The sequence below is a fragment of the Lissotriton vulgaris genome, chromosome 1_1, assembly GCF_964263255.1.
Source record: "Lissotriton vulgaris chromosome 1_1, aLisVul1.2, whole genome shotgun sequence".
Taxonomy (NCBI): Eukaryota; Metazoa; Chordata; class Amphibia; order Caudata; family Salamandridae; genus Lissotriton; species Lissotriton vulgaris.
This window is the reverse complement of record NC_141685.1, coordinates 1,985,345,351-1,986,498,783: the sequence shown is the minus strand read 5'-3', so window position 1 is coordinate 1,986,498,783 and position 1,153,433 is coordinate 1,985,345,351. Positions and strand designations below refer to the sequence as shown.

General features: G+C 44.3%; 1 protein-coding gene across 1 annotated transcript; it reads right to left on the bottom strand.

Annotated features, from left to right (window-relative positions):
- Positions 1–191,330: 191,330 nt before the first annotated feature.
- On the bottom strand, positions 191,331–1,057,753 carry LOC147751482 (cadherin-related family member 4-like). The gene is made up of 24 exons (XM_086938604.1): positions 1,057,634–1,057,753; positions 992,574–992,747; positions 991,111–991,293; positions 926,049–926,137; positions 858,589–858,711; positions 813,642–813,745; positions 791,335–791,477; positions 757,815–757,988; positions 680,219–680,307; positions 654,553–654,663; positions 640,086–640,198; positions 609,535–609,680; positions 548,579–548,759; positions 523,636–523,792; positions 484,142–484,247; positions 470,453–470,668; positions 459,547–459,692; positions 435,400–435,541; positions 379,436–379,689; positions 326,157–326,287; positions 297,989–298,072; positions 283,726–283,795; positions 242,232–242,268; positions 191,331–191,769 (listed from the first exon to the last, which is right to left on the bottom strand). The coding sequence occupies exons 1-24, from the start codon at positions 1,057,677–1,057,679 to the stop codon at positions 191,711–191,713; spliced, it is 3,078 nt and encodes a 1,025-aa protein (XP_086794730.1). The 5' UTR covers positions 1,057,680–1,057,753; the 3' UTR covers positions 191,331–191,710.
- Positions 1,057,754–1,153,433: the final 95,680 nt, after the last annotated feature.

Here is a 1,153,433-nt window from a genome sequence, read left to right as displayed (position 1 = left end):
TTCGGGCCACTTATTTCGACAACAGGATCGATGAAGCGGAGTGCACCTTCCCTCGGAGATTTCACACGAAGTTCCTCACGATCGTCGGGCTTGGACCGGTACCACTGATGCAGCCCCACGTTGGGCGCCAACTGAAGGACTGGGTTCTTTAAGACCCAGCGGTGCCAGGGCACAACACCTGAAACCTTCGTGGGTAACCTGCTCCGGCGTACGAATCACAGAGACACGGGACACTTCCTTCGACGTCAAAGATTCAAGGTTTATTTGCTGCAGGGAACACAGAAGTCACGACAAGTACACCACGTGCAACTTGGGGAGACTGCTTCAAATTGGTTCTGTGGATCGCTCCTTTTATACAGTTTTTACCCATAAGACAACATGGTACACAAAGGTTTACAACCCAGTTCCCACCATCATCCCCCAGAGGGGTCGCTTTGGTCACTTTGAAACACATGAGGTCCGGAACATAAGTGCGGAAACATTTGGCGGTTCCCAACTGTAAAACCCATCTTCCCACCATTAGCAAATTCCAATCAGCAGTAAAACAGATCGAAATAGGAACAAGGACAGGTGTAGAGGAAGACGGAGACAGTGAGGAGATCGGAAAGGGTGAAAAAGGGGAGGTATCGGGAAACACGAGATACAGGCATCAAAGGGACGTGCCTAATGAGATGCACGGCTGAGACAATAAGTCCGTGCGGCAAGATGAGCCTTGAGCGGCGCCATCTGCCTTACAGTAACATCCCCCTCGTCATAAAGACACTTACAAAGAACATGTGTCTTCCGCAAATATCTTGGGAGTCCCAGGGTCGCGAAGCGGACAGCGTCCGTTCGCTGGCTACTTGAGGGCAAGAGACAAAATGGATGCCGTATCTAAGATGGAACCCGTGGGTACAGATAAAAAACCCACATAACAAACGAACGGTTTAAGTTAGCACAGCGAAACTGCGCACACTTACTAGTCTCGTCATTTGCGGTTCATAGATACCAGACTCGACCATATTCGTGCGAGTCGAAAACACCACTTACAATTGTCACGGAACCTCAGACACGAGGCCCACAAATGGTTCAATTCTGAACTTAAGGTTCTTAAATTGGAACTCAGACGCTCTGAGCGTCTTTGGCGCCGTAATTACTGCCCCAACCTCAGGGCTAAATACAAACGCTTGTTGAATGACTATAAGAAAGCCATCCTTGCGTCCAAGACCAAGTATTTTTCTGAGCAAGTCGCCTTGTCCGCGAACAAATCTAAAGAGATTTTCTCTCTGGTTAACAACTTGGCCACCTCTGACCGTGTATGCCCCAAGCTCATTCCTTCCCAGGCCCTCTGCTCCTCTTTAAACGACTTCTTTATCGAGAAGATCGTTAAAATAAAAGCTAATATCCCTACCACACCCTTCCCCTCCCATCACCCTGCTCCCCCTGTTCCCAATTCCTCCTTCGATTCCTTCCCATCCATTTCCTTGGACTCTTTTCTTGCCTTGCTTATTAAAATCAAGTCCGGCTCTCCAGCTGATTGTGCTCCTGCTCGCGTGTTGAGAACTCTCTTTACCTCTTGTCCTACCATTCCTCTTTCTCTTCTTAATACTTCTCTTTCTACTGGTTTGGTCCCCTCCTCATTTAAATCTGCGATTGTTTTTCCTATTCTCAAAAAACCTGGTCTGGACTCCTCTCTCCTCTCTAACTTCAGACACATCTCTCTCCTACCTTATCTTGCTAAAATTCTTGAAAGTTATGTTACCTCTTGTCTTTCCTCTTACGTTGAGCAGAACCATCTCCTCGCTTCCCATCAAGCGGGCTTCCGCTCGGGCCACTCTACAGAGTCAGTGGTGCTTGCGGTTCTTGACGAGCTAAAAGCCAAGGCCGACACCAACTCCCCTCAAGCCCTGGTTCTTCTCGATTTGTCCTCTGCGTTCGACACGGTGGATCATACCATCTTACTTGACCGTGTCGGCGCAGCGGGCATTCGGGGCTCTGCTCTATCCTGGATCACGTCCTTTCTTACAGGTCGCTCACAAGCTGTCCACCTCTCTGGTTTCTCTGCTTCTCCCCTCCCGGTGTCTTGTGGGGTCCCTCAAGGTTCTTCCATTTCCCCTCTTCTTTTTAATCTTTATATTCGCCCCCTCATTGTTTCTCTTCTTGATCTGGGGGTCTCTGTGTATAATTACGCAGATGACCTCCAGCTCGTCTTTGATCTTTCCTCTTCTTCTCACTCCCTGTCATTTTTCCGTTCCACTCTGGTTTTTATTTCTGGATGGATGAGCGCCAATCATCTCAAGCTCAACCCAGACAAAACTGAGCTTGTCCTGACTGGAGGCTCATCCAGTCCTTGGTCTTCTGCCTTCTGGCCCCCCATCTTTGGTCCCCCTCCTACTCCGGTCCCCTCTGTTAAAACATTGGGCATCAAGGTCAGCCAGGACCTGTCAATGCATGGCCAGGGCAGTTCTGTAGTGTCCTCCTGCTTTCTTTCCCTCCGTTTGATTTGAAAAATTTCCCGTTTTTTCTCCCTGGATTCCCTTAAAATTATCATTTCAGCCCTTATCATCTCCTGTCTTGATTATGGGAACAGCTTGTTCGTGGGCATTCCGGCCTACGAAACTCGCCGTCTCCAAGCAATCCAAAATCAGGCTGCCCGTCTAATTTTTCATTTTCCCAAAACTCACCACATCACTCCTGTCCTCAAGTCACTTCACTGGCTACCTGTTTTGCAGAGATCCTTATTTAAACTAGGGTGCTTAGTCTTCCGGGCTGTTGATCGCTCTGCTCCGGCGTTCATTAATACCCTGATCTCTACCCACACCCCGGCCAGTACCCTCCGTTCTTCTACTTCTGCCCTCCTCACTATTCCCCGTTTCCTGCACTGGTGGCACCAGATTCTCTGTTCTTGCCCCCCGGTTCTGGAATTCCCTCCCTTTATCCATGCGTTCAATTCCTATCTTCTCACACTTTCGTAAAGCGCTCAAGACCTTCTTGTTTGCCCAGGCATACCCCTGTTAAAACTCCTAGGCCCTGTTTTGTTCAGTAGAGCTATCAGCGCCAGGAAGCCGCTTGGCCACCGTGCGCTCAATAAATACCTTATTCATTCATTCATTCGTTCATTCATTCATTCATTCAATGTCATGTCTTTTGACCCCAAATAACCCAATTAGGCGAAAACAACACCACAGCTAGTTTTTTTCAGCCTAAGAGCACATTGGCTCATCAAAATGTACAGCAATGAGATAAGTGCTTAGATTCAGATATTTTTATGAGAAGAACCTTGGACATCATAACTCTTAATATAGACGTGCACACCAATAATGGTTTGATATTTTTATTTTTAATGTCTTTTGGAGATTCTATTATTTTTTGGTAATATCATATGATGTATGAATGAGAAACAAATTATAAAGACACTATCAAATATCTTACAAAACAAAATAAAGGAAAAACTGTATTATTTAACATCTAAATTAAAAAACCTTATCATGGGTGGTTTTATCTCAAAAGTAAAAAAACGCGATTTTTACTAGATTCTATTCTGGATTTGTATTATTAATGGTAATATTCCTGGGGAGAAAATACTACGATGTGCACACGCATACTCATGCATGTGCGCACACACACACCCACACATATATTAGTAATTACGGTTATTCCGTTCTGACTCACAGACTTCATTTAGCTTCAAGGTCTCTCCAGTCAGCCTTAAACAGCAGGTGCTTTTATAGAAGACTAAACAACTCCTGTTAATTAGGGATGGACACCCCATGTATCTTATTGGTTCGGTTCCAAGTACAAAGATCTCACCTTCAGATCTAGGCAAATCAGAAATAAAATGACATGAAATCAAGTTCAAGTTTTAAGGTTATCTGGGGCGCTTGCCCATAAAACACATCGCATATCAGAAAAATACATTACATGAATAAAAAGATCATTTGTAAAAGAGTGTTCCAATACAAATGTGCAACAGTACAAAATAAATTCCGAGAATCAAATGACAGAAAGATTAAAAACATAAAATATATCAGCAATAGTATTTTCATAAAAAGATTTACAATTTTCGAGACTAACACCCTTCATTTTTCTTGAATTATGGTGGTGTGTGACAACCTAGATGGAGCACATAAAATGGTGCATACATTGTTTAAAATAGCACTTCCGCCTTTTTACTAAGTTACCATACTTTATACAGTTATCGACAAATTACAAAAACTAAAACCTGGCTTGTGTCTAATTGCAGGATTCGATAGGCCACCAGATAGTTTCTGACCCCAGTGGAGGAACATAAAGATGTATTTCAGTTACGCCTAGGCATGTCATACTTGAGGGTAAAAGAATAGCACATGTTCAATATCCTCACGTACATGGTTACAGAACACACATGCTGCCGATGTAGGTTGGTGAGATTTTCAGCTGCTTATCAATTTATTTACTAATAGTGTTTTCAACCTAAATGTTATAAATAGTGTGCGAGATACAGGTGTTTGGATCTGGTCTAGGAACAGTTCTTTTGCAGAGGTGGATTTACAAGCTGAAAACTTGTTCTACCAGACCTCCAGTTTTGGCCTTGCGGTTTTGTTCAATACTGCTTCTCTTCCAGAAGGCTGCTTTAACTCTTCCCATTGGTGTCAGCTCCTATTGTAGATGGATTACTCCAATCTCCACCCAGACCTATGTCATTAAGATGAAGTTTAACAAACTCAGGCTCATAACTTCATCTGCTGCCTGACTATAGAGGTGAAGCTCTGGGATGGACCACAGTCTGACACAGTATAAAAGGAGTTTCAGCCCCATCGGATCTCCCCCCCCTTTTAGGACCTGTGCTAAAAATATTGATAACTTAAGGATGCTCTTCGGTAAGCTAAACTGGAATCTCAAGAAATGTTCTTTTATGATCAGATCTTTAATGTTTGCGATCCCCCAAACTTCTGCCCCATAGAGCGCAGCAGTGTGGGCTTATAAACCTCTATAGCAGGGGATGTGAATTTGGAAGAGGTTGCCTTGAACCTCGGAGTCTTTACTAAGGCAGAGTATAGAAACACCAGTTCACTGTTCTCAATTTATAATTTCCTTATTCTGCTCTTGTCAATTCTGATCCCCAGATAATCAAGCTTTCCTACTGTTTGCAGGGGATCCCCTTTCATTAACAATACTGCCTCTGCAAGCTTTGTGCAGATTAAAAATCACTAACTGCAGTAAATGAGAAGTACGCACACTGTAACGGTGACAAGATAGAGGCTTTGTCAATCCACTCCTGTGATCTAGGGAGGATGTGGCAGCAGAAAATCTTATAAAGTTATCAATCAATCAATCAATCAAACAAGCTTTATTCGGTTAATAAAAGTACAACCATAAAAGCATCCAAAAACAAAAACATTTTCACATTTCACCTCAAGAGAATACAGTAAAATGCATTTGAGTACCAGCAGCAAGCCCAATAAAGACATTATACCTAAAGTGTCATGTGCGGTGTATACAATCGGGGACAGGGCTCATGCCCTGACCATCAGTTTTCAATATGCAAAACAAAAACATTTTCACATTTCATCGCAATAGGATAAAGTAAAGTGCATTTCAGTTCCAGTAGCAAGCCCAATAAAGACATTATGCATGAAGTGTTGTGTACAGAGTATTCAATCGGAAACAGAACTCGTGCCCTAATCATCAACTATCAGTATGCAACCTATCTTCTTATTAAAGGGCCTCAAGATGGGAATTCTTTTTCCTTATTCTAATTTCCTTCTGGATATAGACCGCCACTGCATTACCAACTCTATTGTTTGCTAGGTTAAGCAATTTTGTATGTAAAGTCTCTCCTTTAAAAAAAAAAGGCCCTAAATGCTCTTCGTTAAATCTCTATAAAAACCACAAAATAAGATAAAATGCAAACTTTTCTGATCTGACTTTCCATCGCAAGGACACTTTGGAAGATTTGGTTCCACTTCCCCATCGATGGAAAAGCTATTAAAAAGTGGGCTATTCTCATTCTTAATCTAGTAAAATAAAATCTTTGTCTTGTGTTTGTAACCTGAAGTAAATGGAGCTGAATCCCTACACCCAATGTCCTGTCGCTATATACCTTAGTCATCTGTTTTGAAATTGCCTCAACTTCCCTTAACCAACTCCAAGATTTTATGGTGGCTGTTTTCTTGTCCTTTTTATTATACTCAAGTATTTGGGGAGGATTGTTAAAAACGACATTATCAATACATTCATTTGAGAGACTGTTAATATACATCAGCCATGTGATCTTTTTCCCATGTTCTAATGTGAGCCAATCCTTAATAATCTCCTGAGTACATTTTGTGCCCTCCTTTCTCCATATTCCATACCAGGTATGTCAACTGGCCATGCTCATATACACCTTAATATATGGTGCACCTAGCTCTTTGTGTACACTATATGTGGGGATAGAATTTGGGAAGGCCAACAATCTCCGTAGAAAAATATTTTCTTCAATCTGGAGGTTGGAGTGCTTGGTCGCTCCCCATAGCGCAGCACCATAGCATGTTCCTGTTAAGCACTTGCTTTTATACAATCCCAAAATTTCTCTAATGAGTTTATTGTGTAAATCTAGTATTGTGGATAACCCTAATGAAGTAACAGAGCTGTCCAAATTAGAAATAAAGAATACATTTCTGTTACAAAGAAAGGTGTTACGCAAGAGAAACGTAGGGCAGTAAACAACTTGTCAGTTCTAGTATTCTTATTTAGACTTTGAGGGTTTCCAAACGTATTTGAGCCAGGTAACTAGATCTTCACATCGTTTTGTTCTTACAAGAATGAGACTGGGCCTTGTTCACCACTTGGTAGCATTTCCTAGTGTGAAACAGCACCCTTTCTCCCCCTGTCCCTGTGATGGACGTACAAAACAAAGTACTTTGCACTTTCTTCTCATATGTGATTTGTATCTGAACCTCCGAATTGCTTATTTAAAACCTTTCTTCAAAATATACTGCATTATAGCCACTGAAGCTGCTATGAGTTTATTGTTTAAAATGCGAGAGCCTGAAATTTGATTTTACACTGGAAAATTCATTTTGAAATCAATTCATGTAAGAAAAAAATGTTGTTTTAAGCTTTATAAGAATTGTGACTGTATTGCATTTATTTAATAAATTGCAAACTGATTTTAATAATTGTATTTGTATTGTGCTTTTATGGTTGTTTTATCTTAACCGAATAAAGCTTATTGAATCGAATCGAGTTTATTACACATTTTCTTAGAAAATCAAAAAATTGCATCTATTATCCGGGTAAATTTGCAGTGTTCAATGTGGGCTCCCCAATGTCCATTTGCTGTAAATGTTAGTCCTAAATAAACAAAAGAGTTTGTTACTGCAATAGGGACACTATTTGTGTGATGGGTCCTACTCTTGGTTTCTCCCTTCTCACACACCATTGTAAAGGTCTGTTTCAAATTCATTATCAGGTCCTTATCCTGCTTATAATCAGCAAATTTCTCAATTAGAGATTGCAGCCCATTTGCAATTCTTGATAAAAGAGCTGCATCGTCCGATTGGAGCAAAGTGGGGATAGCACGTTTACCAGCTCTATGGACATCCGCATTAGGTTTTCGCAGAGTTTCATCCACTCCATTAATGTAAATGGAAAAAGGAAGTGGGACAAGTACATAACCCTGCCTGATTCCCTGTGTTACCAGGAAGCTAGTTGTGCATTCTACTTCAGTTCCATAGCGAGCTCTAGTGCTCAATCAGCTGTAAATTTGTGAAAGATATACAATAATATCATTTGGTGCACTATGTGAGGCAATTGCCATAGCTTTGCATGGTTTACTAGGTCAAAGGCACTAGTAAGATCGACAAAGCAAAGATGTAAGTGGCCCTTTTTTACAAATGTATATTTGCTGACTATGAGGTGGATGTTTACACACGGTTTGATTGTCCCTATCTCTCTTCTAAAGCCATACTGGGATTCAGTAAGAATTTTATTTTCATCTGCCCATATTTCCAACCTCTCCAGAAGAATTCTGGCCATCAATTTTGAAGTTGTGTCGAGGAGGGAAATAGGGCGATAACATTTGGCTTTACTTCTGTCTCCCTTTTTAAAAATTGGGACAATAATGCTCTCCATCCACGTTCTTGCTACCAGGCCACCCGATATGATGTTAAATACTTTTTGTAAAAGTGGGGTCCAAAGATCTGTATCAGTGTAAAAAAATATCTATCGGTACCCCATCGGAGCCTGATGCCTTTCCGTTTGTACATGTATCCAGGGCGAGTACAACTTCATCCAAGGTAATGAGATCTGGATTTGGAAATTCAAAAATAATAAAATCGGTACTTTCTGACGGGGTTGGGACACCATTAGGGTTGCTCTTTTTCGCCAATGTAGGATTTTCATTCAGAGGTTTGAAGACCTGCCCAAAATAGCTTACCCACTCCGACTTCTGCACCAGGTTCTCATTTTTAACTGCAGCATGATTTTTAAAAGAAGGATGGTTAATCGTCTTCCAGAATAAGGAAGCATCCTTTGTGTTTGCAGCCTGGGTACGTTTTTCCCATGCATGATCTTGAATCTCCCTTTTCCTTTTTAAAATGGTCTCTTTATATATACTCCTCTGTGTACTAAAAAGTACACTATCTCTAGGGCCAGTCTTCAAAGCTTTTTTTAGGGACTGGTTAGCCTTTGTGCATTGGCAATCAAACCAGCCGACTTTTTTTCTGAGTGTTCTTTTTACTCTTGCTTTTCAATCCCCCAGATTTCGCAGAAGTCATATTGCAAAAAGCCCCAATAATCTGGTGGTCAGTGGATTCTCCTTTATTAAAAATCAGAATTTTGTTTTTGAAATTGTGCATTAATTTATTTACAATTTCATTTGGATTCACTCCAGACCACTTGATAATGGTACCATTCTCTCCTTGTGTTGAGATAAAGGGTGCTAAACAAGGCCCTTTCTCTGAAGTCTTGTTTAATTTAACAGTTAGAAATAGGGTATGGTGGTCACTGAAGCTGGTTTTAATACCTCCATTTTCACTTTTTGATCACCGCCCAGAAGTAGAAATTAATATATGGTCAATAACTGACCCCTGACCATGACCTTCTTAGGTAAGTAACCAAGATTGTCCCTCCCGAATAACTTCATCCAATAGTTCTAGGTTATATTTATACATTGCCCCATTCACAGTTTCAGCATAAAGGGTATGTAGGAAATGTGAATAACTTTTGCCCAACTCCTTCTCATATCTGCCATATTTTCCATCTAGAATTCCTCATTTCCTGCTATTAAAATCACCAGCCCAGATAAAAAAGGAATCGCTTCTAATGTTTTTAAGACTAAATCAAGCTCCTGCTCAAGTATAACTTGGTTTCTAGTATTGTCAAATACTTTATTATAAAAATTGATTATTAAAAAACACTGGTTATCAGTAGATAAGAACCACAAAAATTGAAAATGAGGTGAATCAGTGAAAACGTTTTAAGAATCAATGGGCATATGACAGAGACTAGGATTGCCAGACTCCCCTTTTCGCTTTCATTGCTTGCGAATCAATTGTTGTAAAGCCATCAATTTGGAAGGGTTTTGTGTGCCAGGTTTCTTGCATACAGATGATTTAGCAGTTATTTAATACATCCAACCAGGCTTCATCATGCAGTCTATTGTTAATACCTGCAATGTCCCATGTTACCAACCTCAGGTTCTTAGATTTTAAATGTGTGGTTGGTATTAATGCTCGATTGGTTTTAATATGGGAAAAATTATGTTTAGGAACATGCTTTAGTCAATCATCGTCTAAGGGGTAGGAATCTGTTAGACAATATAAATGATAAGGACCATGCCACTGTTCTTAGTCTATTTACAGGGTAGCTGAAGTGTTCCATGCCTGGTTTGTCAAAGAACTCCAGGGTGGCTGGAGTAATCATATCGTTCTGAAGCTTTGATGATATTGTCCCTTTACTGTGTAACTCTTCAAACAATGCTCTAACCATATCTGGATTTTGAAAAGGAGCTACAACACAGTCTCCTTGGTAATCTTTTAGCAATTTTCCCACCCAGGATACTCTTTCTACCATACTGATGTTTTGGGCCAAGATATTTGAGTTATAGTAGGAGTGTTTGGTAAACCAATGTACTGCCTTATTTTTCAGGTCTTCCCGACTCTCTTTGACCACATCCATCAGCTCTGGCACATTTTTAAGGACAATGGTATATGGTGTAGCTTCAGGTGGTAGGTGAAGGGCTCTCTGATGGGTTCTTAAAAGTTGAGAGGTAGATTGAATTTTATCCATGTTTTTGTTGTTTGTTGTAATCATTTTCATATTACTGGAATTTGACGACCCATAATGCTGCGCAGTTTGCCTAGTTTTTGTAGTCATATGGTCCATAATGTTATCCCTGCCTTCCAATGTTTGTATTCCCAAAGTGCCTGTCAAAATGTAATTTGAGGGGGATCTTTCACTGGGTTCAGTCGTTTTCCTGACAGATTTGGCATTTGAACTGGTTATACATGAACGATTTTGTAAGAGTATTGGTTCTGTAATTAATTTTGAGATCTGGGCTACATCACTCTTAATTTTTATTACTTCAGAAATCAAGTTCCTTTAAATTAAGTCAATTTTCCCAAGTAGTTTTTGAAATAATTATTCCATGGTTAGGGTGATGTTCAGAGCTCGGGGTATCCCCTATGCAATTACTCTGTCTCATTTGTGTTGCTGTTTAAGAGGAACTTTTGTTTTTACTTTCGAAGGCTGTCTCCCTTTATTCGCCGAGGTGGTCATGTGGTCGGTGCTCTCTGTTAGGACTGTTATTTCAAATGGTATTGTAGATACACAAGGTGCTATACTGGTATTTTGTATTACAGCTATTGTCTCCTTTATTTGAAAATGTGTATTTGTGTCAGACTCTGGTATCACTTCACTCAGTATAGTTCCTTCAGTTACTGTATTCAGTGCGGTTTTGGTGGCTGCTAGGCGCTCCTCGACATTAACAATCTCGCTATTGATTGGACACATGGCGTTGTTTAAGTAGTTTGTTTTGAGTGCGTTCAATTTAGCATTTTTGTTTTTACTGCCTTATGAGATAGCTGCAAGTTTACGCTTTCCCATAGTTATGGTGAATGAGGTCCTCAATAGGTGACTAAATAAGAGAATATATTCACTCTTCCCAGAATTCTGAAGGTCCTGTTTGGTGATTTAGGGGGGCGACCCAGCCCAGCTTCTGTTGGCTGCTGACGGGCGCAGACGGGCACCCCGGACTGCGCACTAGCGCTTCCTGGGCACACCCGAGCACGTCACGCACTGCGGGAGCCCTCATCGGTTTTTGAAGCACCTCCTGGCGCTGTGGAGGACGTCAGCGGAAGGCACGCCGCAGGCAGTGCTGGTGCAGGTAATCCTGTGCTGATGGACCCCTGCCCCCAGCAAGGAGCAGATGCGGCAAATGAAACGAGCATCCCCTTTAAAGTTATCATTGAGGCTGATAGTCTGGTAGTTGTTTGGTATTCCTCTATCTCCCTATTTATACACTGGAGTGAACATTATTCTTGGATACTGGGACTCCCCCACCTGCCAGTATCTCATTCGAAAGTGCGTTTATGTAAAGGCCCCAGACAAGGGGCCTCATTTAGGAGAAATGACGCATCGCTGCGTGAAAGCAGCGATGCGTCACTTCTCAGTGCGCCCTCCTTGCGACATTCCTGATGCGTCATATTTAATGTATGACGCATCATGTCGCAAGGAGTTATAGATACGTCAGTATTTCTGACGTATCTGTGAGCGCAAAAGTGACGCATTGCTAGAGTGTGTCACAAAAGTGACGCAACTCCAGCAATGCGTCCTTTCACATGGGGCAAGCACCATCTGAAAGGGCCTGCGTCTGACGCAACGGCATCCTAAAAGTGACGCAGTGAAATCTCATAGATTTCACTACGTCACTTCTACGACCCTTCCTTGCGTCACTACGCCCCCCTTGCATACATTATACCTGGCGCAGGTATTATGTGGTGAAGGGGTTTACAAAGTGACGCATCTACCTAGATGCGTCACTTTGTAAATATGGCGCAACAAGGCGCATTTTTTATGCCACTGGTGCGTTACAAAAGGTGACTCACCGGCGGCGTAAAAGTGACGCACATCCTCATAAATGAGGCCCAATGTGTTCAGAATAAAACAAATTGCCTGCACCTCTATCAGGACCCTGGGCCTTCCCAGGGGGCATGGCCTGAATAGCTCGAATGGTTTCTTGAGGACTGAAACAAAGTGGTGTAGTTGCAGTAAAATTCTCCCTATCTAACGTTTGTGTCACTGAAACATCCAACTCTGTGCTAGTTTGAGCATAAATTGCTGAATAGTGTCAGTTCCACAGGACTGTGAGATCTGGGTCAACCATGTGCAAAAATATGGCAGAATGTCTGAGAGTCATTGTTATTGGATGCCTCTACTATAGTTAGACAATTAGAGCCTACCCAGCTTTGTTTTGTGCTTGTAGTTATTCATTTATAGTTTGTTCAGGCAGCATGGATTTCCTTGTGAACTCACTTTTTAACAGCTTCAATGAGTTGGTCCTTCGCACGGCACTTCTTAGTGTACAATGTAGGTCACTGCAAGAAAAGGGCTTTTTTATCCATTTTGGGCCTTAGTACAACGTAGCTTCAGGGCAGCAAATATAGCATGGTGATAATCCAGTAGTAAGGAAATGTCACAGGGATATTGAATAAGAGGTTTAAAAGTCATCATAAATACTAGTTGAAGTTCCCATATCAAGGTTCAGTTTGGACCATTTGATGATTTCCTATTATTGTTCAAGGTTATGATTGTTTCTCATTTTTGCTCGAGCACCGCAGATTTCCTCATAAGGTGGCCATCCAATGTAAACCTCAGTGCGTTGTGGTCACTATCGGTCCATGTCCTCTGTCATATGACATAGATCAAGATCCGGAAAGACATAATCGATTCTACTTTATATAGGGCCACGGGCAAATGTGTGGACACACTTTATATCAAGAGCTGTATGGCTTCTGCTGTCCATGATAATAAAGGGGTCATTCTCTAATAGGGGTATACCTCTGGCTTCAACTTCTAAACCAAAAACAGAGGCTAAACCATCCAGTGACCCAAAGGCGGTATTGAAATCACCAGCATTAATGAGCGGGGAACTATCTACTCTATCTCTTGGCAAGGTGGTGAGCGGGGAAATGTAGTGTGGGGGATTCTTTGTTGCTTGATACTGAATGAGTATAGACATTATGCAGATAGACCTTACAGTCATTTCCACCCTTGAGGGACTGCCCCAGGATGTCATTGATGTCAATATCCAAAGTTTTACAGCTAGATCTGGTGTATTCCTAACCCATACTATGTGGCTTTTGAATGAGCTCCCAGCTTTAGAGGGTGTTCCTTCAATGCTGAAGTTTGAATAGCGCAGCCTAGGTAAAAAATTCCAAGGCCCATGTTTCTTGCAGAATAATTATGTTCTGTGAACTGATGAAGATTCCCTACTGTGAATTCAAAATGTTCCCCTTCAGACCCACATGTTCCATGACAATAACAGGAAAGGAATCTCAGGTGCATTTGAGGATGTGCCGAGCTCTTTAGGAAGGATTGTAGGAAGTTGATGCACGAAAGTAGGATTAACAGGATACACATGGTCAGGGAGGTTGGTGCACATAGCGGGTCAGAGTGTGGCATACTGGATCGCGATCAGTAAAGATTGGATTTTTCTCTAATTTAACGCCCACACAATCCTTCCCGTCATTGTCACACACACATGTTTATTGATGGAAATTTTGATGGGCTGGCTCTAGATAATGGTATCACTGACAAAGTGCCAATCTAAACATTCAAGGTCTGAGAGTGGCTGAAACTGGAACAGTAATTTTGCACAACTCTGCTGCCCGATCTTGTATATTACCTCTTCATGCAATACCTTTTGGAGTGTGAGATGTTTGTAGATTGCCCTAAAGGAACATTTCTTATGTGAGTGCTGGCACCCTCACAGTGCAGCCTGGTACCACAGTCGATTAGTCGCTCAGTGAAGCCTGGATCTCTACAGTTCACCACAATGCAATTCCCACTCGTGTGGTTGGCTGACAGGCCAACCCACCTGACCCTTCTGACAAACAGAATCTCCTTGAATTCATTAATCCTAAAGTCTGTATTTCTGGAGAGCCAGTGGCAGACTTTATTTTCAGCTGAAAGAAATGAAATCATCTTGTGCATCAATCACAGGTCTATGCTTGTTTCAATTTGTTCTTTGCAGATAGAGACTTGTGTGTGAATAGGCCCAATTCAAATAAAAAAATTTAACCAGTTGTTACCTTCTCTGATCCAGTGTTTAAACTGTGGTTGTAAAAAAAATGAAATTCATGCATGCCCATGCGTAGTGATGTATGTGTTCAAATGCAGCTGGCAATAAAACAAGCATTGGCAAGCCTACATTGTTCATCTCTTTAACCCCTTTACTGCGGTGCTAATTCCCCCGCGGTGCTGGTGGGAGGGAGGCCGCGTGCAGCGCCTCGGTGTTGTGATGAGCTCAGCTCGTCACGCTGCACAGTGACACTGTGCTCAAGACGAGCTGAGCTTGTCGTGACCACACCCATTTCTATAGAACGCTCAGCACAGCAGGGGAATTATCCCCACGTGGGAGCGCCGCGGCAGTCATGACGAGCTCAGTCCATCATGAGCACAGCGCCACCGTGCCTCATGACGAGCTCAGCTCGTCATGAGCACGCAAGGTGTTAAAACCGAGATCAGTAGGGTTTGTCTGTGCTTGTTATTGTTCATGTGGGGGGTTAGCCTAGTCAATTTGAATATTGCTGCTTTTCTATTCATTCATTCTCTAAAAGCTTATCATACTCGAGACATCCAATTTAACAAATTAAATTGAAGAGCATGTATATTATTCATCAGTTTAGTTAAATACAACTTGTCAATTAATTGACCTCAATCTTCTTCAGGCACATTCCTTACTCATGAGGTGTATGGACCCTTTAGACATGAACCGTACTGCTAATAATCTAAACTGATCCTGTTCATCCTGCCACGGAGAAATACCTGTGCTTTGTGAGAGCCAGTACATAAATTAACTCCTTCCAGTTCCCTAATTTCCCTTTTCAATTACTCGCATTTGTCCCACATGTCTTTATTAAGCCCAGACGACATGTCACTAACCAATGTCGGAATAAGCTTAATCCCCCATTGAAATCAAAACTTGTAACTGGAAAGCTAGAAAATAATAGCCACTATATGACAGGTATAAGGTGGTTCAAAATAATGGGGCCAATAAACCTGCTAGGGTGTACACAATGCTCAGTGTCCTAAGGGAATCCAAGGAGTCCTGATAGCAACAGAACAGGTATGTGCATACGTATAAAATGAAAAAAAGGGTGGAAGAAAAAACAAGAAGAAGCTGCCCAGTTCTCTGTAGCTCTGAAAGCCTATTCTTGCCCAATGTATTGTGGTACAGTCCAGGGTAATAATGAGAGAAGGCTGTAAGTCCCAGGATGCCTGCTGCACTGCCTCTGCTAGAATGCACACAACACTAGCTCCTCCTGTCTAATATGCGCCTCCAAAGGAATGTGGCCTGATGCCTGGGCCCATAAAAAGTCTGTATCTTGGAATGTAAAAACCAGTCCAGATGAGGCTGTTATTGCCTATGCCCTGGCAAGAGCCAATCACCCAGTGGCCATGCAACATTTGGCTGAAGGTTTTCCATTCTGCAAGAAAGCTGATTGATCACGAATACTGATGAAGCCTAACCAACCTTACAAGTACAATATTCTGGATTCCCTTTGGAGCAAGGGCTGAGCTGTGTGCCAGTAAAATTAGGAGGGACTACATTCCAGGACACAGCATGCTGCAAATGCTGCATGCATATGGGCTAGGCCTCAGTCAGGGCCATGAATTCTTGTTCACTACTTCTGGCAGTACTGCTGGATGGTTTTACAAGGATAAAGGCATTGCCTGCTATGAAACTGAACAGTGTACGCAACCCACAGAAGAGTGCGTAATGTAAAAGATGCTCCTGTAAAGCACTTCAATACCTTTGGGTCATGTTCGCGCTATATAAAACTGAAAAAAATATATTACAACATTTTGTGAGCACTCTCGTTTCCAGCCACTGCTCAAGACTAGAAGTGGACCACAACCTAAGGATGGCAGAAGCAAGAATCCATCCACACATTGTCTCTGTGGAGAAAAACATGCACTCCCACACCTGTGTTTTGGGAGTGTTTTTGCTAATCTATCCTAAATGTTGTGTTTTCTGTGAAAAATAAAGCACCAATGACATTTTTTGTGCTAATTGTTTTCTTTTCATTTGAACTTTAGAATAAGCACATGCACTACAAAAAACATCAGTTTACTAAACACTCTTACTTTATTTAATACATTATTTGCCCTATACAACATGGGCTCTGCAGAAGAAAATGGCCATCAATGATGCAGAGTACCAGATTCCAGAACTTTTTTTATCAGGTGGTGGTGGCGGTGGTGGGGGGGGCTCAACGTGTAAAAAGTTTTAGATGGGGGGCTCGGCTGACAAAAGTTTGAAGACCTCTGCTCTAACGTGATGTAGCAAGTGGATAGCTTTATTAGTCAGAGAATCTGCGCTTTCATTACTTCTCGCTGATGCTAGCTTAGGGACATTCGATTTATAGATTATATTAGTGTTTTGTATTTTACCTGAATTCATGCCCCCCCTTCTTCTTGAAACTTATGTTGGTGATTTACCGCTGGACATGTATTCCATCTCACACCGGGTAGCCACACCATTTTCTTATAAGGGTGGCTTAAACAAGTGTCAAAGTACTTTATTCGGTTATAGATATAACCATAAAAAAATATCATAAAATTTCATATACATAAAAAATTTTACAAAAAATTTCTTAAATGAGACATGTTTTCCTTCTGAACAAACTGTTACAAAACATCCAAGGTAATTGACTTGCGCAATATAAAATCATAAAAGATGCTAAAAACTGCTACAACAGATACAATTGTATCTAAACTCTTTGGGTCTAAGAGGCTGGGTGACATAGATTATAGTTATAGTTCATTACATATTAGGCGCAAATTAAAGGAGTTCCTATGGGGTAATGTCCATATCCATTCGATCCCACTAATCTAAACCAGAAAATACATCAAATCGGTTGGAAGTGGGAATGTTATAGCCACTCAATGCAAGGTCTCTACTGCCCATCAGGTAGTTACTCTCTGCATTTGATCTTAATGGTGGGAGGTATGATGTATTAGGGTAAAAGTCACACAGTTCCCAAGTTACAATAGGGCCGTCTCCTATTTGTGGCTGCCAGGCTTGGAGGTATGGGACGACATGTTCATCCCTGAAAATTACTAATGCCAAGTCTCCGGTTATATCCTTTGGGAGGGGTCCTAGCCAACCCACCCTTCTAACATTTAATATTCTTCCATTGATGTTAGGTGGCAGGGGTCTATTTTTAGTTAACCAGAACGATACCTTGTTTTTTTAGTTCCTGTTGCCGTTCGGTTTTTCCTTTTGTAAGTACAGGAACTCCCGAGAGGACGCACACAAATGGAGCGGCCTCCGGTGGTTAATTTTTCTTGGTATATTGCCTTGGTTAGCAACTGTCCCCTCATGAAATGTGGGTTCTTTATTCTGCCCTTCTCTGGGAACAGGACTCGGTACTATTACAGATTTTGTGGTTGCTTTCTGAGTATTTGAAGATGACATATGTAGGACTAGTGGTTGATTTTGGACAGTATTAGTATGTGTATGTGCAGTAGCTTTGGACGCTTCGGTGGCAGATAGCAACTGTGATTGCTTAGATCCTACCATGCTTTTTATGAGTAGCGAATTTGCCATAGTTGTTTCCTCTATACCCATGAGCCTTTCCCCTAGGCTGTTCATTCTTTCTATCAGCGGGGATATTATAGATTTAACCAGGAGTTCGATCTGGACCAATAGAGTTACCTGTGGAGAAAGTGCAGGAGTTTCCGGTATTGAATATACCTTGGGTGCCTTAAGGGTGGTGGTAATAGCCAATGGGGGGCTTGAGTACAAATTTTGATGTTTTGCCCGGCCAGACCTCCTCTGACCCCTGATGACCACAGATGGTCCTGCCCTTGTCCAGGGCTTCTCCCGTCTCCGTGGTCTTATGGAGGCAGCAGGCGCAGCGGGAGCGTCACAGGGCTGCTAATGGCTGCTGGGGGATGTAGTCCCCGGATTACGCGGTGGCCGTTTCCCTCACGGCGGGACAATGACACTGGCCATTTCCCTCACGGCTCGATAGAACCCACTGGCGCTAGTCCGAAATTGCCTCCACTGGCTGCTCCACCCTCCGTGGTCTTATGGAGGCAGCAGGCGCAGCGGAAGCGTCACAGGTCTGCTGGGCCTGCTGGGGGATGTAGTCCCCGGATTATGCGGTGGCCGTTTCCCTCACGGCGGGACAATGACGCTGGCCGTTTCCCTCACGGCTCGATAGAACCCACTGGCGCTAGTCCAAAATTGCTTAAACAATTTTTTGTGGGGAGTGGTGCTCTGTTTCTACTGGGTGACAGGGCTAAGGGTTTTCTATGTTTAGCCGCCTCACTATAGATATTGATGATTTTACGCTGGCCACCAATTATTTCGGCTCCCAAAGATTTTACCATAGCACTGCCACAATTTGCTGGGGAAGAGATGGTGTCACTCGGGGTTGAATTTGCCCGAAAACGCGCCCGCCATTAGGCACGGACCCAACCATAGAAGTTAAGTTTGCAATCAAAACCCTCATAGACCCTCTCTCATCCCATAATAGATGTACCATCTTCACTAGATCTTGGAGTGCTAGTGTATTGTTTCCATCCATACCAATGATTTGGGAGGCTAATGGGTGATTTAAGGCAACATCCATTGCTATTCCTGATGATTGGCTGGATGGTTGCATAACACTCTCCCTATGTATGTTTTGCAAGATGGAGAACCTATTTGTGCAGGGAAGTAGGGGTACAGAGGTATGGGGGTCACTACTATCAACTGGTGAGAGATTATTGGTACTACCAGCTATAAAACTCTCCTTTGCTCGGACCACTCCTCTCTCAACACCGCTGCCCTTTGAGCCTTTCTGTTTTAAAAGAAACATGGCAGGAATAGCTGGAGTGGCAGGACCCTTACGTGAACCCCCAACCCCAACTCAGCTACATTCTGGTGAACCAAATATCCCCATCAGGTTGCAAGCTTGGCTCACATACTAAGATGGCCTCGCACTCCTCCACTAGACTATCAATTCGGTCAAGTACACAATTGCTAGCAGCATGCTTGGCCATCCTTCTGCCTTTTTTCCCTTTGCGAGTTCTGTTGGTGTTACCAGTCTCAGCCCTCCTCCTCCCGCTTCCATAGTCTTTCTTTTACCCATTCCGTTATGCCCCCACAGTGTAAATAGGATCTTAACAGGCAACTGCACTAGTCCACAGAAAGCGTCAAAAGGTCCTTCAGGTTGGTAATCACAGCTTGCACATCAATAGACAGTTCCATCAGGGTCCAGGATGAGTCCGCACTTCTCTTCCAAACCTACTGGTAGACTGGACACCTAAGGGGGGGTGGCCCTGTCCTAGCTCTTACTGCCGCTGATGGGTGCAGGATGGGCCTGCCCTTGGCCCGGGCTTTGCCCCGGGTGCGTCCGACACCGCGGAGGGAGAGGCTGCTCTTTATAGAGCGATCGTGTCTCCTCACCCTCTCACCTGCGGCACCAGTGGGACTGGGGCTGGGCTTCCTCACAATATGCCCTGGGACTTGTGGTCCCAGCAGGGCAAGTGGCAGACTGAACAGATGTAGCAAAGAGTTAAATGGGCAAAGCAGCACAACCTGGGCTTAGGCTCCGACCAGGATCGAAGATAGGCAGCAGCAAGTATTTCAGCAAACCCCCCTTCTTTGTAAGCGCCCCGCGCCGCGGAGGGAGAGGCTGCTCTTTATAAAGTGATCGTGACTCCTCCCCCTCTCACCTGCGGCAACTGTGGGACTGGGGCTGGGCTTCCTCGCAGTGTGCCCTGGGACTTGTGATCCCACAAGGGCAAGCGGCAGACTGAACAGATGTTGTAGCAAATAGTTAAATGGGGAAAGCAGCACAACCTGGGCTTAGGTTCCCGCCAGGATCGAAGATAGGCATCAGCAGGTATTCCAGCAAACACCCCTTCTTTGTCAGCACGTACAAGTGGTAATCAGACCCAACCGGACCGCTTCTCCCTGGTGAATAGCTTTTAGGAGTCATAAGTTGTCTATGGTTTGCGACCAAAACGGTGCTTCCAAAACGTTGATAAATAGCATTCTGAATTGAAATTTGGAAAAGGAACCCTACATTTTCACTTTTAATTGGGATTCTGTACGTATTTCTAAATCTGTTTTGTGATTCAAAGGAGTACTTACGGGATCACAAAATGGTTTTAGTACATACTTTAAAGCCATAGGAACCCGATCAATATTGTGACCTTATGCCCCTATACGGCTATAATCAATAAATATCCATATAATGGCATAATAATCAGAGCCATATTTCAGTAACTCGCCTCTGCAGCCCATGACACAGCAGAAGCCACTTCCTTAGATTCCTAGATAGCACACCGAGTTCCTTCGACATACCAAACCCCCAGCAACCTGGGAAAGCCCCACTTGCTTTGTTTTGATTAGTAATAGAACTCCTGCGAGCACTGTAAGAATGACCAGTTCTTAGTGACATCTTTATTGACGTCTTATGCCCAAAAACGTACGTCAAACTCGGCACCTTTCAGGTATAAATATACCAACCTTGCCTTAAGCAAACATACGGTGGTGGTGAATACTGGAGCAGAACAGCTGTCCCCTTGCAGAGAGCCCAGCAGATGCGAGAAGCCCACGGACGCTGCCTCTCCTCTTTGACGCGCTGAGAAAGGCGCTGTCTTTTCTCCTGCTGAGAAAACCCAGCTCCAGCGTTTCCAGCCTACCCTTGCAGGTGACTGGGATATCAGGTCCTGAAAGGGAGATGCCAGACCTCCTACATTCTATTCCAGAGGTACGGTGCTGACTAAACCCTTAGAGAGAATTCTTGAATCAAACTCTTGGCAAAACCAACTTAACTTAAACTGCTACTTACTTACTCCTTCCCACGTATTAGGCTTAGATCAGGTACACCGGGGTAGGCGTAGTTAGATGCACCAGTTGAGGTTGTTAGCCAATGTATATATGAATGTATATATTTTATTCATTTTAACTATCTTATGGCTTAGAAACCATATCAATGCTTTTACAGTATTATTTCGTAATACTCCTTTTACTGTATGCACTTTTCGTTATAACAAGTCTTGCAATTGTGGCAATTCATTTCTCTTGCATGAGAAGGAAGATTGCTCAATAAATAATACCTTTTATTGAAAACGCCCGTCTCTCTATTCTCTGCACCCTGGTGAAATTAAATATGCACAACTGACTGAGTGAAATAGCTGTCTATTGTTTCACACGACTCAAGAGATTGACTCTTATTCTGGGGAGCAAAGTTGTCATGTTTATGCGGTTGTCGGAAGCTGAATCCCTTCTTGTCTGAGCCAGGGAAGCTGATCACTTCCTATTCAGTCAAGAAAGTTTCCAGTGACCCCTGAGCTAGCTGGCGCAAACCTAAATTAAGTCTAACACAGTCAGTAGAGACCTAGAAGACCTCAGTCCTACGTCTACACTGCTGTTTATGTTATTCCAATGCGCAGGGCCTATAGGGAAAATAGGAACTACACTACATGGCGCCCAACGTTTGGTAAGGCGATAAAACTAACGCAAGACGTTAGAGTAACTCAGTCGTGCTTTTTCACACAGACCCTTTCTCCCGTAAATACTCCAATAGACGTCTGGAGTGGGTGAAAGGTTAAAATCCGCCGGAACTTAGTAGGAAGAGATTCCTATGTAGGGTTTCTGGTTTATTCAACGTTGAAGGATACAGTGTTCCAAAATATTGTGCACCTAATCTTTTGTTTCCTTGAAACCTGATCTGCAACAAAAAAACCTTTCTGACAGTAAAAGGCCAGATAGTGATGAGGAAAGGGATGCTGCTATATTGGCAAATCAACTAATGGAGGACGACACGAGTCTCCTACAGAATGACCGGAATGAAATCCTCATTCCGGTCAACATAAGAAAAACTATAACTTTAAAACTTATAGCAAACGGACTGACAGCACGAGGTGGTACAGTCATTTTCGTGATAGAGGCACACGAATATCGGCAGACAGAGGTATTCTATTCAAGGATAAACTTTCCAGCGGCAAACGCTACAACACACGAGTTCCACTATTACAAAATAGAGGAAACACCGGAAGAATACGCTCCTTTCGAGGAGATTGAAATCCCATTAAAATACCAAGAGCACCTGCTCTGGTTTAAAGGTGCCCTAAAACATAATGATCACATTACCGGGCTCGGTCCTCTAGGTAGACCAGGAGCAACGTGGCCGGTTCTAGCCAGCTACACACCATATCCAGACATTGATAAAATGTCAAGAGAAGAACTTTTAACTCAGCTAAAATTATTAACTAAAATACACAGACAGTTAGTCCAATATGTAATGCGGACTGCAACAGTCCGAACAGCTGTTAATATTCCACAGCTAACCCCTCATCAGGGGAACACAAATAAAGTCACACCACAGAACATACAATCATGTCTTGGAAAAACACCCGCAAAACGGGAACAAATTCCATTCTGGCTAGCACAAAAAATAACTCAAATAGAGGCAGTATTTCCGAATACTAGCACTATTGAGAAACACAGAATTCTGACTATCTCCTTCCAATGGGGGTCCCACCACATGTGGAGGACTGTGACACTTGGGGTACAGTGTTTGCTTCCATTTACACAAAAACACATGGTGTTCCGTCCATGGCGGTAATACCAGATGTGCTAAAACAAATTCAGAATGAATACGGTCCAGAACCTGCTTTAACTCTTGGTATGAAATTACTGAAAGACTTCAAGCAGGTCTCGGCTATATTACTAGCCAACATAAAAGGAGAAGCAGCATCTGTGGCGATCTACCAGAAATTGAAAGAAACAGATATAACAGAACAACCAATTGAACTTGCCAGAATCATAGAAAAATGCTATGAAGAATTAGGTAGAGATAGTTTGGGTGGGAAACCCGTAAAACCCCAACTACTTGAAAATCCTGAAAAATTATTTATTAAAAATAATCTAAACACTCCTAAAAAGAGCTGGGATGGAAATAAACAATCCACTCCCAAAGAAAAAGTTTTCCAGTCCAGAGGAAGGTCTCCTCGACGGAGAGAAAGAACTTCGAATCGAGAACACCAGTCTCCCCAGAGGGAGCACTCTGAGAAAAGATATAACCTTAGAAATAGGGATAACTTGAAAAAACCTGATAGATATCAAAGTATTGATACACGTCCCTCTCGATCTTTTTCACAGAAATCGGAAAGAAGAGGACGGTCAGATCCAAGGGAAGAGCACACCAAGTCCAAAGACAAGGAACCTGCTCAAAGTAAAAAATTACAATTTCCAAGAAAGAAGGTAGCCAGTATTAGAGTAATCGAACATGCAGAGAATACTGAGGACACAGCTGAAAAACGGAGAGTGGGCACAGACAATGCTAGACAGTGCAGCAGAAATCAGCATAGCTCGCACGATCCTGATGAGTCATCTGGAGACAGTGGACACGAATGAATACATTCAAGTAGAAACTGCAGATACCAGAGTTAGCGAACCTCATAAGATATACGAAATAACACTGCGTATAGAGGGAGATAAGACTAGGAAAATAAGGGGTCTATTTTGGGATAACCTCTCAAAAGGCTATGACATCCTGTTAGCCGAGAAAGATTGGCTCCCAGAGTTTGTCAGGGAGTGCCCTCATGGCGAAGAAATGATTATGCCTGCCTTCTCAAATCATATTCCAATTCACACTAAATATATATATGCAAGGAAATGGGCAGTAGCTCAAGCACCTGCACTATATAAGAATCATGTAGGATGGGATGAGGACTCTCCTCCTCCCAAAATCGAGTTAAAATGTCAACCAACTGCACAAAGGCAGTACCCAATTAAGCAAGAAGCTAAAAAACAGGTCAGGGCGACTTTAGATCAACTTGAATACCAAGGGGTGATTGAAACATGCACCTCTCAAATGAATAATCCTTTGTTTCCTGTCTCCAAACCAGACGATTCGTATCGTCTAGTCTTGGATTACAGACACCTTAACTCATGTTGCAAAACATTTGCGGTACAAAATTCGCACAGTGCGGCACTAATGAATAACATAGTTCACAAAAAATACAAAACAACAATAGACATATCTAATGGTTTCTTTTGTCAAAATATTGCACCAGAAAGCAGGTACTTGACCGCTTTCTCAATAATGGGGTCACAGAAGAATTTCTGTAGGCTCCCACAGGGATTCAAGTACAGCCCAGGACTATTCTCATCCAGAGTAACAGAGTTACTACAAATGTATGATGACGAGGCATTATCTTATGTCGATGATATCTATCTCACAGAAGACGACTTGGATACTCACTTGAAAAGAGTGAACACCATAATACTTGGGTTCGCAGCAGAGGGTTACAAATTCAACTTTAAAAAATCATGAATTGCACATCTAACTGTCCTATTTTTAGGATACGAATTATCAAGTGAAGGGAAAAGCCTAGCAGACAACTTCTTAGAGAAGTGCGCTGTACTCCAAGCACCAAAAACGCTGAAGAACTTACAATCAATTCTAGGCTTCCTGAATTTCGGAAGAACTTACATTCTAAATTATGCAGAGAGGATTAAACCTCTCTACGAATTAATAAATCCTGATTTTAAACCAATCGACTGGACTCAAAAACACACAGAAATTTTGAGATCACTGCAAACAGACATGTTAGCTAAAACAAAATTAGAAACACTTGACAATACACGCAAACTTATAATCCGGGTCATCCCAGGAAGATGCAGATTCACGTACCTGACTTCTAATGAGGGAGAAACTGTACCAATAGCTTACAAATCACATTTGTACACACAAACAGAAAAAACATTCAGTCTTACAGAAAATACTGTAAAGGCAGTTCGAACTGCTGTAACAAGAGAACGAGCCCTAACCCAAGGCAAAAGAATAACTGTTTTCCCAGCAGAATCAGCCTTCGAGGCACTTTTCAGCCCAGTAAATCTAAAAACAGTGGCACTTGATCCGAAATGGATACAGTGGGAACATTCTCTTGATGCAGAAGACGTGACATACTATTTTGTCCCGAACATGAAAAAACTGAATTATTTAAAATATGAAAAGGAATATCCTCTGCCAATCGTTATTCTGCCTCTAGAACCGTACTCTTGTATAATCTATACAGACAGATTTGTACAGCATTACAATGTAGATGATAAATCCTACAATGCAGCCTGCACGATTGTTAAAGGTCGCTGGCTCTGCGGTAAATTCAGACCGAAAATAACAAAAACTGAATCACTGAGAGAATGTTCGGCTCAGCGAGCTGAAATCAGATCTTAAAAGATGGTGCTTGAAAATGCCGAACGTGAATTCCCGACACTAATCGTGTGCGATTCGCATTTTTGCCACACAGGTGCCACAATCAAGCATAAAATGCTTTGGAAACAAGTAGTTCTTTTACAGAAAGAGCTACAAAAGACTCACGTGATACACACTCTGAGTCATCAACGTGATGGCGTTCACGTTGCAGGGAATTCATTGGCTAATACAGCCACAGCGGAAGCAACTAAACCGGCTTCCATAGCTACAAAAAAGCGTTCAGGAAAATACATAGACGGGGAAACCATGCTGGCGGTAAAAACGTCTTCAAAAGACAACTGTACAGCACTACCTGTGAACTATCCACTCAATTATACATACGTAATTGATGCAAACTCCGTTCCTTTTGCTCGAATCCCTGGAGTGGGGGATAGGGTAATTCCAAACACGAATCGGAGAATATTTTTAATAGCAGGCGCACACATGGGATTGGGTCCAAGGCACAAACAGATGAAGGAATCTCTGACAGAATTACAATCAGAATACTGGTGGCCGGGGATGAGCCTGCAACATTATAAATTTGTAAAGAGCTGTCCAGACTGCAACAGAAACCGCAGTAACGAGCCAACCGGAGTAATGCCATGGCCATGAAATCCAGCGCCCTATTAATTTCTTTTTGAGACTATATTCACTTAAAAATGTGGCCCCAGCGCTCGGCTGACGCCAGAACTGTTATAAAAGATTTGCGAGTCTTTATCGGCACATAAGCAATTGCCATGCTTCATTCTGACCAGGGTCCTGCTTTTAGCTCTTGAGCTTATAAGGAGGCCATGACCAGCATGGGCATTGGGTTGCGGTTCTCTTGTCCCTTCCATCCTGAGGGAAACGGGGTAGTGGAAAGAAAAAAATGAGACATAAAGCAATCTATAACGGCAAAGGTATTAGGTTCGGGTGATGGGTGGGTCCAACATTTAACAAGTGTCCAACGTAGTCTTAACAACTTGCCAAGAAATTCTCTAAAAGGTTTCAGCCCGTACGAACTATTGTTCGGAACTAGAATGTATGTTCAGGACTTAGATAGTTATGCTTCAGTGGTAGAAGATAAGAAAAAAGACTTTGACATCAAAGATCGTTTGGCTATTTTACAGGACTTAAATGAAACATGAAAAGCCCTGAGCAACATAACGTTAAAGCAACAGCCAACAACCACTGAAGACACACCACCTGTCCCAGTAAGACCTGTCTGGATTCCAAAGATTGGGGATCTGGTCAGAGAGAAAATAGCGGTGAAGAAGGAATTTGGGCCTTCTTACAGAAAAGCAGTACCTGTCTTAGCAATCAACGGAACAAGGTCACTAGTATTACTGCCCCTTGCTGGTAAAAAAGGAGAACCGAGTTGTATCCATCGACTTGGTAAAACCACAATCATGTGGCCTATAATAAATAGTAGGCCCAGTGGACTCCCAAGAAGTAACAGAATACCCAAATTTGCTAGTATCCAAGAGGTTCAAACTGAAAGACTATTCACCTTTGATAAACCTGCAGTGAATAAAAAAAGGACTATGCAGAAATGCCATGGAGCTTGTGCCTCTTGAAACCCAAATTGAAACAGTTCATCATGAAACACCAGTCTACAACGATGTAGCATCAGAATGTGCTAATGAAAGCCAAAAGGAGAAAACACTTCCTACTATCGACAGAACTGCATCTGGCTACTTCATCAATTTCGATAATTTCTCTGAAGATCAAAGCGATCCTGAAGTGACGCCAGCAACAAAGACTTTTAAAGAAAAAGCAACAGAACTCTTTAATCAACTCAAAGAAACCTATCTTATTTCTCCATGGTTAGAATTTTGGATTGGGCTAGGTGTATTTTTCCTCCTGCTTTGGTTCATCATGGTACTTTGCTTGGGAAAATTCATTGAGGGAAAATACAGTACAATGGACACAGCAAGTCAGAACATCAACTTAGTTCTGAAGCCTCACAAGGCATCTCACATCGAGAAAAGAGAACTATCATCAGTGAATGTCACAGCCATTCCGATACCCGGCGGGGTAGTTTGGGACAAAACAGACTACAAAATATATGGCCGGTCGAACTCTTGAAATATCCTCATCAGTTTAAGGTTTCATTAAATGACTTTGTAAAACCAAGTACATTCTCTGATGATTGGGACTTTGAAAGCATAAATAATATGATGTCGGATTTAGTTTTGTCAGCAAAATTTACAGAACATGATTATTTGCAAGGTTCATCGAATTATGAACAGATGTACTGTTTTACTCATTATGCAGACCACTATTTACATAAATCTGCTCAACCTAGAAATGTTTTTAAATATAACCAATGGGAACATTGTGCTACTCCACCTAAAAGCAGTTCAAAAACATTCTATGATAAATTCCAATACTTCTCAGGGTTTAACACAAGTGATGCAGAAACATTTTATTATAAACTGTTAGATAAAACAGGGACAAAAACCATGCTGACAAATACTAAATTGATATATTCAGAAGCATTTTATGAAAAAACGATTACATTTGGTTTTGATTTCTGGAAAAACAACATTGAAACAAAAACAATCTGGGGTACAAAAGATTAGCAGGTACAAGGCCTAGAAGCATTATTTCGAGCCTGCATGATCCCAGAAGAAATAATGTTCTTAAATGACACAATTCACCAAACAACCTGTCTTGGCCTAGCTAAGATTAAGGACCTAAACAAACCGTCTATTCCAAAGCCAATACCTGATAATGCTACCACAGATATTGAAATAGACGTATACCAAATTTTACATCAAAACAGAACACATCCTGATTGGGAAAAGTGGTTAATCTGGCCTACAGACACGAATAACTCTCAAGACAGATTTCTGAACAAAATACAGGGGTTAAAAATGACCAGACCAGACCCTAGATACTCCCAGAGACAACATCCAGGGATAGTAACAACATACAGTGTAGGGAAACTATGCCTTGAATGGCTACAAACATCCACACTGGCACAAATTAAGCAACACTTGTCTTTACTTAAAGATGGTGCTGACTTGCGCGATTTCATAATGGGACCACGCAAACAGCATCAAAAACATTTCATAGCGGCCAGTATATATGCTGCTTACAACGAGGCATGGAAAGTGACTCAAATTGAGACAGCAGAGAAAATACGAGAAATTGATAGTATTAATTGGGAAAAATCACTTTCCATTGTGGAAAACGGGTTAATGACTCTGTCCTCCAGAATATATTCACTGGACAGTATTGTATCATCTGCTATTGATATAATAGACCAGGACTTGCTAATGTTACAACATGGCCAGTCCCAATTACGTTCTATAGTACAGCTAGGCTGGACGTTGCAAAACCTCTGTTCAGGCTATGTGCCATGGCGTTTAATCAACACAACGTCATTGTTTTCTATCATTAACCTTACTGATAAACACATCAGTTTGGCACAGAAAGGAGCAGACTATACATCCTGAGCATTGAAACACATGAGAGATTACCATTGACAATGTCAGAAAGACCTGTCATTGAATGCATAATACACGGGATTATCACAATTCCGATAACAACTTTCCAATTTAAAAATTGCCTAAAGTATATACCAGCAGGCCAGTATGAAAAGTTGGGTAAAGGATACATTAAGTCATCATGGAAATTACCTTATACATTACACACACATGTTATAGTGACAACAACACAAATGTATTTCTTAGTGGTAATGAGTGTAAACAATCACTAAGCGGTATACTTTTGTGCCAAGGTATTAACTTGCATTGGGCCTGTGATGGGACTTCAAATAACCTTTCATCCACCAGCACGGCACACCTGCAAAACAGATAGAGCTATTCTTTAGACAACTTTCTAACTGGAGTTACGTTCTAATAACGGATCACAGCTGTTGTGGCTTGGTGCCAGGGAAAGCATATCTCTTAAGCGTGAGTTCCATGGTCACTTGCTGTATGCAAGCATTGTATCCAAATGGCCCTGGAGACTCAGTGGCTCCAATTTGGTCTCCGTTAAATATCTCTTCTATACGAATTGATACTTTAAGCAGAATGAAGTCTGTGCTTTTACAGACAACAGTGCCCATCACGTCATCAAAAGAGACGTATGATCTCCAAGTTGCAAGGACAACTGCAGAGATACATACACTTTTATCAACAAATTGCCCCGTGCATTTCACAGAAATGCTCAGCCAAATCCTAAATGTGTTGAATGCCAGTGGTATCTCGAATGTATTTAAGACAATTTTTTCGGGACTGTTAACACCCTTCGAAGCAGTCCTGGGCATCTTTCCCAATTTTGTCCATTCGGTCTTTGGCGGCCTACCACTACTTTTGGGACTCGTAGCAGGTATTTTATTTTTGACCCTCCTGCTCTGATATGGCAAGCCAAAACGCAGACATGACTCCGGCAAGGATGGAAGAAACGATCCTAGCAATACGCTACAGCGACAGCATAACTAAAGTCCTTGGACTAGCCCGGCTAAGAGATCTGAATGACTTGGTTTCTTTCATTCAGACCTATATGGCAGACCTGCATCTTACCTGTGCTTCGATGTATGCTATGCGGAGAGGAATGCGTGTTAGACACCTGTCTTGCACTACAATCAGCAGTACCAATGGATATCGATACTTTGCTAAGTCCAGAAACGGCTCATGCATTGTGTTGTCCCCAGCGGTTACCAATCCTGATGACAGCATTCGTTGAGACTCCTGCGCTACGATTAGGTGGTGGCAGTGACACATGAATTGAAAGCAACATCACCTAGGTACGACCTTCTGTGAGCATTGCTGATCCTAAAATCGATGATAGCAATCCTTCTCACAACTGCCAAGTTACTGCATTATCGAACTTGGTCGAACTGTCACCTGAATATGTAGACCAATTCTTTGCGAGCCTGTCTGAAATGATGTTATCCCCTGAACAGAAACAATAACTTTTTGGAAAACAATCCGGCACACAGCATTCCCATGAACTCTGAGTTCGGCTTTCGGCTTTGATAAACAAAAGCTACTGAAAAGTGTTTGGAACTATTTTTGCCCCGCTCACCATGAAATAATTTTTTCCAAAAAATTCCTAAATATTTACCTTTTTTCTGGCACACGTACTTTGCTTAAAGTAGAACTATTCATAAAGAACATAGCTTCTATTTTTAGTAGATCTAGAGACAAAATATTACCTCAGCCTCTAGCACATTTTACAGCAATTGTATTTATATGTGATGAAATAGTCTCGCCCTTCTTTTCTGTATTGAGAGACATTTCATGTGTAATTTTTCGCAAAATCGTTCAACTGAATATATATGCAAATTTTTTTGAATGATTATTCTGCTTAAAACGTACAGTACCTATTCTCATTTTCATGTATTTTGTATACACCATTTCATATGCAAAATGTATTTTGGGGTGGGTAGGAATACACGTGCATCCTTATTGCTTAAGTTTTTAGTAATTGATGGACATAAAATCGTGGAGTGGGTGATGTGTTTTATCTAGGAACCCGATCAATATTGTGACCTTATGCCCCTATACGGCTATAATCAATAAATATGCCTATAATGGCATAATATTCAGAGCCATATTTCAGTAACTCGCCTCTGCAGCCCATGACACAGCAGAAGCCACTTCCTTAGATTCCTAGATAGCACACCGAGTTCTTTCGACATACCAAACCCCCAGCAACCTGGGAAAGCCCCGCTTGCTTTGTTTTGATTAGTAATAGAACTCCTGCGAGCACTGTAAGAACGACCAGTTCTTAGTGACATCTTTATTGACGTCTTATGTCCATAAACTTACGTCAAACTCGGCACCTTTCAGGTATAAATATACCAACGTTGCCTTAAGCAAACACATGGTGGTGGTGAATACTGGAGCAGAACAGCTCTCCCCTTGCAGAGAGCCCAGCAGATGCGAGAAGCCCACGGACGCTGCCCCTCCTCTTTGACGTGCTGAGAAAGACTCTGTCTTTTCTCTTGCCGAGAAAACCCAGCTCCGGCGTTTCCAGCCTACCTTTGCGGGTGACTGGGATATCGGGTCCTGAGAGGGAGATACCAGACCTCCTACATTCTATTCCAGAGGTACGGTGCTGACTAAACCCTTAGGGCCTCATTTATGAGGACTTGCGTCAGTTTTGCGCTGCGGATGCGTCACTTTTTGTGACGCATCGGCAGCGTAAAACATGCGCCTTGTTGCGCCATATTTAAAAAGTGACGCATCTAGGTAGATGCGTCACTTTTTAAACCCCTGCGCCACATTATGCCTGCGTCAGGTATAATGTATGCAAAGGGGGCGTTCCCCCGCAAAAAGCCTCGTAATAGTGACGCAGTGAAATCTATGAGATTTCACTGCGTCACTTTTAGGATGCGGTTGCGTCAAAATCTTGCGCCTGCCTCACAGCAGGCGTAAGACTGACGCAAGCCCTTTCACATGGGGCTTTCCCCATGTGAAAGGACGCATTGCTGGAGTTGCGTCACTTTTGTGACACACTCCAGCAATGCGTCACTTTTGCGCTTACAGATGCGTCAGAAATACTGACGTATCTGTAAGTCCTTGCGACATGATGCGTCATACATTAAATATGATGCATCATTGGTGTCGCAAGGAGTGCGCAGTGAAAAGTGACGCATCGCTGTTTTCACGCAGTGATGCGTCACTTTTCATAAATGAGGCCCTTAGAGAGAATCCTTGAATCAAACTCTTGGCAAAACCAACTTAACTTAAACTGCTACTTACTTACTCCCTCCCACGTATTAGGCTTAGGTCAGGTACACCGGGGTAGGCGTAGTTAGAAGCACCAGTTGAGGTCATTAGCCAATGTATATATGAATGTATATATTTTATTCATTTTAACTATCTTATGGCTAAGAAACCATATCAATGCTTTTACAGTACTATTTCGTAATACTCCTTTTACTGTACACACTTTTCGTTATAACAAGTCTTGATTTCTCTTGCATGAGAAGGAAGACTGCTCAATAAATAATACCTTTTATTGAAAACGCCCGTCTCTCTATTCTCTGCACCCTGGTGAAATTAAATATGCACAACTGACTGAGTGAAATAGCTGTCTATTGTTTCACACGACTCTAGAGATTGACTCTTATTCTGGGGAGCAAAGTTGTCATGTTTATGCGGTTGTCGGAAGCTGATCCCTTCTTGTCTGAGCCAGGGAAGCTGATCACTTCCTATTCAGTCAAGAAAGTTTCCAGTGACCTCTGAGCTAGCTGGCGCAAACCTAAATTAAGTCTAACATAGTCAGTAGAGACCTAGAAGACCTCAGTCCTACGTCTACACTGCTGTTTATGTTATTCCAATGCGCAGGGCCTATAGGGAAAATAGGAACTACACTACAGTGGTAGCATATCAAGGGCTTCGTACTTATGGCCTCTCGTGTTTGTTAGTAGGGTTTAGTATTTTTTTTTGTTTAACTATTGTGTATTTGTCTATGCCTTGGACAAAGTATTTAGAAAGTTTTACTTTGTGTTTTCCAATTATGCTAATGTCATTATTTTATGTAGTAGGTGTATGTATATCGGTATTATTTCTTTTGTATTACTTGTTTTTTTGTTGATGAGAATGTATGTTTTTCCATTTCAAAAGAAGTAAATTGTGTAAAAATGGTTCAACATATTTAATAGCTACACATGTTTTAGCAATATCATTTACATTTTCAGTTTTGTAGGAGAATTTCTTTTTTTAAGAAAATATGTTTTAGATTTTGAAGGAATTCTGGGACTTGATATGGCTTTATAAGGTTTCTTTTTCTAATTCTTGTGATATTTTGAACAGATTTCCATATATGGATTAGGATTGTGTTTCAGTGATGTTTTTTCTTTTATGATATGGTTCTGTAGTGTGATATTTTGAAGCAAAAAATTGTATTTTGTGTTTGTGATGTTTAAGATATGGAAGTATTATCCATGCATAATTTTGTATTAGGAAAGATTTACCATATGTATATGTTATGCCTTGTTGTTTCCTAGTATCCATTTGTTTATGGTTATTTCTAGATCAAGTATATGTTTTCAATTGGGCAAATAATAATTTTTAAAATGTAATTCTGGTAATTTAACTAAAAACGTATGTTTACATTTTTTATTTCAGGAATGGAATAAAATAAACTGTGTTCCATTTAAATTGAAAACAAATTGTTAAGTATGCTGGTTTTATTTTTGGCTTATTTGGTTATGATTTGGTAGTTTTCGGGGTTACTGTGAAGAATTTACCATAATATAGTAAGGGAATACATTTTTTAAATATGCTGTTAAATTTCAATTAGGAGGACCATGTGTGGTTTGTGACTTTAGATGTAACAGCTTTATACATTGGTGTAAAACAAGGTTAGTGCTTATGTAATTTTTTACATAAACGGTCGGTCAACATCTCAGTAGGTTCCAAGGAGAAGGAGATCTTTGTGGTGCCTTGTGGAATTTCTCCTCTGTATGTTTGACAGGAGCTAGTAACTCCAGAATACCAACACCCGGTATGTATCATCTCTCTGTCTGGAGCATGGGTGATGGATACTACAGTTGGTGTTTTCTTAGAGTCCACTCTGATCAAAACTACTCTATTGATCATCCCATCTGATCTGATCTACCTATATGAAACCTTTACTCAAGGAGTGACCCCAGCCTCCCCTGAGGCTGATGGTCAGCTTGTGCTGTAGTTTCACAGCTCATATTGTTCAAGCCATGCTGATCTTAGGTCTTGGTACTAGTACAGGTGAAACCGGGTCATTGTGAAGTGGGCACTCAGCACCATGCTTCTCTTGTGACCCTGCATCATCCCCATAAATGTTGTTGTTGACCTCTACCTCAACTCTGTCAAGGTGGCAATCTGTGGTGTCCCCTTTGGCCTCAGGCACTTTTCAATGATACCAGGACACGTTTCCTCTGGTGTGACATACTATTTCTCGGCTATAGCCCAGTAAACATCAGTATTTCACAGAACAGCAAACCTTCCTTCCATTTATTACCATCGAACTTTTATGACCCATGTTTGTGGGTGAATGTGCTAACCTTGCAACCGGATCACAGGTGTCCATTGGGCCTGGAGACACAGCCAAAGTGCTAATAAGTCCTGACCCTCCGGCGGAAGTCCAGGGAGTTTTGTCCTCTGTAGACAGGAGTGCAAACTGAGAGGAAATACCTCTTACATATATCAGCACCTTAGCGCATGCTTCACATACAGGGCACTGATAATCACATAGATCCCTGTAACACTCCCACACATAGGTCCTGAAGAAAGCCAGTTTAATAAAAAGGCCTGGCTGAAACTAGTCGACCACACTGGACATGGGAGACCATAAGTCAACCCCTACACGTCCCATGCCTTTGTTTTTAACCTCTGCCTGGGGCCCACCAATAAAGTAACCGTTAGCGACCCCAAGGACAGAATTTTAAAATCTCACGCAACACACCTGTACAGCACACTCACCTTCCAAAAAACCCGCTCCGCAGTAATCTGGCGTTGCAGCACACCTGAGGTGCACTCGGTGCCTCCGGTGGGGCCCAATGATGAAGCATGCCACCAACTAGGTTGGTGGGTGTGGGCCTTCATACTAAACCAAATGGTTTCTCATGCAGACACATAGCATACAGACATAGCTATTTCTCTTTGATTAACCACTGAATGTGCTAATGACCATCTAGACCCCTTTCTCAGATATTGATGGCAACTTAGCCCTCAGTGTTTTTCATCCTTACTGATAGCATGCTACCCATCAGAGATGCAACTGGCACAGAAACCTGGAATATTCTTCTTGTAATCCCATTCCAAGTGACACCTAAAACAGACACACTTCACCATATGGCTGTTGGATAAAAGATCTCCGACAAAGTGCCCCTTTTTAGGTGAGCCTGTTGGGTATTGCACCGCCGACCCAACGAGGAGCAGCCCATATGATGAAGCATGACACCTGAAAGGGTGTGTGAGGGCATTGAAATCCAACAAATGGATTTTCAACTGTAGATCACATTGGGACTCAGTTGTTTCCAGCCTCCGGTTGACTCTATAACTCCCCCTTCTTGAGGAACAGCATAACATCACTTCATGGATACTTTGACAGTGGCTCCTGTTTATGCTGGACCTCCCCCTCCTCTGCAAGTGGAAAAAGCCCCACCATCCCCCTACATACAACAACCTAAAACAGGTTACCAACCTGTGTCGTTCCTTTCCATATCATCTACATTGGAATCTTGCTAATAATCCAGTTCATTTTGGGTTGCCATCCAAGTCAGGGACTTTAAAGCCCGTCCGACCCTTCTCTTCAAGCTTGGAACCATTCTGTTCTCGGCTTGTCTCCCCCTTTGGGTTGTAACCATGCTTCTCCAGTCCCTTGATCATCCATTTGGATAACCACTTGACGGCCAACACAGCAAACATTTGTGAATGCCTCTCTTTGAATGCAGACAAGGACTCCCAAAGTGGGTTATAGCGCTCTTCCCTGAGTCACTCTGTAGACATTAATTAATTGATGTAGGAACTGGTAATCCTTTGCTTCCATCTCTTTCATCCATTAATTCCAATCAATCAATCAATCAGGTCACTTGTTTGGCGCACTACACACCCGTGAGGGTCTCAAAGCACGGGGGTGCTGCTACTGATCGAAGAGCCAGGTCTTGAGGAGTTTTCTGAGGGCCAGTAGGTCTTGGGTTTGCCGTAAGTTGGTGTGGAGAGTGTTCCAGGTCTTGGCGGCGAGGTGGGAGAGGGATTTGCCACCAGCGTCGTTCTTCGGATGCGAGGGAGTGTTGCGAGGGCGAGGCCGGCGGAGCGGAGCTGGCGGGTGGGGGCGTTGAAGCCGAGTCGTCTGTTGAGGTATGCAGGGCCGATGTTGTGCAGAGCTTTGTGCCTGTGGAGGAGGAGTTTAAAGGTTACCCTCTTGTTGATGGGGAGCAAGTGCAGGTCTCTCAGGTTGATTGTGATGTGGCTACGGCAGGGGATGTTGAGGATCAGGCGTGTTGAGGCATTCTGAATGCGTTGCAGCATTCTCAGGAGCTTGGATGATATCCCTGCATATAGGGCGTTTCCGTAGTCCAGCCTGCTGGTGACGAGGGCCTGGGTGACAGTTTTTATCGCTTCGGTGGGGATCTACTTGAAGATCTTGCTGAGCATTCGGAGGGTGTTGAAGCAGGAAAAGGAGACGGTGTTGACCTGTTTAGTCATGGAGAGTGAGGAGTCGAGGATGATCCCTAGGTTGCGTGTGTGGTCGGTCGGTATTGGAGCTGTTTCCAGGGTCGTCGGCCACCATGAGTCATCCCAGGTTGAGGGGGTGGGGCTAAGGATGAGGACCTCCATCTTGTGTGAGTTTAGCTTCAGTCAGCTGTTCCTCATCCATTCGGCGACGTCCTTCATTCCTTCGTGGAGGTTGGTTTTGGCGGTGAGAGGGTCTTTAGTGAGGGAGACGATCAGATGGGTGTCGTCGGCGTAGGAGATGATGTTGAGGTTGTGTTGTCAGACGACGTGGGCGAGGGGTGCCATGTAGATGTTGAACAACGTCAGGCTGATGGATGAGCCCTGGGGTACGCCGCAGATGATCTCGATGTCCTTGGAGTGGAAGGGGAGGGAGGCGGACGCTCTGAGTTCTGCCAGAGAGGACGGGCGTGGTCCAGTCCAGGGCCTTCTCTTGTATTCTGGCATCATAGAGGCATGTTCATAGTGTGCGGTGGCAGACCGTGTCGAAGGCGGCTGACAGGTCCAAGAGGATGAGGGCCGCTGTTTCTCTGTTGTCAAGCAGGGTCCTGATATCATCGGTGGCGGCGATGACGGTGGTTTCGGTGCTGTGGTTGCTGTGGAAACTGGACTGGGATGGGTCCAGGATGTTGTTATCCTCGAGGTAGCGGGTGAGTTGTTTGTTGACGATTTCCTCAGTGACCTTCACCGGGAACGGAAGCAGGGAGATGGGTCGGAAGTACTTGAGGTCCTTCGGGTCCGCCTTGGGTTTCTTGAGAAGGGCGTTGATCTCGGCATGCTTCCAGATTTTCGGGTAGGTTGCTGTCTCGAAGGAGATGTTGATTACTCTCCGGAGATGGGATGCGATGGCTGTGCTGGCTTTCTTGAAGATGTGGTGAGGGCAAGGGTCTACTGGTGATCCGGAGTGGATGGTGTTCATGGTCTCGCTGGCGCTTGGTGCGGGGGGTGGTCATGGGGTGCTGGTTGTTGGGATGGTTGTGGCGCTGAAGCTGTCATGGATGTCGGCGATCTTGCAGTGGAAGAAGGTGGCCAGTGAGTCGCACAGGTCTTGCGAAGGCGGGATGTCGTTGGTTTTAGAGCTGGGGTTGGAGAGTTCCTTCACGATGTTGAAGAGCTCTTTGCTGTTGTATGCATTGTTATCTAGGCGGTCCTTGAAGGAGGCCCTCTTGGCGGCTCTGATGAGTAGATGGTGTTTGCGGGTGGCGTTCTGTGGGCTGTGTAGCTGTCTGGTGATCATTCGCGGAGCCAGTTCTTCTCCAATTTCCGGCATGTTCGTTTGGGGGCCTGGAGGTCTTTGGTGAACCAGGTGGCTTTTTTGCTGGTGTGGCTGTTGGAGGGTGACTTGAGCAGGGCGAGGGTGTTGGCGCAGTTGTCGACCCATTATCTGAGGTTGTGGGCGGCGGTGTCGGGATCGGTGGAGCCAGCGGGTGGGTACTGGGTGAGGGTGGTGATTAGGTGGTCTTCGGTGACTTTGCCCCAGCAGCGTTGAGGCATCTGATGAGTGCGGCGGTGCGTGGTGGGCTTCCTGAAGGTGAAGTGGATGCAGTGGTGGTCGGTCCAGTGGGGTTCAGTGGTGTGGTTGAAGCAGACGTGGGGGCTTGCGGTGAAGATGGGGTCGAGCTTGTGGCCGGCGGCATGGGTGGGTGTTGTCACAAGCTGTCTGAGTCCGAAGTTGGCGAGGTTGTCGATCAGGGTAGCGGAGTTGGAATTGTTGTTTTATAACACCCTATGTTATGGACCCAGGTCTGAAACTGAACTCCAACCTCTTATTTTCTTCCACAGTGTTGCTGCATGTAGTTTGCTGACTTTAACCAATAATGCCCAAATAAAACACGTTTCATGCACTCAAGTTCTGGCATCCTTCAAATGATCTCAGTCTCTTCCACAGTGAGATGACTCAGTAGTCAATGCCTTGGACTGTTCTTTAGAATCTGTGCTTTACATGCAGTCTACAAATAGTGCAACCACTACAAAATGTCAGTCAGTCCCCAGCTCATGCATATGAATAAACAATTTTGATACCTTTGAGGGGATTCCTGGGGTGGTCTGGGAGAGCATTCACCATCCCCAGAGCTAACCCTTTTCTCTTCTGCATACCTCAGCCTCTTTTTACTTAGGGCTATGCACTCCTCCAATTCCCTATCTCTCTCTCCTTTTCCTGCCTCTCTTGTTTCTTCTTCCTCTCTTCTTGGCCACATTAATATTTTCTATCCCTTTGACTCTCCCTTTTATCCTAATGGGCAAAACTGAGTATCTCCCTCCTAAAACTCTCACTTCATCAACTTGTCCTTCCTTAGATTTCTAGAGTACTAGTTAAAGTTCTCACCGAAATCTAACCTACCTAACAGTGCGATCCCTTGGATGGGTGACATGGGTACTTTAAAGAAGGGCGGAAGAGAATGTTTCATGTATAATCTGGAAAGTAATGTTCAAGGCTGTGACTGAAGTCTAAAGAAAGCCAGCACTCTAAGACACTAGGGGTCATATTATCAAGAAAGGGCGATAGATTATCGCCGCTTTTCTCAGTAGGAAACTGCCGCTAAAGCGTCAATAATGGGATTGATAATATGCCCTTGTGAATTCCCATAGAAGCCCAGGTTCTTGTGTACTTGTAAACTTACTCATTTCTAATATCTAATGTCTAGCAGTTAGGTGACATCTCCTTTCTTCTCCAGTACGGTGTAGAGCCCAGTCCATTTGTCCTGGAGGGCCCTGGGAGTCACAGGCTACAAAAACCGCACCTTCTAACCTGGCTGCTATTCTACCCCGGCAGTCTTTTGATAATGTAAATATCAACAGAACCTCAGTAATGTAATGAAGATCATACTACACAGCGTACCTCATACTTTTCTATTGTATGTTAATTTTGGAAAGATGAACTGAAAAATGTTTTTTTTAAACAGAGAAATGTTTATTGAAGATAGTAAGTGAAATACAGCTAAAAGACTAAATACACCTTAATTATGTAGGTGATACTGTAAAATATTAGAAAATGTGCTTTGATATGTTTGTCAATAAACTAATACTGTGTGTTAAAGGGATAAGTTGTTCTCTACAATGTGCAGCTTACAGTGGGCATTAATGGAGTTTAAACTAATCAGGTTTTTTGTACCATTCATGAACATAACTTTTATTAGAACATTGGAATGTTTGGAGCTCCATTGAAGACAATGGAGTGCTCCTTGCATCTACGGCCCGGTAAAGGCCCGCAGAGCAACATTCCAATGTTTTACCGTGGGAGCGGGCCTTTAATAGCTGGGATAGCCCACTACGGCAGGCTATAAGGCTATATTAATCAATGGGCAAATGAAAAGCTGTGCGAGTGGTTTGGGCTTTCCTTAAGATGGAACCCATCTTTCACCGGGACATTTGAAAATTTTTCTGTAAGAAATAGTTTCTGTATTTCATTATAAGCACTGTGGAGAACATATTTATAGATAAGATACTGAAAATGACCCTGACCATGACATGAACTGGTCAAAAGATTAGTGTCTGTTAATTAAAGTGGCATAAATATAATGACCTGTATGCTTACGATTTTTGAACGTGGATTTGAAATAAGTGTTGCCTCTGTTATTTGACACACATTGTTTTATGTAACATTTCCTGTAGATTGATTTTACACGTGTGTGATTCATTGTCTCTGTATGACAAATGCGGGTAATGTAAAGGGCTCTGGCAGGCTACATTGTGTGTAAAAGAAATTAAATAAAGCAGATATCACTGTGTATTTTAATATCATTATCAGTATATTTATTCATACATACAAATACATCTGACATTCTTAGAGAGCATGCACAACTCTTATAAATAGGGTTTCAACAAAGTCAAAAACCTGCCACCAAATCATAATTTTTCTTAGACAAGTGAGGACAAGCTGAGTGCTCTTGTTTCCCTCCATTGCACTGGCATCTGGATGCTAAGCTCGAGATAGCTCTCAGCCAGGATGCGACTCCATCAAATGGCCCGGTTTAGTGATCACTCTGTATTCAGTCCTGCTAGAAGTGAAAAGTAACCCCACCTTCTCCGCCCTCAGTCCCTCTGGCTGCCGCCGCTGCTAAAAGTGTCCCTGTGTTAACAAATTACACAGACAAGTACAGCCTGTTTCATTGAGGCAGGCCCGGATCCGGGTCCAGTAAATAATAGCTATCCGAACAGGGATCCAGCTGGACCCCCCTCATATCCTGCACTGACAATGAGTGTAACAATACCTTCATGGAAAGGGTTAGAAGAAGCATTACTGGATTGATGATTGTATCAACATTTCACGCATATTTTTTTGCAAACCTAATACTGGCCTAGTAATTTTAATGGCTCCCATAACTAGCAGCAGCTATGGAAGGAATCAACCTCCAGCCAATTACAGCTTTCCTTAGTTTTGTATTTCATGAGTTTAGTATTGTGGTAGGCTAAAGCCAGGAGCCAAGAGCCACAGTTATGTAATGGTACCCTCTGGTGCGAGTTAAAGACATGAGACGGTTTACTTCTGCATATTATGTCACAAGTAATGAAAGGGAACGCAATGCAGACTTGCTTTTTGAGGTGTTCCTCGTTCTGGCTCCTGCCTTGGGCCTTGAACCTATTCTCCTACAAACATCTGTTTTTGCGCCCTGCAGTGCTTCGTGACTCGTTTTTCATTGCCCACTTTGGGCACAGCATACCCTCTCGGCTAATTTACGGGCAAACCGGGAGCTAATGCAAACAGTGGATTGCAAGAAAAGAAAAGCATTTTTGCAAGAAACACTAGATGTTGTATTATTCTTTGTTCCTCTTACACTTTTTTGAGCTAGTGGTTTAAGGTGTAAACCAGTCACCCAGGAATTCAAAAGATCTCCCCCAGTGCCACCTCCGTGACCAGCAAAGCAATTATTGGGTGTTACCCATTAGACGGAATTGAGACCGAGGCTGTTAACAGTCTCAAACACCAGGCCTTTCATTTTTTAGCATCATAAAGCAGACCCGGCTATCACAAAGCGTCATTCACCCAAGTCTGATAGTTTGCACATGTGCCCGTTTATTTTACAAGCCAAATCAGCATGTAAGCTGTAAAGTGATTGAACGCATGGATTTAGAGAATGAAAAATAAACTCTGCAACTGCAGGATCAAACACGGCCCAGTGCAGCCCTCGCTGCACAATGGCGCTTTATTTTCTAAGAAGCGTGCGGGCTGCATTCTTGACAAACTGACCCGGCGGTGCTGCTCGGAATGACAGCTGCTCGTCTTGCGTCTGAGTAACACCAGTGTCGACTCGCTGATTGCTCTTGGTAATTCCGTTCAGGATTTTCAGAAATGCGTAATGATGGATAGGTCAGCAGATCGCCCCCATTAGTTAAAAGCTTTCCTTACTCTCGCGCCTTGCTTTTAAACAATATTATCCTGCGCTGCTATCCTCATTTCCGCAAAGTGTAGCCCAAAACGACTGAAGTGAAAACAGGTTTTCTCGATCTTCAGAAACGAAACTTTTCAAAGACCCTATGCAGCTAAGCAGAACAATTTCGTTGTAGTGCATCGCTTTCAAACTATTGATGTAAACAATATAAGCACATTTATGACTGTTAGAAATGGGATCGCTGGTTGGCTAAGGCTTGCGCCAAAGCCAGGCATAGACCACCACTTTAGTCAGGGCAAGGGAGTTACACGCCAAGATAACCCCTGCTCACCCCCTTGGTAGCATGGCACGAGCAGTAAGGCTTATCCCAGAGGCAATGTATAAAGCGTTCGCGCAACACACACACACACACACACACAGCAACACACTAGGCACACCACAAAAATGAACTCCACACAAGGTTATATATAAAAATAACCTTTGTATTATCATAAACACTTTAGATCATAATCACACAGATACACTGTGCCAACTGGCACTGGGCAATATTCACAGGGGATTATATACACATGACAGGGCCACGTGGGCCACTGTCAGAATCAGCATTTAGTAGAAATAGCACTTAGTAGAACTGTAGCACAAAATAATAATTATAGAACACAACCAGTAACCACTGGTAAAAGGTAGGTACACACTACGCAATTCTAATCACCATAGGCATAGATCACGCATGAAAACATAAACTCACTAGCATAAACTATACTAGGCAAAACAACCTCCTAATCATAAAAAACACAGTTAGAGGTATCACAGGCCTAAAGGCATTTCACATTACGCATAACTCACATTAGGCAATTATCATCATAAACACAGTAGGATAACACCTTGTGCAAAAAGCAGAGAAGTTACTGACCCCAGGCCCACTGGCCTTCCATGGGGCTAAAAATGCCCTTTGTTCAAATAGTCAAGGCACGCTGCGCAGGCAGCAAAAGCAAAGGTGCGCAAGAGTTTAACCTAAACGTGGCAGCTGCCCATTAATTACTGGGAAGCTGGTAGTTCATCAAGAGGGTCACGGGCATTGACCGTGCCCCCTGTAGAAGAACTGCGCAAGGTTGCAGCTACCCTCTGCCAGGCGGGGCAGCTGTAGAAATATAGCACTGGCCCCAATGAATACTGGCACTCCTCGTGCCTGATGAGCCCCCCTCTGGGGACTCTGTCAAAAAAATGGCCCCCAAGCAAATCAGTGCAGGCACTACTGTGGGAGCGAAGCCCCTCCAGGATTTTTAATACAATATAGCCCCCCAAAGAAAATATGCACTGGCACTGTGTGGGCTTTAGGAGTCCAACCTGGGACCCTCAAACTGATTCAACCCCCAAGTACCCCCTGGGACTTCTAAAAACAAGGTGCCCCACAATACGTTAGTGACAGCAGGCGGTAATGTGCCCCTAAGCCCCCTCTAACAATGAACAACGGAGCCCTACTCGCCAGGCTGGACTGCCGGGTTTTCGCTCTCTCAGGCTCTGCCCGGTCCCTCTTCGCCATCGGGGTTCTCCACATCGTGCCGGCGGGGCTCTCCTCCCCACACAGGAGCCCTGCCAGCCACTGTAGCACTCCTCCGCTCTCCCTGGCAGACGCTGTGCACAGCCGCAAGTGAGCACGCACGGCGCCAACTACCTCTGTGGCTGTGGGGCACTCCTTTCCAAACACTAGCCCCGCGCAGGTTCTGACAGGCTCCTGGTCCCGGGTGACACGGGCCACTGTCTCCTCTGCCGGTTGCTGCCTGTGGGATTCTCTCTTCCCTATGGGGGTCCCGCCTGGAGAATCTCGTGGTCGCGTTGCTGCCTCCCTGCTCTGGCTGGTCCGGCCGGGCTTAGCTTCTGTTTTCCAGCTCGCTGACCGGAACTTCCTTCTCTCTTGGCCAGGCCCCGACCACATCTTGGGCATGGGTTGCCTGGCTTCCTGTTTGGCCCGGGCTGTGGCGGTGATCTCAATACGGGGTAGGCTCTCATTTAAATGCAAAGACCCTGGCGGGGTGGGCACCCGCTAGGGTTTTAACAGCACGGCAAAGTCCCTGGCAGAGGTGGGAACCCACTAGGGATAAAAATCAGCAGGGATACCTAAAAACTGGCAAATATGAGGGGTGGGCACCCGCGCCGAGAATAGAGATACAGGGGGAGCTCCACGGTGCAGTTCCTCGCTGCAGTTGAAAATAGAAGCGCTGCTCCTCCTGGCAGCGCAACAAAATCTTCCTATGGAAGTACAAATGAAGTGCTTCCAAGGAGCTTCAGTCCAAAAACAAGTCTTTTAGAAGGTAAGGGGGCAAAGGCTGGACCCAGGGGCCAGCTCACAGGGCCCTCCAGCAGGAAGGCAGTCCCAGTGGCGGTTCCTCCTGGCGGCCAGCAGCAGCAGCAGGCCCCCCTCAAGTCAGGATCTGGAGAATATTTTACATGGGGTCACAGCCCCTTTTTATACACATTTTACTTTGTCTCGTAGCACAGGGTTAAGGGAACACCAGATACAACTGGTTTGGGAGCACTTGAGCACTTTCTTTTGCTCAGCTCCTCTTCTTCCATTCACAGGATGGGCCAGGGACATCAGACGTACCACAGGGGGTGGAGCCAGCATTGTGAAGGGAAGGCACAGCGCTATTCACTCCCAGGAGTAACTCCTCCCTCCCATCTACATGCAGATCTCCCTATTCACCACCGGGCAGACCCATCCTGACTCCTGGAGCCAGGGACACCACCCAGCTCCTGTCAATCACAAGCCAGACAGTCAATATCACATTCACAAGACACAGAAATGCCAACTTCTAAAAGTGGCACTTCTACACTAGTCACATTAAATCTGCGCACACTGTTGTGCAGCATTTAATCTCACGAGTTTGCACATACCAAACTCGCCCCTGCACTCCTCTCACATCAGGAACTACCATGGACACTCATCTCCCCCATGCATTCCTATGGGAGGGCAGGCCAATCTCACCACATGCACTCAGGCTGCGCACACACTTTACACTGGGACACAGTGATAAAGTGCGCAGAAGCCTAAAACAACTGATATCAGGTCACATTTAAAAGCAAAAAATTTAGGGGTGAACATACCAAAAGGGCCAAGTCCAACAATGGCCGAAGGCATTTGTGCAAAGGATGTTTGCACTATTGAAAGTCAATCTGTAGAATGGGACGTTGCAGGGTCGGACTGGGACAGAAAATAGGCCTGGGCACCAATTTAAACGTTTCCCAATTTACGAATGAAGTGGCATATGCACAAGGAAGTGGCTGAGAGAGGCGGTAGCCTTCTTGGCTTAACGCCTCTCTCCGCCACTTCAGAAATGCAAGACTCCACCATATTCACAAGGAGATGGTGCAGCTTTGCGTTTACGCCTGCTATGGCACTAAGTTTAACCAGAGTGCAAATGTGTCTGTGTGCAGGAGAGATTTGTATGTTTAGGAATGTTTCCCTTACTGCACATAAACCATCCTAAATGCAATTCTCTCACTTTCATGTGCTGCCTTAAGCAGTACACATGAATGTGACAGGATGACATTTTAAATAAAGGTTTGTTTATGTACAGGAACGGACACCTTCCTGTACATACACAAGCCATGGCAATTTTCTTTTTCCTTTTGTGCTGCACAAGGCAGCACGCATGGAAAGAGTAAAAACGAGGAGAAATAAAGCATTTCTCCTCGTTTTGAATTTTGGCGCTGCCTCCTATTTACGCTGCCCTTCTGAATATGGGGCAGCGCCAAAATCGATGGATGTTGCGGTGGAACGCCCACCGCAACACCCATTACCCTCCCCTTTCACGCTAAATGCAGCCTGAAAGAGTGCCTTATTCACAAGGCAGCAGTAAGCCACGTCAAGTGGCTTAACGCTGCCTTGTGAATACGGCAAGGCCCATATCGCCATCACAATGCACTCAAAGTGCGGTGTGCGGTGCCCTCAGGTCGCGGTGCGACCAGCGGCTCCGTGGTGGCGTCAGATGGCGTAGTTGGTGAGACCATGGTCATGGTGCAAAGCGAATGCGGTGCTTGTCGCGGTGCTGACAGGTCGTGGTGCAAGCAGCAGCGCCGTCATTGCTGAAGCACTGTCATCGCTGACAAACTGGAGTCGATGGCACCAGCGTTGGTAGGCCAAGGATGTGGTGCAGGATGAGCACGGTGCATCGTGTAACTTTACGAACTGTGCCCTTGAACCACGGTGCAAGCAGCGGCGTCGATTCTGGCATGGAGCGGCATCGTCTGGATACTAAGGTGTCATTGTGAAGCGAGGCCTTGATGAGTGTGGTGCCCACAGGTTGCGGTGCAAGCAGCGGCTGGGTGGTGGCGTCAGCAGAGGTCATTGGTGAGACCAGAGAATTGGTGCGTCGTTGTGGTGGTGCTCTCTGCAGTGCCGTCAGGACAAGGAGTCGGCAGCAGCGTTGTATACATAGTTGAGTTGCTTTTCTTCTGTTGCAGCACAAAACACACAGTCCACAGTGCTGAGAGCAGAATAACTTGAAGTCTTTGCTGTTCCTAAGACTTCAAGAACAGGGGACAAGCTCTACCTCAAGCCCTTGGAGAAACTCACAAAAGTAGATTGCAGAACGTTCAGTCCAGTCCTTTCACTGCCCAAGACAGAAGCAGCCACTGCAGGCCAACACAGCAAAGTACACAGCAAAATGGTAGTTCCTCCCCACAGCTTCTCCAGCTCTTCTTCTTGGCAGTCTTCTTGATCCAAAAGAGTTCTAAAGTTCTGGAGTTTGGGCCCCAATATTTATACCACCAAATGCTTTGTTCTCTGAAGGTAGAGAGTGTCTGTACCTAGACCAAACCAGTTCTGGGTGCATTCTGCCAGTGTACAACTTCTTCCTTTGTCAGTGTGGGCCAGGGTCATCAGACGCACGCACTATATATATTTGGTTTCACCAAAGTCTAGTTGAATGAAGTGCTTACATAAATCACAGAATGGAAATAGAAACAATGGTAAGAACTGCCCAAATCTATCGATTCAGAGTAGCTGCTGCCGACTTGAAGCTCCCCTTAACATCACCAAAATTTACAAAGAATATCTCAAAGGCTCACACTCAGCTCTGCACTTCAAGTAAGTCAGAATTGCACACCTGCCATCCAGCCCATGCAGCCTCCTTCTCAAAGACAGGTAAACACATCCTGCTCCTGATGTAATGCAGACTGGATCTGCGGCAGACATTATAGAACAGGATATAAAAGCACACATCTATGAAGAAATACAAGTAAGGCTCAGAAGAGACCAGAGACCTCTGAATACCCTAAATGCCACAAAGATGCCACAGAGATAAAGGACCCCAATTTATTTGAAGATGACACAAAGGAGTCTGATTCAGAGACTTAAAGTTCCACATTTTCAAGGGTAAATATCACATAGGAACAACCACCTTCCTGGGAAGATCTAAGGGTAAAAGAGCTTTCAAGACAGATGGAAGCAGAAAGGTGACAACCTCCAGAACTCTTTCTCTGACAGACAGAACCCCTAAATAACTACCCAATGGACCATCATTGCTGCCAGAGCCTGAGCACTGTCAATGGCAGCAAGTGGGTATTCGAGTAGGAAGGATACTGTATCCTGGACAGGACAGATAATGCACTCCAGACGTCAAACACCAGAACTGGAAAGACAACCGATGGCAGGTGTAAGAATATCTTGTAGGAAGGATTCTGGTTTGCTGAACAGCCAAAGTTGACACATTGGAATGCCCCAAATGAAGCAGCTATGAAGTTTGAGTCTCCATATCTTAAATCTCAGAGTGATAGAGCTAAAGGCTGAACAGCACATGTACAGCAGAAGACTCAGAAATACCTGGAAGATCCACATTGGTCTGTGGCCAGAGCCAACACTTGAACAGAGCATAAAAGGACAGCATCTCTGCCCTTGCTGTATCTTGACGAACACTTGAGCTATGAGGAGACACAGCATAAAAATATAGAGCAAACCCACTACCTAAGGTATCACCAGAACATACAGCCCCTATGTCAGATGACTGTTGAACCAAACACAGAGTAGGTTCCACCAACAAAGCCACCAATCTGGCAAAAACATTCCAGTACAGTGTTACCATACTGTGTGATAAGCAATAATTCTGATAATATTCTAGGAGAAATTTTACATTTCAGGTATAAATCAGTCATTTAAATTAAAATTGTCCACTATGTGTTTGATTCAATTTGGTTCATTGTTCCTTATGTAGAGTCAAAAAAGTCCTTGAAAACAGCATGGTGACAAATCCAATGGATTTGAGAATCAGAAACTGTTAAAGTCTTGTAAATTGGTACAGGCCAGCAACCAAGGTGGCTGCTTGACGTAAAGTTCCGGCGCCGTTCCCACATATTTAGTGACAGGCGGGGAGCCAGAAAGTGAGTTTGGCATGCAATGAGGAGGTGGGGTGGGGAATTGGTAATGCGCCTGGGCCCAGGGGACACAGAAAACAGAATGAGTGGACGTCATTCCTCGCTAAGCGGCTGAATACAAATTGTAGCAGCAACAGGCCTCAGAGTCCCAACAGCCTCAGGGTCTACTGATGATCCTGAGGTTGTGATCGTTGGTTGCACACCGAGGAAGGTGGCAGCAGCAGATCCCTCGGCCTATTGTGACCCAATTCCCATGGGTAGTAGTGGAGGGGGTCCCGGTGAGGCCCAAGTCTCCAAGACACACTGATGTAACCAATAGTGCCAGCCAAAAAGTAGGGACAGCAGATTCGCACTACAAAACACAGGCTAATCACATGAAGTCACTTGTGGAATGATGTAAGAGAGCATGGCTACTGATGACCAGGAAGGCGGGTGAATACTTCACTGGTATATGGGAGTATTGCTCATGAATTATGCATGTATGGACCCTTGCTGCAATTAATATCTGTGTTATGGCTAGATTGAGTGACAGTAGAAGCTACCACTGATTGGAACCCACCCTAGGGCGCCCCCTATGGAGTGCACCTGGATAGCTAATAGCCCACCATCCTCTAGACTACACAGCTGTATGCACTCATATGATAGTATGGCCTCTTGGAGGCCATATGCAGGAATAACTATTATAGGGGATGGAGGATCTAAACAAAGGAAGCTACTATCTGGCCTGAGAAAACTGACCTGTTGGAGACATTCTGCTTCTTGCAGCAAAAATGGATGACAAAGTAGGATGTGTCCAAGACTCATTGATATGCTGGGACACCCTCCTGCTGGACCCAAAGGCTAGGTTTCAATCTATTGATGCCAAGATAGACTCTATGTCCTCCTGATGGGACCAGATAATTGAACACCTTGATAGGTATAACGCATGGTTTTACAGCCCGGAAAGACGAATATCTGATTTAGAAGATGACACAATTGCCCAGACTCACTGACTGAACAAAATAGAAAAATTGCTTGCCTCAGCCACTGCCAAAAGGAGTATTAGAGGTGAGATCACGCTGCAACTATATTAGGATTCTGGGAGTGGCTGAATCTATAAAAATGGGCCACCCAATTATTTATGTTGAAGGACAGCTATCTGTCCTCTTTGTCAGGTCTAGGTTCAAAAACATGTTCTTAGTTGAGCGAGCCCACAGATCCTTGAGAACACATCCATCCTCTGGAGCCCTTCAAAGGCCAATATTTGGCAGGCTCCTGTATTTTCAATGACCGGGATATGGTTCTACACATGGCTAGGGAGCCAGGCCCTTTGCAACATTAGGATGCAGTGCTCCCCATTTTCCCTGATTTTACGAATCATTCCAAGATGCATAAAAGAAATCCAATGATTTAACAAACACTGCATGACAGGGGTGCCAATTATGGGATGTTGTTTCCGACAAGATTGAAGATTGACCTTGATGGAAAATCCCATGTATTCACCACTGCACTAAGGTTTCATCTTTCTGCAACAATCTAAATACTAGAAAGTTACTTGCTCACTTTGCCTTCTGTAGATCTTATGCCAGAGGGTTGAAAGGAAGGTTATATTGATACACAAAAGAGAAAGCCTAAAGTGATGTAACCAACAGGAAGACCATGATGGGAGGTATATTGTACTGGATAGAGTGCCTGAAGATCAGAAAGTGGTGATTGTCATTACATATCCTCCCAATATAGATACACCAGAATTATTTCATTCAGGTCTACTACTGTTAATGTACACACAAGCTAATACATTACTCTAGGGTGATGACCTGAATATGGTCTTTAATTTGTCTGTGGGCTGTTCAGGACCTATGAGTACTGGCAAACCTTCCTCTCTTTGAACAATATTAGAAATAAAGGCCCACTACTGTATAGATGCATGGTGACGGAGGCATGGGAACAGAGTCATGATGTAGAAGTGTCTGATCTATCAGGCCATGCTCACCTTTTGCTATAGTACAGAGTACTGGAAGAGAAAAGTGTCAATCTATCAACAACTGAATAACTAACATATTGTGAAAACAATGTTAGAAATATGTATGACAAAATAGCTACACATAAAGCACATGGCCTGCCATGTATCAGTAACAGTTCTCTAAAGTATTGACAGTTGTCCTTTAACTTCACTTTCAGCTGCCCATGGATTTGGCATCTAGCCGGGGGTCATGACACCCCTATGCAAACCCCCAGACTGAGCCAGAGAAGGCCTATCACCAGGATCTCTGTGCATTCTGTGTCCTGTCCCTAAATTGTCATATTTGTCTTGTTTTTGTATTTCGCATTGCTTTGTAGTGTATTGTGGAATGACTGTCTAAATAGGGCTTATTAGTCACAGTTGTAGGCGGAAAGGTAGTGGTTTATTTAGGGCTAGGGGGACTCGTGGGTGTAGGGAGATATTGGGCAGGGGCAGGGCCAGAAACCTGACCAAAGAGCAGTTTGGGGGCCTGCTGTGGCTGATTGTCAAATACCTGCTGAACATGATAGGAAGTGGAGGCAGGGTGCTACTGGGGTACCCAACCCAGGAGAGGCAGCACCAGTGGGAGATGGTGCATTTTTAAATGCAAAGACTGTTTGGTGTGGACCGAACTTCAGGCAATACAAGCACCATTGGGCTGACATTTTGAACCAGGAGCAGGATCTCCATGACCACCAGGGCCTAGAAGTTGGAGAAAATGTCAGATATTTTCCATATACCATGAGCTTGTGGTTGTTTGCCTGTAGCTAAATACTCTTAACACTTACGTCATTGAAAGGGTCAATAATGTATATAGGTGACTACGGCATGATACTTGCTAAATAAATTACAAACACTAAGGGGCTTATTTACAAGCGCATTGCTCCGCCAGTGCGTCACTTTTTTTAATGCACCAGTGGCGTAGTGCCCCTGCCCATATTTACCAGGCCTCGTAAAGCAACCCTGCATGACTTTTCATGGCCTTGTAATTATGGCAAAAACAACACAGAAATCCTTGGTTCTGGTATAGTAAAGCAATCAGCCAGAGACACTCAAAAATCACACAGAGAAAACTGTGGGATAATCCCTTTCAGGATTGATTCCCTCACCCACCGAAGGTGGCATGCTTCGTCATCTGGGATTCTCCTCCTTGCGGGAATCCCTAGTCCCACTCGGGCTACAACTCCCTCTTTGAGAGGGAGGAGCTCAGGCATGTTTTATAAACCTACTCTAATTAGGATATTCTAAGTCAAGCAGATGAGAGGAGCGGGTTACGGTGAGGGCGCAGCGCAACAAAAATATAACTGCGTAGGGACAAGTAGGGACCCTCTCCTCTAGTCAGGACAAGGGGATTACGCTCCTAAAATAAACCCTGCTCACCCTCTAGGTTGCGTGGCACGAGCAGTCAAGGCTTATTTCAGAGGCGTTGTAAGTTAAGCAATTGTGACAACCTACAGTAACCCAGTGACAACACTACCAATGGACACCACACAGGTTTTATAACAAAAATAAGTAGACTTTATATAGAATTACCACAAGACCATAAACGACAAAAATACACACTATGATTACTTTAAAATGGTAGATTTAAGCTTAGTTCAGTTCAGTTCTTAGATGCGACAATCTGCGTCAATGTACCTTAAGTTGCGTTGCGCTTCCACGACAAGCAATGTCGCAGTGATGGGAAATGCGGCAAAGTTCAAATACAAAGAAATAAAGACGTGAAGATCTTCCAGATGCGGCGTGCTTCTCGGGGATGGGAGAAACTCTCGGCTCGATGCGTGGACTGCAGCGGCGACACCCTTATGATGCAACGGCAACAACTCCAGCGGCGACGCTCTTTTCCATGATGCGTGAATCTTCCGCTCGATGCGACAACTACAGCGGCCACATCCAAGATGCGACGGCAGCAGCTCCGACGGCGGCGGGCTTCTCGGGGATATGAGGTGCTCTTGGTCAATGAGGTGCAATGCGACAGTTCCAGCAACAAGACCCTCCTTCTTCGGAGCTGCGACGGTAGGCACAGCAACGGCGACACCCTTCGACCTCGTTGCGGGATTCTTCTCCTGATGCAGTGCAGTGCGACAACCACAGCAGCGACACCCTTCTCCTTCGGAGTCGCGATGGCAGCAGCAGCAACGGCGACACGCTTCCTCTATGTTGCGGCACGCTTCTCTCCAATGCGGTGCAGTGCGACAGTTCCAGCGGCGACACCCTCCTTTCTCTGAAGTTGCGACGGCAGGTACAGCGACGGCGACGCGCTTCTTCTCGTTGAGTCGCTCTTCCAGCTCCTTGAGACACGCAGTTCCTCAGAAGGCCCAAAACAGCAGCAGGCACTTCCACAAGAACTCTGGGGAGCTGGGGGTGAAGTCTGTTATCCCTGAGACTTCAGCAGGAGGTAAGCTCTTTTCCAAGCCCTTGGAGATCCTTCACAAGTTGAAAGCAACGTTACAAAGTTCCTTTCTCCTTCCTTTGGCAGTAAGGCAACCACTGCAGGCCAATCCCCCAAGCAGCACATCAGCTTGGGAATAGTCTCTCCTCAGTTATTTCAGCTTCCTCTCCTCAGTAAAGGTTTGTTCCTGTAGTCCAAAGTGATATAATTTCATGGGATTAGGGTCCCAATATTTATACCCAGAAATCCTTTGTTCTCTGAGGTGAGAGGGGTCTTTGCTCAGTCCAAACCAATTCTGAAGCACTCTGTTTACCAGACTTCTCCTTTCATTTCACAGTGCAGGGCATGCACATCAGATACCCCACAGGAGGTGGAACCAGGATTGTGGAAGGCAAGTACAGTCCAGGAGCACTTTGTTTACAGGACTCCTTCTCTGCTTTCAGTGTACAGGGCAGAGACATCAGCCGCACCCCAGGTGGTGGAGCCAGCATTGTGGAAGGCAGGCACAGCCCTATTCAAGGTTCAGGTGAACTCCACCCTCCCATCTAGATGCAGATCTCTCTATTCACCACTGATTGACTCAGCCTGTCTTACGGAATTCCCCAGCCCTGTCACTCACAAAACCAGACATAGGAATACACAAACTAGCAGAGGCAGGTTTGAATGGTTAGACACACAAATACCTACTTTCTAAAAGTGGTATTTGCAAACACAGAATATCAAAATAAACTTTACTAAAAGATGTATTTTATTAATCTGAGTTCAGACATACTAAACTCGAATTTCTACCATGTTCTCTGAGCCTGTTAGGATTATAAACTGTAACAATCACAACAGCCCATTCTGGCCCATGGAGAACAGGTAGCCTTGCAATAGTGAAAAACGAAAATGGCTGCAATTCACTATTAGGACATGCCACACACATCAGGGCGTGTCCTACCTTATACTTACAATGCACCCTGCCCTTAGGTCCACCATAGGGGTGACTAATATGAAGAAAAGGGAAGGTTTAGGGACTGGGAAGTGGGTGCATTTGCCCAGCCAGCATGACAGTAGCAGACTGCATGCAGGCTCTGCAATGGCAGACCTTAGACACATTTTACAAGGCTGCTTCTGTGGGTGGCACAGCCAGTGCTGCAGGCCCACCAGCAGCATTTGGATTACACGCCCTAGCACACTCAGTGCACTAGACTAAGGTCTGACAAGTAAACCAAATAGCCAAACATGGAACCACTGATTAGTACATCAATTTACAGTAGGGAGCACTTGCACTGTGGCACTGGATAGCACAGTGGATAGTGGCACAGTGCCCAAAGCATCTAACACCAGCAAAAAAACACATGAGCAACAGCAAAAATGGAAGGGAGACCCACGCCAATGGTGCCAGGTCTAACAGCGATATTAAAACTAACTAACATGAACAAAATGTCAACTATATTAGCTTGTTCGTGCTGCCAGGGTTAAAAACAGTGCACTTGCAGTTTGGATCTATAACGGTATGTGTGGGACGAAAAAAAACAGGTCTACACGTTTCAGCCAGGGTGACCCAAACGGTGTTAAGGCTTTTTTCAGGACCTAGGAGGATGCTGCTGCACAACAAATCAGTGAATGGCGAAGAACAAATAATTTTGATACTGAAAAACAAAACCAGTGGTCGAGCTGTTTTGAGTTCAAGGTAAATTGATTGTACCTGTTAGAGAAAGATACAAAAACATAGAATACCAATAGATAAGTGATTCTGAACATGTTTGTCAAAAGCTGTGATAATTATGTGGGATGCTATTCTCACCACATTTCCAATGCCACTAGCATGTGTAAGTAATGTAAAATTTGCTTACCTGTAGTGCACGGATAAGGAGCCTCACCTCTACCTGGCGACAGGGGGCACCGCTCTGAAAGGAAGGTGAATGTATAAGTGTCAAAACAAATCACACCAAATTCAATTGACACTTCTCCTAAACATTTTTTATTGAGAAACAGACAGATCACAGGGAAACCCAGTACACTTGGTGATGGATTCAGACTGTGAGACCAGTGATGAAGCAGTCTCCCCATCCATGTCCTCTATATTGTCAGTAGGAAGACATATAGATGTTGCCTGCTGATCATAATGAATTTTCAATGTTAACATGTCCTCTGCAGTGGAATAATATGGCTGTAGACTTAGTGTTCCCTACTCTGCCTTTGAAATAGTCAAAGTATCATGTTACCCTACTTTTATTTGTGCTCCCAGATGTGAAAAAGGAACTTGTCTTAAACAGCATACCATATGGTGCTGGGTGACGAGGTGTGGGCATTGTTAAACATTTCCCCGAAAACAGGTGGTTCATTACCCTTTAACAAAGCAATCACCTCTAGGCAGAATTAAATACTAAAAGAACTCAGTGAGGCCCCATAACACTGGTAAAAAGATGGAGTGTCCACACTGCAGGAGCGCTAATGAACACTAGAGCACTGTCAATGGGCTGTGTCTAACAAATATCCATCTTAACAATACTCTCCTTGGCAAATTAGAAAGACAAGATTACTCCTAGTCAGTTACATTGGGTGCAAGCCTTATCGGTATTCATTCCCCAAGCAAATCAAGGTTTAAGGAAAATGAATCCTAGGATAAGCATGCATTATACGGAAAACACCCGGTTATCGCGTCGCCTGGCTCCCCACTCACCCCTCCGTCGGTACCATTGGCAATACGTAAGTTGCAACTGGAGGTGAGTATAGAAGCCAGACTACACTCCTTAAGTACCGGGAAGGAAATACGGATTGTGGGAGGTTGACGCTACTCTATGTATTTGCGTCCTAAGGCATGTAGGGAGTTGTAGTTCATGCAGCTCGATAGCACCCTCAACTGCGCATGCCCCGAAGGGGGACAGGCATTGCTATAGACACCGCTGCCTTGATAACTTTATATGTTCATACAACGGTTCTCGCGTACACTCGTGTGTTATGAGAATCATTATGTCCTCATGAGATGTACACGAACACCTGGACAGTCCCCCATGCTTTGGGCCCAATCAGAAAGGGGGTCAATCATACACACTTTGTATGGGATCTTTTATTATACATAAAGGGATTCTCACGAACCACATATGTACCTTGAGAATCTCTCTGTCTCAAGGTGATGGAGTATATACCAGGAAAACTGGCTTATCTAATAAGGCTCCCATTATAATGAATCACTCATTTATTGGGTTATAGAGTTATTATCGTATATATAGTGGTGACCACAAATAAGCTCTGTGTTATTATCGTGCACCATATACAGCAGGCTTAGCCATACATGCCCAGGTCACCCAGGTGCAGCAACTAGTTGGTACTGCATGGAAAAATTGTGCGTTATTGTTTGTTCAGCCACCCATGTACGGTGCTGCAGAAGTCTAAATCTGCACGCCTCTCCTGCCGCCTCATACGTGTGTGACCTACTTTCTTGTCTGTGACTGGTAACGTAAAGCTGCAAGTTGTTTAATGCCCAACATTTTTTTATCCCCGAACCTCATTGTATGCGTCAAGTTCTACCACTAGTTCACACAAGTCTTTACAGAGCTACCCATGGGATATCATTGTTCAGACCTATAGTATCACTCTGTAGTCTATGGACCCATCTTTGTTCATGTCTAAACAGCTACCAAGAGATATCTGTGACATGAGGAGGGATATAGAGTTGCCCTAGAACAGTCCAGTTCAGATGATCTGGCGAATGGTTAATGTCGAGGAAATGATTTGTACGCTTGGTCGATTGTTTCCTGCAGCAAATGGTGCTCTTATGCTCTATAATTCTCGCCTTAATCTTGCGTGTACATGGTTTGTTGGAGCCGATGTCTATCGTAAGAGTATGTTTGGTTTGTGGACATGCAGCACATGGTTCACAGGGGTAGAGTCCTTCTATGGCTGGGAAACCCCAAAGGGCTTCTTGGTTCCGGGGTTTCCTCTCTCTTGGACGTGGGTGAACGAGCAGATCATAGATGTTCGTATTCCTCTTGCAGGCAAAAAATCGTTGAGGGATTGAAGGGTTCCCAATATTCAGGAAATTCCAGTTAATTTTGGCCCCCTTTCATGCATTACTCTGCGTAAAAGGGGTGTTCCATGCATGTTTCTTTGGTGTTACCATGCACCACCTATGAAACCTGCCGTATTCTGATATTTACAAGGTTTTTTAAACCTGGTTATGAATCAGATTCCTCCACCTCCCCAGGTAAGGCATAAAGGAGGCACAATGAAGAGAAATACCTTTATTTTTCCTTTTTCTATGTGTGCTTCATTCTGCAGCACACATAGAAAGAAGAAAACACCTCTTGTGATTTTTTTTTGCAGGGTGGTGTCGTTTCCTGCACCAAAAATAATCACCCCTATAACTTAGACCACCTTGCACCATGGCACAAGGGTGCCTGCATTGGCGCATGGCAACCCATTGTGCACCAGCGCAGGGGAAAAGGACAGGAATGCACCATTTTTTGTAGATACAGTGCATTCCTACATTCCTACCCGTATCTGTCGACTGCAGTGCTAAAGGAAGGCTTGCAGCCCTGGGTCAACATATTGTAAATGAGGTGCTGAACATTTATTTATTTATTTTAATCCTTTTTAAGGGTTTTATATAGCGCTGGCTAGACCCGGAGGTATCAGAGCGCTTTACATGAGTATCAGACCATAGTTGCAGATTACATTGTTACAAAGGTTATGCAGTTGTTAGAGCATGGCAACATAGTAACATGTAAGGTTGAGATAAATAAAAAAGGACCTATACGTAAGGGAAAAAGCAGGCAAGGGGAGAGATTCAGGGGAAGGGGTAGGAGCAGGGGAAGTAGACAGAGAATGAATGAGGGAAAGAGGACTGGAGGGGGAGAGACAGAGCATGGAAAGAGGAGGGGGAGGGTGACAGGGACACAAACCGGTAGGCGAGTCAAAGCTGCGTCCAAAGTCGAGTAAGCTGTGATCCCAGGGAAAGTGGTATCATTTCTCCATCTTTGTTGCGAGAGGCTCCCTATAAGCAGTGGACTCTCTCAGAGGCTCCAAGGCCTACATACTGGATCCTTCCCCAAAAAGGGGAGAGGGAGTGGTTTGGCAAGGGTTGCCATACCATACCTCAACCGTGAGTGGCTCCCTTGGCGTTGTGGACTCTCTCAGCGGGTTCGCTGAGGCTCCAGAGTATAAATATTGGATATTTCCCCAACAAGGGGAGGAGTGCTTTGTCAAAGGGCACAAAAGGACAGGGGGTTAGGCGGTGTAGCAGGCAAGGGGAGAGATTCAGGGGAGAGGGGATAGGAGCAAAGGAAGTAGACAAAGAAAGAAAGTGTACTAAATGGGAACAAACAGCATCAGTTTGGGGACAGACTGTTTTCTCTCTGTGGCCATGCGTTTTTCCCATCTCTGAGGTAAAAGCCTAGCACAGGCCATTCCAGAAGCTTTGCCATCCAGGACATGAAGCACACAGTTAGTAATTTGAATTATTTTTTTCACAATTCACAGAAGTTTATAGTACGCTGCACATCAGCAAACCAGATGTTTTCATACTAAGTTCTTGGGTGCAGAGGATGATGCTCAGAACTAACAGTGTTAAACCAGTCATCTTCCAGGGGAGATAGTTCGGAATCATGAGACTGAGGGAGAATATCATGAACTCAATGAAGGCCAACTCGTGGACCGCAAGGTTCCCTGTAGAGGACACGTATGTCAGATGGAGCAGGCATAGGCTCTCCAGAAGGTTCAGGATGAAGTTAAAGAGGCACACAATGCGGGTGGAACATGATGTGGCGCGATAATGGATCTAGTAGGCCACAGCCATCATCAAGGCATGCCACTAGGTCTAATGGTTGGGTGAGGGTTACCGGATACGTAGGGGGATCTGGTAGAGGGGTAAATCCACGAGGGGAGCCTGAGAGGTGTAAGGTGGTGCTACTTAGATTAGGGAGTGGTGACTGGGACCATCTTGTTCAATGTCGACGAAAGCCTCTCATTGTTCAACTCTACTCTATTGACTGGAAGTCGATGGCAGATGAGGGAATGGGTGGCCCATCCAGGTTGGGGCAGATGGGGAGCAGAAGGAAGCCAATTCTGCTACCTGGGCCCAATGCTGCACTCCTAAGATTGAAAGTCCCAGATCGATGACATCGTGTAGACAGGCTTTGGGTCCCAGAGTTCCTGCATCTGTTGTGGGTTTGGAAAAGGCTTGCCATTGTGATGGAATAGGTAATTGTGTAATGATGCGCTCTTCGACCGCTGTATAAAAATAAGGATATGCCAGAAAGCACCCGACCAACTGCAGATTAAAGTCAGACAGTCGGGAACTAGCGGGCACATGCATCAACGATAATTGCATTCGCAAACGGTGCGAATTGCAATTTTAGGCCATTTGCGAATACAATTATCAAAATTGGAATGCATCATGTATTTCGCAATTTTAGGAATCGCAACCATGTTGCGATTTCTAAAATTGCGATTGCATTTAAGAAATCGCAATTTCAGATTTCTTAAATGCAATGCATGATCATTTTTAAATTGCGAATTATCAATTTGGAAGCGGTAAATTAGCATGAGGTTGGACCTCATGCTAATTTACTGAAAACCTTCAAACCTGCACAAAAATGCATTTTTGAATGTTGCATTTTACACACACACATGTCCTTGGGAAATGTGTGTGTGTAAGTTGCACTTAAGTTTAATTTCAGGGGTGCAGGGAGGGGTTCTTAGGACCCCCCCCCGCACCCTTGAAATTGCATTTTCAATTTGCGATTCGCAAATTGAAAATCGCAAATTGTAAATGCCTTCCGATTGATTCCTATGTGCTTATTGGCCCATAGGAATCAATGGGAAGGGTTTTCCTTAATTGCGATTCACAAATTGTGAATCGCAATTAAGGAAAATTACAGAATCGCAAAAAAAATTGCGATTTTTTCATGCATTGCCGTTTGCGATTTCTAAATTGCAATTCCTTAATTTTCGCTATTTAGGAATCGCAAACGGAACCGTTGATGCATGTGCCCGTAGGGCTTTAGCAAGTTTTGTGGGCATGAATGAGGACAACCAAAGCAAAAAAACAAAACAAAACAAAAAAAAATAATAATACATGGGCCTGTTCACAAGGGCATCATAGTGGGCAAAGCAGACCATACAGTGTAGGGATGGCCGATGGGTGAGGGAGAACTCATCCTGCACTGTGCAGGCTGTGGTGTCACCGGGGCTGGCAGGCCATTACTCATTCTGAACTGTATGGCCAACCACATATTTGATGCATGGGAGCACACTCATATGTCATCAGGTCACAGGTTGGACAGGTGTCTGCACCCCCTAAAATAGTCATACATATGACTCTGTTAAATAACTACATCCTCCTGCATATATGAACCTGGATGTGCCGAAATTGAACAATGTTCATTTATAGTATACTGGTCACATGTAAGGAGCTAAGTGAAGGAGAAAAACAAGCATGGCTATAGTTTGATTTGTGTAGCCTGGAAAAGATTACGTATGAACTTGAGAAGGCTCCACCACTGTCATACTATGCAGGATGCAGACAATCAATTTCGACTGTTTATATAGGCATCAAAGCCAGGCATCCTACCACCATATTACAATCTAGGCTGGCTGTGCTCCTTGTCTGCACTCTCTGCACCTCATATACAATGTGCCTGCTATCATCTGACTACAGTGCAACATGGCATACATATGTCCATCATGAGGGTATTCCAATGCGTGCCTTGTGCTACAAGTCCAATGTGCAGAAAATACCAGGCATTTGTAAAGACAATGTACTGTGCATCGTATACACAGAGTGTAAACATACAGCATTCACAGAGGTATGTACCATGATTTTGTCTTGAAGGTGGACCAGGCCCATTCACCCATGAAGAGGTTGTGACATTCAGAGATGCCAGTGCCACTGGTGAGTGTCACCTTATTGTTACTATGATCGGTAACACTTGTGTGTGTTTGCTGAAATGGTTTGCTGTGATATATGCAAGGGGTGAAAATTGCAAAAAACACAGTTGATGGACAGAATGTAGAACAATGTCAAACATTCACCCCAGTACAAGGATCTGGGCCTAAATCCATCGTTTTTTTGCACTCCACACCACCCTGGGTTAGACACTGGCTATATGCAAATCAGCTCTGACCCTGTGCCTCATGGGAACAGTCCAGTCCGAACTACCAAGCCATGTCTTTCCCAGACCGGAATCAAGCATCCAAGGACTGGTTTCTGGCTATCAGCCTTCATCAGCCTGGATAGCTTGACTCCAGTGGTGTGGAGAGCCTGGGACTCACGTCTGAGTATACCCAGCACAATCGGGATGAAAATTGCAAAAAACACAGTTGATGGACAGAATGTAGAACAATGTCATACATTCACCCCAGTACAAGGATCTGGGCCTAAATCCATCGTTTTTTGCACTCCACACCACCCCGGGTTAGACAGTGGCTATATGCAAATCAGCTCTGACCCTGTGCCTGATGGTAACAGTCCAGTCCGAACTACCAAGCCATGTCTTTCCCAGACCGGAATCAAGCATCCAAGGACCGGTTTCTGGCTATCAGCCTTCATCAGCCTGGATAGCTTGACTACAGTGGTGTGGTCCTTGGATGCTTGATTCCTGTCTGGGAAAGACATGCTTGGTAGTTCGGACTGGACTGTTCCCATGAGGCACAGGGTCAGAGCTGATTTGCATATAGCCAGTGTCTAACCCAGGGTGGTGTGGAGTTGCAAAGAAATGATGGATTTAGGCCCAGCTCCTTGTACTGGGGTGAATTTATGACATTGTTCTACATTCTGTCCATCAACTGTGTTTTTTGCAATTTTCCCCCGAGTGTGCTGGGTATACTCAGACGTGAGTCCCAGGCTCTCCACACCACTGGAGTCAAGCTATCCAGGCTGATGAAGGCTGATAGCCAGAAACCGGTCCTTGGATGCTTGATTCCGGTCTGGGAAAGACATGGCTTGGCAGTTCGGACTGGACTGTTCCCATGAGGCACAGGGTCAGAGCTGATTTGCATATATCCAGTGTCTAACCCAGGGTGGTATGGAGTGCAAAAAAACGATGGATTTAGGCCCAGATCCTTGTACTGGGGTGAATGTATGACATTGTTCTACATTCCATCCATAAACTGTGTTTTTTGTGATATTTGCAAGGGGCATCATCAGTCTGCAGATATGAGCTGTACTGTAAATGTAGATTCATGACAGGAGTAGGGTAACATTTCATGTGCTAATGACAGGCCCAAATTGCCATCCGAAATGATTAGCAATGTGTTCATGCCCACATGATGTATGCCTCTTAATATGCTGTGCTACTGTTGTGTCAACTATTGTGTAGAAACTTATTGCACATGTACCATCACTTGCCCCAAACCCAATGACGGTAAATTATTATAATGTCTGTCACACACACTATGGTCCACAATTACCAATATGTTACCCCAAGTATCTGACACAAATATTGTATGGTCTAGGATGGTAACTCCTTGACACAGTATATGTGCCCAAGTTATATCTTGCCAGGACACAGGTGTGGTTGGGGTGTAACACATATCCCACACCAAACTTCCAATACTCCACAGAACATCGGATATTGACGTTTGCAGAATGGTCATCATGTATCCAATATATGTGTTCACATATTGTGCATTCACATCATACCAAGCACATGGCTGCCATGAATCCTTCCTCCACCCTACCAACATTGGTACAGGCTAAATGATTCTGATCATGTCAGACATTCATGCCACTCAAACAGCATATTTCTTGGCTTCCTTACTAAACGCGTGAATGCCTAAGGCAGGGTTGATATCTACAAATTTCAAGAAAAATCTTCGGCAACTATTCAGAGACAGAACCAGGTTGGGGGCACAAGCAAAAAAACAATTATTTTTTAATACAAAAGGGAAACATATTTATTTATTTATTATTATTTATCATCATAGTTTTCAGTTTGTAATAAACATTTTCAAAAAAATATACATAAAGTCACTACAATTCATCAACATGACATTCTACTGCTCATATATATCCAAAGGTACGTTCACTTCACGCACCCAACATACACAATTGTCAATATATAAAAATAGGTGGTTATGTTTTGCTATACAGATGTATCATATTATATTAAATAGAGCATTTCTCTCTAATACAGCAAGTATCAGTTCACATATATGGCCAAATAATATTTGTGTCTATATTTGTCTACCAGCATTTCGGCGAACCGCCTTCTTCAAGAAGCCACAAACTAAATCTATCAGTGCTGTTTCCGTGGACAACAAAAAATCCATAATTCACATGTGGGTGCCCTCAGACTCATTCTAAATCAAAAATATAAGGAAATGCTAGTATACAATATAATAAAAACGCTTAGTGTGCCAGGGTGCAAAGACACCTACCACCATGCCAATAATGTATTATTTCACCTGCTGCTCAATAGACTGTTGGCAGATGATAGGCTAGAGGTACACCCATGCAGAGACATGCGCAATGTGCCACAGTTTATTACATGCTCAGACTGTGTAGTAGTCGTCATGCATATTAGGCTAATAGACCAATCCCATTGGTGAAATTGTGTATAGTGTATCATTTGGACCAGCTCTGGATTTATCAGGTCCTTTGTTAATCTATAGTTCCTGCCTTCGCAATAACTGAATGGCTTCTCACAAAGCCGTTATGTTCTGTAGTAAAGAAGGTGTTGACAATTGTAGGGGTATCTTTTAGTGGAAGATGAAAAGGTCACCATCTTCTAATTACACTTCTAATAAATAATATACTGCTTACCAATTTGTAAATAGTAGTGTGGGTGTTATGATTTATAGGGTTGTCGGGGAACCTTCCTGAAGTATTTCCACTTAGAGTGACATATAAAGGTGGGTAGCAAAACAATATTAATTGGTGATTGTGTCACTAAAAATTGAGACTTATATAAGAATATAGACATATGGGCTCACCTGTATATAAATTGGGAGGTGAAATTCTGACTTAACTTTCTATGTTCCACAACCTACTGAAGGAACAGAGTTTTCTTGTTCTATATAATAAAATGCATGAGATTAAAATGTATACATACAGCCTTATTGCCTTGAACAATGTAATGAAAAGAGTACATAATCTATGGCCTTACCTTGATATGGTATAGTCATGCCATACATAGCGCAGGATAGCAGACATGCTGCACGACCAACGTGAATGCGCGTCAATGCCTGCAGTGGTTTCAGCCCACATGTGGAAGGGGAAGACCAAGGTCAACGTGGAAGTAGTGTGACGGCGTGACGAGGCCTCTGGAAATGACACAATGACTAGGAGTGGACGCATGGGCTGCAGTTGCAACATAATGGGCTATGAGGAGCTCCATCTTGGAGTGGAATATGTGCCCATAATGCTGCATGGATTGTACATGTATGGTTATTTTGCAACAGAGCATGGCCTCGAAGGACCAAAGTGTGTAAGGCTGCTATAAGTGCTTATTTGAACCAAAAATGAATGTAGCAATCGTATAGAGTAATATTCATAAAAATTCTGAAACTGCCATGCTGGCAGTGTGAAGAATAGAGGGAATAATATAGAAGGGTGGTCATCAATATATCTAAAGGGCAGCTACTCTATCTATGGAGTATCTACTGTTTATCATTCCATATACCCAAGGCTTCCAGGAACTTAATGGTACCAGGATGTGATAGAGTATTTTAACCTGGTGGGAAGGGACCAAACATATATCATTGCAAACTAGTCTGAGAGCTAAGCCGATGCTGAAACGTGTCCTGTTGTAATGCAGTTCCTATATTCCCAATAGGCTCTGTGCATTGGATTAATATATCCTATAGATGTGACGTAGAACTTATGTCTACTAGGTCTCTATCGGATATATTAAACTTAATTGTGTGTGCCAGCTAGCTCAGAGGTCACTAGAAACTTTCTCGAATGAACAAGAAGGGATTAGTTTCTGACAACCGCATGAACATGACAACTTTGTTTCCCCAAGATAAAACGTATCTTCAGAGTTGTGGAAACAATAGATAGATATTTTACTCAGTCAATCGTGCATGCTTCGTTTCACCAGAGGTGCAGAGAAATAGAGAGATGGGCGTTTTCAATAAAAGTATTTTTTGAACAGTCTTCTTTCTCATGCAGAAGAAATGAACTGCTACAATCGTAATACTGGCTGCAAAGTATAATGCGTACAGCAAGAAGAGTATTATAAAATAATACTGTAAAAGCATGGTATGGTTTCTAAGCCATAAAATACATACATGAATAAATAAAGACTAAAAGTACTCAACTGGTGCTTCTAAAATACGCCTACCCCGATGTACCAAACCTAGGTCTAGTACGAGGGAAGAAGTAAGTGTGGTGTAGCATAAGTTTAGTATTCTGTTTGCCAAGAACCTATCCGAGATTTCTCTTTGGGTCTAATAAGCTCTGTACCTTGGTTTAGAATGAAGGAGGTCTGGTATCTCTCTGTCTAAGGACTCGATTTCCCAACACCCTGCAAGGGGAGCTGGGAAACACTGGAGCTGGATTTCTCGGCAAGAGAAAAGACAGCTTCTCTCTCAGTGCGTCTGCTGGAGGGTCGGCTTCCTTTGGCACTTGCTGCAGCAGGATGCGTCAGGCAAGTAGATAGTCAAACTTCTCCAAACCACCTTGTGTTTGTTAGGGCAATTGTGGGCATATTTATACCTTGAAGGTGCCGAGTTTGACGTAAGGTTGGACATAATAAGGTCATCAAGGAGTCTCAGTTCTTTGAAAACTCCATGAGTTCTTGGAAAAATCAATATTCTAGCAAGGGGTAGTCCCTAACTGCGGAAGCCGAGTTGTCCAAGAAATCATGGTGGATTTTCGAAAGTAGTGAACGTAGCCATGCCGTATTTGGACTGCATGAGCTATGTCTAAATATAGTTATGATTTCTATGCCTTTACAAGGTTATGGTGATTTATACCTATATAAGGGCATGAATCGGGAAAATTACACTAGGGTCCTAAAATGCTATACAACACCCACTCCACTTTATTATGTTCAACATTACTAAATTTGTAAGCACTAAAACATATGTAAAGCATGTGTGTATAATCCCACCCAAAAATACATAAAATGCATTTTGAAAACTGGTCGTACACATAAAATGAGCATTTGTACAGTACGCATTTAAAAAGCAACAAATTCATTGTAAGCATATAATATGATATTGGCAATGCTAAAGGAATAAATCATGAAATTACATTTATAAAATGGCTCTTAGTTACAGAATTTTTTTTTGCGACCATCCCATAGCAGAATATATAAACTGTTTTGGCTTGTGGATAAGGTCAATATTGTTTCTAGGAAATATTCATGGAATTTGTTGTTCTCTAAGAATAATTCTACTTTAAGCAGATTACCTTGAGCCAATAAAAAAAAGTAGAATTTTGGAAAAAAGTCAAATCAAATCGTAGAAAAAATAGAGTTCCAAAGTTAGAAGTTTTGTTTTGAAAAAGCGAAGGTCGAATTCAGAGTTCATAGAACGCGGTGTGCTAATTTCAAAAGTTATTCTCAGTGTCAGGAGAAAACATTACGAGGCAGATTTACGTTGCCTGAAGCATCTCTGCAAATCGGCAGAGATGCGCCAGGAAAGATAGGGCACGCAAGTTCATCCTTGCGCCACCCATGATGCCCCGAATTTACAATGCGGCGCAGCATGGCGCAGGAATGAACAGATGCGTATCGCATCTTGGGCGTAAAGTTGGTGCAGTGCTGAAGTTGTGTTGCGTGCTGCACGCAACTCCAGCACTTTTCCAACTTGCCCTATCTTTAACGTGGTGCGTCAAGCCTCCTGCCTGCTTCAAGCAGGCGCAGTGTTTTGAAGCATCAGCGTTGGGAAAGTGACTTTTCAGGGGCGTTCCTGCGACGGAATGCCCCCCTCTGCACCGGAACGCCTGCATAAAACCTGACGCAGGTTTCATGTGGCGCTGGGCCTTACACCGTGACACATCTCTATAGATGCGTCACGTTGTAAATGCCTCGTAGGGATGCACCACGTTTACGCCGCCTTGCGTGACACAACAGCGGGGTAAACATGGCGCAAGGGGCTTGTAAATCTGCCCCTACATCTTCTAGGCTGGCAAAGAAGTTGTCTACCACAGTAGGTGAGAGTTGAACCACTTCATTAAGTAGATCAATCGTACACAGATGAGAAGCATCGCCGTCAGCATCAGTCGCATTAGCAATGTTCGCAGAAGATGATACATGTGTGCCTGTTGGTCCACGTATCTCACCTTCAGCTGGAATTGCCGGTGAGACCTCAATGAATGCCGACATCAGGATCGGTAGCTGTTGGGGGCAACACAATGCATGAGCTGTTACCGAACCAAGCAAAGCGTCAACATCCGTTGGCAGTGCTGATGGAAGTGTCAGACAAATATCCAACACGCACTCCTCTCCACAAAGCAGGCATCGTAGAACAGGTAAGATGCAATCTTGCCAAATTGGTCTGAATGATAGGAACCAGGTGGTATTCAGATCTCTCAAACGAGCCAAGCAAAGAATCTGTGTTATGCGTTCACAATACTGCATTGCCAGAAGAGGGTTCTGCATGGTAATCTGGGTATTGCTGGTGACTGGACTTGCCATATCGGAGCAGAAGGAACAAGAATAGCATCCCTGCTACGAGTCCCAAAATGAGAGGCAGGCCGCCGAACACAGAGTGCACGAAGTTTGGAAAAATGCCTAGAACTGCTTCAAAGGGTGCTAACAGTCCCAAAAAAATCATCCTAAATACATGTACAATACACTGGTATCAGACATGTTTAAGATACGACCTAACATTTCTGCGAAATGTATTGGGAGTTTGTTGATAATAGGGCATGTATATCTGCAGAGGACCTTGCAACTTGCAAATCATACATCTCTGTGGACGAGGTCAGTGGCACAGTTTTTGTAAAAGAATGGCTTTTATTCTGCTCAAAGTATCAATTCGTGTAGAAGAGATGTTCAGTGAAGGCCATAACGGCGACTCCCCGTCTGTCTTAGTTTTAGGAAACAATACTTGCATACAATAAGTGACCCTGGCTGACACACTAACGAGATAGGCTATTCCTGACATTATTCCACAACAGCTGTGATCATTCAACATTATGTAGCTTCCATTGGAAAGCTGTCTAGAAATTGGATCTATCACTGCTGCCGTGGAACCCTGCAGGTGTCATGATAAGTTTTTGGAACGCAGGCTCTGTGTAAATTATTACCCTGACATAAAAGAGTTTTACTTAGTGCGTTTTTGCAATTTTTACCACTAAGAAACACCTCCTTTCCCCCACTCCAACATTTGAGTATGTATGGTAAATCCCAGGTCGACTTTATGTATTCTTTACCCAACCTTTCATACAGGCCTGCTGGTATGTGTTTTAAGCAATACTGAAACTGGAAAATCGTCCCTGGTATCGTGATGGTGCCATGTATTATCCATTCAATGGCTGGCTTCTCAGAAACGGTTAATGGTAATCTCTCCAGTTTTTCTATGCTCAGCACCATATAGTCTGCTCCCCTCTGTGCCAAAGAGATTTTTTTATCTGTGAGGTTAAATCCAGTAAACAATGACGTAGCCTGATGAAGATTTTGGAACATCCAGCCTAGCAGCATTATAGAACGCAATTGAGACTGTCCATGTTGCAAGTCCTGTTCCATTATGCCTATGGCAGAGGATACAATGCTGTCCAAAGAATAAATTCTGGATGACAGAGTTGTTAAACCATTGTCAACTACAGAGAGAGCTTTCTCTAAATTACTACAATCAATTTCTCGTATTCGTTCTGCAGTTTCCATTTGCGTGACTTTCCATGCTTAATTATAAGCAGCGTATATATCGGCGTATATGAAACGTTTATGACGTGGTTTACGAGGTTATTGTAAGAAGTCTCTCAAATCAACGCCATCTTTAAGTAAAGTTAAGTGTTGTTTTATATCTGGGAGTGCAGATTTTTGTAGCCACTCAAAGCACAGTTTTCCTACATTGTAAGTTGTTATTATCCCTGGATGTTGTCTCTCGACATATCTTGGATCTGGCCTAGTTACTGTAAACCCTTGTGTCTTGTTCAGGAATCATGTTTTCCAATCAGGATTAGTTCTGTTTTGTTGTAAAATGTATTTTACGTCTACCTCCTCATCTGTAGTTCCATTACTATCAGGTGTGGGTTTAAGTATGGACGGTTTGTTTAAATCTTTTATCTTAGACAGGCCAAGAAAAGATGTCTGTTGACTAGTTTCATTTAAAAACATTATTTGTTCTGGGATGATGCAGGCTCTGAATAAGGCATCTAAACCTTGCACTTGCCAGTCTTTTTTGCCCTAGACAGTTTTTGTCTCAAAAGTCAAAACCTAATGTGGACAATTGAGCATAAAAGGCTGCAGAATAAATTTGCTTAGTATTAGTCAACATACCTTTCAATCCTGTCTTGTTAACATTTTTAAAGTAAAATGTTTCTGGATTTGTAACTTTAAAACCTGAGAAGTATGGACATTTTTCATAAAATGTTTTAGAGCTACCCTTTGGTGGCGTTGGACAATGTTCCCATTGATTATAAGTTAAAACATTTCTAGGATTTGCAGATTTGTGCAAATAATGATGACCAAAATGATTAAAACAATACATTTCTTCATAATTAGATGAACCTTCTAAGTATTCATATTTTGTAAATTTTTCTGACATTTCTAAGTCTGCCATCATGTTATTAACAGTCTCAAAGTCCCAATCATCAGAAAATGGAAATCTTAAATTGGTGTGGAATCAGCTTTACCGGACCATAACTGTCATAATCAGTTCTGTCCCATGCTATACCACCAGGTAGAGGAACGGCTGTGATGTTCACTGATGACAGGTCTCTTTGTTCACGATGAGATGATTTGTGTGGCTTCAGTAGCAAGTTGATGTTTTAACTTGCTGTGTCCATTTTACTATATTTTCCATCTATTAGCTTTCCCAAACTTAAAACAAGAATGAGCCAAAGTAGGAGAAAGAGTACACCTAACACAATCCAAAACTCAACCCATGGTGAAACGAGATATCTGTTTGCAAGCTGGTGAAAAATTTCTGTTACTTGTTCCTTGAAAGCTTTATTTGCTGGCGTTGTTTCGGGCACACTGGGATCCTCAGAAAACGTATCAAAGTTGATGAAATAGCCAGAGGCAGTTCTGTCAATTGTTGGTATTGCATCCGGATTATTTGAAATCTCTGGAGCAGCTTGTTCCCTCGACATATAGGTATAGTCAGATGCTACATCATTGTAGACAGGAGTGTCTTGATGAACTGTTATTTGGGTTTCAAGAGGCACAAGTTCCATGGCTTTGTTGCATAGTCCTTCTTTTCTCACTGCAGATTCTTCAAAGATGATGAGTCTTTCAGTTTGAACCTCTTGGATAGTAGCGAGATTTGGTCTTCTGCTACATCTTCGGAATCCACTGGGCCTACTACTTATTATCGGCCACATGATGTGGTTTTACCAGGTCAATTGATATGGACCGGTTCTTCTTTCTTCCAGCAAGGCGCGCTGGAACAATGTTCTTGATCTGTGGTTAGCTAATACAGGACCGGGTTTTCTGTAAGAAGGCCCAAATTCCTTCTAATCCACTATTTTTTCTCTGACCAGATCCCCAATCTTTGGAATCAAGACAGGTCTTGCTGGGACAGGTGGTTTTTCTTCAGTGGTCGTTTGCTGCTTAGACTTCTTTTTGTTTCATTTAAGTCCTGCAAAAGGATTTTTGTTCCACCACTGAAGTATGACGATCGAGGTCTTCAACTATCATTTTAGTACCAAAAAGGATTTCATATGGAGTGATTCCACCCAGAGAATTTCTTGGCAGATTGTAAAGACTAAGTTGGACACTTATTAGGTGTTTGACCCACCCGTCACCCGAGCCTAATACCCTAGTTGTTATAGATTGCTTTATGTCCCGGTTTTTACTTCCCACTACAGAATTGTCCTCAGGATGGAATGGACTTGAGTACCGCAATGCAATGCCCAGATTGGCCATGGCCTCCTTGTACACGTAGGACCCTGGTGAGAATGTAGCGTGCCGATTGCTTATGTGCCGATAAAGACTTGCAAATCATTTATAACAGTTCGGGCGTCAGCCGAGCGCTGAGGCCACATCCAAATGAATCTTGTCCTAATAGTTGTGGGACCGCTTTTGTCCATAGGGACGTCTGAACGTGGATAGTCTAATGCTATCTAACAGTGGTGTCTGTCCTGGGCTGGCTACACTGTAGTCCGGAATCTGGTGGCGCTCTAAGCTGTGATCTCTGCAGCAGACATCGCAATTAATTCCGAATTCGTAAATGTGGGCGCTCATCCCTGGTCACCAGTACATCTCTTTTAATTCTAGTAGAGATTTTGAGATCCCTTGATGTATCAGACCATCTCCCATAGGTGTTTCTAGAATCAAAGCACCTCTCCGATTCCTGTTTGGAATTACCCTATCCTCCACTCCATGAATTCGAACAAAAAGGAACGAGTTGGCATCAATTATGTATGTATATACGAGTGGATAGTTTAGAGGTAACGCTGCACCGCTGCCTTTGCTTGTGGCATTGACAGCTAGCATTGTTTCACTGTCTATTTTTTGTTTTTGAATGAGTGATTGCAGCTACGGAAGCCGTTTGCACAGCTGCCTTTGCTGCTTCATCATCCAATAAATTCCCTGCAACATGAACGCCATCACGCTGATGACTCAGTGTAAGGATCACGTAAGTCTTTTGTAGTTCTATCTGTAATAGAACTACTTGTTGCCAAAGCAATGTATGCTTGATTGTGCCACCTTTTGCATCTTTGAAACCGTTTTGAACCCAGCTCTGCAAGTATTCATTGTAAGACTGGACGCAGTAATATGAATCCCACACTACGAGTGTGGGGAATTCGCGATCAATATTTTCCAGCGCCATCTTGAAAGCCTGTAGTTCAGCTCGCTGAGCTGTACAGTCTCCGAGAGATTGAGTTTTTGTGACCATAGGTTTGAATTTATCATCGCACCAGCGACCTTTAACAATCGCGCACGCAGCACTATAGGCTTGTTTACCCCCAATTGCGGGCTGTGCTGATCTGTCTGTATAGATTATACATCCGTAATGTTTTAGAGGCAGAATCTCAGTGGGCAGAGGACATTCTTGTTCATATTGGAGACATTCTTGAGTTTTCAAGTAGGGGTGAAAAACGTATTTCAACGTCTGTTGCAGCAAGAGAATTAACCCATTGTATCCATCTTGGATGTTAAGCTTTTCATTCAGAATGCTCGATTTTTCACTGCCTCTAAGGCAGGTACCCAAGTAACGACCTTTATGGGTTTTCCCCGCGCGGGGGCTCTCTCATTTGCTACTGCAGTTTGAACCGCTGTCAGAATTTTTTCTGTTGAACTGAATTTCATTTCAGCTTGTGTGTACAAGTGTGATCTATAAGCTACTGGTACCTTTCCACCTTCGTTAAAGGTTAGGTACGTGAATCCGCATCTCCCTGGGATGATTCGGATTACCAGATTGTGTACGTTTTCGCGTGTCTGTAAATGTGTTGTTGCTAACATGTCTGTTTGCACTGAACACAACATTTCTGTGTGTTTCTGAGTCTAATTAGTTAATTTGAAATCAGGTTTGAGTAATGCTTAGAGAGGTTTAACCCTTTTTGCGTAATTTAGAATGTAAGTTCTTCCGAAATTCAGGAATCCTAGAACTGACTGTAGGTTTTTCAGCATTTTTGGAGGTTGGAGCAGCGCACATTTCTCTAAAAAGTTTGCTGCCAGGCTTTTGCCTTCACTTGAAAGTTCGTATCCTAAGAGTAGGACATTGAGGTGGGCAATTCTTGATTTCTTAAAGTTGAATTTGTACCCTTCAGATGTGAAACCAAGTATTATGGTATTCACTCTGTTCAAGTGCCTGTCCAAATCATCGTCTGTAAGATAGATGTCATCAACATAAGATAATGCCTCATGATCATATGTTTGTAGTAACTCTGTTACTCTGGCTGAAAATAACACTGGACTATTCTTGAATCCCTGGGGGAGACGACAGAAGTGTCATGTGTCCCCATTATTGAGAAAGCGGTCAGGTACCTGCTTTCAGGTACAATGTTTTGACAGAATAAACCATTTGAAATATCTAATGTGGTTTTATATTTTTTGCGCACAATGTTATTCATCAGTGCTGCACTGTGTTAATTTTGTACGGCAAAGGTTTTGCAACAAGAGTTTAAATGTCTGTAGTCCAAAACTAGACGATGTGTATTGTCTGGTTTGGAGACAGGAAACAAAGGATTGTTCAGGGGCGAGGTGCATGTTTCAATCACCCCTTGGTATTCAAGTTAATCTAGGATCTCCCTGACCTGTTTTTAGCTTCTTGCTTAACTGGATACTGCCTCTGAGCAGTAGGTTGATTTTTTAACTGGCTCTTATGGTGAGGAGAGTCCTCATCCCATCCCACATGATTTGTATATAAAGCCTGAGCCTGGGCCACAGCCCATTTTCTGGCATAAGTGTATTTTTTATGATAGGAATATGATTTGAGAAGGCTGGTATAATGATCTCTTTGCCATGTGGGCACTCCCTGACAAATTCAGGTGGCCAGCCTTTTTTAGCCAGAAGAATGTCATAACCTTTAGAGAGTTTCTCCCAAAAGAGTGCTCTTATTTTCCTAGTTATGTCCCCCTCTATCTGGAGTGTTACTTCATATAACTTATGGGGTACCCTAACCCTGGTATCGGCAGTTTCAACTTGAATGAATTCATTCAGGTCCACTGTCTCCAGATGATCCTTCAGGATCCTGCGAGCTATGGTAACTTCTGCTGCGCTGTCCAGCATTGTCTGAGCCCACTTCCAGTTCTTGAGTTGTGTCCTCAAGATCCTCGGCATGTCTGATTTTTAAACTTGCTACCTTCTTTTTGGTGAATCGAGTTTTCTTATTTTTTGGAACCTGTTGATCGTCTTTGGACTTCATGTGTTCTTCCTTGTGTTCTGATTGTCCTCTTCTTTCAGATTTCTGCAAGGAAGTCTGAAAGGTACGAAAAGAATGTGTATCAGTATCTTGATATCTATCAGGTTTTCTCAAATTATCCCTATTTCTGAGGTTATATCTCTTTTCAGAGTGCTCCTTTTGAGGAGACCTACTTCTGGATTGGGAACGCTTCTCTTTAGGAAGTGTCTGTCTAGTATTTTCCCATTTCTTTCAAGGAGTAGTGAGTGTGTTTTTGATAAAAACTTTTTCAGGATTTTCTGTTAGTTTGGGTTTTACTGGTTTAACTCCCAAACTATCTCTACCTAGTTCTTTATAGGATTTTTCTATTATTCTGGCCAGTCATATGGTTGCTCAGTTACATCAGGTTCTTTTAGGTTTTGGCGGATTGCCACTGATGCTGCTTCGCCTTTAATATTAGCTAATATTATAGCTGAGACCTGCTTGAAATCCATCAGTAATTTCATACCAAGATTTAAAGCAGGCTCTTCCCCGTATTCATTTTGACTCTGTTTCAGGATGTCTGGTATCACCGCCATGGACAGAACACCATGGGGCTGATTCCGATCCTGGAAAAACGCTGTACAAACCGTGGTATGGAGCGTTTTCTCCATACAACTCGTACTTGTAAGGAGGCCCCTACAACCTAGGAAGTACGATCCGTACAAATAGACGCACTCCATACAAATTGTAAAAAAGACCATACAACTCGTATATACAAGCAATTCCGATTCCGATTGCTCTGTACGCAACGTTCCCATGTATTCCCGGCAGCAGTTTACAACCCGGCAAGTACGATTCGTACAAACGGCATTCGGTACGGCTCTTTTTTTACAAGAGCCAAAAAGTGTGGGAAAAGCCTTGTACGCCCCTAAAACAGTACGAGACAGACCCCCCCATGTATGCGTCGTATACCCCATGAATACAGTGGTATGGTGCGAATGCACAGTGCGTACGGATGACACGGAAAGTGGGGTACGGTGCATACATACGCTATGAAAGGGTACCTGTCATGTACGCACCGTACAAGCACTGTATCCCAAATTCACCTGTGTACGAACCGTACCCTAAAATCGCGTATGTACGCACCGCACCCCAAAATCGGCCGTGTACGCACCGTACCCCAAAATCGCCCGTGTACGCACCGTACCCCAAAATCGCGTATGTACGGTGTGGAAATGCGCGATGTTGGGGTACAGTGCGTACACAGGCGATTTTGGGGTACGGTGTGTACATACGTGATTTTGGGGTACGGTGCATACATGGGCAATTTTGGGGTATGGTGCGTACATGGGCGATTTTGGGGTACGGTGCGTACATACGCGATTTTGGTGTACGCACCATACACATGCCTCGCATGTGGGGGGACCCCTGTACGCTTCATATCTCTATACGACCCATACCCCGGTATGAGTCATACCCCCAGAACGAGTCATACCAGGGTATGAGGCATATAGGGGTACACTTTGTTGCCCGGTACGAGCCATTCCCCGTATATAGGCCATTTTCCATACAAATCCTATGCTGACAAACTGGTACGAATCGTACTTGACGGGTTGGACAGCCTTTTTACAATTTGTATGGTCTTTTTTACAAGTCCCTGTCGTTCAGCTTTTCCCGATCCGATTTGTAAGGATTGGGCCGATCTGTATGTATTTTTCCCGTACGAATCGTACTACACGGTTTGGAAGGGACTTGTACAATTTGTATGGAAAAAAACTACAAAGTAGATTGCAGCAAAGACTGTAGCCCAAGTGTCACAGTTTTCCAGATGTGGTGCGATCCCCATTGGTAAACAGATTGTTAGAATCCTGTGTTTCTCATTAGGTGTACTATCGGGAAATACTGCCTCGACCTGAGTAATTTTTTGAGCTAACCAGAATGGAATTTGTTCCCTTTTTGTGGGTATTTTACCAATGACTGATTGTATAGTCTGTTGTCTAATTTTATTTGTGTTCCCCTGGTGTGAGGTTTGCTTTTGAATTCTTATAGCAGGTTGGACTGTTAGAGTCCGCATGACATATTGTACCAATTGTCTATGTATTTTAATTAATTATTTTAGCTGAGCTAACAATTCTGGACCTGTCATTTGTTCAATGGCAGGATGTGGTGTATAGCTGGCTAGTACAGGCCATGTTGCTCCTGGGCTACCTAATGGACCGAGCCTGGTAATGTGATTTTGATGTTGTGGGGCACCTTTAAACCAGAGCTGATGCTCTTGGTATGTTAATGGAATTTCAACGTCCTCGAAAGGAGCGTATTCCGCAGTAGGCTCTTCTATCTTTTAGAAGTGGAACACTTGTGTTGTTGGATTTGATTCTGGGAAGATAATCCATGAATAGAATACCTCTGTCTGCCGATATTCATGTGCCTCTATGACAAATATGGTCATCGAAATTTTTATAATATCGAATTATTTATAGTGTATTTTATGTGTTAAAAGTGTTTATTTATGTTATAATGTAATTTATTTAATGAATTTAATGTTATTTAAATTTAGCGTAATTTAATTCTGTAGCGGGTTGTGGGTTTCTAGGGGAATAGGGTGGGAAGTAATTTAATTATAATTAATTAAATATGTAAATTTATTTATTGGTATTTGTTTATAATTAAATGTTAATTAATTTTTAATTTGTAAATAATTACATTTTAATTGCCAATTAATTGTATTTAATTGATTAATTGATAATTATGTTAATTTAACTAATTTAATTTCTGTAGCAAGTTGTGGGTTTATAGGGGAGTAGGTTGGGAAGTAATTTAATTATAATTAATTAAATATGTTAATTTATGTAGTGTAATTTTATATTAAATAATTCAATATGTAAATTTATTTATTGGTATTTATTTATAATTAATTGTTAAATTATTTTTATTTGGTAATTAATTCAATTTTAATTGCCAATTAATTTTATTTAATTGATTAATTGATAATTAGGTTAATTTAAGTAATTTAATTTCTGTAGTGGGTTGTGGGTTCATAGGGGAATAGGGTGGGAAGTAATTTAATTATAACTAATTACATATGTTAATTTTTTTGTGTGTATTTATTAGATTGTAATTGTTAAGTTACTAATTAATTAATTGTTAATTAGAAATTAATTAGTATTAACAGATAACTAATTGTAATGATTACATTAAATTAGTATTTGTAAATAATTAATTATTATCTTATATTAAAGTGGTAATTACTTTTAATGAATTTTTTATAGATATTAATATATACATATTTTCAATTAATATAGGAAGTATCTACTTTCCCTACTGTTGCACTCACTGGAGTGGGAATAGTAATTTTTACCCCTACGCTATCCAACGCTTTCCCTACTGTTGCACTCTCTGGAGTGGGAATAGTAATTTTTACCCCTACGCTATCCAACGCTTTCCCTACTGTTGCACTCTCTGGAGTGAGAATAGTAAGTTTTACCTCTACGCTATCCAACGCTTTCCTACTGTTGCACTCTCTGGAGTGGGAATAGTAATTTTTACCCCTACGCTATCCAACGCTTTCCCTACTGTTGCACTCTCTGGAGTGGGAATAGTAATTTTTACACCTACGCTATCCAACGCTTTCCCTACTGTTGCACTTTCTGGAGTGGGAATATTAATTTTTACCCCTACGCTATCCAACGCTTTCCCTACTGTTGCACTCTCTGGAGTGGGAATAGTAATTTTTACCCCTACGCTATCCAACTAATTTAAGTATATTTTTGTAAATAATTTTTAATATTAATTTAATTTAACATTGTTTTTAATAAAGTCAATATTTTACAAACTATATTTTTGTAAACGATATTTTTTTACTCGATATTTTTGTACTTACCTGTTTGTAGATACAAAGTCGATATTCTGTCTGTCGCTATTTTGTCGCCGATATTTTTGGTAGTCGATATTATGTCCCTCGATATTATGTCAGTGATCCGACAAATATAACTCTACCACCTCTTGGTGATAGGCCATTTTCTGTAAGCTTTAAAGCTACTGTTTTCCCTAAGTTTTCCGGGATGATTATAGAATCCAGGTCAATTTGTTGGAGACCTGTAATGTCTAAACACGGTCGGGTTTTATTGCCTGCGGGTCCACTGTTCTCGATGTCGGTATCCGACATTTTGTTGAAAGTCTTGCGGACCAAGTTTCAAGGAAACAAAGATAAGGTGCACAATATTTTGGAACACTGTATCCTTCAACGTTGAAACAAACCAAAAACTAATACATAGGATTTTTTGTCCTACTTAGTTATGCCAGATATTTTATCCTTTAACCCACTCCAGACGTCTATTGGAGTATTTTACAGGAAATAAGGGGTCTCTGTGAAAAGCACATCTGAGTTACTCTAGTATCTAGCGGTAAATTAGTGCCTTGCCCCGTGTTGGGCGCCATGTAGTGTAGTTCCTATATTCCCAATAGGCTCTGCGCATTCGAATAATATATTCTATAGATGTGACGTAGGACTTATGTCTACTAGGTCTCTATCGAATATAGTAAACTTAATTGTGAATGCTAGCTAGCTCAGAGGCCACTAGAAACTTTCTCGAATGAACAAGAAGAGATTAGTTTCTGACAACTGCATAAACATGACAACTTTGTTTCCCCAAGATAAAACGTATCTTCAGAGTTGTGGAAACAATAGATAGATGCTTTACTCAGTCAATCGTGCATGCTTCGTTTCACCAGAGGTGCAGAGAAATAGAGAGATGGGCGTTTTCAATAAAAGTATTTTTTGAACAGTCTTCTTTATCATACAGAAGAAATGAACTGCTACAGTCGTAATTCTGGCTGCAAAGTATAATGTGCACAACAAGAAGATTATTATAAAATAATACTGTAAAAGAATTGTATGGTTTCTAAGCCATAAAATACATACATGAAAAAATAAAGACTAAAAGTATTCAACTGGTGCTTCTAAAATACGCCTACCCCGATGTACCTAACCTAAGTCTAGTATGAGGGAAGACGTAAGTGTGGTATAGCATAAGTTTAGTATTCTTTTTGCCAAGAATCTATCCAAGATTTCTCTTAGGGTCTAATCAGCTCTGTACCTTGGTTTAGAATGAAGGAGGTCTGGTATCTCTCTGTCTCAGGACTCAATTTCCCAACACCCCGCAATGGGAGCTTGGAAACACTAGAGCTGGATTTCTTGGCAAGAAAAAAGACAGAGTCTCTCTCAGTGCGTCTGCTGGAGGGTCGACTTCTTTTGGCACTTGCTGCAGCAGGATGCGTCGAGCAAGTAGATAGTCGAACTGCTCCAAACCACTGTGTGTTTTCTAGGGCAAGTGTGGGCATATTTATACCTTGAAGGTGCAGAGTTTGACGTAAGGTTGGACATAATAACATCATCAAAGAGTCTCAGTTCTATGAAACCTCTATGAGTTCTTGGACAAATCAATATTCAAGCAAGGGGAAGTCCCTAACTGCTGGAGCCGAGTTTTCAAAGAAATCGTTGTGGATTTTCAGAAGTAGTGGAAGTAGCCATGCCGTATTTGGACTGCATGAGCTATGTCTAAATATGGTTATGGTTTCTATGCCTATATAAGGATATGGTAATTTATACCTATATAAGGGCATGAATCAGGAAAATTACACTTGGGTCCTAAAATGCAATACAACACACTCAATTACATCAACGTGTGCAATGTGGCCTGTCACTGGCCTTTCCGGTACCCACACAACCACAATCTGGGTGATATACAATTGTTATCTAAAGAGAAAGACTTGCTTCTCACGATGGTTGGTCATTCTACATTGCATAGATGTGACTGTGGTAGGAAGCCAATGTTGCTTGTGCTGCTAATAGTGAATGATGCATGTAAATGTGACAAATAAACTCTCTGTGATTCATCTTTCCTTCCTCTCCAACAGCAAACATGACCTCAACAGAGTAAAAGGCATTTCGGCCCTGGATGTAAAGTTATTGGCACGTCCGGAAGGTGGGAAAGGTCTACAGGTAATAGTGGATACCTATTAGAGAGCCAGAGCTGAAGGGAGGTGGATCTCACCAGCTTGGGGACGTGAAGTCCCGAACAGGGCAAGAACAGCCCGCCCTGCAGGAAATGGACATGGTGGCATTCCACGGCCTGCTGCAGGACCCTCGTCTGGCCCACTACTGGGACACTCTTCTGCCCCACTACCCGGAACCTTCTCTGCCCCACTATCCAGTCTCTCCTCTGACCCCCCACCTGAAACCTTCACTGCTCCATTACTTGGAACTTGCTCTACCCCAACTGGCAGTGGCAGTACAAAAGGGGGTGGTAATGGACGGAGCATCTGAACGAATCAAACACTCATACCCAGTCAAAAGATCTGGGTTTAATCCATCACCGTTCTTTAGCCCACTCTGCCACCCCAGTTCAGACATAGCTATATGTAAATCAGTCTGACCCTGTGCCTCATGGGAACAGTCCAGCCCGAACTGCCAAGCCATGCCTTCCCTGGACCGGAAACAAGCTTCCGAGGACCGGTTTCTGGCATTCCAGCCGTCTTCAGCCCGGCTTGCTTAAATCCAGTGGCAAAGTGAGCAAGGGACTCACGTCTGAGCATACCCTGCCACACATATAATACATATAATATCACTGGTGAACTTTCCCCCCCTACCCTCCCCTCAAGTACTCCCCACCCCTCCCCAACTAACCGCCCCCTAGAGCCCCCCCAACTTCGACCAAAAGGAGACAAGATCAATCAATATATAGATATAAGTTCAAAGTCCGAAAGTCCTCTCGCCAAGCGAGTCCATGTCTCTGGAACGTTAGCAATTATTCAATTCAGATCTGCAATCTTCCCATCCCATCCACCACCCTCATGCAGCCTTAACATGCATCCACTGGGTATACAGCAACAATCCCTGCACCCTCTCACACCTACAACTCCCCACAGCTACCTCCGCACTTTCATCAACCGTATGCTGACTCAATAAATAAGATGTCAGGGGCCCCCAGACATCCTTTGGGCGAGATTTCAGAGGCAATTGGTCTGCGTATTCATGAAGGTGTTCCTGCCAAGTGGACATGTCATTTATCCAAGTCGTGAATTTAGGCCCCCTGCCTCTACCCCATCTGCAGGCCACCTGTCATCGTGCCAGAAGCACACCCATTGCTTAGAATTTTCGATGTGGTGTCTTTATGTTGCCAGTCAATCCCAGCAGAGCTTTAAGGGGGGGTTGGTTCAATCTGAATACCCAGCATACTAGTCAGTCCATTAAATACCCCCTCCCAATAAGAGGCCACTCGGGGGCCCCCCCATGCCAAATGCATAAAGTCTGCCCCACCTTGACCGCATCGCAAACATTTATCATCATCCCTGAGATGGAACTTATGTAACTTCGCCAGAGTATGGTACAGTCGATGTAAAAATGTATTGTGCAGTAATCGCAGCCTACTGTTGCTGGATATTGCGTCTGAATGGAGGCAGGCCGCCTCCCACGATTGTCTTGATCCTCATCCCATTCCCGTATGGCCCTTACCGGGTGATGTAGAGGTTCATTACGCACTGCTTATATAACAGTAAGATAACATGTATGGGGGCATCAGTATGTAACATTAAGTGAAGCGACATGAAGGTGTCCGTTTTTTTAAAAAAATTCGGGGTTGTGGCCCTAACACTCTGCGTAAATCTTGTATAAAGGAACACATCCATGAAGGAGTGCTCATATTCCCCAAAGAATTGATCTTTCTTACGAATTTCTCCATATATACAAATCCCCCCAATTCCTATACTGCATTTTCTCTAGCAAGTTTTGGCATATCTTTTCGCACATAACCGGCAGCAAAGGGCAGTGTCGTAAGGGCACCCTAGGTGAATACATCAGGTGCATCCCCTCAGCGCGGGCCAGCCAGTTCCATATCCAAACTGTGCAGTCAACCGTGGATGGGTCTCCTTCCCTTTCCTTGGATGGTGTAAACACATACCCAGATGGTGGGAGCGGGGCCATATACCCATCCTCCACCGCAAGATGGGGCATATAAGGGGGCGAATGGAACCAGTACACCACGAAGTGTGCATGCGCGCTATAATAATATCGTTCAAAATTAGGAACATCAAACCCACTAAATCGGTTTGGCAGCATAAGTGTGGCCAACTTCAAACGAGCTTGCTTACCTCCCCATATAAGACGTACCAGTTTCGTTTTAAGCATATTAAAAAAGAAGGCACCTGGATGGTAAGGAATATTTATGAATAAATATAAAAATTTTGGCAGTATATTCATCTTATTCAATGATATCCTCCCAGCCATCGAGAGGGGTAGTTTAATCCATTTGGAAATGTTATCCGTCATCCTATCCATGGCGAGCCCATAATTTGTCCTCAGCAGTGCGTCTTTATCTCTAGTGACAATAATGCCCAAATATTTGAAGTCCCCTGTCTCCCACGTTAAAAGGTAATCTAATGGGTGAGGCAGAGTTTGGTCCGTCAAGGGGAAGACAGCGGATTTGGTCCAATTTATTTGCACTCCACCTATAGCCACAAACTTATTAATCTCCTGTAAGACTGGATTAAGGTTGTCTTGCGGTTTACGTATATACAGCGTAATGTTGTCTGCTTAGAGGGACAATAGTAACTGCCTGTATGGGTATATGAGGGACCTATGACCTATGATCAGTTTTGCAGCTAGGGGCTCTATTCCCAGGGCAAACAGCACAGGGGAAAGCGGGCACCCCTGCCTCGTTCCCCCGGCAATCGGGAAGGCCTCAGAATGGGAGACATTAAGAAGGACTCTGGCACATGGCTGTGTATATAGCAGTTGAATCCATTTGACAAAGGAGACCGGCATTGCCATATAGTTCAGCACCCCCATCACATGGTCCCATTCTACGGTGTCAAACGCTTTGGTGGTGTCCAAAAAGACGGCCACCGCGGCACTATGTGGGTTAATATCCTGTAGTACAGCCAGGAGAGTCCGTAGATTATGGGCCGCAGCACGATTCGGTACAAAACCTGCTTGGTCAGGCAAAACCAGCCGTTCTAGGAGGAGATTGAGCCTTGTCGCTAGTACTTTTGCTAAAATGTTTGTGTCATTGTTGAGGAGTGGCAGAGGTCGATACGAATCGCAATAGATTGGGGACTTGCCGGGTTTTAACAGTGTCATTATTTGAGCTTCCCTCATTGTTGCAGGCAGGCGACCCTCCTCCATTGCTTCATAGAATACTGCTTTCAATATAGGTGCCAAGATGGACACGTAATTTTTATACAAGTCTATGGGGAGACCATCGGATCCTGGAGCCTTCCCGGACGACATGGTCATAATGGCCTCCGTTATCTCATCGACTTCTAAGTCAAGGGCCAGAAATTTACGATGCGTGTCCCCTAGCCATACTAATGCGGTATCCTCAAAGTACCCCCGAAGTTATAAAGCTTGGTATAAAATTCCACTAGGGTAGACATTTGGTCTGGGAGATTCCTATGCAGTCGTCCCTGCTCGTCCTGCAATTCAGTAACATAATTATTAAATCTAGGGGGGCGCACCGCATTGGCCAAGGCGCTCTCAGGCCTATCAGCCTCTCCATACACCCGAGCCACACAATGTTTTCCCTGGAATTTACATTCTCTGTCTGCCGCCTCCTTGTAGTCTGTCATTTTCCCTCTCAGCCGGCCTCTTAATGGCCCGGTCTCTCCGCCCACCTCTATTTTCCTCTTTAACGCTTTCAGCTCTTCTTCCAGTGTATGTAGCTCTCGACTGAGGTCCCTCAGTATACCCCCTCCCTTGGAAATGCACCAGCCCCGTACCGTCACTTTGAACGCTTCCCACACCGTCGGTAAACTGGCCACCGAGTAGGCGTGGGCGGAAAATCCGTTCCGCTCGCGGATTTTGCGGATTTTCGGGAAATCCGCAATCCGCGAGATTTGCGAATTTCCCGCAAAATCCGCAAATCCGCGAGCAGCGGATTTTGCTCGCACTGCTCGCACTGTTCGCGTGAGTTCGCGCCCCGCGAATAAGTGCAAAATTGCAGAAATACGATCTTGGCAAAACTGAAAGTAACTACTTACCAGGTTCAAAAGTTCAGGCACATCATTAGTAGCCATTTCCTGTAGTGCTTCCTGAGGGGCCCCTCCAGAGTTCAGTTGCCAGTTGAAACTATTATGTGACCCTGCTCTGAACCTCAGAATAGTTACACATATGCCACAAAGGTCCTGAATTACAGCTAAGGGAGACAAGCAGGAGCCAGGCTGGAAGTTAAAATCCATTAATCAGCCCCTAATTCATTATTGTCAGTTGGGGCAGGGCAGGTGTTGTAACTAATTTTGCAACAATGAAAGCACTTAGCAAGTGCAAAAGATCACTAATCAGGGCGCACTAAGGAAGCAGGTGCCAGCTAAAAAAATATTCTGTGACACATTAATCAGCCCCAAATTAATTCAGGTCACTTGAGGCAGGGAAGGTGTGCTTTGCTTTGCCGAAAATAATGTACACTGGACAACCAGAGGGTGTAGTGATGAAACAGAGGGTGGCATGGGTGGGCCAGAGGGTGGCATGAGTAGTCAGAGAGTGGCAGTGGTGACAGAGAGTGGCAGTGATGAAGAAGAGTGTCCCAAACAGGCTGGACACGTAGAAACAACAAGTTCGCAAAACTTGCGACCCGACAGGTAAGTTCGCAAATTGCGAAATTGTAAAAACCCTCGCGAACTGGCAGAAACACGGGCGAACACAAAAAAAAAAAAAATCCGCAAATTCGCGGGAATTCGCGGATTTTGCGGATTGCGAATCCGCAAATCCGCAAAATTCGCGGATTGCCAATCCGCAAAATCCGCTCATGCTTACCACCGAGTCAATATTTCTAGTGAAGAAGTCTTTACTATCCTGTTCCATCTCAGTTCTAAATACAGCATCAGGCAAGTGTAATGGGTTCAGTCCCCTGTTAAGATAGGAGGATAGATCTATCGGGGGATGTAGAGTCACCAGCACGGAAGAGTGATCAGAATACTTATGGGCCAGATGTGTCGCCCTATTGACCCAATGCGTCATTCCCACTGTTACCAATACATAATCTAATCTGGCCCATGTGTTGTGCTCAGCAGAATAATGCGTCCCTTCCTTCCGTGAGGGGTGCATGTGACGCCACGTGTCCAATAAATAATCGGATTCTATTATATCATGCAGGGTGCGCTAGGCAGTGGTGTAATGTGATGCAGCAGTATGAGAGCGATCATGACCGGGGTCAACGACAGTATTAAATTCCCCTCCCCATAGAACATATGTGGACCCGAGCGTGTGAAGCTTGCCTCTCAGCATAAGCAAGAGATGTACATTATCCTTATTGGGGCCATAGTAATTTGCTATAGCCACATCATGTGAGTTTAACCTCCCCCAAATCAGACAATACCTCCCTTCAGGATCCATTTCCATCCCACGTAGTGCAAACTGGACTCCTTGTCTAATAAGTATAGCCACCCCTCTGGAATAGCTTGAATACGATACGAAGCATCTGTGGGAGGCCCATCGTGTAGCAAATTGGGGCGTACCTCCGTTTCAAAGGTGGGTCTCTTGTAACAGAGCTACATGGACGTGATTGCGATCTAAATATCCCAGCACCTGCCTTCGGTTCCTCGAATCATTCAATCCTCTAACGTTCCAGGAAATGATATGAATATAATTCCTGTTACTTATATCATCAGTCATGTCTGCTATTAATGTCAGTCTGTCATCTGCTATGGATGCATCCGCCTTACTCAATCACCCAGTGCAATCTTGCTTCCCCAGCCCTCCCTTCCCTACCTCCACCCCTGCCCACACTGGCCTCCCCAACTTGCCAGGAACTACCCTCCCTCCCCAACATTCGTCCTAAAAAACAACATCCGTGCCCCAACAAACGAAACACAACACATGGTAAGGGGAATGCCCACAGATGGCGGACCACTAGGGGCCCTCGCCGTTCCCACTCAGCCTCTCTATTTCACCCGTCCGCTCCCCCATTGAAGAGGAGAGTTGCTATAACGGGACGGAGGCGAGTGTTCGGGCGGCAAAAATTATCAAAACAGTCAATAAGCAAGAATAATACATACATACATGGTGTAGTGCACAAGCGTCCCTTTGCCTTGGTACTGCTACTGTCTGCATCACTCGGGAGTATAATGTCAGTCAGGATCCGACAATGGCGATTGGGACCAGGAGTGTCTGCGGGTAGCCTCTTCCTGGGATGCGATGCTTCGTTCGCGTTTAAGGAACTCCTCCACCTGCTCAGGAGAATTGAAGAGATGTTGTTTTCCTCAGTGGTGAACCTTTAATCTTGCAGGGTAAAGCATGGCGTACGTGATTTCTTGTGCTTGCAGCTTTTTCTTCACAGCAGCAAACTTGCGGCGGGCTTCCTGCATGGCTTGGGTGAAGTCAGGGTAAAAGAATAAGGTGGTATTTTCATAACGCACTTCACCCTTCTCAGGTGCTAGGCGTAGGACAGTGTCCCTGTCGCGATAATTCAAGAAGCGCACTATCACAGGGCGCAGCGGAGCACCTGGGAGCTGATGCACTGACAAGGATCTGAGGGCCCGTTCAATGGTCATATGCGCAGAAACAGATTCTTTACCAAATAGCTCCACCTGTAAGCATTCCATGAAGTCCTCCATCCTGCCGGCGTTTGTTGTCTCCGCGAGGCCCAGTACTCAAACATTATTCCTCCAGGAGCGGGCTTCCAACTCCTAATTTTTGTCTGCGATGACCTTCAACAGTTTGTCCATCTGAAGTGTATGCTGTTTGTTGACCACGGCATCTTACGCGCATCAAAGGAGAGCTTCGCCTGTTTGGCCTCCGTTCTCCTCATGCTGACCAGCCACAAGTTGTTTGCAGGCTCCGCCCGGGGCTGATATATGTGCCTCAAGAGAGCAGGTACTCTTCTTCCCGCCGCTCGCTCCACCACAACGCGCAATCCCTTCCGACCCCTCCGGCCTGTAGTGTGTCCCAGTGGAAGGCCACCACACGGCCTGTATAGTATCACAGTGTATACCGGAGCTCCCGGGGGGCACGCGGAGCCATATGTCACAAGGAATGAATGCCAGCAACCCGGGGTGAAAAGGGGAAGGTGACCTCTAAAGCATCAAGTTGGGTGTCCTCTGTACTTCGAGCCACTCACTGAGAGCAAGTCTCTGTTGCCCCCAGATGTTGTATACAAAATGGCGGTATGGGGCCTACTTCGCACTGTGGTCTTCTCTCCAGCCAGGTGCAGCTTCTACGAGCACCTTCTTGCCCCCACACGTGAGTCTGGAGTCGGCCTCAGGGCTGGAATGCAGGAACCGGCTCCTCCGATGTCTCCAGCTACCCCCGCTCCTCAGTGGTATTGCTGCCAGGCCTCGGGTCTCTCCACCGATGTTTCCCTGCCTCGTGCGGGCCCGGGGCTGCACCCGCAGCAGTCTTTCAGGTCCACAGCACAGTAGCACCTCTCGGGCCCCATGGGGCTCCTCCGCAAGACACCTGGCTCAGGGTGTGACTCCGCCGGGCTCCGCAGTGTCTGACGGCAGTCCAGTGCCGCAGGCGGCGTCGCGACTGGGCCTACACAGCCTCAGCCTCTCGTGGCAACCGCAGCCGCCCAAGACCTCTGGACCGCTCACTCCTTGCTCCGTTTCCGGGTCCCGCAGCCCGGCGCTCCGCAATGGAGCGATCTTCAGGCAACAAACAAGGATGCCTTTACCAGCACTCTTTCCGCTGCCCAGTGGTGATGATTAAGTAACAGCCTGATAAGAAGGATGGAAGGAGGAGCCGAGACGGGAAGGACGTGGACCGTCTCGGCTCCCGGCCAGCGCGCTGCTCCGGCCCGGAGCCCAGCGTCCTTGGGAGGCCCCCCGCGACGTACACGCTCCATAATTGTGGCGGAGGGTGTGGGGCACCTGCAGGGCTACCCAGATCGCTGCTTGTGCCGGTGGAGCGGCGATTGCGGAGCGCTCCTGATCCCCGCCGAGGACCCAACATGGCGGCCGCCCGGTGCCAGCTCGGGCTGTAGAGCAGCTGGGAGGAGGAGCGGAGACCGGGGGCGAGTCGGATGGGCGCCGTGCACCCGAGCCGTGTGTGGGGCTCCTGCCGCTTCCCACGCTGCCACCTCGTTGCTGGTGTCTGTGGAGCGGCGGTGGCTGGCTGCTATCGGTCCCTGCCGGGGACCAAACATGGCGGACGCCCGATGCCAGCCCGGGCTGAAAAACGGCAGGGAGGAGAGCGGAGACCGGGGGCGAGTCGGACAAGAGCTGAACACCTGAGCGGTATGTAGGCCCTCGCTGCCACCCGCTGTCGCCCGTCGAGACTCTTGCCCCCCCTTCCCCCTTGCTGACCACGCTGTGTAGCCGGTGCCTGACTTTAAGATGGCGCCCTGGGAGACACACTTTCTCTGACCGGCAGACACAGGCTCCGGGAACACTAACACGAACGCAGAGGATAGTGCCCTGGTGGACTCTGGAGGACTTTTCTCGTGGACTAGACCCTCCCTCCATACCCTGCATCCTACCCACCCTTCATCTATGCTGTGAATGCTGCTGTTTGTTCGGACAGTTTTCGCTGGACTCTAGCCCTTCCCTCCAGACCCTTGCATCCCACCCACCCCTCCTCTATGCTGATACTAGTGTAGTGTTTGCAGTGGTCCTTTGTACTCTCTACCACCCCTAAATATTACCCTTAGAGTGTTTCTAGTCACATCCCTCCTGTCAGGATAGAAGACCACTCTAACGACTAGCATCCTATGTGATTATCAGATTGTATCAATGTGTATCCCCTCCCTGTGTTTAGAACTATAGCTTTAACGTCTAATCGCCTGTGGAACTGTTGGAATACAGCCAGGTGTTCCCCTTCCCCCGTGTGAAGAGATAACCCTACTCACTAGAGCAAAAGTAATGTGTTCCTAAAATGTGTAACGTAACTGATACTATGTAAAGTGCCCTGTAAAGGGGCAGCTGACATTCCAGGAGCCTAGTCCCGACAGCTCGACGACTTCGGAGGGTTGGAAGAGGTCCCCCGCTATACGGCGGAGGAGGGCACTGGACATCGAATGCTGTCTTATGTAAAGCGCACTGATAACCTAATCGGTTCAAGATCCTAAAATGTGCAACGTAACTGATTCTATGTAAACTGCTGTGATAACATGTAACGCAACTGGTGCTATGTAAAGCGCTCTGATAACCTAATCGGTTCAAGTTCGCGCTATAGAAAACTCTAAAAATAAAAAAATAAAATAAAATGATGTTGAATTATCCGCCCGGATCGCTGGGAGACTCACAGCAGCGCAGCCATTACGGTTAAGCGCCATCTAGCGCCCCCTTGTTTTGGATGTATGATGAAGTAAAACGATTGTGACTAATCTAGGATGTGTTCGGTGCCACGATGATGACATTCACTTACACACTCGCCCTAGCACCAAATTGTGGTAGCATCAATGTTGTTTCCTGGCTAGTATGCATGTGTGTATCAGCCACATGGCCAGAACCAACATTTAGAGCCTCATTATGAGTTTGGCAGTGTGGGAACGGGACTGCCCAGCTCCTGCACCGCCAAACCTGTGTTTTCTCCTGGTCTGGAAGGCAGTTCTTTGGCGTTCCCTGGCAGGTGCCTATGAAAGGCAAAACCTGCATGGCATGGGCTGGTGCAGACAATGCCGTGCAGGTACTGGGGTACATGCACACAGGGTGGGCACTTGTTGTGTCCCCGTGTGCATCCACATGGCATGAGGCGCCTAGGGGTCCTGTAGGCCCCCCTCCGTTTTGGTTTTCATGGTGGCCTTACTGCCATGAGAAGCTTGGCAGAGAGGAAACTCGTAGTATGCTTGGCGAGACTGAAGCATTCTCTTCAAGCATATTGCGGCTTCAGGGGGGCAGTGCATCCATCAGTTTATGATTGTTGTCCTAGTCGCAATAGGGCTGTCAGGAGACCATCACCATGAGTCTGGCAGTCCTTGAACGGACTCATAATAAGGCCCTTAGGGCTAGAGGTAGGTAATTTATATTTACCGACTCTTAAATACCGAATTTTACCGATTCGGTATTTAAGAGTCGGTAAATATGAAGGGGGGAGATGTAGGTAATTCCAAATTGAGAATTACCGAATCGGTAGGATTCGGTATTTACCGATTCGGTAAATACCGAATCGGTATTGCCCATTGATTCCTATGGGCCATGAAGCCCATAGGAATCAATGGGCAATACCGATTCAGTATTTACCGAATCAGTAAATACCGAATCCTGCAAGGGTGCAGGGTGTGTCACTTTGAAACCCTCTAGCACCCCAATTCTGGACTTATGTGCTATGTGGCACACAGACATGCCCAAAGGGCATGTCTGTGTGTCACATTGCACAGGTGTGCATGCACAGATGTGCATGCACACCTGAATTCGGTATTTTACCACCCAATTGGATTGGGTGGTAAAATACCGAATCTGAAAGGCCTTTGGGACTCAGAAGAGTCACACTTACATCTGGGTTTTACCGAATCGGTAAAATTACCGATTCAGTATTTTACAGAATCGGTAAATTTACTGATTCGGTAAATTTACCGAATCTGTAAAATGATGCCCCTACATCCCAATCACCAAATACCGGTCGGTAACGGCCGAATTTGGCCGTTACCGACCGGTATTTGGGCTCCTACATCTGGCCCTTAGTCTTAACATAGACTGATTGACTATTGTTGCACTTCACACATTTGATCTTGGATTACGACTTGATCATTTTGGAATAGTAAGGGATCAAGGGGCACAAATCGCTATTAAGGACTCGCACTTCCTTCGGCATGTAGGGATCTCAAAATAATTTGCGATTCTTACACATTTCTTAATAACGAATTGCAAATGCGATTCGCTATTAAGTAATGCCTTCCCATTCATTCCTATGGGCCTGGAGGCCCATAAGACTGAATAGAACAGCACTCGCGATTTGCGATTACCAAATGGGTGTTCGCAAATTGCACATGCAATTTCAAAGGTGCAAGGTGGCCAAAAGACCACCCTGATGCACCCCCAAAAAAGGTAAGTATGCACATGTGCTGCACACACATGCCCTAAGGGCATGTATATTCAACACAATGCACTTTGAAAAATGCTTTTATTAGCATTTTTTTTAAATCGCAAATTACCATCAACTTGAAGTTGATGGCAATTTGCAATTTCAAATTGTGAAAAAGCAATTTGCGAATAAATAATTCATCTAATTTAGGGAACCACAATTTGTGATTCCCTAACTGCATTTGCAAAATAGGTAATCGCAAACATTGCTGTAACCTGTTTTGCGAATGCCTTTGGGCTTGTTGCATCCCAAATGGCTATTTACCGGTTTCAAAGGGGTCGATTCTGTGAATCGACCATTTGCAACCAGTAAATAGGTTGATGCATGTGCCCCAAATGAATTATTGTGCATGCACTGTGCATATTTACCACTGAATCTCAGACCCACATTATATTTTAGATGTCATTTAGTCGCTTGAGTGTCAGCACATCCACCATGGACTACTTACTCCACTTATTACCAGAAATCCAACATTCTGATAAGTTAACCTAGATTTGTGCATCAACCAAGGAGCGAGGAGCAAATAGAAGTCCTTGAGGCAATAACACCAACATAGTCCATGGGGGATACATGTCATGGGACATGTTGACGAAAGGAATGTTCCTGTGAGGAGGAAGATACAAGTGCCATTATGAAAGAAAGGCCCATGGATGAGATCAACAGGATCAAGGGGGGCACAAGCAAATTGAGTATAGTACCTGTTGAGAGGTACAAAGACATTGTCATAAGCACTGGCCCTGGGGAAACTGGCCATGTGGCACAGAGATATACTACTAGTTTTCTTTGTAAAGAACTGAATGCTACATCTTCTTCCCCTGATGTCTGAGAGGCCTCACGTGAGGGTGGTATTGAAGGTCCCATATCTGACAGAGGCATACACACATCAGGAGCTGAATATGTGAATCTCTTGTTCCCAGAAGCATTTCCCTTCACCAACAAGTAAGGCAGCAAAGGACTGAGAAGAACCTGCTGATTTGCCTGCACAGCAGTAACATTGCAGTGGTAGGCATCCATTGTTGCGATGTTGGAGTTCTGCTTCTGCTCCAGGATGTTCTGGATTACGCCCAGCTTGTTGGCAGCGTTGCTGGTGCCACACAGGCTCATGCCTCTGCCTCATGACATCAGTGATGCCAGCCAGGGACAGGTCCAAGCCATGAAGTAGAAAGTAGGTGCCTCTTACAGCCCCTGGGGTGTCCTTATTGGAGCTGAGGCACCACAGTTGCCATCCCTGTGCACATCACATCTACCAGCTCATGCTGCACTCCTATCACATGATATTGGAAAGCTGTTTGAGGGTCCTCAGATTCCTATGCTAGGGGTGGGCTGGCAAGTTGTGCAGCAGAATGCAGCACACATAGAAAAAATGAGGAGAAAAACATTTATTTCTCCTTGTTGCCACTCCTTTACACCTACCTTGGGGAGGCACAGGAATCTGACACATTCCCAGATTAATGAGACCTTGTAAATCTGGGAGTGAATCAGATTTCATTAATGTTGCATGGGAAAATCCACAGCAACACACAAGGAATGTCCCTTGCACCCAGAGTAATGCGTGGTATGAGGGCCATATTTACCAGGCCATACAAAAGCCATGCAGGCTGGCTTTACGTGGCCTGGTAAATAGGGGCAGGCCCAATTTTGCCACTGGTGCATCACCAAAAATAACGTACCTTGTCAATAAGCCCCACTATGTTTCGCTTCAACACACATGGCCCTCTGGTGTGCATTACTTACAATCGCCCCCACGCCCAAGTGCTTATTACAAACCTAGTGTGCCCCCATAATGTCATTTTTCTTGATGCCCCAGAGGATCACAGTGCAGACCCATCACTTGGAGGCAAGTCTGAGCCATCTGGGCATAGAGTAAGGCACGGCAGTGCTTTGCATTGCTTTGCCTTAATCCCTACCTATGAGCGTATTTAAAGCCTTAGTGTTGCAACACAAATGTGACTGAGAGACCAGCACCACCAGACAGTCATGAAAAGTGAGGCTCACTGCAGCACAGTCCGCTGATGACTGAGGTCCCATGTATTTTTGTTTGTTATTATGAGAGTAGTTCTGGTGACTTATGTTGTACATACGACTTCAAGTGGGGGTTAACAGAGGTGACTGTGCACTGGTGCTGCACTTCACACATGCAAGTGAATACCAAGGCGGAGCTTGAGTGAGCTGTGCAAAATGTAACTGGCCAGTGTGACTGACATATTTATATGATGCTTAAAGGTACATGATGGCCCACATACCTGCCCTTTGTCCTGCACAGTGGCACGCTGGTACTTAGCTAGCTGGACTTCACGACATGACCTTTTTCCCCCACATTGCCCCTTTCTGCGACTCATCCTGTAGGTCGTGAAGTTCCTCATGGGCTGCCCTGTGTTGTCCTGGAAGTCCTGCCACCAACTCCTCTGGAATGACAGCTGCCACCTGCTCTTCCAGGGCATCCAGCTCCTCCTGAGGCACTAGGCTCCCTCCTCCAGTCTGCATTGCTGACTTCAGGCTGTGTGCAATTTTATCCTTCTTCCTGCACTTTATGTCATGCCAGCGTTTCTTCTTAGGCATGTCACTGTCCTCTTAGCTTGTCCCACGCTGTTGGCGTTGGCCAGTATAAACTGCCTAATGGCTTCTTTCTCTGATAATGGCTATTTTGAGGTGACAAACAACTGGTGTTGGTGGTCTGTCACTCAGTGATCTGGATCTCATTCTCCTCCTCACCGAAGTTGCACTTCCGCTTCCTCTTTCCCAGGAAGTCTGCGTGGCAATCCTGGCTGGTGGTTATGGTTTTGAGGTTGGTGTCCTGGCTGCTGATCTCTTCTCCCTGCTCCATGGCTGCCTTCAGTGAAATCTGGTTTATTTTTTTTTGAATGTGTGTCGTTTTTAATCAATTTTTCAAGTTTCATGCATTAAAAAGTGGAGCTAAAGTTGTTTGGCTCCTGGTACGTGATGCTATTCTGCCATACAACACTTGTTTGGCAGATGCGTCAGTTTTTGCAGTGCCACAACTTCGGTGCCAGTGCATTTTTTTTAACGTAACTCACAACTTTTGTCATGGTTCACCATATCGTAAATAGGGTGCATCCATGTCACAGAAAAAATTGAGTTGCATTCCGTAAGTGATTTTGATACAACGCTGCAGCTGCGCAGCGATGCGTCATTTCTCGTAAATGCGGCTCCATGACTTTACACTCCACTTTTTGCTGCATAGCCACAAGACAAGCACACTTACCTCATGGTGTAAGGGGCCTGCATTGTCACAGTCAGGTTGTACAGATTTCCAAGGATCATGAATGATAAGTTACACCAGTGCAGTTTTTGTACTTTGTATTGTGGGACATGTAGTGCTTGTCACTCATGTCATACATTACACAACAAATCACAGTTGTCAAAGGCCAACCTGGCCTGGGGCAGCACATCAGTCATGAACCTGACAAACTTTGGCCGAGCAAGGCAGGGCTGAGCAATTTGTCACAATGCAAAACAAATTATATTAATTTGATGTATGAATTAACATGTGAGACATTCCTGCCCTTTAAGTATGTTGCTGTGCTGCATGACGGTTTTAACAACATTGTCCCGTGTTGACACCTACCTTGTAGATCTTTCAGGTCCTCAGCCGCAGTAGTCTCCTGTCTTTCCACTCTTTCCACCAACTCTGCTGACATGACTGATGCCACCTTCTCCTCCAATGGGTCCAACCTCTCCTGGTTCTCAGGTCGTCCTCAAGCCCTCTGTGCTGCCCACAGGTTCTTTGCCAGTGGCTCTTTCTTTCTGCGCCTATAATCATGCCAGCACTACTTGCACACTGGAACTGTCTTTTTTATTTGGCCTACACTGTAAATCTTATCCACTACGGACGGCCAAATGGCTTCCTTCTTCTCTCATGGCAATTTGGAGGTGACAAAGAGAAGGTGCTCATTTATTGTCACGTCGGATATTAATATTTGGTTCTCTTCCTCAAAGAAATTGTTCATCCTCTGGAATTTTGTCTGGACATCTTGGCCTGTGTTGGGGTTGTTGCCCTCACTCCTTGTGCTTGCAGCTCCCTACCTTTCTTGCATTTGGTGAATTGCAAAAGTTATTTTTTTGCAATGCACCATGTGGACAACAACGCACACGACAGCAAAGAGCTCTTAAGCAACATAAAGGAACTCTCCAACCCCAGCGCGAACGCCAACGACATCCCGCCCTCACAAGAACTGTGCGACTCATTAGCCACCTTCTTCCACCACAAGATCGCTGACATCCACGACAGCTTCAACACCACAACCGCCACGACTACGCCAAATTCCACCTCCCATGGGAACACCACCAGCGCCATCCGCCTGACCTCCTGGTCCAACGGCAATGATGACGAGACACGCAAGGTCATGAACTCCATTCACTCAGGATCTCCGTCAGACCTGTGCCCACACCTCATATTCAACATAGCAGACGCAGCCATCGCACCCCAACTACGGAAGGTCATTAACATCTCCTTCGAAACAGCGACATTCACAGAAAGCTGGAAGCACTCCGAAATCAACGCCCTCCTCAAGAAGCCCAAGGCGGACCCCAATGACCTCAAGAACTTCCGGCCCATCTCCCTGCTCCCATTCCCGGCAAAGGTCATCGAGAAAATCGTCAACAGGCAATTGGCCCACCACCTGGAAGACAACAACATCTTGGACCCGTCCCAGTCCGGATTCAGACGAAATCACAGCACAGAGACAGCCCTCATCGCCGCCACAGACGACATCAGGTGCCAACTAGACAACGACGAAACATCAGCCCTCATCCTCCTGGACCTGTCGGCTGCCTTCAACAGGGTCTGCCATCGCACTCTACAGACACGCCTCCTAGAAGCTGGAATCCAAGAAAAGGCCCTTGACTGGAGCTTCCTCACCGGCAGAACCCAGAGCGCCTCCTCCCACCCTTCCGATCTGAAGCCACCGACATCATCTGCGGCCTCCCCCAGGGCTCATCCCTCAGCCCGACGCTGTTCAACATCTACATCGCCCCCCTCGCACAAGTGGCCCGCTAGCATGACCTCAACATCATCTCCTATGCCGACGACACCCAGCTCACCCTCTCCCTCACCAAGGACCCACACACCGCCAAAACCAACCTCCACGAGGGAATGAAGGCCGTCGCCGACTGGATGAGGAGCAACTGTCTGAAGCTGAATTCGGACAAGACGGAGGTACTCATCCTCGGACCCACCACCTCAGCCTTGGACGACGCCTGGTGGCCGACCACACTGAGAACAGCACCAACACACACCGACCATGCACGCAACTTTGGATTCATCCTTGACTCCTCCCTCTCCATGGCTAAGCAGGTTAACGCTGTCTCCTCCTCATGCTACAACACCCTCCGCATGCTCCCCAGGATCTACAAATGGATCCCGACCGAAACAAAAAGAACAGTGACACAAGGCCCTCGTCAGCAGCAGACTGGACTATGGCAACGCACTCTATGCAGGAATCCCAGCCAAACACATACGATGACTACAACCCATCCAAAACGCCTCCGCCCGACTGATCGTCATGGTCCCCCGCAGCAGCCACATCACCCCCCACCTAAGAGACCTACACTGGCTCCCCGTCGACAAAAGGATCACCTTCAAGCTCCTCACCCACGCACAGAAAGCACTCCACAACGCCGGACCAGCCTACCTTAACAGCAGACTCAGCTTCTACACCCCCACCCGCCAGCTCCGCTCCGCCAACCTCGCTCTGACCGCTGTTCCTCGCATCCAACGAACGAGCTCCGGTGGCAGATCCTTCTACTACCTCGCCACCAAGACCTGGAACACCCTCTCTACCCACGTACGGCAGACCCAAGACCTACTTGCCTTCAGAAGACTCCTCAAGACCTGGCTTTTCGAGCAGTAGCAGCACCCCCTCCCCTCAGCGCCTTGAGATCCTCACGGGTAAGTAGCGCGCTCTACAAGTACTTTGACTGATTGATTTGCCATGCACAATACACTCTGGTGTGACACAAAGCTGATTTGTGGCACATAAATATAACTTTACAACCTTCAAATCAGCAGTTCATAATATTGGGAGCTGATGTGTCACGACATGTTTTACCATTCTTCCAACCGATGCGTTAACATTTTTAACGCACCTTGGGACCTTACAACATGGGATTCGGTACCCTTGTTGAGTCAGAGTGTCGTACCACAGCAATGCGTCAGTTTTCATAAATTTGCCCTTGTGTGCTTTACATGGGAATGGGAAGCATATGAGCTGCCTATGTGGAGCTCAGGCATAACAGATTCATTCATGAAGTGTGATTTGGTGTGTGAAGATGGATTGCCGAGAGTAACCCTGAACCCTTGTACAAGAAAGTTTTACTGTCTTGTAGTTTTACGCCTTTTAACTTACGCATTTCATTTTATTAGTGTGAATGGTGAAAGGAGTAGACTTTCTGCGTTGCTGTGTTTTTTCTGAGAAATAAGTCCTTTACTTGTCAGTCATGGGATCCCTCTTTCTGATAGTCACTTATTTTCCATCCTTAAAAGTATACCTAAGTATCCTCTAGGGCTAGGAGCTGTATGTAGGCTACTAAAGCCAAACCTGTATTTGCCTGGTTTTTAATCCTCCTGGGCAACAGGAAGATTTGTTTATATGAAGAACAGTGTAGCAATTATGATTTTAAAGTTTGTTATAATCAATTAATGATCCATTGTTTTTTTTAGCAATTAAAAGCCTTTCCTGATGCATACGCCCAGATTTATAATGCACTTGTGTTGGACTTGGCCCCTTTTCCCCAACATTTTTTACTTTTCAGCCCCCTATTGTAGGATGTCTCCCCCATGGTAAAGGTTACTGTATAGGCCATGTGTGGTACGGGTTGCCCTGTTTAATGTGATAATGTGATGCAATGGTGTGCACTTATTTCCCCCCATTGTGTAAATGTACCCTGGTGAAATGTTGTATTTAAAATGGATGCCATGGCTATGTGTTGTGCCACCTGACTGCAGTAGGTTAGCGGTCTAGATGTTAGGTTCGCAGCCATCTCTACTCCTCCCCCTTAGCGGGTTTGAGTCAGTTTGCCAGAGAATTCCATAAGCTTCTGGCATTGTATGGTAGGTGGGGTGAGGGGCATATAAATAAGCGGGCTGTGCCACCAGGTGCTGAGACAGAGCAGGGACAGGAACGTTAGGGGACCTGCTACCGGGGGATACCGCCACTTGGGCCTGTGTGCTGGACCCTGCACCCATCTAGAACCCCTCTACTGTCCCCAGGGCTAGTGGAAGCCCCACTGCAGGAGTTCAGGCTGCTGTGTAGGAGGAGAGCCACGCTACAGTGGAGGATGGTGAAAGCCTACCGCCCTGTTTTGATGAGTTCCCACTAACTGTTGACCTGGCCCAGTAGTGCCTGCGGCTCTGTTCCCTAGCCCACTGAAGAAGGAGGTCCCCCCTAGGTCCCTGAGGCTGGTGGGACCTAGCGCCACGCAAGCACGGCAACTAAAAGCGCCGGGAAGGGAAGGAGTGCCCTGGACTGGAACTCCCAGGAGGTGAGGAGTGTTACCCTGGGGTCCCTGGGGCTTGCTGCTGGGACAGTCTGCCCCCTAAGCGCCACAATCCTAAAGCGCTGTGCCTAGAAGAAGCGCTGTGTGCCTGGAAGCACTATCCAGCCTAGAACTGTGCCCTTAAAGTGCTGACCCAGAGGAGACTGCTCCGTGTCCCCAGAGCGCCGTGACCAAGACTGCCCTGCTGTGTGTGTTGAAGCGCTGGCGCCCCCTTCATGGCGCTGTGTCTGCTAAGCTCTGTGGGGCCAGGTAACACTGTGGGCTTAAAAGCGCCGCGGGTGCCTACCCCGCGTTTTGGCACCCTTATGCAAGTTTAAATCAAAGCGAGTGCCCACCCCGCATTTGCCTGCATCATCGAGAGAGTGCCTACCTCGCGTGGCGTCATTCCGATTGGAGGGAGCCTACCCCTCATTGCTGCAGTCATCACTGCCGCGGCCCGGGGATTGCTGGCGCTGCCTTGCCCCAGACAGAAGCCTTCTGGGCCCCCGCCGACACCACCGCAGACCGTCGCCTGCTGGTAGAGGACCCCGCTGCTGTTGGCATCGTTGCGGGGCCCCCGAAGCCAAGAGAGGGCCTCCGTAGTATTGAGGAAGGCAGCGCAATCCAGCATCACGTGGTTGGGGTGCCAGGCTACGTCACCGACTGCGCCCCCAGACTGCTGCACACCGATTGGCCGCAGCGGCCGTGCCCCCAAAAGCTGCACACCGATTGGCTGCCCATCCGGGCAGCAGACAGAGAACGATGAAATCCGAGGGTCCCAGGAGGGAACCCGGGTGAAGCCGGAGGGGCTGAGGAGGGCCCCACCTTGCCTCGATCGTCTGGTGAGGGCGGTGAAGGCAGAGCAATCCAGCATTACGTGGTTGGGGCGCCAGGCTACGTCACTGGCCGCGCCGCCAGCCCACCGCACACCGATTGGCCGCAGCGGCCGCACCCCCAAAAGCTACGCACCGATTGGCTGCCCAGCCGGGCAGCAGACAAAGGCTGGCAAAAGCTGCAGGTCCCAGGAGGGAACCCGGGTGAAGCCGGAGGGGCTGAGGAGGGCCCCACAGTGCCGTGATTGTCTGGTGAAGGCGGAGTTGGGCCTTGGGGCACTCTGTGGGTGCCTGCCCCCTCCGCTGTGAGGATCCCTGCTGCCTGTTACAGTCCCGGGTCCCAAGGGGTGGGACCCGGGTGGAAAGACAAGTAGAGGCGGCGGCCTGAAGCCACAAGAAAGTGCTGACTGTGACCCGCAGGGCTCCGGGTTGGAAAGGGAAGTCCCGTGCCTGCCGCCAGCCCGCAGGAGACGAGGAGACATCGCAAGGAGCCCGGTGAGTGGGGGCTCAATCAGGCTGTGTTGGGAGGTGTATCGGGGCATACTGTTAGTGCCCATCCCCCAGTGACAGTGTCAGGCCAGGACTGGACTGTTCCTACATGTCTGCCCCGCTGGACAGAGGGCAGTCGCCATCGTTGGGGGCCTGGTTAACTTGAGGGCCTCACTACCCGGGATGCCAGACATGTTAGGAACGAGGCTATGAGGGAACTGCCTTAATGCTTTACGCCTCCGAGCCAGGTTTGTTGTCTGCAGGCCCACAGGGATGTTCTAGGGGTTTATGTTGATGAAAGAGGTACCCCTGATGCCCACATGTTAATGTAGGAGGTAAAGCCTGCTCAAGAGGTTGTGGCCCCTGCCAGACGTTAAGTTCAGGCCCCATGTTAAATGTGATTTAGGCCTGATATATTTTAGACGTACCTCCTGTTGCCGCCCTGCTGCTGATTTTGAGCCCGGGTGAAATGTGGTCATGCTGATGGTCTATGCCATTTCTCTTTTTGGGATGAGCACTGTGACTCCTGCCCCATGATTTAGGCCTATGCCTGATGCTAAGGCTAGGTGCTTAATGTTTCTTTTCGCAGGAGACGCTGATGCAGGCCATACTGTGTGTTATGCCTAATGTTGACGCCTAAGGTTAATGCTTTGTTTCTATTTCAGCATTGCAACTAATGGACTCACTTTGCTTTTCCCATTTTCCCTGTAAATAATCCCCCTGTTATACAATGCCCTGGCGCCCCACTGTGATTACTGTGATTTCTGTTGCAGGTTGGAGACAATACAAGAGTTATTCTTTTTCATCCAAACCGGTGTTGTGTCTCTTTCTGTGCTGTGCCTGGTGTGTCGTCTGTGGGTACTGCGAGGATGCTTCACACATGTCCTCAGGAGTTTGGCCTGCCCGCTCGGCTCCATGCTACCCCCCCCCCCCCCTAGAATTGTTTACCCCATTTCTAACACGTGTTGTTTTGTTCAGTTGTCTTTTGATTTATATATAAACCAGCAATAAAGAATACTTCTTTTTACGTTTTCAATAGCAATTTTTGTGTCAAAGACAACTCTCCAGTATTTGGCCAACAGTTTGTGAGTTGCAGAGTCTTGCTTGGACAGATAAAGGTTAGTTTGGGGCACCTCAGTCAAGATTTTCCAAACGGCTATAAATTCAGTGGTACGTGGTTAGAGAAGCTGTTTGTGGAAAGCACAGAGAAAACATACAAACTGGAAATATTTGTTCCAAATAATCTAAATAGAATGGAATGTGTGCTTGTTTTAAAAGCTAGCCTGCTTTCAAAAAAAAGATTCTCCAGTGGAATTGGAATATTTGCATTAAGCATCAGACAGATATTTTTAATATGTTTTTGTAAATATTAAATATGAATGTAGGTGACTTGAAATATATACTGCCTTAGCGAAAAACACTATTTCTTTTATTTTTACAGCGTGCCAGTTACATAAATGTGTCAAAATATAGCCATCTGCTGTTTTTGCTGAAGTACTAAAACGAGTAAAGGTCAATGCCTGTAAATACAGCCATATTGAAATTCTGGGTCTGTGACATTTTTCTAAATTAGTGGGATTATCGTTGAGTCACCCATTCTTGGTGTTATTTTTTTGGGATACGTGCCTAATTGTGAAGATTTTTATGGATCAATATGGATGTGTTTTTTTCCATTTATTCCAATCCTAGGTGCCAAGATGCAGATTACACGGACTAAGAATGTAGTAGTGCAATGGGAATTACATCAATTCAAAGGGAAGGCACATTCATGGCAAGGATTACAATGCCAAATTAAATGCAGATGAGGACATCTGTTAGAATAGATTGTTTTTTAATACTTAAAAGTGCGTTGATACATTATTTGCAATCGTGAATGTTTTGACTGTAGGCTGATGATTAATGGTTTATATCTTCACAGTTATAAATACAATTTAAAAAATCACGTGCGTTTGGGCGTTACTTCACTCACCTTCCAACTTGTTTATTTTTCGTCTTCTGTTTTTTCCTTGCTGAGAATAGTTCCCCTGATAAAAGGTGGAGTCTGTTGCATTCCGTTAGCTTGCTTTGCACAGTGAGACCCAACTGGGCGAGGTGAAGCAACACATACGTATTTCTGAATATTTCCTTCAGTGCAAGAAGGGATATCTCTATACCCATTATTACTGTAATTCCCAATTATTTATAAAATATAAATTGATGACAGTAGGAATGGTAAAGGAATAGAGCGGATGGTATGCTTTATTTGTGGTTATGTGTTCTAAAGAATACAACATTTCCTAGCAAGTGTTAAGGTAAGTTTCAATTCTATTAAGAATACATAGGCAATGATCATGCATACTTTCTTCTTTATTGTGTCAAGCAGCCTAATAAACAGCAATAAACAGAACTGCATTTCCAATGAACCTAGGAAAACTAGGAAGCAGTAGACTGTCCAATCCTGCAACAGTTATCTCCTGAAGAGAGAGCTGAATGCTTCCTGTACCTTCTCTTTCATCGCAGGATAGCCTCCGTGGGTACAACTGAATTCCTATTGATCTGTTTTGTGTTAATTTCCTGTGAAATAAAAGTAAGTAACCCAGAATTAAGATGGTCAAACTTGCCAACATTCTTAAGCAGATGTGATATAGCCACCAATACCAACATGGTGAGCAAAATTACATAACCCCTAACAGAGAATTTCTGTCTGAGGATACTAGTATGATATAACATGAGAAAGAGGGTCGGTGATTGTTAGGAAATGGGGTGCATTATATGGTATGGTTGTGCAAGCTCACCGGGTAATACAATTACCTACACCTTTAAGGTCCTTAGGTTTCATCTGTCATATCCTCGTGTCAACCCTCTGTAGCTGTGGCGCTGAGCAGTTAGACTTACACAGAGGAATAAGTGTAAAGCATTTAAACAAAATAATTGAAGAATAAATTGACATGATACTCAAGCAATTCAACGCCAATTTATAAAAGTAGACTGTATTTTGTATACGAATTCAGACACTAGAATGCAAAAAATCCACTGAAGGGTTCCGGAGACACAGGTTTTAGAAAGCACTAACTAATCAAAGCAGTGGTACCCAAACGCGAACAAGCCTTGTTAAAGTCAACAAATTGGACACTTAGATACTTTTTCCCAGAAAAAGTGGGTAAGTGTCAATGCTGTCAGTTAGGTGTACTATGGTCATACAATGCCATTAGGGAGCTAGTCAGGGGGACCAGCAAGGTCCTCAAGAACAGTTACCAGCACACAAGAAGAAGTCCTCCAGAAATTCCCGGCACTTTATACGCATTGCAATGGATTCCGATGGAGTGGTCCTGATGCAAGGGTTGAAGGATGCTGAAGAGGCTCCAATGATGTTGTGGATGCGATGCGGTCGATTGGGATGTTTCTGGGGAGATTCATTGGTTCACAAAGATGGTGAGGGGGTCCTGGATGGGGGGTCATTGTTTGACAAGTTCCTCTCAGAGCACCGGAGTCAACTGGTGTCGCGGTCACAGGCCAATCCTTCCTGGGTTGATGACTTGCCAACTGAGGGCCCCAGCAACTCTCTGACAGCACTCTTGGGTTCCGAAAACTTGGGTGCAACTCCATGCATCGGGTCTTGGCCATTAATGCTGCACGGCGGAGGCAGTGGTAGCGGCTTGAAGACTTTGGGCTACCAACTTGCCCCAGCAGGCTTCTTGAGCTGTTGTGTTCCTGTGCTGTGAACAGGAGGCCAGTTGAATGGCCTTTGGAGTCTCTTGGTTTGACTGGGCTCTAGAGACAACTTTTCCCTGAGCAGGACACAGCAGGAAAAGTCCCTCCCTTCACTGGCCGCGAGGTGCCGCAGGTGTAGTCTTTGGATGTGCAGCCTCTCTTCACTGGACTCTTCATGCCCAGAAAGTGCCCTCAGGGATGGATGTGGTTGGAAGGCAATGAGATACCAGGTTCCCTCCCACCTGGGGACAACTTCCTGTGGAGCATGGTATCTGGCTATCCCAGGATGCATCATTCTGTGGCTACCTCAGGGCTACACTCCCCTAGGGAAACCGGATTGGCAACTGGTTTTCCCTCCCTACTACCCATGCCAACCTGTCTGCCTAAACAACGGGGCAGCCCTCCCCTGGCATTCAAAGGTGGCTTCTCCTTTGAAGCATAACTTTTGAGGCTACCACCCAGACAGATTCCTGTAGGAGGGAGGTGACAACTCCTTGGCCTGCAATCCTTCATTGTTCTCCTTCCTGAGAGTCGGTGGCACCTCTCTTCAGAATGGCAGAAAGCTGTCTGGTGAAACAGGATCCATGTGTGCACGGGAAGGCACAGGAGTTTTAAAGGCAACAACGTAACCGCTTTGTCAAAGCTGCACACTGCAAATAGTTACATTAATTTCAATTTGAGATACAAGTTGGGCTTAATGTAATGAGTTGGAGTGTCCACTTTGGTTGCACCATTCTGAAGTTAACACAGCAGAGGAGTTAGTGTTTAAACTGTACTTGCCAGATGAAGGACCGGGTTTTAGAACCCAGCGGCGTCAGGGAAAACGCCTGATGCCTTCGAGTTCCCCTGCCTTGGCAAGCAGAGACACGGGACACTTCTTGATGACGTCAAAGACCAAAGTTTATTGGCTGCAACCAGGAACAGAGGTCTACGAAGCACAACACGGGTGGTTCGCTAGAGACTGCTCAAATTCAATGAGCGGAGCATGGTCTTTTATGCCAAAAATCAAGCCTCAAGCAACATTCCAAATTAGCATTGGGTTCATACAAACTGACCAATAGAAATGTGACATTTTGAAAGTAGCGTATGACGACAATCCCACTTTCCGTTGTCCAGCCCACCAGAAATGACCAAGCACATTCCAATATTCTTGTTCGCTCAGGCCGGACAAACCCATCATAAAACCCTCAACCCAAATCAGTGATTATGTCGTAAAGGAAGGAACAGAGGCAGATTGGAAACAAGATAGAAAGGTGGGTGCAGTGTACTGTAAACGCTGGCATGTCCTGCTCTTTTATCTTTATCTGACCAGCTGTTTAACAAGGAACTGGCTCAGCGAGGTCAGCCTCGGGCAAGGGAGTCAGTTCGGCCAGGTCATTCAGAAGTCAGCTAAGGTGTACGTGTCTCAAGGACTCATTCGGCCGCAGTCATCAGCCTATGTGAGGGCAACCACACAAAATGGCTGCCGCACACAAAATGGAACCCGAATAATCAAACGAAATACCTAAATACGTAGTGTTCTCATTGATCGATTAATGCGAAAACACTCGTACACACTACACTCGTGATTTGCGGTCTGCTGACACCAAAATCGTCTATTTCCGACGATCTTTATTGAACAGGTTCGGAACCACCGAACCAGACCCTCAAACTACGAAACTACACAAATGGGCAATCACAACTTTCCACACCAAAAATGGTAATTTTACGTGATTACTGTCAGAGCATGTAAAGTAATGTCCTACCTGTGTCATATGACAGAGAGGTGACTTCCACAGATGTAAAGGAGAAGTGGTTGCTTTGTCATTACATTCAATGGGAAAGTCGGGCTAGCTGTACATGGTTGCTCTACCAGTCTGCAGTGGCAAACTGGAGGACTCAGTTTAGTTGGGTGACCTCCAGGATGGCACAACCAGTGCTGCAAGCCCTCGGGTATCCCTCTAACCTATTATGGTTCTAGGAGGGGTGAGCAGCTACGTTTCAGGCAAAACCAGACAGGACCCAAATTCGCTTTTTTGAGGTTGGCACACCTGTCAGGAGGTTACACCCTAAATGTCCACCAGAGAATAGTTGAGAAGACTGGTAGTGTGGGGTGCTAATGTTAACAAACCTTGGAATAAATGTCCCAATGTAAATTATAGGTTTGTATTTTTTTTGTGGTTCTGTATTTATTCAAATCAAAGGAAGAACAGAAACAGCCTTTCTCTGTTCTGTATTTATTCAAATCAAAAGAGGAACAGAAACAGCTGACACATGTTTCGCCTATGTGTTTGGCACAGTTTAGGCTTTTTCAAGACATGAGAAAATCGGTTGTAAGAGAGCTTATTCGTAAGGAAGTCCCTGCGGTCCCAGTTCATAGACCCCAAGTTTGGACTTGTTTCTGTCTAGTACTCTCACATCAGATACTCTTCTGCATGATACAAAACACATAAACATTGCCAATTTCCAAGACAGTTCTTCCTGAATAGTCATTCGTTCTGTGCCCAGGATAGCAAAAGATTCAGTACAATTTTCATGTCTCAATGTGCAGAGTATCTTGGTTCTTTTGAAAGAGAGAGTCTGATCTCCCTAAAGAGTTACTGGAATAACAGATACTCTCACACATGCGTGCCCTCATTGGTAGATGACCTGCCAAGGTCATCAACCTAAAGGCATTTACCAACATGTAAGCCATGCCCTAGAGGGCTAAATCAGCTAAACAATTCAGGATGTGAAGGATACCTGACCCCCAGGGATCCACGTGTCTGTGCATACACCTGTCCAGTCATCATTTCCAAGCTGATCGATACCTCTTGGTGGCACTGACAGAACACGCCTTGTGGATAGATTTTTGGGTTCAGAAAGTTCTAGGGTTTTTCATCTACTCATGTAAACTGCCATTCTGTCAAGCGCTAGTTGCCCTCCAGTATCAAGTGATGTGGTAACCCTTCTGGATTCTTCAGAAGTTGATAGAAGTGGCGTAGGCAAATCGGGGAATCCCAGTAAAGTTCCAGAAGATCTGGAAATCATACTTGAGATCTCCATATTGGGGTGATTAACACCACCTCTGCTTTCTAGCACCTCTTGAACATGGCAAAGGGAGGGAAGGTGATCTCCTTCTCCTGTTGCCAACGCTTAAGAAAAGCATCCGTTGCTGCTGACCCCAAGTCTGGCCTCCAGCTGAAATATCTGTGAATTTGGGAATCCATTGAGACATAAAGAGATCCACTGTGAATGCCTGCCACAATCTGCTAATTATATTGAACACTGCTGGGTCAAGCTTTCAAATTCTCAAGTCCTTTAGCTACTTTAACTTCCAGTACATGATCCTGTTGGTACTCCACCATTACAGAGAATTGATTGTATCTTGCTATATCTGTGAGGGCTTTTGAACGGGTACCCCCAGTATGATTGACATGTATCATTGCAGAGACATTGTCCATCCTCAAAAGACACAACATTAGACCCTGTCCTTAGACCAGCACTTGATTGTTAAATAACCAGCCAGGCGCTCTAGACAATTGATGTGTAGCTGGTACTCTGATTCGGACCAACTTCCAATTGTAGTAGCAGCTCCACATCTTGTGCCCCATTCTTAATGACTGGCATCCGACTCCATAACACCCTATGCATATATTCTAATATATGATAAAAATATTATTACAATCTACTCTATTATTCTGAATTGGATTGGGATTTTTCTTGTTTTGGATTTTTATTTTATTACTGCTTGTGTGCTGCATAAATATTTACACATTGGCTGTACGTTAAGCCTGTTCGGTTTATGGTAAGCTACATGACGGTTGAGTACACGTTAATTTAGTGACTTTCTGTGGTTCACCCTGACAAGGATGTGGATTCCATTGCCCCAGCCAATGAACCAATTTTTGACAGAAGATATTGTGTGGAACAGAGTATATAATATATATATTCTAATATCTGCTATTTTGTAGTGTGCATATAATGCAGCAAATCTTGTCAAGAGACTTAATAGCATGTAAAATTCCTATTACACATTCTGAAGTGCTGGAAAGTTGGGCCTGTTTATTGGAAGGCAGATCCTGCATAGAGAACCCACCAAAGCACGTTGGCTGCTAAAATTAGATGTAAAGGGAGTTCTCAATGTATTATATTTGGATTAAAAGCTTTAATAATGCATTACACACACTGAATTTCCTCCTTTGTGTGTAAGAAACTGTTGCAAGCCATTCATGCCTCAAGCAGACATATATTCTCTAAGGATAATAAAAGGACTGCTATAATGTTGAATAGCAACAGTCTTAAACACAAAGAGACGTTGTGAATATCTGGCTTTCTCCTGACATAGATGTGACTTATGCTTACATTTGGAAGTGTAAGCAGAACCTATTCACAAAACAATAGCTTTTATGATTCAGACCCAGTAATTTCAGATTTTAGACATACCACTGGCAGCACCATGCACAAGGTAATTTACCGGGGGCCTGGCCGGGTGGGGGGCAGTTTTATTGCTGATGGTGGCTGGGTTTGTTGCTGCATGTCTTACCTGCAATTTTTCAGTGTTTTGCAACCAATGCAAAACAAATGTTTTTAAAACATACTGTCAGACCACGCTCAATTTAAAACCACTTAATGAGTTTCAGACACTCTCTTCAGGGCAGATCCATTCTTTTGAAGATAGACAACGTATCTGCAGTCTCTTATATCAACCGCCTCGGTGGAACAAGATCTGCAGACCTCCGATTTGGCAAGGAAACTTTGGATGTTCTGTTTGGAAAACAAGATTTCGCTGAGGGCAGAATATCTCCCCGGGAAATTGAATCTCTCAGCGGATTGGAACTCGATATTCCTTCAAGATTTCAGCGATTGGAAACTCAACGTGAACGTTTTCAATGTTTTGTCTCTTTTTTGGGGCCCATTCGATGTGGACCTTTTTGCCAGCCGGTTGACTTTCCAACTCCCTCAGTATTTCAGCTGGATACCAGACCCGGGCGCTCTGGCAGTGAACGCCTTTCTCCAACCATGGGCTCCTCATCGACCTTACGCCTTTCCCCCGTTCGCAATGATTCAAAGGGTTTTCCAGAAAGTGAGACAGGACCAGTGCTCACTGGTCCTGGTAACTCCTTTCTGGCCCTCTCAAGCGTGGTTCCCCACAGCTCTGGAACTTTCTTGCGACATCCCTTTCCTGATTCCTGCAACCAAAGGTCTGGTTCTAAACGCAAACGGAGAAGATCACCACCTAATTCCTTCAGGGAGTTTGAACCGTCTTGCCTGGAAAGTGTCAGGCAATCTAACGAATTGTCTGGACTTTCGTCATCTGCTCCCACTCTCCTCAGAGAATCGTGGGCACCAGGAACTCACTACAGATATAATAACATCTGGAGAAAATGGTCTCGTTGGTGCATGGAGAGGAACTTGGATCTCGTGGAGGCTCCTATTGTCACTATAGTTAATTTTCTTGTGGAACTTTTCGTCAACGGTCTCTCCTATAGATCAATTAATTGTTTTAGGTCTGCCATTTCAACGGTAAGACGGTAGGCAAGAACGTTATCATTTGTAGAGTTCTTAAAAATATTAGGCTAAAAAGACCTCCTAGGCCTATATACCAATCTGTGTGGGATGTTAAACTTCTGCTTGACCATTTTTGCTCTTGGCCTGACAATTCTCTTCTTAACAGGAAATGTCTTTCCATTAAACTTGCCTCTCTTTTGTGCCTAGTTTCTTGTTGCAGAGTTTTCGATGTCAAAGCTCTAGATATCTCTAATAGATGCTATGACATGTTTGGTGTAAATTTGAAATCTTTAGGAGAACTAAAACCATGTCTGACTCTATTTTGTATCCTCGTTTTGATTTTTGCAAAAAACTTTGTGTCGTTGATTGCATGAAGGAATACGATTCCAGAATGAAAGACCTTCGTCCTCCTGATGCCAATCAACTTCTCGTTTCTTTTGTCAAACCCTTTAAACCCATCTCATCCTGTTCTATTGCCAGGTGGGTTAAAATGGCTCTGAACTTTGCTGGTATTGACCTTTCCAAATTTCAAGCTCATTCACTCAGAAGTGCTACGGCCAGCAAATCCTTCTGGTCTGGTGGTAAATTGGATGCTATCCTTAAGGCTGCTGATTGGCCTAATGCCTCTACATTATCTCATCATTATTGTAAACCTATTGAACATGTTTCTGACGTTGATATTCAAGGCTACCAACTTGCATAATGTAGCCTCCTTGTCTTGTAATGAAATTGTGATTCTCCTACTAACATGACCAGAGAATCTGGATTTCATTAAAGACACAGAGGCTAACATTATCCCTCCCGTCCCTCCCTTGGACGGAGAATCTATTCTTTAGATTGTTTTCATATGATATTGTTTACTTTTGCTCTACATTTGATGATGTTGTTAACTATTTGCATATCATATAATATTTTCTCTTCATGTTCAAGGTTTTTGGCAAGTTTGTTCCAATCTTTGACCTTCTTCACTTTATTTTCAGATCATTCGAACTGAAGGATCTCCATGGATTTACCTTCGCTTCCTTCCTTAGTTTTCAGCTTTTGCAGCACCCTTGCTCCAAGTTGCAGCTTGATTCTACTGACTTTCTCCTTGTTTCATTGCATTTAAAAGAGGCAGCTCTACTCTTGCTCATGCCTTATATTGTTGCTATGCTGTCATCACATTCTTGTTCTTGTCTTTATGATGTAAGCGGCTGTTTGTGAGTTGCATTAAAAGATTAATGCATAATGTTAGCCTCTGTGTCTTTAATGAAATCCAGATTCTCTGGTCATGTTAATAGGAGAATCGCAATTGGTTCCCATCCACACACTCCTCAACAATTCAACTATTCTGTCATTCATTCTTTGAACCATGTATCCATCAATCCATCCATCTATCCGTCCATCCATCCATGGAGCCAGTCAGCTGTCCATCCATTCAATGATTGGGTATGGTTCTATAATGAAACATGCTGTAAAAACACATTTGCAATTTTATTCAAAACTTTCTTTCGGATAGAACCCTGCAAACCCCATTTCAGTGATCAGGCTCACTCACCTGCTATATGTATTATAATGTCTGGTCTGAAAAGATTTGCCTCAGCTGCTTTTGGTTCCCAGTCTGGACCTGCATTTGAGATCCTCTGTAAGCCCTATGGGAATGGAGCTGGCCCCTGGGGATGTACTTGCCTGATCCTTTTGCCCCCTGAGTTCAACAAAATGGGTATCACTGATTTCACAATAATATAATGGGGTATAGTGATGATAGTGGCAAAACGGTGTGTGCACCTCAGAAAAGAGTGACATTGGAATTATATCTTGCTCAAACAAATGCCATGTTGATAAAGAAATTTAAGATTCATTAAAATACTAATAAAAAATTAGTCATATTTTGGATATTTAATTTATTTACATGTGACAGTTTTATTAAATGATGTACAGCCACATACGTGCTTGCATCCGTTTTAATCATTTATTTAATTTAGAAAAATACAAGTGTTAGAAATAGGGTCTGTAGTTGGCAGAGGTTTGCACCCTGTCCAAGTAGAGTTAGTCAGATCCACAACCTAAATTAACCTGTGCTCATCCTCCCGTAGCTTGGCAAAGAGAAGTCAGGTTTAACTTAAGAGGCAATGTGTAAAGTATTTGTGCACCACGTAAAGTACAGTAACAGAGCGAAAATATCACAAAAAGACTACCCACCAGTTTGGAAACATACAGAATATTTATCTAAGTAAATCAAGAACAAAATAACAAAAATCCAGTTAATAGAAGTCAAGATATGATTTTTTAAAGATTACATCTAAAAACGGTGCTTAGAAGTCAATAGAGCCAAAAGGTTACTTGATGTCATGCTGGAACACGGTAAATCCAAAACTTCAGGCCATCGGTGATGGAGGGCAGGCCAATTACAGGACCCATGCAGGGCCTGCTTAAAAAGAGGGTTCGAACAGTCAATGCGTTTGTTCAAGTTCATGCAGTTGGGTAGGAGCGTCGAAGTCTAGCCTCACACAGCATCTTTGGATCAGCACTGCATTGTCGTGGAACATGCCAATCAGGACCTCAGGTTGGTGCTGCATTGTTGTCGAACCTCGTAGTCAGGTTGATGTGCTGTTGTCGACCCTGGCAGGGATGTACTTGGATCGACACTGCGTCAGCGTTGAAGGGCACAGCATCAGTTCCGATCGGTGCAGTGGTCACGATGCGTCTATTTTTGCAGAAAGAGCAGCAGAATTCACTTCTGAAGCCCAGGACTGGAGGTTGCACCTCAGGCAAGGGTAGAACTCATGGATGGCAGAGTCCAGCAGCACCAGCAGAATTGCAAGAAATCTGTTATTACTCCGAGACTTCAGAGAACAAGAGACAATACAGTAAGCCCTTTGGGAAAATTTGGTTCAAGGATGTAGAGAGCAGGCCCAGTCCCTTTCACTACCAGGCATGAATCAGTAAGCAGGAGGCCGACACAGCAGAGCAGGTACCGAAGTGGCAGTCCCTCCCTCTGCACAGCAGGCAGCAGTCCAACACAGCAAAGGAGTTAGCAAAGTGGCAGTCTCGCCTGCAGCACATCAGCTCTTCTTCCTGGCAGAATATCCTTGGTTCCTGAAAAGAACTGATATGGGGGTGTCAGGGGTTCAGTACTTACACTCAAATGTGCCTTTGAAGTGGGAGAGACTTCAGAGGCCTTTGTAGATCACAGGGTCACTGCCTTTCCTACCCTGGGCCAGACTCACTACAAGGCGGTATGCAGTTATTTGTGTGGGGACAGGCACAGCCCTAGTCAGGTACAAGTGCCAGCTCCTCCGTCCCACTCTACCTCAGGAAGGGCCATCAGCCTGTTGATGGGCCATCAGGATGCTAATGTAACACCCCTTCTCCCTTTGTGTGACTGCCTAGACACAATGCAAAATGCCTAGCTGTCACCCAGCCCAGACATGCATTCAGAGATAGGCAGAGGCAAAAAATAATTAAAGTAAGAAAATGCCATCTCTCTGAAAGTAAGAGAAAAGGTATCCTAACCCTCACATTCAAATGCTGCTAAACTAATTTAACAGACGAAGGACCATCAAGCCAATTGATAAAGGCTTGACGCATGTATTTGCTACTTCATTCTATGCACTTTACTCCACAAAAAATAATCATAGATCAGGTAAGGGTGGATACATTTTAGTCAAGAACAAATTATACATATTAAGGCAAAAAATAAAACAAAAACATACAGATTTTGTGATGAGGTAATGTGATGTAACAAACAATACATGAAGAGCGATACATAACAACAATTAGCTAAACATTATATCACCAGTCTTAGTTCACAAAGGAGCAGCTACAAGGACATCCTTTACCATCCACATTGTGTAACCAAGAAGCTGCTACCCACGGGGAAAAGAAACATTAGACCGGGTAGTGAGACCATTCAAAAACATTTCTACTGGGGGAAACTTAGTTAAATGTGAAAGTCTCCGTGTTGTGTAATGCCGACGTGTTTCGATTCTCACAGTGGTTTTGGGATTCTCTTCAGGGCGTGTACTGGTTTATTGTGGATTAAAGGAATACATTTGCACGTTGCAGGTGAGAAGAGGCAAGTTAAAATGTAGATGGCACGATTTGCGCCAGTCAGGCGGTGCTTTTACTAAAGATATCGGAAATCTTGCTGCTAGTTAATTGGAAGACTAGTTGGGCTTCAGAAGGGCGATTTTCGCCATGCCAGTGATTTTTTCATTAATGCTTCCTTTTAGATCTCAGTTAGTTTAATAATTGGCAATATCCGGACAGGGGCGCTTCGCTGCTTAATTCATGATGAGGTAAAGAAGGTTGCTACCTTTAAAGTTCACACAGAAACAGACTGCATTGCATCTTTTTGTAACCGTCTGTGCCAGTCATCTAATGGTGTCTCCTTCTGAGACTGTCCAGCCGCCTGGGGCCAAACCCCTTGTTTCTATTAAACTTACTGAAAGTGTCATTTTCTAACTTAAAATTTAAAATACGACGTCACCATAAGTTTGGGTTTTAAATTGTCCAGAGACACCAAATTCCAAATATCTATCTTTTCCTAAATGGAAATTACACTTAAAAATGTTTTAAGCCAATCCCAATGTTTACCTATGGGAGAGATAGGCCTTGCAGTAGTGAAAAATGAATTTTTATGTTTTTCTCATCCAGAACATATAAAATGTAAAACTACATGTTGTTACTTTTAAATACACTGCGCACCCTACCCATAAAACTGCCTAGGGCCTACCTTAGGGGTGATTTATATGTAATAAAAGAGAAGGTTTGGGCCTGGCAGGTAGGTTAACTTGCAAGGCAGAATGGCAGTTTAAACCTGCACACACAGGCTCTGCAGTGGCAGGCATGGGCCATGTTTAAAAGCTACTGAAGTGAGTGGCACACTAGTAGCATTTTATTTACAGGCCCTGGGCAAATACAGTACATTTTACTAGGGACTTACAAGTAAATTAAATATGCCAGTTGTGGATAGGCCAAGGTTACCATGCTTTAGGGAGAGAGTGCGTGCACTTTAGCACTGGTTAGCAGTGGTAAAGTGCCCGGAGTCCTAAAGTCAACGAAAATGAATTCAACAAAAAGGGGTGGAGGAAGGCAAACTATTTGGGGGTGACCCTGCAGAAAGAGCCATTTCCAACAACAATGATAAGAGCAAAAAATAATGGGGCATATTATCAAAGGGGTTTATCTCCGCTTTTTTGGATGTAAAAGCCAAGAAAGCGGAGATAAAATTATCTCCCTATTACCTAGCTGTCGCTAACACCAGTTAGCGACAGCTAGTAGGAGATAGCGACCATCTTGGGCCCCACTTTGCATGTCAGTGATATTTATCACTAATGACATGCAAAGTGGGCGTGCCAAGATGTTAGCGACTGAAAACAGTCGCTAACATCGCTATCTCCTATTACCAACTTTTGGAGATATTCGCGCTAAGCGCGAATATCTCCAAAAGCTAACACGTGCCCTGAGCAGTTCATAGCCATGTTATCCAATGGGAGGTGGATAACATGGCTAAGAGCATTAGCTCGGTAATGCATGAATATCGCTGACTTTTCAGAAATATTCATGCATTGTGGCGATTTTTATCGCATTTGTGATAAACCTTGGTAATACCAAGGTTTATTTGCGGTAAAAATCGCCGCAGTTCAGCGGTAATTTATTGTCTCTAACCAAGCAATAGCGATAATTATCGCTAATGCTTGGTAATGTGCCCCAATGTTTTTAATTGTGCAAAAATGCTTTCTTTGTATAAGGTACAATGTGCTTCCATATGTTTTGTAGAATTTACATAGGCAAATAGACTTTAGTTTAAGGGGAAAAACACGTTTTTTGTTTTACAGAAAATCAGTTCAGTACACGTAAATGTATTTATTTTTATGTTTTTGTCTTAGTAAAAATGTATTTCTCTGAGTGGAGAATAGGCATTGTAGTGCATGGATGCCCTGAACGTTTATGCATCAAAACTTTTATATTGGTAGGCATTCACTAAACAATTCTCTGATCCCTATCCCCAGGGTCAGAAATCTACTCCTGCCAAGGGCAGGAGCAAATCATTGTCAGGTTATAAAGGTGAAGGAAAAATGCCTAAAACTATCAGGGATATAGGGGATGGGTTCATCCGTGGGGAAATACTTTCCAAGCAGAAAAAAATTAGACACATTAGAAAAGTAATGTATATTTGCATTTGCCGTGCATTTTTTCACAAAGAAAATTATAGAGGTGGATACTTTCGCATGTTCCAATGAAAATAATGAAACAAAAAGTGTGCCGTTAAAATGCTGCAGCTACAATAATTTCTAAGTACATCATGGTAATGTTTTGTGAATTCACCTGTGTTAAAAATCTGCTCCCAGATAAGAAAATAAATCAGATGTAGCATAAATAGGTTCCTTTGCTCAGTTGCTTGTGATACGTTGGCATTCAGCAAAGATCAATAGAAAACAGGTTTTAAGTTACCTTATCTATATAAATAAATTCCACAAAAATAAAACGGCATGTTTATTTAATGCAATTCTCTGTTAATTTAACAGATGTACTGTAGGAAAGTGATGCGTCTAATTCACACAATTAATTTTGAGTAACTATGCAAGATTCGGTAAAAAGTATACAAAACTATGTAAAATGTTTCATAATACAATTTTATCACTTCACATCTGAAATTTTATGCAAGGATGCAGTTAAAGCAGGTAAATATAGCGGGATCACCGGTGATGTGAACAGTGCAAATGCTTATTTTGGACTTGGGTGTGGCACAATTCAATGTCTGCCTATTCTCAACTCCATACAACCAATCTAACTTTAGTTTTACCCTTTTCCATGTCATCTGTCCTTCATCAGTCCAGTTTTTTTCTCCTGCTGCTATAGTTTAAATGTTCATTTTCTAGGTGTCATTTTCTTTCGCATCAGTTCGCCTTCGAATCATGGCAGGCAAGGCAACCCCATTTCCTTCTATGCCACTTGGGTGTCACACCGTGCAGTATTTTCTTGGAGGAGGGAGAGTCACTAATTTTCTACATGTTGGGCTACATCCTCCTGTTATATCTACCACTGACCATAACTGGTGTCATAGCAGTTCTTGTGTTCACTTTAAAATGGCTGAATGTGTCATACCCATGGGCACAACTCGCTACCTCTTGTTGAGGATTTCTCAAGATGTAAATTCCATAGAAACACAAGTTTGATCCATATATATTTATTCGATGTAGTTATTCATGTGACGAATAAACATTCACTCAGGATGACTGTACTGGAGTGTCCAATGCATTTCGGGTTTTTCACCCTTCGTCAGGGACCAATCCTATGAACAAGCAATAATGTCATGAGGAACAATAGCCTATGTTTGTATTTACATAGCTATAATCTATGTACATATATAATACAGATTGATCAACGTCAGTTACTGATGATACTCAACAATAATGTTCTGTCAACCGTTGAAAAATAACCTTGAGCTACTTTGTAACATGCTCCATTTTAGTTACCACTTCGAGGATTAGGAATTTTAGTTGGCTAATGTTATGATGGTTCTCGTGGAAGTGATATGCCACGACTGATTTCATGTTCTGCGTGCGAATATTCCTCAACAAGAGGTAGCGAGTTGTGCCCAGGGGACACACCCTTTGTAGGAGGTGCTATTATCAAATTGACCGACGCCGTGAATGGAACCCGCCACCCCAGGAGAACTTACAACATTGAAAATTTCACTACAACTTGTCAGAATACTAGCTGTGCGTGTATAAGCTATTCGTGAATGTGTCATACTACATTGGAGTGTTAATTTTTATTGTGGAGTCAGTTTGATTCGGGAAACCGCCTTTACAACAAGGTTTTTACCTCGTTGTGCCTTTACCAGATGTATGTGTGTAAATGTATTGGCATTTATATAGCGCACTACTTACCCGTAGGGTCCCAAGGCGCTTCGACCGCTGCGAAACCCTTCCTGGCTTCCCTGAGAGATGGTCCCTTAATGGGTATCTCCAGGGTGAGACCAGGCATCCCCGGCGGTCTGGTGGGGCCGTTAGTGAAGATGAGGCAAGCTAATGCCCAGAGTTGCCGAGTGTGATCACTGATCAGAGTGGGCACCGAGGCGAGAGAATTATCGAGTCCGCTGACCCTGGTCCAGAAACCTGCTGCGCCAGGAATCGAACCCTGGTCCCGGGCCGTCCTCTGCTCTCGGGTCTGCTGCCTCTAACCAGTGAGCCACACTACTTCACTACCAGACATTTTTTAGGACGCCTATTTTTACTGCGAATATGCATTTACAACGCATGCCAATACCACGCATTAAAAGTAAGTTGCGGGGTGGGGGTTACAACGCATGCCAATACCACGCATTAAAAGTAAGTTGCGGGGTGGGGGTCTCCCCTCACAAATACATTGTTTTTAAATCTAAAAACAATGCGAGGTATTGGCATGCGTTGTAAATGCATATTCGCTGTAAAAAAAATGCAAAAAAATGCGTGGCAAAGGCACACAATGTACTTACATGCGTTGCCCCATTGTACAACTATTTGATTGTGGTGCCTGGGTTTGGGCTGCCAAAACTCCTTACTCGGAGGAATACACTTCTGTCAACACATTGTAGATATCTTCTTGATGCATTGTCACTGCACCCCTCTTATGTTGGCAAGTAGTATCAAGCCTGCTAAAGGCTACTTAATTCATGTGGCACTTAGTCACGTCCTGAATAGTTGCCAAGATGGGCTGCTCCCATGATGAACGTGTGACGCCGGGTAAAAACCTGACAATGACTTCCTTTGGTGCCAAAAGGGTCCCGGTGATGCTATACCCGAAGAGAATTTCAAGTCCTAAATTAGGTGGCAGCATAAAAAGTTGCGGTATCAGTACACAATATGATTGTACGTATGACATGAACGAGTTGCATCAATCTATAGGCACATGAATGAAGGCAATAGGTATCATCAACTATTGCGGGACATGGATATTCCTGACAAAAGCTGGTAGACCTTTTTGGCTATTAAAAAATCAGTTGAAACATGTTTAACTGTGGATAGGGAAGCCATTAAGTTCTCCATATGTGCCCCTTTTCTGTTTCTAGCAGCGCCAATGGTGATCTTCATATTAAAAAATCTAATTAACTTGACTTTTGGCATTTTACATTCCATTTATTTTCGGTCTCCTTGTCTGAAGTTGTAGGCAACAAAAATGCTCCCCCCACAAGAAGGATTGAGCCCGGCTGTTATGAAAACATACCAGGTGAGGACTCGATGATGAAGCACGCCACATAGAAATATCTGGGTGAGAGTATGCCAAAAAACAGGAGTTCTACCTCCAGATAGCGAGATCCCTTTCTTTGTTTTTAGGTTACCTCTCCTATGATATTATGAGTTTTTCTCTGGGGGGACTGAGATAACTCTCCCCTTTTCCTTTCCCCCTCTTGTGATTTGCTGTAATTTAAAAGTAGTAGGTGCCCCCATATGCTGCACTGTCATAAATATTTGCTGGTGTCAAGAAATAAGTGCCAATGAAAACACTGGCATAACTTTAGTAGTGTGCAACGTACTGGATTCAATTCAGGACATCTTTCTTGCACAGATACCAAGGTTTCAGATTGCAATATGTGACATTTTCATAATTTCAGTGTAATTCACTCACTCTTAGTTAATAATAGTCAATCCATTGGGCACTGTGACATCGTATGTGTCAGGCTCGGGAGTGATCTTAAATACATTGTAGCAGAGAACTTAAGCTGTGAGCAGATATTGAGCCAGGCCTAGCCTTGCCCCTTATCCTGCTGGGAGCAGTCAAAGCGCATTACCGGCTGTGCTTCAGCTTGACATCTGAGGAGGAGCTATAATGCATGATTTTGCATTTCAGTGCGGTGATGCGGACCACCTCACTGAAATACGTTAGTGTAACACCTGATGCTTGGAACTTGGCAGGGCTGTTAGCACCTTTTAGATGCAAGGGCATGGTAGTAAACGTAGGTAGCAAAAAAACTGTCCAAAGATGTAGAAAGTGGTTCTAAAACTGAACCAATTCTGGAACTATCACAGAAAATTAACCCTGGCTCTTGTTTTTGATTTTTAAATGCTAAGCCCTTCGTTTGCTATTTCATTTGTGTAATAGAGCCCCGCTTGTCTAGTGTTCGGAGTTTGTTATAACATTACAACATACACAGGTTTGGTAAACTCTTGAGAGCGGTGTGGTGGGCCTAAATGTGCTCGCGCTCGTACATGCAGCGCCCCCGCATAAATAATGACTAGGACACTGCACTTTGACTCCGCGTGGTCCCGACTAACTCCGTCGGCCACGCCCACCTTCATTTATACCAGACGTGTTACGTCACGCGTCAATGCTGACGTACCCCTGATGGCGCGGGTAGACCGGAACGCTACCCTGCACCTCGGGACGCAACATTCCTTTTAACCTTTATTAAACAGAAAAACCCATATCAATACACAAAGGAAAACGTAGATCTGTTACCACTCTCTGGTTCATTGTCTTTGGATCATCATACCAGAAAGTCTGCCAGTTAGGAGGAGGGCGCCGGATTGTTTCGCAGCCCATATCTGGAGTGTCCTCCGCGGGGCAGGGGCACTGGTGGGGATGCCCTTGTGGGTGTGCCACTCCCCCGGCTGGTATCTGGAGAGCTTGACAGGCTTGTTCCCGGGGTTTCTGGTAGGTGTTGATTTCCTGAGTCCATCAGGTCCTCTTCTTCCGGGCTGTACTGCTCCACCGGTTCTGACTCACTATTGTCTCCGTGTTGATTCTGGTTTGCTCCCCACGGGTCACACCCCTGAAGAACGGGTGTGCCTGGGTGTATCTTCTTGAAGAAAGAGATTTTGCGGGTGACAGTTTCGGTTCACCTCTGAGCTGTCACCATGGTGCCGGTTCGGCGGAGGACAGTCCACGGCCGGTGTTCAAATGGGAGTCGGAACTTACTTCCAGGAGATCGATCCTTAACATAGACTTGGTCTCTTGCCTGAATGTCAGATTCTTTGGCTCCTCTCCGATGACTGGCCTGGTCGTTGGAGTGGGTACGATTGGCTAGGGTCCTTGCCGCATCGACTTGGGCTGGGGTCCATGTCCGGTGATGCGGGATGGTGTCTGTGACCACTCTGCCCATGGACACTGTGCCTGGCGCCGCCTCAGTCGTGAGGTGTGAGGTCAAACGGTACTCCCGCAGAAAACTACAAATTGCTCTCTCCAGCGGTGATCCATCTGCATATGCAATGCGTATTGCCTTGTTGAGCGTGCGCATAAATCTTTCCACTTCCCCATTGGCTTGGGGCCAGCGTGGAGTCACTTTTCGGTGATGGAAACCCCAGCTCTTTAGTTAGTCTGCAAATTCCCGCCCCTGAAAGGGGGGACCATTGTCCGTCTTGACCACTTCGAAGATTCCGTGCGTGGCTATGGTCTTCTCAAATTTAGTGATGACCTCTGTGGCTGTCTGGCTTTCGATGATTTCTACCTCAGGATACTTTGTGAAGTCGTCAATAATTACTAGTGCGTAGCGTCCATCAGGAAGGAGCCCGCAATCCGCACTTACGCACTCCCACGGTCTCCGCGGGTGTCTTCCGTGATGACTGGGTGAGGGCGATCTGGTTGCCCCGGTGCTTGGCACCAGGTGCACATTTTGACGGTCTGCTCCACCATCGTGTCCATGCCGGGAAACCACACCTTAGCTCTTAATTGGCTTTTGGTCTTCACCATGCCTTGGTGTCCTCTGTGTGCCAACTCTACCTCCTGCTGTGTTAGGATGGCAGGCATGACTAGCCTCGGCCCTCGTAGTAGGCATCCTTGGTTGTCGAGGGACAGCTCTCCTTTCAGTCTCATGATGGACTCCAGCGTTGCCCTGGCCTGTGGTGTCCTCTTGCTCAAGGTGGCTTGAATGGGGCGCCAGTCATTAGATCGGACAGCCTCCACTGCTAGTTGCAGGCACTCGTCGCTCTGGGTGGCTTCCACGATCGTCTCTAGACTAGAGGCCTTGACCTTTCTGTCACCATCCGAACATATTCTTTGGTGTCCTCTGCCTCTTCTCTCTCTGCCTTGAGGGCCATACGGGGGTGCCTTGAAAGATAGTCCCCTGGATTCGTCGATCCGGGTTTGTACTCTACCCTGTAATCGTACCCTTGCAGTTGGAGTATCCACTTCTCGATCCTTGGTGGCGGCTTCGATGCTGAACCATGAAACAGGGGTATGAGAGGCTTGTCATCTGTAGACACCGTAAAAGGATGGCCATAGACGTAGACATGGAAATACCGGCAGGCCCAGTGAATTGCGATCGCCTCCCACTCTGCTCCGTGTCTTTTAGGAAGCGGCGGACATAGGCGATGGGGGCCCACTCTCCATTGCTCTGAAGCTGAGTTAGCACTGCCCCTAATCCATAGGGGCTGGCGTCAACGGCCACGTTGGTGAACTTGGATGTGTCAAAATAGGATAGTGTTGTATTTGCTGACAGGGCGGCCTTTGTGGCTTTGAAAGCGTGTTCCTGCTCTTGGCCCCATTGCCATGTTGCGGTGGACTTCGTCAGTTCACGAAGAGGCTTTGTGAGGTTGGACAGGTCGGGTACGAAACGCCCGCAGAAGTTTACCATGCCCAGGAAGCTTCTCATCTCCGAGATGTTGGATGGGGCTGGTGCTTCTAGAACGTCCTTCACTTTATCTGGGTCTTGTGCTATGCCTTGATCTGAGAAGGTGTAGCCAAAGAAACTGATTTTGTTTTGTAAGAATTGGCACTTCTCGCGGTGTAGGGTCAGGCCAGATTCATTGATCCTTTGAAGGACTCCCCTCAACCTCTGATGATGCTCTTCTATGGACGATGCATAGAATAACCAGTCGTCGCTCACATTTAGGACTCCTGGTAGTCCACTGAGGACTTCTCGAATGGTATTTTGAAATACCGCCGCAGCACTAGAAATTCCGAAATTTAGGCGCCGGTACCACCTGAGACCTACGTGCATGGAAAAGGTAGTTATGTAGCGAGAGTCTGGATGGAGTGGTAGTTGATGATACCCGGAGCGATGGTCCATCTTCGAGAACCATCTTACGCCGTTCAACTCTCCCAGGATGTCGTATATGGTGGGGGTTAGGTGTCGTTCCCTCTTCACAGCTGCATTTGGGAGGTGCATGTCCACATAGATGCGGACTTGCCCTGGTTGCTTCGGCTTGCGGGCTACCACGATCGGGGACACCCACGGAGGGGGTCCGCTGACCTTTTGAATGATACTTTGCTTTTCCAATATCTCCAGCTCCTCTTCAACCTTTTTCCTCAGGTGGAATGCAATCCTCAGCTTCCTGCTTGGCTTGACGGAAGATGAACCTTTCATAGTCTTTGCTCGCCATAGGCTCAAAGTGGGCGTTCAAAGCATTGAGGAGGGTGTGGTATGTCTTTGGTGTGGCTTCCACTAGCGTTTTGTATATTCTGTGGATGTCTTTACTTCTGAGATGGATAAGTAGAGTTCTGCGTCTTTCTCTGGCGGTGCCTGCCCCCTCAAAGTAGATTTGGAGGCAATCTGTCCAGCCTTTCCATCTTTGAGCTAGGGATGACGGGGCCCTGTCTACTACAAATGGTTCAATGGCGGGGATTGGCGCCATTTTGATGCGTGCATAGACCTTCCTCGCTGCACGTGCACCGTCACCTCTTTGATGTTCGGTTCTGGGTTGATCTGGGCACCAACGGTGATGTTGGGATACCCCCTATGGCGCCCTTCTTTCCTGCTCTTTCCCCAATTGACTCCTGTCTGGCTGCACCGACCTGTGCACTGCTGCAGGTTCTCGTGGTTCTGGGGTGTGGGTCAGCTCACCCTTCTTCCCCCTGGACGACAGTCTGGCCACTCTGACCTGTGTTTTGACGTAGGGTCACTTGGCGCAGGGACACTGGCTCTGTCCTCTGCGTGGTGGGGCTTGCTCTTCTTCTAGGGCATTGGCAGAGGCCCTGGGGATCCTCCTTGTCTGGCACCATCGACTGGAGACACTCCCTTCTCTGGCCCACTGCCAGTGCAAAAATCGCGGGTCTCCCGAGGGCTGACACGCCGGGGGTGCATGATGAGGTGAGAGAGGGATTATGGACACAGCATGGGTTCTTTGACCCTCGTGGCCAGTGTGGTGTGGTGGGCCTAAAGGCGCTCACGCTCGTACACGCGGCGCCGCCGCATAAATAATGACTAGGGCACCGTACTTAGGGGCCCGATGTAGGTAGGGCGTTACCGATCGGTAACGGCCGAAAATACCGATTTTTGGCCCTTACCGATCGGTAAACAGCCATCGAGATGTAGGGAACAAAAAACATAAAGAATCGGAGTGAAAACCGAATCGGAATGAGTACCGAATGGGAAAGAATCCGATACGTACATACCAAAAATCGGATATGTAACGAATCGGAAAAACACCGAATCGGATGCAAAGACCGATTCGGTCCATGTACCGCTTCGTTAGTGACACCGAATCGGAAAATCACCGAATCGGTCCATGTACCGAATCGGTAGCGACACCGAATCGGAAAATCACCGAATCGGTCCATGTACCGATTCGTTAGTGACACCGATTCGGAAAATCACCGATTCGGTCCATGTACCGAATCGGTAGAAAGACCGATTCGGACATGAGCCGAATCGGAAAACATGCCGATTCGTATGAATCGCCGATCGGGAAATTCCCCGATTCCGACAGTTGGGGAGATGTAGGGAGGCACAGAAACACCGAAATCGGCTCAAAATCGGTAGAATTCACTCGGTATTTACCATGGATTGCAATCAGGTGGTAACCAACTCCAACCCATATAAACAGTCCCAAAATGCATTGCAACTTGCAGGATGGCAGCTTTCTATGTCATTGCGAGGCGGCTACGGCTACAGCAGGAAGGACAGAGGGAATGGCTAAGAAATGAACAGGTCTACAGACAGAGGATAACCCTGTTCATGCTCACAGAGGCAGAGATACTACAGAGATACAGGCTGGACTCTGACACCATACTTGAGCTCATCAGGGATCTCAATCCATTCTTGGACCACCACACCCCAAGGGCACACGCCATCCGTGCGCACATCCAGGTGCTATGCAGCCTACACCTGCTAGCGTCTGGCAGCTATCAAAGTGGTGTAGCAGCAGCAGGAGGGGTGAGCCAGAGCAGCCTGTCAAGGTTCTTCCACACATTCCTTGACGCCATGATACACAGGATGGACCAATACATCTCTTTCCCTGCAACCCACGCAGAACTGCTACAAACCAAAGCTGACTTCTACCAGATGGCACAATTTCCCCAAATCATCGGTTGCATAGATGGCACGCACATTCCGATTTGCCCACCAGCGGACACCGAATACATATACCGCAATCGCAAGTCTACACACACCATCAACGTGCAGGTGATCTGCAATGCAAAGTGCACCATCAGAGACCTGGTTGCAAAATTTCCAGGGAGTACCCATGACTCCTATATTTTCCAACAGAGCGGCATATATGCACGGCTGATGGCTGGCGAATTTGGAGAAGGATACCTCCTAGGTGAGACACATCATCAGACCCCCATAACACATAGTAGGTAGGTGGAATACATGTATGCATGTGTCTAATGTGACCCCTTTCTCTTCCAGGCGACAGTGCATATGCCCTCCGCTCATTCATACTCACCCCCTACCTCAACCCCTCCACACCCAGCCAAAGGAGGTATAACCGGGCCCACATACGCACAAGGAATGTTGTCGAATGGACCTTTGGCATCTGGAAAAGTAGATTCAGATGCCTGCACAAGAGTGGAGGTGCAAGGCAGTATACCCCCATCACCTGCTGCAAGATCATAGCTGTATGTGCAATGTTACACAACCTTGCGGTGAAGAAGGGCACTGAGGTGGAGTTGTCTGACTACGAGGACCAAGACGACGACGAAGCTGTGCCACTGACACAGCCAGCTGGGGTGTGTACGCCAAGTGATGGCAGATACAGACGTGAGGAGATTACTGAGAACTATTTCTGACTGAGTACAGATGCAAAGACAGCAAAATGTTGGTTGGAAAACACAAATTTTAATACTGTTGCAACACAGTTGCAGCACTGATGTGCAACAAAAAATGGTGAATAGGAAATGAAATAAAGTCCAAGGTTCAGGTTGCCTCACCCGCCCTTGTAAGGCTACTTCTTTGCCCGCTTGCCAGACCCACTGGGGTGTCCCTCAGCCCCCTCTGAATGCCCAGCAGCATCAGCGGAGCGCCTGGTGCTCCTACGTGGCTCAGACGCAGCGCTGGCCGGGCTGCTGCGGCTGCTGCTGTCCCCAGCATCACCCAGGTCCAGGGCAGGATTGGAGGCGGTGTTCGAAATAATCATGGCCTCCATAGCAGTGGTGATCCGGGCCATCCCCCTTGTGAGCTCAGCCGTATGCTGACTAAGGACAGATTCCTGGTTGGCGCTGCGATGGCACAGTTGTGCCGTCGCCGCAGCAAGGCGGCCCATGGCGCGGTTCAGCACCCGGGCATCCCGCCTGCGCACCAGCTCATGCTCCTCCTGTCTGCTAGATGATTGGGTGATGGCAGTGGTTAGCCTGCCTAACCCTGCTGCCACCTCCTTGTTCGATTCCACGACGGCCTGGAATCCCTTGACCAACTCTCCCATCTGCAGGTTGTGCTGCAGGAGCTGGCGTTGGCAGGCCATAGTGGATCTTGCCTGTTGCCTCTGAATCTTCACCATCTGTCCCTCGAGGCCCAGGAATACACTGCCCTCCCGTGCTGGTGCAGCAGTGGTGGTGATGGTACGGCGCCGCCACTGCTGCTTCCGGCCTGCTGAGTGGGCTGGGGTGCCACTGGTGGGGGTGTGGAGCTGGCCGGTCCCTGAGCCCCTGCTCCCAGGACAGGTTGTACAGGTGGCAAGGCCATGGTTGTGGCAGGAGCTGGTGTAGGCGGAATGGTGTCCCTTGTAGGGGAGTTCTCTGGGGAGAACTGCAAGGGGGGTGTGCTGGCCATTTGTGGGGAGTGCAGTGCATCGAAGTCTATGACCAGGTCTCCCTCCATACCTAGCCCTAGGGTGTTTCCGTCCTCCTCCTCCTCCTGGCCAGCCTGGCTGGTGCTCGGCCCTGCGACTGCAGTGTCAGACGGTGCTGCTCCCTCTGATGTCAATGTTGTTCCGCCTGATGGGGCCCCTAGGTACAAAGAAGCATTTGTAAACTGAGTGCCGATGTATTACAGTCAGTACAATTACAGCATTCCACATGTCCTTGCATCTCCTTACACTGTGTCACACTGTTTCCTGTCTTGTGATTCTGCACTGCCATATTTAGCTAACTTCTGCTGACTACATGTACCATGATGCTTGTCTCTTGTATGTTGGTGACAGTACTGTGCTGGGGTTTGCCTATGCATTGTGTCTAATGGGGAGGTGTCTGGTAGGGTGTGTCATGATGCGCATGCTTCTTACCTGTAGCTGTAGCTCTCGCAGAGCTGTCCAGGGTCCCGATTCCACTGACACTCTCCCTCTCAATGGTGCTGGAGACCAGTTCCTCCAGCTCGGTGAGGGGTGGCGCCGGGTTCCTGCCTCCTCCAGTGCCTCCAGCCTGCCTCTGTATCTCAGCCATCTTCCTTTTTGTGAGGCTGCGGATGTCATAGAATCTCTTTTTGAGTTCTTCTACGGACCTGGGGGTGACACCCGCAGCATTCACCTTCTGGGCGATTTCGGCCCAGATCCTCCTCTTGGTGCTGTCTGGCACATTGAGGGACAGCTTGCCAAACAGCTGGCGGTGCACCCTCACCACCTCCTCGACCAGCACCTGAATTTCGGTGGTGGTGAACTTCGGCTTCCTCTTCTGGGAGGACTTCTGGCTTTCAGACTGCTCTGCCATGTTCTTCAGTTCAGTTGGCAACCTCCTATTCCCACTGCTGCTAACTGTGAGTGTTGAGCTCAGGCTGGCTCTCCAGAAACTTCTAAATTAGCTGCACCTGCCAGGGTTGCCACTCCCTGTTTGGGTGGGGGAGGGGGAGCCACCTCATTGGCTGAATCGGCTTTTGCCGAATCGGCTTTTACCGAATCGGTATTATCCGATTCGGTAAAATCCGATTCGGTATTATCCGATTCGGTAAAAGCCGATTCGGTTCCTTCAATGCATTCCTATGGGCTTTTTCGCCATGGGTGTGTTTTCATGGCTACGAATCTATGATTGCCGAATCGGATTTTACCGAATCGGCTTTTACCGATTCGGTGTTCGCCGATTCGGGACTATCCGATTCGGTGGTAGCCGAATCGGTAATTTCCGAATCGTTGTTAGCCGATTCGGTACTTTCCGATTCGGACCGTGCCGAATCGGAACGTACCGATTCTCATTACCGATGCCGACCGATTCGGTATTCATTCGCTTTTTTTTCCCTACATCTCGTTTTCCGATTTCAGAATACCGATTCGGCCCGCCTCGGTATTTTGAATTCGGAAAATCGCGTTTACCTACATCGGGCCCTTAGACTCCGCGTGGCTCCGACTAACTCCATCGGCCACGCCCACCTTTATTTATACCAGACGTGTTACATCACGCATCAATGCTGACGTACCCCTGACGGCGCAGGTAGACTGGAACGCTACCCTGCGTCTCGGGACACTACAAGCGGGTGTGAAACTATGATGATAATTGAGTTGAGTGATATTGCTTCTAGCTGCATTTCACGAAGACACTTATTTTCACTTGTCTCAATTGTTAGCGTCCCCAAAAAACACATTTACTACTGATAAGAAAAAAACACATTTAGGCATCATCGATCTGTAAAGGTGAAAATCCTCTTAATTGAATTTTCCATTTCAGATCTAAAAATATGAGATCTGAATGACCACACAAAAATAGTAACTTTTAGCGGGACATTATGTTGTGGATACTTTCCATCCCATTCATTTACTACCCATAGCTCTGCAAGTATGACATCTATTCACCAGCCACATTTCTGGATCTGGACTTTATAAAATGTCTTTGTTTTAAAAATAACTTTCTCTAAAAGATACAATCCCATCTTCCTGAGAAGCTGCGGTACACGTGTCAATGTTTTTGACCTATTTTAACAGAAACAGCAGCAGACTGGAGTTTTCATAATCGGAAAGATCAAAGAAAAAAAATCTTACTTTTAACCCGTCATGGATTGTCCACTTGCTCCACCTGCTGTTTAAAATGCGGCATTACAGTCACATTTTGTTCACCTCAAAATCGGAGCACAAAATACGTTTTCGATTGTGGTTAAACTGAATAAAACATGCAACGATTTGAGCATCCTGTTAATAGTGACAGTGACAATCATAGCTAATGAATGTTGCACATACTTTTAATAAAATAATTTTAAATAAGAGAACAATAATGTTAAGACTACATACAATGCAATGGCTATCTCACACGAAATATCAAACCACTCATTACCCACACGGCATCGATTTCCATCACCAACAATAAATACCAGGCAGGTATGGTAACTGCTGGAGACCGCTGAAAAATGTCACTCTAAATCAGACTTCATATTATAACAGATCAGATGTTTGTTTGGAAGGCTGCACACTATTTACCTGTATTCATAATACTTAGAATGATTAAAACATGAGCATTTTATGTAATAGGATTGTGAGACCCAACCATTCTATTCTAAATATAGTGTGCTATCTCATCGTTCTGATTATAAACATATTTTGAAGTTTTGCATCACTGGTGTCTCTGGTACTGTGCGGGAATGGGGAGCTAAGCTATCCAGTAACAACATGAACATTAGGCACTGAAGAAAGGCAAATTATGGGGCATATTTTAAATGTCAGAGTGAGGTGCTTCGTATGCCAAATTTGGCAACACCACGCTCTGACATTTCTTAAACTCAGGGAAGCGCTGTATTCACAAGAATACGGCACACTCCTGTGTGTTTCTAGTGCTGGGGCAAAAAAAGCTGCCTATCACACGCACATGTGCCCTATCGCCATGTTGCAAGAGTGCCTGCGCTGCAGGGGCGATTATTTATGTGCAGGAAGGGACACCTGGCGATTTGGTCTTTCCATATTTGATGTCGAATGCATCACACGTAGAAAGTGCAAAAAAATGAGGAGAAATTAATATGTTTTCCTCGTATCGCCTTTCTAAGATCAGGTATTCCTAGGCATTATTTTTTGGCACTGCCTCAGCCCTATAAATGTGGGGCAGCGTCAAAAAGCAATGGGTGTTGTAGTTGAACGCCCACTGCAACACCCATTGCATGCCCTTTTGTGGTAGAGGACTTCGTCAGAAAGGGTCATATTTACAAAGTGGTGTTAAACCTTGTGCTTAGTGCCACCTTGTAAATTTGGGAAATGGAGTTTGGACAGCGGAGCGTCAAAAACAGTAACGCTCCAATGGCGATAGGGGGCCTGTATACATGTTCACCAGGTGTGATAGTATGTGATTAAAGGCAAATGGTCAAGTTATTTATGTCAACAAATAACACCACTGGGTTTGGGCTCTCAACAGTAAGGTCAAGCCACTGAACAATATAGAACTAAACAACTGCCAGTACTGTTACCTCAGATACTTCTATATTCAAACCAGCACATTGGAGTTCAACACAACATGGGTCCAAGACTTATAATTCAGTCTGAATTAATCTTTTTGTTTTATTTATATTTCTCAACACATTAATTTGTTCAATTTCACCAAAATTTTCATTTTGAACATCTACATCACAAAAACATTTTTTTTTTACATTTGATAAAACAATCAGCTTACATATTCAAAATCATTCCATACAAACTGTCACTCACCCTTGTCAAACATTCAGACACATCACTCTCACATTCTCAACACCAGATATTTATTTACAATTCATTTTTAGTTTGGCTTTTTACAATTTTTACAAAAACCATAGCAACCAATTATACAACAATATTTTCTACTTTTATACATTTTGGAGCAATATTTTTTAATTTAATGTTCTTATGGCTCAACAAAAATTGGTCTACGCGTTTCGAACTCCTACTTGCTGTGGAGTTCTCATCAGGACCCAAAGGCTTTTTCAATGTAAGCCTGACTTTATATACCCGACGCTGAACAATCAAACACACCCATACAAGCACTTCGGTGTCTCTAAATGATGTAGGTAACTTGTTTCATTTTGGAAGTCCCCTTTAGACAATTAGTAGATGCGGGCGCTCTTCGGGGCAGACCTCTGTGGGCCGCTTTCAAGACGAACCGATTTGAACGGCGTCTCCTTCGATTTTCATTAAAAGATTGAGATATGCAGTTGGTTTGAGTTCTGTAAGAAATGCACAGGTTTCTTAAGAAAATAATCTATTCAGCAAATCATATTCAAAGCGTTATTCACCAATAATTTCTGTTGACATACATGGAAAAAAAACAGTATATAAATGTTCTCTTCACTTCCCAGCTGCAAACAAAAGCTCTTCCTCCACACCAGTAGCTGGGGATGTTTACAATATGCAAATATGCAAATAAATAGTATCACTTCTTGAAATGATTGAATACAGCAGTCAAAAGCTAAACAGCAAGTAGAAGAGTCAGGTTGAGAGTTTTCGCGAAATGATAAGCTGAGTATCACACAGTAATCACATAAATATGTATTTCTTATCAACTAAAGGTAACAGATCAGATCTAATTAATCATGAATCTGATAGAGAAATAGGATCCATAACATTCTTTCATGCACCGTCGCATTAGTGGAACTATAGAACTGAATGGTTAGACAATGTAGGGGCCAGAGTAGAGAGTGAAAGGGGGGGTTAATGTAAATACTGTAATAAATCAACGATTATCAAATACATACACGAAGCAGTATGCGAGAGTGTTTCCTGAGACAATGATGGCATGAACTTAAAAGGAACTCGCCAGAAATTTTGGATTGAAAAGAATATTCTACAACCCTAAACAGACGACGCATACACATTATGACACATCAATACCGTGACCTAGCAGACAGGATAAGGCACTAAAGTAATACAGTGGTACATTTGCAATCCATGGTCAGGATCAATAACCTGGTCCCAAAAAGTCACCCCAGATGAGTTGAAAGTTTGTGGGCGGATCTCCAGCGGCGGGGGTCTCGAGAACATCTTAGCCATTGGCAGTGAGGGGGCTGTACCGTTATGGCAGTCCTGTGTCATCATCTATCATGTAAGTGGGTCAACATTGCTGAGGACTTAAGAAAAACCTTTGTTTGACTTCGGGGATGATAATGATGCCCAAAGAGGTCTCAACAAGGACTGGACCAAAGAACGCACACCTGGTCACAGTTCAACGCCTTACAACACCAGCAGGACAGATCTGTAAGGAAGCCAGGACGATGCAGGCATGGGCAGAGCCCAGAAATAGCTGTGTCCTGTCTTACGACATGGCGATCTTGCCTCCAGGGTGCCTCGCTTGTGTGAGAGCAGATACAAGGGCCAGGATACCTGCTAACCCTCATTCGCCAGGTGGGGTTGCCAAAGCCATGGCACTGTCTATCGATGGCTGAACGTACAGTTCAGTAACCAAGACCTCGAAGAGCCCAGATTTCTCGTGTCTGTTATGTCACCAGTTCCTGAGAGGGGTGCAATGGTGATGTTCTTAGGGTCGTGCGAGGCTGGTCTACCATACTTCGTGATTAGTGAAAAACTACTGGGTTAAAATACTCAGACCAGTTTCCTTTACCAGATCAAAGGATGAATTATGCCGACTTTCACTTAGCATGTTTGTCCTCCTGTAAGCACTCCCCTGCCACAAGAATTGCCTCTCTCAAACTCAGTCGACTCCTGCTCCTTTATGCACCAGCCTGCACCTTTCAGTGGCCCAAGCCTGCCATGTAGAAAGTATAATGGGGGTCCATGTTCTCATTTGTATTCCCATGGTGGCCAAAGCAAGGGGCTGTCAAGCAGTATCACAGTTGGACATCCAGCTGGAAAAAAGCATATCCCTATTTGCGGCAACCACTTAAGGGTTTGAAGCTTTAATGCTTAGCTTGCTGCCAAACAGGCTGGATGTCTTCTTTTCTTTTAGTAGTGAATTAGGCATTGGAAGAGGGAGCATCCTGAAAATGCAATTGAAATGTTGGGCCTCTATCATCTTTATTACTTGTTGCCTTAACTAAAGCTCTCACTTGATCCTTCAAAGTTAATTTTCTAAATGATTTGCGCATATTATGCTCCATTGTTGTCAAGACCCTATTAATCAGCATGTTTAATAAAGAAACAATATTCAAGACCAGGCTAATTTATCCATCTCCTACTGCAGCCCTTTTTCGTATGACAGTGTTTCACGTTTCCCCATTAATCATATTGCCAGAGAAATCTATCTATACCTTTGTGGTATTCAATAAATGAGCAATCAATTGTTTCACCTATGATAATGTCATTAGTATAGTATACCATATTACCTATTTTTCCCTGATTCTATTGTAATGCTCCACATCAGAATTGAGGGCCTGGTGGCAAGAGTCAGAGTTTCCAAAGCTACAAGAAACAAGCATTTGCAATGAAATAGGTCTCACATTCACATGAGTTTGAACTATTGGCATTGTAATGACATGCCTGTTATTTATGTTTTGGGTTCAAAAACATAAATAAAAGGGATTGCCATTTACAATACGGTAGCCACCACTGGCCTGGCGGGGGCGATCCGTCCGCCATCCATACCCGAAAGACCCCTGACATGTTAGTATGTCTGGGGAGTCCGCGGTGGACGGAAAGACCGGCCACCGCTTTTCCGCTGGTCGAATTATTGACTGGGTGGAAAAGGGGCATGATATGGTGGCGGTGTCTGCAAGACACCGCCATCCATAATACAATGCAGGCTGAGAGCAGCCTTTCCTTGGCGGCGTTGCCACCATGGAAAGACATGCAGTTTTTGCTGTTGGGGGCCCGTTGCAGGCCCCCAGGGTGTTGGGGGGTTCACATGGGGGGGTACCTATGGTACCCCCTCTCATTGCCATGCACTACATGGCAGGCACCACGTGATGCCTGCCATGTAATGCATGGCAATGCTGTGCACATTACGTTTACATTGTGAGTGGGTCTGCAGCCAGCAGATCCACCCACACGGTAAAAGGCCCGGGGTGCACCCGCCAGTGTGGCGGGCACATCCTAATGTCTATGGCGGGACCGCCGCACTTCGTCGGTCGGTCCCTGGCTCCCTTGCGATGGCGGGTGAACTTTGTCGTAATGGACCCCTAAATGTAACACTTCAATGTTAATTAAGAAATCTATTATTCTGAAATCTGAAAAGCGAATATTTCAAGATTTAGATTATCTTTTTCAATCGACTATTTCACATTCTTTCGATATGTTTTTATGATATAATCCTAAATTAAAACTATCTTGAACAGTAACATTTTGTCATTCCTGAATTAAAGCTGGTATTTTTTTATTTAAAAGATAATAATAATAACAATACTTTTTTAACATTTGATGACATTTTGCTTACCTGCTTCTGATTTTTTTAAATATAAGCTTATATGTCATTCTATTCTAGATTTCTTTCCTAATAATTTTCCCTCTAATATCAATACAGATTCAACAATTTATATTCATGCAGTATCTTCTTCATCTCACGCTGTTTCATTAATTTATAAAAAATTATATAATTTTCAAGGAAACAATATTGATAGGATTTCAACATTTTGGAATAATGAACTCTCAACATCTTTCTCATATTATACATGGAAGAAAATATGCCTAAATAATCTTTCAGGATGGTTACCTGTATCACTATATCAAACAAATTCCTTTATTCTTTTTTAACTGCTCATGGACTCCATAAAAGTTATTTCAAGCTGAGCTTCTATCTACTTCGAATTGTTGGCACTGTAATTTACCTCCAGGTTTGTTTGAAAATATGCTTTCTGAATGTTATTTTGTTCTTAAAATTTGGATTGAAGTTTGAGATGTTATAAAAAAAATATAACATTTTTCTGAATTACTTTCATTTAATATTTTGATTTGCAAATCCATTGCTCTTTCTATGAATCTGTCTGACTTAAACTGCAAACTATTACATTTTTTATTGTCGGCTGCTTTAAAGTCTATTACTGCATGTTGGAAAGATGTGTCCCTATTATCTTTTCATGCTTGGCGGTTATTGATTATTTTTAATATAAGAGTTGCTAATTTATTCTTTTTTTTTTGTCCTCATTCTGCCAAATTTCTTGCTTGTATAGCTCTCACCCCTCAATAGACAGGAGGGGTAGACAAGCATGTCCCTGCAAAGAATGCAGATGTTTCCACATTCATCTCCTTCCCGTAAAGACAAGAAAGGAGGGGAACCGGGACATCCAGCGTACATGGCTTAATCATTGGACCCACTTAGCTGTTGTCTCCAAACTACATACGATGCCCAGACCTTCTCCTGACTTATATCGTCACAAGCAATATCAGACTGACTCGTATACTTGATACTTCTGAGGCAATTGACAGTGAATGGGGGATATTCCGTTTTCCAAAGTCAGCATATCTTGTGCATTGCCAACAAGATCACATAAAATTACATTTTGTTATGACAGGATTTAATCATAGCAAGAAACACAGTTGATGGACAGAATGCAGAACAATGTCTTACATTCACCCCAGTACAAAGATCTGGGGCTAAATCCATCGGTTTTTTTGCACTCCACACCACCCTAGGTCAGACACTGGCTATATGCAAATCAGCCTTGACCCTGTGCCTCATGGGATCAGTCCAGCCCGAACCACCAAGCCATGTCTTTCCTAGACCGGAATCAAGCATCCAAGGGCCGGTTTCTGGCTATCAGCCTTCTTCAGCCTGGATAGCTTGACTCCAGTGATGTGGAGAGCCTGGGACTCACGTCTGAGCATACCCAGCCCACTCGGGGTGAAAATTGCAAAAAACACAGTTGATGAACAGAATGCAGAACAATGTCTTGCATTCACCCCAGTACAAAGATCTGGGCCTAAATCCATCGTGTTTTATTGCACTCCACACCACCCTAGGTCAGATACTGGCTATATGCAAATCAGCCTTGACCCTGTGCCTCATGCGAACAGTCCAGCCCGAACTACCAAGCCATGTCATTCCTAGACCGGAATCAAGCATCCAAGGACCGGTTTCTGGCTATCAGCTTTCTAATGCCAGAAACCGGTCCTCAGAAGCTTGTTTCCGGTCCAGGGAAGACATGGCTTGGCAGTTCGGGCTGGACTGTTCCCATGATGCACAGGGTCAGACTGATTTGCATATAGCCATGTCTGAACTGGGGTGGCATAGTGGGCTAAAGAACGGTGATGGATTAAACCTAGATCTTTTGACTGGGTGTGAGTGTTTGATTGATTCAGATGCTCCGTCCATCACCACCCCCTTTTGTACTGCTTTTGCCCGCCATAAGTGTGGCAGGGTATGCTCAGACGTGAGTCCCTTGCTCACTTTGCAACTGGATTCAAGCAAACCGGGCTGAAGATGGCTGGAATGCCAGAAACCGGTCCTCGGAAGCTTGTTTCCGGTCCAGGGAAGACATGGCTTGGCAATTCGGCTGGACTGTTCCCATGAGGCACAGGGTCAGACTGATTTGTATATAGCCATGTCTGAACTGGGGTGGCAGAGTGGGCTAAAGAACGGTGATGGATTAAACCCAGATCTTTTGACTGGGTGTGAGTGTTTGATTGATTCAGATGCTCCGTCCATCACCACCCCCTTTTGTACTGCTTTTGGAGGCCAAAAGTGTGGCAGGGTATGCTCAGACGTGAGTCCCTTGCTCACTTTGCCACTGGATTCAAGCAAACCGGGCAGAAGACGGCTGGAATGCCAGAAACCGGTCCTCGGAAGCTTGTTTCCGGTCCAGGGAAGACATGGCTTGGCAGTTCGGCTGGACTGTTCCCATGAGGCACAGTGTCAAGGCTATTTGCATATAGCCATGTCTGAACTGGGGTGGCAGAGTGGGCTACAGAACGGTGATGGATTAAACCCAAATCTTTTGACTGGGTTTGAGTGTTTGATTGATTCAGATGCTCCGTCCATCACCACCCCCTTTTGTACTGCTTTTGGCCGCCATAAGTGTGGCAGGGTATGCTTAGACGTGAGTCCCTTGCTCACTTTGCCACTGGATTCAAGCAAACCGGACTGAAGACGGCTGGAATGCCAGAAACCTGTCCTCGTAAGCTTGTTTCCGGTCCAGGGAAGACATGGCTTGGCAGTTCGGGCTGAACTGTTCCCATTATTATTATTAAAAATTTTTATAGAGCGCGTAGTCACCCTGAGGTATCCCAGCGCTAAGAATCCTTGCACCTGAGGGGTCGGGGGTGAGAGAAAGGGTGAGACTGATTTGCATATAGCCATGTCTGAACTTGGGTGGCAGAGTGGGCTATTTATTTTATTTATTTATTTTATAAACTTGTGTGGCGCAACAGCTACCCAAGAAGGGTTTCCCGGCGCCTCAGAACACAGCATCATTGATTGGAGAGTAAAGCTGGGTCATTCAGGTTACTGATCGAACAACAGGTTTTTATCGCTTTACGGAACTTGGAGAGACTTCCATCTTTTCGTATGTGAAATGGAAGTGAGTTCCATATAGTGGGACCAAGGTGGGAAAAGGATCTTCCTCCCATCCTAAAAAGCTTGAATTTCGGCATGCAGATTTTTCCAGCTGATTGGGACCGTAAGTTTCTTGTAGGGATATAGGGATGTGCTAATGTCTGAAGATATTTCGGGGCAGTACCTGATTTAATTTTAAACATGTAGTTAAAGGCCTTAAATCTGATGCGATTTTCCACCTTCAGCCAATGCAGTTTGCGTAGGTAAGGGGACACACTGGAATTTTTAGGGATATGCCAGAGAAGTCGAGCAGCCGTATTTTGTACTAGCTGTAATCTTTTTATGACTGCTTTATTTGCCCCCAGATACAAGATGTTCCCGTAGTTAAGCCGAGATGTAATTAAGGCATTGACTACTGTTTTTTGCATGGGGACCGGCAGCATCCACAGAATCTTCCTGAGCCATTTAATAATGGTGAAGCAGAGACCCACTACTTTGCTTGCCTGTTGCTTCATGGACAAAGTATTGTCTAGAATTACTCCCAGATTTCTTGCATGGGGCACTGGTGTTGGAAGATCACCCATCTGTGTAGGCCAGTGTGATATATTCCAGAGCTCTGGATGTTTGCCCAGAAGAAGGATCTCCGTCTTGTCTCCATTTAATTGCAACTGGTTAGTTGACATCCAGTTGAAGATGTTCAGGAGACCATTTTTGAGAGAAGACGATGATGAAGATTGGGGTTCAGATAGTGAAAAGACAATTTGTGAGTCGTCTGCGTAAGTCATAAAAGTGAGTCCAGCTTTCTCCACTAAATCTGCCAGGGGTCTCAGATATAAATTGAAAAAGAGCGGGCTAAGAATGGAGCCCTGTGGAACCCCGTAGGGGAGTTAAAATGTCCAGAGCTTGCTGTAGCAGAAGCTATTTGATAGGTATGTTGGCTCAGGAAGGATCTGATCCATTGCAGTGCTATTCCACTGATTCCATTTCATCAAGCGTAGTGAGTAATCTATTGTGCAACACGGTATCAAAGGCTGCGCTTAAGTCGAGTAAAATAAGCGCAACCGTTTGACCGTCGTCGAGGAGTTTCTTGATGTTTTCAGAGATTCCTAACAGGGCAGTCTCTGTGGAGAAACCCGCTCGCAAACCAGATTGAGTGGGGCGAAGGAGGGCATTATCATCAGAAAAAAGGGTGAGGGCTGTGTTTATATGTCTTTCCAGACATTTGGAAAACGCTGGGAGGAGTGTTATAGGTCTATAATTGGCTAATTGTTCCGGGTCAGCTGTAGGTTTTTTCAATAGTGGGGTCACTATGGCATGTTTCCATAGGGGAGGAACTGTGGCCAGCTCGAGTGATGAATTTAAAGTGTTTGCAATGATTTTAAGGGCAGGTGTTTCAAGAAGTTTTATTATATTGACAGGAATAGGGTCATGTGGAGAACCTGATTTGATCGATTTCAAGAGGGAAGTAAGGGTATCGGTTGTAATGGGCGGCCACTTTTGTAGTGTTTGATTTATAGTGAGATTGTATTCCCAATTTTCCGTAGGGATGGTGTTATAGTTGTTCTTATCAATCTCAACGATTAATTTATCCACTTTATCTGAGAAAAACTGGGCTAAGTCTTGACATTGCTTCCCACTAAGAGGGCGTGGTGGGGCTGTGATCTGCCCACCCGTGAGGTCTTTGACCGTGTTAAACAAAGTTTTAGCTTTGTTTGCAGCTCCTGTTATGGTTTCAGCTACATATGTGGCACGCGCTTTTTTACATGCGGTGTGATAAAGATTTCTAGAAGTATTATACCTGTTTGTTTTTTTATCAGGGTCAAAATCTTTGCGCCATGCTCTTTCAAGAGCCTTACACTTGGTTTTTTCCCCTTTTAGTGAGTCGTTGAACCATGGGGCAGGAGGGCGATGTACCTTGCCCTTATGTTTAAGAGTGGGTAAACAAGATTCTACTGCATTGAACGGTGATGGATTAAACCGAGATCTTTTGACTGGGTGTAAGTGTTTGATTGATTCAGATGCTCCGTCCATCACCACCCCCTTTTGTACTGCTTTTGGCTGCCATAAGTGTGGCAGGGTATGCTCAGATGTGAGTCCTTTGCTCACTTTGCCACTGGATTCAAGCAAACCGGGCAGAAGACGGCTGGAATGCCAGAAACCGGTCCTCGGAAGCTTGTTTCCGGTCCAGGGAAGACATGGCTTGGCAGTTCGGCTGGACTGTTCCCATGAGGCACAGGGTCAGACTGATTTGCATATAGCCATGTCTGAACTGGGGTGGCAGAGTGGGCTAAAGAACGGTGATGGATTAAACCCAGATCTTTTGACTGGGTGTGAGTGTTTGATTGATTCAGATGCTCCGTCCATCACCACCCCCTTTTGTACTGCTTAACGATTTATTCATAAACATGCTTCTAGATACAGCCCAGAGAATAAAAGTCGAGGGCTTGCCTCTGTCTGTCGACCATTCAATTCCTGTATAAAGTTACATACCGACATCCAGAAGGAGGTGATTTTCGGTCACTGCATGAACATATGCATGTCATCTGACGGTGAGAGCATACCTTTTGGACATGCATATACATTCTCAGTCACTCTTGAGAGCCTGCCCGGAGAACAATAAACCCTATAGGTGGTAAACAGGTGATTTCTCTTAAGTGAGGTGGGTTTCACCACTGCATGCAGTATGGTGAAGGAAACCTGCCATGCTTGCAATAAGTCTCCCTCCCCATATCCATCTTCCCACAGATTGGAGATGTCTGACAAGCTCTTATCTATCAGTACTAGATTAAAACTTCTTTTTTCAGCGGGCCACTTCTCATTGCCTCTTCTAACTATGGCTCATCTTCCTCTTCAACCCACTCTTGGGTGGCTCACCAAGAGTGAAGCACGAAATATTTAAACCTTGTTATTTGCCCCCTAGGACAGTTGCTTAAGACATCCCAACCCACTAAACTGGATCCCATTCTGAGATCTGCCCTGTAGCTTAGACCCACGGTCTTTGAGTGTTGGCTAAGCTGGTCTATCAAACCCTTCAGGGGTGCCCGGGGAATCCCAAATCGGTGCCAAGGATGAATAATATGGTATACCTAATCCTCTTCAAAAACATACCCATGTTTTTATGGCCGTTTTCAAGATCTTTTGAAATATTTTAGATTCCCATATTTAAACAACAAGTGTCACTGCCCCTGACTTAGATCTCCAAGCACTGCCTCAAAGAGTCTCCCCATTGGTGAGCAGTCATGTTTTTTCACTAACATATGAAAGTTCTTTAAATGGAAAGCATAACAATATGTAAACAAATCAGGGAGAACCAGTGCACCCACCTCCAGCCACCTCCTCAGTTTCTTCCATGCTATCCTGTGTCCTTTTTATGCTCAAATAAAACTACCTATTTTTGCCTGGAGCTTGGCTATGTCTACTCTTTGAAATGTCAATGGTTTGGAGTTAAAACTAAAAGTAATTTTCGAATTATGATTATCTTAATCAGGTTAACTTTACCGTATGTATATATATATATAAATATATATATATATATATATATATATATATATATATATATATATATATATATATATATATATATATATATATATATATATATATATATATATATATATATATATATATATATATATATATATATATATATATATATATATATATATGGTAGGTTAGCCCATCTTGCTAGCAGTCTCTAAATCTTCAGGCTTACCTTCTTCCAGTTAACTCTAGGGATTTCTTCGAGCATCTGTGTTATTAAAATACTGAGGTATCTCATTTGGATATTTGCCCCCAGCTACTTTTTCCCTAGTTCCAATCCATAACTTCAGTTTTATTGCAGTCTGCGGGTTGATGGTGTAAAGGATCAGATCATCTGTACACAAAGCTAATTTTGCCACTAACCCTGATGTCTGAAAAGGAATTATACTGGGATCTGCTCTGATCTGTTGTGCAAAGGGCTCGATATATAGATCAAAAAGAAGTGGAGACAAGGGACATCCCTATCTCACACCTCTAGTGATGTGAAACCAATCAGAAAGCTCTCCATTACCAACACTCTAGCTTCAGGGAGGCGATATAGGTCCTGCACAGCCGTCACTATATTATGTGGAAATCCAAAACTCCTGAGAGTTTCCCAGAGATATACACAATGCATGTGATCGAAGGCCTTTGCAGCATCTACAGACACTACAGTTAAAGGCAATTTCTGAGCCTCCGCCATATTGACTGCTCCCATCATTAAGGATGTGAGCTCGTTTAGCTGCCTCCCTGGAATGAAACCTCTCTGATTGGAATGTACAAAGCACTTAATAACCTGTGCTACTCTTGAGGCTACTATCCCTGAAAAGATCTTATAGTCCATATTCAAGAGTGATATTGGTCTCTAGGAATCTGCTCTTGTTGGGTCTTTATTTGGTTTCAAAATTAAAACCACCATTGGCTCTGACCAAGATAAGGGTGCACCCTCCCCCCTTATGAACATTGTGTTGAATATATCTTTCAGGCATGGAAGTAGTTTATCTATAATTTGGGTATAGAGCTCTACTGGGAGGCCATCAGGCCCTTCCACTTTCCAAGCGGTCATTTTCCAGCGTTGTGCCCTGATTTCCTCCTCAGTGGTCTCTTCCTCTAAAAACACCTTCTGCTCACTCATTAGTTGCGGTAGCTCCACCCCCCTTAAGCAGTCCTCTATGCATTCTTTCCTTAGTTGTATATCTTCTTTATATATGCTGCACATATACCTCCAGACTTTTCCCCTGATATCCGCACTGGTATTTAAGAGCACTCCAGTCTCTAGATTCATCAAGTTCGGTATTCGGTTCCTGGCCCTATCCATCTTAGACTTCCTTGTCAATAATGAGCTACACTTTTCACCAAATGAAAAGTGCTGGAGCTTACTAACTTTCCAACGATCCTGTATTCTTTATCTAACTGAGCTTCATATTGCGCCTGCAAGTCTTCCAGTTCCCTTCGGAGAGCTGATACCCTGGTGGTTCCCTCAAGTGAGGCCTTCTGGAGTTTGCATTCTTTGGTCTTGATTTCTGTAATTATCTCTTCATCTTTCTGCCGCTCTTGCCTGTCATAGTGGAGCTTATTACTGCCCGTATATATGCTTTTAATGCATCCCAGACTATTTATAATCTAGCAGAGCCCCCATTATGATAGTAGAAGTCCGCTGTCTTATCCGCCAGATCTAATACCACCCCCTCCTCCAACAAAATAGTCCTATCCAAAGTCCACCTTCTTTGCTCCAGTTGTTGATGATGATTATAACACAGGACTACCGGCGAATGATCAGAGAGAACCGTGGGGGCATGGGTAACAGCCTCAACCTCGCCGTACAGTTCCTGGTCCACCAAAAAGTAATCAATGTGAGAGTGATGGCCATATTCTTTGCGGTAGAATGTATACCCCCTATCTGCCACTGCTCTCCTGACCCATATATCTACTGAATTAAATTCCGTCGTCATGTTTTTTAAACTGGTAAATGTCTTGGGGGAGATAACATATTTTGCTTTAGATGTTCTATCCAGCACCTTATTTAGAACTATGTTAAAGTCCCCACTAAGTGTGATCGGCGCTGTGGTCTCCAGAAGGCAAGATTCCAGCTTTAATAAAGCATCTGGAGTGTCATTATTAGGACCATAATACGTTGCACATGCTACCGACTCTCCCTGGATCCCTATGTTAGCCACCAGCCACCTACCAGAAGTATCAGACTCCTACTTTAATAACCTTATTCCTGAATTTTTTCTGATGACTAAGGCTACTCCTCTAGTGGAACCTCTCTGATCTGAGGACACTACATCCTTTACCCATCTTAGCTTACTGAAACCAGACTCACACTCCTTTCATTTAAAGTGAGTTTCCTGAAGCATTATAATGTGCGCCTCACTATTCTTAAGATATTCTGCCACCAGAGCTAACTTCTTCCTAGACCTCAAACCATTGACATTCCATGAAATCAACTGAATTGTGTTAATCTTGTTCACGTTCAGCTCTCCATCCTATATAGCTATTATGCCTTCTCTGCAGGCACTCCTGTCCAGACATCCTACCCTGATAGAACCCTGGAATAGTCTTAAACTGATTACACCACTCTGTGCACCCCTTCCCCCACCCCGGGAACCCCCTTTCCTATCCCTAGGCGAAAGAGTCCACCCTTCTCGATCCCCCCTCGAAGAGAGATATTCAAAAGTGCACTAAACCAAAATAAAAACACAATTGGACTGGCTATTTCTATATAATCTTCAAATAGTATTTTATATTGCTAAATTACCTCAATTAGGGCCAGATGTAGGTAGCTTAATACCGGTCTGTAACGGCTGAAAATCGGTAAATTAGCCGTTATCGACCAGTATTTAGCTTTTTCTAATGTAGGTGGCTGGATTTAAATATCCTTAAAATACTGAATCGGTAAATTACTGAATCCTTAAATCCTATGTAGGGAGCACTCAAGTGAGTTTAAGGATTTGTTATTTACCACCAACTACAAGTTGGTGGTAAATATCAAAAACCTTTAAAAAAGCAATTTTGTGCTTTTTAAAAGAACCATGTGGCAGACATACATGCCCTTAGGGCATGTATGTGCCACATGTGCACACATGCACGATTCAGGGGTGCAACAGGTTGTCAATGTGACACTCTGCCACCCTTGAATATGTTCCCCCTATTACCGATTCGGCATTTACCGAATCTGTAATATTGAATGGCTTCCCATTCATTCCTATGGGCCTCCAGGCCCATAGGAATGAATAGGAATTACCGAATCAGTAAATACTGAATCGGTAAAGCGAATATTACCGAATCGGTAAAATTTACAGAATTTTTATCTACATACTATTTACCGATTCTTAAATACCGAATCAGTAAAATTTGGTATTTAAGAATCGGTAAATAGAGATTACCTACATATGGCCCTTAGTGATAGACCATTACAAGCTAAAACTAGATGTAGCGTCTGAGGCTCCCTCCATCTGCACTAAAAGGGAATCCACCTCCTCTGGGTTTCTGATGTTATGCATCTTATTTCTCCACATCATTTTTAACATGGCCGAAAATGTCATCTGGACCTGAGCTCCTCTACCATGCAGTTCATTCATCCTGGAGCCTAACTTCTATTGCCTCTGTGCAGTCCTCTTGCATATGCCCGATCTCACGTAATAGTTAAAGTCCTCAAACTTCAAGGCTCACTCCTTCAGTGCACTCCCCAGAACCAGTTCTTTAACTGCATATGTGAGGAAGTTGATGAGAATTTTCCTGGGAGTCTTCCTGTTGGAGTTTGATTTAAAATGATCTCCATTCACTCTTTGAATTTCATTCTCAATGTCTATATCTGGCATGTCTTGTAATAGCCCTTTATATATCCTTTTTCTGTGCCTTCTGCAATATTAAAAACCCTCAAATTATTGTGCCTAAACTGCATTTCTAGTCTTTCCATGTCATCTTATAGGGTTTCATTTTGTAACTTCAAGACCTCTATGTCCCAGGAATTCTGAGTCATTCCTGCTGACAGGATTTTCACCTCACCTTCGAGGGTTGCAGTTCATTGTGCAATACTGTCCACCACACACTTTTCCTGGATCCCTCTTTGGTTGACCTCTGAAATCCCAAATTTCTTAAGAATGTCTTGCCTCAGATTCAGTATAATATTTTCCAACTGATTCTCAGCCTTCTCATCACCCCAGGGACTAACCTCCAACAGACTCGGACTCCCCTCAATGGGTATTTGTGTAGTATCCCGAATTTATCCTGGGATGACACCCTCCTGACCTCCATCCACCAAGTTATCTAATGGAGAAAATGTATTGCTGAGGGGGACTGCCGGTGGTCTTTCCACCAACAATCTAGCCTGTGTTTGACTTACTCTGCCACCCCCTCCTGAGCAGGAACCCCCCTTATCTGCTCCATGATTTTAAAGTAGGAATTGAGAGAGGGTGAGGGTTTTTGGAAATGAGTGCACCTCTTTCGGCCCAGACCGTCTTGGTTTCCCCACTGCTTTCCCCAATTTTCTGGTTGATAACACAGTAATCGCCTCTCAGACCGCCTGCTCCCTCCCTCTCACTCCCTTGGCTTTCTTCTCAAGATCTGATCTTAGCTGATACGTGTTCCTTACTTATGGGACTCGTGGTGTATCAGCTTGAATATCGCTCTTACCAGTACCCCTTCCTGCTCCAGTATCTTGTACTTCCAAATTCTGCCTCCTGAAGAAGCCCCTTAGAAGTGAAAAGTACATGTGCATGTGGGTCCCTTTCCATCAGTACCTGCTGCATTTGCAAAGGTTGTATGTTCTTTTCCCTCACTTTCTTCAGACTCCAAGCTCCAGAGTCCTCCAGCTGCAGGAAGCCATTGTTAACCTCCTGTGCCTCCTGTGTCTCCTACTCGAGGTGCTGCTGTTTGCCAGTGGGTCACCGCACAGTGCTGACTCTGCCTGCCTGTTCCTGCCCAGGAACGCTGCCAGAGTCCCACGCCCAGTCCCATACAACCCGATGCTGTCATGCATTGGGTACCATCCACCACGAGGCACCCGTGCGAGGAACAAAAAGGAAGGCTTCCCCCCGTGCCTCAACCCTCAAAGCACAGAAACGAAAGCACAAAAGCAGAGAATCTCCTCAGCAACTACTACACACCGCCCGGTCTGGTAAAATCATGTCATTCATCCCACGTCTCTCTCTGTCTCTTCACTTTGGGAGCTCCCGCAACCGGCGTCAGCCCGCCGCCATGTTCACCCCCTTAACCTGTGCTAATTTATCCTTGTCAGGTATTGTTCCTAATAGACCTTCTTATCATTCATTTTGGAAACTGATTGATGATTATATTACTTCATACTTATAATTCTTATTTTATCTCTTAATTATAATTAGTATATGGTAATTATAAGTAGCTCTGTTAAAAAAAGAAATGTTATGCATAAAAATAAGATTTTGTTTTACTTCCCTTCCCTTTTAAATGTATTATTCTTCGCAGTATATTGTAGCTGATGAAAATATTTATATATATTGTTCTTGATAGAAAGGTTTTTCAGGGCCCTACTATGGTACTATTTTTTGTATTGTCTTTGATTATCATAAAATTCAATAAAATATTTAGAACACATAACACAATTGCCACAAACAGCAGCCACACTCTGGTCATTTGCATTGTTCTCGAGCTCCTGCACTATAATTTTGCCATGAACAGCAGCGTAATTATGTTACATTGAATAATGATATATTTGCATTTTTCTCAGAACTATCATACCATGGAATTCCAAAAAGTACTCAAATTTCACTAGCATAATTTATATTTCACCTGGGCCTACTTGTGAGGCCATCTTTTGGATCAATTATTGCAAACTTTTTATCCGGATCAGCCACTGCCAACTTGTTATATTATGTTATGTTATGTTAAGTTAAAAATAATTTATTGAGCGCACTGCCACCGATTGGTTTCCTGGCACTGATAAGAGACCGAGTGAAGCCTCAGGTCATGGAATATGCTGGGGTTAGTGATATGCTTGTCTGAAGAGCCATGTTTTCAGTGCTTTCCTGAATAACAAGAGATCGGGACAAGGTCGGATCTCAAGGGGAAAGGTGTTGAACAGACGGGGTGCCAGGACCGCAAATCTGCAACCTCCAGCTCGCTTGCGTTTAAAAACAGGTATCTGGAGGAGAGCCAAATGGGCTGAGCGCAGATTGCGGGAAGGAATGTATTTCGTGATCAGTTTGTCAATAAATTTAGGACTTTTGCAATGAAGAGATTTAAAAATCATGCAACCAGTTTTGAAGGCGCAGCGTTGGGCTATAGGGAGCCAATGAAGGTTTTTGAGCAATGGCGTGGCTGCTTGCCATCTTGGTTGCGCCGTAATCAGTCTGGTCACATAGTTCTGCACCATTTGAAGGCGCCTCAAAAAATAAAGGGGCAGGCCTAGATAATTAGCATTTGCATAATCCAGGTGGGAGAGCACTGTGGTGATCACCACCTGGATGATGGCCTCTGGAGTAAAAAAGCGACGTGCCTTCCGGATTTTTCTAAGCTAAAAAAAGCACTTGGAGACCACCTGTCCCACTTGCGCTTTTAGTGAGAGATCGCTATTCAAGGTGACTCCCAGTGTCTTTGCTGAGGGGGAAGGAGATGAGGCTTGGCCCATATCAGAAGGCCAATAATGCGGGCCCCAATGTTCAACACTGTCTCCAGTGAGCACTAGCTCTGTTTTTCCAGGATTTAATTTTAGATGATTTTTGTTCATCCAATCTTGGATGAACCTCATCGTGGACTGAAAATAAGAAATGGAAGAATCAGAATTGTCGATGGTAAAAAGTAATTGCAGGTCATCTGCATAGTTGTAGACCGTCACCTGTTTATCTCTTAGTGCCTGGATTAAGGGAAAAATATAGAGATTAAACAGGTGGGGTGACAGCGAGGAGCCCTGTGGAACTCCACAAGTGATGGTCTGTTTAATTCCAGTCAGGTCACCCAGGCGAACTGCCTGGACACGGTTCTCTAAAAAGGACTTCAGCCAACTGATACCGGCTTGCTTGACACGGTCCATCAGGATGTTATGGTCGACCGTGTCAAACGCAGCCGACAGATCGAGCAGTCCAAGGCCTGGGGGGAGCGTCTGTCGGCGCAGTCCCGAAGAGTGTCTAAAACCGTGACAGCCACTGCCTCTGTTGAGTGGGCAGGGCGAAACCCCGCCTGATGGGGTTCCAGGTAGTTTGATGTCTCCCAAAAATTAGATAGGCGTCTCGCTACGTGTGCCTCCATTTTGCTAAAAAAGGGAGCAAAGAGATAGGACGGTAATTTGCCATATAGGTTGAATCGGCCCCAGCTTTCTTCAAGAGCGGTATGACTGTCGCTTCCTTAAAAGCCAAGGGCACTATACCCGAAGTGAGGGAATCATTCAGCAGGGTATAGGCCGGGGTCGGCAGAATAGAAAAACACTCTTTGAGAATGTAAGGAGGACACCTGTCCGAGGGAGCACCAGATTTAACTCCTACTAGCAGCTCCTGAAATAATTTGGGGGTAATAATGGGAAAACTATTGAGTGAGATGGTGTTGGTAATGATATGGATTTCAGAGGGAGTATTGGTGAGGGATTTTGGGATACTGTCTTTGATGACCACAATTTTGTCAATAAAATAGGCGTTCAATGCATCACAGAAGGTTTGGGTTGGAGTCACACTAGGACGAACACTGTCCAAATTAGTCAGCTCATTCCGGATGGAAAAAATGTCCTTGTGTCTGTCTGACGAGTTGAGGATACGAGAGGAAAAGAAAGCAGCTTTAGTGGAAAGGATGGCTTTCATGTAGTCTTTCCTAGCCAAGATAAATTTGGATTTTAAATCAGGGGAGTAACTGCGACACCATTGTCGCTCCAATTGGCGTAAGGAGAGTTTCCTAGTTTTTAATTCTTGTGAAAACCAGCTTTGGGCGTCTGCACGTCGGGCCAACTTGATATATTTATAAGGTGCATGAATATCGCTTGCTGCTTGGAGCCAGGCTGCTAGGTTAGATTCAGATAAATTAATATCAAGGTGGGGCGATGGAACAGTATTAGCTAACGTATATAGGAACTCTGATCTGTCTAATTTGTTCCATTTCCTTGCTTTACCACCAGCTGGCGTGGCCGATATCTTTATAGGAAAGCAAGTGAGCTTAAATTTAAGAAGAAAGTAGTCCGACCAGAGGCAAGGAAAGGTTGCCGGGGTTGTAGTTAAGGGAAAGTTGGACCAAATCTGGTCCAAGATATGTCCTTTACTATGGGTTGGCGAAGGTACTTGTTGTAAAAAGTTCAAGTTCTTAAGGAGCTCTGTGAGCTCACTTGAGTGGGGGCCTTCCGAAGGATCATTAAACCAATAATTAAAATCACCAACCACAAAAATCCTGGCTTGTTCCATGGCTAAGTTAGCAATCTGCTCACTTAACTTAATAGGGAAGGATGGCATGGAGGTTGGAGGTCTGTGCAGAAGTACACAGGAAATGGTGGTATGGTGGGTATAAAGTTTTTATACAAGGTTTTCGGTGTCCGGTAAATTGAGGCAAGTGAGAGAGGTGACTTTTAGGGAGGAGTGGATAATAGCTGCAACCCCCCGCCATATTTACCTGACTCACGATCCGCGTGTATGATATAATATTTCGAGGGAAGGGCTGCAATTATATCAGGGGCGGAGTCTGGGGTAAGCCAGGTCTCCGTTAATAAAAGAATATCAGGATTATCGGTAACCACCAATAAGAAGATGTCCTGCTGATGTTTCACTAGGGAACGAGTGTTTAAATAAAAAATAGTCAGGGATTGGGGGAAGGGGGCATGCTCTACCTGATTATAAGGGTCAGTACATGGTACAATAGGGAATTCTCCGTGAGAAGTGCAGTCCGCCCGGATCCCTTGTTTGCTGACCCGGCAGCATGTCTCCTTTGAAATGTGACTGTGACCTTCGTTGTACATCAGGAGGTCGTTACGGGAGTATGTAATCGACGGGGCAGCATGGCCGCCCCGGGTCCCAAATGGTCGCGGACGGGCGCAGACGGGCTCGCCTTTGGCGAGCCTTCAACGCCCGCTGCGCCCGTCCGCTGCGCCTCCGACACGGGGGAACCATTTTATGCCTTAGAGGGCGGGAGGGGCCGAGCACTAGACCGCTCGCCTTCACCTCACCTCACCCAAGATGGCGCCTGAAGTGTTAGACCCCAGCAGCACCTAATCGGCTGCAAAGGGGAAGAGCAGGCTGACAAGGAGGTCAGTGTACAGTTTAAAGCAGGTAAATGCCAGCGCTGGAAGCACAGTAAACAATTTTAAAATTTTGGCAATATAGTGCTAAAACGATCGCAAGTGCAGTAAGTGATAGTTAAAATATCAAGGCTCAGCATACGCTCGCATACAGGTCCCGGCTTCCGCCTCAGGACAGGACAACCACGATTCACACTGTCAATCGGAGAACGCGGTGAAAGTCAAGGTATTTATGCCTTAGAGGGCGGCAGGGGCCGAGCACTAGACCGCTCGCCTGCACCTCACCTCACCCAAGATGGCGCCTGAAGTGTTAGACCCCAGCAGCACCTAATCAGCTGCAAAGGGGAAGAGCACGCTGACAAGGAGGTCAGTATACAGTTTAAAGCAGGTAAATGCCAGCGCAGGAAGTACAGTAAACAATTTTAAAATTTTGGCAATATAGTGCTAAAACGATCGCGCAGTAAATGATAGTTAAAATATCAAGGCTCAGCATACGCTCGCATACAGGTCCCGGATTCCGCCTCAGGACAGGACAACCACAATTCACACTGTCAAGGTATTCATGCCTTAGAGAGCGGGAGGGGCCGAGCACTAGACCGCTCACCTCACCCAAGATGGCGCCTGAAGTGTTAGACCCCAGCAGCACCTAATCGGCTGCAAAGGGGAAGAGCACGCTGTCAAGGAGGTCAGTTTACAGGTAAAGCAGGTAAATGCCAGCGCATAAAGCACAGTGAACAATTTTAACATTTCGGCAATATAGTGTTAAAACTTACTACAGATAGAAGTTTTCTGCTAGGATAGCCACATGTCTGTGGCAATTTAATCATTATCACAGACTTGAAGAAGATTACACTAAACACAGGCGCCTGCTTCTTGCTTAGGATATAGGAGTTGCATTCATAGTTCAGATTTTGCCAGGGCTGTAAAAACCAAGGGGCAGATTTATGAAAAAGTCATGCAACGCAGCAAAACAACGTACTTTGCTACATTGCATGACAGAAGATTGCAGAACGTTGCTGGATCTGTCTGACTCCTGCTCTCTCCTTGCGCTGGCACAATGAGTGCTGCCTACCACCATGCAGGCACCTTTGTGCCATGGTACTAGGGTGCCTGCATTAATGCAGGGTTGTTTTTATGCAGTAATTACACATTCCTCCACAAAAGCAATCCATGGGGACTTTGTACCCATTCTATACGTGCTGAACAATGTAGGCAGTCGAAAAAGGAGGAGAAATAAATATATTTCTACTTGTTATGCCTCATTTGTGAAGGTGTAACATTTTGATGCATTCCCAAGTACACACGTCTTTGTAAATCTGGGAATGCACCACAATCCATGGGTAGATGCATGGGAACACCCATGCTTAATGTATGGAACGCCTACTGAATGCAGAGTGATGCAAGGCTGCCTTGCATTGATTAGGATTTACTAAGCCAAACAGATCCACGCAAGATGTTTTTGCACGGCTTACTAACCCCCACTCAAGCCCTTGCTTCGCCATGCACATACCAACAGGCCTAGGCTGGCTTTTTCAGTGGTCTGGCATGTGGGGGGGGGGGGCAGTTTTATTTTTTTATTTCAGATAGGGGTGGGATTTATTGCACCGTTTCCTGCTTACAGTTCTTCTGCTCTTTCAAGCAATGCAAAACCAGTTGTTTATAAAGCATGCTGTCAGAACATGCTCACTTGAAAACCACTTATTTTTGATTTTGAGTGGTGCCTGACTCCTGTATGGTAGCCAAGAGCAGCACTGACCTCTGGGGTGAAGAGGGGAGAGAGGGTTGCTGTTGCTTGGCTTGGAGAGTCTGATTCAGACTCAAAATAGTGCACTTCTTTATTATATGACTGTTGAATGACATTACAGTTTATTATGTTAAATGAAACAATTGCATTGAGTGAGAAGGCGGTCATCTGAAAGCTGTGATTCATGCAAGGTCGCCTGTTTTCATGTTGTGAAATGTCACTATTACATGGTTATGTCTTTCTTCCTTTTTAGACCAAGGTTTAATTGTTTGCATTTAATTTGTTTAGGCACTTTGTTAAATATATTCAGACTGTGCATGTTTCACAAGTATTGGTGGCGGCAGTGTTTGGAGAGGGTAATATTTTAATGCACAAGATAAAATGAGAAACACAGCACCCTCCCTTGTTCAGGGCATTGAGACCATATGCCCCATGTAGTTAGATGTCTTTATTTATTGCCATCCATTCTAAATTAATTCATCCACCCACCCACTTCTTACCAATCCAACTATTAAGTCATTCATTCTTTACGCCATGCAGCCATGTCTCCATCCACCTGTCCTTCCTTCGGCATGCGCGCCCATCCATCTGTTCATCCATACATCCATCCAAGAAGCCAGTTATCCTTCCATCCATTCAATGCTTGGACATCATACTATAATGAAACATTTGTAATTTTATTCAAAGATTGCTTGAAGGGAGATCCCCCAAAACACCTTTTCTGTGGTCATGCTAGCTCAATACGTGTGTTATGAGGCCTGGTCTAAGAAAGTTTGTCTGGGCTCCTTCGATTCCAAGTCCAGCCCTGCATGCCAGTGCCTCTGCAAGCGCTCTGGGAATGGAGATGTCCCTTGAGGATGTACTTGATTGATCCTTTTGTTCCCTTGAGTCAATCAAAATGGCTCTCAGTGATTTCACAATAATATAATAGGGTACAGTGATGATAGTAGCAAGATGGTGTAGTGCTCCTCAGGAAAGCCTAGAATGGAATTATTTATTTTACAAACAAATACAACGTTGATAAAGAATTTTTAAATTGATTTAAATACAAATCAAAAATTAGTCACTGTCTAGATATTTAATTTATTTACAGGGCACAGTTCCATTAAATGATGTACAGCCACATAATTGCTAGCATAAGTTATATTAATTTCTTTAATTCAGAAAAATACAAGGAGATGGGAAAAATATGTTTTTACAATTGTGCAAAAAACGTATATCTATAAAGTACAAAGTGCTTCCATACATTATGTAGAATTATATACGCAAATAGACTTTTTGAGTTGCAAAACAAGTTCTTTGTTCTACAGAAATCAGTGCACACTCTTAAATGTATTCATTTTTATGTTTTTAGGTCAGTAAATCAACTCATCTGGGTGGGTAATAGGCGTTCTAGGGCATGGATGACCTGGACATTGAAATATCCACAACTTTTATATTGGTAGGTATTCATCAAACACTTCTATGACCCCTATCCCCAGGATCAGAAATGTACTCCTATAAAAGGCAGGAGCAAATACTTTTCAAGTTGGCATGGTAAAGAAAAAATCACTAAAAATGGCAGGTATATAGAGGAGGGGTTCCCCCAAGGGGGAATACTTTACACACAGATAAAAGTGTTTGTAAGTGCTCTGCTTTTTTCACATTAAAAACTTAAGAGACATATGTTTTCGCAAACTCAAATGGAATTCACAAAATATCAGGAATGCATTAAAATGCTGCAGCTACAATGGTTCTTGAGTACATCATGGAAATGTTTTGTGAACTCTGTGTTAAGAATTTGCACCCAGGTAAGATAGTAAGCGCCTGATTTAGATCTTGGTGTCCGGGTTACTCCGGCACAAAGGTGACAGATATCCCATCCACCGAAAAATAAATCCCATTGGATTTAATGGGATTTATATTTTGGCAGACTGGATGTCTGTCACCTTTGTGACAAATTAACCCATCTGCCGAGATCTAAATCAGGCCCTAAGTCAGGAAAAGCATAAATATTTTTGGTTGCTCAGCTACTTTTGATGCTTTGCCATTCAGTAAAGAAGATCAAAGGAAAACTAGTTTATATAGTTACCCTATCAATAGAACTAAGGGGCTCATTATGATGGCGGAGGGCATGAGCCCGCCCGCCATCATCATAGTGATGGGACTGACCACCAGACGTGCGGCGGTCCCACTGGCCCAAGTAGGATGCGCCCGCCACGTATGGTGGGCGCATCTTAGCCTTTTACCATTGTGGATGGTATTGCTAGCAGCAGCACCGTCCGCAATGGTGAAAGGGCATGCACATCATTTCCCTGCACCACGTGGCAGGTACCACGCGGTGCCTGCCACTTGGTGCAGGAAACTGCAGTGCACAGCCCAAGGGGCCCGCAACGGGCCCCCAAAGCCAATCCCTGCCAGGCTTTCCATCGCAACGTCACCGCCATAGAAAGGCCCATCAATCACCCACATCCTAGGCACCGCCACCCTATTAGTGGGCCAGCTCAGCCGGCTAGCAATCGTAACCATTGCCGACCTGCAGAAAAGCGGCAGATGGACTTTGCATCCACTGCGATACCCACCGCCAACATAATATAGCGGGGGTATTTCTCAATGCAATGGTGTAATGATCCCCACGCCGGCCCGGCGGTGACAATCATTACCCCATCGTACTGAGCCCCTTAATTTCACAAGTATAAAAAGAAAAAAGAAAATGCCGCAGATTATTTCTGGGTAGTAAGGTGTCTCTTCCTGCACAAATCCTGCCTGTAATTCGATCAACCTTGCACCAAAGTGCAAGGGTGCTTGCATTGATGCTAGGTGGGACTCAGTGCACCAGCATGGAAGGAGAACAGAAATATGCCATATCTTAGTAGGTATGGCCTATGGCTGCCCTCTCCATATAACACCGCACAGCAAGTTGTCTTGCTGCGTTGCCTTGGATCAAATCTTTGTAAATATTCCCCTAAGCTTGCTTTTGGCATGTACAAAACCATATGTGATGCAAAACCAGGGTTGCGTGTTCTTAGAGTCAGGACCTGCACTGCAGGACTATTGTAAGGATCATGTTTTCCAGCTCAGAGACTCTTTTTTTGTTTCAGTTTGAAGACATGCTATGGAACATGCAACAAGTGATGAATTGCCCCGTCATCAAAGGCACTTTTCTGGCATGTGCTTTTATTCAATAAATGTATAATTAATCTTTTTGATAAGTAAGATGAAACAAAAACACATTCAGTGATAATTTACTAAGCTTAGAAATTATTCTAGGAATGTCATAAATCTTCTGACTATTTCCCTCCATAATTCTATTATTTTAATCACCTGCTTTAGGCTTCTTTCTTTTAGCTTTGGGTTCCTAAACACATACACATACACAACATGTTCCATTTTAGCTATTTAGTTAGCTGCTCAGCTTGTTTAAAATTGCCCCTTAATTCATCCTAGGTAATTGAGGTCACCATCTTAAAACATGGACACTGTTATTTTTGATCAAGGAACATGCCTTTTTTTTATCAAATAATATAAAACCATTACAATGTGTGTATTTGATGCAGATGTTGTCTGTGCCTAGCTTTCCAAGGCTTGCGAAAGTGTCAAGTCATTCGGCTATAGACATCAACAAAACCCCCCATTGCGACATCAGTCTGAGGGCCTTATTATGAGTTTGGCAGTCCACTGGACTGCCGAAACTGTGGTGGCGCTCTGCGGATCACCAGACTGGCGGTCCCCCCACTCTATCAGGACGTTGGCAGGTGGATTGCGAATAGACCACTGCGGCCGCTAGGGCTCCTGGATCCCACGGCAGTAGTAAAGTTAGGAGTCCTAACTTTAGAACTCCTAAACTGAGAAAAATCCTAATTTTTAAACTTTCGGGATTCACAGAAGGTTAGGAGTCCTAAAGTTAGGAGTCCTAACTTTACTGCTACTAAATTGAGAAAAATTCTAATTTTAAGACTTTCGGTATTCACAGAAGGCATTTAGGAGTCCTAAAGTTAGGAGTCCTAACTTCTGTGAATACCGAAACGAGTAAGTGCCTTCTGTGAATACCAAAATGGTAGTAAGTTTAGGATTTCGTCTTAAGTTAGTTCTGTGAATCGGGCCCTTAGTTCTTGGGGATTTTAATTATCATTGGGACCGGACACCAAGAGATTGTACGACCAACAGGTTCGAGGAAGCCATGACTTTGCTGGGGTTGCACCAAATTGTAGAACTCCCCACACAAAAAAGGGCCATATTCTAGACCTTATCTGAGCCATATCATCAGCTATCCTACATACTGATTACAGACCATGTAGTTGGTCTGATCATTATTTGATCAGTCTTATACTCCCCATAGACAGCCCCCCCAAATACATACCGGCAGGATGGAGGGTGGAACGGAACTGGCGTAATATTGAAGATGCCAAGTTGAGGGAGATGTTAAACCAGACAATACGTTCTGGGTCCCAGTCTGGGGATCTGGATTTGAAGTATGAGTAATTGCTAGATCAGCTGAGGTCAGTCTTTGACGAGATTGCCCCCACCCGTAGGATAAGAATAATGAATAGCACGAAGGGAGTCTCATGGTACACACATGAACTGAGAGGGGAAAAACAAGTTCTCCGTCAGTGTGAGCGACTCTGGCAGAAATGTTCTGATCTTGCGTCGCAGGACGTGTATAAAGAAAAACTTGCCCTGTATAAGGTCTCAATTATTAGAACAAAGTCTAACTATTATGTAGCCAGGATTAGCAAAGCGACAGGAACCCAGAAAAAGATATTTAAGGTACTTCTGAAAGAGCCAAAGATAGTCACCAGTCAGGCTGAGTGCGATAAGATGCAGGATGTCTTTTTAACTAAGGTTGAAGACATTATAACCAATATAGGCAAAACACATTTCATCTCCTGGTCTCTGGTAGTGGAAGACCAACCTGTCTTTCAGGGTACTGCCCTCTTGGCATTCCCTTCACTCGAACCACATGACTTAGCTCACTTTATGGCTAAAGTAAAGTCAGTATCACCTGAAGACCCTTGTCCTCCGAAGGTGTTCAAAACCATCATTCCAGTGATTGAGGCTAAGGTGTTTTTTCTACTAAATCTATCTTGAGCAACAGGAAGAGTACCACAGAAATTTAAGGAAGCCTTGGTGATCCTGTTACTGAAGAAGGCAGGAGCGGACACCAAGATCCTTAAAAAAATGAAATCTATTTCTAGACTCCTCTTCCTGGCTAAAGTTCTTGAACAACATGTTCTTCGAGTACTTTCGGCCTTTGTAGAACAACATCAGCTGTTACACACTAGGCAAGCCAGCTTCAGGGTGCACAACAGCACTGAGTTAGTGATGCTCTCAGTGCTGATGACCTGCAGCTTGCAGCCGACAAGAAGAACCCCACAGCCTTAATCCTCTTGTAACTCCCAGACACATTCAATACGGTGAACCACATACAGTTGTTAGCCCGTGTCCGGCAGCTGGGAGTCTCTGGGATGGCCCTCCAATGGATTACCTCCTTCCTGTAGGATCGGTTCCAGAGAGTCCAAGTGGGAGATTGTAAATCTGGGCAGGGCAGCCTACAATTGGGGGATCCTTCAGGGCACTACATTGTCCCCTTTACTTGTTAATATCTTCCTGCAGCCTTTGATAGATGCACTAGCTAAAACAAACTGTCAGGTGTTTAATTACGCTGACGACATCAAGGCAATCGTAACGTCCAGAATATCCTCCGTTTCACCATGAACTGGATGACCTCTATCTCCCTAAAGGTAAATCCAGACAAAACAGAAGTACTGGCTGTGACCACAGGGGTCTCGCCCTCGTCCAGTCTTTATTGGCCTCACGAGCTAGGCACCACTCCAATCCCGTTGCCAGCAGTAAAGAGCCTCGGCATAAAGCTGGACGCTGGACTAAACCTAAAAAAACAGGTATCTGCTGTCATAGGAAGTTGTATTGGCCTGATGCAGCAACTCTGGAACTGGTGACCTTGTTGTCTTTCTTCACTATGCAGACTGTTATAACGGCACTAATCTTGTCACACTTAGATTATGGCAATGCAGTCTACATTGGGCTTCCCGATATACTTCTGGGCAAGCTACAGGTGGTCATGAACGATGCAGCCAGGCTGATTTTTAGTATGCCAAGAAGAGCCCATGCTGCTCACCTGCTGCAGCAGCTCAACTGGCTTCCCATTAAGTAAAGGGTTAAATTCAAGGGGCTGTGCATTGCTCACAAGTCCCAGTTTGGAGAGGCACCCAAATACATCAAAGATCGCCTCAGACCCTATGTTCCTGGTCGCACCCTTCGGTCATCAGATTCTTGTCTGTTAGCCTGCCCACGTTTTAACAGAACAACCCTAGGGGGCCGGGCATTCTCTGTCACTGTTCCACAGGTTTGGGATAAACTGCCTGACGGTATGCACAAGGAAAGCAGGCTACTACCATCTAGGAGGAGACTTAAAACCCTTATGTTTACAGAGGCGTTTAGTTAAGCCCACTCTGATGCAGGTCGTGGATAGTTGCGCATGGGGAGACTGGACCTCTGTTTAATGTTGTAGCGCTTAGAGACCTTCTGGTGATAGGGGCTCTATAAATGAACTCTAACATAACATAACAGCAGCTCTCCTCACACCTTTTCAGGGATTTGTTTCAGTCAGGGCTCCCCAATAGACTTCGCTCTCTCGCTCTCTCCAATGCTTTCCTCACAGGGCACACCGGTCTTGGAAAGCAGGCAGGCGATGATGCCCCAGGTTCCAGGGCAGGGGGTCTTGGTGTCTCTGGATAATGTCCCCTCACCCAGCATGGAGACTAGAAGTCCTGGACACAGGTAGAAGTCTCACAAAGTCTGTCTGGCTACTTGTCAGATTAAAAAAATTTGGGGAATCAACCTCCCCTTCTTAGGTCGAGTCCTGAGCCAGCCCGTAAGCTCTGCTCTAGGGGTTGATCTGGGGTATTTGAATACGGGAGAGAAGCCACACCCACTCCCCCACCCATCTTTTTCATGGCCTTATGTCTTTGTCCTTTCTAAATGCTGCCTTCTGATTGGCGTATAGGCTTGTTAGTACCTCTTATGCCAGCTATGTTGTCATTTGCATCCTTCCGTGGCTACTGGCCCCTTTACTTAGAGTGTTGCACGGATTGTGTGATTTAGATTGTGAGCATTATTTTCTTTAAAAAGGTGTTCTTGCCTTCTCAACCCCCCAACCCCCTAAGTCCATGCATTCTTGTCCTCCAGAGAGTATTGGAGATAAGGTGTGTTAGGTCCCCCTTCCCTTTGTTACAATTCCAGCAGAGTGCGTGCTCCCTGAGTCCTAATGAGTATAGTTGCGCTTGATCAGCGCTCAGACAGGCATTGGGAGACTGTGCATGTTCCCCACCAGGCTGTGCATTACAGCCTGGTGGGAACATGCTAAGTACGCATGGCGGTTGGCCGCCAAAGATGGCCGGCTAAACCATCATGCGCTCTTAAGTGTATATATTTCCTCCTTCTGCTGGCTGTGTTGACAGCCAAGCCCCGCCCTGCCTCAAAACCTGCTTGAGCGTGAAAAAATAAATGTGAACAACATCATGTTGTTATAATTTTATTTTTCCTTCTTTGCACGGCTAAAAGCAGTGGGGTGACGCTTCTCCACCTTAGTAGAGGAGCCGCAACTGGTTTTAACACTACAACATAAAAGTTGTTGTTTAACACTGCAAAACTCTTGTGAAGGAGTGTAATGAAATTTAATTTGAGAGATGTTGCCTTTGGTTGCATTTCACGAAGTCAATGATGCCATATGTTTACTCTTCTCAGTTTTTACCGTCATCAAAAAACAAATTCACCGCTAAAAAGAAAAACCCACATTTAGGCATTATGAATATGAAAGTACTATGATCCGTGGATTAACTGGTATATCTAACCCACGAGATACTTCCAGTAAACCTACCGCCTGTATGGCCTAAACGTCCTATAAGAGCTGAAAATTCTCTTCATTGAATTTCACTTTTCAAATCTTGAAATATATGATCTGAATAAACTCCCAAAAGTAGTACCTTTCAGCAGGACATAATGCTATGAATGCTTTCCAACACATTAATTTTCTCCCCATAACCATCCAAGTATGAAATCTATGTACCAGCCACATTTCTGGATCTGGACTTTATAAAATGTCTTTATTTTAAAAATACATTTCTTTTTAAGAAGCAATCCCAACTTCATTTGAAGCTGTGGTACATGTGTCAGTGTTTCGACCAAATGTTAAAAAACAGCTGCAGAATGGAGTTTTCTTAAAGAGAATGATCAAAGAAAGCATCTTACTTTTAACCCAGTCATGGATTATCCACTCGCTCCACCTACCGTCTTAAGTACGATATGACATTCACATGTTGCTCAGATCAAAATCGGGGCACAAATAAGTTTCCTTTGTGATTTTTAAACTGAATCAAACATGCAATAGTGACAGATAATTGTTTTAACATACTTGCAATAAAATTATGTTGTTTGATCGAACAATACATGTACTACTACATACAAAAAAGTTGTTATCTCGTACTAAATATCAAACAAAACACTCATCAAAAAAACATCGATTTTCATTATTACCAATGGGTACCAGACAGTTGAAAAACTTTCAAAAATGTCACCCTCAATAAGACTGCATATTATCACATAACAGATGTTTGTTCGGAAGGCTTCATACTATAAGCCTTATATATATAATTATCAGAATGATTAAAACATGAGCAGGTTGGTGAGACCCAACCATTCTATTCTAAACATATTGCGCTATCTCATCGTTCTCCTTATTAACATGTTATGACGTTTTGAAATGCTCTTCTTTTTTTAGTAGTGATTTAGGCATTCAAAGAAGGAGCATTCTGTACTCCCTGTACCCTAGTTAAAGCTGCAATGTGACCCTTTAATAGTGGTGGCTGTAAGAACAACTGGGGCGGGGGAAGGGCACACATGCACAACCCCTTACACCCGAGCATTCACATGCAGGCATGCACCCACACACACCCATTCGCAACACTCCCTTACATCTACATGTACATTCATAAGTACACATATGTATCAAACAGTTACTAAAAATAGCAAGACTTACCTGCTGCAGCTCCCAGGGAGGGAAGCATAGGCGGTGCAAGGAGGGTTGGAACTGTTGCCTTCCCTCATTGGTTGACCTCAGTCCCTACCTCGTCACAGAGCAGGATAGGGTCAGAAAATCTGCTGACCCCTCCCACTCTGTGACGAAGTGTCAATGATAGACACTCGCTCTGGGCACTTGAGGGTTTAAAACTGAGGCAACCAGGTACGAAGCTATCACTGACGCTCTCCCTCTTCACAAAATGCTTAAGGAGGTAACATCATAAGGCCGGCAAAGTTCAGCTCAGGCAGCCAGGAACCTTTGCATTTAGCACATATCTAGCTCCTGGACGGCTGACCTGAAACTAAAGAGTGTCTATCACGCTGACATTTGCTCAGCCTGACAGACACTCTATGGGGCATATTTACAAGCCCCTTGCGCCTCTTATATGCCACCGTTACGTCACTTTTGTGGCGCAGCGGTGGCACAATAACTGGCGTATTCCTGCTAATACGCAGGGATGCGCCAGTTATTGTAAATCTGCCCCTTTATGTCTAAAAGGTGCAAGAGCGTGGTCCCTCTGTCCTGAAGGAAGGACCGCTGCTCCCCTTTAGCAAAATAAAACTTAATTTTCTCAATTAATGGGTGCATGTTAAGATCTATGTTGTCAAGACGCCTATTAATCAGCATGATTAATTAAGTAACCTTACTCAAGACCCAGGTAATTTGACCATCTCCTACTGCAGCCTTTTTTCGTATGTCAATGCTTCATTTTTCCACATTAATCATATTGCCATTGTAATATGACTATATAATAATGGTATTCAACAAATGAGCAATCAATTGTTTCACATGCCATAATGTCATCAGTACACACGATTACTTATTTTTCTTATGATAATATTGTAACACTACATATGTGAATTGACTGATGGGTGGCAAGAGCCAGAGTTTCCACAGCTACAAGAAAAAACAACGACGACTGAGAATATCTCTGTTGCCTCATTTGATGGCAAAGGTTTTGAACACAAATATTTAACAATGCATCTAAATATGGCATAGAGACACCTAATCTAAGTCCAGAATAATAACCCCCATTTGCACGGCAAATGCTTTCTTAGCATTGAGTGAAGAGCCACAATTTCTTTACAACTATTTCTAACAAGCCAAAAAAAGAGTGCGGACAGTGGGGCATATTATTAAGGACAGGCGAAACATTATCGCCGCTTTTATCGGCAGGAAACTGCCGATAAAGTGGCGATAATGGCCTTGATAATATGCTCTATGAATTCCAATCGAAGCCCATGTTAGATGTGCCATTGTTAGAAATAGTTGTAAAGAAATTATGGCTCTTCACAGTGTCCTGCCGATAAAAGCCGCGATAATGTATCGCCTGTCCTTGATAATATGCCCCATTGTCCCTAGACTTCCTACCTGGGCCTAAGGGAAATTGACAAATATCTAAATTGCTGCATTGGGTTGTGTCTGGCGTTAAAATCAAGAAAATCAAAACTTAGTTGATGTTCGTTGGATCTATATTTCAGTTAGGAAGCTGTCATCGCCAGAAGCATTTCCAAAGTTCCATACTTTTCCTGATAATGGGCTACATCTACATTACAGTCACTCCCTGTGACTGCAACAGTGGATTACAACGTTAATTGAATAGGATTCAGGGGCCAGAGAGAAATTGCAATTCATTACCATTAGTTTACATCGAACAAACAGTGAGTGTTGAGGGCATAGAAGGGATTTTGATAGATACACAGGGCTCCACTCACAAAATTAATTTGTACTTCGTCTATAGTACTTTGTGGCACGAAAAATGCAAAGCACAGACATCCTTAACCGCATCGCTGCAGCGGCTTTTCATGCTGTGTGCGGCAATTTTGAAATTACTGCGTTACATGACGAGCTCAGCTCGTCATCAGCACACGGCAGGTAAGCTTGATGACGAGCTGAACTGAGCTCGTCATCAGCATCGAAGTGGTTAAGGGACATCTTTTCCTATCCTATCTTTTCTATGAGGAGATAAGTAAAATTTTATTGTGTATGATTAGTTAAAACCTTTACAAAAAGAGTAAATTTCAAAAGAGCTTATTCCATTAAATAAATAATTAAAAATGCATCTACGGACTGTTTTTCTTTTTGGAGAAATAAAGTCTAACTTTCATTGTCTATCTTCAAAGTCATTTATTTCACTAAGACTTTAGGTTTTGACCCATTGATCACCTCTTTTTCGTTTTTCAGCAGTAGGAGGCTCGCGTTCTGAAAAAATCTGGTGGCCCTGCAGGCTGTCTGCAACTGTTGGCTATTCAGTACTAACATAACTGCCGACCGACATGTTCTAATTTGGAAAAGGTGGAATATTTGAAGGAAATAATACCGTCTCAAGTTACTCAGAGAGGGACAGATGCACAGGACGTGAATCAAAGTTTCTTCGGAGAGACCACAAAGTCTGCACAGTGCTGTTGACCATGTTTGCTGCCATGCCGATCTTTTGAGGTATAGGTTCCCAGCCGTAGTCGTAGTAGCATTTGTTGCGTGGATGGTGTTATGTAGTTAACTAGATATGGTTGCGGGTTGCATCTCTCATATGTGGCCAGTACCATCCAGCCGTGTTTTTTCTTAGCCAATGCTGCTTTGTCAGCAATCCAGGATTTGTGTTTTGCCGCACCATTGGCTGCTTTTTTGAAGGCCGCGAAGGTGTGTTTGGTGTTCCACGTCTCTTGCATATCTAAGTTTTTCAATGCTTCTTCCAGTGTTGTTTTCCATGCCTTTTTTCCTTTTGTTTGATTGTTAATTTCAGACCAACAGTGACCCTTAAGTGTGTCCTCTTGTGCTGCTCTTAGTTTCCAGCACGTTTTTATTATGGCGGCTTGTCTGGCTTGGTGCTGGTTTAGGAACCCGAATTAAAGGCGTACCTGCGCCTGAGATGCAAACTGCGGGATTTGGTAAAGATGTTTAAACAACGCTGACTGTTGGAGGTTCAGGAAATTAGCGTCTTTTCCTCTATATAGGTCGGAGCCATACGTGAGGGAGGGTAAGAATTTGGCAGCAATCACTTTCAGCAGGTATTCATTGGATGGACATTTTAATTTTGTTTTTAGTATGTTTAAGGCAAACCACAATTTGTTTGCCTGGGCTTTTCTGTGCAGGGTGTGTTCTCTTAATGACCATCTTGAGTTAACCAGTACTCCCAGATACTTATAGGTGGTACTTTGCTCTATGTTGTTTCCAACGATGTACCATCTGAATGTTTGCTGCCCTGGCCGAGACGCAAAGCAGACCACTTTCGTTTTTTTGTAGTTGATAAATTTATGCTTTGGGCTACTTGGGACCACAAATGGGCCTGTTCACATTGGAACCATGCCGCACACACCGAAAATCAGCTTGAATCAGCGCAAGCCCATTTTTTTGCACAGTAGCATCAACAGCCCACCGGGGACCGCCAGAGCAAAGCTCCATGCCGCCCATTCACAATGCCTGGTCTGATCTTCAAATCAGTCTTGACCCTGCTCCTTACGAGAACAGTCCAACCCGAAATCTCATGCCGGGTCCTCCCTGGACTGGAACAAGCATCCTTGGACCAGTTGCAGGGCATTACCCTTCCTCAGCCAGGCTAGCTTGAATCCAGTGTCACCTTCCTAAAACAAAAGAATCACAAGAGGTGTTTTCCTCTTTCTATGTGTGCTGCAGATTGCGGCACGCATAGAAAGATGAAAAAACAAGGAGTAATAAAAGTATTTCTTCTCATTGCGCATCCTTATGCCTCTCCTGGGGAGGCGTAGGATTCTGGCGCGTTCCCAGGTTTACGAAATGTTGTGAATCTGTGAATGAGGCAGAATCCATTGGTGTTGCATGTGAACACCCACGGAAGCACCCATGGAACCCCCTTTCACACAAAGTGCTGTGTGAAAAGGGGTCACATTTACAAAGATAAGAAAAGCCATGCAGGGAGCCTTTACGAGGCCTTGAAAATATGGAGCACTACACTGCATCACCAGTGCATCAAAAAAAGTGATGCACCAACGGCGCAAAGAGCTTGTGACTATGCCCCTAGGAACTTAGTCATTAATTTTGTCACTTGTGAAGCCCTTCTAGAATCTAGAATCTATGCGATAAGTAGTGTTTTTTGACATTAAACTGTATGGTGGCAAAAAATTGATTATTCATATTCCCAGTGCTTCCTTTGTTCTCATTAAGACACATCCTTAGCTTCTGCTTAGATTTGTCAATGTGCATCAAATACTGCTCTTAGAATTAGAGATGGAATGCTTATTGATCTTGTCCTGAAAGTTTGACAGGCATGTGTGGACTGGTTGTTGTCAAACTTCATCATATCATAAACAAATGTGCATAACTGAGAGCAACAGAATCAGCAAAAGAAATTCCAACAGTTTGCAAGTAATGTTTATCATCACAAGCAAAATTACTGTCTTTTAGGATGAAATCTAGCAGTTGGAATAGAAGAACATAGTTTGCTCCTGTTGGGAGATTTTTGGTTTTAGTCTAGAGATTTATGTTTTACAGTAATGATGTCCTTAAAATTGTGGCTGCATTAATAATAACCAAGAGTTTTTTTAAACCCCATTGAATTCCATCTCTTTTTTGTGCACAGGCCAATGTTTATAAATAATTTTGCAATGTGATGGTGCTGAATATAGAATTCGGAGATGATAGGCATGCATTCTGTTGGGGATTTAACTTTATGTTCTAGCAGTTTCAACTTTGTTTTTTAGGCTGCTTTCATGTTAGCATATTGTAGAACACAATCGCAGTATTTTGGTACATATTTTCATTTCTTAACTGATGTATTCGTAATTTTGTGAAACTGTACTATTATCTCTTAAGAGTTGTGAAAAAAAGCAAGTTAGATTTGAGATAATTGTTGTGGAAATGGTTGTAACACATTGCACTATCCCACTTGGCAGCTTTAGAATATTTGCTTGTGGAAATGCTTTTATCAATCAATCTTATTTCCACTTCCAGGAGAATGATGCTCGCCAATGGTATCTTTTCCTTGACTTATATTTGATGATGCTGGATATTTAATACATCTTTGTGCTTTAGTTCATTAAGAGCTCCCCTCCACATGAGGAAGATGTCCTCTTTACAACAGTGAAATATTAGTAAGTTTCTTTTACATGATACATTGTTAAAGATATGGTTGTCCTTGAACTTCATCTTAAAAATATGTGCATACCTGAAAGCAAAACAAGGACCACAAGAAATGCCATTAGCTTACAAGTAATGTCTATTATCAGAAGCAAAAATGCTGTGGTTTAGGATGAAACTTAGCAGCTGAAATAAAAGTACATAGTTTGTTCTTATTGCAATGATATTAACTAAATTCCTTTCAAATGCGTCAATGCCATCAGAATGAGGTAAGCAAGAGAGATGTGATTCCAAATCCAAAGAGCATACTGCTTGTTGTTCTGTACTTCAATGTCTCTAATTTGTGTATGAAACTATTGTTATTTTTGATGTATAATTTGCCTTGAACTAAATTTGCGCTGAATTGAAGGGTTTGCGCACATTAATCAAGGCATTTACCTGCAGGCTGGTGATTGTATTTAATACTGGATATGATGGATTCAGTAGATCTTTCTGGGATCTTTGTGGATCTTTAGCAGCAGGTATATATGGGACATCCAGGATGGGCCTAAATAAAAAACGTGTTTTATTTTATCCCACAAATTTTGGTACGGACTTGGAACCCTCCTTAAAAGGCTTTATTGGTCATTATAGATTTTATTGAACTAAAGTTACATTCTTAACTTGCAGTGACAATCTCTGATTCCTGCGAAAGACCTTAAAGCACATATTTGATTTGCTTTCTGAAGGTTTTGCGAACTGAGTTCAATAATATTCAAGGTTGTTGAAGGATTAGTAGAACTTAGATTAATATTTCCTGTGATAAGGTGCAAGTGAATCTTTTGTATTCCCAAGAAAATGTGGCTGTAGAAAACTAATTCTAAAAGGTATCTCTTATACAGTATGGTAGATAATTCAGTTCAGGAGCACAAATTTTGTTATGCTTGTTTATTTTCTTCATGACTCGAATGCATCAGATGAAGCCATACCAGGTTCAAGAGAGAGTGCTAAACGGTGATGTTTTCTTTTTTTCTCAATTCCACTTGTTTCCTATGTTTTCAGGAGTTGCTTTTAGTCTTCTTGGAGGTACAAGCTGGGCAAGAACGAGAAGCATTGAAGTCCAGAAATTTTCTGAGTGGACGCATGTGTCTGACACCTGGTCTCATATTTCCTACCTAATATTTGTGGGTTAGGTGAAGTAAAGCTCATAATCTAACATTAGACATATTGTTCCAGGTTCTTTTTTTTCTGGGCTGTTTCTGGGCCTGCTGAAGCTGTATACCTCAGGATTTAGGTGCAAATTTATCATGGCTTTGCATCTCCCTTGCACCAATCATGGGGGGCAAGGGCTATGCAAAACCTAAATGATATTTATCAAACCATGCAAGGTTACCTTTTATTATTACCTATATCTTTATTTCCTCTTTTTGTTTTCTCAAGTTTTTATTTATTTATAATAATCCATCAAACACAGTACAGCAAGATTTAAAAAAGCATAACAACAATTCTGCAGCACACTTGTAAACTATAAAATGCCTCTGAGGTTTGTTTCTGTGCAGGAAAGTGCCCCTACCTGCACAAAAATAAACCTACATGCATCACAGGCCCCCTTGCACCCTCGTGCAAAGGTGGCCTACGCAGGGTCAAAGCAGCAACAATTAAGAGAGTAACCCCTTTATTAAAGTACTAGCAGCCCGTCCCGACATTGTCCGGGTATGAATTGCTGCCGGCCAGTAGTATATAGTTTTGTAGGATTTCGTTTTGATAGCATTTCTTATATGTGACAGGCCTGTGAAATGCTCCGATTCACAGTGCACTGCTGATGCATTTAAGAGTGCGCGTTCAGTAGTGTGTGAACTCGAGTTTCCCTACTTTATTTTTCCTTGCAATATTATATAGCGCGAACTCGACAACAGGGCATGAGCACAATTTACATTACAGAAGAACACTTTCATTTGTGGTAGGCACGGGGAGACAAAGCGATTTGGAATCACAGGATGTTGAGCTGATGCCGAGATTCGAACGTAGCTCCCCAGCTCTAAAGTTCGCAATTCTAGAACTTGTGGCGGGAGGTGTGTCTAAAAGTGTATGTCGGTGCTGGCCATCAATGAGAGAGACCTGTGCATTTTTCAAATGGGTGGTGAAAAAATATGAGTATGTTGCTGGAGATGTGGGCCGCCATGCCACCAATGTACTTACCAGGGGAGGGTAAACACCCATTATTCCGCAACTTTCTTTCCGAATACCAACACTCCGCATACTTTCATTACGAAATTACCATGACTCCGCAATGCCATTATAACACATGGCATTACATTTAATATGCTTTTACCACGAATACATTTGCAATGAAATTCGTTGTAAATGCATGAATGGTAAAAGCATGTTTTTTTTAAATGTTTGGTTAAGGTAAGTATGGGTATAGGTGTATATGTTTTGGGGTACTGAGGTATATGTTTTGGGGTGTTTGGGTATTTTAAGGGTTCAGATATAGTTTTGGGTTATGGGGTACAGGGGTAGTTTTAGGGTTTAGTGATAGGTAAGGGTTTTGGGGTACAGGGGTATTTTTAGGATTCGGGGCTAGGTTTGGGTTTTGGGATATAGGGGTATTTTTAGGGTTCAGGGGTAGGTTTGGGTTTTGGGGCACAGGGGTAATTTATGGGTTCAGTGTTAGGTTTGGGTTTTGGGGTACAGGGGTATTTTTAGGGTTCAGGGCTAGGTTTAGGTTTTGGGGTACAGGGGTATTTTAGGGTTCTGGTGTAGGTTTGGGTTTTGGGGTACAGGGGTATTTTTAGGGTTCAGGGGTAGGTTTGGTTTTTAGGGTACAGGGGTATTTTAAGGGTTCAGGGCTATGTTTGTGTTTTGGGGTACAGGTGTAGTTTAGGGTTCAGGGCTAGGTTTGGGTTTTGGGGTACAGTGGTATTTTTAGGGTTCATGGCTAGGTTTGTGTTTTGGGGTACAGGGGTATTTTTAGGGATAGGGGTAGGTTTGGGTTTTGAGGTTCAGGGGTATTTATAGGGTTCAGGGATAGGTTTGGGTTTTGGGGTACTGGGGTATTTTTAGGGTTTAGGCATAGGTTTGGGTTTTGGGGTACAGGGTATATTTATAGGGTTAAGATGGGTTAGTGTTTAAGGGTGTTGGGGTATTTTAAGGAGTAAGGGTGGGTTATGATTATGGGGTGCAGGGGTTTTTAAAGGGATCAGGGTGGGATTAGCACACAATATGAGACATGGCATGAAGGGCGGAACGTACGACACGCCCCCTGTTTTTGTCACGCCCCCAGCACACACCCACAGCATAACGCAGACACGCCCACAGGGGACTACTTTGCTGGCTGCTGGGACCTTTAAAATGTATATGGTGGGCGTCTGCATAGCCTATGTCCTTCTGCTGCAACTGCCCTTTCCAATGTTGTATTGGGTGTTGTGATTGGTGCTGTGGTTCCTGAGATTTCCCACCTCAAAGGTTTGGACTCTCTCTTTATTATATTAGTATAGAAGACAGGGAAAAGGGTACAGCCAAACCAATACAACTGTTTTTATCCTGGACTATTGTTCAAATCCAAACTTTAGCTATGCTTTTGGCTTTATGTCACCCTGCACGGAGCATAAGCCCATCCCTGCCTCCCTTGGATGGTGTGAGGAGCTTTCATCATTTTTTATCAATATAATTTAATTAATTCAAGAAAGCCTGGTCTCATCAGTGACACTGCAGAGCCCTCCCCTAGCACCCCCTCTTTGTACCCCTCCCAACTCATTATTCTCTCAGTTTGCCCTGGCGGAGAAGTCTGACATTCTTACTATTCTTAAATCGCTCAAGTCAGGCTCTCCCTCGGATCCGTGCCCGGCCAGAGTCCTGGTTGGGGTAGCCGATACTGTGTGTACTGAAGTTAAGTCCATTGTCAACTGGTCGCTTCAGTCGGCGACGGTACCAGGACAATGGAAGCAAGCTAAGCTTCTTCCGCTTCTAAAAAAACCGACAGCGGACCCTTTTGCACCAACCAACTATCGCCCCACATCCTTACTACCAGCATTAGCCAAAGTTTGCGAAAAGGTGGCCTTTCGCCAACTGGATGCCTTTGTGGAAACCTCTGGGGCTGTGCATCCGGCCCAATCAGGCTTCAGAACATCTTACAGCACAGAGACTGTGCTGGTGGAAATGACAGAGGCAATCAGGGAATGCCTGGATGGGGGCGGCAGAGCGGCTCTGATTTTATTGGACCTCTCTGCCACCTTTGACACGGTACCTCACCAGCTTCTTCTCTCCTGCCTTTCTGCCATCGGCCTCTCTGGTGCAGTGTGGGCCTGACTGGAATATTTTTTGGTTACCCGTACCCAGCAGGTCTGGCTGCCTCCCTTTTCATCCTCGGCCAGGGAGGTCTTGACTGGAGTTCCTCAGGGCTCGACTCTGAGCCCTCTGCTTTTTAACATGCTTTATGCTGACGACACCCAGCTTTTATTCACTTGGAATGACCCTGACTTGTTCACTGGGACAGCACAGAGGTGCCTGGCTGCCGTGTTTACATGGCTTGCACAGGCCAAACTCAAGTGCAACAAGGGGAAATCTGAAATACTGTTCTACGGCCAATTTCCACCACTCTTCACAGAAGCCTTGTGGCCCCCTGATTTCCCCCGCCCACTCTCTGAGGGTGGTCTAGCTAAGAACCCGGGAATCTGGTTTGGGGAGGATCTCAGGTTCTCGGAACACATCAAGAGCCTAACAGGTGTCTGCTTTGGTACTCTTAAGTCTCTGAGCAGATTCATCCCTTTGCTCCCCCAGCCGGCAAAGAAAATGGTGGCTCGGGAACTTATCCTGTCCCGGGTGGATTATGCCAAAGCGCTTTTCCTTGGCATTCCTGGATACCTGGTGAACAAACTGCAATTGATCCAGAACGCGGTGGCCAGACTCTTATTTAACATCTCTAAGAGATCAAGTATCAGATCACACTTGTGTGACCTTCACTGGCTGGTCATGGTCCAGCGGGTGCAGTTTAAGGCTCTTACTTTAGCTCATAGAGCTCTGCATGATTGAGGACCCTCCTACATTAGGAAACGGATGGCCTTTTACACCCCTCGTCGATCCTTACCATCTGCTTCCCAACGTCTGATGGCCACCCCACACTTTCATCGCTCTAGGATGGGGGTCAGTCACTTTCAGTCAAAGTAGCCATTCTATGGAATGGCCTTCCTGTCTCGCTGCGCCACATCCAGGACTTCCGCTGTTTTAAGAAACTTCTCAAAACGTATCTTTTCAAACAGGCTTTTTAAATCTTTTTCCAATCGCACGTCTGTAGTCGATATCGCATCAAGCTACTCATGAATAATTGTGCGCGCTACAAATCCCATATAACATAACATATAACAAAACAGAACAAAGAAATGACGGTTTGGGTTCCTGCTGGACCCTGATCTTAACAAGAAGCATCAGGCACCGTATGGGCAGACAGCAAGACCTGTGTCAGTTAGTAAACTGGCAGATACAGCAAAGTGTGTAAACTGCACCTAACAGGCAGGTAATTGAAAATGCTACTTTTAGGAGGAATTCATTTACTGCTGAGATCTGCATTATCATTTCTGCGGTCTTGCTTGGGAAATGAAAGGAACAGTAGACGTGTCCTACTTGGTTTATCCACGTAACATTTGAGCTGCAAAGTCTTACATATTAGTTTCTTATCTCATTTGGAAAGAGAAGGTCTGTTCGTGCTATTTATGGGTGAAGAACAATAAAAGCAATGTCATACAATATACATGATATAAAATCCTGATAAATACCAATGGTTTTAATTAAGTTATTGGTCCTGAAGAAGGTGGTATAAAGGTCAAAGAGCCACTGAAAGGCTGTGTCGACACAATAACTATTTAGTATTTTAATTGTAAATGTTTTCTATGTTATTTTTGGACCAAATAGTTTTGATGATATATCTGGTCCCATTGATGATAAACTATATTAAAAAAAATGGCACTGGTATTTTATGTGTATTTTATTAAATATTTATGAATTTCTAAATTTTGGGGTAGGAGCATAATTAGTTATTAATTTACATCAAAGTTATATATGTTGATAATTAAGCATCAGCATAGTGAAAGTTCTGATTTTAAGAATACATCTAAGGGAATAACTTTTGTAGTGGTTTGGCTCAAGGCAGCACATAGAGCACCAGCACAAGGAAAGGAAAGGAATGCGCCATATCATGTTAATCATGGCTCATTCCTGCCCATTCCCTTTCTTAGTTTTCAGCGTGGTGCTGTGTTCCTATTGATACCTACACAGCTCCATGTAAACACTCTCCTCTACACGACTGTTTTATTGCTTAGTGACACGCAAGCTGAAAAGTAAAGGTACAATTACTCTGGAGCCTCCAAAGAGCATGCAATAGAATAATGCAAACATTTCTGATGGAGCATTGTACTTAAAATTCTATGGGATTGTTTGGAAAATAAACAAATATTAAAGATCCTTTTTTTATTATAATTTAGCAATATTTCAGGTCTAATGCAATAGCCTAATAATCTGGAAACATTTCTGAAACAACAATTTGAATGTATGTACCATTTCCATGTAAAGTTCCCTCAATTTAGGAAGAACAATACATATTTATAATGAGTAGATTATGGTAATTCATGAAAAAGCGGTGTAATTCCAAGCAGCAATGTTGTCTCTTATTTTAAGTTAATGTTTATTTATATATTTTATTGACTTTACCCACTCGTAATAATTTCATATGTACAATTTGTAATGTTCACGGATTTCAGTATAATTCAATGTAGTCTTCCTACTGTGCTTCTAAGATTCTGATATAAACTGTTTCCAGAATGAACACTAACACATACCATAAACATAAACAAAGCAAAAATATAAGGAAATGAAAACCAATGACTGTTTGGTTATGAAAATATGATGGTTTTTAGTGTGGCGCATTACTATAATTGACTGTATGCTCAGCACAATGACTGCTCCTCGAGGCAGGTGACTAATATCTGAAAAACTCAGGTCATTTGCGAGCACAGTTTGCCTACACAGCTTGAAGACTTCATGTCACAACTTTGTAGCATGGTGCGACATAAGGCAGTGCTTGATAGGAATATGTAATTTATGGTCTATTGAATAGGGCTGTTAGATCTATAATGACTAGTCAAGTCAGTCAAAATGTTTGTTTATTAAGACCATAGTCTTTAAACAATAGCAATAGGCAATATCACAAGTTTAAAATATTCTCATAAAACCCATAAAACCATGTAAAATTGATCCAATATCAGATAAAAACTCTTATATGCCTTTTGACTAGAAATGCAAGTTTGTATCAAATGTGAGCGTTGTCAACGTAGCTCATAGTCATTACCTCTTACTGAAAGAGTTGGTATGTTCCACTGCCAGGCATGCTCTCCAGTATCGGTCTCACAGGCGGTGTTCTATAGAAGTTTCGCGTATCTGAAAACGGGTGGGTCAGCGATTGTGTAAAGCCCCCGAGCACATGTTTCTAGGGTCTCATTTATGAAGCTGTACGTCACTTTTACGCTGCTGGTGTGTCACTTTTTGTGAAGCACAGCAGCGTAAAAAATTTGCCTTGTTGCACCATATTTACAAAGTGACGCATCTACCTAGATGCGTCACTTTGTAAACCCATGCGCTACATTATAACTATGCCAAGTGTAATGTATGCAGGGGGGGGCGTTCTGACGCAAGAAAGGGTCATAGAAGTGACGCAGTGAAAGCTATAAGATTTCACTGCGCCACTTCTAGGATACAAATGCGTCAATTTCTTGCGCCTGCCTCACAGCAGGCATGAGACTGACGCAGGGCCTTTCACATGGGGCTTGCACCATGTGAAAGGACACATTGCTGGAGTTGCGCCACTTTTGTGACACACTCTAGCAATGCGTCACTTTTGCGCCATACAGATACGTCAGAAATACTGACGTATCTGTAACTCCTTGCGCCATGATGCATCATACATTAAATATGACGCATCATTGGTGTCGCAAGGAGTGCGCAGTGAAAAGTGAGGCATCACTGTTTTCACGCAGCGATGCGTCAATTTTCATAAATGAGGGCCATAGTGTTTATTTTGTTACGCACATTCATTTCAGTGCCCAAGACAGGTTCACCTGAAAGCGCTTGCAATTAAAAAAAAAAATATAACACCAGAAAGTGATACCGCTGATTTCAAGGGGTCAGTGCTTAATTTGTAAAGTAATAAGTGCCAGGGCACTGACACGGAGGCCACTGCAGCTTGCACCACCCAAGCCCCATCACTGATACCAAAGACCGTACCAAAACAACTCCTAACCATGTCTCTCGCCTGCAAGTGTGACAATTCAGATTATTCCAGGTCCCCAGAGCTAAAGGAATGGGTGGGGAGGCACGTATTAGTAATTTTAAATGTATATTGGATTCATGAACAACCGTTGTTCTGCTCATGTCTAAATGATATTGTTATAATTAACTCCACAAATAATTCTTCACACGCAGTGATCGTGGAAATAACTTTAATTCCAGTCACAATCTCAAATCGCTTCAGCTGACTGAGAATAGCTGTCCCACACCAAACATTCCAAATAGGCACATTCCATAATAACGCAAGGTGGGGAACAACGGGTCAAACCAAAATAACAATAAATATAAATTACAGGTTAAAAGAATATTGAAAATACATCTTGTGTGAAAGAGAGCATAGTCATTAATAAATAGCAGAAAGGACAATATAAATACAACATATATGAGCAGCACCACCATGTGACAGATTGTCATAAGTGTGGTGATGACCATTACGTGCTGGTGCCAAACACCGGAAGCCACCGGCTCAATTAAAGCACTGGGTACCAAGTTCTAAATATTCTCATGCACCTAATGTTCTGTTTAGCTTTTCACATGCACAAAATCCCCAAAATGTTCCAACAAAATGTAGGCGGCCCGGTCACAATGGCTCCTCCGAGGCTGCTGAAGCACAGAACAAATGGAAAGGGGCGACCAACTCGGTCCCCCCGAACTTATCGCAGAGTGCCTCGATCCCCCCGGGAAGCCATTTTTGGGCGGGGGGCGCGTCTCGGCTGGTATGCCCGAAGCGGCGTAGCTGGGGCGCGCCCGTTCCCGCCCTAGAGTGGGCTGGCCTAGACACTGACGCAGCCAGCCACGCCCTCGGGGCAGGCAGGGGCGGGTATATGCCCGCCCTGAAGACGGATAAAAAGGGACGCAAGACCAGAAGACATCCTCTTGTTCTTGTGCCCTGAAGCTGCACCTCCTCGCTGCACGTGAGCTCGGGACAGAACGAAGAGCCAATTTTGAGCGTTTTAATCTTTCCTTTTGTCTTCTAGATACTTCGTTTGAAAGATGCCCAAGAAAGGCGCGAAGAGAATGACGACTGACCAGATGGTTCGGGTCCTCATGAAGGAGATGTCCGAAATAAAGAAGCGGTTGGCGGAGCGAGACGGGGAGGAGGGATCGGGGCGTCCACCGGCTGGAGGGAAGCCAAAGAGGCCGAGAAGGGGGCCAGCCGGGGGAGACGTCCCGGTCCCCTGTTCCCCGCTCGAGGCGCCAGCCCCGGTACCGGCCCCGGTACCGAAGGAAGGGAATCCGATTCCCGTCATAGTCACCCCGACATCCACTGAGGATATGCCTCCTGAGTTGGCGGCACAGTTAGCAGCGTGGTTGGGGGACAGTAGCGAGGGCGCCACGGCTGCCGAAGCGCAAGCACTGATGAAACAGTTGCGCGAGAAACGTGATACAGCCAAGGTACCCACGCCGGCTGCGGTGATAGACAAGCCACGAGTGGCGGAAGCAGCGTTCGGTGCAGGTAAGCGGCCATTGCCGATCGCGAGGGATGAGTCAGCACCCTCTCGTAGAGAAAAATTGGGGCAACATGTTCCTTTGGCAATAAAGGAGAAGATTTGGGCGGGGGAATATGTAAACATTTTCTCCTTGCTTGTTGATCATTATGAGGTGGAAACTGTTAAGAGTCAAAAGGATCTGATGCATCCAAGTGTTTGGCGCGCAAAAATGGCCGCCTTTAAAGTAAATGAGAATATTGGCAACTGGGGCAATGCATGGGGAATTTTTACGTCAATTTTGGGGGAACGTAGGCCTGAATTGCTCCCTGAGTTTCCAGTATATCAGTCACGAATTATGGGGTACTCGATATCGCACCAAGGTAACCAATGGTTCTGTTATGACAACCTTTTCAGGAAAGCGATGGAGCATAACAAAAGTTTAACCTGGGACTGTTATGATTCTTTGACATGGGATAAAATGAAAGAGTCAGGGATGTTGAAAATGCCGTTGGTGGGGAGTACTGTTGGTGAATCCTCCCGCCAATATGGGGGGACGCCCTTTCGGCCGGGTACGGGTACCGACGATTATCCGAGACCCGCCGGCAATGCAGGGAAGAAGGGTTTCTGTTTCAATTTCAACAAGGGTAAATGTACTAGGCCCCCGGGATCGTGTAAGTTCAAGCACGAATGTAGTGGTTGCGGGGCACCCCATCCTGAGTCATCGTGCAGAGCCAGGACGGGTGAGAATGGGGGTAGAGGAGGCGCCAAACAGGTCTAATGTAGTCCGAGGGGCGCCTTTACCAACCCCGATTGATACCTTGGCGATGATTCCCTGGCTCAGCGAATACCCAGATCGTACTTCTGCTGGGGTGCTGCGGAACGGTTTTTCATATGGTTTCCGCATCCCGGTGGGGGACTTTCAGGGTGTCGGGACGTGCAAAAATCAACTTTCCGTCTTGCAGCATATGACTGTAGTGCAGGATAAGATCCGGAAAGAGGTTATCCGAGGTCGGGTTGCCGGCCCGTTTAGTGTTCCCCCGGTACAGAATTTTGTCTGTTCTCCTTTAGGGGTGGTCCCCAAGAAGGACCCAGGTGAGTTTAGATTGATCCACAATTTATCAGCTCCTCATGGCCTGTCTGTGAACGATGCAATTGATCCAGAGGTATGTTCGGTGCGGTACGCATCATTCGATGAGGCCGTAGCCATTTTAAATCGCTTGGGGCCCGGGACGCTGATGGCGAAAGCAGATATCGAGTCAGCGTTCCGTTTGCTCCCGGTACACCCGGACGACCAACGTCTTCTGGGATTCATGTTTCAAGGTTCGTATTACATGGATAGGTGTATGCCGATGGGGTGCTCTATATCTTGTGCATATTTCGAGAAATTCAGTAGTTTTCTACAATGGGTTTACACGAAGGAAACGGGTTTTCGAAATGTGATGCATTACCTTGATGACTTTCTGTTCCTTGGGGCCGCTGGGGATGACGAATGTGCCCGGGCCTTGACTGAATTTTGTGTATTAATGGATCGATTTGGCGTGCCATTGGCACCAGGTAAAACTGTGGGTCCCTCGACTTGCCTCGAGTTTCTGGGGATCGAGTTGGACTCTAGTGAGGGTTGTTTTCGTTTACCAGCTGCCAAAGTGTCGAAATTCAGGGCAGCCCTGCAAATGTGTATAAATGCATCTAAAGTTACTCTGCATCAATTGCAGCAATTAGTGGGGAAGTTGAATTTTGCCCTGAGGGTGATCCCAATGGCCCGCCCCTTTTCCCGTTCAATTGCCCAGGCGATGGTCGGCCTAAACGAGGGTCATCATCGCACGAGACTATCGGCTGAGGTCCGCCAAGACATGCGTATTTGGTTAGCATTTTTGGCGGATTTCAATGGTCGAGTCGTCTGGAACAAACCAGCCTTGTCCTCTGAAGAGCTTGGTCTATGGACGGATTCAGCGGGAAGCATGGGCTTTGGCGCCATCTTCGGCACAAAATGGTCGGCACAAAGGTGGCCAACATGGTGGCATGAAGAGGGGCTGACGAGTAATATTGCTTTCCTTGAACTGTTTCCCATTTTGGTGGCCCTCAGAACCTGGCCCGATGGATTCAAAAATCACTCTGTCATATTTTGGTCTGACAATATGACCGTTGTAGAATGCATCAATAGTCAGGCAGCACGTTGTAAAATGATTTTAAGGCTGCTTAAAGAAATTGTCTTACTGTGTATGCAACTGAACGTGGTATTCAGAGCGAAGCATGTCCCAGGGGTGATGAATCAGGCAGCTGATGCACTGTCTCGTTTTCAAATGCAGGCTTTCTCGGGTTTCCTTCCCTCAGCGGACCCAGAGCCGGCACCCTTTCCCGAAGCTCTCTGGTCTCTCGGTGCCCCGAACTTCGTTACCTCGTGGGAGAGAGTCTAGCACCAAGGACGAGGAAGGCATACGAAGGGGCGTTTCGGGCCTATTTAGCCTTTTTGGGGACTGAGAGAGGGGGGTTTTGGGGGCATGAGGATTGGGTAGTGCATTTTCTGATGTCCTTGCATAGGGCTGGGAAGTCGGTGGCTACAGCCCAGAGGCATCGTGCTGCCATTTCCTTTGTTGCCAGGGCTCATAATATCCAGGACCCGACAGCGTCTTTTGTGGTACAGAAAGCGCTGCGTGGGTGGCAACGCCTTGAGGGTCGCAGAGTAGATGAGAGGCGCCCGATAGGTCTGGATAGGTTGTCCCAGTTGCTGGCCACACTCCCCGCCACATGCTCGTCTCAGTTCGAGGCCTGTTTGTTCCGAGCTGCTTTTACGCTTGCATTTCATGGGGCGATGAGGATAAGTGAGCTGGTGGCAAGGAACAAACAGGATGTGGTGGGGGGTTTGTGCCGGGAACACGTTCAGATCTGGGGTGAGACGATGACTGTATCCTTTGTCAAGTCCAAAACCGATCAAGGTGGGGTAGGGGACTGCATAGTCATTCGCAGGATTCCAGGGTCCTCCATGTGTCCGGTAAAGTGTTTAGAAGACTACCTAGCACGAAGGGTGGCATCATGGGGAGGGACATTGTTGAGACACGCGGACGCCACCCCACTGACAAAATTTCAGTTTCAGCGGGTGCTCGCGATGTCAATTACCGCAGCGGGCTTGGACCCGGGCGAGTTTGGGACCCATTCCTTTCGGATAGGGGCTGCCACTGAAGCTACAGCCAGGGGTCTCAATGTGGAACAAGTGAAACGTGTGGGGCGCTGGTCCTCCAATTGTTATAAGAGGTATGTGCGGTTGCACATGTTGTGAAGCCATGATAATGTACTCACGCTTCTTGTCTTTTGTTTGGTTTTCAGTTACGCAAGCCTTCGAGGCGGGGCGGACTATGCAGTCGACCCAACACCAGGCCAGCGGTCAGACATCACCGGCTGTGAGGAAAGAGGTGTGGGTCGTGGGCCACTCATACGTGAGGCGTGCCGCTGACGTATTCAAAGCAGGTGACATGATTCACGTAGCTGGGGAATACGGGTACAGGGTGTCCTTCTACGGAAGGGGCGGTCTCTGTATTGACCAGTTTCAGGCATTCTTTGAGGGTTTGTTAGGGCGGACGAGGTCACCGCCGTCTATAGTCATAGTACATTTAGGGGGCAATGATTTGGTCACCACCGGTAGACGACTTCTCCTGGAGGCAATGCTTTCCACTGTAAGTTGGTTGGCGAGGAAAGTTCCGGGGTGCATAATTGCGTGGTCTCATATGATCCCACGAAAAGTGTGGCGGGGGGCTGTTTCGATTCCTGCTTTGAACCATTCTGTTAGAAAACTTAATAACAAAGTGAGTAGGTTGTTCCGTTCCAGGACATTGCATTCTATCTCGCATGGTTGTATTAATGATGACAGTATGTATCTAGGGGATGGTGTGCATTTGTCTCGGGTGGGAAATGAGTTACTCATAGGAGACTTCTTAGCATGGCTAAAAAACGTTGAAACATGACCTTTAGGTAGGAGTTTTGTGGGGGTCCGGATAGCCGGTCAACTATCCGGCCTGTGGCGGTAAGGTCATGATCGGTGAGCACTAATTGGTAGATCCCTATGAGTGGGCGTCACCCAATACGGATGGGAGCGCTCGGGAGAGGTGGCCATTGGCCCCTCAATGGGGAGGCGGCCCCTTCTAAGGATGGGTCGCCGGAAGTAAAGGAAAAGGCGGTCAAGGCCCCTTCCTTTGTAGGAGGGGTTACAGCCCCCTCCTGGGGAATTTCCCGGGGCCAGTGACATCTGCGACGGCAGATGCGGTAAGTTGTGTGGGGTTGGGATAAGGTCTACGATACCTTCTAGATACCTCACACGAGTATTCGAACGACCTTTAACTGGCGTCGAGTCTTTAGGTGCCCCCGTCAAGTCAAGGGAAATTGGTAGTAGTTGCACTTGAGGTACGCCTCCGTGCTGTCGCCCCTCCCAAGTGGGAGGGGTAAGTCGGGTTAGGGATCTTGACACCGGTTATGACCTGGCCGTTGGCCCTTAAACGTTAGGATGTACAATTTCAATATGTCAAGAAAATGTTTGTAGGATGCTAGTTCGGCTAGGAGAACCTCTGTATTAGAGAATCTGTTAAGGATAGCCAAACATCGTAATGTGGTAATGAAATTGTACATAACATGAAACGTTTAATGTTTTAATTTTGTTTTAATAAATACGGCCGGGATGGTCACTCCATCCCACTTCCAAAAACTTCAAGAACTGTTTCCGGTTTCCCTCCTTTTGGGGATTGTGTTGAGAGGGGGTGGCGGGTATCTCGGCCATATGGAAAGGGGCGACCAACTCGGTCCCCCCGAACTTATGGCAGAGTGCCTCGATCCCCCCGGGAAGCCATTTTTGGGCGGGGGGCGCGTCTCGGCTGGTATGCCCGAAGCGGCGTAGCTGGGGCGCGCCCGTTCCCGCCCTAGAGTGGGCTGGCCTAGACACTGACGCAGCCAGCCACGCCCTCGGGGCAGGCAGGGGCGGGTATACGCCCGCCCTGAAGACGGATAAAAAGGGACGCAAGACCAGAAGACATCCTCTTGTTCTTGTGCCCTGAAGCTGCACCTCCTCGCTGCACGTGAGCTCGGGACAGAACGAAGAGCCAATTTTGACCCACCCACCAGCCCCTGAAGACAGCCAGTTGTTTGTAATAAAGTTGATTAATTTGCTTCCATTTCGTTTACAGGTTGTGGAGTCATGTTGATGCTGAGTATAATAAAGAATAGTCGGTTTGAGTACTTTTTGCCATTAAAGAGATTCAGATATAGTGTTGAATTTTAAGCATGCTCTTTCGGTCATAGTGGCCAATGGATTCTTAGGTTTTGTTAGCACTGTCTTTGTTAGCACTGTCGTATTTATTTTGGTAGGCGGTAAGGTCATGATCGGTGAGCACTAATTGGTAGATCCCTATGAGTGGGCGTCACCCAATACGGATGGGAGCGCTTGGGAGAGGTGGCCATTGGCCCCTCAATGGGGAGGCGGCCCCTTCTAAGGATGGGTCGCCGGAAGTAAAGGAAAAGGCGGTCAAGGCCCCTTCCTTTGTAGGAGGGGTTACAGCCCCCTCCTGGGGAATTTCCCGGGGCCAGTGACATCTGCGACGGCAGATGCGGTAAGTTGTGTGGGGTTGGGATAAGGTCTACGATACCTTCTAGATACCTCACACGAGTATTCGAACGACCTTTAACTGGCGTCGAGTCTTTAGGTGCCCCCGTCAAGTCAAGGGAAATTGGTAGTAGTTGCACTTGAGGTACGCCTCCGTGCTGTCGCCCCTCCCAAGTGGGAGGGGTAAGTCGGGTTAGGGATCTTGACACCGGTTATGACCTGGCCGTTGGCCCTTAAACGTTAGGATGTACAATTTCAATATGTCAAGAAAATGTTTGTAGGATGCTAGTTCGGCTAGGAGAACCTCTGTATTAGAGAATCTGTTAAGGATAGCCAAACATCGTAATGTGGTAATGAAATTGTACATAACATGAAACGTTTAATGTTTTAATTTTGTTTTAATAAATACGGCCGGGATGGTCACTCCATCCCACTTCCAAAAACTTCAAGAACTGTTTCCGGTTTCCCTCCTTTTGGGGATTGTGTTGAGAGGGGGTGGCGGGTATCTCGGCCATATGCCTATGGCACGTGCAGCATCGCAGTGGGTTGCGCTTGCCTCCTCCAAAGCTCCCGATATCTTGGCGGGCCAATGCCTGCAGCATATGAGGTGTTCTTCTAACCGCAGTACTACACATCTTACCTGTGAAACATCAGGAGACTCCTGGATGTAACTCTGCACTGCAGGCATATTGGCGACCCTACCTACATACTCCTTGACCGCGCGGCCCGGTGAATGGCGATAGCATTTCTCCAGATAGAATCACCTGGTGCTGTGGGTATATCATTCTGACAGCATGTAACGGGATGTTAGTTTGTACAGTTGATCAGCGGAAGTTGAACTGTGGCTACGGCACTACGATAACATTTAAAAAAAATATTGCCTTGATTAATATATCTGATCCTTACTTGTCATCTTCACAAATATCTACTCCAGTTTTCATCCCGTCTCCTATCTGGTACATTTTAGAGCAGAACTCCTCACTTTGTAGTTCTTTACTCCTTTTTCTAATTCTTGTATTTAATATGATTTCCTATTCTGGCTCCTGCACCGGAATGGTGATGCTTTACTTCCTATTTAACCTTTCTTTGAGTTTGGTTCATCCATTAAAGTGGTAGAAAAAGGGCCTGAGCTTGGACATTCTATTAGGCGTCTCCTCCCGAAGCCTCCATTAGCTCAGTGCTTGAGCTGGAAGACCTCGAGAACTAACTGCCTATCAGTCTCCATCAGTCCTCTCTTACTTCAGCATGCTGCTTGCTTTGCAGCAGTTCGATGCCTGCCTTGATCCATCCTGCCTAACATCAGTCTGCTGCCTCCCAATACATTTAATTCACAGCATTCATGCCACCTGTCCAGAGGGATTATACTCCTGTTTCCAAAATATTCATCTAGAAAGGCAAATCCTCGCCAGGTCCTTGTTTTGTCTCTCACGCTGAAAGCTCTGGTGGGTTTTTCCTGAATTTTAAGGTGGCAGAAGAAAGGGGCAGGTCATATCGACATCTGGCGGCCAGCCTGTGACGAGAGCATCCTACTTTCACCTGCGTATTTCTTTAGCCATGTGTGGACAGGCTGGAGATATGAAATTAATGTAGCTTGGATAGAAGGTTGCCTTTATACGATGCTCATCCTTAAAAAAATTGACCCATTCGGTCACCCATGGGAGGCGGAATTCAGGTGATACGCGTGTGCATTGACCACTGTCTTCCCTGTCAACAGAGGCTATCTGCAGACCCAATTCTAATAGGGGATTGCACACGCACACCATGCTGCCAGCAACTCCCATGAAGTCACCGTTAGCACGGCGCTGGCACTCTGTGCTTGCACTGAGTGGAGAGAGAGCATGGCTTCACATGGCGAGGAGCAGGGCGCCACAGAGGATGGTTGTTCAGTGGAACATTTCAGTGGAGGGTGTGAATGGAGGCCGGCGGTGTGGATGTCACAGTGCCAGGAAATACATTTTAAACTATTTTAGCAATAGGTTTTAACCAAGTTGGCATTCTTTTTTCTACGATTATTTTCAGTATGGAGGAATGGCCTGTGATTGCTATGAGGATGGGATTTGAAGGAAGTTCAAACCATGTGGCTCATCGCCCATCAAGATTCGGAGGCGCAGATCTGGGGGCCGGTCATTCAGGTATCTTGGCCCAAAACTCTGGAATTCCATTCCCTTAAGCATGCGCTATATTTCGAACCATCTTCTCTTTCGAAAACACATTAAAACCTGGTTGTTTTCTTCTGCTTAGGATTCCATGGTGACTTAGCACTTACACCTCCACTTCGGCCGCTCTATAATTAGATATGTCCATAAGCGCTGGGACGCCCTGTTGCTGGGGTAGCCATGAGCGATATAAATAAACATAACATAACATCCCATGTCTACTTTACTACTTACTGTGCTGCAGAACAGTGGCCTCATCTATGCGGATGGAGTGGACTCAAAGGGGCAAGGAATTAACGCCATATTAGCGGCACTTTTCAGACTGTTTTGCTGCAAGATTTTTATCGCATTATGCCGCTAACCTCTGTTAGTGGCAGTTTTCCGGGGCAAACGTCTATTATAAAGATCGCCTCTCCTGTTAGCGATAATGACATGCAAGGGAGGCGTTCCCATGCAAAAACGGCCAATAACCCCACTTAGCGATATTTACAAGGGGAATCCTTAAGCTTGGAGGACCAAAACAACTGCCTCTAACTGCAGTTAATGGCAGTGTTTAAAATCAGAAAATAGCTGTTCTTAAAAATGGTGATAACCAATGGGGCCTTATCTCAGCTGGTTTTGTTGCTGGACCAAGCTGCAAGCAATGTTGCTGCGCTGCCTTGCAACAAACCTACAGGGCAGGACTGTGCACCATCTAAAAGATAGTGCACATTCCTGGGCCTCACTCATGAAAAGTGTTGCAGCACTGCGACAAGACGTTGCAACACTTTTCACTACCCCCTTCTTGCGACACCACGGATGTGATAAATTTCCTGGACAGCTCTCCATGATGCAAGTAATGACCGATACATCTAGAATTCTGACATATCTGTCAGCTCTAAAGTCACCAATTGCTGCAGTCGTGTCACAACCATAATGCAACTCCAGCAATGCATTGGGCCAGCCGATCCTTGTGGCACTGCGTCACCCTTACGCCCGCCATCATGCAGGCATAAGGTATTGACACAGTGCCGTTCTTGGGGAGTGGCTGGGTATTGGCACAGTTGGAGATACATCGTGGCAGTTTTGTGCTGCGGTGTCGTCTATAAGCGTTGGCAGAATGGTGTTGCTGAGGGAGTTGACAAGACGTACTTTGGTGGCCTTTATCCAGCTGCGAGGGGGGCAATGATGGCAGTTGTGTATGGTGGGCATGGTGAAGACGAGATGTATACAATGATGGTCGGTCCAGGAGAGTCCAGTGGTGTGGCTGTAGTTGAAGCTCCCGATGGCGGAGAAGACGTGCTCAGCTTTGTGTCCTGCTATGGGGCTTGCTGCAGTGACTAGCTGCTTGAATCTGATGTTGGTGAGCTACCCCAGGAAGGGGTAGTGTTCTGGTCACTGGTGTAGTCCAGGTGGAACTTGAGTTCGCCGAGTAAGATGTTGTCGGTGGATGGGAGAACCTGGTTTGCAATGAGGTCTACAATGGTATCGAAGAATAGGTGTCCATGGCTCGGGGGGCCTGCAGATGAGGGTGCCGCAGAGGATGGGGTTGGGGTGGGTCCGGATCTGGAAGTTGAGGTGTTCCATGGTCACCGTTGGGTCATTGGAGTGCGTGGTCACTCAGGGTGTGCTTCTGTAGGTGATGGCAGTGCCTCCTTCTGGACGGTTGGGGTGGTCCTTGCGGGTTATTAAGTAGCCGTCAGTGACAGAGATGGGGATGTCCGGTCTGGAGCAGATGTTGGCCCTGGCAGGAGATGTGGCATCCAGGGTTAATGGCTAAAAAGGTGCTGACGCAGAAGGGGTGGATTGTCCGAGAGGAAGGGTCCTTGGTGATGAGTGCAGTCCAGGGGCAGACGGATGTAGACAGGCTTGCCTATGGCTTGCCTTTGGCATGGGAGACCTCCATTACAACACAGGCATTACATCGTAATGCCTTTAGAACGCAAATCCAACAATGTAGGTGCCTTTACTTCACATTCCATTACAACGCATTGTGAGGTCAGTAATGGGGTATTTTTAGTTTTTAGGGTGGGTATGGGTATCAGGGGTCGGAGACGAAATGTGGGGTGTTTTATGGGGTCAATAATGAAAATTGGGGTGTGTATTTGGGTCAAATATGATTTTTAGGGTATGTTTTGGGGACTCAAAGATGAATTTTAGGGTTCAGGGTTTGCTTTGGGGTGCAAGGGTTAGTTTTAGGGTTGCAACCGTTGCACTCATTGAAGTGGGAATAGTAATGTTAATATCTCCTCAATCCAACACCTTCCCTACTGTTGCAATATGGCTAGTATTAGCATGCATTGTAATGGAATGCAATATAATGGTATGCGTCGTAACTCCATATATGGATTTACAAAAGGGGGTGGTGATGAACAGAGTGTCTGAATTGAGCAGACCACTCTTACCCAGTCCAAAGATCAGGGCTTGATCCATCACCGTTATTTATCTCACTGCCCCATCCCAGCTCAGAACCTGGCTATATGCAAATCAGTCTGTCCCTGGCCCAGTGCATCATGGGAACAGGGCAGACTAAACTACCAAGCCAATTCTTTACCAGAAAGGAGACAAGCTACCGGGGACCGGTTTCCGGCATTTCAGCCGTCTTCGGCCCGGCTTGCTTGAATCCTGATGGAGCAGTGAGAAAGGGACTCATGTCTGAGTATACCCTGCCACACCTATAGTGGCCAAAATCGATTTACAAAAGGGGGTGGTGATGAACAGAGTGTCTGAATTGAGCAGACCACTCTTACCCAGTCCAAAGATCAGGGCTTGATCCATCACCGTTATTTATCTCACTGCCCCATCCCAGCTCAGAACCTGGCTATATGCAAATCAGTCTGTCCCTGGCCCAGTGCATCATGGGAACAGGGCAGACTAAACTACCAAGCCAATTCTTTACCAGAAAGGAGACAAGCTACCGGGGACCGGTTTCTGGCATTTCAGCCGTCTTCGGCCCGGCTTGCTTGAATCCTGATGGAGCAGTGAGAAAGGGACTCATGTCTGAGTATACCCTGCCACACCTATAGTGGCCAAAATCGATTTACAAAAGGGGGTGGTGATGAACAGAGTGTCTGAATTGAGCAGACCACTCTTACCCAGTCCAAAGATCAGGGCTTGATCCATCACCGTTATTTATCTCGCTGCCCCATCCCAGCTCAGAACCTGGCTATATGCAAATCAGTCTGTCCCTGGCCCAGTGCATCATGGGAACAGGGCAGACTAAACTACCAAGCCAATTCTTTACCAGATAGGAGACAAGCTACCGGGGACCGGTTTCTGGCATTTCAGCCGTCTTCGGCCCGGCTTGCTTGAATCCTGATGGAGCAGTGAGAAAGGGACTCATGTCTGAGTATACCCTGCCACACCTATAGTGGCCAAAATCGATTTACAAAAGGGGGTGGTGATGAACAGAGTGTCTGAATTGAGCAGACCACTCTTACCCAGTCCAAAGATCAGGGCTTGATCCATCACCGTTATTTATCTCACTGCCCCATCCCAGCTCAGAACCTGGCTATATGCAAATCAGTCTGTCCCTGGCCCAGTGCATCATGGGAACAGGGCAGACTAAACTACCAAGCCAATTCTTTACCAGAAAGGAGACAAGCTACCGGGGACCGGTTTCTGGCATTTCAGCCGTCTTCGGCCCGGCTTGCTTGAATCCTGATGGAGCAGTGAGAAAGGGACTCATGTCTGAGTATACCCTGCCACACCTATAGTGGCCAAAATCGATTTACAAAAGGGGGTGGTGATGAACAGAGTGTCTGAATTGAGCAGGCCACTCTTACCCAGTCCAAAGATCAGGGCTTGATCCATCACCGTTATTTATCTCACTGCCCCATCCCAGCTCAGAACCTGGCTATATGCAAATCAGTCTGTCCCTGGCCCAGTGCATCATGGGAACAGGGCAGACTAAACTACCAAGCCAATTCTTTACCAGAAAGGAGACAAGCTACCGGTTTCTGGCATTTCAGCCGTCTTCGGCCCGGCTTGCTTGAATCCTGATGGAGCAGTGAGAAAGGGAAGCGTGGAAGGGTATACTCAGATGTGAGTCCCTTGCTCATTGCACCATCAGGATTCAAGCAAACCGGGCCGAAGACGGCTGTAATGCCAGAAACCGGTCCCCGGGAGCTTGTTTCCTTCCCAGTGTAAGAATTGGCTTTTGTAGTTTGGTTTGCCCTGTTCCCATCATGCACTGGGACAGGAACAGACTAATTTGCATACAGCCGGGTTCTGAAACTGGGATGGTGCAGTGAGCTAAAAAACGGTGTTGGATCTAGCCCTGATCTCTTGACTGGGTGAGAGTTTTCTGCCTAATTCAGAGACTCTGTCCCTCACCACCCCTTGTTGTAAATATTTTTGTCCACCCTAAGCGTGGAAGGGTATACTCAGATGTGAGTCCCTTGCTCATTGCACCATCAGGATTCAAGCAAACCGGGCCGAAGACGGCTGTAATGCCAGAAACCGGTCCCCGGGAGCTTGTTTCCTTCCCAGTGTAAGAATTGGCTTTTGTAGTTTGGTTTGCCCTGTTCCCATCATGCACTGGGACAGGAACAGACTAATTTGCATACAGCCGGGTTCTGAAACTGGGATGGTGCAGTGAGCTAAAAAACGGTGTTGGATCTAGCCCTGATCTCTTGACTGGGTGAGAGTTTTCTGCCTAATTCAGAGACTATGTCCCTCACCACCCCTTGTTGTAAATATTTTTGTCCACCCTAAGCGTGGAAGGGTATACTCAGATGTGAGTCCCTTGCTCATTGCACCATCAGGATTCAAGCAAACCGGGCCGAAGACGGCTGTAATGCCAGAAACCGGTCCCCGGGAGCTTGTTTCCTTCCCAGTGTAAGAATTGGCTTTTGTAGTTTGGTTTGCCCTGTTCCCATCATGCACTGGGACAGGAACAGACTAATTTGCATACAGCCGGGTTCTGAAACTGGGATGGTGCAGTGAGCTAAAAAACGGTGTTGGATCTAGCCCTGATCTCTTGACTGGGTGAGAGTTTTCTGCCTAATTCAGAGACTATGTCCCTCACCACCCCTTGTTGTAAATATTTTTGTCCACCCTAAGCGTGGAAGGGTATACTCAGATGTGAGTCCCTTGCTCATTGCACCATCAGGATTCAAGCAAACCGGGCCGAAGACGGCTGTAATGCCAGAAACCGGTCCCCGGGAGCTTGTTTCCTTCCCAGTGTAAGAATTGGCTTTTGTAGTTTGGTTTGCCCTGTTCCCATCATGCACTGGGACAGGAACAGACTAATTTGCATACAGCCGGGTTCTGAAACTGGGATGGTGCAGTGAGCTAAAAAACGGTGTTGGATCTAGCCCTGATCTCTTGACTGGGTGAGAGTTTTCTGCCTAATTCAGAGACTCTGTCCCTCACCACCCCTTGTTGTAAATATTTTTGTCCACCCTAAGCGTGGAAGGGTATACTCAGATGTGAGTCCCTTGCTCATTGCACCATCAGGATTCAAGCAAACCGGGCCGAAGACGGCTGTAATGCCAGAAACCGGTCCCCGGGAGCTTGTTTCCTTCCCAGTGTAAGAATTGGCTTTTGTAGTTTGGTTTGCCCTGTTCCCATCATGCACTGGGACAGGAACAGACTAATTTGCATACAGCCGGGTTCTGAAACTGGGATGGTGCAGTGAGCTAAAAAACGGTGTTGGATCTAGCCCTGATCTCTTGACTGGGTGAGAGTTTTCTGCCTAATTCAGAGACTCTGTCCCTCACCACCCCTTGTTGTAAATATTTTTGTCCACCCTAAGCATGGAAGGGTATACTCAGATGTGAGTCCCTTGCTCATTGCACCATCAGGATTCAAGCAAACCGGGCCGAAGACGGCTGTAATGCCAGAAACCGGTCCCCGGGAGCTTGTTTCCTTCCCAGTGTAAGAATTGGCTTTTGTAGTTTGGTTTGCCCTGTTCCCATCATGCACTGGGACAGGAACAGACTAATTTGCATACAGCCGGGTTCTGAAACTGGGATGGTGCAGTGAGCTAAAAAACGGTGTTGGATCTAGCCCTGATCTCTTGACTGGGTGAGAGTTTTCTGCCTAATTCAGAGACTCTGTCCCTCACCACCCCTTGTTGTAAATAGTAACTCCATATATAGCTTTGGCACACCAGTGGTACGCCTGCTGCAAATAACCTCACAGCAGCCGCCATTGAGAAGTGCTGCCGGGAAAGGGGGGGGGGGGTATTGGACAGCTGGGAGGTGGGAAACGTCAGAGAGAACACTGGATGGGGAGTGGATGCAGGGGTGTGTGTGTGAGCGGGTGTTGTAAATATTTAAATGAGGGAAATCTTACCTCGAGGCCGGGTTCCATGTCTTCATTGCTCATACTCAACTGAGTCTGCTTCCAGGAACAGAAAGTAGGCAGCCGGACTCCTTCCCCTAAGCCAATCATAATGCTGCAATGCAGTATTGGGATTGGTCATTGGCGCCAGTAGGAGGCATTCAGCCAGGGGCTGGAGATGTGGGCATGCTATCCATGCAGGCTGTAATGCAACCTGCATTGTGAACAGGACAGTGCCCATGACTGCTTTATGCAGCCTGAGTGGGCCGACCAAAAAGTCACCGTACACTTCAATGGGCATGCCACTCGACCTCTGCCTGCTCTGTGAGTGAACAGCCCTACCCACCCTCCTGCCAGCAAAGGAAACATGGCACAATAACATCGGTAAGGTATCATCATGTGATAATTGTTCCTCTTCTTGCACTGCTTGGAAGCATTGGGGCGATGATCTACCACCATAGCACATGAGCCGACACTGGGGGTGCATCATCTACAGGTGCTAAGCCTTGGCGACTCGACCCCCGGGCCTTTTCCATTACATGTCCCACCTTCTCCATAACTGGACATTGACACTGTGGCGCAATCTGCTAAACTCTCTACAAATCTGTGACTCAGCCAGCTGAAGCCTCAGCTAGGTGGGATTTCATCAGCATGGGTACAGCAGTCGCTGCAAAGTCCAAAGGTGAACCTTCGTATGCAGTTGATGCAGCAGGGCCCCATAAGTTGTGAACTTTCAGTGCTCCCGCAACACAAGTTTTGCGTAGCTCAGGGGCCTCACCCTCCACAGCATCTAGCCATGTCAACCTCATCCTGCCTGTGATGCAGAGAGGTGCCGCCCACCGTTGGTAATCCTCTCTGTGCACCCCGGTGTAGTGGTGGATCGTAGTATGCGATGCAGACCTCCCTACATTATTGCGTTGGAGTGCTTCTACCATTCGCAGGTCCAAGGGGCCCAAGGCGGTCTTCTCACACGTCAGCAATGTTTTTTCATGCGACCGGCCGGACTTCACCACCAGGTATGGTCGATCACTAATCCTCAATTTCTCCCGCAATGGCTCATCGACTCCACAGCTCCTCCGCATTCCACTCAAGGCTCCAGACGCAGGTCCAGCAAGGCATCCAGGCCCCAGACACAGGTCCAGTGATGCATCAAGGCTCCAGACACAGGTCCAGCGAGACATCCAGGCTCCAGACGCAGGTCCAGTGATGCATCCAGGCTGCAGGCGCAGGTTCAGCGATGCATCCAGGCTCCAGGAGCAGGTCCAGCGAGGCATCCATGCTCCAGACGCAGGTCCAGCGATGCATTCAGACTTCAGACGCAGGTCCATCGAGGCATCCAGACTCCAGGTGCAGGTCCAGTGAGGCATTCAGGCTCCAGACGCAGGTCCAGCGAGGCATCCAGGCTCCAGATGCAGGTCCAGCAAGGGATCCAGGCTCCAGATGCAGGTCCAGCGGGGCATCCAGGCTCCAGACGCAGGTCCAGTGAGGCATCCAGGCTCCAGGCGCAGGTCCTGCGAGGAATCCAGGCTCTTATTCTGGTCATCCTGGATGTTGGGTAGTTTGAGGGGGTTGTTGATATGTGCTGCCCTTGGCCCTGGCTGCTCCATCCCTCATTTCATTGTTTTTTTGCCCATTTTCTTATGGAGGTCATCTGATAGGCAATTTTTTCCAATCGAGGCAAAAAAACTCATATTCGGCTGACTTAATATGCGTTATTTGCACCTCATGGGCCTTTCGTTGGTTTTCGCACTCTAACGCCAGAATTCTTATCGCCATCACACTAATGTTAGCAGCAGTTTCACCGCTGACCCCTGAGGCTATCGCCATGTAGCAACGTCTTGTACATACGTAGCTAGCAGGGCTCCAGAAGCAGGTCCAGTGACGCATCCAGGCTGCAGGCGCAGGTCCAGCGATGCATCCAGGCTCCAGACGCAGGTCCAGTGAGGCATCCAGGCTCCAGACGCAGGTCCAGTGAGGCATCCAGGCTCCAGACGCAGGTCCAGCGAGGCATCCAGGCTCCAGGTGCAGGTCTAGTGAGGCATTCATTCTCCAGACGCAGGTCCAGGAAGGACTCCAGGCTCTAGATGCAGGTCCAACGATGCATCCAGGCTCCGGACGCAGGTCCAGCGAGGCATCCAGGCTCCAGATGAAGGTCCAGTGAGGCATCCAGGCTCCAGGCGCAGGTCCTGCGAGGCATCCAGGCTCTTATCCTGGTCATCCAGGATGTTGGGTAGCTTGAGGGGCTTGTTGATGTGTGCTGCCCTTGGCCCTGGCTGCTCCATTCTGCATTATATTGTTTTTTTACCCATTTTCTATTGGAGGTCAACTGATTGGCTATTTTTACCAATAGAGGCAAAAACCGCTGGAATTCCTATTGCCATCACGCTAATGTTCACAGCAGTTTTCACCGCTGACCCCTGAGGCTATTGCCATGTAGCAACGTCTTGAGCATACATCACTAGCAGGGCAAGAGTTTTCAGCAGTACACAGTGGTAAGAAAACTGCCACTAACTAGCGTTAGCTGTAGTTTTCGCCAGTCTTTGTACATATGCATTACAGGGTCATACATAGAATACGTTTGTACATTCCCATGTCATTGATGTAGTGTTTTCCAACTCGTGGCTCTAAATTACATAATAGATAATGTGGACTTGGCCCTTCGTGTTTACTTCATTTATTGGCAGCTATCATTTTCAATTTTATAAACAATTTTTTATATTCGGCCTACATTTAAGTTTCTTCCCTTTCCATTTTCGTGCATTGAATCTTCTCACACTTGTTTAGGTGGTGTACTAATTTATATTTTGAAGTGGTTATACCATATATGTAGGCTGTTTTTACATTATTTGGACTGAATGAATAATTTGCAGCTTTGAACTAAAATAGTAAAGAAAATGTAAATCAACAGTATTGAAGGCAACACTTTAAAAAGTGCTGTAAGTTAGAACAAGATTTTTTAGTTGCTCAAATAGCGATTTCGAGTTGTTTGTGTGTTTGCAGGTAGGACAAAACTAGAATAAACACATGATCACATCCCAAAAATATTTAAAACCCATCAGATCATTGGTACAATAATAAAATTGAGACAAAAAAGATATAGCCATTCATATGTCAAGCATTTTAATGACACAGTCCTAACATTTAACCAAATAACACATTATGTGCTGTTTACTACTGGACTCAAAGTGAAGAAGCCAAAATAGAGGTTAGGTAACAAGAGGTACATTTTTAAAACTTTTAGGAAATTCGTTTCTTATAAATCCTGAAAAATTGAAATAAGAGATTGTCAAAATGTCATAAGCTAAACAGAAAATTAACAGTTAGATACTGGAATTAATGCAATTAATAACGATCATTCTAACTATTTATAGGCAGACACTACCATGATGTATTACTATTGCGAAATAAAAAACTAAATTGTTTCTCCATCTTAGTTTTAGTTTGATAAAGGAGAGGTTGACCCCATACTGTGAAGATTATCTTTGCCTAATTTAGCCACTGGACTTTGCCGGTTTGACTGTTGAACAGGTAGTGTCTTCCTGACGCTGTAAAGAGAAATTAGGACATTATTTATTGGCGATCCTGACCTTCAAGACTAGCAAGAACATAATTCATCTTAAATTAATACAATGAGGCCCCTTTCAGAAGTGGCACACTCTTCATTTAATCATTATACAGGATACACTATTTGTAATTGATATACCAGTGGAAATACCTGTGGCAGCATTTAGCCGCCTTTTTGACTTACCTAAGCACGGGTAAACATATGGATATGTTATTTGTATGCAAACGCCAGTGGCCAGAATAAGCCTCAGTCTGAAAAGTCATGGAAAGATAAAACCTAGACTGATCACACTTCACTGGCTTTCAGTGAGGACTAAATACATTGAATATCGTCTTCACCTTGCACGGTGCTTGCTACAGTAAATATATATCCATCTAGATAACCAACTCTATGCTAGGTAGCATGGATCTCAGTTGGATAACTCACTAGCTCCAGTGCAGGTTACAAATCCATGAGGTGGGTTTCCCTCAGCATCAAGACCAAGATTATAGAAGATTATCAAACCATAAATACAAACCAACCCTAATACATGATCTATTCAGAACTCCTAAAAACTAGGGGAGTTACTGAGTCCCTTGCGGGCTGCACTCTGTTCTGCCAGGACAGCTGATGAATATACTCCACTGTCCTGGCGGGCTACAGCTCACCATATTTTGAGATTGATTATGCATGCATCGCAGAAATCTCCATGCTTCAGAGGACTCTCTGCCATAGTGACTAACCTGAAGGCAGTGAAAATGTACTGAACAACCGCCATGTTTCATCGCCTGGGAGACAAGCTTTTTTGTTTTACTAAAACAAACTCCCAACGTGGGTGTTTTTGTCAAACAAATAAAATAATGACACGGACACCAGGGCCGTTTTCCTAGCAGTCCTGAACAGTACAAATGTAAATCACAATGGCAGGAAGTTGAGTTATATTTATACAAAAGGCTCCAAGTCCATTTCTGCAAGGTTTCTGCCAGAGGAGATTGCAAGGGCACTGCCTGTGGAAAATAATGTGGGTGGCTTTTCAGTTTGACAGACAAGATACTCCACCTTATCTGGCGCAGAGTACCCTGTCTGCCAAACCTAAAATAAGCCCCTACATTGGTCTAACAAGTTTTGCCTATTTTAGCTCACTCTGGGACAAAGAACCACAGACAGTGGCTGTGAATTATGATTGTGCGTGCCCAAGGTGGGACCAGAATGACCAGATATAAACACACTTGAAACTGAAAGTAATACCATCTGAATTTTGTATTTAAGAAGTAGAAATTATGTGACATAAAGCAGAAATTTGCATTTTCTTACCATTCTTTTCAGCTTGGAACAACTTGACATAGAAAAGTGAAACAGGCTGCCTACAATTTAATGGCCAATGTGGCTCTTTTAAATTGTAACAAAAAGAATGTGATCGAGGGAATGCTTGAATTAGTCTCATCCACTGGCAATCACTGGGTGAATCACTCCATACCCGTCTGATGTGCCAAATAAGGCGAAACCAGTCCTTTTTGTTTGTGTTACAGTTCAAGGAGAACCTGACTTGGCAGTTCGGGCTTAACTATTCCCTTAAGAGCAGGGTCAAGACTGATTTGCAAATAGCTGTGTCCAAATTGAAGTGGCCTGGTTTGCAAAATAACCAGAGTTATTGATGAGGTGTGATTCCCCGAAACTGGTCCCAGAATGCTTGTTTTCAGGTCCAGAGAGGACCTGACCTGGCATTTCGGGCTGAAATGCTCACATGGGGATCAGGTTCAAGACAGATTTGTATATGACTGGTTCCAAACTGGCATGATGAGCAAAAAATGATGGATTTCACCCAGATCTGTGACTGAGCGTGAATGTTTGACAATGTTTAGCATTCCCTCTATCATCCTTTTGTGTTGCTATAGTCACCCTAAGTAGCAAGGGTATGCCCAGACGTGGGTCCCGTGCTCGCTATGCAACTGGATTCAAATTATGCTGGCTGATGAGGGGTGATACCCAAAATCCGGTTCCAGAAGGCTTGTTTTCCGGTCCGGGGAGCACCTGGCTTGGCAATTCGGGCTGGGCTGTTCCCATGGGAAGCAAGGACAAAGACTGATTTGCATATGCTTGGGTCCAAACTGGGGTGGCATTGTGAGCAAAAGAACAATGGATTTAATCCAGATCTGTGACTGGGGGTGAATGTTTGACAATCTTCTTTTTGTGTAACTTTAGGAAAGTGTGCAATTCTCTGCTCTTCCTGCTCGGTGTGCCTTGTAGCCTGTCTCCAATACCCGTCTGGGCTGGGTGACAGCAACACTTTGTGCATTCCCTCCAGAAAGCCACAAACACAGAAAGGGTGGATTTGACAAAGGAGCCATCTGCATTTACCTGCATTCTGATAACCTTCCTCGGCAGGAAGTGGGAGCGGGAGCTGACATTTGCATCTGAATAGGCAGTGTTATGTGTCCCACACAAATGGCAGATAGCCCACAACAGACAGGGCTGGTATGAAAGGGGACCTGTACACTTCTAGGAATTGCTTTGAAGTCACCCCCACCTCAAAGGCACAATTGGTAATAAGTACTAGGGCTCTGACCCTACCAATACAGTGCACTACTGGACCTGTGAAAAACTCTGCCAGGAGGAAGGACTGCTGTGCTACAAGAATTGCCACTCTGCTTGACTGACCCTTCTAAGTAACTGCTTCTTTGTTTTGATGAGCAGTCCTGCTGCCTGCTGAACTCTGCACTATTGAGGATAAGGAATGGACCATCTTACTTGTACCCAGAGTGATTCCAAGCATTTGCTGGCTTGTTTCCTGTCTCAGGGTCATAAAAGACTTCTTGGAAATTCTGCTGGTGCGGCTGGACTCTGCCATCCGGGAGTACGACCCTTGCCGGAGCAACTTTGCATTGACCAGAACCAATGCATTGACCTTCAACGTCAATGCAATGGCTGCTCGATGATAGTGGCAATAGAGCAGGCATGGCTTGATGGCGATTGTCTGCATGGCCTGTAGTACCTGAATCTCAACAGGGTTTGACAATGACAAGGAAACCCTGTGTGAGACCATGCATCGGGCTGTCAACAGTGACACTTGCTCCATCCAAGGGGGCATATTAACAAGCTCCTTGCGCCGACCGTGCGTCACTTTTAATATGGGAAAAAGTGATGTACAGGCGGCGCAAGGCGCTTGTAAATAAGCCTCAAGGTACTTTGTTAGCTGCGTCTACGTGGGTCTTGAAGTCTGCGTCCCCTCCATCATAGTTGGTCTGAACCTTGGATTTACCATGGTCTACGTTGAACTCAAGTAACATTTTAGCACCATTGACTTCTAAGCACTATTTTTGGATTTAATATTTAAAAATCCATATCTCGAATTCTACTTATTGGATTTTTGTTGTTTTGGTCTTGTTCTTCTCAGATAAATATTTTCTATTCTTCTAGAATAGTGTGGGGATCGTTTGTGGTGTTTTCATTGTGTTACTGGGATTTAAGTGTTACACAAATACTTTACACATTGTTCCTTAAATTAAGCATGCCAAGCTACCAGAGTGTGAGCACAGGTTAATTTAGAGTGTGTATTTAACTTACTAATACTGGGACCGTGGTCCCTACTGGGACAGGGTGCCGAGCACTGCCAACTAGAGGCCCAGGAGTATATTTATTAACAAGGGGATAGCACCACCAGTACATCACTTTAAGCAAGGTTCTGTTGGCCTTATGCCCTTCTTCATATTGACATAGCAATGCTAAGCCACTTGGAGCGGCTTAGCGCCTCTTGTAAATACGGCCCCTTTACATGCATCACTTTGCGTGAAAGGCACGTGCAATGGGCATTCCACCCTGGCATCCATTGCTTTTTAATGCTGCCCCAGAATTACAACGATGTGTAAATCTGAGAGAGATAAGCATTGTCTTTGCATTTCTCCGCCCTCACCATCGGTAACTCGATACTATTTGTGGCTCCTGAGGAAGGCGGTTTTCATAACGCTGAAACGCACGTCGAATAATATTGTTTGCCACTGTTATAGAATCCGTCTTTTTATATGTAATTTTTATGTATTGTATGAAAACTGTATATCTTGTTTTTTGTAGAATTGATTTATATTTTTGCTTTTTATTAACTGTTTTTAATATGAACATTTATATACTTATTAAATGAAATATAGTTTTTTATAATCATTTGGTTGTGTTTCCTTTTTGCAATTTCTCCCTCCCACTGTGTTAATATTATGCCATATTTTTGACACTGTTTATTTCCCTGTACCACGAATTGATTCTCCTAACAGGGGGTCCTTGTTATTTACATTATAAATCTGAGGCAGTGCCATGCAATAGCTGGCATGTGCAGGATGGTGTCCCTTTCTGCAAAAAAACTATCATTTAATAATGACGATTTGCACACTTAGAAGTAACAAATCACTATTATTGATTGTTTATGTGGCAGAAGGGGGAAACAACACTTACAACGCAACTACCTTTACAACAAAACTTTTACAACGCAACATCCATTACAACGCATGCCATTACAACGCAACCATTACAATGCATGTCACTACAACGCATACCGCTACAGCGAATGTCATTACAGCGCAGTCAATACAATGCATACCATTACAACGCATACCTACACTATCCAACACTTACCCTACTGTTGCACCCCCTGGAGTTAGAATAGTAATTTTTACCCATACACTATCCAATACTTACCCTACTGTTGCACCCCCTGGAGTTAGAATAGTAATTTTTACCCCCACACTATCCAACTCTTACCCTACTGTTGCACCCCCCTGTAGTTAGAATAGTAATTTTTACCCCTACACTATCCAATACTTACCATGCATGCAATGTAATGGTATGCGTTGTAATGGTATGCATTGTAAATGTAGTATGCGTTGAAGTGGAATGCGTTGTAAAGGTAGTTTCAAAGAATTCGTTGTAATGGCATGCGATGTAATGGAATGCATTGTAATGGATGTTGCCGTGTAAAAACTGCGTTGTAAAGGTATGCATTGTAAAAGTATGCATTGTAACGACATACATTCGGCAGAAGGGACACCTTCCTGCACACAAACAATCATTCATTGCAATGCAAGCACCTGCAATGGGACTAGGCAGCTATTTTTAGCACCAGCACTAGGAAAAACACAGGGGTGCACCATATTGCTCTAATACAGCGCATCCCAGCATTTTGGAAATGGCAGAGTGCAGTGCTGCCAAATTTTGAACAGGCCACGCTACACCATTTCCTGGTACATATGCCCCCAATATCTAACAGTGACAATGAGAAATGAGTTATCAAATGCTGCTGAAGAAGGCGCTGCTTTTGGGGTGGCAGACACAAAATTATGTATGCAGATGAGGTGCTCCAGGGGAAGAGAGCACCCACCAGTGATCACAGCAGGAAACAATAGGTTTGCTCTCCAGTTTGAGTAAAAAAACAGGTCAACATTTTAGCTTGCTGCTGAACAAATGTCAAACAAAGAAAATTATGCACCTGCCTATCTTTGAGAAAAGCACACAATCATTCAAAACAATGCATTTGTTGTTGCATCTGTCATTGTCACTCTTGCTGTGGACACTGGCTCAGATAAATTATATGACAAAATGATAGTGTCACTAAATAAAAAATGAAAGAAATTGTTTCATTCTGCCACTCACCCTAGTCTTTGGTAGCCATAGTAACACAGTCTCTAGATTAGTAAACCTATTGACTTACTGTGCAGCTTAGTAATTATTCACTGGGGAGCAAGCAACATGACTGTATGATCTTATCCAGCCCTGGAGAATGTAACTGAACCACGCCACACATGGAGCTGATTCACAGATATCTTTATTCTCCAACATACAGTCACACTCTGCACAATAACGTAATACTTCAGTTAACCACACCTTAACTCCTCCCAGCATACTACATAGTACATGTTCAGAGTTCGCCTAAAACTGCAAGGGTCCTAGTTCGTACATCTTTATTACACTACATCTCCCCCTTTCTTAGATTAATAGTGGCACATATCATTAAGAAATCACATTTCCTCAACAAAAGTCTGCGAGGGGCTCGAACCTGTCTCGCACCGGCTCAGGTGACCTGAGATGAACAAAGTCCTCCCTGATCGGGTAACGGTGGCACAGGCGATTGAATGAGACTTGTGAGTGGTGTCCCCTCTTATTTAGTCTCATGAGCTGACAACTGTTGAGGTAGATGTTCAAATTGTGATGTGTCCAGTGTGATGTACTTTCCAGGACGATGTTCTATTACCATATGTCATTTAAATGCTATATCCCACAAAGGGTCAGTGTCAAATGGAGCATCTGTTTTCCGTCTCTGTCACTGTTTAACCTAAACCCAGTCTCCTTTGTCAAAGACTTTTCGTGGGCACTCCGGAGTTTCTCAACATATGTTTTAATTTTGTATCTCCGAATAGCGTTGTGATATGAACGTTGTCTACATTGACTGATCAATCTGATATCCATTGAGGTCGCTTTGTTCTGATGGCTCTCACACCCAGCAAAGTGGCTGGACTCTCACTTGTCGTGGAGTGAGGAGTTGATTGATAGAGCCGTAGAGCCTGACACAGGACTTGGTTCAGATCGATTCCTTCCATCAAGGCTCATTAAATCGCCCTCTTGAGTGTGCCCATGAAGTGCTCAATGACTTCACTGGCTTGGGGCCAGGGAGGTGTACTCTTTTGATGTTTCACATTGAGTCAGCTAAGAAATTCTTTGAATACTTTACTATTGAATGTCAGGCCATTGTCAGACTTGCGGACTTCAGGAATCCCCTATGCTGCAAAGATGCCATCAAGCTGTTCTATGACTTTGTCATGAGTTGTCGAAGGTAGATCTTCTACCAGAGGAAAACGTGAATATTCATCAATGACTACCATGAGATGATGTCCATTACCTAGAGGCCCAAGGAAGTCAAGATCAACTCTCTCCCAGATATGGACAGGAAGGTCAAAAAATTGTCACTGGGTCCTGTGTCACCTTGGGAGACAAGCAATGTGACACATTTTCAGCTCTTTCTCGAGTCGCTCATCAAGCATAGGAAACCTCTTGGTGGCTACAATATCACGGTGTCCTTCATGGGCCAGTTCAAATAAATGCTGTCTTAGGCTGTCCCTTAAGATGATTCTTGAGCCTTTCAGTACTATGCCTTCAGTGACTGCTAGCTCATCTTGCACATTCTTGAACTTTTGAAATTCAACATCATCTGCAAGGGGCTGAATATGCTTTCTCCAGGACTGCGTTGTAATGAGGTCTTTGATGATAACCATGTTTTTGTCTGCATTGGTGGCAGCAATGATTTGTTCCACAGACAAGCTGCTGAAGTGCTAGACCTCATGATAAAATTGAGATACTCTTACGCCACCTTGGATATTGAACTGTGTAGCTGCACTCGTGAAACATAGTTTGCAGGTGTTTGATCCTTCTCCAGCTTGTGTATGATCTCATAGTCATACTCTTGCAATGTCAGCCCCCTTCCTCTCGATGCGAGGAGGGTTCCTGGCTTTTGGATTTGCAAAAATTGTAAGCAATGCCTGGTAGTCTATTATGACAGTAAATCGTTTTCCATAAATGAGTTCATGAAAATGTTCGCAAGCTCACACTACAGCCAGACTTTCCTTTACCACCTGAGAATATGCATGTTCTCTTTTAGATAAGCGTCAACTGACATAAGCCACAATCCAGATGGCCATTGTTTTGAGCAAGGATTGGCCCTAGCCCCAACGCACTCGCATCTACTGTGATTTCAATATCTAACTTGGCGTCAAAATAGGTATTTCCAGTTGCAGTCTCAATAGCATGCTTTATGGCTTTGAAATTTTGGATGCATTCATCAGACCACTGGAATGGGACATTTTGCTCTGTCAAGTCTCTCAAAGGAACACTCACTGTAGTAAAGTTGTGAATATATTTCGAACAATAACTGGCCATGCCTAAAAATGCCCGCAGCATGGTAAAATCTTGCCTGCATCTGGAAGGAATCATTCCCCTATCAAAGAATATGTGCCCTTTAAACTTTATCTTGGTTTTATGAAATTCACACTTTGCTGCATTCAGAGGGAGTCCTGTATCAACAAGTAACAGGCACACTTGGGCAAGGGCCTTGTGTTCATTCTGTGTTCTCCCAAAAACCTGTAACCGAAACTAAAAGCATGTGTGACAGGTTGAATTACTCATCAAATAACATCCTGTAATATATCAGCAGATGAAGACCCTCCAAATCCCAATCTCTTCTATATGAACAAACCAACATGAGTTGAAAAAATAGTAATGTACTAAGTTGTTGTTATCCTTCATTCAAGCCAAGACAGGAAAATACTTTTTTCTCCATTCCATTGCATGATCATGTCTGCTAAATGTTATGTTATGTTATAAGCACTTATTGTAGCCCAACAACTCACTTCCAAAGGAGTATCTTGGTGCCTGCTACTCAGGAACATTCCAGTACAATTAAAAACACCCATGACTTTAGAGGGAGTTTGTTCCAATGAAGAGGGGGAAGGTAGGAGAAGTAACTTCCTCTAAATCTATACGTGCGAATCTGAGGGATACTTAATAACGCTTTATTTGTGGATCTAAGCAGTCTGGTGGGTTGGTAGTTGCACTGTCCGGAGTGCAGGTAGGTAGATAATGACTAATTAAGTGCCTTTTGGGTCAGGCAACCATAGCTTCAAAATCAGCCTATAATCGAATGGGCAGCCAGAACCTAGCTTTCAGAATGTGTGTGGAAGAGGAAGCTTAGGGGAGGTTGCAGATCAGCCGAGCCGCCATATTCTGCACCACTTGCAGTTTGGACAGCAGTGTGTTGTTAGCTACCACTAGCAGTGCATTCACATATTTCAGGCGACTCATGATTTGTTTCTGGACTAGGGTATTTCTTGAAGTGGAAGGAAGCTAGGGAAATATTTTACGTAGGGTGGGCATTGTGGCAAAGCAGGTGCCACAAGTAGCACTGACCAGCTCTTTCATGGATAAAGTTTGGTCAAGTTTAATGCTAAGATTCTTTACCACATGTGGGCATGGAGCTAGACCAAATTCAGCGGGCCATCAGTCTTCCTACATATCTCCTTCACCTTACCGAATAGTACAATCTTTGTTTTCTTGCCATTCAATTAGAGGCTGTTTTTAGTCATCAAATCAGCAATTTCTCTCATGCAGCTTGCAAACCGTGATTTAACTTTTTCCCGATCCTGCCCAGAGGAAATGAGAAGTTCGGTGATCTTACAATTGGTGCCAGGGGGGCTACATAGATATTAAACAGTGTTGGGCCCAGGGAGCAACCCTATGGGACTCCTTTGTTTACCAACAGTGTTTGAGACACGAAGGAATGGATAGAGATGGTTTGGGTTTGATTCTCAAGAAAGTCCATGAGCTAGTGTAGCGCTCTGCCATATATCCCTGAACCATGCAGTCTGGGAATTAAGACTGAATGAGAGACCATATCGAAGGCTGCAGATAGGTCTAGTAACACCAGCATAACCTGAATGCCTGAGACAAGTGATAATCTGATGGTGTTGGTCACTGCCACTAGTGCTGTCTCTGTGATTTGCATCGCTCTGAAACACAATTGTTAGGGGTCCAGCATATTGTGAAAGCTGCAAGTTGTTTATTTATGTAGCTTTCTAGAGTATTTATAGGCTAAGGAAGCAGCGAGATTGATTGGTAGTTGGAAAGAACATCTGGATTGGTGGAGGGCCTATTTTATAATAGAAAGACACTTTGGCAGACTTCCATTTGACCAGAAGTTTAGCTGAAACTGGAGAAAGGTCATAAAGAGCCATTGCTGATAGCGCAATGGAATGGGCTAGGTAGGAGATGATCCTGGGTAGGAGCGTATACGACAAAGGGAGAGCCAGGTTTAGCAAGGACTAGCACCTTCTGCACTTGCTCCAAGGACAGCAGTGACATTCAGGGGAGGATGACAAATAGATTTCCTCCTCCGGCTGACCAGGGTCAAATAGTATTGATCTTTTCTTCTAAAAAGTCAGCCAAAATGTTGCATAGGACCATAGAGTCCTATGAGTCGCATAGGTCCCTGTAAGGATCAGGGTGTCTTTCCCACTCAATGGCCTTGTATGCCTGGCATATATCAACACAAACGCGCACTGCTCCATTACTGTCCTTTTTTGGTACAACAACTACGGACGAAACCCATGGCATAGGTCCTGTGGAGCGTTGAAGGATGTCATGTTTTAGCAGTGATTTTAACTCTTTCTCTACAGCTTCTTGAAAATGGAAAGAAATTCTGCAATGCTACTGGGCAACAGAACACATTTCCTAGTTAATGTATAACTGCACTTTCATGTTCTATGGTTGTCCCAACTCATGAAACCACAAAGGGAACTGGTGAACAATTTCAGACTGAACTCACATGTTGTAATTGAGGGATATCAACCCCAAATCAGCAGCAGTGGCAAAGCCAAGCAAACATGCACTCAACACAGTTCCTTGTAAAACATGAATGGTGGTTGGCATTGACATTGTTTTATGCTGCATTGTCGATGTGAATGACCCTTGACTTTGTAATGGTTTGGAAGTGACCTCAGTATATACTTTCTTGCCTAATGGGGTGAGTCAGCACTGGGGACAGGCTGTTAAATTATTCAGCTGGCATGATATTAATCAATGCACCACTTTCTATAAATCAATCAAGCAGCATTTGTAAAGCGCTACTCTGTCACCGCTATGGGTATCTGGGTTCTGTGTTTCCATTGAAGAGCCAGGACTTGAGTCTCTTTCTGAAGTCTGGCAGCAAGTGGGTTGTGTGGAACTGGAAGGGAAGGTTGTTTCAGGTCTTGTCAGCAAGGTAGTAGAAGAAGCGGCCATCAGTGTGGTTGGGAAAGATAAGGGTGGGGGTGTGAGGGCGATTGAAGAGGCATGCAGGTATCTAGAGGGTTGGTGGAAGTTGAGTCGATGCTTGATCTAGGCAGCTACTAGGTTAGACTGGGCGAAGTGCAGGAAGTTGCACTACATGGAATTCCGCGGAGTGGCATAAAAACTCTGTGGCATTCCAGGGAGTTCGGCTCTACACTACTATTGAACAAAAAAGCAGTCAAGCCCACATTATCTGGTATGGGAGGCCTGACATACCCCCCCCCCTTCTTCCTTCACATCAATGTGCTATTCGAGGGAAAAGGAGGGAAGACCAACATGTCAGGTTCAGGAATGAGTCGGGGCAGTGGAGTGGCTTGAAGACCTTCTCCCTGGGCTGCAGCTCTTCGAGGTTGCCTCATACAGCCACATTTTGGATTACCTCAACCTGCCTGTATATCCATAGCGGGTCAGAATCCAGCAGGGCTCGTAGGGCTCACAGGTCCAGGATCCATCCGCACTGCGGCCCTGGGAGCCCTATGGGGCAAAAACAGCATCCAAGCCTCTCTGGCGTACAGCGAGGGACTTCCAGAAGGAAAGGAGGGAGGAGACTCATGTTGCATTTCAGGGACGACCTAGTCTGGCAGTACCGGTTGGACTGTTCCTATTGGAGCAGGGTCAAGACTGATTTGCATATGGCTGGGTCCAAACTGAGGTGCACACCCTAAAAGATAGCGATGAACATTTGAAAAAAAGGAATGATGTAAAACTTGTCACCTTGGAAGTAAAAGCAAACTATATTTAAGTGTGTATGCACATGCGATCAGGTAACATTTATGTCATTCATAGTGCAAGAGGGACAATTACTGAATTAGCATGATCCGTTGTCATGTGTGACAGCTAAAACTGTCTCAAACCCAGACCCAACAGGCAGCTCACTGTAATCTTATTTGCCTCATTCCTAAACTGTAGTCAAACTGAACTGCATCTGTTATCTAAGCCCACTTACAATGTATAACTGGTTTCTCTATTCAGAGAAATTGAGGGTGCACGAGAGACGCTCAATTATTCAGAAAATACTGATCAATGAAATATTAATTTCTAACTGTGCTCTTGTAAAGCCACACTGAAACAGCAATGACACAGAACATAAATATGTAATAAATGTGTCAAGTGGAGAATCTAACGGTTTGAATACAAGACATACAGTTGTTTATTTTGTTTTGACTCACACATAGCAGAACGCAGCGCATTGCCAGAAGAAGGAAGAGTCAAATCAACAGAAGATAGCCAGCATTTTTCTCAAAGCAGTCAATGATTGTTGATCTCAGCCAAAAAAAGCGAGTGGTAACAGGAGTAAACAGATTGGGAGTAGGAATGTGTTTATGTCAGTTAGACAGGCACTTCCTTCCAGAAATACACCAGAATGTTCTCATATCACCAGAGCCTCCTATACTATTGCTTTAATGAGTGTACTACTGGATATCAACGCCAACAATATTATGGCATACTACAAACTATGGCAGACTATGGAGGAAGAAAATATTGAAAGGTATGTGCATATAAAGAAGTATAGATTTACTCTTCCTATGTCGATATCTACATACCATGAAGATTTATGTACCACGTAGGTACATATATGAGGAGTTAAGTATAGAAATTCTACACTTACTCACCTGTCAATATTGTATTTTTGATATTCTGGTCTTGATATTCTGTCCCATCAAAATTGTATCGATTTTAAGGGGTCACAACTGCTCAAGCATGTTAGATTTACACGTCTTTTTTGGTAATGACAATTTGCTTCAGTCAACATCCCCCTGAAGGCAGAGGCCGTCTATGAATTGAGTCAAATCACAATTTTTTCAGATTTAATTGCTCAGCCTTTTAAAGTTCTGTATTAAACAACAACGGGTCCCCTCCTCAAAGATTTTTAAGTGGGGAAGTGGAAAGTAATTAATTAGTTATATGAAGGAATGCATGATTACTTAAAAAAACAGCATTCACAAAGCCAAGTGGTCTGGAATGAATGACCTAACACATGAAACCAGCATTTGTGGAAACCCAGTATTTCAATGTGTTAGAGCACTAAGGGGTCTATTACGATGGTGGGCGGACAAAGTCCATCCGACACTGCAATGGCAAAAGGGTCTGCCCACCATAGGTGGGGCGGTCCCGCCATTCAAATGTGGATGTGCCCGCCACACTGGTGGGCGCATCCCGCATTTTTTACATTTTGGCGGGCGGTGCTGTAAGCAGCACCCGCCGAAATGTAAAAAATGCATGTTGTGCATTTACATGCACAACGTGACAGGCTCCGCACGGTGCCTGCTACCTTTTGCATGCAAAGGCAGGGGGGTACGATGGGTACCCCCATTTACACCCCACAACCCCCTCAACACCCTGAGGGCCGGCAACGGGCCCCCAAAAGCAGAAACCGCATGCCTTGGATGGATGGTGGTGTCTTGCAGACACCGCCACCATATTATATACGTTTTATGCCAGGTCGATGAGTCAACCAGCGGAAAAGTGGCAGACGGTCTTTCCGTCCGTCGCGGACCCCCGAGCCATACTACTATGGCAGGGCGTCAATCAGGCATTGATGGCAACAGATCGCTATCGCCGCCAGCCATCATAATAGACCCCTAAGATTGGAATATTGCCTTTAGTCAATCTGCTTTGATGTGAAGACAGAGGAGGAAGTACAATGGTTAAAAGGCAAAAGGAAAAAACAATGGGAAAATTCGTACAGGAAGAATAATGTAAAATAAACTTAAATGGAAAGTCAATAGGAAACACACACAGCAGAAAGAACAGTAGTGAAGACAGACAGGAAAAACAGGCAAAATTCAACTTTGAGGCCATTGGTCTCACTCCCCCAAGCAGACAATCAAAGGCCATCTAGTTTGTAGTTTAGACACCCATTAAGGATGGGTTACAGCGAATGGCTAGAGGTTGCACACTGCAACCAATACTCCGCTGCATGTAGTCAAATGGCACCTTTTGATGCTGATCCTCAGATTCTGGCCTGCAAAGCTCCTTGGACTACCCTTACTATGGGCAGTGGAAAGAAGCAAACAGTTGGATAAACTGTTGGCTTAGGTTTGGGAGCGTCTTCTCCATACACAATTCCTGGCACAGTTAGGGTGCAGAGGATTAACACAAAAACAGGATATTCAGTGAACCGATGCGTCATCGGTCTACAAGTCATGACCTACTATGGCTAAGTTGTCTACAAAAGTGTGCTTCAGAGACTGCATCTATTCCCTACTATTTACAGCAAAAAATGTACACAGCAATTGTATCAATTTAACTTAGGTTGAAATGCAAAAATCCACATTTTATATGATTAAAAGAACACAGAATTTCACGACACAACAAAGGTTAAAGTAAAATTATGAGTCAGTTTTCTCATAATACCGTAATGCGCATTAAAAAAAACCACCTCTCCAATTAACTGAAAATTAGCCACAGTTAAAGCCACAGTTAAAGTGCAGTTATGGGTACGAAACAGGCTCTAAGAAACACCCAAATTTGCCACTTATTGCAAACCATAACTTGCACTCCTTCATGCATTATTTATGACCTCAAATACTACACAAATCATGATATCTTAAATGACATCATTGATGAGATTACTGATGACATCATACAATTCTCCCAATACTCTGCTATCGACCATATGCACTGGGAGAACTGTGCCCAGTCATTGTGAGCAACCAACCGACAAATCTCATCACATTTGGTGACGCACCGCAAAGATTGGCCACTGAGTTTGTGCCTTTATCTGGGGCCTATGTACAATCCTCCACAGTTGCTTAATATACTACACACAGTTCTAAACTGTACACAATGGAATGTAGCCCTGGTCAACATTTACAACTGGACCCCTAAGCGAAACCATCTCTGAGTGGCTCATGCTTACAGTGGAGTTCTAAGAGTAGTGAATCATAATCCTTAGGAAAGTCGTGCACCCATCTGTCCACAACTAAAACAAAAAACTTTATTCAGTCTTTGCCCATAGCACTGGTTTTGACTGTATAACACAGCCAGGCACCTAGCCCGCCACTTAGGGGTAATCCCTGATGAGCATAAACTTTGTCTTTGCTTAGAGGTGGTTGACAAGAGGCTTTGGTCTTATGCCAGAACCTACATTGAAATGTCTCTCACAAACCAACACCTGACGCACACTTGCAAATCCGGTTGTATAAGGCTCCACCACGGGTTCAAAATTAGGTGTAAATCTACACTTGAAAATGATGAACAGCAAAAAAGTGCAGATTTATGCCCGAAAATGATGAATAGCAAAGAAGTATAGTTGTACACCTAGGTACACTTGATTTACACGTGAATACATCTACCTGGGTAAATTTACCTTCATGAATCATGCTCAGAATGTCCATAAATCATTCTTCCACTTTGCCTTTAATGTGGTTAAATATAAAGCATCGTAAACATCAGATTAATAAACGTTTTCCTTATCTTAAGACATTGTTAAAGCAGGAATGATTGGCCCTGCTTTATGAAGTGTTTCTGTTCTTGATAAACAAGTATTAAAACAGCCTTAAGAATGCCCTTTTTAGATTATTACATTTGTAAGACTGTATTTTCAGTCTTAAAACAGACATAAACAGTCAGTTACATCACATACAATAAAGAACACCGTAAGCACATTTTTGCTCAACACACAGTCGCAGTCGATTTCCATCCACCTTTATGTGGTATATTGCCCTTTTAGCCACATATCTCTCAAATGGGGGTCTTGCCCAGTAATAAGTCTCTACTCCCCACCATCTGATACTGCTCCTATGGCCCTAAACCCTAATGTGTTTCTTCAGACATCCTTGGGCCTAAAACACTTGCTTTTCCTGTTAGAACAGAGGTCCCCAGCATGGTCCCTATTTGCGACGCAAAAGGGCAGGAGAACCTCACAGACCCACACAGTGTGCACAAAGTCATTCCCTGCTTCTCAGCAGTTAAGCCATCAGGGGATGGAGGCGCTGCGCATGTGCCATAAAAGCCGGAGGGACAAGTATATGCACTGCAGGTAATTGAATTGTATAAGGCAAACCATACACTCACTGCAGCTCCCATTGCTCCCATCAGAAACCGCACCCATTTTACATCCTCTAGTGTGCCCAAGCCCTCCTCCCATTGCTCTCGAAGCCTCGGGATGGATTCAGGCATATGTTGTACTAGGGACTTATACATTACAGACATTCAGATTCTGGGTGGATGAAGTTCATTAAAAATCTTCCCTCAAAAGGGTTCAATAATGATAGCCCGGCAAGTGTGGTGCCGTTGGGTCTAATGACACGTCTAAGTTATAAATATTGATAGAATTGTGTTCCTGCCCAATGTTGTCTTTTTTGTGTACGATTTGATATCTGTGCCTCTCACAACATGTCCCAGTGATGACCGGGGAATCCCATCCCCGGAAATCCTCCTATGATGTAACCTCAAGCAGGAGAGTTCCATGCACAGGAGCATTCCCGTTTCAGTCTCCTTGTTGTATATTGATTCTTCATGTAATATGGTTGTCTTTTGTCTTAGTCCTTTCTTTGTGTTTTCTTGTTCCCTGTCTACCACAATGCCTATGTATGTTCTGACATCTACCTGGAGAATTCCACTAGTGTCAGTTGGTGGTCTGGTCAGCTGGCGAGGTTTGTACTCGGCTGTGTCCTGGATTAAATCTATTTGTAACCACCACAAAGTATCCTGTCATCTGTTTACATAATCTTACAACATTTTGGCGACGTTTTCTGCTGACCAGACCAGAGAAGAAACCGTCTAACACAGCCTGAGCTACACCTCGCAAAAGAACCCACAACGGTCCATTTATCTGCTGCCAGTAACATCATCAAAGAAAGATTGAAACCCGATGAATGTTGGAAAAGTCTAAGGAAATTTAAGCAAGTAAAGAACCGTGAGTTCATTTTTCATCCCTGGCAGCACTGCGCAACAATAAGCAAAGACTCATTATCACCCGTCTTAAGTTAGAAGTAAGGGGTAAAGAAAATAGCTGCCCAGTAACTATGAATTTTTGAAGCGCAGTGAGAACAAAGGAAAATGACTGGAGATATTTAATTGTGAATTGAGAAAAATGTCTTAATTAGTAGCAGAAGTTAAACTGAACTTTGATGGGCAACTCCTCCACAAATATCAGATTAAAGCTCTGTCTGTTTAGAAATGACGCTAGTGTTTCCACAATTGCTACAGATGAAGTGTCAGACATATCAAACAGCTTGGAGATCAAGTTAGTACTTTTTAAGCACTAGTCACAGCTGCTGTGAAAAACGAGTGAATTGGATGAAATAATAGACTCATTTTAAATCAATACTGTCTAGAGAACGAGTTTATAAGTGACACCAACGCAGTAAGGAAATGGAGAAATGAATTCAAGTTCTACCGTGAGTTTTGTTTTGGACTATGAAATCTAAGCTTGCCTTTGAATATCGTTTGCCTGCAACCGGTTTTCTGCCTTTGTGCCGACCTGCTCTCCTTCATGCCACTTTCATAATTGATGACGTGGTGTAATCCAGAGAAACAGCCTGCTCCAAGGCGTCATTGCGTGTCAAGCCTCATTCCAGTGTTTTGAAGAAGCCTGTGTGCCTTCTGTCTGTCATCGCGCAAGGGGAGACGTCACGATGCGGCGTGAGCATCCATTTTGCATTCATTTTGTTCTTTTGTTTCTATAGCAACGAGGCAACGGGAGCACAATGCAATGGAGGATACTTGCGTATCATTGAAGGGATGATTAGTGTTTCCTTGCGTGTGTGTGGCGCAGAATGGGAGCGTTTGAAACAAGGGTGATGTGCTACCAGTTTCATGTCAGAAGTTTAGGTAAGCGAGCATATCCATTCTTCCTTCTAAAACGTCACCATTCTGCATCAAGTTTTTATACTTCAGTCATTATTCGAGTCATCCAATAACTTTCAACACGGCAGTACTCTTCAATCTTATCAGCATTGTTTTAAGACTGTTTAACTTGTTTTCTTCACAACAGTGCCATCTAGTGGTTATTTTCGGAATTCATTCATATTTTGGCAGAATATATGTAACGTGTCTTTGAGCTAGCATAAGAAAATGTACTGTGTTTCGTGAAGCCACTAGTATTCTGATCATTTTGCCTATGCTGTTTACTACCAACTGGAAATTATAATTACTTAAACTTCAAGGTGCAGATCATTACCAGAGTACATAACTGGGGCAAAGAAAACAAGTGTGACAGAAGTAAATTCAAGGAAAAAAAGTACAGTGCGTCCAGGAACAACAAAAAGAAGCACAAATTAGTTAAGGAGCAGAGGCTGTTCAGAGGATCTAGAACGGTAATAAAGTCCCACACAATTAGAAGCTGGTCAAAAAGCCTTAAAAAAAAAAAACAGAGCATGGACAGTGGTCTTGCAAGTAGAGCCAAGTTTGCAAGATGAACAAAGTGTTCACAACCGGGACAAAGGTCCCAGGTGAGAGTCTCGACGGAAGGTCTATATTAATTACTAACAGTGCACAGAGTCCTCAGAAAGTCGAATTTGATTCTTAAACTTTTGGAGCTTGGGGTCTTCTGATAGCCGAAGGGCAGGGGAAAAGTGTGCGAGAGGACAGAAGTAATGCTGGACTGGACTAAGGCCGTACCTAAGCTAAATATGAGCAATGATGTTGCAACGAGGCAAAGTTGTCCACGAAGTTGGTGCGGATTGTCCCTGTACCTTGGAGAGAGTATGGATGTAAAATCTAAAAGAGGGACGAAGGTTCCAGGCGGGACTCTGGACGGTAGGTCCACAGTGGAGACAAAGGTCTCTGGTGAGACTCTGGTCTGTAAGTCAAAGGAGAGTCTCTGGATGGTAGGACTTCAACAGGGGATAATGGTCCCAGGTCAGTCTCTGGACAGAAAGTTCCTGGTGAGTCTTTGGACAGTAAGTCCACAACGGGGGGGCTAAGGTCTCTGGAGAGGCTCAGGATTGTAGGTCCCAGGTGAGCCTCTGGACAGTGAGTCCTCAATGGTGGTCAAAAGGCAAAGGTGTGTCTCTGGACTGTAAGTCCAAGGTGAGTCTCTGGACAGTAAGTCCGCAACGGGGAATAGTTCCTGCGGTGACTCGGGATGGTAAGTCCTAAGCGAGTCTCTGGTTGATAAGTTCATAACGGGGACTAAGGTTCCAAATGAGAGACTCTGGTCAGCAAGTTGTAAGTGAGTCTCTGGACTGTAGGTCCACAATGTTGACGAAGAAGAGACTCTGGTCTGCAAGTTGTAAGTGAGTCTCTGGACTGTAGACTGTACGTTGATGAAGAATCCAAGTTACTTACAAGGAAAGGTCGATGTGTGCCTCGGGACCGGAAAGAAACATGGATTTCAGTGTCTAGCTGGGAGAGGACAAAGTTTACCGTCAAGTGGCTGGGACTGATATTGTACTGATGGTGACTTTAAAACTTATTAAAATCTGAATTGGGACTGTGAGTCCTGAAGCATGTCTCTGAAGCAAGCAAGGTGAGGATTCTGTGTCGGAACGAGTCCAAGAAGTACATTTGAGGCTGAAGGGTTTCAAGATCTTCCAGGTCTAAGGATTTGCGACAGCGAGTTTTTACAGAGAGGCTCTGAGAGGAACCAGGACTACGAGCTGTTGTGTCTTGTTGTTAGGCAGCTCATTAACTTGTATTTTGGGGGTCAATGTGGAAAGTGTGTGGCTGTTCTTTCTCATGGCGGTGTCTTTTACCAAATGGTGTATCCTCCTTTGGGGAAGGGGTGGGGCCGGTCGGTTCCCATGGTGTACTCTATGTAGGTCGGGTTGGAGTATAAATGATGTGTCTTGTTGTTAAGCAGCTCATTAGCTTGTATTTTGGGGGTCAATGTGGAAAGTGTGTGGCTGTTCTTTTCCATGGCGGTGTCTTTTACCCAATGGTATACCCTTCTTTGGGGAGGGGGTGGGGCCAGTCAGTACCCATGGTATACTCTATGTAGGGCGTGTTGGAGTATAAATCCCAAGGTGTGAACCTTGTGCTATGTTTGTTGTCACCCTGTTTTGTTGTGTTGTTGGTAGTTAGGTCACCGAGTTTGTTAGTAAATGTTGCATGATTGTGTTATGAGAATGCTTGAACTTGATCAACACCAGGTATGTGATGACGGTTTCATGGGTCTGTTCTCCTTTTGTATTCTTTATTATGAGGTTGCACTGACATCTGGTGTCTCATTCTAGTCTGCAGGGCCATTTCCCCCGATGTACTCTATCTAGGAGGGCTTATGTGTTTTTCCTGGTGTGTTTAACCTTTTGAGCGTTTTGGGGGTCAGTGTGGAAAGTGTTTTGAGAGCTGTTGTGGCTCTACTTTCCTATGGCGGTGTCTTTTACCCAATGGTGTACCCTTCTTTGGGGAGGGTATGGGGCCAGTTGGTACCCATGGTATACCCTATGTAGGGCATATTGGTGTTCCAGTGTGGTTCCAGGGTGTGAACTCTGTGCAACCTGTTGTGTGTTATTGGGATTAGTGAGGAAATTGTATGGAGGGTTGTTGTTGTACTTTCCTATGGCAATGTTTTTACCCATTGGTGTACCCTTCTTTGGGGAGGGGGTGGGGCCTGTTGGTACCCATGGTATACCCTTTGTAGGGCATGTTGTAGGTTTGGTTTCAGGGTTGGAACTATGTGTTGTACCCTTCTTTGGAGAAATAGTGTTGGAAGTTAGTCAATCTCCAAGTTAACCATCCTGTGCTGTCGTTTGGTGTAGCATACTTTTGAGGGTGTGGAGTTGGTGAGTAATCTATACCTATATTAGTTCTCAGGTTGTCTGGTTTAGTTTTTCTGAAATGGGTGGTAGTGTTAGTGCTGTTCTTATTAGTCATTGCCCATGTCAGTTCCCAGGTTGTCTATCTTGATGTGTACCCTGTTTTAGGAAAGTTGTGTTTTTTTTTACCAGGCTTAGTACTTTGTGTTGTTCCTTATTTTGAGGAGTCATGTTTACAGTGTCAGTGTGTCCGTAAAAAAAAAGAACTTTTGGTTTCTTTAACTTTCTTGAGGTATGTTGTGTTTCTCCCAAGGGTCTATGTTTATACCTACCTTTGGTTAATAGGGTTTCTACCCGGTTCCTCTAAGGGAGGAGGATGGAGTGTAATGGTATTTCGGATACCTGGTGTGGTACTTAATTGGTGTTGTGTATCTTGTTATTGTACAACACGGGATAGGTGTTGTTTAGTTGTTTGAGTGTTTTGTTTCACCTCACTCTTCACTCTTCATCTTGTGTCTCTGAATACTCTTTTGTCTTTGGGGTTGTCGTTGCAGTCTCTTGTATTGTAATCTTTGTTTTCCTTTATTTCTTTTCTATAAAGGAGGGAGATGTGTTGTATATTGATTCTTCATGTAATATGGTTGTCTTTTGTCTTAGTCCTTTCTTTGTGTTTTCTTGTTCTCTGTCTACCACAATGCCTATGTATGTTCTGACATCTACTTGGAGAATTCCACTAGTGTCAGTTGGTGGTCTGGTCAGCTGGCGAGGTTTGTACTCGGCTGTGTCCTGGATTAAATCTATTTGTAACCACCACAAAGTATCCTGTCATCTGTTTACATCATCTTACAACACTCCTCTCCCGCCCCAGATCTCTCAATGCCACCCTCCAAGCCCATAGGGCCACTTTTCTCAGTGGGGGGGGCCAGTGAGGACAGTCAGCTGTCGTATAAATGGTGAGGAGGAGAGTGGGTGCGGTGCCCATGGACCAGCTGTCAACTCTGTAGGCTGAGTTGACTTCCACAGCAAAGATCCAGCCATTCAGCACAAGCAGGTGCGGGCGATAATAGGATGGCCATTGCCAAGCCGTCATAACAATTGGACTTACAGCACTTACTGGATGCAACGCGTTGAGACCATGCTCCCTACATAAATGAGTTGAAGTCTGATTGGAAGGGAGCTAAGGTCGTTTTGGAGATGTAAAATGGGTGATTTTGTTTTGTGTTCAGTAATTTAGGAAAGATCATTATTTTCACTAGTGCAACTCGCCTAATAACAAAAGCAACAGCGAGGGCCAACTCTGGAGGTTGCCCCACATATCCATGATCAGGGATGTGACATTATCCATTTTCATCTGTGCCTCCATGGTCTGGATATCAGAAGCCAGTGTTCATGGCCATCCACCCACCTGTGTGAGCCCACACCACCAAGCACTCTTGTGGTTCTACAGGAAACAGACTTGTTTTTCCCCACTTGACTATAAGTCTGGAATAGCATTCAAATGTGTCTAGGGTGGTCATAACTATTGGGCTACATGTGTGAGGGTCTCCTAGTTACATCAGTGTAGAGGGACACAGTTTTCGCAGGTGTCAGTCCGCCTGGAGAGCCTGTGCTAGGGGATTCAACTGCAAGGATGAATAGTAGGGGTGACCAAGAGCAACCATATTGTATCCCTTGATCCAGGCCAAATGGCATTCGTTGGGCATCCTCGACTCTTGCTTGGGCATGCGTCGCAGGATACAGGAGCTGAACATAGGATAGAAACTCAGTCAAAGGCCTTCTTGGAATCTACAAGCATCAAAGCAGAGGACTTACGTAGGAGGCAGGTGGCTGTGTAGATGGCAATGTTGAGACGTGTTGATCTGGATGGCATGAAGCTTTAGGTCTTTGTGAACGAGGTTGGAGATAACCATCAGGAGGTTCATCACCAGTATTTGAGTGAGCATTTTGGTTTCGGAGTTGATCAAGAAGATGTGCCTGCTCAAGGGTCAAAGGTAGGGAGACACTATCTGTCTTATGGACTATAAGATCAATGACTTCTCCGAGTCATGAGAGAGAACACCCACTCTTTGGACCTCAGAATATAAATTTAGTAAGGACAGTGTAAGAATGTCTGATTGTTAGCAAACAAAATCCCCATGGAGGCATTTAGGGATGGTTCCCTTCCCCCCTGTGGAGTTGGAAGATGGCAACAGCTTTCTCATCAGCTGTGAGCGGGTCGTCAAGAGTGAGTTGTTAGTCAGCCGATATCTGCGCAGCTGGAGGTCGGAGAAGCACATGTCAATCTTTTGTGTGGGGCTGTGTGGGGCAACCCTGAACTCGCCCATAAAATGTGGCACAATGCAATTGTGTCACGTGGTGGCGTTTGTTGGGTGCTAAGCTCAGCCAGTGCAATAGCTTGCCAGTCTTGTAGCCATGGTTGGACAGCCAGCTTTCGGAGGACTACCAGAGATTTCTAGCCTAATCTGTTTGTGGTTGCTTAACCTCCAGAGTTGCTTTCTTGAGCTAGAGAAGTGCCTCAGCAGTGAACATAAAACAGTTTTAACTAGTAGACAACTATAATAAAATTAGGCCTGGGTAAAATTTGTGTAAATTCAGTTTCAGAATTATGCCAAAGGCCCCCCAAAACATTTTGAAAGGAAACATTATCTCACAAAATGCCAGCTTGTCATTTTTGCATCATGTGTCCTCACGTCCATTTTCAGTGCAGTTTGAGCGCTAATAAAAATAAGGCAAAATGGCACATGACACAAACAGCAGTGGTTTACATTTCATTATTTTGCATTGTTTCTGTGCTCTGGTAATAGGATTTCTCCCTCAAAAAAGTCTTACTTACACAATGTGGCATAACAGCGCAATCTCAGGCTTATCTTGTAACAATGGTAGAGTGTAATGCAGGAAATTACAGAAGATTACATCAGCGTAATTTTTAAATCCCAGGACTAGTAGATGTGGCCTTTATTTCTTTTTTGATGCTTAAGCCTGGTTTAAGACCTTTAAGACTGTCTTAAGCAAAGAAACAACTTTGGCAATTCAGGCCCTAACTGCTGCAGCTCATCCCCAGACCTCTGAAATTGTTCATTCTTTGAATTCACACCTGCTCTGAGGTACAAAGCAGGAATGCAAGGTAGTCCTTCTGAAAGCCCTTCACAGGTCACAAAGTGAATTGAAGAATTGGTCTGATAGTCCAAAATGTATACCTGGTGCCAGCCTTTGAAGTGGGAGAAACTTCGAGTCCACCACCACGTATGGTTCTGGAAATTCCCTTCATTCCCCTGCAAGGCTCCAAGTGGTATAAAGTGACCAACGCCTGGTGTCAAGTTTCTGTGTGAGTGTGCTGGAGGCAGCTATTTGAAATGTAAGTGGGACAGGGGATAGGGCAGCCCTCCCCAATCTGGCAAAATGGTCCATCCTGACAAACCAAGTCCCCCTTTGGTCATACTGTCTGGGAGAAATACCAAAAAGCCATCAGATCTATCACTGCACCTCACCTTGCCCAACAGTAAACTCTGTATTCTTTAAAGTGTCAAGAAGCTGCAAAATATATACTTTATTGAGGCTCTTTAAGCAGGGCTCATTTAGTTCTCTCACCCTTGTTACACAGAGATCTTGATACCTACTGTGCTGGCACATGCTTCTCCAAGAGTGATGGTCTATATTAAGTCAGTAAGATATCCCATGGAAACTAACAATGCAAGGAATAGATTTAAAAAGCACATCCAACCTGTTCTGCAATGACGTCCAAGTATTAAAATGTTTAGGATCTTGAAGACCTGTGATAAATATTGTACCTTTAGATTGTGGGTGCAAATGAAAACAGTTTGAGCAGCAAACCTACAAAAATATTTAGAGTGCTAAGGTACTTAAAATAAGTCTTGTTCCAAAATGAACCTACTAATAATTTCTGTGATCTAAATATTTTTCCCAGGCAAATAGACTTTGTTTCCCAGAAGAATGGTTTCCACCACTAATTGTTGGCTCTATCCCACTTTCTGGTGCTGCTGTGGCTACTTCAAAGAAGTTTAGAGACCACACTTACTTTCTGAATTCTCACTACCTCTCCAAGTGAAGAAAATGTAATACTATCTTTCTAGGGGGGATGCAATCACACTTCAAAAAATAGCAATCATTCCCCATTTTCCCACTGTGCACTCAGTAGTCCACACTCTCAGTAAGTAGTTGTTAAAAATATTTGAGGGGCATTGCTTGTCTGTGAAAACAGTTGAAGAACTTTGTTTCTGCAGAACAAGGCAAAATAATCTCATATGGAGGTCTCATGTTAGCAAGTCCTTACCTACCGCAGCACAAGCTACATGAAAGCACCCCTGTCTGTGTTTCACTAACTATAGGCCCACTTGTATTAGAGTTAAGAAGTTATAGATCAGGCTCCTCCAACGAAGTAGTTCTCTTTTGTGCATGACCAGCCTACTAAATCTGAAGCTTTTGCCTGGCTGAATAAATATATGTATAAAAAAATGGAAAAGTGTGCAATTGAGACAAAAAGGTGTGTATTTACAGAGCTCATAAGATGATGTTTGTAGAAAAATGGTTACATTTCCAAAATATATTTAAAGTGGATTTTAGAGTAATAAATCATGAGGCATTGGGGAGACTTATTACTAATACTGTTACCAGGGTCATAGAGCTATGGCTCATATGTATTACCCATGTAGAGGCATTCCACAATAACAGAGTCTTTTCTACATTAATACTGGCACCCGTGCCAGATGCACTGAGGCAAATACTGTTGGTAATCTTGCGTAGGGTATAGCAAGTACTGGGCACACGTGAGATATAAATAACTTCAAGTAATATAGTCTTCCGAGCCAAAAACAAAGGACACCGGTTGTATAGTGAAAACAATATATTGAAATTCATATAAGTCTTCTTTTCTTTTTTTTGTGTTTTACAAACGCCGGCCGACACGTGTTTCGTCAACAGGACAATGCCTGTGACTCATCAGGGCTGCGAGCGCCGAGTGTTCAAATCGGGGTAACGTTGAAGTTGTAGCAATCACAAAGGGAATGAGCAGCAAGGGTCAAAGGATGGATGGCTTGCGCGGGAACAATCGGGTACGACTGTGGCCGGGTCTCCTGTGGAAAGCTAGTTTCTCTGGCCCGTAGTGGGGTTGAGTGATCAGGAGAGCTAGGTGACCACAAATAAAGTCATGTCTGAGGTGATTACTGTTACAACACTAATAATGTTAGCAGCTCAATAAGATTTTCATTGAACATAAGAAGCTCCTGCTACAGAAACGGGTGGATATCTCTATAATGATGTTTAGTTACTTGCTTGCTTAACTTTAGTAACTGCTCCACTTGGAATTCAATATACCAATGGCTACTGATCTAGAACAGCCTCTATGTTTTCATCCAAGTATTCTCATACATTCTTTGCTGCTAGCTTTCTTGATATCAGATGATTGATGATCAGGATGTTGCCAATTGGTCACTCCTAAGAGTTCAAATATTAATGAAATATTGGAGGTGGCAGTGGGGTCACTGTTTATGGATGAGCAAAGTTGCAACGTACGGAGACTTGAGGCACCACCAGAAGCAGTGGGTGGACTGTCGTTTCTTTGTCTTTCTCAGACACTCTCCCTCAGCATATTTATTCTGACCATCCGATGCCTGGTAGGGTCCCTGGCAACAAAGACACTCCCTTGCAGTCGAGGTCCCTATGGGCCATTTCACTCCTAACTCCATATATGGCTTGAAGTTTCAGCTCCACATCCCCATCATCAACATCAAACCTGTTCCCCAGCTAGACCTTTGATAATACAACGGTTTTCAGATGAAAGATATCCCACTCTACATGGACACAACATCTTGCAGGTGGAAAACATGCCTTTTGTGTGGTCGGTCTGTGGAAAAGTTTCTTTGCAATGTCCGACCACTTTTGATGCTTAACAGAAAGAAAATGTACCAAAATGCACCCAAATAAAATCATTGTCCATTGCTACCACAGATCAACGAGAAGATAAATACAATTAATGATGAGCTGGTGTACAAAGGGAGAAAGACTAATGGCTGGTCATGTGTCGAAGTGTGATGCTAAAGCCACCACTAACAGTGACCCTGTGGCATTCAAAGAAGTTGCCATTTCTTTTACAATACGAATTCAGAATCAATGGGAAATCATTGATCTTAACAGCACTGTGACTGTTCACTGCTCAGTTGGAAAATTTATGAATGTGAACATGTGCTTGATATGCTTGGTTAGATCCATATTCACAAGTTGTTCATAACAAAATAATTATTGGCTATCTTCAGCATCACTTGCAAATGTTTTTATATGATGCCCATTAGAATATTGTAATTGGTGTGTGTTTTCACCATGATTAACTTTAATGTGATTGATGGCTGGTAAATATTTTGCATGGCAGCTAACCAAATAGGCAGTGATACATATCTAGTCTGTAGCTTTCACACTGCTCCACGTGTGCATTGTCAAGTGAAAATTGTGCCCTACTTCCTCAGTGCAGTTGCAGTCAAGACTACCACTGTCCACAGCATCTCTGGAACAGTGACAGGGGAAATATATGTCCAGCTAGGGGTTACTTGGTGCATTCCGATTTAGACAAATAGCTTCCATAAATTCCAGAAACAGCTCTTCTTTTACAAAAGTCATGAGAATCAAGCTTAATAATATTTTACCCCATTGTATAACGTGGCCACTTGGTTGTTTTGGTGGTTCTTTGCTAAACAATATCTTGACATCATTAGGTCTCGAAGAGGCAATGCATGTGCTGTCTCATCAAGCGGTGCTGCATACAGCATAGTAGGGAAGCTCTGCCACTTTCCATCCTTATTTTTGATTGGCATGAATCATAATTTCTGCATTCTAATTGGTGTTTCACTTGTTAATCCCGCCTCCTGACAGCCATGTCGTCATTTTTATCCTCACAAGGCTATCGGCCCCTTTACTACAAAAACAGTTTGGTTCTCCTGCCTCTCCCCCTTGCCTCCAATAGTCTATAACTTCTTACACCACAACCACTAACCCCCTCCTGTTCGAGCTTTCTTTTACACCCACATTTCTGTATAAAATGCAATAGATCTCGTGTAAATACGAGCCCCTTTGCATTTTCAATGCTTTTTTGCTGTGTCATTGGTGGGTGAATTTACATTCTTTGTCTATCATACATGCGATGCCTTACATCGTGCACATTCTAGACAAAGGGAGGCAGAGACAGTGCAAGCAGCAAAGCAGGATGAGGTGAAGCGCAGTCTGATTCCTCTCCATCCTCCCAAACCACAGATCACCCGCCTGACTACACAATACTTCTTTCTACAAAGGCCTGCAGGGGTCGGTCAGGAGGAAGCACTCCTGCGGTCCACTTGTGTCTTCTGCTCTCACCCTCAGCTCTTGTCTCAGGAGCTCCTCTCCAGCTCCACGGACGGCCCAGACCTGCACACGGCACCACTTCCTCGGGCCGCCAGGCTGCCGAAATCACAGTGCTCGGGAAAGCTGGTGTGTGCGGGTACTACTGCCCTCTGTAGAATCCGGCATCACCGCTGCTCACTGGGGCACAGGGTGCCACCCGGTAAACAAGTACAACAGTGCCAGTTCCCTCTCACGTGTCCAGTCGGGAACACTGCTCCAACAACTAGAAAACTTCTGGTTCAATAATAATTTGTAAGCTACCCACAATGCAATTCAGTGTTGTAGAGAGAGCATATTTGAGTCTATATGTGGCCCTGGTGAAGGACAAAAAAAAAACAAATAGGGATGTTTGCGATCTGACTTTGCTTCTTTGAGGTGCCAGTAGAGTTGTGGAGTTGTGTGGCTCACTGGTTATAGGTGGCAGACCCGGAAGCAGAGGTCGGCCTGGGACAGGGTTTGATTCTCAACGCGGCAGGGTCTTGGGCCATGGTCAGCGGACTCGATATTTCTCGCCTCGGTGCCTATTCCAACCATGGGTCCCACTCTGAAACTCTGGGCAATAGCTTGCTTAATCTCTACTAACCGCCCCATCAGCGCTGGGGATGCTTGTCTTCACCTTGGAGATGCCCAGGAGGGACCATCTCACAGGGAAAGCCAGGATGGGTTCCCCAGCGGTATACAGCGCCGGGACGCCCCTTTGCTGGGGCAGCTGTGCGCTTTACAAGTATACGACATTAACATTGAAGCTATGTATTTTTGTATTTCCGAGGCAGCTCTCCTTATCTGTGCAGGGGTACTTATCTACAACCCCCCGAACACCCCCCCACTCATATTACGGAATTAATATCAAGGTTAGCTGACCTCTCACTAAAACACTCGCACTTTACTGTCTTGGGGGATTTTAATCTACATGCAGATGACAGTAACTGCACTAAGGCATGTTCTTTGGTTGAGACCTTGGAGGGTTTCAACCTTCTGCAGAAAGTCGTCGGCCCCACACACTCGGCAGGGCACACGTTAGATCTGATCTTCACTAACCTCCCCGGTCTCTCCACCGGTACCCCTCTCCCTGTGACTTGGTCAGACCATTTTACGATCCCTTTTAATCTAAAACTCGCCACGACTCTGACCTCAGTTTGTAGGCCAGAGAGGACGGGTAGAAAGTGGTTTAAAGTAACACTCGAGGAGCTCGAACCCGCCTTAGCCAAACTGGAATGGCAACCCTCCGCTGATATCAATGAGGATGTGGCTAACCTAAACCAATATATCATCACGGCCATTGAAAATATCGCCCCCCTCACTACCCTTTCCTCAGCCAGAACCAAGCCCTCTGCTCCCTGGTTCTCTCAGCTGCTTTAGGAAGAAAAAAGCAAATGCAAAAAGCTTGAACGCCTCTGGCGGCGTGCCTATGATCCAGGTGCCAAAATAACGTACAGAGGGGCACTAAAAAATTTCCATAAACTTAAGCAAACCGCCATGAGGGAATACTTTGCTAATAAAATCAAAGCAGCAGATAGCAGCGCCAAGGCACTCTTCCAAGTTGTAAAAAACTTCACTAATCCCCCTGCCCTTCTACAAAAGACAGAGCCCTGTCAAGAACTCTGCGACAATCTATCCAATTTCTTTCATGAGAAAATTTCTCTCATCTATGCTACTTTTAATACAGGACTCAACCTCGATACAGATGTCACCCCCCTTACTGACGTCAGCCTCGAGGACAAGAGGTTTACAGCGTTCAAACCCATCACCTTAGATTCTGCACTATGCAAACTCCATCTATGTAAATCAGGCTCTCCCCTAGATCCGATGCCTGCCCACGTTTACTTCACAGTTGCTCCTGTGATCGTGCAACCCCTACTATCAATATGGAATTCCTCCCTTAGATCAGGACAATTTCCGGACATCTGGAAGCAGGCAATTCTCATCCCCCTGTTAAAGAAACCCGACGCGGACCCGGCTGTCCTCAGTAACTACCGTCTGATATCCCTGCTACCAAAACCGGCCACAATTTTGGAAAAAATAGTAAAGGAACAACTAGCGGACTATATTGAAAACCAGAACCTGCTGCATGACTCGCAATCCGGTTTTAGGACCGGCTACACTACGGAGACGGCATTACTAGAGGTGGCGGAGACGGTGCGGGAAACCGTGGACAGGGGAGAGGTGGCTATGTTAGTGCTCCTCGACCTGTCTGCGGCCTTCGACACGGTCTCCCATGCCATCCTCCTGGGGAGACTCCGTGAGATGGGGATTCACGGCACCCCTCTGGCGTGGATCTCCTCCTTCCTCATAGGCCGCACACAACAAGTCTGGTGCCGCCCTTTCTGGTCCAGGGATAGGAAACCACTCGACTGCGGGGTGCCCCAGGGCTCTACTCTTAGCCCCCTCTTTTTCAACATTTACGTTGCACCCTTAGCAAAGGTAATCGAGTCTTTAGGGGTAAAAGTGATATCGTATGCTGACGACACTCAGCTTATCTTCTCTTTTAAAGATCACTCACCCTTAGGTTTCGACAATTTCAGAAGCTGTCTTTCCAATATCGTGGCCTGGATGACCTCTAACACGCTAAAATTAAATACGGATAAGACTGAGGTGTTATTTTTTAATCAGACACTCCCCCTACCCCCCTCTACTTGGTGGCCTGCGGAACTCAACCCTCCACCTGCCCCGGTGAGGGTGGCCCGCAATCTCGGAGTTCAATTTGATAACGACCTATCTTTTAAGACTCAGATTCAGAAAGTCACCTCAGTATGCTTTGGGAAACTCCATATGATAAAAAAAATGTCCCCCTTTCTTCCCAAGGAAGCTCTGAAAACAGTGACACATGCTCTAATTACGTCACACTTGGACTATGCGAATAGCCTGTACGTGGGACTTGTCGCCTACCTGCTGCACAGACTGCAAATTGTGCAGAATGCTGCTGCCAGGCTGATTTGCAAAGTCCCCTATCGTCACTCAATCTCCACACACTTGAAGAAATTGCACTGGCTACCGATCACTGCCCGCGTTAAATTCGAGGCCCTGATACTAGCCTTTAGAGCTCTTAAGGGGAAAGGCCCTAAATACCTGAGTCACAGACTAAAACCAGTGCATTCCACTCTTAACCTCAGATCGAAACACCTTCACCTGCTGTCAACTCCTCGATTCCGTTTTGCGAGAAAGGGTGGTAGAGCCTTCACAGTGGCAGTATCCAAACTGTGGAATTCTCTGCCCACCAGCCTTAGGATGACCGACACTGAATCTCAGTTTAGGGGCAAACTGAAAACCTTTTTATTTTCAGCCCACTAAGTCATCAATATAAACAAGCTACTGCCACTCCCTCCTGCATTCCTCAGCGCCGGTACACCCCCGTTGGGGGTAGCTGTGCGCTCAACAAATGTCAAATAATAATAATAATAACATGACATTAACAGTAGGCAAAGAAGCCAGACCCCATTAGTTGATTGCATCGTGTTAGTAGGTACACGTGTTGTTGTCCAATGTTTCTTTTCTGTTGCAAAGACCGGGCTAAGAGGGATGGCTTCCTCAGTCTCACTAAGCAGACATACAGCGCTAGGAGAATTGTAACTACTAATGTTTACATAGATTTCCTTTTTGCCACATCTTCATAAGTGCATGCGGGTCCAGTCCTTTGTCACTACCTATGAAAGCTGACAAAAACAAAGCTGGGGAATTCTACTGTTAGGATCTGGGAGGAAAACAGAGGACAAGGATGGATGATCATTTCATGAATATCCTGGTCACAGGCAAGCTCTTCATCTAGCCTTGTCTGGCTCTTAATAGTATTCATTTTTGAGCCCTCCAACATGACAGTCACCAATGGATAGCTGCAAATACTTGACTCTCAGAAGATAGCCATTTTGGTAAATTCACTAGTTTTATAATTCTGCCTATTTCCCTCACACTATGAAGAGCCTGTGATCCCATCCTGCATAATAATGGTAGTTCTCTTAATGGCACTGCCCACTATTGTGGTAGCTCCTTTTCATTATAGGTACCATTACCCATGGTCAGAAGCTCTCTGGGGAAGATAACTTCATTGCCCAGCTGCAAACTCATGTGGCCCACAGTTTAAAATACCTATTTCAACAGGATGCAAGACTAATAGATCTAAAGGTACAAAATGTCCAGAACATCTCAAATGAATATTGGAGCATCTCCTGACCTTGTCCAGGTCTTCAGACTCACAAACAAATGGCAGCAAAATTGAGGACAGATCGTGCAGCATCATACACACTTCCACAAGCCCTAAGAGATAGTTCTGGGCAGAATGATACATGATAAAAGGAAATCCTTTGAAAATACAAATCAAGTTTGAAACATTTATCCAAATGTACTCAATGTATTACCATATCTGACCCAAACACAAAATAGGATTCTAATTGCCTGTTTGGAAGCAATCACAGTGCTCCTAACACAGACCCTTTCAACCATTCAGAGTAAAGCTGTGCATTAGGAACATTCTAATGTACCTGTCTCAGCCATTCAAAACAGCCCGTCCTTAAACTATCCGCAAATAACCCAAGATAGCTACTTGCCAAGTAATTTACTTCTTCTTCTTCATACTTGAATCACATGAAAAAGAAAGATTTGTGCCATGATCAACTTAAATGATTCATCAAACAAATCACCTAGCTCTACAAACAAGACCCAGACTCATAGACGAAAACACTCCAAAAACATATATGCATCAATATAGGAGCATCTCCACTTGTACACATGACCCCAGCTCCCAAGTTCTGACTTTAAAAATGCCAAATAGATCAAGGAACATTTTTGGAACATTCTGCAGCACTTCTCAGCCTTTTGGGCCATGTGTTATAGTACATACACCAATAATTTCCCTAAAATCAAAGGTAAAATTAGAAGCATTGACAACTCTTCCACAGTATCACATATTCATAGCTCCTGCAGAAAAAATGCTTATAAAATGAAGGTTGAATATGAAAGGTTGAAAATGAAAGTATGTTGGCAAGACTGCCTGGCCTAACCTCAGACTCATACTTCTCATAGCACTGAATGCCTACATGTAGACAGTAGGCCTAGAAGCATCCCACACCTTTGCACGTGTTCTTTGTAATCCATACTTTTAGTGTCAACAGAAAAAATTAATTCACAGAAATCTGAGAATCAATGATCCTGTGGACACACCATGGAACTGAAACATGCAAAACATGCCTGTGGAGAAATGTCAGTTATGGAACATATTTGTCATGTTTTTATAAACAATTTTAGCTTCACAAAATTCAGCAATGCTTTACATTTTTGGGATTCTGGATAGATTTCAGGATTATATGTGGACTGACAGCACTGACAGCACAATGTTCCATTTCACTGCAAATTGCGCTAGTGGTTTGCTTCAGTAATACATGAAAAAATAGGCATGTCTACTGAATAAGGCCCTGATATATAGTACTGACAAATGATACATTTAAGAGCATTCTACCTAATGCTAAATGTCCCCAGACTCAAGAGTAGAAATGCCCACAAATTACAATAATTTGGAAGCATATCATGTGGAGAGTGAGGAGAGTGAGGGGTAAAAGGTCCCAATCTCTTACTGGCCGTATATTGAGCCAAAGTCCTACATTCATGGGTTGATTGCCCTTTACAGGGGAAACCCCCAACCCCCTAATGTAGATAGGTTTGAGAGAGATATGTCAGGGCAAGGTTTGTTTCCGTTTGATTGTGACTGCGACCACTGCTACAGGCATTACGCAAAAACTTCTTAGAATTCGACTACTCTTGAAAAGGACGACCCTGACTAACGTTCTCAACCTCATATAAATGCTCGAGGAAGCTCCAGGCCAAACGGCCATGTAAAGGGGTGATACAAGTGTTGGCTGTTCTTCTACTCACTTATTTAAAAAAAACAAAGGTCCTAAGCCCAGAACAGTATACAAAATGTAATATAGACCACAATCGGATCCACTGGTGCCCGCAGCCTGAGTTGCTTCACCTCAAGCAACTCAGTGAAGCAACTCAGGCTGCGGGCACCAGTGGATCGGCACCACGCCTAAGGACCTAACCAACACGGATCGAGTATCCTACCGACCGCCACACGGACAGCATCCACCACAGCTGCAGATTGAATAAATTATCGATCGCAGACGCAAAGCAACCGGACGGGACCTCTAACCGAGACCTGCCTAGACTCTCCTTTCGGCTAAACTAAATTGTAATACCAGGCAATACAAACTCTAAGTCCTGATGATGATCCCATTTTAATCTGAGCACGGGATTGAAACGCCGTTGACTCTGTTTAGTAGACATACAGCGTAACTTGTGATTTTTTATGTATGGACTACTCTGGGTATTACTGTCAATTCTAATGCACAACAGTACCCAGTTCTGCTCAACCACTTTGCCTGAAGCAAACTGCTCTTTCTTTCTTCTATATTCTTTTCTTTAACTTCCAGTACAGCACAGGCTTGTGCTTTACTTCACACAGAAATGTTTTATTGTGAAGCTGTATTTTAAAATTAAAAATCTGTTACATTCAACAAATAAATTCCTTACCCGGCTGGGTTTAGGTAAAGAAGATATAGTTTCCGATTGTGGTCTATATCACATTTTGCATACTGTTCTGGGCTTAGGACCTTTGTTTTTTGAAAATACTTGATACCCATGGTCCATAGCCACCCAGTGGGTTCCCCTTGTTTTTTGTCAAAAAAGTGTTTCTACTCACTATCACGATTATCGTGACATCATTATAAAACCACAAAATGAACCAATGTGTGATTGGAATTCTTCCATAAAAAAACTATCGGAAACAAACCTTACCCTGACACTGGAAGCATATCACACCTTTCAGGATGCTAAGATGCCCAGAGCTCATATGCAAAAAAAGTCACAGAAAATCATCAATCCATATGGGAGCATCCTACAGCCTTCTGCAGGAAACCAAACCAAGGAATCCATAATATATCTAGGAGTATCCACCTCCCTCCCACAGGCTGCCAGGTTATACCCATAACAACAACACCAAACTTATGATTGTTAGGGCTTACTTTTCAAAAGATGTTCCCAGCTGAAGAATGAATAACTATCATAAAGAAATCCTCAATATATTAGAACAATTGCTCCCACATGTAAATATGCCCCGGAACTTTAAGTGCATTCAGCAATATTTCACATGATATCAGAGGCATCACACACATTAAAACCAAACAGAAATTGTTGGCAAGAATTTAAGGAAGGGTTTTGACGCATGCCACCCCCACTCTCAATCTTCCAGACTCATTGATTAAATATATTTGTTAGAATGTGGTTCATTAGTAAGCATAAGTAGGTAACTACCATGAGTAATAAGGCCATAATTACAATCTAATGTCCAGTCAAGTTCTCAATAAATTATTCCCTTGCTCAACACTTGGCAGCTGGCTGCGAACAGACAGGCTTAACATAGTAGACAAATGTGTAAAGCATTTAAAAACACTAATGCATTAGATAAGTACGACACAACACACAATAAAAATCCAACACCAATTCATAAAAATAGGAAATATTTTGATGATTACTACTACCAGTCAAATCAGTGAAAAATTAGGGAAAATGTTGGATTCTGGAGGGGTAAAATTTACTCTTTCCACAACAATTAATGCAACAGTAGGTAATGTGTTGAATATCAGAGGGGTCAAATTTACTAATCCCACTCCAGTCAGTTTAACATTAAAAACAAACAAAATATATTAATCAAAATTAAATTATTTAAAAAAACTAAGTAAATAAAAAAATACAAATATGTTGAAAAATAAAATACAAAAACATTGAATATTAAAATAAAGAAATAAAAACAAATAACAATGTTAAATATGTATCACAAATGCCTACAAACCTTATTAAAAAAATATACATATTCGTAGTTACAAATTAGTTATTAACAAAAACATTATTTACTACATACTTTATGTAATTACTTCTCACCCTAAAACACAACAAAACTCACAACCTGCATCTAAAAGGTAATTTAAAAAAGAATTGTTTACATTACTATAATAAATAATTTACCAGCTAATTAACAGTAATTAAATATTAACTACTCATTAACTATAATTAATGTACTTATAACAAAATAACCCACAAACCCTCATAAAATGTTATTGTAATTTACACAATTAACATAATTAACTATGAATTAACAAATAATATTAACTAAAAACTAAATATTAATTCAGTAAAACTAATGAACTTCACACAATTTACCCCGAGAAACCCCACATACTGCATCTAAAATGAAACACATTAATAACACAACTAATTATTATTTAATTAAAATGAATTTACTCCCCATCCTTTACCCCTCTAAACCTCACAACTTGCACCTAAAAAATGTTTTATGAAACAATCAACATAATTAATTAGAAATTAATTTAATTACTTCATAATAATTAACAACTAAGTATTAATTGATTAAAAATAAATTACTTTCCACACTTTACCCCTATAAACCCCAAAACTCACACCCTAAAAAATCATTACACAATTAATGATCAATTATTTAATTAAGATTACATATAACTATTATTAATTAAGAAAAAATAAATTGGTTTCCACCATTTAATCCCACAACACGCCCAAAACAAATACACAATTAACATACTATATATGACTTTATTATAATTAAACTACTTCCCACCCTATACCCTTATAAACCAACAACCAGCTACGGAGCTAACAAACACAGAATTGAATTACATTAAATTTAATAACTACTAAAAATGTAACACATATATTAAGAAACATAAAAATGATTATACAATAAAATTTCATCATATACTTTTCAAATATATAGTAAAATATGACAATTCAAAGAACTATATTTTTATGTTGAAATTATTTTATTGAAAACATTATAACCAAACAGTGCCATTGATAAAGGAGCAGGATTAGCAATAAGAGATTGTATGGCATTGAAGAAAATACATTTTACAAGTTTCCCAACTCCCTCACGCCTACCCTCCCCCTTGACAAATGAGATAGAAAATCGATAGAAAAGGAAAAGAAGAAAATTCTCCTGGGTCCCATTCTAATATGTGTTGCCACTTCCTTCCTTTCAATCTATCACACTAGCCCGCCTAAACTGGTAGCTCAGCTAGCAATTCGCGTCTTCTCCGCCTCTATGTCCGAAGTGGCCGGTAGGGTTAGGCTTTTTGTGGTTTCTAAGGGTCGGAGTAGGTGCAGGTACTTGGGGCAAGTTAGTTCCCTCATCTAAGTACAGCTAAGAACGGGTGCCAGTATTTTGCAAATTAGGCTCGTCACCCTGTAGTGTAAGCGTAATGGGCTCCATACCTAGCACGGTCCATAATCTACCCAGCCAGCCTTGGTGTGTTTGGAATGCTACCTGTGCCCCAGTTAGACAGTATGTTCTGAAATGCCACTCCCAGGGCCAGTCTCATTTACCTGCCTCTACGAGATTTGAGAGGGAAAGTGAGTTTGTTGGGTAGGCCTAAAACAATGTATGCTGGGAAGCTTGGAATTTGCGTATCAAAATGATTATCAATGTCAGATAAAACTTGTTCCTAGAATGCAGAAAGACATGGACATTCCCACAATAAGTGAGTCAAAGTGCCATCTGCTCCGCCTCATCTTCATCAATGTGAGGGGCGGTTGGGGTTGTATCTGTGCATTCTTGGTGGAGTAAGATACCAGTAGGTAGCTATTTTAGTCACAGTTTCAATACTCGAGACGTTCCGTGCTGTGTGACGTGCACGATAAAAAAATGTCCCCCAATTCTTTCTGTGAGAGTGTTTGGCCCAATTATGTTTCCCACCTTCATTTCCCTGGTGTAGAGGCCTTGTGTTCTGGTGGCTGCAGCACATGGTGTGCATTTGTTGTCTTTGTATGAAGCCACTTCTCATATGGTGTAAGGCTGTCTCTGGGCCCCTGGACAAACTAGAGGGTGCAGAACCCAGTGTCTCACATTGTGAAAACATTATCTTTCAGACTCAGGCAAAGCAAATGAGGATCAAAGGTCCTCAAATGTCAGGGGGCCCACTGCATCAAACAAATGTCCAATGGGCCGACACCCCTGGGTTTCCCAGTGACTGAACTCCTCCTGATGTAGTCAGGGGGAGAATCCCACATTTCCAACTATGGGAGTTAGCAGTGATGGAAATGAGGTTAGCTCATGCTTAGCCACTGTGGAATCCCATGTTTCAGAGCTGCTGCGTTTTATGTAAAAAGGGGACCGACCATAAGGCCGTTCCTTCAGCTGTTTAAGAACTCCAGGGGGAGGCTCCATAGGGAGGGTTTGAAAAATGTATAGGATTCTAGGCAATATGTTCATTTTAATTGCCCCCACTCTCCCCAACCAGGAGAAACTGAACTGTCCCCATCTGCCCAGCTCTCCGCGCATCTGGGACAGGAGCTGTTTGCAGTTTAGTGCTGCTGTGTTATGAGTAGAATTCGCTGGTTGGATCCTGAGATATGGGATGGATTCCGTTTCCCATTGGAGCGGAATTGAGCTTGCCAGGGTCTCTATCGTGGATGGTCAGAGTGAATGCCCCATGGCCTGTGACTTTGCTACATTAATTTTGAAGCCAGAGGCTATTGCAAATTTCTCCAGCTCGACAGAGAAAGCAAGAACAGGGATCCGTGGTTCTTCCAACGTGGCTACCACATTGTAGGCGTTCAAGCCAATGGCATGAGAGTCCCTCCCAAACCGTACCCCAAGGATCCGCAGGTCTCCCTGCGCTCTCTGTGCCATCGGCTTCATATTAAGTGTGAAAAGCAACGGGGAGAGAGAGAATCTCTGTCTTATGCCCGGCGAAATCTGTAAAGGCGCAGTGCCTGTTGACTCACACTGCAGCCTTTGGCTGACTGTAGCCAGTCAATACCTATCCAGAGAAGCGATCTCCGATCCCAAACCACCCCAGAATAATCTCCAGGTATCCCCTATCCACCCGATCAAAAGCCTTTTCGGCATTCATCGATATCATAACCCATTTTGTCATTGTGCTTTATCAAGATGATGAAGTAGCCTTCTTGTATTGTCGCTATATTGTCTGGTGGCTACCAAGCCAGACTGGTCAGGGTCTATCAACCCTGTCAGCACGGGCCCCAGCATGCTGCTAATATACCAGTGAAGAGCTTCAGATCAATGTTCAGGAGGGATATTAATCTATAGGAGGCACAGAACCTAGCATCCTTACCTGGTTTTGGAATCACTAGAATCGAAGCTTCAAGCATTGAGAGAGTAGATTTCCTATCGAGTTAAATAATCTAGTGAGGATAGGGGCCATTAATGCAGAGAAGAGAGACATGTGTGATACAACTATGTTTTTGCAAACAATATTAAGGACTTTGATATTTATAAACCTATCTTATTAACCTTAAAATCGATATTCTTGACATTGATAATCTTGCTGACGATATTTCCATATCACAATATTTTACACTCAATATTTTGATAAGGGGATATTTTTTTAAATATTTTGTCTGAATACCGATACAGCAATATCAAAAAAACACATATTATGTGGCAAACTCAACAACAACCAAACAACAGTATATGAATCCAAAACAACACAACACTTTCAGTTCTGTATTGTAACTCCCAACAGGAGCGCTAATGTCTTTATATATATTCCAAAGTTTCCTGCCTACTGGGCCATAGCCATACAGTGCAAGAATTATTTTTCACCCAATGACGATGACCAGGGAAGATCTATGAAAATATAGTTTTGACTTCTTTCCTGTACATCAGAATAGTCACCCCAAAGGACCCGTTGTTCAAGGCCAATGCGTTTTGAACCCTACACCACTTAAGTGGTTCTCCTCAGGGCTTAGACCTGTGTAACACCACAAACAAATAAACAGACTATTTGTCGCACATAACTCCAATGGGTGTAGAATAATCACAAAGCTACTCTAAAATACTCCCTCTTCAAAAACTAACTCGATGGTTGTTCAAAAAAATTGTAAAATTAACTTTGTTTTATGTGGAGAATTTCCAATGTGATTTAAGTCTGCAAATTCCAAAATTAACTTTTGTTTTATGTGGAGAATTTCCACTGTGATTTTAATCTGCAAAGAATCAAAAAGAACAATTCAAAGTGAGGCTCAAGAGTTGCTTAGAAAGCTAATATGACCTAAAAAACTACCAGGATAACACATAAAACTCACTTGTGTTAAGCAACCAAAATCATATTGCAAACGTGGACCATCATTCTTCTTGCAGTGCCAATTTAATAGTGAAAAATATCCATAGCGATGATCCCACGTCAAATAGAAATGAAGACTGCCAACAATGGGGGTCATTAGGATGGCGGACCCCGAGGAAGAGGGACCGCCCGCACTGGCAGTGGCGGTCCCTCCATGCAAATTAGGATGTGACCGCCACCCTGGCGGTCACATCCTATTCCTTTAACCTTGCGGCGGGTGCTGCTTGAATCAGCACCCGCCGCAAGGTTAAAAATGCATGTTTAACATTTACATGCACAAAGCGGCAGGCACTGCACAGTGACTGCCGCTTTGTGCATGTAAATGCTGGGGGGTACCATAGGTACCACCCATGTGCACCCCCCACCCCTGACACCAAAGATCACATGCTTTTCCACAGCTGAAAACCCGCCGTGGAAAAGCATACTTCCGCATGAATCCTAATATGGATGGCGGTGTCTGTTAGACACCGCCACCATATTAGAGATTTTCTGCCGCGGGACCGTGGCGGAAAAGCAGTGGACGGTCTTCACGTCCACTGATGACCCCCCTGCCATCCTAATCTGGCGGGGGTCTTTGCAATCACCGCAGCGGTGAATCCGCATCCTCCCGGCCGGCGATGGCTTCCGCCGGCCCGGTGGATGCGGATTCACCACAATCCTAATGGGCCCCAATGTTTGTCTTTGACGTTTAAAAAGAGGACAAGGTGGCCTTGACAACTAACTTCTTTGGAAAGACGAGACACGTTGTACAACAAGTAAATGGGAAATGTATCTCCCAGAAGTTTAGTTGCGGTGTCCGGTTCCATTTACTTGTTGTACAACCTGTCTCGTCTTTCCAAAGACAAACACTGATAACATGTTGCACGTGTCTCAAACAGGGTAAACCCTTAAGAAGTCCCAAGAGAGACGAAACGCGTCAGCTGTCAATGTATGCTGTGATTTTAAGGAATTTCTATTGAATAAAGAATAAAAGAATAAAAGGAACTTATTTCTACAGCAAAGACATCTAACAACGTGTTTCATTTGGGAAGATACTATTCAATTTTTATGTGAAGGACTTTGGACACTGACACCATTTATAAAGTGCCTACTTGTCCAATTGAGTTCAGAGCCTTTCTTACCTAAATTTGTGTGGGGAAGGTTCTTTTCCAAACTTTTGGGGACGCACCACGTTTGAATTTTATTGCTACAGTACAATATGCTAAATAACTGGTGCAGTGTTCTGTTGCCCTGACCTTTTTCTGTGCCTTAACTAACTTCTGAACCAATTTTAAATCTTAGACACGACAATACTCTGTCAAGAGTGATCATGTCAGAGGCATGAATAAAAATAAGATGTCAAAACTGAACAAAATTCAAATGACAAACTAAACACATGGAATTGACTGGAAGTCCTACTTGTGCATCTTACTTTCCCAGTTTATAATTCTGTGGAATGCCATCAGATTTCCATGCAGCTAGAAAATGGTGAACAACATTGGAAGGTGGGGTCACTGAACTAATGAGAACTCGTAGGTGGCCCAAGGTTTTATGGGACATGTAGGATTGGTACCTGTACTTCGAAAACAAGTCCATTACGTAGTTGAGATAAATCAAATATACCAGTTTCCTTGAGAACCTAAATAATCTGTCTCAAGTAATCGTGCCAATTCTGTGAAGTACGAGGGAGTGGCCTCAACTGACTTAAAAAGCAGACTTATTCAGACATAAATTTTCCCAGCTAATCAAATTGTTGAACAATATTTGCTCGTAACCAAGTCTCCGAAGGAGGAGCCACATTGTGGATATATACTCATTGATGACTCTAAGCATTATGGTACTTAACAAATAGCCTTTGCGCTCATGAAGGAAAAATATATATCTGTGAATCTATCGCATATATTAGGACTTGCCAAATTTACTCAGAGGAGATGTCTGGGAGTTACACTTGGTTCTCAACCTCATGGTGGATGTGAATATAGTTAGTTCATGTATACAGACTTCTCAAACAAAACCTCCAGTATGGGATTCTGCAATTACAGTATTGAACAGAATTATAAAATACTCCTCTTTCTGCATGAGACATGTTTCAAGATTACCTCCTTTAGGGTCTGGTAATATGATGGCCAAAACTGTCCAACAGCAGTCACTTTCAGTATGATGATGCTCAATCCAGTGATTCACTAAAGAAGCACTGGCCACCGTATGTCGTGTTCTGGATTTATTTTGGGTAATCCTCTTCTTCATTTTTTGGTTGCTCTTTCAAATATATAACTTATGGCAGGGACAACATATCCCATACACAAAAGTCTTAGTTTTGGAGTTTGAAAACTAAGTGTGTTTCCATTTTATATCTCTAAGTATAAACTTACTACCTTCTATTGTTTGCTCACAACAAATACAGGTGTCACTTTTGTGGTGACCTTTCAATGGAGTGAGATCCCAGATCAAATTACTTTTCGGAGTGACGGGAGGTATATAATCCCGGACCACTTGACTCCCAATACTACGATCTTTTTTCAAAGCGAACAAGGGATTTTCAAAAGGTTTGTCCAATTTTGCACTTAGATGTCAATTCTGTTGCACAATTTTCTTACATGTGTTGGTTTACAGACAAAAAGTAGACACTCAAACCAAGGGACTGGATGCCTCTTTTTCTTGTTTGGGTAAAAGGGAGTCCCTCTTGCCCGCTACTAATGTGATGCAGAAAAGGATTGTTTTCATAAATGCACAATTCCTTAAATATTGCCATGAACAACACAGCCAGTTCTGGAGCGAATGGACAACATATAGCAGTCCCTTTGACCTGCACAAAAAAAACATCATCAAATTTTAAATAGTTATTTTTTAAGATCTGACCATGCAAGATTGAGGATAAATTTAGATGCAACTTGATGGATCATTGGTTGCGTGTCTAAAAAGATCTCTATTGCTTCTTATGGTATCTGGGTATAAAGAGACACAATATCTAAAGTTAGCACTGTGTTATTGGATGAAACTCAATGTAATTTATTTTGTTGATGAAATCCATGTTTTCTTATGGATACAATGGAACTTGGGACAAAAATGGCTTAAGAAAAAATAATTGTACTTTGCAATTAGTACCAACACTTAGGGGGTTATTAGAAGTCCGCCCACCATCCTAGCAGTGCTGGGACCGGCCACAAGACGTGCGGCGGTCTCGCACTGCTAATTAGGATGTGACCGCCACACTTGCGGTCGCATTCTACAATTTGACATTGCGACGGGGGCTGCGGCAAGCAGCCACCACCGCAATACCAAATTGCTCTGTTGTGCATTGCCATGCACAAGGTGGCAGGCACCGTGCGGTGCCTGCCACCTTGTGCATGGCAATGTAGGGGGGATACCATAGGTACCCCCAAGTGCAGCATCCACCCCCCCACCCACCGCCACCGGGGGTCCACAATGGGCCCCCAAAGCAATTTCACGTCAGGCTTTCCATGGCTGCATCGCCACCATGGAAATGCCTTAGAAGTCACACATCATAATATGGATGCAGTGCCTACTAGGAACCGCCATCCATATTGTGAGCCAGCTCCACCCAGCCAGCAATTGTAATGATTCCCAACTGGCCAAAAAGTGGCAGACACACTTTGCGTCCACCGTGAAATCCCTGCCATAATAATAGTGCGGGGGTAAATCAGGTCACGATAACGGGCATATCACCACTGCCGGGCCGGCGATGGCGATCCGCCCGTCATTGTAATAAGCCCATGAGTCGCAGCCCAAAACTATGGGATACCCTGGAGGTTTGACATCATTCTTATGTAATTTAGAAATTAGATGAAGTTCAGATATCCTAGTATTAACTTTTTAAGAAACTCATAATCCGTGGGCCCAATAAATGCCTTGTTGAATGCCTGTTTCAACAGGCTGGCACTCTCACCTTCTATTTGTTTAGTGGGATCTCCTGGAAGTTTGCGATACCGTTCTTAGTTCATCACTTGTCGTAATCCTTCACTCTTATATACATCTGATGACCAAATCACTATAGCTCCACCTTTGTCAGCTTGTTTAATTACAATCAACTTATCATTTTGTAAATCGACCAAGGCTGCTTTCTACTCTTTTGTCGCATTGTAATTTTCAAATTCTTTTTATTTTTAAGTTCATTAACCGCTGAAAGAGTTGTCTGGTCAAATAAAAGGAAGTCTTTTGGAATTGTATGAGGTGGTTGACTAAAATTGGACATACTATTTAATCCAGATGGCTCATGGTATAAAGGAGGATCATGATCCAAAAAGAAAGTTTCAAACTAATTTTTCTACAAATCTCAAGCAATTCTATTTTAAGCCATGCAACACTGGTAGGTTTGGTAGAGACAAAGGACAAACCTTTCCTGAGAATGCTCTCTTCACTTTAGCTGTTTAGCTGAGGTACTAAAAAATACTGAGGTAAACTGGGAGGAAGTGGTGACTAACTTCTGGATGTGTCCCTCAGTATATGAGAATGTGTCTTGTTCAGACATTGTATGATAGGGCTAGAAGTTGAAAAACAACCAAAGTTCCACACTGGTCATCTATTAAACACAAGGGGATAACTTGAGACAGATAATTTCAGTACTCAAGGAAGCTGGTATATTTGATTTATCTCAATTAAGAAATGGAAAAGCAGCAGTTGTTCTTTTAGTTTGTTTTTGAAGTGCAGGGTCTTATACTACATGTCTCAAAATATCTTGGGTACCTATGAGATCTCATTATTGCCGTAACCCCTCCTTCCAAGTTTGTTCACCATTTTCTAGCTGCATGGGCTTTCAATGGCCTTCAAAAGGATTATGAGCAAGGAAAACTAAGATGCACAAGTAAGACTTACAGCCAATTCCATCTATGTAGTTTGCTTTACGAAGTTCCTTCAGTTTGGACATCTTATTTTACTTCGTGCCTCTGACATGACCATTCTTGGTAGAGTTTTTTATGTCTGAGATTTAAAATCCGTTCAGAAGTTAGTTGTTAACGCCACTCTGTTACCCCCTTTTTAATATCATGGACACATGTTGTTTGTAGTCTGGCTAAAATAAAGCGTTCAATTTTTTTTGACCTGGGGTCACTTCTATGCCTGTTTTTCACTTTTAGATTGGCTTTGAAAGAAGAATGATGGTACCCGCTTTTAACAGGGTTTTGGTTACTTAATACAAGTGAGTTCTTATGTGTTTTCCTAGGAGTTGTATAAATAACATAAGCTTTCTAAGCTACTCTTGCGCCTTCCTTTGAATTGTTCTTTTTTATTTTTCGCAGATTAAAATGACGTTTGGAAATTATCCACATAAATTGAAAGTTTGTTTTGGAATTATATTTTAAAAGCCATTGAGGTAGTTTTTAAAGAGGGAGCATTTTAGAGTAGTATTATATTTATTCTTGGCTTTGAACCATAACCAAGGAGTGCTTTGGAGAGGCAATTCTGATATACAGTGACAAAGTCAAAACAATATTTTCATAGATCTATCCCCAGTCATCGTCATTGGGTGAAAAAAGACTTCGCGCACCGTATAGGTAAGGCCCAGTAGGCAGGAACCTTTGCAATTATAAAAAGACATTAGAGCTACTGTTGGGAGTTACATTTCAGAACTGAAAGATTGATCATGTCAGAGGCATGAATTAAAATAGGATGTCAAAACAGAACGAAATTCAAATGGCAAACTAAACATATGGAATTGACTGGAAGTCCTTCTTGTGCATCTTACTTTCCCAGTGCTTAAATCTGTGGAACGCAATCTGATTTCCATGCAGCTAGAAAATGGTGAACGTCATTGAAAGGTGGGGTCACTGCACTAATGAGAACTCGTAGGTGGCCCAAGGTATTATGTGATATATAGGATTAGTCCCTGCACTTCGAAAACAAACTAAAACATCAACTGTTGTTTGGCCATTACGTAGTCGAGATAAATCAAATATACCAGCTTCCTTGAGAACTGAAATAATATGTCTCAAGTAATCGTGCCAATTCGGTGAAGTACAAGGAAGTATGTAAAAATTCACCAGCGATGCCACTTTGTGTTTCTCTTGCTTCTTAACTTTTTTAAAGTGGCATTTGCTAAAGTGGAATTTAAAATCCAATTTTACCATACATTGTGATTTTAAATTGTGAGTTCAGTGACACGAAACCTGACGTGTCCATCTCTTTACAAATGGGAATTATACATAAAAGATACAATCCTCTGGGAGAGCTAAGCCTTTCAGTAGTGAAAAACGAAGGGGCCTATTACAATCTCGGTCGTAAACCCTCTGACCTTAGGGCGAGGCTTTACAACTGAGACCATCAGTTTCAGTTACGACCGGCTGATTACAATACAGCCAGTTAACATTGAAACCAGACGGTCATTCCAGCTGGCTTCTGACGGGTCCAGGATCGGGCCGGCCTGTCAGAGACCGGGCCATAATCCCATAGGAATGCGTTTCTGCCTTTGGGAATATGATGCTCATTTTCTGACAGGCTTTCCATATCTGGCTTTCCGACATTGAAAGTTTGAAGGAAAGCAATTTTGGTGACCCCTAGCAGAGGATCATGCCTAGTTGGTGAGGGAGAGAATTCTTCAGGGGTGATTTACATGTATAAAAAGAAAGGTTTAGGCCTGTCAAGAGGGTTTCCTTGCCACGTAGAAGTGGCAGTTTAAAACTGTACATATTGCTCTGCAATGCCAGGCCTGAGCCATGGTTAGAGGGCTACCTAAGTCGGTTGCATAATGAGTGCTACAGGTCCACTAGTAGCATTTAATTTAAAGATTCAAGGCACATTCAGTGCACTTAACTAGGGGCCAATTGGGGTTAAGCCAATGCTATCATGTTTAGAGACGAGAGCACAAGCACATTAGCACTGGTCAGCAGTGGTAAGGTGTGCAGAGTCCTAAAACCAACAAAGATTAGTTTAGACAAAATGGAGGGAGGCAGGGAAAATGTTGGGGAAAGACAACCCTAAGGCTAACAGGTCTCACAATGACACACTAAGCTAATTCACTGGTCAATGACAGACTGCCTTAAGCAGTTTCCTTGGTGACAGACTGCATTAAGCAGTTTCCTTGGTGACAGACTGCATTAAGCTGTTCACTGGTCAATGATTGACTGAATTAAGGTGTTTAACTACAGAGATGAATAGTACATTAAGCCAGATAATACAGTGGTAAAATAGTCGTATTCCTCGAAGGGCTGTTGGTGGAAAGTGGGTTATTAGTAGTAGTAAATATCAAGCTACCACTGGCAATTAGCCCACTAACACAACCTAAGGCTCAGTACATGTCTTAATAAATTATTCCCATGCTCAACCCTTTATAGCTTGGGTGTGAGCAGGCAAGCTTAAGTTAAGAGACTGGTATGTAAAGCATTTAAAAACACCAATTCAGTAAACATTTAGACACAAGGCACAATAAAAATCCCACACCAATTTTCAAAAATAGTAAATATTTGTATCTTTAAAATGACACCACAATGACAAAAATCCAATGTAGGAAACCCGAGATGTGAATTTTAAAGACATATCATTATATAGCACTTAGAAACCTATATCGCCACTCTGGGACATCTGGTCACACTTGACCAGGACAAAATCAAAGTTTCAGGCCAACCAGGATGGAGCCCTGATCACAAACCTCTTGCGCTCGGCCCCAAAATGAGATTTTACCTTCAGACTTAGAAACAGCGACGGCTCGTGGAGGGAGTTACGGTGGGGCAGGAGGGCAGGGAGGGGGACGGGCAGGGCGGAGGTTGCTAAAAACCGGCATATGGATAATTGCAGGTAAGTAAACAATTTAATTAATAAAACGAATTTCGTAGTGCGCCTTGCATCGCAAAATGCAATGCAGTGCGAGCTACGAAATTCGTTTTATTAATTAAATTGTTTACTTACCTGCAATTATCCATATGCCGGTTTTTAGCAACCTCCGCCCTGCCCCTCCCCCTCCCCGCCCTCCTGCCCCACCGTAACTCCCTCCACGAGCCGTCGCTGCTTAGAAACTTTTTCTGCCTGGGTCTCTCAATGCTCTTCAGCACTCCGGGTTCGGTGAGGGTTTGCTGGCTTGCTTTCCAGGGAGCTATCACCCAAACTCTGGAAGTTTGACATCTGGAAGTTTCAGTGGAACAAACCAGCAGGGCAGGCCAGCTGGCTCACGGTTAAAGGTCGCAGGCGTGGCTCTTGTGGCTGAGTCAGTCCCTTTATAGAGTTTTCCTCCAATGTTGCTTGTAACTTCTTTGTGACGTTCCTCTTGGGGGTACAAATTGTCCAAAACCCAATTCAAGGGTCTGGAATCTCCAAGATGGTCCTTGAAAGTTTGGGACTTCAGTTCCCACAATTCACTTGGACAAAACCTTTACAAATCCACTGGATGCACTCCAGGCTAGGGAATCCTGCTGGTGATGGTCCAGGTGAGCTCTGTTAACCTGTAGCTTGCAGAGACTTCACTCTTTATTTCTCTGGAAGCAAGGTACATCCAAAAGTTTGTATTCCCAGATATTGCAGTCAGGAAGAATGCAGGGCCTGATGGTGCATATCCAGTTTCCAGCTTGGCAAGCCTTCTTCTTCTCTTAGTTTTAAGCAGCAGATCTGAAAGGCTCCGTACCTCTCACATATGTTCTGCATTCTGTCCATCAACTATGGTTTTTGCAACTCTCACATATTTATTCAGTCAATAGGATATAAGGGAGCTTGTATTATGGTGGTCAGGATATCCGTCACATTTGTGCTCTAGTATATTATCCGCCAAGAAGGTAATAAGGTCCATAGGGCCAGATGTTTCAAGCAAAACTGTGATCACAAAGGTGACATTTGCAGAATGTCACCGTTTGAGATTGCAAAAATCATAGTGTGCAATGTAGGGAAGAGAAGACCCAGTTGCAAAAAAAGGAATTGCAAAATTTGCGATTCCCTATTTTGTGCACACATTTAGAGGATCGCAATTTGCAATTCCCTAAATGCTCTTCTAGTAGCTATCACAAATAGCGATACTGCTTTAAGGAATCGCAAATTACCACCAACTTCAAATCGGTGGTAATTTGCGATTTCCTAGAAATATACACATTTAGCATTTTTTAAAGTGCCATATGGATCACATACATGCCTTTAGGGCATGTATGTGCGTCACATGTGCACACATGCACATTTCATGGGTGCAACAGGTTGTCCTTTTGAAACCCTTGCATCATTGAAATTACATGGGTAATTTGCGAGTACCTATTGGGTACTCGCAATCTGCGCATGCAATTCCTATTCATTCATATGGGCCTCTTGGCCCATAGAAATAAAAGGGAAGCCATTCCTTATTTGCGACTCGCAAATAAGGAATGCGTAGGAATCCCAAAATATTTGCAGATTCCTGCATACATTGCATTTTGCAAGTCTATAATAGCGAATCGGTAAAATTCGCTATTATAGACTCGCAAAATGTAATGTTGACACATCTGGCCCTTGGTGTCTTAAATGATACTACATCAGAGAAATTCTTTAGCAAATCAGGTTAATAATCATTGTAAAACATTTTCTTTAAATAAAATACATGATATGATTTGCGAACAGTCCTTTCTACAGTTAATTTGTATCAAATGTTCAGCAAGCAAAGTTTGCAATAAAATCCACAAGAAAAGGTTCCTACACATCAATTAACTTTTAGTAAAGTCACAAGGAAAATGCTTGATTTGACCATTTTTTCTAGAAAACAGTTTCTCCTATAGTACAATTGAGAGAAAATGTGTTTGTGCATTCGGTTTCAGTGGAATACAGTTCATGGCACTTTTGTGCACTGTGTGTGATTATTTATTTTCTTTAGGTTATTGTATAGTCGCCGTAAATTGGACCCAGAAACCTCATCCACTAAAGCAGTAGTACTCCTTGCAAAGGACAGCACTCAGTTTTTTGCAAAACGTTCTAGGCGCTGGATAGTAGGCCAACCATAGATACAGTAAGCATAGCTAATGAGATTCAGTAATGTATTAATTTGTTTCACTTTCTTGAGATAATTTACAACAATATTTTACAGTATTTTTAATTTACTCAGTAAAACTAAGAGTAATTCCACAGTTCTCATACTTCTTGTGTCAGTGAGATTTTCAACCTGATGGCCTAGAACAGAAAAATTGCCCATTATTTTAAAAGAGTTAGCCAACAATAGGTAGACATTGTTCAGTTGTGTTACTAATACAAGAGGATGTTAGTCAGAGACACTTTAGAAACTGCTGCATGATACACCTCGGCTGTGGCTTGTTTAAACCACAGCTGTGTGTACTTCTAAACACATATGTATTTAGAAACAAGCACTCAAACACACACCTATGCCTCCCACTCTTTCTGGTGGAAACTGTTGACTGAAATAACACACATATTGCTTCAAACTACCTGTGAAATATCTAAGTGTGTTCATATATTACATTGTGGTACTGAAAAAAACAGTTTTTCTTTTATGAATACATAACGAAGTGTCAAAACTTTTGTCATACCTATGTCAATAGCACGGCCATCAAAACGTGTTGAATGCTGAAAAACAAGAGAAAATAAAGACAGAATTATTGTAAAATTGTCTAACCTCAGGTTTCCAAACATACTTCACAGGTACTCTCAAACCTTGCAGGAATACACCATTATTGCCTGCAGGGTAAATAACATATGCATTAAAAAGATATTCTCTACTGCAAGCTCAGCATGAAGGCATGTCACTACATCTCATCCAATGCAAAAGCCACACTCTTGTATTTGGACATTGTGGGCCCGAATCAAAAAGTTTTTACAACGCGTACATTTATGAGTGATAAGTCTCCGTGCACCGGGTGGAATCTCCACACTGAGCCGTTTGTCTCTTTTGACAGGGTCCTACAGTGAGCGTGTGGGCATGGTCTGACACAGTGGAAGTTGGCACTTTATTCTTAAAAAGAGGTAATTTGCTTTCTCACAATCATGCCCCCATTCATGTGAATCTGCTTTTGCTACCAGCTTCTACCTCAGGGAAACATGTCAAAGCAAATATCATGTGTTTTACCTCTTGGCTGCGGCGGTAATTCCGCCGCAGCGCTAGGGGGGAGTGAGGGGCACGTGGCGCACCATACTCGTGACGGAAACACTCCGTCACGAGCTACGGGCGCGCTGTGCTTGTAACGGAGTGGTTCCGTCACGGCCCCACCCCTTCAATAGAACGCTCAGCGCAGGCGCGAAATCGCTGCCACGCAGGCGTGGCGGCCGGGCCGTGATGGAACCACTCCGTCATTAGCACAGCGCGTCCGTGGCTGGTGACGGAGTGGTTCCGTCACCAGCACACAAAGGGTTAACACTGACCCAGTTGTCAATATCAATCTACACACACGTTCACTAAAAGTCGAGAACATATTTCCTTTTAAACCTTTAAAATGGGTTTCAACACATTTCTATTTTTTAAAATCATATTCAGATATATATGGGACTACCTCGCACCAGAAGAACTCCATACTTACACCAGATAGTTTGTTGCAAACCAATAATTATGGAGATGCCTGAAGTTTATATGTTTAGTTTCTGGTTATGAGCCAGATGTACAAAGCCATTTTGTGATTGCAAACCCCTACGATTCGCAAAATCAAATGGTTTGAAACCGTAAATTGGCTTTTTAGGTACATTAGAACCTTTTTTTCGAGCCTGAAAAACCTTTCTGGCTCACAAAAGATGAGTTTAACAAGTCAAACCGCATCGTAATTGGGAAGGGGCTTGTAATGTGCGCCCCTCCTAATTCAACCCATTGGAACACTTTCCCCTCATTTAATGGTGTGATCTCAGGGGAAATATGAGGTGGTTTTCTGGTTTACATTGGACCTCTCACTATGGGGCCCATTAGGATGGCGGGCGGATCGCCCCCGCCAGGCTGGCGGTAGCCACCGCTGGCCTGGCAGGGGCAATCCGCCCGCCATCCTACCCGTAATCACCCCCTGCCATATTAGCATGGCGGGGGTGATCGCGGCGGGCGGAAAGACCGTCCGCCGCTTGTCGGCGGGGCGGAAAAGGTTTAATATGGTGGCGGTGTCTATTAGACATCGCCAGCCATATTAGCATTGCCCAAAAAGCATGCCTTTCCGTGGCGGTGATGCCGCCATGGAAAGGCATGCGGTCTTCACTTCAGGGACCCCCTGCGGGCCCCCGGAGTGAAGGACAGGTGGGGGTGCACACGGGGGGTACCTGTGGTACCCCCACTGCATTTACATTAACAAAGCGGCACATACCGCGCGGTGCTTGCCGCTTTGTTAATGTAAATGCAAATGTGCATTTTTATCATGGTGGCGGGCGGTGCTGAGAGCACCGCCCTTCACACGCTGGGGCCAGAGCAGGGAGGCAGGAAATTACAGACACCTCTTTCGGGGGAGGACTGTAGAAATTTTCTCACTTAAAGTGGGAACCAGGTATAAATAGAGCACCAAAGTAACAAAAGGGGTATGCAGTTCCTTGAGAAAACTATTCGAATAGAAAGGACATGTCAATTTAAGAATGGAGGATTTAGATAGGGGCATCTGATTGCTCAGGAGCAACAGCCCTCACACACCCAGATGGGGGCCATGCTTCATCATAGGGCATGCCACTGATTGAGCCAGCAGTGCAATGCTCAAAGGGCACAATCAAGGGGACTCTTTGCCGGAGATCTTTTGTTTTAGGCCGAACATTAAATGTGGGCATAAGTGTATGGGCTCTGAGTGTAGATTGATGTGAGTGTAGGAGTTAAAATAGGCTAAGATGTGCACTATCAGTTTTATTATCTTGTCTAGATAAAAAAATTAATAATAGGGGCTGAAAATATTGATCTGTGTCAGCTCATTAAATTGTGCATAAGTGGATCAACATGCTTCTTGCTGTATTTAGTCATTACCGATCAATGGCTAATGTACACAGTGATTGGGATTGTTTTAGTAATGTTAGTGAATAGTACCCAATCCCTACTGTTAATTTGAAACGAGAAGAAGTGTTTATATTAATACCTTCAATAATGGTAGGAAAACAACCCAATGAGGGGTGATGGTTAGCCCCCCCACCCATGGTGGATGCAGAGGCCACGCTGATTTTAGTTGGCTGGAACTACAATGTGTACTGATGCAAAGTGCGTTGACTAACCTACCCCGTCTCTGCAACCTTGGAGATGCATTCTCAGACCCAACTCTTCATTACAGTTCCGGGCCTGTGGAAGACTTAGAAAAAGGACTGCTGTGCTGCTCTGCTGCAAGAAGGACTCCCCTGCTGCCCTGCTACTTTTCTGCCCTGCTGCTCTGCTGACTGAGGGAGAAGGCATTGTACTGCACCTTCAACACAGGACCACCAGAGTGACTCCAAAGGAGAGCTGGCTGGCCTCCTGATCAGAGCTTCAGAGTCAAAAAGGCTACAACCATCCTGAACCTTGATCCTGCTGTGAGTCATAACCCCACTAATTGGTGTCCCTACAGTCCTGGACCTTTGGAAGTAGGGCTAAAGGTGCTCTGCCAGCCCAGCTGTGGTCTCTACCAGAACCAATGTAGTGTTACACAACCCCGATGCAGCTTTGACTTGCCTCATCAGAACTGATGCAGCATGACGCAGTCCCAGCGCAAGCCCACATCGCAATCCTCATGTCTCATCGGTCAGCTATAGCATGATGCATCCTCAACACATTCTTGCAGCTCCTCATCGGAACCAACACAGCCTTCACGCAGCTCATCGTAACTGCTGCTGTGTGACTCATCCTCAACGAGGACCTTGCATCGCTCCTTTGGACCTCCGCTGCATGGCACAATACTCCAGAACCAGAATTTAAGGTACATTTTCTCATTTGGAATCACATGACCCCTGTACTGGGCCTACAGTCCATCGTACTCGGCCTGAACTTGTGACTTTACTCTGGCCTAGTGTGATCAGATGATCAAACAGATATTCACCGTTGGCGCTTATAAGCATTATTTTTTCTTAAACCATTGAATTGCTGATCTGTGGTTTTACTGATTAGATTTTTTGACATCAAATAATGTATTACATTTCACTCAATTTTTCTAAATTGGTGTGGGATATTTCTTGTGTTGTGTTTTAACTTTAATAGTGTTTGAATTGCTGCATAAATACTTTCCACATTGCCTCTCACTTAAGTCTGACTGTTTTTTGCCAAGACACCAGAGGCTCAAGCATAGGATAATTTGGGGTTTGGTGAAGTGATGGCTAGGGATACATTGACATTGACTGTGGTAGTGGTGTGAAGTCCCATTCCCATTCAGTGTATCATGTACAATAATGAGAGCTAGAAATACCCTTTTCCTACAGTAACTAAGCCAAGCAACCCTCCAAACTCTTTCAGATAGCCATAGTTTTACTCAAGCTCACGGTATACCAGAGTTTGTTGGTGAATTATTACTGTTAATAGAGATATCCTCCTGGAAGTTCTATCTTTAGGATATTTCCATAATAATATCTCTGTGTAAGTGGGTACTGAAGTTTTTCAAATGAAGAGTTTGTGGAGGAGATGTCTGGCAAAGAATTCCAAAGTTGTTTGAGATGTGGACATTTAAGTTGCCAGAATCTCCGTTTTCCATTAAGCGAGATAGACACATTTTATCAACAATTTTGAGGGGTCAGGACCCCACTGATCAAGGATCTCAAGCACAGGTACGGGAAGGAAAGAGAACACACAAATCACCACAGAGTAGGTGGTGGGGTCCCTGAAAGTCTAATAGAGTGGAGCCATATATATATTGAATCTGGTGTTGCATACTAATGGGTGGGGATTGCATTAAGCAAATGGGAATACGAATTACATGAATGACAAGCAGCAGAAGGGGAAATTAAACAGCAGGATTTTGCAGCATTGCATTAGTTCAGACATACACACATACAAGCACAAACAAACCTAGCCACACACAATCACACAAATACAGATCATACACAATATACTGCAAGTACAACCAAAAATTGCTGGTAGTATGGTGAGAAAGACTGGTGTTATATAATTTCTGAAAAAATTACACAATCACTTGTGGAAAATGGAACTGTGGGCCATGTAACTTATTTGTAAGCATGTAGAAATATCCTATCTTTTTACTTCTGTATTTACAAGCATTGTGCACACTTTGCTCTTGCACAACCTCTGGGACATTAATCTCTCTATATGCCATAGACCATTATGTAGAACCCTGTAATTTGGTGGTGCCATGGCCACTGCAAAATGCCCTTCCAACTACCCTTTGCATGTGCTTTCTATGGTGCTTGTATAAACAAACAACAATGTTTCAACTGGTTTTATTGAGAAAATTAGTTATCAAGCATGCACAAAACATTGCAAAAAAGAAAAGTAGGGATACTCATAGTTTAAATGTGCCCAAGGCATCATTTTTATGGAGGAGTGCAAGAAATTGTGAAGAATCAAGGCAACAAGAGTTTTTAGAAAAATTGGGAACAGTTGCATCAGCACTGCAAGCAATTAATATATAGGTAACCCGAAAACTTTGTGCACACAAATGCTCGTGAAACTTAAAGGCGGGCGGCTGAGGTGACAAGTGAAAAAACAGCGGTGGCGCGAGTTGAAGAAGTGACAAATATATATAGAGGGGCTTTAGTTTCATAGTCAGTTATTCACATGAATTTTTGACACATATTTTTAAGCTTTTTTATGAATCACAGTAACAGGCACCATAAGTTGCGCTAGTATGTCGACGGCCTTTCAATCCTAAGGATTTAGGATCATCATCAGGTACTACTGAATGAAGGTGCTGGAAGCTTAGGTGGGAAGAGGGGGTGGAGGAGGAGGTTCACGGCTGGTCAGTAAGGCTTGCCCAATGTCAAGTATGGAGCGAGAAATTGGTATGAACGGGTGAAATGTGTAGCAGAGGTCGGGACTGGATGGACCCCGGAAGTACTGGAGGTGGAGTACTACCGAGCAAGCGTCCACAGTGAGGAGCTGTCTATCAATGAATGTGAACCACGTAACAGTGAAGTGGTGAAAGGTTGGCAGTGCGTCCGGTTCTGGTTGGAATCTGGAGGCGATTCCGGAGCGTAATTGTCAGAGGTCTGCAGAATCGTCTGCAACTTGGGTCGGAGCCCTCATCCTCAGGTGTCTGTCCAATGGAGCAGCTCGCAAGGGACGACCAGATTGTGGTAGAAGTAACGAGGGCCCAGGATGGGGCTAGAATCCTGGTGTGTGAAGCCTGGGTCAGAGCCCTGATGCACAGGCAGCCATCACTTTGTAACACTGCCGTTCACTGTGTGACTGCTGCCTGTGAATCGGTACTCCGACCTATTCTAGCCACATCATGGGCCCTGGCTGCTTCTAACACAATCCAATTGTCAAACAATCTGTGAGTCTCCCTACTTTTCTTTTTGGATGTATGACGTTACAACGCAGGCTATTACAACGCCTGCCTTTACAACGTGGTTTTTACATCGCAATCCATTAAAACGCATAGCGCTTTGGGGTGCTGGATAGTGAAAAGTTTAATTTACTATTCCAACACCAGTCCCCGTGGACACTAGGGAAGGTTTTGGATAGTAAATTAAACTTATTCCCTATCCTAGAGCACCCCCCAGCGCAATGCGTTGTAATGGTTTGCGTTGTAATGACCGCGTTGTAATGGTAGTGCGTTGTAAAAGTTTTGTTGTAAAGGTTGCTCACCTTTATACTTTCTCACCCAGGTCTCAATCTGGTCTGTGGGTTTACTCCTGTTGTTTATACCTCTACTACAGTGCTTGAGCATTGTGACATAGATGTGTTTTGAAGAGTATATTTCGATACATCAGTTGTAGCTAAGAGATTCCTGAGATCATGTTGCTTCTATAAATATATAGAGGTGCATGGCCAGTCTTTAATTGAATATATGTCAGCAATGCCTACCTTGGGCTCCTTCAACCCTCCTATGCTTGCCAAATGTTCTTAGAAAATGATAATGTGCCTTAAGATAAGATAGGTACAGATTTCTTATTTTAGATGTATATGCAAGTATTTACACATAGTTGTGGTGTAATTGAGAATTATAATCTCAAATGTAATTCATGACCGTTTTTTAAGGTGAGATACCAATAGAGGTTTATATTGTGTGGGGAAGTAGTACTATGTAGTAGGGTACGGGCCTTTGGGATGCTCATGAATATGTTGTTCTAGATCTAGGTTAATAGATGTAGAAAGCCTGCTTTCTATATTTTCTTCCTGTATTTCTTCATATCAAGTCTATGGCGTTTCGCTCCCGGTAAGACCCCCACTGTCTAGAACGGCTTTTTTCCCTACCAAGTCTGCAGATGTGTTGTTTCTTATTATCTTTAGCTAGTTCTAAAGGAGATACAGGCTTACTAGCTGGGCCAATGAAGTCCCTTTAGAGTTGGTGTCATATACTTGAACTTCTACAGGCCTTTGACATAGCATACAGCAGCATTTGGGAAGCATGGTAAAGGTCTCATGAGTAGAGAGTTCCCTCTATCAAGGTGTAGAGGAAACTGTTTTACATTTTTGACTTTGAGTTATTTTCCAGTAGAACGTATGTCACTTATTTTAGGAGAGAACTCACTTAATGGGGATCTGGCTATCTTGATGATATGCTACTTGAAAGCTACGTCTCCATAGAGGGTAAATTCAAGTGGAGCAGCATAATTTAGGCTCCATCCTTTCTACATCATGAATCTTTATTGACATACTCATATACAGTATTTATATTCAATTTGTGGTTTGGTTTAATTTAATTAACGTGTGTTATATTTAAACTAATCAACTGAGTATATCTTTTGCAATTATCAAAGTGATATATATATATATACACGAGGGGGTAACTGGAAGCACTAGTCTTTTTCCGGTGAACGCGGAGAGTGGGGCACTAAAAATGTACAGTGAAACAGATCGACAGGAAGCGGCCCAAAATGCCTTTAAGAAAAGAACAAACGGCAGTACCAAGAAGGTGGGTGAAACGACAACAGTAACCACTTTAGCGAAACAATTTAACAGCCTTGAAAGATTGTTTTAGGGGGGAGGTCTTAAGTTTTGGTTTAGCCCAACAAAGAAAACAAAAAATGAAGATGGAAAGGTTATATTGGGAACTACAAGAGGCAGAAGAGAACTTAACAAGGGGGATAGCTACTAAGGGGGATGTGAAAACGTTAGAACTAGAGGTCGTAAAGAAAAGGGCACAAATACTGGGTATATGGGATAGTGAGAAGGCAAGAAAATATTTAGCCCAACGCAAGATTTGTCATGAATATGGTGAAGCCATAGAACGACCCATAGCTCTAGGATTACGTATGAAGGATTCCAGTCGCCATATACCTTTTCTGAAAGACAAAACAGGTAATTTAAGAACTGGATCCCAAGACATACTGAACATCTTTCATGACTTTTATTCAACACTATACAAGACAGAACAAACTAATTTACAAGAATTGGATATTAACACTTTAGGCATAGTAGCTAAATTAGACCCACTTGCGGTGGCGTTATTAGAGGCACCCTTATCAGAGGAAGAGGTAGTTAGGGCAATTAAAACGGTACCAATGGGTAAAGCAGCAGGCCCTGACCAATTACCGGGAGAAATATACAAACTTTTTTTTTAGGAACTTAAGGAGATACTATTTGAAACATTTAGGGCTGCTCAAAATGGAGAAATATCAACAACATGAAAGGAGGCCATTATAGTTGTATTTAGTAAGAAAGGAAAAGCGGCTGACATACCGGGTTCATATCGCCCAATATCATTATTAAATTGCGATGGCAAGATCTATTCAAAAATATTAGAAAATCGAATGACGAAAGTAATAACAGCATTAGTGTCCAAGACCCAACACAGCTTTATTCCAGGGAGAGGAACAGTGGCACATATCAATAAAGTCATTACGTTGCTGGATATAGCAGAAGTAGAAAAACGCAGTTTAGGGCTAATATTACTCGATGCTGAAAAAGCGTTCGATCGCGTGGAATGGAACTATTTATGGAAGGTAATGGAGACTATGGGATTCCCTAGAAAATTTATGATAGCACTACAAAGTTTATATGTGGCACCAACGGCTAAGATAGCATCTATGGGAGCGATCTCTGATTCAGTGCAGATAACTAGGGGGACAAGGCAGGGTTGCCCCTGTTCTCCGCTTCGTTTTGCTTTATACATAAATCCTTTCATCGATTTGCTTATTAACAGTGAAGCTATTAAACCCTTTTTTGTACGTAATCTTCCCCATATTGTTTTTGCCCTTGCGGACGACATAGCAGTGACTTCAGATGACCCGGCTTCAGCACTGGTAGAAATTGAACGATTAGCCAAGATATTTGGTCAACTATCGGGCTATAAGTTGAATACTGCAAAAACGCAGCTGGTGTGTTCACATTCGGTCTACATTAACGACCCTAGAGTAGTAGTAGAAGCAACCTACCTGGGGGTCAAGATAAGAGCAGCTATGTCAGTAGTGGTAACCGCTAATTGGGCCCCGCTCTATAGAAATATAGTGGAGTCTTTAGAAAAGTGGGGGCGGTTACATTTCACTTTAATTGGTCGAAGCAACATAATAAAAATGATTATATTACCAAGGGTTTTATATTTATTCAGATCCTTACCATTAGAAATTCAACCGGCTCAAATTCAACAGCTGCAGGCACTGTGTGCTAGATTTATTTGGACTCCGGGCAAACCACTGAGAGCCATGCGGCTCATGACACTACCAAAAGATAGAGGGGGACTTTCGCTCCCTGATTTTTTATTATATTATTATGTTTGTTTTCTGCAAAAGATGTACTGTTTACTGATAGGAGGTGAAGTTGAAATTAATTCAACTATATCGAGTTTCAATATATCTATATATCATTTAACTTTGGGAATGGCTGCAAACCGGAGCTTGTTCAGGGAAATAGAATGGAGCTATTACATAAGAACTAAGTTCAAGACGATAGAAGCAGTTATTAAAAGTTGGAAAAAAGTACGCAAATTAATTAACTTAGGATCCATAACCTATTATACCCCATTAAATGCAACCAAATTGCTTCCAGCTATATGTAGAGATAGTGTCATGAGGTTTTGGCAAAGTAAAGGGATTAACACTCTAGGAGATCTCTACGACCAATCTGGTGCTCCTAAACAATTTGTTTCGATATCACAAGATTGTGGTATACCACAAACACAGTTTTTTAAATATATTCAAATTAGGGATTTCTTAGTTAAAAAAAACCTAAAATTGATATCTAACCCTTTGATGGAGGCTGTAAAGAGTCATAGTAGGATAGGGGGATTATATAAAATTCTAAATTCAAGAAAGGATGACGATTTGGAAAAACATATGATTTATTGGACTGAAACTCTGGGGGAGAATGAAATAGATATATCAATAGAAGATGCTATTGTTAGAGCTAAGGAAATTTTAATGTCTGCAAATCTACAAGTACAATTCTTTAAAACTGTGTTTAGGTTGTACTATACGCCTGCGAGAATGAAAAAGTGGGGCACCAGATACGATGGGAAATGCTTTCGATGTGCTGCATCAGATGCGGATATAGACCATATTTTTTATACGTGTGTTAAACTACTTCCTTTTATACAAGCTATAGAGAGATTCCTATCTCAAATAATAGAGATACCTGTTAAGATAACCCCTGCGTTAATGATGTTAGGGATGGGTCATGAGGTTTCAAAGGAGGGTAGTTTGTATAAATTTAGATACTTTTTATTTGTTGCAATGACCATAGCTCGTTTAAGTATAGCAGGGGAATGGTTGTCTCAAGAGCCTCCGAGATTTGAGGTGTGGAGGGCTAAGTTATTTAGAATATCAAGCTTGGAATTTAGTCTATATTCGTTAAAAGGAGCAAGGAAACGGAAAATGGGACTAATGATTTGGGAGCAATTTATGGGCTATATGAACAATTGAAAAGCATATTGTGACTAATTATGGTGTAGGAGTGTTTGCTTTGTTTATTTACAATTTTTAATATACACTTTTTTTCTATTTTGAAGAATTCTAAAAGAAGACTTAGTTTGTTAAAATATGTATTGTAATGAAAACTATGTATTCATGGTGATGAAAAATGTATATTTTCAAATGTTAAACTTGTTATGGAAGTGTGGAAAGAATAAAATATAAAAAAAAAAGAAAGATTGTTCGAACGAGAAGTGAGGAAGTGGTGGGAAGCCACTTTGTTACAAAAATATGTGGGAGTGAATAGAGTTCCAAGGGGATTGCGTATATATACGATCCCAGCATATGAGAACCCGGACCCCTTATTGCTGGAGGAATGGTCAGAGTTCACAGCAGTCTCATGCCACGGAATGCTAAAAATCTTAATCAAATTCGCATGGAGCGATCATGAAAAGGCACGTAAAGATATTGCCGAATTGGAAAAAGAAATCTCAGCAAATGATGACAAAAGTAAACAAGAGGAATACCGACAGGCTATGAGCAAAAGACTAAAATTGTATGAGGACAAAATCAGACAAAGGAAACAGGAAAAGTATGAGCGGGGCGAGCGTGATTATGAATTGGGGAGAGTCCTAACGTTTGCGAAAAGATATGAGGCCCCAATTCAGGCCTTGGCGAAGAAAAGTGGAAAAACCCAGGGCAGTGAACAAGAGGATACGACAGAATCAGAAATGTTGGAAAATGAACAAGCAAAAAGCAGAACGAGCATTGCTGGGGCGCAACAAATGCACAAACTTCCTTTTCACGAGGAGTTCGAGATTCTCAGACAAACGAGACAAAAGGGGGGAAGAGGCAAACCCCCGGACCAACAGAGAAATGACCAACGCAGAGGGGGGGTGAGTGGCGCAAAAAGCAACTTTTCGCCACCACTAACCAGAAGCCGAATCAAGAGATACAACAAACGGCGCTGAAAAATGTGACATGCTCTGAGGACAATCTAACAATAATTAATTTGACTCCGAAGATATTAACAAAGGAAGAGGAACATGTGCTTAAGTTGGGACTGTCCTTTTGTCCAGATAAGAAATTGGAATACACACAGACAAAAATAGACTTATTCAAATTCTCACGGAAATTGAAATTGCACAAATTTTATAAACTACGTCCCAAAAAAACGACATGAAACACACGAACTCCAAATGTATTGGATGTGGTACAAGTTAAGGACCTGTCGGCCCTCAAAGATTTAAACATGCTGGAAGCAGAGTGCGCGAGCCAGGAGAGAGGCAACATCCCTGGGCACACCGGAATAGAACAAGAAGGAGGAGACAGTCCTTTTAGACCTGCATCAACCTTAATTCCACAAATGCCAAAAGACAATATCGATGTGTTTATGGACACGGTAACACAAGAATTGTTGAAATGGAGGAAGAATGATGAATACAGGATTAACAACAAGAAGAACAATTTGTCGATAAAACACTGGGAGGCAATTAAAAATATTCAACAGGATGCAAGCATAATAGTAAAACCGTCCGACAAGGGTGGGAACGTTGTTCTACAAACCTACAAAGCGTACAATGATGAAGCAAAGAGACAATTAGCAGACATAAACTGCTATAAAAAAATCAGCAAGGAGATATATTTGAACAGTATTACGGATTGCCAACAATTGCTTCGCAAGTGGTATGACAAAGGGCTACTGGATACAGAGGAATACTTATATCTGAGGTGTATGAACCCTGTAACGCCAAGCTTTTATCACTTGCCCAAAGTACACAAGAACAGCAAGGAGCCACCAGGACGTCCAATCGTGAGTGCACAAGGAAGTCTATTAGAACATTTGTCTGTTTACATTGACTATTTCCTAACTGACTTTGTGAAAACATTACGCAGCTATATAAAAGATACCAAGGACTTTTTACACACATAGAAAAAGTGGTGTGGAGAGAAGGGGATTGTATGCTAGTAATGGACATAGCTAGCCTTTATACTAACATAGGCCATGTGGAAGGTTTAACAGCTATAGAAAGTTTCTTGGAAACAAGATCTGCGAAATTTTTAGAACATAATGATATGCTGCTAGAGCTATTGTCTTTTAGCTTAAAAAATAACATTTTCCTATATGAGGATCAGTACTACCAGCAATTAACTGGGGTGGCCATGGGCACATGTTACTCCCCGAGTTTTGCGAATCTCTTCGTAGGATGGTGGGAGGAACGGGTGGCATGGGCCAAAAATAATGGTGAATGGACACAGAAAAACGTAGCCTGGTACAGGTATATTGATGATCTCTTCCTGATTTGGAGGGGGATCAATGGACTCAGCAACCAAGTACGTAGAAAAACTAAATGAAAACGAATACAATTTAAGATTTACTGCAGAAATAAGTTGTACCAATATGAATTTTTTGGATTTGGAGGTGATGGTGAGAAATGGGAAAATAAATACCAGCTTGTACCGTAAATCTACGGCTGGGAACTCTATTTTACATTCGACAAGCAGTCATCCCCCGAGATTAATCCAAAGTATCCCCTATGGGGAATTGTTTAGGATAAAAAGAAACTGCACTAGTGAGGAAGACTTTGAGAGTAATGCACAAGCTAGCATAGCTAGATTTAAAGCAAGAGGCTATGGGAATAAAACCTTGAATATTGCTTTGCACAAAGTACAGAATGTATCCCGAAAGAATTTGTTGAAGGAAAAAGACACAGGCAAGGTAGGGAAGGCCAATGTACTTAGAATGATAACAACCTACTCTAGAGGAGCGGATAGACTCCAGATGATCCTGAGAAAAAATTGGAATCTATTGAAAACGGATCCAGTCATTGGAACCGATTTACCCCCACGCCCGAAGATAACATTCAGATGGGCACGAGCCTTAAAGGATACACTCACTAAGAGTCACATAGCAAGATCAGTGGCCAAACCTTTTGGAGAACCCCCCCCGGGCTTTTACCCGTGTGGGAGATGCAAAACGTGCAGGAATAGCAAAAAGACAATAAACTTACAAAGTGGGGGAGAACTTGATGAGAATTAGTAAGTTCCTGACATGTACAACACCCTACACAGTATATTGTTTAGTCTGCCCTTGCGGACTTAGATACATTGGCAGCACCATCCACCAAACCAAAATTCGCATATTAGAACACTTACGGGCCATAAATAAAGGGGATGTGAACTATCCAGTGGCAAGACACTTTCAGAGATATCACGATAGCAACAATGATGTTTTATCATATTTTGCTTTAGATCAGGTTCCCATGAGCGTAAGAGGAGGGAATAGATTAATGAAGTTATGCAGACTAGAATCCAGGTACATCATAGACCTCTGTACAAAGACACCGGACGGTCTAAATAGTCATGAGGAATTAGCAGTTCATTTGGGATGAAGGGCTCTTCATCCTTTACTAAGATACATTCTGTAAAGTGACCGTATATGTAACTGTGAAAAGTATTTGGGCAACAATAATTGATATAAAGGCTGAGAACTGAGAATTATTGCTGAGTATAATCATTTTTGTGCTAAAGTGTAATATAGATGAAATATGTATCATTGATAGATCTGTAAGTGAGTTAACTTATCATTTTGGGAGGCACGTTTTGTAAAATAGTTTAAGGACAAATGCACAGACTAGCCCATACAGGGAGTGATAAAGCAGGAGAAGTTAGCCCATTCAGGGCTTAATAAAAGTTTGTACAGTATCGATATGGGATCCACAGTACAAATGTCGTTGATGTGGTGTAATATAAAATGTGCATTATACACCGTTACAAGATGGCGCTCATGAAAAGGGTGTTGTATAATGATGTAATTTGTCCTTCGTTAATGTCTATTATAATTTTGAATGTGATCACATGCTTAACATATAAAATTGGCCGCGTCCGACATACCCTTGTACCACAGAGGAAGGCGTATGCCGAAACGCGTCTGGTGCGTTTGAAAGTCGAATAAAAACCAAATGACTTTCCCCCCGCGAGTGCTGTGTCTCTTTTGGTAAAGGAAGGGGACGAGGAGCGTAATACATTGCGGCAGCACTTCCCGCAAGTACAGCACCCGTGCACGAGTGCGTTAACAAGGTGCAACAGGAGCGAGGATATATTTATATATATTCAATAATGTAACCATATTATTTACATTCAAATTTAACATTGATTATTTTCACTCTGTGCATAATCCATATTGCAATTGACATTCATTTTGATTCTGAAAGGTTTAAATTGACATAAGGAGGCATTTGAAACAGCTTTCTTTAATTTGCAGTTGTGTTATCATGTGTGTTATATTTCTCCTTAGCTAAAGTCTTATTGGTAGTATTAGATGACTGATTGTGAAGCCTGTGGGGAGGAAGATGGCAATGAACTCAGAGAAACAATGGTCTAAAAAGGCCCTATTTTTATGGCGTACCAGGAGGGTGAGCTGCTCAAGATTGCAGTCCCCATTTTGATGAGATTGAACTTAGTGCATGCGTTGATTTCCCTCACATTCAACTGCTTGGCTGGTCCTTTGTGGAGAGAAGGCGATATGAAAATTTTTAAACCCAAATCAGTTGACTGGGGGTGAGTGCTTGCAATGTTCAACACTCCGTCCATCATCCCCTTTGGTTTTGCATTGTTCGCCCTAAGTTGGTAGGGTACGCCTAGACTTGGGGCACTTGCTCACTTTGCCACTGGATTCAAGGTAGCCTGACTGATGACGACTGATTAGCCAGACACCGGTCCTAGGACGCTTGTTTCCAGTCTAGGGAATACTTGGCTTGGCAGTTCAGGCTGGACTGTTTCCATGAGGCACAGGGTCAGACTGATTTGCATATGGCCATGTCTGAACTGGGGTGGCGGAGTGAGCTAAAGAATGATGATGGGTTAAACTCAGATCAGTTGACTGTGGGTGAGTGCTTGCTATGTTCAACACTCCGTCCATCATCCCCTTTGGCTTTGCTCCATTGCTAGTTAGGCAGTCTTTCCCTTGTCTCTGAGAGGGAACAAATCTCTCCCTGCAGGACTTTCCCCTGAATGTTAGGCTTCATCCTGAGCACCTCTGTTATTTTCTTGAACTTCTACAGAAGTACTATTCCATGCTGACACACATCTTCTATGGTCCCTGGATAGTAATCTGTTAGTTAATCCATCCTTAACCTATGTTTAGATTAGAAAAGGGAAGTCTATTTATAGAACCCCTTATTGTGACTATTTGCTGTATTTATGTTGTGGCAGTTACAATTCTGTTTCTCAATTTATTATGATTGACTTTATTGGCACATTTCAGGCTGCAAACTATATTGCTGTATCTTGTAAACTTATTTTTACTTTGTACATATACTGGATGGATTAACGTCCTAAAATAAATGTATTTAATCCAAATGATTGATTCTTGGAACTTATTGTGTAGTCACATTGGTTTCACACATCTCATATGTATTTCTGATGTTTACTCCTTTACAGCACTTCAAGTTGATTAACAAAGGTCTAAACGACTGATGGGGAAATATATTTGATGATTTCACCAAAATATTGAGGTATATATACCACTGGGCCATCACAAGTAACTCTGTTTCGTTACTCACCTAAAAAGTGATCACATGAAGATTTTTTGTCAGAAATCGTATTATAAAACATATGCTTTTAGCCATCTCCTGCACTTATGGGAAAATGGTTGTATCGGCACAAGGACAATTTTGCATTATCTCATTTGAAGCAGAAGTTTTTTTGACAATTGGGGAAGAATTTAGGATTAATGAGAAAATGTTAATTAATGTTGAAAACTAATGAGACTTAAAACAAAAAATGTCATGCAAAATTGCATCAGGCAATCATGTTTAAATATGATAGGCCTCAAATGCTGACATACTGCCATATTAAAGTTAACAGAGCTGTGAAGCTGTGAATTCAGCATTCAATTTAAGCTTGACTTTTTCAACTAACTCTTTTTCCAATGAATAGTTGCTGTGCAAAATGTTTTCTTTTTGTTTATATGAATTTTTGAACTCCCAAAAAGACCATTGTTAACTATTGAAAAAATACTCGTTATTCAGAAGGTTAGGAAGTTTCAAATGAGGGAATGAATATAGGCTTGAATGGGGAATGAATCATGGGAAACTTTAGAAATGATATAGCTTAGTTGCTGTCTAAAGAATGTTGTGTTTGTGTTAGAAGTTGGAGAGTGAAAGCGTTCCTATGGGCACCTGGTTAGGTGATTGGTCGACAGAAGAAAGAAGTAACATGAAGATTGAAACTGAATACTTTGTTTTTTCTTTAATAGTGTGCGTTCCTAGAGTAGGACACCAGATCGTTTACATCACTTCTATACATTCCCATTAGCCACCCATTCCACATTGCTCCGAGACTCTACTGAGTTTTTTGAACCTCTCTTTATGAGAAGCTCTGCTTTCATTGATTATTGATTTATTGAGCTGGCTTTTTATGTTGAAGCTTTATGCTTTATGATTTCTCTCCATTTCAGGACTCTTTATGGGTCTTTCAGACTGGCACCTTTTCCTACTCATTGTTAGAATAGGAACATTTCCTTAATGAAATGCACTTAATGCATTTAATTATATTTATTGGTTTACTAATATTGTTTATCGATTTCTGTTCATATTTGATGATCGAGATTAATACATATTAACTTGTGACTTTGAATAAACGTGATGTACTAAAAATGCTAACAATAAAACCATGTAACCCATAGACAAGCTCTCTTTATTGACTGAACTAGAAAGAGCTGTAATAATTTAATGTGATGTACAGCTCTCGATCTCCTCTAAAACAATGAAAAGATCCAACATTCTGAGACAGCAGGGATTGGCCCTGGTGATTGTAAACCGAGATTTTGATTGAAACAAATTCCTTGTCCGACACTTTCATCTTGTGTTTGTGAATGATGAATTGTCATCTACCTGTTTTATTGGACCTGGGTGGATATGAAATGCCATATCTTTCAGAGGTGAATATATTTGGACCACATTTAGCCAGTCTTTACATTTAACACATTTTGCAGGCCTCAGTCTATAACAATGTCATGAATCACATGGCTGTAATTAACAAAGAATTTGCCAGTGATAAAAAGGCAGGACAATATAGCAGGGTTGTTGCTATGAGTGATTTATTTTATGCTGTTAACATAGCAAGCTGTTATTGGTCATTTATTTATTTAAACCAATTTCTGACTATGATGTATGATACTATAAAAGGGTTTTAAACGATTTTCTATGAACTGGCACTGTGGAAATGGTATTATGTTTGGAGGACTAGATAGAATATGCCATGTGTGGTGTGTTACATATTGAAGGATAGTTGGCATTTTGTAGTTATCTGAGAGGTGGAAGAAAATCGTGGCTGCCTCTACAGCATTGCTCAGGTCATTATTGCATGTCTATCTCACAAAACACTAACCCTCCATTTCAAAATTCACAATTATCTAGCACAAAAGCTAGAATTATCCGGAGGGAGTAGACTTTCTCGGAGTGCTTAATCTCTCCTCCTGAAACCTCAGATCTTTGGAAAAAGAGAACGTATCACCGAGCTTTCTCCGGCTCTGCGCCAAAGATCTGGTACTCTATCATACCGGAAATAAGTAGAATCTCCTCCAAGGTTGCCTTCAAATTGGAAGTAAAAAGATTCCTCATGAACAAGTTCCTACCTTAAAAGGGTCTCGGATCTTCTGCTCTAATGCTTTGGACCAACACCCTAAGGCCTGCGTTTCGTGTTATTCTGCTTTACTAGTCCTTGCTCCCCTCTCAGTTTGCTATGTTCCAGTTTTAATCTTACCCTTTATTGTCCCTTTCAATTGTAACCTTTTGTTTGATATGCATATGTGATTTGTTTAAGTTGGTACCCCCCTGACGATTGTACTGCTACGATTACCTTCCTTTCCCTCAAATTGTAAAGCGCTCTGATATCCTTCGGGACCATGTTCGCGCTATATAAATCTTAATAAATAAATACATTTGTCTGTGTGTGCATGTGTGTGTGTGTGTCGATATTGCAGTGTGAACGTGTGAATTGAGGCAACATTTGAATCAACAGTAAAACAGATAATGAAGGGGAAAAACAGCGCCCATATTTATTTATTTATTTATTAATTAAATTTCTATGAGCGCAACAGCTATCCAACAAGGGTTTCCCGGCGCTATCAAAGGCGCAGCAGAGTAAAAAACAACCTACTGGCCAAATAGCCACGTTTTTAGTGACCTTCGAAACAAGAGACGGTTCAGAGTGCATGCGCAGAGAAAAAGGGAGAGCGTTCCATAACACGGGCCCAAATATGAAAAAGACCGCTCCCCCATACGGGAAAGTCTTATCTTCGGGACCTGGAATTTAGCTTGCGTGGCAGACCGAAGAGTGCGGGCCGGAGCACATAGAAGGGCTAGGTGTTTGAGATAGCAGGGGGCTCTGTTGTGCTTAATACGGAACATATAGGTTAAAGCCTTGAACCTGGTCCGTTTTTCGATTGGGAGCCAATGTAGCTTATTGAGCAGGCTAGAGGCCGAGGAAAATCTGGAGGCCTGACACAGTAATCTTGCGGCCGTGTTTTGCACACGCTGCAACTTTCACATGACATCTTTATTAGCTCCCAGATAAAGAATATTACCGTAGTCCAGCCTTGAAGTGACAAGGGCCTGGACTACGGTTTTCTGGGTGGGGACAGGCAACATCCAAACATTCTTCCTCAGCCATCTCAAGATGGTAAAGCAGGTGCCCGCAACCTTGGTGACCTGTTGACGCATAGATAGAGATTTGTCTATGATGAAGCCAAGGTTGCGGACCTGCGAGGAGGGATGAGGAAGAGGACCCATTTCTGTCGGCCAATGTAGAGGGCCCCAGAGTCCTTTCTCCTTGCCCAGGACCAACACCTCTGTTTTTTCCCCATTCAATTTTAGAAAGTTTGCATTCATCCAGGACGCCACCCTGTTAAGCCCTATCCTAAGGGCTGAGGGCTCTGCTGAAAGAGACAATCTGGGTGTCATCAGCATAGGAAAAAATCATCGACAACCCAGATTCCTCAACAATAGTAGCTAGGGGTCTACCATAAATATTAAATAACAAGGGACTAAGGATGGAGCCCTGTGGGACCCCATAGGGTAATGAGAGGACCTTGGAATTGGCAGTAGAAGAAAAAACCTGAAATGTACTGTTCGTGAGAAATGAAGTCAGCCAGTTTTGAGCGGCGCCCTTGACTCCTATGGATTGGAGGGATTGTATTAATACGGCATGGGAAACCATATCAAAGGCCGCACTCAGGTCCAATAGCACCAAGGCCACCGTCTCTCCCGGCTCTATGTTTCTGCGGAGCAGTTCTGTAACTCCCAAAAGTGTTGTCTCAGTCGAATAGCCGGTCCTAAAACCGGATTGGGAGGGATGGAGAAGCTCGTTAGTTTCGACGTACTGAGATAACTGGATATTGATATGCCTCTCTAAGACTTTAGAAAGGGCGGGGAGCAAAGAGATCAGTCGATAGTTGGAGGGAAGAGCCGGGTCTGTATTGGCTTTTTTCAATAAAGGAACCACCATAGCGTGCTTCCAGTCAGCAGGGACGGAAGACTCCAAAAGGGATGCGTTAAGAAGATCCAGAATACGTTGAAGGGCTGGCTGTTCAAGCTGTTAAAGTACAGAAATGGGAAGGGTATCGAGCGGAGATCCAGAGTGGGTTTTATTAAGAAGTGATTTGAGCATGTTAATGTCAAGGAGTGATTAACGTAAACTAGTTGAGGCAAGTGTACTGCTCTTGTGTGAGATAATCCTGCTTGTACGAACTTTGTCAAAGTTTTTGGGTGCTCCACAGGTGGCGTCTGACGTCCTGAGGCGCTTTATACTTTATACTTAAATGTCAAGGAGTGGCCAGGTGTTGAGTAAATTTCCCTGGTCAGAAGCAGGGGTGGTAGGACAGTCAGACAGTGGGCAAGATTGATCCGAGATCAAGGCGGACAGAGGATTAGGTGAAGGGGTATTACCTGCCAGTGCAGAATATATAGTTTCCATTTTATTAAGAAAAAACAGAGCAAGGTCCTCGCATTGCATTGTATTTAGACTAGGGGGAGCATGCGCAGTGTATGAACCTGCAAGCTCTTTGACCACCTTGAAAAGGGTTTTAGGGCAGTTGTTAGCCCCTGTAATGGTAAAGGAGACAAAATTGACACGTGCAGATCTGCAATGGGAATGATACGCCCTTTTTGCTAACAAAAAGATAGATTTGGCATCAGGTGCATAGTTCTTGCGCCATCGTCTTTCCATGTTTTTACATTTAGTTTTTTGCCGTTTTAGTTCTTCAGAGAACCAGCGGGCGGGAGGACGGTGGTTCGTTTCCTAGATGAAACCGGAAGGCAAGTATCCAGTGTTGATTGAATCCAGCATTGAAAGGCCGCCAGATCGAGGGTGAGGATATTTTTAAAGACAGGAGCATTAACAGAAAGAAAATGATTAAATTTAACCATGTCTAGATCTTTCCAGTTTCTAATTGGTTTATTTGCGCTGTCGCTCCATTTATGTGCAGGGCGAGGGACCGCAAGCGACAAGCTCACTAAAAGGTGGTCGGACCAACACAGTGGAGTGGCAGCGGGGCAGAGACGGCAGGGTATGTTAGAAAAAATAGGGTCAAGCAGATGACCTGCTTTATGGATAGGGCTCGAATTATGAAGAAGTATATTCATAGCGGCCAGGTCAGAGATAAAGGTGCTACTAACCTTGCAGTCAGGGTCTTCCAGATGGAGATTAAAATCTCCTAACATTGTGAAATTGGCTAAGCTAAAAAGAAAAGGAATAGGCCCACGGGCCAGGTGGCCCAGGCGGGCGATATAGAAGTGTCCCATAGAAAGAGAAAGAAGGTGTCAGGCATAATTTAAACACTGCTGCCTCACAACCGGGAATGAGCAACTCATCGAACTTCCAGCTCAAAATATTTTTTTAAATTATAGCAATTCCACCACCAATTCTATCTTCTCTATCTTTGCGGACTATGGCATAGTTGGATGGCATAGCTCGAGCAACGTCCGGGCCACAGCTAGCATTCAACCATGTCTCAGTGAGAAAGATCGCGTCCGGCTGGGAGTCGACAAGTAAGTCAAATACATCAGCCTGGTGTTTTTGGAGGGAGCAGCAATTAATATTGTAAAATAAAAAGTTATGGGTGGGAGATTGCTCCAAATTCAGCTTATCCTAAGTGGGCTGACTCGGTGCAATATGAGTTGGAATAACACCGTCAGATGCATGAGTGGCAGTATTAATAAAGAAGTTGCACCCAGAGCAGGGAAACATAGTCCCACACGTGTTTAAGCAGGTACAACCAGGCCTAGAAGGCATGCGAAGATTGTGAAGCCGAGAAGAGGAATACCTTAAGATATCTGTCAGGGAATCTAAGTCTTTTCGCCAAGCATGCAGACGTCAACAGAACACTAAGGGAGGTTAAAAGTTCCATCGGAAAGGTTTCCACAGAAAATGTCAAAAGAAATACCATCAAGATCCGAGGAATGTCAAACAGCATTCCTGACTGTGCCGCCAAAGACACCATTGAGGAGACTCTGTTACTTTCTGAAGAACTGGCATCTCACAGCAAAAATAGGTTTTGAACAAAATGACCAAGGACCATATAGTTCTTGTCTCTTCCACCATCATCATGGACAGTGCAGACACCACTGCCAAGGGATCCACGCTAGTAGAAGGCATTAGAAGGGGAATTCATTATCTTTTCCTGAAGAAGGTGATTGTTCTGTTTCCCCTGAGACAGCAGGCACACAGGGTCTATTCCATCATACTCCAGGTCCAGAAGGTGACTGAGGGTTTCCGGAATGTGATCAACCTCAAGTCATTGAACAAATTTGCTCTGCAAATACCACTCAAAATGGAAACTTTGCAATGCATCATTTCATTGATCCAGGTGGGATATGTAATGACAACACTGAATCTCAGAGATGCATATATTCATGTTTCCATGGCACCAGAGTTTCAACAATACCTGAGGTTCTCTGTACAGAGTCAATATTGGCAGTATTGTTTCCTGCCATTCAACCTACCAATCCCACCCAGGGTATTCACAAATTGGTGGCTCCCTTGGTGGCTCATCTACATCTTCAGAGATTTTTAGTCTTCCCACACATGGCTGATTCAGGCTCCGTCTATCCAAAAAATTTAGCACCATCTGGCACAGACCATTCTTATCCTAGAAAGTCATTGATTCTACTCAACTTCCCGAAGTGCAATCTCCAGCTGTAACTCAGAGGACTTTCATTGGGGCATGCTGCAACACTGTTCTGAGCAGGGTCTTTCTTCCACAGTTCAGGATCCTGCACCTTCAATCTCTTCTGGCAATGCTCTTTTCCCAAAAACCTGCCACACTGTCTCAGTGAATGGTAGTACCGGCTCATATGGCAGCCTATGGTCTTCACCATGCAATGGGCCAGGCTACATCTGTGGCCATTACTGTGGCATCTCCAAAAATATGTGACATTTCTGAAGTAATCAGGTAAACAGGAATAATGTGGAAAAGTAGTTTATTCCTGACAAACAGCTTAGACAACCACAGATCTCAAAGTCTCTCTTAAAGTGCCCAAGTCCCAGATACAGAATGTTCAGTCACAGAAGAAACATAACAATTCTAAAAGAATGCTAACATGGAATACTACACATCTTCCCCCCTAAAATAAATCAATAAATAAATAAATAAATCAATGAACAAAATCCCGTAATTTGACAGGAGTGTGTTTGATACGAGAACTTTTCCTCAATTCAATCACATTACTAGGTTCCAGAATAACATTACCCACATGTTTATCATTGTCATCAAACAAACAGGGAACAGGTTTAAAAGAACTGGAAGAACTCATACAATTAGAAGGTGCCGAATTAGAAACTGATGTGTCACCTTCAAACGTGTCAAGCATGGCAGAATAACTGTCATCATTGTAGCGAGGTTTGGGGAGAGAAAGTTCTTGCAAATTTTCCATTTTACACAATGAAATCCACCTAAAATTCCAAACCTTGCCTCCTTCAACTCTAACAGCCTTGCTAAAGACCTCCAAAACGTTACATGGATCAGACCATTTAGCCCACTTGTTGCCTTAAGGCCACCAAATTTGACACGTACAAAATCGCCTATTTTAATTCTAGAACTACAAGTAGACGTTCGCAACAAACTACCTCTCATCTTTTCCTGATATTTCAAAACTTTATTTCTAACTTGAGTAAAATCAGAAGCTGAATTGCAAGGAATTTTCGTTTTCATCCACCAGGGTAAAAGCTTGGAACCAGGTTTTCTACCTCGTAACATTTCAAAGGGGGAAAGACCAGTAACATAATTCGGAGAAGTACGATATGACAACAAAGTCGCACGTAAAGCTTTTCTCCATTCAAGACCACTTTTGACTGCTAATTGAATCGACTCTTTAATAACTCTATTGAAGCGTTCTATTTGACCATTGGCCTGAAGGTTGTAATTGGAAACTCTTTTATGTACAATCCCACATCTATCAAGAAACAACTCGAAATCTTTGCTGATAAATTGAGGACCATTGTCCGAAATGATTTCTGCAGGAATACCTTCCCTACAAAACACTTCATCCAAAAATTCAATCACTTGCGCTGAACCAATTTTATCAACAATCTTCATCTCTGGCCATTTAGAGAAATAATCAATTAACACTAACGCAAAAACATCCTTGCTGACAAATAGGTTCATAGGTCCAATAATATCAATCCCAAGCTTTTTCCACGGACTTGTGACAAATTCAACAGGAGTAAAATCAACAGTTACAGGTTTAACAGATTTGTCACTCATAGCACATGGAGAACAAGATCTAACCCATTTATCAACCATACCATCAACTCCTGGCCACCAATAAAATTCCCTTATACACCTTTTAGTGCTGGACATGCCCATATGGCCTTCATAAGCCATTGAAACTATCTTTTCTCTTACAGTTTCTGGAGGAACAATTTTGTCACCGCGAATTATAAAACCATGATCAAACATACGTTCATCTTTTATTTTGTGAAAAGATGAAAGGGCACCAGATAATTTACGTTCCTCAGGCCAACCTACCTGCATAAACTTTACAACTGCAGACAAATCATTATCCTGGCACATGGCAGCTTTCCATTCACTTTCTGAAATAACGTCAGACAACACTTTCGAGTTCTCACCATTAACATCTTCCATAGAAAATGCTACATCAAAATCTGTACAAATATTGGCAATATCCAGAGTGTCAGATAAGGGTAACCGTGACATACAGTCAGCATGTACATTAAGACGACCAGGAACATATTCAACCACACACTGTAATTTAGCAGCTAGACTTGCCAAACGTGCAGTTAGAGTCCTACCACCACCAGCTGCTAGCATATTAATTAATGGCTTGTGATCAGTTCGCAAACGAAACTTGGTACCTCACAAAAATTGTCTGAAGTTTTGCACAGCACAGGTGCAAGCCAATAATTATTTTTCTATTGTGGATTAGTTAAACTCAGCACCACGAAGAGTTCTTGAAGTGTAGGAGACTATATATTCTTCACCATTATTTCTTTGCATTAGTACAGAACCTAACCCAACATTACTAGCTTCAACTGATACGATACAATCTTTACCAATTTCAAATGGTCGTAAAAAAGGAGCATTCACAATTTCCTTTTTAAGCAGATCAAATGAACACTGTTGTTCGTTGTTCCAAACAAATTTTACATTTTTCTTTAGTAAAGATCCCAAAGGATGAACTTTGGAAGAATAGTCTTGTACAAATTTACTGTAAAATTCTGTGGGACCAAGAAATGATACAAGCTGTTCTTTAGTTGATGGAGCTGGAGCATTGGAAATACTCTGGATGTGATTAAATTTGGGCTTGATACCTTGAGAAGAAATTTCATGACCAAGATACTCCACCTTACTCTGTCTAAATTTACACTTAGAGAATTTTAAGGTCAAACCTTTTTCCTGTACACATTGTAATACGTTGTCTAAATTCTTGTAATGGTCTTCATAGTCTTTACCAAAAATTAGAATGTCATCTTGGAAGGCGACAGCGCCATCACATCCTTCCGGAACCTCCTTCATGAGTCTTTGAAAAACCGATGCCACGCTGGCTAGACCAAATGGCATGCGGCGATACTGAAACATACCTTCCGGAGTGATAAAGGTATTTAAAAATGTTGATTCTTCATGCAAAACCACCTGGTGATATGCGCTGGCAAGATCTATTGTGGAAAATACACAAGCACCAGACAGTGTGGAAATTAATTCATGAATATGGGGTAAAGGATGCCGATCAATCCAAATTTCTTTATTTAAGCTACGAAGGTCCACACCTAGATGAAGTTCGCCATTGCTTTTAAGGGACAAAACCACTGGAGAAACCCAGGGAGAAGATTCTGTGGATTCAATTATTTTAGATACTAAATCAGATAGAATTACTTTCAGTTTGTCCCTGTAAGCCAGTGGTACATTCCTAACCCCGTGTCGGACAGGAATAGCACCATCCTAGAGAATAATTTTATGTTGGAATTTAACACATTCTCCTAAATTGTCAGTGAAAATAGAAGGAAACTTATTTTTTACTTTACTTAAGAATTCATCTTTCTCAGGAGGCACAACATACACAGGTGGAGATGCATTAGGATTGAGCGTGATGCCCATTTCAAACTGATGCGGCCAACCAAGGATAGATACTCCTTTGGTAGCCACATAGACTTTCCCTCTGGTTGTTCTGTCTTTAAATTTAAGATCAGTCCACATAAACCCATCTAGGTCAATTTTACGACCAGTATAACCACCAGGTTGTACATCTGGAGGTAACAATTTAGTAGCATTCCAAAATTTGTTAAAAATATTCCTACCTATAATAGGGTACCAAGCACATGAGTCAAACAACAAAGGTATGTATTTACCATCTACTAAAATATTGTCACTTGGAAAGCTTTTACACTCAGTGTCCCCAACACACAATAAACTATTGATTTCTGACACTTGTTCAGAATCTTCGCTTTCTTCACATGCTACCAAATTAACTTTTTGTGAAGATTTACACATTTTATTGAAATGTCCTGATTTCTTGCATTAAATGCAAATTTTATTCCAGGCAGGACATCCTCTATAGCTTCCTACATGGTCAGTACCACCACATCTATAACAAACTATTGGAGATTTTTTCCCAATGACTTATTATCCTTTCCAAAATACTCTTTCTTATTAAAAAAGAAAGGAGGTTTTTTAAAAGTTGAATTATCTTTTACTACTGCCACTTCGGGAATTATTTCCTTACTTTTAGCTGCTTGACCTCTGATTTCGCTAACAAAGATTTCTGACTGTTCAATACCTTTAGCTATATTAAGTACAGCACTTAGGGAAGATTCTGTTCCCATCCATAAGCGCTCTTGAATTTTCTTACTCTTTGTCTTCATCATAATTTGATCTCTTAACACTTGTTCAAAATTGATAGTTTCAAAAGCACATGAACAAGCTAACGTTCGCAATGCAGCTACGTAATCTTCAATGGATTTGTCTACTTTCTGTGCTTGGGAGTAAAATTTGAACCTCTCCATAACTGTGTTGATCTTCCTACCAAACCTTAAACTCATTTGTATAACAGTCACTTCAAACACATTGATGTCACCAGCACTCTCTATAGCAGGAGGATTAGCTAATTCCTTTAAACCTGCTCCTCCTAAACAGTTTCTTAGAAGAGCAAGTTTTCTCTTAGGAGAACATCCATCTTCTTCTAATACATCTACATAAGCCAAAAACATTGAATACCATAAATTCCATTCCATTTTTGGTTCACCTGCTATTGGTAAGAAATGTGGAGGAGCAATGATATTGGACATGTTGAGTGACCAGAAATACTTAAGCTTAAACAAATAATAAATTAGACAATAGTATATAACAGAGAGATTGAATATTTGAACAATACATTAAAATAATGAATGTAGTCACCGATGTCCTTATAGATGAACTTTGACATGTACCATGTAGAAAGTTGAGTAAAGAAAATCAAAAATACTCTTACTTGAATACAATCAAGGAAGTAAATATGAATGTTGAATATTACTGCCAAGAAACTGCGCAATGTACTATAAATTCTTTTTGAAAATGGTGTTGAAATGCCAAAATGCTGAAATAATGAAGTTGTCGTCTTGCTTCCTGATCAGCGTTACTATGCGTAACTAGGAAACGAAAGGAAAACAAACTGGCAACCAAGGAGTGACGTAGTACGTGAAAAATGCGTGTTGAAGTCACAACGTTAGTAAGTTCCCTGCGCTGCAACCAAGTTCGTGACGAAGACGCTCAGAGAATTCTAAGAAGACAGACAGGCAACACGTCGCTTGAAGAGAATGAGTAAGCGCTGCACTTTCTATTTCAAAAAATGCTTCAAGAATGTTAGCGCTAAAATATTGGTGGTATAGAGAAAGGGAATCGTGAAAAACGAACGATTGCAAAATGCTTAAAATCTACACTTTAGATGTCACTTAAACAACTCCGCTGCCCAAAAATGACAGCTGAAAAACAAAGCGCAATAATCAAAAATAGAAAGAAGAATTCAACGGAAAGGACCAAATGACTGATAAAACTCAAACAAGCATTGGTCAAAACGTTCAAAATGCTGAAAAAACAAATAGTTGAATTCTCATCCAAACATGACATCATATATCCAGAGGATTTTTAGTTCAAAAGCACAAAGGGACTTCAAGTAAAGTGCAAAAATGTGACAGTCATGAAATTCGAAATGATGAAAAGTAGATAATCAGCCGCTGGTGTAATCAAAACACATATTTCATAAACAGCCGCAGGTGCAATCAACACACAAGTTTAGTAAAATAAATACCTTATGAGAACAGTGAACGCTGTTTGCCAAGGTGAAGAAAAAAAAATCTACTTGAAAGGTTCTTCTTCTATTTGTAAATCCCAAAACGTCGCCAAAATTGTGAAGTAATCAGGTAAACAGGAATAATGTGGAAAAGTTATTTCTGACAAACAGCTTAGACAACCACAGATCTCAAAGTCTCTCTGAAAGTGCCCAACTCTCAGATACAGAATGTTCAGTCACAGAAGAAACATAACAATTCTAAAAGAATGCTAACATGGAATACTACAATTTCCCATTCAGAAGATGACTTTGAAGATTCCAGTGTCTCAAGATGCTATATTCAATCTACAGTTGTGGTTGGACTTGTCCAGTCTCAACAAGGCGATGGTGATGCATCCTTCTCCTCCAATAGCGATGACAACTAATGCAAGTGCCCTAGGATGGGGGGCATAGTAACTCAAGTTTCAGTCCAGGCTCATTGGCTTCCATTAGAAACCATACAATCATCGAATTGGAGGCAAATGTCAGCAGTGGACAAATCCCTTTGGAATTTGGAGTCCTATTTGTTGAATTGCAATGTGCTGATACGCTCGGACAATAAAATATGGTGGCTTACATCAAAATTCAAGGCAGCACTCATAGTCAATCTCTTAGTCAGATAGCTTGTTCAATAATCTATTGGGCAGAACTCCATCTTCAGTCCATCTCCGGTCACCACATCAGGGGAATGTACAATGTAGTGGCAGATGCTCAGAGCCACACGTTTGCCTCCTCTCAGGATCTGAGAATCCCCAGACAGATGTTTCATTTGATTTGTAGGAAGTTCGCCTTATAAGAGGTGGATCTCTTTGCTTCTCAAGCTAATGCGCTTCTATCACTGTTTGAGGACTTCAGAAGTAGGGGCCTGGGGAGTGGATGAATTGTCAATTCCTTGGCCTCCAGTTCTCCTTTATGCGCTCACTCTCTTTCCCCTCATTCGGTCACTTCTGATGAGGGTCCAGCAAGAAAAAGCCCAAGTGGTAGCAGTACTTCCATTTTGGCCACAGAGGTCATGGTTCTCATTGTTGAAGAGTAAGGCCATTCTTTCAACATGGGTCCTTCCTCAGATTCCATCTCCCTTCCAGTCTCTCAGTCCTCAATTTCCAGTACCTCTAACTCTTGCGGTAAGGAGGTTGAACAGAAGACTGTAGACAAGCAACGTTTGACCCCTTACCTTATTTTTGTGGTGCAGGATTCTCGAAGAAATTCTACCCTTTCTTATTCTAAACTGTTAGAAGTATGTTGTGTACTGAAGAAACAGGACGCAGTTCTGTCAAGTACAACTCATTTATTGGTCATCCACTCTCCTCACTGGAGAACACCTCAACATTCCATAGTGAGCTTCACAGTGGGAGAATCCAACAGGGGACAAAGGGAAGGGGTGGATGGAACGTACCAACCCAGGTTCTAACACATCTCCCTTCCTTACAAAGAGTTCCCTCCTGGCGTGCCTGGAGGTTACAGGTTACATAAACAAAACTGGAGGCTACCTAAAGGGGGAAAACAGTAAATCCTGAGGGAAAAAAAAGTTATGGCAGTATTTTCACAATGTTGTCGAAACTCCGCCAATGACATTTTCAAATAGAACAACTTATTATATTTTCTTATATTTTTTCTCTACTTGGCAATCTTGCTGGGAGAATAGGACCACTGATGTCAGTTCACAAATATGTGTTCCTTCGGCTTGCGCCATGTCTCCCCTTACCCACCTATGAGACCTCACCCCAAGTCTCTTGTAATACCATAGTTTGTATACAGTTTGGTGTTGTTTGACCTTCACCTGGTAACTCCCTGTCCACATTTCTGACTTCTCCTCCATTTGAGGGAAGACCCCAGTTACTATAGAGGGTGGCATATGGTAGGCCCACAACATTCCCTCAGACAGATCCTCAATTAGTCCCACCAATGGGTCCTGACTATTGGGGCAACCCGCAGGGGGTAACAAAGAACAGCAACAATAGGGGGAGAGGGTGAACCTCCCGCCCACAGCCCAGGAAGGGAGTCCCCACGGGGTGGAATGGGATGGAGGGAACTTTGGAGGAAAACTTTGACCCACCATTGACCTCTAAAAGGAGCTAAAAGGTCCCACCCCATAACTGGCTGTAGTCGAAAAGGGATACATAGATTGGAGTAGCAGGATCTTCCCAATTCTAGGACACTTCCTATGCCACCCCGCAATGCTCTACTACAGTCTCAATAACGAAAAGTCTCGCACTATCCTGCTAGTATTTCCATCCTCCTCTAGAGGGACGGTACTGGAGGAGATGTTCATATTCACTACATGAGCAGTAACTTGGGCCAGGACACTGCTCGGCAACTCCGTCTGGCACACTATGTCTCTCTTACCGTGTCATCAAAGGTGACTGGTCTAGGCCATCTTTTGTCATTCCTCCCTTGGCCCTTACCCGACTCCAAACCTTTATCGAATTCCTTGTCACACAGCTCCCGATCTGCATTGGCCTCTTCAACCCTGAGTCCGTCCCCTTGTTTCTTCACGCGTCTTCCATAAGCGAACTCAGTAGAGATTTCTGGGTCATGAAGCTTGTGCTCACTCCTATAATCGTAGAGTGAACCCTTCTGACTAGATTGGACCAACTGAGGAAAATTTTTTAGTATTTTCTGCATTTCCTTGCTCTCTCTCTCCAACTTTCCACTGTAGGATCTTTGAATGTATTTACCCTTCCTCTCACTCTTTGGTTCATTACAACTTGAGTCCATTTCTCTTCCTTGTTCACACTTGACCACATACTCCTCCCTCGTCTTTGTCTTGAACTCAAACGACGTGGTTCTTAGACCTGTCTCTTTGCAATTGGATATGTTATTCTTACATTTTATCCTTTTCCACTCTTTTGCTGTGGAACTGATGCTTTCTCCTTTCCTTCCGAATTCTACTTCTTCTCCAACTATACCATCACTGTTTTTTTTCTCGTGTTTCTTACGTATTCCTCTCTCATCCACCAAATTGTGGTAAGATTCTTGTTTTCCTTTCAGTTTGCCCTTGGCTGTATTTTCCACACGTTCTCCAATACTTGCTGCTCCTTCGCAAACACCTGCCATCTTGGAAGGTGGCTTGAGGGCCATCAATGCGCAACCCTTGCTTACCACCATGCTTTGTTTCGGTGCCTTCTCCTTCATTTGTTCTCTTCTTCTTCCATTGAGGGATATTCCCAATTTCTTTTGATCCTTCCACCCTAGCATGGTGGGTCCACTTTCTGTTACATATATGGTACTCCTAGTATACTTTCCCTTGTACATTAACTCCATGACGTGGTATCCTATTACGTTGATGTCCTCCCCTGTAAATGTCTCCAGGGATATGTTAGCCTCTTTCAATTCGTTTCCATATTTTTCAACTAATTTTTTATTCCAGTCACTCGTGCTTACCAAACTGTGCGGCGATCCTGAATCTACTAACATATCTGTCATAACTCCTCCAATGCAGACAGTACACCCCAGGTTTATTTTACTTAAATTTAGCTTCTCGTTGCTACCCATTTCTTCCTTGGAAACTTCTTCCCTTTGTGCTTTTACCAACGAAGCATGTGCAAAATTTTCATCCAACACCCTTAGAATGTCCTCATATATATTGCTGACTGTTCCTTTCATGAATGTTTTTTTCATCTTGTGGTACATTTTCCGCCCTCCAGTTCCTAAACTGTAAAGCAATACTTCAGCCTTTTCCTTAGGTACAAGGGATACTGCCTCTTCCTCGAAAGCTGAAATGTAATTCTCAAAATATTCTTTCCATTCACTCCATTCTGCAACGTTCTCTTCATCCCTCTCCATAAACGGCACTGGTGGCAGAAAATTATACTTCTGGCCCCACTCCATGTTGAAAGTGCAGCTATACTTTGGAAATCACTTGGAATGTTTTACCCCACTAATCAGAAAGATGGCGATAAGGATGGGCTCAGTAGGACAGCTAGCGTCCCCGGGATGGTCAAAAGAGATACGCCAAGAACAGCCACTGGGATTATACCTTGAAGGTCGCTCTCCCCTCACGCTTACTGTTGCCTAACTTGACTCTCTTTACTCTCTAACCATGCTTTGCTCGCGCCGTCTGTGGGTTTGGGACCCTGAAAAACCTCAGTCACTACGCAACGAGATTCTTGTCCCTTTCACGTCGAGCTGCCTCACAGCTGTATAGATTCTGCCACGAGGATTCCTTGCACTGTCAGCCTCTATTGGCTTTTCTCACGCTGCCACACCTGAAAGTTTGCTACTCGGAACCCTGTGGGTTGTCACGCACCTGCTGTTCCTCTGGAATACTACACCAACTTCCACGCGCTACCACCGATAAGACTCCAAGTGGCTGCAGAGGGGGGGGGGGGGGGGGGATCCCCACTAGATCGTCTTCAGTAGATATTTATATATTTATTTATTTATTTCCGTTCTCTTCACACAGCTACCCTGCACTGCCTCCGTTCAGTATCATAAGACTTCAGCACCATATGTTAAGCTTCCCGCACCTCACAGTGCTTCAAAGGCTCACGCAACAATGCAGTCCAGCTTGCCTTCCCCAATAGAATATATGAATCTTTGGATTATGCGAGACTTTCACTTACTCGCAAAACATCTTCCCAACGCTGACACTCACTCATGCCTCGAACATTTGTCGCTCACCTCAAATCGGTTCCTTCACCGTTGCTTCAAATTCGACTTTATTTCTGGCTCCGCACCCTTCTCCTCACTCAGCTTCAAGGTCACACCACATAGGCTTGTACGGCTCTGTGACCAAATGGAGAACTTATGCCTTACTTCATTTTCTCCAAACTCACACAAGAAGTAGATTGTGCCATCTAACCGGAACTTCCTTCGGACAACTCTGCGGTTCCTTGGGGCCAGACCAGCTCCGTCTTGTCACCACTTGAATTCCCTGCTTTACGCAGACAGCCTGACAACCCTCCACTCATGGAGGAGATCTAGCACAGTGCCAAGAGACGCCCCTTCAGATCACCACTCGAACTTTACACAGGACAGCTGGACAAAGTTAGACCCTTTGAAAGCAGGGCGGAAGCTCAGTCAAGGCAAATTCAGGCAGTGTAGGTCACACTGAACTCCCTTTCCACAGCCTCCTCCTGAGTAACGTTGCAGGCTAAATTGGCCAATCAGAAAAAAATTTCCTCGGTATGTACTGGCAAAACCACACAGGAATGGGCGCTTCGCTTCCTGACTCTTTCAAACCCGGCCCTCAACGCAGGGTACACGGGATGGCACACTGACGGACACTGCCTCATAAAACGCTGCTTGGCCCTGGATGTGTTCCGTCTGGAGGTTTATGACAGGAAAGGCGGCTGTAGTGGCCTGAGATGACGCTGACGTGAGACACTGCTCACGATGCTTCCCGTTACCTCACCCAAGGCGCAGGCGCTGGACGGAACACTGCTAGGCCCCGGATGCACTCGGTGACGCCGACTCACACAAGGTAGGCGGCTGGTACTCTTCTGAGGCGTCGCAGGGCTGAGACACCGCTCGCGGATACAAATCCCCCACACAGCGTCTGACGCACTCTGTCGGAGGAGTGAACGCTTCCGAAGCGCTGCCAATGTCCAGATATACACAACCTCGCAGGTTCACGGTAAGGCTTCAAAACGCTGTATGGGGTGGGAACACCTTGGTAGGGATCACAGCGCTGCAGTGGATCAAGGGATTAGTGTGCCACGCGGACAAACTGCTCACAGCCTTCTTCAACACAGGTACGCACTTAAAACGGGGTGATAACAGGGCTGCGCATGGACACCACACCATCTGCTGTAAAACGGTACAGAGGGGGACTCACCCTCGCGATCACCTCTGGCTCAAACACCCAGGAAACACAGGAAGAGTCAAGGCTATTCGCAGCTTCTTCTCGATCTAGTACAGGGAAGGACAGTTTCCTCGTTATTTCCTTGCTTACTTCGATCTCTTCGTTTCTTCCGTGTGGAGAGAGCACTCAAGGGGGAGATGACCACCACTGTCCCCCGCACAGTTTCCGTCGCCAGTGTTAGAAGTATGTTGTGTACTGAAGAAACAGGACGCAGTTCTGTCAAGTACAACTCATTTATTGGTCATCCACTCTCCTCACTGGAGAACACCTCAACATTCCATAGTGAGCTTCACAGTGGGAGAATCCAACAGGGGACAAAGGGAAGGGGTGGATGGAACGTACCAACCCAGGTTCTAACATAAACACTAGTCTAATTTTGACACATCGTGTTCTCTTCAGTATCTTTCTCCTATTACCTGTACAATCTCATCTAATTTACATTTTTTTCTGGGTACATTTGAGAAAGGATATGCAGTGTCTGCATTTGAGGGGCTGTGGGCAGCTATCTGAGCATTTAGGGACTCAGTTTCTTTTTCCACAAATTCTGAGCCTCTAGTGTCCATTGAGCTGTTTTTCTTTAACTCCGCATTTGGTGAAACCTTATGTTCCTTCTTAGGATCTGTCAATGGTTCCTCACACTCTTCAGTTTCCTCCTTTTTAGCCTTAATCTTTGGTGGATTCGAAATTTCTTTCCTTTAAAATTGCGTTTATAGTGGCTATCACATCAGCTAGACGCTTGGGAAAATTGACTGACGTAAGGTGTTCAACCTTATTGTTAAGCTTCATGGAGGAGGTAGTGGTGTTGCAATTAGATGCTGGGTTTATTCCTAACATTCATTCTAAGTTTCATTCTTCATAATAATTTATCTTACACTGTCTCTCTCCTTCATCTTCTTCATCTTTGTTACATACATTAGAAGTTAAATGCGTATTAACAGTATATGTAGACAGATCAGAGGCTTCAGATCTTCTGACAGTCTCTTTGTGAATTTTGGTGTTTCAGAACATGGGAAAGCAACATCTAACGTGATTCTCAGTCGCTTAATTAAAGACACCATCTCCAGGCCTCTGGTTTGCCTTGTCTGTCCAATATCCAGGCGAAGTCCACTAAGGAGCTTTCCACTTCATGGGCTGCTTTCAAACAAGTCTCCTTGGATGAGATTTACTGAGCTGGCACATGGGCATTGGAACATACTTTTATTGAGCACTATTGGTTAAACTTTACAAGAGGGAGGGTTTAACCCAAGCAGTCACGGGGACCTGGGCGGTATCTAGTACATGTAAAGGGGGTCCCCGTAAGGGAATTAAGTTGTGTTACAAAACCAACAAGTGATAATTCAAACACTTTAAAAAGGAAAACTAAGAAACATTCATAACTTTCAGAAGTGTGTATTGTAATTTATTAACAATACCTTGTAGTGATGCTTCAAAGGAAAGTTATACAATTATTGCAAAATGTGCCCCGACAGAGAGGGGGGAGAGGTGAAGAGGAGTGCTCGGGGGAGGGGTTAGTGAGAAATGAATGAACACAGCTGTGGGTGTTAAGTACAAACAATACCGACAACATCAAAACAATTACAAATGCATGAGCCAATTAGTGTATAAAGGCATGAAATAATAAAAGATTTTTCACAAAAACTTTCAACGGACACCGAGTCAGTACTAGACTGTAGAGGGCAAGTGCCGGAAGTTAAGTGGAAGACACCGTCGACGTTTCGACCCCTATATGTAGGCTCAGTTCAGTCCTTAAGTGGGGTCTTCATCAGGACGAGAAAAGGTGGGGGGAGTGTGGGGCAGTCCTGTTGGATAAATTGATAACAGTAGATCAATGAGTAATGCAACATAGTCAGTACATTCAGACTATGATGAGAGTAGAGATGCTAATGAAAGAGGGTTACCATGGAATCGTGGCCTGCTATGGCTCGCGATGTGGAACAGCAAAGGACTGTGGTTTGGTCACAGGTCACTCGCCGAGAGAATGAATCTCAACATAAACTATAGAGGAGAAAAAGGAAAAAGGAAAAACCAGTCAGGTAGGACTTGGTCCTATACTTCTATCAAGCAATTAAAAGGACCCAACTTAAATAGGATCCACTGGTAATTTATGTAAAGGATGATAGCTTAGGGTGGCTCCACTGCGTGAGTATGAGATAGGAAGCCTCATACACACATCGGGGTGGAGGTGGGCACAAGCCCTTTGCAATTAAACTCAGATAGTAAGAGCACTGGGGGTGGAGAAATAAATCACATGTGTCTATGAGGGTTGACAAGCCCAAACGTGAAGTCTCGGTAAACATCATACACTTTCTGAGGAAGTTACAACATACCTGGGCATCGAGAAATGGAGCAGATGAGTAATGGCCCACAATTACGAACATTGGTCGTCAGCAGCTCAATACGCTGTGTTTTAGATCGAGGTTGGGTAAGTAACCCGGATCATGAGTCTTAAAAGAGAGAAATAAAGAATCGTTGTGGGCGTGTCCGGCACATTGAAATGGGACTTACACAGTAAGACAATTTAGCCACTAAGAAAACAAATGACGCATCGGCTACATTTCATACCTATTTTATGAAAGGCGAGGCGAATCCGTTTCAGGCACACGGCACACACAATCTGTGTCAGACGCCTGTTATGCTCATTGGCTGTGTTGACAAACTCGAGCAAAGTTCTAAAAGAGAGTTAAGTAGACAAGACCTGGTCAGGGGCTGGAAGGGGCGATTAGATGACCCAAATACTTAAACGGGGTGCCGCATTGAAGGCACGTACCATTTCGCTGCTGTCAGGTCCAAAACTCCGCAAGCACTGCTACGCGGATTTTGGGTGGGCGGGGCCTCACTACATAACGTCAGCCCGGTCATAGAAACGGGAGAGTTACTACAAGACAAAGCTTACAAACGGAGCGGATCATGATTAGGACTCGGATATTAAGTTTGCAATTGCAATATGGATGGTAAATGGATAGATTCAAAGCCGTGGGCATCTTAGTAGAACATTTTTTTAAATGATGTAAAGAAAAGTGCATTAATCTATTAGTACCTTCCGCGCAACTCTCCCATATGAGGTTGAAGGCGGATCACTGGGCAAGTTAAATAACAGCATAGGTCCTAAAAATTAAGGCTTACCGCGCAACTCTCATCCAAGAGGTTGAAGGCGGGTCCATTAATGCATTTGACTGATAAGCACACATTGGTTCTGGATGGAAAATAACATTACAATTATGCTCATGTACTGCAAACAGAGGAAGGCTCTTTTGATACAGTAAATAATAATAGCCCTGCAACTCTCAAGCATGAGGTTGAAGAGGGAGTGGCATTGAAAAGCGCTCTACAAATGCACAGTTTGAATAACCCAAAACTATTCCAAAATGAGACAATAATCTGTTGTTAATCAAGTCATTCTCAGTCAGTTAGGTTAACCCAGGGCTGCCAACTGTGCTAGACTACTATCTTGCTCGTTTAAGCCATGTTTAATGGAATCTAAGAGGGACATCCATTTGGATTCACGAGTGTTAAGTACTGACGGCAGATTACCTCCTCTTCTTCCCAAGGAGACCTTTTCTATTACAAACCATCTCAGATCGGAGATAATATGTCCTTTCTTTTGCCAGTGGTCAACCAAAGGGGCACCAACCACATTGCAGCGTAGCCTGCTGGAGTGGGAGGAGATGCGTGACTTGTAAGAGTAGGCTGGGTTACTGGTTCCAGGTATGAGTGGACCTAAGCAAAAAACCTTAGGGACATGGTGGTCCACTCATACCTGGAACCAGTAACCCAGCCTACTCTTACAAGCCTTTGGAATTTACCACCACTACTGGGACACCACAGATGTGGTAACTGTACCGCATGTGAAACCACCATCCAGTTGAAGACCTTTGACTATGGTGAACGGTCCTACAAACTAAAACATTACACCAACTGCAATTCGAGTTGTGTGATTTACATCATCCTTTGCCCTTGCAGACAAGTATACGTGGGCCAAACACAACAGAAGATTAAGTCACGCATCTCCTCCCACTCCAGCAGGCTACGCTGCAATGTGGTTGGTGCCCCTTTGGTTGACCACTGGCAAAAGAAAGGACATGTTGTCTCCGATCTGAGATGGTTTGTAATAGAAAAGGTCTCCTTGGGAAGAAGAGGAGGTAATCTGCCGTCAGTACTTAACACTCGTGAATCCAAATGGATGTCCCTCTTAGATTCCATTAAACATGGCTTAAACGAGCAAGATAGTAGTCTAGCACAGTTGGCAGCCCTGGGTTAACCTAACTGACTGAGAATGACTTGATTAACAACAGATTATTGTCTCATTTTGGAATAGTTTTGGGCTATTCAAACTGTGCATTTGTAGAGCGCTTTTCAATGCCACTCCCTCTTCAACCTCATGCTTGAGAGTTGCAGGGCTATTATTATTTACTGTATCAAAAGAGCCTTCCTCTGTTTCCAGTACATGAGCATAATTGTAATGTTATTTTCCATCCAGAACCAATGTGTGCTTATCAGTCAAATGCATTAATGGACCCGCCTTCAACCTCTTGGATGAGAGTTGCGCGGTAAGCCTTAATTTTTAGGACCTATGCTGTTATTTAACTTGCCCAGTGATCCGCCTTCAACCTCATATGGGAGAGTTGCGCGGAAGGTACTAATAGATTAATGCACTTTTCTTTACATCATTTTAAAAAATTTTCTACTAAGATGCCCACGGCTTTGAATCTATCCATTTACCATCCATATTGCAATTGCAAACTTAATATCCGAGTCCTAATCATGATCCGCTCTGTTTGTAAGCTTTGTCTTGTAGTAACTCTCCCGTTTCTATGACCGGGCTGACGTTATGTAGTGAGGCCCCGCCCACCCAAACTCCGCGTAGCATTGCTTGCGGAGTTTTGGACCTGACAGCAGCGAAATGGTACGTGACCACAATGCGGCAACCCGTTTAAGTATTTGGGTCATCTAATCGCCCCTTCCAGCCCCTGACCAGGTCTTGTCTACGTAACTCTCTTTTAGAACTTTGCTCGAGTTTGTCAACACAGCCAACGAGCATAACAGGCGTCTGACACAGAACGTGTGTGCCGTGTGCCTGAAACGGATTCGCCTCGCCTTTCATAAAATAGGTATGAAATGTAGCCGATGCGTCATTTGTTTTCTTAGTGGCTAAATTGTCTTACTGTGTAAGTCCCATTTCAATGCGCCGGACGCGCCCACAACGATTCTTTATTTCTCTCTTTTAAGACTCATGATCCGGGTTACTTACCCAACCTCGATCTAAAACACAGCGTTTTGAGCTGCTGACGACCAATGTTCGTAATTGTGGGCCATTACTCATCTGCTCCATTTCTCGATGCCCAGGTATGTTGTAACTTCCTCAGAAAGTGTATGATGTTTACCAAGACTTCACGTTTGGGCTTGTCAACCCTCATAGACACATGTGATTTATTTCTCCACCCCCAGTGCTCTTACTATCTGAGTTTAATTGCAAAGGGCTTGTGCCCACCTCCACCCCGATGTGTGTATGAGGCTTCCTATCTCATACTCACGCAGTGGAGCCACCCTAAGCTATCATCCTTTACATAAATTACCAGTGGATCCTATTTAAGTTGGGTCCTTTTAATTGCTTGATAGAAGTATAGGACCAAGTCCTACCTGACTGGTTTTTCCTTTTTCCTTTTTCTCCTCTATAGTTTATGTTGAGATTCATTCTCTCGGCGAGTGACCTGTGACCAAACCACAGTCCTTTGCTGTTCCACATCGCGAGCGATAGCAGGCCACGATTCCATGGTAACCCTCTTTCATTAGCATCTCTACTCTCATCATAGTCTGAATGTACTGACTATGTTGCATTACTCATTAATCTACTTTTATCAATTTATCCAACAGGACTGCCCCACACTCCCCCCACCTTTTCTAGTCCTGATGAAGACCCCACTTAAGGACTGAACTGAGCCTACATATAGGGGTCGAAACGTCGACGGTGTCTTCCACTTAACTTCCGGCACTTGCCCTCTACAGTCTAGTACTGACTCGGTGTCCGTTGAAAGTTTTTGTGAAAAATCATTTATTATTTCATGCCTTTATACACTAATTGGCTCATGCATTTGTAATTGTTTTGATGTTGTCGGTATTGTTTGTACTTATCACCCACAACTGTGTTCATTCATTTCTCACTAACCCCTCCCCCGAGCACTCCTCTTCACCTCTCCCTCCTCTCGGTCGGGGCACATTTTGCAATAATTGTATAACTTTCCTTTGAAGCATCACTACAAGGTATTGTTAATAAATTACAATACACACTTCTGAAAGTTATGAATGTTTCTTAGTTTTCCTTTTTAAAGTGTTTGAATTATCACTTGTTGGTTTTGTAACACAACTTAATTCCCTTACGGGGACCCCCTTTACATGTACTATTGGTTAAACTTGGCTCAGTCAAGTCACAAGAATTTTGGAAGTGGTGTATTACAGGCCTTGGAAGGCTCTGACTGTGAAATCTGCTAATTTAAATTGGATATAGCATTAAATAACTTGAATGTGCTTTTATTCTTGCTGTTGTGTTCTTTCATGCTCTTTCATGTTCTGGAATAGACAAAGGCCCTTATCTGTGGGGATATGCTTTAGTATGCCTCAGTAGTAAGGACTGGGTCAAGGACAAGGGATGTAGAGGTAATGCCCTTATTACTTACTAGTAATACTCATTACTCTTAGTACTTCTCATCCTCAACCCAGTCATACTTCCCAGCCACCCTCCCGAAATCAAGCCTTTGTGATGCTTGGTATTTTCGGAAGTGCTAAGTTAAGGTTGAGATCATTATAATACAGAAAAACAATTACTCTTGGAAATTGTCAAACCGATATATATGTGCACTACTGCTACCTACATTCAAACCATAATACTTTACCAGTCATGAAAAGGAAGAAACCAAGGGATGTGTATATATACAAAATTATCTTTAATTATTTAAAACTGTGCTTTACAAGATTATCAATACTAAAACAGTACATAAGGCAGTGTACAAAAATATTAAAACCAATCAAAGAGAGATAAAAATAGACATACAAATTAGTCATTGACAGTGGGTATTCCATCAGAATCAAATAATAGTATTGTTAACATTTAACTTTTTAAGATAATTATAGACCTTAGCTGGAGTGTTGTTGGGGTCAGCAAGCAATTACTGTTTTGTTTCCTGTCCCTGATTGGGCAATAATTCATTAGAAAGGACTGGGTCGAGGACAAAAAGGACTTAGAGTAATGAGGATTACCGGTGAGTAATGAGGAGAGTACTTCTTGGCACTAGGCCCACCCCACCAAATCCTCACACTGTGAATATCATATTGGAGTTGGCAGGTCTGCTCTCCTAATCATAGACTTCTCTACAAATTCAATTGCTATCCCTAGTTATTTAGAGATTGAGTAAGGTGTTCTGGGGGGTCCATGTTTTCACTTCGACCCTGATTGAAAAGCTCCTGTGAAGGATAACATAGGTTTTTGTGACAGTGTCAAGAATATTACAAATTAGGTATCACTTCTCAAATACTTACAAAGACATTTTCAGGCAAGGTGGTTGATTTTTCGTATTTATTGAGATTTTTCTCAATTGTCTCTGGGTTACTGAAATTGAAAGAAAATACAAAAAACGTTCAGTTATATTCGATTTTTAGGGTCATTTTGGTACTATTTGTAAATATCTATACTACTATTATAAAGAGAGAACTTGCACCTTTTGGCTATGTAAACTCGGGAACCACAGCGCCAATCTACACACCCGATACATCTATGAAAATGTCAGGGTGTGTAGATGGACATAGGCTATATAAATAAAAAAAAAAAGTAAATTAAAAAAATTAAGTTTGTAAACAAAGTAGTCCCCTGAAAGTAGCGCCAGCCAGGACCTAGCGCAGGCCGCGGCGCGACATGCGTGATGACGACGAAGGAGGAGGGCGGTGCAGTGACGAGCGGCTGTGCAGTGAGGAGCGGCGGCACAGGTAAGGAAAGGGAAAGTGAGGCTGTGTGATGCAGGGGGAGGCAAGAAGGAGGCAGCAGTAAATGAAAATGTCAGAGCACGAGTGAGTCTGGTGGGAGCGGGGCGTAAGTGAGTCGGGGCGGGAGAAGGGCGCGAGTGAGTCGGGGCGGAAGGGAGTCGGTGCGGGAGGGAGTCGGGGCGGGAGCGGGTGTACTGCCCCCAGCCCCTTACTGCCCCAGGCAACGCTGGGGCGGGCTGCTAGTCTAATATAAAAGAATCTCACTAGTTATTTTATATCATAAACCACTTATGTACAGATTTTATATGTTTGTTATTCGAAATTCAGGCCTTATCGGGTATCATAGCACTGTCAAAACTGTGACATCAATATTGGATCACAATCTTTGGGGAGGGACTCATAGAAGGGAATGGAGGAGTGCTTATGTTGTAAAATAATGAGCGCTGTTACCTAAAGCACTGCTCAGAAGCCCCAGGCCAGCGCACTTAAATTTTGGCGCGCCTAATACCAAGGTTCTGTCAGGAATACCCTCAGACCTCTTTAATCCACTGCTAGTCACCCCCCTAGGTGCCTGCTTTCTCTTTTGGTGACAGTTTTGCAGTCTTTCTCTTTCTTCTTGTTTCAGGCTTGTGCGTTTCCCTCTCTTGCTTTTGGAAAATGTTCAGTGAGGAAAAATAAGTGCTAATCCCCAAAAATGAGTGCTGGCTCCTTCCACCGGCAACCCCGGGCTCACATTAAGCCCTGGGATAGTGTGCAAGGCTATGAGAACATTTTCCTGCTTGTGCAAAGATCTGGCGATTCTGGCCCTGTATTATGTTAAATAAATGGTAGCTGAACGCTTTGCACGTGGCAGTTACTTCTGCTTTTTAAGCGGCTGTGATACTGTGTCTACTTGCAACAAGGCATTGATAGCTTTGTGGGTTGGTCTTCCTATGAGAGGTTGAAATGTAATGAGGATGGTTATAGGGCGAATGTGGTCCAGAGAACCAGGCTTGAAGCTAGACAGGGTGACACTATGCTTCAGCTCATCAACTGGGTTTCTGAGATAGAGATCAGAGGAGGGGCAGAGTGAACGGTACATATGGAAATGATTGGTGCCCATGTGGCGCTCTACAATCTTGTGAATGTTAATACATTTGGAGAAGAAAAAGTCTGAAAGGTTGTCATGCCACGGCTAAGACAAAGGAACCCCAGGGTGAGTTACTGAAGGATGACAGAAATACTTCAGTATCTTGGCCATTTATTTGTAAATGATAGGTGAATACAGCAGTTGCAAGGTAACACAGTTGACCTTAGCCATGCTTTCTAATATTTTAAGGTCATTTCATACTGTAACAGCCAGGCCAAGTTGGCATCCTATTTCTACCACTGCCTCTCTCTTTGTCATGCCTCTTATCTTTCCACTATTAGCTTTGCACAGAACTATTTGATCTGTGGGTTGATATCCTTTCCTGAAATTTACAATAATGGGGCGACCAATTCTGCCAGTAGCCTCATGATTGAACGACGGCATTAAGTTGAGTGGAGAGGCATATAAATGTTTTTTTTAAAGCTTCATGTACTAACTCTAAAAAATATATATCAAAAGCCCCCCTTTCCCAAGACTGAGCCCATCGTGGTTTTTAAGGTACCAGGATAAGCTCTGATGATGAAGCATGTCAATAATAGAGTGGATGGGGTTCTTAAAAAGAACAGTGCGTGCTAATTATTAATCCCTGCGGTCAGAAATAATTAATCTGAGATATCTTTGTGATAAAACGATGTTTCACTTGCCAATTAAGAGCCCCTAGAATAATGAAAGTAGGTTGAATGAGGGAGATCAGTCCACACAAATAACGCCTGGTCCTGGAGGGCGGTGGGTTCACATAAAAGTTAGAGGCATTCAGGCACCAACTACACACCACTGGCTCAGGGAGGCCTTGTAAGATTTTATTTAATTACATTATTCCTGCGACTTTTACTGAAAATCAACGCCGCCTCCTTGTTTACCCTCCTTACCCTAACAAAGTATTTTAAAGCCTGAATGGGTGGTGCTCACATTAGAGTTTAATGTCATCCCCAACCATCTTTTCCAAAGAAACAAGATGACCAGGAGAATCATGTAGGGATGCTGGTGGTCTATTAATGAATCTCCCTCCATCACAATAGCCAGATGGTCAGCCTTGAATGACTGGTCTACGGCACTCTGAAGGGGTTTGCCGCTTCACGATATTGAGAGATTTGAAAACAAATACTGCAACCCTGCTTCACATGGAGTCATTTAGAAGTTGTCAGTTCTGTTTTGTGTGAAAAATTGCAAGAATCTAGAAACTAAAAACCAGAGCTTGAGTTTGAACTGAGTTGTCTTCACAGTCAAAACAGTTTAAAATCAATGTAGCCGCTTAGCTTAGGTAAGGGATTGAGTATCAGTGGTAATATATGCAACAAATGACCAAGGGGCATATTAGCAAGGGCCATATCACTGCTTTAGCGGGACTTTTTCCCACTAAAGTGGCGATAATTTTATCGCCCTATTAGCAAGCTGTCGCTAACAGCAGTTAGCAACAGATTATAGGAGATAGCTACAGATTTGGGGCCCGCTTTGCATGTCAGCGATATTTATCGCTAATGACATGCAAAGTGGGCGTACCCATACTGTTAGCGACTGAAAACAGTCGCTAACACAGCTATCGCCTATTAACAAGCCAGGCAAAGCAAAAAAAAGAATCGCGCTAAGCACGATTATCGCTAGACTCTAACGCTTGCTAAAAAGTTGACTTACCTGTATAGTAAATCAGGGGAGGATTATTACATTAAGCCCACATTGGCGTTAATGCGAGAATCTCGCTGGATTTCCAGCGATATTCTTGCATTGAGCCGCTATCGCCGGATATTTTATCGCATTGGAGATAAACGTTGCTAATAGCACGTTATCTCTGCAATAATATCCGGCGATAGACAGCGATAAAAAAAAGTGCACTAAGCGCATTTAGCGATACATATCGCTACTCCTTGCTAATATGCCCCCAGATGCCTTCATATGTGTCATGCACGTCTGCATCACCACATTACCCATCACCATTGTGCATTCTCCTAACAAATCGCAGAGCCAGGGGAGTCACTTTGTACAAAAATATAACATGCTTCCCAAGGTCTTTCAAATAAGCATATGGCTGTAACAATGAGATTCACAACACATTATTTCAGATACGTCATTGCTAATTTATCAATGGCCAAAGTATGTAAACATTATAATCTCCCTGGGCGTCTGAATTCACCGTTTCTTAAGAATATTTCATTATCAATATTTGAAAATAATTTTTCAATGCTATCGATGCCAGGTTGAGTAGACGTTTCCAGCTAGTGCATATAATGCTGCAAATATATGTTGTAATCGGCTGAGTGGATGTTTTCCGCCAGTGCACGCAGTGCTATCTATATTGTAATAACGTCCCCAAGTGGTAATCCAATAGTTATCATCAAATGAAATCTAAAAAAAAATATATCAGTTAGTAAACATTTCAATCTCAATATTAATCTTTACTAGTTTCAAACCCCACTTAAATCTTTCGTCTTATATTTTTCGCGATATATAATACAGTATAATTAAAGATATTGTTACCAATTACGGTGTTACTCTTGTGATAAATACTTCATTTCCTGCAATTATTGAAGACATTATCATTTAAGTCCCTCACTGGTGCGAATAACGTGTTTACGCCTTCCTGTCCAGTAAGGATAATATATGACTCGATACTACAGGTACACTTAATTGTATTCCAGGGCTTTTCTTTTCAAAATCATTATTTTCAGTTGTGACCGTGCGATAGGGTCAAACTACCAAACCAAAGACTACAAGTCCCGAAGAGCACTCTTCCGGTACAAAAAAGGAAAAAATTGCCTAAAAGTCAAAGACCGAAATATCGCGCTGCTGTGAGTGCAAATGGGGAGTTTCCAATGGACCTTCTCGACAATGTTTTAATCCTATTATAAGCAAAACAGCGATCATTTACTATTTTACACATTTAACATATAATAGTTCAACTCTTTTAAATGGTGGTTAAAAATTACGAATGAGAAAATATATGAATGAACGTTGAACATTACTGGTCCTTTAACTACCAACAGGCCCGGCTCCAGGAATTCTTATTTGGGTGGGTCAAAGGAGCATTCGGGTGGGCCACTGAGGACCCAATTTGTCGCTTCTGGAGGTAGCCTACACGCCCTGATTACATCATATGTACTTGCAAACAGGCAGCATGATACAACGGATTGGTTCTATGTGTACGCGGAGCATGTGGAGAGTTATTTGAAAGTAACACCAAGGTTTGGACCTAACTGCAAACCCTCAAATTCCGGCTGGCCAGGCAGTAAGAGCAATGTCTGGACCTAGCTGCAAACCCTGGAATTCCAGCAGGCCAGGCTTCAACACAAGTACATGAATGCTAAGCATAATATAAAGCGTTCAAGATTAAGGAAGTCCCTGTTACTAAACGAAAGTCTTGACACCAGTGCCCCTCATCACATTCAAAATACCTCCCCCTCATGACCTCCTCCTCGGATTCCCTCATTGCCATCCTCCAACACTGCCTTTCATCTCTCCGAAGCCTCGTCCCCTCATGACCTCAGACTCCCTCCCTACCTCCCTCCACCAGTGCCCCTCATCACTCCATAGCCCTTCCCCATGACCTCCTCCTCCGACTCCCTCCCTACCACCCTCCACCAGTGCCCCTCATCTCTCCTTAGTGCCTCCCCATGACTTCCCCCTCATACTTCCTCCCTACCACCCTCCACAAGGGCACCTCATCGCTCCAAAGCCCCTCCCCCACATGACCTCCTCTTTGTATTTCCTCACCGCCACCCTCCACCGGAGCCCCTCATCACTCCATAGCCCCTCCCCAAGACCTCCTCCTCAGACTCCCTCACAAACAACCTCCACCAGTTCACCTCATCTCTCCGTAGCTGCACCCCCATGACCTCCTCCTCAGATTCCCTCATTGCCACCCTTCACCAGTTCCCCTCATATCTTTGTAGCTCCACCCCATGACCTCCTTCTCAGATTCCTTCATTGCCACCCTCCACCAGTGCCCCTCAGCGCTCGATAACCCCTCCCCCCATGATGTCACCCTCAGATTCCCTCATAGCCACCCTCCAACAGTGGCCATCATCTCTCTGTAGCCCCTCTCTCGTATGCATTTTATTTGTTGTCTAGAGCTACTCGTATTGTAGGGTGTCACAGTACTTTACATCACACACACATTATGCAGAGACAATGAAGCATACAAGTATGTAAATTAGCCTATAGGGAATGTCACATAAGCTAATGAGGATTACCAGGTGTAGGAATCACTTGTCATCCATACAGCTGTGCAATATGTTTTAAGAGGGTTAGGTCTGGAGAAGCACAAACACAGGATTTAAAGCATACCCCAGTGGTTGGGGGTTGGTTTTACTGATTAGAATGTATAATGCCCAAACATACTCTTTATTGCAACATAAGAATTATGAAAGACTAGGAAAATGCGAACTAACTAGCAATACGAAAACAAAATATCTAATAATTCCATTCTGGTTTGGATGGAGGTCTTTGATGACAGTCCATGGGTCACTGTCCTATGTTAGGATTGTAACCTCGGAACTGCAAGTAATCAAAGGATCTCTGCAAAGACAGTAACCCACTGAGCTATCCACGTTAACTACACTTTTTCTGCAGCCAAAAACTACAAACAGACAAAAGATTGCTCTCCAGAAGGATCATTAAGCCCGAGAGTAATCTGGATATTTTCATAGTTGTCCTGCCTCCTTGGCAGAACAAGTCATGATAATGATACTAACGATTTAAACAAACGATTTAAATAAAATATACACAGCACACAAAGTATGTCTTGCTCACAGAGGAAAAAAAACGCAACAATAGCCACACATTCTCTTACATCCTCCTTACAAACTCTGTCAGAGCCCGATCTGATAAGCAGCTCAAGGGGTCAAGAAAATGAACCCGCATAAACAAACTCCTCTTCACTAGCGCTGAAAAGAATGAAATATCCATGCAGCAGGACAGTACACAAATCCAGTGCCAATAAAAGGATTTGTCACCTTTGCCATGCCCCTTTTGTACCTGCACGAGTAGGCGGAGACACAGCCCACCTTTCTAATAGGAGATGCAGATACGTAAATGGGGAGTGCGCCCAGGCCCAATTACGCAACTCCTAAAGAAAGAAGGAAAATAACGTTCAGAGAACGTTTTAAATTGCAGTGGCATTTTCTGTTGGCCTTGCTAATGTCACTGCCAGGGCCAAGGTTCATGTTTGGGTGGACCAGACTCATGTTTGGGTGGGACTGGCCCACCCAGCCCAAGCTCTAGAACCGGGCCTGACTACCAATGACCATTTGAAAAGCCGTCAGGCTACGTTATAAATAGGAGCATCTGACTTACGTATCTAAGAGTATCACAACCATGCAGACAGGGCTTTAAGTGAAAAAAAAAATTGGTGGTGCTCTAAAAGGGGCGTGGGACATTTCTTAAAGGGGTATGGCCCATCCGAGTGGGGGTGTGGTCTAAATAAAGATAACTAGCCTTGTGTGCTTAGGAAAATCATGAAGACGCATCCAGCAAAGGGTAATAAAATAGGCAACAAAGTATATTATTTAAGTATAAGCCCCTGTCACTCACAAACCAGACAGTCAATACACAACCAGGCAGAGGCACACAGAAAGGTTGCACAGGAAAATAGCCACTTTCTAAAATTGCTATTTCAAACTTAGAATTTAGAAACCATCTTCACTAAAGGATGTGTTATTAAATTCTGAGTTCAGGGATACCAGATTCCATAAGTCTATCCTGCCATTATGGGAAGATAAGATATTCAGGTAAACATGTTTCACAGCATTCCCCATGTTATCATATCGGCAAGATAGCCTTTCAATAGTGAAAAACGAAATTGGCAGTATTTCACTATCAAGACATGTTACCCACACTAGTAACACCAAACAAAAACCGGGACGTCTGGTCACCCTACCTTTGACCTTTGAGGCCCGAAAATAGAGCCCCCTAGAGCCCCCTTTTGAGGCCCCCCCAAAAGATTGGGGGGGCTCAGACGCCCACAGATCCCCCACTTATAGCCCTGCATGCAGATCAATACCTGAAGTAAAACACGCATTTGTTATGCAGAGGGTTATATTTTTTCATGTTCTGGAATACAGTTTTTAACAAGTTTTTAAAAACTCCTCTACCTTGTGTCCGGTTGTTTCTTTCGAAGGGAAGTAGTTTGAAGTGACAAATTGTGAGCTTTGAAAATGTCATGTTCCTCTCCAAAGTTATTTTTAGTCAAAGTAGAGAGTGGAGGGCTGAAAACTAGGGGGAGGGAATAATCTTGGGTGTTTGTAGTATTCCGTAAGGAAATCTTTTATGTTTTCGTTTTTGTTTAATGTTTGCGTTTTTCTGTTTTTAAAAAACATGCCAATCAGTAATGTGACAATACGGCTGAGTATAGTATAAAACAGTTTCTAACTAAATTGTGTTCGAATAAATCACATGTATTTTGTAAAATGGAAATCACACATTGTTTTAGCAACTAAACCTTGATCGCTGACATTTAATGGTGATTTTCTGCCCTCCATATTTTATTGTATTAAACAAAAAATGAACTGTGGATTGTCTTGCATTCTGCAAAAACTGAATTCCGCGTGTTCGTCTACGGGGCCAGCACGCTGTTTTACATTGAGGCGCTTGTAGTATAAAGGCGAGCAAACATATGTTGCCGTTTGCGTGGCATCCTTCTCCGTTCCTTGGAACCATTGTTTTACAAAAATGTAAGGACCACTGATGTCTTTCACCTCACACGTAGAGCCTTATAAATGGTTTCTCTTGCATTATATTGCAACCTACTCTATCTAGTATAGATAGAGTCCACCTAAAACATTGAAGTGTAGGCATATTTCTTTTGGAAAACGTAAACCCAAACAAATTCATAAAACAAATCGAAATCAATCAAGCAAAAGACGGTACTGAGCAATAAGCCGAGAAATACAGGGCCATATAATCAAGAAAGGACGATACATTATCGTCGCAATGCGGCGATATTGGGCTTGATATTATGCCCTTGTGAATTCCCATAGAAGCCCAAGTTATGGTGTTAACCTGGCCTTCTATGGGAATTCACAAGGGCATATTATCAAGCCCATTATCGCCGCGTTATCAGCAGTTTCCTGCCGATAAAAGTGGTGATAATGTATCTCCCTTTCTTGATATTATGGCCCACAGTTACTTTCCTGGAGGTCAGAGGTTGAAGGGGTCTCCTGAATCTAACCAGCCAGCATGCAGAAATATGGCCACTGTTATTATTGGTAGTATTATTATCCTGGAGATCAGTCAGTCAACCAGTTCTGAAATGCAGCACTATTGACCCCCAGGGGTATCTGGGCCCTGAGGTTGCTGCACCTGTGAGGAAAAGCCAGGTTTTGAGTTGATTTCTGAAAACTACCAGGGAAGGTGCGTTCAAAGGTGTAGGGGGTGGTCATTCCGGGCTCCAGGCTTTGGTGGCAATGTAAGAAAATGCGCTGCCCCTGCTGTGGGTGCATTGGATGCAGGGGACGAGGGCGAGTGAAGAGAAGCGCAGGTGTCTAAAGGAAAGATGGAAGTTCAGCCAGTGGTTGATATAGGACGGTCCTTGTGTGTGGAGAACATTGTAGGCGTTTGTGAGCGTCTAGAACTGGCATATTTTCTGGACAGGGTGCACGGTGGAGGTATCTGATGTGAGGTCCAGGATGAGTCTGGCTACTGTGTTCTGTATTGTTTGGCGTGTTCTGAAGATCTGGGTGGAAATACCAGTGTAGAGTGCATTGCCATAGTCAAGGCGTCTTGTGACGAGGGCTTGTGAAATGATGAGGTTTGGGGCACTGGCACCTAAACATGAATCAAGACCACAGCATCCCTGGTTGGTGGGCCCTGTTGGTCCCACACCATCGGAGCAGTTCTGCTTCCAATGACAGCAGCACCCACAGGTGGAAGGATCTTCATGAAATCTGTAATGGGATGGCAAAGGTAGTGTGGCATTGCTCTTCACGGTCAAAATTAAAGTGATTAGCAGCTCATCCCCATCTCAGCGGACTCTAACCAGTTCCCGAATATCAGGATGGACCAGTCTAAAACGTTCCAATTTTCCTCCCAGGCAAGCAGGAGCACAAGCTGTCTGAAAACACTGTGCAATGCTAACATAGCTTGTTATTATTATTTGCACTTAGCGATAGCCCCAAACCACCTATGATGGGATCCAAATTACCTTGCATGTTGAGGGTAGAGGTGCCCAAGATGGAAATCTGGGGGATGTTTCTATGTGATACCAACTCAAACATACCAATGGAAGGTGTAAGGTGCCTGTACTTCTGCTGCAATCCTGAAACTATTGTACCACAAGGGGATGTAGCACACACAACAAGACCTAAATCATAGTGACAATACCTTGAAAGAGGAGACAAGACATTCTTACTCTTAACTACCATCCAGGAGGATAATCACACCATCTTGTTGCTGTTATTATGTTTACATTATTGCTCCACTGGTTTCGGTTATTGTCTCATTTGACCCTGCTCCTCGCCCCCACAACAATGCACCAGGGAGTGACACTTAGGGTATTAACAGTCTTTTTGCCTTGAGTGGCGCCCTGGTGGAATCAGCTATCAGTGGAAAACATTACTCATAGTAAATTGGTCAAAGTCCCCACATTACATTACTGGCACTAGGGTTTTGCCACCGCTAATGCACACAAAGCTAACCCACAGGTTACAGTTTCCACCGCACCAAATGAAGACTGTCAAGCCTTTAGAAGCAAATGCTTCACCCAACAAAATAATTTGGGCTCCTGCATGACTCTGGAGTGTGAACCCCAGCTTTGAGCTCACCATAGCAAATTGTACAGTTTTTTCAACCTCACCTCAGCTTTCACAATGATCTTGCACGTATGTTGTTCCCTTTCTGTGATATGGAGTGAGACTCAGAGTGGGGGTCTGTGGTTGGAAGTTCACATTATGTGTACAATCCTTTTTCAAAAGAGTGACTATTGTAATTTCACCAGACTGACATTGTAGCAAACTGATTATAGTTGAAATACAGTTTTTCACCATTGTCAGACTGGGAAATCAGTCTACCAACATTTCCTGCATTTTTCTAATTGTTCTGCCAGTAACATAAAAACCAGCTCCTTTGATTATCCATGCAGACCCTAGGTGTTGTTTGTGCATGTGTTACTTGTTTATAGAGGATGGATGCAGAATGAGAATGGTACATGTGGGTGTGGTCATAGTGGGTTTCAATTTGTATCAGTCTTACTTTGGTGAAACATAAAGAAATCCCAAGCAGCAGTAGTGTAGTGTTAGGCTCCTTCTGGAATATTCTATGGTTTCTTTTCAGTGGGACAGACTGGGGAATGTTGTTGGAATTAAGGAAGTTGACAATAAGTCCTGACACTTCCTGGCCCTCGGTTGTATGAGTGAAGCCTTCCCCCACAGGAAGTTGGTGGTTAATTTGGACATCCACACTTGCTTTCGTGCTTTTTATTTTGGTTTTCTCCTGGGAGAACTCCTCTAGCTTCAACCTGCCCCCCTGCTCCCACTTGTAACAAAGGCCATGGCTGAACAAGTCTGCATTGAAATTGAAAAAGTGTAGATCAGCCTAGAACAGGTCAAAGACCTGAACTGCTGGAATAGATAAGGACTGTCTCCAACTAGATGGGATAGAAATGTTCAGTCACTGGGCCAAGATTTCCTGACCAGAATCATAGGGTCCCACAGAAGTGGCAACCATGAGGTTCCTTTGACCTCCAAGGCTGTGGTCCTGCCTGCAAACTCCCTTTGCCGGGTTCAAGGATAGCAACCTTAGGAATATTCGACTAGCCTGACAGAAGTGACTGTCAACATTCTTCTTTGAGGTAGAAACCAGACTGACTGCTCATGAAGGGCACTAGAGATGCTCTTGCATGACGAGGACACTGCTCAGAAGATTTGGAGGCTGCAAGGGTCTAAGGCAAAGGGAAAGCCATGTTATTGCTTCACAATTGTGTGCAATTTGCACCAGGATGCAGTGAATAAGGTCTGAGGCTCAGATATGTCTCTCCAGTACGGAGGTTTGGACACCTGTGCATGAGAGTATTCCTGAATTCAATAGGGTGTAAATTCCTATCTTTGTTCAAATACAGTGAAGAGCTGTAGTGTTAGAACAACAATGGTTTCGAGGCACAGTCAGATTCATAAGATGGTTATAGTGCCAACAGAATGCCAGGATCAACAGAGGATTTTTAACACTGAAATCTAGGGTGAGCACCTGTTTATTTAAGATGGGGTTTTGTGCTTGAGGCCCAGGAAGACCCAAAAGGCAAGATCTCCATGACCCCCAGCTTTGCGAATCACAGTATGCCTCTGATCGACTAGCACTGATGATGCCCTGGCTTACCTGAGGTTGGGGGTACTGGCACCTAAACGTGAATCAAGACCACAGCTTTCCTGGTTGGTGGGCCCTGTTGGATGCACATTACCAGAGCAGTTCTGCTTCCAATGACAGCAGCACCCACAGGTGCCTGCAATGGGATGGCAAAGGTAGTGTGGCATTACTTCCCAAGGTGGGGGAGGAGGGGAAACTGCACGCTAGAGTGAGGACTGAATTAAGCAATATGTTGGGGTTATGAGTTATTCGAATAGGAAGAGCTGCTCAACCAAGGCAAAGTGAGGCTTTCCTCACAGAGCTAAAGGACAATGCACTTTACCAGTAAAGATTGCCCACTTAGTATGTCATGGGCAATGCTCCCATTAGTGTCCCGTAATGACTGCCCTGTTTTAAATCTGTACAGTATTATTAATTTTGCTGTTAAAATGAAACCACTGGCTGGACAGTGATGTACTGGTTGTCACCTGAAGTTTGTTGATTGCTGAGTCTCTAACTCCATAGGGGTTTACTTGGTGATCAGTTCTGTGTTCATAGAATGTGTGCCGAAAACGCTTACACTTCATCAACTTTATGTTTTTAGGTGTAGGTCCCCAGTGCGAAATGCTAAACACGAGGTAGAGAAGAAATATTTCAACATGCTTGAATTGATTGCTGGTAGAGAGGATATTTAGGTGCTATTTAAAAGGTTTTGTTTAGCGCAAATAAGACCCTGAAGGGTATCGGGCGCTTCACAAAAATGGAAGGGAAGAACATTGCAGAGGGTGTAAGAGTGGATAACATAATGAACTAATAAGAATTTACAAATATGAAAACAAACATTGCTTAGTAGGGTAAGGCAGACAATCCTGGACATTACAGTTGTCAGGCCAAAAAGAAAAAAAAAGAATTGTTCTTGCACCCGATAAGAAGCTACTATGATACACCTTAGCCAGAAGTAAAGAGAATTGAGGCAGAGTCTCGGTGTCCATGAACATCATATTTACACTTATAAAAGTCATGTTGGCAGTTTAAAGAATTTCCTTAACTGTTTTCAGTTCTGCAGGGGTGGAGGGTGCACGAGGGCTGCCTCAGCTATGGCAAATGCAGGGTAACGTAAGTCAACGCAATGGGCCTTGAATCTCTGAAATAATAGCCTCACTTTCTTTAATCTCCAGGTGCAATTGTAGTCAAATCTACGCTTTTCCATTGGTTAGGCGAGGTGACTTTGCCAAGGTGAATGTGTCATGCCTTATGCAGCATCAACTTATGGCATTTGGTCAATTTTCAAGACGCGACTCGTTTAGCAGATAAGGTAATTGAAGGACATGGAGATACTTTGACTTGCAAGGATCACACAAATCTGGTCAAATTAGTACACCTCATTTCTTCTGTTACCATAGCCTCCAATCTGCACACCAAACCATGCCTCGAAATGACTGCACCAGGATGACTGACATATTTTAGTACTTCATAGAAAATCATTGTATTTTATATATTACTTTTTTTCCTGCCATGTCTTCTCAAGCTACGATTTCAGTTGTGACCAGCATTATTTGGCTCTCACACATTTGCTGCCACTCCTCACACACAAAACCATTTCTATGAACAGTAACTTTAACACGTTCGATGCTGATGACAGAACCCCTCCGTCATCAGCTGCGGTTGGGCTGTGATGATGACGGGGCGGTTCCGTCATGGTCCGGCCGCCACGCCTGCACAGCGCGAAATCGGCCGTTTCCGACCGGTATTTGGTACCTACATCGGGCCCTTTATGTGCAGATTTCCCCTAAATACGCTCCTTGCGCAAACCTTTAGTTGTACACATCACATCAGCCATTGGTCACTAAGGAATCAGATTTCCCCTAAATCCGCACCTTGTACAAACCCTTAGTCATACTCATCTTTTCAGCCATTGGTCACTCGGGAATAGTACTACCCTAGACTGTCTGGATGATTTATATTCATTTCCCGTTCAAATCGAAGTAAACTGGGTCCTAAACAGCTAGAGGCAGCGGAGCTCTATCTAGAAATAATAGAGTTCATAATTATGATCACCTGCCCTAAAGGACATGTCCTGATGATTCCTTTCAACTCTGAAATTTATTTTTTCCCTTAATATAGAAGAAGTGAAAATACATTTGGAGCTCAACTAATGTGTACAACTCAACAATAGCTTGCAACGCCGACAGTGTGACACCTGAACTATATTGTATTTAGTTATATTGGAAACCTTTAAATCAAGCTCACGCAATGCGACAGGGACTGAAATAAATGTGGTTCTTTATGACAATACCAAAAGTGAAATCCCTTGCATGACGTACGGTATGTGTATCTTTACAACCTACAGCACTAAAATGCTAAATTGTAACAAAAATCTAAATCTTAAAATACACCGATGTCATATTAATTTATTTCTGCATGCCTTACCTCATGCCAGGGTTTCCTTTCCTATATTGCGGTCCCTTTCTGCATCCATGACACCGAGGAAAGAATTTTGCATATTTTGGAACACTGAAAGAAAAAAAGGGTCATGTTATGGTTGTAGTGTTAGACAAGCCTTTGATATATAGACGACAGTGAGTATTTCAGTCACATTTATAATGTAATCTTTGAAAAATATCCTTGATCGCGTTATAGTTTTGTCTAATAGAGGTTCTAAAGGGGTGGCAGCCAAAGAACGGCTCCAATAGAAAATGATTGTATCACTAAGCGGTAATTTTCACTATCCTGAGCCCTAGTCTCATCCATAGCAACCCTAACCATATGAGGAGGCCTCACTCCCTGAGACAGTGAAACTAGCACTTTTAGAGTATGTTCTTTTTATTTCTACTGCTATACCCTATGTCCTTCCACCTCCTTCTGTCAACATCCTGCAATAAACCAGCTAATTCAGGTACCGAAGAATATGACGTGGACGGTATGGACTGTGGAGGGGAAGACTGGAGCTCAGGGTAAAGAAGATTACTGGTAAGAACAGAATCATTATCCTTTCACCTGACTTCCGTGTCCCATCATAAACTCATGAGGGCATAAGCAAGTTTACATTTTCTGCAGACACCCAAAATATAGACATACTACACTTTTCTTTTAATATACTAGTGTTTATTAAAATAAATATTCCTTTTTTAAATCAACCAGCAACAGTCTTCAAAACACCAGAACCAAAAAATATACTATTTTTACAGACATCCAAATGATAATATGTTTGAAAAAAATTATAGGTTGCAAGGAGGACCTGGCCTGGCAGTTCGGACTGGACTGTTCCTATGTGGAGCAGGGTCCAGACTGATTTGCGTATGGCTCTGTCCAATATGGAGTAGCATGGTGAGCAAAAGCACTATGGATTGAACCAACATCACTTGATTTGCGGTGAGTGATTGAAACGTTTCAGCACTTCGTCCATCATCTTGTTGTGTTTGCTAATTTCAGTCACTGTACATAAAATGAAAAGTTCAACGTCGGAGTGTTGCGGGGAGACTGCATAGATAGAAAGGCTGGTATTCTGTGGGTTGTATACTATACAAATTTAACTGCAATAGTAATTATTGTGCACAAATGGAAATTACCTGACGCTTAATCAAGAAGTTCATAAACAATATGACAACTGTGATTTTCAAAGCAACTTTCGGTGAGGTGCCATTAAAGTACAAATAAATAAATAATTGCCTAAGCCCACATTTTTGTCAAGAAACCTGAGCAGTCAAAGAGGCCGACTCCGAAGGCTGCATAGTCTTGATTACACCGTATGCCACTTTTATCACCAGACACTCTGGGGTCGATGAAGATGCGGCAAGGCTCCGACCTACAGTTGGAGCCTTTACGAGCCGCTTCGTAATGGGCCATTTGCTTTCCTTTCTGCCCACCTCATAAAGATGGAGGCGATCAGAAAGAAAAACGGGCGGTCATTCCGGTTGGCTTTGGACTGGCTCGGAGAGACCATCCGCTGGTCAGAATACAGGAAGTCATCTCAAGGGCGGGTTTTTCCCTTGAGTTTACAATGAGGCTTTCTGACATGGAATCCATGATGACCTGTCCGACATGGAAACCATGTGTCTTCGGGCCCCCTTGGGTGTACGGCCTCCTGTTGGAGGCCCAGTTGATCCCTGCACCTTGTGGCAGGCACCTTGAGGTGCTTTCCACGAGGTGCAAGGATGATCCGCACCTCCCATTTTACTATGGGAGCATGCATTGCAGTCAGTTTATGGCTGGAATGCATGCAACCATAGTAAAATATAGGAATGTGACCGAACAGTGTTCGGTCGCATCGTTTTGGGGCAGGCGGCACAGCGGACTGGGTGTCAGCCGGTCCCATGACCGATGCGGGGTCGGGCGAATGTGATTCCGCCCAACATCGTAATGACCCACTCTGGGTTTTTATCTCAGTCTTGCAGGTTCTTTGTCAACCTTGCTTTCTTCCTTTGTCACTGTTCTTCCGTGTTTCTCTTCGTCCTCCTTTCCACCTTTTGTGTTTTTCTCTCTGCTGATCTTGGTCAATGTTTGCTGAGGAAAAATAAGTGACAGTCCCCAATAAGGATTTGCAGTGCAATAGGTCTCGCAATTGTAAAAGTCAGAGCTGTTGGTGTTTAAAATTACAATGTTTTTTACTTTTTTATTTGCAGTGGAGTAATTTGCAAAGCGGTATTGCCATTGGTATTTTTAACGTCAACATCTCTACCTTTAACAAATGAGAAATTGTTATAAGCTGAATACATGTTATGAACTAAAACAACAGCCATACTGATTCGAATGCACAACTGCAAAGTAATACTGGCATTCCTTACAGAGTACATATTAGAATGTAAATAACAGAGCGGGCCATGGCACGGCTGGTGTTATACTGACTACTGAAACTAGGCAAGCACAATCGGGCAACCAACAGTGGTCTACCTCATTGCAAATGCAGGACGCAAATTCCCCAGTTGCCAGGAAAGAGGGAGCACTAAACCGGCAACATTTAATTTTGGTTGGGGCTGTTAAAAATGAGGCACCAGGCATGTCCAGATCTGAGAGAGCCTTAAAGGTATATCTGTGACTATACCTTGGTAGAAAGTAGATTTTGGTGTCTCTGTGCTCCCCTTTCCGTCTTGTACTTTCAGATTGCTCTTTAATTTCTCCATCTACCCACAGCGCCATTCCAGAAGGCAGGGAAAGAGAGAGAGGAAAGGTCGAGAATAGAGTGAAGAGTGTAGAGAAAAGAAGGACAGGGAGAAGAGAAAAAAGGGGTTGTCACTATGGTACACATGTTCCTTTAAACATGGTAATTTACACAGCGCTGTTGCATAAGTCAGGGAAAGAGAGACAGAGGAAGGATGGAGAATAAAGGGACAGGAAGAGGAGAAAGAGGGGGATGTCGCTGTTGAAAATGTGCTACTTGAAAGCTATTTTTATTTAGAGGGCTGTGGGTGGCTGATGTGACTTCTACATTTGTCACTGATGTGACACAAATACTTTACGTTTTACTGTATTCAGAGCCAGAAAGGTGTTAGGGAGTGTAGACAAAAAGAGCACAGGGAAGCTTTTTATTTATTGAGATCACCTGAAACTAGAACATGTGTCTTAAAGACAAAAGGTAATCAAATTCCCACAGCAGCACTGATGTGAAACGGAGCAGGAAATTGTAAAAGAACCCGGCTGCATGCCTTTAACCTCCTGGCCGTGGTGCAAATTCCACCCAGGTGCTGGGGGTTGGGGGCTTGCACGGCGCTACCATTCTCATTACGGAACTGCGCTGTCATGAGCCACAGGCGGCGTGTGCTCATGACGGTGAGGTTCTGTCAAGGTCCCGCCCGCTCATTAAATCACCTGCACAGGCATGGAACTAATGCCAAGTGGGCGGAGCGGCCGCAGTATGATAGAACCACGCCGTCATGAGCACACGCCGCCCGTGGCTCATGACGGCGTGGTTCCATCATAAGCAGGCAAGGGGTTAATCTTACTGAAGGAAGACCTGCACATTTGCGACGGCCGCTGCAAGTAAACAAGAAAGACGAAAGAGAAAGTAGAAAAGGAGATGGTAAAAAACAAGGATGAAGAGTAGAAAGGAGGTGGAGAGAATGTTGTGGGGAAGGAGGAACTGACGACAGAAGCCATGAAAAGCTATGAAGAGGGAAAAGAAAAGAAAACGTGCAGACTGTGGCGCAGTACAGTAGGAGCCAAGGAGAATTATAGCAGGAGAAATGGGAACAACGGGATATTATTCACCGACAGCTTTTGCATGACATCTGATGGCTGCGAGTGAAACTCGTGCTTCCAATGACGTCCCTTAGAATCATGAGATGAATAGAACCCCCATTATTCACAGATGCCAATCCGCCATTTTAAGTTGTATAGCAACCACCCCCCCACCCACAATAAACAATTAATTCCTGCTTCTAACATACAAGCAGCGCCAGAGGGGCCATACAAATTGTTGTAAAAAATGGGTATACAAGTCTCACCTTGAGTTAGCAACTGGCGACTGCCGGCCTCTGGGCACTGCGAGTCCGGCACCAGGCACAGCTGACTGGTCCTGTCCGGTCACATTACGTGGAATGGTAACCTACAGTGCACCATGGGAAAGCAACGCTTATCACAGAGTTGCTCTACACACGGACGAGGCGGGACAATAAATATAGCTTGTATGTTCACCCTGGTGGGCCGGAGACCTATCAGCACTATAATTTTAATACTGCTGCATACACCGTCATTGACTGTAATGAAAGTTACATCAATGTGTGTTTGAGAAAGGCTGTATCTGGAGACAAATATGCCAGGGCCACATAGAGAAAGAAAAATTAGTCAGTTGTACACTGGAGTGCAGGCAAAAGTGCTTTTGAATGGCATTGCTGCTTTGCATTTTTCCTCTTTACAGCTGTTAGTGGCACGCAATAGTCAATGGCAGTCGGATCAGCGTCTGATCACCAAAGCAGATGAAGCGGGCACTATGGGTAATCACTAGCAGGAAAAAACGCAAGTAGTCCCTAAAGGAAGTCATAACCAGCTACAGCACTAGTAAACAGTACTTGGTCGGTGCTGCTTAGCAAAAACCGGAAATGACGTGACAATCAATCAATCATAGGCATTTATAGAGCGCTCAACTTACCCGGAGGGTCTCAAGGCGCTGGGGGGAATGCTGCTGCTACCCGAACAGCCAGGTCTTGAGCTTCTTCCTGAAGGCGAGGTGGTCTTGGGTCAGGCGCAGGTCGGTCGGGAGGGAGTTCCAGGCCTTGGCGGCCAGGTAGGAGAAGGACCTTCCTCCTGTTGTCGTTCTTCGGATGCGGGGGACGGCGGCGAGGGCGTGACTGGCTGATCGGAGGTGTCGTTTGGGAGCGTAGAAGTTGATGCGGTTGTTGAGGTAGCTCGGGCCTTGGTTGTGAAGAGCTTTGTGTGCGTGGGTAAGGAGACGGAAGGTGATTCTCTTGTTGACCGGGAGCCAGTGCAGGTCTTTTAGGTGTCCGGAGATGTGGCTGTGTCGTGGGATGTCGAGGATGAGTCTGGCTGAGGCGTTCTGGATCCGTTGGAGTCTCTTCTGGAGCTTGGCAGTGGTTCCGGCGTAGAGGGCATTGCCGTAGTCCAGTCGGCTGGTGACGAGTGCCTGGGTGACAGTCTTCCTGGTCTCGGTGGGGATCCACCGGAAGATCTTCCGTGTCTGGAGCACTAACCATTAAGGAGCCGGCAAAGCTGAGTAATGGGTGTCTGTCCCCATGGCCTGCAGCAGGAGGGAGTACACTCATTACAGTGCTTACTTTAGATCTTGTGACAGCGCATGCGCGCTGCTTATGCTTGACCTAAAATGGAATGCTGGTGGACCCACCCTGCTACCACTGGCTCAAATTAAGAACTGACCATTGCCACAATCTAATTTATATGCTGTCTCACGTTGGTTTACAGTACCATTTTGTACTGTCGTTACTGGTACATTTTGAATTTGAGTGAGGTAGAAGTTCAAACTTTCATCACCAGAAACAGGATATCCCGTTTGTTAGTGCAACTGAAATGCTTTTGAACATCTATGACTAAAAAGCACATACATTAAACTATGGATTTGTTTCACTTTAATAACTTATAATATTACTTAAAATCATGGGGCTAGATAAAAACTCGATAAATTATGTTTAGACATATGATTGCTTTTACACAGTTATAGTGATATTATAGATGTTAATTTAAAGTATTAATAATCTTAATCTATATAATATAAGTGAAAAAAAAACATTTGCATTGTTCATAATTTTGGTACATTGTGGGAAAAACAAAATATCCTCACTTAACATTGATCTAGAAAGGGTTCATGAACATTGGCCAAAGGAGGAGACACTGACAGGGGAGACCCTGTTCCTATGAATTGCCTATAGGTATTTAGTAGTAAGTGGGAATGCAAGTATTTGCCAGAGGGCCGAGCCCCTCTGTACTGGAGGTATTTATTTATTTATTTTAGTGTTTTATAGAGCGTGAACTTGACCCATTAGGGTATCAGAGCAGAGTCATACAATAGGCAGGATATCACAAGAGTGTACTGTAAATTACGGAGGAGGGCGTGAGATAAAAGAGTATACAAGGATAGTCAATATTACAGTTGAGGACAGACCCCTGGTTTCTTGGTGGGGCGAGGTCGAAGGATGAAGGCAGTAGTCTCTGAGGTGATTGTGGAACGGGTTTAACCAAGGAATTTACCCATGAGGAAGGATTTGGCCTCCTTTTTGAAGCGTGCCAGAGAGGGGATTTTTCTGATGGCGGGTGGGAGGGAGTTCCATATTCTTGGTGCAGCCCCAGCGAATGCCCGATTATAGGTTTTTTTTCGGAAAGCGTGCAGGCTGGAGTAGGAGGGCAATGGCTGATCGTGATTTTCTGCTTCCTCCGGATATCACAAGTTTCTGTGCAAGATACGCAGGGGAGTTAGAGTGTAGGGCCTTGTGCGTGATGCATGCCAGCTTGAGATTAATTCTGGCCTCGAGAGGAAGCCAGTTCAACGCTTTCAGATGACGAGTGATGTGATCAAATTACCTTGTGCCGGTAAGTAGTCTGGCGGCTGCATTGAGGCATACTTTTAAGGGTGCTAGAGAGATCTTGGGCAAACCAGAGAGGGTGGAGCAGCCATATTCCAGCCTAGAAATAACCAGTGATTGGACTGCAAGTTTTAGGTCGGGAGCGTCAAGAAAGGGTTTCAGTTTCCATAGGAAGCTCAGGTGGAATCTGGCAGATTTGGCCATTGAGTTGATGTGGTCTCGCATGTTTAGGTTGTAACTAAAACATAAGGGAACTGCACACATTTCATAACCCATAATCCTACTCTGAAGGATCTGACAAATGGGTACTAGTGTGTGGTACAGTGCATAGAGTAGTTAAAGTGAGGCCTTAGACCACATTTTTTACTCAGTACTCATGTACTCATTAAGCACAAACATGCATCATGCACAGTGAGCACTTATTGTTAAATGATGGCACTCAAGGATGTTGGTTTGGCCATGCTCTAGGCCCGATTCACAAAGGGTATCAGCACTCGTGGCTGGGGTAACGCTCTCCTGGCGTACTGTAGTTGCCTATTTTGGAGGGACCGAACCAAGTGTTAGGCCCGCCATGACTGCGGGGCCTCTACCATGAGTGTGGTGGCCCTTTGTAAATTGGCCCCTCTGTATCCAATACAGACTATGGCGGAAATTTTCTGATCTAGAGTCGAAAGAGGCATAAAAATTAAAATTGGCCCTATCAGAACCAAATCTGCGCATTATGAAGCAAGGACGGTCGCCAGTCAAGCTGACTGTGACACGATACAGGATTTCTTTTTAACTAAGGCTGAAGACATTATCATAGATATAGGTAACACGTGCATCACCCCTTGCCCCCTGTTAGTGGGGGACCCGTCTGACTTTCAGGGCATTGCTCTCTCTGTGTTCCCTGTGCTCGCACCAACTGATTTACCTCACATTGTGGCCAAAGTAAAATCGGGGTCACCTGAGGACCCTTGTCCACTGAAGTTGTTCAAAACAAACATTCCAGTGATAGAGGCTGAGGTGTTGTCCCTACTAAATCTTTCTTTGGCAACAAGAAAGGTACCACAGAAATTTAAGGAAGCCTTGGTGATCCTGTTGCTGAAAAAGTCAGGGGCAGACACCAGGATTCTTAAAAGCTTCCGCCCCATTTCCAGACTCTCCTTCCTGGCTAAAGTTCTCGAACAACATGTACTCAGAGTCCTCTCATCGGATGTATGATGTTACAACGCAGACAATCACAACGACCTACCATTACAACGAAACTATTACAACGCTACATCCATTACAATGCATGCTATTACAACACATGCCATTACATCCCAGATGCTATTACAACGCATACCATTACAACGTAAGTATGGGTAAGTATTTAATTTAATTTTATTTATATTAATTAAATACTAATATTATTTTTTAAATAATTTATTTACTTTTTATTAATAATGTTAATTTTAATTAAGGGGTTAAAATTACAATTCTAACTCCAGGGGGGTGTAATAGTAGGGGTAAGTGTTGTATAGAGTAGGGGTTAAAATACTATTCTAACTCCAGGGGGATGTAATAGTAGGGTAAGTGTTGGATAGTGTAGGGGTTAAAATTACTATTCTAACTCCAGGGGGGTGTAATAGTAGGGTAAGTGTTGGATAGTGTAGGGGTTACAATTACTATTCTAACTCCAGGGGGGTGTAATTGTAGGGTAAGTGTTGGATAGTGTAGGGGTTAAAATTACTAAAGTAAAATAATTTTAATTAATATTTTTATTTTTTTAATAATTATTCATCATTCATTGATAACTTTATTTCGGTCAGATGACCATAAAAGTGCACATAAAATACATCAGCATGATCAATAAAACAATCAATAGTCATAAAATGTTAAAACTGAATTAAACTACAATTTATCAGAATACAAGAGTAAAAGCAATAGGTACAACAATTAGATTAAAAAGGTTGTCTCCTACGCCACATGCTGAAGAGATAACGTGAAACCGCAAACACAATGGGAGGATGGGTGTCATGATCAATATCCTGCAGGCCTGTGTAAAATGCAAGAATCCCAAATTCTTACAAATAGGGATCAGCCAACATTTCCTAATTGCAGAATAGGCAGGGCAGAAAAACAATACATGGGTTACATTCTCATTTTTATAATTACATGCAGGGCAAACTTCGTTATTAGGTTTTAGCCATTTCGAGCAAGGGGGGGTTCAATTAAGTCCAAGAATTCCTCAATTTTAGATTCAGATTTAACTGGGAGGAATTCAGATGTAAACCTACCCAGTGAAGCAGAGCTCAATAGCATCTGAACGTTCTGCGTACGTATATGAGAAAGAAGTTCCTTCTTAGATATCCCTAGGCAATAAGTCTCAGGGTTTTCCCACAGTTCCAAAAGACCTAACCGGGTACTAACATCACGAATGTGCTGAAGCCAAGGGATCTTTTTGTATATAAGAAGAGACAAAATCTCAGAAAATTCCTCTCTATAAGCGGCCAGTTCGGGGACTGACCACAACCTCTTCCAGTACATAATTTGCCTTGCACTGATGATCTCCTCTATTGGGACCATGTCAAGATCAAGTCTAAGATGGATCAAAGGTGTACTAGGCGGTAACCCAACTAGATTTCTCACAAAAGACTGCTCTACCTTTTTGAGGTTCATTATCTGCTTGTGTCCCCAAAGTTCAGCCCCATAGATTGCTGCCATTCTAGCCTGGCGGCAATATATTTCCAGAGCTGGGGACACCGGCCTAAAAGTTGACTCCCTAAAAACTTTGCTTATAACCCCTTCAATCTGGGATAGCTTAAGTGTGGACTTAGCAGTCTGCGTATTCCAATCAAAATTCTCAGTTAAAGTAACACCCAGATAAACAAATGTTTTAACCCTTTCAAGGGGGTACCATGTAAGACCGGATTGGGGCGTACCCGCTTAGGGGGATTAAAAATCATAAACGTAGTTTTTCCCAGATTGATTTCCAATCCCCGTAGCTCACAGAACTCCACAAATCCATCAAGTGTTTTTTGAATGCCCAATGATGTTCTAGACAACAACAGAGTGTCGTCTGAGAACATCAGAGCGGGCACTCTACCCGTGGCCAATTTAGGGGCATCATTGTTAACCACACCATTCAGATTTTCCACAAGGCCATTAATGTAGAGGCAGAATAGTGTGGGTGCCAGCACGCACCCTTGGCAAACTCCTTTTTGGACAGGGAATTGGTCTGTGAGTTTGCCATGCCTATCACACCTGACCTGGGCAAAGTTGTTTATGTGGAGCCTAGATAAAACGTTTAATAAGTATGGCGGGAGTCCCAGGTCTGCTAACACCTTCCACAATTTATCACGAGGAACCAGATCAAATGCCGCCCGCAGGTCCACAAACACAAGGTAGAGGCTGCCACGCTCTACCTTTGCTGTTTTCCAGTACAGGACCTGCAGGCGAAATATCTGGTCTAAGGTAGATGTGCCAGACCTAAAGCCAGCCTGGAGTATAGAAAGGATCCCATTCTCTTCGATCCACCCGAGAATCCTGTCAAGGATGACCCTCCCCATCAGCTTTTGTGATGTATCAATTAAGCTGATGGGTCTATAATTGGAGGGGGTTAGCGGGCAGCCCTTTTTTAGAATAGGGACAATTTCTGCTCCTAGCCAAGTAGGGGGCAGGTCGTCTCCCTGCAAAATGCCATTAAATAGAACGACCAAATAAGGGGCCCTGATTTTAGGTTGTGCCCTAAAAAATATCCCCCAGCAGTTTATCCAATCCTGGAGCCTTGTTAGGGAGCAATCTACCTATGGCTGTCTCGACCTCAGTCAGAGTGAAGGGTTCAACTGGAGCGAGGAGAGTAAGGGCTACAGTCAACCATCCAAGCTCTTCAGCCCCGTTGACGCCTTGTAATTGCTGGGGTTCAAGAGTAGGAGCAGGCGAGGGATCGAACTCCGAGATACCATATAGAGCAGCAAAGTGGCTTTCCCAGATTGAAGGGGCAATATTGGGAGCAAGCGCCTGGGTATGCCCACTAAGTCCAGTTGCAACAATGGACCAGAATAATTTGGAATCCTTACACCTAAGTGCAGTCCCAACTCCTCCTACATCGTGGCTTCCCATTCCCTCTTAGCATCACAGATTGCCTTTTTATATATAGTGCGATGCACCCTGATGGCCTCACTATCATTGGTTTTTAGTACTGTAAGCAAGGCCTTTTTGGCATTCCGACAGGGGATGTTAAACCATCGAGAAATCGTGGTCCGAGGGTGGTCTGCCCTTCTTACATGGTACAGACTATCTTTTAGTATGGCAACCAGTTGGTTGTGTATTTCAGTTGCCCTGCCCAAATGGCCGGAAATCCCCATCTCTTCAATGAGGGGAATAATGGTCTCATAGAATTCAGCGAGTTTACTGGTGGACGCTTGTAAGTCTGGCCATTTAACCCTTCGCCTACAGTTTGTTATTATTAGTGGCACAGTGACGCAGTGCTCAACCAAAGTTGAGCCTTTCAACCCAAAGCTCCCCGGTTTAAGGGACAAAACTAGGGCATTATGGTCGCTGTCAAACCTTTCAATGACCCTAAATTCATACAGCCTATCCCAATGCCTAGCCTCAATGAAAATATAATCAATTATTGAGGTCTGGTTTAATCGATTAAACATGGCTCTCCCTGGTCTGTCAGGCTCCACCCTCCCATTGCATGCTCGTAATGATGTTACTAGCGCAAATTACTGCAATTGCAAGACAAGAGGGGTCCATACCTTGACCTGAGGAGTCAATGGTTCTGGGATAGCCCAAAGCAAATCCACATCATCCAGATCACCAATGTTCAGGTCCATAAGGGGCTCAAAGTGACAATTAAAGTCTCCACCCAAAGTTAATACAGTGGTGGAGTCAATCGACTGTCTGAGGGTTAACAACATTTCGATAGCTTCTGACTCAAGACCCCGCCTAACTGGCCTTGAATATACATTGATCAAAGCAATATTTGGCCCATTAGGCAAGATCAGCAAAACACACTGGACATCCAATGAATTAGTTAGAATTGGTGTTGCCTTCACTACCAGGTGCGTGCCAACCCATATAGAAAACCCGCCCGAGGGCCTGCCCCTGTTACCAAGATTTTTTCTAAGGGGTTTAATTTTGCATTTACAACTAGGTTATCAGTAGTGGGTAGCATATTGGTAGGGGACCCCGTCTGTCAATCGCAGTCATCAAAGCCAGAAAAGGCATCAAATCTATTTGCGACTTCCAGCGGGGTAAACGGTAACAGGTGGTCCATCCTCCTATTTCTATTTCTATAACTCCTAAATGGTACAGTGTCCCACCCAGGTAAGTTTTCAATATTCATAGGATTAGATGCATGCGTCCTATACCGATTATTAAGAGGTATTGAGGGGTTGGTCTGCAGGCAAGATGGAGCCCAAGGGTATGTTATAGGGGTCACTAGAGGTCTTGGATAGAAATAGGTCAATTCACACGGAACAATGGAGTTTCCGGCATTCCCTGGAGACCAATTTAGAATATATCTAACAGCTTCAGGATCTCTGAAGTTAAGAACAATTAGGTCCCCCTTTATATCTTTTACTCTGCTTCCCAACCATTGGAGTCGCCGGACATGCAGGATCTCAACATTACTATTATAAGGGAGCGGTCGATTTTGGCTAAGCCAATGCATAGTTTTATTTTTTAACTGAGAAAACCCTTCCCTCTTACCATCCGCTAATATGGGGACTCCCGTAAGGACAACCACAAAAGGTACCGCTTCTGGGGGTAATTCAACTTGACGGCCCCTATGATTCACTGCCTTAACGGGGCTAGTACTTCCCCTCTCGTCTCAATTATCTCCTGTATAAGATTTTTTATCTACCTTCTGAACTTCACTTTCGCGTTCAGCCAGTGCACTCTCCCTTTCTATATCTGGAGTAACCTTAGTGAAGTAGCTGTCCAGTATACCTTTACTAGTACCTCCTGGCTTCATGGGTGGAAGTTTTTCAGGGTTCAAATCCATGGTTACACAAGCAAAGAGTACAAACAGATAGTCCTTGGAATAGTGTTAGAGTATAGGCCCAGCCCAGCCTCCTCTGGCCTCTGAGGGCCTAAGAGGGCCCGCCCTTTGCCCGGGCTTCGCCCGGCGTCCCGCGCAGCGGTAAAGTAAGTTAGTTAAATAGAGTACGTGACGGCCTGGAGGCGGGGCTCTCAGGGTGCGCAGACCAGCTGTCTCGGGTCACGCAGGGACTCCTGGACAAGCGAGTCCCTGCAGCGCTCTCACCTGAGGCAGATTTCTTCCTTCCCCACTCGAGCTGGCAGACCAGGAAACAGCTCCCAAACAAAGCGCCACGAAGCGGCACCCGCGAAGCGGCACCCGTGAAGCGGCACTCGCGAAGTGGGTGCGGCAAGGCGCTGCAGCAAGTCCCGGTGCAAAAGGAACAATGCGGGCAGAACAGGAAAAAAACAGGGCGTCCCATACGAGGTCAATCCTTTTTGACAAGCAATAATTATTAATAATTTTAAATATTAGTTAAATTAATTAAAATAAATAAAATAATTAATATTAATTTAAATAAAATAAAATAATTAATAATAATTAATTAAAATACTTACCCATACTTACGTTGTAATGGTATGCGTTGTAATAGCATCTGGGATGTAATGACATGCCTTGTAATAGCATGCGTTGTAATGGATGTAGCGTTGTAATAGTTTTGTTGTAATGGTAGGTCGTTGTAATAGTTGCGTTGTCATGGGTGTTTACCCTCTCATCCTTAATTGAACAACATCAGCTGCTACACACTCGGCAAGCCGGGTTCAGAGCTCACAACAGCCTCAGCTCTAATTTTATTAGATCTCTCAGCCGCATTTGACACAGTGAACCACATACAGTTGTAAGCCTGTGCACGGCGGCTGGGAGTCACTGGGAAGGTCCTCCAATGGATTACTTCTTTCCTGGAGTGTCGGTCTCAAAGAGTCCAACTAGGAGATTGCACATCTAGGCAGGGCAACCTACGATGGAGGGTCCCCCAGGGCTCCGCACAGTCACCTCTGCTTTATAATATTTACCTTCAGTCTTTGATATATGCACTGGCAAAAACAGCTTGCCAGGTGTTTAACTAAGCTGAAGACACCCAGTTAATTGTGCGAATTGACAACTCCCCTGACTCACACTGTAATGTCCAGAATATTCTCTGGTTCACTATGAATTGGATGACCTCTAATCCATTGAAGGTAATCCAGATAAAACAGAAGTGCTTGCTCTTACCTCCGGGGTCTCACCCTGGTCCAGTAATTTTTGGCCTCAAGAGCTGGGCACCACCCCGATACCGGTGCCAGCAGTGAAGAGCCTGGGTATTGAGTTGGACACTGGATTGACCCTAAATAGCCAGGTATCTGGAGTTGTGGGGAGCTGTATTGGCTTGATGCAGCAACTTTGGAAATTGGTAACCTTGCTGTCTTTCTCCACCATGCAGACGGTTGTGAGGGCATTAATCTTCTCATGCTTAGACTATGGTAGCCTTCAGTCTACGCTGGGCTTCCCGAAAAACTCCTGGGGAAGCGCCAAGTGGTTATGAATGATGCAGCAAGGTTGATTTATAAATTGCCAAGAAGAGCCCATGCCACCCCTCTGCCACAACAGTTACACTGGCTTCCCATTAAGCAAAGGGTCATATTTAAGGGGTTGTGCATTGCACACAAGTCTCATTATGGAGAGGCACCCAAATTCATCAAAGACTGCCTGAGGCCTTATGCGCCTGGAAGCTGTCTCCGGTCGCCAGAGTCTAGCTTGTTAGTCTGCCCACGTTTCAATAGAACGACTCTAGGAGGCCGGGCAATTTCAGTTACTATCCCCCAGATCTGGAACAAGCTACATGACAGTATGCGTAAGGAAGCCAGGTTACTAACGTTCTGGAGGAAACTTAAGACCCCTCTATTCACAGATGCGTTTGGATAAATTTACTCAGCTTTGTGTTGAGTATAGCTGCGCGTAAGGATTCTGGATCTTCTGATTTATAATACAGCGCTTAGAGATCTTCTGGTGATTGGTGCTCTATAAATACAATTTAACATAACATAACATAACATGACATAACATAACATACTTACTAGAATCATGGCACTTGGCACAGGGTGTTTCCAAAGGACAAGGCCTCTACCCTTTTTCTTATTTTTATGGCCAAAGGCAAATGACCATTGGGTACAGCGTATGGAACAAATATCCTTAGATTGAAGCTAAAGGCTGTGCACCTGGCACTCTGAGAACAATGATAAACAGCCATGACCTGCAGGCATGTAGACTGGGTGTAGGGCTTTGTTGAAGGTCACATGCAAAGCACTACGGGTATGATCAGATTTCTCCCTGCTCCAGCGAAGATCATGGAGAAGTTCATAAATGTTGAGCTGATAAAATACATTGAATCCCAGGAAATCCTTGAAAGTTCTCAGAACGGTTTTCATGAAGTTCATAGAACAGAAACCTACCTAACAGCAACCACTGACTGTATCTGCAAGCAGGTAGACCAAGGGGGTTCTGCGGTGCTGATTATGCTCGACATTTCAGCGGCATTCAATACCATCTCCCTAGTGCGCATGATCCAGCGATTACGGGAAGCAGAAGTTGCTAGAAGGGCCCTGCTGCTTCTCCACTCTTTCATAACTGGCAGAACTCACATAGTCAGCTGTGGAGGCTTTAGACCAAAGGCCTTCGGCCTTCCCTGTGGGGTCCCCCAGGGATCCTCCCTTACCCCAGCTATCTTTAACCTTTATGTGACTCCTCTTGCGGAGTTGGTGAGAAATCGTTCGGTTTCCAGGTGCTTTCCTACGCGGCTGACACACAAATCATTATTTCCACAACAAATAATTTGCAATCAGTTGCCCTTAAAATGTAAGCAATGTATGTCAAGCATTATATGCTTGATGAAGGACAAGTCATTAAAGATCAATGTCGACAAAACCGAGGTGCTAGTCTTCGGATCAAAGAATTCCTTCTGGTCTAAAGCCTGGTGGCCTACGGATTGCGGTTCCCTTCCAGTACCAGTCAAAACTGAAACCAATCTTGGGGTCACATTTGACAAGGGTTTGACTTTTGATGCCCAGGATAGCCGGACAGTCAGCACCTGTTTCTACATCTTAAAAACCCTGAGGAAAGTACTGCTGTATATTCCATCTGAACTGGATAGGCCTAATATCATCGCACTAGTCACCCCCTGGATGGACTACTGCAACGCTCTGTACCTTAACATCAGCACAGGATCCCTGAACAAGCTTCATGCAGTACAGAATGCTGCAGCAAGGTTGATTCTTAACATCCGGAAATGTTGAGGTAATTTGAATTTTTATAGTCAAGAAATGTCCCCTAACGTGTACCCCACCGTCTCCATGTACGAGCTTAAAGTGCATGTAACTTCCCTCCTCGATCAGTTATGAAAACGCAAATACATTTGCGTCTAACGTTAACATGTCCTCTTTCAGATCCACCATGAATGGATCGATAATTCAGTTCCTAAGTATACCTTGCCAACGTCTTTTCATGGTGCACTTTCACGTTTTCCTAGCCCTGCAGAGCTAGGCCCTGATTTCTGCCATCGAGCCCTTTCTGCTCTCTGCCTCTTGAAAGCTACAACGTGGGATACATCCCTGACCTCTGTCCTACTCCCTGCGTGGCGAGCGGTGCCCGGCTCGGCCTGCTTGCCTGCCAAAGACAGTATTTTGCCTTCAAGTTATCAGTATAGCCGAACTCAGCTCCTCGAAAACACATTCCAGTCTAGCAGAATAGATAAACAATCCCCGGCTGCAGAGTAAAGGGCCCGGCCTTTCTGTCTCCATGCAAGTAATTCATTGCTCCCGTTACCATGGTAGGCCCATGGCCCCTCGCATTACACGCAGACACGTAGTCACCTATGCACGCATTAATAGTCAGTATAGAGTAGCCTCTGCCCAAGAGACCTTTCCTTCTAGATAATATAGTTCCCCAAACACAAGATATCAGATATGATTTAGGAACGAGTCGATCTGACATGCCAGACTTCTGTCTCTTTCCTTTAGTGCTAAATGTCAAGTCCCCTGCACCCTCCAGCCTCACGTCAGTCACACGTCATGCTGCTGCGCGCGCATCCTTGCTACAGATTTCTGCTGACACTGCAAGATTCCTCTATGCATCCACCCACTTGTGACACTTTCATGTGACGTTTCTAGCACACACCTCTGTGTACGCCCTCGTGCACGCCTTTCTGTTACGCACATGTGTTCTTATCTTGTTTCTCTCAGCTGTTACGCCTTCTGTATCCATCACCATTATATGCATTGACTATATATATTGTGTTCTGTTAATAAAGTATTGTCTATCCCTTCCTGAACCTTAATGGTGAAAGGAACATGATACCATGGTTCGAACCATTCCATTTTATGGAATAAAACTCTTATAACTCAGATACCACGGACTCTGCCTCTCATTTCCGATTGAGTTATTTTATTGAACTTTACCGCATAGAAATTCCGACGGTAAATATTTATTTACCACATTAATTTGGCGCCCGAACAGGAACCCCTCCCCCACCTTACACGCCGGCGGTGCGTTGCAGGCCTAGCCCCCTGCCACAGCCGTGACGGACAATTACGCGTACCCGCAGGATTTCCTGTATCTCCCTCAGGTCAACGGAGGTGACTGAGACTGCGATCGACACCCAGACAAGGCGGTGAGGAGTGCGGAGGATCCCGACCAGAGCACAGCCGAGAGAGCAAGGTCCGAGGTGTCTAGAGGCCCACCAGTTCCGACGTGCCTGTGACGTCACGAGTCGAGTCGAGTCGAGTCCAGTCCGGTCCAGTCCAGACGAGTTTCCGAGGCCTTCCGTTCCGTGCTTCCCGGTGAGTACCGTTGCTGGGGACGCATCTAGACGGGTGCATTACTATGTATCCGGTCAAGACGGGTTTGGGTACACAGACCCGGTCTGCACTGTTTTAGCAGTGTATCTGTACTGTTTAGCAGTATATCAAGTAATTCGTGTCTTAAACGGTTCGATTTTGTTTTCGTTTTAGAATTCAAGCATAGTCAATATGTGGTCAAATGTTTCTATGTGATTAATATCGTGGTATGAGTGACTGTTTGATATACATTTCCGTGTTTTCTGTGTAAAAAATTGTGTTCAAGCTCGAGTAAGTGTCAAGTAAGTGTCAAGTGCCAAAATATCAAGATGCCATTGTTCTCAAAGTTAAGACAGTTAGGAACTAGGAAAGGGATACTAGAGGAAGCGATTCCTATCCCACCTAGGGACATTCCAGGAAATTTTATGTATCATAAACACGGCTTAGATGCCATATTATATCTAGATTTATGGGTCGATTATACTAAGAACCTAGACGAGAAATATAGATGGCCCGTTACAGGGACATGGGATGCAGACTGCATCATGAGAGTAGAAGAAGCGCTATGGAAAAAGAAAGCCAGACAATCTCAGAAAGACGCCATAGAATTGTGGCGTAAAGAATCGCATAGACGTACAGAAAAAGAATTCAGGAAAGCAGAAAAACATAGAGAAGACTCAGATAAAGCCCGAGAAAACGTACTAGTCGAAGAAGGAATACGAGTTAAAGCAGAACAAGTAGACCGACAACGAAACACTCTTGTGAATGGTATGTATCCTCTTTTGGCCGAGGGTTTACCTAAGGCCACTCCGGAAATACCAAAAGATCTGCCCCCTCCATTGGTTCCGACTAAATTACGTCACAAGACCGCAGCAGACATTTTTATTTTGTCCTATTTGGATGATGTAGCTCCTACTTATACTACTGCACCTGCCCATGTACCCGCACCACCTGCACCTGCTGACGTCCACCTACCCCCTGAACGTCAGCCCTCTGGTCCGCAACAGCAGATCCCTCCAGGTCCGCTACCCGCACCCGTTCCCGTTGTTCCCCCCGGTGTTCAACAACTGCATCCATTAAATCCTTTTGGGACTGGCGTGGTCCAGGACCCAACCCAGCTACAGCAGGTACCGACCCTACAGCCAGGTTATGCTCAAGCCTCCGCTTCAGGAGGTGCTACAGGAGGTTATCAAACACCCCACAGTTACACCGAGTGACAATGAGATATTTAGCAAAGGCTCGGACACCGAAAGGCGCACCGGCCGAACAACTTAGAAGAGAACTTACAGACTGTAGATATGACCCAGTGCCTGGTACGTCAGGACCCATGTTGTTAGCGTCCATACGTTTGAGACGCGTTACAGAGTATTTGATACTACTACCAGGAATGCCAGAACATCTAGATAAATTGTATTATTTTATTAGAACAGGAGAAGGACCGGAGTCTGTTGCTGTCACGCCAAAAAGTTGAGACTAAGGGTTTAATAATGCGATTTTTGGTAAATTGTTTAATAAGAGAACAAGATCAGGCAGGTTTTCCGCAAAGTGAGATGAATAGACTGACTAGATGGAGCCAGAATATGTCGGAGGGTAAACATGATAAGGAGAACAGTGTACATCATATGGTTAGAAAGATCCGTAAAGAAATAATAGAAATACATGCCCAGCGAGCACCTGAAGAACTACTTGAATTAGACGATCCAACTTCCTCGCAAGAGGAGGATGATATAGAGGATCTAGCAGAAACATCGCAACAGTCAGACAAAGAGATAATAGCATATGTAGGTAAGGGAAGATACCTTAAGAAAACAATACGTCCAGAAAGCAAAAGACTTTTTCTCTCTGCTATATCAAATCCGAGATCTCCTGAACATACGTTTCAGGCTACCGATAAAATACTTCAAGATCGAATGGGGTACCATGTACTCAATTCCATGGATGAACAAGAACTAGCCCGGTCCGCAGTACAATGGGCTAACAATTCTAGTACCTATAATGATGATACAGTAGCACAGACGTTTTTGAACCTTTCCCCAGATGAACAGAAATTAGCTGGTGTATACATGATTCAGCATCTCATTACGTTGTTCAAAAGCCAACATTCTGATCCAGGTCCCTTACCAGATATATTAATAGAACTACTCTCGAATAGATGGAGAGGCCTAGGTACTGATGTAATTAAAGAAATTCTAGAACATAGACACAAATATAGTGCCTTCCTGAAACCACAGTTTATTTCAGCTCCACCACTCTCAGAAAGAAAAACGTTTTACTTTGACAGACAGAATCCCTTACGGGAAGTACATCCGGTCAGAAAAGACGATAACACACTAGAACGTGTATTCGTATACACACCCATCACTAAAATGGAATTATTGGAAATGAAGAAAATAGTGCCCAGTCATGATAAAGACCCTGCAGGTTTTCACCGAGAAATTAAAGATATGTTACTCATGGGCGATTACGCGTATTCAGATATTATGAAAATGTTAAAAGTACTGTTGCCTGCAGGAATTTACGAGAAACTAAAGGAGAAAGAATGGGAGGTGGGAGACAAAAAGATTGATTGGGCTGCATTAGAAGTCGAAGAAAATGGTTGTACCCCGGGGTTAGGCCTTGGGGATAAAGCTAAAGCATTACCAGGTTTATTAGTACAGGTTTTGCCTAGACTGTTAACAACTAAAAAGGAAGACTGGGACGCAATCTCAGCCTGTAAGCAGAAACACGATGAGAACACTAGTGATTTTTATTCTAGATTCGAGAAATGTTTTATTATTAACAGTGGCCTGAAAACAAGTAGTGAGTCATACCCACACCTCTTTGTATCAAAATTAGTCGAGAATTCCCTGCCTCAAGTTAAGAACCTTGTTTTAAAAGTAGAAAGTACATGACAGGCAAATACGCCTTCCCAAATGTTACAAATGTTACAGTACCACCAGAATAGAATTAGGGAAGAACAAGATCACGAACAGAGACGTATGAAAGATACGAAAATGAAAATGTTAGTTGCTCAGTCAGTTCCAGCTGACGGTCAGAAGAGGGGTATGACACAGTCTCTCAGATTTCATAGGTTCAGACGGGTTGGTCGCTCCTTCTCTGTGGCAGCCACTAGACTATGGAAGTCCTTGCCCCATCCATTTCCAAGGCGGACTCTCTTCCAGTCTTCAGGAAACTTCTGAAAACCTGCTTATTTGCTTCTTAGCCTGATATTGGCACTTTTTCCTCCTCCCTTGTTCACTTAGCACCTTGACACCCGTGGGTAAAGCACGCTTTATAAATATAATTCTGTTCTATCCCATGCACAGTAGGCTACTGATGCTAGAGGGCAGGGATCTGGTCGTGATTGAACAGCCAAACCCTTCAGAGTCCATTAGCATGTTCAAAGGCTGTCCTCCTGTGCTCTGGGGGAAAGCAGACTAGCTACAGGTCTTGCTCCATCAAGAGCCTAGGGCATGACCAAAGCGGAAATACAGTGAGCTGTGTGTGCTGAGGGAGTGGCAGCAAAGCATATCGAAAGGCCATGTTCTACACAATACAAGCTCTGGATGGCATGGTCTGGGAAATTTCCTAGCTGAAGGTCAAGTACAGTGCCTAGAACAAGGTGTAATACACACTGAGCGTGGCTGAATGCCAAAGCCTGTATCTAATGCACATAGAGTGGGACTTGTTGCTACAACTATAGCTAGTGCACACTAGTTGAAACTTGAAGAGCTGTTCTTAATCAGGAGTTTAAAAAAAATTCAATGTGCCATAACAAAACTAAAGAGAATGTATTCAAATTTGTGTTCAAATGAACTTATTGTTGTTAGGTATATGATAAAATAATGCGTTATAAAACAGTTTTACACATTTCTAGTTTAGTCTACAGAATGTATTGAACAGCACCCAAAAACCGATAACCATATACATTTGCCATTAATGGTGAACTACTCATCCATACCACCACCATTGTACTGCCAGTGATCTGACACATGATATCACTTCATAAATACATCATTGATGACATCACTGGTGTAAACACATATAACATTTGCTTCATTTATATAAAAGTAATGGCATTGCTATTCAAATTGAAGGAGTTTAAATCTGTTTTTTGTTCTTTTTATGCACAGTTATGCTGGAAATGTGGCAATCACTATAATACTCATGCAGGGTAGGATACTGCACAAGAGGAAGATGCTGTGGCTATTTCTTACTTATAACACACATGCTCACCCCAGGGAAAAACTCAACCCTACAAATAAACATGCCAGCCTACCCTAACTAACAAAACAACTAGCAAATGATCCAGCAGACATAATGCCAAAATTGAGGATTTTCTAAATGAGAGATGATTTTGAATCCTTCCCAGTTAAAGCAATGTAATTTTAGCTACACCCTTACATGTTTAATTAGGACACACATATGTGTACATATGGCTTTATGTACTAATTTGATATAATAATATTAATGTAATGTAGTGCACTTTAACAGTTAAAGAAAAGTACATCTACTGCATTATCTCAACATTTAAATTAAGTGTACATTAATGTTTTCTTTACAGTGACAACAAATTGCAGATCTCACTTATATTTACATTTCTGTGGTTTGAATAGCATTGTATTTCTTAAATGTTCACACATTTCTTTACATAATGCTCTTAATTTATTTTCTAACTGAAAATGTATCCATTTGAATAGTGCTCTACACCTATGTGTAACTGTGAATGTATCTGTAATCATGCATTTAAATGTGTATTGAAATGCTTCCCATACTGAAATTGATCACAGGCCTTAAGCTTTTGGATTTCCTAATGTTTAATTTGAACATAAATGCTTGCTTCGGATGCAATGCTTTACTCTCTTCTGCAGGTACAGTTGCATTAGCTCATGGTGAAAGAAAGGCACATTGTGTGAAAGAGATATTGAGGTTTGAAGGAGTATCTCTTGGCAAGGATAAGACGATTTAAAGAAGGAATGGGAGGACTACTGTCCGAGCGGAATAAGGAGTCAAGAGAAATCCGAGGACTTTCTAATATGTAGACCAAAGGAAAGAAATTGTGAGTGTAGTTGCCAAGTTGTTTGAAGATGGGAATTAATTAGACATGTGACCTTAGATTCTCGAAGGTTATTTTGTTGGGCATTGCACTTTGGCGTTGATCAGATTCCCTTTAGACTCTACCAGGTACAGACCTCTTTGCAACATCTCTATTGTGTGGCTTTATGCTATAGAATGTACTTTACCTTTGAAAACTTCTACAGGAGTTGTGCTATGCTGACACCTTTCTCTGCTTCGTCGGTTTAAAAGGGGTTTTCAAATTTCTAGTTAGAATAGGGTTTAGTAGGTCTTCTTAGAGACCCTAATGTTTAGACAAGAGGATTGAAACTTTCAGTCTACTCACCAGACCTTGTTTCTTATCCTTTAACAGCTACTGAATTTCACATCTGCTTTCTGGTATTGAGGATACATTTTAGTTCAGTGGCTTTGGATATCCTTTAGTGATTCTGTATTTTTATACTATATTTCTGCAACTGATTCATATCAGCTTGGCTTTGAATTCATAATAAATCTATATTTAATTCCATCAATCAACTCTGAGGTTTACTGTGTGACTAATTGGGTTACACTGTACTTGGTACATTGTATTTGATACTAACGCCTTTTACTTCTCTGTCAACTAGAAGCTTCCATTGCAGGGGGCAGAAAGGAGTACACATTCAGTTGAATATGCTTATCATTCCATAATTTGATTCAGGATAACTGAGGTACCAACCTTCTGCCTCTGACAGCTTAGTCTGCATGAAGTGAAACAGGTAAGGATTGTAGAATAGAGTTATACTAGGAATATATCTCGTAAGTAAATCTATATAACAGTATGTTAAAGTATCGCTTTCACGGTGGTCAATCCTATCTTTTGTGAACTGATGCTGCTAGTTGTTTAACTTTGCACACTGAGGCACTGCAGCCCAGGCCCACATGCATGAGCTTTTAACCTTAAAATATGACAGGATTGTCTAACCCCTAATTGGCATATTTAAATACTTTCCAGTAAGAAAATATCATATGGTGCATGAAAATATGCCAATGGTATGAAAAGTTAAATGTTACTTGTGGACTGCAGCATGTGTTGTGTCATCCATTAGGATGATCAAGAAAGCCTGGCTTTAGCCCTACATGTGTAGCTTCACTGCTTCTTATGTTACTGTTCAGCCATCAAAATAACCTTTTACAACAGGAAATAAATCTACTTTTAAATAATAAATTAGTCACCCTGATGTTGGACCTGTAGCCCACAGGGCTCGGTGACTAGTATTTAAATGTGCTAATGAAAGAATATGTGCCCACATGCATCAAGCTATTTAGGAATCGCAAATGGTGCGATTCGGTAAAATCGTCCGTTTGCGATTCCTAAATACCTTTTTACTATGCATCAAGCATTTTTGGAAAAACGCTATTTTTAGCGATTTCCAAAAATGTGATTGCTTTTAAGGAATCGCAAATTTACGATTCCTTAAAAGCAATGCATGATTGTTTTTAAAAATGCGAATTCGCAATTATGGGGGGCAAATTACCACGAGGGTGAACCTCGTGGTAATTTGCGAAAAATGTTTAAAATGCTCAAATTAGCATTTTAAACACTGTCATGTTACAGACACACATGTCCTTAGGGAATGGGAATTGCAAAATCGCAAATTGGAATTCGCATAATATTTGCGATTCGGTAAAAATAGCGATTTTTACCGAATCGCAAATTTTATGCAATTTAATTCATGCATCCTGTTTTGCGATTCCTTATTTGCGATTCGGTAAAAATCGCAAATTAGGAATCGCAAAATCGGACTTGGATGCATGTGGCCAATAGTGCTGTATGTTACTATAGTGACTAGCCCCCAAAAAATAGTTTTACTGTAAAGGGCAGTATCTGTTCCTGTGAAAAAAACATATGTTCAGATAAATTACTGTTTATGATAACCCAAGTTTTATATAAGCTATAGAAAATATTTACCCACTGTTTTTATATCTATTGAAATCAAATTCGTTGGTGAAATATTTAGTTTGTGAGCCTGAACCTCCAGTTGGGTGGTTAGCAATAGCCTGTCAGCAACTGGACCCTATAAGTGCTTCCCATTAACAAGGTGTGTAAAATGCTCCCAGACCAGAAACAGTGGCTAGGGACATTTGTCAGGAAGATCTGGGTGTGAGGCAGGTGACTCCTTGCAGTTCAGGAAAGGCAGATGGGCATGGTTCAAGAACCTCATCAACTTGAAAGGGACAAGAGTAAGCCCTGCCCATTCATAGTAAATTGTACTGGGATATCAGGGAAAGAATAAATTGTTCCCTGGACCAATTGTAGCCAGCTTGACACTAACCTAGTGGACAAGGGAGTTGGTCCTAGAACCATTTAAGAGTTGTTGAGGAGAATGTGACTGTTATCCTAAACACACTTATGTCTGGGACACCAGCCAACTCTAAAGGCAAGAGAGCGCTGCAATGTTGAATTATACTCATATTAGTGCCCTGTGGGATGTTAGCTGTAAGATAACTTGAATGTGCTGCAAACGTGTAAAGATTTGGCCCTGAGATTTCATTGATTAGAGTGTGTCCAGGAGGCATCCCCATCGCACTGCAAAAGTGAAACCTCACCCACAGTTAACTAGAACATTACTGAGGCTATGAAAGGATGTCTGTGACATGTGTGGAGATCCAAAGGGCTAAACCTGCTCCCACTTGTACCAAGTCAGACTCCAGGGGGAAAATTGGCTGACCTATTTGGCTATAAGGACACATTTAAGGACACAACACGCAGCAAGATGCACTCTTCCTGGAGAGATGGGTTAACCAGTAGGGCCTTGGAAAAAACCCTGTATATATGGCCTTGGCTGGAGAGTGAGTCTTGACCCTTAAATGCTGTCCGTGAGGTCCTGGAAGCCTTAGAAGAGACCAAGAGGAACTACTCCAGAAAGTCTGAAAAGTTGGGACTTAGAAAATGTTTTGACCTCTGGAGAGTCAGCAGGACCTTCATAAGTTATCTGACTTCAAAAGTACTTCATCAGATGCATATTTCAGGTAAGACTTAGCAGTGAACCCATAAGTAGCATGAAGAAGCAGCACCCTCTTGCTCTGCACATGATACCATTTGCACAGATGTTCCTGTACAGGACAAACCCCGCCGCTAAAAATCATTGTGAACGGGAAGACCTAATACTTTCTGCCGATTGGGGAACACCACTTAGTGAGGTGTAGTTTTTGGCTCCAAGAACTCAGCCCAGGTCGAATTTCAGGCTAACCCTGTTGCAGGATTTTGAACTCCAAAAAAAAGAGAGAAACTGACTGATTTAGGGTTCGATGAATGTGTATTCTCATCCTGTCCAGTTTTTGCAAGTGACATTTGATATAATGCCCTTGTAATAAGGCAAGAGGCTAAATGGCACATTTGTAATGGAGTAATGCAGCTGCTAAACTTTAAATCAGACCCTGTGTCTACTCAGTTGAACCACTCACTCCGTCGATTCCGGACTTATTTCCTAGACCACCACTGGTTATATCAGTATCACAATAAGCAAGAACGTTCCGTTTGTTTATTTACCAGTTAACAAATGTACCGGCACAATTACACAACCTCACATTAATACCGAATTCTCCATAGATTAACTCTGGCCATATTGTAATTTAATAAACCGTAGTGATTCTTTTAGCCAACAGGTTTCCACGCTACCGATACTTACAATTTGTATAATCGTAATTACTTTAAGATTTTGAAAACAGACACTCCATTATGCTACATATGAGGCTAGCTCAAGTTTCCCATTTCTTTCCCATTATAGACCCCTGAGGAAGGGTCTCACTAAAGACCCGAAATGCATTGGGTAAAATTGGAATTATGAAGTAACAATGAAATTGATGATATCAGTGAAAATGAATAATGATATTAAAGGAAATATGAAATAAAATGTTATTCCTGGTGAAAAAATGGATTGGAATTGATCATTATAAAGAATAAATTGAGAAGACTTGAACGTTATGTAATATGTGCACACACCCACCAGGGCGGAACATTCCAACCCTCCTCGTTATAACAGAAGTATTAGCACCAGATCAGAATTATGAGCCATGTACAAGTCTATGTCAGGTTACATTATGGGAACCTGGTCCATCACAGGAAGGGCACAGAGAGCCATTACTACGCCTACTGATCAAATATACTCTCACTTAATTGGGACTGATTTTAATGGGTTTTCATCTATATATATCTTGTGTAACTTGAACGTTTTATTATTATTTTTGTATATTTTGGCATACATTTGCTGATAAAGAGTGATGATGAAGATGACTTCAGCGTGAGACAATTCTGGATACAAAGTCCACATTTTACATTGAAGAGGTACCATATGATAAGTCATGAAGGCATACCAATACGTTTTGCCACCAGAAAAATGTCATGATCCAGCAATGCACCAAGACATTTAACTTTGACAGTTGGCAACTGCAGAGAGCCCAGTATTTTGGGCCAGGCAGAATCTTGCCAGTGATATTTTCTGGTGATTAATTGTTCTCTTTTGCCCTAATTCAGTTTTTAAAAGTTACCATTCATCTAGTGCACAATAAGAGAGAGTATTTTAAAACTAATTGCAGTGTATTTTGGCCAAGATAAACAATTAATTATCATCTGCAGTGCGTTTACATACACCTTAAAAAGACCTAGGGACCGCGAGGAGGCTTGGAGAACTCGCACTACACAGTTTCTTTTCATGTCCACATGCAAGAAAGCCAAGCATCCACTGTGTCTAATATTTACACCTCCCTGAGCCTGGTCTCAAGAATGTAATGATCCACCATATTGAACACAGGGAACAGATTCAATAAGATCACACCCACTGTGTCCCAATCATCCACACCAGTTTCCCATTACTGTTATTATTTTCTGTTTCCCTTCCTAGAGAAAAGTAATTTCCATTGGTTAAAAAAGTGGAAAGCTTCCAAAGAGATGGGAAACTGTTTGGTCACAATTCTTTCAAGAATATTCACAATAAAGAGAAGTTTAGTAAAGGTACTTCACTGCACCAATTAAGTGCTTATTGAGACGATGGGTAATTTAACCTTCATTTCATTGTACTGAAATGACACCGAAGGATAAGAAGAGATTCAGAATTACCATCAGATGAGAAAGCGTAAAGGATCCAGCAAGGCTCACTTGACTTGATACCTTATTTTCGCATTTCTAACTCATCATAGATCCTTCTAAGGCAATATGTCTGTGGGTGTGAAAGTCTTTTTGAAAACATGTTTTTAAGAATTGAAATAGCTCCCATAAGGAGTCCTTGAAGAAGTAATACACATTTCTGAATATTCAGACCTACCAGATAAGGGTTCAACCTGGAGATATTTGATAAAACATTAACCAATAAACTTAGCAAAGTAAGAGGTGAGCCTTTTACAGGTAGTTTAGGAAGAGATTATGTATGCACCCTCCCACTAAACATATTAGTCATGCACATTGTTCAGTACATGTTAAATCCAGGGGGAAAGTATACAACAATTTGGATGCTGAGTTAATTTTAACATAATGAATTGGCCAATGGCCAAGCATATGAAAAGACTTCTGTCTATAGCTTCAGGCACAAGGTTAAAGTTATGATGTACATTGTTAATGTTGTAGCTGTTTCCCTTGCATATTTGGACTTTATTTTCCAGTTGTCTTAGTGTGACACAATTTTAAAGTAGGTAATTTGGACCACATCAGGCACCTATGAACAGCACATTATTTTTATAAAACGTTCAATTACATGTTTTTTACTAAAAGTGAAACTTACTCTTTTAAGATACCCCATGCCAGTGCATACAGGCACAATAATAGAAGAACTCCTGTTACTGCTAAAAGTGCAGGGAACCAGCTATCAGGATTCCAAACATATGCATATTTGAACACAACTGATGTAGTCACCTGTCAATAAGAGAAACAGATTTTAATAAATAATGAATGTTGGCACGTAACTTCTCTGTTTCAGTAAACCATATGAAGATTGCAAACTCTCTGGTATTTGTAAAAAAATCAGAAAGTATTTTAATATTTACTATTAATGGGTTGGTCTAAAAACATTAAGCATTTATATTGCAAACAAACAAATCCCATGCAAGCAATAGTAGCAATTTTTTGTTTCACTTCTCAATGGAAAACAATTTTCAAAGTTACTCATGTACAGAAGAAAGTCACATTAACCCCTCTTTCTTATCATGGACAATTATTACATGTATTAATTTCGAGCAACTCTTCTGTAACCTCAGACTACAAACATAGTTACACAAATCGTCCAGATGGAGACGAAGGCAAATAAAGGGTGAGTATGTCACTTTGGTAAGGAAGGTGCACATAGCTGACAATCTGAAATTAGGACCCTTGGTCTCCTCAATGGCTCTTCTACAAAGTGAATCTGAATATTTCAGTTTTCAATGGAAATGATTTTATTCAGCTCTCAGGGAGGTGCCCAGGACATTCAACTGTATTGGACCTTGTACTCCCAGGGATATCCCTCCATGCACTTAAAAGACTATTAGTGGATCAAGTTAGGAGCAGACGAGTGAAGGTTGCTAGCTGGGGTTTAGCATGTATTTATCTTCTGAAGATATTTTGGAACTTTATCTCCAGAAGACTGTGTGAATGGAACAAACAATCTTGCATTTAATCCTCTTTAAAAGGTAGCCAGCAAAGAGCTTTCAGAGCAGTCTTTAAGTGGTCACACTTGCATACATTGATGTACATTTCAGAAATATGTTTTTGCAGCTTTCCAATCAGTGTTTTGAAAAAGCCACTATAATTGATATTGCAGGTGCCCAGGTGGTATTTGAGGAGGGTCTTGGTTAGTTCCACCTGATAGGCGGTTCGGAGTTATGGGATTTTGCACAGGAGAGAGTGGTAGAGATTTATCCCAATGACCACGTCATGGCGTCTATAATAATTTAGAATTAGAGAGAATTCACATTTTACTAGCTTGTATGGTGTTTCATGGTGGGTTTCAAGACTCTGAGATAAATAGAAAGGAGATGTGCTTGCTTTCACCATTATTGACAATATTAGTCTTGGATCCATTTATGCACAGCAAAGTCATATTTATCCACTGAATTTTATTGTTTAAGCACAGGGTAATTTTTCAAGTCTTAGGGGGTCATTAGGATGGCGGACGGACCTGGGTCCGTCCACCACCCCCGAGGTAGAGGGACTGTCCGCATGGGCGGCGGCGGTACCTCCATGCAAATTAGGATGTGACCGCCACCCTGGCGGTCACATCCCGTATCTTTAACCTTGCGGCGGTTGCTGCTTGAAGCAGCACCCGCCTCAAGGTTAAAAATGCATGTATTGCATTTACATGCACAAAGCGGCAGGCACCGCACGGTGCCTGCCGCTTTGTTCATGTAAATGCTGGGGGGTACCATAAGTAAACCCCATGTGCACCCCCCACCCCCGACACCCCGGGGGCCCGCAACGGGCCCCCAAACACCAGAGACCACATGATTTTCCACGGCGGAAAACCCGCCGTAGAAAACCATGTTTCCGCATGCATCCTAATATGGCTGGCGGTGTCTGATAGACACCGCCACCATATTAGAGCTTTTCCGCTGCGGAAAAGCTGTGGACAGTCTTCCCGACCCACTTGCCATCCTAATCTGGCGGGGGTCTTTTCAATCACCGCAGTGGTGAATCCGCATCCTCCGGGCCGGCGGTGGCTTCCGCCGGCCCGGAGGATGCGGATTCACCGCGTTCCTAATCTGCCCCTTAATTAGGTTGTTGCGTATATGGAGATGTATTTGTTTGTCTTCTGTGTGCATGTGGAAGTTTATTTAATATGTTTGAGAAGCTGAGCTATGGAGCATAAATACATGCTGAACAAGAGGCAGGCCAGAGAGGCTCATCGGAGAATATCACAATATTCTGGGTATGCGGATGATTCCATTGTTCTGTTTCTGTTCTACCTTCATGCCGCCACTGATAAAGAAAGCTGTATGCAGTGCGTCTCTTCTCCCTAAGACACTTTTCAGGCTTTCATAGTATAGCGTATAGAAGTAGGCATTAGGGTGTTAAGTTCTAGATAATATTTTAAATTACATTTTAACAATACTGGGAATGTCCATATTGTCTTGTTGCTGTTTTTATAGTAATCGGTGTCGTTGTTTTAGACATACTAAGAAACAGATTGTCCCTGTAGTAATAAATACCTTTAACTGAAAGGTGTTCATTCTTCTTAGTACGCAGTGTGTGATAATGTGAATAACAAAATAAGGATTGTTGCTGTTTCTATGATGCCCCTGATTCCTTTATGGGGTTGTTAGTAACATGAAAGTAGTACTTCCAGGTCAATTAGACATTGACTAATGTTTTGTGGGGTTAAATCTCTTGTCTTTCACATTAGTGCAAGTTCACCGATGTCACTCATGTGTGGGAAAGCACACATTGTATAGTCACACCAACATCATAACTTATGCAACAACAGTAGTGTCCTTCTATAAGAGAGCAGTGGTGGTTGATTGATGTAAGGGCGGAAGTGTTTCTATGATGAATGATCTAAGGGAGCCCCTCATACTTTCTAGCCCTCTCTCTTCTCGTTAGATGAATATTGTGGCCCAGAGGAGGGGTTGTCAACGGAAACTTTGGAGCTCTCTCAAACCATATCTTGGTTAGGCCAGCTGCATGGAGTTGTAGTCAGATAAGAGGCTATTGATAGCACTGCATTATTCAAGGCTTTGCTGGAATTAATGAAACTGATCTTTACAGATAGGCTCAAAGTGTGAAGCTTGTTGAGTGTTCGGAGGCATCAAGGAATTGATGTGGGTAGAAGAGGCAATATTGAGTGGTTGTTGGTTGGGAGTCCACCTAGGTTGAGGGTTGTGTTATGCTACGTTAAGAGATATTTTTGTAGTCACCAATAGATTGCTAGGCCATAACCACACATTGGAAAGAACAGCTGACACCCAAGTTCAGGCTGAAGGAATAAAGAAAACTTGATTGAGCAGTCAGGTTTTCAATTAGTGTCTGAATGTTTGCAGAGCATTCCAAAGTTTAGGGGTACATGTTGAAAACTAAATTGAAGCATTTTGGATTTGCAAGACTTAGTCCAAAGATACCTGCCAGAGAAGCACAGAAGCCTTATAAGAAGTTAATTGTAAAAAACATTTATTTAAGAATTTTTTTTCAAATTCCCCAGTGTGTGGATTATTCGCAAACATTTATACAGAACTCTTTGTTAAGAAGGTAGCCAGTGATGTTCTTTCAATATTAGTTTAGTATGAGCAAGAGTGAGGCTCCTGTGGTCAGTCTAGCAGCTGTGCTTCTGAACACTTGGAGTGTGTATAAATATTGTGGTAACGTGAGAAATTGTGCTACCACAATCCTTGTTAGCGTAAGGCACAAGTAAACCCCAAATTAACCTGTGCTCAACCCCTTGGCAGCTTAGCACAGAGCAGCCAGGATGAACTTATAGGCAATGTGTAAAGTAGTTGTGTAACACTTCAAACAATGATAAAGTGAACACAGTACAATAAAAGGGTCCCACATGACGTTGTAAAATAGAGCTTTCTTTAAAAAAAAATAGACAAGATCAAAAGGATGAAAATCCAGTTGGTAGACCCTGAGATATAAATTCTAAATATTTTTGTGAAAATAAAGCCACAAAGCGTGAACTGTGGATATCTGTTTGCGCTAGACCAGGACAAAGTCACAAGTTCAGGTAAACGGTGCTGAATCACGGGTCGGCTACATGGTCCCAGTTAGGCCCCAATGGCGGCTGGTGACATTTGAAAGTGGTGAGGCGTAAAGTTATTGTCATACTGCACCGCAGCAAGCTTCCATAGTGAGCGAGCCTGAACAACCTAAGGAGGGTTTGAGGGGTTTCTCCCTGAGAGAATATTGAAAAAAGAGTGGACAAATGGTGCCTTTTCAAGCAAATTTGAAAAAGCAAGGTTAATAAAGCAATTGTGAAAGTGCTTTTATTGCATTAATAAAGAGATGTCATATAACATAGGTAGCTGCTTATTCAGCATAACCAAAAACCGTAAAGTTAAGGACTACTGCTTAAAAATAATGAAAAGTTTAAAGTTTATAAACACAATAACATGTAAAAATAAACGCAGTCTTTTAAGCCTACTGTGTGGTAAAACTGCACAAGGCAACCTAATAATTGCATAGCATTATCACAAATAACGTTTATCCACGACTCCAAATACTGAATGCAATGCTGACTGAAAGAGCTACTTGACTTGTAAAATGTGCACCTTCCTTCATCAGTTAACAACGAAGACCCATGCTTTCAAACGTTGCTAAGGTTATTTTTCGTGATTTGAGAGGGGATACACTTTGTCAACAGCCCAAGCCCCAAGAAGCAACAGAAATAAAGGAGGAGCCCTTAACCTCAGCTTCCTGTCTGTGTTCAGTCAGCAAGACTCCAAGGATCGATCTGTGGCTAACTGCTTTTCGACACAGGCCCCACTCTTTTTCAGCAGCCTCCGCTTCTGCTGCTATTTAAACCATCTGTCGGATGCCTCAAGGGATGACTGTACGTCTTTTCTCTGCCTCAGTTGGTAGTGTGGACTTGTGAATGCGTATGAGGAAAGAGAAAACTGCAAGCCCCTGAATGGCAATTAAAACGTGGGCTTGACAATTTTCTTGTCTTGTGCAGAGACATGATGAACTGGGTTCCACGTACTACATTATTCACCACAAGCCAAATGGTGGTGGAGAGCTGCAGAGCCACAAATATCATTCTTTTGTTGTTTTATTTTAAAGAACTACTCCCAGAGATTCTTTTGGAGATATCAAGAGCACCAGCATGGTGCTTGCTCCGTCATAACAATAAATAATAACTATGCTTCTCTCCTTAAAACATCCTTAAAACAATACTGTCTTCCGAACTATCAATCAATGTGAGTGGATGTCAGCTAGCCAAGTCGCAGCTTGCAATACCGCCGGGGGGGGGGTCACGCAGGAGTGAGGTGTCGCGCGAAGGTGGGGGGTTTAAAAATAAAGAAAGAAAAAAAACCTTACCTGACCGCCAGGTCGGTCCGGGCTGGTCCGGGCTCTGCTGTGTGCTCCTGGGCCGAGGTCCGCATTGGCGCCTTAGTGAGTGGCTGGTGGCAACCCCTCTCAGCCAATCCAGACACTGCTCCAGCAGCGCCAGGATTGGCTTAAGCAGGGGCTGTCCCTGCCCATAGGAGACCGGGGGATGCAGCCACTGGCAACCCTCGCCCTCACTCGCTCTCCTAATGTTCGGGCTGATCAGAAAAATTATCAGCCCAAACCCGAACATGCGCACTGGGCCTGCCCTGCTGCTGCTGTCAGTCAACAACACAAGTACAAACCCAACCCTTGGTGCTACCCCGGGCCTGTCCCCATACCGACCCCCTTCAGCGATGCGTTTAACTCCTGATTGACTCCGGCTGCCTGCGTGAAGTAAGTAAATCTTCCTCGTTAAGTTAACGCCTTGCATCTGCAAGACCAACATGTGAACTGTAGACCCAGCATCCAAAGGTTGTGTAACAGCCTGGGGATGTCTGGCACAGGCCCCCAGCCACAAAAGGAGCGCTGAATGAGCCTGCTCCCAGCAATCCTGGAGATGCTTTCACTGCATGAGAGCAGCTCCAGGAATGGTTGGATTTTCATACCATGAGCAGGAAGGAAGTCCTTCCTTTTCCTATTCGCGAACTGCAGACAGAAGTGCTGCACCTGTGGAGCTTCCACATTAATGCTGAATTGTACAACATTGCTCTCCACTATTCCTTTTCAAGCCAGCCACCACTGCGGTGGAGGAGATGCATTGGTTCTGTTTAGGTGTGCTTGGTGCAGCAGAGGAGATGCCTCAGATCCACTCATTCCACAGAGGCTGTCAAAGCACCTTAATCCAACTTCTAAGGGTCCAGCACAGGGGTGTTATCACTTTGCAGGGTAGACTCACAAATGGTAGAGTCCAGGTGCAGAAGCAAGGTTGTTGGAAGTCTATTATGTCCCTGAGGTTTCAGATGAGGAGGCCAGCAAAATAGCATTTAGAATCACTCTGGGTTGAAGAGGTGCAGGTCCAGATGTTCTCACTCGGGCAAGAGGGCAGCAGACCCACACGGCAGGGCTGCAGTTCCTTCAGAGCAGCAAGCTTGCAGAGTGGCGGTCCTCTGAGGAGCCCAACAGTCTGAAGGACTGGGTTTTCTAAGACCCAGCGGTGCCAGGGGACAACACCTGAAACCTTTGTGGGTTACCTGTTCCGGCGTACAAATGACAGAGACACGGGACACTTCCTTCGGCGTCAAAGATCAGGGTTTATTTACTGCAGAGAATACAGAAGTCACAAGAAGTACAACGTATGTAGGTTCTAGGAGACTGCTTCAAATTGTATCTGTGGATCGCTCCTTTTATACAGATTTTCGTCATAGAACAACATGGCAAACAAAAGGTTACAACCCAGTTCCCACAGTAAATTTCATAGGGGGTCGCTTTCATGTATTCAGGGTCCGGGAACATAATTACAGTGGCATCGCCGGTTCCCAACTGTAAAAGTACATCTTCCCACCATTAGTGCATTCCATTCCGGCTGTAAACGAGTTAAAGAAGAGTCAGACAACAGGAGCAGAGGAAAACAAAGATAATCAACAGATTGAGAAGAGCGTAAGGGGGTGATATCGGAAACACGATGGCAGGATCAAAGGAGACATGCCTAATGAATGCACGGCTGAAACAATAGACCGGCACGGCAAGATGAGCCTTGAGCGGGGCCATCTGCCTTTGCAGTGTCATCCCCCTCGTCATAAAGACACCCTTAAAGGAACACGTGTCTTCCGCAAGAGTTTGAGAATCCCAGGGTCACGAAGCGGACAGTGTCCGTTCGCTGGCTACTTGAGGGCAAGAGACAAAATGGATGCCGTATCTAAAATGGAACCCGTGGGTTCAGATGGAGAAACCCACGAAACAGACGAACGGCTTAGGGCAGCATAGCGAAAATGCGTACACCCACTAAACTCGTCATTTGCGGTTCATAGATACCAAACTCGTTCATATTCGAACGAGTCGAAAACACCACTTACAATCGTCACGGAACCTCAGACGCTCCTTTTGCCCTCATGTAGGCAAGCACTAGTCGCTATCAAAATCGATCTCGATATTCATCAGATCATCCAGATGTTGCTGCAACATTATTCTGTTCATCAATGCTTCCTTGGTAACAGGTGGCCGTCTTATATACGTTGTAGCACAGAGGCCACATAAGGCAGGACCACACTGTACACAAAGACAAGAGGTGAACAGAAACGCTACAACAACCCCAATGATCATCAGAATCTTCCAACCCCACGTCGACATCAAGCCCCAAAACCATCCTAGTAGCGTCCAATCACCTACGTCCATGTGTATGGACTCGGAGATCTTATGCAACTTCGAGATGGCTTGATAGACAGTTGGAGCGTTATCAGGAATGAAAATGCAGCAACTCAAATGGATCACCTTACATACTCCACCTCTATCTGCAAGAACAACGTCTAAAACCATACGGTTTTGTAACGTCATAAGCCTATCCGCCTGAAGCTCTGCTGTAAGATTACCAAGGGCACTTGCAGTGATATTAGCGGTCGATTCCACCACTCGAGTCAACTGTCTCAGGTTCCTACTATTGATCATAGGTCCCCTAAACGAACGGCAAGAAACCCTTAAAGAAGTCTCCTGCTTCTTGACCGGCAGTGTCCTCTTCGCTAATCACGCCTCTCACAACTCTGGTCTTGTGATAATCCGACCCAACAGTAAAGGTCGGCAGCAACAGATTTGCAATATATCAGGTGCCTGAAAAGTCACGAGGCAACCATGTATATGCGCGGTCGTAACAGACAAAGTATGTACCCTTGGCAGTCAAAAGAACAGGGGAAGAGGCCGTCGGTAAAACATACGTTTCAGTACAGGCACTCCTCCCGAGCTGAGCTCGCGGACTTCGGCCAAGACCTTTCAGACAGAAATTACCGAGATGGGGTACGATCCAGATCGGAGATGAGCTTTTAAGCTGTCGATCACCCACTGACATGCTATACTCAGCCTCACTCAGATCTCTGTATGCTCGCACCTCTTCCTCTGGGATAAGCGATGCGTCGAAGATATCCCTATCTAAATCGGCAATCGCTCTTGCCAAAGGCTTGTGGTACGGGCCAGGACCATGATCTGCAGTGCGTGGCTCTCGATGGGGGTAGGAATCTAGTGCGCTACGAAACATAGTTTGAAATGCTCGAGCTGAACCCTGGGAACTGTAAGGAAGGACCAAGTACGGGATTCCCTTATCCGTGGTATGTGGCATTAACCCACACACCCAACAGTTGGTAGTATTCATCACCAACTGATGTTGATGAAGAAGCTGGACAAAGGAGTTATTCATGAATTCCGCACGTCTAACCTGCTCGTGTTGAGGTAAAAGGTGAAAGGAATGAGGAGAAACAGTGGGAGTTGGTTTTGGTTCAGAGGAAAGGGTAGGTGAAGCGGAAGGCAATAATGTTTGTATTCCAAAATATACTCCACCCACCAATAACATGGAAACAGTTAGGAACAGCAGGAACACCTGAAACGGAAAGCATTTAGTATTAACAATCCTGTGCAGTACTGATCTTTGCGCAAGAGTCTTCTCAACTTCCGACAACTTTGAGAATTCCATCCTCTAAATACCTTCCGCAACGTTCTTGACGCACTTCGTTCTGAGTAGCGATTATCAATCCCCAGGAGTTCCTAGGAATCGATGGCCTCCGACCCAGTGTCAGTAACCTGCTAAACAGAAGGAAGTACCCGCACGGCCCTACGGTCAACCCGGATGTAAGGTTCTTTTAATCAAACAATATAATACAAAATCTCGTAGCTGTAGGAAAAACACACACGTGGGAAAGAACTCAGGAATTAAATAGGGAACACAATTGTTCAGAAATGTTCAAGATGATAATGGGGGTAACGTGGATTTTCAAAAAGGGGAAAAAAAGGCAAAAATTGGGAACAAAGAAAATATCTGGTTCTTCCAGGACGAGTCTGCTCTTCAAATGATTGTTCAGGTTGCGGAACAGAGTCCTGTCGGTCAGTCGATAGTTCAAGTCTTGAGTTCTCCAATGGCAAAGGTTCAACAAAGTTGTCTGATTGCACTGAAGTATCTCCCACAGGCTGAGCGTCGCTGAATGGCACAAATTTCACCGGAGTTTCTGTTTCCGATGCAGCAATACCGGTCCTCACCCACGAGTCCGCTGGTAAAGGTATTGGTACCTTCTTTGTATGGGTGGCATGAACCCAGTTTTTGCGGCCCTCCAACCGAACTGCAGTTCTCGTGGCGAGTAGAACCTGGAAGGGTCCCACAAACCTTGGCTCCAGGTTTCGCTTCCGACCAAAGTTTCTGGTCACCACCCAGTCTCCTGGTTGGAGCCGATGGCCAGGACCCTCTGTCTGTGCCGGCAGTGCTTCAAAGACCTGTTGATGAATTAACCTCAGTTTAGCAGTCAGATCATGAAGATAATCAATTAACATTGGGTACTCAAGACTGTCGAAAGACCTGGGTCTAGGAACCCCCCAAATATTTTCAGGACGACCGAACACAATCTCATATGGGCTAAGCCCTACTCGAGAGTGTACAGTTGCCCTGGTCGACAAAAGGGCAAGAGGCAAAGCATCAGGCCATGACAATCCAGTCGTAGCTTGAATCTTTGCGAGTTTCAACTTTAGAGTACCATTGTACCCTTCAACCAAACCTGCTGACTGGGGATGATTGGCGCTGTGGAATTTTTGTGTTATTCCAAGGCCCTTACACACATTCTTCATCACACTCCCCACAAACTCACTTCCGTTATCAGACCATACAATTCATGGCATTCCATACCGAGGAAAGTATTCTTTCAGTAGGACTTTCGCTGTGGACAGGGCAGTATTGCCTTTGAGAGGGTAAGCTTCGATCCATCGGGAGAATGCGCAAACCACAACTAAAATGTACTTCAGGTTATTACATCTCTCCATATGGATGAAGTCTAGCTGGATAACTTCAAAGGGACATGTAGGAGGAGCAAAGTGGCCAGGTGGGGTAGGGGTGCCCTTGCCAGGATTGTACATCATACATACCATGCAATTCTTAACCAATCTCTCAGCACACTTAGCGATACCATCATTCTTCCATACAGGGGACAACAACTTGCAAATACCTTTCACGCTAATATGTGACAAGCCATGCGCCATAGTCACAACAGCTAGCACATATGCATCCGGCAACATCCACCTCCGATTCTCCGACAAATCAATCCAACATCCATTCGCATCCAACTTTCCTGTGCTCTCCTTCCACTTAGTCTTTTCAGCTTCGGTGGCCTCATTCTGAATTACTCTCACACTTTCAACAGTATCCTCACACATACCAGTTTCTGCAGGCCACCTTACCGAACTCGTCACATACATTCTGGTTGCAAGGTTTCTAGCAGTTTCTTTAGCAATCTCGTCCGCAAACGCATTACCACGACCAACATCATCCGTCACCTTACGGTGGGCACTGCATTTAAAAATCGCCACCTGCTTGGGCAATGTAAGTGCGTCCAAAAGTTCATTCACAAGCTGTCCGTGCTGGTTCTTCGTGCCATGGGATGTCATAAAGCCTCTCTCTCGCCACAATCGACCAAAACTATGCGCAACACCAAAAGCATACTGACTGTCAGTAAACACATTCACTCGCTTTCCCTTTGACAAAACACACGCTCTCGTCAACGCAATCAACTCTGCCGCCTGCGCAGAATTCTGATTCAATCTCGCAGTTTTCACAACCGTACTCAATGTTACCACAGCATATGCAGTCCTCACATCACCATTCAGTAATTTAAAACATGAACCATCAATATACAGGGTACCATCGGGGTCTGCCAATGGAGTGTTTTTTAGGTCAACACGACCCTTCGTTTCTTCCTCAGTTCGCAAGTAACAATCATGTGGTGGTACGTTGTCTGATTCCATATTGGTTGGCAACAACGTCGCCGGGTTCAGGACATTACAGCGCTTTATTTGAATCTGACTTGCCAAAAGCGTCAACTCATAACCGGACAACCTTGCGCTCGTCAAGTGTTGAGTTTTCGTACGATTTAAGAGAGTGTCAACTGCATGCGGAACCATCACCGTAAGCATATTATCCATGACCAATCCTGCAGATTGTCGGATGGACACCGCAGCCGCCGCTGTCGGCTACTGGGTCCAAAGTCGAGGAAAAATATGCACGTGGACGCTGCTTACCGGCAAATTGCTGCGTCAAAACACTCAACGCACAACCCTCTCTCTCGTGAACGTATAGTGTAAACGGCTTGCTGTAGTCAGGAGTACCTAACACAGGAGCCGAACACAACGCATCACGCAATTCAGAAAAACTTTTCTGACACTCTTCCGTCCATGGCAAAGGAGTTGGAACATCCTTGCACATGAGGGCTACCAATGGTTTCGCTAGCAATGAAAAATTTGGAATCCATTGCCTGCAGTATGACGTGATACCTAGAAAGGCACGCACACCTCTCTGAGTTGTTGGCACAGTCATTCGAGCAATCGCTGCAATTCTCTCTGGGGTCAACCTTCTTCCCTCCTTTGATAATAAGTGACCTAAATAGGTTACTTCTTGGCAACAATATTGCAGTTTGGAAGGTGACACCTTGTGATGTAAGTCACAGAGATGCTGTAACAGAGACACCGTAGCAGTTTTGCAGATGTCTTTTGTGTCTGCAGCCACCAACAAGTCATCGACATATTGAATCAAGGCCGCACCAGCTGGTAACACAAACGCGTCGAGTTGACTCTTCAGGGCTTGGCTGTATATCGATGGACTCTCACAGTAGCCCTGAGGAGCGCGTTTAAATCTAAAGCTGCGACCACCTAATGAAAAACCGAATAGGTCTCTGCTTTCCTCAGCAATCGGAATGCTAAAGAAAGCATTCTTCAGATCGATCACTGAGAACCAAGAAGCAGATGCTGGAATCAGAGTCAGTAAAGCTGTAATGTCAGGCACCACAGGGAACTGAGGAATCACAATTTTGTTCACCTCCCGTAAATCAATAACAAAACGATAAACAGGAGGCTTGGATGGATCAGTGCGTTTCAAAATAGGTAACACAGGACTGTTACACACGTTTCCCCGAGTCTCCTCGATAACATCTTTCTCGATCAGATCATAGATGATCGCTAACAACGCTCGCTCACCATCAAGGGAGATACGATACTGGGGAATACGTGGCAATCGCACATTTGATTTCAATCGAACAACATAAGGGGAGATGTCAAGCAGGCCCACGTCATTGGGACCTGTTGCCCACAAAGATGCAGGAAGAGAACTCAATTCCGGTGGGAGCTTATCAGTTGACAGGTACATGGGAGAGATCACTCTCTGGCCCAACGTAAGCTCCACCCCCGCAGGAGAACAATACAAAGTCGCATACAAACGTTTCAGCAAATCCAGGCCCAAAAGATTCTCACCACAACCAGTAGTCAAAATCAAGGGAGCTTTCTGCTCACAAGGTCCAATTGTAAGGGGCAAAGGACTAGAGACTGGATTGCTAACGGGGGCACCAGAGAATCCAACGGAAACATTTGTTAAGCCAGACAAAGGTGCGCCAGGGAGTTTCGAATGCATGATAGAACTTTTCGCTGCACCAGTGTCCAACAGAAAAGGCTCAACTACGCCCGATGTGGCAACTGCGACGTAAGGCCCTCTCTGATCAACCGGAACTGATACTACTCCCTCTCTTTGTCTGTGGCTGTCCTAGTAGTTACCGTCATCAATACCCTGCTCGATATAAAAATCATCCACATGATACTGTGCAGATCTACCTGACGATGAAGCACGCTGATCAAAACAATTATTGGTATCAGATGAAGTGTTAGAACGCTCATTTTGATTCTGAGTAACACCACGACCTCTACCTCGTGAAGCCTGTTGAGGACCACTACGACCTCCTCTAGATGAATTGCTATTATTGCGATCGCGCAAAACCGGACAATCAAACTTTAAATGACCCTCACCTCTACAATAGGCACATTGATTGTATCCAAGCATAGATCTCTGCGAGGAAGAGTCATTCCGCGATTGTGACCTAGCGGATTGCGATTGTGATCTATTCCGCTGCTGAGAGTCATTCCGATTTGAGCGCGGAGGATACGCTTGCTGCAACAGAACTTTCGTTTTGAGATCTTTCGTCTTTTTCTCCGCACGATCATTTTCCTCCTTCTCTCTATTTTCATAATACTGAGCCGTGGCTAATATCTGAGCGGAGGTAGAAACAGCCCATGCACTTTCTGAATTTTTCAATTTGTTGCTAAGTTCAGGCAAAAAATTCGATACAAATTTGTCTACAAACAACCTCTGACCTCCCTCAGTGCTCATGTCTTGACCACTGTGATCGATGAATGCCTCCTCAAATCTCGTAAAGAAATCGGAGACACCCTCGTCAACAAGCAGATGGCCGCCTTCCTCGAGACGAACGGATCCCTCGACCCCTCACAGTCCGGCTTCCGAGCCAATCACAGCACCGAGACCGCCCTCATCGCCGCCACCGATGACATCCGGGCCCTGATGGACAATGGAGAAACAGCGGCCCTCATCCTCCTAGACCTCTCCGCGGCTTTCGACACGGTCTGCCACCGCACCCTAGTACGGCGCCTCAGCAACGTCGGAATCCAGGACAAGGCGCTAGAATAGATCACCTCCTTCCTCGGCGGAAGAACACAGAGAGTCCGCCTACCACCATACAAGTCAGAGGCCTCCGAAGTCATCTGCGGCGTCCCCCAAGGATCTTCTCTGAGCCCCACCCTCTTCAACGTCTACATGAGCCCCCTCGCGGCCATCGTACGCAAACACAACCTCAGCATAATCTCCTACGCCGACGACACCCAGCTGATCCTCTCCCTGACCAACGACCCCGCCGCCGCCAAAGCCAACCTACACGAAGGGATGAAAGAGGTAGCCGAGTGGATGACGACCAGCCGCCTGAAGCTGAACTCGGACAAGACGGAGGTCCTCATCCTGGGCTCCTCACCCTCCGCCTGGGACGACTCCTGGTGGCCTCCCGCCCTGGGCACCGCACCCAAACCGACAGACCATGCACGCAACCTGGGCTTCATCCTGGACTCCTCCCTCTCCATGACCAGGCAAGTCAACGCCGTCTCCTCGTCGTGCTTCAACATCCTACGCATGCTACGGAAGATCTTCTGGTGGATCCCCACAGAGACCAGGAAGACCGTCACCCAGGCCCTCGTCACCAGCCGACTGGACTACGGCAACGCCCTCTACGCCGGCACCACCGCCAAGCTCCAGAAGAGACTCCAGCGGATCCAAAACGCCTCAGCCAGACTCATCCTCGACATCCCACGAACCAGCCACATCTCCGGACATCTGAGAGACCTCCACTGGCTCCCCGTCAGCAAGAGAGTCACCTTCCGCCTCCTCACCCACGCACACAAAGCCCTACACGACCAAGGCCCGAGCTACCTCAACAGCCGAGTCAACTTCTACGCTCCCAAACGCCACCTCCGATCAGCCAACCACGCCCTCGCCGCCGTCCCCCGCATCCGAAGAACAACTACAGGAGGAAGGTCCTTCTCCTACCAGGCCGCCAAGACCTGGAACTCCCTCCCGACCGACCTGCGCCTGACCCAAGACCACCTCTCCTTCAGGAAGAAGCTGAAGACCTGGCTGTTCGAGCAGTAGCGGCACCCCCCCCCCCCAGCGCCTTGAGACCCTACGGGTATGTAGCGCGCTTTACAAGTGTCAGTGATTGATTGATTGATTGATTCTTTTGTTTACAGGCAGACAGTTTATCCCAATTAACTCTCATTGATGGCATAAGTGTTTTCATTAGAGTAATGATTCTCTGAGGCAGAGCCGTAATTAACTGCTCGGGCTTAGCCCCACCAACCTGTAATGCATCGGCCGCTGTAAGCGCAGCCCAATCACCACCTAACTCGGCTGCGTGATCTTCACGACGAATTTTCGCCCAAACCGGTTGAGGTACGACGTTGCCGAACAACATGTCGATGTCGGCAAGGTTCATGATCGTAGCATCTACTAATTGGGACAACTCTTTATAGTATCCTGCAGGATTTTTGCGAGGGTCGGGCAAAGATTGTTTAACCTGCAAGACTTCCGATCGCTTCCACGGGAGGTGTATCCAAACTCTCTGGAAGTGTGGCGGAATAATAGGAACGGCAGTAGCATCACCTGGCATCCACACTGGGGGAACTTCTCGCATGGGATACTGACCAGGCGTTGCCATCCACGCCTCAGATTCATTTTTAAACAATGCTCGAGGTATTACAGTGGAACGAAAAGATAGAAGATGTTCTATAGCACGTCGAACATTGCTACCCACAAGTATACCACTCGAAAACTGAAGCTGAAGTCCAGTTATGTCAACTGGTACCTCATTTACCTCATCATTTGATATCGCTTCGCGTAGGAATTTGCACATTTCATCAAACACGAATCTCTGTGTTGGCTCATTGAATTGAGAGAAGGTCTCAACAATTATGCGAGGGGGATTTTTAAGGGGATACCTAATCCAATTACGCGCCATTTTGATTAATGTATCACGTTCCCTACCACCAGGAAGTTGACTTCGGCGTTGAGGAACATCAGAATCATCAGACCCAAGAAGCGGTCCAAGAGGAGAATAAAGGTTGGCGACAGCGTTAGGAATGCGTCTTCGAACAGACGGAGAAGAGGAAAAAAGTACAGGAGCAACAATATGAGGGCTAAACACAGGAGCAGTGGGAGCGGTAGGAGTAGCCACAAGAGCAGAAGTGGCAGGAACAACAGCTTGAGGGGACATAGGCAGTGGAGCAGTAGGAACAGGAGCAGGTAAAGGAATAGGAACAAAAGGATTCGCAGGAACAGAACCAACGACAGGCTGACCAGCAGCCGCCGGTACAACAGGTTGGGGAACAGGGGGAACCACAGGTACTATAGTATCCTGAGCGTATGGAGGTGGTGACTTCAGTAGGTATGATAACAAGGGATCCTCTACTGCTTCCTCTCCCTTCTTATCAGTACCCGTCAGTAAAGCGGGATAACACTTATCCACTGTCATACGTTGCAATCTATCAAAAACTTCCTTCTCCTTCTCTTCTTTGTCTCGCTGGAACTGCTCTGCATTTCTCATCGTCGTAACGATACCTTCTCTCTTATTACGTTTAAGCTGTTTGATTTCTTTCTGCTTGGCTTCTTTACGCCATAACCGAAAGGAATCGAACATGGCCGGCCTTGCTTTCTTTTTAAACAATTTCACTTCTAAATTATCTAAAACCGCTATTTCAAAACTACCATGAGGTGGCCAACTAAGGACACCGTCATCCTTAGTATATCGGACCCAACAATCATTAAATGTGATAGGACCCACACCATGGCGACTATATAATTCATAGACTGGAGTTCCAACTGGGGGTATCGGACATGAGTCCTCCAATCGGGAATCCGCACCACAACCTCTAAAGCAGCTAAACAGTACTACGGCCAGGCATCGTGCACACTAACCAAGTTTCACAAACGTCAAGGGTTATTGGATTACAATATCCTTGCAAAAATGCCAAACCCTCGGTTTTGGCAACTGCAATCGTCAAAATAGAACAACTGAGAACAAAGTACGAAGAACCACAAATGCAATGGAACCATGCAACAACTAAGCACCCACAACAACTAAGGATTCTGGGAGCGACCCACAAATACTTAACTCAAAGAACAATGGTGTCACCAGGAAGGCCCGTCAATTGTCTCGCTGTACCAAGGTCTACGCCAGGCGCCAAAACAGGTCGACAGTCAGGGCATCAGTCCGTCGCAGCCGTCAGGAGGCGGGGATCTTCGCGGGAAAAGTCGTCGGGCCACTTGTTTCGACAACAGGATCGATGAAGCGGGGTGCACCTTCCCTCAGAGATTTCACACGAAGTTCCTCACGATCGTCGGGCTTTGGACCGGTACCACTGATGCCGCCCTACGTTGGGCGCCAACTGAAGGACTGGGTTTTCTAAGACCCAGCGGTGCCAGGGGACAACACCTGAAACCTTCGTGGGTTACCTGTTCCGGCGTACAAATGACAGAGACAGGGGACACTTCCTTCGGCGTCAAACATCAGGGTTTATTTACTGCAGGGAATACAGAAGTCACAAGAAGTACAACGTATGTAGGTTCTAGGAGACTGCTTCAAATTGTATCTGTGGATCGCTCCTATTATACAGTTTTTCGTCATAGAACAACATGGCAAACAAAGGGTTACAACCCAGTTCCCACAGTAAATTTCATAGGGGGTCGCTTTCATGTATTCAGGGTCCGGGAACATAATTACAGTGGCAACGCTGGTTCCCAACTGTAAAAGTACATCTTCCCACCATTAGTGCATTCCATTCCGGCTGTAAACGAGTTAAAGAAGAGTCAGAAAACAGGTGCAGAGGAAAACAAAGATAATCAACAGATTGAGAAGAGCGTAAGGGGGTGATATCGTAACCACGATGGCAGGATCAAAGGAGACATGCCTAATGAATGCACGGCTGAAACAATAGCCCGGCACGGCAAGATGAGCCTTGAGCGGGGCCATCTGCCTTTGCAGTGTCATCCCCCTCGTCATAAAGACACCCTTAAAGGAACACGTGTCTTCCGCAAGAGGTTGAGAATCCCAGGGTCACGAAGCGGACAGTGTCCGTTCGCTGGCTACTTGAGGGCAAGAGACAAAATGGATGCCGTATCTAAAATGGAACCCGTGGGTTCAGATGGAGAAACCTACGAAACAGACGAACGGCTTAGGGCAGCATAGCGAAAATGCGTACACCCACTAAACTCATCATTTGCGGTTCATAGATACCAAACTCGGCCATATTCGAACGAGTCGAAAACACCACTTACAATCGTCACGGAACCTCAGTCCTTCTTCCTGCAGAGCATCAGCAGGTCCAGAAGTGTACTAAAGTGATGGTGTCTGAGGCCCAGTATTTATACCCAGTTGTGCCTTTGAAGTGGGGAGAAGCTTGTATAGGCATGCCTTTGAGGTACACATGTCCCCTGCCTTCCTGGCCCTAGACTAACTACTGGGGTATGCAGCCCTTTTTCTAGAGACAGGACACAGCCCATTCAGGTAACAGTGGGGCTGGTCCAGCTCCTGCTTCCTATCCTGCCATCCAGCCACACCTATGCTCTCCATTGTGTGTGACTGTCTAAGAGGAACACACAAAGCCCAATTGTCCCTCACACCAAGACATGTGACTCAGAGACAAGCTGCAGGCATCAAATGGCTAAGGCACATGGCATTTTCTAAATTGTAACTTAAAATCCAACATAACACTATGTTAGGAGTTAAAATTCCAGTTCCAGAGACGCCAAACATGAAGGGGTTTTTCTGTTTCCATTTGGAAATTTCACTTATAAAAATGCAATAAAGTAATTCCAGTGGTATCCTATGGGAGAGCTAGGCCTTGCAGTGGTGAAAAAACAAAATTAAGAGTCTTTTCACTGTCAGTACATGTAAAACTTAAATGTAAATGCCCAACTCTTTAAATTCACTGCACCTTGCCTCTAGGGCTCACTAGGGTCTATCTTAGGGGTGAGGTATATGTAATAAAAAAGAAGGTTTGAGACTGGAATTTTTATTTATTTTGCTAAGTCAAAATGGCTGTTTAAAACTGATACACACAGGCTGCACCCGCAGGTCTGAGATATGTTTAAAGTACTACTTAAGTGGGTGGCACCCTCAATGCTGCAGGTCAACAAGTAGCACTTAATTTGCAGGCCTTTGGCACAGGTAGTGCCACTTTAATAAGGGCTTACAAGTAAATTAAATATGCCAATTGGGTATAAGTCAATTCAACATGTTTTAAGGAGAGAGCACATGCTCTTTAGCAGCGGTAAAGTGTGCAGAGCCTAAGGCCAGCAAATCCAAAGTCAGCTAACACGGGAGGTCTGAAGGCAACAGTTAGGGGAAAACCATGCCAAGGATGCCAGATCTAACAGGCAGTTTCTGGTGTAAAGAACTGCAGTAACCCAGTTGCAATTCAATGATAGTGAAAAAAGCCCATATGCTTCCCATCTTTTGAAAGGAAAAGCAAATATTTTCTCTAAACCTTAAGGTGGTAGGTACAGGAGGATACCATTGATGAGATTTGTGGAGCCATGGAATGCTGACTGTCAAGTTTAACTCCCAAACCATTTGCAAAGTTGGTGACAGAAGCACTAGGACTGAGTTCTTGTGGCCAATAAAGATCCAACCTCAAATCACTAGGTCACTATAAAGACCTCCATCTTAACTGCATGAGGTTAAGGTTGTTGCTTCCCATTTATTTCTAGACCAAGTGAATAGTTTGTTGAAATTTGCTGTGAGATGTAGGGATTAGGTCAATCAGGTGGGAATCTGAGTGTCATTAACATACATATATGCATTCACCCCTGGTTGCAGTTTGTTCCAGAAGAGGTTTGGGTAACCCTGGGCGTAGTTCGCATAGTAGCGCTACGCTTAGCTACACTTCACACTACGCGTACTGCGTAGTGCACTGTGCGAAATGCTGTTCGCACTGGTTGCACAGGGCTGGATGCTTGTTCGCACTGTGCAATCAGTGCAAACCGCATCTTGTTCTTGAGCTGCAACTTTCTCAACGCGGACTGGTAGTTTCTCATCACGAGCGGTCGTGAGCATACGTGACCGCTCGCAATGAGAAACCTGACCTCCCCGCATTGAGAATCTCGCCAGGAGGTTTCTTTTCCACGCTCGCGATTGGCAACTTGATGTTGCTGATCACGAACAAGGAAAAAGTCTTGCCAGGATGTAATTTTGCTCGCTCGCGGTCGCCAACTTGACTTTGAGGACAGCGAGCAAGCAAAAAATTACCGCTACGCTATTTATGTTTGCACTTTGCTACATGCAATTTGCGTAGAGAGAAGTAGCGCAAACTTCGACAACTAAGCGAGCGTGGCGTATGACTTCGCCCAAGGTTAGGTTAGGTTTGGGCAAGGGATGAAAATATATATATATCTGACCTTTGGCTTAATAAATTAAGGCCTGCTTAAAACCACAACAATTGGTGTCCGTCTCCCGTTTCTCAAAGCATTTCCGGCTGGAGTGCGCGAGACTGTCGAGTAAACTACTATTTGGATATATATATATATATCCAACGTAGTTTTGGCAAAAAAACAAGCCACAGTTCACGGCGGGCAACACGGCTGGGAATGCCACTCCCACAGATACCAACGTAATCCAGATTAAGGATAAATAAATGAATCCACTGGAGCCATGGCCACAAGTAATAAACGGTCTCTTTATTTTTGGCTTCGGGTAGACCCGACGCGTTTCGCAGTTACCTCACTGCTTTGTCAAAGGTGGTTCAATAAAGTGCAGTACACACATTTAAAGGTGCAGGGTTCCACTTAATAAACATAGTAAAAATACTTCCGTTTTTTCAGCAGAGTAAACACAAATAATTTTCACATTGCCCTTAAACGCATTTGAGCCATTCATAATTCATACATTACTTTTTGAATACAGCCCCAGTGGGCTAGGCATTAATTAAATCACCATCTCATATATTCTTATTTTTTAACAATTAGGCTTGACAAATTTCATCACAAAGAAATTTGTCAAGCCTAATTGTTAAAAAATAAGAATATATGAGATGGTGATTTAATTAATGGAACCCTGCACCTTTAAATGTGTGTACTGCACTTTATTGAACCACCTTTGACAAAGCAGTGAGGTAACTGCGAAACGCGTCGGGTCTACCCGAAGCCAAAAATAAAGAGACCGTTTACTACTTGTGGCCATGGCTCCAGTGGATTCATTTATTTATCCTTAATCTGGATTACGTTGGTATATATATATATATATATATATATATATATATATAAGCTCCAAATTCCCCCAGAAACGAAGGAAGTGGCCGCACTCTCGTGGTAAGTTTCAGCAATTTAGGTAATTTATTTGCACACAAACAGGACGCGTTTCGGCATACGTGCCTTATTCCACTGTGTATATATATATATACACACACACACACACACACACACTGGCGTTCGTGAGTAGGTAGTTATAGTTAGGACCTAGTTTCCATGGGAAAGGGCTTTTTGTTTTCTCAATATCTTTGGCGCCGGTTGACAGATCTTAGTGAAATTCTCAGAACTAGTGGCCCACTCTGGTCAGCTCCTGTCTTAAAGGTTTTGGGGTGATTCGACAAGGGGGTTGAGAAAAATAGGGGGTCCCAAAACGTGTTTTCCCTCTGTAAGTTACTTTAGACACAGCTACAGCCCGGACTGCTGAACGGAAATACACCAAATTTGGCAAAAAGGTAGCCCTTGGTTCAGAAAGAGCCCTTTTTTTGTTAAATGGTGTAAATCTGTTCAGTAGAATCTGTGAAATTAGAAAATAAAAAAAGTTTCGATATCCTGAGTTCCAGCTTCACTCTGATTGGCTGCCAACACTCCAAACCAGGAAGTGTTGGCAGCCATCTTGTGACAAACAAGAAAAGGGGGCAGGGTACAGACTCCCTGATCCCAGGACTAAAAAAAGTGGGCTCCAGCGCATCCTTATCTTTAAGCCCCCAGGTGGGCCAGGTCCCGGGGGCTATGCCAAATTATATAGCGGGCCGCAGGGGCCCCCTCAGCCCCAGGGACCGCCACCTCCCCGGGGTTTGTTTTTAAAAGATGCCTGCTATAAATACTAGTTACATCGCACTAAAATAAAGGCGGAGAGCGGAGGTACTTTAAAGGGACAATGACTTAAAGGTGCTCAGGATTGGGAAACAAGCAAGGCCCCCCCTGGCAGTGAATGATCAAAGGCATCGGCGTTCATCTTCACGGGCATGTGAAGGGGCTGGCTCGGGTCAGGGTAGGTACTGCGTGAAACACGCGCTCACACTGGCACCAACACTGGCAAGGGGGGCTGAGGGTACCCTATCTGTCACAGCCTGTGGGTAGCAAGTTTACAATCCCAGGGAGGGTTTGCGATGTAAGTTAAACTTGCATCACGGTTTTACCTGGGAACGCAAGGGTTTCGATTCCTACCTATCAAGGGCCCAGTGACTGTCCATTAGCATGCCACTGATTGGGGAGGAACACTCGAAGCCCAGCGAGTGTGCAGGGGGTGCCATTCAGTACAGCACTGTAGAGCTGCATACACCGGAAATGGTTGGAACGCCCTGATCAGAGAGTTATTAAATAACGTTGCATTACAGTTTTCCTTCCCCTAAAAAGTTGCTATATAATGTTGCGTTACAGCTGCCTCTGCCTAGGAGTTAAGGTTCGAATGTGGGCAAGGTCAAGCCACTGGCCCCTGATATGACTTCGCAGCGCCCACTACACAGAGGGGGCTGCCCTGACTCGAATCTCGGGAAGTCCACTTACGCTTCCTGTCTGCACTTCCGCGCTCAGAAGCGCATCTTTGAAGGACATAGCAGCCTGTAATACCTACACCTCCTACTCCCTTCACAGTTGAAATAGAGATTAACCCTAGGCACTTTTCTTTGGTACAGAAACTAGTTGGCATTGAAAGGAACGTATCTCCGCCCCTCCACAGCCTTCTGTGTTTATGGCTGGTCTATTAGTAGATGTATTCTTCCATGAAGTCGTACTCTTACGCAGCGGCGTCTCTGTGGATGTGGTGATAGGTAATCAAGGGTGTTATTATTTCAGATTGAAGTGTCACTTGTGAGCAGTATACAAATACATGCTCCTTATTTTTGCACCCTGGCACTTGCAGTCTTGGACTTTCAGAGGTAAGAAAGAACTGCATTAAAGGTACGTGAAGAGAGGGAGCAGGAAATACACTGTAGTGGCGCTGGCTTGGGACAGCTTGACATAGGTACAGGGGTGAATAGCACCTCTGTCCGGTCTTCCCTATGCGCCCTGATACTTCCCGGCCCCAGTGTAACAATAAAAATGTAATCTATCAGCGCAGGCTTGGATGGACTGCACAAGAGATAATAGGAGGTCTGTGATTAAACGTCATGACCCACCTATCCCATGTCGTCTTAACCTCTGGCCTCTACTTCCCGGATATGCCCACTTAACCAATCCCTATCCAGCCAACCTACGATTAATGCTCTATTCGACCTTATAAATACCCACAAAGTTGAAAAGAGGACTAGCGCATTTTAGAACCAGGTTCCAACCCAACACAGGTATGTTTGGATACATATTTTTTACAGTTACACAGATCTGGGTAAATGTAAATGTAAATGTAATGTAAATGTATTGGCATTTATATAGCGCACTACTTACCCTTAGGGTCCCAAGGCGCTTCGACCGCTGCGAAACCCTTCCTGGCTTCCCTGAGAGATGGTCCCTTAATGGGTATCTCCAGGGTGAGACCAGGCATCCCCGGCAGTCTGGTGGGGCCGTTAGTGAAGATGAGGCAAGCTAATGCCCAGAGTTGCCGAGTGTGATCGCTGATCAGAGTGGGCACCGAGGCGAGAGAATTATCGAGTCCGCTGACCCTGGTCCAGAAACCTGCCGCACCGGGAATCGAACCCTGGTGTCGGGCCGTCCTCTGCTCTCGGGTCTGCCGCCTCTAACCAGTGAGCCACACTACTGGGGAATTGCACTTTGAACAGCTGCGCCAGGGGTGCTCTGGGTTAAAGTTTGAACAGACAGGGGCATCTATCAGTGCCACCCTCCTACTCGGGTAACCACCCACCTTCCTGGGTCGAGTGCTTCTTTCAGCCTTGGTAGTTTGAAGATGCTCAGCCTCCCATGTCTTTTCCTGGGAGTGAGCAAGGTTCTTGCACCCCCAGTCAGTAGGACACTCCACAAACCCCAGCCCTCAACGAAAAAGGTGGGGTGTGTGGCTTCTATTGCCCCATCACTAGCGTCCGATGCTATCTTAAGCTATCATCACGTAAATATACGCATTTTTGCCTAGCGGAAACATTCCCAACGGAAATGGGATACCTGTATCTTAATCCCGGCTTCACCTCTTCTCCACCGTTTATCATCCTGACCAATCATCATGTCACGTCCCAGTGTCTTATAAACGGAAGCAGCCTTGAAACGGACAATGGCCTTATTTGTCATGCAAAAGGACATTTTGACCGGTTAAATATACCCTATTTAGCTGGCTTGGATGCCAATCCTAACGCCATCTCTTTTCCTCATTGTGCTCTCATCTCCAATGATTTCACGTCTCAGAATTTCATGAACAGCAAGAGTCCCTCAAGGTCAAGTGTCATTTGTCATGTAAATCACTGTTCATATCAATTAGTAAAACATAGTTTATTATTTTGCTTCCACAAAATAAAGCCTTAACTACAAAATCATGTCATTGTCAAGAACTTTTAGGTGCTGAACACTGGAGCGGTTGCCATTAAATAAAAAGACAGATGTTATTTATTTAGAATCCAGGACATTATTTTACATTTAAAAGGCACATTAAGAGTTTTTGCAAAAGTTTCTCAAAAGAGATCGTTATTTCACCGTGGGTTCACAAACAATCCATTTTCAGTTGTGTCACAATCTTTAACATATGGCGAACATTTCTGAGGGAAACAAACATAGATGGTCCGAAAAGCATCACCGCAGGAATGTATGATTATTGTCACGACCTGATCGTTGCACTTAAATAGAATGCGCATTAATGTTCGTATACCTCATGGAACGATTGATTATTTGTAAACATCAATTAAGAGGTTTTGCATGTGTTTTGCCATACACCTATTTGCAGCTGAAGGCAATCTTTCGGAGGAGACTGGACGGTCCCCTTGGACATGTGACTGCGGTGCGGCATCCTAGGCCGCGTGCGTCCCAGAGACTGCAGCCCGTGAGTAGCGCTTAAATAGGGTATATATTTTACTTTGGTGTGCCTCGTACTCCCGAACCGAGTACGAAAACTGACTTTGATGCATTGCTGTCCAATTAGAGGCTATAATTGGTATTCTGTGGGAGAGAAGGACTAGGACGGGTAGTACCAGCAGGCGTGTTCTGCACTTTCCGTGGTGAGGCCGGGCCCCTGTGCTGCCTTAGAGCTGGTCCGTGACTGTAGGCTGAGTCATGAGCCTTTACTGTGCGCACCCTATGTAGGGCGCTTATGTATGTCTCCTGTACACACTATGTGGGGCAGCTGCATATGTCCTCTGCACACACCCTTTGTGGGGCACCTGTGTATGTCTCCGTTACACACCATGTGGGGCACTTGTGTATGTGTGGAGAAGTGTGGCTCACTGGTTAGAGGAGGCAGACCTGGAAGCAGAGGTCAGCCCGGGACCAGGGTTCAATTCCCGGCTCGGCGGGGTCTTGAGTCCTAAAATGTCCATGGACGCGACAATTCTAGCTCCGGTGCCTACTCGATTCACGGGTTCAAACTCTGCGACTCTGGGCAATAGCTTGCTTAATCTCCACAATGGCCCCTCGCGGCGGGATGCCTGGCTTTCACCTTGCGGATACCCTGCTGGGGTATCTCACAGGGGAATACCAGGACGGGCTCCCTAAGCAAGCGCCTTGATGCCTTCGGGTGATACGTGCGCTATATCGCAATACATTTACATTTATGTCTCCTGTGCACACCCTATGTGGGGCACCTATGTATGTCTCCTGTTCCATAGGTGGGGGGGCACCTGTGTATGCCTCCTGTTCCATATGTGGGGCACATATTTATGCCTCCTGTTCCATATGTGGGGGCACCTGTGTATGTTTCCTGTTCGATATGTGGTGCACCTCTGTGTGTCTCTTCTTTACCCGTCTCCATGCATTACTCGGCCGGGTACCAGTCCATGAACTGCAAAAGTACCAGTGTATGCCTCACGCACTACCCTCTCCTCTCATTACCTGGCCCTATTACCAACAAGCCGCCACCGAGCCCTGCATTTAAGACCAGTGTCTCTGCATGTCTCCTGTGCACGTCTATCCGTGCATTACCCCGTCCGGGCACCAGCAGGCTGTGTCAGAGCCCTCTATGCACAGCTCGCTCCTGCACAGCTCTCGCTTTTAAAGCAGTTAACTCTCAGCAGAGAGCATGGCGACATCGCCGCCCTTTCCAACACGGCCGTCACTGGGCAGGAGACAGAGTTGTATAGCATACTTCCTGTCCAGTGAGGAGCATTTAGAGAGCAGCTTGCGCTACACCTGTCAAACTCTACAGATATCTGTTGAATGCATTAAGTGAACACGGAAACAATACACAAAGAATGACCTCAGGGTGCACGCTTTATAGGTTTCCTGCAGTGTGGCTCGCACACACAGCTCGCACGCGTGCACGCAAGAACTCAAAGACATTCACATGCACACCCATTTACAAACACACGTATATTTATATACAGTCCCATGTACATATGCACAGATGCGCATCTATTCACTCATACATTTATATAAACAAACCCATACATGTATATAAATGTAGACAGGCGGCGTGTTTGCACAGTGGTGAATGGAGGGGATGGGGCCCTGACATAACAAGTGTGCAAAGGCCCCCCCCGGCACGTGGTAAGTTGGGGGATTAAGCCCCCTTCAATCCTGAGGGTTCCTGAGGGTACCTGGGTGCCAACTAGCCCACCAGGTGCCTCCAGTAAGTGCCACAGAGCTGCCTTGCAGAGAGGTGTTCCGAGGCCATGCCCCTTTTTACACCACTTTGCAAACGCAGCTTCTGGTGCACTGCTGGTGGGGCGATGAGGTCCTCTTGTGTCCTGAGGACCTCAAGACACAAGTGGATTTCATCCTCTGAGCAGCAGTGTGACAGAAGCTGCTTTTGCAGCATGGTGTAAAAAGGGACGTGGCCTCGGAACACCTCTCTGCAACGCAGCTCTGTGGCACTTACTGGAGGTACCTGGTGGGTAGTTGGCCCCAAGGGACCCTCAGGATTCAAAGGGACTTAATCCCCAATTTACAACGTGCCAGGGGGTGCGTTTGCACAGTGGTGCAGGGAGGGGGGGGGGCTGATATAACAAGTTAGCTATCCTGCTGTGTGGGACTTACTGGAGGCAATAAAAGGGGAATTTGGCCCACAAGGTTGATGTTAGGGGCTAACTACCCCTCCTGTTACCTCCAATAAATCCCACACAGTGGGATTGCTAAAAGGTGTTTAGAGGCCACACTCACTTTTTTCCATCGCTCTGCAAACGCTACTGCTATTTTATAGTTACACCTTTGAAATTCACTGTAAAAACATAGGTTTCAGGGACGCTATTGTTAGAAATTAGCACTTAAAAAAACATAGAAATTAACTGAAGGAAACATAGGTTTCAGGGACGTTATAGTTAGACATTTCACTCGTACAAAACCAGAGAAATTATAGATATATATATATCCACAATCCTGTTCCACCTTCTGCACTGACACTGAGGGGGGATTCGAAGCATGTACGGACCACAATGAAATCTCCACAGAGTCCAGAAAAAGGTTTCACAGTTCTTTTATTGTATTTATCACTACAAAGTGAAACAGACGAGTGTCCACCCCAGATGCGTTTTGATCGCACAGGTGAAACAGGGAAGAAATAAAGTCTCCTACTATTACTGCATGTACATACCCAGGCAAACCAATATGATCAACTTTGTCGCTGTGCCAGCAATACGTATGGCCTTGACATTGTCGAGAAAGGTTGCATGGTCAACCATGTCAAAAGCAGCAGAGAGATTAATATTAAGATGCCCAGAGTCCAAATCCTTTCTGAGATTGATAAAATAGATTATAGTAAAAGTTCTCTGCTATGATAACGGCAGAACCCTGACCATAGCACACCATTATGTAAGCACTCAGAAAGGTTAGAAAGTTGCTTTGACACATGAACTTTCAGTATCTTCATAGCAGAAGGAGGGAGGGAGGAAGGGATATAGGGTGGACGAGTTTTACATCTGCTGGATCTGCATTAGCTTTTTATATTGAATGAACAACTGCATCATTAAAGGATGATGGTACTTCTCCTTCTGTTAGGTAGGCATATCAGAGAGACTAAAAAAAAAGACTAATAGCTTTACTGGGCTTCTTAAAGTTTTCCACAGGGAACGGGTGCGATGGTGATCCCAATTTGGTGGTGTTGACGGCATTTTCAAGTTCAGTGACTTATAGTGACACGAAAGAAGAAAGAGAGTGCACATATTGGTTTAGTAACTGCTTACAAGTAGTTTCTATCTCCAGTCACCTCTTAATCTTTTAGCCTTATCCAAGAAGAAATTGTTTAAATGATCACATAACTCCTAAGAAGACTCAATAAGTAGACTGACTACAGCAGGATTAGACAGCTTATAGAACTTCAGAGGAGCAGATTGCAGAATATTTGTGAGGATAACAATACAATTAAAAAAATACTCCAGTTTCATGAGAAAGATTAACTGTTGGATGTGCGAATAGTTTGAGGGGTATATGGGTTTCTGGATATGTTGATTTGGACTTTTTGAGGTTCTGGAAGATGTGTTAGAATGCTAAGCGATTCCATACTTTGACCTTGACCAAGATTGATCCATTGTTCTAGATGTCTATAGAGAATTCTATCAAAGTATGCATCATGATTAAAAGTGCCCCATTAGCTCTTACAATTAGAAATATTTGGTGGTATGTGTTGATGTTGTGTGAGACGAAGAAGTTGTCCATCTTTTTGATTATCATGTTGAGGCTACTGCAAGTATGCAAGTATCCTCAAACAGAGTTTCTGGGTCTGCTCAGTTTATGACATGTTCTAGATTCCAGGGATTGTAACAATCAGGGGAGAAACTCTGATTCACAGGGCCCTGGGTGCTCACCCCTCTTTTTGGCATTCTTCATGATAGAGCCTTCTCCGTGTCCTGTTTAATTGTTAGATAGGGAAGGCTTCTTTATGGTAGTGAGCTCCTATTGGAGATTTGCTGAATGTTGTATCTCCACACATAGTTTACCTGTAGCCTGACAATCCACTGATATGATATTCATGTATCGCCCTAACAGTGACAGCAATCAGGGGCCACTATTTCTATTTAAAATTACCTTATATTAGACAATGGTATTTAATTTTTGTCTCCATGAGTTATGGTTGAAATACAATATCAAGGGTGAAACCTCTCCCTTTTATTTCTAGGTCAACATCTTTCAGCTATTTCACAAAACCCCAAAATGATATCTGGCTTTCCTTAACATCAGCCCCCCCCCCCCAGTCATACAGCTTAATTACTACTTAGGAATGCAAGTTGTCAAGGTTCAGTGTTGTGTGTTCAAGAGAATGTAAAAACGGAGAACTTTTATGAACACAAAAACAATGGCTGGTTAATTAATCTGGTTCCCCGCTTTTTTGCACATGACAGCATTTTGGGAGTACAGGACCTTGTTGATTCAGAGGTCCAGAGACAGGGTCCTCAAGGAGTTGCAAAAGACTAAAGTGAATGGGTGTGTGAAATGTTCATAATAGTTGTAGCACAATTACCCGAAATTATGTGAAATTATAGAAAATATAAATCTGTAATTTCGTGCTGTGTTCTAGTGAGAAAGGAGTCCTCACATCAGTTTTTCACGAGAACGCATTTAAAAAAAAGCACCAAAAACAACCACTTGTGTGTTGTTTTTTTCAGTGTGTATGTGATAAATGTTTTCTGTGAGGTGCACGTATATACGTAAAGTGACATAATACTATAATTTCAGGTGTTTCGTGAAATTTCTAAATGTATGCAAATTTTGTTGACATAATTTAAGTTTTACCCAGGCCTACTTGAGATATGTTGGTTGCAACTGAAGCCAGCACTCTGAAATAGCAGATTTCTCCAGATAAAAAGTTAATGACAAGTTAATGCTTTTGGCCTGTAGGGAAGAGTGCTCTGCTATTAATAGAGAGTTGAGCTCAAGTGGGAGACAAGCAAGATGGAGGTTATGTGGTTATGACCGAAATAGGGTGAAACTTTGATCACTATAGATAATGAAGAAATACAATCTGAGACTTTTGAAACAATTTCAGTTTCTAATACAAACTGCCTAACTGATAGGGATAGTGCAACCAGAAGAGTGCTTACCTCATGTTCTTCCTCAAAAAGTCAAGTGGGAAAAGTACAGGGAGAAAATAAAAGGTTTATGAATAGAAATAGGAAAAGCGGAAGGAAGCTGGCAGAGGATCCCAAAGGGGTGACAGCATGTCTTGAATTCTGCATCAAATAGTAATTGCAGTTCACAAGGACAACAACCCTCGGAAGAGAAAAAGACAGTAAGTATCTCATATAGGGAAGAACACAGCAGACTGTAATTCAGGGGATGAGGTAAAGGTAGAAGATATGGGGAGCAATTGTAGATCTTGACACATGTTGAGCGTGAGAGTGTATTGAAGACGTTTATGCATAAGAATGAAAAATTCCCAAAATCCATAATTTTGACATGTTGAAATACCCTCATTATCAAAGTCTCCACAAGCATGATCTATTTAGAGAAAAATGTGATGCACACGTACATAATCAAGTAACATTAGGACAAGTCACACTTCAATAAATAAAAGAGCTCATTGGGTCTCCTTTCATAAGTCTGGAGTAGATGAGGCCCCATGGAGAAATTTCGAGGAGTTTCGAATTGAGGAAGAAAATTTAGACTGAGCGTGAAAAGCATGAGAAGTAAAGTCATGCAAGTCCGCAGCATGGTTCACCTATCGCATACTTCTTGAGTTATCCTTTGACATTATACATCATTATAAAAAATATATGTACACTATTTGTACATTTTAAGTCTCAGCAAGAGCTGAGTGTTCAAAAGTCTTGTTTTGAATTCCTATGGAAGGGTGAGTTGAACATTTTGCTTGAGGCAGAAAAGGTAACATCCGTTTTACCAAAAAGTAAGAGTGTAGAAATAGCCCTGCGATGATTCAAAATAAAGCAATAGATGCAGAAATGTGACATTTGCCAAATGTATTCATACATGTTGAGAACAAGTGATATTCAGATTTTATGGCAAGGCATGGAGGCCATTGTTAAACACTACTCCTTTATTGCCCTCATACACAGCAGCAACAAAGAATTTAGAATTAAAATAAAACATTCTTAAAATTGTAGAACTCTTTGGACATGCATATTAACATAGAATACACAGCCATCTTCCTTCTTTTGTTTCTGCACATACACAGATAAGTACTAATTCAAGTTACTTCTGGGATGTTTGAGGAGTCGTGTTTTAAATGGCTGAATAAGGGAAAGCATTTGGTTGGAGAGTTAGATCTTATTATGTTGTTGATGTACTCAGGTGGAGCATGCAGTATGGGTTTATAGTTTATTCATGTAACATGGGGTAACAGAGAGGAGTGTTTTAACAGAGTAAACATAGGACTGTTTTTATCAGAGTTTAGCAAGTGAGTAAAAGGAAATACGGTTATAAGTCTGTGGGTGGTGGGGGCTTTGAGGGAATGTCAAGCGCATCAGGGATTGTAGTTCCGGGTGCCTCACACTTAGTTATGGTGATGAAATTAGTTATGGGAAGGCGAGGCTTAGGAAGGATTTTTAGATTTTCCCCAAGAAGAGCATGTGTGTGAATGCAGGTTTTGAAAGGATTTTTTTGGTGAGTAACAATTTTATGGTAAAAGGTGGCAGAGTCAGACCTTGGGATACGAATAAGGGCTTATCAAGTTTTTGGTGGAGCAGGGAGAATGCAGGGTTGATTCCTTGGCCTGGGTCAATGGATCACTCGTGGTTCATTCACATGAGGTTTCAGACCCTGTGAATGTGGGTGTGGGTAGGGGTGTGAATTTGGATGTGACTGTGGGTGTGGGTATGGGTATAGATCTGAGGAACTTTTTACCCTCAGAGACAGAGAGCCAAGATGCATTGATCATGGGGTGAGATAAAAGCAAGAAGTGGAGTTCAAGAGAGCAAGAGAGGGTTGAGTTTAATAGATGATCTTTCATCTACCCTTGTAGAACTAGGTGGTACACTAGCTCAGTTTGTTATGAGATGGAGAAATATTACACAGCATCCTTGGTTGATGAGGACTGTTTAAGGGTGTCATGTATATTTTGTAGGGATATCAGTACAGGAAAGCTGCCCAAAGCTTCTGTGTTTCTCAAAGGAGCAAGAGAGGTTTGTAAAACAGGTTGTGGACTCACTTTACAAGCAATATCTTTTAGTGGAGAAAAAGGACAAAAGGATAAAGCTGGTAATAAATCTGTGAGATCGAAATGATTAGGTATGTTACAATCACTTCAAGATGGAAGGGATACAAATGTTGAGAGACTTGTTACGGAAAGGGGGTTGTTAACATGGCTGCACTTAAATGTTGTTTATCTTACAATCCCGGTGTTTGTAGAGCACATAGATTACCTACAGTTCAGGTGGGAAGGGAAACAATGGAGATTCAAAAGTTTACCATTCAAATTTTACATAGGTCATGAAACCTAAAATGGCTTGGTTGAGATTAAGAGGGTTACGGTTGATTGTTTATTTGGAGGATGTGCTAATAATGGCAGAAAAAAGGGAGTTGGCACTGCAGTGGATCAGATGGAGTTGACTATGAGGATGTTAGAGGATCTGGGAGTTGTGGAGAACAAGGAAAAATCTTGCTTGGTATCAGTGCAAGAGATAAGATTTTTAGATTTCCATATACAGACTTTGGAGGGTGTGTCGAAGATACCAATGGAAAAGTGAAGAAGATACATGAGGAGTTTTAGTGGAGAAAAAGGACAAAAGGATAAAGCTGGTAATAAATCTGTGAGATCGAAATGATTAGGTATGTTACAATCACTTCAAGATGGAAGGGATACAAATGTTGAGAGACTTGTTACGGAAAGGGGGTTGTTAACATGGCTGCACTTAAATGTTGTTTATCTTACAATCCCGGTGTTTGTAGAGCACATAGATTACCTACAGTTCAGGTGGGAAGGGAAACAATGGAGATTCAAAAGTTTACCATTCAAATTTTACATAGGTCATGAAACCTAAAATGGCTTGGTTGAGATTAAGAGGGGTACGGTTGATTATTTATTTGGAGGATGTGCTAATAATGGCAGAAAAAAGGGAGTTGGCACTGCAGTGGATCAGATGGAGTTGACTATGAGGATGTTAGAGGATCTGGGAGTTGTGGAGAACAAGGACATATCTTGTTTGGTATCAGTGCAAGAGATAAGATTTTTAGATTTCCATATACAGACTTTGGAGGGTGTGTCGAAGATACCAACTGGAAAAGTGAAGAAGATACATGAGGAGTTAAGTAGAGTGAGGCAGTCAGTTCAAATATCCATGTGTCAGATGACAAGGTTGCTGGGTCTCTTATCTGTGTCCATTCAGGAGATTTTTCCGGCACACCTGCATTATTGGACTTCTCAAAGATTGAAAGGTGATCGTTTACACATGGAAGCAAAGTATTCACAGAAGATAGAGATGAGCCAGGAGGGATTACATGAGGTTTATTGGTGGTTAATGAGCACGGAGGCATGGAATGGAAGGTCTTTTTTTTGGTGAAGTCCCGGGGGTCATGCTAGAGCCAGATGCAAGTCTGTATGGTTGTGGGGCAAGGTGCAGAACAGTGATAACGGGAGCCTGTTGGTCAGAGAAAGAGAAGGAGATGCTTATCAATTATTTGGGAGTTGCCAGCAGGTTTGTTAACTGTGTGTAGATTTGTGAAGAATCAGGTAAGGTGTTCTGTGCTGCTGAAAATGGACAATGTTTCAGTGGTTCACTATGTAAACAAGTTGGGAGGCCCATGATCAAGGGGTTTAGCACAATTGGAACAGGAGTTTACGAGTTAATGCATGGACAGGAATATTATGGATCAGACTCCACATATTCCTGAAAAGAGCAATGTAAAGGCAGATTGGTATTCAAGGAATCTTCAGGATGCAAGCAATTTGAGGATGAACCAGGGAGGAATTTTTAAGTTTGGATCAGAAATGGAGTCCACTAGAGATGGGCTTATTTGTGGAGGCCGAATATACAACTTCATAAGTTTTACAGTTGAAGACCAGATCCAGAGGCGTACGGAGTGGATGCTTTTGGGGGAAAGGAAGGCTGTGTGCATTCCCACCTTTCCCATTGATTCAGAGGGTTTTCATGAAGGTCAGGAGAGAGAGCTCGGAGTTAGTGTTAATGACTATATTTTGGCAGTTTTGGGTGTGGTTTCTAAATGTGATGAGTCTGTTGAATGATGATCCAGTGCTGTTACCTTGTTTCCACAGCTTTTGGTGGATACCCAAGGGAATTATCACGAGTTGGGAACAGGAAATCAGCTGGTTACGAAGGGATGGTTGATTTCAGGAGAGTATGGCAAATATCTGGGTTATCGCAGGAGGCTTCAGAGCCTATTGTGGAGTCATGGGCACCAGGAACTTCAATGGCGTACAGGTTGGTTTGGAAAAGAGGATCATGTTGGTGTGCTGCAAGGAATTTGGATCCCGTACCAGCAGCTGTGGTAGAGGTGGCGAATCATTTATCAGAATAGTTTAGGAAGGATTTAGCGTACAATTCATTGAATTTGAGTGGATAAGCTATTTCAACAGGGCACGAGTTAGTGGATGGAATTCCAATAGAGTAGCACACTTTGGTTAAAAGAATAGTATATGGGGTAAGAATGGAGTTTCCGCCATAGGTGAAGTATTCATCTTTATGGGATGTGTCGTAGATGTTGAAAGGAGTCGAAGGATGGGGAAATAATGAGGTGATATCATTGAAGATAGCGATATTGTTGTGTTTGGTGTCTTTTAGGAGGGTATCAGATATAAGAGCATTGGAGGTGACTGATAGAGGGCGTGTGTTTTGAGTTACGAAAGCGCACCAAAACTATGTCAAGGATGATTATCCAAGCATGGAAGGGCATGATTTGCTTTGTGGTATGATGCCTTAACAGATGTGAGGAAAGAACGATGAGGTTGAGAGAGCAAGGATGTTCACAGTTGTTAATGTCTTATAGGCAATATTTCAGAGTGGTATCTGTGCCCACATTGGCAAGGTGGGTGAAGGAGTTTATGAAGTTGGCAGTAGTAGATGTGAGTGTGTTTGGAGCACATTCGGTGAGGGGTGCAATGGAAAGTAAAGCTTATGTGATAGGTGGAAATTTCAGTTCTGATATGAAGGCAGTAGATTGGTCAAGTGAATCAATGTTTAAGCATTTTTACATTAAAACTGTGGAAAATATTGTTCAGAGAGTTATGGATGAGCTTTAAACATGCATAATGTTGGCTGCTATGCCTTGCTATAAAATGCAGATTTTCTACAGTTTTATTCGGAAGAAAACCAGGATTTTCTTGACGATATGGAGGCTGATATTATTCCTCATTGTGAGTACCCTACCCTTTTGAAGTGTTTGATTTCTATTGTTTTTTCCAGGACAGAACTAAGGGGAAAACAGCGGAGAAGAGTTTGGGCATCGGAAGAGATATGCTTGGATGGCAATGGATGAAGTTTGAAGGAATATGGCTGTGTGTTCTATGTTATTATGCATGACTAAAGAGTTCCTGAATTTTAAGGATGTTTTATTCTAATTCTAAATTCCTTGTTGCTGCTGTGTATGAGTGCAATAAAAGGGTCGTCAATAATATTAGCCTCCATGTCTTTAATAAAATCATGATTTTCTTTCCATTAAAATGGTGGAAAATCGACATTGTTGGATCCTAATCCCTAGGTTTAAGGTCAGCTGTTGCAGATCAGGAACTATATTTGATGTTTTTCAACATGATTTATGCTTAGCCATCAAATTAGTTGGAGGGAAAGTGTGTAGCATTGGACTCTCACTAGCAGAAACAGCATATCTTCATGTTTGATGCCAAAGAGCACATTTCTTTTGTTAAGGAGGAAGGTCAGAGGACTAAAGTGGAAGGGAGGTCACAGGTAGTGTGTGCCATATCAATCAAAACCAAAAAGTAACGAGAAAATAGTAGAAATGTAAATTGGTGGCCCATGGAACTGGGGTCAATTCCCTACTCCGAAAAAGGTAGTCAGAAACCTGGGAGTTTTGACTGAAATGAATCTCGCTATGAAAGAACATGTAAATTCGATCTTTGGATCCTGCTTTGGCCTGCTGAGCCTCCTTTGGAAAGCCTTTCAATGGCTACCTATGCAGGCCAGGAAATCACTTACCCAGGTACTCATTGTTAGTCACCGAGATTATGGTAATGCCTTAATTGTAGCAATGAATGAAGGTCTTTTCGCCAAACTACAGGTTGTACAGAATCTGGCTGCCCACCTGGTCTGTAATCTGCCACCCTGAGCCTCTTCAGAACTCAAGCTCAAATCCTTGCACTTTCTACCCATAAAAAAGCATGCCGTCTTTAGGTTTCTTGATTTGGTACACAAAGAGGTTCACAGAAGTTGTCCACGCTATCTGAAAAAAAAGCGACAGCTTTACGTTGCAATACACAACCTTAGGTCTAGCGATCAAGTTGCATTTGCTCCCTTGATGTATACGCACAGCTAGATACACTGGGTCATTTTTGACCCCCCCCCCCCCAATATTGGAACCAGCTACCCATACTTCTTCACTCATGTTCTGATCTAGTGCCTTTAAAAAAATTCCCTGAAAACCTGGATTTTCTAGATTTTAATCTTTGTTAATTTTAATTCAGGTCTCTGTCTGTTTGGTTAGAAACAGCACAAAGGATGATTCATTGGCACTTAACAAATAACAATAATAATAATAATAATAATAATAATAATAAATAACTAATAATCAAAATCCTTTTGAGCAATGTTCATATTCTAAGCTGGAATATACAAAATTTGAAGAGGTGCACTAAACAGTGGGTGATAAGAGAAGAACTCTGTGACAATGGGGCGAGTTTAATCAGCTGACTAATTGACTCATATGCTTAAAGAGATATATGGTGCTTGGGACAGAATAACTATGAAGTAGTGGGATGTTCTACTTAGTTAGTATCTACAGGGGAAGTGACAATTAAGATTTTACCTCACAGAGAAATTGTTACCAAGACAGCTGCAGAATACAATTGGTCCGTGGGTGATGCTTCAGGACAAGAGTGGCTAGAATCCCACGATATGTTCAATGTATGGTCCAAACTCTGATTACCCCATTATGCTCAATGGATTTGTTTTTGAACTTTCATTGAGTGCAGGGCACATTATCCATAGTGGGGATTTTCTGTTTCTTATTTAGTCCAAATTAAATACCAACAACTCTCAGCTCCAAACGAAAGCCAACTGTTCGCATGGCTCTTGGAGGCTTATAAAACATTTCGTTTGGAGGTCCAGTAGAGACAAAGATTTAGGATGTATCTGCTACTCTTGTGCCTATCAACATAAGTAACACATCAGTTTTTTAGTTTTGGCAGAGATCATATATAGATATTTTTCAAAGAATTTCCCGTAGATATTATTCAAGATTTCCTTCAACCATAATCCATTAAGTTTTTCTATTCAACTATCTTACGTTCAAAATATAATGCATCAGTGGACAATGATTAAAGCACTGCTAAAAGATCAGGAGTAGTATGCTGCAACATATAAACACTATTTATAGATGCAAACACTGGCTGACATGCATACTATTGGTCTGTGATTCACTTAAGTCTTGTATTGAGGGGCAACAGTACAGTGTAGAGTGAGCAGGAATAAATAATTTGGGGAGGAAGATGCCACTACTATGAAATCCTGCACTTGAGGAAGATCATGTTAATGCAATATGTTTGTAAATGACTAGGCAGAATAAGACCTATCTCCTAACACCTGGTGAGAAGAAACATTTGTTCTAATGTATGTGGGAGAGGTTCGCAATTTCATACTGCACACATAGTCCATAGGTCAGAGATACGTTTAAATCATAGGAAAAAAATGCTTTTGGTAGGCCTTTATCTATCAAAGGTGACACTGGGCATCTGGCCTCTGATCTACTGCCAATACTGGAATAGTTCCTTCATTTTTAAGTCTCAGCTAGGCAGCGCATGCGCCGACTCATCGAGAGATGCTGTACAAAGTATAGCGGGGAAGCTACGCCCACTTTTCAGCCACAAATTTGATTCGCTTTAATAATAAATTCTGCATTCTGATTCGTTTTGGGCTTCTTAGTCCCGCCTCTTGACTGCCATAACGTCATTTGTGGTCTTCCGAGGCTCTCAGCCCCTTTACTTCTAAAACCGTTTTGTGTCCCTGACTCTACCCGTTCCCTCCCGCAGTCTCTAACCTATAGTACCATAAGCACCCCTCCACCCACTCCCGTTAATGCCTTCTTTAATACCAGCCCTTCCATTTAAAATGCAACAGGTCTCGGTTGAGTCGGAGTCCTATTACATTTTCAGTGCTTGTTTACATTGTGATTGGTGGGTTAATTCACACTCTTTGTGTCCCATGCACGCGATCCCTTGCATTGTAGCATGCGCAACAAAACAGTGGCATTTGTATTTCACGGAGGGAGGCAGAGTCAGCACAAGCAGCACCCATCTGACTACACAATGCTTGTTTTATATCATGAGTGCCTGAAGCAACCGTTCAGAATCATGTATTGCTTCAAATGGAGAAAAGAGCTAAACTTACCAAAGGTATTTCTAACATTTGTTTTCAATTTTGCCTGCCACAAATTCCGGACTCTGCTCTATTTTCCCAAACAGTTGGGCCAAATTCAGAAATCGGAGGGTTACTCGCTGGACGGGCCCTGGCGCACATCAGTGGGTGGGCAGCCGTCATACCATGTGGGGCTCAGATTTCACACAGAGGTAAATGCGTGTTGTAGGAGGCCTTGGGTTCAATAGGCCAATAGTTATTCCTGGATTCGCCACATTCAGGTGCCAGAGTACTAAGGCTGACGTCATCACTCCCACAGCTGTCTAGTTGTGTGTGTGCTAGGGACGATTTCTCAGGACATTCCTTAAAGAGTTCTCCTTCTGGAATCCTGTGTTTGCATTTCCAACCTATTAAAAGTGTAGCAATAGCAAAACCTGTGTTGACAAACGTCAGAAAACTCCTCTTATTTGTTGGATCAGGTTTCACCCGGTGTTAGACCTGGCATCTTTGGCGTGGTTTCCCCTGTCTTTTTGCATCTGCCTCTTGTCTTTTTATCGCTGTGCTGGATTTTGTTTTTGCTGGTTTAGATGCTTTGGGCACTTTGCCACTGCTGATCAGTGTCAAAGTGCAAGTGCTCCCTGTGTACATTGTTATTGTAATCGGTTATCCATGATTGGCATATTTGTCTCACCAAGAAGACCCTAGGAAAGTGCACTGAGTGTGCCAGGGCTGGTGATACACATGCTTCTAGTGGGCCTGCAGCACTGATTGTGCCACCCACATGAGTAGCCCTCAAATGATGTCTCAGGCCTGCCACCACAGTGCCTGTGTGCAGTCTGTGAACTGCCATGTCCTCCTGGTCAGTGTCCCCACTAACCAGGCCTAACCATTTCTTTTCTGTGCACATTTGTCACCCCTATGGAAGGACCAAGGTACCCCCTTGGGCAGGGTGCAGTGTAAGTGAAAGGTAGAGCATGTACTAGTGCAGGTGACATGCTCTGGTAGTGAATGACAGCCATTTTAGTTTTTCACTATTGTAAGGCTACCTTGCCCATAGGCTATCATGGGGGATGCTGGCTACAGTGGCTACCAGCATATCTTCCCATAGAAGCAAGGTAGGACATAAAAGTCTGGTATCCCTGAACTCAGAATTTAATAACACATCTTTTAGGAAAGGTGTTTTTTAAATCCTGTTTTTGAGAACAGCACTTTTAGAAAGTTACTGTTCTCTTGTCTGACCTTTCTGTGTGCCTTGGCCTGTTTGTGAATTGACTGTCTGGTTTGAGAGTGACATGGGCTGGGGAGTCCCCAGGAGTCTGGCTGGGTCAGCCCTAGGCTGAATGACTGCATCTGCATCTTGAGTGGTGGGAGGGGATAGCAACTGGGCCTGCATAGGGCTGTGCCTGCCTTCCACAATGCTGGCTTCACCCCCTGCTGGGTAGCTGACAACCCTGCCCCTCTCTCTGAACGGAAAGGAGAAGCCAGGAAAACAAAGTGCTCAAGGAACACCCAGAACGGGTTCAGACCGGGCTCAGAACCCTCCTGCACAACGGGAACAAAGACTTTTAGGGGTATAAGTACAGGACCCCTGACTACAGAAAATTAGATCATCCTGGAATCAAGATGGAACATCTGCCAAGGAGAAAGCTGGAAGACTGAAGAGGAAGGCTGTCCTGCTGTTGCTTTACTGGACTGACCTGCGGTTGCTTTGCTGCCAAGGAGAGTGGAAGGACTTTGCTTTGTGCTGTGTTCCTTGCTTGAAGGAATCTCCAAGGGCCTGAGAGGAGCTGGCTCCCTGTTAAGAAGTCCCAGGAACAAAAGGACTTCACCCCCAGCTTTTCTGAACTCTGCTGAGAGAGTTCTGTCCTACCTAGAGTGCTTGGGCCAGTTGTGGTGCCCCTGGAAGTTGTACCTGTGTTGGGAAGCTGGAAGTCAAGATTTTAAAGACTTCCTACAAATTTTATCGCATTGCTCGCTTGCGGAGCGCATCCCCAACAGTGCTAGAAATTTCCCGCTGCTACGAAGGCTGAGATTGTCAGGAGCGCCTGTTGCCGCTGCCAGAGTCATCACATCCTTCGCTTGCGGGACGCCCCAGACCGGTGTGGGATGATTACCATTGCTGCGTGTATCGTCGCAGAGCCTGTCGTCATTGCTTGTTTGCTGACCGCATCACATTGCTGCGAGAGACATTGCAGAGCCATCGCATCGAGGTGCCGTGAGAGGAGAAGATCGGCGCAGACCCACGCATCCTTGCCGCACCGGAGATCGTCACCACCCTGAAGATCGTCGCATCGGACCTTTTGCAAGCCGCTACCACCGAAACCTGTGCACTAGAATCCATGCAAGGTATCTCATCCTTCCCCATACAAACCCGAGTCACTGCAACACGCCCGCTACGTCCAGCGGGGTTGTCGCATCGCCTCCCCAGGGTCTCAGGAGTGACACATCGCTTGCTTTTCAATGCTACAGCTTTCACTTGGAACTTTTGTCGCAACTAAAGGTACTGTTGTCTAAAACGTGACACTACTGTGGATTATTTTAAAGCAACCATAAGAACTCCTTTGAAACCATGTTCTTGAACTGTGTATGGTGGATTTTTGTCATTTTGGTCTTATGTAGTTTAGATTAAATACCTTTTTTTCTAAACTGTTGTGTTGTTAGTTTGTGGTGTTTTCACTGTGTTACTGTGAGTGTCGTACAAATACTTTACACATTGCCTTTGATAAACCTGACTGCTTGTGCAACACTACCCTGACTAGAGGCAAGGGTCCCTATTTGGATAATGGTACCTACCCCTGACAACTAGAGACCCCCAGTTCTAACACCCAGTATACCAAAGGACAAGGCTCGAGTGTGCACATCTGTAAATGCATCCCTCTGTAAATACAGGATGTGCATACGTTTGCAATGGCCCTGCCAATGACCTTGACTTTGAAAGCACAAGTTGTGCATGCTTTACAAGTGGGGCACAGTGCACTCTGTGCACATACAGAATTCTTTACCCAAGCACTTCCTAGGGCATGAGTAATTCAACTTTTAACTTTTTTAACTTGTGTGGCAAAAAATTGCTCTCAAAGAGAATTTCTTCTCCTTCAAGAACAAGTCATTCCTGCAATGCTCAGGTACATCTATGGGCAGTACTTTTGCCCCTAGTGTAGCTAGACTCTATGTGGCTGATTTTGAAGCAAAATACATCTTACCACCATCCGCGATCTTTTCGCCTTCCATGCTTTTATGGAAGCGCTACATTGACGATATTTTGCTCCTATGGACAGGCAGTGACAGTGACCTCGAGTCATTCTTGGTATGGATCAACACTCTTGACCATAACCTTAGGTTCACTCACACTACCAGCAAAACTGACATTGTCTTCCTCGATGTAGTGATCTCTGTCTCTGGCACATGTCTAACCACGAAAAATCATCAAAAACCAACAGCCAAGAACAATCTACTAGAGTTCGGCAGTTTCCATCCCCGCCCTCTGAAGGAAAATCTCCCCTATGGGCAATATCTTAGACTGAGAAGAAATTGCAGTACTCTGACGGATTTCAAAGAACAGTCCTCTGGTTTAACTGAGAAATTGAGAGACAGAGGTTACCCAACGGCAAACCTAAACAAGGGTTTCAAGAGAGCAAGAAACCAGCCGAGAGAGGCCTTATTGGAACAAAAAAACAGTAACCAAGCAACAATACCACTCACTTGTGTAACTACCTTCAATAGCCTGTCTAACCTTATGAAGAAGACAATAAACAAACATTGGAGTATCATAAGCCTCTCTTCTCTTTCAAGAAGGGTCAAAGTCTGAAGGATGCCTTAGTTCATACCCGTCCAAAAGGAAAGACACCCCCCAAAATCCCTACAGTGACGGCGGCATGGGGTTTACCTCAAATCACAGGGCACTACCCCTGCTCGGATAGCAGCGTGTGCCACCTAACGGAGGCTTCAAAAACACTCTTGTTGGAGCGAGGAAAAATCTGGACCCAGGTCGCACACACAAACTGCAACTCGACTAATGTGGTGCATTTAATCACATGTCCCTGTGCCCTACGCTATGTTGGTATGAATACACGCAAATTGAAGCAGCGTATCTGTGAGCACCGTAGTAATATCAGGTGCAAAAAAGCAACGACGAAACTGAGTCGTCACTTTCTGGACTGCAATCACACCACCAATGACATGAAATGGACAATTATAGAAGCAATCACTGGCACCACTAACATGTCGAGCAGGCTGTTTGAAAAAGAACAGCGCTGGGTGTACCGTTTGGGTACCAACACCGTGGGGTTGAATGATGACATCCCGTGGAATACCGTCCTGGGGTAACAAGGTGGTCCATGACACATGTCACAGCAGCTGTCACCACCATCAACCCTTGATTCTTTGGTGGGCTCATGTATAATTGTTTTTGCACATCAAAAACAGTGGTTTCCTTCTCCACAGTCTCACTCTAGAGGTTTTCCTCCTCTGATATTGTCTATCCATTACTAGCAATTCTGTGACACCACAACCTATGTATAGCTTTGAATCCACAGTGTTTGAATTATCATGACCCATGTCACACTGCCTGCATACTTGTTTGCAGTATATACTGAGCAGCTTATGGATCGAGTAAAGTTTTTATTACAAACATTGAGGCAGCAGGGCTGCCATGGTAACATGCACGGTCCGATTGGCTATGGAATACAAGCCTCGATCAGACACGCGCCACGCCCACCTAACCCAGGCCAGCGCGTTTCAAGCCTCGCTTTGGTGCGGGACATGCCCACCCAGAAGAGCGAGGAACAACGAGCAAACGTTTTTTAAACTCAGAAACTGGCCCCGCTCCCCATCGTCGGGGTCCGGTCCTGAGGTCATGCTAGGTGCAAAAGCGGGCTGAGAGCGTTGAGGGCGTGAGTTGCTGAACCACCATGATCTGCCTTCAGCGACGCGATCGAGCTAAGTCAAACTCGATCCAATGTATTTCAATCCTTTACTTTCTATTTTCAGGATGTGCCAGGTACGCTCCAACCCCCTCCCGAGACCCATGGTGCAGTTAGCGCCATATTCTAAAGTGAGATATCTATTGAATCCTTGAATTATTCGGTGGGGTCACAGACCTTTGGTCCATTGATCCCTCCTATAGAGTGCTTTTATCGTGTTTTTAACCCTTTCTAGTCACTCTGTGTGTTTTAAGCACTTATTTTCACTTCACTTACCCAGAGTTAGTGATATCATCCCTATAGGGCTATATGGATGGTGTTAACTTTAGTGTTTATTTGGGAACACTACCTATGCCACAACTATGGAGCTCCCTGGGCAAACGCAATGACCTATACCAACAACTAATTGTGTGTATGTCTTCTTTGTTTGTCTGTGTTATTCATTTTACAGGTGCAGAAACACTCCTAAACCAGGAGTATTTTTGGAATGAGCAACCTGCTCTTCCCCCTTTTTTCATGCACTTTATCACATTTTTGAATTTTTCACTTTTACGCCCCCAGGTTAGGGTGGACGATTAGAGAGTCCATACCGCCGGGGTATAAACTAGTCCTGATGAATGCCTAGGTAAATTTAAACCACTGTAAAGGCAGAAACATGTTGACTGACGAACTTTAATTCTGAATTAACCAATCCATTACCTTTGTCAAAAAATTCAGACACATAACCCCTTTTAACCGTGTCCTAGGGATCAATCATTAAAATATTTTTTGCAGATACCCTTTAGGCACTTTTACTTTTATACCTCACTGCATGCCCTTTTCACACAACCAGCTCCGCAGTCTTCTGGCGTCGTAGCACACCAAAGAGGCACTCGGCCTCTTTTGGTGGGCCCCTATGATGAAGCATGACACTGACTAGGTCGGTGTGTGAGGGCTTTCTTATCCACCCAAAGTGGGTGTGTGATTCACCAGTTGCATCGCTCCGTCTCTGTGGCTTTTTGAGACCTATTTAACCTCTCTTTTTTTGTTTATACGCAAAAAATTGCTAACCAGGATGCAAAAAATGGCTGTCAGGCTCAGCCGGTACTTCCATGGCAACAGAGTGGAACGAACTGAAGGCAGACCCACAAACAACTTGACTTGACTTGACTTGAACTCTCTCCCAAGTGTCTGTGGGAACCTGCGGGGTCCGTGGAGACATGGCTGCTCATTGAGCCACGAGCGACCAGGGCTGGGGAACCTCATGCATTGTGCGTAGGGCCCGAGGAAACCCTGTAGACCTGCAGCACGCCTCTGTGTGCTGTAGACAGCATAGGAGCTGGTCTCTTTCCGGCCTACAGTGCATTGGTCCTGGCTGTTAGGAATATCTGACGGTGGCACAAGAGGGGCCAGGGCTCCATCAGGTGCTACAGTCCTTCCTCACACATAGCTCGGGCAGACAGGCAGTCACGATGTCCTTCTATGCACTGCAGATGGCTGATGCGGACCACATATGGTGCAGCAAGCCCTAGTGGGACTCGAGGAATGTCTAGGGGCAGCCCTGATGGTCACACAGTGGGGGTGGCACTGGAACCGGGGAAGCGTATTTCGCGTCATGCCCATGAGACACTTACGCAGTCAGTTAACTATATCAAACCTATCTTACACCGCTCATCCGTCCTAGTTGGATGGCTGTGACTGAACCCTGCAAAAGTCTCTGGGGAGGAAAACAACATCACGTAAATATCCTTGGGGAGGCAGTAATGGTTCATACCCCACGCAAGATTCCCTCTTCCGAGCATCCCCTGATTTGATGCGCGCAAGCTGCACTGTTTTTTGCAGCACCCGCAAAAGCAAGGCCCACCCCGCCCTCGAGATGCGGCCTCACACCATAGACCTCCACCCTGCCGCTCGCCCCTCACTGCCACGACCGGTAAGCTGGGCAGGAGAGCTACGCCCCTTTGGTCCCACTGACTGGGACCCTCTGGTTGTACCCCCATTAAACAAGACACAGGGCAGGAAGAACCGGTCCATACCCTCGCCCTACAGGCGTCTACAAGCTGAACAAGCATTGAAAATGCTATAGGTCTCACCTTTGATTAAGTTAAAGTCATTTGCTTTGCTAATGGTATTGTATAGCAAATCAAATAGATTTAACTTAATAAAAAGCGAGGCCTATGCATTTTAATGCTTGTGTATTTAAAGTCTTGGCTCTTGAAATTTAATATGCTCGGGCATTATTTAGGCAATGTTGGGCTTTTTTCCTTTACAGAAAAGCGAAACTGCGACTAAATAGCTCATAATTGCGCTATTAAGTTGTGGCGCTGGAGAGCAGGGGTGTATAGATGCTGGAAAGGGACAACCATGCATTAGTTCTCCTTTGAGACACTCGTGGAGCTGAGGAGGACGTAGCGGAGAGGACCCCTATATCGAAAGTTACTGCTCGCATTGTCCTACCTCTGTCTTAGGGTACCTGTGCCCAGGTAGAAGTCATCTGAAGTCCACCGGACCTTCAGTAGGTCACTGGTAACACTCCTGGTGAGTGCCAGTCTTACACCAGACTACCCTTTAACGTGCTAATGACCCCCTATTCCCCAGAGCTCTTTCCCGTGTATTTGTACACTAGAGAGTGCTTTATATGGCAGGTACCGTCCGGTATGGAGTATTTGCAATTCTATATTTCCTATAAAAGCACTGACTCTAGGGTTCTCCTTGATTCGTTTTCTCTCTTCTGCTTACAGTTTAAGTATTTACTTGCTTTTCCGGGATCCCCTTCTTGGCTCGCTGCTAGTGCTTCTTTACAGACCTCGCTGCATATATTGTTTCATGTGTCTCTGGTTTGTCTGTGTGAGTGCCCTGCTTATTTCCCTGGAACATCTCTGGACGGGCCTACGCCTAGGAACACCGGACAAGGTGGCAATGACATTATGTCATGAGGAACACCATGTTCTTGTAATGCGCTCTTTCCTTGCATGACATTTATTTTAGCTGTTAGCCTTATTGTTATCTTCAAATACACTCAAACTACAACTCCCAGAATGCAGTTTGCATAAAAAATGGTGCGCCTGATGGCATAGCCTCCTTAGCTCACGATGCCTATGGCTGGTGGGCAGATGGTTCATTTGGTCCTATTAGCTCCCACTTTTGCATTATAAACGAGTCTACTTACAGCAGCTGGCAGTGGGACAGAGCAGTCAGGGAGAGCAGGGGCATGTTAAGGGTGACAGTAGCTGGCATTGGGACAGTGAGTGACAGAGAGTATGGGCAGGATAAGGGTCTCTGGTGGTGCTTACTGTAGATAGCATCACAAAGTGGACAGTGACTGCCAGTGAGATAGGACAGTAATGGCGAGCAGAAATAGAGGCAGGATGGGGGTCCTACTTGGTGGTTACAGTGGTGGGCAGCGAGATTGGAAAGTGGAGCAGGGTCAGACGAAGGTGGCCCCCGTTGCTCTTACTGTGTCTGGCAGAGAAGCAGGGAAGTGAGAACTACCAAAGACAGGCCACAAGAGATCCCAATGTACCTCTAGTGACAGGCTGTGGTACTGTACCCTTTTACTGCCTAGTGCACAGTACAAGAGTTAATGTTGCTGTTCCTTTAATAATGTGCTGCATAGCTAAATACTTATAAGGTTCCAAAGGTGAGACTGATTGCATTGCAAATGCTTGTTCTAAGGAGGGTTAATGTTGGGCCATTAGCGGTGAGATGCTTCCATCTGCATTTGAAAGGTTATCTCTACCCTCTAACCCTTTTATCTGTTTAACACCTAATTGCCTACAAGAAAAACAAGCATTGGAAATGCAACAGGTCTCGCATTTGCTTGAGTTAGAGCTATTGACGTTCTAAATGACAATGTCTTTTTTCACTGTGTTATGGGGTGGCATGATGTGCAGTGGAATTATGTGGATAGTAAATATGTGGTATTGAGTGCATTGGAATTATGTGGAGTGGCATTGTGTGTTATGGAGTGTAATTATGTGGAATGGTATTTTGTGTTGTGGAGTGGTATGTAGTGGAATTTAATTATGTGGTGTACTGTTGAATTTTGTAGCATGATGTGGAATTTTGTGTTGTGTATTGGATGTTTGTGTTGTATAATTGTGTTGTTGATTTGAATTATGTGGTTTGTGTCGAATTATGTGGTGTTGATTGGAAATGTGTTGACTCGAATCATGTGGCGTGGAACCTGTGAGGATAGCTTTGCCTATATGTTTTTCTTTTGTTGTATATTTGTGTATTTGCTATGTGTTATGTTTATAACTATTTGTTGCAAAGTGGGGTAAAGTGTACTTTTGTAAATGTGAGCAGAGTGTAGTGTTATGGAGTGCTGTGTATGATAGTGGTGTTGATTTGAGGCGAGTGGTATGGTGTGTTATGGATGTGCACATTGTGTTTTGTAACATATGGAGTATACTGTTGTGTAGTTGAAGGGTGAAGTGTTATGTTGACATTAGTTACACTAGCTCCTGACTATGCAAGCATAAGTAGTTCACTTGAAGCTGAAAAACACGTCATGAAAAGTACACATCTTTCAATTGTACAGGTTCTTCTACACTTACCCACACGGAAAAGTATCAGGGCTTCCGATTTCCTTATATTATACAAAGACCACGAAACACTTATTAAGACAAGGAACATGGCTGACATTTAACAAGCATTGAAAATGCAATAGGTCTCGCCTTTTATTAAGTTAAAGCCATTTGCTTTGCTATACAATACCAATTAGCAAAGCAAATGGCTTTAACTTAATCAAAGACGAGACCTATTGAATTTTCAATGCTTGTTATTAAAGTATGCACTGAGTTCATTTTGGATGCAGCCACTAGATGCAGAGGGATGGATTATGATGACGGATTTGGCTTCAGCCCCTGATCAGATCTCCAGAAAGACACGTCAGGGGTGCTCTGTCTCTCACTTATTGCTCCTATATTTGGTGTGCCTTGTTAACATTGAATTATGTGGAATAAAAACATAATATCTATTGAACTAGTGGGTATTGGGGCAAAGATTATGGGAACAATGTTATTTATACTTTATCAGCTAAAGAGGCTTTATGCGCCAGTGATCATGAGGCCGAAACCCTTGGCAGAATATGAGAGTATCACTTAAATATCGCCAACGCTAGCGCCATCTTCGGAATCCATAGGCGAGCTAGAGTATCCGGGTTGGTGCAGTCGCTTCACTGGCTGCCCATCCGGAAGCGGATTATGTTTAAAGCTTTGACCCTGGCTCACAAAGCACTTTCTGGCTCGGGAGCAAGGTACTTACAGCGCAGGCTCGTCTTTTATCACCCGGTTCGATCTCTTCGGTCGGAATCTCTGTTCTTGGCCGTGGTTCCCCGAGTGAGGAAGGCCCGTACCGGGGGTCGCTCCTTTGGTTTTAGGGCCCCTCAGTTGTGGAACACCTTACCTCTGGCCTTGCGGCGCACTCCTAATCTGTTTTTGTTTAGGAAGAGCCTCAGGACCTGGCTTTTTAACCTTTAGGACGTCTTTCTTTCCCTTATCTGTCTTTGTCTTATGGTGTTATGTTTTTCACACTGAGCTGCCTATATAAAGCGCCGGGACACTCTTACTGAGTAGCCGTGCGCAAAAGTATTAAAATATAACATAACATAACATAAAATAACACTCAGAAAATCACATATTTAGAAGTAAGGCTAATTAGTGAGGTCAAATGAAATGCTTTGAAGGGATTTTGTTACATCGATGAGTTACTGGCATCATCTTCCTAACAGTCTTAGTTGGGCCGATTGGAGCTATTGTTCTTATTTCATTCTATCATGTTACTAGTGAAATTCTTCTTTCATAAACTAAAGACAACTATTAGTAAATTGTATTTGGAATATAATAGAGCTAGGTTAGTCAACAGCGTTATGAAATTGCCTCTGCCTGGAGAGGTGTCCATTGTCAATTCCCCTCTCATCTCTTCTCCGATGCCTGTCTTCCTCCTCCCAGCCTCTTTCTGGGTTCCCTGGTGACGGGCGTTCGGCGGGTCCTGTCGCAATTTGCTGATGCCTCTGTGCTTTCTCTGGATGGCTGCGGATGAGCCGGGCTGGGTCTCTCTCCTCCTGACCCTCCTGATTCTATGGCCGCGCTACTGCTGGCCCGCCTGCCTCGCTGGAGGCTTCGGCGGGGGTGGAAACTGCGGCGCTTCTTTCCGGGATTTGCTGAGCCTGTCTGTTTCCATCCCTGCCAGTGAGGCGCCCCCTCTGGCTCGGACTCTGCGGCGTCCCGTTCTCTAGACTGCTGCCCTGGAGCCTGTGTCAATCTCCCTCCAACCTGGCAAAATGGATTGGACACTGTTGCCACCACTGCCCGGGACCTGTGTACATGGACCGTACGGCTATGCTTCGGAGACCACCTGCCCCTCTTTTGTCTGTCTGGCTCCTTTTCCCTTCTTGTTCTTTCCCCGTTGGTTCGACTCCCTAGTTTTCTTTGGACTTGGCCCTTGTAACTTTTGGACCGGAAACACGTGTGCGCCCCGCCATTTTGGGACCATCTCCTGTTGTCGCTCTTGTCCTTGTTCCACCATCTTGCGGAACAGCAGACATTCCACTGCCCTCCCCTGGTGCTGTGACTGCATCCCTTCTCCAACCCCACTTAATGGAACTCTGCTCCCCTGGTTTTTTGGGTCTTGACCTGAGAAAATCTACTATTTGTATATATATGTATATAGAGATAACTCTAACCACTAGTAGACCTTTATACTCTCTACCATTCCCATGTGACTCTTAGAGTTTATCCATTTGTATCTCTTCCTTGAGTGACTTTACAACTTGTACGTTTGCACATTTTTTCTGTTTGTATCTCTTCCTTGTGTGACTCTACAACTTGTACATTTGCAATTTTTTCTTTTTCTATCTCTTCCTTGTGTGACTTTACAACTTGTACATTTGCAATTTTTTCTGTTTGTATCTTTTTTGTAATCCTAAATCCTTATGTATCTCAACTGGTTCTTATGTAAAGCGCTCTGACACCTTCGGGTAATGTTCGCACTGTATAAAATAAGCATTAAATAAAATAAATAAATAAATAAATCTCTAAGCTGTCAAAGTAAAAAGGATGTTGATGACACCAAATACCTGTTTAGGCAGCAAAATGCCTGCCATATTTCACATTTGTTTTTTTGTCAGTACGTATTTTGCAAGAGCCCACTCTTGTCTATTCAGGACTATATACTTCTGGCTACTGTCTCCGATTGGGAGAAAACCTTCCTTTTCAGTTTGGAAAGATTTGTCTTCAGCCAGGTGCAGTGGAGTGCCCTTTATCCAATCCTCTGCAGGCAGCCAAATGCCTGATGTGCACAGCCTTTGGCCAAACGAAGCGGATGTTGGCAGCAGGGCAAGATCCCGCGCCCATCCCCCATGGACAGCAAGCCTGCCTCCCCCACAGGCAGTGCACACAGCCTTCAGGCCATGCACAGCTGTGGGATTGCCCTGATCCCCATCTGCCCATGGCTATAGACTGCATAACAGCTCTCTAACTTGTTTGTTTGTTGGTACCTTGTTAACAACACTGGCTTTTCTGAGTACAGTGTGTTCAGAAGCTGGAACTATGGTGCCCATGACCATACATAATATTACATTTTTTTTATTTAACTTAAGGTATGGTCCCATTGGGATCCTCCCACATGGCCCCTGGGGTCAAGGTATGCTGGCCCTGCTCCCTTATGTCCTCTGTCTACTTTTTTTCCAAGACTAAGGGGACAAACCTCTGAGCCCTGTAATGGAGGCCGCAACATTTTCTCAGCTGTTGTGGCCAGCGAAAGAGATCATTTTAGTACTGAGGTACCAGTACCACAGTACCTTAATGCCCAAATGAAGAAAAAGCTCCAAAGGCCATTCACAAGCACTTTTTTTTTAATGTTTTAGTTCCACTGCACTCGTGTAGCAGTAACCATCCAGATATCTCTAACTTTTTTCAGAGGGTGTACATCTTCATGCCTCACTGAACTCTCTTTAAACACTACCAAATCAAAAAAAATCTGTGTGAGTAGCCTTCTAACTTTGTGCCAAACTTGGTGTCATTCTGTCTGCCATTTTTCTTGTAGCTGAGACTAAACTTTCCTCTGGAAATCACAGTGGGAAATCGCACTTTTGTGACCACCCCCCCCTTTTTTTTCTTCTGCTTTATGGATCAGTGTAAACATTTCCAAGAAGCAGCAAAAGTGGATGAACATTTTGTTTTGATAAGTTTTGCGTAGATTTGTTAAACTGCACCAACGTTAATAAACAACTGAAACATGCCTTTCCCATAGAAATTCTGACCTAACTATTACTCTATACCTACACATTGGTGACCAGAGGCTGAATTAATCAAACTTGCCATACTGATGGCTTCAAGACTATGCCACTTTAATGGACTCATGAGCAAAACAGTGTATCTCTAAATATTTCGATTATGATATTCTATGTAGAGCACAACTTCAATAATATTAAGCCTTGAGCTTAGAGGCTTACTTACTAATTATTGATTTTGTTCATGGTTTGTTGTAGACTAACACGAATCCTTTGTTAATCTAGCTTCTGCTTAATCTTTCAAACCCAGAAAAAATATTCAGGCTACAAAGCAAAAATCATTTTTCCATCGAAGGAATCTAACACTCAGTTTAGTGATGGTCTCAAAAGTCAACTGAAACTATTGATCTTTTCCCTAACCTGTGAAGCTGCATCAAATAACCAAAGTATACATGTCACTGTGGTAGGTCATGAGCAATGTGCTTAGTGTGTCGCCACATTTAGTGCGGCCAATGCTTCTGCTGTGCTGGGAACATATATTAGATCATATCAAACTCTGTTTAGTATATAGCAGAGCTCATGTGTACATACAACTACGATTTGTTGAATTTCTTATAAAAGGATTGCTTGGCTCCATTCTGATTGCTAGTGCGTCAGATGATTTCACAAACCTGTAAATATGTTGCTATTGTCACTGATTGACATTTTGTAGAACATACTGGCTGAAGGTTTTTTATGCTTGTAGGTACATGAACAGCAAACAATTCTGAATTTACCTTTTTCCATTTTGATAAGGTCAAACATCCATGCAGATATTGAGATACAGGATATAACCCCTTTATTAGTATCGCCAATGTTAGTCAAACTTGGGGAGAATGTATGTAGGCACGTATGTGGATAGTATTTCTATAGCTCGAGCAAAAGGCAGCAGAGCCCTGTACATGGACAAAGGCAACCCTTTGGTCCATGATAGATAGGAGAGGAGGCTGAATTGTGCACAATTAATGTGTGGTGATGCTAATGGTTTTGAAGATGGTGCGGGCTGGCAAGGGGAGTCAACGGAGTTCCTTCAGGGTGGGGGATGATGTGACCATACTTCTTCAGGCCTTGGATGAGATGTGCTGCAGCATGTAGGATGCACTTAAGGGGTTGCCAGTGTGGATTCTGAGAGGCCATGGAGTAGGACATTACCACCATCCAGCTGCAGGAGTTTAGGGCATTGAACAGCAGTGGCAATCAAGTATTTAGGGGCTACCAGCCGCGGCCGGTAGTGGGATTACCTGCCGGGCGGTGATGTGGGGAGGGGAAGGGGCAGGGTGGGGGGTAATAATGTATGGATTATGGACCTTAACAGGTAAGTAAACATATAAATAAATAAAATGTGTTGCGCACACTGCATCGCATTTGGTGATATAGTGCACGCAACGAAATTTGTTTAATTTATTTATATGTTTACTTACCTGTTAAGGTCCATAATCCATACATTACTACCCCTCACCCAGACCCTCCCCCTTCCCATGTCACCGCTCGGCAGGTACTCCCACTACCGCCCGCTGCGGGGGGCTACATAGGTTTTATTTGTCTATTTACTGTAAAAAATAATTGCAATATTAGCTCTCATAACAACTCATTGAAAGCATACCTCCCTTAGGCACTTACCGGGGTTATAGCTGTTGCAGAGGGTTTAGTTGGCACTGTTGTTGTCCAGGGAGTTACATGTACTATGACGGTTGCTGTAGTGGTCAGCTGTGAAGCTGTATTTCCTCCCTGCTCATCAGTTACTTCTATCAGGAGCTGGAACACTGTGGGATCTTGAATTCCCTCAAAATCATTGTACTGGAAATTTTGTCTTGTTGCCAACAAAGGGGGGTCATTGTCTGTTCGCAGCAGCATAAACCGATGGATGCCATTCCCTGGAAAATTATTAATAGTGATGAAGAGCAATTTTCCAAATATCATTTATAAGCTCTCAGTGAACTACATGTGAAGAATAATATATTTTGGAGAATCCTTGACCTTCCAAATTTGTATATTTGCCTGATCACAGGAGACAGTACCCTTGCAGCATACTGAGATTCACTGCATCACATTGCAACAAAATGAATGAAAAGTAAAAAACTATGTCCTGTAGACAGACTCAGACAAGGACTCGCCATCCTCAGATGAAACTGTGTTGCGGCTTGCGGCGGTATTGTGTTGTAAAGCTCAACTGCTAAATCTACTTGATACAAAGACAGTCATTACAAAAATCTTCTTATTTCCAAAGTACCTGCCCTCTTGGAATTATCACATAAGTGGGAACAACATGAAGATCTCTGTTAGAAGATATATTGGCTTTTAATGAGGGCCATAGTAGAGGGGAAAAGGTAATAATAAGAAGGTGATAAGGAAAAATAAGAGCATTCTCATGTTTCCAGAGTAGAGGTAAAATGCTCTTTACAGTTCCAACACCCCAAGAGGGGCAGCTGGAGCCGCCATGCAAACATATAGCAGACCCATAGACGTTTGGGGTGGTTGAGTGGTGCTTTCTCGTATCTTGGCTAAAAGCATACACTTTCTAGTAAAGCTCTACTTATACTGATATGGAGAAGCAGCAGGGCACATCACGGGAGGTGCTGGAGCATTAAGAAGCGGTATGCAAAGTTATGTGCCTACAGATTAATTCTGTATTTGTAATAGTTCAGCCAATTAGGGTTTCTACTCACGCCTGCTATTAATCAAGAGCTTTCCTGTCCTGCGAATTTCCCTGTCACAGCTTGTCATTTCAGCTTTCAAATCAAACTTTTAGTTTTCAAAGGTTTTTGAGAGCTGTTGCTTTTTGTTGAACTGTTGTATACAGTCAACTGCTGCACCTCATGGCACCAATTGGCCAGTATTTATTCCCACTCACTCTTTTTCACCCTTACCTGCTGGTGACGGGAAACCCCTTGGGGTAGCTGTGCGACTCATAAATTCAAAATAACATAACATAACATAACATACCTTTGCCATTAAAGAGGGTTTTAAATTACAGTTCCTCAGATACCAAAAATGACTTTCGCACTATAGACTTTTTTGAGGCCTACGCTAGGAATGACATATGTGGATTGGAAAGGATAGGTTAAAACTGGCAACAGGTTTAGTTTGCCACGTCGAAGTGGCAATTTACAACCACACAGACAGTCTGCAATATCAGGCCTGATACAAGCTTAACAGGCTAGTTAAGTGGATGGCACAGTCAGTGCTCCAGGCCCACTAGAAGCATTAAATGAACAGGTCCTGAGTATATCCAGTGCCACTCTATTAGGTACTTATACGTAAATTAAATATGCCAATTGACTGTAAGCCAACTTTGCTATGTTTAAGTGAGTGAGGACAACACTTTAGCATGGGTTAGCAGTGGTAAAGTGCACACAGTTCAAAACCAACAAAAACAGGTTCAGAAACAAGATGTGAAGGTAGGAAGTTTGGGAATGAAACTGCAGAGAGTGCCAAGTCCAACAGGTGCCCATTGATGTGTTACTTGAAAAACAAATATCGATCAGTGGTCCTATTGCAGGACAGTTATCAGCAACATGACAAGGATTTTAGATAACAGAAAGGTTGGGCTGAGGTAGCTTATTTTTTGTCAGTGAAGGACATTTCTTTTTTAGCAAGATCTCAATAAAAGTTTAATTTTGTGATTGTGGAGTTTCTGCCATGTTTTGACTTTGGGAACTAGGAACGCGTTTTTCAGCCTCCCAGAACATATATGGTGACCCTGAAAGATGGTGAAAGACTGAGCTGAATACATTTTAGTTAAGGCCATAATGCAAAGGTGTGGTGATAGCACCACTGGCATAAAGTTAAATACCACTTGTGGGTTGCACTGTTCAGTTACCACACCCGCATGAGTGCTTTAAAAATATGACTTCAGTCCTTCCAAGGTGACAATGGACTGCTGTGAACAAGGCTGCACACTATGCTCAAATTAATCTCAGCCACTGGTAATTACTCGGGCCCCAGCCGAGTCAATCATTATTTTGCAACCTTGCCACCTCTTTGTGGATCCAGCTAGATGCAAATCAGTCTTGAACCTGTTGCAATAGGAACAGTAGACCAAACTGTCAAGCCAGGTCCTGCCTGAACTGGGACCCAAGCAATCCAGGAACCAGGCGCTACCTGGCTGATGAGTTCTAACTAGGGTGAAGCCAGTCCTGTGTTGCTTGTGTTACAGTTTACAGAGTACCTGGCCTGGCAGTTTCGGCTGGAGTATTCCTATTAAATCAGGGTCAAGACTGGTTTGCATATCTATGAGTCCAAACCGAGGTGGTATTGTGTGGAAAATAACAATGGATGGGGATGCGGCCCAGAGTAATTACCAGTGGCTGAAATTATTTCAAGAATTCCATTCATCACTTTTTTGTATACTTTAATGTGTCTCTCTAAGTGGTTTGAGCACGCCCAGTTGTGGGTTCTGTGCACACTGTGTCACTGGAAGCCAGCTATACCTGGGTGATGGGCTCTAACTAGGGTGAAACCTGTTCTAAGGTGCTTGCAAACTGCCAGGTCAGGGATGACCTGACCTGGCAGTTTGTGCTGGACTCTGTCCATTGGAGCAGGGTCAAGACTGATTTGCATATGGCTGGATCAAAACTAAGTTGCATGGTAAGCAAAATAATGTGGATGAAATTAATTCAAGCATTCCATCCATCACTTTTGTGTATATTTTTTGGATACTTCAGTGAACAAGGCTGCAGCAGACATGTGTTGGAAGGTGGCTTGTTAGTAAGCGTAGGTAGGTATCTGCAGCTAATAATAACACCACAACCAAAAATAAGGGCCAGTCAAGTCTCAATAAATGAATCCTTGCTCAACCCTTGGTAGCTTGGCTGATGAGCAGTCACGCTTGATTTAGGAGACAGGTTTGTAAAGCATTTAACCCTTTGCATGCTGATGACGGAACCGCTCCGTCATCAGCTGCGGGTGCGCTGTGCTGATGACGGAGCGGTTCCGTCATGGCCCAGCCGACGCACCTGCGCGGCGCTGATTTCGCGCCTGCGCGGGCGTTCTAAAGAGCGGGGCGGTCATGACGGAACCGCTCCGTCACCAGCATAGCTCAACCGCGGCTGGTGACGGAGCGGTTCTGTCACCAGCATGCGGCCGCCGCGCGGCCGCCCCGCCCCTTTAGCGCTGCGGCGGAATAGCCGCCGCAGCGAAGGGGTTAATATCAGCAAACCAATAAATAAATAAGACACAAAACACGATAAAAACTCAACACCAATTTATAAAAAATGAGAATATGTTTATCTTTCCAATGACACCCGAATGACAAAACTTCATGAAGGGAACCGGAGATATGAATATTCACATTTTTATTGCAAAATTGTGCTTTCTAACACCAAAAAGTGAAGTGTGTCAACTGTGGCTATCTGGTCACCCTGGACTGGGACCAACCCAGATTTTCAGGCTGACCTTGATGGAGCACAGGTCAGATACATTGAGTGGTGTTACGCTTCTCCTGTCCCTACTCTATCAAGACCCCTTTATGTGCCACCTGCATGCTGTGCTTTGTGGCGCGCTATGGTGCCATGACTGATGTTCCTCAAGATCCATAATTCCATTGCGCTTGAATCCCTGCAAGTGTTCCCCCGAAACCCATGCACCAATAGACTATTTGCTCTTGCTGTTACTAGGACCTTGGTGTAGTTTTCCGTTAAATCTCTGCAAGCTACCACCCAGAATCCCATGAGCCAATGGCAATCCTTGCTCCTGCTGTTACTGATGTCTTGGTGTTATTTTCCATCATGCATATTCAAATGAAACAATACATTTGCTTTCTGATATTTGGTTCCAAACACCAAGTTCTACTTGCCATTTCTCTTAGGATAAAGCAAGTGTGCTAACACATGTTTTCTTCAAGGTTCTGGAACCTTTCCGATGGCCATGTTCCACATGTGATCTAGCTACCTCTGTATAGCCTTTGAGAGGGTATATAAACCCCACCCAACCCGAGTTGTTGCTTGGTCTAACTTTCTGGGGAACGAGCAGCACACTTCCCACTCACCTGAAGAATTCAACCGGAACCGAGAGGCACTCCAGTCTCCTTCAAATCCATTTCGACCAGTGGTTCTCATGGCTGCCGCTCACTTAATGTCTTCATCCACTCTCCCGCCTGCACAGTTACTCCGGACCCACGACGACTCCATGAGTCAAAGCCTCGAGATCTTTTTCGAACTTCAGTCAAGTGGAACAACTAGGCTATGTACTTGATTTCAGGTAAGTGCATATTAATCCTCCTATAGTAATAAGCAGGACTGAGTTTCAGCGTCTTCGGAGACTGTAGACTTTTCCTCCATGCTCTCTCTGTGATTTACTCCAGCGTGATTTGTGTATTTATAGTCCAGACCCTTCCTGCAACCTTGGCACTAGGACTGTTACTGCACAAGTATTAAAGACTTTATCTCTGTGTTTTTCTGATGTACAGTAGTGCCAAAAGATAGCACTTCAGAGTCTATACGACCCTTGTGCGCCAACCTATATTCTGAGGGTATCCTTGGGAGTGCAAGTAACTTCAACCTTTGTACCAAGTTTATCCTTGGGAGTGCAAGTAACTCCAGCCTGTGTACCAAGTGTATCCTTGGGAGTGCAAGTAACTTTAACCTGTGTACTAAGTTTATCGTTGGATTGTAATTAAGTCCAACCTGTGTTCAGAGTGTATCGCTGGTAGTGCAAGTAACTCCAATCTGTGTTCTGAGTTTAACCCCTGGGAGTGTGAGGGATAAAAAATAGAATTTGCATACAAGGGGAGTATCGGACATATATATTGTGTTAGCCTGATGTAGCTACATATCCACTCTGCTTAATATGTACACAACATATTGCATATATGCTTTAGCCGGTAGGAAAGGTTTATTCTTAGCGCTATGTTCCATACTAATAAAGCAGGCCAAGAACCATACAGACGCCATATTCTCTCCTCCGTGTTAGAACATAAGCTGTGGTTACAAAAGGGGGTGGTAATGGATGGAGCATCTGAACCAATCAAACACTCACACCCAGTCAAAAGATCCGGGTTTAATCCATCACCGTTCTTTAGCCCACTCTGCCACCCCAGTTCAGACATGGCTATATGCAAATCAGTCTGACCCTGTGCCTCATGGGAACAGTCCAGCCCGAACTGCCAAGCCATGCCTTTCCTGGACCAGAAACAAGCTTCCGAGGACCGGTTTCTGGCATTCCAGCTGTCTTCAGCCCGGCTTGCTTGAATCCAGTGGCAAAGTGAGCAAGGGACTCATGTCTGAGCATACCCTGCCACACTTATGGCAGCCAAAAGCGGTACAAAAGCGGGTGGTAATGGACGGAGTATCTGAACCAATCAAACACTCACACCCAGTCAAAAGATCTGGGTTTAATCCATCACCGTTCTTTAGCCCACTCTGCCATCCCAATTCAGACATGGCTATATTCAAATCAGTCTGACCCTGTGGCTCATGGAAACAGTCCAGCCCGAACTGCCAAGCCAAGCTGTAATTACATGTAACTCTTGAGTTACTGAGAGCAGCTGAAGGTAAACTGTTTTCCCTCTGTCCTGGACTCAAGGTCGCATCTGGCTTTGGGTGCGATAAGTGGATTCCTGGAGGCACCGTGCCTACACTCCCGGGCACCAGGACGAAAGGGAGTCACATCCTTACCTTCCCAGTAATAAATAGTAAAGCTTTGAACCAATCATGTGTGCCTTATATGGTCCTTCTTTGGGGCCCAAGGGCCGAGTGGTGTTTTTCCATTTACGGTGACTTCATGAGTTCAACTGAAAGTATGTTTGGTTTTGACTGTAAGCCAGCCGTCTTCTCCGCGCACCTGATGGATGAGGGTTGGAGAGGCTCCTCTATAGAGTATTTTGCTTAATAAACGATTGACCCTTCTTCACTGCCAACTGACTGGTTATTTGGTAATGGTATTGGGGCTACGAGGTAGGTATAGCCTTTTATGTTATTTTTACTGTACATCAAGTGACCCACTCCAATCTGGGATTTTGGTTATTCTGCTCTCATGCTATGCTGCCGATGAAACCTGTAAGTGTATGTCACTAATGATAATACATCATCTTCATATGAAGAGACCTATTAATGTATAATGGTAACTGCCTCCTTTTGTTATTTCCAGTGCATTGCACCATCACAGAAACTAGAGATTCTGGTCCAGTGCACATCTAACTCACAAATGCAGATGGTCTCAGTAGTGACAAATCCTGTTACGCAGTATTGAACATTCACATCCACTGAGCCCATCCAATACCAAGGACTCAACACCCACCATACACATCAACCCCCGGCTCTCCTGGAACCACGTCAATGATGGAGACACCATCAAAATCATGAACACCATTCACTCCAGCTCACCGTCCGACCCCTGCCCGCACCACATCTTCAACAAAGCGAGCTCCATCATCGCACCTCATCTCCGGAAAATCATCAACAGCTCCTTCAAGACGGCCACTTTCCCGGAGAGCTTGAAACATGTCGAGCTCACCGCCCTACTCAAGAAACCCTAGGCGGACCCAAAGGAACTCAGAAACTTCTGACCCATCTCCCTGCTCCTGTTCCCAGCGAAAGTCATTGAGAAGACCGCCAACAGACAACTGACCCACTTCCTGGAGGAGAACAAAATCCTGGACCCCTCCCAATCCGGGTTCCGCAGCAATCACAGCATTGAACCCACCCTTATCGCCACCACAGATGACATCAGGACCGTCCTGGACAACGGCAACACCGCGGCCTTCATCCTCCCGGACCACTCGGCCACCTTCGACATCATCTGCCACCACACCAGACCACCTCTCCCCTTTCCGATTCAAAGCCACCATGATCACCTGCAGCGTACCGCAAGGATTATTCCTCAGCCCGACCCTCTTCAACATCTGCTTGGCACCGCTCACCAACATTATCCGAGCACACAACCTCACCATCATATCGTATACAGACAACACCCAGCTCATCCTCTCCCTCACCAAGAACCAAACACCACCAAATCCAACCTCCATGAGGGAATGAAGGCCATCGGAAAGTGGATGAAGACCAGCCGACTGAAACTTAACTCTGACAAAACAGATGTCCTCATTCTTGACTACACCCCCCCTGCATGGGACAACTCCTGGTGGCTGACCACGTAGGGAGCTGCCCCGACACCCACCCACCATGCATGCATGCGCGCAACCTAGGGTTCATCCTGGACTCAACGCTCTCTATGACCCAGCAAGTCAACGCTGTCTCCTCCTCCTGCTTAAATACCCTTCGCATGCACTGCAAGATCTACAGATGGATCCCCACCGAAACAAGGAGGACGTTCACCCAAGCCCTCGTCAGCAGCAGGCTGGACTACGGCAACGCCGTCTAGGGGGGAATCATGGCAAAACTCAAGAAAAGACTGCAACGCATACAAAACGCCTTTGCACGCCTCATCCTTGGAAACCCTCGCCATAGCCACATCACCGCGCACCTGAGAGACCTGCACTGGCTTCCTTTCAACTTAAGGATTACCTTCAAGATCCTCACCCACACAAACACAAAGCATTCTACAACACCAGACCAGCATACCTCAACGAACGACTCACCTTCTATACCCTGTACTGCAGCTTCATTCAGCTGACCTCGCACTCGCCACCGTCCCACGCATCCGCCGAACAACCTCCGTTGGCAGACCTTTTTCCCACCTTGCTGCCAAGAAATGGAACACCCTCCCCACCCAGCAGCGACACACCCGGACCTGCTAACTTTCAGGGGACTCCTAAAGAACTACCTGTTCGATCAGTACCTGCTCCCTAACCCCCAGTGCCTAGAGACCCTCAAAGGTGAGTAGTGCGCTCTACAAATATTAGACTGATTGATTGATTGATTGAAGTCTCTCTTTTCTTATTTTGTCACATAATCTCTTCCCCTCAGAGGCCATGCATGATCTAAGGAGTTTGGTCCCTTGATATTGTGCAGCTCTTAGAGAGATAAGAGGTCCAACATCTGCTCCAGTGTTGTCTCCACAGTTGGAACCAGGTGAGTGCATGACATGGTTGGGGCTGGTCAAGTTTTTACCTTTTTTTAGCATTTTCTCCCAACATCGATCGATTGGCTTTGTCAATCTGGATTTCAGTTTGACAATTGCAGCCTGCTGATGCGCAATGCCTCAGTCAATCCTGGAGGTTGTTGTCTTTGTCGTTGAAGTGCCCCGGAGCTTTCAGCATGGCAAAACTGCATGGTCAGGCCAAGTCGCTGTTTAACATCCCCGGCTTAACTCTTGTCATCGAGGTCGGTCACCTTACAGAGCTTTTTCCCAAAAGTTGTCTAAAAGTTAAGAAGTATCCTTTGAGGGTCTTGAAGAGTACACAACACCGGTCTATGAGTACCATTCCCACAATGCACCTAGTCAATCCAAGTAAATTCTACGTAAAGCTGGGCAGCTGAGCTTTTCCTGTGGTAGTTGATCTAGGTAACGTCTTCCGATACTTATCTTCCTGTTGCGGATCAGGGAATCCACTCCTTGATCTTTAAAGACAGGCAAGGGGTGCGTGGCTTAACCGGCAACAATGGCGGTCGTGTAGAGCGAGAGCTCCGGACAAACAATCTGTATCCTGGCCCTAGGCATCCAGAAGGACGCTGCCTCTCCTGCTGAGGTTGCCTGGTCCTGGAGGATCATCTGGTGGTGCCAGAGGCGAGATACCGGCATTGGAGAGGCAAGTTGCGACCCTGCGAGGCAGAACGGCCTGCAGGGAGCCAGCGAGGCACAAGCCGGTACCTGGATTTCTGTGCGGACCCGGCGAAGCGCTCTCGGCAATGGGCGTGCACAGAGAACTGAGGCCGACACGGAGGGGTGCGGTTGATCCAGCGCCCACAGGACTGACTGAGCCCGGGAGCCCGGCGGGCCGCAGATAGACGCTGCATCGGGAGCATGAGCGCGGGCACAGCGGTGCCCGAGAAAGCTGGGCAGCGCTATATCCTGAGGCGGTCCGGCGGGAGCGGGCGCCATTTTGGGGCATATTAACTATACTGAGGAGGAGCTGGAGGAGGAGGCCGGCTGCACCCTTGCCCAGAGGAGAGTGCCCCTTGGCTGTAGCGGGGTGCCAGAGACCCCCTGGTTGCCGTTGGATGTGGCTGATCGGGCGGACTAACTGAATCGGCCCGCCGAACTCTGTGGCGGTCTTGCAGTGTGGTGAGCAGACCAGGCCTGTGGGTGGTGGTGGGGCGCTGTGACCTGCGATCCCCCCCTTGCAGTGAACCTCCTGGGCGGCTGCTGTTTGCTGCAGTGGGGAGGCTCGGGCCTCGGTGGGGTCGGCTGAGAACGGAGGAGCTCTGAGGGCCGGTGGTGCGGTGTCTGGGCGGAGGTGAATCAAAGCTGCGCCCTGGGCTGGTTTGCCGCGTTCCTCTTGCAGGGGACTCCTGCGGCTGGGGTCATAGCCTTCTCTGATTGCCCGCCACTGTGGAGACCAGGAGTCCGCTCCTGTGATTAGGGGCGATTAGAGTTCGGTTTGTCCGGAGACTGTTCTGCCTGTCGCTCGGCCTGACTCCAGAATTGCTGGTGGTGACGGCCCTTGGGGTAGAGAGTACTATCACCTGGAAGACTCAACCCTGCTACCATGATGCGGGATCGCACTGGTGGAGGTCACACAAAACAAGGGACCCTGGATAAATTCACGGAGGCGAGCCACGAGGTCGGGGCCGAGGGGTCGCAGAACCAGGCGCCTGACAATGCGCCGCTATTGGCGGCAATAACCCAGTCTAGGGACATGCTGGACGCCAAGATCAGGGCTGTGGGGTCGGACGTCATGCCGTGAGCACATCACTGGCATGGAGACCCGCATATCGGAGGTGGAGGACGAGGTGTCCGTTCTTAAGAAGAAAGTTGTGGCCATGGAGAAAATACAAAAGGGCCTGGCCTTGCGACTCGAGGACGCCGAAGGGCGGGCTCAGCGGAACAACCTACGCTTTGTGGGATTTCCGGAGGGTTGCGAAGGTGATAACCTGGACCGATTCCTTGCCCAGTGGTTGGAGGGCTGGCAAGTGCAACCCCGGACGTGCTCTCTCGCTGCTTTGTAGTGGAGCTGGCTTATAGAGCTCTGATGCAGAAGCCCCCTGCTGGGGCACGCCCGCGGCCGATCATCGCCAAATTCATAAATGACTCAGATCGTGACAATATCCTGCGACAGGCGAGGGTGAAGGCCTCTCTCACGTGTGGCAATGCGACCATCCTCATATTCCCGGACTATACACGCTTGGTGCAGCAGCAGCGACAATACTTTCTCACGGCAAAGGCCCGCCTTCGAGGCCTCAAGCTTCAATATGCCCTGCTCTACCCGGCGCGGTTGAGAGTGATTTTCAAGTCCCGTCCTCTGTTTTTCGATTCCCCAGAGGAGGTGTTCAAATAGACGGATGAAATGTTGAAAATTCGTGTCAACACGCCACAGGGTGAAGAATCGAACTCCTCATCGAGTGGCATGGCCAGCAAGGGCCTCAGGAGTCAGCAGCGACGCCGCAGGAGATCGAGGTCTGGACGCAGTTCGCGCTCTGGCTCCGCGCTTCGACAGCACGATCCGACACCGGAGCAGCAATCTGGAGTGAAATGATGGCTGGGACTCCTGCACAGGTCTAAATGTATGGTTCTTAAGCATGTCTAGGTGGGCCGGTTTCATTAGGGCTGGGAGCCTGGCCCAGTAGGAGTGGGCGGGTGGGAGTGAAGTCCTATAGTTGTGGTTTGTCAATTGGGGATCCGTTGGAGGGGGTGGTTCTTGTTCCCCCGTTGGGGACTAGACTACGATCCGACTGCATAGGGAATACCCCTACTTTTCCACTGTGCACGACTCATTCTCCAGGTTAGACTACATTTTCGTTCCCAGGGGGCTGGCACATAGGATACTATCGGCGGCTATTCTGCCGAGAGCCCTGTCTGACCACTCGCCGGTGGCCCTCACGTTCAGCATAGGCCCGGCCAGGCAGTCGTTTCGGTGGCGCATGTTGGGATGGCTCCTGCTGCAGGACGAATGAAGGGAACATATGGTTGAAGAAATTGATCACTACCTGGTCTCCAAAGTAGGCTCCATAGTCTCCCCAACTACCCTCTGGGAAGCGTTAAAGCCCACATTGCAGGGTGTTGACATTTCCTGGTGTGTGGCGGCCAGTATGGAGCAGCGGAGAGACTTAGTGCAACGAGAGGTGGAACTGGAAGCGCTGGAACGCAGGGGTCGGGAGGTGGGCGGAGGGCCTGCCAGACGACAGCTCGTGCTGGCCCAGCAGCAGTATACAGCGGTATTGATGGAGGAGGCAGGGCAGGCCTGGTTGGCCACTCGCAGTCGGGTGTATCAGTGGGGGGACAAATCCTGCAAGATGCTGCACCACTTGTGTCAAGGCACACTCCATGCCCTGCCGCTGCCCCAGATCTTGGACCCAGAAGGGGTGCCCATACTAGAACCCCTAGCCATTGCGTAGAGCTTTGCGGCATACTATACGCACCTCGGGTATGCCTGACAGCCGATGTCATCCAGCGGTTTATAGATGATCTCCTCCCACGGTAAACTTCGGATGACCAAGGGGAGGAAATGGATAGGCCCCTGTCTGATGATGAATTGGGCACCGCTCTGGGCGAGCTGAACCCCGGTAATGCCCCGGGCCCCAATGGCTTTCCGTGTGAATTTTTCAGGCGGTGCTATGTACAGCTGGATCCACACCTTCGTCCGGTCATGGAGGAGGTGTGTGAGGGCGGCAGGCTCCCCCCAGATTGGCGACACACAGAGGTGGTGGTCTTTTAGAAGCCGGGTAGACCCCTGAGGAGCCACACGTCCTACCGCCCTATTTCACTGCTCAATACTGAGGCCAAGGTCCTGGCTAAGGACCTAGCTAAAAGGCTCAAGCCTCACATAGCAGATTTGGTCCCCCCAGATCAGGCGGGTTTTATGTCTCGGAGGGCGACTCAACATAACATTAGGCGTGCCGATGTCACAGTGTCTGCTCGGGGGAGCTTGGGGGAAAAGGCAGCGCTGTTTTTGGTGGACATGGACTGAGCTTTTGATTCCCTTAACTGGGTATATTTGTTCACCATGCTGCGACGTCTCAATCTAGGCCCGCGCTTCATGGCTTACTTACAGTTGCTGTACACTGATCTCACGGCATCAGTACGAGTGGGGGGCGCTGTCTCTAGATCCTTTCGGGTCTAGCAAGGTACCCAACAGGGCTGTTCCCTCTCCCCCTACCTATTTGCGCTCGCCATGGAGCCCCTAGTGGCGTGGGTGTGTATAGATGCCCAGCTCAAAGGTTTTTGGTGGTCGCCGGGCCTCGCTGATAAAATAGCACTCTATGCTGATGATGTCTTGTTCTTTCTCACTGATCTGGATCGGTCGGGCCGAGGCTGCTTCGTATTCTGCAGATCTTTTGAGAAACCTCTGGCCTCTATATGAATCCGGGTAAGTCGACGTTGTGGATACTGGGTGGTCAGCGGCAGGTGGGAGCATGGGAGTCGGGCATTCATTTGGCGTCTGGAGGGGTGAAGTACCTGGTGGTGTATCTGTCGGAGGAGGCGGCCGCCTCCCTGGATCACAATCTCACTCCAGTGTGGGACTGCACGCGCGAAGACATGAAGGTTTGGTCCTGAGCTATGGCAGAGCGGCCATCTTTCAAATGATGGTGCTCTCGCATCTATTGTATCAACTACAAAATCATCCACACCAGATTCCGCCCCGTTGGTTTCAGCAGGTCAACTGGGCGCTGGGTGGGTTTCTGTGGGAAGGGAGACCGCGCGTGTGGCACTGCGAACGTGTTTTTTATCCTCCTATGCTGGGGGGGCTGGCCACATCAGATGTTCTCTCCGACTATTAAGCAGCAAACTTGTTGGTTCTTAACGAATGATAGTATGGCGATAGGGACGATCTGGCCTACGCGGTCGAGCAACGCCTAATGGGCTCCGTGTCCGTGCACACGCTGTTGTACTCCGCCTCGTTTCGGAGGTGCCTTCTCTCTACCACGCAGGTGGTATTTCACGTCTGGAGGCAAACACTAGGCAGAATGGGGTGGTGGAACGTGCTTACACGAGAGACCCCTCTTTGGCGTAATGGTCATCTGCCCCGCATGGACGCTCTGCAGGGTTTCCGGGGATGGGACGCGATTGGAATCTCCTCCCTGGGGATGTGATGTCGGGCTGCTCCCTGAAGTCCTTTCAGAATTTACAGGATGAATTTGGGATGCCTCGCTCCCAGTTCTTTAAATACCTACAGTTCCGACAAGCACTGACGCCATACTTGACAGACCTAGGACATCTCCCAGAGTTTAGTCCGCTGGAGGCCAAATTGTTCATGGGGGAATTACCTGATAAGAAAGCCTCACGTATCTTGCAGCCATTGGTCCACCACTGTTCCTCCAACTTACACAGACTTAGGACCGCATGAGACAGGGATGAGGGGGACTTAGAGGAAGAGGACTGGGCGGAGGCCTGGATCGAGGCCTGGGCCAGCCCGATGGAGGCAGCAATTTCCACTCGCCTGCGACTGATACAATTTAAATATTTATATCACACCTATTTTACCCGAGAGCGCTTGTGGAGGGCGGGCATGATTGGCGCTCCCGATTGTCTCCGATGTGGCACAAAGGAGGGTACACTTCTACACACTGTCTGGGGGTGCTCGGCACTGCATAGATTTTGGAATGGGGTGTTCACGTACTTATCTGAAGTATTGGCATAGGAGCTCTCGCGCACTCCGACACTGGCCTTCTAGCATGTGATGGAGGTGATTGGGGGTAACAGGCACAAGCACCTTTTGCTATTGCTAGGCCTTACACTGGCTAAAAGAGACATTGCCAAAGCTTGGAAGGCCCCTCAAGCTCCGCCATTGGCCGCCTGGAGGAATGGCATGGACTTTTGCATGGGACTTGAGCAACCTATATTCCTGGCTAGGCGGTGCCCCCGTAAGCATTTTAAGATCTGGAAGAGGTGGGCCGACTACTGTGGGCTGAGCTTGGACCCTCCGCCAGAGAGGGCCGCCCTCATGACGATATGACCGATGGATCATTGGTGAAGACAGCAGAGTGTTTTGATGGACTTGACATGTTTCGTTCAGATATTATACTGCAAATCTGTGGGAGTAGCAGCGCAAACGGGGGGAGGGGTGGGGGTGGCTGGAGTTTGTTTTTCTGTAAAAGTCTAAGATGCTATTGTTGCTCCATTAATGTTTGCAGAAGATTCCGGAGCTATGCATTATATGTGAACTATGACAAATAAAATCTGTAAAAAAAAAAAATAATGGACAGGCAAAGTCCTCTTTTGTGAATCATTGAGAGTGCAGCAGGTGAAGTCCTTCTGAGTGCAGCTGTCTCTTTCTGCAGTCCAAGGATCCAGCACAGCAGTCCTTTTTCTCCAGATGTTTCCAAGCACTGATCTGAGGTGCAGTGCAGCTCTCCCATATTTATTAAATTTTCTGGGCTGGCAAGAGGGGAGGCACCCCCAACCAATTGGGTTTGAGTGCCACCCTCTGTGATGACCACTTCCTAAGAAGTGTAGCATATTTCTGTCCCAAAATTAACATCTCAATAAAAACAAGAATGGATACATTCTTAACTGGCTTACCCAAACCCACAGGTGTGGCTAACCTTTCCTTACACTTCCCTTCCAGCCCCTCTCCTAATTAAATTTGAAGGGCTCCCATCTGACTGGGGGTGCAGGAAGTGAGTGGGGGTGGTTCCTGTGCTAACTGTGCTTCTCCATTTGAAGACCAATTTGGCTCCCCAGCCCCCTTTAGTCCTGGCATCTGCAGGCAGCAGATCTCCTGCCACCTGTCCAGACCACTTCACACCTAATCAGGAGTAGCTTGGCTTAGGCTGTCATAAGGCGGGCCAATTAGAAGAGGCTGCTTCAGGGATGCTGTAGGTAGCTTCAGGAAAGCAAGTACTAAAACTACTTTCCTTCAATAGCTGTACGAAATCTGACTTTGGCAAGGTATTTTGAAACTTGTAGTTATTTCTCTGGCTCACTCCGGCTAAAAGTTAGACTTTATAGTTTAATGAAGCCTTCCCGAGGCAGGGCTGGCCTTAAAATGACAGCAGCACCACAGCAGTGCCATCAACTGTGGTCTCTAAACCACCATGCCCCCTCACATAGCAGGGGCTTACAGGTAAGTTGTGTCATTCAAGCACTGGCCCTGGACCTGGTTAGCAGGGACCATGGCACATTCAGAGTCAGTAACCACCAGTATCAGACAAAACCTTGGGGTGATCATGGCAAAAAGGATGACTTGCTCACAACAGGTGTCAAAGTAAAATATTTGTGACCTTGAGAAAATTATACATGTGACATTGGCAAAACAACCCATAAGAACTGCCTTGAAGCCTGCTATGACTGTGTTCATAGTGTGTAAAAGTAGAATATAACTAATATTTAGATAGCTGTTTTCCTGCGGATGGATAAAAAAAATGCCTATTCACTGGACTGGCTGTGATTGCTCTTTACCAAAGTAAAAGCTTACTTTTGGGCAAAAGTTATAAATTCATCAAGCCAAGTTTGAAAATAGTTACAGCTAGATTGTTGTTACACATACTACAAAGGTGAATGTATAAATGCGTGTTTTTCCCTGTCTGAAAGCCTTGACAGGCTTTAATTCAGCTATGATCAGTGGCAATGATTAGGTATTGGATAGTGTATGAAATACCTTTACTTGGAGTGAACATAGGTTCAGCCTTTCGGCAGGAAGTAAGCAAATCGTAGGCTACCCAACGCTACTTATTTTTCAATGTGTATGAAACAAACAGTGGCGGGCCCAAACAAAGAACTGCCTTAAACCATCCAGAGTAGTAAGTTTGTGATAAACATTGATATAATGTCTCGGGTGTCCATAAAGTGACTCTGTTCCCATCCAATATGTTTCCAGCTACAACAGAAGGAATTTGGCCTCAGAACAAACCAGGGTTGCTTTTAGAATAGGTGCTGCATTACCAAAGGACAGCCCCTGGATAGAAAATATAGAGCTCTGCATAATGCTAGAGAAAACATGAATGACAACATAACTTGGCTAATTGGATTGTTGATTCTAGTCAGATGGATTTGAACTTATCACCAATCACTAGCTTGTGACAACTATTAACAAGTGTCCAGCTATCAGCTCATTTGGAACAAATGAAGAGTTAGAACCTGTTGTTGTGTCTGCCTGAAAGAGGACAGAGGTACACATAATCTCCCTCACAATCAGGCATGTACAGTATTTTCAAAGGTCAGACAAGCTGGAGTACTGTAGCCCATTGATGATGAAAACAATAAAATGGGGAAGAATGAGCTGACCACTTTGGACATTATGATGCCCTTGCTGGAGTGAGTAGTTGAGATTGACTCCAGCCATCCAACCTCTTGGAATCCATTCCTAGCAATCTGCAAACTTTAGAAGGACCCCAGATGAATAGGACAATGTTCTGAGGCTACTAGAAAGGAAATATCTTGGTAAGGAATATTTCCTGGTTTTTCCAATTTGAGCAAATGTGTTGGTGGTAAAAGGCTACATCTTCTTTTGCAGAGAAGGTCATTTCCCCTTTTGAGCATTGCCTGTTTATAGTTTCTAGGTTTTAATGGTGCAGTATTTAACCTCCAAAAACTTGACTAAGTCTGAAGGTTGAACTGGAAAATGGGAAAAGGTGAGAAAGTTCAAGTTCAAGTTCAAGTTCTGACATTTGTATAGCGCACTACTCACCCAGAAGGTCTCAAGGCGCTTGGGGGGGGGGGGGGGGGGGGGGTGTGTTACTTATCGAATAGCCAGGTTTTAAGTGGCTTTCTGAAGGAAAGGCGGTTCTGTGTAAGGCGAAGGTGGGTGGGGAGAGAATTCCAGGTTTTGGCCGCTAAGTAGGAGAAGGATCTTCCTCCCATGGTGGATCTATGGATGCGCGGAACTGCGGCGAGTGCTTGATTGGTTGATCGCAGTTGGCGGGTGGGTGTGTAGAATGATAGTCGTGTGTTGAGGCATTCGGGTCCTAAGTCGTAGAGGGCCTTGTGTGCGTGGGTGAGGAGACGGAACGTTATTCTTTTGTTGACTGGGAGCAAGTGGAGGTCTTTTAGGTGACCGCTTATGTGAGCTTGGCGAGGAATGTCTAATATGAGTCTGGCTAAGGCGTTTTGGATGCGTTGGAGTTTTTTCTGTAGTTTGGCTGTGGTTCCGGCGTAGAGGGTGTTTCCGTAGTGCAGTCGGCTAGTGACCTGTGCGTGAGTGACAGTCTTTCTTGTTTCGGTGGGGATCCAACGGAAGATTTTTTTGAGCATGCGAAGGACGTTGAAGCATGAAGATGAGACGGCGCTGACTTGTTTGGTCATCGGGAGGGAGGAGTCTAGGATGAAGCCCAGGTTACGTGCATGGCCTGTAGGTGTGGGTGCAGTGCCCAGGGCTGGTGGCCACCACGAGTCATCCCAGGCAGAGGGAGATGATCCTAGGATGAGGACTTCCGTTTTGTCCGAGTTAAGTTTTAACCGGCTGTTCTTCATCCATTCAGCTACTTCTTTCATTCCTTCGTGTAGATTGGTTTTGGCTGTGTTTGGGTCTTTGGTGAGGGAGAGGATCAGCTGGGTGTCGTCTGCGTAGGAGATGATGTTGAGGTTGTGTTGTCGCACGATGGATGCGAGGGGACTCATGTAAACGTTGAAGAGGGTGGGACTGAGTGATGATCCTTGTGGAACTCTGCAGATGACTTCGGTGGCCTTTGAAATGAATGGGGGGAGGCGGACTCTCTGGGTTCTCCCGGCAAGGAACGAGATGATCCAGTCCAAAGCTTTTCCTTGTATTCCGACGTTACTGAGGCGTTGTATGAGTGTGCTATGACAGACTGTGTCGAAGGCGGCGGAGAGGTCAAGTAGGATGAGGGCAACTGTTTCTCCGTTGTCCAGTAGTGTTCGGATGTTGTCTGTAGCTGCGATGAGGGCGGTTTCAGTGCTGTGTTTGGCTCGGAATCCGGACTGTGAGGAGTCGAGGGAATTGTTCGATTCAAGGAAGGCGGCAAGCTGACTATTGACGGCTTTCTCAATGACTTTGGCAGGGAATGGGAGGAGTGAGATGGGGCGGTAGTTTTTAAGTTCAGAGGGGTCTGCTGTGGGTTTCTTCAGAAGGGCGCTGAGTTCGGCATGTTTCCAGCTTTCTGGGAAGGTGGCAGAGTTGAAGGAACAGTTGATGACATCGCGGAGATGGGGTGCGATGATGGAGTCTGCTTTGTTGAAGATGTGGTGGGGACAAGGGTCGGTTGGCGATCCTGAGTGGATGGAGTTCATCAGGTGGATGGTGTCTTCAGTGGTGATTGGGTTCCAGATGTGCAGGTTGTGAGAGTTCTGTATTGGTTCTGAGGTGGGTGGAGTGGACTGTTCTTCGAACTGGATTTCAAAGCTGTTATGTATATCGGCAATTTTGTTGTGGAAGAAGGAGGATAAAGAGTAGCAGAGGTCTTGGAAGGGAGTGATGTCGTTTGTGCCGGCGGTGGGGTTGGTAAATTCTTTGACGGTGTTGAATAGTTCCTTGCTGTTGTGGGCGTTGTTGTCGAGTCGATCCTTGAATGCTGATTTCTTGGTGGATCGGATCAATTGGTGGTGTTTGCGGGTGGCGTCCTTGAAGGTGGTCAGGTTGTCAGTGGTTGGGTTTTTTCTCCAGGTTTTTTCGAGAGTACGACGTAACTTCTTGGATTTCTTAAGGTCCTCGTTGAACCAGGGGGCCATTTTGCTACCTTGTTTAATTTGGTGGTTTTTCAGTGGTGCTAATTCGTTGGCGCTGTGGGTGATCCATTGTGTGAGGTTGGTGACAGCTTGGTTTGGGTCCAATGATGCGGCAGGTGGGTTTTGGTTAAGTGATGTGAAGAGTTGGTTGGCTGTGATTTTGTTCCAGTTTCTACGAGGAACAGGTTGTGGGGGGTTGTCTGTAGAGATCTTATTATAGTTGAAGTGCACGCAACTGTGGTCCGTCCAGTGGAGAGATGTGGTGTGATCGAAGGAGACGTGTTTGCTGGAGGTGAAGATAGGGTCAAGCATGTGTCCGGCAACGTGGGTGAGGGTGTCAACAAGTTGTTTGAGTCCGAGATTGGCCAGGTTGTCCAGGAGGGTTGTGGTGTTGTTGTCGTTTATCTTTTCCAGGTGGAAGTTGAGGTCTCCCAGTAGGATGTAGTTCTCGGAGGTGAGTGCATGTTGGCTGATGAAGTCAGTGATGTCTTCGATGAATTGTGTGCGGGTTCCTGGTGGTCTGTAGATGAGGGTGCCTCTAAGGGTGGTCCTGGGGTCGGTGTGGATCTGGAAGTGGAGGTGTTCGGCGGTCGCGAGGTTATTATCGGAGCTGGTCGTGATTCGGATGGTGTTCTTATGGACGATGGCAATGTCTCCTCCTGTTTGGTTGGTGCGGTTTTTCCGGATGATCTTGTAGGCGTCCGGGATGGCAATGGCGATGTCGGGCGCTGATGAGGTGTTCATCCATGTTTCTGTGAGGAAGGCGACATCCGGTGATGTAGTGTCGAGTAGGTCCCAGAGTTCGGTGGAGTGTCTGTGGACCGAGCGGATGTTCAGCAGGATGCACTTCAGGTGGTTAGAGTCGGGGCTGTGTTTAGAGTTAGTGGATTTGCTGTGGGTCCTGATGCAGGTGAACTTGCAGGAGTGGCAGGCGAATGGTCCATGGGTGTGTCCCGGGGCGAAAGTGATTTATGCAACAACAGGAATATGCTTGGCTACATTTTTCAAAGGTTGTTCCATTTGGAGCTGTAGACACCTACATTCAAGAGTTAAGCCGGGCCCTTAAGATTGATGGGCTACTTTTATTAAATCTTTCCTGGCCAAAAGATTCTTCATTTCCTTGCTTGAGGATTTAGGCTTCAGTTAAATGATTGACTAGGGCATCATTTTAAGATAAGGTATTGTCTAGCCAATCTTTCAGGATGGTGGTCCTCTGTGTTTCGCCCTGAAGGAAAATAAGCTGTATTTGGTAATCCCAACTTCGTATGATCTCTGTGATTAATGTTCTATCCCCTAGAGTGGTGTACTGAACAGAGGATTGTGCCTGCTATTTTTATTCTCTCATGCACATTAATGGTTCTATTTTCTCCTCCTTGTTTTCATTAGCAGAAGAGAGCTCTCCATTACATAGTTCTGAAATACATAGAGAAGCTATTGGGTGATGTGTTTTATGCAGTATTTCTTTATGAAAATCTTAATTGACTGCAAGGGACCCTCTGGCGGGAATCAAATACCACCATTTTCCATTACTTACTAACTTCAGTAAAACAACTTTACAAATTTCTTCTCATTGTAAGGTTTTCTACAATGGACAGTTACAGTTACAATATCTTCAAGTGTATTTTTAGTATATACAATTTTTGGTAATATAACAAAGATATCTTATTCTTGCTCTGTCATAATTTATTATTTGCTCAATTGCAAATAATTTTTTTTTTTACTCAAGGATTTTGCTGAGGGGTTTTCTTTATCTGTACATGCCGGTAATTCCATGTATGGGAAAAACAAGGCATCCCAAACTGCATGCCCCAGGCCATCGGTTGTCAAGTCCATTGCCAAAGAAGATACCTTTAATTCCTTTTCTGTATTGGAGAATATAAAGGAGAATGTGGGTAACAGTCATGAACTTTCATCATCTTCCTCTAACATGGGAGTAAAACCTCTACACCACTCTTTTTTGCTAACGTTCTTAAGAAGTCAAGCAACTTCCCCACAAAAGGGAATAATCCACCTACAAAGGAATCCCCTCAACCGTCTACTACCTCGACACAAGGTGACACAATCAATAGGATCATACAGGAAATTTTAACAGTTAGTCGACGTCTGAAAGATATGGATGCTTATATATCATCCCTGGCAGCAGAGGCCAAGTCAATTAGGCAGAAATTGTGGGATTTCAAACCAAAACTGAGGGATTGGATCTACGAGTAACAGCGATGGAGAGCTGTCTTGATTCAGTGCAAAGCAGAGATCAAGAACTTCTATTCCTTCGTAGAAAGTTAATTGACTTGGAAGACTGTGGTAAAAGAGGTAACAATCGCTTTTTTGGATTTCCGGAGAACATCAAAGGTCAAAATGCTAGAATGTTTTTATGTGATATTCTTCCAAAATTAGGCAGCATTACTTTTGATCCTTCATTAGAAATACAGAGAGCACATCATATCGGCCCTCCATGAAAAGATCACACAGCCCGGCCGAGGCCACTCATTGCTTGTTTCCTGAGGTATGAGCAAGCAAGACAGATCCCAACAGCTGCACGCTCGCAAGGTTCATTCTCACATGATGGGCATGTCATCCATTTGGCAGCCTACTTCTCTAAAGAGACTAATGAACGATGAAAAGCATTCCTCTGAATCATACCTCAACTACGACAAATGGACATTAAATATGGCTTATTTGAACCAGCTTTCTATCGCATTATCAAGAATGGAAAGATTTCTATGATCTGGTAGACCTACAATAATGCCTGGATCCCATGAAAATACAGGATATGGACACACAATATACTTTAATTGATCAAGCTTATGCAAGTCTAAGTCTCTCACAATAAGCACCAGACAACAAATGACGTAACATTAGCAATCCACAACACCGAGGAAGAGACCAAGGAAGATCTTTTCATACCCAGAAAGGCAAATCTTTGTTGCTACATATTTCTCTGCCTTTGCACAAGAGCAGCATAGAGACAAGTCCTGCTTTCCTTTTAGGTCTGCCTCGGATGTGGATTGACAACAGTAGTCTACCAAGATACAGTTGATAATCACAATTTATGCTACTCCTATAAGTTAAGATAACTATTGTGTCAATAACTTACACTCTTAACATTGGAATCTGAAACATTATGTAGAGATTGGGTGGGCAAGGTGATCCATAGCAGTGTACAGAAGGGGTAATCTACAGATACAGGTCTATTCGCAAATGTGGAGTAGCAATCCTCATTCGCAAGTCGCTTCAAGTCATAATATCAAAGCCATGGACATACCCTGATGGTCGTTATGCATTTGTCAAGTTGCATACAGGGGACACTTATATTTGTGCAGGATCAATCTATGCTCCAACAGGAACAAAAAAATCATTCTTCCTCCATCTGAATCGCTACCTAACAGAAATAGGGGCCTCACAATATCTCATAGGTGGTGTGAGACATGACTGCTTCTGGGGGTCCTCTCACGACTATGATTTATTTTGTCCCCTTTGGTCTCCGAGTGTTATTATCTTTTTTTTTATGTCCACCTAGATTTTTGGTTGTCAGCATTGACTGTGGGGTTAGGTGTTCCTTGAGTAGGACGTTGTGCCTTATCCTTGAGGCCTAGTCATCTACCTGAAAATTTAGTGAGATCCCTGAAACCTAAAATGGAGTCCATCAACTGACATAACGGTCATCCCAACCAAGCTGACCCATTGAGTTGCCTGAGGAAGGTTCTGGAACCAACTGCCAAGTTCCAACGGACTAGGGTCAGCCTATAAAAGGACCGTACTCAGGTGGCCATTTTGTGTAAGCCTGTGACCAGAGAGGTAGCAGTGACCAGTGAGGAGAGAGGCGAATTACAGAGGAGAGAGTTGCATCAGAAGGGGCCCATTTGTCCTGTGGTCGACTGTGTTCTACTTGGATGTGACCCCCCTTGGATCCGACCGAACCCCACTGAGTCCGAGTGTCATCTACGCACCTGGACTTTCACCTCAAAGGCACCGGAAATTCCCTTGGTGTACTTTGATCATATCGGGGTTTCATAAACCCCTGGGTCGCTCCGGTCAACATTCAACTTAATTGTCCCTTTTGAAACGGCATTAACGTGAAGAAGGAAGAGGAGCTGAAATTACAACCGCGGTGTCTGCCCACACAGCAGACGAGGCACACTTACCGAGTCAAAGGAAGAGTAGCCTGTAGCAGCGGTCGAGGAAGAGATCATCCGTCCCACTCGGAAACACCTGAAGCAGCATTGGTGTATCTGAGGGCCGGAACTTCAGCGGAACTGTAGTGGTGGAAGACGGACCAACGCCAGCGAAGGCGGGGCCAAGGAAGAGCTTCTGAAGGCGAGCCGAGCGACATCGGTGAGGGCGGTCCCAGTGATGACGCGCGCTGTCAATACCACCGGGGGACGTCCCACCCTTGACCTGTTCGCTGTGGAGAAGTATTGCATGCCGACCCCCTGACCTCTGAGGTGAGGTGGTTCCCGAGACTGTTTCACCCAAGCTGACGAACACCGGCAGTGACGAAAGTAAGCTGGGGCATTGCTGGGGAGAAGGGTGTGATGGGTTCTTGGAGGAGCAGTGCTTGAAAGGGGTGACGGGCGATTCCCGTGTGAACTAGAAGCCGGCCAGAGTATTTCCCTGAACTTGACTTTCACAATACGAGTAAGCCAGTAGAGGACCAAGCCTGATAAATACGAGGAGAGTGAGAGGAGCGAGTGGAACTCGTAAGGGGCTGTGGGTTAGAAGACCAGGAGTTGTGGGGAGATAGGCACAATCTCCATCATAGGGAAGTGTGTAGATACCATCCTCCAATCTGAGGTGACAGTGTAATCAGAACCTACTAAGCTGCCTAAATGTCAGCGGGGGTGATGTTACTGGGGCCGAAGTGAAATGTGATGTTAATTTGCCTATTCTTTCCTAGTGTAACAGCCGTGCCAACCCTTGTGAAGTATTGTGTACAGTGAATGTTAAAAGTGATCTGAACCTGAAGCAGCGGGGGTGAAGTATACTCTGGTTCCTTCTTGGGAATCATTTATTAATCTTTCTGGAAGCAACTGAATTGTATTGATTTCTCTATAAAGTAGAAGGAGGGTCATGTAAATTGTAATTGCAACATGTAATGTAACGAAACGTAAGAAGTGATAAGAATTGCATTCATTTGAAAGGTATTGTACTAATGTATTAAGAAAGCTATCAAACCAAAGAGAACAGAGTCTATTTTTATAAAGTACGAACCTTATTTTCCTAACCTGGTGTAGTGTAATTTTTTTTGGAATGGATGGGCGCTGAGTTCCTGAGAGGTTTTAGGCAAGCTTACACATTTAGCCTTTGGAATTAGTCTTCCCCTCTGTGCCATACTACCCACGTGTTGGCTAGGAGACCCCTAGGTCTAACATATTGGTGTTTCAGCGGTGGGATCCTACTTGTGCTTGCGTATACCTTGCAGTAATTCAGGGTGCACCATAAACCTACACCTGGAGTTTTCTCCAAGCGGTCTCCCAAATTTATATTTTGATTTTCCAAATTTACTCCTGGTGGTGGGTGGAGGTTATCCTCAGATTACGCTTCTTAGTTCTCTCCTGAGTGCCCATTTGATCCCATATTTGAAAAATGGAATTAAACCTTGAAGAGATAGAGACCTACACTGTGACCCAACTTAAAGAGTGGTGTCAACGACAGGGGGTGTTCTTCAAAAATGGTGCCAAGAAAAGCGAGTTACAGACAAGCATGAGGGCATGGGTGGAAGCTCTTATAGAGGAGGAACGGGACACAGAAGAGAGTGATAGAGACACTGTCCTTGAGACAGCAATGCTGTACCAAACTGAAGGGGGGAATCTGCTGACAGGTCCCAGGACACTTTCAAGGGAGGGCAGCAGTGTCTCAGTGAGGAGTTGTACTGACGCCGAGCTGGAAGACAGGAGGGAAGAGAGGAGACTGAAATTGGAGTTAGCTAAATTAGAAATGGAGCGGGAGGACAGGAGGTTGGCCCACGAACGAACAATAAAGGAGCTAGACCTTCAAGCCTTAACATTAAGGTCCCCTAATCCAAACAATGGTGGCAGCGAAAACAAAGAAAACACCAGAAAACCCAGACCCTATCCACCCAAGGATGTTATTGCTAGTTACACCCCAGGTGATGACATTGCCAAATGGTTAGCCGCATATGAGGTCTCTTTAAGGGCTCATGGGATCTTAGAAACCCACTGGGGGGGTGGGCTGTATAAGTATATGCCACCTGCTGGCAGGGATACCTTGTTGGCTCTGGAGCGGGATGAGCAAACCCACTACCCTACAATGAAAGTGGCGCTGGTGAAAAAGTTTGGACTTACCCCCGAAAAATACAGACAAAAATTTTGGGGAAGTCCTAAATTAAGTACCCAGAATTGGGTAGATTTCTTAGATTATGCAAAGAAAGCCTTGGAGGGTTAAAGGCAGCGAGGTAGAGGACTATGAAGGTTTATATAACCTCATACTCAAGGAACACCTACTCGAGAAATGTTTTCCCGAGCTGCGACAACACCTGGTGGACAGCAAGCTGACCAGACCCAGAAAGCTTGCTGAGGAGGCGGACATCTGGGCTAGTACCCGGGTGTCCACGAAGGGGACTGGAGGGGATTCCCATAAGACTGGACAGGGCGCCCCCCAGAAGAAAGAGGGGGGAGATAACAAAAGGGAGTTCTCAAAAGGTCCACAAAATACTTCACAAGGAAGGGGCAGAGGATTCATCCCTAAGGTTAACCAACCCCGCAACCCTAATCCTGGCCAAAGCCAGCAGCCTAGGGTTGTACATTGCTTCGAGTGTGGTGGTGTGGGACACTATAAAGGAGATGTGAAATGCCCAAAAAGACCACCCTTCCCACTGGAGGAAAAGCCCCGGGAATAACTAGTATAGTGCTCGGGGAGGAGATGCCTTTGGATAAGGGAGGGGAGCGGGCGGGTGTCACTTTAGTGTCCCTGTGGGATAAGGAGATGGTGCCAAAGACCCAATTGCCCTCAAATACTACCAAGTATGAGCAGTGGGTCACCATCAATGGCCATAGAGGGGAGGCTCTGAGAGACACAGGAGCCAGTATGACTATGGTGAGGAGTCAACTGGTGTCTCCGGAGCAGGTCATCCCAAATGTACTCCATCCCGCTGTGATGGCTGACAGCAGATTGGGCCACTATCCCGTGGCCGAAGTACCCTTTGAGTGGGGAGGGGTTGCAGGTTCACTTCGAGTTGCCGTAAGCCCTGCCGTGCCTGTTGATTGCCTGTTAGGAAATGATATGGAGCACAATGCTTGGAGGGAGGTGGAATATCGGACTCATTCTGAGATGCTGGGTACACCTGACTGGGCCTGTGTCAGCACAAGGTCCGCGACTACCCGAAGGGGGAGTTTGCTTACGCTGGAGCCTGGAATAATGGCCCAGCCAGCTGCCAGAGAAGAGAAGGACAGTAGGCAGGAGGAACCTGCCTCAACATCTCTACCCCGTGAGATAGATAGGCCACCTGCGGATCTGGATCTGGATCTGGAGTCCACAGAGGAGAATGTCACTTCCCTGGAGAACCTACCCATCCCTGCTGAGTGGCATGTGGAGGGACGACCATCCAGGGAGGAATTCTGCAAAGCTCAAAAGGAGTGTCCTACTCTTGAGGGGCTGCGGCAACAGGCCAAAGCCCAGGCAGCAGGGAACATTGTGGGGAACTACCAGATTTAATGGGAGGATGGACTCCTCTACAGTGAGGCCATGGCACCAAGGCATGGTTCCTCCTGGGCCTTGGTGGTCCCTCAATGTTTTAGAGCCTTTCTACTAGAACTGGCTCATGAGATACCCTTGGCGGGACACCTAGGACAGGACAAGACCTTTGCCCGGCTTGTCCCCCACTTTTACTGGCCTCGGATGAGAGTGGCGTCTGATACCTACTGTCGGACGTGTGTGTCTTGCCAAGCCAGTGGGAAAACAGGGGTGAAGCTGAAAGCTCCCCTGGAACCACTACCGGTCGTTAGCACCCCCTTTGAAAGGGTGGGCATCGACATTGTAGGGCCATTGGATCCACCGACTTCAGCTGGTCACAGGTTCATCCTGGTTCTAGTGGATCATGCCACACGGTACCCAGAGGCAAATCCTCTGAGGACCATTACTGCACCTGCAGTGGCAAGGGCCCTGATGGGGATCTTCACCCGAGTGGGTTTCCCCAAGGAGGTTGTGTCCGACAGGGGGGCCAACTTCCTGTCAGCTTATATGCGGGCTATGTGGAAGGAGTGTGGTGTTACCTATCGGTTTACCACTCCTTACCACCCACAGACCAATGGTCTTGTGGAAAGGTTTAATAAAACCTTGAAAGGCATGATAAGAAGTCTGCCTGAGAGCCTGCGGAGGAAATGGGACATCCTCCTCCCCTGTCTCTTGTTTTCCTACAGGGAAGTGCCACAGAAGGGAGTGGGCTTTAGCCCCTTCGAACTTCTGTATGGGCACCCTGTACGGGGTCCTCTCAGCCTGGTGAAGGACGGATGGGAAAAGACTCCCAGGAAGCTTCCCCAGGACGTGGTGAGCTACATGCTGGCCTTCCAGAGCCAAATGGCCAAGTTGTGGAAGCAAGCTTCTGACAACTTGGAAGCCAGCCAAGCAGTAATGAAGGAGTGGTATGACCACAATGCTCACCCGGTGGAACTGGAGCCTGGACAAAAAGTGTGGGTGATGGAGCCTGGAGAGCTAAATGCCCTCCAGGATCGTTGGAAAGGCCCCTTTGAGGTATTGGAGAAAAAGGGTAAGGCCACTTACTTGGTGGACCTTAAGACCCCGAGACAGCCCCACCGGGTGCTGCATGCCAATCGCCTCAAGCCACACCATGAGAGGCCCGAGGTTGTCTTAATGATGGTGACCGATGGAGCAGAGGAAGAGGAAAGCGAACCTCTCCCTGATCTTTTCTCGTCTCAAGAGAAGGATGGGTCGGTGGAGGGAGTGATTCTCTCACCATCCCTGACTCCTGAACAGCAGAGAGATTGCCGCCAAATCCTGGAGCAATTTTCTTCACTGTTCTCCCTTGTCCCGGGTAGAACCCACCTGTGTACCCATGATGTGGACACAGGAGACAGCCCACCAGTGAAGTCTAAGATCTACCGGCTGTCGGACAAGGTGAAGGCCAGCATCAAGGGTGAAGTCGCTAAGATGCTGGAGCTGGGAGTGATAGAACCTTCCAATAGCCCTTGGTCCAGTCCGGTCGTTTTGGTACCAAAAGCTGCCCCACCGGGCACCACACCGGAATTAAGATTCTGTGTGGATTACCGAGGACTAAATTCGGTAACAAAGACTGATGCCCATCCGATCCCCAGGGCGGATGAACTCATTGACCGGCTGGGAGCTGCCCAATATTTAAGTACCCTTGAACTTACTTCAGGGTACTGGCAGATCTCTCTTACTGATGGAGCAAAGGAAAGGTCAGCCTTCTCCATGCCTCAGGGACACTACCAGTTCTGTGTGATGCCCTTTGGGCTCAAGAACGCCCCTGCTACTTTCCAGCGGCTGGTGAACAAGGTCCTTTCTGGTATGGAAGCTTTTTCTGCTGCTTATCTGGACGACATTGCTGTCTTCAGTAGCAGAAATGAAATGAAATGAATGAAATGAAATGAAATTATATTTGTGAAGCGCATGGCTGCCCGAAAGCGTCCCAGCTTTGGGAGGGGATTTGCACTTGCAAGCTGTTGTTCAGGCCCTGCAACAGGCTGGCTTGACAATCAAGGCCAGCAAGTGTCAGATCGGGCAGGGGTCGGTGGTGTACCTAGGCCACTTGGTGGGCAGAGGGACGGTGCAGCCCCTCCAGGCGAAGATCGAGGCTATCATGGCCTGGGCCCCCCCCAAGACTCAAACTGAGGTCCGAGCCTTCCTGGGCCTCACTGGATACTACCGTCGCTTTGTGAAGGGGTATGGCACCATAGTGGCCCCCCTCACTGAACTTACTTCTAAGAAACAACCCCGATGGGTAGACTGGACGGAGGCTTGCCAGCGAGCCTTCGTGACTTTAAAACAAGCATGTGTACTGCTCCAATACTCAGGGCCCCTGATTTTTCAAGAGAGTTCATTGTCCAAACAGATGCATCAGAACATGGCATTGGGGCAGTGTTATCCCAACTGAATGATGAGTGCTTGGATCAACCCGTGGTCTTCCTATCCCGGAGACTACTCCCCAGGGAACAGAGGTGGAGTACTATAGAGCATTGCGGTGGTTTGGGCTCTGAAGAAGCTGTGACCATACTTATTTGGCTCGCACTTCCTGGTTCAGACCGAACACCGGCCCCTTCGTTGGCTGATGCAAATGAAGGGGGAGAATCCCAAGTTGTTGAGGTGGTCCATTTCCCTACAGGGGATGGGCTTCCGGGTGGAACATCAGCCTGGAGAGAACCACGCCAACGCAGATGGTCTCTCTAGGTATTTCCGCCTTAGTGATGAGAACTCCCAAGGGATTGGGTAGTTCTCCCCACTTTCAGCTGGGGAGACGCGTGTGAGACCTGACTGCTTCTGGGGGTCCTCTCACGACTATGATTTATTTTGTCCCCTTTGGTCTCCGAGTGTTATTATCTTTTTTTTATGTCCACCCAGATTTTTGGTTGTCAGCATTGACTGTGGGGCTAGGTGTTCCTTGAGTAGGACGTTGTGCCTTATCCTTGAGGCCTAGTCATCTACCTGAAAATTTAGTGAGATCCCTGAAACCTAAAATGGAGTCCATCAACTGACATAACGGTCATCCCAACCAAGCTGACCCATTGAGTTGCCTGTGGAAGGTTCTGGAACCAACTGCCAAGTTCCAACGGACTAGGGTTAGCCTATAAAAGGACCGTACTCAGGTGGCCATTTTGTTTAAGCCTGTGACCAGAGAGGTAGCAGTGACCAGTGAGGAGAGAGGCGAATTACAGAGGAGAGAGTTGCACCAGTAGGGGCCCATTTGTCCTGTGGTCGACTGTGTTCTACTTGGATGTGACCCCCCTTGGATCCGACGAACCCCACTGAGTCCGAGTGTCATCTACGCACCTGGACTTTCACCTCAAAGGCACCGGAAATTCCCTTGGTGTACTTTGATCATATCGGGGGTTCATAAACCCCTGGGTCGCTCCTGTCAACATTCAACTTAATTGCCCCTTTTGAAACGGCATTAACGTGAAGAAGGAAGAGGAGCTGAAATTACGAGGCATACTTACCGAGTCAAAGGAAGAGTAGCCTGTAGCAGCGGTCGAGGAAGAGATCATCCGTCCCACTCGGAAACACCTGAAGCAGCATTGGTGTATCTGAGGGCCGGAACTTCCGCGGAACTGTAGTGGTGGAAGACGGACCAACGCCAGCGAAGGCGGGTCCGAGGAAGAGCTTCTGAAGGCGAGCCGAGCGACATCGGTGAGGGCAGTCCCACGCAGAGGAAGGTACAGCGCTCGCACTGGTGAGGAGATCGGGAGGAGTGGTGACGCGCGCTGTCAATACCGCCGGGGGACGTCCCGCCCTTGACCTATTCGCTGTGGAGAAGTATTGCATGCGGACCCCCTGACCTCTGAGGTGAGGTGGTTCCCGAGACTGTTTCACACAAGCTGACGCACACCGGCAGTGACGAAAGTAAGCTGGGGCATTGCTGGGGAGAAGGGTGTGATCGGTTCTTGGAGGAGCAGTGCTTGAAAGGGGTGACGGGCGATTCCCGTGTGAACTAGAAGCCGGCCAGAGTATTTCCCTGAACTTGACTTTCACAATACGAGTAAGCCAGTAGAGGACCAAGCCTGATAAATATGAGGAGAGTGAGAGGAGCGAGTGGAACTCGTAAGGGGCTGTGGGTTAGAAGACCAGGAGTTGTAAATGTAAATGTAAATGTAAATGTAGGTATACTTATATAGCGCAACCTGTCACCACAAGGGTATCCTGGCGCTTGCCTAGGGAACCCGTCCTGATATTCCCCTGTGAGAAGCCCCGACAGGGTGTCCACAGGGTGAAAGTCAGGCATCCCGCCGCGAGGGGCCGTTGTGGAGATTAAGCAAGCTATTGCCCAGAGTCGCAGAGTGTGAACCCGAGAGTTGAGGAGGCACCGGGACGAGAATTATCGAGTCCGTGGAATTTTAGCCCAAGACCCGCCGGGGCGGGGAATTGAACCCTGGTCCAGGACCGATCTCAGATTCCGGGTCTGCCGCCTCTAACCCCTGAGCCACACTTCTCCACAGTTGTGGGGAGATAGGCACAATCTCCATCATAGGGAAGTGTGTAGATACCATCCTCCAATCTGAGGTGACAGTGTAATCAGAACCTACTAAGCTGCCTAAATGTCAGCGGGGGTGATGTTACTGGGGCCGAAGTGAAATGTGATGTTAATTTGCCTATTCTTTCCTAGTGTAACAGCCGTGCCAACCCTTGTGAAGTATTGTGTACAGTGAATGTTAAAAGTGATCTGAACCTGAAGCAGCGGGGTGAAGTATACTCTGGTTCCTTCTTGGGAATCATTTATTAATCTTTCTGGAAGCAACTGAATTGTATTGATTTCTCTATAAAGTAGAAGGAGGGTCATGTAAATTGTAATTGCAACATGTAATGTAACGAAACGTAAGAAGTGATAAGAATTGCATTCATTTGAAAGGTATTGTACTAATGTATTAAGAAAGCTATCAAACCAAAGAGAACAGAGTCTATTTTTATAAAGTACGAACCTTATTTTCCTAACCTGGTGTAGTGTAATTTTTTTTGGAATGGATGGGCGCTGAGTTCCTGAGAGGTTTTAGGCAAGCTTACACATTTAGCCTTTGGAATTAGTCTTCCCCTCTGTGCCATACTACCCACGTGTTGGCTAGGAGACCCCTAGGTCTAACATATTGGTGTTTCAGCGGTGGGATCCTACTTGTGCTTGCGTATACCTTGCAGTAATTCAGGGTGCACCATAAACCTACACCTGGAGTTTTCTCCAAGCGGTCTCCCAAATTTATATTTTGATTTTCCAAATTTACTCCTGGTGGTGGGTGGAGGTTATCCTCAGATTACGCTTCTTAGTTCTCTCCTGAGTGCCCATTTGATCCCATATTTGAAAAATGGAATTAAACCTTGAAGAGATAGAGACCTACACTGTGACCCAACTTAAAGAGTGGTGTCAACGACAGGGGGTGTTCTTCAAAAAAGGTGCCAAGAAAAGCGAGTTACAGACAAGCATGAGGGCATGGGTGGAAGCTCATATAGAGGAGGAACGGGACACAGAAGAGAGTGATAGAGACACTGTCCTTGAGACAGCAATGCTGTACCAAACTGAAGGGGGGAATCTGCTGACAGGTCCCAGGACACTTTCAAGGGAGGGCAGCAGTGTCTCAGTGAGGAGTTGTACTGACGCCGAGCTGGAAGACAGGAGGGAAGAGAGGAGACTGAAATTGGAGTTAGCTAAATTAGAAATGGAGCGGGAGGACAGGAGGTTGGCCCAGGAACGAACAATAAAGGAGCTAGACCTTCAAGCCTTAACATTAAGGTCCCCTAATCCAAACAATGGTGGCAGCGAAAACAAAGAAAACACCAGAGAACCCAGACCCTATCCACCCAAGGATGTTATTGCTAGTTACACCCCAGGTGATGACATTGCCAAATGGTTAGCCGCATATGAGGTCTCTTTAAGGGCTCATGGGATCTTAGAAACCCACTGGGGGGGTGGGCTGTATAAGTATATGCCACCTGCTGGCAGGGATACCTTGTTGGCTCTGGAGCGGGATGAGCAAACCCACTACCCTACAATGAAAGTGGCGCTGGTGAAAAAGTTTGGACTTACCCCCGAAAAATACAGACAAAAATTTTGGGGAAGTCATAAATTAAGTACCCAGAATTGGGTAGATTTCTTAGATTATGCAAAGAAAGCCTTGGAGGGTTAAAGGCAGCGAGGTAGAGGACTATGAAGGTGTATATAACCTCATACTCAAGGAACACCTACTCGAGAAATGTTTTCCCGAGCTGCGACAACACCTGGTGGACAGCAAGCTGACCAGACCCAGAAAGCTTGCTGAGGAGGCGGACATCTGGGCTAGTACCCGGGTGTCCACGAAGGGGACTGGAGGGGATTCCCATAAGACTGGACAGGGCGCCCCCCAGAAGAAAGAGGGGGGAGATAACAAAAGGGAGTTCTCAAAAGGTCCACAAAATACTTCACAAGGAAGGGGCAGAGGATTCATCCCTAAGGTTAACCAACCCCGCAACCCTAATCCTGGCCAAAGCCAGCAGCCTAGGGTTGTACATTGCTTCGAGTGTGGTGGTGTGGGACACTATAAAGGAGATGTGAAATGCCCAAAAAGACCACCCTTCCCACTGGAGGAAAAGCCCCGGGAATAACTAGTATAGTGCTCGGGGAGGAGATGCCTTTGGATAAGGGAGGGGAGCAGGCGGGTGTCACTTTAGTGTCCCTGTGGGATAAGGAGATGGTGCCAAAGACCCAATTGCCCTCAAATACTACCAAGTATGAGCAGTGGGTCACCATCAATGGCCATAGAGGGGAGGCTCTGAGAGACACAGGAGCCAGTATGACTATGGTGAGGAGTCAACTGGTGTCTCCGGAGCAGGTCATCCCAAATGTACTCCATCCCGCTGTGATGGCTGACAGCAGATTGGGCCACTATCCCGTGGCCGAAGTACCCTTTGAGTGGGGAGGGGTTGCAGGTTCACTTCGAGTTGCCGTAAGCCCTGCCGTGCCTGTTGATTGCCTGTTAGGAAATGATATGGAGCACAATGCTTGGAGGGAGGTGGAATATCGGACTCATTCTGAGATGCTGGGTACACCTGACTGGGCCTGTGTCAGCACAAGGTCCGCGACTACCCGAAGGGGGAGTTTGCTTACGCTGGAGCCTGGAATAATGGCCCAGCCAGCTGCCAGAGAAGAGAAGGACAGTAGGCAGGAGGAACCTGCCTCAACATCTCTACCCCGTGAGATAGATAGGCCACCTGCGGATCTGGATCTGGATCTGGAGTCCACAGAGGAGAATGTCACTTCCCTGGAGAACCTACCCATCCCTGCTGAGTGGCATGTGGAGGGAGGACCATCCAGGGAGGAATTCTGCAAAGCTCAAAAGGAGTGTCCTACTCTTGAGGGGCTGCGGCAACAGGCCAAAGCCCAGGCAGCAGGGAACATTGTGGGGAACTACCAGATTTAATGGGAGGATGGACTCCTCTACAGTGAGGCCATGGCACCCGGACATGGTCCCTCCAGGGCCTTGGTGGTCCTTCAATGTTTTAGAGCCTTTCTACTAGAACTGGCTCATGAGATACACTTGGCGGGACACCTAGGACAGGACAAGACCTTTGCCCGGCTTGTCCCCCACTTTTACTGGCCTCGGATGAGAGTGGCGTCTGATACCTACTGTCGGACGTGTGTGTCTTGCCAAGCCAGTGGGAAAACAGGGGTGAAGCTGAAAGCTCCCCTGGAACCACTACCAGTCGTTAGCACCCCCTTTGAAAGGGTGGGCATCGACATTGTAGGGCCATTGGATCCACCGACTTCAGCTGGTCACAGGTTCATCCTGGTTCTAGTGGATCATGCCACACGGTACCCAGAGGCAAATCCTCTGAGGACCATTACTGCACCTGCAGTGGCAAGGGCCCTGATGGGGATCTTCACCCGAGTGGGTTTCCCCAAGGAGGTTGTGTCCGACAGGGGGGCCAACTTCCTGTCAGCTTATATGCGGGCTATGTGGAAGGAGTGTGGTGTTACCTATCGGTTTACCACTCCTTACCACCCACAGACCAATGGTCTTGTGGAAAGGTTTAATAAAACCTTGAAAGGCATGATAAGAAGTCTGCCTGAGAGCCTGCGGAGGAAATGGGACATCCTCCTCCCCTGTCTCTTGTTTTCCTACAGGGAAGTGCCACAGAAGGGAGTGGGCTTTAGCCCCTTCGAACTTCTGTATGGGCACCCTGTACGGGGTCCTCTCAGCCTGGTGAAGGACGGATGGGAAAAGACTCCCAGGAAGCTTCCCCAGGACGTGGTGAGCTACATGCTGGCCTTCCGGAGCCAAATGGCCAAGTTGTGGAAGCAAGCTTCTGACAACTTGGAAGCCAGCCAAGCAGTAATGAAGGAGTGGTATGACCACAATGCTCACCCGGTGGAACTGGAGCCTGGACAAAAAGTGTGGGTGATGGAGCCTAGAGAGCTAAATGCCCTCCAGGATCGTTGGACAGGCCCCTTTGAGGTATTGGAGAAAAAGGGTAAGGCCACTTACTTGGTGGACCTTAAGACCCCGAGACAGCCCCACCGGGTGCTGCATGCCAATCGCCTCAAGCCACACCATGAGAGGCCCGAGGTTGTCTTAATGATGGTGACCGATGGAGCAGAGGAAGAGGAAAGCGAACCTCTCCCTGATCTTTTCTCGTCTCAAGAGAAGGATGGGTCGGTGGAGGGAGTGATTCTCTCACCATCCCTGACTCCTGAACAGCAGAGAGATTGCCGCCAAATCCTGGAGCAATTTTCTTCACTGTTCTCCCTTGTCCCGGGTAGAACCCACCTGTGTACCCATGATGTGGACACAGGAGACAGCCCACCAGTGAAGTCTAAGATCTACCGGCTGTCGGACAAGGTGAAGGCCAGCATCAAGGGTGAAGTCGCTAAGATGCTGGAGCTGGGAGTGATAGAACCTTCCAATAGCCCTTGGTCCAGTCCGGTCGTTTTGGTACCAAAAGCTGCCCCACCGGGCACCACACCGGAATTAAGATTCTGTGTGGATTACCGAGGACTAAATTCGGTAACAGAGACTGATGCCCATCCGATCCCCAGGGCGGATGAACTCATTGACCGGCTGGGAGCTGCCCAATATTTAAGTACCCTTGACCTTACTTCAGGGTACTGGCAGATCTCTCTTACTGATGGAGCAAAGGAAAGGTCAGCCTTCTCCATGCCTCAGGGACACTACCAGTTCTGTGTGATGCCCTTTGGGCTCCAGAACGCCCCTGCTACTTTCCAGCGGCTGGTGAACAAGGTCCTTTCTGGTATGGAAGCTTTTTCTGCTGCTTATCTGGACGACATTGCTGTCTTCAGTAGCAGCTGGGAGGACCATTTACAACACTTGCAAGCTGTTCTTCAGGCCCTGCAACAGGCTGGCTTGACAATCACGGCCAGCAAGTGTCAGATCGGGCAGGGGTCGGTGGTGTACCTAGGCCACTTGGTGGGCAGAGGGACGGTGCAGCCCCTCCAGGCGAAGATCGAGGCTATCATGGCCTGGGCCCCCCCCAAGACTCAAACTGAGGTCCGAGCCTTCCTGGGCCTCACTGGATACTACCGTCGCTTTTTGAAGGGGTATGGCACCATAGTGGCCCCCCTCACTGAACTTACTTCTAAGAAACAACCCCGACGGGTAGTCTGGACGGAGGCTTGCCAGCGAGCCTTCGTGACTTTAAAACAAGCATGTGTACTGCTCCAATACTCAGGGCCCCTGATTTTTCAAGAGAGTTCATTGTCCAAACAGATGCATCAGAACATGGCATAGGGGCAGTGTTATCCCAACTGAATGATGAGTGCTTGGATCAACCCGTGGTCTTCCTATCCCGGATACTACTCCCCAGGGAACAGAGGTGGAGTACTATAGAGCAGGAAGCCTTTGCGGTGGTTTGGGCTCTGAAGAAGCTGTGACCATACTTATCTGGCTCGCACTTCCTGGTTCAGACCGACCACCGGCCCCTTCGTTGGCTGATGCAAATGAAGGGGGAGAATCCCAAGTTGTTGAGGTGGTCCATTTCCCTACAGGGGATGGACTTCCGGGTGGAACATCGGCCTGGAGAGAACCACGCCAACGCAGATGGTCTCTCTAGGTATTTCCGCCTTAGTGATGAGAACTCCCAAGGGATTGGGTAGTTCTCCCCACTTTCAGCTGGGGGGACGCGTGTGAGACCTGACTGCTTCTGGGGGTCCTCTCACGACTATGATTTATTTTGTCCCCTTTGGTCTCCGAGTGTTATTATCTTTTTTTTTATGTCCACCCAGATTTTTGGTTGTCAGCATTGACTGTGGGGCTAGGTGTTCCTTGAGTAGGACGTTGTGCCTTATCCTTGAGGCCTAGTCATCTACCTGAAAATTTAGTGAGATCCCTGAAACCTAAAATGGAGTCCATCAACTGACATAACGGTCATCCCAACCAAGCTGACCCATTGAGTTGCCTGAGGAAGGTTCTGGAACCAACTGCCAAGTTCCAACGGACTAGGGTTAGCCTATAAAAGGACCGTACTCAGGTGGCCATTTTGTTTAAGCCTGTGACCAGAGAGGTAGCAGTGACCAGTGAGGAGAGAGGCGAATTACAGAGGAGAGAGTTGCACCAGTAGGGGCCCATTTGTCCTGTGGTCGACTGTGTTCTACTTGGATGTGACCCCCCTTGGATCCGACCGAACCCCACTGAGTCCGAGTGTCATCTACGCACCTGGACTTTCACCTCAAAGGCACCGGAAATTCCCTTGGTGTACTTTGATCATATCGGGGGTTCATAAACCCCTGGGTCGCTCCTGTCAACATTCAACTTAATTGCCCCTTTTGAAACGGCATTAACGTGAAGAAGGAAGAGGAGCTGAAATTACGAGGCACACTTACCGAGTCAAAGGAAGAGTAGCCTGTAGCAGCGGTCGAGGAAGAGATCATCCGTCCCACTCGGAAACACCTGAAGCAGCATTGGTGTATCTGAGGGCCGGAACTTCCGCGGAACTGTAGTGGTGGAAGACGGACCAACGCCAGCGAAGGCGGGGCCGAGGAAGAGCTTCTGAAGGCGAGCGGAGCGACATCGGTGAGGGCAGTCCCACGCAGAGGAAGGTACAGCGCTCGCACTGGTGAGGAGATCGGGAGGAGTGGTGACGCGCGCTGTCAATACCGCCGGCGGACGTCCCGCCCATGACCTATTCGCTGTGGAGAAGTATTGCATGCGGACCCCCTGACCTCTGAGGTGAGGTGGTTCCCGAGACTGTTTCACCCAAGCTGACGCACACCGGCAGTGACGAAAGTAAGCTGGGGCATTGCTGGGGAGAAGGGTGTGATCGGTTCTTGGAGGAGCAGTGCTTGAAAGGGGTGACGGGCGATTCCCGTGTGAACTAGAAGCCGGCCAGAGTATTTCCCTGAACTTGACTTTCACAATACGAGTAAGCCAGTAGAGGACCAAGCCTGATAAATATGAGGAGAGTGAGAGGAGCGAGTGGAACTCGTAAGGGGCTGTGGGTTAGAAGACCAGGAGTTGTGGGGAGATAGGCACAATCTCCATCATAGGGAAGTGTGTAGATACCATCCTCCAATCTGAGGTGACAGTGTAATCAGAACCTACTAAGCTGCCTAAATGTCAGCGGGGGTGATGTTACTGGGGCCGAAGTGAAATGTGATGTTAATTTGCCTATTCTTTCCTAGTGTAACAGCCGTGCCAACCCTTGTGAAGTATTGTGTACAGTGAATGTTAAAAGTGATCTGAACCTGAAGCAGCGGGGGTGAAGTATACTCTGGTTCCTTCTTGGGAATCATTTATTAATCTTTCTGGAAGCAACTGAATTGTATTGATTTCTCTATAAAGTAGAAGGAGGGTCATGTAAATTGTAATTGCAACATGTAATGTAACGAAACGTAAGAAGTGATAAGAATTGCATTCATTTGAAAGGTGTTGTACTAATGTATTAAGAAAGCTATCAAACCAAAGAGAACAGAGTCTATTTTTATAAAGTACGAACCTTATTTTCCTAACAAGGTGTAGTGTCATTTTTTTTGGAATGGATGGGCGCTGGGTTCCTGAGAGTTTTTAGGCAAGCTTACACATTTAGCCTTTGGAATTAGTCTTCCCCTCTGTGCCATACTACCCACGTGTTGGCTAGGAGACCCCTAGGTCTAACAGGTAGTGATTATAGTATAGTGAGAGGCCCAATTTTAGATAAAACAGGCCCTCTAGACTAAAATAATGCTGCAGACAGAGCACTAATGGATGATATATTGGCAGATAACGGATTAATAGACCACTGGCATCTTTCTCATCCATCTGATATTGAATATACATTTCTATACCAGGGTACAAAAGTTACCCACTTATCTGAGTGAAAATAGTCACCCATGCATTAAAAACATGGAATAATGGGGGAAAGTAATCCTAGGTAAAAAGTACCCTAATGGGAGAGGGAAAGACATTATACATCCTCTGCTGCCCGGAGGATGTCATGCTTCATCATCGGGCAATTTTGCTCCTCTTAGGGCCGGCGCTGCAATTCCCTACGGGTCCTAGAAGGGTCACTTTGTCGGAGATCTTTTAGAGGATTAGCCGGATGTTGCATGCAGGTGTGTGGGGAAGGGTAAGGGAGGGTAAATCAATTACGTGCGAACATGATAGTGTAATAAAATCAAGGGAATGGAAGCAGCGACAAGATTGTCTAGGTAACCTTTGGCAGTTAAAAGTACTGCTTAAAAATGACTGACCCCACAAGGCCCACTATGCCTGGGTGTCACTAGTCGAGGCCAACATGTTTCGCGCCTCTATCGCCCGTAGGTCATTGGCGCTTCGTCAGGACCAAAAACAAAGTGAAGTGCACGTGAATAAAATGCATAAAAGTTAAAATGAGAACCCTCTTATCTCATCCAGGATGGATCGGGGAACCTGTGTCCTCGCTATGTGGTTGTAGCTGTTACATAGAAGCTGCTCCTGGATGATACCTAGAAAAAGAAAAAGCAAAGTAAGCCGCATGTGAGCGCCAGTGACAACTTGATACTTCACAAAGTGTCACTTATGTGTACACAGCGCTTCAAATAGAAAGATTACGCAGGCAAACAAGACTAGTCCATAGTAGATCGGGGGCTGCTAGTTCAGGGAGCCCTTTGGCTCAAATAACGCATTTAATGTTGTTAAAAGGCAACTAACCTTAGCTGTATAAGGTTGCTTAAATATATAACAACTATGGGGCAGAAATCTGCCCATGTTGAAAATTGGTGTAAAGTACCAAACCTTGAGGTGGGTAGTTCACATCACAGTGCTTACCAAATATTAATTGGAGCGCTCCTCCAGTGGTCAAGGGGATGGACGGCCGCAAAAAGTCGGGCTGTGGAAGCAATAGACACAAACCAGGTGCATAAGCACAACGGAAAAAGTGCCGGTGAAGTAAGATAGAATTGTTTGAAATGGCACTTACTAAGTAATGCGGGTGTAGCCTCTAGTACACCTACCCCTGTCCAAATGCTCGCCGTGAATGAAATAAGGCGGCGAAATGCAGAGTTTTAAATAAATGGATCGGGTGGGAGTTGGAAAAGAGGGGAGGCGGTAAATCCCCCGGGGGATTAATTATTTGCATTAAAATACGTTAGGACTTACTTTACTGCCCTTGGTGTTAGGCAATCTGGCTGTATTCTCTTAGCTCCCATTTTATGGCCTAAGCAATAACTATGTGTTGATGGTTGTTAATTTGGAAACATCCTCATAGATTCAAGTTAATTTTCAGGGGGTGGTCCAGTCACGATAACAGGACATGTTACAAACGGGATTTTCCTACATAGATTGAAGTTAATTTTCGAGGTGTGGTCCAATCACGATATTAGGACCTGTCTCATACGGGAAGGCCAGAACTAGTGAGGAGTAACTTAAAATGGATTAATTTTGTAGATTTATGTGAACTGTTACTCTTAACCGGCTTTGTTATTCTCCTTGACTATGAAGCCAGTGCGCAGAAGCGAGGGAACAGTGTGCACGGCTAACACGCATGAGCAGCTGCTTCGTTACTTCGCACATGCGCAGTCTAATACTTCCTTGTGAGGCTTCACCGTAATGAGTTACAGCCTTCCCTCTTTTCCAACTCCCACCCGATCCATTTATTTAAAACTCTTCATTTCGCCGCCTTATTTCATTCACGGCGAGCGTTTGGACAGGGGTAGGTGTACTAGAGGCTCCACCCGCATTACTTAGTAAGTGCCATTTCAAACAATTCTATCTTACTTCACCGGCACTTTTTCCGTTGTGCTTATGCACCTGGTTTGTGTCTATTGCTTCCACAGCCCGACTTTTCGCGGGCGTCCATCCACTTGACCACTGGAGGAGTGCTCTAATTAATATTTGGTAAGCACTGTGATGTAAACTACCCACCTCACGGTTTGGTACTTTACACCAATTTTCAACATTGGCAGATTTCTGCCCCATAGTTGTTATATCTTTAAGCAACCTTATACAGCTAAGGTTAGTTGCCTTTTAACACCATTAAATGCGTTATTTGAGCCAAAGGGCTCCCTGAACTAGCAGCCCCCGATCTACTATGGTCTAGTCTTGTGTGCCTGCGTAATCTTTCTATTTGAAGCGCTGTGTACACATAAGTGACACTTTGTGAAGTATCAAGTTGTCACTGACGCTCACATGCGGCTTACTTTGCTTTTTCTTTTTCTAGGTATCATCCAGGAGCAGCTTCTATGTAACAGCTACAACCACATAGCGGGGACACAGGTTCCCTGATCCGCCCTGGATGAGATAAGAGGGTTCTCATTTTAACTTTTATGTATTTTATTCACGTGCACTTCACTTTGTTTTTGGTCCTGACAAAGCGCCAATGACCTACGGGCTATAGAGGCGCGAAACATGTTGACCTCGACTAGTGACACCCAGGCATAGTGGGCCTTGTGGGGTCAGTCATTTTTAAGCAGTACTTTTAACTGCCAAGGGTTACCGAGACAATCTTGTCGCTGCTTCCATACCCTTGATTTTATTACACTATCATGTTCGCACGTAATTGATTTACCCTCCCTTACCCTTCCCCATACACCCGCATGCAACATCCGGCTAATCCTCTAAAAGATCTCCGACAAAGTGACCCTTCGAGGACCCGTAGGGAATTGCAGCGCCGGCCCTACGAGGAGCAAAATTGCCCGATGATGAAGCATGAGATCCTCCGGGGTGTGTGAGGGCAGCAGAGGATGTATAATGTCTTTCCCTCTCCCATTAGGGTACTTTTTACCTAGGATTACTTTCCCCCATTCTTCCCTGTTTTTAATGCATGGGTGACTATTTGCACTCAGATACGTGGGTAACTTTTGTACCCTGGTATAGGAACTTTGTCCTCTTATTGTGAACAGATTTGTTTTAGGAGCATGGACACTGGACCTTTGTTGGCTCCTTGGTCCCCCCCACTCTCTTTTGTTTAATTGAATATACATTCTCTTCTCCTATTCACAAAACATTATCTCACCTAGATTATTTTTTGGTGCCTCAAAAAATGGTCCAATTGGTTCAAGAATCCTGCATTCTAGAGGCAGCACTGTCTGATCACGCCCCGGTCTCCTTATCCCTAGAAGTTAGAATACCTAGACCAGGACGCAATCCTTGGCGCATGATTATCTAGCAACATAAATCTCCTGAGGGTAAATCTCAACTAAAAACATACTTTCAAGATTACCTTTCCACAAATCGGGGTTCTGTGGGTTCAGACAGAATAATGTGGGTTGCGGCTAAAGCTACTATTAGAGGTCAGCAATAAATCATCTCAAGATAGTATACTTACCTGGCCACAAGACATTGTAAATGAATTTGCCTCTTTTTACCAATCTCTCTACACACCCGGGGCACAAATAGATTCAGAAAGGATGACTAATTTTTTCTCGAAGTTGGATCTCCCCGTCTTTCTGACGAGGGTAGAGCTTTTCTTGAGGAAGAGATCAATAGAGAAGAGATTTCACAAGCAACATCCAGCTTACCATATCATACGGCAACCTGGGGAAGATGGATTCCCAGCTGAATTCTATCACTAGACCGGGCATATTATTATCGATTCTCTACATACTGCATTCCAAGAGGCAGATTGTGAGAACTTCTTGGGTCTCTTCTCTAAAAAAGCATTAGTTGCCGTACTCCCTAAACCCGAGAAAGACCCCTTGATCTGTGCTAATAACTGCCTTATCTCACTTTTGAAATGTGATATTACAATATTTGCCAGTATTCTAGCTCCCCGTCTCAGAAAAGTATTACCTTCTCTAATACACCCAACTCAAGTAGGGTTTGTTCCAGGACGTTCCTCAAGGAATCATTTACGTACTTTGGCCCATACACTATGGTCTGCTAAAAGACTTTCACACAATGCATTAGCTTTATCACTAGATGCCGAAAAGGCATTTGATCTCATTGAGTGGGAATACCTTTTCAAAGTACTGGAATGTTTTGGACTAGGGGAACTGTTTTTAGCTAAAGTGTGACTACTATAGGATAACCCCTCCGCCCAAGTAAACTGTGGAGATTTTCTATTTGACCCATTCCAAATCTGAAGAGGAACTCACTAAGGATGCCCTTTATCCCCACTCCTCTTCCTTTTAGCTATGGAACCTCTGGTGGCCACAATTCACCAATAACATGAAGTAATGGGTATACACCTCCCTACGGGTGAATCCAAACTCTACTTGTATGCATATGACATACTGCTTACTCTTACTAATCTCTCTCGCTCCCTACCATCTTTACTTCAAATCATAGATACCTTTTCCTCCTTCTCAGGTTATAACATAGACTGGGACAAAAGTAAGGCACTTACAAGTTCTCTAACTTCATCTAGAGAACTTTTCAAAATCGCTAACTCCCTTTACTCTCTCCAACTTCCAGATCCAGTGGTGAGATCACAAGATCTCTGCAACAACATCTCGGATTTCTTTTATAGTAAAATTGCGGATATCTACATCTCCTTAGAAGCTCAACGTAATTCCCTGGATGATGATGTCCCTCTCACCATTTCCAATCTTGAAACTGTGGTTGGAGGCCCTCCCAAATCCTTTACCCATTTTCCAGCACTCTCATTGGAAGGTCTCAATCTCCTGCTAGACAGGACCAAATCCTCCTCCCCATTGGATCCTATACCGCTGAAAAAGCTAAAGGAATGTAGAATTAGCATTCTTCCGCCTCTGCTTGAAATTATGAACGGGGCTATTGACCAGGGTTCTTTTCCGCCGGTCTGGAAGAAGGCTATAGTGAAACCTCTCCTCAAAAAACCGTCTCTGGACCTGGGCCTTCTGAAGAATTTCAGACCGATTTCTCTACTTCCAGCCCCGGCAAAGATGTTAGAAGCGCACCTGAATACACATCTCTCCACCTTTCTGGATTCTAGTGAGTATCTTGATAGCTCGCAGCACGGACTCAGAAAACACCATAGCACTGAATCCGCACTCACTGTCGTGGTGGATAATATTCGCCGCAAGGTTGACCTCGGCCAAACTATAGTGCTGGTCCTATTAGACCTCACAGCTGCGTTCAATACTCTGTCTCCCGCCACTTTAACATCTCGGCTTAGGGAGGCAGGGGTTACTGGACCAGCCCTGAGTCTTCTCAACTCCTTTCTCCATGACAGAGAACAGAGAGTCATGCTCGGAGATTTCCTCTCCCCTGCCAAGTCATTGCAATGTGGGGTGCCGCAGGGGTCGGCCCTTAGCCCGACCCTATTCAACATCTACGTGGCCCCGCTTGCTAGATTAGTAAGATCGCAGGGGATGGAGGTGGTGTCTTACGCCGACGACACCCAGATCATGGTGTTGCTGGCCCACTCTGTCAATACATCCGCATTCAGCTTTAGGTCATGCATGCAACACGTGGCAGAGTGGATGATCCTAAACTCCCTAAAGCTGAATGGCGACAAGACAGAGGTCTTGGTCTTCGGTAAAGACCAACACGCTTGGTCGAGTGATTGGTGGCCTTCATCTCTTGGCACCTGCCACACTCCCTCCCAATCGACCGGAAATCTCGGCGTCATCTTTGACACCTCACTCGCCATGACTCTCCAAGTGAATAGGACCGTGGCCACATGCTGGGGTGTTATCAAGATCTTAAAAAGAATACTCCACTATCTCACCTTCCAGGCGCGCAAGCAGATTGCGATTGCTCTTGGTGGCTCCAGGCTTGATTATTGTAACTCTCTCTATGTGGAGTCCAACAAGGGACTCATTTATCGACTGCAGACAGTACAGAACGCCGCAGCGCGCTTTGTTCTGGCCCTTCCCATAGCATCTTCTGCCACCTCTGCTAGGAGAAATCTCCACTGGCTCCCCATTCAAGTCAGAATCTCCTTTAAGCTCCTATGTCTTACATATAGAGCACTTGCGGTTGGTCCGGCGGATGCCCTTGGTGCTCTGCTTACCCGCTATGCACCTACTAGATGCCTACGATCGGCCGGGCTACACCAATTGGTAGTGCCTCGTGCTAGGAGGTCCAGATGGGGAGCGAGAGCTTTTTCTGTTGCCCCCCCTCAGCTCTGGAACTCCCTCCCGGTGGAGATCAAAACTCTACCCTCCATCGATCTGTTTAAAAAGGCCCTCAAAACCTGGTGCTTCATCAGAGCTTATCAATGAGATACTGTTGTTTGACCTGGCTAGTTCCTTTTTGGTATAGGCGCCTTGACGCCCACTGGGCTAGGTTTGCGCGTTACAAGATCCAATTAATTAATTCATTCATTCATTCATTCATTCATACCTATCTCTGATGGAACCACAAAAGCAGCTATATACGGATTTCCTTTCCATTGGCAGCTCTCCCGCCTTACGTATCTGGGGATTCTGGTAAACAAAGGTATGGAAGTTATAGTTTCAGATACCCTGAATCCTCTGATCACCCAAAAGCAATGTGACTTTGAAAAATGGAAAATGTTAAATCTCTCCATGTGGGGTAGAGTTCAAGCTGTTAAAATGGTTACTCTCACACACTTCTTCTATACCCTAGGTATGCTTCTTCTTCACATTCCCTTGTCCACGTTGCGACTTATAGACTCTAGGATAAAAGCCTTTATATGGTGTTCGGCAAAACCTTGCATAGCTGTGGCAAAACTAAAAGATCTACACTCTTATGGAGGAATGAGTCTTCCGTCAATTGGACACTTATCTCAATTGAGAGATTGAAAATCTCTCAATTATCATATATGCTACCAGGGATTTCAGATGTTCCACAATGGGTTAATATAGAACGACACCTCTTATCCTCCAATCCAGGTCTTTCAGCTTTATATGGAATAGAAAATAGCCGCTAGAATCCCAAAATTCAAATTTTATCAGCTATGCACAAATCCTGGCAACGGGCACATCGTTTATTAGACATAAGTCTAAATATTCATGAATAAGCGCCTACATGGGATAACACTGGCATTCATTTCAATTGAAAAACACTATCTTGGCCCTTGTGAAAGTCAGCAGGCATTCAAACCATTGATTCAATTTTTTCATAACGGTAATTTTAAACCGTTTACACAACTAAGCGAGGAATTTGATCTTCCAATGCATCAATCCGTGAAATATATCCAGCTTCAACACTGCTTGAAAAAGCAACCAGGTCCGTCCCCTTGGGTACTTCAAAACTCACTAATAGTATCATATTTAAATACGTGGGGAAATATAAAGGAGTAATATGTGGTCTTTATAAAACTCTTACACTGCACCTTTATCCTCAACCTCTCTCCCAGAATCTCCACTACAAATGGCAGACTCGGCTATCAATATCCTACACTAAAGGGGAATGGAAGGAGGTGGTGGAAGAATTAGACAAGGGAACTCATGAAGCTAGATTAAAATTCTGACTGTTCAAAATCCTATATGACTGGCATTGGTCTCTGGTGTAACCGCAGAAAGACTGATTACTTTTCCATGCTAATTGCTGGAGATGCTCTAATACCAGTTGCAACACAACCCATATAGTATGTGAATGTCTAATGATACAGTCTTTATGGATTTATGTGGGTAAGGTCTTATACTCCACAATGCCTTCCACTCACAACTGCTAATATTCTCCTCCATGATTTACGACTTTCTCCATAGATCTCTAAACCACAACACCGTCTTTCTCATACGGCACTGGCCACAGCAGAAATATGCATATTAAGACACTGGAAATCTTTTTCCCCCCTCCAGAAGAAGAACGGTTGACAACAATGATACACACAGCATCACATGAGAGGGAAATGTATAATCTTTAAAATCATATCGACATGTTTCTTCAGGTTTGGTCAATCTTCCTAAATATGAATAGTGATGTTAAAAATAATAATATTTCCACAACAAATACTCCTATTCCTTAGTCTGACATTATTTTCTCTAGTATTATTCAATTATCCCCATCCTCCCCACGCTTTGGCTCCATTCCGTTCCATCTCACTCTACTTTATAGTATCTCACCATTTTGTATTCAATTCTATCTTACTTTATTCTACTATTTATACAAGCTATTTTATTCAAATGTTTTAATTCTATAATTCTGATTCACTTTATTTAATTTCATCACTACAATGTATTTATCCAAGAATTATAAACTGACTTACAATATTAATGTTTGAGTATAGTTGTAATTGTTTATTTAAGTTATTTATTAAATCATGTTGTGATTTGCTTTTCACCTTTATGCACTTGTTCTTGCCTTTCCTCTTCTTCTCAACTATTTAACTATTTAATTATTCAACTATTTATTTATATATTTTATTTATTAACAAGTATTACTTGTTGCATGCATTTCTCTTCTTCCTCTTAATGTACTAATTCATCTGTTATGAAATATTAGAAGTTATTGCTATTATTGTTCTTGTGATGACATTTTGAAAGATATTAATAAAGAAATTACAACACAAAAAAATAACATGTCTGGTGAACCCACATCTTACACTAAGGTATTCTCTGAGCTCACTTCAACATCTACTGTTTACACAAACAAGAGTCAAAAAAGGTCCTCCTTCCCCCATTAAAACTAGAACAACAAAGTTAATGGAACTGCTTCTTCGGGAGATTATGGCACTTAATCCCTCTATATGGAAGACACTATTAAAAAGCTTTGACTTTTGGATAATACATGCTTTATGTAAAAAATAGTCAGTCAAAGGAAACAGAGTGTTGAAACTCTCAAGGATTCAATGCAGACTGTATTGCAGACTGAAGTGACGTATTTAAAAAAGCATGCTGAAGAAATAGAAAACAGTGACAGAAGAAATATTTTACACATTTATGGTCTGGTTAAAGGAAAGGAAGGTTCGGACCCCATCTCTTTCTTTAAAACATTTCTGCCTCGGATTTTGGATCTCTCTCTCTCTCAACTTTTTTAAACATACAGAGTGAACATAGACTTGGTCATCCATCTTATATTGCATCAACTGCACACAAACCTAGAGGAGTTATCATATACTTCTCTGAATATCTTGAGCTTCGTACATTCATCAAGGCAGCCAAAGCTGAAAGCGGCATTTCATGGTTTGTTTCTAAGCATTTTTTTTTGTCCAAGATTTTGCAAAGGCGACATCGGACAGAAGGAAAACGTTCCTTGATATGCTACAAGCCTTTGGTTAACTAGAGGCTAGAATGTGTCTTTTCCACCCTTGTTTATTCAAAGTAGCTTATAACAATAAGACTACCACGTTTGAGGATCTTTCTCTACTCCAGAACTTTATTGATACATGCAGAGGAGCGACAATTAATATTTCTAACTTATAATGTTACCTGATGTTTCTGAGTACAAATAATTTTCTTATTATATATGAATGATATTTCAAGATGTTATTTTTCCAGTTCCTGATGGCTTTGTATTTTAAGTGTTTATTTTATGTATGTATTTTCTAACTTGTTTTTATTATGTTTCCCTTCCCCTTTTTCCTCAATATGTTCTGTGTATCTGGAAGAAGTCATTGAAGTCCTTTATGTGGTCTGATCCTCTCCCATGTGTCGACTTCTTTGGGTTTCAGTTGTGTTGTTCCACTCATGTGGTCTCATCACCCTCAATTATATGTTTGTGATATAGGCAAGTTATTTTTGTTGTTCTTTGTATCCTATTTGTCTACCCTCTTTTTTGTTTTTTCTCTTCTCAACTCTATTTTCTCTCACTTGCATTCCCCGAATAAACACCTTTTCTATTATACATCCTTCACACAATCTTTTCTTCTAAATGCTAGCTATTTTTTCTCACGTATTCTCTTTCTTTCTTTATTCATTGCTTCTATATTGAAATCATTCATGTCAATTCAAAGATTATTAACGTTCAATTATTTTTATGATGGTCAACATGTTTTAAAATGCTTACTATAGTATAAATGGCTTTAAGAGTTGTTCCTTGAAAAATTAAGGGTTCCAGGTCTCATATAAAGCATCAGAGGGTACTAACTCCTCTTCATAAATTTAAAAGTGATATTGTTTTATTATAAGAAATGTATGTGGTAGAATCAACAATTGTTAAACTTAGAAAGCAATCTCTTGAACAGTTTGCAACAGATTTTTTTGTTGATAATGAAACACCTGATATTTCTTTCTGGACGGTTTGGGATGCTTATAAATCTGAATCTAGAGATTTTATTATTTCTTTTGCGTCCCAAAGGAGAAAATTATGTTCCTCTAAACAATTATTTCAACATATGAATTATATAAAATTATTGGAACATAAATATTATATCTCTAAATCAAAGGAATATATAGATGAATTTATTCAGGCAAAACTTTCCTTTAATAGGAACTTGACAGAATTTGCTAATTCAGATCTCATCAAATCCAGTGCTAAATATTCTGGAGGACAAAATTAATTTGGCAAAAAAATCAAAAAGCAACGTACACAAAAGAGACTCTATTTTATCTTCGACTAATACTCTGGTGCATACAAATTAGGACATCTTAACTCAATTTGCTAACTATTTCAATACTCTATATATCCCTGAAGCCCACATTTCTCAAGATGATATTTTACGATATTTGAATTCAATCAAACCTCCTCAGTCTTCAGAAATTCCTTTTTCTTCTGTAGATAAAGATATTTATACTGAAGATGTTCTTTTTGCCATGCGATCGCTCTAAAAAAGAGATAGCCCCACATCTGGATGGCTTTACCATAGAATTTCATTTGCATATTCCCAAACTTTTGATGCCTTCATTATTTAATATTTATACTCATTTTATATCATCCAAATCTGCTGTAGGTTCGTTATAAGATATACCCCGAAAAAATAAAAATCTTACTTTGTGCAAAGTTTGTTGGTGAATTTCCCTTGTTAATTTAGATTATAAAATTGTTTTTAGAATCCTTGAGATTCATCTTGAACATTTACTTCTCCAGTTAATAGGAAGGGAACAATCTATCTTTATTAAAGGAGGGTATCAATCCAATAACAACAGACTATTTTTGAATGTGTAAGTAAAAATCATAAAACGATCTTTAGCTGCCATTGTGTTAGATGCAGGAAAGGCATGTGATTGAGTTGGTTGGTCTTTTGTTTTCTCCACTTTTAATTGGTATTGGCTTTATTTATTTTTAAAAAATATTTTTATTGTTTATCAACATCAAGATTACATTTTCATTATATATTTCACCAAGATAAAAAAATATGCAAAAAAATTCATTTTAGCAGATTAATCCTTATAATAAGCTCATCATGCAAATTCTAACTTATTAATTCTTACTGACTCAAAGTAATTCAAATTGTTAAATTTCTTACTACTTAACCCTCCCCCAATCTTAGCTTCCATTCTATTATTGGAGCCCATATCCTTCTCGCAGCTTCTCTTCTCACCCTTCCCTTTTTTTCAAATAGGGCCTGTTCCAACGTACATATCGCCAAAACCCTAGAGACCCATTGTTGTAGTGTCGGTGGTCTGGGATCTTTCCATAGCGACGCTATACATAATCTACTTAATACCATAGCTATATACAAAAACTCGTAGTGAGGTACATCCAAGCCATCCTTTGTTACTCCTAAGATCATTACTTCATCAAGCAATGCTATATTCATTCCCAACGAATTCTTGAAAAACTGCTCCAATTCTTGTTTATACTTATCTAAAGCAGGGCATGAAGCAAACATGTAGATAGTATCGGCTTGAGTAGATTGACATCTTGGACAGATTATGCCTCTAGTTCCACCCCACTCTGCCACCCTGTGGGGAGTGTGGTATAATTCAAACAATGTTTTATATTGCTGGGTTTGCACATTTGCTGCTCTCAGCACAGTATTTGACAATTTTAACGATTTCTCAGCTCATTCCCTGTCAGCTCCAATTTTGTTCCCCATTTCTCATACATTTTTTCAGAGTCATCCTCCTTATATTTACATATTTCACCATATAATTGCTCCATATCACAATTATATGGTGAAATATGGTATTGGCTTTAACTCTACATTTATAAATGTTTCTTCTCTTTTATACTCCACTTCCATCATGGTCAGAGGTCAGATATCCCCACAATTGTCTCTCCATCCAGGTGTATGACAAGGCTGTCATTTATACCCCATTTTATTTGTTCTTGCTCTAGAGCCCTTTCCAACAAAACCTTGTCTATACTGGCAAATTGATGGCTTGATATATTGAGATCAGCAATTAAACCTATCTGCATTTGATGATGATATTCTCCTCTATCCTGTATCCCTCCTTTTATTTGTTCTCCTGCTAGAGCCCTTTCTAACAAAACTTTGTCTAAACCACCATATTCATGGTTTTAAATATGGTGATCAGCAATTACAACTATCTGCATATGCTGATGATGACAGTCTCTTTTTTATGTCGAATCATCAAAGTACTTTACCAGCTTTTTTGACAAAAGTCATACATTTTGCATCTATTTTAGGATATAAATTAAATAAAGCTAAAGTTGAAATTCTTACTTTATATGAATGTTGTTGGCTTGCTGATTTTGTTGACTCTAACTTTCACTGGAATCAGGATAAAATCAAATATTGAGGTCTTTGATTTCCCTCCACCTCCACAATTAAAGAAACAGTTTATAATAATATGAAACAAATTGTTACTCCTATCACCTCTTTTACATCTAGATCGAACCCTTTATTTCTGTCTTGGTGGTGAAGATTAGACTCTTAAAAAATTATGTTAGTTCCAATAATACTTTTTACTTTATCTACTACTCCTGTGAATATTCTGTGTTCCTACTTTCAAATAATATACTTATGCTGCTTTCTTTCACAAACAAGCTGCTTTTTCACTCAACAAGTTAGTACTATTCAGTCTCCCCTTTGGGTTGACATTGAATGTTTTTTCTTTCATCTCTATTCTATCTGTGAATTTCTGTGTTTTTCTCAAAAAAACTTTTCAATGACTCTTCCTATTTTGAAGAACACTTGCAAACTTTTACACCCAACTTTTAGTTTACATCCCTTTAGAGATCAATTTTCACACTCCTTAATATGGCATAATAAATATGTTAAAATAAATAATACAACTTTTTTGGGGATATTTAGCATAGGAAGGGTTTAAAATGGACACATCAACTTTTTCAGAATGATTTTTGTCTCTCATTTACTGCAGCTCAATTACATTTTTCCCACACGTCTTCATTGCCAATCACGTTCCCTGCTTTAATATCAACCATTTACTCTGCATATGTTCATTTGCTCAAAAATACCTCTCCTACCAATCCCTGTCCTCTTTTATCTTCCTCTATATTATCATTCCTTCTGTGTCGCATATTTATAATAAATGTGTTACTCCTCCAAATATTAGCGAGAAGTCAGATGTGGAGTTACAGCCGGAACGTGACATTGGTGCTTTTTTCCAATCCCCTCACAGAATAAAATTTGCCTCAAAATACAAAAGTCCACAACAGCAGCTACAACCTTTCAACCTTTATTTTTTATTTATAATCAACTACTGATTACATCATCAATGTCACATAAGTTATGCCAAACTTCCTCGCTCTCCTGTTGGTCTTGTATGCATCTCCCTCAGACCTCAAACATATGCTTTTTGTATGTCCCTTTTCTAAATTTTGGCTGAAGGTTTAGAAACAAATAAATACTATCTTTAATACACATATCCCTATTTTAACACATTTATTTTAGGTAACCTTTCAGAGGATTGATCTTTTTACAGTGATAGAATTATCATATTAGACATACTCCCTTCAAGAGCATTTCAACTAATAACATTTTGGAAAGATTCCTCTAGTATATTTTTTCAAGCATAGTGTCACAGTATTTTGCTAGAGCATATGTGTCTCCATATCACTTTCTATTAAAAAATAAATACTTTGACTTCCTTTGACTACTTTTTTGGATTCCTTAGCACAATTCATTACCACACATGACCCCAAAACTGAAAAAGTTCCCAAACCCCCATGATTATTTAATACTTATTTTTAATATTAACTATTTTTCATAATGCTCTTACGGTGTTTCTTTTATTGATGCTCTTTTTTAGCATGATGTTGTATATAATATTAATAATAGGATTGTTTTGGTTTTAATATTTTTCTCTTTCTATTGTTACAGGTTGTAATATTTTTTCCGTCTATGCATTCTTTTATTTGAAGTACTACGCCGATTATATTATATTAAGTGCTCATAAACTTTCCTTTTAAACTGAAAAAGAAGGATGAAACTGAATGGACCCACCGGGATTTGAGCATGTGACCTAGAGGTTGAACACAGGCCCCTACAGTCATTAGTCCACTAGCCCAAAAGAATACAAGGATAAACTCACTAACAAAAAAACACTAAATTAATTACTAACCTTGGGTCCAATGTAACGTGCTACTTGCCATATAATGCTTTAATGCCTCGCAAGGAAAAGTAAGCGTTACGTAAATACACTTACAATCCAATACAATACATCTAGCATTGAGACACTACAAATATTACTCTTTATGCTATTCTCCAGCTTCACATCTATATTGTTCCCTAAAATCCCATACCATTATGGCACAATTATTTCCCAGTTTGCTTCTCTGATGGTGCTACAGTGGGTTTAGGGGTAAAACCTTTCATAAGACCAAATTTTTGAAGTGTTTTATTAGGTTACTTTTAGTTAATGAGAAATTCTTATCTTGGATTTGGGTATATATTGATATTTATTATGAAATACCTCGTCTCTACAGGTCTACATAATTTGTCAGTCACTTAAGACTGTGATTTGTGGTTCAGATAATTCATAGACAGCTGAGAAGATTTAAAAGCTCAAACTTCAAAAAGAGTTTTGTCACAGAGAGATGTCTTTTTACATTTCAGACTTACCCTCTTAACAGTGGGAAGTCCCAGATATTACATAAGTATTTTCTCTTACATTATGAACTACTCGGTCCTATGGTAATGTGCATTGAATCTATGAGACGGAAACAGATAAAAAGGTTTCTGTTTTTTGTCGCTCCAGAGAAATCAGCCAAAAATGTCATTGAGTCACTTTTTGATCCCAAGTTTGGCAAGAATACTCTTGATTCCATAGGTATTAATACTATACCAATTGCAGTGAAATATATCAAGCAGATTCTACCCCACCAGTGTCAAAGATGAGTCCGATATAATCCGCACAAATGTTGCTCCCCATATGGAGATGGAAGTTGTGGAAGTAAAACAGAGTTTTGAAAATTGTAAAGCCACAGAGAATGATGCTAATTGATCTAAGTGACATGAAAAGTTTTTGAACAATATCTGCCCATATTATACTCTATAGAAGAAAAAACTAAGCTTTCATTTAGAATCAGAGCTTTGATTAGCTTTCTTATACCGAATAAACCTTCAGACAGCCCACTGCACTGGTATACTCTGTCAATGAAAAGCTTGTAAAGGTTTGTTGGAACCTGCATGCTAATCAACTGTGACTCTAATTCATGAGGACCAAAGAGGCTTTAACCCATGGTGGTACTTTACATGTTTTTGAGAATTCCTCAAACTTAAAATCTGTTAATTTCAAGATTTTGATTTACGCACTCACCATGCTTAGCTTTTTCACTGTTTTAAATTACAGCTATTTATGCTGAATTATTGCTTACACCAGGGGCCAAATGCATCTTGCATTTTTCTCCCTGCAAATGGGCCGATTCTCTAATCACTTGTTTAGTTAAAAAAAATGTGCTTTATTAGAATTAGAAATGTAGTCATGCTCATTGGAAAATACGGTCTGAAAATGAAAGGCCATACTTGTAGTCACAATTCCAAATTGTTTCACACCTCACAAAAACTGCAATCCATTGTGCAAGAAATGGTAAGGAAGAGGAGAGCTTGTCGCAGGAAAATCCTAAGAGCTGATTGGATGAGAGGAGAAGACGATACACTTGGACAGCAACATTTCATTTTGTCTCTTTATATTACTGCATCTTCCTAGAATAGGGTAACAGTTTTATTTCTAGACCCTTACCCCAAATGCTTTTTACACACAGAAGCTGAATGCCAATGGCTTAATGCTTAAGTAGGAATGCTGATTTGCCATCCTTCTCCAAACCTGTTGCTAATTGTATTTTTCTAATGCATGATTATTCGGTCTCAACTACTGAGAATATTGAGTTTCTTGAACCTCTCTTTATGGGAAGTTCTGCTGACATAGATTGATTGATTTTGCGTTTCATGCGCTATCTCACTCATTCCTCCCAAACCTGAACTCTTTATGGGTTCCTGCTAACACCAATTTTCGCCCCATTCTTAGAATAGGAATGCTTTCCTTTATTGAATGCGCTTGATGCATTGTTGATTATGATTGACCTAACTATATTTTTTGTCATCAATAATGTTATATGACTGAAAAATTGTACTAACTGAATGAAATATATATACAAAACCTTTAATGAACATAAAACCCTTTAAAACTAATTCAATCTCTATTTATTGACTACAGTTGAACATTAAGAAACATAGTTGTGTATTATGTGATTGTTAACTCCTTATTTTCATATATTGCAGCCAAGTTCCGGTGCACATTTGAGAGAATATAGATCGAGGATCAGCTCTGTATATGAGACGATAAAGCATAAATAATTTGAAACTGATTATCACTCTTGCAGTTTCCATTATCACAGCCATTTAGAGAAGGAAGATTCTCCCATGTGTTATTTTTTGGTTTTATTATAGTTGCGGGCTTTTGATGTATAGCAAACCTTTAAGTTGGCAGTAGTAAGGTCTGTATCTGTTCTTTTTTTCAAAGACCAATTATTTTATTTTAACAAAATTATTTTTTGTTAATTGTGGAAACAGGATGTCAATAATTATTTGCTTATTATAATCGTCATTTCTAAGTAACTATGGAATATGCATGTAACAATAAAAAAGAAACCAAAATAATTAAATCAGAAAGATCTATAAGCCTTCCAAACACTACTACATGTTTTATGTGGCGCATGAGGTGATGTATACATTATACATTAAAGAATCACACTTACCACCGGTAATAGCATAGTTGAGTTGGTCATTTGGCGAATCTCTGTCCCAGCACTGCAGCTTAAGGAAGGGTGCCTTATTTGTAGAAAGTATAACCTCCTCATAATATGCAGGATTGCAGACAGGTGGCTCATCATTAACATTCTGGAAAGTGAGCAAAGGTTTATCTATTCAGATAATATTCAGGGGATTATCATCAGGTATGTGTTTCTTCCTCAAAGGGACACCACAGAGAAGTGTCTGTGCTAGGGCTGTAGCATCATCACAACATAGGATGATCATGTGATATGTACAGTGCTTTGCAATAGTTAATGAAGACAGTAACATCCTAATTAACTTTAACAACAATAGTCTGCTCTTATTGCATATAAAGCATTCATGAATATAGATAATATGTAGCCTGCGTAGCAGGAGGGGAAAGGTTTCCTTCCTATAGACCAACATTAAAATCTAAAAATTGGACAGCTACAACGCAACATGTCCTGGTCTCATGTCTACTGCAATAAATTCGTGTTCTCAGCATTGAATGGTGAAGTCTCATCTTTTTAAAGATACAGTGACAACCAACTGTTTCAGAACACCCATTAGCAACAATGTAATCCACAGATTTCTATAGTCCACCATATCAAAGGCTATAAAGTAATCCGTGGATGCATAGCACAGAGATAGAGGCCCCAAGACCAGGCTTTGCCTACTGATGGTCAGCACCACTATGGAAACCAATTTTGATAGATGGTAGTGGATCCACAGCAGATACAATTCTACTACTCTGTTTAAGTATAACCCAGCAAGAATGTTATCCATTGGATTTAAAATGGCCAGGATCCTGCCAGTCCTGGTGGACCACCTATTGCCTTTTTTATACATAATCTCTAAGAGTGCACCACAGCATGTGTAAGGATAGGTAACAGTGGCAATAGCTTGTTGAAAGAGAGACAGTATACATTACAGTGATTGATCAGTCCAGCAGGGGGGCCTACAGCATTGGATTGTTTATGGGACTTGATGATATTCAGAATTTAACTATTCAGTAATTTCAACTCTATGTTATAGCCCGGGACTCTAGATTGCAAGGAATTTGCTGGTTGGTGGGTAAACATGAGAGTTGATAGGAATAAAGTTCAGTTTTTACCTATTATTGTTATGGATGGACCGCTGTCAGCAACCATGTATGATTGCATTTTTAACTAATCTCCAGAACTCTTGAGCGCTGGAAGGCATCTTTAAACTGCTGTAAAGTGCAGTTAGTAATTTGCGGTGAATTAGTTAACTGTGACTATCAAGTTTTTTATTGTTTTCTGGAGACTCTTTGCATAGAGGAAAGAGAAGATCTTAGCTACCTGGTGAAAGAAGTATGCACTCAACAGGAAACAGTTTTTATTTTCCTTTAGCTGGTAGCAGTGTTTCAGGAATCAGATGGCCTGCTCAATGATTCTCAAGTGGACATTCATGTGAACGATTAACCAACTGTGTTAAACACTAGCAAAACATTTTGGTTGTTCAGGCACTGCTACTGATTGGGTAGACAGACTGTATATAGTTGGTGAAAGCATTTTAAATTGCAAAGGTTTGGCTAGTCAGATATACCTTTTGAAGCTAAATTGGCTTACCAGTTGTATATATTATTTAGTGCCCAACTACCATAGAAAACAATCCTAGCTCTGTGTAATTCCAATGAATATCTCATATTATATTATAATGTTGGCACTTCCAGCTATGGTATATATTTTTATTAAATGTTCATAGTCTGTTGTTATGCATATCATTTTTAACCAGATAAGGTCTCTGACTATAAAGGTTTGTGCAACAAGTTACAAAAGCTAAAGGGGCCTTTCTTGAAATGAAAAAGATATATCAAAGGGTAAGACATGCCCTGTAGTATACAACCATATGCCCATTATTGTTCCACGTAGAGAGGGATAATCAAAATAAAAATCCAATTCTTCTTCTTCTATCGGTTTTGCGGAAAATCTACATTATATGACATGTTTATGAGGCTAACAACATACATACAGAAAGCTTCATGATAACTTTGACAGCAACCCATTCAATAGGCCTAAAGTGGTGTCTTAAAGATAGATGCACCAGACCAATCTGGCAATCTCATCAGTCTTCAGTCCAGCTTCTAAATCATTGGAGACGAAATCAAATTCAAGGAAAGGAGCACCAACTGCATTCAGGCCATTGCTTTCTCCCCCTCGAAGCCCTGCCAGGTGAGTTGTGCGCTCTACAAATACACTTACTGTAACATTGTCTGACATTAGCATCACAATATGCTCTAACTGGACAGAGAACAGCCTGGAAAAAGAAACCATAAGCAAAAAGCAGGTGTAAATTCTTTGAGGCCCAAAGTTTATTTCCAGTAGATCTGACTACACAAGAAAAATATTAAAAAGTAGTGGCAAATCCCATAGGTCTGGTATTAATTTGTTAGGACCTATAGGCAGAGGCTTACACAACTACACTACTTACACATCTAATAATGCTGTACTTATAACCAATAAGTACCTAGGTAGTAGGTGCAAGGTGTTTTCTTCATTGGTCGCTGAGACTTGGTGGATGGGGCAGGGATGCACAATGCCCCAAGCATCCATATATCTTTAGTAAAAATGTGTGCAGCTGTACTGGGCTATTGGTAAGACCACGTCTACATAGAGAAACTTGGGGACAAAGAGTAGTCTGAGGGTGGTCTTATCCCCCGGGCACAACAATGTATGTGTCTTTGCCATGTACCCGTTGAATAAAGTAATTAAAGTGCAGGTCGTAGTAGGCTCTCATGTTAAAAGCATGGCTTGTAAAATATAATAAAAGGATTTTGCAAAGCAGTCCCTCAACTGGTGAAGAAAAGGAGATAGGGGGCATCCTGTGCAGAACCAATGGGTCCAATGCCTATTGCCCCAGATATGAATTCCAGTTGCAGGCACAATGGCTGTTAGATCTGGCAACTTTTGCTGGTTTAGTGTCTCTGAGCACTTTTCACCTCTATTTAGTGCTAAAGTGCAAGTGCCCCTACTATAAATGTGTTATGATTGGTTTTCCATGAGTGGCATATTTGATTTGCTAGTATGTCCCTAGTACTGTGCACTGTGTACGCCCAGGGCCTGTAAATCAAATGCTACTAATGGGCATTTAGCATTGTTGTGCCGCCCATACATTTAGCCTCTCAAATGGGTCTCAGTGTCTGCGTGCAGTTTTTACTGCCATGTCAACCTGGCAAATGCACCCACTTGCCAGATCCTAACCTTTCCTGTTCTTACATATAGGCCACCCCTACGGTAGTCCCAAATTAGCCCCATGGGCAGGGTACATTGTATGTAAAAGGTAGGACATGTAGTATTGGGTTTTACATTTCCTGACCGTGAACTATTCTGCACTTAGTTTCTCACTATTGAAAGTCTGTCTGTCCCATGGGTTAACATGGGAGCTGCCTTGCAACATCTTACACGTGAAACTTTCCATTGGGAAAAGATAGAGAAACAGAGTTTAGGATCTCTGAACTCAAAATATATTAACACAACTTTTAGTAAAGGTGGTGTTTAAATTGTATGTTTGAAAGGACCACTTTCAGAAAGGGGGCATTTTCTTATTTAAGTATCCGGCATGCCTCTGCTAGTTTGTGTTTTTACCGTCTGGTTTTGGAGAGACAGCAGCTGGAGATATGCATTCACACTCAACAGTCAAAAGAGGGTTGATTGTGTCCTAGCTTACCTGGGTGACTCATACCCAGACTTAATAGACAGTTCTGCATTTAGAGAGGTGGGAGGAGTTTTCATTTGCTTCTGAATAGGCTGTGTCTACTCTGCACAATGCTGTCTATCCCCCTGGAGTGAAGCTGGAAAAGGGAGAACCGAACTGGCTTTTACTGAACTCAGAGACTTCCTGCCTAAAACTTCAAAGGGAGAGTAGTATAAATATCGGGCCCTTACCCCACAAATTTAGAACTTATTTGGACTAAGGAACCTTCCAAGCAGAAGAGCTGGAGAAGCTGGAGGAACTACCACTTTGCTGTGTTTTGCTGAGTTGGCCTGCAGTTGCTGCTTCTGTCTTGGGCACTGAAAGGACAGGACTGGACTGGACGAGACTTTCTAAAACTTATTTTCCTAAGTTTCTCCAAGGCCATGAGGTAGAGCTTGCCCCCTGGTCAAGAAGTCTTGGGAACAGCAAAAACATCAAGATCATATGCTACCAGCACTGGGAACTGTGTGTTTGTGCAACAACAGAGGAAAAAGAAACCCAACACCGTTAATGACGCCGCTGCCAGCTCCGGGACCTGTTTTCACCGCAGAGAGCACTGACCATATAACAGCGCAAACTTGGTCTCACTGACAATGACACCTGATGCAGCCACCAAGCTGCTGCTTGCACTGTTACCTGAGGGCATTGCACTTGGCACCGCCTCACTTCACATCGCTGCCCTGGTATCTTCGATGGCGATGATCCACGTCAACATTGACACCACTGCCTCACTCTGGCTCAGTGGTACTGCTCGTAAGTAACTCGATGCACCGGCCTGTCTCACACGATGGTACCATCGACTCCGGATCCTCTACTGACTTCACAGATTGAGCACCGATGACATCACTGCTTGCATGCGACCTGCCAGCACTACAATGAGCACCATCTCACTTCGCACCGCAGCCCTGGTCTCACCGATGCTGCTGGACGCCATCACCTAGCCACTGCCTGCACCATGACCTCAGGGCACAGCACGTCGTACTACTCCACTTGGCACTACAGCCTCGATGCGTGCTGATGCTAGAGATCCTGATTTCAACCTCCTAAAGATCGAACTGCAAAGTGGGTGTGATTTCAAGGGACCTAAGACTCCTACACCATCCTCTGGCACCGAAGCCTGCCAATTCCGCCTCTTCAGAGCTCATCGTAAAGTCCACAATGCCCTACATTTCCAAGCTACTGTTTGTGGGCCATCCTGACACTGTAACTGGCCCGCAAGTCTGCGGTCAGCCTGAGCTGTTGAACTTGTTTGTTCATGACACTGTGATGGACATGGACATGCTATTGACTTCAAGGAACTTTTAACGAAAGTCTATTTTGCATTATTCATTTTTTGACAACTGTAAGTTGGATTTTCAAAGTGTTACACCACCCTGCAGTTAACATCCCTCCAAAATGTATGCATTCAATAATATATCAAACTGATATGTGGTCCAATGGGAGCACAGGGTGTTGCCCAATGCCCCCACTGTATGACCACGACCCCAAAAACTTACAGTTAGATGTAGGTGAAGGTATTTGCAATCCAAGTGGTGTGACCAAAATAAAAGATATGCATTTTGTGTTGTGAGACACTGTCAATCAATCAATCAAGAATTTTTAGAGTGCACAACCTACTCATGAGGGTCTGAAGGTGCTGGGGGAAAAAGAGGGGTGCTACTGGTCGAACAGCCAGGTCTTGAGTAGCCTCCTGAAGGTCAGCAGGTCTTGGGTCTACTGTAGGCTCAGTGGGAGGGTGTTCCAGGTCTTGGCAGCGAGGTGGGAGAAGGATCTTCTGCTGGTGGTTGTTCTTCCGATGCGAGGGATGGTGGTGAGGGCGTGGTCGGTGGAGCAGAGCAGGCGGTTGGGGATGTAGAAGAAGAGTCGTCTGTTGAGGTAGGCTGGGCCGGTCTTGTGGAGTGCCTTGTGTGCCTGAATGAGGAGCTTGAAGGAAATCCTCTTGTTGAAGGGGAGCCAGTGCGGGTTTCTCAGGTGGGGGGGGGGTGATGTGGCGTGGTACGTCAAGGATCAGGTGTGCAGAGGCGTTTTCAATGTGTTGCAGTCGTTTGTTGAGCTTTGCCGGGGCCCCCGCGTGAACGAAGTGTCCATAGTCGAGTCTGCTACTAACGAGGGCCTGGGTGACTATTCTTCTTGTATCTATCAGGATCCACCTGTAGATCTTGCGGAGCATGAGGAGGGTGTTGAAGTAGGAGGAGGAGACTGCGTTGACTTGCTTGGTCCTGGAGAGTGTTGAGTCGAGGATGACTCCCAGGTTGCGTGCGTGGTCGGTGGGTGTCGAGGCTGCTCCCAGTGCCATAGGCCACCAGGAGTCGTCCCAGGATGAATGGTTGGAGCCGAGGATGAGGACCTCCATCTTGTCCGGGTTCAGCTTCAGTTGGCTGATCTTCATCCAGTCGGCAAAGGCCTTCATTCCTGCATGGAGGTTGGATTTGGCGATGAGGGGGTCCTTGGTGAAGGAGAGGACCAGTTGAGTGTCGTTGAGGTAGTAGATTATGTTGAGGTTGTGCTGTTGGGGCGACTTGTGTTAATGGGGTCATGTAGATGTTGAACAATGTCAGGCTGAAGGATGATCCCTTGGGTATGCCGCAGATGTTCTTGGAGGCTTCGGATCGAAATGGGGAGAGGCAGACGCTCTTGGTTCTGAGGGAGAGGAAGGAGGTGGTCCATTCCAGGGCCTTGTTTCGGATCCCTGCGTCGTGGAGGTGTGCGCATAGTGTGTGGTTGCAGACAGTGTCGAAGGCGGCGGAGAGGTCCAGGAGGATGAGGTGCCGCGGTCTCACCGCTGTCCAGCAGGGTCTTGATGTCGTCGGTGGCGGCGATGAGGGCAGTCTCGGTTCTATGGTTGCTGCGGAACCCTGACTGGGATGGGTCCAGGATGCTGTTTTCTTCTAGGTATCGGGTTAGCTATCTGTTGACGATCTTCTCGATGACCTTGGCTAGGAACCGAACCAGGGAGAAGGGCTAGAAGTTCTTGATGTCTCTCAGAGCCGCCTTGGGTTTTTTGAGTAGGGCGTTGATCTCAGCGTGTTTCCAGTTTTCTGGGAAGGTCGCGGTCTCGAAGGAGAGATTGATGACGCTGTGCAGGTGGGGTGCGATGGAGCTGCTGGCTTCTTTGAAGATGTGGTGCGGAAGTGGGTCTGACGAGGAGCCGGAGTGGATTGTGCTCATGGTCTTGATGTTGTTATTGATGTTCACGTTGGCCCAGGCTGGCAGGGGGTCATGGTCGATGGTGTGCGGAGAGTCTGGAGTGTCGATGTCTGTTGGGGCTGTCTGGGCGTTGAAGCTGTTGTGGATGTCAGCGATCTTGCGTTGGAGGAAGGTGGCGAAGGAGTCACACAGGGCTAGCAACGGCAGAATGTTGTTGGTGTTGGAGCTGGGGTTGAAGATTTCCTTTACAATGTTGAAGAGCTCCTTGCTTTTATGTGCATTGTTGTTGAGGCGGTCTTTGAAGGAGGTCATCTTGGCTGACCTGATGAGGTGATGGTGTTTGCGGATGGCGTCTTTGTGGGCTGCGAGGATATCCGGTGTCTTTTCATTGTGCCGTTTCTTCTCTAGTTTCCGGCAGGTTCGCTTGGAGGCGGTTCGCTTGGAGGCTAGGAGTTCTGAGGTGAACCAGGTAGTTCTCTTGCTGGTGTCTCTGTGGGTTGGTTTCTTCAGTGGGGCGAGGGTGTTGGCGCAGTCGTTGATCCAGCATCTGAGGTTGCGGGCATCGTCGATGTTGGAGGTGTAGGTGGGTGGGCTGAGAGAGAGGTTTGCGTGTAGTTGGTCTTCGGTGCTTTTGCTCCAGCAGCGCGGGGAATCTGTTGGGTGCGGAAGTGTATGGTGGGTTTCTGGAAGGTGAAGTGGATGCAGCGGTGGTCAGTCCAGAGGAGTTCCGTGGTATGGCTGAAGGAGACGGGGGAGCTTGAGGAGGAGAAGGGGTCAAGCGTGTGGCCGGCAGAATGGGTAGGCGTTGTGACGAGCTGCCTCAGTCTGAGGTTGGCGAGGTTGTCGATCAGGGTGATGGAGTTGCTTTCGTCGGTGTTCTTATGGTGAAAGTTCAAGTCTCTGAGGGGGATGTAGTCGGTGAAGGTAAGGGCGTTCATGCTGATGAAGTCAGCATTGGAGTAGCAGAACTGGGATCGGGGCCTGGGGGGTCTGTAGGCAAGGGTGCCTCTGAGGGTAGTTTTGGAGTCTGTGTGGATCTGGCAGTGCATGTGTTCAGCAGTGTTGAGATTGTCATTGGTGCTGGTCGAGACCCTGATGCTGTTCTTGTGGACGATGGCTATTCCTCCTTTGACTCCGTTGGTGCGGTGTCTGCGGGTGATCTTGTAGCCACCTGGGATGGCTATGGCAAAGCCTGGTGCGGAGGAGACATTCATTCAGGTCTCCCAGAGCTCAACAGCGTGCTTGCGTGCGGAGCGGGTTTTTAGTAGGATGCATCGGAGGTGGTTGAGGTCTTTCTTTGCGGGAGGTTCGGTATACACCTGATTGGCACATTTAATTCACTGGTAAGTCTCTAGTATATGGTACTGCAAGTACAGAGTGTCTAACAAATGTAATACTACAGTGGGCTTCATCTTTCATTGTGCCACCTGATAAACTATCACTATAAAAGCTGTCTCTAGGGCTGGGTAGGCAGTTTTATGCCACTTCGATATGTCAAAATGACCCCTTTAACAAGCCTTAACCTGTCATTGTAATACTCACAAAGCACCTCTTAGGTAGGCCTTATGTTCCCATTGGGCAGGATGCATGGTATTTAAAAGTAGGAAATGTATATTTAATGTTTTTCTGGTCTTGGCAGGGGGAAATCTCTGAAGTCATTTTTACTGTGGCAAGTTTGGCTCTTCCATAGGCTAGCATTGGTTTACAATATTATGCTTAACAAATGTTAAATTCAATTTGAGAACAGCCAGAAAAAAAAATCCAAGGACTCATTTTAATAGTAATGTAAAGTACAATTTAATCATAAGGTCAAGTTTTACATTTTTATTTTTAAAAAATCCTTTAGAAGTTGTCTTGCCTGACTAAAACCAATAGGCCTTTCTGCTGATGTCGTACTGTCACCTGACCCCTGATAAAACTGTGTATAATATTAGCACCCCAGAACAATCCAGAACAATCCTTAGATCACTCCTGGACTTCAGAGAATCAGAAGAAGGACTGCTCTGCTGTCTGAAGAACATAAAGAAAGATTGGACCTGCTTTCCTTGAATTCAAGACTCCAGGGTCATTCGTCTGACCCCCTGTTTCTGCTACGAGGCGACAATAAGCTGACAGAGGGTGGGCAATATTGTTGTATACAATTATTGAATTAGATACGTTTTGATGTTTTTATTTAACAAATGAGTTTGACAATCAAAATAAATATAATAATGGAAAGACTGTTTTGTTTGTATAAAATAAATAAAAGTTGGTACTTTACATACAATTTGGGCTCAGTATTATGCTATTTGATATATATTTCTGTAGACCTACGAGCAACTTTGAAATATGATGGGGAAGGCAGAATTAATTTTGTTTGTATAGCATACTACTCCTCTGGTTTGCACTTTGTATTTATTTGTCAAGAGTCCTCTTCTTTTCCTAGATCAAAACTAACCAGCAACTAAAGTAAACCATTGTGTTGCTTGAATAAACAAAGATAAATGTATAGAGATACAAATAAACACATTTACTGCAGGAACAGTGTTCAAGTGCACAGAAATATTTGAGGCTGTATAAGCGTGCTTCTTAGCCACTTCAACTTTTTATCTACTGGATCAGAATGTGATTAATCCACTGAGATGATGGACTTCTGTGAGGACAATCCATCCATTGAGTCCTCCTTCTGGTCGGTATTTTATATTGAAACCTTGCGCGTTAGCGTTAGGAAACATAGCTTGGAATGTTTGGTTCTTCAACCTCTTTCACTCCTCTTGCAAGGAGTTTCTGAACACCATAAGGAAGAACATAGCTTGGAATGTTTGGTTCTTCAACCTCTTTCACTCCTCTTGCAAGGAGTTTCTGAACACCATAAGTAAGAGGGAAATTTTCAGGCCATTTTCTTTGGAATTACTGAAATGATTCTTCTTCTTCTTGTGGTATGGCCTCAGGGAAGGTTAGGTTCTTGCTGATGTGCTAAAGAACTTCTTCCATGTCCGCCCCTTCTACATGCACCCTTTGATGTTTTTGCTGATGTCTTGCTACTCATCAGGGTTTGCATCTTGGTTGTTTGGCTACTGGACCTTTCTTACCTGATAAGGCATGTTCAACTACCTTTTCTATCATAGCTTTTATTATTGCAATGTTTGAAGCTCTTGAGAAGCAACAGCAGTGCTTTCTCCCACTTTTTCCCCTGAAGAGCAAGACTCAGCAACAGGCTAGTTTTGAACTTTGAATCTACTCTTCTTTGGCTCTATTAGGAATTGTGGCACACCCAACACCTCTTAAGGGTTTATGAACGGGTGCGGCTTTCTGCTTGGACCTCCTTTCTATGGAATCAAGTATCTATGGTGCAACCCAGTATTGCAAAACCGCACCTCTAGAAAATCAAGTAGATAGGAACTAAAGCTTACTGGGAGCACGATTCAGCCAATGGAACTGTCTCCTCAGTTGGATTGGGTAAGCTAAATGGGTCTTTTTTACGTGCTGTATGGATATTCTTTTATGGACCAAAAGTGACAAGTAAACATTCTGCATTCACCAATATAAAACAATGTAGATAGGTTAATGGTATTTCCTTCTTCTGTGCTCACAACGGTTGGTAAGAGAATTATTAGCATTAGCCATATGACATTTTTTCAGGAAAGCCAGTGTACTCCTTTCTCCTTCTGTATAGAGGTTTGAAATCTCCCAGGATAATTAACATGTCATTTAGCGGCTTACTGCTTCATAGGTTCAACATCATCATAATATAGAAGCAAACCCACCCTTTAACCAATGCTCTTTCTTGCACTCTACAAAAGACCCACTCTTGGCTAAAACTTTCATAGGTTCTTCATAAGACTTTAATCACTGAATTCTTATATTGACTGACAAATGACCTCCAAAAAACTTAGAATAATGTCCCGGGGTCCTTTCTCTTTTCCTTCATCCCTCTTGTAATCTGTGTCAAATCAATAGTGCTAACTCAAAAAGTTCAGAAAAGAAGTAGGATACTGTGATTGAATCATTTCAACCTTAATTGCTTCAGGACTCCCTAAAATAATGTTTTCTGAGCTTTTTAATTTCAAATTTGTTTTATTGGTTTTGAGAGCGAAAATAGGCAATACAAAACAGTAGGTATGCAGCAGGCATATATAGCGAGCAAGACAGACAGGCACGTCTTCTCTAAAGGTCATCAAGTAAGCAAGAAAAATATGCCAACACAGATATGCAATGCCTATGCTATGATTAAGGTGCCATGCAATAAAGTCAACTGACCAGAACAAGAAGAAGAACCAAACCCCCCACCCCCTTCCCAACATCCCCTCCCTCCCCCCACCCCAACCAGTATGCCGTTTGTCTGGACCTCTGTTATGACATGTTCAGAGCTGTATGCTTCAGGGCATTCGAGTTTATGGAGGATCTTGTGGTGGTCCTGTAAGCCGTAGAATGCGAAGATATTTTGGACAAGTGATTTCGTGAAATTCTTTGGACATGAGGGACAAAAGCGGCTGCCAAACCTTCTGAAATGAGTCTGCAGTGTGTGTAAGCGTGGCATGAATACGTTCCATGCCCAACGTGAACCATAGTTTATGCAGCCATCCAGTGTGAGTGGGTGTGGTGGTTGATCCCCCGAGTGATAGGATATGTTGTGACGCTGCTTGCATGGCAATGCCCATCTGTTTACCGCGAGGGGACCTCAGAGGAAATGTAAGCGCGTTGGGTAGTCCCAAGATTGTGTATGCAGGGAAGCGTGGAATTTCAGTTTCAAAGGTGGAATCGATATCATCTAGAACCGCCTTCCAGTATTCCTGAAGTGCGCGGCAGTCCCACAGGAGATGGGTCAAAGTGCCCCTTTCACCGCAGCCCCTCCAACACAACGCACTTCGAAGTGGATTGCTTTGATTGAGTCTGACCGGGGTAAGGTGCCAGTATATGGCCAATTTCACCGCCGCTTCTCTGGCATTCGTATTACGAGTGGTGTGTGCAGCTCTGTAGTATACAAACCCCCATTCCTTGGGTGACAATGCCCTGCCGAGTTCCGTTTCCCAGCGTTTCTGTCCCGCTGTCTTGCCTGGCCCGGCCGCGGGCGATAGCATCTTGTAAAGGTCTGAGATAAGGTGCCGATCCGAATCTTTTGTTACCAGCCACTTCTCGAATGGCGTCAATCGCTGACTAACTAGGGGAGCGCATTCCGGGCTCAAAAGCCAGTGGCGGAGTTGGAAGTACTGGAACATGTGAGGCTCGGTCACTCCATAGTCTTGTACAATATCGGTGAGGGGGAGAAAGCCCTCTAAGTCAAAGAAATGGCCGGCAGAATGGCACTCCGTACCACGCCATTGTGGAAAGGCACGAGGGTCAGTGCTCGGTGGGAATTCCGGATTGTCTAGGATCGGAGTGAGTGGGGAGGGGAAAGTTGTTAGGCCTCTCTTGACCACCACCATGTCCCAAGTCCTCATAATGGTGCGCGTGATGGGGGATCGAAGAAGATATCGTGGTCGGTGTTGGCGAGCAAGGAATGGGATCTTCCATAGTGACGTCTGGGCCATTGCTCTATCCTGAAATAGCCACCTCTTCTCGGACTCTGGCCCATACCATTCCACCAAGTAGCGGAGTTGTGAGGCTTGAAAATATTGCAAGAGGTTGGGGATTCCGAGACCACCTTCGTCTACGCCTCTGTGCGCCACTTGTTTATGCAGCCGTGCGCGTTTCTTTTCCCAAATGAACTGATGGAAAGCGGTTTGCAGGTCAGGAAGTGCGCCAGGCGGTGGCAGGGCCGGGAGAGTCTGGAAGACATACAAAATCTTAGGTAAGGCTGACATCTTCACTGCCGCTGTGCGGCCCAGCAAGGAGAGGGGTTGTTTCGACCAACGTGCAAGATCAACTCGAATCTGAGAGGCGAGCGTTTTATAGTTAAGGGTCACTGTCGAGTCCGTGGAGAAGGTGAGAGTAATTCCCAAGTATGGGAGCTGTGCGGATGTTTGTAAATCGCAGCCAAAGTCAGGCGCCAGAGTGCGAAGGTGGGCATTGCTACCCAGAGGCAAAATCAAGGATTTCCCCCGGTTGATTTTGAAGCCAGACACTGTTCCAAAGCTCTCCAGTTCCTCCAGGAAAGCAGGTATAGAGTGGGATGGTCGGTCGAGAGCAGCGATGATATCGTCGGCATAAAGCCCACCACGTGAGGTTCATGGCCGAAGGTGATACCGCAGATGCGAGGGTTGTCTCTGAGTTTCTGCGCAAGTGGCTCCACGTATAAGGCGAATAGGAGGGGCGAAAGCGGGCACCCCTGACGTGTGCCTCGCTGTATCTCAAAGGGGTCCGATTTAAGGCCTCCTAGCCGGACCCGAGCTTGAGGGTGGTTGTAGCAGCTTGCGATCCAGGCTTGAAAGCGATAGCCTAACTGTTAACGCTGTAGGACCTTCTGCAAGTAGGTCCAGTCGACTCAGTCGAACGCTTTCTCTGCGTCGATAGCCAACAGCGCCGAGTCTGAGTTTTGGAAGAGAGTCTTATCCACTAGATGCAGTAGCCTTTTAGTATTATCGCTGCATTGGCGGTTCGGGACAAAGCCCGATTGATCCGATTCAATTATTCCTGGTAGGCAAGGGCCCAGACGGGCCGCTAGTAACCCGGTGAACAGTTTCGAATCTAAATTAAGTAACGAGATGGGGCGTAACGCAGAGCAATGTGTTGGGCTTTTGCCCAGCTTAGGCAGCACTACTATCTCTGCCGCAAGCATATTCGGGGGTATGGAGCTCGGGCCCTCGAACGAATTAAATAATCTTGTGAGTACCGGTGCTAGCATCTGGCCAAAGAGTTTATGAAAGCCTGAGGAAAAGCCATCAGGTCCCGGCGATTTAAGCGGGCGCAGGCGGGAGATAGCGGCCAGGACTTCGTCCAGGCGGATAGGAGCATTTAAGGCCTCCGCGTTCGTTTGAGACAGCGGTGTGACTTCCGCTGACTGCAAATATGCGTCTATGTTGGTAGGCGATACTTTATCCTCGCTGTATTGGGAAGCGTAAAACGAGCGAAAGGCGTCTGCAACCTGTGTCTCTTCGGTAAGGGCCGCTCCGGAGTCGTCCAGGAGGGTGGTGATTTTTGAGAGTTGAGTCTTGGCTTTTAGGGCACTGGCTAGAAGGCGCCCGGTGTGGTTGCCTCCTACATAATATGTATGGCGGAGTCAGAGGGCGGCGAATTCCGCTCTGTCAGTGTCAAGGCTGGCCAGTTGGGCCCTAGCGGCCTTCAGCTGTCGCCAGATTCTCGGAGCGCAGGTGCGGCTGTGAACCCTTTCTAATTCAGCTACCTGTGCTGTGAGGTTGTCTCTCTTTTCTTTGCGGATTTTGGCATCTGCAGCTGCAATTGCGATCAATTCCCCCCTGACTACAGCTTTCAGGGCTCCCCAAAGGGCCGATACCGAAGTTGTGGAGTTATCCTTAGTGGCGAGGGAATCCGAGATGCATTTATGGATTTGTTTTAGTAACAGCCGGTCTCTGCAAAAGCCGCCACGAACCCGGGGTGCGCAAGGTTTTGAGCATGTTGAGCATCAGTTCTACCGCGTCGTGGTCAGAGAGGGCCGCCCGGACAATGGAAACATCAGTGACGCGTGTGATTAATTCTGAGGAACCTAAGAAGTGATCTAAACACGCGTATGTGCGGTGCACATGTGAGTAGAAGGTGAAGTGTGCCGTGTTGGGGTGTACCGCCCTCCAGAGATCCAGTAGACCCCTCTCCCGCAGCCACGACCCGCCCACTTCAGATAGCGCTCCCATCTCCCCATAACGGTGCCCAGATCTGTCTTTGTTCATGTCCATGACTAAGTTGAGGCTCCCCCAATGAGCAGCTGAGAGTTAGGTGGCTGTAATGCTTCTGAGAGAGCATTTTTCAAAAAAGGTTCCTGGCCTGTATTTGGAGCATAGATGGAGCCGATCGTCATTGTTCCATTCCCTACGAGGAAGGTATAGGCTAGGAGGCGTCCTTTAATTTCTCCTACCTTGACCCCACCCGGCCCCGGAAACGCCGGGACACGAGAATGGCCACCCCTGCTTTTTTAGTTGGAAGTGAAGAAAAAATTGCTGAGGGAAGGCCCGGGAGTGCATCCTGTGCCAGTCTTTAGGTAAGAGGTGAGTCTCCTGCAATAAGTAGACGTCTGCCCCTGAGTGCTCTAGGTATGAAATGACAACCCTTCTTTTTATCGGATTGTTGAGGCCTTTTACATTGAGAGACAATACCTTAAGTGTATCAGTCATCATGGAGTAACACAAATTTGACAAAGCGTGGCAACACAACCCGTTATTGCGTATAGTAAGCAATGATCAGCACATGAGATATGTTGATGTCCCTTGGCATACTGGTCCCCTCCCTCACTCTCACCCCTGTCCCCCGCGATACTGCTCCCCACCCCGGTCCCTGACAACTTCTCAGGTGATCCCCTGTCCCCCCTCCCGCCTACCCAGAACAGCCCCTACCCCCCCGGCCCAACAACACCTCCCTCCCTCTCCCACCCTAACCCCAACCTGTGGTTCCCAAACAAAAGTCATAGTCCCAGGCCTATCCAAAGTCAGTTCAGGCCTGTAGGTTTAGAAGGTAAAAGAGACTGTGGCAGTGGCGACCCATATGGCCCCCCTCCCCCCCCCCACACTTTGAAAAAATGCATCAAGTATGGCTTCCTGGCTGAAAAAGGTTCAGGACCTTGTAGCGGTGTCTTTAACTACTTCTTCGATGGCTGTGGCATGTTCTTTGGCGGTCGTCCCTGGGTCCGGGCGGAGGTGAGTTTTAGGTATGCGGGGTCTCCGTACCTGTTGCCAACCATCTCTAGAGGGTTGCGTCCAATTAGCTTGGGAGGACCCGGGGTAGAGTCTCCCTCTGATGCGTCATCTGGCAGCTCAAGGCCCAGTAGGGCACAGGTATCCTGAAGCGAGCGGAGCTGATGCAGGGTTCCCTCCCATTTCAAGATCAGGCGGAACGGGTGGCCCCAGGAGTTAGGGCACCCCTTTTTCCCTCACAAACGTGGTGACTGATTTGAAATCCTTGCGCTTCTGAAGCGTTATAGCTGAGAGGTCCTGGAAAAGTTCAACAGGGCAGTCTCGGAAGCGAAGGGGTTGTGCTTGACGTGCTTCCCTTAGTATTCTTTCTGTCAAGGGAAAGTCCGGGAGGAACGCTAAGATGTCCGGAGGAGGGGCAGGAGCACGGCAGGGCAATCCCACTCGGTGCGCCCCCGGTCGATGCGGATAGGAAAGTCAGCAGGTTCATTAAGGATCTCTCGGAATAGGTCTTGGAGATACACCGTGACGCTACTTCCCTCTGCCTTCGATGGTACCCCTCTATTCCGTATGTTGTTCTGCCGAGAGCGGTTTTCCAGGTCCTCCGTGTGAGCTTGGAGGTCCACCTGCTGCTCCCAAAGACGGAGGACTTCTTGTTGAAGGTGCACCAGATCTTCACAGCGTGCATGGTTAGAATCTTCCACCGCCATCACTCTTTCCCCCAATCCATCTAGGTCCCGGTGCAGTTCCCTCTGCTCACTCACCAGTTCCTGCTTTAAAGTCTGGAAGTCATCACGTAGCGTGTTGAAGACGGTTTCCAGAAACAACTTCGTGATAGGGGCTTCCTCAGTGTTCTTGTTTGGAGTAGCCATTAATCTGTCGACCCCCCCTGCGATTAGCGTTGGACATTGTGTCGTGGTCGGTCCGTCTAGGTGGTGCAGTCCTATTTACACCCCCGTTCGCTGTCAGGAAGGTCTATCAGCTGGCACTCCCGTCACCCCTCCGATCCCTTGGCTGCAAGTGTTCCTAGTGATACCCTGCTAGGTCGCCAAGGTAGTTCAATTGACGGGCGTAGTGTCCCCAGTTCCTGTCGAGATAGTTGTGGTTTCGTGCCCTACGTTGTTGATAGGGCCCAATGTCGTTGGTCAAGGTGGTATCGGGTCGGGTTCGCGGGTTTTCTGCAGCTCACCTTTGCTTTCAGCAGATTAGGTGTATGACATCGAGTACGGGCCTCAGAACCTTGACCTCCCTTTTCTCTCCTCCTCCTCAACTTTTTCCAAGCGAGTCTGGTAGATTTATAATTCCAGATAAAGGAGTTGATTTCTCGCTGGCACTTATCTATCATTTTGGCATCAAACGCCAGGGGAATGGCATTGAAAATAAATGTAAACTTGGGGAGGATGCACATTTTTACCAGATTCACCCTACCCGTTATAGAAAGTGGCAGGTGAGTCCAAGATTTCAAAAGCCTTTTACTCTCATTAAATAATCGATCCAGGTTGGTTTTTCCAATACTACCCATTTCTTGAGTGATTCCTATCCCGAGGTACCGCATAGAGGTGGAGATATTTACACCCACCCGTACATCAGGTATGTTCCATGACATAATTTCGGTTTTACTTGAGTTGATGTTGAACCCCGAGATATGCCAAAACTGCTCTGCCCTCTGGATGACAACGGGAAATAACAGTACCGGGTCAGACGTAAAAACCAAAATGTCGTCAGCATAGAGTGCCACCCGCCTTTCCCACTCCCCAAACTTGAAAGATGGAATATTGGCCTCCACCCGCAAGACCTGCGCGAACGGTTCGATATACAAGTTGAAAAGGAGGGGAGAAAGCGGGCAGCCCTGCCTCGTACCTCTAGTAATCTTAAAGGCTTCTGTCAAGACCCCATTAATTAGCAGCCTAGCCGAAGGAGTCCCATACAGTTGGGCGATGGTTCTACAGAAGCCCTCCCCAAAGTTAAACTTTTTTAGTACATCATTCAGATAGGGCCAATTAACCCTATCAAAGGCCTTTGTTGCTTGTAAGGTGAGGGTGGCCAGTGGAAGGGAAAATGCCGAGGCGATGTCTATTGCCCCGACCAAGTCGTATGTTAGGTCTGATAATTGTCGCCCTTTTATAAAACCTTTCTTGTCTTGGTTGGCTATGGTGCCAATTACACTGCCCAATCTTGCTGAAATGATAGTAGTGAAGATTTTAAAGTCACTGTTCAGCAACGATATTGGTCGATAAGACCCACATTCCGAGAGAGGTATCCCTGGTTTAGGGATAAGAACAATTGTGGCCTCACCCCATTATTTTGGCGGTGAATCTCCTTCTCTTAGAATGCCATTGAAAAGGGCCGTCAACACTGGGACGATAGCATCCTCCGATGTTCTATAAATCTCTCCCGGAAGACCATCTGGGCCTGAAAACTTTTCCCTTTCTTATTTGGCCAATTGCTTTCCTCACCTCGACCTCCGTTATTTCTATCTCTAGGCTATTACTCTGTACTGTAGAGAGGGTGGAAGTGTAATTCCCTCCAACCATCTATCCCTTGCCTCCTGGTCATTGGGAAGATCTTCCCTGTACATCGCCTCAAAAAATTCAAAAAAGGCATGACCGATCTCCAAATTAGAAGATCTTAACGTAGCCTACCCGTCTACCCTAATTTCTCTAATGTATTTCAGGGCTTGGTCGGACTTTATTTTCCATGCTAATACCCTACCTGCAGCTTCCCCAAATTTAAACTGGGAAATCTTGCTTGCCTCCCACCTTTTATTTACCCTCTCTTGCAGGATGTTTTCCAATTGTAGTTTTAACTCAGCCAGTTTCGTCTGCTCCTCTGATGGTCCTAGGGACGAGTCGATTTTCAACTCTATTAGTTTCATTTCCTGCTCCAAGCTGGCTGTCGTTTCCCTGTATTTTTTCCACCGATAGGAGGCTCTACTAGTGATACGACCTCTTAAAAAGGACTTGAATGCCTCCCAGACTATATCTAGGGCTGAGGATTCAATATTTAATTTAAAAAATGAGATTGTCTCTGCTACCAAAAAGTTAACTTCTTCGTCCTCAAGCAAGAGTGTCCGGTCAAACGACCAAGATGGAAAATTAATCTTACTGTCAGATCTAAGAGTGAATACCAAAGCAGAATGGTCCGACAGATGAGTGGGGAGATAATCTATTACTATCAGAGTGTCCTTCAAACAATAGCTAAAAATGGCATAATCGATTCTAGATTTATGCTTGAAACGGCTGTTCCGGAAGGACACCCCCATTTTGTTACCTTCTCTTTCCCTCCATAAGTCTGCCAAGCTAAGCTGGGTCATATTCGAAATGAGGGTTTGCCTAGACTTAGCAGAGCTACAGGCTCCAGAGTTAACCGATTTGTCTAGTCTAGGATTAAGCACAGTATTAAAATCCCCCATCCAGATCGCCGGAGATTGCGATGGGTCATCTGAGTTAGGATACAAATCTGACCGTCCAGTGAGACTCTCAGTATCAACCATCTCCCTGTGTGGTCTTCTTTGTGATCCAGAATTTGGGCTATTACGGATTTTTTAAAAATAATTAATACCCCCCTGATGTTAGCATTATGGTCTGTGCAACAGAATTTGTCAATCCATCTCTGTTTTTTAAGTATAGCAGTGGCCTCTGCTTTAAGAAGATGAGACTCCTGGAGGACTATAAGCTGCACGGGGGAGTCTCTCAAGTTTTTTAAGATACGATCCCCACCTACTTCTCTCACGAAGACCATTGACGTTTCAGGACATATATTGAACGGAGGTCATGGTGTTGCGCCTAGCCATTGCTCCTTCGAAGTTTTTAGCTCCCACTGGCGAGATCCCAGTTATGTTATGTTAATTTCGATTTATATAGCGCCAAGTCACCAACAGGTCTCTTAGCGCTTGCTTTGGGAACCCGTCCTGGCTTTCCCTGCGAGATAACCCCTACTCGGCATCCCCAAGGTGAAGACCAGGCATCCCATTGCAGTGGGGCCATAGTGGAGATTATGCAAGCTATTGCCCAGAGTTGCAGAGTGTGAACCCATGATTCGAGTAGGCACTGAGGCGAGAATTACTGAGTCCGTGGACATTTTGAGCTCAAGACCCAGCCACGTCGGGAATTGAACCCTGGTCCCGGGTCTGATCTCTGCATCAGGGTCTGCATCCTCTAACCAGTGAGCCACACTTCTCCACTTAATTAGTCTTAACATTTTAGGATTCTGGTGTTGGACAAGTGTCAAAGAAGGACAAGCTAAGATACAACAAAAGGCAGACTCATGAAGAATTTTTACTGTTTTTAGTCACCCTCCCCTCCCCTCCCCTGGAAAACCCACCCCTACTTGCTCTGGCCTGATGTCTAGCTAGATTTACGCCCACCAACAGCCTTGCACCTCGACCCCGCACTACTGCTATATTCAAAAGGAACAAGCTACAGTTACCTGCCAAAATGAATGCAGAGGAAAATCTTAGGGTATATCCCAGGAATACCATTACAGTGTAGTGCAAAAAAAAAAACATTTCTTTTTTTCTTTCCCTACTATTTTTTCCCCAATTCTTTTCTTCTATTTTCCCCCCTCCTCAATCGTTTATTTATGTATTTTGGGGGAGGGGGGGGGGTTTAAATCTTTGCTACACCACTTAGTGATTTATATATATATATATATATATTTTTTTTTTTTTCTTTAAACCTTTGATTTATTTATTATTTCCTTTTTTTTATTTTTAAATTTGATTATTTCAATCTTGATCCTTACATAACCCTTATACCCTTTTAGACTTAGTGATTTTCATTTGGTTATTTCGAAAGTTAGGAGATCTTACACATAGAAATAGCTGTGGTACTCCAACTGGACCTGAGTTAACTTCCACTCTCGGCCCGGGCATGATCTCTAATGGTCTCTAATAGTTCATCAGCATCCATTGGGGAACGAATGTTGTGCATTTTATTATTGTACATAATGCGCAAGAATGCCGGAAATATCATCTGGACTGTGGCGCCTAATGATCTAAACTTGTCCATGCCCTGCCCCAACTCCCACTGTCTATCCAGAGTGGTTTTGGATAAATCGGACCGTACCTCAAAAGAGAAGTCCGGGCCCTGTAGTGTTCTGGCTTTCAGTGCGAGGTTCAAGATCTTATCTTTGAGTGAGTGTGTCAGGAAGTTTATTAAAACCTTTCTAGGTTTGTTTCTTGCTGGGTTCAGGCGGAAGGGATCCCGATGTATTCGCTGGATGTCCTTATCTAGGTCCTCGGTCGTTCCCTCGAGGTTATGGGAATCCTTTAATAACTTAGTTATGAAGCTTTTGAGATTTCTTTTCTTCCAGGATCTTCAGAAGTCGAATGTTATTCCGTCTGGAATAATTTTCCAATACTTCGATCCGCTCCCGCATCTCTCCCGGTCTCTTTGCAGTCTTTGTATTCTAGATCCCGCTGTCGAAAACGCAGGAGTGATTCATTTTCCAAGTCCCAGCAGAAGCAATTAACCGCTCTCTGGCGTGGACGTCTCTGCAGCCATTAAGACAGACGCCGCATAATGTGAGCCGTCGCCTACCCAGTCCGTGCGCCGCACTGCGGGCACCACACCCCCAGCCTTATCCCTGGGTGAAGCACAGAAATTGTGCCCTGTTGAGAGTTACCGACTACACGGCCTTTCTTTTGCCACTGTGCAGAATCACGACCCCCAGTCCCTGTCCTGAAGAGAACCTGTAATCAAGCCGGTTCGAAACGCGTCGACACTTCCACCCTGTGGCAAACACCAGGGGTGCCCCTAGGATAGAACTTTTCCAAACATTTTGGATCCTAGTAGAGCAACCCGGTTATAAACATTGAACCACAGGATTGGTTGACAGGCAGGCTCTTTATTCCACCACCTCCGCCTGTCCCATGGTCCCATAGTCCGATGGACTGGTCTCATATTTGCTTTAAATCCTGAAGTTTTTGCACTGTATCACAATTCACATTGGTCACTGAATTTTGTACTGTTTTGGTGTGTCTTGCCTAACTGTGTTGTTTGATTCATGCTTGCTAATGCTGTAAATTTGTAAAAATTGTACATTTGTAGATACTGTTTCCGTGAAACCACTGTCGTAACAGTTGTTTTGTTTGTGCTCGTGTCCCTAAATCTTTAAAAACTTGAGTTAAAAAAGAAAAATAAATTTGCTTTGGGATTCTTGCCCGTTGTTCACGTGGTATATATTGACTACGTGGCATTAAGTTGTTTTGCTAAATCTTCCTGTCCAGCCACCTTGTTCTGTTTTTCCTGTTGTTGAGATCCAGGCTGGGCAGACGTTGGATCCAATACCTTCACTGTTCTACAGTGTATTTTAGATCTGGCAGTCTCTAAGTTCGATGTCAGAAGAACCACGAAGCTTTCCAATATCTCAGTCCTTTCACACAGGCCGTCTACCTTTTGTTCGAGCACCTCGCAGGATGCTCTTATATCATTTTGATTGGCCTTAGAGACTGCGAAATTACATTTGATCTCCTCCCTCATTGCAGTTATTGATCTGACCAGAGCCTCAAGTGTATTGCCTACTCCCAGATCATCTTGACTCCGTTCCGCACCATCTACCCATTGTCTCCTTTCCTAATGATTTTACCACTTGTCCCCATTCATCTGCCTGCTCATCTTGTAAGGTAAGTGCATCCCCCACATTAGTAAGCTCTGAGAACGCCATTAGGCCAGCTGGTACATCAGGTAAAACAACAGGTGAAGGATTAACTGTGGGAATGGGAATGGAGGTATCTAAAGGAGCTAAGGGCGCTACCGGTTCAGAAGACACGCTAGAAGTGGAGACAGAAACAGAGACAGGGATAGACAAGTCCGCCTGCAGGCCCTCTCCCCTGGAGGTTGCCATACCTTGTGAAATATCTAGTACTTGGGGGAGGACTTTGAAAAAGGAACGCAAAGATGGTGTTATGCCACCAGAAATCTTCCAGTCTTTATTTTTTTTCTTTCTTTGCTTTGTGCCTTTACCTTTACTTTCCTCCTTTGTGACTGCGCCCTTATCCTCGCTTAACTTTAATTCGTGCTCCTGACCTGCACTTTGAACCAGCCCTGTGGTGCACCCTGGGACCTGAAGTTTTTTATCCTCCGACCTGTACCCTTTGCCTCGCTTCCTAGTTTTACTCCTTGTATCCCTTACGAACAGATCTTTGCCCTTGCCGCCCGTATTTAATCCACCCTTGACCCGCCCAGTCACCTTACTTCTAGGAGCAAAGGAATCCTCGGAGTCGTCCGAGTCAGCTGCTTCACTGTCCGCTCCAGGGGCAGCCTGCACCGATGTTACAGCAGCGGGAGAAGAAAGAGATCCTGGCAGGACAGTGCCCTTCGTTCTTGGCCCTCCTCCACTCCCGCCACCAGCAGCAATTGCGCCGAGGAGCCCACGAGTAGCGGCCGCGCCTAAGCTCCACGGCTGCTTGCCTCCAGCACGGCAGGTAGGCGGAGGCGGGGAGAGGAGGCACAGCAGGCAGGCACATCCACTGAATACATCGAGGTTCAGTCTAGGGAAATCACAGTCGCACAACCCCCGTTTTCAGTGAAAAATAAGGACCAAAAGTCAAGGTAGTCCAGAAGACTGCGACCTACGGCATACTCTTGTTACCAGCAGCGCAGGGTCTCAAAAAGCTGCTCAGAGCGTGCGGACCGCTCTAGCCGACGGCCGCCATGTTTTCCACCAGAACATTGACAGTTGTTGCTTATTAAAGGAGTTACTCAGGCCCATTCTGATACTGGAAAGAGACCTAATCAGGTAACCTATCATAGCCTTAACTTAATTAAACTATGGAAAGTCGAAAGCAAAATGCACCATTGGAGAATCGAAACATTATCTTAGTTTTACTGGATCAGAAGAGGTATGAATGGCAAGAAACCAGTAGGATGTCTGTAGACTGTGACACAAAGTTTTGTCTAAGCACACCATTCTCAAGGCACAGCTGTTGTAACTCTAGTGCTCAACCTGGGAAGGATCCATGTAGTTACTGAACATAAGGAGTCAATGGCACTACAGGCTGCCAAGGACTGCAGAGATGGAATGTTGAGTAACCTTCTCGATTTCCCGAGAAAAGAGGGACTCATATCCGTAGCTACTGAATAAAATAGGTGAAATGTGCCAACTACCCCCTTAAGAGGGTTTAACTTAGGGGCTCAAATTACCAAAGGTAAAGAAACGCCTCGAAACTCAATATAACACTGTAGTAAAACAATTCAAACTGCTAGAAGCATGTCAGTTACAAAATTGTTGAATGCGGTGAAGATTGCGACAAACATTCAGGGACAAAATTAGTTGCGTCATATCTTCGTCTCATAATGCTTCAAACAAACCATGACATCACATGAAAAAAACTCTCTATTTGTGGTAATGATCCATCATTTTTCCTTAAATGAATCTTTCCCACTTGTCGTACTGTAATATCCTACTCTATCATCTTGCTTATTTACATTGTGCACTCTGTCATATGAAATTTCACATTCATTTACTTTGTAAACATTTTGACCTAGTGACCAGTGGAGTAAATGCATAATGCATGTCATGACTTATTTGTTCACAAGTGATATTTACCTCAATGTTGACTGTGATCAAAGCAATGTTTTTCAGCTGCTTCAATGGATCAGGCTCAATATCGTTGTTGAGATCTGTTGCTTGAATGCTTGCAGTGTACCGTGCTTGAGTCTCTCTGTCTAAGGCGTTTAATACCACAAGGTTACCTACAATATTCAAGAAAGTGTGGTATGAGTTTTTAATAGTTAAATGGCCACAATAGCTTCTCTGTGTGTTTTCCCAGTGATTTCATCTCATGATTTGTGTCTGCTTGTATGAAAATACATCAAAATGGTCAGAACCTTTAGATGATTAATGAATTATATTTGTTACTGTGAAATCATTGACCTGCTCTGGAGGTTAGTAAGTAACAACTCTCCTTTGCAGTAGACCAATAGGGCACATTTAAATGTAAACCAGCATTTCCAACGCTGTATGAAGGAGCTCTCTGACCTATTGACTTTGGCAATCATCTTTTGCACTGTCCCTTGTGTCTTTGATATGCATTATGATGAACACATGCTCATGCGTAATGAAACATACACATGCATGTGAGCACATGTAAGCTATTATTTAACGCATTCTAAGATTGCTGCTGTATAAACACATGCATGAAGATTCACCACGATGAATGCAGGCATCTGTACTGTAGCATGCTGGTGACTATTTTTATAATTACCAAACCAACATTCCAACCACTTTTTTCTGTACTTAATCTTTCATTATTATGAAAAAATATGAAGATTGCACTTATACTAAAGCTCAATAATCATATTGACCACCACAATCTGTTGTAGCCCTGCACTGTTGGTGCTGCTGCTTGGTCTCTCTGTGGTTTTGGGTTTGATTCACCAGGGTACTAAATTCATTCCTGCCAGCATAGCCGGGTTTTGGTGTGAGAGTTCTTTCCTGACATTCACCCCTGTCAGTGTCATGCAGTTTGCTCAAAGAAGCAATATTATCACAGCACATCATCACGTTGTGTCTCTAGCCACTTTGGGATCTGTTGGCTGGATTTGAGACTTCTGTTTATTAGTATGGTGACTACAGACAATAATATCTACTAGACTCTGCAGAACCTGATCGCCACCACCGGATGCATTTCCACTTAAGGCTGGAGACTGGATGCAGTCTGTGAATTGCAATCGCCATTTTTAACTGTACCATTTAACATTTCTCAAATCATTTCTGTCTCTTGATTTGGATGGAATAACCTGATTGGGTTTGAATGGACTGTAGCTCACACTTTGGTCCTATTCTATGCAATTCAAGGAATGAAGCATGCCATTGCCTCCAGAAGCATGTCATTACCACCATAAGAGGTCTTTAATATTGAAAAAAACAAAAATGAAAGCATTAGAAGATCAAAGAGGGTCATACTCATGCATAAATTATGACATTACCTACTTTTTGAATTTCAGGCGGAATTCAAATGTGGAGTGGGTGGTCAACAATTTACAGTATACAACCCAGAAACTTCAGTACTATATTAATACGAGGAAAACAAGGTTGGGCTACCTCTGTAAGACTCCACTCCATTCCCAACCTTTGTAGGGCCAACACCCATCAGGACACTTCTTTCAGTACTACCAGCTGCATGTGGGCTCTTGTTCTCCATATTCTTTCTTTTTGGACTTTTGTCCTGTGTTCTCTTCCATAAAGTGTTCATTATAATAATTTTTTAATTGATTTAAATATGTTGGTGAGTTTAAGCATTTCCAAATTCCCAAAATTCTGGTCAAATATTTTCTTTTCACTAAATATGAGTTGATTCCACCACATGATAGATTGGTATAACACTCCTAGGTCATAAGACAGGTTTCCATAAAAGTGTATCAGCCTCAAAGTTCAGTGGATTCAGTCAGAGTCACGGACTATTCAACTGGATGTCCCTGCAACACTGAAAAGTATTGCTGTCCGCTTCTGAAATATGTTTTCAGCTCTTTGAAGACAAACCTGAATATTGCACATAAAGGTTCTCTAAAGAAAAACCCACATTTTAATGAGATCGCTAACATTGAAACTAAAACAATGGAAAGAATTGCATTTTTGACTTGACTTGTAGTAGGCTAAGTTTCTCAGAATGAGAGAGAGGGACCCACCATCCAAAGGGAGGTGTACCACAATGACCAAGGTCACAAAAGAACCCCTTTGGACAAGTACACACTTTGCACAACATTCGTACATACACTGCCTCTCAGCCGTGGAATAGCTATGGACACCAGGGATGCAGCAAAAAAAGAAGAAATCTAAAAAAAAATCTAGAAAGTCTTGAAAATTACACAAATGTATTAATAGTTAAAAATACATTCTACAATTCACAGTACATATCAAATAGATAACTCCTCCAGTTATCAACTTAAAGACAAATTACGTTTTTTTGGACCATGAAGTTTGTCAAATGGTGTAGTCTCTGTTAAAAACACACATATATCTACACATAAAATACATGAATATACAGAAAAAATTATACAGAAAAAATTAGGAACATAAAAGGAAGAACTAATTCCTATTAAAAAGGAAAACCAGTGAATCATATACGGATCAATTGTAGCAGCTATAGTTGATTTGTGAAAATGGTGTAATTTGAAACATTTGTCACCACAGATTTACCACGGTTTTCCTCTTAAAAGCATCGACACGTTTCGGTGGGCGCTAATTCTTGGCCAACTCCTTCTTCAGGAAAATTTTAATAAAAAGTCTGAATCAAAGACAAATCTGTCTCTTCTGGGCACACACGGTCTCCAGAATACCAATCCAAAATGCAAATCTTTAGAGGTATTGCCAATATGTACTCTCTATCATCAATTCCTTAGGATGAGCTCTAGGCTGAGACTTTCCAGATTTTTTTAGATTTCTTCTTTTTTGTGCATCCCTGGTGTCCATAGCGATTCCACGGCTGAGAGGCAGTGTATGTATGAATGTTGTGCAAAGTATGTACTTGTCCAAAGGGGTTCTTTTGTGACCTTGGTCTTTGTAGGCTAAGTTTCAACACTTAAGTGTAGGAAAAATTATTGGTCACTTCAGGCCCGGCCCGTGCAGGGTGTTATACCGGGGCAGTGATGTCAGGCGGGGGAGGGGCAGGGTGGGGGTTTTAAAATGCGGAATATGGACCATTACAGTTAAGTAACGAAAAAAATGAATAAAACGAATTTCGTTGCCCGCGCTGCATCGCCAAATGTGATTCAGCGTAGGCAACAAAATTTGTTTTATTTATTTTTTTCGTTACCAAAAAAGCACATGTCTGACTAAAGGTTGTGATTACATTAGGCATGACTGATGGAAGGTTGTGAAAACAAAATGCATGATTTATTGAAAGCCGTGGGAGAGTTTGTTGATGCCTCACAGAACATTGCGCATGACTGACTAAAAGCTGTGACAGTGAAGTGGCGCAAACTGAAACTCCAGTGGAACTGCCAAATAGCCTGAACTACTAAGGTTCAATTTCTCTGCATACCTAAGGATTTAGAAGGAGTGCTAATCCGAACTCCTTAAAAGCTACTGCCATCACGCTTTATAGCCAGCAACTAACCCTGTGTGCTGGTTTCTCAAAATATGAAGTCACTACTTGGAGAATGGCACCTTTAGAAAGTTTAAAACAAGCAAAGCAGTTCAATGAAGTGATAAATTGGATCAAAAAGTACCAGTACCACAATAAGACAAGAGAATAGTTCTGAATAAAATACGCTTTTTTACTCAATGAAAATGAAGATTCTATTGGGGATATGGATTTTACACTAGTATTACTATGTTTTTTCTGTGCAGCTACATGTACATTTTCCTTACATTCTTTATTTTATCACCCAACCCTTTTGAGAGCTTCATCCCAAGACATCCAAATGCTTTATTCATTAGAAACAGCTTATCTGTGACTTTGCAGGGACAAAGTCTAAATGAAAAAGACCTCAGAAATGTTGTGTGAAGGCTTTGGGTGTGTGATAATCATAGCAACAAAAGGAGCAGTGACACAGTGTACAATGCACTGTGAACTGAGCAAATTGTTATACAACAGAGCACGGGAGCATGTGGTCGATGGGTGCAGTGCAACTGATCCCCATACAGTGAAGGTACAACGATTGGGTGTTGTGGAAGAAAACAAGGGGCTGGACCAAAACACTTTGGCCCTCGTACCTCGACAAAAGCTGTCACGAGGACTTATCTCTGACAGCGGAACAAAGAGATTAATTTTAATGCTCCTTTCATAGACATACAGGATATTTGAGTGATCTGACTCTCAAGGACATCCCCAGGACCCTTTTGATAAGTTGCTGTCTCCAATCTTGATCTCTCTTGTAGAGTCTGTCAATTCAGAAGCCAAGAGCAACCAAGTAAGCACCATTGCCCGACTTTTAGTTCCAAGATTATCAATGTCAAAAAGATGTAAGAGGGACAAAGGGGCATATTTCAATCAAAGCAAAAATGATGTAATCAGAGCTTGTAGCCCGGTGCAGTGGCACTGGTCGATCTACTCAAAAGCTGACACAGGATGTAATATCCACTCAATTAACTAAGAGAACAAACACGTGTATAGAAACCAAAGAGATGGACCTTGTTTCTAATTCTAAAAAGTCAGAAGCTCATCCTATGAACGGCTATACTCTAGTTGAAGAAATAAGAAAATCTGCTTCCATGCTTAGAGTATCAGGGCCCACCAAGAATACTAACTATATAGAAATATGCTAAAAACGACATTCATGATGATGATAATTGAGCATTGCTTCTTATGCATGGAAAGAGTTCCTAAGCAGAACAGTGAGATTTTCTGAAGAATGTTTGTCTTTCATAATGGAGACTAACATCGCAGAAATACAATGTGAAAAGCGCAAGACAACTTGGCTATGTGATGATTTAGATTTAGTAAAATATATGGTTTACTCTTTTAATTAATACAATTAAATAGGAGCTATGAAAGAAGAGGGTTAGCTATATCACTGAGATTGGGATTTAATTAGGAGACAGTCCTTCTCTCCTCTCATTGTAAACACTAATTGGTGATTAAATTAACTACGTCTTGGCGTCAGTGAATAGTTTCTGTTGTAGTGTTTATTTCCATCTGGGAGTGGGATGAATTACAGTTCTGTATCCTGTACCTAATTTGATACTGGAATTCCAATTCCAATCCTGGCTATGATTTGTAGGACTTTAATGCTAGAATTACTAGTAGATCATATTTAACTTCCAAATAGAAAAATTAATGAATACATCGGAGAAAGGGATTTTGCAAATCGTGTGGTTTGCAAGAGCAAAAATCCTTTGTAAATACAGCTCATACACATCTGCAAGAATTATTTACGAATTACTTGTTCAAACAAACATTTCAGAATCCCTATTGATAGCAGGGCCGGACTCGCTACCGGGCAGTTTGGAATGCTGCTGAGCTGGGGGCTGATTTCGTTCATGGAGACCTGCGTGTGCTAAACAAAAATAGTTTTGCTTTAATTTTTTCGAAGCTTCTGATCTAAGGGGAAGATGGGTGATTGCGCAAATTCAACTCAAAACTAAGAAATTTGTTTTGTGTCTGGTATACGGGCCTAATATTGATGATCCGGGATTGTTTGAGCAGCTAAATATCGAGTTATTGGAGTGGGAGGGGGAAGTTTTGGTAATGGTAGATTTTAATTGCGCTATGGATAATAGAATGGATACTACTGGTTTAGGCAGTGCAAAGAGGATGCGTAAGGTTAGGGCTGCAATCAGTGATTTGGGTAGAATTCACAATTTGAAAGATGTATGGCGCTCAAAACACCCTAACGTAGCTGGTTTTACTTATTATTCTGCGCCCCATCAATCTTGTTCTCGAATCGATATGGTATGGGCTTCAGATCATACAATAGAAAACTGTACAATAGAGTTATGCCCGAAAGTGACTTCTGATCACAATCCAATATTAATGGAACTTAAAATTACTGAGCAAAGTCCAGCTGCATGACTTTTTACATTTCCTAGGTATCTGTTTAGCGACTCACACTTTGTCTTACTTCTAAAAGAACATATCAAGGAGTATATAGAGTTTAATACCGACACGGCTTCGATAAGTGCAGTCTGGGATGCCTGTAAGTGCAGCATCAGGGGCTTTGCCCAGCAGTATATCTTTATGAAAAATGCTGAAAGGTGCAGAGAAACCAAGTCAATCACTTCTAATATCTTGCTGGTCGAACAACAATTAGCTGAAGCTGCCACTCTAAAAACACCAAATATTGAACTACTAAGGATGGAATTGTTAAAACTACAATCTTCCATTAAAAAGTCACTAAGAGAAGGATACAGTGCTAAAATCCATAAATATAAATTGGCTCAGTATGAGGGCGGAGATAGAATTGGCAAAGTACTTGCATACAAAGTTGCCGATAAGAAAGCCAGAACTAGGATTAAACAAATTTGAGGCCCAGACTTATGTAAATATGAACAAACAGATCAAATTCTTGACCAATTTACCAAATACTATTGTCATTTATACACACCTGACAATGCCCCTACTACAGCTAAAATACTTCAGTATCTGGATGAGTATATGCCTACACCTATAGGTACTGAAGCTGTTCAGCAGCTTAACGCTACAATAACAATGTCCGAAATAAATGAGGCAACTCTCGCCCTACCCTCAGGCAAAGTGGGAGGAGAAGATAGCTTGCCAATAGAACTATATAAGGTATGTGCACAAGAGCTATTTCCTCTTTTGAAAACAGTGATGGACTCTATAACGGAATCTAGAAAGGCCCCTAGGTCTTGGAAAATCACTAAAATAGCTTTCTTTTTAAAGAAAAATAAACCCCCAGAAGAATGCGACTCGTATCGGCCGATCTCTTTGATCAACTCGGATGTGAAAATTAGCCCCTATCATGCCAGTGTTAGTTAACTCCCAGCAACATGGTTTTGTGACAGGGAGAGATACTACAGCCCATGTAAATATGGCAATCACTGCTTTTAATGTTGCCTCAACTACTCTCACCCCACTCGGTATGGTAATGTTAGATGCAGAAAAAGCATTTGACTGAGTGGGGTGGGAGTATTAGTGGGAGGTTATGAAAAAGATTGGCATTAGGGCCCTATCTTGATTGGGTATGTTCGCTTTACGATTCACCAGGGGCGAAGATTAGTTATGGTGGAACTGAGTCAGCTACGTTTTTGATAGAGAGGGGAAGAAGGCAAGGCTGCCCTCTGTCCCCTCTACTTTTTGCGTTATCTTTGGAGCCTTTTTTAAATGCTTTGACAGCTCAGGATAGTATTATACCTGCACAACATGGTGGTAAAAGTCTAAAGATAACTGCGTTTGCAGATGACATAGCGATATACACTACTGATTTTGTTACAGCAATTCCGGCAATAATACACGAGGCTGGAAATTTTGGAGCTGTGTCTGGGTACAAGCTCAATGTAAGCAAGACACAAGTTATTGCTAACTATAAACCAAAGCGCAACCTATCTTTGAATTAAGTTGGCAGCTTTGAATTAAGTTGGCAGCTAACATAGATAAGGTGATAACTATGAACTATGACTCCATGTTAAAGGAAATCACGTCAATTCTAAAGAAGTGGCACATGATAACGCTCAGCCTAGTAGGGCGAATTAATTTAATCAAAATGAAGATACTGCCCAAATTACTATATTTATTTAGATCAATACCTTTGCAAACTAATAAAAAAAAATTAAGAAACTAGAAGGCATTTGCAGTAGCTTTGTGTGGGGCTATAAAAAAGCACGTAGATCCATCAAATTATTGGAGTTACCAATTGAAAAGGGAGGCTTGATGTTTCCTGATTTCAGACTATATTATTTTGCTATTTTCTTTCAATGTATACGAAGCTTGCTGAAAAAATGAGAGTTCTTTATTCTACCATCAGTACATGCTGGGACTTGATTGTAATCAATTTTTGCTTCGCGTACATGATCCTAATTACTTCAAAAGAGTAAAATTTAAGACTGCTAGGCATATCAAGAAAATCTGGAACCAAATTATGACTCTAGATAAAATCTCTTTCTACAATGCTGAGCTTAGACTATGGGGTAATCCTGGACTACCGGGTGTTTTTTCAGACGATTTAGGGAAGGTATGGGCTAGGCACGGAATCACTGTTCTGGGAGACCTCTATGGCCCTAATGGCTTTTTAGATTTTGGCATTATTAAACTTATCTTTGAATTAAACGACGATATGTATTTTAAATACATCCAAATCAGAGGATTGTAGAAGCATCACATTCAGAAGTGTTAACATGTCTTTACTCAGACAAAGTTAAATCACTTATAAGTTTAAGTTATGGCCATTTGATTGTAAGTAAAAGGGACGATCGTGGGAAACTAGCGGCTAAATGGTCAGCTAGACTAGGAGTTAACATTAACCCCAAACAGATCTCAGCTTCACTATGCCAAATAAACAGCGTAGTCCAGTCTTCTCATCTGAGGCTCCAGCTATATCGCACAGTTACTCAGCTATACTACACCCCACAATGAATATCTAGCTGGACACGTGGCAATCAGACTAACGACCGAACTAAGTGTCCGAAATGCAATATGGAAGCCGCAGGTATCGAGCATATGTTGGTTCTATGCCCAAAGTTATCAATATTTCGGAACGGGATAACTGACGTTCTTACGAGGAAACAAATTAACACTCCGCCGATATCGCCAAAATTGACATTACTTGACTTTATAGATAATTTCAGTTAGCATAGGGATCTATTAACTATAGTATATGCTTGTGCTAGGTTAGTTATAGCTAGGTCCTGGATTCTAAAAGACCCTCCTAGCATGATGGAATGGTGGTACTTGATAAATGAAATTAATGTTATGGAACTCTCTTTAGCAAGACTTAGAGGCCCTAAAACCTTGAAAAAGAAGGAAAAAATTTGGGGAACTTTTTTGAACTGTAAATATGTTTAGAGACCAATGCTAAATTTGTTGTTTCAACTATGATTTGCTACAAAGTTCTTGTGGATTTATATATGTCTATTCTTTGCTCTAGCTGTCAAAGGAGAAACTGAATTTTTCTTTCATTTTGTATGTAATTTTGATTAAGATGGTCTTCTTGCAATAATAAAAAAAAAATAATAATAATTTCGAAGCACACGCAGGTCTCCATTCATGAAATCAGCCCCCACCGCTGTGAAAGCAGCCCCCAGCTTGGCAGCATTCCAAACTGCCCGGTAGTCAGTCCAGCCCAGATTGATAGATATAGGTATATATCATAATTTTAGGTTATGGGCAAAAGAAACATACCAGCACTCTTCTAAGGGCTCGATTCCGATCTCATTAGGAATGCATTGCGACCGAATCTGTTCCAGGAATGCTTTCCAGACAAATCAGTTATGGGGACATCAGAACGAGTGATCACAATGCATCCGGATACGATTCGGTTTGGCTTCTATTGACTTCAAAGGGAGCCTGTGTTCTGAATGCGAACACAGGCTCCCATTGAAAAAAGGGGTTGTTGGGAAAAAACATGCACCCTGTGGCGGGCTCCCCATGGTACCTGCCACACTGTGCATGGGTGGGAAGAGGGTACCCCCACGGGCCTGATTCAGAGGGCCCTGGGTGAAGGGGGCCTGCTGCAGGCCCCCAAAAGACTGATTCTGGCAGCCGATTTGTTCCGGTCAAAATGAAAGAAAGGCTGTCCGAATTGTTCATCGTACTTGCTCGTTCTGAAAACCAAGTCCAAAGAGCTACATGAATCGGAACCAAAAGACTTGTCCTATCCGGATGCCTTCCAGAACCGATTCTTTCAGCGCTTACGTATTCCAGGCATTGTACTTGCTCTTTCGGAACTGGGAACTAGTCGGTCACATACAAGGGCTTTGGGTCAGAGTGTCCAAACTCAAATCCGATTCGAAGCCATTCTGACCGACATTGGAGTCGAGCCCTTTGTCTGCAGTTCTATGTATAAATCATTCAGTATTAGTATGAAATATCACAAATTCCTTCTGGTACTTTAAATATATCTTTGATCTAGAACTTACTGTAACTAGAGCAGAAGATTATAAATTAGTGTATGGTTTAAGGTGGACTTTTCTATTATTGACACTCAATAAACGACATCACAAGCACAGTTAAAAATATGTTCGATAAAATAAGTGAGTAAAAGGGCTTTACATCTATTATCGTTCTTATAGTTAGAGGATTCAAACAGTTTGTTATGTTGCCAAGTAAGAGTAGATACAGTTTTATCTTTGTGCCAATTTGAACCTCAAAGTTTGTTGTTTTATTTTAATTTTAAAATGTGTGGTCTATCTACTAAGAAAATGTATTGGAATGTTGGGGTTTACACTTTCGAGACAGAAACTGCCTCATGTTCTTCTTGATTCATTTATTGTTTTGTTTGCCTTTTTTACTTAATGTAACAATTTCAGAGGCTAATATTTTATTGTATAATGCTGATATAGTTAACGTATGCTATAGAATTTCTAAATATTTTACTATTGTTCCTCTAAAATGAAATGCATGAATAATTGAGTATTGGTTTGTAAAACAATAATTATTAGTGCATACAAAATAAAGTAAATATAGTTGTCTTATAGCTCTTGCCATCTAAAATAATCAGCATTAAAGACACGTTAATCAAGGTTTCTTTTTTTGGAGTCACATAGGATATTAAGAACAATTCTTTGTTTTTGTGGCTGTGCATGATAAGATCAGATCTGTAATTTTAAAAAGAAATATTACTGTAGGGTTCTACATGTATTCACATTCCACCTTTCAGAGGTTAAGACTCCAGTGATCAGGGAAGCACTTTCTCTACATGTGAGGTCGAAAGTGGTTGAGGTGGAAGCACAGATGGTTATTAAGTCATCCATACTCTTCACATCTTGTGTAACATTAGGAATTATGCAAACTCTGAAAACATTAAAGAGTATAAACAACGTCGTTATCTGCACAAACCTGCAGAGACTTCATGAAATTCCATTTTCACCAGATAATTGGCACATAAGTGAGTACCTGTGTTTGGTTCGATGTAAAACTTTGGAGGTGTTCCAAAGTCTCCTGCTACAACGGTATACTTCAGATTGTTAAAAGGCCAGTCGTCATCTGTGAATTTGACCGTCCCCACCAGAGTCCCCAATTCACTATTTTCCACCACGGTGAATACATTGTTCCCTGGCACCGGTTTAAATTCATTGACACGAGTTACTCTCACAATCACTGTTACTGTGCCTGTACAAAAACACAAGGATGGGCGTAAGCAAGGATTGTTTTTGTGTATGGAAATCATGCGTGTGGATAAATAGCTTACATGTTTAATAAAAAACGTGGTGCAAACACAAAGACATCAGCATGACTACTCTGGTATTTGAATAAATTTCCACAGTACAGCATTCAGTGTTTCAAATTTGTAGTAAGGTGTACGCTTGCTCAATTAGTTTAATTAACGTTTTACACGATTGACGCTATTTGTCTTTTAAGTCTATACTTCTTTCGTGTAAAGTATTTTATAAAAAAATGTTGTATACACCGTTATGCATTCATTGATTGTTTGGAAAACAGTTCCCTCTAATCATCTCAAGCTCATTGATTCCCAAGAATCGGCATGTTACAGGCAATTATGTTTGGCCAGATTCTTATTGGTGTGTAAACAGCTATTAGGCATTCAAGGCCTGATTTACTAAAATAAACGTAGACTTTTGTGTAAGTTTATGTTTGTCATGAAAGCGTCAAAATTGTATTTTAAAAGTTTACAAGTGCGGAGACTCCACAGTCGGGACAGAGAACTCAGCACATAAAAACATAGGCATGTTGTATCTTTTTATGTGTAGAGTTCTCAGCCCCAACTGCGGAGTCTCCTCACTCGTAAACATAATATTAAAATACACTTTTGTCAGTTTCAATACAAACAAAAATTAAACAAAAGTGTAAGTTTACATTTGTGAATCAGGCCCTTTGACTTCGGGTCCAAACTTAGACTTAAGGTCTAAGGTTACCAAAAGGAAGTTCCCCACTGTAAGTGTCAGATTTTTCCCACAATCTTTACTCTTGGATTGGAAACCTGGCAATGACAATGGAGAGACTCAGCATCGGCTACTCCACTAAAGCAGAGGAGACTCGCCTCACAACTTCTGAGCAGTGCAACACAGGAAAAATAAAATGATAATAACAGGATGTTATTATCATTTTATTTTTGTCTATGGAGCCAGGTTCAGCAGGGCGGGCTGGGATTCTGTCACAGTGCAGGAGAAGAAGTGGTATATGCACCTTAAGTGCGCATGATAGTTTGGCTAGCTATCTTGTGCCGGCCAAACAGTTATGCACACTTAGCTTGTTCTCCACCAGGCTGTAATTCACAGCCGGGGTGGAGATCATGCATAGGATCGCAGTTCCCATCTGAGAGCTGAACCAGGTCGCTCAGACCAATCACAACGTTGTTGTCATGGTGACAGCAATGTCCTGATTGACCTAGGGGAGCCTGAGTGCTTCCTGCTTCTGGGAATAAGGAAGAACAGAGGATGACAAGAAGCGTGTGACATGAACAGGTAAGTGACCTTTATTTTCATTTTTTCATCTCCCACCACCACCTTTTCATAGTAGCTGCCAATGGTGAGGCTGCTGGTGTTCTTCACCAACAAGGGCCCTGGTCCACTGTCTGCAATGGAATGTTGTCCTCCCAATCCTTTTTGACTTACCAGTGAGCTTAGTCTGACCTCTAATAAAAAGTTGTGCAAAATCCTGCAGGACAACAATAAGTAATTACTGTTAGGATTCCAATGCATTTAAAATATTAGCTTACATCAATAGTTCACCAATTGGAGTGATGCCGCAACATATTTCTGCTCTTAATTCATTTACAGTTTCCACTTTTTGGTCTAGGATGCATGTGACAAAACTTCAATAGCATTGGTCACCACTGGAATGTCACCAGCCATCTGTGTATTGGGTTTTGTTTGGAAAATACTTGAGGGTCTGATTTAGATGTTGGCAGCAAGGGTACTCCATCACTGTTTCGTTTCCAAATGCAAGAGATATATGCGGAAGCAGTAGACATTTCTTAATACAGTTGGTGGAATAACCTCACCATGGCAGGATGAAAGAACCCCGCCATGGTGATGATATTTATTCCGCCCACCAGATATAAACCAGCCCTTAATGTACATACTTTGGATAGTTGATTCTCTTCACTTGCATGCTAATATTTTTTAGCACTGACATATGTTTTCTTTTATTTTATTTATATATGTTAGTTCACTTCTTTGGATAGAGAAAAAAATAGCATATACAGTTTAAAAGATGTACTTTTTACGAAATACTTCTGTGAATATATTTTGGATTTGGCCCACTTCTTTCATGATATATCTGACTTCCATGAAAGTTACATATAACATAAAAAGTCAGGCACGCTGTGTTTCTCTGCCTACAATGATATTGTGCAGTTTGAGGCAGTACATTGCTCTGGGTAGTGAGTAGGTTTTTGCAAAAGTTATTTAATTGTCATAGAGTGCTGTTAGTATACATATGATTTCTATCTTAGTGGTACACTGTAGAAGCTCCTTGTTGCCCTGCTGTCTAAGGTGGCAATTAGGACAAACCTTCCCATATTCTTTTGCCAAAAATGAAGTCAACACCTAAATTCCCTTTTTCATATAAACCTCTTGAGCAGACAAAGAGTTTGCGGTATAAAAGTTTATTGAACCAACACTAAGAAGGATACATTTCAATCTTAGGACTTGAATCATTCTTCTAATGCTATAAAGCAACAATGCATCTGGTGTCGGGCCTGCATTCATGATCATATGCTGGGTTGGGTGTTGCATCCAGTATTCAGGTTTTTAATTCTCGCTCAACTCTTGAATATTTTGTAGGAGGCATGTCCAAAATATTCACAGCATATCAACCTAATATTTCAGCCATATTGTTTGAAAGTTAGAGCCATTTGGCGTTCTATGTTTCTACCTCCGTTTAATGACCCAACTCCTGATTCTGCAAGCCCCGAAGTGTTCCTTAATACACAGTGTTACAGTAATCAGGACTTCAAAGTATCAAAGGCCTTGTTAAGTTTAAGTTTAAAAGTTTAAAATATTTATTAAGCGCAACATACACCTGAGCGGTTTCTTGGCGCTGAGATCGCAAACAGCCAGCTGGCAGAGTCAGTCGCTAAGACATAGACTGAAAAGGGGAACAGAGTTTAAGACAGAAAAGCCTGAGTGAATAAAAATGTTTTCAAAGCTTTACGGAAAATGGAATATTGAGTGAGAGACCTAAGGTGGAAGGGGGGAGAATTCCAGAACATGGGGGCAAGAGTGGAAAATTTCGAGCCACCCTGTTTTTTTTTCCGGTAGCGAGGGACTGCTAAAAGATGTTGTGCCGAGGAGCGAAGGTCTCTGCCAGGGACATAAGCTTTGACGGCTGAAGATATGAAAAGAGGGGCCAGGCCCGTCCTGGCCTGAAACGCCATGCAGCCTAATTTAAACAAGGCGCGTTCCCGAACGGGAAGGCAGTGAAGGGTCTTCAGGAGGGGAGAGGTGTGATGAAATTTGGGGAGACCGAAGGCAAGGCGGGCCGCCTGGTTCTGCACCAGTTGCAGTTTGCGCAGGCTGTACTGAGGGATGCCATTGAACAGGATGTTCCCGTAGTCCAGGCGGGACAGGACCAGTGCGGACATAATTAGTTTAAGTGCAGAGAAGGAAAAAAAGCGAGAAATAGAGCGGATAGTGCGGAGAGTAAGAAAACAGGAAGAAACCACCGAACCTATCTGGGAGTGCATAGTGAGTTTGTCATTTAGCTTGATGCCAAGAGTCTTAACAGAGGAAACTGGGGTAGGTGGAGAACCAAAGGAGGGGGCCAAAATAGAGAATTCCAGGGACTGGAACAACCACCCGTAACCACAAATTCCGTCTTATCGGGATTGAGCTTCAGGTGGTTGAAGTTCATCCAGTCCCTGATGAAAGATAGAATAGATTGGAAGTTAGAGATGGAGTCGGAGTCGGAGGAAGAAGATAGGTTAAAGATGAGCTGGAGGTCATCGGCATAGTTATAAACCGTGACCTCCAGCTGCTGTAGAGCAAAGATGAGAGGCGAGATGTAAAGGTTGAACAGTAAAGGAGACAGAGAAGAGCCCTGGGGAACACCGCACTGGACCTGGCAGGGGGTAGCTGAAAACTCCCCAAGATGAACCGCCTGGGTCCGGTCCCTCAAAAAGGACGAGAGCCAAATAAGGGCTGAGCCTCCTATGCCCGCCGCCCTGACACGGGAAAGTGAGATGGAATGATCCACTGTGTCAAAAGCGGCGGACAAGTCAAGGAGGACCAGCGTCTGAGATTTGCCTACGTCCATACCCTCTCTGAGGGTGTCTAGTACTGACACCACCACTGACTCTGTCGAGTGCTTGGGTCGAAACCCAGCCTGACACGGGGCCAGCCTCCCATTCTCCTCGACAAAGGAGCTGAGCGCAGATGTAACATGTCGCTCAAGCACCTTCCCCAAAAAGGGAAGAAGGGAGATGGGACGATAGTTGGCCATCACGGAGGGGTCGGCTCCTGGCTTTTTTAAAATAGGAACAATGGAGGCGGATTTTAGTGATGGAGTGACAACCCCTTGGGCAAGTGAATCGTTAAGGAAGCCAAGAGGAGGCAAAGTACAGACAGAATAGACCTGCCGTAAGATGTGTGCCGGGCAGATGTCAGAAGGGGAACCGGATTTGATTTTGGGAAGGAGGGACAGGAAAAGTTCCTCAGAAAGAGGGGGAAAAGAATTGAAAAAGGCTAAGACGGGGGTTGGCAGAGGATCAACAAAGAGAGGGGAGGGAGGGGGGATGTTGGATTTAATTGTCGCGATTTTTCCTACGAAGTAGGAATTCAGCGAATCGCAGAGTTTCTGGGAGGGAGGGGGTTTGAGTGAGGTCCTGTCGGAAAAAGCAGGTTGTGAGTGATGGCGAAGATCTCCTTCGGTTGATTCTCGGCCGCCAAGATTTTGGCTGAGAAATAGGCTTTCTTGGCCTCAGTGATGTTTTTTTTGTAAGTCCCTAGGAGAAGGACATAACAGGTCTTGGAGATGGGGAAATAGTCCAGTCTCCATTTGCGTTCTGCCCGTCGAACTGTAAGCTTCAGTTCTTTCAGATCATTACTGAACCACCGATTGGCGTCTTTAGGGCGCCTAATCGAGGTGCGCCGAAGAGGAGCCAAGCAGTCGCTTCCATTCATAAGCCATGAATCGATGGCTTTGGCTTGAGCTGCGGAGTCCAGGCCCAGTAAAGAGGGAGAGGAGGCCAGAAGTGAAGTCGTAAGGTCGGACAAATTGACCTTGCCCCAATTGCGAGCCCATGAGTTTTTAGCGTGGATAGGTGTCTTGGTCTGACGGAGGCTAAGGGAAAACGAAATTAAAAAGTGATCGGACCAAGTGCAAGGGATAACAGACAGTGCAGACAGGGGACAGTTGAGAGACCAGACTTGGTCTAGGATGTGGCCATGAGTGTGGGTGGGAGTGTGGACAAGGGAGGTGAAATTAAGAGAAAGGAGGGTTTCCGAAAATTCCTTCGATGAGGCGCATTCCTTAGGGTCCGTCGGCCAATAATTGAAGTCCCCGAGGACTAGAACCGAGGCATAGTTGACGGCCAGGGTGCCGAGTAAATCTTGAAAGGCCGGAACAAAAGATGGGGTTGGTTGAGGTGGGCGGTAGACCAGCACGATGGCTAGGTGGGGGGAGAAAGAGGTGGAACGGGCCACCAAGTAGTCAATTCCTCCCAAGGGGGGTGAGGGGAGAATCTGGAACTGGAAGTCAGTACGGGCGATGAGGGCAACGCCTCCACCCGTTTTCCCGCCCGGGCGATCGGCACGAATAGTGTAGTAGGTCGAGGGGAGGGCAGCCAGTAGAGACGGAAGAGAAGATTCAGAGAACCATGTCTCCGTTAATAGCAAAAGATCGGGTTTGTCCGTGTCTAAGAGAATGAAAAGTTCCTGGTGGTGTTTAATGGCTGATCTGGTATTTAATAGAATAATAGATAATAGGGGAGAGCGGAGGTCAGAGATGGTTGATGAAAGGGGAGCCGACGGGGAAGCCAAAGGAAGAGGACAGCCTAGTGGGCAGGCATGACAGGGAGAATAACAGCCCATAGAGATGGTCCGTTGAATAGTGCGAGGGTCGAGGGGCCAATGACCTTGTAGTAGGGTCAGGTCCGTAGAAGAGTATCGGAGAAGAGGACCAGGAGTAGCGGCCCTTAGCCCCGGCCGGCCGCGGACGGGCGCAGACGGGCTTAACTCTGGCGCGACTCCGGCGCGCCTACGTCGCGCCCGCTGCGCTCGTCCGCTGCCCTGACACATAGTGGTCGTTTTAGTAGCCGTGTGGCGAGGGGGGTGTGGTCAAGGAGAGGCCGACCAACAACCCGACCCAAGATGGCGCCCGCAGTCGAAGGCGACCGGCTTCAGGCGGACCAGGAAGTAAGTGTGGCAGGCTTGTGATCAGCGAGCCACAGGGGTTCGATTTTTAAAAACTAGCTTGTTAGTTCAATGTGAGGAGTTACTTGGAGCAGAGGGATTTTACTTCTTAGAAACAATAGGTAAAAAATCATGTTCTTGAACACCATAGTAATTTGCTTGCCTTCAGACAGGGTTTCATCCAACCATTTTCCAAGATTCTGAATTGCATATTCTTTAATGGAATGACTGATAGTTCTACAGTCAAAGTCAGCACATGATGTTGTCAAATGGATGAAATGTACTAGGATTAAGTGGTCCTAAGTATGCATCAGCAATAAAAAAAAAAGCCTAAAGTAATCAGATATTACAGTGTCGCAATTATTAGTATGAAATCGAAGACTTTTTGTCTCCTGGGGAAAATCGCTGTTGTGGAATCTGTGAGAGGTATATACTTTATTTTTATAATAGCGTCTATTTGAACCAGCAGGTAGAGGTACATCATAAGCAGATAATGATGGAATGACGTGGCTTTGAAGAGTTTGATAAATGAAGTATGGTCTGACAAAGCGACCAAAATTTCCACCTGCTGGATAACTATATCACATTTCTAAATGTAGCTTGCAAAGCACAGCAAGTTCTATTTATTCAGAAAAGGGGAAATCAGGATAATTTCTGAATTGTGTAACAAAAAAGTGGGCCACATTTGTAAATGAAACGTATATGAACTTTTGCCTGTTGAGAAAATACCCCAATCTGTGGGGTGGGACACTGCAGACATTTGGGTTTATAATGGACAATGAGTTTAGTAATGGTATGGAAATGCAGCAGTGAAATTCACTATATTTCTCACCTGTCAATAAAATCAAAATGTTCACATTTATGCTCTTGTACCCAAACAATGCTATCGGCCTAATTGCAGTAGCCTCCATGACATAATAGCATTCACAATTACCTTCCACATTCTTTCAATCTTGTCCCCAGTGCTTAATTTGTGAAAGAACATGGCATACATTAGTGCAAAGTGGAACAATCTGTGAAACTGAAATGGTCTGTTTATTCTGCTCTACATTCATCATCCACCAACATCAAACGCTGGTCTGACTCTACCACACCAAACCATGGTGGATCTTAAGGAAAAGACTTTAGATTCATGCTTCCCAAATGCATCATTGAATGCCATGCTTCTTTAGCAACATGAACTTTGTGAGTCTCATATATTGCAGCTGTTGCACACTTATATTCCATTTTCCATCCCGGGTTGGTAGTGGTACTGTGTTTTGATGTTCATGGGTTTCCCACTAAAAATCAATATCTTTAGCCAATTTAGCCACTTAAAGGGCCCTGCTGTCTCCTGCTAGAGAGGTACAAAGTGCGCTGGAGGCACAGTGGAACCCTAAAGTATAGTTGCCATAGTAATTGTATTAGACTGAGGAGGCGCAAAGGTATGAAGTCATCAGTAGAGGATATGGGTCATAGCAGGGAGCATGTATGTCTTCAATTGAGCACCTGGGATATTGAGAGGGGTAGCCATGTGCATTGCAAGGATGTAGAGCCTTTTTGATACTCCTAAAGACCATATGTATAGTCAACCAAGCATTCTGCCATCCCTCGAGAATCATCTGTCTATTCAAGGCAGCACTTCAAGTAGACATAAATGGGCAACTCAGCGACATTGGGAGTTACATCGGTGTGGTACCCTCCCAAAGTTAAATCGTCCCTCTAGCCTTTCACACAGGCTAAGGCCCTCAGGCCCACCCAGTATCTCAGATTTCACAAAGTTTGCTTAAAATCTAATTTGGACAAATAGTTCCTCAACATGGTCAGTACCAGTTTGATAGATTCGTTCAGCCTGACCAATGTTAGCAGAATATGATTCTCAAATAAACTAATTTTATGTTGAGGCCTCCCACAGGCGAAGCTTTCAATCTCCCTTGTCTGACTAATTGTTTGTGCCTATTGCTTAATAGAGATGGCAAATACAATTGGTAACAAGGGGCATCACTGTCTTGCGCTTCTGCCTAGCCACAGGGGCCCCATTTGTTATACATTGGGTATACTTCTTACCCTAAGTTCTTCGAAGCTCGACACATCAATGCCTGCATGACCAGTGTGACTTCCATCCTATCAAAGAAGTATTTTTAAAAGTCCAGTTAATTTGGTCAAAGGCCTAATCTGTGGCCAGAATAAGCATCAGCAGCAAAACTGTCTTCATGTTCACTTCCAATTAACTGCAATGCTCTACTAATGCTATTCAAGGTTTGCCTATTTTTTATGAATAACAATTAATCCAGGTCAATCAAATAATGAATCAGTAACTCCAACTGTCATACTAATACCGTTGTATACATTTCTGAATCAGTATTTAACAATGACAATGGCCTATAAATGGTACATGAGTCTCTAAGCTTTCTCCAATGCTTTACCAGCTTCCAGCATAAACTCTGTGATCAATTTAGAATCCCAAATGCATTATATAATTTGGCCATTTGGTTGCCAACTTCAAGAGATATTTCTTGTAGAACCTGTTTGTCAGCTCATCTAGACCCAGTGCTTTTTGCGCTGAGAGGCCTTTAATTAATCTTTCAACCTTCTCTGGTGCAATTTCCTGTTCCAGGGAGTCTCTTTCACTGTGACCTAGCTTCTGCAAATTAATATCAAGAAACAAACAACCCAAGATCTCTAGTTTTGAATCGGTCATCTCTGTACAACCGCCCAATCCCTTCTTTTTCCTCTTCTCTGATGTTGATGATTTTGCTTTGCTAGATAAATACATTGGGAGTCCTGGCTTTCTCCCATGCTGTTATGCGCCTCAACACCAAGGTTTTGATAATTTTATTAGCATTTTCATTAAAGTGCTATTTGAGCATTTTATGCTCTATGGCAAAACGTTGATGTGTCCCCTCAGAGTTCTCAACTCTTTAAGAATCCTAGCAGACCCCCTCTGTTGATATTTCTTCTCAGCCTCCACTAGATCAACCCAGGGTATCTCCACAGTGAGGCACCAAAGTAGACTTCCAGTTGACCTGCAATGAAAGCCACTTCCCCCTAATCACCATCTTAAATGCATTCCATAACTCTGCCTGAAAGAACCCATCCACTTTATTCAGCTTAAAATCCTTGTCTATCCCACACTAAATTCTGATTAGTTCAGCCTTTTGTTTATTTAGCAATGAGGACTTTAACCATATATAATTCTTATGCTTGAGCCCCAGATTTCCATCCCAGCACACAGGGTCATGATCTGAGTTGGTAATCAGACCTATCAGCCAAGAACAGCAATTCACTACTTCCCTAAATCAAATCAATTCTGTAAAAAGTGTAATGCCTATGAGAGTTGTAGGAACACTCCATCTCAAATGGAAACATCCTCCTCCATACATCGATTAACCCACTTCAGAGTACAACTTAAGCGTTGAGTGGGCTGTGCTCACATTGGTGTACCTGCCATGTGGGTGCCTATCCATACCTATCTCCCATCTAATAATTAAATTACCAACCCACATCAGTTTCCCTGAATGGACATCCTGAATACAGGAAAAGTAATCGGAAATCTCTCTTGTTAGATATTAGGGACATAGGAGGTGAGAAACACTTTCTAACTTTTGAACTCTTAAAGTTGGTTATTCATCAGCATTTGTCCCAAGATAAATAGATTGGTCAAAAGTTGCGGAGCATCCAAAAATCAGTAATAGGGTTCTTTAAAAAAAGGAATATTAACTGCTGTTGTCCAATCTTCTGCCACTACTGCCATCTTGAAATATGCATCTTTGTTAGCAGAGAGGTTATTGACTCCATAGCTACATGAAAAATTTAACATGACAGGGATCCAGTAGAGAGCGATACGTTACTCTTAACACTCGTTGTTCCACCTCCTTTACTGAAACTGTGTCACATTCTGTCAGCAAAGCCTTTGGATGGTCTGATGTCAGGTGGGATTTGCAATCAGGTAACTGATTAAAGATGACTTGGTACTGACTAAGAAAGTAACATATTGTTTTGATCTAACTGGAAAATACTAAGTTAATTACTTACATAATTATGAACATTGATGTAGCCAGGAGCCTACAGCAGCTAGGGTTAGAAAGTTCTTTGTTAGTATTAAAAAACCTCTTTTACTCTGGTATTTGCTGTGTTCATTCCCATTGAGTGCAGGGTCAAGACTGATTTGCATATGGCTGGGTCGAAACTCGAATGGCATGGTGAGCAAAAAACCAATGGGTTTAGGCCCAGATCTCTGTACTGGGGTGAATGTATGACATTGTTCTATGTTCTGTCCATCAATTGTTCTTTATGCAGTGTTCATTCTATTAGCACGAAATGCTGCTTTTGTTTCCTTAACCATTTATGATATTTCTCAATATAAATAGCTCTGCATCCTACATTGATATTCTAGTGTCATGCCCTCTCTAGACTCTTGCATTCACGTTTAAGTGCTTTAAGGTTTTCATTCTATAAGCAAGCTGAAGATATCCTGTAAAATGAATTAACCTAATTAAGAGGAGCTAATTGAGTCATAGCTTTACCAATCCAGTGATTGGTTATGGTACTATTCCCGTTCGTAGAATAAGAGATATGTTTAAAGATGGGAAACTACTTTTTTCCCATACAAAAGGATAACTGATTGGGAGATGAAAAGCATTGCTGTTTAAAAGTAGGGTGCACATTCATTTTGTGTAAAAGCATCTTTGTAATTGGTTAAGAAAAATCAGTTTAAATGTGGTGTACATATCATAGAATAAAATTTGCTCAACTCAACCACACCTGCTATTTGCATTTGGAAGGCTCTGTTTGAACTTAAAACAATTGTGAACTTTTAACTTGCACGTGGCATTAAAAGTTGGAGAAAATGTTGCAAAAAAATATCGTTAGGTTTAAAAAAACTTGATGAACTTTTAACCTGCCCTAGTTGTAGAATGTTCTAGAAAGTGTGTTGAACTGCTTATAGAGAGATAAAAAAAACAATAGGGACAGGTTTTGCAATCTAAAAGAATCAAGGAACTATTGTAATTTGTTCTTTTCATGTATTAATTTGTGGAGCAACAAAATAACAAACACAACAGCACCAGGAAGGGGAACAAGCAAGAGCTATGGGACGGGGGAGATTGGCACAATGGCACACATACATAATTAAGTACAACACAACTACAGACAAACCATGGTCAAAATGAAACAGACCAACAAGGAGCACACGTCACACAACCTGCCAACATCACACCACAGAACAAGCACAGAAGTGAAAAGCACACTGCATGAAAGGGAGAAGGGTGAACAAAACTTCACATGAAGGGACATCTCACACACATAGGAAGCAGAGCACACCAACATACAACAAAATGTTGTCCAAACACAAACATTCACACAAACATTCACACAGGACACAAATGCACTTGCCTGTGGCGGATATACATCCAAAAGCATCAGTACAAAACAGGCACATGAGAACGCATAAGTACAAACCCACAGTCCGGATGGGGCAGCAATTTACGTATGGCAGGCAACCAGAGAATACGTGACACACACAATGGCATACGAATGAAGACACAACACATTTGGAGACAAGTGAAAATGTGGAAACTTTATCAAAAAAAGTTGTGCCAGTACAGCCAAGAGTAGTTTCAGACAGTTATTTGGACATTTCACTCGTACAAAACCATAGAAATTCCCCTTTTATAGTTAGTTCAGCTAACGATAACTCACGCACCCTCAATGCTCTGCTGAGGACGCCACATATTACAACATTCATGACATGGTCAGTGACATCACTGATGACATCACTGATGACATCACCCAGTGATTGTGTGTTTCTGTAAAGTTTATATTTGTTTTATATATATGCCAAGCTGTATTGAAGAATGAGTGGTTGTATAAGTTGTACTATATATTCTCTATTATTATCTCTTCTGTTCATGGTTGTTTCTTGACTCACTAATGAATAGGCCATTCTTCCCTCACAAACCTATCTGAGTGCGTAGTTGTGCTCCCATGTTAGGAGACGCTGAGACTCAGCACGGTGACCTCAACTGACAAATAATATGTACTCATCTGGCAGGTGGTAGCCCATCTCCCTGTGCCTTCTTTGTTCATGTTTGGCCCAGGCCGGTAAATGTCCATTGTGGGTGTGATTGGAGGCTACTTCAGAATAATCATTACTCCCTGCTGACTGTTGAGTGGTCAGTCCCTTGGCAGACATCTTATGGCGCAGCTCTGATTGGACTCCTCTGCAGAGTTTTGCTAGTAAAATGTAAGTTTCTATTCTCAACTGTCTGAGCTACTCTTCATTCTTGGGAAGGCTTAGCAGGTGGTTTTGAGAACACCCGAGTGGCCATTGAGGCCACTTCCTTCAGAGTGGGCAAGATGTTTGAGGTAAGGCATACAGCTGTTTTCTTGACTAAGACCTGAATCTCTGCTGAGCATTTTAAGAGCAGCAAAAGAAGCAGCAAATGTATTTTTCACTTGGGAGGATGCAGAGAGGTCCCTATCAAGGATGATGTCTAGAATTCCACAAGACTCTGAAGGGTAAGAAATGATCCTAAAGAAATACAAGTTAAAAATACATTTAAAAATAATGAAAAATAAATCAATCATTATTTGCAATGTCGGGATCAAGCAGTAGGTTAGTTCCTCTGGTAAAAGGTATCTTAGATGGTCATGACCATAATTTCACGAAATAGTATTCATTAAACTTCAAAGAATGTCCTAACAGTTACAATTGCAGTTTAATTGCATTTAGCATAAACTAGACATCATTAGGAATGCAGTTGCAGTCTTACTTTTATGTAAAAAAAAGACTTACTCTAAATTAGACCAACAAGTCTTGCAATAAGCACATCAATATCACCTTTTTCTTGGGGAATAAAATAGAATGTGTTATTATGTTCAGTTTTAGACAGTTAGAGGACATGCAGGTACCAATGTCTTACATACATTAACGAAACTTAGACTCCAGAAGGTTATTAAAGATGGCAACTATGTTTAGAGTATTAGCTGAATAGGAGAAGATCTCAAAAACAGGGTCCACAATTTCCAATAAGGCAGCATTTGCACACAAAATATGTTGAGATGTATTGATGCCACTTCGGGGATAGGGGTGTAAGTGGAGATTTTGAGATATGCCTGATAGAAACAACACTGCATGGAGGCAAATGCCCTTATTGCATAGATGATTGAGCAAGATTGAATGAGACACCAGCTCAACAGTCATTGAGAGATCAAGTATGAACAAGGTGGCATAGTCGGTATGTAAAGTCACATGAATACACACAGCGTATGATAATAAAATATCACTTACTTGTCAGTGATGGTTCTCCTTTATCAGACACTCTTATAATTAATGTATGCTTAAACTGCATTCCAGAGAAGGTTAAATTATCATAATCCAACCCTTTAGGGCCAATCTGGAAGAAAGGAGTGCAAAGTATTAACATTGTAATCAACCTTTGTACCATTCCCATGTAGTTGAAATACTGAAAAATAACTGGCATAACCATTTGAATATTTGTTGATGATGGTTAGAATTAATGCAAAACAACAATGAGGACCGGCCCTGAAAGGAAATATAATATAACTGCATCGACTGGCAATTGCATAGGGGAAAACCCATTAGGTTTTTAGAAGAACCCTCACCTACCAACTCAGTTGGTGGCATGCTTCATCATCGGGTTCCCACCTAGGGTGCCGAGTGTATCCTAGCTGTGCTTCTGCACCTGATTACAGCAGAGCGGGTATTTTTGTGGCGAGAGTGGAATAAGTGAAAAGTTCAAATTGTCTCAAGGATCCCCCTCCAAACCTGAAGAAAAATATTTTAATACTGGGGATCTGGGACAATTTTAAAAACTGAGAAGCGGATATTTTTATGACCCAATTGATCATAGATATCCTGGCAATGGTCTACATGTTTCAGCCTCGGTGAAGTAATTTAGCAGGCTTTCTTCAGGACCAGAAATAGTTTAGGCCAAAAGGCCTTGTGAAATGGAAGTACACATAGTAAGGTGTATTAACCATAAGGGGGTGAACCAGCTACTTATGGTTTTAACCGGGATTCCGTTGATTCATTCTGAGTTAGGCGGGAAAGGGTGGTAATCAGGGTGCGGTAAATCTGATACCTGGTGGTCATTTTATTTGTGTTGCATTTTTTCAGGGTCCTTTAGTATTTTATTCTCCACACCCAGATTTACAACCTGAAAAACACAGTAGTAATACTGGGTGTAGTAAAATAACACCCAATGATTATGCGAGAAATTGGTTTGCGCATGCATTGTTTCATCTGAAAACATTACTCACAAATTCACTGCACACAGAATTACTGCGCATGAATAAAATAGGAGCAAGGAAACTAAATACATCACTTTTATGTGTCAAACATGTGACTTCCTGTATAAAGATCCTGTTCTTAGCAATTGTGCTGAATGATAATAGGAGAGCTCTGTGTAGAAACCATTTTGCTGCATGAATCTGTTTAAAATGTATGTATTTCAATCCATCTCAGTAAGAATAATATAGGTGGCATATGAGGCATACGCCTACATTTAGTTGTTTATATCATTAAGATGGCATCTGGCAGGGTGAAGAAACTCTAATTGTTTGAGAGAGTGAGCTGCAGGTTCTGATGACAGAGGTCATAAAAGAGGGTCCTGGACTCATGGGCCACCTCATGATGAAGACCAGTGGAAAGGTGATGGCCCATGCATAGAAGAACGTCAACGATAAAGTGAATGCAGTCTCTATGTTTCCACGCCCAGAGTAGAAAAAAAACAATTCAGTCACCTGAAGACAGGAGTGTGGGAATTGCTAGTCAAGCACAGGAGAGACACCAATGCCACTCACTGGTGGCAGCCCTGCACCTCAAATGAAACTGGAGTCCTGGGAAAGTTAAGCAAGCATCATAATAAATCCTGATAGCCTGAGGGGAATTGCTGGGGGGCTTGAGACCAAAGGGGACATCAAACCTGATAAATGCTCTTATATTATGTGTAGGCTATCTGGTTTTAGGTTTTAACCTATAATAACTGATAAAACCCCACAGATAGGAAAATAGCCATCACCGGCGTATACATATAAACACTGAAAAAACACCTTTGCAACCACAAACTAAGTGCCATTCAAAGGAAGGAAAAGATGATTGAAAGAATCATTTCTATGTGTTCCTGAAGGGGGTAATACAATGTAACTTTGTTTATACAAGGTAGCATCAAGAAAGACTGGGCTAACATTATTTTGCTTGAGTTTTTTGTTTAGGCATGTCACTAAAACATTGTCTCTTCTTCATTCTGCTACTTTCAGGTTTGTGGTCTTTGGTCTAAAGATGCAGTGTTTAGAAGCATGTTTTAGTTCTAATTTAGTTATTTTATTAACTGCAGAGAATCTTGAAATATTGCAACCATATTTGATATTTTGGCTACATTTGGTTTCACTGATAGGTAAAAAGGCTGGTTTCATAAGAATCTATCCTAATATATACCATCACATTTACCCACAGACAGAGAATGGGTGAAATCCTTTGATATATCAGCCCCCTTTTCTATTGAGTCAGTGTTGATTGCAAGTGATATGCCAAACACCCCATGCTTTAAACATTCAATGCAAGATGTATTGACAGGTATATGTGAAAAGAATGTTGTCACCAAGCATCTGAGATAGTGGTGAAAACATGACACCAAACATTTGGTAAAAATGGAACGCAGTGCCGCTTAGAATACTGATGAAAAAAGTTCCTACCAAGTTCAATAAAGATTGAAGTGATATTGTTTGTATTTGCAGTAATTCAGCTTTGCATGTGAAAAAGCTGTATGGTGGTCTGTCTAAATCAATACCTGAGCTGAAGTGCTTCCCTGTAAGAGATCCTTGTCACTTGCTAGACGGTATGCTGGAAGCGTCTTTACAATCTTCAGAGTTAATGAAGAATGCTATTGACTTTGTAGTCCATTCTGGTCCAGTAAAAATGTATTTGGATCTCATGTACCTCATCAGTGCAGAAAGCAAATAATAATTCAAATTAAATTGAAATTCCATAAACACCGGAAAAACACTTTCTGTTTTTTTTAATGGCACGAAAATATGTAACCACTGATAACCACTGTTTTTTGAGGTATTGAAAAAACTGAAAAACCCCCACCAGAATTTACCAAAAATAGAAACTGAAAACAGGAAAGCCTAATTATGTGATATTAACATTGTTATAAGTAATCTACACATCAATCGGCTTCATCACTTCACGTAGCACACATCAATTACCTTACAATAAACATGTGAAACAAATGCAATAAATGCTTTTGTTTCAAGTAGTAATTACCACGTTTTAAAAGCAGACAGTTACATATAAATATATAGACATGCAACAAATGGCAAACAGATCTTCAAAATATGTGTCTACTTAAGTGTGTGGTTTTAATGAATATAGGTGTTAGCTGGTATTAGGCTAGGAAAGGAATACAGACGAACGTTAAGGCATGGGTTATCATAGCATTTACTTAATAATCTTTGAAGATAAAAGATATATCATAGCACTTGTATAAGTTGAAATGTTAGGTAAACATAAAACAATAACCTACATCACAAGTTTACCATTTATAGACATATGCATTGCTAATTATAAGGCCTATACATTAATTGCGCAGGAGATATTGTGCAAGAGGAACATGTAGAAGGTGAGCCTTAAACAACCCATGCCCAGCCAGCAAAGACGTTGTAAGTAAATGCCTCTTTTTGCATGATCACTTCGAAAGGTTTGGACTGATGCTGCTGGTTTTTCAACTATGAGAGTGCACTGAGGCCTGCTAACTAGACCTTAGAGCAAGTTCTAATATTTTTCAAAATGTATGTTGAATTGGCTACCCCCAATTGGCACAAGGAAACCTACTTATAAGCCCCTAGTATTTGGTCTCTAAGGTTACACAGGGCCTGTAAGGTATATGCTCACCCTGGGCTACACCACTGATAGCGCTACCATGAGTGTGATATAGCAAAACATTGCTCCCAGCCTGCCACTGGGGACTGGGAGGGCAGTTTTAAACTGCCAGTTCAACTATCCATTTAAACCTAAGTAAAACATCCATATCCCTTAGCAATGCAGGTCCTCCCTAAGGAAGGCCTATTAAACCCTAAGGCAGGCAACTGTGTATTAGTAAGTAGCATATATAGTCTTAAGCATATGCCCTAGCAGTAAAAATCCTACAATTTCGTTTTAACTGTGGGCAGCCATATTGGCTAGTACAGAATTACACACTGAAATATCAACTATGCTAACCTCTCAATGGGGCCAACAAAATAGGCACTTCAAGGTATCAAATTAATCGTGGCATTAAACCTGACTTGATGCCCAAGTCAAATCTAGTATCAGTTTTATGAAACAGCAACGTTTATAAATGTCTTTTGCCTAGGACACTAGAGGTTTGCCACAGAGGGAGGTGTTACCTCCACCTCGCAGGAAGCCACACAGGATCTTGGCACAAAAGGCAAGCTTCAAAGGAGAAACCACCTTTAGTAGGCAAATCGCAACTCAACTCAATGGGGCTGGCTGGAAGGAACAGAAAGGGGAAAACAGTTGGCCAATCGTTCTTCCTTGACCATGTAGCCCACAGGTTGGCACACCTCTGGAGTGGGCTACTAAGCACCTCACAACAGAGAAAGGGTTCAGACATCATAAGAGTGGGCAGAATAGTGCACACTGGGATGGCTAGATGCCACACATAGCTAGAAGTCATCATAGGGTGGAAAGGATCTTATCACCTCATTGGCTAGTAACCACATCACCCCCTTAGGGCACTTTATGGGCATAAATATAGTACCCTTGACACTCTAAACCTCGCATCAATTCTGAACTGTAAAAGGGAACAAAAAGGACTGACCTGTTGGTCCCTGGACCTTGCAAGAGAGGACCGTCCTTGCTGATCATTGGGCTAGCAAAGAAAGTGACTGAGGCCCCTGGTTTCTAGAAAAGGTGCTCTAGAGCCCTAGCCCACGAAGGTGAACTCCAGTTCCAGCACAAGGGCCACTGAAGAGGATTTTGCCCACACTAGCTGGTTGGTAGCCACCTCGAGGGTGCAGCCAAGAAGATCCACACTCACTGCTCAAAGGTTGCACCCAAGTCTGTTGGACCTGGAAGAGTCATCAGAGTGCAGATTTGTCGCCAACAAGGAAAACTAGCCCTCAACATAGCACACCACTGGACCTGATGTGACTGGAGACCAGTAGCCTCACTGTTGCCAGGCTTTTGCTAGCTCAAAAAGGACTTTGTGGTAACCAACTCCCATGGCCCAAGTCTTCACACTTGTACTGAGGAACAATCCCAAGAAGGCAACCATTGACCATACAGGATCTAAAGCATCATTTCAGGAACCTCAGCATCCTGCATCCTTCATTGAAGTCTACAGTGATCTTTGTATAAAGTGTGAAACAGGATTTGAGGCAGCTTTGGTGAAAAGGTGAGTCAAAAACTCCTTATTGACCACCCCCTGACCATCTCCCTGTCGGAATTTGTTGCCCAGTCTAGGCTGGAGTAGTCAAACACAACTCTTTTAAACTTTTTAAACGTTTCTAAACTTCACGTTTACTAATCCTTGTTTGGGCTTTGGATTAAAAAGCTGAGAATTACATTTTACTTAAAAATCTTCAACTCTGGAAGCCTCTGGTGGCATTTGTTTATTTTGGTGCCTAAAGATTCATACACATATAATCTATTTTTATAAATTGCTGTTTTTTTGTGTTGTGTGACTTTCTTGTTCTGTTTTGTGGTGCATCTGAATGCTTTACACATAATTCCTTTTCTTAAGAATTGCTGCTTGAAGCCACAGCTACACAGGGTTGAGCAAGCAATTTTACAAATGAGCCTGACTGGACCCAAGACAGTATTGGTGAATGTATTACACAGTGAAGTCGCAGAACCATATCATATAATACACCAGAATGCTCACGGAGGCTGACTATCATATCAGAGTATACTTCAGGGATAACAGTTACAATACCAGCCGCGCCACCCACAGATATGTCACCCACAGATATGTCAACAAGAGCTGGGGGTCCAGTGTAAATATAATTACCACAGTCAGTGTTACTACCTCTTTTGTCACTATTGCAACTCCTATTGCAACAGCATCTACAGCAATGAAAGAGAGCCAGGATGTTGGCTAATTGTTTGAGCATGATTTCCCACAGTGGGAGCCACCTGACACAGAGTATGGGTTTGGACACGACACTTGTCATGAGGATCAACCCTCTATTAGTAGCTTGGGCAGGGAGTTGTAGGGAAAAGTTGAAATATCTTGATGTTTTTTAGCGCGATAGGAAAAGCCTTTTGCAAACTCTCAAGCTGTAGAAGTGAGAAAAAGCATTAATCAAATCAGTGAGGATAAGTAGCAATTATCAATATGCTACTACAACTGGGCCAGGATCAACTAGCTCTTTCCACTGTTCCCTAATCCCACAGCCATCTGATTGGATGGCTGGAATCGCATCAGCTACCTTTCATCCTAAGGACCCAGAGCAAAGCAGCACTATTCTAATGTCTTTCTTCACAGCTTTCATAGCCTTCCAAATCACTTTCTCCACCCAGGACTAGGTGGTGCAGATCTCCACATAGTGCACAATTACCTAAAGGAAACAAACCATCATTAAATTTCTTTTTAAAAAGAACATTTTTTTTTATTGATGATTTTATTAATTGATTATACATTTATATTTTCTATCTTTGTGCCATAAATGATCATTTAAAAATATATATTTTCACAAAAACTGATAAGGTTTAGAAAATAATGAATTAAACATATATATTTAGAAAATTCTTTCTTTTTCAACAATTAAAAACGTTTTCAAGTACATATTGCAAAGCACCACCATTCTTATTCAAAGTGCCTTTAAGAGGTGAAAGTTACGCTCCACAGTGTTTTTATCTTTTTATATGCTTCTGTTTGAATGTAGTTTATTACTAGGTGTTGGTTGGAACCTACCACTAGCAATAGGGCCATAATCACAATGTAAGGTCCAGTCAAGGTCTCAATAACTTATTCCCTTGCTTAACCTTTGGTAGCTGGATGCAAACAGGCAGGCTTTACTTTAGGAGGCAGGTGTGTAAACCATTTAAAAACACCATCACAATAAATAAGTAAGACATAACATGTACTAAAAAAACAACACCAATTTATAAAAATATGAAATAATTTCATGATTAAAATGACCCCAAAACAATACAAATCCAATGTAGGGAACCAGTGATCTGAATTTTTAAATGATAAACACTTTTTAGTGCCTAAAAAAAGGCACAACTTTGGGACATCTGGTCGCACTTGACTGGGATCGAGTCATAGTTTCAGGCCAACTGTGGTCGAGCGCAGGCCGGATATACTTAGTGGTAGGGCCTGGTCAGGTTTTTGATTTCTGACTTAGTCACTTTTTTGGAGCTTTTCACTTGACTTTGAGTGAGGCTACTCATTAGGCTGGCTGTGGGTTCAACAATGGCAGCTTGGCTCAGTGTAATGCCTTGGTCAACTCCTGGAAGTCTTGTTGACTTCAGAGGGGCAAACCTGAATTTCAGGCTGGGTCATGGTTCCGCCTCATCGGCTTGACTCTTGTCAAGGGTTCAGTCATGTAATGGAGCTTTTTGACAAAAATTCTTCTCAGACTTCTGGATCTTTTTTAAGAAGGTCATTTTGGGGGTTCCAAAGTGTCCACAACACCATCAAAGGTTCCTCAAGCTCTGAGTTGCTACTTTGGATGTGGGACTACGTCTCCTACAATGCAACTGGCCAAATCTTTTAAAGTCCAGCTGAATATGATAGCTAGGTTACTATTGCAGGAGTTGATGCAGGTTGAGCTCATTTAACATGGTGCTTACAGGGAGTCCGCTACTTCACTTTGCAAAGCAAGGCAAAGTCCTTAGGGCTGTAGTTCCAAAGTGTGCAGCAGGTGCAGTTATTTAGAGTGAAATCCTCTTGGTGTAGGCCTGGGTTCCAGCAGGGCTGTACTTCTTCTTCTTGTAGATTTAGACAGGGATCAGAGTTGCTGGGCAGCTCTACCATATTTATCCATGCTCCTGGGGTGACGAGCTGGTGTCACCCTTGACCAATGGGGTGTAGGGCTCCAGTCTCAGGTATGACAACTTCATCCAAAGTGTAGCACATTCACTTACCGAAAGCAAAATTCTTTTAAAATCCAAAATGGAGAAACTCTTCTGGAGGTTAAGATCTGGCTAAGCCAACCCACTGGCATGCCTATTTTTCCCTTACACTCCCCTTCCAGCCCCTCTGCTTATTCAATTACTGGGACTCCTGTCTGGCTGGGGGTGTAGGATTAGAGGGTGAGCCTGTGTCCTGTCCTGTCATTCCCTCTTTGAAGACCAGTTTGGCTACTCCACACCATCCTGCCTTTTGCTTTCCAGCTGAGGATCTCCTCCCACCAGATAACCTTTGTCTCTATGTAGGCAACTTCACACCTCATCAGAGCAGTTTGGCTCTATCTATCAAAGGATGGCTAATCAGGAGAGAATCCAAAAAGGCTGGGGTTTGTTTCATTACAAAAAAAAGTTCTATAACTTATTTTCAAATAGTTATAATAAATCTAACCCTGGCAAGTTGTTGGGTTTATTCTATAATTTTAAGTCTTTCAATTATATGTTTAGCTCACTCCTATCAATAGTTATACTTTAGTGTACGCGCTAGAGGATATTAGTCCTTGCACTCAGACTGGACAGAGCACCTGGCAAAGGGCTCCCAACTATTCTATTTGCACTGAATTTTTATTTTGACTGAATGTTGATATAAAACACCTGTAATATTCATTGATCAAATCCATTTTTAAACTCGCTCCATTTTAAAATTGCCTTGTTTTAAAACTACCTCGTTTTAAGGTGTAAATATTGTTAGAACTTACTTGAGCACTCTTGCACATTTGCACATTGATCCGCTCTCGCACAAGGTCAACTCGACGTCTTCCCCGGTCCACCACGGATTATTCCAGTTGAGTGGAGGGAAGTGTGACGCAGACCTTAAGTGCTGGTATTTCAACAATAGGCACAGCGGCGGTTCGCAGTCTAGCTGCTTAACCGGCAGCATAAATATAGATGCCTGCCTCGATGCGCAGTGGACGCGCTAGAGGATAATAGTCCTTTCACTTAGACTAAGTGGGCAAAGCACCTGGCAAAGGGCTCCCAACTATTCTATTTGCACTGTATTTTTACTTAGACTGAATGTTGGTATAAAACACCGGTGATATTCAATATTCAAATCAGTTTTTAAACTCGCTTCATTTTAAAATTTCATCGTTTTAAAACTGCCTCATTTTAAGCTGTAAATATTGTTAGAACTTACTTGAGCACTCTTGCACATTTGCACATTGTACTCCGCACTCGCACCAGGTCAACTCAGCATTTTCCTCAGTCCATGAAAGATTATTCCGGCTGAGTGGAGGGAAGTGTGGCTTAGACCGGAAGTGCTGTTATTGCAACAATAGGCACAGCAGCAGTTACCAGTTAATGTTAATGTCAATATGCATTTATTAAGCGCTCGTAAGCCCAGGGACTTCATGGCGCTATAGGAGGTAACACAGCACAGCAGTTAAAAATAGAGAAATTCGGCTCAGCAGTAGGCCTGGGAGAATAGCCAGGTTTTGAGGGAGTGTCTGAAGCTCAGAATATTACCGCTCAATTTTAGTTGTAGAGGAAGGGAAATCCAGAAGGTGGCTGCAAGATGATCAAAGCAGCAACCGCCTAGACGCTTCCTTTTATAAGAAGGGACACTCAAGAGGGATTTGTGAGCGGACCGAAGATTGCGGGAAGGATCGTATCTGATGAACAGATCTTTTATGAACTTTGGGCCAGAATCATGTAAGGACTTAAATAATATACACCCTGTTTTGAAAGCAACTCGCTGCGCAACAGGCAGCCAGTGTAGATGTTTCAACCCTGGTCTAATGGACTGCCTTTTAGGAAGGTTCAGAATAAGTCTGGCAGCCTGGTTTTGGACTAGCTGGAGGCGTTTTAACTCTCCAATTTGGAGCCCGAAATAGAGACTATTGGAGAAGTCTAGTCGCGACAGGACCAAGGCAATTACAATCTGGGTAAGGGCAACCTGTGAAAAGAAGCAGGCAATTTTCCTAATTTTCTTTAATTGAAAGAAGCTGGATGACACCACCGCGCCTACCTGTCTTTTCAGGGACAGATCCTCACTAATAAGTACTCCCAGACTTTTAACAGAAGATGACCTGGAAGGAGGAGTCCCCATGCCAGATGGCCAGAAGCATGGGTTCCAGCTTAACCCCTTCGACGCTGATGACGAGCTGGGCTCGTCATGGCGTAGCCCGCTCGCACGCTGATGACGAGCCCAGCTCGTCACGTAACATGCGTTTTCGCAAAACCCAGCGTGCGAGCGGAATTCCGCTAGCGCGCATGCGGTTAATACGCTCTGCCCAGGCAAGACCAATTCAGTCTTGCCTGGGTTGAGTTTCAGATGATTGCAACTCATCCAACCCTGGATGTGTGACATGGTGTTTTTAAATGCCTCCACTGAGTCCTTGGTGTTCAAAGGGAAGATGAGTTGCAAATCATCTGCGTAATTAAAGATGGTAACTTTCGCTTTTCTTAAGGAGTACAATAGGGGGCGTAGGTACAAATTGAAAAGTAAAGGTGACAATGATGAACCCTGAGGTACTCCACATGTGGTGGAAATAGTGGGAGCTGTAAAAGGGCCCAATCTTACAGATTGAGTACGGCCGGAGATGAATGAACGGATCCAACTCAGCGCAGGTCCCCTAAGACCAGCTTGTTCGACACGGTTGACCAAGATGGTATAGTCAACCGTGTCGAACGCTGCCGAGAGGTCCAATAACACCAGGGCCTGGTGGATCCCGTTGTCCGCGTTCCGCCTCAGGGTATTTTGTACCGCCAGGATGACTGCCTCAGTCGATTGACATGGGCGAAAACCAGCTTGATTAGGTTCTAAAGCTAGCTGCTTAACCGCTGGCATAAATACTGATGCCTGTATTTTTACTTAGACTGGATGTTGGTATAAAACACCTGTGATATTCACTGATCAAATCAGTTTTTAAACTCGCTCCATTTTAAAACTGCCTTGTTTTAAGGTGTAAATAGTGCGGCATATTATCAAGAAAGTTCGTTACATAATCGCCGCTTTTATCGGCAGGAAACTGCAGATAAAGCAGTGATAATGGGCTTGATAATATGCTCAATGAATTCCAATCGAAGCCCATGTTAGATGTGAAGACATTTAACATGGGCATCGATAGGAATTGCATAGAGCATATTACAAGCCCATTATCGCCGCTTTATCCGCAGTTTCCAGTCTATAAAAGCGGCGATAATGTAACGACCTTTCTTGATAATATGCCCCATTGTTAGAACGTACTTGAGCACTCTTGCACTTAAATTGTACTCTGCATTCGCACCAGGTCAACTTGGCGTCTTTCTCTGTCCACCACGGATTATTCTGGTTGAGTGAAGGGAAGTGTGACGCAGACCGGAAGTGCTGTTATTTCAACAATAGGCACAGCGGCGGTTTGCAGTCTAGCTGCTTAACTGGCGGCATAAATACTGATGCCTGCCTCGATTGCGTAGCGGATGCGCTAGAGGATAATAGTCCTTGCACTTAGACTAAGTGGACGGAGCACCTGGCAAAGGGCTCCCAACTACTCTATTTGCATGTAATTTTTACTTAGACTGAATGTTGTTATAAAACACCTGTGATATTCAATGATCAAATCCGTTTTTAAATTTGCTCTATTTTAAATTTGCCTTGTTTTAAAACTGCCTTGTTTTAAGCTGTAAATATTGTTAGAACTTACTTGAGCACTCTTGCACATTGTACTCCGCACTCCCACCAGGCCAACTCAGCATTTTCCCCGTTTCACCACAGATTATTCCGGTTGAGTCGAGGGAAGTGTGATGCAGACCGGAAGTGCTGTTATTTCAACAATAGGCACAGCGGTGGTTAGCAGTCTAGCTGCTTACCCGGAGCATAAATACCGATGCCTGGCACGATGCGCAGCGGATGCTCGCCGTGGGCGCGCTGCTGGCGCACCATCGGCGCGCCTAAGGCAAGCCCATATGCGCCCATCTGAGCCAGACCGGGCCCAGGGCTCAGAACCCTGCCTCACTACCTTCAGCCCCTCTCCGATATACTAGGGAAGAATTAATACACCTAAAGAAAGCCACAAAGTCAATATGTACCCATTCTATCTTCCTTGAGAGGTTGCAGGACAGATGCTTACACTGCTCAAACAAACTGTCCCCACTCACTACACACCCCCGCCTCGGCAGGGAATTGGTTCAATATGGCTCTGCTTAACTGCAGATCACTGCCAAAACACACCCCAGAAATTTCTGTACTTTTACAAGACACAGATGTTCTGTTTCTTACGGAGACCTGGTTATCTCCAAGTTCAGACCCAGACATTGTTCAGGCGCTCCCCCCTGGCTACCTGATTCAGCGTCTAGACAGAACAAGTGGGAAGGGTGGCGGAATCACAATCATTTATAAAGACCATTTAATCTGCCGTATTTTGGACAGCCCTCTCCTAGAATGCCAAAATGGTCATTTTTCTAGTGAATTCACTTCCTCCCTCACTTTTGTTGGCATTCTCTTATACCGCGCCGCAGGAGTACAGGGACCATTTTGCAGCTTGCTACTGGAAACTGTCCTAAGTCTTGCTTCGCCCAATTGTAACCTTCTAGGAGATTTTAATTTTATTTTTGACAACCCCTTGGACAGGGTGGCTGACAACCTAGGGGCCCATTACGATGTCGGGCGGATTGCCCCCGCCTGGCTGGCGGATTGCCACCGCCAGCCAGGCGGGGGCAATCCGCCCGACATCCACACTTGTTTTCCCCGCGCCATATTAGTATGGCGGGTGGACCTCGACGGACCGAAAGTCCGTCCGCCGCTTTTTCGCCTTAGTCGCCTTGCAGTCGGGGCAGAAAAGGAATATTATGGTGGTGGTGTCCATCAGACACCGCCAGCCATATTAGGATGGGCAATTGTGGATGCCTTTCTGTGGAGGCAATGCCGCCATGGAAAGGCATGCGGAGAATCCCGGCGGGGGCCCGTTGAGGGCCCCCAGGGACTCCGGGGGGTGGGGGCTTTACATGGGAGGTACTTATGGTAACCCCCAGCAGTTCCATGAACAGCATGCTTTCCTGCCATTTGGCGGGCGTTGCTGAGTGCACCGCCCACCACAATGGTTGGATGCAGGATGCACCCGTCACAGTGGCGGGCGCATCCTAATGCTGGAGACGGGACCCCCGCCCTTAAGGCTAGCGGTCCCTATTACCACGAGGATGGTGGGCGGGCAAAGTCCGCCCGCCATCCTAATGAGGCCCCTAGTCCATAGTCTTGCAGCTTACCAATTATACCTAAAAGCCCACCAAGCAGCATATTTTAATGGTCATCTCCTTGACCCCATTCTCTCAAGTATAGCTGAATTAAAGGAGAATGACCTCATTCCCTTTCCTTGGTCAGACCACTTTCTTGTCCCTTTCTCTTGGCACTCACCCACCTAGGGCTCACACTCGAGCATCACGCACCCAAATCCACCCCTGGTCCAAATTGATCGTAGAGAACTGGACCCGCGCATTGAAATTAACCATACCCAACCATGACTCCGATCCTTCAGTAGCTATTAAAATGTTCCCCTCATGGAGTGAGAACTCCCTTGATGTAGTACTTCCAAGAAAAACTATATTGATAAAAAAGTGGACCTAATAAACAGGGTCGGATTGGGATCACAATTCGGCCCGGGCACTGACGAAAAAAGTGGCCCACATTCAAGGGGCGTGGCCCATATTTAAGGGGCGTGGCCCACATTCAAGGGGCGTGCCCTTTCATGAAACACCATTCGCACAGACAAGGAATGAAAGTGGGAGGATACTGTTCTTGCACAGGACACAGGGCCAAGGTGACAATGGCCTACATGCTGAGCAACTAAAAAAAATAGCAAGGCCCCTTTTTGTCACAAAATTGTTCGAGCCCTCCAGGGAAGGAGCACCTGAAAAGCAGCAAAGCCCCTGCTATTACTAACCTACTCAGCCCTCCCCAGACCTTCAGCTTTGGAGCACATGAACAGAGGTAAGGCCCCTGCCATTAGTAACTTAATCAACCCTCCAGGCCTTGGGAAAATGTCCTGGCAGGGGAGCACAAAACACAGCTTTCTGGGTCATCCAAGGTAGCCAGGTAGCCAGGGGGAGGCTGAGGTGAAGGTGGTGCATGGGAAGTGCCTTCCCAGTGTGTTATGGCAGTTTGAGTATTTACCATTTACTGTAGTATTACCCTTGTACCTGGGTATGGTACCCTTTTGTAACTTGCACACGTCACTTTTCTCTTGTAACACGCTGTTTGCTACCTCTCACTTTTGTTTGCTTTAGATACTTGCACAAGTGCCACCATTACCTACGTAACGTTTGTTCTTGTGCTGGAGTGTCTGCTATTAATTGCAGTATTATACCTCTACTTGTATTTTGTGCGCTTTTGTAACCTGCACACATATCACTTTTTCCTCCTGTAATGTATCGTTTGCTCCTCTTGTATTTTGGTTGCTCACTATTGTCACTTTTGATTCATGTAACTTAACGTTTGCTTTTGTAATTTGTCCACTTATAATTTTCTCCTCATGTATTATTGCTGTTCCTAGTGTGAAGCGCTCTGACACCTTTGGGTAAAGTCTGCACTATATAAAATCGCATAAATAAATAAAACAAAAAAATTACAAACATCACCAGACCCCCACAGCAAGACCCATTCTTCCTCGCCCACTATGCCCTGAATGTGAAGGGCTGTGGGCGAGGTGTTAAGACTAACACCGTTTCTGGGCTGCATGGGCGCCAGGGGGCCAAGGTGCAAATGGCTCAAAGGCCTGAGAAACACCTGGCCCCCAGGGAGGCCGATTATTGCAAACAATCACCCCTCCCCAGCCCAGCCTCAGCTTGATTGCTTGGCAGGGTAGGGGTGAAGGAGAGCCCACAGCTGACAATCGCTGTCTGGCCCCACAGCGAGGCTGCTTTCATTTTCTCTGTCTCCGTGCACTCTGTGGCCCGTTTTTTTCTCCCCTTTTCTAGTCCACTCTCTGTGGACTGGGACAGGGGAGAAAAAAAACGGCCCACTGAGGCACCGGCCCTTCGGCCCATTCCCGAATGCCCGCCTTGCCAATCCGCCCCTGCTAATAAATCCCCTTGGTTCACTCCTGAACTTCGCAAATTCGAGTTTTTGTAATCTCTTTTCGCGATCAACGCCCCTTACACTCAGAGGGACAGCATCAATTACAAAATAGAAAAGACCTTCATCATTTTTAGTGTGGTACTGCTCAAAATGCTGCGTCACAGGGTAGGATTTATTCCCATTTTTAATGGCTCGTAGGCGTTTATGGATGGGAAGGATAGTGCTGCCCACGTACTTCAACCCACAAGGGCATTGAAGCACGTAGACAGCATAGTCCGTTTTGCACGAGAACTGCCCCTTGATTTTTTGTTGAACATCCTTTTAGAATCATTTCTACTCAAAATGTTACCAAGTAAAACAGGGAATAAATTGATTGCATCATGGTTTCGTGGAAAGGATGGTTTTGTCAGATGCATGAAGTGCAAGGCTTATACGTTTGGAAAAAATACTGTTAGTTTCCCACTGGGTTTTGCACAAAATGTTCAACAAAAAATCAAGGGGCAGTTCTCGTTCAAAACGGACTATGCTGTCTACGTGCTTCAGTGCCCTAGTCATACTGTTTTTATGGATGGAAATATATTTTATACAGGAAGCAACTGGAGTTGTTGTAATAGTGTCCTCCATTTTAGAGACTAGATTCTAAATACGGTAGCCAGCTCTCACAGTTGTTTCAAGTTACAATGGGTTTGTTTTGAATATTGATGAATACATTTGCTAATATGTTGAAGATTACTTTTGCTCTGTTGATTGTCCTCGTGATTCTTTTAGTAAGGTAAGCCTTCCTTGGCTATCTTGATGTCCCTATGGTAAACTCTACTGTGAATTCTGCACTGGACTTTAATGATTTTGGAACAAGATAAAATCCATTGTTGCTTAAGATTTCAGTGAGTTAATGGAGTGATTAAGGAGTCACTTGTTTATGTCTGTGGTAAATATTTTTTTTAGTATGACAAAGGTCATTTATCTACTATAGAAATTAAGGGGCATATTTACAAGCCCCTAGTACCACTGGTGCATCACTTTTTTTGACTCTCCGTTGTCACTCTGTACTAGCCCATATTTACAATGCTGCGCTAAGCCACTTTGCGTGGCTTAACACAGCCTTTTAAATATGTCCCTCTGCATTGCAGTTTTTTGTGGCAAAGGGGTGTGCAATTTGTGTTTCTCTGTGCAACACAGCAACACCCATGGCATTTTGACAGTGCTCCAGGTTTACAAGGATCTGTAAATCTGAGGCAGCACCGGAAATTAATGCCTTTTAAATGGTGTTGTTAATGTGGTGCACCGAGGAGAAACACTTTGATTTCTCCTAGTTTTATGCTCTTTCTATGTGAAACACACATAGAAGGAGCAAAATGACAATAATGATTGTTTTCGTGCAGGAAGGTGTTCCTTCCTGTACATTCACAATTATTCCTCGAATGAAGACAACCTCTGCCTTGACACTCAGCAGCTTTTTTAGCACTCGCACAGAGGTGAGCATAGGGTTGTGCCGTTTCCTTGTAAATATGGAAAATCTGAAAATGATGTAGCTAGGAGCAGCAAAATGGCTTGCAGCACTGCAGTGAGCCATTTTCATGTAATATTTCCCTAGTTGTGATGGAGGTTCTTTCTGAAGGCTTCTGGAGAGCTTGAGATGAAGGTGCACGCTCTACTTTATCTAAATTATTCAGGTAGATGTGTGTCAATTACTAGTTGAAATTGAATAGCTAAAAAGTAGATATTGCATGATCTGACAAAATATCTGGTTACAACATGAAGTTCTTGGCCTTCAAATTGGGATACAATGCCAGAACAAGAATATGTTTGGTTGCCTGAGTTGGGCCGTTTACTCAATGAACAATCCAAAATACATGAACTTGTTCTAATAGTTTTTTTGTTCGTGTAGATGTGACATTATGGCACACATACTGCCAACTCAAATTGTGCATATTACTTAAGAACTATGGGCCTGATTATGATTGCGGTGTATCCGTCAGCGAAAGGCTGCCGCTGGAGGGTTTACTGTGATCTTGATGCCTTTTTCGCCCACCATATTTTGATGGCATATTTGTAAAAAAATAGATAATATGAACACCTTATTTGTTTCCTGGCAGTTTTGTGGTGGTCAGGAATCCAACCACTACAAATCAGACTTGCTTGAGCCCACCAGGGGGGTGGAGGCCCTCAGCACACAATACATGCCAGTGGTGCAAAGCATTGTCCGGCTGTTGTGATTATGATGCTGGATCCCTTCCAGCCTTTCCATGTTAGTTCACATGTCATGGAAATGCAGGCGGGGATGGACTTTGGGGGCCCGTTGCAGGTCCCACCTGACCAGGGGCAGTTTGTTTTTGCACTTGGGATGCACTTTGTCCCTGCCCCATGTGGCAGGCACCACATGCATTTTTTCCAATGCGGTGGGTGCTGCAGCTAGCAGCACTCACCGCAATGAAAAACAAGGCACTTGCTGCTGCCGTGGTGGTGGCTGCATTGTAATGCCATATGTGGTACTGCTGCCTAATAGGCAGGCGGTCCACATCCCCAGGACGATGGCAGAGAGAAATCCGTTCAACATCATAATCAGGCCCAATGTCATAAAAGCTTAAATTGAGTTGGCAAAGGACAGAGTCTCAAGTATTTTTTGAAAAGGAAATCAGACTGGCCTGTAAACTATTTGGGAACCAAACATAGTTGATAGAATGGTGTTAGAAGTGCAATGCCAGAATCTGGTGGTAGGAATATGATGCTATTCAACTGAAGCATTGAGTTGAAATGGAGCAAGAACTCAAGCCAAGACAACAATGTGTGTGAGTTGACAGGCAAACCGCCCTGAACTTCCAATATGATGCTTTATTTTATTTTCACTCTGTATAGTGACACTGACTTATTTTAGCAATGGCAAAACTAATTTCCTGATCACACCTAACATTAAAAGCAGTCTGCCTATATCTCACTATACTACACCAAATCCCACAGTGGCTGTTGCTGGTAGATCTTATATTTCTGAGTTGAGAGTACCCATCGGGTGTCACATCCATGCCAATTCTGTTTGCATGAGATGTTAAAGACCTGACTGTGGAAGCCAGTATTTGGACAAAATATCAAAGGCCTCATTTATGAAAAGTGACGCATCGCTGCGTGAAAACAGCGTTGCGTCACTTTTCACTGTGCACTCCTTGCGACACCAATGATGCGTCATATTTAATGTATGACGCATCATGTCGCAAGGACTTACAGATACGTCAGTATTTCTGACGCATCTGTAAGCGCAAAAGTGACGCATTGCTGGAGTGTGTCACAAAAGTGACGCAACTCCAGCAATGCGTCCTTTCACATGGGGAAAGCCCCATGTGAAAGGGCTTGCGTCAGTCTTACGCCTGCTGTGAGGCAGGCGCAAGATTTTGACGCAACAGCATCCTAAAAGTGACGCAGTGAAATCTCATAGATTTCACTGCGTCACTATTAGGAGGCTTTTTGCGGGGGAACGCCCCCCCTGCATACATTATATCTGACGCAGGTATAATGTGGCGCAGGGGTTTAAAAAGTGACGCATCTACCTAGATGCGTCACTTTTTAAATAAGGCGCAACAAGGCGCATTTTGTACCCCGCTGGTGCATCACAAAAAGTGACGCACCAGCGGCGAAAAACTGACGCAAGGCCTCATAAATAAGGGCCCAAGTTTTTAATGTTGGGAAACAAAAATCAGGGAAAAAAATTGCAATACAAAAATATTGTGATGCAGAGTTTTCATTGTCAAGAATATTGTTTTTTAGATGAGTAATATCGTTGTTGAGAATATCATTTTGTTCAATATCATTTTCAATAATATAGTTGTTAAAATATATATTTTTAATTATTTTACTGTGTTTAATGTAAATATACATTTTATGTGCATAATTCTATGGGTTATTATTGTCTGTGTAATTGTTATGGAATTTTTATAATATAGTTTGCAATTTTAAGTGAATTAGATATTTTTATGTATTTGATAATCATTTATAGTGTTGCAGTGTGTTGTTGCATTTGTAGGGAGATAGGGTGGGAAGTTAATGAATGAATAATTATTAATTAATACATTTTAAGTAAGTATTTCCTTGATAATAATTCTGTACATCATTATACTGACTTATTTTAGTTTTGGTTTTAGGTGTGGTTTGCTAGGTTTGTAGGGAATAGGGTGGGAAGCTAATTGAGTAATATTTAAACATAATTAGTGAATAATTTTATTAATATGTTAATTGATTAATTATGTATATTGTGTACTATATATATATATATATATATATATATATATATATATATATATATATATATATATATATATATATATATATATATATATATATATATTCACTGAAAAAACCATAGGTTACAGGCCTTATTTAGTTAGGAATTAGCTTTAAAAAAAACTTTGAAATTCACTCAAAAAACGTTTTAGGGGTGTTATAGTTTGCTGGACATTTCACTCATACAAAACCATTGAAATTGCTCCTATATAGTTAGTTGGACTAACTATATTTCACGCACCCGCAATGCACTGCTGATGATGTCACATATTAGATCATTCATTACATGGTCAGTGACATCACTGATGACATCTCAAATGACATCACTGATTACATAATCCAGTGAATTTGGTTTGCTTCTTTATTTAAATATGCATTATATATATAGCAATGAGTAGATATATATAAATAAATATTTGGATGGAGGATGTAGTAGCAGTGTAATTGACTGTTTACTTGACCAATTTATAGTGTCTCACTAAATATAGTGGATAGGGACTAAACTGTGCGAATATCTGTATCACTTTGTCAATTGTTGTGTAAACTGGTTCTCCAGTTGGTTACTAGCTATGTGAAAGTCTATATTAGTTATTGACTAGATAACTGAGTATTTTTATGGGAGAGTGAAAGTGTGTGTGGTTCGTTGGGGAGTGTGTGATTGTCCAAAGATGTGTGAATAGTTGATTCAGTAGATATATGAAGTTAAAATTACATGTTCTAACAGTTTAGGTGAGTGAATCTCTTTATGGGTGTGGTGATGAGCAAATATATTTCTCAATGGTACATGTCCAACAAACTAGAAAAATAAAAGGCAGTGTATGTGTCAGTTGTTGTATATAAATAAGTATCCATAAGACTCAATGATTGTGTGAGTGACTATTTTACAAAGAGTGATGAAATATTTTGCTTGTGTATGAAAAGGTGTATGTGATTGTCATGTGGATGATGTCATCAGTGATTTCATCAGTGATGTCATTTGAGATGTCATCAGTGATGTCACTGGCCATGTCATGAATGATCTAATATGTGACATCATCAGCAGTGCATTGCGGGTGCGCAAAATATAGTTAGTCCAACTAACTATATAGGAGCAATTTCAATGGTTTTGTAGGAGTGAAATGTCCAGCAAACTATAACACCCCTAAAACTTTTTTTGAGTGAATTTCAAAGTTTTTTTTTAAGCTAATTCCTAACTATATACGGCCTGAACCCTATAGTTTTTTCAGTGAATTTCAAAGGTTTTTTAAAGACTAATTCCTAACTATATAAGGCCTGAAACCTATGGTTTTTTAAGTGAATTTGCAAGGTTTATTAAATGCTAAATCCTAACTATATAAGGCCTGAAACCTGTGGTTTTTTAAGTGAATTTGCAAGGTTTTTTAAATGCTAATTCCTAACTATATAAGGCCTGAAACCTATGGTTTTTAAGTGAATTTGCAAGGTTTTTTTAAATGCTAATTCTTAACTATATATGGCCTGAAACCTAAGGTTTTTTCAGTGAATTTGCAAGGTTTTTTAAATGCTAATTCCTAACTATATCTGGCGTGAAACCTATATTTTTTTCAAAAAACTTCAAATTTTTGTAAATGCAAATTCTATTAGTGAATAAAGTTTTTATAAGTTAATATCCTTCTGGTACCACCTGAGCAGCCATCTCATTTCTCATTAGAACTGAGGCACAAGAGAGCACAAAACAAGAGTGGAAAACGCAAAAAGGGGGCAGGGTAGAGACTCCCTGACCCGCTAGCCCTTCTCAGGTTGTCCCAGAAGGACCCCCAAAGGCAAAATTATTATTAATATTTTTTTATAAAATCGCGGGGTACGTACGCGCACCTATACGCGTACAGTGCGCGTACCCCGTGATTTTTCGATTTATTCTTTTTTTTTTTGCCCTTGTGGGTCCTTCTGAGACCCCCTGAGAAGGGCTAGGGGGTTGGGAGGTCTCCACCCTGCCCCCTTTTTGTGTTTTCCGCTCTTTTTTTTCGCTCTCTTGTGCCAACTCTTCCTGGTTTGGACAGTTTGGAATGTTGTCAGTCGACTGCCAGCCAATCAGGATCGCGCTCGCGCACGTAAGGGTACGTGCAAGTACGTGTACGGTACGCGTACGTACGCGTACTGTGCGCGGACCCGAAAGCTCATGTAGATATATATGTGATTTTGAACCTAATTTTCTTAAAAACCACTGGAGCAATTTTCACCAAACATAGCAAAGGCACATCTGTGTACCAGTCCCTACAACTTTGCAAAGTTTGGCGTTATTCCGTTCAGCGGTTCGGGCTGTAGACTTGTCAGACCGTCCTATGGAAATTAACATGGGGAAAACACGTTTTGGGACCCCCCCTTTTTTTCTCAGCCCCCACTTCACGAATCCCCCCGAGACTTTCAGGGAAGGAGCGGAGCGGAGCTGGCCAAAATTTTGGAAAATTAAACGCAAATTTCTCAACCAGCGCCAAAGTTAATCCCAAATGTTGCAGATATCCTATGGTAGCCAATCCTAACTATATATACTGACTGGCTATCGCCAGTAGGTAATATATATATATATATATATATATATATATATATATATATATATATATCACCTACTGGCGATCGCCAGTAGGTAGTTATAGTTAGGATTATTTTCAATACAAAATCTCAACATTCTATTGTGAATAACTTTGGCGCCGGTTGAGGAATCTGCCTGAAAAGTTCCTCAAATTTGCCTCGCGGCACCCCGGTCCTTCCCTGAAAGTTTGGGGGGGATTTGTCAAGCGGGGACTGAGATAAAAGGGGGGTACCAAAACGTGTTTTCCCCATGTTAATTTCTATAGGGCGGTCGACCTCACTTTTAGCCCGAACGGCTGAATGGATTTCCACAAAACTTGGCAAAATTGTAGGGACTGGTAGCCCGATGTGCCTTTGCTATGTCTCAAGATATGTGCTCCAGTGGATTATTAGGTTCAAAAAAATATATATATCTATAAGCGCTCCCCGGTTACCGCACCGGGGCGCTAAACAGCGAGTTCGCGCGCCGAAAGCTGATTGGCTCTCGGGTGTCTGTCAACATTCCAAACAGTCCGGAGCGGCCGCCATCTTGTGTCTCGGTAGGATCGAGACACAAGAGGACGCAAAAACAAAGGGGGAAGTGACCATAAGGGGGCAGAGTAGACCCCCCCTGACCCCCTAGGTTTGATGTGGGGGCTATAAAAGGTCCCCGCGGGGCAAAAAAAAAATTTTGATTTGCGCGGGGGGAGCGCCCGGTACGCGCACCGCAGAGCAAGTTTTTAAAAAATGTAGCCTTTTTTTTATAATTTGGAGGTAGTTCTAAAAAGAACTGTTTTTTCTTCTTTTTGTTGTTTTATATTTTTTTAATGTTTTTTGAACATTTTGTACTTTTTTTGGCTTTTATGAACTATTTTATATTTTTTTGTTATTTTTATGGGAAGAAACAAAAAACAGGGAATTGAAAATGGCTCAACTGGAGCAAAAAAAATCAGGAAAAAATTAGGGTTTGTTGGGGCAATTGTGGTTGTCGCCAGCAAGGAGGATGAGCTTTATGCTCTGCTCACCATAGGAGATGGTCTTACCACAAAAAATGCATGTGATCCTGAATTCTCCAAACCGTGGTTGTATGCAAGGGATCGTCTCCCTTGTCTCTGGTCCCGATGGAGTGGGTTGCTTTCTTTTGGAGGTGCTGGTTGAAGATTGGGGAGGGTTACTGGCCAGTTCTCTCACCTCTGCGGCAGCATAGTTGTTGGAATGCTTGCGCTGCATGTGCCTAATCATGGTGTTATTACCAAATGAATATTTTTTGTTAGGGTTCCCCCTTGAAAGTTCAATGCCATAGATTTGGCAAGTCACCTTTGGCGCATTGACTTTCTTCTTGCCCTCTGGGATAGAAAAAACCTCCCATACAATGTGCTGCCTTGGCATGTATGGGGTATTGTCCTCTGGCAGCCTCCTTCTCCCCTCCTCCTCCTCCTCCTCTTCTTCTTGACCACCAAAGTGATGTTGTGGTGGTTCTCTAGGTGGTGGTGGTGGTGGTGGTGTAGATGCTCCAGCTGCTGCTGTAGCCATTTTAAAGTACAAAATATGTCTCTTATATCTCCAAACAGGTCTTCCTCAGTCAAAGGACAAAGTCAGAATAAGGAAAAAAGGTGGGGGCTTTCATCATTTGGAAAAAAAACTGTCCTGAACCAATGAAAAGGGTTATTTTCAGGTCACATGACCCGGGCTTTTATCATTTGAAAACCAAAACTGTTCTGCACCAATAAAAAGTGTTATTTTCAGGTCACATGTCCCCGACGCGCTTACGCGACGCACCCCCGGGCGCGCCCGGGGGTGTGCCACGGGGCGCGTCGCGTAATCGCGTCAGATGCTTAAGTTGTGCGATCGTATTCGCTCGAGTACTTCCGGGTGCGCTTACACCGTGCGTATCACGTGGACGCGACTACGCGATACGTCACGATGATGTTTTCGTTCGCGGCAAAAGCGCTAACGGGATGCTCACCGGTACGCGCCCTGGGGCACGCAGCAAGACTGCGCTTTCCGGTGCGCTCACAAGGACGCGCACCGGGAGCGCTCCAGGGTGAAAAAAAAAAACATGAACAATATACATAAAAAAATAGTATTACATAAATATACAATATAGGATTCATTATAAAAAAAATTACATTTCATACTTATAGAAATTATACCTATAGAAATTTGCTATTAAAAAACCTTTGAAATTCACTGAAAAAAACATAGGTTTGAGGCCCTATATATAGTTAAGAATTAGCATTTAAAAAACCAATGAAATTCACTGAAAAAATCATAGGTTTCACACCAGTTATAGTTAGGAATTAGCATTTAAAAAACCTATTAAATTCACAGAAAAAACCATAGGTTTCACACCAGTTATAGTTAGCTGGAAATTTTACTGACATAAAACCATTGAAATTCCCACGTTATAGTTAGTTGGAATCACTATAACTTGCGTGCCTGCAATGCACTGCTGATGACGTCACATATTACATCACTCATGACATGGTCAGTGACATCAATCATGAGCACTTGCACTTTCTGATTATGTCTTGCCTTACTGTTTATTATCAATGGGAGGACCTAGAACAGTCGTTATGAGATTTAAGGGCGTGGTGTTTTCTGACATGTCATGTGATCAAGGCTGGTGTAACCTAGCCGAAACGCGTCATGTTGTGATTTATGGAATAAACTGCACTTTATAAACTACCTTTGCTGTGGTCCGTTCCTGGTGGTGTGGCAGCACGGAGGTTGGCGTATGTACACGGAAGGATTTGGTTTCCATATATATATAATCTTGGAATGTGTGCCTTGTGCTTTACAATGAAATTTTATAGAAAGAATATAGGACATTTTGTCCTTTATTGTAAATAATGTACATATAGCAATGATGATGAATTGTTTTTATGCATATTTATACATATATTTAACAGATATATATATATATATATATATATTCATATATATCTTTTCTAGTATTTTATATTGTACAGTTTTGTATAGATTGAGACAAGTATAATTTGCGTGATTTTGCACAAATATTCTATTCTTTGCACATCATGGCGACCATTAATTGTCTTTTTGAACCAGGGCACTTGCCCTCAATTGTTCCAACTAACCATTATGGTTCCTAAGTCTAAATGTAAATATATGAAAAGTGATGATCACTATGGGGTTAATTGGAAAGGGCCGGTTGGAAATTAATAGCACCGCCCTCCTTGTACATTTACTCCTTAAATACCCTCATCTATGTCAAGCAATGTATCGTGTGATCAAGCCTCTGGCTAGAGGCGAAACGTGTGATGCGGGCTTGCTGGGTTTCATTTACTAAACTGAATTAAAACCACTGCACCTTACTTTTGGGACTGCCTTATTCGTTTTTTGGACAGTCTGGATTCGACTGTGGATGCTGCGAGTGTGGTGTCGAGCGAAGTGAAAGCATATATATATATATTTATTTATTTATTTATTTAGACCCGCCATCAAAACTCAAAAACGCCAGACGTGGTGAAAGTGATTTGTCTTCTGGAGTAAAATGCCTGACTTTTCAGCGTTCTTACACTATGTCCACTGCCTAAATTACAAAGCCAGAGAAGAAAATCAGCAAAAAAGGATCCTGACACTGCATCAGGAACATTTCCATTTAGTGTTGGGCCATAGGCCCAATGAACAGTAGTGGCTTATCAATCATTCTTTTGCAATGGCAAAACTCTTTTTCCTATCCCCATTGTCAGGAGCCCAAGAACTTCCTGCTGCTGAAAAGGTTGATAGCACATGGCTGAGTGTTGGCTGTGGGTCACAAACTCCATGCAGACAGATGTCTCCTCCATGCTGGGTGGGACCTTTGCTGCAAAAAATCTGAACATTTTGAAGTAAGTTACATCAGCATTGGTCAAATTCAGGACACTTCTTAGAAAAACATGACATTCCTTGCCTCACCCTAGTGAAAGCTTTGCCCAACAGTACTAGCCAATTGACTTTCCTGATAAGTTAAATAAATGTTGTTGGAACCTGGGATGTCAGGTCACCTAGGGTAGCCTGGCCTAGGGCAAGACATGCATTTCAGAGGCACAAGTGTGAAGGTTGCAAACCACCCAATAGTAAATCCACGCAATGACACACAAAAATAACGCTACACCAAAATATGGAAAAATAAGTACTGCTTTATAAAAATATATCTTTGCACTTTTGTCTTAAAAAATTACAGTTCAATACATTTCAGCACTCTTAATCTTATTACTTTATCACATTTAGCAAGTAACCCCTTTTTGTCTTTCAATTGATAAAGTGCAACAATTCAGCTTCTCAAAGATTCCTTCACTCCCTTCACAGGAATTATTCTCTTGCTACAGGTTAAGTTTATAATACCATAAGTTTCAATTACAGTACAGCGGAGGGCACCATTAACTCACAAGAGGCTTAGGGTTGCAATCTCCTAACTGGACCCACCAGGCGTTAAACCCTTACTTAGTTTGCAAGGACAGAAGGTCTCACCCCAACTAAGCCTGGTACAGCACACGTGAGCATAACCAGTATTACTATCCCGAGCCCCTCCTTTACATTAGCTTGAGCTCACACACTTGACCAGGATCACTCGTTTCTGTTGAATCCCCACAGGACTCTTCCCGTTACTCCCAGGACGTGAGGGGGTCACTGGAGAAACTAAAACACAATATGGTACCAAACCCTAATATCTGTAGGTTTTATAGTCTTATACTGAACCCGATGAAGGTGTGGTCTCTTTTCCAAGTTGGATTCTGTTCTACTTTCACAATCAGTGAAGTCCGCCTCGCCGGACTAATTCCCCGCCTTCCCCACCTTCCCGGCTTACTTAATTCAGTCAGACGTCGGAGTCAGACTCCTCCCCGACCTTCTGGTTGGAAAGCCACCGGGCCGGCAGCTCTCGCAAAGATTCCCCACTCTTCCCACGCTGTCTGGGAAAGCAGGCGCGCTGCTGGCTCGCTTGGCCGCCCCTGGCGCTTTGTCAACAAAGGTGCGAGGTACGTTACCTCACGGCGCACTCTGGTGCTGGCAAACCTCCTCACGTCCCTCGGCGACTCTCTCAGCGGCTCCTCCCCCAGGGGGGCCGCCTTCCGCCGAGCTTCGATACTGGGCCCCGCCTCCTGCCGACCTCTTCCGGGGTATTCTCCAGCTCCCAGCAGGCAGCTGATCTTCCGATGTCAGAACTTCCCCAGCGCTGCAACCCTCTCCACGCGTCACGGCAGCCTTCCTGACTGGCGCTCCAAATCGCGAAGTAAGCTCTCTCCCACCTTGCTAACAGTTAGGGTTAGTGCCACGCTGCTGTGAGGGGGGCCGGGGGTCCAATTCGGCACCCAGATGGAGAGCTCCTCTTCACACGAAGGGGGAAGCTGTTTTCTCACGAAGGCGGGGACACGCCATAGCCCAATTCAGCACCCCTTTTCTCACTGTGTTGAGGACTTAAAGCAATCAGGATTCAGTCCTTTGGTCAAGCGCTTCCTCTATAGGTACAGGGCTAGGAAGGCAAGCAAGAGGGCCCGTCGATCTGCAGGGGAAAGCTGCCCTTTTGACCAGTCTCTCCCTACTCCAGCACGCGCTCCTTCTCACTAGTCACCTTGCTCCTGTCCAGGCTCACTGCAAGACAAAATGGCTGACCAGCATTCCGCCTTTTAAAGGCTGACCCTCAGTGGTCCAGAAGGGACCAGAAGGTTCTGGAACGCCCTATACTAGTCTATGAGCAAGTTCTAGGTTTGACAGTTAGGGCAGTTGCTAGCCAACATTTTGTGGTCCCAACTTTTCCTGTCAGAACAGGCCTCTGGGCCTGAGGTGAAAAACTATGAGGGGAAAAAGAACACCTATCCCCTTGGCCAACACCTAGAAAAAGTCAGTGGACAAAAATTATTAATGGTATGAGGGACAAAAAGGGGACAAAATAAATAATAAATTGGAGGGACAACGCAAAAAGCCAGACAGGTCTAACACGCGCCCCCCCCAGCTGAAAGTGGGGAGAACTACCCAACCCCTTGGGAGTCCTCATCACTAAGGCGGAAATACCTGGAGAGACCGTCTGCATTGGTGGCGTGGTCCACTCCAGGCCGATGTTCCACCCGGAAGTCCATTCCCTGTAGGGAGATGGACCACCTCAACAGCTTGGGATTTTCCCCCTTCATTTGCAACAGCCAACGAAGGGGTCGGTGGTCAGTCTGAACCAGGAAGTGCGAGCCAAAGAGGTATGGCCGCAGCTTCTTCAGAGCCCACACCACCGCAAAAGCTTCCCTCTCAATCGCACTCCACTTCTGTTCCCGGGGAAGCAGTCTCCTGGATAAGAAGACTACAGGTTGATCCAGGCCCTCTTCATTTAGTTGCGATAACACTGCCCCAATGCCATGTTCTGATGCATCTGTTTGGACAATGAACTCCTTGGAGAAGTCTGGGGCCTTCAGGACCGGTGCCGCACACATCGCCTGCTTCAATTTCTCAAAAGCTTGCTGACAAGCTCCCGTCCAAACTACCCGTCGAGGTTGTTTCTTTGAGGTGAGGTCTGTGAGGGGCGCTACAATAGTGCAATACCCCTTCACAAAGCGACGGTAGTAACCTGTGAGGCCCAGGAAAGCTCGGACCTCAGTCTGTGTCTTGGGGGGTTCCCAGGCCATGATTGCCTCAATCTTCGCCTGCAGGGGCTGCACAGTCCCCCTACCCACCAAGTGTCCAAGGTACACAACCGACCCCTGCCCAATCTGGCATTTGCTGGCCTTGATTGTCAATCCAGCCTGTTTCAGGGCCTGGAGAACTGCTTGCAAATGCTGCAAATGGTCCTCCCAACTGCTACTGAAGACAGCAATGTCATCCAGGTAAGCAGCAGAGAAACTCTCCATTCCAGAGAGGACCTGGTTCACCAGCCGCTGAAATGTGGCAGGGGCATTCTTGAGCCCGAAGGGCATCACACAGAACTGGAAGTGTCCCTCAGGCGTGGAGAAGGCTGACCTTTCCCTTGCTCCATCTGTCAAGGAGATCTGCCAGTACCCCGAAGTGAGGTCAAAGGTACTCAGATATTGGGCAGCTCCTAGCCGGTCAATTAATTCATCCGCACTAGGGATCAGATGAGCATCAGTCTTTGTCACTGAGTTCAGTCCTCGGTAATCCACACAGAACCTCAGTTCGGGTGTGGTGCCTGGTGGTGCGGCTTTTGGCACGAGCACCACCGGACTGGACCAAGGGCTGTTGGAAGGTTCAATAACTCCCAGCTCTAGCATCTTGGCAACCTCTCCATGGATGCTAGCCTTCACCTTGTCGGACAGCCGGTAGGTCTTCGACTTCACTGGTGGGCTGTCCCCTGTGTCCACGTCATGGGTACACAGGTGAGTCCTTCCCGGGACAAGGGAGAACAACGTAGAGTACTGCTCCAGGATCTGGCGGCAGTCCTCCCGTTGCTCAGGAGTTAGAGTGGGAGAGAGAATCACTCCCTCCACTGACCCATCCTTCTCTTGAGACGAAAATAGATCTGGGAGAGGTTCGCTTTCCGCTTCCTCTTCCCCGTCAGTCACCATCATCAACATGACTTCGGGCGTCTCATGGTGGGGTTTGAGACGGTTGGCATGCAGCACCCGTAGGGGCTGTCGAGGGGTCTTAAGGTCCACCAGGTATGTGGCCTTACCTTCTTCTCCAACACTTCAAAGGGGCCTGTCCAGCGATCCTGGAGGGCACTAAGCTCTCCAGGCTCCATCACCCACACCATCTGGCCAGGCTCCAATTCCACCTGGTGAGCATTGTGGTCATACCACTCCTTCATGACTGCCTGGCTGGCCTCCGAGTTGTCAGAAGCTTGCTTCCACAACTTTGCCATTTGGCTCCGGAATGCCAGCATATAGCTCACCACATCCTGGGGGGGTTTCCTGGGAGACTTCTCCCAACCATCCTTCACCAGGCTGAGAGGACCGCGTACAGGGTGCCCATACAGAAGTTCAAAGGGGCTGAAGCCCACTCCCTTCTGTGGCACTTCCCTGTAGGAAAAGAGCAAACAGGGTAGGAGGACGTCCCATTTCCTCCGCAGGCTTTCGGGCAGACTTCTGATCATGCCCTTCAAGGTCTTATTAAACCTCTCAACCAGTCCATTTGACTGGGGGTGATAAGGAGTGGTGAACCGGTAGGTCACTCCACACTCCTTCCACATTGCCCGCATGTAAGCTGACATGAAGGTGGTCCCCCTGTCGGACACAACTTCCTTGGGAAATCCCACTCGGGTAAAGATCCCCATTAGGGCTCTAGCCACTACAGGTGCAGTGACTGTCCTCAGAGGAATTGCCTCTGGGTACCGTGTGGCATGATCCACCAGAACCAGGATAAACCTGTGACCAGCTGTTGTTGGTGGATCCAAAGGCCCTACAATGTCGATGCCCACCCTCTCAAAGGGTGTGCTAATGACTGGAAGTGGTTCCAGGGGAGCCTTTAGCTTCACCCCTGTTTTCCCACTGGCCTGGCAGGTTACACATGTCCGACAGTAAGTGTTGGACGCCACTTTCATCTGAGGCCAGTAAAAGTGGAGGACAAGCTGTGCAAAGGTCTTGTCCTGGCCTAAGTGTCCTGCCAGGGGTATGGCATGAGCCAATTCCAAAAGAAAGGCTCGGTATTGTTGCGGGACTACCAAGGCCCTTGATGAACCAGGCAAGGGTACCTTGGGTTCACTGTAGAGGAGTCCATCCTCCCAGTAAATATGGTAGTGTCCCGTAACATCACCTGCTGCTTGGGCTTCAGCCTGTCGCCTCAGTCCCTCAAGGGTGGGGCACTCCCTCTGCCCCTTACAGAATTCCTCTCTGGTAGGACCTCCCTCCACATGCCACTCAGCAGGGATGGGTAAATCCTCCAGAGAGTCTACTTCCCCCTCCATGGACTCCTGGTCCACCACCGCAGGTGGCCGATCTGTCACATGGGGTGTGGAAGCCGGAGCAGGCTCTCCCTGTCTCCGGGTCTGTCCCTTTTTAGCAGCAGGTTGGGCCATTGTTCCAGGCTCCAACCCAGGCGAACTCCCTCTCCGGGCAGTCGCAGACTGTGTGCTTGCACAGGCCCAGTCAGGTGTACCCAGCATCGCAGAATGCGTCCGGTATTCCACCTCTCTCCAAGTGTTGTGTTCCATGTCATTCCCCAACAGACAATCGACTGGCACGGCAGGGCTTACGGCAACTCGAAGTGAACCTGCAACCCCCTCCCACTCAAAGGGAACCTCAGACACTGGATAGTGGCCGATTCTGCCGTCAGCCATCGCGGCGGGGTGGAGTACATTAGGAACTACCTGCTCTGGAGACACCAGTTGACTTCTCACCATAGTCATACTGGCTCCTGTATCTCTCAGAGCCTCCCCTCTCTGCCCATTGATGGTGACCCATTGCCCATACTTTGTAGTATTTGGGGGCACCTGGATCTTTGGAACCATCTCCCGCTCTCCCAAGGACACTAAGGTGACACCCGCCCACTCACCCCCCTTATCTAAGGGCAACTCCTCCCCGAGCGCTACACTAGCTACTCCCGGTGACTTTCCTCCGGTGGGAGGGGGTGGGCTCTTTGGGCATCTGACATCACCCTTATAATGTCCAACACCACCACATTCAAAACAGTGGAGAACCCTTGGCTGCTGGCTTTGGCCAGGATTAGGGTTTCTGGGCGGGTTTGCCCTAGGGGTGAAACCTGCTCCCTTTCCTTGGAAATTATTTTGGGGACCTTTAGAGAACTCCTTCTTTTTCTCTCCCCCCTCCTTCTTCTGGGGGGCGCCCTGTCCGGCTTTTTGAGAATCCCCTCCAGTCCCCTTTGAGGACGCCCGGGTACTTGCCCAGATGTCCGCCTCCTCTGCAAGCTTCCGGGGATCGGTCAGCTTGCTGTCCACCAGGTGTTGGCGCAGCTCGGGAAAACATTTCTCGAGGAGGTGTTCTTTCAAAAATAGATTGTACAACCCCTCATAATCTTTCACCTCACTGCCCTTGACCCAACCCTCTAAGGCCTTTTTGGCGTAGTCAAGGAAGTCCACCCAGTTCTGGGTGCTTAATTTGTGGCTCCCGCTGAACTTCTGACGGTACCTTTCTGGGGTAAGCCCAAACTTCCTTAACAACGCCAGCTTCATGGTGGGGTAGTTGGTTTGTTCCTCTGGTTCCAGGGCCAGCAAGGTGTCCCGACCAGCAGGAGGCATGTATTTGTACAAACCACCCCCCCAGTGCTTTTCCTGCACCCCATGGGCTCTTAGGGAGACCTCATAAGCAGCCAGCCACTTAGCTATGTCATCCCCCTGACTGAAGCTAGCTGTAAGGTCTTTCGGCAAATAGGGTCTGGTCTCCCTGGCTGTCTCTTTGGTCTCGCTGCCACCATTCATTTCAGGAGAGGACCCCCGTTGCAGGCTTCTGAGTTCTAATTCCTTCAGCCTGAACTCATGGGCCATCCTCCTCTCCACCTTCTTCTGCTCCAACTTAGCCAACTCCCATCTCAACTGTCTTTTCTCCCTCCTATCAGTGAGCTCGGCTTCAGTTAAGCTTCCCCCAGAGGCGCTACTGCCCCTTCTGGAGTAGGACACTGGTCCTGGGAGTAAGTTTTCCCCCTCAGAATGGAATAACCCATCTATCTCCCCCACCGTGTCCTGGTCTACCCCTTCATCCTCCTCCTTCCTTTCTTGGTGTGCCTCCACCCAAGCCCTAAGACTGGTCTGGAGCTCCCCCTTCCTGGCACCATGCTTGAAAAATACCCCCATTTGCTGGCAGAACACTTTCAGCTGAGCCACAGAATAGACCTCTAGGTTTTCCAAGGCAAACTCCATTTTGAGATAGGCCAACCTAGATTACACACACCAGAAATTGTAGAGTTGCAGGGGCAACCTAAAGCTACCTCCACCCACCACCAGGAACAAATTTGGAAAAATAAAAAGACAAATTAGGAGGGCCGCAAGGAGAAAACTCCTGGTGTAGGTTTAGTGTATTACGTTGAATTACTATTGAGTAGCTGCAACCAAGTCAGGATCCCACCGCTAGGCACCAATCTGTTGGAACCTGGGATGTCAGGTCACCTACGGTAGCCTGGCCTAGGGCAAGACATGCATTTCAGAGGCACAAGTGTGAAGGTTGCAAACCACCCAATAGTAAATCCACGCAATGACAAACAAAAATAACGCTACACCAAAATATGGAAAAATAAGTACTGCTTTATAAAAATATATCTTTGCACTTTTGTCTTCAAAAATTACAGTTCAATACATTTCAGCACTCTTAATCTTATTACTTTATCACATTTAGCATGTAACCCCTTTTTGACTTTCAATTGATAAAGTGCAACAATTCAGCTTCTCAAAGGCTCCTTCACTCCCTTCACAGGAATTATTCTCTTGCTACAGGTTAAGTTTATAATATCATATGTTTCAATTACAGTACAGCGGAGGGCACCATTAACTCACAAGAGGCTTAGGGTTGCAATCTCCTAACTGGACCCACCAGGCGTTAAACCCTTACTTAGTTTGCAAGGACAGAAGGTCTCACCCCAACTAAGCCTGGTACAGAACACGTGAGCATAACCAGTATTACTATCCCGAGCCCCTCCTTTACATTAGCTTGAGCTCACACACTTGACCAGGATCACTCGTTTCTGTTGAATCCCCACAGGACTCTTCCCGTTACTCCCAGGACGTGAGGGGGTCACTGGAGAAACTAAAACACAATATGGTACCAAACCCTAATATCTGTAGGTTTTATAGTCTTATACTGAACCCGATGAAGGTGTGGTCTCTTTTCCAAGTTGGATTCTGTTCTACTTTCACAATCAGTGAAGTCCGCCTCACCGGACTAATTCCCCGCCTTCCCCACCTTCCCGGCTTACTTAATTCAGTCAGACGTCAGAGTCAGACTCCTCCCCGACCTTCTGGTTGGAAAGCCACCAGACCGGCAGCTCTCGCGAAGATTCCCCACTCTTTCCACGCTGTCTGGGAAAGCAGGCGCGCTGCTGGCTCGCTTGGCCGCCCCTGGCGCTTCGTCACCAAAGGGGCGAGGTACCGTTACCTCACGGCGCACTCTGGTGCCGGCAAACCTCCTCACGTCCCTCGGCGACTCTCTCAGCGGCTCCTCCCCCAGGGGGGCCGCCTTCCGCCGAGCTTCGATACTGGGCCCCGCCTCCTGCCGACCTCTTCCGGGGTATTCTCCAGCTCCCAGCTGGCAGCTGATCTTCCGATGTCAGAACTTCCCCAGCGCTGCAACCCTCTCCACGCGTCACAGCAGCCTTCCTGACTGGCGCTCCAAATCGCGAAGTAAGCTCTCTCCCACCTTGTTAACAGTTAGGGTTAGCGCCACGCTGCTGTGAGGGGAGGGCGGGGGTCCAATTCGGTACCCAGATGGAGAGCTTCTCTTCACACGAAGGGGGAAGCTGTTTTCTCACGAAGGCGGTGACACGCCAGAGCCCAATTCAGCACCCCTTTTCTCACTGTGTTGAGGACTTAAAGCAATCAGGATTCAGTCCTTTGGTCAAGCGCTTCCTCTATAGGTACAGGGCTAGGAAGGCAAGCAAGAGGGCCCGTCGATCTGCAGGGGAAAGCTGCCCTTTTGACCAGTCTCTCCCTACTCCAGCACACGCTCCTTCTCACTAGTCACCTTGCTCCTGTCCAGGCTCACTGCAAGACAAAATGGCTGACCAGCATTCCACCTTTTAAAGGCTGACCCTCAGTGGTCCAGAAGGGACCAGAAGGTTCTGGAACGCCCTATACTAGTCTATGGGCAAGTTCTAGGTTTGACAGTTAGGGCAGTTGGTAGCCACCATTTTGTGGTTCCAACTTTTCCTGTCAGAACAGGCCTCTGGGCCTGAGGTGAAAAACTATGAGGGGAAAAAGAACACCTATCCCCTTGGCCAACACCTAGAAAAAGTCAGTGGACAAAAATTATTAAGGGTATGAGGGGCAAAAAGGGGACAAAATAAATAATAAATTGGAGGGACTACGCAAAAAGCCAGACAGGTCTAACAAATGTGTACATGGATTTGTTGTGACCCCTGAATGGGCCCTTAATGATGCTAATTCTATCCGGGGCTTTGATCCAGTACAACAGGTTACATTCCTCCTTAAATTCCATTGTTGAATTATGAACCATTTGACGCCCCACATTGACCAAGATGGTCAAAGATCGAGAAAAAGAGGAGAAAACTGGATCTCTCCCAGACCTCCTATTCCACAATTCTAAGGATAGTTCAGCAGAGTGAGTAGTACTCTACCCTACATTGACAGAATAGCAGCAGAGAGACTGTTACTAATTATTAGGTCAATTTGCTGGACTGTTTTCATTGACACCTGGACTGACCCAGTGGTGTGTCATGAAATTCACATTGATGACGGGTTGCTTGTTATAAATTAGATATACAGGTTGCCAGACAAAGTAAAGGACAACATACAGAAAATGGCTTCAGAAATGTTGTCCCAGGGGTAGTTGATTCTTCTAGTAGTCCCTGGTACAGCCTAGTGGTGCTTGAACAAAAGACCAACCCAAAAAGGTATACCACAGAACTAATTTTCAGATTAGTAAGGACTCAGTGCAGTACCCAAGACTGGTAGACACCTCTTTCCCAGAGCAGATAAGCTCATTGATTGGTTAGTGGCTTCCAAGAATCTAAGTACATTTGATTCGACCTCCAGAAACTTGCAATTGCCCTAACTGAGGGAAGAAAGACCCGATCAGCAATCTCAACTGCTGAGAGCCATTTCCAATTTAAGGCAATGCTCTTTGGGTTGAGGAATGGCCCCACCACCTTCAAGAGGTTAGTCAACAGTGTATGGAGACCTTTGGTGCAGGATGATATTGCTGTCTTTCACCCCACCTCAGGGACATTTTTCAGGCCGTAGACCTGGCGAGACTGACTAACAAGTCCAGCAAGTGCCTGATGGGTCAGGGGTCTGTGTGTATCTGGTCACCCTAGTTTAAGGAGACATGTGCAGCCTCTCCAGCCCATAATCACATCCATAGTTGCTAGCCTCATAAAATTCAGACTCTAGTCAGGGCTTTCCAAAGTCTGACAGGATACTATAGGATGTTTGTTGAGGGTATGTCACCATTGGAAGTGCCCTGTAATAGCTGGCTTCTAAGAAGCAGCTCACAAAAGTCACATAGGCCAAAGACTGTCAGAAGACCTTGACACCCTGAAAGAGATGTGTGTTTTGCACCTGTCCTCACATCTGATTTCAGGAAAATGTTTGTTGTCCAAAGGGACCATAGTATTGGGGCAGTGTTATCATGTTTGATTGTTGAAAAACCAGTTGCCTTTACCAGTAGTTGACAACTTCCTGAAGAACAGCATTGGAGTGCCATAGAGAATTTTTTTTTTGCTGTGGTTTGGTCACTGAAGAAGCTGAGACCCTACCTGTTTGATACTCACTTCCAAGTTCATATTGACTACAGGCCTCTCAGGTGGCTCATGCGGAGGAGAGGAGAAAACCTCAAACCATTGAGGTGGTCTATTTCCTATATGGAATGAACTTTAGTGTGGAGCATGGACCTAGAGGGTTCCTTCACGTAAAGGATAAGAACTGCCATAGGAATGGCTAAGTTAGTCCTTACATTTTACCTGGAGGGTTGGGAGGAACCATATGAGACAGTGTCTCTTTTTGTATGGTCACCCCTATGTTTTGTGGACTGAAGCCTGCTGGTCTTGTGTACAAGGACACTGCTAACTATGTCACAGGGCATGTGCTCTGGCCCCTAAAACATGTTAAAATTACCCAAAATCCTAATTGGCATGTTTAACTTTCCTACAAGGCCACAGTATATGGGTCCTAAAGTACACCAATGATGTGGAAAGTTAAAAGTCACTTAAGGACTACAGCACTAGTGTTCCTTGATTGCAGGCCGACCACTGTAGCCTGGCTGCTGCAATTTTCAAACGGCTACCTGACCTGCGTAATAAAGCCTCCCTTTGAAATATTAATAAGTCACCCCTGTGTAGGCTTTGTAGGCCACAAGACAGGGTGCATGACATTTAATAGTAAGACATGTAGAAATGTAAAGTTAACATGCCCATACAGTGACTAGCCACCAAAAGCAATTTTAAGTGTAGAAGGCTGGCTGCCCCATCGAGAAATAGTAGGAAGGATTATTAAATATGAATTATGTGTCCTCAGGCTAGGGACCAGCTACAAAAATAATTCGGGGACTGTTTTTAATATTCATTAAAATTCCAACTATATGGTGAATTCAGACACTTAATAAAAATTAGAACATTGGAATGTTGGGAGCTCCATTGAAAACATTTGCGTGCTCTGAGCTTATAATGGCTGGTATAAGCCTGGAGCTCCAACATTCCAATATTTCTTTGTTCACAGCTCTGGCTGTGAACAAAGGCTTCAGGGAGCCGGAGGGGATTCCAATTCCCTCACACTCCCAAAAGGCTTTGTTTTTTTTGTTAGAACATTCTGTACTCTAGAGACAGAATGTTCTAATGACCTTATAGCCCTTCGTAGATGGGCTATACCGCTATTAAAGTCCCTCTCCCTTTTTAAAGGCCCTCACCTTCGGCTCGGGGCCTTTAACACTGGAGAGGGCCTTTAATAGCCGGTATAGACCTCTACGGCGGGCTATAAGGCTATAGTAAGGGAGAGGAACCTTCAGAAATGTACCTTTTTCTTGCCTGAAGCACCTGGAGGCTAATTTGCCTTTAACTGTCTCCCAGCTGATGAATGGCCCAATGATTTGCAAAAACAGCAAAATTGCTTTAAGAGCAAAGACAAAGGATTGTGTGTAGGCTGGAGTTTTGGGCTGCTGGGAGGAAGGCAGGTTGACAGTGCCTTGGAATTTAGATTACTTCAAAGGGGCCTTCTCTGTCACAAGCACACATCAGTTGATACCTGCACATGGAGGAGGGCATTGCTCATTACCCATGCCTCAGCCCTGGGTGGGCACACAGGCTCTGCAAAGGGGGAAAATTGTTTATCTGCCTTGAATTTAGTGAGTGAGGGGCACTGTGGGATTGTTTTGGAGTAGAATGAAGGACTGAGCCTACTATTTGAGTCCTGTGAAGAGACCTGGAGGGCTAGACCTGTTTCCACTTGCACTCAGGGTTAACAGGTGGATTCTAATGATCAGCTGGATGACCTTCTGTGTAATCTACAGATCCACAACGAGCAACAAGAGTTCTCTTTTTCTGAAGAGCTGAACTGATCAGTACCAACTGGACCTTGCCTTGACCCAGCTGGTGACCTCTGCAGGAGGGACTCATGACCTCCAATTGATGTGCATGAGGTCCTGGGACTCTTGGCCGCATCTAAATGGACGTATCCTAACATCCCTCAAAACCTGGGAAATTTTCACCTTCAAGTCTTCTGGTGGAGCAGAGCAAAAAACACAGTTGATGGACAGAATGTAGAACAATGTCATACATTCACCCCAGTACAAGTATCTGGGCCTAAATCCATCGTTTTTTTGCACTCCACACCACCCTGGGTTAGACACTGGCTATATGCAAATCAGCTCTGACCCTGTGCCTCATGGGAACAGTCCAGTCCGAACTACCAAGCCATGTCTTTCCCAGACCGGAATCAAGCATCCAAGGACCGGTTTCTGGCTATCAGCCTTCATCAGCCTGGATAGCTTGACTCTAGTGGTGTGGAGAGCCTGGGACTCACGTCTGAGTATACCCAGCACACAAGCAGAGCAAACCTGCCAAGTTGATCCAGCCAATGTATGTTGCTTTTGGCCTGGAGGAACACTTTTCCCTGCTTGTAGCTTGTCTGCGGCATCAGGATCTTTCCAGGAAGTTATCTAGACATGTTTCAGCCCGATTCCATGTTTCAAAAAAGACAAAGGGCCTGGTTAGAGTAATAAGACAGATATCCAATCTGCCTATTACAAGTGCCATTGAATATTTATTGCGCTAGTAATACAGTGGACAGGATATCTGCCATTACCAATGGCTTTCATGAGACATTATCTAACACCTGTGCAATATTGTGTAGCCCTCCTTGGATACACCCTGATGCCTTAGGCTGCTGAATGATTTTGACTTACGGAAAAAAGACCAAGTCCCCCAATAAAACCTCTACCAGGTTGATATATCTGACCTGTGCTCCCTTTTAATAAACCTGAACTCACCAGTTAATCCACATCGGAGCTTTCCTATTTTTCCAGCTCTTTTGACCTAAAGCTTTAGAAATCCACATCTCTGGTTCTCCTTATTGGTGTCAATATGCCCATTGTTCTCTATTTTTATAAATTGGAGTGGGATTTTATTTGTTGAGTTTTGACTTTTCTTTACAGTTTTGGTACTTCTACATGCTTTACTCATTTTCTTGGGTTAAGACTGTTTGCACTGTGCCATAACTACCAGGGGTTGAATTAAGTAACTGAAACTCTATCTGGACCTAACAGCATATTGACCATATTACTTGTGGTAAACTATTATCTACTCCAATTTTTATTTCTCAAAAGGCTCACTCACCCTTCTATGATATATTGCTTGATATGTTCAGGTGACGAAACTTTAAAAATGAAATGATTATTTGCCTACCTTTTTTAGTTTTCTTTGTCATATAACTTTGTTTATGTTAATATTTCAATCAAAATATTGAAAAATGAGTTAAGATGTACGTTTTGTAATTTGGAATCCAGCTGTGATTGCAATTCAAAAAGTAAGCAGCCTTTTGAAAAACTATTTTCTTAAACGTATATAAGGGCAACTTGATGAAAGAAAAATTATATACTATATACTGTGCGATTGAGATGTGTCAAAAGGAAAGTCTGTATTTCTCTTATACCATGATCTTATAAAACAACTGTTTTCCAGGCCATTTATATTATATGGAATAACATCATTTACAAAATAAGATTTAATTTCTGAATGACATATACATCTCAAACCACTAATCAGTGAAACTACAAACATGAGTACTTACAATGATCTCATTGTGGACCAGTTTAAATTTGTTGAAGGAATATGCATCAAGATCCATTGAATATTCAAGAACATTATTCGGTGGTGAAATGTCATTATCTGTACATGTTAGCTGTAGCAGAGAGGTATCAATTGGAGTTGTTTCTGGAAGTTGAATACTGCATGACCACCACCAGGGAAGAATAGACAGTTTGCATTAACACACTGTTGAATCAGATTCAGGACACCTTCAATTGCCATTCTTGAAAGCTAGCACTAGTCATATATTATAGGTATTTCATCAGATTAAAACATGGAAATTCCATTTTCATAAATAATACAATAAAATACATATCAGCAGATCTAGTTGAATATTACCATAATATGACAGACACCCTCAAAAAATACCAGAGCCAGCTTTACACAGTTTACACCTTGCAGTTTACACCATGCAGATGTGAGCGTTGTGAGTGCTGCTCATCCTCCCTAAGAACACCCCAATATAAATACTAAAGCACATCTACTTTATATATATATTGACATCCTGTTACCCCCTCTATAAAAAGTAAATTTGCCTATATAAAGAGCAGACTAAACGCAATATAATTTCAAAGTTCCTGCACATTAAGAGATGAGAGTACAGGTTCAATCAATTAATAACGTTAGTCAATTAATTTCAAATAGTCCTGAACGCAAACATTAAAACATTCATTATAATCACAATATACAGGTAAAAAAACATTTGTTGTGCAAGTGGTAAATCAAGGTACTATTCAAACAGCATTCAAAATGCTGAGGGCCTCATTTATGAAAAGTGACACATCGCTGTGTGAAATCCGTCTTGCGTCACTTTTCATTGTGCCCTCCTTGCGACATGCAGGATGCGTCATATTTACAGTATGACGCATCATGTCGAAAGGAGTTACAGATACGTCAGTATTTCTGACGAATCTGTAGGCGCAATGATGAAGCATTGCTGGAGAGTGTCACAAAAGTGACGCATCCCCATAATTGGGCAAATCCCATTTCAAAATGTGCCTGCATCAGTCTTACGCTTGCTGTGAGGCAGGCATAAAATATTGACGCATTTGCATCCTAGAAGTGACGCAGTGAAATGTCATAGATTTCACTGCGTCACTTCTACGAGGCTTACTTGCAGCAGAATGCCCACCCTGCATACATTATACCTGGCGCAGGTATAATTTGGAGCTGGGGTTTACATAGTGAAGCATGTATATAGATGCGTCACTTTGTAAATATGACGCAACATGGTGTATTTTTTACTCTGCTGGTGCGTCACGAAAAGCGACGCACCAGCAGTGCAAAAGTATATGCAAACAAAGAATTTTATCGAATTTTCACTGAATTTCGTAAACATAAATCTACAAAAGGAACTCATCTCATTTCTCAAGAATTTAATGACAAACTTAGAAATCTTTATACAACTAAAGCAGACACTGGACTCTTATTTAAAACCAAGGAAAACCACCAGGCCTTTTGCTACAATCTACTCCAAGGGTAGGCTAACCCAGCCTCTGCAATCCTTCAACCAACTGTCAAAAACTGAATATATAGATCTTGTCAAAACAAGCAGGCCAGCCAGCTACCCTTCTGACCCATGTACACCAAAAACATTAAAGAACATTCTTTCAACTACTTCTGCTGCCAAACCAGTCAGAACAATCATCAATAATACTTTACCAACCACAACAGGAGTTTTTCCAGAAGCCTTAAAAAAAGGCATACATACGTCCATTACTAAAGAAAACAAACCTGGAACCACACAACCCAAACAACCACAGACCACTTACAAAAGGACATATCCTGGGCAAACTGATCAAAACAACAGCATTCACCCTGATGTCGCAATTCACTGAAAAAACTTCATACTTTCTGACTTCCGAATAGGAATCAGTCCAGGAAGAGGTGCAGAATCTACCCTCTTCTGTCATCTGGGATCACCTTAAAAACACGTCAAACCAGAGCGGGGTCACTGCACTTCTCTTGGACCTTTCAGCTGTCTTCAACGCAGGTCATCATGCCATTTTAATCCGAAGACTGTGCGAAGGCAGTATAGAGGGGACTGTTCTTGAAAGGATCACATCCTACATTCAAAACAGATCAAATATCATCCATACTCGCCCTTTCTCATCCACCCCGTACATCCCAAAAGCATGGGTCCTGCAAAGATCTAACATCTCACCCATGTGCTTCAACATATACATGAAGTAATTTCCAACAATGATCAATTAATTTCAACTCACATGCTCTAAACTAACTATGCAGATGACACGCAAATACTTCTCACACTCAAAAGCACTAAAGACATTGGAAACTCAAAAATCTTCAGATGCCTCTGAGCCGTTGATCAGTGGATGACATGAAGCCATCCTAAATTGAATCCCGCCAAAACTGAAATACTGACATTTGGCAACTTGAAAATGTATTAGCCATTTTGAGTCTGGCCTTTACAATCTTGGGATGGAAGAAGTAGTGAAGGCTAGATGAGGATAAACCTGATAAACATCTACAAAAGCAATTCTCTTCCCACTGTAGCTTTGAACTCTCACAATACATCCAAATAGCAGCTCCCTAGGTTATAACTGGCAAATATTTGTGCTTGTAAACTTTTAATACGGACAAAATTAGTGTGCTTCCAGTATCTCTTACACAGTCAAACTTGGCACGAAGTAGCTATTAAAACGAAGATATCTATTAGAGACACAAGATGAACATTTGCTATGTGATCAAATACAACCCCCAAATACAAGAGCTCTTTGACCATCAATGTAATCGTTCCTTTATAGCTATGGGTATTATTCTACTAGTTTGAGAGCCACATGCCATGTAATTGGGTTTAGAATGTTGGTCTCAAGATTTAAATTCTTCGTAAACCAAATTAAATTATCAATAGATCCTGTAAGGCCATTTTGTGCATGCAAAATTAAAACTGTGTCATCAGCACAACGATGGGATGGGATAGAGCCAATCTTGAGCATATCCTTACCTTTTGAAATTAAAAAGTCATGCAAACCATTTAGACACAAAAGAAACCAAACAGGGGCATGGACACATCTCTCACTGTCTGAGCCAAAGGGGCTGATACATCCCCCCCCCAGTCTCATACCTAACAGTTGCTATTACTCCACAGTGAAAAGTACATTAAACATTTACCAAAGCATCAAGCAATCCTATCTCCTCAAGTATAGGCCAGAACTAAGATCGGTAAACCCCATCAAAGCAGTTGCTTGAATCCATAAAGGAGAGGGCTAAAGACAAGAGTGCAAGAGTGTCTGAGGCGATCTATGGATAGGTGAAGTGTGGCTCAATGGCTCAATGGTTAGAGCGGCAGACCCTGATGCAGAGGTCTAGCCCACGACCAGGGGTCGGCGGGTCTTGGGCTCAAAATTCCGCGGACCTGATAATTCTCGCCTCGGTGCCTATTCCAATCATGGAGTCCCACTCTGCAACTCTGGGCAATAGCTTGCTTAATCTCCACAACGGCCCCCACAATGCTAAGGATGCCTGGCCTCCACCTTGGGGGTGCCAAGGAGTGGACGCCTCACAGGGAAAGCCAGAATGGGTTCCACAGCGGTATTCGTACAAGCGCCTTGAGACACTTGAGGGTGAGTAGTGCTCTATACAAGTATCAATTTACATTTACATTTAAAGACAGCCTCTTGGCATACAAGTTTAAGAATAGTTCTTGTGTTTGGAGTCCGTCCCTGAACCTGTATTAAATAACACTGATGACATTAGTTTTATCTACCCATAGTCTCAATTCTATGGAGACTAATGTGGCCTGCAACAATAACACTAGATACTAGTAAAGAGATTGGTCAGTGGCAGCACAGATCTGCTATATTACCCTTTGTATAGACAGAAACAGTAGCTGCAGAATGATGTGACTTAGGTATTCCAATAGCAACCTCTGCGTTCAAAACATTTGTGATAACAAGTGCCCCATTATCTAGATTTTCCCATATAAGTCTATGGACACTCCATCTAGGTGGGAGGCTTTATGGGAGGAGCAAGCAATAATGACAGAAATAACTTCTTGAAGCTCAAAACTGATAGCTCAGAAAGATGATGGGGGCATCTCTCGCAATAAAGTCCCACATACAGATTTTAACAAATAAAGGATTTTAAAATGCTCAGCCCAACAATCAGGATTAATATTCCTACCGAGCCCATCTGAATTGTGTTTTTTGGAGCTGACAATCTTCCTAAAACCTCAGGGATTTTTGGTTCTACACGCTTTGTCTAGTTCCTTCCTGATCAACAGGTTTCCTTCCCTTAATGGCTGTTTTCTAAGCATGTCTATTTCTTGATAAATCAGTCTGGATTTTGGGATGACTAATGAGAGCAAAACATAGCAGACAATTGGCTTCCCTACATCTACTATAGAAGCAACCTGGGTGTAGGTCAGTATTGCTCTTAACAGGCCTTAATAGAATGGATTTAACATAATAGTTAAACTGTGGGAAAGCATCAGTAATCAGAATTGGAGACTGGTGGACAACAAACAAATAATCAATGAACAATTCTAGGTTATCTTTAATAGGGAAAGTATTGTTGTAATATGTGTGAATTGCCAACTTAACTTAGACCCTTTCTTCCACATCCAGATATTCATTTTTAAGGTTGATGTTTAATCTCCATTGGCAATCTAAGCAAAAGCTCATTTGGATTATTGCCACAAAAGCCATTTTTATTTGTGACCCCCGAATGAATAGAATTATTCATAGATTTTTAAACAAAGATGTAATTGGTGATGATACCCTGACTCCAACCAATAAAGGTTTCAACTGTAGTAGATAAGCCACATTTTAACAAAAAAATAGACAATTTCACTCCCTAAATATAATTTCTGACAGAAAGAGGGACCTCCTCTGGAATTTTGGAATGGATCACTGTTAGACCTGGCACCTTGGCATGGGTCTCCCTTCCATTGCTGTTGCCTTGTGTTTTTGCTGGTTATAGATGCTTGTGGGCACTGTGCCACTGCTGTCCAGTGCCACAGTGCAAGTGCTCCCTATGGTAAATTGATGTATGGATTAGTGACTCCATGATTAGCTGGTTTGGTATACTTTTCAGACCCTAGTTCAGTGCACTGAGTGGGCCCAGGGCTTGTAAACCAAATGCTGCTGGTGGCTTGCAGCACTGTTTGTGCCACCCACAGAAGCAGCCTGTAAAAGTGTGTCTCCGGTCTGCCATTGTAGAGCCTGTGTGCAGTCTGGGACTGCCATGTTGACTGGGCTAGTGCACCCACTTTCCGTTCCCTAAACCTTCCCTTTTCTACATATTAGTCACCCCCTAAGGTAGGCCCAAGGGCAGGGTGCATTGTAGGTAAAAGGTAGGACATGCCCTGATGTGTGTGGCATGTCCTAATAGTGAATTACAGTAATTTTCGTTTTTCACTATTGCAAGGCTACCTATTCCCCATAGGCCAGAATGGGCAGTTTGATTATTACATGTTATAATCCTAACTGACTCAGGGAAGTAGGTAGAAATTCGAGTTTAGTATGCCTGAACTCAGAATGATAAAATGCATCTTTTAGTGTAGTTGGCTTTAACATTCTGTGTTTGAAAATACCACTTTTAGAAAGCAGGTATTTTCTTGTCCAACCATCCAAGCCTGCCTCTGCTAGGTTGTGTATTCCTTGTCTGGAGTTTGAGTGACAGGGGCTGGGGGAATTCCAGGAGACAGGGTGAGTCAGCACAGGGCTGAATAGAGAGATCTGAATGCAGATGGAAGGGAGGAGTTGTACCTTGGACCTGAATAGGGCTGTGCCTTCCCTCCACAATGCTGTCTCTACCTCCTGTGGTGTGTCTGATGTCCCTGGCCTGCAATGTGAAAGGAAAGAAGGAGTCTTGTCAGCAAAGTGCTCCAGGACTGACCAGAACTGGCTTGGACTAGGCAAAGGCCTCTCTGCCTTCAGAAAACAAAGAGAGAATTTAGTTTAAAAGTGGGTACCCAGACCCCAGAACTTCAGATCACTTTTGAGAAACAAGAAGAAACCTTTGCCGAGGAGAGGAAGCAGAGAGACTGAGGAGAGACTATCCCTTAGTGTGAGGGATTGGCCTGCAGTGGTTGCTTGACTGCCAAAGAGAGGAGAAAGGACTTTTGTGCTACTTTCATTCAACTTGTGAAGTATCTCCAAGGGCTTGATATAGAGCTTGCCTCCTGCTGAATTCTCAGAGACAACAGACTTCCCCCACCAGCTCCCCAAGAGTTCTTTGCCTGCAGCTGTGCTGGGTTTTCTGAGGGACTGCGTTTCGCAAGAAGCTGGAAGGGGGACTCACGAAGGAGAAGCATGTCACCGAACTGCTGCAGTTGCTTCACAAGGCAAAAACGCCTCGCATCGCCAGAGAAGAGGATCGACGTCGCATCAGATGCCGCCACATCATCAGAGAAGCTTGTCACAGCTGCAGCCACAGCGGCTGTCGTTGCATCGCTGGGTAAGTGTGTTGTCGCTGCAAGCTGTCGAATCATTGCCGAAACACCTCACATCGCTGGAGAAGAGGATCAACGTCACATCAGGCGCTGCCGCATCACCAGGAAGCGTGTTGCAGGGCCTGTTGTCGCTCAGAAGAATCGTTGAAATGTCCCACGGCCATCGCCCGTGCACGCATCGTGTCGCATCAAAGAGAAGACGCCATTGTGTTTATTGCACCGGATCTTCATTGCATCACGGCGTTGCAAGCCGCATCGCCATGGAAGTGCAGTAAGAAACTGACACATCACCTCCCCACACCAAGAAGAACCAACGTATCCCCTACGCATCAGTAGGGACCCGACGCATCACCATTCTTGCATGTAAGGAACTGACGCATCACCTTCCCTGCAACACTTTTGTTGTATAGCGTTATGCATCCAAAGGTACATTGAACTTAAAGTGTTGCATTTTACATCTTAACAGAACTGAGCTAAGTCTACCATTGTTAAAGTACAGTATTTTTGTGGTATTGTGTTAAGTCTATATAAAAAGACTTATTTTTATACTACAACTTCGGTGGTGTTTATCTGTAGTGTTGTCACTGGGTTACTGTATGTGTTCACAAATGCTTTACACTCTGCCTCTGACATAAGCCTGCCTGCTTGTGCCAAACTTCCAAGGGAGTGAGCAAGGGTTATTTATTTTAGGAGTGCACCCCCTTACCCTGCTAGACGCAAGGGTCCCTAATTGGTCAAAGGTACCTACCTCTGCAACTAGAGAGCCCATTAGGGCATGTATGTGCACCATATGCGCACACATGTGAATTTCAGGGGTGCTTCAGGGTGTCCTTATGACACCCTTGCACCCTTGAAAATGTTCTCAATTTGCGATTCTCAAATTGCGAATCACAAATTGAGAATAACTTCCCCATCATTCCTATGTGCCTCCTGGCCCATAGAAATGAAAGGGGGATTATTCCTTAATTGCGATTCGCAATTTGCTCATCGCAATTAAGGAATTTTAAGAAATCACAAAAAAAACGATTTTCTACATACATCCCTATTTGCAAATCTCAAATAGCGGTTTCTAAAAAATCGCTATTTTAGATTCGCATATCAGGATGTTGATACATCTGCCCCTTAATGTGAGTGTAGGAGTATATAAATGAGTATATGTGAGACTAACTTATTTGAAGAGTGGGTGTATAAATAAGTATCTGCTACTCTCAGTGATTGTATCAGACAGTAAATATGTGTTAGTATCTGTATAAATAAGTGATGTGTTATGTCTATAAATAACGAGTTGGTGTGTATAACTGTATACATGAGTAAATGGGTATGTGATTGATTCTTTGCATTACTGACTAGGTGTGTCAGTAACTATATGGATGACTGGCAGAGTGTGACTGCATGTGTTGATGTATGAGTGCATTAAAGAGATTAAAGTTAATGGATGTGTGTGCAGACCTAGGAAATAGTGAGTGGTATGTAGTATATGGCATTCTTGTGTGTATGGTTTTAAAAATAGTAGTCTGCATTTTAGAATGGGTGTATAAAAGTTTATATTGGGGCATCAGCATGTGCATCAGAATATCACGTGGATGATGTCATAAATTATGTAATTAGTGATGTCATTTGAGATGTCATCAGTGATGTCATCAGTGATGTCACTGACCATGTCATGAGTGATGTAATATGTAACATCATTAGCAGTGCATTGAGGGCGCGTGAGTTATAGTGAGCTCAATTAACTATAACAGGAACATTTCTCTGGCTTTATATGATTCAAATGTCCAACTATAACGTCCCTGAAACCTATTTTTTTTTGTGAATTTCAAAGGTTTTTTAAAAGTTAATTTCATATTTGAATGTTTATGAAACTTATATTGTTTCTATTTTTTGGGGAAAGTTTTTGAAACCCTATTATCCTTCTTTTTTTTTACTTTAAAAATTATGTAATGTTTCATATCTTCCCCCAAAAAAATGTATATCTTTCTCTTTATTTTAGGAAACTGCAGTCCCATACCAGTAGTAAACCAAGCTCCATCAACACGCGAATCCTATCCGCCATATTGCTAAACTCATAAATGATGCGCAATTCGTATCCGACAGGTTCGTGGCACCCCGTCCCGCGTAACATCATATACGTATGAAGTCGCGCCAGCTGCTACTTTGGTATCCGACGGGTACACAGTACCAAGCCATGCGTTATGTCATGTACGTATGGGGTTGCACCCTTTGCGTGTTGCGTATGCGACAAGCACATGCTGCCAGGCCCTGTGTTACGTTGTAGACGTATGGTGTTGCGTCGGGTACGCCGTTGCCTCATTTTTTTATGTCTCAAAACTATATCTAAATAACTTTAAAGTGTATATGAGAGCAAGCGGTAGTGAAAAATATTTTAAACATTTATATATTTCTAACTGATATTATGATAAATATATTTTCACAAAATCGTGTTGGGTGCATCCTCCACGCACCCTCGACACACGATTGCCATGTGACCTTAAAAAAAAGCATTTGGTTGTTTCATAACATTTCCCATTGTAAAAGTTGGAGGACCCCACCCATTTTAGTCATTTTCTGTACAGCGTTTGATGAGACACACCCATTCTGCTTAGAGAGCTTTTTTGAAACATTTTTTAGCTGTGTACACATATCTTATACTACACACAACATGCAATGATCATCTTGATCAGTATTCATGGTCTGTACATTAGCCTTTCATGTGTGATGGCCATGCATCTTGCATCTGAAACATTACATCAAAAAAACAAATGTGTGTTACACGATGACCCTAGTGTGTGTGTGTGTACATTATGGTATTGCCTTCGGCCTGGGTATTGGTGGCTCGGAGGAGTATCATCAGCCATGGGCAAAGTGCACATCCTAGATCACATGTGACAAACAGTAAAGAGTAATGTGTACATTTGTGTTGCTGTATGCTCTGTTGTCCGGCTTTACCAATATAGTAGTGTGTCATATGTGAGACTTTCAGATTCATGTTTCACATGCACTGCTTGACAGTAATGAACGTTATCACTATGTATGACGTAGCCTCACTGCTGATCCTCCCTCCATCCGAGCACATTCACATGTGTGCGCTTTGCGAAAGCAACACTTTCAATAATACCGCACACCAATTACATGCGTGTCTGCGCATATCCACAAGCTTGACAACGAAATGCAATGTTGGCCATTCAATGTTTTTGACCAGCAAATCATAAGCGATAGTTGCCGCCCTCCCAGTACATGCTACATTAATGTAAATTGTGCATTATGCGAAGTCAAAACTGCAACAGTGGACACACACATAAGTACACTTTCTGGCCAGGCAGGAACTGAACAACGCCCAGGTCCCTGGAACAATTATTCACACACCTACGCTGGCCTGGCATATGCAAGCCCAGCCCACTTTGCGTATGCATTGATAGGATAACGATGACGCCACATGTCCCAGTTCTTCCATGCTGCCTCAGGTGATATGGCCGCATCCACCTTGCATATCACAATGCGCTGTAAAAAAAAGGGTTCCATAAGGTTTACATCATCCTGCCAATCAACACTGGATATGAATTGTGAACCTACTAGACATCGTGTTTTGAAAGGGATCCATGAGGTGTACACCATCCTGCAACCAACACTGCATCTAAATTGTGAACACTGCTGCCCATCGTGTTTGGACACACAACAATGACAGCAGGTGAGCAGTGGGGCCTGGGTGCCCAGGGGCTGTAGTTGAGGGGGTGCTGAGGGAGGGGTGGGTGCATCAGCCTGGCTGCGCAGGAGCAAACAGGCGATGTTGCCATGCGTAATGATGTGATCTCTGTCCTCATTCAGTCACTTGTCTGTCTCATTTTAAGGACCTGATGGAGCGTACCGTAGGCCTGAGCCAGTGGGGAGCGCAGCTCTACAGACATGTGGCATTGACTTTTGGAACCCTGTAGTGAGCTAAATACTAAAGGTACATGCACACAGGCTTGCGTCACTGCGTTACATGCGCCCATTTTGCTTCTAGCATACGCTCTGTTCCCTTGTATGTGAACGTTGCCATAACATATTAATTTTTAACCTTATGTATTCTCATGCACTTCATCTCCTCTTTGAACCACGATTATCACTAACAGTTGGTAGATCGTACTTCAAGAAGGAAGAATGCACTCAACTGGTGTTCTCCATTAAGCTTCAAATAAACCTTCATTTACCTCCAGACATTTCCACCATTATATTATTTCTCCCCTTTCAGACACTGAATTGGCTGCGCCAAAATAGGCGGAGCAGGTGCTTATCCCGTGATGATGCCCTGGGCATTCTGACGCCTTCCATCATGGTATCAAGACACTGTACCCGACCGGAGACCTGCTGAGCCACCCTAGAGAGGCACCCCAGAGTCAGAGCTTGCACCGGCACGTCATTGGACACACCAGTGGTGGCAGGTGAGCAGTGAAGCCTCGGTGCGCAGGAGCTGCAATTGAGCACAGTGCGGGGGAAGGGGCTGGGGTGCAGAAGCCTGGGTCCTGGGCGCGTTTGCAGAGTCGTGCAATAAGGGGGCGTGGCCTCTGGCCTGATCTCGTTTAAAAAAATATACTTATTTTGCTAAGGGGGCCTGTGTAGCCCCCCCTTCCTTTTTCTTTAATGGGGCCCCGGGTACCCGATCCCCCAGGGCCTCACCCCCCAATTACAATTTTAAAGAAATATTTACGAAAGGGGGCCGCGTGGCCCCCCTCCATTGGCCCATTCCGGGCCCCGGGGACCCCATCCCTGGGGCATGGCCACATTTTTTAGATATTTTTATGGAGGGGGGCTGCATACCCCCCTTCTCAGGCCACTTAAGGCCCCGGGGACCCAATCCCCCGGGGCTGGCCATTCTTTTATTTTTTTAAACTTTTTTATGGGGTTAGGGGGCCGCGTGGCCCCCCTCCCGGGCCTCTAGTAGCCCCAAGGACCCCATCCCCCAGGGCTGTCCCACTCCGTTGAGGACCATGTGGGGGGTCCCCAATGGGCGGTCCCGCTGGCTTCCCACCTCCAGCGGGAGCCGGCATGGCTTTTCCACATGGGGAGCAGCTAACATGCAGCTCCCCATGTGGATAAGCAATCTGCTTTGCTTCATTGAAGCGAGAGGAGGTTTCCCTGCTCTTGCTTCAATGAAGCAAAGCAGTTTGCAATGGCAGGGTGGTGTCAAGACTCAGTATCTGGAATTCCTGAATTCCGTAGGAGCGTCTGGCTGAAGGTGCGAAACTAATCTCCCAACTCCCCTACTCCGCTGAACCAGATGTCTCTGGTCTCAGAGGCGAGGGGTAAAGGGGAAGTGGAAGAAAAAACAGAGAGACTGCCACACTGGTGTCTTCACTTCTTATTCTTCAAAGATGAATGCTTCACCTGAAACAGTAAACAAACAATTACTAAGCTCTTGCAACACCTGGCTAGAGATTAATATTACTTCTACTCCATCTAACCTTTACCTGACAGTGTGTGGGCATTAGCCTCTCTCTAAATTATTGACCAGAGATTCAGTCTTTTCTCCTGAACTGGACCACTAGAGGATTTGAAGAAATGAGTCTTTATGGAAGTTCACTGTAGCAGTACATTAAAGGTGGTAAGCAAAATATATATATTTGTATCTACATTCAGGAACCTGCTAACAAGTGCAGTCAGCCGACTGCTGACTGAATTCCACTGAACACTGTAGGAGAATGTAGCTGGAATCAAATCCTGAGATAGCGCTCAAGTAAAATGTCTGGCTGGAGTGCGCAAGCTAGAAAGAAAGTCTGTCCAAGAAGAGAACTCAAAACACTCCAATTGTCTCTAAGCAGAAAGAGTTCTCTCAAAGGCTTTTGGAAGTCTTCAAAAGACACAGGCAAAACGAACTTGGAAGCACTGAATACACTGGTAGTCTGAAGAGATGTGCTCAACACTCTGCTGCACAAACGGAAGACAAGGAAAGTTCTTACCGAATATGCAGCGTGAACAGGTACACTCGGAAATATATACAGGCCTCTGAACACCACTGCTACCGGTCGCTGCAATAAGGACTTCTACTGAAGATGCGGGAATATACTGGACTCTGTAGAAATTCAAACCCCTCTGCTCCGCTGAAGCACGGAAGCCGCTGGGTTACTCTATGAAGGTGTATGACGGGAGTCCGCAGATTAAACAAGAATAAACAACCGCAAAAGAAAGCGGTTCTAAGAGAGCACGATAACACTACCGTCTCTCTGAGGTAAACGGTTGAAGTGCAAAGCGGCTAAATTGCACGTGCACCAAATAGCACCTGGAACGCGAACTGGTCAGAAAGCTAAAGCGCTAACTGACATAGCGTTCAATGGCACCAGGAAAGGTTTCCACCATCTTGGACCTGAACCTAGCTACCAACTGTCTCCAGCAGGTTGTGTGGCAAAGATTCTTTGTGCTCTTAGACGCCTTGCATTGAGGGGTTGAAAGCGGTGTGAGGCTGTGATCTGACCATTCCTGACAGGTGGGAGCCGCGAGGCTCCTGCCCTGCCATTGCAAACAGAAGTGTCCTGTGGTGGGCACCCCGGGACACTGCAGTAGCCAGCCCTGGGGAGTGGGGGCCACGGGCCCCCCTCCCACATTCTTTAGAAGCCCTGGGCGGTGGCGGTCCCCGGGGCTGGGGGGCCTGAGAGTCCCCCTACCCATTTGTTTCAAGCCCCGGGGGTGGCGGTCCGCGGGGCTTGGGGGGCCGGAGAGCCCCCCCACCCAATTCAAAATAGCCCTGGGATGGGGGTCCCCGGTGCTGCGGGGGGCCCAGTGAGCCCCCCGCATATATTAAATTTGAGCCCCAGGGGTGGCGGTCCCCGGGGCAGTGTGGGGGGGATTGAGTCCCCCACACAATTTTTTCAACAATGCCCCCGGGATTTGGCCCCCGGGGCAAATTAACATATTTCCCACAAGAGACCGCATTTAATTTTTTTTTATCGCGTACAATCCGTGCTTCCAGTGATTTAAAAAAAAAAACACTTTTTTTGGGTCCTGGGGGTCCTACTGGGACCCCCTGAGCAGGCCTAGGGGGTCAGGGTGTGTCTACCCTGCCCCCTTTTCGCATTTTGCGGCGTTTGTTTTGATTTTTTGTGCCTCGGTTGATGGCTGCCAACACTTTTTGATTTTGACTGTTGACAGTCAATCAGCATGTAGCTCCTGCACGGCAGGGAGCTTGTAGGCTGCGCGAAGGGTACGCAGATAGTACTCAGGATCCACCACGCCCATAGATAAATAAATGAGTTTAACTGTCATTTTCTCAAGAACTACTGAACAGATTTACACCAAATAGGCAAAAGGCACAAGTTGGAACTAAGAACTACCTCTCTGTCAAATTTTGTGTAATTCCGTTCAGCAGTTCAGGCTGTAGACATGTCTAAAGGTCCTATGGAAAATTGCATGGGGAAAACAAGTTTTGGGACCCCCCCTTTTTTATCTGCCCCCGCTTGACCAATCACCCCCAAATTTTCAGGGAAGGAGCGGAACTGAGCTGGCCAAAGGTTCGGAAAATGTCCAGAAGATTCATCAATCAACGTCAAAGTTATTCCAAATAGTATGTTGCGGATTTCCTAATAGTTCCTAACTATAACTATCTACTGGGTCCACAAATTATAAAAAGGCAAGTTGAAATTAATGTGTAAAGCATTAAACTTAATATATGCAGTGCTGGTCTCTGTCATTGGTACTTGCTCTTTCCTTTTAACCACTTGGATGCTAATGACAAGGGTAACTCGTCATGCCCCTCCCATTCATTTCAATGGAAATCTCATTATATAGCCTAAGTGGCCTTAGCAGCTAAGTGGTTAAATATGTACATTTCTTCATTAATATTTAACTCAATAGGAGTCTTGCTCTTGAATCTTAATATGACTAGATTCCAATTTTCTTAGTGTCTTTTCTCGATCACCCCATCAGATGGATTTGAGTACACTGTCTATCACATAGTATTTCATATGTCTGTCTTCATTGTTATGGGTGATTGCTAAATGGCGTGCAACTGGGCATGAGGAGCCTCGGCTCTTAATTGCTCTCGTATGATGCAATATATATATATATCTATATTATTATATAACGAGGAAGTGGCGATTCCGCCGGGAGCCCGCCGTTGCAAGCGGCTTAAGCTAGCCAAATTCTGTGTGTTGTTATATCTATATATATATATATATTACCTACTGGTGGTCGCCAGTAGGTAGTTATAGGTAGGATTTTTTTCAATGCAAAATCTCAACATTCTATTTTGAATAACTTTGGCGCCGGTTGACGAATCTGCCTGAAATTTCCTCAAATTTGCCTCGCGGCGCTCCGCTCCTTCCTTGAAAGTTTGGGGGGGGATTTGTCAAGCGGGGGCCGAGATAAAAGGGGGGTCCCAAAACGTGTTTTCCCATGTTAATTTCCATAGGGCGGTCAAACTCACTTTTAGCCCGAACGGCTGAATGGATTTCCACCAAACTTGGCAAAATTGTAGGGACTGGTAGCCCGATGTGCCTTTGCTATGTCTCAAGATATGTGCTCCAGTGGTTTTTGAGTAATTTAGGTTCAAAAGAATATATATATCTATGTCCGCGCCCCGGTACACGCACCGGGGAGCGCTCCGGGCGCGCCACGCGACTTGCGCATGCAATGCTGATTGGCTCTCGGGTGTCTGTAAACATTCGAAACAGTCCGGAGCAGCCGCCATTTTGTGTCTCGGTAAAATCGAGACATAAGAGGTGGAAAAATCAAAGAGGGAAATGACCATAAGGGGGCAGAGTAGACCCCCCTGACCCCCTAAGTTTGAGGTGAGGGCTATAAAAGAGCCCCGCGAGGCAGTAAACCACATTTTTTTTTCGATTTGCACGGGGGGGGGGCACCCGGTAAGCGCACTGGGGAGCGTACCATGGGGAAAAAAGACAGACTTTTCCAAAAATGAAGCCTTTTTTTATAAATTGGAGGTAGTTCTAAAAATAACCGTTTTTTTTCTTCTTTTTGTTGTTTTATATTTTTTAAATGTTTTTTTGAATATTTTGTACTTTTTTTGGCTTTTATGAACTATTTTGTATTTTTTTTGGTATTTTTATGGGGAGAAACGAAAAAACAGGGAATTGAAAATGGCTCAACTGGAGCAAAAAAAAAATATGAAAAAATTAGGGTTTCTTGGGGCATTTGTGGTTGTCCCCAGCAAGGACGATGAGCTTTATGCTCAGTTCACCATAGGATATGGTCTTCCCACAATAAATACATTTTATACGGAAATCCGCAAACCGTGGCTGAATGGAAGGGATCGTCTCACTTGCCTCTGGTCCCGACGGAGTGGGTTGCTTTCTTCTTAAGGTGGTGCTTGTGGATTGGGGAGGGTTACTGGCCATTTCCCTCATCTCTGCAGCAGAATAGTTGATTGGATGCTTGCGCTGCATGTGGCGAATCATCGTGTTGTTTCCGAATGAATATTTTTTATTAGGGTTCCCCCTAGAAAGTTCCATGCCACAGATAAGGCAAGTCACCTTGGCTGCATTTACTTTTTTCTTCCCCTCTGGGATGGAAAAAAACTCCCATATAATGTGTGGTCTTGGCTGGTATGGGGTATTGTGTTCTTCAAGCCATCTTCTCCTCCCCTCCTCCTCCTCCTCCTCCTCTTCCTCCTCTTGTTGACCACCAATGTAATCTTGTGGTGGTCCTCTTGGTGGCTGTGGTGGTGGTGGTGATGCAGATGCACCAGCTGCTGCTGCTACTGAAGCCATTATATAGATCAAAAAGGTACAGAGAGGTACAAACAGGTCTTCCTAAGTCAAAGGACAAAGTCAGAATAAGGAAAAAATGTGGGGTCTTTCATCCTTTTGAAAAAAACATTTATTGAACCAATGAAAAGTGTTATTTTCAGGTCACAAGACCAGGGACTTCATCATTATGAAACTAAACTGTTATGAACCAATGAAAAGTGTTATTTTCAGGTCACATGACCCGACGCGCTTACGCTACGCGCCCCGGGGCGCTCCATGGGGCGCGTCGCATAAGCGCGTCAGATGCTTACGTTGTGTGATCGCATTCGCTCGAGTGCTTCCGGGTGCGCTTACGCCTTGCGTATCACGCGGACGCGGCTACGCGATACGTCACGATCATGTTTTTGTTCGCGATATTGGCGCGAACGGGACGCTCCCTGGTACGCGCCCTGGGGCGCTTCATAATACTATGCTTTCCGGGGCGCGCACCGGGAGCGCTCCGAGGCAAAAAAATAAAACAATATACAAAAGAAATATTGGCAACATTGTAGGGACTAGTAGCCCGATGTGCCTTTGCTATTTCTCAAGATATATGCTCAAGTGGTTTTTACGAAAATTAACTTTGAAAAAATATATAATGGGCTACATTGGGCTATATATATATTAGAGCCCAAATGTAGCCCAATGTAGCCCAAAGATGGCCACCAGAGACAAAAAAAAACAAATGTAGTCCAAATATCAGCAGATGTAGCCCAACTATAGCCCAATGACAGAATGTCCCTGAGTGTTCTAAAGAACAACTAGAGCGCTAACAGTCTTACTTATAAACTGAGACTTATAGTTAGGAATTAGCATTTAAAAAACCTTTGAAATTCACTGAAAAATCCATAGGTTTCACACCAGTTATAGTTAGGAATTAGCATTTAAAAAACCTATTAAATTCACTGAAAAAACCATAAGTTTCACACCGGTTATAGTTAGCTTGAAATTTTACTGGCATAAAACCATTGAAATTCCCACGTTATAGTTAGTTGGACTCACTATAACTTGCGCGTCTGCAATGCACTGCTGATGACGTCACATATTACATCACTCATGACATGGTCAGTGACATCACTCATGACATCACTGATGACACCATCCTTGTGAGAAAGTGACAGATATCCTTTCAGTGTAATGTAACCCTTGAAACACATATTCAAAAATAGAAACTAACATTTTCAAAAAAATGGAGATACCCATACCAGTTACAACAACCAATTCAGTAATTCCACCATCTATATACACATCCACTCATTCACCAACAGTTCTATATAGTCACTCATACATATACTCACTCATCATATGTAGTGATACACCTATACATCCTGTTACACACCGACAGTCATCCAAAAGTTACTCACACATCCAAATAAACTATTGAACATCCATTTATTTGCATATACAACTATACACACACTACCACCTTGCTTCTAAGGAAACTTACACATACTTACTCACTTAAACAATCACTTATAGAAACACATACTTATTTAAACAGGAACTCTTACAATCTCACACTCTTTCATATACTCTCTTATATACATCAATACTCACATATACTAGATTAAAACATATCTTGTTACTGATAAAGACACTAGTGAGACAGTCATTCACTCACTAACACACACATATATACACACTCATCCACCCATACAGTCCTGCACATATGCCTTCTTCAAAACACATACAAACAGTGGATCAGTCACCAACCCATGCAGCCACTTATACACAAAGTGAAACACTGATACATATATTACAATATTTAAAAGTTACTCGCTAATATATGTATTCACTAAGATACACTTAATAAGGCAGTTAACCAATCAATTATTTTAAAAAAAACATCCATTTACTTATTTAACCATTTATTCTTCCATCGTCCTTTACAAATACATATATAAAACATATTTATTTCTCGGAAAGACACACATTCACTGGATGGTGTCATCAGTGATGTCATGAGTGATGTCACTGACCATGTCATGAGTGATGTAATATGTGACGTCATCAGCAGTGCATTGCAGGTGCGCAAGTTATAGTGAGTCCAACTAACTATAACGTGGGAATTTCAATGGTTTTATGTGAGTAAAATTTCAAGCTAACTATAACTGGTGTGAAACCTATGGTTTTTCAGTGAATTTAATAGGTTTTTTTAAATGCTAATTCCTAACTATAACTGGTGTGAAACCTATGGTTTTGCAGTGAATATATATAAAAAATTCCTCAAAAATCAGCAAAACTACGAATTCCGATTTACTCACCTGTTAGCAGGAGAGACCTCAGTGCTGCATCTTTCAGCCAACTATTGATCCTGGAAAGTAATTCTAATCTTAGGTACAGTAACTTGAATTTCCTTCTTAGGCCAACATTGACTGGTTTCACTTGGAAATATTTCTAAGTGTGGTGTTTTGGAACTTTAAAAAATTCTTCAAAAATCAGTCGAACTACGAATTCTGATTTACTCACTTGTTATCAGGAGAGACCTCAGTGCTGCATCTTTCAGCCCACTACTGATCCTGAAAAGAAATTCTAACCATAGTTACAGTAACTTGAATTTCCTTCTTAGGCTAACATTGACTGGTTTCACTTGGAAATATTTCTAAGTGTGGAGTTTTGGAACTTTGAAAAATTCCTCAAAGTTCAGCCGAACTACGAATTCTGGTTTACTCACCTGTTATCAGGAGAGACCTCAGTGCTTCATCTTTCAGCCCACTACTGATCCTGGAAAGTAATTCTAATCGTAGTTACATTAACTTGAATTTCCTTCCATAGGATATCATTGCCTGCGATATAAAATATATATAAATTAAAAAATATATAAAATAAAATAAAAAAATTGCAATTTCAATATTTTTATAAACATTTATTTTTCAATGTATATTAAAATATGTAATGTGATTTAAAAAATAAAATATCTAAAAATAAATAGTTTAAAAAATGTAGTAAATCAGTATATAAAAACAAACAATTAATATATTTACCCCCTTAAGTGCTGCGTCGGTGCGTTGGCCGACGGCAGCACTACCTCCCCAGTGCTGCGCACGACCATTGGACGTCCATTCAGCACTGGTTCCAATGGACAGCGCAGCACTGGGGAGGGATGTTTACTAGCATCTATGAGGTTAAAAATTGTCATTTACAAAACCTTCGCAATTCACTGAAAAAAACCATGGGTTTTAGGCCTGAAATAGTTAGGAATTAGCATTTAAAAAACCTTTGAAATTCACTGAAAAAACCATAGGTTTCAGGCCTGTTATAGTTAGGAATTAATATTTAAAAAACCTTTGAAATTCACTGAAAAAACCATAAGTTTCACGCCTGATATAGTTAGGAATTATCATTTAAAAAACCTTAGAAATTCACTGAAAAAAACTATAGGTTTTAGGGGTGTACTAGTTAGCTGGAAATTTCACTCATACAAAACCATTGAAATTCCTCAGATATAGTTAGTTGTACTAAATATATCTCACGCACCCGCAATCCACTGCTGATGATGTCACAAATTACATCATTCATGGCATGGTCAGTGACATCACTGATGACATCTCAAATGACATAACTGATGACATCACTGATAACATCATCCATGTGACAATCACATACACCTCTTCATGCACCAGTAAAATCTTTCATCACTCATTGTAAAATACAGAGTATCATATTTGAATCCATTGACACAGCAATGGAGGTATCTAAAAACCCACTCAGTGATTCCTAGATATATACACACATCTAATCACTTACCTGTAGATTCACTCATACATGCTGTCAATGAACAATAGAACACTATCAAAAATATGTATACACCCATATTGACATTACACATCAGCACACATCCTATTCACTTATGAAGTCATTCTACTCACTTATGCAAACAATGGATCATACTTACATACTTACTTAGCTTAGCACACTTTTACAAACACCACTTCATCTATTCATTTAGATAGTAACTCATACTTAGTGTATTATAAAATCACTATTACAAGTATACAGTTATCCATACAGTCACTTATACAATCATTGAGTCTTATGTATACTTATTTATATACAACAACTGACACATACACTGCCTTTTATTTTTCTAGTTTGTTGTACATGTCCAACACTTACCATGTCATGAATGATGTAATATGTGACACCATCAGCAGTGGATTGTGGGTGCGAGAGATATAGTTAGTACAACTAACTATATTGGAGGAATTTCAATGGTTTTGTATCAGTGAAATGTCCAGCTAACTATAACACCCCAAAAAACCTATAGTTTTTTTCAGTGAATTTCTAAGGTTTTTTAAATGCTATTTCCTAACTATATCAGGCCTGAAACGTATGGTTATTTTCAGTGAATATATATATACATAACACATTACAGCGTGGCAGTAGCCACTCTGTAGTTACAGTTAGGATTCCCAGAGATAGAAATTCTTTGGATTTTTTGTTGCTTATAACTTTGCAGCTGTTTGACGAATCTCCATGAAATATTGCAGACCTATTCCTTTTTCTACATTCTTGGAGGTAAGTATTTTAAAAGTTATACTGTAAATATTAAAGTGGTAATAGCTAGGGAAATTCTATTGATTTTTTTTAAATGTACGGAGTACAGCAGTAAAATAATAATAATGAAATTAACATACGCTGTATTACACTATGTTTTACAAATATAGTATGCTACATTTTATTTTCAATGTTTCACATATTTCATTCTTTAAAAAAATAAGTCTACGGTGTAATACCCAAAAATGACTGCAACTTACATTTATTTTATTTTTTAAATATCCGGTTTTACATACAGAGTGGCAAAAATATATAAAAAATTGAAATAGAGTTCTCTATTACCACTTTACTAAACCAGTAATAGGTAGGGAACAACAATAAAATCCACTACTTACCGATATCGAAGGCCCTAACTCACAATACAGTGAAACTGTGTTAAAAACAACATGGCTGCCCTTTACGTTTTGTAAAGAGAGCCATTAACCAATCACATAGTGCCTTCTTATTGGCATTTGCATGATATACCTCAAAGTTACCTCAGTGTACCTCATCAGAATATATATCTAAGTATATTAATACTTAGAACTTTAACACTCTAATTGGACCTACTACCAAAAATTACAATGTACACCTCATAATCTATAGTCTTGCCATACTATATCACTCAACTCCACTGAAGAACACTTTTTGCTCTTCCAGTCAGTACCATTCTACTCTATGCCACTACAGTCAAACCTACCACATTATACTTTGGTCCAGCCTACAGCAGTCTAGTCTACAGTGTTCCTCTCCACACTACTCCTCTCTCTGCTACTCCACTTTATGCCACACTACTGTATGCTTTTCCACTCTTCACCACTCCACTGTATGCCATGACACTCTACCCAATCAAATCTTACCTATTCCACTGTATTCCGCTACACAAACCTCTCTCCGCTCAATGACACTCCAATGTACGTCACTTATCTGTATGATATTCTACTGTATGCCACTTGAGTTTACCTCACTGCACACCACTGCACTCTACACCGCTCCACTGCACTATATGCCACTGTATGCCACTCTACTATGTAGCACTTTAATCTCCACTATTCCAGTGTACGCATGTTCACTATACGCCTCTCAATCAATCAATCAGCACGACTACTCACCCGTAAGGGTCTCAAGACGCTAAGGGTAAGGAGTGGCAGGTTCCAGTTCATCAAAGGGGGTCTGTCGAAGAGTCAGGTTTTGAGGTTTCTTGCGAAGATGGGAAGCGATATTGTCTGTCGGAGGAGTAGTGAAGGGCATTCCAGGCTCTGATCACGAGGATGGAGAAGGAGCTTCACCCCGATCTGGCCTTTCTGGTGCGGGGGACCACAGAGTAGGAGAGCTGGGCTGATCATAGAATCCTTTGGCGTGCGTGGAAATTGAGTTGGCTGTTCAGGTATGCTGGTCCGGTGTTGTGGAAGGCCTTGTGTGCGTGGGTGAGCATCTTGGAGGTGACATTTGCCTCAATGGGGAGCCAGTGGAGTATGCGCAGGTGCTGGGAAATGTGACAGTGTCTTGGCAGGTTTAGGACCAGTCTTTTGTTGGCTTTCTGGATGTTCTGTAGCTTGCGGTGAGGTTTTTGTTTATTTCACTTTATACTATTCCACTGTATGTCACTCCACTCTACGCCACTCCACTCTATGCCACTCCATTGTATGTCACTCCACTTAATGGCACTTCACTCTATGCTATTCCACTCTACACCACTCTAGTCTACCACACTCCACTATACAGTACTGCACTCTAAAGCACTCCACTCTAAAGCTACTCCACTGTGCACAACTCCACTCTGTGCCACTCCACTATATGCTAATTCACTTTTTATTTCTTCACTCTACAACACTCTACTCTACATTATTCCACTATATGCCAGTAATAATACACTCTGTCACCCCACTGTACGCTACTCCACTGTACACCACTCCACTCTATTGTAAATAAAGAGAGAGATGGCTCACTCTGTACCAGGGGTCTGAGCCTAGTCTAAGGAAAGCAAGAAGGTTCCCTTGGACTTCTGTAATGACCATCCAATACCAGTCTTCACTCGCCACTGATTCTACTGCACACACTCACTTCAAATCTGAGAATCTTGCCCCTTGTGCCATTAATCTCTATCCAAACTGAAAGGTAGTGCTAATATATGTTTTTATTTTCTTCTGCATAAAAAATGAAAGTATCTGCAACAAATACTTAATTCTTACAATACAATGTTAAAAGAGATTAAATCTTAGACAGTTTAAACATAGAAACAAATAGTTCATTAAAAATAAAAAATAAAAACAACAGCAATATCACAGCAAATTATAAAATAATTAATTGAATCAAAATAACAAGACCCTAAGGCCAACCAACAACCCGATAGTAACCTAAAATTGTGGGCAAAATATTGATCCCAAGCTGAGGTAGTTTCGGCAAACAATTTATTCTTATTTTCGTCCTGAAAACAACCCTTCAGCAGTGGATTCTTTACATGTGCGTCGACGCGTTCCGACGGTATTACTACTTATTGTTCAACCGCCTTCTTCAGGAATACCATTAATGTGTACAGGGTCTAATTTTCCAATGTTTGAATTCATTAATCTAAATAAGAGTAAATAAATGTCAGACTTATCTCCATGTGTTATACATCATACATCGTATTATATAAAATAGGTCCATATTGTTCCATTCTCTCTCCTATAATTCAATTACCATCATTTTTATAGCTGTCATTTCATCTTAAAATTACCATCTCCAATCTAAAAAACATTTTCTATTTATTTAGCACTGCCTTCCATTCTGGGGTTTTAAAAAAAACATTTATTAATCCCAAATTTATGTCTCTGTCCCTGTCGTAATTCACCAGTATATAGAGAGGATGCAGGAGAACACCAACAGACTTTCCATGGTGATAAGGCGAAAGGGAATCACAGATGTGGCAATTGCAGCATCTGTGATCTCTGCATCACCACTAAAAGTATAACCCTGAACTCAGTTGAACATGATATGAGAACTCTTAACAACTGCAGGAGCAAAAACATTATTTATTTGATCCTCTGCCCATGTGGTCTAGGCTACATAGGGGAAACGGGGAGAGAATTGAGGCAAAGGGTCTGTGAACACAGATCTGCGATCAATACCGGAAAAGAAAATGCACCCCTCGTTAATCATTGGAGAGAAAAAGGTCACACAGTGAATGAAATACGATGGGTAATCATAGAGAAACTGAAAGAACAGAGAAGGCTAGGCAACAGTGTACAACGCAGAAAACAGAAGGAACAATGGTATACGGTAAGGTATACAGGTTTTTCAGGTGCCCAATTTGATGGTGATATACTTGCTGTCTCCTTTTTATGGCCTGGCTTGACAGCACCGCTGTTGCCAGATAATTATGTGAGCTAGAAAGGGGCCCTGGCTCTACCCATATGTTGGTCGCCAAGAGTATGTGCTTTTATTTGACAGAAGATGTGTGCTTTCACAAAACTAGGGCTCCCCCTTCACATAGTTGTGATCATTGTGTTAATTAATCCACCTGTCTGAACTTGAATTTTCAACTGCACATACATGGCATTGTAATGCAATCAAAGTGCCTTCGGTAACTAGATAATATAAGGTGTTTTTCTCTGGTAGCAGCTCAGATGCCTGAAGGGCAGTCTTTAAACCAGCTGGATGTTTAGTTCTGGCGTAACAGTGCAACCGTCACTTCACCTTTTAGCCTAAATTAATAATATTGAATTCTTTTTTGTTTCCATACAAATACATATCAATTCCCATGCTATTTATTGGCAATGATTTACATGTCCATACAACATTCTTTCAAAGCCAGGCCTTATGCCTTTGCCAATGCTTGTTAAAGTTGTTGTTATAAAGTGTTTCTGTGACATTGCAGCTGTCTAAAATTTGAGTGCTTGTTTGGGTGATGATTTCTTCTTGTCACCTTCACAAAAAAATAATGGAAAATGCATAATACAACCGAAAGGTTTTTTTTTCTTTTAACATGTCACAAGTAAAAAAGGCCACGTGTAAGGCTGTTTTTATATTTATGATTGCAAGCACATGGTTTCCAGCCCGTATTCTTTTATTTCTTTTTTTCTCTTTTGTGGAATAAGTTTGCAATAAAAGTTTCAAAAAATGTTAAACATTGGACCAGCATGCATAGGCAAGACATATTGGCTTCCCGAATTCTTATTTTAATATGTGTTCAGAACTCTTTTGGAGAAAAACATATGAATGCTATGTGCATTGAAAATATTTGAATGTTACTGTGAACAGTCCTAGTGTATACTCACATAATAAGATATTCCTCACACCGGGGAGAATTATCATTCACGTCCAGCAGAGATACCGATAGCCCTGCTGTTGAAGAGTGCACTCTGTCAGTGTCATATGCTCTTACGTAGACCACTTGAACAGGAGGGTGTCTGTGATCTTCGGCGTCTATTCGAGAGGACAATGTAATGTCTCCTGTGTCTTAATTGCCAAGAGAAAAAATACAAATTGTTAATTTATCCATAATATATCAATCCTAAATATTATCAAAACATTTTTGCCAACCATAATATACGCCATAATAAATGGACAACTCTAAAATGATTATTCAAGCAGATACGGCTGTATTGGAGAAAATTCCTATGTATATTGATTGTCTTTATTTATCAATGGGAATTTCTGTAATCAGCATACTACTGAAAAACATAAGTGAGTATAATAGGGGATTCTTGTGGGTTGGCATAAAGTTCTCAACGGGTAATGTATATGTAAATTAGACCAAACTCAAGTTAAATGAGACCTATCTGGGTATGAAGGATGAGGAAGAAAAGTAGACCATGCGGAAGACCCTTCCAACCCCCGCAGAGAGTGTGTAACATATTATTGGAATTAGCGTGCATTCATCCTAGTGCACATGGCAACACAATGGGGTAACTCCAAAGACAAAGTAATGCTTTAATGTACCCTTTTTGTAAAATGGCAAACTTCATTACTGTGCCCCAAAAACATCATCAATGTCTGACAATATAGAAAGTGAACATGAGGTTGATTATATAGCAATAGTTAGGTCTTGCTGTAGCCGGAAAAGTCATGAAAACATGAAATAAATAACCAAATGCTATCCTTTTTGTTTACAAAATACACTATTATGCATTAGAAGTAGGCCTAGACTAAAATGCTCCAAACTCACCCGTGAGTGTTCGCATGCTTTCATGAGAAAATTCATATAACCCATAAATATCTGAGTCAATTTGGGCTCTGGAATCTCACAACAACTCACACTCGGTTGTGGAAGCTCCAACTAAATATATCAGAGAGTAGAACATAGCAGTAGCAATCTAGCTTTTTATAGTACTACAAGGCAAGACGTATCCTTCCTGGTAGGAAACTTTTAATTTAAAAAATGGTAAGTGTATCTGTCTTATGAGTTCCTATTGACTGCTCAACAATCACAGTAATCTATTTCTATGTAAACAGACCAACATGCACACCTAGCTAAATAGCAGCAGAGTGCTCAATATAAACCCGTGTTTTCTAGTGCTATGTAACTTTCAAAACCAGCACTTATGAATATCCACTGCATGTTGGCACCGTTTGTCTATTTTTAAGATCAACACATCAATATGTGTTTAATACTTCGATATTGATTAAAAACTGGTCCAGGCCAGCCTTCCATGTCATTTTGTATAGATTTGAGGGGCTTAGCATAGTCTGAATTGTCAAACTTGCAGTGGTGCAAACTGCAGTGGCCTTCTGAGAAGGGCCCTGGCACTTATATCTTTTTAGTAAGCACTAGTGGTATGTGACCTGCTTAATTTGCCAGCAGGAAGCAATCCGTATACCAGGACTGTTGGATGCAAATAGGAACCAGAGAGGTGAAGAGTGATAATGTTTTGAGCACACTGTTTTTTTACATTAAGTGAAGTTTCAAGGAGTCTAAAAATGGAAAGGATCAAAAGCTACAATTATTCAAACCCATTCAAATTGTGTGCCACTTAAACATACAGAGACATCCAGCAGGACCAGCTTTGGCTTTGATGGCACTTTGTGTGAGAACCATTATTGGCATCACACAATGACCTACTGCTCAATTTGTACTCACCACCACCCTCGAACGATGCCCCTCAGCTCTCCATAGCCCTTCATAACATGTATTTAATTTCTTTTTTATAGTGCTACTTATCCCAATGTAAAGTGTTAGAGTCGGGTCCAGGTCAGGATTTTCTACCTTGAGACCCCATCCTGGGCCTTTTCTGATAGGACTGGATCCCCGCCGTAATGGAACAGGCCTCTGCGCCTGCTGGAGCTCTGTCCTGAGTTCCGGTCAGAGTTTTTCACCAAGCAAAATAGGGGGAACAAAAGGGGCCTGAGGGACCCAATCCTGAGAACTTTGCAGTATGGATGCCTAGACAGAGGGACCACATCCCAGGTCCTGCTGGAGCTCTGATTTGGGATCTTGTCAGGGTCAGGAAGACCCTCCAGGGACCCTGTGAGGAGGTCAGAGATATCCACCCTGTCGAAGCAGGGAGGCTTGCAGAACTCAGTCCTGGTTACTTTGTGACCTGAAGACCCTGCAAATGGAGCTTGGATTGCATGCCCTGGGCCTGCTGGAGCTGTGACCCGGGTGCTGGTCAGAGCTTTCCACACATCAAATCAAGGGACCCCTCCCAGGACCGCAGCCACAAGCCCTCTGTACTTTATGACATAACGACCCTGCAAAAAGAGGCCAGGGTATTGGGCCAGGCCTTGTAGACCTCTGTTCTGAGTCTCAGTCAGAGTTTTTCACTCCACCAGAATCATAGACTGGCCATCTGGTTAATTTTCCAGGATTACCAAACCATCCATGAAGCGCAAGGAGATGAACAGCAGTTCACTCATACTTGGTCCCCACTAAAACAAAGGAATGCCACAGTACCAACCAAATTGGGCTGGTGACATTTATACCACATGTTAAGTGTTTGCATCATTTTAGAGTAGAATATCTAAATTCAAAAGTTCCATTATGTATTTGCCAATTACTCACCACACCATATTCAAAGTAAAAGGTACATGATTAATTTTTCCAAAATGCCTGGTATGTACGGTTATAAAAAGCAAATATTTAGGGCGACTACGAAAACAAGGATAATTCCTTAATATGCGGACTCAACAGCGTTAGTTTTGGAAAAGACGGGTCTTGGTCCATTTTTTGATCTGGTGTAAGCCATGACCTTTACTGATTTAACTAAAATTACACATATAATATCAAAAAAAGAACCGCATGCCCCAACTCATCTGTACAAATAATATCCTCATCTGTTTTGCCGGTTTCATATTAAATCTTCATTCTAACTTAATGCACTGACTCCATTTAATTTTTCTTTAAAATGTTCTTTTATTCAAATCTTCTCATTCTTTTGTAATAAAAACGCTTCTTCAGACGTACCCAAAAATAGCCAAGATGTTTTGTTTCCCTCATGAGACTTCTTCAGGGCTTTTTGATTAGACTTTCTGGTATGGATCGACACACCCAATAACTGGACTGGTCTGTTGGTATATCCTAAGTCTGTAACTTAGTTCAGGAGTTCAATAGTGACTGGTGAAATATGCGCTTGTTTGTGAAATATTCTTGAGATCAATTTTCCTATTACTGATTACATTGTAAACTCTCTGTGATGAAGTCTGTATGAATACATTTTTGTAAATGCATACCACATTACTTGCTGTAGGCATATTTGGTGGTTTTGTAATTTTAGAGGTTTGAACCTGATGTAGTGAAATTCATTAAAGAAGCCTTGCATCTATGGGTTATAGTATGCATCTGGGGTTTATTTAATTTCTGTGTGCTTTCCTTAGTGTGCACCTCCTTTAGTTTGAGGGGTCCTTTTGAGTTTTTTCCAATTGGTTTTTCCACATGCCCTTTTGTATATATCTGCAATTATATATGCAGTAAATTGTTTTGTGACGTGCACACACAGAGTGGACATTGATTCATTGACTGTTATTTGTGTTGTAGTCCATAGCACCTCTCTGAGTAATCCTTGGGATTCTTGGCCCCACTACCATGAAAGTGTAGTGCTAAAATGGATGATTTTTTTTTCCAGTTTATTGGTACACATTATTGGGTTTCCAGAACACCAGAAGCACAAAGAAAGTGTTTGTCACAATTGGTGCCTAGAAACTTCATATTGCCTGGAGCACTTTGGTCAACATGGCTTGGATTTGGGCTTCTGAGCACCTTATTCAGGTCTCTATAAAAGAGTGGTGGCACAGTGCAGTATACATTTACCAGAAAATCGAAAATTATTGGCTGTCGTGCAACCTTGTACAAAGGTTGACACAAAAATCGACTACACAATGACAACCTTCATTATAATGATTTTCCAACTTCCAACTCTGCGTAGTATTCATCAAAGACTGCTGCAGGAAGGGCACACAGAACAGATATTGCAACAAATCACTTTGAAGCTAAGCGCAAGTCATATGTGTTAGAAATTGGGTTGCTGGTTGACTGGGGTGTCAGCCCTGGTCAAGCAGCAACCACAAGCCCATTCAGGATAAGACACAAGCAAACCCCAAACTAACCTGTGCTCACCCCCTAGTAGCTTGGCACAGAACAGTCAGGCTTAATTTAGAGGCACTGTGTAAAGTATTTGTGCAACACTTCAAAAAGTAAAACTGTGAAAAAACCACACAAACAGATCCCACACCGGTTAGACAAATAGAGCTCAATTTGATAAATAAAGCAAGCCTGAGACAACCAAAATCCAATCAATAGAACCAGAGTTATTAATTTCTAAAGAATATGTTATGTTATGTTAAAAATGCTCTTTTCTAGCCCACGGCTACTCCTGGGAGTGTCCCGGCGCTTTGGCAAAGAGCCCTAGGAAGAAGAAAAACATAACACGGCAGAATGGAAGAAAGCAAGAGAGCAGTTACTGAGCAAAAAGCCAGGTTTTAAGTCCTTTTCTAAAGGAGAGCAGGTCATCAGCTTTCCTAAGCTGGACATGCAGATCATTCCAGCCTTGAGGCGCTAGAAAACGAAAGGAGCGTCCTCCGATTCTAGCAAGGCAAATGGAGGGAATCAAAGCTTTAGACAAAGAAGCAGAACGTAGCGTCCTGCGGGGCACATAAAAAGCCAGGCGCTTCTGAAGATATTTGGGGCCTACCTGATGAAGGACCTTGAAGGCAAAAGTAAGCGCCTTAAAAGCAATCCTTTTGGCGACTGGGAGCCAGTGCAATTTTTTTAGCAACTCTGTGGCTCCAGCTCTGCGCTGGAGACCAAAAATGGCTCTGGGCGCAGAATTTTGCACAATCTGCAGTCAAGCCAAAAGATATTTCGGCAGGCCAAGATAGAGGACATTCGCATAGTCCAGACGCAAACCTATCAAGACCTGCACGATGATCTTTCTATGCTTCAGCGACAGCAGCAGAAGAAATTTCCGCAGCATCTTCAGGAGGCCGAAGCAGTGAAACCTACTTGGAGGTCTGCAAAGCCCTGACAACCCATTTGAAACTCACACAGAGCACTTGAACCCAGCATTTGTCTGTGGATCCTAGGGTCCAAAGCTGAATTCAGTATATGAAAAAACATCCAGAAAATAACTGAAAAACTATGATTGGTTTTGGTTATAAAAGCTTAATGTATATCATCACGGAAGTTCACGAACAATCCACAGCTACAGTATAGCTTTTATTATGAGTCAAAAGTGAAGAACCACTGAAATATACAACTTATAGGTATTTCTGCAACGCATACTCACACACTAGTCATATAAACCATAACTAGCACAAAAAATACAATGCTTATGAGTTCAGAACAGTTATATGCTTATGAGCTCACAATAGTTATGCCAATTAGTAACACCGAAAAGCACAGCACAACTTAATTAAATGACATCACATTAAAAGTAAATAATACTCCATATGTAGTTGTCTCCTTCATAGTGTTAAGTTTAATATGAAAGCTCATTGGCAATATTATTTACAATATTTGTGTTTGCATCTGTCACTAGAATGGTGAGGTTATACATGTTGGATTTAGTGTGTGAGATATGGATGGTAAGGCTGTGTTATGTGTGCATGTCACACAGCCAGTGTATTGTTATGGTTAGGTCAGAGTATCCACCGAAAAGGGAATTATCTGTAGCTAAATACTTTGGGACCGCTTGATAAATCTGTATAAAAAAAGTCCAAAAAAAAGTGTATCCCATTTATGATCAAAAAACAACACAAGGGCTTTGACTCACCCTCAGTAAAGCAGAGTCTATATACTAAATAAACACCAACAAAAAGCAAGTACTGAGTTCTACTCTGAACAGCAGCTATTTCAGCAGGCTAATAACCAATGAATTATTAACCATGTGATTGGATTTAATCCATCATTGTTTATTTCTTTTTCTTCAAAAGTTCCAACAAACACACAATACAAAATCTATTTATAAATATGTGAAACACCTAAAAGTTTTTAAAGACAGACGTGCACAAGGCAATAGACAAAAAATGTGAAGCATTCACACAATCTCTTGCATAACCAGACTCAAATATTCATCATGTCAAACAATCACCCCTTCAGACTTCCCAACACAACAAACGTGAAACAAAGAACAGAAAAAGACATCAAATTAGGGCCTATGTCGTGGCATGAATCAGTACATCTGGAACCAATTCCTCCCTAGTTAAGTGTATACATTTCTATTCAAAAGCATAACAACATGCAAACATTTTTAGACATAGGACCCCAAGAAAAAAGGTCGACGCGCTTCGAACCGGACCCTTTGTCCGATTCTCATCAGGACCAAACAGAAAATCTGAAAGAAGAAAGACACGTATCCTTACAATCTAGATAATTCAGTGTGTAGGAAAGGCACAAAAGCGGTCACCGGCATAGAGCGCTCCCTACCTGAGTAGTTCAAAGTAAAGCTTCAAGTGACTTAATCGGAAGCGTGAAGGTCTGTGGGAGAAGATAGACCCCGGTTAGTTGTTTAAAAAGTTAGTGCCTATTGTCAACACAGGGTGGGTGGTGGGCGACTAAGTACCTGTAAGTCGGCTGCTAGCAGGGGTGTGTGGGGCGATACACTGGAAGAACAGAAGTCCTTCAGCTGTTTTTTTGAAGCGGGTTGGTATGGAGCTGTGGAAAATCGGAAAGAGTTCAATCAGGATGGCAAGGGGGACAAGTCATGACAAGAACGGGAAGGGCGAGGTGCAGGCATTACCTTTTAGAGTGAAGCCGACCCAGAGTTTCTTCGAGGGTGTTCAAGTGGCGTGCAGCGTAGGTTCAATTACGCCATTACTGGCCGTCTCCTGCAAAACAGGGGAGTTTTTTAATAAAGGCTTTACAAAGCTCTAGCGTGCTACGGCTAGGTCTCGTAACGGGAGAACAATCCAAATCAATCCCGACATAACTTTTGCACGGCGCAAGTTCCTCAAATTCGTGCCGTATGGGAAGCATTCATTGCGGTGCACGTCGCCGGATGTCCGTGTGTGCCTCCGTGAATCAATAGAAGACATGATGTCGGTGGGCGTTCCGTGCAAGTCACATGAACCTCGTTAGGATCATGGTTGTTGTAGTTTTCAATTTATGAAATTGCAGACTGCCACATATTACAGAATATACAAAGGACTTTTGTTTCACCGGTTAGGATGAGTGATGTATTGTAAAGGCAGGTTAGAAAACCAGCGGCATTTCGAAAAATTCATTAAGTCCATTTCTGACTGAGTCGAACCTCAACATGAGTTGTGCTTCCCGTTGGCTAAGTCTTGCTTCCATGTCACCCCCTCTTAAATCACTTTCAACTTTTGACAACACAGTCCATTTTATATAATTTTCAGTGTGTCCTTCAGATGTCCAATGGTTCACCAATGGGGCATTAGCCACTAATCTCCTCACCCTTGATTTGTGTTGAGTAATCCGCTGTCGGATTTCCTGGGATGTTTTTCCTACGTATAGTTTCTGACAAGGACACAAGATGCCATAAATGACATTTCTTGTTTTACAATTTGAGAAAGCTGAGTGTTTCCCAAAAATTCCATTATATGAGAACACATCTCCCTCCAATGTGTTATCACAGCACACGCAGGTGCCACATTTGTGATGTCCATGGATGGGCTGTAGACCCAACATGCTTCGTAATGTGGATGTTTCTTTTTTAGGTAATGCTGCCTGTACCACAAAGTATGCGATGCTCTTCTCTTTTTTGAATGCAAACAGGGGTGGCTGTTTTAAGCTGGCTTCCAGATTCTTCACCAAATGCCAATTTTGATTGACAATTTTTTTGAGTTGGTTAGCATTTGGGCAGAAAGTGGTAACACAGACAATTCTCTGTAGTGGCGGTTTAGTTTTTTTCTCCAGGAGGGCTTCACGGGGTGTCCACCATGCCCTACGTATTGCATGCTATAGCAATTTCTTTGGATATCCTCTGTCCATTAGGCGTTCAAGTAAATTTTGAGCATGGTCAAAGTATTAATCCTTAAATGTGCAATTACGCCTAATTCGTAGAAATTGGCCAAAAGGGAGATTTTGGCGAAGGTTACGAGGATGATTGCTTGTGTAATGCAATGCTCGATTGCGATCTGTCTTTTTTCTGTAGAGTGTGGTGGCCAGTGTTCCTTCTGATGAGTAGACTTTCACATCCAGGAAGGTAATTTGATGTGGGGCATAGTTGATTGTAAATTGAATGTCTTTTTTACGTCTATTGAGCCAGGTCAAAAACTCCTTAAGTTGAACCTCACCACCACTCCAAATGAAAAAGGCATCATCAATATACCGCATGTAATGACTGATGCATGTGGCAAAAGGATTATTCTTGAGGATGAATTTGGCCTCAAATAGTCACATGAATAAGACTGCCAATTCCGGCGCAAAAGGGCAGCCCATGGCTACGCCTTTAATTTGGTAGAAAAAATCTGACCCAAACAAGAAATAATGCTTTTGCAAAGCCAGTTTGGCAAGAGAAATGATAAAGTCAGTCGGGACCCTGACTGGTTGTTCTCTAGTGTCTAAAAAATAGGATAAGGTCTCAAGGGCATCCTCCTGCAGGATTTGAGTATATAAAGCGACTACGTCCATTGTGACTAATAGTTGTGCAGATGGATCATACTCAATATTGGCCAATCTGTTGATGAACGCAGTTGTGTCCTGTAAATGTGCTGGTACTGCTGAGACGAGGGGTTTCAGGAAGAAATATATAGATTTGGACACTGGTTCCCATGGAGACTCACAGCCTGAGATGATGGGTCTACCGGGCGGGTTTGTTTCACTTTTGTGGAGCTTAGGTAGAACATAAAATATTGGTATTCGAGGTTTCTTGTTTTGAAGAAAAGCAGATTCTTTAGGGCCCAGAAAGCCCTGTTCAGTCCCCATTTTTATGATGTTCGATAGTTGTCCTTGGAGTTCCACTGTAGGGTCTCTAGCGATCTTTCTGTAACATTCTGTGTCTCCTAGTTGTCACATAACCTCTGTTTGATATTTTTCTATCTGCCATACTACTACTGCATCTCCCTTATCGGCTTGTTTAATTATCAAAGATGGATCGTTTTTTAGGGAGAAAATGGCGTCTTTTTGATCTTTGGGTAGATTAAATTTGATGTATTGTTTTTTGGACTCCATTTGAGTGATGCCGATAGCAGTGTTTTTTCAAAAGTTATGACTTCCTTAGGAACTTTATTTCCTGGGGGGCAGAAATTCGATCTTTTCCGGAGGCCTGTTACTTCTCCATTCAATTCCATTTCCTGATCTTTGAAAAAAGTTTTTAATCTGATTTTTCGACAGAATTACAGCACTTCCAATTTCATTTTAACAAAATCTGTTTTCCTTGATGGGACAAATGAAAGTCTTTTTTCAAGCACAAGTGTCTCTGTGTTGGTAAGGGTCCTGTCAGATAGATTGAAAACTGAAGAAATTCCTAGTTTTTGTAGAATTGGCGTCTCGTTGTCATTTCCCATGGTTGGGAGTTGTATCGGAGTCTGCCCCTGGTTCTCCATTGGCCTCTGCCTAAAAAAAGGTTTCGTATTATTTCTTTGTTGATGTTGATTAGATTGACCTCCTCTCCTATTTGTGCCACTAGTGTCTGGTTCACTTGTACCTATTTCAGAGCCTGATGAGGATGAGGTATCCGAAAAATTCAGGAATTTGTTTCTTGATCTCCCTTGTGAATTTTGCAGGTATCGCCTAGAGTCTGACCGGGTACAGAAATCCTTGTTTAAGAACGGGTAAGTGCTTTCGAGGGAGAAGTTGTTTTTATCTGTTTCAAATTTTTTAGTTTTTTGCGCCACTGTATAGTCCTTAAACTCAAGGATTTCCTTTTCAACCTTTTCTAACAAGGTTTTTGAATAATCAATCAGCTCATTGTTTTTTATTTCAGATTCCAAAGATTCTATTTCCTCTAGTTGTTTTTTGGACAAACGTAAAGCGGCCTCAACAGTTAATACCATAAGATCTCGGCTGCATTTCGTTTCAATGCAGCTGAAACCTTTTTTGTACTCTGGATCCTCAGTAAATACCATATGGATATTTCGGATCTGAAGACCCCCAGGGATCGTTCCGGCTCTCAAATGTTGGATTAAGAAGTGCCCATGTAAATCAGTCCTGATTTGTTTTTTCTTTAATCTTATCAGTTTGTGAGACTCATTTTGAGTCTTCGATGTGACGCTCGGGGTAGCGGAAGCAAAAGCTGGTGGAGCGCTTATCAGTCTTTGAATATGCTCTTCACTGTAAGCGAACGTGTCACTATCATTCATAGTCCTACTGTTAGTCTGTCCAACGTCTTGTTAGTTATTAAAATCCAAAACACAACACACATAGATATACAGTGAAAGTGAATTCTATTTTGAGGCAGAAAACCTGCCCTCCAAACTGTTAAAAAAGACACTATTAATTGCAAATAGTGAAGCCTCGCGGATGTGGTATCCGCTTTATGCTCAAAAAACAACACAAGGGCTTTTTACTCACCCTCAGTATAGCAGAGTCTATATACTAAATAAACACCAACAAAAAGCAAGTACTGAGTTGTACTCTGAGCAGCAGCTGAAGGCGTGATTGTTTGACATGATGAATATTTGAGTCTGGTTATGCAAGAGATTGTGTGAATGCTTCACATTTTTTGTCTATTGCCTTGTGCACGTCTGTCTTTAAAAACTTTTAGGTGTTTCACATTTTTATAAATAGATTTTGTATTGTGTGTTTGTTGGAACTTTTGAAGAAAAAGAAATAAACAATGATGGATTAAATCCAATCACATGGTTAATAATTCATTGGCTATTAGCCTGCTGAAATAGCTGCTGTTCAGAGTAGAACTCAGTACATCCCATTTATGATCAGCATGACACATTTCGGTCTGAATCACAGACTAGATTAGGTGGGAGTCGACAGAGGTGGGGGGATTATGGGTAATAAAGGTGTCAAATAAGCAGCATTTTTCTTTTTAACTCTGTAGAACAATTGATGTTCTCTACAAAACAAAACACTGTCTGCAATTACAACAAACATGGTGTGAACCTAGAACTTTACTCATGGAGTGCCTTTGCTTCATTTAGTTTAAAACCCTTTAGTTTTTTTTTTTAAATTAGCATTGGAAAATTTGCCAGTTGGGGTTCACATGGTAAAATATAGCAATATATTGACAGCTAAAAAGTAATTTAATTTGCCTATGACTTGATCACTGCTTTATGTATTAACCCCTTGCATGCTGAAGACGGCCCCCAGCCGTCATGCACTACGGCTCTCGTGTGCTGATGACGGCTGGGGCCGTGATAAACCCGCCCACTTGGGGTTAACACACATTTTTTAGGACAATTAGCAGATTCATCAATTTCTGCAAGAACATTGCATTAGATCACAGCATGGACCCTTGGTCTGTTGTAATCACGTAGTAGCATAGCCACTGTGAACACTGAATATGGTAGAAGAATAAGTGACCGAAAGGGAAAGGGATTGGGAAAAAGCAAATGAAAAGAAAAAATCTGAAATAGGAAATAACAAGTTCTGCATAATTAAAGAGTCTCAGAGTCACAGCCTCATATTCCACATAACCAAGAAGGGTCTTAATAATGTTCCTAAAAAGGAGGCTCCAGATAATTTTCCATGCTACATTACAATCTGAGAGTTTTTACTGGACATCACATACACTCCTGTGGTGGCACATAGACTCCTGTGGTAAGATTGCAGAGTAGTAATAAGCACCCGAATACAAAGCAAATGCCTTACTTTTCTGGTTCCTTGACAAATGAATTTTCAGTAACCAGAAAGGGTATGTATAGATACATACATGAACTGTTCAGGGACGGTCCTAATTCAGTCTAGAAATGGAGGAAGGCATTAGCCCTCTAAGATATTGGAATCAGACTCTGAGTGCTTCTTTTTGTGTGGCTACCCCTTTTTTGTGGACTGACGGTGTTTTTTTTAACTCTCGGCTTACTTCTAATTGGCCTATTTAGCGTTCCTACAAGGCAACAGTTTATAATATCCCAAAATACACTCATGGCATGCAAAGTTAAGTGCCACCTATAGACTGCAGCACTACTGTGTCATTCCCCAGAGTGACACAATAAACATGACACCAGGTCTACAACTGTAGACTTGCTGCTGCAGTTTTAAAACTGCAACCCAACGTGTCAAAATAATCCTTTTAAACTTCCAGCCTGACTTGTCTAAATTCTCCTTTTAAATAATAACAAGTTGCAGGCCTTGTCCCTCACAAGGTACGATACATTGTATGTAACAATAGGACATGTAGAAATTTAAAGTTACAATGTTCTACAGTAACTATCAGCCATAAGCTATTTTCTAGTAAGAATAATGGCTGGCCCATAAAGAAACCCTTAAACACAATATTAAATATTAAATCTGGTACCTCAGGCTAGGGACCAGCTTGAAAAATGATTAAACAACTATTTTGGGTAATTATTAAAGTCCAACCTAATGGTAAAGTCAGTTTTGAATAGATATGAGGGAGCGAGGAATTCTAAAAATTACTGTATCCCTGCTCAAAGCTCCAAGAGGCTAATTTGCATTATCTTTCAACTATCACCCAGCTAGGCAATAGCCCTGATTAAGTGTGAATGCTAGTCCCGTGTGGGTAGACATTTTGATCCTCTGGTATGAAGATTAGCTGGGCTGTGCTAAGAAACCTACTTCAAAGGGCCCTCACCTGTCACAAGCAGATGTCAGGTGACACTTGAACGTGTCCCTTCCTTTGTCCTCCCAGGCAGGCACAAAACCCAGTGGTGGCGAACTTCTCCAGAACTGGTTTGGAGTGACAACAGAGGAGGGATTGCTCAGTACACTGACCAAACATATAAGTGAGCACACAAGCTCTGCAAAAGGGGAGAGATTTTTGCCGTCTTAGATTAGTGAGTGAAGAGCACTATGGGATTGTTTGCAGTAGGGCAGACAGGAACTGCTGCTAAAGTGGGTGGGGCTATCACTCATAACTTTTATTCTGTTGGCTACGGAGGTAGAGGACTCACCCTCAACCATACGCTAGTGCCAGACATAAATGTAGACCTCCTGAGGTACCTTCTTCAGATCTATCTGGAACTGTGGAAGAACAGAAGAAGAAATACACTTTGCTGTTTGAGACCTGTAAGGAGACCCGAAGGGCTGGGCCTGCTCCCACTAGTAGCCAGGACAAAGAAGTGGACTCAGACTAGGTTAAACCTGGTTGCAGTATCTGGACCCACAATTAAATGTGATTGGCTTGAAAGCGCACTTAGGTCCTGGTCTACAGCGAAAAGTTGCTGAGTGCTTTTTAGTGCTATTTTTAGTTTATTTATAACATTCAAATCACCTGTTCTCCCCATTGGATGTGTGTGATTTTGATGTCATTAAACTATTCTCTATTTTTATAAATCTTTATACATTTGAGTGCATTTGTATAGTGGTCTTTTTGCTTTTGAACTGTTTTGGCACTTCTAAATATGGAAATGTCCTCATGTAAAGCACTCTGATACCTCCGGGTCTAGCCAGCGCTATATAAAACTCAAATAAATAAATACAAATAAAAAATAAATAAATAAATAAATAAATGCGTTCCACATTTTCTCTAAATTACACCTGGCTGCTCTGTGTCAAATCTACCAGGGGTTAAATTGAGGTTTAAAATAATTAAACCTTCAGCTGGACCTACCGAGACAGTGACCTTATTACTAGTGTTGGACTACCATTCTCCCCAATTAATAATTCACTTTCTCACATAGACCTTTTGGGAACAAAGAATGAAAATCTACAAGAGGCAATCATTCCTCGTCTCATCATTTGTATGAGCATTTAGTCCTTTCAGTTTGTTACCTAACAAACGTTAACACCTTGTATAACTGCAACTTGCCATTATTTTCAAGTTTTACAAAGTCACAAGTTACATATTGACTTAAAATTTCACATTCACTCAACATCACACCTTCTCAGTTTTTTAAAATAAGGAATCACCAAACTGTGCTTAGACGATAAACATAGTGATCGGTTTAGAGCATATTCCTGAAATTTATCTGGAAGATTTAACAGTGCTGACTTACTTAGTGCACCACGAGTCAGGCATAATGAATGCTTCAACAAGTGTTCTTTTTCCACACAAAGAAAGTCATCCATGGCAAGAAACATGAGCCTGAGAGTCCAGATTAAAAATGATACTGTATCATCAACCTTGAAAAAACAGGGATCATGATCATAGGAAGAAAGAAAAACAAACCAGGCTGGTGGCATCTAATTGGTCTGGCCCTCAGCACCACGGCGGAATACAAGTATCTGGGTATCATTGTAGACAACCGGGGATCCGTGCAACCACACAAATAGACTATTAAGTCACAATAAGCCACGCTGTTACCTGCTTTCCTCAAGGTCTCTGAAAAGCTCCACAGACCATCCCTTAAACCTTTAATAAAAGAGATTAATGGCAAGCTAGTGCCCACCCTAGCTTAAGGTTCAGATGTCATGAATGGAGGTGGCTCCCTTCTGCTGTTCAAGACTTTTTTTTATAGTTAATAAAAAAGTCTTCCACCTACTAAACACGCCTCCCCAGTTCAAACTCGACTTGGATTTGGCCTGTATAGTCAAGTACAAGAAAGAAACGCCACCTTCTTTCAAATTTACTTTAAAATTCACGCAGAAGGCACTGACACCTTGGAGAACCATCTTTGGATCGAAATATTCAAAACAGCCAGCTAGTCCGTAGCCAGTGGAGAGGTGTGATGCAGCGGCCAGGGCAGCTGACTTCGAAACACAGGGTTTTCGGTTCGATGCCCGGCTCCGGCGGTAGCTCAGCACCAGGTGACTCTGGGCAATATCTACGAGGGCCTTTAGCGCCTTGAGACCCGTAAGGGTGAGTAGGTCGTGCTTTACATCTATGGGTTAATTCTTATTTATTTACAGGGCCTGTCTGGATCAATCAGTCAAGAACCTACAGGCAGATGGACTATGAGCAACCCCGAACTCCCATGTTAATTTCAAAATGATAATCCCCAAAATGGCGCACCATATATCATGTCTAGCTGACAAAAAAACAGCTACACACTCACATGCCTGATCGACTCTAGGAAGTGACATCACAATGGGGCAGTACCGTTCACAAGCATATGTATGTCAATGCATGTTAAACAACAACTCATTCGATGTAGGTTTAGGGGATACCAACTTTGAACTGTCTACCAGCACAAGAAAAAAGTGTCTAAATAACCTTTACAGGTTTTACATTTCTTGCAAGGAAAGACTGGTGCACATTAGCTGAATTTGCCCTGCCATAGTTGCCTGTCTTTCTGATCAACATACCATTTTGCCAGGGAGTTTTCAGGAAATTCATGCAGACATGTGAGTGAACCTTGAATAAACCAAGCCCACCCTGACTAGTGCTTCTATCAATCATCTTCCTTTTTCCACGTACTTGGTGCCTGATTGAATATGCCCCACATGGACCGGTCTATTCTGTGAGGCCAGGGAACTGTGCCTGTGATTCAGGGTGAATCAGTCATAACAGCACTTCACACACTTTATTTTTCTCTGATAACCGTTCACTGAGTCCTGAGGCCTGCTCTGTCCACTTACACTCCTGTTTTTTAATTGAATTAAGAGAAGTTGTGATTTGTGAGGATTTAGTGAAAACAGAACTTTACACAATGCATGCCTCTTCGGGACTCAAATAACACCACAGCAAGCCCCTGAGGCCCGCTTGGGCTATTTACAAGCCTGTCTTTTAATTAAATTTAGAACAAGATGTACACGTTTAAGGCAAGAGTGGGTGGAAAACACAGTAATCTGAAACACTACACTGACCTAAGCTCTAGTAGCACTTGACAGCACCTTAAACATTTCATGCACTTTGGAGGCCTGCCTACATTTTCAGCGAGGTGTATGACAGGATACGCATACTCTGACTTGTATGCTTTTAAATTCATATTTTAAATATGTGTGTTTTAACATGTATAACCTTTTTTATGCTAGCCATTTTCTAATGTTTTAGTATACAGAATTAGAGAATCTTTTAATAGTTTGTATTCATACAAATAAAGGTATGTTATGCTATGTTATATAGGCTGTAGTGTTTTGGATCAATTGCCGTTTTGTACCACTTTCTTGGAAGTCCTTATATACAGGCTGCTTAAGGTTCGGAATAATGAGCGCCTGAAACACAAATTGATGGTATTCTAATGGTAGAAATGAGTAATTGTTTTCAATAATTTTAAGACAACTATGGGGATGAAAATGATTTTGATAAACGGAGGAGAAAGAGTAGGTGCTTCATAAATGCAAAAGGCAAGGGGCCTCATTTATGAGGCTGTGCGTCACTTTTACGCCGCCGGTGCGTCAGTTGTTGTGGCGCACCGGTAGTTTAAAAAATGTGCCTTGTTGCACCATATTTACAGACTGACGCATCCAGGTAGAAGGGTCACTTTGTAAACCCCTGCGCTACATTATACCTACGCCAGGTATAATGTATGAAAGGGGGGCGTTCTTACGCAAGAAAGGGTCATAGAAGTGACGCAGTGAAATCTATAAAATTTCACGGCGCCACTTCTAGGACACAAATGCGTCAATTTCTTACGCCTGCCTCACAGCAGGCATAAGACTGACGCAGGCCCTTTCACATGGGGCTTGCCCCATGTGAAAGGACTCATTGCTGGAGTTGCGTCACTTTTGTGACACACTCCAGCAATGCGTCACTTTTGCGCCATACAGATACATCAGAAATATTGACGTATCTGTAACTCCTTGCACCATGATGCGTCATACTGTAAATATGACGCATCATTGGTGTCAGAAGGAGGGCGCAGTGAAAAGGGACGCATCGCTGTTTTCACGCAGCGATGCGTCAGTTTTCATAAATGAGGCCGTCCTGACCCGTGCAGAAGCTGTCGCTCCTCTCACTCCCTGATCTCCTGGGTATCGTAGCGCTATATCGCTGACTGCTGCCAAAGAACCAATTGCACATTGCACGCATTGCGTTTCAAACTGTTTGTGCCTCTTTAACATCGTAGCGCTCTATCACTCGCATTGCATTGCTCGACTTTAAAAATGGTTTGTGCTTTAAAATTATTCATAGCGCTCTATTGCTCGCATTGTAATTAGTGCCTGATTGTGTCGGTGCCACTGCTCATTGCGACGTTACACATTGTGCCCCAATCTCACCCTGTTTCGCTTTGTTGTTGTTGCTGCTATTTTGTTGTTGTGCCGTCCCAGCCCGTCTCTCCACCCCGCTCCCGCCTCCCAGCTGCTCCTCCCTCCCACTGATAGTATAGTATAGTCCCGTTCTTGTGAAGCGCTGTGACCGTCCTGACCCGTGCAGAAGCGGTCGCTCCTCTCACTCCCTGATCTCATGGGTATCGTAGCGCTATATCGCTGACTGCTGCCAAAGAACCAATTGCACATTGTACGCATTGCGTTTCAAACTGTTTGTGCCTCTTTACCATCGTAGCGCTCTATCACTCGCATTGCATTGCTCGACTTTAAAAATTGTTTGTGCTTTAAAATTATTCATAGAGCTCTATTGATCGCATTGTAATTAGTGCCTGATTGTGTCGGTGCCACTGCTCATTGCGACGTTACACATTGTGCCCCAATCTCACCCTGTTTCGCTTTGTTGTTGTTGCTGCCATTTTGTTGTTGTGCCGTCCCAGCCCGTCTCTCCACCCCGCTCCTGCCTCCCAGCTGTTCCTCCATCGCTCCGCTCCCCCTCCACTATCTACATATGTCAGAGCAACACACGCGCAGCATTCCCGCGCTGCGGACGCGCCCTAAGCGCGCCAAAGGCGCGCCAAAGGTAAGCCCGTCTATGCCCGTCCGCGCCTGGACCGCGCCCAGCTTCAGACCCCCTGGCCCAAGCAAAACCCACTCCACCCGCATAACGTATGACGCCGCAACCCTCTCTGCACTCAACCCCGGCCGTCTCCCAGTCTGCCACCAAGCCGCCCCAGGACACACTCATGGACCCTTCACCTGCCACTCCTGCAAGTTCGACTGCATCAAGTCCCACACCAAATCCACAAACTCCAAACAGAGCTCCGACACTAACCACCTGAAGTGCATCCTGCTCAACACCCGCTCGGTCCACAGACATGCCATAGAACTTTGGAACCTACTCGACACCACATTGCCGGACGTCGCCTTTCTTACAGAAACCTGGATGAACGCCTCATCAACGCCCGACCTCGCCATAGCCATCCCGGACGGCTACAAGATCATCCAAAAGGACCGCATCAACCAAACAGGAGAAGGCATCTCCATCGTCCATAAGAACACCATCCGCATCACGACCAGTTCCGACAATAACCTCGCAGCCGCCGAACACCTTCACTTCCAGATCCACACCGACCCCAAGACCACACTCAGAGGCACCCTCATCTACAGGCCACCAGGACCCCGCTCACAATTCAGCGAAGACATCACTGACTTTATCAGCCCACACACCCTCCCCTCCGAGGACTACATTCTACTGGGAGACCTAAACTTCCACCTGGAAAAGAACAACGACAGCAACACCACCACCCTTCTGGACAACCTCACCAATCTCGGACTCACACAACTTGTTGACACCCCCACCCACTATGCCGGGTACACGCTCGACCCAATCTTCACCTCCAGCAAGCACATCTCCTTCAATCACACCACAGCTCTCCATTGGACGGACCACAGCTGCGTTCACTTCAACTACAAAAAGACTACGACCCACAACCACCCACAACCAATTCCCCGCAAAAACTGGAACAAAATCACCACCGACCAGCTCTTCACATTGCTTCACCAAAACCCTCCTGCCAAATCATCGGACCCAAACCTAGCAGCCACCAACCTCACACAATGGATCACCCACAGCGCTGACGAATTAGCACCCTTGAAAAACCATCAAATCAAGCAAAGTAGCAAAAAAAAACCCTGGTTCAATGATGACCTTAAGAAATCCAAGAAGATCTGTCGCACCCTCGAGAAAGCCTGGCGAAAAAACCCAACCACTGACAACCTAGCTACCTTCAAGAACGCCACCCGCAAACACCACCAACTGATCCGATCCACCAAGAAATCAGCATTCAAGGATCGACTCGACAACAACGCCCACAACAGCAAGGAACTATTCAACATCGTCAAAGAGTTCACCAACCCCACCACCGGCACCAACGACATCACTCCCTCCCAAGACCTCTGCGACTCTCTAGCCTTGTTCTTCCACAACAAAATCACTGACATACATAACAGCTTTGGAGACCAGTCCGGAGACCAGTCCACCCCACCCACCTCCGAACTAAAACCCCCCTCCAACAACCTTTGCGCCTGGAACCCAATCACCACTGAAGATACCATCCGCCTGATGAACTCCATCCACTCAGGATCGCCAACCGACCCATGTCCCCACCACATTTTCAACAAACCAGACTCCATTATCGCACCCCATCTCCGAGACGTCATCAACTGCTCCCTCAACTCCGCTACCTTCCCGGAAAGCTGGAAACATGCCGACCACAGCAGACCCCACTGAACTTAAAAACTACCGCCCCATTTCGCTCCTCCCATTCCCTGCCAAAGTCATTGAGAAAGCCGTCAACAGTCAGCTCGCCGCCTTCCTCGAATCCAACAAATCCCTCGACCCTTCACAGTCCGGCTTCCAAGCCAAACACAGCACTGAGACCGCCCTCATCGCAGCAACAGACGACATTCGAACTCTACTAGACAACAGAGAAACAGCTGCCCTCATCCTACTTGACCTCTCTGCAGCCTTCGACACAGTCTGCCATAGCACCCTTATACAACGCCTCAGCAACGTCAGAATACAAGGAAAAGCATTGGACTGGATCATCTCGTTCCTCGCCGGAAGAACCCAGAGAGTCCGCCTCCCCCCTTTCAAATCGGAAGCCACTGAAGTCATCTGCGGCGTTCCACAAGGATCATCACTCAGTCCCACCCTCTTCAACGTATACATGAGTCCCCTCGCATCCATCGTGCGCCAACACAACCTCAACATCATCTCCTACGCAGACGACACCCAGCTGATCCTCTCCCTCACCAAAGACCCAAACATTGCCAAAACTAACCTACACAAAGGGATGAAAGATGTAGCCGAGTGGATGAAGAACAGCCGTTTAAAACTGAACTCGGACAAAACGGAAGTCATCATCTTAGGATCATCCCCCTCCGCCTGGGACGACTCATGGTGGCCACCGGCCCTGGGAACCGCACCCATACCAACGGACCACGCACGTAACCTGGGCTTCATCCTGGACTACTCCCTCTCGATGACGAGACAATTCAACGCTGTCTCATCATCATGCTTCAACATCCTAGGTATGCTCAAAAAAATCTTCCTTTGGATCCCCACCGAAACAAGAAAGACGGTCACCCATGCACTGGTCACAAGCCGACTGGACTACGGAAACACCCTTTACGCCGGAACCACAGCCAAAATACAGAAAAAACTCCAACACATCCAAAACACATCAGCCAGACTCTTCCTAGACATCCCCCGCCAAGCTCACATTTCCGGTCACCTGAAAGACCTTCACTGGCTCCCCGTCAACAAGAGAATAACGTTCCGTCTCCTCACCCACGCACACAAAGCCCTCTAAGACCTAGGACCCGAACACCTCAACACGCGCCTGTCCTTTTACACCCCCACCCGCCAACTACGATCGTCCAATCAAGCCCTCACCGCAATTCCTCGCATCCAAAGATCCACCATGGGGGGGAAGATCCTTCTCCTACTTAGCGGCCAAGACCTGGAATTCTCTCCCCATCCACCTCCGCCTTACACAGAACCACCTCTCCTTCAGAAAACAACTAAAAACTTGGATATTCGATAAGTAAAGTACCTCCCCTCCCTTAAGCCCCTTGAGACCCTCTGTGTGAGTAGTGCGCTATACAAATTTTAAACTTGAACTTGAACTTAGGTTTCTTACAGTGATACTAAGAGTAGGAGGAGCCCCAAGATCCAAAGGCCAACAGTAATCAATCGAGAAAGTATTAGAGTGACCAAAGCCAAACTCTTCCGTTTTGTCAGTGTTAAGTTTGAGGGCATTGCATTAGATATATTTGCAGACTACTAAAAAACAAATTTAAGGTTGACTTAATTTAGTTCAGCCAGCCCATCTAGACAACTGATGAACTGGGTGTCATCTGCATACATCAGAAAATAACTAGTCAGAATATTAAAGGAGCTGAGCTCAAGGCAGATACATATATGATAATCAATGTGGGGCTCAATGATGAGCCCCCCAGAATGCCATGCATGTTGCAATTTGTCTTCTTTTTTTTCCTTTTTATTAAGTAGCTTGCAGCAATAATACTCATAGCCCTAGGAACGGGGAAACACAATACCAATGTAGCATATAATGCCGCAAGCATATAAAACAAACCCACAATAGTGAGAACACCCACTCCCACCCCTGTGTTCATTTCTGAACCTCTATCCTCCTATAACAATATTTGTGGCGTCCCTTGTGAGCAATCCCAGTTCCGCCAACCCCTGTCAATACAAACGATGTCACAACAGATTCACTGCAAATCAGGATGGCCTAGTAGGTACATAGTGAGTGGGGCCCAAAAGTCCTTGGACTGCAAGGCCTCGGGAAGCTCCTCTGCATATGTCCCCAACTTTTCACTACAATAGCTCAATTCGTGAACCCATCTCTTGACAGTGGGGGTGGTTTTGGCTTCCCAGCCTTTCGCTACTGCCCCTTTAGCTAACAAAGTTGAGATGGCTCTGATGCTCCGATTGCATGGCTTAAGGTTCTTCACCCATCCCAATAGGCAAACCTCAGGCACACACTTCACATTTTCCGACACTACATTAGAAAGCACGCGTACCACTTTAGTCCAGAATGCAAATATTCCGGCGCAGTGCCACGCCAGGTGCAAACAATTTGCATTGTCCTGCCCGCACCTCACACAACAGGCATGTTCCCGCAAACCGAACCTCCGCAGTTGTATTGGTGTGTAATAGAACTGATGCAGATACTTAAAATGGATTATGCAGAGATTACAGTTTGCCGTCAAGCGACCCGTCAGCTCACAGCAAAATTTCCATTGCTCAAGCGATAGTGTGGACCCCAGTGCTGTGTTCCATTTAATATATGAGGGATGTTCCCCTGGCTCTCTCTCTTGTAGTGATGCATTATTTAACTTAGTGATCAGACCACTATGGGGCATATTACCAACAACTAGCGATAATTATCGCTATGTTGGCTTAGCGGCAATATTTTTACCGCCGTGCTGCGGCGATTTTTATCGCTTAGGAACCTTGCTATTATCAAGGTTTATCTCCTAAGCGATAAAAATCGGCCGAAATGCATGAATATCGCTGTAAAGTCAGCGATATTCATGCATTACCGAGCGAATGCTCCTAGCTATGTTATCCACCTCCCATTGAATAACATGGCTAAGAACTGCTATGGGCAGGTGTTAGCTTTTGGAGATATTCGCTCTTAGCGCGAATATCTCCAAAAGTTGGTAATAGGAGATAGCGATGTTAGCGACTGTTTCCAGTCGCTAACATCTTGGCACGCCCACTTTGCATGTCATTAGTGATAAATGTCACTGACATGCAAAGCGGGGCCCAAGATGGTCGCTATCTCCCACTAGCTGTCGCTAACTGGTGTTAGTGACAGCTAGGTAATAGGGAGATAATTTTATCTCCGCTTTCTTGGCTTTTAAAGCCAAAAAAGCGGAGATAAACCCCCTTGATAATATGCCCCTATGTTCTCCCCCCGCCAGCCCCGCCTGCAGTGCAAGCAATGTTCTTGGTTCAGCTGGATAGTCAGGGTAGATGGCTCTAACTGCCTGCCGCACTCTCACATACGTGAACCCCAACATCATGCCATGTTCCTGACCCCTCTGTATGTCTTGCAGCGAGCGGAACTGACCCTTTCATACAGGTCCCCCATTCGAGTGATTCCCACTGCCTTCAACATGGCAATTTGTCTTCTTAAAGCCTGTTACTCAAGGCCATGGAAAAGTTTAGAAATATTACTTCTGCACCTTGATATAAAACCCAAAGCAATTTGTCAACCATTGCTTCAGGTGTAGGATGTGTTTTAAGGTGGTCTAAAACCTGTTTGTACAGCGTACAAGATGGATTTTGAGTCAAGAATGGATGAAAGATCATCTTTGAGATTTGCTGGTAGCTGCTTGGAATGTGAGGGTTAGCAGACATTTTGTTTTAGAACAGGCCTAACCACTGTATGGTTCCAGGCTAAGAGAAACCACAACAGATTGAGGAAAGCATCGCATCATGTAGTAAAAGGAGGGGCAGGATTCTCAACACCTAAAAGAATAATGAGTCGGTGAAAGACTTCCCAAGAGGACACTGTGTCAGGGGAAAAAGTAGTGAGTAATTGATCTGAAGACAATGAAATAAAATGATATTGAATAACCTCATGTTTTGCAGTTATAGTAGCTGAGTGTATACTAAACTTGAAACAGAAAGTATAAATTTAGTATCTAATTTATTCAGTGGGTTTAGTGATATTGTTTTTATTGCAGCTTGATTGAGTGAAAGAATGATCAATTGTTTTAAAACTCGGTGGAAGCATTGGTAGCAGGATAGAGCTCTGATTTTAGATAATTTACACCAGATAGCATGACTCTGCAGTCATTATGCCATCATAATCATGCACACATGATACATTCTTTTAAAACAATTCAAATCTGCGAAAAGCCAGGGTTCAAGAGATTTAAGATGATGAGAGACCAATGTAAAGGGGGCCAATGTATTCAGAGCATTAAGTAGTCAATCATCAATCTCTTCTTGAATTACGTGAACATCTTTATTGTCACTGTTAAAAATAGGAGTAAAGTCACCCAACAAGCTCATTTTAATTTGGATGAGGGCTTCAGATAAGGCATGATTCAAGGCACACACTGTTAGGAATGTAGATTGTGATTGTATTGTACTCTGTATGCTTTCATTCAGGCCTGATTAAGACTTCAGATTCGGTAATTGCTCCATCAATGTAATGGAGTAAAATACTCCAAAGCCCTGATGGAAGAATACTACTCTGAATTTAATTTAGAGATGCCCACCAGTCCAGTTGACATCTTTTAACACTAGCAGGAACTGCTGTCAATGTATATCAATGTATTGAAGACTTTAGAAATGGTGTGGTAAAAAAAAGGTAATAAAATAATAATGGTAAAATAATGGTGCCGGCTGTCAAACTTTTAACACAGGTTTGTTTTTTTCAAAAACAAAATCCCAAAGAGAGATTTTGTTTTTGAAAAAAAAATAATACCCTCCAAACCATGGGAGTTTTCTCCCATGGAGTGGGTGTGATTTAAAATGTTTTACTGTCCTTGCCACCATGTTTTCAAAGCAGTAATGGAGAGCAATAACTGTTGTTTGGACCGCTCACTCTAAATCAGGTGGGCGGTCAAATAGACAAACCTTTCCAGCCTTTACTCTGTCGGTTCATCATAGAGAAGTATGTCAATAACAGAGACAGAGTTGTCTCTCTGACAGACATACTTAAACTCTGCCTCTCTGTCAATGAGGCCAGTGGACCTTCAGTTTGGTGCGAAGAGTATGTTGCAGGAGAATGCCATCAATGCCACACTCGAAACAGTTAATTCCTTAGTTTCATGTCTCATACACATTCTTGATTTATGAGGTTAATCGATGTTGTGAAAAGGTTTTGATCATATTCTATATGGAGGTTTATATAATATTCAAACCATGCATCTGTAATGTTAAAAATGGCATTAATTTACATAGCCACTTTAATCATTTTCTGATCTACCAGATGTACCAGAAATGTTAAGAAGTCAAAAACACAACACAATAAAAGTCCCACTCCAGTTTATGAAATAGAGAATGATTTATTAAAAAAAAAATACACCGAAACAACAAAAATAGAATAAGGGGAACCAGAGATATGATTTCTTAAAGTTTTAAACAGAAATATCACCCAAAAACATTAAGAGCCATATGTGGTCATCTGGTTGCACTTAACAAGTACTTGGGTTTGATTTAAGGCTAACCACAATGGGTCCTGGGTGTAATACAGAAGTCAAAGTTAACCTTGTCCAAAGATTAAGCTTTGAATGTAGTCTCTAAAGTGGAAGTCAAAAATCCTCAGCAGGGTACGGCAACAGAATGAGGCTGAGAAGCAGACTGTGAGGCTGTAGTGTAGTTCCTATTTTCCCAATAGGTCCTGCGCATTGGAATAACATAAACAGCAGTATGGACGTAGAAGTGCGGTCTTCCAGGTTTCTACTGACCATGCTAAACTTAATTGGGTTTGTTACCAACTAGCTCAGAGGTCACTGGAAACTTTCTTGACTGAATAGGAAGTGATCAGCTTCCCTGGTACAGACAAGAAGGGATTCAGTTTCCAACAACCGCATAAACATGACAACTTTGCTCCTTAGAATAAGAGTCAATCTCTAGAGTCGTGTGAAACAATAGACAGTTATTTTACCCAGTCAGTTGTGCAGATTACTTTCACCAAGATGCAGAGAATAGAGAGACAGGCGTTTTCAATAAAAAGTATTATTTATTGAACAGTCTTTCTTCTCATGCAAGAGAAATGAATTGCCACAATTGCAAGACTAGTTATTATAAAAAGTGCGTACAGTAAAATGAGGATTGCAAAATAATACTGTAAAAGCATTGATATGGTTTCTTAGCTATACAATGGTTAAAATGAATAAAATATATACATTCATATATACATTTAGCTAACGTACTCAACTGGTGCTTCTAACTACGCCTACCCCAGTGTACCTGACCTAAGCCTAATACTTGGGAGGGAGTAAGTAAGTAGCAGTTTTAGTTAAGTTGGTTTTGCCAAGGTTTGCTTCAAGAATTCTCTTTAAGGGTTTAGTCAACACCATACCTCTGGAATAGAATGTTGGAGGTCTTGTATCTCCTTTCAGGACTCGATATCCCAGTCACTCGCAAGAGTAGGCTGGAAACGCCGGAGCTGGATTTTCTCGGCAGGAGAAAAGACAGCGTCTCTCTCAGCGCGTCGAGGAGGAGGAGGGGAAGCGTCCGTGGGCAGCTTGTATCTGCTGGGCTCTGTAAGGGGACAGCTGTTCTGCTCCTGTGTTCACCACACCATTGCTATCATCGATGTCATTGAGGCAGCGTTTGCTTAAGGCAACGTTGGTAATATTTATACCTGAAAGGTGCCTGGTTTGATGTAAGTTTTTGGACATAAGACGTCAATAAAGATGTCACTAGGAAGTAATCGTCTCTCAGTGCTCATTAGAGTTCTATTACTAATCAAAACAAAGCAAGCGGGGCTTTCCCAGGTTGCTGAGTTTTTTCTTGTTGAAGAACTCGGAGTGTAATCTAGGAATCTTAGATAGTGGCTTCTGCTGTGTCATTTGCTCTAATGAGCTGCAGAGGAAGAGATTCTGAAATGTGTCTCTGATCGTGTTAGGCCAGAGACGAGTTTCTGAAATATCGCTCTTGATCGTTTATGCCATTATAGGGGTATAAATGGATTATAGCCGTATAGGGGCATAAGGTCACAGCGTTGATCGGGGTCCTAGATTAGAACGCGACATCCACTCCACAAATTTATGTCCATCAAATTACTAAAAACTATAGCAATAAGATGCATGTGTAACATTACCCACCCCAAAAAACATATTCGCATTTGAAATGGCGTATTTGAAATACATGGATTGTACTGTACGTCTTTAAGCATAGAAATCATTCAAAATTATAGCATATGTAATCAATGAACGATTTTGCGAAAAAATTACACATGAAAAATCTCTTTATACAGAAAAGAAGTGCGAGATAATTTCATCACATATAAATGCATTGCTGTAAAATGTGCTAGAGGCTGATGCAAAGTTATTATGTCTGTAGATTTACCTAAAAATAGAAGTTCTGTTCTATATGAATAGGTCTACTTTAAGCAAAGAATTTCGTGCCAGAAAAAAGGTAAATATTTTGAACAATATTCAATTAAAAAAAAAAAAAATCTTGGTGAACGGGGGAATAGAGTTCCAACGCTTTTCAGTAGTTTTTGTTGATCAAAACTGAAGGCCGAATTCAGAGTTCATGGGAACGCTGTATGTCGGAATGCTTTTTAAAATTATTGTTTCTGTTCAGGGGAGAACATCATATCAGACAGGCTCTCAGAAAATTGGTCTACAAAATCAGGTGACAGTTCGACCAAGTTCGATAGTGCTGTAACTTGGCAGGTGTGAGAATGATTGCTATTATCAAAGTCTGGATCAGCAATGCTCACAGAAGGTCGTACCTGGGTGATGTTGCTTTTATTTCTCGCTCCACTGTCACCACCTAGTCGTAGTACAGGAGTCCCAACGAATGCCGTCATCAGGATTAGTAGCCGCTGGGGACAACCCAATGCGTGAGCCGTTATAGGACTTAGCAAAGTATCAATATCCATTGGTACTGCTGATGGAAGTGCAAGACAGATGTCCAACACACACTCATCTCCGCATAGCATACATCGAAGCACAGGTAAGATGCAGGTCTGCCATATAGGTCTGAATGAAAGAAACCAGGTCATGTTCAGATCTCTCAGCCTGGCCAATCCAAGGACTCTAGTTATGCGGTCCTGGTAGCGTACTGCTAGGATCGTTTCTTCCATCCTTGTCGGAGTCATGTCTGAGTTTTGGCTTGCCATATCGGAGCAGGAGGGTCAAAAATAAAATGCCTCCTACAAGTCCCAAAATCAGGGGTATGCTGCCAAAGACTGAATGGACAAAATTAGGAATGATTCCTAGAATTGCTTTGAATGGTGTTAACAGTCCCGTAAAAATGGTCTTAAATACGCCTGGGATGCCTATGGCACTAGACATGGTAAGAATTTGGCTAAGCATTCCTGTGAAATTTGTTGATAAAAGGTCATGAATCTCTGATGTTGTCCTTGCAACTAGGAGATCATACGTCTCTTTTGATGACGTGATGGGCACTGTTGTCTGCAAAAGCACAGACTTCATTCTGCTTAAAGTATCAATTCGTATAGAAGAGACGTTCAAAAGAGGCCATATGGGAGTCTCAGTGTCTCCAGGGCCGTTTGGAAACAGTGCTTGCATACAGCATTTGACCATGGAAGTTACACTTACGAGATATGCTTTCCCTGGCAAAATGCCACAACAGCTGTGATCCGTTATTAGAATGTAACTCCTGCTGCTCAAAGAAAGTCTCTATCTGCGTTGCAGGTGTGACATGTTGGTGGCATGAAAGGTTGTTTGAATTTCCTTCACAGGCTCCGTGTAAATTAATACCTTGGCACAAAAGTATACCGCTTAGTGAATGTTTGCAGTTTTCACCACTAAGAAATACATTTTTGTTGCTGTCACTATAGCATGTGTGTGTGTATGGTAATTTCCATGCTGACTTAATGTATCCTTTACCCAATCGTTCATACTGGCCAGTAGGTATGTATTCAAGGCAATTTTTAAATCGGAAAGTTATTATCGGAATAGTGATAATCCAGTGTATTATCCATTCAATGACAGGACTTTCTGACATTGTCAAAGGTAATCTCTCAAGTTTTTCGATGCTCAGGATTGTATAGTCTGCTCTTTTCTGTGCCAAGCTGATTTGTTTTATCAGTAAGGTTAAAGATGGAAAACAATGACGTTGTGTTGATTAAACACCAAGGTACATAGCCTGAACGAAGATTTTGCAGCGTCCAGCCTAACTGTACAATAGAACGCAATTGTGACTGGCCATGCTGTAACATTAGCAAGTCTTTGTCTATTATATCTATGGCAGATGGTACAATACTGTCCAGTGAATATATTCTGGAGGACAGAGTCATTAACCCATTGTCCACTACAGAAAGTGATTTTTCCAAATGAATACGATCAATTCCTCGTATTTTTTCAGCTGTTTCAATTTGTGTGACTTTCCAAGCCTCGTTGTAAGCCGCATATATACTGGTCACTATGAAACGTTTTTGACGCTGTTTGCGAGGTCCCAGAATGAAATCGCGCAAATCAGCACCATCTTTAAGTAAAGATAAGTGTTGCCTAATTTCAGCCAGTGTGGATGATTCTAGCTATTCAAGGCACAGCTTCCCTAGACTGTATGTTGTTACTATCCCTGGATGTTGTCTCTGGGTGTATCTAGGGTCTTGTCTGGTCATTGTTAACCCCTGTGTTTTATTCAGGAATCTATCTTGACAGTTGTTTGTGTCAGTAGGCCAGGTTAACCACTTTTTCCAATCAGGATGCGTTCTGATTAGATGTAAAATTTGTGATACGTCTATTTCAATACTTGTGGTTGCATTATCAGGTATTGGCTTTGGAATAGACGGTTTGTTAAGGTCTTTAATCTTAGCTAGGCCAAGACAGGTTGTTTGGTGAATTGTGTCATTTAAGAACATTATTTGCTCTGGGATCATGCAGGCTCAAAATAATGCTTCTATGCCTTGTACCTGCCAATCTTTTGTACCCCAGATTGTTTTTGTTTCAATGTTATTTTTCCAAAAATCAAAACCAAATGTCATCATTTTTTCATAAAATGCTTCTGAATATATCGATTTAGTATTTGTCAGCATAGTTTTCAAGCCTGTTTTATCTAACAGTTTGTAATAAAACGTTTCTGCATCGATGGTGTTAAACCCTGAGAAGTACTGAAATTTCTCATGGAATGTTTTAGAACTGCTTTTAAGTGGAGTAGCACAATGTTCCCATTGGTTATACTTAAAAACATGTCTAGGTTGTACAGATTTATGCAAGTAATGATCTCCATAATGTGAGAAACAATACATCTGTTCATAACTAGACAAACCTTGTAAATAATCATTTTCTGTAAATCTTGCTGACAACACTAAATCAGACATCATATAATTAATACTTTCAAAATCCCAATCATCAAAAAATGTACTTGATTTTACAAAGTCACTTAAGGAAACCTTGAACTGATGAGGATATTTCAGGATTTCGACCGGACCATTTATTTCATAGTCAGTTTTGTCCCATACTACCCCGCCGGGTATTGGAATGGCTGTGACATTTACTGTTGACAGTTCTCTTTTCTTCACGTGGGATGATCTGTGTGGTTTTAGGAATAAGTTGATGTTCTGACTTGCTGTGTCCATTGAACTGTATTTTCCCTCAATGAATTTTCCCAAACAAAGTACCATGATGAGCCAAAGCAGGAGGAAAAATACACCTAGACCAATCCAAAACTCTAACCATGGAGAAACAAGGTAAATTTCCTTGAGTTGATGAAAGAGTTCTGTTGCTTTTTCTTTAAAAGTCTTTGTTTCTGGCATCACTTCGGGGTCGTTTTGATCTTCAGAAAAGTTATCGAAATTGATGAAGTAGCCAAAGGCAGTTCTGTCAATTGCTGGGATTGTTCTTTCAATTTGTCTTTCGGTAGCACATTCTGATGCCACATCATTGTAGACTGGTGTTTCTTGACGAACTGTTTCAATCTGTGTTTCAAGAGGCACGAGATCCATGGCATTATTGCGTAGTCCCTCTCTGTGCACTACAGGCTTATCGAATGTGATTAGTCTTTCAGTTTGAACCTCTTGGATTGTTGAAAGTTTGGGAATTCTGTTGTTTCTTGGGAGTCCACTGGGCCTACTGTTGATTATGGGCCACATGATTGTGGTTTTACCAGGTCGATTGATACAACTCTGTTCTCCTTTTCACCAGCAAGGGGCGGTAGTGCTACTGATCTTGTTCCGTTGATTGCTAAGACAGGTACTGCTTTTCTGTAAGAAGGCCCAAATTCCTTCTTCACCGCTATTTTCTCTCTGACTAGATCCCCAATCTTTGGAATCCAGACAGGCCTTGCTGGGGCTGGTGGTGCCGCGTCAGTGGTAGTTGGCTGTTGCTTTAACTTTATGTTGCTTAAGGATTTTCTTGTTTCATTCAAGTCCTGTAAAACAGCAAAACGATCTTTGATATCAAAGTCTTTATTCTTATCTTTTACCACTGATACCTGACTATCTAAGTCCTGAATGTACATTCTAGTTCCGAACAATAGTTCGTATGGGCTGAAACCTTTTAGAGAATTTCTTGGCAAATTGTTTAGACTTAACTGGACACTTATTAAATGTTTGACCCACCCATCACCCGAACCTAATACCTTCGCTGTTATAGATTGCTTTATGTCCCGGTTTTTTCTTTCTACCACACTGTTCCCTTCGGGGTGTGACGGACAAGAATACCACAAGCCAACGCCCATGCCGGCCATGGCCTCCTTATAAGCTCGAGAGCTGAAAGCAGGACCCTGGTCAGAATGGAACATGGCAATTGCGTATGTGCCGATAAAGACTCGCAGATCTTTTATACCCGTTCTGGCATCAGCCGAGCGCTGGGGCCTCATTTTTTAAGTGAGTTTTATCTTAAATGATTAATAGGACACTGGATGGCATGTAGACAGCATTACGCTGTTTCTAATTGGTAGCCGGGCAACAGACTGGACCAGTTCACTACTGCGATCCCTGTCACAATTGGGACAGTTCTTCACATATATTTGATGTTGCACGCTCATTCCCGGCCACCAGTATACTGATTGTAATTCATTCAGAGAGTCCTTGATCCTTTTGTGCCTAGGACCTTCACCCATGTGTGCGTCTGCTATTAATAACTTTCACCGGTTCGTGTTTGGAATTACCCTATCCCCCACTCCAGGGATTCGAGAAAAAGGAACAGAGTTTGCATCAATTACGTATGCCTAATTGAGTGAATAGTTCACGGGTAGCACTGCACAGTCGCCTTTTACGGACGTTTTTACTGCCAACATGGTTTCCCCGTCTATGTATTTTTCTGAACGCTTTTTTGTGGCTACGGAAGCCGGTTTAGTTGGTTCCGCTGTGGCTGTATTAGCCAATGAATTCCCTGCAACGTGAACGCCATCACGTTGATGACTCAGAGTGTGTATCACGTGAGTCTTTTGTAGTTCTTTCTGTAAAAGAGCTACCTGTTTCCAAAGCATTTTATGCTTGATTGTGGCACCTGTGTCATCTTTGTAATCATTTTGAATCCAGCTCTGCAACTTATTATTGTAAGAGTTGACGCAAAAATGCGAATCGCACACGATTAGTGTCGGGAATTCACGTTCTGCATTTTCAAGCGCCATCTTCAAAGATCTGATTTCAGCTCTCTGAGCCGAACAGTTTCTAACTGATTCAGTTTTTGATATTTTCGGTCTGAATTTACCGCACAGCCAGCGACCTTTAACAATCGCACAGGCTGCATCGTAGGATTTGTTCTCTACGTTGAAATGCTATACAAATCTATCTGAATAAATTATACAGGCGTACTGTGGGAGAGGCCGAAGTTCGATTGGCAGAGGATATTCTTCTTCATAAGTCAAATCATTCAGTTTTTCGAATTGCGGGGTGAAATAGTATTTCACATCTTCCGCTCCAAGAGAATTTACACACTGTATCCATTTCGGATCTAGTGACACTGTAGGCAGGTTTACTGGGCTGAATAGCACCTCGAAGGCGGATTGCGCTGTGAGGATATTAATCCTTTTGCCGTGTGCTAGTTCTCGTTCATTTACTAATGCAGTTTCTACTGCTTTCACAGTATTTTCTGTTGGACTGAATGTTTTTTTCCGCTTTTGTGTACAAGTGAGATTTAATTGAAATTGGTACCTTTTCTCCCTCATTAGAGGTCAGGTATGTGAATCCGCATCTTCCTGGGATTACTCGGATTACAAGATTGCGTGTGTTGTCACGTGTATCTAATTTTGTTTTTGCTAACATGTCTGTTTGCAGTGATCTCAAAATTTCTGTGTGTTTTTGAGTCCAAGTGATTGGTTTAAAATCAGGTTTAATTAGTTCGTAGAGAGGTTTAACCCTCTCTGCGTAGTTTAGAATGTAAGTTCTACCGAAATTCAGTAAGCCTCGAATCGATTGTAAGTTCTTCAGCGTTTTTGGAACTTGGAGTACAGCGCACTTCTCTAAGAAGTTGTCCGCTAGGCTTTTTCCTTCACTTGATAATTCGTATCCTAAAAATAATACTGTCAGATGGGCAATTCTAGACTTTTTAAAGATGAATTTGTAACCTTCTGCTGCGAACCCAAGTATAATGGTGTTCACTCTTTTCAAGTGAGTATCCAAGAAGTCGTCTGTGAGATAGATATCATCTACGTAAGATAATACCTCATCATCATACATTTGTAGTAACTCTGTTACTCTGGCTGAAAATAGTCCTGGGCTGTTCTTGAATCCCTGTGGGAGCCTACAGAAATTTTTCTGAGACCCCATTACAGAGAAAGCGGTCAAATATCTGCTTTCTGGTGCAATATTTTCACAAAAGAAACCATTAGATATGTCTAATGTTGTTTTGTATTTTTTCCTAACTATGTTATTCATTAGTGCAGCACTATGCAAATTTTGTACTGCAAATGTTTTGCAACATGTGTTAAGGTGTCTGTAGTCCAAAACTAGACGATATGAATTGTCTGGCTTGGAGACAGGAAACAAAGGATTGTTCATTTGAGAGGTGCATGTTTCAATCACCCCCTGGTATTCAAGTTGATCTAAAATCTCCCTGACTTGTTTTTTAGCTTCTTGCTTAATGGGATACTGCCTTTGTGCAGTCGGTTGATTTTTTAACTGGATTTTGTAAGGAGGAGAGTCCTCATCCCATCCTACATGATTTTTATATAATGCTGGTGCCTGGGCCACTGCCCATTTCCTTGCATAAATATATTTTTTGTGAATCGGAATGTGATTCGAGAAGGCAGGCACAATCATTTCTTCGCCACGAGGGCACTCCCTGACAAACTCTGGGGGCCAATCTTTTTCAGCTAACAGAATATCATAGCCTTTTTGAGAGTTTATCCCAAAATAGACCCCTTATTTTTCTAGTCTTATCACCGTCTATAATCAGTGTTATTTCGTATATCTTATGGGGCTCGCTAACTCTGGTGTCGGCAGTTTCTACTTGAATCTATTCATTCGTGTCCACTGTCTCCAGATGACTCATCAGGATCTTGCGAGCTATGCTGATTTCTGCTGCACTGTCTAACATTGTCTGTGCCCACTCCCCGTTTTTCAACAGTGTCCTCAGTATTCTCGGCATGTTCGATTGCTCTAATACTGCCTACCTTCTTTCTTGGAAATTGAGATTTTTTACTTTGAGCAGGTTCCTTGTCTTTGGACTTGGTGTGCTCTCCTGGGTCTGACCGTCCTCTTCTTTCGGATTTCGGCGAAAAAGATCGAGAGGGACGTGTATCAATACTTTGATATCTATCAGGCTTCTTCAAATTATCCCTATTTCTAAGGTTATATCTTTTCTGAGAGGGCTCCCTCTGGGGAGACTGGTGTTCTCGAGTCGGAGTTCTTTACCTCCATCGAGGAGACCTTCCTCTGGACTGGAAAACTTTTTCCTTGGGAGTGGATTGTTGGGGACAACTCAATGCGTGAGCCGTTATAGGACTTAGCAAAGTATCAATATCCATTGGTACTGCTGATGGAAGTGCAAGACAGATGTCCAACACACACTCATCTCCGCATAGCATACATCGAAGCACAGGTAAGATGCAGGTCTGCCATATAGGTCTGAATGAAAGAAACCAGGTCATGTTCAGATCTCTCAGCCTGGCCAATCCAAGGACTCTAGTTATGCGGTCCTGGTAGCGTACTGCTAGGATCGTTTCTTCCATCCTTGTCGGAGTCATGTCTGAGTTTTGGCTTGCCATATCGGAGCAGGAGGGTCAAAAATAAAATGCCTCCTACAAGTCCCAAAATCAGGGGTATGCTGCCAAAGACTGAATGGACAAAATTAGGAATGATTCCTAGAATTGCTTTGAATGGTGTTAACAGTCCCGTAAAAATGGTCTTAAATACGCCTGGGATGCCTATGGCACTAGACATGGTAAGAATTTGGCTAAGCATTCCTGTGAAATTTGTTGATAAAAGGTCATGAATCTCTGATGTTGTCCTTGCAACTAGGAGATCATACGTCTCTTTTGATGACGTGATGGGCACTGTTGTCTGCAAAAGCACAGACTTCATTCTGCTTAAAGTATCAATTCGTATAGAAGAGACGTTCAAAAGAGGCCATATGGGAGTCTCAGTGTCTCCAGGGCCGTTTGGAAACAGTGCTTGCATACAGCATTTGACCATGGAAGTTACACTTACGAGATATGCTTTCCCTGGCAAAATGCCACAACAGCTGTGATCCGTTATTAGAATGTAACTCCTGCTGCTCAAAGAAAGGCTCTATCTGCGTTGCAGGTGTGACATGTTGGTGGCATGAAAGGTTGTTTGAATTTCCTTCACAGGCTCCGTGTAAATTAATACCTTGGCACAAAAGTATACCGCTTAGTGAATGTTTGCAGTTTTCACCACTAAGAAATACATTTTTGTTGCTGTCACTATAGCATGTGTGTGTGTATGGTAATTTCCATGCTGACTTAATGTATCCTTTACCCAATCGTTCATACTGGCCAGTAGGTATGTATTCAAGGCAATTTTTAAATCGGAAAGTTATTATCGGAATAGTGATAATCCCGTGTATTATCCATTCAATGACAGGACTTTCTGACATTGTCAAAGGTAATCTCTCAAGTTTTTCGATGCTCAGGATTGTATAGTCTGCTCTTTTCTGTGCCAAGCTGATTTGTTTTATCAGTAAGGTTAAAGATGGAAAACAATGACGTTGTGTTGATTAAACACCAAGGTACATAGCCTGAACGAAGATTTTGCAGCGTCCAGCCTAACTGTACAATAGAACGCAATTGTGACTGGCCATGCTGTAACATTAGCAAGTCTTTGTCTATTATATCTATGGCAGATGGTACAATACTGTCCAGTGAATATATTCTGGAGGACAGAGTCATTAACCCATTGTCCACTACAGAAAGTGATTTTTCCAAATGAATACGATCAATTCCTCGTATTTTTTCAGCTGTTTCAATTTGTGTGACTTTCCAAGCCTCGTTGTAAGCCGCATATATACTGGTCGCTATGAAACGTTTTTGACGCTGTTTGCGAGGTCCCAGAATGAAATCGCGCAAATCAGCACCATCTTTAAGTAAAGATAAGTGTTGCCTAATTTCAGCCAGTGTGGATGATTCTAGCTATTCAAGGCACAGCTTCCCTAGACTGTATGTTGTTACTATCCCTGGATGTTGTCTCTGGGAGTATCTAGGGTCTTGTCTGGTCATTGTTAACCCCTGTGTTTTATTCAGGAATCTATCTTGACAGTTGTTTGTGTCAGTAGGCCAGGTTAACCACTTTTTCCAATCAGGATGCGTTCTGTTTAGATGTAAAATTTGTGATACGTCTATTTCAATACTTGTGGTTGCATTATCAGGTATTGGCTTTGGAATAGACGGTTTGTTAAGGTCTTTAATCTTAGCTAGGCCAAGACAGGTTGTTTGGTGAATTGTGTCATTTAAGAACATTATTTGCTCTGGGATCATGCAGGCTCAAAATAATGCTTCTATGCCTTGTACCTGCCAATCTTTTGTACCCCAGATTGTTTTTGTTTCAATGTTATTTTTCCAAAAATCAAAACCAAATGTCATCATTTTTTCATAAAATGCTTCTGAATATATCGATTTAGTATTTGTCAGCATAGTTTTCAAGCCTGTTTTATCTAACAGTTTGTAATAAAACGTTTCTGCATCGATGGTGTTAAACCCTGAGAAGTACTGAAATTTCTCATGGAATGTTTTAGAACTGCTTTTAAGTGGAGTAGCACAATGTTCCCATTGGTTATACTTAAAAACATGTCTAGGTTGTACAGATTTATGCAAGTAATGATCTCCATAATGTGAGAAACAATACATCTGTTCATAACTAGACAAACCTTGTAAATAATCATTTTCTGTAAATCTTGCTGACAACACTAAATCAGACATCATATAATTAATACTTTCAAAATCCCAATCATCAAAAAATGTACTTGATTTTACAAAGTCACTTAAGGAAACCTTGAACTGATGAGGATATTTCAGGATTTCGACCGGACCATATATTTCATAGTCAGTTTTGTCCCATACTACCCCGCCGGGTATTGGAATGGCTGTGACATTTACTGTTGACAGTTCTCTTTTCTTCACGTGGGATGATCTGTGTGGTTTTAGGAATAAGTTGATGTTCTGACTTGCTGTGTCCATTGAACTGTATTTTCCCTCAATGAATTTTCCCAAACAAAGTACCATGATGAGCCAAAGCAGGAGGAAAAATACACCTAGACCAATCCAAAACTCTAACCATGGAGAAACAAGGTAAATTTCCTTGAGTTGATGAAAGAGTTCTGTTGCTTTTTCTTTAAAAGTCTTTGTTTCTGGCATCACTTCGGGGTCGTTTTGATCTTCAGAAAAGTTATCGAAATTGATGAAGTAGCCAAAGGCAGTTCTGTCAATTGCTGGGATTGTTCTTTCAATTTGTCTTTCGGTAGCACATTCTGATGCCACATCATTGTAGACTGGTGTTTCTTGACGAACTGTTTCAATCTGTGTTTCAAGAGGCACGAGATCCATGGCATTATTGCGTAGTCCCTCTCTGTGCACTACAGGCTTATCGAATGTGATTAGTCTTTCAGTTTGAACCTCTTGGATTGTTGCAAGTTTGGGAATTCTGTTGTTTCTTGGGAGTCCACTGGGCCTACTGTTGATTATGGGCCACATGATTGTGGTTTTACCAGGTCGATTGATACAACTCTGTTCTCCTTTTCACCAGCAAGGGGCGGTAGTGCTACTGATCTTGTTCCGTTGATTGCTAAGACAGGTACTGCTTTTCTGTAAGAAGGCCCAAATTCCTTCTTCACCGCTATTTTCTCTCTGACTAGATCCCCAATCTTTGGAATCCAGACAGGCCTTGCTGGGGCTGGTGGTGCCGCGTCAGTGGTAGTTGGCTGTTGCTTTAACTTTATGTTGCTTAAGGATTTTCTTGTTTCATTCAAGTCCTGTAAAACAGCAAAACGATCTTTGATATCAAAGTCTTTATTCTTATCTTTTACCACTGATACCTGACTATCTAAGTCCTGAATGTACATTCTAGTTCCGAACAATAGTTCGTATGGGCTGAAACCTTTTAGAGAATTTCTTGGCAAATTGTTTAGACTTAACTGGACACTTATTAAATGTTTGACCCACCCATCACCCGAACCTAATACCTTCGCTGTTATAGATTGCTTTATGTCCCGGTTTTTTCTTTCTACCACACTGTTCCCTTCGGGGTGTGACGGACAAGAATACCACAAGCCAACGCCCATGCCGGCCATGGCCTCCTTATAAGCTCGAGAGCTGAAAGCAGGACCCTGGTCAGAATGGAACATGGCAATTGCGTATGTGCCGATAAAGACTCGCAGATCTTTTATACCCGTTCTGGCATCAGCCGAGCGCTGGGGCCTCATTTTTTAAGTGAGTTTTATCTTAAATGATTAATAGGACACTGGATGGCATGTAGACAGCATTACGCTGTTTCTAATTGGTAGCCGGGCAACAGACTGGACCAGTTCACTACTGCGATCCCTGTCACAATTGGGACAGTTCTTCACATATATTTGATGTTGCACGCTCATTCCCGGCCACCAGTATACTGATTGTAATTCATTCAGAGAGTCCTTGATCCTTTTGTGCCTAGGACCTTCACCCATGTGTGCGTCTGCTATTAATAACTTTCTCCGGTTCGTGTTTGGAATTACCCTATCCCCCACTCCAGGGATTCGAGAAAAAGGAACAGAGTTTGCATCAATTACGTATGCATAATTGAGTGGATAGTTCACGGGTAGCACTGCACAGTCGCCTTTTACGGACGTTTTTACTGCCAACATGGTTTCCCCGTCTATGTATTTTTCTGAACGCTTTTTTGTGGCTACGGAAGCCGGTTTAGTTGGTTCCGCTGTGGCTGTATTAGCCAATGAATTCCCTGCAACGTGAACGCCATCACGTTGATGACTCAGAGTGTGTATCACGTGAGTCTTTTGTAGTTCTTTCTGTAAAAGAGCTACCTGTTTCCAAAGCATTTTATGCTTGATTGTGGCACCTGTGTCATCTTTGTAATCATTTTGAATCCAGCTCTGCAACTTATTATTGTAAGAGTTGACGCAAAAATGCGAATCGCACACGATTAGTGTCGGGAATTCACGTTCTGCATTTTCAAGCGCCATCTTCAAAGATCTGATTTCAGCTCTCTGAGCCGAACAGTTTCTAACTGATTCAGTTTTTGATATTTTCGGTCTGAATTTACCGCACAGCCAGCGACCTTTAACAATCGCACAGGCTGCATCGTAGGATTTGTTCTCTACGTTGAAATGCTATACAAATCTATCTGAATAAATTATACAGGCGTACTGTGGGATAGGCCGAAGTTCGATTGGCAGAGGATATTCTTCTTCATAAGTCAAATCATTCAGTTTTTCGAATTGCGGGGTGAAATAGTATTTCACATCTTCCGCTCCAAGAGAATTTACACACTGTATCCATTTCGGATCTAGTGACACTGTAGGCAGGTTTACTGGGCTGAATAGCACCTCGAAGGCGGATTGCGCTGTGAGGATATTAATCCTTTTGCCGTGTGCTAGTTCTCGTTCATTTACTAATGCAGTTTCTACTGCTTTCACAGTATTTTCTGTTGGACTGAATGTTTTTTCCGCTTTTGTGTACAAGTGAGATTTAATTGAAATTGGTACCTTTTCTCCCTCATTAGAGGTCAGGTATGTGAATCCGCATCTTCCTGGGATTACTCGGATTACAAGATTGCGTGTGTTGTCACGTGTATCTAATTTTGTTTTTGCTAACATGTCTGTTTGCAGTGATCTCAAAATTTCTGTGTGTTTTTGAGTCCAAGTGATTGGTTTAAAATCAGGTTTAATTAGTTCGTAGAGAGGTTTAACCCTCTCTGCGTAGTTTAGAATGTAAGTTCTACCGAAATTCAGTAAGCCTCGAATCGATTGTAAGTTCTTCAGCGTTTTTGGAACTTGGAGTACAGCGCACTTCTCTAAGAAGTTGTCCGCTAGGCTTTTTCCTTCACTTGATAATTCGTCAAGTAAATAATACTGTCAGATGGGCAATTCTAGACTTTTTAAAGATGAATTTGTAACCTTCTGCTGCGAACCCAAGTATAATGGTGTTCACTCTTTTCAAGTGAGTATCCAAGAAGTCGTCTGTGAGATAGATATCATCTACGTAAGATAATACCTCATCATCATACATTTGTAGTAACTCTGTTACTCTGGCTGAAAATAGTCCTGGGCTGTTCTTGAATCCCTGTGGGAGCCTACAGAAATTTTTCTGAGACCCCATTACAGAGAAAGCGGTCAAATATCTGCTTTCTGGTGCAAAATTTTCACAAAAGAAACCATTAGATATGTCTAATGTTGTTTTGTATTTTTTCCTAACTATGTTATTCATTAGTGCAGCACTATGCAAATTTTGTACTGCAAATGTTTTGCAACATGTGTTAAGGTGTCTGTAGTCCAAAACTAGACGATATGAATTGTCTGGCTTGGAGACAGGAAACAAAGGATTGTTCATTTGAGAGGTGCATGTTTCAATCACCCCCTGGTATTCAAGTTGATCTAAAATCTCCCTGACTTGTTTTTTAGCTTCTTGCTTAATGGGATACTGCCTTTGTGCAGTCGGTTGATTTTTTAACTGGATTTTGTAAGGAGGAGAGTCCTCATCCCATCCTACATGATTTTTATATAATGCTGGTGCCTGGGCCACTGCCCATTTCCTTGCATAAATATATTTTTTGTGAATCGGAATGTGATTCGAGAAGGCAGGCACAATCATTTCTTCGCCACGAGGGCACTCCCTGACAAACTCTGGGGGCCAATCTTTTTCAGCTAACAGAATATCATAGCCTTTTTGAGAGTTTATCCCAAAATAGACCCCTTATTTTTCTAGTCTTATCACCGTCTATAATCAGTGTTATTTCGTATATCTTATGGGGCTCGCTAACTCTGGTGTCGGCAGTTTCTACTTGAATCTATTCATTCGTGTCCACTGTCTCCAGATGACTCATCAGGATCTTGCGAGCTATGCTGATTTCTGCTGCACTGTCTAACATTGTCTGTGCCCACTCCCCGTTTTTCAACAGTGTCCTCAGTATTCTCGGCATGTTCGATTGCTCTAATACTGCCTACCTTCTTTCTTGGAAATTGAGATTTTTTTACTTTGAGCAGGTTCCTTGTCTTTGGACTTGGTGTGCTCTCCTGGGTCTGACCGTCCTCTTCTTTCGGATTTCGGCGAAAAAGATCGAGAGGGACGTGTATCAATACTTTGATATCTATCAGGCTTCTTCAAATTATCCCTATTTCTAAGGTTATATCTTTTCTGAGAGGGCTCCCTCTGGGGAGACTGGTGTTCTCGAGTCGGAGTTCTTTACCTCCGTCGAGGAGACCTTCCTCTGGACTGGAAAACTTTTTCCTTGGGAGTGGATTGTTGGGGACAACCCAATGCGTGAGCCGTTATAGGACTTAGCAAAGTATCAATATCCATTGGTACTGCTGATGGAAGTGCAAGACAGATGTCCAACACACACTCATCTCCGCATAGCATACATCGAAGCACAGGTAAGATGCAGGTCTGCCATATAGGTCTGAATGAAAGAAACCAGGTCATGTTCAGATCTCTCAGCCTGGCCAATCCAAGGACTCTAGTTATGCGGTCCTGGTAGCGTACTGCTAGGATCGTTTCTTCCATCCTTGTCGGAGTCATGTCTGAGTTTTGGCTTGCCATATCGGAGCAGGAGGGTCAAAAATAAAATGCCTCCTACAAGTCCCAAAATCAGGGGTATGCTGCCAAAGACTGAATGGACAAAATTAGGAATGATTCCTAGAATTGCTTTGAATGGTGTTAACAGTCCCGTAAAAATGGTCTTAAATACGCCTGGGATGCCTATGGCACTAGACATGGTAAGAATTTGGCTAAGCATTCCTGTGAAATTTGTTGATAAAAGGTCATGAATCTCTGATGTTGTCCTTGCAACTAGGAGATCATACGTCTCTTTTGATGACGTGATGGGCACTGTTGTCTGCAAAAGCACAGACTTCATTCTGCTTAAAGTATCAATTCGTATAGAAGAGACGTTCAAAAGAGGCCATATGGGAGTCTCAGTGTCTCCAGGGCCGTTTGGAAAAAGTGCTTGCATACAGCATTTGACCATGGAAGTTACACTTACGAGATATGCTTTCCCTGGCAAAATGCCACAACAGCTGTGATCCGTTATTAGAATGTAACTCCTGCTGCTCAAAGAAAGGCTCTATCTGCGTTGCAGGTGTGACATGTTGGTGGCATGAAAGGTTGTTTGAATTTCCTTCACAGGCTCCGTGTAAATTAATACCTTGGCACAAAAGTATACCGCTTAGTGAATGTTTGCAGTTTTCACCACTAAGAAATACATTTTTGTTGCTGTCACTATAGCATGTGTGTGTGTATGGTAATTTCCATGCTGACTTAATGTATCCTTTACCCAATCGTTCATACTGGCCAGTAGGTATGTATTCAAGGCAATTTTTAAATCGGAAAGTTATTATCGGAATAGTGATAATCCCGTGTATTATCCATTCAATGACAGGACTTTCTGACATTGTCAAAGGTAATCTCTCAAGTTTTTCGATGCTCAGGATTGTATAGTCTGCTCTTTTCTGTGCCAAGCTGATTTGTTTTATCAGTAAGGTTAAAGATGGAAAACAATGACGTTGTGTTGATTAAACACCAAGGTACATAGCCTGAACGAAGATTTTGCAGCGTCCAGCCTAACTGTACAATAGAACGCAATTGTGACTGGCCATGCTGTAACATTAGCAAGTCTTTGTCTATTATATCTATGGCAGATGGTACAATACTGTCCAGTGAATATATTCTGGAGGACAGAGTCATTAACCCATTGTCCACTACAGAAAGTGATTTTTCCAAATGAATACGATCAATTCCTCGTATTTTTTCAGCTGTTTCAATTTGTGTGACTTTCCAAGCCTCGTTGTAAGCCGCATATATACTGGTCGCTATGAAACGTTTTTGACGCTGTTTGCGAGGTCCCAGAATGAAATCGCGCAAATCAGCACCATCTTTAAGTAAAGATAAGTGTTGCCTAATTTCAGCCAGTGTGGATGATTCTAGCTATTCAAGGCACAGCTTCCCTAGACTGTATGTTGTTACTATCCCTGGATGTTGTCTCTGGGAGTATCTAGGGTCTTGTCTGGTCATTGTTAACCCCTGTGTTTTATTCAGGAATCTATCTTGACAGTTGTTTGTGTCAGTAGGCCAGGTTAACCACTTTTTCCAATCAGGATGCGTTCTGTTTAGATGTAAAATTTGTGATACGTCTATTTCAATACTTGTGGTTGCATTATCAGGTATTGGCTTTGGAATAGACGGTTTGTTAAGGTCTTTAATCTTAGCTAGGCCAAGACAGGTTGTTTGGTGAATTGTGTCATTTAAGAACATTATTTGCTCTGGGATCATGCAGGCTCAAAATAATGCTTCTATGCCTTGTACCTGCCAATCTTTTGTACCCCAGATTGTTTTTGTTTCAATGTTATTTTTCCAAAAATCAAAACCAAATGTCATCATTTTTTCATAAAATGCTTCTGAATATATCGATTTAGTATTTGTCAGCATAGTTTTCAAGCCTGTTTTATCTAACAGTTTGTAATAAAACGTTTCTGCATCGATGGTGTTAAACCCTGAGAAGTACTGAAATTTCTCATGGAATGTTTTAGAACTGCTTTTAAGTGGAGTAGCACAATGTTCCCATTGGTTATACTTAAAAACATGTCTAGGTTGTACAGATTTATGCAAGTAATGATCTCCATAATGTGAGAAACAATACATCTGTTCATAACTAGACAAACCTTGTAAATAATCATTCTCTGTAAATCTTGCTGACAACACTAAATCAGACATCATATAATTAATACTTTCAAAATCCCAATCATCAAAAAATGTACTTGATTTTACAAAGTCACTTAAGGAAACCTTGAACTGATGAGGATATTTCAGGATTTCGACCGGACCATATATTTCATAGTCAGTTTTGTCCCATACTACCCCGCCGGGTATTGGAATGGCTGTGACATTTACTGTTGACAGTTCTCTTTTCTTCACGTGGGATGATCTGTGTGGTTTTAGGAATAAGTTGATGTTCTGACTTGCTGTGTCCATTGAACTGTATTTTCCCTCAATGAATTTTCCCAAACAAAGTACCATGATGAGCCAAAGCAGGAGGAAAAATACACCTAGACCAATCCAAAACTCTAACCATGGAGAAACAAGGTAAATTTCCTTGAGTTGATGAAAGAGTTCTGTTGCTTTTTCTTTAAAAGTCTTTGTTTCTGGCATCACTTCGGGGTCGTTTTGATCTTCAGAAAAGTTATCGAAATTGATGAAGTAGCCAAAGGCAGTTCTGTCAATTGCTGGGATTGTTCTTTCAATTTGTCTTTCGGTAGCACATTCTGATGCCACATCATTGTAGACTGGTGTTTCTTGACGAACTGTTTCAATCTGTGTTTCAAGAGGCACGAGATCCATGGCATTATTGCGTAGTCCCTCTCTGTGCACTACAGGCTTATCGAATGTGATTAGTCTTTCAGTTTGAACCTCTTGGATTGTTGCAAGTTTGGGAATTCTGTTGTTTCTTGGGAGTCCACTGGGCCTACTGTTGATTATGGGCCACATGATTGTGGTTTTACCAGGTCGATTGATACAACTCTGTTCTCCTTTTCACCAGCAAGGGGCGGTAGTGCTACTGATCTTGTTCCGTTGATTGCTAAGACAGGTACTGCTTTTCTGTAAGAAGGCCCAAATTCCTTCTTCACCGCTATTTTCTCTCTGACTAGATCCCCAATCTTTGGAATCCAGACAGGCCTTGCTGGGGCTGGTGGTGCCGCGTCAGTGGTAGTTGGCTGTTGCTTTAACTTTATGTTGCTTAAGGATTTTCTTGTTTCATTCAAGTCCTGTAAAACAGCAAAACGATCTTTGATATCAAAGTCTTTATTCTTATCTTTTACCACTGATACCTGACTATCTAAGTCCTGAATGTACATTCTAGTTCCGAACAATAGTTCGTATGGGCTGAAACCTTTTAGAGAATTTCTTGGCAAATTGTTTAGACTTAACTGGACACTTATTAAATGTTTGACCCACCCATCACCCGAACCTAATACCTTCGCTGTTATAGATTGCTTTATGTCCCGGTTTTTTCTTTCTACCACACTGTTCCCTTCGGGGTGTGACGGACAAGAATACCACAAGCCAACGCCCATGCCGGCCATGGCCTCCTTATAAGCTCGAGAGCTGAAAGCAGGACCCTGGTCAGAATGGAACATGGCAATTGCGTATGTGCCGATAAAGACTCGCAGATCTTTTATACCCGTTCTGGCATCAGCCGAGCGCTGGGGCCTCATTTTTTAAGTGAGTTTTATCTTAAATGATTAATAGGACACTGGATGGCATGTAGACAGCATTACGCTGTTTCTAATTGGTAGCCGGGCAACAGACTGGACCAGTTCACTACTGCGATCCCTGTCACAATTGGGACAGTTCTTCACATATATTTGATGTTGCACGCTCATTCCCGGCCACCAGTATACTGATTGTAATTCATTCAGAGAGTCCTTGATCCTTTTGTGCCTAGGACCTTCACCCATGTGTGCGTCTGCTATTAATAACTTTCTCCGGTTCGTGTTTGGAATTACCCTATCCCCCACTCCAGGGATTCGAGAAAAAGGAACAGAGTTTGCATCAATTACGTATGCATAATTGAGTGGATAGTTCACGGGTAGCACTGCACAGTCGCCTTTTACGGACGTTTTTACTGCCAACATGGTTTCCCCGTCTATGTATTTTTCTGAACGCTTTTTTGTGGCTACGGAAGCCGGTTTAGTTGGTTCCGCTGTGGCTGTATTAGCCAATGAATTCCCTGCAACGTGAACGCCATCACGTTGATGACTCAGAGTGTGTATCACGTGAGTCTTTTGTAGTTCTTTCTGTAAAAGAGCTACCTGTTTCCAAAGCATTTTATGCTTGATTGTGGCACCTGTGTCATCTTTGTAATCATTTTGAATCCAGCTCTGCAACTTATTATTGTAAGAGTTGACGCAAAAATGCGAATCGCACACGATTAGTGTCGGGAATTCACGTTCTGCATTTTCAAGCGCCATCTTCAAAGATCTGATTTCAGCTCTCTGAGCCGAACAGTTTCTAACTGATTCAGTTTTTGATATTTTCGGTCTGAATTTACCGCACAGCCAGCGACCTTTAACAATCGCACAGGCTGCATCGTAGGATTTGTTCTCTACGTTGAAATGCTATACAAATCTATCTGAATAAATTATACAGGCGTACTGTGGGATAGGCCGAAGTTCGATTGGCAGAGGATATTCTTCTTCATAAGTCAAATCATTCAGTTTTTCGAATTGCGGGGTGAAATAGTATTTCACATCTTCCGCTCCAAGAGAATTTACACACTGTATCCATTTCGGATCTAGTGACACTGTAGGCAGGTTTACTGGGCTGAATAGCACCTCGAAGGCGGATTGCGCTGTGAGGATATTAATCCTTTTGCCGTGTGCTAGTTCTCGTTCATTTACTAATGCAGTTTCTACTGCTTTCACAGTATTTTCTGTTGGACTGAATGTTTTTTCCGCTTTTGTGTACAAGTGAGATTTAATTGAAATTGGTACCTTTTCTCCCTCATTAGAGGTCAGGTATGTGAATCCGCATCTTCCTGGGATTACTCGGATTACAAGATTGCGTGTGTTGTCACGTGTATCTAATTTTGTTTTTGCTAACATGTCTGTTTGCAGTGATCTCAAAATTTCTGTGTGTTTTTGAGTCCAAGTGATTGGTTTAAAATCAGGTTTAATTAGTTCGTAGAGAGGTTTAACCCTCTCTGCGTAGTTTAGAATGTAAGTTCTACCGAAATTCAGTAAGCCTCGAATCGATTGTAAGTTCTTCAGCGTTTTTGGAACTTGGAGTACAGCGCACTTCTCTAAGAAGTTGTCCGCTAGGCTTTTTCCTTCACTTGATAATTCGTCAAGTAAATAATACTGTCAGATGGGCAATTCTAGACTTTTTAAAGATGAATTTGTAACCTTCTGCTGCGAACCCAAGTATAATGGTGTTCACTCTTTTCAAGTGAGTATCCAAGAAGTCGTCTGTGAGATAGATATCATCTACGTAAGATAATACCTCATCATCATACATTTGTAGTAACTCTGTTACTCTGGCTGAAAATAGTCCTGGGCTGTTCTTGAATCCCTGTGGGAGCCTACAGAAATTTTTCTGAGACCCCATTACAGAGAAAGCGGTCAAATATCTGCTTTCTGGTGCAATATTTTCACAAAAGAAACCATTAGATATGTCTAATGTTGTTTTGTATTTTTTCCTAACTATGTTATTCATTAGTGCAGCACTATGCAAATTTTGTACTGCAAATGTTTTGCAACATGTGTTAAGGTGTCTGTAGTCCAAAACTAGACGATATGAATTGTCTGGCTTGGAGACAGGAAACAAAGGATTGTTCATTTGAGAGGTGCATGTTTCAATCACCCCCTGGTATTCAAGTTGATCTAAAATCTCCCTGACTTGTTTTTTAGCTTCTTGCTTAATGGGATACTGCCTTTGTGCAGTCGGTTGATTTTTTAACTGGATTTTGTAAGGAGGAGAGTCCTCATCCCATCCTACATGATTTTTATCTAATGCTGGTGCCTGGGCCACTGCCCATTTCCTTGCATAAATATATTTTTTGTGAATCGGAATGTGATTCGAGAAGGCAGGCACAATCATTTCTTCGCCACGAGGGCACTCCCTGACAAACTCTGGGGGCCAATCTTTTTCAGCTAACAGAATATCATAACCTTTTTGAGAGTTTATCCCAAAATAGACCCCTTATTTTTCTAGTCTTATCACCGTCTATAATCAGTGTTATTTCGTATATCTTATGGGGCTCGCTAACTCTGGTGTCGGCAGTTTCTACTTGAATCTATTCATTCGTGTCCACTGTCTCCAGATGACTCATCAGGATCTTGCGAGCTATGCTGATTTCTGCTGCACTGTCTAACATTGTCTGTGCCCACTCCCCGTTTTTCAACAGTGTCCTCAGTATTCTCGGCATGTTCGATTGCTCTAATACTGCCTACCTTCTTTCTTGGAAATTGAGATTTTTTACTTTGAGCAGGTTCCTTGTCTTTGGACTTGGTGTGCTCTCCTGGGTCTGACCGTCCTCTTCTTTCGGATTTCGGCGAAAAAGATCGAGAGGGACGTGTATCAATACTTTGATATCTATCAGGCTTCTTCAAATTATCCCTATTTCTAAGGTTATATCTTTTCTGAGAGGGCTCCCTCTGGGGAGACTGGTGTTCTCGAGTCGGAGTTCTTTACCTCCGTCGAGGAGACCTTCCTCTGGACTGGAAAACTTTTTCCTTGGGAGTGGATTGTTTATTTCCATCCCAGCTCTTTTTAGGAGTGTTTGAATTATTTTTAATGAATAATTTTTCAGGATTTTCGAGCAGTTGGGGCTTTACTGGTTTTCCACCTAAGCTGTCTCTACCTAATTCTTCATAGCATTTTTCTATGATTCTGGCAAGCTCAATTGGTTTATCTGTTATATCTGTTTCCTTCAACTTCTGGCGGATCATTTTATCCTCCATTGTCAATTGAACTAACTCTCTATATGCCTTTGTTAATTCTCTTATTTTAACTAAGAGTTCTTTACTTGACATTTTATCAATGTCTGGATGTGGTGTGTAGCTGGCTAGAACCGGCCACGTTGCTCCTCGTCTACCTAGTGGACCGAGCCTGGTAATATGATCATTATGTTTTAGGGCGCCTTTAAACCAGAGCAGGTGCTCTTGGAATTTTAATGGGATTTCAATCTCCTCGAAAGGAGCGTACTCTTCCGGTGGATCCCCTATTTTGTAATAGTGGAATTCGTGTGTTGCGGCGTTTGCCGCTGGAAATTTTATCCAAGAATAGAATACCTCTGTCTGCCGATATTCGTGTGCCTCTATCACGAAGACGACTGTGCCACCTTGTGTGGTCAGTCCATTTACTTTAAGTTTTGACGTTATGGATTTTCTTATGTTGACCGGGATGATTATTGCACCCGGTTCAGTAACACCGTCGGGACCCAGCTCAGTCGCATTTACTGCGGGTGCAGCGGTTCCGTTTTCTCCTGGCATTGCATAAAATGCAAGGTTTGCAGAGCAGGTCTCCAAGGAGAAAAAGATTAGGTGCACAATATTTTGGAACACTGTATCCTTCAACGTTGAATAAACCAGAGCTTTGCATAGGAATCTCTTCCTACTAAGTTCGGGCGGATTGTAACCTTTCACCCACTCCAGACGTCTATTGGAGTACTTACGGTAGAAAGGGGTCTGTGTGAAAAATGCACGATTGAGTTACTCTAACGTCTTACGTTAGTTTTATCGCCTTACCAAACGTTGGGCGCCATGTAGTGTAGTTCCTATTTTCCCAATAGGCCCTGCGCATTGGAATAACATAAACAGCAGTATGGACGTAGAAGTGCGGTCTTCCAGGTCTCTACTGACTATGCTAAACTTAATTGGGTTTGTTACCAACTAGCTCAGAGGTCACTGGAAACTTTCTTGACTGAATAGGAAGTGATCAGCTTCCCTGGTACAGACAAGAAGGGATTCAGTTTTCCAACACCGCATAAACATGACAACTTTGCTCCTTAGAATAAGAGTCAATCTCTAGAGTTGTGTGAAACAATAGACAGTTATTTTACTCAGTCAGTTGTGCAGATTACTTTCACCAAGATGCAGAGAATAGAGAGACGGGCGTTTTCAATAAAAATTATTATTTATTGAACAGTCTTTCTTCTCATGCAAGAGAAATGAATTGCCACAATTGCAAGACTAGTTATTATAAAAAGTGCGTACAGTAAAATGAGGATTGCGAAAAAATACTGTAAAAACATTGATATGGTTTCTTAGCCATACAATGGTTAAAATGAATAAAATATATACATTCATATATACATTTAGCTAACGTACTCAACTGGTGCTTCTAACTACGCCTACCCCAATGTACCTGACCTAAGCCTAATACTTGGGAGGGAGTAAGTAAGTAGCAGTTTTAGTTAAGTTGGTTTTGCCAAGGTTTGCTTCAAGAATTCTCTTTAAGGGTTTAGTCAACACCATACCTCTGGAATAGAATGTTGGAGGTCTTGTATCTCCTTTCAGGACTCGATATCCCAGTCACTCGCAAGAGTAGGCTGGAAACGCCGGAGCTGGATTTTCTCGGCAGGAGAAAAGACAGCGTCTCTCTCAGCGCGTCGAGGAGGAGGAGGGGCAGCGTCCGTGGGCAGCTTGTATCTGCTGGGCTCTGTAAGGGGACAGCTGTTCTGCTCCTGTGTTCACCACACCATCGCTATCATCGATGTCGTTGAGGCAGCGTTTGCTTAAGGCAACGTTGGTAATATTTATACCTGAAAGGTGCCTGGTTTGATGTAAGTTTTTGGACATAAGACGTCAATAAAGATGTCACTAGGAAGTAATCGTCTCTCAGTGCTCATTAGAGTTCTATTACTAATCAAAACATAGCAAGCGGGGCTTTCCCAGGTTGCTGAGTTTTATCTTGTTGAAGAACTCAGAGTGTAATCTAGGAATCTTAGATAGTGGCTTCTGCTGTGTCATTTGCTCTAATGAGCTGCAGAGGAAGAGATTCTGAAATGTGGCTCTGATCGTGTTAGGCCAGAGACGAGTTTCTGAAATATCGCTCTTGATCGTTTATGCCATTATAGGGGTATAAATGGATTATAGTCGTATAGGGGCATAAGGTCATAGTATTGATCGGGGTCCTAGATTAGAACATGACAAGGCCAGATAACCATTGGAGAAGGTCCCATTGAAGCTGTTGCATTTTAATGGGGCAGCCAGAGTGGCAGGAAATCAACATTTCTGCTAAAGAAAGGTTCCTCGCGGGCCAGATACGTTTGGTACTTTCTATGTTCAGATGTCATCACTGTTTTAGAGCTCACATTCCTCCAGTGCAGCAAGGCTGCAAACTGAAGCTGAACAAGTCTCCACAATACCTTCTCTGCAGTGTCCTTCTGAAAGAGTTTTGATGCTTCAGAAAAAGTTCAGAGTGGGAGCAATCTGAATCTTTGGCCCAGTATCAAGACAGCTTCATCAGATTAACTTGACAAGTTTGTCTCAGCCCTCTGGCAGTCTTCGTAGCCAAAATGTTTCTAAGTCCCAGATTTCTTAGGATGTTAAGTGGAGTGAATACACAGCACGGGTCACAGGAACTCAGGAATGGTGTTTGTATTAAATATCAAGAGACACAAATTAAGGAAAAAAATATGGTGACACAAAAATATCATAATGCAAAAATATTGTTGAAAAAAACATTGTATCCCCATGCTTTCCTATCCTGCTACAATGAAAGATTTTCACTGTAAATACAAGTTTAACATTAAAAATGTGCATGTTCTAGTTTTAAATACCACACATTCTTATGAGCAGTAAGGCCTATAAAGGGTCAACTTATTAATATTTAAAAGGATAGTTTACGATACGAATGGCAAAAGGAGTTCATTTGACAGGTCAGAGTTGCAGTTTTAACGCCTTCGCCGTGGGGGTAATTCCCCCGCTGTGTTTGGGGGAGGGAGGGCGCGCACAGCGCCCCGGTGCTCATGCTGAGCTCAGCTCATCATGCAGCACGGTGGCGCTGTGCTCATGACGAGCTCAGCTCGTCATGAGCAAAGCGCCACCGTGGCTCATGACGAGCTCAGCTCGTCATGAACATGGAAGGGGTTAAAACTGCACAGCCAAAATACGATGGTAGGCCTACAGTAATGTTTGCACTGTCACTGTAATGGGTGGCATTGGGTGCTGCAGTCCACTAGTGAATAACGTACAGGCCCTGGGTACTCATGGCACCATTTACTATGGACTGATAGGAATTTTAAATATGCCAATTAGGTGTATAATCAATCTTGCCCTGTTTTAGTGGTCAGAGCACTTGCAACTGAGTCTGGTTAACAGAGCATCAGTTAAAAGATATGAGGGTGATGATGTAAAAAGTGGCATTTTCCTCCAATAGCTTTGTACATGATGCAACAAGGTTTGACGATAGTGCAAGGTGATTTGAGGAGCCACTGGAGTTCTATCTGGAAGTCAAATACACAGTAATTTGAATGAGTGAATGTCGAGTCCAATCCCTTCATCAACCCCTTGAACTAGGTCTAGGATGTTGAGAACCATGACTATAGGGCGAAAGGAGTAAGAAGGCAAAGAGAGAGACACGCTCCTGAAGTTGGGTGTTTGGAAATCCTAAACAGGATTCCAGTGGCACAGTATCTCAAGGCCAAACTCTGAACATAAATGTCAGCACCTATGGGGAAAAGAGCACAAATGACTAAAATGTTTGCATAATGGGGCAGGAATTAGAATAAATTGTAAACAAATTTAGACTTAGCTAGTGCAAGCAGCGGGGTTGCTGTAACTAGCTCTTGCCCGACTAGAAACCCCTTTCAGGAACTGAAAAATAAATGCTAATCCTACACCAGGAGAGGGTAGGTCTGTAAAAACAGGCACATTAAAAAAATGGTAACAAAGCATGTAATCACAAACAGCCAGTAAATAAATTAGAGGAAGGAAGGGAACTTGACCAGAGGAGAAAACAACAAAGGTGATAGAACTGAAGCAAATAGCAAAGCATCACAACAACTGCTGTTGTCAGACAAGGGAACTGCATACAGATGGGTTAAAATACCTGGTTTTCCACTATTTCCCTAGAAATGTACCTAATTGTGCTGATTTTACAATTGGTGGTGTTGTGTATGAGTGCCTGAAAAACATAGTTTTGTGAGTGTAAATGCATATTGTCTACTGTCCTGTTTGCCATCTCTTCCAAGGTCCCGCTTTCCTGCGTCCTATGATTTGATTTTGATTTGATTAGTATACTTATAAAGCGTGTGATTGCCCGAAGGCTTCTTGGCGCTGCTGTTCGATGAACTTCAGGTTATTGCAGAGGAAATATTCTGGCTTAGAAGGGATAGAGCCAGGTTTATACTGCCTTTTTGAAGGCCAGAAGCGACGGGCTACTTTTTATTGTGATAGGTAGAAGGTTCCATGACTTGGCTGTCCTCCACAGGAAGCTTCTCCCTCCCCACCTAGCCTGCTTAAACTTGGGTACTTGTAGAAGTTTTGCGTGAGTAGATCTTAAACTTCTTGCTGGTACATACCATTTCAGGGGTGTTCTCAGGTACTGAGGTCCTGAGCCATGAAGTGCCTTGTATGCCGGACACAAAGACTTAAACCTATCCTTTTTTCTACCGGTAACCAGTGGAGGGCCCTTAGTCAGTGGGAGACTGGTTCAGATCTGGGAATGTCCAGCACTAGCCTTGCTGCTGCATTCTGGAGACGCTGAAGTATAGCCAGGTGTTGGGCTTGAATCCCTGCATATAAAGCATTGCCGTAGTCCAGTCTGGACTGGGCCAGCGCCTTAATCACTGTTTTATGTGAATCATGGAGAATGAAAGGACATATTCTTCTGATCATTTTTAATATATACCTAATGGTTGATGACAGATTATTGATCTGGGTATTCAAGGTCAATTTCTCATTGAATATGGCTCCCAGAGTTTTGACTTTGCATACTGGGATTGGGCAGTGCACCAGACCGGTAGGCCACCATTTGGGGGACCAGAAATCAGCGTTTGAACCCAGAAGCATAACCTCTGTTTTATCATCACTCAGCGTCAAACCAATAAGCTGCATCCATTGATTCACCTGCAACATGCAGTCATTAAAGCAGTCTGCCGTTTCATCCACCTTACTAGTTACTGACACCACTCTTTGGGTGTCATCGGCATACGAAACCAATAAGAACCCACAATGCCTGATGATCGTGGCCAGGGGAGCAACATAAATGTTAAAAAGAGTTGGGCTCAAGGAAGAGCCCTGGGGCACATTACATGGTGACCTGGAGGAATTTGATGCAGATTGTCCAAGTAAACTGAAAATGTTCTGTCACTTAGAAAAGATGACATCAACGTGATTGCAGAATCTTAGACCCCTAATTCTTCTAGACGAGCGAGAAGTATCTTGTGGTTCATGATGTTGGATGCCACCGATAAATCCAATAGGAACAGTATACTGCCTCCAGTATACTGCCTCTGCGTCCAATATACTGCCTCCAGTATACTGCCTCTGCTGCCATGACCAAAACTGTCTCTGTTCTGTGCTGCTCCCTGAACTCATACTGGGATTGATTCAGGAGATTTCTAGTTGCTATGAAATCTGTCAGTTGTTTCTTAAGCAGTTTCTCCAACACCTTAGCTGGGAACGGGATTCTAGAAATTGGACGATAGCTGCTGGGTACCTTGGGGTCCAAATTCCATTTTTTTTTAAGTGGAATAAATGATGCCATTTTCCAGGCATCTGGGAAGTGTCCTGACTGGATTATCTCTTTGAACACAAATTGTAGCTGTTCACTAAATGATCTGGGAACATATGCATTACTCAAGGCGGATATGGGTCTAATTGATTTCCAGACCTGATAGTCTTAACGGCCTGACTGATCTGTTCTACCTTAGGGGGCGTGAAGCCGAAACCAATTTTGGGATTAAATTATCCATATCCAGATTAGAATATTTAGGTAGGCCCTTAGTGATATGGTTGTTCTTAAATGATTTGTACACCTTAGTAACTTTGTCTACAAAAAACTGTCCTAAAGTTTGATGCTGCTGTCCAACTGATTCCCGGCGGGGAGATTTGCTAGTTTTTTTACTTTTGCAAAGAGCTCCCTGCTGGAGTTCTTAGCCTCACTGATTTTTCTCATGAAGTAGTTGCTTTTTTCCCCTATAAGCAATTTTTTATAATCTGCCAGAGTTCGGACATAATCACTTTTCAAATTTTGATCGTAGTTAGTTCTCCATTTTCTTTCTGCCCTTCTACACACTTGTTTTTGGGTCCTGAGTTTTTCTGTGAACCATGGTTTTGATGGTTTTTTTCTTTTGGGGATAAAGCTTTTAGTCAGCGCTACAATACATACTGCTGTATTTATCCATGCAGATATCCTCTCAACTGCCAGATTGCTGTCCAGCGCTGGTTCAGGTTTAGTACTGAGTAGTATTTCCTGTAACGTAGGAGCGTTGATTTTGGATCATACCTGTTAGGTGACTGGCTTCTGACTGTTAGGAAACACTGGCTACCCTTAATTCACAGTCACAGAAAATAAAATAGTTTTATGTCCTGACCACGAAACCAGCATTATTGCAGTGATTTTAAGGTTGGGGTTGGAGGGGGAAATCCCCTCTAGCGTGTGCCTGGTCTCATTTTTTTTTTTTATTTTTGCGTGTTTATAGAGCGCTAGAATAGACTCCCAGGGGAGTATCTCCGCGCTTTATGACTGCCAAAACCTACCGGAGAACAAGTTACATGACTGTAATCCAATTCTAAGACTAGTAAAGCTAGACCCGAAACAGAAACGTCTTCAACTTTTTCCTGAAGGCCAGATGATTTTCAAGCTGCCTAAGCTGGAGGGGGAGGCCATTCCAAATCTTCGGTCCCCTTACCGACAGAGCCTTACCCCCTTGCCTTGCCCGCTTGATCCTAGGAATCATAAGAAGCAATTGATCACTGGATCGTAGAGCACGGGAAGGGACATACGGCACAAACTTGTCTGCAAGATAAGAGGGACCCAAACCATGAAGACCTTTATGTACCGTACAACAGATCTTAAAGGTGACTCTCTGCCGGATGGAGAGCCAATGAAGCCTGGCAAGAAGGGGTTTTGATGGTGTTCTGGGAGGAGCATTTACCACCAGCCTAGCCTCATGAGTGTCCTGTTTGACTATCTTGTTCGGGGAGAGTTCGGCTATAGTGTTGACCAGTGAGGCGGTGTTATTGTCTGTTGATTTCTCCAGGTGATAGTTAAAATTCCCTAGAATCGTGAAGTCTGATCCTTCCAAACTAGATTCTAAAATAGGGCCTAGAATCTGTAGCAAAGGGATTCTTGCCCTTGGATGCCTGTACAGCAAAAGGCCTCTTAACGTAAAATTCTTCATGAGTGATATCTGAAATAATAGTTCACAATCATGGAAGCTTCCCATCAGAGCTAATTAATGCAGGTATTCTCTGAATAAAATCGCAAGCCCCCTCACCCCCTAGCTCCCATGTTCTATCTGCTCTAATAGCCGAGTAGCCTGCTGGTAATACTAGGGCAATATCTGGATCAGACCCACTATCTGCCCATGTCTCTGTGATAAAGGCCAAATCGAGTTTGTAAGCCTCTAGCAATTCAGCTATCTCCGTATTATGTTTCACTAAAGATCTTGTGTTAATTAACACTGCCTTAAAGACCTTAATGCCCTTCTTACTTGTGGGGATTCCCTGTGATTCTAACTCGTTTATCCTCGTAAAACTAAGTGGCAGCTGACATTGCTCACACAGCTTCTCCTCTTTCTGCAGGTCCAGATGTTGACAGCAGGGAAAAGTCTCTAGCTTGTATATCTCAACTATTGTGCACGATATGCAACTCATTCCACCAGCTCCTGGGGCAGGGGTTCTGGTCCTAGGTATGGGCCAGGCATGGGTGGGCGCAGACGGGCTTGCCTATGGCGTGCCTTTGGTGTGCCAGCAGCGCGTCCGCTCTAGCATTGATTTAAATGGGCTGTGCTGTGGGAACCCTAGCCTGCTGACCAGCCGGAAGCCGAGGTATCAGGAAGTTAGGAAATGAGAGAAGCCCTGTGGTCACCCTCCATTCAAATGGCACTTGCCGTGACAGACCGGGGTGTGGGCAGGAATTGGTTACGTTTAAAATCACAAAATACACAAAATACCAATTGTTCAAAATCCCAAGTTTTAAAAGTTAGGTGCAGTTTCTGTCTGCAGTATCCCTACTGCATCTGACTCCGTGTCCGCTCTGGCTGTGATTAAAATGGGCTGTGCAGCATGAACACTAGCCCGCTCACCAGCCGGAAACCGAGGTGTCAGGAAGTGAGGAAATGTGAGAAGCCCTGTGGTTACCCTCCGTTCAAAAGGCACTTCATAGAGGGAAGATGGTATATATCTTCAGACCCTTGATGAGGCATAGCACGGTGTATAGGAAGACCTTAACAGGTGGGTGGTGTCTTAGAGACCCAGGAGCAGGGCCATCATTCATATACGAGAGTAACAGGGCTTAAACAGTAGTTCTGAAGTCGTTTTCTCAGACTAAACGTTTTACTTTTTTTAGTAGAGAGAACACACATCGCCTCTAACAGTTTGTCTTTGTTATCTTAGTGATGTATTCATTAAGGTTGGAGTTGGAGTACAGAACAAATCCAGTGACAAGATATTCAGTATGCAACCTCCTCTAAGAATCTGTTTTTGCCTTTTTGTTCAATAAGGCTACAACAATTTCAAGTGCAAACAGACAAGATTTTCTGAAGTGTCAGCATTCTTCAGTTACCAGCTAGTCTTGAATTTGGGAGTGATTAAGACCTTCCTTCGCCATAGCATGGCTCACCCGGGTGCAAAATAAATACATCTTTCATGGGATAATTTGATTGGCATGTGTTAGCCAACATCTTCAACTGTTTAAGTGGAACAAAAATGAAATCTCTCTATATAAGCATCAAGATACAAGTTCAACCTGTTGTGATCTGAGAATGATTGAAATCCTAGATTTTTTTTTATAATAAGTCAACGGCTATAATATGCCCCTACACTGTTTTTCAACGGGTATGGGATCATTGTTACCTTCCTAAGCAGATGCAGAACGTGCAGGATTAAGCCTTATTCTTCAATTAGCCCTAGGGTCATTAAAGCATTTGAATGCTAAAAACGAAAGGTCTTGATGGAGTAACCCCTGTTCACCAATTCCAGTCCCAAGTAATCTGAAAAGTGTCATTGTAAGACTACATAAGCTATTGGGTATACTGCTGGAAGACAAGGCAATGCTAGTGTTAGACCTGGTATCATTGGTGTGAGTCTCCCTTCCATTGTTACTGTTTGCCTCCTCTGTTTTTGATCTATTTTACTGGTTAGATGCTGTGGGCACTGTGGCCACTGCTATTCAATACCACAGTGCAAGTGTTCCCTATGTTAAATTGATGTATTGATTAGTGACTCCATGATTGGGTTAATTTATTCACTTGTCAGACCCTAGTACAGTGCACCATGTGTGCCCAGGGCTTGTAAAACAAATGCTGCTGGTGGGCTTGCAGCACTGGTTGTGCCACCCACAGGAGCAGCTTATAATTGCAAGAGCCTGTGTGCAGTCTAATACTGCCATGTTGACTTGGCAAGTGCACCCACTTGCCAGACCCTAAACTTTCCCTTTTCTTCATATCACACACCCCTAAGGTAGGCCCTAGGGCACGGTGCATTGTATGTAAAAGGTAGGTCATGCCCTGATGTGTGTGGCATGTCCTAATAGTGAATTACAGCCAGTTTGTCAGTATTGCAAGGCTACCAGTCCCCATAGGCGAGAATTGGCAGTTTGATTATAACATCTTATAATCCTAACTGACTCAGTGAACATGATAGAAATTCAAATTTAGTATGTCTGAACTCAGAATGATAAAATACATATTTTAGTGAAGTTGGTTTTAACATTCTGTGTTTGAAAATACCACTTTTAGAAAGTAGGTATTTTCTTGCCTAACTATCCAAGCCTGCCTCTGTTAGGTTGTGTATTCCCTGTATGGAGTTTTAGTGACAGGGGCTGGGGGATTCCAGGAGACAGTGTGAGTCAGCACAAGGCTGAATAGAGAGATCTGCATGTAGAACGGTAGGAGGAGTTGTACCTGAGACCTGAATGCCTTCCCTCCACAATGCTGGCTCCACCTCCTGTGGTGTGTCTGATTCCCCTGGCCCACACGGTGAAAGGAAAGAAGAAGTCTTGTCAACACGGTGCTCCAGGACGGGCCAGAACGTTTTGGACTAGGCAAAGGCTTCTCTGCCTTCACAGAACAAAGAGAATATGAGCATAAATATAGGGATCCAGACCCCAAGACTTTAGATCACTTCTGGAACAACAAGACAAACCTTTGCCAAAGAGAAGAACCAAGGAAGCTGCAGGAGTTTGGACTGCCCCCTGCCAGTGTGCTGTGTTGCTGGCTTGGCCTGTGGTGGTTTCTTTGTGCCAAGGAAAGGAGACGGAACTTTTAAAGAACTTGCATCATCTTGCAGAATATTGCTCCAAGGGTTTGATCTTGTGCTTGCCTCCTACTGAAGTCTCAGGGACTAAAGACTTCACCACCCTCTCCCCTCGGAGTTTCCTTGCAGGAAAATCGGTCTACAGAAGCCTGCGTGTCGCTGGGAGTGCGACACATCGAGAAGAAGCGTGTTGCAGTTGCAGCTGTTGCTGTCGCATCGCAGGAGAGGCATGGCACCACCGCAGAGGTCGCTGCCACATCACCAGAGAATCGTGCCTTCATCAAAGCTGTTACCTGACGCATCACCGGAGAAGCATGTCGCCGCCGCAAGGTCGCTGTCGCATCACCGGAGAAGCATGTTGCAGGGCCTGTCACTGCTCCAAGCTACAGAGTTTGCCGCACGCATCATCTTCACGTCGTCGCATCAAGGGCGCCATCTTATTGCACCGGATTGTCGCATCGCATCAAGGCGACATCTTGCCGCATCGTAACCGGGCCGCAGTATGAGAATCTACTCATAACCTCCTCTCCGGTAAGGACCAAGACGCATCCCCTACTCTGCGTAAGCATTGAGGCGTGACGCATCGTATCCTTTGAAGTAAGGAACTGACACATCCCCAACTCTGCAAGCCTTTTGTTTGTTTTGCGTTACGCATCCAGATACTTTTGTGAGAACTGTGTCGCATTTATCACCATCTTTAAGTCTATTTTTAGTACAGTATGGGGATTTTTGTCATTTGTGGTCTTGTGTTAAGTCTATATAAAGAGTACTTATTTTGATAAAACTTGTGTTGTGTCCATCTGTAGTGTTTTCACTGTATTACTGTGTGTGTTCACAAATGCTTAACACACTGCCTCTGAGCCTGTCTGCTTGTGCCAAACTACCAAGGGGGTGAGCAGGGGTTATCCAGTAGTGTAATACCCGTTCCCTGCCTTAGAAGCAAGGGCCCCTATTTGGTGAAAGGTGCCACCTAGAGACCCCGAGTTCTAACAGCTAGTAAATGAAATGAGTAGCAACACTGTCAGGCCACCTATAAGTACCTAGAGGGGGAATCACAATGCTTTCAATGGATAATATCTCTTTTTGCACGGGGAGGTATAGTGGATGGTTCCATGCAGCAGGTTGTCTGACACCAATCAGCTGTGAATTGGTGACCGTAGACATACTTCTTGTGCTCCATGAAACAGAGCCACAAGTAGACAGAATACTACATAGCAATATTAACGTTGAGGAGTAATTTTGCACAGCAGTATCTCCACTGTAAAATGAAAATGGAATAGACAGTCCATCTACTAGACCCTAACTAAAACTAAGGCAGGCGATGGTTACAAAAAACAAAATGGGAAATAACTTGAAGTGTATTGGAGGACTCCCCTATGACGCCTTCAAACTGAGAGGAATTGAAAATGAAATTGAACATCAATTTAATGGTACCAATGTGGTTTTCTCCGGGGTTAGGTCACTCCCAAAATATATGTGCTGTCACCAGGACAACAAATGTAGCATCAACACATATTTTACATCATTGTCGTCTGAAACAAAGGCATTATTACTAAACTTGGTGTTCAGATCTTTTTTGTAGTTTTGGGAGAAGATGATGCCATAGTCTGAAGCTAAATGAAGAGTATTGAGAAATAGGGCAGCATTTTTACCGAGATAATGAAACTTAACAAAAACAACAACAATAACAAGGTGTTGATAATCATCTTTGAACTATTAACAGAGCAGAACTCTATTAAAATAATGATACATTTCCACTCTAAATAAATATGATTACTTATTAATTTAGCAACTTTCCTCTATTCTAAATATGTATAATGTTACCTTCATTGATAGAAAAACGTTTGTAATTTTCCACAAATTCATAGTGTACTATGTCATCTATATCTCGATCCGTTGCTCGTAATGCAAATATCAGGGATCCAGCAGGAAGGTCCTCATTAAAGGTAATAGGCTCCTCAGGTAAATTTCTTTTGAAACATGAGAAGAAAAGATGTTTTATTAATAGAGTAGCATAGTCAATACTAAATAGCCAATTTGCAAGACACACAAAACAGTTTCCATACAACTTAGTTTCATGAACACAGTGTTTGCAATGGAATGTGGTCTAGAGCTCTTCTTAAAGCTTCCTACAATGGAGAAAAATGAGGTCACTAAACCGGGACATTGGTCAGGGCTGGAAATTAGCCTCCTAGATTTGAGTTTGGACTTCACCCAGTTGAAAATTGAAATCATTGTGGTCCTCTTTCATTATGATACAAGAAATATATCCTCTTTTAAAAAATAGCCGATGTGACTATTGCCAAAGAGAAATATTGGAATGCTAATTTAGGATCGATATTCAAGAGTTTACATGTTCATGAAATGCAATAAGGATTGAGAAAAAATGTGCCGATTGACAGGTGAGAGCAGTCGACTAAATACAGTGTGGGCGTGTGATTCCTAATCTGTCATATAGTATTTGGGATTTAGTACTCAATACCATATAACACATAGAATCTTGCAATCTCTGTATAGAACCCCATCTCTAAAATCCTTATTACAGGTGACTTGTGACTAACCTAGTCACCTGTAATAAAATAAAGACATAGCTGCTCAACTATAATAACTAATTAAAGTAGTGTTATGACATCACAACGCCTGCTGCCAGAGCTAGCAGCAAAGTTAAAACTAAAGGCAGATCACAAACTAACATTAAAGCTACTCTGAGAACATATTTTATTACTATACATTCTACACATGTCTGTCTGTCTGTCTGTCTGTCTGTCTGTCTGTCTGTCTGTCTGTCTGTCTGTCTGTCTGTCTGTCTGTCTATCTATCTATCTATCTATCTATCTATCTATCTATCTATCTATCTATCTATCTATCTATCTATCTATCTATCTATCTATCTATCTATCTATCTATCTGTCTATCTATCTATCTACCTATCTATCTATCTATCAATCTAGATTCATAGATAGATAGATAGATAGATAGATAGATAGATAGATAGATAGATAGATAGATAGATAGATAGATAGATAGATGTGTGTGTTTTTGTGTGCAGAGAAATTATTATATTCATTATATATAAAATAATAAGCCTGTGAAAATACATTACACTACTATGCATGTATAACCTGTGTGCAGAAGGAAAGCAATTATTTCACTCTAATTTAAAGCTTTACTGTATTGTGTTCACTGTCAACTTTGTAGGACCTTGGTAGGCCTAGGAGCCAATATGTTTTATGATGTACATTGCACATTTTAGCAAGTTTGACCTTGTTTTCAAACATGGCAAGGGAAGCAGGGTTTTGTGAGGTGAATACAACTAGAATTTGCAAATATAAATGCGACCTTTCGAGGTCATTCAAGTCCTTCCTCAGAGGAAAAGTTTCAGCCACCTGGGTGTTAGATAACTTTCTGCAGAAAACGAATTCACTTTTGTCATGTGACCATCTCACTTTGCATTAAACGTTGTTTAGGCTTTCCTACATATTGTGTTTAATCTTTCACCCTGCAGTTTAAAAATATGAAATCAAAACATGCCCTTTAGTTCTGCTCTGTTAGTCAATTCAATTCAATTCAAATATTTATTAAGATTTGGAACTCAAATGAGGTCCACATAAAATGCATACAAATTAATACAAGAACATGTAAATATTCCACAAACGGTAAACGGAATAAAACGGCAAGATGTATCCTGAAAAAGAACTAAAGTGAACGGGGGCAATAAATATCAACAATTAAAAATACTAGATAAAAATATAGAATTCATCCTCAGCAGCCTATTTGATTCTAGCAGCAAACAGAATTCATAAAGCATATCCTATCTTAACCAGAAAGCAATACAGTAGCAGCAATACTTGTGTAAACGCAGTCCAGTATCTCACTTTATCTGAGACTTTAAGCTAGCGGCGGAACGGAAGGTGGAAAAAGAACACAGCATCTCCCTCTTGTGCAAACAGCCGCAGAAAACAGGATTAAAATATACACATAAACTCCTTAAAATAATTAAAAAGTTTAAAACACACTGCTTCATTTTTTGAACAAAATAGAAAATTGCATACTGAAGTTACATTTTTGATGCCATTTTGTAAGAACATTGGTCGTGGCCAACGGCGGCGGCTAGAGGTCAATGCGGGACATGCGAACAAGACATGATCCAAGGTCTGAACACTCAGATTGCAAAGGTTACAGATTTTTCCATTACTCAGATTTGGGGACCAGTGTGCAGTTAGATCGTTTAGAGGTAGAAGATTCATGCGACATAGTGTGAGAAGTCTTCGGGGTCCATGCTGTAAATTCCAATATACATATTTTTGGGGAGTTTTTGTTGTGTTTGTCCTTACAATTAACTCAAGTCTCTTTTTGGAATTACTCTGTTAGTCTAGATGAAGATTGATAAGCCAGAAGAGGAAATGTATGTTATCTTGTTTCTTTTTTAAACACTTTTAGTAATTTTAGAAAAGGTAGAATCCTGCTGCATGTTTCTACACACTACAAGCAACAATGTTTTCAACACTTAGTTATATTACTGAGTATAATATTAGGTTTGCAACAAATATCATAAGCTTTTTTGTTGTGTTAAATTTTGCACTGGAGATTCTACTTTTATTTCTAATGTTTTTACACATGCTATATCTTTCAGATGAAAGTGCAATGCACCAAAGGTTTAAGTGATTTGTGGGAGAGGTGATGCTGTAACCAAGTATTGCAAGGAAAAAATGTCCCTTAGGATAAATCGCAAGTCACCTTGTATTAACATGGTCTCAAACGAAAACTGCTCACTGACTTGAAATATCTTTATAAAATATGGCAGGTGGTACTTTATCCCATATATATTAAAGGCATATTTAAAGTCAATGTAGAATCTGTGATCCAATATAGGAATTAGATAATTGATCATGAGTTACCCTCTGAGATAATGGAGTCTTAATTATGCATTTTAACCATTTAGCCCACCTTTGACTAACCCCCATGCTTCTGATAGAAGAGCATGGCTCAGCTGTCTGAAATTCTGGTCCTGTCAGCTACTACAGGTTGCGATGTCAGATGCATTGCACTATAGGGGAGGGCTTCAATTACAGTTTTTTCTTGCTGGGGCTTGTCATGCAGGGAATAAGAAAAATGTCCAACATTGCCACAGAGAAGTCAGCTTTGAAGAAATTCTTGCAAACAAAATCTCTTAAGCAGTTTAATGTAAGTCTGTATCCTCACTACATTATGATTTAGAATGTGTGGGTGTAAGAAACCCACTCTGTATATAATATACTAAAGTGAGGTATGGTGTGCACAGAGTCCAGTGGATCCCCAGAGGTATAGCAGAGGCTAAAGTAGACAATACTGTACTCTCAAGGTAGTGGTAGCTGGGCTGAACTGTTAGGCTTGTCGGAGGGTAGTGTTAAGCATTTGTTGTACACACTCAAGTAAGAAATTAAGCCACACACTCAAAGACTGAATCCAAACAAATTGCTTGTATAAAAAGTTGTTACTGTGACATTTTTATTAGTAGAACCAATAATCACTCAGTGCAGGTAAGTTATACAATTTGGAAGACTGGCAATACTTCCAAATTAAAGAATGCAATATGACTTTGTAAATGCAACTTACAGTTTTAAGAAAGCTTTCTGTAATTGTCAATCAGTTACAGCATTTAGAGTTTTGTAATGTTAAAGCTAGACAATGCAATGTAATGGTTCAGCTTAATGTGCTCCTATGGGGGAAAAAAAGGTTAGTGGCTTACAAGTAAGTACTCAGTTTTATAGTCAAGTCTCGGCTGGTATCACTTACACAGTGCAGGGGTCAGGTAGGTAAAGAAAGGGCACTGTGAGCGCCACAGGGGCAGCCAGGTGTAGAGGTCGAAGGAGAGGCTGGGCAAAATGTAGTGCTATGGAGACAGGGGGGTACATGGAAGAGCACTAGTTCTGCGGTTTCTGGGTCAAGACCCAGGGATCAAAGGTAGGCCCAAAGGGGGCAACATGTAGGCACAAAAAGCCTCCAGCGGCACTCATGCTTCTGGCTCCCAAAGTAAAACTTTTGAGGACATCGGTCGGGAAGAAATGGTGCAGGCTTGGACCAGACGGCTGGATGAAGTAGACCAATGGTTTGACAGGTAAGTTAGATAGCTGGGGGACACCAGGGCACCTTCAGCCTGGCTCCCCAAAGTCAGGGTTGGAGTACTCAGGTGTACCTTTTGGGGTCGGGTTTCCTTAGCTGGGTCCGATCGCGGTTGGGGGATCTTTTTAATAGAGTCTGCGGGCGCCAAGGAGTCTTGGAGAGATCAGCCAGCAGTGCAGACAAAGTCAGAATCTCCAGGGAGATGTCTCAGGGTAAGTGAATCACTCAAACTTGAGCCATATATGCAGAGAGGTGCAGTGTTGCGGATCAACCTGGATCCGGATACTTGTGTTGGTTTCCTTGCTGGACAAATCCTTTGTCCACGGACTCTGTGTCGAAGGCAGCACAGGTCCTCTGGGCTTATTGAGGTTATTGGGAATGGGCCTTGCTGATTTCTGAAAGCATAGTCACTGAAGGAGGAGACAAGCCGGTAGGACTGTTGCCAAGTCAGTCGTCATCTTCTCCACTGCTGCACAGCTCTTCGGTCCTCCTTCGTCTTAGGTCGTCAAATCTGAAATCTAGGTTCATGGCTGCCCCCTTAATACTATATTTAGGGGGCGTTTTAGGGGGTCTTGAGATAGTAGCCAATGGGCTACTGTCCTCTGGGTGACTACACCCTTTGTGTGCTCACCCCACATGGGGGAGTGGGCACAATCCTTGACCCTGATTTGAGTGTGCCCACAATCTGCAAGATGATGGGTACTGAAGAGTGGGCTTCACCTCACCTCCCCCACCTGAGGGGGTTGGTAGTGGTAGGCACACCTTCTGAGCCGTCCTGGTTTTTCCCACCTGCCTTCCTGCTAAAAATGGGGTGAGACAGGAAAAGGGGCCTGCTCCTGTTCCCAGGAGAGGCTGGGGGATGTGTTGCAAAGGAGACCAGGCCTTTGAATCTCCTTGCCACAGATGGTTCTTCCTGATCTGGAGGAGGTGTGAACACCTCTGCCCAAGAAATGCTTTGTTTTTGGCCCCAGGGGTCCAGAAACTTAACTTGTCTCATGGTGGCAGGCTGGTGTTCATCAGTCAGGAACCCGCCAGTGGTTGGTTTGGTTCAGGGGTCCCCTTTAGAATGGACCACTGCATGAAATAAAAGATCTGACATTGGAATCAGTGCTGGTCTATTCTTCTGAGATGTTTGATTACAAACATCCCAGGATTCAGTAAAGCCATTATGGTGCAAGGAAACTTGTAATGACCAGTTTCTTGACCATATACTCAGTATGGCTTTATTGACCACTTATAATATCTAAGAATGACCTTACATATCATAGGGTCATACCTGCTCATGCAGATAGGTCCTCACGTGAGGTATAGTACACTCTGCTTTAAGGGTGACCTATCTAGGCCTCATGCAGTGCTGGTAAGGCATGGCACAGAGGGATGTTTGCCATTTTGACTCCACTTTTAGCTACACCAAAACATGCTGGCTGCAATGGCAGTGGTGCATGTTTATGGTGAGAGGTCTCTGAGGGTGGAACACTTCGTGTCACTGCCCTCAGAGGCCCTTCCCTGGCTACCAACCCCCCTGGTACAATAGGTACCCCTTACAAGGGACTTACAGGTAGGCTAGGGTTGTGCCAATTGTGGAAACAATGGTACAGGTTTAGGGAAATAACACATTCCCTGGGTCCCTGATTGGCAGGGACCCAGGGCACACTCACTCAAAGTGCATAAAAAAAATCTGCAAAAAGTGTAGGGGGGTTACCACAATTAAAACCCACTTTTCTACACAAGCCCCCCAGCCCAAAGGCCAGGAGACTCAGCCAAACCTGGGAGAGTCTTCCTACTCTTTCAGGTCAGGAAGAATAAAGGAAGTGGTTTGAAAGCTGCAGGGCCTACTCTGCCTTAAGGCCTACTCTGCCTTAAGTCCTTCTTTATTATTATTATTATTATTATTATTATTGCATTTGCACGGCAGCTACCCACAAAGGGTTTCCCGGCGCGAATATGTAAAGATACCTGAAGTGAGATGAAAAGTAATGGACGGGTCTGGATGCTAACTTGCCAGGTCAGTCCCTTTGGGGAGCAGGCCCACCTCAACAGTTTCAGGACGTAATTTCCAATACTCCTTCCCTAGCTCTTTAGTGTCCTTACACTAGTTTGGGTTCAGAGGTGCCTCCCTCTGTAAATTCTAACTTAGCTGGGGCAACACCCAGCTTCCCCACAGAGGTTACGCACAGCTTGAGTAACTCCACCATGACCAACAAGGTCAGGGTGGCTAACTCACAATTTGGCATGGGGCTAGACTACCATGCCAAGGACAGTGCAGCAATGAAGGCTACCACCCAGCAGAGGCCACTGACAGCTGTCAGTGCCCAGAACCCCACCTTTAGCTCTTTATTGGTAGGTGAAGGGGGATCATTTACAGGCTTCTTTGGGTTCTGGTTGCCTGTCTACTGTTTTAGATTGGGGGCCTCTACCCTTGTAGTGAACAACCTTCTTCCACCCTCTGTTCGATCAACTGAGGAGGCACAATATGCTATAGGCCGCCCGGCGCGGACACACAATATCAGGCACTGTTTGATTCCATTGCTGCCTTGACACTGACCCACGCTAGACTACTGATCCTGGGAGATTTTATTCTTTGGGACAATGGGTTCCTAGGAAATCATCTGAAGGGACTACAGGATATATGCGGCAACTGGGGCCTTGAACAGCTAGTACAAAAACCCACGCACTCAGGCAGAAATATCCTAGACCTAATCTTTGCAAACCACACTGAGACTAAGATGATTGATATCTTACCTCAGTGCTAGACTGATCACTCCCTGGTTCATTTTCAGATCTCCCTACCAATTGAAGGGAATGGAAGTAAGGATCCGGTAACCTATAGGAGGGGGAGAAATTGGGCTAAACTATCAATGGACAAAACAAAACCCACTTTCATAAATGAAACACCCTATGACCCAGAGAGGTCAATAGATCTAAACTACCAGGAATACTGTAATCATATTTTAAGTACCCTGGATAGACACGCCCCCCTGAAAAAGGTTAAGAATAAAAGAAAGCCGTCTGTCCCTTGGTTCAATGAGGAGCTGAAAACCATGCGATATCAATGCCGACAGGCAGAAAGAAAATGGCAAAAATGCTATTCAGAGTTAGACAAAAAAATTCTGAAAATACAGCGGGCAGAATATAAAAGGGCTGTAGCTAAAACCAAAGCTCTATTCTATGCCACCACTATCCTTCAATCTCCCAATATCACTAAAACACTCTTTAACATCATCAGGGACCTCTCACAACCCGCATGCATGAGCAATAAAGTGAATGCAACCCAAGAGCTGTGCAACAAGATCGCCACCTATTTTGAGCAAAAGATCACTAAAATTGTGGGCGGGCTGGAGGAGGGTAGAGATGGCAGTAAGGATATAGCAGACCAGCTGGCGGAGGAAGATTCGCCCACAATCTCATCGTCCTTGGAAAGTTTTACCCCTCTGACAATGGAGCTTTTCCTCATCCTGGCACAAAGTGTGACATCAGGGTCCCCGCTAGATCCCCTTCCACATAAGATCTGGAAGGAATATGGGCCAGAGCTGTTTCCCCGGATGTACCAGATTTGTTACCAGTCTTTGGAGGGAGGCGTAGTGCCGGAGGTATGGAAGCAGGCAGTGGTCACTCCCCTGCTTAAAAAGTCTTCATTAGACCCCACAATTCCTGCACACTTCAGACCTATATCGCTCCTGCCCTACCCGATAAAGATTGTAGAAAAATTAGTCAGTAGGTCCTTGTCAGGCTACTTGGAAGATAATTGCCTATTGGACAAGGATCAGTTTGGCTTCCTCCCAGGACATGGAACGGAAACTGCACTCGCGACCGTGTTCGACACTCTTCGAATGCGAGCTGACAGTGGCAACTCCTCAGTACTAGTACTGTTGGATATGTTGGCCGCATTCTAAACGGTCAGCCATGCAGTCCTGGTGCACAGACTGGAGAAACTGGGCATGAAGGGCAGGGCCTTAAAGTGGCTCCAATCCTATCTGATGGGCAGACAGCAGGTAGTGACCCTGGCCCATTTACCTCCCCCAAGTCTCGGGTTGGCCACGGAGTACCACGGGGTTCTTCGATTAGCCCGATTCTTTTTAATTTGTATCTACAGCCTCTGATCCCTATGATAAAGTCATATGGGATTGATCTGGTTAACTACGCCGATGACACCCAATTGGTGTTCTCCTTAGAGGGAAAGCAGGCAGTGACCAAGGAGACCTTCCAGAACTGTATGAGTAAGGTCTCCAAGTGGCTGAAAATAAACTCTCTCCAATTTAACAAGGGGTAGATTGAGGTAGTCTATTGCCAAACACCGAAAATGAGCCAGCAGCCGTCCTGTGAGATCAGGCTCGCACCGGGAGCAGAGCCCTGTATCCGAGTGAAGACCGTGCATAACCTGGGAGTTATGCTGGATGACGATCTCCAATTGACCTCACAGATAAACAAAACCATCAGTGTCTGCTGCGGCCTACTGAGAGTGCTCAGACAGATCTTGCCTCTTCTGCCCGATGCGACTAGACCACTAGTGGTCAGAAGTGTGATCATGGCAAGACTGGACTACTGTAATTCCCTATACCTGGGAGCTCCTCTTTACATCTTACAGGGGCTCCAGAGAGTCCAGTCCATGGCGGCCAAGCTAGCTCTAAACAGACCCCGTAGTTCTTCCACCACATTGGCACTTTGAGAACTACACTGGTTGCCAATTGGGAGCAGCGTTGCTTTTAAGTCTCTCTGCATTGTCTACAGAGCACTACACAACACGGGACCTATCCCATTACAGGAAAGGCTCACCTGGTACAAACCAGCCAGGTCTCTGCGCTCTGACAGCTTAGGGCTGGCAATAACCATCAGGACTAGGAAGTCAAGGCTAGGTGGTAGAGCTTTCTGTACCTCGGCATCAAGGCTGTGGAACGAACTGCCTCAAAATATTAGACTGACCGATACCCTGCTAGAATTTAGAAAGAGTCTAAAGACATGGCTCTTTGCTAAAACCTAAAGACCTACTTTCAGGCTCATCAAACAGCATTGACTGTTGTTTCCATCTGACATAAACATTTCTGTATTGTTTTTTCCATCTGAATTTTCCTTTCTGGCGCCAGGATACCCGTAGGGTGACAGATGCGCGGTATAAATATTAAATACAATACAATATAATACGATACAATACAAACTCAGGCAGGACAGTTTCCTGACTAGTCGGTGTTTTTGTGGGTTAGGTAGGACTTCACTAGGACCAACTTTAGAATTCTCTCCTACTGGGGTAGGATCTCCCTGGTCCACTGGACCTGTGGAGAGCAGTTGTCCACCTTTCCTACACTTTCTCTCCTTTTCTTTTGAGGCTTACCTATACTACTTGTAGGTTCAGCTCCCCCAGGTTCTTCGGGAGAGGACTGGCACTGGACCAGTACCTCACTTTGGCTCAGACCAACCTCTGGTTGGTCAGTCCCAAGGAGACAGTCAATGTAGAGGTCTTTAATGACTACTACCTTTCTCCAAGTAAGGGACCAAGCTATTTATAGGGGCACTACAGCCACAGGCCTAACAGTGACCTCCCCTGGGATAGCCCTTACTCTTTTTGTCTCCCCTGGGACATACTGATTTGAGAGTACCAACCTGTCATGCACCACAGTGTGACTGGTACAGGTATCTCTTATGGCTGTGGCTGGGATTCCATTCACAAGTAGGTAGTGGAAGTGTTTATTCCCCTCTGAAAACTCCAACTCACCTTTTGGGCCTACTTTCCAGTTGAAGGCTATCTGGACTTCAACATTTCCGAGACTACCCTCACTTGCTACACTGGCAACCACTGGAGCACCATTAGGGATTTGTTTCTTAGGACAGCTAGGGTCCTTGGTGTGCTGTCCTGTCTTTTGAGAGTTGCAACGCCATGCCCTATTGGGATCCCAATTCTTATCTTGGTACCCAGTTTTAGGTTGTGAGGTGTCTTTGGGCCTACCTTCCTTAACAGTTTTTTGGGAGCTACCTTGGACTCCCTATTTTTATCCTTAGCTTCAGAATTTCATAAAGCCCTGTGGGACGAAATAAAAACTGACACAAAGTCTCCATACAATCAGTTTCCCGAGAAGGCCTTAACTGACACCGGGACAAGAAACCTTTGGGAAATTAAACAGCCTTACCCAGCTTTTAGGCAAGCCATAAATAAGTCAACAAAACTCCATTCACTCGTAACCGACAAGGCTACTTTCAGCAAAAGAAAACATGCCAGGATGGTTATATCCAAATACAAAAAACTCACTGCAGCTCCATACCTAACAATTACATTTCCGGCCCCTAGAAAACAAAAGCTAATGGCGCTACGTCTGGGAAAATTTCCCTCTACCATGGACCAGCCAATCTGGGAGCATGACGGACCCAAAACTTATAGACTAGGTGGTTGCAGCAAGGAGGACTTCATTCCTTTTGTTTGCATTTGTCCGAATTTGGCCCATGCTCGAGCTACCTTTCTAAAAAAGGCCATGAATTAACGAGGCATTAGAACTTGCAGATCGGCGATTATGGCAGTCCTAAATCCAACAGACACCCGCCTGAACTGCCTATTACTAAAGTTCATGCAGGTTCATGCTCAAGCGTTGAACTACAATCTGGTACCCTGCCTGAATAAGGGACACATGCCGGTGGCCTCCGTGGAAGAGGGCTCCCTTGAACTTAACAAAGGCCCTCTTGAACTTAACAAAGAATAATACCAGAACTCTTGGAACCACATTTTATATGTGTTAACAATAGTTTCTTGACCGTTTCTTTCTTTTAACTTGTATATTATGTTCACCAAAATGCTCATATTTAAAAAAAAAATTTTTTGCACTAGACTCAGAAAGTTTTAAGATCAAACAAAAGAGAAAGTGGTTAAACATTAAGAGCCTTGTTCTCAGTACTCGATTTTATAAAATGTATATTTATGGTTTTAATTAACTGAAACAATAAACTTTTTCATTCATTATTTTTATCCTTAGGATGCTCGCCCTCTTTCCCCGGGGGAGGTTTGGTAACCCCTTTCTTTTGGTCAGCCCCAGTGGACATTTTGGTCACCCTAGTCTTCACTTAGTCTGCCATCTTTCCCAATTCTTGGGTAGAAATTGGAACTAGGTCAACCAAATACTGATGCAACTTTTCATTTGTGCATTTACTCAGTTCAGTTCAAAAACTTTATTCAATTCAAAAAAAGAATCATAAAAGTCAGACATTTACATTTACAAACATGATTTGGAATTCATTTTTAAAATACAGTTTTACAATTAAAACACTAAACAAACAGATAAGACATATTTATAATATAATCACAGATGAAACCCATAACATTTACTTTCAATCAAGTTATGATGGTTCATAAGTTATTCATGCTAGGGCATGCATCAAGGGGCCAAAGGAAGAAAAATCACGATACAGCAACATACATGGCAAAGACAAGATTCTTGGGGCCAAATTAACCATACCGTTTTCTTATCAAGAGTGACACTCGTATAAAATTTAATATCGCACAACAGACACCAGATGATGACAAAGATAACAGGTAGTCATAACCCTCTTTGTAATGACAGGGTTGCTTTTCCTTCAAAACGGGCTTAATAAACCTGATTCTCGGGTCCTTGTATAGGGGACAGAAGAGAACAACATGCATCGTGCTTTGGCTATCTTTATTGTTACAGGGACAGGGGGGCAGTCTCTCACACCAACCCCCTTGTTTAGGAAATGCAAAAAGAAAATGCAGGATGTCTAACCTAAACCTTGTCAGATAGAATCGCCATTGCACATGATTTGTGAATGTTAAATAAAACTGGTGCTGTAAAGTAACCATAGGACCACAAGGCCTGGCCAGAGGATGTACAAGTGAGGATTTCCAATAACTAGATTTAATGACAGTTTTAATGTCTCCCTGTATTTTTTCAGGGTTATCGAAAATCTCACCCAAGCCTATTTTGTGAAGCATTTCATTGACATAAGATAGCCAGGGGATCTGTTTCATATTTTCCAGTTTTAAACAGTCCCGGAGGATATCTCTAGAGAGCTGTAAGTCCTCTGGAAGCCATATTTTGCCCCATAATAGTAGGGGTGAAAGGCGAATGGTGTCACTCACGTAGCTCAGACCTACTTCATTATGGGCGAATTTATTTGAAGAGCCTGATGGAATAGCCATAACGCGCTTTATACATTTATTCTCCATGATTTGTATCATGTCAGGGCTTTCAGTCCCCTCAACATGTCTTCTTTCATTATAAGATTATAAAGCCCAACATAGTCATGCACTTCACTTCCAGTTAACCAGCCACCTAGGGGCGAATCATAAGCCTGATGGTGCAACGGCAGGACTGCCGCCACACTGACAAACCCGCGTGAGAACCATCTGCCAAATAACAACTTTTTTGTCATTGATGGGCGATTCCTTTGGCATTCCCAAAAATATATATAAAAAAGGCACCACAATTGGAATGTCAATAAATGTTCCAGCACAGCATGGACTGAGAAGTCCACGCCATGCTGGAACTTCTGAGCCTGCATACAGCGGGGCACATGCCCTGTCTGATGTAGAGTGGCGCAGTGGCACAGATTCGCCTGGATCCAGAGGATGGTGGGTTTTTTTTGCTGGTCAAATCTGGTGTCCACATCAGACTTGACTCTTTGCATAAGACAGCACAGGTCCTCTGAGGTTCTTGAGGTGCTGGCTACGGGCCACACTGATTTCTAGAATCAAGGTCACTGGAGGAGGCACCAGGCCAGTAGGGCTGGGGTCAAGTCAGTCTGCACGGCTCTTCAGTCCTTCTTCTTCTTAGGTCATCGAATCTGAAACCTGGGTTTAGGGCTGTCTCCTAAATACTGTATTTGTGGGAGTTGTAGGGGTCTTGAGGTAGTATCCAATGGGTCACTGTCCTTAGGGTAACACTTAGTATGCTCACTCCACATAGGGAAGTGGGCACAATCCCTGACCCTCATCAGAAGATGCCTGCCATCTGCAAGATGGTTGGCACTGAAGAGTGGGTATGACCTTGCCCTCCCACCCGAGGGGTGGGGTTGGCAGACGTGGGCACACCTTCTGGGCTTTTCTGATTTTTCCCTGCTGGAAAGAGGATGAAACAGGAAGGAGGTCTACTCCTGATAGCAGATGTTATTGTTCAGCAAAGTGAAAGTAGAACCAGAATCCACCAAGACTTTTAGGTTTCTCTTGTTCACAGAAATCATGCACGATGGAGACATCCTTTTCCGTGAACCTTCCCTGAACAATATCTCTACCACTGTATTCTCCCCTGGGTCTGTCGAGGAAAGCATTAGAATGGTGGTGTTCTCACTGTCGGAGTCGCAGAAATCTACTGTGAGGGAGTAGATCATTGACCGATGTTTGCCCTGCACACACGTGCAAACTGGCCCTTTTTCCCACACTTGAAACACGTTTGATTCTGTTTCTCCTTTCACTTTGCTGAACGAAAAGGATTTTGTTTAGATTGAGAACACTGTTGTGCATGAAATTCGTATTAGATTTTTTGCTTATGGGGGCAAAAGAGTGGAAGTTATGGGGAAATTTGATCCTGATTTGTAATCTTATGGTAAACATGCTGTGGGACCTGTATACATCATCAAGGATGGTGCCAAATTATCAGGTTGAGATGAAAAAGGTGAAATACAGATTATTTTAGACGCCAATCATCCTGACATTTGCTCAGTCCAATCCAGTCAATCAAATAGGAGCTGAGGATTGGGCCAGACATTACCCCAAAGTATTCAATGAACAGTTGGGAAAATTTAAGGGTTTCCAACTCTGCATAATTTAAAAACACAACGTGCAGGCTGAAGCTCATAAGGTGCGCAAGGTACCATTAAGCTTACGTTAAGAATTAAAAATTGAACTGGATAACTTATCGTCTGCTGGCATAATAGAACCCAATGAAGGTTAACAATGGTTGGCATGCATTGTGCTTACGTGTAAGGCAGATAAATCGATGAGACTTTGTGTGGATCTCAGGTATCTCAATTCTAATATCTGGGTAGACTGCCAAACTTTGCCCAACCTAAATTAAATGTTAACAACTTTTTCGCAAAGCAAAATGCTTACCTCTCTAGATGTATCTTCAGGGTATCACCAGATTGAGTTAAGTAGGGGATCTAGGCACTTAACGTCATTTGTCATACCTGAAGGGCCCTTTCGGTATATCCAAATGCCGTTCAGGTTAGCATCAGCATCCACTGTATTCCAGCGGTTAATGAATAATCTTTTAAATGACATCATAGGTGTCATGTTCTTAATCCTAATTTTCGGGGAATCAATGACAGAACAAGACAGCAGGGTGAGGGCGATTTTTGACATCATCAAAGAAAGCGGGTAGACTCTAAGAACAGAGAAACGTAAATTTTCACAAGAAGGCGTTGATTATCTGGGCCATCAAGTATCTGGGAAGGGAATTGAGCCCACGGTAAAATTTCTTGATGCCATTCAATGTGCACCAAAACCTAAAAATAAAGACCAGCTTCATTTATTTCTCAGGCTGATAGAGTATTACTCCAAATTTGTTTAAAAAGTTCTGATGAGACTGGTGGGTTACGCAATCTCCTGATGAAAAATATGAAGTACATGTGGGATGATGTTTGTGATAAGGATTTTGAATCTATCAATAGGGAAATTGTAGGGGCTGGTCCCCTTAAAATGTTTGACATCAATGACCTATGCATTATTACCACGGATGCTTGTACTGTGGGCTTGGGGGCAGTACTTATGCAAAAAAGGGCGGATGGGAACAAAGAGATTATTGCATTCGCATCCAGGACACTGCAAGGCGCAGAATCATCTTCTCTATGATAAAGAATCATTGGCCGTGTGGTGGAGTATTTCAAAAACTTTGTGTGGGAAAAGAGTTTGTCTTAAGACCTGAAAACAACCTCTATTTGAGCTGTTCACCATCAAGAGTGGGGGAAGAGCAACCCTGTGCAATGCCAAGTGGCAATAAAGATTACAAGAATATCAGTATAGGTTGGAGTATGTGCCTGGTGTAAAAAACTATATTGCCGATTGTCTTTCAAGGATGCCATTGGAAGGCAAGGATGAGGATCAAGAGGATGCGGATGATTAAGAAATAGTGTCTATGGTGAATTTGGTTGGTGATACCATGAAGGGAGCATTGTCTGAGCTGGAATGGTTAGATCCGGCATCAAATGACAAAACCTTATAGGAGGTGATGAAGTTTGTGGTAAATGGTTGGCCTGTGATTAGGAGTACTCCTGAAGCATTAATCCCTTTCAGGAAGGTATGGGAGGAATTTTACATTGGGGAGCATTCTGCAAAGGAGTGGGCAGTTGGTTTTCCCAGATTGTCTATGGGAGAGAATACTGGTTCTAGCTCTTGAAGGACATCTTGGGATCTGGGCCATGAAAAGAAGAATAAGGGAAGATTTTGGGTGACCTGGTGTTGACTATGCGATCAAACGTTATGCTAGAAATTTTTGTTTGTGTGTCCTCAGTGATAAGTCACAGGTACCTTATCCATTTCCTGTCAACCCCATTGTGGTTAAGAATACACCAAGAAGTAATGGGGCATTTGATGTTGCTGTTACTTTCAGTGTTGGGGCTAGCACACCCTAGTATGCGTTGGCCATGATAGACTATGTGTCAAACTGGGTGGAGGTGAAATTCGTGGAGATTATGAATTCTGATACTATCATTAGATTCTTCAAGGAAGCATTTTCTAGGGAAGGTTTTCCTGAGGAGTTGATAACTGACAATGGGACCCAGTTGACATCTAGAGAAATGGAAAGTTTTTTTGATAATTCTGGTATAAAGCACATTTTAACTTCCCTCTGCCACCAAGCAGCAATAGTCTTGTGGAGAGGGTAAATCGCCTTCAAAGAACAATTTCTGCTTGGGCTCATCAATGTTTTATATTGGAAAGAGGCAATTAATGTATTTTGTGGGATATGAGAACTACTCCTCATAAACGCACATGAATGTCTGCTTTTACTTTGTTAAGGGGAGTATTCAGGGGTCCAAATTTATTAAAGAATGAATGTAAGGGAAACCATTGATGCAGCAAAGATGGCTAAGGTATAAGTATGGTACTACTAAGGAACCTCATCATGTATTGGCTATCCAGGTTAGGGACTGGGTGGGAATTTAGAGACCAGAGTTTGTCCACAAGAGTTGGTCACGATTCTCTGCACCTGTTTGAGTTGTGGAAGTGAAGGAACATGTCGTGGTACTAGAGAATAGGAAGACATGGAACACATCTTTTATTTCTGTAGTACACAAATCAAAAGCAGATTATGTTGGGAGGAAGACTGGGTACATGTTGATTCTACTCAGGCCAATGTTGATTCTATACCAGCCAAGGGGAATGCTGTTGTGAGCACATCTGACAGGGGAGGGTATGCCCTATGAGAGCATCTGAGGGTACGTCCTACAAAGGTTAATGATTATGAAATGTTTTGAGCCATTATCCTTAGTTCTGTACTCACCCAGTCATTACCTTTGCCTTCAACTGTTTTCTTCATGGGTATATCTGTTATGTGTTGTATTCTTTTCACCCTTACATTTTGTCTTGTTTTCTTCTCATGCATTTCAATCATTTAGACATTTAGTAATGTTGTTTATTAGGAAGGGGGTGTGTAGGGGCAGAATGTTGGTGTTGGGAGTTCCCTGTGTGGAACTCGGAATGTGAATTGGAGGAGGGGCTTGGGGTGACTGGCAGTTGCTGCCGGATGGGAAGAAATAAAGGGATTTTCTACTTCCCAAAGTCTGGATGTCGCTTCAAAGACCTAAACATATATTCTCCAGAATGTAACCTATAAACAAATCCAACTGAAGAAGGCACCTCACATATTTGTAATGAATATGCATAACTGACTGAAGCATCACATATTTTGCAATTACTAGAATGCTGGAGAGTAACACATTGAAGCATGGGGAGCCTTGTAAAGTGTGTGTGAAAATATGAATTTTTGGGAAATGTGCCACTGACTGAAGGTCTTAATGGGCTTTTTGTTTTAAACATTCAGGAATGTGTATACAGTGCCAGCTTTAGAGCATTGCGACCAGTCCAACAGCACAGGGAGCTGACCTGCAGGGGGGGTGGTGTGTTTTGCAAAGACTTACAATTTAAAAGCACCTGCTGCAAAGTTACTTGTGCGTCCAGCTTTCAGGCAGCAATAAAAATGGCAATATAACTCTTGTGGTTAATATACCTGCAAGAGATAGATCAGAGTTTGTCTCCCCTAGAGGGTTAATATGCCTGTTGCAAAGAACAGAAATGTATTTTATGTGGATATCTGAATGGATTATTAAAGCCAGCCATTACCAGTGCTTTACTTAACTTTTTTGTTTGCTTTAAAACAAATGAAATGTATGTGAGCGAGTGGGTATAGTGAAATTAGGGGCACCTTTTCTGGGTGATAGTGAGGGAATCTAAGGAGGATTTCATGGGGGGCACCACGAAAGATTGCTGAACCGGGAGCCACCAGGGCTAAAGATGGCCCTGACATTTATATTTAGGAAAAACTTGAAAGGGAGTAACATCAGTCCTGTTCCTTTAGAAAATGTGACTTGAAAGGTTCATTGAATGTAGAGTGAAAGGTTGATGAATGTTAAACCATTAAAGAACGAGAAAGGGACCCAGGTGGTGTGAGTGTCAATAAAATACAATGGTTGTCACAGAAGGTAGAGCGGCAATGTGTCCAACGATCAAAAATATATCAATTTAAAAATGTAATGTTTGAAATGAATTTTTTAACAAAAGGCAGTAGTCCATAGGACCACTGCCTGCTCTTAAAAAATATGTTTTTAACGTTATCAAATTTCTTGAAGTCTCTTACGGATCCCTTCCCATTTGTGAATTAGTTATCACTACTTTTGTTTTCCGGCCGTAACAGGGCAGTGATACATTACTACATACTACTGTGAATTGGTATTTTGAAGGGACAACGTAAAGGCGTCCCTTCAAAATACCGAATTGGAAACCCAAATTGTGATTCAGTAACAAATTCCAGAATCGCAATTTAGCTTTTGTACCTTCAAAAATGCATTTTTGCTGTCACAAATGGTCCAATTTACACCTGATTTTTTTTGTACATCTGGCCCTTGGCAACAACTCTGCTTTCAGCAATATGCATACAATTCCTAGAAGGCTACTTTATTTTTATGTAATTGCATCCATTTTAGAGAGGCCTGGCTCCACGTGGAAGCAGTGGGATTATTTGGTGAGGTTGGGCAGTTGTTGTAGATTCACACTGTTCAGAAGGGAATGTCCCCCTGCATGACATTTTAAGTGTGCACTCTTGCCCTGTGTGAGTCATGAAGCAGTTATCTTGAATTTTGACCCTTTTTATGTTTGACCACAGCCCACACAACAATTACGTGTGCACACTGAGGACCACTGAGTTAAAGTTTGAGACACAGGGCGAGACTCATGGGTTAGGACAGGTGCACCATACATGGTCTCCATCATGAGCAGGACCACTATCAACTCAAATGGATCTTCCGCCTACCCTTACCGGCGAAGATCCTGGAAAAACACATGCACCAGGAATTAAGGACTTTTATTGAGAATAATCAAGTCCTGGACCCTACACAGTACAGTTTCAGATGACAACATAGCACTTAGCCTGCCTTGCTCATCGCTACCGAGGATATCAGAATGGCAGTCGACAAAGGAGGATCATAAGTTTTGATACTGCTTGAGCTTACAGAAGCCTTTGATACGGTAGATCACGATATTTTAATCAATTGACTTTGTGAGCCTGGAGGTGGTCGCACGGCCCTCGCACTACTGAAATCATTCCTGCAGGGTAGAGAGCAATTTGTTGAATCGCGTGGCTTTAAATCGTAATCTTTTAGACTCCCATGTGGGATACCCAAGTGCTCATTGTGGAGCTCCACCCTTTTCAACATTTATGTTGCTCCCCTGGCTTGTATGATAAAAAATCATGGGTTCGAATTGGTGTCATACGCAGATAACACACAGATAATTATTGCAATCTCAGGTAAAAAGCAGGACACGGCATTAAAATGTAAGGACTGCATGAGAAGTGTTAGTGAATGAATGGCCAAAAACAGCCTCAAATTAAACTCAAATAAAACGGAGGTGCTACTTTTTGGTAAAAACACAACATTTTGGTCCGCCGACTGGTGGCTTTCCGAACTGGGAGTGGTCCCAACTCCAGTGGCCAAAGTTACAAATCTTGGAGTTATAATGGATTCCACTCTCTCCTTCTCCCTGCACATAAAAATGCTTATGTCATCTATTTTTTTCATCCTGAAAATTGTAAGGAAAGTGCTCTCTTTCGTTCCAGGAAACTTAAAAAAAACAGTGATGTCAGCCTTAGTCCTATCAAAACTCGACTATTGTAATGGGCTTTTGGTAGGAGTAAACAAACCCGTGTTGGCTAAGCTTCAGGTACTTCAGAACTCCGCAGCAAGACTGGTATTTGGATTAGCCAAATTTACATCAGCAAAACATGCTCTCAAAAATCTACACTGGTTGCGGATGGAAAAGAGCATAATGTTGTAGGCCTTGTATATTGCCTTTAAGTCATGACAAAGCTCTGAACTTTGCTATTTGAGGAAGCGCTTTAAATAGTATACCCCCTGCCGAACCGTGCGCTCAACCTCATTGAAGCTAATGGAGGAACCCACGTTCCGTCTTCAGAGATGGTGGAACAAGCTACCATTCGATCTGAGAAATGCCCCTGATTTGCTATCATTTAGGAGAGGCCTAAAGACGTGTCTCTTTACTCTGTAACCTTGTGCAAGGTCTGGGCCGATGACCGTCAACGTCACTAGGTGTAGACTCCTCAAGCGCCTTGACACCTCCGGAAGGATGTTGCGCTATATAAAAACTTAAATAAATAAACTGTCCTAGATGGGCAGCCATGGCACTGTGTTAATTCATAGTAGAGGACAGGCCTCCTTTTAACCTGTTCTATGCATTGTGCAGTTGGCCTACCGGTCTTAGCTCTTAAAATTGTCTGTTCAGTCTAATGCAATCTGGTATCTTGTTGCATTCCATTCAACCTGGTTTCTGGGAAAGTAGGAGCGCCATGGAAGAGGTGTTTAGCCTTCAATTACTATATTGGATGACTGTAGTACTGGGGGTGGATGCCTTAGTGTGGTATTTGTGGACCTGTAGTCTGCATTTGACCTAGTACCAAGAGCAACTTTGTGGCAGGTGCTGGCTGAAATGGGGGTTCTGAAGTAACTGGTAAACATAATTGTTAGATTTCATCATAGTAATTGCACACAGGTGTGGTGTGGGCCTAAGAGTGAAATGACACAACCAATCCCAGTCATAGGTGTGTCCAACAAAGTTGTATCCTTGCCTCTTCTCTATTTACTATGTTTATTAACAGCCTGGCAGGGAATCTGGAGAAGTGTGAGTACTATGCTCCTGGGTTGTCAGATGTCAGGGTACCAACCCTGATGTTTGCAGATGATATGCTCTTAATATCTAAATCGCCCATGGTGCTACAAAGCTATAGGATCAGTTTGAGTGCTTCTGCAAACAGGGGGGCTAGAGAATATTATCTGGAAAACAAAGTTTAAAGTTTTCAAACCCTGTAAATCCACCAGAGCTAATTTATTGGACAATGGAGTATCTTTGGAGAGGGTCCAAACCTTTGAGTAATTGAGGATAACTTTAACTGAGCATGCTGATTGGCAAGTCCATATTACACTGGAACAGCTGTCAGAGGGCATAGCAAAAATGCAGAGAGGATCTCAATTTCGACCAATTTCCCCATACGGCAGTCGCAAATATCAATTTTTCAATAAAAGCCTGTGTGGCTGGTGGAAAAGGTCCGCAGCACAAGCTTTCATGAACAAATTAATGTTTGTAAACATCCCTGCACTGTGTGGCAAGGATGTTTAGGGGCCACCATAGGGGCCCTCGGGCCCCATAGTGCAGGGTCAGGGATAAACGGGGGCACTGCTTGGGTCCCACAGCCTTTTAATGTCAGAAAGGCTGACATGAAAGTGCCATCATAATCCCGATGGAGGAGCTTAGCCTGGCTCCGCCGTCATTAGGGGATTATGGTGGCTTTCGATATTCTGATGGGTTCCTTGAGCCCATCTGAATGGCATAGGAATCCCCCCGCTGGTTTTCTTCTAAGTGCCGTAATCCTAATATGACAGTCAGACTGAAACCTACGATTTCAGGCAGAAAGCCTCCGACTGCTGGTCAGAGCCTTTCCACCCGACTTCGTAATCGGGCCCTTTATCTCTAACCTCATGGCACTACCCTGAGAAAGACCTGGACTGTTTTATTCACTACCTTGAGAGTCAAATCCTAAAGGGTTGTACTTGATGCTTAGTTTTCTCGGCCCCAATAGGTCGGGACAACAGTGGCAACCGGACCCAGTTACTATTATCAAGGCCTATGAATTCTTGTGTGTTGTGTGGCTCCCAAATCAGTTCTAACACTCACAGATACTGACATATTTGAATTGTTTGTACGTTCACTCTTGGCTTGGTTTACAAAGGATACAAAGCTTTTATATGTGTGTAATGACTCAAAGGTTTATTAATTGTTATGCATTTTTGGGGGGAATTTTCAAGCAAAATAAAATAATGAGTGTTTTTTGTAATGGAAAAATAACTTAAAATTCTCACAAACAACAGAAACCGTTGTTATAATTCACAAAAATGTAATTACATGGAATGACTCGCTTGGTTTAGAAACTCTATATTTTGAGTGTACACTAAACTGCTGCATGCCATGGCAGGTGTGCTTTAATTTCTTGGGGGTATTCTCCTGGCCAATCATGGTATACCTTGGCCCTGGCACTGGTTAGGATTAAAGAGCACAGCATGCACTAGGCCAAAAATATGTTTTTAGGGACATACATGGTTAAGAACATTCAGGGTCTCAGAGAGTTTGTGTGGTGTTGCAGTCTAGCCACGGTGCCTGATGGGAGAGCACACAGGCGCGCAGAGTGTAACATGGGCACTGTGAGGATTGTACGCACAGCTCTCACTCTCCAGAATAAAGCATACATACACATCAGCTATGGTCTCTGTGTCTTTTTACAGGGAGGTCTACCACTCTACAGACTCGCGACGAGCTGGAACGTACCCTGCTGCATCCACCTGTTCAAGGCGCCGCGCTACACAGCACGGTAACACGTATCCTATGCAACGGAGAGGGAGAGCAGCGACATCAAAGCCGAAGGTCAGCTCCCTGAAGCACTTCGATTCTGGCTTTTTGGAGCATCCAGGCCTCGAGGTACGACAATAGCGCGTTTAGAATTGCGCGCTCTGTTACCTACTCCTGCACGAGACCGGTAAGGCTCTACGACCGCATGAACTCCTTCTGTTGGCCATCTTACTTTCCTGAATGAAAGTGCACACGCAAGTTTCTCCAGGCATACTCATCAGCCACTCTGCAGCCCAGGGCCCATGTACGTACATCAACTGTGGTGGAAGGCTACATCTCTTCCTCCAGGCCAACTCAGCCTACAGCGTGTCCTGCACCTGGCATCACAGTGACACAGACAATTGCATCCTTCCAGGTTTCTTCCACCTTCTGCTCTTTGCCGAGACTGGACTGAGCAGAGTTCAGGGCATCCCTTGGCAACCATCATCGCCCAGTGCTTCAGTCAGAAACCCGCCAGTGTATGATATTGCAAAAACCAAGGGTAAACCAAAAGCACTCCCGCTACTGCATATTACTGCCTGCTGCACACTCCCAATTGAAGGTCGTCTCTAAAGGGAACACTCCAGCAATCCACAATGTGTGCCCAAACCTTCTCTTTAACTAACCCAGTACCTTTCCTCCCCAAGCCTGGTGAGCCGGCCATGAAATAGGCAGATTTGAAGGGGTACTTCTTCAACTACTAGTCTGCCCTGGAAGACGAAGGGGAAGAAGCGTTCTCCAGCAAATGCAGAAAGAAAATACTGTTACACAATTTAGGGCCAGAAGGGATGTGAGTAAATGAGAACATAGTTAAGAAACAAGAGCTGCGACAGATGAAGATATGTTTCTACACGCCTTAGACGATTTAGACAGTCATTACCAACCTGTCATTTGCTCGGCCATAGACAGATAAAAATGTTTCTAAAGGAAATAAAGTGACACAGAGACAGAAGAGGACTATGTCGAAGCACTCAAAAAACTAGCTGTAAATTGCAAATTTTGGTCATCTTCATGACGATTTAGTGCGTGATCAGATAATAATGCACACTGTCAACACTAACTTACAGGAAAAGCTATGGGTGAGTGGTGAGGCGCCCCTTCACAAAATCATAGCGATTGTTAAAAAGGCCTAACTGTCCAAAAGGTGCGCTATAGCAGCTGAGAAGGACAGTGAAAGTAAACCTGTGGTGTGCAAAGTAAGCAATAAAAAATTTCCTACTGACAAACCGGCCCCCACTGCAGAGTATTGGGTTGGCCGATGGCCCACAAGGAACTAGGCGGGGCCAGTTCATCCTCCACCTGAAAAGAAAGGTTTTTGCTACAGGTACGGCAGCCAGACGTATATGGACAATGACAAACAATGCTCTGCCTTCCATGTAAAATGCTCCTTTTGCGGGTTTGTGGGACATTTCGTCAAAGTCTGCAGATGGAGACTCAGCAGTACCTCTGTAAAATGCGCCATGTATGACTCTGAACCGGATGTGGAGGAAGGGGATGGTGACGATGATTGTATTTTGTGCATTGATGAAAAAGTATTGGGCATAGATTGCAGTGCTAGAAAAAAACATCCTGTCTGTTGACCATTGGGGGAGTACAGATATCCATTGAAGCAGACTCAGGGTCCCCATTCAAGATTATACAAAGGGAAATCTGGGACAGGGATTTTGCCAACACCATAGGGCTCTACGTACACCCTACAGACGTTCCTCCTGTCACTTCCACAGGCGAAGGGATCCCCATGGTTGGGTTCAGACAACCACAGTTCGAATTCAAGGGGAGGGAGACCACAAGCTAAATTTATGTGGCAGGAAAAGGACCTACGGTCCTCGGATGGGCTGACTAAGAAGCATTAGGCATCCAACTCAACCCCAGCGGAGAAACGCAAGTGCTTATGACAGACGAACCTCCTGGACCGGATGTAGCCAACCTGCAAAAGGAATTCCCAGATCTCTTTGGCAAGACCATTGGACAGCTGTCCAAGTTTACGCACAAAATCCTACTGAAAGTTAGAGCCGTACTAGTTAGCCACAAAGTACGAAACATCCCATTCAACTGCAGGGAAGCTGTACAGCTTGAATTGCAGCTTTTGGAAGACAAGGGCATCATAGATCCCATCGAAAGTGCCGAATGGTTGGCGCCCTCGGTCGTGGCCTGGAAACCAAATGGGAAGGTGCACCTTTGCATAGACCTCAGAGCCTTAAATAAAAACATACATGTGGACACATTCCCTCTGCCAAAAATCAAAGATATGTTGGCCCAAACCAAAGGAATCAAGACAGTAGATCTCTCAGCAGAGTATCATCAAATTTTTCTTCACCCCTCATACCGGAAGTTAACCTCCTTCATTACTCCATTCGGCTGCTACCGATTTCGACCACTCCCATTTGGTCTAGCTTCTGCCGCATCAGTATTTCAGAAACTGATGCACAAGTTTTTCAAAGACTGCAGCGACGTCTTATATTTCCAGGACAACATATTTTTGATGGGTAAAACCAAAACAGAGCACAATGCCAAACTTTGAGTGGTCTTACAGACACTCTCAGCAAACGTTCTCACTGCAGAATTGGAGAAATGCAGGTTCGGCCTACGCACCGTCACGTACCTGGGGCATAAGATCGGTGAAAACAGGATCTCTCCAAAGAAGGCTAACGTTGAAGCCATCAAGTCAGCACCCAAACCACAAACCAAAGATGAAGTTTGCTCTTTTCTGGGGTGGGCAGAATTCTACAGCAAATTCTTCAGGAACTTTCCAAACAAAACTCACAGTCTGCACCAGCTATTGAAGGAAAAGAACGAGTTCAGTTGGACGTCAGACTCGAACCTCATATTTGAGACTTTTAAAAAGGACATATGTGAGGCTGTACCACTGCAAGGGTTCAACAGCTCTGCCCCAGCATTTTGACAATGGATGCCAGCGAGAAGGGATTGGTGCGGTCCTGTCAAAATGTTACACAGATGGCACGGAAACCACCAAGAGGAGAAATTCAGCGTCATCAAAAAAAAAATGCTGACATCTATCTGGGCCATGAAAAAGTTTCAGCAGTATCCACGGGGTTCCCGGTTTACCCTCAGAACAGACCAGAAACCATTGATTAATGTCCAGTGGTCACGCAAAAGCCACCCTGTGCATCATCAAGATGACGCTCCAGCTACTGGAGTTTGTCTATGATGAGGAATAATTGCCATGCTATAAGAACAAAGTGGCGTATTTTCTCAGTCATTCCTCTGCCATAGAGGGAGCACCACACCACTGTAATTGAGATGAGTACCAGGTGGCGATCATGGCACCTGGTACTCATGGCAGACCAAGAGACCATCATCAGTGCATAGGACTGGAAGACAGCCTACGAAAATGACCCAGAACTCTCCCAAGTGAGAACATTCATCACTTAGGGAAAGCCCGAGAAGAAGCACTTGAAAGACTACTTCAGGAAGTATTGGGAAGTGCGTGCTGAACTGCCCTCAGCGATGATGCCACATTTTTACTCAGAAGTGACAAGGTCATTCCCCTGAAGGACCTACAGGACCGCATCCTAAGCATACTGCACGAAGGCCATCTAGGAATCATGAAATCAAAGAGGAGGATGAAACAGTCGTACTGGTGGCAAGCTCAGTGGAAAAGTAAGTATGAGCGTGCCAGCATTGCACCAATGCAGACAAATCACTGATGATGCTGAGACCCCTTTGGGTGAGTTCATCACTCCCACCAACCCCTGGGTAGAGTTGTCTGTCGACATATTGGGCCGTATCCTGGCTTCTTGGGGTATAACCTAATATGCTATTGTCCGCATTGACAGATACTCCAAATGGCCGGAGGTGGACATCTGCGACATGGTGGACACTGATGCCGTCACTGCATTCCTCACAAATGCATTCTTGAGCGAGAGAATACCGAAAGTCCTAACAAGTGACAATGGTCCCAGGTTAACCTCAAATGGATGGCCTTCATCCGGAGAAACAGAATCAAGAATAAACACACGCCAGTGTCTCACCCCGCAGGTAACGGCCTCAACCGCATAATCATGGGCTTGGTCCAAGCGGCCATCAGTGCGGGCAAGAACTGGGAATCAGAAACCAGGGACACAGTGTGGGCCTATCGTATCACATCCACCCTAACAGGCTACAGCCCTTTCAGGATACTACGAGGAAGAGAACTGTTTACAAGAGACAATCTTGTTTGGATGGACATGAAAATTCAGAGCAAATGGTAACTAGCGGTGGTCAGAAGCAATATAGAGAAGGCTCAAAAATTCTACAAAGACAACTATGATAGGAGGCATGGAGTGCGAGAGGTCTCCTTAACACAGGGAGACTGGGTCAGAGTGAAACTGGGCCACTTAGGGAAGAAAGGTGACAGCAAATTCAGCACGCCCTTACAAATCAGAGAACTCTATTCCCATTCGGCCCTATTTAGCGACAGCACAGTATGGTCCCACAGTAGAATGGCAAAGTGCAACAAAGTCATCCAGTGGCAAACCAACGGCGCAGCCACAACGGCTGGATACAATGGAAGGGACTCTGATCTCGATGACGAACCACCGCCTGTCAGCACCAGGACTGGTGGCACGATGAGGGGGACAGGGGGTGATACCAAGACCGCAGGGGTGAGGAATAACGATGATTCCTCACAGCACACACCACCCCAGGAGCCCAATGACACAGACAACCCAGATATAAGGCAAAAGGCTTCCACCTCACACGTCAGGGACCAGGAAAAGAGCATCACAACAACCAGTTTACACGTAAGGGAAACATACGAGGAGCAGGCCTTCTTCACACGCACCCGCACAGGCAGGGTAGTGGTATGACCAAAGAAATATAGCGAGTTCACTATGTAGAGTGGTTCTGGATGTCTCTACACCCACCATCTTATAGCGACCTCTGGGCAGTGTTCTTTCTCTCTCTCTCTGCTCCCACCCAGGAAGTGCAGCAAGTTCGCTAATACGCAGCAGCAACATGTTCACACGTCATGGATCCTCCGTTGAGGTGCCACCACGCATAGGGTAGTCATTGACCTACTGTTTATGTAACTCATCACCTATGTAGGCAGATGCATTGCTCCGGTTACTCCTTTGTGTTGTTGCTAAGGGGGAAGATGTGTGGTGTCGCAGTCTAGCTGCTCGGCAACCACGTGATAGCCATGGTGCCTGATGGGAGAGTGCGAGGGCACGCAGTGTGTAATGGGGCACTGATTGGATTGTACGCATGGCTTCCCCTCTCCAGAATAAAGCATACATACACAGCAGCTACAGTTTCCATGTCTTTTTACGGGGAGGTCTACCACTCTACAGTTAGGTGAATGTTGTGTTTTATTTTTCTGACAACTGGACTTCCCAAATTACATATAAAATGAACATGTGGAATTCGGGTGCCCTCCTAGGGCAAGTGGTGTGATGTGGGATCTGGAGCTAAAGTATGCTCTGCATGCACTATTTTCACTCTGAGACAGGAAACTAATGTGTACAGCTCTTTAGGGGTATAAGGACAACGGTAAGAATATGGGGTGTGCTGAATTAGATTCACCACCATAGAGGCTGATCAAACACTGCTCAAATGTAATTTGGGTCCTTCAGCAGGCTTCTGAGGCAGAGACAGTCAAGATTTTGTTTTGGGGGTTTGGGAGTGGAGAAGTCAGCTACTTCTCAGCTCTAGTGCAGCTACATATCAGAAAACACAGCAGATTCTTAAAACAGCAGAGTCATTACACTTGCCAATAAGCATATGGCTCACCTATTTGCAAATTGGCATAAGAATTCATTCGGAAACCATTTTTCTAGTTATAGATTAAACTTCACACACCTCATTGGCTGTATTAAAACAAATCACATAGAAGAGCAGCGCTCCCCGATCTTATCAGACGTCTATAGTGGCAAAGCGCATGTTCAGTTCATCTTTTAACCCCAGAAAGGCGGGTCACTGGGTTTGAAAGGTCGAATTAATTTATGATTTGATATTGAACAGATAAAACATTCTAATTTATTTTTATTTGTGCATATTTTTTCTACTTCATCCCCCCACAGTTAACAAGCACTGTGATGGTCTCCAATGTTTCGTATCACCTTACATTTGTTTGTCTGATCTCAAAATAATGACTCTATAAAATAGTCTTTGTGTTGGTTGAAAATACTTTTGAGGTCACTTATATCTGCTACATGTAATGATTCTTCTTTAAGGATACTCGTGATCTTGGTTGATATAGTAAGTGATCCCTAGGATTCAAGAACATTGCTTGTAAACAATTCAGAAGGAGCTTACCGGTGTAATTTTCTCATAGGGTATCATTGATTGGATATCAAAATATCAAGGACAAGAATACAACCTGGCAAAATATCATAGCCAAAATATAGACTCTCAAGTTATCATGAACATAAGTTTATAGGCAAGTGCTGCTTTACAATTCTAAATCACACATGTTTATATATATATCCATAGGAATGAATCAGAATTGCCCATTCGGTAAATACCAAATCTGTAATAGGGGGTAGACCTACAAGGGTGGCAGGGTGTCACATTGACACCCTGTTGCACCCCTGTATAGTGTATGGGTGCACATGTGGCAGACATACATGCCCAAAGGGCATGTATGTCTGCCACATGGCACTGAATAAAAAGCAAAAAATTGCTATTTGAAAAGGTATTCGGAATTTACCACCAAATAATAGTTGGTGGTAAATAACGAATCCTTAAATGTAAAACGCACTCACTTGAGTGCTCTCTACATTAAGGATTTGGTAATTTACCAAATCGGTTTGTTAAGAATTTGTTAATTTACCGATTCCTTAAGTTACCGATTCGGTAAAATGCTGAATCCTACAATTTGGCCACCTACATCTGAAAAGCCTAATTCCGGTCGGTAATGGCCAAAAATCGGTAATTTCGCCGTTACCGACCGGAATTAGATGTAGGCTTCCTACATCTGGCCCTTTTTGATTTAGTGTAAATTTGTTGAGTAGTTTTTGAGATATTAAAGTTCAAATTTCTCAGATACTCAGCAACATGGTAATCCTGAGGTACTCACAGTAAGTAAAACGTTGTCAACGTTGAGCAGAACTCAGCGCAGCCCCCATGTGGTACCGGTGAATGACAACAAGGTCTACCACACACATCTTTCAGTCAGTATTGATGTCTTTGTGGAGAAGCCAGGTCCTCACAAAATCCTACTACAAACAGCATATGCCCTGTCAAGTGGCAATCCTCACTCTATGGAAGGGAGCCATGTGCTGCAGGCGGTTAGCCTTCCAAAGGTATTTGATTCAGGCCCTGCAGCAAGTATCACAGTGCGTACAGCCTTTCTCCATGTGTGAAGGGGGTCGGCTGCCAACGGGGCATTGACGGCACAGCCTGACCACAGGCCACGCCCTGCAACCAACTCCACACTGCATACTTCCAAAGGTGAATTAGAATACTAGTAGCACATCACCTTACATTAAAAAAAACTCATAAATTCACTGTTAAAAGAAAGATTACAGTGCCACTATTGTTATGTTAAAAGTTCAAATGTAATGTTAAACATAAAACACTGAAATTCACCGAGTAAAGCTAAATCAAGTATCTATAACCTGCACACTTGCCATGCGCTGATTATGACCTCACATGACCTCATAAAATGTTAGTCTTGACACATTCTGTGACATTATTGATAACATCACTGATGATATCTGAAATGACATCATTAATGACATCACTATTCATGGCTACTCTCTCTACCTGTCATTCTCATTTCTAACTAGTAAAGCTTCTAAAAAGAATTAATGTGCTCAGTATGATCCTGTCTGCGTATCACCAATAAATAATTAGGAACAAGTTGAGCGGTTGCAGCATCATTTTTTGATTACTTTTCCATCCTTTTGATTAGGTGACTGAGAGACCATTGGGCTATATATGCCCTAATCCACACACGAACAGAGATACCCTTCATTCAGTGATAGTGATTCTTGGATCCACATAGAGCCTGCAAGTCCCGTTTTTAAGTGCAGACAGTGCCCTCCTCCGTCAGGTCAGCTGGGGATAGGCTTCCAGTGAATGTCTGTCTAAACCTGCCTTGCCTTGATGCCAAACCCAGTTAGTGCCATAGGTTGTAGGACTGGACAGTTATTTCAATAATCTTCCAGTGTTAAATGATCGAAATATATGAACCAAAAACCCAAGCAATTCAAGAGTATTTATAAGCACTTACTTAAAGACAGGAGCCTCATCATTCGCATTCATGATGTTGAAGGTTAGCATTCCAGTGCATGATTTGCTATCTTTAATTTTTGTATTTGTTGCAGAAATAACCATTCGAAAAACCTATGGTGTCATATTGAAAAAATATAAAAAATGCTTACAATTCTGTTGAAATGTGCTTCGAGCAATGTGGCATATACTAAATATCACATCAGTTATTCTTTCTGTACGGAGAAATCAAATGCTTTATTTTTTTCTTTTTCAGTAACAACAACAAGAAGTGTATAGCATACAAAATATTTTTCAAGTGAGTGGCATAACAACTGTAGACTGTCAAAATAAAATAAATAGGCACTCCAATAATACAACCACAATGCGAAAATATTTGTTTAAACATCAAAAAATTGTTTAAGAATTAGCCCTATTTGTTAAGGTGTTGGCATGCATCCTCAGATGTTTTGTGGCTAGTTGTACTGTACTTCATTGTTGGTGTCAAAATAGTATTACAATATGCCACAATACATTTGGGGCCAGAGTTGGTAAACAAATAGCGATCGCATAGCAAATTCGCATAATTCCCAAGTTTGTGATCGCAAATAACCCATGTGAAATGTAGAGCTAGAAAAACCGAATCGCTAAATAAAGAATCTCTAAAAATAGAGGAAAACAGTTAGCGATTCTTTATTTTGCGAGTCGCTAAATAAGAAATCGAAATATAAAGTTGCAAACCAGTGTACATAAAATCGCAAATAGTGGGTTTTTTTTAAATCGCTAATTTGCAGACGCAAATTGACACTGACTCAAAGCAGGTGGTAACCAGGTGCACTGCATATAAACAGCCCCAGAATTAATCTGTGTGAACACAATGGCGACCATCTATGTCATTGGAAGGCGGATGCAAGCAGCAGCACTGAGGATCTGGAGATGAAAGGAATGCGTATACAGATTGCGCATCACAGTATTCTAACTCACAGAGGCAGAAAACCATGATAGGAACAGGCTTCACCCCACCACCCACCTAGACCTGATACGTGCACCAAATCCTGGAGCACCAGACAACAAGGGCGCACGAAATGCCACCACATGTACAGGTCCTTTATTGTCAGGTAGTTACCAGGGGGGTCATATCTGTGGCTGGTGGTGTCTCACAGAGTTGCCTGTTATGCTTCTTCAACACATTCCTGGATGCCATGATGCAAAGAATGCATCACTACATCCGCTTCCCCAGCACACCGATGGAACTGCATAAGACAAAGACGTATTTTTATCAGAAGGCCCAGTTCCCACATGTCATAGGGTGCATCAATGGGACACATATTCCAATCTGCCCCCCCTCTGCTACTGAGTAATATATTAGAACCGCAAATCAACACATTCAATCAACGTACAGGTCATTTGTGATACGTCTCACGTCATCACCGATATTGTAGCAAAATTTCCAGGGAGCACACATGACTCCTACATCTTCAGGAACAGTTGGATCTATACACGTCTTGCTGAAGGGGGAATTTGGGGAAGGATACCTGCTAGGTAAATCCATGTGACACACCCTGATGTATACCTTTAATGTATCTTCCTTTACCACCTAGGTGACAGTGCATATGCGGTGCGGTCATTTATCCTCCACCTCAACCCATCTACCCCAAGTGAGAGGAGATTTAATGTGGCGCATAAATCAACGCAGAATTTGGACTCGTGAAAAGCAAGTTCCGCTGCCTCCACAAAAGTGGAGGTGCACGGCAGTACTGCCCTCTGATCTGCTGCAAGATAATAGCAACATGTGCCATGCTACATAAGCTGGCCAAAAAAAAGGGAACACCTTTGGAACTCACTGAATCAGAGGATGATGATGAGGAATGTCCACAGCCACTGCACAGCGCAGCAGGTGTCACAGCAGTGCCAGATGGGAGACACAGACGGGCTGAGATCACACACAACTATTTCTGAGCAAGTAATGAGACAAAGCGAGTAATTGCAAATGTGTAACAGTGTTTTATTGACCTTACGTCAGGCAATAGGAATGCCCACCGCAACACCGTATTGGCCCCTTAGTGCCTCAACAGTCCCCGCATGGCATTGATCCACTGCATGCTCATTGGCATTCCTTATAATTTGGTTACATGGGTTACCTCACCCATCTCCCAATGTCAGCTGAAGCATGGCTTCATTTCCTGCACCCAATGCACAGCACTGCTATGCTCACTCTGCACACTGCCCTCCCCAGAGGACTGTCCTGTGGCTGAACCGTGCCTTGCACTGCGCCACCTGGACTCTGCTATTGGTGGAGTGATGCTGCTGTGGCTTGTTACCTCCTCACTTTCACCACCATCCCTAGACCCTATGGCAGCGATGTGTGTTGTCTGTAGCTCTTCCAATGCACTGGTGACAGTGACTAACCCCCTAGCCACATCGCGACTGCCGTGGGCCATCTCCAACTGCATGGCCACTGAGCGTCTACTGTGGCATTGCATAGCCGGTTCAACGCCTTTGTATACCCTTCCATGTGCTGTTTCTCCCTGCGCCTTGCCCCATGTTCAATGTCCATTTTTCTGCACAACAGCCTTGTCCCCATGACTTCTGCAACGGTGGTATTTAGAGCATTTATGCCCTCCTTCATGTCCCTCATATGTACACCATCTGGCATTGCATTGACAGCATTGTTTTACCTTGCATCTGCTGCACCTTCAACATGTTTCCCTCCAGACCTGCAAATACACTGGAATCTTCTCCCTGTGCATCTGGACTGTGTGCCCTTGGTCTGCATCGACGGGCACTTGTGGGGCAAAGCTCCATGGGTGACTGTGTCCCTAGAGTCTGTCCTGCCTCTTCCTACATGGTCTGTGGGGCTCCAGTGCTCTCCTCCTCTGAACCCTCCACCTCCTGAAGGCTACCCACTGTATACCTCCTGCGTCTCGGTGGTGGTGGTGGTGGTGTGACATCTGCAGCTGTCAGGACCTCATCATCCTGAGTGTTGTGTTTCCTTGGTGCCTTTTCTGTCTCCCTCTCAGCAGTCTGGGGCGCAGGTTCGCCTGTGGATAGATTCAAACTGACAGTCCCCAGCTTTCTTAGTTACTGATGTGGGTCACATGCACTTGGGTTCATTGGAATAACTGGTATGCTATGTGTTACTTAGGACTACATCTCCCAAGATGCATTGCTGGTTGTTAGCAAATCATGGACCGGAGTGGGATTCATACTTGCTTATTGGGGATCTGGGAGGGGGAGGGCATTGCACAGCAAGCTGTGCATGCTTCTTACCTTGTCTGTTGTTTCCTCTGGCTGAGTTGTCCGCATCTCCAATGCCAATGATGCTCTCTGGCTGGAGGGTGGACTCCACCATTTCCTTCAGGGGTGTTGGTACTGGGTGCAGTGGATGTTCGCCACCTGTCTGATTGGCTTGCTTGAGCTTGTCAGCCACCCTCTCCTTGGCACGTTTGCGGAGGTCATACCAGCGCTACTTGAGTTCATCAATGGAGCGCTGGGTGACACCAATGGCATTCATTTTTGCCTGTTTTATGAGCCATATCTTCAGTTTCTGGGATTCCGGAACATGCAATGAGTTATTGCCACACAACTGATTGTGACCCTTTACCACCTCCTCAATTAGGACCTCCAACTCCTTCTCGGAGAATTTGTGTATCCTCTTCTTCGCTGCCTGCTCCTTTACCTTCTCCTGTGCGTCCATGCTTTTTTTTGGTGTCTGCCTGGTGATTACTGTGCAGCTCCTGGGTCTGTGCTCCTGCTCCCTGCCTCTCCCACAGCTTCAGGCTCAGTGAAACAGCATGTGTCAGGCCACTTTCTGGTTGTGAGGTCATCACGTGCACCCGATTAGCAGATTCGCTAATTTGCATTTTTTTTAAATTGCGATTTCGCAAATACCGATTCGGCAATGCGGATTCTGTATTTGTTTGTGATTATTACCTGATCGCTAACTTTTAGCGATTATTTTTTCTACATCAGATTTTGCGAGTTCTTAATAGCGATTCAGTAACAATTGCCATTAAGAACTCGCAATTTGGTTTTTACCTACAACTGGCCCTTGGTGTTTCCAACGTGGACCAATTTGAATTTCCCGAAGCAAATACATTGGTGTGCCTATATTATTGTGCTATGTAAGACCAAAGTGCTGAAATTGTTCACATTTTGTAACTTATTCCTCATTTCAAGTTTATCAGACACGTTTTGAATGAAAAAAGCTTTATTAACAGACACATTGAACAAAGCATATTCATATTTTTTTATTTTTTTATTTCAAAATGTATTTTATCGGATTTTCCAGCAGACAAAAACAAAGACATCACCGCATATTGAAAAGGCAAGAGGCATATACAGTGGACGGGACAGACAAGCTTGTCTTCCCTAACATTGATTGACAGATGTAAACACATATGCCTAACTGGCAGTAAGACAACCTGGAAACAAATGACTTGCGATGGGATAAAATGACATAAGAAGGACAACAACAACCAACAACCCCCCCTCCCACCACCCTCCGAGCCCCACACCCCCGCCCCAACCAGTGTGCCTTTTAGTGCCGGAAGGTCCGTCGCAGGTCCGCAAAGCGCAGAGCCCCCCTTTGGGAAGTCATTGAGCGTCACTAGTGACATCAGTAAGACGCAATATCTTAAGGTATTTGGGGCATGTGATTTCATTAAATTCCCTGGACAGAAGGGTCAGCAGTGGAAGCTACGTTTTCTGAAAGGCATCGGTGGCCCCGGTGAGTGTTGCCTGTATGCGTTCCATCCCGTGTGTAAACCAAAGTTTATGGAACCACCCCGTGTGTGTAGGGCTGGTTGTGGAACCCCATAGAGATAGTATATGTTGCGTGGCTGCTTGCATGGCGATTCCCATCTGTCGGCCCCTCAATGATTTCATGGGGAAGGTTAAAGCATTGGGGAGGCCCAGCAGAGCGTATGCAGGGAATCTCGGGATTTCAGTGTTAAAGGTAGAGTCAATATCATCCAGGACCAACTTCCAGTAGTCTCCGAGTATCGAACATTCCCAAAGGAGGTGGGTTAGAGTGCCCTTTTCCCCACAACCCCTCCAGCAAAGCTCACTACGGGCCGGGTTCCCCTTGTGTAGGCGAGCTGGGGTGAGGTGCCAGTACATAGCCAATTTCACTGCAGCCTCCCTCGCTTTTGTGTTGCGTGTCGTGCGTGTAGCCCTATAGTAAACGTAACCCCATTCTTTATATGACAAGGTTCTCCCCAATTCAGCCTCCCATTGTTTCTGACTAGGTGTTTTCTCCGAAGTGTGTGGTGGTGTGAGCATTTTATAGAGTTCCGAGACAAGGTGTCTATCTGAATCTTTAGTAAGTAGCCATTTTTCAAAGGTTGACATGGGGCGACCCACCATTATTGCAGTGTCCGGTGCAGTGAGCCAATGTCTTAGTTGAAAATACTGGAATAGGTGAGGGTCTGAATGTCGTACCCTTGCTGAACATCTGTGAAGGGAAGAAATCCCCGTTGGTCAAAAAGATCGCCTGCTGCATGACATGCCGTGCCGCGCCATTGGAGGAATGCGCCTGCACTATTCCCCAGAGGGAAATCTGGGTTGTCCAAGATGGGGGTGAAGGGGGAGGCAAAGGTTGTTAACCCGTGTTTGAGCGCCACCCTGTCCCATACCTGTAAGGTCGTGCGTGTGATAGGAGACCGCAACATGTATCGTGGCCGGTGCTGCCAGGCGAGGAATGGAATCCTCCAAAGCGGCATCTGAGCCATAGCCCTGTCTTGGAAGAGCCACCTTTTTTCCGACTCAGGTCTGTACCATTCTACTAAGTAACGGAGTTGAGACGCCTGGAAGTAACGCATCAGATTGGGGACGCCTAGTCCTCCTTCATCCATGCTCCTGTAAGCCAGTTGTTTGTGGACACATGCCCGTTTACCCTCCCAAACAAAGTTAAGCAGGGTGTCCTGTAAGTCCTTCCAAGTGCCAGCGGGGGGCGTAACCGGGATGGTCTGGAAGAGATATAAGATACGAGGTAGTATAGACATTTTCCCTGCCGCCACTCTGCCCAGCAAGGAGAGGGGCTGTTTAGACCACCGTGCCAGATCTGTCCGGATCTGGGTGGTGAGAATCTTATAGTTGGTCAATACCGTTAAGTCCGTAGAGGAGGTGAGGGTAATCCCCAAGTACGGTACCTGGGTAGCCAGCTGGAGACCACTCCCATGACCAATGGCGTGGGCATTCGGGCACGCATTCCTGCCCAATGGCAGTATCAAGGATTTGTCTATATTAATTCGGAATCCCGAAACGGATTCGAATGAGGCAAGCTCCTCCATAAAGGCTGGTATGGAGCTGTTAGGTTGGTCCAGGGCAACTATAACGTCGTCTGCATATAAACTAATGACGTGAGGTTCATGACCGAAGTTAATGCCTGTAATTCTTGGATTATCTCGGACCTTCTGCTCCAGCGGTTCGATATACATGGCAAACAGAAGGGGGGAAAGGGGACAACCCTGTCTGGTGCCGTGTTGAATTTCAAACGGAGCCGAGCGCAGGCTTCCCAGGCGGACCCTAGCTTGCGGATGGTGGCAGCAGCTTGCGATACGAGCACAAAAGCGGTCACCTAGGCAAAATCGACGCAAGACCTGCTGCAGTTAAGTCCAATTCACGCGGTCGAATGCCTTCTCCGCGTCCACAGCAAGTAGTGTGGAGTCTGAGGCCTGGAAGTGCGGTGGAGCACCCTTTTGGTGTTATCGCTGCATTGCCAGTTAGGTACAAAGCCTGACTGGTCGGGCTCTAAAAGTCCAGGAAGGCAGGGACCAAGGCGCGCTGCGAGAATGCCCGTAAAAAGCTTTAAGTCAAGATTCAATAATGAGATAGGACTGAAATCTGAGCAGTGTGCAGGCTTCTTACCGAGCTTCGGAAGCACCACCACCTCCGCGGCCAGCATGTCCGGAGGAATGGCGCCCATTCCTTCAAAAGAGTTAAAAAGGCGGGTAAGCACTGGAGCCAGCTGGCTGCCTAAGGTTTTATAAAAACCCGCCGAAAAGCCATCAGGCCCCGGGGATTTGAGCGGGCGTAACCGGGATATAGCTGCCAGGACTTCATCTTGGCGGATAGGGGCATCTAGGGCTTCCGCGTTAGTCTTGGAGATTTCAGTGAGACGTGTCGTGGTCAAGTAGGCCTCAATGTCTCCAGAGGGGGTCTCCTCCTCCCCATACAGCGAGGCGTAATAGGAACGGAAGGCCTCTGCTATCTGGGCCTCGTCAGCAAGTACCGCCCCATTGGTGCCTATGAGGCCGTTGATCTTTGTTCGTTGGGTTTTGACCTTCAGAGCACTGGCAAGTAGCCGACCCGTTCTGTTGCCTCCGACATAGTAGGTATGTCGAAGACGGAGAGCCGCGAATTCCGCCCTATCCGTATCGAGGCTGGCAAGCTGAGCTCTTGCTGCCTTTAGCTGCTTCCAAACGCGTGGGGCGCAAGTGCGACTATGGACTCGTTCCAGCTCCGCTACACAGGCTGTAAGATCGTCCCTTTTACTTTTGCGGTCTTTGGCTTCAACTGCTGCTATGGCTATAAGTTCTCCTCGAATGACTGATTTCAGGGCGCCCCAGAGAGCTGTAATAGATATTCCGGGTGTGTTGTTGGTAGCCAGATATTCAGTTATGTGCTCGCTAATTCGTTTAGTGACATCCGGTCTCTGCAATAGAGTTTCACGTAGGCGCCACGGGCCCCTGGGCCGGTGGGCCGAGTGAATCCTAAGCGACAGTTCCACTGCATCATGGTCAGAGATGGCCGCCGGCACTATGGTGACCTCCTTAAGGTTGTCAAGTAAATCAGAAGAACCTACGAAATGATCGAGTCTGGCATATGTGCGGTGGACGTGCGAGTAAAATGTGAATTGCGATGTGTTTGGGTGTTTGGCCCTCCAGAAATCTACCAAGCCCCTGTCCTTCAGTCATTCACGACCATTGGGCGAGAGGGCACCGGTCCCGCCATAGCGGTGTCCAGATCTGTCTGCCTGCGCATCCATGACGATGTTGAAGTCCCCACCCAAAAGTAGGGATGCATGTGGGGTCTGAAGCGCTTCCGAAATCACGCCTTTTAAGAAGGCCTCCTGTCTTGTGTTTGGGGCATACAGAGAGCCTATTGTAAAGTGTGCATCACCCAACTGAAATGTATGTACCAAGAGGCGATCCTTGATCTCACCCACCCTATTCCCTATCTTTCCCTGGAAGTTTCTTGATATTAAAATCGCAACCCCAGCTGTTTTTGTAGGGAGAGAGGAAAAGAGCTGTTGTGAGAAGGCGCAGGAGCGCATTCTATGCCAGTCTTTCTGCAATAGGTGTGTCTCCTGTAGCAGGCAAATATCTGCCCCTGAATGTTTTAAGTAGGAAATAATGGCCCGACGTTTAATGGGGTTATTCAGCCCTTTCACGTTGAGGGTCAGTATCTTAAGGGTCACATCAGGCATGGTGCAATAGGGTATGGTTCAGCTCTAAGTAGGTGACCCGCAGGTCACTCCGCAGTCGCGCAGCAAATTGCAAGGCTGGACCCTCCCGGCAACCCCACAGACCCACCATCAGACCCTTTATCCAAACTGGTGACAGACCACTGACTCGGCACAGCTTAGACATAACCCCTGTAGCAATGATATACTCGGACTGACACAATGGTCCCCACCCCGGAGCCCCCCCTAGCCCAACAAGCCCCCCCAAAACAACCCAAAACCACCATTGGCTACATCTTCGCTTACATAAGCTAAGATCTTTGCCAGCAGAAGCCCTACAACCCACTCCACCCCTCAAACTCCCCCCTCCCGACCCCAACTCCCCCGAAACACATAGTCCCAGTCCTGTTAGTCCACACAGGGCCGTGGTAAAGAGTATTGAAGGGGTCATCTCCGACGGCGGCCCCTCCGGTCCCCCCGCCCGACCCACCCACGGGCCGGGCAGAGTAAGTGCACTAAGGAATCTCTCTCGCAAAAGTGTTTAGCATTCTGGAGACGAAGTTTCTTTGGCCACCTCCGCTAGTGCAGTCTCGCGTTCTCGGGAGATGACAGAGGCATCTGGTTTAAGTCGGTGCGTTGGCAAACGTTTGTAATGGGCGCCCCTTGAGAGCTTCTGAATACCGGCTCAGTGTCGACCTGGTCAAGGCCCAAGAGTGCACAGGTGTCCTTGAGTGAGCGCAGTTGATGCAGCCGGCCATTCCATTTAAATATGATCCGAAACGGGTGGCCCCAGGAGTAAGGGATCTCCTTCTGCTTTAGGAAGTCCGTCACAGGTTTGAATTATTTCCTCTTTTGGAGAGTTATAGAAGAAAGGTCCTGATATAGAGTGATGGGGTGGCCTTGAAATTGAAGGGGCTGGGCTCTCCGAGCCTCTCGGAGGATCCTCTCTTTAAGGGGGAAATCCGGGAGGAACGCTAAAATATCCGGCGGTGGGGCCGGGGCTCGACGGGGCAATCCAACCCTATGGGCCCTGTCGATTCGAATGGCAAAGTCCGCAGATTCCCCAGGACACTCCTGAAGAAGGACTGTAGGTAGCCCGTGACATCAGCCCCCTCTTCCTTTTGAGGGACCCCCCGGACCCGTATATTATTGCGGCGGGAACGGTTCTCAAGGTCCTCCGCATGGGCCTGGAGGTCCAACTGCTGGTCAGTGAGGCGCAGGATTTCCTGTTGAAGCTGCTCGATTTCACTGCTTCTGGTCTGGTCAGCCTCCTCAATGGAAACCACGCGCTCCCCAAGGCCCTCCACATCACGGCGGAGCTCCCGGACCTCTCCGGCCACCTCCTGCTTCAGGGATCGGACGTCTTCCCTAAGTGAATTGAATGAGGTTTCCAGAAAAGACCTGGTGATTGGTACCTGGTCTTCAGTTGAGACTGGCGGTTGTTTAGCGGTTACCAGGGAGGGGGGGTCCTTGCTAACCTTGGGCTGCCATTTGGCCAAAATTTCCGGAAGCGTTTGGGGTCCCCTCTTCCCCCTCTGCGCCATATCGTGGGCTGCCCCTGCAGAATCGGGCAACAGGTCGCCGGGAATCTCGGGGGGGGGGGGCCCACAGTACAGCGGCGTGTCTCGGTTGGGTCGCGGTGCAGGTGTAGATCACTTCACCCCCTTCACCTCTGTCGCCCAGGTCGTAGGCCTTAACCACTGCCCACAGGCCCACAAGGAACGCGGCAAGGTCAGTGCTTCTGTGGGTGACCCAAAGTCTTAGCTAGGCGTAGTGTAGCGAGGTAATAGGCCACAGTCTCCCGCACCCCACACAGTTCACCAGCGCAGTACACGGGTAGTTTCTCAGGCCCAAAGCGTGACCTTTTGCAGGGCTTTACTACATCCCCACACCGGGGGCTCGATTATGCCCCCCGAGCTGATCAGAGCCTCCACCTCTGCCCAAGTCCTCCTCACCTCTGACTGCTGGGTATCCAGAGCGGTCTCTTGGAGCAGGCCCGGGCCGTCAGCTCAGCAGGGATCTTGACTCCAGGCGGGGCTCGGCGTAGTTAGGCCGCAGGGCCGTATCGGAACTCAGCAGCCCCGAATGCGCCACCCGGCGCGATCCTCAATGGCGGGAATGCCGCGCTGTCCTCTGCTCCCCCCGCAGGGTACTCTCCAGGTCTGTCAGGGCCCCCCGGGCGGCCGGCCTCCGCGCCGCGGAGATCCGGGCAGCAGGCATCAAGCCGGGGTCTCGATTTTGAAAGCCCCCGCCGGGGGCAGTCCTTGGTTGGAGTGCCCAGGCAGTGCGATGTCGCAGTGGGCTTCTCGGTACAGGAGCCGCAGCGGGGGACTCGCTCTCTGACCTCGTCCCTCGAGGTAGACGTCAGCCGGGTGATTTCCGCTGCGTCTCTTGGCGGACTCTAGCGCAGCAGCGCGGCCGCCATTACCGGCACTGGTGCAGCGTCTCCCGGCTGCTTACGCCTCGCCAGACGAGCAGGCCGATGGTGATTTCTTCGGGCCCCCTGTGTCGTCAGGTGCCCCCCCCGGTGTTTCGGGCTATTTTGGGGAGAGATTCGGGCTGTTGATGCGGCAAACGGCGGGATCGGGCAGGGAGACTCGGAACCTGCGTCCGATCACGCTGCCATCTTGGACACGCCCCCTGCATATTCATATTTTGAGATAAAAAGTATATTAACTCTCTTTTTCCCATCTCAACTGTTTACAATCTTAGCATTTAATTTTCAAAAATCATTACATCCTATAACAAATCTTACTGTGCAAATATGACTATATGCCAAAGGAAGGGGGAAATACCATATGAGAGAAATTTATTTTCAACTGTAAAACCACAATAAATTCAACACTCCACGAGGTTTTAGTGCATTCATTTCACACCCAAAAGTGTTAAATGTGTGTGTGGACCTGCGGTGAGGAAAGTAGTGGACAGGAGAAGAAAACATTTTCTCGCAGTGGAAACATACAGTTCAGGAAAAAAGGAGGAGTCATTTTCAAGTCGGGTTCTCTCACAGCCAGAAAATCATATGTGGGAAAACCTATCTAGTTGGAGTTAGGCAGAGGGAAATTCTACGATGTAATACCTCTACGTCTAACTCATAAACAGGCCCTCAGTGACATAAGTTATATTAATTGCAAGGCTGATAATGTTATTTCAATAATGTTCCAATGGCAATTAGACAGGATAAAAGAACCAACTGCACACATTTTTACATGTTAATTAATAATAACTGTAGTATTTTATCTCAAAATGAACACTTGATTTCAACTGAGTCTATATATATATTTTTTTTTTTAGTGTATCTTATATAGCGCACGGCTACCCCAACGGGGTGTCCCGGCGCTTGCATTGGGAACCTGTCCTGGCTTTTCCCTGTGAGATAACCCGTACTGGGCATCCCCAAGGTGAAAGCCAGGCATCCCGCCGCGGGGGGCCGTAGTGAAGATTAAGCAAGCTATTGCCCAGAGTTGCAGAGTGTGAACCTGTGATTCGAGTAGGCACCGAAGTGAGAATTATCGAGTCCGTGGACACTTGGGCTCAGACCCTGCCGCGTCGGGAATTGAACCCTGGTCCCGGGTCTGACCTCAGCTTCCGGGTATGCTTCCTCTAACCATTGAGCCACACTTCTCCTATATGATAGATTGAAACAAAAATAAACAAAATGAGCTCAGTTTCTCGTGTAATGTGACTATTCATGCTTGCATGTGAATGTGAGACACACCTGGAATTGTTGAAGGTGCAGGGGAAGGGTGTTTTCCTCAAGTAAAATTCTTAGGAGAAGCAGATTTCCTCCTATTTCTTGCCCTTTCTGTTTTAATGGACTTAAAACTTTGTACATGTTACCCTTTCTACGCAGAAGTAAAGTGCCTGTGCTCCCTTTTAAACATAGTTAAATTGGCACATTCCTGATTGACATATTTAATGTATCTACAAGTCTCTATTAAATAATGAAGAAAATACCTGGAAGTTATATGCCACCTGTGGACTGCACAACCTACTGTGTAATCCATAGAGTTGGCCTATCAAACATTGTTTCAGGCTAACTATGTGTAGCCTGACTGCAGCAGTCTACATCCCTGCTGTCAAACCTGTCAAAACAAATTTTTCAGACAGGTGAATTTCCCTGATTTTGAATATGTATAAGTCACCCATAAGTACACCTTATTGCTCACAATGTAGGATGTCTGATATTTAAAAGTGGAACTTGTGTAAAATCAAAGTATGCCCCCAAATGCTATTTTTACTGCCAGGGCTATATCTTTAATGCGTAACTTTGACAAGAAACAACAAGTGTAGTCATTCCACATCTATTTTTTATATTTAATGAAAACCCAATTCATTGTTGAAGTGGGATTTTTATTAAATATGAGAGAAAAGTACATTTTAGACAGTTATATTTTTCGTGTGTGCGCGTGTTAGTCTAAATACCACTACCCTGAAACAACTAGCCTGCCAGTGCCTCTCTGAGAAAGAGTTGTAAACATTGATCCCACTACGGAGACAATGGCCCTTGCCTTTTTGCTGTCAATTGCTTAGGTAAGAGTTGGCGTTTTCTTTCCCATTCATCTAGAACAGTTGGTATTGGGCCCATGAACTTCATTACATTGAAATGGGTGAATGTGAGGCTTTTCCTTTCACAAGGTAATATAAAGTTAGAGCTGGAGAAAGGCAAGCCTGCTTCCTGCGTCTCCACTAGCTAGGTTGGCTGCAAACAAAGTGGTAGGGAAGCTTTCCCCAAAACCAGTTTGGAGTAGATACAGGGATGGAGGCTGGTCATTTCCCTTGCCATACCTCTGGATGCACACAAAGATTCTGCTCAAGGGGGGATGAGTTACCCCATCTTGAGTTTGAGTAAGAAGATGCAATGTGGGAATGTTTTCTGTAGGACAGACAGGAAGTATGGAAGGGACTTACACCTGAAATAATTTGGGGACTGGAACCAACCAAGAGAGACGTTTTCATTGGGCCGAAGTGCCAGGTTTGTCGTGGAGCTTCTCTGCAGCAGCAAACCTATTTCAGCGGATCCTCTCCAAGAAGATATTTGACCTTGTGAAGTCCACGTTGGATTCAGCCTACTGCCTCCCTCATTAATAGGAAAGGACCTCCAATTCAGAGACTAAACCCAAAGTGACAAACTTGAGAGCCCAAAGGCTCAAAAAGCACTTCTACCTTGATCCTCTGGAAGACTTTTCCTCCATTTTGTAGACCTATTCCAAAGGTAAAATCCTTGACTGAGCCGTCCCACTTGATGTATCTGACCGCAGTATCTATCGTGATCTGCTTCAAAATGCACTTAGGTCTCAGTCTACTGCCACCATAGACAATAATTGTGATTAGAGCTTTTTGTTGCTATTTCCATTTTAAACTTTAAAAACTCATATTCCCTGTTCCTCTTATTGTATTTTTGTCATGTTGACGTCATGCTTTTAATTAAAATGCACTCTGTTCTTCTCATTTGGTTTTAGACTTTTATTGTTTGATGTTTTGACGTTATTGGTAAATACTTTACACATTGCCCCAAGTTAAATCTGTCTGCTCGATTGCATAAATATAAGCGGTTGAGATCAGGTGAATTTTGTTTCTTTTTTTAAGTTAGTTATTATTTGTTGATGTAAGTGACCACTCACCCCAAAAACATAATCCACTGTCTTACACAGTGTTCCTTTTGCACAAAATAGACACACTAAGATATTGCTCACAACTTCATATCGAAATAGAACATGCAGTCCCAATTTGATAAATGAGGTTCGCTCTCCTACCCAATGTTGTGTCTGTTTCTAGCGAGTAAAATAGTTAGTCTGATTGGCTCTGTTTCTAGCAAGGAGCCACAATTGCTCTTCAGACTTTCCACCAGTCTCCATGAACCTGTTGCTCGCCACTATGACATCTTTCTAGTCCATGAAAGATATAGCATGCAAAAGGCTGCATACTTTTGCTGCACTGTAATATTGTGTACAGGACATATAAATAAACTAACACACTCATGGACACCCTGGCCAAGTATTTCTTAGTTTTGATAGGAAGATTTTCATTTTCATTGGAAAGCGAAATCTAAAAATAAATTACATGTTCATTTATGTTTTACCTTAGGGTCTGTTTCATAATCCAGCGCAACATCAGTTGTACTAATCACACCAGTATCTTCATTCAAATTAAAGAATACTTTTGTATTGGGCGATGAGTTTAGTAACTTAAACTGAAAAAAAGAAACACAAAATTCACTAGGTAACAATAGAAAGCAAACAGCAAATCAATATAATTAGAAAAAAACTATCCTGGCAACAATACAAATAACAACTTTATACAGTTTGTCATACTGCAGATGCACACATGTATTATTCTTTTTCAATACTCATTTATTTTTGTACTAACTTCATAGGGAATTGGTACACATGATCCTAGTACGCTAATATTGATGAGCCTCATTATTTTCCCTCGTTTGAAGATAGTTCATTTTATCTAATTGCAACTTTTGGATTATGCCATTAATAGTGTCTGGGGAGTTAAAGTCTAGCATATGGGAAACATATGAACAATTATGATCTATTAATGTCAGCTCTTATAACCACCTATACTCATGTGTGGATATGTCATCGGATAATGTTTGTGAGCCACTGCTGACTAACCAATTCTAGATTTGTGGGTTGCTTGGTCTAAATGGTAGGATGAGGCCTCACAGTCTATCTAGGCCAACCACACTAACCCTTAGAGCAGTTGTTCTGTATTTCACTTGTATGCGTTACCCCTAGCGCAGCACAAATTCATAGCTGCCCTGGGGGCAGCACATTCCGCATAACAGGGCGCACTTTCCCAGTTCGTGCCCAGCACGCCTTTTGAAAGAAGCACCTTAGTACAAACTGGGGAAGTGTACCTTATACATAATACGGCCCCTGGAGTCATTATTGAACCCGAGCTTAGACCATATATCACAAGGCTTTCCACTTTCTATTAGTAGCCATGGAAACTCGAATTGCACTCTGGTAAATCAGTTGCAAACGTACAGTATGGCTTATAGAACGCATTTGAGAGAGTTCAAAAAAAAAGAAAAAAGGGTTTGACAGTGATTGCTTTTTGCAAAAAAAAATTGAGGTGAGTGCTAAAACAGTTTCTTAGAGAGAAATATGAAGATCAGTGTCTTGATACTCACAAATCTATGAAACCAAACAGTCATTCCCTGATGCACTGTAGGAAGATTCTAGTTCAAAACAAATTTTGGGAGGATGCTCTTGGAGGCTACAGCACCCAATATCTAATGGTCCAGTAAGCAGTAAAACTGCAAATAATAGATCCAAAACATGAGTGTACTATTTTACAGATAACACGTAACTTTTACTGGTATTAATTATACTTTCTTAGCAGAGGGTTATGTTAAGAGGTGGTATTATTCCAGTGCTAACCCAGAAAAGATTAGCACGATGGCATCTTAGGATAGTGAAGTCAATCCAAAAACGAAACAGCTCACCAGTATTGGGTCCTTATGGTATTATCATATTTTGAGAGGTGTGTACAGCTCTCAAGACTATTTTGTGAGTTCATTTCTATTGATGCAATTCCTGGGAGCCGGAAGGGTGGCACGATTACATGTTTACACAGGCATTGTAAAAACATTGGTATCAGCTCAGGACACAGGAAGCAGGCAGAAGGAACAAAATGGTTTGGACAAAAAAATGCAAGCTTTCTAAAATCAAACTTTACTGAAAATTAATTTGAGTTCAAACTTGACTGTCCCACCATTTCCCAATCACATCTTAGCACTTTTTAAATGCAATCATTTAACCCAGTGTTATCTAATGGAGGAGACAGGCCTTGCGGTACTGAAAAACAAATTTAGGAGTTTTCCACCAACAAGACATGAACAACTTGTAACATATGTTCGTCTTTATAATACAATGTACTGTGCCATATGGTATTTTAGAACCTACATTAGGGGTGGCTTTTATTTATCAAAAAGGAAGGTTTAGACCAGACAAAATGTTTATTTCGCCAGGTCGAGTTGGCAGTTTTAAAATCGCACTATAAGCTACAGTGGCAGACTGGAGATATGTTAGCTACTTTAGTGGGTGGCACTAGTAGCATTTATTTATGGGCACAGCGTACAGGTAGTACCATATACTAGGTGCTTACAAGTAAATAGAATGTGCCAATCAGGTGTAAGGCAATTATACCATGTTTGAAAGAGAGAGCACAAGCACTGTAGTACCATATTCCTATTGCCAATACAAAATAATTCAGCAAATTTGGAGGAGTGAAGGCAAAATGTTTGGAGGAATGCCACACCAAGGAGGCCAGGACTAACAGGAGGCACATTGTTGGACCTGTAAGCCTTAGGGTGGTTTTCCTTGAATCTTTTTAACTTACCCTCCCCTCTTTGTTGGAATTTGTTTTTGTTGGCTTTAGGAGTATGTGCACATTACAACTGCTAACCAGTGCGAACGTGTGTGTGTTTCCCCTTTAAGCATGATAAAATTGGATTACACCTGGTTGGCATTTCTGATTTACTTATAGGTCCCGTGTAGAGTGGTATACCATATACCCAGGTTCTGTAAATTAAATGCTACACGTGGGCCTGCATCACCAAATGTGCCACCTACTTAGGTAGATCCTGAAACCATATGCCATTCCTGCCATTGCAGCCCGAATGCATTTTTTAATTGCTAATTTGACTTGGCAATAAAACCCCCTTTCCAACCCTTAAACTATCCTTTAATTGCAATGAGGCACCCCCTAGATTGCTCATAGGACAGGTTGTATTGTAATTAAGGAGATGGACATGCACATTTAAGTTTTACATTCCTGGTAGTGAAAACCTCCTAATTTAGTTTTTCACTACTGTGGGGCCTACCTCTTCCTTAGTATAACATTGAGTGGCCTTATTACATTTAGTAGGTGCTGACGTTCGATTGGGAACAGGTGAACATTTCATGTTTGGTGCCTTAGACATTATTTAAAATCCTCTTTATTGGTAAAATTGGATTTTAAGTTACAATTTAGAAAATGTCATTTTTAAAAAGTTTAATTTTTTTTTTTAAAGTTTTATTCAAAATCCAAAAAAGGATAACAAAAAGTTACAAAGGTACACTGTACATGGCATTTCAACCCAAAAATTCATTGCATGACACAATTTGTCGCATAGAAAAAAAATGATGTAGAACACAATGCCAGGTCTGGTTACATTAACAGCTATGCAGAGAAGAAGGTACAGAGTGACTAATACAATGTGTGCCCTGATGTGTACGGCAACAGCAGGTGTATGGATTATGTGGAGGTGTGGCAGTGCCGTGTGTCCCCATATCTATTACGCCTGCACCACTATGTTGGGATTTTGTTGCAGCATCTGCCCCTCCCCTTGTCAACGATAATTAATCTTGGAAAGGTTGCCAATTATCAACTGGTCGTGCAGCTGGTGGTTGCAGTTGTGCGTACATTTTGCTTGTGGTGTTGCAGTACGTCATACTGCGTAACCAACCCTGCAAGGTGGGGGCATGTTTACTACCCCAGCCAAGGGCAATTTTGCACTTCACAATCAGGAGCGCTATGGCAACAAAGCTTTGTTTAGATTTAGGAAGGCTATGTGTATAACCCAATAGTGCCCAGAGGGGTGATGGAGTGACCACCATCTCGACCATATGGGAAAGCTCCACATGTACTATTTGTCAATAGGTCACTAGCATGGAACACGTCCAAGTCTTGTGCGCAAAATCGGTATCCGGGCTGACAACTCTTGGGCACGTGTTAGGGTAAGAGGGATCTATGGGGTGCATTTGCCCGGGTGACATATAAGCATATAAGGAATTTAAAATGAAGCAACTTGTGCCGATGGTAGGAGGATACCCTGCGGATCTGAGTACAGTACCAGTCACATTGCATATGTGTGATAGTGTGACCAAGGTTGCGTACCAAAGCAGCCCTCACACCCACGTCACGGCAAGGGAGCATGTAAATCACTGCTTTATACATCTTGGCCATGAGGTGGTTACCATCTCCATATTTTATAACCCCTGTCAATAATGTGAAATCTGGAGGTTTGCTCTCAGAGCTCTCTGTAATCTTAATAGCACAAAATGGTCTATCACTGATGACTATTTGCCACCGATTATATTTAGACACCAATGTCTCTTTTGTATTGTTTACGATTTCGGATTGTATGTATAATGTGTGATAACAGTGTACTGTAAAGCGCTCTGATACCCCTGTGGGTCATGTTTGCGCTATATAAAACATTATAAATAAATAACAGGTTGAAGTCCCCACCCATACAAATGTGGTCTGCTCTCATGCGCGCAATGTTTGTATACACAGTGTCAAAAAACCCAGGATCCTCAACATTTGGTGCATACATGTTTGCGAAAAGCACAGAGCCTTCAAGCATGCAACCCTTAACCATCAAGTAGCGCCCACCTGGATCCCGGCATACCTCTATTTCCTCAAACAGTACCCTCTTGTGAATCAAAATTGTTACCCCAAGCGCATACAAGCTATATCCAGCAAAATACTTGTGAGCCCCCCATGACGCCGCCAATGGTGTTTTAACTGCTATATCTAATTGTATAACGGCAACGTCCACCTGGTGGCGCTGTAGGTAGGTCGTCATCTGTTTACATGTACGGGTGTTGTTCAAACCTCTAACATTCCAGGAAAATATTGTCACCTTAGCTTCAGCCTGCATCCTCTTAGCCATAATCTATAATTTGTCTGTGCGGCCTGATAAGACCCAACTGCTGTTTAATATTCTGTAACTGTAAATTAGCAATAAGCCATGTTCTGCATTTCTGTCTATGCACACCATATCCCTCCTCCCCCTCCAATACCCTCTTCCCAACTTCAGTGGGAGTACTTTTCCACATGCAACAATCTATGTAAACAAAATCAAACCAAGATCCAAAATAGAACCATTATGATATTGCATTAAACTAAACAGGTGCATCTACTTGGCACACTAGTGCCTGCTTACAGTAATGTACTTCTTCCCTGGTGGCATTGCAATAAGGCAAAAAGAAAAGGGAAAAAGGGAAGGACCCTTAACTAGTGGGAGTAACCATAACAGGCAGGTGAGTGTTCACTCAGATACTGGTACCTCATGGGGTAGAGTCAACAACTCGAAGGTTTAGTTGCCGGTAAATAGATCTGCGCTGGCCCATGAGCCCGGTATATTTTGCGATTGATGCGGCGATGGTGATCCGCACGTTCTATCCAACTTAGAGAGTTTTTGACGGAACTCCTGGGCATACTGTGGAGAATCAAATATTCTCGAGCCGCCATCCACGTCCACCTTCAATCTTGCGGGGTAAAGCATCCCATATCAAAGGCCTAGCTTCCGGAGATGTGCCTTCATGCCCACATATTTGCATCATACTTCCTGTACCATTGCCGTGAAGTCCGGGTACAGCGATATAGTGGAACCCTGCCAGTTCAGCTGCCCCTTCTCCCTTGCCACACGTAAAGCAGTGCCCCTGTCCCTGAAATTGAGCAGGCGGGCTAAGATTGGTTGTGGTGGGCAGCCTGGATTTGGACGCGGCCCCAATGTATGATGCACACGTTCTACCACAAACGTAGTGGTGAAGGCCTTGCTCCCAAATAGATCTGTGAGGAGAGTTTCTACAAACCGGTCTAGGTGCCCGGTATTGGTGGACTCCGGCACCCCACAATGAGAATGTTGTTACGTTGCCCTCTCGCCTCCAAATCTTCGTTTTTAACAACAACCACCTTGAGGAGCCTTTCCATTCTGTCTAACTTCGTAGTCGTTTTGGGCGGCACCATCTTCTAAATCGGAAATCCTGCCTTTAGCCATATTAAAACCGCCCTTCATGCCGATCGAGCCTAGCCCATAGAGACTCTAACCTTTTATCGAGTGCATAGAAGCAGGTGTCCAACGCCCTGAATCCAGCCCTAAGTTCCTGTAACATGGCATCTGAACCGGCCGGTTCCACTTTCCGCCATGTCAGCCCTCTGCGCAGTCATACTGGTACCAGAATTTTCGAAGGAGAGGGTGGTATGTTTGGGGTCTTTACGACCCATGCCAGTTTCCAACACTTGCTGTAGCACACACTACTATTGTTCGGTTGACCCAGGGCTACACCTCTGTATAAGTGCACACGTAGCCCAGATATACCGACTGCTCAGGACTGCACAGCACAAGGGACACTTAGTGGCACTACGGCCTCAGGCAGTCATTTATTTCCAACGTGGGTTTGTTTGTTTGGGGGACGTAGGGCTATAACTCTGAATATGTGCACATGCAGCCAGGATTTAACAATTTTAAAGGGCTGCACAGCTCAAGGTATCCGTGGTGGCACTACAGCCACAGGCAGGCATTTCTTTCCAAAGTGGGCCCATACTCCCTGCACCACCGCAGCTCCACCGTTGCCGCCTCAAGCACTCAGGCACCACAGTCACAGCCAGAGGTTTGTGCCATAATTGCATTCAGGGCTCCCAATGTCATTTTCTCATTGTGGTTGGGCCCCTAATGATTCCAAGGTGGTGGGCGGCCTGTCGGTTAATCACCCTGTGGCCTGGGGCCAGCTATAGGCATCTCCCTCATCTATGTAGCGAGCGCTACACATATCCGCATTGTCCGGTGCCTTGAATGTGTGTAGGGCAATGGCTTAATGCACGGGGCAGTTGAGACAACCAAGTACAAAAAAGAGTGTGTGGTACAGCACAGCATCAAGTGAGTGCAGCCGGGGGCAGGACACAGGAGGGACATCATGTGGGTCCCGCAGCACAATGCTGAATGGCCGACCCCCAGGCTCACACGAGGCCCCTGTCACCTCCGGGCCTCTGGGGATCTGCCACGGACCCTCAACACATGTCTGTAACAACTGAGGTACCCCCGCCGCAGTCACTCACCCATGGATGATTCAAAGTTGGACCCCGGCTCCGCCCACAGTGACACCTCGACAACGACTAGCCTGCATAATCCAGTCCCTGGCTCCACAACGAGGGGCAAGCTGCGCAGCGCACTTCGTACTTCTGATGGTGCCGGACTGCACCTCCCGCAATCTTTATGGCACACACTCTGTCGGTAGCATCCCTAATCCCTCCTACAGCACAGAGCATCCCATCTGTTCCAACGGTGCCACCTGGAAGGGCTTTTCCGGCAGGGTCTGGAGCGGAGCTTCAAGCCAGCGTGGCCATTACAGTCGGCGGCTTGGCGACGCCCCCCACTTTTACAAAGTTAACATTTTCCTGCCCTATTTGTTGCCTGCAGCCTGTCCTAGGTCACATGATTAGGTGTAGATGGACTTTGTTTATTCCTCCCAGATAGCCACACAATAGAGGCGGGATTCTCAAAGTACAGCCTTCCTGATTTTTAATTGCAGCTCATTGGTGAACAGCAGCACTAGGTTGCTGTTCACTTGAGAGAGCAGGAACATTCAGAAAGAGGTAAAACAGGCCTACTTTATTTACACGTTAACTAAAGTAATGGTAAGGAAGCAAGGAAGGTGTTCTAGAGAACTTATCTTTAGTAACACCTTTAGTTTTAATGTTTTAAAGACATCTTGCACTAAAAATCTAACCCCTTCCATGCTGGGCCGTTTCCGCCGCTGTGCGGTAAACAAAAAAGAACAGGGCGGGCTGTGACGAACCCCAGCCGTTGTCAGCACACGAGCGCCGTAGAGCGTGACGGCTGGGGTTCGTCACCAGCATGGAAGGGGTTAAAGACATGATAAACTCTCTGTAAACGTAAAAAAAGTGTATGTTATTAGCATGAATGAGCGTTTTACCTTAGTGGATTAGATTACATCACTGCATGGAGAGGCATTTATTAGATGTGATAGTTTTCAAACATAAACTTTGAAACATTCATGCCACCCCCATTATAAAAACAATGCCAATTGTGAACCACAAGAGACAAGTAATTTGTCAGGTACACCTTATTTGTGGCCTCAGTTGCTATATAATTGGATCAACATTATAGTTTATTAAATAAAACCCAAGGGAAGGTTTTGTACAGCACAAATCTTGAAGTCATGTATTTCAAGGAGCTCTCATGTGTGGCAATGAAGAAAAAGAAGGGAAAGTGAAATTAAACAATTGCCAAGGATCACACAATTTTGTCAAACGGGGAAGGCAGGACAAATCCCAGGTTTTCTGGTTTCACATGTTGCAATTCAACCCCCAGATGAGTATCTCTTTCCCTCTCAGGTTTTCCAATCAAAGTTAATGCTTTATCTTGAATTCTTGGTGCATGAGAATAGAGTGGTGGAGGCTGAAAGAACTCATTTGAAGACTCAGTTTGTTGTGAGCACCATGCACCTGCTCACCTCTCTCTACTCCCACTTTTCATCACCACGACCATAGCGCTGTTGGAATTGGTGCTACCTTTAAGTATGCCACAGACAGTACTTTGTGGCTCCTCCGAAAATGTTTGTGAGTATCCATGCAAAAGAATGATTAGGTGTGCCTGGATGGGCCACTAACTGGCAGGATGGGGGAACTGGTCACAGTCCCACTTCCATCCAAATAGGAAGTGCTCTGCATTTTCTAAAAAGGACTTGACAGTCATGTATTGTTCATGCAGCCAGCTTGGAGCCAGAACAGAGGAAGATGGAAATGTCAAGTATTTCAAAGGGAAATCACTAGAAACTTCTCCAACTTCAAAGAGGGCATTAGGCATAGGACCCTCCGACACACACTTCTGTTCACTCTCGACTGCCCGGTGCTTTGGCCTGATTTGTACTCCACAAGACTGCTTTGCTGTGCCTTTAAGGACTTTGCCGTGTGGATTCTGCATTGAATCTTCAGAGGCCTGCCCTCCTACTTAATCCCTGTACCACTCCCTGAACCCCAGGCTACCATAGTGACAGTGAAGGCTCTTCCGCTATGGCAGAGGAGCATCGCCCCCACCCCTGCCAGCATATTCAAAAGTTGAAAATAAAACAATAATAAAACAGGTTTATTACCATTTTAAGTTTCAACTTCTAAGTGCCGTATTCCGGCAGCTGAGTCATTGCAGGGCAGTCACAAGGGGGAGTGGTAGGCACTGCTATCAGTGCACATGTTAGTTTTGCTGGCTGTCTCAGGCCAGCCAAACGCACATGAGAGCTGAGCTATTTTCCACCTGAGCTGCGATGCTGGGTTGGAGACAGCAGGCAGAGGTTCCCAGTCTCACAGGGCGTGCAAGTCGAGGGCACTCAGGCAAATCCAGAAGCTTCTTTCATGCATGAGAGCAGCTTCAGGATTGGCCACAGTGAAGGTTGGAAGCCTCTGACTGTAGTGGAGCCACAGGAGGAGCAGAAAATGGTGATTCGGTTGGCTGCAGGCGGCAGGTAAGTTCTTCTTTCTTTCTCGCTGAGCCACCTCCCCTACCTCTGCTACCACACCCGCCCTGCACGCTGCCCTAAAGCCAGTTGCTACTGCAGAGGGAGTCCAAGAGCTATTTGGCCAGCCTCCTGATCAGAACCTCAGGGACAGAAAAGGTTCCAACCATCTTAAGCCCACACCTGGTCCTAACCCCCATGTGTGCCCCTCCTGTCCCAGGTCCTTGGTTGTGGTGGTAATGTACCTGGATAGCCAAAATCCAAAACATAGGGGTCTATTTCGAAGTGGGGGTCTTCCGGCTGCCACACTCTCAGCGACGCAGTAGTGGCTTTCCACTATCTGCCAGATTCAAAGTCTTACCAGCGGTGGACCACTGCTTGCACCAGGGAACCGATGTTTCCTGGCAGTGGCGGGGCTGAGGCCTAATGTAACATGCTGAGCGGGACTGTCACAGTCCCACTGAGCATATTATGAGTTCCACCAAAGCTAGATATTTCATGGCAGGCTCCCCGCAATGAAAAGGCTGGTGGTGGAGGAACAATATGGCCCCCATGCCCCTCCTTCAATGAAGATGCATGCCGGTGGGACACAACTTGTCCTCCCCTGTCAGATATCACCCCCAGTTAAAGCTTGGCATTGATGTCACCGTGCATGCCGTGCTGGAAAATCTTTGCTGTTTCCATTAAGGTGCCTGTTTTTCTGGCACCACCATGGGAACAGCAAAAAGACCATATGCCTGCAAGTAAAAAACTTGAAATCAGGCAGGAGGACTTTGGACGGCTTTGGTGCAGCCCCTTAACGATTTAGGAATCTTTTGGCTAAAAACTGCTCTGAGTACCGAGAGGAGACCAGGACCAACCTGCTTGTCTATCTATCAAAGATGCATTGCCCATTGGCCTGACCTCGCAGCAGCTCCCGCTACATTCATCTTTGTAGCAAAAAATCTTACTCGGCAGTCCTTCTTCAAAGGGGTATCCAACTGGGTGGAACTCTTGTCGGTTACATCCTTACAGCTTTGTCACGCTAGAGAGTTTCAACTTCAAAAAAGAAACTAAGTCTGAACGTAGCCTTGCCCTCTGAACTTTACCTTCTCAGAACAATTCATACTAAGCCCGAAGGTTAGCACCGACCGGGTCCAATCCACTTCTTGTATACATTTCTGTTATTACCTATACTCATGTATGGTGCACATATTCTAGTAATCCCCACACTCAAATTGGTGCATTGATTGGGCTTAAGGATATATATTTGCCTTATTGTATATGTAACACAGTTTTATGTATTGCTTCCAGCCCTGAGGAAGTCGTAAGGGTTATACCTGCATACGTCGAAACGCGTTGGCACAAGGGAGTGGAAGAGAAAGAAAAAGAATAAAAGGATTAAAGACAAAAGACGAATATACATTTCATGTGTCTTTATATGTTTAATGGAATGTACTCCTTTAGAATGTGTTTTAGCCTGTGCAACAGAAAACTGTGAATAGTGTTTTCAACTTTGTGTTGAGCTTTTGGAGGGATTGGGTGTTTACTCTCCCTTTCTGTGAGCACGGCTGTACTTTGTGGGTGGTAATTGTTCAGAAACAGAACAACTAAGTGTAAATTTTACATGAGCGCTCACCATCTCTTTAAACACCGCCTCTTTTTGTAATTCTTCACTTCTTGTATATGACTCTCGCTCAATTGCGGTCGACCATATTGTTTGACTTTGATCCGGTCTCATGTCCGCAGGTAACAGGTTGATCATTTAAGTGCAAATTTTTACCCTAAACTGTAAAAATTCAGAATTCTGGTTCTTCTGGTTGGATTTTTTGTTGTTTTGGTGTCAAATAAATTATTAAAATGTACTCTATTTTGGGGACATGCAAAACACATCTACTGTGTGCTAGATCATGCATTATGGTTTTGTGCAGGCATGCATGTCTAGTCGAGTTTGCGATTTTGTGGCATGTTCATTCACATGTCTAAGCGTTGGGGTTGTATGCTTAAAAGAATGTGGCTAAGCCATTGTTTTTGTGGGACATGGCAGCTAGCATGAACTATTGATGCATATCAACAATTGTTGTTGAATGTGCACATGTACGATTGTTATGTGCAAATGAATCTATTTTGATGTCACATAAAGCCTAATTACACAGGCTATGTGTTTCTTTTAGCTATTACAGATCCCGGGAGGGGCGAACACCTGTAGTCACATACTGTAGAGAAAATAATGAGAATGCATTATGTATCTACTGGGCAGCAGTCAGCGTTGAGTCAGAGATATGTAAATGTAAATGTAAATGTAGGTGTACTTATATAGCGCAACCTGTCACCCAAAGGGCATCCTGGCGCTTGCTTAGGGAACCCATCCTGGTATTCCCCTGTGAGAGGCCCCGGCAGGGTGTCCACAGGGTGAAAGCCAGGCATCCCGCCGCGAGGGGCACTTGTGGAGATTAAGCAAGCTATTGCCCAGAGTTGCAGAGTGAGACCCCGTGAGTCGAGTAGGCACCGGAGCGAGAATTGTCGAGGCCGTGGAATTTTGAGCCCGAGACCCGCTGAGGCGGGGAATCGAACCCTGGTCCACGGTCGATCCTAGCATCTGGGTCTGCCGCCTCTAACCACTGAGCCACACTTCTCCAGAAATGGTGTGATAGCTTATATCTTGCCAAGTCTTTTACCGCACCCTGAAAATAAAAGGAAAAACTTACTTCGTCAAGGCTAGTTGCCAGTTGTCAACACCTGCTCCGGTCTCCTCTGGATTGCTACAATACCCGTAGCAGTAACCGGTGTTGTTTTGAGGAGAGTTCAGTGGGAGCGGCTTGGACGGATGAATGCATATGCACGTCATCGCGTGACCGTATGATGTGGAGCGCTAGTGTCCGGGCTGGTAAACACTAGAGCGCACCCCAAAAGGGTTGCACTCAATAGTTAGTTCAACCGGAAGTGCCCCATGAGTGTACGCGGTTCATCAATGGACTAAATGTTGCGTGATATCTCATTGGAAAGAGATAAAACAATTAAAACAAAATACCAATAAAACAAAACAACACTGCGTAGTTGTGCCAATATTTCGAATTATGTTAAAGGTTTCGGGAATTGTTTTTTTTAAAAAGGTTGATTGGAGTGCAGTAAAGTGAATTGACAACTATAGAGAAAATGAAAGGATATAATTCTTAATGATTTGAGAGATTCTAACTTCATATGGGCTTGGTAGTGAGGGCTGTGATAGCTCTGAGTTTATGAGAATGTTGTCCAGACAAATTATAGGGTTGTGTGTAGTCAATATATTTGTGTGGACTTTGACTACATGTGACTTCAGGGGAATTTGTTTAGGGAATTCCATGGGATATTATCATTGAGCTCATTCATATGGATGGACAAATGATAGCTTCATTGTTGTTCTTCGTGTAGAAAGTGACTCTGGAGATTGGTCATGTTAGCCTCTAATTGTTCTATTACCACACAGCTCCTGTTATTGGTGGTATGTCCAAGTTCGAGGAAGTGGTTGGTCATGTGTGTGGATTTTGATTTGCATTGGATGCTGCTCCGATATTCACAGATGCGAGTTTTGATTTTTTGGCTAGTAATGCCGATATATTTCAAACCACATGGGCAGGTGATCAGATAGATGTTTTTCATGGAGTTGCAATTTGTATGCCTTTGCATATGCCAATTTTATTCTGGTTCCAGATTCAGGCTCTTTGTGGGTTTTGTAAGATGGCACCCACTACAGTTCTTGCATGGGAAATGACCTGTCACATTAGGGAGCCCCCATGCATTTAGCACAGTGTTGGTTTGTCTGGTATGTTCTTGTGGGCATGTTGACACTAGAATGTCTTTTAAGCTTCTTCCTCTTTTATAAGAACATAGCAGCTTTTCCCTAATGAGTTTTCCTGTGTTCAGTATCTTCCAAATTCTTTGTATAATACGTGACATTTTATTGGAAATTGGGTTATCAGTGGTGACACATGTCAGAGGGATTGTAGATGATGTCTATTGTTTCTGTTCTAGCAAACCATCCCGATTTTGGTTGCGGGCTCCTTTTTTTGCTGTGTTGATGATCTTATCACGGAATCCCCACTCCTTAGATTTTGTTGTCAGGGACTGTGCTTGATCTTTGAAATCTGGCAGATCACTGCAATTTCTGCGTAGTCAGAGGTAGTTTCTGAATAGTAGATTCTCTCTTAAAGATCTTGGGTGAAAGCTTGTGTAGTGAAGGAGGGAGTTTCTTGCTGTAGCCTTGAAATTAGTTTTTTCCATTTTTAGCCATTATATCCAGGTCAAGAAAGGTGATGCTTTTTTTGTTCCCACTGTGGGTCAACTGGAGGTTGGGATCACGTCTCTTTATCCATATGAGAAATGCTTGCAAGGAGTCTTCCGAATCTTCCCAAATTAGGAAAATATCGTCCTTATACCTTTTGTAGAATTTCATGGTTGATGAAAAGGGCATACTGAGATTGAAAAGATGTATTTTCAATCACACTTGAGGCAAAGGTGCTGCCCACAGATGTACCATCTGTAGGAAGAGATCTCCTCCGAACTCAAAAAAGTAATGTTTAAGAAGTAGTTCTGCGCATTAAAGCACAAAAGATTTTGGGGTGCTGTACTCCCAGCTTGTAGACTCCAGTGATATTTCTAGAACTTTCAGTGTATCATCTTGGGGGAGACTGGTATACAGATTCTCTATGTCCAACCTAACCAGAAATTACATCATGGGATTGAAGGAGAGGGTTCTAATTTGACCTAATAGCTCCGTTGTATTCTTCAGGTAGGTTGCTGTGGTCTGCACAAGGGGCGGGAGGAAATAGTCACAAAACCGTGAGAGGGCTTCCAGCAATAAACCGATGCCTGACACAATGGGTGGTGGATTTTTGTTTTTGTGAATCTTCGGAATCATGTGGAAGTATGGGATCTAGTTAGAAATTGAGCTTCCTATTTGCTGATTTTGTCCAAGCTTTCTGCGTCTTAAGGCACATTCTGGATTCTATTTTTTTTACTATTACTTGGGCCTTGCTCCAACCGTTTGTAGTTTTTGGTGTCATTCAGTAGACGTCAGCACTCTTTTTGTTAGACATCTCTGTTTTGTAGTATTATGCCCCTGACTTTATCGGCTGGTTTTATGATGATGTTTTCATTGGATTTCAGGGTCTGTAGTGCGTCAAATGCTGTGCCGCAAGTGTTCATGAATTGTGGTTCTTCATGGGTTGCTTCTATTTCATTGAACACAGCTTGCTCAACTGCGGCAATTTCAACCGGTATGATATTCTGAAGAGACTTAAGCTTGAATTTGTTATCTCCCTGCTCATCATTTGTCGTCTCAGTCGGTTGGTTTTGAAAAAAAGCTTTGAGTTTTAATTTGCTAAAATATTCAGCCATTTCACAGTGTCATTTAATTTTTTTTAGTCCTGCTGTGGGGGAAAACCCTAGGCCTTTGTTAAGAAGGTTTTCTTCTGTCTGTGTTAGAACATAAGAGAGAGATTGGTGACTAGGTTCTGGTGGAGCTGGGTCCTGCTTGTTGTTCTTTGATTTTGCTCCGAGTGTATGCTCCTGGGTTCTGGTCTTCTTCTCACTTGACCTGAGTCTGTCTTCTTTGTCTGCCTTGACTCCTTTGGCCGCTCCCTAAAAAAGGAATCCTTTGGTTTGCATTCATAAATGGAGGTTGCGGTTGGGCAAATGGTGGGCTCCATCCATACCATACATCATGTAGGAGTTCATCTGTAGTTATGGATTAGGGTAGTGTACTTGGCCTCCAGGTGGAATTTGGGGCCAAGGTTGTCGCCAGTTGTTAATTCTTCCTCTGCCCCATTGTCTTTTGCGGTAGCTTCCTGTGCTCGAACCGCTGCTCTCAGATGAGTCTTCAACAAAGCCTCCTGACAAGTAAGTACGTTTGGTGGCTTTGAGAATTATACCATAATGTCTTCCTCCTGAGTGCCACATTGAACACCGATAATAGATGAAATCGTGCTTCATCTAATATTTAATTTTGTGTTAAAAAGATTTCATTATTCTCTATTTTGTCTTTATTATAAAAAAAACTGTCTTAAGCTCTCATCGTTTGTTTAAAATAATGTCTGTAATTTTGTTTGAGGTGCAAAATGTGAACATGTTTGGCCCTTCCAAGTCAAGTCAGCTGCAAAACCTTTCAAGGATAATATTGTGAAACAAGTCTAAAAGAGGGTAAAAGATGCTTCTGTTCAACTGGTACACCTATGCGTTATGTGTTGTCCCCAAAAAATGATTGTATTCTTGAAAAGGAAGAGCTATGTTGATCAGAACACCTCCATGAACACAGCTAGGATACAGATATTTCCAGTGTTTAATAAGGGGTCAAAAAAAGGTACCCAAAAAGCCTGGATGGTAAAGGGATCAGCATCGCAGTCAGGTTTTGGGCTCGAAGACAAGATGGCAATTGCTAGCGCATTGACCGTATTGCATCATATTGTGCCAGAGTCAAGTGGTGCGCTAAGCATGGTTACGATGAAAGATAGGGTGGAGTCTTCTGTAAGGAGTCAGAAGGGTGCAACTAAGAAAAATAAAAAGTAAAAGAATAAGAAGCATCCCTCAACGGAAAACAAAAATACTGCATTTCCCTAAGAATTATTATAGGAAGTGATTGAGGGCGGGGGGTTGATAAATTCCCTCTTGAAGGCAGTGCCTCAACTGCCTCAACTGCACCTACTTCGCAGAATTGCACATCTGATAATCTTGTTGGGGTACAGGCAAGGCTGGAGAAGTGTCAGCTGGTTCCACTCTGTCCTCTCTCCTCCCACAGGGAGCCTTAATTTCCATTACAAATGTTCTCTTGAACCTCCTCGAGTGGAAGGGGAAAGGGAAGTGGGGCTTATTTTCAATTGCCAGAGACAGGTTCTGGTGATTCTAGTAATCAGGTTGAGTGGCCTTGAGGAAAAGGTTCCCCCTAGGAAGGACAAGGAAGGGGTATAAGGTCCCTCGTTTGTCTCATCCATAGAGTACGATAAATCTAGATAATGGCAATACAATAGCCTCTGTTAGGTACCACCATCCTTTGCGCAACTATGGGGTAAAAACATTTTGTCAGATTGTCGGGGAACCTCTATGGTTGCCCCGATAAGCCCTTCACAGAAGACCTGTGTGAAGCAGAGTGGAACATCACCTGTTCTGGATTTTATCCTGTTATTTGATATTGAATCCCCCCCAGTAAATAGAAGCTCCTTCCTAAATTCTTTAATGGAGCTTGGCACCTTAAAGTTGGTGAAAAGTAGTATTCATTTCTTTGATTCATCCCCTTATTCTTGAGTTACCTTTGGTTCCCTGGTGAACACAAACTTGATGTTGTCCTGTTGTTGATTACTTGGAATTCACTATTCAGCAACAACATGGTCTAAAAGTATTTAAGCCAATGTAATCGATGCAGTGTGGTCTGAGTCTGATTTTATACAAGGGAATCCCAAAGACATTTTTATTTCACTAGAGCAAGTGCATTGAATAATTAATGTGGTGTAATCCATTCCTGTGCTCCTTATTTGAAGGATGATTTCTCTCACTGGAGTTGGGTGGTGGGTGCTTTGAATAATGCCCGCCCTACACTCAGGATAAATGAGCCTTTGTGGTAGTCTGGGTGGGCTATGTCCGTCATGGCATATGTCTTAATTGGGTCAAGATGAGAAAAAATATAATGTTTTGGAATCCTTTAATCCGTTAATCATGTGTTTACAATAAACCTGGTCATGTACAGAGTTTGATTGTAGTGGTTATTTTGTATTTTCCTGTAATGCAAAGCATTCTTGAAGGGTCATTCTAGTGGGGGGTGGGAAGGCGGGGTGACAATCTTTAAGAACACAGTTAACTGGCATCTTGTACTTTATATACGTCCCTCAAATTTGTGTCTATGCTTGAAGCTGGCTTTCCAGGGTGCTAATGGCTGTCCATCCTTCTTTATATTAGTGAATATATATATTCCCACTGGGTAACCGTTTGATATACCGTTGAGCTCATGCTTTGCTTTTGTTTATGACATTTATATTACTAAAGATTGCCCCCCGTGTTATAATCATAGGAGACTTAAATAAAAAGGTGTAAAATTCTGCCTCTTCAAACTTTGTCAACGTTGACAAAGAAGATACACGGTCTATTCCAAAGATTCTGTTTCCTGATAAAATTCAAATGGGCAAGTGTGGGTTTCTGCTACTTGAGACTCTTAGCAAATTTGACGAATCTTTCTAAGATTCTCCATACAAAAAGTCTATCCAGGTCAGCTCCTATCCTGAAAGTTTGGGGATGGTTTGTCAAGCAAGGGGTGAGAAAAAAGGGGGGTCCCAAAACGCATTTTCTCCATGTTAATTTTCATAGGAAATTTTGCAGCCCGTACTGCTGAACGGAATTACCCCACATTTAGCAGAAAAGTAGAGCTTGGTTCAGAAAGCAAACCTTTTTTAAATGGTGTAAATTCGTTCAATAGTTTATGAGAAATTCAAAAAATAAGAGTCAAAAAATCTTTTTCCCATAGGAAATTTTGTGCAAGGCTACAGCTGAAACTACTGAACAGAATTACCACAAATTTGGCAGAAAGGTAGTGCGTGGGTCAAAAAGCAACCCTTTTTTAAATGGTGTAAATCCGTTCGGTAGTTGATGAGAAATTAGAAAAATAAAACTTTTGAGATCAGGACGTAGTCTAAGACGCGTGCGCAGGCTTCACTGTGATTGGCTGCTAGTAGACCAAACCAGGAAGTGTTGGCAGCCTTCTTGTGACTCGGTAAAAGCGAGCCACCTGAAAATAGAGAAACAAAGGTATGCAATAAGGAAAAGGGGGCAGGGTAGAAACACCCTGACCCTCTAGGCCTGCTCAGGGGGTCCTAGAAGGACCCCCAGGGCCCAAAAAAGTATTTGAAAAAAACTAAGAAACTGCAGAGTTGGTGCTGGGTGCGGGTTCCCGCGTTTTATTTTAATGAGGTCCCTGGGTGGGCTAGGTCCCGGGCGTATTTGGTGAAAAAATTATAGCAGGGGCTCGCTTCACTTATGGTGGGAGGGGGGTTCAGTAGGCTGTGGAAATTATATTGGGAAAACAACAATGCGTCATACTGCGATCTTTCTATAATGTAAGGCGGAATAATGTTTACTTTTTCTGCAGTGTTCACTGTTATCACGGTTGGAGTCACTTTGTTACAGGAAATTGATCAAAATGTGGTAGTGAGTGTTCTCTATCCCGGCGGCATTTCTTAAAAAATAATAGAGGGGTCTCACTGGGGCCTCCGCAGCCCCGGGGCTTCACTCATGTTGGGAGGGGGGTGCAGTAGGCTGTGGAAATTATATTGGGAAAACAACAATGCACCGTATTGCGGCCTTTTGTTTAATATAATGTTGAATAGTGTTTATTTATTATGCAATGGTCACTTTTGTTACGGATAGAGTCACTTTGTTACAGGAAATGTATTAATATGTGGGAGGGCATGTTCTGTATGTGTGTGCGGAACCAAATTAATCTTTAATTGTCCGAGGTGTTCCAACAACAAGCTTAATGTTCATTGGGTGCGAACCATCGAAAGTAGAAGTGTTTCCTGCCATTCACTTCTCCACCGCAGAGTAGCAATAAAAACTGAATAAAACAGAAGACATGCGCAATTTTTTATGAAACATAGAGGCGCTGTTGTTCCAGGTTTTCTGTATATAGTACATTGTTTTCATGTAAATACTAGACAGAGTAGCGATAAGGGTGAATTGTATTAATTTCCCGGTTATATGAATTACATAATACTGTTCTCTCTTTCCCTCAGATTTGATTTTTAATTAACTTAATTATTGTATGGTTATATATTATTGATATTAGTGGCTTTTATCAATTGTATGCCGGTTTTGGACAATATATTTGTCCATGACCTATTGGTAGTTTTAAGCAATACACCAATATCTGATAGGTTGGAAAATCAAATTATGAATCAAACACGTTGTCTACACCAGCACTTTATATTTATATATATGCACTGTTTTGCACATTTTACACTCACTTTTGTATCCACTAAAAATGATTGACTAAAAATCGTAAAAAACAAATTGTTATGCACAAATGACACGTAGGTCGTCATCTCTCGAGATGATCAAATTCGGATTTATCCAGTGATAATTCACTTATATGACAGCAGAAATGTAGGCAGTCTTGGATTTATCCAATGAGAATTTTATGAAAATCAGTGTTTTTTTAATTTTTTTATATATGTATAGATACTATGACATTTATGCACTTTACATGTTTTACTATTTTAATAACGTGGATACATAAGGAGTGTGTCATATGCTGCTATCCTGCCTATTAAGTATGGAACTACATAACTATTTTTGTGGTACAAAAAGTCTGTTGTCTATACCTATCACCATGTGACCTATGATGTCAGACAAGGGGAGTGGTTGTTTTTTCTTTAAATGGTAGATGGCGTTTTTTCCATTTTTTACACGTGAAAAGGGCTTACGGGCTTGAAACGCGTTGTGTGTTTGGGTCTCTCTAATAAACAAGATTTCTGCCCAGAAGAAACTACAGAGGTCTGTGTCTCCTTCCTCGCCTACCACCGCCGAGCGTGGTATTGGGAAGTGGCTCGAGTTTCCAGGATATATATATTTATATATATATGCATTGGAGTGCGTTGTGTTTTGATTTTCCTATATTGCTGATAGTGTCAGCACGGACAGTGTCAGCTCGGATGAGATTACCTGTTGTGAGTGTCTGTTTCCGAATATATCTATCCATTAAATCTATCTATCTATCTATCTATCTATCTATCTATCTATCTATCTATATTATCTTTATCAGATTTTGAATTACATTCAATGAAAGAGGAGTAGGGCGCACAGTCTATGGGCAGGTCTTATGAGGCCACTCGCTTGTTGGAGAAGGAGTAAAATGGATTAAGTTTAATGTAATTAGAGGTCATCTGTTCATGCCATACATAAATATCTTTTGTCATTAGATCTATATTTCAAGAACTGGAGTTACTTTCGAATGAGCGTGTAAAGACAAATATAATTTGGGTGTCCTCAATGTACCTTTAAAAACGTGCACCAGTCACATGCAGGAAAACACCCTGGAGTCTCCTACAAAGATTAAACAGAAAGGTGGAAAAGTTGATCCCTATGAAACTCCACTTCCCAGACTCCTACTTTCTGATGTGAAAGGATGCATTCTAACTGACTGGGTCCTGTCATATAAGAATGATGTAAAACATTTGTAGACAATACCTGAGACACTAAAGTTTACAGTCAGTCAAACTCTTTATTTTGGTTAAAACAATAAAAGATAAAGCCACACTGATAGTGTTTAGTGCATTTTGGCTTGCAAAGCAACATACCAGTAAATATTAAAACAAGTTACAATCAAAAATAGCTGGAATTGACATAGAATTACCAGCATACAAAACGATGTAAGTAAAACAATTGTCATTGTATTCATGATTATAATACTTACAGCAATTTGTGACAAACAATTATTAAAACATATGGCTAAAGTGCAAATGCACTCAAGTGATTTAGTATAAAACAAACCCCGAATTTACTGTTCATGCACAGTGCGACGCAATAGATAAAAACATATTAAAATCACCATTATGGCATTAGGTCTTGTGTAAACAGATCTTCACAATTTTGACTTTTCGCGTTGGGCTAGGGGATTTGCAGCACCAGCCTTCAAATCGCCCAAAACTGGCCTAAACATTTTGCAGTTGTGCAAACAAATAACAGTCTAGTATCTGATTTCAGTATACGCATGGCCACTTTGAGATTTTGTGTCCTAAGCTGTCTGCACACTGGGGCTAGCTATTTGCTCCTAGGTTTCGCATAGGCTGTAGAAATAAAGAAAACATGGCCTATTGATTCATGAGAGCAACAACAACAGGGGCAGCCCTTGGGCTGAGATTTATTACTCAGCAAAGAGATTGTGAAAGCATTAATTGGTAGGCTACCATGCCTGAATTGGATATAGTTTCCTGTTGGCTGGAACCTTGAAGATATCAAGAAAGTTCTCTAAAAGACGGCTGGTTTTCAGATCTCCAAAAGCTTCTGTTAGGCTACCTTGTTTGGTTATAGAAAATATGTTCTGCTCAACCCATGTCCAATATACTGATTTGACCTGGCACCTGGTGTAGGTTGGTGGACTGCCAGTGACGTGTTTTGGCAAACCATTGCTGGTCTGAAGATTATTTACATGTTTGATCCAGCTGATCTTTTTTTTTTAGAAGCTGAAACCTTCCTGAAAACTGCAGCATAAGGAGCCAGATCAGGAGTAGTGACTATTCTGTGCCAAAATAGCAGTGGGCGAAGCCTTGAAAGATCATTAATAGGCTTAATGCCCATATCAAGTATAAGTGGGAGGAGAGGGGTGCTTTGTGGAAAGGTCTAAGAAACTTGTTCTCAACTACCAAAGGTTTGCTTGCATTTAATGTGCCCAACAACTCTGCCCTGTATAGGGCACTGCACATGGCCTTGCAGCTAAATAGGTTGAGATCAGGTGCTAGAGGCTTGGTGTATGAAAGACAATGCTCCTGCCTCAGAGCCCGGGTTTCCTGGGAACATTTGATACAGGCCTACTTAAGATGGAGCTTCCAAGCCAATCCCTCAGACAACTTGATTCCCAGGTAGTCAAGGGAGCTAACTCTCTCAAGCGCATTGTCCAGGAATAGATTTCTCTTAAAGGACTTGTGCTGATTGAGCAGCATTAACTTTGTTTTGGAGGTGTTCATTTCCAAGCCCCTCCCATTACAAAAAGCCTTAAATTGGTTCAATAGTTTTTGCAGGCCCATTGAGGTTTTAGAAATGAGAAGGGTATCATCCGGAAATAATAGGGTGGTGATTTTATGGTTCGCCAATGAGGGGTTATCAAATGGGGTGGAAGATAGAAGCTCAGCTACGTGATTGATATATAAAGAGGAGAAGGATGGGGCTAAGACGCAGCACCAGCGCCCCCCCCGGTGTATCATAAAGGGCTCTGAAGTTTTACCCTGGTTACCCCATCTTACACGGGCCAAATTAGCTTCATGTAACCAGATTAGGAGTTCCAGAATTCCCAAGTGCATTCCCATCTCCCTGAGCACTCATCACAATAGATCCCTGGGGACAAGGTCAAAGGCTGTTTTTAAGTCTATTAAGGCTAGATATAGACTACCCTTGACCAACAGAACCACCTTCCAGTATAGCATGACAAGACGACAAACTTGATCGGTAGTGCCGGTCTTCCGTTGGAAGCCCCCTTGAACCAGTGAGAGGATGTGATTCTCTTCCATCCAAGCTTGGATCTTAGCTAAGATAGAGTGGCAGAAGACCTTTAGGGCACAATCAATCAAGCTGATCGGGCGGTAGTTTGACGGCATTGACATAATGCCTTTCTTAAAAATGAGGATAACTTAGGATGCTTCAGATGATTCTGGAATCATCCCCCCACCAGCGATATCATTGGACAGAATCATAAAGTAAGTAGCCCAGTTCCCCATATCTGAGCGAAAGAGGTCACCAGGGATACCATCCAGGCCTGGGGCTTTTGCTCGTAAAATTGCCTCCAAGGAGGTCGAAATATCTTATCTGGTGAATGAGAGACTACTTACTGGGTGACCTATATCAAGTGGCATTGGAGCTCTGTCGAGGGTACAGGCAATGGAATACAGGGCACTGAAGTGTTTTTGCCACACCCTAGCAGGCATGGTATTGGCCAAGAGGGAAGATCTTTCAAAATTATCCTTGGCCAGAAGTGAACAAAACATCCTGCTGTATGGGTGCACGATGGCCTCACCAAGTTATTACCATCTCCTTTTTGTCTCACTCTCTCTTGGCTTTGTTTGGTGTCTGTTTGTAGTGCCTCCTTATTTCACATATCAGAGATATATACTATTCCGTATGGCTGCAGACAAGCTCCTTCTTACTACCCTACACTCCTTGTTAAACCACAGATTTATTCCCAATGGTCTCCCCTGTTTTGACCTGGACCTATGAGATTGAACATGAAAGTTTGTGGCCAGATGTTTGAAGAATTCCATGTGTAGAGCGCTACAGCTAGTCTGTGTAGCCAGTTCATCTTGTACCAATAGCAATATCCCCAAATGTGTTTCTACATCATTTTTTATCGATTTAAGCTTTTCGACATCTGCCATAATTATGGGCCATTTAAGCTGGTGTTTTTTATATGAAGGGATTACCTCCTTGGTGCTAAGTGTAGTAAATGCATCCCTTTCCTTTTCGCCCCAAGGATGGTCAACTGTCAGGCTGAGGGGATTGTGGTCACTATCACAAGACAGGATGATAATCATATCTTGGACTAAAGGCCATAATGTAGGATCCACAAGTATGTAATCTATCCAACTCGATCCATTTGGCCTGATAAAAGTCATCCGCCCTCCTTTGTTGGAGCTGGTTTTACCATTGGCAGCCCTTAGCCTATGTTCCAAGGTTATGGCGTTCAGTTGCAGTGCTGCTTGAGACCACTTATTTATAGGGGGAACGTCCAATGATGGCACCAACCACATTTTATCCTCCTCATTCACCTCGTGGAGTCTGCCCAGTCGAGTGGCTCATATGTAATGTTAAAATCCCAACCAACTATTAGACGTTCATTATTGTGCATAACATCTAGAATCTCATTCAGAGCCAGGAGAGTTAGAGAACTACCTCCTCTGGAAACTCCTGGCATAGACATTATAAATGTCAATGCTCTTGCCATTACCGCTTTTTAGTCTAGTCCCAAGGATGTCTGGGCTGTTGGTGAACAGCTCCTTGGCATCACAATTTAGTGAAATATTAATCAAGATGTGAAGCCCACCAGATGGCAGATCATGTTTTGATAGAATTACCGGTTTGTGCAATGTTGTGAACCCCGGAATAAATGTAGGGGTCAAGCTCCAAGTTTCCTGTGATATGCAGATCTCATGTTGTTTAATAAGCTCAAGCCAAAAGGGGGGATCAAGCTTCCCACTTATACCTACCACGTTCCATGACACCATTTTCAACTTCCTAACATCTATCACTGAGGGAGGAGTCAGAGGGCGGAGTAGGGCAATTGATTCTATCATGTGGGTTGGTAGGTATGTGTGTGTATCCATGACCCTAGCCTACAAATGATCTCCCTTAAATGAATTAATGACTGTGGCTGGTACAGGTTGTGGTTTAAAGAACATTGACTCATTACCTTGGGAGGAGCCCTCCTGTTGAGTGTGGAATGTAGAAGAGGTAGAGTGGCGATCTGCATTAGAAAGTAGCACCAGTTCCAAAGGCTTTACATCAATATAAACTTCCGAGTGGTTTGCTGTCACATATGGTGGATGCCTAACATTGACCTAAACTTAACTGCTGAGTTTTACTGCAAGTGAAACAATGGTCAGGGGTCACCTGTGCTTTATTTCAGATGGACTGGTATACAAATTTACCAATGCCAAAGCGTGAAATATATTTGATTGTTCAGTGTATGAATAAAGGAGTCTAAAAGAATAAAAATAGAATGGTACTGATTCTTGCTTCTTGTAACTTATAATGAAAGCAACCTGACTTAAGAAGTTAATTTCTCCACATTCAACTATTTTGCTCATCAAGATGTAACACGGTTGGATTGTACTGTATTGCATTTGCACTTTATGCTCGAATTTTGCGGATGTTGCACACTGCTTGTATTTGAAAATTTATATATATAGTTTTATCAACATTGACTGCTCCCGGCCTTAAAGTATTCAAATATCCTCCCTTCCATTCAGCTTTTAATAGAAGAAGCTTTTAAATATTCTGTATTCGTCTCCATTGTTCAAATTGTCCATGTATGTATTGTACCTTAACTATGCTCTGCTAAAAAATAAAAAAATGAAAAAAAAGATGTAACTTGATTTTGAGGCTAAAATAAGTCAACAATTGTGGCACATTAATGCGAAATATTTCAAATAAAGCAACGTCTTGTCACCTCCCCCTTGAATGACAACAATTACTCAATAAGCATAACTACTGCATGGTCGTACTTCCATTGATACCATATTTAAAAGTTTTGGCACAACTCTTCCTTGTGTGGTACACCTTTCCTCCTTCTGCCATCTCCCCACTGCTCCATATCAAAATCCCAAAGTCCTGTTTTTTCCTCTGGGGTCTGCAACTGTAGGGTGGCCAACTCCCCTCGAGATATGTGTTGCATTTTTCTCATTTTTGACTTGATGTTTTGAAGTTGGAGGGTTATATATATAACAATCAGCATTTCCTGGCTTCCATCATTCAAAAGACAACTCTTTATAGTAAAGAAGTTTGTTGTGTCTACCTTTTGTATTGCCAACATAGTTCTGTCACAGATTCTATGAAATCCAAGCACAAACCACATCAGGATATCTTGCCATGTAGTACCTCCAGAGGCTTCCAAGTGAAGTGTCTGTAGCTATGGGGTGCTATGTGGTCCCTATGCCTTGAATCTGAACAGCCAGAGTAAGGCCTGTGTCATCTCTCAAAAGATGATCATCACTGACAATTTCCATTCTCCTTCTTAACCCTCACACCACCTTTTAAAACTAGTACTGATCAATTTGCTTTTTAATAACTTACTTTAATAGGATCTCCATCTGGATCGCTTGCTAGAACCGTGTAGACAACTTCATTGACAGGGAAGGTTTCCCTAACAATTAGAGAAAGACCTGAAATGCAAAAATGTAAACAATAAAACAACTCAAATCGGTGAACGCAATTTACAAAGCCCTGTCCCACTAGCTTTTTTAGACTTGTCATCCTGAATTATATCAACTGATAAAAGTAAATAAAAGCACGGCCAAATACAACTGACACGATAAATATTATTCACAATTACTTCCCAACAGAAAACACTTGGAGTACGTTTGCACATCTGAGCATAATATCATGAGCTAATACAGAATATCCCACCATCTTAGAAACGCTCAATAGGAGTCCAACGGGAGCCAAGAAACATGTGCAACTGTCTACGCAACTGAGACAAATCAACATATATTTTAAAAAACAGCAGAAGTTTAAAGACAATATGACTTTTATAGTATTCATTGTTGATATTTATAAACAAAGATTATGGATATCATTTATTGTCAAACCTAAGTCTGCTTCAGTGTAACGAAAAGAGAAAAAATGAAAATCAAACACTAATGCCCAGATGCATCAAGCATTTTTGGAGTCGCAAACGGTGCGATTCCTTAAAATCGGCCGTTTGTGACTCCAAAAATGCTTTTTGATGTGCATCATTAGTTTTTGGTCAAATTCGCTAATTTTGCAAATTTCTTAAATGCGATCGCATTTAAGGAAACGCAATTTTGCGATTCCTTAAATGGAATGCATCATTGTGAAAAAATTAGCGAATTTCAAAATTGCAAGTGCAAATTACCACGAGTTTGAACATCGTGGTAATTGCAAAATTGTTTAAAAAAGCACTAAAATGCATTTTTTAAACTGTTAAGTTACAGACACACATGTCCTTAGGACATGTGTGTATGTAACTTACATGTAAAAGTGCATTTCATGGGTGCAGGGGGGGGGGTCCTTTGGACCCCCCTCTCCACCCTTGAAATGCTTTGTTGAATTCCGATTTTCAAATTGCGAATTCGCAATTCCCATTCATTCCTATGGGCATTTCAGCCCATAGGAATGAATGGGGATTGCGAATTCGCTATTTGAAACTCGCAATTTTATTGCGATTCGGTAAAAATTGCGATTTTTACCGAATCACAAAAAAAAAGCGAAAAAAATGATGCATACCATTTTGAGATTCCTAATTTGTGATTCGGTAATTTTCGCAAATTAGGAATCCCAAAACAGTAATTTGATGCATCTGGGCATAAGAGAACTAATGTAACACCCTCTGCTCAAACCGAAACACTTACACTAATTCAAACAACTTTCATTAACACACAAAAAAAAAAATTATAAAAAATCTGAAGAAGATACATGGAATATTAGAGAGAGCCTAGAATTGCAGCTTGTTGTTTTATTGGAGTAGTAATGAAGTAATTTGCCTACATATCATAAGTTACAGCTTTCTCCAAAGACTTATAAGTACATTTCCACCAATGACTGTGTAATCATTATAGTTTCCAGAAATTGGGTCAACGCACATTTCGGGGAAGACACCTATATCCTGGTTACACCTGCTTCAGGGCGCCAAAAGCGTAAAATTGATCAGAGGGTCTTGGTGTCAATGATGAATATATACTGAAAGAATGAAAAGATTTACATGTCTTAACATTTGTTTCTTGGCTCCAAGAGTTAGAAAATATATAAAAAGGTGAAAAAGCGTACGTAAGGGAATTGTAGGAAGTGAAGGCTAATGGGCACACTGCAAACTCGTGATTTCATTAAGGCCTCTTTTTTCCAAATCCAACACATACATTAAAAAAAATTCTCTTTTCTTACAATATACAGTGCTGTCCCTTCCTCAAGAGGGCTTATTTTTTCAAGAATAGTCGGTCAAAGTTTTTTTTCTAAGTGAGCTTTTGATAGCCAATGCTTGACCAGGGGTGCTGTAGCTCTTTGATTGTGGATATGGGATTTGTGCTCACCTATTCTCATTCTGCATTCTCGTCCGTTTTCTCCCACATATCCCAGCCCACATGGGCATAGGACAAGATAAACTATATCTGGGGTTCTACAGTTGGTCATGCTTCTCAGTTTAATATTTTTTTACCCAAACAGTGATGGTATCAGGAACAAAGGGGATCTCACAGGCTCGGCAGGTGCCTCAATTGTGGTTGCCTTTTACAGGTTGGGACCCATGACTTTATCTTTGAACAAACAGTTCGCTGCCCTTGATCTTAACATTCACCTACAAATTACAAAGGTTTTTATTACGTCTAAATGCATACATAGGTCATGTAAGTTTGGTTTCTTTGCTGTTGATGTTCAGAAGGTGCCATTGTGAGTTAATAGTTTGTCTAATCTTTTGATCAATGTTGGAGTGTCTTATGACATACCAATTTGTCTTCCATTTGTCTCTGTTTGGGCTCCAACAAGCTGTCTCTATTATAATATCTAGCTCTTTTAAATGTATCTCGGAATATGTTCTTGGGATTGCCTCCATCCAGATGTTTACTTTTCAAAACTTCAGCATGCATGACACATTTTTTATGTTATTGCAATTACTTTGCAAGGGAAGGAACTGGTTAAACAAAATCCCCTGTTTTTGACAGTGAGGGTGGAAACTACTAAAATGAAGGAGTGTGGTTCTGAGGCACTTAACTAAGAAAAAAATGGAAGAGCTACAGCCCCCCTGGTCCAACATTGGCTATAAAAAAATCACTTAAAAAAAGAACTTTGATCGTCTATTCTTGAAAAAATGAGCCCGCTTAAAGGAGGGGACAGCATTGCATATTGTAAGACAAGCATTTGCAATGCAATAGGTCTCGCATTAGGAAAGTTTGAGCTATTGGTATTGTAAATGACAATTTTTTTATCTATGTGTTGGTTTTGAAAATAGCGAAATTAATAGTTTGTTACTTTTGCAAATGTGAACCCTATAGCATTTGTACTGCAATATGTGTTGTATTTACGTGACTTAGATGTATTGATATTACACATAACAATGGCTTTTAATTTTTTTAAATAATTAATTAATACTTAAATAAAAGTTATTGTAATTTATAATGGCAATAGCTTAAACTTTTGTAAATTACTTTTGCGAAGATTATGTTCAGTGTATTTTATTGTGACCAATATCCAAGAACAGAAGTGAAATATTAACATCTTTTTGTGACATTTGTAATAAAGCTTGAAACATTGAGAGCATATTTGAACCAGTTGTTGTTGAATGGTTGCACAGATTGAAGCTGTGGTGGTGCTGAGTGATGCTGTGGTGATGCGATAGCTTGATAGAGGGGGCGATAGATAGAGTGAGTGCGATAGATAGATAGATATACAGACACAGACAAGACAGATAAGACTGATAGAGTGAGGGCGATAGATGGATAGAGTGAGGGCCATAGATAAGATAGATAGATGGTTGTGTGTGGGGGGGCTGTGTGTGTGTGGGGGTTGTGTGTGTGTGGGGGGAGTTGTGTGGGGTTGTGTGTGTGTTGGGGGGGTTTTGGGTGTGTGTGAGGGTGTTATGGGTGTGTGGGGGGAGGTGTGTGTGTGTGGTGTGTGTTTGGGGGGGATTGTGTGTGTATGGGGGGTTGTGTGTGTGGGGGGGGGGGGGTATGTGTGCCAGATGAAAAAACAAACCTGCACTACCAGAGACTATGGGTGTTACAAGACAACCAGAGATCAGATGACCATACCAAACGTCTACAGACATTGGGCAGAACACGGGTTTTGTCGTTTCCTTGTGCTAGAAAAACTGCTATGATTATTACCCAATGTAATCGTCCCTAAAGTGTCGACCTGGGAAGCATAAAAGACTCAAGTGGCCCTATCGAGATTCGAACTTCTGACCTTTAGTTCACAAGCAGGTGTCAGCCCTCACTGCTTAAACTACTGATCCACCGTGCTAAAAAAAACAACAAACAAAACCGAATGCTTTAAATGGTAAAACAAATAATAAAAAATAGCGAGCAAATAGGAGAGGTGCAGAGACAGAAGAAGACATGAAAACCATAACAACACAAGAAACATCGGGAAAGGAGTAAAGAAACTTAAGGGAGAGCGGCTTAAGAAAAGAACGCAGAGACGAGAACCGACATTTATTGTTTTTTACAGTTTTATATTGCGTATTGGTGGACTTTAAAGGTGCACAAGTTACATTCAACACAGGGATATTGAGTCATTTGCCCAAAATCAAAGGATGCTGCGCCGACGTCGGGACTTGGAGCTGGTTTTCCCAGTTGCAAATTCGGCAGCTCTGTCTGTAACTCACACCCTCTACTCCCGGGATAACAAATGCCGATGTAAGACAAGGGTGGTGGATGCATGCACAGAGCAGGCGAAAGGGGCTACGGTGGCGATAGAGAACATATGGGCAGAAAGGAGCTACAGAGGGGGTAAAACGAGGGAGAGGAAAGAGTTGCTATGGGTAACTGGGAGAGAAGAGGAGGTGATGCATAAGGAGCAAAAGGGAGATTTTAAATGAAGGGCTCGGTGGAGAGAAGAAAAAAGGAGGAAGAGAAAAATCTGGAGATTAGTAAACAGTACAGAGAGGAGAGAGTAGTAGACCTGAAAAGAAGAGAGTTGTGCAAGGAAAGAGGACACAGAAGGTGGCGAGAGATGCAATTTAGAGAGAGAGGGAGAAGCAAGGAAAGAAAACAGGAGTCAGGAAGATGGACAACAGAACGTAGAGACGAAGAGAAGAAAAGAGCGGAGAAATGTGTAGGAGTGCGAGGCACGATGGAGTGAGACGAAGAAAGAGCATGTCGGCCAGAAAATAGAAAGTTTACTAAAGCTGGAGACTGCGGAGCTGGGGAAGCCCCCCAACTACGTCATGCATTACCTGGCTATGCGGACAGAGGTCACAGCGCCCCCTATCCCACATCTATATGCCGAGGAAGCCTCACCTGAGTCCGCCGCTCCTGCCTTCATGAAACGTATACGGTGTCCATAGAAGACAGGCGTCTGATAGTGCTGATTAAGAGCAGAAACCGACTAAAGAAGAGAAAACAATCACGCAAAGACGTAGCGTAGAGGCGCTCCATAAACGAACAAGGAAACGTGACAAACCCAATTGCTTTCAACAGGCATTTCGAAAAAATCCTTGCTCGACCATGACTTAAAAAAACAAGGCGGAAGAGACGCGAGACGCCAGCGGCCACTCGCTTGCACATCTCCTGTCCTAGTAGTGATTGGGAGGGTGCTGCCGCGCTGCCCGCGGCGACCCGGAACCTCTTGGCCGGCCGGCCAATCCGCTTGCGGCCGACCGGAAGTCCCGCCTCCTGAGGTCCGTGAGAAGAAGGTCTGCCGGCGCATGGAGCGTCCTGCCGGTCCTGGGTAGCCCGGGTCCCCAGGAGGGGGCCGGGGAGAAGGAGGAGTGTGGAGCCTGTTGCGGGGCTCCTCTGACCTGAGGGAGCCCCGATCCAGAAGAGGGGGCGCGCCGTGAGGAGCGGAGCACGAGAGGAGCCCCGCCAGAAGAGCGCAGCCGGTGAGTTAGGCCCAGGGCTGATGTGAAGTTAGAGTCCCCCGTAGGGGACTCCGTGCCTGCCTGTGTGTATGCCTGTGGGGGAGGGGGGGGAGTGTGTGCGCGTGTGCATGTGTGCACGAGGGAATGTGTGTGCGCATGCGTGACTGTGTGTGATTGAGAGAGAATGCGAGGCAGGGGATAGTGTGCCGTGTGCCTGTATGTGTGCCGTGTGCCTGCGTGTGCATGCGCGCGCCTGTGTGTGTGTGTGCGTGCATGCAGAGGGATGGGGGCTGCCTGTGTCTGTGTGTGAGCAAGGGCTGTGTGTTACTCCGCGCAAGCGCAGCTCAGACGCGCGCTCTCGAGGTGAAATCTGACAATGTAAAAGCGCGCGTCTGATTGCTGTCCACATTCCTAAATACGGATAATATTAGGTCTGAAGCAGACACCATCAATGCTCACGCATTGAGGGTTAGGTCTGCTCGACCTAATGAAGCAGACACCATCAATGCTCACGCATTGAGGGTTAGGTCTGCTCGACCTAAGAAAGGAGTTTTTTTGGATCTATGTGTTGGATTGGGAAAATGAGGCCTTAATGAAATCACCACTTGGGAAAATGCTCTCTGAGTTTGCAGTGTGCCTGTTAGCCTTGCATGCTACTTCTGGAGTCTCCTTCTTTTTTTGACGCTCTCTGTGCCACCTTCATTCTTTATTTACTCACCTTCCTGTATTAGTGTTGTGGATTCATGGGTATCTGTTTGCCCTACTATTGGACTGTGTACTCTCCTCTTTAGGAATTGTTATCAAGCTCCGTCCTTTTTGTATCCTTTTGCATTTCTTGTGTACTTTACCTTATTCTCATGATCTTTCATTCCTTGTCATTCTTTTGTTTTATATGAACAGATAAGGATCTTTTGTTCTTTTGTTCAGCTTTAGACTGTGCGTCTCTGTATTGTATCACAACCGATTGTGATGTTCACATGCCGATTATGGGTAGTCTGACTCTATTGGTGTTAACCTGTTGAGATCACCCCATGCCTGAGACTCAGTTAACATGGTGGTCCTAGCATATATATGAGCCTTGGTCTTACTCCAACATGGGGCCTATCAGAATGTTTTCAATCTGCTCTCTATGCTTAGTCATTATTGGATGTTGTTTTCTCTGAGCATTTCCGGCAAGCACGCTAACTATATTTATTGCAGAACGCGTGGCTCCCTTTCTGAGATACCTACCACATGTCTTTGCTTCCGAGGATGCAGGAGTTCTCTCCGCCAGCTTTTCCTGGTAAGCTTTAGACTGTGAGATTTTCAATCCTTTATTTGTGCACCAACAGGGTTTTTGCTACTTCATTAAAGTAACGGGAGCCTCCACTTTTCCCCTAACCCATTTTTCGTATTTAGTTTACTTTATGTAGGGCTTGTGGTCTGGTCATCCATGCGGATCCAGTACGTTCCATTTTTGAGGAGATGTAGGGACATCTATTCCTTATTGTCTTAGATTTCGCTCTAGGAGTTAATCCAATTCTCTGCATCACACTATCACACATTCTTCCCCTGGTATGTGTTCTCGGAAGCATAATGCAAGTGCCCCTCTGCCTACGTTTAGCGGCACTTTAGTGCTCCCAGGTATATTCTTTGGATATTTCTAATACATTAAGGGCCCGATGTAGGTAGGGCGTTACCGATCGGTAACGGCCGAAAATACCGATTTTTGGCCCTTACCGATCGGTAAACAGCCATCCAGATGTAGGGAACCCAAAACAGAAATAATCGGACAGTAAACCGAATCGGAATGAGTACCGAATGGGAAAGAATCCGATACGTACATACCGAAAATCGGATATGGAACGAATCGGAAAAACACCGATTCGGATGCAAATACCGATTCGGTCCATGTACCGAATCGTTAGTGACACCGAATCGGAAAATCACCGATTCGGTCCAATTCCCGATTCGTTAGTGACACCGAATCGGAAAATCACCGATTCGGTCCCATTACCGATTCGTTAGTGACACCGATTCGGAAAATCACCGATTCGGTCCCATTACCGAATCGTAAGTGACACCGAATCGGAAAATCACCGGTTCGGTCCATGTACCGAATCGGTACAAATACCGAATCGGACATGAGCCGAATCGGAAAACATGCCGATTCGTATGAATCTCCGATCGGGAAATTCCCCGATTCCGACAGTTGGGGAGATGTAGGGAGGCACAGAAACACCGAAATCGGCTCGAAATCGGTAGAATTCACTCGGTATTTACCATGGATTGCAATCAGGTGGTAACCAACTCCAACCCATATAAACAGTCCCAAAATGCATTGCAACTTGCAGGATGGCAGCTTTCTATGTCATTGCGAGGCGGCTACGGCTACAGCAGGAAGGACAGAGGGAATGGCTAAGAAATGAACAGGTCTACAGACAGAGGATAACCCTGTTCATGCTCACTGAGGCTGAGATCCTACAGAGATACAGGCTGGACTCTGACACCATACTTGAGCTCATCAGGGACCTTAAGCCATACTTGGACCACCACACCCCAAGGGCACACGCCATCCCTGCGCACGTCCAGGTGCTATGCAGCCTACACCTGGTAGCGTCTGGCAGCTATCAAAGTGGAGTAGCAGCAGCAGGAGGGGTGAGCCAGAGCAGCCTGTCAAGGTTCTTCCACATATTCCTTGACGCCATGATAGACAGGATGGGCCAATACATCTCTTTCCCTGCAACCCACGCAGAACTGCTACAAACTAAAGCTGACTTCTACCAGATGGCACAATTTCCCCAAATCATCGGTTGCATAGATGGCACACACATTCCGATTTGCCCACCAGCGGACACCGAATACATATACCGCAATCGGAAATCTACACACACCATCAACGTGCAGGTGATCTGCAATGCCAAGTGCACCATCACAGACCTGGTAGCAAAATTTCCGGGGAGTACCCATGACTCCTATATATTCCAACAGAGCGGCATATATGCACGGCTGATGGCAGGCGAATTTGGAGAAGGATACCTCCTAGGTGAGACACATCATCAGACCCCCATAACACATAGTAGGTAGGTGGAATACATGTATGCATGTGTCTAATGTGACCCCTTTCTCTTCCAGGCGACAGTGCATATGCCCTCCACTCATTCATACTCACCCCCTACCTCAACCCCTCCACACCCAGCCAAAGGAGGTATAACCGGGCCCACATACGCACAAGGAATGTTGTTGAACGGACCTTTGGCATCTGGAAAAGTAGATTCAGATGCCTGCACAAGAGTGGAGGTGCAAGGCAGTATACCCCCATCACCTGCTGCAAGATCATAGCTGTATGTGCAATGTTACACAACCTTGCGGTCAAGAAGGGCACTGAGGTGGAGTTGTCTGACTACGAGGACTATGACGACGACGAAGCTGTGCCACTGACACAGCCAGCTGGGGTGTGTACGCCAAGTGATGGCAGATACAGACGTGAGGAGATCACTGAGAACTATTTCTGACTGAGTACAGATGCAAAGACAGCTAAATGTTGCTTTGAAAAAAATAAATTTTAATAGTGATGCACCACAGTTACCGCACTGATGTGCATCAAAAAATGGAGATTGTAAACTCAAATAAAGTCCAGGGTTCTGGTTTGCTCATCCCCCCTTGCCAGGCTATTTTTTGGCCCGCTTGCCAGACCCACTGGGGTGTCCCTCGGCCCCCTCCGAATGCCCAGCAGCATCAGCGGATCGCCTGGTGCTCCTCCGTGGCTCTGATGCAGCGCTGGCCGGGCTGCTGCGGCTGCTGCTGTCTCCAGCATCACCCAGGTCCAGGGCAGGATTGGAGGCGGCGTTTGATATTAACATGGCCTCCATGGCCGTGGTGATCCTGGCCATCCCCCTAGTCAGCTCAGCCGTATGCTGACTGAGCACAGATTCTTGATTAGAGCTGCGATGGCACAGTTGTGCGGTCGCCGCTGCAAGGCGGGCCATGGCCCGGTTGAGCACCCGGGCATCCCTCCTGCGCGCAACCTCATGCTCCTCCTGTCTGGTGGATGAGTGGGTGATGGCAGTGGTCAGCCTGCCTAACCCTGCTGCCACCTCCTTGTTGCTGTCCACAACAGCCTGGAAACCCTTCACCAACTCCCCCATCTGCATGTTGTGCTGCAGGAGCTGGCGTTGGCAGGCCATGGTGGATCTGGCCTGTTGGCGCTGGATTTTAACCATCTGTCCCTCCAGGCCCAGGAACACACTGCCCTCCCGTGCTGGTGCAGCAGTGGTGGTGGTGGCACGGCGTCGGGCACTGCTGCTTCCGGCCTGCAGAGTGGGCTGGGGTGCCACTGGTGGGGGTGTGGTGCTGGCCGGTCCCTGAGCCCCTGCTCCCAGGACTGGTTGGACAGGTGGCAAGGCCACGATTGTGGCAGGAGCTGGTGTAGGCGGAATGGTCTGCCTTGTAGGGGAGTTGTAGGGGAGTTGTCTGGTGAGAATTGCAAGGGGGGTGAGCTGGGCAGTACTGGGGAGTGCACTGCTTGGAAGTCAATGACCAGGTCACCCTCCATTCCTAGCCCTGGGGTGTCTCCTTCCTCATCCTCCTCCTCCTCCTGGCCAGCCTGGCTGGTGCTCGGCCCTGCGACTGCAGTGTTGGACGTTGCAGCTCCCTCTGCTGTCACAGTAGTTCCGCCTGATGGGGCCCCTAGGTACAAAGAAGCATTTGTAAACTGAGTGCCGATGTATTACAGTCAGTACAATTATGGCATTCCACATGTCCTTGCATCTCCTTACACCGTGTCACCCTGTTTCCTGTCTTGTGATTCTGCACTGACATATTTGGCTAACTTCTGCTGACTACATGTACCATGATGCTTGTCTCTTGTATGTTGGTGACAGTACAGTGCTGGTGTTTGTCTATGCATTGTGTCTAATGGGGAGGTGTCTGGTAGGGTGTGTCATGATGCGCATGCTTCTTACCTGTAGCTGTGGCTCTCGCAGAGCTGTCCAGGGTCCCGATTCCTACGATGCTCTCCCTCTCGATGGTGCTGGAGACAATTTCCTCCAGATCGGTGAGGGGTGGCGCCGGGTTCTGGCCTCCTCCAGTGTGTCCAGCCTGCCTTTGAATGTCAGCCAGCTTCCTCTTCGTGATGTCATAAAACCTTTTTTTCAGTTCCTCGATGGACCTGGGGGTGACACCCGCAGCATTCACCTTCTGGGCGATGTCGGCCCAGATTCTCCTCTTGGTGCTGTCTGGCACGTTGAGGGACAGCTTGCCAAACAGCTGGCGGTGCACCCTCACCACCTCCTCAACCAGCACCTGAAGTTCGGTGGTGGTGAACTTGGGCTTCCTCTTCTGGGAGGACTTCTGGCTTCCAGACTGATCTGCCATTTTCTCCTGTTCAGTTTGCAACCTCCTTCTCCAACTGCTGCTAACTGTGTGTGTTGGGCTCAGGCAGGCTTTCCAGATACTTCTAGAAACTTCTTAATTAGCTGCACCTGCCAGGGTTGCCACTCCCTGTTTGGGTGGGGGAGGGGGAGCCACCTCATTGGCTGAATCGCCTATTGCCGAATCGGCTTTTACCGATTCGGTAATATCCGAATCGGTGAAATCCGAATCGGTATTATCCGATTCGGTAAAAGCCAAATCGGTTCTTTCAATGCATTCCTATGGGCTTTTTCGCCATGGGTCTATGATTGCCGAATCGGATTTTACCGATTCGGCTTTTACCGAATCGGTATTCGCCGATTCGGGAATATCCGATTCGGTGGTAGACGAATCGGTGATTTCGGATTCGTTGTTGGCCGATTCGGTACTTTCCGATTCGGACCGAGCAGAATCGGAACGTACCGATTCTCATTACCGATGCCGACCGATTCGGTATTCATTCGGTATTTTTTTCCTACATCTCGTTTTCCGATTTCAGAATACCGATTCGGCCCGCCTCGGTATTTTGAAATCGGAAAATCGCGTTTACCTACATCGGGCCCTTAGTTTTTTGATTAAATTACTCTGGAATCCTTGTATTATTTTGCCCATACCTGACCCCTTTCCACTTTTGGGCCCTGACAGATATAATGTGAATATTCTCACTTTATCATTATGAATCTTTCTCTTTTGATATTGTTTTTCTATACAAGGTTTCTTCATGTTTCTGTTTTTGATTACTTTAAGCATACTGATAGACGGACTCAAGCTTCCTAAAACCAAAGAATTGTGATCCCCATTTAGGCTACCTGGTATTTCTTTGTAGAGTGGCCTGCTCTAGAGCTTCTAAGATACTTTACTTCAGCCCCTTCTTTAAAGATTTATAGGCCCTTCTATGGATAAGTCCATTTGAATAACCTTAGGTTATATTTTATTTATTAGGTATGTACAGGAAGATTCTCCACATAGGGGGGCTTCACCGTGTCCCGCGGTGTTGTTCGTATCACTACCTTGACCTAGCAAGTCCCTCACACTAGAGGTGTAAGTATAGATTCCTTTTATGTGAACCACAAACTCCCTCTGCTGCCCTATCCCAGGTTTGCATGGAGTTCCCTTTCATACAGCACATATTTCTCTTGATCAAACTCACGTGGTGTTCTTGACCTTTATCCTTGGGTTTGTCTTTTAAGAGACTTTCTGCTCTACATGATATACACACTATGGGTTACTGCTCACTTGCTATGTTGCATGGCCTCCTTTCTTTAGGTCTAATGGACAATACTTCTCTTCCTACACTTCCCTTACATAAGCTTTTTTAGCTTTTTATATATTTTCTTACCCTTGGAACCAAGAAACATGTAAATCTTTTCATTTTTTCAGTATATATTCATTGTTAACGCCAAGACCCTCTGGTCCCTTTTACACTTTTAGCCCCCTGAAGAAGGTGTGACAAGGATATAGGGGTCATCACCGAAATGCGCCCCGGCGCAATTTTCGGAGACTATAATGAGAGGACCGCTGTATACAGTTGTTGGTTGAAATGTACTTATAAGTCATTGGAGAAAGCTCTAACCTAAGAGTTAAAGTCAATTTACTTCATTACTACTCCAGCGAAAGAACTGAATGCAATTGCAAGCCCTCTCAAATATTCCATGTGTCTTATTCTTCATATTTCTGAAATATACATATATTTTTTAGTGTGTTAACAAAATTTGTATGAATGAGGTATTTCTGTTGGTTATAGTAGAGGGTGTTACATTAGTTTTCTTGGTGTTTGATTTTAATTTTTCCTATTTTCGTTACATTCAAGCAGACTTAGGTTTGACAACAAATGATGTAAACAATGTTTGTATATAAATATTAACTATAAAAAATAAAAACCACAAAAAAAGTTATATTGTCTTTCAACTTCTGCTTGTTTGTTTAATATACGTTTATTTGTATCAGTTGCTTAGATATTTGTACTTGTTTCTCGGCTCCCTTTGGACTCCTATTGTGTGTTGCTAGGATGGCGAGAAATTCCACCAACCAAAAATAAATATAGGCAGGATATTCTGTACTTTCTCATTTTGTATTTTCCCCGATTGTCCTGCCTTTTATCAATTTTCAACAGGGGCCCTCGTTTTTGTTGCATAATAGTATGAGCCTCTGTCCATTAAAAGTAAGTTATGCCATCAAAGAAATTAACATTATGGCAATAAACGATAGATTTGTTACTTACACAAAGGCAACCTGGTACAGACATAGTTCCTGAACAATCTAATGACTGCATTACATCCCGTATCACCGGGGATGTATGCAATACTACTATGCCTTCTAAATTTAAAAGGATTACTATGTGTCTGACAAAAAATACAAGAATAGCTGCAGGGCTGTAGATATTGCATTGTTATACTTATTTTAGATATTTTTATTGTATATCTTTTTTTCTTACAAATTCTTTAGCTTTGTTGTTTCAAAAACTTGAATGTGTTGTACCATAAGACATTGCAGTAATGTATGTAGTGTGTTACCTTTAAGAGCTTGTTATGAATGATTGAGGTCTTTCATTGCAGAACAAGTTCACTGGTCGAAAGTATATATTCTGGTAGCTATGTTTCCTTTTAAGTTACTGCTTTTCGTCTTGTGCTGCCGTACCACATTGGTTGCTGAGTCTTCGTTGGGCATCTAATGCATGAGGACAGGCTGTGTGGGCTCCTTATTTATCACCTCGTACTTCATGAAATAAACAATATACATATCTCTACTTGGCTCCAGAAGTCTCTATGTAACATTTGGTGATGATTAAATCGAGAGATTTGAGACTCTTGAGAAATTGGAGCCTACAGCATACTCTGGATAACTCAGGCTAACATCAGTATCATTCCATTCGTCGAAACCGTTTCCCAGTGAGTGATTTTCCTGCACTTCCTGGAGCCCACACAGTCCAAGACTACTTTTGAGCTTTTTCGAGCACAGATCGCCCACTTCCTCATTTCGACTCTGTACACTCCCCTTCTTCATCAACAAAGGTGGGCCACCAAGCCATCCTGCTCATGTATTGGCCTGATATAATTTTTTCAGTTTAAATGCCTATCCTACAAGTTATTTATTTAGCTGCATATGCAGATTTTCTCCTGAAATCAACTTAACTTGTCTGATCTGTTCATATTTAAATCATCAACATTGTGACAGCACGCTCATATTTCAATACCAGTGCTAGATTGTTTTGTCTATTTCAAGTTTATAGCAATGTTTCTTTATAACTTGAGAGCGTTTGATTGAATTGGCTCAGGTGAACTTGGAAATTCCTATTGATTTCTCAGAACTGCCACATTTCCTGTATCAACTCTTTATTGGATAGTGGCATCTTAACCAATTATTTTCAATGACTTCTAACAATTAAGCTCAGATGTCACCAGTTCTTCAACTTCTTGGAGAGCCTTTGATTAAGTGGAATGCTTGGTTATAATAATAATAATAATAATGAATCTTATAAAGTGCGAGCGGCTACCTCCGGAGGAAGTGTCCCGGCGCTAGGTGAGCAGTAAGAGCCAGAATAGTAGGAGTTAAGATTATTGTGTGAAAAAAACAGGTTTTCAGTAGTCTCCTAAAACTGGGTTCAGAGGATGCCTGTTGTATTTCAGGCGGCAGGGTGTTCCAAAGAAGTGCCGTACTTGCGGAAAAAGTTCTGCCGCCCAAGCGAGTCCTTTTGACTCGAGGGACGCGAAGATGAACCTGGTGGTTAGAACGGAGGAGTCTAGCCTGAGATTATCTAGGCAGTCGTGTTTTTAAATAGTTTGGGCAGGTTCCGTGTAAGGCTCTGTAGGCCAGAGTGAGAGCCTTGAATTTTATCCGGCTGGCCACAGGTAGCCAGTGTAGCATGCGTAGATGTGGAGAAATGTGGTGTTTAAAAGGAACATGCCTTAACAGTCTTACAGCCGAGTTTTGAACGGTTTGCAACCGTTGTAGCAAACATTTCAGGAGGCCTAAATAGAGGCCGTTAGCATAATCATGCCTAGAGGTGACCATGGCATGGATAACCGTCTTTCGGCAGCCCTCCGGAAGCAGTCAAAGAAAATTACAGCAGGTCGCTGGAGGCTGCCTAAGTTTACTTATGCAGCCTCCAGCGACCTGCTGTATGTGAGGGGCAAAAGATAGACCATCATCCCATGTAACCCCCAGGTTTTTTGCCTTTGTGCTGGGGAGCGGTGCTGGGCCCATCTCAGCAGACCACCAGAACTCGGCAGGAGGGTGGGCACCTTTCCTGAAAACGATAAACTCCGTTTTTCCCGCATTCAATTTCAGTTTATTGGTATTCATCCAACAAGCCACATCACGAAGGCAGCCCTTGAAATTAGCAAAGGCTGCCTCCGATACCTCTGAGTACAGGAAAACCAATTGGGTGTCATCAGCATAGGAAATTGCAGTGACTCCCCATTTTGGCAATCAGCGTGAACAGCGGGGCCAAATAAATATTAAAAAGCAACGGGCTGACAGCCGACCCCTGTGGGACCCCGCAGTTCAGTCTCCTGGATTTAGACGAAAAGGTGCCTAAAGCCACCTTCTGAGATCTGTCGGACAGATACGAATGGAGCCATCCAAGTGCCTGAGCCTGGAGGCCGATCTCTGCTAGACGTTGTAGTAGCCTGCCGTGGTCTACCGTATCAAAGGCGGCCGATAGATCCAGGAGCCCCAACATTGCCGATGCTCCTGAATCCAACGACCACCTAACTGACTCGGCTACCTCGATCAGGGCAGTCTCGGTGCTAAAACCGGATCTAAAACCTGAGTTTCATGGAGAAAATTGCTGTCTTCCGTGAATTTGTTTAGTTGCCGCTGAATTAATTTTTCTAGCATTTTGCCCGGAGCCGCCAGTAGTGAGATGGGGCGAAGATTGCTTAAGTCCTCTGGAGCACCGTTCTGCTTTTTTTTCAATGGGAGGATGGTGGCATGCTTCCAACTCTCCAGGAACACACCGGTAGAGATGGACGTATTCCACATGTGTTGGAGAGTGGGCGCAATAAATTCCGCCATCAAACTCCATAGCTTTGGTGGGCAGGGATCGTCAGGAGATCCTGATTTACATCTATTTAATTCCTGTATGACCGCATCCAGTGGGACAGGCTGGAATTGGCATAAGCCCTAGTCTCCACTAAGTCTGACTTAACAGTGCAACCTACTGGGGTAAAAGTCTCGAACACTTTCAAAATTTTGTTCTCAAAATATTCTGAGATATTGTCGCATAGTATGTTTGACGGGGTAACATCCAGCTCAATAGATCTCGGTTTAAAGAAGGACTGCACTATCTTGAACACTTCTTTACTGGAATGTTCTGCTTGTTGAATGGAGGTGGTAATGATCTTTTGAGAACTATTTAATCGCAATTGGAGCAATTGGCTTAGAACCTAATAGCAAGATTTCTATTTTTTTTGTTGTTTGGGAAACAAGGGGCAGCACGTTTTTGATAATGTGCTTCCAATTGCTGCCACACGTGGACAATCCAGAGATTCTAATGAGTACTCAGAAACAATTACAAAAGCTTAGAGTCAAATTCTCAGAACAACCTAGCATTCTATTACAGTGATTTAATTTTTTCAAGAAGAAACAAAATACTTATGAACCATTAAGGGTATTATTTGCTATGTGCAATGTTGGAGTGTCTATTTACATATACATTCGACATCAGTTTGCACAGAGGTGCTTTAAAAAAAAATATACAAAAATGGCTACTCAGTTGCAGAGACCCTCCGTTGTCAGAGGTTGTTGATCTGGCCAAAAGCATTAAATGTTTAATAATCTCCAATCGCATGATGGCTCAGGAATTCACTCAGACACCTTCCCCCATTGTTAATGCTGTGGTGTATTCTGGCCATGTTGATGCTATACAAACTAAGGGCAAGATCTTTAAGAATGCTCACCATAATACTAACACTATTTGTTTCAGGTGCAGACCAAATATCATTTAAGCAATTATTTGCAATGGCCAGCAGAAGGTAAATGTAGCAATAAATGCAAGAAAGTAGGTCACTTTCACAGTGTTTGCAGATCTGGTAAGCACCATGTTAAAGTACATAGTTTTGACTTACATGAAGGGGACTGTAATGTGGCTCTATCTAGCATGGTCCTGATGGAGATTGAGTCCTTGTCTAGTAACAAAATTAAGGATCCTTTATGTCAGGTAACTCTAGGTCCCAAACTAACGCTTAACAGAATGTGTGACTCAGGTACACCTATTTCTATCATATCTGATTATGGGGGTCTAATGTAATCATGAGCATGCCTGACATATATCCTAAAGCTTAAGGAGATCAGGATATAAATATGGTTGGGAAATCTTCATAGACACTGTGTCTTGTTTCGGAAGGCGATGTCAAATAAAATGTACGCTGCAGTCAAGAGTAGAAACACATTTGGCTGGCATGACCTTGCAAAACCTATGCTTGTGCCTGGTGCTGATCCACCAGTCATGATAGCAAATGTATTTTTACTCACTACTGATGATTTTTTTCGGTTATTCAGGAAAGAAGGCTCATTCAAAAATATGATCACACAATTAGGTTGAAGAGGCATACTAAATCCTGTTACATACAAAGCCAGACCTGTCCCCTTAAGTTTTAGAGCTGAATTGAAAACGCTATTAGTGAAGTTATTTGGAAATGGAATTATCAAACCTACTGACTCCTCTGAATGGATAAGTCACATTGTAATTGTGCATAAAAAGGACAGTGAGATGTGCTTGTGTGCTGATCTGTGCAGTCTGAACAGAAACATTGTGGTTGATTTCCATCCTCTGCCCAAGGTTCAAGACTTACTTGGCAACATTGGAGAGTCTTAGTTTCACCCTTTTGGATCTCAGATTAGTTTACCACTAGATGAAAATCCAAAGAGTTTAACCCCTTTGTAACTTCTTTCAGAGCATTTAAGTTTTGCAGACTCCCTTTTGGATTTGCTTCAGCAGCTACTGTTATTAAGCGCTTCATAGATCACTTATTGGTGGACTTGAGTGGGGTACAAGTGTTTCAAGATAATGGGCTGATTTTTGCAAAATCTTAACCTGAATATAATCACAATCTTAAAAGAGTTTCCGCTAAATTTAAAGAGTTTTGTATCACTCTTTGGACAGATAAATGCAAGTTTTAGGAAGACATCATTGACTACTTAGGACACTCTATCACTTCCAACGGTATTTCTCCAAAATTTACATTGATTGAAGCTATTGAAGATGCACATCCACCGAGTGCCAAAGATACCCTTCGCTCCTTTCTTGGGCTAAGCAAACACTAGTCAAGGACCATGCAAGTTTATGCTTTTATTTTACAGCCCTAGAGAAATGTACTTGTGAAAGAAGTAAAGTAGATCTGGTGCGATGATGTTCAAGAAGCATTTTAAAGAGTGAAGAACCTCATTATTTCTGTGCCAGCTTTATCTCCATTTGTAGCAGGTTTAAAGTGTATCGTAACTGTTGATGCCGGTCAAGATGGGTTGGGGTCTGTGTTTTATAGTTATGTCAGGACAAAGAAAACAATGTTGCATTTTAGTCTCTCTATCTCTAAGTAGTGCGGAAGCCAATTACAGCACTACTGAGCAAGAGGCATTGGCATGCTGTAGGGCGGTGGAAAGGTTCAAGGCTTTCATTTGAGGTTCCTATTTTGATCTATTCACAGATCACAAAACATTACTCCACCTGTTGAGTGGAAGTGGTTCAGGGAAAGAATCATCACGATTTGTCTGATTGTCATCAAATCTAAAAGAATGTAATTATATGGTGAAATTCATACCTGGTAGGAAAAACATAAGAGCGTACTGTCTCTCGAAGGTTACCCATCAGAGGTGAAAAATCCAACACATTTCAATTTAATGAGAATGTGATTGCTTTGTGGAAGATATACTGTGGAACAAAGGGGTGATATCACATAAACAGTGGTTAAAAGCTTCCAAATAGGATGCCACATTGTAGTCTGCTTTCAAATTCATGAAAGAAGGTTTGCCCAAGGAAAGAAATGTTGCTGTATCCTTGAGAACTTGTACAGATTTCAGAGGACTTTTAGTTAGTTTTTGAAGGGATGCTAGTACATAAGGATGTGTGTGTGCCTCATGCGACTATCAGGAATGATATTAAGAAGGTACACAAGGGCGATTTAGGGATCAGTAACACGTGTAAATATAAAGCAATTGTACTTGTGACCGGCATTGGAAGCTCTTGTTTTTAAGTTTATTGATAACTGCGCCACCTGCTTGGAATCTAATACGCATTAACCTATTCATATGGTCTCTCAACTGTAGGTAGCTTGGCAAAAAGTGGCACTTGAATTTGCTGGTCCATTTCAGTTATTACCTATTAACAAAATATACATGAAGGTTTTAATTGATTTTTTTTCAAAATAGGTGTATTTATGTTTTACCTCTCTCCCCAACACTGGTGCTATGATCATATTTTTTAACACATTTTTGATGTAGGAGGAGACCAAGAGAAATTGTTACAGACAAGGCCTCCAACTTCACATAAACGCGCATGATGGACTTCATTGAGGTTTTTCACATTACTCATCTGAGAGGTACACTTTATTCAGCATCTGCCAATGGTTTGATTGAATACATGAATAAGTTCTTTAAAGAGGGTTGTTAGATTTGGGGGTCTCTAGTTGGTACAGTTGACCAAATAGGGACTCTTGCGTCTAGTCAGGGTAAGGCGGTACACTCCTAAAATAACTCCTGCTCACCACGTTGGTAGCTTGGTACTAGCAGACAGGCTTATCTCAGAGGCAATGTGTAAAGCATTTGAGAACACATACTGTAACCCAGTGACAACACTACAGATGGTCACCACACGAGTAGTAGTATAAAAATAATTAATTTTATGTAGACTTAACACAAGACCACAAACAACAAAAAAACACAATAATGTTCTTTAAAAACTGTCCGAACTGCTGGACTGTTCCCATGAGGCACAGGGTCAAGACTGATTTGCATATGGCCATGTCTGAAGTGGGCTGGTCTGGTGAGCAAAATAACAATCGATTAAACCCAGATCTGTGACTGGGGGTGAATGTTCTGCCATAGTGCAACATTCCGTCCATCAATTGTTGTTTTTGCATTTGTCACCCTGTGTGGAACGTGTATGCTCAGTCGTGAGTCCTGTGCTCTCCAGGCCACTGAAATCAAGCTATCCTGGCTGATGACGGCTGATAGCCAGAAACCGGTCCTAGGATGCTTGATTCCAGTCCAGGAAAGACATGGCTTGGCAGTTCGGGCTGGACTGGTCCCATGAGGTACAGGGTCAAGAATGATTTGCATATGGCCATGTCTGAACTGGGGTGGTCTGGTGAGCAAAATAACGATGGATTAAACCCAGATCTGTGATTGGTGGTGAATGTTCTGCCATTGTGCAACATTCCGTCCATCAATTGTTGTTTTTGCATTTGTCACCCCGAGTGGGACGGGTATGCTCAGACGTGAGTCCCGTGCTCTCCAGGCCACTGGAATCAAGCTATCCTGGCTGATGATGGCTGATAGCCAGAAACCGTTCCTAGGATGCTTGATTTTGGTCCAGGAAAGACATGGCTTGGCAGTTCGGGCTGGACTGCTCCCATGAGGCACAGGGTCAAGACTGATTTGCATATGGCCATGTCTGAAATGGGGTGGACTGGTGAGCAAAATAACACTGGATTAAACCAAGATCTGTGACTGAGGGGGAATGTTCTGCCATTGTGCAACATTCCGTCCATCAATTGTTGTTTTTGCATTTGTCACTGAGACTTCAGCAGGAGGCAAGATCTATCTCAAGCCATTGGTTGATACTTCACAAATTGAATGAAAGTAGCACAAAGTCCTTTCTCCTCTCTTTGGCATTCAGGCAACCACTGCAGGCCAATCCCTCACGCTTAGGGATAGTCTCTCCTCAGTCTCTCTGGTTCCTCTCCTCAGCAAACGTTTCTTCTTGTTTCCCAAAAGTGATCTAAAGTTCTTAGGTTTGAGTCCCCTCTTTTATACACAGAAATCCTTTGACTAGGAAGGCAGAGAGTGTCTGTGCCTTGTCCAAACCACTAGTTCTGTTCAGTCCTCGAGCACTTTGTTGACAAGACTCCTTCTTTCCTTTAACAGTGTGGGCCAGGGACATCAGACGCACCACAGGAGGTGAGCATTGTGGAAGGCAGGCGCAGCCCTATTCAAGTCCCAGGTGCAACTCCTCCCACCCATCTACATGCAGATAGCTCTATTCAGCCCTGTGTTGACTCACCTTGTCTCCTGGAATCCCTCAGCCCCTGTCACTCAAACCCCAGACAAGGAATACACAACCTAGCAGAGGCAGTCTTGGATGGTTAGACAAGAAAATACCTACTTTCTAAAAGTGATATTTAAAAAAAAAAGAATGATAAAACCAACTTCACTAAAAGATGTATTTTATCATTCTGAGTTCAGGCATACCAAACTTACATTTCTACCTAGTTCCCTGAGTCAGTTAGGATTATAAGATGTAATAATCAAACTGCCCATTCGGTCCTATGGGGAACAGGTAGCCTTGCAATAGTGAAAAACAGGATGTCTGTGATTCACTATTAGGACATTCCACACACATCAGGGCATGTCCTACATTTTACCTGCAATCCACCCTGCCCATGGGCCTACCATGGGGCTGACTAATATGCAGAAAAGGTAAGGTTTAGAAACTGGTAAGTGGGTGCACTTGCCCAGTCATCATGGCAAGACCAAACTGCACACAGGCTCTGCAATGGCAGACCTGAGACATGCTTGACAGGCTGCTTCTGTGGGTGGCACAACCAGTGCTGCAAGCCCACTAGCAGCATATGGTTTACAAACCCTGGGCACACTCATTGCACTGTACTAGTGTCGGACAAGTAAACCACGCCAGCCAATGATGGAGTCACTAATTCATACAACAATTTACAATAGGGAGAGCATATGCACTTTAGCAATGATCAGTAGTGGTAAAGTGCCCAGAGTCATAAAACCAACAAAAACAGGTCAGACAAAATACAGGAGAAAGGCAAAAAGTTCAGAGATGAACCTTGAAAAAGTGCCAAGTCCAACAAGGGTGTGCAAACAACCTTGACTGTGGGTTTTGAGGTTGAAACTTTTGTCATGGAGAAAGCTTGGCCATAGCTAGTAACTCCACAAAGTATAACATGTATGTCTCCATTTATGATGCTATGCAAAAGATTTCCAAGGGCTTCCGTTTGTCCTGATTGGTAGAGAGAGGTAAGCAAAATGAGCACACCTGACTTGCAGACTATTGCTCCCAGGCTCGAAGCAATGCAAAGTCAGGTTAAAGAACATTTTCACAAAAACATGCCATTTCAAAGGCCCAACATTAAAAGCAGGGGATTGAGTTTTGATCTGATATCGCACAACATTCAAACAGAGTTAATCGAACTTTTCAAAACCAGTCTGTGTTGAAAGAGTGTCTAAAGGCAAGGGGCCACATGCATCATTGCACCCGTTTGCGATTCCTAAATTGCGAAAATTAACCCCTGAAATGTAGCTTTAAATGCAATTTACACACACACATGCCCTAAGGGCATGTGTGTGTGTAAATTAACACTTTCAAAAATGCAATTTGTGCATATTTGAAAGTTTTTGGTAAATTAGCATGAAGTTCAACTTCATGCTAATTTACCACTTCCAAATTGCGAATTCGCAATTAAAAAATGATCATGCATTGCATTTAAGAAATCTGAAATTGCGATTTCTTAAATGCACTCACAATTTTACAAATCGCACCATGGTTGTGATTCCTAAAATTGCGAAATGCATGATGCATTTGAAATTAGTCAATTGCATTCGCAAACGGCCGCAAATTGCGATTCGCACCGTTTTCGAATGCAATTGACTTTGATGCATGTGGGCACAAGTATTTAAAAAGGACAAAAGCTGTAAGAGTAAGAGAGATCAAGATTACTCAGGTGCTGGCAGCCAAAAATCAAGCTGTGCAAGGCTATGATGGCAATAATTCCTCTCTTGAAAGCACTTGGTTGGAAACTAAGCATGGGAGAATTTAGCGAATTCGCGATCCGCGAATTTGCGGATTTGCGAATTCGCGATCCGCAAAATTTGCGAATTTGTGTGAATTCGCGGATTTTAGTTTTTTGCGTGTTCACGGGTTTTTTGCGTGTTCGCGGGTTTTTTTGCGTGTTCGCGGGGATGTTTGCGTCTTCGCGAGCCGCTTGCATAGCGAAGTTACCCATGCAGTCGTTTATGGGAGAGGGAGAGGGAGAGAGAGATAGATAGATAGATAGATAGATAGATAGATAGATAGATAGATAGATAGATAGATAGATAGATAGATAGATAGATAGATAGATAGATAGATAGATAGATAGATAGATAGAAAGATAGAGAGAAAGAGAGGGAAAGAGAGAGGGAGAGAGAGAACGAGAGAAAGAAAGAGAGGCCAGATCTCTGAAGGGCCAGATTCCTGAGTTGCCCCTACAGAACATACAGATTTTTATTTTTAGCAAAATGCTATGAAAATTGTGCTGTATAGGTCTCTTTTAGTTTAACCCCTCCTGGCAACTCAAAATGGGTGTATTTGCCATCCTCTCCCTTCTTCCTGTTTTTTTATATCTGTAAGTGCTTCCTGATGAGGTTTAATTCCTTGGACAGGTGCCTCGTTGCCTACTTGTAACTATTCTCGGACCCTGCTTCAAGGGTCAGAGCAGGGTCAGAGAATAGTTGCAAGTAGGCAACGAGGTGCCAGGAAGCAGTTAGCAGCAGATGTCCAAGTTGAAGTTAATGTGTTTGTAAACCTTTTGTAAAAGGTTACAAAGAAATTAGGTTCAACTTTTGCACCTGCTGCTGTAACCCTTGCTTGGCTGAAAGTTCGTCCCCGCTGATTCACGGATTTTACCGCGATTTCGCGAGATTCGCGGATCGCGAAATCGCGGAGAATCCGCAAATTCACCCGCGAAACGGATTTTAGGCCCACCCTTATTGGAAACAACTTAAGACCATTCAACTGACAGTCAAGGTAATCTCAGACTCATAATGCAAATGATTTGTTACTTGCACAAAGGCAACCTGGTACAGACATTGTTCCTGAACAATTTAATAATTTCATTATGTGCCATATCACTAGAAAAGGATGCAATATTACAATGCCTTCTAAATTTGAGGATACTATGGGGCCAATTCCGATCTGGTAAAATCCCCTACGATTCGCCGTTCGGAGCGTCTTTCCCGTATGATTCGTACACCTACAATGTCACCGTACGTACGATGAAGTACGATCCGAACCCAAAGCATATCTACGTACGCCCAAACACCAGACGAACCAGAAATACATACGATTCATATCCTGGTCACGCAGTGCGCCGTCCGTACGTAAACAGGCAGCAGTTTCTGGCCCAGCAAGTACGATTCGTCTCGGTGACACTCCGTACGAACCTACTGCTATGGGAGTTGAAAACTACCGTTTAAGCTGAGTCCTGTCCGAACCGCACCCCGGTACACGACAGACACACAATGAACCCCATAGACTGTGTCATCCCAGGCCTGTACGCCTACGACCTGGTGCACAGAAACCGATGACGGCGCAGACCGTGAGTACAAAGTACCACAACAACGGAAGTGTACATGTACAGTGTGTCACACGCTCACGTATATCACCATTGCAATAGTGATACAAGCCGCACACACGCCATCAATGTTGGTGTACGGTGCATCACACGCTCGCGAATGTCGCCATTGCGATAGTATACGAGCCGCACACACGCCATCAATGTTGGTGTACGGTGCGTCAGACGCTCGCGTATGTCAACATTGAAATAGTGATACGAGCCGCACACACGCCATCAATGTTGGTGTACGGTGTGTCATACGCTCGCAAATGTCACCATTGCAATAGTGATACGAGCCGCACACACAACATTAATGTTGGGGGACGGTGCGTACCACGCTCGCGTATATCACCATTGCAATTGTGATACGAGCCGTACACACGCCATTAAGGTTGGGGGACGGTGCGTCACACGCTCGCGTATATCACCATTTCAATAGTGATACGAGCCGCACACACAACATTAAAGTTGGGGTACGTTGCGCACATCTGAGGGATGTGTAGATAGGACTCCCAGCAGTGCCCAGACATAGGAGGAGTGTTTGCGTAGGACTCCCAGCAGTGCCCAGACATAGGAGGGGTGGCTGGATATGACTCCCAGCAGTGCCCAGACATAGGAGGAGGGTGTGCGTAGGACTTCCAGCAGTGCCCACACATAGGAGGGGTGGCTGGATGTGACTCCCAGCACTGCCCAGACATAGGAGGGGGTGTGCGTAGGACTCCAAGCAGTGGCCACACATAGGAGGGGAGTGTGTGTAGGACTATCAGCAGTACCCAGACATAGGAGGGGTAGCTGTATATGACTCCCAGCAGTGCCCAGACATAGGAGCAGGGTGTGCGTAGGACTCCCAGCAGTGCCCAGACATAGAGGGGGTGTGCGTAGGACTCCCAGCAGTGCCCAGACATAGGAGGGGGGTGTGCGTAGAACTACCAGCAGTGCCCAGACATAGGAGGAGGGTGTGAGTAGGACTCTCAGCAGTGCAAAGACATGACAGGGGTGGGTGGATATGACTCCCAGCAGTGCCCAGACATAGGAGGGGGTGTGAGTAGGACTCCAGCAGTGCCCAGACATAGAAGGAGGGTGTGCGTAGGACTCCCAGCAGTATCCAGACATAGGAGGGGTGGCAGGATATGACTCCCAGCAGTGCCCAGACATAGGAGGGGTGTGTGCATAGAACTTCCAGCAGTGCTCAGACATTGGAGGGCGGTATTGCGTAGGACGCCCAGCAGTGCCCAGACATAGGAGGGGTGGCTGGATATGACTCTCAGCAGTGCCCAGACATAGAAGGAGGGTGTGCGTAGGGCTCCCAGCAGTGCCCAGACATGACAGGGGTCGGTGGATATGACTCCCAGCAGTGCCCAGACATAGGAGGGGGGTGTGCGTATGACTCCCAGCAGTGCCCAGACATAGGAGGAGGGTGTGCATAGGACTCCCAGCAGTTCCCAGACATAGAAGGGAGGTGTGTGTAGGACTCCCAGCTGTGCCCAGACATAGGAGGGGTGGCTGGATATGACTCCCAGCAGTGCCCAGACATAGGAGGAGGGTGTGCATAGGACCCCCAGCAGTGCCCAGACATGACAGGGGTCGCTGAATATGACTCCCAGCAGTGCCCAGACATAGGAGGAGGGTGTGCATAGGACTCCCAGCAGTGCCCAGACATGACAGGGGTGGGTGGATATGACTCCCAGCAGTGCCCAGACATAGGAGGAGGGTGTGCGTAGGACTCCCAGCAGTGCCCAGACCTAGGAGGGGGGTGTGCTTAGGACTCCCAGCAGTACCCAGACATAGGAGGGGTGGCTGGATATGACTCCCAGCAGTGCCCAGGCATAGGAGGAGGGTGTGCGTAGGACTCCCAGCAGTGCCCAGACAAGAAAGGGGTGGGTGGATTTGACTCCCAGCAGTGTCCAGACATAGGAGGGGGGTGTGCGTAGGACTCCCAGCAGTGTCCAGACATGGCAGGGTTGGGGGGATATGACTCCCACCAGTGCCCAGACATAGGAGAAGGTGTGCGTAGGACTCCCAGCAGTGCCCAGACATAAGAGAAGGGTGTGCATAAGACTCCCAGCAGTGCCCAGTCATAGGAGGGGTGGCAGGATATGACTCCCAGCAGTGCCCAGACATAGGAGGAGGGTGTGCATAGGACTCCCAGCAGTGCCCAGACATGACAGGGGTGGCTGAATATGACTCCCAGCAGTGCCCAGACATAGGAGGAGGGTGTGCATAGGACTCACAGCAGTGCCCAGACATGACAGGGTTGGGGGAATATGACTCCCACCAGTGCCCAGACATAAGAGAAGGTGTGCGTAGGACTCCCAGCAGTGCCCAGACATAAGAGGAGGGTGTGCATAGGACTCCCAGCAGTGCCCAGACATAGGAGGGGTGGCAGGATATGACTCCCAGCAGTGCCCAGACATAGGAGGAGGGTGTGCATAGGACTCCCAGCAGTGCCCAGACATGACAGGGGTGGCTGAATATGACTCCCAGCAGTGCCCAGACATAGGAGGAGGGTGTGCATAGGACTCCCAGCAGTACCCAGACATGACAGGGGTGGGTGAATATGACTCCCAGCAGAGCCCAGACATAGGAGGAGGGTGTGCGTAGGACTCCCAGCAGTGCCCAGACATAGGAGGGGGGTGTGCGTAGGACTCCCAGCAGTGCCCAGACATGACAGGGGTGGGTGGATTTGACTCGAAGCAGATTCCAGACATAGGTGGGGGGGGCGTAGGACTCCCAGCAGTGTCCAGACATATCAGGGGTGGAGGGATATGACTCCCACCAGTGCCCAGACATAGGAGTGGGTGTGCGTAGGACTCCCAGCAGTGCCCAGACATAGGAGGGGTTCTGCGTAGGACTCCCCGCAGTGCCCAGACATAGGAGGGGGGGGTGTGCGTAGGACTCCAAGCAGTGGCCAGACATAGGAGGGGGGTGTGCGTAGGACTACCAGCAGTGCCCAGACATAGGAGGAGGGTGTGCGTAGGACTCCCAACAGTGCCCAGACATGACAGGGGTGGGTGGATATGACTCCCAGCAGTGCCCAGACATAGGAGGTGGGTGTGCGTCGGACTCCCAGCAGTGCCCAGACATGACAGGGGTGGGTGGATATGACTCCCACCAGTGCCCAGACATAGGAGGGGGTGTGCATAGGACTCCCAGAAGTGCCCAGACATAGGAGGAGGGTGTGGGTAGGACTCCCAGCAGTGCCCAGACATAGGAGGGGTGGCAGGATATGACTCCCAGCAGTGCCCAGACATAGAAGGGGGGGTGTGCGTAGAACTTCCAGCAGTGCTCAGACACAGGAGGGCGGTGTGCGTAGGACTCCAGGCAGTGCCCAGACATAGGAGGGGTGGCTGGATTTGACTCCCAGCAGTGCCCAGACATAGGAGGAGGGTGTGCATAGGACTCCCAGCAGTGCCCAGACATGACAGGGGTGGCTGAATATGACTCCCAGCAGTGCCCAGACATAGGAGGAGGGTGTGCATAGGACTCCCAGCAGTGCCCAGACATGACAGGGGTGGCTGAATATGACTCCCAGCAGTGCCCAGACATAGGAGGAGGGTGTGCGTAGGACTCCCAGCAGTGCCAAGACATAGGAGGGGGTGTGCGTAGGACTCCCAGCAGTGCCCAGACATAGGAGGGGTGGCTGGATATGACTCCCAGCAGTGCCCAGACATAGGAGGAGGGTGTGCGTAGGACTCCCAGCAGTGCCCAGACATGACAGGTGTGGGTGGATTTGACTCCCAGCAGTGTCCAGACATAGGAGGGGGTGTGCGTAGGACGGCGTGATCGAGCACCGGGACGTCAATGCACTTGCTTCACATATGTGGGGAACAAAACATTTTAGGCACATAATAGTGAACTAGTGTTAAGCCCACATATCATGTTGACGGCGTTTCGATCCAGTCAGAGATAGCGGATCATCATCAGGACAACCATTGTCTGCCTGAATTAAAGCATCAGCTCGAGGAGTGGTGTGTCTACCACGCTGTTCCAAGTGGTCTGGGAGGGCTGAGTCAGAACTGGCTGCTGCAGTCAACCTTTTCGGTTGTACCATGCACCCTGAGGTTCAATTGAACGAGTGGAAGCTTGGTCAGTTAGGACGTCTGGAGTAGGTTGAGGCTTGGCATCAAGGATATGTTGATCTGGATGCAATGCGAGGGGCGACTGGGCGAGGGATCAGAGATGGACTCCAGGGAGGAGCAGTGTCAAAATGGTGCTCCGGCGTTGGTCTACAGTGGACCAAGGGTTGCGACGGCTTCCGGGGTTGAAGCGCGATCGCCTGTGATTAAGAAGTGGAACCGCTGTGGGGCTCCAAGATCAACGGAGGTGGAGAGACCTAAGTGGTGCAGCTGCCGATGAGCTGTGTACAGAGTTCCTTCGTTCTCAATGGAACGGGGGAGGACGTCCCGGTGCTCAATCGCGCCGTGGAACTCCCAGCAGTGCCCAGACATGACAGGGGTGGCTGAATGTGACTACCAGCAGTGCCCAGACATAGGAGGAGGGTAAGCGTAGGACTCCCAGCAGTGCCCAGACATGACAGGGGTGGCTGAATGTGACTACCAGCAGTGCCCAGACATGGGAGGAGGGTGTGCGTAGGACTCCCAGCAGTGCCCAGACATAGGAGGGGGGTGTGCATAGGACTCCCAGCAGCGCCCAGACATGACAGGGTTGGGGGGATATGACTCCCAGCAGTGCCCAGACATAAGAGGAGGGTGTGCATAGGACTCCCAGCAGTGCCCAGATATAGGAGGGGTGGCAGGATATGACTCCCAGCAGTGCCCGGACATAGGAGGAGGGTGTGCATAGGACTCCCAGCAGTGCCCAGACATGACAGGGGTGGCTGAATATGACTCCCAGCAGTGCCCAGACATAGGAGGAGGGTGTGCATAGGACTCCCAGCAGTGCCCAGACATGACAGGGGTGGGTGGATATGACTCCCAGCAGAGCCCAGACATAGGAGGAGGGTGTGCGTAGGACTCCCAGCAGTGCCCAGACATAGGAGGGGGGTGTGCGTAGGACTCCCAGCAGTGCCCAGACATGACAGGGGTGGGTGGATTTGACTCCAAGCAGATTCCAAACATAGGAGGGGGGGTGCGTAGGACTCCGAGCAGTGTCCAGACATATCAGGGGTGGGGGGATATGACTCCCACCAGTTCCCAGACATAGGAGAGGGTGTGCGTAGGACTCCCAGCAGTGCCCAGACATAGGAGGGGTTCTGCGTAGGACTCCCCGCAGTGCCCAGACATAGGAGGGGGTGTGTGCGTAGGACTCCAAGCAGTGGCCAGACATAGGAGGGGGGTGTGCGTAGGACTACCAGCAGTGCACAGACATAGGAGGGGTAGCTGGATATGACTCCCGGCAGTGCCCAGACATAGGAGGAGGGTGTGCGTAGGACTCCCAGCAGTGCCCAGACATGACAGGGGTGGGTGGTATGACTCCCAGCAGTTACCAGACATAGGAGGTGGGTGTGCGTAGGACTCCCAGCAGTGCCCAGACATGACAGGGGTGGGTGGATATGACTACCAGCAGTGCCCAGACATAGGAGGGGGTGTGCATAGGATTCCCAGCAGTGCCCAGACATAGGAGGGGGGGTGTGCGTAGAACTTCCAGCAGTGCTCAGACATAGGAGGGCGGTGTGCGTAGGACTCCAGGCAGTGCCCAGACATAGGAGGGGTGGCTGGATATGACTCTCAGCAGTGCCCAGACATAGGAGGAGGGTGTGCATACGACTCCCAGCAGTGCCCAGACATGACAGGGGTGGGTGTATATGACTTCCAGCAGTGCCCAGACCTAGGAGGGGGGTGTGCGTAGACTCCCAGCAGTACCCAGACATAGGAGTAGGATGTGCGTAGGACTCCCAGCAGTTCCTAGACATAGGAGGGGGGTGTGTGTAGGACTCCCAGATGTGCCCAGATATAGGAGTGGTGGCTGGATTTGACTCCCAGCAGTGCCCAGACATAGGAGGAGGGTGTGCATAGGACTCCCAGCAGTGCCCAGACATGACAGGGGTGGCTGAATATGACTCCCAGCAGTGCCCAGACATAGGAGGAGGGTGTGCATAGGACTCCCAGCAGTGCCCAGACGTGACAGGGGCGGGTGGATATGACTCCCTGCAGTGCCCAGACATAGGAGGAGGGTGTGCGTAGGACTCCCAGCAGTGCCCAGACATAGGAGGGGGTGTGCGAGGACTCCCACAAGTGCCCAGACATAGGAGGGGTGGCTGGATATGACTCCCAGCAGTGCCCAGACATAGGAGGAGGGTGTGCGTAGGACTCCCAGCAGTGCCCAGACATGACAGGGGTGGGTGGATTTGACTCCCAGCAGTGTCCAGACATAGGAGGGGGTGTGCGTAGGACGGCGCGATCGAGCACCGGGACGTCAATGCACTTGCTTCACATATGTGGGGAACAAAACATTTTAGGGACATAATAGTGAACTAGTGTTAAGCCCACATATCATGTCGACGGCGTTTCGATCCAGTCAGAGATAGCGGATCATCATCAGGACAACCATTGTCTGCCTGAATTAAAGCATCAGCGTGAGGAGTGGTGTGTCTACCACGCTGTTCCAAGTGGTCTGGGAGGGCTGAGTCAGAACTGGCTGCTGCAGTCAACCTTTACGGTTGTACCATGCACCCTAAGGTTCAATTGAACGAGTGGAAGCCTGGTCAGTTAGGACGTCTGGAGTAGGTTAAGGCTTGGCATCAAGGATATGTTGATCTGGATGCAATGCGAGGGGCGACTGGGCGAGGGATCAGAGATGGACTCCAGGGAGGAGCAGTGTCAAGGTGGTGCTCCGGCGTTGGTCTACAGTGGACCAAGGGTTGCGACGGCTTCCGGGGTTGAAGCGCGATCGCCTGTGATTAAGAAGTGGAACCGCTGTGGGGCTCCAAGATCAACGGAGGTGGAGAGACCTAAGTGGCGCAGCTGCCGATGAGCTGTGTACAGAGTTCCTTCGTTCTCAATGGAACGGCGGAGGACGTCCCGGTGCACGATCGCGCCGTGGAACTCCCAGCAGTGCCCAGACATGACAAGGGTGGCTGAATGTGACTACCAGCAGTGCCCAGACATAGGAGGAGGGTAAGTGTAGGACTCCCAGCAGTGCCCAGACATGACAGGGGTGGCTGAATGTGACTACCAGCAGTGCCCAGACATGGGAGAAGGGTGTGCGTAGGACTCCCAGCAGTGCCCAGACATAGGAGGGGGTGTGCATAGGACTCCCAGCAGTGCCCAGACATGACAGGGGTGGGTGGATATGACTCCCAGCAGTGCCCAGACATAGGAGGGGTGTGCGTAGGACTCACAGAAGTGCCCAGACATAGGAGGGGTGGCTGGATATGACTCCCAGCAGTGCCCAGACATAGGAGGAGGGTTTGCGTAGGACTCCCAGCAATGCCCAGACATGACAGGGGTCGATGGATATGACTCCCAGCAGTACCCAGACATAGGAGGGGGTCTGCGTAGGACTCCCAGCAGTGCCCAGACATGACAGGGGTGGATGGATACGACTCCCAGCAGTGCCCAGACATAGGAGGGGATGTGCGTAGGACTCCAAGCAGTGCCTAGACATAGGAGGAGGGAGTGCATAGGACTCCCAGCAGTGCCGAGACATAGGAGGGGGTGTGCGTAGGACTCCCAGCAGTGCCCAGACATAGGAGGGGTGGCTGGATATGACTCCCAGCAGTGCCCAGACATAGGAGGAGGATGTGCTTAGGGCTCCCAGAAGTGCCCAGACATGACAGGGGTGGTTGGATATGACTCCCAGCAGAGCCCAGACATAGGAGGAGGGTGTGCGTAGGACACCCAGCAGTGCCCAGACATGACAGGGGTGGGCAGATGTGACTCCCAGCAGTACCCGGACATAGGAGGAGGGTGTGCGTAGGACTCCCAGCAGTGCCCAGAAATAGGAGGGGGTGTGCGTAGGACTTCCAGCAGTGCCAAGACATAGGAGAGGTGGCTGGATATGACTCCCAGCAGTGCCCAGACATGTTATGTTATGCTATGTTATTAAAAATGTATAAAGCGCACATACGCCCGAGAGCTTCTTGGCGCTGGAAAGAGATAAAAAAACATAACAAGGGGTGAGTCTACGAGAATCTTTATTTCAAGTATGCCTGTGTGAAAAGGTGAGTCTTAAATGCCTTTCTAAAGGCAAGGAGGTCCTTACTGTGTCTGAGGGCTAGTGGCAGCGAGTTCCATAGGGTGGCTGCTAAAAAATGGAAACTACAGCCTCCTTGTCGTTTTTTCTTAAAGCGTGGTACCTCAAGTAGATCTTTGTGGGCTAATCTCAGACTGCGTGAAGGAACATATCTTCCAATCAGCTGCCTGATGAATAAAGGTCCCTTGCCTTGCAATGCCTTGAAGATAATACACCCGGCTTTGAATTCGGCTCTGTGAGCCACAGGTAGCCAGTGCAGGGTCTCTAAGCTGATTTAATCGATTCCCATTTGGGCACATTGCAGATCAGCCTGGCGGCCTGATTCTGCAGGTACTGCAGTCTTCTAAGTTGGCCTACAGGTAGGCCAAGATAGAGACTGTTTGAGAAGTCGTTGCGGGAGAGGACTAGGGCCATGACTACCTGAATTAGGGCGGAATGGGTGAGGAAGTGTGCGATTTTCCTAATTTTCCTCAGTTGAAAAAATCCAGAGGAGACCACGGATCCAATCTGGGATTTTAACGTAAGGTCCTCATTGATGGTTATCCCCAGGCTTTTTACAGTTAGAGATTTCTTAGGGGGGAGGCCCATATCAACTGGCCAGAAATTAGGGCTCCAACTGATTTCGCTCTTACCGGGCAGGATCAGCTCAGTTTTCCCCGGGTTTAATTTAAGATGGTTTGAGGACATCCAACTCTGGATCATAGTCATGGTGGCTTGAAAATCCTCCACAGCATTTGGAGAATTAAGTATGAAGACTAGCTGCAAGTCATCTGCATAGTTAAATACAGTGACTTTGTGCTTTCTTAAAGCAAAAAGAAGGGGCCGCATATACAAATTAAACAATAGGGGAGATAACGAAGAGCCTTGGGGGACCCCGCAAAAGGACTTGATTTTAGCAGCAGAAAAAGAGCCTAGGCGGACAGACTGAGTACGTTCAGAAATGAACGATTTCAGCCAGGCTAGAGCAGAGTCTCTAAGGCCTGCCTGTTCGACACGGTTGACCAGAATAGAATAGTCAACCGTGTCGAATGCGGCGGACAAATCAAGAAGTACCAGGGCTTGATGAAGATTTTTGTCAGCATTGGACCTCAAGGTGTTCTGGACGGCCAATATTACTGTCTCGGTAGAGTGACCCGGCCGAAATCCTGCTTGGTTGGGTTGAAGATAGCCCGATTCCTCCACAAAGTTTGAGAGGCAGTTGGTAACATGTGCCTCCAACATTTTGGATAGGAAGGGCAGCAAGGATATAGGCCGGTAGTTCGTGAGGTCCAGCGGGTCAATACCAGGTTTCTTGGTAAGGGGTATCAGTAAGGCCTGCTTAAAGCTACTGGGCACTGTCCCTGAAGTGAGAGATTCGTTCAGCAAGGGTATCATGCTATTGGGCATGGCTCAACCGATTTCTTTCATGATTTGAGGGGGGCAGACATCCATAGGGGAGCCTGATTTGACTCTAGACAATAATTCCAAGAAGGTTTTCAAATCAATAGGTGGAAATGAGTGTAGAGTAAAAGGATTAAAATAGATATCATCCACTGGGGCACAAGCTGGAAGTGTGAAGATGTTCTGTTTAATCAATAAAATCTTTTCGCGAAAAAAGTCATTCAGGGAATTGCATAGTGCTTGTGTAGGGACTACCGGAGGAGAGGTTCTGTCGTCATTACATAGGTCGTTCACTATCCTGAAGATTTCTTTCGACTTATTGGTGGAGTTTAGGATTTTAGATGAGAAGTAGGCAGTCTTATGGATGTGTAAGGTTTTTTGGTATGTCTTCCTGGCTAAGCAATACGTGGCCCTGGCTAGAGGGCAGTACTGGGAGCGCCATGTTCTTTCCTTTTGCCTCACTTCCAGTTTCAGTTTTTTGAGCTCAGGTGTGAACCATTTATGTGCGTCCGGACTCCTGGAGCTACAAAGACGCGTAGGAGGGGCATAGATATTGATTGCTGCAGTAAGCCATTCAGTGAACCGAGAGTCGGCCTCCTCCACGTTGGTACTGTCAGGGGGAAGGGAATCGCTTAAAAAGTTTTAAAAAGCTGACATGTCCATAGAGGTCCATTTCCTGATGGTTTTGCTGGTTTGTAGCTTAAATTGGATATTCTTGTTTAACTGGAAAGAGAAACTAATGCTGTGGTGATCAGACCAACAGCAAGGTTTTATATCTATCGAAGATAGTGGTAAGTTCAAGGACCAGATTTGGTCAAGACTATGGCCCTTCTGGTGAGTCTCAGTGTGGATGTGTTGTGTCAGATTGAGATCATAAAAAAGTTCTCTCATCTCTGCGGCTTGGGGATCTAATGATATATTATCAAACCAGAAGTTTAAGTCCCCGACCAAAAGTAGTTTAGGATGGTTTGTGACCAACGGGGCCAATAGCTGTGCTAGGGTGGATGGAAATGTGGCCATGGTTTGGGGTGGGCGATATAGTAGGACCAGTACAAGTGATCCATTGGGAGTATCAATTTTAGCGACTATATTTTCAGTGTTGGGTAGAGGTAAGGATGGTAGTTGTCTAAGTTGGAATTTCTTATTGACAATAATAGCCACTCCTCCCCCAGTTTTTCCTCCCGGCCGTATTTCTGATAGAATGTAGTAGTCTGCAGGTAGGGCAGCTAAGATGTCCGGTAGTGAGTCGGGGTAAGCCAGGTCTCAGTCAGTAGCAGCATATCAGGTTGTTTATCCGTAAGTAACATAAAAATATCTGACTGATGTTTAATCATAGAACGGGTGTTTAAGTATATGCAGCTGAACATGTAGGTAGAACTAGGTGTAGTCGTGAGCATCGAATACTTAGGGGCAGGGGCGGCTGTAAGAATGGCGGGATTACCTATGCCCAAGTGAGACATGACAGGGGTGGGTGGATATGACTCCCAGCAGTGCCCAGACATAGGAGGGGGTGTGCGTAGGACTCCCAGCCGTGCCCAGACATAGGAGGAGGGTGTGCGTAGGACTCCCAGCAGTGCCCAGACATAAGAGGGGGTTGTGCATAGGACTCCCAGCAGTGCCCAGACATAGGAGGGGTGGCTGGATATGACTCCCAGCAGTGCCCAGACATAGGAGGAGGGTGTGCGTAGGACTCCCAGCAGTGCCCAGACATGACAGGGGTGGCTGAATATGACTCCCAGCAGTGCCCAGACATAGGAGGAGGGTAAGCGTAGGACTCCCAGCAGTGCCCAGACATGACTGGGGTGGGTGAATATGACTCCCAGCAGTGCCCAGACATAGGAGGGGGGTATGCGTAGGACTCCCAGCAGTGCCCAGACATGACATGGGTGGGTGAATATGACTCCCAGCAGTGCCTAGACATAGGAGGAGGGTAAGCGTAGGACTCCCAGCAGTGCCCAGACATGAATGGGGTGGGTGAATATGACTCCCAGCAATGCCCAGACATAGGAGGAGGGTGTGCGTAGGACTCCCAGCAGTGCCCAGACATAGGAGGGGGGTGTGCGTAGGACTCCCAGCAGTGCCCAGACATGACAGGGGTGGGTGAATATGACTCCCAGCAGTGCTCAGACATAGGAGGGGGTGTGCGTAGGACTCCCAGAAGTGCCCAGACATACGAGGGGTGGCTGAATATGACTCCAGCAGTGCCCAGACATAGGAGGAGGGTGTGCGTAGGACTCCCAGCAGTGCCAAGACATGACAGGGGTGGGTGGATATGACTCCCAGCAGTGCCCAGACATAGGAGGAGGGTGTGCGTAGGACACCCAGCAGTGCCCAGACATGACAGGGGTGGGCGGATGTGACTCCCAGCAGTACCCGGACATAGGAGGAGGGTGTGCGTAGGACTCCCAGCAGTGCCCAGACATAGGAGGGGGTGTGCGTAGGACTTCCAGCAGTGCCAAGACATAGGAGAGGTGGCTGGATATGACTCCCAGCAGTGCCCAGACATAGGAGGAGGGTGTTCTTAGGACTCCCAGCAGTGCCCAGACATGACAGGGGTGGGTGGATATGACTCCCAGCAGTGCCCAGGCATAGGAGGGGGAGTGCGTAGGACTCCCAGCAGTGCCCAGACATGACATGGGTGGGTGAATATGACTCCCAGCAGTGCCTAGACATAGGAGGAGGGTAAGCGTAGGACTCCCAGCAGTGCCCAGACATGACTGGGGTGGGTGAATATGACTCCCAGAAGTGCCCAGACATAGGAGGAGGGTGTGCGTAGGACTCCCAGCAGTGCCCAGACATAGGAGGGGGGTGTGCGTAGGACTCCCAGCAGTGCCCAGACATGACAGGGGTGGGTGGATATGACTCCCAGCAGTGCTCAGACATAGGAGGGGGGGTGCGTAGGACTCCCAGAAGTGCCCAGACATAGGAGGGGTGGCTGGATATGACTCCAGCAGTGCCCAGACATAGGAGGAGGGTGTGCGTAGGACTCCCAGCAGTGCCAAGACATGACAGGGGTGGGTGGATATGACTCCCAGCAGTGCCCAGACATAGGAGGAGGGTGTGCGTAGGACACCCAGCAGTGCCCAGACATGACAGGGGTGGGCGGATGTGACTCCCAGCAGTACCCGGACATAGGAGGAGGGAGTGCGTAGGACTCCCAGCAGTGCCCAGACATAGGAGGGGGTGTGAGTAGGACTTCCAGCAGTGCCAAGACATAGGAGAGGTGGCTGGATATGACTCCCAGCAGTACCCAGACATAGGAGGAGGGTGTTCTTAGGACTCCCAGCAGTGCCCAGACATGACAGGGGTGGGTGGATATGACTCCCAGCAGGGCCCAGACATAGGAGGGGGTGTGCGTAGGACTCCCAGCCGTGCCCAGACATAGGAGGAGAATGTACGTAGGACTCCCAGCAGTGCCCAGACATAAGAGGGGGTGTGCATAGGACTCCCAGCAGTGCCCAGACATAGGAGGGGTGGCTGGATATGACTCCCAGCAGTGCCCAGACATAGGAGGGGGGTGTGCGTAGGACTCCCAGCAGTGCCCAGACATGACATGGGTGGGTGAATATGACTCCCAGAAGTGCCCAGACATAGGAGGAGGGAGTGCGTAGGACTCCCAGCAGTGCCCAGACATAGGAGGGGGGTGTGCGTAGGACTCCCAGCAGTGCCCAGACATGACTGGGGCGGGTGAATATGACTCCCAGCAGTGCCCAGACATAGGAGGGGTGTGTGCGTAGGACTCCCAGCAGTGCCCAGACATGACATGGGTGGGTGAATATGACTCCCAGCAGTGCCCAGACATAGGAGGAGGGTAAGCGTAGGACTCCCAGCAGTGCCCAGACGTGACTGGGGTGGGTGAATATGACTCCCAGCAGTGCCCAGACATAGGAGGAGGGTGTGTGTAGGACTCCCAGCAGTGCCCAGACATAGGAGGGGGGTGTGCGTAGGACTCCCAGCAGTGCCCAGACATGACATGGGTGGGTGGATTTGACTCCCAGCAGTGCCCAGACATAGGAGGGGGGTGTGCGTAGGACTCCCAGCAGTGCCCAGACATGACAGGGGTGGGTGAATATGACTCCCAGCAGTGCTCAGACATAGGAGGGGGTGTGGGTAGGACTCCCAGAAGTGCCCAGACATAGGAGGGGTGGCTGGATATGACTCCAGCAGTGCCCAGACATAGGAGGAGGGTGTGCGTAGGACTCCCAGCAGTGCCAAGACATGACAGGGGTGGGTGGATATGACTCCCAGCAGTGCCCAGACATAGGAGCGGGTGTGCGTAGGACTCCCAGCAGTGCCCAGACATGACAGGGGTGGGTGGATATGACTCCCGGCAGTGCCCAGACTTAGGAGGGGGTGTGCGTAGGACTCCAAGCAGTGCCCAGACATAGGAGGAGGGAGTGCGTAGGACTCCCAGCAGTGCCCAGACATAGGAGGGGTGGCTGGATATGACTCCCAGCAGTGCCCAGACATAGTAGGAGGATGTGCTTTGGACTCCCAGCAGTGCCCAGACATGACAGGGGTGGGTGGATATGACTCCCAGCAGTGCCCAGACATAGGAGGAGGGTGTGCGTAGGACCCTCAGCTGTGCCCAGACATGATAGGGGTGGGTGGATGTGACTCCCAGCAGTGCCCAGACACAGGAGGAGGGTCTGCGTAGGACTCCCAGCAGTGCCCAGACATAGGAGGGGGTGTGCATAGGACTCCCAGCAGTGCCCAGGCATAGGAGGGGTGGCTGGATATGGCTCGCAGCAGTGCCCAGACATGACAGGGGTGGGTGGATATGACTCCCAGCAGTGCCCAGACATAGGGGGGGTGCCTAGGACTCCCAGCAGTGCCCAGACATAGGAGGTTTGTGTGCGTAGGACTCCCAGCAGTGCCCAGACATAGGAGGGGGGTTGCGTAGGACTCCCAGCAGTGCTCAGACATAGGAGGGGTGGCTGGATATGACTCCCAGCAGTGCCCAGACATGGAAAGGTGGGTGGATATGACTCCCAGCAGTGCCCAGACATAGGAGGGGGGTTGCGTAGGACTCCCAGCAGTGCTCAGACATAGGAGGGGTGGCTGGATATGACTCAAAACAGTGCCCAGACATAGGAGGAGGGTGTGCGTAGGGCTCCCAGCAGTGCATATACATAACAGGGGTGGGTGGATTTGACTCCCAGCAGTGCTAAGACATAGGAGGAGGGTGTGCATAGGACTCCCAGCAGTGCCCAGACATGACAGGGGTGGGTGGATATGACTCCCAGCAGTGCCCGACATTGGAGAAGGGTGTGCGTAGGACTCCCAGCAGTGCCCGGACATAGGAGGGGGTGTGCGTTGGACTCCCAGCAGTGCCCAGACATAGGAGGGGGGTGTGCGTAGGACTCCCAACAGTGCCCAGACATGACAGGGGTGGGTGGATATGACTCCCAGCAGTGCCCAGACATAGGAGGGGGGTGTGCGTAGGACTCCCAGCAGTGCCCAGACATAGGATTGGGTGTGTGTAGGGCTCCCAGCAGTGCCCAGACATGACAGGGATGGGTGGATATGACTCTCAGCAGTGCCCTGACATAGGAGGTGTGGGTGGATATGACTCCCAGCAGTGCCCAGACATAGGAGGGGGGTGTGAGTAGGACTCCCAGCAGTGCACATAGGAGGGGGTGTGTGTAGGACTCCCAGCAGTGCCCAGACATAGGAAAGAGTGTGCGTAGGACTCCCAACATTGCCCAGACATAGGAGGGGGTGTGCATAGGACTCCCAGCAGTGCCCAGACATGACAGGGGTGGATGGATATGACTCCCAGCAGTGCCCAGACATAGGAGGAGGGTGTGCTTAGGACTCCCAGCAGTGCCCAGACATGACAGGGGTAATGTAATGTAATGTAATAGGTTTTTCTATAGCGCACTCCAAGGAGCATCTTAGCACTTTGAAAAAAGATAGGCAGAATCAGGTGAGGGCCTATCTGGGAAAGGGGACTGCTATATCAGATTAGGGATTTGCACATAGTGCTTGATAGATTAAATATCCAGGTTTTAAGGGCCTTTCTGAAGTCTGTTTCTCTTTTTATTTGGCGCAGGGGCAGCGGAAGAATGTTCCAGGCCTTGGACCCCAGAACTGCCAGGGCCTTTCCTCCTCTGGTTTTTAGTCTGAAGTTGGGAATGGTCAGGAAGTTGGCTTTTCGAGATCTGAATTTGCACAGGGGAGAGTAGTGTTTAAACATCCTCCGGATGTAGCTGGGTCCTTTTCCATGAACGGCCCTAAAGGTTATTAGAAGGACTTTGAAAAGGACCCGTTTCTGGATTGGCAGCCAGTGTAGTATATCCATTGCTGCTGGGTGGATATGACTCCCTGCAGTGCCCAGTCATAGGAGGGGTGTGTGCGTAGGACTCCCAGCAGTGCCCAGACATAGGAGGGGTGGGTGGATATGTCTCCCAGCAGTGCCCAGACAGGAGGGGGGTGTGCGTAGGACTCCCAGCAGTGCCCAGACATAGGAGGGGGTGTGCGTGGGGCTCCCAGCAGTGCCAAGACATGACAGGGGTGGGTGGATATGACTCTCGGCAGTGCCCAGACATAGGAGGGGGGTGTGAGTAGGACTCCCAGCAGTGCCCAGACATAGGAGAGGGGTGTGCATAGGATTCCCAGCAGTGCCCAGACATAGGAGGGGGTGTGCGTAGGACTCCCAGCAGTGCCCAGACATGACAGGGGTGGGTGGATATGACTCCCTACAGTGCCCAGACATAGGAAAGGGGTGTGCGTAGGACTCCCAGCAGTGCCCAGACATGACAGGGGTGGGTGGATATGGCTCCCAGCAGTGCCCAGACATAGGAGGGGTGGGTGGATATGACTCCCGGCAGTGCCCAGACATAGGAGGGGGGTGTGGGTATGACTCCCAGCAGTGCCCAGACATAGGAGGGGGGTATGCGTAGGACTCCCAGCAGTGCCCAGACATAGGAGAGGGGTGTGCATAGGACTCCCACCAGTGCCCAGACAAAGGAGTGGGTGTGCGTAGGACTCCCAGCAGTGCCCAGACATAGGAGGTGGGTGTGCGTAGGACTCCCAGCAGTGCCCAGACATAGGAGGGGTGGCTGGATATGTCTCCCAGCAGTGCCCAGACATAGGAGGAGGGTGTGCATAGGACTCCCAGCAGTGCCCAGACATGACAGGGGTGGGTGGATATGACTCCCAGCAGTGCCCAGACATAGTAGGAGGGTGTGCGTAGGACTCCCAGCAGTGCCCAGACATGACAGGGGTGGGTGGATATGACTCTCAGCAGTGCCCATACATGACATGGGAGGGTGGATATGACTCCCAGCAGTGCCCAGACATGACAGGGGTGGGTGGATGTGACTCCCAGCAGTGCCCAGACATAGGAGGAGGGTGTCTGTAGGACTCCCAGCAGTGCCCAGACATAGGAGAGGGGTGTGCGTAGAGCTCCCAGCAGTGCCCAGACATGACAGGGGTGGGTGGATGTGACTCTCAGCAGTGCCCATACATGACAGGGGAGGGTGGATATGACTCCCAGCAGTGCCCAGACATAGAAGGTGGGTTTGCGTAGTACTCCCAGCAGTGCCAGACATAACAGGGTTGGGTGGATATGACTCCCAGCAGTGCCCAGCCATAGGAGGGGGTGTGCATAGGACTCCCAGCAGTGCCCAGACATGACAAGGGTGGGTGGATATGAATCCCAGCAGTGCCCAGACATCGGAGGGGTGGGTGGATATGACTCCCAGCAGTGCCCAGACATAGGAGGGGGGTTTGTGTAGGACTCCCAGCAGTGCCCAGACATAGGAGGGGGGTGTGCGTTGGACTCCCAACAGTGCCCAGACATAGGAGGGGGGTGTGCTTAGGACTCCCAGCCGTGCCCAGACATAGGAGGGGGGTGTGCGTAGAACTCCCAGCAGTGCCCAGACATGACAGGGGTGGGTGGATATGACTCCCAGCAGTGACCAGACATAGGAGGAGGGTGTGCATAGGACTCTCAGCAGTGCCCAGACATAGGGGTGTGCATTGCCACCATCATCCAAAAACTACAAGCCTGTATGTGTACATCCCTAACCTGTTACACTCATGATAGTTGTATATCAACACATCACTCACAGCAGTGACCTACTCCACGAGGATGGTATCCTGTCATACACTACGTGACACACCACATGTGGGTGTTTTGTCAGATCCCACATGCATATCCACCCATGAAGATTGCAGGCACCCACACACCCCTCCAACATGACTCAATTGTGTCAAGTCATGTAATAGCCCGCAAAACAAATAAAGCACAACTGGACAAATGAAGTGTCATGTACATCCCGTCCATGATGTGAATGTCCAGGTGGTGAAACATGTCCTCCCTCATGGAAAGAACAGGGTTGAAAACCCTTAGGTGCAAAGCACATAAATGTGAGTTGTGTGCACAAATTCCCGGCATTACAATTGGAAACATAAGGTCAAGGCTGATAACATTTTCATCTATAGCGTGAAAAAAGTATGATTGTTTCCCTGAAGGCATCACTACATACTACAAACCCAAGCACAGTGAGTAGCATGGATGGCACAGACCAATGCTCAGAACTCATTTGTGAGCCATGGTCCAAAGCATCACCATCATGAAATAGACATCTTTCACAATCCATACACATTAACATGACAAGAATTCCTAGACAGCCAGCCCCCAAAGCAAGTACCTGAAATGCCAATTTCCAGAAAGAAAAATAAAATGCTTTATTCATCTCAAAAGCAAAAACAATATGCAAAATTGTCCAGGATGTAACAAGGCCAATAGCCTGTCCACAAAATAAATCTTGTTTGGGGACATAGAGGAGTAACACAACCCCTAACATGCCTGCACACAGAAGAATCAAAGGGTTGGTGACCTGTGGGGGGCATCATCAGGCACAGGGACCGGCACCACAGGGACAGTACAGGGAAGGGTAGGTGTTGTGGGTGCAGGGGGGAGGAATCCGCCTCATTGGGGAGTGCAGCAGCAAAGGTGGTTTCATATGAACTGCTGCACACAGCTGCCAGCTCCGACAGACTACCACCTGCACCCGGGGACAAAATGGGAGTGGAGGTTGAAGGCTCTGTGTCTGGTGGCAAATGTGTGTGGCTGCGTGCGTGATGTCTGTCCCCTCTCTTTGTGGGTGTGCCTACATCCCCCTGAGATTGGGTGCCTGGAGATCTGCGCTTTGACTTCCGTGTGGGTGTATTGGGTGTCTCTGTTGGGGTGTGTGATCTGGTGCATCTGCGTGTATGGTGGACAGGTATGGGAGAGGGGGATGTGGATGGGCCTGAAGGAGGGGGGGTGGGACAACAACTGTGTCAAGATATGTGTTTGTCCATGGAGGACAGTCAGCATGGACATCCGACCAACATGAATCTGCCTGAGTAGGTCCACAGACTCGACACTGAGGGCAGCAGGGGAGACAGGGGCAGCACGGACCAAAGGGACCCTAACAACTGGGAGGTTGGAGATGGGTGTGGAAGAGGATGGGACAGACATAGTGATGGAAGATGCAGTTGCTGCGTATTCCCCCTCCTCCTGGGAGTCTGAAGCCAAGCCGTCTGCATGATATGAAGTGTCTTGCTCCATGGGTCCGGCTGAGTGACTCTCCTCACCCTCTGTGCCACTGCCTCCCTCTGTCTCCTCAAAGCAGGTGGCACTGTAGCTGTGTCCCTCCGCCTGGTCTGTGCTTGTGTCTCCTCCTGTTTTGGTTGATGACGCCGTGGGCAAGGAGAAAGGCAAAAAATATATCAGTCACCTATACACATCAGACACATGAGCACATAATCATTTGGGCACATTTCAATTGATGGCATGCATCATGAGTAACATGCCACATAACTCCGCACTTGTTTAAGACTAGTACTGTGCAGTTGTAATAGACACAATGCTCCTTGGACACATAGATACAAGTAACAGATCAGGCCACAACTTGAATGAGAGTCACAATGATGAGCCACTGTATGTCAACAGATATGGTTGTTTCCATCACCATTCTGTTGCACACTCTGCCACCCCAGTATAGACATGGTCATGTTTTAATCAGTCTAACCCTGTGCCACATGGGAACAGTCCTGGCCGAACTGGCAAGTAATGCCATCCCAGGACTGGAAACAAGCTTTCTAGGACTGATCACTGGCATCACAGCCGTCTTCAGCCATGCTTGCGTGAAACCCAGATCTGTATTCAAGCAAGCATGGCTTAAGATGGCTGTAATGCCAGAAAGTGGTCCCAGGAAGCTTGTTTCCAGTCCAAGCAAGCCATGTTTTGGCATATCTGGCTGAACTGTTCCCATGACGTACAAGGTCAGACTGATTTGCACATGACCATGTTTGGATTTGGGGTGCAGAGTGGGCAACTAAACGGTGATGGATAAAACCCTGACCTGTTGACTGAGTGTGAGTGTATGATTGGTACAGATGCTGCCTCCATCACCACCCCCTTTAGTGACACTCCTCACAGGGGCATCCATCAGCAGATCATACAGTTGGCAGTACATAACACACACTGGCAATTAAATGAAGTGGGTGCGCTACGTGGGTACGTGGGCGCATCCCTGTGTATTAGGCACACTTATTAAAGTTCAGTTTAACTGACTCAGATACAGTTCAATCGAAAGTAGTTCAAATGAAGAGTTCAATGGTGAAGTTTCATTATTTGTTGTATTTGGTAAGTTTCACAAATATTTGAAAATGCGTTACATCACGCTGTATTCAAAGTAATTCAACGATGATTCAACGAATGCTCCAATGCATTTCGGACTGGGATAGTCCTTTATCAAGGAGCGCTGCGGGAGGATACAAAAGATGCAACTTAGATCAACGGTAACTAGGTGTGATAAGTTACAATAGGGACATGCAAAGTGGCGTGTTATCATGCGGGTTAAGGGCAGTGCAGATTTTAACGTGCGTTATGAAAAAATGAAAAAACAGTGTTGGGAGGTGGAATGCGGGTTGTGATGGGAAAATAATAAATAAAAAATGGTGAAAGTCAATGGTAGAAAAGGTGAGGTTTGTGACGGGATTAGGGAAGGTTTAGAAAAGTGTTTTTGTTAAGTCTTACGCTTCGAACATCAGTGCTGTGCTCACGTTGGTGCTGCAAAGAGAAAAGCGGTGAACGGTCATAAGACGTACCGAACGGGAGAGCGTTCGGTTAGAGAGTAAAGCGCATGCGGTTAGAGTTACTTACTAGGAGTGGTTCAAGCAGTGAACCGGGTGTCACGAACTTCGCGGAGTTACTGCGGAGTTCCGGGAGGGTGAACAGAGGGTAGGAATGGATAGAAATAGATAAAGGACCCAGGGTAAATGAGGAAATGAGAGCGGCCATCTTGTAGTGGAGTGGAGTAATCGGAAAGTGCTGTGCAAATATGATAATGTGCAGAACGAGGGTACAAAGCATCAAACAGAGTAATTACAAATAACAACTTAATTCAGTTCGATCATTGAGGCCAAATGGCTTCAAAGATTGGAGTCTGTAAATCCATGAGGTCTCCCGTTGTAGGAGAGTTTTGTTGTTATCTTTTCCTTCTGTGTGGGTAACCATTTCAAGTACGAGGTATTTGAGTTGAGCCACGCTATGATGGGCTTCATTGAAGTGCATTGCCACATTTGATTTGGTGTTTTTGGTTCGAATGTTCGATATATGTTCATTTAAACGGGTTTTGATTTTTCTGCTGGTTTTTCCCACGTAGATCTTCCCACATGGACATTTGAGTAAGTAGATCAGATTAGCTGAATCACATGTGGCATCTACTTGAAGATTAATCACAAAACCTCTCATGGGGTGGTTGATCGTGTTCCCTGTGATCACATTGTTACAATTGTTACAGTGATGACACGGACGTGTGCCCGTGTGTGTTCTTGGGGTAGCAGTTGGTTTAGACAATATTTCTCTAATATTCATGGGTCTGCTGTAAGCGAAGATGGGGGGTTCTTTGAAAAGATCTTCAAAATCTGGTTCTGACGATAAGATTCTCCAATGTTTGAGTATGATCTTTTTGTAGGTCTTGCTTGAAGTGGAGTATCTGGAGACCAGTGCCATTCTTTGGTTTGAATCTTTTTGTTTGCTTTTTAAAGCTTCAGATCGAGGGATGGTATTTACTCTGTCTGTGGCCTCTTTGATAACAGCTTGGGGGTACCCCCTGTTGGAGAATCTGGTAGCCATGGATTGTATTTGGGAGTTCCTTATGTCATTGTTGGATACCATTCGGGTAACTCTCAACATTTGGCTGAAAGGTAGATGTTTCTTAAGTGAATCTTGATGAAAACTGCTATATAACAATGTGTTATTGCGGTCTGTGGGTTTTCGATGGAGGTCAGTTTCGATGCCATCAGGGGTGATTTTCACAAGTACGTCAAGGAACGTAAGGGCTTTGTCAGAAATGTTCCATGTGAATTCAATGCGGTCGTCTTTGGAATTCAAGGTGGTTAGTGCTGATTCTAGGTGGGCACGGGAGTCTTTCCAAATGAAAAATAAATCGTCGATGTATCGTGCGTATAATTTCAGGTTGTCTCTCCAGTTGGCGTTGGTCAGGATGTGGTTTAATTCGAAGTTGCCCATATATATATTTACGTACGTCGGCGCGGCGCAATTGCCCATTGCCATCCCGGACATTTGAAGGTACCAGCGTTCTTCAAAAGAGAAATAGCTGTGGTATAAGGTGAAAACCATAAGTTCCATAATGAAACTCTTCATGGGGTCTGTCAAATCAGTTTTCAGTAGTGCCAATTCGATCGCTTCAATTCCACCGTCATGGGGAATCGAGGTATACAAACTCTTAACATCAGCGGTGCACAATAGCTTTAAGACATTTGACGTAATCCAAGTAACAGGTCAGGCTTGGTTTCTACGGGAGGTTCAAGCCTGACCTGTTACTTGGATTACGTCCATCCAGCAATTACATGCCCTCAAGTAGCCATAAAAGCATTGATACTTTCGAGACCTTAGTACGTCAAGACATTGCCAAGATCAATTTCAAGAAAAAGACACGTAGGAACATCACTAACAAAGACCAAGACACACTGAAAAACATCGCCAACAACAAGGCAATCAAATGTCTTAAAGCTGATAAGGGAGGCGCCTTAGTCATCCTCAACACTGACCTCTACAACCGGAGGGCCAGAGAACATGTTTTCGATACCGATACCTACATGCCACTTGATGGGAACCCCACTAAGGAATACGGATCCATCTTACGCAACATCCTGGATAAAGCTATAGAAAATGACACCATTGACGACAGAACCAAGCGTTACCTTATAGTGGACCATCCAAGAAGCCCCACCATCACAATGCTTCCTAAGATTCATAAAGATTTAATGAACCCACCTTTCCGTCCCATCGTTTCTACGAGAGGATCCATCCATGAACCGATCGGTAAATTTATCGATCGCTACTTACAGCCTTCAGTCATCAATTTAGAGAGCTACATCAGAGACACCACTGACTTTATCAACAAGCTAAACTCCATACAAATTAACAAGGATGAACAAATACTATTGTGCACCGCTGATGTTAAGAGTTTGTATACCTCGATTCCCCATGACGGTGGAATTGAAGCGATCGAATTGGCACTACTGAAAACTGATTTGACAGACCCCATGAAGAGTTTCATTATGGAACTTATGGTTTTCACCTTATACCACAGCTATTTCTCTTTTGAAGAACGCTGGTACCTTCAAATGTCCGGGATGGCAATGGGCAATTGCGCCGCGCCGACGTACGCAAATATATATATGGGCAACTTCGAATTAAACCATATCCTGACCAACGCCAACTGGAGAGACAACCTGAAATTATACGCACGATACATCGACGATTTATTTTTCATTTGGAAAGACTCCCGTGCCCACCTAGAATCAGCACTAACCACCTTGAATTCCAAAGACGACCGCATTGAATTCACATGGAACATTTCTGACAAAGCCCTTACGTTCCTGGACGTACTTGTGAAAATCACCCCTGATGGCATCGAAACTGACCTCCATCGAAAACCCACAGACCGCAATAACACATTGTTATATAGCAGTTTTCATCAAGATTCACTTAAGAAACATCTACCTTTCAGCCAAATGTTGAGAGTTACCCGAATAGTATCCAACAATGACATAAGAACTCCCAAATACAATCCATGGCTACCAGATTCTCCAACAGGGGGTACCCCAAAGCTGTTATCAAAGAGGCCACAGACAGAGTAAACACCATCCCTCGATCTGAAGCTTTAAAAAGCAAACAAAAAGATTCAAACCAAAGAATGGCACTGGTCTCCAGATACTCCACTTCAAGCAAGACCTACAAAAAGATCATACTCAAACATTGGAGAATCTTATCGTCAGAACCAGATTTTGAAGATCTTTTCAAAGAACCCCCCATCTTCGCTTACAGCAGACCCATGAATATTAGAGAAATATTGTCTAAACCAACTGCTACCCCAAGAACACACACGGGCACACGTCCGTGTCATCACTGTAACAATTGTAACAATGTGATCACAGGGAACACGATCAACCACCCCATGAGAGGTTTTGTGATTAATCTTCAAGTAGATGCCACATGTGATTCAGCTAATCTGATCTACTTACTCAAATGTCCATGTGGGAAGATCTACGTGGGAAAAACCAGCAGAAAAATCAAAACCCGTTTAAATGAACATAAATCGAACATTCGAACCAAAAACACCAAATCAAATGTGGCAATGCACTTCAATGAAGCCCATCACAGCGTGGCTCAACTCAAATACCTTGTACTTGAAATGGTTACCCACACAGAAGGAAAAGATAACAACAAAACTCTCCTACAACGGGAGACCTCATGGATTTACAGACTCCAATCTTTGAAGCCATTTGGCCTCAATGATCGAACTGAATTAAGTTGTTATTTGTAATTACTCTGTTTGATGCTTTGTACCCTCGTTCTGCACATTATCATATTTGCACAGCACTTTCCGATTACTCCACTCCACTACAAGATGGCCGCTCTCATTTCCTCATTTACCCTGGGTCCTTTATCTATTTCTATCCATTCCTACCCTCTGTTCACCCTCCCAGAACTCCGCAGTAACTCCGCGAAGTTCGTGACACCCGGTTCACTGCTTGAACCACTCCTAGTAAGTAACTCTAACCGCATGCGCTTTACTCTCTAACCGAACGCTTTCCCGTTCGGTACGCCTTATGACCGTTCACCGCTTTTCTCTTTGCAGCACCAACGTGAGCACAGCACTGATGTTCGAAGCGTAAGACTTAACAAAAACACTTTTCTAAACCTTCCCTAATCCCGTCACAAACCTCACCTTTTCTACCATTGACTTTCACCATTTTTTATTTATTATTTTCCCATCACAACCCGCATTCCACCTCCCAACACTGTTTTTTCATTTTTTCATAACGCACGTTAAAATCTGCACTGCCCTTAACCCGCATGATAACACGCCACTTTGCATGTCCCTATTGTAACTTATCACACCTAGTTACCGTTGATCTAAGTTGCATCTTTTGTATCCTCCCGCAGCGCTCCTTGATAAAGGACTATCCCAGTCCGAAATGCATTGGAGCATTCGTTGAATCATCGTTGAATTACTTTGAATACAGCGTGATGTAACGCATTTTCAAATATTTGTGAAACTTACCAAATACAACAAATAATGAAACTTCACCATTGAACTCTTCATTTGAACTACTTTCGATTGAACTGTATCTGAGTCAGTTAAACTGAACTTTAATAAGTGTGCCTAATACACAGGGATGCGCCCACGTACCCACGTAGCGCACGCACCTTAGGATAATAGTTTGACGCATACGGACGGTTGCGTCGCCTGTTAGAGCACCTTTACCCACCTTCAACCGCCCATCAAATTTTCCTGAACTATTCCATTAACCCTACGCTGTGCGCCTGTGCCTACTCTTCCTACCACAATTAAATGAAGTGGCCCACATGTCCAAAATACTGACAATGCCTAAGTTAATGCGGCTACAATTGTGTATGTAAAAATAATTGCTGCATTGTTGACACACCCTCAACCACATTGAAAATGAGAAAACTGTAGTGTGTACACCAAGACAAAACAGCATTGCAACACCAATACATACATGTTGCACAAATCTATGAGGAACAAACTTCTCTGTGAGATAACAACATAGCCTGTAAAACCCCCAATGACAGCATTGTCCAGCATCACAGGGTAAGTGCATAGTGATGAATTCACATCGGAAATTACATACACAGCTCACCACTGTCAAGGCTAAACAGGCAGGCCCATCACAGCTCTCCTGCACAACACCCCCATCACTCTGTCAATGTCAGTGATACAGCTCAAGAAGTGTAAACGCAGAATCAGGTCCTCAATAACTGAGCAGCAATTTGAATAAACCCAAGGTCACCTCGTGTGGCTATCCATCCATATTAGTCACAAACCACCAGCTAGATATTCGTGTGAATAGGCACACAGGCACTGGCCAGTGAGAGTATGCACAAGCCAAATTTTGTATACATGGCCAGTGTGCACATGTAGCAGACGCATGAGTAATACAAAGTATGCCAGGGACAAATGCCACTGAGGCAGACCCATGCTGAACTCCAGGTTGAGACTCATGATCAGTGCCCAAAATCATGAAGGCAAAATACAGTGCACAGGTCGTGGAAGAGCTAAGGGACCAACACGTGTCACAGACCTCCCTCCAACATGATGATGTGCTAAGCAATGTGCATACTCATACCTTGCCCCCTAGGAGTACATGTGCAAAGTGAAATTACACAAAGCAGAAGAAACATGCTGATGAGGGGAAGGGATGTAAAAGACCATAAGCTGAATATGGGGAATTGAAAGTACAATGCATAAATTGCCTGTCTGACCAGACCCCCCCAAATGTGGGAGTGTTACCAGGCTTCAGAGTACCGCAGGTAGCATGTGACACACAAGACAACAAACACACATGTACCAACCCCCTCCTAGCTGCTGTCCCTCCTGTAACTGCCTGTGGAGGTCTGTAAAAACCACTTTCAGGACCCGGAGCATGTGGGGGGTGAGGTGACGGCGGCCGCCATGCCGGAGTGGAGCTTCAAGCTTGAGCTGGGCCCGGGCGATACGCCGGGTCCAGCACCTGCTGTACTGCCACCTCTTTCTGATGTTCATCAGCTTTCGCTGAGGGCCCCCCACAGACCTGACAGCCCTGGCAATGTTCAACCAATTATCCCCCTTCTCATTGCAGTTGCCTGTCAGGAAGACAAAGTGAATCGACATCACTACACCTGCTCCATGTCCCAAAGACACACACTTGCACCACATAGACTATTACAACAGGGCATAGGATGCTGACAGGACTTGCATCATTGTCCATGTGAAAGTGACCTGTGACCAAACACGAAATCACTACATGCTTTGAAAGGCAACAGATGCCATAAGGGGTGCAAACCACTCACTGAGCATGGCACACACTGCAAGACATGCAACTGCAGGGTGGTGGGCAGCACGTGACATTCTGTCACATTTCCCACTACACCTAAGAACCCTCAGCAGACCACACATACACACCCTGGCACAGATCATTTGCTTGTCAGTGTCAACAGTGTATACAATACTCACTTTGCACATGTCACACTTGACAAAGATGTGACACAGGCGTCATGCTAACTGTCCAAGTCATGCACATGACACTGCATACTTGTCACATCAGATGGCTACAGCTGTGGCATACACCATGGATACGCCATGCAGCTGTGTTGCAAGATATCACATACACACTTTGCCAGGTGACAACGAACATTCACACTCTTCAATGTACATGACTTCAAACCATGCATTTGTCCAACATCCACACAGGACACCAAAAACCATTAACAACAGTGAGTACATTCTTCTGTCACTCTGGGGGGAACACCGTTACACCTCAGTAAATCATGGCAATACAACATACAAGGTGTGGCACAGCAGAACGTGTGATTCACATTGCATTGAATGTCACACTTAGCACAATGCAGGTAAGCAGTGAACACTATTTAACTACACCATTCACTGCATGGGAGATAACATAATGTACACACCCGGCACTCAATGCCAAACCACATTGCATGTCGGTTCCACAAATACACAATGGCTGTAGTGACACACACACAAGAGGTGCACAGTCCTAGGTAGTGCAGTCATCACTCACCTGCTCCCCTGGTCTCCCATACAGCTTGCTGTAGTTTGGTAGGAGGGCATCCAGCAGGGCCTGGTTCTCCTCCTCACTGAATGCAGGTGCCCTCTCCATGGTCAGCAAAATCAGAGTCCAGGGAATGCAGAGACAGCAGCAGTGTGGTCCACCGCAATGTTGTGCAGGCAAGTGTCCTCTCCCAGACACATGCAACCTTAAATTAGTGCTGCTGAGGAGCTTTCGGTATCACCAGTACAGTGTGATAGGCCAGATTACTTAGCATCCTATTTTTCATCCAATCCCATTCCACATAAGGTCTTGACACACATTTGCATGGTTTAAAAATTGATCTTTAGCTCAACAACAAATTTTGCAACATTGTATAGTTTTGCCCAAATTAATTTTGCAGGACACCTGTAGCACACACTCAAATCTCTGTTTCCTTGACAACTAGCCTGCATTCTGCCCATTCTACTCGTCCCCTAGGTGTTCCCTGTGTGTTTCCTGGGATCCCCACACAAGTACGGTGCGTTTTTTGTCGCGAATGCCGCATATTCAATACTGAAACGATGCGCACACACACACACACACTCGCAATGGCGTGGGACGGTCCGCTTGCGCATGGCACCATTACAATGGTGAAACGTCTCGCACCCACGCAAGCACTCTGGGGGTACGCCTCGCTCGCGTATGGCACCATTACAATGGGGAAACATCCCGCACACATGCCCGCACTCTGGGGGTACGCCTCGCTCACGTATGGCACCATTACAATGGTGAAACATCCCGCACACACGCCCGCACTCTGGGGGTGCGCCTCGCTCGCGTATGGCACCATTACAATGGTGAAACGTCCCGCACGCACTCTGGGGGTTACGCCTCGCTCGCGTATGGCACCATTACAATGGTGAAACATCCCGCACACAAGCACACACTCTGGGGGTACGCCTCGCTCGCGTATGGCACCATTACAATGGTGAAACGTCCCGCACACACGCACGCACTCTGGGGGTACACCTTTCTCGAGTATGGCACCATTACAATGGTGAAATGTCCCGCACACACGCACGCACTCTGTGGGTACGATGCGTTATACACAGTGCGTTTCACACGCCCATGTGAATGCAGGTGTACGGTGCATTTTACACAGTGTGTTTCACTCGCTGGAGTCAAAGCAGGGGGATGGTACGTTGCACACGGGCACCTATGGCCAGTGATATGAGGCGCACACCTGGCAGGGATGTAGCATTACAGTTACCACAAGGATGTCTATCAAGTTCTTGTCATTGCATACTGACATGAGCTAGGCCCTAGGTGTGGCAGGCACTGCTATAGCACAGCATATCATTTCATGTTGCACAATTGAAGTGTGATGAGCTGGGGACACATGTGATGTGTGATGGGGCACTATGTGGTACACATCAACTTTCCACTTGTCCCCTGTGCATCATCATGCACATGGTGTCATGCACATAAGCACTGGGATTGCACAGTCATCACTTCCGGAACCTTTCACATGATGGCAGGGATTGTGGCAATTTCTCAGTTGTCATTTTGATTCTAATCACTTCCCTATGTAACAATGTACTGTGTGTGTAATTCTTAATGCAGATTTTAAAGTTTGGGGTCCGTGTAATTCATCTGCTGCAGGTGCATCGATAATGGGTCTGTGTTCTGACATAAATGGTTATGCATGTACGCACACCTTGGCACATATGTCTTTTCAAGGTCTTTTTGTGTGTGATGGCATCACACATCAATGATCCACATGCATACATGTCTGCATCTTGACAATTGCTGTGGTCTTGCATGGTCACATACACCGCTCATTAGCAAGTTATATGATACGTCCAATAAACATTCCATGTGACCTGGGTCAGTGTGTGCCTCGCAGTCAGCTGTCTGTATAGGATGACAACCTTCTAATGCAGGTCTAGTTATGTGTGTCACTCCTGTGATATCTTGCTCTGCTCACTCAGAGCAGCCCTGCACTTTTATTTGTGTGCATGTAAAGTGTATCACTATTGCTACAGATGTATCTTGGTAATTATTACAGTGCCATGAAACTACCACATGTGTCCATGATGTTTTTCTAACACCAGAACCCATAGTACCTTGATGTGCAGTAGGAAGGTTGCATGTGCTATGTACATTGGAATAGTATTTGGATGACAGTTGTTCTGCATTCTTCCAAAATATGCCCTGCAGGGCACCGCCACACCCAAGGCCTTTTCCTGACTTGGAGAGCATGAGGGAACATGATTGCATCCGACGATACAGATTCCCTCGAAATTTGATTCAGGACTTGACGGACAGGCTGGAACCACATCTCCAACCGCGACACAGGTTTCCAACTGCGCTGACACCAAAGCTAAAGGGGATGGCAGCCCTACATTTTTTTGCCACAGGTACGTTTCAATTTACCATTGCAGATGTGGGGGGTATGTCCCAGACCATGTTCAGCCATGTACTATGTGATGTCTTAGCTGCCATGTTAGAGCACATTGATGAATTCATCAAATTTCCAAACCCTGAAAAGTTGAGAGATGTCAAGGGTGAATTCTATGCCCTGGGAGGGATGCCACATGTCATTGGGTCCATTGATGGTACACATGTGGCTTTGGTGCCACCACAGGCTCAGGAGCAGGCTTACCGCATTAGCATTACCACTCACCATTTCCCATGTTTGTGCAAGTTTTCCAGGATCGTGCCATGATGCATTCATCATGAGGCATAGCAGGGTACCACAGATGATGCTGCAGCTGTGCAACGATCGGGCATGTCTCGTTGGTGGGTATACTCTGTTCGTCCTGTATGTTTAACTTTTGAAATTTCTCTGACAAAATTGCTTTACCCTACATTTCAACACGCTGTATATTTTTAGGAGATGCAGGATATCCCAACATGCCGTGGCTCATGACACCGCTACGCAACCCAAGGACAGCTGCAGACCATCAGTACAACAATGCACACGGGCAGGCCAGGTGTGTGATTGACCGAACATTTGGACTCCTGAAGAGCAGATTCGGTGCCTTGATAAGACCGGCGGATCCCTCCCATACACCCCAGTCAAGGTGTGTAACATCTTCGTTCTGTGCTGCATGCTTCACAACATGGCAGTTGAGGAGGCCTTGCCACTCATCCTGGATCCTTATGAGCTGGAACATCCACCGGTTGCAGATGAAGGGCTTGGGGACGATGCAAGTGATGAAGAGGAGGAGGGGCATATCTGGAGTCAGCTCATACGCAACTTCTTCTCTTAATGGTGAGTCACTTGGTAGTTGTGTGCAAGCTTGTGGCATGGAGTGGCATGTGTTGCATACAGTGTGTCCAGCTGACTGTATGTCAATGAACTTTGATGTTTGTTGTGATGTGTCACACAAGTGATGATGTAATGACACACGCATATGTGCAATGAGTGATTTTGGAATGTACATATTGACTACATTGTGATGTTTTGTCACATGACCATGTCTGTATGCAAATATTAATAATGTGACCCCTTGTGTGCCTGTCTTTCCCAGGTCGCTCTGCCTGTTGTCTGTTTGTGTCATCTTGGTTCTCCTGCTATTGATTATGATGATTGCAACGTGTGTCGAATCACCATTCCATGCACAGACCTGTGGAAATGTCAGTTTTGGTAGGATATCTTAACATAATTTAATTGGGTTGGTATGCTATGGGAATGTGTGGGAGCTGTTACTGTGCTTGTTGTTGAAGCATTCATACATGTGTCATTAACATGGATCAAGATGCCTGTTGCAACACTCCCATTACTGGACAATCACCCTTCTTCTCAGTCATCTGTTGTTGATTGATGACTCTGGAGAATGCATCAATGTGGGTAAAGCATGGTCCTGAGACATTGCGGATGTGACTGGTTTACATTGTGTGTGACATCACAACCACAGGCTCTCTATGGATTTGAGAACTCACTGTTTGCAGCAGGATGTGTTTGGCTCATCACATTGATGTTGTTGGCCTGTACAGTTAGGTTTACCTATTGCCATGTTGTGAAGGTGTGGACCACTGTAGGTCCCAAATGTTCTGACAATTGTCCAGTGAGTGTGTTCGTATGGATGCATTGCTCCTGTGCCAGTATGTGATGTCACTGTCAGGTCGCAACATCTGTGCCGGTGGAGACCACTGCATTGCAAGCCTTCCTGGTAACTTTATGTAAACTTTCTACTCCCATTATTCCAGGAATGTTGAACTCATGTTCTAGGAACGTAGGTGTAGGTAACGTTAACACTTCCGTTACACCAGTCGGTTGCCGGTAATTGCAGACAAGTCTTGTGCCATGCTGCATATCATGGTCACGGTAGGGGTGGTATACTGGGTTTGTTCCTCATTACTCTCTGTAGAGTTTGCTCACACCTGCTTGACATGTTTGGCATTGTAAGGCACAGTTTGATGAGCCAATGCTTGGCTCTAGCTAGGCTTCCTTGTGTTTAGATAATCCCCCTCCTCGTTGCGTCAGCTAAGTACGGCTCTAGCAGGTGATGTGTATATTACAACCATGAGCCTCACTGATTCCCATGGATGACTACAGAAATTTGATTATTGTGAGTAGCACTGCTACACATTCTATTCACTGTATTATTTTGAGCCACATTCATACACTATGAGTAAGTTTGGGAGCACATAGTTCTAATTGCATTGAATCAGCCTGGTGAGCGTTAGACCCCCTTCATTTTTGAGACAAACTCTGCTGCCTTATATGTGTCCGTGTTAAAAACTGTGAAGTACCATCAGTTCTATACATGTGCTGACAACTTGGATACAGTGGCTGTGGTTAATGTACAGAGGTGTAACAGTTACAGAATAGGTCCTTAGTATCATTTGAATCTGTGCCAAGACTAGTTGCATTGTAATGCTTGTTTACCTTTGTTTCAGATCTCCCTCCCTGCTGTTCCCATCCTCTCCTTCCTTCGCCTGATCTACCTTTTTAGTCTGTCATTCCTACTCAGACCAAGGGGCTACCTAGAGATGGACCCCTTTGAGCATCGCACAAATCCGAGGATCAAAGGTACCGACAGTCCCTGGCAGTTGTGTGGAGATTGTTTCACCAGCATTACAGGTACACGAATTGTATGTCTGTTATTTTCCTCTGAGCAATGCTACGGGCCATGTACAATGCCTGAAGCAGCATGGCCTCACAACAAAATTGCAGCATTTATGTATGTAATGTTTTCAAAAGTGTAGATTGTGCCCCATTACTGTCACCGCAGATCTCTTGGCAGTCTGCATGGGTCATCTATGTTATACTTTACAATGAATCTGCATATGTGTTTATGTGCATGGGTTCAACATGTATGGTGTTTGTAATAGGTCTTGGTCCATATTGTGATTAACATACATGGTTGTGTATGTATTCTTTGAGCTTAATACCCACAACGGACATGTAAAACTTGCTGACGCTGTTTGTCCTGTGCCCCGCTTGGCCATTTGGTGCCTGGTCCTGTGCCCGTCATAATTGTAGATTGTTTTCCCATTTTGTAGCAGTGAACCATGAGTAACCAGACACTCCTTCATTTCCATACACATGTAACATGCTGCTATGCAAATATCCTTGTCTTTGTGTGCCATTTTTACATGGTGTCTCACACCCTCAGCCATCATGTGTTCAGACATTCCTGATGCAGCTTCCCCAGTGACACTGCAACACCCAGTGCCCAGATTGTGCCACACACACGCCTCCAATATACTCCTCCATCGGTCCATTGTTAATGGTGGCCGCAGCTTGTCTGTGCCCCAGTTGCAACATCTCCATGGCAAAGGCAGGTCCGTCTTTGCCCGGACCGCGCACAGTGCAAGAACCCCTGGACCACAAAGAGCCCACTACATCAGACTGCACTACAAATCCAGCACCCTCCACGCACTCAACCCCTGGCGCAATCCCTCCTGCTACCGGGCTACCCCGAAGGACACCCAAGGGCCCTTCACCTGCCGCAACTGCAGCTTATACAGCATCCGGATCACAAACACATCGAAGAGAGACCCTACCACCTCTGCTGCATCCTCCTCAACACCCGCTCCACTTGCAAACATGCATCAAACTCTGGGACCTCCTATACTCAACCACCCCGACGTTGCCTTCCTGACAGTGACCTGGCTGAACGTCACATCTGCAACAGACATCACCATTGCCATCCATGAGGGATAAAAAATCTCCCTCAGACACCGCACCAACATAGTGGGAGGGGGAATCACCATCATCCACAAGGAGTCCCTTGGAGTCACGACCAACACCAACGACACCCTCACCACCGCTGAGCATATGCACTTCCAGTCCACACCAACCCCAACAGCACCCTCTGAGTAACTGTTGTCTACAGACCACTTGGACCCCGAGTACAGTTCTGCGACACCATCACCCACCTCATCAGCACCCACGGCCTCACATCCACAGACTACATCTTCCTCGGGGACATGTATTTCAAAAAACAACGACGCCAACTCCACTGCCCTTATTGACAACCTTGCTAAACACTGACTCAAACAGCTTGTGACGACACCCACCCACGCCGCTGGACACACACTGGACCCCATGTTCTCCACAAGTCACCACGTCTCATTCAACAACAACACCAAACATTACCGGACTGACCAAAGATGCGTCCACTTCACATTAAGGAAGCCGAACAAACAACACCGCACAGGCCTCTGCTGGGTCAAGCTCACCAAGGACCAACAGACCACCAGCTTCGCCCTGGGACCAACCAACGACCCCACCAAGCCCAACGCCGCCGCCATCAAACTCAAACAGTGGATCAACAACTGCAACGACACCCTTGCCCCACTCAAGACCTCTGCAACCAATCACACCAACAAGAAACCTACTTAGTTTACCGTAGACCTCCAGGCCTCAAAACACACCTTTCGGAAAGTGTTTGAGAACTGGCTCCACAACCGAACAGCAGACAGCTGCACAGCCCATAGGCACAACACCCACAAACACCACCAATTCTTCAGGACTAACAAGAGGACCGCTTTCAGGGACCGCCTACTCAACAATGCACACAACACAAAAGGGCTATTCTACATTGTGAAAGACCTTTCCAACCCCAGCTCCAACACCAACGACATTCCACCATCACAAGACCTGTGCGATTCACTGGCCAGCTTCTTTGAGCGCAAGAGTGGCGACATCCACAACAGCTTCAACACCGACACCCCCTCATCATCCGCCAAGACCACCACCCCTGCGACCACCACCCGCACCATTTGCCTGACCGCCTGGTCCAACATCAGCAAAGTAAACACAATCAAGACCATGAACTCCATCCACTACGGATCTCCATCCGACCCATGCCCTCGCCAGATTTTCAACAATGCAAGCACAGCCATCGGACACCATCTCCAATAGACAATAAACATCTCCTTCAAGACTGCAACCTTTCCAGAGAGCTGGAAGTACACCGAGATCCACACCCTCTTGAAGAAACCCAAGGTGGACCCCAATGACATCAAAAGTTTCCGGCACATCTCCTAGCTCACTTTCCCGGCAACAGTCACAGAGAAAATTGTCACCAGACCGCTGACCCACTACCTCGAAGGAAAAAACATCCTGGAACCATCCCAGAACGGCTTTTGCAGCAACCACTGCACCGAGATTGCCCTCATCGCCACCAGCAGCAACATCTGGATCCTGAGGGACAAAGGAGGAACAGCAGCGCTCATCATTCTGGACCTATCAGCAGCCTTCGACACGGTGTGCCACTGCACCCTAACAGCATGCCACCACAACGCTAGGATCCAAGAGAAGGCCCTGGCCTTGGAACATGTCCTTCCTCTGCGGCAGAACACAGAGCGTCCACCTCCCACCCTTCCGCTCAAATACCACCGAGATCATCTGCGGCGTCCCACCGGTAACATCCCTCAGCCCGACGCTGTTCGATATCTACATGGCACCACTCGCCCACGTCGCTCGACAAAACAGCCTCAAAATCATCTCCTACGCCAACAACACCCAACTGATCATATCCCTCACCAATGCCCCCCACACCACTAAAGCCAACATCCACAGGGGAATGAAGGCCGGTGCAGAATGGATGGAGGTCAGCAGGCCGCCGCAAAATGAAGACAAGACGGAGGTCCTCATCCTCAGCACCACCCCATCATCCTTGTCCAACTCCTGGTGGCCAACATCACTAGGAACAGCCCCAGCACCCATCGACCACGCACACAACCTGGGTGTCATCCTCAAATCCACCCTCTCCATGACCAAGCAAGTGTACGCTGTCTCCGCGTCATGCTTCAACACCCTCTGAATACTCTGCAGGATCTTCAAATGGATCCCCTCCGACACAGGAATAAGCATCACCCAGGCACTCGTAACCAGCACACTAGACTACGGGTAGACCCTCTATGCGTGAACAACAAACTAGCTCCTGAGACGGCTGCAATGCATCCAGGATGCCTCGGCACCACTGATCATGGACACCCCCCAACGCAGTCACATCACACCCCACCTGAGAGGCCTGCATTGGGTCACCGTCAACAAGAGGATCACCTTCAGACTCCTCATCCATGCACACAAAGCCGTACACAACGCCAGACCAGCATACCTCAGCAACCAACTCAGCTTCCACACCCCCACCCGCAGCCTCCACTCTGCTAACCTCGCCCTTGCAACAGTTCCACACCTCCGCAACACCCCCGCCGGCAGGAGATCCTTCTCCCACGTCGACACCAATACCTGGAACACTCTCCAAACCAACTTACGTCAGACCCAGGACATGTTGTCCTCCAGAGAACTCCTCAAGACCTGACTCTTTGATCAGTAGCAGTCCCCTCCCCTCACCCCAGCCCCTTGAAATGCTCACAGGTATGTCGCGTACTTTACTAATATCCTGATTGATTGAGAGTCCCACTGTCAACTGCAGGATCACATTCATACTCCTCAGACACACTCAGTAGGCACTTCACAACCACTGGCCCAAATACACCAAATATGGACGTCTCACATCCGACAACCCGTTGCCTGTAGTCCATCCAGCCTGCCTTGCCCTGTGCAACATTCATCACTTCCACAGTCCAAATGCATGCGGGTGATATTTTGCACACAACAACAAAGAGACCTGGAAGTCGCTCACTGGAGACAGACACGTTACCCATGACCTGTACACCTTCATGAGACTCTTTGGTAACTGTCTGTCAGAGCAGTATGGCAACCAGCCCCCCCCCACCCCAACAGATATTAACCATCACGTGTGAGTATTTCCCTTCATGCATGTAGTTGATCATACATTGTGACCTATGTGTGTCCACAACCAGACTCCACGGTATGGATGGCTTCAGTTTGTTCAGCACTCTGGCATACACGTCTGTCGTTGACTCACGTAAAAAATGATTCAATATCAATACGTATTGTGTTATTTATTTTTAATTCTCCATTTTGTGAGTGAATTGTGAGTAGGTGTTAGGGGCTGTACAAACATGTGGGGAATCCAAAGCTCACAGAGGGAGATGTGATGCCTTGCAGTATTATTCAACAGAGTCAAGACCACAGTGTTTGGCATCATTGGTGACACTGCGACCAGCAAGTTCATGTGGGAGAGTCAGACAGTCAATAAGGTGATGCTATTGCACACAATGGCAAGATGCCAGACCTGGTGACATGGAAGATGCGCATGGCCCATTGCCTCTCAACGTCTTCTCAGTGCGTGACCCAACTTCCTTGGGGGACCCTCATGTGCAGGCCTTGACGGTGCCTGGGACTCTCCGTGGGAGGATTCCACCTCCTCCTCCTCCCTGTGCTTCTTTGGAGCCTTTGCCTGGATGTTTCTGGCCTGGTAACACAGGGAGAGTGCTGCATGTTGTCAGCAATTCGACGGAGTGAGTGGCTAATGTCCCTATGTACCGCCAACAGCTCAGCCAGTGTTGCCTCCATCCGTCCAAGTTATCGTCGTTGACTGACGTGTTGCTGGGCCTGCTGGTCTTTTAAAGCGATGAGGGCCCCCACTCCCTGACTGAACTCCCTCTTGTCCCGCCGGTAGTCCTCCATGATGTTTCTGACTCACTGGCGTCACTGTTGGTGGGGTCAGGGTCCTGTTTTAGCCTGGGACTGTGATCCATCTTCCCCCTGGTTGGGGTTAGATTGCGCACGTTGCCCTGCGGGTGTGAGAGACAGACAATGGTAATGTTATTTATTGGAATCTGTACTTTTCATGAACATTGTCCTTATCACTGTTACACCTGCTTATGATTTTGCTCACTGTTCACTTGTGATGTCACATTGATCTGTGTTCATGACTCATTTCAATGTGAGGGTCTATTTACAATGAATGGCACAGCCAGACATATCAGCAGGGATTTGGCTGTCATTGTGCACCACAGCTATGCCAGCATGGATGCAAGATATTAACACTGCAGATCACCATGGTGGATGGATATACCTAACTACTACATTACCCATCTGGTCCATAGTAGTGGCACAATGCTGGAGTTGGGTTGCTGGTACTACGCACATCCCTCAATGCTTTGTGTGGGCCTATCTGCAAAATGCTCTGTCAATCCTTACGTCTGCTTCAGGCATGCACAGGGTTTTGATGCAGCATGCGCATACAAGTGGCATAGTGAAATGTTTAATATTTAATTCCACCACTTTTGGGAGGTGTTGCTGTGCCGTAACGGACAGCCACTGCCACCCACACCACAACCACACCACAACCAGTACACCTACTTCTGGCTCAGTGCTTTAGAATGGTGTACATCTCCCAGGTGCATCACCTTGCCAATACCCAGTACCATTGCACTAATATTTGTGGTTTCGCTGCATCAGTAAGGAGTTGCTACGGCATCGTGATATGAGTGCAAGGGACTTGAGAATCAGCACTGTGCATTTCTTGCTGAAATGATTCATCTGATCTTGATTTGTTGTGTTACATGACGTTTGTGACAGTGGGGCACTACATTGACTGGTATATTTAGGTAAGGGGTGGGTGTGACAGGCTGTGCTGGTATTTGGAGTGTGAGTTGCAACTGTGCCTCACTCATGGTGTGGCTGTCCCCCCATGGAGCATGCAACCATGACTGTGGTTGTGAGTTACTGTGCAAGATATCTGACCTTGTTGTCCTAATGTTAGTGTTTGCACTGATCACAGGAGGGCCTTGTGCTGCATACACCAGGGCCCAGTGTCAGCTATGTTGACAGTACTTTCTCACTCCCTGTACAATGAGCAAGGTCCATGTGTGTGTACCTGGACCATATGGGGTGTGTGGGACACTGCTGTGAGTGATGTGTTGCTATTACACTATAAGGGCTGTCACAGGTTAGGGCTGTAAATATACAAACAAGTAGTTGTTTTGTGATGATGATTGTGCCCCCCCTTTCACTGAGCACTGCTTGGAGTCATGTCCACACCCCCTCCTATGTCTGGGCACTGCTGGAAGTTCTACGCACACCCTCCTCCTATGTCTGGGCAGTGCTCGGAGTCACATCCAGCCACCCCTCCTATGTCTGGGCACTGCTGGGAGTCCTACGCTCACCCTCCTCCTATGTCTGGGCACTGCTGGGAGTAATATTCACCCACCCTGTCATGTCTGGGCACGGCTGGGAGTCCTACGCACACCCTCTCCTATGTCTGGGCACTGCTGGGAGTCCTACGAACACCCTCTTCCTATGTCTGGGCACTGCTGGGAGTCATATCCACCCACCCCTGTCATGTCTGGACACTGCTGGGAGTCCAATGGCAAACCCTCCTCCTATGTCTGGGCACTGCTGGGTGTCATATCCAGCCACCCCTCCTATGTCTGGACACTGCTGGGAGTCAAATCCACCCACCCCTGTCATGTCTGGGCACTGCTGGGAGTCCTACGCACACCCTCCTCCTATGTCTGGGCACTGCTGGGAGTACTACGCATACCCTCCTATGTCTGGGCACTGCTGAGAGTCATATCCAGCCACCCGGCCTATGTCGGGGCACTGTTGGGGGTCCTACGCACACCCCCCTCCTATGTCTGGGCACTGCTGGGAGTTCTACATACACCCTCCTCCTATGTCTGGGCACTGCTGGGAGTCCTACGGACACCCTCCTCCTATGTCTGGGCACTGTTGGGAGTCATATCCACCCACCCCTCCTATGTCTGGGCACTGCTGGGAGTCCTACGCACACCCTCCTCCTATGTCTGGGCACTGCTGGGAGTCATATCCAGCCACCCCTCATTTGTCTGGCTAATGATGGTGGTCCACCCATATTACCTGAGTTGTTTGTATACTCACCAGGCTCCACGACTCCTGGAATTCCATGTACTTCCACCGGTGGTAGCAGGGCCATGACTTTCTTCTCCCAGGGCTGGAACTGTACTGGTCTGCGGGGACCACCACCTCCGGTGCGGTTAGCGTTATCGTACTCCTCGTCCATCTTGCGCTTGACCAACCTCCGCAGATCGTACCACCTGGCCTGACAATCCTTCCTAGTGCGCCTGATGGGTGCAACAGCATTCACCCTATCGACAATCCTATCCCACATGTGTGTTTCCTTCACTATGCTGGTCTGTCTGACCAATGTACCAAACAGCTGCGGCTCAACTCTGATGACTTCATCTGCAAGGATCTCCATCTCCTAGTTAGTGAATTTTGGATTCTTTGGTACAGTCATGGTGTGGGGCAAATGTGAATGGGGGGTGATTGTGTGTATGGATGGGGTGTGTGGGTCAGAATATGGGTCAGAATGTGAAGGGGGTGTGTGGGTCTGAATATGATTGTGATTATGTGTGAAGGTGGATGTGTGCAGTTGTTGGTGTGTTGTCTCTGTCTTAAAATGGTATTTGCAAAGGCTGATGGTTTGTGGGTGTGGGCCCCTTTTATTGGTCCATTAGTGGGTGTGGCTTATTTTGAATTTGTGGGTGGGAGTGTCATAAGTGGTGGGTCTGAGTTGGGCCCTCTGTTTGCCATTTTTGATCTGTCCAGGACATTGCTTTGTACACAGGAGATATGTTTATTGGTGTTGTGTGACTCTTTTGACCAGTCCTTGTGCTTTTTTTTTTTTGGGTTACTTGTCTGTTTTTTTGACCGGGGGGTTCGACTCGTACTTTATTGTGTAGTTCTCTCATACGCGACGTATTTACGGGGTATGCGTGCGCTTCTTTGAGGGGGGCTTAGAATCGTACTTTATTGTATAACTCTGTCATACGCGACGTATTGGCAGGGTACGCGTGCACTTGGTTGATGGGGGGTTCGATTCTAACTTCATTGTGTGGCTCTCTCATACGCGACGTATTGGCAGGGTACGCGTGCGCTTGGTTGATGGGGGGTTTGATTTTTACTTTATTGTGTGGCTCTCTCATACGCGACGTATTGGCGGGGTTCGCGTGCGCATCGTTTATGGGGGTTCAAATCGTACTTTATTGTGTGGCTCTCTCATACGCGACGTATTCGCGGGGTACGCATGGGCTTGGTTGAAGCCTTACTTTATTATGCGGCTCGCTCATACGCAATGTTTTCGGTACAATTTGCAGCTCATACGCGACGGCGTTTTCCTGTACGAATCGCGGTTACGTTTTCCGGTCAGGATCGTACTTGGCAGGTCGTACGCCATGTTTACAAATCATACGGATCACTAGTCGAGTCCGTAAACATTCGTACAGAATCTTAAGAAAATGATCGTACCACGCAAATCGGACGTTTTTTTATGGATCGTACGGAAACGGCTACAAATACGAAACATAAGATATTTTTTTTTCCCGATTCAGAATTGACCCCTATATGCTTGCAAAAAATAAAATAAAGATGTAGCGATGTATATATTGTGTTGTTATGCTCATTTTAGATATTTTATTTTATATTTTTAAGTATAAATTATTTACCTTCATTTTTTCAAAAAGGGGAAGTTGTTGTACCATAAGAAATGTATGAAGTGTGCAGTAACTTTGAGTTTGTTATGAGCGAGCCCCTGCTTTGTGAAGCGAGCTCAAATGCCAAAAGTATATGCATTCTGGTTGTTATGTTTCCTTTTGAGTTTCTGCTTTATGGCCCACACTGCTGTCATACATCAGTTGCTCAGACGTCATTGGGAGTCAGGTGCATGAGGACAGCCTGCATGTGGGCTCCTTATTTATTACATTGTACATCACAAAATATATGGTGTATTTATTTCCGCTTGGCTATCGAAGTCTCTATGTAGCAAATCATTTTACTGCATGCCACAGGTCTAATTTTTTTCATTCTGGCTTGAAAGCACAGTGGTAGCCAGACCTTATGTAATCAACATGAAAATAGCTTCAAGAAGCACTACTGAGAGAGGGCTTTCAGCTCCACCCACACGTTGATTTACATAGTTACAGCTATTGATTGGGTAGAGGTTGCCTGCTTCCCCTGAAAAAGAATGCTTGTATTGAAATTGTTGTCTTGCGCAAAACTTTTGCTCAATCCACCAGGTCCGAGTTGATATTGTTAAACCCAATGATCATAGTTATATCTATATGTCAATTATGTTATGTAAAGATTACAAGCACAGTAGGTATGGCATATTTACTGTGAAAAGCACTTTTTACAATGAATAGCCCTTTAAGGGTGAGATGCTATTACACTGTGTTAAAGCCTGTGGACAGGTATTGTGTTACATAGAATGTCACAGCTTACTGTTTTAGGCAAGGGATTTGGTGGTGGACACCGCCTCTGACAAACCATGAAGGTAGAAGATATATAGGCTTTGGTCATCCTTCTTCACCCTTTTAAGCAGAGGTTGTGTATTGTTTAGCCAACTATGGGCTAGATGTAGGTAATTTTACCACTTCTAAAATACCGAATTTTTCCGATTCGGTATTTAAGAAGTGGTAAAATCGAAGGGGGCACATGTAGGTATTTCAGAATCTGTAAATATTTACAGATTCTGTAATTTTACCGAATCTGTAAATACAGATTCGGTAAAATACCGATTCTGTAAAGCATGCTCCTACATTAGAAAACCCTAATACCGGTCGGAAACGGCCAAAATCGGCCGTTTCCGACTGGTATTAGGGCTCCTACTTCGGGCCCTATGTGTATTTGTATATCACTCAACTCACCCAGGAGAGTATGCCAGGAGGGTCTGCTGGCTCTAAACCAGGAGATCTAAGGGCCAAGGAAGGGTCGGGGTATAGGAAGAGCCAGGTCTTCAATTTCTTGATGCATTCAGGAACTGAAGAGGAGGCTCTGATGTGGAAGGGCAGGTCATTCCAGACTTTTGTATTGAAGTAGGAGGAGACACAACTTCAAGATCTGGTACCACATATGCAGAGCATGCAGGGGTAAGAGTCTGGCTGAGTGGAGGTGTTCGGTAGGTTTGTAGACGTTTATACGGTTGTTGAGGTATGTGTGGCACAATTTTGTTTAAGGTTTTGTAAGTATGTTGTGAGGAGTCTAAAGAATTCTTGTTTGTGGTTTGGGAGCCAGTGGAGCTCTTTTAGGTGCAGGGTGATTTTGAGTGTGAGGTAGGAATTTGAGGGTGAGCCTGGCTGTTGAGTTTTGTATGGTCTGAAGTCTTATGGACAGTTGAGTGTTTTGTTTTTTTTGGCACATTTATATAGCCCGAACTCGACCTGAAGTTATTGGAGCACTTTACATGAGCACCAGTTACGTTACACAAAGACACATTCATTTATTTTTATTTTTTTGGTAGGCACGGGGAGATTAAGTGATGTGCCCAGAATCACAGGATGTGAGTCGACCCGAGGCTCGAGCTTTGGTTTCTCAGCTCCATAGTCTGCAGTCTAGCCATGAGACCACATTCTAGCATAGACTACATTGCTGTAGCCAAGCTTACTGGTGATGAGGGAGTAGGTGACTGCTCTGTGAGTGTTGGTGGGTAGCTTTGGAAGATCTTTGTGAGCATCTTTACTGTGTGCTCACTTGGCCGCTTATGGTGAGTTGGTTGTCAATTACTATTCTGAGGGTTTTTTTGCATTGGGTTGCCAGGAGGAGTATGAGTCAGAGTTCTGCAGGCTACCAGGTGAAGTCCCAGAGTGAAGATTACTACTTCTGTTTTGTTTATGTTGAACATGAAGCAGGTGGATTCTAATTAGATTTTCTATGGAGTTGCAATTGTATGACTGCATGTCTGATGTTTGCCATATTGAAAAGCTTAACCACAATTCAGTAGGCCGCAGAGAAAGGCTGTTTAATTTGGGTAACGTTATGCTTGATGCTATAGATCTGAGCTGTTTATTATCATTATCAAATGTAATGATAAACCCAGTAAGGCTGAATTATTTAATATGCAAAGCATATGACAAAGCGTTTGGGCATTTATGAGTAGAGTGTTAGTATGCAGGGCTAGTCAGTAGACAGGAAATTTGTTTCAGTATCTCACAGATTCAAAAGTAAGCAAGGATTTTGGAGTCAATTACAACTGTGCAAAACCCAATATAGTAGAAGATCTCCACTTTGGGAATTCTAGTTGTGCCATTTTCAGAAGGGTTGTATGATTTTTTCCAACTGTAATTTTGTATAGATTTTAAATTGTATGTCTGACTGATGGTGGACTTGTGGGAAAGCATATGGTCCAATCAGTAGGCCCGAGTTAGTTAGGGTTGCAATACAATGAGGGATGATATCATCTTGATTGATTCATTAGGAAATGCTATGACAGGTACCTAGGTCTGATATTTTTATGACAATGGGTGACAAAAGCCATAAACCTGTAGAATGTATTGTGAAAAGCATGTGTTAAAACCAAGAGGTCTTTAAGGGTGGATTAGTATTACACTTTCTTAAAGCTTGCAGACAGGTATTGCAGTAGGTGTAATCTCTCAAATTACTGCAACAGACAACGGTCTGATGTTAACACATCCTTTAACAAACCCTGAGAGCAGAAGATTTGATTTTTGATCATTCCTGTTAACATGTTTCAGGATGAGTTGTGTATTGTTTGCCAACTGTAATTTTGTACATAATTTTCCAATTCATGGTTGTATTCCTGATGGTTCATTTGGGGAAAGCTTATTGTCTAAAAAGTAGTTTTGGTGACAAGTCAATGATACAGACTACAGACCTGAATAGGTTCATTTGGAAAGGTATGCAAGATGCTCTAATCTGTTTATTATAAAACTTATGATGAAAACATTAGGCCTGATGTATTCTTATGAGAACTTTATGTTAAAGCCAATTGGCCTTTCTAGCAAATGCTACTACCCTGTGATACAACCTACCTACTGCTATTTTGTTCCATGAAATCTCACAATTTTCCTTTGTAGGAGGGTGGTATTTGGATCCCACAGACACACCCTAAAGAGGTAGAAGATTTGCACTGTTCTAATTGTGATGCCACTCTACCAAGGGTTGTATAATGCTTTCCAAAATGTTATCTTGTACATATTTATAAGATAAGGTTTCCCTTGTGGGGCCGTTAATACTCAATGTAGCAATGGCCCTGGGTATGCAGAGCCCGGTATTGTGATATCCTGGGCATAGATCATGAGCATGGCCTAGACAGGGTCTGTGCCTGCTGGACCTGGATTTTGCTGCTGAGCCTGTTATCAGCCGCAGGATGGGAAACAACAATGCACCACTATTGTGGATGTTGTGGGTCACCCATAAAATAAGCTGGCCATCCACTTGGACATTTATGAAAAACAAGAGAGAGAGTTAGGACAGTATGTAGGTCATCCTCGTCCCCATGTAATTATGAATTAAACAACTTAGACAATCCTCATGGATGTGGCTAGTCAACACTGTAGTGTATAGAACCACAAGGGTTTTTAAAAGAACCCTCCCACACCAACCTAGTTGGTGTCATGCTACATCATGGGTTACCAGTTGAGTAGCCGAATGCTACACAGCTGTGCTGTGAGACCTGACTACAGTAGAGTATTTTTTTATGTGCTTTCATGTGATAGTGATGAAGTGTTGTGGTTGAAAACTACCTCTGGGAAACTCACTACTAGCTACTTTATTCCAAGTGGTCCAGGGTATATTAAAAATAATGAGTAGATAATATTCCAAGGCTTGTAATGTGTGTCTTAATATTAATTTAGTCTACATGTTTCAGCTCTCAACAAAAACTTAAAAGGAGATTTCTTCAGGACCTCTCCACAATAAATATGAGTAAAAAGTGAAAAAAGTGACTGGTAAAAAGATTTTTAACCATGTGTTAATGCATTTTTGCACACTCGCTAAGGTGTGCTTTTCATGCTTAGTGGACTGACCGTTATTCAGGTCCACTGGCGTGCGTGTACCTGTGTAGAGAAATAGGACAAGACAATACAACATGTAACATATAAAAATTTAGTACATTTGTATGTTTATACCAATTTCATTCTGTTAATATCCGTGTGGTTACAGAAACATTTGGTGTCAGACACATGTTTAATGCCACTCATACACATGTTATGAATGCTTGTGTCCGCTTTGGTGGGCATGCCTGGTCTCTTTGGTGGTGGGTCGACTATCAGTGTCAATACGTGATAGTGACCATTATCGGAAGCAAGTGACCGCGTGGAGCTGGCTGAAAAGTGCTGAGCACGTGCAGTATTATCAATAACATTAGCGGTAAATGTTTGCTGTGGGCTTGAAACTGCCTCTTGTGTGATTGCTCATAAGTAAATCACATGTTGATAATTTTGTTCTTTACGCTATATTCTTTGTCGATCTGTTCCCGGGAGGGGGAGCCCCTATTTTCACACACTGAGGGAGAGTCAAAAAAATTAGATTACTAAATCATGTGGAGTTACATGAGGGCTTTAAAGTCACAGAGTCTTCATAAAAACGGAAAAGTCTTACTTCATCTCGGTGCTCGCCCGCATTGCCACCAACTCCGGGGTCCTCAGGAACAGGATGTGTTCCAGGCCGGGGTCGGTGCACTGATTTTATGTGTGTTTCTGGCACGGGGAGCACTTCGTGGTAGTTACATCATGCGCTATTACGTGTCCCACGTGTACGGAGAACTAAACCGCTCACGATTGATAGCTCAGGTGTACGGGTCGCATTAAAGCAGTAGGTGTACAGTTAGTGCTCGGTTCCTCTTTGGCAAGCTGTTTGTGAAACAATTTTTATTTAAGCAAAAAACTGCTTATTTAAGCAAAAATTGTATTGAAACAAAAATTATTCAAACAAAAATTCTTATCAAACATTCCAGAGATTTGGGTCGTTATTGAGGAATCGGAGCATTCTTAGTGATCAATTTCTCATTGGAGAGGTTATTTATTATTCAAAAAATATGTCAAAACAACCAAGGGATTTTGACGTATACGAACCTCAGAGGAGCTGGGGTGATTTCAGTCCCTGTCAACTCATGGAGGCTTTAGTACCAGTTGGTCACTTTATAAAACTAGTACGAATTGAAAAAAGTGCTTGATAGAAAGTACGAACTAGTACGAATTGGAAAAAAATGATTGGTAAAAAAGTACTCGGTAGAAAAGGGGTGAGGAATGTTGTACACCTAAAAGGTGTGAATAAATTGTCAAGACCCATTTAATGTGACAACATTAAGGGTTTTGTCCTTCTGATTTCTGTCTGTGATGGAGATTCCCCTACCTGTGATTTACCTGTGTGGAAGAGAAGAACCGCTCCTAAAATTCCAGGATTTTTTTTTTTTTTGTCCTCATTTGCCGATACCCTAGTATAAAGAACAACCTCCAACCACCACAACACCTCCGTAACCAGCCCTCGGATGTGTTAACATGGCACGGACCCAGGCACGCAAAAGCTATTATTGGCGGGATGAAGGGATTCTTCACACAACAGGGAGACCTAGATCTCTCCATCTAGACGTATTAACGCCTGTTGGACCAGCCCAAACCTGGGAAGACCCTTCAACCGGTCCATGGAGTAGGAAACAGGCATAATCATAGGACCCGGGGAACAAAAAAAAAACAAAAAAAACAACCCCGGGCATTCTACCTCCAATTTACCAAAACGTCCCAAAAAGCAAGCTTTTTCCTGCTGCAGGATCTGGCCAGGTCCACCCTAGAAACCTCGTAGAGCGATGTCAACGATCCTGAAAAAGTTGGGGGAGCCACGTCTACCCAAAACCTGCAAATCTGTCTCCTAGCCAGGAGGATTGAATAAAACAGAAAGGATCTATCCTGCCCAGTGATGCTATCATCTAATCCAAAGATAATCAGGGGAAGAGAGATATGCAATGTTGTATTAAGCATAGAAGACAGAGCCTCCAACACCTTCTCCCAAAAATAGCTGATTGCTGGGCAGTCCTTGAACATGTGAACATCCGAAGCCTCCGGCAGATTACATTTGTTACAACTTTTCCCATGTTGATATTTAGTTTCTGGGGAGAAAGGTATGCAAGATGTAGCGTGAAAAGGTGGTTTCTTTTCAGCCAAGCTGGTTTCACAAGCTTGTTTAGCAAAGTAAATGAAAATTGCCACTTCGAATCCCACTGATCTCCCATCTCTCTTGCCCATAATTACTCAGGGAGTTTAAAATCTCCATCTATGTCTTCTAGAATCCCCCAGTACCAACATGCAACCTCCTTGCCCCCCTTGGTCTCATGACCAATAAACTTTCCAGTTGACTTTCTTTCCCAATGGGGACCCTCTTCCTAAGCATTGCCTGAGCCCAACTAGTTAGTAGTATATACTTAAAGGTAGAAAGGTGCGGTCCGACTTTCTCCCGCAGATCCTCCCAAGAAATCATGGAGCCTCCTGCCACCAACTCTCCCCAGGACAAAAAACCGGCCTCTTTGTTAGGACCCGCCAAACTGTCTTTAAGACACGCTGGAGCTCCAGGTGAGTCCCACAGAGGTGCCGCGTCAGAGAAATAGCCGAGCCAGCCTCTTCCTAATTATAGACCAGCTCCTCTCCAGTGATTGAAGAGTCTTTAATGTAACTTTTTTGAAAAATTTCTGGTCTCCAAACTTAAAAAGAAAGCCAGCTGGTGGAAGACCGGCACCTTCTAACATAGCTCGAAACATTCTTCCCCTAGCATTATCCATTGGTGTCTTTAGGAGCATTCTAGAGTAAGATAACTCAAATGCCCAGGCGTAATACTAAAGGTCAGGCAGCGTCAACCCCCCTTTTTCCCTCCTCCTCCTCAACTTCTTCCACGCCAGTCAAGTGGCTCCATATCTCCAGACAAATGAAATGACATCCTGTTGGCACTTCGCCAATTGTTTAGGGTCAAAAGCCATTGGGATCGAATTAAACAAAAACATATATATAGGCAGGATAGACATTTTAACTAAGTTAGTTCTCCCAAAGATGGATAAAGGGAGGTGGTTCCAAGCCTTAAGCTTCTTCCGGCATTCATTATGTACTCGCTCCAGATTTTTAACGGCGAGCTTATTAATATCTTGAAAAATTCTGATGCCTAAATATCGCATTGAGGGTACTGTCTCAACCAGAGTAGTAGTGGTATTCCAGGCCATAATTTCTGTTTTATCTGAGTTTATCTCATATCCGGAAATCTTGCCAAACTCTTCAGCCCTCTTGAACACTGTGGGGAGAGCCTGGTCTAGGTTGGATGTCATTATGAGGATACCGTCCGCATATAGAGCTACCCGCTTTTCCCACCCTCCGAAGCTGAATGATGATATGTTTGCTTCTTCTCTTAGAGTCTGATCAAAAGGCTCGATATAAAGGTTGAAAAGGAGGGGGGAGAGCGGGCAGCCCTGCCTTGTTCCTCTAGAGATACTAAAAGGCTTTGTCAGAAGATTGTTCACAAAAAGCCTGGCCGTTGGAGCTTTATAGATAAGAGATATCATATTACAAAAATTTGCGGGTAAGTTAAATTTCCTCATAACTGCAGCCAAATAGACCCAGTTGACCCTATCAAGGGCCTTTGTCGCATCCAACGTAAAGGCGGCAAGCGGGAGAGAAAAAGTGGTAGCTATATCAATTGCACTCACAAGTTCTTGAGTGAGGTCTGATAGCTGTCTACCCTTAATGAAACCTTTTTGGTCATCGTGTATAATTGTTTTAGCCACCGCCCCCAGTCTGTCCGCCATAATAGCAGCGAAGATTTTGTAGTCACAATTAAGAAGTGATATCGGACGGTACAACCCACAGTCCCTCACGTCCTTCCCAGTTTTGGGTATTAAAACCACGGTGGAATCTTTCCAGGAATTAGGTGGGTCCAAACCTTCCAGAAAAATGCTATTAAAAACAGAGGTCAAGACCGGCGCAATCTCTCCACTAAGGGCTCTATAAAGTTCCCCTGATAGCCCATCAGGGCCTGCGGCCTTCCCCCGACTCACTTGCCCTAGTGCTTTGTTAACCTCCTCCACCGAGATCTCTCTCTCCAGGATCTTACTCTGCTCAGTTGTGAGCTTAGGAGTAGAGATTGAGTTCAGCCAAGCCTCACACTCCAGAGTGTCTACAGCAGTATCCTCTTTATAAATGGCCTGAAAAAAATCCTGAAAGGCAGCGCCGATTTCTAATTGGGTCAGCCGCGGGGAAACTTCCCCCTCCACCTTAATCTCCCTAATATAGTTCCGAGCTTGGTTAGCCTTGGTTTTCCAGGCGAGGATTTTCCCCGCCGCCTCCCCAAACTCAAAATGAGAATTCTTACTTGCCTCCCACTGTTTCGCTGTTCTGCTCTGTAAGATGCCTTCCAGCTGCGATTTTAAAGCTCCTAATCTTTCTCGATCAGCTTCCGTGCCCATGTGATCCCCCAAAGTGTGTTCAACTGCCTTCATTTCCAATTCAAGATTTTTAATGAATTCATTATATTGCTTTTTCCTATACGAAGATCGACTTGTTATGCACCCCCTCCAATAGGCGTTCAAAGTATCCCACAAAACAGAGATAAGAGCTGTGTCTAAGTTGGCTTCTAAGAAAAATAGCGTTTCTGTCTTGAGGAAGGAAACTTCCTCCTCCTCCAATAAAATTCCAGGATTAAACCACCATGTGTAGTACAGGATGTGTTCAATATTGCCATCTTCATGTTTACTTTGTGTGGAGAGGACTAGACCCATTGCAAATTTGTTGATATAGTATAGCCATATAATGGCAATAATGTGCTTATGTTGTATTCTTAAAAAGGCATAAATAAAGATTTTTTTTTTTAAATCAGTGCTATGACAAAAAACTATGACCAAATAAGCAAAGATAAATACATACTTTCAAAAGAAAAGTTCTCTCACACTATCCATATCACTCTTGGGGATACTTAGATTATATCTCTACTCTTGCAGCCTTTTGCTGTTGAAGTCAACAAACCTTTAAAACCTACGGAGCAATGACTGGCACCTCTACTGCACATTGGGGAGAAGAGAAGTTGCCAGCTTCTTAGTCGAAACAGCTCCGTTAGTCGAAATTGGTAACAAATATGTTGCAGCTATTTCATTTGGAAGCATTTCATTTTCGAATTGTCTTGAAACCTCCCACTCTTTGCTGTGATAAAAGGGGTTTGAAGGTCCCATGGTCATCACCATGGCCTTCCATTTGTCTGATTTGAAAGCATCATGCCATCTTCATTCTAATTTGTGTGCGGATTTGATCAGTTGTCACCAGGCACAGAAAATGTTATGTTTATCTATGAGGCTGTCAAAAGCTTTTTAACATTACCTGTGAAAAGCTCCCACAATAGAAAAATTTGGTGTGGAATGTAGGTTGGAAAAAGAAACACCTGAAGAAATCCACTATATTGGATCAGCAGCCAGATACCTCGTTTTTCTACCCAAAGAAATTTCCACTGCCGGGTTAATTTTATTCAGCTCAGAAAGGGTCCTTTTAGCGCCAATGACAGGCGTGGTTTTCCACAGTAGACTTTAAAGAAATCGTCATCAATACTTCACAGTTGTATAAAGGCATCATTCTATGTACAGACCTTGAAAATAAACAAGCCCTGACACATCGCAGCCAGCCCTATTGATCCGTGTCCTGCTAAAAACACACCCACACACCCACATGGGCTCTGAAGAAAAAAAACTGTGAGACGTTATTCCTGCTTTTAACTTAACACGAAGAAAATATATTATAAAAGCGCAAGACCTATTTAACTTCAAACTTAGGGGCATATTATCAAGACAGGCGATAAAATTATCGCTGTTTTAGCGGCAGAAAACTGCAGCTGAAACAGCGATAATGGGCTTGATAATATGCTCTATGGAATTCCAATTGAAGCCCATGTTAGATGTCCTTCACATTTAACATGGGCTTCAATTGGAATTCCATAGAACATATTATCAAGCCCATTATCGCCGTTTTAGCAGCAGTTTTCTGCGTCTAAACTGCGATAATTTTATCGCCTATCTTGATAATATGCCCCTTAGTTTTTTTGCTTCTGTATACAGTTTTATTTTTTCTGTTTTTTTTTTGCTTTGGACGCTCGCAATCACAACCTGCTATATTATGTCATATCAATTTAGCCTGTATTATTAATTTTTAGATTTTAATTCATTTTAATCCAACATAATATTATTACATTTTATTTTTCTCATATTCCTGTATTGTTCTGATTGCCATATAATTAATAATACATTTCAGGTATTGTTTGCTGTGACAAGTGAGATGATTTGGATACATTTCCATCTGTATTTGCCTATTCCAAAACGCTAGTGAAACAATGATGAAAACATTGGGTGAGATGTAGGACACCAAATACTGGTCGGTAACGCCGATTTCGGCCGTTACCGACCGGTATTTGGTATGTGACATGTAGGGGGCCTACAATTTACTGATTCGGTAAAATACTGAATCGGTAAATATGCAGAATCGGTAAATCTAGATGTAGGTGGCACTGAAAACAGTGCCACAGGCCCTTAAGAATTTGTTATTTACCTCAAAATAATATTTTGTGGTAAATAACGAATTCCAGTGTAAATGCACATCTGTGCATGTACACATGTGCCATGTGGCACACAAACATGCCCTAAGGGCATGTATGTGTGTCACATGGCACACAAGCCAGAATCAGGGGTGCAACAGCGTGTCAAACTGACACCCTGCCCCCCTTGACAGTTCGGTAATTTTACTGAATCGGAATTTACCGATTAGGTAATTGACATCTTGACTTGAGGCCCATAGGAATAAATGCCAAGTACTGAATCAGTAAATACCGATTCGGTAATTACCCAATCATACTGATTCGGTAAAAATTACCGAATAATTTCCTAAATCTCATTTACCGAATCTAGAATACCGAATCGGTAAAATTCGGTACTCTAGAGTCGGTAAATGAGATTTACCTACATTGGGCCCATTGTTTTTAATAGCACATTGTCCCTGCATCCCTCAGCAGAACCCAGCTATAATATGATATCTCTAACATGTATTAGGGACCACAGTTAATTTTGCTCCTTGTGACAGCAAGGATACGCGAAAAGGTTTAGCGATTAGTTATGGATTACTTCGCAAAATGTCTTCAGGCACAGTTATTAGTTGATTTTTAGAATTTCTTTTGGATTACGTCCAGATTGATTTGCTCGCTTTTGTTTTTAGGTTTTTGCTTGTCCGTTCAAGAATTTTGAAGTGAGAATAGATCGAAAATATCTTAAAATAAATTTTTCATATTGAAGCAAATCATAATGTTCCTTTGTTCTGATATAAGATATTTAAAACAGAAACAAAACATGCAGTTAACTACATAATACTTAGTAAAATATATCATGAATACTGTTACATGGGTTTCAGTTTGTGAATTTCCATGAAGATTGAGAAATATTGGAACAAATCTTACCTGAGGAGAAACGAGGGTCACAGTTTGGAGGTTCATTAATTACAATAATAGTTAATGTATAGAAGGCTGTATGGATTGCGTCATTATCTGTAGCCTCAATCAGCAAAGAGTATATTTTAGCATTATCAGGGTTGTCCAAATCCAACTTCCTCAGAAGAGTTAAAATTCCAGTAGCTGATTTAAAGGATAAAACACATACACGGGTTAATGGGAAATTCATATTTAGAAAGAGATGAGTGACAGGTGTGCATCATTGAAGGATACGGTTCACCATTCATTAGTGTTAGTAACAAAGTACTGCAGACGTAATATACCTACTTGTAGATGATGGTCCATACACAAGAATCACATCTCATGAGGTCCTTCTGAACCAATAAAATACTAGTCACCCCCATTACTAGCACTACGTACTCCTCCTTCTAATATGTACTGCCTAATTTCAGATCAGCAGCAACCTGTAATGTGAGTATTGCTGACTTAGACATTGAGCAACCTGGACCTCATATACCTGACTGAAAGCTGGTTGCATGTATTATTTTACCAAGCACTGGATCAGCTTGTCCAACCTGAAACCCCTAGTGCGCACCTGGACAGAGCTGTGGCTTCGACTTCTCCCATGTTCTACAATGCATGACATCAAATTATACTCAAACTCATTTCCAAGTACATTGGAGAGATGATGCAAACAATGGACACTTTTTCCCCTCTAAACATGAAAAGACAAAAAATCAAAAACGTCAGTCAATTGGCTCTGTAAATAACAAAGCAAGGGTAAGGAAAGCTCAACAAATTTAGCATTAAATCCCCCTCGTCTGAACCTAACAAAAATCTGAATTGAAAAAAGCAAATACAAGAAGTTAGCTTTCACATGGAAATCTAGCTACAAAAGGGGCAGACCAACCAAGCTATAAATTGCCTTACATACTTTTTTGAGGTCATTATCTATTTTTCCCAGATAAGAGGGGATAACACATATGTCCAAAGAAAGATGAGAGGAATTCTATTCCTCCTATATAGAGTAGGTTAAGAATAAATAACTCGCTCTCACACATTCTCAAAATCTTAGCTCAACATTGCTCTGAAACTAAAAGCTAAGTGGTCCACCTTCAGAAAATTCACCCAAATTGAGCTGTGCAAGATAATTGGGAAACATAAACACTCCTCCCACTTCTCTGAACCCATCTTCAACTTGCTTCTCAAGAATATGTATGTCCTTTATAACTTCATATTGAGTCAACCTGATTAATACCTCACTGTCCCAACAAACAGTCCCCAGAATGTGTAACAATTCACATCTTGGTCACCTTTTTAGAGAGCTTCATAGAGTCCCAGCTAAAATGCTACATTGAGAATATCAATTCACTAGATGAGATTCAATTAGGTTTCAGACCAAGTTGTGAAATGGAGTATATTTGATGATGCTTTCTGCATCCTATAAGAAGATAAATCCTGCCTCCTTATCCTCCCCGACAAAGACAGTGTACTAACATGTGTTTTCCCAAGGTTTGAGAACTTTCTAGATGGCCTTGAGCCTCAGGGGCCACATCTGATCTAGCTACATCTATCGAGCATTAAAAATCATGTCCATCTGAATCAGTGGTTCTTGTGACACCAGCTCCCTCAACGTCTGCCTCCTTGCCTCCTTCTGCATAGCTACTCCAGACCTCATGTGACTCCCGAAGTTAAGGCTTCGTGTTCTTCTTCGAACTTCAGACAAGCTGAAGAACTAGGCTGATAATTTTGGACTTATCAGTCACTTTTGATAGTGTCTTATTCAGCTCTCCTATCCAGGCTGTTCAACCTTGAAACCAGTAACATGACTCTAGGATGTTTCTGCTCCTTGTTTAAGAGAAGAAAACAATCTATGTGTACCCTTTTCTCTCTCAAATCTCACACATCTTAATTGTGGGCTGCCATAGTGATCCTCCCTGAATCCCATCTTGGACAATGTGTTTGTCTTTGCTTTAGCCTCAGTAGTGCACAGTTTTGGTTTTTATACTATATCAGATGCTAATGACACAAAAAATATAATCTCCCCATGAAACAACCTTTTAACCACGCGGTTCAATGGGACAGTTGCATGTCAACTGTAGCCAAATGTATAAGAGAAAACTGTTTAAAAGTCAACACAAATAGAACAAAAGTGCTAGTCTTCAGCAAGCAATCTGTGCCTTGGTCTCCTGCCTGGTGGCAATTAGAACTGGGTCTCGCCCTTACTCCAGTCAGATCTCCCAAAAATATTCACTTCTTTACTGATGACGATCTTTCATTTGTCAAACACATCACAAAGATCTTCACCTTATTCCTTATCACAACCAAAGGAACAGTAATCCAGGCACGGATTACTTCTTGACTGAGCTATGGCAGTTTCCTTTCTTGGCCCTACCTGTCTACTTGGCGCAATGCCTTCAATTTATCTAAATTGTGGTAGCACAACTTAGTCTTCTCCATAAATCTCTTTTCTCTCATTATCTCTGGGAGATTCACTGGCTGCTGGTTAGGAAACGTTCCATTTTTAAATCCTTATGCATCACTCGTCGAGCATTCAACAGAAAATAATCCATGCATTTACTAAATACATTTGAGGTATACAGTCAGTCTCGTACTTTCTGCTACTTCGTGCATCAAATGCTCAAGATTAGGTGGATGCTGTTTCTCTTATCTTAGTACTAAACTTTGGAATGAACTTACTCCCCAGCTCAGACTCTCGTCTTGATGACTTATCTTTCACAAGCTAAACACCTGGCATTTTATTCAACCATCCTCTTCTTTATTCCAGGTCTCCACAACATCTGCTGCATTATGCTGATCCAATGCCAGGACACACATTTTGAGTATCTGTCACATTATTCAAATTGTTAACTTAATATACTAGGGGGCAGATTTATAAGACTGTTGCGCCTCTTTGCGCCGCAATTGCGTCACTTTATTTGACGCAACTGCGGCGCAAACAATGCGCCCTATTTACAACATGACGCATCTAGGAGATGTGTCACGTTGTAAAGCACTGCGCCATAAGGAGGCGTTCCTGCACAGGGGGGGCGTTCCTGCGCAGGAACGCCTCCTGAAAGTGGCTGAGTGAAATCTATGAGATTTCACTCAGTCACTTTCAGGGCAATGCTGCGTCAAAACCCTGCGCCTGCTTGAAGCAGGCGTAGGTCTTGATACAGCATTGTGCACATGGTGTACCCCCGAGCCTTGCTGGAGCTGCGTCGCGTTTGCGACGCAACTCCAGAAATGAGCCACATTTCCGGCACAGATGCGTCATGCATCTGTGCCGTTTTTGCACCATGGTGCGCCGCATAATAAATGTGGCGCACCATGAGTGGCGGAGCTGTGGCGCACTGTGGCGCACGTTAACTGGCGCATCCCTGGGGATGCACCAGTTAACATAAATCTGCCCCCATGTATGTATCCTATTTATACATACCAGGGTTAATATGAAAGTGTTGCATTATCAGAACTTTTGAGTATCTGTCACATTATTCTAATTGTTAACTTAAAATACTAGGGGGCAGATTTATAAGGCTGTTGCGCCTCTTTGCGCCGCAATTGCGTCACTTTATTTGACGCAACTGCGGCGCAAACAATGCGCCCTATTTACAACATGACGCATCTAGGAGATGTGTCACGTTGTAAAGCACTGCGCCATAAGGAGGCGTTCCTGCACAGGGGGGCGTTCCTGCGCAGGAACGCTTCCTGAAAGTGGCTGAGTGAAATCTATGAGATTTCACTCAGTCACTTTCAGGGCAATGCTGCGTCAAAACCCTGCGCCTGCTTGAAGCAGGCGTAGGTCTTGATGCAGCATTGTGCACATGGTGTACCCCCGAGCCTTGCTGGAGCTGCGTCGCGTTTGCGACGCAACTCCAGAAATGAGCCACATTTCCGGCACAGATGCGTCATGCATCTGTGCCGTTTTTGCACCATGGTGCGCCGCATAATAAATGTGGCGCACCATGAGTGGCGGAGCTGTGGCGCACTGTGGCGCACGTTAACTGGCGCATCCCTGGGGATGCACCAGTTAACATAAATCTGCCCCCATGTATGTATCCTATTTATACATACCAGGGTTAATATGAAAGTGTTGCATTATCAGAACTTTGGCTTTATTGCTGGTACATGTATAGGTAGAGAATTTAGGAGGCTGAATGAGGCTAACTTTCTGTCAAAATCCTAATACCTCTAGTCTTTCTTTGTAGCTCCACAGCATTCCCAGTTTCTGTAGGCTTAATGGTCTCCCTTTATGTTGGAATTGATTAATGCAGCACTGCAGTAGCAGTTGGACATAAAAACTGGACCTGGGCAAAATGTACACTATGCTAGAGAAATAAACGGGTTTCAGGTACAAATGTATAGCTTATTTGCTGTACAGACCTACCACAAATGCACACAAACTACAGAATGTGAGAAACTGTTGAAGATTGATGCTTTTGTTTAAAAGTGTCCTTGTGCCAAAAAATAATACCTGACTTCTTGATCCAATAATATTTTTTTGTTTTCAACTATTAGTACCATCTTATCTATACAGTCACTCTCACTATTAGAGGACCTTTGGATGCTACAGGACTTGTCCCTTCCCTTGAAATTTGTATCCTGACTCTCCTTCCTTCCTCTGGGATATCTTAATTTTGTTTTACATATTATTAGTTATTCTGAAAAGTGAAGGGATGAACCATGACAGGACATTAAAGGAAAGATGTTAATTCTTTGGAAACACGCTCTGTACTAGTTTGCATTAATCTGACAGCACAAACACACTTCATGCCAGTTGGTTCCTTCTACAAGAACCTTTACATAATGGCTTGTAATGAGTTCTTTCAGACAGGTGACCATGCTAGCAAAAAGTTCCAGGTAGTTGTCAGGCCACTAGATATTGAGAATTATCTATTTTAGCTAGTATTTCTCTCTCAGTACTGTGTTTTCCTTGATTTAGAATACACGCTTAAGTGATTACCCCATTCCCCCTCTCAAAGAAGACTGAAAACCACATCCTGGCAATGACAGTAAAAGATGAACTGACACTAAAGTCCACATAGGGCACTGTAAAATGAAACCTTACTTGAGAGCATAACATTTTCCTATACAATACATAATTTATTGTATACAGTCAGTGGGTCGTGTATGAAAACGGAGCTTTTGTTGTTCATTTAGTTCATTGTATATATTTATATGGAATACATCTGCGGACCAATTCAAAATACAGAACAAGAACCTATATAAACATAATAAATGACAATATCTATTTGGAGAAAGGACACGTTTTAAGGACCTGAACCTCAAGATAAGAAGGGGGATCCTTGTTGATACTTTTACAAATCTAATCTAAGATTTTAAATGAGAGATGTTTTTAAGAGGCAACAAAAGCAATGACCGGATTTCCCTAGAAATACTCTCCATCTTCTTCAATCTGATGAAGGCCGGAGGCTGAAATGCATTATGCAGAGCCGAATCATTAAAGATTTCCTGGCCCTTCCCCTGAGTGGCCTCCACCTGTCGTCTCCCGCCCACCTGGGAATGCATGTATTGCCAGGGGCTGCTGCAGGCACAGCTCGTTATTAACAAGGAGACAAATAAATATATATATATATATATATATATATATATATATATATATATATATATATATATATGCCAAGGTGTATTGAAGAGAGAGTGGGTGTATAAGTGTCTGAATGGATGATTTAGTAGCTGCGTGACTGACTGTATAAGTGTATAAGTGAGACATACATTACAGAATGCATGGGTTAGTGTCTGATACAGATATTCACACAGTTTAGTCAGTTGGTGTGTAAGTGGTTGCATGGGTTGGTGAGTAGCTAAATGAGGGTCTATATGTGTTATTGATTGGTTGTCTGAGTATCTGTATGGGTGCCTGAGTGTCTGTGTGGGTGGGTGGGGGATGTGACTCTGTGCATAGATGTGTGAGTGGGTGATTCACTGGGTCAATGGGTTCAAGAATGCAGCTGTGAAGGGCTGTATGGGTAGGTGAGTGTGTGTATGGGTGTGTTGGTGAGTGAATTGATGCCTCAGTGCTACATGTGTGAGTAACTGTGTATGTGAAAGGTAGTATATGTGAATGTTAGAGTATATAAATGATTAGATGTGAGAGTGCGTGATTGGGAGAGTGGCTGTATGGATGAGTGTGTGCCTGTATTAGTTATTGTATAAGAGTGTAAGTTTGTGTTAGTTTATGTTTGAATACGTGAGGTGGTGTGTGTATAACTGTATAGGTGAGTAAATGGGAGTGTGATTGATTCTTTGCATGACTGACTAGGTGTGTGAGTAGCTCTATGGATGAGTGGCAGTGTGTGACTGTCTGTATAGATATGTTAGTGCACATGATTGTGCCATATTGATGGTTGACTGCATGTGTGAGTGACTGTATGGGTGAAAGAGTGGATGTGTGTGTAGACCTAGGAATTAGTGAGTGGGTATGTGCTAAATGGTATTGGTGTGTCTATGGTTTTGCAAATGGTAGTCTGTATTTTAGAGTGGGTGTATCAAAGGTTATATATATTAGGGCATAAGGAGGTGCATCAGATTATCATGTGGATGATGTCATCGGTGATGTAATTTGAGATGTCGTCAGTGATATCACTGACCATGTCATGAATGATGAAATATGTGACATCATCAGCAGTGCATTGTGGGTGCGTGAGTTATAGTCAGCTGAACTAACTATAACAGCAGAATTTCTCTGGTTTTGTACGAGTGAAATGTGCAACTAACTATAACGTCCCTGAAACCAGTGTTTTTTTCAGTGAATTTCTAAGGTTTTTTAAATGCTCATTTCTAACTATAACGTCCCTGAAACCTATGTTTTTTTCAGTGAATTTCAAAGGTTTTTTAAATGCTAATTTCTAATTATAACGTCCCTGAAACCTATGGTTTTTTCAATGAATTTCATACGTTTTTTAAATGCTAATTCCTAACTATGCCTTCAAAGGTAGGACATGTGCAAAAAGAGGAAGAAAGGTGCAAAAAGAAGTCAGATAAATGCAGAAATAGGCAACAGAAGTCCAGAAAGATAAAGAAATGTACACAAAGAAGCAAGAGATGTGCACAAAGAACCAACAGAGGAGCAGAAAGAGGCCTTGTTACAACATCATCCTGTGCCCCCAACTTTTGCTGACGGGTACTGGTGGTAACTGATGCTGACTAACCAGGCCTGGAGCCAGTGCTATGCTGAAAGACACTGGTACAGAGAAAACTCCTACATACACTAGGGTACACTATGAGTTAGGGTACACCTGTGATTGACATGACCTTCCCTGTATGACCCTAGTACATAATAGGGCAGGGGATTAAAACTACCTCTAACTAAGAGGTGCAGAAGGAGGCAAGAGAAGTGCAGAAAGAAGCAACACAGATGCTGAAAGAGGCAAGAGAGGTGCAGAAAAAAGCAAGTGAATTGCAGAAAGAGGCAAGGGAGGTGCATAAAGGAGAAAGAGCAGTCCATAAAGAACCAAGAGAGGTGTAAAAAGAGACAAAAGGGGTGTAGAAAGGGTTAAGAGAGGTGCATAGAGAGGTAAGAGAGCTACAAAAAGAGGCAAGAGGAGTACAGAAATAAGGAAGAGAGAGCTAAAAGAGGCAAGAGAATTGCTGAAGGAAGCAACATAGGTGTAGAAAGAAGCAAGAGAAGTGCAGAAAGAGGCAGTAAGGTGCAGATAGAATCAAGAGCAGTGCAGAAAGAACCAACAGAGGTTCAGAAAGAGGGAAGCGTGGTGGAGAGAGAGGCAAGAGGGGTGCAGAAAAAAGTAGGATGGGTGCACCACAAGGCAAGAGAGATACAGAAGGAGGCAGGAGAGGTGCAGAAAGAAGCAAGACAGGTGCAGAAAGAAGCATGGAAAGTGCAGAATGAAGCAACATGGGTGCAGAAAGAGGTAAGAGAAGTGAAGATAGGAGCAGGTGAGGTGCAGAAAGAGCCAACTGAGGTGTAAAAAGAGGCAATAGAGGTGCTGAAACAGACAAGAGAAGTGTACAAAGAGGCAAGAGAATTGCTGAAAGAAGCAACAGAGGTGTAGAAAGCAGCAAGAAAAGTGCAGAAAGAGGCAAGTGACATGCAAAAAACAGGAAGGAAAGGTATAGAAAGAGGGAAGACGAGTGCAGAAAGAGACAACAGGGGTACAGAAAGAAGCAAACGAGGTGCAGAAAGAGGCAACATACGTGCATAAAGAGGGAAGAGAGGTACAGAAAAAGGCAAGAAATGTGCAGAAAGAAGCAAAAGAGGTACATAAATAGACAACAGGGGTGCAGAAAGAAGCAAGACAGGTGGAGAGAGAAGGATGGAAAGTGCAGAATGAAGCAACAGGGGTGCAGAAAGAGGCAAGAGAAGTGTAGAAAGGAACAAGTGAGGTGCAGAAAAAAACAAGTGAAGTTCAGAAAGGGGCAAGTGAGGTGCAGAATGCAGCACACATGGAAAGAGGAAAAAACTAGAAGAAATAAACATATTTCTCCTCGTTACACCTTACCTCTGGAGGCACATGGATGTGATGGTTCCCCAGGTTTACATCAGTTTGTAAATGTGGTGCGGCATTAAAATCCATTGATGTTGCATGGAAAACCCACTGCAGCACCCATGGAATGCCTCTGAGGTGCAGAGTAAGCCACTGCAGCGATGTGTGCTACGTCACCTTACTCATGATTTATGAGGCCACTGAAAGACACATAGGGTAGCTTTGTGTGGATTCATACATCTTTATCAGAGTCCTGCGTCATGCAAGCACTACTTTATGTTGTGCAAATGTGACACAGGGCTCTCATAAATAAGCTCCTTAGTGAGTTATAGTTCTGAATGCATGATGTATCCTTGTGGGAGAGACTATTGACTTTTAAAATTACAATTTTGATCAAGAGTAGTGAAGACTGGCCCGTTTTCTCTGCACACCTATAAAGTTCAGAATGGTATGGGACTGGTGCCAAGATGGCAACCATGGAATGGGCACTTGAAGATGTTCCTCAGTTATACTCTGCCATGCCAAAATGATCTCTGATAATTACTCTAACATTTATGCTAGATTATTGCAGATTTGGTGGAAGAATATGCTTAGCTATGTAAGGCCATGCCAGCAGAAACTCAGCAGTTCCGCTAACTCTAAATCAGGTGGGGTTCGACAGCTGTGACAGAGCTGGAAAACATTGGCTTAGAATGCATGACCATCCTCCACCTAACACTAAATGACAACAGCAAACAACAAAAACCTTGATTGTAACAACACTGACCCAAAAAATGGATCCTAAAATATAGACTGCCAAAATATGCCAAAATATAATCCTTCCATCAATATCTCAACCTGTATTTAAGTCCTATGTCCAGCTAAACTCATTTTCCATATTTGTTAGGGCCAAATGTTCTGCTCTATCTCCAGTATTCCCAGATGTAGAAAGCCTAATGCCGGTCGGTAACGGCCGAAATTACCGAATTTCGTCCGTTACCGACCGGAATTAGGCTTTTCAGATGTAGGTGGCCAAATAGTAGGATTCGGTCGGTAATTTAAAGAATCGGTAAATTACCGAATTCTTAACATACTGATTCGGTAAATTACTGTATCCTTAATGTAGAGAGCACTCAAGTGAGTGCTTTTTACATTTAAGGATTTGTGATTTACCACCAACTATTAGTACCGATTCGGTAATACTTACTGAATTTTTATCTACATTGCATTTACCGATTCTAAAATACTGAATCGGTAAAATTCGGTATTTTAGAATCGGTAAATTTTCATTACCTACATCTAGCCCTAAGGTGAAGATTTTGGTTGTCTGTTTTTGTTTCTCAGCTTTGAGGAAAAATGATTTTGGAAATAGAATTTCTGCACTCTTCTTATTGCTGTATGATTTGTATAAGAGGGGATGCATGTGTGTGCTTGTACTTTCAGTAAATTAAATATTAAACAACAAAAAAGAAAGAAGAAGACTACTTTCAGACTGTGGCATTCATTGAACTACACCACCCATATCATTAGCAGTACACTAAGCAATACAGTATTTGTAAGGAAGCTCTGCATATCAATAACTATTAAGTATGGGCGAATTCACTATTCGCGAATTTGCGGATTTGCAAATTTGCGATCCGCAAAATTCGCGAATTTGTGCGAATTTGCGGATTTTTTTTTTTTGGCATGTTCGCGGGGCGCTTTGCATGTTCGCAGGGTTTTTTGTGCGCGACCGCTCGTTGTTTTGCCCTTCTGCCCTCTGCCCCACTCGTTTTTGTGCCATTCTGCCGTCTGCCCCACTCGTTTTTGTGCCCTTCTGCCCTCAGCCCCACTTTTTTTTGTGCCATTCTGCCCTCTGCCCCACTCGTTTTTGTGCCCTTCTGCCCTCTGCCCACTCGTTTTTGTGCCATTCTGCCCTCTGCCCCACCCATTTTTGTGCCCTTCTGCCCTCTGCCCCACTCGTTTTTGTGCCATTCTGCCCTCTGCCCCACTCGTTTTTGTGCCCTTCTGCCCTCTGCCCCACTCGTTTTTGTGCCATTCTGCCCTCTGCCCCACTCGTTGTTGTGCCATTCTGCCCTCTGCCCCACTCGTTGTTTTTTGCCCTTCTGCCCTCTGCCTCACTTGTTGTTGTGCCCTTCAGCCCTCTGCCCCTCTCCTGTTTTATTTTAGAATGGTGCCGGCAAGCTGCAAGCGCAATTCTAAAATAGTTACTAAGTTAGCTTCATCAGGAAGCACTAATAGATAAAATAAAGCAGGTGCTCGAATTCAGTTAAACTCGATCATCTGCTTCTATTAGTGCTTCCTGTTGAAGCTAACTTAGTAACTATTTTAGAATGGCGCTGGCAGCTTGCCGGCGCCATTCTAAAATAGTTACAAGCTTAAAGCTTGAACTTTTGCCCCCCAGATCCGTTCCGCTCGCGGATTCGCGGATTTTGGGCAAATTCGCAGGAATTCGCGGATTGCGAATTTGCCGAAAATCCGCAAAATCCGCGAGTGGAACGGATTTTGCACCCATGCTTAATAACTATCTTGTTTTCACAGTTAGTACACTTATGCCCAGATTTACTAAGGCAATGGGCAGACACTGGTGCAAAGCAAAGCAGCACAAACGGATGCATGATATTTAATTTTCAGCACAAAAGGGGTTTTGTGATGGAGAAAAGACCTTTTCATAGTGCAAAAATAACTTTGTATTGCTTAGCATCAGGGCGGCGTTACTGGGGTGGATAAGTGGAAACATACATAGGTTTTGATGCAAAGCCAAATCTACTACGATAGCTAAAGTGTACTTTACGACAACCTAAAGCCTACACGAAGCAGGATGAAACAAGGGGAAATATGCACATTTCTAAAAAAAAAAGATGCGAGAACCTTCTGAGTTTTTCTACGTGTAGGAATTTGTTCTGGCTGGGTACATTTGTGGTACAAATCCTATACTAGACTACACATCTGCATCATGGTGCGAAGCATTAAGTCATGCAAGTTAACCTTGTTTCCGCATAGGCACATGGAATGATACACGCATAAGGCCAATCTTAGTAGAAATGCACTACAGTATTCACTGCCCTGCCTTGGAAACTACCATTGTCCCGCCCGCATGCCGCAACTACATTGATCGGCAGCACCCACGGCGCGCACGCCGCCAGGAGGCGCTTAAAAGGGATACCAGGCTCCCGCTTCGTGGAACGTGCGCGGGCAGCGCCGGGCAAAGCGCAGGCCAAGGGCGGGCCCATTTGAGCCCGTCGAGAATGGTAGAGGACGGGCCGGGCCCCACTTCTGAACCTTGCACCTTAAGGTTAGTGTTTATAAGACTGTTTGCATAGCCTGTGTTATTTTCCTCATCTGGCATTTATGAACTTTGGATTAGCTTTAAAATGGGTTATAAAATTGCGATGTCTACCAGAAGAGGAAATGGAAGGAATACAACTACGGGTGGGTCAGTGGTGGGGACACTGGGCCACTTTCTAATTAGAGCACGAAATTCAACTAAGTGAACGGCGTTTATCCCTGGACCCTATGCTATCTAAACACTCATTTTTGGGCGGGCTAACGCATGCAAGGTCACCCGAGCAACCTTCAGTCCCGGCTATTGATCTCCTTGCCTCTGCAGGAGGAGCTAACCAGCTATCGCAGGATCTAGTGAATCCAGTAAACACGTCCTTTTCTTTGGAACCTACAACGATCTCGCAAATCGATCCTACAAATAAAGAGTCTGCTAGTAGTGCATTTCCCCGAGCTAGAACGAGTTCTGCTTGTAGTTCCTCGTCGCAAGCGGCGGTCTAATTGAGAGAACCAGCAATAAAGAGAAAGTCGTGTGGAGGTTCCCCAGGGATATAAAAATGCTAACATTCGAAAATCCAAAAGGACAGGAACAACGGAAACAACAGAAGTGTTAACAGAAGCGCTAACAATACCTGAAACTTGCTTATCGTCTCTTTTGGAGGGTATGACTGTTCCAAATACGGATGATGCCCATTTGTCCCAAATTGGAGCAAACTTTTGGGTTAGAATGAAAGCTCTATTTACTAAATCATTCCTACCTCTCCTGGATAGACTCTCTTCAATAAAAGCAAGACTTTTGCATTTTGAATCTTTGTCTGCAGGTAACCACGCTAATAGCATTAATCCAATGGGGGGGGGCATTGGACTATCTGAAACAATGTGTTGTGTATTCCTTCTGCCCCCTCTAGTTCATCTTTTCCACTCCCGTCCAATTTACCTTTGCCTTCTTGTAGTAGGAATATTGAGGCTCCTAGTATTGCGAACTTTGGTAGTGTGTCACATGGGGGGGTAGAAATTACTGAGAATGTGACTTTAGCGGTACCGATTGAAGGGGGGGAGGCTTGTTGCCCGAACCCCTGAGAAAAGAAAAAACTCATGTCCCCTTTAGGAGCACTCTGAGTCATGGTGTAATGAAGCCAAGCCTGCCGAGTATAGATTTACCACCTGCATCAATCCAGTATGTTGTTGTATTTGCTGGGGTTCCTGCGTTGATTATAGTAAAGAGGAGTCGAATTCTGACCTCAAAATGGGTAAATGTACCCATTAGTTAAACACTAACAGGCCACTTCCACTGCAGGTATACAGTGAAATCTTATTTTCCCGTAGAGTCAACGGGGTGGGGCAAAGAAAGAAACATAATGAGGGCAATTGCACCTTGATCATCTTTAGGGACAGGCGGGCGGTAGTACACATATGTCATTAGCAGCTGACAAGGTCATCGACCCAGATACAGTCCCTCCCATTAACCTATTTTTATCCTGCCATTCCCTTTCGATCATCTTTAGAGGGAAGGGGCAAGTCAGGGTAAATCTGGGAAAAATGGGACCCAAGAGTGCAGGCAGGAAGTGCATTCAATGGGAGTTGCACATACGAAACCACTCTACCAGTTGTCTTCCTTGTAAGTAACAGATTTAGCGTCTTAGACCAGGTAGACTGACTAACCACCAGTAGCCATCATCTATTTCTTAAGGCACAACGGTTAGGCTCCCCTTTTATTGGTGAGGTAGTTGTGCCCCATGATCAGACGTTGATGCCAAGCAGGGAATTGGCGAGTGAAGAACCCTCTAAGGGACCGACTGACAAAGTCTGTATATTACCTGGCAGAGTGAGGAACAACTCTAATGTGATTCAATGTGGGGAATCCACTTCCTCATCCCGAGCCATAAAGGCAACAGGAGGTTGTGGTTCCAGATTATCCTGTGAAGTTGAGTAATGATATGGTATCAATAGAGAATTCTAATGGGGTAGTTGCTATTCACCTCGAGGCCATTGCTGAAACTACTGTCAGCCATGATGAGGAAGTTTCATCTGTGTCCTATGAGAGAGGGGACTCCATTGTAGATTCACAGAGTACTAAGGAACTCATAGTACAAGGGTTAAGGGTGTTGTCCTGGAATATTGCTGTCCTGAGTGCCAAAATGGATCTCCCTGATTGGGGTGAATTCATGGACACCCATGAGATCTGCTTATTCCAGGAGAATTGGGCCCTGAAACCTTTGCATAGAGTGGGGTTAGTACCATACTGCAAAGTAGCGGTACAGGAGCATAGGGGAAGACCATCGGGGGGTTTGGGTATTTGGGTTGGCGTCCATTTAGACTGTATAGTTAGGATGATCGAAACGCATTGCCCTGATATCTTATGTATTATCCTCTCCCTTAATACCTTCCCAAAGGTAGCCATTATTAATGTTTATTCTCATCCGGTAAGGTATGGCCAGACGTCGCAGAGGCTAGACTATTTATCTGCGCCTTCTTTCGTCACTGCCTAATTAAGTTTTTCCTATCATTGGTGGGGATTTCAATTGCCACTTTGGTGAAGGGCTGGAACCCTCTAGTTCTGCAGTTGACCACACTTACCCTCAGTTATTCATTGAGAGCATGTGATGGTCGCCTATCTGCCGATAATCCAGGGAAATACACCTTTGAAAGGAATGGTCAAGCCTCCACAATAGATTATATCTTGGGTAATGTGGATATTTGGCATTGGATTGTGAACTTTCTGGTGCAGCCCGCGCCGAAAGTGATCACAACCCCCTGGTTGTTACCATGGAGTGGTGCCAATCGGCAGTGGGACAGGTTGTAACCACCCCCCCTTCTGATTTACTTGCTGTCAAAGGAGGCAGAAGAATTCGATGGGGAACTTTCCTACAATCCCCAGAGGCAGAGGCTTCGCCGTATAAATCCATTATACCTTTTTATTTAAGGCAAGTTCAATTGTAGATAGTAACGGCGCCACTGACTCTTTAGTTGTATTGGGGAAAAACCATGCGCTATGATCACTACCCTAGCTCCATTTTTATTTTAGGGAATCAGCCTATAAAAAGTATAATCAGAGAAGTAATAACCTTTGGTACAATAGGGCATGTAGAGAGGCAACTACGACAGGTGGCACCGTACGTATAAGGGAGGCAAAAGCATCTTTTAAAAGAATTATTTTAGAAGCTAAATCGGTAAGGGAAATTGACAGATGGCAGTCCATCAGGAAAGCCCTTGACGAAAAAGATCCTAGAGGATTCTGGAACCTGGTGAAGAATGGAATACCCGAGGGCAGGAATGCCATTGAGCCAAACCTTGGGGAGGAGGTTTGGCGCTCTCATTTTTAACCGTTGTATTCCAAACCCCAAAATGGAGCCATTGAAACGGGATTGCCTACCGTGGATCTTATTTATGTCCCCCAGTCAGATATACCTCCCTGTTCTTTGGTAGAAGTTATAGTGGCCCTGTCCAAAGTCCTCCCAAATAAGGCAACTGGATTAGATAGGATCCCAGGAGACCTGTTGAAATCTGAATTTGTAGTCTGGGGCCCGTATCTGCAGGGCCTATTTAATGCGATCCTCTGTGGCTTGACACCCCCGCAAACGTGGGCAGGTGCAGAGATCATTCCTATTTATAAAAAAAGGCTCCTTCCTAGAACCGGCAAATTATAGGCCTATCAGCCTAATCGATGTAACACAAAAGATTTCTGCCTGTGTTCTCTTGGTATGATCGCAGAGCTGGATGGACAACCATAATATACTTACTACCATACAAGCAGGTTTTCGGTCTAATCCTACATTATAGACCAGTTTTTTAGATTACAACTGATCTATTGGAAAACTATACTGATGGAGGGAGGTTCTCTCTACTTAACATTCGTGGACCTCAAATTCACATTTGATATGGTAGATCGAGACCAATTGTGGGGTCTACTGTTTGAAATGGGGGCTCCAGTCTACCTTTGTCAACAGCTCAAACGTTTACAAGAAGGTACATTTGCCAAAATAAGATTCAAAAAAAGTGGGAAACTTTCAGCCCCATTTTTCTGTGGAGAAGGGTGTGAGACACGGCTGTGTGCTCGCACCAACCCTTTTCTCCCTCTTCCTAAATGGGCTTATAAAGGACCTTTTAGCTGTTAAGGATATAGACCCGCCAAAACTTACTAACCGCAGAATACTAGCCTTAATGTTCGCGGATGACACGTGTGTCGTAGATGAATTCAGCATGTTTTGTAAGAAAAGGAACTTAGAGGTTAACATACTGAAAACAAAGTATATGGTCTTCAATGCCGACTCTACTAATTGTCCCCACCCGAAAATGGATTCTAGTCCACTGGAAAGGGTCCCTCTTTTTGACTATTTGGGTCTCAATCTGAATGAGAGAATGGAATGGAAGACGCAGATTATCAAGGCGAATCTAAAACTAATTCAAGCAAGTGGGGGAATTTTAAAAGTGCATAGAAGTTGCGCCGTAAAAGATATTGGTCCCCCTGCAGAAATATATAAGGTTCAAACCAGGGCAGCCTCTTTATACAGTGCTGAACTTTGGGGTCATTTTCCAATTAACACTCTTATTGTGACGAAAAATAACTTTTTAAGGCAACTCCTGGGCCTACCACGGAGCTCTCCCTTAATTCCACTGAGGATGGATTTGAGAATTGCTCCCATTGCATTTGCTGACCTGATCACCGCTCGCCCACTCCTCTACTGGCGACGGCTATGGAGCACGCCAGAGTTAGAAGATTATAGAGAGGAAATAAAATCGGTTATAACAATTTGGGAAGCGGGGAAGATCCCTTTGCTGTCCTTTATTCATGACACTTTTTGTAAAATAGGGAGAAATGATTTGTGATCTGTACCTGAGGAGTCATGTCCTGCTATTTCCAAACAGTCACTATCCTGTGCTCTGAAAGAGTTAAGATTGACACGAATCATTCAATCGACTGAGTCATCTAGCCTAACCTGCAGGTTTTTGGATGTAAAATCGCATTATATCCTGGAGCCGGCTCTAGATTTGAAACACACTCTTGTAACCAAGAAATTGTTTCTTCAATTCAGGCAAGGGACGCTCCCCCTCTATGCATTTACTAATAGGTGGGTGGGTGCCATTAAATCTCTATGTCCGGGTGTAATGAGTCAGAAGAGACGGAGATCCATGTGATCTTTTTTGTCCAGCACACCATACGGCTAGATCTGAATGGATTCTCCAACTATGTAAGAATTTAGGAATAAGAAACTACAGAGAGGTTTTTAGATTACTAAAGCATGATACGCACCTCATTGCTGTTGTTGCTATAGCAAAATACTTATTTGCAATGTGGTGCAAACGCAGATGTTTAGTGAGATGCTTGGACAGAGTTCTAGATGGTTTTATTCTTGATCAATTTCCTGATTTTAAATGGTATTAATTGATGTTGAATTTTTGTAACCTTCCCTGTTAGCTTATTTATATTTTTTAATTTTTTTGCATTATATGATGTTATTTTTTTAACTTCTTTTTAAAGATTGATCTTACCAGGGATGCTTGATGACGCCTAATTATTACTAAGGGTTAATCCTTAGAGGGACAGTCTCCCTCTTTATATTGTCTTGCTCTTGATATTCAGTGTTCAAACGCTAGAAAGCAATTATTGTAATTGTTTTTATCTTTTACTATGCTATGTTATGTTGTGGCAGTTTTTTAAGTGTAGTATTATTGTGCTTTTATGGCAGTACTGCCGAAATAAAGTTTGAACTGACTGACTGAAATGCACTGTGCTCTATTAACCTTCTTGTGCAGTGCAGCTCGTTTGGATACTGTACTGCTTTACATCAATAATTAGGAAATGTGTGCCCCAAGGTTTAGATTGCGCGCTCAAATGAACTGTGACCGCTGAGTAGGGGGTGCCCTGTAAGTAGCTCAGTTTTTTTTGACAACCGGCACATTGCATCGTTTAGCACCTGTTCACCAGGATAAAATACGATAAGGGTTCCTGTTTCAAGTTTGCTAAAAGGCACATAAAATTCCCATTTGTATGTTCTACCACTGCAATATAAAGACATTTAAGTACACTGTCAGCGGGCACTGTTTTAAAATATTGCACAACAATTAAAATTAACTTCAGTGCACGTGATTCAGGTATAGTCACTTGGGAAAACGCTGCCAGTGATGTTATCCCTTTCTAAGCAACATACAATGTCACTGTGTGGAAATTACCTTTATTTTGATAGGAAAACGTCCAGGTGAACAAAGAAATAGAATGGGTTCAACAGGCCAGTGTATTAATTCAAAGCACCATAGTTTGGTCTGTAATCTTTGTCGCTTTATTGATCAGAGATAGAGGAAAAACCAACTGTTCCAGCCAGGCGCAGCCAACAATCCTCAACTGTCAAATGGACCACAACCACTGAAGAATCCTGACATGTCATCATCGGAATGTTCTGAAGTCACAGTGCTCTCACCTGGCTGGTGTTCAGTCAAGCACAATATGACAAATCTCCTTTCCTAACAGCAGATGAATTTAACATCTAATAAACAACAAGGTGGAGTATAAATACAAATTAAACAGAAAGCAATATGATAAGCTAGTGGATAAGTAGGATACAGCATTGGAAAAACGTTTCCCCATGAAAAAGCACAAAAGCATTTATGATAATTATATATACGAGGAACGCATACTAATGAGCAGGCGAGAAAACAAACACATACCATGTTATTTGTGGTTCTCTATTATGCCTAAGTATTTCTACACCACTGATAATATTGTAACTGTTAACCTTTTAGGTGCAGATGACAGTATAGACATCTATATTCGTTCTCTTATTCCTATATGATTTGCAGTTTTGATTGCTTCAATAATAAACATACTCCGCTAAATAAGCAAAAAATACTCTTGTCCTTACTCCCTGTTCATCATGTTTTTTATTCTCATGAACCGATTCCTTTTCCTCCAGCTCATGTTACTTGTTGTGTTGTTTCTCTTAGCAAACCTCACTATCCAACAAATCACCTGGCAACCCCGAAACCTCATTCCTCTTTTGACACATTCTTCTCATTGTTTTCCTTCTGATACAAAGCCATTCTCCTTGAATTCTAGGTCTGACCATTGTCGAGTTTGACCCAGTTACCACCAACTTGACTAACTTGGTACGGTTCTCGAGGGGGCGCTAGAGGGCGCACTCCTGAGACGGCTCCGCCGGTCAGGTTCAGCAAGTAGCGATAAAGACCGTGTAGCGGATCCCAATCTGTCTGCTGTTGTCAGATATGAAGATCAGACCAGTGCGGTAGCACTGTAATTTGCTGTTACAGCTGGGTAAATATAGTTAAAAGTTTAACGTGCGGTGTGGATCGGAGCATGCAAGATTGCAGCGCCCTGAGTGTATGCTGATCCGGAGCAAACGAAAACCGAGGTACTGCAGCGTGGCTTTTCGGGCAAAGGATTTTGTCATTAGTCCATATTAAAAGGCGGTGAAGTTGGCAGTCTAAACACTTGCAACGCACGGAGGGCGGTTTCATGCACATCATGAGGAGGACATTACATGTAAAACAACATGCCCCTACAAAATGGCGGACTGCAATAGCGGCAACTAAACACCCGCTGCGTTTACGTTTGGAAGATGCACTTTTTAGGCCCCTACATGTGAGCAAATAGGGGACATTGCATACAGCGCTGTACGGCCTGCCCCTGACTCGTGATCTGTGACACACTGCACAACCCTAGTAGGTGTAGCTCCCAGGCTGCCCAGTGGTGTGGGTATGCTGCGTGAAGCACATCAGCGGCGATATCTTTGGAAGTGCGGCCTGAGGGTATGTGACTGCTCCGAGTGACGACGCATGTGCTGGGGTGCGAAGTATGGACTCAGGCAACACAGCGGGGAAACATACATGCAAAATCCTATTTAATCCCGTGGACAGCTCTACCGCCGTGTCTGCCTGGAGTTCTGGACAGTAGTGGTTCCAGTTGCATCATAAATTATACTGGGCACCCCCAACCAAACAGCCTGTGATCTGCTGCTCGAAGCTGCTCTGGATACCGTTATACTATACCGTAGGTGTGGAATGGAGTATATAGAGGGCATGAGGTGTGACTGTAGCTCCCTGTAGGTGATCTGTATATGTGGATCGGCTGATTGGCCCTGTGGCAATGCGACGCTGTGTATTACTTACCACACCTTATAATGCTTATTTGTGAATCGTGTCATAGCGCTATTGCTGCTGGTCTGTTGGGAAGGACAAGGATTGGGGACGCATTATTCCGTAGCTAGACGGTGCTGCACAACACTACACTTTAACTGCAATACTATAAGTTACCAAATCTCGTCAACAGTGGTGCTGTGTGGCGCAACGAGGGCCAAGCCGGATAGGCAACAATCAAATCACTCTACGACATCGGACCAGATTGCCTCAACTCTCGACTGTCCTTCTACACCCCCTCCCGCCAACTACGTTCTTCCAGCCAAGCCTTCGCCACTGTACCTCGCATCAACAAGACCACCATGGGAGGCAGATCCTTTTCATACCTGGCTGCTAAAACATGGAACTCACTCCCCGCTTACCTTTGCCTCACCCAGAACCACCTAGCGTTCAGAAAGCAGCTTAAAACGTGGATATTTGACAAATAATCCTCCCCCCCTTCCTAAGCGCCTTGAAACCCTCTGGGTATGTAGTGCGCTATACAAATTTTATGACTTGACTTGACTTGACATCATTTGAAACGAAACGTACTGCCAGAGGCGCGACTGCACTTTCAGGCACCGAACTGGAAGCGAAAAATGAGACAGGCAATATAATCGAAAACGTCCTTCAAGTAATACAACAAAGTCTGCATGACATCAATGGGATGCTGGACTTACTTACCCAACGAGTTGACAACATATCGGTGAAACAGGATAAACAAGGAGAATACCTTGATGAAGCCGAAAACCGTATCACTGCAGTGGAGGATGAATCACATACTACGACTCGTAAATGCAGTGATATGGAGAAACTACTGGAGGTCATAAAAAATAAGGCGGAAGATTTAGAAGCGAGGTCCCGTCGTAATAACGTCAGAATTGCGGGAGTTCCAGAGTCCACAAGTACAGGCCCGCTGGAGACCTATGTGGAGAACATGCTTCGCGAGATATTCAGTACCCAGAAGTTCTCATCAGTCTTTATAGTGGAGCCTGCACACAAATCCTTGTCTCCTAGACTGCCATCCGGCGCCACTTCAAGACCCATCATTGCTCGGGTCCCTAATTATAGGGATAGAGATGCAATTTTGAGGATGGCACGTGAAAAACAGCAGATCACCTATAAGGCAACACACTGGCATTTTATCCAGATTTTACAGTGGCAGTCCAACTAGCCCGTAAAGACTCCTGCAAAAAAGAAACTACGAGAAATGGGCATAGAGTATGCAATGCTCTACCCAGCAAGGTTGAAAGTGACATTTGACGGCCACCCTGCGATCCTCCAAACACCAAAGACAGCCAACGACTACATTAAGAAAATGGCAAATCAGCGTAAAGAACGTAAACACACAGAGCAGAATCAGGAGTGAATAAAGCCCTGATGGATGTATATCCTTGTATTACCATTGCAGAGGTCAACTGGGAATTATATGATGCCTGACGGACATGGTCAGTGCCTGAAGAACATTCCTAACGATCACTGACTGCACAACATCAGGAGCTGAATTTGGATGGGAGAGTATCCTTGAGATATTATCACTCTGCCCTGATGGGAAATAAGACTAGCTTACAGCAACAGTCAACGCAGATGGGCTGCTTAGGGCACTCGAAATGTACCCTGAACCAGAAGCAGTTGAGATGGCCATAAGATGCTAATGCCGGGACTGTAGTCTATATGCATTATCTATGAACAGAAGTAGGCATTTGGGTGCCCTGTAACTAGGCAGCATCTCGATGTTGGCGGTGACGGCACAGATTGCACATGGCGGTAACATATGAACTATTCATATAATGCTATGTTGCAAGAGGCGTCCATGGTCGCTGGGTCTCCACTCGCCGGTGGCAAAGTGCAGTACTTAATGAACACTGGAGATACTGGACATTTAACTATTGGGCCATGACGCGTTAGAATTACGAAAATCGAACCAGGTAGAAATGCATTGTTATTTGAAGTAAAGGGGTGTATTTTTTAGATTCCATACACTACCCAGATATGCATGCTACATATGCAGACTTTGTGTTAGCTGCTCTGTTTTGGTACTGTTAGATCTGCAATAATAAGGTATACCTGACCCATTCACTATGTCGGATGCAGTTGTGTGCACTTGGCGGACACCCCAGGCGGGAGTTCCCCAAGAAGTGTTTTGTTATGATGTTCTTTTAACTAGGGGTATGGCTTTGCATGGTTGGGATGCTGAAGTGGGTAGGGGTGGGAGGGAAAGTGTTGGAAAATGTTATGCAGACTGTGGTACGTAAGAGACATTGCGTATATCCAGATTAACCTTCTTATGTTTAATGTCGCTAGATTTATACAAAGCAACGTTGTATGCATAAATCAGGTAGATAGTAATATATCGCACTATATGTTAATAACTAGGGATGACCACTACTAAACTACACCTAGTACACCTAAACTTGTATTACTTGGAGCGTAAGGGGACTTAACCCCAAAAAATGTGTCAAATATTTATGTACTTGGACAGACATCATATCGATATTGCCCTCCTCCAGGAAGCACACCTTGTACCTAATCACAAAAGTAGCATTGGGCGTAAATGGGTGGAGACAATACACGGTTCGTCATACTCTTCATACTCTAGGGGTGTACTGATTCTGGTTAAAAAAAGGACACAATTTCATGTAGATAACACTATTACAGATGACCTGGGGCGATATGTCATTGTCACGGGGACGCTCAGAGGGCAAAGACTATTGTTGCTAAATATCTACGACCCCAGCATAGATGACCCAGACTTCTATTATATGATCTGGCATAAACTCAACGACTTAGCTGACATGACAGTACTCTGGGGTGAGACTTCAATGCTGCACTAAATGACAACCTAGACAGATCAAGCACTTCAACAGAACCAAACCGGAGGGCAGTAGGTATGTTATAAGATATTATGTCAGAAATGCACCTTCATGACATTTGGAGGACACGCAACCCGGGACGTATGGAAGCCACGCACACCTCTGCGGTCCACAACAGCTGGTCTCGTATAGGCTACTGGTTGGGTAACAAAGACATAGTGCTTTGGACAAGGAATATTTGTCATCTAACCAGAACATTGTCGGATCATAATCCTATATAATTGTCCGTAATTATACCACACTATATGCCGCCCCCTTATGTCTGGAGATTTACTGCAAAAGCGTTATTAGATTCGGTGTATACTGAAACCATTAGTCAGGCTATCACTGAATTAAATAAGCCCACCACTGAGGACTCTGGATTACTCTGGGAAGCCTTTAAATCTACTATTAGGGGGGTATGTATAAGTATCAACGCGGGTATTTTGAAGGACATACGTAGGCAGCTAAGCATGCGGGACATCACACTAAACAAACTAGAGCGTGAGTATGAACGCACACAAAAAGCGAAGTTATTGGGTAACATAAGGGTTACATTGTCGGAATATCAGACATACGCAGAGGATGAACTTAAATACGTCTCAAAACTTCGGCGGCACGGTCTTATGGTGAGGGGGGTAGCCCGGGTAGGGTGTTAGCATTGAATATTTGCACTGGACGTCCACCACAAACGGTCCTGGCTGTGAGGCATACACATTGGGGGATACAACGAGATAAATAGGGGATATTACATGAATTTACGAGAACATATGGTGAATTATACGCATCGCAACCTACTGCAACATCCTCTGAAATCATGGAATATTTGGAAAACGTGGCGATATCATGGCTCTCAGACACGCAAAGAGATTATTTATCCCTGCCAGTAACAGTAGAGGAGGTGACTGAAATCATGAATTCACTCCCAAACAGCAGAGCGTCAGGCCCGATGGCTTCACCTGTGAATTTTACAAAGCATTTGTAGACCAGTTGGTGCCCCATTTGGTCCAAATGCACGGTAATGCCCACGGACAGCAGATTTTACCGCCTACATTGAGAGAAGCCATGTTAATTGCCCTTCTAAAGCCAAGCACAGATCCAGAGTATTGTGAATCATATAGACCGCTATCTCTAATAACGCTGATACAAAGATTTTTGCCAAAATTCTTGCCGTTCGCTTACAGCCAGTGATGGCTAATCTCATATTGCCGGATCGATCAGTGTTCATACTCTAGAGCCACGAATCATAACACCAGAACACTATTCACACTATCACATTATCTAATCCCTGACACAAAGGCAGTTGCAGTTCTTTTAGATGCTGCAAAAGCATTTGATTCTATTGTATGGTCATATATCCACCCGGTTTTACGTAGGATGGGCTTTCCATCTATCTTCTTACAATGGGTACAAATATTATATACTAAACCTACAGTGCACATCAATGTTAATAACTACATCTCAGAGGCCATTCCAATTGCAAGGGTAACAAGGCAGGGATGCTCACTGTCCCCCTTGTTGTTTGCGATAACACTTGAATCGCTTGCCTGTAAGATTCGGCAAGGGCATCATTATTCAGCACTTCAATTTCCACAGAGACCATTGTATATATTTCTATATGCAGATGACATGATGATATACATATGGGACTCTTAGACTAATTTGGCCCCCCTACTAAGGGAATATTTTAAATTTGGACATCAATATGGGCTTCAAATTAACTGGTCCAAATCTCTCATCATACCACTAACAGACAACACCCACCCCCACCCGACAGAGTTCCAGTTGGAATGGCAATTGGACCCAGTAAAGTATTTGGGTGTGTGGTTCCACCGGGATCCAGAAGTAGTGATTCGCACCAACTATGGTAGGACGATCAGTCACATGGAGGACAACATTGAGAGATGGATTCGGTTACCCTTAACATTGGCTGACCGGTTGCCCATTGTAATGATGGTCATATTACACAATTTTTTATATCTTTTTAACAATATCCCTATTACTCCACTGACAGCGGTTTTTCACAGACTATCTGTAATGGTGACTCGACTGATATGGGCAGGCAAACAGGCTCGTATTGATTGCGAGCTCTTACACTACCATACTCTAGTGGGGGCTTTAAAGTTCTGGATTTTCTTTTGTATTTTTTATGTGCACAAGCGCAATACGCACACTATTGGTATCACCCGGTTCCCTACCTCACTCATGTGGCCATTGAAGAAGGGGATGCACTCCCAATACCACTAAACGCTGTTATAACTCATCGTAGACCCCCTCTGCATGGTCGTGATATAAACACTACAGATGCGACTAATGCTGCATGGCGTATGATGGGTAGACTGGCATATAAGCTTCCATTATATGCCCCTGCACTACCACTACATCACCACCCAGAACTCTCAGTCACCCAGGAAGAAATAGGCATCGGTCTGCTGAAAGTAGTGGGCATCAACACATTTGGAGACTTGTACCAAAATGGCACATTTAGAACACCTAACAACCTCACACACATTAGTAATCAATCATTACTGTTTTGCTTCACATATTAAAGACTACAAGGAGCGGTTAAGAAGTTATACCCCTCATACCCTGCGGAGCAACTACAGTTATCAGTGCTACAACTGATTCTTACTGAACCCCATAACACACACATGGTGTCTAGACTCTATGCCAGACTGCAAGAAGACATAGCTGACACACAAAGCAATAAGAAAATGGAATGGGGTACTAGACGACCCACTTACAGAGGAGGAATGGGTCGTGTTTTGTTCGCTAACTGGTATGCTAACACCTAACGGTAACCTACGTATGGTGCATTATAAGTATCTGCACCAAACATACTATACTCCGGCTAGGCTTTACAAATATGGTCTATGTATAGATGCGAAGTGTCAACGTTGTAAAGCCGATGTGGCAGATTTTATACACCTAGCATGGTACTGCACAGAAGTGAATGAATATTGGGTGCAGGTAACCAAAGTGGGGAACATCACTTACAACGCATTTTTTAGAACGCACTACCATTACATCGCAACCATTACAACGCATACCATTGCAACGCATTGCGCTGGGGGGCGCTCTAGGATAGGGAATATATTTAATTTACTATCCAACACCTTCCCTGCTATCCACGGGGACTGGAGTTGGAATAGTAAATTAAATAATTCACTATCCAGCGCCTAAAAGCATTATGCGTTGTAATGGACTGCGTGGTAAAAACCGCATTGTAAAGGCATGCGATGTAAAAGCATGCGTTGTAGTGACACCAATCCAACAAAAGTATTAGGTAGTATGGTGGATTTTAATCTTGTACGCACTATTCATACTAGGTCTTATTCCAGGTGTGAGGGCTACTAAGCGTACGTTTTGCATAATTGCTCTACTCCTAGCTAAACGTAGAATATCGCTATGCTGGGGTAGTAAAGAGATCCCAAAAGCTAAACAGTGGATTCATGATATGACGTACTATAAAGACACCCTGCAAACATACGAGGAGGAGTTGCCAGCTGGCTTCAAGCCAAAAGACTACTGGAAATATTTGATCGAATATTTACAAACGTACCAAGTTGATTAAGTGTGCATAGTAGAAGTGCTCTGTCAGGTGTTGTCTTCAGGTGACTTTGTCAATTTGCAAAACACTGGATGATGGATGTTGTTGTACTATGGGCTGTATGTTGTTCACATGTTAGACATTGTATGTCTTTGAAAACACTAATAACATTTATTTTAACTTGGTACGCTTCTCTGAATTCGAACAAATCTTTGATAAATCCTCCAAGTTTAACCTTGACCCAATCCCCTGACTGAATGAACTTTCCATGTACTCTTTCTGTTTGTGCTCCCTCTCTCTTTTCTCTGATTTTCTCCAGCATCCATGATATCTTGCCAGTTCCACAATGTATAGTTGTGCGATACGGCCATGTTTCTTTCACAACCTTGTGCACTTGGACACCAGTCATGCATTCAAGTTGCATGATACCTTTGACCATCTTGTTTATTCTCTCACACAATCCATTGGATTGTGGATTGTACAAGGAAGTACATGCATGCCTTATTCACAATCTTGAAAATACATTTTCCATCTCTATGGAAATTAACTGTGTGCCATAGTCAGTAAGGATCACAGCAGGAATCCCCTCACATTGAAACACCTCACTCAACACATTGATGGTTGCCTCAGTGGGAATAGATATCATGAACACCAGCTCCACCCACCTAGACTTTACATCCACTAACACTGCTGCATACCTCTCATGTTCCTGCAAACAATTACAAGGTCCTATGAAGTCCATGCAAATTTTCTCCCAAACATTCTCTGCCTCCCCCACATGTTGTTTCTCATGGACGTTACCCACCCCCAGGCACAACACAATTTCTGATTCTTTGCAAGTTTGACATTTCTCCATCCAGTCTTTTATTTGCTTATCCATGAGTGGCCACCAAGATCTTTCTTTCACCCTCCTGAGTGTTTGGTCTAGATGACCCTCGTGTGCTAACTTGTTATTTTATTACAGACTGACACAGGTTGTACAAAGCGTGTCAAAATTATCCATTGAACCTTGACTGATAACTCATCTTTGACCTTAAAAAATTTCCTCAAACCCACTGGAATGGTATTTTCCCTCCTATCATCAACTGAAAAAATACTTATTACACATTTAAAGGTGTTGTCACTCTTCATAGCTGTAATCCAATTGTGCTTGGAATTGGAACTTTCCAAACCTTCAGTGACATCTTCCAAATTGGCAACAACTTCTTTGCATTGAAAGTCAATCTCAATACTGTCATCAGGTAGCCTCGAGAGGCAATCACCCACTGTTTTCCAACCTTGTACATACTGGACACTACAATTGTGTTCTTGTAATTTCACTGCTAAGTGAGCTAACATCTCTGGAAAGTTTTTGGTTCCGTCGGGCCGAACACCTTAAGAAGGGGTTTGTGATTGGTTCTCAGAGTAAATGCTCGTCACCATAAAAATACTCAAAAATACTGAGTCCTCCAAGCTGCTGCCAATGCCACACACTCTATGTTTGAGTACCTTCTTTCAGTTTCGGTTAAATAATGTGAGGCAAATGACACTGTTTTTTTCACCTGGTCATGTTTCTGAGCAAACACTTCACCAATGGCGCTGGCATCTGTAGTCACTACAGTCTTACGCTCACTTTGGAAAGGTACAAGGACCACTCCCTGGGTTACATCATCCTTAATCTTTGTGAATGCTTCGTGGTGTGCTTTCCATGCAAACATTCTCCCCTTTTATAATAAATCCCTTAAGGGTTCCATTCTTCCTGCAAAATCCCGCACAAATTTGGAGTATTACTCGACTAGCCCCATAAGGGACCTTAACTAATCTCTCTCACATGGTTCTGCATCGTAACAATTGCACTCAATAAGTCCTGTTTGGGCTTTATACCATCACTGGAAATGTGGTAACCAAGATAATCGAAATGTTATACCCCAAATACACATTTTCCTTTCCTCAAAGTCATTCCAGCTTCCCCAATTTTTGTTAACACTTCATCCAGAATTCTGTTTCTCATTGTTCCCGAAAACCAGGACGTCATCTTGAAATTTGCATCTCAAAATGTGCATAATAAGGTGCTGAAAAGCACTAGCCACCGAGCATATTCCACAGGGGTCATCTATTAAATTGGAAAAATCACTCTTATGTTATGAATAAAGTAAAGTGTTTACTATTAGGATGTAGTATTACTTGATGATATGCACTTCTTAGATCGAGTTTTGAAAAAAACGTCCCCCCGATAGCATCATAAATATATCATTTATATTGGGCAAAGGAAAACTGTCCATGATCACACTCTCATTCAAGCTGTGCAAGTCAACACAACAATTAAGAGATTCATCTGCTTTCTTTGTAATCACCACTGGAGCTAGCCATTCTGTAGCGTGCTTCTTTATCCAACAATTGCTGTATTATTTCTTCCCTTTGCTTCTCCTAACGTCTTCTCAAACACCCTTGCATTTTGGTTAAAGATAGTTGGCAACTCACCGTCTTCAACCACCATAACCTGATTTGTTGCTCTAGTATCTACCTTTATATGTAACTTGTACTTATGTGCCCAACTCAAAAATGGAGGTCCATCAGGGGCAACATACACTACCTTTTGTGCATCTTCCTGCAAAAAGGCCAAGATATATCACAACACTCCAATATTAGACCCTTGATAGCCCTTCAAAACAACATCCAAAGGTACCAACTCCCCCTTGCCATGTCACATCATGTAACCACTAAGGTATTATGGTGTAGAGGGATCCAGTGTCAACCATCAACAATATTATCTTTCCATCAATCTCAAAGTCAGCCATTCCCTCCTCCTCAACCGCTTCCTTGATGACCAATACTTTATGTTTGTTTTCTTCCTCCTCTACAAAAGCTATTTTCCATCCACTCACTTTGTACATGCATGCATAATGTCCTTTCCCCCCACATTTATGACACTCCTTGCTTTGTGCAAAGCAATTTCTTGAGTCTGCCAAATTAAATTTACTGCCACACCTGTGACATACTCATGCCCCAGATCTTCGAAGGATGTTGATAGCACCTTTAGTGTTTTTATCTTTACTAAAGCTTCCTCATCCTAAATGTGTTTTACTCTTTACAATATTTACTGACTCTGTGTCATCTTGCATCAGTGCCATTTCTCTCATACATTTCTCCAACTCTTCCACAACTTTAGCTATTTCAATGGCTTCTTTAAGGGTAGGATTTTTCGCAGCTAATAGCCGTTTGCCTGCTTTCTTACTGTTGCTTTGGACTATTAATTGACCTTGCACCATCTTGTCAGTCATTTGACAAAGCTGACACTTGAATGACAATGCCTGTCGTCTGGAGACAAATTCATCCACCATTTCTGCAGCCTTCTGTGGCTGTGTATAGAATTTGCGGTGGCGCATAACATCCACCTCTTCTACAGGTTGTGGTAGATATTTAAAAACATGATGCCCCTGCTTGCCCAACGCTCCTAGCAACAAAGCTTTTTTATGTATTTCAGAAAATCTGGTACCATCCAATGCAACCAAAGATGTTTTCAAAACAGTCAATCAAATCCTCCCATTTAATGGTGGATCACCAGCAGATATTAGAAATGGTGGTGGAGCAGTTATCACATTCCCCAGATTATTTTTTTAAGTAATTGGTATCTGTGTTATTGTTTCAAGAAGCACTTTTTAACTTGTCACTGTAGCATGTAAATCGCTGAAGCTTTAATGAAGGCTGATCTGCACTCAACACTAAGGGCCCGATTGCGTTGCGGTTCGGAAATCATTCCGTCCAAATCGGTTTGGGAATGGTTTCCGACCGACTCTGATCGAGAGAGTCCGACTGACTGATAGCGATACATCCAGATTCTTCCAGAGACGATTCGGTCACACTTCCATTGACTTCAATGGAGCCTATGCACCGACCAAATGCATAGGCTCCCATGGAAGAAAGGAGTGGCTGGGGTAAATCGGGCACCCTGTGGCGGGCAACCCCAGGTGCATGCCACACTATACATGGCTGGTAAGGGGGGACCCATGGGTACCCTCACGGGCCTGATTGGGAAGGCTACGGGTGCAGGAGGGCCTGCTACAGGCCCCCAAAGTCTCTTTCCGACTGCTGATTTGAGTAGGATGGCACAATTCAGAAAGGCTGTCTAAATCCAGCATCGTAATCGGTCGATCGGAAATGCGGCCCGTAGAGATGTATAAGTCTGCTCCGTATGGCTCGGTAATTCCGAATGCTGTCAGGTTCGTATTAGGATAATCCTAATTCTTAACTCGCATCAAAATCGGTCAGTCGGAAACCTTGCTGATTAGGTCAGAAAGACATGTTCCTGTTCCAATTTGGGCGCGGCAAATGCCGTTAGTAGGCCTTCCAAACCGCATCGTAATCAGCCCCTAAGTGTGTCAATCACTGTAAAAAATATGAAATGGTAAGTATTCCTTACGTACTATCCAATTTTACAAAATAGCGTGCAAATTGCTGAAGCTTTAATATAATTCGATCTGCACTCCTGATAACGTATGCAAACAATTGGTGTATGGATTATTGCTTCAACAAGCACTCCTCAACATGACGCCGTAGCGTGCAAATCACTGAAGCTTTAATGAATATTCATCTGCATTCAACATAGAGTTTAAAAATATCAATTGTTGGTTGTTCCTTAAATGCTCTCAAGCTTGCAAAGTACTATCAAAATCACTGAAGTCTTAGTGAGTCTGCACTCTTCATAAAGCGTGCCAATCACTGTTGAAAATATAGTGTATCAAGGATTTATTTAGGTGATTGGCTCCACAGCATTTGCAGTACCACTTTTATCCAGCAGGTGCTGTGATAATAATAATGGGTTTGAGCTCCAATCTGATATTTAGTCTTAAACATGCCTCAAAGTTCCTCTTCAACGGGAAAAGCAGAAGAAGGCGAGTGATTCGGCGGCCTCTTGAACTGCATAGCAGGTCAGTCAGCCCATGCACGCTTCATGGAAAGCTTGCTCGTTCGATACTAGTGCCAAGACACTTCGGATGCTGTGAGGGCAGCTATGTTTTTTGTCCCAAGAGCAATCGCAGGTGCTTAAAACGACCACAGTACCGGTAATTAATATTTGTTTTCCTTGCCTATTGCAACATTAAAACTGACACGTTCTGGTCACAAAAACTTTACTTTCAAAGTGTAACTTTGCCACGCAGGTAGCCGTATCTTAATTGCTTGTTAAGACTCCTCACACAACTTACCAGAATGCCTAACCCTTTCTATTTATAACCTCCACACTACATAGGCCCTTAAAAATTGCTCCGGAGGCAAGTGTTTGTGTGAAACATCTCCTCACATGCCCTATTTGGCATTCAGTCCGTCCGTTCTTCTCTGGGTTTCCTGATCTCTGGTGGGAACACACCACCTGGCTTGGCTAAATATATGCCAGAAATTTAACAATTCAAAGCATTATCATATGGTCTGTAATCTTTGTCACTGTATTGATCAGAGATACAGGAAAACCCAACTGCTCCAGCCAGTTAAAATCCTCAACTAGCAAACAGCCCCCGACTACTTCAGAATCCTGAATGTTCTGAGGTCACAGTAATCTATTGCTGGCTGGGGTTCAGTTAAGCACATTATGACAGTCAGTTTATCTGAAGCACTAAAACTGCACTAAAAACAACATTACATTGGATTACAGTGGATTTTGGAATCATTTTTGAAAATCCGTTTTTTCTATTTGATCTAACGTGTTTTATTTATTCTGAACTGATTCTGCTTAACAAATGCAACATATATATTGTAAATGAAGGAAGATAATGATTTCATATGTTGTTGTAAAGATTTATTGTGTAAGCCAGGACAAGCAAACCCGACCACTTCAGCCAGGGAAAACGCCTCTGCCAACCGCCAAACCATGGAACCCTGGGCTTGAGAAGTGGAACACAACACGTCTACAAGCCCAGGGATACCACGAGCCCAGCAGCATAGGAAAAGGAAAACAAAAGCCAACTATAAAATACAACACATCTCCTCTTCTTTCAAAACAAAAAGAAAGGAAAGAAACTCTAGAACCAACAGAAAGAAAACATCATAAGAAAAAGATAAAGCTAACAAAAGTTAAAATCAACCCATGCACCCCACTTCCTTCCTAAATAATCTAAGCACAAACAAAATCTTTTAAATAAACAGGTGACCTCCATTACCGAACAGATTTCCTTTTGCCACTCCATATATCAGTATGGCAAACAGACTGCCCGCCCTTGCAAGGGAAAAAAACAGGCAAAGTTTTATCGTTCTTTTGATACAAAGTGACCCTTCTAAGGTAACATGTCTGGCCATTATGTAATTTGACCCAATCTTCCCCACATATTTCTCCAAAAAAGGCCCTCTAAATTTGTTAAAGACTTTGTTGACACCACCAGGCTTGACTTTTACAAAATCACCAGGTTGCACATTCCTATTGACCGTACCGGTACGATGACCAGGACCAAGAAGACCATCCTGCAGATTCTTGAGTAACCAAGTAGGAACCATTTTTTTGCCAGCTTGCCTATCCGTCATAAGTTCAAAGGGAGATTTCATTATACCATGATGCACCATAGTGTGATAAGCCCACAAGATTTCTTTGATTTGGTTTTGTACAGAAGAACCAGCTGCTAATGCCAATTGCATCGTGCCCTTCACATGTCTGTTGATTCTTTCACATAAGCCATTTCCTTCAGGGTTGTACAAGGAAGTACACACATGTTTCAAGCCAATCTTAACAAAATATTGCTCCATTTCCTTGGAGGTGAGTTGTGTGCCATTATCAGAGAGAAGCATAGCCAGAACACCTTCCCTACGAAAACCTCACTGAGGACTTTAATGGTGGACTCAATATTAATGTTCTTCATAAAAGCCACTTCCACCCACCTTGATGCCGAATCCACCAGCACCAAAACAAACTTCTCATTATCATGTAGTTCATTGAAAGGACCAATAAAATCCACACAAACCTTTTGCCAGACACCTTCCACACCAACAACATGCTGAGAAAAAACTGGTTTGTCTAAACAGCACACAACCTTTTCCAGATTCCCTACACTTGTCACAGATATAAAATACAACAATATGATTTTGGCTCCTATCTAGATATTTGTAACATGTGTAAATGTGTGTGTAATCATCTGATAACAGATACAGCTATCGAAAATATCTGATTAAGGGATTTCTATTGTTCCAAGTGATAAAATCAATTTGGAGTTCCAAATTACATCTCATAATTCCTTTATCATGTTTTCACTGCACCACAAATCGTCCTTTTATTATTTTAAATACATTAATAAAGAGGAATATATCAAACTTACCAGTGTTTAATGCAAATACTTCGGATGGAACAGAAAATGAATAGCTGATCTTAGATCCTGCATCCTTATCAGTGGCTTTCACGGTAGCGATGATGGTACCAACAGGTGTATTTTCAGAAATTTCAATAGTATCTTCAGGATTCCTTTTAGTGTGAAATACATATTTACTTATGTGGCAACATGAGGCTGGAAGATTTAATTTACAGTAGAAACAATGAATCGTAGTGCTATGCATTAAAAATGATTTAGGCATTTTGCATTTCGGTGAAGCAACACATTGTGGTACTGCCATAACTGTTAAATAAAAAATATTGATGCAGTCATTTTGTTTTTAAAGACAAAGCGTTTCTTGGTTAACACACTGTACCAATGTAATCGAAGTACTAAGGGGCTGATTACACCGCCCGCCGGCCATCGTAGCCGTATTTGGGACCACCCGCCAGATATGCAGTGGTCCCACCACTGTTGTTAGGATGTTCCCGCCATAATGGCGGTCGCATCCAGGGCTTGCGACATTGCGGGCGATGCTGCTGGCTACTGCACTGTAAGCAATGTTAAAAGTGCTTGCCCTGCATTTCCCTGCAGTATGTGACAGGCACCACGTGGTTCCTGCCACTTGGTGCATGGAAATGCAGGGCGTACCATGGGTACCCCCAAGTGCAGCAACAACGCCCCAAACAAGGGGGCCCGCGTAGCGCCCCCAAACCCAACCCCCGCCAGCCTTTCCATGGCAGCATCGCCGCCATGGAAAGGCCTTTCCTATACCCACATCCTAATTTGGTGAACAGTTCCTGCTAGGCACCCCCACCATTTTAGGGGCCCTGCACCGTCCGCCAGGCAATGTGTGCGATTTTCTTTGGCGGTGAAGCGGTGGGCGGACTTTGCATCTGCCGAGATACCCACCAACATCCTAATTTGGCGGTGGGTAATACACTTGGTGATGGCGGAAGGACCGCCACTGCCGGCCCGACAGTGGCAGTCCTTCCGCCATCATAATGACTCCCAAGTACTCTTTTATTTTAAAACATATCACACAAAAGAACAATGAGGGTACCAGATTCACCAAACATGCATTATCATCTCACCCACATACCTCATTCATCCATTGCAGTGAAGGCACCTGATAATGGCTAGTGGAGGAAAACATTTTTAGTTTTTCTGCACTATTCAATTGCCAACCAAATAGATAATAAATTACAAAACTACCTTCTATGTGGGCCGGACTTACCAGAAGAAATAAAACAAGCAAGAGAAAAAAAAGTGAGCCGCATAGAAAGAAAAAGAATCGTCGATGTTAAATCTGCTCTGGATATGCTAGTAAAAATAAACAAAGAATGATAATAAAAGAAAGTATTAAGAGAATATAAATAAAAGTTGCTTACTGATCAAAATAAGGGTGATTCTGGTCAAAAATACGGTGCACTGCCTGGTATATGACGAATCTTATTTTAAGGAAAAAAATTAGACGGAGAGAGTGCAAAATGATGTGGAGTGCCTGATGAATATTAAAGATGGCGAAGCAGTTAAAAAGGTATGTATCCGGTAATGTTGAAATAAATTGTCTCTTTTTTATTAACACTTTTGTAGAAAGCGCTAATTCATAATAACAACAGTTACAGTTTTACTTTGCAGCGTGTCTTCAACGGGAACGGATGCAGGAGAGAACTTCTGAAAGGTAAGTTAAATTTACTATATTCTTATTGAATTAAATTTACAAAATAAATGAAAAAAGCATTTTCAAGACTTTTATTGTCGTTGTGAAAGAATACTTTCTTCCGAAATGCGTGATCAATGTAGTTTTATATATTAAAATAGATTTGTAGTTGTCATTGCTTCGTTTAAAAAAAATGCGGAGTAATGGTATTTGCGGACTTAAAAATGCGTTGTGATGGTATGCGGAGTCATATCATGCGGAATAACATCATATATTCATTTATGAGAGTCCTATTGCTTTGGAAACGGGAGGATGGATGTTCAGAAAGGCACAAGCGGGAGTGTTGGGGATGCGAGAGGGGGCCAAAAAGTCATGAACTGCAGGTAGGGGTGGGGGGACACTGTCCAAAAATAGTTTTGAAGTAAAAGGGCCAATAGCCAGGGAAGGATATAGGTGACAACATGGCTGTCATAAGGAGGGACTAACAACATAGAAACCAATAACAATTCAGCATTTACAGTTCAAGCCAATGAAAACATAGATTGAAAAGTGGGCGGAGCTTTCCCACAATACTGTATATAGCATCTCTCGACGAGACAGCAGATGAGCTGCCTAGTCAGAGACCTAAAGACAACACATTTATTAAGCTTCCAAAACAGTTCACAGTGCCTCTTCCTCACTCATGTCCCCATATTGTACAAGTGAGAGGACTTAATGAAGGAATGAAGTGCCAAAATCATAAACAACAACAACCTCACATGCCCTTAGACAAGGCCAAAATGGGATTCTTGAGGGTGGATAGTCTAGATTTTTTTTATTTTTTATAATTTAACAAGTGCTTGTCTTAGGACAGTAAAACCACTGAATCTCCATTAACACCTTGAATGCTACAGCAATTCCCGCTTGGTGCTGAAGTCTTCAGATTTCCATTGTTCATGACGAGCTCAGCTCGTCATAAGCACACGACCAGTGTACTGCATGACGAGCTGAGCTCGTCATGAGCAGGTAAGGGGTTAATAGAGTTAACTCTTAGGAGTGTAACACCTTTGGCCAAGGATCAGGGTGCACGAAGAAAGAAGCATAGTTTATTTATAGGTTTTAGTCAATAAACTATATGCTGCAGAATGCAAGTAATATTTTTTGTACAAACCTTTATTGTGCAGCAATCACAGCAATAAACAAATTATAACTAGATTTATGCAGTAAGAATATCAGTGACATTGAAAACTTCTGGCGGTATCATCTAATTTTTTTGAAAGAGAAGAGGGATGTAAACCTAGGTGTAGCTTGAGAGTGGTTCTGGGGTTGTGGATGGAAGCACTCATAATTAGATGGTAGGCCTTTGATTCATCCTAGTGTCGCGTTGGATGTGCCAGGAGTGGGTCTGCGATATGTGAGGCACGTGAGTGGGCAAATAATAATTGTATACACTATTTGGAGTGAAGGAGTGTGCATGAAACAGGGCTGGTAAATCCGATATACTCAACAAGCACAGGGAGGTTGTGTTCGACAAATATTAATATATAATTGTATACAGCAATGGCCAAAACCAGTCGGATGGCATTTTGTCACCTGCAGTCCAAACAACACAGGCGCAGACAGGGGTTCATGGAGGGAAGCAAGAATGCCATAGGAGGATATTTCTGTTCTACCACTCATGGTCTGGTGGTAAATGGTTGCAGAGGCCCAATTGCTCACTGCTAGTGATACAAATTCAACAAGAGCAGTGCACAAACTTGAGAGCACCACAAGCATGGAGAATATATTTCAACTTGGCATCTCTTGCAGTAGGTAAAAATATATTAATGACTTGTCTCATAAAGCCAATGGAAAAGATTAGAATGCTGAGATCCTTTTGACAGATACACCACATCAATGATGTATGAAAGTAATTTTTTGCTGAAAATCATGAACATTGAAGTTGTAGTCTTATATAAATTAAGAGATCTACATAAATTTCAACTAATCAATCAAGGATCTTTCTTCGGCTAAAACTAGCCATAAAAGTATTCATACATTTACAGAAAATATAAGTACGGACACAAAAATTGATAAAATCCATTTTGAGATCAGATCATGCATGACTTTTCAACTAAATAAAAAACAAGCCGGTCTACTTAGATAAAAAAAAATATTATATTAAAAGCAGGTATCAATCAAACAAATCATCGAAATGGCTACATTTGAATTGATACTCTACATCCCTTCCTTGTACTTAGGGCACATCTAATGCAACTTAAGACAGCATACGAGACTCGAAGTCCATATAACTGCTGTTAATATAGTTAAAAACATTTTCAGAGTGGCTTATATTTGATTCCCAAAATGGAGGAGCTATACAAAGTTTTGGATGAGAGGTATATAATGAACACAACAGTATAAACAAAACAGTATTTTGAATTGATGAATTATCACTGGGACACCTGTTGACAAGTGATGTAAGCCATAGTCCCTGAGTTGAAAATGCAATATAAAAATGGATAGAATTGAATCGGAAACAAGTGAGGAGGAGTCTATAATAGGTCAGTCGTTACTGTTTATACAATCCGGGTTGGTGAACAACTCCAGGACCCTAGGGATGTGAGTGTCTGTTTTATGTATGCTATACACGGATTGCACACACATTGTCTTGGGCCAGGCAATCAGATATGAATGATCTTGTCAATGCTGCCTCTGGTCTTCCCATAGTACAGTCTCAAGTGGTTTCATTTATTACGGCCCTCCACATATCCTAAACCGGCAGACTCAGAGTGACACATGAGTAGAAGAAGATTGTGAACAGACAGCAGCCTTTGTAGGAAACTATTTTTTACCCTTTGTAACCTCTCTGTGCCAGACCCCAGCTCCATAATTTCCTATGCATCTGCTTTTGTAAATGTGAACTAGCTCCCTCACAGATGTATCCCCTAGCCTGGGCTAGTACCGAAAGTGGTCATTGATCAACCTTTGGAATTGATGAGCCCATAGGATGAGTACAAACTTCTAATTTGAGGCGACGTCAAAGGGAATACCTAGATAGTTGAACTTTAGACAACTCATCCCCACAACTGTAAAACCTTTTAGTTTTCGTGTTTTTAAACCCTCACTTCAAACCAAAAGATTTGAACAAGTTTGTCTTTAGTTCAAGGTAACTCATAAATAAGCCAAAAGCGTCTAAGAGCGTTTGCAGCCCATTCGGATTCCAGCAACGCAATGCATTGTCCTCATAGAGGACTACTGGAGCTGGGCGACTGCAGAGTTAGGCCTTGGCTAGGGAACTTGTCAGCCCATTGATGTAAGTGAGAAATAGAAAACGAACCCCTAAGGAGGATTTAATACTAGATGTGAGTTCGCCGTTTGTAATAAATCACACTTTTACAAAGGTGTGCCAGTGCAAACAATGGAGACGGTCAATGAGAACTTTTCAAAGCTTAGCCTCTCTAACGTGTCCTACAAATTGGTTCTGTGGACTGTGTCAAATGCACAGGAGAGGACCGTAAAGGCCAGATGAACGGCCTTTCTCCTGGCCCCCGCATATTTCCCAATAATCATATGTAAGTTTAGACTACGTTCCACCATGCCCAGCCCCAGGCAAAATCCATACAGGTCATCAGAAATAATCTTATTCTGCTCCACCCAGTCCTCCATCCTTTGCAATATTACACTGCCTAGAAATTTCGCAGTGCTGTCTAGTAAGTAGATTCGATGGTATTAGTTTGGGAGGTTCTTATTTTCATTTTTCAAAATAGGCATGATAATGGCCTCCTTCAATGACAGAGGCAGGAGTGTGCAGAGACAGAATATTGAGTAAAAAATGTTGAATTTCACAAATTTCAAGTCAATTTTAAATATCATGGGTCAGATATATCGACAGCAAGAATATTGTGGTCAAGAATATCGACTTAAGGTAAGTAATAGCGATTTTAAAAATATTGAAGTGTTTATATCATTTGCAGAAATAAACAGGCACATGCATCATACCAAAAACCGGTCGCAAACGGGTCAATTATCAGAATCTGCCCCTTTGCGACCGCTATTTTTGAATTTGGGATGAATCTTCCCAAATGCAAAAATCACAATTTAAGGAATCTCTAAATTGTGATTCCTTAAATTGCAATTGCATTAAGGAATCCCAAATTGAGATTCCTTAAATGCAATGCATTAAAGTAAAAAAAATAGCGATTTCGCTAATAGGAGTAGCAAATTACCATGAAGTTGAACTTCATGGTAATTTGCAAAAACTTTGAAAGTGCACTTTTGTGCATTTTTCAAAGTTTCATGTTGCACACACACATGCCCTTAGGGCATGTGTGTGTGCAACATATGTGCACAGATCAATTTCAGGGGTGGAACAGGGTGTCATTTTGACACCCTTGCACCCTTGAAATTGCATGAGCAATTTGCGAGTACCTACTGGTACTCGAAAATTGCTCATGCAATCTCCAATTCATTCCTATGGGCCTGGAGGCCCATAGGAATGAATAGGTCAGCATTCCTTAATTGCGACTAGCAATTTGCGAGTAGCAAATAAGGAATGTTTAGGAATCGCTATTTTAATATCCATTCCTACATGCGTAGGCTTTTGCGATTCCTTAATTGCGATTCCTTATTAATCGCAATTAAGGAATCGCAAAAGCCTACGTTGATGCATGTGGCAGTAGGTTGTTAAAAATATCGTTTTTTATTAATGTTATGTGTTTTAGTATGTATTTTATATGTATGTGATGTATATTTTTATGTATAGGATTGTTTGTATTTTTAATACATGTGTGAAATTTTAGTAGTAATTATTTTATTTTATTTGAATTTTGCCTTTTTAGTTCCGAAGGGGGTTGTGGGTTTATAAGGGAATAGGGTGGGAAGTAATTTAATTATATTACATGTATTCATTATTTTTTATTTATTAATATTTGTTTAATTGAGATGTTATAGTGTTAAATGTGTAAAGTAATTTAATAATAATCAATTATTAATTAATTAACTGGTAATTAAATATGGTAATTGTGTAATAACACCCTGTCCCAACGGAGTTCGGGAAAATTGTTAACTGACGAAGAAGAGATCAGGGCCGAAGCTAGGGGATTTATGGAAGAGCTATATCAGGAGAATATCAGTCAGCGAGCAGAGGACTTGGAGAAGTGGTGGAGCCAGAGGGCCCTGCCCCAATTGAGCGAGGCGGATAAAAGCACTCTACCGAGTGAGATCACTGAAGGGGAGATTAGGGTGCAGTTTAAAAAGATGAGTAGAAGTAAGGCCCCAGGCCCCGACGGCATACCAACAGAGGTATACAAGGATAATTTAGAGGAGATTCTTCCCCACTTGCTGTCTCTTTTCAACAACATATATCAGCAAGGGGGAGGTATTCCACCCTCATGGTCAGAGGCTACTATCACCTTATTAGCTAAACCCAATAAGGATCCTATGAAATAGAGTCCTATACACCCATTTCCTTTCTGAATTCCGACCTAAAAATATTTTCTGGAAATTTGGCTGGGAGATTAGCGAAAGTTATCAAATCCATCATTCACCCTGACCAGAGGGGCTTTGTGCCAGGGCGGCAGTTAAACAAGTTGACATTCCAGGCTATTGGAGCAATAGATTTTGCAGAAGAAAGGGGATTGCCGTTGGCCATAGTGGCAATTGATGCAGCGAAGGCCTTTGATCAGGTTAATTGGCTGTTTCTTTGGGAAACTTTGACTAGGTTTGGCTTCCACTCCCCTTTATTCAAGGTGTTAAAACATTGTATGGGAACCCATGGGCGAAAGCCTTGATTAATGGTAGCCTGACTGATTGGTTTATGATTTCAAGGGGGACGAGACAGGGTTGTCCCCTGTCTCCTCTCCTTTTCGATCTTTATATCGAGCACTTTGTTTCTTTGCTAAGATTGGATCCAACAATTATTCCTTTTAAAATGGGAGGTCTGGAGCTTAAGACCGCATTATACGCAGATGATTTATTGCTATATACCATCAATCCACTAGAGGCCATTCCAAAGTTATTTCAATTAGCGGAGGAATTCGTTGCAGCTTCAGGATATAGTATTAATAAGAGCAAAACTGACATAATGAGCTGGAACAGTCCTGTCCCTATACCAGGGGCCAAAAGCAAGATCAGGTACCTGGGTATTTACCTTATGCAAAAGCTAATTGATGTCCCTAGAATAAGCTGACAAACAGTGGTTAAAGAAATAAGCAAACTCTTACTCAGATGGGCCGGTTTACCTCTTAGTATATATGGCAGAGTTAATCTAATTAAAATGGTGGTACTGCCTAAAGTAACCTTTTTATTTAACAGTATCCCATTGACTTTTCACAATAAAGACATCTCCAGCCTCCAGGGTAAGATAGGTTCCTTTATTTGGGCCACTAAATCACCAAGAATTGCTTGGAGGAAGTTGAGAAGGGGTTTAAAAATAGGCGGCTTGGCCCTCCCTGACTTGCTCTTGTACTGCTACGTGTTTCAGTTAAAGAACTTTAGACTCCTGGCCAACAAGCTCGACTCACCCTCGCACGGCCGTCTATTTCAGGCGATGTTATCTGACCTACCCCAGGGCCTTGAATTTTTCTTGTTCAAATTTGGTGCCCAGAAGTTTTACAAGAAAGTTTGTTTAAAAATTCTACTAACAGCACTTAAATTGTGGCAAGTAGTCTGTAAAACATGGGGAATTCCCTATTATAATATTCTTGCCCCAATCTGGGACTCCCCGGGAACACCTCCATGCCTATTAGATCGTCTGTTGCTCCCTCTGAGGGATGCAGGTTTTGTAAGATGGGGAGATTGAGCAACAATCTAGGACTCCTTAACTGGACATCCCTATTTAATATAACAGGAGGGTCCCTTACAAGGTTTAAATATTATCAATTATCATCTTGGTGGGGAAGCCAACATTGGGAGCTGGAGGAAGAGGGAAAAGGCTTTCTGGAATTAGCCAGTAGACAGGAAGGCTGAAAGGGGGAAGTCTCTGCCTAGCACATTTTACTAGTGGGGGCAAAGGATTGGCAGGAGGCAGAAATTTCTAAACTTTGGGGTGACCTCCTTGCATAGTCCAGTAGGGAAGTTGGAGGTTTGGACAGATTCATTTATAATATCTCAAAAGACAATAAAGCCGGCCAATCTTAGAAGGAACCATCTTTATACAGCACACAGGGTTTATTGGACTCCTTCAAAGTTGACAAAAATCTCCGGAGAATCTTATTACTGTCCAAGATGTAAGCTTTTAACAGCAGACGACTTACATATTTTTGTGGACTGCCCAGAAATGAAAAACTACTGGCAGCAGGTTTGCAGTTTTTTAGAGGACGTACTGTTGAGATCAGTAATCTGCAGCCCAAGATTGATTCTTTTTGGTCTGCCACATGGATATGATATCAGGGACAGTATTTTTCAGTTCATATTTTATGTTATTGTCATCGCAAGGAGGGAGGTGTGCAGAGAATGGAAATCATTGCCGCCCCCCCCCCCCAAGTTTGCTGACTCTCTTAGGAACATCATGGCTATAAGTAAATCAGATTTGTTGTGCAGTGGAGAGGGCGCTGCTAAGATATGGACTCCGTTGGTAAAATGGTCGGACAGATAAACGATGAAAAGTCCAATAATTATGCCAGGGGTTTGTGGTCTGGTCCTCCCAAGGGGCAAGGTTTACCCATATCGAGAACGGGAGTTGGACTAGTAGACAGCCTACCTCTGGGTGATCTTTAACCGCTATGCATAAAATCCCAGGGCGCATAGTAATGATTTGTGCTGGCGGCTCTGAGAGATCCTATCTAGAGTCATAACATCTGGTGGCATATATGAGGACAAAAAAAAAAGTTTAAAAAAAAACAAATGGTAATTGTGTAATTAATTGTAGGTGTGTGTTGTGGTGTTTAGAGGTGTAAATGGTGGGAAGTAACTTATTTTTAATTTATAAATTAATAATTGGTTGTTAATTTTAAATAATTAATTAGTAAATAAATATGGTAGCTCGGTAATTAAGTTTAGGTGTGTGTTGTTGTGTTGATAGGTGTAAAGGGTGGGAAGTAATCCATTTTTAATTTATAAATTAAGAATTGGTTGTTGGGGGGATTTTGTTACCTGATTGCTGTGTCTTTTGTCCTTTGGCTGCCCGCAACGCCACATTTGCCATTCAACAAACCCCTGGTGGGACGAGGGTCCCAGTGGCTACATGGCCATTCAAGCATTGCCTGCTTTGCTACACACGCTCTGGGGAGGACTCTAACCCCTAGAGTGCATCACTTCGGCCCGCAGCTGCCGTGAGTGAGGGGGAGGCTTGGCCAACGCGCTTATAGCACAGCCCCCACCCCCCCGCGGTGTGGGGGACTTTGTTACCTGCTTGCTGTGTCTTGTGTCCTTTGGCTGCCCGCAATGCCGCATCTGCCATTCACCAAACCCCTGGTGGGACGAGGGTCTCAGGGGCTACGCTGACATTCCTGCGCTGCCCGCTTTGCTCCACTCACTCTGGGGAGGACTCAAACCCCCAGAGTGCATCGCTTCAGCCCACAGCTGCCGGGAGTGTGGAGGAGGCATGACCGACGCGCTTATAGCGCAGCCTCTCCCACCGCGATGCGGGACACAGCCCGAACTAAGCCCAGACCAAGGGCCGGCCCGTCTGAGGCCATCAGAGGCTGAAGGAGGCTGGGCTGGGCCTCGTTATTTGGCATTGGCAGAAGCCATTCATGTTGTTTTGACCCCTGTTCTTGGATTCTGTACCCTGACTTGGACCTGAGACTGGAAAACAAGGACTGGGACTGGGATACAAGGTACAGGGTATTTGCTATCTTTGTTTTTTTGTGTGCCTAGCATTTTTCTTGGGACTATGGTGCCGAAGGAACTAGCTGAGAAGAAATCAATGGTGGGTCAGGGGGTGATAGGCACTCTAGACGCCTTTCTATCAAGGGCAGATTCAGTCCTTATTCATGAAATCGCCCTTACCGAGCGTACACATTCTCTTGAGCCCCTCCCCCCATTACAAGTTGATGCTTCCAATTGTGTTAATTCGACACTCTGATCCTGGTTCCTCTACAAGATCATCTAACATCCCGCCAACAGTCATTCCGCCAGCCCAGGGCTCTGTGCTTTGCACTGCCCAAATGGGAAATGATCCAGCTGTTAGATTTAAAGTGTATACTAGGAGCCAAATAACTAAAGTTTCCCAGGGGAGCATCTCCTTACCTCAGCCCAAGAAACGGCAAAGGCTGGGTTCTGGCAAACAAATCTTGTCATCATCTAAAAGAGGGCGTAGAGGTGCAACAAGAGAAGCTGTTGAGGATGGTGTGGTTACATCTGGTGTCACAATAGATAATTTTGCCTCTGCTTCACCACCTTTACCCTCTCTGTCAATTGTTGATAGCGAGGAGTTTTTGTCTAAAAGGGGTAATGTTGTATATGTTTTACTGAACGCACTGAAGCAAAAGCTGTCTAATCTGGAAAAGGCCATTGATAAACTTGTAAGTGCTGCTTCTTCAGACTCGCAGAAGCCGCCATGCCCCATAAATGTCCATCCTCCTCAGCCTTCCCTGGCCAGAGCGTCTTTTGCTAAATCTGCTCAGCCCTCTGGGACTAATTGCAGTCGCAATGATGGATTCTCTAACTCTGACATGGGCTCCACAGCAGTTCAAAATCCTGTTCCATCTAATTGTGGGGTTAACAAGTGCACTGGGACATTTCTATTGAGAGCCTGAGACCTAGCTCTTATCCTAAGTGCTCCATCTAACTCCTGAGACAACTCTGTACACAATAGTGTTGGACCACCGTTCCTAATTTGTATCTGGGAGCACAGGAACAATTTGAAAAATAAATCCTTATTTGAGTTAAGGACAAGAGGACAAGAATAGGTAACACGATCCATTCAAATTTCAAAATGGTGAGACGTGTTGGATGGGTGGGGAATTCGAACAATACTAGAGAAGGTGATTGTGTGGGAATTTCTTTCGGATCACCCAACCTAGTACATGCTATCTTAGGAAGGGTGGGTAATTGGTCAATGGCACGAACAGGGATCAGCATTTTACCTCTTGGGTTTTTCTATAAACATCATTGTATGACACATGCACCATTTAGGGGACTCTCAACGGAGGAGCAGAGGCAGGCCAGATTTGCCTCTTCAACCCCATAGGTGTAAATGATTGACTGTCTGAATTGAACATAGCGGGCAGAGGACCTTCTGAACATACAGCCCTGGTTGGGGGTAGTTTTCCCAAAGTTCATCCTTGCACTTGTGTGGAAGTTGCGGGGACCGCTGGCATGAGAGAGGAGGACAGGGGCTCACCTGTGAAATCTACTACTGGTAGTACGCACAAAGAGAGTCGGCTCACTCCTAACTTTCACATAAATGAGTTGCCCATGGCTACCCCGAATGCCGTCTATGTTCCAACCCTTGAGCCCCAGGATGCCAATCTTCATATCGGATCAAGAAGTGGGGATTTCTCAATTACAGCTTTTGAAGAAACACCTGTAAATATAACTGATGGAGCAGCTGGTGCATCAGGGCGAGCCACTGTCAGTAGAGCCAGGGCTAACCACTGCTTTAGTATATTATCCTGGAATTTAGCAGGGATACAGTCTAAACTACAAGATCCCAAATGGTTTACCGCCATGGGTAATATTGATATTAATGTGTTTCAAGAAACCTGGGCTGTGGATGAGGTATATTTTAATGGCTATACTTCTTATTGCGTGAACGCTCTCCCTCCAAAAACATCTGGTAGGGCTAATGGCGAACTGCTAATATTGGTTCAAAACACCATAGCCTGCAGTTACAAGCACATTTTAATAAATTCTCCTCATATATTGGGTATCCAACTCACTTTCCCGTCTGGTTTATCCTTGACCTTGCTTAATTTGTACGCCAGGTCTGAATCCTTTTTTAGTGAATCTGCAGTAATCTCACTTCTAGGCGACCTAGTGGGAGGATATCAGTTGAATTTTAAAATTGTAGTTGCAGGATATTTTAATGCTGCATTCGAACCCTCCACTCTACTAAGTGCGTCCCTTGAAGCGGAGGATGAGGTTTGGGGTATCCCCAACTTGGTAGCCAGAAAATACGCCCAGCGTCAGCCTAATGTCTCTCTGCAGATTGCTTCCATATTTGCCGGTAGGAGGTTGAGGGCATGTAATGGGAGAACCCCTTCAGATCCAGGAAGAAAGGCTACTTTTAAGAGGGGTGTCTATACAAGTATCATAGACTACATTTTCGTTGATGTTACAATATGGTCTTTAGTGGAGGACATGTACATTGAACTGAGGACAGACAATGATCATAACTCTCTGCGGAGGTCATGACAAGCTCAGCTCGTCATGAGCACAGCGCCACTGTGCCTCCTGACGAGCTGAGCTCGTCATGAACACCAAGAGGTTAAAACCCAGGCTAGCTGGGTAAATTGTCAGTGTAAGGTCTCACAACTTGTTTAATGTGACTGTAAGAGTGCAAAGAAGGCACTACAATTAGCAGTTAGGGGTCGCTCTAGACTGGACCTAATTCTTGCCCGCAATAAGCCAAACGTGAATACGCTGCCACCAATTGGAATGATCTAGTTTTAGCAGTAAAGGCAAGAGATTGCAGCAAGTTTTGGTTGATTGTGTCTAAGGTTACTGCAGAGTATTCCACTTCTAATAGTCATCATATTCAGCCAGAGGTTTGGGTGGATCATTTCTCTGGCTTATACTCTGATGATAGGGTTATTATTGATGCCTACACTGACCAGTCAGTGCTGTGTTTAGATATCACTGCTTCTGATGGGCCCACAAATAACCCTCCAAGAGTTTTCAGCCTTCAGCAATCCAGAAACTAAAAACAGGTAAAGCCCTGGGAACTGACCTGATACCAGGGGACTTGTATAAGTCTGAACCCGCGATATGGGCACCATACATTACCCTTTTGTCTAACTGTATATTAGCTGGTGGTGATATTCCTGAAATTTGGAGGGGGGCAGAGGTAATAACCATCTTTAAAAAGGGTAACCCTGCTATCCCCTCTAATTATAGACCCATCAGTCTGAATGACAACCTGCAGAAGGTTTTTGCTAGACAAGTATTAGATAAACTCCAGGACTGGATGGATGAAAAGATGATACTGTCCCCACCCAAGCTGGCTTCTGCGCAAAAATTAGCACGTGTGACCAAGCTTTTAGATTTTCTCTGTTAGCATGGAAGTACGTGCTACTAAGGAAACAGCGGCTCTATGTAGCTTTTGTGGAACTGCGAGCTGCATTCAATTTGGTACCGCGTAATCTACTATGGAAGACCGTGCTTGACCAAGGTGCCCCGGTTCACCTGGTGACTGTGTTTGCCAGATTGCATAAGGACAATTTTGCCCAGGTTAGGTGGGGGTAAATGGGGAACTGACAGAGAGGATTCTGATTGAACGTGGGGTCCGCCAAAGGTGTGTCCTCACCCCCACATTGTTCTCTCTGTATATTAATGATGTGGTAAACTGTCTATTGGATTGTAAAAATGATGCCCCTTCATTGAATAATGCAAAAGTACCCATTTTGCTCTTTGCCGATGATTCATTAATAATATCCACTACTCCTATGCGTTTATGAGTTTTATTGAATAAATGCCTGAGCTTTTGCAAGGAGAGGAGGCCGGAACTGAATTCCATGAAAACAAAATTTATGGTGCTCGGGAAATCAAGGGGTGGTATACGACAGGTCAAGATCGAACATGAACCCCTGGATCGAGTAAAAGATTTTGATTACTTGGGCATTGGCATAAATGAGTCGTTTAGTTGGGAATATCAGCTACGGAATAGTCTCCTAACCTTATGTTAGAGATCGAAATCAGTTTTAAGATTTTTTTCAAAAATCCTATAATCAACCCATCTCCCCGGCTCTTGAAATATACTGTGCAAAGGCACAAAATGAAGCTCTGTATGGAGCGGAGATCTGGGGATTCACGCCTGCAAATCAGCTAACGACATGTGAGAATAACTTTTCTAGAGCTTTGATTGCACTACCTGTCACAAAACCATTCATTCCACTTGTTTGTGATCTTGGACAAAAAGAATTGGTAATCTGGTTGCCCTTAAACCCATAACCTATTGGTTACTTCTACCCAACTAACTGAATATCGTAACTCTCTCGAGGTCCTGGCCCTTAACGGGGCAAAACAACTCCCTTGGTTCAAGCACATTGCTAAATGGTGCAAGCTATTGAACTTAAGGGCTTATGGGAGTATCCAGAAAGGGCTACCAGTCGTGACATTTTGTCTCTCAAAGCTTCTTACTGGAAGGTGGTGGGCGAGCACTATATGAATAATCCAACTGGTGGTCAGCTAACTAAAAACTTCCTAATCATAAAATCTTGCTCCCTATTTGAACCGTTCCTTGACCTGATCTCGCCCTCTCTTGCTAAAAGCTTGTACATCAGGTTTAGGTAGGGTAATCTGTTGTTGAAATTCCCGAGGAAAGAGGTGAGGGGCCTAATTATAGAAATCTGCCCGGCATGTTGCGTAGCTGCCGAAACCGAAGAACATATTTTGTTTGTCTGCCCGCAGTATAGGCAGTTACGCAGGAGATGGATTAGACCTATTTGCCTTAACATAAGTATTAGGAAGTACCAGATTGCATTTAGAATTTTAAAAACAGACACTTCTGAACCAATTGTGTTTTCTCTTTGTCATTTTCTGTTATCTTTTGGTTGATTCGTAAAAAATGTATTTGTTAATTATGACACCATTTTTAAACCTTTCTTATTTATCCATTCTTGACATATATGTATTTTACACCCATAGCTGACTCACACGGTTTAGTTTTCATATGCTTGGTGACTGTATCGCGCCCCTCCCCTAGCATGATTAGATTGTTGGTACATGTATTTATGTTCTTAAAATGATTCGAGATGTCATTGTATTTGCGATTGCAATGGTTTAATACTATTTTAATTGTAGATATATTTATGTTGTATTCCTTGTATACTTTGATGGTTCTTCTACAAATGACCGAATAAAGATATTATGATGATGATGAATTGGTTGTTAATTAATTTTAATTGATTAATTGTTAACTCATTTTGGTAATTGTGTAATTAATTTTAGGTGTTCCTTGTGGTGTGTATAGGAGGAAAGGGTGAAAAGTAATTTATTTTTAATTTGTGAATTAATAATTGATTATTAATTGTAATTAATTAATTGGTAATTAATTATGGAAATTGTGCAATTAATTTTAGGTGTGTGTTGTGGTATTTATAGGAGTAAAGGGTGGGAAGTAATTTGTGTTTAATTAATATATTGTTGTTAATTAATATTAATTATTTGATAACTATATTGGGTAAATGCTTATTTTCTCCTGTATTTTTTTTACTTTTAACGGGGTGAAGGGTTGGTATTAAATGCATTTTAATCATGTAGTTATTAGTTGTTAATAGCGATAGTTTTTTATTTAAAAATAAGTTTTAATTGTGCTTTATTAGTTTATAGTTTAAGTTTAAACTTTCTTGTGGGGGAATTTTTAAAATGTGCCATATTTTTAAGACCTAACTGGGAATTGTGGCTTTTCGATTTATGTATATATGTAATATTTATGTGATGATGGATCACTATGAATTTTACATTGCACATGTTTTTATTGCTTCTTCTTTTTTTTTTTGAAAACCTTTATTGAATTATCAAAGCATTACAAGCGCAGGCCTACAACCACAGGGGCTGGCTGCAAACTCGGGATATAGATTCAGGTGGCGTGTAAATATATATGACCGCGTAATATCAACGAGACAAGCATGGCATATGATTGTATGTGCCACTAAGCAAAGGATATCAAAGGTTTCATTTTTTAGTTATGAAGAAGCAGTAGTGGCTTCACTATCGATGGCGTCACACCGTAGAATAGAATTAAGAAGAGATGAGGGGGGACGTACCCCGCATTGCAATCAGAACCAGGTGACGAGCATTACAGCCTTAAACATACTACGCCCGCTGAAGCAGACTAGGAGTAAAAATCAGTATAGATAGAAAGAGAAGTGAGACAGAGAGAGACAGCCAACCTACTGAAGAGGAAGGAAAGCCCAACCAAAGAGAAAGAGGAAAAGAAAGAGACCATAGAACAAAACAAACTAAAATAATAAACCCCCCCCCAACACCCACCACCCTGCACCCCTCTAATGGCTACAGCCAACCCCACTAACAGCGTGCCTGTCGCCCCGGAACTGCCCTAAAGAAAGGAAAGAAAGCGGAGGAGGAGAGCAATAAACACACTCCCGGTCCTCGTAACCCCCCACCAGCAGCAACCTCCCAAAAATTCAATGTCGACCATTAAAGCAAGTACTGAACACACACATGGGGAGAACTCCAACAAAAACCTCCCGTCTCCCAGTAGTATACACAGTGCATATCCGTCATAAAGCACATAGAAAGCTAACCCTGACTGTCAAAGTCAACCCTGACCAGTTCGGTTCTTCACGAAAGCCCATGTCGTCCAAGCCACAGCATTCACGAAGAAAGCGAAGCGTCCAAGAAAGTTCAAAACAATGGCGACGGATCGAGGAGAGGAGACAAAATGGCGGCATCCGAAAATTCAACAATGGAGGATGAAGAGGGAAGACAAATCTCTCGGAAAGTCACTGAAGAACTGTCTTTGGCGGTAAAAACCTTTAGCAACAATGTTCCGTCGAACAGGAATGGAGCAGGGAAAGCCAACAACGATCACAGGTGCACCCTCCATGAGGCCAGAGTCATCAAAATAGGCTAAAACAGACTTCCGTCCAGGAATCTCTGAATGGTGCGGAGAATAATCCATGGGGTCCAAGGCATTCTGACAACTTGTCGGATTATCCACTTCTGTTTCCAAGTGTATGTTATCCAGCTTTACAGACATTCGTTGGCACAGGACGGCAAAGTGAGAGCGGAGCGCCCCAATGGTGGCCATTACGGACCTCAGCGATGGTGCACCGCCAGTCCCCCCCATCTCCTCCGGCATGAGACGAGGCAGGATTCGGACCCCTGAAACACCGTCCAGGAACCAGGCACACACGGGGCTTATGACAACAGCGAGCGCTCACACAACAGGCAGGGTCGGTATTTCGCCACTCGCGGGGGCCGGCCCGACAACCCGGGCTCCCCAGGGGGTCACCGGGCATAGGACCCCCGACCGTGGTCACCGATATCACATGCGTCACTGTGCCGTGTCCTTGGATTAAGCCGGTTACTCAGTTGCCAACTGAAAGTAGAAGGATTGAACCGAGATCGGGAGACCGGAAGCAACCCTGGTCCCACAGCCGATGTTGATCACTTCCAACCCGGATGGGCCAGAAATCGAGGTCCCGGCGGAAGCCCTGGAATAGGCCGAGAAGTAAATTCGACGTAACTTTGTCACCCGGTAAGTTGGAGAGTCCGGGTTTGCACCGCAGGAGTCAGGAGCACTTCATACATGTGGGAGTCCGGCGTGCGTGAAGGATGAAAGGCAGGATATATGAGCTGCCGGTGGAGGTCGGCGGAGCCGGGAGCTTATGCGGCCATCTTGGATCGTAGCATAACTCCTCCCCCTTGCTTCTTATCGCCAAATTAAACCATTATGTCTTACTTAATACTTAACTTGTCTTTTTATTGTCCATTTACATAAATGCTGACCTATTCTTAAAGTGTTATGTCTATTCAAAAGCTTCTAGCCCAGGCTCAATACTCACATTTTTATAGCATCTGTGATAAAAGTGTTGAGCTGTAACCTTGCTCCATCCAACATCACCTTCTTTGTACCACAACCTAACTGCATGTGCACATAAACACGAAAGGCCTAATTACAAGACTGGCAATCCTGGGCCTACCAGACTGGTGGTGGGGCCACATTAAGACCCTACTGGTTGTGCCTCCCTGTGACCGCTGTTAGCCTGTCAGTGGAGCAGCGGTCCTAAAGCATCCATATGCTTGGTGGGACCACCATGGTCCCGCCAAGCATATTACAAGTTTCCTCTCGACCAGGGTTTTCATGGAAGTTCTTCTTCTGTGAATACCCTGGTGGAGAGGAAACAGAGGTGGCTCTACAGGGCCCCCTATTGCCTCATGCCCTGTGGATGCACATAGAGTGGTACGACATGTTCCCCCATCTATTCATGCACAGACGTTCCAGCACGTCACTGCCAGGGGAAAGCCAGAGGAATCTCCTGCCAATGACTAAAAAAGTAATTATGCGGCAGGCGGTTTACACGCAGGGTTAGCGGTGCGGCTTTTCTCAAATCACATCAGATTCTGGATGAGGCACAATCAGTTTTCTGGCCTTCATACAGTACAGAAACTGTTTTGGTCTCTATCTTGGATGATCTTCAAATAGTTGCAGACTAAGGGCCAGATGCATCAAAGGGTTTTTCCCATTCTGTGTCTATGGGAAAATGTGTTCATGCATATGGCCCTAAATGTTCTTAATTGGTTCTGGTTCTGCTAAATTTGTCTGCAGCATTCAACATGATCACTCATGAAGAACTGTTAACCATGCTGTGGGCAGTACAGGTCAGCGGTGCAGCTGTGGACTGGATGAAATCATATATCCAATTATGGTTTCAGGTCATGCTCCTTGTGTCTTTCAGTTCTGAATTTAAAATCTTGAAACAAGCAGTGTCACAAGGCTCAACGTTGAGCCCCTCCCCCCCTATATTTAATCTGTATGTATGTTCACTGGCTCAGCTGGTATGCTCTTATAGCATTAGTTTTAAGAGCTGTGAGGAAGACACCTAGCTCCAATCTTTTTTGATGATCACTTTCCAGGCTCTTTGCACTGATTCCAAAAGTACATGCTTGATGTGGGGAGGTGGCTGTGTGGCAACTCGTCAAAATGTAATTCTGAAAAGACTGATTTTCAGTGGAAACCTTCACAGCACTTTGCTTCTTCTGTATCAGAAGTTTTATTGCCAACACAACTTGCCCTTTCTCTCATCCCTGTGACCAGGGAGTGGGCGTGGGTATCTTTCTTGATTGTGACCTGTCTTTAAATAACCATGTCAATCATTTATCATTCATCTGCTTCTTGTTTATTAAATTATTACAAAGTTTTCCCTTTGTTGCCTTAACAACCCCATCCTCATTATGGTACAGGCCATGACCTTGGATTGTGGAAATTCTTTGTTTGTGGCCTACAGCGTATTCAAACTGTGGCAACTAGGCTGACACTACAGTGCTCCTACTTCCCCGTTCATCAGCGACCTTAGCCCTGACCTCCTCACACTGACTAACTGTTCACAAAAGAGTAATTTTTAAGTCACTCTGTATGGTTTTCTGGGCCTTTCACCATTTCGCCCTCTCTACCTACAGGAAATATTTCTTCATTATTCTACTTCCCATGAGGGTGTTCTGATGCGCACCATCTTTCTATCCCTAGGTTTTTTCGCTCCAGGTTAGGCAGCTGTTCATTTTCTGTGAAGGTGGCCAAAGCCTGGACCACCATGCCTCTTCATCTATAGTCGTTTAAAGAGTTACTAGCATTGAACAAACATTTGCAATGCAATAGATCTCACCTTTACACGAGTTTGAGCTATAGGCAGATCTCGCTAAGGTGACCCATGTAGGCATAAACAAATCATGTGTACTTAATAAAAGTGAAAGCGTGCATGGCAAGCTGAATATTGCAGGAAAGCATGTTGTTGGGAAGCAAGTTGTACCTGCAACTTAGAGGATATTGCACTGCTGAAGTCCACACTTCGACCCACAACATATTTTCATGATACGATTTTACGGTATATAATGTTAATCTAAAAAGAGAAACTACAAGCCCCAGAATGTAATGAGCTGTAGGCTAAAAAGTGATAACTGACATTTAACCTGATTTGCAGCTACTTACTGCTAGGGTTGCAATCATAACAAAATACAAGCCATTTGTTTAAATGTTGCTGTTCCGTAAGAGTCAGGAGCTGGTAGGTGAAACAATTTGCATTTTCTTTTGTAACTCTATAATACACTTGTGCCTCTGCGTCGATGGCCCAATGTTACCCTGGTTAAATGTCAGCACTTTCTCTGCAAATTTGCAAATGATTAGTGCCTTCCAGATTTAGATATCAATGTTTGGCATTTTTTAACTTTAGTGCAGATTTGCTTATTGCAACCATGGAGCTTTTTGCACCGAAAAAACAGATGTATGAATGCTATCTTGGGTAAATGTCAGCACTTTCTGTGTAAATTTGCATATTGGCTAGGCCTCCCTAGTTTAAGAAAGGATAGGCATTTTTTTCTTTTTGCACTTTAGGCTCGACTTGCTTATTGTTGGCCTAGCAAATCCTGCATTAATGGCTTTCATCTATGTGAGAGTCTCTTATCACAAGCGACTCGCTGCCGTGCAAGATGTCTAAAAAACATTAAAGTCAAATAGCACTTGCATAAGCAAGAACTCTTTTGTTTTATTTATTTTTGTGGAGAACAGAATTGAGGGAGGGGGCGGGAAGCAACAAAACAGACAGCAGGAGGGGGTTGTGGCAAGAGCATGAGAGGTGGGGGGGACTGGAGACAAATGCACTCTTATAAAGCGCATGCTTAAAAAAATTAAAAACACGCAGTCAGTGGAAGGAAACAGGCCGCAGACAGGAAGCTGTACTTTGTCCATGCTCCTTGGCAGCGACAAACTCGAAGCCCCAGAAAGAAGCAGCAGGAGGTGCTAACCAAGAAGAAGCAAGGAACCAACGGCCAGATTCATCAAAGTAAAATTGGCTCGCAAAGGGCCAGATTCTGAGAATCTGGCCCTTTGTGAGCGCAAATTTTGCATTTGGGATTCATCATCCCAAATGCAAAATTCGCTATTAAAGAGTTTGCAAATCTGCGAGGAATTGCATTTAAGGAATCTGAGATTCCTTAAATGCAATTCATGAAACATTTAAAAATTGCGAATTCGCAATATTGGGCCGCTATTTACCGCGAAGTCAAACCTCGTGGTAAATAGAGGAAACTTAGAAAAATGCACTTAAGTGCATTTTTCTAAGTTGTATGTTACCCACACACATGTCCTTGGGACATGTGTGTGCGTAACACCAGCATCCAATATCATTTCAGGGGTGCAACAGGGTATCCTTTGGAAACCCCTGCACCCTTGAAATCGCAAACTCAAAAAGCGAATCGCTAATAGTGAATCACACATTGATATGTCTTCCCATTCATTCCTATGGGCCTTTAGGCCCATAGGAATGAATGGGGAGTTATTCCTTATTTGCGATTAGCAATTAGCTAATCGCAAATAAGGAAGCTGTAGCAATCGCAATAAATATTGCGATTTCTACATGAATCCCGTTTTGCGAGTCTGTAATACCGATTCCTTAATAATCGCTATTGCAGACTCGCAAAACATGCCGATGATGAATCTAGGGGCAAGAGTCGTAAAAGTTACCCAAGTACTGCGGGGGCTTCAAGTTCCTTCTCGGATCGGAACCGAATTTTATTAAATCCGACTTTACTATAAAGCAGCCAATTTTCTTTTTTCACTTCAGATTTTGAGTAAAATGAATATTAATAAGCATTTATGTTCAAATGTCAATATTTTTCTTTCTCTGTTCCATTAGCGTTTAAAATCACTCGTCACTCAGGTCACGCATTCATGCTCATGCCTTATGCATGGTACAGAACAGGGTAACAACAAATTATCAACTCCTTAAAAATCATATATTTAGGACAGATAGTTACAGACATCTTTCAAACTCAACAATATTCACACTATTTGAAAACTGAGATATTCGTAATTGCTGTTGACTAAGGGAATAGTGTTATAAATTCTTACTCAAATTCCGGAGACTCATCATTTAAATCATTAATGTTGATAGTAAGTGTTCCTTCACAAAACAGTTTGGACCTGTCTGTTACTCGAATTTTAAGCTGACAAGTCTGAAAACAAACAAAAACAGAAGAACATTAATAATAAGGTATATAAATATCCGTTAAAACATTGCACACAACACATACTGGCTACATTTAGTAATTACCTAACTAATATCATTTCAGTTAGGCATCAACAATTTTGCAAAAATGACAGGATGAAAATATGGTACAGCATGAAAGTGTGAATGAATTAATTTGTTGTTGATTAAATTATAATCATTCCATCATTTTAAAACCTACTCATTTTAAATTTACTGCACACCTTCGAATAACCTTAGTACTTACATTTTACAACTTTTTAGTATTATATACCATGAGACTGCACATAATTCTTTAAAGCATGAGCTAGATTTCATTGCTGATTTCACATGTTCAGAATGAAATAACTAATTATACTAAAATTCATTTTTTTTCCATTTTCTCTGCTGTCTGTTGAGCCGTTGTTGGTGGTACGTTGGCAGTCCTATTATGCAGATCAGGGGGCTCTTTTAACAAGTCAACAGACAAGTGGAAGTGAAACTCTCATACGCTCTATAGATTTGCATAGCATAACTGTGAGGCACAAGTGAAATCAGTGGACCAGACAGTGGGCGACTCTTCATTCATTCCTCAGGAAGGCAGAGGTCATCCACTCCACCGCCCCAGCCGGACTGCAGACTGACAAATTAAGAGAACACCACAGGTTCTGCAGTGATCTCTGTTCTTTCAAAGGAGCCGCGGCTCCTTTGAAGCCACAGAAAGGTTTGATGCACGTTTGCTGTGCTCCTGATGGCCGCACACCAGCCTTTGTTGTTTTTTATGAACACCCTTCGAAAGTAGGAGTTTGTTTCTGAAAAACAAAAATATCTAAAGGCTCCTATGCACCTGTTTTTTTTTATAGTTTGTATTTGCCAGGTTTTATATTTTTTTTGTGCTCTTAAAGAGATGAGAATAAGAAGCAGTTTCTATATTTTAGTAAAGAAGGATATTAATGTATGCGAAAAAAAAGTCGAGTGCGAAAAACAATGAATCACATGATCAGTAATGTAGGTATAATTAGTACAATATTGAATACATAGGACATAATTCACAAAATGGAGGATACCCATACAAGCATAGACGTACACCCTGATTTCACTTAGATGTACAGCAGATTTAGGAAAGTGCAATTAAATATTTTACTGCTTGTTAATTTCCAGACATATTCTGGTTTTACTTAAATGTACACCTATAAGTAAGTAAGTCAGTAAACATAATAACTGTTCAATTATTTAAAATCTTTATAGTAAAATTAACTTAAAATCGACTCCCCATCCACCCTACCCCCTCCCTCGAACCCTCCAGTCACTTAATTTCATAAAAGCCTCACATCATTTTGTTTACCTTTTTGTTTGTGAAATCCTTACTTTCCAACGGGCAGGGTCTTTTTTATATTGCATGACATTTCATTAAAACTTGCTAAAAATATCTATGAGTTCATAGTTTCTGTGGTTAAGATCGGGAGTCCTGGGGAGTGAATCATAAACGGTCACCTTTCTGGTGTATGGGTTCTTGTTTGTGGTCTTCAAACCGGGCCCTGGGATGTACAATTGTTCAGGTCAGCAATAGGGTGCAGCTACCTCATGCTGTTTTGGTTACACTGCTGCCTCTCGTGATGGTACTGAGGGCTCAACTTTGAGGTTGGAAACTGTTCAGCTGCTGGGCCCAGCTGCGGCCCTCATTGGAGGCTCTTTGTTTTAGAAATCCATCTGTTTGTATTTATTGCCTTCCGCTAATTCTGATGGCTGTGGCACGGCAGCGAGTGCCTGTCTGAGTAAGTGCGTGAACTTCGCCACTCTCACAAGGATACAAGTTTTTGTTTCAGAGAAGCACTAGTGTGAGGCTTCCTTGCAGGACCTTGTTCCCTTAACCCTAAAAATGAGGTGAAGCAGCTGATGATTCCCTCTGGCCAGTTCGGGCCAGCAGCATGGTAGATGAAGCCAGTATTCCTTGTGGTAGTTGCATAACTGACAAGAAGCTGCTCCATCATTTCAGGCCCATGTTGGGTTAAAGTCTGAGATCTTGAGGGCAATGAGCTGTATGGACAGAGTTTTCCTTCAAGCCTGGACTGAAATTGCTTCTTGTAGATATTGTTGTGCTTTTCCCGGGATGTTAGACATGTCTGTGCAGTTGTGTTAGGGTTGTAGCAGAGTGAGGCCTGATCCTTTTTGTACGAAATGGCATGAACCTGCCGCTTTACAGCATTTAACCAGGTGGATGGCAGAACCGCGAACGAGGTCAGACTGCTTCCTTCTTCAGGTTCCCTATTGCTTGGCTCATCTTAGTATACCGGGGGAATCTACCTCACTAAAAATCAGTTCCAATTAATGTTTGAGGGTGTTAACTGAGGCTTTGAGGACCCTGCTGTAGTACTTAATTAAGTCCCACATTAGAGCCAATTCTGGTCTGCAGAGGCTGAGTTCCAGCCATAGTCTGATATTCCAGGCTTGTCTTAGTGCCTGCAGCACTGTCTTGTAGTCTTTTAAATGGGCTGCTGCAATGAATTTGTCTAGAGCTCCTGGGAAGGCCAGGTGGTTGTAATGGAATGGCCGGGATAAATTTTGCCTTGGGAATAGTCATTACTGGCTCTACTGCTGGACTTGACAGGCGTTGACTTTAGCTCCTCAGTAAACGGATTACACGGTTGGTTTTGATGTTTAAATGTTTTATGTGTACCACCGGGGTGACCCCCAGAGAGTTGTAGGCTGATGTTGTTCATATTTGATGGTCTCCCAGTTGCCAAGTTGCTTGTTGTTGTGGGGTATTTGCTGAATACTACTATCTTTGACTTGCTCTGATTGACTAACAGGCTGTTTTCCTTATTGTAGTTTTTGCGTTCATTTAGGCTCTCAGAAGGCCCTCCCTGGTGTGGTCCATTACCACTGTGTCATCAGCCTACTGGAGGGTTGCGAGCCTCACCTTGCCCAGTCTCGGGGCACTAAGCTGGCTTCTTTCAGGGCATTCCCCAGGTCCGTGGTGTAAAGGTTGAATAGTAGTGGAGCCAAAACAAAGCCTTGATTGAGTCCATTGTTGTTTTTTACTCTTGATGTTACCACTGTGGGGCTTGTTTTGACCTGGACCCATGATGCCTTACATAGAGCTGTAATTGCTTTCAGAAGCTTCAGCAGGATTCCCCAGGCTTTCAGTTTTCCCCAGAGTCTTCCTTGATCAATTCTGTCTAAGGCCGTGATATAGTCTATAAGGCAGAAGAACAGAGGTGGATGCTTTTCTTTAACCGCTTGCTTGGAGAGGTATGCCAGTGCCTTGATGTTGTCCATTGTGGAGCTATTTACCCTAAATCCTGTCTGGTGGAATGGGAGGGTCCCCTTTTTATTTGACCATTCCCTTCAGATCTTTTAGTAGTGTTCGAGAGTAGACCTTGGCTTCTTGGTGAAGCAGAGAGATAAGCCTGTAGTTGGGAGGGTTCGAGTGATCACCTTTTTTTATAGGTGTGAAATAGGATTCCAAGACTGCAGTATTATTGCTGTTGCACAGGCATGATTAAAATGTAGGGTCAGGATTGGGACTAAAAATGCCTCAGCTAATTTGAATACCAGGGCAGGAACGCCATTGGACCATAGTGCACCGTATTTTCTCATTGGCCTAATGGTCCTCATTATCTCCCCTTCAGTGAAGCAAGTGCCTTGGGTGGTCTCTGGGCCTGCTTCCTGTATGCTCTTGGTGAGGGATTCCATGTCTTGGGTTGCTTTCAGGGTATTCTTGAGGGTGATGGGCCAGACTGCTGGGGGGTCTCTTGTATACATCCCTTTTACATACGCTTCCCATTCATTTCCTGCAACACCATTCTCTTTTGTTGGGCGCTGGGAGTTTAGCCGGTGGATGTATCTCCATAATTTGGAGTTGTTTTTTTCTTTTATCAAGGAGAACTTAATTGTTTTTTTCTTTTATCAAGGAGAACACTTTGATCCATTTCTGTTTGGTAAGCTTTCTTTTGTGCTTCCATGATTTCTTCCTGTATGCTGTCCTTAGAATGGCTATGGGGGGTTGCCTCCGACAATGTTCCTACTTTCTTTTTTGTCTTGAGTGCCTTCCTCAGAGCGTGTTTGCTTTGAGACATGGCTCATAAGAAGATGACTTTGGACTGAGTCTCTTTTTTTATATCGGTCTTTCCCCAATTTCTTCTGCAGTTCTCCTGTCAGGGCTTCCCAGTGACTTACCCCTAGATGCATCAACGTTGTCATTTGCGATTCCTTATTTGCGAAAAATAAGGAATCGCAAATAAGGAATCGCAATTTTATTGAGATTCGGTAAAAATCGCAATTTTTACCGAATCGCAATAAAATTGCGAGTTTCAAATAGCGAATTCGCAATTCCCATTCATTCCTATGGGCTGAAATGCCCATAGGAATGAATGGGAATTGCGAATTCGCAATTTGAAAATTGGAATTCAACAATGCATTTCAAGGGTGGAGAGCGGGGTCCAAAGGACCCCCCCCCTGCACCCATGAAATGCACTTTTACATGTAAGTTACATACACACATGTCCTAAGGACATGTATGTCTGTAAGTTAACAGTTTAAAAAATGCATTTTTGTGCTTTTTTAAACAATTGTGCAAATTACCACGAGGTTCAAACTCGTGGTAATTTGCACTTGCAATTTTCAAATTCGCTAATTTTTTTACAATGATGCATTCCATTTAAGGAATCGCACAATTGCGATTCCTTAAATGCAATCGCATTTAGGAAATTCACAAAATTAGCGAATTTTACCAAAAGATAATGATGCATACCAAAAAGCATTTTTGGAGTCGCAAACGGCCGATTTTAAGGAATCGCACCGTTTGCAACTCCAAAAATGCTTGATGCATCTGGGCAATAGTACTTTCAATGGATATCCTATCCTCGAGGGTGCTTCCCTCATTGATTTCAAGGTTGGCAGTCCATTTTATTCTTTTGAGGGCACGGTATCGCTCTTCTCCATTGGGTCCCCCTATCACTTGCTGGAGAGCTGCTGGTTGTGTTGCAAGATGAAAAGAGGTGTGCAGAGCCCTGTGGTCATTGTCCCCTCTATTGTCAACGGCAAGTCTCCAAGCTTTTCAGCCAAACTCTCATTAAGTAGGATCAATTGTAGAAATGTTCCTATAGATCTGTTTGGGGCACCACGAAGGGGAGCATGTTTTTTTTTTGCAATGAGTTGACTGCAGCCTAAAACATCTTTTAAGAAAAGAAAGCATGGCCCGCCTTATTCCTATTTCTATGCCAGTCTAGAGCCTGATCCAATCCTCTCATGTTAAAATCTCCGGCAATGAGCACATTATCGTGTTAAAATTTCATTATTACATCTTCCAGTGTACTGATTACTTGGTTGATGTTGCAATTTATTAGCAGCAGGCAGAAAGGTTGATAACTCACCCTGAGCCCCTGAATTTTCCAGACTTGCAGGTCGGGAGGTTGTACTTTTGTTTCTGAATTTTTTTAATTTGCAAGCGTGGCTTAGGAAAACTGACAAGGCTCCTAATGGGTGGCCAAAAATGTTCTTTTTCCTAGCGGCTACCTGATGTTTGTAAAAGCTGACTAATGGTGTCCTAGACAAAGCCCAGGTTTCCTGTAAGCACCGTATGTCTCCCTTCGCTAGATAATCCTGCGTTTTCCTATCCCTGGAGATTCCACTTAGCCTTGCGATGCACCAAGAGATAAGGGTTAGCTGTTGTTGACCATCAACAAGTTCCCCCGTTTTCTTCCTGTGCTGAAGAGACTTTGTCTGTGGTTAGGGATGCTGCTGCCAGGGATCCTCAGTTGTTGTCTTCTGGTTCTGGCTCATTTGCACTCTACGCTGGGTATCTCTATGGAGAATGGGAATATTTATCCGGGTGCTTGGTTGTTACTCGATCTTTCTCCTTCCATTTCTGTTGTTGTTTGTTCCTTTCAAAATTGAAGGAACCCCCTCCCCTTGTGGTGGGTGATGAGGACGTATGGGTATTTTGTCGGGCTGTGTACTTGTATGTCTATACGCCAGTTGGCTAGCTGTGGAGCTTTGCCTAGGACCGCTAGTTGAAGAAGCTGTTGGCTGAAACCCACTAGTGTGGAATCTCCTTGGGTGTCCACTTGTAGCCTTCTGAATGTTACCCATTCCAGATTTTTAGATGTGATCTGTGCGAAGTTAGCAGTATGGCCCAATAGCTGAAGGTATTCGACCTATTCAGGATGTCATGACGGTCTTTGTTGAAATACCTAGGGGTGAGCACCACCTTGTGGATTGGGGGCGATTCTTTTGACCTAGGTGCGTCCATTGGGTGCCTGCCCTTCCCCTGGGGGCGGGTGCCCAGCTTGAGGTGCCACCCAGGCTTTCTTTTATCTGCTGCGCCCTCTGCGAGAGTATAGTGTTCCCCTTGAATGCCCTGGTTTGTAAACTGGTTTGTCTGCAGGCATCCTCCTTTTCTGGGATTGCCACAAATGTAGCAACCCATCCTGGGGCTGATGTTGCCCACCCTTAGTTGCTGGATGGCCTGATAATTGCTTTTTCGTGATGGAGTCTAATTTTCTTCCATAGTAACCCGTGGCTTATTCTGCAGTTTAAGTTTGAAGGTGGGATAGAGTTGCCTCAGGATGCTTCTTTTCTCAGGGCTGTGACTGTTCAGCATTGCCAGAATGATTGATCTTCTTTTTATTTTCGACCTTTTCAGCAGTTTTTTCAGCTTTTTCTTTGCCCTCCTGGGTAGGGGCTCTGACCTCACTCCTACTGCCCCCCTCTGTGTTCACCTTGAGTGCTGCCCCTTCGTGATAGTCAGGGATTTGCAAGCTGTCGGGAGCTTCTTTCCCTTCCCTCCTTCTTTGTGTAACCAGGGTAATTTCGCTTTTTTGCCCTTCCTTAGTTTCCTTTGGTTCTGGGATCATGTCTAGGCTATGTTCTCCTTGGTGAACAGACAAAATATCGACTCCAAAATATCGACTGGACATAATATCGAGTTTTAAATATAGACTGGACAAAATATCGACTGGACATAATATCGACTACAAAAATATCGTTTTTCAGGTAAGTGAAGTAATATCGACTGTTTAAAATATAGATAGCAAAAATATCGAATTTTTAATAATATATAATATTTTATAGTGTATTTTTATGTAATAATATGTGTGAAAAGTGTGTATTAATGTAATAAAATATTTTATTAAATGGAATTTGTTTTTTTAATAATTGCGTTATGTAATTCTGTAGCGGGTTGTGGGTTTATAGGGGAATAGGGTGGGAAGTAATTTAATAATAATTAATTAATTAATATATGTTTGTAAATATTTATAATTAATAATTAATTGATAATTAATAATAATTAGTTAATTAATTTATATAATTGTGTACATATTTTGAATTAGTAATTAATTGGTAATTGATTAATTGTAATTAGTTAATTACATTAATTAGAGTACATTTTAATATATATAATTTTGTGTTATTGTTAAGTAATTAATTTGGAAAAATAATATTAATTAATAAAATAATTACAACTAATGTGCTAATATATTTACTTTATTGTTATTGTTAATTAATAATTAATTGGTAATTAAATAATATTGATAAATTTTGGGTAAAGGAGTATTTTTAGGGTTCAGGGTCAGTTTTTAGTTTTTGGGTAAAGGGGCATTTTTAGGGTTCAGGGTCAGTTTTCAGTTTTTGGGTAAAGGGGCATTTTTAGGGTTCACGGTCAGTTTTCAGTTTTTTGGTAAAGGAGTATTTTTAGGGTTCAGGGTCAGTTTTTAGTTTTTGGGTAAAGGGGCATTTTTAGGGTTCAGGGTCAGTTTTCAGTTTTTGGGTAAAGGGGCATTTTTAGGGTTCAGGGTCAGTTTTCAGTTTTTTGGGTAAAGGGGCATTTTTAGGGTTCAAGGTCAGTTTTCAGTTTTTGGGTAAAGGGGCATTTTTAGGGTTCAGGGTCAGTTTTCAGTTTTTGGGTAAAGGGGCATTTTTAGGGTTCAGGGTCAGTTTTCAGTTTTTGGGTAAAGGGGCATTTTTAGGGTTCAGGGTCAGTTTTTAGTTTTTGGGTAAAGGGGTATTTTTAGGGTTCAGGGTCAGTTTTGGGTTTTTGGGTAAAGGGTATATTTTAGGGTTCAGGGTCAACAAATAAGATTGTAAATTTTTTTTTATTATTTTCATTTATTATTTAATTATTATAATTTAATTTAAGTATTTTTAAGTATATTTTAGTCATTAAAATTTAATATTAATTTAATTTAACACTGTTTTTAATAAAGTCGATATTTTTTACATCTATATTATTGTTAACGATATTTTGTACTCGATATTTTTGTACTTACCTGTTTGTAGATAGAAAGTCGATATTTTGTCTGTCGATATTTTGTCAACGATATTTTTGCAGGTCGATATTTTGGCAGTCTATATTATTTCAGTGATCCGTTCTCCTTTAGAGACCAATGGAGGTTTGTTCCCTGATGTTGACCTGGGGATCCACTAGTTGTTCCGATGGTTCCCTCATGCCACTAGCTAAAGCTACCATGTCCCCACGTATCTTGGGCAGCTTGGGCCACTTTTCTATGATGTCGGCACATGAGCAGGTGAAGGCAATCAAAACCTGGTTGTTGTGAATGCTTGCAACCAGCTTTGCCAGCCTGTTGCCCTGATTCTGAAGGCGCTGGGCGATTGATTGCAGGAGATCTATTTGGATATCCATGTTTCTTGACTACCATATCAGGGCCCTTGCTATTGTATTTTAGGCTTCTCTGATGGCTTTCAAGTGGAGATGCTCTTGGTCTGTTGTTGGCCGGAACTCAGCACAGGATCCTTTGCCTCTTCATTCTTTCCAAACAATTTTGTGGTGAGAGGGAGGTGCTTCAAAATATTGAGTTATGTTGAGGTGCAGACACTGTGGGTAACTCCTGGTTGAGTTGCTGGTCCATGCTTCGTGTGACCCTTTGGGTGTATTGGAACATAGAGCTCATTTTCTCCCGCTAATGTTCCTTATTGAGGAGACAACTTATTTTTGAGCATCATACTTCAGTTCCTGTGCAGGGAGTTTTTGGTGTTCTACCCACCTCCTTCATTTCTTCCTCAGTTCTGTCCACGTTTGCTGACCTCCCTCAGGCCAATGCAGATGAGAAGGCACTTACCAATGTTTTCGGAGACTTTTGCCTCCTAAATGGTGCCTTGGATTTGAGTTGCAATAGGGAAGGTGAGCTGATCTTCCTGATTTGGATGTTGGAGCCAGACACTCCCTCCGTTTTTGCTGTGGATTTCCTAGATGCCTATTTTTCCTGGCTGCCTCTTGAAGTAGTCTTGGGAAGTCTTAAGGGAAGCTGGTGGCTTCTATGAGTGTAATGCTGGAGGTGCAAAGTGGGTCACCAAGGCCCACACAAGCCACTCCCAGACTGTCTGGGCCACTTCCATAGGGTCTTGCCAGGAGCACTTACTCATTTGCGGCACTCCAAGGCAGCCCTGCTCACTCTACCCCAGGTTGCTCTGATGGCTCTTTTGGTTTAGTCTGTAGGTCGGTCGGTCAGCTCCCGCTGCCGCCGCAGTTGGCCCTCTCCCACTTGCCTCACTCCAGGGGCCTGGGCCAGGAGCCTCTGGCTGGGACCTGATCAGTGTTGTGTCAGGCTCCCCCAGACGGCTCCACCAGCGTGGTTGTCCTCCGAACCCCCAAGAACCCGAAGGCCCCCCTGCAAGTGGGCAGTGATGGGCAGATGTATGTTTGGGAGCTGTACGGGGGACCGGGGCAGCAGGCTATGAACGTTGGCTGCAGGTTGCTCTGATGACGTCTCAGCATATTCAGCATGCATGGCTGAGAGCGTTAACTGGTAAACTGGGTTAGGTGAAGATGTTGAGTCAAGTAATGGAGCTGGGGCTGGATCTAAGCTGCGCCCCCCAAGTCAGTGTCTTGCCTTATTATTAGCGTCTATTTAATGTCTCTTTATTGTCTTTGTTGTCTTTGATTGGTCCGCTGATAATATGCAACTAGCTGCTTGGGGGGGCTTATTAGAAGAATCGCAGCAAGTGACAGGTGTTAGGCAAGTAAAACCATGCGGAATTTGAGATAGTGGACAGAGAGTGACAGGCGAGCAGGAGGCAGCAGCGACTCATGTTAGGCCAGGTTGAGCAACATTTAGTGTCTGGGCCGAGTTAGTTGCTGCACTTCTACGCCAGGAGAATGACGCATTCTCCCCTCCTTCTCACCTCACCTCATGCAGCCCACGGTTCCCGCCTGTCTCAGAAGGCCACTGGAGAAAGAGAAGGTGACCAGTCACTGTGAGCACACAAGGGAGGTCAAGAGAATGGTCGCAAAGGAAAATATGCGCCGCTGGCTCCTCTGCTCCTCAGCACCGTTTTGACTGGTGGTAAACTGGAGATTTCCACGCTGCTTCGCTGCTGCAGCTTAGCGGTCTAACAGTGGGTCGTCTTCTCTGAGACTGCCGATACAGTCCTGGGTCCGAGGCACTCTTTGTCGCAAGCTCTGCCCTGGAGGTGCGTTGCATGTTGTGCATATCCCGTCCTCCAGGCTCAACATCGGCTAGCATCTCACAGAGTGGACAATAAACATATTTAGGAATAGGGGATATCTGCATTTGGACATTTCCTTTCTCGTTTTTAATTCACATACAAAAACATTGGGCCTAATTTATGAAAAGTGACGCATCGCTGTGTGAAAACAGCGATGCGTCACTTTTCACTGCGCCCTTCTTGAGGGACCAATGATGCGTCATATTTACAGTGTAAATGTTCATCACCACCCCCTTTTCTGAATCATTTTTGTCCACCATAAGCGTGGAAGGGTATACTCAGATGTGAGTCCCTAGCTCATTGCACCATCAGGATTCAAGCAAGCTGGGCCGAAGACGGCTGAAATGCCAGAAACCGGTCCCCGGTAGCTTGTTTCCTTCCCAGTATAAGAATTGGCTTGGTAGTTTGGTCTGCCCTGTTCCCATGATGCGTTGGGCCAGGGTCAGACTAATTTACATATAGCCAAGTTCTGAGCTGGGATGGTGCAGTGAGCTAAAAAACGGTGATGGATCAAGCCCTGATCTTTGGACTGGGTAAGAGTGGTCTGCTTAATTCAGACACTCTGTTCATCACCACCCCCTTTTCTGAATAATTTTTGTCCACCATAAGCGTGGAAGGGTATACTCAGATGTGAGATTCTAGCTCATTGCACCATCAGGATTCAAGCAAGCTGGGCCGAAGACGTCTGAAATGCCAGAAACCGGTCCCCAGTAGCTTGTTTCCTTCCCAGTATAAGAATTGGCTTGGTAGTTTGGTCTGCCCTGTTCCCATGATGCGCTGGGCCAGGGTCAGACTAATTTGCATATAGCCAAGTTCTGAGCTGGGATGGTGCAGTGAGCTAAAAAACGGTGATGGATCAAGCCCTGATCTTTGGACTGGGTAAGAGTGGTCTGCTTAATTCAGACACTCTGTTCATCACCACCCCCTTTTCTGAATCATATTTACAGTATGACGCATCATGGCGCAAGGAGTTAAAGATACGTCAGTATTCTGACGTATCTGTATGGTGCAAAAGTGACGCATTTCTGGAGTGTGTCACAAAAGTGACGCAACTCCACCAATGTGTCCTTTCACATGGAGCAAGCCCCATGTGAAAGGGCCTGCGTCATCCTACGCCTGCTGTGAGGCAGGCGTAAGAAATTGACTCATTTGTGTCCTAGAAGTGGCGCAGTGAAATGTTATAGATTTCACTGCGTCACTTCTATGACCCCTGTCTTGCGTCAGAATACCCCCCTGCATACATTATACCTGGCATAAGTATAATGTAGCGCAGGGTTTTACAAAGTGACGCACCGGCGGCGTAAAAGTGATGCACAGCCTCATAAATGAGTCCCATTGTGAATACCAAAAACGTTCGGATGTTAACCACATTTCCTCTTTTATTATTTTCTAATGTGCCACCCCTTGTTTCCAGCTGACAGAACTGTATATCTTAAACATTTCGAAATATTGCAATCTGCTAATGGAAAACACACAAATTTGGGGTTTGTGAATCAGTATCTCGAATGTTTATGTACACGTGCAACCTTTGTGACCTCAATTTGATATCAACGGCAGAAAGAAATTTGTGAACTGGCTCAACTGCACTGCACTTCTATGAACATGTAAATGCACAATCAACTAGCATTGTGTGTGAGCACAGTGTTTTCAAATATCATTTTTTCTCAATCATGTAATAGTTCCATCTCAGGGCATTCACATTTAAAATGCATGAAGCAGGAAATGATAATAATATATTAATTTCCAATACTATGCGAACACTTATAAACATATGATTTCAGTATATTTCAGGTTCTATTTGACCCCCCTTTTCAACTCTGATTTTGCTCCATTATAATCTCTGTTATACCTGTCAGCCTTAGGGTGGTCATCCCCCAGGTGTTTTGCCTTCACTCTCCAATTTTTCTGAATTCTTTTTTTCCTGGCTTTAGTACTATGTACACTTTACCACTGATGACCAGTGCTAAAGTACTTGGGATAACAACTAATTGGCATATTTAATTTACTTAAGTCTCCACTAAAGTCGTACACCATATACCCATGCATGTAAATTGAATGCTACTAGCAGGGCTACAGCATGTTTTGTGTCATTCACTTAGGTAGCCTTTTAAATGCTCCAGGTCTGCCATTTCAGCCTGAATGCAGCTTTAAATTGCCAATTTGACTTGGTAAAATAACCCCCTGGCCAAGCCTCAAACTCCCCTTTTATTACAAATAAGTCACTCCTAAGGTAGACCCTAGGCAGCACATAGGGCAGAGTACATTATATCTAAAATGTTGGACAAGTACTTTTAGTTTTTACATGTCCTGTTAGTAAAAACCTCCTAGCATTGAGTTGCCTTGTTATATTTAAAAAGTGCTAATGTTTGATTAGGAGCAAGTAGGAAATTCATGTTTGGTGTCTAAAAAAATGTGTGCATGCATCCTGCTGCTGTGTCACATGCCTGGGATTAGTCAGCAGTTGGACTTTGTTTATTCCTCTCAGACAACGACACAATAGAGGAATTAGGTGTTCCTGAATGGGCCATCACTGGCAGGATTGAGGAGGCAGAGCTGGGCACACCCCACTTGCAAATCAATAGCCTGTGCCCTGCCTTCACACAAATGACTTCACACTACCTCATTGCTTAGGCAGCAATGTTTGAGGCAGGAAACTCCAAGCACCTCAAATCGAAACTCTACAAATATTTCCTGCTTGGCACCAGGTATAAAAATTGGACACTTACACCAACTCTTTATTTCACTTTCTGGACTTGAAGAAGGACTCTCAGAGCACTGCCTGCTGAGTACATTAGAGGACTGCTTTGCAGCACCTGGAAGGATTGCTCTGCTACCTGAAGCCTGTCTTGAGCACTCAGAGGCCTGTCATGCTGCTTGAGCCCTGTTCCACTTCTTGAACCAGGATAACCATAGTGACTCCAAGGGCTAGTTGACTGGCCTCCTAATCAGAGTCTCAGTGACAGAAAAGGCTCCATCAATCTTGAAATTGCACCCGGATCCAGTCTGAATGAGTCCTAACTCTTCAAGTCATGCCTCTCCAGTCCTGGACCCTTGGAGGTGTTGTTAAATGTGCCCAGATAGCCAAATTCGAATACTTGGAACTTTGAAAATAGGTGTCTGAAACCTGCTTGGAGAACAAATGGGAGACCTAGACCAACCTGCTTGTCTTTCCACCCAAGGTGCATCGCTGGTTGGCCTGACTTTTCATCAGCTCCCACTGTGTTCTTTTCCTCTATGTCAAAGTCTGTTTAGTGAGCTTTTGAAGAAAAAGTATCCGGCCTCGTGCAACTCTCATTAGTTATAGTCTCCAGCTTCGTCCGGTAGGAGATTTTCAACATTAATAAAAAAGACTTGGACCCTGGTTATGAGCTTAGGTGTTATTTATCGCACAAAATAAATAACGATACCACTGGGTACGTTATTTATCACTTTCAATAAATAACATATACCACAAGTTTGTGGGGAATAATATATAGAGTTTGGTGCTTACAGACAAACTTGTCATTCCAACCTGTGAGTAAACAGGGGTTTACGCACAGGTCAGACTTTATCAGCCCACTCGCAATCAGGCAATGAATATGAATGTGAACATCTTCATCAGGACCTCCGCCAGCGTCTCCTTGATGACAATGCCTCCTCCTCTGACATCACCTGCAGCCTTGCTCCACTGAAACTTTACCTTCTTCGTCAATTTTTGCTCAAATTTATTTCAATTCCAAAGGTCAGCGCCGACCAGGCCCAATCCACTTCTTGTATCTGACCCGCGCACCATTGCTGTTGGCTATATTTTTCGATTTTGACCTGGTCTCGCATGTCCGTGGGTGGGACTTTGATCAGTTAAGAGCCAGTTTTTACCTTATACTTTAAAAATGTGTATTTCCTGTTCTATTGATTGTTTTATTGTCATTTTGCTCTCAAACAAATTATTAAAATGTACTATTTTTTCTAATTTGGTGATGGATTATCCTTGTGTTGTGTTTCAACTTTATGACTGTTTGTGTGCTGCACGAATACTTTACACATTGCATCTAAATTAATCCTGGCTGATTTGGTTCCAAACTCCCAGTGGGTGAAGAAGAGGTTCATTAAGTGACTTTTGTGGTTCTTCCTGGCAGGGATTATGGTTGTTGCTTGAGCAGGATTAACACCCCTCTCAACCAATAACCCAGTTTCTCACATCAGTGATGTGGTCCAGTACTTGAACACACAGTGATTTGAGTAACACAAAAATTGCATATAATAGTTTGACACCAGAGTTGAGCATTTTTTTAAATTCTCAGAGTTTTCCAGTGGCTGTTTTCACCATTTTCTAAATTTCAGAACTCTGCCTCCCTTTTGTGTACTATGGAGATGGAGTTGCTCAGCAGTGACACCTTCAGCATGGCTGACCTTCAGATGATCTGTATGGAAAGAGGGCCAAATACAGGCAAGAAAGCCACACATTTGGACATCCAGATAGCCCTCAGAGTCTATGAGGAGGTCAAGAGATTGAAGGAAACACCAGAGGTCAACAACCCTGAGGAAGGGGACATGGGTTTTGCTGATGAGAAAGAGAGGACCCAAACTTGAGTCCTGAGCTGCTAGAGGAGTACAACAACCTCCAGAGAAGGTCCATAAGGGGCAAAAAGCAGTGTGTCTTCCTGGGGCCTCTTCCCAGAGGAGCTGGAGGACAAAAAGGCAGAGAGGGAGCTAAAACTACATCTAGGCAAAATGAAGCTGGAAGTAGAGGAGGGGAAGACTAAGTCAGAAAGAACCTTGGCCAAAGAAAGAACTGAGACAGAGAGAAAGCTGTGGTTGAAAGGTCCTTGGCTGAAACAAAATTACTGCTGGAGCATGAGGCTCAAGGCCAGGCAAACTTCATAGTCCAGCAGTGATGGTGGCAGCATACCTTCCTCTTTCCCCTGGAGTGGCAGGGGACGACATAGACAAATGTTTCTCTGCCTATGAGGGTGCCCTGAGAATGCACAGGATCCCAGAGGAATATTGGGGGATAGCTTATGGAAAGACATGCCTACAATGGGGAGGGACACAAGTTTTACATATGAGGTGGAGCCCCCGAAAAGTACATCCTCATGAAAGCCATACTTCTCTTTAACTTTGGGTTGACCCCAGAGAAGTAGCATTAAAGGTTCAAACTTCTAAACCAGTCTTGGTTGAATTTCTTGCACTATTCCAGCAAGGCAATAAATGAAAGGATGAGGGGCAGCAAAGTTAACACATGTTGGGCTTCTTAACTTAATTTTGAGGGAGCACATGCTCAATACCTGTCTAATAGAGCTGCACCAGAACCTAGTTGTTAATTTTCTCACCGACCCCAGGAAGCTTGTTAAGGAGTCGGACCTCTGGGTCAGTACCATGGTGTCAAAAGAGGTATTTGGGGGGAATCCCAAAAGGATGGTTGGTGTTAGACCTGGCATCTTTGGCGTGGTTTCCCCTGACTTTTTGCCTCTACCTCCTGTATTTTTGACGCTGTATTGGATTTCATTGTTCCTGGTTTAGATGCTTTGGGCACTTTGCCACTGCTGATCAGTGTCAAAGTGCAAGTGCTCCCTAGGCAAATTGGTATTGTGATTGGTTATCCGTGATTGGCATATTTGTGTTACCAGGAAGTCCCTATTAAAGTGCACTGAGTGTGCCAGGGGTGGTGATTCAAATGCTGCTAGTGGGCCTGCAGTACTGATTGTGCCACCCACAGAGGTAGCCCTAAAATGGTGTCTCAGGCTTGCCACCGCGGTGCTTGTGTGTAGTTTCTAACTGCCATGCTGACCTGACCAGTGCCACACTGGCCAGGATTAACCCCTCCCTTTTTTTTTACACATTGGACACACCTATAGAAAGCCCAGGTACCCCCTTGGGCAGGGTGCGGTGTATGTGAAAAGTAGAGCATGTATTAGTGTGTGTGACATGCTCTGGTAGTGAATTACAGCGATTTTCGTTTTTCGCTATTGAAAGGCTATCTTGCCCATAGGCTTTAATGGGGGATGCTGTGTATAATGTTTACCTGCATATCTTCCCATAGGAGCAAGATAGAAAATAAAAGTCTGGTATCCCTGAGCTCAAAATGTATTAACCCATCTTTTAGGAGGAATGTTTTTTAAAGCCTTTGTTTGAAAACAGCAGTTTTAGTAAGTGGCTGTTTTCTTGTCTGATCTTTCTGTGAGCCTTGGCCTGTTTGTGAATTGACTGTCTGGTTTGTGAGTTACAGGGGCTGGGGTGACTCCCAGAGGCTGAGTGAGTCGCCCCTGAGCTAAATAGCTCCATCTGCATCTTGAGTGGTGGAAGGGGCTAGCATCTGGGCCTGAATAGGGCTGTGCTTGGCTTCCACAATGCTGGCTCCACCTCCTTCTAGGCGGCTGACAACCCTGCCCGCTCTCTCAAAGGAAAGAAGAAGTCAAGTAAACAAAGTGCTCCAGCACTGACCAGAACTGGTTCTCAGAGAACACAGAGAATATTGGTGTAAAAAGGGCTACCCAGACTTCAGAAATTTAGATCATCCTGGAATCAAGAAGGAACCTCTGCCAAGGAGAAAGCTGGAAGACTGAAGAGGAAGGAATGTCCAGCTGTGTGTTTCTGGGCTGACCTGCAGTTGCTTTGCTGCCAAGGAGAGGGGAAGGACTTTGCTGCTGCTGTGTCCCCTTGCTTGAAGAGATCTCCAAAGGCCTAAGGGGAGCTAGCCTCCTGTTAAGAAGTCCCAGGAACAAAAGGGCTTCACCCACAGCTCCCTCCTGAACTCTGCTGAGTGAGTTCTGCCCATCCTAGAGTGCTTGATCTAATTGTGGGGCCTCTGGAAGTTGTTTCCTGCTGTTTGGGGAGGTGGACAAAAAGAAAAGAAGATCTGCAATTTTCACGTATTGCTCGCTTGCTGAGAGCATTGTCGGCAGTGCAAGAGAATTCCTGTTGCCGTGAAGATCGTTGCAAAGCCTGTCATTGCTGAGTGAGATCGTCGCACTGCCTGCTTGCGGACTACATCACGTCGCTGCGAACATCGTCGCAGAGCCAAAGCATCGAGGGAGCGCGAGAGGAGAAGAAGGACGCTGTGCTGCGCATCACCGCCGCACCTGAGATTGTAACTGTCCCGAAGATTGTCGCATCGTGCCTGTGCGTAACGCTTCCTACCGAACTTGCGCACTGGAATACATACAAGGTATCGCATCCCTCCCCATACAGACCGGTTTCATCGCAACACGCCTGCTGCGTGCAGCAGAGCTGTCGCATCGCCTCCCCAGGGTCTCAGGAGTGAAGCATCACTTGTTTTTCAATACTGCAGCTTCCACTTGGAACTTTTGTCGCATCTCTCGGTACTTTGGGCTAAACGTGACGCAACTGTGGACTATTTTGACGCATACCCTAGAGCTCTTTTAAAATCATATTCTTGAATTGTGTATATTGGGTTTTTGTTGTTTTGGTCTTCTGTAGTTTAGATAAAGATACTTTATTTTTCTAAACTGGTGTGGAGTCCATTTGTTGTGTTTTCACTGTGTTACTGTGAGTGTTGGTAAAAAATACTTCACACATTGCCTTTGATAAGCCTGTCTGCTCGTGCCAAGCTACCAAGGGGGTGAGCAGGGGTTATCTAATGAGTGTATCCCCTTTACCCTGACTATAAGCAAGGGTCCCTATTTGGACATTGGTACCTACCTCTGCCAACTAGAGACCCCCACATCTAACATTGGTGGTCAGCGGGGAGGATTTGAACTTGTATTTGTACTTGAACCACAGTAATTGGTGTACATCACTAGTCTAGTTCAGACCACTACGCAACCACATACCGTGTTGTGATTTTTGATTCAATTTTTGAGTAACTCTTAAAAAAAGCATCCTATCTCTGAAAGAGAAAGCAGCAAGTGAAGGGGCAGAATTGGAGTTTCACATTGAGGATCTGTATTCATTCACAGTGGAGCAGCAAAAACAATTCTGCAAAAGGTTTTGGTTGCCCTGTGAAAAGCAGCTATAGGAAGGATGAGCTGCAGAGAGCCTTGAAGGCCTGGTGGGAGACCCAAGATGGAAATGATGCAAGTGGAAGGGATGGTTTTCAGCCTCAATATTTGCCTGTGAGCAACCCAGTCTCAAGGCCTGGCAGCAACCATTACAGTAGGGGGTTCACTCCAGAAGAGCTAGAGGAGAATCACAGAGTGAAAACACATTAATTGTAAGTCATGAGGATAAATATGAAGCAATTGGAAGTAGAGAAAAGCAGAGAAAGGGTGGCAGAGGAGAGCAAGAATGATTGAGGAAAAGAAATTGCTTTGGCTCATGAGTTGAGCATGAGAGAAATGGATATCAAGGCCAAGCAGGTGGAATCCGGTTCAAATGGTGGCAGCGCACAGCCAGTGCAGGGGGGTAAAGTATATATTCCCAAGGATTTGGTACAGAATTATAATAGGAGTGAGGATATCTATGCCTGGCTTACTTCGTATGAGATTGCTTTGAGAATGAATGGTGTGCCTGAACAGCATTGGGGGGAGGGCCTGTGGAAAAATGTTGAGGCTTCTGGGAGGAGTGCTATAGAGCCCTTAGAATTAGCAGGTGCCATGACCTATCCCAATGTCTCAGGTATGGACTTACTCCAGAACAGTATAAACTACAGTTTATGAACTCCAAGAAGAAAGAGTCTGAGACTTGGATGGAGTGTGTGAATCTGTACTCGCATTCACTGGAAGGTTAGATGAAGGGCAGCAAAGTAACTGATTATGAGGAGTTGCTGCATTTACTTAGTTGGGAGCACTTGAGTAGTCTATGTGTTCCAGAGCTGCGCCAGCATTTTTTAGACAGCAAGCTGATGGACCCCATTGAGCTTGCTAAGGAGGCAGACCATTGGACGTGTACCAGGGTCCACAGAGGAATTGAGGGTACCACAGCGAAAGGTGAGCAGGGTCCCCAGAAGAACAGTGGGAGAGACAAAGGTAACTAAAAGGTGTTCTCTCAAGGGCCCCAAAACAGTTCCCAGGAAAAGGAGTCCCAACCCTCCAAACCTAGACCAACCTGACCTCCTAGGGGCAGATGGAACAACAGGAGTCTCCCTACCTGCTATCACTGCAATGAGGTGGCCCACATTGCCCCTAGTTGCCCCAAGAAACCTCCAGCACCCACTGGTGCTCCAAAACCGGCTTTAGTGAGTGTAGCTTTGAGAGAGGATTTAATTTCCAGTGAAGGGGAGGGACCAGCCGTATTGACCCTTGTCTCATTAGGAGACCGTGAGATGGTCTAGGAAACCTACCTGCCCGATAACACTAAGAAATACGGGCAGTGGTTGACCATCAATGGGAGGAAGATGGAGGCTCTGAGAGACACATGAGCCAGCGTGACATCTGTAAGGTGTAAGTGGGTGTCTGAAGAGCAGGTCATTCCCAATGTACTTCACCCAGTAGTTGCAGCTGACAACTCAGTGTGCCACTGTAAGGTGGCGCAGGTTCCCTTTGAGTGGAGGGGCGTCTCAGGTCTCTTGAAAGTTGTTGTGAGTCCATCCATGCCTGTAGACTGTCTGCTAAGTAATGACCTGGAGAGTTCCTTATGGAAGGAGGTGGAACCCCAGGCTCATATGGAGATGTTGGGTTTGCCTGAGTGGATCTGTGTGACCACTCAGTCTATGACAGCCAGTAGGGATGATTCAGCAGACCTGGAACCGGAAACAGAGGCCCAGGGGTCTGCCAAGAAGAGAAAGGGCAGAGAGCGTGGGAAACCAGCCACAGCTGTTCCCACGGTCCAGGAAGGAGCAGAACCTGAAGGGGATGCCCTGGAGCCTACACAGGAACAGGTGGCCGAACTGGGGTACCTGCCTGAGCTGACCCATTGGCAGCAATAAGCTGACCCCTCCAGAGAGGAGTTCTGCAAGGCGCAGAAGGAATGCCCTTCTGTCATTGGTGTGCGGCAACAGGCTGCAGACCAGGCAGCAGGTGGCGAGTCCAACGATCATCTCATTTACTGGGAAGATGGGTTACTTTATAGTGAGCCTAAGGTCGCTGAGCCCGGTGCTGCCCGTATGCTGGTGGTACCCGAGCGCTTCAGGGCCCTCCTAATGGGTCTGGCTCATGACGTGCCTCTCGCAGGGCATTTGGGGCAAGACAAGACCTTCCAAATGCTTGTCACCCACTTCTTCTGGCCACAGATGAAGAAGCACATCGGTACATTCTGCAGGACTAGCCAGACTTGTCAGGCAAGTGGCAAGAGCGATGGAAAGTGCAAGGCACCCCTCCAACCCTTTCGTGTGGTGAGCACCCCTTTCGAGCGGGTGGGCATCGACATTGTGGGGCTACTGGACACCAAGACAGCCTAATGCAACAGGTTCATCCTGGTCTTGATTGACCATGCCACCCGGTACCCGGAAGCTGTCCCTCTCCAGACAATCACAGCACCCGTGGTGGGCCGTGCATTGATGGGGATCTTTTCCTGTGTGGGATTCCCCAGAGAGGTGGTCTTCAACCGGGGTACCAACTTCATCTCTAGGTACATGAAGTTTCTATGGGAGGAGTGTGGAGTAACTTATAGGTTCACCACTCCTTACCATCCTCAAGGAAACGGGTTGGTTGAAAGGTTCAACTGTACTCTGAAAGGCCGGTATGCGTGATCAGGATTAATTTCCTCTTTTCGGTAATAGATTCTTTTAATTTGGAGTGCACTGTGTCCTAACACAATCTTGCACCAGTTACTTACCTAGTTTATTTAGGCATTTCGCCATTCAGAAAGAGTCTTGTACAGCGGTGCTGATGCAATAAGTTCTTCTGTAACACAGTGTGGGGCGACATATGTTCATTATGGCCCTCCGTTTGCATGTAGTTTTTAACATGCATGTTAGCATGATTAGATCTCATGGATTTGTTGGGACGGAAAGTCCTTTGAATTCCATGAGACACATACCTCTGCCCTGACAAGCATGCGAGCACCAGTATGGTTAGTGATCGCCTGACAAGTGTGACATGGTGCATAGTTTTTCCAGGCCGTAATGTTCTACCACTGGCTATCACATTTACGGCAGTATCAGTCATTGGTCAAAGCTGTGACACAGAAAACATGTGTAGTGAGGCATATGTCTTCAATGGAAATTGTTGAATATATTATTTTAGGCTCAGGGTCTCTTGTTTTCCTAGTCCTAAGGAGGTCTTTAATAGATACAGCTGAAACGTGTGGCCTTTATATTAGAAGGAATTGAAAAAGATATGGTGTGTCTTGAAGAGTACATTCATAAGGAGAATGCATGGGGGCAGGTGCTCTAGCGCTATTTTGAGTCACTGGCTACCTCTGAGTGGATTTGGTGCTGGACTGATTATGCAACCATTGTATCCTTATAATATTAGGGAAGCAAGGAAGAACAAAATGGACAATGGGCTTACCCATGGCTTTTGGACATTTGCAGAATTGCAGAATATATGTCTTGTTTCTGAATGCTACAATGTGTTGTTTGTTTTACTCTTTACATCAGTGATCTATAAATATAAGGGAATGTAAACTGAAGTACATTCTGTTCCCGAACAGTACATTCTGTTCCTGTAATTGATTGATAATGGTATCTACATCTGATTAAATCAAATTTCTAGAGAAAATTACTTATTTCAATGTGGTATGAATGCCTCTCTATGAATTTATCCCTATAGAACACCACTCTTTTATTTTGAGTAAGTGCCCGAAGAAGTCAGATCCCCCCACTGCTGGGCATATCCCTAGATTGGCCAGTGTAGTGTTTGGGGAGGAGATAGTTCCAAATAGTTTTGGGGGGGGCAGCTGATGTTACCCTAGTGTCCCTGTGTGAGAAAGATAAGGTACCCAAAGTCTACACCCCTTCTATAACTTCTAAGTATAGGCAGTGGGTCACCTTCAATGGAAACAGAATGAAGGCTCAGAGTGATACAGAAGGCAGCATGGCTACTATAATTGTCTTCTTCTGTCGTCACAGCAGGTGATATCTAATACATTTGACCATGTTGTAGTACGAGGCAGCTGTGAGAGCCACTACCCAATGGCTCTGCTTCCTGTGAAGGGGAGGGGGGACTCAGGTTCTCTTAGGGTAGCTGTGAGCCTTGCATTCCTATGTATTGTATGCCTCCAAATGATCAGTTCGGGCTGGACTGTTCCCATGAGGCACAGGGTCAGACTGATTTGCATATGGCCGTGTCTGAACTGGGGTGGCAGAGTGGGCTAAAGAACGTTGATGGATTAATCTCAGATATGTTGACTGGGTGTGAGTGTTTGATTGGTTCAGATGCTCCATCCATCACCACCCCCTTTTCTACCACTTTGTTCGCCATAAGTTGGCAGGGTATGCTCAGACGTGAGTCCCTTGCTCACTTTGCCACTGGATTCAAGCAAGACAGGCTGAAGACGACTGAAATGCCAGAAACCGGTCCTCGGAAGCTTGTTTCCGGTCCGGGGAAGGCATGGCTTGGCAGTTCGGGCTGGACTGTTCCCATGAGGCACAGAGTCAGACTGATTTGCATATGGCCATGTCTGAACTGGGGTGGCAGAGTGGGCTAAAGAACGGTGAAGTATTAAACCCAGATCTGTTGAGTGGGTGTGAGTGTTTGATTGGTTCAGATGCTCCGTCCATCACCACCCTCTTTTGTACCACTTTGGAAATGATGTTCAGCGCATTTCCTGGAAGAAAGAGGAGCTAAGGTCACACTTGAAAATGTTAGAGTTACATGAGTGGGTCTGTAGAACCACAAGCTTCATGGCTGCCCAGGAGGGGAGTCAAGTAGGCCTGGAGCTCAGAAGTAGGGCCCAGGTAGCTGCCAAGAAAGGGATGGGCAGGGTTTTTGTAAAACCAGCCACAGTACAGGTGGATGAGGTGCCAGAGGAGGCCACCCAGGAGCCTACTAGGGAGGATGTTGCCTGAGATTGCTGTACGGCAAGTTGATGTTGGGCCCTGCAGGGAAGAGTTCTACTAGGCACAGAAGAAGTGCCCAACCTTAGAGGACATGAGGTGGCAAGCTGGATCCCAGGTAGCAGTTGACAACTCTGGAGATCACCTAAACTAGTGAAAGAATGACCTCCTGTACAGTAAGCCTAAGGTGCCTCTGCATAGGACAACATATGTATTGCTGGTCTTCATGTGCTACCGTGCCTTCCTTCTGGGACTGGCTCATGAGATGCCCCTGGTAGGACATCTGGGGCAGGACAAGACCTTTGCCAGGCTTGCCTCCCACTTTTATTGGATGCACTTGTAGAAAGTTGTTGTTGTCTTGTCTGACCTTTCTGTGTGCCTTGACCTGTTTGTGAATTGACTATCTGGTTTGTGAGTGACAGGGACTGGGGTGGCTCCCAGAGGCTGAGTGAGACATCCCTGAGCTGAATAGCTCCATCTGCAATCTTGAGTGGTGGGAGGGGATAGCACCTGGGCCTGAATAGTTGTGCCTGCCTTCCACAATATTGGCTCCACCTCCTGCTGGCGGCTGACGACTAGCCACTCTCTCTCAAAGGAAAGAAGAAGTCAGGTACACAAAGTGCTCCAGGACTGACCAGAACTGGTTCTGACTAAGCTAGGGCCCCTCTGCCCTCAGATAACAAAGAGAATATTGGTATAAAAAGGGCCACCCAAACGCATCGCCGCTGCAACTGAGAAATTCACCGTCCCGAAGATTGTCGCATTGTGCCTGTGCAAGACGCTTCATACCGAACCTGCGCACCGGAATCCATACAAGGTATTGCATCCCTCCCCTTACAGACCGGATTCATCACAACACGCTCGCTGCGTGCAGCGGAGCTGTCGCATCGCCTCCCCAGGGTCTCAGGAGTGACGCATGGCTTGTTTTTCAATGCTGCAGCTTCCACTTGGAACTTTTGTTGCATCTCTAGGTACTTTGGGCTAAACGTGACGCAACTGTGGACTATTTTGATGCAAACCATAGAACTCTTTTAAAATCATATTCTTGAACTGTGTATGTTGGATTTTTGTCATTTTGGTCTTGTGTAGTGTAGATAAAGATACTTTCTTTTTCTAAACTGGTGTGGAGTCCTTTTGTGGTGTTTTCACTTTGTTACTGTGAGTGTTGGTACAAATACTTTACACATTGCCTTTTGATAAGCCTGTCTGCTTGTGCCAAGCTACCAAGGCGGAGAGCAGGGGTTATCTAATGAGAGTATGCCTCTTACCCTTACTAGAAGCAAGGGTCCCTATTTAGACATTGGTACCTATCACTGCCAACTAGAGACCCCCAGATCTAACAGTTAGCGTTTCCAGCATAAGGGGGCGGGGGAAGAGAATATTAGGAAGTAGTTCTCTAAGGCCCCCAAACTAGTTCTCAGGAAAAAGGGACCCAACCCCAGTCTGACTAGAAAAAAGGTTTTGTGGATAAGAACACTGGCAAATGTGTCCCTAAGTGCTGTGAGTATGAGCAGTTAGGGCATACCGACGTAGTTGGGCTGAGGATTTGAGATTCACAATTTGTATGATTCAAATTAAGTGAATCTCATCAACCTTTAGATTGAAGCAAGGGAATGAGCCTTCTCTGACTCCCCCTCCAAAGTTTACAACTCACTATACAGAGGAAGATTAAGTAAAACAAACAAATGGACTAAGAGCAAAATGATAAAATCTATTATTGCTCCCTCTTGATCGCCGGTGGACCTTGACTGGGAAGAGGACCCCCGTTGGTCTTGGAGTAAGTGTGATGAATAGATCACGGCCCCACGACGGTCCCGGGGTTAGCGACCTGCTTATAAACTCTGTAAATTGTGTCCTCTATGAAATATGTAGAAGGCGAAGTGGAGATTTTCCTGTTCTCATTTCATTTAGACCCCAGTGAGGGGTAAGAGAACGTTAATTGAAGGGATCTATACCCTGATGAAGGCCACCGTGACCCTAGGGAGCATTTTGAAATACGCCAAAACATGTTGGTTCCTGCAACTGGGCATTGATCTCCCCTGTATATCCCCATTTTTGATTTTTTAACCCTATCGTGGGGAACCAAGTATAAAGGTAACTTTTGGTATTCTTTGAGATAGTTTTACTTGCACCTGCCTGCACTTTACGATCCCTTCTTGAGGGAGCATTTTTCTCCTCTTTTTTCCTATTGTTTTTGTATACTTTGTTCCCTCACCACACAATATATATATTCTCTTTAATTTTGCGCTCCGTCCAGTGTGTTGCTCTTCACTTGGACGTCAGATGAGGCCCTATGATGAAGCATGACACTGCAAAATGTGAGTGGCAGTATTAAGAAAATTAACTCTTTTCCTTTTTGTTCTGCCCCTTGTTGTTACAAATAGCTCACACTGAGAAGAGGGAGCAATAATAGATGTTATGATTTTGCACGTAGACCACTTGTTTGTTTTACTTAGTCCTTCTCTGTATAGCGAGGTGTAAGATAAATTAGCTGTCAGTTTATTAACCAAAAACACAGATGAACATACATGAACATACATTATTGCATTTTTCAAGTGGACATCCAAGAACAATAAAAGAAAATCTTCCTTTCCATCAATTGCTCCACATTAGAAGGAATTAAACTAGCAAGGATGATTATTTTACAAACGCAAACAGATTGGTTGGTAATCTTGTAGAAAGAGGCTACCCTAAAAAGTTACTTTGAAAGAGCCTGGTGTTGTCCACAGGAAACACTCTTGGTGCCCGAAAATGAGACCAATAATAATCTGCTTACGTGTCCTGATAAATAATACTTAAGCCATCAAAGTTCATTATTCAAAATGATTGGAATATCCTATCAGACTTTGACATTTCAATTTCAATTATGTTAGTAGAATTAACAAAAGATGTGTATAGACTCACTAATTAGTTGAACAATTATGCAAATTTACTGTATTTCACACGTATCAAATGTATAGGCTCGCTGTTTTGGCGCGTCCCTCTGTAATATATTTTGCCTGAGGAGTTGCGCATTTTAACATGGCCCCCGCCACCCTGCAAATCCAACACATGATTATTCCCCATTACGCACCGCTCATGATGCGCTTTCTGGACCTTTTTGAATCGTGGCTGTTGTGTCCCAGAGAAGCTCGCGTTGTATTGCATGAGGGAGTTATACAAATCGGAGCACCACAAAGGGTTCACTTTCATGAAATATTGGCATGCACCTTTGGTCCTATGCGGTATGCTTTGAGAGTAGTTATTGGGGCCTCTCGACTAAATAGATTTGACCGGGTTGAGCATATTTTTCACTCAATTGTTTTTGATTATTTCTTGAAGGCCGGTATGCGTGATCAGGATTAATTCCCTCTTTTCGGTAATAGATTCTTTTAATTTGGAGTGCACTGTGTCCTAACACAACCTTGCACCAGTTACTTACCTAGTTTATTTAGACATTTCGCCATTCAGAAGGACTCTTGTACAGCGGTGCTGATGCAATAAGTTCTTCTGTAACACAGTGCGGACGACATATGTTCATTATGGCCCTCCGTTTGCATGTAGTTTTTAACATGCATGTTAGCATGATTAGATCTCATGGATTTTGTTGGGACGGAAAAGTCCTTTGAATTCCATGAGACACATACTTCTGCCCTGACATGCATGCGAGCACCAGTATGGTTAATGATCGCCTGACAAGTGTGACATGGTGCTTAGTTTTTCCAGGCAGTGATGTTCTACCACTGGCTATCACATTTACGGCAGTATCAGTCTCTGGTCAAAGCTGTGACACAGAAAACCCGTGTAGTGAGGCATATGTCTTCAATGGAAATTGTTGAATATATTATTTTAGGCTCAGGGTCTCTTGTTTTCCTAGTCCTAAGGAGGCCTTTAATGGATACAGCTGAAATGTGTGGACTTTATATTAGAAGGAATCGAACAAGATATGGTGTGTCTTGAAGAGTACATTCATAAGGATAATGCAAAGGGGCAGGTGCTCTAGGGCTATTTTGAGTCACTGACTACCTCTTGGTGGATTTGGTGTTGGACTGATTATGCAATCAGTGTATTCTTAGACATTTGCAGAATTGCAGAATATATGTCTTGTTTCTGAATGCTACAGTGTGTTGTTTGTTTTACTCTTTACATCAATGATCTATAAATATAAGGGAATGTTAACAGAAGTACATTCTGTTCCTGTAATTGATTGATAACAGTATCTACATCTGATTAAATCAAATTTCTAGAGAAAATTACTTATTTCAATGTGGTATGAATGCCTCTCTATGAATTTATCCCTACAGAACACCACTCTTTTCTTTTGAGTAAGTGCCCACAGAAGTCACAGCCCCCCACTGCTTGGCATACCCCTAGATTGGCCAGTGTAGTGTTTGGGGAGGAGATAGTTCCAGTTAGTTTTGGGGGAGGGGGGCAGCTGATGTTACACTAGTGTCCCTGTGTGAAAAAGATAAGGTACCCAAAGTCTACACCGCTTCTATAACTTCTAAGTATAGGCAGTGGGTCACCTTCAATGGAAAGAGAATGAAGGCTCATAGTGATACAGGAGCCAGCATGGCTACTATAATTGTCTTCTTCTGTCGTCACAGCAGGTGATATCTAATACATTTGACCATGTTGTAGTACGAGGCAGCTGTGAGAGCCACTGCCCAATGGCTCTGCTTCCTGTGAAGGGGAGGGGGACTCAGGTTCTCTTAGGGTAGCTGTGAGCCTTGCATTCCTATGTATTGTATGCCTGGAAATGATCTTCAGTGCATTTCCTGGAAGAAAGTGGAACTAAGGTCACACCTGAAAATGTTAGAGTTACATGAGTGGGTCTGTTGGACCACAAGGTTCATGGCTGCCCAGGAGGGGAGTCAAGTAGGCCTGGAGCTTAGAAGTAGGGCTCAGGTAGCTGCCAAGAAAGGGATGGGCAGGGTGTGTGTAAAACCAGCCACAGTACAGGTGGATGAGGTGTCAGAGGAGGCCACCCAGGAGCCTTCTAAAGAGGATGTTTCCTTCCTCGAAGGCTTGCCTCAGATTGCTGTACAGCAAGTTGAGGGTGGGCCCTGCAGGGAAGAGTTCTACAAGGCACAGAGGATATGAGGTGGCAAGCTGAATCCCAGGTAGCAGTTGACAACTCTGGAGATCACCTAAACTAGTGAGAGAATGACCTCTTGTACAGTAAGCCTAAGGTGCCTCTGCATGGGACAACATATGTGTTGCTGGTCTTCATGTGCTACAGTGCCTTCCTTCTGGGACTGGCTCATGAGATGCCCCTGATAGGACATCTGGGGCAGGACAAGACCTTTGCCAGGCTTGCCTCCCACTTTTATTGGATGCATTATCCTAATTCTACATGGCATGTCACCCGCCAGCCAAGTGCGAAAACAAGGAAAAAGCAGAAGGCTGCCTTGAATCCCTTACCTGTCATTGGCACTCCCTTTTAAAGGGCGGGCATTGACATTGTTAGACCCTTGCACCCCACAACTGGCTTAGGAAACAGTGTTATCCTGATTTAGTGTACCATGCCAATAGATACATAGATCCAAACCCTCTGAGATCTGTGAATGCACCTGTAGTGACTAGGGCCCTGATAGGGATTTTCACCTGAGTAGAGTTTCCCAAACGAGTGGTGGATGACAGGGTTACCAACTTCATATCCCTCTACATGAAGTCCAGGTGGGAAGAGTGTAGAGTAACTAAAAAGTTTTTCACACCCTATCACCCTCAAACCAATGGGCTTGTTGAGAGATTCCACAATACCCTAAAATGGATGTTTATTGGCCTACCTGAGCCCCTGATGCAGAAGTAGGACACCCTCTTCCTTTGCCTGCTCTTTGCCTAAAGAGAGGTACCGCAGAAGAGAGTTGGGTTTAGTCCATTCAAACTTCTCTATGGACACCCTGTTAGGAGAGATCCTCGGTCTAACCCCACCACACCCTACCCAGACATGATTTGCTACATGCTAGCACTCAGAAACCAGATCACCAACATATGGAAGAATGCTTATGAGAACTTAGAAGCTAGCCAAGAAGCTAGCTAGGAAGTCATGAAACTCTTGTATGATCAGAGGGCCACTCTGGAGGAGTTTAAGCCGGACCAGAAAGTGTGGGTTATGGTGCCATTGGAGCCAAGTCTTCTCCAACACAGGGCTCTATAAGGTGATTGAGAGGAAGGGGCAGGGCACCTTCTTTGTGTACCTCAACACCCCTAGAATCTCCTTGAGAGCACTCCATATCAATCACCTCAAACCCCACTACAAGACTACAAGAGGTCTGAGGTGAGCATGTTGCTGGTGACATGATGGAGATGAATAAGAGAGTGAACCTCTCCCTGACTTCCTGTCATCCAAAGAAAAATATGAGTCACTGGAAGATGTCAACCACTCTCCTAGCTGACTCCAGAACAGCAGTTGGACTGTTAAATGTTGGGACAGTTTGCCTCACTGCTTTCACTCACTATTGGGCCTACATATTTGTGTACCCATAAGATAGCCAACAGTCATAAATAAATTATACAGGCTGTCAGACAAGTTGAGACCAGCAATAAGGAGGAAGTTTCCAAGATGTTGGAATTGGGAGTGACAGAACACTCCAGTAGTCCCCGGTCCAGGGGTGCTGGTAACCAAAGCTGCCCTACTGGGCACCGTCCCAGAATTCTGGTTGCTTGTGGACTACAGGGGGCTCAGCTCAGCCACCAAGAGTGATGCTTACTTCTTCCCTCCATTGACAGATTAGGGTCTGCCACGTACCTGAGTACTTTTGGCTTTGCATCAGGGTACTGACAGATGGCTCTAACTGAGGGGGCAAAAGAAAGGTCAGCATTCTTTAACTTTCAATTTAAAGTGATACCCTTTAGAATGAAGAATGCCCCCACCACCTTCCAGAGGTTGCTGAGTCAGGTCGTAGCTGGAATGGAGGCCTTCGTTGCTGCTTTCTTGGATGATATAGCTGCCTATACTACAGGTGCTGCTTGAAGGAACACTTGTTTCACCTCCAGGAACTGCTTCATGCCTTGCAACAAGCAGGCCTGACTATCAAAGCTTGTAAGTGGCAGATAAGGCAGGGCACTTGGGACACCTCGGGGGCAAGGATAAGATGTAGCCCCTCTTAGCCAAAATAGAGAGTAACCTGCCCTTGGAGTCCCCAAACCCCAGGCAGTATTGAGGCCCTTCCTGGACCACACTACTTACTACAGGAGGTTTGTCAGAGGATATGGCACCATTGTTGCCCCCTTAACTGAGCTAACTTTGAAGAAGCAGCCCAACAAGGTGAAGAAGACTGTCAGAAAGTCTGACACTCTCAAACAGGCCAAGTGTACAGCCCCTGTATTCAAGGCCTCTATGTTTCCCAGGAATTCATTGTTCAAACTGATGCCTCAGAGCATGACATTGTAGCAGTGTTATCACCGTTGAGTGAAGAGGGCCTAGACCAGCCTGTATCTTTCATCATGAAGAGGCTGTTCCCAGGGAACACAGACAGAGTACTATTTAAAGGGTAGCCTTCGCTGTGGTCTGGCTACTGAAGAAGTTGGGACATACCTGTTGGGATCACTTCCAGGTTCACACAGACCATAGGTCCCTCAGATGGCTCATTCACATTTTGGGTGTTAGACCTGTCAGCCTTAGGGCAGTCTTCCCCTGACTTTATCCTTGCTTACCTCCACTATTTGCAGAATGTTTTGTTGTTGTTGAGATTCTGAGCATTTTACCACTGCCAACCAGTGCTTAAGTGCACTTGCTTCTCCCCTAAACATGGTGACATTTATGTGTACCTGATTGGCACATTTAGATTAAGTGTATGTCCCTTGTAAAGTGGTACACCATACACCCAGGGCCTGTAATCTGCATGCTACTTGTGGGCCTGCAGCAATGGTTGTACCACCCTCAGAAGTAGTCTTTTAAACCTGTCTGGAGCCCAGCTGTAGTGAAGCGGGCGCAGCCCATGCAGCCCCCCCACCATTGGGCGATTTCGGCTCCAGAGACACAATCCCCCGGGTCCTGGCCATACATGCAAAGGGGCCCTACGGTAACTATAACTCGCATCCACGATATATATATATATATATATATATATATATATATATATTCACTGAAAAAACCATAGGTTATAGACCATATATAGTTAGGAATTCACATTTACAAAACCTTATTTTACTCACACAAAACCATTGAAATTCCATATATAGTTAGTTGCACTAACTATATATCGCGCACCCGCAATCCACTGCTGATGATGTCACATATTACATCATTCATGACATGGTCAGTGACATCACTGATGACATCACTGATGACATCTCAAATGACATCACTGATGACATCTCATTTAACATTACTGATCACATCACTGATGATATCATTCATGTGATAATACGATGAACCTCTTCAGACTCTAATATAACCTTAGATACAATCAGTGTAAACAGACACTCACAGACTGTCACTCATCCATGGAGTTACTCACACACCTAGTCAGTCATGCAAAGAATCAATCACACCTCCATTTCCTCAACTATACAGTTATACAAACTTTACTTATTCAAACATATACTAACACATATTTACTCTCTTATACAATCCCTGATACAAGTTCACAATGATCCATACAGCCACTCACACATTCACTGGCTCTTATGCACAGTTATTTATATATGTCAACTCTCACATGTACTGTGTTTTACATATGTACTTACTTTGACATGTAGCACTGAGATATCCATTCACTCACCAATACACTCATGCACACAGTCAACCGCCCATACAGCTGTTTCCACATGCACTTTTGAAACCATACATCTAGTGAATCAACTGCTCACACATCTATGCACAGAGTCATACACCTCCCAGCCACCCACACACACACTCAGTCTCCCATACAAATACTTGGGCAACCAATCAATAACCCATATAGTTACTCATACAGCTACTTATCAACACATGCAACAGTTTACAGAACAACAGACATAATGATGCACAAATTAAGACAGTTTAGTCACTAACCCATGCACTCAGTGAGACACATTTAATCACTCACTCATACAGTCAGTCATGCACCTACTAAATCCTTCATCCAGACACTTATACATCCACTCATTCTTCAATATGTAAGACATATTTTAACTTTACAGAAACATACAGTCACTGGATGTTGTCATCAGTGATGTCATCAGTGATGTCATTTGAGATGTCATCAGTGATGTCATCAGTGATGTCACTGACCATGTCATGAATGATGTAATATGTGACATCATCAGCAGTGGATTGCGGGTGCGCGATATATAGTTAGTGCAACTAACTATATATGGAATTTCAATGGTTTTGTGTGAGTAAAATAAGGTTTTGTAAATGTGAATTCCTAACTATATATGGTCTATAACCTATGGTTTTTTCAGTGAATTTTCAAGGTTTTGTAAATGCTAATTCCTAACTATATATGGTCTATAACCTATGGTTTTTTCAGTGAATTTTCAAGGTTTTGTAAATGCTAATTCCTAACTATATATGGTTATAGCCTATGGTTTTTTCAGTGAATATATATATATATACATACATATATAAACATATATCATCTGTATATCTATATAAATACAAACATAAATGCATGCATACATATACTTATATGCATACAGATGCATGTTATTTACATGAAAGTTGAAAAAACACTAATAAAAGCAAAGCTAAAAAGCCACCTCATTACAAACAGAATGGCTTTAACTTAAACGAGGGCGAGATCTATTGCATTTTCAATGCTTGTTTACTTTGGTTCCATCAAGAAGGCATTCAGATGTGTCACACATTTGCCATAAATTCTGAATGTTAGCACTCTAGTTGCACATTAGATCACTGTAGTAAAGCTACTGCTCACCAGGGACGTCTGCTGCTGGTATTCAAAGTGCATGTTTCAGTCTGCATGTCAGAATTTTTTTAATGAAATAGAAGAGGATTTGAGAAGTCACTCAAAATGATCCCTAATTTTTCTTTCTGAAGCACTAATCATACTTTCTATGGCAAAATTAACCCCCTCATGTTGTTCCTTTTTAAATTGAGTGTTTTCAGACTTACCACTTCATTCCAATCAAGATGGCTTCTGGTGTGCCATACTTTTGTCATAAGTAAGACTGTTAGCGCTCTAGTTGTTCTTTAGAACACTCTGGGACATTCTGTCATTGGGCTATACTTGGGGTACATCTGGGTGATATTTGGGCTACATTTAGGCTCTTTTGTCTCTGGTGGCCATCTTGGGAGACTGTATGTCAGAATTGTTTAATGAAATTGAAGAGGGTTTGAGAAGTCACTCAAAATGTGCCCTAATGTTTCTTTCTGCAGCACTAATCATAATTCATATGGCAAAATATACCCCCTCATTTTGTTCCTTTTTAAATTAAATGTTTTAAGAGTTACCACTTTATTCCAATCAAGATGGCTTCAGGTGTGCCATACCTTTGTAATAAGTAGGACTGTTAGCGCTCTAGTTGTTCTTTAGAACACTCTGGGACATTCTGTCATTGGGCTATACTTGGGCTACATCTGGGTGATATTTGGGCTACATTTGGGCTCTTTTGTCTCTGGTGGCCATTTTGGGAGACTGCATGTCAGAATTTTTTAATGAAATAGAAGAGGATTTGAAAAGTCACTCAAAATGTGCCCTAATGTTTCTTTCTGCAGCACTAATAATACCTTCTATTGCATAATATACCCCCTCATTTTGTTCCTTTTTAAATGAAATGTTTTAAGAGTTACCACTTTATTCCCATCACGATGGCTCCAGGTGTGCTATACCTTTGTAATAAGTAGGACTGTTAGCGCTCTAGTTGTTCTTTAGAACACTCTGGGACATTCTGTCATTGGGCTATACTTGGCTACATCTGGGTGATATTTGGGCTACATTTGGGCTCTTTTGTCTCTGGTGGCCATTTTGGGAGACTGCATGTCAGAATGTTTTAATGAAATTGAAAAGGATTTGAGAAGTCACTCAAAATGTGCCCTAATTTTTCATTCTGCAGCACTAATCATACTTTCTATGGCAAAATATACCCCCTCATGTTGTTTCTTTTTAAATTAAATGTTTTAAGAGTTACCACTTTATTCCAATCAAGATGGCTTCAGGTGTGCCATACCTTTGTAATAAGTAGGACTGTTAGCGCTCTAGTTGTTCTTTAGAACACTCTGGGACATTCTGTCATTGGGCTATACTTGGGCTACATCTGGGTGATATTTGGGCTACATTTGGGCTCTTTTGTCTCTGGTGGCCATTTTGGGAGACTGCATGTCAGAATGTTTTAATGAAATAGAAAAGGATTTGAGAAGTCACTCAAAATGTGCCCTAATTTTTCATTCTGCAGCACTAATCATACTTTCTATGGCAAAATATACCCCCTCATGTTGTTTCTTTTTAAATTAAATGTTTTAAGAGTTACCACTTTATTCCAATCAAGATGGCTTCAGGTGTGCCATACCTTTGTAATAAGTAGGACTGTTAGCGCTCTAGTTGTTCTTTAGAACACTCTAGGAGGCTGCAGTAGAACACAAAGGAATCAACTGACAGTCTCTGTCCTTGTTGGATGTACATGTTTTACTGAGAATGTCAGACTTCATTTTCACATGACTGAGAAAGATAATGTGAATTTACAGAAAATAGGCTTTCAGTTTAGCTTATAGATCCCCTTCCAAACCACTGTGGGAAAATCATGAGATATTAGTTTTCTTTCAAACAATATTCATGATATCACAGCAGAAGGTTTTTTCACATGGTAAAATCACTTTAGAACCCACCACAATTCCTAAAACGAGTATGGTACCATCAACAAATGATTTATAATGTAACTAAAGTCCTAAAACCCTCTATTAACTACAATGCTTTTTAATGAGGTGCTATCATGTATATTGGTCCCAAGATGGCTGCCAACACTTCTTGGATGAAGTGCTGACAGCCAATCAGATCAGATGTGTGGTTAGGCTCCGCCCAGATATATATCTTTTTTTGAACCTAAATGACTCAAAATCCACTGGAGCACATATATTGAGACCTAGCAAAGGCACATCGGGCTAACAGTCCCTACAATTTTGCCAAGTTTCGTGCAAATCCATTCAGCCGTTCGAGCTAAAAGTGAGGCCAACCGCCCTATGGAAATTAACATGGGAAAAAAGCGTTTTGGGACCCCCCTTTTTTCTCGGCCCCCCCCTTGATGAAACCCCCCCAAATTGTCAGGGGCTGCTCAGGAACAAAATGTTCCATTTTCCTGAAAATTTCAGCCAATTCCGTCCACAGACGCCAAAGTTATTAGACATAGAATTTTCAAAAATCCCATAGAGAAAAAATCCTAACTATATATACCTACTGGCGACCGCCAGTAGGTAATATATATATATTATATATATATATATATATATATATATATATATATATATATATATATATATATATATATATATATATATATATATATATATATATATATATTTACTGAAAAAACCATAGGTTATAGACCATATATAGTTAGGAATTTGCATTTACAAAACCTTGAAAATTCACTGAAAAAACCATAGGTTATAGACCATATATAGTTAGGGATTAGCATTTACAAAACCTTATTTTACTCGCACAAAACCATTGAAATTCCATATATAGTTAGTTGCACTAACTATATATCGCGCACCCGCAATCCACTGCTAATGATGTCACATATTACATCATTCATGACATGGTCAGTGACATCACTGATGACATCACTGATGACATCTCAAATGACATCACTGATGACATCACTGATGACAACACCCAGTGACTGTATGTTTCTGTAAAGTTAAAATATGTCTTACATATTGAAGAATGAGTGGATGTATAAGTGTCTGGATGAAGGATTTAGTAGGTGCATGACTGACTGTATGAGAGAATGATTAAATGTGTCTCACTGAGTGCATGGGTTAGTGACTAGACTGTCTTAATTTGGCAATCATTATATATGTTGTTCTGTAAACTGCTGCATGTTTAAATCAGTAGCTATATGAGTAACTATATGGGTTATTGAATGGTTGCCCAAGTATTTGTATGGGAGACTGAGTATGTGTGTGGGTGGCTGGGAGGTGTATGACTCTGTGCATAGATGTGTGAGCAGTTGATTCACTAAATGTATGGGTTCAAAAGTGCATGTGGAAACAGCTGTATGGGCGGTTGACTGAGTGCATGAGTGTATTGGTGAGTGAATGGATATCTCAGTGCTACATGTCAAAGTAAGTACATATGTAAAACACAGTCCATGTGAGAGTTGACATATATAAATAACTGAACATAAGAGCCAGTGAATGTGAGAGTGGCTGTATGGATCATTGTGAACTTGTATCAGGGATTGTATAAGAGAGTAAATATGTGTTAGTATATGTTTGAATAAGTAAGGTGTGTATAACTGTATAGTTGAGGAAATGGAGGTGTGATTAATTTTTTGCATGACTGACTAGGTGTGTGAGTAACTCCATGGATAAGTGGCAGTCTGTGAGTGTCTGTTTATACTGATTGTATCTAAGGTTATATTAGAATCTGAAGATGTTCATTGTATTATCACATAAATGATATCATCAGTGATGTGATCAGTAATGTCAAATGAGATGTCAGTGATGTCATCAGTGATGTCATTTGAGATGTCATCAGTGATGTCATCAGTGATGTCATTTGAGATGTCATCAGTGATGTCATCAGTGATGTCACTGACCATGTCATGAATGATGTAATATGTGACATCATTAGCAGTGGATTGCGGGTGCGCGATATATAGTTAGTGCAACTAACTATATATGGAATTTCAATGGTTTTGTGCGAGTAAAATAAGGTTTTGTAAATGCTAATCCCTAACTATATATGGTCTATAACCTATGGTTTTTTCAGTGAATTTTCAAGGTTTTGTAAATGCAAATTCCTAACTATATATGGTCTATAACCTATGGTTTTTTCAGTGAATTTCATTGGTTTTTTAAAAGCTAATATCTATAGCTGTAAAATATATTCTTTATTACGTGACGTATCACGTAGCCCGTGAGACGCCTCATGATGCATCGCATAACCGTGACGTATCGTCTCTGCAGCGCAAACAAAACCCGTAACGTAAGCGCGCCAGAGCACGCTTAAAGATATATATATATTTTTTTAACCTTAATTAGACAAAATCCACACGTGCACATATCACAAACGTTCCAAAAACACAATATGTCGGACTCCCGTTACACTGCCGGTTAGCTGCCCGGTTAACGTACCGGGAAGCACCTCTACCGCGAAAAATCACAATTTTTTTTTCTTTTGCCCCGCGGGGAACTTTAATAGCCCCCTCATCAATCCTAGGGGTTCAGGAGGGGTCTACCTTACCCCTTTCCTTCATTTACACCTTTTTTTTTCCACCTCTTGTCTCTCGATCCCACCGAGAGACAAGATGGCGGCCGCTCCAGACTGTTTACAATGTTAACAGCCAATCAGCTTCTCCTCAGACTCCCGTTACGCTGCCGGTTAGCTGCCCAGTTAGCTGCCGACGGGCCTCTACGGCGAAAAATCGCATTTCTTTTTTTTTTTTTTTTTTTCCCCCGCGTGGCTCTATAATATCCCCCTCATCAATCCTAGGGGGTCAGAAGGGGTCTACCTTGCCCCCTTTCCTTCATTTCCCCCTTTGTTTTTGCCTCCTCTTGTCTCTCGATCCTACCGAGAGACAAGATGGCGGCCGCTCCGGACTGTTTAGAATGTTGACAGACACCGGAGAGCCAATCAGCTTCGCTTCGCAAAGTTCCGTTACGCGAAAAGTACGCGAACCGGAGCGCTGCCCAGAGCGCTGTCACAGATATATATCTTATTTTGAACGTTAATTTCTCAAAATCCACTGGAGCACATATATTGAGACCTAGCAAAGGCACATTGGGCTAACAGTCCCTACAATTTTGCCAAGTTTCGTGCAAATCCATTCAGCCGTTCGAGCTAAAAGTGAGGCCAACCGCCCTATGGAAAAATCAATTGGAAAACGTGTTTTGGGACCCCCCTTTTTTCTCAGCCCACCCTTGACGAACCCCCCCAAATTTTCAGGGGCTGCTCAGAAACAATATGTGCCATTTTCCTGAAAATTTCAGCCAATTCCGTCCACAAACGCCAAAGTTATTAGACATAGAATTTTCAAAAATCCCATAGAGAAAAAATCCTAACTATATATACCTACTGGCTATCGCCAGTAGGTAATATATATATCATATCATTGAACATCCACGAAAACTCCACATGAAATGTTGTTTGCTATTAAAAAAAATCCTGAATCAGGCTTGATGAAAAATAGCTTAAACAATACTTGTTCCTGAATCAGGCTTGACGAAAAATAGCTTAATCAATACTTGTTTATTCTTTCTTTTGCTGCTATTTGGATGGCCTGCAAAAGATATATTTTTGGTTGGCCCCTTTCTGAAGTTGAACCTGTAATTCAATATTGTTTAGGATCATTAGGGCTTGAATGAGACGGAAAAGGGTCATTAAAATCAAACTTGTGTCAGATAGGAGACCGTAAAATATATCTTGTCTAGGGTCCCACAGTTCCTTAAAATGTCACTGTTTAACAGTGCCAATGTCAAATATTGATTCAAACTGCAAAGCTTATCACTCATAATTTCACTTAAAAGACCATATAAGAATTGATAAAAATTTAAATAATACCAAATACTACTTGGGGGGATGCTGACATTAATTTAACATATGAAACTAGGCAGATATTCCCCGAAGAAGCTGAAGGTATTCAGAACAAAATTTGTTGGTTGACTTGTGTGCATTTCCTCAATGTAATTTGCAACGACCATAATTCAAGGCAATTATTAGATATAAGCAAGAAATAGATTACATATTCTTTTGAGTTGTAGAGCGTTACTGGAGTGAGTTTTATTGACTATGTTTCTGTTACTAGAGTTACATATAATGGTTATGTGTGCATACTACCACAGTACAATATTCAACATGATGCCAAGTGCATAAAAGGATTGAACATGACTTTAGGCTGCCCAGCTAAGGAAGCGAAAGTCAAGATTTCAGGAGGGAAGTGGTTAGAATTAGGTGGAAGGGTTGGTGCAGAACAACGTGGAAAGCTGAGACCCTCAGTTCTTCAAGAGTTCAGCATAAGAAACCTGAGATATAACCATTTTTGAATGCCAATGCCCAAGGCCAGACTGGCATACCATGCAGTGAGCGTTACCCTGGGAGGCTGGAAGGGTTGAGTGTTGCTTTTGTTAGTGGGGGCCAGTATCGTAGCAGTTTTAAAAGCACTGCGGAGTTCTTTGCATATCCAGCAGATTTTAGGCAAAAATAACATTGCCAAGATAACTCTAGTGATTAACCCCTTCCATGCTGGGCCGATTTTTCTCGTGTGCTAGGCTTATTGAAGAATCAATGGCTTTATGACGGCCCCCAGCCGTCATGAGCACACGAGCACTGTAATGCATGACGGATGGGGGCCGTCATCAGCATGGAAGGGGTTAATGTACTTGCTGATCAGAGTTTTGTCCAGTGGGAGTTATAAGTTACAATCGTAATGAAGGCTAACAAGTTAACTGTTTTCCTAGTAATTTATTATTCTAATTTAGCTAAAAAAAAAGGGTTTGTTTGGGTCAAAAGAAATTCTTATTAATAAAGTCAACCCTAACCACTGTCTTACATTCTGAATTACGAGTTTGTGCTTCCCCAGACCAATAACACTTAAAAAATGCCCACCAGTATGGATGTCATGTGAATGCTACATCTGATAGTCCCCTTTGTCTTATGGAACATTTTCCATACACTAATTCTTACACTTTGGATTCATTGTCTCTGTCATGTGTGTGTGATGTAAAATGCTGCAACACTCTACACTGGTATGAGAGGCGCTATAAAAACAAATGAAATACTTGTGAGAGAGTGACTATTGGGAGATTAGAGGCACTGTTGAAGGGCGAAAGTGGAGGGATAATTGAAGAGCCCCAAAACAGATTTCTGTATTCTTGTGCTCCGTAAGTTCATCAATGTATATGCTTTGAAAACTAATACCATTGAATATATAATGAAAACAAGCATTTACAATGCAACGGTTTCGCCTTTGGAAAAATTAGAGCTATTGGCAATGTAAATGACACTGCCATTTATTTATCTGTTTTCAAAACCAACACATAAATATAAATGTTGTCATTTAAAATGCCAATAGCTCAAACTTTTCCAAAGGCGAAACCGTTGCATTGTAAATGCTTGTTAATTACATTGGCCACACCCCTTTGAGACAACCCATTTTTTTATCCCACTTAAAAGTCCTGCCCATGGCATTGACCGTGTTCAAGGGGTGGCCGCGCGCATGGTAGGGGTAAAAAAAGATTCATTTATCACTAGATCCTGTTAAACTACAAACCACATTCCTTTGCTGCAGAATATAGAAACCACAATCCCTCTCTGCATCTCCCGGAGAGCGCCTTCCCTCCCCCACCGTGACATGTGTGCTCTGAGGCAGGGGGTGGGGGAGGGCGCAGGTGCACGGGCTGGAGGAAAGGGCGCCTTTTCAAGTGAGGGGCGTGGCCTCACAGGCTGGCGGGCGCGGGTGAGTCAGTCAGCCCTCAGTGGCGGCCTGGTGTGTGGGGCTTACAGGAACACAAGCCTGCTCCTTTCCCCACAGGCCGCTGTGCCCCTGAGCAGGTGATTAAAAATGCACGCCATGGCTCGCTGTGACTAATAGTTGTTTTACACGAAGGGACAGCTCTGCGAGGGGAGTCATTTTCATACAGGCCACTTGCTTCGAGGCTGCTAACATGCCCGCGGTTCTCCACCTTTCTGGAGATAAAAAAACACAAGTCAGGTCCCGGGCCGGCAGCCAATCACAGCGCGGCCCGGGAATGACGTCACGGGGGTGTCCCGGGCCGGCAGCCAATCACAGCGCGGCCCGGGACTAAGGGGCGGGGCTTAAAAAAACACCGCGAAACGCCCCCGAATCGCGTTTTCAGGAGAAAGCGCGATTGACAGCCTCTGTCTCCCAATGGCTAGCCTCCATTTATGGAGCTAGCCAATTGGAAACAGAGGCGGTCCAAACATCCCTACTGAAAACAAAAGTTTTCGATCTGGGAGGGGCTTTGCCCCTCGCCAGGTCGAAACCTAAAAAAACTAGGACCAATGATAAGAACAAGCGGCGCCTGAGAAGAACTTTAAGGAAAGAAGACAACTGATGAGCCAAACGGGCGACATTCCCCTTCAGGGCTGAACGCAGAGCTACATCGAAAGTCGCAAAGCACAAGCACTTCACATGAGAAGTGGGACTAACATTAGAACACGAGGTGTTCAAGGAGAACAGAAAGTAAGGAAGATCTGGAAAACTGATGAGCCAGACAGGGACACTCTATACCAGGGCCGGTCAAAAGCAACAGACCAATGTAAACACAAAATAAGCCCTGAGCCACATGATGGCACATAACACTTGCACTTTATGAGAACTTTTATCGCTTACAAATAATAGCTTCTTTTTTAATTTTATTTTATTGTAATGCAATGGTTTTAATTAACTTATGCAAATAAATAAATAAACAAATAACCTTTTCTAGTGTGGATAGAGATCGCAGAGGACTTGGTGAGTACAATAAACTAGTCAATTTGTGGTTGAGCAGAGACTTACAAGGTACATCAACCCTCGAAGCTCTGCTTCTTGCCTACTTCCAACTCTTGTAGTTAAATTTGCAGAAGGAGGCAAAATCAGAACCTAGCTAGAATCAAGACTCTAGAAAGAGCTCAAACATAATCAAAGAGGCTAGTGGTTAAGTCAATCGGAGCCTGTCTCTTGTTGATCAGATACATATCAAAGCGCTGATATAATGAGCATGCTGAAACAATTTGTCACTTTGCTGCATGGCAACACAGGACACTAGTGGATTATTATTTTTACAGGACAAGTAGATTTCTGAAGCAGCCTCCCCTTTGACAAGAAGATATTTTATAACATTTCATAAGCCTGGGTTGGGTCTTACAGAATGGTACACCTTATCTGGGAGTTGACAGACTGGTCCTGTTAACTGATTTATCAGGGTAAAATTGGCAATTCAGCACCTGATAAAGGGGGTCACTGCATGGAAGGTCTAGCTCTGGGCCAGGTTACAGCAGTTGATAGAAGTGCTACTCTATGGATCAGTTTGTGACAGTGCATGGTCAATCTACAGTACAATTAGTCTGTTTTTCGGATGAGTTTGTGACATCTTTACATCAGGCAGTCAACATGCCTAAAAGGTCTATTGTTGGATTATGCAGTGACGGTGCCTAAATATTCTGACCTTAATAATGTGGCAACAGTAGCTGGCAATTGGGGAATGACCGGTCGTGTGACAGTGCATGCGGTTTTGCCACCTTCAGACCCATACGGCTGTGGCATCTAGTGACAGCTCTTGCTATGGATCAGGAAGTGACAGAGCCTACAGTAAAATGATGTCGCAATGTCAGGTTGCTATGCCCCTGGATCCTCGAACAGGAGATTATAGTGACTGTGAGCCCTGGCCCTGCTGCATGGAGGAGTCTTGAATATCCCTGTTGCATCCATTTGATCAGGTGTGATAAGCGTGCACTGGCTAGCTGAGAGTGCTGCAGTCTATCTCCTCCAAGTCAACAAATGCGGAGGATTGCAATAACCCGGGGGCGCTCCTCACCTGTGGGCTATCTTCCAGCGTTTCTTCGATGGGCAGCTTATCCACTCCGGGAATGGTTACGCTTCTTAAAATACAGCCTCGAGAACGTAAACCTCAGTCTCACACTATACACCCAACACAGATTCAACCACAACACCCAGCCCTGGAATTCTCGGCCCCGGAAGTCCCGCCCCTTTCGGTTTTCGTTGGCTAGTCAGAAGCGCAGAGCACTGCCTTTGGCTGAATAACCCGCCGTTATGTGCACGTATACACATAACTTCTGTGACCCTGTTACTGTAAGTAGGAGACCCTATCCTGAGCGATGGTCAGGCACAAACGTCTCCGCTGTTACCTTCTGCGCAACACTTACATCGCAGGGGAAGGCTCTCCTGACCCAAACATGGCCGCCTTTGAGGACACAGCCCGCCGAAGACCTGCTGGCATGCGCAGTACAGCGTCTACGACGTTCGTGTCGGCTGTTACATATTAATGTTGACAGTGTGATGAGTCTTGTCCTCGAGTCGCTTGGTTAACGTATTGGCGGATAGAAAAATAGAAGTGTTGAAAAAAAGACAGCGCTGGTGGGAAAAGCTTCTATTCTTGAATGCTTATCCGCCCAGTTTCTTCTGAGCCGAAAAAAAGGCACGAAAGCGTACATGGCGCCACTCCCGATAGAAACCAAGTCAGGTCCCGGGCCGCGCTGTGATTGGCTGACGTCACGGGGTGTCCCGGGCCGGCAGCCAATCACAGCGCGGCCCGGGAATGACGTCACGGGGGTGTCCCGGGCCGGCAGCCAATCGCAGCGCGGCCCGGGACAAAGGGGCGGGGCTTAAAAAAAGCACCAGAAACGCCCCCGAATCGCGTTTTCGTGAGAAAGCGCGATTGACAGCCTCTGCTTCCCAATGGCTAGCCTCCATTTATGGAGCTAGCCAATTGGAAACAGAGGCTGTCCTAACCTCACTACTAAAAACAATAGATTTCGACTGGGAGGGGCTTTGCCCCTCGCCAAAAGTCGAAACCTAAATATGTTGTAAAATGCACAACTTTCTGCAATTTGTTTTCATAAAACTTTGGAAAGAAAACCATGCCACCCCCTTCTAGTGGTCAGGCTTGCTGGCTATGCACCATATGAGGGCTGGTCAGTCAGAATTTGATTTGCCAGGGCTGCTTTGGGTTCCCAGTCCGGACCTTCCAATGCTTCATTCAAGTTTTATAATTGGAGTTAAGGGGAGATTATAGGAAAGATAAGATTTGTGTGTCATCGGCCAGAAGATAGTAGGAGGAGCCAAATATGAAGATGTTGTCCCCAAGAGTAAAGGTGTAGAGAAATAGGAGATACATTTGAACAGACCCTGGTAGAGCCTGACTGGTAGAAAGGTCAGTGGGATCTTCTGAATTCTCATGCCACTGAGAATGAGTGTTGTGACAGATATGATGAGTTCTTTTATAGAGTAGATTGCTTGACAGAAGGAAAATAAAGTGGGCGATACACATTATCAAATGCTGTAAACAGATTCAAGAGAATTAAAACAAAAAGTAATCAATTGTGTTGAGCAGCCCACACGAATTAAGAAACATGGGATAGTGTGGATTCAGTTAAATGCAGGTCCTAGAAAAAGTGAATAATGCAACAAGAACAAGAACAATAACTGAAACGTAGCATTTATGAGACTTCTTTGGATGTGCTGCACAAATTGCTAATTTCTGATTCCTAAGGCAGAAAAAGGATCTACATACAGAAGCATTGACTAATATTTGCCATTTGTCACAAAGACACGATTTTTTCAATTCCTCATTATATTTGATTGTTGACCAACTTAATTGATTTGAGACGTCATAACATTCAGAGCACCTTACAGCTCTAATCATGTAACACAGGAGTAATACTGATGAACTGAAACATCAGCCCTATAATGTATATAAAGCAAACAACGAGACAATAACTTACATGATACCCTGCATCATAATCCAAAGGAGTCGGTGATGTCCTTGAAACAACTCCAGTCAGGTTATCCACCGCAAAGAATTTTCCCTCAGGGTCAGGACCACAGATTTCACTTTGAACAGTATACTGAAATTATGAAAGGAATGAATTACATTAAAATAAACAAAAATGTTAAGGTAATTCATATATTGTATTAGAAAGCCAAAGAGGTAATATTCAATTAAAAATATTAAAAAGTGAAACTTTTCAACTGTAAAGTACAGTATGATGAAAACTAGTGCACAATGCGTATTGTTATAAAATGTTTAAAAGGCACAGTGAAAGAAATTGTAATTGTGTAAAACTCTTTATAATAATGCCTGTTGTTGGTTGTATCAAGAGACAAGACCATATGTACATAAAGCATGTTTAATCATTGTTAACATTAAATACAGTAAGTACATACAAATGATATTTAAGGTCCTGCCTGAGCCAGGGCGCATGCGCTGCTCCAGCGATCTGCTGTAGTGGCGTATGGAGGAGAAGCCCTGCCCAAATTTGTCATTGGCTTGTGTCTTTGTCCTTTGTAAATGCTGGCTTCTGATTCCTTAATAGGCTTGTTAGTCCCTCCTTAGTACCGTATTGTCTTCATTTGTAACCTTCCATGGCTACTGGCCCCTTTACTTCGGTTGTTACACAGTTCGTGTTATTTTAGTGGTGTAAGCACTATTTTTTAATGTCTTTGTCCTACTTCAGGCATGACAACGTGCTTTGTGTACATTCAGCACGCTGTGCGCTCTTTTACTTTCGAAGCTGCCTGGACAATCATGACCGCTTGTTAATTATTGCTTTCCGCCCATCACTTTTGTGGACTTCAATAGGTACCGCCAACCCATCTGCTTTGTAATTTTTAATTGTTTTGTCAGCTTCAGCTATATGCAATTACAGCAACCACCCTGCATGCTTTTGCTGCCTGTTAACCTTATAATACTTGGGACATACTACATACTTTAGCTGTGAGCACCCGTATAACATATTTTAACTTTCAGGTAGCGGCTGCTTCACAAGCGAGCCACCTTTGATATTTACTTGCAGCTTTAGCCTCCACCAAAAAAAGCTTGCCTAATGGAGGTGGACACAACTTCTATCTTTTTTTAAAAACACTGAGGCGATCTGAGTATCCATGTCATTATGTAGAAGAAAGGGAACATTCAGGCCCTTTTCTACATGCGAAGCATACCACTCCAAAATGCAAAAACATCAAACAGCACTTGTGGAGTTGAAGGTCTGTTTCCAGTAAAGTTTTTGTTTGACAGTAAGTAAACACTTTATTCTCATAAATGTTGTGCTTTGGGATGTACCACCTCCAACTTCGACTTCTGGAAGGGGCAATAATATCCATCCTAAATTTAGACCTTCAGTTTATAAAGCATTCTTTTAACTCATGTTTTAAAACCTGCCATCTGTGTACTGGGCCCAATGCTACCTATTCTTTTGGCAACCATTCTGCTATGACTGGCCCGTCACTCTGATGCCATCTCATTGGTCTGCCCTCTCTCCTGGCTGACAAGTGTTCCGTTGCAGTTGGCAGAGCTCCATTTCATCGCAGCAGCCCAGTGGTCAGAGTAGGTTGATCAGCAGGGCATAGCGTGCCCCTACTTTTTACATTTAATAGAATCCGTTCCCCTACTTTTTCATTGAAAAAACGAGTCCCAGGATGGAAAAGTTAGCTAAAGCCTATATATGAGGCTCGGCCATTCGGGACAGGAGGAGTGGGCAGAGAAAGAAAAGGACTCTGTCTTTTCCTTCCTGCCCAAGGAAGGCAAGGACATTGCCCACTTCTGCTTTGCTGGTGGGAGACCCCCCCCTATCTTTCTTCCACTGTCTCACCCCTCCTCACTTGCTGAAACCTGTGACTTCACAAACGGCTCTTACCCTCTCTTTCCTTCATCTGTTCCCCTGTGAAATGGATCCCCCCCAAAGAATTTTCTTTTGCTGGAAATGTTTTTTTTTTCCTGACATTATTTTATTTCAAAGTGCAGCCTCAGGACGGAGAGGAAAAAAAACGAAATAGCCAAATAAAGCAAGACAGTGTAGCCAGATTGGTTTTATTCACACCCAAACACATTAGCGCCACTTTACAATGTTTGCCAGTAAAGCGATACTTTATTTTTCTCATCTTTTTGTTATTAACGAAGAGCAATTCAGACTGGGGATTTTATTGCATCCCTTGAACCTAACACGTTTATGACTAGAAATTCACCCACATTACCTGCATATGTAAAATAAATTAACCCGACCCCATCACATTTAAGATCATTAGAATATACGTGCTGTTGGAAATGGCCCTTTTTGCAGGGTTAACCCTAAAGTTTTTGCTTCTTCCTCCTTTATTTTTCCTGACCTGTAGTTGTTGGCTATTGGAGTCTGGGCCCTTATCACTGCTGATCAGTGCTAAAGTGCATATGCTCTCTGTATAAATTGTTATTGTGATTGGTTATCTATGATTGGCAAATTTGTTTTACTACTAGGTTCCCAGTAAAGTGCACGGAGAGTGCCAGGGCTGGTGATTCAAATGCTACTAGTGGGCCTGCAGCACTGATTGTGCCACCCACATGAGTAGCCCTAAAATGGTGTCTCAGGCTTGCCACTGCAGTGCCTGTGTGCAGTTGCTAACTGCCATGCTGACCTGACCAGTGTCCACACTGGCCAGGCCTAACCCTTCCCTTTCTGTATACATTGGGCACCTCTATGGAAGGTCCTAGGTACCCCCCTGGGCAGGGTGCAGTGTATGTGAAAGGTAGAGCATGTACTAGTGTAGGTGACATGCTCTGGTAGTGAATTACAGCCATTTTGCGTTTTTTACTATTGAAAGGCTATCTTGCCCATAGGCTATCATGGGGAATGCTGTGTATAATGTTTACCTGTGTATCTTCCGATAGGAGCAAGATAGGAAAATGAAGTCTGGTATCCCTGAATTTAAAATGTAATAACTGATCTTTTAGGAAGGATGATTTTTAAATCCTGTGTTTAAGAACAGCACTTTTAGAAAGTGGCTGTTCTCTTGTCTAACCTTTCTGTGTGCCTCTGCCTGTTTGTGAATTGACTGTCTGGTTTGTGAGTGACAGGTGCAGGGGTTGCTCAAGGAGGCTGGATGGGTCAACCCAGTGGTGAATAGAGAGATCTGCATGTAGATGTGAGGGAGGAGTTGCACCTGGGGCCTGAATAGGGCTTTGCCTGCCTTCCACAATGCTGACTACACCTCCTGCTGGGCGGCTGACAACCCTGCCACTCTCTCTCAAAGGAAAGAATGAGTCAAGTAAACAAAGTGCTCCAGGACTGACCAGAACTGGTTTGGACAAAGGCAAAGGCCCCTCTGCCTTCAGAGAACAAAGGAAATATTGGTATAAAAAGGGATACCCTGACCCCTGCACTTTAGATCATCCTGAAATCGAGAAGGAATGCTCTGCCAAGGAGAAAGCTGGAAGACTGAAGAAGAAGGACTGCCCTGCTGTAAGGCTGACCTGCAGTTGCTTTGCTGCCAAGGAGGAAGGACTTTGCTGTTGCTGTGTACCCTTGCTTGAAGATATCTCCAAGGGCCTGAGGATAGGTGGCCTCCTGTTAAGAAGTCCCAGGAACAAAAGGACTTCACCCCCAGCTTCCTTTCTGAACTTTGCTGTGTGAGTTCCGACCTGCCTGGAGAGCTTGATCCATTTGTGGGGCCTCCTGGAGGTTGTTTCCTGCTGTTTTGGGAGCTGGATAAGAAGAAAAGAAGAAGATCTACAATTTGCACGCTGCGCTCGCTTGCGGAGCGCAGCGTCGACAGTGCGAGAGAATTCCTGTTGCCGCAAAGATCGTCGCAGCGTCTGTTGCCGCTACAAGAACCGACACATCCTTCGCTTGCCGAACGCATCGCCCCGGTGCAGGAAGATTCCTGTTGCTGCGAGTATCATCGCAGAACCTTTAATCGCTGTGAGAACCATCACACCGCTTGCTTGCGGATAGCATCCTTTCGCTGCGAACATTGTTGCAGAGTCCAGCGCCATTGCATCGAGTGGCCGATGGCAGAAGAAGATCAATGCTGTGCAGCGCATCGCTGCTGCACCGAAGATCGTCTCCGCCCCAAAGATCGTCGCATTGAGCCTGTGCGAGACGCATCCTACCGGAGAAGCTGCGTGCCGGAATCCACACAAGGTATAGCATCGCTCCCCTTACAGACCGGATTCATCGCAACATGCTCGCTGCATGCAGCGGGGTTGTTGCCTCGCCTCCAGAGGGTCTCAGGAGTGACGGATCACTTGTTTTTCAATGCTTCAGTTGCCGCTTGGAACTTTTGTCGCATCTACGGGTACTATGGCCTAAAGGTGACGAAACTGTGAATTATTTTGAAGCAAAACCTTGAACTCTTTTTAAAGACTTATTCTTGAACTGTGTATGTTGGATTTTTGTCGTTTTGGTCTTGTGTAATTTAGATAAAGATACTTTATTTTTCTAATGTGGTGTGGAGTCGATTTGGGGTATTTTCACTGTGTTACTGTGAGTGTTGGTACAAATACTTTACACATTGCCTTTGATAAGCCTGCCTGCTCGTGCCAAGCTACTAAGGGGGTGAGCAGGAGTTATCTGAAAAGTGTATCCCCTTGCCTTGACTAGAAGCAAGAGTCCCTATTTGGACATTGGTACCTACCTCTGCCAAGTATAGAACCCCAGAGCTAACAAGTCCTTGTCCATCTTAGCCAGCAAAATTAACCCACACCAATGTTGCATTCCTGTGCAGTGGACCCTCCTATCTACATAACAAGTTCAGGTTTCTCAGTTGTGCACCCATGGCTGGCGTTTACAGGTGCAATTTTATCATATCAGACAACCCTTTCTTTGTCCAAAACACTATTAAAAGGAAAGGTTCAACGTTCTTGGAGAGTGGATGTTATTAAAAATGTCATGCTTCTGGATAGGATCTGCAATTACGACTAAATAGCCATGTCATTTTAAGTTACAGTAGTTCTGGATTTAGTTACTATTTGAATACCTTACTTTTTTTGCCTAACGTAGTCTTTATGGTAGAAATTAGGAATTTATGACAAAAAAATATAACACGAGCAGTGCTCAAACTCTGAACCGTATTTTTAGGTCGAGCCTAGACGAAATCAAAGCAAAGCTTTGCTGTCTAGGTCGACAACTTATGTGATCACTTTTGGGGGAATGTGGACAGCAGACTGTCACGAGCTTCTCCTGCCGGAGATTTGATCTCGTGGGCGCGCTTTGGCGCCTTGGCTGCTTGTTGCGCTTTCATTCATGTGTAACGTGCGCGTGTCAGTTTCGCTTTCATTTATGTGAAAACGTGCTCGCACTCTACAGCCCCCGAAGCCACACCGCATCTGAGGATCCACAACGCGGAAAAGGCTTGAAGGAAACGTGCTGGCACTCACCAGAGAGGTCGGCGCGGGCCCCGCCGAGCAGCAGGAGGCAGGCAGTGATCAGAAGCGGCGGCTCCATGGCGTCTGTCTGACTGCCGGCGCGTGCCCCCTTTCAGCCTCCTATACAGATGCGTAAGATAACAAGGACCAGTGCGTCCCTCCTACGAACTGAGCGAACGCGGAAAAGGCTTGAAGAAAACGTGCTGGCACTCACCGGAGAGGTCGGCGCGGGCCCCGCCGAGCAGCAGGAGGCAGGCGGTGATCAGAAGCGGCGACTCCATGGCGTCTGTCTGACTGCCGGCGTGTGCCCCCTTTCGGCCTCCTATACAGATGCGTAAGATAACAAGGACCACTGCGTCCCTCCTACGAACAGAGCGAGCGCGTGTAGAAAAAGGTAGGGCTAGGACCTTTCTCAAGATTTGCCCGGCGCTAACCGCCCTTGTACCATTCAAGATTACCAAGCAATGAGGCAGGCGCCGGAGACCAGAAGGCAGGAAACAGAAGTTTATTCCGACGGAGCAGAACACATCAGATCAGACAACAAGGTATCATGTCGAGGTGCTCTAACAGCCTCTCGGAGGCCTGGCCTCTTATACACTGGTTTATGGCATGTGACCTTCTCTTGATACAATCAGATCCTTGTGAGGCAAGAAAAAGACATCCCCGTAATCCTAGTGTCAATCCCACCCCCATATACCTTCACAATAGAGTTTCTCAACCTGCTGATAAGAGGAGGGGGCCATCACGCAGCTGAGTGTTCCGTCGAGTCTTAGGATGTGTGCGCCTGATCATATCACAGGGGGTGGGGAGGCCTGGATCAATAGAGGGCCCTTTGAAGGAGAGCGACCTCATACAATATAGGGCAGTAAATGATATCTCCCGGCTTAGGCAATGGCCTCGGACCTGTGTGGACAGTCGGACACGGGGTGAGGGGCTATCAATGGAGTGGTATTCATGCCGCGTGGACAATCCAGCGCAGGAGGGAGGTTTGTCAACAGAGGGGCATTCATGGGAGGAGAGGAGGTGTTGGTCAGGCGCTAGCGTGACTCCCAAGGACAGGGTCATGCAGAAGGGTCCTGCTCGTAAGGAGGAGGAGGGAGGGGGAGCCAGGGTGCGCGGAGGATGCTTGCTGGGTCAGAGGGACGTGCTGGCGGTCGATCGTGGACAGGGAGACCATGATACCTAAAATGGCTGCCATGCACGTAATACATAGGTGACCTAGAATAGCTGCCGTGCACGTAGTACATAGGTGACAAGCTGGCGCAGATGATGTTCAGATCGCAAGTCAAAATTCCACAGTCCTCCCTTTTAACATATCTCGCCAACTTGTCAGTTTGGATTTATCCCCATAAGGCCACGTATTTCTACTTCATAGAGGGGGCTCATGTGCTCATTTCGGAAGTCCAAAGTCTTTGGGCACATACAGTTAGAAACAAGGCCGCACAAGGGTGGCAGACATTGGATACCTAAACAACACCCACATAAGATCACAACAGGTATCAACACAAAGGAAAACAACTTCCAACCCCAATTCTTCAAGGTGTCCCAAAACCAGTTCCCAAGCGACCATCCTTCTTGTTCTTGATGAACCTCTGAGGAAAGTCTGTGGAGGTGTTCAATGGCTTTGTAGACTGAAGGCGAGTTGTCAGGCACGTATGTGCAGCAGCTGGATCCGATGATGCGGCATGCTCCTCCTCGGTCGGCTAGGATCACGTCTAGGACAAGTCTATTTTGGAGGGTCACGAGGCGGACCGCCTGAAGTTCTGCAGTGTTGTTGGCGAGGATACCAGCAGTGATGTTGATCGTTGTTTCTACTGCCTGGGTCAGGTGCCGGATAGCACGGCTGTTTGCCATTGGGCCCCACAGAGGAACATGTCCCTTTGCTGCATCTAGGAACTGTGCTCCGGTGGAGTCGGCTTGCCCAAGGTCGTCTGCACGCCTCTGCCTGTGATGGTTGGCAGGGGCTACATATGTGGGTGGGAGAACGAAGGCAATGTAACAGGTACCCTTCCAACCCTTCGGGAGCCAGGTGTAGGCCTTGGTGCCACACACAAAGTACATGTTTGGAGAAGCAACAAAGGAAGGAGGGTCAGCTGAGTCCAATGTTCTGGTGGTCTGGCAGGCGCTGTGACCCACCAGCTGCGTTCCATGGCCTTCGAGGCACACAAGACCTGTGACATTGATGACAGACAGAGCCACAGTCAGTGTTGCGGTAGTTTGTTTTTGTAGATGAGAAAAGGTGGTTCTGGCTGGATTGTGGAGCACCTGTACTTCGACTCGTTCTTTGGCTGGAATGTTTTTGATGAAGGTGGCGCCTGTGAGTGCAGGACACAGGGCAGCAGGAGTCTTTCCGGTTCTGTTCAGCCAGAACTCAGAGTAGAAACGTGACACTGTCCGGCCAGAGGTGGCGTTATCCTTGTGGCTCTCTTGCATGAGGATCAGCCAGGCGAGGCAAGAGCCGTGAACTGAGAAGGGTGAAGGGATGAAGGGAATAGAGTGTCCGGTGGCATGCGGGAGCAACCCGCAGATCCAACAGTTCGTAGCATTGGCAGCAATGTTGTGTTGGTGCAACAGTTGCACAAAGGAATTGTTCCAGAATTCCCTGCGCCTTTCTCGGAGCTGAGGCGACAGAGAGATTAGGTGATGCTCTTTCAGGGTGGTCGGCTGCACAGTAGGTAGCAATGCCTCATGAGCCGGTGTGCTTTCTTCCAGAATCCAGAAGGAGGTCATGAGGAGGAGGCAGAAGAGGAAGACAATGAAGAGTGCGATTGTCTTTGATTTGTGCAAGTTGTCAGTCTTTGGATTTCTATACTGGGTATTTCCTGTTGCTTCCATCATCTTCTTATCTGGCGCTTCCATCATCTTCTTATCTGGCGCTTCCATCACCTTCAAGGGAGTTCGGTAGCGGGCAGAACCACAGACTTCGTTTAGCTTCTCTCCCGGCAACCTTTGATTGTGTTTAGGTCACCGTTCTGAGATTTAACTTAGTCCGTGGCCTACTTAGCCGAAACTCCCCCCTTTCGACGCAGGAAATAAATACCCTTCTCTGGACGGCACAGTGGGATCGGAGAATTTTGCAAGTTCGAGTGCCCCAGTATCGGGATAACAGTCCAATATCGGTCGGTCTTTGCTCAGGAGCTCTTCTTGGGTGCTGACGTTTTCTGTCGTGGCCAGGTTTGCAGAGACTTTTCGGCAATGGTGCGCATGCAGCCAATGCCTCTTCCCCTCCACTCGGAGCACCGTTCGGGTGGTGATCAGCACTTGCCAGGGGCCCGTCCACCGAGGTTCCAGACTCTTGGTTCGCTGGAAATTTCGTATCAGCACGAAATCTCCCGGTTGGATGTCATGGCCGGGGCCCCTGGAAGCATCGGGGATAGCCTGCTGCACCTGTTGATGGATGACAGACAACGTTTTAGTTAACTTGCACAAATAATCAGATAGTAGGACGTCCGGGACGTCATGAATGGAGGTCGGTTTGGGAGCAGTCCAGAGATTCATCGGACGCCCAAACACGACCTCGTAGGGGGTCAAATGGTGCTTGGTGGGAGTGGAGCGCATTGATAACAAGGCCAGTGGGAGGGCATCCGGCCAGTTAAGTCCAGTGGTGGCCACTATTTTTGCCAGTTTCAGCTTCAGGGTGGCATTATGGCGTTCCACTAGACCAGCGGATTGGGGGTGGAAGACCGCATGAAATCGTTGCTTCACCCCCAACCCTTTTAGGATTAATTGGATAACCTCAGCTATGAAATGGGGGCCATTGTCGCTCCATAAAATCCGACAAAGGCCATAGCGAGGGAAGAATTCCTTCAGTAGTACTTTGGCAGTAGTCATGGCAGTGTTGTCACGGGTTGGATAGGCTTCCACCCATTTGCTGAAGGCACACACAATGACTAGTACATACTTCAGGTTTTGGCATCTCTCTAGTTGGATGTAATCCATCTGAAGGACCTCAAAGGGGTGATTGGGGGTCCCGAACCCTCCCCGGGGTACTACAGTCCCTTTCCCGGGGTTGTGTTGCAGACAGATGAGGCACTGCTGAACTAGGCGTCTGGCTGAGTCGGGGATTTTGTCATTGTGCCAGACTTTGGAAATGAGTTCGATCATGGGTGCAGATCCTATGTGTGCGGGGGAGTGAGCCATTGTCAGTATGGGAATCAGATATGAGTCGGGCAGCAACCATTTGTTTGCATCTTTTGTTCGCCAGCAACCCTCTTCGTCCTTCAAACCCACCCTTGCCCATTTAGTCAATTCGTGAGGGGTGCTGGCCGACTGTATGTCTCTGATCATTTCCCTTGTGTCACTCCATTTTTCTGCTTGTGACCTAGTCACATATATGCGTGTCACTGTCCTATTCTCAGCTGTGGTTCGTGCAGTGATGTCGGCTAATGCATTCCCTTGTCCGACTAAGTCTGTCACTCTTTTGTGTGCCTGACATTTGATCACCGCTAATCGTTTGGGGAGGAGAACTGCCTCAATCAGAGCGGACACTAAATCTCCGTGGAGGATTGGGGTGCCGTGGGACGTCAGGAATCCCCTCTCCCTCCACAGGAGCCCAAAATGGTGGACCACTCCGAAGGCATACTGGCTGTCCGTATATACGTTCGCGGTGGTCCCTGCGGCTATGATGCATGCTCGGGTGAGGGCTATCAGCTCCGCTGCCTGGGCAGATCGTTGTGTGATGCAGGCTGTCTCAACTACTGTTTGGGCTGTCGTTACTGCATAGGCAGCCGAAGTGGTGCCATCTGGGAGTTTGATGCATGAGCCGTCTACCCATAGCTCTCCATCGGGGTCAGGAAAAGCAGTGTCTCGGAGGTCAACCCTACTCCTAGTCTGTTCGTCTGTGAGGGTCACACAGTCGTGTATGGGAGGAACGTCGGGGTCGTTTTCAGGCAAGGGTAACAATGTGGCAGGATTCAAAGTCGTGCATCTCTTAAGTGTGATGTGGGGTGCAAGCAGAGTCAACTCGTACCCTGTCAGTCGTGCGCTAGTCAGGTGTTAGGTCTTTGTCTGGTTCAAAAGGGTGTCAACTGCATGGGGCACTAATACAGTGAGGAGTTGGAAAGTACGATTCCCTCGCTCTGACGGATGGAGACAGCGGCGGCAGCTACTGCTCGAAGGCAGGCAGGTAAGGCTCTGGCTACAGGATCAAGAGTGGCGGAGAAGTAGGCACAAGGGCGCTGCTTAGGGCCAATCGATTGAGTCAGGACAGACAATGCGCATCCCTCCCTTTCGTGGGTGAAGAGGGAGAAGGGTTTGGAGTAATCCGGTGTTCCGAGGACGGGTGCTGAGCAGAGTGCATCCCATAATTCCTTAAAGGAGGCTTGACACTCAGTGGTCCAAGGAAGCGGGGAGGGGACATCTTTGGTCAGCAGGGCAAGTAACGGTTTCACAATGAGGCTGTAATTAGGCAACCACTGTCTGCAAAAAGAGGTTAGGCCAACCAAAGAGCGGACCTGCTTTTGTGTTTTTGGGATGGGGGTGTCTAGGATAGTTTGGATTCGGTCAGGGGTAAGTTTCCTCCCTTCCTTGGACAGAAGATGGCCTAGGTAAGTTACTTGTGGCTGGCAGAACTGTAGTTTCTTTTTGGAGACTTTATGGCCATTTTCTGCAAGGAAGTGTAGGAGTTGGACGGTGGCTGTCGTTGCCAGCGGGGTGGTGTCGGCCGCCAAAAGGATATCATCGACATATTGGATCAACACCACTCCCTCTGGTAGCTGGAAAGCATCCAGCTGTCTTTTGAGGGCCTGGCTGTAAATGCTGGGACTTTCAGTGTACCCCTGGGGAGCTCTACAGAATCGGTACGAGCGAGATTTTAAAGTGAAGCCGAAAAGATAACGGCTGTCTGGATGGATGGGGATAGAGAAAAATGCATTTTTAAGGTCGATAACAGAGAAGGTGGTGGCAGTGGACGGGATGAGGGTCAGAATGGTGGTGATATCAGAGACCACAGGATATTGGGGTACAACCACTTTGTTAATCTCTCGTAAGTCGATGATGAAGCGGTACGCTTTCTCATCTCCTTCACCTTGTTTCTTAACAATAGGTAGGATTGGGCTGTTGCAGACGTTGCTAACCACTTCTTCAACCACTCCTGCATCTACCAGAGACTGAATGATCGCTACCAGTGCCTTCTCACCCTCTGGGGATATCCGATATTGCGGGAGTTTCGGGAGCATAGCGTCCTGTCGTACAGTTATGTGGATAGGGTCAATCATCATTCGCCCCACATCAGAGTCATTTTTGGCCCACAGGTACGGGGGCAGGGCGTCAAGCAAGGACATGTCAGCGTCAGTTATGGGGCACATGTGTCGTGGGGGACGGGATCTGGGCATGTCTGGGTTGTCGTACAGGATGACTCGTATTCCATCTGGGGAACACCTAATGGTAGCTCGAAAATGCTTCAGTAAGTCAATGCCCATAATGGCGTCAGGGGAGTTGGAGGAGAGTAGAAATGTCGCGTCAGCAGTGTTGCTTTCTAGGTCAAAGGTAATAGGTACGGACAGGGGGTTAGTGGAGGGCGTCCCATCGAAACCTATCGACGTTATGTGTGAGCCAGACAAGGGTGCCCTTGGAATCAGTCGTTTTGATAACACACTACGTGTCGCCCCAGTGTCTACCAAGAATGGAGACTCTGTACCCAAGACCTTAGCGGTGACATAAGGACCTTGCTGGTCAACACAGAGCTCGACTGGATCCCTCCCTTGCCCCTGGCAGTCCTATGCAAAATCAGGGGCATTTTCACCTTCGGATAGCTGACATTGATTCTGTCGGGGACGGTCAAATGTATTCAGTCTTCCTGATCTGTCATTATTAGTGTCGCTGGAGTTCCCTCGTCCCTGTACTCTATTCCTCGGACCACCTGCCACATCCCTGGAATCCCTATTTCTATTCATCTCTAGCAAAACCGGACACTGGGTTTTCCAATGGCCGAACCCTTTGCAGAAGGCGCATTGGTCATTGCTAATATCTCTCCGTCCAGTGTGAGATGTCGGGGTGTGATCCTTAGGAGGTAGATCTCTGGGGGCGTTCGATTGGTAGTTCCCCCTTTGATGTTCCCGTCCTAGAGCTATACCCTGTATCTGGGCTATCATTACCCTTTCCTTCAAATCTTTCTTCTTTTTCTCGGACGCCCTATCATTCTCATTCTTTTGGTGCTCGTAATACTGAGCCATCTGAAGGATAGCTGCGGGTTTGGAGGCCCCCCAACTGCTCTCACTTGTCTGTAGTTTTTGGGAGACTTCTTGAGTTAGTCCTTTTACATAATTTTGCACAAACAGGTGCTGTCCGGTTGCGGTGGTCATGTCCTGGCCACTGTAGTCGGAGAACACTGTCTCAAATCGGGAGAAGTATTCTGACACATCTTCCTGGGGTTTCTGTCGACAGGCCGTGACTATCGACCAGTCTACTTTTCTTTCCGGGACCAGTGTTTTTAATTTCTGAACTATTTTATCTGGGAGTTCCAGTATGTCCTTCACTGGTTTATTCCCTGGCTCTCGCTGTCTGTCTAGTTTACCGAGTTGGTCCCAGGTATGTCCAAACAGATCCGTGTGGTCAGCCTTCCGGATTTGCTTCCACACGTCGGCTGGCAGACATAGCCCAAAGAACAAGTCAATATCTGCTATAGTCATTATTGTTGAACCCAAGGCTGTACCCAATTCGGTATAAAATGCTGTCGGGTTCTTTCTTAAGTCGGGCAGGGTTTGCTTAAAGGTTAGGATATCTTGTCGGTCCCATGGTTGGTAAACCCAATTGTACACAACCCTTCCTTTTGCATTTTCATTGTTAATATCATCGCTCGTTCCCTGGCCCCGTGGCGGGATCCAGTAAGGAGCCGCTTCTCTGATAGGCATCATAGTATTGGCTACTTCTGCCGAGGTTGTTTCAGGGACCGTAACCTTGGCTTCTGGTTTCTGTTCTGTGAGGTGGCGGAAGACCTCAAGCATTTGCATGAAGAGCTCCGTCGCCTCACGTTCAGTCCCATCTCCAACATCAATTTTCCTATACAGCGTTGTTAATTTAGCGGGACCCTTGCTCTGATACCTATCTTCATACGCGTTCAGGGTGTGGTAGCTGAATCGCAAAATAAAATGCCGTCTGTGGCTTTCGGCATGTGAATTATATATGTTCATCGTGTACTCTTCGCTCTCCCTTCGTTCTACCAAGGTCTTTGCTATTTTGTCGATCCCATCCCGCTCATCTTTGCTTAATCTATTTAATCTGGCCGATGATTGTTTGCTAGACTCGGGGTCGTCTGATGAGGTTGTTAATGTGGCTGGTGCAAAGGCCGTGAGGGCTGGTGCACTAGCGCTGAGATCGCTTTCGCTCACACTCGGAGCGTGGAAGCTTTGTCGGCAGGGGGCATATGGAGGGGGCATGTAGATGGTTGGGGGACCTAGTAGTAGCTCGTCGTTCGCTCGTTGTTTGGAGGGCAATTCAGGGTAGAGCGCAGAGGGGGTCCTAACAGGACATTGGCCTGTCGACCCTAATTCTTGGTTTTGCATAGTTTCCTTTCTTTCTTTTATTTCTTCTTCTAGTTGCTTTGCGGCTAGGTGGGCTGCCTTTCGTAATTCTTTCCCTATTTTTGCTTCTTCTCTTTTCTTTCGCTGTTCCGTTTCTTTGCGCCACATGCCGATGCTGTCGAGCATAGTGGGCGTGGTCTTATTCTTCTGGAGCGCTATTTCTAATGTTTTTATTTTATTTTCGTCAAAGGAACCTATCAGTGGCCACTGACTTTCAAGGTTCTTTTTCGTATATTTATGCCATAGTTTAGTGTAAGCTATAGCGACTAGTCCATACTTAGTGAACATGTCCTTATTAGGGGTGCCCTCCAGTGGAGCTGGGTGGTTCATCTCTAATAAGCGGTCCGGGCTAAACAGGCTACCAACCAGTGGGGAGAAGACAGGCATGACGTTACAACGGGGACAAAAGTCTGCACTACCTATCTTATCACGGCGGACAAAGACTAGACAGAATATTTCTATTCTACGTTGTTTGGAGGCCGTGAATACCTCAAAAGAACCAATACCGAATAATCGGCCAATCAAACAATCCAGTGGGGAGAATAAGTGGGCACGAAAAATTATCGTTACCCACTCTTTCTCTACCTGCAAAGAGAGGCCTTGTTCTCCCCTGTTTGCAGACAAAGAATCTCCAGACAATAATCCACGAACGATAGTTCGGGAAACAGTGGGGGAGGAAGATAGGTACGACGGATTACAATGGGGACAAAAGTCTGCGTTACCTATCCTTCACTGCTTGCAAAGAGAGAGCCTGTTTGCTTTTCCCCGTTTGCAGACAGTGAATCTCCAGAGGGTTTCAACAAAGCGTAATACTAGTATTATCCAAAAACAATTTCCTCAATTCGTCGTGTTTACACGACCTTACCCGGACCGCATGGACGGTTTCCTGTCCTCTGGATCCAGCGCCCGATCGTCCTCTCTCCTTCGTGTTGTTCGCGGCACTCCTGATGGTTCCCAGTCAGGACCGTAGATCACTCGAGAGAGGTCTGTTCAGAACTAGTGAAGGTCGGATGATCGGCTTTCAGACGAGGGTCTATCGGACACGAGCTCTTCCCGATCGTTGCAGTCGTTCACTCTGTCATCGGGACCTCTCCCACTGGATCCACGTGTCGCTGATGGGCCCCACGTTGGGCGCCAATTTGTAGAAAAAGGTAGGGCTAGGACCTTTCTCAAGATTTGCCCGGCGCTAACCGCCCTTGTACCATTCAAGATTACCAAGCAATGAGGCAGGCGCCGGAGACCAGAAGGCAGGAAACAGAAGTTTATTCCGACGGAGCAGAACACATCAGATCAGACAACAAGGTATCATGTCGAGGTGCTCTAACAGCCTCTCGGAGGCCTGGCCTCTTATACACTGGTTTATGGCATGTGACCTTCTCTTGATACAATCAGATCCTTGTGAGGCAAGAAAAAGACATCCCCGTAATCCTAGTGTCAATCCCACCCCCATATACCTTCACAATAGAGTTTCTCAACCTGCTGATAAGAGGAGGGGGCCATCACGCAGCTGAGTGTTCCGTCGAGTCTTAGGATGTGTGCGCCTGATCATATCACAGGGGGTGGGGAGGCCTGGATCAATAGAGGGCCCTTTGAAGGAGAGCGACCTCATACAATATAGGGCAGTAAATGATATCTCCCGGCTTAGGCAATGGCCTCGGACCTGTGTGGACAGTCGGACACGGGGTGAGGGGCTATCAATGGAGTGGTATTCATGCCGCGTGGACAATCCAGCGCAGGAGGGAGGTTTGTCAACAGAGGGGCATTCATGGGAGGAGAGGAGGTGTTGGTCAGGCGCTAGCGTGACTCCCAAGGACAGGGTCATGCAGAAGGGTCCTGCTCGTAAGGAGGAGGAGGGAGGGGGAGCCAGGGTGCGCGGAGGATGCTTGCTGGGTCAGAGGGACGTGCTGGCGGTCGATCGTGGACAGGGAGACCATGATACCTAAAATGGCTGCCATGCACGTAATACATAGGTGACCTAGAATAGCTGCCGTGCACGTAGTACATAGGTGACAAGCTGGCGCAGATGATGTTCAGATCGCAAGTCAAAATTCCACACGCGCGCATGCCCGCCCGCCGCAGAAAGAGAGTACGGACAAGGACCCGGGTCTAATATCAGCTGCGCACGACCCGAGCCTGAGAACAGCGAGCAGACCAGGGCCATGGAAGTAGAAGAAGGACAAGGGCCGCGGGCCCGCCTTCGCTCGTGTATCGCTTTGTGTGAGCACAGAGCCAGTCTACGCTGCCAGGTAACAGTGAGTATTCCCAATATTCGGCGTTGCTTTGGGGGTGCCCAGACACTCGTCTCCCAAGCTCGAGTGTCTTTTCGCCGCAGCTCAGGGCACTGCTTACACTTTTTATTTTCAGTGCGCACTTTGATTTTTTTCAGCAGCCCTGCATCCCTGTGCTATGGCAGTAGCCGCCGCATACACCGTGACATGTGCAGAGACGGCGCCAAGTCCACACTCACAATCTCCTCACTGCAAAGGGTATCATTTTTTATTTAGTTATTTATTTAATGCGTTTTTATATAGCGCGGACTTTACCCGAAGGCGTCAGAATGCTTCACAATAGGAACAGAACTGATACTTGTATTACTACTTGCTACTACTTTTACTTGGTGAACACGTCGCCAGAAGCGCATGCCTTTGAACAGAATCCCCCCACTTCCCAGTCCCTCCACTGTGCTCTGACAGTGATCGTAAGGTAGCTCAGCGGGCTGTGCGCCTGCCAGGGTAATCCAAGTCAGAGATTGTTGGATTTCCAGCTGGCTCTGCTCAGCAGCTCAGACTTCCAGTCTTCACAGGTACCTGAAATGGTAATGCATTATTAGCAAGCACTTGAGCCCACTTTAGTTTGTTGTGATTTAGCCGTGCATGAATAGTGATGGCGTGCAGAATGTGCGTGTTGGTGCTACGCACAGTGCACGGCCCCTGCCTGCTTGGAGTATCACAGCGCCTCCTCTTGGCCATAGGCAGGCTCTTGTGTCGTGATGTTTGTTACATTTCCGTTGGGCAAGCGAGGTGAACACGAAGGACAGGCTGTTCGCTCACGGGGCACTCCCCACCAACTGCTTAGAACTCTACAGAGGAGCTGTGCAAGTGGAAAGCAGTTCGAACGGTGTGCTCTTGTGCAAAGGAAGAAATGCTCCGACAGCCCGTGTCTGGAAGGCCATTAGGACAGGGGCGGAGTCAGACACTTGTCAGGCGAATCCCTGGTGCCTTGTATCAGAACCCCCACGCAGATGCCAACAGTTATTGCCGAAGCCTTGGTGAAGAAAGGGTGTGCCCCAGTGGCAGACTAAGTTCAAGTCTGCGATCACTCTCCTTTTCTCTCTCTCTGTGTTTCTCTCTCTTTCTGACTGTCACTCTCTTTTTCTTTTCTATCTCCACTTTATTTTCTCTTTTTGTCCCTCTATAGTTTCTCTATCTCTTTAGCCCCTCCACTGTCCCCTCGCTTTCTTTCTCTCTCTCTTGCCCCTTCTCACCATTTTATCTAACTCTCTCTCTTGATCTTTCTATTACTCACAACCTCCCTTTCTTGCTAGCTCTTCTCCATTCCCTCTTTCTAAATCTCTGCCCTCTCCTTTCTCCCATCCGCACAAACAGACCAATGCGCTAAAGGCCAATAAACTAGATTTATTAAGATGTACTTGCATTTTCTTTAATTCGACAGAATCTAGCCTATGAGCTCCTCATTTACATAAAGTACGAGCGCTGGATTTTATTCGACTGGAAAACTGTTATGGCAGCGGGTTTCAGTGGACATAAATCAAATGCAATAATGTTGTTGCAGTTTTGTCCTGCTTGAGCGGACTTTGAAGCAGAGTTAAAAGTATTATGCCTCACAAACTGCACTGCCTAGCAGTTGCTGCGCCTCCTACATTTGAGTGACAGGTTTGCGAAATTACGTGATATTCCCCTTGATAAGGAGGAGTCAGGTTGGGCAAAGCACTGTGGATGAAAGAAATCGACTCATGAGTGAGGCTTTGCTATTGTTTATTGCTACCATAAACTTTTGAAAAATGTCAAAAACATATTCTGTGACGAACGCTGGACCGGTATTAGCTACAATAGAATTTAACACAAGTTAGTGCACCCAGAACAAATCCAGTGTGACACGCCAGTTACCAGGACGTGCTGGAGGTCTTATGAACATTGTAGATGGATCTGGAAGTCTGCACAGAGATGGACCATTGACAAGGTAAGTGTTGGTTGCATTAGCATAACTCCAATTCTCTCTCTTCCCCTCTCTCTCTCTCTCTCTCTCTCTTCCTCTCTCTCTCTCTCTCTCTCTCTCTCTCTCTCTCTCTCTCTCTCTCTCTCTTCCCCTCCCTCTCTCTCTCTCTCTCTCTCTCTCTCTCTCTCTTTCTCCTCCCCTCTCTCTCTCTCTCTCTCCTCCCCACCCCCCTAGCACGGAATACAGTACAACTGTGATCACAGAGGGGCATATTACCAAGCAATAGCGATAATTATCGCTATTGCTTGGTTAGAGACAACATTTTACCGCTGAGCTGCGGCGATTTTTACCGCAAAGAAAACTTGGTATTACCAAGGTTTATCGCAAATGCGATAAAAATTGCCGCAATGCATGAATATCGCTGAAAAGTCACCGATATTCATGCATTACCGAGCTAATGCTCTTAGCCATGTTATCCACCTCCCATTGGATAACATGGCTAAGAACTGCTCAGGGCAGGTGTTAGCTTTTGGAGATATTCGCGCTTAGCGCGAATATCTCCAAAAGTTGGTAATAGGAGATAGCGATGTTAGCGACTGTTTTCAGTCGCTAACATCTTGGCACGCCCACTTTGCATATCATTAGTGATAAATATCACTGACATGCAAAGTGGGGCCCAGGAAGGTCGCTATCTCCTACTAGCTGTCGCTAACTGGTGTTAGCAACAGCTAGGTAGTAATAGAGAGATAATTTTATCTCCGCTTTGTTGGCTTTTAAAGAAAAAAAAGCGGAGATAAACCCCCTTGATAATATGCCCCAAAATTCTTAAGCACCCTGCAACGCTGGGGATTTACAGGAATACAAACACAAGCGTAAAGTACTCGAACAACGATGACGTCTGTCTTATAAATGTCACAAAAAGATGTTAATATTTCAATTCTGTTCTTGTATTTTCGTGAAAATACAACACATATTGCATTACAAAAGCTATAGGTGTCACATTTGTGAAAGTTAAAACTATTGGCATTGTAAATGACAAAGCTATTAATTTCGCTATTTTTAAAACCAACGCATAAATAAAAAATGTCATTTACAATACCAATAGCTCAAACTTTCCTAATGCAAGACCTATTGCATTGCAAATGCTTGTTTAATCTATTAGTTATTCATCTGTCTACTTGAGTGAAGGTCGTCTACTGTTTGTTTACTGTAAGGTGCAGAGTCGATTTTAGGTCTCCAGGCTTTAAAGGAAGGCAGAATGAAAATACTATCTCCATGCGCTCAGTTGGAATGAAATAAGTGTGCAGTGGTCGTGTTGGACCTTTTCTATAGATATACAATTAAAATGAGCTCAGGAAAAAAATGTTTTTATCAATATGAAGCTATGCTTGGAACTAAGATAGATCTATTAACCCAAGATGTTTTAGATTTTCCATGTGAATACGTTCTTCATCCTTCAAAAAGTGTTTTTCCCAAACCATTCAGCAAAACGTTCTCTAAACAGGTCTCTGGCATTTCTTTGCTGGGATAACCGGTTTAAAAAGAACACAGGATCATCTCTTTATTTTTTTCTTACACCTGTTGCTAGAAGACAGTTTTTTACTGAGCAAAATAACTGACTGTGGGATTTTGGAAGATGTTTTACAGAAGGTCAAATGACTACTGTCCAGGAGAAATAGTAAATTTTACACAAGGTATAACCTGTGTGGATCTCATCTCCTACCTGTTTTCCAAGATATGCAAGGTTCTTTTATACAGATCAATTTATATTTCTTGGAAACATTACTGATGTTTTATGGTTGAAGTGGCTGATTCACAGGTAGGCTAAGCAGCCTTCACTAATCTCTTCAGGTACTGCTTGATACTTGCTACGTACTTGCTGTCATATGTCATGACTGAATAATTCCTTCACCCTCCCACATTAGTGAAAATTCCAGTTTCAGAAATCTCTAATCACCTGTGGGTTCACAGATTGCACTGCCTTCCTCTCCTATCCGGTGTTTTTCTTCTCCAAAATGAAGTCAAGTTGGCGTATGCGGACAGAGTTTTAATACCTTCTGAAGTGAAATGCGACATTTTGAATGGCAGTTGTTGGACTTGGCCCTTTTTGCAGGGTCATCCCTGAATTTTTTGCCTTCCTCCTCTATTTTTTCTGACCTGTTGTTGGCTGATTTATGACTCTGGGCACTTTACCACTGCTGATCAGTGCTAAAGTGCATATGCTCTCCCTATTACACATAAATGTATGGATTAGTGACTCCATGATTGGCTGATTTTGTTTACTTGTCAGACCCTTATACAGTGCACGGAGTGTGCCCAGGGCTTGTAAACCAAATGCTGCTAGCGGTCTTGCAGCACTGGTTGTGCCACCCTCAGAAGCAGCCTTGTAAAATGTGTCTAAGGTCTGCCATTGCAGAGCCTGCGTGCTGTCTGGTATTGTCATGCTGACTGGGCAAGTGCACCCACTTGCCAGTCCCTAAACCTTCCCTTTTCTTCATATCAGACACACCTATGGTAGGACCTTGGGCATGGTTGCATTGTAAGTATAAGGTAGGACATGCCCTGGTGTGTGTGTGGCATGTCCTATAGTGAATTACTGCCATTTTCATTTATTACTATTGTAAGGCTACCTGTTCTCCATAGGCCAGAATGGGCAGTTAGATTATTACATTATATCCTTCTCTGGAGTTTGAGTAACAGGGCTGGCAGATTCCAGGAGACAGGGTGAGTCCGCCCAGTGGTGAATAGAGAGAGGTGCATATAGATGGGAGGGAAGAGTTGCACCTGGGACCTGAAAAGGACAGTTCCTGCCCCCCACAGTGCTGGTTCCACCCCCTGTGGTGCGTCTGATGTCTCTGCCCTGCACTGTAAAAGGAGAGAAGGAATCATTTGAAACAGAATGCTCCAGGGCTATACTTTTCCTCCAAAATGCTGGCTCCAACTCCTGTGGGGCGTCTGATGTTTCTGCCCTGCACAATGAAAGGATAGAAGGAGTCATGTAAACAGAGTGCTCCACAACTGGTTTGAACTAGGCAATGGCCCCTCTACCCTCAGAGGACAAAGGATTTTGAGGTATAAGTATTGGGACCCTGATTTCAAGAATTTAGCTCACTTTTTGACTACAAGAAGAAACCTTTACTGAGGAGAGGAACCTGAAGAGGGGAGACTATTCCCAAGCTGAAGTGCTGCTTGGGGGATTGGCCTGCAGTGGTTGCCTTACTGCCAAAGGAAGGAGAAAGGAACTTTGTGTACTTTTTGCTTTCAACTTGTGAAAGATCTCCAAGGGCTTGGGAAAGAGCTTGCCTCCTGCTGAAGTCTCAGGGACAACAGACTTCAACCCCCAGCTCCGCAGAGTTCTTTGGAGTGCCTGCTGCTCTTTTGGGCCTTCTGAGAGACTGTGTGTTGCAAGGAGCTGGAAGCACGACTCATCAAAAAAGAAGCGTGTCGCCGTCGCTGTGCCTGCCATCGCAACTCCGAAGGAGGGTGTCGCCGCTGAAACTGTCGCACTGCACCGCATCGAGAGAGACGTGCCGTAACAAATAGGAAGCCTGTCGCCGTCGCTGCTGCTGCCGTCGCAACTCCGAAGGAGGGTGTCGCAGCTGTAGCTGTCGCATTGCACCACATCGAGAGAAGAGTCTCGCAACAAGGTCGGAGCGGGTCACTGTGCCTGCAGTTGCCACTCCGAAGGAGGGTGTCACCGCTAGAACTGTCACCCTGCACCGCATCGAAGAAAAGCACCTCGCATCCCCGAGAAGCGCACCGCTGTCGGAGCTGCTGCTGTCGCATCGTGGATGTCAGACCCTTGCAGAGTGCACGGAGTGTGCTCAGGTCTTGTAAACCAAATGCTGCTAGTGGGCTTGCAGCACTGGTTGTGCCACCCTCAGAAGCAGCCTTGTAAAATGTGTCTAAGGTCTACCATTGCAGCTCCTGCGTGCAGTCTGGTACTGTCATGCTGACTGGGCAAGTGCACACACTTGCCAGTCCCTAAACCTTCCCTTTTCTTCATATCAGACACCCCTATGATAGGCCCATGGGCAGGGTGCATTGTAAGTATAAGGTAGGACATGCCCTGGTGTGTGTGTGGCATGGCCTAATAGTGAATTACTACCATTTTCGTTTTTCACTTTTGTAAGGCTTGCTGTTCTCCATAGGCCAGAATGGGCAGTTTGATTATTACATTCTTATAATCCTAACTGACTCAGAGAACATGGTGGAAATTTAAGTTTAGTATACCTGAACTCAGAATGATAAAATACACATTTTAGTGAAGTTGGTTTTAACATTCTGCATCGAAAAATACCACTTTTATAAAGTAGGTATTATCTTGCCTAACCTTTCAAGCCTGCCTCTGCTAGGTTGTGTATTCCTTGTCTGGAGTTTGAGTAACAGGGCTGGGGGATTCCAGGAGACAGGGTGAGTCCGCCCAGTGGTGAATAGTGATATCTGCATCTAGATGGGAGGGAGGAGTTGTACCTGGGACCTGAATAGGACAGTTCCTGCCCCCCACAGTGCTGGCACCACCCCCTGTGGTGTGTCTGATGTCTCTGCCCTGTACTGTGAAAGGAGGGAAGGAATCATGTCAACAGAGTGCTCCAGGGCTGTGCTTTTCCTCCACAATGCTAGCTCCACCTCCTGTGGGGCGTCTGATATTTCTGCCCTGCACTGTGAAAGGAAAGAAGGGGTCATGTAAACAGAGTGCTCAAGAACTGGTTTGAACTAGGCAGAAGATAAAGGATTTAGGGGTATAAGTGTTGGGACCCTTATCCCAAGAATTTAGCTCACTTTTGGACTACAAAAATCAACCTTTACCGAGGAGAGGAACCTGAAGAAACTGAGGAGAGACCATTCCCAAGCTGAAGTGCTGCTTGGGGGATTGGCCTGCAGTGGTTGCCTTACTGCCAAAGGAAGGAGAAAGGAACTTTGTGTACTTTGCTTTCAACTTGTGAAGTATCTCCAAGGGCATGGTAAAGAGCTTGCCTCCTGCTGAAGTCTCACGTACAACAGACTTCAACCCCCAGTTCCCCAGAGTTCTTTGGAAGTGCCTGCTCTGGGCCTTCTGAGGGACTTCTTGTCGCAAGGAGCTGGAAGCGGGACTCATCAAAGAAGAAGCGTGTCGCCGTCGCTGTGCCTGCCGTCGCAACTCAGAAGGAGGGTCTAGCCGCTGGAACTGTTGCACTGCACCGCATCGAGAGAAGCGTGCCGCAACGAAGAGGAAGCCTGTCGCCGTCGCTGCTGCTGCCGTCGCAACTCTGAAGGAGGGTGTCACCGCTGTAGCTGTCGCATTGCAACGCATCGAGTGACGAGTCTTGCAACGAGGTCGGAGCGTGTCGCCATCGCTGTGCCTGCTGTCGCAACTCAGAAGGAGGGTGTCTCCACTGGAACTGTCGCACTGCACCGCATCGAAGAAAAGTGCCTTGCATCCCCGAGAAGCGCACCGCCATCGGAGCTGCTGCCATAGCATTGTAGATGTCGCCCCTGTAGCTGTCGCATTGCACGGAAGCTTCACGTATCTTGGGAGAAGAGTGTCGCAGTTGGAGATGCAGTCGCATCGCTGAATAAGGGTGTCGCCGCCGCACTCCACGTATCGAACCGAAAACATTTTGCATCCCCGGAGAAGCGTGCCGCATCTGGAAGATCTTCACATGTATTTATGTAGTTTATGGTCTTGTGGAGAATCTATATTTTTTATATTAAAGCTTTTTTGGTGTCCATCTGTAGTGTTGTCACTGGGTTACTGTATGTGGTCACAAATACTTTACACACTGCCTCTGAGATAAGCCTGTCTGCTCGTGCCAAACTACCAAGGAGGTGAGCCGGGGTTATTTTTGGAGTGTAATCCCCATATCCTGACTAGAGGCAAGGGTCCCTATTTGTCACAAGTACCTACCTGGGCCAACTAGAGACCCCCAAATCTAACAGCAGTTACTGATAATGAGGAGATAGCGTATAGAGAGTTTTTAGGCGAGCCTTAGCAGAGCATGCGCTGCTCTGCGAAAGCTGTATTGAGGTAGGGACTTGAAGCTCTGCCCACTCTTCACCCATATTTTTTATCGGCTTGTGTCATGGGCCACTCTAAACTGTGGCTGTTCATTGGCCAATAGGCTTAGTAGTCTCTCCTTAGGACCGCTTGTCTCAATTTGTAACCTCACACGGCAACACCACCTGTTACGTTTGTTGTTACTTGGTAGGCCTTAATTACAGCCTCGGAGCACTCTTTTGTCAAATATCTTTGTCCTGCCTGCTGTTGCAGGTAGGACACTCTCTCTCCTAACGCTTTGCAAAAAAAATGTATAGCACAAACGCATTTGCAATGCAATAGCTCTCGCATTTGCTGCTGCTTGGAGGATTGGCCTGCAGTGGTTTCCTTACTGCCAAAGGAAGGAGAAAGGAACTTTGTGTACTTTGCTTTCAACTTGTGAAGTATCTCCAAGGGCATGGAAAAGAGCTTGCCTCCTGCGGTAGTCTCAGGTATAACAGACTTCAACCCCCAGCTCCCCAGAGTTCTTTGGAAGTGCCTGCTGCTGTTTTGGGCCCTCTGAGGGACTTCTTGTCGCAAGGAGCTGGAAGCGGGACTCATCGAAGAAGAAGCGTGTCGCCGTCGTTGTGCCTGCCGTCGCAACTAAGAAGGAGGGTCTAGCCGCTGGAACTGTCGCACTGCACCGCATCGAGAGAAGCGTGCCGCAACGAAGAGGAAGCCTGTCGCCATCGCTGCTGCTGCCGTCGCAACTCTGAAGGAGGGTGTCACCGCTGTGGCTGTCGCATTGCATCACATCGAGTGACGAGTCTTGCAACAAGGTCGGAGCGTGTCGCCATCGCTGTGCCTGCTGTCGCAACTCAGAATGAGGGTGTCTCCACTGGAACTGTCGCACTGCACCACATCGAAGAAAAGTGCCTTGCATCTCCGAGAAGCGCACCGCCATCGGAGCTGCTGCCATTTCATCGTAGATGTTGCCCCTGTAGCTGTCGCATTGCACGGAAGCTTCACGTATCTTGGGAGAAAGGTGTCGCAGTTGGAGATGCAGTCGCATTGCTGAATAAGGGTGCAGCCGCTGCACTCCACGTATCGAACCGAAAACTTTTTGCATCCTCGGAGAAGCGTGCCGTAGCTGGAAGATCTTCACGTGTATTTTTGTCGTTTATGGTCTTGTGGAGAATCTATATTTTTTATATAAAACCTTTTTTGGTGTCCATCAGTAGTGTTGTCACTGGGTTACTGTATGTGGTCACAAATGCTTTACACACTGCCTCTGAGATAAGCCTGTCTGCTCGTGCCAAACTACCAAGGAGGTGAGCAGGGGTTATTTTTGGAGTGTAATCCCCATATCCTGACTAGAGGCAAGGGTCCCTATTTGTCACAAGTACCTACCTGGGCCAACTAGAGACCCCCAAATCTAACAGCAGTTACTGATAATGAGGAGATAGCGTATAGAGAGTTTTTAGGAGAGCCTTAGCAGAGCATGCGCTGCTCTGCGAAAGCTGTATTGAGGTAGGGACTTGAAGCTCTGCCCACTCTTCACCCATATTTTTTATTGGCTTGTGTCATGGGCCACTGTAAACTGTGGCTGTTCATTGGCCAATAGGCTTAGTAGTCTCTCCTTAGGACTGCTTGTCTCAATTTGTAACCTCCCACGGCAACACCACCTGTTACGTTTGTTGTTACTTGGTAGACCTTAATTACAGCCTCCGAGCACTCTTTTGTCAAATAGCTTTGTCCTGCCTGCTGTTGCAATTAGGACATTCTCTCTCCTAACGCTTTGTAAAAAAACATGTATAGCACAAACGCATTTGCAATGCAATAGCTCTCGCATTTGCGAGAGTTTAAGCTATTGGCATTGTAAATGACAATTCCTTTGATATATCTGTTTTAAAAACAACACATAAATAAAAGGCATTGTCATTTACAATGCCAATAGCTCAAACTCTCGAAAATGTGAGACCTATTGCGTTACAAATCTTTGTTTCACTAAGTTATCAGGATTTGTATTCAATTCTTTAAATGAGGCATTAGTGTATTAACTAATTTAGTAATAAGAACGAAAAAGATTTTCAGGATTATTTCGATCTGAACATGCAATTTATGTACGTGGTCACTACATTTGGTTGTCTTTGTGTTGAGCGCCTTATTGAAATTATGTTGTCTGATATTTGATACTGGTATGTGGGATGAGCGCCCTTGAGGTCTGATAAGCATTGGTGAATTAACATATGTCTTTTGTGAGAAACCGAATAATGAATAAATTAAATAAATAGTTTGCCTGAACTTTTTTCGTTTAAAGTTAATATTTTGTAAAAACAGGAAGCCCATTTAGGGATGATATGCCTAGAGCACACGGAGTTGTATGAGACAGATACCATCAATAACATGGATATTGGAAGTTCTGAACTGTTTTCATGTTGCCGGTTAAATCAAGAAAATGGACAACACAATATCATTAAGATTGTTTCAAGGAAACTAGTTGGATAAGGTTTCAATTTGGTTAAAAGAAAAGAAATGTTGCAAAAACGTAAGAAATACTTCTTTTGTGCTCACAGAAAACTATGGCTGTGCTAAAGTCGCATATATTTCCCCTTATCTTATTTACTCAAAATTTTGGGACAATTACTTAAAATGCAGTGAATTTTTGCGAAGTCCAAAGGGGCACTAAATCACACATCATGCCAACAGCAGCTGTTGCTCTTGTAATAGCATTTTTCTCTGGCGGGAAAGAGCATTAGGCAATGCGGTGAAACAGCTTGATTTTGGACCTCTGCGAAAAAAAGAATTGTTGGAAATACCAGAAACGGAGCAAGATTCTTCCAGAGTAACAAGAATTCCACCAGGCCTTAAAAGAATATGAAGGAAGCGGTGGCTTTCTTGAGACTAAAGAGCTGCCAAATGAGACATGATAAGTCCTAGGAAAATATGATTGAGAAGAGCAGATCTCCAAGAGCATTGCAGAACCTGGTGCTCGCGCAAGTGAATGTTGCCATTAAGTGAGTGAAAACCAGTATGGAAATAAAAGTCATCGGTATATTCCTTCCTCTCCCTTTTTTCCAACAATGACCTTCTTTTTATAGACTTGTATATAGATACATGTACCTTTAATTAATGAAATATGTCTTTGCATGCACAGGTCTTCAAGGGAAGTTTATCTTATCTCAAACATTCAAGGCGCTACACAACCCAGACCCCGTTGAACAGTTGAATCTCCTTCCACCAACCATACAGACACCTCCACTAGGCAGGATTCATACTCACACATATTCCACTCATACACACAATAAGATCAGAGCGTTCTCTTACTTTGCTCTTAAAGCATGGAATGACCTCCCACTCCACATCAGAGCCTCCTCATCTCTTTTTTTGAATTCCATATGTAGCCCGAGACATGGCTTTTCAAGTAACCAATCTACAATAGGCGGGGCTAGGCACACAACCCTGCTCAGTACCAGGTACCCTCAAGTGATACTGTGTTTTATGAAGACACATGACCTAACATAACATTTAGCTACCGCATTGCTATCAACATTGAACTGTGTGCAATCATACATGTTCTGGGAAAGCACCCCTTGTATGTGCCAACAAAGATATAAGACAATACACACATCTGTATTCTGCATCAAACTATTTGACATACAAACTGAATAGTGTTTATTAAGAGTTTCACACTTTGGTTGTACATGCCTGCTTGAGACCCTAATCTGAATGTCTGGTTCTTGGACACAGAAGGTTTTTTGACTGGAGATGGGACCCTCTTGTATGTCTGAATGCAACAAATGACAACATTACATCTAAACCTTTTTTAGTTCATTTCTCCTAGTTTCTTGTTATAGAGAGTTTCTAAGGAGATCTGATGTTTTGGAGATGCTAAGAGTCCAGATCACTGATGTAGATAAGTGTGGTCACCTTGGAGGAACAGAGACATAGGGCCTAATTACGAGTCTGGCGGTCCGAGGACTGCCAGACCCATGGAGGTGGCAGTCCAGCCACCGCCGCACTGGCAGCCTGACCACCCAATTACAACTCCGGTGGTCAGACCGCCATTGCACTGCTACAACTGCCAGGGAACTGCCATTCCCTGGTGGTGGCGAGGAGTTCAGGGGCTCAGTAATATGCTGGTAGTGCCACTGCAGCACCGTCATGCATATTACTAGTTTCAGGACCGTCAGCAGTGTCTTGGAGGTCTTTACTCCACAGAAAAGGCTGGTGGTTCGGAAACAAAGGGGGCCCTACAGGAACCCCTACCGCCCATGTGCACGGGGATGCATGCAGGGGGTTACAACATGTGTCACCCCTTTGCGAATGCACTCCAGTTCCTGCACAACATGGACTTTACAGTCCAAGACCTGCAGGAACTGTTTTTGCCATTCCCATTGCGGAACCCATTTTCAGAGGCACTGTTTGGGACAGCCTAAAAAATACAGCCAGATATGAGGAAACTCGTAATCTGGCAGGCGGTGCGCATACAGGTTTGGTGTTGCCGGAGCCGCCTACTGGCATGGAGGTCCATTCCTGCACCACCACACTCATAGACCTTATCAGTAGGGACTTCACCTGACAGATCATCTACAACAGTGTTTTCACTCTATAGGACTCATTATGAGACCCCTGTTATGAACCCCAATAATAGCTGTTCACAGTTACTAATGCCTGCAATACTATTATCCCCAGGGTGAGCTAACAGGGACTTCGGTTTAGATACTTAGGGTGCACCTAGGAAGATAACATTCTCTGCAAATGGATAATTTCAGGTCTGATAATGCATTTCTGGTCTGATAATGCATTTCTAACAGACGTTTCATATGTAAATTGTGGCTGCTTTTGTTATTACAATGTCTCGGCACTGCTGAACATCCTGTGATTTTGGGCAAATCACTTAATCTCCCCGTGCCTAACAAAAATGAATGTGTCCTCATGTAATACAACTGGTGCTATGTAAAGCTCTCTGATACCCGATTTTGGTCAAGTTCGCGCTATATAAAACTCTGTATAATAATAATAATAATAATAATATTTACAATGGAGCTGGTAACTCTTGATAAATTATTCTTTTTTTAAGTTTGATTTATTGAGGAATATAAAAGGGGGGGAATGAGGGAGGGGGTGAAGGAGAAGCGTTACAATAAGCTGATGGAAGAAATAAACAATATAATAATAATTTCATAAAAAGTAAGTATTACAAGCATGAAGAATTATGAACACATCATAAGAGTACAAGTATTATAAGTAAAACACAGTATATTGAGACTTAATAATTATAGAAATCAAATAAAAAGAAAAAAAACAGGTAATAAGAAAAACACGGGGGTTTGTGAACTTCAACTGTTTCAGGATCAGGAGAGGGATGAACAGGGGCAGAGGAAGAGAGGTAGGTTACTAAAGGAAGCCAAATCAGGTCACGTTTGATAGCTATGGAGATGGGAGATACATAATTGGTGTCTAAACGATGGTTAAAACAGACTGCATTCCACCAAGACTGATATGAAATATTTGCAGCCTGTTTCCAGTTAGAAGTGACAATATGAAAGGCTACAGCAATTGATAAATTATTCTAATGGACCGTCAGTGAGCACCAGAAGGATCTCCTTTCAGCCGTGTGACAAAAATACATTTTCCAAGTCACTAAGTGAACCTAAGTCCAAATTACAACCATGGAACCTTTAACATGTTTTAGAACATAGAGTTTAAGATCAATTATAAATTGCCTTTAGATAATCCTTTTCCTTTTGCCAGCATGATATCTCTTTGAACAGAACATGAGGAAGTGTACAGCTCCTGTTAGCATACTCGTTTGTCTTTCACTCTGAACCTGGCCCTACACTTCATTCGTCAATGATAGAGCTACTTGAGAAATGTGAAAACAGATTTTCCTTCTGAGAAACAGTTCATAATTTGCAAGTGATACTATGTGGTGTGTTATCAAAGTCCCTCAACAACTGGCACAGTAATCAGCTTTTATGTAACTTTGGCAATATGATAGCTTTCCTCAAAATGCCCGCAAAATGTTTGGAGATGCCCTTAAGGTGAGAGCATGAAGGTATGGTTTAAAGTTGATGAAGCCCCTGTTTTGGTCGAAGTCAGTGAAGTTGCCATTAAACTTAGGACAATTTTCATCATTCCACATGCTGAAATCAACAGCATCTCTGGTGCCCTAACTGATTAGTCCTTCCCAATAATAGGCCACATCACAATGAACATGTTGAAGTGCTCTCCAATCTTGGCTATCACTACCCCAATGACATATTTTGCCATTGTCAGATCTCTCTAACAGTGAGTATGGATGTAATCAGTCAATTCTAGAAGGGGAAGTTTGAGTGTCTCTTTAATGAATGCACTTTAGTTAAGAGCAAGATGCCATGTCTGCTTCACAAAGAGACAGTGTTATTCTAAGAATATGGGGCGGGGTGCTGAGACTGTGCAGAGAGCAGGTGAAACCTGGAATTAATGTTATCATTTTGGAATCACAGGATACAACTTTCTATTCAAGGCCGCATCTGTGCTTTCGAACGGCTAAATATAGGTACAAGAGCCAGGTGAACATGCTGACACAACAGATAGATTATCTATTTGTCCTTGAAAATATACCTTCTCATGCTTGGCCAGAGTCCTGTTAATTTAGGCCATTTTATGTTGTGTTGAATTCAAGCCAAATTCACTCTGAGTCCCTAGGTCATATAGCTCTTTGATTTCAGGAATAGCATTGACAATGGCTAAGACAGCAAAGGAAGATAAAATTAAAGCAGGCAGTTGTCCCCTGCAATGCACGATTTGATGCCACCCATTGCACATTGGAAATCACATGACCATACTTACTCTTGTTCTTTCTGTGTAACATCCCTCACTGAGGCAACGTTTGGAATGTACCTGGGACAGTCACAGGCCATGCCCGGACCAATTCAAGAACAGACACGTTATCTTGTGGATGCACTGATGTAAAGGCCCGAGCCTTCTGCCTATCAATTCACATGCATTTCCTGGTCAAGATATGTCCAACTAAATTCCAATTCAGAGTGAAAGAAGTCGCTTAAGTTTTTATTGAGGGTAATGCTGACATCAGCTAGTAAGTAGCAAAATTACACAAAAGTGTCAGCTGTTCTTGTTAACTCTATCGAAATAGAAGAACAACATTACTATAGTTAAGATAATCAGGGAAGCCTTGGAAAATTGTCTTTATTTCTTCAATGAAAACCTCATCTAACTAAAAATGTGATATTTGTATGTGATTACAACGCAGACGTTCCCCATGTGACTGGTGAATGTGGTAATGTAACACAAAGATCCCTTCTGTTTCATGTGATGATAGCATTTATAGTCAAGTTTGGAGAAAAATAGCGTGCCATTTACCACATGTACTACATCCTGCAAATGAGTGTTGAAATGATGCTCACTGTGAATGAAAACGTTTGCTGGTTAAGTGGCTGATACATGTGAACACAGAATGTGCTCTGCCTTTTAGCTACTGGAACCATTGAATAAAGCAAGTAATACAAAAAACGTGACAGCAGACCTGAAGCTGGAAAGGCACTCTATGTCAATCACTCCCTCTCAAACTCAGACGTTGTCTAGATTGCGATATTGTGTAAAAGCTACCCTTAGTGAAATCTGCCTTGTGCACATATTTTAAGATTTGAGCACAGTAACTTCTAGTTTCAAATTGAAAGGGCATGCACCAGCATAATAGTCTCTAGGTATGTAATAAAACAATGTTGTGAGTTGAAAACTCCTTTTTGACTCAGAAACTGGGTTTACTGACTCATAAGAAATTGCAATTGGGAAAAGGTGTAAAAGGGACATACCTTCTATTTGCAATTCTGGATATGACTCACGCGTCTTTGACGCTCACTGGCTGGTGGTCTTGCTTTTTTCCACACCTCCAAACCTCATCCGTGTAATTCCCCTGCTCTAGTGGCCTAATAATCTCTCATTGAGGTGGGCAAGTCTCCCTAAGGAAGTTGCAATGTATTTTCACTCTGTTGGAAGAAATCTCAGGCCCACAGGGATAAGCATTTACAGCATACACTGGGCTGGCCTTCAGCTACAGCGCAAAAAAGGAGCGCTGCACGTGACGTACAAAGAGCTACACAAGCATCAGGAGCAGTCAAGGATGTGCCACTGTTAGAAATTGGGTGGCTGGTTGAGGGAGCTGAAAAACTACTCAGGCAGCAACCACAATTCCCTGTTAGGGTGAAGTCACAAGCGACCCTAACTTAAACTTCGCTTAACCCTCTGGCACAAAAGCAGTCCAGCTGGAACATTTAATAGATAATTTATCGCATAAAGATTTCAAAACACCAATTAGCAGAACTGGAGATATGCTGTTTTAAAGATTTTAGTAATTATAACACAAAAAATCACCAACCGCCAACTGTGGTCATCTGGTTGCGATGGACCAGGCAAACTCACAAGTTCAGGCCGACAGCGATGGAGCGTGGGCAGGTTACAGGGAACTAATTAAGCCTGATGAATGAGAGTAACATAAAACTTGGTTGCAGGGTAATGCGAAGGTCTTGCGTTCAGTTGCACTGACTGACAACACAAAACCATAGACATTGAGGTGCCACAGCGTCATTGAGCAAGTTGCTGGGTCTTGCACCAAGTTGGTACTGGTAAAGCTGCTGGGGCTTATGTCGAGATGTGCCACACTGCTTCAGGCTGAGCTGGTTGTTGGTGTCGAGATGCATCATGATATGTTGCACTAGCGGAGCCGTGGATGCATTGCGCAGTCCTGCGTCAGAGCTATGAGGTGCTGCTGAGCACCTGGCTGGTTGTTGGTACTGAGATACCAGAAGCTGGTGGAGCTGTTGACACGATGTGTGGTCCTGCTTCAAAGATGTGTGGCACAGGGAAGCCTGTGGCTTGAGAACAAGAGGTCAGCGGACTGTCACTTGGTGATCTTGGAGTCCTGGCTGGTTTCAGCAGGGCAGTCCACAGCAGGAAAGTTCTGGTGTAGCAATAGCAGTCATTGGGCAGCAGAGCAGGTCAGCAGGGCAGACATCACAGTTGGGCAGTCTTTCCTGGCAGAGTCCACAGGTCCAAAAGTGATCTGAGAAGTTGGGGTCTCGGGTCCAATGTTTATACCTGGTGTCTACTTCACAGCAGGAGAAACCTCCAGAGGTTTCCACCCTACAGATGTGCTTGGAATTTCCCCCCTCCCTGACCTGGCCCCAGATTGTCTGGGGTTACAATAGATTAGTGTCAAATCCCTTCATGAGAGTGCTCAGTCAGTGCCTTTATGATGTGCATGTGGGATAGGTGACAGCTCCTCCCCCTTCTTAAATTAGAGTGGCACACTTCAAACATTTTGTCTCTGAGCAATACACAAATACCAATTGCCAACAACATCTAGTCATGTGACCCTGGATGCAGGCAGCAGCAACCAAAATAGTTGGGACAGGAAAAGGCCGACTTTCTAAAATTGCCTCATCAAAGGAAAGGTGCTTTGTGGGCATTGTATGGAAACATTTGAAAACAAAACCTAGGTTGTTCATAACAATGTTTTTGGTACAATTGTGTTTTTATTGTTTTGTCAATAATGTTTTTGTCCATCATTTTTTACAGTATGTAACATTTGTATTCATTTGTTGTTCCCCTGTGTAATGTCGAGTTTGTCGGAATATCATTTATAGATTGTATTATGAAATTAAATAAAGAAATGGGCACACCAGAAGAATGAATAAAAGTAAAGAAATGACTAATGGTTGTTGATCATAACATGTATGTATGTGATCGCATGAGTGAGTAAGTGTTTGAAAGTGTATCAGTAATGGCATTTGTGTTGTTGTTTCGATTAATGGAGCCGAGTCTTCCAGATTATGGGCCGCACCCTGTGTTGTTCAACCAACTTTCTAAAAGTGGCATTTTCAGAATGGTGATTAAGAATTTAACTTTGCCAATAAAGAAGGGTCTTAATTACAATTCCATAGACACCTCAGTCGACGTTACTAACTATCACTTATTATATGTATTAAGGTAACCCAATGTCACCCTATGAGGGAGGTAGGCCTTGCAGTAGTGAAAAACAAGTTTAAGAAATTTTTACTCCTACGAAACGTAGGACTTAGAAGTAAATGTCTAACTTTTTAAATACACTGCGCTGTGGACTATTCGGGGCCTAATCCAGGGGGGATATATGTACTTTAAAGAAAGGATTGTGTCTGGCAACAGGTTTATTTTGTCAAGTTGGCATAGAATTTTAAATAATTAACACACAGACCGAGACATGTTTAAAGGAATACATAAGTGGGTGGCACAATAAGTGCTGCAGGCCCAATGGTAGCATTTAATTTGCAGGCCCTGGGCACATTTAGTACCACTTTACTAGGGACTTGCAAGTAAAGGAGAAATGCCAATGGGTTGTATACCAATTTTACCATGTAAAGAGAGAGAAAAAGCATGTTAGTACTGGTTAGCAGTGGTACAGTGCTTAGAGTCCTAAGGCCAGCAAAAACAAGATCAGCAAAAGATGGAGGAGGAAGGCAAAACGTTTAGGCTACAACCAGTGGCGGCTGGTGACGTTTAAAAGTAGTGGCATAAAAGTTACGGCATGAGTGTTAGATCTTGAGCAAGTCTGACTTACATAAAGGGATCTTAGGGGGTAGGAGGGTTCTCCCCAAAGAGAAGATTTTGAAAAAAAGAGTGGGCAAATGGAGAATTTCAATTGTTCCAGGATCACTGCAGACTCCATGGGAGACCAGATTGATAGACCTGATGCAGTAAGTTACCATCAGCATCCTCAGGCCCAAAATAAAATCTGCACATGGCGGAAGGCAGGGAAAATAATCATTGGCAAGCAAAGGAAAACACCTCTGCAAAGCGAGAATTTATCACTGCCCTAGCAGTGTGCACTCACTGCACAGTTGAGTTGATTCATGTTTAGTGTACTGACGTCAGAATGTCACCCACCTCAAGGCCAAGCAAGAAGAGACCACTGCAAAAAAAACCCACTATATACCTGCATAAAGAACCACAAGAATCAGAATGAAATCACTGAAACTTCACTTCATGAACATTTGAAACTGGGCAGCAGCTATCGCTAGTCCACGCATTTTACAACTATAGAAATGCCAAAAGGGGCAGAATATTGCACTATGTTGGATATTTACACAGACGCAACCTGAAGCATTTCCCTCACACATTGAAAGCTAGCTACACAGTCAAACTCTTTGGCTTAAACGTGGCTGGGTGCCTACCTTTCACCTTCTAAACCTGATCACAGCACAGAGTTACCGGTTCTTGCTTGCAGTGATAATGGCACACTTGATTATTCAGCTAACGCACTCATGAAAATCTGAAGCAATGCTTTCCAAAATGTAAACAAAAAGGCAGAATGTAGTTTCTGCAGTCGCACCTAACACATGGTATAAAATACCTCATGATTAGGCAGGGGAATATGTGCAGCTGTCCTGGAAATCCACGGGGTAAATAGTGTGGACCCGCGTGCGCACCCCCTTGTGTTTCTGACATTTACAGATATCCTTGTGCCAGCGAGTACCCCGTTTTGCTTTGGGCAGCCCCCAGCTAGGGCTCAGTGACGGATTCCTTTCCTTTTAGGCCGGGCCCAGACAGCATGCACCTGAGGTCTCTGAAGTACCCCTTACCTAAATGGTCAGGGTGAGGCCGACTCAGTATGCCCCCATCCTTACCTCCACAACTCTCCATGCTTGCACCTCCTATGCAATTACATCTTGGTCTGGCCCGCAGAATGTCGTTTTGCTCTGAGAACATGGACAGATTTTATATCTGGCAGACTCCAGTGCCTCGAATCCAAGCCCTCTGCATGCTTGTGACCAGTGGAGGGCATAGAAAGAGCCCCCTCGCATTAAGGCTCCCCCATCGGTGACTTTAAGAACTACGCTGGTCCCACAGCACACCTTGTTTTCCTTCAACCAGTCCCCAGCTGGGGCTCAGCTGCGGATTCCTGTTTTGGGCCAGGACTTGTACCTCCCACCAGAGACACCGAAAATGATAGTTGGTTGTTTAAGTTTCAGTCCTCGGCCCCCTGCTTAGTACACGGGGTAGCAATAATATTGTTTGACAGAAAAGGCTTTGCAAATACTGTGGGGCTCTTTCAGCGCAGAATCCCACCTGGCAGGGCCTTCAGGGCTCAGTTGCTGCACTCAAAGCTAAAAGTAAAGTTAACAGAGAGTGGATGTCTGAGCAGTTGCAGCCGTCACGACGGGCGGGCGAAGGTGGAATGGTTGTGCGTGTTCGTGGGTGTGGAGCAGCCCGTGACGGTAATAAAATAAAATAAAAATGTACCTTCCACTGGGACCCGTATTTTCCTGCTGCCGCAGATCTCCTCAGGAAGCTGCCACTCACAGGTAGCCTCCCTCCCCTCTGCCAATAGCTCCTTACTTTTAAGTGCCCCCTCCCTTTCTTCTGGTGGGACACCTAGCCACTCTTCTGGTGATCACACATATATCTTTTTGGATAAACTGGTGCTAATCAAGAGGTCTTCCTCCTTAGTAAGCACCCTGGAGTCAGAGAGCTTACTATCAATTTGGTGTTGGTGCATCTTTGTAAAACAGGTAAATCAAAGCAAATCAAATTCCTTAATTTGGCATTTAGAAAATACCATAAAAGTACATAAAAACAGTTAAAAAACATTAAAAACAATTCAATGCATAACATTTCATTTTTCTAGGGTGACTTGATTAACAGGCATGACAATCAACTACTCCCGCGCGAATTCCTGATCCTGACCGCCATTTTGATAACATTCATAATACAGAACAGGGTATGTGCATCTTTAGCCTTTTGCAGGAACAATAAAGCTACCTTGGCGTGTTTGAACTTTACTCTTTCCAAGATTCCCACAAGGTACTTACGCCTGGGTAGACTATAAAAGGGACATAATAAAACAAAATAAAGGGTATCCTGCGGAGACCTATTGTCGCAGCCGCAGGTACCCTTCTGTTCAACCGTTAATGTAAAACCTGGGGGGTCCGCCAGTAAATGGTATAAAAGGTTGAACCTAAAACAAGTCGTTAAACATCTTTCCTGTGTGTTATGGGTCAGTGAGAGGTAGGGTTCCATTCCAATCTCGCTTTTCAAAAGACAATAGGCAGCGACTGTAGGTTTGCTTTCTTCAGTAGTCGACCTACTTAGAGTTATCCATTCCCCATACATCATCTTAACTCTCATTTTGTCCTGGGATGTAATTGTTTCAGGATTAGAAAAAACATTCTTACAACCGATGCCCTCTAATGTGCCCTTTACATATTTTAACAGGGAATACATCTCCCTTTATCCCTTTTTAGACTCTCTATGATAATTTGTCTACTGAGGTCAGCCTCCGGGTTAGACCAGATATTCACCCAGGCCAAAAGTGGCCTTACCTTGATTTTGTCTTCAATGTAGGCTTCTCCAAGTTCTTTGTGTATGATATAGGCAGGAGTACTATGTGGGACTTTAAGAATCCTTCTGAAACATTTATTTTCCTCCACCTGTATCAGTTGGATTAATTAATTAATTAATTGTGTGCTTATATAGCGCTGGAATCACTCCCGAAGGGGTACCTCCGCGCTTCGACCGCTGCGAAACCCTTCCTGGCTTCCCTGAGAGATGGTCCCTTAATGGGTATCTCCAGGGTGAGACCAGGCATCCCCGGCGGTCTGGTGGGGCCGTTAGTGAAGATGAGGCAAGCTAATGCCCAGAGTTGCCGAGTGTGATCGCTGATCAGAGTGGGCACCGAGGCGAGAGAATTATCGAGTCCGCTGACCCTGGTCCAGAAACCTGCCGCGTCGGGAATCGAACCCTGGTCGCGGGCCGTCCTCTGCTCTCGGGTCTGCCGCCTCTAACCAGTGAGCCACACTACTATTTACAAAGCCCCAAACTTCTGCCCCGTAGGATGTTTTGGCACAGCTAATTGATCTGTACAAATTCATAACCTGCTCCGGGGACCATCTGCCCAACCTGTGACCACAGCTCATTATAGCCCCGGTTGAAGCCGCCAGTTTTGAGCAGTGTTTTTCCACAAGAAGTCTGAATTTTAACAACCCATCAAATAATAAACCTAAGTAGGAGAAGGACTGAACCTGACCTATTTTGTGGGTGCCTATCTTGTAGGAGAACTTCTTGTCAGGTCTGGCCCCCGCAAGCATGACATAGGATTTGTCCAGATTAGCAGATTAGTCAAGAGTATTCATAAAACTGACAAATCCATCAATCAGCCTCTTTAGCCCCCTCGGTGTTCGGGCTAACAACAACGCATCGTCCGCGTAAAGCAGGACGGGGACTGGACGGCTGCCTACTTGCGGGGAGTTTACTCCTAGTGTACATAATTCGCTATTTAGGTTATTAATGTAAAGGGAAAATAATAAAGGCGCTAAGACGCAACCCTGCCGCACGCCGCTATTACATGGGAATGGGGAAGTCCTGCCTCCCTCTGAGTTGAAACGAACCAAGGCAGTAGTGTTCCAATGTAAGGCTTTAAGAATGTTAACTAGGTCCTGGTCCACCCCTAGGCTTATCGTCAGGGCCCATAGCTTCTCTCTGTTCACGTGGTCAAATGCCGCAGAGAGGTCCATGAACCCCAGGTAAACCGCCTCCTTGCAGGCTATGGTGTACTTGGCAATCAGCAAGTAAAGGTTAAGGCATTGGTCCGTGGTGGACCTTCCCTCCCTAAACCCAAATTGGTGTCCGTTATTATATCGTGGGTTTCTGCCCATTCTGTAAGGCGATTTAGGATGACACGCCCCAACACCTTCGCCGTGACATCAATCAGGGATATCGGGCGATAGCATAGGGGGTCATCCCTGTTCCCTCTTTTGTATAACAGGACTATTGTCGCCGAGGACCAAGAGCGTGGCAGGCCAGCTTCCACTGCCGCGTTCAGGACTCTCGCAAGAATAGGAACCAACAGCTCTACCTTGGTGAGATATAGATCGGGGGGTATGCCGTCAGGGCCAGGCGCTTTATTTTTGGTTTGGCCTAAAATGGCCCCTTCCATTTCTCCCAAGGTGATCTCAATTCTTGCTGTGCAACTAAGTCCATACCCCTCATCATAGTTAGTTTCGCCCGTATGGTTGTATAGGTTTTTAAAATGAGAATATCATTGCTCAGGCAAAATGGTGCTAGAGATCTGTGGGGTGTTTGAGTCCCGGAAACAAGGTTTATTTATAATTTTCCAGAACTTAGTCGAGGCCCTTCTGTCCGCCGCCTCCAGTAGGTCCTCGCAGGCCTGGGTTTGGAGGCTAAATTTGCAATTTTTTAGTGCCTTCTTGTAAGCCAGCCTGCATTGGGCAATGTATGACTTGTCCCTAGGTGTTAATTTTAGGCTAGCTTTTAACTCTTTGTGTGCATGTGAACACTCATTGTCAAACCATTTGGGGTGGGGGTGAAGCCCCCTTTCTTAGGGGACCCTAATAATCCTTTGATGAGATGTGCCAACTCCTCGAAAGCGACTACCACAGTGGCCCACTCGATAGTGGGGTCGAGGCATACGTTGAGTGCATCTGCCCCCGTGGTTATTAAAGATTTGTAAAAGGTGTCCCCGTCTATTCTGGCCCATCGGAGTCTCCTCCCCTGGTCTGTTGCGTTCTCTACAAAACCAACACCTCGTGGGGCGTTTTTGATGGTTGGGCCTATTAGATCTAGTACTAGAGGGTTATGGTCACTATATATGCTCCATTCTATGTCTACTCGTTTGACCCATATTTAAGTATACCAGAGACCATGATGTAATCGATATAGGAGCGACAGCCTCTGCCCTTAAAGGTAGGATTAATTTCACCTCCACTTCCCATTTCCACCAAATCTATGTTGTAGACCAGATTGTGACCTTTCAGCACCCTATCAAGGTCTATCCCTTCGGGTGAATGTGAAAAGTGCGGCCCTTTCTCCACTGTGCAACGAGACCAGTCCTTGTTAAGTGGCCTTAAATTCGTGCAGAGCTGACAATTAAAATCACCCACTAGGACTAGGGACGGTGCTGTTGCTGACTTCACTACCATTGACTGGGTGTTTAGGCGAGAGTCTAATTCCTTTAGTGAGTTACCCTTCCCTTTAGCTCCCACAGCATTATACCAGTTAATCAGGGTGATGTTTAAATCTTTAGAGTGAAAGCCCAAGGCCTGCATGTTGTGTGATGGCCAGTTAAAATTTGACCAAACCCCTTTTACCTTAAGGTCCACATATATGATGAGCCCACCCATGGCTCTCCCTGATGCTGATTTTAGAGCCGGGACTGAAAAACACTTATACCCCTCCAAGAATAAAAGGTTGGGGTCAATCGCCCAGGTCTCCTGGAGACATATCACGTGGAACCCTGTAATATATTGTCTCCATTCCTGCTCCTCATGTTTAGCTGCTAGACCTGCTATGTTCCAGGAAATCAATTTTAACCCATCCTGTCTATCGGGCCTCTTTGCTGGGGATATGATGGATTCAGTACTTACAATCCTATCAATTGCCGCATTGTTAATCAATTGGGCTAGGCTAAATAATTTTATTTGATTCATTACTTACAGCTCTACTGTCAGGCCCAGTTATTTCTATTTCTACTATGGGCTTGACTTGTAGACTTTCAGCTGTGATTACCCGCTGGTCGGCCACTCTCTGTGCTAACTCCTGCCCCCCTTGTCAGGTTAGAGATGTAATGTCTTGTACAGAGCTATTATCCCTGCCCTGACTCTGCTCAGTGCTTGAGTCTGACCATAGTCAGTCCAGTTCTTCTATGGATGACAAAGGGTCAAATCTATTCTGAAGGTCAATTGCTTCCCGGGTCCTCATAGCTGCATATAGGGGTCTTTGAGAATGCCCAACCAGGTTCCAGTCCCTGCAGTTTTGTCCATCTGTGGTGCGCCCCCAGTTATAATTCCCCCTAGGATAGAAAGAGCTCAAGGGCATAGATCTGATGTTACTTGTATCTGTAGTTGGGCCCCACCTCAGTATCTGGTCAATCTGGTCAACAACCTGCTTATTACGAAAATTCACCACCACACAGTCCTGTGGTCCTTAGGCCTGCTTCCTACCCAGTTCACCCTGCGTACCATTAGTATTTCCCCCTGTTCGTTGCCTGCCAAGGGTCTACACTTATTTAACCAGAGCATGGTCTTATTTTTTAGCTCACCACATGTCTCTATCTGATCTGGTTTCAGCTCCGGGACTCTTGTTAAAATGATCACATAAGGGGCTGCGTCAGGAGGTAGGTTGAGGGTTACTGAGGTATTGGAATGTGCCTTGTTGTTAAATTTTTATGGTTGGCACTTAGTCATGGGTGGGGGCGAAGATTGTCTATGGACCATGACTTGGTGGATGCCTTTTGGGGCTCCCTGGGTGACTCCACCAGTAAAGGGGGGGGGACCCGGGGGAACCTGTGTCGGGCCTGATGGTAGTGTGCTTAAAAGGGTCGGGGGGTGTGTCACAGTGATGTTTTGTTCGTTTTGGGCAAGGCTTGTTGGTGGCATATCTGGGCAGGTGCTGGTGGCCTCCTCCTCTATGATGTTATTTGGAGGTGGGTTGCTGGGTCCACCAGCCAAACCCTTTGTTTTTATCAGGGTCACCACCTTGTCCAGCCTACTAAAAATTAGCTTGGTTTGGTTGGCGACAAGTTGCTCTATGTGGTTCTGTAAGTTGGATATGAGTAGAGCTACCCACATTGGAGGCACTTGTGTGTTTAATTCATCCCCTACATGGACTCTTACTTCTGTGAGAGAGTTATCAAACGGAACCTTGTTTGGGGTGACCCTCCTCCTCCTGGTTATATTACCATTGGTTTTCCTAATCTTGCCTGATTGTGGTGTTTCCCCCCTTGTTGAAGTCTCTTGTGCAAAAGAGGTCCCCTCTTGAGCACAGGGGATGTCAAATATCCCGAGATCTAGTGAGACATATAATAGGGGAACTTGCGCCTCTGAGTCCTGTTGTTGAGTGGTGAGATCAATCTGGGGAGTTAGCGAATAGCGTATCTCATTTGCTACCTCCCGTAGTGCTTTGCGCAACATTCTATCAACGGCAGTTGGTTTATCCCGGGTAGGGGCCGGGGCTCCTTTAGGCCTGCTATTTCTTTTTTCTAGGTCTGGGGGAGTGCCCTTAGGGTGCCTGCCAGACCTGGTTTGGACCGCACTAGCCATACTGTTAAAAACAACCAGTCTGTGTGCTTCTGAAGAGCGGTCCAAAGTACTAAAGCACTACCCCCACCACAGGTCGAAATATTGCAGCCACTGACTGCCACTCCCAAGCTTCTCTAGTCCCAGATGCAGTTCAGCGTTCACCCCTCCCAGATAAATAGACAAACTCCCACCTTGTACTGACCAGGTTCAGTGTCCCAGTATTCTCTGTTCAGATCCAGGGCAACAGATGATAGGGAGTAGGGCCCGGCCCGGCCTATACCGGCCCCGGACGGCCACAGACGGCCCTCCATTTACCCGGGCTTAGCCCGCTCGTGGTCCTGCGATGCGGGGACACATTTACCGATTTAAGCGCCTCCGGGGCGTGGTGAAGGACTGGGTTATTTAAGACCCAGCGGTGCCAGGGAACAACACCTGAAACCTTCGTGGGTAACCTGCTCCGGCGTACAAGTGACAGAGACACGGGACACTTCCTTCGGCGTCAAAGATTCGAGCTTTATTTACTGCAGGGAACACAGAAGTCACGGCAAGTACAACATGTGCTACTTGTGGAGACTGCTTCAAATTGGTTCTGTGGATCGCTCCTTTTATACACGATTTGCCCATAGGTTTGCATAGCAGACAAAGGTTTACAACCCGGTTCCCACAATTATCCCCGAGAGGGGTCGCTTTGGTCACTTTGATACTCATAAGGTCCGGAACATAAGTGCGGAAACATTTGGCGTTTCCCAACTGTAAAAACCCATCTTCCCATCATTAGTGCATTCCAATCAGCAGTAAAACAGATCGAAGTAGGAACAAGGACAGGTGCAGAGGAAGATGGAGACAGTGGGGAGATCGGAAAGGGTGTAAAAGGGGAGGTATCGGGAAACACGAGATACAGGCATCAAAGGGACGTGCCTAATGAGATGCACGGCTGAAACAATAAGCCGGTACGGCAAGATGAGCCTCGAGCGGCGCCATCTGCTTTACAGTATCATCCCCCTCATCATAAAGACACTTACAAAGGACATGTGTCTTCCGCAAATATTCTGGGAGTCCCAGGGTCGCGAAGCGGACAACGTCCGTTCGCTGGCTACTTGAGGGCAAGAGACAAAATGGATGCCGTATCTAAGATGGAACCCGTGGGTACAGATAGAAATACCCACGTAACAGACGAACGGTTTAGGTTAGTACAGCGAAACTGCGTACACCCACTAAACTCGTCATTTGCGGTTCATAGATACCAGACTCGACTATATTCGTGCGAGTCGAAAACACCACTTACAATTGTCACGGAACCTCAGACGCTCCTTTTGCCCTCATGTAGGCAAGCACTAGTCGGAATCATACTCGATATTCATCAGACCATCTAGATGTTGCTGTAGCATAGCTCTGTCCAACCGAGTTCCATTGGTAACAGGCGGCTGTCTCATACACGTTGTAGCACAAAGGCCACATAAGGCAGGACCGCACTGCACACAAAGGCAACACGTGAACAGGAACGCCACGACAACTCCGATGATCATCAGAATCTTCCAACCCCAAGTCGACGTCAGGCCCCAAAACCACCCGAGTAGCGTCCAATCCCCTACATCCACGTGTATGGATTCGGAGATTTTATGCAACTTTGAGATGGCTTGATAAACAGTCGGAGCATTATCAGGAATGAAAATACAGCAGCTCGAATGGATCACCTTACATACCCCACCTCGATCTGCTAAGATCACGTCTAAAACCATACGGTTTTGTAACGTCATAAGTCTATCCGCCTGAAGTTCTGTGGTGATATTACCAAGGGCACTGGCAGTAATATTAGCTGTCGATTCTACCACTCGAGTCAACTGTCTCAAGTTCCTACTATTAACCATAGGTCCCCAAAACGGAAGGAAACCCTTGAAAAAGTCTCCCGCCTCTTGACTGGCAGTATCCTCTTCACTAATTACGCCTCTCACAACTCTAGTATTGTGATAATCTGCATCTACAGTGAACGTCGGAGGCAACAAATTTGCGATAAAGCATGAGCCCATGAAGTCAGAGGGCAACCATGCATACGCACGATCATGACAGATAAAGTATGTACCCTTGGCAGCCAGAAACACAGGGGACGAGACCATCGGCAGAATGTAATTTTCAGTGCAAGCACTCTCTCCAAGTCGGGCTTTCGATCTTCGGCCACGACCTATGAGACAAAAATTACCAATGTGGGGTACGACCCATATCGGAGGTGAGCTTTTAAGCTGTTTTTCATTAGTGAACACACTATACTCGCCTCTACTCAGGACCCTATAGGCTTGTACCTCTTCTTCTGGAATAAGCGAGGGATCATATATATCGCTATCTAAATCCTCTATTGCTATAGACAAAGGTTTTTGATACAAGGTAGGACCAGAGTAGGGGGAACGTGGTTCTCGAATGGGGTGGAAACCTAGTGCGCTTCGAAACATTGTTTGAAATGCTCGAGCAGAACCCTGGGAACTGTACGGCAAAACCAAATATGGAATTCCCTTATCTGTGGTATGCGGCATCAACCCACACACCCAACAATTAGTAGTGTTAACCACTAACTGGTGCTGGTGAAGGAGCTGAATAAAGGAATTATTGCGAAATTCTGCACGTCTAGCCTGCTCGTGTTCGGGTAAGATATGGAAAGAATGAGGAGATACCGTAGAAGTGAATTTAGAGTTAGAAGTAGGAGTAGGAGTAGGTATGGCAGAAGGTAAGAAGTACGACATCATATAGTACACCCCACCCGCCAAAAATGCAGAAACAATCAAAAACAATACAAATATCTGAAACATGAAACATTTCGTACGAGTAAGTCGCTGCAGCTCAAATCTTTGTGCCTGTGCTTTTTCCACATCCATCAGCTTTGAAAACGCCATCCCCTATGACCGTCCGCAACGTTTCTTGACGCACTTCGTTCTGTGTAGCAGTAGTCAATTCCCAGGAGTTCCCAGGAACCGACGGTCTTTAACCTAACGTCAAGACCTACTAACCAGAAGGAAGTACGCGCGCGGCCCTACGGCCTTTATTTATGATATTTATATGCAATGTCTCTCAGCTGTGGAAGCAAAAATACGTAGGAAAAAACTTCAATATGTACAAGAATAATTACAATGATACAGGTGCTCAGACTGATCGTGGAAAACGGGATAGTGCAGTTGTCAAGGGACAGAACAGGATCTTTTTATTAGTCTTTAGTGCGGGATCGCAAAAAGTATCGAGTTTTCCCAGAACGTGTCTGCTCATCAAACAAAGGATCCGTTGAAGAGACAACGTCCTGCTGATCAGTCGAATCTTCTGGTCTTGAGCCTTTTGATGGCAAATGTTCAACAGTGTCTTTCTGCTGCACTGAGGATTCTCCGACAGGTTGTGCGTCACTAAAAGGAACAAACGCCGGCAATCCTTCGGTTTCAGTTGATGCAATGCCTCTCCTCACCCACGAGTCTGCCGGCAACGGAATAGGGACTTTCTTCGTATGGGTGGCGTGCACCCAGTTCTTCCGTCCCTCAAGACGAACAGCAGTCCTCGTGGCAAGGAGAACCTGGTAGGGTCCAGTGAACCTCGGATCCAAATTGTTCTTGCGCGAAAAGTTCCGCGTCACCACCCAATCTCCGGGCTGGAGCTGGTGGCCTGGACCCTCCGTCTGCGTCTGCAGTGCGTCGTAAACCTGTTGGTGAATTAACCTCAGTTTAGCAGTCAAGTCATGAAGATAATCGATCAACATTGGATACTCAAGATCACAGAACACACCTGGCCTAGGAACCCCCCAAACATTCGCAGGACGACCGAACACTATTTCATAGGGGCTAAGCCCTACTCGGGAGTGTACAGTTGCCCTAGTTGACAGTAATGCTAAAGGTAAAGCGTCAGGCCACGAGAGACCAGTCGTAGCCTGAATCTTTGCTAGTTTCAGTTTAAGGGTGCCGTTATACCCTTCAACCAAACCAGCTGACTGGGGATGATTGGCGCTGTGGAATTTCTGATTAATTCCAAGACCCTTACACACACTCTTCATCACACTTCCCACAAACTCACTTCCGTTATCTGACCACACGACTCTAGGCATTCCATACCGAGGAAAATATTCCTTCAGTAGGATTTTCGCAGTAGACAAAGCAGTATTGTCTTTGAGAGGATAAGCCTCAATCCATCGGGAGAATGCGCAAACCACAACTAAAACATATTTCAGGTTATTGCATCGCTCCATATGGATGAAGTCCAATTGAATCACCTCAAAGGGACATGAAGGGGGAGCAAAACTGCCAGGAGGAGTTGGGGTTCCCTTGCCAGGATTATACAACATACACACCATACAGTTCTTAACCAAGCGTTCAGCACACTTCGTGATACCATCATTCTTCCACACAGAGGACAGCAACTTACAAATACCTTTCGCGCTAATATGTGCTAACCCATGCGCCATTGTCACAACAGCCAACACATACGCATCAGGCAACATCCATCTTTTCTGATCCGATAAATCGATCCAACAACCATTTGCATCCAACTTTCCCGTACTTTCTTTCCACTTCGTCTTTTCAGTCTCGGTGGCCTCATTCTGAATTTCTTTCACACTTTCAAGGGTGTCTTCACACATGCTCGACTCTGTAGGCCACCTAACCGAACACGTCACATACATTCGAGTGCTAAGGTTCCGGGCAGTCTCCTTAGCAATCTCATCCGCAAACGCATTACCACGACCAACATCATCCGTCACCTTACGATGCGCACTACATTTAACAATCGCTACCTGCTTAGGCAATGTCAGTGCATCCAAAAGATCATTCACAAGTTGGCCATGCTGAATCTTCGTACCATGCGATGTCAGAAAACCTCTCTCTCTCCACAATCGTCCAAAACTATGGGCGACGCCAAACGCATATTGGCTGTCGGTAAACACATTCACACGTTTCCCTTTCGCTAACACACACGCTCTAGTGAGAGCGATCAGCTCTGCAGCTTGGGCAGAATTCTGATTCAATCTTGCAGTCTCAACAACAGTATTCAACGTTACAACAGCATAAGCAGTAGTCACATCGCCATTCGGCAACTTAAAACATGAACCATCCACATACAGCGTTCCATCTGGGTCTTCCAATGGGGTGTTTTTAAGGTCCACTCGAACTTTGGTTTCCTCCTCTGTCCTCAAATAACAATCATGTTCTGTTATTTCATCTGACTCTGAGCTAATTGGTAACAAAGTCGCCGGATTCAGAACATTGCAACGTTTTATCTGGATGTGACTTGCCAGCAACGTCAATTCGTACCCAGACAATCTCGCACTCGTCAAGTGCTGAGTTTTCGTACGATTTAAAAGAGTGTCGACTGCATGCGGAACCATCACCGTAAGCATATTATCCATGACCAATCCTGCTGATTGTCGGATGGAGACCGCAGCTGCCGCTGTTGCTCTCAAGCACCTCGGCAATGCTCTAGCTACCGGGTCCAAGGTCGAGGAAAAATATGCACATGGACGTTGCTTACCACCAAAAGGTTGCGTTAAAACACTCAACGCACAACCTTCCCTCTCGTGAACATATAATGTAAACGGCTTGCTATAGTCAGGAGTACCTAACACAGGAGCCGAACACAATGAATCACGTAATTCAGAAAAAACTTTTCTGACATTCTTCCGTCCATGGTAAAGGAGTTGAAACATCCTTGCACGTAAGAGCCACTAATGGTTTCGCTAGCAATGAAAAATTCGGAATCCATTGCCTGCAGTACGACGTGATACCTAGAAAAGCACGCACATCTCTTTGGGTTGTTGGCACAGCCATTCGCGCAATTGCTGCAATCCTCTCTGGGGTCAACCGCCTTCCCTCCTTTGACAATAAGTGACCTAAATAGGTAACTTCTTGACAACAATATTGGAGTTTAGAAGGTGACACCTTGTGATTTAACTCACAGAGATGTTGCAGCAACGACACCGTAGCAATCTTGCAAATGTCCTGAGTATCAGCAGCCACCAATAGGTCATCAACGTATTGTATTAAGGCCGCACCATCCGGCAACCTAAACGCATCCAGTTGTCCCTTCAAGGCTTGACTGTAAATCGATGGACTTTCACAGTAGCCCTGAGGAGCGAGTTTGAACCGGAAGCTGCGTCCACCGAGAGAGAAACCGAAAAGGTCTCTGCTCTCCTCCGCAATCGGGATGCTGAAGAAGGCATTCTTCAAGTCAATCACCGAAAACCACGATGCAGAAGCTGGAATCAGAGTCAGTAGCGCCGTGATGTCAGGCACAACGGGGAACTGAGGAATCACAATTTTATTCACCTCCCGTAAATCGATAACAAAACGATAAACAGGTGGTTTCGAAGGATCAGTACGTTTTAGAATGGGCAGTACAGGGCTGTTGCACACGTTTCCCCGAGTCTCTTCAATAACGTCTTTCTCGATCAGATCATAAATGATCGCTAACAGTGCTCGTTCACCATCAAGAGAGATACGGTACTGGGGAATACGTGGCAATCGCACATTAGATTTCAACTGAACAACATAAGGGGAGATGTCAAGCAGGCCCACATCATTGGGACCTGTTGCCCACAAAGACGCAGGAAGAGAACTCAATTCCGGTGGAAGCTTATCGAGGGACAAATACATAGGTGAGACAACTCTCTCTCCCAACGTAAGCTTTACACCCGCGGGAGAACAGTACAGAGTTGCATACAAACGTTTAAGCAAATCCAGACCCAAAAGATTTTCACCACACCCAGTAGTCAAAATCAACGGAGCTTCAAGCTCACGTGGTCCAATCGTAAGAGGCAAAGGGCGTGAAACTGGATTGCTAACGGGGGCGCCAGAGAATCCAACGGAAACATTTGTTAAGCCAGACAAAGGTGCGCCAGGGAGTTTCGAATGCATAATGGAACTTTTCGCTGCACCAGTGTCCAACAGAAAAGGCTCGACGACGCCCGATGTAGCAACTGCGACGTAAGGCCCTCTCTGATCAACCGGAACTGATACCACTCCCTCTCCTTGTCTTTGGCTGTCCTAGTAATTACTGTCGTCAGTTCCCTGATCGACGTAGTAATCGTCTACATTGTACTGCGCAGATCGTCCTTGCGATGATCCACGCTGATCAAAACAGTTGTTAGAATTTGATGAGTTATCTGAACGATCATTCTGAGCACCACGACCTCTACCACGTGACGTCTGTTGAGAACCACCACGACCTCCTCTAGATGAATTACCACTATTACGATCGTTCAGAACAGGACAATTGAATTTGATATGACCCTCCTGTCTACAATAGGCACATTGATTGTACCCTAACGAGGATCTTTGGGAGGAGGAGTCATTTCTAAATTGTGGTCGATTAGATTGCGACTGCGATCTATTTTGTTGCGAAGCATTCTGATTCGAACGCGGAGGAAACGCTTGCTGTAACAACACTTTAGTTTTAAGCTCTTTCGTCTTTTTCTCAGCACGGTCGTTCTCTTCTTTCTCTCTATTCTCATAATATTGTGCTGTGGCCAATATCTGAGCTGAGGTTGAAACGGCCCATGCACTTTCTGAATTCTTTAATTTATTGCTCAAATCGGGCAATAAGTTTGAAACAAATTTATCGACAAACAACCGTTGACCACCCTCAGTGCTCATATCCTGACCACTATGGTCGATGAATGCCTCCTCGAACCTCGTAAAGAAGTCGGAGACACTCTCGTCCTTCTTCTGTTTACAAGCCGACAATTTATCCCAATTCACTCTCATAGCTGGCATAAGAGTTTTCATTAACGTTATTATTCTTTGAGGAAGATCAGCAATCAGCTGGTCAGGTTTAGCACCACCAGTTTGTCGGGCATCCGCCGCTACAATGGCAGCCCAAGCACCACCCAATTCATTTGGATGATTCTCCTGACGAATCTTAGCCCACACCGGTTGCGGTACGACATTGCCAAACAGCATGTCAATATCGGCAAGATTGATTATCGTAGCGTCTACGAGCTGCGATAATTCTTTGTAATACCCTGTAGGATTTTTGCGAGGGTCAGGCAATGATTGCTTTACCTGTAACACTTCTGATCGTTACCACGGGAGATGTATCCACACTCTCTGAAAGAACGGCAAGATCGGAGGAGCAGCTGCGGGATTACCTGGCATCCACACTGGTGGAACTTCGCGCATAGGAAACTGACCAGATTCATCTGGCTGTCTTTCAATATCCTCAACAAACATAGGAGTGGGACGGAAAGATAGCAACCGCTCAACCGCACGTCGAACGTTGGTATCCACTATCAGTCCAGTCGAGAACTGAAGCTGTAGATCGGACAAAGCGGTCAGCACCTCGTCAGGTGCATCGGCCGATATCTGATCGCGAAGGACCTTACACATTTCCTCGAACACAAATCTTTGGGTTGGTATATTGAATTGACAAAATGTGTCGAGTACAATACGGGGTGGATTTCTAAGAGGATGTGTCATCCAACCCATCGCCATATTATATAGCGAGGCGCGTTCTCTATTACCGGGAAGCTGACTACGTCTCTGAGGACCATCGGAACCAGCGGACCCAAGAACAGGTCCGAGAGAATGAAAGAAGCTAGCCGCAAGAGGGGTAGTACGAGTACGAGTAGAGGGAGAAGTATAGGACACAGGACTAACAAGTGAAGGGGTAGAAACAGTAGCGACAGCTGGAGTTAACAGAGCAGGAGCAGTAGCGGGAGCAGGAGTATGTGGAAGTGGAGGAGCAGTAGGAGTAGCAACAGACAAAGGAGCAGGAACAGTCGGAAGAACGGGTGCAGGTTGAGGAACCGGCAAAGGAAGAACGGGTGGAAGAATTGGTACAGGAGGAACCACAGGAGCTGCGGCACCCTGCACGTACGGAGGTGGCGACTTCATAAGATAGGACATTAAAGAATCCTCAACTGGTTCTTCCTTCTTATCCGACTCTGTAGGCAAAGCAGGATAGCATTTATCTATGGACATGCGCTGTAACCTATCGAACACTTCCTTTTCCTTATCCTCCTTATCGCGCTGAAATTGCTCTGCTTTCTTTACAATGGTAGCAACACCATCTCTCTGATTTCGTTTAGTCTGTCTGATTTCTTTCTGTCGGGCTTCTTTACGCCACAACCGAAAGGCATCAAACATGGCCGGCCTTGACTTTTTCTCGAACAATTTAGCCTCTAGGTTGTCTAAAATCGGGGTCTCAAAGCTACCATGAGGTGGCCAACTAAGGACACCATCCTTCTTCGTATATAGGACCCAGTAATCATTAAAAGTAATCGGGCCTAGCCCATGCTTACTGTACAGTTCATAAGTCGGAGTTCCAACCGGAGGTATCGGACATGAGTCCTCCAGTCGGGAATCCACACCACAAGGTCTGAAACAATTAAACAAAGTACTGCGACTAGGCATCTTGCACACTAGCCGAGTTTCACAAACGTCAAGGGTTACGGGATTTACCAAGTCCCAGCAAAAAGCAAAAACCCTCGGTTTTTGGCGGCTGCAGTCGTCAAACAACACAACAAAGGACCAAGAACTACAAATGCAATGGAACCATGCAACAACTAAGAACCACAACCAAGAACTCTGGGAGCGACCCACAAATACTTAACTCAAAGATCGAAGGCGTCAACAGGAAGGCCCGTCAATCGTCTCGCTCTACCAAGGTCTACGCCAGGCGCCAAAACAGGTCTACAGTCAGGGCAGCAGTCCGTCGCAGCCGTCAGGAGGCGGGAATCTTCGCGGGAAAAGTCTTCGGGCCACTTATTTCGACAACAGGATCGATGAAGCGGAGTGCACCTTCCCTCGGAGATTTCACACGAAGTTCCTCACGATCGTCGGGCTTGGACCGGTACCACTGATGCAGCCCCACGTTGGGCGCCAACTGAAGGACTGGGTTATTTAAGACCCAGCGGTGCCAGGGAACAACACCTGAAACCTTCGTGGGTAACCTGCTCCGGCGTACAAGTGACAGAGACACGGGACACTTCCTTCGGCGTCAAAGATTCGAGCTTTATTTACTGCAGGGAACACAGAAGTCACGGCAAGTACAACATGTGCTACTTGTGGAGACTGCTTCAAATTGGTTCTGTGGATCGCTCCTTTTATACACGATTTGCCCATAGGTTTGCATAGCAGACAAAGGTTTACAACCCGGTTCCCACAATTATCCCCGAGTGGGGTCGCTTTGGTCACTTTGATACTCATAAGGTCCGGAACATAAGTGCGGAAACATTTGGCGTTTCCCAACTGTAAAAACCCATCTTCCCATCATTAGTGCATTCCAATCAGCAGTAAAACAGATTGAAGTAGGAACAAGGACAGGTGCAGAGGAAGATGGAGACAGTGGGGAGATCGGAAAGGGTGTAAAAGGGGAGGTATCGGGAAACACGAGATACAGGCATCAAAGGGACGTGCCTAATGAGATGCACGGCTGAGACAATAAGCCGGTACGGCAAGATGAGCCTCGAGCGGCGCCATCTGCTTTACAGTATCATCCCCCTCATCATAAAGACACTTACAAAGGACATGTGTCTTCCGCAAATATTCTGGGAGTCCCAGGGTCGCGAAGCGGACAACGTCCGTTCGCTGGCTACTTGAGGGCAAGAGACAAAATGGATGCCGTATCTAAGATGGAACCCGTGGGTACAGATAGAAATACCCACGTAACAGACGAACGGTTTAGGTTAGTACAGCGAAACTGCGTACACCCACTAAACTCGTCATTTGCGGTTCATAGATACCAGACTCGACTATATTCGTGCGAGTCGAAAACACCACTTACAATTGTCACGGAACCTCAGTGGTGAGGGCGCGTGGTAGGCTTCCGTCGCTCAGAGCTTCTGGGGGCTGTAGTTCGCCTCCTCTCCGCTCGCCTGCCGGAATATCACAGGCAGCGGGCAGTGGAGAAACCAACTCGGGTAGCAAGTGGACTGCGTGGGTCTAAAGCGCAGCTCCAGCTGCAAGGTAAATGCCCCCTAAAGTTTCCTGCCAAGTCCCCCGCTCCCCCGGAAGCCGATTTAAGCGCCTCCGGGCGTGGTGTGGGGGCGTGGTTGGCTTCTGCCACTCAGTGCTTCTGGGGGCTGTAGTTCGCCTCCTCTCCGCTCGCCTGCTGGGATATCACAGGCAGCGGGCAGCGGAGAAATCAACTCGGGCAGCAAGTGGACCGCGTGGGTCTAAAGCGCAGCTCCAGCTGCAAGGGAAATGCCCGCAAAGTTTTCTGCCAAGTCTTGAGCATGTGCTCCCTCAGAATCAGGTTATAGAGCCCACCATAAGCCTTTACTTTGCTACCCCTAACCCAACCACTCAGTGCCTTACTGGCATAAACAAGAAAACCCACTAAAGACTGGGTTTGAATCCTTTGACTATCCATGGAAAGGGGCGACCATTCGGTCCCCCCGAACGTATGGCGGAGTACCACGAGCCCCCCGGGAAGCCATTTTTGGGCGGGAGGCGAGCCTCGGCTGGTATGCCCGAAGCGGCGTAGCCGGGGCGCGCTTTTTCCCGCCCTAGAGTGGACTGGCCTAGACACTGACGCGGCCGGCCACGCCCTAGGGGCAGGCGGGGGCGGGTTTACGCCCGCCCTGAAGACGGATAAAAGGAGCAACAAGCCAAGAACGCATCCTCTTGTTCCTGTGCTCTGAAGCTGCACCCCCTCGCTGCACGTGAGCTCGAGACGGAACGAAGAGCCAATTTTGAGCGTGTTAATCTTTCTTGTTTGTCTTACAGATACTCTGTTGGAGAATGCCTAAGAAAGTTGGAAAGCGAATGACTACCGACCAGATGCTGCGTATTCTTATGAAAGAAGTGACCGACCTAAAGAAGCGAATGGCGGATAAAGACGGGGAAGGGGGACCGAAACGTCCTTTGGCAGGAACAGCTCCGGGAGGAAAAGGCAAGAGGCCCAGAAGGGGAGCAGCTGGGGGAGACGTCCCGGTTCCCTGTACCCCACTCGAAGGGCCAACTCCGGTGCCGGCAGAGGGGAATCCGATTCCCGTAGTGGTCACCCCCGGGTCCGGGGAGGATATGCCGCCCGAGCTGGCAGCACAATTAGAAGCGTGGTTGGGTAAAGATAGCGAGGGCGCCACGGCTGACGACGCACGGGTGTTGATGAAGCAACTGCGCGAAACGAGGGAGGCGGCGAAGGCAGCATCGCCAGTTATCGCGCCGGCTGCGGCAGTAGAAAAACCACCTGGGACAGGCTCAGCCGCAGATACAGCTCCTGGTTCAGGTAAGCGGCCATTGCCGATTGCGAGGGATGAGTCTGCACCTTCACGAAGGGAAAAGTTGGGTCAACATGTCCCTATGGCTATTAAAGAGAAGATATGGGCAGATGAGTATGTAAACATCTTCTCGTTGCTTACCGATCATTATGAGATGGAGCATGTTAAGAGCCAAAAGGAACTCATGCATCCGAGTGTTTGGCGCGCAAAGATGGCCGCCTTTAAGATAAATGAAAACATTGGCAATTGGGGCAAAGCGTGGGGGATTTTTACATCCATCCTGGGTGAACGTAGGCCCGAGTTACTGTCCGAATTGCCGATTTATCAGTCACGGATCATGGGGTATTCTGTATCATATGGGGGAAATCAGTGGTTCTGTTACGATAATATCTTCAGAAAAGCGAAAGAACATGATAAAAACTTAACTTGGGATTGTTACGATTCTGTGTCATGGTCAAAAATGGAGGATACTGGTATGTTGAATTTGCCATTGGTAGGGAGTAGTGTGGGCGAATCCTCCCGCCAATATGCTGGGACGCCTTTTCGATCAGGTACGAGTAACGACTACCACTCGAGGCCGAACGGCACCACAGGTAAAAGGGGGATTTGTTGGAACTTTAACAAGGGTAAATGTACGAGGCACAAGGGGTCATGCAAATTTAGGCACGAATGTGGTGGGTGTGGGCAATCATCCCATCCTGAGTCCATGTGCAGAGCCAAAACGGGTGATAACGGGGGTAGAGGAGGCGCCAAACAGGTCTGAAATAGTCCGAGGGGCGCCTTTACCTACTCCGATTGATACCATGTCAATGATTCCTTGGCTCAGCGAATACCCGGATCACGCTTCCGCTGGGATGTTGCGGAACGGGTTTTCATATGGTTTCCGCATCCCAGTGGGGGAGTTTCAGGGTGTAGCGAAATGTAAAAACCAAATAGCAGTCTTGCAACATACGACCGTGGTACAGGAGAAGATTGGGAAGGAGGTGGCTCGAGGTCGAGTCGCCGGTCCATTTAATGTGCCACCGGCTGCTAACTTTGTTTGTTCCCCCTTAGGGGTGGTGCCCAAGAAGGACCCGGGTGAGTTTCGGCTGATACATAATTTGTCAGCCCCATGTGGTCTTTCCATAAATGATGCGATAGACCCGGAAGTGCGTTCGGTGCGGTACGCATCTTTCGATGAGGCCGTAGCCATATTGAATCGCCTAGGGCCCGGTGCGCTGATGGCAAAATCTGATATCGAGTCAGCGTTCCGGTTGCTCCCGGTACATCCAGACGATCAGCGTCTTCTTGGTTTCATGTTTCAGGGTCACTATTACATGGATAGATGTATGCCAATGGGATGTTCTATATCTTGTGCCTATTTTGAGAAATTCAGTTGTTTCCTGCAATGGGTCTTCACAAGGAAGACGGGGTTTCAACAGGTTATGCATTATCTCGATGACTTTTTGTTTCTGGGGGCAGCCGGGGATCCGGAATGTGGTCAGGCTTTGAATGAATTTTGTGTCTTGATGAATCATTTTGGTGTGCCATTGGCACCAGGTAAGACTGTGGGTCCTTCGACTTGCCTCGAGTTTCTAGGGATCGAGCTCGACTCAGAGGAAGGTTGTTTTCGTTTACCGGGAGACAAAGTGCTAAGGTTCAGGGCATCCCTGGAAACGTGTATTAGTGAGTCCAAGGTTAAGCTACATCAATTACAACAATTGGTGGGACAGTTGAATTTTGCCCTGAGAGTAATGCCAATGGCCCGCCCCTTTTCCCGCTCGATCGCTCAGGCCATGGTCGGCCTGAAGGAGGGTCATCATCGCACGAGGCTCTCGGCAGAGGTTCGCCAGGACATGCGCATTTGGTTGGCATTTCTGGCGGATTTCAATGGTCGAGTTGTCTGGAACAAACCGGCGGTGTCCTCCGAGGAGCTGGGGCTGTGGACAGATTCGGCAGGGAGCATTGGTTTTGGTGCCATATTTGGCACACAATGGTCGGCTCAAAAATGGCCGTCATGGTGGCATGAGGGTGGGCTGACGAGTAACATTGCTTTTCTTGAACTGTTCCCCATTCTGGTGGCCCTGAAAACTTGGCCCGAGGGGTTCAGAGATCACTCTGTGGTGTTCTGGTCTGATAACATGACCGTGGTTGAGTGTATCAATAGCCAGGCGGCACGATGCAAATGGATTCTGAGACTGCTCAAAGAAATTGTTTTGTTGTGTATGCAATTGAATGTGCTATTTAAGGCAAGACATGTGCCGGGGGTGATGAACCAAGCGGCTGATGCGCTTTCTCGTTTCCATATGCAGGCCTTCTGGGGTTTTCTGCCCACAGCGGACCCGGTGGCGGCACCCTTTCCCGAAGCTCTCTGGTCTCTCGGTGCCCCGAACTACGAAACCTCGTGGGAGAGAGTTTAGCACCCAGGACGAGGAAGGCATATGAAGGGGCGTTCCGTTCCTATTTGTCCTTTTTGGGGACTGCTAGAGGGGAGCTTTGGGGCCAGGAGGAGTGGGTAGTAAAATTCCTGCTGTCTTTACATCAGGCAGGCAAATCAGTGGCTACGGCACAGAGGCATCGGGCAGCCATTTCCTTTGTGGCAAGGGCTTATGGGATCCAGGACCCGACAGCGTCTTTCGTTGTACAAAAAGCGCTACGTGGGTGGCAACGCCTTGAGGGTCGCAGAGTAGATGAAAGGCGCCCGATAGGTCTGGATAGGCTGGCCCTGTTATTATCGGTACTCCCTTCAACGTGTTCATCCCAGTATGAAACAGTGTTATTCCGAGCCGCTTTTGCGCTGGCATTCCATGGGGCTATGCGGGTAAGCGAGCTAGTGGCGAGGAACAAGCGGGATGTGATGGGGGGACTGTGCCGAGAGCACGTTCAGGTCAGAGGGGAGACAATGACTGTCTCGTTTGTCAGGTCCAAGACCGATCAGGGTGCGATGGGGGACTGCATAATCATACAAAGGATTCCCGGGTCCTCCATGTGCCCGGTGAGTTGCGTAGAGGAATATTTAGCGCAAAGGGTGGCATCATGGGGGTGGACCTTGTTGAGACACGCTGACGCCACCCCACTGACGAGGTTTCAGTTTCAGCGGGTGCTTGCGATGTCGATTTCCGCTGCGGGCTTGAACCCCGGCGAGTTTGGGACCCATTCCTTTCGGATAGGGGCTGCTACAGAGGCTACAGCCAGGGGTCTGAATATCGAACAAGTTAAACGTGTGGGGCGTTGGTCCTCCAACTGTTATAAAAGGTATGTGCGGTTGCACATGTTGTGAAGCTGTAATAATGTACTCACGCTTCTTGTTTTTGTTTGGTTTACAGTTGCGCAAGCCTACGAGGCGGGGCGGACTATGCAGTCGACCCAACACCGGGCCAGCGGTCAAACATCACCGGCTGTGAAAAAGGAGGTGTGGGTCGTGGGCCACTCATACGTGAGGCGTGCCGCGGACGTATTCAAAGCAGGTGACATGATTCAGGTGGCTGGGGAATACGGGTACAGTGTGTCCTTCTATGGAAAGGGCGGGCTCTGTATTGACCAGTTTCAATCATTTTTCGAGGGTTTGTTAGGGCGGACGAGGTCACCGCCGGCTATAATCATAGTACATCTTGGGGGCAATGATTTGGTGACCGCTGGTAGACGACTTCTTCTTGAGGCGATGCTTTCCACTGTAAGTTGGTTAGCGAGAAGAGTTCCAGGGTGCACGATTGCATGGTCCCATATGATCCCACGAAAAGTGTGGCGGGGGGCTCTTTCAGTTTCTGCTCTGAATCATTCAGTAAGGAAGATTAATAATAAAGTGAGTAGATTGTTCCGTTCAAGTACACTGCATTCTATTTCGCATGGTTGTATTAAAGGGGACAGCATGTATTTGGGGGATGGTGTTCACTTGTCCCGGGTGGGGAACGAGTTACTCATAGGAGACCTGATAGCTTGGCTGAGGACTTTAAGACATGACCTTTAGGTAGGAGTGTGTGGGGGGTCCGGATAGCCGGTCAACTATCCGGCCTGTGGCGGTAAGGTCATGATCGGTGAGCACTAATTGGAAGATCCCTATGAGTGGGCGTCACCCATTACGGATGGGAGCGCTCGAGGGAGGTGGCCATTGGCCCCTCAACGGGTAGGCGGTCCCTTCTAAGGATGGGCCGCCGAAAGGAAAGGAAAGGCGGTCAAGGCCCCTTCCTGGGTAGGAGGGGTTACAGCACCCTCCTGGGGAATTTCCCGGGGCCAGGATATCTGCGACGGCAGATGTGGTAAGTTGTGTGGGGTTTGGGAGGGGGTCTACGCTACCTTCTAGATACCTCACACGAGTCCTCGGACGACCTTTAAGTGGCGTCGAGTTTATTGGGGCCCCCGTCAAGTCAAGGGAAATTGGTAGTTGCACTTGAGGTACACCTCTGTGCGGTCGCCCCTCACAAGTGAGGGGGATATTTCTGGTTTAGGGATCTTGACACCGGTTACGACCTTGCCGTTGGCCCTTAAACGTTAGGATGTACAATTTCAAAATTTCAAGTTAATGTTTTGTAGGATGTTAGTTCGGCTAGGAGAACCTTTGTATTAGAGAATATGTTAAGGTTAGCCAAACATCGCAATGTGGTAATGAAATTGTACATAATATGAAACTGTTATTTTAATGTTTTAATTTTTGTTTCATATTTTAATAAATACGGCCGGGAGGGTCACTCCCTCCCGTCTTCCAAAAGTTCAGAACTGTTTCCGGTTTCCCATCCTTGGGGAGTGTGTTGAGAGGGGGTGGCGGGTATCTCAGCCATATGGAAAGGGGCGACCATTCGGTCCCCCCGAACGTATGGTGGAGTACCACGAGCCCCCCAGGAAGCCATTTTTGGGCGGGAGGCGAGCCTCGGCTGGTATGCCCGAAGCGGCGTAGCCGGGGCGCGCTTTTTCCCGCCCTAGAGTGGGCTGGCCTAGACACTGACGCGGCCGGCCACGCCCTAGGGGCAGGCGGGGGCGGGTTTACGCCCGCCCTGAAGACGGATAAAAGGAGCAACAAGCCAAGAACGCATCCTCTTGTTCCTGTGCTCTGAAGCTGCACCCCCTCACTGCACGTGAGCTCGAGACGGAACGAAGAGCCAATTTTGACCCGCCCACCAGCCCCTGAGGACAGCGAGTGGTTTTTGAATAAAGTTTGATGTGGTAACGCTAATTCTTGCAGGTTGTGATGATTATCGTGATAAGTTTGATTATGCAATAAAGAATGGTCAATTCGTAGTATGTTCTCAAATAAAGTAATCCTGCACTAGTGTTGATCCGTAATCTTGCTTGTTGATAAGCTGTTTGTTACTGTCTTTTAGTAATTTAGTCATTTTAGTAATTTAGTTAGAATTGTCGTATTTATTTTGGTCGGGCGGTAAGGTCATGATCGGTGAGCACTAATTGGAAGATCCCTATGAGTGGGCGTCACCCATTACGGATGGGAGCGCTCGAGGGAGGTGGCCATTGGCCCCTCAACGGGTAGGCGGTCCCTTCTAAGGATGGGCCGCCGAAAGGAAAGGAAAGCCGGTCAAGGCCCCTTCCTGGGTAGGAGGGGTTACAGCACCCTCCTGGGGAATTTCCCGGGGCCAGGATATCTGCGACGGCAGATGTGGTAAGTTGTGTGGGGTTTGGGAGGGGGTCTACGCTACCTTCTAGATACCTCACACGAGTCCTCGGACGACCTTTAAGTGGCGTCGAGTTTATTGGGGCCCCCGTCAAGTCAAGGGAAATTGGTAGTTGCACTTGAGGTACACCTCTGTGCGGTCGCCCCTCACAAGTGAGGGGGATATTTCTGGTTTAGGGATCTTGACACCGGTTACGACCTTGCCGTTGGCCCTTAAACGTTAGGATGTACAATTTCAAAATTTCAAGTTAATGTTTTGTAGGATGTTAGTTCGGCTAGGAGAACCTTTGTATTAGAGAATATGTTAAGGTTAGCCAAACATCGCAATGTGGTAATGAAATTGTACATAATATGAAACTGTTATTTTAATGTTTTAATTTTTGTTTCATATTTTAATAAATACGGCCGGGAGGGTCACTCCCTTCCGTCTTCCAAAAGTTCAGAACTGTTTCCGGTTTCCCATCCTTGGGGAGTGTGTTGAGAGGGGGTGGCGGGTATCTCAGCCATATGAACCTGATGTGGTATTTCCTGTCCAGACTTGGTGACAAGGATGGCTCTCCTGGGGACATATCTTGTCTAGTCTTCTACCCCTAGTGTGAGTAGATTGTTCCTTCTCACTGGTGGCATATGTCTCCACAAACTACACCCCCAATACTCCTCTGGAATCTTGTCTACCTTAAGAGCTACCTCACATGCGGCAAGCCACTTGTCTATGCCATACCCAATTACATAGGCACCAGATCTTTAGGGATGCAGATCTTCTTGTCTCCTACAGACACTGTAAGTATGCTGCCACCATTGTTGCTGGACTGTGCTTAACTAGCCCTGATTTCCAGCTCTCTGAGGCTCCTTCCATGAGCCATTTTCCCCTGCTCGGCCGCCTTGGCCAGTTCCTCCTCCTTCATAGCCAGTTTCTGTTTCCCAGTACTAGTTCTTTCTCCATTTTTAGCTTGGCCATCTGCAACTGAAACTCCCTGTATTCCTTCCTGTCTACCTCCTCCTTTGGGGACAGGCCATGTAAACTGCTTCCCATTCTGGCAGGGAGCTCCAACTCGGGAGATGAGTCTTATCCCTCCCTGTGGCTGGATCTCAGGGTTGGCATCCAGGCCCTGCTCTGGATCTCTACATTATCCTCCTTTTCCCCATCCAATGTACCTGCCAGTAACTGAGGGTCCTCCTTCCAGGCCCTCACAGCTTTCTAAAAGTCCAACTTCTTGGTGCCTTTCTTCATTTGCAGTCCCTTTTTCTTACAGAACTGTCACTGCTGGCAAAACATGAGCATTATTTCCCAAATACTGGTTGTACTGTTAAATAGCGACCCAGCGATCCCCAAATTATCATGGTACAAGAATGATGATGACAGAATATTGAAAGAGGTACATATTAAAGCACACTCAATCAGCTTTCCACAATCCAAAATGAAATCCTATGCTTTAAATTGGATTTAAAGTAGAAGGATTTAATGTTGTAAAGTACACTTACTAGCAGCTTTGTGTATTTTAAGCATGGAAGCCTGCCATGTGTACTAGAAATGGAAAAGGTTTACTTACAGAGGGATTGTTTGCCATTACTAAAGGTGCAGATAAAAGTCAAGCTTCATGTTACAAAACTGAAACTCCAACTTCTTGGTGCCTTTCTTCATTTTCAGTCCCTTTTCCTTACAGAACTGTCACTGCTTGCAAAAACTTGAGCTCAAATATGGCAAAATATAACATGCATGAATGTCAACAAGCATCAATACCCTTGGTTAAAATACCTATGAATTAAAAAAACTTAGGAAAGCTAATATTAAAACATATATAATCCAGTCCCTTCATTATATTCATGTTACTTTACCTGCAAGAAGGTCCATCCATGCCCATACAAGCAACAAAGAAAAACAGAGTGCAGATTAATTCAATTCTCTGTAACAGGAGTCTATTTGATCACATACTCATATCCAACTAAATAAAAGTCAAACATGTAACTGAAGTTGGCTGCCAACAGCCCCACAGCGTCCAAGCAAATGAATGACCAGGGATCAACACAAATTGATATTACCCATAATTTCAACACTGTATCTGTGCTCGTGGAATGTGGCTGGCTGAATGAACAAAGCCAAGATCGAGATCTAATCAACTACTGGAAAAATAATTGTATTCTAATTTAAGACATTTGCTCCTAAAAATCAATTTCACCGATCGGGAACAATGAACTCCAAAATCTAGCAATAAAAATGAATTAAAAATGTCACTCGAAAGGGGGTTTTCAACCTATACCAGCACCAACATTGGTGTGAAAATCAACCACCTTCAAATCAAAGATACATGGATCATGGTAGGTATCAATATAAATGGATATTTCATGAAGAATCGTTCCCCTATGATATTAGTCAACATTTATATCCATCCTGCCCAACGTGAAAACTGAGCATATGGGTAAACAACATCATTCTTCATAGAACTTTAGGAGGCGTATAATGATGTTAACATCCTGTTGACTGGCGATTTAATTGCAAATTTATTCCACAGTCAGTATATTGTTGATCAAATACCAGCACATGATCTCTTCTGCAATATCCCTTCCCACATTCCTCTCCCCTACGAGCGATGAGACAGAGCAGGAAAAATCTTCATCACAGGGTTCTTAAAAGCTGTATTATGAACACTTCTAGGAAGATTGAATGTGGACAAATCCCTCACCGGGACTATCTACTCCTACAACTCCAATTCGCTTATTCGCTATATGCAATAGTAAGTCTGTCTCTCCTGAGATACATTTGGAGTTATAAAATAGGTCACCACTCTGAAAGCAATCATTTCCTGCAGACGATTAAGCTGATGATCAGACTGCCCCTATTAACACAAGTCAACTGCCTAGCTGAGCATATATATATACTGAAATCTGCAAAATGCTGAAATGGAATGATACAAAAAATTTATGACAACCTATCCCCTTCCTGGGAATAATTTACTGAAAAACTGTTTGCATCATTTTTCTATGCATATTCAAACACGGTCCATCGAATCTGCCCACAGAGCAACTGCAATAAATTGCCTTCAAAGGCCCTCATAATTAGCGAAGAAATATGTATAAAGAAGTAAGACAGATGACAAAATCTCAACAAACACATATCAACTCAACAGCTTTAGAGTCGCAAGAGTAAAATATTTTTTTAAACTATGATAAGTGAAGAAACAGTATGACAAACAATTCTTGATTAGCTTTTTCCATGCAAATAAAGAAAAAACTTCATCACAGGGTTCTTAAAAGCTGTATTACGAGCACTTCTAGGAAGATTGAATGTGGACAAATCCCTCACCGGGACTATCTACTCCTACAACTCCAATTCGCTTATTCGCTATATGCAATAGTAAGTCTGTCTCTCCTGAGATACATTTGGAGTTATAAAATAGGTCACCACTCTGAAAGCAATCATTTCCTGCAGACGATTAAGCTGATGATCAGACTGCCCCTATTAACACAAGTCAACTGCCTAGCTGAGCATATATATATACTGAAATCTGCAAAATGCTGAAATGGAATGATACAAAAAATTGATGACAACCTATCCCCTTCCTGGGAATAATTTACTGAAAAACTGTTTGCATCATTTTTCTATGCATATTCAAACACGGTCCATCGAATCTGCCCACAGAGCAACTGCAATAAATTGCCTTCAAAGGCCCTCATAATTAGCGAAGAAATATGTATAAAGAAGTAAGACAGATGACAAAATCTCAACAAACACATATCAACTCAACAGCTTTAGAGTGTCAAGAGTAAAATATTGTTTTAAACTATGATAAGTGAAGAAACAGTATGACAAACAATTCTTGATTAGCTTTTTCCATGCAAATGAAGAAAAAACTCTAATTCATTTTGGAAAACAGTGAATTGAATAGAAAGAGGCAAATTGACCAAAAAAGATGTGAATATATCTGAAATAACCTCAATCGTATTCGTACATGCTTATTTCTATATCGATACGGCGGAGGAGGATGCTATGACAAGACAGATGGGAAATCATAATTCCTCAGTAAAAGAAATTGGTTGCTAATCCCCAGCCACTTCCAAAGAAGCTGCAGCAAAATTAATGAAGGTGATATCTGCTGAAGAGGCACTATTGTACGTGCCGTCTCAAGCAGGCCCATAGCAAGAAGTATATTTTCAGGGGGCCATGGCCCTCAGATATGACCAAACTTTAAAACTGTGCACTATAAGTGCATTCTTTCCCAAATACTGGTTGCACTACTTAATAGCAACCACCAGATATCGTGATACAAGAATGTTGATGACAGAATATTGAAAGCACATATAGGGAAGCATAGATTTACTATTCCCAACTCCACATCTACATGCCTGGAAGATAGTGATATATTTTGTAAGTACATATGTGTGGTGTAAGGAATAGAAAAACTACACTTACTTACCTGTTGATATTTTCAATTTGATATTCTTTCGTCAGTATACTGGGTTTGGCATTCAGGGGGAACACAGTGTGATTCAGCGCCGGGACACTCCAGGGAATAGCTGTGTGCTTTATAAGTACCCAGTAACATACTAGCATAGTAACTAGCTGAAGAAATCTGAGGATTGTTTGAGGTACCTATTAAAGCACACTCAAACAGCTTTTCCCAATCCAACATGAAATCCTATCAATTACCATGGGATTTAAAGTAGAAGGATTTAAAGTTGTAAAGTAGGATGACTGGCAGCTTTGTGTATGTTAAGCATGGAAGCCTGTCATGTGTACTAGAAATGGAAAGAATTTACTTACAGAGGGATTTTTGCCATTACTACAAGTGTACATAAAATTCAAGCTTCATGTTACAAAGCAGTTACAAGATTGTCATAATTAAATGTAAACCAGAAACCCAATTACCTCCTTAACAGAACTTTAACTTCTCAGCACATAGGTTGTAATTATCAGTAACTATACCAACAAATGTAGACGTCGCTGTTATGCATCAAAAGAGAAGTTGTAAGCTCATTCCACAAAGAGTGCGTAGTAACAAATGCCTAGAGGGTGCCATTGTTAAGCAATGCAAAAAGCAATGTGGATCAAGTGACCATGGTTAGATAGTATTAGGATTTTAAAGACCACTTTTCAAGATGATTTGTAGATCTTACACTAAGATCAATTTTAGAAACTAAAGTGCAGAATTGTGCTTTGAAATCACATTGGGCCAGGTGTATTGGCCAAAACCTGATACACTTATAAATTCCATTTAAAAGCCCCAATCACCATTCGTCTATCTTACTTTCTTTATTTACCCTCAATCTCTGAATCACTGCCCCTACTGCCTCGCTCAAATCTTTCCCCACTAGCCCTTTCTGTTTGTTGCTACATCGATCTTCCCATTGCTGTCTTTCCTGCTGTCGCTTGCTTTTTCTATTTACTCTCCTTTCTTTATCTTCTTCTTCTCTCCTTTTCTAGAACGTCTCCTTTCTGTCTTCTCTTCTATCTTCTTTGTACTTCTCAAATTTTTTTATTCGCTGGCCCTCTTCTCCATAGATTATGTTGGCAACTGAGATTTTCTCTTGGCTGTGCATGGCTATTAACAGCACCTGTCATCTTACTTTGACCACTGGCTTTTTGCTGTTCCCCAGTCCCAGAAGCATATCATGTGGGCCTCCTGGAACTTGTGAAGTCCACTACAATCATAGAAGAGAATGCAATGTGGCCATCATATCCCCACAGCTTGTTGTCTATTCTTGTTGGACAGGATAGCAGGCTGCATGCATTTGATATTTTTTTAACTGCTCTATGGCAGACGACCTGTTGACCCCACCACACTACTTTCACAGTGTGGTGGACTTCAAAGGGTCATCCACAGCACATGAAAAGAAAATGTTTCTGGAAAAAACACCAGAAACTTTTCTTTTTACAAAATCAAAGTCAGTAAGTAAGGGAAATGCTACCCATGAGTCTCAAGTCTGATTTTTGTTTTACACAGAATGCACAGTACGCTGCACACACTGTTGTTACCCAGCAAAATGAAAGTGAATACAGATCACAATAATGAAATCTGTGGGGATCCACAAGTGTCTAACCACCCAGTTTTCCTCCATTACAGTAGTACCGATCAACCGTTGACACTTACTGTAATTATCTGTCTTCAAAGCAATGCTATATACGACAGAAAACATTTACAAGCATGACTGAGCTATCATCCGTGAAATGAAAGGCTCCTTAATGGGCCATAAGACACAAGGAAAGATCAACATTTTGCCTTGCAAATTGACCAATTTGGGTTATGTGGGTCGCTGTGGTATTTAGGAAAGGACTAGGTCGGGACCCAAAAAAACCTTCCAAGCCCAAACATTTTTTTAAACAAGGTACTTAGGAAAGTCTGGGGTGCTGTCGTTTGTTTGAATACTGATACTTTTTTTTACCCACAATGGCCTTCAGATTCCAAACTTTGGCTAAATCAAAGATTTCGCTATTATTTCTGTGAAGGAAAATTCCGTAATCTGTGAGGATTCATGAAATTGCTAACACCCAGTGTTCCCACACTTCTCCCAATTAAAACACTACCCCAAATGTGTATCTAATATTTGGCATTTAGTACATTAATTACATTGGACATAACAGCAATGTATCTGCTCTGACCATAAATTAGTTAAGATAAAGCAGAATTTCATAGGAGTCAATAAAGTTCAAAAAGCAGATTCATACTACACAGATCATAAATTACATTATACAAAAATTAAAAAACTAAAATGCATTCCTTTTTGGACTGGTGCACACATGTGATCAGGCAAAATGTTGTCACCCTCACTACAAGGGAGTATGTTGATGAAATGGGCTGACCCATTGACTCATCATGTATCCTATAGTAGCTGGAACAAAATATGAATGACCGATGAACATACCAATGAATGAAGACTGCCTACCTAAACCATCTGTTTGCATTAATGTATGTATTTTGTCTGTGACTTTGTTTTTTCTATTACATGAGACCACCAGACAGCTAGAGCAGTTCCTAGACTAGATCTAAAAAAATGGGAGGATGAACATTCCACTCTAAGGTTAAAGCACAGATATAACATAGCTAATTTTGATATTTTTAATCCAAAAAGTACGGTTATGCAGATCCATATTGCATAAATATTAAACCCCAAATTCAGAAATATCTGAAGGTTTTCTGTTGTATATAGCATTGCTTTGAAGACAGATAATTACAGTGTCAAAGGTTGATAGGTACGTCAGAAGAAATGATATGTGTAACAGACCAAATAATGCCACTTCTGGCCAGAGGTCTGTCTTTTGTGTTTACTTTTTCTATGATGCAAAGAATATGGCAAACTCTCTCACTTGTGGGACTGAGGGGAGCCAATAAAAAAATCACAATATTACATTCACGTTTGTGATAGATGTTACGCCATTAAAATTTACAATGAAAAAGTTGGCCCAAAATCATGTAACTGGTGTCAGTCAGCAGCAAATTCAAAAGTTAAAACTGATAAAGTATTGTATTAAACTGAGGTACATGGATATTATGGTAATTGTCTAGTTGAGCATAAAGCATATTTTTTATAACAGTAAAAAAGCACAATGAAAAGGAAAAAACACATTAACCTACTGTCAGTATGTCATCAATGTCCTGGTCTTTGGCATCCACCTTATATATAGAATTGAGCATCAGATAATTCTCATCAATGGATATAATCTCTGAAAAGAAAAGTAGTGGTACATTATTTGAGCTCAAACTGAGATGTTAGTGGTATAGAATCACATTTGTTCATCCATTTTCACTTGAATTTTATACCATCAACATAATAAAATCCCAGTGTATACATTTATCTTCATATTTTGTGAGTACTATTAAAGTAGTGCTTTCATTTTGCTGTTTTTCAAACTGAAGTTTTTTCTTGGCTTCATGGATGTGTCTAAAACTTAGAGGTTCAATGTCTCTCGCAAAGATATCTTGAGATAACATTAATCAGTGCACTACACTTTGTTTTCATGGTGGCACATGAAATGGAACATATTCAATTATTTAAAGCAATAGAATTGGATCCTTAGTGATGTGTAGGTGTAGTGAGTGGCTGCTCTGCGTAACAGCATCCACATCTGATGAGAGGGCTACCATATATCCTGTTGAAGTTGCTGGGCATGTTAACTTGACACTAAAAACAGGTTTATATATGTTAATGAAAGAATAACATTTCTTGTCAGTGATACATGTACTGTCGGTATTCTTCCATCCTCCAGCGGGAAAGTATATACCCTTCAATCTTGCTACAACCTGAAGATCAAGGCAATTCAGTGAGCATAACATAGTACCTGGTTTCTGTATTTCCAGGGGCCTTACTTTGTACAATGATTGCCTAACTGCCTTTGGGTCACACAATACCCTGAGAAGCATCCTGACTTCGTACAAGGCTGAGGGCCCTGGATCCTATATTTCAGAAAGCACTCTATAAGAGGAATACGATCAAGTAATTTTTATTAAGTGCTTAGTAGAATCAGCGCTCTAGTGAAGCTAGGATGTTGTCTATCCAAAAAGGTTATTTATTTATTTTTATTTTTATTTTATTTTATTTTGGATGCCTTCTATAGCGCTGGCCAGACCCGAGGGTATTGGAGCACTTTACAACATGATGAGGAAGAGACAAAAATACAGGGTAAGGGCAAGGAAGGAGGGATACAGAAAAAGTTCAAATGGAAGCATTACAGAGTTCAACTGAGGGTCAGGGGTAGGCCGATTGAGGGAGAAAATGTTCAAAAGGAGTCCTTACAGTTATCTTGGGTCTTCGCGGTGAGCTGATTGAGGTAGATGGGTCGAGGGAGCCTCAAGCGAGGCATAGAGGAGGAGGGGTCAGGAGGTAGTATCAAAGTCCTATGAAGGGACGACTGGTGGTGGAGAAGTTCATTTCGTGGTGTCATCCGGGGAGCTGAAATATGGAAGAAGTAGGAAGTGGCTGTGCGATGACTGGTGGCAACCCGATGGGGGAGCGCTGACGGAAGGCAGCTAGGACGAGCCAAGGGCATCACGTAATTTCATTTGGGAAGTTGCGGTTGAGGTAGAGATTTTTAAGGAGGTTTTTGAATTTTGGAAAGGAGGGGGTGGTTCTGATGTTGATTGGGATGGCGTTCCAGATTTTTGGGGCGTTTCCTGCAAAAGAGCGGGCACCAGTCTTTTGTTTATGCGTTTTTAAGGGAATGAGGAGGAGAGAGTTGGAAATCCTGAGGTTTCTTGCTTGACCGGATTTCTTGAGTGTGGAGGCTAAGTATTACGGTGACCATTCTGGCTGCAGCATTGAGGGTAGTTTTGAGCGGGGCTAGGTTTGAACGAGTCCCGGAAAAAACTGCGTTCCCATAGTCCAGTCTGGACAACACCAGGGCTTGGGTTGCTTGCTTGAGGTCGGAGGAGGGGATGTGGGGTTTGATTTTGTTAAGGTGCTTCAGATTGAGGAAGGTGCTCTTGGCGGAGTTCTTGATGTGATTGGACATGGAGAGTTTGTGGTCAAGGGTGATTCCCAGTGATTTGACCGAGGGAGCCAGGGTGAGATTTCCGTTGAGGGCATCAATAGCCTTTAACTATTCAACGATTTTCGGGTTTTCTTCCTTGTTAGAGATGAGGAAGATCTCGGTTTTGCCCTGATTGAGTTTGAGGTGGTTCTTTGCTAGCCATTCTTGGACTTCATTGAGGGTATTGTTGAGTCTTTGAATGTCGTTGAGGCAGGAGGTTTCCAAGTAGATCTGTGTATCATCTGCATAGAGATGAAAGGGGATATTCGCTTTTTTCAGAATGGAGGTGAGAGGTTCCATATATATGTTGAACAGTTGAGGGGAGAGAATGGAGCCTTGAGGAACTCCTCTGTTGATGGGAACGAGTTTGGGGCAAAGGATTTGATTTTTACTCTTTGTGAGCAGTTTTGGAGAAGGAGGAGAACCACTGAAGGACCACTTTATCTGCGCCAGCCCGTTCATTGAGAGCTTTGATGCGTAGACTGTGGTCTACAGTGTCAAATGCAGCAGACAAGTCTAGGAGGATGAGGAGACAGCAGTGGTCAGCGTCGAGGGAGCTGAAGATGTCGTCCATGATGTGGAGGATTGCAGTTTCGGTGCTGTTTCGTTTTCTGAAACCAGATTGGTGTTGGTCGAGCAGGTTTATGTTGTCAATGTGTTTGTTCAGAAGACGAAGGACACATTGTTTGAGGACTTTGCCAAGGAAAGGGAGATTGGAGATGGGACGGAAATTGTTCAGGTCGGTTGCGTCTAGGCCTGGTTTTTTCAGAAGAGGAGTTACTTGGCCGACTTTAAGGCAGTCTGGAATGGAACCAGTTTTTGGAGAACTGTTTATGATTTCGCACCAAAGTGGAGCTAGGGAGAGTTTCTGCTCTTTGACCATTTGAGCGGGAATGGGATCGAAGTTGTGAGAGGATGGTTTGGAGGAGGAGATAAGATTGAGGACCTCCGATTCTGAGACGGGGTCAAAGGAGGACCAGGTTGCTGCTAGATTTTTTTTTTAGGAGATTCCGTTTGTTGGAGAGCAGTTTTTTCTGGGGAAAGAAGGTTAAGGTCCAGAGAGAGTTCGATCGAGTTGATTTTCTCATTGAAGATGTTGGCGAAGTTGGCGCATAGGGTTTTTGAGGGCTGGACAAGGCTATTCATTGGCTTAGACATTAGTTTTTTGATGATGTCAAAGAGTTCTCTTGGTCTGATTTTGGCTTGATCCAGCGCGGCGGGGAAAAAGTTGGATTTTTCATTGTTGATGTGGAGTTTGTACTTTCTTCTTGCTGCTCTGAGTTCCTCGTAATGGTTGGAGGAGGGGGTCTTTTCTCCAGAGGCGTTCAGAGGCTCTGAGTGGCCTTCTTTCCTCGATAATGTCCTTGTTAAACCAGGATCTGGAGGGAATGTTCCTGGATTTTTTCAGTTTCAAGGGGGTATGTTCGTCAGGATGGAGGACATGGTAACATTGTAGTGGGCTGCGAATTCTTCTGTGGAGAGGCCTACCGGGGGGATGGGTAGGCTGGAGGATATTTTCTCTTCTAACTCATCTGTGTTGATCTGCGATACGTTTCTCGACCATGAGGGGGGGGTTAGAGATGGCAGAGGCATGGTCTGAAGAGGGAGGTGGAATCGGATAAGGTGATGGTCTGACCAGTCGACGGGCAGGATGTGGTCTATGGAGATTGTGTCATGATTGGCGATGATGGCATCCAGGATTGCTCCTTTGTTGTGGGTTTCTTGAAAACAGTGCTGGGTGAGGTTGTTGGAGAGGAGAAGGTCATTTAAGCTTTGTACAGAAGCACTGTTCCTATCATTCCAGTGATGGTTCAGGTCGCCTAGAATGATATTGTTGGAATCTTGGAGCGAGCAGTGGGTGATTAGGTCAGATAGGTGTTCTGTGAAAGCGACGGAGTTGCCTGGGGGGTGGTATAGGAGGTGGAAGTGCACTGGGTTATTGTTGGTGGTTTTGATGATGGCGGTAAGACATTCAAAAGAGTTATATATGAAGTTCTCGGTTTCGGACACCAATAGGTTATTGTTGTGGATGATGGCCACGCCTCCGCCTTTTTGGTCAATTCTATCTTTCTTGATGATAGAAAAACCCAGGGGGACGAGCATATCTAGGATCGGGGGGAGGATTCATTGAGCCAGGTCTCGGTGATGAAGGCAATGTCACTGTCATGGGTGGGAATGGCTTCGGCTAGTTCTGTTGCATGTTTCAAGACAGACCTGCAGTTTATGAGCATGCAGTTATTGCGGTGGGACCCATTCATTTGTTCCAAGGGGATGATGATGAGAGAGGAGGGAGGTCTGGGGGGTTTCTGGACAGAAGATTCGATTCTGGTCCTGATGATTATATGGATTGTGGAGTATAGGACGGGGGAAGGAGGGGAGAAGTAGGAGGAGGGCAGCTCGATCGCTTCCTCCGGGGACATGGGTTCTTCAGTCCTCCTTGGTCTCGGAGCCTGGGGGAGCGAGGGTGAGCTGACTGCTTGGGGGCGGGGAGTTCGGAGGCCATGGGTCTGTGAGGGAATGGGGGCAGGGGGAGGAGTTGAGGGGGATGACGGGAGGTTGGACAGGATGAGACTTGTGCCCTGAAGTAGGAGGAGAGCAGGCATTCAATGTTGGCGAGGCGGCAATCAGTCTCTTCTTGACGAGGGGTGGGGAGCCATTTGGGGGGAGCTCTTCGGTGCGGGGGAGCGCTGGGGGAATTAGGATGACTTCTGTGGTTAGTGGAAGGAATGGGTTGGGGTATGGGGAGTGATAGGGGATTGGGGAGAGATGGCCTGTTGTTCTTGTTAGTGGGAGGGAGACAGGGGGTCGAGGCTTGAGGAGTGGGTTGTGGGGACCCAGCGAGGGATGTTGTGGGTTCCAAGCCGGAGGTAGATCAGGGGGGAGAGGTAAAGCGGGGGCGCATCAGTGGAGAGAGGGGGATTTCGCGGGTGATCAGCATGCGATGTGGAGGAGTGGGGGAGCTGATGTAACATAGCGAGGGAAAGAGGAGGTCAAAAGCTTCCAGGTTTGCAATGTTGGCTTGGATCAGGACTGTGCTGTTAGAGTAGATGAAAGGGTGAAGATGCCTTCAAGGGAATTTATTTTATACATATTTGATAGCTTGAAACAACTTGTAAAGGATGAATTAATAATCCTTATTGGAAATCAATCAAAAACTAAAATGTTCTAATTCAATATAGAGAATTTGTTTCAACAAAACACAACATATAAACAACAACACAAGGTGTATTGGAAAAATATAGTCTTTTATCAAAAGAAAACACGAAAGATGGACTTCACCGTATTGAGGGTGACTTTTTTGAAATATAATCCCAATGATTCCCAATAGGGATTATTAATTCATCCTTTACAAGTTGTTTCAAGCTATCAAATACGTATAAAATAAATTCCCTTGAAGGCATCTTCACCCTTTCATTTTCATTACCCAAGCCCTCAAGGGTATTCTTGGGTTGCTCACCCTTTGTAAACTGTTAGAGTAGATGGTCACCGATGTGAGCCCACAGAGAGGTAGGGGGCATAAAAGGATAGTTTGCAGCTATGGGTCGTGTTATTCGTTTTGGTGATTTGGCATCTGACTCGCAGGACTGATATCCAGTAGGAGGGTCTGGAAGTGTGGAATATGAGGTCCATTTTTAATTGACCTAGGGTGGAGGAGTGGTAAAGGTCGGCATAGAGGGATTCCGGTAATTGTCTGAGTAGTTTGTGTTTAAGGGTTTTTTGGGATTTCAGAGAGAGGAAGGGTGGGAGGGAGTGGTTATGGCTAACATCACTCATACATGTACAACAGCTCTAGTCTAGAATATAGCTGTTGGTATACAAAGCTTTATTCGGTTTTCACTGATCATAATTTTGATATCTCTGATCACGAAATTGTATTTCATAACAAAATATAATTATCAATGGAGATGCTTTCTTTTGTTACCCATTCCCCCAAATAATTGAGAATGGCGCAGACATTCTTTCTGGAAATGTATTGCCAGAGCTCCAGTTGGCATTCAACTCATGGCAGTTTACTAACATGTCCCTGCCACCCACTGCCTCCATACCATATTATGGAAAGCGGCATAGTGTATTTTCAGATATTTTTTTTGGACAGAGCTACAGCGCACATGCACTGTCTGCAAGAGCTGCTGTCATCAATAATTCGACTCCCCACTGCAACTTACAATTGGTTCCCTCCGCAGTCCTCTTCTTTGCTGACTCCTGACTCATTGGCTTTGCTGATATGTCACTTCCCTTCAAGGATGAGGTGCACTGGTAAAGTACAATTTCCTTATGCTTTGGTCCTTCAGCTGTTGTGTGGGACAACTCCTTTTTTTAATTTTTACTTTCCTCCACAACCACTAATCAGTGCTTGTACCTTTTTAATTTTTCAGTTATCTTTGTGTGTTTCACTTTGCATTTAAAATTAGATCAAATGACAGACTGATTTTTATGAATCAATTATTTCGGTCCATCTCCTTCCCCGAGATATTGACATTTGCAAACACTGCTGAGTTAGAATAGTTGTATAGAAATTGTGTACATGCACGCCACACTGTGTGACACTGCAGGGCTTATTGCAGATTTAATGAAATGTTAGAAATCATTTCATTTACCAGTTACTGAAGCAAAGTGTGATGCTAATTAAAAAAACTGTGTATGTGATTACTTTATGCTACAGTTTCCATGTGTCACAATTGCGGTCTGTTGAATGTAAGGTCTCTAACATTGAGTCACCGAATTGCAGGATTAGTGACGATGATGGATTCAACCCAAATCTGTGACTCGGGGTGAGTGTCTTAAAAGTTTCAGCACTCCGTCCATCATCTCATTGTCTTTGCTTAGCACAAGTGACATCAACAACCTGTTGACTCCTGGTGACATCACAAGTCTGACCCAATGTCCCACACCTAGCCCATCAGTAAGCCCATTTTGATGTTGATGAGTGGAAACTACAAAAAGTAAGAAGACCTCTTTGGTCATTGATCAGTTTCTGTTCCTGCTGCTGCCTTTGTGATCCCTGAGACTAGCGGTAGCAATAGCATTTCCATGGATACTAGAAGGCAAGCAAGGGGATCAGCTGTTGTGCCTTTCTGAGGTCCTTGGCTTTGATAACCAGTGTCCGGACACCACTGGTAAATTAGGCTATGCACTTATGTAACCTCACTTCTGAGTGGCTGTGTGAGTGTGTATCTGTCTGCATGTGCATGTGCTTGTTCACCAGTGCATGAGTGTTCATGCATGTGCCCATTAATTCTTGCATGCCACCTGGCATTTTTATGAGAACGTGTCTGTGAGTGCAAATGTACCTGTGTGTGTCGGTCTTGGTGCCTGCACACGATATATCAGACATATTGGTTTGGCCAATGTTTTGCTTACATTTTCATTGATTGATTTTTATTTAAATGTAATTTCATTTTTGTACAATGGATTACTTTGTGTTCTTATTACACACTTTTATCGTTTCCTGCATCCTGCAACTATACCTGTCTTGTATTATCCAATATCTTTTGATTCTAGATAATACATTTACTTATAGGAGCTTTCTGCTGGAAAGCTTCATTTGATTAGTCTGTTGTTGTGTCATTTACATTTTTCACCACTTTAGTTAACAGAATGGATGGGGCAATTGTCCGTTCACTTTAGCCATTGGCTTACTTTAGTGTGAATTACAGCATTTTGCTCCTGCATAAGGCGCACATCTGTGCAAAAACTTCAGTGCCAGGAACTACTGTTCCATTTTTTCTCATTTTCAAAAATTACATTTAGTCAATGCTTGTTTTATTTGGGATCGGCAAAGGCTCAGCAGCTCCTCTAACCCTGCTACTGCTAGACTGTTTGTTTTTTGTCATTTAGACATCGTGGACATAATTATAAAAAATTAAAAAAACAAAAAAGGGCCATGTGTGCATTCGTCTGCATTCATGGTTGCCCATCTGTTCATGTTTATTTTCATAAAATTTTCTAAGGTGGCTGCTTACTTTTTAATGTGTGGGAGTTAAGTGGTCATTTGTCAATGTTTTTCATTTAAATAAAAACTACTCTGCAATAGCTGCCTATGTCTTCGCATGCGTACAAATACTCACTCTAGCTTTTAATGGTTTCACAAAAATAAACAAGCACTTGCAAGGCAATAGATCACGCATTTGCGAGAATTTGAGGTATTGGCATTTTTTAAGTGTTTTGAAAACCTGCAAGCAGTGAATAAACATGCACTTTGTATTTTTCAAAACAAATAAATAAAAGGTATTATTTACAATGCCAATAGCTTAAAGTTTTGCAAACGCGAGACCTACTGGATTTTAAATGCTTGTTACTTATTGGAATTATATAGAATATATTGATACCTAATTACCTTTCTATGAGAAGAATCCTTAATTTATTTAATTTTATCAGCCATGTTGTTTGTCCCATTCTCGAGCCAATTTATCTGCCAGTATAATGCATCATGCTGCAACAACAATTCACTTAGTTTTACACATCGATTGAATATTTCAATCCATACAGGTTATATGATTTAAATTCCTTCTAAATCTTCCATAATCACTATCACCTTCCAGAAGTAACATCCCATTGTAATAGCGTTTTCTCTACTACTTCTCTATTACTATTTTAATCTACTTACTCCATTCTCTATCAAGATTCATATTCATATGTTGGCTTGTATTCTTTACAGACGCCTGTCTTTCTCCATGTAACAAAGTTTGTCCTGAAAACGTAGTGAATCTGTAATGTGTATATTTTATCTTTTCCTAACACAAGTTTTAGCTTCTTTATTAAGATAGTGGACTATGAAACACCCTTCCAATAGCTTGTTCCATCACTATATCATTCTAAAATAGACTGGATTTACACTCGCATTCCAGAAAATATGGACTGTTAATTAGGAACACTTCGGAGCCATTTATTTTCCCTGAATCAATCATGAGTTACTTAGTTTTCAACAAATTTGCTCTATATTTCACAAATATACCCTTTAAAAAATGGATACAGGTCTGCATAGCCTGGCCTGGAAGACAGGGCGTTCCTCAAACAGCAGCAAGTGAAGTGGATCACCGTTTAAAACTGGGATATATGATCCCACACTTTGCGTGAACATATTTCGATAATTTCTACAGCTTAAACAGTATGGGATGAGCAAACATTTCTGCGTCACCCCAAGTCAATAGGTAAACAATCTGTCAACTATCCTGCTTTGCCCTTTAAAACTCTTGCTATTTTTGATGCATAATAATCCTTGATAACCTGTAGGAAAGAGTTCGCTATCAGCATACCACACATTTACTTTCACAAAAGGCCCATTGATAAACCCGAATGTTGGGGCATATTACCAAGGGCCTTTTCGCCACTTTAGCGGGACTTTTTCCCGCTAAAGCAGCGAAAATTTTATCGTCGAATTACCAAGCTGTCGCTAACACCAGTTAGCAACAGCTTGTAGGCGATAGCGAGCATTTTGGGGCCCGCTTTGCATGTCAGCGATAATTATCGCTAATGACATGCAAAGTGGGCGTGCCAAAATGTTAGCGACTGAAAACAGTCGCTAACATCGCTATCGCCTATTACCTACAAAGGCGTAGCGATGGAAATATTCGCGCTAAGCGCGAATATCTCCAAAAGCTAACGCCTGCTAATACCAGTTCTTAGCCATGTTATCCAATGGGAGGTGGATAACATGGCTAAGAGCTGTTTCATGCGTGAATATCGCCGCTGTATTGTCAGCGATATTCACGCATTTCGCCTGATTTTTATCGCTTTTGAGATAAACCTTGCTAATAGCAAGTTCTCTCAGCGATAAACATCGGTGAAGCGCGGCGATAATAATTTTGCCGCTAACCCTACTTAGCAATAAATATTGCTGTTTGTAGGAAATATGCCCCGTTGTTTGAAGATTTACAACGAAAACAGCTTCTCACTGTATACAGTGCATCTGTCAATTATTAGGAGAAGTTTACACACTTTCGCTAAGCTACTCTTAAGCCTTCATGTACTCATGCCACCCAGACCCTATCTCCTTCCCTCTCCTGAGCAAGGGGCTCTTCCTTGTTAGAATTCGAGTGCTCATTGTTGTGTTGCTTACTTATTGCACTGTTCCTTTAATCATACACATTCTAGTTATGTCATTACTGAATGTGGAATGTTATACATGTCATGTTGATGTGCATCCTTTGTAAGAGTCAGTTACTCCTTGATGCTGATCTTACTGGATTACTTGCACTGTGCTCTTCGATTGAATAAAGGATCTACTTTAATTCCTTTGAATCATCTTCATCTCACTGGCGACGGGATTCGAAGAGCAGAACCTACGTGGGATATTTTTAACCTGATTTTGATAATTATTTTTTTTTGTGGTTCTATATCAATTAAACTGGAAAGGACATGGACTTCTATTCTCAAACAGACTGGAAAGGACATTGGCTGTTTTGGTAAATATACCAATTACTTATTGGCGATTCTTTTGAATTAACTTTTGGGTGCTTGAGCCTTTTTTTTTAATTGAACTCCTTCGTAGCGCTGTACTTTAAGAAATTGCTACGTTTTAAATATTACTAGCGTTTTAATTATCGAATTTATTGCTTTAAAAAAAAGGAGGACTTCACAGTAACTTGGTTTTTAATACGAGTGGAATTGAGGAATTTGCGTGACTATTGATGTTGAGGAAACGAAGCGTTTTACCGTTTTGCCGTTTTGCCATTAACACGTCACAGCTCGCATGCACCTCTGCTCGCTCAACAGCTCGCACCATTTTTTTCAAAAGTAATCACCTTGTTTATTGATTCTTCGTGACTGCCGTCAGCTTCTCCCTTCTGGTTCCATCTTCGATGCACAGAATTCGACGCTCTGATGACCGACGTTCCGCTTGGAATTATGGGCATTTGCGTGTGACGTAACACGTTTTGGCGGCCATCTTAGGTAAACCTGAAGTCGAAAGAAGTTACGAAGTTCTTCGTGAGAGACTTGAAGGGAAAGTTAAACGATCGGGAGGACATTTGCACAATTCCTTCACCAGCGCATTACCATCAGCGGTGATTCGCACACCTCCCACACTCTCATCAGCGTGTTACCATCGACGGTGATTCGCACACCTTTCTCCATTTTTCTTATTTTTTTAATTATTTTATTCAGTACAGTGATGATGATTTAAATTAGCGTTTTACACTATTGAACCACTATAAGTATATTATATGTTGATTATTGTATGTGCACTAGTTTTTTTGCTATTAATACTTAAAGTACTTAATCCAGCATTACTCAACATTTTTATTTTAAATTGTTATTGTTTTAGGTTTCATATTTTACAATGACTCAACCTAATTATAACATTAGTCCTCCTCAAGCATTTTGGGTATCTGGCAATGAACCACCACTTAAATGGTTGGAATGGAAGCCTTATTTCTGTAACTATATAGATGCCTTAGATGAGGATGGAAAAATGTCTCATGCTCAAAAAAAGAGACTTATTCTTCATTCTTTAGGTCCTGTTGGACTAAAAGTATATGAAACCATGACTAAACCCTCTTTTCCTGGTGATTTGAATGTTTATCCACCCTGAAGGTTATATGGGAGAACCTATTTCTATCCTGGGTTTTCGTTGGTTTGTTTTCAGATTCAAAGATAGAGAATGTAGGGGAAAACTTTACATTTCTAAGAGAGGACCTCCTGTTTAAGGGTGGTTTGACCGAAAACAACTTCACATTATTCTAGATCCAAACAGTAAAGAACAAGTTTTAGTAGTAGATGATAGTTCCGTTGTTACTGATGGTATTTTACAAAAATTTCTGAAAGTTTTTAGTAAAACTTTGGGAAATTTAATTGGTTTTGAGCATAAGATTATATTGAAGGATGATGCTTGTCCAAAAGTACACAAATGTAGAAATGTGCCTATTTTAGTGAGAGATGAAGTCAGCAAAGAGATGGATAAACTTGTTTCTACTGACATTATTGAGCCAATTGAAGCGAGTGAATGGGTTTCGCCAATTGTCGTCGCAAGACGTAGCAATGGTAAAATCAGATTGTGTGTGGATTTGAGATATTTAAACAACAATATTGTGGTTGACAAGTTCCCACTTCCTAAAATCAATGAGATGGTTTCTAGTCTTGGTAATGCACAATGGTTTTCTACTATAGACCTCTCGTCTGCATACCACCAGATCTCTCTGTGCCCTGAATCTATGAAATTTACATCCTTTGTGACACCTTTTGGTTGCTTCCGTTATAAACGCATGCCGTTCGGCTTAGCTTCGGCGGCTGCAGTTTTCCAACGACTAATGTATCAATTATTTAAGGGAGAAAATGGTGTCAGATTTTTTCAAGATGACATTCTTTTTTTTGGGGATGATGAAAATGAACATTTGTCAAGATTACATAAAGTATTGTATATTCTTGAAAGCAAGGGCCTTACCGTTGAACATTCTAAATGTAAATTTGCTCAGAAGAGTGTAACTTATCTAGGCCATGTCATTGATGCTGAAGGTGTTAAACCTAAACCTTCCTTGGTTTCAGCTATCTCTGAGGCTCCTGTTCCTACAAGTAAAGATGACATTAAGTCATTCTTAGGAATGGCTGAGTTTTGCTCTAAGTATGTTCCTAATTTTGCGAGTGTTACTTACAATATTCAACAACTTTTAAAGAAGGGGGTGAAGTTTGAATGGTCTAAATCTTGTAGATTTAAAGATTTCAAGAATATTAGGAACACTATTGCTCAGGCCACTGCTCTACACAGTTTCGATCCATCCTTGGAGAATGTAATTACTACTGATGCTAGTAACAAGGGTCTTGGAGCTGTGTTGGTGCAAATAGATGAGAAAGGGAAGGAAAATGTAATAGCCTATGCTTCAAGATCTCTTTCTCCTTGTGAAGAAAAGTACCCTATAATAGAAAGGGAGGCTTTAGCTTGTGCTTGGGCGTTAGATCATTTCAAGTCTTTCGTTTGGGGTAAAATGTGTTTATTACGCAGCGACCATAAGCCATTAGTTAAGATTTTAACTACAGAAGGGGTTATCAATGCTTCTGCTCGCCTGGCTAGAATTTCTATGAGATTACAGAATTTAATTTACAAGATTGTTTATGTGCCAGGTAAAAGCAACGTTATTGCTGATTTTTTTGTCAAGGATGCCTGTAATGTTAGAGGAAGTTGACAATAACGATTGGAATGAATTACAAATAGCCTATGTTCATGATGAAGGTCTTTCTGCCTTCAGCAGGGAAGAATGGAGCAGTGAGTACTTGGCTGATGAATGTTTACAGAAAGTAATTTCCTACACAGTTGAGGGTTGGCCAGATAAAAAAGATGTGTTAGATGATGTTTTAAGACCTTTTTGGGAAGTTAGGTCTGAACTCTCAGTTGCTCATGAGACCTTATTAAGGGGTGAGAAGATCGTTCCTCCTAGTGGTTTGCGTGAAGGAATCATTGAACTTTGCCATGAGGGTCACCCTGGGATTGTGAGGTCTAAATCATTGGTAAAGAATTTATTTTGGTGGCCTGGTTGTGATTCTCAGACGGAAAAGATTGTTAGAGATTGTGTTATTTGTGCTTCTGCAGACAAAACTTTGCGTACCTTTCGTCCTCCTATGTTGGAGTGTTCTTCTCCTGAGTTTACTTGGGAATGTGTTGCGGTGGACATTATGGGCCCTATTCAAGAACAGGATAGTTCTCATCGGTATTTGATTGTCCTCATTGATTTGTTTTCTAAATGGCCCGTTGTTAAGGTTGTAGAGAGAGCAGATACTGATACTGTTTTAAGTTTCCTGGATGAGAATTTTGTTACAGAGGGAATCCCTTCTTGCATTCTCACCGATAATGGTGTTCAGTTTTTGTCTGTAAGAACGAAAAGATATTTCAGTAAACTTGGAATTAGGCATAGGACAACTTCTCTTTATAATCCTGGTGGTAACGGTGTTGTAGAACGTTTTAATAGGGTATTGAAGAATACTATTCAGCTTTCTATCAGTAATAATCTGGATTGGCCAACTCAGGTTGGGAAAGTTGTTTGGAATTACCGTATTACTGTTAATGATTCTACTGGTGTCTCCCCTTTTGTTATAATAAAGGGTAGGAACCCACGTTCTAAAACTATCCCTACTTGGTTATTTTCAGGTGAAGTTGAGCCTTATTCTAAGGATTTAGTCAAGGCAAGGTTGGTACAGGTCCATGACAAAAGTAAAAAATATCATGATTTGAAACATGGATCTAAAGAAGTCAAGATAAATATTGGTGATTGGATTAGAATTAAAAAAAACGTTTAAGGTACAGAAAGGCGAGTCTACTTTTTCTGAACCCTTTCAAGTGATGGAAGTTTTAAAGAATTCTGTTAAACTTAGCAATGGGAAAGTTTGGAATTTGAGTAGAATTGCCAGATGTAATCCGAGTTGTTCTTCTAGATCTGATTTTTCTAACACCCTTTGGAAACCAGATGATTTGGATGTTGATTGTTCTAGTGGCAACAATAGTTTGATTAACAATTCTGGAGTGGTTAGTTGTTCTAGTTCGTGTGATATTCCTAATTCTAGTGTAGTTGTTTCTGAAAATGATAACTTAGAGTCTTCTAGCAACATCTCTGAGGATTTGGTTGTCACTCCTATGGAAGATGGTTCTGTTACTTGTGAGGATCCTACTCTCCGCCATTCCTCAAGGAAGAGGGTGGTTCCTCTGTGGATTAAAGATTATATCACTAACAATAGTTAAGGGTTTTATCACAAACAATAGGTAGTAGTTCTTTTTTTATTTGTATATGATTGGAAAAGTTTTGATTCACTTAATGTATGTTTTTCTTGTTCCTTTATTTTTTATTTTATTATTAGAAAGGGGGATGTGTTGTGTTGCTTACTTATTGCACTGTTCCTTTAATCATACACATTCTAGTTATGTCATTACTGAATGTGGAATGTTATACATGTCATGTTGATGTGCATCCTTTGTAAGAGTCAGTTACTCCTTGATGCTGATCTTGCTGGATTACTTGTACTGTGCTCTTCGATTGAATAAAGGATCTACTTTAATTCCTTTGAATCATCTTCATTTCACTCATCTACGTAGCATACTCAAATCAACAAATTTATCAATACAGATGTATTACATAAATGAATGGTTGATGTACACTCTCGAACCCAAGAAGAGACCATTTCAATGGAGAAATACAAGTACCTTCAAGGCATCTCCTCTTGTATATGAGATATATTTATTTATCAATGAAACAGATGTTTACATGAAGGCTTTGTGGTACTGGGACAACACTTTATTGCACAGAACTCTTTTTATCACTCGATTATATACATCTATAGAACTGCTGGGGATGCCAAACTCTTCCAGATCATATAATGCAGAACAAGGCGAAAAGATAGTGATTAGATCTATCTACCCCGACCTCAAAAGCTTAGTCTCTTGTGGTTACTTTGCTGTAATGTTGGGCCTACAGAAGGTGCTAAGCCATGTAAAATAAATTCTGAGAGAAGTCATGGGGTGCAAGATTTTGGTTAATAATCAGTACCTGATCGTTCCATTGCAATTCACCTGTCCCATAACATTTTTACTTTGTTGCAATAGCAGCAACTGGCTGAGTACATAGATCAGGGATCTAATTCCAAATATTTGCCTATTGGCTACGCCATTTTCTCAAGATAGCACTAAAATTATCCCTCATACAAATGAAAAACAAACCTGCCACTTTGAATAAGCCAACGGCGAGCACTGGTCAATAACTTTTAGGCATAGTCATTCAGCGGTGATAATTTATCTATAGCCAAAAGATTTTATAAATCTGTTTCTGTTGAACAAATATCAGTAGTTCATCCACAGTAGGGAGCAACCTTAACTCAGAGACTCATTCAGCTTAAATGCCAATACATCTGATGAAGCAAGGATTCAAGAAAATAAAACTTGCTCAGAAGCAATCTCAACATAATAGTACTAATCAGTAAAATAGTATAGAAAACTAAATTAACATACACACAATATTTATATATGGGGATAAGAGCTTTACGCATGCTTAAATAACAAAGAATAAATTGCAGCGCGACCAAACCCGAAAAATGCTTTACGTAGATAACCACTTGACTAACTCATTTAAGAGGGAAAACTCTCAAGCACGGGAATGTTACTAACATTAGTTCTAGAGGCACCGCATGCCTGGCATATGCTTGCCTGAATTTAAAGAGATCTGTAGCTGCTAATGCTTTTGCTTAAAGAAAGAGGAATTAACATGGGGTAGATTAGAAGTGGGTGGTGAACATTGACAATCACATATTTGAGGAAATAACATCTGTTTATGATTCCTTTATTGATAGTGTATATTTGGGCCTAATGTGGTAGGCAAAGGAAAAAGATGGCAGTGAAGATGGATGTGACCTAAGACATGCGCAGTGTGATAATGATGTGACCAGCTGACCGTGTTGCTGACAAGCTGCCAAGAGCAAAGGATAAGTCACCATGTGAACGCTTTCTCAACAGTGGAACACTATTGAAATATGTTTTATTTTGAAAGATTAAACTCATGTGAAAAGAAATAAGGCAGAATAATAAATAAGCTAAAGGGGAAGGGTTTGGTAGACAAATGGATTCATTAAGAAATCATACATGACAGCATGAGGTGATGACAACTCCCCTGCCCCTGCCCAATCACAGTCCATGATCCACCCATATTTACAACTTTTGAAGGTGGGACATGCAGAAATAAAGAGTATAACTAGAATGACTAATTGAGTTAAGTTAGATCGTCGTTTCCTAAATCGAGGCCTGCGAGAGAGAGAGAGGCGAGAGCTGCTATTGATAAAGAAAAGAGAGAACATACTGGAAAGATTCATACCTGAATGACAACCTGATTTTGAAGATTTCGGAAGAATATCGAGGAGGGAGCGAGTGTAAGAGAGGGATGCGCCCTGATGCGTCGGGTCTGTAGAAAGTCTTAGTAAGTATTGCCCTGTCCTGATCCTTTCCTATAGTCTTTCTCTCTTGACTCTTAATCAGGGGACCTCCATCAGTCCTTTGGGCAGAGGGCTGGTTTTCCCCTTATCGCCCTTGGGTAAATATTAATCTGTCTGAAAATTTGCATATCTTTCGCAAATTAATGATTTATTATATCTTTTGTCTCTTCATCTATCCACTCTTAATGCATTGAATTGTTGAATCATTCTGTGAATTGAATGTATCTCTAAAGGAATTTTGCTCTCCCATGAAAGTTAATGAAGTTTGCACTGTGAATTTGTACTCATTTATAACTAAGATATAGATATAATTTATTGAATCTTACCCAGAGTCTGTGGTTGTTTCACTAAGATCTCTAAGTTAGTTTAATTGTTAATATCAACATCAACTACACAACTAATGGTCCACTAACCAAAGGAAGAGTGTTGATCTGTGAAGATTAGTTAGACGTTTACTAATCCAGATCAAAGTGAACATAAAACTTGACCCCCAGCGAAACAGCCAGGGAATTTGACTGTGTATTTGGGCCCATTAGAAATTATTGTTGACTGTTAAGTGTTTCTCCCTGGCCTTTCGCCGGATCGTATTTTCTGGTAGCAGAGCAATGGTTATTATTGATTAGTTTGGTGATAATTGTTTATTGATTATTAGTTAATAATTATTGATTAATGACTATATTTTTAACACTAAGAGTTAGCGTCACGTTTTATGTTGTCTGGAAGCACAGGTACAGAGATACCTGGGAATCCCGGCAACGGAATTTAGAAGAGTGTGGTAAGGAAATCACACAGCAGAAGGTTACTCGTCTGTTGTCTTACTACCTAAACGCTATGCAGCACTGTAGGTATTATATTAGGGACTATATTGTATAAGAGTAGAGTGTGAGTGACAGCAGAGGGGCCGCCTGTGAAACTCTGACCTTACCTAAAGGAGGCGTATCCCTAGAGGAGTTACAGGTCTTCCCCGAGCTTAAGTGAAGGGTAAACAGGGGTTTTTCTTGTAGTGACAGGAAGTACTTTCTCTTTTGAAGCAAGCGAAGAAACTATCTTTGGTTTAGCGGAGCAGACAAAGTAGTGTTATTTTTATGTTGTTACTAATTGAAATGTTATTAAAAAAAAGTTAGAAAAGATATTTTCGTATTACCATGGGAAGGGAGGGTCAGTAGCAGGAGTCGTACTAACGTCACAGAGAGCCGCGCTGGTATTAGTGGAAACAGGGGGCGGGTGAAAAGAGCAGATTGTAAAGGGGTGATCAGTAGAAGGAGCAATGCTGATGTCACAAAGAGCAGCGCTAGCATTTGTCAGACAAGTGGGTGTGTTGTATGCTCTGATTGGTCAATAGACAATTGGCTGCAGAAAGAGGTACGTAGTAAGCCCTGATTGGACTGTTGGTGTGAGACGCGCTGGTATAGGACGAGAATTAACGAACAGGATACGTGCTTTTGGGTTGTAGCAACTAAATTAGTTTAATTACAAGAGCTGGAAGAATGAAGCTGATGGCTTCAAGGAGGCTGCTAATCCAGGGACTCATCATTTCACGGTTGGATTTCAGTAACACGCTGTTTCTAGGGGCCCCAGAAACAACCCTAAACAAATTGCAGCAAGTACAAAATGCTGCTGCTAGGCTCTTGACGGATCTTCCCAGGCGTCAATCTGCCCGCCCGGCGCTTAAGGCGCTCCACTGGCTTCCTGTCAGAGAGAGGGTGATTTTTAAAGCACTTTGCATGGCCCACAAAATCCTTCAGGGGAAAGGGCCACCTATCCTACGGGAGATGGTTCAACCCTACAAGGCCCCTCGTACCTTGCGCTCGGATCACCAACATTTGCTGCAAGTTGCGAGAGTAAGGAAGGCCAGGACTGGCGGCAGAAGATTTTCCATAAATGTTGCAACTTTGTGGAACTCCCTTCCGTTATTCCTGCGCTCTGAAACCAGTACCTTACGCTTCCGCAAACTTTTAAAGACCCACCTGTTCCCTGCCTAGTGCTTTTGTCTTTTGTTATGGTGCTTCTCCTTGGAAGAGCGCGGGGATGCCCAAGGGTAACCAGGCGCGATATAAAACTCACTAATAATAATAATAATAATTAATAAGATCAGGAATTTCTTTAAAAAGGACAAAAGTGTAGTGACTAGGGAGGGAATTCTTATGCCACCTCCTGATACGCCTGCCTCCTTTATGATGATGGAAAGTGGATATCATACGTGTGAGTGGTTGGAAAATTGGATGGAATACACGAAAGGTGACAGTGTTCTAGCTTTTCCAGAACATGGTACATTTAATATGAGGATTCTTCAGAACTTGAGACATAGGATGAATTTGTTAGAGCCAAAACCTAGACTAACACAGTATGAGGCTTTAGAGGAATGGGAAGTAGAGGCATATGAGCGAGAAAAATACAGAGGAGGAAGAAGAATTAATAGAGGATTTTTACACAGATACCAATTTGATACTCAAGGAGATCAGATGAAAAGATGGAGAAGAGCTGTAGTAACAAAGTGTTTATATCCAGTGGTAATGGCTGAAGATCAGGAAGGGAATAAATGTAAGGGAAAAAACAAAACACATGGTTGTGTCAGGAAGAGGGTGTGATAAATCTGATGATGAATTGTTAGAAGATATTCTAGTTCAATAGGCGTCCGCCTTATCAAGAAAGTGCTAGCGATACAACTCGAAATGCCCCTTTGATGGGAACTCCGTTGGTTCCACAAGTTATATATGATCCTACAGTCATTAGAGCATCACAAGAAAAGGAAAGGGATGCATTGAACAAAACAAAAGTAGAGATAATACAGAAAATAAATCAGTTAGGTTTAAATGCTGAAGCATTGACAATACCATTACCTTTTGCTCCTGTTATTCCATTGTATGGTGACAAACGTAGTACTAACAACAAAAGAACCGGGGGTCTATAACGGAGCTTCAAGTACTCCGAGCTGCTGCAAAACTCCTACATAAGTGAGTTAGGCGCTAATAGAGGTACATAAGTCTCTATATCAAAATGTGTGCCAGGACAAACCTGTCGAAGGACCTACTGAGATTGTTGGTAAGACCCGTACAGAGATGTGTTGGATTCCCATCAAATAGGTATGTAGATCAAGTGTTCTCATTTGGTCATCCAAAAATGGGGTGGTATGTCTCTTGATCAATGAGACCCATCCAACGCCTTTACTCAATTGGGTCGCACCATCAATCGCTAAGGTACCCATGAACAAATGATAACGATGGGATTGAGTGCAGTGCAAAAATCAAAAGATGTGTGAGTTAAAAACAAGGGGTAAAAGGATCAATAGGCGAAGAACTCTAATGTAATTTGTCCTTTCCCTCAAACAAACAAGAACAATGCAGAGGAAGCAGTCTAAACATATAACTGCATTTACAAGGCCAACATGTTTCAGCCGGTAGGGACAAGATCCCATGGCTTTCGTCAGGGCCAGAGTTCTAAGCATTAGCTACTGCATACATAAAGTGAACGTAACGACAATCTGTAAAGGATATACATAAATAGTCCAAAATCGTGTTCCTCTGTACCAAACGGTGTCTCTTACATCTGTTAACAAGAAACAAGAAATAAATTGTAGTAAGTCCTATCAAAACAGGAAAGACCTGGCACTGGCTTCTACTAATTAAGCCAATTTATTTTACTAATGTTACTCACCTGAATAGTACAGGGAGTGTACCTCACCTTTCCTGGAACCCAGCTCAGGAAAAAGGAGGCCCCGCTCTGTGAAGGCAAGGAAGGGGTAATGAACGGAAGGGTGGACAGTACTACTCTATCTCTCCCTCCAATACATAATATATCCCCTATAACAGTCAACCTTCACAGAGCCACAAAAAATCCTAAGGGTGGAAGAAGTCACAGAGCCCATAAAAGTCCCAGGTTCCCAAGATCCATCAGCTAATGTAAAAAGCTTTCCTCTAAATATGAGTGTCCTAAATAGGATGGAGCTAAACTGTAGCAGGTTTAGATCTGGCCTAGCAAAAGTTTGACAGACCAAGCCTGGTCTCATATCCCAGAAACATAGGTGAACCAGTCTATGCCACCCCAAAAGAAAAAAAGGCCAAACATAAATCCTAATGAGCCACTAACTTGTCCGGCGTTGTCTCATCTCAGGACCCGAGCTTTGTGGAAGGCAAAAATGGCTGCCCACAGGAAGCTTATAAAGGAGATAGGGGCGGAGTATCACGTACTCTCGCGGGATTCGATTGAACTGAAGAGTAGTACACCTAAACCGCAAAGTGTGACAGTCTCACAGAATAGGGTTAGAAAGAGATAGTGTTGCTAGAAGATCAAACTAGTGAGAGTGATTCGAATGTCTCATTACTAGATCTCCCAAGTCTTGAGTCTGTGACTGAAACCCCAAAAAGAATTTCACCCATAAATGCAAGGAGGAAAGTACCAACTGTCACTCCAGTGGCAGGAAGTTCTACTGGATTTTTACTGAAAGATCTAAAGGAATGGGCAAAATGATTAGAAAAGCAGAAACCAAAAACTATAGATGTAAGCAAGTTGAGGGTGGTCTTAGAAGAAATGATTATTGGTACGATAAGTCCTGACAGATTAGGTTCATACGGAGATGAAGAGTTGTTGTTTTGTGCAAATGTGTAACCTGGAGGACAAAGAATCTTCATGAGAAGATAGCGGAAGCAGCTTTAGAATTTGGAATAGATATAGGAAATTCAAATATACTACAAAAGCCTTATAGATCAGAATTTACTGAAAAGGATTCAGAAAGTTTAAATGCATCAGGAAAGAGATTGCAAATAAAGGAATTAATGCACCTTTTGAAGAAATGGGGAAATGTAGATCGATGGAGAAGTAGATGGACAAAGAAGAGATATGAAGCAGCTACTAAGAAAGTATCTATATTTCCGTTGAGAGAGGTAGAAAAGGTTGAAAGGATGTGTCCAATGAGAGAAATTCCTACTGGTTGTTATGTTCATGTTCCATGGAGTGGAGAGGATATTTTGTCTGTTACGAAGGACTTCCCTATATTTAGAGAGAAAACAATTTAATGGTTCAAGCAGGTAGAAAGATTTGTTAAAGTTTCAAAGGTTTTGTTGAAAGATTTGGACGCCCTGTTTGACATACTGGTACCCACAGATATGTGACCAGAATGTAACATTATAGTTGATTGGGCAGCTGAGGAGTATTCTAGGGATGCAAAGACAGGTGCGCCTTCAGAGGACATAATGAAGAAATAAAATCAAGTGATTACCTATCTGAAAGGGAAAATCCCCCTAGAGAAACAGATTTGGTTAAAATAGACAGAACAACTCAAGAACCTAAGGTGTCAGTGCATGCATACTATCAAAGGTTGCTACAGGTGTTTAAGCAATATAGTGGATTTGGGAACATTGCTGATAAAGATATGGGGCATTTTGTATATAGGTTTGCGTATGGGTTAAGATCCGAAATTAGTCAGATGATTCAACAGCATATGCTTTGCTGACAAAGCGAGCCATTCGATGAGATTCTAAAGTACACAAAGTACTGTAGTGATGACATTGATGCAAAGCATACAAAGTTGAAAGAGAAAATGATGTGGGCACAAGTGAATTTGGCAGAACACCAAGAGGCAGCTTCTGCTTCTCAAAAGGATAATCAGATGAATGAGCAAAATCAGAATAGTCAAGCATTGAATGGAAATAAGGGAAGAGGACGAATGAGTAGACATGAAGCGAAAAAGAAATATCCTAGTCATGGATGCGGAAAGCTTGGACATTGGAAGAATGAGGTTAGAAATATTCAACAGAATAATGGGGTAAATCCACTTTTATTTATTTATTTTATTTATTTTTGGAGTTTTATATAGCGCTAGCAAGACCTGGGGGTATCAGAGTGCTTTACAGCATACATAAAAGTGAAAACATAAGCAATAAAGTACAGTGAGAATCTTGGGTACCAAGAGTAACAAAGTCATTGTCCGGAAGCATAGAGGTGGCAGTTGAGGAGAAATTCTTTTAGTTGTCTCTTGAAGATCGTGAAAGAGGGATTCGTCCTGATGTGAGTAGGGAGAGAGTTCCAGATTTTTGGGGCATTCCCAGAAAAAGAGCAGGAGAGAACTTTCTGTTTATGTCTTTCAGAGGGGATTAAGAGGAGTGAGTTGGAGCTTCTGAGGTTTCTTGTTTGTCCAGCTTTTGTAGGTTTGGCAGCAAGGTAATCCGGTGTGCCTGTGTGCAAGGCTTTGTGTGAGGCAGGCCATTTTGTAGTTGCAGCGTGCTTCGATGGGTAGCCATTTTGTGAACCAACAACAACAGCAACAGGTAGTTACTCCTCAGTTGCAGGTGCTACAAGCCACTTTGCCAAACAATGTGAACGCTCATGTGCAGAGATGCAGTGTGAACACCGGAATTCGTGGAGAAGGTGGTAAGAATACACAGACTGTTCAACAATATTGGATGCAAAGTAATGCGAGTGATTCGGAGATGTCCCAATGACGGTGCCTGAGGGGGGAGGAAGAGTGCGTGTTTGGCACATCATTGGCAATAGATCAGTCAGGTCCTTTTGTTGATGGAAAGATTGAGGGAAATGACATTACTTTTCTAGTGGATACGGGTGCTACCCGTTCTACTGTGAGAACAACAGAAATTCCCAAATTACGCCTCTCGGGAGAAACTATCCAAATTGTAGGAGTCTCAAATAAGCAAATAAGGACCCCAGTCACTAAACCAATAGAAGTGAATATTGGAGATTTCAGAGATATGCATTGGTTTGTAGTATGTTATTCAAGTCCGGTAAACCTGTTAGGTAGGGACTTATTGTGCAAAATGAACTGCACCATCTCCTGTACGCCTGATGGTGTTGCCTTCCAAACACCTGATGACGATGTCGCTTTCCAGATGATGTTAGCGAAACAGGGAACAGAAGTGGGTGAGATGTTTTCACTTCTGAGAGCAATTTGCCTTATGAATTGAAAACCACAGTAAGGTCAGACGTGTGGGATTTTACAGGAAAGTAAATTGGTCTAATGGAAAAGGTAAACCCATTTAAAATAGTAGAGCGATATATAGGGATGAGCGGAATTTGAGTAGTCAGCTACGCAAAGCTCCGCAAAACGGTAAAAAATCATGCGGTCCCGCCCATTTGCAATGCTTTTTTCCTGTACGCAAACGCTGTTTGCGTGTTCAGGGAGAAATATCTTGCAAACTCGCATTTTGAAAGCGCGAACAAGCAAAAAATTCTGCGAAGCTGCGGATCTCAGAATTTTGGGCAATTCCATGCGGAACGCAAAATTACCTAAATTCTGCAAATTCCACTAGCGGAACAGAATTTTCTGCTCAGGACTAGCAATATATCCAAACACACCACAATACAGAATGAGTCCTGAAGTGAAGGCAGTAGTTGCCCCAGTACTTGATCAAATGATTGAACAAGGTATTTTGAAAGAAATATTGATCAGTCCTTGTAATTCGCCAATCATGGGACTTAAAGAGCCTAGTGGAAAATATAGAATAGTGCAAGATTTGAGGAAAATTAATAAAATAGTTTTACACTGTTGTCCGGTAGTGCCAAACCCCGCAGTGATTCTCTATCAGATACCATCGGATGCACATTGGGTCACTGTAATTGATTTGTGCCAAGCATGGTTTTCGATTCCATTGCACCTGGATAGCCGATATCTTTTTGCTCTCTGGTTCGGAAACTGTGTTTTGGCATGGTGCAGAGTTCCTCAAGGGTACACATAGAGTCCTTCGATTTCCAATCAGATTCTGAAAAAATGTTTGGAGACTGGTTATGCCAGGAAATTATGTCTTGGTTCGGTACATTGATGACCTATTGGTGGCATCAAAGTCACTGACAAAATAGGTTTACTGAACCATTTGGCAGAATGTGGACACAAGGTGTCCCCAGAACAATTACAGTTTTGCAAACAAGAAATTAAATATTAAGGAGACAAGATAGAGGAGTCAGAAAGGTGACACCAGAAAGAATAAAAGTGATTCGACAAATGAGTTTGCCTAAAACAAAGAAAGAAGTGTGAATGTTTTTGGGAGTTCTTGGATACTGTCGCCAATGGATCAGTGGATTTTTACTGCTTGCAAAACCTTAATAAGTTTGACATGAAAGGATGTGATGTATCCGATTGAGTGGGATGATGAAAGTGAAGAAGCATTCATAAAATTGAGAAGTTGCTTGTTTCCAGCACCAGCATTGGGAATGCCAGAATATACGAAAGAGTTTGCTGTGTTCTGTTGTGAAAGAGAAGGTTGTGCACTTTCAGTGTTAACATAGAGTCATGGATTGTCGCAACGTCCAGTACCATACTTTTCTACTACTCTGGATCAGGTGGCTGTAGCATTACCTGGCTGCTTACAAGCAGCAGCTGCTACTTGTCTGAGTGAATCAATTGTTATGGGACATCCTATAAAGGTGTATGTGCCACATTCTGTTGAGATCCTTTTAAAAAGGACTGGTACTCAACATTTGAACCCTAGTCGGCTGACTAAATATGAAAGAGTAATATTGGTCACAGAGAATGTAAGTGTGGCAAGATGCACCATGATGAATCCAGCAACGTTGTTGGCCGATTCCTTTTGTGAAGAAGTGAAAGAGGAAGTTGATCATGATTGTTTAGATGTGACAGATATGTGTACAAAGCCCTGACCTGACCTCCTTGACGTTCCTCTGGAAGAGTCGGACTTTGTACTGTTTGTTGATGTGTCATGTTTGAGAAGAGAGAATGGAGAATTGATGTCTGGTTATGCTGTATGTACTGTGTCAGGTATCATAGAAGCTTCTTGTCTAAGAGGAGTCAAGTCTGCATAAATAGCCAAATTGTTTGCATTAACCAAAGCATGTAAAATTGGGAGGAAATTGAGAGTAATCATACTTGCGGATAGTCAATATGGTTTTGGGATTGTGCATGACTTTGGCCAATTGTGGCTACAAAGGGGATTTCTGACTTCAGGACCCCCCATCAGAAATGGCAAAGATGTTAAAGAAATATTGGCAATTGCCAAAAGAAATTGCAGTGGTCAAATCTGCTGCACATAAGTCAGGAAATTAGTATGTGACATTGGGTCATCAGTACGCTGACCAAGTTTCACAGTTCTGTGCTCGAAATACAATGTCTTTGAACAAAGGGATGGAAAAAGAAGTTACCAATTGCCAACTAATGTTTTTCTCTACTTTTGAAACATGGGACGAAGTTAGACAGTTACAGGATGAGGCAGGAGCAAAAGAGAAGGAACACTGGATCAAATCAGGTTGCACATGAAGAGGGGACGATGAAGTGTGGGTGTGTCCAGATGGTAGACCAATAATGCCATATAGCTTGTTGTCGCAAATGGCTAGGGTATATCATGGAACCACACACATTGGGAGGGATGCCATGATTTAACATTTAAGGCAAACATGGTATAATCCCAAAATTTAAGGTAGTTGCAGAGAGTCTCCACCAAAGATGTTTAACCTGCCAACTGCAAAACCCAGTGAGAAAGACAGTGGTCAGTTGGGGAAAAATCGGAAAAGCAGAAGGACCATTCACAAGATTGCAACTAGACTTCATTGAGTTGCCACTGTGCAACGGTTTGAAATCTGTCCTTGTCATTGTATGTCTGTTTTCTCGATGGATAGAAGCTTATCCCACGAGAAGGAATGACAGTCTTATGGTTGCCAAACTACTGTTGAGAGAGCTCATACCTAGATTCGGATTTCCACTCACTTTGGAATCAGATAGAGGACCTCATTTTCATAATGGGATAATCAAGTTGATTTGTACAGCTTTCAAAATTGAGCAATAAATACATTTTGCCTATCGACCAGAAGCTTCTGGAGGGTTTGAGCAGCTCAATGGCACAATAAAATCCAGATTAGAGAAAGTGTGTGCATCCACTTCACTGAAATGGCCTGATGCTTTGCCCCTTGTATTGATGAGCCTTAGTAGCATTTCTGACCGAAGAACAGGATTAAGTCCACATGAAATCCTAATGAGACAAGCATTTCTACCTGGAAACAAATTGATGAATATAACTGCTGATTTAGTGTTGGTCTATTGTAAAGGACTAGCTGATCTGGTAGGTTCTGTGTCTCACCAGGTTGGAGAAGATGCAACCACAGCACAGCTGAACGAAGCTCATGATTTGTGTCCTGGAGACTGGCTAGTAGGGAAGAAGCACACAAGGAAATCGTGTTTGGAACCCAGGTGGAAAGGACAAAATCAAATCATATTGGTCACAACAACAGCAGAGGAAATAAGACAGGATTTCCAAAAGAAGGCTGTTGAGCAGAAGTCACATGTACCTCCGTGGGCTACTTTAGAGGGGGACTATAAGAAAGGCGAGACTCAAGCTGTAATGTCCCTAGACTTGTCTAAATTGGGGACATTTTGTCTACATAGACTAAAAACAGAGTATAACAGTATCTTCATTGGTACTAGTGAATCTCAACATACCTTCCTAATTATGGGGGGAGGGGGACTAAACGGGGAAACTGATCCTGAATTCCCAGGAATACATTATGTGTGTGGTAAAAATGCCTATTATAGGTTGCCTGCACAATGGCATGGCAGTTGTTATATTGTCATGGTATCCCCGAAGGTATACCACATTACTAAGAACAATGAAATGGATGAAATAATTAGTGGACTAACAAGAAGTAAAGAGCAAGTTTTTCAGAAATATTAGGTGACATATTTGGTGCACTGATACCGTCAGTTGGAGTCGTATTGAATTTGCATAAGATACGTCAATTGTCCACAGTAGTTAATCGTTTATCAACAGATATTGCTAGAGGGTTCTTAAATAATAATACCGAAATGGTTGCAATCAGATCTATGGTCTTGCAAAATAGACTTGCCCTTGATATTCTATTGGCAAAAGAGGGTTGAGTCTGTGGCATGTTGAAAGATCAACACTGCTGTACAAATATCCCAGACAAAAGTAAGGGCATCAAAGGATATATTAAGAATATTACAAAGATTCATAAAGACTTGACCCAACTGGAGGTTGACGGTGTTTGGGAAAGACTTAGTAAGAGCCTTTCCACTATCGGTAGCTGGTTTTCCTCTTTTGGGATTAGCTTATTAGGAAAAATATTAAGTCCAGTAATTTCAATAGGATTAGTAATACTGATGATAATAATGGCGTATAAATATTGCAAGTGAAGAATGAGAACTGGACAGATGATTGAAACCAGAAACAGAAGGATGGGAAGAAAGAGAAAAAGGGAGGAAATCGAGCTAGAGGTAGTGAAAAGAAAATCTATATGGCAAAAGGAAAGAAATGGACATGAAAGATTAAAATAGAGAATGTGTAGAGAACAACTTAGATACTAAGATTAAATAATAAAGTTGGCACTTGGTAATGATGGGTATTTTATGATGGCTCTAAAATGCCATCAGAGGGGGGGATTGATGTAGCAAGGATTCAAGAAAGCTAAACTTGCTCGGAAGCAATCTCTCATTAATAGTACTAATCGGTAATATGGTACAGAAAATTAAATTAACATATGCATGACATTTATATATGTTGGAAATAGCTTTACGCACGGTTAAAATAACAAAGAATAAATTGCAGCGCGACCAAACGCTTGTGTGCATGCACAAACCAGAACTAAGTAGATAACCACGTGACTAACCCATTTGAGAAGGAAAACTCTCATGCATGCACATAAGCTACTATCATTAGGTCTTGAGGCACCGAATGCCTGGCATATGCTTGCCTGAATTTAAAGAGAGCTGTTGCTGCTAATGCCTTTGCTTGAAGAAAGAGAAATTAACATGGGTGGTGAACAGTGAAAATCAAATATTTGAGAAATTAACATTTATTTATGATTCCTTTATTAATAGTGTAGGTTTGAGCCTAATGTGGTAAATAAAGGAAAAAGATGGTGGTGAAGGTGGAAGCAGCTAAGACATGTGCACTGTGATAATGATGTAACCCGCTGACCGGTTCACGGTAGGCGTGTGCTCATGATGGCTGGGAGCTGTCTGAACATTGTTGCTCCGCCCACGCGCTGTTAATTCACCGCCTGTGGGGGAGAATTAATCAGTGGTTGGAGTTCTGATGGCTACGGGCCATCATGAGCACATGCCCACTGTGATTTATGATGGCCGGGAGCCGTCCTGAGCACCGCAGTGCCACGTCCGCCCCCGCACTGCGGCGGAATTTGCGCCGTGGCGAAGGGACTAAGTATAAACATCCTAAACATAACCACATTATGTCATAGGTATCACAAGCATAAATCACATTAGGCATATACCTCATATTAGGCATACAATACATTATGCGCCGACCTCTTAAGCATGACCACATTATGCAATCCTTTATGCCTGGTGCCCTTCCATTACACAGAGGTACCACCCATGCCAATGACCCCAGACCAGCTGGCTTTACACCAGGGCTCAAATGCCATACGTCCAAAATGTCAGGGCTCTAGGGGGGACCTCTCCAATGACCCCTCTGGCTAGCTTGGTAGCAAACACAAAGTGTACACCAACACTGAGGCAGGGGTGTAACTAACCACTTCTTTACTGACAAAGAACTTGCCCCCAACGTTGCAGCTGCCCACTGACTGGTGGGCCAGCCCTGGCAAAATGACCTGAGCCCCATTTTGGGACTCCTAATAGTATCGACCCTACAATTTAGCTGTGCAGTGCAGCTGGGAAGTGAAGTAAGCACTGGTACCACTGGGCCTGATTCCCTCTCCAGGACTCTTGAAAAACAAATGTGCCCCCCTGTTGCAGCCGCCCGCTCTCCTGCGGGGCTGCTGAAGGACAGCAACCGCGCTTTATAAATCACAATACAATACAATACAATACACAGGCACTGTCAACACAGTGCCTCGCGAGCAAAGAAAATGCACCTGTGCTGCCCTCCACTCACCGGGGCTGCTTGCAGACTCCTCTGGGTTTTCCGCTGGCCTCCAGGCACCGACAATGTGCCCTGTCAATCCTGCTACACCTCGATCTCCTCTGGCTGCTCCAACGTGTGAGGGCACTCACCGGCAGACTTCATGGGCACATGCAGGGCTTCCATCAGCACAGAGGAGCCCTGCTCGAGCGGAAAACTGCCTTCCTGTCTCTCTCCCAGTCTTGAAGGTGGAGAGGGCTCCCGCCCTCCTGTAGGCACCACGCTGCCTACGTCGCGCTGGCTCCTCTTCGGATCCGCCCACAACCAGGCAGAGCCACCTGGCTTCCGGGTCGCTCACAGAGTGGCGGCTCCTTTAGTAAATTCAAAGGGCGGGTGGGCTCCCGCCACACCAGAGCATGAAAAATGCGGGTTGGGCTCCAGCAAAGCACACAATGCGGGGTGGGCACCTGTGTCCTTGGCAAAGCGTGGGGAGGGCACCCGCTATCACTTAAAAATTGCAAATTGGGGTGGGCACAAGCTTGACAGCTCCAGATGCGGGGTGGGCACCCGCTTTGAGAACCATAAAGGCGGGGTGGGCTCCCGCCTCACTGAAAGGTAAAAATGTGACAGAAATGCAGGGTCGGCTCCGTCATCAGGCCCAGGGGAACCCCTCACTCTGGGTTCCCTCTAGGAAACTTCCCATAGCACAGCATTACACGGCATCAACTCTCCTCTTCAAGCTGGCACCAGGGAAGTAAGTTGTATCGCTCACGAGCTGCTAGGGCCCACAGTTCCTGGAAAATTCAAGGATAAGGGTCCATGGGGCCAAGCTGGGCACAGGGAGGCCAGCCCACAGGGTCCTCCAGCAGGGAGTCAAGCCCCATGGGGGTTACTCCTGGGCCCCCAGCAGCAGAAAAGCCCTAGAAAGTTCAGGAAAAGCACAACACCTGGGGTCACAGCCCCAATATATACACACATATTCTATTTGTCTGCAAGACAGGGCGTTGGGGGAACCAGATGCAACTGGTTCAGGGGGGATTTGGAGCACTCTGTTGACAGGGCTCGTCTTCTCCATTGTTAGGTGGGGGCTCGTCATCAGGCACACAACAGGGGGGAGAAGCCAGCATTCACTAGGGCAGGCACAACCCTATCCAGGGCCCAGAGACTTCTCCTCCCACTACTCCAAATGCAGAAGTCCCATTCAGACTAGCGCTAGCTCACCCTGCCCCTCCTGGAGCCACACACATCTCACCAGCCTCTGTCACTCAAAAGCCAGACATGCAATTCACATCACGCAGGCAGAAACATAGCACACAGAAATGCCAACTTCTAAATGTGACATTTCTAAAATAGTTATAATAAATCTGCGCACACCATTGAGCATCATTTATCACCACTATTCCAAGTATACTAAACTTGACCACGCTGCGCCTCTCATATCAGGAATTACGACTGAATCACTTATCAGGGAATCCCCAATGCATTCCTATGGGAGGGCAGCCCCACAGTAGTGAGAAACGAAAATGGCTATTTGTCACTACTAGGACATGTCAAACACTTAAGGTACATGTCCCATCTTTTACCTACAATGCACCCTACCCATAGGACTAGCTATGGCCTACCTTAGGGGTGACTGACATGGCACACACTTTAGGTGCCACGTCAAAGCGGCAGTAACACTGCACGCACAGGCCCTTGGGTGGGTGGCGCAATCAGCAATGCAGCCCATCAGTAGCACTTAATTTACCAGCCCTGGGTGTATAAGATACCACTTTGCAAGGGACTGACAGGTAAAATAAATAGGCCAAACAGGTGTAGACCATTCTTACAATTTTTAACACAAAGAGCACATACACTTTACACCGGACAGCAGTGCTAAAGTGGCCAGAGTCCTAAAACCACCAACACCAGGTCAGAAAAAAGCATAGGAGAAAGGCAAAAAGTTTAGGGATGACCCTGCAATAATGGCCAAATCCAGCACAACCCCTTCCAGCCAAACGCAGGGTAGGCCAATCACCACCTTGATGGGCTTCCCTACCTTGGGCAATAGAACACGGACGCGGGCCTGCAACTGCAGGGACACCCTCCAGTTCTGCGCCACTCTGAACCCACGTGATTCTCTCTGTAAAAGCTCTCAGGACCAACTAGGCTACCCTACTGGTATTCCCTAGCTGTCCTTGGCCAGGACCAGGCCTTAGGCCACCCATATATCACTAGTCCTTGCCAATCCACAGAGTGGGGGCAGTAACCCCCTGGCACACAGTAACCATTCCTCTCATCAGTACAGTTCCAAACAGCCCCAGATCCTCCAACCTAGGGTCTGTACCCTCAGGCTGACCAGAAGTCACTGGCGAGGCTTTTCTCCCCTTACCTCTTCTTCTAGGGTTCCACACTCTCCTACTATGAGAGGCAACCTCAGAACACAACTCTCCACCAGCTGAAACAGGAGGCCAGCTTACTCAGGCCCTTGGAGATGCTTGTCTTCAGAAAAACAAAGCACACAGCACAGTTTTGGAATTTCTGGTTGGCTGAGGCTTGTGCCAAAGCCAGGCATAAACCACCACTCTAGTCAGGGTAAGGGGGAAACACAGACTGTTGATAACCGCTGCTCACCCCTTGGTAGCTTGGCCCGAGCAGACAGGCTTATCCCCAAGGCAATGTGTAAAGTATTTGCACCAACACCCACAATGACACTGTGAAACACCACAAATCGACACCACACAGGAAGTTATAAAAATATCAATCTTTTTATATATATTTAGATCAGATCAAAAACGTCAGCAAAAATGCACATACATATAAATAAAAGTTTCTCTGTCCTTAAAAATGGTTCCTCGTTATGTTTCTAGCCAAAAGCTCACTTCAGTTCTGTTCCTTGGGCTCACAGTTCACCCTTGTAACACAGTTCACTTTTGTTGATTAAAACAGAATATGTCAGTAAAAACTGTGATCTCAATACCACAGTCTCTTGCAGCTCTGCTCACCTCCTTGTGCGTGAGACGCGGAGACTAGGAGGCCCAATGGGCAGGTAGCCTGCCTCACCGATGCGCTAACTCAGGGACTCCTGGGACTCAGGGACTTACAAGAATGACTCTGCTGCGCCCCTTGTCCCTCCCGTGGCTCCCTCTCCCCACGTTGGCTTCAATTCCCAAATCAAAGTCAGTTACCTTGGACGCATGGGGAAAGGAGGCTTTCACTCCGTTGTTGTTCTGGGAGGTGCAGTTCCTCTGGCGCCTCTGGCTGGGATTTCAGTGTTACGCGCTGGGCCAATCCCAGCGCGGCTCCGCTGGCTGAGCCTTCAGTCACGAGGCACCTCTTCGGCTTGCTGGGCCGATCCCAGCCCAGCTCCGTCGGACGAGCCTCCAGTCACAAGGCACCTCTTCCTCTTGCTGGGCCAATCCCAGCGCGGCAAAGACGATGATGTCGGCGGAACCCGGGTCCACAGCAGTGAACTCTTGGGATTTCGGCGTTCGTGTGCTTCCTGGGCCAGTGGCGGTGATCTCAATCTGACCACAGTACTGCAGGCAAGATTGGGCTGGCAAGAACAAGATGCCGGCCCTCCAGACTTTACGATGGCAGGAAGATTACTGTGCACATCAGGCAGGCGGCACGAAGAGCTCACGCCGGTCCAGGGATTACTGTGCACGTCAGGCAGGCAGCACGAAGGGCTTCACGCTGACATAAGGGTTATCGTGCACGTCAGGCATTCGGCACAAAGCAGGCTAGTTTTCTTCTGGGAACCTTGGTATCCCTGCGTTCCCAACGGGAGGCCAGCTCTTCCCAGGCCCTTGGAGACTCTTTAAGACATAGCACACAACAAAGTCTTTTCGTCAAGCAGGAGGGGGAGCACAGCACACAGTAAAGTCCCCTTTTTTTTCCTTCAGTGGAAACAGCAAACTGCAGGTCAACCCCAGAACACACAGCAAGGTCAGTCTTCCTCAGTCTCTTCAGCTGATCTTCTTGGGCAGAGATTCCGCTTGATGGCAGAAGTAGTGTCATTTACAGGGGTTTCAGGTCTTACTTTTATACCCCAGAAGTCTTTGTTCTCCATGTGTGAGGGGTCCAGGATCCAGTCCAAATCTGCCAGGGCATGTCTTCTTCCTTTGTGAGGGGAGGCCAGGGCCATCAGACATACCGCAGGAGGTGGAGCCAGCATTGTGGAAGGCAGGCACAGTTCTATTTTGGCCCAGGTGCAACTCCTCCAACCACTCGAAGTGCAGATAGGTCTATTTAGCCTAGTGCTGTCTCACCCAGCCTTCTGCAGCCACCTCCAGCCCCTGTCACTCACAAACCAGACAGTCAATACACAAACAGGCAGAGGCACACAGAAAGGTTGAACAGGAAAATAGCCACTTTCTAAAAGTTCTATTTTCAAACACGGAGTTTAAAAACCATCTTTCTAAAAGATGCGTTATCACATTCTGAGTTCAGGGATACCACACTCCATATGTCTATCTTGCTGCTATGGGAAGATATGCAGGTAAATATGATACACAGCATTCTCCATGTTAGCCTGTAGGCAAAATAGCCTTTCAATAGTGAAAAACGAATTTGGCAGTATTTTACTATCAGGACATGTTAACCACGATGTATGACGATACATCGAAGGCCATTTCAACGCGGTCTGTTAGATTGCAGTTTTCACAACGCAAGTCATTACATCGATTTGCGCTGGAACGGCACTGGAATTAGGACTAGTGTGAATTACTATTCTAACTCCAGTCTACATACAGTAGGGAAGGTGTTGGAAACAGTAATTTACACTATTCCTTAGTCAACAGCGCCCTACAGTAAAAGTCTGTGTAACAACTTGCTTAGTGAAAATAACAATATAATAGTATCACGTTGAAATGGATGTGTGGTAAATGATGTCTCCCGTTACCCACACTAGTACATGTCCTACATGCCCTACCTTTCACATCCACTGCACACTGCCCAGGGGGTTACTTTGGGCCTACCATAGGGGTGTCCAATGTGCAGCGACGGCTCGTGGAGGGTGTTACGGTGGGGCAGGAGGGTGGGGAGGTTGCTAAAAACCGGCATATGGATAATTGCAGGTAAGTAAACAATTTAATTAATAAAACGAATTTCGTAGTGCGCCTTGCATCGCAAAATGCAATGCAGTGCGAGCTACGAAATTCGTTTTATTAATTAAATTGTTTACTTACCTGCAATTATCCATATGCCGGTTTTTAGCAACCTCCACCCTGCCCCTCCCCCTCCCCACCCTCCTGCCCCACCGTAACTCCCTCCACGAGCCGTCGCTGCCAATGTGTAAGAAAAGGGAAGGGTCAGGCCTGGTCAGTGTGTACACTGGCCAGGACAACATGGCAGTTCACAGACTGCACACAGGCACTGGGGTGACCCAACACCAGGTCAGAAAAAAGGCTAGGAGAAAGGCAAAAAGTTTAGGGATGACCCTGCAAAAAGGGCCAAATCTGGCAGCATACAAAAGGATTCATTAAGAAATTAAATATGACAGCATGAGGGGATGACAAATCCCCTGCCCAATCACAGTCTATGATCCACCGATATTTGCAACTTTTGCGGGTGGGACATGCAGAGATAAAGAGTATAACTAGAGTGACTAATTGAGTTAAGTTAAATCATCATTTTCTGCATCGAGGCAGAGAGAGAGAGAGAGATAGAGAGAGGCGAGAGCTGCTATTAATAAGGAAAAGAAAGAACATACTGGGAAATTCATACTTGAATGACAACCTAATTAGATTGAAGATTCGGGAAGAGTATTAGGAAGGAAAAGAGTGTAAGAGAGGGATGCGTCCTGGTACGTAGGGTATGTAGGAAAGTCTTAGTAAGGTGCCCTGTCCTGATCCTGTTCTGTAGTCTTTGTCTCCTGACTCTTAATCAGGAGACCTCCATCAGTCCTTTGGCCAGAGGGCTGGTTTTCCCATTATCGCCCTTGGGTAAATATTATTCTGTCTTTAAATTTGCATATCTTTTGCAAATTAATGATTTATTATGTCTTTTGTCTCTTCATCTATCCACTCTTAATGCATTGAATTGTTGAATGATTCTGTGAATTGAATGTATTGTTATATGAATTTTCTTTTCCATGAAAGTTGATGGAGTTTGCATTGTGAATTGGTACTAATGAACGTTCAATTATAACTCAAATATAGATAAAATGTATTAAATCTTACCCAGAGTCTGTGGTTATTTCACTAAGATCTAAAAGTTAGTTAGTTAATTGTTAATTTCACAATCAACTACTCAACTAATGGTCCATTGACCAAAGGAAGAATTTTGACCTGTGAAGATTAGTTAGACGTTGACTAAACCAGATCAAAGTGAACATAAAACTTGACCCTCAGCGAAACAGCCAGGGTATTTGAATGTGTATAGGGGCCCATTTGAAATTCTTGTTGACTGTGAAGTATTTATCCCTGGCCTTTTGCTGGATCACATCTCTAATATTAACTGAGCCCAAAAAAGCTTAATAAATTAAAAAGTATGCATTCTCTTTTCCCAGAAAAAGGAGCAATGAGAGCCTTAGAAATACTAGTTGGAGATAAAATGAAAAAGATCAAAGAAAATAAGCCATATACATTTGTGTCTCACAGGCAACAAACTTATGTTTAAGCATTTGTCATTACAGTTCGGCATAGTGAAGTGCGCCTAGGGGCACCGGGTCGTATACAGATAGACCCCTCAGCATGAAATTTCTTACCCTTTAAAAAAAAATGCTTATTGCTGTGAGCAAGGTAGTTCCTGACATCAACTTGCAAATGCAGCTACGCCTATAAATAGCATTATGATAATTTGAACGAAGCGAAGCAATAGGAGGACCCACCTGGAGACATCATGCTTTGTTATTAGCACCAACTATGTTATTGGCTAGTAAGGGATGTATCTGGCATACGCCCATGGAAAAATGACTTTTATTTCAATTATTATTTTACACGGAACTTAAAAGGTCAACTTCGTATGTGTTATCTGAATCATTACTTCTTAAATCGAACCGCATTAAGAACAACAAGAATTGACAGAGCCAATAGGTCTGGCGTTGGGTGCCAACCTTTTGGCAATTCTTGTTTCATTTTGTTATGGTTTTTGCAACACTTTAATATTTCAGAACTGCTTTGTCCTCATCAATCTAAACAAAAACATTGGCTAAAGGCACTAATGTTGTTTTTACCTAAAAAAACATACACATTGCCATAGTTTTCCTTGGTCCTATACGGAAATGCATTGCATGTTGTGTTCTTCTGAAAAGGCAGCAAGCTGTAACTCAAAGTGAAATCAGCTTATGGCTGAAGTGACCTAACACATTGCCCCTTGCGATCTGACACTGGCTGAGAGCCTCAAGAAAGAAAGAAAGAAAATTAGAGGAAGGTAAGAAGAAAGGAAGGAAATGAAGGAGGATGGCAAGAAGTCAGAAGGCAAGAAAGAAAGAAAGAGGAAGGTAAGAAGAACAGAATGAAAGGGATGAGGAAGACAATAGAGATGAAGGCATGAAGGAAAGAAAGGGGAAGGCAAGAAGGAAAGAAAGAGGAAGGCAAGAAGGCAAGAAAGAATAGAGGAAGAAGGAAGGAAAGAGGAGAGAAAGAAGGTAAGAGGAAGGTAAGAAGGAAGGCAGGAAGAAAAAAGAGAAGGGAAAGAAGGAAAACACAGGCAAGAAGGATAGAAGGTAAGAAAGAGGTAGGCAGGAAGGAAAGAAGGCAAGAAAGGCAAAGGTTTGAAAGACAGGAAGGGAAGAAGGAAGAAAGGCAAGAAAGAGGAAGGAAAGAAGGACAGAAAGAAGGAATAACAGAGAGAGAGGGTTCCAAAGATGGACACCCTCATGAGCTCATATTCTGAGTTTATGTGAGTTGCTGGTATGATGTGAAAAAGCAGCGGTCAAGTAAACAAATTAATGCATTGGCATGAGACGGAAACTGATAAAGCTGGGACGTCTATTGTGCTCTAATTAGATGGAAAGCATCCTGTTGTCACATCATCCTCTACAAACACAGGCAACACTAAAGAAATAATGAAGCAGAAACGAAAACACTGGCACTAAATGGAACTACTTTGTGCTCAGTGCAAAACGGCTAAATGCAGTTAGAAGTTAGCCAGTGGCTGAAGTAGGCTGACACACTGCCCATTCTGTACGCGGTAGTGGGCAGAAGGAAAACATAAATGGCACAATAACAGACCAATGGATATAGAGAGGTGGTTGAGAGCCAATTTCTATGAGTAAATTAAAAGGTCTTGGCTAACACCAGGCCTAGAAAAGCCAGATCCCTCACCGTGTGGAGGGCAGACTTAGAGGCTAATCACAGAAGGAAGTGCTGTGCGGCAGTACTCTATGAAATTGATTAATACAACCACTAAATCTTTCCTTATTGATGCATGAGACTATATGCCACTTACAACAAACTAACGCCATTATCTTAAAGTAGTAAGAGTGATCACAAATCATACCAAGGGTAAGCATTCAGATACACACAATACAAATTAGGTATCCAAATGTGTCTACAAGACAATAGGACTGTGCCCTGTACAAAGGAAAATGAAAAAAAATAATTTTGTATGGCTGCAAAATGGAAGAAAATTGCAAATTGTACAAAGGTATTGTGGTAGATCTTATTAGGGCCCCTTTGTAGGTCTTACGTTTGCCAAGACCCTTTGGTTTGAAAAAAGTCAAAATAAAGAACATACATTTACAAATATGTGTGCTTTCGGTGACTCATCTCCATCCATTCTGTGGTCTGTAGGGTATTCAGACAAAATATCGAGTACAAAATATCGAATTACACAAATATCAACTTCCTAATATAGAAAGGACAAAATATCGAATGAACAGAATATAGTCATCAAAAATATAGTTTTTAAGGTAAGTAATGTAATATTGATTTTTATAAATATAGAAAGTCAAAATATCGAGCTATATAATATAGGTTATTAAAATTATCGAATTTTTAATAATTTCGAAGTTTTTAGAGTGTTTTGTATGTTAGTATATGTGTGCAAAGTGTATATTTTTTTGTAATGTATTTTAAGTAATTAATTTTATGTTATTTAATTTTTGCGTAATTTAATTCTGTCGGGGGTTGTTAGTTTATAGGGGAATAGGATGTAATTTAATTATAATTAATTAAATATGTTACTTTAATTATTGGTATTTATTTTGAATAAATTGTGAATTAATTTTAATTGGTAATTAATTAATTCTTAATTGGTAATTAATTTTTATTAATTGATTAATTGATAATTATGTGGATTTTATTAATTTATTTTCTGTCGCGGGTTGTGGGTTTATAGGGGAATAGGCTGGGAAGTAATTTAATTTTAATTAATTAATTATTTTAATTTATATATTGGTATTTATTTTGAAAAAATTGTTAATACATTTTTAATTGGCAATTAATTAATTATTAATTGGTAAATAATTTTTATTAATAGAATAATTGATAATTAAGTGCATTTAATTTATTTATTTTCTGTAGCGGGTTGTGGGTTTATAGGGGAATAGGGTGGGAAGGTATTTAATTGTAATTAATTAAATGTTTTTATTTATTTATTGGTATTTATTTTGAATTCATTGGTAATTACATTTTTTTTTTAATGTATGAATAGTTAATGAATTTTAATAATTAATATATATTTTAATGTATTATTGTATTGTATTAAATTGGTATTTACTTTTAATACATTTTTTATTGGTATTGATATTTAATTTATATTTATTAATATATTACATACTTACTTTCTCTACTGTTAAGCTCACTAGAGAGGGAATAGTAATTTTTACCCCTACGCTATCCAACACTTTCCCTACTGTTGCACTCACTGGAGTGGGAATAGTAATTTTTACCCCTACGCTATCCAACGCTTTCCCTACTGTTGCACCCTCTGGAGTGGGAATGGTAATTTTTACCCCTACGCTATCCAACGCTTTCCCTACTGGTGCACCCTCTGGAGTGGGAATAGTAATTTTTACCCCTACGCTCTACAACGCTTTCCCTACTGTTGCACCCTTTGGAGTGGGAATAGTAATTTTTACCCCTAAGCTATCCACCGCTTTCCCTACTGTTGCACCCTCTGGAGTGGGAATAGTAATTTTTACCCCTACGCTATCCACCGCTTTCCCTACTGTTGCACCCTCTGGAGTGGGAATAGTCATTTTTACCCCAACGCTATCCAACGCTTTGCCTACTGTTGCACACTCTGGAGTGGGAATAGTAATTGTTACCCCTATGCTATCCAACGCTTTCCCTTCTGTTGCACTCTCTGGAGTGGGAATAGTCATTTTTACCCCTATGCTATCCATTGTTTACTCTACTGTTGCAGTTGCTGGAGTAGTAATAGTAGATTTTAACCTCTTGCTATGCTACAGTAAAAATATTGTATATTTTTAATTAATATTATGTTAATATATATAATGTGTTAAAAAATCAAGTTGTATTTTTATTTTTTTTAACTTAAATCCATTATTTAATATTGTTTAAGTTATTTAAGTATTTTTAAGTATGTTTAAATTAATTATAGTTATTTCATTTTTTTTAATTATTTTTGTTATTTTAATAAATTCGATATTTTTATTAAGTATATATATTTATTCGATATTTTTGATTCAATATTTTTGTACTTACCTGTTTGTAGATAGGATTTCGATATTTTATCTTTTTATATTTTTACTTCGATATTTGTTTTGTCTATATTTTTGTAATCGATATTTTTTCTGTGATCCGTCTGTAGTTGTGTTAAATCAGTTTGCTTCCACCCACCGCTATGTACAGAATAGGGAAATCACTCCACCCAGTTGTTGATTCTGTTAAATTTGAGTGACAGTATTATGTTTCTTTACTAACTCCTCCCTGACTGTAACACTGATATACAAAGGTGTCCACACCGAGCATCTTGTGTTTTTTCAGTGGACGGCATTAGAGCAGGTTACATTACACAAGGTCACATTCATTGCTTTTTCTTACAAACCTGGATCTCAAGTGATTTGCAAAGAATATCAATATGTTCATCAGGCGCCAGCACCTGGACATGGTTTTCCCAGTTGCAAAGTCAGACTCTGACATTAGGCCACACCTCCTTATAGCGCTTACTGTCAGAGCAGTTTCTTTATTAGCAACATGCAAAATGACACTTTGTAAAGCATAAGTGAAAGTTTGAATGGTGGCTTGGGTTATGGCAGGCTAAGGCATATGAGGCTTGAAAGGGCATGAGTTCAGATTGTAAAGCTTCACGCAGGGCAGGTTTAAGGGAATTTAGGCTATTTGTTTGCTTCATGCAGGACCAATGCAGCTGCAGTGGGCGCTGACCTAGAATGGGGACGCTGACCTTGTGGGGGGGGGGGGGGGGTAGGTGGGGTGCTGTGTTCAGCAATAATTTAAGATTTAAAAACACTTGGTGCAGAGTTTTCCCCAGAGTCCAGCTTTCAGGCAGCAATAAAAATGTCAAGATAACTCTTTTGATTAATGTTCCTGCTAGAGAGATAGAGAGATTGGAGTTTTGTCTCGCCATAAAGGAGAGCAGAGGGTTAATATGCCTGCTGCAAAGAACACATACCCTGCAGATCACAGATAGGTACTTTACGTGGATTGCTGAGTGGGTTACTGCTTTTGAGACAGAGATACTTTTGTTACCATAGTTCATAAGATGCAACCCTAATATAGAACAGTGAAAGATACAAACTGTCATCCAGGAGCGCCATGCAAACTGCATAAAATAGGTTAGGAAGTTATGTTTTCCCCCTAGTCTTTCATAATCTATTTCTAATGTTGCTAAAAAGGGTTAGTTTGGTGTAGATACACTTTCCTATTAGTAAAGCCAGTCTTCGCCATGCTTTAAAAGAAATTAAATGTATGTGAGAGAGGGGCTATGGAGAGATGAGGGGCACTTTTGTCCTGTGTTCGTAAGGGAATCCGAGGAGGAGGCAATGGGGAGAACCAATAATGACTGATGTACTGGGTGCATCCAGCGCTAAAGCCAGCGCTGGTTCCACATACACAAAGGAAAGTTCACCACTGTAGAATGATGGCTTATTACAAAGGAAGCTGCACACACGTGCTTTCACACAGTACAGTTTGAGGGGGACATGCCTTTATGTGCTACCTATATCGTGTTACTATTTTTTTCCTTTTTTGGAGAATGTCTATTTCCTTCTTAATTTTAACTTTGTGGCCGTAACACTAGAAAACCTGTAGCTTTGGAAAGCACTGTCAGAATGCGTTTCTAATAGTACTTTTCAAATGAGAGGGTTGACATGCTGTGAGAGTGTGACTTCTCCCAGTGCAGTGCAACATTTCTTTTTAGTTTGATCCTACAGCGCTTGCGCTGCAGGATGATTTGTTGTATGTACTTTGTGGACTCTGAAGTATTTCCATAGGACTGATCTGCTTCCGCTTTCTACTTTCTGCTTAGGGACTTTTTAGGTCTCAGCCTGCGATGGCTGCGTAGACATGCGGAGTCTCGCTGGCGAGACTTAATGGGGTAGAGTGAACATCACTAGCGAGGTTAAGCCCCGCCCCTCTTCTCCATTGGCTGGCCTCCTAAACGATGGCCAGCCATTGGAGAAGAGGTCCTAGTGACGTTCTTCTTTCAATCTAAGCCCCGTCCTTTTCAGATTGGGGGCGTGTTTTTTTACTTTCTTTCTAGGCTGTAAACAACAGTCAAAAACACGCCCCCCAGTCTGAAAAGGACAGGGCTTACAGACAAAAGGCTTTTCTTTTCTCTAGCGTTTCCAAAGCACTTGCTGCAGCATTGTTTTTTAAAGAAAACTTCAGTGTTTTTTATCCCCTGTAATTCTTTTCCTTAGACGTTGTTGTTTACACATTTATAGGTGTTTCTTGCCTCAGCTGACACAGGCTTTTTAACCTTTCATCCATGTCTGACGGAGTCCGTGACTTTTAGAGAAATGTCTACCCTGATATACCTACGCTCAGCGAGACCAGACGAATTATTTAAAGGCAGATATGTGGTTGTAAAAATAGGTGTACGTGCCTCACCCTCACACCCCATCACACCCTCACCCTCACACCCCCACCCTCACAACCCCTCACCCTCACCCTCACACACCCCCACCCTCACACACCCTCACCCTCACAACCCCTCAAACCCACACCCTCACCCTCACACACCCTCACACCCTCACCCTGACACCCCCTCACCCTCACCCTCACACCCTCACCCTCACCCTCACACACCCTCACCCTCACACACCCTCACATTTACACTCCCCTCACACCCACTCGCCCTCACACCCCCTCACCCTCACCCTCACACCACCTCACCCTCATACCCTCTCACCCTCACTCACACTCTCACCCTCACACCCCCTCACCCTCACACCCATACATCCCTCACCGTCACACCGCCTCAACCTCACACCCACTCGCCCTCACACCCCCTCACCCTCACCCTCATACCACCTCACCCTCATACCCTCTCACCCTCACTCACCCTCACACCCTCACCCTCACACCCCCTCACCCTCACACCCATACATCCCTCACCATCACACCGCCTCAACCTCACACCCCCTCACCCTCATACACCCTTACACACCCTAACCCTCACACACCCTTACTCACCCTCACCCCCACACCCTCACCCCCTCACACCCCCTCACTCTCACACCCTCACACCCCCTCACACCCTCACCCTCACACCCCCACACCCTCACACACCCTCACCCTCACACCGCCTCACTCTCACACCCTCACCCTCACCCCAAAACCCTCACACCCCTTCACACTCACACACCCTCACCCCCTCACCCTCACCCTCCCTCACCCTCACACCCTCTCACCCTCACACTGCCTCACCCTCACACCACCTCAACCTCACACCCCCTCACCCACCCCTCACCCTCACATCCCATCACACCCCCTCACCCTCACACACCCTCTCACCCTCACACCCTATTACCCTCTTGCACCCTCACCCTCACACACCCTCACACCCTCACCCTCACACCCCCTCACCCTCACCCTCACACCCTCACCCTCACACCCCCTCACCCTCACACCCCCTCACATTCACACCCCCCTCACACCCACTCGCCCTCACACCCCCTCACCCTCACTCCTCCTCACCCTCACACCCCCTCACCCTCATACCCTCTCACCCTCACTCATCCTCACACCCTCACCCTCAGACCCCCTCACCCTCACACCGATACATCCCTCACCCTCACACCCCCTCACCCTCACACCCCCTCATCCTCATACACCCTTACACACCTTCACCCTCACACACCCTTACACCCCCTCACACCCCCTCACTCTCACACCCTCACCCTCACACCCCCTCACACCCTCACCCTCACACCCCCACACCCTCACACACCCTCACCCTCACACCCCCTCACTCTCACACCCTCACCCTCACACACCCTCACCCCCCAACACCCTCACACCCCTTCACCCTCACACACCCTCACTCTCCCTCACCCCCTCACCCTCACCCTCCCTCACCCTAACATCCTCTCACCCTCACACTGCCTCACCCTCACACCCCCTCACCCTCACACCCCCTCACCCACCCCTCACCCTCACATCCCATCACACCCCCTCACCCTCACACACCCTCTCACCCTCACACCCTATTACCCTCTTGCACCCTCACCCTCACACACCCTCACCCTCACACCCTCTTACGCTCTCACCCCCTCACACCCCCCCTCACACCCCTCACCCTCATACCCTCATCCTCACACCCCCTCACCCTTACATCCCTCACCCCCTCATCCCCCTCACCCTCACACCCCCTCACCCTCACACACCCTCACTAACCCTCACACCCTCACCCTCACACCCCCTCACCCTAACACACCCTCACCCTCACATCCCCTCACCAGGCGCTCTGTGTGTGTGTCGCTGTGTGTGTGCGTTGCTGTCTGTGTGTGTCTATGTGGAACTGTGTGTGTGTGGCGCTCTGTGTGTGTGTGTGGCTCTGTGTGTGCGGCTCGGTGTGTATGTGTGGCTCTGTGTGTGTGGCTCTGTGTGTGTGGCTCCCTGTGTGTGTGGTTGTGTGTGAGAGCCACACACACACACAGAGCCACACACACACACAGACAGAGCCACACACACACACACAGAGCCACACACACACACACAGACATCCCTCAGTCTAGGTCAGCCACATGCCCATCTCTGCCCAGTAACGCCCCAGGGAACAGAGGCAAGAAAAAATGCCCACAAGCAGGGAATAGAGGCAAGAAAAAACGATCACAAGCAGGGAACAGAGGCACTAAAAAAACCGATCACAAGCAGGGAACAGAGGCAAGAAAAAACGCTCACAAGCAGGGAACAGAGGCAAGAAAAAATGCTCACAAGTAGGGAACAGACAACAGAGGCAAGAAAAAACGCTCACAAGCAGGGAACAGAGGCACTAAAAATACTATCACAAGCAGGGAACAGAGGCACTAAAATCACACAGAGTCCAACACACACACACACACAGAACCCAACACACACACACACACAGCCACACACACAGAGCCACACACACACACAGAGCCACACACACACACACAGAGCCACACACACAGAGCCACATACACACACACACACACACAGACATCCCCCAGTCTAGGTCAGCCACACGCCCATCTCTGCCCAGTAAAGCCCAGGGAACAGAGGCACTAACAAAGAAAACGATCACAAGCAGGGAACAGAGGCACTAAAAAAAAACGTTCAGAAGCAGGGAACAGAGGCGCTAAATTTTTTTTAATCAAAAGCAGGGAACAGAGGCAGTAAGAAAAAAAATGATCCCAAGCAGGGAACAGAGGCACTAAAAAAAAACAATCACAAGCAGGGAACAGAGGCACTAAAAAAAACCGATCACAAGCAGGGAACAGAGCCACTTAAAAAAAAATTATCAAAAGCAGGGAACAGAGGCACTAAAAAAAAACGATCACGAGCAGGGAACATAGGCACTAAAAAAAAGATAACAAGCAGGGAACAGAGGCACTAAATAAAACAGTCAAAAGGGTATACTCAATGCCTCCTTAACTACACAATATCACCGGTCATAGGGCCACAACATCGTAACAATTGAGGTACCTTCGCCCATGTCCATTGCTGCTGCTTTGTATAGACTCGTCCACTTTAGAAACTTCTGTATTGTTGCACACCCGCCACCCCCACCCTGGCTAATCAAGTTACATTCTCCAGTATGTGTCCTGCTCTAATGCATCCACAAAAGGTTCACACACAAACTAATCCACAAGAACGTACATTACACGTTGGTCATTTGTCAGTAAACGTACCTGTCTCGAGGCGCTAACCAGGGGGAAATATAGCTAAAGAGGACCTCTCCAGAGCTCGAGTTTGTTGTATGTTTGTGACATTGGAAACAGTTGTCGCGTCCTCCCCCTCTTAAGTTACTCACCAAACTTCCGTGCAAACCCTCCCCACTCTCTAGATCGATCAGATTCTTACCTGCTCAAAGGCAGGCACCTCTACCCCGGGAAGGATGAGCTTCTTGCGGACGGATCGCTTGGCCTCCATGGGCTGGGGGTCGCTGTCGGATTCTGGACAAGCTCGCTTCTTCCTGGTGGCCGAGGAGCGGGGGGGTGCACAGGGCGGGCGGGTCAGTGCCAGGTGGCGTGTGGGGCAGGGAGAGTTCAACGGTCCGTGAGGGGCTGAGCGCGGCGGGCTGCTAGGCCAGCAGCTTGCGGCTCTTGCTTCCTCGCGGCCCAGAGCAGGGCGGGGTGCAGGCCTTGCTCTGGGCGAAATAATCAGTCATCCGAAGCTGGGCCATCGCGGGTCACAATGGAAGGGATACACAGTGTTCTGAAAGAGAACCCAGGGAAAGCGGTGACCAATGGACTCGGCCACGGAATGTCTCTTATGGCAACGCCGGGTAAGATCACAATAGAGAGTGGAAGGAACCACGGACACAATGTTCTACAGAGGATGATACCGACACACCGGTACACAACAGTGCTTCGGCAGGCGTGCGAGGTACCCTCAGCAGAGCAGAAGGGGGGGCAGAGGCAAGAAAAGCAAGCACAAACGGGGCAGAGGCAAGTAAAGCGAGCACTCACTGGCTGAGGCGGATGGCTCGGACGTTCTCCCTTGCTTCTCCGGCGGCGGTCAAGCTGAAATGATGCTCAGAAAAGCCCCGTTATTTTCCGACTGGGGGGCGTGTTTTTCTTTCTCTCTTCTCATTGGCTGGAATGTAAAATTCCAGCCAATGGGAAGAGGAGAGAAAGAAACTAAAAAACACACCCGAATCCCAAAAAGACGGGGCTTAAATGGACAGACGCCCCTCTCCTCCAATGGCTGGCCTCTGTTTAGGAAGCCAGCCAATTGTGAAGAGGGGCGGGTTCAAGCCCCACTCTGAAAAACATAAGATCTCGCCAGTGAGACCGCGCAAGCGCAGCCTACACAGGTAGAGACCTAAAAAGGCACACATTTACCTGCCAGCAACTGTGGCAATATTGCATAATCCAAGCCCTCTGTAGTCCCGATGCACATGTTTGAGAGCCCCCTCTCTGGCTCAGACAACCCGTAGGCCCTCCAATCTGACCAGAGCCCAGCTTCCCAGCTTCCCACCTCCAAACTTAGCATCAGCAGCATGGATGTCTCACTGCCTCCTTGCTGTTGTCACCCCTTCCCTCTCACGCTGATTGGCTGGCCAGCTGCAGATAATAATACTGCAAATATCATAGTGTGGGCTGGCACAGGTCAAGATTCGGTTCAGAGCAGGAAGTGTGAAAAAAACCTCAGAGGAGAGTGGAGAGGCGAGGACTGGCTACATGAGAGAAAATAGGTCAGTGGGGCTGTGGAGGACCTAATTGTGCAATACCAGTGAAACAAGCCACCTTGGGTCATATGTATGAAAATGTCCATTTGCAATTCTAAAATAGCGTTTTTTTGCGAATCACTAATTGAGAATCGCAAAACGCTATGTATGTAGGATTTTCAATAAAATTTGAGAATCCTACATACTTCTTCATTGCGAATCGCAAATTGCAAGTCGCAATTAAGGAATACCTCCCCATTCATTCCTATGGGCCTGAAGGCCCATAGGAATGAATGGGAAGACATTCTCAATTTGCGATTCCCAATTAGAGAATCACAATTTGCTAATGCAATATCAAGGGTGCCAGGGTGTCAAAAGGACACCCTGTTGCACCCCTGAAATGAGCATGGGTGCAGATGTGGGGCACATACATTCCCTAAGGGCATGTATGTGAATCACATGGCACTTTGAAAAATGAAAAAAAAGTGCATTTTTCAAAGAAATGGCAAATTGCCACCAACTTGAGGTTTTTGGTAATTTGCGATTCTAAAAGTCCAAATTGCACTTTTTCTGTGCTTCTTACATTGCATTTAAGGAATTTACAGGTAGATTCATCATTGAAAAATCGGCTCGCAAAGGGCCAGATTCTGAGAATCTGGCCCTTTGCGAGCGCAATTTTTGCATTTGGGATTCATCATCCCAAATGCAAAATTCGGTAACTGCGAATTCGCTAAATTGCGAGGAATTACATTTAAGGAATCTCTATTTGAGATTCCTTAAATGCAATTCATTAACCATTTTTAAATTGCAAAATCGCAATTTCGGGCCGCTATTTACCGCAAGGTCAAACCTCGTGGTAAATAGCGAAAACTTAGAAAAATGCTTTTAAATGCATTTTTCTAAGTTGCATGTTGCACACACACACATATCCTTTGGACAGGTGTGTGCGCAACACCAATGTAGATTACATTTCAGGGGTGCTACAGGGTGCCCTTTGGACACCCCTAGAACCCTTGAAATCGATTCCTTATTTGCGATTAGCAAATTGCTAATCGCAAATAAGGAATGTGTAGGAATCGCAATTTATTTAGCAATTCCTACATGAATCCCGTTTTGCAAGTCCTTAATAGCGATTCCTTAATAATCGCTATTAAGGATTTGCAAAACGGGACTTTGATTAATCTAGGGGTAGAGTTCTAGAAACAAGGGTCCCTATTCGGAAAAAGGTACCTACCTCTGCCAACTAGAGACCTCCAGTTCTAACATTTCCCTAGGTGCCAGCAGAGCTAGGGTTCAAAATCTACAGCTAGGCACTTTGCAAAAAATGGGTCAGTATTCACTGTGGAAATGATTTGTGTCCACATTGCGTTTTGGGCCATTTCCTGTGGTGGGCACTAGGCCTACCCACACAAGTGAGGGACCCTTTTTCTCGGAAGACTTTGGGAAATGCAGGGTGCATGGAATTTTGTGGGACGACAACAATTCCAGTTTGAGGAAAATGCATTTTTTTGACAAATTCTGAGGTTTGCAAGGAATTCTGGGTAACACAAACTAGTGAGAGGCAGTCAAGTCACCCCATCCTGGATTCCCCTGGGTGTCTAGATTTAAAAAATGTATAGGTTTGCTAGGTTTCCCTAGGTGCTGGCAGAGTTAGGGTTCAATGTCTAGAGCTAGGCACTTTGCAAAAAAAGGGTCCGTTTTCACTGTGAAAATGTGGTCTGTCCACGTTGCGTTTTGGTCCGTTTCCTGTTGCGGGCCTTAGGCCTACCCACACAAGTGACGTACCATTCTTCTCGGAAGTTTTTGGGGAACGCGGGGTGGGTAGAATTTTGTGGAGCCACGCAGATTCCAGTACTTTCCACCACAGAAATGTGAGGAAAATTTGTTTTTTAACACATTTTGAGGTTTGCAAGGGATTCTGGGTAACAGAACCTGATGATAGCCAGTCAAGTCACCTCATCGGGGATTGCTCTGGATGTCTAGTTATCAAAATTGTATAGGTTTGCCTTTCGATGCATTTCTGCCTTCAAAATGAAAGCCAATGTGTAAGAAAGAAGTTATTTTGAAAAATTACCTATAATTCTCATGCTAGTATGGGTACTCACAATTTCAGAAATGTGCAAATATCTACTGTTTCTAAATGCTACATTTTGTTCCAATTTCAGAAATACATAGGTGTCATACCGATTTTTCAATTTCTATTTTTTCCCAAATTAATTGCTAAATACCCGGTACAAAATAAAAAACCATTGCAAGACGCAGCTCAGTTACTGGCTCTGGGTTTGTCAGGTTATTCGTGAACCTACAAGTCCTATATATCCCCACAACCAGAAAGGCCCAGCGTATGTAAGGGTATATTGTTTCTGAACAGCTGTCATACTTAGATGAAGTTACAGGTGTAAACGTTGACACAAATGGCTGTTTCTTTCAACTAATTTGTAATTTTCCCTATATTCAACTGTTAGTTTCCATAAAGAAACTTTGAAGAATCCACACAAATGACCCCTTGCTGAATTCTACTTTTCAAAAATGTACAGCTTTCCAGGATCCATTATTGCTTTCATACCCATTTCTACCATTAACTGGATTGAGGTTGAAAGCACAAAAAATAGCAAAAATAGGCTATGTCCCAGAAGAATGCCAAAACTGTGAAAACATTTTTGGTTTTCAGACAAAAGTCTGCTTGTCCCTGAAAGCTGGGAAGATTGTGATTTCAGCACCACAACCCCTTTGTTAATACTATTTGTAGGGACAAAAAAACAGACACTTACATTTGTAGCCCTTTTTCCCGAGAAAGCAACAACATTTTGCTGTATTTTGGATTATTTCTAGGTCCCCTCCAGGGGAATCCACAAACCCTGGGTACCGTTAGAATCCCCAAGATGTTGGAAGAAAAGGACGCAAATTTGGCGTGGATAACTTATGTGGTCAAAAGGTTACAGAGGCCTAAGTACAAACTACCCCAAATAACCAAATAAAGGCTTCGCACGGGGGGAGGCCTAGCAGCGAAGGGGTTAAAAGCGCAGCATTTTTTAATAGTGCCCACATGCTTGTTTTTATTGCTTGTTGATGGTGTTCAGCTTCGGTGCTGTATTTCATTCTGTCTTCCCCCCGCCCCCTCCTCCTCCTCCTCTAGAACCCTTTTAGCAGATAAACTACCTTGCAGCTCTTTGTAAGGATGTTCAGGAAATAAAATTTGAGTTTTCCTTAAAAGGTGTAATTTTATCAAAGTTACTCAGGAGCGCGCAGCACCTGAAAAAGCTGGACTGCCTTCTATAGTCATGGTTAAACATTTCCTTGTCTACTCTGGGAGCCTCGCACTGCAGGTTGGGCTGTTTTAGGGCTTCTTTCAGCACGAAGTAGGTCTAGTTGCTTGAGAATGACTTGCTCCTCCAGGCATGCGTCCTGCCTCCCATCATATCCCTTCTGCTGCTGCTGCTGCTCGCTGCAGTGATTCCATGTCGCTGGAGTTGTGCCTGCATGGCAAGAGGGAAAAACAACAACAGGCAAATTTTGCATTTGCCAAGCATGTTAGGTGGGAAGTTTGGAATAGGTTAGAGTCCTGTAATCTTGCGCGTGGACGGACCACCGAAAGGAGAATTAGTCCGACTAGGATTTGCGAGTGAGTACCGCATAGCTCACAGAAGGCCCCGCAGCTGGTGTCATTCAACCAACAGCACTTGGGTCACGAGGTGCTTTAAGGGCTGAACCAGGGAGTCTAATATTTTTAAACACCTCTTTGTTGTAAATAACAGCCCTTCACACAGTCCCACCTCTAGTTGAGAGGGTTGGAAGAACTTTAGAACCATTCACTCTCATATTTTTAGGAACTCACATAATACTCAGTTACTCTCTCGAAGTTGATTAGCTCATTCTTCCATCAAATCACACTTGTTAGAAATTGGGTTACTGGTTGAATGGGGTATTAGCCCTGGTCAAGCAGCAACCACAATCCTAGTCAGGGTAAGAGGTAGGCAAACCCTAAATTAACCTAGGTAGCTTGGCACAGAACAGACATGATAGGCTGTGTTTACAGTATTTGTGCAACACTTCAAACAGTAAACTGTGAAACTACCACATAAAAAGATCCCACACAAAATTTAAAGAATAGATTTTACTTCAAAAACTAAAGCAAGACCAAAACATCAAAAATCCAATAGGTAGAATCAGAGATACTGATTTTTAACGTTTTTAGTGAAAAATAGCACCAAAAATTACAATGCGCTATTGGAGATACCTGGACCAGGACAAAATTTAGGCCAATCGCTATGGAGTGGGGATGGTGCAGTGAACCAGTTAGGCCTACTGAACAAAATCTGGCTGTAGAACGTTGCTTAGATCCACGTCGAAGATGCATTGCGCATGCGAGGTAATGCACCAGTTCCGAGATGTGGCATGGCTGCCGTGTGATTTTCTGATGCATCGAAGTTGAGGATCCTGTCGACTGGGCTTGCGATATGAAGTCAGGAATCGGTTCTGATCAGAGGAAAGGATGTGATTTGCAGTTTCTGCGGCTTCATTGAGGCTTCTGTTGGTGGGGGATGTGAGTAGCTTGCTCTGAGAAAAGTGTTGCCCACCAGCGGTTACGAGGATGATTCGTTTATCCCAAGATGTGGGATGCTGGAGGCAATGTGAGTCTTTTGCGACAGGTCCAATCCACACAGCAGCAGCAATGCGTCGATTCTGCTCAGAGATGCAACACTCAGCAGAGAAGATGTGTCTGCTCCACTGGCAAGCACCTTAGGCCCACTTCCAAGTGTTCAGGACTGGGGTGGCACCATTTGGCAGGGTAGAGTCACAAATGACAGAGTTCATGTGCAGTGGTTGGAAGCCGGTAATATCCCTAATGCTTCAGATCCAAAGGCCTGCCAAATAGTCTGTGGAGTCACTGTGGGTCTAGGGTCAAGATATGAAGGTCCAGTCCTTCTCACTTAGGCAAGAGGGCAGCAGATCAGCACAGCAAAGCAGGAATTTAGCAGAATGCAGTCAAAGCAGAGTGGCAGTACTTCCTGGCAGAGTATCCACAGGTCCAGAATTGTACTTACGTGGTAGTGTGTGAGGTCTCGAACCTTTACCCTGTGTTCCCTTTGAAGTGGGGAAGACTTCAAAGACATGCCCTTGAAGTCCACAGAGGACCTTTTGCCCTGGCTCCAGCCTCACTGCAGAGAGGTATGAAGCCCTTTGTGTGTGGACAGGACACAGATTATTCAGGTGTAAGTGAGTCTGTATCTAGCTCCTCCCTCCCCTCTGCCAGTGATGGTCCATTGAGACACACCTACGCTACCATTGTGTTTGGCTGTCTAGGAGGAATACACAAAGTCCAACTGCCACTGCACTCAGTCATGTGATCAGAGTTATTGTTATTTTATTTTTATAAGGTGCACAGGGGTTCACCGGGCCACCTGAAAAGTACAAAGAAAGTAGGAGAACTACATATTAAATAGCCAAGTTTGTATACCTCTCCTGAAGATCTGATAAGTAACCCTGGGCGTAGTTTGCAAAGTAGTGCTACGCATAGCTATGCGAAGTGCAATTCGCACTACGCGAGCTATGCAAACTGCGTAGTGCCAGGACCAGGAGCAAGCAAAAAATGACTGCGTCACTACGCTGCACTATGCTACGCTACGCGTGTTTGCACTGTGCTATGTGCAATTCGTGTAGTGCAAACTTTGCAAAGTGCGCAAGCGTTTCGTAGTGCTTTGCCCAGGCTTACTCATAAGAAGATTCACTTCGGAGACCTACTGGAAGGGAGTTCCATAAAGAAGGACCCAGGTGGGAAAAAGTGCGATCTCGCATACGCACTAGTCGTATCCTAGGAATGACACATTTCGCCTGAGTAGCTGATCGAAGTGTGCGGGGAGGAACATAAGGGAGAACAAGGGACATCAAGTAGGGAGGAGCCATATCAGATTTTATCTTAAACATAAGACTCAAACCCTTAAACTTAATACGACATTCAATCCTGAGCCAATGAAGTTCTCAAATTGATCCTGAAATAGACGCAGTTTTGGGAATCTTACAAAGCAGCCGTGCTGCGGTGTTCTGTACTAACTACAGCTTACATAGCACTTCCTTAGAGGCACCCAAGTACAATATATTACTGTAGGCCAGCCTTGAGGTGTTAAACACCTGGATCACTGTACGTTGGGTGGAAGAAGGTAACATCCATTAATTTTTTTTAGCCATCTAATGATGATGAAGCAGGTAGAGGCTACTCTACCTGCTTGCTGCTTCATAGACAATTGATCGTTGATAAGAACACCCAGATTTTGAACTTGATCTTTTGGTTAAGGGACTGGACCCATTTCTGCGGGCCAATGTTGTGGACCCCACACATCTTTGTTATTGCCCAAGATCAACAGTTCTATTTTCTCTCCATTGAGTTTTAATAGGTTGGTATGCATCCAGCCCGCAATATTCCTCAAGCCATCCTGAAGTAAAGACGGTTTAGATGCCCCATCAGCAGAGAAGAAGAAGACAATCTGGTCGGGCTACAGGCACTAAATGGCTAAAGCAAGATAATGCAAACTTTCTAAAAGTAACATTTTCAGAATTGTAATTTTAAATAGGACTTCACCATCAGTTATGATTTTAAATTAGGATTCCAGAGACACCAAACTTAAATTTGTCATATCTTTCCATTTGGAAAGTACACTTATAAAATGTAATAAGGAAATCCCAATGTTATCCCATGGTATATACTGCAAACTCAGCACACAAAAAAACCTGAAAATAATAGTCATACAAGCTCACCAGGAGTGTGTGATTTATTCAATCTCCAATGGTAAAAGTGGATAAGAAGCAACAAGTGTAATGTGTAAAATTGAAGATCTAATGTTGAAATGATGGATTACAAGCCTTCAGCTGTTGCATGTATGTGTACTGTGAAGGCTCGGTTATCACATCTAGCCAAGTTACCTGCAATTTCTTAATGAAAAATGTTGACCCTTGGGCTGGTTGTCTACTAACACAAAATACAGCCAGCATTGCCTACGCAGTGAGGGTTAACCTTTCATGTATTGCCTCTGCATGTGTTCCACAATGGTTCAAAATTGTAGTTTTAAGAAATGGTACTGGAAGGTTGGAGGAGGGTTGTAATTTCACTGAAAGTTTGGAAAAGTGATATGGGTTATAGGTGCCAGGAGTAAACTTTTAAATACATGTTCGAAATCAGAAGGTACAGGACATATGCATTCTTTAGTTCAGAGGCGAGAACATGTCAGGCAAACACATAGGATAGAGCAGTTTAGAGACTGTGTCCCTAACTCTCACAAACTCATCCTACGACTGATCATTCAGAACATCCAAGGACTGAATGATCATAGAAAAGTGATAAGGATTGCAACTTGTGAGAAATTGTGTTGCTGGTTGAGTGCTCAAGCAACAGTCACAATCTCTGTCAGGGTGAACCACAAAAGTCACTACATTAACCTATGCTTTATCCTCTGGTAGCTTAGCACAAACTCATTCAGGCTTAATTTTGAGGCAATGTGTAAAGTATTTATGCAGCACACAAACAGTGATAAAGTGAAAACATAGGACAAGAAAAGTCCCACACCAATTTAGAAAAGTAGAGCAAATATTAATAAATTATTTGACAACAAAATGACAAAAATCCAATCAACAGAACAAGAGTTATGCTTTTTTATGTTTTAGGTAAAAACTAGCACAGAAAAGATCAAAGCGCCAACCGCTAACATCTAGTCGTGCAAGATGTCAAAGTCAAAATTATGGCCAACCGCGATAGAGCTTGAGTCTCTGAGAAAGAAGAAGTTCCACGGGAAAGTCTGCAGACAGTGTCTAAGGAGGATGTGTCATTGTTGGGGAGTCGCTGGACAAAGTTGTGGTAAACATTTCGACCTTCTGACTTTTTTGGAAGTAAAAAATCTCCAGCGGGATGAGACAAGAGGCTGTAGCCAATGAGATTTCCACGAGGCTGGATACCCTTTTGATGAAGGACCACTGAACAGGATTTACTGATATATAGAAGAACATAGTGGTAGTTGCCGCGAAGTCAGACCGACCGGTGATGCCAGCCTTGGGTGGATAGATGAGCAGGTTGCTCCTGGTCTTCTCTCTGTACGCTGAGCAGTTTTTTAGCCCCAAAGTCCCACGTTTTGGTTTTGGGCTATCTGGGCACCTCTAAATACCACCACCTAGGGTCTAGGACTGGAGGGGCACTACCACAGGGATCAGGACTCAATGAGGTTGGGACCATGTGCAGGTTCAAGATGGTCGAAGTCTTTTCTGTCCCTGAGTGTCGGATCAGGAGGCCAGCTAATGCACCCTTGAGCTGCTGGGTTCAAGCAGTAGAATAGGGCTCAAACAGCAGGGAGAGCCTCTGAAAGTTCCATAAAGGAGTCAGGTAGCAAAGCACTTCTTCCAGGTGTAGCAAAGCAATCTTCTGAATTACACATCAGGCCATAGCAGAAGACAGTCTTCTGAGAGTCCTTACGCAGGTCCAAAAAGTGAATCAAAGAGTGGGGCTGGTAGTTCTAGTTTTATTCCTAGTGCTTTCTTTGAAGAAGGGGAAGTGTCTAGAGAATTCCTCGTGAAATTCTGGAAATGTCATGGGTGCAGGAACAATGCACTGTCTCTACCCCCCATCTTGCCAGTGATGGCCCATCCAAGCACACCTAAGTCCTCATTTATGTGACTGTCTAGGAGGAATACGCAAAGTCCAGCTGCTGACTATACCCAGTCATGTGACTCAGGAACAGACACAAAACTGTCAGGGCAGGAAATGACAACTTTCTAAAAGCAAACAAAAGGAGGTGATGGATGGAGCGCTGAAACTTTTCAGACACTCAGCCCCAGTAACAGATCTGGGTTGAATCCATCATTGTTCTTTAGCTCACTTTGCCATCACAGTTCAGAAACAGCTATATGCAAATCAGTCTTGACCCTGGACCTCATGGAAACAGTCCAGCCCAAACTGCCAAGCCATGTCTTCCCTGGACCGGAAACAATCATCTTGGGAACAGTTTTGGGCTAACAGCCCTCAGCAGCCAGGCTAGCTTGAATCCAGTGGCAAAGTGAGCAAGAGACCCACGTCTAGGCATCCCTTGCCAACTTAGGGCGAACAAAGACAACACAAAGAGATGATGGACGGAGCACGGAAACTTTTCAGACACTCACCCCCAGTCACAGATCTAAACTGAATCCATCATTGTTCTTTAGCTCACTTCGCCACCCCAGTTCAGACACAGGTAAGTAGCTTGAATCCAGTGGCAAAGTGAGCAAGGGACCCACGTGTGGGCATATCCCAGTCCCTCTCTGAGCACTGAACTACGGCCCTCATGGAATTCAGTGTTGTAATTGGCTAGGAGAGTCTAGGAGCCTGGGTGATTCCTGCTTCATCGACCAAAGAGGACAGAGGAGAGGTGGCCACCGGGAAGGTAAGTGACATTGTATTTCTTTTTTTCGCTCTTTTCTTTTCACCACTATTGCCCTACTGTGCTGCTGTTGTGCCAGGTCTCTCACTCTCTCTGTACATTCTTTCTACCACGCATTTGCCCAGATGTATTATTACACCCTACTATATTCATAGGATATGGTCCTAAAGAAAACTCAGGGGCATATTTGCAATAAAATGTCAGACCACTGTCGGTAGCCGGAGTACCTGCAGGGCGGTGACGTGGGGAGGTGGAGGGGCAGGGTGGGGGTAGTAATGTATGGATTACAAAGATTTATAGGTAAGTAAACATATAAATAAATAAAACACATTTTGTTGCGTGCACTGCATCCCCAAATGCGATGCAGTGCACGCAACGAAATTCGTTTTATTTATTTATATGTTTACTTACCTGTAAAGCTCCGTAATCCATAGATTACTACCCCCCACCCTGCCCCTCCCGCTCCCCATGTCACTGGCCGGCAGGTACACCCACTACCGACCGCAGCTGTCAGAGGGCTGAGCTGCGTCACATTTAGCAGCGCAGCACTCCAATATTATCAAAACTCAGGGATATGCCATATTCACATGAATACAGCAATCCCTGTTTTTTCCCAAGTGCTGGTGCATAAAAGCTGCCTTGTGCCAGCACAGGCACCCTGCTGCCATGTCGCAAGGGTGCCGGCACTGCAGGGTTGATTGTTTATGTGCAGGGAGGGAAACCTTCTTGCACATCAACAATAATAATAGCCTTTTGCACCTTTTAAGTGTGCTGCATTCTGCAGCACACATGGAGAGAGCAAAAAACTAGGAGAAAATAAAAATGTCTCCTTAGATCCCCATCCAAGGCGTGAGTTTTTGTCACTGGCTCAGCCTTGTAAATCTGGGGCAGCAAGAAAACCAAAGTGTGTTTTGGAGGAATGCCCACAGCAACACCTATTGCACGCCCCTTTGCCGCAGAGGACTGAGGCGGAAATGGGCATGTTTACAGGTTGACATTAAGCCATGCAAAGTGGCTCAGTGCCACCTTGGAAATATGGAAAATGGTGCTGTACCACAAGGGAATCAAAAAGTGACACGTTTGTGGTGGTGAGGGCTTGTAAATATGCCCCTCAGTGTCCTCGATGTCAAGATGTAGAAGTCGATATCATGTAGATGGTATTGGAATGCCTGAGTATACTAACCTGCTGGTGCCTGATATTTACAGATATAAGTAAAATAAAAAGAATAACAATAGCAATTGACCCGCTAACTGATCAGTTATGACGTGTCAAGAACATACCAGTTCAACCAGGAAGTTCACAATGTTGGTTCTATTACTGGCTAGGAGGCGCATAGGAGGAGATGAGTCAGGGGTCCCCCAGCAAAGATAAGCGAATGGGGCAAGGATCTCATATACTGCAAAGATGCACCCACCTGAGGCTTGCAGTTTACTGATGTCCCCCAGGTCCAGACCCCGCCACATATAAGGGCCATTTCATACATACTTAGGCTGAGCTACACAGAAGTGATCCACTGCGCAGCAGTACCTGACAATAAGCAGTGAGTTTCATGGAATCAAACCACTCAATATGGATGACAGATTTGTAAGGCACCCAGACAACGGTTCCTGTATGTTTATAAAGAAATACATTAGGTGCACTAGTACAGGCAATGCAGTAGAACTTGTTTATTGTATTTCTTTTCTCTACCTACTGCATGTCATCACAAAACATCTAAAATAATGTATTAAGATGACTAACCTGTTATGTGTCTTTCACTTCAATGAAGTCCTTAAAAATGATGTTAGAACATTGTAATGTTGAGAGCTCCATTGAAGACAATGGAGTAGCTCTAGAGTTATAATGGCAGGTATAACCCTGGAGCTACAAATGTCCAATGTTTGCCTTCATGTTTCTCCCTTTTTAAATTAGAACATTCTACTGTCAGTGGGTGGAATGTTCTAAAACCTTTATAGCCATTTTGCCACAGGATATACTTGTTGAATGCCCTCACTGTTGTTATATGCCCTACTCGGGTTGAGTGCGTTTAACAATCAGCATAGCCCTCGGCATCTGGCTGTAAAGATATATTTAGCTGTATTTCATTTATAATGGAACAGACTTTTTAGATGCAGGTACATATAAAAGCTTATATTGTTCACAGTGATACTGTACATATCAGGTAAGTCGGAATATGTCACGTTACAATGCGTGGTGTTACCACGTGGTAGGTAACAACGCGGTCGTTACAACGACCTTGTTGTTACCACGCATGGCTTTACATCGCAAGTCGTTTCTACGACTTGCGCTAGATGATGCGCTGGACTCAGGAGTAGTATAAATTACTATTCGTACTCCAGTTAGCGCAACAGCAGGGAATGTGTTGGATTTAATATCCAGCACATTCCCTGGTTTTGCACGCCACCTAGCGCAAGTCGTAGAAAAGACTTGCGATGTAAAGCGATGCATGTTAACAACGCGGTCGTTGTAATGACCGTCTTGTTACCTACCTGTGTGGTAACACCCGCGTTGTAACGGCTGTTTCCCGGTAGGTAGTGTAATGCTGGGCTTGGCTCGCGTTGCCGCTTTGACGTGGGTTTGGCTCGTGGGTTTGACTCGCGTCTATATCACGAGCCAAAGCCTGGGGCTAGTATTGTTATCTTTTGAAATGTGTATCCACGAGACACGGCCCGTGCATACTGTGTTGTGATTCAAAGTACTTTCCTCGTGCATGGACGGCTGAGTCTTTCCGTTTGCCATTGTAACCACCGGCTTCACGGAGACCAGACGTCCATGACGGGTGGAGTTTTATGCTTGAAGAATAAACTTCACTTACCGGAATATACTGCCTCTTCCTCATTTATAACATATTTTGGCGACGATCGGGAGACTCCACCCCACCCACGCTGATCCTTTTCCTGATTCAGCACCTCGTCAACGCTTTAATTTACGAGTAATTTCATTGGACGGATGAAGCTCTTACTTTCCCAATCAGCGGAGTTGCTTTTCCCAGTTTCTTCAACCGGCAACTCTTATTGGTCGGTTACAATCGTCTGCAACACGATCAACCTCATTGGGTATCTCTTCGTGCAACTTTATTGAGGTATCGTGTGAAAACTGTTATCAAGACACGGCGACAAGGTACTGTGTTAATTATAAATGTTTCTTTGTTAAGCACACCTCCAACGATGCGCACGTTGTAATTGAAAACATTGCGTGTCACTTCAGCGACACGCACGCTTTCGACATACAACGCTCTTGATGTTTAAACAATTATCTTTAAAAGCGCATCTTCAACGATACGCACGTTGTTGTTGGTGCAACATTTAACCATTGCGTGTCATCCTCAACGATACGCACGTTGTTGTTGGAGCAACATTTAACCATTGCGTGTCATCCTCAACGATACGCACGTTGTTGTTGGAGCAACATTTAACCATTGCGTGTCATTTCAGCGGCACGCACGCTTCCAACAGATAATCACAGGGTCGTGCACAGCGTATCTCTGCAGCGATACGCACGCTTTTCATTTTGAATTAGCATATTTGTTGATCTTACCTCTACAGCGTTATACCCTCTAGCATATTATTATTCAATAATTACAGTATTTTCCGCATTTTAAATCGCATATGCTCATTTTAAAACTGACATCTTTGTAGTGTTAAGATTACTGTGATTTTAATATTTATAAACCCTTTACTTCTGCATTGATATTGAATATGGCTAATAACCAGTGGCATCAGATTACTCAACCTCCACCTTTCTTGAACAAACCAGGCACTCCAGACATAATTTGGTCTGAGTGGTTTGGGTTGTTTGAGAATCATTTAGTTGCTATTGATGCCGCTGATTATTCTGACAAAAGAAAGTTCGCTATTCTTTTTGGTTGTTTCGGTCAAGCTGGTCAACGAATCTTTAAAAGTATTGTTCCTATAGCCCCTCCCATTTCACAAGATGAGAGTGGGGATAATCCTTGGAACGTATACATTGAAGCCATCGCAAGATTAAAAAAACAATTTTGTGATGAACCTAACATTATGCTTGAGCGACACAATTTCTATGCCAGGAAACAAAAGGAGGATGAGAAGGTGGAAGAATACATCGCTGCACTCAGAGTATTAGCAATCACTTGCAATTTCGAACCTTCTCCAGATAAATTTATTAGAGACCAATTCGTATTTAATTGCGTTTCAAGGAAGATTAAACAGAGGATTCTTGGGTGCAAGAACCCATCTTTAACTGAAGTCATAGACCTCGTTTGCAGATTCGCGAAGAAGCCTCCCAATGTTAATATGGTAGACTTTGATGCATGTTCTGAGTCTTTTAAGAACATTATTGTAACTCTTGATTCTAATGGTGATATTGATTCCATTAAGGGTCCTCTATGTGCAGCTATTATTGATAATGTTCACCTTCAAGTTATGGCAGATTCAGGCTCCCCGTATACTATTCTTAGAGATTCAACCTTTTATGAAAAATGGGACAAAAGAATTGAATTGATTGAATCTGATGTTAATCCACTAGCATTTGGTGAGAAGAATATTAACATGCTAGGGTATTTCGAAGGATTGGTCCAATGTCTGGGGAGGGAGACCGTCACTAAAATTTATGTAGCAGAAAAAGGTAAAGACATCGTGGGCTGGAAAGACTTAGCCAGGATGGGTCTTTATTTAGTTCCCGGTGATGAGAATCCCATCAAAGTTGGGAAGTTACCTACTTTTAAAACTGATTTACCCATTGCTGTAGTTGATAATCATAATGCAGAGGTACAAGAAATTATATCAGAATTTAAACCTGTGTTCAAGGAAATGGTAGGGAGTGTCAAGGGATTCGAACACAAGATTAGATTGATACCTGGAGCTTAACCAATAGCACATAAAGTTAGAGCAGTCCCACTGAGCGTCAGGTCAGAATTAAAAATAATGTTGGATGATTTGTGTAAACAGGGTATCATTTCTTCTATCAATTCTTCACAATGGGTCGCACCAATTGTAGTCGCCCGTAAAAAGACAGGAGAAATTAGATTATGTGCGGATTTACGCTCATTAAATAAGAACATAATTGTTGACTGTCACCCGCTTCCAAGAATCCACGAGCTTCTGGCTAACATAGGCGACGCTAAGTGGTTTTCATTGATCGATCTGAGGTCAGCGTACCATCAGGTGTCTTTGGCGAAGGAATCCCAAGAACTTACTTCTTTTATCACTCCATTCGGAGCTTTCAAATTCCTTCGCCTCCCTTTTGGTTTAGCGTCTGCTGGAAGCGTTTTCCAGAAGCTGATGGATGTGTTGTTCCAAGGGATAGCGGGTGTACAGGCATACCTTGATGATATCCTGATATTTGCCAAAACGTTAAACGAACATAACATTATCCTCAGAAATGTTCTTTCAATTTTGATGTCTAGGAATATGACTGTTCGCTCAGATAAATGCAAATTTGCAGTTAACAAGATTGATTATCTGGGACATACAGTCTCTGACCAAGGTATCACTCCCAAGTTTTCAGTCGTTAGAGCCATTGAAGATGCAAAGCCTCCCCCTGATAAAGATGCCTTACGATCCTTCCTTGGGCTAGCAGAGTATTATGCCAGGTTTGTCCAGTCATACTCCCAACTAGTTGAACCTTTAAGGAAACTTTTGAGGAAAGGGTCTAGTTTTGTTTGGACACAGGAGTTGGACAAGGTTTTTTGTGAGATTAAGAAGTTGATTGTTTCTGCAAAAGCCATACATGCTTTCAGGGAGGGTGCCATCTCCGTTATCACAGTGGATGCAAGTATTTCTGGTCTAGGGGCAGTGCTTACACAGAAGGTTAATGGTCAGGAGCAGACTGTGGCGTTTGCGTCTAGAGCACTTAAAGAATTCGAACAGAGGTATAGTACTATCGAGAGGGAAGCCCTGGCTTGTGCATGGGCGGTTCACAAGTTTAAAATGTACATTTGGGGTAGGAGATTCGAGTTGGTCACTGATCACAAGCCACTAATTTACATCTTTAATAAATCCAGTTCAGCGTCCATGTCTGCACGACTGATGAGATTAGTCTCAAAGTTGCAAGAGTTCAACTTTTCTGTTAAGCATATTGTTGGTGGCAAGAATTTTCCGGCTGATTGCCTATCTAGAATGGCTATGGACAAGGATGACGAGGAGGATTTTCTTGTGGAGGATGTCGATTGTGTAACCTTTGTGGATGCAGTGGATGAAATTAGTGATGTGATTTCCGAGAGTGATTGGAAGGAAGCCACTGCCTTAGACAATGTGTTGTTAAAAGTTATCGAGTTTACCACCCGTTGTTGGCCTGAACCAAGAGGTTTGAACGGCGATCTACGTAGTTTTGCTCAAATTTCTGAGGAGCTGTCTGTTGAGAACGGCGTAGTACGAAGAGGTGAGAAATTTGTTCCTGCTTTTAAATTGAGAGAGTCTATTATTAATAAGGCTCACCAAGGGCATTTGGGGACAACTAAAACCTCTATGTGCATTAAGCAACACTATTGGTGGCCTTCAATTGATGTCAAGGTTAAAAATTTGATTGACTCTTGCCCGGAGTGTTTATTATCCGACAAACATTGGCGCACATTGAAAGTCCCTCTTCACCCGACGGATTTTCCTAACTCTCCCTGGGAGAAAGTTGGGGTAGATTTTTCAGGGCCATATTCCATTCTCCAACAGGGGAATAAGTACATTATTCTTTTGGTGGATTATTTTTCAAAGTGGATGTACTTTGATTTTGTTAAATCTCCTGATTCAGATTCCACCATAACCTTTCTCAAGAAAGTTTTTGAGTTAGAGGGATCCCCCAAGTTTATCGTCACAGATAACGGGACTCATTTTGTCTCGGATAAAATGTGCAAATTTTTAAAACAATTGGACATTAAACAACTCAAAGTCTCTCTTTACTCTCCAGCTTCGAATGGTCTTGTCGAGAGGGGGAATAAAGTAATCAAAGAGGGTGTCCAGACGGCGATTTCTTGCGGTTACAGTGTAGATGAGTTCGTAAAACAAAAAGTATGGCACTATAATACCTCCCCTCATTGCGTGGCTGGGGTCTCCCCATTTTCCTAGAGGTAGAGAGAATCGTTCTGTTTTATTCCCTTCCTGGTTGCACCAGGGCTCTGCCGGTAGAACTATTGATTCGGACTCTGTCAAGAAAACTGTTCTCGAAAAACAGAGTCAGATGAAGTTACATTTTGATGGTACCTCAGATGGTAAATTGGTGGACCTGCTGGTTGGTGACTGGGTTTTAATCAAGAACCCAGGTAGAGTGGTTAAAGGACGTTCAAAATTTTTTGCACCTGTTCAGGTAGTTAAAGTGAGTAAAGGAGCAGCCTTTCTGGGCAAAAAGGGTTGGTGGAACAAACGCCAGTTAGTGAAAGTTTCTGATCACCAAGCGGAAATTATCAAAGGCAGGAAGTATAATGGTAACTCTGATAATTTGGATTGGAGTTTTTGGATGGATGCGCCTTCTGTTTCTGGTGTCCCTAATCATTCTTCCACACAACCCCCTTATTCTTCCACGCAGCTTCCTGGGGAGGGTTTACTGGATCCTCCAAACGTTATCATTAACCAGGATGTCCCAACTCACATGAAAGTTTCTTCTTTCGGCAGACACATCAGGGCTCCTGAGAGATATAACGAATTCGTTAAATTCTAGGCATTTGCTTTTCTTGTGTTTAAGTTCATTTTAATTTTTTCTGTTTTTTTTCTTTTCATTTTGTTCACTGTTGTAAGGGGGAAGGTGGTGTAATGCTGGGCTTGGCTCGCGTTGCCGCTTTGACGTGGGTTTGGCTCGTGGGTTTGACTCGCGTCTATATCACGAGCCAAAGCCTGGGGCTAGTATTGTTATCTTTTGAAATGTGTATCCACGAGACACGGCCCGTGCATACTGTGTTGTGATTCAAAGTACTTTCCTCGTGCATGGACGGCTGAGTCTTTCCGTTTGCCATTGTAACCACCGGCTTCACGGAGACCAGACGTCCATGACGGGTGGAGTTTTCTGCTTGAAGAATAAACTTCACTTACCGGAATATACTGCTTCTTCCTCATTTATAACAGGTAGATATAAGTGCATTATGCAATGTGCTCAACACTCATATTATTTGAAGGATGTTTCCAAGCTCAATTTCAATGGTATAGTGACCAAAGCAAACCTTGCTTGAGAGCGTATGACACCCTAGAACTCAATACAGTTCATGTAATGCTCCCTCAAGGTGCAATATAGTTGGTGAGGCAAAGGCGTGTTCGCTAGGACTGTGGATTGAGTAAAGCAACATACAAGATTCTAAGCAATGGCTGCAAAAAATTATAGAAAAACATTTGCAAAATCATTAATGCCATTAAAGCCAAACTATAGAAACTGTCAATCTAAATTGCAAACAGTATGCAGGTGTGGTGTGGTGTCACTCACCAGTACCCGCCGTGAACTCAGTCTGTAAACATTCGGGTGCTTCCTCGACATTGGTAATATTGATGACAAGAATTGCTCTTGCGTGAACATGTCCATCTGGTAATCTTTTTTCAATATTTAACATGTATGTTGTGGCATCTTTTTCGTAGTCAAACGTTTCTGTTGCTGTGATACTCCCGCTCTCTGTATAAAAAATTATGGACAGAGCATATTTTACAGTTGACAGGAAAGTTCAACTATCATTACGTTGAGGAACTAATAAAAAAACGTTATGCCGGTTACTAGTGGCGTTTCAAAATGACTTTCCAGACTGGCCCTATTTTGTAATATATTTTACCTTTTTCTGTGGTGGAATCAGGATCTTGATAAAAGACTAAGGGTCAGATTTATTAAGTAAAATTAGGATAAATAAAACCATTTCTCCTTGTGTACCATTCTAAAGACTGCTCTTGCATTGCACTCGTTTTTGGTGCTGCCACAGATTTACACCTCCTTGTAAATCTGGGCAGCATCAAAAAGCAATGGGTGTTGTAGTGGATTGCCTACAGCAACACCCATTGCACACCCCTTAGCAGCAGAGAACTGCATCGAAAAGAGGACATTTACAAGGTGGCATTAAGCCATGCTCAGAGCCACCTTGTGAATGTTAAAAATGGCGCAACATCACACGAGCGTCAAAAAAGTGACGCTCCCGTGGTGATAGGGAATTGTCAATATGCCCCTATGCATCAATGTTCTACAAACAAAATCCGGTCACAAAACATAAAAAAGTTACTGACATCTGAAATGAGGTGGTAACCCATTCGCAGAAGTAAAGGGGGCCCCCTGTAACGCATTCCCCTTGGTTAATTAAAAAAAAAGAATGTTTGGTAAAAAGCCAGTGGTCACAGGAACCACTCCCAATTCTCAAACAAGGAATCGTTATCTTTTTAAACAATGTCTACTTTTCTTTAAGGAAAGAAGGCTGCATTGAAAAAAAAAGGTTGCTTTATTGAAAGTGATCACAGAAATGGTGGCCTGTTGACTCCATCAGACCGCCTTCCCTGTGATAGCTTCCAATGTTAGTGAGTCACATTTTGCAACTTATCTCATCTATATTCATGTGGTAGGTGGGATTGCGACCCACTGATTCAGAATTTTACAAAAAGGCCTATTAGTACATAGGTTGGCTGGTAAAATGGTTTACTAGTCGCAAATTACTGGTCACCGTTTGAGGCCAGGATTTTGGGACCAGTATTTCGTACATCTGGTCCTATGTTGGTTTCTCACATTGAAAAAGAGTATATTGCTAAAGAGCTACATTCATAATCCTGACGAAAGCAATTCTAGAGCTAGCTCAAGCTACACAAATTGTTCATTCAACTTTTTTGAGACAACCCATTACAATGAATTCCTTTAAAAGACATTTCAAACATATTCCCATCTGCATTTTAAACAGGTATATTAATCATAAATCTACTCACCTGGGTGAATTTTAAATTCAGCTGGATTGCCTGAGATAACATAGGTTGTAAGAGGATTATACACCAAACGATCATCAGCCATGGCTATCACTGCGTTAGCCGGTCTATTTTCAGGCAAGATGACTGGGTTTGCAGTAAAAAGAATTCTGTGCTGAGCTTTACCCTTGCTTATCACTATGAAAGCAAAAAGACCAGACACATGTTAAAATATGGATATGTGAACTCAACTACATCATGCAATTAATTTGTAAAACGTTTTAGAATGGTTCATTCGGATTTAGGAGGCAAACTTACAAAGATGTGTATTTCTTTACCTTCATGCACTGAACACTTGAATGCACAAATATTAAGCACAATGATGCATTGGTGAAAAAAGCACCATGATATGGCGATAAGGGCCGATAGCAATAAAGTCAAGCAATGGCAAAGTGTCCAAAGTGGATAGCATGACGCATAACATAATTTGTGGAAAGGGGCGACCATTCGGTCCCCCCGAACGTATGGTTGAGTACCACGATCCCCCCGGGAAGCCATTTTGTGGGCGGGAGGCGAGCCTTGTCTGGTATGCCCGAAGCGGCGTAGCCGGGGCGCGCTTCTTCCCGCCCTTGAGTGGGCTGGCCTAGACACTGACGCAGCCGGCCACGCCCTAGGGGCAGGCAAGGGTGGGTTTACGCCCGCCCTGAAGACGGATAAAAGGAGCAACAAGCCAAGAACGCATCCTCTTGTTCCTGTGCTCTGAAGCTGCACCCCCTCGCTGCACGTGAGCTCGAGACGGAACGAAGAGCCAATTTTGAGTGTGGTAATCTTTCTTGTTTGTTTTTCAGATACTCAGTCGGAGAATGCCGAAGAAGGTCGGAAAGCGAATGACTACCGACCAGATGCTTCGTGTTCTGATGAAGGAGGTGACTGACCTAAAGAAGCGAATGGCGGAGAAAGATGGCGAAGAGGGACCGAAACGTCCGTTGGCTGGAAGTGCTCCGGGAGGAAAAGGCAAGAGACCCAGAAGGGGAGCAGCCGGAGGGGACATCCCGGTTCCATGCACCCCACGTCCTAGTCCGGTGCCGGTGGGGGGGAATCCGATTCCCGTGGTGGTCACCCCTGTGTCCGGCGAGGATATGCCGCCCGAGCTGGCAGCACAATTAGCAGCGTGGTTGGGAAGAGATAGCGAGGGCGCCACGGCTGATGATGCACGATTTTTGATGAGGCAACTGCGTGAAACAAGGGAGGCAGCAAAGGCAGCATCGCCAGTTATCGCGCCGGCCGCGGCAGGAGGAAAGCCACCTGGGACAGGCCCTGCCGCAGATACAGCTTCTGGTTCAGGTAAGCGGCCATTGCCGGTAGCGAGGGATGAGTCTGCCCCGTCACGAAGGGAAAAGTTGGGTCAACATGTCCCTGTAGCTATTAAGGAGAAGATATGGGCAGATGAGTATGTAAACATCTTCTCGTTGCTTACCGATCATTATGAGATGGAGTATGTTAAGAGCCAAAAAGAGCTCATGCATCCGGGTGTTTGGCGCGCAAAGATGGCCGCCTTCAAGGTAAATGAAAACATTGGCAATTGGGGCAAAGCATGGGGGATCTTCACATCCATCCTGGGCGAACGTAGGCCCGAATTGCTGTCTGAATTACCGATTTATCAGTCTCGGATCATGGGGTATTCTGTGTCACATGGGGGCAATCAGTGGTTCTGTTACGACAATATTTTCAGAAAAGCGAAAGAACATGATAAAAACTTAACTTGGGATTGTTACGATTCTGTGTCTTGGTCAAAAATGGCGGATACTGGTATGCTGAATGTGCCATTGGTGGGGAGTAATGGGGGGGAGTCCTCCCGCCAATATTCGGGGACCCCCTTTCGATCAGGTACGAGCAACGAATATCACTCCAGGCCGAACGGCACCACGGGTAAAAAGGGGAGTTGTTGGAATTTTAACAGGGGAAAATGTACGAGGCCCCAGGGGTCATGCAAATTTAGGCACGAATGTAGTGGGTGTGGGCAAGCGTCCCACCCTGAGTCCATGTGCAGAGCCAAAACGGGTGATAACGGGGGTAGAGGAGGCGCCAAACAGGTCTGAAACAGTCCGAGGGGCGCCTTTACCTACTCCGATTGATACCTTGGCAATGATTCCTTGGCTCAGCGAATACCCGGATCACGCTTCCGCTGGGGTGTTGCGAAACAGGTTTTCATATGGTTTCCGCATCCCAGTGGGGGAGTTTCAGGGTTTAGCGAATTGTAAAAATCAAATATCAGTCTTGCAGCACACGACCGTGGTACAAGAGAACATTGGGAAAGAGGTGGCTCGAGGTCGAGTCGCCGGTCCGTTTCACGTTCCACCGGTCGCTAACTTTGTTTGTTCCCCTTTAGGGGTGGTCCCCAAGAAGGACCCGGGTGAGTTTCGGCTGATACATAATTTGTCGGCCCCACGTGGTCTTTCCGTAAATGATGCGATAGACCCGGCAGTGTGTTCAGTACGGTATGCATCTTTCGATGAGGCCGTAGCCATATTGAATCGCCTGGGGCCCGGTGCGCTGATGGCAAAATCTGATATCGAGTCAGCGTTCCGGTTGCTCCCGGTACATCCAGACGATCAGCGTCTTCTTGGTTTCATGTTTCAGGGACACTATTACATGGATAGATGTATGCCAATGGGGTGCTCTATATCTTGTTCCTATTTTGAGCAGTTCAGTTGTTTCCTACAATGGGTCTTCACAAAGAAGACGGGGTTTCATCAGGTTATGCATTATCTCGATGACTTTTTGTTTCTAGGGGCAGCCGGGGATCCGGAATGTGGTCAGGCCTTGAATGAATTTTGTGCCTTAATGAATCATTTTGGTGTGCCATTGGCACCTGGTAAGACAGTGGGTCCTTCGACTTGCCTGGAGTTTCTGGGGATCGAGTTCGACTCGGAAGAGGGTTGTTTTCGTTTGCCAAGAGAAAAAGTGCTCAGGTTCAGGGCATCCCTGGAGACGTGTTTTAGTGTATCTAAGGTTAAGTTGCAGCAATTACAACAATTGGTGGGACAGCTGAATTTCGCCCTGAGAGTAATGCCGATGGCCCGCCCCTTTTCCCGCTCGATCGCTCAGGCCATGGTCGGCCTGAAAGAGAGTCACCATCGCACGAGGCTTTCGGCCGAGGTTCGCCAGGACATGCACATCTGGCTAGCATTTCTGGCGGATTTCAATGGTCGAATTGTCTGGAACAAACCGGCCGTATCCTCTGAGGAGCTGGGCCTGTGGACGGACTCGGCAGGGAGCGTTGGTTTTGGCGCCATATTTGGCACACAATGGTCAGCTCAAAAATGGCCGTCATGGTGGCATGAGGGTGGGCTGACGAGTAACATTGCATTTCTCGAACTGTTCCCCATTCTGGTGGCCCTGAAAACTTGGCCGGAGGGGTTGAGAGATCACTCTGTGGTATTCTGGTCTGATAACATGACCGTGGTGGAGTGTATCAATAGCCAGGCGGCACGATGCAAATGGATCCTGAGGCTGCTCAAAGAAATTGTCTTGTTATGTATGCAATTGAATGTCCTATTTAAAGCAAGACACGTGCCGGGGGTAATGAACCAAGCGGCTGATGCGCTTTCTCGTTTCCGTATGCAGGCCTTCTGGGGTTTTCTGCCCACAGCGGACCCGGTGGCGGCACCCTTTCCCGAAGCTCTCTGGTCTCTCGGTGCCCCGAACTACGAAACCTCGTGGGAGAGAGTTTAGCACCCAGGACAAGGAAGGCATATGAAGGGGCGTTCCGTTCCTATTTGGCCTTTTTGGGGACTACTGGGGAGGAGCTTTGGGGCCAGGGGGAGTGGGTGGTGAATTTTTTACTGTCTTTACGTCAGGCAGGCAAATCTGTGGCTACAGCCCAGAGGCATCGGGCGGCCATTTCCTTTGTGGCAAGGGCTTATGGGATCCAGGACCCGACAGCGTCTTTCGTTGTACAAAAAGCGCTACGTGGGTGGCAACGCCTTGAGGGTCGCAGAGTAGATGAAAGGCGCCCGATAGGTCTGGATAGGTTGGCCCTGTTATTATCTGTACTCCCTTCAACATGTTCATCCCAGTATGAAACAGGGTTATTCCGAGCCGCTTTTGCGCTAGCATTCCATGGGGCTATGCGAGTAAGCGAACTAGTGGCGAGGAACAAGCGGGATGTGACGGGGGGACTGTGCCGAGAGCACGTTCAGGTCAGAGGGGAGACAATGTCCATCTCATTTGTCAGGTCAAAGTCCGACCAAGGTGCGGTGGGGGACTGCACAATCATACAAAGGATTCCCGGGTCCTCCATGTGCCCAGTAAGTTGCGTAGAGGAATATTTAGCGCAAAGGGTGGCATCATGGGGGGGGACCTTGTTGAGACACGCTGACACCACCCCATTGACGAGGTTTCAGTTTCAGCGGGTGCTTGCGATGTCAATTTCCGCTGCGGGCTTGAACCCCGGCGAGTTTGGGACCCATTCCTTTCGGATAGGGGCTGCTACAGAGGCTACAGCAAGGGGTCTGAATGTTGAACAAGTGAAACGTGTGGGGCGTTGGTCCTCGAACTGTTATAAAAGGTATGTGCGGTTGCACATGTTGTGAAGCTGTAATGATGTACTCACGCTTCTTGTTTTTGTTTGGTTTTCAGTTGCGCAAGCCTACGAGGCGGGGCGGACTGTGCAGTCGACCCAACACCGGGTCAGCGGTCAGACATCACCGGCTGTGAAAAAGGAGGTGTGGGTCGTGGGCCACTCATACGTGAGGCGGGCCGCGGACGTATTCAAAGCAGGTGACATGATTCACGTGGCTGGGGAATACGGGTACAGTGTGTCCTTCTACGGAAAGGGCGGGCTCTGTATTGACCAATTTCAATCATTTTTTGAGGGTTTGTTAGGGCGGATGAGGTCACCGCCGGCTATAGTCATAGTGCATCTCGGGGGCAAAGGATTTGGTGTCCACTGGTAGACGACTACTTCTTGAGGCAATGCTTTCCACTGTAAGTTGGATAGCGAGAAGAGTTCCAGGGTGCACAATCGCATGGTCCCATTTGATCCCGCGAAAAGTGTGGCGGGGGGCTCTTTCAGTTTCTGCCCTGAATCATTCAGTAAGGTAGATTAATAATAAAGTGAGTCGATTGTTCCGTTCAGGTACACTGCATTCTATTTCGCATGGTTGTATTATGGGAGACAGTATGTATTTGGGTGATGGTGTTCATTTGTCCCGGGTTGGGAACGAGTTACTCATAGGAGACATGATAGCTTGGCTGGGGACTTTAAGACATGACCTTTAGGTAGGAGTCTGTGGGGGGTCCGGATAGCCGGTCAACTATCCGGCCTGTGGCGGTAAGGTCATGATCGGTGAGCACTAATTGGTAGATCCCTATGAGTGGGCGTCACCCATTACGGATGGGAGCGCTCGAGGGAGGTGGCCATTGGCCCCTCAACGGGTAGGCGGTCCCTTCTAAGGATGGGACGCCGAAAGGAAAGGAAAGGCGGTCAAGGCCCCTTCCTGGGTAGGAGGGGCTACAGCCCCCTCCTGGAGAATTTCCCGGGGCCAGGATATCTGCGACGGCAGATGTGGTAAGTTGTGTGGGGTTTGGGAGGGGGTCTACGCTACCTTTCTAGATACCTCACACGAGTCCTCGAACGACCTTTAAGTGGCGTCGAGTTTATTGGGGCCCCCGTCAAGTCAAGGGAAATTGGTAGTTGCACTTGAGGTACACCTATGTGCGGTCGCCCCTCACAAGGGGGATATTTCTGGTTTAGGGATCTTGACACCGGTTACGACCTTGCCGTTGGCCCTTAAACGTTAGGATGTACAATTTCAAAATGTCAAGTTAATGTTTTGTAGGATGTTAGATCGGCTAGGAGAACCTTTGTATTAGAGAATATGTTAAGGTGAGCCAAACATCGCAATGTGGTAATGAAATTGTACATAATATGAAACTGTTATTTTAATGTTTTAATTTTGTTTCATATTTTAATAAATACGGCCGGGAGGGTCACTCCCTCCCGTCTTCCAAAAAGTTCAGAACTGTTTCCGGATTCCCATCCTTGGGGAGTGTGTTGAGAGGGGGTGGCGGGTATCTCGGCCATATGGAAAGGGGCGACCATTCTGTCCCCCCGAACGTATGGTTGAGTACCACGATCCCCCCGGGAAGCCATTTTGTGGGCGGGAGGCGAGCCTTGGCTGGTATGCCCGAAGCGGCGTAGCCGGGGCGCGCTTCTTCCCGCCCTTGAGTGGGCTGGCCTAGACACTGACGCAGCCGGCCACGCCCTAGGGGCAGGCAAGGGCGGGTTTACGCCCGCCCTGAAGACGGATAAAAGGAGCAACAAGCCAAGAACGCATCCTCTTGTTCCTGTGCTCTGAAGCTGCACCCCCTCGCTGCACGTGAGCTCGAGACGGAACGAAGAGCCAATTTTGACCCACCCACCGGCCCCTGAGGACAGCCAGTTGTTTCGAATAAAGCTTTAATGTGGTAATTCTATCTTTTTGCAGGTTGTTGTGATGGTCGTGTTATTTTGAATATGCAATAAAGAATGGTCATCTACAGTATGTTTTTTCAAATAAAGTTATGCTGCGGTAATATTGATCAGTAATCACATATAAAATGGTTATGGTATTTGGTAAGTGAATTATGTTAGCTAAATCGTCGTATTTATTTTTTGGTCGGGCGGTAAGGTCATGATCGGTGAGCACTAATTGGTAGATCCCTATGAGTGGGCGTCACCCATTACGGATGGGAGCGCTCGAGGGAGGTGGCCATTGGCCCCTCAACGGGTAGGCGGTCCCTTCTAAGGATGGGACGCCGAAAGGAAAGGAAAGGCGGTCAAGGCCCCTTTCTGGGTAGGAGGGGCTACAGCCCCCTCCTGGAGAATTTCCCGGGGCCAGGATATCTGCGACGGCAGATGTGGTAAGTTGTGTGGGGTTTGGGAGGGGGTCTACGCTACCTTTCTAGATACCTCACACGAGTCCTCGAACGACCTTTAAGTGGCGTCGAGTTTATTGGGGCCCCCGTCAAGTCAAGGGAAATTGGTAGTTGCACTTGAGGTACACCTCTGTGCGGTCGCCCCTCACAAGTGAGGGGGATATTTCTGGTTTAGGGATCTTGACACCGGTTACGACCTTGACGTTGGCCCTTAAACGTTAGGATGTACAATTTCAAAATGTCAAGTTAATGTTTTGTAGGATGTTAGATCGGCTAGGAGAACCTTTGTATTAGAGAATATGTTAAGGTGAGCCAAACATCGCAATGTGGTAATGAAATTGTACATAATATGAAACTGTTATTTTAATGTTTTAATTTTGTTTCATATTTTAATAAATACGGCCGGGAGGGTCACTCCCTCCCGTCTTCCAAAAAGTTCAGAACTGTTTCCGGATTCCCATCCTTGGGGAGTGTGTTGAGAGGGGGTGGCGGGTATCTCGGCCATATAGAATCACAACATTGATTTATTTATTTACGCTGATTGCACAATGTTGTTAGAGCCGTTTATAAAAGCCTCGAATTGAGTTTCAAATAACATAAATATGAAAAGAAAATTAGCCCAAAAAATGACGTTCTGAATAACAATAAAAATAAACCCGAAAAAAGTGCAAAATCAAAATAGGGTAGAAATCACCGAATCCAAATTGCATATTCAGAGAAAGAGTTTATTAAACGAAGGATCTTTGAAATAAATGAACTTTAAAATCCTTTTTTAAATGTTTCATGACATGAAGTAACGCCTAGGGATGGAGTAAGTGCATTTTTGATTCTTTCTGTACAATAGAAAACAACTGCTTCATTCACCACACTGTGTGTATGTTGGAGGCTCAAGAAGAGGATCCTGCATTTCTCAACCCCCATGGATCAACAGAGATTTTCAGTTTCTCTGTCAAAAAGGAGAGTGTGTCATGGGTGTTGGGCTTTTGAGAGATGCAGAAGTTTTAAATTGTGTTCTTTGTTCAATGGGGAGCTGCACTAGAGTAATAAAAGGCAGGAGTAAAGTGGTCAAATGTATTCTATCTAAAAATAAAGTGAGCTGTGAGTTCAGCACAACTCTAACAGTACTAGATTGACTTTAAGGAGGCTAGTGAGAAGGAAATACTCATAGTCCAGCATGGAGGCAATGAGCACCTTAACTACAGACTATAAGCCTTAATTGAATTAACAGAAGAAAACCTCAAAGTACCCTAAGTTTGTGCTCTTGGACACAGTGGATATTTGACTTTGTAGGATGGATGAATCCAAGGGATATCGCATTATACACAGTATCTGATTTCTTATCCAGAGGTGAAAATGCTATATTTCACAATTGGACAGGTAGTTTGCATTTTATTTGTAAAGATTAACCATAATTGTGTTACTGTAGGGTTGAAATGTAGGTGTATTTCAAAGTGATGGAGAGCATAGTGATGTCATTTGGTGACAAAAACCTCAAGATAAATCTTCGTTTCAGCTGCATATTGATTATATAGTATCTTAGATACATATTTTGAAATCGGAACGCCTGCCCAACAGGAAGCTCTATTCTTTAAACTTCTTCTTCAGGAATATCTATAGTTATTATGCAGGTGACTCTCTAGCTGTTTTGCGACCGCCATTTTGTTTTTTTTTTCCCCTTCAGCTTTTCTCCTCAAATTGCTTCTCACGGCGCTTTGAAACATAATTTTTTTGACGTTTTCTTTACCTGCGTCACCTTTTCTTTGTTGATGTTTCTTTCAACATTGGAGGGTCTCATTTTTTAGTGGACTTGCTGAGCTTGTGAGGTAATTTGACCTTTCTCTTATATAGCGCTTCTCTAAATAGCCTTTTTTCCTTGGCTCTTCATATACCCTTTAATGGGTAGGAGCAAATCCTGACACCACTCCACCAAGAAACAGGAGTCCAACTGCACAGTAGCTTGTTCTACTAACTCTACTGCTCCTACTTATTCCTCACAACCTTCTAGGGTCTTGGCGCAAGATGCTTGTTCTGTTAACACAGACCTATTGACCATGGCCGCTAAAGCTCAATCTTCTTCAACTACTGTTAAGAGACACAAACATGATCCTACCTCCCCCCCAAAGCAGTCTTCTCAGTTTCTCTGGATACTGTTTTGGAGGAAATCCACACCCTTATACCTTGCAAATACAAAGGTATGTGGTTTTTCAACTCCATCGCTTCTTCTGTTAAATTAAATATGGCTGAGGCCCTAACTCGGATTGACAAATTATTTTCATCCTGGAATCCACTTTTCCTTTTGTGGTGGGGTCGGTTGGACTCAATCAAAATAATGATCACTCCCATTTAAATTTATACTTTTTCCATGCTTCCTATGTCTATTCCCTCCTGTTATTTTAAAAAGATTGATTCATGCCTCTGCAAATTTCTTCGGAAAAATAAGAAAGCCAGAACATCCTTATCTCTCCTTGGCAAGGCAAAATCTGATGGCGGTGTTAAATTTCCTGATTTTCATACTTACCATAAATCTTTCTGCCCCTGTCAAGCTTCGAAATGTCTCCTTTCTGAATCTTGGCCTTTCATCCCCCTATGGTTGTCTATTGAAAGTTCTTTGCTTCTACCCTTCACTTTAAAGGAAGTTCTGGCCTTTTCTGCTAAAATTCCTCAAACTTCTCATCCCTTGTTTAAACATACATGCTCTTTGTTGAAACCTTTGATCCAACCAAAATCTATTTCTAGGGAATCCTTTTTAGTTTCTCCAATTTGGCACAATTCCCTTATTACCATCAATAATAGAACCATCTTTCAGAAATCCTGGAGATTAAAAGAAATAGCCTGGGTCAAGGACTTATTTGATAGTTTGTCTCCTTGTTCTTTTCCCCAATTTCAGGCCACCTTTAATTGTCCCCATTCTTTTCTACAGAAATTCTATACTTTAATGTCAGTTATTCTTGATAGATACTTTTTACTCTTTGGCCTCTATTCCTCTTTCCTCTGAAGAAAATGTTCTTCTTAAGATTCTTCTTTCTCTCCCTAAGGCCTCCCTAATTTATAAAAACACCTTATCTCCTGATCCAGATCTTCCTAAAAGTAAAATGGAATGTGTATGGGAGTTAGATCTGGTATGTGAATTGTCCGTCAATTTTTGGGACAAACTCTGATCCCATTCTATAAAAATTTCTAGATCTGCTTCTGTCATTCAATGTATGCTTTTCCTTTATCATAGACTATATTTCACAACTACTTTTATAGCTAATTTGTTCCACTCTACTGACACAAAATGCTGGACTTGTGGCTCGCCTGATGCTGATCTCACGCACTTTCTTTTTCTTTGCCCTTCCGTTTCTTATTTTTTGAAGACAATTTGGTCCTATAGTTCTTGTTTGTTTAACATTCTCATTCCTTTTTCTAATCCTATTCTCTTCTCTGGAAGTTTGCTTGAGTCTTTAGATCTCCCTTCTCATCAATATGGTCTTTTTTCACCTTGATGTTTGCTTTAGCTTTTCAACTCAAAACTTAATTAGAAAAATCTAAAAACTTTCTGTCCAACACTATTGGAATACTCTCTGCCATCTATATCAACTTGATATTGCTTTTGCCTCCTCTTGCAACCCAATAGTTATTAGAGATTTTTTTGGGGGTGCCACTTACTTCCTACTTAGACAAAATGGTATTAACCAATAATTCTTGTTTAAATTCTGAAAATTTCAAACCTTCCTAAATTATTTGTTTCTCTGTTCTTTTTCTTCTAATCCTTGTTGGCTTATTGTATTTCTTACAATATGATTACTGTTCACATGCATTTGCAGATATGCAATATCACATACTTTTCATTTGTAAGAGTTGCCCCATATCCCCACTTGTCTCTCCCCCTTCAACTTACCTTAATTTCCTTTTAAAACTTAAACAGCTTTCGTTTTTGGTCTTGTGCTAGCCAATTTATTGTTTAATGTATCTTTTTCAATATGCTCTTATTTATATTGCTGGCCTTATGTATTTCCTGTTATTATCCAAATAAAACTTTATAAACATAAAAAAAGAAAGATGCAGTAGCACAAGTGATCATGAGTTATCTGAGTCAAGGAAGCAGAATGCATCATCAACAATTTGTAGAAAGGCATTCTTTTGTGGTACAAGCTTGCCAAAATCTAGATCAAAAATTAAAACAATTTGTTTGGCCTAATTTGAAGAGAATTGTGGGAGGATACACAACTTTCTATCAACTTCGTTTCGAAGGCTAGAGTAGAAAGATTACACAAGTTATCAAGGTCTTTGACATCTGCAGAGGCTTTTGTTAGGGGGCTGGTGAGACTTGGGCAATCTTTAGACATTTGCACAGGTGATGAATTCCCTAAATTCTCAAAGTAGAGTAGCATATTTTTGGCCAGTTTTTTCCTGCTGTTTCCAGGAAATGTGTCAGTGAAGTGATTCAATGTTTTTATCTTGATTATAGTTTCAAACAACACAATCAATGATATTACGGTGAAATAAGATGAACATTCCTGATCTACTTAGTGACATTTACAGTCAAGTGGATTGTCAGATGACTGGGGACGTGATTGTTTAATGGTCTTTAATTTATTTGCACAGAAATTCACAAAAGCTTCACATTTTGTTCTTGCATATCATCCTGGTAATGGTTATTGGGTCGTTGAACTATTTCCTCACTTTAAAGAAAACCTTTGTGTAATTCTTAGATGTATTAAAAAATATTTGAATGTGTGAAAATGTAGCGAAGAAAATGCAAGATTTGTAGCTTCTTCAGTGAGCTCCAAATCATGTCAAATTAGAAGGGGAATGTTATGTTATGATCGATTTTTAAAGCCCTCCTACACCAAACATGGTGCTAAGGTAAAAAATAAGAGCTGTGATCGGAAAATCAACCATAGATTTGTCTGAACAAACTAGTTTTTACGTGTCTCCTAAAAATCTCAAAGTTATGTATAGATCTCATTTCAAGAGGGAGAGAATTACTTGTGTGGGGACGGATCACTGAGAATCTCGCCCCTCCCAGCCTCTTTCTTTAGCTTCTAGTAACCATCAACAGGTTAGCTAGTCTGATCTGAGATGGCAAGTTCAAACATGGTGCTGAATTTTAGCTGAAATAGAAGCTGGACATTTGCCATGAAAGGCTTTAAAAATGATACAACCAGTTTTAAAAATGGTTCTCTGGGCCAGCAGGAGACAATTTAGCTTTTCCATCAGGGGTGAGATATGAAAATGTCTAGGCTGCTGAAAGACCAGCCTAACTGCTTGATTTTACACTAATTGAGTCTATGGGTTAGGCCAGTTGAGAGTCCTAAGTAAAGAGCATTCACATAGTCAATAAGGGATATCACTAAAACAATTATGATTTGGATAATTGCATCATAGGTGAAATATCTCCTTATTTTCTTAATCTTCCTAAGTTGGAAAAAGCATGCTGAAGCCACAGCATGTATCTGGGCTTTCATGGATAGCTTCTCATCAATTAGAATCCCAAGACGTTTCCCCCGTATGGGGCATAGGGAGAGACCCCATTTTGGGAGGCCAAAAAGAGGGATTCGATTGGTGGAGTATATTGATAGTCACCCCAGTCTTTTTTTTCTGAGTTCAGTTTCAGCTGAAGGTTATTCATACAGTCCTGGATGTATATCATGGTGTCTTGGCCAAATACTTTGGATTCATATTATTGACGGTGAAATTCAACTGCATGTTGCGATGAGCCTAAAAAATGTCATTCAGCACCACTAAGGCCATCTCAAGGATCGAGAACCTGAGGGTATTACTTGGGGGTCAGGGGTTGACTACAGCTGGACTTGGGATCTGGTTTAGGTGGTTGGAAGCTTATTATGTTCCTGTTGCTCTCAAGAGGAAGCCAGCAGACTAGCTCTTGGAGTCAGTCTGGGGGTCCTGGGTTCAGGTGTTGGTCCGGTTCTTCTGACTCTGGCAGAGGGTAGCAGTCCAGCAAGGTACTGGTCCAGCAGGCCAGCGGAAGAGCGGAGTGGCAGTTCTTCCAGCAGCACAACAGGCATTCTTCCTGACAGAGCCTCCACACGTCCTGAAACATTCTTAAGTGTTGGTGTTTGAGGTCTTGAAGGCTTCTACAGGTTTCCCTTTAAAGTGAACAGGTTTCCTGCCTTCCTTTCCCTGGTTCCAGATTACCTACAGGAGGTATGCAGCCCTTTGTGTGGAGGCAGGACACACCCTATTCAACTGACAGCTGGGCTGTGCCCAGCTTCACCCTCCCGGTCTGCCAGTGATGGCCCATCAATGCACAACTAAGCATTCCATTTTGTATGGCCATCTGGGAGGAATACTGCATTGTAGGCATTTACATTGTAGATAATATAAGGATAGATCTTCCATATGAATCTAAAGTAGAAAGAAATGAACAAGCATATGTCATGCACTTATCCCTATCGTAAATTATCAAGACAGTCTATATTATCTACAAAGTAAATACCTACAATTCAGGTACTTAATAGACCATGTTTATCTTAATATTCAAATTTAACAACAAATTCTTGGTCATCCAATAGATATCTTTTTCATCTCTCCCATATTTTTAGTGCTTAAAGAATACATAAAACTAAACAGTGAAACAGTGTTGTCTCCTTCTACGTGGCATCTAATTTTATCCCTTAACACACATTAAGGAAATTAAGATAAATAGATCCCATAGAGAATCTTTAGTCAAGTATTAGGGTCACTAACTCAATGATTAGAACTTGCTATTTATCTCTAGTTTAGCGTGGATGTTATATCAAGGACTGAAGTGCTTTAAAGTCTATAGTAGGCCCTTGGGAACCCCATACATATCAGTTGGAGGTACAAGTCCGTTTCTCTATCTTTTATTTAAAAAAAAGATTAAAGACACGAGGTGGGTAATAATATATTAATTTCTTTATGCGTCACCATTTTGCATTTCTCAAATGTATGGCTTTACCATGGCTTCACTTCGATGAAATTGGATCCTTCTTATCTCCTTCAACACAAAGCTAATTCTTCTTCTTTCTGAATTCGGTACACCAACTACTTTCTCTTCCTTGTTCCTTTTATTTTTTAACTCTGTCACTCGTTGTTTCAGTGCAAATTTCTCTTATTTTGCTATATTATTGAAAGGACCTATTCTCATACAGGCAACCGTTTAATTACAGATTCTACATATGTTCCAGCTGTGGCTCTTTTCCTGACTAAGGCACTTTGGCGTGCCGAAACACGCGTAGAAACATCACCAGTCTTCTGAGCTTTTGCCATATTGTTTTGCTCTGACTAAAATATAAACATTCATGTGCTAATTTACAATTGCACACATTGCAAAGTTTTTTACTTTTTGTCTGAATGAGAGTAATATTAATGGATACGAATGTGAGAGTATGAATATTTTAGGTTGTTTTTTGGTAACAAATAAATAAATGTTTTTTGTACCTTTGATAAATATTTTTGCTGCCTGGGTTCTTTCTGTTCATTATTGTCTCATTATCAAACTTCAATGTTATCATTAGTAGGGTGCCTTAAACGTGTACAATGAGTCAGGAAAATGCCAGCTTCCTCAAAGTGGCATTCTCAAAATTGTATTTTATAATCCGACTTTGCCATATTAGAGGATTTTTCATTAAAATTTCAAAGACACCAAACTTGAACTAGTTACTGGTTCCCATACAGAATTTACAGTTTATTTAATGTAATACACTAACTCCAAGGATATCCATTATTTTGAACCTCAACCAACCCTCTCTGGACTCACCATTTCCCCCTACCCTCTGTCCCAGGCCCTCCCTGGCACCCCCTACCATCCCACCTCCAAACACTTAGAGCAATCAGATTACCTAATGGCCTGAGTGTTTGCCCAAATGCAAGGCTCTGCAGCACCCCTCCCTAGCTCCCAAAAACAAGCATCATCATCAAACCATATGGGAAAGCTGAATACCACACAGGACTAAGACAAGTCACTCCTGGAGTCATACCCGGCATTCATTCGTGTACAAGAAAAGACCCTAATTGCCATAAAAACCACAAGCTTTGCTATACCTGACATTTCGAGCCCAGAATAGCTAAATACTCTTTAACCAAGATCTCTCAAGTGAAGGTCCTAATTTTTCCCTTGAAGATACTCTTTAATGATCTGGGACCAACATAAAAGCTTCCCTTCCAGCCTCCTGGAAGGTTTTAATCAACTAGCTTAGTCGCCACCTGCGTCCCACCATGGCATGTCCCAAATCAGGGTGTACAGATAAGGAAACATCTCTGAAAGTCCACTGAGCATCAGTTCGAGCCTTCTCAAAAATGGCTTACTCAGACAGAAAATTCCCAAAGTGTACCAAAACCGCGCTGAGATGATTCTTACTTATTCTCCCAGGGGATTCTGATTTCTGTGCATTAGTGGGAATCAATGCACTCTCTGTACTTTCAGCTCCCATTTCTAGGATCCTAGATTTGGAAAAGCACTCTTTAACAACTCAAATTTGAAAGATCTAATGCCGTTATATTCAAGCCTGGCCTTGAGAACCCCCAAATCCATTGCAGCTACCTTAATTCTCTCTTCTATGGCTGTGAGCTTTTCTTCAATCACCATGCAAGACTTGGGTACCTTTTTCACTGCCCCTTGGAATTTCATGGTGGCTAATCTAGCTCTCCCACTTTCTGCCCTGATTTCTGACTGATGTTCTTTGGTGATACCATACATAAGTTTTAATGTAGGTTTGGTTGACTTTTATAAAGCACTTGTGGGGGTTCTGGTGCCCAAACTTGGTGCAATGTCATGCAAAATATCCTGACCACGTAATTGTGTATTTGAATAATCCAATTTTAGTGTTGCAGTCATTTGCAATCCTCTATCTCCCTTCTTTTCAGAAGTAGGAGCACCCTTCTCTTGCCTCCCTTGCATCCTCAATTGCATCTTCATTGCGCTTCATTTTACCCCACTTGGATCATGAAAAAGCTACTGCTCTAGCCACAAGCAGTGAGTTGCTTTTTTCTTCCTCGTTTGTTCCAAAGCTTACATCAGTTGATCCAGTTTTCGTCCCCCTCCTGGGATATGTTAAAATTATGTTTGTCTCAGAGTCTAGGCTCCACCACTTCATTATCACCTGGACACCTAATCTTAACACTGTTCGGGGAAATCTTCCCCCATTCAAGTAAGCCACCAAGAGTTGACACACTATCATTAAGGTTAGCATGCTCAGAGTTTCAATGCTTTGGCCCACTACATTTCCCATTCCTTTGTGGGTTTATAAAACTGTGGATTTGCAAGACACCTAATTCACCAGTCTTTTCCAACATCTCCTTACCGTTCACTTGCTTAGTGAACTCCTTGTTGCCATCATCAATTTGTCCGGAGCCGAATCTCCCATTAGAGTTTCACCGGCAGTAATTGTTAGCTGAGCATTTATATCACTTTTACCATTTGTAGCCTGATCCTATCCTTATTCTGATTGCTCGTGGCGCTAACCCCAGCCTCTCCAAATGGGCCAGGATTGCTGACCGGAGAGGATTGAAAAAAGTCTGTAAATGCCGACTGGGAGGCACCACACTGCAAGTCCTCAGATACTGCGGAGATTCTGGTATTTTCCTGGCTATGCTAGATTTTCCTCCTCTGGCTGTCTTGATGGTCCTGAGTTCTTGCTATCCACCTGAGCAGATGCTCCCTCAAACAGTTTTTAGTTCTGGTAGGTATCAATCACATGAGGGGGCCAAAAGTCCTCCTGAGGTGCTGCACTCCCTCTTATCCTGTGTAGTCTTGGCGTTCTTGGGTGCCATTCTATGAATGGCTTGATTGCTTTAGTTGCCTGGAATGCTTCTCCCCTCTACAGCACAACACCAAACTCCTCTGCACTGTTGACAGCTTCCACCGTTACCAAATCATAACTAAGCATGGGCGTAAAATCCATTCCGCTCGCGGAATTTGAGGATTTTCAGCAAATTCGCAATCCGCGAACTCTCGCGAATTTGCCAAAAATTCGCAAATTCGCACGCAGCGGATTTTTTCGCTTGGTGATACAATATTGCGGCGCGCGGCGTTCACTTACCGTCATTCAGCGTTTGCAGAGTTGTTTTTCTCCATATTTTGGTTGTGCTGCGCCATTTTGGATCTTGCTGCGGGATCCCGCGGGTGTTTGGTGACCGCGATTACGTCATCGCGGCTTGCCACCTTGCACAGCATGCATCGCGAGAGCTCGCAATTGAGAACACGTAGATGCGGCGGGCAGCAACAATCTTGCACTCGGGAAATTGCAAAATTTGCAATTCTGCACAAGAAATCCACCAGCAAGCAGCATAAACCTTCGGAAAATGATATTTTTATCAGAATAACGCCTCAGGTTGACATTTGCCTGCACTTTTGTTTGCAAGAAGTCCATTTTTGGGGGAGGTGGGAGGAAGGAAGTGACCCACAGTCTCCAACTTCCTGTTCCTGTCCAGCAGGCTCCTCCCAGTGCTTTCTTCGTGTGCTGGGCACTTTCATTTGGATCTTGACCTGGAAGGATTACTTTTTGTGGATGCTGCTGGATATTTGGATTTGAGGCCCTTTTGACTTTCTTTGGATCACTTTTGGATTAGAAATTTCACAAGCAAGTTTGTTTGGGGCATTACAGTTGCTGCAACTACAATTTTGGAATTTTCGATTTTTGGGCTGTTGTTGGGGCCTTTTGCCCAGGGGTACTCAGTGGTGGATGGACTGAATCTTTCTGTGGGGTCTCTTTAATGTAAATATCATAGAGGGCATGGATGGCATGGGATTGTGCTGATTTTTGTGTGTTTTTCGATTTTCGGGGGTGTTGATGATGGGGACTGGCCATGTGGGTGGGGGCTATTTTGAGTGCTGGTACAGGCAGGCCCTGGCCATGTGCTGGGGGGCAAGGGGCCATTTTGAATGCAGGCAGTGTTCGCAGGCCTGCACCCATTTTGCCTAGCTTTCATCCATTATGCCCAGGGGTAGTGAGTGGTGCATGGGCCTAGTCTTTCTGTGGGGTGTCTTGAATTTAAACATCATTGAGGGCATGGATGGCATGGGATTGTGCTGATTTTTGTGTGTTTTTCGATTTTCTGGCTGCTGTTGGGGCCTTTTGCCCAGGGGTAGTGAGTGGTGCATGGACTGAGTCTTTCAGTGGGGTCTCTTTAATGTAAACATAATGGAAGGCATGGATGGCATTGGATTGTGGTGATTTTTGTGTGTTTTTTGATTTTTTGGGGTGTTGATGGGGACTGGCCATGTGGGTGGGGGCCATTTTGAGTGCTGGTACAGGCAGGCCCTGGTCATGTGCTGGGGGCAAGGGGCCATTTTGAATGCAGGCAGTGTTCTCAGGCCTGCACCCATTCTGCCTGGCTTTCATCCATTATGCCCAGGGGTAGTGAGTGGTGCATGGGCCTAGTCTTTCTGTGGGGTGTCTTGAATTTAAGCATCATTGAGGGCATGGATGGCATGGGATTGTGATGATTTTTGTGTGTTTTTCGATTTTTTGGCTGCTGTTGGGGCCTTTTGCCCAGGGGTAGTGAATGGTGCATGGACTGAGTCTTTCTGTGGGGTCTCTTTAATGTAAACACAATGAAGGGCATGGATGGCATTTGATTGTGGTGATTTTTGTGTGTTTTTCGATTTTTTGGGGTGTTGATGGGGACTGGCCATGTGGGTGGTGGCCATTTTGAGTGCTGGTACAGGCAGGCCCTGGCCATGTGCTGGGGGGCAAGGGGCCATTTTGAATGCAGGCAGTGTTCTCAGGCCTGCACCCATTTTGCCTAGCTTTCATCCATTATGCCCAGGGGTAGTGAGTGGTGCATGGACCTAGTCTTTCCGTGGGGTGTCTTGAATTTAAACATCATTGAGGGCATGGATTTCATGGGATTGTGCTGGTTTTAGTGTGTTTTTCGATTTTTTTGGCTGCTGCTGGGGGCCTTTTGCCCAGGGGTAGTGAGTGGTGCATGGACTGAGTCTTTCTGTGGGGTCTCTTTAATGTAAAAATCATGGAGGGCATGGATGGCATTGGATTGTGGTGATTTTTGTGTGTTTTTTCATTTTTTGGGGTGTTGACTGGGACTGGCCATGTGGGTGGGGGCCATTTTAAGTGCTGGTACAGGCAGGCCCTGGCCATGTGCTGGGGGGCAAGGGGCCATTTTGAATGCAGGCAGTGTTCTCAGGCCTGCACCCGTTTTGCCTAGCTTTCATCCATTATGCCCAGGGGTGGTGAGTGGTGCATGGGCGTAGTCTTTCTGTGGGGTGTCTTGAATTTAAGCATCATTGAGGGCATGGATGGCATTGGAGTGTGCAGATTTTTGTGTTTTTCGATTTTTTGGGCTGCTGCTGAGGGCCTTTTGCCCAGGGGTAGTGAGTGGTGCATGGACTGAGTCTTTCTGTGGGGTCTCTTTAATGTAAAAATCATGGAGGGAATTAATGGCATTGGATTGTGGTGATTTTTGTGTGTTTTTCGATTTGCTGGGGTGTTGATGGGGACTGGCCATATGGGTGGGGGCCATTTTGAGTGCTGGTACAGACAGGCCCTGGCCATGTGCTTGGGGGCAAGGGGCCATTTTGAATGCAGGCAGTGTTCTCAGGCCTTCACCCATTTTGCCTAGCTTTCATCCATTATGCCCAGGGGTAGTGAGTGGTGCATGGGCCTAGTCTTTCTGTGGGGTGTCTTGAATTTAAGCATCATTGAGGGCATGGATGGCATGGGATTGTGCTGATTTTTGTGTGTTTTTCGATTTTTATGGCTGCTGTTGGGCCCTTTTGTCCAGGGGTAGTGAGTGGTGCATTGACTGAGTCTTTCTGTGGGGTCTCTTTAATGTAAACATCAGGGAGGGCATGGATGGCATTGGATTGTGGCGATTTTGGTGTGTTTTTCGATTTTTTGGGGAGTTGATGGGGACTGGCCATGTGGGTGGGGGCCATTTTGAGTGCTGGTACAGGCAGGGCCTGGCCATGTGCTGAGGGGCAAGGGGCCATTTTGAAGGCAGGCAGTGTTCTCAGGCCTGCGCCCATTTTGCCTAGATTTCATCCATTATGCCCAGTGGTAGTGAGTGGTGCATGGGCCTAGTCTTTCTGTGGGGTGTCTTGCATTTAAACATCATTGAGGGCATGGATGGCCTGGGATTGTGCTGCTTTTTGTGTGTTTTTTTACTTTTTGGGGTGTATAACTGATGTTCCTCTGTCTTCCATTGCTTTTAGGTGCACAAGAGAACCACCAGTGCCAGGAAGAAGTCCTGCAGCGGTGTGTGCAGCATAACGTCACGCGACGTCACATGTGGCCACATACAAGACAACTCTGCAACTCGTGCAACTGCGGCCTGCTGTTTTGACATCTGAAGAAGATGGCCCCAAAAAAAGTTCCCCGTAGCTCCTCTAGCAAGAAAGTTGCCAGTAAGGAGCAGAAGAAGCAGAAGAAGCAAGTGGCGCCACTTACCAAGGAGACTGGTGTGCCACCCGCCACATTTTTTGGGGAAAAAAAGTACACCTGCAGCAGCAGCGGGATCTGCTGGGGACCAAGCTGGGAGCAACACCCCCGCTCCATTGGGCTCAGTGCCACCATCACCGCGCCAACTTAAGTCCAAGCCCTTGAGTGCTTTAGAGGCACCCAGTATAGTTGTTCAATCACCATCAAGCAGTGATGTTGGCTCATCGCAAGAAAGTAGCAGCATCCCTCAATCAACACAGGTTGTTGTAACTCATCTGACAAGTGTTCAACAACCACAGCCGCAACAACAACCACATGTGCAAGTACATGCCCAAGTACATGTGGAAGGAGAGGCAGCGCAAGGAGATGCGCAAGCAAAGGTGCATGGAGCGGCACAAGTGCCCACAATAGTTGTTCCTCCCGAAGTAGGGGCACATCAGGAAATTGACATTCAAGCCGAGATATCATTTGAGGAAGCCACTCCTCCTGATCATTCATTGTCTTCTAGATCCCTAGCAAGGAAAAGATCAAGGATGGTGTCTACATCTTCTTCAAGCCCCCTTCCTTCTGATGATATGGATGAAAATTGGGAACCACCACGGCCGTCTGAGAGTGAGGCACACCATGATCTGACAAAGGTAGCTAAGCGTTAAAGGAAGGTCCCGAAAGTCTTGTAATTATGGAGTGTGATGATGACGCTGAACAAGAAGTGGCATATACTCCTGCTGATGAAAACTCTCACGACGACGACACAGTCATCATAAATGTTATTGCAGCCCCAGCGGGCATGCAGCAAACAGACATTTTGACCCTAGCCCGAAAAGCTGCTGAGAGTGATGTTGTCAACGAGGCAACAATGGGACTACCACCATTGCAGTTAAGTAGTACACCACCACCTACCGCTTCCATATTTTCTCGCAGAAGGGACCTCCATCCACCTCGACCTCCATTTCCTCAATTAGTGGTGCTGCAAGTGCACAACGTAGTAAAGTTCGGCAACACACATCCTCCACTTCATCTGGCATTAGCATGACCAGTATCGCATCCTCCGCCCCCCACAGACATTTGAAGTCCGCAGTTTGGGACTTCTTTAGTGTTAGCACAACAAGAGAAACCATAGCCATTTGTAGCATTTGTAAGCTTGGAGTTAGTCGTGGTAAGCTTGGTACCAACAATGGTACCGGAGGCCGGAGAGGTCATCTTGAGAGACAGCACACTGTCAAATGGCATGCGCACCTAAAGGAGATCAAGGAAGCCCGAATTGCAAGTCAAGAAACTGTATTCGTTGATGTTTCATCTGATGATGACGAGGAGGAAAAAGCATCAAACATTTCTTCACTTACACCCAGTACCCCTATCAGCTGCACACCCCCTGCAAGATATATGAGCCACACTAAGAGTGTGGCAGAGAGTGAGACACCAATGCGAAAAAGTCCATCATCACCGAGCGTAACTGGGTCGAAGAAGTCATCATCATCATCCCGTAAAATCATGGTCCAGCCCACCTTTGGAAGCATGTTGTTTTCAGATGCGCCATTTGAACGCAACCACCCAATGACGCGTCTGTATAACACTAAGCTGGCTAAAATGCTAGCTCTGGACCTTCTCCCTTTTTCTTTTGTGGAATGGGTTGGTTTTCTTGAATTAGTGGCAACGCTCTGCCCTAAATGGAAGGTTCCTAGCCGGTTCTATTTTGCCAGAGTTGCGGTCCCAGCACTACATGAAGATGTGCTGGAGGTGGGGCAGCTTTGCAGAAGAGTGCTGTTCACACTATACATCTGACAACAGACATGTGGACCAGTTGCGCAGCCACTGATTACATGTTCATCACTGCACACTGGGTCTCTTTTTCAGGGGTTACAGCAAAGCTAAGGGCAGGTGTTGACCCGGAAAACATTTTTAAAGCTGCTCGGAAACATGCAACACTAGCCATGTTTGGCATGGAGAGAAGTCATACAGGAGAAAACATTTTGAAGGAGTTTAACACAAAGGTCTTTCAATGGCTGTCCCCAATAAAACGCAAGATTGGTTATGTTTCCACGGATAACAGCGCCAATGTAGTTAAGGCCATGGATATGGGTAACTATTTCAGAGGGCCGTGTTTGGCGCACTATATAAACCTGGTTGTTAAAAAATTCTTGAGTGAAGAAAGTCCAGTATGCGAGTTACTGACCACCTGCCGAAGAATGTGCACACATTTCAACCATTCTTTTAAGCCCCTGAAGCATCTGATTCACCTGCTACATGAACGTAAACTGCCAGTGAAAGTACTCATCCAGGAGGTGGCAACACGTTGGAACTCAACCTTCTACTGCTTTAGCGTCTGTTTGAGCAGTGTGCGGTAGTCGATCAGTATTTCTTTACACAGGGTGCAGCTAGGAAGGGCCTGAGGATACATGCGGAGCAATGGAAGCTAGTTCAAAGCCTGACAGACATGTTTCGTCCTTTTGAGGTCTTCACGTGTACAGTCAGCAGGGAGGACTGTAATTTGGGAAAAGCTATCCCATTGTGCGCATGCTAGAGCACCAACTGAAGGCGGTGTCTTCTACGTTTGAAAAAGATGAAAAAAAGCAAGAAGCTTTTGATTTGGGGGAGAAATTATTACAGCGCCTACTTTGCGATGAACGTCTTCAAAAGATCCACACAGAACAGCATTATATTTGTGCTACTATTCTGGATCCAAGGTACAAAAAGGCACTGGCAGGCTGAGTATTCTTTCCTTTTGATGACGCAGAAGTTACAAAGTACAAACATTGGCTAGCTGTGTCAGCCACTCGGTTTGAAAGAGAACCGCAGGAAATTGAAGGAAAAGGCAGAACATCAGCATCAGCAGGCCATCCGGAGTCAAAAGAATCCACTTCTGCACCTGTGGCTGTGGCAAAAGTGAGTGATTTTCTCTCTCAGCCGTTAAAGACACCAGCAAACGGATCATCTGCACCAGACACAACAGTAACATTGTGTGAAGAAGAGGATTGGCTAACTCAGCTTGGGTTTGCTTCTCAAAAGGTCCCAGCAAAAAGTAAGCAAAGTGGAGGAACGGTGGAGAACCTTGAGTCGATGGTGCAGGACTATCTGGATGACTCAACAGAGGTCTATGTTCATGATGACCCATTGGCGTATTGGCATGGGAAAAACAAATTGTGGCCAGAGATCTCCAACCTGGCTATAAATTACTTGTCTTGCTAACTCACAAGTGTGTCTTCTGAACGTGTTTTCAGTGCTGCTGGTGGCATTGTAACTTGCAAAGGGACCCACCTCTCGCCCAAAAATGTGGAGAGGTTAACAATTATCAAGATGAATCAGCACTTCATACCACCAGATTACAAACTACGAGAATACACGCAGGAAGAAGACGAGGATAACACCAACTTAGATGAGGGAAGTTCTTCTCTGTTAGGTGACCTACTCCCGCCTGAATTCGCAGAGTATCAGGACGAACTCTTCTTCCCTGACACGAGCCCTGAAAATGAGCCAATGAATCAATAACTTTCTTTTTCGTCCTTATTCACTTTTATTCCTGTGTGTCTGTCTTTCTTTGTTTTTCAAAATCTATATAAAAAAACTTTAATCACCTAATCACAAAAACAAGCCCATCAGCAGAACTGCCTTCACTTATTTGCTTATTTATTTGAAGGTGCCGCAGTCTGTATTCCTCAGGTTCACAAGTTCACAAGAACATGCTCCTCTATCCTCCTCCTCCAGACTCCTATTTCCCTCAAAGCAGATGGCTGGATTACGCCCAATTAAGAAAGACTCTGCACTTGTTGGGGTGTTCTACTTCTTTGCGGGTGAGTTGACGGGTCTGGGGCCATTGCTGGGAAGGTCTAATACCGGATAAAAGTGGTTTGGAGAAAATCGGAGCAGAAAACGATTTTGCGCTTTTGATCACTTGCCTGTCTTTGGGGTGCTGTTTGGCGGGCTTTTAGGTCGTTGTGGGTGGGTTTTGGGGTCTGGGAGCACTGCTGGCATGGTCTAATGTGGATTGCATTTGTTTTTCAGGAAACCCATGGTGGAAAAGGGAGTTAGGGCCTAGCTGCACAGCGCGTTGGGCCCATTTTTGCTTTTTGCCAGTTTGGGGCTGTTCTGCTTTTTTGCGGGTGGCTGCAGGGGTCTGGGGCCATTGCTGGGAAGTCTAATACCGGATCAAAGTGTTCTGGAGAAAATCAGAGTTGAAAAAGTTTTTGCCTTTTTGCTCACTATCATGTTTTCGGGGGCCTGTTTGGGGGGTTCCTGGTGTTTGTGGGTGGGTTTTGGGGTCTGGGAGCACTGCTGGCACAGTCTAATGTTGATTGCATTTGTTTTCCAGGACATCCATGGTGGAAAAGTTGAGTTATGACCTAGCTGCACAGTGTGTTTGGACAGAATTGAAAGAAGGCCGAAAAATATTGTAAGTATGAGATTTTGCATTTTTGCTTTTTGTCTGTATGGGGGTGTTCTGCTTTTTTTTGTGGTGGGTTGGCAGGTCTTGGGGCATTGCTGGGAAGGTCTAATACCGGATAAAAGTGGTTTGGAGAAAATCCATGCTGAAAAGTGTTTTGGCACATTAACTTGGTGCTCGTTAGGGTTAGCACTAACAGCAGGATTGCATGTGCTTCGGGGTTTTCTAGATTTTTGCAACTGAGTTCTGGGGTCTTAGAGCACTCGTGGGAATGTGTAATTTTGGTTGCAAGTGGTTTGAAGAAAATCCATGGTGGGCAAGGGGGGATTTGGTCTAGTTAAAGAAAACGTTTGTCACTATTCTTAACTTAGGGCTCGTTAGGGTTAGCAGTATTGTATTGCATGTGTTTGGGCGGGGGGCTGTTTGTGGGGGGGTTTGCGAGTCTTGGAGCGATGCTGGGTATGGATACTTTTGCTTGCTTGCAAATGGTTTGAATACAATCCACGGTGGGTAAAGGGGGATTTGGGCCTACTTTACTTTCAAAGTAGGTTTTGTCACCATTTTCTACTAGGCCTCGTTTTTTGAGATCTGATTGGGGGTCTTCTACAGTTTTGCGACTGGGTTTAGTAAGGGTCTGGGAGCACTGCTGGGAAGGTCTAATTTTGTTCTAAAACACAGTTTACAGTACAGCACCAAAAAGAAAAATTAAAGTTCAAACCAGGTGAGGGCTCGGCTCGCCCACAATAAATGTGTGAAATAAATCACTATAAGCACTTTTCCATTTTTAATCAACCATTTATGTTTTATGACATGCTTGATTTTAATAAATATTTTTACATTTAATAAAGCTTTAAAACTTAAATAGACTCTGCGGTTTTTGGTAATGAGTGAATGAGCAAAAGGTTTCGCAATTTGCAAGCATGAGTCCGTGCCTCTGACACTTCTGGACTTTGACTCCGTACTCTTTTCCTGCGTTGGATAGTCATCATTGGGGATCAATGATCGATGAGTTCGGAAGCTAAATGACTCTGCAACACTATCTAGTCAGTAAGGAGATTGGGAGTTCTTCAAAGTCTGATATCACTGAGGTATGTGGAAAGTCTACCTGCGCCTATTATAATTGATAAACAATGCACTATTTAGTGTCCCTAGTTCTGTTTGTGCAGATTTGTTCCTGCAACAGTAGTAGTATGGATTGTCCTCCTATCCAATCCAAAAGTAAAGTAGTATCTTATTCTTTCTTGGTGGTCATTCACCTTTTTATTGTTGGTAATTGTCAAAGCATAAACATTTAGAAGACTTGAAAATACATTATGGACAATCCCAGAGGACTGCATAGAGCTATTGCTGACTAGAATGGGAGTTTCGTTTTACACCTTTTGCCAAATGTGCAATCTTAGTTAGCTACACAGACAGACTAATAAGAATAATCTAGTAATACCACAGGTAGTCATAGTCGAGGCAGGATAAGAATTTAGATACAGTCTACAAGAAGATCAAAGACGATTTAGAAAAAATCTAATGAGGAACGCTAGGAAAAAATAGGTACTCTATTTTAAAATTAAAACTTACCGGGGCCAGCAAAGGAGCCCTCGCCTGACCGATCCTGGCCTTATTCAGCAGCAGCAGCCTCCTCCAATGTCTTCTTGTCCCTGAGGGAGCTGATGTACAACATGAAAGAAAGAAAGACCCGAAAACATGGATGATTGTTGTCAACCAAATCAAACATTTCAAAAGAACAATAACAAAATATTTTGGCGAAATAGCAAATAGACAACTATTCCACGGGATATATTGACCTATTTCATGTGGTCTACTATGATATTAGTATTGCTTGATTTGCGGAACGTCGACTTGGAAAGTTATGTAACTCACTAAACAAACTACTAAAAAGGTTTGCCTAGGACTGGCAGGCAACAGTCCGCAGCACGCGAAGTGACAGACAAACGCCATCGTGATTGCAGATCAGCGACAACACTAAAAAGTTTTCTACTACATTAACCAGTCATTAAAATACTCAAACTACCAATCCACCACCACTATTTCTTCTTATTGCCAGGTGTACAAAGGAAGGACTGGACTTGAGTCTGTAGGGACTGATTTAAAAGCCCCTTGCAGCTCTTTTGCTCCAATGTTGCGTGACTTTTGTGACGCAGCGGCAGAACAAAAGAGGCGCCATGGTGCTGCGTATATTAACAACGTGACGCATATGGGAGATGCATCACGTTGTAAAGCCCTGCGCCATCAGGGGGCGTTCTGGCGCAAGGGAGGGCGTTCCTGCGCAGGAACGCATCCTAAAAGTGGCTGAGGGAAAACTACAAGATTTCAATCAGTCACTTTTAGGACAATGATGCATGACTCAAACCCTGCGCCTGCTTGAAGCAGACGTATGGCTTGACGCAGCATTGGGAGATAGGGCACCCCAAAGCATTGCTGGAGCTGCGCCATCGTTGCGACGCAACTCCAGCAATGCGCTGCCTTTACGGCACAGATGCGTAACGCTTCGGTGACGTTTTAGGCCCATGGTGCGCCGCATTGTAAATACGGTGCACCATGGGTGGTGGTGGCGTGGCGCACAATTACTGGCGCATCCCTGCTACTTTGCAGGGATGCGCCGGTAATTAAAAATCTGACCCTTAGTGTCTAGCATTACGCAGTTCTTTAAACTACACTCATACATAATTTCTCAGGCCAATGAAATGAACACAAAATCGAAAACAAATAAGCATAGTAGCAACGCTACTGAGAAGGAGAGCAGTGCACCTGAAATGCACAGAAGATTTTGAAATATAATTTACCTACAATGTAATCAGCAGCATTATTGCTCTTGGTAAAAAACAAACATTTGCCATATAATAACACACAGAGCAGGAGAAAACAGAGTAGTAAATAAATAGCTACTACTACTCACCAAGCCCAGGGATCTCGAGGCCGAGCAGGTCGATCAAGTCGCGTTCCCGGTCCAGGAGATCCGTCCAACGGTGGGTGGCCTGGTTGTAGGTGCGCCGGAGCCGAGAGTGTTGGTACATGGCCTGGCACACCTTCTCCCACCGCTTCCGGCGCTCCAGGATCCCGTAGCCGCTAGCAATCCTGCCGCCTGCCATGATGGTCCTGGGGAGGCGGCGCTGGACATAAAAAACTAGTGCGGCCACCTCCTCCGTGCTAAAGATCTCCAGGGCTGTGACCTGTTCCCCCCTCAAACGCCCTCACGGGAGCCAGGCACGGGGTGTGGGACCCTTCCCCTTCTCAGGCTTCTTCCCGGCTCCCTTTACCATGGTATGGGCAGAAAGGAAGGTAAATAAGAAATAAGAAATAGAATAGGGAAGAAAAGAAAAGAGTTTAAAAAAGTAGTTTAAAATTAACCAAAAGTAGCAGAAAACACAAAAATAAAGAGCTAGAAAAATAGAGGGATGGATAATAAGTAAAATAGATTAAAAAAAACTTCAAACAAGCAAAGGATGGCAGAGATTGACAGAGGATACAGAAAGCAAGCCCAGAACCATAGCAATGAATGAGAAACAAGATGGCCGCGCCCGTTCACGACCGCGTGGGTAAGTTCGCGCGAGATTTCCCTCGCGATCACATGCGAACTTGTACTAGCGAGCCGCACACTTTGCGAGATTACACATTGCGCCCGGAAACAGAAATACGTCATGCAAACAAGATGGCCGCGCCCGTGAACGACCGTGAGGGTAACTTTGCGCCGTTGCACTACAAGGGGCTCACTAAAACGCACAAAACCTTGCGAACTAACACGCCGCAAAAAAACAAATCGCATATTCGCACCCCGAATTTAACTCGTGCAAATTTGCGCCCCGCAAATCCCTCGAAAAAGCAGAAAAACGAGTTTGGCAAAACTGAAAGTTCAAACTCATCATTAGTAACCATTCCCTGTAGTGCTTCCTGAGGGGCCCCTCCAGAGTTCAGTTGCCTACTTGCAACTATTCTATGACCCTGCTCTGACCCTCACAGCAGTCTCATAGAATAGCTACAAGTAGGCCACAAAGGTCCTGTGAAAAAAAATTGCACTGCAACAAAAAGCGAATTACAGTTAAGGAAGCAGGTGCCAGACTGGTAGTTCATATTCAGTGACACATTAATCAACCCCAAATTCATTCATGTCAGTTGAAGCAGGGCAGGTGTGCTTTCCCCCCCCATAAACTACAGTGATGAACCGGAGGGTGGCAGTGATGTACCAGAGGGTGGCATGGGTGAACCAGAGGGTGGCAGTGGTGAAACAGAGGGTGCTGTGATGAACGAGACGTAGAAACAACATAGTCGCGACCGTTGCGAGCCGACAAGTAAGTTTGCGTTTGCGAACTGGTATAAAACCCTTGCGAACTGGCAGAAACCCATGCGAACACAAAAAAAGAAAAAATCCGCAAATTCGTGAGAGTTTGCAGATTTTGCGGATTGCGAATTCATGAATGCGCAAATTCGCGAACCGCGAATTTGCAAAATTCGCCGATACTTAATCATAACTCAGTCACTGCAAAGGAGAAGAGTTTCATAAAGAGACACCCCCAGCTGGTAGTCTTATTGTCAATGCTCTGATGAGAACAAAAATAAATTCCACCGATCCTTGCTCCGTATCTTACTGCCGCTGCTCCTCAGCCTCCCATCAAGCGGAGCTCGTGTAGGAGCCAGCTCACATCAGCGTTACTCGTTCTTGCCCCATGATTTAACTTCAAGTTCGTCCCACAGAAGAGGTAGGCCTTGTAATAGTTAAAAACATATTTAAGTGTTTTTCACTACAAGGACATGTAAAAAATAAAAGTACATGTCCAACTTTTTAAATACATTGCAACCTGCTCTTTTTTGGCTGTCCAGGGTCTACTCTACGGGTGACATATATGTACTACAAAAGAAGGTATGGGCCTTGCAAAAGGTTTATTATTGCTAGGTTGAAATGACAGATTACAACTATACACACAGGCTGCAATGGCAGTGGCAGCCATATTTTAAGGGCTCCCTAGGTTGCCGTCAAAACTAGTGTTGCAACCCAACTTGTAGCATTTAATTTACAGGCACTGGGTACATGTAGTAACACTTTACTAGGGACTTATGAGTAAATTAAAAACACCAATTAGGGATAAGCCAAGGTTACTTTCTATTAATGAGTGAGCACATGCACATCAGCACTCTTTAGCAGTGGTAAAGTGGACAGAGTCTTTAGGTCAATCAAAACGAGATCAGCAACAAAGTAGGAGGGAGGCAAAATGTTTGGGGGAACACCACCCTAAGGTGAAAGGTCTAACAGTCTCCAAGTGTCCTCGAGTTTTCTCATGAATTTATTACTTCACATACTTTTTTCAAGAACCAGGGAGACACGGCTTTTGATGTTTTCTTCTTGATTTTCAAAGAAGCAACTTCTTCAATGGGTATTTCATTAAGTCATTGCATTCAACAGTTGTGACTTTAATGTTTTGTTTAGATTAGGGGTTAGTGAAACTTGCTGAGTTTTACTCCTTGGAATTCAACAGCACTACAAAAAAAGTCAGCGGAGTACCACCCAGCTCTACTTTGTATGCTTTGTTTGTATGTATATGCATTTTCCATGTCAGAATTTACCTTGTGTATGTCTTTAAATATATGTATGCAGAAAGAATAGATGATGGACGGTATGCTGAACAGACCAAACATTCACCCCCAGTCACAGATCTGGGTGAAATCCATTGGTTTTTTTTGCTCACCACGCCATTCGAGTTTGGACCCAGCCATATGCAAATCAGTCTTGACCCTGTTCTCTGCCTGAACCCATCAGCCAGGCTAGCCGGAATACAGTGGGACACAGAAAAAGGGGCCCACGTCTGGCTATACCCTTCCCACATAGGGTGACAAATGCAAACAGAACAGATGATGGAGTGAATGGTGAGCAAATCAAACATTCACCCTCCAGTCACAGGTCTTGGTTAAATCCATCATTGTTTTGCTCACCATGAAATCTCAGTTTGTACCCAGCCATATGCAAATCAATCTTGACCCTGTTCCCATGGTAACAGTCCAGCTCGAACTGCCAGGCCAGGTCCTCCCTGGACAAGAAACATTTTGGGAATGGTTTAAAGGGTGTCACCCCTCATCAGCCATGCTAGCCTGAATACCGTGGCATAGCATGCACAGGACCCACGTCTAGGCATAACCTTCCCACTTAAGTCCATGCAGGCCTGTTTTTTTGTAACTATATTTTGTTTTCTATGTCTATGCATTGTATGTGCCTGTCTTTTAAGTGCATGATCTTGGTGCTTGTAGTGTTTGACTGCATTGTACTTGCAGATGGTGTAAAGGTATGCATTTCTGCTTGGAGAGCAGCACCCTAGTACAGCAGGGCTGGAAACTTCAGTGACATCATGTCGGCTCTGAAGCAGGCAAGGGGCGATGGAGGAAGGGATGAGGCAGGGCTTCAATTCACAAGGTTAACCACCTTGGATCCTGCACTGTGCATGCTCTGAGCTCCAGGAAGCCAGTTGTCCATGAGGGTGTGCCTCTCTAATTTAGGCACAGCAGCTGGAGGGAAAAAACTGCTCCAACACCCACAAATCATGGCCATACTGTGGAGGACCAATTAGCATGTATGTGCCTCAAAAGGTGTACCCCAGGCTACTCTCCCAACGTGCTTAAGCTTTCCAACTTTCAGTGAGTGTGAAGGAGCCCATGGCTGTGGTGATAGTACTGTGTTCTTGTGTCATGAGGGTCATTGAGGCGTTCAGTGACTGTCAGGGCGGGTCCTGCCTCTGGCCTTGGAGACAGGATGTATTAAATGAAATAACAAGAGGGCCAGTGTACTGTCCTGTTGTCGGAGCAAAGTCATCTTGCGGCCCTGCAACCCCATTGGACATGGAGCTAATTTGATTACTGTGATATCAGCCTTATAACTGATGTAATATTTATGGGGCAGTACCTGACTGTGGCCCTGGAGGGTACCCTGTACCACAATGCTTGTAACCAGTGCAATTGAATATAATTTAGTTACTCTGTCACTGAGATGCAGGAGGTAACTAGTCAGGAGTGATGTCACTGACCATGTCATGAGTGATGTAATATGTGACGTCATCAGCAGTGCATTGCAGGCGCGCAAGTTATAGTGAGTCTAACTAACTATAACGTGGGAATTTCAATGGTTTTATGTCAGTAAAATTTCCAGCTAACTATAACTGGTGTCAAACCTATGATTTTTTCAGTGAATTTAATTTTAATGCTAATTCCTAACTATAACTGGTGTGAAACCTCTGGTTTTTTCATTGAATTTCAAAGGTTTTTTAAAAGCTACTTCCTTTCTATATCGACTTTCTAACCTACAATTTTTTTTTTAATTTGCTATTTTGTGTAAGTATTAATTATTATTCTTTTTTTTATAATAATATTTTATAATGTTTTTTTCTTTTTGATCATTTTTTCCTGGGGCGCTCTGGGTGCAAGCACCGATAAGCTCTCCGGAAAGCGCAACCAGAGCGCTACTTGCGTTCCTGTAAAAAAATATGAATGAAAAGTAAATAATAACGCAAGACATTTAGTACCATACATATAAAAGCAGTATTTTTGAATAAGGAAATGAAAATGATTTTGCATTTCCGTGAAACTATCAAAACGTCACTTAGGCGCGCCGCGTAAGCGCCCCGGAAGCGCCTACGTTCGTGCCGTGTTAGCGCCCCCGGAAGCGCTTCGGTGCGCCCAGCGTAAGCGCGTAAAGTCATGTGACCTTAAAATAACACTTTTCATTGGTTGCTAACAGTTTTTTTTACAAAGAATGAAATCCCCACCCATTTCCTTCACTTCTTCTTTCACTTTTGTGACTGAAAGACCTGCCTTTTTGCTCTCGGTTCTTTGTTGGATATCTTGGATTATCATGGCTGCCAGACCATCCAGCAGTGAAGATGACTCCAATGAATTCATCGATGAAGAGCCTCCTCAGCCAAAAGTCAAAGAACATTTCACCTGGAATTTTTTTTCCATACCTGATGACCAGAAGAAGGTAAATGCTCCAAAAGTGGAGTGCAGGATCTATCACACAGTCCTGTCACGGAGTGACCCCACTAAATAATATTCTTTTGGGAACTCCACAATGATTCGCCATGTGGAGAGGAGGCACCCCCAGAATTTTGCCCGGGAAAGTGTTAGGGCTCTGGCACAAGAGGTTCCCAGTGATGGGGCCTCTACATCAACTGGAGGGCCAACAACATTGGTGAGGGGGAGATCACAAGAGCTGGTTCCGAACATTCAGCCTGCATTTAACAAAGGCGTCCTTAAATGCAGAGACTGTGATCAGCTACTTTGCTATGGGGAGCAAAGTGTTCTGCTCATGGTTCGAGCATTGGACTGTTGAGCAGTTTCCATTCCCTGTTTTTGTTTTTGTTCTAAAAAAAGAAAAAAGAAGAAAAAAAAGTTCTTTACAGAACTACCTCCAATTCTCATCAAAGAGCTATATTCTTAAACAAATGAAAAAGAGTAAGCGAAGTGGAGTGCATTGATAAAGGAAAGGAAAATGAGTAAGAAAGAACAGAAAGGTATGAGAGGAGAAAGGAAGTGAAGTAGGGGGACTGAAAGAAGGTGAGTGTTGGGAAGGAAAGTAAGGAGAAGGAGAGTGAACATGGGGAATGTGGATATTCAAAGAAAATGTAGAAAAGGAACGGGGGTGTGGAAGGGTAAGAAAAGATGCATTGCTGTTGTTGCATCATTTTTGTGCCACACTCCAGCAATGCATCACTTTTGCGCTTACAGATACGTCTGAAATACTGATGTATCTGTAAGTACTTGCGACATAATACGTCATATATTTAATATGACGCATGACTAGAAGACTGAAGGCCTCATTTATGAGGCCATGCGTCACTTTTACGCCACCGGTGCGTCACTTTTAGTGACGCACCAGTGCTGTAAAAAATGCACCTTATTCAGTCATATTTACAAAGTGAGGCATCTAGGTAGATGCGTCACTTTGTAAACCCCTGCTCCACATTATACCTACGTCAGGTGTAATGTATGCAAAAGGGACGTATTGACGCAAGAAAGGGTCGTAGAGGTGACGCAGTGAAATCTATGAGATATCACTGCGTCACTTTTATGACGCCGTTGCGTCCAAATCTTGCACCTGTTTCACAGCAGGCGTAAGACTGATGCAGGCCCTTTCACATGGGCCTGGCCCCATGTGAAAGGATGCATTGCTGGAGGTGCATCATTTTTGTGACACAATCCAGCAATGCATCTTTTTTGCGCTTACAGATACGTCTGAAATACTGACGTGTCTGTAAGTACTTGCGACATAATACGTCATATATTTAATATGACGCATGAGTAGAAGACTGAAGGACTCATTTATGAGGCCATGTGTCACTTTTACGCCACCGGTACGTCACTTTTTGTGATGCACCAGTGCTGTTAAAAATGCACCTTATTGAGTCATATTCACAAAGTGACGCATCTAGGTAGATGCGTCACATTGTAAACCCCTGCGCCACATTATACCTAGGTCAGGTGTAATGTATGCAAAAGGAACGAATTGACGCAAGAAAGGGTCGTAGAGGTGACGCAGTGAAATCTATGAGATATCACTGCGTCACTTTTATGACGCTGTTACGTCCAAATCTTGCGCCTCCTTCACAGCAGGCGTAAGACTGATGCAGGCCCTTTCACATGGGCCTGGCCCCATGTGAAAGGATGCATTGCTGGAGTTGCATCATTTTTGTGACACACTCCAGCAATGCATCACTTTTGCGCTTACAGATACGTCTGAAATACTGACGTATCTGTAAGTACTTGCAACATAATACGTCATATATTTAATATGACGCATGAGTAGAAGACTGAAGGCCTGATTTATGAGGTCATGCGTCACTTTTACGCCACCGGTACGTCACTTTTTGTGACTCACCAGTGCTGTTAAAAATGCACCTTATTGAGTCATATTTACAAAGTGACGCATCTAGGTAGATGCGTCACTTTGTACTTTTACGCCACCGGTACGTCACTTTTTGTGACGCATCAGCAGCGTAAAACATGCACCTTATTGAGTCATATTTACAAAGTGACGCATCTAGGTAGATGCGTCACTTTGTAAACCCCTGCGCCACATTATACCTACGTCAGGTGTAATTTATGCAAAAGGGGCGTATTGATGCAAGAAAGGGTCGTAGTGGTGACGCAGTGAATGAACTGGGTTTTCCGCATGCTACGCTCCCCCGTACGCTCTCCGGTGCGTGTACCGGGCTCTCCCCCCATGAAAATTGGAAAAAAATATATTTTGTTTTTTTTGCCCCGCGGGGCCCTTTTATGGCCCCACATCAAACCTAGGGGGTCAGGGGGGGTCTAACCTGCCCCCTTTCGCTCATTTCCCCCTTTGTTTTTGCCACCTCTTGTGTCTCGATCCTACCGAGACACAAGATGGCAGCCGCTCCGGACTGTTTGGAATGTTGACAGACACCCGAGAGCCAATGAGCTCTCCGCTCACGAACTCGCGTAGCGCGCCCGGTGCGCGTACCGGGGCGTGCTTATAGATATATACGTTTTTTTAACCTAAATTACTCAAAATCCACTGGAGCACATATCTTGAGACATAGCAAAGGCACATCGGGCTAGCAGTCCCTACAATTTTGCCAAGTTTGGTGGTAATCCATTCAGCCGTTCGGGCTAAAAGTGAGGTCGACCGCCCTATGGAAAGGTACATGGGGAAAACATGTTTTGGGACCCCCCTTTTATCTCGGCCCCCGCTTGAAGAATTTTCAGGCAGATTCCTCAACCGGCGCCAAAGTTATTCCCAATAGAATGTTGCGATTTCCCTATTGAAAATAATCCTAACATAACTGGCGCCCTGCATAGAATTTGGCCATGCATGACGGTTGTTTAGCCGCAGGGCCTGGCCTACCGCATGCACTCAAATGAAAGCTGTACATGGTCTTCGACTGTGCGCAGCATGGGGCTGTATGCATTGGGTGTTTTATTTTCTTTCAATTTTCTCTGGATCTACAGTTCCTTGCAAATTTACACAGGGGGCTGCGTTAAGACCCATGGGGGGATCCACAGATCTTTGGGCAAATCCACATACTTACGGATTAGATGAAAAAAGTAAAATTGGCAAATTGTTTGCGAATGAAGGGTCCCTAAGGTACCCCTCTATCTGTCCTATGGGGTCAGGATACCCGTGCCATGAACCCTTATATCTTTTTACACTCCAATTTATTTATTTATTTATTATTTATTTTAGTGTTTTATAGAGCTTGTACTTGACCCGTGAGGGTATCAGAGTGCTTTACAAGATATACTGAGGTCTACAAACAAAGTCTAAAGTGAAGAAATATACAGAACTATACAAATGGATGGCGAGGGGCAGGGGGGTTGGGGACATAGGGGAAAGGGGGATACAAATGCATGATTACAATCATAGTTAAAGTCAGTAAAAAACAAAGGCCCCACATATTCTCTGCCGGGAGAGTTGGTGATCTGGGGAAGAAGCGATAGTCTTAGATTCATCAGGCTTGTGGTCAGGCATGGCAGGCATTAGATGAGCGATTTACCCATTAGGAAGGTTTTGGCCTCCTTCTTGAAACGTGCTAGAGAAGGGATTCTTCTGATGGCGGGTGGGAAAGAGTTCCAAATTCTTGGTGCTGCCCCGGTGAATGTCCTATTGTAGGTCCTTTTTTCTGAAAAAAGGCAGGTTGGAGTAAGAGGTTTTGACGGACCGGGAGTTCCTGCTTCCTCCAGATACCACTAGTTTCTGTGCCAGATAAGCAGGGGAGATTGAGTATAGAGCCTTGTGTGTAAGGCATGCCAGTTTCAACTGAATTCTGGCCTCTAGAGGGAGCGAGTTAAGCACTTTCATATGTAGAGAGATTCGGTCGAACTTTCTGGTGCCGGTGAGTAGTCTGGCGGCAGCGTTGAGGCAAGCTTTTAAGGGTGCTAGGGAGATCTTGGGTAGACCAGTGAGGGTGGAGCAACCATATTCCAGTCTGGAGATGACTACTGCTTGAACTGCCATTTTTAGTTCAGGAGCATTGATGAAAGTTTTCCGCTTCCATAGGTAGCTCAGGTGGAATCTAGCTGCTTTAGCCATCGAGTTGATGTGGTCTTGCATGTTCAGGTTACAGTCTAAGATTATGCCCAGGGATTTGGCAGAGTCCACAATGGTCGGCGGGCAGTTTAGGGCTGTGATGGCCTTGATCCACATCTGAATGTCAGGGTTGGCTTTAGAAGGGGAGATTAGGAGAAATTCGGTTTTCTTTGCATTGAGGCTTTAGTTGGTTAGCGGCTAGCCAGTGGACAGTCAGTTTCAGGGTCTCGTTCAGGGAGAGGATCTCCTCGAGTGAAGAGACATTGATGTATATTTGGGTATCGTCCGTGTACATATGATAGGAAATGTTGGCGGTATGAAGGACTTCAGTGAGTGGCTCTAAGTAAAGATTAAAGAGGGTGGGGGACAGGGTTGAGCCTTGGGGGACTCCAACCGTGACCGGGGTGGGAGCTGATAGGTTGCTGTTAATGAGGAATCTCAGGGATCGATTATGGAGGAAGAACCTAAACCATTCTAGGCCCACACCATCCAGACCCATCCTGAGATTGAGACGTTCGAGAAGTTTACCATGGTTGACCGTGTCAAAGGCGGAGGATAGATCGAAGAGGATTAGAAGGCAGGTTTTGGCTTGGTCTAGGGCTTGGAGGGCATCGTCCACAATGTGGAGCATAGTAGTTTCAGTACTATGCCCCGGTCTGAATCCAGATTGGAAGTCATCAAGTAGGTAGAAATTGTTTATGTGCTGACTTAGTTGTTGTTGTACACACTTCTCCACTACTTTGGCTAATAACGGGATATTGGAGATAGGTCTGAAATTGTTGGGGGAGGTTGGATCCAATGATGGTTTTTTAAAAATAGGTAGGAGTTGGCCGGCTTTCAAAAGGGCCAGAATCCAGCCCTGCCGGAGAGACATGTTTATTTTTGCAATCCATCGAGGAAAAATGGATTGGGAGGCAGCAGTGAGGCAGTTTGACGTAGCGGTTGTTTGGGATTAGGGTAGAGAGGATTTTGGAGATGGAGTCTTCATCATAACATTTTAAGTCAGTCCCGCTGGCTTGGTTTTTCGGTGAGGCCAGAGGGGGTGGAGCGGGGAAAGGGGGCAGGTCCGGAAGGGGTTGAGAGTAGGTGGCTGCACTGAGTTCGGTTCCTAAACGCCGTGTTTTTTCAGCGAAGAAAGAGGAGAATTCCTCTAACGATATAGGATATTTGGGAGATTCTTTTGGTGTTGTAGCCAGTTTATTAGATTGGTGTTTGACCAGTTCAAAGAGTTTACGGGGTCTATTCTTGGCATTCCCCAATTCCGATCTGAAATATTCTTTTTTTTAATTGAGGGTGTGCTTGTTGTAGGAGTTTCTCGCCTGGCAGAGGAGTTTTAGATGCGTAGCAGAGGGGTGTTGTCTCCAGTTTCTATCATATTGCCGTAGGTATCTCCTCTCCATGTTGAGGGAACCAGTGAACCAGGGGTTCCTGTCTTTGAATTGCGTTCTTTTTAGCTTTAGAGGGGCAAGGTCGTCCAGAATGATTGATATAGTTGATGAGTAATGCTCATTTAGGTCGCTGACCGTGATTATGTGCGAAGTGAGGTAATATGAATTTTATGGTCAATTGTGTCCCCTATCGTAGACCCCAACGGCTCCATGTACGTGCTTCAAGTACATGTATGTTCCCTCCACTTCCAGCTATGAAGACGCAAATACATTTGCGTCCAACGTTAACATGTCCTCTTTCAGATCCACCATGAATGGGTCGAATATTCCGTTCCTAAGTATGCCTTGCCACCGTCTTTACATGGTGCACTTTTCACGTTTTCCCTGGCTCTGGCGAGTTAGGCCCTGATTTCTGCCATCAAGCCCTTCTCTGCCTTCTGTCTATGAAAGCTGCGGCCTGCTGTATCCATGACCTCTGCCTTACTCCCTGTGCGGCGAGCGGTGCCAGGCTCGGCCTGCCTGCCTGCCAAGACTGTATTTTGCCTTCAAGTTATCTGCTCCGCTCCTCGAGAATACATTCCTGTCTAGTAGTTTGGGTAAACATCCTTCCCAGTTGCAGAGTAAAGGGCCCGGCCTTTCCGTCTCCATGCAAGTAATTCATTGCTCCTGTTACTATGGTAGGCCCATGGCCCCCGCACTACATGCAGACACGTAGGCACTTATACACGCACTAGCAGTCAGTAGAGAATAGCCTCTGCCCGAGACACCTTTCCTTCCAGATAATACAGTTCCTCAAACACAAGATATTAGATATGATTTGGGATTAGGTTGTTCTGACACCCCAGACTTCTGTCTCCTCATGTAAGGCTAAATGTCAAGTCCCCTTCACCCTCCAGTTCCACGTCAATCACACGTCATGCTGCTGCGCGCGCATCTCTGCCATGTATTTCTGCTGACACTGCAGGATTCTTCTATGGATCCACCCATCTGTGATACGTTTCTCTGTGACGTGTCTAGCACACACCTCCGTGTACGCCCTTGTGCACGCCTTCTGTTACGCCTTTCTATTACGTACATGTGTTCTTATCTCTTCTCTCAGCTGTTACGCCTTCTGCATCTATCACTACTGTAATGCATTGACTATATATATGATGTTCTGTTAATAAAGCATTGTACATGTTCGTGATTCCCTTCCTGAACCCTTGTGGTGATGGAACATGATACCTGGTTCGAACCAATTCCTTTTTAAGGAATAAAACCTTCATAACACTCAGATGCCACGGACTCTGCCTCTTAATTTTTGACTGAGTTATTCTTATTGTACTTTACCGCATAAATTAAGTATAGGTAATTTAAATTTACCACATAATTGGCGCCCGAATAGGGACCCCTCCCCCACCTTACGCGCCGGCGGTGCGTTGCAGGCCCGGTCCCCTGCCACAGCCGGACGGACAACTACGCGTACCCGCAGGATTTCCTGTATCTCCCTCAGGCCAACGGAGGTGACTGAGGCTGCGATCGACACCCAGACGAGGCGGTGAGGAGTGCGGAGGATCCCGACCAGAGCCCAGCTGAGAGAGCAAGGTCCGAGGTATTCAGAGGCCCACCAGTTCCGAAGTTCCGAAGTACCTACGTCACGAGTCGAGTCCAGTCCGGTCCAGTCCAGTGTCGAGTTTCCGAGGCCTTCCGTTCCGTGCTTCCCGGTGAGTACCGTTGCTGGGGACGCATCTAGACGGGTGCATTAGTTTGTATCCGGTCAAGACGGGTTTGGGTACACAGACCCGGTCTGCACTGTTTAGCGGTGTATCTGTACTGTTTAGCAGTATATCCAGTATGCAGTTAGTTCGTTTTATCCTAGTTATTGTTGTTCGTTTTCAAAATGTTTAAATGTGTTTTAATGTCGTGGTATGAGTGATTGTTCGATCTTCATTATTGTGTTTATTGTATTAGTTGTGTCCAAATACGAGTAAGTATTAAGTATCAAGCAACACGGCTCAACATGCCGCTCTTTTCGAAACTGAAACAGATAGGAACTAGAAAAGGGATACTCGAGGAAGCAGTTCCCATCCCACCCAGGGACACTCCCGGATATTTTATGTACCACAAACACGGCTTAGATGCTGTATTATTTCTCGACTTGTGGGTGGACTACACCAAGGATCTAGAAGAGAATCAGAGATGGCCCGTTACAGGGACATGGGATGCCGAGTGCATCATGAGAGTAGAAGAAGCATTATGGAAAAAGAAAGCCAGACAGTCACAGAAAGATGCCATTGAATTATGGCGTAAAGAATCGCATAGACGTACAGAGAAAGAATTCAGAAAAGCAGAAAAACATAGAGAGGATTCAGACAAAGCCCGAGAAAACGTATTAGTTGAAGAGGGGATACGAGTAAAAGCAGAACAAGTAGACCGACAACGAAACACTCTTGTGAATGGTATGTATCCTCTTCTGGCCGAGGGTTTACCCAAGGCCACTCCGGAAATACCGAAGGATCTGCCCCCTCCATTGCTCCCGACTAAAGTACGTCACAAGACCACAAAAGACATTTTCCTTTCCTCTTATTTAGACGATGTAGCTCCCGAATATATCAATATTCCACCTGCACGCATACCACCCCCTGACCGTCATCCCCAACGACAGAGTCCTCCACCACATCCTGCACCCCCCATTAACCCTATTAATCAGCCTACTCCTTCTGGGCCTGACACGGCCCTACCGACAGATTCTGCTCTAGCGTCCGCTTCAGGAGGTGCGTCAGGAGGTTTCCAGACCCCGCCACCAACGCATCGATTAAATACTAAAGAAATAGCTATGCAACGTACTCCGAGACCAATGAGCAATGAAAAAGCGAAATAACTTATCACATACTGTAGATATGACCCCATACCAGGTAAAGATGGTTACATGATGTTAGCATCAATACGTATAAGACGTGCTGCAGACTTTTTAGTTCTGCTTCCAGGAATGAAAGCTCATCTAGACAGGATATATCATTTTGTTCAGACAGGGGAGGGTCTGGAATGTATTCAGGAGGCTATGGCCTATCAGAAAGTAGACATTCAGAGCTTACTATTGAGATTTCTCATAAACTGTTTTGTAAGAGAACGAGACCGGCCTGGGGTAAATGAGGAAGAGATGAAGGTACTAACTGCATGGAGTCAGAATATTTCAGACGGAAAACATGATAAACAAAATTGCATAGAGGCCATGTACAGAAAAATTTGTAAAGAAATAGTAGTATTCCATGCAAAACAGAAAGCTGAAAGGGAAGCAGAATCTGATGCAAATAAATCCTCGGACGAGGAGCCAGAGGAAGAGACAGAAGATAGAGGAATAATGGCATATGTAGGAAGGGGTAGACCCTTTAATAAACCGATACGTCCAGAAAGCAAGAGACTTTTTCACGCTGCTATGTCAAACCCGAAGACGCCTGAACATCTATTTCAGGCCATGTACTCGATTCTATGGATGAACAAGAATTAGCCAGGTCAGCAGTACAATGGGCTGACGATTCCGATAAATATAGTGATGACGCATTAGTGCAAACGTTTTTGAAACTTTCCCCAGATGAACAGCGATTAGCTGGTATGTACATGATACAGCACCTCCTTATATTGTATAAAAGCCAACACTCTGATCCTGGTCCCCTACCTGATATATTAATAGAGCTCCTCATGAATAAATGGAGAGGCCTAGGTACCGATTTAATTAAAGTAATTCTAGAACATCGGCACAGATATAGTACTTTCCTGAATCCACAGTTTGTTCCAGCTCCACCCGTAGAAAGAAAAATGTATTACATAGACAGACAGAATCCCTTACGAGAAGTGCACCCAGTCAGGAATGATGATAATACTTTTAGACGTGTGTTTGTATACACGCCCATAACAAAAATGGAACTATTGGAAATGAAGAAACTAGTGCCTAGCCATGATAAAGACCCTGCAGGTTTTCACCGTGAAATAAAAGACATGTTACTCATGGGTGATTATACCTATCCCGACATCATGAAAATATTGAAAGTACTACTGCCTGCCGGTATTTACGAGAAACTCAAAGAAAAAGAATGGGAGGTGGGAGAACAAAAGATTGATTGGGCTGCATTAGAGAACGAAGAAAATACTCGAACCCCAGGCCTAGGGCTTGGGGACAAAACTAAAGCATTACCAGGATTGTTAGTACAGGTTTTTCCACGTTTGTTATCAACTAAAAAGGAGGAATGGGGTGCAATCTCAGCCTGCAAACAGAAACCCGATGAAGACACTAGTGATTTTTATTCCCGATTTGAGAAATGTTTTGGTATTAACAGTGGCCTGAAAGCAAGTAGCGAGTCATATCCACATCTTTTCGTAACAAAGTTAGTTGAGAATTCCCTGCCCCAGGTTAAGAACCGAGTACTGAAAGTCGAGAGCACATGGCAAGCAAACACGCCTTTACAAATGTTGCAAATGTTACAGTACCACCAGAATAGAATTAGAGAAGAACATGAGCACGAACAAAGACGTATGAAAGACACGAAAATGAAAATGCTAGTTGCTCAGTCCGTTCCAGCTGACGGTAATAAAAAGGGTATGACACAGTCCAATAATTCGGCAGCTCCTGTTAAAGGGACATGCAACTATTGTAAACAGCCAGGTCACTATATAAACGACTGTGCAGTTCTGAAACACAATATCGCTACAGATAAAACTAAAGAGAGGCCCCGTCCACCTAGACAGGACCAGGTCCAACAACAAGTACCACAGAATATCCAACCTATGCAGGCTTCACAACAGACAGTACAGACCGTAGCAGTACCACAGCCACAGCCAATTGCCGCAACACAACATGCAACGCAACAGATGTACCAGTATGCACAAACAGATTATCCCGATTATCAGCGATACACATGAAACAGCCTAGAGAGGGAAGTTGGCTTGCCTCTTATTGAGGTTCCTGTAGATCAAGAGGGTCCTTACGTTCATAGTCAAGTGTTAGGAAAAGATAGAAAGTTTTTGATTGATACAGGGGCAAGCAGAACAACGATAAGTCATGACGAGGTTCCAGGGGCACCCCTCTCAGGCTCACAGAATGTTTCCCTTGGATTTTCAGGAAAGCATATTGTTAATGAAGTATCGCAACCACTTCCTCTTGCAGTTGGTCCACTGACACGTACTACAGATCTATTACTCACAAAATCATGTCCAGAAAACTTGTTAGGTATAAAGACACTGAAAGCTCTAGGAGCTGTTATTTGCTGTTCTCCGGAAGGAGTAAGACTGTTTTTACGTGACTTTAAGGGTCACTATGTGTTGAGAGATATTGATCCCAGACTAGAGAATGTTCCTGCACATTTATGGGCACAAGGCCCCACTGATGTAGGTTGTATGCACATTACACCATATCGAGTTACACTCAGACCAGGAGTAGTACTACCACGAATCCGACAATACAAGTTACCCCCAGATGCTGTAGCGGCTTTACTGAAAATCATTGACGAGCTCATTGCACAAGGTGTGGTTGTTGAAACCGACTCGAATCTATGTAATTCCCCTATCATTCCGATTCTTAAACGTACTGATCCAAATGCACCCCCAGTGTATCGATTAGTCATCGATTTGCGCGAATTGAATAAATGCATTGTACCACAATATCCTGTGGTTCTAGATATTTCGTCTCTATTGACTGCTATTGATTCAGAAGCAACGTTCTTTACTGTAATTGACCTCAAGAACGCCTTCTTTAGTGTCCCAATTGATCCGGAAAGCCAATACCTTTTCGGATTCTGTTTAAATGGTCGAAGCTTCAAATTTGCAGGCGCACCTCAAGGATTCACAGAAAGCCCCAGCATCTATAGCCAAGCACTGAAAAGACAACTTGACAGCATTCACATGCCTGACAACACTGCCCTACTTCAGTATGTCGATGATCTATTGATCACCGCCCGAAGTGAACCCGAATGTGAACAAGCATCACTGACGGTTTTGCATTTCCTGGCTGACAAGGGACACAAGGTGTCTCCTTCAAAGCTTCAATTCTGTGTTCAGCAAGTGGTTTACCTTGGGCACTTGCTGTCCAAAGGGGGGAGACAGCTAACACCTGACCGCATCCAGTTAATTGTAAACATGTCACCACCCAAGACACAAAAGGAGGTGCGGGCTTTTATAGGCCTCACTTCTTACTGTAGACAATGGATCCCTCAGTATGCATTTCTAGCGAAACCACTCATACAGTTGACAACCCAGGAGGCAGCGTCTTCGACTGTCCTCCCATGGACTCAGGAACATACGCAAGCTTTTGAATACTTAAAGAAAGCCTTATGCCAAGCACCTGTTTTAGCGACACCATGTTACAGCAAGCCTTTTACACTTTTTGTTACAGAACGTGAAGGTACTGCATTGTCAGTACTCACTCAGAAACAAGCAGGTTCACACAAACCGTGTGCTTATTTTTCTAGCACATTAGATCCGGTAGCCCAGGCGTTGCCTGCGTGCTTGAAATCTGTAGCAGCAACAGCTCTAGCAATCAGACAAAGCGATTCCATAGTGTTAGGACACCAATTGACAGTACAAGTTCCACATTCTGTGGAAGTTCTTTTAAACCGAATACAGACTCAACACTTGACTATAGCACGACTGACAGGTTATGAATTGACATTGTTTCAGCCACACATAGAAATCAGACGTTGCAATACATTGAACCCTGCTACACTTCTGCCATTAAGTGAGACAGACTCATTGGCACATGATTGTATTGAAGTCATTACCATCATGACGAAACCCAGACAAGACTTGACAGACACCGCACTACCAGATCCAGACCTGACACTTTATGTGGATGGTTCATGCATGAGAACAAGTACAGGAGAATTAGTGGCCGCCTACGCAGTCACGACAGAAAATGAAGTCATAGAAACGAATTGTATTGATACCCTGTCAGCTCAAGCAGCAGAGCTCATCGCTCTGACACAAGCCTGTATTCGAGCCAAGAACAAAAGAGTTAACATATACACAGATTCACGTTATGCATTCGGAGTCGTACACGACTTTGGAGTGCTCTGGCGAGAGAGAGGTTTTTTGACTTCTCACGGTGCCAAAATTCAGCACGGTCCCCTCATTCAAGCTCTGTTAGATGCAATACATCTGCCTACAGCGATATCCATCATGAAGTGCAAGGCACATACGAAAGTCACAGATACAATTTCCCAGGGAAACGACCTGGCAGATCGAACAGCCAAGCATACAGCTCAGAATCAGACTCACGCAACTGACCTGACAAAGACAATAGTCCCGACACCGACACACTGCATGACAGTTAAGGATCCCGCCCTAGATGTAATTGACATACAGACACATGCTACACCAGACGAAATCAAGAAATGGACTGAACTAGGAGGGATCCAAACAGATCAAGGATGGATGACGAAGGGAAAATCCACATGGTTTCTCCCTGACTCTATGGTTCAAGTTATCATTAATACAGTGCACAGTCCAGCACATTTAGGAGAAAAAGCCATGTTAGACAGTATTCAAAACCTTTGGTTCAATAAACATTTACGAACAGCAGCCAAACAGAAAGTGCGTACTTGCATGATTTGTTGTCAGTTCAACCCAGGTAAAAGCATTCCTGTAGAGCAAGGTGGATTTCATCCTCCCGATCACCCTTTTGAAGTCCTCCAGATGGATTATATCCAGATGGAACGTTGTCGAGGATTCAAATATGTCCTCGTAGTTGTATGTGCACTCTCCCGTTGGACAGAAGCATATCCAGTCCCAGATTACACTGCTCCGACCACTGCCAAGCAGCTGGTACGTGAATTCTTCCCACGGTATGGCTTGCCCCGTATCGTATACTCAGATAACGGTCAGCCATTCTCATCCGAGCTTATGAAGCAGGTATCACTCCTGCTAGGCTACCAATGGAAATTCCATTGTGTCCGACATCCCGAGGCAGCAGGTCTCGTGGAACGTCATAATCAGACTCTGAAAATTCGTCTTGCCAAAATCTGTAGAGAGAAAGGCGTCGACTGGATAGTAGCTTTACCAGTTGCGCTCTTTTATATGAGAATGGTCGCACACTCAAGAACAGGGCTATCCCCGTACGAGGTGGTCTTTGGTAGGCCACCAAATATGTGGGGGACGCCTTTGCCGAGAAAAATAACCGATGTTGATTGTAACATGCTGACAGATTACCTTGCTTCCTTGATGTCTGCACTACAATCATGTCGTTCCCAGGTTGCTGCAGCCTTTCCCGACAACACCGAGGTGAAGCCACATGAAGTTGTTCCGGGGGACCTCGTTTTCGTAAGGAACTTCGACAGGAGGAGTCCGCTGGAGCCCCGTTGGCAAGCGCCAAAGCTAGTACTTTTGACTACAAGGACCGCGATAAAAGTGGAGGGCCGCAAGGGCTGGCTTCACTCGAGTCATGTAAAGAAATACCATGGACTGCCGCCAGATTTGAACTCTCAGCCCTGCCCTCCTCCACAGACTGACTCAAAACTCCCCCTGATAGAGAAAACTTCTTCTCAGGAGTATAAATCTAAATTGAGGTCTAGCAAGTCAGACAGTTTAATTGTTTAAGTCCTCCCCTAGGTGAATCGGTTAGACAAGTCTCTGACATGTATCCCCTAGACCCCAATAGAGAGAGAGATAGACAGAAACAGCTCAAGAAACGTGAATATTGTAAATCACTTCGCAGCCACTGTATCGTGACACTATTGATTATGTTTTTTCTGAGTCTTTTGATTATTGCTGCAAGTATACTGTTACATATATACTATCCTATTTTCAAGCGTGCACATTCTTCCTTCAATGTAACTGCCGAGCACTCTTTCAGTGAATTACCCCCGCATGAGTTATCTTACCGACTTGCGCTGCGCAACAATACATTCATTAGTATGTTACACCATTCCCATCAGACCAGCAACGCTACAAATTGTTGGATATGTGGCCGACTCCCTCCCTATCAGAAATATAAGGGAGTTCTGCCCCTCTTTCCGTACCCGTTCACACACAATGGTTCCTGTGGTGCATGGTTTAGTTTGATTAATTCCTTAGATTCTGATTCGGTAGTTTACCAGGGCAACTGGGTATGGGGAAATCTGAACACAGTTTTGCAAAAAGTATGTTTCCCTGACAAGGAGGGTCTTCCCAAAAGGACAGGGACTGATCTAGAAAACGAAGTATATGGATTAGGTAACTTCACACTTAACCTCATGATTCTGAACGTTGAATCTGAAACCGCACCAGTCTTGCCCGCTATGTCCGTACTACCAGTCAAAGGTGAATTATGTGTCAGAAAGAATGGTTCAGTACACCTGGGTCATAGTAAATGTACTACTGTGATCGAATTCAGTGATAAAGGCAAGTCTACATTCAAAGCTTCCCGTCATTCCTACTTCATTTGTGGTCATACCGCATATATACGCTTACCTCTAGATTGGGATGGCACCTGCTACATTGCATTCCTTCTGCCACCTGTTTTTCTAGCCCCTCCTGATTATCATAGGAACTCCCATCTAGTAAACAATAGACCCCAGAGAGATCTCCCGATTGTCGACTACACTGAAACCGCATGGGAACAATACACAGACTTCAATAAAGGTTTCTTTCCCTACTTAGGTGCTGTCTTTAATAGTAAACTGATACGTAGATTAACCAGAACCCTCGAAGCAGTAGTGAATGAGACTACTTCTGCCCTAGGCAACTTAACGGAGGAGCAGTCTGCCATGCGGATTGTTGTTCTTCAAAATCGTCTTGTCCTTGACGTCATCCTGGCCGATAGGGGCGGAGCCTGTAGAGTCATCGGATCGAGCTGCTGTGTTTTCATTCCAGAAAACGCGCCATCAGTATATAGAGCCATAACCCGTCTTCATAAGATTGCAAGTCAGATACACCAGAATCCAGGCACCTGGACTTGGTCCGGTCGGTTCTGGAGCGTGTTGTCAGCCTGGGGATGGAAGGTCCTATCCATCCTAGGTATTGCCCTTCTCATAGTATTCAGTTGCTGCCTATGTTTACAATGTGGGCCAGCGATTTGCGGCTTGTGCGCCACATCATGTATTCCTCATTCAAGTCCACATTCAAAACACCGTAAGAAGAAAGAAGAGCAAATGATGTTACATGAACAGATTGATAGATTAATGAGGATTGATATATCATGAAGGGTCCGTAGGGGACAAGGAGGGAATGAGGTAATATGAATTTTATGGTCAATTGTGTCCCCTATCGTAGACCCCAACGGCTCCATGTACGTGCTTCAAGTACATGTATGTTCCCTCCACTTCCAGCTATGAAGACGCAAATACATTTGCGTCCAACGTTAACATGTCCTGTTTCAGATCCACCATGAATGGGTCGAATATTCCGTTCCTAAGTATGCCTTGCCACCGTCTTTACATGGTGCACTTTTCACGTTTTCCCTGGCTCTGGCGAGTTAGGCCCTGATTTCTGCCATCAAGTCCTTCTCTGCCTTCTGTCTATGAAAGCTGCGGCCTGCTGTATCCATGACCTCTGCCTTACTCCCTGTGCGGCGAGCGGTGCCAGGCTCGGCCTGCCTGCCTGCCAAGACTGTATTTTGCCTTCAAGTTATCTGCTCCGCTCCTCGAGAATACATTCCTGTCTAGTAGTTTGGGTAAACATCCTTCCCAGTTGCAGAGCAAAGGGCCCGGCCTTTCCGTCTCCATGCAAGTAATTCATTTCTCCTGTTACTATGGTAGGCCCATGGCCCCCGCACTACATGCAGACACGTAGGCGCTTATACACGCACTAGCAGTCAGTATAGAATAGCCTCTGCCCGAGAGACCTTTCCTTCCAGATAATACAGTTCCTCAAACACAAGATATTAGATATGATTTGGGATTAGGTTGTTCTGACACCCCAGACTTCTGTCTCCTCATGTAAGGCTAAATGTCAAGTCCCCTTCACCCTCCAGTTCCACGTCAATCACACGTCATGCTGCTGCGCGCGCATCTCTGCCATGTATTTCTGCTGACACTGCAGGATTCTTCTATGGATCCACCCATCTGTGATACGTTTCTCTGTGACGTTTCTAGCACACACCTCCGTGTACGCCCTTGTGCATGCCTTCTGTTACGCCTTTCTATTACGTACATGTGTTCTTATCTCTTCTCTCAGCTGTTACCCCTTCTGCATCTATCACTACTGTAATGCATTGACTATATATATGATGTTCTGTTAATAAAGCATTGTACATGTTCGTGATTCCCTTCCTGAACCCTTGTGGTGATGGAACATGATACCTGGTTCGAACCAATTCCTTTTTAAGGAATAAAACCTTCATAACACTCAGATGCCACGGACTCTGCCTCTTAATTTTTGACTGAGTTATTCTTATTGTACTTTACCGCATAAATTAAGTATAGGTAATTTAAATTTACCACAGAAGGGGGAGGAGGTCAGATTTGCAGCGAGCCTCCAGTCCATAAGGTTGAGGTTCTTAGTGTCTTTGGTCCAGCGTTTGGGAATCACTGGTTATGGTGTCTTAGTCTTGCGGGTCCCAGGTAAAATGAAGGAGATGGAGTGATGGTCAGACCAGTCACAGGGGTCTATGGAGATGAGCTTGACTGAGGATTCCTTAGAAATGATCCAGTGAAGGATGGCCCCTTTTGCGTGAGTTGGCAGAGAGCAGGCTTGAGTCAGGGCTTGGTCAGTTAGGAGGTCTTTGATAGCATTGACATAGGGGTCTTTAGTGTCATTCCAGTGCAGGTTGAAATCACCTAGGAAAATCTCTTTGGCATTGGAGGAAATCTTAGTTGTGATGATTTCCAAGAGGTGATCGGTAAAAGAGTTGTCTTTTCCCACCCCCAGCCTACAGAACGGATTTACACCAGAACACAAAAAGCATGATTTCTGGACCAAGATCTAGCTTCCTGCTAATTTTGGTGTCAACCCGTCCAGCAGTTCGGGCTGTAGTTATGTTCGAAATTCCTACAGTAATTAACATGGGAAAAATGTGTTTTTGGACAGTCCCTTTTTTTTGTCCGCCACTTCACAGATCACCCCAAAACTTTGAACACTGCAGCTAAAGCAATTAAAATATAAGGTTTGAAAAATGTGTAAATATTCATCAAGCGTAGGCAAAGTTATTGGCAAAACAAAAAAATGCTCTTTCTATGGAAACTAGGTCCTAACTATAACTCCCTACTCGTGACTGCTAGCAAATAGAAAAATATATATAGGGAAGTTTAGGGCCTGGCAAGTGGGTAAGTTTATATATGCTGCAAGTTTAAAACTGCGCGCAGACACTGCAGTGGCAGGTCTGAGATACCTTTAAATGGCTACTCATGTGGGTGGCACAATCAGTGGTGCTGACCCACTAGTAGCTTTTGATTTCCAGGCCCTGGTACACTCAGTGCACTGTCCTAGGGATTTACCTAGTAGAGCAATAATGCCAATCATGGATAACCAATTTTGGACCTGATAGAAAGAAAGGATTATGGAGTGTTTGTGGACTCCTGTGGCCTCAAAGTAGGAAAGTGCGGACTGTCCTCTACTTCTATCAGGTCCACAAATTGCTGCCCGATTTCTCTGCACGGCACGGATCCATTTCCATAGCCTCTAGCACTAGTGAGTGCTCTCAATCCCCGTTTGAGGTAATTTGGCCCTCCAGCACTGTCAACTTTCACCGGTACTAGTCTTTATGCTATCTGTTCACGCACAATTGATAGACTCTACCTTATGCGCCACAATATCTTTTATTCACTAATACCCGCCGCTTCTTGTACCATGCTTAGGCATCGCCTTCTCAAGCTTCACTTCCACAAACGGCACCGTTCACAGCATGACGCGATTACCTCTTGGCTACAATTAACGTGCCTTATATTCCCAGATACTGCGTCTCTGCGTAAATATTCAATGGTCCTACGATAAAGCCCCCCTTTATTTAATTGAACAACCTCACAATGTGACTGTAATATTGAGTAAACAACTGACAATGGCCCATGTTTACTCTCTGTTTTATTTTTTATACTTTTTGTTCCCTCTTCCTCCCTATATTTTCCTCCTTGTTACGCAGTAATCACAGGCAATTGTTTTCAGGCATCTTATTTATAATGTCCTGATGATGATCATACATCTTTCTGTAAAGGATTGAAATGTCGTTGACATGTTGTCTACATTATACACTGCTATTGTTTAAAATGTATTATGTGTAAAGGTGACCTTGCTTTATTGTTGTCTGTTGTACCATGATCACTTCTCATAGACAACCACATGTTGCCTGAGCCTTTTTCTTTGTTTCCCAATGCTATGCGAGTTCTTGGATACAAAGTGTCTCCCACTGTAATTAATTCACATTCTTTCTTTAATTCTCTTATTTGCATATTAAAGGTGCCCTTATCCGGCTGGATAACGGCAGAAATATAGTACCGATTGGGTCTAGATTTACTAATATTATTGTATCTCTGCGCAGAGACCACTGTCTCCCATACTCAAAAGATGTCATGGATCAATTTTGAAGGTATAGAGACTAATTAATTTACCACCCTAGTAACAAATTAAGGCCGCCCCCACTCCCATAAGCTATTCCATTGGTATGAGCCCCTGTTGGAGAGGTGATTTCAATTGTCTTGCATCTAGTAAAACATTCAAACAACCTTCACAAGCACACACCAACAATTCACTTCAAATATTTTTTTTCCTTTAAGGAAAGCAATTTGTTTTTCAAACAAACAAATAGACATGACAGTTCATGGCAATGGGCCACCCTACTTTCACACAGACAACTCATGGTATGCCAGGCAGCCCACCCTTACAATACAGTAGGAGCAACATGCAATCAGACATTAAATCCAGAATTGTAATTCCCTGTGTCCCATCCTTGCCCATTCACTCCAACAGTCTCAGACATTTGCCCCACACTTGTTTATATTTGGCTGGACATCCCCATGCAACATTTACCGATTGATCTTGTGCAGTGCACCAATATAGCCTCTTCGCCATCGGGCGATTGTATCCGGGTACAGGATTCTTCCTTCTAGTCGCTATGTCACTTTTGGCCCCCATGGTGGCTGTGCCCAGAAATGTTTTATCTGCCCTGGAGCCTCCTATGCCATCTAGGATCTCCAGTAGCAGAGCTTGGGGCCTTAGTGTAACCTCCCATTCCAGAACCCCAGTGAGCCCACTAACCACTACCACCCAGTATTTCAATAAGATAGCACAGGACCAGGTCATATGATAGAAGTCTGCGGGCTCTTCCATACATCATGTGCATCGAGGAGTTGGAAGACAACCCGCTTGGTATAACCGACTGGCGTGAGCTATGCGCAATGAAGTTAGTAGATTTGGATCAGTCTCAGCCTGGCCAAGACAGTGATTACCCGGGGGGTCATAAGGGCATCCTTCCAGTCCTCATACTCCATACGTCCCAATCATTGTTGCCATTGTGTCCGCAAATGATCCAACGTGGTGGAGGCATTTTTGACAAGGGATTTAGAGATCTGTGGGACCCCTCCCTTCGCCAGCTCCCCTGATAAGGAGTTTGGCTTCTAAGAGACAGAACTCAGAAATAGTGTAGTGCCCCTGGGGATATGCATCATCAGGGCGTGCTGAAGCTGCAGGTATTTATAAAATAGCATGTTCTTAGGGGAGTATGTGTTTTGCAAGACTTGAAACGTCCAGATTTGACCTCCCTTCCAAACGTTGCTCACTTAAGTAATACCAACGATGTCCCATTTCTGGAACTCCTCTAATTGAGCCACCTCCCCCTCCACTCGCACTGCCACAAGTGTGTTTGCAGTGTGATTCTGGCCTCCCAGCAGTTGTGTCGAAGCACCGAGCCCCACGGAAGGAGGCCTGACCTGGTTACAGTTGGAATATCGCAGGGGAATGACAAACCATACAGCATAGCTTGGATCTTCGAGAAACCCAATGCTTCCATATCTAGTTGGTGTGCTGGGGCTGACCACCACCCAGAGAAGCAGTCATTGATCACCAACACTCAAGCGTCTATGTATTAGAGAAAGAGATTGGTCACTCCCATCTCACCGTAATAAGGGGCTTTCTGGCAGTAGGTCAAAGCCACTTGTGGCCTCGAGTATCCACAGAGGAACAAGGTTGACATTCTGTCCAAGACCTGAAACCATTGCCGGGAAGAGATGGAGAGGTATGTTCTGCAAGATATAAAGGAATCATCTTGTACAATGCGATTTTTTCCCATTGGGTTTAATGGGAGAGCTTGCAACTTCTGAAGATTGTCTTTGGTCTTTTTTAGTAATGGGGCAAGATTGAGGGACCAGGTTAGATTGGTCAGAAACTAGGCAGATGGACAAGAATCATAGCACCTTCACAAGCCCTCTACAGTCTGGGCCTAATCCTGCATGGACCATTATGGCCTCCAAGTAGCCCCAGTCCACTGTGTCAAAGGTCTTCTTGAAGTCAATCAACAAGTGGGCCAGGTAGGGAGGAAGGAGGTGATGGTGAGCCAAGGCAACCTCCAATCATCTCAGGCAATATCTCACACTATGGTGGGGCAGGAAAACCGCATTGGTTGTGGTGTATTAAGGTTGTGATTACCCTCTTGAGGAGTGTTGTAAGAATCATGGCGTACAGTTTGACTTCAGTGTTGATAAGTGAAATCAGACGGTAGTCAGCGCACACATTGGAGGGAGGGTCCGTTTTAATGAAGATCACAATAGTAGCTATGTCAATGTCTCACAGAAAAGTTCCTTTCTCTACTGCCTCGGTATACAGTGCTTGAAGCTGCCATGACAGGATCTCTCTAAACGGCAAATAGTACGTCGCCGTGTAGCCATCTCGGCCTGGACTCTTACCAGTGGCCACGCCACAGTCTGGTTTAACTCTTTTCATTTTTTAATTTAGTTATTTGTAATGTGCATGAATCACCCCCAAATGGATATCTTGGCCCAGCAGACACAAAAACGCCGGCAGTGGCCTAGGATACTAAAATTAAGCATGGGCAAATTTTGTGAATTGGCAATTTGCGGATTTGGAAATTGGCAATCCGCAAAATTCGCGAATTCGCGCAAATTTGCGGATTTTTTTATTTTTGCCTGTTTGCGGGTGTTCGCGAGGCGCTTTGCGTGATCGCGAGGCGCTTTGCAATTTCACGTTTTTTTTTTTTTTTGCCTGCTTAATCCCTGCCACCCTCTCGTTTTTTATGCCCATCTGCCCTCTGTACCACTTGTTTCTGTGCCCTTCTGCCCTCTGTCCCACTTATTTTTGTCCCCTTCTGCCCTCTGTCCCACTTTTGTGCCCTTCTGCTCTCAGCCCCACTTAGAATGGCGCCAGCAAGCTGCCAGCGCCATTCTAAAATAGCTAGAAATAGCTTCAACACGAAGCACTAATAAATGAAGTAAAGCAGGTGCTCCAGTTGAAGGTCAAATTAAGTTACACAATCATTAATCACCCCAAGTTTGGGGTGATTAATGATTGTGTAACTGAATTTGAGCAGTACCTGCTTTACTTTATCTATTAGAGCTTCCTGTTGAAGTTGACTTTTGTAACTATTTTAGAATGGCTCTGGCAGCTTGCCGGCGCCATTCTAAAACAGTTACAAAAGTCAGCTTGAACTTTTAACCCAATCCCTTCCATTCGTGGATTTTCGTTCGCGGATTTTGCGGGAAATACGTGAATCTCGCGGATTGCGAATTTACCGAAAATCCGTGAAATCCGCGAGCAGAACGGATTTTCCGCTCATGCTTAACTAAAATGTTTGTTTTTTATAGTTTCCCAAAGTTGTGATGGGCAGTACATTCACGTAAGTGTAAGGGGAGTTTGTTCTAAAGTAAGGGGGCTAGAAAGAAGAAAGCAAGGCCTCCGGAGCGAGTTTTCTTAATTGGTGGTATAGAGAGTAGTGATTTGTTCATGCAGAATAGCGTCTCTATCCTCGAAGTTGAGGACGTATGCTATGAGTTGCAAATCTTAGAGACCTTCCTAGTCAATAGGGAATGAGTTTTTTCATTTAGTAACTTGGTCCTTTGCCGTTGAGCGCTTTGTGCACTAGGTAGCAGATTTTGAAAGTGATTCTGTTTCTTACCAGCAGCTAGTGTAGTGCACACAGTAAAGGAATTGTTGCAGATCTTGCCGGTAGATTATAAATTAGGCTAGCCACTGTATTCTGAACCACCTGTAGTTTATTCAGGAGGCATTCGTTGATCGTGGCCAGTAGAGCATTGCCATTGTCCTGGCGACTAATCACAAGCGCTTGGACTAGGGTCTTGCACACTGCAGGTGGGAGCATTGGAAAAACTCTTCTTAGCAGCCTCATAACATGAAAGCTGGTGCCAGTGGTATGCTGATGAGAGTGGTTGGTCAAGCAGTTGACTATCCTGCTCCTGCAGCCACAGGAGCGGCACGTCTCACTAGAAGCAGGATCCAGAGTTTGGGTCTGGACTCCACGTTCTAGAAAAGAGGTGTTCGTAGTAATACGCAAATGTCTCGGCTATCACCTCTGGCTCCTGTTGAGTATTTCCATCAGCATCCACTATTTTGAGAGTAATCTGATTAGCTAATGGGTGAAATGGTAGCCAGGAAAGGAGCTTGCCATTTTTGTTACCATCCGGAAACACGGGCTGTCGGGGACCTCCACATCCGTTTGGCCAATTCTAAGGATATATGGAACATTTCTTTGTGTATGAGGTTGAGCTGGTGGACTGCATAACTCCCTGCTGCTGTGTCTGCCGCCTGTTCCAGCTGGATTGGACAGGCCTCCAGCTGGGCCAGGTCTTTATCTCGGGCCGGGTGTGTATTTTTGATATATCCCTTAGCAAAGCCTTTGACAGTTGCCTTACCGGCCACCCATAATGTACAGGGGGAAGTGACCGAGCCCTCGCTAATCTGAAGATATTGTCTCAGCTCGTCCTTTATTGCTTTTTTCCAATGTTTATGTTGCAGGAACCAGGCGATAAGTCACCAGACAGGACAAAGAATGCCAGTAAGTCAGCTTAGGTCTAGGAATAAGGGTGAGTGGTCCGAGATTCCTTGGACTAGTGTGTGGATGTTTGCGACCAGGTGACAGCCAGGATCAGGCATAAGTATGAGGTCGATACGTGAGTGGGTATGGTGGGCTGCAGGCATATGTGTGTATTACGCCAACTGTGAGACCGACTTAGCTTCTGCCTGCCCCTTAAATTTTAACATCCTTCATCGTCCCAGACCCAAAGGCCGCGGTGGCGGAGTTGGGGTCATCTTCCGAGCCGCGTGGCAGATTAATACCATTGATATCGATCCGGTACCTGGGATCGAGCTCTTTGGTCTGGCCATAAACTGTCACTCTGGAGGCATATTTACGGTGATCATCTGCTACCGACCGCCTGGGGCCTTTCTCCTTTCGCAACAGCAAATGCTCCTCACGACCATCACCAATATGGCAACCTCTCATAGCAAACTTATCATTCTAGGAGATTTCAATCTCTGGCCAAATGGCAGCCTGGACACCGGGTTGGGAAACCTTCTATTGTCCTGCGAGAACGTGGGCCTTTGCCAACTGATAAAGGTCCCCACTCACTCTGCAGGCAATCGTCTCGACCTCATCTTTTCGAGTCCGGGCCTAACTCAAGTAGGCGACATTCTGCCTATGAGCTGGACTGATCACTCGCTCATTAAACTTTATATCAATAATGCCACAATAAGAAAGCCCAAGAATCATCCGCCACCACAATTCTCTTACCGAAACTGGAAAGCTTTAGATAAACTTAGCACCTCCACCAAAGTCTTCGAAGTTCAGGATAGATTCTCTCCCACTAGTTCAGTGGAAAACAATTATAGATCCTTTAGTTCGAGAATCACCTCCATTGCGGACTCGGTTGCCCCTCTAAAACATTGCAAACCCAAAGGTAGAGCACCTGCTCCCTGGTACAACGAGTCCCTCAAATCCCTCAAATCAGCCTGTAAACAGGCTGAGAGAAAGTGGAGACAAGGTTACTGCAATATCAACAAAGCCCGCTGGAAAAAGTTACTCCAGGACTACAAAACCGCCATTGCAGAAAGTAAGGCGAACTACTACTGCTCTACTATAGCCAATGCGGCCAATAGTTCTAAAAGTATATTTCAGATCCTGGACAATATCATGCATCCTGACTGTGTTAAAAACTCTATTCCCCCATCTCAGACCCTTTGTGACAGTCTCGCTCAGTTTTTTACTGATAAAATTGAGACTATCATCAAAAATCTGGCAATGTCTCCGGCACATCTTCACTTGACTCCTCCTGAAGTTGGCTTCACCAATCCTGACTGTCCAAGGTTAGCCTGTCCTCCCCTGAATGAGCTCCTGGACTTCCCTCCTATCTCTCAAGTAGAGTTTGAGAAAGTTGCATTGGCCATCACCTCTGGATCCCCCCTTGACCCTCTGCCTCCGAAAATCTGGAAAGCTTGTGGGCACGAATTATTTCATACTTTACGGATGATTTGCAATCAATCCCTCAGGTGTGGTATCGTCCCCATTCCCTGGAAGCAAGCGCTCATCACCCCGCTATTAAAGAAACCCACGTTGAATCCAGAATGTCTGTCCAACTTTCGCCCTATATCACTTTTGCCATTCCCGGTGAAGGTACTCGAACGTTGGGTCAGCAACTGCCTCTCAAACCATCTCGAGCAGCACCACGTCTTAGACGAATTCCAATTCGGGTTTCGCCCGGCCCATGGCACTGAAACTGCTGTGCTCACTGCCATGGAGGAGCTTCGAATGCGTGCAGACAGGGGCCAAGCCGTGGCCTTGATTTTATTGGATCTGTCTGCCGCATTCGATACGGTCAATCATGGGATTTTGCTTGAGAGGTTAAGAGAGGCAGGGATCGCTGGTACGGCCCTGCTTTGGTTTTATTCATATCTTAGTGACAGACAACAGGCTGTATCCCTTCCCCCATACCAATCGGCCTTTTCCCCTGTCCCTCACGGTGTTCCTCAGGGCTCCTCTATTAGCCCGATTCTTTTTAATGTTTACCTGAAACCACTGGTTCTGCTAATCAAATCGCACAAGGTGACCACAGTAAATTATGCAGACGACACTCAGCTGTTGCTTTCTTGGGAGGGCGAAGAATCCATCCCCTTAGAAGCTTTTCACAACTGTCTAAGAGATACCGCTAGCTGGTTGCACCGAAATTCCCTCCAGTTCAACTCCGCGAAAACCGAGGTTTTGTTCTGTCCGGCGAGCCGCATTCCCCGCCCTCTGCCTGCTGAGTTCTGGCCCCCGGAAAACTCTAACAACCCACCACCCGTCACCAGTGTTCGCAATCTGGGCGTCATGCTAAACCACCAGCTGAGCATGGAAACGCAGGTCTCAAGAACAGTTGCTACCTGCTCAGCCCTCATGCGCTCACTGCGCAAGGTTCTGCCTCTTTTACCACCCCCGGCCCGAGCATTGATAGTCAGGTGTACTATTCTCAGTCGCCTTGACTACTGTAATGCTCTCCTGTTTGAATCCCCTGTGACACTACTGGACAGACTCCAACGAGTTCAGTCGGCAGCAGCCAAACTGGCTCTTGGTTGGACCAGAAGATCCTCTGCCACCGCTGCGCTGGCCGAGCTGCACTGGCTACCGCTGAAGCAGCGTATTGCCTTCAAGGCCCTCTGTCTGGTCTTCAAGGCACTACATGGTGCAGGACCTAGACCTCTCCAACGCCTGTTCTCGTGGTACACACCCACCAGAACACTTAGGTCTACAACTGCCTGCCTGGTGAAAGTCCCCAAATATAAGAAGTCCAGGATCGGAGGCAGATCTTTCAGAGTGGCTGCAGCTAAGCTGTGGAACAGTTTGCCGGCCGATGTCCGCCAAATCACTCATCTCCTACCCTTTAGGAAACGAATCAAAACTTGGCTCTTTCCTTCACCCCTTTAGCCTGCTAGTTAAAGTTCAACCTCCCTGTCTATAAACCCAGGAGTAGCCACCAGCGCCAGGATACCTGCAAGGTGACAGTTGCGCTTAATAAATGTTTTAAATAAATAAATAAATAAATTGGTGGATGCTTGGGTTCCATAGCATAAGCCAATTTCGGAGGCCCAATCCGCACACTTCTGGTTACTTGTGCGCCAATGTGATGAGGGGGTGCCGGTGGCATCCCAGCTTGGGAACATGACAGCATTAAAGTCCCCTCCAAACACTGTTAATCCATGTGGCAGCAATGTCAGCACATTTGCGAGATCACAAAGGGAAGGCTCAAGGACTGCTGGGGGCATGTAGGCTGTGATCAGATTGAGGGTGGTTCCCCCCAATGTTCCGGTGAGGGCCAATAATTGTCACTGAGAGTCACAGTTTCTCTATTAACTACAAAGGAAAAGGTGCAATGGAGGAGGATTGCTACTCCTTAAAACCCCTGTGTGAACCCCGCATAAAACACCCTGTCAAATCCTTGGCAGGCTAGGAATGAACAGCGATTACCAAGCAGATGGGTTTCCTGGAGCATGAGGACACAGGGGGCAGAGTGGCACCATTTAGGAGGAGCTGCCCCTGATTAACCCCAAATTGAATATCCAGGGGCTCTTTGTTAAGACTTCTGTCTTATTTAGGGTAATGGGACAGTCAAAGGGTTACTTATGGAGGTGATTAGGTTAGATGCTTGGAATACAAGTAAAATATGGTTACCAGTTACTACGTGACGAGCCAGTGCTTCATGGTACTTAAGAAAACTAATATATGGTTCATATAAAATGATAATAGGGAAAGACCCAGAAGCTGATAGCTTTAGTTTTAGCAAGAGGCACAACCCCAAACAACAGTAAAGCTGAAAAGTGTTTATCACTATAAAACAGTTGGCAAGGGACATATGGCACTTCTTAATCAATTGAAGGTGAATCCCTCTACACAAATTTGTGGTGCAACATACCCAAAAACATTGATCCTTGTAAAAATAAAAATCATATTCAAACAGTAGCACCAGATCATGGTCTCACAAACACACACTTCAAAAACTCACTTTTCTTGTTGCTGTTTATCTGAGGCAAATACAGTCATCATGTTGGACTTGATGTGCTTTCTTTTCAGTTACAGATGGAGGATTTTTAAAAAGGTTTTAATGCACCTGCAATACAACCTGTCTGGACCTCAAGGCTGCCTTCCGAGCCTTGCCAAGCAGCAAGGGAGTACATGGATGGTGTCCAGTGTTTGGTGTCCGGTGCCTGGTTTGAAGGTACACTCTGGTGAAGTCCCATTGGTCTAGCACTCACTGGACTAATCATTGGGGTTCACAGATGGACTATTTGCCAGTATTCTCAACTACCCTTTCCAAAGGAACAAAACATTGGCATGCTGTATCTTAAATTCTACCTATCACAGTTAAGTAATTCTTGTGGCAGTCACCCATGAGCAGGGTGGCACTGACCACTGAGCAATGCAAGAGCGATAACCAAGCTGGAGGCTATGAATTTTTAGAACCAATGAAAACTCACCTATATATCCCATTGGTTTCCCAGGCTTGTGACCAAATTTGAAGAAATTCTCAAGACCTATCATAGAAACTAGAACATGCCCACAGGCTGGCCACCTCATTGGGAGGTTCAGCAGCAAGGTAGGCTTACCCTGTTAGTGACCGATGAGCAGCTGCCTGGAAGTGACCTTGCGTTCCTGGAGCAGGATAACCAAATGGCTGGATCCCATATTTCCTGTAAGATTGCTGGGTTCTACTGAGCTGGCAGTCCAGCTTCTGTCTCAGACATGTCAGCCTTCTTTACGCTCAGTTCAACTACTGCAATAGTTTCTTCTAAGGCTTGACTTAGACATTTGCCCAGTCTGGGACAAGGATAGCAAACAGAAAGGTCTTTGTTAGACGGGACCTGGAGGGTCGGCCGAGGACAGGGGAGAGGTCTCCGGGGAGAGCCGTCTCCAGCGATCGTACAGACGAGTAACTTCCCCCCCACAGATGTACACCACACAAAGATAAGGTTTAACGTTCTTTATAAGCAATCTTTAAGTACGGTAGAATGGTACAAGGAGGTCAGGACTCAGGGGTCCCCTCGATTCTAGTCTCTTGGATGGGAAAGGGGGTAGCGGGACAGTCTTGTTACCAATCTGGTAGATGCGAGGCAAAGATGGGTAGCTCACAATCCTCGAGCTCGGTGTTTCCGGAGGTCGGGCCGCGGCAGCGCCAGCAGGTCCCGAGATAATCGTAGGTAGCAACGGTCCGCGGCAGCGCCAGCAGGTTCCGACGAAGGTGGTAGGTACAACGGTCCGCGGCAGCGCCAGCAGGTCCCGACGAGGATGAAGGTTGCAGAAGGCTGCGGCAGCGCCAGCAGGCAGGACGATAGTTCACAAGGCAGGGCTGCGGCAGCGCCAACAGTCCGTCAAGGATGAGTTCTTCACGGTGTCTCTCGACTCCAGGATACAACTGCCTTCCTGCTCTGGAGCTGCCCCAGTTATAGGTCTGGCGCCCTTTGATGTCCGGACCCTCGCACTTGGAGGTCGGGAGGTCCGGAATGAGGGAGTCCAGACACCCAGCAGGGGGGTGGAGCCAGCGCCCGGGGGAGCTTGGGGCGATCGGCACCTGGCGGGGGAGAGCCATCGACACTTCTTTCTCCCATTGACCTGCCAAGTGGTCCGTTCACCTCCTAGGTGGATGGTGGTGCCGGGATGTCGGGGCCTGGCCAGGCCCAGGGTTAGGGTCGAGTTGAGGCCACGCGGCCTCGTGGTGCAGTGTCCAAGATGGCGGCCGGGTCGGGCAAGGGAGTTGACAGTGGCCCGGCCCCATGATGCGGAGAGGTCCGGTGGCAGGAGTCCCGTAGGGGACGAGGTGCGGGTTGCTTCACAACTACCATCAAACTTCCACTAGGATGATAAATACTGTAAACTGTATTGGTAAATGTACCTAATACTTTAGGCGAGATCCAGCTAATCAATTCTGTTGCCCCTTTTGAACTTTGAGGGGCTCCTCCAATTTTGAGCTTGTGCATGGGTCATTTCTTCCTGTGGCTTTCAAAGTGGTCCAGCCAGATTATGACTTGGCCTGTGACAAAAGGGAAGATCCTAAAGCTGAGCAAACAGATGGGATGGCACATCACACTGGTAGAGGAACTCCTTGTACTTCATAGTGGGCTTGTTTGTACATCCTGCACCAACAGAGGGCCATATTATCAAGAAAGGGCGATACATTATCGCCACTTTTATCGGCAGTAAACTGCCGCTAAAGCGCCAATAATTGTCACTGTCACAGTTTCTCTATTAACTACAAAGGGAAAGGTGCAGTGGAGGAGGATTGTTACTCCTTAAAACCCCTTTGTGAACCCCGCATAAAACACCCTGTCAAATCCTTGGCAGCCTAGGAATGAACAGCGATTACCTAGCAGATGGGCTTCCTGGAGCATGAGGACACAGGGGGCAGAGTGGCACCATTTAGGAGGAGCGATAATGTATCGCCCTTTCTTGATAATATGGCCCTAAGTGTCTCTTTTGGTGCAGGATGTACAAACAAGCCCACTATGAAGTACAAGGAGTTCCTCTACCAGTGTGATGTGCCATCCCATCTAAAGCGGTGATAATGGGCTTGATAATATGCCCTTGTGAATTCACATAGAATTCCCATAGAAGCCCAGGTTAACACCAGAACCTCTGCTTTTATGGTAATTCACAAGGGCATATTATCAAGCCCATTATTGCCGCTTTAGCGGCAGTTTCCTGCTGATAAAAGCGGTGATAATGTATTGCCCTTTCTTGATAATATGGCCCCAAGTTTTATAAAGAAGCATAGACTGTAAACATGAGTCTCCCAGGTCCAGCATGGAACTAGGGCATCCCTAAACAAAGTCAACCACCATCTTTTTTGTATCTGTTCATTTGGCTTCCAATAAACTTCATGAATTACTCAACCAAGTGTTCTTACACACCACATGCTCCTCCACAACACTGCACCCATAGGCGCTGGAGCCCCATGTCACAGACATGCTGAAGACAAGAGACCCAGGTTACTGGAGGCTGGATGGATCCTTACCTAAGGGGAGCCAGTAACCATCACAGGGTACAGGAAAGAGGTTAACTCTTACAATAACTCTGCCACCACCATCAGTCTCTCATATGCAAGACCTTTAAGTGGATCCCCCGATTGCAGAAGGACCATCACCCACGCACTCATAACCAGCAGACTGGACTACGGACACACCCTCTATTCCGGAATCAACAAAACCCTGCTGCACATGCTCCAAACTGTACAGAACACCGCAGCCACACTCATCCTCGGAAACCCACGAGAACATGCCCCAGCACCTACGAGACCTCCACTGACTCCCCATTGAGAAGAGAGTGACCTTCGAGCTACTCACCCATGCCTACAAATCCCTGCACAACATTGCACCCAAATACCATAACGAAAGATTCTCCTTCCACGTACCCAAAAGAAACATTCGCTCCACCGACCTCGCCCTGGCAGAGACCCTACGCATCTGCAGAACCAGAGCAGGTAGAAGAGCCTTCTCCTATATTGCAGAAAAGACCTGGAACGAGCTCCCTGTCAACATCAGATGCTCCCCCACCCTGCACACCTTCAGGAAGTACCTCAAGACTTGGCTCTTCCACTGATCCAGAGTTGCAACCCCCCCCACCCAGCGCCAGCGCCATGAGACCCTGATTATTTGATTGATTGATTGATTGAAACAGAAAGACCAGTAGCCACTCATATACCAGAGAGAGCAGTAGCCACTTTTTAAATGAGGGGTGCACTTTGGTAACCCATTGGACATCAACGTTCATGTCTGATATCTCATGTCATTAGACTGGAAGAATTCTCAGTGGGCTCACATAATTGCCAAGATGACACAAATAAAACACTGAAGGGCAGGGCAGACACTCTTCAGGGCCATGCAAAGGACTTTTGCCACACTAAGCATGTAAAAAGGTTCGAATAGGATGCTGCAACGCATGCATTTACAACACATGCCATTCCAATGCATTTTTACAACTCAAAATTCATTACAATGCATATCATTACAATGCAAACCATTACAACGCATAATCCATTACAACGCAAACAAGAGAGGCCGGTGGAGGGAATGCTGCGTGGTGGTGGGGCGGGGGTGAAGCAGGGTGGGGGTAGTAAACTACGGCATACGGCTGAACTGAGGTAAGTAAACAAATAAATAAATAAAATAAAAAGAATCTCATTGTGTGTGCTACATTGCCAAATGCGATGCAGCGCGCGCAATGAAATTCGGTTTATTTACTTATTTGTTTCCCTACTAGGGTCGTATTCCATAGTTTACTACCCCCCACCCTGCTCCACCCCCGCCCAGCCCCACCGCACTCCCACCACCGGCCGCTACTGAATGCAAATTACTGTTCTAAGTACGCCAGGACGTTACTTTGGGGAATGTGTTGTTATGACATCTGTTGTAATGACATGTGTTGTATTGGATTTTGTGTTGTAAAAATGGTGTTGTAATGGCACATGTTGTAACACGTGTGTTGTAAACAATGTCTCGCATCCAGGGTGTAATACCCTCTGCATGTTTCAAGATATATGAATGGCAAACTGATAATGAAAACTGCACTGAAACTAGCCACCAAAAATGCACATAGATTTGCTGTAATACACATCAAGTTTGTAATTAAACATTATCGCTGTTGCCCACTGCACATACACCCTCATCTAGCTCATGTATAAAAAAAATTGTTGTGTGAATTTTTCATTTTGTTCACACATTTTTCATGACTTAAATACGTTTCTCCCCCTGTATCCCCTTCGAGTACAAACAAGTACAGAAACAGACAACTTCGTCTATAAAAAAATCAAATAAATTAAAGTGTCCTTGATTAATCAATTTGTCTTTTTAATCTCTTACCTGTAGTTTTAGATGAGTGCGCCATTAATTTTCAAATGTCTACCGGTTATTGACTTATTTGTGCCTTTAATTTACAACAAATAGAGCAGGTAATTGTAACTCAAAGTACAATCGCTAGCAAATAATATTCGATCGCCTGCAAATATATGTTCTAATTTGATAAAACGGGCACAAATGAAGCAGACTGAATCTACGTTGTGCATTTTACGTTTTGTTTTTTAACCAATTTAAATTTTTTTATTCTTTCATAAAAAAAAATTATGCTATTCGAAAAGTACCTGTGATAAATGAAAGTGCCAAGAACACCATCTTCCCAAGAGCCATTGGTAAAGCTGAAGAAATGCTTGATGGTAACGAAATCGGAGTCTGCAGTAAGAACTGTTTGTACTGCTAAAGTCAAAACCTGTCTTATACCTCGGGACAGATTCCGACCAGGGTATATACCGTTGAGTCTGTAAAGATGTGCATTCTTTGCCAGACTGTGTTTACCAAAGCAGTTGCTATGTTGCTTTCATAGCCAGCAATGGTTATGCTCTGCATAGAAGGTAAATTAATGAGGCAATCCTAACAATATATTAGGGATAAGGCCTTTAAAAAAAATCTAATATGCCTTTGACATGTTTACATTTTAATCAATTATCTGTTTAGTTAGAGCCTGCATCGCGATTACACATTTGCACATTTAAGCAAAGTTTAAATATGCAAAGGCAATGACGTTTCTTTTCATGCACCTATAAACAGTCCAGGGTTATGGACAGTCCAACAAATAGAAGATTCCCTCCGCCCCCTCCACCCTTCATAATGTTAGTTCAGAGCTTACACATACCGGGAACTCGTAAAGTGGTATTTAAGAGTCTGATGCACTGGAAAATCGGGGACTTTTCTTAATACACATGCAGCTCGTGTCTAACTGTAACAAGCATTGCCAATGCCAATAGTTATTGCTTTTGTATATTCAATAGAGGATTGCAACCCAGAATAATATATCAAAGAGGAAGGGAATGATTTGATTTAAGGATTTGTAGAGCGCGCGAAAGCCCTGGGGCGTCTTGGCGCTTGATCGGATGTTCAATCGAGCCTGCAGAACTAGAAAGGGAGGTCACTCCGAGAAGAGCCAGGTTTTTACAGCCTTCCTGAATGCCGGGAGAGGAGGTCTGTTTTTATAAAGAGAGGCAGCTGATTCCAGGTCTTAGCTGCGTGCAGCAGGAAACTCCCCACCCCCCATTTCAGTTGTTTCAATCTGGGGATTTTAATTAGATTTGCATTGCTACATCTAAGATTCCTGGTGGGTTCATACTGTTATAATTTTTGTTTTAGAAAGTGGGAGCCAATCCCATTTAGGGCCTTATATGCCAAACAGGCTGATTTGAAACACACTCTTTTCTCGACTGTAAGCCAGTGCAGGCTCCTGAGTCCGTGGGCGACTGGTTCACATTTGGGGATGTCCAGGATCAGCCTGGTTGCTGTATTTTGTAGTCGTTAATGTTTTAGCAATAGCTGTTTCTGCATCCCTGCGAACAGAGCGTTCCCGTAATCCATTCTTGAGAGGGCTAGCATAGTTACCAAGGTTTTGCGGGTCTCTACGGGAATGAACGGTAATAGCTTTTTGATCATCTTTAAAGTGTACGATACTGATGAAGTCAGTTTATTATTCTGGGCTAGGAAAGTAAGTTTATCGTCTAGGACGAAACCCAGATTCTTGACTTCATCTACTGGTAGTGGGCAAGATCCCAGGCTGTCTGGCCACCAATTCTGCAACCAACTGTTAGGTTGAATGCCAAATAGCATCACCTCGGATTTGTACCCGTTCAATTTTAGACAATTTTGTTGCATCCAGTCACTGACTAGTTCCATGCATTTCCTGAACTTCTCTGCCGTTTCATCGATGTTATTGGAGATGGACGCCACTATTTGAGTGTCGTCGGCGTAAGAGACTGGGAGGAAACCACAGTCGGATAATAGAGGCTAATGGAGATAAATATATATTAAAAAGCGTCGGGCACAGAGAGGATCCCTGTGGAACCCCCATGGGGATTTGAAGGATTTGAAAGTACAATCCCCTGTTTTAATGGTGAAGGTTCTGTCTTTGAGGAAGGATGCCATTAAGGCAAGAGAAGTACCATGATCCCCTAGATCAGCGAGGCGATCCAGGAGTGTGTCATGGTTGACAGTATCGAAGGCTGCCAACAGATCTAATAAAATCCGGGCAGCCTTCCCGCCTGTACCCAACACACTCCTGAGCTATTCTACTCACATGATCAAAGCTGTCTCGGTACTGTATTCTTCCCTAAACCAATACTACGAGCGATCTAAGGCACAAGAGGACCTGAGGAACCCTGTCAGTTGTGAGTTTAGGATTTTTTCCAGCACTTTTGCCGGTAATGGTATTTTAGATATTGGCCTCTAGTTAGCTGGATCCGAGGGGTCCAGATTAGGCTTTTTCAACAAAGGTGTAATGGATGCCGTTTTCCATACATTAGGGAAGATACTTGTCTGCAGGATGTTATCAAAAAGTGTCTGGAGTTGTTTGCTTAGAATCTCTGGGAACAGATGGAAGATCTTAGGTGGACACGGGTCTGTGGTACCCCCTGACCTTGTTTCCAGCATTATTTGTTGTATCTGATATATCGGTGGCGTCGTAAATCTGAACCCTGAGTCAATGGTTTCTCTTGACCCATCATGACAGGGAGGAAGTCTTAATTGGGAAGCAGTGCCGAGATTGGTGGATCCCACAGATTCATAGATTGACTTTACTTTGTTCACAAATAATTGCCCCAGTGTGTTACAGAATACTGTGCTCTCCTCCAATTGGATATTAGCCTCAGCTTTGGTTAGTTTTTTTTACTACAGAGAACAGCTCTTTGCAGGAGTTTTAGGCCTCATTGATCTTCTTTACACAATAGGAAGAATTTTCTTCCAGGATCAATTATTTTTATAGGAGGTCAGAGTGTTCCGGTAATTTTCTTTAGCCCCTTCCTCATAGTCGGCCCTCCCTTTCCTTTCGGCCCTCCTACAAGTCTGTTTTAGTAGTCTTAGTTTTTCTGAGAACCAAGGTTCTGAGATCTTATTTCTTTTAGAGCATGATTTTATTATGGGGGCGGCTTTTAGTATCGCGGACTTGATCCAAGTATTTATTTGATTATTAGCTATGTTACAGTCCAGGTCCAGTTTGGGGGTTGTCTGCTCCAGTTGTTCCTGCAGATAGGGTGTATTCATTTTGGCCCAATTCTTGTATGTGTAATGTCTTGTTTGCGTTGGCCTTGACCTTGTGGCTTGCCTAATAATCAGGGAAAATTTAATAACTTTATGGTCCGACCATGGTACTGGAATGATTTCCCCTATTGTTAGGTTAGTGTTCGATGAAAATACACCATCCAGGGTATGTCCGGCAGAATGGGTACTCTTTGGACCTTTTGAGTCAGCGAGCAGCTGGCCATGGTCTGAGTGATAAGCAAAGTATCTCTGTCTGCGTTTTTCTCTAGATGAAAATTAAAATCCCCCAGTATGGTGTAGCAGGTTTCTTTTAAGCTGGATTCTAAAAAAGGATCGAGAAGCTGTGTCAGGGGGATTTATGCTTTTGGGAGTCTATATAGCAGGAGGCCCTTAAAGGCATAATTTTTGGTGATCGCAATACTAAAGGATAGAGTCTCGCAATCTTGATTGCTACCTGAAGTTGATCCCCTTTCCTGGAACTCCTCTCTAAAAATAATGGCTAGCCCGCCCCCTCTTTTTCCTATTCTGTCTGCCCGAATTATGGAGTATCCCCCTGGGAGAGCCAATGCCAGGTCTATGCTGGAGGCTTCATCCGCCCAGGTTTCCGTGATAATTAGTATATCTAATGCGTGGGACTCAATTAGAATGGCTGTGTCCGAATTGTGCTTAACCAGGGAACCCGCATTAATTAAGGCGACTTTTATAACTTTGTCTTTTATTCGACTGTCCTGAGCAGTTTGCAGTGAAGCCGTCTCGTTTAGGGAGATGTTCAGAGGGTATGAGCATTTTGGGCAATTTATGGTTTCGGTCAACATATTTAGAGTTGGGCAAAGTGTGGAAGGTCGCAATTTAAATAAATCCTTTCTGTTGTACCTAATTCTGGTATCCTGTATCTGGTTCGGAGCATAGGGTCTGGCCCTAGGCACAGGCCCCTGCTCGTCCGTACTGCCATGGTTAAAATAGGGGTTTTTCAGAGCGCGGCCTGAGCCACTACACTGCTCAGCCGGAAATGCCACTGCACCGGAAGCGTGCTTCCGGTTTGCTTCCCACCGCACCCTCCGTACAAGCGGCACTTGCCGTGACGGACCGGGTGACTAGGGAGACCTGAGATGCACCAAGTATTTGCGCAATGAATATATACACCCATGTTTCTAATATACTTTATGTGTATATAAATTGATGCATGTGGAAATAATTTCAAATGCTCTTTGGATAAAAACGTTTACTGACAAGCAAATTGAGATAGCCTGTCATGATTGAATATATGAATTGATTTAAATGTTTAGTTTAGTAAATCCCTTTTAGGCACTTTACCTGCCAATATTACTTGCCCAAGCCGTCAAGGGTAGATTGGGTTCCCTATTGCTGTTCATATTTTACATAGGGGTGGGCAATAAATTCCACTCCGTTGGTGAAGTCACAGAGTTTTCCGACTCTCTGTTACACTTGTAACGCAGAGTTCTGACAAAACTATGTCAACTGCCCTGTGGTGGAGTTTTATCTCTTGATTGGCTTGCCAATGCTAAGTTGGCAACCTTGATCGAGAATTGGCATTCCCTACCATGATTTCCATCCAGATTTTCTCAACGCAGGTGGTCGCGATCATTTGCTGTGAGAAAGCTGGTGCCCGAGTATAAAATATACGCCAGCTGAAGCAAAGAAGCAGCACCCTCTGGTGTGCCATGTGGTGCTATTCGCACTGATTATACAGTGCTGAACAAGCTCCTGGTGCTAAAAATCAGCACAAGCAGCACATTGTACTGATTTCAGCCCTATTGCAGAAATATACAGAATCTCACTAAGATTTTATGTAGTGGGGTCCGCCCAGCCCTCGATTTATATGAAAATATTCTCCCTATTGCTATAAAAGATTTTACTTAAATAGGCATAGAGATGGACGATCTCCATCTTTTCATATCCTAAAAACCAGTTGATCCTCCACCTAATCTAGAGCACTTTTTGCAAAAAGTCAGAACTCTACACTTTGGGATAATAATTTTTAAGTAATGTTCCTCTGCATAAAGTTCTATTGTGCTAAGGCGCCTTTGCAGCCCAACAGGAGTTAAATACAATAAAACAACATCATCATTATCATACATATGCTTATGTTACCAACTTTCAGAGCATCCCCATTTACCAGTCCTACCTTACGTGTGAGATCACTATTTGAAGAAAACAGAAAGGGCGCCAACAGGCAGCCTTGTTTCAACCCATTATATATCGGAACGGTTTGTGATGAACCATGATTCCCGCCCATCAACACTTGACTCCACTATGACGTATGAAGTGCAATAATTACCTTGAAAACATGAGAGGGCATACCCAAAAGAAATAACTTTCTCCATAGAGTCTCACTGTCAATTGTATTGAACTCCACTGAGAAATCAATAAAGATTCTGTACACTGACATTCCCCATGACTGGGGTACTTTTCTTTGATTGGCGGAAGTACCACAATGTCTAGATAGCTACAGCTCCTTCTAAATCCATCCTGTTTGTGGGAATACTATTATTTAAAATTACCCATTCTGGGTTTGTCCTAATATACTTTTGGCAAAGGTATGCCTACAGCATCTAATAATAGTATTTGCATATATCTTGCAGGAGACAATTTTGGACCCTTTTTGTACAGTGACCAATAATGCTGCCTCACCAGGACAGGGGAATAGTTCCTGAGAGATTGCAAAAGTCAAATAATGGGTGCAATAATACTGCCTGTTTATTGATTGAAATTGGGATTTCATCAGGGATCATTGCACTCAATGCTCTGGCACTCCTGTTAAACCCCATAATCTCCTGAACTAAGGGGGAGCCATAAAATTTGCACAGGTCAGCATCTACTCTTAGATCTAGGGATTTCGCTATCATTTTGGCTACTGGCGTAAAGCCTGGAAATGTAATTCGTCCAATCAGCTACAGAGATGGAAAATGCTCGAGAGCTCTCGTTGGAATCACAAACTAGATGCCAGTGTTTGGATCTGCTGTTTTCTCTCATATTACTTGATATTTGTCTGATTCCCGTCTCAGATCTAGGGCCCTCAATCTTGTTCTCTTTTGTTTAAGTAGAAAGATTTTTTTTTGCCTAGAGATGGAGTAAAAGTCAAAGTGTTTCCTTACCAGCTGACTCACTTCCTGATTTCCTGCCTTTAAGTTATTAGTATCTTTTTGATATAACACAGGCTTTCTATCTTTACTTTCCTGGCCAAGAAAAACTTTCATGCCAAACGAGTGGATCCCTACCTGCTAATACCTCTATGCCCTTAATTGCCTCCAAAAGTTGAGACCCTGAAATATTTATGCTGCTAGTAGCCAAGAAGCTGCCCCATTTAATTTATTAAAAACAAAATCACCCTTCAATCGATTCATTGGCTCAGAGACCTGCGTTGTTAATTCATCATTTATACTCAAAATAATGTGCTTATTCAGAGCGGATGTCTAAGAAGAGCATATATCTGATGCGAGGCAATCATGTAATCAATCAAGGACTGGCCAATGATTAGTAAAAAGTAAATGATGCGGTCATCTCATCTGGAATCCACCCGTTCAAAAGCAAAAATGTACACATTCTAAGCGAGACCAGCAATGAAAAACCCAGCCTGTCAGTCCTATTATTAGATGGGAAAATTGCTTTGGGGTTTTCCAGGTATGCAATGAACAAACATGCTGATTTGCAATTCTTTGCCTTTAGATCAACTATGATTATAACCCTAGGGTGAAATTCTGAAATACTAATGTCATGGGTATATGAGAGGATTGAGCTCACTAGATTAGCATTCATTTTGCCAAACAGGATATATATATATATGTTGGCTATCTGAAACAAAGAGGAACCCCGAAACCTCCTTTGTAGCCAGTTTTAGTTCTAAACACAGGCATAAGTTGGAGGGCTGGATAAACAATTCATGATTCCAGTTGACTTCATTCCTTGAAAAAATTGCTAATCCCCCAGTAGCGTTGCCTTGGAGCCAGGTTTTACCTCAAAAGAATAATTTTCAGGCATAGCCTCATACCAGGCCTCGTTTCCAGCAGGCATATAATTCTTGGATGAGAAGACTCTAAGGAATTACATTTTATATAATACTAGCTTACCCGTCGCGCGTTGCTGCGATCTCCTAGGAAAGGAAATTTAAGGAATTTCGTTATGATAACATGCAATTTACATTGTGTCATTTTTATTGAAACGTATTCATTTTATTATGGAAAACATTTCAAAGTGTCATTTTAATTCTATCTATTTCTTCGAGTGCATTTGGATACACGATTTTTAGTTTTTCTGTCTTGTGCGTACATTAGTATTCGAAGGATTATGAGGGGCCGATATTTAAAACATTTTTATTCCAGAAACCTTCGTAGGAGTGTACTCAACAACTTCCCAAAGTTTCCTTGTGATCGGATGAATGCTGTTTTAATTCTATTTATTTATTCGAGTGCTTGTGGCTACACAATTTTTTGTTTTTCCGTATTGTGAGTACATCAGTATTCGAAAGATTATGAGGGCCCTGGGGGGCCGATATTTAAAACATTTTTATTCCAGAAACCTTCACGGGAGTGTACTCAACAACTTCCCAAAGTTTCCTGGCGATCGGATGAATGCTTTTTTAATTCTATTTATTTATTCGAGTGCTTGTGGATACACAATTTTTTGTTTTTCCGTCTTTTGTGTACATTAGTATTCAAAAGATTATGAGGGCCCTGGGGGACCATATTTAAAAAAAGTGTATGCCAGAATCCTTCGCGGGAGTGTACTCAACAACTTCCCAAAGTTTCATGGCGATCGGAGGAATGGTGTTTTAATTCTATTTATCTATTCGAGTGCTTGTGGATACCCAATTGGTTTTTTTCCGTCTGGTGCGTACATCAGTATTTGAAGGATTATGAGGGCCCTGAGGGCCGATATTTAAAAAAAAATTTATGCCAGAAACCTTTGCGGGAGTGTACTCAACAACTTCCCAAAGTTTCATGGCGATCGGATGAATGGTGTAGTAATGCATAAAGGACAAACAGACAGACAGACAGACATACATTCGTTTTTCTATATATATAGATTTGACCAACCTGCCAGGTTTCAAGATATAATTGTTTTGAGGGAGCTACATCCTTGGCTCCAACACTTTGGGAAGATTGTTGTTGACTGACTGACTGAAATGCTTATAAAGCGCACGAATGCCGCGGCGTCTTGGCGCTGTGAGATACAGAAAAGAAAAGAAAAGCAGTGGAGCAGATTAAGTTTAGGTGAAAAGCCAGGTCTTTAGGCCCTTCCTGAAGCTCATTTTAGATTTTTGGGCGCGTAATACTGGGGGTAGCGAGTTCCATATTTTAGCCGCCTGGTAGGAGAATGACTTTCCTCCCCATCGAACTCTGTTTATTCTGGGCTGGCAGACTAGGTCATGATTGGCTGACCTCAGCGTTCGAGAGGGTATATAGCGGGGCAGTAGATTGATGAAATCGTCAGGTCCCTTATCATGTACAGACCTTTGTACCAAGCAAAGAGCCTTGAATTGAATACGGTGCCTGACTGGGAGCCAGTGAAGCTCCCGAATGGCTTTGGATGAGGGGTGGCGTTTGGGGAGGTTCAGCAGCGCCCTGGCCGCCGCATTCTGGATTGCCTGCAGTTTGGACAGTTGTTTTTCTCCTGCTCCCAAATAGAGGGAGTTACAGTAATCAATCCGGGACATTACAAGGTCTCCCATCACTGTCTTTCTTAACATGATCGGGATGTAGGGTAAAACTTTTCTGAGCACCTTGATACTGTAGAAACAGGTCGATGTTACCTGATTAACCTGGGCTTTACATGAAAGATCTTTATCTAATAGGAAACAAAGGTTCCTGACCTTGTCTACAGGGAGAGGGCAAGATCCTGCTTCGGGAGGCCATCATAGATCACTCCAGATAGATGGTTTATGACCGAACTCTATGATTTCGGGTTTATCCGTGTTCAGTCTAAGAAAATTGTGGCTCATCCAGTTCTTCACCCCGACAAGGCAGTTTCTAAAGCTCCTGCCACCCAACTCTATTTAACTAGCTCACACCCCTGCTAAAGTGCCTGAATAGGGTGTTAAACATGTGCCCAGATATTTATAACTCTGGTACAACATCATCCTTGGGGTTTCCTTGCAGCATGACCTTATTGAGCCCCAGGGACAACATTTCCTTTTTCTGACCTGAAAAATTGGACTTGTTAACCATCTAAATTCATTTCCTGCCCTACATTGCTACCCCTCTTAAGGAAGTAAACACAATGCTGCATTATTAGATTTACAAGAATCATTGACCCAAAGGTAATTACTGTGTTGGCTATGTAACCTGAGGAATTTATATGCACATTTTCAATATCACTACTCTTCACTAGTTTCAGAGCCTCAATTTCTAAAAGAGAATGCAAAATTAGAAATGTATTAAAAAGACACATTTCATAATCAAACATTAAAACAAAGTTCAGCTTATTTGCCTTGAGATCTAGACCCAGTTGATCACTATTTAAGATGTATGAAACATTTCCATATACTGGTCATTGCACTTGTGGGACAACAATATTTGCCCTATGATTTAATAGACCAGAAAGCCTCGAATCTTTACAGGCTGGGCAATTGCCACAGTATTAAGGATCATATCACCATAGTTCTGCGCCACAACCTTTAGGGTCTTACCTTTAAAAAATCTTATGTTCCAGCCGTAAATTGCAAACCACTTCTTGACTAACTAAAGCATTAACATGAACTAAAAATGTCAGGTTAAACCCATCAGGGTATTGTCAAGCACAGTCAGGCAAGATAGTGGAGATGCCAGCACAGAATTATCCACAACTGGCACATTCTCAAATATGATTTTCTTCAATCTTCATTTTGTAATACACTTGTTCTTCTTGCTTCTCCTTTTCCTTTTCTTACTGCCTGCGGATCTTTTTAGGTTACTTTCCATACATTGAACACCGTTTAGATTTTGATTCCTTAAAGATTTTGAGGTAGCGTTCTATTGACTCAAGGGGCTTTTGAACCCTTATTAGTATGGAGGACAATATGTCCAAAACGTGGCTCAAATAAGACAACAATTCTTCCAAGAGTGACAAAATAGAGGATAAAATGTTCTCAATATGAAATAATACCTCTGACTGTATCCCTTCCCCACCAGTACAACGGGACTCCAGTTTCCACTATACACTGGACGAGATGAAGACTTCACAGTCCGCAGAATCCTCCCGTGTTGGGACTGCTGCCATATAAAATAAGTACACATTTTAGAGTGTTGAGGCAAATGCCCTGGGCCATCTCTTGAAGTTACGTCTGGGGATTTTAGGGTTACATCCACCTCCAACTGAATCCTCTTAGTCAGCTCTATCTCCGGCAATGTACAGTCCCCCTCCATGCTAGTTTTCGGTCAGACCAACACCTGATGAGAGACAGCACTTATGGAAGCATTTATGTCAGAGCTTCCCCCTAAATCTTTTCATTGGGCACTCTCCTGGACTAATGCTAGTGATTTCAAAACAACTGCAGATTCCTTCAAACCCCCTGTTGTTTTCTCCTCTTTAGCTGTTATTAGTTGAGAAACAGTTCAAGTGAGGAATCAGAGCTAAGAGGGAATCAAAGACTGCTATGCCTTCTGTGATGTTTGCGACTTCTTTATTGGATTTAACAAAAAAAAAACTCAAAATGCTGGATAAGATTTTAAATGGAGCAATTGAGATATTTTGTTGCAAAGAATAGATTGTTGGGTAATTTCAGAGAATGATTTGACACAATAAATAATTCATCCAGAGCGCAATTTATTTGGTGTCATCTTATCCAAAACAGCTCAGAAAAAGAAAAGCAGTTGGGGCCCGTCACACTTGGGTAAAAAATGCACAATACAACCTCCTGGTAGGCACATGCACCCCCAACGAAAATGATGAGGATTTTTTTTAAACGCTACTCCTCCATGCTCTACAAAGATGACTAAGTATAGCCATACAAAACCCAAGTAATCAGACATTTATTAGAACAAAAATGCAGAACACATATCCGCTAATAAAAGATTGCAGTTATCAAAATAAAATGTCACTACAACTCCAGTTAGCGCCAGTCAAAAGGCTGAAAAATTAATGCCCCTCCGGAACCATCTAAGACCAGAGGCTAGGACCCAAGTGACCATCAGAAGAAGAAATATAATAAGCAGGGAAAATCAAACAGAGGGAGAAATGGTTCCAATACAGGCATCGCAGTGGCACAAGCCGCATCGGCCTACTGCCATCCGCCTCTGCATACTGTGGGAAGATTTTCAGCCTAATGCTTGTTTCTTACTATTACACCTCTCCTCCATGTGGCCGCCAACACTTTCCAGTCACATTCTAGGCTCTTCTAGGCTCTTCTACCCAACCCAACATCAGTCATCAGAGCACCAAATAGTCGTATACCCGGTAATACTGGGCTGCCATGGATCTCCTTCAACATTGCTCTGGCCCCTAATGTCTGAACTGCACCCTCTAGCAGCTTTCTCAATAGCTACTGAATGGGGGACAATCCTCCAATGCTGAGAGCCACCTGCAGCTCTCTTTCTCTCTCACTGATGCACAGAATTCAGGAGACTTTCCACACTGCACCAAACTGTGTATTCCCTCTGTCCCCATGCTCCCTACTGCACTGCACGAGCCTTGCATAGCCAAGAACACAACTGCTCTCCCTTTGGTGGAGTTTGATGGTTTTTGGCAGATCTGTGGCCACAATGCACTGCATACAACGAGCTCCTCCTGCTCCTTCGGCAGCTCAGCAGCTACGCCTCACACAATGCTATAACTCCTTCAGCTCCCGCTTCTGCGGAACGTGTATGCAAGCTTGCTATTTTGTGCTGATGCTGAACTCTGTTTCTGTTCCATGTGTGAGAAGAGTGCATTACTGTCATTTGACTTGAGACACGTGTTACAGAAGCATGCGTTTTTCTGGCTTTGCCTTGGCTCTGGTGTTTCAAGAGAAGAGAGCAGGGTAAAATAGTTGGTATCTTAAGGTTGAAGGAGAAATGCAGGGTGCCAGGCTGGGGACTGGATGGTAGAAGTATAGCAATGCAGATGTTGGAAACGGCCATCTTTTGTGTGTGTGTGGTGCCCTTTGATATTTTTACTTTGACTCTTTTTCTGGCTGTAGAACTCTGCACTTTACCCCTGCTCATCAGGGGTAAAGTGCATGTGCTCCCCATTTTAAGACAATGAAATTGGCATAACCCACTTACCCATAAGACCCTAGCATATGGTTCAAAGTGTACCAAGGACCTGTGAATTAAATGTTACAACTGGATAGTAGCATCCATTGTGCCATTCACTACAAAGACAGTGGAAACATGCCTGCAGGCATACCAACTGTAGCTTGGCTGTGCATTGTTATACTGTAAATTCAACTTGTCAAAATAACCCTATTTACAGGCTTAAACTTTCCTTTTAAATATTAATATATTTCCCCAAAGTAGGCTTTAGAGCCTATAAGGCAGCATCCATGGTGTTTAAAAGTAGGACATGTAAAACTTTAATGCTACACATGCGCTTACAGTGAAAAGGTCCCAAAAGCTATTTTGACGTTATGAAAGGGGGTCCATGCCTTAAGGAACAACTGGGATTCAACATTAAATACTAATACTGTATCTCAAGAATGGGACTAGCTAAAAAAAATACTTAACTATTTAAAAAAAATCTAATTCAATGGTGAAGTCTGGTTTCTACTAAATATTAATGAACATTAACTTGATGCCTTTTCCCTGACTGACAATCATTGAGGCTAGTCTGCATGTTGCTCTCCCACTTCTGCCAGCCAGTAATTATCATTTGAATAGCCACCTTGATGAGGTGTGAACTTGGTCTCCAAGTTGAAACAAAGGCCTTGAGTGTTTGGAGGTGCTGTTGTGGTCTCCATAGTACAGCCTTTAGGCTGGGCCCAGGAACTTGATTCAATTCAAAGGGGCCTACCCTGTAGCAAGCAGATGTAGCTAAGGCTCATGCCCCCTTCTTCCCCCCCCCCTCTCTCGCCAGTCAGGCTCGAATCACAGCAGGCCCATTTATGGCATTTCAGTGTCAACTCCTGCTGGAATTTCAAAACCTGCCTGACGGATCGACAGGAGTTTTACACATAACAAAAAGAGTGCACTTCAAAGGACGAGAACAGGATGCCAACACTATTCCTGTGTATCTACTGTCTGGTTGCTGGAAAATGTAGCTTTTGTTTTAATAAACTCATGTCTCTAAGTTTATTGTGGGTACAGAGCCAGCTTCAAACTGAACTTTAGTGCTAGATGTTGGAGGATACTGTAATTAGTATAGTACATCCCCCATGACACACACACACACACACACACACACAGTCCTTAGAGCCCACGTTTAGTGTGGCAGAAGACTTTTTCCATCTTGAAAATGCACAAAGTACATGGATTAGCCGCGGGAATCGTTACCCCATTGGTAAGGGTGTGCCGGGGCGTAATTTTCACCCACTAGCTCATACTATTTCTATTTAAAATTATAAAAATTCATACCTCTGATAAAACTGATGGTGAAAATGGCATAACCTTAAATGGCATCTTTAATCTCAATATAAGTCCCTACTATATGGCACAGGTGTACCCAGGGCCCAGGAGTTTAATGTAACCAGTGAGTGTCAGCACCCATTGTGCGACTCACTGCAATAGGAAAGCAAACATGTCTACAGCATAACCATCTGTAGCACAACTGTGTAGGTTTGAACTGAGTATTTGACATGTGGAAATAACTTATTTTTGACATGCCTCAACCCTCCTTTTAAATATTAATATATCATCCGTAAGAATGTCATACTATCCATAAGGAAATAAGGAGACTCTATATGATTATAGCATGTGCTCATGGCATCATTTATATAAACATTTAGGGAGAGAGGTAAAGAAAAACAATTTGCAGTTGTGACAGCACTGCAGTATATACATTATATAATTGGGAACAACCCAAATTGCACATGGTGCTCGTGGTATGTGAGTGAAAACCAAGGTAGCGACGCAGGTGACAATGTGATCAGCGTAGGCGGCGCAAGGTGACTAGTGCAAGAATATACAGTGAGTATTGGCACAAGATGGTTCCGGGTAATTTCAAGAGTTTGTTTCTATTTTACGTTCAATGTGTTGTTCGTGGACCACTTTGTGTGTCGCGCCTATGATCGCGCTGGAAAGTCGACGGCGTTTCGATCCCCATTAATTGGGATCATCATCAAGACTGGGTTGGGTAGAAGGCAGTGCGGGGGCGGCGGTAACTCAGCTTGAAGGGGAGCCGGAGTATGAAGCTGGATGGAAGGAAGAAGGGTCATCAAGGACAGCGGGAGAGATCACGCATCGTGAGGGAGCCTTTGAAAGAGGAAAGCCTTGTGAAAACGATCCGGCAGAGATCGGAGAATAGAGACTGAATCATGGGCTGCGGGAAGAATCACGCATCAAGAAGGGTCCAGGAAGAAGGGAAGACTGTTGCAAACGATCCGGCAGTGATCGGAGTTGAAGACTGGATCTCTGATTTGGGCAGCGCCGGTGAATTACAAGGGAGGTCGGCGTTTCCTAGGTTATTTACATATCCTTACTAATTGCCCTTGAATAATACCAGTTGAGATACCATATGTTCTTAACTCTTTATACCCCAATCTTAACACGGTAGACAGGTTTGTGCTCCTGTTGTTAAAACAATACTATCCATAAGGCAGGGTGCATGGTATTTAAAAGTAGGATATGTAAATGTTTCATGTTAAACATTTCCTTACCTTGGAATATATTGTCACAGTAGCAGATTTGGTATTCTATACAAGAGCTTTGGGATACAGTATTAAGTTGACGATATGTTATCTTCGGCTAAGAAACAGCTACAAATTCTGTTTCTGGACGTGTTTTTAATATTGAATGCAAGCCAAATAGTTAATAAATATTTTGAAAAGATAACTTTTAGAAAGTTACTTTATCCCTGCCTGAAATCCCTGGACGCCAAATCTGCATTTGCTCTCCCTTTTTTGCCAGCCTGTAATTAGCAATGGAATAGTCATGAGTGAAATGTGGAGCAAACAATAGGGTGACCTGTATGGGCATCCATGACCCATATGAACCTGACAGAATATGCAGAGTGGCGCTGGTATATGTCATGTCATGTCATGTCATGTCATGCTTTGTCAATTTGTTTGGCACAGCATATTACCTGTGAGAGTATCCAGGCACTGGAGCAGGAACGTGGGTTGGGCAGTGCTCCTAGTTGAACAGCCAGGTATTTAGTTTCTTTCGGAAATAGAGAAGTGAAGTAGCTGTCCTGATGTATTGGTGGCAATTAAAGAAAAGGCACATCCTCTTGACCTCTGCAGATGCAGAAGAATGTGTGTGAAAAAGAGAGAGAGAGAGAGAGAGCATCGCTGTCTGAAAGGTTGGTGGAGTTGAGGTCGGTCGTTGAAGAGTGCTGGTATGGTGTTGTGGAGGGCTTTGTAGGTATGGATGAGCAGCTTTGTAGGAAAGTAGGATCTGCTTCTTATGGTTACCCCCACTTTTTGCTAAATGTGATACTGTTTTTGACTGGTCTGACTGGGATCCTGCACATCAGGACACCAGTCTATCCGCTTTCTCCATAAACTGTTATGTTATATACTTTGGTATACTCCAAATTGGATACTGAGGTATCCGTATCAGTCCCTAGTATATGGTACACATGTACCCAGGGCATAGGTACCCCAGAGGCGAGCAATGGGCTGAAGCATGTATTATGCTACCCATGCGAGGTTATACAAAATGGAACCTACAGGCCTGCCATTGCAGCCTGGGAAAGATGGTGCATGCATCACTTACTTAAGATATAGGTTTACTATATCTATGAGTCACTGAACTTAAAACCTATAAGTCACCCCTCATGCAGGCCTTCACAATCCTGAGAGAACTATCAACAAAAGGCTTGGGTTGTATCACTACCTGGCCTGAACCCCACTAGTGTCCGAAACAAACAAATGACCAGATAGGATCTTACAGAATTACTATAATGCACCTAGACAATCAATTCTAAGTACATGTGATTTATTTCACTTGATTTCAAAACGCTTTTCACAATTTTTTCGAAAAACATTTCATCATGGCATGGAGAGACACACACATTTTTCAGTATAACCTAATTACATACAACAACATAAATTACTAACAATTCACAAACACATAAAAAAGTGAAAGAACTTGGATATCAAAAATATGTACAACATGACCACCATTCATATTCTCATTCTCCTCCAAGGATTTACAGGGTGCCAGTCCTTATATAAAGCACACAAAGCAGGCGGACTTTATGAAGTTAAAAAAAGGTCCTGTCTGTATGCTAGGCTGATGACATCAACATCATCAAATGGGTCCTATCACTAGTGGGTGTTATTTACTTGACCAATTCCCATATTTAGCCCAACAAGCGAGTTAGCTTCGGCCAAAATGCCAACGCATTTCAAATCCTGCTATATTCAAGGGTTCTCCTCAGGGCGTTGACTGGAGGTGTAATCACTGATTTAAAGAGAGGCTCCTATGTGCTGCTTTAAAGTTCATGGATGTAGAACGTTAGTCAGACTTCTGTTGAAGGCTTTGTGCCGACTGGTTAATATACCAATATTCTCCACATAATGTTGTGAAAGTTCAGTGTCCTTTATGCTCATAAATTCTCACTGTGCTCCGATCTTGACAACAGCTTCAGATAGTCAGTGTGTCCTCAGCGAATCATGAGGGCAGGGTGCTTGTTTCTTAGTTAGAAGATGCCACTGCATGAGCAGAACACCCCTGCAGCCTACGGAGTCCATTCACCTGGGTTGTCGGTGCATCAGCCATTTATGACATATAGAGTGGCATTATATGACTGTGTGATGACCTATTCCAAAATGGCTGAAAGTAACCCTATTGTGTTTGATGTCAAACATTGTGGAGTCATACCCCCACACCAGTAACCAGTGTGGGAGGTATGTTCCACCCCTCAGAAGCTAGCTGCATTGGGTCCCTGGTGTTCCCGGTACCAGCCTTCTAGTCCTGGACAGCACACAATGGTTGCTGCTGACTAGAAACACATTCTGTCCTCCTGCTGCTGAGCCAAGCTCGAGGAGGGGAAGGCAGAACAATAGGCATCCTGTCACAGGGAGATGTGATCACCTCCCAGGTGTGCTTGCCATTGAAAGTCTGCAATGAGGGGCAAATTTGGTGTCCCTGTGCATAGTCTAGTAACTACCAGTCTTGGGAACTGTTGGCTCCTACTCTAGTGCGAAACTGGACAAAGGACATGGGAGTAACTTTCCCACTGTCCAGACCCTACCCTGTGAGGGTGCCCTGAATCTGTCCAACCTTCTCCTGTGGGTACAAAAGGCTCCGGGAAGAAGGGAAGACTGTTGCGGACTCCAGGTTCGACCTGGACAAGATTCTGAACCAGGAAACACTGAACTTCGACTGTTTGGACACTCTCACCTTTGTTGTATTTTGTTTGGGCCCAACTTCATTTCCCTCTCAGTTTGAAGCATTGTCTGTGCCCGTGCACCATACAGTCTCCATGTAGGACATGTGGCGCATCAAGGACAACCAAAGATATCTCCCTTTGGGTGAATGAGTCTTGCCCTGCATCCGCAGGCATCACATCATGACTGACCGGTCAGGTGCTACTGAGCTCGTACGGATCCCAAAGGCACCATGCAACACAGGAGGTGGGTTCCTACATCCCTCGAGGTCCAAGCTGCGCTCTTACCAAGTTCGAGGCCAGAATGCCTCATGGGGCTGCAATGCCCTTCCCCTGTGCACCACATTCATTCGCAAGTGCATATGCTTGTTGGTGTTTCCCGAGCAAGTGCATTAAGCTCTGAGTAGCCCCAACCACTGGCATTATCTCCTACAAAGAACGTTGGCCTCCTCACACCAAGTGCTCTGTGGGCTGCTGCTTTGTGAAACCACCTGAGGTCGCCTCGTTACTCCTGTGCCTCCAGCCTGTGGGTCCACTTGAGGGTCAACTACTTTGCTTTTCCTGGTCTCCCCTGACTCCCCTATGTTTGCTGAGTCTCCTGGACCTTGCATATCAGAACCTTAACCTTCATTGACCTTCTGCGTGGGTTGTTGTTGCCAAGGGTTGTTGGTACTCCTGCAGAACACCAACCCCTCAGCACTCGACATCCTTTGTGGGACAGCTCTTATCTGACTCCTGGTTGTCCTCAACATCTCCTGGTCATCGTGGCTGCTGAGTCAAGAAATCCATCAACGCCCCAGAAGCGCCCTTCTGAATGGTTTGTTGTTGCCAAGGGTTGTTGATACTCCTGCCGAACACTGACCCCTCAGCACTCGACATCCTTTCTGGGACAGATCATATCTGACTCCTGGTTTTCCTCAACATCTCCTGGTCATCGTGGCTGCAGAGTTCAGAAATCCATCCACGCCCCAGTATCGCCCGACATCGGTGAGCATTCATCTACCTAGCCCCTGCTCACTCCTGAGTGCCACAGACTCTGTCCCCTCTGCTTTCAGGTACTGTTCAATGAGAATCAACACTTTTCTTCCTTCCAATAGCGGCTCTTCTTCAAAGTCCTCCATTTGGTCCGATGGCGGTTTCCGAGGCCACTTCACACCTGTGCTCCCTGGCTTGCCTGGGATAGTTTACTCTGGTACTTTGTAATCCATGAGTGGGGTGGCTCTCCAACCTTCTAACTTCCACAGGGTTTCCTTGAAGTGCACTGGGAAGAGTCCTTAAACTCTAAAACTTCAACCACGACTTTCCCATAGAATTTTATGGAGTACTTGGCAGTGTTTACACACTGTAGTCTTTGCATGGGCTTATTGGAGATGCTGACATAGAGTGCATTGCCATAATCGAGTCTACTGGTTATGAGGGCCTGGGTGACCATGCGTTCTTTATGCATGGGGAGCCATTGGAAAATCTTACAAATCATTCTGAGGATGAGGCAGGTGGATGCGATCACAATTTTGACCTGTTTATTCATCATGAGTTTGTTGTCTGGTATGATGCCAAAGTTTCTGGTGTGGTCTGTGGGGGTGGGCATGGGGCCTAATTCAGGTGGCCTACAGGAGGAGTCCTAAGCATAGTTCTTATTTCCGATGATCAGGATCTCTGTTTTGCACGTGTTGAGTCTAAGGCAGTTCTCTCGCTGTCAGGATTTAGCCCTTGCACCTGCCTAAACTACAGTTCCCTGGTAAAACGGGCCTGTAACTACATGTCCCATGAGCCTTTGCCGCCGATCGGATTTAGCGCGGTCAGACTGATGGTGCAGCGCTCGTGATTTGTGGTTTGTTAGCGGGAGCGGCTGCTCTCATTTTCCAGAGTTCCGAGTGGCGATTACAAGTGGAGCGTCTGCAGCGTTAGGCGTCAGGCATTTTGGGTATCGTTATCGAACAATGTTGACTTGCTCTTACGTTTGTTAATAGGAGCGCTATGCGCTCGTGTCTTTGATACTATTGAGCCAGTCCCTGCTCCCTTGGAGTTTGTGTTTGTTTCCTCGTCTTCCCTGGCTAGGGAGGAACTTGTTGTATTCGTTAGCACCTGGATTGAAGGGCCATCGAATTCAAGTGGCGGAGTGCAGGGGGAGCCCTCCGCATTGCCGTCATGAAGATATGACGCTAGTTAACATTACTTAAGTGGAATACAAATGCCAAAGCGGGCGGCAGTGGCATTGACGCTACGCCCTACCGTATTTGGTTTTGAATTGGACCTTGAAGGATTGTTTAAGGCATTCAGTGGTGTAGATGACGCAATCTGTACCAGTTGCTTTGAAACAGGATCCAGCACTTTCCTTACTGTTCATCACGTTATTTTCCAGTGGAATTCAAAAAAGCTGAATATTGGCCAAGATTCGATTGGCAATATTGGTTACTTTACTTTGAGTGATCTTACTCTGGGGGTGTTACTTATATGAGCAGCACATACTTTGGGCAGTGTGTTGATGGAGGCAATGTATGCTAACTGTGCTTCTTGTGTTGTGTAGGGAAAAGAAGGCAAGGAGAGTACCGTCGCTTGGATGCTAGAGTCATAGACAGCACAGGTGACAACTTAATTTTAGCAAGCCATTAATGAGAGTAGGATTAGGAAGTGTACTAATCTGTTTATTTTGTTTTACAGCTTCCTTTCCCTGCTGTCCCTTGCCTTCCCTCCCTGGGTTTTCCCCTTTTGGGGTTTTTCCCTCACCGTATCGCTCAAATACCCTGTGTTTATACGTTCAGGGTGTTTGGGAGGTCCTGAGGTGGAGCTTATCACTGCGAGCGAATCCTGCAGAGTGCTGATGCTGACACTCGCATCCATTTGGCTGTATTGGACATGCAGGAGGTGACATTGGTCCTGTGGTATTATTTGTAATGATGAGCCCGAGGATGAGCCTGGTGTCATCAGTGCTGGAGACAATGTTAATGCTATGGGCTCTTATGATGCAGGAGAGGGGTACCATGTACACGTTAAGCAGGGTTGGGCTGAGGGAGGAGCCCGGGGAGGTTCTGCAGAGCCTGAATTGTTGAGTTCTATTGAGGGGGATTGAGTAACCCTGAGCAATGTACTCCGCTCCGCTAGCGGATGTTGCGGAGATTTGGTAACTACGCATTTCATTGAAAACACGGAATTCATGCAACAATTCCCACTCCGCTACACACTGGAGTTACTTAATGTACCCGCAACCCTTTGGTAAATCAACTTTACCTTTAGAAGATAAAAAGCATATAACCAATTCACAAAAGTGAACTTTGTAAAACATCAGGAAATGAGAGAGGTGATGAATTTGGGGTCCTCTTTACCTAGGGGGAGGGCAGGTAGATGCCTTGAACACAAAGAGCACATCATGCTGAACGATTCGGTGGTAGTTCTATCCTCCTAGGACTACCCCAAGCAAAGTTATGGGCAAACATTCAATGCCAACCAAAGGCCCAGCAAAGCATTATGGGTAACCCTGGGCGTAGTACAACGCTACGCTAACGAAGCATGCATAGTTTGTACTAATTCACACTCCGCAAATTGCACGTAGCACAGTACAAAAACGGTGCTTAGTCACATAGCGTAGCAGCTCAATCGACAGCATCCTCAGATGCTTTGATAAAGCAATTTTACATGCTGAAAAGCATATAACCAATTCACAAAAGAGAGAGGTGTTGATTTTGGGGTCCACCCTAACCTAGGGGGAGGACCAAGCAGATGCCTTGAACACAAAGAGCATAAACAAAAAGCACATCTTGTTTAACTTCGGTGGTGGTCTCACCTCTTAGGACCACCCCAAGCACAGATATTGGCAAAAAAAAACAATCCCAACCAAAAAGGCCCTGCAAAGCATTATGAGACGAGATTAGCAGTTGGCAGTGAATATTATAATATCCAATATCAAAATAATTCTACAAAGAGCTGCAGTTCAAATAGTCGTTACTAGATGTTCTTCACAAGTCAAATGCAAAAGAATTTAAATTATTCTTACATCAAGCTGCAGTTCCACTAGTCATTACTAGATGTCCCTCACAAGTCAAATGCAAAAGCAATGAAACCCTTTCTTGAAGAGGATGGGACCACCACCGAATCGTTCAACAAGATGTGCTTTTCGTTTTCAAGGCATCTGCTTGGTTCTCTCCCTAGGTTAGGGAGGATCCCACAATCATCACCTCTCTCACTGCTTGCTAATTTTTCAGTTTTACTTTTGTGAAAATACTATATGCTCTTTAGCATATAAAGATAGAGATACTTATTTTATCATAACTGGCACTGTACAAGATGCCATTTGCAACTATTGCACAGTGCAGACAATTACACAGTGCCATCAGCTATGCACTACAGTTTGTGTACTACGTGTAGTTCAAAGTATACTACGTGCAGCTGCGTGTAGTGCTACTACACAAACTACACCCAGGATTAGTTATGGGGTTTCATTAGCTCTCAGCTGAGCTCGAGAACCTGCCCACTGAGTAGTGTTTTGATATTGGATACTATAATATTCACTGCTCTCTTGAATATCGTTTTATTAATTTTGGGTAGACAGAATGGAGCTGTGGAGTGGAATTCACAGAGTTTTTTAATCAATTCCACAGAATTCTGTGTAGTGGTAATCTGCCAACTACTCCCACCCTTAGGATGGAGGCGATCCAACGTATGCATGCCTTTGAATTCCTAAGTCCTGGAGTCTGGTGATTAGGCTCCCATGAAAGACGGTGTCAAAGGCCTCCAAGAGGTCGAGCAGGATGAGAGTAGAAGTTTCCCCTCTGACCATGTTGGACCGGATGTTGTCTGTTGCTAAAAGGATGGCAGCTTCCATGCTGTGGTTGCTTTGGACCCTGACTGGGTAGAGTCCAGGAGGTGGTGTAGTTATAGATGGGCAGAAAGTTGCTTGTTGATATCTTTATCCAGGAGTTTAGCCATAATTGAAAGGACTGATAGGGATCTGTAGTTGCAAAGTTATTTTGGGTTAGCAGAGCGTTTCTTCAGGAGAGCTGTTACTTCTGCATGTTTTGAGCTATCCAGTTTTGTACCACTAAAGATGGAGGTGGTGAGGTTGGGTCTGATCAGTGTTTTTCCAAGATTGTACATGTGGTGAGGGCTCCACATCCTTAACACTTAACAGGTGGGTACTCCTGCTGATGGTGGAAGGTTGCATGATGATGTCTTCTTCAGTCGGAAGGGGGTGCAAAGTTGGTGCAGACCTTAAGTATTTGGGGGAAAAAACAGAAAGGTGGTCACTAGTGTTCTGTGAGCGGGTGATGGTATTAGTGGCTACTGTTGGATTGGTGAATAATTCTCTGACAATGTTGAACAGTTCTTTGCTGGATTTGGAGCAGATCTTTAGTTTGAGCACAAGGGTAGCTTTCCTGGCTTCTTAGATCTGGGTATGGTACCTTCTTAGTGCCGATTTGTAGGTGCCTTTAGAGGTTGTTGTCTCAGCTGGTTCTTCATCTTATTTCTAGATGTTTGCTATAGCACTCAGAGACTCTTATGGACAAGGTGTGGCGCAGCCCAGTACACTTCATTGAAGGTAGCTGTGCGCTTTACAAATGATGGTATTTCCTTTTCTTATGTCTTTTGTGTACCAGCATGCTTGAGCATGAGTTCTTGCATGCCTGACTTTCTTCATGGGAGCAAGGATATTGGTGCATTCTGAGATCCACTTGTTGAACATGGCTAGGCCATTCTGTAGTTCTCCTTTGAGGATGGGCTGGTTGGATCTGTGTGATTGAGTCCAGTCCAACTCTGCTATGTTGTTTAAGTTGTGACTGATGTTGATGGCTGACTTTGGTTTGTGTGGTGCATTGATGTAGAAGTGTACAATGGAGTGGTCAGTCCATGTATGATGGGTGAAGTGGCTCCAAATGATCTTATTGTAAGCGTGGGCGGAAAATCCGTTCCGCTCGCGGATTTTGCGGATTTTCGGGAAATCCGCAATCCGCGAGATTTGCGGATTTCCCGCAAAATCCGCAAATTCGCACGCAGTGGATTTTTTTGGCGGCGCGCGGCGTTGGTGATACAATTTTTGCGGCGCGCGGCGTTTATCATCGTTTGCCGAGTTGTTTTTTTCGATAGTTTGCGAGTGCTGCGCCATTTTGGATCTTGCTGTGTGATCCCGCGGGAATTGGCGAGCGCGATTACGTCATCGCGGCTTGCCAGCGATAGTTTGTCAACGCGAGTACGGCGAGATCACGTCTCGCGGTACTTCGCAATTGCGAGATTTGAGATGCGGCGAGCGAAAATATAAATTTGCAATTCTGCACAAGAAATCCACCAGCAAGCAGCATAAACCTTCTAGAAATGATGATTTTTATGTGAATAACTCCTTAGTTTGACATTTGCCTGCACTTTTTTAGCGAGGAGTCCATTTTGGGGAGGGGGCAGGGGGGTGGGAGGAAGGAAGTGCCCCATAGTCTTCAACTTCCTGTTCCTGTTCAGCAGGCTCCTCCCAGTGCTTTGTCCATCTCCTGGTCACTTTTCATTTGGATGTGGACCTGGAAGGATTACTTTTTGTTGATGCTGCTGGATCTTTGGATTTGAGGCCTTTTTGACTTTCTTTGGATCACTGTTGGATTAGAAATTTTACAAGTAAGTTTGTTTGGGGCATTACAGTTGCTGCAACTAAAATTTTGGGATTTTCGATTTTTGGGCTGTTTTGGGGCCTTTTGCCCAGGGGTACTCAGTGGTGGGTGGACTGATTCTTTCTGTGGGTTGTCTTGAACTTAAACATCATGGAGGCCATAGATGAATTGGGATTGTGCTGATTTTTCTGTGTTTTTCGATTTTTTTTTTTTGTAAAATTTTGTGTTTTTCGATTTTTGACCTGTTGTTGAGGCCTTGACCAGGGGTAGTGAGTGGTGCATGGGCCTAGTCTTTCTGTGGGCTGTCTTGAATTTAAACATCATGGAGGCCATGGATGGAATGGGATTGTGCTGATTTTGCAGTGTTTTTCGATTTTTGGGCCTGTACTTGTGGCCTTTTCACCAGGGGTATTTGAGTCTAGCATGGGCCTAGTCTTTCTGTGGGCTGTCTTGAATTTAAACATCATGGAGGCCATGGATGGAATGGGATTGTGCTGATTTTGCAGTGTTTTTCGATTTTTGGGGGTGTTCATGGGGAGGGACATGCCATGTGGCTGGTGGCCATTTTGAGTGCAGCTACAGGCACTGGCCATGTGCTGGCAGGCAAGTGGCCATTTTGAATGCAGGCTTTGTTGTTAGGCCTCCAACCATTTTGCCTACTTTTCAACCTTTATTTATGCCCAGGGGTAGTGAGTCTTGCATGGGCCTAGTATTTCTGTGGGTTGTCTTGAATTTAAACATCATGGAGGCCATGGATTGAATGGGATTGTGCTGATTTTGCAGTGTTTTTCGATTTTTGGGGGTGTTCATGGGGAGGGACATGCCATGTGGCTGGTGGCCATTTTGAGTGCAGCTACAGGCACTGGCCATGTGCTGGCAGGCAAGTGGCCATTTTGAATGCAGGCTTTGTTGTTAGGCCTCCAACCATTTTGCCTACTTTTCAACCTTTATTTATGCCCAGGGGTAGTGAGTCTTGCATGGGCCTAGTATTTCTGTGGGTTGTCTTGAATTTAAACATCATGGAGGCCATGGATTGAATGGGATTGTGCTGATTTTGCAGTGTTTTTCGATTTTTGGGCCTGTACTTGTGGCCTTTTCACCAGGGGTATTTGAGTCTAGCATGGGCCTAGTCTTTCTGTGGGCTGTCTTGAATTTAAACATCATGGAGGCCATGGATGGAATAGGATTGTGCTGATTTTGCAGTGTTTTTCGATTTTTGGGCCTGTACTTGTGGCCTTTTCACCAGGGGTATTTGAGTCTAGCATGGGCCTAGTCTTTCTGTGGGTTGTCTTGAATTTAAACATCATGGAGGCCATGGATTGAATGGGATTGTGCTGATTTTGCAGTGTTTTTCGATTTTTGGGCCTGTACTTGTGGCCTTTTCACCAGGGGTATTTGAGTCTAGCATGGGCCTAGTCTTTCTGTGGGTTGTCTTGAATTTAAACATCATGGAGGCCATGGATTGAATGGGATTGTGCTGATTTTGCAGTGTTTTTCGATTTTTGGGGGTGTTCATGGGGAGGGACATGCCATGTGGCTGGTGGCCATTTTGAGTGCAGCTACAGGCACTGGCCATGTGCTGGCAGGCAAGTGGCCATTTTGAATGCAGGCTTTGTTGTTAGGCCTCCAACCATTTTGCCTACTTTTCAACCTTTATTTATGCCCAGGGGTAGTGAGTCTTGCATGGGCCTAGTATTTCTGTGGGTTGTCTTGAATTTAAACATCATGGAGGCCATGGATTGAATGGGATTGTGCTGATTTTGCAGTGTTTTTCGATTTTTGGGCCTGTACTTGTGGCCTTTTCACCAGGGGTATTTGAGTCTAGCATGGGCCTAGTCTTTCTGTGGGCTGTCTTGAATTTAAACATCATGGAGGCCATGGATGGAATAGGATTGTGCTGATTTTGCAGTGTTTTTCGATTTTTGGGCCTGTACTTGTGGCCTTTTCACCAGGGGTATTTGAGTCTAGCATGGGCCTAGTCTTTCTCTGGGCTGTCTTGAATTTAAACATCATGGAGGCCATGGATGGAATAGGATTGTGCTGATTTTGCAGTGTTTTTCGATTTTTGGGCCTGTACTTGTGGCCTTTTCACCAGGGGTATTTGAGTCTAGCATGGGCCTAGTCTTTCTGTGGGCTGTCTTGAATTTAAACATCATGGAGGCCATGGATGGAATGGGATTGTGCTGATTTTGCAGTGTTTTTCGATTTTTGGGGGTGTTCATGGGGAGGGACATGCCATGTGGCTGGTGGCCATTTTGAGTGCAGCTACAGGCACTGGCCATGTGCTGGCAGGCAAGTGGCCATTTTGAATGCAGGCTTTGTTGTTAGGCCTCCAACCATTTTGCCTACTTTTCAACCTTTATTTATGCCCAGGGGTAGTGAGTCTTGCATGGGCCTAGTCTTTCTGTGGGTTGTCTTGAATTTAAACATCATGGAGGCCATGGATTGAATGGGATTGTGCTGATTTTGCAGTGTTTTTCGATTTTTGGGCCTGTACTTGTGGCCTTTTCACCAGGGGTATTTGAGTCTAGCATGGGCCTAGTCTTTCTGTGGGCTGTCTTGAATTTAAACATCATGGAGGCCATGGATGGAATGGGATTGTGCTGATTTTGCAGTGTTTTTCGATTTTTGGGCCTGTACTTGTGGCCTTTTCACCAGGGGTATTTGAGTCTAGCATGGGCCTAGTCTTTCTGTGGGCTGTCTTGAATTTAAACATCATGGAGGCCATGGATGGAATGGGATTGTGCTGATTTTGCAGTGTTTTTCGATTTTTGGGGGTGTTCATGGGGAGGGACATGCCATGTGGCTGGTGGCCATTTTGAGTGCAGCTACAGGCACTGGCCATGTGCTGGCAGGCAAGTGGCCATTTTGAATGCAGGCTTTGTTGTTAGGCCTCCAACCATGTTGCCTACTTTTCAACCTTTATTTATGCCCAGGGGTAGTGAGTCTTGCATGGGCCTAGTATTTCTGTGGGTTGTCTTGAATTTAAACATCATGGAGGCCATGGATTGAATGGGATTGTGCTGATTTTGCAGTGTTTTTCGATTTTTGGGGGTGTTCATGGGGAGGGACATGCCATGTGGCTGGTGGCCATTTTGAGTGCAGCTACAGGCACTGGCCATGTGCTGGCAGGCAAGTGGCCATTTTAAATGCAGGCTTTGTTGTTAGGCCTCCAACCATTTTGCCTACTTTTCAACCTTTATTTATGCCCAGGGGTAGTGAGTCTTGCATGGGCCTAGTCTTTCTGTGGGTTGTCTTGAATTTAAACATTATGGAGGGCATGGATGGATTGGGATTGTGCTGATTTTGCAGTGTTTTTCGATTTTTTTGTGCTCTATAACTGAACTGATGTTCCTCTGTCTTCCATTTTTTTAGGTGCACAAGACTCAAGAGAACCACCAGTGCCAGGAAGAAGTCCTGCAGCGGTGTGTGTGTGCAGCATAACGTCACGCGACGTCACGTCTGGCCTCAGACAACTCTACAATTCGTGCAACTGCGGCCTGCTGTCTGACCTGCTCTGAAGAAGATGGCCCCGCCCCCAAAGAAAGTTCTCCGTAGCTCCTCTAGCAAGAAAGTTGCTAGTAAGGAGCAGAAGAAGCAAGTTACCAAGGAGGCTGGTGTGCCACCCGCCACTTTTTTTGGGAGCAAAAAAAAAAGTACGCCTGCAGCAGCAGGATCTGCTGGGGACCAAGCTGAGAGCAGCACCCCTGCTCCATTGGGTTCAGTGCCTCCACCACCACGCCAACTTAAGTCAAAGCCCTTGAGTGCTTCAGAGGCAGTCAGTGTACTTCTCCAATCACCATCGACCAGTGATGTTGGCTCATCGCAAGAAAGTAGCAGCAATGTCCCTGAATCAACACAGGTTGTTGTAACTCATCTGACAAGTGTTGAACAACCACAGCCGCAACAACAACACCATGTGCAAGTACACGCCCAAGTACATGTGGAAGGAGAGGCAGCAAAAGGAGATGCGCAAGCAAAGGTGCATGGAGGTTCACAAGTGCCCACAATAGTTGTTCCTCCCGAAGTAGGGGCACATTTGGAAATCGACAATGAAGCTGAGGTATCATTGGAAGCCACTCCTCCTGATGATCATTCATTGTCTTCCACATCCCTAGCAAGGAAAAGATCAAGGGGGGTGTCTACATCTTCTTCAAGCCCACCTCGTTCTGGTGCAAGTGATCTGTCTTGGGAACCACAACTGCGGTCTGACAGTGAGGCAGAGGCACACCATGATCTGACACCGGTACCTAAGCGTAAAAGGAAGGTCGTCCAAAAACTCAAACCTATGGAGTGTGATGAGGCTCAACAAGAAGTGACAGATACTGCTGGTGATGAAGCCTCTCACGATGACGACGAGCCAGTCATCACAAAGGTCACTGCAGCCCCACCGGGCATGCAGCAAAGAGACATTTTGACCCTATCCCGAGAAGCTGCTGAGCGTGATGATGATGTTGGCGAGGAGGCAATGGAAATGGAATCATTAGATTTGGAGTTAAGTAGTACACCAAAACCTACCGCTTCCATATTTCTTCGCAAGAAGGTACCCACCTCGTCCTCGACCTCAATTCGTGGTGGTGAAAGTGCAAAACGTACTGAAGTTCGGCAATCCACATCCTCCACTTCATCTGTCATTAGCAGCAGGACCACCACCACCAGTATCGCCGCCTCCTCCGGCCCCCGAAGACATTTCAAGTCTCCAGTTTGGGACTTCTTTAGTGTTTGCCCAAAAAAGGAAAACGTAGCCATTTGTAGCCTTTGTAAGCTTCGATTTAGTCGTGGTAAGCTTGGTTCTAACTATGGTACCGGAGGCCAGAGAGGTCATCTTGAGAGAAGGCACGCTGTCCAATGGTTTCCACACCTAGAGGCGGTCAAGAAAGCCGGAATTGCACGTAATGAAAACGTTGATTTGTCATCTGCTGATGACGAGGAGGTAGAAGAAGACGATTCAAACACTTCACTTACACCCAGTTCCCATGTCAGCAGCACACCCCATGGGAGCCACACTAAGAGTGTGGGAGAGAGTGAGACATCAATGCGGAAAAGTTCATCAGCGAGCGTAACTGGGTCGAAGAGATCATCATCATCCCGTAAATCATTGGTCCAGGGCAACATTAAAAAGATGTTGTTTACAGAAGCGCAATATGAACGCAACCACCCAATGACCCGTCTGTATAACACTAAGCTGGCTAAAATGCTAGCTCTGGACCTTCTCCCTTTTTCTTTTGTAGAAGGGGTTGGTTTTCTAGAATTAGTGACAGCGCTCTGCCCTAAATGGAAGGTTCCTAGCCGGTTCTATTTTGCCCGAGTTGCGGTTCCAGCACTACATGAAGATGTTCTGAAGGTGATTGGGGCAGCTTTGCAGAAGAGTGCTGTTCACACTATACATCTGACAACAGACATGTGGACCAGTGGCGCAGGCGCTGATTACATGTGCATCACTGCACACTGGGTCTCTTTTTCAGGGGCTAAAGCAAAGCTAAACTCAGGTGTTGACACTAACATTGTTTTTAAAGGTGCTCGGAAACATGCAACACTAGCCATGTTTGGTTTGGAGAAACGTCACACAGCAGAAAACATTGTGGATGTCTTTAACACAAAGGTCCTTAACTGTCTGTCCCCACTAAAACGCAAGGTTGGTTATGTTTCCACGGACAATGGCTCCAATATAGTTAAGGCCATGAGGGACGGTTACTATTTCAGAGTGCCGTGTTTGGCGCACTGTATAAACCTGGTTGTCCAAAAATTCTTGGGTAATAAACGCAGTGCAGCGTACAGTGTATTGGAGAACTGCCGAAAAATTTGCAAGCATTTCAGGCATTCTTTTAAGGCCCGGAAGCAGCTGAGGAGCATGCTATATCAATGTCAAATGCCAGTGAAAGCACTCATCCAGGAGGTGGTAACACGTTGGAACTCAACCTTCTACATGCTTGAGCGTCTGTATGAGCAGTATACGCAACTCGATCAATATTTCTTGAAAGAGGGTATAGAGGAGCTGAGGATGGGTGGGCCGCAATGGAACATAGTTGAAAGCCTAACACGCATGCTTCGTCCTTTTGAGGTCTTCACGCGTGCAGTCAGCAAGGAGGACTCTAATTTGGGAAAAGCTATCCCATTGTTGTACATGCTGGAGGACCAACTGAAGGAGGTGTGTTCTGTGTTTGGAAAAGATGACAAAAAGAAAGACTCTTTGCTTCTGGCTGAGCAATTATTAGAGCTCCTACAAGGTGATGAACGTCTTAAAAAGATCCACTCAGAACAGCATTACATTTGTGCTACTATTCTGGATCCACGCTACAAAAAGGCGCTGGCAGGCAGAGCATTCTTTCCTTTTGGTGATGAAGATGTTACAAAGTACAAACGTTGGCTAGCCTTGTCAGCCAAGAAGTTTGAAACAGAACGGCTGGAAATTGAAGGAAATGGCAGTACATCAGCAGGCCATCCCCAGTCAAAACAATCCACTTCTGCACCTGTGGCTGTGGCACAAGTGACCTCTCAGCCGTTAAAGACACCGGCAACCGGATCATCTGCACGAAAGACAACAGAAACATTGGAGGCTGAAGAGGATTGGCTAGCTCTGCGTGGGTTTGGTTCTCAAAAGGTCAGAGGCACAGCAAGAGCTACGCAAAGTGGAGGAACCTTGGAGGAGGACCTTGAGTCGATGGTGAAGGACTATCTGAATGACTCCACAGAGGTCTATGTTAATTCTGACCCATTGGCGTATTGGCATGGGAAAAAAGAATTGTGGCCACAGCTCACCAACCTGGCTATAAACTACTTGTCTTGCCCACTCGCAAGTGTGTCTTCTGAACGGGTTTTCAGTGCGGCTGGTGGGATTGTAACTCCCAAACGGAGCCGCCTCTCGCCCAAAAATGTGGAGAGGTTAACAATGATCAAGATGAATCAGCACCTCATACCACCAGATATAAGAGTACGAGAGAGCGTGCCGGATGAAGAGGAGGTGGCCAGCAACATAGATGAGGGAATTTCTACTCTGTCAGGTGGCACTGACCTCACCCTGGCTGAATTCGCAGAGTATGATGACGAAGCCTTATTCTTATTCCTGGACCGTGATACCGACTTCGAGCCCTGAAAATGAGACAACGAATCAATAACTTTCTTTTTCATCCTTATTCACTTTTATTCCTGTGTGTCTGTCTTTCTTTGTTGTGCACAGTTAATATAATTCAAACTTTAATCAGATAATCACAAAAACAAGCCCATCAGCAGAACTGTCTTCACTTGTTTGCTAATTTATTTGAAGGTGCCGCAGTCTGCATTCCTCAGGTTCACAAGTTCAGAAGAACATGCTCCTCTATCCTCCTCCTCCAGACTCCTATTTCCATCAAAGCAGAGGGCTGGTTTACGCCCAATGAAGAAAGACTCAGCACTTGTGGGGGTGTTGTTCTACCTCTTTGCAGGTGAGTTGACGGGTCTGGGGCCATTGCTGGGAAGCACTAAAAGTGGTTTGGACCAAATCCGAGGCGGAAAATTTTTTGTGTTTTTGATGACTTGCTTGCCTTTGAGGTGCTCTTAGGGGGGGTTCCGTCTGTTTGTGGGTGAGTTTCGTGGTCTGAGAGCATTGCTGGGACACTCTAATCTTGATTGCATTTGCTTTTCAGGAAATCCGTCGTGCCAACCCCGACTTATGGCCTAGCTACGCAGCGCGTTTGGACCGAAGGCCCAGAAATATTGCAAGTATGAGATTTTGCTTTTGGCCTGTTTGGGGGTGTTATGCTTCTTGGCGGGTGGGTTGACGGGTCTTGGGGCATTCCTGGGAAGGTCTAATACCGGGTAGAAGTGGTTGGGACAAAATCCAGGCCGATTTTTTTTTTTGGGCTATTTCTGACATTTTGCTCTATGTAGCGTTTTCGGGGGCCTGTTTGGGGGGCTTCCTGGTGTTTGTGGGTGAGTTTCGTGGTCTGGGAGCACTGCTGGGACACTCTAATCTTGATTGCATTTGCTTTTCAGGAAATCCGTCGTGCCAACCACGACTTATGGCCTAGCTACGCAGCGCGTTTGGACCGAAGGCCCAGAAATATTGCAAGTATGAGATTTTGCTTTTGGCCTGTTTGGGGGTGTTATGCTTCTTGGCGGGTGGGTTGACGGGTCTTGGGGCATTCCTGGGAAGGTCTAATACTGGGTAGAAGTGGTTGGGACAAAATCCAGGCCGATTTTTTTTTGGCTATTTCTGACATTTTGCTCTATGTAGCGTTTTCGGGGGCCTGTTTGGGGGGCTTCCTGGTGTTTGCGGGTGAGTTTCGTGGTCTGGGAGCACTGCTGGGACACTCTAATCTTGATTGCATTTGCTTTTCAGGAAATCCGTCGTGCCAACCCCGACTTATGGCCTAGCTACGCAGCGCGTTTGGACCGAAGGCCCAGAAATATTGCAAGTATGAGATTTTGCTTTTGGCCTGTTTGGGGGTGTTATGCTTCTTGGCGGGTGGGTTGACGGGTCTTGGGGCATTCCTGGGAAGGTCTAATACCGGGTAGAAGTGGTTGGGACAAAATCCAGGCCGATTTTTTTTTGGCTATTTCTGACATTTTGCTCTATGTAGCGTTTTCGGGGGCCTGTTTGGGGGGCTTCCTGGTGTTTGCGGGTGAGTTTCGTGGTCTGGGAGCACTGCTGGGACACTCTAATCTTGATTGCATTTGCTTTTCAGGAAATCCGTCGTGCCAACCCCGACTTATGGCCTAGCTACGCAGCGCGTTTGGACCGAAGGCCCAGAAATATTGCAAGTATGAGATTTTGCTTTTGGCCTGTTTGGGGGTGTTATGCTTCTTGGCGGGTGGGTTGACGGGTCTTGGGGCATTCCTGGGAAGGTCTAATACCGGGTAGAAGTGGTTGGGACAAAATCCAGGCCGATCTTTTTTTTTGGGCTATTTCTGACATTTTGCTCTATGTAGCGTTTTCGGGGGCCTGTTTGGGGGGCTTCCTGGTGTTTGTGGGTGAGTTTCGTGGTCTGGGAGCACTGCTGGGACACTCTAATCTTGATTGCATTTGCTTTTCAGGAAATCCGTCGTGCCAACCCCGACTTATGGCCTAGCTACGCAGCGCGTTTGGACCGAAGGCCCAGAAATATTGCAAGTATGAGATTTTGCTTTTGGCCTGTTTGGGGGTGTTATGCTTCTTGGCGGGTGGGTTGACGGGTCTTGGGGCATTCCTGGGAAGGTCTAATACCGGGTAGAAGTGGTTGGGACAAAATCCAGGCCGATTTTTTTTTGGCTATTTCTGACATTTTGCTCTATGTAGCGTTTTCGGGGGCCTGTTTGGGGGGCTTCCTGGTGTTTGTGGGTGAGTTTCGTGGTCTGGGAGCACTGCTGGCTATATATACTTTACTTTGCAAGAGGTTTGAAGCAAATCCATGGTGGCAGAGGGGACTTAGGGCCTAGCTGCAGAGCGCGCGCGGAGTGATTTGGGAAATTTGTGAAAAAGTGACTAAGTCCCCATTTTTGTACTTTTGCTCTTTGGCTGTTTGGGGGTCTTCTACTCGTTTTCTCCTGGGTTGACGGCTCTGGGGCCATTGCTGGGAAGCTCTAATACCGGATAAAAGTGTTTTGGACCAAATCCCAGGCGGAATTTTTTTTGTGTTTTTGATGACTTGCTTGCCTTTGAGGTGCTCTTAGGGGGGGTTCCGTCTGTTTGCGGGTGAGTTTCGTGGTCTGGGAGCACTGCTGGGACACTCTAATCTTGATTGCATTTGCTTTTCAGGAAATCCGTCGTGCCAACCCCGACTTATGGCCTAGCTACGCAGCGCGTTTGGACCGAAGGCCCAGAAATATTGCAAGTATGAGATTTTGCTTTTGGCCTGTTTGGGGGTGTTATGCTTCTTGGCGGGTGGGTTGACGGGTCTTGGGGCATTCCTGGGAAGGTCTAATACCGGGTAGAAGTGGTTGGGACAAAATCCAGGCCGATTTTTTTTTTGGCTATTTCTGACATTTTGCTCTATGTAGCGTTTTCGGGGGCCTGTTTGGGGGGCTTCCTGGTGTTTGTGGGTGAGTTTCGTGGTCTGGGAGCACTGCTGGGACACTCTAATCTTGATTGCATTTGCTTTTCAGGAAATCCGTCGTGCCAACCCCGACTTATGGGCTAGCTACGCAGCGCGTTTGGACCGAAGGCCCAGAAATATTGCAAGTATGAGATTTTGCTTTTGGCCTGTTTGGGGGTGTTACGCTTCTTGGCGGGTGGGTTGCCGGGTCTTGGGGCATTCCTGGGAAGGTCTAATACCGGGTAGAAGTGGTTGGGACAAAATCCGCGCGGAAAAGCCTTTAGTTTTGGCACTTTTTGTAACTTAGGGTTCGTTAGGGTTAGCCCTAGCAGCAGGATTGCATGTGTTTCGGGGTGTTCTAGATTTTTCAAACTGAGTTCTGGGGTCTTAGAGCACTCGTGAGAATGTGTAATTTTGGTTGCAAGTCATTTGAAGAAAATCCATGGTGGGAAAGGGGGGATTTGGCATAGTTAAAGAAAGCCTTTGCCACTATTCTTAACTTAGGGTTCGTTAGGGTTAGCAGTATTTCTATTGCATGTGTTTGAGTGGGGGGGATTTCGAGTCTCGGAGCGATGCTGGCTATGGCTACTTTTGCTTGGTTGCTTGCAAGTGGTTTGAATGCAATCCACGGTGGGTAATGGGTAATTAGGGTACTTCGGCCTACTTTTACTTTCAAAGTAAGTTTTGTCACCAGTTTTCTGCTAGGCCTCGTTTTTTGAGATTTGATTGGGGGTCTTCTACATTTTTGCGACTGGCTTTAGTAAGGGTCTGGGTGGGAGCACTGCTAGGAAGATCTAATTTTGTTCTAAAACACAGTTTACAGTACACCTAGCTTGAGGGGCAAGATCCGCTACATTAATTTGCCCATACTTATTTATCCTTCAAAAGGTGACTCAGAGTACGCACTTTCAAAACATTGTACTGTCTACTAGGAAAAACAAATTGTGACTTTTTGCACTCCACAGCCTACATACCTTATATTTATTTATCAGTGGTGTTGTAATATTATATCACTTCCTGTTTTTCGTTGAATAATTACAGGCCGGGTTTCAGTCTCTGCAATGGGGAAAAAAGGATGGAGTCAGGCTTCACAGTAGCGAGCCACAATTCAGCATCAGGCAGGCAGTGGACAGGGTGTCTTCTGGTGACCAACATCGATGGACGAAGCGTCGGCTGCAATTGAGGAGTGCCGCTAATAGGAGGATTTTTTTTCTGCGGGCAACTTACTTACCACTTCCAACAGGACCACTACAACCACATAGATACAGTATCCCTTGCCTTTTTCTCTGACTGTGACTGCATTTCTTGGCTCTCTCTCTGCTTCTACATTGATCCCTTAACACATCACTTAGTCCACTCCACTATCACATCTGCACCACACATAGTCATTTGTAAGTGCTCCTACGTAATTCGCAAGTCGCAGCACGCCCCAGGCCGTAGAGGACTGGGATGGCCCCAATTATGAAGCATGTCACCAAGGGGCAACCCTGGTGAGTGAGGGGACACCTAGAAAAAAAGCAATTTCTCCTTTTCTATCTACTATACCTTCTGTCAGGTTACGCAGCCCCTAAGCGCCTACCGTACTATGAAACTACATTTCCCATGAGTAGGCGGGAGACTTGCAGACTATTTAGTGAGACTATATGAGAGTACACTTGTATGTTAGGACAGCACTTCACTGATGCCTGTCTTGTCTTCTGTTACAGGTATCCTTTCCCTGCTGACCCTACCTTTACCCATCCCACATTTTTTATTTTAGTTTGTTATTTTTCTCCCCCGCCTAATGCCTCGAACACCCTGTGTTTACACTTCTGGGTGTTGGTGACATTTGGAGGTGGAACCATATTTGCATCGACTGGATCACGGGGAGTAAACCTGACACCTTACAGACCAACCCCATTGAGTGTTGTTGTGAATGGATTTATAGTGACCAGCAAGGCTCTCGGGTATCTGGCTACAGAGACCTTATGTTGAATATCGTTATCAATAATTCCACACAGGCCCTGTACTGTCGCATTCTTTCTTTCCACAGTTGTCGATGATATATTCTTACTCTGCTTGACAAAGAACCATTGCTAATGTGAAAGAACTTCAACCGAATTAGTAGTTATACTTTACCATTTGTTAGGCTACAATGTGGCACTGCTCTACTGTACTTCTGTCACATGCTATATTCTCAGTTGTACCGTTGAATTGCTCAGGAGGACAAACCAGATTTCATTTTCTTTTTTTTCATAGGCATGCAACTGCCACTGTGTCACAACAATAGTACCACCGCTATGAGGAAATTTTATCCGACCAAGATTGCCAACGTTATTCGGTGTTTCCCGTGGAGCCAGCCCTGGGTCTAGCCCTACTTTCAAACACAAATTACAGGTAAGATAAGCGTTTGGTGGTTTGGGGGTATAATGGAGTATTAGTACGAGAGACGAGAGACTGAAGGTAGTACTACTAAAGTCCTAGGACTCTTGGATTCACTTCACTGAGTCTGTGAGAGGCACTTAGTGTTGAAAACATTTGGGCATTTACACTTAAAGGAAGAAAATGGAACTAAACTTTCAGGAAAACAGTCAACGTTAAACCCCCACCCACCAGGCAAGCAGTAAAAAACAGGTATGCTCAGATAAAGTTTGAAAAAGTATATTTATATCCCTAACAAAATAATCTCCCGCAAGACCCTCCCTAACCCCAACGATTGTCCTTCAAAAGTCCCCAAAAACCCAACTCCCAATTCCCACCCCCCAAAAGTCTCTAAAAAAGGGGCAAGGGACACTATGGGTGGATGCTGTTAACTTTTTGGGCCAGGGCATCATGCTCCTCGCGGAGCAAGGCGAGCTCCTGCTGAAGGCGGGACACCATCAGGGTGGTGCGGCGCAGGCGTGCCTTCACTGCCTTGCAGGTGCAATGCCTGTGAGAGGCAGCTGTTGGCCTTGCTGCTCGGTGGTGGCGTTTGCCTTTGGCAGCCCGGCTCAGTGTGGGTGGACCACTGTGCTGGGTGGCAGCCCGTGGGGCCACGGAGGCCGATGCAGACGACGTTGTTGTAGTTGTCGACTGCACACTTTCCACGTCCTCCAGGGCCACCAGCCGCCGATATTCCGCAACAGTGGCCTCGATCCTCCGTTGCCGGGCCGCTCTAGCCAGCTCCTTCCTCCTTGTCCGTTTGGAAGGAGAACCTATATGAAGAAAGAAAGACATAGTCTGTAACCAATGCTCTTTTAGATTAACTCAATCATTCAGCAGAAATTTGTGTTGCAGTACAACTAGCAACTTGCAAGCGCATTACATAACTATTGAGGCCAGTATCTATCTAACCTCACACTTCTTCATCCTTGCTCTAACATTAGTGGGAGTTTAAGGAACAAATTCTACGAGCACTGTGGACTTCCATTGGAGTCGACTATGAAAGTACACCAGTCTTATTCTTCTTCTTATCTCTTGTTTTGGAAAATTGGTACGTTATTTTCTGCAAGCCGGCATAATGCCAGCGCGGTAAACTTGCACCCGAGAAAAAGAGACGCACGCCATGAGGAGTGACCTAGACTTGCGTTGCCGTTGCGTTACTGTACCCGTCCAGTACATGCAGGTGGTGAATCTCTTACTTTTCTATTACGGGTGGCACTGAGAATACTCTGTTACAACTCAAGGGCTACTGCTTAATTAATTTAACTTTCACCCTACAGTGGAAATGAGTACTAGAAATGGAAAATTGAAGAAGATAAATAATCTGATTATCTATCACTTCACATGGGATGTTTTTGCTTATATATGGGATGACTTTAGGTGCTTTGCTTTTTATTGAGTGACCAGTGATACATCCACACATGAATGACTGAGTACTACTAAACTTATTAAGAGAGGTAGGGAGTGGCCACCATAATAACCGGATCTATGCAGTGCTTGCAATACAAACTACTGCTACTATTTATGGTAGTATTTGGACAAAATTAAAAGTTCTTTTCCTTGCCTTTCCTACACTGGAACGGACGTGCGGGTGCAGTGTTACATGCTCTTCAAAGTTACACTTAGTTCATCCACTGACCGTCTACTCTCTCTAGATCATGGGTACTCACAAACTTTCTCTCAGGGGCTACATTTACAGTGTAGTTTGGGGCCGAGGGCCGCACTGGTGGGGGCGGAGTCAGAGGGGGCGGGGCTAAAGCAAAACGATAACTTGTGACCATGAGGTTGCACACAGGTCCCTGCAGCAGATGCCCTCATCCACTGAGCCACCAGACCCAGCATTTACATACATCTCTCTCCCTCCTGCTCTCCCTCCTGCCCTCCCTCCATCTCTCTCTCCCTCCTGCCCTCCCTCTCCCTCCCCCTCTGTCATCTCACTGTGTGTGTGTCTATCTGTGTCAGCCTTCAGCCCGGGTTGAGACCGCTTCCTCAACGCGCACACACAGACAACAACACCAAAGTACTTAACAGGTCTTTAAAAGACCATTAACATATTATTGAGGCTTTGTTTGTTTTAGCGCCCCTGCTTCTCCACCCTGACAATCACTGCTTGCCCGGCCCCACAGAGCAGAGGCTTTGTTCTATTTCACCTCTTTGTGGCCTTGCATCTCCACTCTGCTCTGTGGGGGCCGGGGGAGCAGTGATTGTCAGAGTGGAGATGCAGGGGCGCTAACAGGTGAAATACAAAAAAGCCTCTGCTCTGTGGGGGCCGGGGGAGCAGTGATTCTCTGCAAGGTCTGCGCACCGCCAACGAAGGCTTGCCGGGCCACCACCGGCCCGCGGGCCGTACTAGGAGTACCCCTGCTCTAGATACACATATGCTATCTAAGAGTCAGATAGTAGCATGATCCAGGTATATGGACACATACAGTTTCTGTGTCACCCACCCAGGCTGTTGTCCTTCCACCCATCATTGCTTCATCATTCACCCAGCCATGCATCTCATATTCTTGCCTTCCCAGCTAGTCTTCAATCTCAATAAGTAAGGAATATATAAGAGCTTACCTCTGGCCGCCACCACCACCGTCTCAACTCTCACAGCTGCCGCCGCCGCCTCCTCCCCTGAAGAATCGTCCTCCGCCTCCGTGTCGAGCACCACCACCTCCACACTGGCCCCGCCACCAGATGTTCCACCTACAAAGTACATTTAAGAATGTTAGAATAAAGCACTCACTAGTCACTAGTATTTGGTCTAGGAATGAAGACATGTGAAAACAATGTAATTTGTGACTGTCTACGTGAAAGTTAAAAAAAATGTCCCTTTTTCCAGGGAAGGTTGTCTTGCTGCACTTTTTGGCACAAGTGATGAAGGCTGTTTTTTTAAAACGCACCATTTTTCTCCACACAGACAGAAGATGGACTTCTAACAACAAGATCAAGTTGAAACCAGGTGAGAGCTCGGCTCGACCACAAGAAATGTCTTCAATTAATCGTCAGCACTAACCACTTTTCCATTATCAGTTAAACGTTTAGTTTTATTATGACTTCATTTTAATAAATGTGTTTACTTTTAATAAAGCTTTTAAACTTAAATACAATCTGTGTTTTTTGGTCCAGACTAGAGTGACTGAGCGAAAGGTTTTGCAATTTTTGCAAGCATGAGTCCAGATAGAACACTTCCAAAGACATTATGGACAATCCCAGAGGACTGCACTAAGTTGATAGAGCTATTGCTGACTAGAATCATGGGAGTTTCGCCAACCGTGCAATCTTAGTTAGCTACACAGACAGACTAATAAGAATAATCTAGTAATACCACAGGGAGTCATAGTAGAGGCAGGATAAGAATTTAGATACAGTCTACAAGAAGAGCAAAGACAATTTTGAAAAAAGTCAAATGAGGAACGCTAGGAAAAATAGGTACTAGTCTAAAATGAAAACTTACTGGGGCCAGCAGAGGAGCCCTCGCCTGCCCGATCCTGGCCCTGTTGATTAACAGCATCCGCCGCCTGCTGCTCCTGTGTCCTCCTCTCGCCCCTGGGGGGAGCTGACGTACAACATGAAAGAAAGAACAGAAAACATGGATGATTGTTGCTTGTCAATGTCAACCAAATCAAACATTTCAAAAGAACAATAACAAAATATTTCTGCGAAATTATATTGATTATGGTTACTTTTCATTTATTTGCGGACCTGTGACTTCGAAAGTCACGTAACTCACTAAACAAAGTACTGAAACGTTCACCTAGGACTGGCAGGCAGCAGTCCGCAGGCAAGACGCAAAGTGACAGACAAACTCCATTGTGATTTCAGTCAGATCAGTGACAACACTAACAGTTGCCTGCTACATTACCAGTCATTTAAATAGTCAAACTATCAATCCACCGCCACTATTTTTCTTATTGTCAGGGTTACAAAGGAAGGGGCAGATTTAAGCCCTTGCGGCTCTTTTGCGCCGTTCTTGCGTGACTTTTGTGACGCAGCAGCTAAACAAAAAAGGGCGCCATGGTGCGGCGTATAATATTATAACAACGTGACGCATTTGGGAGATGCATCCCGTTATAAAGCCCTGCGCCATCAGGGGGCGTTCCGGCGCAAGGGAGGGCATTCCTGCGCTGGAACACATCCTAATAGTGGCTGAGGGAAATCTACAAAATATCAATCAGTCACCTTTAGGACAATGATGCGTCACACAAACCCTGCACCTGCTTGAAGCAGACGTACGGCTTGACCCAGCATTGGGGAGATAGGGTACCCCAGAGCATTGATGGAGCTGCGCCATCGTTGCGACGCAACTCCAGCAGTAAAGCTTCGGTGACGTTTTGGGCCCATGGTGCGCCGCATTGCAAATACGGCGCACCATGTTTGGTGGTGGTAGCGGGCCGCACAATTAATGGCGCATCCCTGCTACTTTGCAGGGATGCGACGGTAATTGCAATTCTGCCCCTTAGGGGCATACTTACTTACGCGTTCTGGCGCATCTCCAGAGATGCGCCAGATCAAATGCGTCACGCAAAACTACCCTTGCGACACGGCAGATGTGCCTCATTTACAATGCGGCGCGCCCTGGCGCAAGGGTAGGCACTTGCGTGAGGCATCTCGTCACGTAAGAGCGGCGCATCGCTGGAGTCACGTCGCCAACGCAATGCAACTCCAGTAATGCTCAGGGCCACCCAATACTTAACATGCTGTGTCAGTCCTTTCGCCTGCTTCGAGCAGACATAAGGAATTGAATTGACGTAGCAGCGTCGCAGAAGTGCCTGCGTTAAATCTTGTACATTTCACGCAGGCAATTTTGCGAGGCGCACAGCCGCTGGACCGCGGCGCCCACCCTGCGTACTAGGAACGCACCCATTGTGGTGCAGGCCCATGGCTTTATAACATGACGCATCTCCCTAGATGCGTCATGCTGTAAATGACTCGCAGGGATGCGGCACGTTTACGCCGCTGTTGCGTCACGCAAGGCAACGTAAACGTGGCGCAAGGGGCTTGTAAATGTAATCTGCCCCCTAGTGTCTAGCATTACGCAGTTCTGTAAAGTACACTCATACATAATAGTTACTCAGGCCAATGAGACCACGAAATAGAAAACAAATAAGCATAGTAGCAACGCCACTGAGAAGGAGAGCAGTGCACCTGAAATGCACAGAAGATTTTGAAATATAATTTAACTACAATGTAATCGTCATCAGCGGCATTATTGGCTTGCTCCATGTAAAAAACAAATATTTGCAATACAACAACACAGAGCAGGAGAAAACATCATAGTAGTGAGTGATTAAATGGCTACTACTACTCACCAAGCCCGGGGATCTCCAAGCCGAGCTGGTCCAGCAGGTCGCGCTCGCGGTCCAGGAGGTCCGTCCAGCGATGGGTGACCTGGCTGTAGGTGCGCTGGACCCCGTAGAGGTGGGATATGGCCCAGCACACCTTCTCCCACCGCTTCCGGCGCTCCCGCATGTTGTACCCGCCGGCCGCGATCCTGCCGCCTCCCGCGATGGTCCTGGGCAGGCGGCGCTGGACGAAGTAGACCAGCGCGCCCACTTCCTCCGGGCTGAAGATCTCCCGTCGCGTCACCTGCTCCCCCCTCAATCTCCCGCATGCTGTCCTGCCACTGGGTCCAGCACTACTCCCCGCCGCCGCTGCGGCCCTCAAGTGCCTGGGCAGCTTCACGGCGCCTGGCTTGACCATGGTCTGGGCAGGTAAGGTAGGAAGAAGTAGAAAATTAAGAAAGAATAGGATAGGGAAGAAGAAAAGAAAAGAGTTTAAAAAAGTAGTTTAAAAGTAAAGAAAAATAGCAGAAAAGACAAAAATATACAGCTAGGAAAAGAGAGGGATAGATAAGCAGCAAAATCGTAAAAAAAAAACTGAAAACAAGCAAAGGATGGCAAAGATACCAAGAGGATTAAACACCATGCCCAGACACAGGAAATGAATGAAAAACAAGATGGCCGGCGCCCGTTCACGAGCGCAAAAGTAAGTTCGCGCGAGATTTTCCTCGCGATCTCGTGCGAACCTCTAGATTTCCCGCGCGATCTCGTGCGACCCTCTACTCGCAATGCGCTTACTGCGCGAGATTATACATAGCGGGCGGAAACGGAAATACGTCACGCAAACAAAATGGCCGCGCCCGTACTCGACCTTGGGGTAAATTCGCGTGTTGCGCTGCAAGCGGCTCGCGAATACTGCAAAAAAACTCGCGAAACAACAAGCCGCAAAAAAATAAAATGCTCATTCGCACGAATTGGCGGCTTCGGCGGTCGGTTTCGCACGACGCCGCGCCCCGCGAATAGCGCGAAAAAAAACGAAAAACGATTTCAGCAAAAGCAAAAGCAATGAGCAGGTGCAAAAGGTCAACCTCATGATTTGTAACGATTCTTTGTAGTGCTTCCTGAGGGGGCCCTCCAGAATTCGGTTGCCTGCTTGCAACTATTGTGTGACCCTGCTCTGACCTTAACTGTATGCCACAAAGGTCCTGACTTACAGCTAAAGGAGCAGACAAGCAGGTGCCAGGCTGGAACTTTAAATTCTTTCAGTGACACATTAATTAGCCCCTAATTCATTATTGTCAGTTGGGGCAGGGCAGGTGTTGTAACTAATTTTGCAACAATGAAAGCACTTAGCAAGTGCAAAAGATCACTAATCAGGGCGCACTAAGGAAGCAGGTGCCAGCTAAAAAAATATTCTGTGACACATTAATCAGCCCCAAATTAATTCAGGTCACTTGAGGCAGGGAAGGTGTGCTTTGCTTTGCCGAAAATAATGTACACTGGACAACCAGAGGGTGTGGTGATGAAACAGAGGGTGGCATGGGTGGGCCAGAGGGTGGCATGAGTAGTCAGAGAGTGGCAGTGGTGACAGAGAGTGGCAGTGATGAAGAAGAGTGTCCCAAACAGGCTGGACATGTAGAAACAACAAGTTCGCAAAACTTGCGACCCGACAGGTAAGTTCGCAAATTGCGAAATTGTAAAAACCCTCGCGAACTGGCAGAAACACGGGCGAACACAAAAAAAAAAAATCCGCAAATTCGCGGGAATTCGCGGATTTTGCGGATTGCGAATCCGCAAATCCGCAAAATTCGCGAACGCGAGATCCGCAAAATTCGCCCATGCTTATCTTATTGTTGACTTTGAAGACTAGGTTGATTATGTGTCCATCGGTGTGAGTCGGTCCTTGTACAAGGTGTGTGAGACTGATGTTGTCAGGTCTGCTCGGGATTTTCATATAAAATACTATAGGCATTTTTTACGGTAAGGTGTCAAGTCTGATTGACAGGTCTGCAGGGTTTATATATACTATTTGGGTCACACTTCAAAGGAGGAAATAGGATGCCAAAACTATGTGTGTATTCACTGCCTGTTTTCTGAAAACTCAGCTTTTGTTCTACAGGATGGCTGCCACTGAAATGATTGTGGGTAACGGAGCTACCTAAAACTGGAATTTAGTGTTAGATATGGGAGGACATTAGGATTCCCATAATTAACCCCCCCCCCCCCCCCACATACACACATATGCTCCGTTTCTCAGAGCCCAAGTTTAGTGTGGCAAAAGACTTTGGCCATCTTCAAAATACTCAAAGTGAGTAGAGTTAGGGCCTTTTCTAACTGCACAGCTGACCAGTGACAACTGAACCTGGGCTAGACACACCCAAATTGGCCTCTGCCTGCCACCCTGCGAGTCGTGCCTACTCTAACCCCCTATGGGGCTGCAGAAGTGTTTTTGTCTTGTCAGTTGAGCCTAAAGTCAGAAGGAAAAATCTTTGACTGAGACAAACTTGGTCAGTGTATTTAACAGCACAATCAAATTGAGTCTAGGTCTTGTTCTACTGCTACCACCATTGACTATTATTGGCACTTTGTGCTTCATGGAGATGTTAAAAATTAAAAAGAATGCGTATCTCCAGTTTCCCATTTTGGATTGTTGTCATTTTAGTGTCATTTTGATTATTGAATTTGATTCTATTTTTGTAATTCATTTTATGAATTTTATTGTTGTACATTTTGACTTTATGACTTTTAGTACTGCTTAAATACTTTACATTTTGCCTCTCAGTCAAGCCTGTCTGATCTGTGCCATAAATACCAGGAGGTTAAGCTCAGCATAATTTAGTTACTTTAGTGGGTCACTATGACAAAGATTGTGTTTATTACTTGAGGTGTTACTTACTCCCTTCATCTAATAATATAATGTTTTACGCAATCCACAGCGGTTATGTAGTTGTAGATAGAGAATGCACATCCCCTTTTTCCTCTGCCTGCATAAATGTGGGAGCTGTTGACCCATTTTTTCAGTTACAAATTCTCTCTGACCAAGGAAAGGGGGCTTTAAAAAGTACACAAACGATTGCTGTTCAAACATGTCTGGTGTCTGCCTGACATGCCAGCTCCCAAGAAGTGAGGGGACATAACCCAAAGTCTGATCTGAAGGAAGAGCTGTGTCTTTGTCCTGAGATACCTGAAAGAGAAGAGGGAAGAAGTAAGCCAACAGAGCAGGAGGAACAAACTGCCAGTGCTTTACAAGAGGCAATTAACCCCTGTGCTAAGAGTCCATCCACCAGATACTTAAGAGATCGGTGCATTCCCAGGATGGAATGTGTCAATCTCAATAAAGCGCAGAATCTGCAACATTTGCCCAGAGTGTGCCAAACAGATCATGGTGCAAACATTTTTTGTTCTGAAGACTTGACAGAGGCAAAGCCTTAAGTATGCCCAAACATGCTGTTGCCAATACCATTGCACTTTCCTGAAGTGTGTCCTTGAAGCTTTCAGCCTGTGACACCTGCCCACAGTGTGCTTCAGCTGACTACGCTACTGAACCTGGTTGTTGAAAAACCTGTGGCACTTGACTGATATATGTACGAACAGACTCTGAAATGACTAGCATGTGCCTGAAAAAACTAGGCCATTGCGACCTTGAATGTGGGTGCCTCAGGCCCTGACCTGAAGTGCACATGATCAGAATATGTTCGTCCTACTGAACATGTAAAGCTTCTTGTAACAATGCAGCTGCTAGCAGATGGACTGATAAACCAAAGCAAACTGCATCTCCTCATCGATCCCAAGACCTGCCAGCAGAGCAGCTGATTCCCCAGCCAGCATGTGTGGAAGAAGGATCCTTCAGTGACACCTGACTTTCTACTTTTCACTGGCTCACCTTCTGCGAGGAAGAGGTCCAAAATGATGAAGACAGTCTGCAATCCTGACGGTGCCTGTCTCTTGACTTCACTGCCTTGTCCCTGCTTCTGCTCCTAGGTAAGGAGATGAGGGTCAGCAGTCCTGAGGCCAGCACGTTTTACCTGAATGAAGGGAGCACATGGACTAACCTGTACTGAGATCTAGGAAGTAATGTAATTCCCTGTCAGTGTTATGCCCCATCTGTACCGCCCTTAAACGACAAATCCATTTCGCTTCCCTTTGTCGGAGTGTCAACTCTCGGTCCCCACCCCGGCTATCCTGTGGTATGTGGACTTACTTCCTTAATTGAATGCAACCTCTGGGATCAATGAATTCATATATGTGTTGGTTATATGTAATTTTTGGGATTAATGAATTCACAAATGTGTTTGTAATATGTATCATTGGATTCCATAAATCCCCTTACTCACTACATCAGATCTCTACTCAAAGCAGATTGCCAATCTTACTTAATTCGTCTAATTTATCTTTTCTCATCCCCTTCATGGTGAAATACTTGGAGGCCCTTTGCAAACTGTTCTTGACTTTAAATTAACTTGGCTTCAAACCTGCCGGAGATGCTATATTGTGACACAAGGCTAGGAAAGAGTTGTGTGCATATTACTGCATTTATCCATTAGAAATCCGCCGTGGGCCCTAAATAGGTGTTCGGTTACAACAGATTACTGCCTTTTACCATTATAAATCCTCCATGGGCCACAATACGTGTTCAGTTACAATGTTTGTGAATAACGCGGTAGATTTTCTACCGCAATACGGGGTTAGGAAAAGGGTGATTGTTTATATGACTGCTTCTATTGTTATGAAGCCGCTATGGGCCCCACCATGTGATCGGCACCAATGGGCGGGACCGACTAGGAAGTGGGAGGTACTCGCCCCACTCACTTCCGCATATCTAGCGCAATGGCGATCTGGCATACAATCCGGGACGCCGCTACGAGCCGGATCACGGAGACTGAGCACCCGACTACAGGTAGGAACCACGGGGACCTTTTTAATACCAGCAATTTGTTTCCCCCCTTCACGTGTGTCGGCCAAAATATTGGGAGATGCACGTGAATGTGTTACTAGGGAGGGCGGGGGTTGCCGGCACTCCATATGGCCCAAAACAGGGCTTTACTAAATAATCCTAATCTTAAAGGGCACGTTGCTGGTTCAGGGCGGCAACTAGCCGTAACCTGTTCTGTTAATATACCTCAACCCATAACCTATGTTGGTATATTTTGTGTGATGTACGGGGTGACCCGGAGAGCTACAATATTTAAGCTAACCTAAACGGTTTCAGCATGGAGGGGGACGGCAAGCAGTACTGACTTACAGTATATATGAGAGGACTCATTGGGCTTTATCCTAGTCACACATATGACGCTAGTAATGGGTACTTTCGTAAAAACTTATGTGATAACACTGATGGTGTACTTATCATAGATATATGCCTACCTTTGATTATAGGTGCTCGGTGGTTATTACCACGAACACCGCGTTCCACTACAGACCGGTGTCCCCTACAGCTTCACTCTATGCCCATACCGGACTTGGATATTAGAATCAGAAAAAAGAAATCTCACCTGGGAACCATTAGGTAACTTTGTCCGGATGTATATTATACTGTGATATTATATTTTGACATTGTTGGACAATCCGGGCTTCTTTCATTTGTTCATCCTCTTAAAACTTATGTGGTTGAAACCCGCTAATACATTTTTGATAAATTGTAACTAAGTATCGGTGGACATGTAACAAACCTGTCTCAAATGTTGGTCCTTAATATATCTGACAAATCCCTTTTCCGCCTGTTATTTTTCCTACGTCACAGACTTCCCGGCGAACGTTCGCTCGACTTTGAACAATTATTGTACCAAGTCCTTGAATTTCTGCAAGACTCTGAAAACTGCTGGATTTAACATTGGGATATCCACTGGGCTGACTTATTCGTATCTAGTGTGAACACCATCTCTTAATATACGAAGGTATATATATACAAAATGAAACAATTTTGGGGAAGCAGAACATATAATGGAAAGGAGGTATTGTGTATGTCTTATCTAACTAGCGGATACGATTTTTATCTTGGCTACCTCTGTGTAAAAAACAGGAACTGGGAATCAGGTATCTTACGTGTCCAGACATACTGGCGGATATGACTCTTATCATGAATACCCTTATGGCACAAGACAATTTTATCCTAAAAACTCCAAATAGTATCATCCAGAAACCCTAGCTAGCTTTTCACCTGTACATAATGCTGTCAGACTTCTCGGACTTAGTTATAAAAAGAGATTTGTGGAGAAGAATCACATATGAACCTCCAATACTTCGTTAGAATTGATTCTGGCTATTTCTCATTAATGACTTATTAGTAACCAGGGACTACGTCCCATTTTTCTGGAATATATATGGAGGAGCATTTCTACCTAAACCTCCTTTCCGCTTTTTCAAATATTCAAGCTACTTCTATTCTCCATCTTAGGTTATATGCCTTGAAGAGCTATTTCCATTTTCTACCTAAACCTCCTTTCCGCTTTCTCAAATATTTAAGCTACTTCTATTCTCCATCTTAGGTTATATGCCTTTGAAGAGCCATTGTCATTTGCTGTCTGATCCACAACGGTGGGACCGAATAGGTTGACAAGTTCAAACTAAACCAATTCGGTAAGTGTCTAAATCTAATTGTCGCTTGGACTCACAGTAGATACTAAGCTTTGGCTTACAGCATTTGCTTTTGTAATATACTTTCTGCAAGTAAACTTGGCAATGTGTTTTTCCTCTCCTAAGATTATTCCCTTACTCTAATTGTGCTATTTCTAAACTTACTTTCTAAAGAATGGATATGATACAATTATCCAATAGCAAATATGGGTTCTTGGTACTAGTGGATATATACATCCCCCCAAATGAATGTTTTGCGTTCACCATGTTTTTACTGGATTCAATTCTCCAAGCATAGATATGGTATCACTAATAAGAGACATTTCACTCTAGCCCTCCTTTTATGATAATATATGTAAATAAATTTTGTGATATAGGTGGTTTTTTTGTACGAGTGTCTATACACTTTTTTAAGTCTTAGCTAAAGAACTTGAATACAGTCACCACAATGGCTGTATACATATGACATAAAAGGATTGTTTTAACAATTAGGTCTGTTTGTGAATACATATTGTCTTTAGTCTGTCATCTTGTCTTTAATTTAAACATTGTAAATATGTGTGTTTTGGCTCATGGTCTTCTGTGTTTTATTGTGATTAATTGTATGTGTGAAATTTTAATGTATATTTATGTATATATATATGTTTGTCGCTTTTTACAGCCCTGACGAAGTTCCACAAGGCAAATGGAACGAAACGCGTTGGCTGTGCCTGTATTTGACAAAAACTATTAAATAAAGAAGAAGATATACAATATACTATTCCTCCTTTGGACTCTAATTGTGTGCACCTTCCATCTTATGTTTTTGTACCTCTGACTCATACACCTATTGGTAGCAGGTGTGGGAAGAAGTTTGCACCATCCAGAATTTAGAACAATAGAACTAGTAGTGCTTGACCTGGTCTGCTGCCTTGTCCTTTTTGAAACTATGCCCTTAGGGCATGTCTGTGTGCCACATGGCACAGGTGTACATGCACAGATGTACATGTACACTGGAATTCGTTATTTACCATGTAATAGTATTACATGGTAAATAACAAACCGTTAAGGGCCTGTGGCACTGTTTTCTGTGCCACCTACATATTGATTTACCGATTCGGTAAATTTACAGAATCGCTAATTTACCGAATCGGTAACTTCACCGATTCGGTAAATATACCGATTCTGTACAGTTTAAGGCCCCTACATCTCCATTTGTAAATACCGGTCGGTAACAGCCGAAATCGGCCGTTACCGACCGGTATTTGCCGATCTACATCTGGCCCTTGGCCCTTTGTTTCATTTAGGAGGCTTTTCAAAAGTCCTCTATCTAGCTATCTATCTAAAACAAGTATCTTTGTTGACCTGCCAGTGCCACTTAAATAGCACTGAAGTGTTGCAGATGAAAACAAAAACTTGGCAACAAAAAAGGAATTACAATGAGGACATTTTTCTGTGTACCTAGTTGCAACAATATAGTATGAAAAACATTTTCAGATCCTGTTTGAGTAGAGACTCTGTTCTGTTTCTGTGAGAGTAAACTTTTGATAAAAAGTGAATACAAATTAGGTTCCAGAAGACAATTTGCACAATTTATTACTGTATAAAACGTTTTTCACTATTCTAAAGTTCTGAAACAACAACTAAATATTTAGAGTTTGTATTAAAAAATATTTTTCTTGCTTCAGCTACCCAGTTTATTGGAAAATGTACCCCAAAAGTAGTGTAATGAAAAATAGTAGCTCTGGCAGAGGATACATAATGAAAACTAGCTTTGGAGGGTTCAACTCCCCAGTACAAGTCTAAGGGCCTTATTTACACAAGGTTAATTTTCCTTCACGATATGGATAGTATATTGTGGGAAATTCAGCAAACGGATGTTATTCTATATGTACACTTTCCAGCAGAAATTCGAGGGATTTCTGTTCGCTCCAAACTCCAATGAGGCGCTTATTGTTGATTGTCCTCTACTAAGTTGTAGGGCAGGGCGATTTGGAAACATCATCCAATACTCCCACATTTGCCTACTCAGTAATGCTCTTTGAAGAGGAGGGCTCCCCATGGCAGGTGCATTTGGCAGCAGGCATTAGATTATTGGACATCCACATCTAAAATCCGCATAACCCTGACATCCCGCTGACAGCTTGGAGGAAAACAGTGAAAACACAAGCCAAGAAAATATCCTTTGAAAGGGACTTGGAAAGCCTGCATCACCAATCAAATCTCTCCTCGCTGGACTCCTCATATACCATGGGAACACCGCAACCCTACCTAGAGCAAGCTTTGACAGTCCTGGCCCGGGGAAGAATCTCTTACATGAGACTGCTCGCTTGCCCATTACGGATTTTAATTCAACCTGAACCCGACAGGATAACTCAGTGGCTTGTCGACTCTGTAAATACCATTGTGAATCCTGGCTCCATTTGTTGTGCTGTTGCCCAAAATTAGTCAGTGAGAGGCAGCGCTTGATTCTCCCTATTTGTAGGTTGCTTGGCTTACAAAGTTGCAGTGAAGTGTCCGACCTGTGCTTCTCTACTAAAACACCTCAAATTGTGGCCCGACTAGGGAAATTCACTGATGCCATCCGAGCCAAATTGAAACTGTATACTAAACTATAACAGGACTTAGTCGGCCATTGAGAAAGAGAGACTATGACAAAAACTTTCTTTCTTACATTCTATGTATAATATTTTACTGCCAGTTAAGAAAATAATCATAACAGTCATTTTTATTATTTTAAATCTTTTTTAAACCATTACTTTATTCTTAAATAATTGTGTGAATTCTTAACCAAGCTTTTGTTTTATTGATAGAATATTGTAACAATTTTAATTAATTGAACAATAAAGATATCTTCTCCTTCTTCTTCTACCCAGTAATGCAAATACTGCACTCTCAAATGAGAGGAGAAAGAGTGTCCTTCTGAAAACCGTTCCAAGCTAGTGGATCTAGCTAACAAAGAAGGATTGTCTTCCTCTCAAGGTCTCCTCTTTGTGGAGGAATTTATAAAGGAGATGGCCAAACATGTGGGAGGGTTTAACTCCATTCAAAAATCCCAAAATGATGTTTCAACTATAATGTTTTAGGAAGTGCTGGGAGAACACAGGGTTGGTTCCCCGGCCGTGGACAATTTTCGACAAGATTTTACATGGGACGAGGATTAAGGTCTTCCCAATTTGGCTTTGCAGGTCAATCAACCTTCTACCCTCAAAAACAAAGTTTCAGCGACATAGGCTTCAGAGGTGAACGAAGGCAAAGATGTTTTCCAGCAGGTAAGACTTACGAAAGACCTTTCATATATCCCTATAAAGATGGGAGGAAAACTAGCCAAATTGTGTGGGTACTGGAACATGGTAAGCCAAGACCCTTGGGTTCTAGATACGGTCAAAGGGTACAAAATAGAATTCATGGATTTACCATAACAAAAGTGAACTTCCCGAGAAATAGTATTCTCCCAAAAAGTTTCTGTATTGGTGACACAAGAGGTAAACGTTCTATATGCCAAAGGGGCAATTCGAGAGGGAAAGGAAATAGGCTTTGTGAGCAATGTCTTTCTAGTAGAAAAGAAACACAAAGGGATGAGGCCTGTTTAAATCTAAAAGATCTGAACCAATGTGTGATTTATCGTTATTTCAAAATGGAGGGAATACACCTCATAAGGGATGTTCTAAGGAAAGGAGATAGGCTAACTTTATTAGATCTAAAACATGCACACCTGACTATCCCTATCTGGCTGTGTAGTGTAGTTCATATATTCCCAATAGGCTCTGCGCATTGGAATAATATATCCTGTAGATTAGACGTAGGACTGAAATCGACTAGGTCTCTACCAAATATACTGAACTTAATTGTGTGTGCCAGCTAGCTCAGAGGTCACTAGAAACTTTCTTGAATTCACAAGAAGGGATTAGTCTCTGACAACCGCATAAACATGACAACTTTGTTTCCCCAAGATAAAACTGATCTTCAGAGTCGTGGAAACAATAGATAGATATGTCACTCAGTCAATTGTGCAAGCTTTGTTTCATCAGAGGTGCAGAGAAATAGATAGACGGGCGTTTTCAATAAAAAGGTTTTATTGAACAGTCGTCTTTCTCAAGCATAAGAAATGAACCGCTACAATCGTAACACTGGTTGTAAAATATAATGCATACAGTGTAAATAGTGGAATAAAATAATACTGTAAGAGCATTGTATGGTTCCTAAACCATAGATAAATACATACATATATAACAGAGGGTAAACATACTCAACTGGTGCTTCTAAAATACGCCTACCCCGGTGTACCTAACCTAAGCTTAATATAAGGGAAGAAGTATGTGAGGTGTAGCATAAATGTAGTATTCTTTTGCCAAGAATCTGCCCAAGATTTCTCCAAGGGTCTAATCAGCTCCGTACCTTAGTTTAGAATGAAGAAGGCTGGTCTAAGGACTCGATTTTGCAGCAACCTGCAAGGGTAGCTTGGAAACACTGGAGCTGGATTTCTTGGCAGGAGAAAAGACAGCGTCTTTCTCAGTGTGTCTGCTGGAGGGTCGGCTTCCTTCAGAACTTGCTGTAGCAGGGCGAGTCAGGCAAGTAGATAGTCGGCCTGCTCCAAAGCACTGTGTGTTTGCTTGGGCAAATGTGGGCATATTTATACCTTGAAGGTGCCGGGTTTGATGTATGATTGGAAATAATAACGTCATCAAAGAGTCTCAATTCTTTGAAAACTCCATGAGTTCTTGGATAAATCAATACTCAAGCAAGGGGAAGTCCCTGACTGCTGAAGGCGGGTTTTTTCCACTAAATCGTTGTGGATTTTTGGAACTAGTGGAAGTAGCCCTGCAGTGTTTGGACTGCATGAGCTATGCCTAAATATGGTTATGATTTCTATGCCTATATAAGGATATGGTCACTTATACATATATAAGGGCATGGATCGGGAAACTTACAATAGAGCCCTAAAATAATACATAACAGCTGCCACATGAAAAATTTCTCCAATTTGCTTTGGAGGGCAAACTCTAGCAGTTTTGCAGCCTCCCGTTTGGACTTTCATCAGCCCCTTGGTGTTTCACTAAGGTACTGCTCCCCTTAGCAGGTTGGTTAAGAAGCAAAGAAGTAAAATTCATTTTATACATGAAAGACATTTTTATAATGGCTCTGTCCAAAAAGGTAGCATCACAACACATGGACCTCACAATCAAACTCTTGGATCACTTGGGGTTTGTTATAAACACCAAAAAATTGCGTACCACTCCAAATAAGTCACCCAGTTCCTGGGTTTTTCAGTAAATACAATACAAGCAGAATTGAAATTACCCAAGGAAAAGCTGAGAAAAATTTGAAAGGAGTTTGAGAGTATTCTAAAGAAACAGGGATTCCTTTTAGGGACATTAGCAAGGGTGCTGGGCCTCTTGTCCTCGACCATCCAAGCCATATATATGGGAATCCTGTATTACCGGGCCCTTCAGAGACTCAAAGCCAAAGCCTTTGGATCAAATCAATCCAACTCTCAGATAGTTCACCTGGACTCGGACTCATAGAAAGAGATATTCTGGTGGTTGAGGAACGCTGAAGCGTGGAACAACATGGCCATTATTGGGGAAGATCAGGACATAGTAATAGATTCAGATGCGAGTTTAGAGGGATGGAGTGCCACATGTGGCGACTCATCGACAGAGGGACTTTGGACAGTTCACGAGAAGGAGTTACATATCAACTGCCTAGAACTACTGGCAGGCTCCTTTGCAATCTGAAGCTTTAGCAAGGGTTTAATGAAATGTTGTCATGCTTCGCATGGACAACGTATCTGCAGTGGGATACATGAACAAGATGGGGGGCCCTCACTCCAAGGGACTATCAGACCTAGCCATGAAATGGTGGGGATATTGCCTCAACAAAGGCATCTCAGTGATTGCAGAATGTATTCCGGGTGTGAACAACAGGATCGCAGACGGGTTCTTCAGGAATTTCAAAGACTCCAGGAACTGGAGACCAGACAGAAAGATCTTTCTGACCATTCAGTCGATCTGGGGACCTTTTGTAATAGATCTGGTTATAGACAGAGTCTTTGTGTGGGTAGAATTCCCTATACCAACCCCACATCTGCTTCTTGAATGCTCTTCCCCTTACCCTGTCAAGACTCCAAACTATCTGGAATGACAACAGACAGGGCAGGCCTCGCGTCAGATTCCTTTGTGTCGGTAGGAGGCAGAGCCCTTTGACATGTAAGTGAGGCACAGTTCCATCCTAGTCATTCTTCAGGATGTCCCGTCTTGCCCACACCTAAACCCCTAGGTAGCAGCAGAGCCATTCACAGGTATGTGCCCCTGGAAATTGGGAGAAGATGAAAATGGTTAGGAGAAGTAAATGCCTACTTTTTAAAAAAATTGCAGAACAGGAGCAACCCTTATATTATACCCAAGGGAACCGTGGCTTTTATTACTTTTACAAGTCCTCCCTGCACTGCTAATATGGGTGCCAGCCTTCTATTCGAAAAGGCATCTGCAAGATCACTCATCTTTGGGGTTTTCTGCTACTCAGGGGTAGGCTTGCTAAGCAATACATCTAATGAGTGAACTTGTGATGGCCCTAATTGTGCAGACTTGTTAATCATTGTTTATTATTCATTATTCACTCAGTTCATAACGGGTGACTAAGCTGCTGACAACGGCGTTAATACATTAGTTTCCACACTGGATTTAGATTTTGTTTCTATTGGGTTATGTTTGGTGATTCTTATTTTTGTTTAATATATGTTTTTTATTCACAATATCATGTAGCACGGGTATATTTTTAACTTTGGTGTACTGGGAGAAACATGTGGAACTGATCACTGTGTTTTATTTACTTTTTGAAGAAATTATTTTTCTGGTTTCAAACAAAGCAGGTATCTATAGATAAAACCGTTTACAATATGTCTTGGTGGTGATGCAGCATATTAACGTCAACGCACTTAGTGTTATAAAATGTTCAATTGTTTATTTTCAATTATGTGAATGATGTTATTGAGGTCTGCTGATGGGCTTCTCTTTACATTCCACTAACCCCTGACAGAGGGCTTTTGCCTGAAATGCATTGGATGTATGTTATCACAGCTACCCAGGCTGAAATGTGAATTTCGACATGCTGTAGAAAAAAGCCTTATGGCATTTCTCATGGATATGAAGATTGAAATCATGTTGCTTCTTTATGAACTTTGAAACTACTAAAAAAATGGAATACACGTTTGGACCACTGTTAGAAATCGGTGTCTCTAGTTGGCAAGGGCTTGCACCTTTGTCCAAGTGGGGAAACTTCTTCCTAGTCAGGATATGGGCATTGCACTCCAAAAATAACCCTTGCTCACCCCCATGGTAGCTTGTCACGAGCAGTCAGGCTTATCTTAGAGGCAATGTGAAAAGCATTTGCACAAAACCAACAGTAACACAATGTAAGCACTACAAAAGAACACCACACCAGTTTAGAAAAACAGCCAATATTTTTATATACTTAAACAAGATCAAATACAATAAAAATCCACACTGCAGTACTTTAAAAATAGATGCGTTGCAAGATGTCTTTAATTTGCAAAAATACAGTGAAAACACAGTTACTTGATGTTGATAGCTCCGTCCGGGGCTATCTCGGCATCGTGAACAAACAAATCCAAACAGTTGTGGCTGACTGTGGCATCGTGGGTCAGCTACGGTGTTGGGAAGACCCGCAAACAGTACCTTTCAGAAATACAGGTCGTCAATGACGTCTCGTTGAGCTTCCGAAGACATAATGTCCACAGGCGTTGGTTCAGGAGGTCGGTGTAGGAGTCATCGGGGCCATGGGTGTCACATACATGGCAGGTCGATCTCCTCTCTGATGGAGTCAGGAGCACTGGCATTGGTTGGCATCGGGTGCTGCGGTGTGAAGTGCAGCGGTGCGGTGTGCGGTGCCCTCAGGTCGCAGTGCGAGCAGTGGACCGGTGGCGACCTCAGATAGCGGCGTCGGTGAGACCAGGGTTGCGGTGTGAGATGAAGGTAGTGCTCGTCACGGTGCTGGTGGGTCACGGTGCAGCAGCGTCATCGTCGTTGCTGAAGCGCTGTCATCGGCTGACAAACTGGAGACGATGACATGGCATCGGTAGGCCAAGGCTACAGTGCGGTATGAGGGTGGTGCGTCGTGTAACTTTACGAAGAGGTGCCCTTGAACTACAGTGGAAGCAGCGGTGTCGGATCTGGCGTGAAACGATGTCATCGGGGATGCCAAGGTGTCGTCGTGAAGCGAGGAATGCAGAGTGCGGTGTCCACAGGTCACGGTACAAGCAGCGGTGGCATCAGCAGGCATCGTCGGTGAGACCAGCGTCACAGTGTGGCATTGCGTATAGGAGGTTTTGGGTCCTACAACTGGCCAGCCTGGACCTCAACAGTTGCAAAACAGAACAGAGTGGCTAGCCAGGATACTTTAAAGGGAAGTTAGTACCCACACAGCACATGTATGCTGCGTGACCCAGCAATTTGTTTAGCAAAACATTTGTTTTGATTCATAATCAAGCTTCAAAAATTCATAAAAACATGTCTTCAAAGGAAACAGCTGTCAAAAACAGTCAAGTCAAAAGCAAAAACAAACAATTGTATGCACAATAAATACAAAATATGCAGACATTGATAATGAATACTCAAAAATTACATGACACAAAAATACGACTTGATACACAGTGCATACATTCCAAATCAATTGTGATAAAAAAACATTACACAGGACATAAAGGGAAAAGCCAGTCCTTTGACTAAAATACCAGTGGACAGGCGGAACTAGAGATGGAATAAGACTGCCTGTCTCACAAAACCTGTGACGGAGTATTTAATATGATTGCAAGCGAGGGCCCACAACAGTGGAATGAGTTGATCCCTAGCTGCATCCTTCTTTCTTGTCTCAGGCTGGGGGTCAACGCGTTTCGAACCATGACAATTACATGTTCTCCTCAGGACAGGGACTGGGTATAGACTTCACTGTGAAAAAATTAGAAAGGGTGGTGTCAAACTGGTAGTGTCACAATTTAAGGAACCTCTCCCTCTATCCACAAGAACATAAAGGCAAGTTACCTGCACCGCGAGCAAGAGGATTGCAGGAGTGGAGGTAGACTGTGAATCAAGGGAAACTGTCTGTAGAAATAAAATGAGTGGCATTCAGGGCAAATGAATGTGCTACTTAGGCGCACACACCAAGGGCACATAGAGAGCTTTTGTGCTTCTAAACAGTAAAATACCTGTATAAAGTTGTGAGGGCACAGGGCGCCCGCGAAGCGGTGCGCTGTCGGATCGTGACTTACTCACATTCTTTTTATCAACTGAAAGGGAAAAAAATATATATACACCACATCAGACCGCGGGGACCCATTATGTAGCCGAGGATTAGTACATTAATTAAAAGCGCGTCTCCTACCTGCACGCCGTATAACAAGTTGAACGGCTGTATTTGGGATGGAGCCGGGGAGTCTCTAGTTTGTTAGTTTTTTAGTTTTGTTCCACGCGGGTATTATTCAACCGCACGGAGCCACTGAAAGACAAGGAAAAGAGAGGCGCGTTCGATATTACCTACAGCAACGAGTGATTAGTCTGCAAAGTCGGCTGGGGGCCTCGGGGAAAGAACTTACGTGTGCACTACTGATACAATCCTTTCAGATGCCGAGGATGTTAAGGAAGTGCATGACGCAGGCCGGTTTGGGTGCTTCTAAATGCTAGCTCGGTTGCTACATGGAAAGCGAGGGAGGACACGAGGAAGGTCCTAAGGATGCTGGTACTCGAAGTCCCACCGGGCAGAGTAGTAGTACTCTTGGAAAAATCTCCCATAGCGATAGTGTGTTATTTACAAGGGTTGGCACTGCATCTGTACACATTTATGGGACCAGGTGACAAGAGCCTCGTGGATGTTATAAACGCAAGAGAACCTAGACATTGCCACTAGTTGGAAATTGCCACTCAACATGAAAAATAGTAGAATTGCATGGTGGGTATTAAAAGAAAAGGTTTTTTGTAAAAATGATGCAGCTATTTGACACTATGGAGGCAGCACGGCTAGAAAACAGCTCAACACAGAAAATTCAGTGAATTGTAAGTTACCGAGTTCTGACATTTCATTTAGGCCAGAATTTGAAGTGTCATATTTCAAAATGAGGTACGCCTCTTTTTGGGAGAGGCGTACGTCCGGCATCATTTTCACAAAACCTTTTCATTATCAATGTCTGCATATTTTTTATTTATTGTGCACACAATTGTTTGTTTTTGCTTTTGACTTTGACAGCTGTTTCCTTTGAAGACATGTTTTTATGAATTTTTGAAGCTTGATTATAAATGAAAATAAATGTTTTGCTAAACAAATTGCTGGGTCACGCAGCATACATGGGCTGTGTGGGTACTAACTTCCCTTTAACGCATCCTGACTAGCCACTCTGTTCTGTTTTGCAACAGTGTGGCATTGCGGCATTGCCCTCTGCGGTGCCTTTAGGATACGGAGTCGGCAGCGGCGTCGTAGACAGCGTCGGTCTTGAAGTCTTTGCTGTTCCTGACACTTCTTGAATAGGGGGTAAGTTCTACCTCAAGCCCTTGGAGACACTCAGCTCAAGTAGAGAAAGTTCAGTCCTTTCACTGTCCAAGGCAGAAGCAGCAGCTGCAGGCCAACCCAACAAAGCAACAGCACAGCAAAGAGGCAGTACTCCTCCTGGCAGCTCTTCCAGCTCTTCGTTTTGGCAGGTTCCTTGATTCCAGTGAGTTCTAAGGTTCTGAGGTCTGGGTCCCCCTTTTTCTTTTCTCTTTGTTCTCTGAAGGCAGAGAGGCCTTTGCCTAGTCCAAACCAGTTCTGGTTAGTCTTGGAGCACTTTGTTGACAAGACTCCTTCTAACCCTTCGCAGTGTAGGTAAGGGACATCAGATGCACCACAGGAGGTGAGACCAGCATTGTGGAGGGAGGGCACAGCCCTATTCAGGTCCCAGGTGCAACTCCTCCCACCCATCTACATGTAGATCTGGCTATTCAGCCCTGTGCTGACTCACCCTGTCTCCTGGAATCCTCCAGCCCCTTTTACTCAAACTCCAGACAATGAATACACAACCAAGCAGATGCAGGCTTGAATGGTTAGACAAGAAAATACCTACTTTCTAAAAGTGGTATTTTCAAATCCAGAATGTTAAAACCAACTTCACTAAAAGATGTATTTTATCATTCTAAGTTCAGGCACACTAAGCTCAAATTCCTACCATGTTCCCTGGGTCAGTTAGGATTATAAGATGTAATAATAAAACTACCCATTCTGGCCTATGGGGAACAGTTAGCCTTGCAATAGTGAAAAACAAAGAAGGCTGCCATTCTCTATCAGGACATGCCACACACACCAGGGCATGTCCTACCTTTCACATACAATGCCCCTGCTCATGGGGGTACCTTGGGCTTACAGAGGGGCGACTCAAATGTAGAAAAGGGAAGGTTTAGGGACTTGCAAGTGTGTGCACTTGTCAAGTCGACATGGCAGCCTCAGGCTGCGCACAAGCTCTGCAATGGCAGGCCAGAGTTAGCTTTACGAGCTGTTTTCGTGTGTGGCACAATCCAGGGCTTCAGCCCACCAACAGCATCTTATCCATAGGCCTTGGCACTTGCTCTGCACTTTACTGGGTGCTGACACATAGATCAAATAGGCCAATCATGGAGATACCAATCTATAGCACATTTTATACAGGATCACATGCACTTTACCACTGGACAGCTGTGAGGAAAGTGCGCAGCAGAATCATTACACCAGCAAAAACAGGGTCAAACCCGGGAGGTCAGAAAGCAAAAACTCTGGGGAAACACACCAAAAGATGCCAAGTCTAACACATATCTCCTCCAGCTGAAAGTAGGGAGAACTACCCAACCTCTTGGGAGTTCTCTTCACTAAGGCGGAAGAACCTGGACAGACCATCTGCGTTGGCATGTTCTGTGCCATGATGGTGTTCTACCATAAAGTCCATCCCCTGTAGGGAAATGGACCACCTCAGCAGTTTTGGATTCTCACCCCTCATCTGCATTAACCATCTGAGGGGCCTGTGGTCTGTCTGAACCCGGAAGTGAGTCCCAAACAGGTATGGTAGAAACTTCTTCAGTGCCCTGACCACAGCAAAATCTTCCCTTTCTATGGCACTCCACCTCTGTTCCCTGGGGAGTAGTCTCCTGCTAAGGAAGACTACAGGCTGATCTAGGCCCTCTTTGTTCAGTTGTGAGAGCACTGCTCCCACACCATGCTCTGAAGCATCAGTCTGCATGACAAATTCCTTGGAGAAGTCAGGTGCCTTGAGCACGGGCGCTGTGCACGAGCGCTGTGCACGTGGCTGCCTTCAGGGCATCAAACGCTTTCTGGCAGGACTCAGTCCAGATCACCTTCCTGGGCTGCCTCTTAGAGGGCAGCTCTGTCAAGGGGGCAACAATATTGCCATAGCCCTTAACAAATTGCTCTCACCTCTGTCTGGGTCTTGGGGGGGCTCCCAAGCCAGAATGGTGTCAATCTTGGGTTGTAGGGCTCCACCTGGCGGCTTCTTACTTGGTGCACAAAGTACACTGCAGAACCCTGACCGATCTGGCACTTACTGGCATTGATCATGAGGCCTGCTCCTTGCAGAGCCCTCAACACTTTCTCGGAGTGCTGCAAATGTTCTTCCCAGCTGGAACTGAACACAGCAATGTCATCCAGGTAGGCGGCACTGAAATCCTCCAGTCCAGCCAACACCTGATTGATCAACCTCTGGAAGGTGGCAGGGGCATTCTTCAACCCAAGGGGCATCACCCAAAACTGGTAATGAGCTTCTGGGGTTGAGAACGCTGATCTCTCCTTGGCCCTATCGGTTAAGGTAATCTGCCAGTACCCAGAAGTTATATCAAATGTGCTGAGGAACCGGGCAGCTCCCAACCAATCAATGAGCTCATCAGCTCTGGAGATGGGGTGTGCGTCAGTCCTGGTAACGGCATTGAGCCCACGGCAGTCCACACAAAACCGCAGTTCTGGAATGGCACCGGGTGCAGCAGCCTTTGGGAACAAGACCGCTGGGCTGTTGGAGGGCTCAATCACCCCTAACACCAACATCTTAGAGACTTCCTCCTTGATGCTGGCCCTGACTCAGTCAGCCAACCTGTAAATCTACAGGAGGGCTGTCACCAGTGTCCACGTCATGGATACACCATTGAGTAACACCTGGGGTCAAAGAGAACAGCGGGGAAAATGGTCCCAACAACTGTTGAGAATCCTCCTGCTGCTCTTGAGTCAGTGTGGGGAGAGGATCACACCCTCCAGTGAACCATTATGCTCCTTGGTAGACAGGAGGTCAGGGAGAGGCTCACTCTCCTCTTCCATCCCATCATCTGTCTCCAAGAGCATACTCACTTCGGACCTCTCAAAGTGGGGCTTGAGGAAGTTCACGTGGAGGACCCTCAAAGGGTTCCTTGGAGTCTGCAAATCCGCCAGGTAGATGACGTTACTGTTGCGCTCCACAACCTCGTATGGCCCAGTCCACTTGTCCTGCAAGGCACAAGGTTTCACTAGGGCCATGGACCATACTTTTTGCCGAGGTTGAAATTCGACCAGACTGGCATTCTGGTCAAACCACTTCTTCATTACTTCCTGGCTTGCTTCTAGGTTCACCTGAGCAAGTTTCCTGAAGCAGGCGGTTTGGTTTCTGAAGGCCAGCATGTATCTAAACACATCCTGGGGAGTTTTCCTGGGAACTGTGTAGTAATCTAAGAGTCGTCATGAAGTTTCAGATAAGCTTTATTCGTAGAGGCAAGTTCCCACAGACGGGTTTTGTGTGCGTGCAAGCACCTCACAGCGGGTGGCATAGACTGACCACATTTAATTCCAACTGTCAAAATGAAAACAGCGTCCCGTGTGCCAACAGGCAGCGCGAGATAGTAAGCAGAACATTGCCCTTGCGCAAGAGGCACACAGGGAGAGAACACTACATATATCTCCTTTCCTATAAGGAAGAAAGAGGAAAGACTGAAAGACCAGGAAAGAGAAAGCAAGAGAGACTTTTAAGATCTTGTTCATGTTCCACCAGTTACACCCATTGACACATACAGCACTGCCACATACTTTGTCAATGGAGACTGGTTCGCTGAACTTGGACACCCCCTTTTTCACAAAGCTCTGTTTCTTTATTTTCACTTTGTCACCTACAGCAAACTTTCGGTCGGAGGCGTGTTTTCTGTCATCAAAATAAGTTTTTTGCTTAAGTTGCACATCACTAACCTTGTCTCTAACCCTTTCATCTAGCTCTTGTGATGATGTGCTGCGTTTGAACTATTTGGACATCTACGCAGGTCTGAACTCCGTGCATGGCTTCCTACCTCTCAGTTCGAAATGGGAGACACCCGTGGATGTGTGGGGTGTGGTCCTGTAAAACCACAACATAGTTCTTACACTAGCGGGTATGAGTTTGTTGTGATCAATGGCCCACTTTATACAATCCCCAATGACTCTGTTGAGTTTCTCTACAAGCCAATTGGTTTGGGGATAGTAAAGTGAGCTTTTGAGTTGAGAGATGGAAGAATTTTTGAAGAATTCTTCAACATCAGATTAGATGAACTGCACCCCATTGTCTGAGATAATGGTCTTGGGAAAATCCTCCCTCATGAACATCGCTTTCATAAACTCGAGATATCTCTTTAGAGTCAGCTTTTGGTAAAAATCTGACTTCGGGCCATTTTGAATAATAGTCTACTAGGACGATAGCAAACTTGGTCTGATGGGACAAGGTGTGGAATGGTCCTGAAACATGGACCCCTAATTTTTCCCATGAAGACTCGGGAAGGGGTATGGGAGAGGGGGGATTGGACGTGCGGAGGGTCTTATTGCTACCCACACAAATGGTGCACTCTAGTACTAGAGCATCAATGTCTCTATCCATTAGGGGCCACCAGAAGTATTCATGAATCCTATGTTTGGTGAGTGTGGCTCCCAGGTGTCCCTCGTGGGTCTTGGTTAACAGCGTTTTTCTAATGTTGACGGGAGTAACTATTTTATCTAATCTGAAGACCAGGCCATCTTCTAGCAACAGCTCATCAAAGACTTTTACAAATGGTTGAACCTCAGCATCTACATTCCTCTCTTTGGGCCACCCATGGATAATGTATTGTTTAACAGTTTTCAAAGTTTTGTCAGAGTCCATAGCTGCATACCAGTTGCTTTCAAACACAGAGCACACATTTTGTAACTCTACCCCAGCAATTATGCAGGCCTCATGCTCATCATCATCAATGTGCTTCCAAGGACAGACTCGTTGGGAGCAGGAGGCAAACGTGATAGAGCCTCCGCTCTGACATTTTTCCCTCCCGCAATGTGTATGACCTCGAAGTTGAATTGGAGAAGTTTGGACGCAAGACGGGCTATGCGTGGCGTGGTATTGTGGTGATATTGTGGTGGTTGGTGTTCCCCAATATGGCAACTAAAAGTTTGTGAACTGTTTGTAAAGTAAATTTCCTGCCCCATAAGTAACACTTGAACTTTTCAATGCCCCACCAGCAAGCAAGAAGTTCCTTTTCTATGACTGAGTAGTGTGATTCTGTGTCCCTCAGCACCCTTGAAGCGAAAAATGGTATGTTCCTGGGGCCCTACCTCCTGAGTCAGGACTGCACCCAGACCGTAACAGCTAACATCAACTGTCAAGGTGCAAGGTACGGAGGGTTCGAATGGTTTTAAGGCTTTAACTGTGCTTAGTTGTTCTTTGAGCCAGGAAAATGCTTGTTTATATTCTTCATTCCACACAAACTTAGTTTGGTGTTTGAGCAATTTGGATATGGGGCGTACTCTGGTAGCATAATCAGGAATGAAACAAGAATAAAAGTCAGTCAAACCTAACAGGGATTTCACACCAGCTTTGTCCTTTGGGGCAGTGGCATCCACAATGGCTTGGACGAGACTGGGTTTAGGCGTGAACCCCACCTTTGGAGATAGTAAGACCCAGATATTACACAGAGTCTTTCGAGAACACACATTTGTCACATTTGAGCGCCACTCCATGCTCTTGAAAAATGGAAAGAATCTGCCTCAGGGTTTCATCATGTTCTGCCGGGTCAGCAGCATATATGAGGAAATCGTCCTGGAAGATTGCCACATTTTTGATCCCTTTGAGCAGATTGACCATGAGCCACTGAAAAACCGTAGCTGCCGCTGCAAGGCCAAACAGCATTCGACAGAATTGTACCATGCCTGATGGAGTGTTAAATGCTGGGAGAGGATGTGAGTCCCTGTTGAGTTCTACCTGGTGGTATGCTGATGCCAGGTCAAGTTTAGAGAATAGTTTGGCTCCTGCTACTACGCCCAGCATTTTAGAGATTGTGTGTGAAGGGTGTAAGTCAACTCAAATTACTTTGTTCAGGCTGCACAAATCAATGCAGATCCTCAACTCGTTTTTTTTTTGTGCTACGTCTAAGGTGGACGTCCAGTCTGAGCATTCGATGAGCTCGATCACTCCTCACGGATGTATGACGTTACAACGCAGGCTATTACAACGCCTGCCTTTACAACGCGGTTTTTACATCGCATACCTTTACAACGCATAGTGCTTAGAGGTGCTGGATAGTGAAAAGTTTAATTTTCTAATCCAACTCCAGTCCCCGTGGACACTAGGGAAGGTGTTGGATAGAAAATTAAACTTATTCCCTATCCTAGAGCGCCCCCCAGCGCAATGCGTTGTAATGGTTTGAGTTGTAATGACCGCGTAGTAATGGTAGTGCATTGTAAAAGTTTTGTTGTAAAGGTTGTTAACGCTCCTCTCTTGCGCATAGACACAAGCGCTTTCTCCATGCTGAATGGTACGCTCCTGAGTTTATGTTTCACAGGGGCAGCGTCATCCCTAACTTTTATTTTATGTTTGAACCCTTTGATTTTTCCTAAATCTCCTGAAAAGACTTTGGGATATTTGTTAAGCAGTTCTTCAACATGTGTGGAGTCCCGAATGGCCAAGACCTGTTCTTTAGCACCTGGACATAGCATCCTGTCAAACAAACCTTGGTGAAACCACCCTAGTATGTTCAACCTGTGGATGGCGACGTATATCTTGCCATGTATGCGCCTAATCTTGAACTCCATGACATCCTCAAAATAGCCTAGGTGGTCAATTTTACATCCTTCGTAGGACACAGTTGCCCAATCTGGGGGAAGGAGAGACCTTGCACCCCAGTTAGCTTTAAAGAGAGATTAAGGGATCATGGTGATGCCCGTGCCTTTGTCCACCAGAATGCATACTTTCATTTTGCCAACAGCTATGCTGACATAGGGATCAACATAAGCATTGGGATCACCAGTTCTGATATCGCAGTCCTTCACTATGAGGACCATGTCTTTCAATTCTCCTAAAGGATCTTTGTTTTCGCTGTCACTGCAGTCTTTGACACGTCCAATCCGCTCATTATCTTTCTTGTGACTCTGACATACTTTGTCAAAGTGGCCCACTTTACCACAGGATCGACATACCACGTTTTTAGTTGGGCATGGCCTACCATTTTTTGTATGAACCGAGTTGCCACACCTAAATGTCAGATCTCCTAAAGAAACTGCTTTGTGGGGTATCTTTTCTTTTCTTGAAATTGGAAAGGTGCACAGGAGTGAGCACTTCTGTATTCTTATTTTCAAGTTACTTCACAGAGGCTTGTGAAGTTTTGATACTTTTTGCAATGCGAATGGACTCTTCTAGAGAGGAGTTGTTTAATGACAGGAGTTTTTGTCTAATTTTTCTGTTTGAACATTGGCTTATGAACTGGTCGCGGACTAGGGGCCAGATGTAGGAGCCAAAATACCGGTCAGTAACGGCCGAATTCGGCCGTTACCGACCGGTATTTGGGTTTTCAGATGTAGGGGCATATATTTTACAGAATCGGTAAATTTACCGATTCTGTAAAATTCTGAATCGGTATTTTTACCGATTCGGTATATCCAAATGTAGGTGGCACTCCTGAGAGTGCCACAGGCCTTACAGATTCGGTATTTTACCACCCAATCCAATTGGGTGGTAAAATACTGAATCCAGGTGTGCATGCACATGTGTGCATGCACACCTAGCCATGTGACAGACAGACATGCCCTTAGGGCATGTCTGTGTGCCACATGGCTCACATGCCCGTATTTGGGGTGCTAGAGGGTGTCAAAGTGATACCCCCTGCACCCTTGCTGGAATCTGTATTTACCGATTTAGTAATGCCCATTGATTCCTATGGGCTTCAATGCCCATAGGAATCAATGGCATTACCGAATCGGTATTTACCGATTCGGTAAATACCGATTTTTACAGATTCGATAATTCAATTACCGAATTTTCCTACACCTTCATATTTACTGATTCATAAATACCGAATCAGTAAAATTCGGTATTTATGAATTGGTAAATACGATTTTCCTACATCTGGCCCTAGATGTTCATTGAAATTCTCAATTTCACTGTCAGCGATCATTTCCTGAGGGCGGGGATGTATGTGTCAACATTTTGTGCTTGTTTGAAGAATTTGTGTCTCAACACAACTATGCTAGGTTGGACATCATATCTCTTGGCTAATATCTTGATGGAGCTCTGATATTCATCTGGTTCCTCCCCTTCATCAGCTTCTGCATCAGGTAGGTGCTTGAGTGTGTCCCTACCTTCGAATCCTAAGGAATGGAACAATAAAACCTTTTCCCTTTCCAGTAGCGGTCGGCAGTAGGTGTTTCTATAGGGCGGTGACCTGGGCAGGAGGAGGGGCAGGGTGGGGGGAAATAATGTACGGATTACGGAGTTTTACAGGTAAGTAAACATTTAAATACATAAAACGAATTTCGTAGCTCGCACTGCATTGCATTTTGCGATGCAAGGCACACTACGAAATTCGTTTTATTAATTAAATTGTTTACTTACCTGCAATTATCCATATGCCGGTTTTTAGCAACCTCCGCCCTGCCCCTCCCCCTCCCCGCCCTCCTGCCCCACCGTAACTCCCTCCACGGGCCGTCGCTGTCCCTTTCTGATCTGAACATGTGTGCACCAATGGCCCCTAGATAATTCTCAAATGTGTCAAACCATTTACGCCATTTTATGGGTGCATCAAGAAATGGAGGAGGAGGGTGGAAAGCTTGCATGGCGAAAACCACAGTGGAAAATGTGAGCAAAGTAGAAAAGAAAAAAAAATTGTGAAAAAATGACTCCTCAAAATAGGAACGTTTAACGTTGGGCCATGGCACAAGTACCATTAACCATTGTGTGGATATGATAGAGCACAGGGTGGATTACTTACTATAGGAGAAGTTGAGAAAGAACCAGTGCATCAGTCACCAATGAGTAGACAGCTGAGAATGAGATAATAAAGGGGCTGGTGTTCGTGTCACTGAGTAAGCCAGTGCACGCCTTGTGTCTCTGCAATGTAGAGCAAAGGTGTGCGTGCCACCGCTCTTTTGAATGCTGGGGAACACGTGAGAAGATGAATAGGTGTGCGTGTCACCAAGTAAGCCGATGCACACTGGATATTTACGTGGAAGATACTGGTGAGCGTGTCACCAGTCAGCAGTACACCGACATAAAAGCTCAAACAGAGCCGGTGTGCGTGTCTCCAATGTACATTAGTGCATGCTTTACATGCTTCAATGCCTATTTGAAGGTGAGTGTGTCACCGGTGTAAGATGCACGCACAGAGGTGCAAGCTATACGGATAATATAAAAATCAGTACCTTAATGTCACTGCGCTGCATGGAACCAGGAATGGGTAGAAACGGGAAAGGAACCACTCACTATGACTGGATTGCGTCTTCAGTGCAAGGGTGGTACGTCAGTTTCGTTCGATTTCCCAAATGCCTGGTTCACTCAGCTGACACAGGAGGCAAAAGAGGCCGAAGTTGACTGGGCCGATGAGGGAGTCGCAGGCGCCTATCGTGTGGTGGAACTTCCACCTAGCGATGAATACGTCACTAGCAAGCGGGGATCAGGAGTTCTTGACCCGCATATATACTGTCTTCTGTATGGCGAAAGCTGTTCGGAGGGAAATTCAGTCCAACACCGTAGCTTACATCGAGGCCAATATTGGACTAGCCTCACAAGATAGATGTTCGAACTTCTGTTGCTGAAACGCTTCAATTCAGCGCTGACGACACGGTGTCAAAAGAAGGAGTTGTACCTTTGTTGTCTGTCTCCAGATGTCAAGCTAGAGTACAAATAATGCCTCAATCCCATTGTCGTGGAGTAGCAGCTTCTATCAAAACTGCGTGGGAACTTGCTGAGAAATCGTTGCCACGAAGAATGTAGTAATCTACGAGTCATCATGAAGTTTCAGGTACACTTTATTCGTAGAGGCAAGTTCCCACAGAGGGGAATAGCATGGGTGTAAGCACCTCGCAGGCAGTGGCGTAGACTGATCACCGTTAATTCAAACTGTCAAAATGAGAACAGGATCCCGTGTGCCAAACAGGCAGAGCGAGACAGTAAGCAGAACAAGACCTCGCACGAGAGACGTGCGGGGAGAGAACACTACAAGCTGCCTTCCTTCACCAAACTCAGAGGTCCTCTGACATTGCAGCCATCAAGGAGCTCAAAGGGGCTGAACCCAGGATACTTCTGAGCACTTCCCTGTATGCAAAGAGAAGCCATGGCAAGAGGACGTCCCACTTACGCCTCATTGGTTCTGTTAGACCCTTGATCATGCCCTTCAAGGTCTGGTTGAATCTCTCCACCAGACCATTTCCTTGGGGGTGGTAAAGAATGGTGAACTTGTAGGTTACACCACAATACTTCCACAGGGATGTCATATACTTGGATATGTAATTGGTCCCCCTATCAGAAACCACCTCTCTGGGGAATTCCAAGTGGGAAAAGATCCCCATTAACACCCGGCCCACCACTGGTGCCATTGTTGTCCTGAGAGGGATTGCCTTCTTGTACCGGGTGGCATAGTCCACCAAGACCAGGATATACCTGTTGCCCATGGCTGTCTTGGGATCCAGTGGCCTCACAATATCCATCCCTACCATTTCAAAGGGTGTTCCAACAACAGGAAAAGGTTGGAGAGGAGCTTTGACCTTCCTCCCACTCTTGCCAATTACCTGGCAAGTTTGGTTAAGACCTGCATTGTCCATCTGACTGCTTTCGCATTTGGGGCAAAAAGAAATGGGCGACAAGCCTGTCAAAGGTCTTGTCCTGCCCCAAATGTCCTGCCAAAGGCACGTCATGAATCAGACCCAGTAGGAATGTCCTGAAGCGCTGGGTTACCACCAGCGCATTGCTGACCCAGGCTCAGCAACCTTAGGCTCACTGTATAGGAGGCCATTCTCCCAGTAGAACAAATGTGACCTGGACTGATTACCAGCTGCCTGGTCTGCAGCCTGCTGCCGCAGACCCTCCAGAGTAGGGCACTCCGTCTACTCCTTGCAGAATTCCTCCTTGGTGGGACCCCCCACCTTGCTGCCAATGGGTCAGCTCAGAGATGTCTGACAGTTCGGCTACCTGCTCTCCTGTAGGCACTGGGGCATCCCCCTCGAGCTCCTCCCTTTCTGTGAGAACTTCGAGGGCCGTTTTCCTGCATCCCCTGCCCTTTCCAAGTGAGACCTGATCTTCACACATCCTTCCATAAGGACTATTCCAGGTCGTTACCGAGCAGACAATCTACAGGCATGGTAGGGCTCACAACCGCCCTCATGGGACCTGCGACTCCCCCATTCAAAGGGAACCTGCGCCACCATACATTAGTGCTCTGAGTTGTCCACTGCAACTACTTGGTGGAATCCCCTGGGACTACCTGCTTCTCAGAGACCAGGTGACACCAGACTAAGGTTACACTGGCTCCAGTATCTCTGAGAGCCTCTACTCTTGTCCTATTGATGGTCACCCAGGTGCTATATTTCTTTGTGTTAGGTGGCACCTGGTTTCCTGGGACTATCTCACTGTCCCCTAGTGAGACGAGGGTCATTTCTGTGGGATCCTCACCCTCCTGTGGGTACCCCTCCTCCTCAAGTGCTACACTGGTCAACACCTAGGACTGCCCACCGGTGGGTGGCTGTGTCCCCTTTGGGCACCTGGTGTCCCCTTTCATGTGACCCACCCGGTCACAGGCATAACACTTGCGGGGCCAGTCTCAGTAGGCGTCCCTTTCGAGACCCCTTTCTTCTTATCACCTGGGGGCTGGGAACCTTTACCCTGGGTACTAGTTTGGGGCCCTTTAGAGAACTCCTGTGCTTTACCCTAGTCCCCACCACTTTTCCGTCGGGGACCCTGCCTACCTTTGGCTGAGTCTCCCCCAAACGTTTTCTTGCGCACCCTGGTACTGGCATCCATAGCAAGCTTCCTGGGCCTGTCAGCTAACTATCAAGTAGGTGCTGGCACAGATATGCAAAACATTGACTAGACAAGTGCAACCATGCAATCAAATTGTAGAGCCCCTGCAAATCTGTTACACTACTGCCCTTCACACAGCCATTCAGAGACCTACAGAACATATCTACACATTCCAAATAAGTGTTGGTCCCAGTCTTTTTCCTGGACCTAAACTGATCCCTGTACTTTTTAGTGAGTCCATACCTAGTGAGGAGAGCGTCTTTCATGTTAGCATAGGTGAGGTCCGGCCCCTTACCCAGAGCTCTCAGAGTATCCCTAGCTTCTTCTGGAAAGAGAGGCCACAACCCTGCCCCCCAGTTCCTCTCAGGGACTCCATTCATATGAATAGACACTTTGTACCCTTGAAACCACCTCTGTATGTAATTACAATTCTTTTACTCTTTACCTACATTCTTGGGGATGTGTACAATCCTGTCCGTGTGTGCTGAAGAGTTGTTTGCCACCATCTGAGCCGGATCTACTCTTTAAGCTCCAGCTCCTTAATAATTCTCTCATGATCTAAGATCATCTTACTTTCCTCCATGGCTATTGTTTTATCTTCCCTCTCACTTTCTATTCTGAGTTTCTCCAACTCAAACATCCTTGCTTCATGCCTGTCCTTCAACTCCTCTGGGGACAAGCTACTGCTGCCTTGCCTGGAGGGTTTCCCCCCTCCCAATAGCACATCCACCTCTCCACTGAGATCACCAGATTGTCCACTGGCATGTCTGGCCGCTACCCAGGCCCTCAGCGCCTTTTGTAGCTCATCCTTCCTGGGGAGGCCTCTGACCTGGACTTAAAGGTTCTTGCAAATGGTTTTCAATTCCTTTGCATTGTAGGATTCCAACCTATCCTCCTCTACAAGGATGCAACAGATGATGCAATTGATTCAGGCATGTTGAAGTAGTAATTTCCAACTGGCAAGATCAAAAATAGGCCAAAAAGAAAAAGAACTAATATGTGGCATATAATGGTCTGCAATATGGTAGTAGTGCACACCAGTTACTGTAAGTCAAGTGCAAACACAAGTCCTATCCTAACCGCTGACAACCAATGTTAGAAATGGGGGTCTCTAGTTGGTTAAGGGCTTGCACCTTTGTCCAAGTTGAGACCCTTCTTCCTAGTCAGGATAAGGGAGTTACACTCCTAAAATAACCCATGCTCACCAACTTCGTAGCTTGGCATGAGCAATCAGGCTTAACTTAGATGCAGTGTGTAAAGCATTTGCACAAAACCAACAGTAACACAATGTAAGCACTAGAAAAGAACACCACACAGGTTTATTGTTATATGCTTAAACGAGACCAAATACGATAAAAATCCACAATACAGTACTTTAAAAATAGATACGTTGCAAGATGTCTTTAAATTGCTGTGTCATTGCCACGTGGACCGCTGCTGCGCTTTGCTTCACATTTAAAACCCTTTTAACTATCTCTGAGAGCCTCTACTCTTGTCCTATTGATGGTCACCCAGGTGCTATATTTCTTTGTGTTAGGTGGCACCTGGTTTCCTGGGACTATCTCACTGTCCCCTAGTGAGACGAGGGTCATTTCTGTGGGATCCTCACCCTCCTGTGGGTACCCCTCCTCCTCAAGTGCTACACTGGTCAACACCTAGGACTGCCCACCGGTGGGTGGCTGTGTCCCCTTTGGGCACCTGGTGTCCCCTTTCATGTGACCCACCCGGTCACAGGCATAACACTTGCGGGGCCAGTCTCAGTAGGCGTCCCTTTCGAGACCCCTTTCTTCTTATCACCTGGGGGCTGGGAACCTTTACCCTGGGTACTAGTTTGGGGCCCTTTAGAGAACTCCTGTGCTTTACCCTAGTCCCCACCACTTTTCCGTCGGGGACCCTGCCTACCTTTGGCTGAGTCTCCCCCAAACGTTTTCTTGCGCACCCTGGTACTGGCATCCATAGCAAGCTTCCTGGGCCTGTCAGCTAACTATCAAGTAGGTGCTGGCACAGATATGCAAAACATTGACTAGACAAGTGCAACCATGCAATCAAATTGTAGAGCCCCTGCAAATCTGTTACACTACTGCCCTTCACACAGCCATTCAGAGACCTACAGAACATATCTACACATTCCAAATAAGTGTTGGTCCCAGTCTTTTTCCTGGACCTAAACTGATCCCTGTACTTTTTAGTGAGTCCATACCTAGTGAGGAGAGCGTCTTTCATGTTAGCATAGGTGAGGTCCGGCCCCTTACCCAGAGCTCTCAGAGTATCCCTAGCTTCTTCTGGAAAGAGAGGCCACAACCCTGCCCCCCAGTTCCTCTCAGGGACTCCATTCATATGAATAGACACTTTGTACCCTTGAAACCACCTCTGTATGTAATTACAATTCTTTTACTCTTTACCTACATTCTTGGGGATGTGTACAATCCTGTCTGTGTGTGCTGAAGAGTTGTTTGCCACCATCTGAGCCGGATCTACTCTTTAAGCTCCAGCTCCTTAATAATTCTCTCATGATCTAAGATCATCTTACTTTCCTCCATGGCTATTGTTTTATCTTCCCTCTCACTTTCTATTCTGAGTTTCTCCAACTCAAACATCCTTGCTTCATGCCTGTCCTTCAACTCCTCTGGGGACAAGCTACTGCTGCCTTGCCTGGAGGGTTTCCCCCCTCCCAATAGCACATCCACCTCTCCACTGAGATCACCAGATTGTCCACTGGCATGTCTGGCCGCTACCCAGGCCCTCAGCGCCTTTTGTAGCTCATCCTTCCTGGGGAGGCCTCTGACCTGGACTTAAAGGTTCTTGCAAATGGTTTTCAATTCCTTTGCATTGTAGGATTCCAACCTATCCTCCTCTACAAGGATGCAACAGATGATGCAATTGATTCAGGCATGTTGAAGTAGTAATTTCCAACTGGCAAGATCAAAAATAGGCCAAAAAGAAAAAGAACTAATATGTGGCATATAATGGTCTGCAATATGGTAGTAGTGCACACCAGTTACTGTAAGTCAAGTGCAAACACAAGTCCTATCCTAACCGCTGACAACCAATGTTAGAAATGGGGGTCTCTAGTTGGTTAAGGGCTTGCACCTTTGTCCAAGTTGAGACCCTTCTTCCTAGTCAGGATAAGGGAGTTACACTCCTAAAATAACCCATGCTCACCAACTTCGTAGCTTGGCATGAGCAATCAGGCTTAACTTAGATGCAGTGTGTAAAGCATTTGCACAAAACCAACAGTAACACAATGTAAGCACTAGAAAAGAACACCACACAGGTTTATTGTTATATGCTTAAACGAGACCAAATACGATAAAAATCCACAATACAGTACTTTAAAAATAGATGCGTTGCAAGATGTCTTTAAATTGCTGTGTCATTGCCACGTGGACCGCTGCTGCGCTTTGCTTCACATTTAAAACCCTTTTAACTATTAGAATTTAACCGCTAGAATTGTATGTTGTGCTTTTCAGAAAACTGAAACCAGTCTCACCACACTAGCGGGCAGACCCTTGTCACTCTACTTGGCACCACCCCTCGGCCTCAGCCAATCTTGCCAGGAGGGGGAGGAGTCAGAGGCGGGCCCGGGCACAAATGCACGCCGCAGCACAGGAGCACAGCGGGCGTCACGTTGAAGGTGCACCAAAGGCAAGCCCGTCTGCGCCCGTCCATGCCCTGACAGGCCCAGGGGCCATGAACCATGGCCAATTTTTAAAATACTCCTCTGAGGAACTCATGACAATGGCCCAGCTGGCCTTCCCCCTTGATCCCACTACCCACAAGCATATTAGCGTTAACAGCATCTCTCAACCATGAAGATTCCATGTCGATCCACTACCTCCACTCCTTACCTCCCCCAAGGTCCCGGCCTACCAAAGTAAAGCCCAATGCCATATTTATTTTCTACCTCAACACCAGCTCCTTGGTTAAACACCAGTTGGACATCTTTTTGCTGCTTATGTCAGAAAAACCAGAGGTTTTTCTGGGTACGGAAACCAGGCTAAATCTCAATTCCACCCCGGACATATTAGCGGCGCTACCTCAGCACTATTACATACAACATGCAAGTCGGCTCCTAAGTAAAACTGGTGGCGGAATAGCCACCATCATTCATAAGGACCATAATTTCACTACCATCACCCCTCTTAGTCTTCTGGCAGTAGATAATATGGCCATTAAACTGGATTTCAGTTATGGACCCCTCATCTGTGTTCTTGTCTACAGGTCCCCACAGCACATGCACTCATTTCCTCTTTCTCTGAGAACACAAATGGCTAAATTGGCTACAAACTAAACTAACAGACTACTTATAGGCGATCTGAACTATTGGTTTAACAACGTCCTTGGTGGGCTGATGCCGCAGAACTATCTGACTTACTCTCCAACCATAACTGTGCAGAGACTGCCAGAGTTTGACTTGGAAAGGGGAAAGTTAAAGGGGACTTACCGTGAAGAAACATCAGAAGACGTATTTATGACCTGGGAAAATCTTTCCGGGTTGCTAGCACTTTAAGACGCTTGCTGTGTCAGAGCTCTACTGACGTCTCCCTCTCACGTGAAGACCGCCGAGCCTATCACGCTCGTTTGTCCACAATCTGAATCACTCTCAAGTTGCCTGTAACTTTAAGACGCGGGGCGTGCCCTTGAGCCACCGACGTCATTCACCCAAGTGGGCCGGCCAGGCCAATCAAGCTCCTTTTGCATATAAACAGGCTGCTTCACATCTCCCGCACTCCCGGAAGACAGCCACCGACAGATTAGGTGCACCGAGGAGAGCCGCGGACGTTGAAGTAAGTCCACCCTGCCAGTCACTTGCACGCTTTGGTGATCCTTGAATCACTTTACCCCGTATGATTCTCGTTCGGCCCCCACCACCATTTCTCGCATTCTCCTTCAGATTAACGCCGCGTGAAGCAATCCCACGCTGTCATCTCCGAAGGGGCGTTACCATGTCCCCCAGGCAGTGAGTTTTTCTAAACTTCCTCGATACCCAGCATTGCCCTTTACTTCTCCCGCCTTGAGAGGGAACTTTCCCCCATGTATATGTTCTTGTTTCCTCACATAATTTTGGGATAGATACTTGTAACATCTTTTAACACTGCGTGTTTTCAAAATTCTACCGCTTTTTTACCAAAAAGCGAGTTATACATTGCTCACTTTGAATTGGGAGTTGAGCAATCACTTGATGCCGACCTCACTATAGGGACGGTGTTTGTAGCCAATTTAGGTGCACCTACACGGAATCCGAGGTAGCACCTTCCAATTGGTGAAAGACTAATCATGCAGAGCACCTCACAGTTGGTAGAATATAAATCATGCATGATACCTATACCTGCCCATTTATGAGACAAATACTGATAATCACATCTCATTGAAGAACGTAACCCTTCTTCTTCATGTTTACGTGTTTGTGGTCTTGTCTGTCTCTTCTCCCATACAGGTTTTTTATATATCCCCACCAAACTGTGTAGCTGGTAAATAACGGAAAATATCCGGATAAATTTCACTGGATAAATTTTTCACATTTAGAGCCTCTCGGGAGGGTACGCCTTAGCGCGCGCACACCACCGGAGGACTTTTTTGTAGGTCCTGACGAATGCTGAGCAAAACGCATCCTAACAGCAGAAACATGTTGACCAATTCCTGTCTTTGATTAGGATTCCGGTTCCTTAACTAAGAACCTGAGGAGTCCGCTCACTTTATTTTTAACCAATGCAGGCCGGCCATTATTAAAGATTTTTGTAAAGGCACAACCTCTGCATTTTGTAATTAAACACATTTGCACCTTCACGTTTAGTCACCTTCTAATTTGGGCACTGTTTGCACTCACCACATCCTGCTCCACTGTAACCAGGCGTCGTAGCACGCTGGGGAGACATTCGGTCACCCCAGCGGGGACCCAATGATGAAGCATGTCACCAATTAGTGGTGAGTGAGGGTCCTTCAAACAAGAAAGGTTCTTTTTTCCCCTCCTCCTGACATCGGGTGACCAGCAAGCCCCCTGGTTTTCTTCTACTGAAGACAACCCACTGGGCTCACATAGGGAGACTCAGATTGTCCCGTTGTGTGTATGCTCGTGTGTGAGCATTGATCACACGTACATCACACAGCGGTGCTAACATTTTACCCTCACTAGTTTAACATTAGTTTTTACTGCATCACAGTCACTCCTTTGTTGTTTATATATAAAATCTATAAAGAACAACCATGTCTAATATGTGTACTGTGACAAATGTGGGACCTGACTGTCGAAGTCAAAAAAGTGGCTGCCACCCTTCAGAAGCATACATAGAAACATGATTGCAGTAAAGTGGATATACAGAAGTGGACCAAAATATGTGAACATTATACAAATTGTAAAAACCTGTCATTGAAAGGAGCAGAAGGTAGCCTAGCTTGAAGTCCCAGCATGGCAGTTTTTGTAATATTGCAGACTGGCCAGAGTTGCTTGGAAGTACTGGAAACCTTTTTAAGACGTGCTGAAGGAATCTATTGAATTTTAGAGATGAACAACAATGGTAGGCTAGAGATTAACGGTCAAATTTACTATTGTGTGATTGCTTAACATAATTTGTTATTGTTAAGAAATCATATTTTGCGATTTGATAAATTAAATGTTCTACTGACTACATGATCAAAGTTACAATTTCTTGGGATTCTCTTTCCTAAAATAGCAAATTGCAAAAAACGATTCGCTTATGTTTGAAATACGCAACTGGCGCATAGACACATAAATATGACATCAGAATCAGAAAGTACATTGTTGCAATCACATCCGAAAGAGCTGGCAGGAAGCAAATGTTAGGACTGCCATCTAATGAATTTATCAGCAATGGTAAGCCACAGAAGGAAACATGAGTACTCCTCAAGAAAAATAAAGGAATATTTTGCTAATGAGAAAATAGAAATCCTTGTGCAAGAATGTGTTACAAATAATTAGCTATTTGGGAAAGTTCCAATAACTGTTTCTGGAGCAACAAAAAGTGTACATAGAGAAGGATTCAGTAGAACCCTAATGCTGTTGGGGTTACCTCACGCAGTGTGGCTGAGGTAAGGACAATATTGTATGACCATTGATCCAGAACTAAGGAGAATCTAACAAGTGGGAGGGGGTAAGCTGCTGGCACTGGAGTGGCCCCATACAAACAACCACCACCCACATCCTTAAGAGAGGTAAATCAAAACACCTAATTAACATAGGTTGTATCTGGATTAATTAATATAGACACATTAGAATTCCTCAGTCAAAGACAGGTTAGTATACATGTAGGAGAGTAGGGTCTGCTTCCTATGGTCACGCCCACTTTTTGCTGTGATTCTCTTGTTTTTCGACTTTAATGTGGCTGTGGGCCTGCTAATCAGACCCACAGCGCAGCTGTTCTCTCTCTAAATTGATACCATGCACATTAGGTGCATACCATATTGTTTACTGGGTCACCCTTGTAAGCCCCTGTATAGTGTAACATAGGTACACAGGGCATAGGTGCACCCTAGGCCTACCACGGGCTGCAGCATGTATTGTGCCACCCCTGGTTTGCCTTCCAAACTGACACCACTGGTCTGTTCACACAGCCTGGGTAAGGTGGTGTAATCACCCCTTACTTAGATATAGTATACCTATATCTACCTTTACATATAGACACATATACACCTACAAGCCACTCCTATGGTACGCCTCGACAATCCTGGAGGCAAAGTGCTTGGTTTTATGCGAGAGGGTGCTCTGGCATGAGCTTAGCCCCTCTGCAGCTTTCAGAACTATCTCCTTATAGCTGTTCTATGACATAGCCATACCATATACTCTTAAGTGCATTATAATCCTTGCGGTTAATGCTAACTTTGGTTTGGCTTTATCAAAACATGTTGTGTAAGGTGTCAAACACTTTGGAATACTACCCCCTCTAATTCTGGTGGCGGGGGTAGCATTCCACCCCTCTAGAGGGAAAAGACATGTATGTTACTGCTTTACTTGGTTAAAGTTCAACAGAGCCTCAGCATTACAAAATGGATGCTGCTGCCACAGACATGAGTCTGACCTACTGCTGCGGGACGAAACTCAGGCAGGGGAGGCCTGAACAATAGGTTTCTTGTCCAGGGAGGTGCTGGCACCTCCCTAGACAGGGGTTTAGTGTATTGGGGCTGGGAGGGCTGCATTCAGTGAATGCATTTAGACACTGCCTGGGGCACACAAGGTGCTCCATGCATAGCACGGTTCAAACCAGTTGCCGGTGCCCTCCAGCCCCAGCTCTGGCACAAAACTGGATAAAGGGAAATGGGTTTAACCACCCCCTTCTCAGGTCCACCCATAGGAGGGACCATCAGCCAGATTCATGAAGGTACCATTCTGCGATTAGCAAATTGCAAAAAATAGCGAATCGCAGTTTGAGAATCGCAGAATGGCATTCATGTAGAGTTGCGATGCAAAAAAGCGAATCGCAATCGATCGCTATTGCCGATTGCGATCATGCCACAATCGCATATTAATCGCAGAACCGGCTATTTTCAATGTAGAAATTACAACATCGCAATTAGCAAAATCGCAATTTGCGATCTCGCTAACTGCGAGATCGCAAAAACGGTAAGTCGCATTTCCAGCCCACTGATGACATCACAACCAGGAAGTAGGCTCACCACACCCACAAACAGAACACAGAACCAGGGAGTGGTAGCAGGATACTGAGGAGCACCAAACCTTACACTGTGCAGCACCCCAGCAGGAAAAAAGGTCTCCAAGATGTCCCAGGATGCAGCAGGGAGCAGTGGGCAGGAGAGAAAGCGCAAAATCAAGTTTTCTGAACTTGAACTGGAGCATCTAATTGAGGGGGTCTGCAAGGATCATGCTCGGCTCTTCGGAAAAGACTCCCGGAGGGTGCCAGAGGCAGATAAGCGCAGGATCTGGCAGCGCATCCGCGCTGAGGTCAATTTGGTTGGGGTGACCCAGCGGTCAATTGATGACCTAGAAAAGCGCTGGTACGACCTGAGAGGTCGTTCTAAGGAGCGTTTCGCGGAGAGGCTTGGGGAGCGACTGGCCACCGATGGAGGGGAACCTGTAGCCACACCGAACACCCCATTGGAGGACCTGATAGAGGACACCATTGCATCAGAAGCCTGCGTGGGGGTTATTCAGCTGGACTCGTCTCGACCCAGCCAACAATCTGAAGGTAAGTGCCATGCGACTGCGACCCTGTCCCCCAACAATGCCCATGACTCCTGAGCTAGCAATATGGCATCCCCAACAATGCAGGCCATGCACACCAAAAAAGCCCCATTGCATTGTGATAGTTGTAGTGTAATCATGTACCCCAAGTTAGCCCAACACAGCCAGAGCAGTAAATGCAAAGTAAATCCAAAAGCCAGTCAGGGAAAGCAAGCCTGCATTCATGTATCAACATTGCTTGTGTAAGATACATAACATTAATCATGCACCCTTTCACATTACAGGTGCAGTTGAGCAAGCCAGCACAGATAGCGAGGCCCTGCACATCGCCGAGAGCCAGGAGGACACTGAGGGTGAGGGCCAGTCCTCCCAACGACCCGGCCCATCACAGCCACCAGCAGTGCTCCCACCACCACCACCCCGTGCGGACAGGGCCACCCCTGCAGCCACAGCCGTGCAGCCAACACCCCAGCAAACAGCCACAGCAGTGGTACAGGCCCCACCACCAGTGCCTAGGAGGCAGACGAGGCGCACATCTGGTGCCAGATCACACACCAGCACACTGAGGTGCCAGCAGCGTCAGGGCCCAGCAGGCACCGGCAGGGCACTTCAAATACCTAATCCAGGCCTGGCCATCGAACGCCGCATGTTGGCGGTGCATCGTACACAGGCGCGTCACCTGGCAGCAATTCTCACCCAGATGCAGGCGACAAGCCAAAACATTGCCCAGATGACTGCTGCAGTCTGAGAGAACAGCCAGCTTCTGGTAGCCCAGCAGGACATGACCCGCCGACGCCACCGCCAACTACTGACCCGCCTATCGGCCTACACAAGATCTAACCATGTAGTTGGGAATGCAACATCACAGCTGGCACGCAGGTCACTCGCCATGCAGGGCCAGATGGTGCAGTGCTGCCAGGATGTGGCCAGGTCTCTAGATCTGCTTACCTCAGCAGTGCTCGGCAGCCAGGCCACTGCCCATGGAGAAGCAGAGGGGCCTGACGATGCGAGTGAGGCAGCGTCAACCAACAGCAGTGCATCCTTGCCACCGATGCCTGCAGGTCGCCGCAGCAGCAGGCCAACAGCAGCAACTAGGGCCAACACCGTCCCTCAGGATACAGAGAGACAACTTGAGGCATCTCGTCGTAACCGACAGTGAGGACTCAGACACTCTGAGGGAGGCCATGCAGTACACCCCTGCAAACCCACTACCCCAGCATGGGGAGGTATGAAGTAATACTCTCTTCATGAGACACTAGAATTACTAAAGGCCAATTTATTGTGCATGAACAATAAAGAGCAATGGTCTAACTTGAATCACACTCATGTCATTATTACATTTGTCATGCATGAGTGCAGTGTTTTGTGAGGGGAATGGGTACACTAGAAACAGTGAATAGTGATGTGGTTGCTCCGCCTGTGTCCTTCAGCAGGATTTTCTCTGCGTGCATGATGCACATGTGGAGGCGGACGGTTGTCCCCTTCAGACTCACTGCCAGATATCTCCACTGGTATCCTGCGCTTGGTAGCAATGTTGTGGAGTATTGCACACACGGCTACGATGCGGCAGCAGACCTCAGGTGTATTTTTGATGGCCCCACCAGACTTGTGCAGTATGCGGAAATGGCTCTTCAATAGGCCAAATGTACTCTCAAAGCAATTTCTTGTTTGTATGTGTGCAGCATTGTAACGCCGTTGCTGTGGTGTGGCAGGGTTGAGGTATGGGGTGAGGAGGTTCTCACGTAGTCCGTAGGCGCTGTCACCTGAGGGTAATAAGCACAGGATGAGTGCCTATTCTGTGCAGATACATGCTTATATTGTAGTGTTTGGGGACATGTGTACTTACCTAGTAGGTGTCCTTCGCCAAAGTCTCCCCTGGCCAGTCGAGTGTGAATGCCGCTGTGCCGGAAGATGAACAATTCAAAAATGTGAAAGTGAGCTTGGTGAAACGCCTCCCACTGTGGCAACATCCCTCTGAAGCTAAAAGTGTGCATCAAAGTACTTGTATATGTGATGGGATAGACACATTACTGTGTTTGTCTTTAGAAAACACATTTATTTCAGCAAATAGAACAAAAATAACATTGCTGCTGTAAGGAATGAATTTTTAAACCACATTTTAAATTGCAGATGATATTAAAATTGTAATATAGAATGTGTTTCAACCAAAATATGTCCTTGCTTTTAACGTGTAAAAGAATCACTTTAGAATGCATTTCAGTTTTGATATAAGAATGTTTTCACATGGAAAATAATACTTAAGGAAACTGTTTTTCCTTAAAGATATGTGGAAATATTGTGAAGAAATGTTGTTTTGTACTTGGCGGTCATTGTGAAATGTGCCCATTTTGATTCTTTTTCTTTTGACTCTTGCTCATAGCTAAGGAGACCTTTATTTAGGACATTTTACCTGGTGCCAACATCTTGGTAAAGAATGTGCTGACTTCAAGATTATGTTTCCCTAGTTTCATCATACCATATTAGATCATTACATATGACAGTAAACCTTACTGTGAATTCATAATGTATAGACTGTTATAATGAACACTAGTATACTTTATGTGTGCTTAACTCGAACATCATTGGTATATTTGTTTCAGCACATCTGAGTAGCCTTTGTATTTACAATAGACATTGAACACAGCTTTTAGTTTAGGTAAGAAGGTTTTCATGAGAACTTTCCTCCATGTTTCTAACTCTTAAAAACTGTGTTTTACTATGTACCAGTGTGAATGTTTACCATGGGAATTGGAAGGAGAAGGAACAGAAGTTGGCAGTACAATCGGATAAGTGGTTTACATTGGATGAGAGATTTGGCTACCTACTAAGTTTTTTTCCACATTCTGACCTCAGAAACTAACTTAGAGGAGATCCTTTATGACTCTATTACGGAAGGGTGACTCTATTGCATCCTTGCCCTTTGTTACCGGCAGCTACTGCTAAAGGTGATTTTATTCTTTCCTTTTTTCTGTATTCTCTGATAAATGCTACTGCAACAATCATTCCTCTATCACTGTTATTTTAATGCTTGCGACAGGACCTGTGGGGAACTCAGCTGAGTTTCCAGAACAACTCTTCTAGTTTTTAACTATGCTTGAAATCTTGGTCTTTTCTGAAGAGGAAATCTTAAAGGGTTTCTCTGGGTAGGGTAGATAAGGCTCTTTAGCTTGAAAGTGACAATATCATTTAAGGAACACTCTAAATTGAATAATGCTGTCACCAATCAACCTTTTATTTAATATTTCTGTATACTGGACTAATCTGAATAAAGATTACATAACCATACTAATCCTTTAAGATAAATAATGGTTTTAAAATGTATTCAACCTCTAATTGTTGACTGGAAATTAAGCATCTGGCTGTCGATGATACATGCATGGCTTGTGTTTTGTTGCAGCTCCATTCATACCATGGTGGCACAGGTTAATCTGACCTGTCAAGCACGATCAGAATTTCCAAAGGTCGAGATTGGTAAGTCAGTATGTTTAGCTCCAAATAGCATTTGGCCAATCCTTTAGGCGCTAAAACTGCTCAGCCTATATTCTCATAAATCGCCTCCTCGTCTTCTGGAATAAAGTCATTGTGGCTTCAAAAATGTGATCCCGTCTTTGTCTTCTTCTTTGTCCATGTGTGGAGCAAAAACCCTCATCCTCCTTGCTACAGCATACGGAGCAGCCATTGAGGGCAAAAGGGAGTTTTCTTTCATTTAATACCACCCTACTCCACTTGATACTAATTTGTAAATGCTAATACCTGTTTCTGTGACCCATTAGTACATTCCAAAATATGGAAATAGGTAATAGCTATTTCCAGGAGCAAAAACTGTGGATTGGTAAGATGTGGGGCTATTTGCATCGTAATTAAACATTGCAAATAGGTAATCACTATTCGAATATATGAAACTCCAAGATTTCCATTCAGTCTTTCCTAATGGTTCGCTAATCAACCTACCCCATTAATATTCAAGAGGTAGAACACAATTTGCGATCCATTAGGAAACGCAAAAATCACAGGGATGTTGGTCTGCTGGCGTCAGCATACCACCATGTCTCTGATTGCTTTTACATGAAGTAGTCTTTTTTTTTAAATGCAGCCTGATTTCCTCTGCCACTGCCTGCTCTCCAAAAATGTTTTTGCTACCATTTGGAACCCCTTCCCATTTGGGAATGGTTTACCATCTACTTGAAGTAGGATATAAAATGTGAATGGTTTGAGCCTGCATTTCGGTTGCAAGACATTCTTACATACCGCTGCGATTGGGTATTCGGAAGGAAAGCCCTAACACACTCCTTTCGAATACTGAATCTGCATGTTTTCACAATTCCAAATTGTGACTCGGTAACATGTTACTGAATTGCAAGTTGGAATTCGTACATAGCAAAATACGTTTTTTTTATGATAGCAAACGGCCCAATCACAAACACAAAAATGCTTCATACATATGATCCTAGGTTCGCTTTTTTGGATTGGTACTGACATACACTATGACACGCTCAAAATATATATTTTCACAATTGCTAACCTATTTGCAACCGATTTGCAAATGCTTTGTACTTTGGCCCCTCATTCTGCTTTTTACAGGAGCCTAGGAGTGGATAAATACATTAAAAGTAGCAGTGAGGAGAAGGTGGATGAAGACTGCTCAGGGCAATCAACTGCAACAGGGTGGATCAGAGCCTGAATGCATATTTAAAAGCGTATTTGATAATGAATGTTTCAAGTTGGTAGAATTTGTAGAGTTTGAAGAGAACAATTTGAACAGAACATACCTGACTTCCATGATTTTACATAAAAGATATGAAGCAGATTTGTATATTGTCCAAAATGTGCAGCAGAACTGTCTGAATATATTCACTTTATTTGGATATATGAATATACTAGGAAATTCTGAGAGGAGTTATAGAGTTAGTTATCCTAGTACTTAACAATGGTAATATGAACTAACAAATATCCTGTTTAAGCCTACTGATGGCTGGGAGACCTGTAGCAATATATATTTGCATGAGCCAATGAAATTCTGAGAGGAGTTATAGAGTTACTTATCCTAGTAATTAACAATGGTAATATGAACTAATAAATATCCTGTTTAAGCCTACTGATGGCTGGGAGACCTGTAGCAATATATATATGCATGAGCCAATGAAACCAACATTAGTATATTGCCTTAGAATGTTGTGGATGTAGTCATTTGCTATTGGAAACCAGGTAGGATGACAGACTGATTGAAGATTTGACAGTTGGTATGGCATATTGCAATTGCTACTTACTAGATCTCCCCAGACTAGAAATGGGAGGGGGTCACAGAGAATATTTGCAGTAATATTAGTGAGCTGTGACTGTGTTAGAATATTGAAAACTCAAAACACTATCCCAGAATATTAGATGTGAACACATTTAGAATCTGGAGGACTGTGCTTGTCAGTGATCTAGTCAAAGAGGGCATGAAAGAGCTGAAAGTGGATCATACATTCAAAGCGGTTTTTGATATTACTGCAAAACTTCATGATTGAAACAAAGAAATGGTAGTGATAGGGCAAACAAAAAGTCAGGGACTCAGCTCTTAATGCGGGGCTAGAGCTCTTAGCATGGTGACTATAGGGAGGTCTTTCTCCAATGCAGTATAGATCTAGGTTCATCACTGTGACCTGGTTAAGAGATGTTAGGGGATTTGCCATGCAGAAACCTCTACCTTTATGAAGACCAGGCCTAGTTACTTTATAGCCTTGCAGCTCAAAGCTCTGGTATTTAAAAGTGTGACATGCTGAATACTAAAAACAAATATATTTGTTATTGCAAACGGCTGCCAAACACTGTTTTCACTTTGTAGATGAAGTTGTGGTTCCTATAGAAAACAAAATGCTGTGACTAAAAGTCTATTTTCTCAGTTTCGGATAGAACATTCTTTATCAAGAGCGTAACAGGTGATGGGAGCATATGCGTATAAAAAGTATCTGCCAATGGCAATCACTCTGAGTAGCATTTAACCCCATCTATCTTTTTTCACCTACTGTGCCACTTTAGGCAAAGCCCCACTTTGTACAAATCATTACTAACCATGTTTATTATGTATATAGCCTCACCCACACTGCCAGAAAAGCCAGAAAAGCACACAGGCAACCGTGTAAAGCCTTATCATTGAGTTATAGTTTGGATCTTGTAGCACAGCAAACAAGGGACCCAGGTCTAAACTGCCAGCATTTCCCAGATCTGAAATGGGGGGACAATTGCATTGCGCTTGATCTAGTAAAAAATGTATAGAGAAAAGCGTACCATCTGGGAATGTTTACAGTCAAATAGTAAGCAACATTCTGTAAAAAGAGAATCAATTCCTATATGAAAACTCTTTGGATTAACTTAGGCTTTGACCACAGGATGTGTTGGTGATGTAAATTTGCAGTGTGCAATGGAGGACACGAACCCAACCACTGTGCTGAAGGTGGGGTCATTCATATTAGATACCCCCCAAGCACAGCCAGATCCAGGGGGCATAGATGGAAAAAACCCAATATATTGTTTTTCCCTTTTTACACTTAGGGCCTGATTTAGATCTTGGCATACAATGTACTCCATCACAACAGTGATGTATATCCCATCCGTTGAAATAGAAATCCCATAGTAAATAATAGGATTTATATTTCGGCAGATGGGATATCCATCACCCTGGTGACGCATAACCGATCCATCAAGATCTAAATCCAGGCTCTTTGTCTGCAGTCTGCTGGTGTCCTGGATGAACATGTACCGAGAACCACCAGATGGTGAGCTGGTCTGCAACACAAGTGCGGGTGCTGGTCATGACGACTTTGGATTTCATTGTAAACAATGCAGTTGGTTTTGGAGATGATGCAGGCCTGCACCAGAAGAGTCAAAGGAGTTCCATCAGGCAGAGGGTGGTGTGATCATATTTCTTCTGGCCCTAAATGAGAGTTGTTGTTGATTGTGGGATGCCTCTAAATGATGCCAGTGCGGAGTCCAGAAGGCCATGCAACGGGGTATTTCCACCATCTATGTGCTAGAGTCTGGGGCTTGATTAGCTCTTCTGGAGTTGCTTTTAGGAAGAAAGGCTTCATGTATTTTTTAGAAGAGAGAGCTGCTCCAGGCCATCTTTTTTAGCAATGTGTTCCTTAGAGCACATTTACCTCAAGTCCTATTTCTAGGCCATTCTTCATACTTTTCAAGAAATATTCAATAAAGGAATGTGTTCTTTCGTCGATGGTACATCCAACCGTATGAGGGGTTTAATATTTTATATGTGGGAAAAAAACATAAAATCTGCCACAGTTCCTAAGATCAGGTAAGCATTGTCAATAAATACATTGAGACTACACAATTTTATAATCATTTTGCATTTTCCTCTGTTATGAGACTCAGTTATTGTCTCCACTGCAAATAAACTCCACGATGCTGTAAGAAAACAAAATAGCAGAAGTGTTTCATAAAAAAAATTGCAGATATACTTTTACAATTTTGCTCTTAACCAGCATCTTGCAAACATATTGTAGATTGCACCCACAATGTCAAGGTTTTGATATAAAATAGTGTTAGAACTTGGGTTCCTTATCGCTTACCGCCGCCACCAAATGCTGGAGGAGGGAGTCCCTGACCCCTTGCTTCAGCGTAAGGGTAAGTAAGGACACTGTCTGAGATATCATAAACAACTAAAGAGTGACTCAGTGAAACGTAAAACATGTGTGATGAGAAAAAAGCAAATAGAAGTGTCAGATTTTTCAGAGGCCCCTACCTGATTAAAGCAATTATAGGATTGGGCAATTCCAATCTTAGTAACCAGGAGGTAGCAACCCAGTGGACCGGAATGACTGTATCCAACAGGGAAGAACAAGTAACCTCTTGTTAAAAAGGACCCTCACTCACCACTAGTTGGTGACATGCTTCATCATCGGGTCCCCGCTGTGGTGGCTGAATGCCCCCCCAGCATGCTACAACGCCTGAGTTACAGCGGAGCGGGTTGGTGGTGAGAGTAATAGTGATTTAACTCAAAAGAAGTGCAGAATATGTGAGTGCAGGATTAAAAAATACTCGGTTGGAGCCCAGACAAAATGTTTATTGCGGGCCAACCTGTATTAGGGTTAAAAAACGTGAAAGGCGGACAATCATAGGTTCTGTATTAGGAGACCTGTGTCCTTAATTAAGATATCTGGTCAACATGTTTCTGCTGTGAAAAAGCAGGATCGCACAGCATTCGTCAGGACCACAGCCAAATCGCACTCCGGTGGTATGTACGCGCTAAGGTACACCCTCCCGTGAGGCACTTAATGTGAAAAATAGAAAAAATCGTTAAAGTGTAGTTACTCACAGAAATTACCCGTGCCGGCACACTGTAGATCACAGCAGCCAAAGTTACAGATTGAAGGAAGAAAAATAACTTCCTGGGTCAGAACGGTGTGGGAAATGTTCAAGCGGCGTTCAATTTTGTCGCTCGTGACTCCCCGCCCGGGACCTACGTTCAAGGACTGCCATCTGCTGTGATCTACAGTGTCCCTGAGTAACTACACTTTAATGATTTTTTAAATTTTTCACATTAAGTGCCTTACGGGAGGGTGTACCTTAGCGCGTACATACCACCGGAGTGCAATTTGGCCGTGTTCCTGACGAATGCTGTGCGATCCTGCTTTTTCACAGCAGAAACATGTTGACCAGATATCTTAATTAAGGACACAGGTCTCCTAATACAGAACCTATGATTGTCCGCCTTTCACGTTTTTAACCCTAATACAGGTTGGCCCGCATTAAACATTTTGTCTGGGCTCCAACCAAGTATTTTTTAATCCTGCACTCACATATTCTGCATTTCTTTTGAGTTAAATCACTATTACACTCACCGCCAACCCGCTCCGCTGTAACTCAGGCATTGTAGCACGCTGGGGGGGCATTTGGCCACCCCAGAAGGGACCCGATGATGAAGCATGTCACCAACTAGTGGTGAGTGAGGGTCCTTTTTAACAAGAGGTTACTTGTTCTTCCCTGTTGGATACAGTCATTCCGGTCCACTGGGTTGCTACCTCCTGGTTACTAAGATTGGAATTGCCCAATCCTATAGTTGCTTTAATCAGGTAGGGGCCTCTGAATAATCTGACACTTCTATTTGCTTTTTTCTCATCACACGTGTTTTACATTTCACTGAGTCACTCCTTAGTTGTTTATGATATTCTTGTTGGGGTACAGGAGTGTTTACTCGCGCCCTATCTCTCTTGTTGATATTATTACACTGTCTGAGATAGCCACGCTCACCCACTTAGTAGCTTGGCACGAGCAGCCAGGCTTACCTCCAAGGCACAAGTGTACAGTACGTGCAACCACGCTCACAGCAACCCAATGATGTCACCATGAATAGACTCCAAACGAGTTTTTATAAATGAGTATAATCTTTATATAAGAAGTTATACAATATGAGCACACAATACAAAAGCAACATATAAGAATGGGTAGCATTCTTTCCTTTAGGTTCAAAGGTTCCAATACCAATCACCGCTTCTAACCAACAGTTAAGCTCACTTCTAACCATTTCCAAAAGGTTAGGCCAGTCGTATTGCTATAATCACACACGTTGCAAAAGAAAACAAAAACTGCAATGCGTAACGATATTCTCTTGTACTCTGCAACAAAGAAACAATGCCATACATAGGGCCACAGTCATGTACTTTGCAATAGAAGGAAAAATGTAATGCATATCAATACCAGCATGCCCTGCACCAGGAAGAAACAAAGCAATGGTCACGCTACAATCCTGTACAGTGCAAGGAATAAATAATGCACTGTGACACGCTATTATCAGATACTGTGCAAGGAAGAAATAATACAATGCGCCACGTTACAATCAGTTAATCTGATGGGGAAAGATAATGCAGTGCGTAGCCCACCCATCATGTAGTTCATCAAGCAAAAATGAGGTCAGGCGTCATACAACAGTTAGATAGTTTGTTACCAGCAATAATGCAAAGTGTAATACAACAGTTTAGGTGCTCTGTTAACAGTGCCCCAACATGGATCAATGATGACACAAATGTACTGCTTCCCACTCCGGACCCAGTACTGCCCCTCCTTGGGTCAGCACGGGCTGATATCCGAGCCAAGGCAACAGGCTTGTGCAGCTGAAGAAGCGAGAGGCAGAGAGAGTGTCCCTCTGAGCCCGCACCCCACCCCAGCTGGTGCTCCATGTTACCTGGCGGGGGCGTGACTCCACTCTCCTGTCCGACGTCAGAGACTTGGTCCATGATCCAGACCTCAATCATGGGTGCGGCGAGCACGGGCCAGTGGCTCAGCTCCTCCGGGGCTGCCAGTCAGGGCTGCAGTATTTTTACTATGAGGGCCAAATAACTTGGCACTCCTGCCGGCGGTCTCAGTGACACCGACACCCAACCTCAGCATAGTTGAGACTTTACTTCAAATTCGGTGCACACCCTACCAAGGCACTCCTCACCAGCACCTCAGGATGCACCTCAACACACACACTGCGTGTCCGAGACTCACCTACTCTCTGGTGCTCACAATGACCTGGCGCTATTCACCAGCGCCTCTGCTGGCACCTCGACACGCACCCCGCACATCCGAGTCTCTTCTCTTCTTCCAGAGCACACGATGTCCAGGCGCTCATCACCAATGCCTTGGCTGCACCACGACACGTACTCTGCACGTCAGAGACTCACTTCTACTTTTGGTACACACAACGACCAGGCGCTCCTCACCAATGCCTTGGCCTGCACCACAACACGCACCCATTGTGTCTGAGTCTTACTTCGTCTCCCCGTGCACACCACAACCAGGTGCTCCTCACCAACACCTTGGCATGCACCATGACTGGCACCCAGCGCGTCCGAGACTCATCTTACTCCTGCATGCCCACGATCACAAGGCACAACTACTGAGAGGCTCAAGCTGCAAAAGCCCATGCATACTGCGTTGCTTGGGACTTCTCCAGAAAATGTTATGTCCTGTATTTCCAAGCATAGAGCCTTGGGGTAACAAGGCACAGCACAAAGCACAGTCTTCTTCAAGCAGGGGGGCCCAGCACCTCCAAGCTCAGTCCCAACAGCCTCTCCCTTGGTTAGAACAGAAAACTGCAGACCAGCCCCAGATCACGCAGCAAGGATTAGTCTTTCCACAGCAGTCTCTTCAGTTGCTCCTTCTTTAGCAGAGGTTTCTCTTGACCATAGAATGGGTCCAAGCCTTTCCATTTCTGTTTCATTAATATGTTTATGGGTTTCAGCTCTCATAGTTATACCCCTTAATGTCTTTTGAAGTTCGTTTGCGCTCAGGGGTCCCTGACCCGCCCTAAATTAGTTCTGGGTGTCTCCCTCGGAGTGTTACCTCTCTTCCTTTATTACTGGGGGTCTGGATCCTTAATCACTCAGCAGGAGATGGGCCAATTGGTTTACAGCACCAGCCCAGACCTTTTCACCTCCTGGCTTCTCCTCTCTCTACTCTGCAGGTGCAGGGCAGCCTGGTGTCATCTCAACCCCTCCCTGGGTCAAGACCTCTCCTAGCTCCTCTCACCTTTCAGATCCAGACAGACAGACAATCCACATTTCAGCAGAGACACACAGAAATGCCTAAACGCACAGAACTCAGCCACTTTCTAAAATAGTGGTTTCTGAACACACAGTGACAAAACCACCTTCACAGAAAGATGTGTTATGACACTGTAAGTTCATTCAAACTAAACTTCACCTACCCATTGTAAACTTACAGGAAACTAGGCTAACAAACACAACACCCAGCATCCCCCATTCTTTCCTATGGGCAGGATGGCCTTTCAGCAGTGAAAAACGAAATGGAGTGTTTTTCACTGTCAGAACATACCACACATCTTAGGATATGTCCTGCCTTTTAGTCAAAAAGGGGAATCCCTGGGGTCGAATGGTCGACTGGTAACTATTGGCCTTTTCTATTTGAGGAGAAAAGGTCACAGAATGCAATGGGTATTTAAACGGACATAAAAAATAGGTTTCCACAAAGAAATAGAATCGTTAACAGTCTATATTTATTAAAATTACAATGCATTAAACAATAAAAAGCAAAACAAATTCATACACTTTTTTGCCATACAGTTAAAATCCAATGGTAAGGGTACCTTGGAGAGTTAAAAAGAAATATTAAACAATGTTACACCAACACAATATTACAGTACACGATAGATAGGAACACAATCAAGGTATATTCACAGTAAATAGACAGCAAACTACACATAATCACAAAAAATCACAGAAAACCCCTAGTACATATGTGGCGCACCAGATATCTATGCCACTGTATTCAACCAGATCCAATGGCCTGAAACGGTTTTGTTGTTATAAAGCTTTAGTGGAAAAATGAGATGCCCATCTAAAGTTTTGCCCGGCCCTGACTGGATTCTTTAAAACAAAAAAACAATGCGTCGACGCGTTTCGGTGCTGTACAGTTGATTTTGTGGCACATTCCTCAGGACTTCTTTTTTCTGGGGTTTCGGGGAACGGATGGTTACACCGTATCTGTAAATATATTAGGAGAGATGTACAAAATCAATTATCGTGCATAATACCTGTTTCTTTTTCTCTTTTAGGGGGTGGATTTCTAGTTTGTTAAGTACCCATTATGACTTCCCCACTCTGTGTTTAACTACCATTGTTATCTGACCATTCCTGTTTTATGGCACTGAGATAGTTAGTCAAAGAATACACATTTGGTCACTCTTGGTGTGTTAACCGGTACATCTAACAGCTCAATTTTGTTAGCATTGTCTACTGCTGTTACTTTAGAACAATCCCAATCGCCATGGCACAATTGGGCAACTCGCACAACAATCCCTCCGAGTCTTTTTCAATGTGGAAGACCTTTTAATTCAGGGGAGACTGTTACACCCAAGGACCCGAGGGAGGTAGGGAATATAAATTCTCACCCTTAGAGTCGTGTGGGGGACGTTCCAGGATGGGGTCTGCTTAAAAATTCACTTTGCTTCCGCAAATATTGTTCTCGAAGCTTTCTGTCAAATAACCAAATACTTCTGTTAGGGATAAGATAGAATCTCCTGTACCCTACCAGCTAGGCGGGTCTCTGTGTTCACATAATTACCTCTCTCCTAAATTTGGAGCTCCTTGTCATGGGGTTCCTTTCTTTGAAGTTGTCAGGCGTTTGCTCAATTTTCGTGTATCTGTGGTATTAATGTACATCACATATTTTTACCTTACAGTTTCCTGAGTATACACCAAATTCTAATCTGAAAGCTTTATGAGAGTGTCTTACCTCATATAATTTTAAAACGTACTTTGAACGGGCATGCAATGTCGCTGGTCTATTCCAGAACTGGATATGTTCTGTTGAATAAAGACAAATGTGACACAGTCATTTGCTTCTTGTGTTTAAAATACTGCAAGATACTCTGCTCTTAACTCTGTTGTTGACCCTGGAGTTAAACTTGCAACTCTCTATTTGAAATACTCTCTTATGTTTGCTGCTGTTATGCGCCCTCTCTTCTGATTGACACCCATAGTGCCCAAATTCCTATTTGTTTCCCTTATTTTCTACTATTGGCAGGAACCACGTCATTGTTATTGTATTAGCCCTCCCTGTACAGCTGAGGTTTGAGTCTAAAACTTAAAGTCCCCACTTAGGACCAGGAAAGAATTCAAAGAGTTAAACCTCCTCTATGCCATTGGATGGTGTGGGGCTACAGCTATCCCCTGTTTAAACTACCTACAGGACATAATATCCTGTTGTTTTAGGTTATACTCTAAGAGGATTCCCCTACTTAAAGGGCTTTTGGGCATGGTATACACTTACCCGAATAGCGCTGTGGTCGTACTTCTGCCTCGTTCGTTCACTCGCTCTAGTGTGTAGTGTTTGGTGCATGTATTTATATCTGCCCCTAATTGCTAAAGTGCTCGCACCTGTCAAGAGGAGCGCCGATATCGCGCTTCGGTAAACACCGCCAACATGGGCGCCATCTTAGAACGCTGTTGGGAGCCGCTTTTTATGCCATAAACTCTACCCATGTGCTGTTTGTGTATATAAACACGTCACCCTAGATATATGCACATATGTCTTCCGCTTGTTCAGGTAATATAAACCCCCGATGTGTATTTAAATTGTCGAAACGGTAATGGGTGCCGTTTTATGGTACAGTTACACCGCATCGGTGTGAATTGCTCTCGTGTTCATTTCCGGTCTCAATTTATTATAAATGGACCGGAATAGTATCCTCGTGGACAATCTAGAGGGTCCAGGTCTCCCAATGGATATTATTATTTAGACCAATTGGACGCCCCGATGTGTCCCCTCACTATGGGCGCCATCTTGGACTAGTGTTTCATATGCATCTTTAAGGCGCTTTTCGAATCAGTTTTAAGTGCTCGTGAGGTGCAACTACCATATAGGTGATGCCTTTATCCTTAGTCACCCATGTTTGCATATGGAGCGAGTCCCTCACTAATGTCAATGGCTCTGCCGGCTTTATATATTCAGTCTGTAAACTTGTTAATTTCAGAGTTTGATTCTTTCGAGTGTAGGGCTATCTGCCTATGGCTCAGTTTGTTGGATTGGAGTAGTAGACAGGGGATACATGGTGGGATCGGCTACCTAAATGAGAGCCTCCCACTCTTCCCTAGAATTTAATCCTTTCTTGATGGTATTAAATTTAATCATGTACCATTGTTCCTGTAGTTTTCGTCTCTTAGTACTATCTCCTGATCTTGTGAGTTCCCTAACTCTTTCCAGAATGACCCATCTGAGGTCCTTTATTGCGTGTCCCTTTTCTTTCTAATGAGACACCAGAGGGGCATTTTCTTTGTTGTTATTTATCGCAGATTTGTGTTCTCCTATCCTTAGCCTCACTTCTCTGCCAGTTTCCCCTATATATGCCTGGTTGCACGGGCATAGAATCATATATATTACATTCTTTGTCTTACAGTTATTCAGGGTGGTAATTGTATGTGTGGTACCATTATGTGCCACTGTTTTAGTCACTATACATAACTCGCAAATGCAGCAGTTTCCACACTTATTGTTACCTGTTGCTTTCTGTCCACTCAGGGTGGTTTGGGTCTCTATCCTGTCCTCTCTATAGGTATGCACACGATTGGACCTTAGATTCTTATTCTTCCTGTATGCATACAAGGGACGCTCCAGGGGTGTAGCGTCTGGGCCATTATTTAGGATTTTCCAATTGTGATTAATGATATTCTTGATTTGGTTGGCTATAACTGAGTGTTGGCTCACCATCACTATTTTGTCCTGCGTCTTCTTGTTGTCTGTTTTTTTAATGAGACAATCCCTATTGTAGCATTGTGCTCTTTTGAGCGAGTGGTTAATCAGTTTTTTGGGATAGCCTCGGTCCTTAAATTTCTTTTTCATTTCTTGGGCATGTTTGTGGAAATCTGATAAATCCGTACAATTCCTTCTGAGCCGAAGAAACTCGCCAAATGGTATCGAGTCCTTCTGGCTCTTGGGATGGTAACTAGAGTAATGTAGGATTGTGTTCCTATCAGACTCCTTCTTGTACAGTTCCACTTTCAGTTGTTGATCTTGGCTCTTAATACATATGTCCAGGAAATTGACCTTGGACCTGCTGTGCACTGCTGTAAATCTGAGGTTTGGATCCCCTAAGTTGAGCCAACTGAGGAATTCTTCTAATAGCTCTACGGTTCCCTGCCATATAAAGAAAATATCATCTATGAAGCGAGCCCAATTTCGAATATTTTCGAAAAATGGACTCACTTCATTGTATACGTGCCTGTTCTCGAATAGGCTCACGTATATACAGGCCAAGCTGGGCGCACATGTTGCGCCCATGCTGGTCCCCTTCTTCTGGATGTAGAGGTCTTTTTTGAAGAGGAAAATGTTGTTAAGCAGAACCATCGATACACATTGGACAATGAACTCTTTATTACCACCTCGTATGTCTGTCTCTTCCAGGAGGTTCCTAACTGCCACAATGGTGTCTTTTTGTGGTATGTTAGTGTAGAGTGACTCTACGTCGAGAGTCACCATCAGTTCATTTTCTTCATCGAAGGGGATCCCTTCCACTTTGGCTATCATATCCGCCGTGTCTCGGATATATGATTTTTGCTCGGCTACTAGGGGCTTAAGGAATCTATCCGCGTATTGACTTAAGGGTTCCAACAAAGAATCGATCGACGCCACTATTGGTCTAAGGGGGGGGGTCATTAAGAATCTTGTGGACCTTGGGTAGTCCGTAGAATGCGGGGATTTTTGGGTTAGTATTATTAAGAAATTTCCACTCCTCCTCAGTAATTTTATTCTC

Bases quoted from the DNA above. Each gene is read 5' to 3' on its own strand.
- LOC147751482 (XM_086938604.1), bottom strand. From the start codon at position 1,057,679: ATGGCTCTTGGGAAGATGGTGTTCTTGGCACTTTCATTTATCACAG. The intron at 283,796-297,988 runs GTAAGGCATGCA...TTTCAATTTCAG, and splicing joins AAAGGAAACCCTGGCATGAG to TAACCCAGAGACAATTGAGA. The intron at 242,269-283,725 runs GTAAGTATTTGA...CTTGTTTTTCAG, and splicing joins CCTTGCCTGAAAATGTCTTT to CATTCAACACGTTTTGATGG.